Source organism: Artibeus jamaicensis, unplaced genomic scaffold (assembly GCF_021234435.1).
Source record: "Artibeus jamaicensis isolate MK-2021 breed Jamaican fruit bat unplaced genomic scaffold, CSHL_Jam_final contig_466, whole genome shotgun sequence".
NCBI lineage: Eukaryota > Metazoa > Chordata > Mammalia > Chiroptera > Phyllostomidae > Artibeus > Artibeus jamaicensis.
In genome coordinates, this window is record NW_026521844.1 from 21,006,598 (window position 1) to 22,092,642 (window position 1,086,045).

The 1,086,045-nt window shown below is 40.3% G+C and overlaps 2 protein-coding genes across 12 annotated transcripts; both read left to right on the plus strand.

Annotated features, from left to right (window-relative positions):
- Positions 1-212,079: 212,079 nt before the first annotated feature.
- MB21D2 (Mab-21 domain containing 2) lies at positions 212,080-317,638 on the plus strand. 7 transcript variants are annotated; one of them, XM_053667240.1, is made up of 3 exons: positions 212,604-212,687; positions 229,407-229,488; positions 314,812-317,638. In XM_053667240.1, exon 3 carries the CDS (start codon positions 314,814-314,816, stop codon positions 316,074-316,076), a length of 1,263 nt encoding a protein of 420 aa, XP_053523215.1. In that variant the 5' UTR covers positions 212,604-212,687; positions 229,407-229,488; positions 314,812-314,813; the 3' UTR covers positions 316,077-317,638. The 7 variants fall into 7 exon arrangements, with proteins under 7 accessions (XP_053523214.1, XP_053523215.1, XP_053523216.1 ...); XM_053667241.1 differs by lacking the exon at positions 229,407-229,488 and adding an exon at positions 238,577-238,751 and having other exon boundaries at positions 212,605-212,687; XM_053667239.1 differs by lacking the exon at positions 229,407-229,488 and having other exon boundaries at positions 212,080-212,687.
- Positions 317,639-346,083: 28,445 nt separating this feature from the next.
- Positions 346,084-875,867, plus strand: FGF12 (fibroblast growth factor 12). 5 transcript variants are annotated; one of them, XM_053667219.1, is made up of 6 exons: positions 346,084-346,318; positions 368,858-369,000; positions 669,213-669,323; positions 698,123-698,226; positions 853,119-853,317; positions 871,109-875,867. In XM_053667219.1, exons 2-6 carry the CDS (start codon positions 368,988-368,990, stop codon positions 871,225-871,227), a joined length of 546 nt encoding a protein of 181 aa, XP_053523194.1. In that variant the 5' UTR covers positions 346,084-346,318; positions 368,858-368,987; the 3' UTR covers positions 871,228-875,867. The 5 variants fall into 5 exon arrangements, with proteins under 5 accessions (XP_053523194.1, XP_053523192.1, XP_037014393.1 ...); XM_053667217.1 differs by lacking the exon at positions 346,084-346,318 and adding an exon at positions 368,612-368,703; XM_037158498.2 differs by lacking the exons at positions 346,084-346,318; positions 368,858-369,000 and adding an exon at positions 532,849-533,392.
- The last annotated feature ends 210,178 nt before the right edge of the window (positions 875,868-1,086,045 follow it).

The window sequence follows — 1,086,045 nt, forward strand, 5'->3', positions numbered from 1 at the left end:
GATGGGAGAAAGGACTGGCCTTAAAAAAAAATAACAACAACACAAAAACCCCTCCCTGCTTCCCACCACACATACCCCTGCAGAATGTGTGCTTGTGCACCTGGCTCAGCGTCCTCAGCGTGAGGACGCCCATGCACCTCATTCCCTCTGGACCCCTCTCTGTCACCACCCGCCAACCTAAGATCTACTTCAGAGTGGGAAGGGTGAGGAAGAAGAAAGCAGAAAGGAAGGGTGCACAGGCCCCTGTTCCACTAGACCTCCAGGTACCAGTTTCCCCCAGTGGGAAATGAAATTTACCTGGCTCTGGATGGGGGCCTTCATTAAAGACAACACTCTCTCAGGCAGCCCATTCGCCTTCCCGCCTCCCCTGCCCAGTCCCTAACAGCGGTCTGGTTTTAGACAGACAAGCAGAGCAAGTCCCTTATTCAGCGTGACTTAGGTGCATGTGACAGAGCAGGGCCTGACTCTTCTCTCTCAGGCCAGGTAGGCCAGCAGAGGTCTGCAGGAACACAGCCATGTGAGTTTAAAAATAAAGCTGGGAATGAAGAGTATCCTTTTTCTCACTGCTCAGAAAGAGAGGCCAGGAACACTAACCAGCTAAGTAAGGAAGCCTGGCAGACTGCTTGCAAAGTGCAGTTTTTGGAGCACTGCTCAGGCCTTTCCTTCAAATAAGTCATAACCTAGATTTTTATTCTGATGTAAATGGAATCTCAGCTAAAAGGAAGGGTTTTTTTCCCTTCTGACTCAAAGGCTGAGATATCTTGCTAATTTTATATTTTGTCACAGCGAGACAGAACTACCTTAAAATGCAGCAGCTTTTATAAAGGAATCAGGTTTTGTTATGAAGGTTAAGGATGTATCTGCATGTCTTTGCCTTTTGGAAACAGAGACTACCTAGAAAAACATTGAGAGCACCAGGGAGCAGATATAATCATTGGCAAAGTGAAAACTAGAACACTTGAGAGGTAGGAGCTTTGTTTTTTTAATGAGTTTATATTTTTTCTTATGCATTCCCTATTCAATATATCTTGCTATAGACTGAATCAGATATGCCTTTCAGTAGCCTTTTAATCTCAAAAAGAAAGTCGTAAACATGCATTTGCTTTATATTCCCCAACTATTGCAATTTAGTCATCACTGAAGAAAGTGGTTCATGATTTTATATGGGAGAGTTATTGTGAGCACTTATAAAGCCATCCTGCTTATGAGCTAAATTTATTATGTTTGCCAGGTTAATCTGTTTTCTCTAATCGGACACTTAATCATCCAGTCTCCTCCCTACATTATGGATTCATGAATGTCAACTCAGGAGTGTTGCTCAGTCACGGAGAAATGATAAATTAACTTTTCGTTTGAGGTATTTGTGATTAAATGCATCATAGTAGAATAAAAATAAAATAAATCTTGTATTTTTACTTCTAGATCCCTGCCAAGTATAGATAAAATGCATTTGATTAAGAGCGAATTCAATTTGATGCCCGAATAGAATTTGGAGGAGAAACAGACAAAGCTTTGGAGTTCAGGAAAGCTGAGTTGTCCCTGCATTTCTATAGCTTGGAAAAATAGTTAATCACTCAGAGGTATTCTGTGGATGAACAGCACAGAATTAAAATTTCCATTCAAAAAGAATGAGGAATTAGTCTCAGGCAGTAATAGCCAAAGTCTGTCTGAACCTAGAGTTGTAATTCTGGGACCCTACAGGCTGCACATGGTATGTGATGGGAGAAGATGTTAGATTACAACCAAATAACAGTTCCCATGATTTTGGCTTTTATGATACGTGAAGCTTGACCTAGGTGGCACTCTCAGTTGCTGCCTAGTTGGGTTGAGAAGGTTGAAACATACTGAAATAATCATAATGAAGATGATTTAGTCATCTGTTGTTAAATGAATAAAGTCCACATTCAAGTAAAAGCTCTGTGAGGTGAGTCATTATTTGCTTTTTTAACACTAAAAATAAGTGGCATTGTGTAATGTTAGATGGTTCTCAAAAAGTACCCTATTTTGGGATGCTCATTTTACACTTAGCAAAGTATTTTCATATCCTTTCTATCATTTGATCTTCCCAAGATGCTCAGAGCCTGGCAGTGGCTTTCCATCCTGAGCCATGGAGCTCCACATCGGGCTCTGCAGGGGTTGGACCCAGAGCAGGCCTCTTAGTTAAGAGCTCTTCCTCTGCCCAGACTCCATCTTTAGTCAGACAGCAAAAGCAGAGTCTTTTTTTCAGATGGAAACAAAACCCCACCGAAACAAAAAGCCTGCATCTACAAGGTGAATGAGACCTGGTGCAAAAAAACAAACAAACATACACACACATAAAAAGTTGGGGGGAGGGGCATTGTAAAGATCAGGTAGCTTTAACAGAGTTATTTGCTGAGGTAATTCAGAGGTTGTTGGCTACATGAGTATCATAAGTGAGAGCTGAGACAGTCATTCAAACAGTTCCAACTCCACCCTGAAAAATCTGCGCTGTAAGAGCTTTTTTCATGACTTGAAAGAATATCCAGGCCATGTGTCTGCTCAGATTGGATTTTTGCGCAAATTACTCAAGTCTGTCATCCAATCCGCTTAGTATATCTTGGTCAATATAACTGGAACTAGAAATCTGCTTCCCTACAGGGCCCTCATGTGTACATCCAAGCTATGCGATCTCTCTGTGACTGCTGCTTCCCAGTGGTTATGTGGATTTGAAATCACTAAGCTTGGTAAGCTAGGCTGAGCCAAGTCTCTGGGGCAGTTAAGGGGAAGATAGAGAGAAGAATAATTTCATGAAGCCCAGGCCAGAGGCACAGAAACCTATCAGCCGCACATAGCAAGGAAGGAAGGAAAAGGGTATGCCTTCTATGGAGGAAGTTGCCTGCATTCTGCCCTGGGAAAAGACAAGAAAAACCATGCACAGTGAGTCAGGAGTTGGGTTCTAATCTCATTACCGACACTTGCTAGCTGTGTGTTATGGGACATGTATGAAATGGGAAAAATAACAAAATAGCCAGCCATTTTCATACATTTATAAAAAGGTCTTTTAAATATGCAGAAAGCATAATAATATAAGAAAGAATAAATTCACATAATGCAACATACAGATGATGTATACAGATGATGTAATACACAAACGACATACACTTGAAACCTATGTAACCATTAACTAACCAATGTCCCCCCAATGAATTTATTAAAACTTAAAAAAAATAAAATCAAACTAGTCAGTTGACAGATGTAACACAAGTTATTCTTAGAAATGACATTTACAGTTCACTGTATTCGGGAAGAGAAATGACTTAATATACACATAATAATTCAATTCCTGGCCACATTTGCCTCTTTCCCTATGAACTTCCTAGGAAGTTGTCATATTTATTCATTGTAACATTTACACAGCACAAGTATCTGTCACTTAAAAGTGATACCAACATAGAGTTAAATCTTTATATCTTTTATTACTCTAATAAATAAAAGCATATCACTAAAAAGAAGCCACAGCCATAAATGGTTCCAGGGACTTTGCTCTAAGGGGAAATCATATAGTGCATTTGGGAAATGGTAATTCTGACTTGGTCCTCTATAAAATGCTAAATTTCTGCACAAAATCTTAAAGCACAAGTGTTTACAGGACTCGTGGTGATGAGAAAAGCTATAGTAAATGTGCCTTAGCACTAAAATTCGCATCTCCATGGAAACCCCTGAAGTTCTGTGAGTGTACACGCATGTGGTCTGTAGTGTTTATTGAAGGGTGGGCGTCGGTGGGTTTCTGTGCTCTGGAGCTGACAGAGTCCTGGGAGCTGCTCATCACAGGCCAGACGTTCTTCCTCCTGATTGTAATTACAGAGAAATTCAGACACCTTAGACATGAGAGAGGGAGAAAAAGCACATTTATATATTTGCATGTGCTTGGATCTCTCAGAATACAGTGAGTTAAATCAGATTTCTATCAGAAAAGCCTGAAAAACTGGAAGTGTTTCTTCCCCCACATTTGTTGCTACATTTTAAAAACTCTCTAGATTTTCCATGCTCACAGATCCATGTATTTCTTTTTAATTATATTTTATTGATTATGCTATTACAGTTGTCCCAATTTTCTCCCTTTATTTCCCTCCACCCAGCATCCCCACCTTCCTTAGACAAATCCTCACACACCATTGTTTATGTCTATGGGTCATGTGGATAAGTTCTTTGGCTACTCATTTCCTATACTGTACTTTACATCCCCATGGCTATTCTGTAACTACCCATTTGTACTTCTTAATCTCCTCACCTTTCACCCATTCCCTTACACCCCTTTCCCACCTGGTAACCATCAAAATGCTTTCCATATCCATGATTCTCTCTCTATGTTGGTTGCTTAGTTTGTTTGTCTTTTCAGATTCACTTGTTGAGAAGTATGTATTTATTGCCATCTTATTATTCATAGTTTTGATATTCTTCTTTTCCTTAAATAGGTACCTTTAACATTTCATATTATAATGGTTTGGTGATGATGAACTCCTTTATTTATTTTTCTTGTCTGGGAAGCTCTTTATCTGCCCCTCAATTCTAAATGATAGTTTTGCAAGATAGAACAATCTTGGCTGTGGGTCCCTGCTTTTCATGATTTGCACATTTTTTGCCAGTCCCTTCTAGCCTACAAACTTTCTTTTAAGAAATCAGCTTACAGTCTTATGGGAACTCCACTGTAGGTAACTAACTGCTCTTTTAAGATTCTCTTGCTGCTTTTAAGATTCTCTCTTTATATTTAACCTTTGGCATTTTAATTATGATGTGTCTTGGAATGGGCCTCTTTGCATCCATCTTATTTGAGACTCTGTGCTTCCTGGACTTGCATGTTTATTTCCTTCATCAAATTAGGGAAATTTTCTTGCATTATTTTTTTCAAACAAATTTCCAATGTCTTTCTCTTCTCCTTCTGGCACCCCTATGACATGAATGTTGGAATGCTTGAAGTTGTTCCAGAGGCTGCTTACACTATCCTTTGTTTTTTTTATTCTGTTTTCTCTTTGTTGCTATGATTGGTTGTTTTTTGCTTCCTTATGTTCTAAATCACTAATTTGATTCTCAGCTTCATTCATTCTACTGTTGTTTCCCTGTAAATTTTTACCTCCATTAGTGCAAACTTTGTTTCTGACTGGATCTTTTTTATGCTGTTGAGATCCTCACTAAGTTTCTTGAGCATTGTTATAACCAGTGTTTGGAACTCTGCATCTGTAGATTGCCTATCTCCACTTTGTTTAGTCATTTTTCTGGAGTTTTGGTCTGTCCTTTTATTTGGGCCATGTTTCTTTGTCCTCTTATTTTGTCAGCCTCCCTGTGTTTGTTTCTATGTATTAGATAGAGCTGCTATGACTCTCTGTCTTGTTATTTAGGCCTATTGTAATAGGTGTCCTATAGGTTCCAGTGGCACAGCTTCCTCTATCACCCAAGCTAGATACTCAAGGTGGGCCCTTTATGTGGGCTGAGTACACCCTCCTCTTGTAGTTGAGCCTTGATTGCTGTTAGCAGGTCAATGGGAAGGATTTATCCAGACCAGTCAGTTTCAACAACTGGCTGTGACCATTACCACCAACCCCCACCCTTCATGGACGATCGGCTGTACAAGGGCAGAATGATGGTGCACTGACATGGTTTGTAGCTGTCCACTGGGTGCACAAGCTCTGAGGTTTTCTGGGTGGTGCAGGCCAAAGTCAGCCCCCACTTATGTTTTGCCTGGGATGACCCTGCCTGAACTATAGAGCAATCTGAGATGACTGCTACTTGTGCTAGGCTTAGAGATTCCCAGGCAAATCCAAGCTGTGAATCTAGGCTGACTGCTACTAGTGCCAGGCCTGGGGCCACTTAGCATGAGGTACAGAGTCTGGGAGCTCACTGAGGTCAGCTTTTGCTTGTTTGAAAGGATTTAGGAAGTTATAAAGTCATGGCTAGTCATTCATATGGAAAAGCTACTACTAACAGCTTTAAGTTGGGTAAGATGGAACTTAGGGGATCTCCAGTGTTAGCCAGGTTGATGGAGTCTCAGATATGTCACCTGCCTGCTGGCTCTGTGGCATTGCCCACTTTTGTATCTGGTGGAAAGCTGTTTGCCAGCTCATACCTTGGTACAAGATATTCCAGTTCCTCCCTGTAGGCTTTTCAAGTTGCTACCCCGGTGCTGGAGCTCAGCAGAAGTTGAGTCTAGTAAGTTTGCGTGTGGGCTCTTTAAGAGGAACTACTTAAAGCTCCAGAAGTTTCAACTGACTCAATCCCTGATGGTTTGCAGCCAGAAGTTATGGGGACTTATCTTCCTTGCACTGGAACCCTGGGCTGAGAGTCCTGGTGTGGGGCAGGGACTCCTCACTCCCAAGGTATCCCTCCTGAATTTTTATCCACCACACCTGCCTGTGAGACCAGCCCTTCCCATCTCCCCCAACTCCTACCAGTCTGGATGGATGTGGTTTCTTTAATTCCATAGTTCTCAGACTTTCTCCATTCAACTCTATTCCTGCTGGTGATGGTTCTATAATTTAGTTGTAATTTTGATGTGGTTGTGCGAGGAGGCAAGCTGGGTTTAGCCTTGCTTCCATCGTGACCAGAAGAGCCATGTATCTCTTGATTCTTTGGAGAGAATGCCACCAATTTTTATCAAACTTATCATTCCTGGAATTTTAAAAGTATCCCTGGTTAGTGTTTCTTAATGTATAATGGTTTTAAAAAGCAAGCACATAATAATATTAGACCGAAAGAATCACCTACAGATATCTGAAGTGCTTATATAACCAAGGACTAATATTTGAATAAGGTAAAGAAGTAGTACTCATCATAGAGGCATATGCACACAATGTTCTATTTTGTAAAATATGTAACTCATCTCATTTACTCATCCCATCAGTCTCAATGGGTACTCCTCCCATTTTTCCTTTCACTGCCAAGTCTTTGACATGCTTTTAATATTTTTTCTCAAATGCGATTCTGGATTTTAATGATTTAGGAACAATCCATGTTTTGGTTGAAACACATGGAAACAGGTAAAATTATAATTAGTGTTTAAAAACATTTTGTGCTTTATCCTCACAGGTTTCCTTTCCAACAGTTTTCATCCTGGGTTCTGTGAGAATGTGCTGTCTGTTATGGCAGCCCCATGCGGCTATTGAGCACTTGAAGTGTGGCTTGTGTCGCATTGTTGAAATGATAATAGTTGCATATGCTCAGTTAAAAAAATGTGGCTTTAAATTCACTGTTTCTTTTACTTCTTTAATATGCTTATTAAAATATTTAAAATTGTGTATGTGGTTGGCGTTAGGTTCCTATCGGCCAGCACTGCTCTGGTAAAATGCTCCCAAGTCCTTAAAAGGGGTCTCTTTTAGCTCATTTAGTGTACGTCAGACTCACTCAGTCTTTGTGATTGACCCACCGTACTTTTCACCAGAAGAAGGAACACTGATTGCTTTCAGCTGAAAGAAGTGCTTTAAATTATCCTTCTTCTGAGACAGGCTTCTGTCCTGTTCTCCTGTGCAATTCTCCACAGAAGAGTCCCATTAAGCAAACTTAACCTCTTCTCATTTATCTTTGCTTTCAGAGAGATAAGGAGGCCATTTGCTGTCCCTGTGCAACCCAGTAAAACCTGTCCATGAAGGGCCCAGAGTTTGCCAGGAAGAGAGCACTCAGCGCCAGACAAAGCCTGATAAGCATCTAGGAAGACTGCGCTGCCCTGTGTCGAAGCTGGCTCACCGCCTCCCACTGTTGTGGGAAGATGGCTGAAGCTGTTTTGTGTTATCATCTTGTATTATCATGCTAGTCCAAACTCTGAGTTGTCACATCAATACTCATTAACTAGGTGTGTGACTTGTATCAAATCATTTAAGCCATCTGTGCCTCAATTTTCTTTAAAAGATTTCAATAATTAAGTAAATTTTATTGAAAAACTCTGTAATGATTTGAGACTGTTATTCAGTTAGAACTCATAAAACTGGAAGAAAAAGAATATATCAAGAAATAATAGTTTTGTTCCCACCTATATCAAGAATACTTTTTTAAAAAGAATACTTTCAGCTGCAAATAAGAGAATGCCACATTAATAGTAGATTAAGTGAGAGTTTATTTTTCTCATGTCTTAAGAAGTCTGATGCCAAGTATCAAACACATCAGAAAATCCTTGCGGTGTGACCTTTAAAATACATCTAGAATCTAACCTTTTTCTCTACCTCCACCACTTGCACCTGTGGCCAGCCACCACCATCTCTCTCAGTACTTTAACTTGTCTTCCTGTTTTCTCCCTTGCTCTCCTTCAACATTTTCCATGTCCCACAGCCAGAAAGGCGTTTTTGAAGTACCAAACAGTAATACTAAAGTGCTGTGTTGCTCCCTTACTCAAAGCCCTCCAACTAATTGTTAAGTCCTCCAGAAGAAAATCTAAAATGCTTACCATGCCTTTCAAATCTCTAAATGTTCTGGACGCCTGTGATCTCTCTTATCTCACTCCCTTCAATTGTCCTTGTTGCTCACTCCTTTCTGGCCTCTCTGGTCTTCGGGCAGTTCCTGGAACATACTGACCGTGTTTTCCCTCAGGGCTTTTGCATATGCTGTCCTCTCTTCCTGGAGCACTTCTTCCCAACCCCCAGCCCCCAAATACTGGCATGACTTTCTCCCTCATTCCCTAGGCTCTCTCAAATGTCACTCTACCAGATATATCTTTACCAACCTATGTAAAATGTTATTTCTATCAGTCTCCAGATACCTTATCCTTCTTAATTTTTACCATAGCATCTAACTCTAGCTGACATATTTACTATTGGCTGTGTTTCCTCCTAGTAAAATACAACTCCCTGGAAGCAGGGACATATGAATCCCCAGCATTAGTACACTGCCTGCTACCTACCGTATTTTTAGGACTATAAAACACACCGGCCCAGTGAGCCAGGTAAACTACATTTGGACTATAAGATGCACCCCCATTTTCCTCCCAAATTTTTTGGGGAAAGTGCATCCTATAGTTCAAAAAAATATGCTAATAAGCATTCAGTAAATAGAGGTTGAATGAACACTTGGGCTACAGAATGACACCAAGTCCCTCAGTCAGTGTTTCTACAGTTCCCGTGTCCTTCTCCTCCTGGACGCAAGGGTGCTGCAGCAGCTCCCAACGCTGTGTGCTCACACAACTACCTGCAGAGGCAGGAAGCAATGCAGCAGAGCCACTTTCTTCCCATACTTCTCTCTTCGTGTGGAGAAAAATACCTCTTCTAGAATCTTCTAGCAGACTTTTCTTTATATTTTATTGACAAGAAATGGATCAGGGCTATCCCCATCTGTAGGAGAGGCTAAAATATTTGGCTTTTCCAGTCTTTAGAGAGAAATACAGGCCAGGGAGAATAGTATAATTCAACAAAACCACCATGCCAACAAAATGCCATGCTCAGTACACCCCAGTTACATCACACAGCTAACTAGAGACTTGGTAAACCACGCAATTCAGAAGCTCTCAGTAGAGTGCTTTCATCTGTAATCCTTCTGTTTTTCCACCCTTTACATCTTGAAAATGTAGCCATTTATATGACTTTTTTTTTCAGTTTAATTACTGTTCTGTTAAGTGAAAACATTTTCAAACTTTTAAGTAGAAAAATTAGTTATGCAATTCTATGAGAGAAAGTTGATAGAAGGCTATATAAAAAGGAGAACTGGGTAGATAGTTGAAGAGGAGTGGCCAAGGTATTCATACCTCAGAAGCCCAGGTATCTTTTAATCTCAGAGTGAGAAAGCTGAGGAAAGGCCTGCTGACAGATTGATGCAGCTTCATTGGGGGGGGGGGTTATGTGGGAGAGGGTAGGGTTGGGTTGGGAAATAAAGATAGGAGCCAGAGATAGTACTTTCCTACTAGATTCCACATTCTTACTCATGCTTTGTGGTGGAAACAGCTCTGCCTGGTTTCAGGAGTTGTAACTACCCCACATGGCTAAGGATGAGTGAGCAACCTCTGGAACTCGAGCCATGAGACAAAGCTTGTCTCTGGTAGAAAACGCTGCCTCTGCTTCCTCCCTCTGCCCCCAAAGCATGGTCAATAGTCCATGACAGGTAAGACTCCTCACAGAGAGGGGCAACCTAAGCCAGACATGATCACTTGGGAGGCCCTCATGGAAGGATTCAGGGGGCTGCAACAAAGAGGGAGTGGTGGGCCCTTGCCCCCTGGCTATTCTGACGTAGCCCCAGTCCCCATGTTCTCTGTGACAAGTGCTTCCTGGCTCTAATCCACTTAAGCCTGAAAACCTGTGATGGGGGAGGCGGTGCAGGCCCTTGTCTGGCTAGAGCAGGATTCAGGGTGACCAGGCATAAGAAAAAATTCCTAAAAGTCCTGTGAAGCCTGCTTTGCTAAGAGTGTTTTCATTCATATGTTAAGGGTCCAAGCAGGAGATGAGTATGTCTCCCAAAGATTCTGCATCCCCCTTTCCTGACAGACATTGACTCAGACTAAGCCCTCAGATTTCTTTGAAATGTTATCTACTGTTTGATCCTCACTGCCTCTATTCCTGTGTGTTACAACCCAATAAAAACCCCTGAAGGAAGGGGCTCCTGACCTTTTCCATCTGAGAGATTGGCCACCTCTCCTCCCCAAGCAGATCGTGTCTTGGTAGTGTCAGTTTCATCCGTGGTGGATGGGGGCACTTGTGGGCAAAGTCACTCCCACAGCTTTGCACAAAAACCAAGAACAGGCTTTTATGTGAAATGTGTAAATCAGACACTCAGGGTGTTGCATAGAAATTTATTTTTCCTTTTCAATAATTTACCAAAGCTCAGTTCTTGACAGATTGATGCTGTTTGCCCCATGACAGTGTCCTCCAAATTTGGAGTCTGGAGAAGACAAGTAGGATTTGGACCCCCAAATACACTTCCTTCTTCACATATTTCATGAGCTATCAATGGCTTACTAAATTAACCAGTGAGTGAAGACGTATTTCATGTCTGAAAAATGGAACAATAAATAAGATAGCAAGTTATACTGGACTGCATGTAGAGAGAGAGCTGGTGAAGAGACTCTCTTTAGTTTTGAATCTCAAGCATTCTTGTCCCATGCCTCCAATTCTTGGGCCCACAAGCAGAAACATAATGGCTCAGAATCCCAGAGTGCAAGAAGCAGGAGGTATGGAAGCAAGCACCTTAAGGTAGGGGTGCTTGTACTGCCAGACTTTCAAGTAAGCCCTGCATGACACAAACGCGCAGACACTGGGTAACCCCGCTGTATTCTCCTGTAGCCGTTCTAAGAGTACGGAGAGCTTTTAGTGTTTGGTAAAGATATTTAAGATGACCTGTGGGGTGGACATTTTTAAATGAATGGCATTTGTATGTCTATCCACTCAGGTATCTTTTGCAACAAAGCATGGAGGAGAGACAGGTAAAACAGAATGAAAGAAAATCACCACTGGCTATGAAATCTTTTTTGTCAAATGTGACATCTGGGATAAGAACACAGGCTTGTTGCCTTGGTTCACATATAATGCATCTTAATATTGAATTGGCAGGTTCTCTAATCTACGAGAAAATAGCTTTAAAGTTTTTTTGTTCTATTATCAAAAGGAAAAAAGGAAAGAAAAGAAAGAGAAAGAAAGAAAGAAAGAAAGAAAGAAAGAAAGAAAGAAAGAAAGAAAGAAAGAAAGAAAGAAAGAAAGAAAGAGAGAGAGAGAGAGAGAGGGAGGGAGGGAGGGAGGGAGGGAGGGAGGGAGGAAGGAAGGAAGGAAGGAAGGAAGGAAGGAAGGAAGGAAGGAAGGAAGGAAGGAAGGAAGGAAGGAAGGAAGGAAATAGAACATTAAAAGGGAAATACGTTGCTCTGGAGCTAATTTGATTTCCCACCAAATTCTAGTGCTTGGCCTGTGTGAACTCGTAACAAGACTCTGCTCCAAGGGCTGAGGACAGATGGCCTGGTTTTAATTCCAGCTTTTCATGCATAGCAGTGTGATCATAGCATGTGACTTACCCTCTCTGTTCCCTAATTTCAACACCTTCTATGAAGACCTTCCTTTTTAGGTTAATATGAGGATTAAACAAATCAACAAATAAGAAGTAATTAGAATAATGTCTGGTAAATGCTATGTAAACATTAGCAATTATTGTTTTTTTGCTACCCAAAGTACATGGTTAGTGAGTAGACACTTAGAAGAATATGGCAGAAAGGAAACTTTGAGTAAGGAGACTTAAGGACGTAAATAAAACAAATATTTTATTTCTAAGTAAAAAAATTTTCTTCTTTTGCAAAAAATTACAAAAGAAATGATAACATGATACTTATTTCAAAAGTTATAAAAGACATAGTCTAATGTAAAATGGATCACAGATACTCTCTTTTACTGGCTTGGACCATGTATCAAACTTGACTCTTCCCTGAACTGACTGGAGAATTTAGCCAGAAACTAATAATTAAATCTGGGACATTAAATCATTAAAACCATGTTTATTGTTCAAGTGACTTTTTTTTTCTTTCTCTGCTCACACTGTCCAATTGATTCTATTAAGACCATAGAACTGGTTAAACAGTTATCTTCTAAGCTCTAAGCTGCCTGGAACAACCTCTCTCCTTTTTTTTTTTTCTTGTCTGCAGATAAGTACTATTTATTCTTCCCAGGACCACCTGAAGCTCAGCTTCTTAATGTTAAATTTTTAATATTGATTCTCTGTGTCTCATTACTAGAAAAAATAACAGAAATGGAGATCACATGGAGGGTTAGCAACAGGGGAGTGGGAGGAGGAGGTGGGGGATAACTTACAGAGAGTAAGTAGCATAGATGGTGGGGAGAAAATAGACGGGGGAAGGGCAAGAATAGTATGGGAAATGTAGAAGCTAATGAACTTATGACACATGGACATGAACTAAAGAGGAGGGAATGTGGGGGGATGGGGTGTGCAGGATGGAAGGGAATGAAGGGGGGAAATGGGACAGCTGTAATGGTATAATCAATAAAATATATTTTAAAAAGAAAAGAAAAAATTTTAAAAAGAATCCTTGGGCTACTGATTCCCAAACTCTTGTCTGGCCAACACTGCCATCTTAGAGGACAGAGCCTGGGGTTTTATAAAGTACAGCGATGTTATTTGAAGCAAAGTGACCTGCCAAGGGCCCGGGGACACAGAGATGCTTGAATGTACCGTGGCTCCAGGTGTGGACTCTGCAAAGCAGTCACCCATGTGTGCATGAGTGACTCTGCAGGGTTTACCCCAGTACTTTCCTGACTGGTGTTTAGTGACTCATGTTTAATGCTATAATGGTCCGTGATGAATATGCATGTCGAGCAATGGAGGTAACTCCTAGACTGGTTGGAAATAGCACTGATATCTCCAGAATGCTTGTATACTACTGGGGAAAAAGTACATGAGGGAAGAGAGGAAAATTCAAGGGAAAGCAAATGCAAAGAGAGCTCTGCTAACAATGAAGCATGCATTTTGTTTGTGTGTTTGTTTTTGATGAGTTACTGTTTCTGCCCACTCCATCCCACTGATCCCAGTTTAACCTCCACAGGGGCCCCCAGAATTATTTCTAACTCAGATATGATCATATCATTCCCCCGATGAAACCCTTCTCTGCCACCTGCAAGATAAGGTGTAAATTCCTCAGCCCTTAACTTTGGCCTTGATATCAGACCCCATTATCCTTTCTATCTCCCACTTCTACCCACTTCTTCCACCCGACCATCCCCAGTCCCCACACCATATGTTCTAGACACATACAACTGCTTCAAATTTCCTGGCCAAGGCAGATGTCAGCTCTTCTCCATGCTCATTAGGCCCTATGCCTCCTGTTACCGTGGTAAAAGCTCCTTATATTTCTAGGCCCAGTTCAAATGCTGCTGCTTCAAAAATGGAAGAGTATTTCCTTTTTCTTCTCTTTCATTGCACTTTATTCATAACTTTCTAAAGCAGAGCTTCTCATATGTGCTTCTCTCTCTTGTCCAGTAGATTGTGAACTCCTCAGTATCAAAACCCCTCATTTGTGTGGCCTGTTATTCATATTTGTGTCCTTAATACCTAACTCAGGACTATGGGCATGTGGTGGTTAAATAAATCCTAGAGGAATGAAAATGTAAGTGAACTTGCCTTTGTTTTATTTTGTCTCCCCTTTAGTATTTCTCACCAGGGAAGTCATTTTGCCAATCACAAGTGCCAGTTCTCACTGCTCTGACACTGACCACTTGTATGTCACATGAATGACCACATGTATGAGTGAATGCAAGCTGCATCTCACTAGCCCCTTGAGGGAAAAATGAAGAATGTTCTGTAAAGGCTCCTAACACAAAATTATAACTTGATTTAAAAAAAAAAACAGCTGCCCTGTCTTGCCTGCTCTCATTACTACTGTTCCAGAAGCCACTCACAAATTCGGCTCTCTGACAGCTCAGAAAGCAGCCTTGCTGTTGGCCTGCTCTCTGGCAGAGCTGGTAGGGTGCTACTGGCTTGGGGTGAGGGGCCCTGAGTCCTGGTCTTAGCTCTGCAGCTTGAAATCACATGACTTCATGTAGGACACTTAGGGCCGAGTCTCAGTTTCCTCCTGTGCACAACAAGGAAAATGATTCTTTTCCCAGCCCCGATGACCTTGCTAGAGAGCCTTGGGAAGTTCAGAAAATGCAAAACAAAGAATTTGAAATCACTTTTAAAAGCTAGAAGACTCACTAGGGGGAGTGGAGTGTAGTAATATATTATTTATATCTTCGCCTTAACCATCTGAGGTTTTCTACATGATTTTCTTCAGGAAGATAAAACTAATGCGATGTCCAAAATATATGAATTTCTATATGAAGATCAAACTAAACACAATGCCTGAGACATATCCTATTATCCAGATAAAAGACCAACCTCTACCACTAGTACCTAGGTCATTTTTGGGTTCATTTTTACAAATTCCATTTTTGAATCCATGGTCCATGTTCAAAATACATCTACCCGCTGTCACCATTGGTACTATTCATTTGAGAGACCACATGTCCAGGATCTGTTTAACTACATAAGATTTGCTGGGCATTGACTACTATAGGTTAAATAAAAGCTATGCCCTAGAAATACCTATGCGTATATCAGAGAGGTAACTCACTAACCTGAAAGAACATTTCTGGTTACCAACACCACTGAGCCAACTTGGGACGTGGTAGAGCTGGGAAGCTATTGCACCCAAAGTCAGTTGCATGGGAACAATTCAACCACAGAGAACAACACACCTTCTGTGATACTTGGGCAAGAAGGAGACCCCTAGAAAGGTTGCTTGCATACCTCAAGTACTTTATGTTTCAGGGATACAACAATTCTCTCCCCTGGGCCTGTACCTAAGACCAGCAAAACTGGAGGAAGATGAGTTCTGTTCTTATTGCCATACAGTCCCCAGACTGACAGTGTTCTCTGGCTCCATTTGTAAGTCTGGCTTCCTGTGGCGTACTTCTTTTTACTTCATGACAAATTTTTCCTGATGGTGCCTTTTGTCTCTGTCTACAGTGTCAGACATACAAGTCTGAACACAAATGGTAGATGGGGTTTAAGGTTTTTTCCAAAGAGGCTACCAGCCTCTCTGTACATCAGTGGGTACAAGTGGACCTGTAAGGTTACTTTGGAAAGGGCTGAAATGCGAACAAATGACCATACCCAGTGTTTACAAGGACATAGTACAACTGGAACTCTCACACATTGCCAGTAAGAATGCAAAATGGCACGGCCATTCTGGTAAACGGTTGGGCAGTTTCTTAAAAACTTCAACATTTACCTACCATATGATCCAACCATTCTACTCCTTAATATTTACTCAACATAAATGAAAATGTATGTCCACATTTAAAAACTTGCATATGATTGTTCACAGATTTATTTATAATAGCACAAAATTGGAAACAACCCAAATTTTCAACAAATGAATGGATAAACAAATTGTGATGTAGGTGTATGTATATATTCATCTATTCAGTGAAATATTATTTAGTGATGAAAAGGACTGGAAAGTTGATATACACAACGATGTAGGGGGATCTCACAATACTTATGCCAAGTGACAGAAGCCAAACAAAAACGAGTTCAATGACTCCACTTACATAAAATCATAGAGAAGGTACCGTAATCTACAGTGACAGAGACCAGTCAGTTTTTCCTGGGGACCAGAGAGTGAGGTTCTGGAGGGCTTGGAGGTGGGGATTATTGAGGGCACTGGCAAATGTTATAGGGTGTGGATATGTTCACCATCTTGACTACGGAGATAGTTACATGGATGCCTACATATGTCAAAATGTATCAAATTGCTGCTTTTACATATATGTGGTTTATTTTCTATCAATCACTCTTCAATTTTTAAAAAATGGATCCACAGGGAAAATGTGCCAGCTAACATTTTCTTCCAGAAATATCTGAGGTTTATCCCTTCCCACCCAATCAAAATACCCTATTGAATACCCATGACTTCATTCTCCTTAGGAGACTAGGAGACAGCTCACTGAAGGCAGACACGGCCTTCCTCACCTTTGCATTCCTGAAGAGTTTTAGAGCTGTATTTTGCAAACATCGCAGGCACTAAATAAATAGATATGAAATGAGTGAAGAATGAACTAATTAATTGAATACTTTTCAACATTAACTGTCATAAATGATACTCCTATGCTGTCATTTATGTATAGCTCTGCAATTGCTGGCTTCCCCCTCTCCAGGATAAATTCCTTCTTTTGACAGGTCAATATATCTCACTCCAGACTATCAGGAAACAAATCTTTGTTTGAGGAAGATCTATGAGTGCAAAGGGTGCGATTCATAAAAGAATCTAAGGAACACTATTTGTTTCTCTTTGAATAGAGCCTTGAGGTGGCCTCATATGTATCTTTTCAGTAGCATTACAAATTTAGAATTTTAGTTTAATACCAAATGAATTTGCTTGATAAAGTGTCTACCAACCTTCAGAAATCTGAATATAAATTTAAAAGTATCTGTAAATAATAGAAAAGCACTGGATCAGTAGACAGGAGCCTGGAATTTTAATCTTGAGTCTGATACTTACTACCTATTTGAACCTGGATAAGTCAATTCGCCATTCTTGGGCTTAGCATACTAGGACTTAAAACACAGGGATGAAGCAAAATTGCTCACAGAGCTTTCTATGTCAACATTCTGTGATTTTGTGATTCCTGAAAGGATCTCTTTGGGGAAGAGACAAAAGGAGGCAGGCAGTTGAGGAATTCAGTAGAGGAGGAGAGAGTATTTCTACTCTTAGAAAACTCTCCCACATGGGTGGGGACATTCGTGGCCCAGTTCTTTGCTACTAAACTGTCTATTGGAGAATATTCCTCCTACTGTATTACATCTCCTCTGGGGAACATACGGCTAGCTTTGTCTCCCATGTATTTGCTATATAAAAATTGCACAATGTAAAAAAGCATGGCAGTTTCATTCCATAGAAGAATGGGCAACACATTCGGCCATTTTTCTGCGCATGTTTCATACCCAGGGACACCAGCCAAAGATTTGGCGTGATCTAAGTTCATTCACTTTTGGAGACCAGGACTGCATTTTCTGCCCCTGTTTTTACTTTGCCAGAGTTCCTTTTTATTGATGCTTAATAGGATGCAGTCTCCAGAAGAGTGATTGATTGCCAGGTGCAGGAGTGATTCAGCCAGTGCAACTGTGGGTCTCCCCATCCCCATGGTGTAGGGAGACAAGCATGCATTTTCTAAGAGGACACTGTAGCTTTCTCGGCTTTGCAGTTCATTACATAAATACCCTAGATTTAAAAATAAATAACAATAATCTATGTATATAATGAGTAAACTGGACTCATTCATGGAAGCAGAACATGAAGAAGATAAATACATTCCTATCAGGGCTAGGAGTTAGATCTTAATTGTTACACATCAAAACACAACGTTCATTTTAAAACACTGCTTTACTATTGGTGTATTTCTATGCTATACTTATTTAGCCAAATAAATGTGATGTGTGTGTAAACCCACTTTATCTCAACTTTTGTTCCTGCCTTAACCTATTTGTGTATTTTGGGGGAAAAATCTGTCTCTAAATTGAAAAATATTCTCAGTGTTTGCTGAAGACTTCAACAGAAGAGAAAGGAGACTTGAATGAGATAATATAGGGCAAAACTTCCTAAATCTTCTTACCTATCTTTTCCCCAAGTTCCACCTGCCTTCCTCCCACAGGGAGACAATACTAAGATTGGACTGTGTATTGTCTTACTGACTCTAAGGTCAGGCTCTCTTGGTGACAGGAAGTTCTTTTTGTCCTGAATGGATGGGAAATATTCCTTGTTGGGAATATGGAAAAGACAGGTTCTTGCCACCCCACCCCTAGCTCACCATACAGTGATGAACCTGAACAGAACATGCAAATAAAAGCTCCCCTTCATTGGACTCAGGGGGCATTGGTCCATGGCAAGAACAGGATATTGATGGATGGGTGTTATAAAGAACTCTTATTCAGTAGTAGTAAATTCTTAATAAACTTTGGACCTGGTTTCTGGGAGGAACTTCTTAGTCTATTGTTGTCTATGATCCCTCACTCTGCCCTCTGAGAAGTTGGAAGCTCAAAGATTTTTACAGTCAAAAGTTTTTAAGGCTAGGCTTATAGTTTCTTTTAGCAATGCATTTTCTTCCAAAACAGTAAGCTGATATATTTCTGATTTGTTTGTTACTTTTCATTTGCACATGCCAATGACCTTACCCAGAATACATCCTGTCAACTTGCCGCAATATCTACATCCATGATTTATTCATGTCTTGGACATTACCTTTCTAACCTTAGGCACCTAGCTACCTCTTGATATGGAAGCTCTACTGGTCAGCTCTCGTCCCCACCCCCACACTGATTCTCCACTCTCTTCTGCCCTGGCACAGGTCCTGGGAATCTCTCACTGCATAACCTAAGCTCCCTCGCAGACTTGCTTCTACTTGGAAGGCACTTGCAAAAGAGAATGTTCGGAAATTTCTTTCCCCATCCCTCTTGCCCAGAAAGCATTTCTGACAGTTGCTGCATGTCTCTAAAACTCTAGTTTCTGGAAGGAAGTCCCTTTGTTAGGATTCCAGAAGTAATTACTGCCCCTGTCTGTCAGCATCGAGGAGGGGGGAGGTGGCAGCAGTGGCAATGGCCTGCCATTGTTGCTAGTCTCTGTGTGCTTCACCTTTACTTGATTGTTATATAGTTTTGCCCTATATTATCTCATTTCTTTAACCTGGCCCACCCCTCTGAAAGGACTCCCTTCATTAAAGTGCCTGCATCTGAGTGAATCTTGCTCCCTGATTCTAACAGGGCCTTTGCAACCTACAACAGTATGACATGCCTGGTGAGAAGAGAAAAGTGGCTCCTGACATGGGGACCTGACCCAGCACGACTAGCTCTATGTGTTACAAGGAGCTGTCCTGATGCTCGTGGCCTGGCCATATGCTCTCCTGCTGGACACAAACCATTGCACAGAATGCCCACGTCAGACAGGGTCACTCTGTGACGTGATGAAGTGAGGCTAAAGAAGAAGACCACTTCTTAACTTTCTTTAATTACACAAAAAAAGCCAAGTCAAATTGTGCAAACCACAAAAATGAAACATTCCCCTCTCCTGGCTAAGAACAGTGACTTGCTTCTTTACCAATTACAGCTTTAGCCTTGCTTTAGTCTTCCCTCCTGCTGGATAAAATCTGTTAACATACCCAATCATAGCATTGTTCCCACTTCCTGACAGCATGCAGTCCGTTTCCTTGGACACTCTCCAAAACTGTTTAACCAAATCCTCTAAGCCCTTTCTAACATCCTCTTTTTAAGTTCCCCATTGAGGGCTGTCCCCTCACTTCAAGTGACAAATCCAGCTTGTTCAATGGCAGGCGTGCTTCTGGTGGTCTCTTAACTACAGGGCAACGATACTGGGAATAACCTGAACAAGCGCAGACACCAGCAGTGGAGGGGCCAATGGTGGGATGCAGGGAAGACAGCCAATGAGGAATATCCTTATACAATCTGTGACGTGCCTACATGTCAGGACAATAAAGCCCATTAAAAACCCTATACATGATCTTAGGTTCTTCTGCTATATTGCCTGGGCACCAATCAAAAATGCACAAGCATTTGGAACAGTTACTGGTTTTGGAAGGCCTAAAGACCTGCATAGTTCCTCATCTCAGACATCCTGGGATACTACCAACAAGATATACTTTAGGTCTTCTACTTCCTGATGCCCAAGAAACTTTCCTAATAATGCCAAATGCTCCCACCAAAGTGTAACTAACACCCTCTTCCTACCCATCCGTATCATCCATCACAACTCTATCAAAAAGATCTTCTATTTTAAGAGGTTGCCTAGGTTCTAATGTCTATGTCCCTTGGTTTAAATTTCTGTTTTGCAATGTGTTCTTCAAGTGTGAACTTACACATCCATATTCACCTGACCATCACATACTTCTTGTACACCAAGAACAACCTGAAGTGATCAATGGGGCACTAGGACATTGCAAAAAACAGGACTGGCCAATCAGCCCAGATCCTCAGGCTTTGCCTACAATAACACACTCTTCTCTACAAACAACTCTTCTCAAAGTAAGTATAGATTCTGTCCCAACCTTTCTTTCTTTGTTTGTTTCTTTTTAATACAATTTATAACTTTTTAAATATTTTATTTTGTATTATATTTGTAACTTCTATTATATTTTTCCATTATCAGTGAACCCCCTTATACCCCCTCCCCCTGCAATCACCACACTGTTGTCTATGTCTGTCTGAGTCTTTTTTCCTTTTGGCTTGATCCCTCCCCCTTTAATTTCCCCCCACCACTACCAATAGCTATCATCCTGCTCTCTGTCTGGTAAAATTTTTTTCTTTTTCATGGCCGATTAGTATTCCATTGTGCATTTGTACCATTCCATTGTGTAGGTGAGTTGTTTATCTATTCATCCACTGATGAGCACTTGGGCTACTTCCATATCTTGGCATTTGTAAATAATGCTGCATTGAGCATAGGGGTGCTTACATTCTTTCAAATTAGTGTTTTTGGTTTCTTTAGATATATTACCAGAAGTGGGATCGCTGGGTCAAAAGGCAGATCCATTTTTAATTTTTTGAGGTATCTCCACAAAGGTTGCACTACTCCACATTCCCACCAACGGTGCAAAAGCATTCCCCTTTCTCCACATTCTCACCAGCACTTGTTGTTTGTTGATTTACTGATGATGGCCACTCTGATCAGTGTGAGGTGATATCTCATTATGGTTTTAATTTGAATTTCTATAGTGATTAGTGACACTGAGCATCTTTTCATCTGTCTGTTGGACGTCTGTGTGTCCTCTTTGCAAAAGTGTCTATTCGGGTCCTTTGTCCATTTTTTAATTAAATTGTTTGGGGGGTTGGTGTTGTTTTGTGAGTTCTTTATAAATTTTGGATATTAACCTGTTATTAGATATATTGAAAAATATATTCTCCCGTTCCGTGGGTTGTGTTTTAATTTTGTTGATGGACTCCTTTGCTGTGCAAAACCTCTTTAGTTTGATATAGTAAAAAGGGTGAGGAAATTTTACCCTTTGCAACAGCATGAATGGAACCTGAAGAACATTGTGCTAAGTGAAATAAGCCAGTCAGAGAAAGACAAATACCATGATTTTACTTATATGTGAAATCTAATGAACAAACTGTATTAACATGCCCCAAATTTTCTATGCCAAGAAGTGCCACCCCCTCAGTAGCAATAGAGCTTCTGGAGAATCCTCAGAGTACTTAACAAAACATAGAAAATACTTCCCCATGCACCAAAGTTAAGCAATGTGCCAGCAAGGAATCTAGGGTGGGAGATGTCACACAAGAAGTCCTTGTACCCATTAGAAATTGGAAGACTATGATCTCAAGTCTTCCAAGTTGATACATTTAATCAACTCTGTTGTTTTACAGCTTGCAACTCCAACACCCTTCTTTATTATTTTTGTCCACCTTGTTCACACCACTCTCTGCTCCATCTGTCCAGTCAAAACTCTGTTATGCACATCTTCTAGATCCCAGAATTTAAGATGATGGCATGAACGTGCTATCAAAGACCTTCTGGACTCACCAAAACCATGTTTGGCCTCACAACTTTAAGGTCCTGGATGGGGAGGGTGATGGGATGGAACATATACTGTGGAATTGTGCCCCTTCCCACACGGCTGCAATAAATCTGAAGGAGGCTTCTGGCTAAAAGAGCCAGTCCTCACATAACCCTCCTAAGATAGACATATCAAATGTAACGAGATAGCAATATCTGTTTCTAGTAAGTGCCCGAATTATAGTCTACTTTTTTCAAGCTACTTTCATCAATTCCAGATTCGGATCTTGACTCTGATTCTCAGATAGTGATACATTTTGCCTTCTCTCCCTACCATATTAGACTCAGCCTTCTGACTTAAAATTGCGCTTCCCTTTACCTTCTCCTCTCCACAGGGAAGAAGCTCCCTTAGCCTACTAACCCAGGTAGACTCTGCGCTTATGGTCAACACTGGGAAGCGCTCGGGGTATTAGATAGTTTGGTAGTTCCTATTGAATAATATTCACTTGTTTTCCTCACTTCTCTCTTATATTCTGATCATTTATTCACCCACTCATCCAACCACTTATTTAATCACCCACTCAAACTTTTTAAGAATTACTATATGACAGCAGCTATATTAAACTCTTGGAATAAGATGAGGTCCATGTCATCAAGTTTACAATATAGGGTGGAAGACAACTTTCAAAAAAAGAAAAGTGTCGTAAAATGTGGTGCGTGCTATAATAAGTATTATGAACAGCATGTCGTGGGAGCTTGCCGGTGGGAGCTTGCTGGTGACGAGCTGCCTGCCTGCCCACCTCCACCATTTCTAGGACTCCTCTCGAATACTCTACATTGTCCTCCCCAGCACAGTCATCAACCCCTTAGCCTGTGGTCTGCATCATCACTGACATGTCTCCTTCCATTCGCTCATCTTCTCTCTTCCGTGCATTTGAAGTGGGACCCCACAAGAGATAGAGAGAGTAAAATGTTAGTCATTTCATTGACAAGGCTTTAAACCAGATTCTAAGTGGCTGGATCTGGATGTGGAAAATTTGTGTCAGGATAACGAATTGTGGGTGTAGATAGTAGACATTGACTATCTATTACAGAAAAGCAGATGAAGTGACATGCCTGCTGCAATTGCTCCCCTTTGGGGAGTCATATGGGAGATAGGACAGAGTGATAGTACTGCTCTGTTGGCCCACCACTGTGAATTTTAAAATGTTTATGTGAAAATACCAAAAAAAGATGTTATACTCCCACATACATATAGAAAAAGAGTTGGACCAAAGTACTGGAAACTGTAATAAAAAGCAAATACATCTGCCTACATAACCAGAGCCATATAACATGAATGTTCAGGCATATGTCAGGATACGTCAAACCACTCAGGATAAGAGCCCTTCAACTCAGGGTGTCCTGGTGTTTTATGGGTACGTGACCCTTCTTCACAGGGACCAAGGCAGGCTGTCCAAGGGTACTGTTCAGAATTTTTTTGTTTATTCATTTATTCACTTAGCAAATATCCACAAAGTGCCTCCCATATGCCAGGCACTGGACTAGGCTGAAAGATACAATAGTGAATATACGATGCTCTTTTGCAGCTTATATTTTATTAGCTACTAAGAATAGCCGAAAACAGGGGAAGCTACAGATCAGTAGGATGCAATCACAGCAGTTCTAACCTTTACCTCTGAGTTATAGGATACTAAGCGCTTTGTGTATATTCATTAAATGTCACCAGCTTAAGGTTAAGGTTATTGGTCTCACCTCTGATTTTTATTAAATATGTTATCCTCATCTTACAGAGGAGGAAACTGAAGTACAGAAGAATTAAGCTGCTTGCCCCAGTTCATACAGCAAGTAGCTGTGCTTGCCAAAGTCTGCACTTAGACACTATGCTCTATGGAAGTTCCACAAGGAGAAAGCACAACCCAAGTACCAGCAAGGAGAAAGCGTGCTATTGTGCATCCACCCCTTGTGCTAGATCTCACGCCTCTTTTTCCAGTTGTTCATAAATTTGCCTTACTTCTAAGGCCTACCCCTCCTGCTGCATTTCCACTTGTGATCTCAGTCTCCTGTCTGCACGCCCTCTGAAACTGCTCCCCACAGCTCTAGCTAAATGTGTTGACGCCCTGCAACCCTCCAGGTTCACCTGGCCCACAGGAAGAACAAGAACAAAGAGCATCCCATGGGTGTCCACAGGTAATGTTCCTGCAGACAGATACACTACCGAATGCATTTGAGGCCCCAGGGAAAACGAAGGCTTTCATCTTTTGTTCTTCCCCTCTGCTGTCCTCTAAACCAACAAGGCAGTTGAAGGTAATGTAGAGCGGCATCAGGAAATCCTTTTTTACTTTGTGCTGAGCCTAGTTTATGAAGAAGTCACATAGCAACTGATTGTTTCTTTCTCTGCCTTTGTTAGCAGCTAAAACCATAATGCCATTTTTTTCCTCCTGGTTTCACTTCAAGATTAAAGACATTTTGTTCTGGTTCTCTGAAAAATGCTGTTGTATTTTGGGGGAGAAAGTCTCTTTTGCTTTATAATCTTCCTCTATCAGTAGGAAGCTAACACAGAATAACGTTCCAGAAGAAAAACCATTACCTTTGTCACTTGACAAGAACTAAAATGTGAGTTTTTGACAGATAACACACTGATTGTGATGGGGGGGAATTATTTAAGTCACAAAAGCCAAACTGAAAGGATAAGAACTTTTCTGTTTACAGGAGTAAAGCTAAAATGAACATACTGATTGCTTGACGACCGTCTTTTTCTCTGTTTTGCAGAGCACGTCTTTCCTACTCGCAGCCGGAGAGGTGATGCTTTATAAAAACGACAGTCCTACGCCTTAGTAAATGTAGTGTTATTCAGCAAGGCCTATAGGATGTAGGGGCTGGAAGGAAACTCTGAAACCACCTCGTCCAAACGGCTCACTGTCTTGTTGGAGAAACTCTGAGGTTCAGAAACCTCTGCTTGGCAGAGGTTAATGGAACAGCCAAATTGCACCCTGGGCCTTGTGACTGTCAACTCCGTGCTGTTCCAGTATGATTCTATGACAGGTGGCAGTGAGAGGCTGCCCCCGACCAGCCGTGCCCAGAGCTGCACGAGACTGTGCTGCAGGAGGAGGACCGCTCTGTGAGAGACACTCAGGACTTAATCACTAATGGGAAAGAGGAGACCTAACAGCTGCTGCAGCTGCTGCTACCAAAGGCTCATCGTTTTCACATTTATAGTCACACCTCATTTATCAAACAGCATGATGAGATGATAACTTCACAGAATGAGAAATGCTGACTTATTTTTATAGTGTCTAAAGAAATGACTTTTCTTTTGTAAGAAAATGTCAAAATGAAATACATGTTTCCATAATGTAAAATTAAATGTCTCCCTTTAAAACTCCCTTTTTCCCATGATACTTAAGATACTAGATGGCCAACTGCAAACTTATCATTGCAAATCTGCATATACGTACACATACATATGCACACATTTCTTGAGAACTTTCTTGAATAATAGTTGATAAAAAGGTATTAGAAAGAGAAAGAAAAAGTTAAGCTTACTTTCCATCTAAAATTTCATTTCAAAAATAGTTACAACCATGCTTTAATTGGACATATAAATTTTTAATAAAATTAAGAAATAGCGATCACAGGTCAGTGTTAACCTAATGTTTTTAAAAGATGAGAGGCAAGAAGCTCAGATTCAGGCAGAAATTCAAATAGCATCCTGAATACAGGGTGAAAGCTTGGGATTTTTATGAGAAAAAGGAAAAGAATAACTACATGAAAAGAAGAAAAAAGGTGCTGACGAGCGGAGCCGCTCCTTAACTCTACATGACTGGTTACTGATGCCGCCTCCCGACAGACAGGCAGACAGGCAGACAGGCAGACAGGCAGTGCACAGCGGTCAGTCCTCACGGTCGGCCTGGCCGCTCCCCTCCCGTCTGGCCCGACAGGCAGGTTACAGGAGCGAGAGGAGCGACAGGGGCGACTAATGCATCTCTCCGGGAGGGTTGACCCGGCCCACGGAGCGCACCCCCTCGCGTCCGTCACTTTTCACAGCAGCGCTCCTCCAAACGAGGCCCTTTGTCTGGCCCTCCCAGAGGACAACCTCTTAAAAACAAATTCGCTGGTCAAATAAATTTGAAAAATGCAAACAATATGGTCCCTTGAAAATTTACAATCCATATTAGCTTTTTATGTGTCTGAGGTGCCCCACTGTCAAGAAAAATGCTATATCAGAAAAGCTATTTTAACACAGAGTCGTTGTAATTTTTCATGGAACACATTTGGGGAAATAATGCCACAGAGAATTCTTTTCATAAGGTCAGTAAGAAGTATTTTTGAAATTGTGAGTACATTTAAAACAGTGGGGTAAAAGCAGGAAAACTGGTCTCCGGCTTCTAGCGCTTCACAATCACCCACGGTAGAGACTCGTGCTGTAAATAAACACAGAAGCGGAGAGAATGCATGAAGTAACTGTTTTTCAGACTCTAACAGTAGGCAGCTTGGGAAAACGACTACTAGGAGAAGAAAACTGCAGGGAGCGAGCCCGTGATGGCTGAGCCTGCCCAGGCTGCCGTCCAGGTGGGGAGCAGGGGCACGGTCCAGGCAGAGCTGTGCCACGCAGCTGCGGAGCAGAGATCGGGCGCGGGGCCGTGAGGCAGCTGAGGCTGTGGACCCAGGTCCCAGAAGGAGGGGCTTGCACAGAGAAGGAGCTGCAGAAATCCACAGTGGTCCTTTTACCTTCGGCCAGATACTTTTGCACAGGGTCGCTCGGTGAAGGCTGGCAGAAAAGAGGTACCGCAGTACCGTGAGCTCATGGGAGGTTCTGGACTTCTCACGGCATCGGGAGACGGACAGCTGGACCTCTTGCATGGGAGCCCTGCTGAACGCTGCTGCCTTTCCAATGACAGCCAGCAAGACTAGACAGACGAAGGGCTACACGAGATCCCACCTAACAAGGCTTAAAAACAAGCCTCAAGGGGATCCCACTGATCTGCCAATTGCTTCCTGCCGTGAGAAATCCAACACTCCTTCCGGAAAGAAAAATATCCAGACGCTTAAACTTGCACCGTTTCCAATGTCCAGCAAACGATGAATAAAACTGCTAGATATTTATCTTTGAATAACAGAAGGTGGTAGGTGGTAGGTGGGGGGTGGTAAATGGGAACAGACCCAGAGATGACAGAGGCACTGAAATTAGCAAACAAGCGCTTGAAACCACTCTTATACATATATATGTTCATAGATTTAAAGGAAGATGAGTGAGCAAATGGAAATAGACTGAAAAATATGACACCTGAATAAAACCAGGGAACCCCAATAAGCAGGTAAATGCATATTACTCCTTTTGAAAAGTATTTTTAAAGCATTCCGCTATTAATTACTTACTAAAGTTTTCAGTGTTATGTTTAGATTGCATATTTGAATTTTACAGATTATGAGGATTTAAAAGAACCCCTAGAAAGTTTTAAAAATATTCTATAAACAATAACTGAAAAAGATATAGAAATTATATCTAGAGATAAAAAGCAGAGCTTAGCTGTTAACGGCAAGTCATAAAAAATTCAATAGCTGGTTTAACTATGGGGAGTCAAGAAGAATGGTTTCCTTAGTGAGGAGCAACAAGAGAAAATGTTTCCAAACTAAACTGTGAAGCCGGAGCAAAGCATGAAGATGGTAACCCACATAAAAGGAGTTTTATATAATTTCCTCTTCAACCGAAGCCACTTCTTCACATTTCCAGCAGACATTTGCCTCCCAAGATTTGATCTTTCCACATGAAGCTGCAAGGCAGCGCAGCAGAGGCCCCACACCGTGGACTGGCTTCTGTCAGAAATCCCCACCCTGCGGCCTGGGGGCTCTCCTCGCTGAGATGAAGTTCCACCTCTGCTCCTACACGCAGCGGCACAGCAAGAGGGTGGGGGACACAGCAGTGCCACCCTGAAAGGGTGACTGTCTCGCGTGGGCCTGGTTCACCATCACCCACACACGAGAACAATGTAAAGCAGAACGGCTTCTGCTTGGTTTTAATATTGTTCTGAAACCCTTCCCCTGCCCCCTCTGCCACGCACACCACACACACAGCATAAACCACTCCTGGCTATTGGGCTCATTACTTCCGCCGCCGTCCTTTATTTAGTCAGGCACCGAATAGTCGATGGGAGTAGGGCTCTCACCCCCTTCGCTCTGCAGCTGACTTGATTAAGGGACTGAGTTTACCCCAGGGACTTTAATGTGGTATATGGACTCATTTTTTATTGTTCTCAACAGATTAACCGCTCCCATGCAAAGGCTTTCACAGTGATTTTATGGAAAAGTGATAAATTTAATAATGTGATATATACCAACGACAGTAAATTCTTTTTCAAACTTCATTTTGTTTAAATCTCAGCACTATTAAATTCCCATAGACACAGGCGGATGTTGTTATTTCCACTGGACACGTGCTGTAACGAGGCCCGGAGACAGATTGCCTACGACCCAAAGTCGGTTGCAACAGCGAGGGACCGGTGTCACTCTCCTGCTGTGCAGCTCTGTCCCCCTTCTACTGAGTGATGGTGTGTCATTTACATGTCAAGGTAATTACCTCTTTTAATAAGAGACTATCAAGAAAGGTGTTCTGTTAACTTTGATTTTCAGCTTTAATATTCCCATTTAACCACTGGCTTCCCAGTAGGGAAGCCACAGCTTCAGAATATTAACCAGCTTGCAGACGATAGAAAGATCAATGACAGCATAAGGACCAGGATACAGGGCTTGTACTTTGTTCATTGCACTTCGGCTGAGCTGGGCTGTGGGCTCCGAGATGATCATTGCTTCCCACAGGTCTCAGTGAGACTGAATATCACTCCCTGGAATAACAGAGTCATGAAATAAACATTGTAGTAGACTTTCCGGTGTTTTTCTTGACTGCTTTCTGCATTTTACATCAAGCTGCAGTTAATTGCCCTGAGGCAGGAAATTAAGCTTCATACCAAGACCAAAGTCTTAACTAAGCCTGAAGCGTTTCTCTTGTGTGGATGAAAGATTCTGGCCCATTGAGAACATCTAGCCTTTTGGCAGAAGTGGGAAGGCGGGAGGATGTGACTTGGAGAAAATTGGCTCTTCCCAGCCCAAAGGGATGGTGGGTAAAGGAGATAGCTAGGGCAGTGGGCAGACCCCCGTGCTCTGGCTTCTCAGCTTTGGGTTTCAGACTGCACAGGGGAGATGCATTAGATAAGCTACGGTGGAGCCTAACAGCAGAGAGGACATTGTCCTGTTCCCATGTAATATCTGGAAAGAGGTCTCCTGGTGGGTTAAATTCCCCACAGCAACCATGTCAAAATAAATTGGACAACATAATCAGAGAGAACAGGTCCTTGATATTTAGTTTCTTTAAGCAGCTCTAAATCCTCATTTACAGTATAACACATTATTTCTGCCTTAATGGTAAGTACTTTTAGAAGATCTGAAAATGCCCATGGAGCCATGAAGCCAGAAGGTCATATAAGTGAAGACCTATCTGCATACCTCCCAGAGGGAGGCATCAGAAGTGGCTGATCTGTGAGGCAGGTGACTTGCCACAGGCCATGTAACGATGAGGGGAAACTCCAGGGTAGAGGCTGGAGCTGGACCGCTTGCTCCAGGGGCCAGACAGAGGATGTGGCAGAAACTCGGGAGGGCCTAAAATACAAGCAAGAGCAGGACGAGGTCCATAGAGGCAGCCAGGGAGCATCACTTCACTTTGCCAAGACAGAATGGCCATTGGATGGCTGACATTAGTCTCAGTGAGTAAGTAACAAGAGACGGTCCCTCAGAGATCAGAGGAACAGAAGGAAAGGAGGGGCAGGTAGAGGGTTTTGCTGTCAAGTTGAATGTTATCTGAAGGGACTATTTAAATCATGGCATCAAAGTAGTTTTATTTTAATTTGAAATAATCTCAACTTATAGAAGAGTTGTACATATTGTAAAACACACTCCCCCCAAACTATATGAGAATAAATTGTTGACGTATATACCTTATAACTCCCAAGTATTTTAACATGTCATAGTTCCCTCAAAAAAAGGAAAGAAAATTCTCCCCATGACCACAAAACAACCATTAAAATCAGAAAATTAACGTTGATAAATTACTGCCTTTCCATCCTCAGTCCCCATTCAGATTCCACCAATTGTCACAATAATATCCTTTGTGGTAAAAGGATATAGTTCAGAATACAAAACGCATGTCTCAGTTATTTCTACGTGGAACACTTTCACGGCCTTAATGGTTTTGAAGATGACCGCCTGGTTACTTGATTTAGGTTTGCAGATGTTTCCTCACAATCAGATTGAGGTTATTTATCTCTGGCAGGGACGCCATGAAAGTGATGCTGTGTTCTTCTCATTGCATCCAACCAAGTGGCGTATAATTTTCCCATTTGTTCTGCTACTAACGATGTTTACTTCGATCACTGGATTAAAGTCTGTCTGATTTACCTGCTGTCGAGTTGTTCTGTCCTCCTCTAATGATCAGGCATTTTGTGAGGAGGCACTTTGAAACTTTGTGAATACCCCATGTTTCCCCCGACTTTCAGTTTATTTATTGACTCAGTGTGTAAATGTTGTGGGTTACAACAACCCTTTCCTATCATTATTTATTTTGATGCTGTGTGTCCTTTTAATATGCTCTATTGTTCTTGGAGCACTTCCTTAGTTTTGTGGCCCAACCAGGGGCTCCAGGATCTGACACTGTGCTTGCTCAGCCCCAGATGTAATCATTGTTGGGGAGATGGAGACAGAGCAGAGGAAGAGCTGATGAAGTTTTAAGCTCAAGCAGGCAGTTAATTTCCATCCTCCTTACCTCCCTAGCCAAAGTGTGGGGCTTAAAAGGAGACAAATGCAACTGTTTCCCCTCCGTTAATGTGAGTGGTAATGTGAGGGAATTTAAAATCTTGTTGCATATTTATTACCAGGGAGACCTGTGTTCACAGCTCGGAGACTTTGTCAGTTCCCTGGTAGGTTACTTATGTTACACTTTTTGTTCATTCCTCTACAGTGCTTAGTAATCATTTGTGAAACAGGGCAGTAACATGAACCAGTTTTAGGATTTTCAACGGAAAAACTGCTGACATTTTAATATTTTTCTAATGTCTTTGGGGAGATGGGCCCAAAAGGGAAAGTAGCCTGGAGGAGTCACCTGAAAAGTAAGCAAGCCCCAAACTGCTGTCTGGAAAAGCTCACCATGGAGCAACTCAACACTTGTTCAGGATCAAAGGGAGACCTGGGTGTAAGAGGCTTAATAGGCAGTGGACAGTATGGCCTCAGATAGCACTTTACAGCTTGTGCACCATTTCCTAGAGACAATCAGCTGGGTGACCATGATCAGCACTTCCATATTCTCCAGGGAGCTGCTTTTGCATAATGAAGGAGCTGTATTTTCAGATACAGCCTGGGTACTATCAACAATGGTCATGGTTGTTGGTCCCAATTCAATGCCAACAGGAATCCCCAATTTGGGGCACAATGAAAAAGGAAACTTTATTCTGTGCAAAACAGCTCAGTTGTGATGCAGCTCACTAGGAAAGTAGCAAGGCTGTGAGGTAGCCCTGGGGCCAGGTCACTCTCAGACTAGACAGTTCTGCTCTTCTCCACGCTGGTCTGCTTTGCACTGTGCTGGTCTGGTCTGCTACACTCTGCTCTGGCAAGACCTGTGTTTTAGATCAGCCAGGGAGACAGAGTCTTCAGTCTTCAGCAGAAAGTGTGCTCTCTTAGCCAGAGGGGAGCTGGCTTACATGGATGGAAGTCTCAGCCCTTGGTTCCTGATTGGTCCATCCTCATGAAAATAAGAACTCCAAATCCTTGGAAGTTTGATTGGTACAAAATGCACTGTCCTGATTGGTCAGAATAGAGCCTCTCTAACTGGCTGGAGCTGCACAACTTCAGTTGGTTGGGAAAAGGCCTCAGTCCCGTTGGTTGAAAAAGGATTCCAGATTTTGTTTCATAAGGGCCGGCTCAGATGGCAGAAACACAGTAAAGCCAGGTAGTCTAGCACATACTTCTCTGTGAAGTGCGGTTTGCAAGAGAGGCCCCTGTGCAGAAATGGCTGCTAGGCTGTTTTGTTTGTTCTGTTTTCTTTTGTTTTGTGGGGGAGGAGTTTTTTAATTTAAGTCCCGTTAGCCACCAGGAGCCCTTCTTAGTAGGTATCTTCCTTCTCAGCATTCAAGGTATAATATATTTTTAACAATATTTTTCTCTGGAAAATGACATTATGAAAGAAATTTACATTCTAACTTTTAATATTTCTTTTTTTTAATTTCCTTTTTTAAATTTTATTGATTATGCCATTACAGTTGTTCTATTCCCCCCTTCATTCCCCTCCACCCTGCACACCCGTGCCCCCACCATTCCCCCCTTTAGTTTATGATCATGTGTCTCAAGTTCTTTAGATTCTATATTTCCCCTACTAATCTTGCCCTCCCCCCTATCTATTTTCTACCTACTGTCTATGCTACTTATTTTCTGTACCTTCTCCCCGCTTCTCCTCCTCCCACTCCCCTGTTGCTAACCCTCCATGAGATCTTCATTTCTATGTTTCCACTCCTGATCTAACTGTCCTTTTAGTTTGCTTTTGTTTTAGGTGTGGTTGTTAATAACTGTGAGTTTGCTGTCCTTTCACTGTTCATCTTTTTTATCTTCTTTTTCTTAGATAAGTCCCTTTAACATTTCATATAATAAGGGCTTGGTGATGATGAACTCCTTGAATTTGATCTTATCTGAGAAGCACTTTATGTGTCCTTCCATTCTAAATGAAAGTTTTGCTGGATAGAGCAATCTTGGTTGTAGGTCTTTGGATTTCATGACTTGGAATACCTCTTTCCAGCCCCTTCTTGCCTGTAAGGTCTTTTTGAGAAATCCGCTGACAATCTGATGGGAACTCCTTTGTAGGTGACTGTCCCCTTATCTCTTGCTGCTTCTAGGATTCTCTCCTTCATTTTAATCTTGGCTAATATAATGATGATGTGCCTTGGTGTGTTTCTTCTTGGGTCCAAATTCTTTGGGACTCTCTGAGCTTCCTGGATTTCCTGGAAGTCTATTTCTTTTGCCAGATTTGGAAAGTTTTTCTTTATTATTTGTTCCAATAAGTTTTCCACTTGTTGCTATTCCTCTTCCCCTTCTGGTACCCCTGTAATTCGGATGTTGGAGAGTGCTGGTGGAGGATGTGGGAAAAGCCTCTGACCCAGACCTGAAGATCAGGGAACTGGCTTCACTCTTATTCTGAGTCTGCAACCTGACTTATAAGACGGCTTCGATCGACTCCACCCCATTGTCCAGAGGAAGAAATTGAGTTCCATAGAATTGAAGTGGCCTGTTTACTCTTTCATTCATATAAAAAAAATTGAGGTCCTGCTAAGTCTCAGGCACTGTCCGCCACACTGAGGATAGAGTAGTGAACAGAAAAAAAATTTTTCTATGTGGAGAGTTTACAGTTTCATGAGCAAGGTAAGATATGAACAAAGACATGCATGATATCGTGGCTGTTAATAAGCAGTAGCAAGAAAACTTACACAACTTAAGATGCATGGAGAATGGTTTGCTTGTGAATAAGGAAGGGGAAGATGCTATCTTACAGAGAATAGTTGTGGAAGGTCTTTCTAATAAAATGACTGAGATTTGAACTGAGACCTGAAGGATGCGAGGGAATTAGTCCTTTAGAGGAGCAGCATCCTCATCAGAGAAATGGCGAGTACACTGGTTCCCCCTTATCCTGGGGCCTATGTTCTAAAATCCCCAGTGGATACCTGGAACTGCAGGTAGTACCGGACCCTATGTGTAGTATGTTTTTTCCTATAGCACAGACCTATGATAGAGTTTAATTTAAAAAATAGGTACAATAAGAGATTAACAACACTGACTAAAAGATAAAATACAACAATTACAGCAACACCGCACAATCAAGGTTTTTGTCAATGTGGCCACTGGTTTCAGGGGTCCCTTGCTAAGTCTTCGGACAGGTCCAGTGCTTTCTGGCACAATATGTTGCCATCGGTGGGAACACATTTTCTGTTCATGTCTTCCACCCACAAACTTACTGCCTTTTCCATCTTAACTAAACACCACACACGGCGGCATAACGTTTGCAGTTTGAGGTGTGATAGCAAAACTAGCACAAATAATTTCCCTTCATAATATCACAGATAGAAGATTTGTTCCCATCGTAGATCTTAGCAACCTCAGCATACACCTTTTTTCCTTTTCCTTATTTTTATATATTTTAACTATATTTCATTGACTATGCTATTACAGTTGTCCCAATTGTCTCCCTCTGCCTGCCTCCTCACAGCACCCCAGACCACCTCAGGCAGCCCCCACGCCTTTGTTCATGTCCATGAGTCATGTGTCTAAGTTCTTTGGACTCTTCATTTTCTATACTGCACTGTACATCCCCATGGCTATTCTGTAACTACCTATTTGTATTTCTTAATCCCCTCCCCTCTTCCCCTATTCGCCCACAACTCCCTCCCATATGGGAACTATCAAAACACTCTCCATATCCAGGATTCTGTCTCTGTTCTTGTTGTTTGCTTAGTTTGTTTTTTAGATTCAATTGTAGATAGGTATATGTTTATTGCCATTTTATTATTCACAGTTTTGATCTTTTTCTTTTTTTAAATAAGTCCCTTTAACATTTCATGTAATAATGTTTTGGTGATGATGAACTCCTTTAGTTGTATGGGAGGCAGCTCTTTATCTGCCCTTCAATTCTAAACAATGGCTTTGCCAGGTAGAGCAATTGGCTGTATGTCTCTGCTTTTTATGACTTTGAATATTTCTTGCCAATCCCTTCTAGCCTGCAAAGTTTCTTTTGGGAAATCAGCTGACAGTCTTATGGGAATTTCCTTGTAAGTATTTAACTGTTTTCATCTTGCTGCTTTTAAGATTCTCTCTTTATCTTTAACCTTTGGCATTCTAATTATGATGTGTCTTAGAGTTGGCTTCTCTGAATCCATCTTATTTGGGACTTTCTATACATGTCTATTTCATTCACCAAATTAGGAAAGTTTTCTTTCATTATTTTTTTCAAACAGATTTCCAATTTCTTGCTGCTTTTCTTGTCCTTCTGGTGCTCCTATGACATGAATGTTGGAATGGTTGAAGTTGTCCCAGAGGCTGCTTATACTATTCTTTGCATTTTTTTTATTCTTTTTTCTCCATGTTGCTATGATTGGTTGTTATTTTTTTCCTTATGTTCCAAGTCATTAATTTGCTTTTCAGCTTCATTCACTCTGCTTTTGTTTCCTGTAAATTGTTACCTCAAGTAGTGTAAACTTCTGACTGGATCTTTTTATGCTGTTGAGGTCCTCACTGAGTTCCTTGAGCATTGTTATAACCAGTGTTTTGAACTCTGCATCTGTAGATTGCCTATCTCCACTTTGTTTAGTCATTTTTCTGGAGTTTTTATCTGTTCTTTAATTTGGGCCATGTTTTTTTGTCTCCTCGTTTTGGCAGCCTCCCTGTGTTTGTTTCTATGTGTTAGGTAGAGCTGCTATGACTCCCTGTCTTGGTATTTAGGCCTAATGTAGTAGGTGCCCTGTAGGTTCCAGTGGCACAGCCTCATCTATCACCCAAGTTGGGTACTCGAGATATGCCTGTCATCCTCTTATAGTTGAGCCTCGATTTCTGTTGGCAAGTCAATAGGAGGGATTTACCCAGGCCAGTCAACATTAAGGACTGGATGTGACCATGGATCACCAATCTCTGCCCTCTGTGGAAAATCAGCTGTGCAGGGGCAAAGTGGTGGTGCTCCCATGTGGTCTGCAGCTGGCCACTGGGTGTGCAAGCTCTGGGGTTTATCAGGTGGTGCAGGCCAGTATCAGCCCCCACCTGTTTTGTGCCCAGGGCCACCCTGCCTGGGCTATAAAGCAATCTGAGGTTCTGCTACTCATACTGGACTTGGAGATTCCCAGGTGAAGCCAAATTGTGAATCTTGCTGACAGCTGCTAGCGCCATGCCTGGGGCCAATTAGCACAAGTACAGAGGCTGGGGGCTCATGAGGCCAGCTTCTGCTTATTTGAAAGGACTTAAGAAGTTGTGAAACATGAGCCAAGACCAGCCATTCATATGGAAAAGCTACTATTACCAGCTGTAATCTGGGTGAGATGGAGTATAGGGGCTCTCCTTGGTAGGGCAAACAATGTGAGCTAAGTTGATGGAGTCTCAGATATGGCACCCATCTGCCAGCTCTGTGGCTTATGGACAGGAGAGTTCACAAAAGGGACAATGTCCTCCTTTCTGTCTTGGAGAAGGGGGTCCCTAAGATCTCACCTTAGTACCAGATCCCAGTTTCTTCCCATATGCCACTGATGACTTTCAAGCTGCTACTCCAGTGCTAGAGTTCAGAGGGAGTAAGTCTGAGTAAGTCCATGTGTGGGTTCTTTAAGAGGAACTACTTGGGACTTCAGAAGTTAATTCTATCAACTCATTCCCCACTGGTTTTTGCAGCCAGGAATTATGGGATTTATCTTCATTGCACTGGAACTCTGGGCTGGGGGTTCTGGTGTGGGGCTCGGACTTTCATTCCCATGATGTAACTCCTAATTTTTATCCACTATATGTGGATGTGAAACCAGCCTGTTCTGCTACACTGCCCCTCCTACCAGTCTGGATGGGTGTGTTTTTTTTTTAATTTTGTAGTTGACAGACTTCCATTCAACTTGATTTCTGATGATTCTGAGTGACGGTTGTTCTATGGTTTAGTTGTAATTTGATGTGACTGTGTGAGGAGGTGAGCCGTGTTCACCTATGCCACTATCTTGACCAGAAGTCAGCATACGACTTTTTTTCCTTATTGAGAACTTTTACCCTTCACTTAAGGGGAGCACTTTATAGTTTGTCTTTGGCATATCCAAACTGCCAGCATCACTACTCCTGCACTTTGGGCCATTATTAAGAAATACAATGGTTGCTGGACACAAGCACTCCCATACCAGTCAGTCTGGTAACTGAGACGGCTACTAAATCACTGATGGGCAGGGAGCATATGCAGCCTGTAGATGATGGACAAAGAAATGATTCATGTCCTGGGCAGGATGGAGCGGGACAGTACAATTACGCTCCCCCAGAACAGCGCTCAATTTAAAACTTATGAATTATTTATTTCTGGAATTTTCCATTTGGACTGTGTTTAGGGGTTCAGAAATTATCTGTTTCTATACATAATTTGATGGTGGAGTTACAGGATTTGCTGATGGGTTGAATATTAAGTATGAAAGAAGGAGAGGGGTCGAAGTCCATGCTGAAATTACAATGATCACCAAAGACAGGGGCCTGACCTCAGGGAGTTTTTCTGCTTACTGCTTGAACAGGCAGGCAAAGACTGGCAAACAAATAAATGTGATTATGGTTTCTGCTAAGTATTACGAAAGAAAAATGCTACAAATTAACAAGGGATACCTGCTTTCAGCAGGATAGCCAAGGACTGTCTCTCTGAAGAGGTGATATGGTATGAGCTAAAGGCCGAAAACTGAGAATGGGCACTGCATACAAAGATGCAAGGGGTCAAGTGTCCAGGCAGCGCTCCAGCCAGCACAACAGCCCTGAGGGTCTCAGTGTTGAAAAGCAGAAAAGTCAGGATTTCAACCAGTCTGCCCAACTCTTAAACTAGGTTTCTTCCTACTCCTACACGCCTAGCACAGTGTGTTTAGGGTGTAACCTGTGGGCCCCAGATTCCCTGAGTCCCTTTCAGGGAGTCCACAAGGTCAAAATTGTTAATACTAATACTACCAGGTGGCTTTTTTTCCCTTTCTCATACTAATTCTCTCACACATATACGGTGTTTTCTAAAGGACACAAGGCACCTGATACAACAACAGATTGATGGCAAAACAGATGTGAGAGTCCGGCTGTCTTTCATTAAACCAGAATTAAAGCTATTTGAAAAAATGCAAAGTGATGCCACTCTTCCCACTACACTATTTTTGGTCCATAATATAGTTATTTTTCATAACACATGTCATGCTATGTCACACAAAAGGGAGTTGTTAACATTATTTTAAATAACCAATATTTAAAATTTTTTCTCAGTATTTATTTCTAATGGTAAATATCAATAGGTATAACACCCCAAACAACAGTTATTTGGGTTCTCCATAATTTTCAAGGGTGTAAAGGATCCCGAGACCAAATATTCAAGAAGGCTACTCTGTAACTAATGTTAAAGTTCTTTCAGAGTTTGTACTTGGTCTCTAGATATAAAATCACCTTTTCACCCAATTTTCTTTAAAACATAACAGATAGATTTGTGAACACTGAGTGTTCACTATATGCTAGGCACGTCCTAAATGCTTCACAATATTTTAACTAATTTAATCCTCTGAGACAAATTTGTCAAGTGGGTATTTTTATTACATGCACTTTACAATGTGGAAACCAAGGAATGAAGGCAGCAACTTGCCCTGGATCACAGCCAGTTAACTGGAAGGGCTGGAATTGTAACCCTGGCTGTCTTGCTCTGGAACCAAGAGCATTAGCCATCAGTGATACTTTCATATGTGTGAACAAACAAATAAAGATTTAGCCCTAACACTATGCAAATCTCACTCATAGGGGATTATAGTAGCTCTGGCTGGCTGGGGGACCTGGGTCAGGCAGAGTGATGCCCTGAAATATCATGTTGAGGAAGAGCTAGAGATCAAGTGAAATCCCTGGGCTAGGGGGTGCTGAGTGGCAAGATATGGCAATTCACATCTGCCATGATGTCCCACAGGCAAGTATGAATCAGGAAAAGGTACAAGGCCAGAGGTCCAAAGCTGCATGGGCCCTAAGACGAAGTAAGGGAGCCCCACCCCATCCAAGAGATCAGTCATTTCTGAGCACTTGGCTTCCTGTTCCTCTGTCTCTCAGAGGGTTATGCCTCCCTGGAGGTCACTTGTGCAGGGGAGACCTTGGTTGAGATGGGAAAATACTTCCTCTCTCTCTCTTATCCCCTGCAATCAAGAGTGAGATACATAACAGCAGCAGGGCTGGAGTGCCCAAGACTCTATTTCATTTATGGTAGGATTCAAGGTTCATAAATGGACTGTCTGGTTGAGTGGCGTCAGGTCAGGGAAAATGCCCAGAGCAGAGTAAATTTTACAAATAGCACACTTCACTTGGTGCATTAAACAATCACACATGGTTTGTAGACTTTAGTATGAAGACTCTTCTAAGTGACACAAAAATTCCTAAATGAACGTTTCGTATAATCAAGTACAAAAACAAGAATCAATAAAGAAGAAAAACTGAATTATATTCTACTGAGCATAAACACAATTTATACTAAGAATTCGAAAATGGCACTTAAAGTTTTTCTTTTTAGTAGAATGAGATATAATTTCCACTTCCTGGATAATGTAATTACAAGGTCAAAGGGAAATGTTTATACATAAGAATCCATAGCCTCTCTGTCACAGGCCACATAACCTCTTTCTCTTCTCCCTCCAGTAGATAAGTTCAGTCTCTAGGGGTATGTATTATGCAAATGAAGTAATGAACAAGAGAAGAAGAAACTCAGTGAAGCCTACTTGGTTTATATTACAAAGATATTAGATACAACGAACACCCTCTTTATGAGGAATATTTGAAGCCCTCTGTATGCTTTTTCCCATTCCATTTCTATCTCTAACCTGCAAAAGTAAGCACCATCTTAATGATCTTCCCATCTATGCATTTATTCCTAAAAATACAACGGTTAGTTTTGCATGTTTTGTACATTAGATAAATGAAGTCGGTGTGTACATACTCTTCTGCAATGTGCTTCTTACACTCCGCGCCAGTTCCTGTGCTTTTATGTGTAGCTGAAGTTCGGTCATATTTCCTGTTGTGTAGGATTCTACTAGGGCCTCATGCACATTTTCTCTGTTCATTCTCCTTTGGACTGGCATTTTGGTCATTTCCAGGGCTTTCGTTTTAGAAACAATCCTTCTGTGGACCACCTTGCACATGAATCTGTGTGCATGTGTATGAGGGTAACCAGAATTTCTATGTGGCACTAGAATTTCAGGGTGGTTCTGGGTACACATCTTCAGCTGCACTGGTAATGTCATTTTCTTAATTAATTGCTGAAAGAAATGAGCTGAAATCTCCCACAGTGGTGATAAATTTTATAATTCCTCTTTGCAGGTCTACCAATTTTGGCTTTATAGCTTTAAATTAAGAGATGATGCCCTGCACATTTACTGTGAATTTGTGAATAATATATTTGAATTTATTTTATATTGCTTTATAATGTCTTACTTTTTTTTGCTTTTTCTGTGGACTTTCTCCCTGTTTTCTTGACTTCTTTTCTTGATATATTAAAATTATGGTGGATTTTTTTGTCAAAAATGGGATACTTATTAACTTTGCCCTCCTTATTAGAAGATACTTTATTGAAGTAACAATTCTGGATTGGTAGTTATTTTCTTTTAACACTTTGAAGATATTACTTCATTTCTTTCTGGCCTCTATTTTCATCGTTCCTTGAGAAGGCAGCCACCCCCTTAATATTCATCCTTTCTGGAAAATATTTTATCTCCATATAGATCATCTTTTTTCTCTCTTTTTGTCTTTGTGTTTTGCTATCTGCCTCTACTTGTGGATTTTGTTTCTATTTCTCTTCAGAATTTGTTCAGTTTTCTAAAATGAGGACTAGTTTCTTCATGTATTTGAGAAGTTTTTGGACACGAACACCTTACTACTGACTCTCCCAGCACCTCTGTGCTCTTTACCTGTGGCTCCAGTTAGACCAGACCACACCTTCCCGTTCTCTTCCACGTTGCTTATTCTCACTGTCGCACTTTCTACTACTTTCTTCTACTGAGATGCATTTTGAATAACTTTTCTATCTTCCAGCTTACCGATTCTTTCCCCACTTATGTTCTATATAAAATAACATATTAAATTCTGCACCCCACAATTCCAGTATGTGTGGATGTGTTTGTCTGGGGGCAGGAGGGTTCCACACAGCACCAAGCAATTCTTGGACACCAGCTGGGTGCCCTCCAATTAAATCTAATTCTGACACTATAAATCCAGGGATAGCAGCAGACTCCACAGGCTAAATGGTCAGGAGACTCCCCCTGCCCCGCCACCGCCCCCACCACCACTTCAAATCTCAATCACAAGTCCAGGTTACTACCTGATCTTCTGAGCCACTGAGTATAGGTTGCAGACTCCTTGGGTTTTATTAATTTCCTAGAGCAGCTCATAGAACTCAGAGAAACACCTTATTTACTAAATGTTAGTAAAATCTAATAAAATCTCACTTACTGGTTTGTCGTAAAAGCACTGCATAGGGGCAGGGGTGCGGAGCTTCCACGCCCACTCCAGGTGCACCATACCCTCTCCAGGTGCACCACGCCCCCAGCACCTCCACCTGTTCACCAACCAAGAAGCTTTCAAAACCCAGTCATTTGGGGTTTTATGGAGGCCTCATTAACTAGAAATAGTTGATTAAGCCATTGGCAATTGATTTAACCTCCAGTCCCTCTCCTTTTCCTGGACCAGGGTGTGGGGCTGAAAACTGAAACCTTCTAATCACAAGATTGGTTCTCCTGGTAACCAGCCTTTGGTCTTGGGTGCAGCCCAAAATTTACCTCACTAATGTAACAGAAGATTCCCCTCATCCATTTCAGGGGGTTCAGGAGCTCTGTGCCAAGAACAGGGTGAAGGTCAAGTATATAATATGCACATATGAAAGTTTTAAAACATCATAGTATAATTCTTGCGCCATCAAATTCACAACTCTGAAGTGTTCAACTTAGTGCACTTTAGTATATTCCCAAAATAGTACAACCATCACCATCACCAAACCATTTTCGTGCCCCAAGAAGAAACCGCCTGTGCAGTGTCAGTCACTTCTCTGTTCTCCACCCCCCAGAGTCTAGCAGCCACTAACCGGTTTCCTGTCTCTACCAGTACGACCACTCTGGACGTTTCCCATCAATGGAGCAGCGCACCGTGCGGCCTTTCATGGCGTTACCCCTTCACAATTAATCCACGTCGTGCCGCAGATCAGTATTTTTTTCTTTGTGTTGCTTATCACGTTTTGTTGTACAGAGTCTATCACAGCGTGTTTACTCATTCACTAGCTGATGGACCTTTAGGCCATTTCTACTTTGTAACTATTATGAGTAATGCTGCTATTAACATTCATACACAAGTTTCCATATGGACATATGTTTTCAGTTCTCTTCGGTACGTATCTAAGAATGAAATTGCTGGGTCATATGGCAACTCCATGTTGAACTGTAAAAAAATGCCAAATTGTTTTCCACTGCATTTATGTTCCTGCTAGCAGTATATGGAAATTTCAATTTCTCCACATCCTTACCTACATTTTATATTTTCCACATTTTTAAATGTTTCATTTATTTACTTTTAGAGAAGGGGGGAGGAAAAAGGGGAGGGAGAGAAACATCAAACATCAGTGTGGGAGAATCTACCAGTTGCCTGTCTCACACCCCCAGCTGAGAACCTGGCCCATCGCCCAGGCATGTGCCCTGACTGGGAATTGAACCAGAGACCTTGTGGTTCACAGGCTGGCACTCAATCCACTGAGCCACATCAGCCAGGGCTATCTTCCACTTTTTAAATAACATATTGCAATCACTATTACATGTGAATTTGAGTAGTCTGCACATTTCTTGAAGATACTTAAAGCTAGATCTCCTTTCTGGGTTCCACACTCATTATCAGAGGGATGCCTCGTCATACCATTCTCTAGAGGAAATAATCCATTGTAAAGTGTGACCCTGGCTGGGGTGTTTGTTCTCTGGAGCAGCTGCTAAAACTCCTGATGCCCTCACAGGGCACAGCTTCTCTCTCCCTCACTTGCTGTCACACCCGGCTGAGGCACCTTTGAAACCACCAAAGCATAATGTGCCTTAAAAATGTTTCCCTCTTATAATTTCATATGTAGTTTCACAAAAAAGACATTTTGCCCTTATTTCAATGGGTTATTAGTTGATACAGGAAGGAAGTATCTGACTTTCCGACACTCATATGAATGAACCAAATGTGATGACCGGCACATAAGCACCATGAAAACAAAGGCTTTATTTTAATGATCAAGGTACTAACTCTGAAATTGTTAAAACGGAACAGCAGTGTAAGCGCTGGGTGTTTGCTCTTCTTCCTGGAGACAATTATAATGCCGAGAAAGTAATATTGTGAAGATTTTTCTCTAATCATTGCAGCATTTCTAGTTAGCACCCTTTCCTTTACGTGTGGAGAACTAATAACCCACAGCAACATGCAGAGAAGTAAGACCTTCCTTTGTGTTTAATTCTTGAGATAATAGCTAGTTCATACATCATTGAAGAGGCAGGGATGTATTCACAACTCAGAACTTGAGCTTTGAGGGTAGGAAACAAAATGTTCCCTGGGCCAAATAATTAAGAAATGACTCATATTTGAAAACCACCCGCAGTTGTACGTTGGTGTGGGAGCTGCATTTGATATTCCTTAGACATGACATGGGGGAAATCCCCATGGTCCACATTAGCGTCCACGGAAGTTTTGCTGGAAGCTGTCCCCAAGGAACACTTCTGCACTTTGTCTCTGGGTTCATGCTCAGTGGTGGTAAATAGATTAACACAGCAGTGTCTGATAGAATGATGGATGGAGTTGGAAAGAGCGATTTTCTAAACACCCTTTCCTTATTTGATGGATGTTTCTATTGCTGTATCATCCCTTGGGGCTCTTTGTGTGCAAAATCTCTCTTCTGAAAGGAGTTTGCAGTTGCTATTAGTCCCAGTGAATTTATGATATCCTTCCGTGCACTCTCCCCACCATCCTGTAGGGAGAGTCTGCTCTGGCAGTCCACATAAAATGGTGTCTTAGTATTCTAATCAACAGCTTCAACTGTATTCATAGTTTAAAGTATGAGACACAATTTAAGCATGAGCAAATAACTGCACTTATTTTCTCCTAATTAGACTCAATTGCAGCCAGAACTTGTCATCCACCTAAAGAAGCATTTGCCTTCTTAGACATTCAGCTGAATACTGTGGTAGTCCTTTGTTATCACCAGCACTTCTACCAATAATCTCATTCAGTTCCACCATGAACTTCAACTGAGGCTGGAGTGTATATCTGATTATGTTGTGGGAGAAACTCCTGGAAATCCAGTTCTCACTGATGCAGTAAAAAATTACAGACCAGCAAATCTCTTAGTGTACCAGCAGGATTAATTGGTGATATGTTCCTGGGGAAGAGAACAACAGGCCTTGTGGAGTTTGGGGGTGACTGGCAGAGGTTTCACATCCCCCCCCCCAGAGAAAAGCAGGGTAAGAGCAGTGAAAGCAAGGGAGGCCAAAGGCTGGGGTGGCCAAAGGCTGGGGTGGCCTGAGGCTGGGCAGAGCCAGAGAGCCAAGAGAAAGAGTCCTTTGTTCTGAGGACTTACACAGTCAAGGGGATGGGGCTGAAGAAGTTATATGTTGATTGACAGGTAAAGGTGGTGCCAGCTTTCCCAGGGGGACCTGACTACCCAAACTTAGGTGTGTGTCAGGGCCTGTTAGCCCAAATCCTTATCTTGCTCCAAACCCTATTTTTTTTATCTTGTTGTTAAATAGGTACATGACAGGAGGCAATTAATTAAGGTTGGGGCAGTTACCAAAGTTCTTAATGGACTCTTTCTGTAAGTATTAGGGACTCCCTTGTAAATCAGACAGTGGAGACAATACGCAGAATTTCAAGGACTTCCGTCCTCCCATGTTAACATGGTGTTTCGGTGATGTTGGAACGCCTGGCAATATTACCGGACCAGGCTTAGGACTGCTGAGTGAGTGGGCGAGACATATGTCCCTCCTCCTCCCTGCCTTGGCTTGCTCTCTGTCCTACCTCAGCATTACACTAATCAGCGTGCAGTTTTCCTCCATGACCCGTCCCATTTGAACCCTGAGGCATACGTGCCTCTCTGGTGGATTGATGGGTGAGAGAAGTTGCCAAGACTAATAAAGACATCAAATTTGAGAAACCAGGAGTTTTGGTAAACAGTCAAAGATTTAGGTGTGAGATGGAGAATTGGAAAGTAAATACCATCCGGCTTAACTATTTTTTTCTCTCACTTTTCCTCATCTTCTGTCATATATATCAGGTAGCAGAGAATTGGGAACCAGGTTAGGTGCTTAAACAATTGGGAATTAAAACTAGTGGGGAGGGGAGGTAGCACAGGGACAAACTGTCTTTTGAAATTTGAGAAATTGCAAACCAGCTCCCAGGGTTTTTGAGAAGAATTTCTTTTCTGGCAATAGTCCCCGTACCACCTGGCTGTGGAGAGAGCAGTCAGGTGACAGAATAATGAACACAGACAGGAAAGGGCTCAGGACCATCCCTTCCTACATTTTTCTGGTAACTGCAAATTTCATGCCCAGAAATAGAATATGAAAATTTGCTGAAGGTGAGAGCCATTACCTGTCAAAAAGTTCCTTAAAAGAGGTGAGGGAAACTTACACTGAAAATGGTGTAATATTTCAGTCGCTGGGAAATACAGAACTCAAATCTTTTAAATATCACTCCCGGCACAGAGTCAAGGAGGGAAGCCACGTTCTTCCCTTGCCAGAATGGTTGCCGTGCAGGACCCAGCGGTGGGGACAGACCATATGTTGTGTTAGTGGCTCACCATGGAGGAGCTGTGTGCTCCTGTGTGTCCCTAAAATATAAATCTCCTCGAGTCCAAATGCCATTGCTGAAGGAGAAGGAGAGGACAGCAGGACCTTCAGTGACAATATTTTAATCTGCATTAACAAAAAATTACTGGAGTGAACGGGATAGTTTGCCTGCTTTTGGACAAGCTGTACAATGCAAAGAGAGATCAAACTGAGTTATAGGAGTAAAATTTACTTGGATCTTTTTATTTTATTATGTATTTTTGACTTAAAATTTTTTTCAATTATAGTTTACATTGAATATTATTTTGTATTGTTTCAGACACATAACATAGTGATTAGACAACCATATACTTTACAAAGTGTTTCCTTGATATTTCCAGTACCCAACTGTCACCATACATAGTAATTACAATACTATTGACTACATTCCCTACGCTTTACTTTACATTTTTGTGACTATTTTGGAACTACCAATCTGTACTTCTCAATCTCTTCACCTTTTTCACCCAGTCCCTGAACACTACCTGCCCCGCTCCGGCAACCATCAGTCCTGATCCCTGTATTTTTAGTCTGTTTCTGTTTTGTTTGTTCATTTACATTTTCTTTAGATTTTACATATAAGTGAAATTATTTGGTATTTGTCTTTCTCTGACTTACTTATTTCACTTGGCATAATACCCTCTATGTCTATCCATGCTGTCACAAATGGTATGATTTTGTTCTATTTATGGCTGAGTAATATTCCTTTATATATACTCTCAATGTTGCTAATCATCAGAGAAATACAAATCAAAACAATGAGATATAATCTCATACCTATCAGAATGACTATCATCAATAAATCAATGAACAGCAAGTGTTGGCAAAGATGTGGAGAAAAGGGAATCCTCATGCACTGCTGGTTGGAGTGCAGGTTGGTGCAGCCACTGTGGAAAACTGTATAGAGGTTCTTCAAAAAATTAAAAATGAAAGTGCCTTATGACCTAGCTATTTTACTTCTGGATATATATCTAAAGAAATCCAAAATGCTAATTCAAAAGACTGTGCACAACCTCATGTTCATTGCAGCATTATTTACAAGAGCCAAGCTATGAAGCCACCAAGTGCCTATCAAGAGATGAGTGGTTAAAAAGGCTGTGGTGCATATATAGTGGAGTCCTTTAAATTGTAGTAACAGTAAAATTTAACATGCTAAATTGGGGGGGCTCCTCCCACAGAACCATCCCTCCCCCTGCCCCTGTCTGCCACTGATGAGAATAAGTCTACCTAGACATGATCTTCTTGGGAAGGAAAGGTGGCCAATCTCTCCAAGGTGAAGGACCAAGAGCCTGTTCCTCAATAGGCTTTTATTGGGGTAAGTTAGCATAGGAATATAGGCTGTATATATAAGGCTCATCAATCATTATCAGGCAGTAATGATCAAACAATAGATAGCATTCGAAGAACACTGAAGGCTTATTCTGAGTCAGGGTCAGATAGCTAAAGGGCCATAAAACTTTGGGAACAAACTCATTTTCTGCTTGGACCCTTATCAGTTAAATTGAGGGCATTCTTAGCAAAGCGATTTTCATAAGAATTTATGCATTCTTTCTTAGGCCTGATTGCCCCAGGGAACCCACCCTTTCCAGCACAGGGCCGCACCCACCTCCAGCATGGTTTCAGACTTAAGTCAGGCAGCCAAGAGATTAGGAGACTTCTTGCAGACAGAATTGGGACTCAGGCTATGTTGAAGCCAAGGGGTGAAGGTCCATCAACTCCTTCTTCTATAGCCCCCCTCATGTGCTTCCCTAAGGGCCCCTTCACAACCATGCCTGTCTTAGGTCATCCCTGCTTTGAGGAATCTTACCCTCAAACATTCTTACCATCATTGGCCAACCATCATTGGCAAGATGATTCTTACCATCACTGGCTAACCAGTCATCCACCTGGGGCCAAGCAAGGTGAAGTGAAAGGGGGCAGAGGCAGCACCCCTACAAGATAAGCTTTGTTTCCTTAATGGCTTATGGTCCCAAGGTCTTTTTACTCAGCCTTAGCCACAAAGGATTACAGTTTCTGAAATCAGGCAGGGTGATTTTCAACAGCTAAAATTTGCTCGTTTGGCTTCTAAAGAGCATACTAGGTTACCATGATGAAGTAAAATGGTTCTTTTAGGGATATTTGATATTCAGTGTGGGGGATTCAAAGTGCTGGCAAGAGCATTGTAAGAAAGTTTTAAAAAATGTTTACCTTTTTTAGGGAAATAGATTCAAAAAAGGAAAAATCTTAGATGAAAGCCAAAGGGAATAGGACCTGGGACTATTTATCATTGATAAAGCTACATACTGGAAGATTTTTTAAGAGCTGATTCTAGAAAAAAATTTCCATGAATTTCAGGACAATTTTAACCCAAATTAAACCTTGATTTCAGTGGAAGTAAAGTACTGGCTTTGGAATGGAGATGAAATAGTAATAGACTGTGGAATCTTGAAATGCCCAAGTCTACAATTTGCCTAATGTATACCTAGTTCAAGTAACACAATTCTGTAACAACACAGTTGGTGTGCTTCAACCAATTCACTAACAACTCATGAAATAGCAAATGGTTGTTCCATGACCCCAGGCAAAAGATATTTGCCAGTGAAAACTTACTGGTACAAGATAGGAAATCCTCAAAGGCAAAAGAAATATTTCTGTTTAGATACTTATCGAGTTCATGTTTAATTGAATATTTTTATTGCACCTTCTGCTACCAGGGACATGTTAGTCTTTAAGCATATTTTCAGTGGTCTGTGAATAGTGAGAAAATAATTATTTGAAAATAATTTTAGCTCTGGATTTAATAAATAGAGACTCTATTTCTCAACAGCATACTGGAAGAGCAACTAGAATTTAACAGCTTGCCTTTTAAAAAATTGTCAAATGAACTCAAAAAGAGTCTGGAGCATTTGACTGGGAATATTGTAAATGATAAAGAATTATTCAACAGTCTTAGAATTTGCAAGTTGGGAACACAGTGAGACAAAAGCCCAGAACTGTTCCAAATAAGAAAGAAAAGTTAAGCGTTCTTACAGTAAAAAGTATATTCTTGAGAATAATCTTTGCCCTAGGACTGGTCCAGAATGGTTATCAGTCAGATGTCAGGCAGTTGAGATGATGGATGCCTGCTGGTCTACAAGATCAGTGCCAGGAGGTCTGGTCAAATCAGATGGTCTGGACAATGGATGTCAGGTGGCTTGGATACATGAGTCCTTCAGGGGCTAAGTAGGGGTTTGTAGTGTTGAGGTCTGGTGGGTGTCCAGATGTATATCTAGGTATTTACACATGGCTGGAAAGTTTAAAAAGTTTAAGTTCACAGAGTAGTTAACATAAGAATACAGTTTGTATTCCTGCCACAATTTTTATACTATTAATTATTTTAGAATTTGGTTTAATGTGAGTTTATTTAATATAGTCCCTATCTTCACTCTTTCCTCAGAATCCTATTCCACAACTGAATGCAGCTGGTTGATTTTATTGTTGTCTTGAATATTCTTTTTCCCTGTCTTTAAATATCTTTTGTTTTATGAAAGCTGAGGAATGGACTACAATAATTCCCAAAAATGTTACCTCAAATGAACTTTAATTCAAGAATTTCTAGCAAGTTAATGCCACTAGGTACTAAAAGTAAAATTTATAAAATGCTATAAAAAGTGTTTAGTCCCTATTGCCTCTCTTGCATTAGAAGAGCCAGTTCCTCAGGTACTATTTTATATCCTAAATTTGCTTTTCTGGGATAGAGAATAAAAGCCATTGACTTGGAAATATGTGAACGTGCTTTCTAGCCATTGTCTGAAAACCGTTGCAAAGTACTGAGTCTTCCATATCTCATTTCTCTAAATAGCGTACTCCATGTCAGAGTGTGCTCAAAATCCCAGGGCACAGGATGAAAAAGAACAAAAGTAAATTATCTTAATCATCAACCCTTTCAGATCTATTTCATTAGTGTTTGAAAAATTAAAATCACAAAGAATGATTCAAAGAAGAAATATCTTCATCATTTATGTTTGTTTTCAAAGCCTTAACATATGGTGAGACAAATCAGTGCTCTATTATCATAATCAGTAATAACAAATGAAAAGGGAAGTCTAAAGAAAACTCAAAACAGAATGAGTCATTGCTAATGAACAGACTCGCAGAGGTAACCTGACTTGCTGGCACAGGGTGCAGCTTCACTCGCTGGGACTCTCACCTCCTGCTCCCTCTTCCTTCCACCCTAGTCTCTGCTTTCACCTCTTCTTCTGGAGCTAATACAGCTGCTCCTGGAGACTGGATTTCTATCTCAAAGATCTCTTCCTTCTAATCCTTTTTATACCTTATTATGTTTACCCAAACACATTTAATTTTATTTAAAAATTATTTATCTAGACTAAAAAAAACCCTTTTAGGATTCTTTATGGAAGTGTCTCAAACTAAACATCATTTTTTTTCATACTACTTTTTAAAAAGATTTTATTTATTTATCTTTAGAGAGGAAGGGAAGGAGAGAGGGAGAGAATATCAATGCATGGTTACCTCTTGTTCATCCCCTGCTGGGAACTGGTCTGCAACCCAGGCATGTGCCCTGACTGGGAATTGAACTGTGATCCTTTGGTTCACAGGCCTGCACTCAATCCACTGAGATACACCAGCCAGGGCCTAAACATCCTTTTAAACAAAGACCCAGAGAGGTGAGATAAAAGGTCATAACCACAGTCAACAAGTATTTTTACTGAGAAGCTGCAATGGCACCCTGTGTCCTAGTTTATGTCCTGTCTAGTGCCAATTTTTTCTCTCTGTCAAGTCCTTCTGCAGGCTCTTGCCACCCCTATAACTTGAATTTTATTTCCCATGACCTCAACTCCTATCTCCAACATTCCTGCTTTCTTACATTAACCCACATCTAAACTTTCTCAAATGCAATCAATAATAAACAATTGAAAGAATATCTTTTGTTTATTAACATTATAAAATAACTGGAACTCAACTTTTGTGAAATGCAGATTAATCCTTTTTTTCCCTAAATTTCAAGAGATAATAAGTAATGTCTAAAAATCTTTATATTTCCTTCATTTTCAATAGAAACAACACACACTTAGTATAATGTTATAGTTAAATATCCTATCTACTCTTTCCCTAGAGTCCAGCCCAATAATTTCTTACACAAATGAAGACTATTAGATTTTCTGGGCAGTGATCCTGGAATCTTGGAGAGACAAAAGCCAGCTGGAGACAAAGGAAAGGAAGAAACTCCCTGAACAGTATGATGTGGGTTGAGCAGCTCCTCTGGAGAGAGAGAGTCCTGTTAAAGACTAAGGGGTGTAGGAGTCTGTCATCCTTAACATTTACCCTCATAGTCACTGCAGAGGGAACTTGGAGAGAACAAAGGAGAGAACTTTGGAATCATATAAGTATTGCCCAGGGTCATCACGACAGCATCAGTCATCTTGGAGGCTCAACCAGGGATCCTTGTTCTCCTCCACATGGGCCTCTTCACACTGAACTTCAAGTCATGATGGCTGGGTTCCAAGAAGTCATGTTCCAAGAGCAAGCATTCTAAGAAGGAGAAAGCAAAGGCTACCAGTGTTACAATGAATCTAATTTGGTGAAACAAAGGTAAGGAATTTAAATCTGTTGTAGAAAAGAAGATGCAAATACAGAGTGTGAGAGAAGATGGTGGCTACATAGGTGGAAGCTGAGTCCATTGGTTCTTACTCCCAACTCAGATACTCAGCTGATCTGCTGACAAATAAATTGAACATTCAATGGAATCTTAGCTGATAGGAATTTTGGAAGCCAAGAAGAACAAAAGACACTTCACAATGGGCAGTAAGGAGATTGTATAGGTCGGAGGGGAAATAGTCCTTGTGTGATGCCTGCAGCTGCAGAGAGCCTGGTCAGAAATTGCAGCTTTATGGCTCCCTCCTCTTTTAGGGGAGAGAAACCCTAGATCCAGGTTGGCAGTGAGTTGGATACACAAAGTTGGGGGCATTCAGGCTACACACACATATAGCATGCAGCACACCCATAGTCACAGCCCCAAACACTAACCAGGAGAGTGCCAGAGGAGAGGTGGGGATTCTATCTGCACCTGGGTGGAGCAGAGGCAGGCTGTGGCCAGCCATGACTGTGAGAGACTTATATTTTTGGAGAGGTTGTGTGTGTGGAAAAGTGGACAGTGACTCAGTACTGCAGTGGGTGTGCCCAGAAAGACTTTTTAAAAGAGGAGCTGAAGCATGCTGGGCAGGAACCCCATGTGCAATTGCCCTGCCAGCAAAGAGAAAAGACCGAAAGCATGGTTTGCTCTCACTGAATATAGGTGGGCAGACAGATCAGAAAGGTGCACAGCAAGAGGATCTTCCAGCCCCAGGCTGGCACAGCAAAGCAGGTCAGAGGCTATACAGAATGGAGAGTTCAGGACTGTATCTGCTGCAAGGGCAGTGGGCTGGGAACTGGACAGGCAAGAGTTAAACACCTGAGATTATTTATGATGAGGCAGAGCCCCCTGTCTACCTTTTGCAATAGCACAGATGGAACTGCAAGAACCATCAATGGGGAAACTCGGAAAAACAGGAAAGACAGGCTCAGGAACCCCCTGAAAGGTGCATATCCACAAAATAAAGATGGAAAGTGAAACACATAAACAGCCCATTTTGAAATTCTCTCAGGGAAACAAAACACACTGGTTTGTTCCTAAGGCCCTATTCCACTAAGGCCAGCAAGGTAGGGAGATCAGAAATCAGTGCAGCAAGGGGGAATCAGGGCTCACCCAGCCTTGGCTCACACACAGAGCTGACATCAGCACCCACCAGGAAAGAGATGACCCTCTTACACAAAATGGCCTCTCCCTTGAAATAGACAGCTAGTTCATCAGAAACTATACATTATTGGAAATAAGCTGGGGCAGACCAAAACAGGTGGTGCAGGGTCAAAGGACACACCTACAATTTTCCCAGAAGCCTGAACAGTGTCTCCCAGGGGAAACCCAGAGGTCCCACCCTCCCAATCACAATAGAAGTTCCCTTTAGAGGCAGGAGAAGTCAATATAGGCAGTGCTGCCAGAAGTTGTATGACCCACCCTGGGACCTTGAGCTGATAAAAGGCCAGAGACAAATCCAGAAAGAGAAGACAGAAGGCAAACACCAAATTCTGCTGAAACAAATTCCACCTCATTCTTAGTCAGAATTCGCATTGCTTTTTTTCTTTTTCTTTCACATAGCCCTTTAATATTTCTTCTTTTGCTTCAGCTGTATTCCAACTAATTCACTATTCTTTGGCTTTTACTTTTTATTCATTTTATATTTTTTAATTTTATTTTTATTTCAAATCTCACATTGTAGCCTTGCCTTGTCTTACTCCATTTTGCCTTCTTCCTGCCCTTTCTTATTTTCATTGTAAAGTGTATTTTCCCTCACACAACACCTTGTTCTTAGTTCCTACTCTTACTATTTCTCCTCTCTCTATCCTCTCAAAATCTTTCTTCCTACCTTTAGTCAGCTCACATTCTTTCCCCCTTCTTATAATATTCATATTTTCTCTCCACCTTTATAAACCATGGCTGGTTTGGCATGGATATTACAATTACTGCTGTTCTTCTTCCATTTAATTCCTACTAGTTCACTTTTTTTTTTCCAAATCTCACAGGTTACTCTCCCCCTATCTTATTCCATTTTGCCTTCCTCCTGCCCAGGCTTATTTGAGTTTGGAATTTTATTTCTACTGTCTCTTAGCCTGGATTCTATTCCTTATTCTTATTATTCCTCCTCCCTCTATCCTCTCAAAATTATTTTTTTCTATACTGTAGATACCTGATACTCTCTTTTCTCTTTCATATAATATTCTTATTCTTTTTCTGCCTTTATTAATCAGTAAATGAGTGGATCAAAATACTGTGGTGCATTTACACAATGAAATACTACACAGCAGAAAGAAAGAAGGAGCTCCTACCTTTTGCAACAGCATAGACAGAACTAGGAAATATTATGCTAAGAAAAATAACCCAGTCTGTGAAAGACAAGCCAGTCTGTGAAATATCATATGATCTCACCTATATGAGGAATCCAATAAACAAAATAAACTAATGAACAAAATAGAACTAGAAGCATGGAAACTTGTAGCAGACTGACAGTGGCCAGAGAGGGAAGGAGTGGGATAATGGTGGAAAGAAGAGGAATAGACTAGTCAATCATGTATGAATGACCCATGGACATGGACAACAGTGTGGGGACTGACTGAGGGAGTGGGGGTTGGGATAGGTGGAGGAGGGCAAAGGGGGAAAAACTGGAACAACTTCAATATAATAACAATAAAAAAGATACAAAATTAGACAAGTAAAGACTATTAACTAAAAATATATTGCATTTGTTGTCCTTTCTGTTTTATAATATAGGAATCATGTATGTATTTGGAAACTTCATGAGAACTAATTTGACTAAAGTAGTTAAGTTTACTTTAATTCAACAAACATTCAGTGCTTGCAACATGGAAAAGACTGTGCTGGCCAAATTGGAGAATACAAAGGTAGGTAAGATAAGCTTCCGTACTTTAAGAATATAAATTCAAATGGAGGAAAGAGAAACAAACATAAATATTAGTTAATACATAGACTAAAGGAGGAGAAAGCTGAAAGAGATTTATTTTGGCTGAACATAGCACTAAAACTTCTTGGAGGAAACAGGATTTGAATTGGTCTTAAAGGATTTGCAGGATTTTTCAAGGCAAGACAATCCTGGCAGAGACAAATGTGAGAGCACTCCTCAGTATCACACCACACCCTGACTGTTTGAGTGTCTCTCTCCTTCACCTGAACACTCACCCCTCCAAGGCTGAGACCATGGTGAACCTGTTTACAATACTATAAGATTTCATATCTTATTAATTTTTTAGCAAAAGCTAAATTTTCAATAAATATTTATTGAATTAATCAATTAATAGCTATTAGGCTCCTAAAAACATTGAATGCCACTTGAATCAGTACTCAGGAGTTGCTTAATGAAATTTCACTAAGATGTACCAAAAAACCACACATTCAAACTATTTTAAAAGATTTCAAAATCATATTTGTTATATCTGTGATGGCTAAGTGATTCTCAGATTGTTCTCTGTATTTTAATGGGAGTAGAGTCACAGTTCTTAAGCGCTGGACTGGGTATCAAGAGTATAAAATCGAGACTAACCAGTACCCGGGAGGAGTTGAACTATCTTTTTTTTTCAGGCCTGACCCTTCTCACGTAGAGTTTTCTGCTCAGTGAAGAATCTCATTGAGGGGTTGTGTCAGGAAATGGAAAGTACTGTGCGAGCTGGTACCTCTTAGGGAACAGTGAGAAGTTAGTGTGGTATTTGCAATATTCCCTAAAGTCTAAGACAAGCATCTAAATCCTATTCTGTCATGACCACTGCTACCTGTAGGGGTTTCCCAGGAGGATACCAGATACAAAGAATATTAGCAGATGGGAAACAAAAATATTGCTTTCCTAATAGGTATGTGGGAGCTCAGTACCTCCCAGTTTAGGGGCTTCTCCTAAATTGAGCTTGACTTGAGATAGAATGGGGCTTCTACAAGTGCCCATCAGTAGATGAGTGGATAAAAGAACTATGAGATATTTACATAATGGAATACTACTCAGCTGTAAAAAAAAAAAAAAGAGGGAAATTTTACCCTTTGTAACAGTATGGATGGACCTGGAGAACATTATGCTCAGTGAAATAAGCCAGTCAGAGGAAGATAAATACCATATGATTTCACTCATATCTGGAATGTAATGAACAAACTGAACTAATAAGCAAAATAGAGACAGACTCACAGATGGCAGGATGACAGCTAAGGAGGGGTAGTGGGTGGAATGATTGAGCAAGACAGAAAAAGGACTCATGGACATAGACAACAGTGTAGTGATTGTGGGGAGTATAAGGGCACTAAATGGTGATGATAAAATACAATAAAAATTTATAAAATAAAAGAATTATAATATAAAAAATTCTTTTAATGAAAATTAAAAGAATTTCTTCTAATTCTCCAGCTTCACTCTAAATTCAGAGATCACTAGGTACTTTCAGGAGGAGAAATCTGCAAGGCCAGCCCTGATATAACTTACTAATCAGTTACTGATTTCAAGGGGGTAGGAAAGAAGAAAGAAACCTGGTTAAGCCTGTATTAAAGATGCAGAACCTGCTTGCATCTGCAAATAGGAAACAAAGAGAGTGCAACAGGCAGAGTTGCCAATCTCTAAGTACAATTGATAAATGTAGCCCTGTGAATATTCTGACCGATGCATCAAATCTTTCTCTCTCAGGGAGCATGACAGAGACTAAAGTATCCAGTCCCTCCATTGTAATCACTGTTTTCATGTGCTTGAAAGCACTTTCACTTATATTTGTCTTCAATGGTGTTTTCCTTTATTCATTTACTTATTTACTTAGTCAGCAAATATTTATAAAGTGTTTGTATGTGCTAGGCACTCTAGTAGACACTGGAGACACCGTGTGAATAAGACAATCAGGATCGCTGCCCTAATGGCATTTGTAATGCACTGAAGAATAAAAAGACGCAAACAAGCAATTATAATACAATATAAAAGTGCTGTGAAAGCTAAAGTACAGGCTGACATGGGAAAAAAGAATAAAGGTGAGTCATGTAGAGCTGGTGACAGCAGGCACCCCAGCAAAACTTAGTGGAATCGCCACACCGACGCTTGAAGGACAAATAGAAGTTGGTCAAGTGTAGGGGACTTCGGTTGTTTTGTCCGACCAGCATTCATTCCTCAGTCCTCAGGCATAGTGCCCTAATTCCCCTTTGGTCAATCACCCCTCCCACTTCTAGTCACGTGGTTTGGGTAAGGTTGACATCAACACCAGGTTCTGTTTTTCCTGAGTTTTCCCTCCGTAAAGAAGAAGCTTTATGGTTTTCCAGAATTAGCTTATATCCCAGGAAAAGCAGAGGGCGCATCTGTCAAAATTTGGTGGGGACCTTGCCCAAATCTTTAGGGACCTACATATTCAAATTCATTCAGAGAATCCTGGAGGCATCACGTGAGGCAACTGTCCATCAATCTTGAGGTGGGAAGTCCTAACCCATTTTACACCAAATTCAAACAGAGCTGATCAAGATGAGGGGGCTCGTGTGAGGAACAGCTTACACATAAGGAGAGCAGAAGGGGAGCCGGGAGAGGGAGGCCTGCAGAATCCCTGAGCCCGTGGGGACCCAGCCACAAACACAATGAATCTGATTCTTGTGGCAGAAGGAAAGGCTTGATAACTGGAGTAGGACTGAGTATAGAAGCAATGGTGAGTGCTTTCGATGGAGAATCAAGATTATTTTACCCTCCCAGACTATCTTTGTTTAAAACTTAGCCTAGTCAATTTCATTTGAAAATAATTAGCAAACATCTGGTGTTCTATAGCTCTTTCCCTCCCCGTGATATAGATTCTTCTCACTCGGGCGAGCAGTAATAGCATCTCCCGGTAGTGACTACTCCTTTTCTGAGGAGGATTTCTACACGTGGGAAACCACAGTTGGACGGGGTGCTGTTTCTCACACAGTGGGGTGATCCATCTTGTTCATCTATAGCTCCAGTAGCAAAGCCGTAAGTTCATTGTGCCATTTTCACGGCCACTGATCATGATAATTACGAGTGTGCCTCTTCAAATGTATCAAATCCTTTAAGAATGTAACAAGGAGGTAATCAGTCTTCTGTTCATATTGTCACTTCTTTTTCATAATTTTAGCTTTCCTCCTTAATAAACACACAGAAGTTAGTGTTTTGAGCTGAGGCAGGAGGTACTGAACCCTAAATCTCAGAGTTACCTAAAAAGAGCATGTTTACAATATAAAAAGGCTTACAAAAAGTCCAACCGAACAATCCATTTAAAGAATTTAAGCAAAGAGGCGGTACTGAGATAAGAGGTGATAAGGGACCCCTGAGTAAGATAATTAGTATACCTGTAGGTAGGGATGGCACCTCTGTAAGCTCCTACTTGCAGTCTTCAGGGCCTTAAACACGAAAGGCAACAGGAATATCAAGAGCTCCAGTCTGACTCAGACATTCCCCTTCTCTCATGGTCCCTTCTCTGCCTCTTTCCAAATGCAATTTATAGCATAAAGAAATAATCCAAAATTCTCTGTCTTCCACCTCTTCCTTCTTCTTTCTTTCCTTCCTTCCTTCCTTCCTTCCTTCCTTCCTTCCTTCCTTCCTTCCTTCCTTCCTTCCTTCCTTTTTCTTCTCCTCCTCTTTCTCTTCCCCCTCCTCCTCCCCTTCCTCCTCTCTCTGCCACTAAAAAACCCTTGCAGTGTTTGGTAGAGCATCATCCAGTACAATGCTAACCACTTCTTCAGCATAAGAGAAGCTAGGAGTCCAGATTGAGGTCGGAGGGACTGTGAAGGGCTATTTAATGACCCACCAGACCCATTAAACACCCAGCACCACATGGACTGACCCAAAATCCTGGGGCCCCTGGAATGAGCCCTGGCATCCATGTACTTCCCCAGCTTCAACACTCTCTACTGTCCTTATGATTCCTATTGTTGACTTTCCTACAGGACAAGGAATCTGCTTAGGTTTTTACTTCTTCCTCTGCCTGATACTCCAGATTTCACATACTGGGCCCCATTCCTTGCTTGAGTTCTTTAAATAAATGTTCCTGTTAAAGACAAGTCAGTGTATTGCTTAGTGTTTTTAACCATTGCAAATTAATGAGCCAGGACAACTATTCTGCTTTCTCAATGTACTATTCTGCTTTCTCAAGGTACTGGAACTTAGTACGCAGAACAGTAGGTGTGCTACTGTGCTTGCAACTGCTTCTCATTTGCACAGGGTGGGGCAAAAGTGGGTTTACGGTTGTCTGTATAGAAAATAATACAATAACTAGTAAATAACAATACAAGAATATACTGTGTTTCATGAAATCACAACTATAAACCTACTTTTGCCTTACCCTATATAAAAGGTAATTTAGTTGAAATTCGACCTGTAATCTGTAAAGAAAAATCTGCTCTAATATCCAATAAAATAATTAGTCTGGATTTTGTGAATTTAGAAATACTTTTAAAAGAAGGAGGAGGAGGAGGAGGATGGTGATAGTGATAAATGGCTCATATATTATGATAATGTTCTTACTGCTTTTATTAACCCACTCAATCCTCACAGCAACTTAGTCAGTCAGGTACTATTGTTGTTAGGTTACAAAACTGTAACTGGTACTGTTACTGGTTAGGAAAGTGAGCCCACACCCACAGAGCGAGGGATCGGTAGAGCCCCGACTTGAACTCGGGCTCTGCTGCACGCTTCTATGTTTTACAAACTGTAATTTTAGCTTAAACTTTTTTGGGAAAAAATTTATTTTAGTTTTTGTTCAAGTACAGTTTTCTGTCTTTAAACTTTTTTTTGAACATCGTAGCAAATTCTTGTATCTTCTTTTATTTCTTGAGAAATACTACAGTACAACTTTTTTAATGGCTTCTAAAATATAATGCATAGAGTGTATCGTGTGCAGTGTGTTGTACACAGCTCTCATTTACCACCTTCTTTTTGTCAGTGAAAATCAACCACTCCATATAGAGCATAAGAACCTTAGAGCAGAACACTTCCGTTCCCTCCTCCCCGCAGGGCTCCTCCAATTTGTCTCCTGTCCGTCAGAGATCACTATCCTTCATTGCCTGAGAGCCGGTGTCTTCAAAACCGTTGTTTCACACGTTTTGCAGTTATTGTTTGTATGTGTGTTTGTCTCAGGAAGCAGGCAAAAATCTCCCTTGTTATTTTCATCTCAGGCAGAAGCACCATTCCTCAGCCAGCATGCCTTTACCCTGCACGTGGGATAATCAGCCTGTTCAGCGGGCGGGAGAAACCCCCAGAGGTTCCAGGCCGTAGAGCCAGGCCACCCCTTAATCATGATGCTGCCTCCTGGTGGAAGGGCATGTGCTTTTCATGTCTTTACAAGAGAAATTTCAATGTCATCTTCAACATAGCCCAATATTTGGCTCTCATTATATTTATAAATGCTGATAGGAGTTACGATCACAGTTATGCTGATCTCTGTTTTTTAGAACCTACTGTTGCAAGCAACTAAGGTCACTGAGCTCAATTCGTAAGCTGGAATTTATTTAATCTTGCCACTTAAATACATATCTGTTTTAGGCAGACTGACTCTAACATTTATGCCTAAAGCTATTTACTGTAAAAATGCCCTAAGAAGACATAAGTACTTACAAAAAGATTCTTCATCTTTATCTTCCTTGGATAAAACAGAAAAGGAAAACATGCTTGAAGTCGGGTTTTTGGCCTATTAGATCACAGGAACCCTGTGAAGCTCTTAAAAAATATCTCAGGGAATGTTTTCTGAAGAAACGGTCTGGGTCCAGCTCTGAGCACACGTGAGAGCTGCAGAAGCCTTGGTCCAGAGCCACCTCATGCCCTGGACAGGAGCGAAGAAGAGAGCTGGCTACACGAAGAGGCCACAGAAGACAGGATAGGCCACCATCCTGCATGCGGCGTCTTTAGGTTGACTCTCCACATGTGGATTTGGGCATCCACAAAGTGCAGGTGTGTTAGGTGGAGCTGGACCTGGACTGAGGCAAGGTTCTGACGTGTAAATTATTTTCACCAGTAAAGCAAAAGATGGAACCAACGTGGTCCTGAAGGCCTTCGCATCTTCCCAGAGTTTTTGATTCTCTGATCTCCACTCCCAGGTCTTCTGAGGCTCCAGAATTTCATGGACTCACCTCAGGTCATAGCCAGAACCCACCTGGGTGCTCAGCAAGACTGACCCCAGGGGCGGTGGGCTTCTACCAGCATGAGCTTCTCTCCCAGTGGCCAACGTTTATCTTTTCTGTGGCCAATTTCTTTAGGGCATGATCTCCCTGGCTAATCTGATAACTTGTATCAGGGATGCAAGCAGGCATCAGATATTCACTGGGGTGAGGGAAGGAAATAATAGAACTCTTATTCACATTTATTTTTAATTCATCTTTTCCTTACTTATGTTTTATAATATGCACACTATATTAGTTATAATACTACACATATGCAATTTAAATATATATTCATACAATAGTATGCATGTCATATATGATATACATGGGGTCTATGTTCATATATAACATGTATACCACTGTTTGAATAAATATTTAAACATATCATTCATATGTCTGTGTGTGTGTATATATATATATATGTATATATATATATATATATACCTCTAAACTTACTCTCATCATGTAAATCTCCTCTCTATATATTCTATGAACTCACCTTTTTGAAGACACCTCTTTCAGAGCTTTTATCCTTTGTCACTCTGGGTTGCTGGCTCTCTAGGTTTTCTGCGTACCTGTCACTTCAAGTTACCCTTGTCTATCATCTTTGAGATTTCCATTGCTTCTATCTTTCATCGGTTCATCTGTTTCCTGAATCTTAGCTCCCCTTTTCTGGGTATATTTCTGCTTTATCTAGCTCCCAAGACCTTCCAGTTGCTTCCTGAGAAAAAGTATTGTAAAAGGGTTTTTTTCTTTTAAAAAAATTGTTCAGGTACAGTTGTCTGCATTTTCTCTCCACTACTCCCTGCCCCTGCCCCTGCCCCACCATGCCCACCTCCCACCCTCAATCCTATTCCCCTTTGGCTTTGTCTAGGTGTCCTTTATACATGTCCCTGAGGGCCTTTCCCCTCTTTCCCCTGTTATTCCCTCTCCCTCCCCTCTGGTTACTGTAAGTTTTTTCTTTATTTCAATGTCTCTGGTTCTATTTTGCTTGCTTGTTTTTTCATTAGGTTCCACTTATAAGTGAGATCATATGGTATCTTTCACTACCTGGCTTATTTCACTTAACATAATGCTCTCCAGATTCATGCTGTTGAGAGGAGTAGGAATTCCTTTTTTCTTTCTGCTATGTAGTATTCCATTGTGTAAATGTACCATAGTTTTTTATCCACTTATTTACTGATGGGCACTTAGGTTGCTTGGCTATTGTAAATTGTGCTTCTATGAACATTAGGGTGCATAGGTTCTTTTGGATTGGTGTTTCAGGGTTCTTAGGGTATAATTCCAGCAGTGGAATTGCCAGGTCAAAAGGCAGATCCATTTTTAGTTTTCTGAGGAAATTCATACTGTTTTCCATAGTGGTCGTACCAGTCTGAATTCCCACCAACAGTGCACTAGGGTTCCCTTTTCTCCACAACCTCGCCAACTTGTCATTTATTGATTTTAAAACTTTATTTTTCATTAATCAGAAATTAATTTTACTCTCCCAAGACATTCCAAATAAAAATTACACAAAATCATGAAATAATCTTGAAAAGTCTTATGAGAGTCAGCACCTAGGTTATTTATAATTTGAATTGATGTCAGAGTTCTCTTGGTTGTAAAGAAACACATAACCCATCTTCTACCAAGGGTCATGGGTGTGGGGGTAAAGAGTGGAAGCCAAAGATCCTAAGGCTATTTTCTTAGAACATTGTTTCATCTAAGAAAAGAGAAGAAAAGCTTAAGATTACATTTTAAAATGACCATGCACCCATGTTATAATAATGACTAGAAACTTATCTAAAATTTAGGTACAAATCAGTCTTATAAGTTGGCACCCTCAAAATCATCTACCCATCATTCTATGCCAAAGATACTTAGCACAATACAATAGACACATGGTCTTTCAGGTGTCTTCCTCTCCAGGTTTGTATGATTCTAAGGCAGACTCTTTCATTGCTTATCTACATACTATGGATTGCCCAAGACAGCAAAGAGAGGCAAGTATCCAAGAGGCTGTTTAAATGCTGGCTGGGATAACATCTAGTGTACAAAATACCTAAACTACAAAATGGTATTATTGATCGTAAATAGATCTGGGTGACTTATCATCATGAAAATTAATAGACATACCCTCTGGCTGTATAGAACTTGCTTGAGATATACAAAACCCTCTCATGGACTTATTTAAGCCATAAATCACAATGAGAGTTAGCAGTTATCTCCAGTTCATAAATAAAGAATGAGAGAAATAAAAATGCCAAGGGTCTCTTCCAGAGTCACACAGTATTGTGAGTACAAATCTAGCATCCTTTCCACTGTACATAGTACCTATGATTAGACATGCACAATTTAAAAAAGAACAAACTTTGTATTTGTGACATTAGTGAAGGGCATCAAATGAAATAACCAATTCTGGCATAAATCTTATTTCACAAATGACAAAACATCATTTAATTAATTCCCGTTGCTAACACTTTTTATTCCACATAGAAACATGAATAAATATTGTAAACTTTTGGAAATCTATGTCAGGTAAAGCATGTTTTTGTTCTATTGGTCTATCTATCTATCTAAACTTCACGCATTGTATATGTAAAGGTTTAATTTAATTTTAAGATATGCAGGACGTCTGCCCATGAATGAATGGTGCCCATGTGCAAATCTATTAAATATTGAGGTGTTCTGTGCATGGAGTGTGCATTACAAAAATATTAATGCTAATGGGATTGATTCAATGAGAGCCATACACTGCCAAATGTTAACCTATATTATTTATTAAAGAAAAATATTTTATATGCCAGAAATGTAGGAAGCAGCTCTCCATTTTTCAATATGCCTACATAACTATTACCAGGGATGTCTCATTGTGTTGACTGGTTTCCTGTACATGAAATGTACATTAAAATTGAAAATTCACAGAACAAATAAATATTTGTTGTTGTGTTTACATTCAGGAGGTAAGGATTTACAATTTGGTTGAGAAAAGAAGATAGATGTGAAAATTGCATCACTAATATAAATGGAAGTTCCCCAACCTAACTCATCTTTCCCCTTTTGTTCTATCACCACACTTGAATGGCATGTCACTATGGCCGGAATTGGAGCTCTGTCTGCACCAGTTGTATATTCTCATGTGGGTTAAAGAGATACTTTAACTCCAATTGAAAATCACCTGAAACTAAATAAAAAGTAACAGAAAACAGGATTCAGCTTGTGTCTTTATATTTGTATATTTGTATAGTTGCATCCTGTTTCTCTTTGTTATTTTAACTGGAATTATTTAAATTTTTTACTCTCTTTCTTTATGAACCAAATATTTAGCTCCTGAAAAAAATATTAAATGATGCTGACATTAGCTACCACATGATCACTTTGTCAACTATGACTAGGAACCTAAGAGACTGCAGAATGTGTCACATCATGGAAAATAAACTCTATATGTCTGGGTGAATTTTAGTTGGCTGGATATACAATTGTAAGGTTCCCAGTAGTTCATATGACTGATAGCAACTCACTAAATTATAAAATCAATGTTTTAATATTTTTGTTTGTCAGAAATTATTGTAGTTGAGGAAAGTATTTTTTCTTTGGTTACTTGTTGAAAAAACTAGGACAACATTTTTAAGCAATAAAAAATCCATTGCAATTGTAAGACCATCACATATAAATTTTAAACTAGAAACTAATATGCATAGTTTTTGGTCTTTACTATAGTACATTTTCTTTCTGGAGAAGAAAGAGATCTATGAATCATGCCTCAATCATATCCATTGAAAGAGAAATTATAAAGATGGCATGTCAAAAAACTTACGGTGTAACTCATCATAATATTGGATTCTGTATTCTCAGTGTTGATGGTCCAGCCACACACAGAATAATATCTCAGCACTCCCCAAAAACCCAGCATAATGCTTTGCACATAATAGGTTCTTGATAAACATCTGATTATGTGTTGAACCCACAAACTAACATTATTCATCCTGCCAGTGTCCATCCTGCTCTCTAGGCAGACTTGGGTGAGAATAACATCTATTTGTTAGGAACATTTACTCACACAAATTTGCTTTTAAACTGTTATTCTTGGAAATATAAGGGGTTGGAGTTTGTTGTCATATTTAGAGAAACCTACAAAATTAGAATGATATTGACAAGTAGGCTGCAGCCCAGGATGCATGAATGGACATGGCTATGGGTCACAGAGAAAATAATAAATATTGACTTAGTAGGCATTGAATTAGTCAGGGTGCTCCAGAAAAACAGAACCAACAGATTTGGCGGGCAGGGGTGCAGGGGTGGAGACAGAGAGAGAGATAGAGACAGAGAGATATTACAAGGAATTGACTCACCTAACTACAGAGGCTAAGTGCCAAGATCTGTAAAGCACCAAGAGCAGTCAGTAAACTGGAGACCTAGAGAACTGGTGCAGTTCCTGCCTGAGCCTAAAGGTCTCAGAAGCAAGAGAGCCAATGTTTTAACTTCTGTCATTCAAGATGACCAGCTTGAGACCAAAGGAAAGCCCAGGCTTCAGTTCAGGTGTAAACTCAAAAAAAGACCAATGTCCCAAACCCCACAGTCAGATGGGAGGAGTACCCTTTTAGCCAAGAGAAAGCCAGCCTTTTTGTTCTATTCAGGCCTTCAATGGATTGGGTGGGGCCCATTTGCAATAGGGAGAGCAATCTCCTTTAATCAGTCCACCGCTGCAAATGCTAATCTCATCCAGAAACATACTCAGAGATGTACCCAGAGTTAAACATACTGTATAAACAAATGTCTGGGTACCCCATGGCCCAGTCAAGGTGACACATAGTATTAACCATCACAGACATAAAGGATTCTGTCATTTCTTTCCCTTTTAATAGGAATTGTTTCATTGCTAGTTCTTCAATTTGGCAGGCTTATGCCTAATGTCCAACAAGTCTTTATAGATATATATAAATTTTACATAAACTTTATGGAGGAATATATATATATATTCTCTTCACTTCCTATATTGTCTTCATTGCTCTTATCACTGTGCAATATGATTGTATTATACTGACTGTGGTATAGTATATAGTGTGGTATAGTGTAACGTAGTGTAGTACACATTACATAAGTTCCTCAAAACAATGGTCTTTGTCTATTGTGTTAGATGCTATAAGTCTCATACCCAGAAGAGTATTTATCACCACGTTCCATAAATATATTTTAATGAATAAATATCTCTAAAAATATGAAGTTATCTTTGAAAATATTTTATTCTATTCTTTAAACTACTTTTGTTTACTCTGAGTTCCCCTTTTCTATAGTTTATTTAAGATAAACAGAGGCTTTTATCTAATGTCCAGATATCCTTGGTGGTTCATATAATAATAAAATTTTAAAATACAATTTGAAATCAATTAGAATGCAAGGAATATATTGCATAGTAGACTTCATTGTAGGATGATCAGTCAGGGTCTAGCCATTCTGTTGGGAACCCCCAAATGTCAGTGTCTGTAGCCTTCTATTAGGCTAGTCAATTAACCCACAGAGTAATTTTTTGACCTAAAAATACAAGCAGGGTTGCTATTTAGCATGTATTTAATGTTATGGCCATAGCAATTTTTAAAATGTTGACATACATGCCATAAACCCCAGAGCCCCATTTCACCATGACCTAGCAATGTGGGTACCACTGGAGTCCACTAAGTCCAACAAGGCCCTGCTTAGATCTACTGCCAACATTGATGACCATTGTGTACTGATTGCTAAATATTTCTCATATGTATAAACCACCTGCCCATCATCTAAGAGCCAAGACTTGGGAGAAGATGGGTATTCACATTCACTGTACTTGCTCTTACTTAATGCCCTTATTTTTTATTTAGTCTCCTCACTTCTGTCCCTTGTTGTACCTGGTATCCTTTAGCCCAAAGCCTGTGGATTTCAACACTTCTAGAAGGTAAACCTGCAGTCTTCTTCCAATGACAGGTAAGGATACTTGAAGTTCTAAATGTTCTTTATAAAAACTTTCAACCAATTTTTTAACTCAAATTTACCTCTCTGCCTTCAAAGTTTCATAGTAGCTCTCATTCTTTTCCTTTAGAGGGTATATGTGTTTATTATACTATTTTCAATTATTCAATAGTTTAAATTTAAAAATAAAAAGTCAGCAATATTCAAATGCATCTTTCACTTGGAACAAAGTACTTAATTGGTCAGTAGTAAATTATTCTCAGAGTCCTGTTAAAAATGCCTTTGTCTTCACATGATGCATATTGCCTTGTATTTCTATCTTTATGTGTATTTGTTTTGTCTGTATTCCGATCTCAAAGTAGCCCTTATTCTTAAATCTCTTAGAAGTCTTCAATGTAAATAGACCACTTTTCCATTTATTTACCTCACCCATGTTTGATTTAAGTTTCACCTTTTCCTGCCTTTTTAAGTCATAAATTCACCCAAGTGTATTCTAGCTTCCCCACATTTACCTGTGGTCATCTACTTTCCAATTCTATTCTTCTTCATAAATTTGTACTTTAATTTTTTTCTTTTAGTGGGGTTTCAGGAAATAGTGGAGAAAGAGGAGTGTATTCAATTCCCTACCTTAACTATGTTTTGCTAAATAAAATTCCTCAGCTAGATGTTCACTCAGTCACTTGTTGGTCCTACATATGGGAAACTACACAGGCTACATGTATACTACCATGACTCTTTCAGGTGAAAAAATTATGTGTATGCATACACACATAAACACACACACTTACATTACTTTTAAATCCACAAGACTAACAGGTTTCCACGTCAATGCACGGATAGTTGTGCAAGGGGTTCAGGGACTCCTTCACGGTTCAATCAGCATGTTGATCCTGAACAGACTTCATGGAATTGAACAGAGAGTGATACATTCTGAATGATTCTTTTGGGGGTTGAGAGCACAAAGTATCTGTTATTCTAAGTAAATTTTTTTCTGGAATTTCTATTGAATTTGTTTATATTTGTTCTATTTATTTAAAACAATGAAATATCTATGTAGTATATATTTGTTAAGTGCTTTCTATCTTGCCAATTTTATCTTCTTGCTTGCTTGCTTTTAATTTTTTTTTACCAAGGATGGATTTTTTTTTGACTGATTGAGCTAAATAGAAATGACCCAGAAAGGAAAATAAAGCTCACTGGGTTGGGAGATTGGCTTAACCTAGTTTTAGGATCATGCTTATGACACAGAAAATGCCTTTGAATAGATTTTTAAGGATGCTATTAAAATAATTTTGAATCTCAGATACGTTTTTAAAGACCTGAAAAATTAAACATAAAAGTAATTGTCTTTAAAACATAAGGCTGTGTCAGAATTTGAAGAAGATGATGTCATTTGGAAAGTTTAGAGGAGACACGGACAAAAAGTGTCATACTTTTGAGTAGCCAGCATCTTAACTCCAACCTCATGATTGGGAATTTTCCAACCTTATAAATTTTGAAGAGAAATGAAGCCAGTCTTCCCCTATATAAGCCAACAGAACTATATGGTAATTTTCCCAGCCTCCTGTGCAGATAGACTATGAACATGCAATCAGTGTTTGGTCCATAATATTCACCCATGTGGATATTAAAATCAGGAGCCAGTGATGCAAAAAAAGCAGGGCCTGAGGAGAATCCAGTTCACTGGCTGGCCCAGGGCTGCATCTAGCATCCAGTGACCACCGTGAACATGAGCTCAGGAGTGCTCTCTGGCCATCAGGGAAGTTTACTTGACTAGTTCTTCCTTTTGTCCTGCATCTGCTTCTCCAGCATGCCTGATACTTCCCCACATTTATTTTATGAATTACTTTTCTGCTTCGACCAGACAGATTCAGTTTTTCCTGCTTAAAACTAAAAACACTGAATAATACTAAAACCCTCTCTGCACTCTAATAGCTACCCTTTAAACCACAAAATTATTACCGTTAGGGAAAATTGGAGTTCATCAGAAAGAATTGGAGTGAGCTATAATAAAAAGCAAGCTTAGGGGTCCTTGGACATGTTGGCCTACATTCCCTTTCCCTTTGGTCATCAATGCAAAACCCTCCATTTTTGATGATGCCCAATTCTCTTTGTCTTAGAATATATTACAGCCTCCATTTAGGGAGGATAGTTAGAAGTGCCTGAGCATTTTTATAATCCTGGGGTTTTCTGGAAATTAGTGAAGCAACACACTTTTGGCTCCAATGTGGAGAAAGCAAGCAGATTCATCCAGAGTTTTGTTCCAGAGTGTGATGCCAAATGTGCATTGGAACACACAGATCAAAATGAGATCCCCAAAGATAACCAGCTTCAAACTGGCTGTCCATTAAAGCTGCATTTGCAGGCTTGCTCTTTCTCATTTGTATCTGTGGAGGGAGTGGAATGAATCAGAAAAAAATTTAAAAGATGTTACAATATGGACCATGGCCTCTATAAATCTTTGTGAACGTTTTCTCCTTCGAGCTGTGCTTGAAATATTGAACTGCCTGTCCTCATGATGCTCAGTGGGCACTGGGAGGTCAATTAAATTTCCTAAGATTACACAAGCTAGCTAGACACTGGTACCCAGGGAGCTGTCAGCTACTAAATGAAGGCCCTTAAACCTCAGGATGAAAGGAGAGGAGGTCTCAATTGTTGCCAGTGGTGCTAAAACCCAGTAGAGCAATATATAACATGAAGAAAACACTTGGCAAATCCACTGTAGCTAGTTGGCATGACTAAAAAAGACTTGGAGCAAAAGTTATTAAATGTGGTTCACCATAAGCAACTTTCTCTAACCACGATGTGTAATGTGAATGTTTGGTGTCCTAGCTTAGTGCGTAGGCTTGGGAGCCATGCTCCTGACTCAGCTCTAGTTTACCCTCTCCGAGCTGTCTGGCACTGAGAAGTCACTGAATTTCTCTGAAGCACATCTAAAAGAATATCCTTAAAAATAACCAATTAATAGTACTTTGAAGATAGATGAAAGACTGTTTACCAGTCATTGTGTACATGCCTGACACACAGTTAAATGTATACTAAATTACAGCAACCACTGTTCTGATGGACAAGCTCCAGCCTGGGGCCTGTTCTGCAGCCCCCATTTTATTTATTTATCTTTAGAGGGGAAGGGAAGGAGAGAGGGAGAAAAGCATCAATGTAGGTGCCTCGTGCTCCCTTGCTAACCCTCAGGAAGTAGCCTGCACCCACCCTACCCCCTTGCAGCCCCTTCTATTGAGCTGATCTCTGGTTGGCTCTTTCCATGAGTCAGCTGCCCGGATGTGTCGCTGCCTTTGTTTCAGGCTTTGGCAGTGACTTTCCTTTACTACTTGGACCTGTTCTCCATCACTAGTGCCTGTGCTCCCTTCATTCTTAAACACATTCAGTCCTGGATGGCCAGTTTCCATCCCCGTGTAAACTAGAATTGAAGTATGATCTGAATTATTGGAAACAAGAAACTAAACTATGTTGTCCCTGACCTTCTGCTACAGCCTCAGCAGCAGACCTTGACTTGTATAGCTGCTCACAAACGCCACCCAGCCCATTGCAGTGAGGCCAGAAAGCCTGTAGAAGTGTAGCCTGGAAGGGTTTCAGGCACCTTCTCTCCACCAGCAGGGGAAGATACAAGACTTTACTCTTTGCTTCTGCCCTATTAAACTAACTACTAACTCAGGCATCACAAAACTTCCAATTTCCACGATACACTACAAATACCAACTTCTATGCAATTCATTCGTCTCGTTCATTCTCAGTTGCTTTTGTTTTGATGTCATCTCCACCCAACCCCACACTTGGCATCTTTGGCCCCTGTGAATATGCTTCTTCTCTCTGTATCTCAGTTTCTCACGTTGACTCCATCTTGGCTCCTTTCCTGGCCCCAAGCATTTCCATTAGGTTAAAAAAAATCCCCTGTTCTACCTTCACAAAAACATAATCCCCTTCTTAAGTCACCCTTTAGATAAGCATGTGACAGTAAAAAAAACCCACTATTTTAGGAATCAGCTAATCTAGGTTCAAGTTCTATTTTTTGTACTTTCTAGCTGTGTGATCTTGGCCAAGTGGCCTATCCCACTTTCGTCTTCATGTTCCCTTAGAAAACTGGTGTTACTATTACTAAAACTATCATGTGAGGATCAAATGAGATACATAAAGTGCAAAACAAAAAAAAAAGAATGCTTTATAAACTACAAATTGTTAACTATTCAACACTGAAATCAAAGAAGGCTACTAAAAGATCAGCATTTCATACAAAGAGCTACAATCTCCCTGCTCCAAAATAAAGATCCACTTTTAAAGAAAGATTTTATTTGAAAATTAGGCGGGTGAAAACCTAAGACTTTGGTCATATTTTTGCATATGAAACATACATTCTTAATTTAATTAAAAATATGTTTATACATAAGTCTTTCTTTGTGTCATCATACCCCTGATGACACAAAGCAAAAAGCTGCTCCCTTCATCCAGCGTGGATAGCAGGCAAGGGCAGTTTCCCATGGACTGTGAGATTGCTCGACCTTGGTAAAGTAATAGAGCGGGTCACCTCATGCCTGGCAAACTCACACCAGGGCTGAATAAAAGAAATAGGTTTTCATTTGCAAGTGGGGGTGCTTGAGATGTGCAGGTTGACTTCTGTTCTTTGAGGACTGCTACCTGACATTTGGATTGCCAGGGAAGCACCTGTGCTCACACCCACAAAATGCTTAGTTCCTTCCGAACGAAGAAGGAGGAGATTTCAGTATTAAAATCTGAGTTCTCTGTAAGCATCCTTCTTCTCACAGCCTAAGGAAAGAATTGATTCAACTGAAAATCAAAAAATGTCTTCTAATTATCCTATTTGATTGATAGGAAAACATAAAGCAATTAAGGGATCGATCCAGTGACATGGTACACACACTTATACCAGTTCCAAAGCTAACTTGACATTTGCTCCTCAGTTCCAGAGCCTTTGTTCCCTCAAAAACCCTGTTACACATCTCTTCAGGCAACTTGATTTATCATAAATTGGACTGTTGCCAACACTCCCCTGAATGTTTGCTTTTTTCCACTATAAAATTAACTAACGTTTGAGCCAGAACTGTGTGTGTGTGTGTGTGTGTGTGTTGACTAAGACATGGGTATGTCACTGTGGGATGTCATCTCTATGCATCTGTGCTATGTTCCATGTGTCCTCAGTCTGGAAGAAGAGAGTGTGGGGCTCTTTGGCCACAGGCTTTAGAGCCTTCACAGGAATGACCAATCAGTTCTACCTCCCAGGCCAACTCCAACAGTCAGTGGAGTATTCTGAGATTCCAGACTCAGTGGGCAAAAGTGTTGTGATATATTAGCAACAACAACTGCAGGCACAGGGAGAAGAAACGCTGTACCTGTGCCATGTCCCCATCCTCCCAGTGAGTGCTCAGGGCTTTGAGTGTTGCAATCCTCTCTACCAAGAGGAGCAACATAATTCCTTGTGGAAGAAGGTTCAGCAATGAAGGGGACTGAATTTAAAATTTGGGACATGTATATAGTACTTTCCCCTTTACAAAAAAAAACTTTCTCCACATAGGATCTTATTTAATCCCTCCAACAACCCCATGAGGCAGACGTCAATTTTATTGCCATTTTGCACAGAGGGATTAAAGGCTAAGAGAAGGTACAATGGTTAGTTGCCCCCAAGGTCCCACATGGGTCACGAATGGCAGATTCCCTACAGTAGTAGCCCAGACTTTCTGATTCCAAGCTTGTACTAAAGGATTTTGAGCCAATCAAAGCTCCGATTTTCCCCAAGGATAGGATTGGATTTGTGTGTCTATGAGGAACCTCTGGACCTCAGCAGAAAAGTGCAGTGTGCATAGTCAGATCATGAATGAGGCATATTCATCCTCCTGCTTATTTCTTTACAGATGGCCTTCTTTGTGAAACCATTAGAACAGTTGTCAATACACAGAACTAGAATAGGCAAGGAGCTGCTGCTAAATAAAATATAAGGTGCTTTATTCGGAATGGTTTATCCTGCTTTACTGGTAAGTGGATGTTAATACGACTGCTCAGTCTAATTTCTGTAAGCCGCATTGACACCTTCACCACCTACCTTTTGCAGCATGAAATTGTGGTGGCTGTTTTAGAAAGAATTAGCTTCTTTCTTGAGGGCAAAAGCCTTGGTTGCTTTCCTCGGATGCTTGCCAAAGGTTTTAATTAGGACTTGCAAATATACTTATGCAAATGAGTGGATCACAGGATTTTGATGCTTTGGGGAAGAGTTTCAGTAAAATAAACTTCCTCCATAATTTTGTAATAATACCACCCAAAACTCTTATTTTTATGAAATAAAAAAGATGCTAAGAACTTCCTCATTCCTCTAGTTTATGATCATATGTTGTACAATGATAGAATCTTACATGAGCAACTGTGTAATGTAAGGATGCACAGTGATTTTGTCAACATTAGATCCGGGTCTCAAAACATCCTATGAGGTAAGAACCATTGTTGTCCTTTTGTGGAAGAGAAAACCAGTGTACAAAGAAGCAAAATGTACAGAGAAGCAAAGGAGTGACTTGCTCTACTCCAGGTATAGGAGTGACTTGTCCTACATTTTTAATTGAAAAGCAATAAAAACAAAATGAAAATCTTATATTCTTTTTTTATTCCTTCTCACTTTCCTCTTTAGTACCCTCTCTATAAAAATAAGTGGCATCTTACACATGCAAGCACTTCACAGTTTATAGATTACTTTTGTTAAAATATTTCAATCCTGGGATGGGAGAAACAGACAGAAAACTGTACTTGAAAAATAACTAAATGAAAAAAAGATGCAAAAAAATTTCAATCCAAACGTTTCTTCGATTCACTACTTCAGTCAAATATATACTGTCATCTACCGTGCACTTGCTAGGCATTATTCTAAGTACAAACAATTAGAAGGTCCTTGCTCCACTGATGTTTATATTATTGGTTGAGAAGAGACAACTAATGAACAAGTAAGTAAGCAAATTGGTACAATAAATTCAAATAATGATCTATATTAAGCATATAAAACAGGATAATGTGATAGTTGGTGGTAGGAATGGTGGTAGATGTGAAGCAGTTCCCAGCATGGAGAGAGAAAGTGTCTTTGAAAGAGATGCCACATAAGCTGAGAGCTGGAAGGCAAGGAGCAAGCAGAGAATGTGAAGGAGAAGATGACTCCAGCCCTGATGTAGGAGAGATATTGATATTTGAGCAACAGGAAGAAGGTCCAATAACAGGAGCAGAAAGAGAAGGGGGAGAGATAGGCAGGGACTAGATCAAAAGGGATTTTTTAGGCTACTGTGCCAGGATTATATTCTAGTTGTTATGGGGTGACTTTCAGCATTTTTTAAAAATTTAGTTCCCACAGTAATCTGTGAGGTAAGTATTTTTCTTGTTTTACAAATCAGAAAATTTGGAGATGTTTAAAAACGTACCTAAGGATACACAACTGATAAAGCATCAGGATTTCAGTCTTCAGGGTCTTAGTCTAAGGTCATTTCTCTACTGAAAGTGGGACTGGGAATAAACGCACAACGAAGGAAATGAGTGCAGCAGCAGGTGGCTGTTACCCTCCCGTGACTACAGCAGATGAGCTCCCCAGGCGGACCATGAGCTCTGCATATAGTGGGAAGTCATACAACACTTCAGATCCATCCCGAAGGAGATTCTAAATCTCAGAGAGCCTTTGGCTTGTGCTTAAGACAAATAGTCTATCAAAGTTACTACTGAATATTTAACATTATTGAATTTCTCATGAAGTCTAATTTGCTTGATAGATTGCTTTGGAAAGGTAGCCAGTGGATACAAAAGAACAGGGCATGAGGACCTGTCACAGTCCTTAAGCCATAAGCTTAGCTTCACTTATCTTTCCATTCTAGTCTCTTACTCTTTATTGCTGATGGATGGATGGTAACCCATGAATGTGGTTGTGCTGAAAACAGTCCTCTGAGGTATTCTAAAATCTAGCTCATTTATACATCAGTCATAGTATAGTTACAGTCAAACTTTTCCCTTTCCTCACATTCCCTAAGGCAAATCTGATGGGCTTAATTACTCACTGATTTGTGGAGTGTCTACCATGCTAGGGACGGGGTCCAGTATGAGGTGCTGGGCGTGTGTCAATATCACAGGCTCGGATTTTAAGGCTCTCGCAGCACAGAGTCTCCTGTCTCTCGGATCTCCAAGCCTTGGGAGGCCTTTGGTCTTCATTGTTCCCTTTAGCCTGACTTCAGATGTGCACAGTATCACAGGGGAAGCAGAAAAGTATGATTTCTGCTTTGCCTCATCCCCTAAGAATATTATTAGTTGCCATTTAGATGAAGAGTATTACTTGGTGCCATTTATACTTTATAATCCTAAGGAACCTCAGGGAAAGAATCCAGATATGGCCCCTTAATTATCTAATCTCTGTATATTGAAGGACGGCCTGCAATTATTTTATTTACCTTCCATTATTTTCAGCAAAAGAGGGGGGAAAGCAGTATTCACGGTGCTACCAACCTCAAACAGCTTTACACCAGACAGTGGGTCTCAAACCTGGCTGAAATTCTGACTCTCCTGGGGAGATTTTAAGCACAACTAATGCCCAAGCCCATGTCTAGAGGCACAGATTTAATGAATGAGTCATGATGGGGCCTGGGTATCAGGAGAAAGATTTTCAGGTGATTCTAATGCACAGTGAGGGCTACAACCAGTGCACTAAAGGATGAGTAAGGGTTACAATGTCAGTTTCTCTTGAAGAAAAAAACACCTGCCAGTGATACCAACACACAAGTGATGAATGTGTTTTCTGCCTGAGGGCAGTGCAGTGGGGTGGAGGAAAACCAAACAAAGTATCACCAACAGTAAACTTAGCCAAAGATGGGTCCTAGTCTCTACCCAAAGTTAAATATATTTTCTTAACCATCATAATGTGTATGGTGTCTGCCCACTAGACAGTTGGCCCTTCAGTAATGGGACCAAAGGAGAGGTCATTAAGGACTGGGAGGAGGTAAACAGCCCCAGGGCTGCTCTTTGGGGGAGAGAGTACCAGACCAGGAGCTTCAATATAACCTGAGTGTAAGAACTTGTGTATAACTGGGACTCATTTTGTTAATCAAAACATTCCATCTGCAGGTGATAAACTGTGCTGGTGATGGGAATGGAGAGGAAAGTATTGATTTCTGATTTAGAAAATAAGTTTTTTTTAAGTAAAATACTGGCATTGATTGAGAAGCTAAGGCAAAGAAGTTCTCCCTTGCCCTGCCCTGGTCACTGGTGGATAGCAAGGGCTAAGTAGATTCTCAGAGCTCCAACCAAGTGGACCAGGGTCTGGGTATGGTGGCATTCCCAGTAGTTAGAATAGCCAACTGTCACTGTGATTTGACTTAATTCCCTGTCACTGGAGATGTTTTTGGTTAAAGCTGAAAGATAACTGCCTGCTTTCCTTTTCAAGACACCAACTGCAGGTTGTTCTACAACCAAACAAAGGAAAAGACCAAGAAATGGCAAAAACAAAGACGAAGAATCAGGAAAATGGAGGGAAATCCTAGAACGACAGTGTGTGGCAGGCCTGGAGCACAAACAGTTCATAGGGGAGGAGAGGACGGTGAGCTCTGGAAGGGTGGTCCACAGGAAAAAGGAGGAGGGCGTGGGCGATGCAGTAGAACATCACAGTGTCAGATCCACCAGAAGGTTAAACACACTTTTTAACATATAGACTCAAAATTTAAAGTCACAGTGATTATTGTGTGTTTTTAACCATGACCCAGGATAAAAATGTATTTAAAAGATGGGGCCATGAGGAAGAGGGGGGTGTATAAGAGCACTAAATTCTCATTTACAATAATAGAAAGTCAAGAGTTAGTGTTTAGAATGGAGAATCAAGAAAGATGCAACTCAACATATAAAAATAAGGATCAGTCACTTCTAGAAGAAACTGCTGGAAGGGTAAAAGTGGTTCCTTTTAAGAGTGTGGCACTATTTTTAGTTAAAATACTGTCGATGTTTCATCATTTTGTTTTAGCTAGGTGTGTGCATTACTTTGGTAAAAACAGCACTTAAGAGTAATTTAAAAATAAAAATAAAACAGAAGAAATGGGTAGACCATTGGTAATGAAGAGGTTAAAAAGAGAGTTCTGATGGGCAGTTGTGCCAGGCAGACGCTGAGGCAGAATTTTTGTCTTTGTGTGTCCATGTTTTTAGGTTCTCTCTCCTTTTTTAATAACATAGTGTGGTCAGTGCAACTCAGATTGTGGGCTGGAAACATCAGGCATGTGGAGGTGGCCCAGATAAGCTGTATGGGGAGCGTGGAAGTGGAGTAGGGCAAAATCTAGCTCTAGGTATCCCCAGTGCTCATGATGAAATCCAAGTCTGGGCGCGCAGACAGCGTGGGAGGCCAACCCTAAAACTCTGTGGTGTCGATGGGAAGAGTTTTGAGGAAATGTCCACAGGTGTTCAGGTTGCTTGGCAATGACCCAGCTCTAGCACTGTGAAGTTAATTTTGGTGGCCTATTGATAATTAAGAGATCAGCCATAGTTCTCAATGTGGTGCCTTTGTAAGTTTGGCTTCTGCACTGCCCGAGAGACGAGTCCAAGCCACACACAGGTTGGCAGTCATTGGTGGCTCTACCAGGTCCCAAAGTCCCTGGGCTCTGAATCAAACACCTGCTTTCAAGTCCTAGCTCTGCCACTGACTAGTTGTGCGGCCTCAGGCACTTTACCTAATCCCTGGAAGCCTCCGTTTCAGAGCCATGAAATGGTGATAATAACTATATCTATCTCCTTGAGGTCTGGGAAAGAAAAAATAAGACAATTCATGTCAAGTGTTCTGTGCAGTGCTCCATAAATGTTAGCACTAAGCACTAGCTTTGCTGTGATCCCAGTCCCTCATTTTTCCAGATGTGTCATCCAGCAAGATGACAGGGACCAGATGGAGCAATCTTCCAGCTTTCTTGAATGGTGTAGCGCATCTGCCTCTGTTCAATACATGCTAATTAGTGTGATGGCCAGTGAGCTGATGTAACCAGTAGGCCCGTGTCTGGCAGTCAGACACTTGTGGAGAGAGCAGCAAAGTCTCCCTGTGTATAAACATGGTGCTGAGGAACACAGCTCTTCCATAACCTGTCCAGAACCCCGATCCTCACACGGGGGCTAGAAATGCTGATTTCAATGAATTTGTTAGCCATGAACCCTTTGTATCTTAATGAGGCTGAAACAAACACATGCTGCATGAGAAGGAAAAACCTGTGTTGTCTTTGGGAGTGTTGATGTTATGCCTCACGTGCTTTACTACAGTAAAGAGAGTGAAGGAGGAACCAGCTGACTTCCGAGTTGCAGAACACCAGAAACATCCCCCAGAGAAATAAATTCTCATTACATATGTATACTACATGACCTCACTTCTCCAGAATATCATGACTATGTAAACTCCATATAATATCTTTCCATGAAAAAGACTTGGTTTGCCTTGAAAACATGGAGATTCTGACTTTTCATCTGGCTCTCTCTCCTCCTTTCTGGGATTTCTCCTTCCCAGGTTCTTCAAGGCTCCATTCAGATCTCTGCAGGTTTTCCCTAATCACTCTGAGCTTTTGTGGACATGCAATTCTGGACTGGCTCAGCAGCCTTGTCATATGGGTGGAGTGTCATCCTGTTTCTCCCCTTTCTCTCCACTCAGGTGGCCCACTTTGAGGGAAAGGGTATCACCAAAGCTCCCAAAACCTGCCCCAGCTCCTCTCAGCAGCAAACCTTATTTCCTTTTGTTCCAGTCTACTGCAGCCCCAGAACATTCCAGCAGCGGACATTATTTGAGTGGTTTTATGTCATTCTATTTCTTTTGTAAACTTACTATCTGCCACTGGATAGCTCCAAGTTCTCCAGCTTTCTGGTGTCACTCTTTCTTTTCACATGAAACTAGAAATTCTTGACCTTCATTTCATTGGCTCTGGACACCTAGCACTCTGCACTAATGTTCTTGTCGAGAGGTATTTGTGTTTCTCTCAGCGCTCCTGGAAGGCTTTGTCTTCTTTGTCTTCCCGGGTTTCTCCTGCTGAATTCTCAACTCCCAATTTTATTTCACTCCTGCAGTTATCAAGTCCTTTTATATTATTTTGCTCATCTAGGCTACATCCTTCCTCTCTTTGTTCCCATAAATCACGACAAAATCGAGCTATTGTGTATATCAAATTTTTACTGAAAATTTGAAGTAAACTAAGATTCTCATGGCAAGCACAAAATAGGTCAACTCTGAAAAGGTTTGACTATACCAAAATAATTTTTTATTCCCTCATTCAGTTCCTTTCTCTGTAGACAAGGTATTTTTAAATGGTAGTTTATGGGTCAAATCACAGTCCACAGACATATTTTGTTAGAAGCACACTAATTAAATAAAATTTTAATTAGTTTCCAACATTTTAAAATGAAGATCTTTCCCCAGATTTCTGACTTTCCTTGAGAGACTGACAGGCCTGAGAGTGCTGGCCCCCACTTGTACAGGCAGCTGCCCCTGCCCGGGTCTTGCCGTCTGCCGGACCGTCGCCCTGCCCCTCCACTCGCCCCCCCCCCCCCCCCGTAGCCAGCCAGCTGTGTTTCCAGCATGGGCTCTGCTCAGCTTATAAATTTTGCTCTACATTTTCCTTATCTCTTTTTCCAGGGTCCCAATTTCTTTCTCTGACAAACAAGACCAGCATTTCTGTCTTTTAGCCTGAAGAGCATTTAATTCTTTTTGAGGCAACACTGATCATCTAAACCCCATCTTTTCACAACCAAAAAAGCCTATTGAGATTTTCCAGATGTTGTCCTCAATAGAATTTGCCGATCTTGATGTGAATTGTGGCACCTTTCTAGAGGGCAGAAATGGTTGTAGTGATATGGTTTATGAATCGTTCCTGAATCATATGGCTAGTAAGTGGCAAAGCCAAGATCTGAATCCAGTCCTCCTGACTCCCAGCCTTGTGCCTCCTCACTCTTCACCCTAATGCAACTTGATGTAGTTTAATGCAACTTGATGTAGTCCATAAACTGGCAGAACTTTATCTTGCTTGGGAGGCGGACTGAGAGGAGAAGTGGAGAAGGAAGCATCTGCTAGCTGGTGTTCAAGGGCATTCATTTGTCAGCCTGTGAGTCTTCTCCCTGAAACAAGAGGGTAGGTGATCTGCCCCTCTTCTTTTCTATGCAGTCTTCAGCTTTCTCTGGTGACTTTTTTTTTAAACTGGGGGTAGGAAGGGTAGGAATGCAAAGACTTATTTATTTTTTAAAAGATTTTATTTATTTATCTTCAGAGGGTAAGGGAGGGAGAGAGGGAGAGAAATGTCAATGTATGGTTGCCTCTCGTGCATCCCCTGCTGGGAAGTGGCCTTCAACCCAGGCATGTGCCCTGACTGGGAATTGAACCTGGATTCTTTGGGTCACAGGCCTGCACTCAATTCACTGAGCTACACCAGCCAGGGCTCTGGTGACTTTTTAAATGAGAACATTTGAGCTGCTGAGGAACCCCAGAGACCCCCTAGCCCCAAAACCCAATTTTATAAATGTAGAAATTGGGGTCATTAACTCTTCTGAGCTGCTCAAATGTTCTTTTTATGCAAAACATGCTCGTTTTGCCTGTACCCACATTATTGGACAAGATACAGTAGATATTTTGTTGTAAATTTTTATGTAAAGAGTTTTCAGAATGGATTTGAATAATAGTAGAAAATACAGTAGAACAGCTTAGGCGACTACAGTAAGGTGCACTAGAAACAATTTTATTGTCTAGTGAGCTGTGGAGAAAACACTTCTGTATCTCTTACAGTGCTGTGAGGCATTAACTTATTAATCCTCAGTGTAGTGCAGAAATCTTATTCGGAAACGCTTACTCTACTAAAGCCACTGAAGGCCAAGAAAAAGAAAGGAATAGTATCACTGCAAACATCTAGATTTGAGAAATAAGTAGGCAGATTAGCAAAAGAAAGCATGGATTGGTTTCTCACAGAAGGGGGTGAGGGAGGGGTGGTAAGCAAATGAGTGAAGCAGAGGAAAACACCAAGGATCTCATCTCAGCCTGAATCCACCATGAGTGACAGTTGTCTTGGGCCCAGAGCTCTGGAGGAGACGGGAGCAGAGCTTCCCACGTTAGCTATGACGAAGGGCCAGTAGTAGTTCAGCACCCCTGCCTAGGGTTTCCAGATTTAGCAAATAAAAATATAAACAGTTAAACTTGAATTTTAGATAAACCTAAAATAATTTTTAGTAGAAATATGTTCTTTAAAATTCTTGGGATAGTGTTTTCTTAAAACATTATCCATGGTTGTCTGCAATTCAAATTTAACTGTGTGTCCCATATTTTATGTAACAACCCCATTTCATCATGGAACAATACTTGAAATTATGGAATGACTAAGCATGACCAGAAGTAGTTAGTGTGCATGTGGTTCCCCACTAAGTTAGACAGCTGGTATACACCCTCTTTACTGAGATGATTCCACCAGCCACACGCTGGGTGTTAGGCTAATGTTAAATTTCTATAAAAGTTTCTAAAAGCCTGCTCTAAACCTACACCTTGATGATCCTGAACAAATACTTTGCCTACTAGCATCAGTCTGTGGAGCACAACTAGAGTAGCACTGGACAAAAAATATGGAAACTCAACTTGCTTCCAGCTTTTTCTCTTGCTAGGTGTGCAAATCTGCTTAAGGCATTTTTCAGTTTCCAAAATGACAATGGCAGCAATTGTGTCTAGTTCTGGGTAACTGCATGTGGAGACTCAAGCACCCTGTGTACTTGAGCTATTAGCCATGGAAATGTGCCTTCACATCCTCCAAAACACCAAAGAGAGAGAGAGAAATGAAAATTTAAATATTTAATCTTATAAAGAAACGTTGATGTCAAAATTCAGAACTTGTTAGACTCTCTCATCCCTACCATATTTTATAGAAGGCCACATGAGGGTGAGGGAATGAATGAGTACCTTAATCTTTGAGGGAGTAGTGATTTTAAAGATCTTAAACTTGCCCTGATTATGGGTTGTTTGGGTGGGAGACATTTTTTATTGTTTGTCTTATTTTACATGATTGCTATAAGATTTTAAAAAATTATGTGAAATGTTAAATGACGCATTAGCATTTAATCCTTCTAGCCAAAATGTTGGTACAGCTATATTTGGCTTTTCAAATAAGAAGCCAAATAAATACACGCCAATTTTGCCACTTAACCTGACAAATTTCACATATGTACACATATTTGTGGATACATACACATACAGTCTAGGGACTCGGGGATGGTTTCAATATGGTTCTTCTATTCACTAGTTGTGGGACCTTGGATAACTTTCTTAACATCATGAAGTTTCATTAACCTTGTTAGTGAATTAGCATTAAGGCTCAGCTGTGCAAATAATCTGTGCATCATTTAGAACATTGCCTGTCTCCTAATATGTTATTTTTAAAATGTTATCAATTGTTTTCTTTATTTATAACAAGTAATGAGTACAAAAATTATTTTATATTTTTGGAGGGTAATACAGATGCATGTAACTAAAGCATCAAATTGTGCCTATCTAAATTGACTACAGGGTCCAGAGAATATTTCCTTTTTTCTCCATTTTAATTTTTCTACAGTGACTGCATATTTCTTGGGTATTAAAATTTCTTAAGGTGCTAAGATTGTGACTTCTTGTCTTCTTCCATTAGACCCTTTCTCTCTCCTGCTCTTAGCCCATCACCACCATCTCAAGGATGATACTCTGTCTCCTCAGATCTTACTTCCCTCCTGCCAGTCAAAATCTGCTTCCCAGAAAGGATCTATTCAGCTTTTGTTTTGTATTATTTTGGTCCAGGTGTTCAGATCCTATTGGTTGAATTAGGTGGCAATGTTTGGAATCTTGTCTGAGGGGCAGAAGAATATAAATATTTGTCTTGTTTGAGGTATCTAAGAAAACATTAAGCAGATGTCAAAATCATGACATTGGAGGCAACAGAGTGAGCCCTGCTGGAGACATATTGATAAGCACACATGGAGATACAACTACACCAAGGGGACATTTAGATTACAAATACTGGGAGTTTTAGTTGGACAAGACAATATCTGGCTGACCTAAACAGTTCTCCAAAGATCTTGAGGCATTTGCTCCTCCTATGGCCAAGGTGACGCTTTAGTCAGCAGTAGCACTAAACAATGAAGTATGTCAGAAAGAGAAAGGACATCTATTCCTGCCATGGCTTAGGCAACTCTGGTTGTCTGTGGTGCTAAATTGTGCAATGGTCCTGGGAATGATAATTCTGGGAGAAGCCTAGCCTGTCTGCCAACACCAGTGTCTTTGTTCCCTAGCAACATGCTCTAGCAAAAAGGGACTTTTGTTTCATGCTGGCAGCTGAAAGTCAGTTCAGTTTGTGGATGGTTAAGCCATTTCTCCCCAGAAACCAAGCTCATATTAAAGATATACCTCTAAATTTGGACTTTACTCCTTTCACCTTCCCTTGCCTGGAACAATATTAGCATGATTAATCTGCTATTTGTTTGAATATAGTATTTCTTTATTTGGCTTGGCTTATCAAGAAATTTTATCCTATATGCTATTAGCTCATGAAATTATGATAATTCCCACAGAGGCCCTATCTTAAATAAATTGCCAACAAAGATAGACTCAGTCTCTGAGTATAACTTTGACACCTTCCCCAACACTAAGCAAAACAGCTGCAAAAACAATATTTCCAATTATACATACTAACAGAGAAGGCAAATTTTTAATAAAACTTATGCAAATAACTATATTAGCCATAATAGACACTAAATAAGAGTTTTTAAGGGTCTTCTTCCAGCCAAGATGGAGGTGTAGGTAGATATACAAAACCAAAAGAAGGACAACAACCAATTTAAAAAAAAAAAAACGACAAGAACTACCAGAAAACTAAACTGTATGGAAGTCCAACAATCAAGAAGTTAAGAAGAAACATTCATTCAAAATGGTGGGAGGGGTGGAGACGGGCAGCCAGGTGGAGAGGATGCTCAGCAAGGCAATAGCTGGTGGACCAGGTGGTGGACCAGTTTCATGCAGATAAACTGGGAGGAAAAAGTAGAAAGTATGACAGACCATGCAGGGTAATGAAGCCACTAAACCTCTGACTGTAAAAATCTGTAGGTGTTGTGACAGTGAGAGAAAATCCCAGTATCACAGGATAGTCCGTTGGAGGGAACCATGAGGCTCTAGAATGTACACAAACCCACCCACACAGAAATCAGCACCAGAAGGGAACAGTTTGCTTGTGCATAGTGGTGACAGGGACTGAAAGTGGGGCAAGAACAAAACAAGCAGCATTGTTCCCTCTCTGATCCTTCCCCCACATACAGTGCCACAACCCAAGGAAGTGGGTTGCCCTACCCTCGAGAATATCTAAGGCTCCACCCCTTATTGCATAACAGGTGTGCGAAGACAAAGAAATATGGTCCAAATGAAAGAATAGATCCAAACTCCAAAAAAAGAATTAAGCAATGAGGAGACAGACAACCTAGCAGATGCAGAGTTCAAAACACTGGTAATCAGGATGCTCAACAAAATGATTGAATATAAATGCAAAATAGAGGAAGAAATGAAGGCTATACAAAGTGAAATAAAGAAAAGTATACAGAGAACTAACCATGAAGGGAAGGAAACTGGAACTCGAATCAATGATTTAAAGCAGAAGGTAGAAATAAACATTCAACCAGAACAGAATGAAGAAACAAGAATGCCAAAAAGATGAGGAGAAGCTTAGGAACCTGTGGGACAACTTTAAACATGCCAGTATCCAAATCACAGGGTGCCAGAAGGAGTAGAAAGAGCAAGAAACTGAAAATTTATTTGGAAAAATAATAAAGGAAAACTTCTCCAATCTGTCAAAGAACTAGACATGCCAGCTCAGAGAGCCCCAAAGAACTTGGATCCAAAAAGAAACACACCAAGACACATCATAATTAAGATTGAAGATGAGGAGAGAATCTTAAAAGCAGCAAGAGAAAATGAAACAGTCACCTACAAAGGAGTTCCCATCATTGTGTCAGCTGATTTCTCAAAAGAAACCTTACAGGTGAGAACAAACTGGAAAGAAGTATTCAAAGTCATGAAAGGCCAGGGCCTACATCCAAGATTATTCTATCCAGCAAAATTATCAATTAGAATGGAAGGGCAGATAAACTGCTTCTCAGATAAGGCCAAGTTAAAGGAGTTCATCATCACCAAGCCCTTATTATCTGAAATATTAAAGGGACTTATCTAAGAAAAAGAAGATAAAAAATATGAACAGTGAAATGACAAGTTTCACAACTATCACCGACTGAACCTAGTTGTATGCTAAGCAAACAACTAGGACAGGAACAGAAGCACAGAAATGGAGATCACATGGAGGGTTATCAGTGGGGAGGAGGATGGGGAAGAATGGGGGAAAAGGTACAGAAAATGAGAAGCATAATTGGTAGGTACAAAATAGACAGGGGGAGGTTAAGAATAGTATAGGAAATGGAGAAGGCAAAATATTTATATGCATGTAAGTGGGGGGAATGCTGGAGAGTGGAAGGGTGCAGGGCAGAGAAGGATAAAGAGAAAAAATGGGACAAGCGTAATAGTATAATCAATAAAATATACTAAAAAAAGGGGTTTTCAAATTGGAGGTGTCAATCAAGGAGAAAATATAACATTTATGAGTATTTGTTTTTGGTTTACAAAGCCATAGCTATGAAATTACTATAAATTATAGATAGCTTATGATAAATGATTCCTTGTATATCAAGAAAATACAACATTAACATATGAACATGAATAATATTCCAAATACAAAACACAATTTTGTATTTGGAATTACTTCACTGATTGTAATTAATTCTTACTCTGCTTAATCTTGGGTTGGCAGTCTCCTGAACCCACTTGATTTTTGCAAAAGCTCTGAAAATCCTGACTCAACTCACTGGTATGGTCTCAATGTTGTTTATGTGATATGGTATCATCAGATGCCTGGATTCAAAATTATCTGGCACGGGGCTCTGAGAAAGCCCTTCTTTGTTGAAGACAAAATACTCTGGCCTGTGACTGATGGCAAGAGCTTTCAGGGAAGCATCAGAATAAAACAACAACAACAAAAACTGTCTGTAGATGACTAGAGATTTAAATGGCTTTGGTGAACTTATTACTATAATTTTCAAAAATGAAACATCTGATGTGTGTTTATTTCCAAAATAATGCAACTGACAAGAAAAGTCAGTTGTTATTGTGGTGTGCAAAATAAGATAATAAAATCTATTTTTAAAATTGGACAAAATATCTCTAAACATAATGATTAACCTTATTTTCACAGAACAGTGAATGTTGCATCTAATTTATAAAAATGGGGGAATATAATCTTTTACAGAGAAAAATATGTTTACATATATAACCATCCAAAGACACAATATGCAATGAATTTACCAAATGGATATAATAACCTATAGTTAGGCCATATCAAGAACATTAAGTAAAGAGATTCTATAAGCCTAGAGTGGATAGGAAACATCTGTATGTAAATAAAGCTCCATAGGTAAGTATGTGAATCTTTAATTAAAAGCCATGCCCTGGAATATGCTAGATTCAAATTAAAGAAGTAAAATTGAGATTAAGTTAACATTTTAAAAAACAGCTACATTTGTGACATAATATTAGACACGTATTGTTGTTACTGATATCGGAGAGAGCAGCCGCAGAACTCTGTGAAGGGAACCATGTGAGCAGTGAAGGCACTGACAAGTCTTCAGTAACTTCCCACTGACATGTAATTCTCAAAACACTTATATTAATAACATTTTCCATACAAATTTAATTTAGAGAAGGCTAAACATTTTTCCTGGTTCAACAACACTACCCATGCAACTAATCAATAGTAACGCATCAAATACCCTATTTCTTGCACCTCTCTCTTTATAAACTGGAAGAACAAACCATTCGTGATATTTCAGGGGCCTACAGTGAAATCTCAAAGACAGTTGTAGGTATTGGATTGGCCAAAAAGTCAGTTTTGTTTTTTCTGTAAAATGAAAGACACATTTTTCATTTTCACCAAGAACTTTATTGATTTGGATATTTTGAGTATGTCAGCTATCTTTGCTATTTATTGGGTTCTAGTGAGTAGAGGCCAAGGGTGCTGCTAAACATTTTCTCCTGCATACGAAAGCCCCACAGCAAAGAATTATTTGGCCAAAATGTCAACAGTACCAAGAAACTTCGCAAACCACTTCTGACACATTTGATCAGTCACAGCACCTTCTCTATATACTGCGCAAGTCTTTTTTGCATTTCAGTTATATTTTTACTTTCTTGAAATAATGAAGCATAATGCACCAAAAATGTTGCATTTTTCTTCCATCTTAAATATTAAAATGGCTACACAAAAATTCATTAATTTTGGTAAGTTTTTTAAAGTATACTCTAATAGACAGCTGTCACAATACAATCTAACAAAATTGTTTCAAATGAAGTTAAAGGCAACTAAGCACTACTAGAGCGATCTTATGAAAAAAAAACTAAAACTTTTTGGTCAACCCAATACAAACAATATTAGTTAGAATTCAATTTTAGAAAAAAATAATTAAATTGTGAGCATGTTTGTACTTGATTAAAGTAGTATCATGTGTCTTACCATAACAGAATTTAGAATTTGAAATATTTAGTAAAAAAAAACCAGATATGATATGGTGACTGTGAAACAGTGCTTAGCTACCTATTAAACTAAGTGACAATAAACTATTTTAAAAGTTAACCTAGCAAGTAACATGATTGTAAAAAAATATAATTGTTTCATATGTGAGAAAGTTTTGAAAATAATTAAGGACACAATAAAGTCCACCTAGATCACAGATATTATTCTGGTAAGACACAGAAGTTTTGCTATCTAGGTAGATAACATGAAAGATTTAAAAAAAAAAGAAAAACAGAAAACTGTACTTGAAAAATAATTAAATAAAAAAAGAAAGATAAAAAGAACCTTCCCAGTCTCTTAGTAAAAGCAGACCAATACTTTAGGGAAAAGTTCACTTGGAGAGAGAGAAAATCAAATTCTAGTAATGCACCAACATAACATTTACTGTTCTGGCTCTTTTTGAAAATCTTACAAAGTCCATCACGACAAAGTTCTCTGTCCATGAAACTTCTGCTGTATATATCCATGCACATCCCACAGAATGACTTCTCAGTGTGGCAAAAATGGATACTCTTAGTAACAGCCTCAAGTAGATATAAATTCTCTCTACACACAAATATGAGAAGCAAGAAACTTAAGCGTAAAATTATGCTTAGGGATAATACAGTCTATCTAAGTAAGTATTCCTTCTCATTTAGAAATAATTTAAGTATCTAATGAATATTCACTAATTAATTCAATTTAGTGCCAATCCAAGAGTTGAAGTAGCTGAAGATCTTAGGAATTGTCATTAAGTTACATGCCACAAAACATAAGTAGTGTTGAAATAAGTGTATGATGATTCAATTTGGGTAAGCCCAAGTTTACATTTTGTATAATCTTGGGCACTGAGTAGAAGAGATGCCAGCTTATTAGACTCGTAAACTTGTCCAGTTTGTTCAGGAAGAACATACCCATGTGGAATAAAATTTATTTCTTTATTTCACATACCACTGATAAATCAGAGGATACATAGTTTTTTAATGAAACCAAATATATTAAATTAGTTTTATTTGACAAATATTTCCCAAAATTATGTGAGCTTGATTTCTCAAAGCATTTGACTTAGTTTCTTTAAGACGTTTTGAGCACACTTAAAGAATTGGGAGTTCAATTTTCTTAATTTCTGGGAAGTTTACGTATATTCATTTAAGACAAGTGTTTATTTATCTTTAATCCCAATCAGAATATGGCTCCTTTAAGAGATTTTGTCATGTAATTTATTGGGACCATCCAGAGACAGAAAAATATTATGCAATCACACAATGAGAAGTAAAGGCATTTCTGAATTTCAGGCATGTAATCATACAGACGAACAGCAGATGAAGTACATTTAGTTTCAATTCTAAAATTCTAGCCCTGGATCAAGAATAAACACAGACTTATAAAACTTATAATTTTGAAACAAAGAATTCTCTTCCCAGGGGATATGAATTCTCAATTCAAGCTCAAAATAGACAAACAAAAGAGATCAATAAATCAGATTCTGTGTTGCCTTTCACCCAACAGAAACAAGATCTCTCTAAACCATCAATCCATTTACAGAAATTGTCAAATGGTTAGATCATGAAATCAAAAGTAACAGCACCAGAATCAAGTGAGTATGCAAAAATAATCAATCAAATCCTTACCGTGCTACCGATAGACAAGAGTTCAGAATGCAGGATCAGGAACCAGACGCAACACCAGGTCTGCAGATCACTAGTCCTGAAGGACACATGGACAAAGTCAAAGGGGGTAGTATGGAGGGTGGGAGAAAATGGAGACAACTGTACCTGAACAACAATAAAAAATAAATAAGATAAATAAGAATTAAAAATTAAAAAGGAAGAAATTGAACACAGTGGTCTCTGAGAGGCCCCATTACGGAGATGGAGTAAACAGGGATCAAACATAAGCTTCAAGCTCATCTGAGTTGCAGCACCAAACTATCAAAGGCAAAATGCACCAGACAGTTGAGGACATGATCTTATTCATGCTATTGTAATCAGGAGAGCATTCACTAATGAGAAAATAAATCACCTCAAAGAAAATAAATGAGGCCTAGGAAGAGGCAGGTTAACAAAGGAGTCAGCTAGAAGTCTTATGAGACAGATGAGGAAGGATGAACGTGGGCCTTTATCTTAGTCATTGAGAAAAGTGGAGAAGGCTCTTATCTTAGAACATGGGAGAGCTAAAAGTCTTTGGTGGGTGTGGCCTGTCTCAGAGAACAAAAGGGTGAGGATTTCTTTACCTTGCTGTTCTCCAGGAGGAATGAAGTTCTTTGTCAAATAAATACAAGCTTGTGAGGAGACTAAGAAACTATGATGATAAAATGCAATGTTGTGTCCTAGAATGCATCCCAGAAGAGTGAATTATATGAGTGAAAGTAACATGAAATCCAAATAAAGTTTATAGAATTGTACCAACATTAATTTCTCAGTTTTGAAAAATGTGCATAGCGAAAGAGATATAATATTATGGAAAAATAAGTGAAAACCATATAAGAACTCTCTATACTATCTTTTAAACTTTTCCATAAATCTAATGTTTTCTGGGACAAAAGCATCCTGGAATACTCCTACACACCAAGCTGAATGACAAAAATTAAAAGGACAGACACTTCCAGCTGTTGAGAAGAATGTGGGGCAAGTGCCCTCTGATACTCTTAGTTTAAGAATAAATTTGTCTAACTACTTTAGAAAAGCATTTGGCAACATTTTTTAAAGTTGAAAAAGCATAAAATTGAACATATACATACCATTTAATCCAAAATTCTACCTGTAGGTATATATTCAATATAAAAATGTGCCCTTGTACCTCAAAAAAATGTACAACATGTTCATAGCCATATTTTTTAACATTTAATTTTTTTTTACTTTTAGTTTTAGAGATTTTTTCAGCTTTATTGAGGTATAATTGACAAATAGGAATTGTGTGTATTTAAGGTACACAACTTGATGTTTTGATACATGTACATTATGAAATGATCACCATAATCAAGTTAATCAACATTTTCATCACTTAACATAGCTTCCATTTTCTTTTTTTCTCTTCATATTATATAATTATTTCCCTTTCCTTGTCAACTATATACCAATTGAGCACAACTCCCCATGTCTCCCTGCCCCCATCCCTGGCAACCACCATTCTGTTGTCTACTTCTCCACCCTTGACTACTTCAGATGTCTTATGTACAGTAAGTGGGATCATGCAGTGTTTGTCCTTCTGAACCTGATGTATATCACTTAGCATGATGTCTTCCAGATTCATCTTCTTTCTCACATAGCGGCTTTATTTCTAACAGTTGGAAACAAAAACAGGAAACAAACCAAAGGTCCATTTACAATGGAGTAAATAAATACACTGTGATGAACTTATTTTATGGAATATTATACTCAATAAAACAGCTGAACTACAATTGTGTGCAATAACATAAATAACTCTCTCATATGGCTCTTGAGTCAGAAAATCCAGGCGTAAATAAATACATACTTAGCATATTTATTCTGTTTAGGGAATTTATTCTGTTTATGGATTCTGTTTATGGAAAGTTCCAAACAAGATTAGCCTATAGAATTAAAAGCATGGTTGGTGTCTCTGTGGTTCTGTGTCAGGGAAGTGATGTGACGTAGCAACCAAGGCCTGGGTTGAATTTACAGAATTCTTGGTTGTGCCTCTTTCTTTTAAATGCCAATGAGTCACTGCTTCTTTCTCAAATGTAAATGAAATCCTTTAGCTCAATCACAGACAGATCTTAAGACAAAAGGAAAGTTCACAAATAAGATCATTCAACAGAAATCTAGTTTATTAGGAAATCAAGTGTCAGTCATACAGGATTGAGCACTGTGACTCAGAGAATAGAGCTTCTTTATACAAGTCCACCTCACACCCATCCAGAGTAGTAAAAAATATTGGAATTCAAGGGAAACACCCTGAATATTATGTTGTACAATAGTTAACTGGCAGCTGATTATTATGAATGAGGCATAGATACATAAAAAGTTCTAATTAAGGGAATTTGAGGGGGATATTAAAGTTGTCCATTATAATCTTGAGAAGAGAAAGCACATTATCCCCCAAATCCTTCTTTAAAAGTATCTACACCAGCACACATAATACACACAAGGTTGGCATTTTGCTGCAAGAATTCCAGAGGGCATCTTCTCTTGACCTTTTATTATATTAAGTGAGTCTTTAATAATGAAGTAAATGATTCTTGTTAATGGTATTAAACAGATAGTTTTGAGAAGGTATTCCAGGACGCTTTAGAGTGTTAGGTGCTATTTCTGTGAAATTTGTAAAACTGAGTAACACAAATAAAGTAATTAGATTTCTTGAATCAAAGTGCTATGAATCTGGACTTCCTTTTTAAATTAATTTCTTTGGGGAGATATTGTTTAATAAGGTCATGTAGGTTTCAAGTGTGTGTTTTTATGATATATGATCTGTAGATTGCATGTGTGTCCACCACCCACAGTCAGATCATCTTGTGTCACCTTATACAGGGATAGGCAGAAGTAGGTTTACAGTTGCTCATATGGAAAAAGACAGCAGGTTATGATTATTATAATTGCTTTATAAACTCAACAGAATGCCACCCTGGCACAGTGCACCTCCATGCAATCTCATAATTGCTGCCCTTCATTATTTACACATTCTTGTAGTCTACTTGCTATATACTCAAGCACACTTGGGCACAGAGTTTTTTATTGTCATTAATTTTTTAACATGCTTCTCTTATGCAGCGAATCATATCATCCACAGTACATGGTTTTTGTGAAAAGATTTTACCTTTGCCAACACCACAACAGAAGTCCACTGAGGTGAGAGGTGTGGTTATTGGGGTGGCCATCCTCCAATGATGAGGGTGGCCCTCATCAACCTACTCCCCATTGGGTACTCATAACTGTAAACTTACTTTTGCCCACCCCTGTATTTTGCCTCCTTTTACCCTCTACTAACTGCCACACACCTGCCCTCTGGTAACCATCATACTGTTGTCTGTGTCTATGAGTATCAGTTTTACTCCTATATCCCACATATGAGTGAAACCATATGTGGGAAACCTTATATGGGGTCTTAGGTTTTTCTGACATCACTTAGCATAATATTTTCAAGGTCCACCATGTTGTAGCAAATGGCAGTATTTCATCTTTTCTTATGGCTGAATAGTATTTTGCTGTATATATGTACCACATCTTTATCCAATCCAAGGGAAACTAGTTGGCCACTGTAATAGTGCTGCAATGAACATAGGGGTACATATATCTTTGTGGGTATGTTTTTGAGTTTTTTGGGTAGACACCCAGATGAGGGATTTATAGGTTACATGGTAACTCTATTCTTAATTTTCTGAAGGACTGCCATACTGTTTTCCACAGTGGCTGTACCCACTGTCATTTCCTCAAGCAGTAAATGAGGGTTTCCTTTTCTCTACAACCTCTCCAACACTTGATATTACTTGTCTTGTTGATAATAGTCATTTTAACAAGGTATGAGGTGGTATCTCATTGTAGTTTTGATTTGCATTTTTCTAATAGCTAATAAAGTTGAACACCTTTTCAGGTACCTGTTGTCCAAATTTATCAGATTTGCATGGAAATACAAAAGGCCCCAAATAGTCAAAACAATTCTGAGAAAAAAATAACAAAGCTAGAAGTATCACACTACCTGACTTCAAAATATACTATGATATGATCATTAAAACAGCATGGTATTGTCAGAAAAACAAACATACAGACCAATGGAACAGAATTGAGGTGCAGAAATAAACCTCATGTATATGGACAAATAATTTTTTGACAAAAGAGCCAAAAACACACAATGGAGAAAGGAAAGCCTCTTCAATAAATGGTGCTGGGAAAATTGGAAAGCCACATGCAAAAGAATGAAGCTAGATTACAATTTGTCCCCATGTACAAAAATTAATTCAAAATGGATCAAAGACCTAAATATAAAATCTGAATCAGTAAATTACATAGAAGAAAACATAGGCACTAAACTTATGGACTTTGTTTATGAATTTGACACCCAAAACAAGCAAAGTAAAGGCAAAAATAGACAAACAGGACTATATCAAACTAAAAAGCTTCCTCACAGCATAAGAAACTATCAACAAAGCAAAAAGGTGACCAATGGAATGGGAGGTAATATTTGCAAACAATATCTGACAAGGGCTTAATAGCCAAAATATATAAAGAACTCATACAACTCAATACCAAACAGACTATCCAAATGAAAAATGGGCAGAGGACCTGAACAGATACCTCTCCCAAGACATACAAATGGATTTTATTTTTGACTGCACTCTAGATATTAGATGTAGAGTCCCAGTTGTTCATGTAGAGGAGTTGGTACAGGACAGAACACAAAACCTGACCTGACACATAACACCTGAAAAATGTTGACTCAGACTGGGTTTGTGTCAATTTACTATTCATCGGCACCAAGCAGAACAATGCATAAAGATCCAATGTGAATTCAAGAGAATGGATGTGGCTTCCCATTGCTTCCCTGGTTTTCATGGAAGTTCAGGGGTTAATGCAGCCAGTGAAGAACATGAAATCTGCAACTTAATAGGGGCTCTGAGACCTGGATCTCCCCCTTCAGGTGAGGGAAAATCACCTTAGCACTCAAGCCTGTCCCACAATACATGAAGACATTATTCTTCTGCTCAACTTGGGAAAGGGCAGTACCAGCACTGAAGCACACCTTCTAACATATAAGGAAGTTCTTGTCCTGCTACAGTCATATACTTCAAAGTTACTCACAGTGGAACTGGCCATAGTCTCCCAAATGCAACACAAGAGGAGTTGCTTTAGAAGTCTGACAAGTCAAAAGGACAAGAGCAAGAAACTATTGGCTGATACACCTGGTATTCTTGCTCTAACAAGTTGCCTGTAGGTAGTAAGTAATACTTATTTAAGTGACATGTGGTTGAGATTGTAACTTTTACCTTTAAAGTACCCATTGGAAGGGAAAGTTTAGACTTATGAAAAGAAGAAAAGTACAAATACTAAAAATGGGACCAAAGCCTTAACTTCTAGGTAGAAATTATAAGAAAAAAATGTCATCATCTTTATTGGAAATTCCCACGAGAACATCAAACAGGTGGACAGACACCAGTAGTCAGCATAAAATAGTTATTACAAAGAAAGGTGACAGAAAATGACTGAATGGTTTCTGTGATCACTGAAGATCAAACTGGAACAGGATTGTCGACATTTGGGTCTGGATCATTGTTTGTTGTGAAGGGCTGTCCTATGCATGATAGGATGCTTGGCCGTATCCTCGGACTCTCCCCCCACAAGACGCCTACAGTGACATTCCCTCATTTTGGCCATCAAAATGGTCTCCAAATATTGCCTGGGAACACTCAGAGCAAAGAACTAGTAGAAGTCACCCACTTCATAGATAGGTGGATGGGGTTATCAAAACGGATGTGGGGATGAAGAGGAAAGGAGAGGCTGGAGCAGAGTCCCAAGGATGACAAAACCCAGGCAAAATTACTCCCAGTTGGAAACCAGGACCTAGAGGGATGATCACATAAAATTAAGGAAGAATCTCTGAGAATAGTGATTAAATCTTAAAAAGAATATGAGAATAAAAAACAAACACTTCTAACAATGCATTACTTAGCCTCCAACAAACTACAGCCCCACCTAGAAGAAAGATGATAAGAAATTAAAGTCTCTTTTAGCATGAACTAGATTAAAGAGTTCTGTTGCCAGTGAAAATCTTCCATCTACTGAGACTGGTAGAATTAAAACTGTAAGTATTTTTAATGGTTAAAAAACATTACAAATCAAGGAAAGAGGAAATAAGAAGGAGGCAATAACCTTAGAAATAGAGCCTCATTAAGGCCAATTATAATAAGGGTTTCCTTTTCAGAAATGACCTTTTCAATAACAAGCCAATTTGGATTATCTAATTATCATATTTACTGTGGACTTTTTAAATGTAGGAAACTGACTTTACAAATTTTGTGGTTTACATTAAAAAAGGTCACGAAGAAACCAAGGGTAACAAACCAAATTCATATACAATTCTTCTGTGCTATTATTTGTGAATGCTCTGCATGGAATTTGTTTACACTAGAAGTTGTATCATCAATCAACTTAGTTTAGCCCACATACCAGGCTAGAGGGGGTAGGGAGATAATTGAGACAGTCTCCTTGTTATCTCACGATTGATGTAGAAATACCCTGAAATAAATGATGGTAATAACTGTCCTAAGGAAATTAACTTAATAACTTACAAAGAGAGAATATAAATGACATTTGAAAAGCAAAGAAAGAAACATTTAATTTCAGATGACTAAGGTCAGGCTTATGGGACACAGTGGAATAGAAAGTTAGACATTATTTAATGTAGACGGGACTGAGCCTTAAACTGGTGAGAGTTCAACAGTTACTACTGGAGGATGGACATAAAATGATCTTATAGGTAGAAGAGTCAGAAAGGCCAAAAGCCAAGAGATAGGGAGTGATGAATTCATCTATAATGACTGGGGTGCGCAATGTGTGATGACATGGATGATGGTGCCATAGAACTAGATCATGGTTGGTTGTGGAGATTATTGGATGCCAAGGTCAGGGACAGAGAATGATGATTTACTGCTGCATTTTATTTAGCATATTTGGGCTTTAAATTATAAACTGCTCTCATTGCTTCGGTCTCTAGACAATTGATTTAAATAAAGAGCCCATTGTTTAAAAAGTAATAATAATAATCTTTTCAAAAGCATAAATGCATCTGAGATGACTTGATTGGCAGCGATTCCAAAATTTATATTATAACAAAATGTCTCTTCAGATGCAGTGTTGATGTTGCATTTAGGTAGCAAATACACTATTTTTACTAGAATTTCAAATCAAGATGGTGGAGATTATAGAGTGCTTAAAGTTCTGTAAAAATCTGATTCATTTTCTAATATGTTTTATTGATTATGCCATTACAGTTGTCCCATTTCCCCCTCTTCATTGCCCCGCACCCTGCTTACCCACTCCCTCCATTCCCTCCCTTCAGTTCATGTCCATGTATCATAAGTTCTTTAGCTTCTACATTTCTCATACTATTCTTGCCCTCCCCCTGTCTATTTTCTACCTACTGTCTATGCTACTTAGTCTCGGTACCTTCTCCCCCCTCCTCCTCCCACTCCCCTATTACTAACCCTGCATGTGATCTCCGTTTCTATGGTTCTGCTCCTGATCTAGCTGTCCTCTTAGTTTGCTTTTGTTTTAGGTGTGGTTCTTAATAACTGTGAGTTTGCTGTCCTTTCACTGTTCATATTTTTATCTTCTTTTTCTTAGATAAGCCCTTTTAACATTTCATATAATAAAGGCTTGATGATGATGAACTCCTTAAACTTGACCTTATCTGAGAAGCACTTTATCTGCCCTTCCATTCTAAATGAAAGCTTTGGTGGATAGAGCAATCTTGGATGTAGGTCTTTGGATTTCATTAGGCCTTCATTTGTTCATCTAATTTGTGACTAAAATCAACCAGTTCTGTGAGCATCCTGATCACCAGTGTTTTGAACTGTGCATCTGATAGGTTGGCTATCTCTTGGTTGCCTAGAAGTATTGGCTCTGGAACTTTGAGCTGTTGTTCTTCCTGAGCCATAATGTTTTGGTCTGTTTGCACCTGTTACAAATGAGGTGCAGAGCCTTAGGTGTTCACCAGGGCGGGGCCACCCAGGGTGCTGGGTTGAGAGCTGTATGTGGGGGCAGGGTCAAAGAGGGGCAATGGTGGTTTTTTTGTTGGTTTTTTTTTTTGCTCTTTCTCAAATTTAGGTCCCCTCTGCTGCTTCCCACGAGCAATGGGCCCTTCTGGTGCTGATTCCAAGATGTGTGGGCTTGTGCACCCTCCAGAACCCTGCGGGTCTCTCCAATGAACTCTCTGTGAGCCTGGGAACCTCTCCCAGCACCTCAACCCCTGAAAGTTTTTTCAATTGGTGCTTTTAGGCTTTACTTCCTGGCGCTGGGGCCCTGAGTTGCATGGTCTGTCTCACTGCTCGCTCCTTTGCCTGGTTTATCTACACATGAATGTATGACCGCAGTCAGCCAGCCACCTTGCGCCCTCACTGGGTCTGCCCATGGCCACCCCACACCTGGGATCTTCCAACCACACTGCCTGTGTGCCTGGGTCAGTCTGGCCGCTTTTTCCTGCCGCGACCCCTCTCTACCAGCCACTGACTCTGCTTCTCTTACCTGTCTGGATGAATGGATCATTGTTGTCAGACTTTGGTACAGTTTAATTTTCTCTCTGCTTTGGCTGCATTCTGGTCTTTAAATATTTGTTGTCCATAAACTTGGTCGTGCGAGGAGGTACAGTGTTTCCACCTACACCTCCATCTTGGCCGGCAGTCAAGTTTTGTAAAAATCTGATAGGTACTAGATTGTACTTGATTAATTAAGAAGCCAGTAAGTTAAGGATTAAAGAAAACTGTTTGTTTTTTCTCTACTCGGGCATGAAGCAACACATTAGGTCCCAAAACCCAAAACATTTATTTTTATATACACAGAGAACAGAAGGAAAAAGCTCTTATGTTACTATGGATCTTCTGGAAAGTGACCATTAGATAATAGGACGGCAATGGCAAATACTTTACATTATTGCATACTGTGCACCTTTCGAATCAGTAGACATTCCTGTGTTGGCCATTAAGCATTTTACCTTCCCCAGCGAGTTCTATCTTTTAGAGTTAGGAATCAAGGACATAACAATGTCAAAAGAAACTCATAGTTTTATCAGAAACCTTCCCACTCAGCAGCTCACATCTGAAAACCCCTTTGTAAAGAGGATTCGACATCTTCCCAAACAGTCTGAAAATCACGCATCTAAGAAAACAATGCCTTTGTTAAAGGAGCCATAAAATATAGTTATGTAGATTTCATTATCACTGCCCTTGCTCTATTAATGTCATATTTCTGAGACACTTCATGTATCCAAAATCTAGGGAAAAGGTCTACTTGAATTTTTTTTTTTTTTTACTTGAATTACTGAGGATAGCAGAGAACACTTGAGTGGCGAACTCTCAGTAGCCACCCCTCCATGGGTGGAGGGAGCTGTCAACTGAAAGCAGGGAAGAGGAAGAAAGAAAAGGCTTGCGCAGAACCCCTGAGACAACAGGGGTGGGAATGTAGGAGTATAGAGGAAAATCAAATCAACATCAAGAATGGAGTTGGGTATGGCACTGGGCAACTGAGAAAAATCTTAAAAAGACTGTTCTTCCTCAGCAGAACCAGAAAGTAGGGAATATAGCAACTCAGGAAATTCAGCATCAATAACACTAACCTCTCACGTGGGCACTTTACAGGTTACCTTGCAGAGTCCATGAGTCGATGGTACAGTAGATCCATCACCAAACCCATACAATAGCCTAAGTTTAACTGTTCAGAAAGTCAAAAACCTGCAAATCCCACTGATACATAAATTTGTAACCTTCACGTTTCAGAAATCAGTTCACTATATTTCTAACCATATGTTAGAAAAGAGAAGCATATAATTGCCCAGACTTCCAACCTGTGGGAAAAGCACTAAAAAAAATAGCTCTCACATGTTCTCCTAGAGAGCCTAGAAGTAATAAGTCCCCTGGCTAAATACTGCTGCACCATCAGCATGGTCACTCATCAATGCCTGAGAGAAATCGTAAACCCTAACATCAGCTGGCTAACTGCTGGACCAGGGCCCCAGGCAGTGCCAGAGAGGTTAATTTAGTGTGCTGTGAGATGTACTTCCCCCGAAGCTACCAATGCTGACTCTTCAATTGTTGCTAAGGGGGAGAAATAGCCTCTCTACTGCCAAGCAGGCTTCGTCTAGGAGAATTGAGCTCTTGGTCATTCAGGCAATTTAATGGACTCTATGAATCACTGATCAGCCAAGAAAGAATGTTAAAGAACCCCTGGTCCTAAGTCTGCTGATTGGCCCTTTCAACAGAGAAAAATGGAGAGCCAGTCACTCTCAATGAAGCAGGTCATATCCGAGATCCTTCCTGCTAACTGCAGCTCGCCTATTTCTGTCCCTGGGAGACCATAGAGATAAAAGCTGCCATAAACCACAATTCCTTACAGACAGCAAAAGAGAGTGGAGGAAAAAAGGATGGATTGAATCATCCTGTGTCCTTCAAAAATTTTCATCTTTGGCTCATAGCAGGTAAGAGCACTGAGATGAGTAGAGCCTTCATTTTTCAGAAGAAACACCAAAGTGATTGAGAAATGACACAAATTGGAAATAAGGATCTTAGCCATAAAAAGGAAATTAAAGTTCACTTCACCCATCCCCAAACCATTTTATAAATGTGAAATCTGAGGCTGACAGGCAAAGAAAAGTGCCAAGTTCAGACTGTTTATTGAAGGCAGGACTGGAACCAGAGCCTGTGACTAAGGTACTCCCAGTCAGTGTGGAATAGATCAGGTTGCTGTGTAGGGTGGGCTGGACGAAAAGCAGAAACCGGAATTTTTTACAAGCAACGTGTAAGGAACTGGAGCATCAGCTGACTAGACGCTAATGACTTCACATACAATGCATACTTTGAAGCCATGATTTAGTTCAGATATTGGCCCTGCTATTTCTACAAACCGAAGGCATGAGAAGCCACTTAACTGCTGCCTAAGCTCTCTATCCATGAAATGAGGATAACACAATTTTAGAGTTTTGTAGAAATTCAAGAAGATGATCACCTAGCACAATGTCAAATACATGACAGATATTCAACAAGTGGCAGTAGCATAGAGGGTTAAAAAATGGACTCTGGATCAGCAGACTTGATTTTGAAAAGAGTTTTGGTAAGATACTCTCTCAACCTAATTTCTTGATTATAAAATAGGTGTGTTAATACTAGTTACTACCTTGTAAGGCTGATTTGAGAATTAAATGAGAAAACACATACAAGGTACCTCCTGATGGACATAGCACATGGTAGAAGCTCAGTAAATGGTGTGTGTTGTTTGTATCCTCTTTCTCACCTGCTTCCTCTGCCATCATTTCAGGGTTGAATTCCCATTGCTCATGCATTATTTGTTCTATAAAATTCTCTGGCCTTGGATGACCCCATTATACCAGTGATACCTGATTCTATTCTTCTCTAGCAACCCACATTATTTTCTAAAGTTTAAATTGGAAATTCCACCCATTTAATCACAACCTCATCTTTCCCACCCACTCTCTTCAATCCTCACTTCCCCACTCTCCATAAATTTCTGCCAGGCCCAGTCATCAAGGGTAGGATTGAGGAAAGTAAGCCTGCCATCCAATGTACATGCTCACCACCAGCCTCATTGGCTCTTACCTATTGTTAACTTTCAGTTGCTCAGCCTTAGAATGAGACCTGTAGTCTGGTCAAGCACATTTGATGAACCATGGCCTAATGAATACATCAGCGTCCCTAGTGGATTTGAAATCTCCATAGCCTACACAAAGTTTATCTGATAGATTATGAAAGCATCATTTACTTCTATACATTTTACTCTTTGACTCTGTTAATACTCTCTGGGCAGGAGGAGGAACCTGAAATACTGAATGTAATCAGATCATTGGATAGCATGGCATCGATAGCAAGAAGGTTGTTGCTGTCGTCCACGGCAACTCATAGACCCTGAGGGAGTTTTTGTCTGTGTCTCTACTCTAAGAATTTCTGATTTAATTGGGTTGGGATGAGGCCTGAGCATTACTGTTTTTTAAATGTAGCCCTGGTGATTTTAATATTCAGACAGAGTTGAGAGCCACTGCAAAAGAAGGAAAGAAGAGATTATTAGAAGTTCCTTCTACCTAATACCAATAACTGAATTATAGGAAGCTCACTCTTTAGTGGTATGCAAAAGCTGGCTTGTACTAGTTCAATAAAACTGTTAAGTTTCAGAAATTCTGCTAGTGAATTGGTTCACATTGGTAGTTTGAAAGCAATAGTGTAGGAAGATTTACACCTTAACAAATACTACAAATCATGGTTTTTCTCTTGATTTATATATATATATATAAATATATAAATATATAAATATATAAATATATATATATATATATATATATATATATATATATACCCAAAAGTGGAATTATGGATAGATTAGTGCTTCTTCTTCCTTATTTTGTACTGAGGTAACATTGGTTAATAACATTTTATATATATATTTCAGGTGTATAACATTGCAATTTAGTATCTGTAGACATTATAGTGTGCTAACCCCTAAAAGCCCCATCTCCATCCACCTTAAACTTTAGTACACATACACATAACTTTGAAATCTTGTTGAGTTTTATTTTTTCCCTCTGCTTGTCCTTGAATCAGAAATTATACGTAACTAAAAGTAGTCTCCTCTTAATAGTGTTTCAGATGAAAGTTTTTTCCCTATGGTTCACCATGAAATGTCTCTGCTTTCTCTTCTTTTAAATAGAAATGGCTGCCCAGAGTGAAGTATCCCAGGGTGAAGTCGATAAATGCCTTCATAAATGGGAACTGACAGAATTGAGCAGAGGGCCCCACTTTCTATGCAAATCTATTTACTTTCATTTCCTCATTGGTCTGGTAATTTATAGTTCCATTGATCTATTAGGTCTATTAATCTAATTTTCATGGCTTTCTAGACCTGCTGGCAATCCTGCCAATACCACAGCACAAGAATTATTGTTTTCCATGTATTTTATCACAAGCATGTAAACAAAAATAAGAAGTACCCAAGGCAAACATGATAGCACAGAATATCAGAGAAGAGAATGACCTTAAAAGTTATCTAGCCCAAGCCCCTCATTCTGTAAATGCCCTAACAGGCCCGGAGATTTTAGTTGGCTTACCCATGGCCATACCTCTAGTCAGTGGTGGAGCCAAAACTGTACATAACTCAGATCTCTTTACTTCCAAGGTATTTTACTTTTTTCCTATGCCCTTGTAGTTCAATGAGTGGTGAGCACACCAGCAGTTGTGATATCACCTACGAGCTTGTTAGAATTACAGGCTGTATTCCAGAACCTACTGAAAAGTAATATGTATCTCAACAAGATCCCATATTTATTTGTATGCACATTAAAATTTAAGGAGCTGTAATCTATCCAGTAATTCCACTTCTGAGTATACACCCAAAATAATTGCAAGTAAGGTCTCAAAGAGATATTTGTGCATACATGTGCATAGCCATTATTCACAATAGCCAAAAGGTAGAGACAACCCAAGTGTTCATTGACATATGAGTAAATAAATGAAACATGCTATACACATACAATAAAATATTACTCTTAAAAAGGTTTAAAATCCCGACACATGCTATAATATGAATAAACCTTGAGGATATCATGCTAAGTAAGGTAAGGCAGTCACAAAAAGACAATACTGTGTGACTTACATGAGGTGAATAAAGTCAAGTTCATACAGATGAAAAGTAGAATGGTGGTGGTTTGATGGGTACAGAGTTTCAGTTTACAAGACCAAAAGAGTTCTTGAAGCTCATCACACAACAATGGGAATGTACTTCACACTACTGAATTATATAATTAAAATGATAAATTTTATGTCTATTTTTCCATAATTTTAAAAAATCTCCATGTAATAAAAAAAGCAGTAATCCAAACCTATTTAGTTCTGATTTTTGGAAGTTTTCATTCAACAACACGAAGGGATGTCAAGTAAAGATAAAACTAAGTAGGAAGACTATTGAAATAAACTGAATAAAAACATTTTTTATTTACTTGAAACTATTTTGGTGAGGCTTTCTGTTAGCTCAGAATCTTCACAGAAGCCTTCAGGTAGGTGTTTAATCCTCATGTTATTAAATTAGATGACCAACTTGTCCTGGGACTTTCACTTTTAACATGAAAAGTCCCATGTCCCAGGAAACCCCTCAGTCCTGAGCCTATCCAGAGAACTGGCCATCTTATTTATTGACAAACTTTAGAGAGATTATGTAGCAGCTAAGTAGAGTCAAAGTTCAAACTCAGAACTGACTGACAAAAGAATCAAAAGAATTTTATTCAGGCCCTGGCTGGGTAGCTCAGTTGGTTAGAGCATCATCTCAGTATGCAAGGTTGTGGGTTTATCCCTGGTTAGGGCACATACAAGAATCAACCAATGAATGCAGAGCTAAGTGGAACAAGAAATAGGTCCCTCTCTCCCTCAAATCAATTTTTAAAAATTGCAATCAAATGAATAAGAAAAAAAAGAAGAGTGACCATAAAACCTCTGGGCTGATGTCATTGTGCCATAAGATAATACTATTGTAATATGAGGTCTATCTGGAAAAAGTCCAGCCATTGCTAATATAACAAACAAGGTTTGTTTGTGAACAAAAATGGTTCACACAATATCAATGTAATATGACAGCCAAGGAGAGTGGACTGGAATGTGCATGTGTGAACAATGATGACTTCCCTGTACTAGTCGGTGGGGGTGGTAAACACCATTGTGTGAGCATGTGTACTGTGTGGCCCTTGCATTCAAAATGAGTAAGTGAGTAAAGCCACAAATCTGCATCCAATTTTGCCTTAAGTTTGAACATTCCTCCATGGAAACTATTTGGATGATTCAGAAGGCCACAGCCACGGGCAACTGGTGATTGGCAGCTTCATCACAACAATGCACTCGTTCATGCAGCAAGTCTCATGCAGAGTTTTTCAGTGAAACATCAAATCTCCCAGGTGACTCAGCCCTCCTTCAGCCCAGATTTGATGTCCTATGACTTCTGGCTTTTCCCAAAACTAAAATCACCTTTGAAAGGGAAGAGACTTCAGACCATTGATGGGATTTGGGAAAATAGGATGGAGCAGCTGATGGTGCTGGGAAAACTGTGTGAGGTCTCAAGGTACCTACTCTGAAGGGGACTGAGGCATCATTGTCCTATGCACAAAGTTTCTTGTGTCTCATATCTTTTTCAGTAAATGTCTCTTTTTTTCATATTACATGGCTGCATACCTTCTGTACAGACCTCATATATCTTATTAGAGTTTGGGTTTAGATTTAAAAGAAAGTTAATATGCTATGTCAAACATTCTTAGCTAAACTGGCTTCTCTGTCTCTATTTGTTTTTATTTACTGATTTTAGAGAGAGAGAAAGAGATCGGTTTGTTATTCCACTTATTTATGCACTCAACGGTTGCTTCTTGTATGTGTCCTAACCAGGGATCTAACCCACAACTTTGGTCAGGATGACACTCTAATCAACTTAAGCTTACCCTCCAGGTCTCTGTCCCTATTAACAATGTTGTTATAACCATTATTCTGAGAAGTTTGCAAGATTCTGCTCTTCTAAAGCAAAACCAGATTTCACATTTGTGTGTTATATTTGGAACAACTGTGGATGCAGGGAAGAAGAAACCGGCAAGGACCCTCAGCGTGTAGTGTCCTCAGGGCTGTAGTCAATACGTGACCTAAACTCTTTATAAAGGACTCTGGAAGTGATGGAGTTTTAAAAATCACTGTTAAATTATTGTAGCTGCTTGTGAAATTCAAAATATAGCCTAACAATGGGATGGGCAAAGATGTTTGGATTGTAGTCAGAGAAATACCCAATTTGATTTTTCCTGCATTTATTAGAAAGGGGGTGGAGATGGTCAGGGGAACAATGAAACCAGAGGAATGGGGTCCACCTGATTTTCTAATAATCCATTTGAGTTGAGATACATCAGACTACTTCACAGATCTGCCTTACCTCTCTCTTCTTCAGTGCTGGATACTAAAAGGGAGAAATTATTTTTAAAAGGAAGTGCTGAACAAAACAATGGGAGAAAAGGGGGATGCTCCATTCTCAGGAAAAAAAGTTAAAAATGAGAGCTCTGGCCAGAATTCACTTAAGAAAGAAAGACTTCCTGAGCCCCAGGGATATTTCAGAAGCAGACAGAAAATGAATTCCCTAGATTTCATTATGGACCAAGGAACCACTCTGAAGGTGCTACCAGGTCTGAAAAAACTTTGCCACTAGACCTTGCAGCTTTGCTTGCTTTTCACTCTATGAATTCACTGACGTTAATAATAAAACCCTTAAGTTAGAGGCAGAGGGAATAAAACTAGTGAGGACATGTACTGCTTCAGCAGTGTCTCTGGTATTAGGGTTGTGGAGAGTTGAGAGAAGAATTCACAGGTGTTATCTGTGAAAAAAAATAAGAGAATGCTAGCTACCCTTGAGCATGGAGAAAGAGAAACTGTAGCTCTTAGAGCTGGCCTTGAATCAAGCAGGGAAGCAGCCCGATGATTTAACCCTAGGGCTACTGAAAAGTGCTCTTGTCCATTCAGAGACCAGCCCTTCAGAAATGAGTGCAACCAAGCTAATTATAGAATAGAGATACTCCCAACCTTTATCTCCTAGAACAAATTTGACAATTGATGTTCACATACCTGGCAAACACCTGTGATTGCCCCTTCAAGGACACTCCAAATTGCCTTTGTGAACAAATTCAGTCTTGCAAAACAGAATGCAAGTAAGAGTGATGTGTTTACCATTGATAGTTAATGAGGTATTAATAAAAAAGGGAGTTAACTAGATATTAATAAAGTAAAGAGAAGCAAAGGAAATTAGACATTGAGCTTAACAAACAGGGGAGCATAAGCCTGGGTGCTTCACTAGGAAGCTACAGCTTCATACCCCAGGGGATTATAGCATTGTTCCACCAGAGGGATTAAGACTCTTCACTTGCCCTTCTTGTACTGGATTGTTGGGGGTACAAGAGGAGGTGCTTCACCAAGGAGGCCAGTTAGTCTAACTAGGGGGTGGACCTATCAAAAGTCCATGAAAGCTTGGGGGAAAAAGTACCTGGTCAATCTCAAACACCAGGTAATATAATCCCAGAGATACAAAGAAGTGTTCTCCCTCACCCTCTCCCTCGCCCTCACCCTCTTTTTCTCGCTTGTGGCCCACACTTGGTCCCTTATCCATGCAGTCCCTCTCTTGCCTGGGAGCACATGACCATGTAGATCTAGCAGCTAGTGGGCCCCGCAACAGATGGCATGGACTCCAAAAGGCTGAGCTTTAATAAGAAGCAGAAACTCTGGACAATGGCTTTGGTTTTGGTCTTACTGAGAACATGGTTGGACTTTTTCGTGGTGAGACAGAGGGAAGTGGGACATTGGAAACCCAAGGAACAGCTTCTATTTCCACCCACATGAATCATCTTGCTACAACACAGCCTTCCTTGGAGTGGTTTCCATGAAGAGCCTAATTTACACTCAAAATATCCAAATTAATAAAGTTATTGGTGAAAATGAAAAATGAGTCTTTTATTTAATGGAAAAAACCAAACAGACTTTTTGGCCAATCTAGTAATATTTAGTTAACTACTAATGGTAACAATGTTATGTGACTATATGTTCATTTTCCCTAGAATTTATTATATAACAACAAAAAAGGCAACTAAGCTGCAAACCTTAATTCTTCATCAAGTCAAGAATGAAAGCTTTCACACAATGATCAGTATGTTTGTGGCATAATTATTCTCAAAAGCCAACAAGTGGAAATAATCCAAGTGTCCATCAACTGATGAATAACCAAATGTGGTATATCCATGAATACTACTCAGCAATAAAAAGGAAGACAGCAGTGCACGCAGATGAACCTCAGAAACATTATGCCAAGCTAAAGAAACCAGGTACAAAATAATATATTATTTCATTTATATAAAATGTCAAGAAAAGGCAAATATATAGAAACAGAAAGTCGATCATTAGTTGCTCTGGGGCTGAGGGTGAAAATGAGGAGTAACTGTAAATAGGCCTGAGGTTTCTTTTTAGGTTAATAAAAATATTCTAAAGTAGAATTTTTAGAATAAAATAAACCTAAATTTCTATTTAGGTTTTGGTGATGATCATACAACTCTGTAAATATACTAAAATTCATTGATGTGTACACTTAAAATGCGTGAATTTTATGCTATGTAAATTATATCTCCATAAATTGCTTTAAAGAAGAAAAAATTACTCAGAAAAGAAAAAGAATGGCTCCTGACATTCCCCCTCACGCATTCCTCCTCACGGATAGAGACCGGCCCTGTGTATGTCAGCTAAAATCTCCCACCCCCGAAGCTCTTCTCTGGCATCTCCCGGCACTTAGTTCAAGATTTTAGAAATGTGCCCTGTGTCTTCTCCTTCACTGATAGAAGTGTGGCACCATCCCCGATGGCACATTGTCACATTTTTATAAATATAATCATACCCATTACATTTGCAGAATTGCTTCAGACACTGCTAGAAGCAAAGAAACCAGGGAAGTGTTGTACATGGCTTGGTCTCAAAAACAAAACACAGAAAACAAAATGTGAAATGTGTTGTCATAACTTACCTGTTGTTTATCCTTAGAGCATTTCCCCAGAGGTGGGGGAAATAATGATAATGATTTCTGGGCATTGGTAAATGTTTTATATTAAAGAATAGTTTATATGTGTGAAATGAGAATATAAAGGTGATATTTTCTATTGACACTCAATATAAATAATACTGTATTGCAAAAAACTTGCCAACTCAGTTTTTACAAATTCTTATTACCTACCACATTCAGATCTGAAAAAATACAACAAACTGATTATAGGTTTATAATAACTTTTGCAGTGGTACAATGCTATGAAACAGGGTTTACGTAGGTCACAACTCTGATTACAAATTTTTAAATTGAAAATATGCAAATTGGAAGGGAACTAAAATAACATTTATCCAATGCCCCCCACCTGAGGGAACACAGGACTGTGATAGGGAGCTTGCACAGAATAGGGAAAGCAGTCTGGTCTCCTGACTCACTATCATGTGTTCTTCGCATTATAACTGTAGTTACTAGCACATGAAGACAAGGCTACACACTGGATAAACTGGTGCAGGAGAGGTGTTTTTCCTCTGACACGCTCTGTATTCAGTTACAAAGAATTAGAGTAGAAGTGACCAACCGTCATTTTGTGGACTAAATTTAGACTCCAGACAAGTTTGCTTGATCAACATAATTTTTTACATTTAAATTAGTTGTCAGATGTTCTGGAGGGGGTTGTTTATTTATTCGTTTGTTTGCTTGTTTTTAAAAGAAAATCAGCATTTGGGCAACACTGGGCCAGCGATTTTCCGTAACAGCAGACACTGAAGGTGAGCAGTGACTGTCCTGTGTGGGGTGCTTTCCCTTTTTCGAGTGTAGTTTTTCTAACACCTGGACTGCATCTCTCATTTTAATTTCCCAGACCCTTGCAGGCATTTGAGTTGTGACACTGAGCTAGAAGATCTGGGAATACTGACTTCTACATTACATATATCAAGGTAGAACTTTGGGGAACAGATGTGTGGAGCTTGAAGGCCGGCTAATTATTCTCTCTGGTTGGACATAATTTATGCAGTGGGTAGCCATTGGGAATACATGTCAGCCACAGATTTATTTAGGGACATCCCAGAACTGACTTAGGAATTGTTGGGTTGTTTTCAAGGAGAGAGCACTGGAGAGCTTAAGATAAGTTTGCTCTCAATATGTGTGGGGCCCTGAGTAAGAATGTAAATAAAGGACTATGTACCCTGTGCCTAATTTATAAAAATTACAGAGTTAAGCTAACAGACTATTCGGCAAAATCTATATTTCACTGACAGTGTACTTAACTTACATGAAGGACAATTTTAAATGTAAAAGTCTCAGACACATTGGAGTTCCAGACCTGAACAAGATTACATATTGAAAGCTAGCTACAAGCCCCAACCCCACAGCCATCCCTGTCTCTTCCTCTCCCGGGGCCATTCTCTGCCATGAGGGGTTTCATGCACATATGTGTGGACATCCAGCCATCATACCAAGCCCTGCCCACACCCCTCCCTGAAGCCCATTCCCTGGCCAGTCCTTGGGCACAGGGAACCTCACACAGGTGGTTGGCAAGGCTCAGTAAACCATAGTCTTCATGCTAAATCCAACCCACAGCCTGTTTTTGTACGGTCTTTAGGTTGAGAATGGTTTTCACATTTTTAAAGTATTGTAAAAAAAAAAGAAGAAGAATATATGGCAGGGACTCTAAGTAACCCATAAAAACCAAATCATTTTGCATGTCCTTAGTCTAAGGCCCAGTGTTCCCTTTTCCTCTGATCCAAGACCCAGAACCTTGTAAAACTACCATGGAGCAATTTAAAACCTTCTTGCATCCTCCATAATCCCCTGATGACCTGGGGACCACCCCTCTAGTCCCACCTTTTGTAGGGTCTTCCAAATTAGAGAGGATTTGGATGAGGTGGAGAGTAAAGGCTGCAGGCCAGCCAATGTGCATTAAACACCTCCTGTGTGTCAGGCACGAGCTAAGTCACTTGCACACATCATCGTGCTCAACCCTCTGAAGCCATCTCCTGTCAAGACAGAACCTAGATAGTTCACGCCCACAAACCCGGTAGGCAAAGAGGCAGGAGAAAGCCTGGTATTCTAGAGTTTGCTGAAATTAGCATTATCATCAACAGCATCATTTAACTTTACATTGATGATATCAGTGATGGGGAGGAGGATCAATCATTTAAAAATAAGTACTGTTTCAGTTAAGTGCAAAAATGACCCTTCCCACAGCAAAGGCATTGGAGAGCTTTGCCGCAGCTCAGAAGTTGGGAGTTCAATAGCCTGGAGACCTCGGTGATTACATTCTACCTTTGCTTCTCTGCTGTGTGTCTCCAAAGAGAGAGACAGATGGTGTGTCAAGCAATGAAAGGTCACGTGGGCATGAATATCTCTCACACTGGCTCAAAGGCAGCCTTATGTGAGGCCAGTGGCGTAGAATGGAATCAAATACTTACTTTAAGAGGGGAGGCATCAGGGAGTTGCCACATCATGAAGCTGTAGCATCTTATCTCACAACCTGCCTCAGGTATTATGACCTGCTATTTCCTTATACCACACAATGCACAACTTTCCCAAAGGAAAATAGGCTCTTTCTTCACACTGAAAAGCATCATTTCAGGTCCCCAAACTGCTTGAAGAACAAAGAAACCTCAGAAAAATCATTCATAATCTTTGAGGTTTATCTGATTTTCTTATTCACAGCCATACAACTGACTTTTATTTTTTTATGAGCAAAGGCAAAGCCTCCCTGTATTTATGTAAATCAAAGAGTAGGAGGTTGATTTTGACGGGCTTTCTTCAGTAAGAAATAGCTTTATCTATTGCTAACACAGAAAACCTCGGCTATGATCTGGCAGAGAATTAGGTGAAATTTTTTTAAATAATAAAAGTACAGACAAATTAATACATACACATATATACATCACCAAGATCAAATAAGGTTTTGTCATAATTGCTTCAGATCTTTTTTAAAAAATAAATTGAATATTACTTTCAATTTCAATTCCCTTTTAAAGCACATCTCATGGTCCCATCAAACCTATTATCTGATAAATTATATTAATAGTCTTAATTTTGAATTATTGTTCCTTAGAGTAAATCTTATTTGCCACAGTGTGTGTGTGAGAGAGAATTACTGTGTCAAATTTTGTTTTTATGATATCACATATGATTTGGGCATTTATGTTCATTAGTAATATTGGACTATTATAATAGCCTTAAAAAATGAGTTAGTTATAGAACCTACCTCCTTTTTCTAGTCTCTGAAACAGTTTGCATATTAAAAGGATTATTTATTTCATTTCAGTTTGGGGAATAAATAATCTTATTTGGCTTATGTTGGTCAGACTTTTTACTATTAATTGCCTTACATTGGTAAAACTTTTTACTATTAATACAATTTTTTAAAGTTTTTTAATTTGTTAGTTTTAAAACATTCTTTGGTCATTTTTTTAATTTATACTTTCCAATTTATTGGCAAGAGTTGTTCATAGTGTTCTTTTAATAGATCTTAAAAATGTAATTGTATTTATAACATATTCCCTTACAGATTTCTTTAAGTATGTATTTGTGATTTCTTCTTCTCCTAGTTAATTTTGTTAGATGATTGATTTAGTATTCAAATAATTTCTTTTTTATTTAATTAAAATAATTTTCTTTTGACTTACGATAATTTCTCTTTAATTCTTTATTTCACTAATTTCTGGTTATTTTCTTTTCCTATTTTTTTCTGTATGCTCTGATTTCTTCTAACTCCTTGACCTGAAATTTGATTCCATTTATTTTCATGATTCTTTAAAAAAATTAAGCATCACAAAGTTTTATATGTAATTTATGTGTTGTGTTCAAAACTAATTATTTTATCTATTCAGTTATGATTACCTCTTAACTTATGCATTGTGTTTCCTCACTTTCAAATAAACTTACTTTTTAAAACTTTCAATTAACTTCTGATTCAATTGTTTTTGGTAACTGAATGTACTCTGTATGATATCAGTTCTTTGGAATCTGCTGTGAGTTCCTCTCTGTCATTATAGAAGACCAATTTGGAAGAATGTTTTTGTGTATGCTTGAAAATAATTTAGGTTTTCTATTTATTTAATGCTAAGTTCTATATAGGTGCTGCATCAAGTTAATTAAATGCATTATTCATATTGCTACAGGATTATTATTTTTCTGCATAAGCTATCAATTTCTGAAAATGATGTATTAAAATCCCCCTCTGTGATTGTATTAATATAGTAAATTCCATTTATTGACTTTCTATTGTTAAACTACTTTTGCATTCCTAGAGTAAATCCTACTAGGTCATGATTATCTATCTCTTTTACTTGTTTTATTAATGACTTAAGGTTTTTGTTTCTATGTGTATAAGAGAGTTTAGCCTATAAATTTCCTTTATGCTAATATCCCTGCAATGAAAATGATTTGAAAAATGTCTCTTCTTTTTCAGTTCTCTAGGAGATGTTACATGGGATCACTGTTTCTTCCATAAATGTTTTAAAATTTTATCAGAGAAATGATCATGGCCAGTATTTTTCTTTGTGAGAAGGCTTTTGAAAGTGAATACAGATTTCTTCATAAATATGAGGATTCAGATGTTCTTCCTGGCATCAGTTTTAATAAGTTCTGTTTTTTAAAAAATTTGTACATTTTATGAAATTGTCAAATTGGTATAAGATTATTTATAATACTTTTATTACTTTTTAAATATCTGTAGGATTTATAGCCATGTTGTCATTTTTAATCCTGATATTTATAACCTCTGTTTTCTCTCTTTTTAAATCAATTTTGTTGACTTTATGAGTCACATTAACTTTAAAGGGTTTTGGTTTTCTATTTCATTGACTAGTGCTGTTATTTTAATTATTTTCTACCTTCATTTTGCCTTAGTTTTAATTTGTTATTCTTTTTCTAGCTTAATAAATTAGAAGACAAATTTTTAATGTTCTTCGTTGTCATGGCCCCTCACATCATGGCTGCTTTGGTTGCTTCCTGGTACTTTTTGACATCTGTGTTGTGTATTTTATTCAGCTTTTATAACTGTTTTCAGCAGGAATTCAGTGTGATACAACCTATTCCTTTTTGTCTTTAAGCAATAGTATACTCTTTGTTTTCTGAAATTCATAATTGCATAATTTGCAATGCTGTATGAGAAAGAATAAAAAAATGTAAAACACATTCTTTCCCTAATAAGGTTACATTAGAAAAACTTCTCTTGTGTTCTCTAGGATTTCAGAATGTGGTTAATACTGATTCCTTTGTCATTTACTTTTAAATAGAGTAAGTTGGTAAAACCTCCAATTTTTAGTTAATTTTGTGTGGAAACTATTTGATCAGTACAATTTTACTTGCTTCATATGTGCATTTGCTCTTTAATTCTAATTCACTGTGTCCTGAAAAATAAGTTTTAGATTAAAACATCAAAGGATGTCTTTGATACTCACACCTCATGTAGCTATCATGAGGCAAGGGAAAATTGGAAATCAGTCAGCTGTGAGTAGCAAGACCACAAATTTTGAAGTCTAGGATCATATTGTACATTGCATTTCCCTGTTTCTGCACTACTAGGGGCTCTATATCAAGATAGATGATAGATAGATAGATAGATAGATAGATAGATAGATAGATATAGAGATAGATAGATATAGACAGACCAGTAGATAAAGACAGGCATGAACTGAAGCATAAAAAGATTTCAAATTTCTACTCATTATCCCAGCAAAAATAGAAATGCATAAAACTTTCAAGATAATTGTTATTACCCAGTTAATAAGCACGTAAATTATATGTCAGACAATTCTCAGCATAATATCAGTGCCCTAACACATATGTCCAATTCAAATATGCAATCTCTAAGAAATGGATTATGACATTTTATTACTGTTACCCATGAGTTTCCTGTGTTACAATATTTCTCACAAGACTTCAACAAATTACTGTTACCTACATAGCATTAAGATAGTTTCTTATTGAAGATAAATAGCAAGAGCAAAACTACTTAACCACTTGAACAGTGCTTTATATAAATTAATCTGCTCTTGGCAAGTATTATCTTGTTCTCATTTAACAATTGAGAAAATGAAGACCAAAAGAGATTAACTTTGTAGAAGAGAATTAGCATCAGTAGCTTAAAGAGGAAATTTGTCTAGATATAATTATCTCATCTCTTCGATGCACTTCTTAGGCTAAAATGAACCAAATCATCAAAACACACCAACTAACCGAGTAAATAAACAAATACAATAACTCATTTTTATGAGGTCCTACATGTCATTTTTTAAGACACTTAACAGAGACTGGGAAAATGTTATGTATAAAAGGTGAGGGCTGTTCTCCTTTCCAAGGGATGGAGGCTTAAACTTCCAAGGTGATCACTTCCTTGGTTGTGGAGAGGTGGGACATGGAGAATCCCCTACAAGACAGGACAAGCATCCATTAAGTAAGTAAGGTACTGATTAGTAATATAAATAAGATTAAATTTTTGGCAGATCTTTGTCATTTAAGTGATATTAGTTTGCTTTATATTTACATGTTATTACCTAGTAAATGTAAATGCTATTATTCAAACTCTTGCTCACAAGAAACCAGCATAAAAATCTCAAAAAGACTTTTGAGCTGCAAAGAGACCTGCATTTTGTGGCTGCTTATGCAAGGTCTTGGTGTACGTGGAAGAACCAAACTGTACAGCAAGCTTCCACCAGCCCTGAGCCAGAGGGCAGGTCAGCAAAAGGCCCAAGGCACCCTGAGATCTACCCCTCCTGTCTCCATCTGCCAGCTGCCAACAGGCTCAGTCCCTGAAAGAGCCTCAAGTTGCATGAGGTAGCTTCTCAGTGAGTCACCAGGTAAGGGGAGCAATGGTCAACAGATTAATGCAGGTTCAAACTCCATGACAGTGCTGGGTCTGAAGCCACTCGGCAAATGTTCCAGGGCATATAAAGTCTAACTGTTCCCTACCATGTGCCTGTAGACCCTTGTGGTGGGACAGGATCTCAGGAAGTCCTCAGGGCGAGGCCAGCAGAGTTTATCAGGCCCAAACAGGCCAGGATATGGCCACGTGAAGGGAGACCTCAGCACCAGTCAGGTGTGCAAGGGAAAAACGACCCCCGTCCTAGAGCCACACAACTCAGTCCGTCCCAGATTTTGCCAGAACCCTGAACCCAGCAGTGCGGGGCCATCAAGAGTCGGGAAGGTGGCAGTAATATTTGTGAATCACTGCCAGAGGCTATCCCTATGCCGGACCTTTATCACCTACAAAATTCACAGCTTTTTACTCACTGTAGATGCTCAGAGCTAAAAAACAGCCAAATTTTTACATGTAAACATAAAACTTAAAACTTGAAAAAACACAAAGACAATCACAGTTGTTTTTTTTTACCAGTACAGTAAATGCATTTGAATTCATATTGAATTGTTGGTCATTGTGAAATCGTAGCCCAGTTTATAGCCTTGTGGACCACCTGCAATAAAGCCGTAAGTAACCTCTGCGGATCCCCAGGCCTCTACCACTGGCTCACACCTCCCTCTGCTCTGCCATCTCCGAAGCAGCTCCCAAAGAGGTACACTGAGAATTTCCCCACTGTGTGCGAATTCTGACAGCTGATGCTCCCTTGTTTCTCCTGTTCTCGGACCCCCTCAGCTGGATTCAGTGTACTCACACCATTGGGTGGTGGCTTTTCTTTTAGCCCTAGAATTTCTAGCTAGCCAATAACATTTACTAATTATTAACTGTCACTTTTATCTTACTGTGATGATTGATTCACATTTCTTATCACATTGGATTCATATCATTCTTTGATTTTTTTTCCCCTAAATGCTGAGTATACATACACCCTGAGTTGGTGTCTTTCATATGGCATCTGGACTTAGTGATTTTTGTACATGTCTCTTTTCTCCCTCCCTCAGTCTCTCTCTCTCTCCCTTCCTTCCTGCTCCCTCCCTTCTTCCCTCCCTTTATCATTTCTTTTTTCCTCAGAAGATTCTCTGATATGTTATACAAGCTGTCTTGGGACCACCCAGGATTTGGTTTTCAGAGCATTAACTCCTGGCAGGTCTGGATTCTGCGTATGTGGTCTCCGAGCATGGGAAATGAGAATCCCACCTGGGGTCCTGAGGCACAATCCTGTCAGACTCACCTGCATGAAGCTGGTCAAAACCCATATGGAGCCACGGCAGCAACCGAAATAAGAGGCAGGTGAGGTGAGAGATTTTGAAGTGGTGCACAAGAGGTGCCAGAAAGAAAAATTGTGGCAGGTGGGAGGACTCCAAGTAGAGAGACTAACAAATGGAAAGAAACCAAAGCATGAAACATCTAACTGTGTACAGGAACCTATAAGCAGTTCTATTTTGGTAGGACATAAAGTTTAAGGAAGTAATGACAGGATGAGGTATCTCCTTAAAGTTCTTTATAGAATTGAAAACTGCTATTTGTTTAATATTTTATGTTAGTAGAGTTGTTTTTGTTTTAATTATATGGTTCATCTTATGGGGCGTGCATGTCTTCTTCTCTGCCATAGTCCGGTGCATGGTAGGAAGCGTGACTGAGAAGGGTGAAGGGCCTCGTACCCCATTCTGGAATCTCCCACCACTCTCTGAGATGCCTGAGGACAAGAGTCATGTCTATGTCATTCTCCTCCAGGGGCTAATGGAGAGCTTTCTCCACTGGTAGGTGCTCAGATACTGTTTACTGAAAGAACAGTGAATTACTCTTTTTTATTGTTGTTCAAGTATAATTTTCTGCCTTCCCCCACACCCCTCCCCACTACCCCAGCCCTCCCCACCTCCTTCCCCTGTTTCCAACCCTATGGTTATTGTCCATGTGTCCTTTATAATTATTCCTGTAAACTCTTCACCCTTTCCCCCATAATCCCCTCTGGCCACTGTCAGCCTGTTCTCAATTTCACTGTCTTCGGCTATATTTTGCTTGCTTTTTTGTTTTGTTGATTAGATTCCTGTTAAAGGTGAGATCATATGGTATTTGTCCCTTACCACCTGGCTTATTTCACTTAGAATAGTGCTCTCCAGTTCCATCCATGCTGTCGCCAAGGGCAGGAGTTCCATCTTTCTTTCTGATGCATAGAATTTCATTGTGTAAATGTACCATGGTTTTTTGATCCATTCATTTACTGATGGACACATAGGTGAAAGAACAGTGAATTAATTGCTGAATTTCACTGAATTAAGGGGAAGGTATGGAAAAGTGTAGGTGTGCTTGAAAGTCTGCTGAATTATAAAAGAGATACTGGGAAGCATGATCTGAATAACATGAAAAAAGACTGAAGATGTTTTTGACATCTAGCTATTTTCCAAACTAACTTGACTAGACAAATCATAACACTCCCATTAATTCATGCTGTCAGACTTAGCCTCAGAGTATCTTTTCTGGACTTTGGCATGTGAATTTTCCAAGACAACAGAGAAAACACTTGCTACTACTTACATTTATGTCTAAAAATTAAGAGGTATCAGAGTGGTAAGGTGTCAGCTTTAGAATATAATTGTGTTTCAGGCCATTATACCCTCTTTGGCACCTGCTCTGAGACACAGTGTTGTCGGTGTCTGTGTGAGGAAGCAAACGTGTCTGCGTCTAGGCAAATCAACAATTTTTGTGTCAAAGCCATAACACTTCTGCAGGTGCACACCTACAATTGTGGCATTTCTGACAAAGACCCAAGGCGAATATAAAGCCTAAATATTGTAAGAGATGCCATTTCAGGTTTTTTGTTCTTTTGAAATGTCATTTAACATTCCCAGTGAATGTGTCTGGCCCAGAGAAGACCAAAAATACTCAAATGAAGGTCTATGAGGGCCTCCAGGGCGGTGCTTGATATTTGGCAGGGTTTTTTAACATGGGTAAGCCCATAAGTAGTTCTCTGGCGATATCTTTTTTCTTTTTACATAAAAAATAAGCCTATAGTGTGCCCTGGCTGGGGTGGTGTAGCTCAGTGGATTGGGTGCGGGGCTGCAAACCAAAGGGTCACTGGTTCAATTCCTCATTAGGGCACATGCCTGAGTTTCAGGCCAGGTCCCCAGTGGGGGACACATGAGAGGCAACCATACGTTGATGTTTCTCTCCCTCTCTTTCCTTCTCTCTAAAAATAAATAAATAAATTCTTTAAAAAATAAGCCTACAATACATTGTTTCCACAATGGCTTGATCATTTTAGTAACAGTAAGATAGGCAACATCTGGTAGAAAATATGGAAGAATCCTTGCTTACTAACTTACGTTCTAGGAAATAGGATCAAGATCTCAAAGAAGGTACCTTAAAGATACTGTGTTTTACCTGGGAATTGATAACTTATGGAATTAAATCTGACAGAGATAGGTTTTATTTGATCTGCATTTGATGCCTCCTCCAAAAAAATCTGAAGTCATTTAAAATTCAAGATGTTTCCCACACATGTGCAATTTTGCAGCTTTTCTTCATCTATGGCAAGAGTGAACCTTTCCGTCTACGTGGCAAGCAAAACCTGGAGCTGCCAACTGCTGCTGCCTAAGAACAGCCGGCCCCACCTGTCCCCACTGGGGGACACACGCCTAAGAGAGACAGGAATCAACACTTCATCCCCAGAGGGATCAGGGGCATCTGTGGGTAAGGCCCCCAGGCATGTAAGGCTTCCCCTGACCCACTTAGAAGCATCACGGTTTCTGGCCTGACCTCTGTAAGCATGTGAACTTCTGATTCCTGCACTAGTTTAGTGGTGGAGGTATTTTAACTGTATAGCTTGACTACCCGGAGTTGAGTAACACATGTTGTACTCTTACCTGGCTAACATGGGTCATTTTTGTTCAGTAGAGTATTATCTGACAATATAAATATTATAATTCGTTATGTTAAACATAACATGTTACAGTTTTAAACTAATTAGGGATTTACTTCTATCTCATGAAATTTGCCTCTAGTAGTTTAATGTTATTTTGTTAGTACAAATGGTAAATACCAAATTCTCTTTAAATATATTTTGCTATAAAATCAATTTGAACATATCGGCAATGAAAAGGAAATCTCATTCAACAATATTGAATATATGTATATTCATATATATTCAGGTTTTTCATCCTGAATGTTTTTCAAACTATAATACCAACCAGCTCTGCCTGTTGTGGACTGCTCTGCCTGGTTTCAGGAATTGTAACTCTGCCTCCTGTGGATAAAGATGAGTCAGTGACCTCTGGAATTTGAGCGACGAGAGACAAAGCTTGTCTGGTAGCAAACACTGCCTCAGTTTCCTCCCTGCCCCAAAAGCATGGTCAGAAGTCGTTGATGGGTAAGACCCCTCACGGCAGTGGGCAACCTAGGCCAAACACAATCACCTGGTAGGCCATCAGGGAAGGACTTGTGGGGCTGCAACAAAACGCAATGGACTCTTGCCCCCCGGCTTTGACATAGCCTGAGGACCCATGTCCTCTGGGAGAAGCACTTCCTGGCTCTAATCCCCTTAAGTATAAATACCTGATGGGTAGGGGTACAGCTCCTTGCCTTGCTAGAGCGTGTCCTGGGGAAAAATCTGGCATCACAAAGACTTTCTGATAAACCTGTGAAATCTTCTCTGCTAAGAGTGCTTTCATTCATATGATAAGGGTCCAAGCAGGAAATGAGTGTGTCTCCCAAAGTTTCTGCAACCCTCTTTCCTGACAGACTCTGACTCAGACTAAGCCCTCAGATTTCTTTGAAATATTATCTACTGTTTGATCCTTGCCGCCCTCTATTCCTGTGTATTACAACCCAATAAAAGCTCCCGAAGGAGGGGGCTCAACACCTTTTCCCCCTGAGAAACTGGCCACTGCTCAAGGCCTTTTTCCTCAAGAGAAACTGGCCACCTCTCCTCCCTAAGCAGATTACATCATGTCTCAGTCTTGTTTCCTTTTATTTGTGGCACACGGGGGGACTTGCAAGGAAAGTCGCCCCCACATCTGGCATCTGGAACAGGGACCTGAACAGATTCGGGACCTCCTTCATGGACCAGAGGCTAGGAGCCATCGCCACGGACACACGCCTAAGAGAGACAGGAATCAACACTTCATCCCCAGAGGGATCAGGGGCATCTGTGGGTAAGGCCTCCAGGCATGTTAGAAATAAGTGAAACTCTCATCCGTGGCGGTCTGGGGGGCTTGCAAAGAAAGTCGCCCCGCGCAGAATTAGAATTATTTTTGAACAGGGAAATAACTGACGATGAATACTCTGATGCACAATTGGGAGCCTGATGCTCACAGTAAATGACTCGGCCTATTTTATTTAGTAAATGCTTATCATATTTCAAAATCTCTGTGCAAATGACGACTGGGAAATATAAAGGTGAATGAGACATGGTCTTTGCCCTACAAATAACTTACTCTGCTCAGGAATACAAATACATATGTAATTCCAGGCAGCTGAGCCCGGGAAGGGCTAAGTGGGTGGCCTGTGGAACTGAGCAGATTCCAGGGGCCAAAATGGGGTGAAGGTGTGTGGTGGGGACAAGGCGAGTGTGTTACTCCAAGATTCTACCCCATTCACCCGGTGGGTGTTAGAGAGCCCACACAGACCTGGGACAAGACCACGGACCAAATGGATGCAGGATGCTACCTGAAAAAGAGTAGATTTCAGGCCCTAGTCTTGCCAGTAAGAATTTTTTTTACCAGCTTACATAGCTTCATTAAGATGCAACTTGAAAGAGTTAAAGGTTGACTTCAAAAAATGTGAATATTAATCTAATGAAAGATTAATATAGTCTTCCTTTCTGTTTGGAGTTGCTTTGTTTTACACAGGGATTGTTGTGGATAATCCCAGTGAACTGAGTTTGATGGTGGTTGCCGTATTTTCTAAGAGGAAAAATAATATCCTCTCAGACTGTGTCTGCACAACGCGGACAAAATTGTTTATTAAAAGCTTTTTATATATTGAATTGGTTCGGAGGTAAAATCAGCTGGACTTACTATTTATTATTATAGATGTTAAAATAGAAAACAAATAATAACTTTTGGGTTAAAAATGTCCCTTTCCAACTTTTACAAATTCTTCTACTTGGAAAACCTGATGGCATTGGAAAATCTCACTTTAAATGACAGGACTTCACTAAGTACTGCAAGGGAAGGAGAAGGGGAATGAGTGGCCTGGATCACCTCTGACAAATGTGGTAGAATGTGCGCTTCTGTTGCAGGGCTGCTGCTGTAAAATGTCGTTTCTGATTACACACTGCTGGTGTGTGCTCAGCAGCAGCAGCTTGCCAAACAGGAGAAAAGTGGGTAATAGCATCTCGCGTTGTTAACTTAAGTTGTCCTATACTTTAGTTAAATTGCCTTTTCCCATCTGCTTAAGTGCCTCCATCAGGCCTATATACCTGATTACTTGTCCTTTGCCAACAATTTTCAGTTGAACGCTTTCTTTTCTTTTTCTTTTCCTTTTCTTTTCGCAATTTTTGGTTATTTTTTTTTCTAAACACAGTCAGTGAACTATTTCATCAAAATTCACATTTATTGAGCATAACTAAGGGAAAGCACTAGCGCAGATGCACAAGACACAGGGATGGCATGACTCAGTCCCTGCCCACGATCTGCTTATAGTGTGTGAGGGGAGGGAGACAGGAGCAGGAAGGCAAAGTCGCTTGTTAAGAACCTGTAATTCCCAACCACTGTTCCCTCGGCTTCTCCAAAGCCGTTAAACTTGCCCGCATATTTATGGAGGTGTTCATGGAGGAATGAGGTACATTATCCAAGCTAGAAAATTGTGCTCCCTCCAGACAGCCTCCAGTCTAGTAGCTTTTGCTTATCCCTTTCTTGTTGCACTGGTAGATTTTTGCCTTCCAGTATAGTTAATTGTGGGCATCTGTCATAGAGACTGTAAAATGCATTTTCATAACTTTAGTTCCTGGTTGAGCATGCGGCCCTGGTAGGTGCACAATGAATATTTATTGAATTAGTTGAATTTCCTCATTTTTTAACTAAAAATGAGTACTGGTGGGAAGATCCCACCTAGTGCTACAAAGCTCTGATTCAACATCTTCTCAGCACAGGGTCGGAGCACTTCCACAGAGGCGGCAGGACACCTTCCTATTAATCAGTGAGCAATTTCCCAGGTTGTCAGCTTTCCCCAAGAAAACACAAAAAGTGCAGGTTACTGTAACTTCACTTTATTGGTGAATGCTCTGCATGTATGAGCACCTCACTTCAGGAAAACCTAACATGGAAATGGCTGGATGTAAGAGGCTTTCGGAAAATGAACATTTTATGAGTTGGACTTCTGGTGCACTGGGAGCAGTACACTGATTGTGCGGTATCCGTGTGTTAGGCATAGAGGATAACATGAGAAAACAGATGAGTTGTATCTGTGCCTCTGGGAACCCATGTTTAAAATAACGGTTACTTTCCTGGACACACAGCCTCACCCCGCAATCCCCAGTCATTCTGTAGGCAGATGCTCCTTCCGCCATGGAGCGGGCAGGCCGACTATATTGCATGCCCAGCCCCTGGTACACCTCTGGCCCGTCTGCTCTGGAACTTAGAGAGAAATTTCTCTCCTTGGTTTGTTTTTCTCACCTTTTCTTCTCATGGCGAAAAGATAAATGGGGTGAACTTCAGGCAGCACAAAATACAGTCCTTGGATGTCTGGTGGACGCTAGTTACTCATACCTGTCCAGCTAGCAATTTCAAAGGAAAAGTGATAAAGCAATACCATTTTCATAAATTAGAAGTGATTTTCCCCCAGAAATCACGTTATAGCCTACAAATTTACATTCTCAAATTCTGCACAATGTACTTTAATGGTGAGGTCAGTTACGTAGTTCAATTAACCATGTGCAGTTTTTTACAAAAATATATTTTCTCATTGTTTTCATATTATTTTTAATTTTGAAAAGTTAACAGCTTCAAAGACTTCTACTATGTTACATCACATTCTTTGAAAATGGCTCAAAAGTAGGTCATTAAAGCATTGGCCATTTAAAAAGTAATGCAAAGGCAAATCTAATGAACCTGAAGTTGGGATGGTTTTACACAAGCATCTGGAAAAAGGAAAATCCATGTAAGAAATAAAAAGTAAATATTCAGAAATCAGATACTACTGGACAAGGGGCCCATTTGCTCCTGTCTCCAGCTCCTCATTTAGGGGCATGAAGCCACAAGTTTTGTCATCATTCTGCCACAGAACAGCAGCCTTCCTGCTAAACCACTAATATTTTTTCAGAATGAACACACAAAATGTTTTTGGCTTCAAATTGATTGATTTTATTATTAAAGTTAGATCTGAGACAGAATTAGTCATGCATCCAAGTTACTCAGGCATTAAAATAAGTCATTTTCATTACATACAGTAAAAATAGATATGTCACTATCTCCAAGAAGTATGTTAAACTAGAGACAAAGCAACATTTATCACAAGGAACATTTTATGTAGAGAGAAAGTAGAATGAGTTCTTGGAGAATTTATCCAATGGCACCTGTAGTCTTTACGTATCGTCAATGGCATGTGATGTGATCAAGCAATCGGCACTCCATAGGCCTGCCAGGAGATGCTGAGCTTAACAAGCAGATGAAAACTTTAGTTTGTTTGGGGTTTTCTTTGACCAGAGGGTGGCTCAGCTTTTGGCAACTATACTTTAAGTACTGAAAAATACTCAATGACTTCTTATTCTGCTTATTCCTACAAATATACTCTAGAGAAGAGAGGCTTCTCAGCTATATAACACCCGATTTTGTGGGCCAGGACAGAGACTTAAAATGGCACATTAGGGTCAGAACTGAAGGTGCACCAGCTACGTGGGCATCAAGGAAGGGCTTCATCGTGAGGATGGCAGAAGCTGCTCCTGGACGCCAGTCTGCACACTGGTTTACTCACGGAGAACAGGTGCAGTCAACAATATACCTCCTGATCTTGATTCAGCGTTGAAAGAAAGAAATAGTGAAACCTATGACTGTAATTCCACTGTAGACCCTGAGTATGTCTTTTAGCCTGCTGTTCAAAGAAATAGGCAGCAAGAATAAGAATCTCTCTGTATATAAGTTTACCAATTATTGAGGAGAAAGGTGCTCATGATGAGAGGATGAAGGAGGAAATGAAACATTTTTATAGCCCTGTTAAAGTTAGCAAAGACCGTCTCTGTAAATTTAAATGACTTGCTCAAATGTAATGGTTTAACATTAGAGTCAATCTCTGAATACCTTGAAGCAATTATCCTGGAGATAAAATATAATGTTTAATATGAGGACTGTCCAGAAACTATCTAGCCATGTAATATGAAAAACAGAGACATTTATTGAACAAGATACAAGAAACATTGTACATAGGACAATGATGCCTTAGTCCCCTTCAATGTAGGCACATTGGGACCTCACAAGGTTCTTCCAATTGCCATCAGCTGCCCCATCATTTTTCCTGAATCTCATCAATAGTCTGAAATCTCTTCCCTTTCAAAGGTGATTTTAGTTTTGGGAAAAGCCATAAGTCACGAGGCACCAAATCTGGGCTGTAGAGGGGCTGAGTCACATGCGAGATTTGATGTTTCACCAAATAACTCTGCATAAGATGCGATGCATGAGCAGGTGTGTTGCCATGATGAAGCTGCCAATCGCTTCATCATGTGGTCCATAGCTGTTGCCCATATCTCTGGCCTTCTGAATCATCTGAATAGTTTCCATGGAGTTTAATGTTCAAGCTTAAAGCAAAATTAGATGCTGATTTATTGCTCTACTCACTCAGTCAATTTGAATGCAACAGCCATACATCACACAGGACACATGCTCACTCAACAGTGTTCATAGCCCCCACTGACTAGTACAGTGAGGTTGTCATTGTTCACACATTCACATTCCAGTCCTCTCTCCTTGGCTGCCAGGTTACATTGATGTGGTGCAAACCATTCTCATTATATTAACAATGGCAGGACTTTTTCCAGACCGACCTCGTGTATCACATTTATTAAGAAAACTGAATTATGGTGAAGCCAGCACATCACCAAAGATTTGCACCTTTCTCAGAATTTGATGCCTTTTTTACTCCCATCAGTAAAACAAATTAATAAAATATAAATGAGAATTTTTTAAAAGCTGCCAAATGCCACAGCATAAGACTCTAAATACACTAAGAATAAAAGCACTAGAGAGTAGATCATTAACCTACTTGCTGCTGCCTCCCAAATTAAAATATCCAGCCCTACAGCTTTAAACATGATATTCCCAGTTAGGACGCAAAAGAAGGTTGAAATGACAGTAACTCGCAGTGAAATGTCCCTCCACCTTGCCGGACTCTTCCCTGACCCTTCCCTGACCCTAACACCCACAATTATCTGACAGAGTCGTCCAACACTTGCTCCCATTTCTGACAACCTATAATTGTCAATTAGGATTTTCCATCTTCATTTTGCAAAAAAGTTAAGAAAAAAACAAATAGATGTGAAATATGACCAGCAGCTCAATATAGAGCCAGGTATCCGTGTACTGATACTTGGTAAAAGGTGGAAAGACACAGCTTCACTCTATCTGAAGTCTAGATCAACAAAAGCTCAAGGAATTATGCTGAGGTAGGAAGAGAAACCCTCCTGGGTAGTAAAGCAGATGACTTCGTCCTCTGCCTGCAGACACCTGAGAAACCTCCCCAGAGACCGTGGAAAAGATGGAGGAGAGAGCGGCCGAAGGTCGGGGTTTGAGGATCCCGGGTTTCCCAGCCTTGTCCTTTTCCTTCAGCATCATTTATTAGGATAATTTTAAATTTTGCATATAAATATCAGTATTGCTTTGAAAACATACAATGAAAAATGCTGGCATAAATTGGAAACTTTTTACTCTTATGTTTTAATATCTAATGTTCCCCTTTATTGCAGTTTCAATAATGACAATGCTTTCTACCCTTATTGTTTAGTAAAACTTGGAACTGCATAATCATGCAGTTAAGTTCTCGCAGTGATAATAACTGCCATGTATCTCTGTTTCCATGCAGAACATTTTTATGCATGTATCTTTATTTCAGCAATGTGAGGGTAAGCAGCATTTCCCGTATATGTGCAAGCTGTTCGTAATGTAAACATCAGTATTCCGCCCACCTTACAAACCCACCAGCAGTGGCACTTCAATAAGCATCAGCATTCTTATCTCTCTTCCTCCAGGGAATGCATTTTCAGTTTGGAAATTTTGCCTGTATTTTTAGGATCAAATGTATGTTTCTCTTCCACGGCAGTGAGGAGGACCGTCTCATTTATCATTAAGCAGCCAGTCTGTCTTCTAACACTTAAAAAAAGGGAGAGAAAGGAAAAGACCCCGCTGTCCAATTTGACTACATGCAAATTTTACAGTATTTTGGACCAGGTGACAAGGGGCCATTTCGTCTCTGTCCATGGTAGCACTCATTTTAAGTGATACACCAAATTGTAGAGGAATAATATTGATTTGTTCCTCCTGTCAAGGGGCCCATCTAGTTCTTGGTCCTACATTACTGTAGTATCTCTGGTCAGCATTGAGGTGTTAGTTTCTGGAATGGGTTGTAATCAAAGGGATTGCCCAGGACAGGTAGAAGCAGGTAAATTAGGATAGGAGCCACTTGCTTTCTTTTCTGTTTTTTTATTCTGTTTTAAACACTTGAGTCCAGTGCTCTTTACCAGCAAGCCATGTTACTGACACTACCACTCCCTAATAGAAATTAAGAGTAAGTATAACTTAATCAGTACACACTGTATACAAACAAATGTGCTAATTTTTTCACATACATTATTTCATCTAAAACAGCTATAAGCTCCATGAGGTAGGTGATACTTCCTCCAATGTTCAGACCAGGTTGTCAAGGTCTAGAGTTAGGTAGCCTGTCTGTGGCACTGTGGCAATGGAACATGAGCCTGTTACCCATTTGTCCTTCCGTGACTGCATCGCCTCACAGTCTCTGAGACTCCAACACCTTGACTAACATAATGTGATAGACTGATTTCCTATGCCTTTCTGTTATTTTGTCCTGTAAACAATATTTGTGAGTCCTCGAAGAAGAAGAGAAATACACCTTCCTTCAGCCAACAGTAACGGAACCAGTTACCTGCCTAGTCCGAGGAATACATAAGTAAGACATAGATTCTTTCCTCAGGGGCCTTGGGATTTAGGGATAGAGGTCACACATTGTAATCTAGGATACAGATCTACCACAGTTTGACTTAAGATTTTTCAACTTTACCATGGTGTGAAAGAGATATGCATTCAGTAGGAACTGTACTTTAAATTCTGAACTGGAATCTTTCCCCAGGCTAGCGACATGCAGTATGACCTCTCTCACGAAGCAGGGCAGCAGTGGTGAGCAACAGCTCCCAGTCGGCCCGTGATCGTGAGGGTAAATGATTGGTACTCCACAGGGTAGTATTAAACACACCTTCCACTTACCATATTTTCATTATATTTCTTGTTTATTGGGATGTAACCTCAGTATAAGTCAAAGAACATACCTATATAGATGCAAAATTTTTTTAACACAAAACAACGCTAGCTATCACAAAATGAGTGCAGATAAAGTTGATTTGGTAGAGAATTAACTTGCAGCTGGGGAGAGCAGAGAATCTTTATAATGCAGGCCAGACATAAGCTGATGTAGAAATGTAAAAATGGAGATACATACTAACAGTCTGACAATGAACACCCCACATGGCTGAACTTGTTACAAGCCAGCCATTTTACAAGGTTCCCCCAGCCTCCGTCATTCCCAGTGGGGCAGATGCTGTGTGTTCTTGAACAAAGTATATTCTCTCTTCCACCTGTCTCTGTATCTACAACTGAAAGGAAATGGCCCATAGGAACAACACAGGCCACATTCTATGGCTCTTCGCTTAGACTCTGATTGGATTTGTGGCCAAATGGAGAAGAAATCCAGGAGAGCTAAGAGCTAAGATCTGTTACATACTCTTGAGCCACTATTGCAGAAGAAGAGTGAGATGGACTTCTTGTTGCTGAAAGAAGACAGAAGCTCTTCCATAAGCCCCTAAAGATCTGGTTCTGGGAAGAACCTGCCCTTAGCCATTACAGGATGACGCTTGATGTCCATATTGTCCCAACCCTTGGGGGAAATATATTCTTGTCTTGCCTTTTCATAACATGATTTAAATGGTAAAAACGGTTGCAGGCTGGTCTTCAAATTCAGGCTGCTTTTTGGAGGTGGTTAGTAGACAGCCTGGACTGAGACGACTTCCACCTGTTAGATTTCTAGGGGAAAATCCCCAAGATGCTCCAATTCAGGAAATATAGATAAAGTACCAAGTACAGCATCACTTCACAGTAGGTACTCAGTTGCTCTCTACTGGCAGTCAGGAAAGGTGTGCTTAAATCAAGCTCAGGGCAATTTTCCGAATGATCTATCACCTCTTTTTCTGGTGGTAACCATTCAGGGAGCTTGCTAGAGATTTGAGACTTTCTCATTAGCCACCCTTCCAAATTATATTGGCAAAAAGTTCCTCTATACTTTCCAAAGGGAACTATTCCATAAAACATAGACATCGAATCAATGAACAATTAAGCATCCATTTATAAAAATACGCAGACTATGTTCTTAGAAAAGCACAAATGGATAAAATTAAGTAGAAAAGTCAAGAAAAGTTATTATATACACTCCATAATTACTATAATGGTTACATACAAAAAGATCTCAAATTAGGCTAAAAGATGATAAAAATAGTTCTTTAAGCACAAAAAAAGATATATACTTCCTTGTGAAACTTATTTAATAATAAATTCTTTTTCTAATGAAAATGTCACTGTACTTTTTCTCATTGTTGTTAAAAAATGCAAACCATGCAGAGAATGTAAGGATCCAGCAAACTGCTGGATCACTTCCAGATTTTTAATACATTTATAAACTTACACAGATTTCTCCACAAATGGAATCTTATCTGCTTGTTTTATATTTATATTCTTAACATCAATAGTTTTTAATGATAGTTGAAATGATAAAAGCTAATAAAATCTTTTAAAATAAAGGATAAACAATCAATTTAGCTACAAATAATTCTAGAAGTTCACATACAAATAACAAGATAGAGTCTTTTCCTGAATTTCCATGAAGACCACAGTCAGGTGGATCCTGACCGTTCCTATTTGCAGCAGCCTGGTAACCAGGCTGTGTCCTCCAAGGTCACTAGGAAGGGCAACAGTGTGTATGGTGTCGGGGAAGGGGAGCAGGACTCGGCCCCATCCGTCAGTCTGTGCCTGACCTTCCAGACAAGGCTCCATGGACTGCTCCACAACGAGGAAGAAGTTGCCTCTTGTTAATTAAATAGATGTTAATTAAGTAGATGGGAGTCCATAAGTGAGCCACACAGAGGCAACTGGTGATAAGCTGCCACACATATGTGCCACCGAACCCTGCAGGCTTGATTTCGATTTTCCGAGTTTATGCTCTACTTTCCAAGGAGGCCTGCTATCCATATTCTCCAGTCTCGAGTCTGTGTGCTGTCTCTCCCAAGGGATGCTTCTCAGTACCAGAGGTTATTATTCATTATCCTCATGTCATTCTAGTTAATAGGGCTGCGGGTTTCCTGAGGTCATATGGCAGTGCTGCTCCATCTTTGAACCGGGCTGGCTGGTAAATGCCTTCTCCTTCTGTGCTGTAACTAGGAGAGTAATGAAGTAATGTAAGGTTATGCAACTCAGCATATGGCATTTCCTTGGAGAGCAGAACTGTTGGAATGGAGGCTGAGGAAGTTAGTGTTTAGGTAAAACAGCCTCATTGAAGCCTCTCAGATACACTAGAATTGCTATTTTTAAACACAGGCCTCATCAGTTTGAGGTCCTTTAAAAGCTGGCCACTGGAAGCATTTGCATTTTTCTGAGGTAAGAGCCTAATGCATGCATTGAGTCTTCAGAGAGATTTGTGATGCTCTAAAAGATAAAATTCCATGATGTTAAAGAGCTTAGACCTGCCATCCCGGACACTGTGGGTGGCTAGCCAGATTCTCTCAAATTCCATTTACTATTTCAGCACACTCTTCCCTCATTTCCTTTGTGTTTTGCTTCTAAAGGCTCACACTTATGACCCTGTTCAGAAGCACTTTGCATACTCATGCAGAAAGCAGTCATATTTGGAGTTTATATCCCCCTGGGGTGGCCCTTGGCCAATGACAGGCCATGAAGAGATATGAAAGCCCAGCTCCCTTGCCTTCTGGGGGGCAATCTGATGCGCGGTTTACACTCCAGCGTACCTGTGGCATCGAGCTGGAGTCAGAGCTTTGCCAGAAATTGCTTGGCTTCTTCTCTTCCACATCTTATTTCCCTCACTACCTTACTGGATTCTCCTGGGGACCCTCTCTTAATACATAACTCACTTACACATGAGTCCTGTCTCAAGGTCTCCTGGGAAACTTGTCCTAAGACAACTGCATACAGAATGCCAGCAGGATGTCAACTGTCTCTTTATCCCTGAACCTTTTATAAAACAGCTGATCACAACCTAGAAGTGGGATGGTTTATCATGGGCAAGCTGGGGGCACGCACAGCAAGAGGCAAAGAAAGAAGATGAAGCAGATGGATGGGCATAGAAGTAGGACAGAGGAAAAACAGAGGAAAGAAGAAAAATGTTTCATAAGAAATGAGGAGAATTTTGCATTTAGTGTGCATTTGGTATTATGTTACACTGGGAAGGGTTTTAAGTAAGAATGGAAGGATCTAGCTTCTTGTTCAGATTCTGTAAATTATCAGCTGTTTTGCCTGAGACTAGATGCTTAAATTCTCTGGGTTTCAGGGTTTTTTTTTACTGTAAGTCAGAGATCATGCTATCTAATTCATAATATTATCGGGAGAGTCAAATGGAACAAGTTCTTAAAGTATTAAGCATAATAAAATGCTGTCTTTCCTTAGCAGTTTTTTGAATGTCATAATTTGGACTAAAAAGTTGCAATGTGAAGGAAAGTGGACACCATGAATAGACCTAGTTAGACGCAAACGGGGTCCATGCTCAGCATTTTAGGAGAAAAACTGGAGATCTGGGGTAACAGCCACACTGCAAAATTGTCTGACTGCTAAAATGATGGTGAGAAATTCGAGTGCTGGAGTCACTGGAGGTTTTGTGGCAGAACGACGTGATGGAATCACGCCGTAAGTAAGTCTTTCTGACAGAAGGTGCCGTGTATGCTGTGAGGGTGTCAGTGGGGTGGAGTCCTGCTAGAGAGCTGATGCAGCCACTCTGGGCCATTGCCGGGTGAGCAGATAGACAAAAGAGCAGCAGTTGTCTAGAGGGACAAAGCATTGCCATAGGTCACCTATTCTTGTCCCAACTTCCCCATCAGAACTCAGCCAGAACATTTGTATTAAAGGTACTATAGCCTCAAGTCCTACTTGCCAACAAATGACTTGGCAAAGGGTAGATTTGCATAACACTCAAAGGTCAAATCCAACTACCCACCTGACACATTTATCCCCAGGCTTCCTTCTAAGTAGGATTTGGGCTATGCTTAACCACCGCCATGGCTGAAGACCTCACAGCATCTAAGGCAGCCTATTCTCTACCAGAATTATTGGAATTTTTGGACTATAGGGCACACTGACATGACTGGTTTTATTTTTTAAGAAACTCCAAAAGAACTAACCCTCCCCTTGGTATGGGACTGGCAGTTAGTAAACTTGGATTTTATTTGCAAATGTGTCACTAGGTTCCTAGGCAAAACTGACTAAATAATTTCTTGTTATTCTACTTCAGTTTCCTCACCTTAAAAATGCTAACATTGGACTAGATCATTAATTTTTAGATGTAGATAATCATTGCAATTACCTAGGGAACTTGTTAAAACCACGCCAAGCCCCCTGAGGCAGAATCTTTGAGAACTAGGCTCCCGAGTCATACTCCTAACAAACTCTCAGGTGACCTCAGGAAGCACCTGGAGCTGGTACAGGTAAAAACCTGTGGGAACTGACGGGCTCTGTGAAGATTTCTGTGATTTCTCCAGCTCTCAAAATTTGATTTAAGAATTTTGTTCTGTGGTTCTTTTGTTAATAGTACAAATAATGATATGAATATAAGTTTTTGTCAGAATAGACCAGCTGAGGTTTTAAAAGAAGAGTGGGGAGGCTGTCAAACATGTAAAGAATTTTTCTCTAACTCCACCCCTTCCTGCTGTCGCGGACACTCCGATGCCCCTCTTTTCAGTACTCCAGGCGTTCACCGGGGCGTGCACTCAAACACACCCCGCTGCAAACGCAGTGCTATTCCGCTTTTCTCAGGTTCCGATTGCAAGGTTCACATCTTTTCCCTGGAGTGACATGTGTGTTGTCTCTCAAACTCAGGAATTCCTTCCCAAATTGTCTTGGTGCCGCTGTTGTCACTAGGTCATGCCGGCGGCAGTTGTGCCCTTCTGTCACTACGCCTGTTGCCTGCTGACATAGCTGAGGAAAAGGACAATAGGCATCACTAAATTTCAGGTAGATCAGATGGGTTAGATCTCGTATGCTAATCAAGACCAATTGGCGGTGAGAATTCTGGGGCTGCTCAGGTTGGGGAGAATGCCATGACCAATCATTTATGCCTGTTTCTGGGAACAAGCATCCTTTTGTTTTTGGCTATTTGTTTTGTTCTACAGACGGAAACGCAGAAGGCCAGAGAAAGACTTACCCAAGTTTCCGCAAGTCCCCCAGGGCCGCCGAGTGGAGTTTTGGTTGCAGGCAGCTGACCGGCGTGCTAGACTGGAGGTCTGTGACGTCCTTCTGTGTGCGCTTCTGTGATGAGTGTGTCTGCGTGTTCCGGCCTGAGCTTGGGCAGTATTCCACATTACAACACACACCTTTAGTGCGGTCTGTGTGCACTTTCAGATGTTTATCTGCCTTTTTGAAGTTTCTTTCTTTTTCTTTTTCTTAAAACTCTGCAGGATTTATCCAGGCAGCATGGTCTCAGGACAACTACTGACTACATCTTCCAACAGCTGCTGTCTCCCCTCTGTTGAAGGGTCAGCTACATAGTAACACTTCCCTCGCAGAAAGCCTGTGCTGCCTGCTGGACAGATTCAGTGACTCAGGGGATTTGCAGCAGACGGTGGAGCCTTCATTCCTGGGTCGCCGTCTCCTCTCTCACCCAGAGGAGGCCCGACAGCTGTTCAGGAGCCTCCTTGGAAGGGAATGCCCAGCCATTTGTCTCAAGACAACCAGCACCAAGTGATGGAACCTTTTGGAAAGTCTTGAGATGCTGTTTGTCATTCCTTTTACTTCAGCTGACTGTCATTCTGCAAATTAACAGAGACCCCACAGAGCGAACAGGCACTGATGGCTGGCCCCAAAGCTCTGTCCGTGGGCAACATATAAACAGTTTGTTACCGCACAGTGTAATCCTGGTTCCAGGCTAGGTGCTAGAAGAGCAGCACTTCTGAATTGAGGAGAGGCCTGAAGTCGCCCGGTGTCTTGGCTGACCTCAACTCAGTCAGAAATGTGACAGAATTCACCTCGGAAAATATGACTTTACATGGTAATTCTCGTGACTGTTGCTTTTATCATAGGAATGGAGACTTAGTGGGAAAGACTACATTATAAATGGGATATTTTTAAATTTAATCTTTATTGTATTTTTTCAATTATCATTTAATCCCCTTATAACCTCCTCCCCCTGCCCCAGCAATCACCACACTGTTATCCATGTCCATGAGTTCTTTTCCCTTTTTGCGCAATGCCTCAGGGTATTTTTAATATAATTGACCTGGAGGAGTCTCTGTTCCTACAGCTGTGCTTCATTGTCATAGATGTACACCAATCGTCAGAATAGGGTGCAGACAAAAGCAAGTCAGTGACAATTTTCAATTCAGGTTACTATTTATTTATATCTATTTGTATCCAAAATCTTTCCACCAGAAGCCACAACAATTCAAAAGATCCCCCCTCCCCCCCATGAAACACCTGCTGTGATGTTGCTGCTGCTGCTGCTTTGTTATTTTCCTACTTTCATAAATATCATCAGTAAGTTGTTGGGTATAATTATAGAGTTAGACTATCGAAGGAAGGTGTTTTTGAGAACTGAGGCATGATGGAGAGACCTCTGGATTAATAGTCATTCCCATTATTAGACTGAGTATTTAGCCATACAAATTAATCTCTCTGAGCTTCAATTTTGTCATCTATAAATTGAAAAACATAATTTGTTTCTGCCTCACAGCAAAATTGCAGAGATCAAACACATGACATGAAAGAACCTGCAAGCTATTAAAGTTTTGTGTGTTACTTATAATATACTTTTTCTGATTAGAAAAGTGATGATAGTTTATTATGGGAAATTTCAAAATGTTATAAAATAAGTAAATAAAGTAATATTCACTCATAATCTCACAATTCAGAAATATCACCTGTTAAAATGTTGACATGTAAAAAAAGTTTAGCACTATTTTTTCTCTGCATATATGTATTTAAAAATTGAAATAATACTATAAACATGTTTTTAATGTCTTTTTTAGTTACAATATCTTGAGTTATGGGCAGAAGTGTGTTCCCCCCAAATTCATGTATTGAAGCCCTAACTCACAATGTGACTGCATTTGGGGACTGGTCCTCTAAAGAGATAATTAGGGTTAAATGAGGTCATCAGGGTGAGACCCTATTCCAGTCAGTGTGACTGGTTTCCTTTGTAAAAAGAGGAAGAGACACCAGTGAGGTGCACACACAGCGGAAAGGCCAGGTGAGGATACAGGGAGAAGGTGGCCACCGGCCAGCCACCAGGACCGGAAGAAATAAGTCTCTGTTGTCTAGGCCACCCAGCCCGTGCTCTGTGGTTATGGTAGCTCCTACAGACTAAAATGGTGAGCATGTCCCTGTGACTATTTTAAAAGGATTTGATTTTTATTGGCTACAGTCATCATTTTGATATAATTATGTAACAAAGCTTCTGTTTTGGAATATTTAGGTCATTCTCAATTTTTGTTATGATGATTAGTGCTGCTAATATCCTATTATGTTAATAAATCATTATTTAGCTGCAAAATGCTCTCCAAAAAGACTGCAGTATAAATTAATGGGAATAAACTATAGAAATTCTATGTACTATTTTTGCAACTTTTCTGGATTATTACAAAGGAAGATATATCCCATAACAAGAAAAAATGGCTCTAGTATATTTCTAGAAATACTATTCTGCAGCTTATATTATTTAGATATCAGACTAGCCTTCTTGCAGATCAATATATTGACTGCAAATACTACCAGTCAAACAGACACCCTAACATAAATGTGTTTTTTTAGTAAGAAAATGAGAATTTGATGCACAGGTATAGATGGGAGGAAAGGATGCTCTACTAGAAATATCTGTCAAGAGAGAGCATTGCCCATACGCAGAGGAGAGCGAATGTGAGAGTGGAGGAGGGATTCCTGCCTTAGCTGGTCTCTGCACAGCCTCGAGAAGGAGTGGCCAGGGCCACCATCGCCCTGGGTTCCCTGTGTTATGGAAAGATTTGCTACACTGCAAAGATTGGCTCTTACAATCAGAGTGGTGCACCCTGGGTTTTTCTGGAGGTATGACGATTCAATTAAAGTCAAGTATTTACTAAGCACCTAATATATGCAGAGTTTTTTTTTTTTAAGGTTACAGAAATGAATAAGGAAGAGTCCCGACCCTTTAGGTAGACAAAAGGCTCTGGTGAGACAGACTAATAGAAAGGGAAACCATGAACTATCCTAAAAACTGAAGGAAATAAGCCCCACTGGCCAACGGAAAAGTGCTCAGCACACATTAAGGGTATCAAGGCATCATTCACAGAAAAGGCAGCAATGCAGGACCAATAGGGTGCTGCTAAGCAGAGTCAGATGGAAAAACTGCGAAGTCTCTAACATCTGAAAGGAAATGCGGAGGGGTCAGGGGAGGGAGGCTGCATAGGGTGTGTGGTGGGAGACGAACTTGGGGATTGGAGCCACGAAGATTGCAGTATGGATTTGGGATTACTAGGAAAGCCACTGAAGTACTTTATTCAATTTGTATTTGAAGATTTCTGAGAAAGCTGTAAGGGATTAAAAAAGACTAAAAGAAAATATATCTTGCTTTCAAGAGTGACAGAGGAGAAAGATTTGCTCCTTAAACTACTCCACCCCACCCCACCTCCCAAAACTCAGTTCGGGAGGAGATCCTGTTATACTTACTCTACAGAGCCAGGAAGTGAGTTATGTCTTAGTCACACACTACAAGGCTGCGCTCACATGACAGCATCCACACCTTTCTGCTGAGTGCTTGGCAGATACGTCTAATATTTGTCAAGGCTTGGAATAATGGTTTACTCTTCACTTGTTTTCATGTATAATGTGCATCTACACTTTTAAGGTGTAAGTCCTACATCTGTCCATCACTGTGTGACTTTCTGCAAATTACCTACCCTCTCTGATCTTCAATTTTGTCTTCTGTCTAATGTGGGTAATACCTACCTCATAAAGATCTTGTAACCATTGAGTGAGATAATGCATGGTAAAATGTTTGTTAGCTATAATGTATAATACAAATGTTATTGTTATTACAATAATATAACTTTTTTCTTTTAAAGAAAATATTCTGCACTATTTGACCAGAAGGTGGCAGCAGGTTGTTTGCTAGGCACCTCCTCTCTGATTTAAATCTAGGGGGTATTTTCTGGACACTTCATCATGCAACCATTAAAATTCTAATGGGAAGGTAAGTTTGAGGACCTCGTTCTTATTCATCCTTTTTTCTTTTGTTCTGTTCTGTTTTACATGATAGTGGGATTACTATATAGAAAAGTTACAGGAAGCAAAGTCTTCTTAGCAGCTTAAGGAGTAGGGAGAAACCATTTGCTCTCTGGCCCTATCCCTGCAGGGTGAGCAACATTCAAGGCCTCATGTTTGTGGCTTTTTAAAATGCCTTCTTTGTTGCCTGATGTTTGAAGCAGGGGCTTATGCTCTGGTTTTGTGGATCTGATTAACGCTTTTATCTAGTCTTGTCTCCTACATGTGAATTCACATCAGCATACTAACATGCATTAATTGAACACTTTCTGGCTGCAGAAATGATGGGAAGGAAATTTCAACAATAGTCATACTCTTCAGAATCTTACAGTCAGTCTCATTGGTAAGACCAAGCATGAAAGGGCTTGAAAATAGTTACAAAATAACACATCAATGTGAAAAACAAAAGCACTACTGGCTGAGTATTTGAGGTTCTGCAAATGCAGAAATGACCAGAAAGAGGAAGATGCTAAGGCCTCCTGCAGGAAATGCATTCGATGTTATGTCAAATCAAAATTTCTTGGCCATGTTTCACAAGCTCTCCTACCATATACACACTCCAAACAGACACAACACACCCTGCTCACCACCATTTTCCAAAGTGCTTTATTTATACATATATATGTATTTTTCTATGTATATTTTTAGAATAGTTTTTTTACTTCCTTAAAATATATTATTTTTTAAATCCTCACATGAGGATATGTGTTTATTGATTTGAGAGAGAGAGAGACATCAATGTGAGAAAGAAATATGGGCCTTTTGCCTCCTCTACATGCCCAGTCCGGGAACCAAACCCACAGCATTTAGGTGTATGGGTTATGCTCCAACCAACTGAGCCACCTTATAATGATACAAAACAGAAGCCTGGACATGTTGCAAACGTAGGAGCAGCTTTAACCATCTTGTCTGAAATTTCTTTCCAATGCTCTGCTTGGATACCAATGTTCCCCAACCTTGGTTTTGCTTTCCATTGACAGTGATGTTAGTTCCATAGGGCTGGCACGATATCGAATGAATGAACCAAATCTGGTGCACTGTCAGCTCCGGACTCATAGGCTCCAGACCAGGACCTCAGTCCTGATTCCATCTCTGTGATCACTGCGGCTCAGCAATAGGAGCAAGGAAAGCAGTCAGGTCTATAAATTTCTTCCTGAAGCCTACGAAATTTATAATTATTACTGCCACCATTTCATTTCCAAATTAGTTCAAAAATCTCTCTGATTTTCGCCCTAAGATCCAATTTAAGTAGCCTGCTAGTGCAGGATAAGGAACAAAGATTATTTTAACCAGGCATTTCTTTGTGATATTACACAAATAATTAAACCATAATGAAAGAGGTTGTTCTAAGACTGCTAGAGGCATTTGCTCACACTCAGGTTGACTCACATAACTCATTCTACCCATCAGTAAAATTTTTAAAAAGAAAAGGGAAGAAGGTGGCAGAAGTTGTCTCTGAGGTCCTTGACACCTTTGGACTTCTGTGATTCAGAGAGAGGTCAAGTTTTGACCCAGGTTTAATAGTAGGCCCCTACAAGGAGCAACAAGGGTCTTTTTAATGCAGTCCTTTTTGCTTCATGAATTTATATCAGCACCTGAATAGGGCTGGTTGACTGCTTGGTCGATAATGGAGCCTAACATGAAAATTCTGCCACAAGATCACCCTCCCCCCTCTCCCCTTCCTCCCCCACCACCCAGTTAGGCTGACACCTTTCAGGTAGTGAGATTTCCATGTCTGCACTGCCCAGGTTCCCCCACAAATGGGAAAAACAGGAATGCCACCTCTGGTGACGGGTGCCACCAAGCTAGGGCAATTGTATCTGTGGGGTGGCTGAGAGAGCATTTTGCCCAGGGTAATAAAGCTCAAACTGAAACATAGCTCTAGCCCTAACTCAATTTGAGTCCTTGGACCTGAGCTTCCATTTATACATATTTAAAATTTAAGAAAACCATCTAACTGCATGGTTACAGTGTTCTTCAGGTGACATAACAGATGTGAATTTTTATAAAGACACATCATTCAACGATCATTGAAAATCCACGCTATGGAAGAAATATGACTTTCAAGAATCCTCCGTGTTGTTTTCAGAGAATGGGAGTGTGGCTGGCATGCACAAAAGTAACATTAAAAAGGGTTAGAGCTGATAGGTCAGTAAAATGACTACAAAATGGCGTGAGCAGAGACCACATTCACAGAATTTACTGCATTAACAGACAAAGTAAGTTAAACCCTAAGATATTCTCAACAGGCAAGAACTAATAGCAAAAAATAAAGCACTCGATAAAATTCAACACTTATTCCTGATTACAAACCATCAAAAGAGACCCCAAACTAGAAAGAAGCCATATACCAGGAACCTAAAACAAATAATAACATTATTTGTCATAATAACATTATAAATAGTCCTAGTTAAATATGAAGCCAGTTAAAGGTACATACCAAGCTACTACTAGTATTCAGCATGATATGCAAAATCTTATCCAATGAGAATAAAACAAAAAAAAGGAACAAACACATCTATTAAATATGGGAGAAGTTAAGTCTTATTATTTGCAGATAATATAATCATCAATCTAGAAATTCATCAGAATCAATTTTTTTTAATTATGAAGATGAATTTCAGCAATGTAGCTGTATTTAATACTCATAGCTTTCCTAAATATGAGTAAAACGAATTAAAATATAAAATAAAAATCCCAATCACAATAACAAAAGGACAAAATGATATAAAAGAATACATTCATGTTTTTTATTTTAAAAAAACAAAGCTTTTTATTTCTATGTACGTGAATGCAAGTAAATACCCAGCAAAAATTAAAGTGCTTTCTTCAGGAAAAGAAGCTGGGATTGGGCCCAGAGGGATTCAGCTCTTTCTGTATTCTTAGACTTTCTTTGAGCAGTATCTATTTGTGTATCACTTGTGAGAGGTATTAATACCAACAAAGGAAGAAGGGGAGACTGCGGGAGTATTTCCTAGAGCAGCCCGTGGAAGAGGAGGTTCCCAGCAGGTGGAGACCCGCGGCAACGGCCCTCCAGGTGGGGAAGCCAGGAGGAAAGGTGGGGAGCAAAGACACAGGGGAGTCAGAAATGCTGCGGTTCCCCGTGCGCACTGTGCAAGGTCACCCAGCACCCCTGTGAGGCACTGCAGGGTAGGGTTTAAAGCAGCAATTCTGGGTTCCAACTTGATCTCTGCCTAGCTTAGCTGTGTGGCCTCAGGTAAGTTCCCCCCGCTCTCTGAGCTTCACTTTTCTCATTTCTAAACTTGAGCTGATACAAGTACCTGACTTAGAGTAATTTCTTAACCAGAAAAACGAAAAGGAGAGCAACACTCGAAGCATGGGCGCCCATTGAGGGCATTCTTGCCTTTTCCAGTCCACTCTGAAACTGGGGAGTTGTTCTTCCATACTAAAACACCTTATCTTCTAATTTTCTATTGTGGAAATCATTACTATTTTATGTGAATAGTATCTTTACCAACCTCTTTCCCTGAGATGCTCTGTAATGAAATGTTAATGGACCGAGTATGTTTTAGAATTTGCACTAGATAAACACACACACATTGCATTGAGCAGGGACATTCCTCCGAGGCACAGGGGACTTCTTGGTCAAAGAAGAACACTGTAGAGAAGCTTCCACAACACTCCTTTTCTTTCTGATTTCTTATAGATTGGGTCCTTTCTGTTCTCAGTGAAAGAGGTGTGAACAGGATAAATGAGAATCCACAAGACAAGTCAGCTTCTAAAGAGAAAACCACTGCCAGTTAAGAAGTGAGGCTTTCCCCTAGCATGGCTGAACGTGAGCCGGAAGTCAGCAACCATGTTTAATATTTTAACAAGGATGCAGGCCTGAATAGCAACACTGCAAAATGCGATTCCATAAACCAGAGAGGTTGTGCCGGCGAGTTTTTGTGTGGTTAGGTTTTCAGAGAATGAAGAAGGAAGGCGATAGAAATGCAGTCAGAATTTTATTTTTATCATTTTAGAATTACAGGAAGATGATGAGCCAGTAAAGCATAAGAGATAGTGTTTAATGTCCCAAGGGAATTCTTTATGTTTAGAAACCCCATGCAGATTGTATGAATTATGCATGTTGGAGTTGAAGCTCCCAAAATCTAAATGGGAGATTCACTGATCTATCAGAACACAGGGTAAATTCTGAGTTAGCATCAGTTTATTTTCCCCATTACTGTGCTTGTATATTCTGTAACATTCACTCCTCTGTTCAGAAAGAAAAACATTCAATGTTGTCCACATCCCTTTTTAACTTTGCAGTTTCCTTAAGAGCCTATCTAACCCATTCTACAGATAAGCTGATGAATTTTCAAAAATGTAATTGGGAATATTAAATGAGAAGCTCGATGAGATTACTTCTCTTCTCAACCCCAGTCTCCAATTATGTACATCAGTTGATTCTCTTTGAAACACACCTTCTTAATTAAAAACTTCACATCAAGCTCTTATTTAAAAAAAAATAAGCACACCATTCACTAGACTAGAGCAACAAAAGACCTTTGTCTGATGCACTCAGCCTTTGCTGGCGCCCCTGCCCTGAAACCTGCCCGCTTCATCCCATGGCCCCTAGGTCCACAAGCCCAGGAGGTTGTTAAATAGACTCAGGCTCCTGCAACTGCCAGGTTCAAAGAGAGGCTGGAGAACTCTTTCAGCCCGTGTCTCATTACCTTCCCTGACTCCTGACTTCATCCTGTCACAGGCCCTTTGTAAAGCCCAGAGCCAATTCATGCAAGTCCCCAGAGCAGTGGTTACATTGTACATTACACTTAGTGGCTAATAAGTCATTTCATTATCATCAAAAGCATGTTCATTGTCTTTTGCCAGAGGCACTATATAATACAGAGTGCTTGCTCTGTGGGTCAGTGTTTCAGCAGCCGGTCTGGGGAATGTTTTCTGGAGCAGTCCTTACAGGGCCCACAGAGTTAATAGTTTGTCACGGGTCTGGGTATCACAGAGTTGATCCATGTGATCAACCCTAAATCAAGTGATAACGTGAACAAGCTGGGTCTGAGCCTGTTGGAAGCCAGAGCTAATGTGATAGAGGTCAGGTTTGAGTCTATAGGGATCAAAAAAGTTTGGTGAAGACTAGGCCACACACAGTAACTCTAGGTCCAGCTGGTCACGTACAGATGCCTGTCCTTGTTTTCTGTGGGCGTAACCAGGAATGGCTTCCTAGAGAGTCTCCTGTGACTCCTGGGGACAGAAACAAACTCACAACACACACTCTACCGATGATAAGAAGGGAATGCTGGGCTCGGGGAGAAAAGACTTGAGTTTGAGTTGGGCTCCCTGTGTGCATCTGGAAGAAAAATGTGAATCGCAATGAACTGCAATCGCTTCACTTGTAAGACCAGAATAATGGCACCACCTACTTTACAAGGCTATTGGAAAGCTGAAGTCCAGTAATGATTGTAAAAGTGCTTCATAACATGCAAAAAACTATCATACACATGCACACAAATATTTGGAATTATTTGTGTTATATTATCACCATTGTTCTAAGAGGTGCTGATGAGCATACTGAAACATCTCAAACATCACTTAGTACAGTGCTTTAAATTTTTTATGTATATGAGAAGCACCCGGTAGTCTTGTTAAAATGTAGATTCTAATTTGGTAGTTCTGGGATGGGACCCAAGAGTCTATAATCCCAACAAGCTCCTGGGTGATGATAATACTGCTGCGTATGTAGCAAGGACTCAAGACAACCTAGGACCCTAAAAAGGGACAAAAATGCTTCCATATGTGACCCTGGAATTAAGAATCTGAATAGCTTAGGTTATTTCATTTCAAACATAAGGACGATTTTCACTTGGCACTAATCAGGTGTCCCAAGGGCACAGGAATCTGTCACATAACTTAGGTTGTGGACCATGGGATCCGTGACCACAAGCTGTAAATGCAATCAAGAAATATTGATGAATGTGTTCTATACATTTTTCCTTCAGATTTTTCTTGGCCTAAATACTTAGCTACCCTTTGGAGAAAATTCCGTTTGGCAGCTCGTTTTGGCAGTCCTGAGAAATTATTTCCAGCAGAGAAGAGCTATAACTGGGTGGCCCGAAAGGGGCCTTTCCTCTGCACGTGTCCGCCGGGCCCAGCAGCCTCTCGGCAGCTGTACACGCTGTGAAATTCATCTTTGTCACAAACAGCAAGTCACGTGCTACAGAGTATCACAATCTCATTATGGGATGTCATCTCACAGCAAAAATGCATTATTTTCTCCAGATTCACAAGCAGTGCAGCCCACGCCACCACCACCAGGTGATGGATGGGCTCCACCTGGATGTGTCCGGGTGTGTGATTTACACACGGCAGGACCTGACAGACCGGACCACAGCCAGGCCCAAAAGGGCTCTGAGGAGGTTTCTCTCCCGCGGTCTCGGAAACATAAAACCTGGAAAATACTGTGGCACTTCAAAGGAGGAAAAAAATAGGGGCAGCCCCAAAGTCTCCCTGTAATACTTTTCTTAGCTTTTCGTGTATTCAAATTCAGACCTTCTAGGAAGGGGACTTTAGTGAAATTCACATACACCCCATTAGATAGGCCAACAGGTAAACATCTGGTACTAAATCTCATTCTCTAGAAAAACTGCATTTTAACAAAGCATTTATCAGACATCAGAAGAACTACTCTGCTGTAACGTTTTAGAATTTCTGTGGCAAGCAAATAATCTTACCAAGAGTATAAGTGAGATTACATGTATCCATTTGCAGTAGTCCACTCTTGTCCCCAGGGGATAGGTTCCAAGACTACCAGTGAACGCCTGAACCCACGGGCTCTACCCTGTGTGCACTGCATTTTTTCCTGTACATAAATACCTTTTCAATTAGAGGAAGTCCTTTACAGCTTCTCTTTGGCGTATCTGAATTCCCAGCATCACCACTCTTGTGCTTCAGGGCCAAGATTAGGTAAAATAAGCATTGCTTGAACATAAGCACTGTGACACTGTGACAGTGAATCTGGTCACCGAGACAGCTACTGAGTTGTTACTGGGAGGGTATACAGAACAGATATATTGCGCAAAACGGCAATTCACAACAGAGCAAGATGGAGAGGGACGACATGAGATTTCGTCATGCTGCTCAGAGGGAGAACAATTTAAAAGTTATAAATTGTTTATTTCTGGCCCTGGCTAGTGTGGCCCAGCTAACTGAGCACAGGCCTGTGAATCAAAAGGTTGCTGGTTTGATTCCCAACCAGGGCACATGCTTGAGTTGCAGGCCAGATCCCCTGCACGGTTGGAGATGAGCAAGAGGCAACCAATCTATGTTTCTCTCCCTCTTCTCCCTTCATTTCCTTCTCTCTAAAAATAAATAAATAAGATCTAAAGAGAGAAATTGTTTATTTCCGGAATTTTCCATTTAATATTTTCAGACTACAGTTAACTGCAGGTCCCTCAAACCACAGAAAACCAAACCATGGATGGGAGTGGGGAAACTGCTGTACTTCTGACCACTCTACCTCCTTGGAAAGAGAAAACACCTCTTGGAGAGAGATGGAACAATACAAATCTCACAATGCAGAATTTCCATTTAAAGGGGTCTATAGCCCCTCAGCTCTGTAGTCAGTGCTTTGGTCTCTCCCTTACATTGTAGTTCCCTAATCTCTGTATGAACGCTTGGGATATCATCCCCTCCAAAAAGAAATTTCTTTTTATTCCTGAAGTACTTAGACTGTTGGAAAGTTCTCACACATAATGAATCCACGTCTCCTATGCCCACACCCTGTTCAGCTCCAAGCAGCTCCCAGAATAAGTCTGTCTCCTCGTTTCCCCGTTTTCCTCTGAGCCATCCGACTCTCTAGATTCTGCCTTCCACCAACACTGCCCCTAATATCATTAATGCTGCCTTGGTCCTGGCGGGAAATTTAATTTTATGAAGTAGCATCATACATCAACTTTTTAACTTTTTTATAAATTCAGTCACATGTGCTTTTCAGAGAGTTAGAGAGAGAGAGAGAGAGAGAGAGAGAGAGAGATCCAGGCAGCATCATCCTAAATAAAGCTGGCGACTGTGTTCACCATTTGGCCCAGTGATCTTGCACCGCAGGACAAGATGAGGACCCCTTACCTTTGCTGGCTCATTTCCCGGTGTCTCCCACAGTACAGGCAACTTAACACACTGAGAATGCTTTACTTACTTTAGATGATTTTTTAAATTGCTTTTGGTATAACATAGCACCTAAACATGACCCAAGTACTTCATTTGGCAAACGACTAATATTTGGGAAACAAATATTAATTGTAAACTAAGTAAGTGTATGAGTTTTTTATTGCTGCTATAACAAATTACCACAAACATATAAAGGGGGACCCCCAAAAAACTGGAATTATCTTCTGGAGGGCAGAAATCCCTTGCAGTGCAGGCTTCCCCTGCTAGGTGAGTGCTCTAGGAACCCATCTGTATTAGTGTAGCAGCTGGTGTTGTTGTGAGAGGCTGACTCAGCTTCAGGGAAATTTTTCTGAAGACTCTTTCGGTGCATTTGCCCACTTCATGATGGGTGATCTGCGGGCTCACCTGCCCACACCACACTGAGGATCAGCAGTTTTTGATCAGAAACAGTGTGACCCCCATGCCCCACCATGTCACATCACCTAATCTCTACCCCAAGTGATTTTTTTTTGTTTCCCTGGATGAAAAAAGTCCTCAAAGGGAAACATTTTGCTGATGTGGAAGAGGTGAAACAAAAAACAGTAGCACTAAGAGGCATCAAAACTGATGAGTTCAAAAACTGTTTTGAGCAGTGGAAGGAAAGTCTTGATAGGTATAGTGCATCAAATAGAGAGTGCTTTGAAGGTGACTGAAGTTTAAACGCTTAACAATAAATACACATTTTTGTAAGTAAATTCTGGGTTTGGGGGGGGTCCCCCTTGCAGTGACCCAAACAACCCAAAGGTATTTTCTGATAGTTCTGGAGTGTCGTTGGTCCGAATATGGTCCCCGCAGGCTGACCTCGGTGTGTCAGCAGGACTGCGCTCCTTCTGGGGCTGTGAAGGGAAGAATTGCCCCCTGCTCCTCCCACCTCTAGAGGCTGTCCGTGTTCCTTGTCTCGTGGCCTCCTTTCAACAATGGCATTACTTCGGCCTCTGCCCCCGCCATCACATCTCCTTCTTTGACTCTATCCCTCCTGCCTACTGCTTATGATTTAGGTTAAAGCAGGCTAATCTCAGTTCAAAATCCTTGATTTGATTACATCTGCAAAGTCCCTTTCGTCCTGTAAAATAACATGTTCCTGGTTTTCAGGATTAAGATGTGGGCCTCTTCAGGAGGTGAGGGGCATTAATCAGCCCACAACACTAGGTTAAAGCAGAGGCGATTCTGTATTTCCAATATAAGTGTCTATTTCCTAAAATTAGCACAGTGCCCAGGTGCCCCAGAGTTTGATCTTAGCATCTCTCCCCCCACTGTCTGGTGTCTGGCTGTGGGATTGGCCTTGACTCGCTCTCTGAGCTGGGACTGGGATGAGCTGAGGAGCACAGGTGAAGGCAGCACTTAGCCTCAGGTTCCAACCTGTCCTCACACAGCCCTGAGAGTCAGGGTCTCCTTAAATTTTGAGCTCTGTGCACCTTGCTTGCAGCATTCTAGGCTCTGTATCACTTTATCTATCCACATTTTGGTTTTCTCACCTGTGGCACAGCAGTATAAAGTTAATAACCATTACTGTTTTTTATCTTGCTTTTTCGTTTTACTCTGCTACACAAGAAACAAATGAGCTAGTGGACATGGAAGCACTTTGTCAACAGTAAAATGCAATGCACTCCATTTACGACAACTAATATTTTCTTCAAGCATGAGGGTAGTATAAGTAACACTTCCTGCTTCTCACCCAATTAATATAAAAGTTAATTCGTGCACTCAAAAATTATTCACGTACATGTTTACAAAAGAGAAACCAGGAATGCCCACGAGAAAGCGTATTCATTTACGGTGATGGTTCCCTCCCTTAGCGGCACGTTGGGACTGCCCAGGGAGACTTACAAAGCACCGATGCCTGGGGCTCGTCCCCGGAGAATCTCATTTCACTGCTGTGGGAGCAGCCCAGGCACCGGGATTTCTAAGACTCCCCAACTGGCTCTAATGTGCAGCCACGGTTGAGACCCACTGGTTAATGACTACGTTAGAAGCCTCAGAAATGTGTTTTGAATGGATTTAAATTTCACAGAGAGTAGAGAACACACTTTTTCCATTTGTGGAATTTACTCCATAGAATCAACGTGACAGGCGAAATTCACAGTATCATATTCTGATTCATACACAAAACCTTTCTGTTAATGTATAGGAGGCAGCTAAACAACAAAATGTAAGTAAATGCTTGTTTTCTCTCTCTCTCACACATACACATACAAAGTATTGTGGATAAGTAGGAAAAGAGCAGCCTAACTCAGTGTCACCTGTGTAGACTAAATCTTGTCTAACACAGAGGTTCTTGACCTTGGCCCAGGCAATGGTTCTGGGTCTTGGCAGCACATTAGAATGAACTGGGGGCTTTTCAAACCTTAATACCATAACTGCATCTAACACCGAGTTAAGTTAGAACCTCTGAGGGTGAGACCCAGGCATCATACTTGTATTTAACCTTCCCATGTGACTTCCAAGTACCAACAAAGTCAGAATCCCTAACCTGATTTACATGAACTCAAAATTGATATGGCCACATTTATTGAGAACAGACCATTTATTGTCAGAAATTGTGAAAAGGTCACTCTCTATGCTCAAGAGGCACCCAGTCTAGTAAAGGAGAAAACCAGGGGAATGTGTGGGTAAAAACAAGAAGCAGCAACAGCATGGAGGAAGGCAAGCATGGGGAAGAAGAACAAAACAAACCAGTGCAAGGTTCCACAAGGAATTTCGTGAAGGTGAGGCCTGAACTGGGGCCATGCATGGTGAGAAGGGCCCTTATAGAAGATGATGTAGCATGTGCAGAGGATCAAAGCCTAAATGAAAGTCATTGACCATATCATACAAGATTACTAATCTTTTCTCAGCGTAGCATCGTCAAACAATGCCTTATTGAATACAGAGCATTTTAGCACCCATCAAATCACTTAAACACATTCTTAAATACTACCCAGCAATAGAAAGAATTCACCCACCCATTGATGAACACACAAGAAGGATGGATCTCAAGGGGATTATGCTGAATGGCAATAGCCAATCTCAAACACTATATACCGTATGATCCTATTTGCATGACATTTTTGAAAGGAGAAAATTATAGAGAGCAGATCAGAGGTTTCTAGCCGTTAAGGATGGAGGAGGTGAAATGGAGGGGTATGAATACAGTAAGTTAGAAAGAGGGAGGTTATTGTGGTGATACATTAGTTCTGTAACCTGATTGCTGAAATTGTATCAGTTGGTATGTGTGATGAAATGGCATAGAACTACGTGTTTACATTGTACCAATGTCGACATCCTGATTTTGATACTATACTACATCAAATATATTGTGCATATATAAAGTGAGATGTAGCCAATGGGGAACACAGAATGAGAGATACACTGGACATCTCCATACTATCTTTGCAATTTCCTGTGCAAATATAATAATTTCAAAATGAACGATTTTTTAATGAACTAATAAACTAAAATATTGTTATGAAAGAAATTCCACAGCCCTGGCTGGTGTAGCTCAGTGGATTGAGCTCAGGCCTTCGAACCAGAGGATCATGGTTCAAGTCCCAGTCAGAGCACATGCCTGGGTTGCAGGCCAGTTCCCAGCAGAGGACGCATGAGAGGCAACCATACATTGATATTCTCTCCCTCTCTCCTTCCCTTCCCCTCTAAGATAAATAAATAAAATCTTAAAAAAAAAATTTCACAATTCTGATATTATTGTTCTATATCAAAAATCAGCTTAGAACCTTTATATATATATATAAGGTTTATATAAAGGTTTATTTATATATATATATATAAGGTTCTTTTTACTATATATCCCCCCCTCACCATCTCCTCTCTCCACTCAACACTTTCAAGATACAGATATACGGTATCCAAACAATAAAATAATAAAATAAGGGCTTAAGTGATAGAGAAAAGTTAATGATGCTCCAGAGAGTCTTAGTGGTTACTAGGTTGTGAGCCCATTCTGAGAGTTGAGTTTATAGTTTCCACAGCAGTGGAAACTATAAACTCACGTGCAGTTTTATTAATTCACTAGCTTTAGGCTAAAACAAGAACCGAATAACATCTAATTTACAACCAATTTAACTCTTTTCATCTAATGGTGATATATTCACAACAAAGAGCAAATTCTAGGACAAGAGTGAAAAACACAGCTTTAATTTTAGAGTTTAGAATATTTATGTATTTATAAAATTGATTGCAGAATGATATTTTAAACTCTCTTTTGCTTAAAATTTTTTCATATAACAAAAATAAAATGATATTTTATGGAGGGAATTCCTATACTAACCTCACTAATATAACTAATATAAATAGGCACCCTGTCGTTGCTAAGTGCTCTTGAGAAATTATAAAGCAAATCACATTTTTCTTTTGATTTCCCTTTTGACAAAAAAACATCATTTGTTCTAGCAGTTCTTTCCAAGGATATGTGGAGTGATTAGAAGCACCCCCCCCCCCAGAACCGCAGCCAGCTCAGGCCACAGTTTGAGCCCAGGGCCCCATGTAGGTGTTCCCTGCTCTTCCCACTTGATGACTGATATTTTTGGCAGCAGACGCTGAAATTCACAGGCCTCAGTCCCTTCTCCATGAGGCACCGGTGCTGTGAAGAAGTTGTGCTTTGATCTGTAAATGTCATCATTTGTATTTCCAAGTAAATAAGGGAGAAGCCCCTAAATTGTTCAAAGGGATGAGTGGGCTTTGTTCAAACAACAAAAAGGAAATAAAGCCTTTTCTTTTACAAAGAAAATTACAGACTTTGGAACACCTAAAAATATCTTTTAATTGAAGAGACTATGAATATCCCTCACAGAAAAAGAAGTAACTAATTATACTAAGAAATTTCATTAGATTATTACATACCTTAATGGGTCTAGAATCACTGTGGACTTTTTTTTAATTGTTAAGGAGATCTGTACACTTGCTGACAAAAAAAAATGAACAATGGCCCCCTACTTTATTGGAAGCTGTTCTATGAAGTTCTTCCAACTCCGAGCAATCAAAGTCAAATTATAAAAACAAGCTGTGAATTTAAAGAGATGCTGCGCCTTCTTGAAAGTGAAATATAAAGCAGATACACCAAGTGCTGCTTTCAAAAAATGAAACCCCGGGCCAAGTGCCACACCCCAGGATGCAGAAGGCAGGCTCTCATGCCTCAGTCTATTCCTGGCAACGATAGAATGTGATGCACTGGGGAGCTCAGCTAGAGAAGCTCAGAGGACCCGGAGGACCAGCTCTGTCATTAGAGACCCTCTGCAACCCAGCAGGAACCTTCCTTCCAGCCTTTCTTTTGTCCATCTCTCCTCACTCGTTACCCTGGACTCTCTCGGGTCCTGAACCCACACAGTGCTCTCCACTCTCAGTGTGTTCTCCACGGCAGGTATTACCTCTGGTGGAAAGACCTCCTCACTCACTCAGCATCTGTTCCTTGAACATTTCCTGCCTGGCCAGGGCAGAGAAAAAGATAGGCAGGGCCCGGCCTTGATAGAGCTTAACTGTAAGTTGGGGAGAGGGATAATAAATAAGTGAATAATTAAACAAGATAATGTTGGATTCTGATAAGAACTGTGAGGGAAATCAATAGAGAAATGTGATAGAAATCAGCTGGGCAGAGAGGCAGGGTCACCCCACACAGAGAGGGCATGAGGGAAGGCGCTGCTGAAAAGATGACATGAAACTGAGAATTAAAGAAAGAAAAGGAGCCTGCCACGCAAAGAGCAGTATGGCAGCTTCTGAGGGGGAGGGGGAGGGGAGGGGGAGGGGAGGGGGAGGGGAGGGGGAGGGGGAGGGGGAGGAGGGATTGAGCAAAAAGGGAAAAGGACTCCAGGACGTGGACAACAGTGTGCAGTTAGTTGCTGGGGGAGGAGGTGTAAGGGGACTAGGTGGTAATGGGAAAAATACAATAAAGATTAAATTAAAAAGTAAACATTTAAAACAAAACAAAACAAAGAACAGGAGCTTCCCAGGAAGTAGAAAATAAAATGTGAGGGCTCTGCGGTCAGTGGAAATAGAATTGGTAAGCTCAGGCAGTCAAATTGAAGCAAAAAATGCCCACAATATAATAAATGATCCCAAGTGAGCTCGGAAGGGTGGGAGTGCATAGCACCTTGTAGGATATACTGTGCAAGACCTTGGGAAGGAGTTTATGTTTTATCCTTTGTGAGATGGGAGGTCAGTGAAGAATTTAAAGCATAATAATAACATGATCAAATTTGTATTTTAAAAATATTACTCTGGCTGCAGTACAGAAAGAGCATTTTAATTGGGCCAAACAAAATAAAAGCAGGAAGATTTACTTGGAAGTTATTGCCATCGACCAGCTAAGTGAGAAAGGCGGCTTGGGCTAAGGTGGTAACAGCAGAGATTAAAGAAAGGAAATGGATTCTAGTTATATTTGAAGACAGACCCAACAACCCTTGTAGAGGATTTGGTCCCGAAGGATAAGGGAGAGGGAGAAATACAGGTTGGGGACCAATCACTACTGCTAAACTCCCACCCACTCAGTTTTCTGTCTACATTTGATGACTTCTGTGCATCTTCTCAGGAATACTGACTTACATGTACAAAGAAGCGCATACTACAATATTCATTATAGCATTGTTTGCAACAGCAAATATTGAGATCAACCTTAGTATTAAAAAAAAGAAAGTGCCTCATAAACTGCAGTACATTTATAACACTGATTCTTTGATAGTAGTTGATGGAGAGCCCCATTGATGTGAAGAGAAAATTACAAAGCTATATTTTCAAGTAAAAAAAGCACACAGGCTATACAGTTACATATATTATTTCATTTATGGGAAATTGTGGATTGTACAAAGAGAAATACAAATGTAAAAAATCCATAAAAATGGATTTTTTGTGACTGGGCGGAAAGAGGCTGAGAACTCTCCGGAACATCTACAGCACTAACCTCACAATGAGGGCTCCATCCTTAATACCCGAGCCCATCCCAAACACCCCATCTCTTAATACTGTCCTGGTGGGGGTTAGGATTCAACATGTGGATTTTGGGGCGAGGGGAGAACACAAACATTCACCCACAAAAACATGTTAGTATCTTTTGTTAGCACATGTATAGGTTTAGTCTCATTTATTAAGTATATATCTGACTGCAGTGTATGAATTTTGAGAAAAAGATGTATGCAGCTACTCTATAGGTAAATGATAGATGTATTTTTTCTCTCTAGCTGTGGGAGTGAAAAAGGATGAATCCAAAGAATTCAGAGTAAGCTAGACAGTTCTTGAATAAGCAGGAACTCCACTAAGGACAGGAAAGATTCTTAAGAACCTGGGTTGACACACACCAGGTAGAAAAAAAAAAATCTAATAGTGTGGGTTAAACTGATGGACGGGCCACATTTCCTAAGGAAAGAGCTGACTGCAAAGACCTTCTTCCCTCCCCACCATGTCCTAAGAGACGATGCTTTGGCATGGTGCCATTCATTAAATTATGATTTTTAAAGTATAATGAAGTAAATAGTAAACTGAGGCAGCATTGTCTGTGACCAAGATTTGATGGACATTGGGAATAAAAAAGGGTGATTAGAGAGAGCGGAAGGGGCAGGGAGCAGGGAAGAAAAAAATTAAAGGAGTACATCTCTGTGATTTCCACTTTCTTCCCCCTTGCATTTCATTCACAGTCTGCAGCTGGTTCTTTCACATAGGAATGAGCTAAATATTATCCCTGCTACACAGACTTCAACTTATTTCTCTGAGGCATTATTGTGAAGACTGGGAGTGGAAAATGCTTCTTTTACACCATCCCTTCCATGTGCTTCATTGCCATCACAGCCAAGTCCTCTCTCTGCTTCCATGTCTCTCCTCCCTGTGGAGAAGAGGGGATGTGTCTGCTCGGTGGGGACTAAGAAATGAACCTGCATGGTCTTGGCTCTGGATCTCCCCTTTTCCACTTTGAGATCTGATCTTTCCATAAGAAGCATGCATTCTGCTCTACTCCATGCCTTGAATTTTACAAAGACATTTGTGGGAAATGGCTCTATTTCTGGGATCCAGCATTAGTAGCCCACTAGCCCATAAGCAGAAACTACATCCTCTGGCATCTTCTTCCTTGATAATAAAATATGTTGGCCTCCCACATGCCTTACTCTTAAGTCTTACACATCCCTTGGTTCAGAACCCAAATGGACAAGGAAGGGCTATTAATCAGACCTGTTCAAACCTGAACAACTACACATAGAATGGTAGGGTATAATCCTCTGGCCAAACTGGATTTAAGGCTAGTGACTTGGGACTTGGTAGGGGCATACTGCCTTACCCTGTCTACCAAGAAGTGTTGAAGTCAGCATATTTTTGGTGATTATTGAACAAATGTCACCATAGAAACAAACATTCTGTTATTATTAGATATTTGTGTGCAGTTAATGAATTAAAATATTTTATTGCAATCAAAATGAATCATACTGTCTGGATGACTTTGAGTCTCAGAAAAACGTCAGCCAAGTCTCCCTTGCTGTCACCTGAAAAATATGCTTCCTCCTTCTTTGATTCCTAAAATGCTTTCTTTGTACCAGTCAAACCACTTACCACAAACAGGCTTCTACGGCAGCAGCTATGGATATGTCTTCACTGCCATTTCTAGCGTTGTTCACTCCTGCAGCCCAGGGACCTTATCTCATTCATGGCTGTGTGCACTGCAGTGTCTATTATAGAGACTTGTAATTTTTAGATAGCAAGGAAATGCAATTTTAAAATGTTTAAAGGCAAGCAGATCATAAACCAAAAGGCTTAGAGTTCATGGGAAATCATATCATGTATTAATACTTTTCCTCTCCATAGCCATTTCATTACCTATTTAAAAACCAATGGACATCAGGGACATTCTTAAAGAGGATAAATTCCAAAACAATAGCCTTGGGAAGATGAGAAAGGTGAAAAAAGAGAGGAGCAGTGTCTCTCATCCTATGTTATCTCAAGTTTTTCACTACTTCTTAACCTCAATAACACATATGTCTCAGGCTTTTGCACCCCACCAGTGTTATGCAGTAATTGATCTCCCTACAAACTTCTCCCCTTTCTATCACCATTCTCAAATGGCTATCTCAGGACAACTCACAAACATTTCTATCAATGTAGCCTGCCCACAAAGCTCCTTGAGAGTCACGCCGTCCTTCTCTCTGTCATAGCTGCCCAGTCCATGGCTAAAACTCATGAGCTCATTCTCTTAGTTCCCAAAGTTGCATTCTCAAGCTGCCAGTTGGGTAAAAAAATAAGGGGTCCTCATAGATGCTAAGGATATTACCTCATTTTTCTACCCCACATCAGTTGGGTTCAAAGAAAGGATGCTTATGTTCATTGTCTCCTGCAGAATTTAGGGAAAGCGTTCCTTCAGCATCTGCCGGGAGCCCAACCTTCTCTTCATCCTTTCTCCTGCTAGATGCTTGTACAAACCTCTTCCTCACTCTCCTTCAGAAGAAAGGTAAATCCCACATGAAAATTCACTCATGGGGAACCTGTTCTCACCTCAGCTGGGTGCCAAAGTATTTAAACAACAACCTCCTCTACATCAGTGAATCTTTGCTTCAGGCTCTGCCTAATCCTACACTGATTGGTTAAAGAAACAACATGGAGCCCTGGCTGATGTAGCTCAGTGGATTGAGTGCAGGCTGTAAACCAGAGGGTCGCTGGTTTGATTCCCAGTCAGGGCATATGCCTGGGTTGCGGGCCAGGTCCCCAGTGGGGACCAAGTGAGAGGCAACCACACATTGATGTTTTTCTCCCTCTCTTTCTCCTTCCCTTCTCCTCTCTCTAAAAATAAATAAATAAAATATTTTGAAAAAAAGAAACAACATGGAGCCTGAAATGCCCTCAAGAATTCATCCCAAATTAACCACATACATCATCCAGCTCTGAACCGAGGGGCTGAGAAACCTGCCACTTCTGGTTCCATCTCAGCACTCACAAAGGCAAGTCATTGCCCGGCTCTGCCCATGGTTCAGACTTGGCCACATCGGAGAGGGGCTTGATGCAAGAGTGTGAGAATATTGAAAAGAGCCCTGAGTGAATGTGAGCTGCATTGTTGGTCCCTCTAAGACCAATTATGTGGCTATATTCATGTAACTTTGGAAAAGTAAGTGCCTACACTTGTTCCTCAGTTTGCCCATCTGTGCCTAAGGTGGTTAGACTCTGTGATCACATCGATCACATTGATGTAGTAAGCATAAATGAGCTATTCTAAATATAAATCCTAAACATTAATTTTGGAACCCTAGTCCAGTTACTTGGTCATTTAGACTGGCCTACCATATAATCCCATGTTCATTCATATATTCAAAGGTTGAGCCCATTTAAGATTATACAAACTCAAGAATACTAATATTGGACGTTTTTAGATCTGTTTAAGATAAGAAAATGTCTTGTTTCAGGTTCACCTACTGCACTAAGAAAAATGCAAAGGGCCTGAGAACAACATAAGAAGAAGTGAATAAATGTCACTACATTTATTGTTCCTTCTGGAATACCCAAATCTGTAGTGGAAATTTAGTAGCTGGGTAACTATTTGTGTTTTAAGCAAAGATGTTTTCCTTGGCTGAGGACATACACTGAAGCACTGGGTTTTATCTGACACTCAAGGAAAATTGTGTTGCAAAAGAAATAATAGAACTGGGGTTTGCATTGCAAAGCAGTGAAGATCAATCCCTAACTTGAGCTGAAGGAGGCCTATCCATTGCACAATTCACGTATGTGATAAGTTGTACCTCTTCTCTCAGTAAGAGGTTAGGCTCAAATGCATTTCATTAATTCTATTGATTTACAGTCTGTGCAAGAAAAAAAATCATGTGATTGTATGGCTAACACTGTTAATATTCCATGTTCCTTGACAGGTTTTCTGATAGCTCTAAGAGTTATTTCCCCCCCAGGCCATATCTTAAACAGTCAACCTCAGCATTTTCATAGAAGTTCAGAATGCAAAAGAGCTCATGGATTGCCCATGTTAAAACTCTCTTCCCAGCACAATAATTCACAATTTCTTAAAACTTCTTCTCTAAGAATCACCCAGGTTAGGAAATGTTAGAACAACACACCTATGTGGCAGGGAACTCGTGACTTCTTTAGTTAATTTCTTTCATTTTTGGATAGCACCAATGGTCAGAAAGTTCTTAAGAGTCATGAGCCCAAAATTTGTCTTTCTACCCTAGTTTCAAAATGTTACCTTAATTTATAAACATTTAGCTCACCTCCTCACACATGGTAAATACTTGAAAAATAGAAAGTATGGTCAAGTGTTGGCATAGGTGAACACAGCTTGCCTCCTCACCCAACCATATAAAAATTACAACTAAATTATGGAACAACCATCACTCAGAACCACCAGAAATTGAGTTGAATGGAAGTCTGACAATTATGAATTTAAAAGACCACATCCATCCAGACTGGTAGGAGGGGCAGAGATGCAGAATGCAGAACAGGCTGGTCCCACATCCATGTGTGGTAGATAAAAATTTGTGAGGGATATCTTGAGAGCAAGGAGTGCAAGCCCCACACCAGGTTCCCCAGACCAGGGTTCCAGTACAAAAAAATAAAATAAAATAAGTCCTCATAACTTCTGTTTGCCAAAACCCATGGGGAATGAGTTGGTGAAAGAAACTTCTGGCATCCCAAATGGTTCCCTTTAAAGCACCCACATACAGACTTACTGAGATTCACTCCCTCTGAGCTCCATCACTGGGGTAGCAGCTTGAAAGGTATCAGTGGCATACAAGGAGGAACTGAAGTGTCTGGCATCAAGGCAAGAGCTGAGGACAGCTTTCTCTCAGACACAAAGCTGGGAAGAAGTTATTGTCCATTTTCTCAGCCCTCTACATACAGAGCCACAAAGCCAGAAGGAAGGTGCCATATCTGAGACTCCATCAACTTGGCTAACACTGTTTGCCCTGCCCTGGAGATCCCCTGAGTCTCTGTCCCACTCAACTCATGGGCCCACCCAAAGTGTTACCTGTGAATTCTCCATATAAATGACTCATCTTGGCTCATGCTTCACAACTTTCTAAATCCTCTCAAAAAAGGAACATCCAGCCTTAGTAAGTCCCCAGCACCCATACCTCTTGCTAAGTGGCCCCAGGCCCAGCACAAGCAGCAATGAGCCTAGACTCAGTTTGGCTTCATCTGGGAATCTCCAAGCCCAGCAAAAGTAGCAGCCATCTCAGATTGCTTTATAGCTCCCACAATGTGGCCCAGGCAAAACACAGGAGGGGGCTGACCTTGTCCCCCACCACCCAGGAACCCCCAGAGCCTGTGAACCCAGTGGACAGCTGTAGACCACATTGGAGTACCTCCACTCTGCCCCTGAACAGCTGATTCTCCACAGAAGGAAAAGGTTGGTGGTCAGTGGTCATAGTCAGTCCTGTAGCTGACTGGCCTAGGTAAATCCCTCCCATTGACCAGCCAACAGCAATCAAGGCTCAGCTACAAGAGGAGGGAGTACTCAGGCCACACGAAGGGCACACTTCAAGTACCCATTTGGGTGATACAGAGGCTGTGCCACTGGAACCTATAGGACATCTACTACATTAGTCCACACTACCAAAACACAGAGTCAAAGCAGCTCTACCTAATATATAGAAACAAACACCAGGAGGCTGCCAAAATGAGGAGACAAAGAAATGTGGCCCAAATGAAAGAACAGACAAAAACTCCAGAAAAAAAACTAAACAAAACAAAGGTAAGTAATCTATCAGATGCAGAGTTCAAACTACTGTTTATAAAGATGCTCAAGGAACTTAGTGAGAACCTCAATAGCATAAAAAAGATCCAGTCAAAAATGAAGAATATACCAATTGAAATAAAGAACACTTTACAGGGAAACAAAAGTAGAGTGGATAACATTGAGAATCAAATCAACCATTTGAAACATAAGGAAACAAAAACAACCAACAGAACAACAAGAAGAAAAAAGAATTTAAAAAGTGAGGATAGTGTAAATACCCTCTGGGACAACTTCAGTCATTTAACATTTGCATCATAAGTGTGCCAGAAGGAGAAGAGAAAGAATAATAAATAGAAAATCTGTTTGAAAAAATAATAAAAGAAAATTTTCCTAATTTGGTGGAGGAAATAGACGTTCAAGTCCTGAAAGCACAGGGAGTCCCAAACAAGATGGAGGCAAAGAGGCCCACTCCCAGACACGCCATAATAAAAATGCCAAAGATTAAAGATAAAGAAAGAATCTATGTAGATGCATATCACAATGTATTATTTCTATTAATTAATGGTCATAAAGTTGGAAGGGGCCTTGGTGATTAAATTCATTCTCTATATTTCACATGTATTGAAACTGAGACTTTGAGAAAGGGAAAAATAAAACCAAGGTCATCCAGAATTTTAATAAAAGAACAAGAACCCCCTCAAAAAAAACCCTCTGACTCCCACATTGGAATTCCTTTATCCTACCATCTCCTCTTAGTATTGTAGATACCAGGAAATTTGTAAATGTGCAAACTCTTTTGCATTTTGAGCTCTATGCTATGAAGGTACCTAGGTGAGCAGCCTCCCTTTATTTTTGCTAGAGGCATTTAGATAGAGATTAGCTGTCCTTTCTCCCCTCTGCCCCAACCCTAGTTATTTCCACAGATTTTCTACTGAGCACCCTCTTAACTCGCATCACTTATATGAATCCAGCCTCTTAAGTATATGTAATGGAAAACCAATTCCAACTAACAATGGGAAATTATTGGAAAAGACTGGCAAGTGTCCTCCAGAACTGAAGGAGGTGTTGACTTTGGAAAGGAAATTCTGGGGTTTATGGACCTTTTCCCCAGAGTACTTTCATTAGTGCGACATGATTCCAACAACACCCAGTGTCTGATGCTTTTGTTTTCAGTTTTAAATGTGAGAGGAAAAAAAAGAAAAGGAGAGACAGAGAGACAAACAGACAAACAGAAAGAAATTAAATGGGCCCAGCTTGGGTCCAGTGTCTAGCCTTGGACCAGTCGGCAACTCTGAGAGCTGGAAGGTTATCCACACTGTAAGCCCCCAGAGACCGCCCTCCCCCAGGCATGAGGGGGCTCTATCTAGAGAAGAGAAAACCACTGGGAGCTGAGTGGCCCCTCAAGAGGTATCAACTACATTTGACTAAGTGTATCTCCAAACAGAGTGTGAATTTTTAGAAGGGAGGACTGTCAATTTCACCTTCAGACAGCATTTTCCTTACACCCAATGAATGTTTATGGATTTGAATATATTACATCTTCAGTTTCTCTTGATCCGGGCATACCAAACCAACCTAAGAACACTGTGGTATCCGACTAACACAAAAGGGGGTCTCTGCAGTGTTTGTGGTCACTTGGAAAGCATACATCATACACAAGCAGTACATCTGACTTATACGTAGGGGATAGATCCTGGCTCCAAGGACAGCTGTCCCGACCGTGCTCCCCTCTCCGGCTTGCTGCGAGGACAGGGCCCCCTTCCCCGGGCAGCCTTCCTGCTGCAGTGTCTCTTCCTGACAGCCTGGCACTGCTCCACAGTGTTGTCTTCTGTGGTCAGAAAGGAGCCCTGTGGTGCTTAGGTCATTGGGATTCTCATCTTCCCTCGTCACATGACAGCCATCAAGAGGACATGTTCTCCTCTCCTGAGAAAAGGCTCCAATTAAATATGCTCATTAATGCCCTGTGATTCTCCTACTTTCTTCAAATGCATAACAAAAGTGAATCATTTTCTGCTGACCGAAGCCTGGACAGGGAGTACTTGGCCCAGGTTTGGGCTGACCGCCAGAACCTTATAGGATGCACCGGGCATTTTTTCACTCTCAAATGCCAGATTTTCTCTGCTGCCCCTCCATCTGGTTATCAGATGCCAGCAGGCAAATGCATAAGGAGCCCTGAAAACAATAGCACATTTTATCTAGAATCAAAAGAATGATAACAAATTAAGGTGAAATTGAGTTCCAATCTGCCCAGTCCAGCCCCTAATTGAGCACATCCACCATCCTTTGCTATGTAATCATAGGTTAGTGATACAGCGTGGAGGTAGGACAGGGGAGCAGAACCCCTGAGTTTGCCCACAGGCCCTGCCACTACCTGGTATAAAATCCTTGAGCCTCAGGTGACTGTGTGAAAAGAAGATCCTGCTAAGACCTTGCAGTGCACTGACTTTATTTTAAGGTCTGATCCCAACAAACTTTACTACCACTGACACATTACCACCACCATTATTAGATAACATTTATAAAATATTTACTCTGTGTCAGACACAGCTGTGTGCCTAATTGCTAATATAAATCGCATTTTATCCTTTTAACAACTCCCTACATGAATTTAGTAATATTATTCTTCCTATTTTATAGATGAAGAAACTAAGATTTAGAGAGTGAAATAACTTGGCCAAGGTTACATTAGCCAGTAGAGGACAAAGCTGCAGACCCCATGTCTCTGCATCTGTGTTACCCCAGTGACCTCTCAGCTACCAACACCAGTGTGGCGATGTTATGCTTCCTCATGGCCTCTTTCTACCCAAAACACTTGGTTTTTGGTAAGTACATGGTTTTACCCCCTTTAGATTATTTCACTATTTCTACACTAAATGGCCATTTCTGAAGACTTTATCTTCTCTAAAAATTAGTCCATCTTTGCCTTCTAAAAACCACCAAGGTATAGCTAGTCTGTATTTGCTCTGACCTCCACAAATTTGCCATCTGCATTTCTCATGTGGCAATGAATATGTTGCCTCATTAAGTCATTATTTGTATTATTATCACTTATCTCTTGATTATCTTTTGCTATTTAGGTCTCATCTCATCAACTAGATTGAATACCTTGAGGATGAGGGGGCGTGGGTCATACTGCTGGGAATTGCTCTTAGCCCCTGACACAATACCGTGTGCCAGTCAGTAAATGTTAACTGAGTTTGGGACAGTTTCTTGCCCAGCTTCAGCCAGAATTACACTCCTCATTTGTCAGTGTCTATATGATGATAGTCCTCTGTGGAAACCATGGTAATAGAATTATTGCCGAAAGCCTGGTGGCTTTCACTGTGTGGGCAGCACACCCTGACCATGGCCCCTGCTCCTGTGCCAGCCCAGGTATATCGCTTATGCCAGAGCCTCACCTCACCTCTCCTGCGTGCCTGATGGCATCAGGACAAGTTTTTTTTGGTGATGCCAGCCAAGAAAAAAAACACTGGCAAACGTGGGAAAGACAGTACCGGACACCTGCCCATTTCTATCAGTTTTCTGTGCCAACTTCGTATGTTGCATCAGGACTGACATTGAAAGTAGAAAGTAACTATATCCTCTCTCCTTTCCAGAAACTGATCTATGGCCGCCAAGTCCATAACAGTCATCTGTTGGGCTGTCTGTCCACAGCACTTACAGCTCAAACAACCAAATCCAGAGGTTGCCAAGATCTTGGCATTCCCAGGGTGTAACAGCAATGCCAAGGGCTGAGCAGGTGGTGAGTGTCCAAATTATCTTGTCACCTCCCCTTGGAGGTTCCAACAGCCAAGTGCTGAAAGATTTTCCATGTGCATTGTATTTTGTAAGCATCATGCACTTCAGCAAACAAAAGTGGTACAAAATGATTTAGCAAATTATGAAGCACTCGGTAATTTTCAGGAGGGATAACGTCCTTTTATTGCTTACACAATACTGAGTTATTAACAACCTTCAATGTGCTTTTAGTAGCCAGCTTTTCCTAGTTTTATTGAAAACAGGCAAGATAAACCAACTTTGGGTACAGCAAAAAGAGAAGGTTCCAGCCAGAGTTTTAAAGTTGTACTTCTAAGACTGCTTTGAAGAAGGTGATGAGCAGGCTGGCTCCAAACTGAGGCAAATGGTAACAACAGGAGTAAACACAAAAACAGTTTTATTATTTTAACCTCTGTAGAGATAAGTGACATTTTAAAACAAAAATAGTTACAATAAACTGTGGGGTTTATAATATAGATAGAAGTTAAATGTATGACAACAATAGCATAAAAGCCAAGAGAAAAGCAGAAATATATTCTTATAAAGTTCAAAAACTTGACGTGAAGTGATATAAGCTCACTTGAAGATAGACTAGGAAAAGTTTAGATGAATAAGCCCTAAAGTAGCCATTAAAATAAAACCACAAATAATTAAAGCTAATTTGCCAAAAAATAATATAATAAAATAGAATCTTAAAAAATACTCATTTAATACAAAACAATGCAGGAAAAAAGGGAAGGAGAACAAAAATAAAACAGATGAGACCAGTAGAAATGAAGTATCAAGATAGCAAATTTAAACCCAGTGATGCCTATAATCACAGTAAGTGTAAATGGTCTGAACACCCCAATTAAAAGCCAGAAACTGTCATGTTGGATTTAAAAGGCAAGATACAGCCATATGCTGCCACAAGAAACCAGTTTAAATATAAAAATAGAAACAGGTTAAAAGTAGAAGAGTGAGAACATTACAACCATGTTACCATTAAATAAAAAAATAAAATGTGGAGTAGCTTGATTAATAGCAGGCCAGGAAGATTTCAAAGCAAAGAGTTTTAACAAACATAAAGAGGATCATTTCACAGTAATAAATGGATGAAGCTATAGCAGAGCTAAAAACTGGTATCAAATAGGTTTTAAAGTATTTATTGAGATGATTATATGTTAATGGATTGGAAGTCTCCATATTAAGATGTTAATCTGCCTCAAGTTGATGTGTGAATTATAAGCAATTTCAATTAATATCCCAGCAGGACCTTTTAAAAGAGACTGATAAGCTGATTCATCTGGAAATGCAAAACAGCTTAGAAGAAGACCAAATATGGAGGAATCACACTACCTGACTCCAGTGTTCAGCACAAAGGTACAGGAATTAAGATGGCGCAGTAGTAAAGGTAAAGAGAACACAGCAGAACAGAAAGTCTGCATAGGGACCCACACACGTAAGGTAATTGATTTTTTTAAGTTTTTTAATTTTTTTATTTTAATTGTTGTTCAAGTACAGTTTTCTGTCTTTTACTCCCATCCCAGCTCACCCACCCAGCCCACCCCACCTCCCTCTCATTTCCACCCCCCCAGTTTTTGTCCATATGTCTTTTATACATGTTCCTATAAACCTTTCCCCTTTTCCCCTGTAATTGATTTTTGACATAGGAGAAAAGGTAATTCAGAAATGAAAGAATTGCCTCTTCAACAAATGGTATGGGAAAATCGAATATTCATAGGCAAAAAAAGTGAGTTTTGATCCATACCTGTCCACATATATAAAAGTCACTTCAAGATGGATCATAGACCTAAATGCAAAACCTAAAACTATAAATCTCCTAGAAAAATATCAAAGGAGAAAATTTTCATTGCCTTGAATTAGGCAAAGATTTGTTAGATGTGACACCACATGCAGGATCCATTAAAAATTTTATAAACTCACGTCAGTGAATTGCATGTGCTGTACTTTCACATGACAAGGAGGACAGCGGGTTTGTTTCCACCAGCATTATCACAAACAGGAGAACGTTTTGCACTACAACATTCCAACGGCTACCACATCACTAGGCGATGGGAGTGTTTCAGCTCCATTGCAATCTTATGGGACCACCACAGTATACGTGATCCATTGTTGGCCAACACATCATATGCGGTGTATGACTGCAAAGCAAAGCTGTTATGAACACATATGTATGCATACATATACACATAAATACATAAACACTGGAGAAAGTTGAAAATTTATGGAATATATTATCCAAGCATCAGAGATGTCATAAGTAAGTGCTACCATGGAATAGAACTACCAGACTTTTATTTTGCTTTCCCAGCTCAAGAACTCATTTCTGTTTCCTTCAGATCACCTTTGGATCTGTGATGTTTAAGTCCATGTTACGCATTACCAAGAAATTTAATTCCTAAATGCTTCTCCCATTTTTGTTACAGTAGCTACTGTATTAATAGTTACTGTACTAATAGGAGGAAGCTTCTCAGAAATTTTCTCAATAGGGTTGAAGGAAATTCTGACGTTGTTTTCTAGTTGCCTGTACACGTGCATTGGCATCACGCTCACCTGAGAATCAGATCTGAAGCTGCTGCAGCAGAGCCATCCGGCTAAAAAGGCTGCACGAGATTAAGTTCCTGGTTAAACTGTGGTCCTAGCAAGTGAGTTGATGGTGAATTTATTAGTTGGTTTTGAAGACTTAGAATAAAGGAGTTTATAGAAATCATTTAATTTCCATGAAGTCACCTTGAGTTCAATCAGTTTTGAATTCATATCCCCAATTAATCAGCCAAATCACCAGGCTCTATGAGAAATGCACTGATCATGACTATAAAGAAAGAAAGGAAACGTAAGTCATGGTGCCTACTTCAAGGAATTTCCAATTCACCTTGGTGATCATGCCAATATTACCCTGCAAACAATAGACATAATAGAGAGATGGTGTCCTGGGTGAGTCCTCTGACCTCTTTGTGCCTTAGTTTCTTTAGCGCCTCAGTCACTAAGCTCCAGGCACACTGGCCCTTTGTTCCTCCAATGCACCAAGCTCTTTCTTGCTGCTGGGCCCTTGAACATGCAATTTTCTCTGTCTGGAAAATTTTGCCTTTCATATAACTGACCTCTTCTTCTTTTACAAGTCACATCCTCAGAGGAGTCTTCCTAGACCTTTGTAGGCAAAGTCACTCACCACTTCATTGCACTTAACTCCCACTCACCAATTATCATATACCTTGATTTTTTTTCTTTTCTAAAAGATCACCAACTTTTAGAAAATAAAATGAAGAGAAAAATGTTTAACTACAGGCCACCTAATCCATCCCCTTTGTTTCACAGTTAAAAAACAAAACAAAACAGAGGTTTGGAGAGGAATGAGAACCAACCAGATTTGCAGCGGGACCAGAACTCCAGGTTTCTGTGTGGGGGCCAAGCCTCCCATTACATCACGCTGCATTCCAAGATGAAGAACAGACCCATTTCTTTGTCAGATTAGCTGAGATGCCAATGTTTATAAAACATTTATTTTTGCAACTTAGGTTGGTTTGACTTACTGTGAAGATCTGGAAATTAAATAGGTGTAAATATGATTCTGTCCCCCTTAGGGTTCAGATAAAATTACATTCATTAACCATGTAACAGAATGGCAGACATTGAGCTAGTGCTTTCCTTGATGTAACAGGAAGGGCAGGGATCTGTTTGGACCCAAAACAACTGGTAATGGGGACTAGAGCACTGCAGAGCTTCTGTCACCATCTGTCACTTTTGCTTCCCTCTGATCAGCATTTTATTTTCCCATTTTGATAGATACCTCTGTATCTGGTTCTCTTGGCTGAAAACAAGATCTGCAACAGCTGTAGAAAGATGCTATACTGTTAGTAAATGGCACAGCTCCCTTAGTCCCAGTACCAAATTCCCAATGAAGAAACAATAGGCCCAGGGTACCTATCCCTGGCCCATCCGTTGTAACCAGGGGCTCAGAATCACATTGTGCAGCATGACTGCTCCCTGAATAACTACAGGGATGGGGAGAACAGTTCTAGGAAAAGTGGGAAAAGGCTCAGACAAAACACTGGTTCCAGTATACATATATGAATCAATTTAACACACTAGTCCCATTCACTAAATATTTATTGGGTGCTGTTGCTTTTAGATGATGGGAATATAGCAGTGAGAAAAAATTAAAAAGAAACAAGATGAATAAACAAGGAACTATATTGTGCACCAGCTAGTGGTAAGTGCCATGTAAAAAATAAAGCACAATGAAGAGTAAGGGTGGGAGGGAAGGGGGATGAATTTGCATGCATGCTCTATTTTATGAAGTGTGGACAGAGAAGGCTTCATTTAAAAGAAGATAATTTCAGTTGAAATATGAAAGAAGTGAGGGAGCAACCAGGAGGCTAAGAGATAAATAGATTCCTGGCAGAAAAACAAGTGAAAAGATCCTGAAACTGAAATATGCCTTGTGTGTTCAAGAAACAGCAAAGTTGAAATGGCTCTACCAGAGAGAGAGGGAGTGCCAGGAGATGATGTCTGAGAGGTGAGAGAAGTCAGATCAGACAGGCTCCTGGGCTTTGTCAATCACTGTAATGCTTTTACCCCAAGTAAAATGAAAAGGTTTTCAAAGGTTTTAAGGCTAGAAGTAACACAAGTCACATATGTCTATTGTATTGAAAGGGTGGTAAGAAAAGAGGGTGGTACTTGAGAAGGTGGTCAAACAGATTTATTTTGAAGGTGGAACTAATGAGATATGCTAATTGATTGGATATAAGAAATGAGAAAGAGGACATTTAATGATGAGTTTTGGCCCCAGCAACTAGAAGGATAGAGTGTCATATACTATGATGAAAAAGAATAGAGGACAAGTAGATCAGTGGGGTAAAGAGAATTGAGAGTTTGATTTAAGACATGGTAAGCCTGAGATGCTTTTTAGACATCCAAGTGGATACTGAGTGGACAGTTGGCCACACGAATATTGAGTTCAGTTGGGAGACTGTGCTGGAGATAAATATTTTGGACTTGTTAGTACATAGATAATATTTAAAGCCTTGAAACTAAATTATATCCTCTTGGAAATAAATATCTATAGGGCAGAGATGAGGACAGCAGAGTGGTACCCAGAGCAGTCCAATATAGAGAGGTTGAGGAGATGAGGGACTGTGAAGTATATTAAACAGGAGAATACAGGGAGATCAAAGAGAACCAAGAGAGAATGGTATTTCAGAAGCCAGGTCAAAGAGTTACTCGAAGGAGGGAAAAATTAAGTCGGTCAATAATTTCTAATACTCCTATCCAGACAAGACCACTAAATTTAACAACATGGAGCTCACGAATAACTTTCTAATTTCTTTTTTTTTTTCCCAATGACTTCATGGGGACACAATCCAAGCACAGTGAGTACAAAGAGAAAACGAAGGGCAGATTAGAGAAACCAATGATATCTAGTATGGAAAACTCTGGAAAATTCTGCTGTAAAAGTGAACAGAGAAGTGGGGTGGTAGGTGGAAGTCGGGAAGAGTTTGTTTTGTTTGTTGTTGAGATAAGAGTATTGAAGTGTTGTTGTCTGCTTATGTGAATGATCCCATAAAGAGAGGGAAAAAACTGATTACATGGGCGAGAGAAGGGAGGCATGCTGGAGGGATGTCCATATATAGGTGAAGGATGGGATCTAGGGCAGGAGTCTGAAAGTTGACCTTAGATATAAGAGAAGGTTCAGCTATAGTAACTGGAGGGAAGTAAACCCTATGGGTACAAATGCCCTATAGGTACATACCTACCATTGAAGTGGTAGGTATGGTGGTAGAAACATATTGAAATTCCTTTCTTTTTCCAACGTCTCTTTTGCAAGTGATGTAAGAAGTAAGGTCATCAGCTGAGAGTGGATGAGCTGAGAGTGGATGAGTATTGGATTTAGCCAGCTTTGAGGTCTTGTTAAGCAAATATGATAAAGGAAGACAGGGTAAGAAAATTGAAAATGTTGGTAAAGGGATGATTAAAATTATAGACTATAAAAACTAAGATGAGTGAGGTAGGAGAAGAGGACTTGAAGAGGCACAAAGAAAGCAAAATGGTAGAATGATCAATGACTGTAGATCTCTGGGGTTAAAAAAATGTTTAAGTATAAGAATGAGTGAGCTGCAAATCTACAGGTTGGATCAGAAAGTGAAATGCATATGAGATACAGAAATCAGGAGTTATGATTATAAAAAGCCGTCATCGGTAATTTACCTGAAGTCTGGTGAGTGGGGGAGTTTCCAGTCTAGCCTATTGGACCATACTGACTGCCATCATCAGTATTCTCCTGCTGTAACCGCCTGTGCCGATGTATTCTCTGCCTTCTCTCCTTCCTTATTTCCCCCACGCCCTCTTGTCTAATTTTCTCACTATAGATCACTTCCTAGGTGCACAAGAAGATACAAGCATTGCCTAAGAGCACGCAGCCAGAAAGGAGAATCATTTGCTACCCAAGAGGCAGAATGAGAAATACACCAAAGAGCTGAATGCTTCCAGAGAAAGAAATAACAGTGATGGAGAATTCAGATGAGGCATGAGCAAGTGTTTGTGGTAGCCCAGCAATCTCAGAAACCCTTTTAGTTTCCTCTCACTTGCCCCCTAAATGTTGGGTGACGGGGGACTGGCTGGGAACCTTGAAATATTTAATAAGAATTTTTAAAGGTCATTACAAAGTGCTTTATGATTGTTCATCTTCATGTTTGAAGTTCTGTTGTGAGAAACAGGAAGGAAAATAAACAGGAAAAGTGCAGGAAAACCCCCGAAGGGACACACTTGAATAAAAATAGTGCTAACAGGAAATAAACATCTTAGAACTCTAAACAGGGGCTGGGGCAGGGGACAATACAGATTGAGAAATTCTGCCAGACTGGTTGCTTTTAATTGATATGGAAAAAGTCAATTACTTAAATGGAACGGTGACCAATAAGCTGTTTGGGCAACAGCTTATTACCTCTTTCCGACCCCTTTCTGCCATGTTGGACATTTTCCCCTAACAACTATCTGCCAGCAGCTAGCTGTAAAGGAAAGAGTATCAGACTTGGCCGTGCCTCTGGATTAGCAGCCAAGTTAGGCCATCATATTTTGGCCTTGTAGGCAAGTATATAAAAATAATAGCTAGTTACTCTGTATTAGACCTTGGGCTGTGAATTTTACATGCAAGATTTGAAAGGGACAAGAAAAATTGCCACACTTAAAGAGTGGCTCTTTCAAAACATTCCTATTTTATCACTTCTGAGCTGCAATTAGCTTTCAGTGCCTCAAATGTGAATTGATTGATTAATTCATCAGATTACCCAGAGTTTAACTTATCACTGTGGATGAAGAGATAGACAAGACACCATCTTTCAAAAGCCAATATTCTGGTTAAATATTAAAGTTTTTATTTGTTGAATCTGTACTATATTGCTGCCTACACTCTGTGTAGTTTAGTTAAAAGAATACTTGATTAGAAACCAGGAGACTGTTACTACCCACCCCTCTGGCTACCCACGCACTTAACTGTGAAGGCTGTAGGTGGATCATTTCCCTCCTTTGGAACCCAACTGCATCTCTTGAAAGAAATGGTTTGGCTCACAGTCTATGCATCCTCTTCTGACACTGACCTATGACTCTCCAACTACTTTGTTTTTATTCAGTCAACAAACATGTATAAGCACAATGTGCTGGGCACACTACAAATATCAACCCCCTTATTAATATAATAATCTTATTATATAGGCACTATAACTATTTCTAAGAAAACTATATAGTAAATATAGTAATAAAATATGATAATAAAACTGCTATTATTAACCCCTCTTACAGATAGTGAAATTGAGGCACAGAGTCACTTGATATACTCGGCGAGATATATTTTACTTTTGAGATACCTATAAATTGTTTACTTCTGTTTTGCTGAGTGATTTACAGCGGCCTTTGATATTTCATTACCAGTATAGTTATGTTGCTGGTGCTGTGGAATCTGCTTCCTACGTGGGTAGAACCAGGGCAGTCATTCACCAAGGACTGTGGCGCAGTGAGGATTCTGTGGCACTCTCACAAACGCACACACTTGAGCAGTCAGTGGGGCACTCATTTGCGTCCATCCTTTCTGTCCCCACCCTCTATACTATCCCTGTCCCTCTCTTCAGTGAAACAAAGTATGTCAGAGTGCCCAATGCAGAAACTGTACATTAAAAAAAAATCCCTTCTTCCTTCCCTCCCTCCAACTTTGTTTCCTCTCTCTCTAACTCAGCCTTTCAATCCCACCACCTTCATAGTGATGTTCTTTTCTGCCTTTCTAACCATTTCTACCCAAGAGTAATTGCTAAGTTCCATCAACAAACTGTCAATGTATCTCTAGCTTACGATTCTCAACTCCTCTGGACTTCCCTTCCACCTCCTCCAGAGTCCATTTATCTATCTACTGCTGCTGTGATCACCCTGCAGCTGGACCCCCACCACAGCCCTGCAATCTGACCTCCAGGGCCCCCCTTTCCTGCTACCACCAGCTCCCTCTCCATGGCATCCATGCCCCTACAATTCCATTTTTCTGTGTTGTCCCTCTGCCTTGAAATCTCAACATTGAAAGGCTCTGTAAGAATCAGGCTTGACCTGACCTATGCCTTCTCAACAGCCTACCTATGTGACAACACGAAGTGAAGTTTCAACAATGTGACTTCATGATATATTATTGCATGGTGCCCAAAAGACACCAGTTTGAGACACTGCAGCATGTGCAGAGCACCAGTTTTTTACAAGTCACTTGATTCTAATATTGAAAGTACTGACATTTGCACCTTTTCAAAAATCAGAGAAGAGGCAAGGTGATACCTGTATTTGTGTAAGTCATTTGCATCATGGCCTCATTCTTGAGAAGCAGAGATAAAGAAAGACACTGCTGCGCTGGCTGTCCAGCTATTACGCTCACTCTGGCTCTGCCCAGGGGAGAGCCTCAGTGAGGTGAGCATTTCTTATCAAACACATCCTGGGGGAGAGGTGTCATAATCCTGGGGAAGAGAAAAGGACATGAATTTTAAGTTGGAAGACTTGGGATTACATCCAAGCTTTCAATTTACTTATAGTTTAACTTTTGAAAAGTCACCACCTTTATTTAAATCTTGGAGGTTTTTTTTTAAGTCTGTAAAATGACAAATTTGGTATATTAACCCCTAAGGTCCCTACTACTTTCAAGTTTTAAGAGTGCATGATTCTATGCTTACTGCCCCAAATATCCAAATATCCAAGTCTATCACATTGCATGTAATGTAACAATTTCTAAACTCCCTATGAAGTGGCCCTCAGTGATGAGTGCCACTGTGCTAGTTAGGGTCAGAGGGCATAAAAAATGTAAAACATGTTACATGCCCTCCAGGAGTCTGATTCTATTTGTGGAGAAAACAATTGGTAAGGACAATTATTACGAATAGGTGAAATAAAATTATTCTAAATCTAATCACTCCTGATACTTCGAATCATAAGAATTGGAGTGATTATGATATTAGCTCAAAGCTGGGCTTTACAAAGTGGGCAGATTTTGATTGATGGACAAAAATGAAGACTTTCACTAGAAGGAATGTAAATAACGAATATTTGAAAGGATGTGTGGAGAATGTGATTGGACAGTGAGAGTGGGACTATATTAAGGAGAGTTTAGAGAAAGTTAAGCAGCAAATTTCAGATTTATTTCCAGGAATGACTGGAAGCCATTAAAGGTTTTTTCAAGCAGGTAAGTAACATAATAGAAGGACGAACTAAACAACAAACTAAAAATGAAAAACTATATATTAATTCTGGAATTCTTAATGTAGTAAGTCCCAGAGCCAAGAGTATATCAGAAGTTTAAAAATATAATGAAAAATTTTTTAAAGGATGAAAGCCCCTTGCCTCTCATTTTCTGGTACTTCGATCTGAGGACCACTAGCTGAGCAGCTGAGAGTTTTAATTGCCTGTTAATTGGCACTGCATGGGGAGGGAAGCAATTGCTAAGGTAACCAGGTCCCAAGCCATATGGGGCTCTGCAGAGTCATTCCAACACCTTGAGCTACCCTTGTAAATGAACAGGCAGTCCTGTTAGGCAGCTCAAGCCATGGCAGAGCACCTGCTCCTAATAATCACTTAGAAGAAGGCAGGGCCGTGATCTGGGCCAGGTGATGTTTTGGGTTGATTTTAAAAGAGAAGTTTGATTCTGAAATCTCATTAGGATACGTGAAAACATAAGAGTCTCTCATGAAGCCCAATCTCTCTGCTAAAACAATTTTAACCGGACATTATAGAAATTTTTCAGCAAAATTTTACAGCCGCATTGTGTTAAAGCTGGAATTGTCCTGAGATGCCAGCACATTGGGGAAATCAGCCCAGAGTGGAGACGGAGACTTCACAAGGTAAAATTTTAATTAATGGCAGACCTGAAATTAGATGCCAGGTTTTGCAAGCTCTCAGACAACGGTGTTTTGCAGTTCATCAAGTGGCCTCTCACATTAATTGCTTGTGAGTTAAAGAAATAATTCCAGGCTCTACTCAGGATGTGTGAGGTAGTTAGCAATGATGAAGGTAGGAATGGGGGTTCGGTGGCATCTCTAGTTCCCTGAAATTCCCATGCATGTAGAGTATTATTCGTGAAAAAGATTCTCCAATTCTGCCAGTCTACTAGCTATAACTGCATAGTGAAGGAGACCTTAAGTGTGCTGACCCTGTAAGCAAAACAGATCATTCCTTGACAAAACAACTGCCAGAATTGTGAGTAGTGTGGTAATAGTATCCTATGTAAAATCCACTTTTCAAGCTATTCCTTCTTGTTCTCTACCCTCCTTTTGCCCTTATCTACTTTTGTCACCTATAGTACTAATGACTTTTTAAAATACTATGTGAGTTTTTTAATGAAGCTTTTTGCATGTTATGCACTGGATTGTAAACTTCACCGAAGATCTTTGTGGGCTTAATTCACATATGTATTAAGGACCTGGAGAGCTCAAAATATAATTTGAATGAATGACTGAATAATAAGTGGATCTACTATTTACTTTGAACAATGGGCATACTTGAAATTTATTTATTTCTTTATTCATTCATTCATTCATTCATTCATTCCTCACCCAAAGACATGGCTATTGATTTTAGAGAGAAGGGAAATGAAGGAGAGAGAATGAGAGACAAACATTGATATGAGAGTTCACACCCTGACTGGGGACCAAAACCAAAACCTAGGTATATGCTCTGACCAGGAATCAAACCTGCGACCTTTCAGTTTACAGGACAATGTTCCAACCATCTAAGCACACTGGCCAAGGTACAATGGGCATACTTTTAAGCCATGGTTTCTATCTGCAAAAATGGGCAGAGTAATAATTCTCATGTAACAGGGATGGTATGAGGATCAGATGAAGTAATATGAGAAAGTACCCGGCACAACACTGGACCCCGACGTGGCACTCATTAACCACTGGCTCTCTTCCTGTAAGTGTTTAAAATCACGAACACTCACCTCTTAGTTATCGCACTCCTTCATTGACTCAGTCCACGCCAAGGACTGCACATCTTCCTGCTAGATGCCTTAGCCTCCTTCCTGTGGCTTTAGATGGTAGCGAAGGGGCTTGGGAGCATATTGAGTAGAAGTAATAGTGAAGCTATGGGACTGCGGAGGAGCACTGGCTTTACAAACAGACAGACCCAACATTGAATCTCCGCTCCGCCACTCATCAGCTACGTGACCTTGGAAAGTGATCTTATTTTTCTGAGCCCTAGTTTGCTGCTCTGAAGAATGTAGATAACAATGCCCACTTTCCAGACTCAGTGACAGCTGCTAAGGACATAATGTGTGTAAGTTACTTCTATAATCATAAATGCTCAGAAAAATAATAAAAGCACCTATTATTCCCAGAAAATAGGTTTGTTGAAAAGTTGTTTTTCATAAAGATGAGTTGAACATTAGCATATCTAAAACCCTCCATGATTGGGTATTGACATTTATCACATTAAGACTGGTATATTTAGTAATTACAGAATTTTACAACCAGTTTTTCTACTTACATTTCTCATTTTGCAAATAAAGACTAATTGCAGAGAATGCTAGTGTAAAAACTCAATCTATTAAGGAGTATTTTTTAATTAAAGCAATTCATAGATGTAAAAATTCTTATAGTTTTCAAAGAACTTTATAGTTTACAAAGCACTTTCATACCCATTTTCTCACCCCATACTCCCGTATCCCTGAACAGTGGGTTAGCACTCTGTTCTATAGCCTGTCAGTCATCCTTTTTGTTGTTCTCCATTTATGTCCTTACATTCCACACAGCCTTTTTCCCCCACTCCCAGCATGATTCGTACTTGTGCTCACCCTTTCTCTACACCTGTGTTCCTTCTGATCGAAATGGCCTCTTTCTTCTAGTCTGAATCTACCTTTTCAATTCCTATCCATTTATTATGGCCTAATGTGAGTCCTTTCCCTCCCAAAAGCCTTTCCAGGTCTCTTTGGCAGATGTCTATAGAGGACCACTGTTGTTTTGTCTATCTGGTATCCTTTCTTCTTATGGTATCACTAAAGTTTCTTTTCCAAGTGGTCCTAGTAGAACTATGAAATGTAGTGGCCAGCTTCCTCCTTTTCCAACCTCTGCACCACCACCGCCACCACACATAAATACCAAGGTTGGACGTGTGATCCTAGCCAGGCAACAGGCTCTCCGCTGAGAATGTAGAATGGGGTCATAGGGTGGAAGGCCATCTTGTTGTAAGCTTGTAAGTCTGGAGTTGTCTCAGTAGCAGGATACCAAAGATACCCTTCATGACCACAGGCCACGAAGCCCACAGGAGTTGCCTTTCTATTCCTGTATTTCCAAGAACTTGTTATCAAATCTTCCTTCAATTCTAAGAAAGGCTAAATAGAAAAATGGGGGGCGGGGAATAAAAATATTTCTAAGTGCAAACTCTGTTTCTCTTCTTTAACACTCAAATAATTTCACACCATTCTTGGAACAAAACCCAAAATCCCTCTGTGGTTTACCACTCTATGCATGATCTGGCTCCCCTCCACCTCTCATTTTATTCCTTGCCTTTCTTCCCCTCCTTTCCCTGTTCCAGATATACTGGCCTTCTTCCAGTTTCTTGATTTCTTCATGCATTTTCTCTCCCATAGAATATACCCTCCTCCTTAAAAAGTAAAAATAAGATAAAATTCTTATCTTTTATAGACATTCAAATCTTACCTCAAATGGCTTACCTTAAAAGGCTTCCTGTCCTGAGAGAAGCCTTTTCTGAGCGTTGGAACCCTCTTCCCCAAACTGGTGAAAGTTACCAAGTTTACTACTTGGTCTCACATTTCCCTGCTCTTTCCCTTAACTGTACTTGACAGTCCAGTGTTACATATCTGTGCCAATCAAGCTATCTCTCCCCCACTAAATGGTAGGTTGCGCAAGTAGCCAATCACTCTATCTCTAGGACTTAGCCTATTGCCCGCCACAAAAGACAGTTGAATAAATACTTGCTAAATTAACGCCAATTTTCTTAATCTTCTGATCAACTTGGTAAACATTCCTCACTTGACTCCTTCATCCATTATTGCGTTACCATAGACAGTGAATGTCAAAGTATGGTCCCTGGATCAGCAGCATCAACATTACCTGGTAATTTGTTAGAAATGCATGTTCTTGGGCCCCAACCCAGGCCTACTGCATCAGAAACTCAGAGATGAGGCCCAACGAAGTGTTTTGACAAGCCCTTGGGTGATTGCGTTGAGCAACAGAGTCTGAAAACCACTGCTCTAGGATATCATTAGTTTCAGTAAATAAGAAACACAATTATCAGATGGCTTGATCTCACTAAAAGTTTCTGTCTCACTCATGCGGCCATCCAACACAGGTGCTCCACAAAGCCACGCAGGGACCCGGGGCTGGCAGGCTCTGCAGCTTTACCACGTGGCTTCCAGGGCTGGCCTGGACTTCCAGCTTTATTCCATTGTATATCCAACGGAAGCTGGAATAAAAGAGCATGCTGATGGGGCACCAGCTTCCTCATCGCCATGGCCTGGTGGTGACGTGTAACACTTCCACTCACATTCCGCTGGCCACACCTACCGTGTGGCCCCACTTCGACATAAGGAGTCTGGGGAATGTAGGCAGTCTCCTGCTGCACAACTGCTTCTCAGCGACAACTCTACCATGGAGGAGGAGACAGATTTTTGATGGATAGTATCCATCTATGCCACAGTTATACCATGTAAATATCCCTTCTGAAAACTTACTTTTATGTAACTCCCTGCCTCAGCAAAATGTCTAGGTAGCAGGCTCAAAGTCTCTCACTCTGGCTCCCATGGTGCAGTGCACATGTGCTAGAGCCCTGCTAGACAGAGCCATGGTGGTCATTCCATCCATTTGGTGGGATTTGCTCCATCTCCCACTCTGTACTGACTACGGCTTCAGTTCCTAACGTCCTTCTTGTCATCAGGCAACCTTGATTTGCCACAGCCACTCCCCCGCTGCATTATCATAGCCACCATCAGGCTGTGACCTGTGGGCTCCTCCAGGCTTCCCTTGGTCCCCTGCTCCCTGGTAGAGGAAGATAGTGGGTAAACAAACTGTGGTATACACATACAATGGAATGTTATTCAGCCAAACGAAAGGAATGAAGCACACTGATTCACACTCAAACATGAACCTAAAAAACGTTATGCTAAGTGAAAGCAAGACACAAAAGGTTACATTTTGTGTGATTCTATTCACATGAAATATCCAGAGTAGGTAAACCTATAAAGACAGGAAGTAAATTGAGGAGATGAAGAGAGGGAAGAATGAGGAGTAAGTGCTCAGTGTATGTGGACTCTCCTTTTGGAGCGACGAGATTGTTTTTGGAGCTAGATAGAGGTGGTGGTCACACAGCAATGTGAACGCACTGGATTCCAATGAACCCTTTAAAGGGTTAATTTTATAGACGACTTTCTTCTCAACTAGAAACACCTGATGTCCTCACTCTAAAATCACAGCTACATTTTTGAAGTCTCTGAGTTTTTAAAAGATAGCAATTCAGAACAAAACAAAAGAAGACATTTTTAAACAACATTGCTTATTAGCAGGTGCTCTGATCTCCACCGTTGTAAATAAAGATTCTGGCACTCAAAAAGGTGTAAGAAATATTTCCAAACAAAAATAAAAGCGCATTAACAAACTTGGATTTAAAAATCACAGATTTTTAAACATTCCTTTCTTTTCAGTAAACACTGTAAAAGTGTTTAAAAATAAACTTGCAATGTATTCTAAGGTACTGAGATATGCTGAGACCCTGTGCTATTATTTTGATATACAGTAAATCACTAAGAAACTATGAATAACTAAGAAAAATCTGTGACAACAGATGGTGCAGGGCCGTATTTGGTAGCAGAGGTCTATTGTAAGCACAACGAGAGATATGAATTAGTAGAAGCATCTTGAATGTCCTGGAAGTGTGTCTGAAGGATATCAGAGTCAAAGTCTTTGCCACCGGGGGCAGCTCTGCAATGACTGGCAAGCTGAGCAGCTTAACGGACCAAACCGAAGTCTACAGCATTAGAGGTCACAGCTGGTCTCAGCTCCACCTGGACTGGTGATCGAGCAGACGTAATGGTAGGCACTGATGTGCACCCGAAAGGGTGAAGTTTGCTGAAGATTGGTATTTCCCTTCAAGTCCTGACTGACTCCTGGTGCAGAATACAGTGGGTGGCTCCACAAGGAGTGGTGGTGGGATTTTATCAGCAGAACATTCAGAACATATCACAGGACATTCTTGCCTCCTCCACTTATTTTTGAGCTTATACCAACAGAATTTTTTTCACTACCTTCATCCTTGTCCCCTTTGTTTCTCCCCTGTCACCTTCTCTCTCTTCTTCAACAGGGAGTTTTGATGCTGCCTGTTGGAAGAGAATGTGTACTAGTTGGCACCCTCTGTTCACAAAAGCAGACCTGAGTAGAGAGTCAAGACAGGCCTTAGACCTAAGGAATCACTTTTTCCACTATGTTTAAACTAACTTTTGGCTATCTATGATAACTGATTAAAATAATGTATGATTACTAATAAAGGAAACCCCAAAGTTACCATTAGAATGTATCTTAGGCTCTCACTTTGATGTTCCTTCTAGGAAAGGTCAAAAGGATGAACATGAGAATTTGCCTTCTTGCAACATCCGTGAGAAAGACAAATGAGGTGTGAAATGGAAACAAAGAAAGGTGCGAGAAAGAAAATCGGGTCTTGGACAAACCTCTGACAGGATGTGTAATCAGCCTCTGAAAGACTCCGAATGAACATTTTTGAGCCCCTGTCTTCAGCCAGGCAGTGATCTGGACACATGAAGTGGTGGGATGGGGGCGACAAAGTGAAAATGATAAACGAGTTGTGATTGTCGCCCTCCAAGAGATGGAATTTGAGCTGGGACTTGACGTGATTTTGACCGTCAGCATTGGGAAGTGTGGTTCTGCCACACTGAAGCAGTAGACAGCATATGATACCTGGCATAATAATCTTAAAATTTTAAGTTTGACTCTTGCTCATTTAGGGGCTGATTGCCTAGTCTGTTTATAGTCCTTATTCATCTTAGGATTTAAAGTTTACTTTCACTGCAACGGATTTTCATCATCCCAGGTTTGTACATATTTCGGAAATTTTGTGCAATCTTAAGTACTTTGCTTATTACAGCTAAAATGGATTTTCCCCAGCAGAATAATTCCCTCCCTCCTCTGCATTCTCATGGTGCTCTGTTCACACCTTTGTGGAGCACAGATTACACTGTGTATTAATATCTGTTCGCTTTTCTGGCTCCTGCACTAGGGTGGGAGCTCCTCAGAGAATATGATTACATCTTGTGAGAAAGGGAACCGTGGCTGTTAGGCATTTAGGCTCTCAACTCACTCTCCACAAATTTAAACCCCTGCTCTACCATTTCCTATCTTGCTGTATAACCTTGTACAAATTATTTGTTGACCTCTCTGTATTTCAGTTTCTTCCTGTTGGTAATAATGAACCTTCCTCATAAGGATGTGTAGTGAACATTAGACTTCATACAGGAGGAACTTTCTTCAGTGTTTGGCGTATAGGAGATGATCATAAATACAGGCTCTTATCCTGTGGCTCATTTTTTTAAGCATGCAGTAAGTATTTAATAAAGTTCATAGAAATATTAGATAAATAAATTACTTTACGAGAGCTGCCTAGTTTGGGGAACAATTGTAGCCTAATTTTGCTGCCCAAATTTCCTTTGGATAAAAAGAGAAATCCCCTTTCAGACATTCCATGAGGCTGGGCTGAGTCACTCAGTTCCCTTTGGTTTGGTGGGGAAATGACGGGAACTATTTCTTCCTCATCTTGCCCAGAAACTGCTGAGCTCAGCTGAGAACTGAAGACAGGGAACAAGAGTCAGAGAGCTGGGGGGAAACATCGCTGGCCTTCCTGCGCTTTGAGGGCTGCTTCTGCTCATCTGCATGGAGAATATACCATGGTCCGGTGAAGAGCTCTAGCATCTCTGCAAAAAAGACATCCCCCTCGAGAGATACTATTACTACACGTCCTGGTTCTGTTAATAAATGTAGGTCATGACCTATTCCTATGATGAGTTAATGTTCCTCTTCTGTGCTCCCTTAATACCTGCATCATGACAATTGCTAACCTTAATTAAGTACATGCATTAATTAAGTACATACAACAAATTAAGTACTTAATTAAGTACATACAACAAATTTGTGAGGTTGGTGTTATGACCCCATTGTACAGGTGAGGAGGCTGCGGCACAGAGACCTGGAGCAGCTAGTGCCAAATCATACACACAGCTGCTGATGGCAGAGCTGGGGTGCGAACTGAGACCATCCACCACCAGAGTTCACGCTCGACGGTACATGAGACGGCCGTGCCGGCTGCTTTCATGTCACTTATTCGCTGTTGTGAGAAATCCTTATGTGGCCACATCCTCACGGATTCCCCTGCTACTGTCACAGTGCCGGCCACCTCGTCGGTGTTTGGGACACATTGGGTGAATGAGTAAATGAGAGACCACCTTGAGACATTGCTTTAGGCAGATCTTTGGTTGGAGTTGAGTGAAAGAAAAGGAAGCGGAGGAATTGTTTCTGCCTCAGGCTCTGAAACTAGTTGTGCTCCTTACAGAAGAAGCCTCAACTCTTCCAGACCCGATGATCCACCACGGGGAAACTGGGGCCCTCCTCTTTATACCCCTCGGCAAAACGTTCCACAGGGATCATCAGATAGGAATTCTTTACCTTGCTCTTCCCTGCCCTGGTTTCCGGGAGGACCTTTCACTCCAGGCTCTGAACACTCCTTAGCCTGGCTCAGGGCCTCCTGGTAGGTTTAATTTCTCCATCAGCTGTGGTAACTGAGACGCCAAACATCTGCAAAACCCTCTCAAGAAAAACAGTCCTCAGTGGCTGGAGATATAATATGTCTAGGAATTGGGCTTGTGATAGCATCTCATAAGAAGCCCTTTCTGCATAGATCTTCCTTTTGCACATTTTTATCCCAGGATTGAGCTGCTTTTTCTGCCTTTGATGGGTCCTCTCCACATATATCTAGAGTCAGACTCTTCTACTGAGCCAACGCTGTTGGCTAAAGAGTTCATGAAGAATTTAACAAGGATTAAAGATCCCACAGTATTTTGCTGAAGAATAAAGCTTGGTTTGTACCCAGGAATCTGTGTGTAAGCAGGCTTTGCATGGACTGAACTATGTTTTCCCAACCATCTCCTTCATTTCCATCTGCAAGAGCTTGCCATCGCTGTCCAGGCTGAGAATTCATTTCTTTCCAACTAACCATGACCACATGGCCCGTTAAACAGCTCCCCTTCCTTTAAACAGCACACAGACGTACATCATCTTTTCCCAAAACAGCTGAATTCAGGACTCACTCAAGTGATTTCACAGACTTGAAAGTAAAGCCTCATATAACATGCATTTTTAGGTGGTTATATAAAACATTTTTATAATCAACTTTCAAAAAATTGAGTTTGTTAATGCAACATTCTCAGAAGGTATGTCAGTGTTATTTAATTTGTGAATAAAAATTACTATTTCATCTTTTTTTTAAAAAATTGCCCTTCTCTTCTGTGTTTTACTGACAGTAAAAAATGAAAATGACCCTTTTCTTTCACCTGGTATCATCAACCATTTTTTGCTCATCTAATATTTATTGACCCTCAATGGGCAGAGCCCAGTATACTACAGTGGTCCTTACCCATTGTTCTAAATGGCCAATTTAGAGATAGGACTAAAATGAATTCATATTAACAATAGATTACAACTAATATTCAAAGAAGAGATAGTGACTTGAGAGGAAAATTTAGGAAAATCTCATGAGACCATCTATACCAGAGTCTTTCTAAAGTTTTCTTCAGTTTTAAAAACTCTTCACATCAAATTTTAATTGGGAGCTTGCTGCATCAAATAAAGCCATTTTCTACTAGAGGCTGATAACATTCAGAGAGGATTCAAGGCAAGCCAGTACCTCCAATCAAGTTCATGAGGGCACAGTCAGGTCTAGTCCTCTTATCTGTAGCCATAAAAGGTTGTTCTCTCCTGCTGAACTGCAGCCTCTCATGCCAAGAAGCTGAGTCTTACAATGCCATGAATACGTTTGGACTTTAAAATTTGCAACATGACTCCTGCTTCTTAGCCTGAACTGCCAACAATATATCTACTTAGGATGAGCACTAGTCCTCTCTGGATTTAGAGAACGTATCTGTGGTTCAGGATCTCTTCCTGGATTTAGTGGAAAATGGTAAGATCCTAAAGAACTTGAAATGGGACGGGAGCGGAAGAGTAGTGAAAGGTTGGAAGAGTTAGATAGTATTGGGGAAACTGGAATCCTAATATTATATGAAGAAATATAAAGCTGTAACTCTACATTATACCACATTCCAACATGGGTTCCAGGTATGCTAAGAACCTAAAAGTTAAAGAAAACTCTAAAGCTGTCAGAAGAAAACACTGAGTGTCTTTGTAAAAAGATAGAGAAAATCTTGTAAAGGAACATCCATATCATACATCATAAAATTAAAAATTGATGGTTTTGACTTTATCAAAACCATTAATTCTTGCACAAGTTCACTAAGGGACACTTAAAAGGATGTTAACTACAGCATTGTTTGTGGAATCAAATACAGAAGTTACCTAGTATTCACCAGAAGGGAATACAAAAGTAAAATTTGGTATACTGGTACTATGGAATACTAGGCCATGGTCAATTACTTAGCTAAATAAATGTATAGCCAGATAAATAGGCCTAAAAGCATGATGTCAAGTGAAGATTTGGGGCACAATACATTTCAGTAAATTAAAACACATACATAGAACAGTATTTACATAGTTCAGAACAGATCACATACTGTGGAGTGTCCAAGGGGGAGACAGGGCTGGGAGTGAAAATTCTGAACAAGGGATAACACACATGATACTAAGGCAGGAGAGAGTATTTTCATGCACTAAAAATGATAGCATTATATGAACAGATGAATAATCGAATAAATGCTGCAAAACTGGGCTTAAAGAATTTGGGAAGAAAAGAAAATAGGGAGGGCCGTTGCGGAGAGGCCCTGCTGGCAGGAGACCTGGGTTCCTCTCCTGACTCCGCCCCTCACTGGCTGGCAACACAACACGAGCCCAGGATGTTCTCTAGATTTCCATTCTCCCCTTTGATGGGATAAAAATACTAGGCTGGAATTTCAAAGATCTTTTCCAGCTTTACATGTTGAGTGTTCTGTTTTCCGTTTTCCATCAATAACCTCCATAATGTCATGAGCAACAATAAAACCGTGTCATCCATTTCAGAACATTTTTATTCACAATGGAAAATAATCTAACTTCTGAGCAACGTCTTTTGCTGAAGGTGTGTTTTCACACACCCAGCCGACAGAGTGGCATCATTACTCTAAATGCACAGACTTCATCATTTTAAAGCAACAGTTTCCCTTTTCATGGAGCAATGGACAAAGGAAGAAGAAAGTTTTTTTTAATGATTTAAATAATATTCAGGAAGACTGGGGGACTATAGAAGGAAGAAGCCCTTCCTGGATGACTGGAGCCTCGTTGATGGTGATGATGACAATGATGATGAAAAAGATACACATGACAGCAAACGAGAAAACCATAAATCCAGAAGAGTTCAGCTTTTGGATGCCTGGCCTGCAGAGGCCACCAGGCTTCTCACTGGCTCTGAGTCCCTCAGCTTCTAGCTGACTCTGGGTTCCTCTAATTTACTTTCAAACATAGCCTTGAGCTGGGAGATGAAATGCATTATAAAATGAAGAAAGCCACTTTATTACACCTGTGGACTTCATTTGTAAATTAAAGTAACAAGATGGAAAAATACAAACTATCATAGAAAATCGATTCAGCATTGTGCTGGAGGAATCCTTTTGCCCTTTTAAGAGCTCATTAAAATGCAACCATGCTCATTTTAACCAATTAATATTTGCCTGTGAATAGGAAAATATGTGTGAATGGCAAGTCCAGGACAAACTAAAACATTTGCATGACACCAGTTCTTTCTTTGGCTGCATAATTAATCATTTGGGATTATCTATTTGTAAGCATAATTTTTCAGTGTCAGAAGAAATTATGTTTTACTTATTGAAGTACTCTAATGCATAATTACAGCTATTATTTACCGAGCACCAACCTAGTACCAGGTATTATACCTGTATTAATTGTTGTGCTCACCACAATATTATAAAATGAATATCATTATTCCTTTATTTTGGGTTAAGGGACAGAAGTTCAGAGAGGGTTATTAACTTGTCCAAGATAACAAGCAATTGAAAGCTATGAATGACTCTCTGAAGGGCCCATGTTCTTTTCACCATGGCATGCAGTCTACTCTGAAGATTTTTCTTCTGAAAATAGTGACTCCGCACAAACAGCTAATACTTACCATCATGCTCTCACTCCAGGCCACTGCACATGCAACTTTATATACATTGTCTCCTTTAATTCCCCAAACACCTTTATGAAACGTGGAAACCTATGTGTATTTGAGGTAATAGAAATACCTGCTCTAATATACAACGGCTAGAAAGCAATGGAATTTGAATTCAAGGTCTTGGTATCAGTTCTCTTCTTTATTTTAGTTTTTAAATTTACATATAATAAAACTGACCCCCTTGAAGTACAGTTCTATGAATTCTAACACAGGTATAAATGCACGTAATCACCACCACAGTCAGTATACAGCATAGCTCCATAACCCTGAAACAACCCTCCCACAACTCCTGTGTAGTCCCGCCCACATCCCATACCAAGCTCTGCACTCACTGATCTGGTCTCCATCCCTGCAGTTCTGTCCTCTGGACAATATGATGTAAATGTAACCATGCAGGACACAGTCTTTTAAAATAGCTCTTTTCCATTCAGTAAAATGCCTCTGGGCTTCATGCCCCCATGTCTGATCCATTTTGTTGCTGCATAGTTTTTTGTTGTATGGATGGGGTTTTTCCATTTCCTCTACTAAAGCAAATTGGGGTTGTTTTCAGTTTTTGGTGATTATGCATAGAATTGCTATAAGCATTTCTGCACACTTTTCTGTGTGAACATAAGTTTTCCATCCATTAGTGTAAATACCTAGGAGTGGGTTTGTTGAGTCACATGTCACTGTTTTTTGAATCCTATTTATAAGAAAAATTGTGAAACTATTTTCCAGAATGGCTGTACCATTTACTGTCCAGTAGTGCAAGAGAATTCCAGGCCCTCCACATCCTCATCAGCAGTTGGTATCGTTAGTTGTGGTAGTTCCTTAATTGTTTTAAATTTAGTCAGTGTATAATGGTATCCTATGCTAGTTTAATTTTCGTTTTCCTATTGCATCCCTTCATGCACTTATTTGCCACCTATATCTCTTCTGTAGCCAAATGTCTGTTCAAGTTTGGGGGCCATTTTTAAACTGGGTTGTTTGCTTTCCTGCAATTGAGTTTCAAGAGTTTTTTTTATGTACTTTAAATATGAGCTTTTTGCTCAGAAATATGATTCACAAATATTTTTAGCCAGTCATTAGCTTGTCATTCATTATTATAATAATGTCTCTTATAAAGTCTAAGTTTTAATTTTTATGAAGTCCCATTTATCAGCTTTCCCTTTCCCTCTGCCCGGACCACCGGGGAGTGCCCACCAAGCACACTGTGTATGCACGTGGCACGTTTATTTCCAGCATCTCCGGGTTGGGTACCGTTACAGGTTCTGAGGAAGAACGGAAGAGAACACAAAAAGTTCTTCCATCTGTGAAGCTTATGACCCACAAGTAAAGCCTAAACACAAGAACAAAACCAAGTGGTTATTCTCCAGAGAACCAAAACTGGGTAAAATGGGAAGGATGACTCACATATCTTAGACTGCATGGCCAAGGAAGGATTCTCTGACAAGGAGACACTTACACTGAGATGTGAAGAGCAATAAGAAAGCAGATGGGTGAACACTGAAGAAAAGATCATTCTGGGCTGTTAGTCTGAAGAGCCTTAGATGAAAACAAGTTTGGCGTGTTTGAAAAGCAAACAAAAATGCCTGATGTAGCTATACAGGAGCAAGTCAGGGAGAGAAGTGTAAGACAAGGTCTGAGACGAAGGCAGAGAGGGATTGAAGAGGGGCTTTGCCACCAGGACAGGAAGTTGGGTTTAGCTCTGTGGGAAGCTGTTAGAGAGTTTAAACTTAGATGGGTCATGTGGCCAAAGACAAAGCCGTGCTCCCAAACAAATGGGGGACTGGAAGTAAACTGAATCTCCCCAACCCCCATTCCCGCCAAAATAAAAGTTCCCTGCCCACAGTAAACCATTCTTTACACAGGGCCAATGTGCATACTATTGTAAATCAGTCAAGTTCAGGGCTTCAGTCCCCAAAGTTTGCTTGTCACTTCTTCCTCACTTAGACTTCAAGGGTGCTAAGAGAAGAGGGAAGTTCCTTTCAGTCTCTCCCTAAACTGCTGGTGTGCTGAGAGCCCAGCGCAGAGAGGGTCAGGCCCTCAGTGTGTTTGGAGCTTACCATCTCAGCCCCATGGAAGGTATAAGCGGAGACCTTCAGTTTGCAGGTAGAATGACTTCTTTCATCAAAGCTACTGCCCAATGATTTCCAATCTTCATAAATAATAAGTGCAAGGAAATTGTTTTAAAACTGCACCATAAAAAAAGTCTTTCATGAAAGGACTTTCCGGGTATGAGGTGTCATAGCGCTGGATTATGTTTCTGAGCAGGGGTGTGTACAGTCTCCCAGAGACCATGTTCTTTCTGTTTTTTTAAACATCACTTTGGATAATAAACACCTCTGGGGAAACATAAACACAGCATCTCTTCCCCAGAGTCACAATGTCCAACTCTATGTCTTCCCTTCTATGGCCAGTGTGTATAGATAATTTTCATGGAGTTGTATAATCCATGTGATGCTTGCTTCCTCATGGTCTGGCTCTTTGCTGAGCCTTGTCCCATGTAGCAGCACAGTCTGAATGTTTACCATCTGACAGAACTACGCAGTGACAGTACAATAAGAACAGTTCACACTTGCATAGTCATCACTGTATGCCACACACTCTTCCAGGCACTTTACCTATTTTTACTCGTTTACTGTTGTCTTCACTACCACCCTCCGAGGTGGGTACCATCTGGCTTAGTTTGCCTTCAGAAGAAAGCAGATCCCGAAGCCAAGGCTTCCTTCCACGCACTGCTTTATCCTGGGGGCTTTATCCTGGGGGCAAGTCCAACAAAGCAGGGGTGAGCGGAAAGTGAAATGGGGCTTGGGAGGGGAAGAGGTGATTGAGGGAGTGTTGTGGAGCCAACTGCCACCAAGGGGATGGATTGCTCCTTCTCACAAAACCATCCTCCCAGGAGACCGTCCACAAAGAGCTGTGTAAACTGCATCTCAGACAGTTGTACAGGGAAGGAGAAATTGTTTCTCCACCAGTTTTCATCCGCCCCATGAGACTTTACCTCCACCCTAGCACATCCCCCAACACACACGCACACTTATTTCTGGTTTGCCACATGCCACACCGCAGTATCAGCAGGGAAGTCTCAAAGTAGGTGACAAGAGGCAGGCTTAAGGGCTTGAAGCTAGGTACTCTAGTTTGCCCACACAAAATCAGTAAGCGGATCAAAGGCCACATAAACCTAGTGTGGCAGCAGTGGCTGAAATATACAAGAGGTTCTATTATTGCACTGATTTTTTTCAAATGGAACAGGAAGACATTAAGTATCTGCCCTAAACCACTCAGCTAGTAAGTGGCAGAGTCGTGATTCCAGCCCAGAAAGCCAGATTCTTAATCAGGATGCTAGACAAGCTCCTTGATTTGGGGAGGTCTCAGTTGTTTTCAGCCTTTCACTGAAATGCTTCAGAGGATAATAGAAAGATTATTGGACAGGAATAGATTATAACCCTGGCTCAGAACCTTGGGAAATCATTTTCTATATAGGACTCAAACTGCTCGTCTGTTTTTGAACGAGCTCGGGCTCCATGAATGTAGCAGTTTCAATTTCCGAATAACGTGATTTTAAAAATATTTAAACAGAAAATATTCTTTTTTAAAATATACAAATTCTTAGTATATGAATTCAGAAGATAGACTACTGGATCAGAGGGTAGGACTATTTTATAACTTGTGGTTTAAATTAGCAGATTCCCTTTGAAAATAGTTGTACCAATTTAAAGCATTTGTCTCCTTCTTTGCCCGATCATCATTGAAATAAAATTAAGTTATACTTAAAATATTTAATTTTGGGTGACTTGGTAGATGTGAAATGGTGTCTCAAAATTATTCTGTTTTTCATTTCTTTAGCTACCAAATAAGCCAAACATCTCTCCAAGTGTTTTATACGAGATTTTCTCTTGTGCTAATGTATTTTTAGCAAGTTATTTCCCCTCTCTGGGGGATCCACTTTGTCATCTCTAAAATGATAGAGTAGACTGAGATCTCTAAGGCTGTTTTGAGGGTTGAGAGGCAGTGCCTACTTAAGTACCACCTCAGTTCTCTAACTAAGTGAGTGAGTATTTCTGTGAGTCTGGAAAGCAGCACGCGAGCCCCTTGACAAGAAATGAAAAATGTCATCAGCCAGATTCTCTTCCTCTCTGAATGGTTCATAGTTTAGTCCTTCCTGAAAGAAGGAGTGATGAACTTAAGTGAACCGCATGTTTTTTTTTCCCCAAATCCAAACAGTGTGTAACATTATCGCATGATGAGAAACACATACCAAATGGCTTCTCAGAAGGTAATGCGTTTTCTGGTTATTTCATTTGACTTAAAGTTCCAGTTTTGCTCTAATAAAATATTTTTGACTTTTTACTTTTTAACATATTTTATTGATTATGCTATTACAGTTTTCCCATTCCTCCCCCTTCACTCCCCTCTGCCCTGAATACCCCCTCCCACCCACATTCCCCCACTTTAGTTCATGTCCACGTGTCATACATATAAGTTCTTTGGCTTCTACATTTCCTATACTATTCTTGCCCCCCCATGTCTATTTTCTACCTACCATCTATGCTACTTATTCTCTGTACTTTTCCCTCCTCTCCCCCTCCCATTCCCCTGTTGCTAACCCTCCATGTGATCTCCATTTCTGTGGTCTGTTCCTATTCTACTGTTTGCTTAGTCTGCTTTTGTTTTTGTTTTAGGGGTGGTTTTTAATAATTGTGAGTTTGCTGTCATTTTACTGTTCACATTTTTTATCTTCTTTTTCTTAGATAAGTCCCTTTAACATTTCATATAAGGACTTGGTGATGATAAACTCCTTTAACTTGACCTTCTGAGAAGCACTTTATCTGCCCTTCCATTCTAAATGAATGCTTTGCTGGATAGATCAATCTTGGATGTAGGTCTTTGGATTTCATGACTTGGAATACTTGTTTCCAGCCCCTTCTTGCCTATAAGGTCTCTTTTGAGAAATCAGCTGACAGTCTGATGGGAACTCCTTTGTAGATAAATGTTTCCTTTTCTCTTGCTGCTTTTAGGATTCTCTCCTTCATTATCTTGGCTAATGTAATGATGATGTGCCTTGGTGTGTTCCTCCTTGGATCCAACTTCTCTGGGATTCTCTGAGCTTCCTGGACTTCCTGGAAATCTATTTCTTTGCCAGATGGGGAAGTTCTTCTTTATTATTTGTTCAACTAACTTTTCCACTTGTTGCTATTCCTCTTCTTCTGGCACCCCTATAATTCAGATGTTGGAACGTTTAAAGATGTCTTGGAGGTTGCTAAGCTTCTCCTCATTTTTTGAATTCTTGTTTCTTCATTCTGTTCTGGTTGGATGTTTCTTACGTCCTTCTGGTCCACAACATTGATTTGAGGAAACTAGTCTACACCCACTTTTCTTCCCATCACTATTGGTTCCCTGTACGTTTTCCTTTATTTCACTTAGCATAGCCTTCATTTTTTCATCTAATTTGCAACCAAATACAACTAATTCTGTGAGCATCCTGATCACCAGTGTTTTGAACTGTGCATCTGATAGGTTGGCTATCTCTTTTTTGCTTAGTTGTATTTTTTCTGGTGTTTTATCTGTTCTTTCATTTGGGCCATTTTTTTTGTCTTAATGCACCTATTATATAGTGAGCGGCAGAGCCTTAGATGTTCAGCAGGGTAGGGTAACATGTGTCGCTGTGTTGTGATGCCTTCTGTGGGGCAGAGATCTGAGAGGGAACAATGCCGCTTGCTCTGCTCTCTGCCAGTTTTCAGTCACTTCCCCTGCTTCCCCCAAGCAAATTGGGCCCTTCTGGTGCCACTTTCCAGGAGGGTGGGCTTGTGTACATTCAAGGACTCTGTGGGTCTCTCCAATGAACTTGCCTGTGAGGCTGGAAGTTTCTCCTGCTGCTACTTCAACCCCTGCAGGTGTTCTCAATCAGAAGTTTGAGGCTTTATTTCCCCACATGGGGGCCCTGTGTTGCTCAGTCTGTGTTGCTCCCCAATTGTTCCTCTTGGTTTATCTGCGCATGAATGTGGACCACAGGTGGACTGCCCGCTCCACTGCAGCCTTGCACGCTCCACTCCGCAATCCAGCGCTTCACTGGGTCCAGCAGCCTCCTTGTGATGAGTCCTCTCTGTGTGCCTGTCTCCTCCCCTCCTACCGGTCTGGATGAGTGTGTCTTCTTTAACACCTTGGTTGTTGGACTTCCATCATTCGATTTTCTGTCAGTTCTGATTGTTTTTTGTTTTTAAATTGTTGTTGTTCTTCTTTGGGTTGTGCGAGGAGGCACAGTGTGTTTACCTACACCTCCATCTTGGCCGAAAGTCCCCTGTAAGAAAACATTTTACACATTTTTTCCAAAGAGTGGTGACCTACTTATTCTAAATTTCAATTTCTTACATCTTATATTAAAATGAACAAATCAAGTCATCATAGTCATCCTTTGGAGAGTTAAAAGAAATAGGGCATCTCTCTCAGACACCAGGGGAGTCGGGGATCTCGGGAATTAGGAATCTGCAAGCAAACAACCATGTTCCCATCTTGGGAACTAAGGAAGAGGTTCAGACTATAGTAAAGAACAAAAAGTCTTCATTTGGGTAAAAAGAGTTGCAACCCAGGAAATGCAGATTCAGGTAGCAATCTAAACTGTGCTCAGGAGAAAACAAAGAAAGGTGGGGTTTATAATGGCAAAACCCACAAACTGTAGTTCTTCCATGCAAATGAAGGATGGCTAGTTAGGTGAACAGGGATTGGTTAATTCCAATAAGCAAATAAGGGTGGGGGTGGCAAACTATAAGGAGGAGATAAAGGCCTGTGTGTTCCATGCAGATGTTGTTCCAGGATCATTATGGCTCAGCTCTGAGCTGGAAGTAACAACAGGTTTAACAAGTGAAGAGCAGCTCTTAGCACTGAGGCGCAAGATAGGCATAGACCCCACTTCCTTAGTAGCCTCCTGATTCTCTTTTAAGTGACTCTTAGCAATGCTTATTTGATTTTATTTTCTTCATTATCAGGCAGTTTTAAAAGAAGTAAAAAAAAAAAGAAAAAGCAGGGGCTGATCCTTGAAGAGTCCAGCCTCCTTTTTCTAAGCCTCTTTCCCCATCCCAGGGTGCTCCACCTCTTCACTTGTGTTCACCTGTGAAATCTGTCTTCAGAACTGGACTGGGAAGCAGAAGAGATAGATTCGAGACCAGTTCTGCCACTTGATACTCCTGTGGATTTTAGTAAGTCCCTTCTCTTCCTTGAGTCTTGGTTTCCCTATCTGTTCACTTTGACTATTCAGTCTCCACTAATTTGTATGTAAGATTCGTGAGTTATGAGCAATGCCTCGTTTACCCCTGTGTCTCCCACAAAGGCCCATTATAAAATTTGTCATATAAAAGTGCATTAGGGTCCTCCATGGCCTTCCTTGCTTCCTGGCCAAGCACTGGGACTGGCTCTGCAGCCTCCAGAGCTGGTTATATAAACAAGGAGGTCTGGGGAAATTCTAAATTTGAAAGTCATCCTCCCATTCAGCAAGAAGTAGCTTGAGTCATTGAAAGTGAGTGGAAATGAGTGAAGCTTTCATATACGTACTGATAGTCTTATTGTCTTTCTTTTTAACTGAAAATCTCAACCAACAATTACATTCAAGACACACTCTTGTCAATGAGAAGGAACCACGTGATCAGCGTCACTATTAGCTGAACCCACAGCTGCCTGCTGCCTCCCTTAGTCCCTCTTAAAAATGTCTGGGTCTCCCTTCCTTATGATGGACCAGCTGTAGTCCAGGCAGATGTAACCTCTTCTATGCATCATTTGTAGCAACAGTTTAGTGAGTGAATGTTCATGGATCTCAGCATTGCTGAACCCCCATCCTTCCCCCTTGGAAAATGTTTCCAGACTTTTCAGAACCAGTGACACTGGGGCTCAGAAATGTCCCCAAATGCCCTGTCTAATATGGAGGCACCTGTATTAGATCTAAGGTGCCCCTCGGACACCACCATGCCTCTCTTTTTGGAGTCTCCAAGGTGTAGCTGAATGTGGCATCCAGACCTCCCTAATTTGGAAACCTGATGGTTTTGCTGCTTGAGAAAAATGGATGGAAATATTCTCTCACCTCCTGGGAAGACAAGGAAATGAAGTCTTTGCTATCATCTGGGAAAAAGGGACTGGATTTAATAGGTCATAAAAAGATATTCTATGAATAGGGAGAATTGGAGTTTCAGAAATTGGGTGGGAGGAACCCCTGAGGGACATAGGCAGAGGGGAAGAAGCATTTTCCTGAAACAGAGGCTGGACCAGGACAAGAGTGAGGGGCTTTGCTCAGCACGGTGACCTCATGAGTCCCAGGCCTACAGATTTTCTGCTCCATCCAATCATCCCACAGGGTGCCCCACTTGGCCAAAGTCCCAGGACACCCACCAACCCAAGAAAAGAAAGGAGACCCTAGAGGAAAAGGATGAGTGCCAGTGACCAGTAAAGCTGAATGGCCCTACATCCCCTCCTCACTTCAAAGGAGAGGACGGCCCATGCATCATCCGCCTCTCCTCTTGATGCTCTGGGAGGAAATACCCACCACATTTGAGAGGGGCTGTCCCGAAGATGTCTTCTCCTCAGAACTCTGCAGGCCTTTGGGAAGGTGGAGATGGAGAGTGGATGGCAAGTGACAGCTATGAACCTTCGAGTCCTTCTTCATGATGAAGGAGTTGCTATCTTAATCAGTTTTTAAAACTTTTCCTTTTATAGCTAGTCTCTTTTGAACATTAGTAAAGAAATATGTGTAGGGGGAGTACTTTATCTTCATTAGTATACTAAATTTTTATAAATTTCTCCTTGTCCCTGAGGGAAACCACTAACACTCAGTCTTTCTAAGGTTGCCCCAGTGCATTAATTGCCTAGAGCTGTTGTAACAAACTACCACATATCTGGTGGCTTAAAACAGCAGAAAGGTATTCTCTCCTGGTTCAGGGGCTAGAGCCCACAATCAGAGTGTCCACAGTGCTGTGTTCTCTGAAAGCTCTAGGGAAGAATAGCCCCTTGCCTCTCCCTAGATCCTGATGGTTACCAACTATGCTTGGTGCTCCTTGGTGTGTAACTGCATCAGTCCAGTTCCTGCCTCCACTGCTGCGTTGCCATCTTCCCTCTGTGTGTAAATCTTTCCATGTATCCAAATCTCTCTTATTCTTACAAGAGCACCAGTCATTGGATTAAGGCTCAGCCTAATCCAGAAGGAGCTCATCTTAACTTGATTGTATTGGTAAAGGCCTTATTTCTAAATAAGGTCACATTCTCATGTTCCACGTAGACGTGAATTTTGGAGCACTACTCTTCAAGCCAGCACACCAAGACATGTCTATATCCTTACTCTTCCCATCGCATAGCTTGGACCTTGTCTCCTGCCCTCTTCATGAACAATCCTTCCCCCAGAAGGACTCCCCATCACTGGCATCACGCTGGCCATCTCCATAGGTCTCTGTAACAGGAGGCTCTCCCTCCTTCAATGCTTGTTTCATGGGAGATGCTCTCAGGCTAACCTCATAAAAATGACAGCTCGATTATCTTAACTTCCCTGCTCAAACATTTTGTTGTTCCCTATCACCTATGGCATAAGGGCCATACTTCCTCAGAAAGACATTCACAGACTTTACCCCTGACAGCAACTCACCCGTCCAGTTCTATTCTTGTAGTTCTCCTCCAAGCACAGCTCAGGTGAATTGATCTGATATCTGCCCCCATTTATCTTCCATCATCTTGTCTTTTCCTGGCCATTTTCTTTAACACAGCATGTATTGTTCCCACCACTCTTGAAAAGCTACCTCTTTTTCAAAGTCTACCAAAATCTCCAGCCTATGCCCAGTCAGAGCAGTTACTCCTTCTCAAAACTCTTATACTATTGGGCTGGCCAAAGAGTTGATTTGGGTTTTTGTGTAAGATGGCTCTAGTAGCACTAGTTGTCTTTAACTTCATTCAAGACCATTTTGTTAGATTGTATTGTGACAGCTGTCTTATCAGCATGCATTAAAAAAATCAAAATTGGTGAATCTTTGTGTAGCCATTTTAATACTGAAGATGGAAGAAAATAAGCATCATTTTTACTTATTATGCTTTATTATTTCAAGAAAGGTAAAACACAACTGAAATGCAAAAAAAAATTGTGCAGTGTATGGAGAAGGTGCTGGGACTGATCAAATGTGTCAAAGTGGCTTGTGAAGTTTTGTGCAGGCAATTTCTCCTTAGAAGATGCTCCACTGTTGAGTAAACCAGTTGAAATTGATAGCAATCAAATTGAGATATTAATTAAGAACGATCAACATTATACCATGAGAGAGATGGCTGACATACTTAAAATATCCAAATCAATGAAGTTATTGGTGAAAATAATAAATGTGTCTTTTATTTTATGGGAAAAAGTGTATGTACTTTTGACCAGCCAGTATTGTGCACTTCACTGGCCACTGTTCGTCTACATTAATCATGATCGCACTGGGTCTTCTGACCAAAACACGAGCTCTTGATAGCACAGCCCTTGCTCATTCTCCCAGTTTCTGGTTCTTAGAAGACAGTTAAATGTACTAACATTTTACAGAGAGAAAGGAAGGAAGAAAAGATTCTAAAGTAATACTTTTCAGAAGATGCTTCAGTAGATAGGCAAATATTTATTTCATTAATAATCAAGCTGATAAAACTAAAAATGCCATGTTTACTCCTAATTTCAAATTTTCACATTTTTAAAAGTAGCTTACTTCTTTGTACTAAGCAAATGCTATACATTTGAACTTACCAAATAAATAGGTGTACTTTAATAAAAAGTGTTTCTATTTTATAAGTAGGTTCTGGGTAAGATTTTATGGCACCGTAGCGATGGGGTCATGCGTTACCCTTGGCAGATGAAGTATCTGTGTTTCCTCTCCGACCCTCTTAACCCCAGCAGCTATGATGATAGTTGGCTCTTCATCCTGAGAGTGAGGCTAAAGAAGAGGGATGCTGTAAGGCCAAGAAGCAGAGCAGGACAATAATGGGTTTTGAAGCCACCAAGACACTGACAATGCCACCATTTATTAATTGTATGACTTGGGGAAAATTACTTAACCTCTCAAAACCTGCTTCTTGTTAATATAGAGATTATAGAGCTGTAACTCATAGGACTGTTGAGAAAATTGAATAATATATAGAAAATGAATAACATATGAGATGCTTAATAAATGATACCTACCTCAATTACAAGATTTAGTTCTGGCGAGAGTTGTGGTGAGTGGCTTTTGACTTGTCTGGTGAATTGCAACAGTAATTCTAACAGCAGCTGAGAAAGTGGATGAGTTGGCCTTAACCTCTAAATTGCCCCAAGGGAGAGTTAGCTAATGAAAAGCCACAAGAGTGAATTATCTGCTGGCAACACTCTTTTGCTGAGGGACAAAATTACTTTTGTATAGATATCAATTTGCTAGTTATCTTAAAAATTAAATGAGAGTTCTTTCTAAAGTCCTGCCAGTAACCAAGAAAACATATTAAAGGAAAAACATTGAATTTTACCCAAGAATCAAGAAAAAGTCATTTGGAAATTAAATAAGTACATAACAACACAGCATTTGGTATGAATTTGGATTAGATAAAACATTCTCTTGACTGTGGTCCCCCTTCTTCAAGATATGGGTAGAAAAAAATTGACAGATGACTTTGGAAAAGAGGAGGGGGCAGGGAGACTTCCTGAATGTATTTGGATCTTTAAAAAGAAAACAGCGACTGATTTTTTTTCTTTTACAAGTCAGGTTTCAAACCTTACAAATTGGGTTTCAAATGCTCTGTACTTCCTGAAAAGGGTTCCTTCTAAGTTTGACTCATTAGTCCTAGGGGCTTTCACCCACAGAGCCATCTGCGGCTGTAGCTTCACTTTCCTTACTAGAGCGTCCCAGAGAAGAATTCATGCCCTTGTAGAGCTTTTCAGGAACCTTGCTAACTTCCTAACAGTAAGACCTCGGGCCATTTTTCAGACCCAGGATCTTTTTATGTTCATTGCCTTAGACCTCAAAGAATTCGCCTCCTCCCCCTCTCCTTCTACCTGCTGCTGCCACTTCCCACTCTGTTCCTTGGATAAACTACCAGGAGTCTAATTTCAAAAAATTTATTACCAATCAGAATAGGAAACAAACATTAGCCAACAGAAACTATATGGGAAAGATGGAAAATTTCTAGCATCTTACAAAGTGTGTAGAGCCAGTGTCCAGAGCCAGGACTGAGATCCTAACTCTTTGCTTCCTATCCTTTGCTTTCATTGTTCCAGTAAAGCTTGATCAAACTTCTATACGGGAAAATTCCCCTAGCACCCTCTCTCTCTCTCTCTCTCTCTCTCTCTCTCTCTCTCTCTCTCACACACACACACACACACACACACACAAACACACAGAAACACACATCGGAAGAAGCCATCAGACAAAATAGATGTCTCTGGCTCCTAGGAGTACAACTTTGTCTCTGAACACTGCAGACTGAGGATTCTGAACTTTCCCCAGGAATGGCTGACACAGGACACAGTACTGTGGAGGTGACAAGACTAAAATAATTAGCGGACCAGATTATTTGGTGGAGGGACTGTATTCTGCTTATTCTTACACTCTGATCTCTTGTCATCCTGCAAACTCTGCCATCAAGTTTGATTTTGAATCAAGCTGGCCCCTTCCTGATGGTTCTTAAACTACCTAACCTCATGTCTCTGAGAGGATTGTTATTTGGGAGAAGTTGATTGATTTGAGAAGATTGTTGATTTGACAAACTTCAAAATCCCAGAGGGTACTCAAAGCCACAGGCTGAACAAAACTTATCTTCCTGGTTTATAATTCTATTCACAGGTAAGGAATTTTAAGTGCAATCTTTATATTAAAATGAACATGTACAATACATGGTAAACAGAAAGTAGAGTTCTTACATTCGTTTGAACCATAGGAAATTGCCAATATTCAGCTACCACTTTTGGCCTGTAAAATGACGATTCCAGCCCTGGCCTGTGTGGCTCAGTTGGTTGGAGCATTGTCCCAAGCACCAACCAAAATATTGCATGTTTGATTCCCAGTGAGGGCACATACATTGGTTCTGGTTCAGTCCCCAGTGGGGGGAATCTATGAGGGGCAATCAATTGATGTGTCTCTCTCTCTCAGCTTTTTCTTTCTCCAAAAGCAATGAAAAATTGTCCTCGGGTGAGGATTTTTTTTAAATTACAATCCCGTAGGCTTTAGTCTAATATATTTAGAAGGTAACAAAAATGTTTCACTTTGGGCTTCATCTCCAGGCCCGTGGATGAAACTTCTCTTTCCATTGACATTAGGGATATTCAAACAAAAGTTTGAGAAGCAATACTTTGAACAGTTCAGTTTATTCAATGACATTTGGAACATTCATTGACATTAAGAATTATTGGTTCTAATTCAGAAATGGCTATTTTTTCCAACCGATTAGCACTGGATTCTGAGAGTGAAGGTGAAGGTCATGGGCTGCACTTTTTGAGTTATCGTAAAAGCATCGGCTTTCAGAGTCCGTCCTCCAGTCTCTTACCCTACACCGAAAATGTCCCCCCTTCTCTTGCACAGAACTTGATTATATAGAGTTATTCAGCTTCTCTGATATTGTCCCCATGTCTCAGAGCCTAACAATAGACCATACACAAATCCACACCATGTCCTAGGTGTCTCCAGGGAGATCGCTCTCTCTCTGCTTTCTTCTCTGAATTAGGCAAAGGTAGTATTTTCTGAAAGAAGTGAGGGGAGAAGCTAAGCTGTTTCACGTTTATGAAAGCAAAATGTCTTTTTAAAAGGTTGACGGGTCAAACTGGAAGAAATCTAGAAAATCCTCACTTATTAAATTCTGCTTCATTCGCATCTGCATGAAATTTTATTCATGTGATCAGGAACCTGTTATTCTTCTTTCTCTTTCTCTCTCCCTGTCTCTCTTTCCTTTCATGTATAAAGTATAGGCATTTAACTGGATGAATAACCCTTCTAGGTCTAGCACTCAAAGATTCTACAACTTAAGAATATTCAAGCATGTTAATGAAGCTCAGAACAAGGTAAAAATACATCCATTTAGCTCCCCATTAACAGGGGACATCAGCCATTGTCTTTGGTGATAGAGCCAACATAGATTTTTCACATTCCCCTACATACTTGCTCTATGTGTCTAGGTTTCAAGCAGTTTTGCAAAATTTATTGATCCAAAATATCTAATAAATGCAAAAGCAAAGAAAAAACTAAAAATGCTAATAAGAGAGGCACATGATAATTATGTAAACAAGGCAGGGCATATTTAAATTGTTTAGGTGGCATGATTCACTACAGTGCAGGAAAATGTCTAAAGACAAAGAGCTATTCATGAAGCATACGGGCCTGTGTATACCTTTGCAATCAGCAATAATCATTAAGAGCAAAAGATAAGTGACTGATGGACTGAGTTATAGTTTAAATGCTAGTAGCAATATGTTCATTCAGAACAGAGAAGACCATGAGTTTGTTACAGAATTTAAGGGTGGAGCTCGGTACCATGCCAATGAGACCTGTCACAGGCTCTGAACAGTTTGTGGGTTTACAGATCTTAGTGAAAAGGACTGTAGACAGAGTAACTAAAGTACTATGGGGTTTCTCATAATACTTAGAGGAATTATCAAGGAGAAAGGTGACCTGACTCAAGAGATTTCCAGTATAAGAAATAAATTGGTATTTTTGGAAAAGATGTTGGAAGAAAGGTGTACCTGTAAGAAAAAGTGTGAATACTTCAAATTTTTGAAGGTCACACTCAACAGAGGGCATACTTGATTAGAGTCAACTTGTCTGAGCTTGTTAAGGTAAGTCTACAATTCTCATTGGCTTAACACAATACAGGTACTGTGTTTTTCAGACTATAAGACACACTCCCCCCAAATTTGGGAGGAAAATGGGGTGCATCTTATGGTACCAATGTAGCTTACCTGGCTTGCTGTGGTGGGGGGCAGCAGTGGAGTGGGGTCACAGGTTATTAAATATTTTACCACATTATTTGCTTCTATTTTTTTTCTATCTTCCTCCTCTAAAATCTAGGTGTATCTTATGATCCGGTGTGTCTTATAGTCCTAAGAATATGGTATATTTCTCAATCATGTAAGAATTCAATCCTGAGTGATGCTTCTGGGGTGACCCCTCACGTGTAGGAAGCCAGGAACTCTCCATCTCACGGCTCGGTTGTCCTTCAGGTCCTAGGAGGCTTTCTACTCACCCAATAGAGAGAAAAGCTCTGCGGGGAGGACACAGTCACCTCCTACCCTCCACCAGAAGGCACAAACATCACTCCCCATCCCTCCTGTCAGCAAGAACTAGCAGGAGCAAGAAGTATAATCCCAGGCTGGGCATCACTTTCTAGCAACAGCCCTACACTATGAGAGTGCTTGGGGCTCGCTATCCAGTTCTGCTTCCCCTTCTGATTCCAGTTATGAATAAAATAATTTACAACTAACTTTTCAGAACTCGACTTGTTTGCACAGAGAGAAACAGGGAAACTTCTGTGTTAGGTGGTAAAAAATAGGAGCTACGGCTCACAGCATTGAGTGTCTACAAAATGGGAGGATAAAAGCAATTATTAAAGGAACAAACTACACTTTAAAAGAAAAGAAAGATGTTCTATTTTAGATTGCAAATGTGTTAAAGTCAAGTGTGGGTAATGTATGTGTGTGTGTAAGCAAAATATCCCTTCCTTTGAGAAACTACTCTACCTTCATTCTGTAAACATCTTACTCAAAAGTTTGCAGTTAAATGAGGTGGGGAAAAACCGACCAGAGTCATCTCTCTACCTTAGGGATTGTATATGACCTGGTCATGGCCCATTAAACAGTTTCACTCCCCGTGCTCACCCCTGAGTTTTCAGGGAGGAGTGGCAACTGCACTGGGCCAATCAGAGCTCACGATGGGTACCAGTCTCCAGAGACTTTCTCAGGAACTGTGATCTCCGAGACCCAGGCCAGCCTGGAGCTGCTGACAGCCATTTCACCACCATGGAAGACAGCCCGAGAACGAAGCCAGTCAGAGAGCTGATGATGTGACTTGCATGCCTGGGCAACCATGACGAAAGTCCACTACTTGAACTTTCTGGTTATATGAGCTAATAAATTTCTCCCCTTACACTTACCTTTTTTCTTGGCTTAATTTGATTTATTTCTGATAATAAAACCTTCAAAACTAAGAGCCCTACCTATGATGCTTGATTTGGATTTTTTATATCTTTTCATCATGTTACTGTTCTCTTCTAAAACCTTTCACGGGCTCATTAATTCCTCGCAAAGCCAAATTAAAGCTCCTCTGCTTCACTTTCAGAACCTTCCACAGAAAGGACTCACCACCCTAATCCAAGAACATAAACCTTAGAATGCCCAAGCACTTATTTCTTATATTGACATCTGGTTTTAGTCTATTTCTGCTCAGCCTGTCTCAGCCCCTGAACTTTCACACGTTAGCACGGTTCCATGGAAATTATCACCACTTTGAGGGGAGGGATCAAATCTTACAGACAATGGTAATCAATACACCGACATCACCATCCGCACCCCTCTTGTTTGCAATGGTCTGATTCTTAGCAGGGTACAGAACCCATAAAACACTATGAAATACTTTTTGACTTATGTTTTCACAGTGCTATTTATTTGGTAGGTAGATTTTTTTAAGTCCTTGCCTGAGGATACATTTATTGCTTTTTCGGAGAGAGTGGAAGGGGAAGAGACAGAGAGAGACAGAAACACCGACATGAGAGAGAAATATCAGTTGGTTGCCTCCAGTACGCACCCAGACCAGGGACTGAACCACAACCTGGGCAAGTGCCCTGACCAGGGATCGAACCTGCAACCTTTTGGTGTATGGGACTATGCTTCAACAAACTGAGCCACAAGGCCAGGGCTTGGAAATAGACTTTTAATCTTGAAGGGTCTGCAATTTTTTTCTTTCTGAGAAAGGAAAAACTATCTAAGTAGACAATTTTGGGAGTAATTTACAGCTTGAAAAGGTGCTGAATTGTCCAAAGCTTACTTGGAGGCCAGCATTAAGGTCACTCTTTAAAAATTCCATTTTCAACACAGTTATAGCTCAGGCAGCAATGCAGAGTGGGTTTCCCAGGCACTGATCTAAGTGGTCGTCTCTTTTAATGTGAAAAAAGAAATGAAGTTCTTCACAGATCAGCTATGCTGACACTGAACTACCTGCTCCTCATTATTCCTGGTGCACCATGGTGCGTGGTGTGTGTTAATGGATGAATAATATTCTTCTTCCCTTAGATCCTTTCCTCTGACCCCAGGCCTCATTAATTCCTGAGAAATATTAGGAAAATGTAAAATTAAGGTGTAATAATTTTTTAAAGAAGTTTATTTATTTATTTATTTATTTTTAGAGCGAGGTGAGGGAAGGAGAAAGAGAGAGAAACATCAGTGCAGGGAAGATGCATCAGTTGGTTGCCCCTCACACCCCCCCAGCTGGGCACCTGGCCTGTGACCGAGGCCTGTGCTGACCGAAATCAAACCGGTGACCTTTCGGTTCTCAGGCTGGCACTCACTCCACTGAGCCATACCAGCTGCAGCAAAGTGTAACACTTCCTCATATCTTCCGTGTATGTTTACAGCTTATTCACATTCCTTCTATTAAAATTTTTGTAGCTAAGAGGGAAGGAAACTGAGGCTTAGTAAAGGCAGGAAACCTAAAGGTCATACAGCTTGCACAACAGACCCCAGTTGTCAGGCCTCCTAACAGAGCTGTACCACTTCCCTCCTAGCACTGTACGTCATGTATTGTCCGGCATCCTGGGAGGTGACCAGGGAGGCAGCCCAGAGTGGTGGTCAGGATCATAGACGTCCAGGTGTGTTCCTTACTACCGCATGGTCTTGGACAAGTCACGTGATCAGTTCAAACCTCAGCTGGCTCCTCTGAAAATGCAAATAGTCCTACAACCTTCTAAAGATATTGTGAAGGTTGAATGGCAGAGTATCTGAAACTTAATAAGTGCTCAGGAGATACCAGCAATTAAGGACAAAGTTGTTAGAGAATTGGAAAGCTAGCCAAGGGCAGAGAGTGATTACCACAGGTCTGAAAACTGGACTTCGAGCCCCTTCCGAATTAAATACACTGGTCATCTTGTCTATTTAATGGGCTGTGAAGGACTGCCACTGTGGTAAGTACTCCTTCACTGGGAACCATCAAGAAAAGGCTGCTAGCATCTGGTCTCCAGCTCTGTGGAGAGCTGAAATGTTGTCCTAGATGAACATATGAGGGAATCATCTGTGTAAACTCAGGCTAATACCTCCCAAGCAGGGCAATGGCAAGATTAGGATCCCAGAGAGGAGGGGCTGGATGTCTGCTAACCCTGTGCCAGCTGAGACTTCCTGTTCCCAAAGACATTTCTTGCTGAAGCACTGATGCTCTCTCCCAACACATCAGCACTTTCTCCTTCAATGATCAGCCGCCCCTGCAGCTCTTCTAATCCACTTTGTGGTGTGGTCAAACCCTGGGTGAAGAAGATGCCTCACCCCACCGACATTCCTCTGCCCACCCGCTGCTGTCCAAAGGGAACCTGACCCATCTGGAAGTGACTCTTGACTTTTCATACTCTTCAAGTTCCAGTCCCAAGTGAGTGAGGCTTCTTCTTTTCTATCCACCTTGGACCTGCCTTAGGTACTTTTCTGAGTCCCTGTATTTGCCATGGTGATTGTCTCCAAGGATGTTCACTCTTTTTAAGGAACACTCTGCTTTTCTATCCAAAGGGATAGAAAACAGTGTCTATCCTGAGACTAGAGTGAAACTCAATGCATTACCCTCGTTACGATAGATTATTACCCACTCTTGGAGGGGAAATTTTCTTTGACAGCGACAGTGGACAGTTGGTGTGATGACATGTGTCTTTACCAACATGCTCCATGACTAACTCTCCACACCTGCCCTCCTGAAAGACACACAGACACCCTCCTAGACACACACCTACCCAGGTGTTATTGATGTGCTATGAAAGTTACACTCTGCCCTCCAAAATGTGATTCAATAGTTTGTGAATCTATGGTTTGACTGCCCTACAGGATTATTGTGGAAGTTAGCATTGAAATGATGACATATACAATAAATCTAAAGCATTATGTAAATTAGAAGTAATATGCCTTTATATAGGGTTCTTACCCTTTATATACTTTCTAGGTCTCCCCACCCTTGGAAATAATACATGAGCATCACCACAAGATGAATATCAGCTCTCTGCTGAGGAAGCTGAACTTTGGTCCCCCTGGAGCACATCTGCACATCTGTGAACATCACTCCTTGGTGACGTCCATTTATTTAATACCTCTGATCAATAACCTCCTTTCCCCCTAGTCTCCCTTTTACCAGTTCCTTTGATAGAGTTAATTAAAGTAATGTACTTTATGGAGCTATGCAGCCAGGCATCTGATGACATCACTTCCTGGTGTGGGTCCTCTGCTTCCTTTCCACACAATGGAAAGTAAGAGGGGCAGCAGGGAAGGAGAGGCACAGTTTCCCTCTGTTCAGTTCACAGTGGTATGAAGCTGAATGAAGACTTGTGTGGGAACTATCTGGAATTCCTCTAACTCCTATAATTATCATAATTAAAAAATGTTTCATTAGTTTCAAAGCCAGGCATATTGCTTTGGTTGCCATAAACCAACAGTTGGGAGAACAAATCCATAGATGACTAGTTCAGTAGTAGAAAACGAGAATTCCTATGCAGGCTAAAGGATGATTGAGTTTAATGCAGAAATAGGGGGAGCTGGCTGTCAAGTAAGGTAGGGGCCATATGCATTTAATTATAACTTGCTAAACCAACAGCTATTCCTTGAAATGATGGAGGAACTTAGAACATGCAAACAAGATGGCTGATGCTGAAAGGAACTGTAATAAACGGAGTATACAGAGCACGCAACTGTGAAATAGCAGGAGTCCTGGGGGAAGCTGACTTTCTTGTGAACCCCGAGGATCCTATATATCTTTTCTCTTTGGCATAGCAATCCCCTGACCATAGAAATTTAATTATAGTACAAAAACCAAGAAATACCCTTAACTGAGTGGTAAAAGTGATGGAGTTTTAATTTTGTGGTATATAAACCTCTGAGCCACTCATTTGGGCCAATGATATCTACATGTTCATTAAAAGTTAGGGCCTAGTAAATATTTTTCATTTATCGAAGAATAACATGACTTTTTCAAAGACAATTAAACTGAAACAATAAAGATAAAGCATAGTCTCCTTTCTCAGGGATGGTAAAATCCATTTTTGAAGAGTCAACAATATCTAGTATTTGAAAGAAAATGGCATTAACTTGTGTATAAAGGTTTTCTGTGTGACTATAGAGGAGTGTCTTGATCTCTCTGTTTCATCGGCAAATGTTTTAATATTTTTAGAATGAGTAGTTGAACAAGCACAGAGTAATCACTGGCTAAAAAAGAGGTTTTGATGAATGCTCTACATTTCCGAGCCAACCGAACCACTTCATGTTTCTATATACATCACACATTTTCCTGACTCTGCACTTCGGCTTCGGCCATTGCTTCCACTAGGAATCCACCCTCCTGTTTTCCTTGTTGTCATTTTGCTTCGTCTCCAAGGACAAGGTTAACTGTTGTGTTTTCAGCTCTTTCTGATTTCTTTACCTGGAAATATTGTTTCTTTTTCAAACCCTCAAATATAGCTGTTGTTCTGTACTTCTCTTGTGAATCTGTAGATCCAGATTGCCTATTTTTATGTACTTATTTAAGCGATGACTTATTTCCTTTCTGTGGAGGGCAGGGACTGTGCATGATTTGTCTCAGAACTTGACATGTGATAAGCACTTAATAAATGTTTATTGGCTAGATTGTGTGATGATGAGTTTTGTGTGTCAACTTGGCCAGGTTATAGTGGCCAGTTATTTAATCAAACACTACTCTAGGTGTTACTGAGAAACTATTTTGTAGATGTGGTTAATAGCTACAATCAGTTGACTTTAGGTAAAGGAGATTACCTTCAATAATATGGATGGGCCTTATCCATCAGTTGAAAGTTATCAAGAACAAAAAGAGTTTTATAAAAGAAATTCTGCCTCAAGACTGTAGCATGAACTCCTATTTGAGTTTCTTGCCTACCAGGTTGTCCTATACATATTTGACTTGCTTGTTCTACAGATTTTGAACTTGCCAGCCCTCACAATCTCAAATACCAACTCCTTGAAATAAAGTTCTTTATATATGTAAATTCTATTGGTCCTTTTTCTCTTGAAAACCCTGACTGATACAGAGGGAGAAGTTAATTATAGGGAAATACATCCCCTTTATCATTTAGATTAAGTGACTTGACCTATAAGTTGCAGGAGGACATACATTTTTTTTGAACAATTTTATTTATTTATTTTTAGAGAAAGAGGAAGAAAGGGAGAAAGAGAGGGAGAGAAACATCAATGTGTGGTTACCTCTGGAGCGCCTCCTACTGGGGACCTGGCCCACAACCCAGGCCTGTGCCTAGACTTGGGATCAAACTGGCAACTCTTTAGTTTACAGGCTGGCGCTCAATCCACAGAGCCATACCAGCCAGGGAAGCATGAGTATTTTTTAAATATTTCATTTATTTATTCTTAGAGAAAGAGGAAGGGAGAGAAAATCATTGATGTGTGAGATAAATAGTGATCAGCTGCTTCTTGTACAACCCCAGCCAGAGACCTGGCCTGCATCCCAGGCATGTGCCCTGACCGGTAACCAAACTGGTGACTCTTCAGTTTACCCAACCCACTGAGCCACACCAGTTGGGGCAGGACATGAATTTTTGCTTTGCTCACTGCTATTACCTATGACTAGAGCAGTGCCTGACACATAATAGGAATTTAATAGATAATCGTTGAATGAATAAAAAATTAAAAAGACACTTTATGAAAAATACAACTTCTGGCTATTTACTGGGATTAAACTCACCCTCACATATTTTGGGTCCTGTGTTGATATGTATGGAAGAAAAAAATCCCAGTCCTGTGACTTTGTGTTCCCATCGGCAAGTCACTTCTGTTCTCTGCACCCCGTTTGGTCGTGCGTATTATTGAGGTTTCAGTTAGGTGGAATTCTGAGTTCCCTCCCACACTACTTTGATGCCAATGACTTTTATACATGGCTATGATGTCCTTAATCTTGCATCTGTTTTTGTCATCATACACACTTGAATACTATTTATTGTGTGATGATTGTAATTACTTTTATTACTAATAACGCTATCATCAATTACTACTTGAGATTTATAAAGTTACTCTTCTTCAAAGCACTTAAAGAAAACTTTAGCCCAGCTGTGGCTGGGGAGCTCAGTTGGTTAAAGCATCGTCCCCATGCCATCAAGGTTGTGGATTCAATCCCTGGTCAGGGTACATATGAGAAGCAACCACCGGATGCATAATAAGTGAAACAAGAAATCAATGTTTCCCTCTCTCTCAAATTAATGTAAGAAAAAAAACAGATGGAAAGAAAACGTTAACCTATAGATCTAGGACCAGACTTCTTCTATATCAAGGTTGTAAAGAAATAAAAAGATGCCTTAAAGCTTTTTGCCTAAACCACAATTCCTTGTCCCCAAGTGCTTTATAAACCAGCTATAAAAGCCCAGAAATATATTCAGTCTGCACCTGAGCTTCAGATCATCAAAACTTTGCTCCTAATTTTAGGGCAAGGAAATTATTTTATAACTGTTTTGTAGCCTCTTGTAAATAAGTCCTTCCTGGGGCACTTTCTTCAGGTAACCTTTGTTTCCTCCCATGCTGTGGAAAGAAGGATTTCTGAGTCCGAATGTACCCACTGAGCCTCGGCTGAGCCCTCAGGACCCAGAGGCCATATACCCCACCCTAGGGCCAAGCTGCTGAGTGAATTTCGGCAGCAGGCTTTGCTTCATCCTCCACCAGCAGAAAATAAGAGGCTATTAGCCAAGATGTACCAAAGTGGGGGTCTTAATGCACAGATTCTCTCTTGATTTCAGGCAAATTTTTTTAGAGCTGAGATAGCCGCCCCCCCCAAATTCTTGTAATGCCCTACTATGAGATGTCAAGCTGTGTAAGGATAGACTGGGGAAAAAAATAAATAAAATGTGGTAAGAAATTGCACTGAACACAAGATTGCTTTATTTGTCTTTTTATGTCAGTCCCAGTCTCAGAATGTTGCACCTGGGTGACACCTTGCTCTATTCATTTACACTCGAGGAAAAGGAGTTTCCGAGAGAGGACAGGAATCTCCTCTTATCATAAAAGTCACTAACGGCAAAAGCCAGGCTAGAATCAGTCTTCTGACTCTCAGCCCACTGCTTTTACCTGACCTCATTTATTCATAATGTATGTCTATATACCCCATCTCCCCCTGCCTTCCCCAAAAGAAACATAACAAATCTGAGGCAAGTCAGTGTAAAATGCACACACTCACATCCCCAGGTTGTTTAAGTAGACACGAATCATAAGAAATTAAATTAAGCCAGGGCTGTGAGGTTTTTTTGAAATTTCCTCTTTTTCCCCCTATATTTCTTTTCTTTTCTTTTTTTGTCTGTTTTTTCACTAGACTATGTAGAAGCACTGGGGAATTTGCAGAATTCAAGAGGATTTTTGGTTTTGCCTTTTTCCCCCTTAATAACTAACAAAGAAAGAATTAGAAGGCACGGTCCAGAAAGTGTATTTATAGTTGTGTGTGATAAGGTTGTCAGAGCCAAAGGAGTGTCAGCATTTTCCTCAAAGGCCCTCTCTCCAGGTTTTGCAACTTGGAATTTAAAATGAGCTTTAAACCACAACGCAACACACCAGGTCTCAGGATCATGGGAAATGCCTCCTTCCATTCCCGTTCTGTGATGGGTGGGCATAGTTGGGGTGTGGGGGAGAGCCAAGTTTTTCAAGCAAACTTGTTACAGTGCAGGATATAGAGAATCATTTACTGACAAGCTTTAGAAAATAAACAGGCATTACTACCATTCTGTAGTCAATTTTGTAGGCCTGCTCAGGGAGCTAGCTTTTAGCATCACAATATGAGAGTGTAAATAAATATGTTAAAGGAATGCCTTTTGTTTCTTCTTCTTGAGAGCTTCCCTGAATGAGAATTTGGTGTGGAATCCACATCTGATGTTTGTGGCACGTACCTCACACGGCATTTCTTTGTGTGGGGTGGAATGAAATTGCCAGCCAGACTGGACAACAGAAAAGCCACAAACAATGAAATATGTATATATGTTAACCCAAGGAGAAAAATAGAATCCTCGATCACGGGACCTAATGGGAAGATGAATATAAAACACTTAGTATTTAGAGGGTGAAACAGTCTGTTGTGAGGTGGGTGCTGGTAGGGAACGAGGCTTCTTAGGGCTGAAAGGCACCTCTGGAGTTAGAGCCCAAGCTCCTTACCCAGTCAGGAACTCCCTGGAGCGTAACTCTGACAGATGAATAACAGGGTTCTGAAGACTCCCGTGATGGGGAGTTTATTAATTCATAAGGCAGCACGCTCCATGCAGTGTGGCTTTCACTGTTAGAAAATGCTTCCGCAGCCTGAGAAGAAGCCTGTACTTCTCTAACTGCCACCCATCTCTCCTGGTTCCACCCTCTATAGTCACCCTTCAAAAAATATAAATTAATTTCCCCCGTGACAGTCCTTTGTTTAATTGCTCATGGCAAAGCACGACAAACATCTGTAGCCTTCGCTGACAACGTATTACACTCCACTCTCAGCATCTGACCCAGCACCCAAGGTGCATACAAGGCAGGATACGAATTGGTATAGAGGGCCTGCAGTCCAGATTTTTGGCAGGGTCAAGTGCTAAAAAAGGATGAAGTAATGTCAAGGGATTGGTAAGAGGGTCTGCACAGTTTCCTCAATCATCAAAGTTAAAGCATTTTTATAGAAATGATTTTTAGGGCAGTTAATCATTTTGCTCCCCCCCCCCATATGTATAGAGGTCAAATCAACTAGGTTTCCCCAAAAGAAGAATTTAAATTTTGGACTTAAGTTGTTTTTTTTTTTCTTATAGAGTGTCTTGAGCAAATGACCTGAGCTCAGATTTTCAGGTAGCCAAAAGAGGAACAAAAGCTTCGTTTGCCATGATGGAACTTGAATTGAGCTTTAGGGTCAGATTGTGTGTATGAAATTCTGGGCAAAATTTAAAGCCTTCCACAATGTAAGAGGTTGTTGGTGTTTTTCTGGATATTCAGTGGTTGTTAACAATAGTCAGTGGAGTTTGATGAAAAGAATGTGGGTCATAAATCAAAAGATCTGAGTTTGGGACCTGAGCCAGCCACCAGATTCATTTACTCTTTCATTGATCAAACACTCATTGAAGAGCTACTATGTTCCAGACTCAGTAAGAGGCACTGGGTAACACCTATGATCAAGATAGACATGCAGTCCGTGCATACATTGAGCACACGTGTTTGTTGAGAAGACAGACAAGTTACTAGGAGCTACAATGAAGTGTGAGGAAGAGTGAGAGAGTCCAATGGTGATGAGAGTTTACATGACCTAGACTTTGGTATGTAGAGTGGGGTTGGTTCAGGAAAAGCTATTTACCAGCAATTACATCTAAACAGAGAGCAGAAAGATGACAATTATCAGCTGTTCACCTCGGAAAAAAAACTACCATCTCTCTCAACTCCAGTTTCTTATCTTTAAAATGGGAATAATAATAACAGTTCAGACTAGGAGATTGTGATGATCAGATAAACAACAGAGTTTTATGATAAGTGATTTGTTTAAGCCTAAAGTGCTCTATCATTGTAAGGAATGGCAAATTGGAAATAATCACTAGCAGATATTGTTATTGCCAATCCTAGAGTCTATTTTCTTCTTTTTACTTGAAAAGATTTGGCTTCCCTGAGAATAACAGGAGTAGAACACCAAATGATAGATTTGGGTGGAGAGATTTAAAATGCTAGTTTCTTCACACACAGCTAGACCACCAAGGCCCTCAGGTAGGAAAGAGGGTGGAAAAGGGCCCTCTAAACCACTGAATGCACCAGAGGGGATGGGCTTCACTCCGGGCTCAGCTAATGGAATAGCTGATCAAGAGGCTTGTGTTCTGGGAACCTCATTAATATTGATAGGGGACTGAAGAGTTGGAATATTTTAGTTTAAGGTAAATAATTATAAGGCTAGTAAGTAATGCATATGTTAAAGCTTTTGTTTCAGAAACTACAGATAAGGCCTGTCCTGGCTCCTGGGAAAACAGCTGACCTCCTGGGGCACTGTTAGAGATTACCACCTGGGGACAAGTGGAGGCATCCAGGCCTTTGTGTTCCAGGGAGACAGCTGACCACTGCCCCTGGGGACAGCTAACTGCCCAGGACAGGAATATTGCTGTTTCTTTCACCTAATCCTCCTTGAACTTCAAAACCCTTCACCGCACCTTGTTTATTCCCTGTTATAAAAACGTTGTCCTGGAAAGAAAGGACAAGCTGGTCTGTTAGGGTATGAATCTGCCATCTTCTAGGATCACCAGCCATCTGAATAAAGCGCTCATAAAGATTCGATCGCTGTCATTGCTTATTGAGTTTGGTAGTGACAGGCAGCCCGAATGCCAGGGTCTTTTCCAGTTTCAATATCACAAAGGCTTCATCTCATCAGAGGTAAAATTGCCCAACTTGCCCAAAACCAGGCTGTGTGCACCTGTATGATGTTGTGAGATACTGGGAAGATTCGGCTCTAGTCCTAATATTCTACCTGTTGGCAGGGGAACCGCAGCAGCCCAGTAATTCCCAACGTCAGCAATTCCTGGTTTATTGAGATTTAACTGTGCGCAGTGAGTGTATTTTGCCCAAGGCCCACTTTCCTCTTTTGATTTAATTATGATCGTGGTTAAATTTCGTGGCATTTTTCATGTCCCTCTGCTGGTCTGGAAACACTATAAATATTTACCAAATTCGAAGTTAGTTATGGGAAATAGAAACAGCACTCACTGTCTCTGCTATTTAGGCAAATTTCCTTTCTCTTTTTGTGTCTCATTTCTCCTATTTGCATAAATAAAGGTGGAAGAAAAAGTGTATCCCTCACATGCCTTCTGCTATCAACATTCCACAGGACTATGCTGTTTGCCTCTCTTTTTCCTGCCTACATTTTCAAATCATAAGAACTTCTTCTTGTCACTTTCCTTTTTTAGACTTTTATTGAAAATGCAACTGCCCCCAGAGGCCAGATCTTGTAGCCTTGGTTGCTATTTAAATCTGTTTGACCAGAGAATCCTTGTTTAAAATTACATTTTGTTAATCCATCATATGGTTGAGGAACTTACTATTTTTAATACACGCTCTGCACAGCCCAGTTATTCATGGCTGAGAGTTTGCCACAAACAGCTCCAGAGAAGCTAGAAGAAGGCTTCTTTCAGAAGCTAACATAATTTGGGAGTGGAAAAGTAGAAGGGCAGTTCTGCTTCTAAGTGGGACAGCCGTTTAGAAAGGCAGCATGTTTCTTTGGTCTGTTTGATGCTGCAAGAACAAGTACTGGAACAGCCTACTTTAGTGCTCACTTAGCTGCAAGACTCCACTGGCCTTTCCTGAGTCATCTTTCCAAACTCCAGAAATGTGCACTTTCACTGTAAGACCCAGACACCCTTGGATATCATCTAATAATTATGCTCTCTTTTTCTCTTCACTTTTCCTTTACCCTTCCTTCTCTTAGGCCACATAGCATACGCAAGGGGGAAAAAGGCATGAAAATATAAGCACTTAATTAAACTCAAGCAGAAATGTCTATATTTATAACAACTCATAAGTGATTGCTAGGAAACCATAGATGGCTTACATTCAGATATTTAATTGTAGCAAATATTACCTAAAGCTGGCTTCCTGGACCTTGAGAAATGGTATTAGTTTTTTTCATTCATGTATATATCTATTCATTCAAGCATATTATTAAGGTCGAAGGATGGACTACAAACCGTATTAAGTGCAGTGTTTACAAAGATGGAGACATGTCACTTGCCCTTGAGGAGCTCACAGTCTAAGGGCCTAGAGGATAAAACGTCTCCCAAGAGACCAATTCAGGAAATTATGGTTCCTTTCTTTCCTTACTTTGCTTATTTTAAAAAAATATTTATACCATTTTATCAGATTCCTCTAAGAGCATCAAAAGGTATTTAGTTAACTATTCAGTACATTATCTAAATATATAGGTTCATTGAAAGTCAGTGGTTTATAGAATTCTGATCTGGCTGAGGGAGGAGAGTAGGACAGACAGTGAAGAAGAGAGACCACTGACTTATTCATTCCAAACATTCAAGACACATGGCTAAGGCACAATCAGAACAACTCCTGATAGCCATCTATTTTCTCTCTGTGAATGTAAGTATCACGAGGAAAGTAAAAACAGGGAAGAGCAATGCCTCATGCATGCTTTTGGAAATGAACAAGGAACGATTTGGCTTTTTTTACATGAATTATTTTAAGTTGTATTATGTAGGTTGGAGGTTGTTGCTTGTATAGATGAACTAGGGTCCTTCAGATTCACGGAATGACTGTGGCTCAGCCAGCTGTCTCACAGATTCATCAATCATGACAGAAGTATTGACAGATGGGCACGGATCAATTTTTGTTGCCTTTCCAACCACTCGCATGGCTTATACCACTGCCCAAGTAGTGGGAATACAGTATCATGGCAGTGCACGTGGCAGTGCAGGAGACCTGCAAAAGCCAGATGCTTTAAGGAGCTGCCTCATTAGTCCACCAGCATTTATCTCGGCATACATCCACCCTCTTTAACACTGAGTGGCTGAGAATGCTTGTTTCAAACAGAAGGATACTGAAAGCAAAATCAATTAACTAGTTAGGCCGAAGTACTTTACTTATTATTTGATTCAACAAACATTAAGGACCCTGGTGCAGGGCTAAATGCTGTGGGGAAAAAGTTTATAACAATAGTAGTAGTGAACATTTAAATACTTATTATATTAGGCTCTGCACTAAGTCTCTGGCCCATTTTATCTCTTGTAATCCTTAAAAAACCTATGAGACAGGAATTATTATTATCTCCATTTTGTAGGGGAAGGTATATGGCTGAGCCTAGATTAATTTTTTGGTCTAACAAAACAGTTTGTATTCTTGGCTATGAGAGCCCAGGTAAGAAATAAAAAAGGTCTTGCCTAAATCAGGGACTGCAGTATAGAGAACAGATGGATTTTGGAGAATTACTTTTGTTTCTAAGAACCAATAGGTCTCCTAAGTGTTTGAGTCAAAACCTCATAAGCAATAAAAATACCTCTTAGATCCTATTCAGACTAAAGAACCATGATTTAGAGGGAACCTGCCAAGTCAAGTAAGTATAACTCCATTGCAAGAACTATGTCCTTTGGCTTCTTTGGCTTATCACTGTCTGCCCAGATTCTGGCACTCTGCCTAGCAAATAGCGGGTGCTCAAATTGTATTTGTCGAATGAGAGAATTTTCACCTTGTCATTCAACAGTCATTGGAACCTGAAGCAATTCCTCCTGCTCTCCCTCCCCCACACCCACACTAGTTTCCCTAGCTTTATATTGGAGCAGGCAGAATCGTATTAACTCATTATATGTTAAGTTGAGTAAGAAGTTATCCAGGAAAATAAATTACCTCGGGCCAAGGTAAGTGATACTATAATGGCTAATTCCCATTATGAGTCTATACAGGGGTGGGTGGGCACTCTTTTTTTTTTTTTTTTTTTGATGCCCTTAATCCTGTCTTGTTTGGCAACCTATGCAGAAGGCTGGTTTCATAATCCTTAAGGTAGGTTCTTTCATCTAAATACATTGGGGTTCTTGAGATGGAAACGCTCCCATAGAGATATCCTCGCCCAGGACACCGCCCTTAAAATCAGATTGAGGAAGACTCCCTTCTCCTAGAATAAACTTGGCAAGCCCTGCCCCGCAAGGGGGTGGAGGCAGAAAATGAATACGTCCACACCTAGCTCATCTGCCCGAGCACAGACTGGCAAGTGGCATAGGCGCGCAGACCTCTGTCATTTATTTTTCTTTCCACTGGGTGCGCTGTCCCTTTAAATGGGGACGCTGGTGCTGGCTCGGTAACACGGGAGCCGGCAGCTTGTTGATTTCAGAGCTGGTGAATTTCACATTGTTTCCACTTCACTTTCCTCGCTCTAGGGGAGGATTGGGTTGGCGCTACGGCCGCTGTCGCTGCTGCCAGCGAGGGCTAGGGGAGGGCAAGGACCTGCAGTAGCAGGGCCGGCGTGGGGCCGCAGGAAAGGGTGCTGGGGCCACACACGCACCCTCGCTGCAGTCCGGCTCCTTCCGAAGCCGGGACGCCCGGAGCGCACCCAGCAGGGACCGCCCGCCTAGACGCCCGCCCTCCAGCCCGCCCACGGGCTGAGGCCAGAGCCTGGGAGCCGGCGAGGGGTGGAGGCCCAGGGGGGCGGGGTGGGGGGCGGGGGTGGGTGCCGCCGCCGCCGCGGAGCTGCTACTCGGCGCGTTTTGCATGAAGATGGCGGCTCCCACCGCCAGCAAGGCAGCCTCCTTGGGCTGTAACAACAAGCCTACGTTCCCGGAGCTGGATTTCAGGTCCGGGGCTCGGGTGGAGGAATTGAACAAACTCATCCAAGAATTCACGAAGCACGACCAGCGGGAATACGACGACCAGAGAGCGCTGGAGATTCACACAGCCAAGGATTTCATCTTTTCCATGCTGGGTAAGAAGGAAAAAGGGGGAGGTGTGTATGTGTGTGATGGGAAGCCGGGTAGCGAACCCATTCCCCCTTCTTGCTCTTTCTTTCCTTCTTGGTTTTCTGCCCGGAGTCGGGTGCCTGGGGGTATAACACTTCTCTGTTCTGCCTCTCCTCCTCTTTCTCCGCTGCAAGCAGAGCTCCCTTATCTCTCCACCTTACTATACTTTGCGCCTGGTCCCTTTCCTCTGCTGTTCACTGGCTCTTTTGTTAATTTCTTACCGGCCAGGGCTGGTGGGCGGTGAAGTGTTCCTGGTGAAAGGTCTCACCGGTGGGGGGGAAGCCCTGGAAGCAGCGTTGATCAGGTGAGACCCCGAGGCGCCTTTCTATGAAGGGATCTGGCCCCTTAGGCTGGGATCTGCGCCTTCCCTACACGGAGCCTCTAGTCGGTTCCTGAGCTTGGGACCTGGGGATAGCTTGGGGCTTTGGCTCAGCGCCCGAGCGACAAGTTGCTTCTCCAGTCCTGCGGCGCTGCGCTGTCACGCCAAGCCCCCGGTGGCCAAACTTGTTGGGTGTTTCCTAGTAACCCGCAGAAGTAAGCTGGGCGCCGGGAGTTCGCAACTTCGATTTATAAATCGACTTCCCTTTGCAGCGGTCGGAAGCATTTCCGGTGCTTCCCCGGGGCTCTGGCGGAGCTCGGAATTCCCAATTCCCTGACCCCTTGGGGCGCTGGCCCCCTCGTCTTTGTGTACGGTCGTCTGGCCCAGAGACGTGCCCTGAGGTTAGAATCTGGGAGACGTCGGGGTTAGAAATATGCCGCCCACTGCTATTCCCGGAACCTAGCACCTACAGGTCTTTAAACTGATTGTTGAATGGTGTGTGAAAGAAAATAATGGCCCGGGAGACCGAACCCCTCCTCAGGTGTCCCGTCCTTCGCATTATTGCTACTGAGGTGTGGTGTGAGTGTCCGCTGTTGGGAGCCTCCTTTGCAGTTTGCGGCTCCACCAGTGCCACCTTGGCGGGTGTGCAGTACGTGGCCTGGCCGTTAACATCCCGCCGATCTGGGGTCTCTGCGCGTTCTATCCTCGGCCAGTTTTCCAGATAGTGGAAAATTTGATTGAAAAAGGTCTTCGACCTAAGAGGAAGACAGAGCGCTTTTGCCTTTCTCCTGCCCATCTGCTTGGATTTCTGCTGGCTGGCTGTTGTTGCCGGTTCTGTCCTGGGGTACCTTTTCCCTCTCAGTTTTCTTACTCTCCGAAGCCCGGGGACGGGGTGGGGAGTAAAACAGATTGAATGTGTCGACTGTAGTAGTTGTAATGCTTTCAGAAGTTGGATAAAGCAGATTAAACTTGGGGCTGGATTTTACCGTTTGCTTCACACTCCCTAAGTGTAGCCTAGATCGTGTATGGGGTTGAAAAGGTCTTTATTGAGATATTTAACAATTCAACTCTTTAGATGAATTAATTTTTTTAATTGATGAGAGAGAGAGAGAGAGAGAGAGAGAGAGAGAGAGGAAAGAGAGAAAGAAAGAGATTTGTTGTTCCACTTAGTTCATTCATTGGTTGTGTGTGCCTTGACCTGGGAGAACCCCCAGTCTTGGTGTGGAGGGTGTTCTAACCCACTGACCAACCTGGCCAGGGCTGTTTTTATTTTTTAAATGATTCCTAAACTTGGTGGGAGTGAGCTTCCAGAGGGAAGCTTACAAGCTTACAAAGCTGCCAGATGTGAAAACCAGCACAGTGATTGTCAGGAGGGTGGGGGCACACAGAGAGGGTTCAGAGCAGTTATTTAAGTGGCTTAATGGGGGCCTTTCTCTCTGACATAAATGATGGAAGTCTGCCAGTGTGTTGTTATAGCCCCTGCATTGGTTCTGGTGTCTCCTGCCCTGGGCCTTTAGAAAAAGATGCTAGGTCACTACCAGTCAGGATAATCTTGGAAGAGAAAATGGGAGGACATGGGGAGGGGTAAGTTTACATGCCCAGCACATTAGGAACCCCTCCACTAACCCCACAACTAATACACGAATGCAGCAAAGCCTTTATCCAGGTGTGAAGGGTGTTATTCTTGGGTGCTTAATTTACATGTGTGTTTAACGTCAACACAGTGCTATTGTGTTGACAGGTGAACTAAATTCTCTTCTATTTCTTTTTACTCAATTGATCTTGCAAAAGAAGTCTTTCTTGCCCCCTGAGAATTTGAGAGTCCCACCTGCAGGAGAGGAAAATCAGGACAGTGTGTCATTTAAGCCTTTTGCCCTTCTGGACACTAGAAGGCAGATGGTGAAATGAGCTTGCCTTGTGTGTGGCGCTACATTCATTTGTGAGTTCCTTGCTTTCCCTTAATGAGGTGCTTGCTGGGAGCTCTAGACAACTGAAAGGTTGGAGACAGCAAGGGTCCCTGTGTGGATTTACTTTTTCTAAAGTGGATTTTCACTTGGCTTAAAAACCAAAATCTTTTTCGTGCACTTTGTTTGTCTCACTTGCCATGGCCTTGAGTCTTTCATGAATATGCGGAGGAAGTATCTTAATGACCCTCAGCTTGTTAAGGTGTCACTGGCATGGCACCAGGCCTTTATTTCTTGGAGTTATAGGGGGGCTGAGTCCTCTTGGCTTTGTTCTGCCTCTGGGCTGTACCTGAGGATTGTCAGCAGTTTAAAAACATTATCCCCCCACACAATGAAATGGCAGAACAATTTGGTGCAAGGCTCTTTAATGGAGCTGTGGATGAGCTATCTGTTTTTAGGTGGTTGGCAGCCACTCTCTTTGTACAATTGTTAGCTCTGACTAAAGCCCCCCAGCTTCCCAAACCTTTATCTGTTTTTCTAGTTTGGAGGCAAGTATATGCAAAAGAAAAAGTGGTGGTGGGAATTTGTCATAACCAATGACCTTTCAGCGTATCCGTGCTGGGTTCTGCATAGGCTGTGGAGTTGATCAGAGCATGCTGGAGTCACTGTGGTCTCCGTGGCCTGTCCTGACATTCTCTGTACAGAGATTCTTTTGGAGGCAGGTGTTATGTGGTCATCTACACTTCTTATTTCTCTACACCTTGGTCTTTTAGGAGAGTGATTGCTGTTATTATCTGGTTAATATTTGAGAGCCCAGATTGTGTGAGAGGCTGACAGTGCGTAATAAACACCATTTATCAAAATTCAGGGAAATTGCCAGAGTTCATTAATGTTTTAATAATATTTGATATTTGCATAATGTCTCTATCAGCTCCTTTGTTATCTTCATTCCCTGGTGAGGTCTGGTGGAGACTGGTCATGTCCCCGTTGAGCAGATGAATAACAGGGGGTTGTGCAGAAGTTAAGAGAAGCCAGGAGGGAGACGAGCAGTCACGTAGACTGCCTAAAGTCTGAATGGTCAGTACCATGGCCTGGTTATTAGAATAGCTATAAATCATTGTTTGCCTTCTGGATGCCAGGAACTTCAAACAACCTAAAGAGTAATGTTTTCTCATTGCACAGAAGAGGATATTGAGACTTACTGGGGCAAGTAAGTCATCCAGAGCTCTATGGCTAATAAAGGGTAGAGATGTGGCTAAAACACACACGGGCCTGACTCTTAACATGCCCCTCTCCTACCTGAAACTATTAATAATAGATGCATTAAGTCCAGAGAAAGGTCTTTGTTTAAAAAAATACTACTGCCTCTTCTTTCAAGATTTTGTTTCTGAGTTCAGCTGTCAATATTAGGATGATCCAAGCAGTCTCTGAGGTGATTTCTTTACCAGTCTGGGTTTAAGTGTTTTATTCCACAATAAAATCACTTGTTTGAATTTCTGGTTAGGAAAATGATGGCCATTGTAACAAAATGTTAAAACTGGTACCCATTCCAGTGTGCTTCTTGCAGATTGAGCAGCCTTAGTTTTTTCATCCCTAAACGTGATGCATTACTGTTATCCTAAACGTGGGTAATAGTAATGCATCATTTCAGAGTTGTACGTGAATGTGAAGTTACTTGGTAAACTGAAAAGGAATGTATACATCATTTTTGATATTTACTTTACGAAATAGGTTTTATTAGGAAATCTAGCAAACTTCAACTGGAATTACATCTGCAATTTGGTATAAGAAAAACCATGGAGTACGATCAGAGGCAGTCTAGAGGAACATAGACTCTGACTATAGCGGGCATGATTAATTCAAACATATATTGCCATTCGTTAAGCTCATACTTTTGCTGGCCATTGTTCTGTCTACTTTGCATAAGTCCCTTAGTTCATGTAATTTTCTTCTAACACCTTTGCAAGTATAAATATTATCATGCATATTTTGGAGGTGAAGTAGGTCATACTATCTCCTTTTTAAGATGAGACCCTAAGGCTCAGAGTTCTAGTACTTATGCCAAGATCATACAGAGTTTGAATTTGAACCCAGGTATGTCTAACTCAAAAGCTTATGTTTTTTCCGCTGTACTAGCAATCAGTTTCCATCACTCTTGATTCAGACAACCAAAAAGGCCCTACTCCCTGGGGAATGCTATACTCAGTAGCCTACTTAGCCTATAGGAGCAGGGGTGGCTTCTATCTCTCTCTCTCTTTCTCTCTTCTTACTTTCATGCACTCAACTAATATTTACTGAATGCTATATTGTCTGCAAGCAGTATGCAGGGTCCTAAGGACAAAATAGTGAGCTTTGAGAAATTAATATGGTCCTTTGGAGACCCTTCTTTCCTTTCTGGGCACCAGCTCTAGGAAGATAGTTTTGCTGGCTCCTGTCTCTTTTCAGGCCCTTAAATGCCACAAGACCACTTCTAAGTTCTAAACTTATGGTGTGGTACTTTGGAGTGCTACCACATTTTAAGACACTTTCGGTAACTGCAGAGTTGGCCACTTTGAAGCCCTGTCTTTCCAGTGTTTGAATGCCACTCTTCATGAATCATCCAGCAGTATTTATTGAGTGGCTTTATCGCGGATCATTGCTTGGTGGGCCTCCAAGTCCTGATCAGTTCCTTAGTGTTCAGATCGCAAGTGTGCCATATCCGTGTAATGGACAAGATCATCTTTGATGTCTGTTTCAGCTCTGGCGACATTATGCATCTAGAGTAGGGAGGTCTCCCTCCGAATATTTATTTTGCTGCTAGTTTGGGTTGACTTCAGTTCTCCTCCATGGCTCTGGGCAGTTGCTGCCCTTTGTTCTCGACAGAAGAGCCCTAGGTTTAACAGAGCTAATAATTACTGTCATGTGTCGCTTAACAGCGGAGATCTGTTCTGAGAAATGCATCACTGGGTGATTTTGTCATCATGCAAATGAACATTGTAGAATATACTTACAGAAGCCTAGGTGGTCCAGGCTACTACACGCCTAGACCAGGGGACGGCCTGTTGCTCCCGGGCTGCAGACCTGTACAGTTCGGCAACTGTACCAAACATTGCAGGTTTACATAGCACATACGAAGGGTACAGTAAAAATGCAGTAAAAAAGGTAAAAACAGTACACTTGTATGGATAGGCACGTACCATGAACAGAGCTTGCAAGACACAGAGTTGCTCAGGGTGAGTCAGTGAGTGGTGACAATGTGAAGGCCTTGGACAGTACACTGCTGTGGGCTTTATAAACACTGCACACCCGCGTCACCCCAAACACACGGGGGTACATTGCACTACTATGTTGGGACAGCCATGACATCACTAGGTGATAAGAATTTTTCAGCTCCATTATAAGCTAATGGGACCACCATTGCCTGAAACGTTCCCTGCAGTGCATGACTGCTAACCTCACATATCCAGGTACATAAAATTCCGAGTCTGAAAAGTTGTGTGCAGTTCAAAAGAAGCGCATTTCGGAGTTCTAGCACCAGCGCTGTTTCGTACTCTGTGGTGTGTGTCAGCCTGAAGAAAGCCTAACCTCTTTTGGGCATGCCTTTTGCCCCATTTCCAATTAGAGAAACCACAAAGATGAAAGTGAAATCACTTCCAAATTCTAATTCCATTAATATTTGATGTACATTTTTCTAGACATCTGTGTTTATACACATGCTCACACCCACTCATTCTTACGTGCATACGGTTTTACATCACAGTATTCATAGTGGGTATGTGTTTTTTGGGAAGTCTGTCAATATGTTGTCATCTGCCACACTTTTACAAAGAAGCTGCAACTGGAAACCAGTGGAAAGATGTTCTGGCTTGTTTTCATCCTCTTTTATTCCGAAAGAAGACACTATTCTGGAACTTAAAGCACATTCTGTGATTAAATAATTGAGGAGGATGAACCTTTGTATTTTTGACTTCTGAGGGTTTAACCGGCCTTTCAATGTCATCTCCTATCTGCGTTTGCTTGCTCTCCATGGTCACACAACATACCCATAGTTCCCACTTTCTTACTTTGTTTAGGCGCCTTTCTCTGTCGGGAGTTCTTAACCTGGGTCCATGGAAACAATAGCACAGAATCTGTGAACTTGATTGGGAAAAAGCTACATCTTTATTTTCATTAACCTTTAACAGAAATAATAGTATTTCCTTCCATTATAAAAGTTGGTAACAAACCATAGTAGTACCTATGTTTTTTGCTTTTGTTGCCAACACAAATCACAGATATTTTCCTTTCGTGTTAAAGTTGTTATAGATATCTCAAAAAATCATTTATTGCTGCTTTGAACTGATGTTGGCTATTAGACTTGCTACTGGATTTTATTTACTGTGTTAATAAAGAATTGCATATGGTACTCTATCACAGATTTATTTTTTGAATGCATCTTGTGTTTTAATACCATTTTCTTTGAAGTCCTGTATCATTTTATCATTTTACTTTTTGCAGGGGTTCATTGGCTTTTCCAGCCTGTCAGGACGTCCATGTCACACAGGCAGTTAAGAGTCAGCTTCTAAAGGCAGCATTCTGATGCCTTGTCTCCGCTTTGTTTTCTCCTCCCAGCCCAAATGCCACTTGACTCATGAAGCTTTCCTCGGTCTGTCACTCCAAGGAGAAAACAATTTACCTTTCCTCTGTGTTTTCCTAGCACCTGGCCCCCTGTATATCCCTAATACATTCTTTCCCACACTCCAGGTTAAAGAATCCCTGGTTCATTTATCTTTGCAGCACCCACTGGGGGCTTGTACAAAGCAGGTTCTCACAGACTGTTAAGTGACTTGATTTGCTTTAAAAGGGCCCTTCTGCGTAAAGCGTATTTCAGGCTCTATGTAAGGAATGAGCACTTTCTGACATTGTCTCTTTATGATTTTCCCTTTCCTTTAAGCCATGCTATATCATTTTTGCTGTATGTAGTCAAGAAAATCTTGATCTGATCTCCTTAGGTGATTAGCAGAGTTTTTTCTGCACTTCAAGAATGATGTCTTTCAGACCTACCCTGTAGGGCAGTTTAAGAAATGTCCCAAGTGATTGCTGAGAGCAGTGCACAGTGACTTGTGGGAATGTCCCCTTTCTTGTAGACCCTGACTTTTTTTCCATGGGCATCTAGGGTGGGCGCCTTTCTCTGTCGGGAGTTCTTAACCTGGGTCCATGGAAACAATAGCACAGAATCTGTGAACTTGACTGGGAAAAAGCTACGTCTTTATTTTCATTAACCTTTAACAAAAATAATAGTATTTCCTTCCATTATAAAAGTTGGTAACAAACCATAGTAGTACCTATGACAAGGCAGAGAAAGCCTAAGTCATCTGCCACGTGGAGGTATTCCATGTGCTTATCAGTCAGCCTGCAAGTGTTCATTCAGATGCCTACTCTGGGATTCAAATTCGTAGTCATACTTTATTGTTATAAACTGCTATTACCTGCTACCAATAACTCACCTTTGTACAGTGCTTTACTGATTGTAAGACATACTCACATCTGGTATTGTGTGGTATTATTCTTTGGACAGGCCTTTGAAAAAGGTTGTATAGACGTATTAACCCACATACACAGGTGGGATTAGTACTGAGACTGGGAGGCGAAGGGACTTAGTTGGAGGTCACGGGGTAAGTTGTAGAACAGGACTCAGCCCAGATCTCGAGTATCTTTTACTGCAGCACACTGCTGCCAACAGCCGGTGGGCTTTTTTACCCTCAGGACTCTTTTGTGGGTTGCTGGGGTGAGCCTACATTCTCAGTCCAGATGAGGGTAGCAGGGTTTTTCTACCTTTCCCCCTGAGCTGCAGGTATATAGCTGTTGAGGCTGACTGACTGTGGCCCAGGTAAGCACATGCCCTGTAGCTGTGCATGTCTGGGTGTTAGGCCCTGCCCAACTGGTTCTTAGGGTCCGTGTCTGTTTCACAGTGGACTGGGGTGAGTACTTGCCCACTGAGTAATTTCTTTAAGGACAGATTATAATTATGCCATTACTTGAGGCCCTTTCTCCAGGACACAACTGTTTTTTGTCCACTTATGTGCCTTTGTGTGAATTCCATCTATACAACATACAGAGACAGATAACTAAGGCCAGGGCTGCTATGACCAAAGCTGGCATGGGGAGCTGTCGTTCCATTTGTTTATTTTTTATATTTTTTTCCTCAACATAAGAAGCTATGGTTAGAATTTGTAAAATAAGTCAGCAGAGGGAGTTGGTGTAAGTCTTCTTTAGTTTTTGTTTCCTCTAATAAGTATTTGAATATGTACAGTGTGCATAGAATGGTGTTGAGCACTCATTCATTAAAAATTCACAAATTCATTCAGTGTATGCTGCAGTGCGTGTCATGTACCAGTGGGTTACTGTGTTACATTGCTGTGTAAGTGCACAGAGTGGTGAACAAGAGAAGCAAGGTCACTATGTCTATAGGACTGCTCTGGGGGAATTCATCGGGATGTAGGCACACAAATAACTGGGGATTTGTGCAGAGATTAGTGATGGAGGGTAACTGGGTGGGATGGAGTGAAGACTGGCAGAGGAGGCCTCTCTAAAGAGATACTGAAGTGGAAGGGTAAGAAGGACCCGGCCATCTGAAGACTAGCCGCAGGAGCATTCCTGGTGGCCAGGACAGCTTGTGCAAAGGCCCTGAGGTGGGCTTCAAGTTTCAAGGCTGCTTAAATCATAGTAAGTCTGATTTGGCCTCTACAAGGAGGAATGTTCTAGGTTCTGATCAGCCCCCAGGGGGAAGGAATGGGCAGCCTGCCTCCTTGCAGGTGAAGGTTTTTCAGGTGGGGGCCACTCTTTGGCTTGGCTCTTGTTCCTGGCATTCAGGGATTGCCAGGGAGGGAAGCAGTGCAGAAAGCTTGGGTTACAGGTCCTCAGAAGGCCCCCTGTAGTCGTGTGATTATCTGATTTCACCAGATAGACCTTGGCAGAAACAGTGAATACCACCTTAGATGATTTATGGGTCAAACAGTAGTTTTTATGGGACAATAATGAGCCTTTTATCTAGTCCTCCACAGTTTACAAACTTTGACATGCGTAATCTCATTTTAACTATTCATAACAACCATATAAAGTAGATATTATTTGTATCTACTTTAACATAGGAGGAAACTGATGGTCAAGAGCAGTTGACCATCACTTAAGGTCAGTCACTAAAGGGTTGAGGTAGGATTGAACTCAAGTCCTTTAAAAGTTACCCCAAATTCTTTGTGTTACGCTAATTCTAAAAACCTCCTGTATCCTCTTAAACCCTGTCCCAGAGTGTGGCAGAAGGAGCATTTCTGGTCCAGAGAGAGGCAGGGAGGATTGGTAGGAAGAACCAAGCCAGTTGATTGCAGGTCTGCATGTGTCTGTTATTGGTATGCAACTTGTGAGCACTTTCTAGGCTGCTTCGAGATCACTCTTTTAGCAGCTGCAGCTGTTCTTACAGCAGCTGCTTATATGGATTGTGATTAATAAAGGAAACTCAACAGTTTGTTCTTTTAACTGTGCCCTTGGTGTGTGCAGCCTGCTGTCACCCAGGCTGTGGTTCTGATTTGGAATGACACAGTCCTGGCATCAGTGCCCGAGGTGCTCATAGCCCGGTTGTGAGACAGGCTGGTCCTTTTAGACAGGAGCTGGTATGCCAGAGGTCCACCAGGGACTGGACAGTAAGGAAAACGAGATTGGTGGGCTGCTCGGTTGATAATGCCAGCTGGTCCTTGGGGTCAGAGTCAGGGCTACCTGGGAGTGGAGGGCGTGCACTGGGGAATGAGGTCGCCTTTTATGTCTTTCTTCTGAAAGAGGCCACAGCTCTCAGAGCCTGCCCATTTTTCCTCCACTGCTGTGCTCCTCCAGCTTGGTTTGTTTTTTAAAAAATACATTTTATTTAATTGTGCTATTACAGTTGTCCCAGTTCCCCCCCCCTTTCCCTCCTTCCACCAGGCACCCCCATTCCCTCCTGCAACCGGCCCCCTCAGTTAAAACAGATTGCCAGCCCCATTCCTGCAGTTTCTGATTCAGCAGGTCTGGGATCCAGCCTTAAGGATTTGTATTCCTAGTAGGGCTCCAGTTGATACAGCTGCTACTGGTCCAGAGCCCACACTTTCAGCACTGCTGCTTGAAGGGGCCAGGGCTGATAGAACTTCAGGTGTTTTAAGAGACCTGATAAATCTGGAGGTTTATGGAAAAACCTCCAGATTTTGAAATATTGAGAATAAAATCAAATATTAAAGGAGCATAATGTGGTTTAAAACTGCAGGTCGAACAGAATGCTCTGGCTGCCAACATATCACCTCTGATCTGAGTACTTTCAGGTCAACCTTATGCCGTCTGCTCTGGAAACCGAGGCTCAGAGAGGAGCAGCATTTTGGTTCATGACACACGAGTAAGCATGCAGCTAGTTTTGGGGCAGCGTCATAACTAGGACCTAGGTTTCCTGCCTTCCTGCCGTGTGTGTGTGTGTGTGTGCGCGCGCGTGCGCGCGCGCAGGTGTTAGTTCTAATGTGCCGTTTCCCAAATATTCCCTTTCTGTAAAAATTATGTAACTTTGAAAATAATAAGCACACTAAGCACAATTCTTAGTGTGTTATACTTTATGTATATGAACTGAATTAATCCTAACACCAACCCTATGAGGAATGGTTATTCTTCCTATTCTTATTTGCTGATGAGACTTCCAAAGCACACAGAGGTTAATTTGCCCACAGTGACAGCGCTACCAATAGAGTGGGGATTTAAATTCGGGAAGTCTAGGTTCAGGCAGAAAATGACAAATAACTATGAACCTTCTTTTTTATCTCATTAAAAAAATTCATTTCCCCCTGCAAAATGGAAGTCATTGATGGAATGCTACAATTTTAATGCCGCTAGGAAACTTGGAAATTAGTCGTCCCCCAAAATTAGTCGTCCCAAGTTCCGCCCTCCTCCATTGTAAAGAAGTGGAAATGGAGGCCCAGAAAGGAAAGGCACGTGAGCATCCTGAACACTGAACACTGGGCTGAGGGGAGGTTAGGGAAATGCCCAGCAATAACTGCTTCTAAGGAAGCTGCTTCTACCTGAGACCATTCACTCAGAGGAGTTTGCTCCCCACAGAGGGTCTGCTTGGGTTTGAAAGAAGGGGCAGTCACTCCGAGGGCTGTGCTTCAAGGTAAGGATCTTCTCCCTGCTCCGGAGCTGCCTTGTGTCCTTTGAAGTTCTCTTAATTGCTGTAAGACAAGGGATGCTACATAAATAACCCAGTGGGCACAGTGTGTTTCTGGTCTTTTGTGTTTGCTTTTGTCTCGATTGTTCCTTGGCTCTCCCTGCCTGGTTTCTTTCTGTGAAGTTTGTCCTTTTCTCATGTCTGTGCTGCTTCCACAACTGTATCACGAATACTTTTATCTCTGAACCCTCTGTATCGGTAGTAAGGAAGTGTGGACTGCAGGACTCTGGGGCCAGCCTGTGGTTGGGAGGAGCTGGAGCTCCAGGGGCTTGTAAGCCTCTGGGACCTGACCTGACCTGTCAGGGAGCCAGCACTACCTTCCCACCCTGCTGCGGTCTGAGCGCTCAGAGCCTGAGCAGGATTTAGAGTTGTAATAGGATTCAGCGCATTATAGAGGAGCTAAGCCATTGGGAATCTTCCTGAGATCAGCTCATCCACCTCCTGATTTCACCAGTGGGAAAATTTAACCCCATGGTGGCCAGTGACTCAAGGTCCGACTAATGGTCGTAAGAATAAGGACGATCTTGGGAAACTTCTCCACGGTTTGCCAGGTATCGTTCCAGTTGCTTTAGGATCATTCGCTCATTTAATCCTCACAGCAAACCTGTGACGAGGGTGCTGTAACCATCCCCACTTTCGAGATAAAGAAGTTGAGTTTAGTCACGTTCCAGCTGGTGAGAGAGGATGGATTCAAACCTAGGCAGTCCGACTCCGTCCCTTTTTGCACTTTTCCAAAACGTGAGAACCATCACGATGCCAGGCTCTGTGTTGGTTGCTGGCGTATCAGCAGGAGGTGGGGCCATGCCTTGAGGCAGAGGATGGCAGTGTGGGAGCAGTGGGTGGAGTGGAAAAGGTGGTTTGACTGTCCTGTTATATGGATATTCTGGCCCCTGGTCCAGACTCTTCCCATTCCATCATTTACTCTTCCTTGGCAGTCCTCAGAGCAAACATGCTGTTGATGATTTTGGTTTATGTTTATAGAAAGTCCTTTGCATGACGCTGTAACCAAGCAGACAGGGGCCTGTCCACATGGAACCTTGGTGGATGACTCAACAATTAATGCTGGAACGGATAGGTTTTTGTTTACAATATCCCAACCTTTGTGGGGGCTCCACTTAGGCTTGGAGACCCAGCACTTCCCTTGTTCCGCCAAGGGTTGTAAGCCAGAAGCAAACCCGATAGTACCCCATATTCTTAACCCGGCTATGCAAACAGTTTTCCAGTCCCTCTGAAGTTACCAAAGTCGCCATCCTCATGCAGCCACTCTGTCTTTCAGGATCTGGGTTATGTTGTCATCAGCCTCCGTGTTATAGCCCAGGGAATCGGTGCTGTGTTATACCGGATCATGGTGAAGTCCAGGAAAGGCACAAGTCTCAAGAGTCCAGAGAGAGTCCGGGTTTGCAAGGTAGCGGGTCAGCGTCTTACAAGGCAGGATCCTTGATGGCCTCGGAGTGAGCTAGACCAGGCACGATCAAAGCAGCAGCATGCCTGCTTTCTTACTGGCCCACGGTGAACCAGCTTCTACAGCCCGCAGGGCTCCTGTCTCACTGCCGGCAGCCTGCGGAATCTGCCTTCACCTCCAGCTGCGCCGTGGCTCTTCCTCCTCACTCCTCGCTCACTCCCAGCTCTCTTCCTTCACTACGGCCGGCAACAAGGCTCTTCTTCACCCCTCCATAATGGCTCTCCTCCTCATGGTGGCCCACCCTTACTTTAAATCCTGACCCGGAGCCTCCTGCGTGACTTCCTCTCTAACTCCTCCCACTATGAGTTACATTTGCCAGTTTTCTGTATAGCTTACATTCTCTCCACTGCCATCCCCAGTCAGGGCGAGAGTGACTCAGTGATCCAGGGGGACTGCACCCCTGGCCCTGTCAAGATCTATCCTGAAAGTCACACCCACCTTGCACCCCCCCAGCCAGTAGCACAGCTGTTGTCTTGCCATTGTTATGAAAAGTACCTTTAAGCCCATCTCTCCCCCCTTCCCCCACCTCCAACCATGGGCTGTGGGGACCTTGGGGACCCCTCACTGAACACCCCATTACAAAACCACCCCTTATGCATAGTGTCCCCCTTCCGAAAGTGAGAAGCTGTGCCTTTGGTAAGTGATTGATCTAAGGCTGTATAAAGGTCAGTTGGGCCCTTGATGCTAAGTAAATTGGGGCAGTCTCAGGGAGTCAGGGGCTTTTTCCTCTCTCTCCTGCACTCTTCCCCACACCCAGTGGGTTTCATTCCAGATTTTGAATGTTTAATTAGAATATAGTTAATGTAAGTCTTGACATTGTGGGGACAATGGGGAGCGCATCTTTTTTCAGAGAAAGGCAGAAGCGAAAATGCAGTCTTAAGAAAGTTACTTTGAAATCAAAGTTGATTTGTTAAATTGGGTTTTATGTGAGCTAAGGGATCTGCCTCTTTAGTGCTGTGACAACTTTTGAAAAGTGAGCAAATGTTAAATAACCCAGTCCGGCTGCCATGCTTTTTAAGGGCAGATGTTGGCACATTGTCTTGTCTGAAAGCCTTGAAGCATGTTGGCATCATGCTCTGAAATTTCTCGTTGGAATAAAAAAACTTCTTGAGATCTTAGCGCTGCTCACGATTCAGAGGTTTGGAATTGGAATCCTCGGAGAAGCTTCATTTCCAGCCTACTTACGGTTTTCCCGCAATGAAGTATCAGTGGGAATGGAAACACCGTGGTTCGGCAAGCCCACGGGGACAGTGCAGAGACTCCTGGGAGAGGATTTTACACTCTCCGGTTCTCGGGGAACAGGACTGGTGGGATATGATTTTACTAAGTATCTTTGTGTAATTCAAGACCAACCTGCCCCTGTTCCTGTCTCCCGGATCCCATTCTTTCTCTGGCTCCAACACCTCCCCTGGGGATTATTCCTGCCCCCTCACCCGTAGTTTTGCCTTCATTACTGATTCCTTCCTACACATCCATGCCCCCGTTCCCTATCCACTCCTTCAACAGGGGCCTTGGAGAGCCTCTGTGCAGCCAACCCTCCTCCAGGCAGTAGCAGGACAATGGGTCATAAACCGTCATCTTGTTTATACAAGTCTTAGGAGGAGTCAGACAGTGAAGAAAAATGTACAGATTATAATTAATGCTCTGGAGGAAAAACCAGAACAAAACAGAACTGGGCGCTGTGGTCTGTCATTCCTCCTCCAAGTTGACACTGTTGACCATTCTCTCCCGAACTCACCTCTCGTGGCTTCCGTGGCAACATACTCTTTCTGGTTTCCCCTCTCCCTCAGTCTGCACATGAGGACGGGCTTGAGTTCTTTCGTCCAACCCTGGATGACTGGGAGTCACTTCTCTCCTTACACCATTTTGCAGCAGCGTCCACTGCCACTTCCCAAAACTTTGCCCCCGTCTGGACCTCTTGACTGCCCCTGTGCCTCTTGTGTGTCCCAGACTGCCCCAGTCAAGGATCCAAAGCGAATTTGTGCTCCAAACCTGCTCTTCCTCAGCAGCCACGCCACCATCGCCGGAGTGCCCAAGACAGGAACTTTGCAGTCGACTCCCATCCCAGTGCTGGGAGGGAACTGAGGCCTGTAACGCTGCCCCTTTCCTTAGATTCCATTTTCTGATTTCCATTCCCGCTGGCAGTACTACCATGCAGTTCCTGAATTTCTGCAATAATCTCCTCACTGGGTCGTCTGCTTCCAGTCTTGCACCTTTTCCTTCCATTCTGCGTGCCAAGTCATCTTTTCAATAGGCCTGAACCCTTCTGGGCCAGCCCATCATTTTGCACATGAAGTTTAAACTCCTTAGCCTGTTTGAAGAGGCCTTTGAAGACCCAGCGGTTCCTGCTCACTCTCTGGCTTCATCTCCCGCCACCCTTTCCATTTTACTATATACTTGTATTTCTTGCATACCCTGCTCCGAGATGGGCACCATGCGAGGTATTGACATTGTTGTAATCTCTTAAAAACCCAAACATTCTGAACGTGATTAGAAAGCCTCAGTGCTCTGTCTCCTCTGATCCTCGTCAGCCTCAACTCAAAGCTCAGAGGCTTCACTCTTAGTTTCAAGCACTCTGGGCTTTCAGTTCTTTGGAAATACCACATCCACTCCCACTGAGAGCTTTTGCTGGACTGTCCCATCCCTTCTACCACAGCCCACACAACTTACTAACTTCTTCTTACCCATGTGATCTCAGCTCAGTCAAACCTATTCCTGAAGGAGGCCTTTCAGGCTAGCACAGAACAGGCAGCTTCTCCCCCACTGGCATCTCAGCCTCACCGGTTTCTTAGCTGCACTATGAATTTGTAGTTACCTGTGATTGGTGCCTGACATTTCTCATTGCCATAAAGCTCAATTCCAGCCTATCACATCTGTTTTTTGTATGCCTTTTTTTTTTACTTGCCTAAAACATGGTTATTCAATAAATATTTGGGAGGGGCCCAGTAAATATGGCTGGTATTGTTGGCTGTTTTGCTTTTGTTCTTGAACTTAGCAGTGAGGTTGTATACACTGCTGTGTACTGAGTTTTAAGTTTATACTGGGGTATGTTAGGCAGCTTCTTTTCCTTTCCTCGTTTCCCGCTTCTCTGCAGCATGTAACCATGGAATTGTAAATGGGGACTTTAGAAGTTATCTAGTCTAATCATTTTCAACCTTTTCTAAATACAAGGATCATTTTTTTTCAGTGAAAAAAATGATGAGGACTCAAATGTTAGTGGTTATAGTTTTACACTGGGGAAAATGAGTAATTATAGAAAGCTATTTTGAATTTATCATGTACATTGCTCTGAATTTTTTCATAATAGCATGTGCAGATAGTTGAAAACTAGCGTGTGCACACTTGAGAAACAGGGCGTGTTTCTCAACACGGGGGGGGGGGGTTGTTTAGAGCATCAGTGACGCCATGCCCCTGGGGGTCTCTCCGTCAGAACCGGCCGTGTGAGTTGGCTCTTTGTCTCATCTGCATTGGACTTAGAACTGGCTACTGGTGGGCTCTCTTCGTTTCCTCCATACACATGCTTGATTTGAACAGTATGGTGTTTTTAAAAATTTAGTGAGCGTTTTAAAAAGCTGGGAGATTTTTCAAATACCAGATGTCCAACTTACTACATGAAAAGGGCGAGGCCTGATTTCCTGTCTGGTCCAGATCACGTGGTCTGGAACTGCAGCTGCCTCCTTTCGAAGAGCCACTTTCTGAAGTTTGTCACAGTCCTCACCTACGTCTGTTGCTACAGTGCATGTTGCAGGTACGAATGGTAAAGGAAGCCTAGTGACTTCGCCTCTAAGCCCCTCTCCGGCCCCTCCCTCACAGACCTGTGAGCAGAAAGAGGTGCCAGGGAACCTGGGGCCTGGTGTTCTCACTGTGACCTACCAGCTTGGGGGCTTCGCACAAGGTATGTAGCCTCTTTGGGCCTCAGTCTCGTCATTTGTCACCAACTTATAACAAATACCTCTTGGCCCCCAGAGAGTTGTTTGATCTATTGAGGCAAAATATTTGTGCAATGGAATATGTCTGGTATTAATTCCCCCATCTTCTCTTTCCTTGCCTTTTCTGTCTCTCACGGATGGGATTTATTGTTTATTGTTGCCCCTTGACTGAGAGGGGAGCTCTCGGCTCTCTCTCATTGTCTCCCCACCATTTCTTACCCATCACGTCTGGAGGCAGCTCTGCTCCTTTCAGCCCATGTCCTCTGCTCCTGCTGGGGGTCCCGTAGCCATAAGCAATCTCCTGAAATGACACGCAAGACGCCCCAAAGTTGAACTCTGAATATCAAAGAATTGTAGTTGCATGTAGTCTGTTGAGATACTCAGTAATGAGCTAACTGTGGCGTTGCCGGAATCCATGGAATGCTAACAGGACGTGAGGCTGCTGTCCTTGTAGGCAAATTTTGTGTTTCTACGTAAGTAAAATGTTATTGTTTGAGAGGAACAATACCAGTGCTTTTGTCCTTCTTTATCCGGAAGCGAGTACAGGCATCAGTGCCACAAATAGAAAATACCCAGGCGTGTCTGTCTCCGAGGTGATGGGAGCAGGGTGGGGCAGTGGGAGGAAGGAATGTGGACTTCGGAGTCAGGCAGACCTCAGCCTGTGAGGGGACAGCCGTGTGACTTTGGGCAAACTGTCCTTTCCGGGCCTGTTTTTTCTTTAATGAAACAGGGATAAAAGATGTTATGGAGCTTCATGGTGAAGGTAGCAGTTCTGGAAAGGCTACTGGAGATGAGACAGGTGCTAAATTGAATGAGCTGATGGGCACGAGCCTCCAGCCCAAGAATTTGTTTAAAATTCAGAATTTTAATGGTGACAAATAAAAAAAATCCTATTCATGATGAAAAAGGGGACATGTTTTATCTTTTAATTTTATACTCAGTTTTAGTTTTCAAAGGTTTTGATGAGAATGCCCAGTTCATAGGGTTGTTGTAAGGGTTAAATGAGCAACACAGCACATGACTCTGCCCTTCTCTCCCAGGTTTTTCTGAAAATACTTTTGTTTTTTTACCTCTTCTAAATAAGATTAGTGGGTCAGCCGGTGAACAGAGAAGTGGTGTAAAACTTCTGCCTAATAGTCCTCATGGTCTAGTGTGATTCAGTGTTGAAACATCTGGGCTCAACATTTTCTTGTGCAGGTAGAATGGAGCGCCTACTGATTTTTAAAAATTTTGTTGTGTAAATAAATGGCAGCTAGATAGATTTTCCAGGGAACTGAAAGATATTTCTTCTACCTCAATAATTTCCCAGACAAGAAAGTGTAGGGTTGACCCAGCAGGACTCTTACCTAGTCACTCTGTAAACCCAGCTCCAGGGGCCTTTGGCAGCGGGACAGAGATGGTCCAAATGGATTGAAAACCTCTTCCCTTGCTGCACGGGAGTAACAGATGCTCATATTAACAACTTCCACTTAGAAGGGAGGGAGATGACTTAGGGAGACCCAACTTGGAGGTGACTGTGGTATGTGCCCAGGGGTGGCAGCAGGGGAGTCCCCACTCAAAAGTCTGCACACGGAGTTGAAGATGCACCCGTTCTTTTTAATAATTTAGGGTGGGCAGCAGATTGGGCACCTGCTGGTGAAATGAAGAAGGTGGGCCTCGGACCAGAAGCCAAGGGTTGAGAAGGGGCTGTGGAGAGTTCCCTGGCAGACCCCCACTCACCCCCCATCCAGCCCCCCATCTAGTTCCTCTCATTTCCTTCTGTAGGACTCAGTGACTGGTGGGTTGTGTGGACAGGGTTGGCGAACTCGATGAAGTGGACACCAAAAGGAGTCTTGGAAAGACTGAGGAGAACTTGGGAATGTGTTCTGAGATGTGAGGTAAAGAGGAGATTCCTTATCAATGCTTATGTTTCTTCTCCATCTTACCTTTTTGTGTTGGGACTGGGGGAGAACAAGCCTAAGGAGTCTTTCCCTTGAGGGATGGCTGCTCTGTGAGGTGGGTGTACCCCACTAAGAACGCTTGCTCCTGTTGCCTCTCCTTTGTGATGAGAGGTGGAGAACTCCAAGAAGAAAGGGGCCCTGTACTTGTCTCCAGAGGGTGCAGGTGGATGGCTGGGCAGGCCGGAAAGCAGAGGGAGACAGCGCTCTACTCGAAAACCAGCTGGGGAGAAAAGAGCCCGGGCGTGGGGTGCGCCGGCCTGGGCCCTCGAGGTGGTGTGGGGAGCCTGGCTCCACAAGGCTGAGGATCGACAGGGGTGTTTCCCGGGTCTTTCAGGAAATGGGGTCTTGTCTTATACTGGACATTGAGACCATACTCCGTCATCTTCAGTAAGTGACTTCCCCACTCCAGCCTTCACTCTCCCCTTCTATCAAATGAGGAAACTGGGCTGTCCTTCTAGTCTATGATTTTAGGGTTTCGTAAGTAGAGTCATCTTGCTCATACTGATATCATTACTTGCATCAGATCACTACCCTTTTGAGATTCCTGGCATAGATGTGGAGGTTTGCTACAGTGCTTGGTTTGGGGGCTGTTATTTATTTTTCGAGGGAATGTCTGGAGAGCAGTTTCTGTTCTCATTTGAGGAAGTCATGGCATCATGTCACAGGATGTCACAACACACAACTGGGCAAGCTCAGATCCTCTCCTGGGTCTTTCAGCTGGATGACTCATGAGGCTCCAGAGGAGCTCGGCCCAGGCTGGAGGTTGGTAACCCGGCCCCTGCTGCTGCTGCTGGTGCAGAAGCTCAGGGTGCCTGCCCAGCCGCTGTGGCTGCACCGTGGGAGGCACTGAGAAGGCCCTGAGCAGTGTATGCCCACAGCGACAGCCGAATATTTTCATGCAAATTAAATAGGACACCAAATGGGAAATTCACTGTAATCTTCTTTAAGTACTTGTTGCTCATTTGCCAAGGTTCTAAGTAATATAATTTCAAAGCTTCAGACATGTCTAATACAATTTCTCCCCCTCTCTACAAAATTCTGTTCCCATTGTGTAACTATTAGACACAGGGTAATTAATAAAGCTACTTTCTGCTTTTCAATTGCTGTAACATTAGCCCCGAGTCGGCTTGTACTGGCCATATTCATAAGCAGTGACTGAGAATTAATTAGGAGTAGACTCCTAAATTAAGATTTTTTTTTGAGCCTTTCTGCCTAGCACTGATGTGCTCCTACAGGCAGGCAGGCCGATATATGGGGATGTGTTTGGGTTAGATGTTCAGAGACCCATTTTCTAAATTGTCACCTGCAAAATGGGGACAGAACTGTCTGAACTCACAGGCAGGGGTGGGTGTGAGGCTCAGCGAGCCAGTTGGGAGTGAGGGTGCTTTGAACGTGATGACGGACCGTCACATGACGAACAGGAAGGGTTGCTAGTGATTCAGCATCATTCCCGAAATGGGGGCGACAGGGAGCTGCCACTTTCTTCTGTGCTCTGGGTTGTCTTATTTATACACATGTTCCCTGGAATAGAAATTTTATACTTAATATGTGGGCTAGCAATTGTTACACTTGACATGTGCAATGTGCTTTACCCCCAAACACTGTGAGGAAAGTGGTTTTTTTTTTCCCATCCTGCAAACCAAGTAACTAAGGTGCAGATGGGTTAAGTAATGTGACTAAAATCAGATTATACTGTTCTAAAATCATTTGCTAAAGCTTTTGTCTGTGTTCACAGCTTTCTGAGATTTTCTTATTTGTCACATTTTACTTTGAGAAGGACTTCCTACCCTCTCTAAAACAGAAATGATAGCAGCCCTGGCTGGTGTGGCTTAGTGGATTGAGCACCAGCCTACAGACCAAAAAGGTGCCAGTTTCATTCCCAGTCAGGGCACACGCCTGGGTTGTGGGCCAGGTCCCCAGCTGGGGGCGTGTGAGAGGCAACCAATCCATGTTTCTCTCACACAATTTCCCAAAAATCTCATCCCACTCGGGTTCAATCGTTTCTTTTTTTTTCTTATAAAATTCCCCAAAAAATAGTATCCAACCTCCCCCCCCCCCCCCATTAGATCCTCCTTTAAAAATTTATTATATTTAATAATTTCACCCACAAAAAGCCCCCCGAAATCCAAAAATTTTAATTTAAAATCGATGTTTCTCTCCTTCTCTTTCTCCCTCCTTTCCCCTCTCTCTAAAAATAAATAAATAAAATATTAAAAAAGAAAATTGGAGCTTGGTCTATGCCACGTGGTGCAGATGAGGACAGCGAGGCAGCGGTGTTAAGTAACTTGTGTTGAAAAAGGCACAGCTAGTTAGCAGACCTGGTGACCTTTTTCTACGGCTGCAGATAAAAGCATTAACATTTCTTGCTGGTAGGTGCTAGGCATTGTGTTAGATAATGTCTGTCTAGAACCTCATTTGGAGGCACACTGCCCTGGGAAGGAAGCTTTTGGAAATGTCCTGCTCGCGGGAACTCCTGTCATCTCCCCGCTCTCACAGTCCGTTTGCAGATTCCTGCCTGTTGCTTTTCTCTCGCCCATTTGGAAACAACCAAAGTCGGTACCCTGTGAAGCTTTTCTTATTCTCCTTCTATTGTCATTATTCCAATCCAGCTGTTATGTATTGACTGACTGCAGCCCCAATTTGGCTTGTAACCTGTGTCATATTTGGCCTTGATTGTATTAAAAACAAACGCACAATTGAATTAGATAGTCACATCTAAGAACTCAGGTGGCTGTTAAAACAACGGGACTTACGCTGTCTCTTGGAAACCTGTGGCAGTGCGGGATCTGCTTATTCACATACCGGCATCAAACTTTGTACTCCCTGTAGACAGGAGTGATCTTCAGTTTTTCTCCCTGTCTCTGTCCTCATTCCTTTTCTAACTGCCGCAGTGAGATCTCTAGGAGTGTATACTCGTTGTAAGATAAAAAAATAAATAAACTTTGGCATAGAGAAGAAATTCCTTAAGGGTATGTTGAATTCAAGTTGGTAGTTTAAGAAACAGGTTTAGTTTCGTAACAGAACACTTGCTGTTGGGGAGGTAACTTGTTCTTGTGCTACTTTTTGCATAGGTGGGTGTATGAGGCTTAATCTGTTATGTTTTGGAAGAAGGGCTCTATCTCACTGCTCAAAGGTTTGTGACTTGTCAGAAGTTAAAAGGTGACATACTTAGACCCACTCTCGACAGAATTACTTTTATGGTACCACCCAGTATGAGGGAATCTGAGGAAATAATATTTTATTTAAAACAAATTATAGATTTGATGAGTTGAATGAGATAATGTATGTGAAAGCACTTTGTATATTATTAGGTATATTGGAGATGTTTTGAGAACATTGTCACTTTATCATCATTTCAAGCTTAGACTTTTTAAATGTTTGCTCTCTGTAGCTTTGTACCTGGCTCGACAAGCCACTTACCTTCTCTGAGACTTTTTCACGTATATAAATGTGGCAGAGGTTACCTCTTTGCACCCAGCCTGGTATGGAGAAGGTGTTCAATATTTTTATGTTGGGGGGGTGAATTAATAAACAGGGATTTTTGAGGCCTTACTGGGCTAACACACCTAAACCATTAAGCAGGGTGTCAGCATGAATTAAAAAACTGGCACTTTTTAGTGTAGGCTGTTTTCTAAAACTTTCTCCTGGACCCAGGCTGGAGGATGATCTGTGTTCTTGGAGGAAGGGGACCCTAGCAGGTGAGCGGGCAGGCAGGAGACAGGAGGCCACAGAGCTCCAGCTGTGTGTGACACACCGATGGACAGCAGCAAACGCGTGTTAAGCACCAGAGCCACCCAGAAGCTCTGATCTGTATTCTTTCTACATGGAGCATGCTGGAGGCAAATGATCGGGCGGGGACAAGGTGCGTTCCTGCGCGTGGAATTCTGGACCTGGAGATTAACACTGTTGTAAATAGCACTCCGGATCTTAGCAGCCATCGGGTCAGCCCTTTCTTTTCACCAGTGCTGTCTAGAGATATGGAAGGAACAAAGAGCAAGCACCTTGGAGTCGGACAGTCCTTGGTCCAAGTCTGGGCTTTTCCTATCTTACTGTTAGCACCAGGGTTAGCTTCCTTGACCCTCGTGGCAATTCCTTGACTGTTACTGAGGCTTCAATTAAGTATAACACTTGTTAGCACAGTATCTAACGTGTGGTTTGATTCTAAGAAAAGTGACAGCCATCATTGTTACAGAAAGGAAATGGAAGCCCAGGGAGATAGGATGGGTGGTCAGGGTACCGGCTGTGGGGTCTGGAGGTGGGGTGGCCACCTGCTGACGTGGGGCATGGAGGGGAGGGGAGGGGAGGGGGGGAGGGGAGGGGAGGGGAGGGGAGGGGAGGGGAGGGGAGGCGAGGAGGTGGTACACATTGTGGCCAAGATTGAGTAGCCTCTTCGGGGAAGTGTGTGAGCTAAGACAGCAAATTTAGGATCATCAAGGCAGGACCTTCAACTCTTTGAGACTAAATGGCTCACCCAATTCATTTGTTGAGCAAGAAGCTTCAAGAGAAACTTTATACAAATCAGAAAATGATGTGTGTTTTGCATTCTAAATAAATCTTTGGTTTTATCTTCCCTCAGGTGGTGGTGTTTTTCTTTGAGATAAGCTATTAAGAAATGATGAATATGACCTCTAAAAATACAGGTTTGAAAAAAGTCACCATTATTTTTCCCCCTACACAAGACAATTTTTGAATTTTTAGTATTAGGTAGTATTTTTTTAATCTTCACCCAAGGATATGTTGAGGATATGTTTTTTTTTTTTAATTTTTAGAGAGAGGAAGAGAAAGGGGTGGGGGAGAGAAAGAAAGAGAAAGAGAGAGAAAGGAACATCCACGTGAGGAACACTGCGCTGCTGCCTCCTGCACGTGCCTGGACCGGGGGCCGAGCCCGCAGCCTTTCGATGTATGAGATGACGCTCCAACCATCTGAGTGGGGTTGGGTAGCATTTTAAAATTGCAGTTCTTTCTCCCTCTCCCCCTCCCCATTGCTTAGCCTGGACCTGGTACTCAGGGACTTTTGAAAGGCACACATGTCCTATATGAGTATCCACCTGCCCTGGGGTATGTGACCGCAGCATCACGGCTTTATGTCATAGCCTCACACTAGGTATCATTTTTGCTGAAATTCACTTGTTTCAAGGGTTTTACAAGATAGCACAACCACTTGGCTTCAAGGCGCTCAGAATTTACGAGTTTGTACCCGTGTAGTCAGGAAGAGGCACGGCTTTTTTTCATCATTGTTTCCAATGCAGATTGCGCCGGAGATCGTCAGTACCTAGAACATTACTGTGCAGGAAGCTCCAGTCTACCTTTTGTCATGATGCCCCATCAGGCATGAAAAGCTAAGCCTGCCATCCTCCAAAATCCAGGCTTTATTTAAAGGGCAACTCCGAGCTCTTTGTTTAGTTTGAAATTTTAAGATACACTCATATCATCTCTGTAAGTCTGAAAAGTTGAAAAAACTAGGAAAAATCCTCTAGTCCTTTTATTTCTGATGGGAATTTCCCCTGGCAACTGTGATCTGTGGAAATAGACCGCACAACGATGAAACTTTTGGTTAGTGTCTGCGTGTCACTGTTAACAAGTTGCTTTTAGTAACGAAAAGCAAGAACCTACAACCTAGATGACTCTGTCCAGCAAAGCTGTCATTTAGAATGGAAGGGCAGATCAAGTGCTTTCCATATGAGGTAAAGCTAAAGGAGCTCATCATCACTGAGGCATTATCACATGAAATGTTAAAGGGATTTATTTAGGAACAAGAAGATCACAACTATGAACATTAAAATGGCGATAAATTCACAACTATCAACAATTGAGTCTAAAAAACTAAGCAAACAAGCAGAGCAGAAACAGAATCATAGGTATGGAGATCATTTGTAAGGTTATCAGCTGGGAGAGGGGAGGGGAGAATGGGGGATAAGGTGCGGGGACTAAGAAGCATAAATAGGTAGGTTACAGAATCAACAGGGTCATGTTAAAGGACAGTATAGGAAATGGAGAAGCCAAAGAACTTACATGTATGACTCATGGATGTGAACTGAGGGTGGGGGATTGCTGGAGGGAGTGGGCGGTACTGGGTGGAGGGGAGCAAAGGGGGGAAAATTGGGACAACTGTGATAGCATAATCAACATATTTTAAAAAATTTTTTACTTCAAAAATAAATAAATATTTGATCCGCACACCTCGTCTGTGTTGGAGACAGGAGCATGCTTCAGTTACTTATTCCAAGGAGCTGTTAAGAATGTCAGGAAAAGGTGGATCTTGTTTCTGTGTATTCTGGGAATTAAAAATAAAAATAAAAATAAAAAGAGCCCTGGCTGGGTGGCTCCTTAGTGGGAGTATTGTCCCTTAAGCCAAAAGGTGGTGGGTTTGATCCCTGGTCGGGGGGCGTGTGAGAGGCCGCTGATCGATGTTTCTCTCTCACACAGGGATCTTTCTCTTTTTCTCTCTCTCTCACTCTCTTTCTCTCAAATCAATATACATTTCCTTGGGCGAGGATAAAAAAAAGTAAAAAATTATTTTCCTACCAGCTGTAGTTTCAGAAACAACATTGGACTTTTCTTACTCCATGAAATCCATTCTTCACTGAGAAGACAGTTCTGAAGTTGAAACTTTGGGTTCCTTTGGGTTTCTTACTGACTAAGAAGCATTTTCATTATTTGATTTTTGTTCAACTCATTGTCGTCTCTCTGGATGTGGGTGTTCTGATCCTGAAGTCTTTCTGTCGGAGGGTCAGGACTGGGTGTAACCTTAAGAATGGTGGAGTTATTTGTCATGGTGGACGAAGACCTTTACCATAATGTTTTACTGTTAGCTCACACACTTTGCAAATCTATAAAATACGTTTAAAGTCTTTGTCCTCTGGATGCCTTTTATTTTATTTTTTAATTCAGTATTTGGATGACAGTTTGGCCCTGTGAGCCTCCCTGGAGCATGCCTCGAAACTGTGGACGTGTTTTGTCGTCATCCTGGGGCAGACAGGTAGGCCAGGTGGGGCCTAACCTGCACAGGTGTCTTGTAGTTTCCCAACAGGCGATAGCCCTAAGGAAATTCTTCTGGGGCTAAACCCACCAAAATTTTAAAACATTCCATATTAAGTAAACATTTCGTGTTAAGTGCGGATTTGGACATGCAGAGCCAAGAAACCTGTCCGAGTTACCAGTTCGCTGAACGCTCCTCTCCAGCCAGCTCCAGCCGTCTGCGCCTCCGCGTTCCAGCCGTTCCACGTGCTCACTGGTCTAGTTCCTCACGTGCTGCAGTGCTGAGTCCCGTTTTTCCTTCTTCATGTATTGTAAGTACCTATATTTCAAGGTGCAGCCTGAAAATTATTTTCATGGAGACTTCCTTAGTCCTTTTCTCAGAAGAGTTCCCTCTGCCTGTTCTAACGAAACTACTGTGTGTGTCAAATAAATACATTTCCATTTTCTTGCTGGTGACTTTTCCGTTGCATTGCATCTGAAGGCAGCGAGTGTGCGTTCCTTCTGTGCCCCTTCCCGGGGCCAGTCCCGGTCATGCCTGTGGGAATGGTGAGGGCAGGGGTGGCGTGATCTATCCCTCTGGACTTTCGACAGTTCGAACCTGGAATTCTCAGGACGCAGGGTGGAGTGCCTTCTCTGTCACGTCATGCCCTGTGGAGAGAACCGAGAATTAACATTTTAGGGGAAATATTTGCAAAGAATGGAGGGATTTAGAAGCTTATAATTAGATTTCAAAAGACAATGTGTAAAGACGTCATTTTAAGGGAACTAATTCCTGTAAGGTATTTAGGGCTTTCATAACACTCAGCAAGCTGTCAACAAATGGAAACCATGTGGTGCTGTGGTAACTGTTGAATCACACACCCGCCTGGCTGATGGAGGGAGTTATAATCCCTGCCCTCTGGGCATGGCTGGTCTAACAGATAATGGAGCAGTCTCTAAGGGTGGAAGATTGTGGTCAAGTCCCTCTGATGACCATAAAACCTTAGAGGAACTAATTGTATTTTATGGACAAGATTTGTATAGGTAGAAATTCTTTTATTGGTTCTTCAGAGATTTGATGAAAGTTCAGGAATGAGCACACATAAGTGGATTTTATTTCTTTATCAGATGGAATTTATCAGCGTTTCCAAGTGAGTTTGCTCTTTTAACCTTCTTATAGTATGTTAGTGATTCCCACGTGTTCCTGGGCCTCTGAACTTTGACTTCTGGCCTTGTACCTTTGGTTTAGTCATTACCTAATAGATTCTGGAGCGGAAATCTCTCAGGGCAGTGATTTTTCATTGTTACTTAATGAGTTTAGATGTACATGGCTGACCCTGAAAAAACAAGTTCAATTTCTAGGATTCTTTTGTTTTGTACTGTCCTCCGTCTTGGTGGTTGCCCCTGAGTGAATAGCGAGGCCTGGTGTTGGGGTGCAAAGGGGTGGGGAGACCTTTCTCCAGGACAGAACAGCAGTGTGGGTGCCCTTCTTGCCCCCAGAGAAGCAATGTAAATAATTTATTTGCATTTTCCCATGCAAATAAATGCCTGCTCCCTGCCTGCAGGTCCTCTGTTGCCTTGCCACTTCGTGGGTGACCCATGGCGGCTGTATCACCTTTCTGACCCTGCCCTAGTCCTGCTGATCGGCAGCAGCATGTTAACAAGGCCCCAAGATGGACCCTGTGCCCGTCAGGTTTGACAAGCACTGTCCATTCTAGCACCACAACTGGTGAAGGGGGTGTCGGACCGTTCACATTTGAAAATATGCTGCTTTTTATTTCTACCTAAAAGTGAAACAAGTTGTTAATCAGATGAGATAATTTTTTGTTTGGGTTAAACCCTTACTTAAGACTTAATTTTTGAGAACTTTAATCATGAAAGTAAGGAGTCTAGCATATTAAACCCACATTACCTAGCCCGTAGCTGCAATAGCTAGCAACTTGGTTGATTTTGTTTTCTCAGTAATCCCCATTACACTCTTGATTATTTTAAAGCAAATCCCAGACATAGAATTTATCCCTACATACATTTTGTCCCTTTTTCAAACGTGTGCTGAAGTACACATCACATAAAATCTATCATCTTAACCATTTTTAAGTGCATCATTATTAGTTCAGTGGTGTTCAGTGCATTTGTATTTTTGTGCAGCCAACCTCAAGAACTTGCAAACCTGAAACTCTACAGACATTAAAGGACACCCCTTTCCTTCTAACATAACCACAGTACTGTCACACTCGAAAAAAGTTAATATTACCATCTCTTTCATAGCATCAAATAGCTGGTCCGTGTTCGGGTTTCCCAGACTGCCCTTGAACTTAATGAAATGAAGCCATTGAGTTCAGCATCTTCTGTATGGGAGGTTAGTGGCTTTGTTTGTCCAGTGAAGAATCTAGAGACAGCCCCGGCTGGTGTGGCTCAGCGGATTGAGTGCGGGCCTGTGAACGTAAAGGTTGCTGGTTCGCTTCCCAGTCGGGTCCCGTGCCTGGGTTTTGGGCCAGGTCCCTTGTTGGAGGTGCGATGTTTATCTCTCACACTGATGTTTTTGTCCCTCTCTCCCTCCCTTCCCCTTTCTCTCTGAAAACAAGTGAATAAAATATTAATTTTTTTTTAAAAAAGAATCTACACAGAGGGGTGAAAATGGAGGCCTTTCTTTTTCTCCTGACCCGTCCCCTGGCAGGATTTTGTGTAAAGATTTTGTGACTTCCAATTTTCTGCTACTTTCAGTAGTCAAGAATTTTTCTGGAAAAAGAGTATGAACTTTGTGTAAGAAGAATAAGTCTGAGTCAGTCATTGCTTCTTAGGTCTTGGCAAAATATTTGCTCTCATCATTTCAGGCACAAGGTTACCGTGAGAATTGAATTAAATTGGAATATCATGTAGCAAGCGATTGGAATGAATGAACTGGTCATATTTCCAACACGGGTAAATCTCAAAAGTATAACGTTTAGAAGAGCAAGTTACAAAGTGATTTGTACCACATGACACCATTTATTTAGTGTTAAACCATGAACAATACTATGAATTATTTGTTACTACACAGGTGTAGTAGGAGTATGAAAAACTGCTTGAGATTGATATCTGCACATTTCAGGATAGTAACCATGTCTCTAAATGACAGGGGAATAGACTAGAATAACTGACTCTCCAGTTTTTTATTATTAGATTTGATTCTGAAGAAATTGTGGGAAAGTGTTAAAAGATTTGCTGATGCTTCCTGGTGGATGCATGGGTGTTTACGGTATTATTTCTGTGATGTAGTTTGGAAATATTGCAAAACATGCTTTTAAAAAACTGATCAATTTATGTGCAATATTTTGTAAGTCAAGTTCTCAAAAATGTTAGTAAGTATGATTTATTTATACCCCCAGCTCATCACAAAAATGATTTAACTGCTGAGGTTCCTAGTAGAATTAAAGACATTAAAAAAAAATTAAAAGGAGCCACTCACGAAGTGTGTGAATTTATCCAAAATTCAAACTAGTCCTCTGTGCCCTCCCACCTTATCTGTGCAGAGGCTGGCGAAGTTCCAAAGAGCCATAATGTTGGGCCAGGGCCATTTTAAAAGTTTTATTGGAATTTGCACTCCTGCTGCTTCCAAGGAAGATCACAGGTCTGCTGTGGCCTATTGCGTGCACGCAGCCTGCCCTCTGCCCTCACTTCCATTTGTTGCTGTCCCGTCTGTGGATCGCACTGCTTCTGCGTCCTCTGACCCAGGTGGCGGTTTTAAAGATCACGGAGGAGGGCTTCTTGGGCCTTCCCGGGGGACTGCTGCACGTTAATCGCCTGTCCCTTCACCTTGGCCTTCCCCTCATCCTGGTTCTGCTGCCGTGCAGGGGCAGACAACCAGTCCCCCATCACCAGTCTCACGACGATAATCCTTGCCTGGAGCGTGTGTTAAAGGTCACACAAGATATTTATTCATGAGTATGGAACTGAAACCAATCACTGTGGATGTTCTTTTTGACAGGAAGATTTAGGCTTTTACACAAAGTATGTGTGCTGGGCGAGGGGAGCAGAAATGTCCATTCAGCCATACTGACAAAAACGGTAGAATGCTCCTTGCCAAGAGTGTAAATAATGTGCTGTTCCTGCAGGTTGTCTAGTGTCAGGAGCCCTTGGTGACGGGCGTTTTATTGTTAGTAATTAGGTTGAGTTTACCATGCAGTCACATCCGGGGCCTGAAGACAGCCCCAAGGTTTGCCTCTGAGCTCATGGAACCCTTGCAATTATGATTTTATTTCCCTCACAGAACTGGTTTTTGTCCCCTCGATCATACTTGTTGCTCTTATGGCAACTCTCAAATATCTCTAATCTTTCAGAAACATATATAATTGTCTTACACGGGTCTGAGTCATGCCAGGTGTAGCAGAAGAATTGCTTCCTGGCACCTGCGTGGCACTAAATCTGTCTGTATCAGGTGTTACCTCTTTAGGAATGAGACTCTGTCCTGTCTCTGTAAGTGATTCATGGATTTGTCCTCTCACTCACGCGTTCATCAGATATTTACTGAGCTCTCTTCCGTGCAGGGGTGCTGTGGTGGGTGCTCTCGGGGAGGCGGCGGCGTGGGTAAAAAGAGGTTTTCAGTGCAGCCTCTGAGTTTCTGCGTGACTTTGGTCAGGATGGGGACAGTTGCCGGTTTTGAAATAAGCCCACGTACCGCTGTTTAGCTCAGCCTGCTGCCACTGCTGTACTTGATTCATTTTCAGTTGCCGGTAGTTAAAAAGGAGAGAGGGTCAGTGCAAAATCACAGAATGAGTTAGTATGTGTGCATAGTGGGGAAGTTGGGGAAGGATCGGTTTAGGTTATAAACAGTAGTAACGAAGAAAATGCGGTTCACTTCCATGCCTGCATCATTGCATAGACCCTGGACCCTGACTTTGAAAAGTGAAGGCGTGTTTCATCTGATGTATCTGATGTATTCCCATGTTAAGACTTTGAACTTGGTTTTTCATGTGTGTGAACCTGTGTCTTTTGACTCCTAAGTGATTTTGAGTCATCCCTGGCTGTTTTGCTGTGACAAGGAGTCCTGGGTATCCAGCGACAACTGTACGCACAGACCAAACCTGAGAGAATTGTGACATTTCATCCAGAATCGACCTGTGCTCTCAGGCAGCAGCGCCATCGTTAACAGAACTGATTTTTTTTTTAAAGCAAATGAAAGACTCTCCTGTCTCTGGGCAGCACAGTGAGATGCCTCTACATGGAATGAAAGCTGTAACAGAGGTGAATGAACTCTTTCAAGTCAGGGAACTATTTAATCTTTACGTAACTCTGTAGCTGGGAGCTGGCATTCAGAGGGAACCGACTCTCGCTTCACAATAGCATCCCTGAGACTGAAAGTTCAGCCCACCTGACCCTTCCCACGAAACCGCAGCAGAGATTACAGCTGCTGTGCAGTGTCTGTGGGCACCTTCTTCTGCCGGGTTGCTTCCTTCTCCTCCTTTTAGAGACCGTCAGGGATTTATATTCCTTACAATATCCATCTGCAGTACTACCCTTTCTCATCTAAAATATACATGTTCATTAACATGTTTTACTTCCATGCTGGGTGAGAAACTAGATTTTTTTTAAATTGTATTTCTCCTGTCAATGTATAATTTCTTTTAAAAAGTTATAAATATGACACTCATACAAATATAAAAATAGCACATGTCAAAGAATTATTTAGTTCATAAATGAGGGAACCAGTAGGAAGACAAAGCTGGTTCAAAAGCATTGGAGGAACTGTGTAATTATAAGCACTGAAGAATATTGGAATAAGATTGCTAGGTTAGATATAAAATTAGTTAATGTCCAATAGGGCAATAAAACAGTTATATTTGGGGCTCTCATTTCTAACAATTAGAAATCTTATGCATCTATAATTAATAAAAATGGACAAGTTAGCATGAATGTTCACAGTCTGAAAACCCAAATCAGTGGTAATTAGCCCATCGCACCAGGCACATCTTAGGGGATCATATAATCCTGACTGTGTCTGTTAGATAATATTCTGGTTTGGTGCTGAAGCTACACACTGCCTGCCTTTTGCTTTATTTCCAAGCATTGCATAATGCTTTTCCGTTATCCCCAGTGTCAGTGCACTGAGCCAAGTAGCTTATGCATTCATTGATTTGTTTATTTTGTTTAATAATCGGATGTCAGTCTTGTGCCACGTAGTAGGCAAGGCATTACAGAAGTGCCAGTGAATGAGACAGGCGCTCACGCTCTGCTGGGCCCCACGGGCTGCCCTGCGAACATCCTCAGAGGGAGGCGGGGAGTTGTTTTCAGAATCGGAAGCAACGGGAATCATCTTTTGGAGCTCACATTCCCTTTGGGTCTCAGTGTTTACAGGGATTGGATAAAACACAAATATTTTGGAGAAGGACGACCAGAGCCCAGTGCCATCTGGGACGAGAGCAGACAAACGCTGATGCTGCTCTTTTTCTTCACGCCCCATTTTTCCCTTTCTAGTCATCAAATTCCATAGGATCAAGATTTTGCCATCCAGCATGGAGGGCTTCCACTGGCCTGGCCTGCCAGGTGCCCATCCCCACACGCCTCCCTCTGTTTGCTTGCACAGGTACAGATGTGCTTAGTCTTGGTTCGACCAGTTTGTGACAGAAACTGCAGCAACTTTGGGAGCAAAGACCTGCCGGAGTAACTGCTTCTTTCTCCTCAGAACGCTTTTGATAACTCATAGCTCCAACTTCCTGGCTGTCAGTACAGTTTTCCTACAGCAAATATATGTACACATTTATTAAGGGTATTTTGGGTGTGTGTCAGTTCAATTTACTTTCTCATTTCATAAAATAATGGGGTTGGGGAGTGGCTGACATTGTCTTTAAACCATAAAACATCAAGTTGCAAGGAATTTTAGAGCTCTTTGACCTTCCCCTCCCCCCAGCTAACAGCTGGGGAAACTGAGGTACGGAGCGGCTAAAGATTAGCCTTTGTTCTCTGCGGAAAGTCACTACTGGGCCTGAGGCTCCTTCTTCTAGAGTATAGTTCTCACCTGGAGTCGCTGGTGGGATGTGTAGGTCCCCCAGAGGGGTTTGTTTTGAGTTTGCATCTTTGTGTCTGTTTACAAAGATAGAGTCTTGTTACAGGAAATTCAGTTTATACTGAAAGATACAATAAGAAAGCAAAAGTCCTCAAAAATCAGCACCTGGAGATGAGTATACTAAACATTTTTGGAACATTCCTCTAGACCATCCTCTATATAAATATATGCATCTACACCTGTATTTGTATTCAGATGCAGATGTATATATTTTTATACTTTTAGATGAATGGGCTGAATGAACATTCTTTGTAACTGATTTTCCTTTAATCTGAAAAAATTATTGTCCACTTAAAATACAAATGGAAATATTTTCCTGTTGGTTTGTATTTTACTCCTATTAATATATCTCCAGTAATACAACTTAACCGTAATATTCTTAAAGTTAATCATAAATATAAAGAAGTGCTATGTTTTTGGAAAAGGTGGGCGTGCTAAGGGCAGAGTTGCACCCCTGGGTTTCCTCTGAGGGAGGGGCTCGCTGGCAGTTGGGTGGACGGAGGCCTGCAGTTCCTGGAGGGTCCACTTGTGCAGAGAGCTGCTCACTGCTGACCAGGTCCTTCCTGGGGCACGTGCCTCTGGTGCCACCTGGTGATACGGAGTATTAAGTCTCCACCAGACCAGAACAGCCCACGGATAAGCTGGGGTGTCTGGCTGCTTTGGCATTCTGTCTCTTCTTCTGCCCAGTCTGCTCCCACTTTCCTTTGCAAAGGTCAGTTTCTGATAAACATCTTGCCCCCCACTCTATCTCAGTTTCTGCTTTTGGAGAACTCAGCCCCAAATGGTGGATTTTGCCATTGTGTGTGGAATGGTTCAGTAGCCATTGCTGTGGGATGGGCTGCTGAACTCCCTCCTGCAGTGAAGTCCTGCGAACCAGGGGGTGTCTCCTCAGAGCTCAAGATTTTATAATCCACTCCTGCCCCTCCCAGCGACCTCACCCTCCCCTTCCCCGGCCCACCTCAGAGGTTTGGCATTTGAAGGATTTGGCCTTAGGCCAGGTGCTGAAGCTGACTGCTCAGTGTTTTTAAGGGAAAACTTAAAGGGCTTTCTTGCTCTGGACGTGCTACCATAAAGATCTATTTTAATTGTTTGTGACATTAATCAGTTAAAGATTATCTGCTTTGGGAGAAATTTCTGTATGACAGTTTAAAAGCTCTTACCTAGGAGTTGATTAAGAAAGGTTGCTTTTATTTTTATTTTTTAAATTTTGCCTCCAACTGATCCCCTCCCCCGCTTCTGGTTTTTTTTTTTTTTTTTTTGGCTCTTTCTACTTTCATCCTGCCACAGGATGAATAGTTTCCCCCCTTGGGATCCCATATTTGCATAACCTCTCCAATCACTCTTTAATTTCCAGCAGAAATTATTTCACTAATCAGCCTGAAGCAGATTTGGAGATGGAAGGAGATGCCTTTTTGAAGCCTAGTGGGGGTTGGTTCCAGTGCATTTGCTCACATGCTTTGTTGTCCTGGTTAGTGCTGGGAGCAGCCCTGGACCCTGTCCTTGCATCTTCCCGAGGACCTCAGGGGGGACTGTATTTCAAGACTGTCTGTGCTGCCAGCTCTTCTGCCGGTGGCATCTGGCGCAAAGACAGCCACACGTGCTCTGGGGTCCCTTGGAATCTCTCCTCTCTCTCTGTTAAGTATCACTGGAGGCAGAGAGAGTCATTCTTGATTCTAATTACCCCCCTAATGCCCAAGACTCAGTTTATTGTGGTGTCTTTAACTTTCAGCTTTAGTCAGTAACTGCTGTGTGTATTTTGGAATTTACGTGAATTTTAGGGAGATGAGGAAGACCTGCAGTAGGTTTGGCCATTGCCCCTTCACACCTTTTTCTATCTTTTGGGGCTGGGAGGGCTCCTTTAGAATTTTGCTGACGCACTAATCCCGCTCTTGGGCACAAGCGCCCACCACGTGATCAGCATGAACACTGGCGGGACTTAAGAGGTCTGCAAAGCATAGTTCGTATAAATGCAGAGACATTTCAAAGGCCTCACTTAATGGATGCTTTTTAAAGCTATAAAAAGTCATTTTTTCATGAAAGGGCCAACTAGATGAGAAGATGCTGCTGAATAAGTCCTTATTCTATAAGAGGTAATAGGCAGAGACTGGTATCAAAGAAGTTGTTAAGCTTTTTATTCTTGTCAGATAGTCTCTGTACGGGGAGGAAGGCCTACAAAGGTGCTCATCTGTGTCCACCTTTAAGTGACTCAGTCCTGCCTGGGGAAAGGGAACTTGTGAGTAGATAATGCACCATAGAGGCAAAAAGCCTTTTGAAATCATTCTGGGTGGTGGGAGAGGGGGAGGGATTGTTGAAGGCAGTTGTCGGCAGGGCAGCCCCTACCTATTCCAAGTCCTCTCACCACCATTGAGCTGCCTCTCGGTCCCCCACCCCAACCATAGCTTTGCGTGAAAGGGAGGTTATACTTTACTTGGGAACCTCAAATTCCAAACCACAGGCATCTCTGGCCCTTCGGGTTTTGACAACAAAAGTGTCCATCAGAATTTAGATACGGAAACTTCTGGAATGAAAGAGCTGTGCAACATATGCGTCAGTCTGGCGTACTTGCGTGTGAGTTACCAACCCCCCCTTGTCCTCTGATCTGAGTGGCCGGTATCATTCAGTTGTTACTTATTCTTGTTAGTAAAGATGCATTGGCTAGGAGTTTGAGCTGCATTCCTTGGGCAAACATTAACTACTGGTAGTGACACACACACACACACACACACACACACGCACAGAGTATGTAACTGCAGATCAACAATGTGTATTTGAGTAATGACAGAGGAGCATGTAGCCCATGGGAAGATCTCTGGGAGGGCAGTGAGAGAACTCTACTTCTTGTGCTACCCACAGGGCTGACCAGGGGAGCCTTTGTGGTTGAGCTTGTGTTCCAGGTGCTTAGAGCTCAGAGTGGGGAGGTGGGAATGGATGGAGAAAAGGAAGTTTCAGTACAGGATGGTACACGCAGGACCTGTTTGGTGGTGGGTAACTAGTTCAAACTGGCTCTCAACATTCAGAATGAGTGTCAGATTTCATTACCCTGAAAGTGTAACATCAGGTTTTTATGTTTTGTTTTGTTTTTTAACAAATTAGGACCTAGATAGTTATGGGTGTTTTTTTAAGATGAGCTTGGAGTCATCTGGAGTGGTTCGAGGGTAGTACAATGAATACAGAATAGTGGATGTGGTGGGTTGTCAATGGTGCGTAGGGAGTGTAGTCAGTGATGTAATGACTGTGTGGTGTCAGGTAGCACTAGACTTACTGGGGGGACTCAACTCATAAGTTACATAAGTGCCCAGTGAATGCACACCTGGAACTAATATAATATTGAATGTCAATTGTAATTGAAAAATTAAAAAATAAAACTTAAAAATGCTTAAAAAACAACCCCCCCAAGTAGATACAGCGATTTCTGAAATTCTAAGAAACTTAGAAAATAAAAGTGAGTGGCCGAGGCCTTTGTGGACTCCTTGGGTCCTGGCTAGTACAAGTTCTGAGTAGCCCAGAGTCTTAGGCCTGCTTGTAGATTGGTTGCTTTCCACCCCGTCCTCCCTTCTTTTCTCGTGCTTATTCTCTTTCATCCATGGATGTTTATTAATTACGGTGGGCAGACACTGTTCTAGGTCCTAGAAATTAATAACGAGCAGATCTCTGCCCTCAAGTTTTATTCAGGAACCAGACACTTGCCACCCCGAGTAATTCGTATCAGGTACTACAAGAGCACTTAAGAAGAGCACCTTGCCCAGTTTTGAGGTCATAAAGAAGTTTTTGAAGAAAGCTGGAGCCCGAATACTGAGCCAGTTGTAGAAAGTAGCTGGGCCAAGGAAGAGAAGGGGGGAAGGAAGAGCATTCCAGCCAGAGGGCATAGTATATTCAAAGGCCAGGAGCCCAGTGACAAGCCCTTGGGGGTCACCTACAGCTTAGTGTGACTGACAGTGCACAAACGGAAGGAGAGGCAACAAGTGAGGCTGAGAGTAGGAAGAGGCAAAGCCTTGTGCACCAACCTCAAAATACCAACCTCAAGAAATAGGGCGATTGGGGGTTTAAGCAGCGGAGTGAAATGCACATTTGGAGGGACCACTGTCCTGCCTGAAGGCAGTGTGTGGCAGTAACTAGAGGAGGAGTATGGTGCAGTGGTCCAGGGGAGAGACGGTGGGAGCCTGTTGTGGAAAAAACTGGACAGGTTCAAGAGAACATTAGAAGGTAGAATGGATCAGTTGAGTGTTTTTGATGTGGATGGTAAGGAGAGGCAGAAATCCAAGGTCTCGGGCACAGGAAGGCTTGGTGGAGCCATTCACAGACAAGGAGTGTGGGGAGCTGAGGGGAACCAGTTCCCGTGTGAGATGGCGCACGTGGCACTGGGCCTGATGGGACGGCAGTGCCTGGAGAACGTCCAAGGAACTATACTGACACTCCGCCTCTGCCGTCGGGTGTCCTCACACCGCAGGCAGTGAACGAACGAACGTAGAATGTCAGAGCCGCAGGGACTCCCAGGTTTGCCGAGGAACGTCGATTTTATGCAGGAAGACAATGCTTAGGGTCACACCATCTGCCTAGGAGTGTTTCCGCTCCTGTTTGTTAGTTTAGTGGCATCTGAAAAGGGTGCAGAAATAAATGTATGTCGCCACGCCTTCCCTCGCTTGGAAGGCACTGCTGACAGGGACAGTGGGGGCCATAAACCCTGTGGGGACTGTTCCCCTTTTCCAGGCCGTTTGATTCCATCTGCCCTGCCTTAACGTGACTGCGGCAACTTTGTCGGGCAAGTGGTTACTTAACACAGTGGAAAGTCTTAATTACTCTTTAATGGCTTTGTACAGAGGGAGAGCCAACCTTAATGTTTAAGCATTTGGTTGTCTCTTGAAAAAGTTTAAACGTATTCTGTTTGTGCTGTTCGTGTACCCGTAAATATATAAATGCATCTTTTTTTGCATTTCCATTTTTATTCCAGGTTTCAGTGACACAAAATATTTTCCCTTTGAAGTATAATTGCTACATAAACAAAGCACATTTAATGAAAAATTAAAAATTAAAAATCCACCCACAGTCTTTATATAACAACAATAAAATTCAAGCTTTGTGTTCCTTTACTTCCTTTCTCTCCGAGTCCATATGGTAATCCTGGTTTACACTCACTTTTCTAACTTTTTTTCCCCTTCAAATATTTTACCATATTGTTTGTTTATTCATTGATTCATTCACTCAATTGTTTCATTTCCAAACATCTGACTATGTTACAGAGGCCGGGGACTCAGAGCATGGTATTATGGGGCAGTAGAGGGCTGGGTGTCAGTTCTCCTGAAGCTGACTTTTGAAGAGCAGGACAACAGTTGGGTGGGTAACTTATTAACAGGTAACAGATAAGACCTTGTGTTGAGTTCGTCAGCCCTGCGCAGCTTGCTCCCACCCTGTTGCTATAACAGAACTACTCTCTTGTTGTTCAGCATGGTATCAGTTGTGGTCTCGGGAGCAAATAGGCGGCACACCCAAATCAGGATAAATAAATAGAGGAGGGTTTCCTGGAGGGACGAAGGTGTGGTCAGAGTGTAAGGGAACTGCCAGGGTGGTGCAGTTCTTTAGTGCTTGTGACCGGTGGAGCACCACCCTCCTCGCCTAAAGGGGCCGTGGAGGAGACATTCTAAAAGGAACCATTCTAAGCCACCTCCTGTGTGTTAGGCAGTCCGTGCGCTCAGTGCTGAAGACAAAGGAGCCGATGTACCAGGGGGTCTTCTACCCTCAGGGAGTGAGCCCACCAACCAGGGCAACAGGCCAGAGTGCAAGGGGAGGAATGATGCGGCAGAGGCACAAGGGGGCCACTTGGTCTCTTCTGCTATGAAATTGACTGAATGGTGGGAAGGGAGGAAGGGAAGGGAAGGAAGACTGCGTTGACTTCTGTTGTTCCTTCAGGGGGAGTTTTCAGTTCTGGGCAGTGGATGGGCTATAGATGGGGAGTGGGCAGGCAGGCCTCCTGAGACGGCTACTCCTGGCCCTGGCAGCCTCTTCCTGTTGACCTCGGTATCACACAGATGTTATCACTGTGCTTTGTGCGCTGTCATACAGGAGACCATTCTGTGTGGTGTGGGCCCAGCTGCCACTCGGAGATGCACAGGATTCATGTCGCCAGATAGGTTCTCCCGAGGGGAATCAGGCCTGCTATTGTCGCCTGCCTGCTAGGCTGCTTTGAGTCTTGCTTTTTGCTAAAACTCCGTTACCCTGAATTGAGGCAGAAAGTGCTTACTGTAACTTCCTAAAGTCTGTGCTAAACCATCTAAGCATGAGTGTAACCGGTCCAACTACTTTTCCCTTCAAATTTGCAAATATCCTTCTGTGATGATTAGCCGCATCCTCTCCTTTGTTTTCTGTAAAAGGTAACCACCTAAAGCGAACCTGTGCATAGTAAATGAGGACCATCATGTAATATGCCCAGAAAAGCAATAAAAGCCTGTCAAGGCAAGGGCCCAGGCTTTTTCTCCTCTTGAGAGAGAAGCTGCACTGGTCCCTTTTCCTCCACAGGACTTGGTAGTCTCTGTGAATTTGTTGTCTCATCCACAGTGTCGCAGACCCCACGAGCCAGAGTCCACATCACTGTGACATGGTGAAGGTGGGGAGTGTCCAGCGGCTCCTCCACTTATCGAGACCTGTCATTCTAGAAATTCTCCCTGAAGTGTCCGAAGCTACACACTTGAGTACTGGTAATCACTTCTCAATTCCACCGTAATCATATCAATAGTAACTGCGTGTAAAGTGACCCTTCCATTGTCAAGGTGGCGGAGGGAAGGCAGATGGGGCTGGGGTGGGGTTTCATGTTGAAGAGTGGGGAGTGAGACACACACACACTCCTCCCACTGGTTGGTGCATGGGACACAGATGGGGCTACTTTGGGAAATGTGTTTTCTGGACTTGTGGATTTGACCTTGGTGCTTGGCCGAGCGTTACCGATTCGGGGGTCTGTTGGGATTGGGGAGCTAATGAATCAGTCACTTACGCTGAGCTTCACAGGGAAAAAGGGAATGGAGGTCAGAATCCAGCGGCAACTGGAATGGCCGTGGGCATGTGTGCGCATGTGCGAGCATGTGCGAGCGTGCCTCCGAGTGAACAGGCCCTTGGCTGTGTCCTCTGGTGTCAAAGGACACAGCTTTGTGTTTTTACTGCTATCCAACCACTTATTTTTCCGTTGTTCTGTTTCGCTCTCCTGATGAAGGGAGAGGGGCTTGTCCAGAAGTGAGTCTGAATGCACTGATTCTGCACCTCGTTTTCATCTGTCCCCCTTACCCATGATTCTTTACTTTGTATTGAAATGTTGCCCATAGAATCTGAGCCTTGTCCCCATCCCCCCTTTTTAAATTGGCTTTTACAGAGAGAGGGGAGAGAGAGACAGACAGCCAGAGAGATTTGTTGTTCCACTTATTTTTGCGTTCATTAGTTGATTCCAGTATGTGCCCTGACCTGGGATTGAACCTGCAACTGTGGCATGTCAGATGATACTCTACCAGCTGAGCTACCTGGCCAGCACCCGAGCCTTGTTCCTTTGGATCGTGCGGCCTCTGGGAGTGCTGAAGGGCCAGCAATGAGCCCCACCTTCACCTTGGGGAGCATTTTGGTTGGTCTCTCTTTACTTTTTTTTATTGTAAGCTACCTCAAGTCCTTTTTTGAAATAGTTGGGAGTTTGAGTAGTAAATGAGTACATTTTCTTTCATCCAAATCTAAATAGTCAGAAAACTGGGCAAGTTTCATTTCTACATTTCGGTTTTATGACAGACAAATGTGGATTATGACTACTAAAAATAATGAGTGAAATGTCTAGGCTGTGTCCGAAGACTAGGTCAGCTCTACCGTAATTATCACAGTGTTTCATTGTTTTCTTCGTATCTCTGCAGCCTGCGGTATCCCTGTCTAGTACCCACAGGTGTTTCTGGTTGCTGAAGGGCCTCGAACCAGCCAAGGCAGTCTTAGTTAATTGCTGTCCTCACAAACTGTCTTGTCCCTATCCTGTCACTCCTCTGTTTGAAACCTCTTATGGCTCTCGCTATCATTAAAGTAAAAATCATCTCTGTGAGTGCGTCTTTAAGGACCACCTAGCCTCTGCCCATCTCCCCACCTCATCTTCTGCCTCCACAATCTTCGCTGTCTGTACTCTGCATTCCTTCCAGGTCCTTCCGCCTGATTGACTTACTCTGGACCTCAGACCTCAGAACGTGCTCTCTCTTCCCTTTCCCTCTCCTTATTATTCTTCAGGTCTTTCTGTGACCCCATTGATGAAGCTAGATTTTTGTTCTGCTCCTACATCCATACCTCTGAGTTATTATTACTTATAAAATGTCAGTTCTTCTCCATAGAAGATGCTTCCTATGCTGACAGATTCTGTGTTCTTTTTTCTATTGTATCCCTATCATTCCTGCCCAGTGCCTGGCAAACAGAACATGCTCAGGAAAGGGTTGTTGAAAAAAAAGAAACATGTGCTTTATAGTAGTCAAGTTTTTTGACATTAGTAATTCATCGTTAGCAGGTCCCATCAACTCCTAGATAAGTATGATTTTAAACAAGCTAGCATCCTTCCTTTTCAGATAAGCCTGCATACTTTCAATCTGCAAATATTTGTAATTTTTCATGCCAGGGGATTGTCACAGGGGTGGGGTGGGCAGAAGGTGAATTGTATATGGAAGCGACCGAGTCAGCCCCTGCCTTCGTGAATGTGCTCACTTTCCGCGTGAACTGAAGTTTTACAATTGGGAATTTTCACTGGCTCCGTGATGACCTCATAAAATCCTCTGAACTTGGCAGAGCAAAGGTCTTTATCCCCATTGCACAACTTAGAGATGTTCCCGGCGATAACTGAATAGTGTCTGGTTGAGAAGGTGCATTAAATATTTGCCCCAGGGATGCAGATGACCAGTAACGCCAGGCTGATTGGAAGGAGAAAGGGGCCAAGTTACAACAGCCATAGGAGAACATTCTCAGTTTGAGAGTCAGGTATTTTGCTCTTAACAAGGTATTTGATGAGAAACTGTCTTTGGACCTGCCTGTTTCAACATGGGTTTTGTGTTTTTTTTTTCAGCAGGACTGAAACCCCTGGCTGATCCAGTGTGCTCACTCATTGCACTTATTATACCTTAAATGTTTCAGTTTATTTACCCATTTTACAGGCGAGAAGCTGAGAGTCTGAAGATGTCATTTACCAGGAGACTCAGCTGGGAGCGGAGGTGGGGTTCAGCTCTAAGTGTCCTGACTCAAGTTGGGTGGGTCCTCTCTGTGCACCCGGAGTGAGGGGCAGCCCTGATTTTGTGGTTTGGGGATCATTGTGCGCCTTAAGCAGTTCTGGCTCAAGATCATCAGAATTTGGTTGTGTTGTTTATTTCACGACGATTATTGTTGACCTTCATCAGTGAGCTATTCTGATAAGTTTCAGGCCCTTGTTCCACTCAGGCATCATCCATTCAAGTGCTATTATTACACAATTTATTGTCCTTTAGGAATTGCACTGTATGCCTCTAACATAACGTGAGTTCTGCTGCTGCCCGATTTCCTGCTGTTCGATTTCTGTTCTGAGCTCAGCAGACTGTAGACAGTGTTGGGGTTGCCTGGAGAGCACTGGTATTTTCCATTATTCATGATGTTAGTGGCAGGTTGGTGGCTTTGGCCTGTGCAAGCTGGAACAGGCTCATTGATGGCAGCAGGTGCAACTGACTCTTCCTTCGTGTAGAAGTGGCCATGGTCCCAAGTGCATGCTGAGGTCAAGGGCTGTTGTGGGGTGAGGTTTTCAGAGCAAAGAGTTTCATCTGGGAATTGGAAGTTTTCACTTTCTTTTGGCACTGCCAGCAACTGCGATTAGAACCTGGGGCAGGTCAGCCACAAAGTAAGTGACTCAGGATAATTGTTCGAGGAAAGATAGGGTGGTTAGACCATGAGCCCTTGGCTGGAGTCCCCTTTTAGATTCTGGATTGTTTCTTTCACTGTGTCCCTCTCCTCCATCACCCAGTACTACTCTTCTTCCTCTTACTTTATTACTAAGTGCAGAATGTTTATTTTAACAGCTAGTCTGTGGCTTACTTAATCACTTAGTGTTGTATTTTATGAACACATTTTTGATTAGCAGCATAGTCCCCGAACTTACCGTTCTATGGCTTCCGCGTTTCCCACTATACTTTCTAAGGTGGTTTGCTTATCTACCCATTCAAACCAGTCCGCTGGATGGCCTCCAGATTTTCACGATTGTATGGGGCAGTGAACAGCATGGAAGGGTTGCACTCATAGAATCCTAGGCATGGTGGAGTCCTTCCTTCCCTGGACATAGCTCTGTCTAGTTTTTGCACTTTGAAGACTGGAAATAGGAGCCCTGATATGCTTCAAATTTTTGATTGTGGGTCTTTTCCTCCCTTTTAAGAAGAATTCTTTCTTTGCCACTGACGACCGCTTGGCTAAGAATGGAAGGGAGCAAGGGCCAGTGGTGTCCCTGTCAGGAGCATCAGCAGCAGCCAAGTGTCAGCAAACTCAGCACAAGCTCGCTTAAGCAAAATGTGACTTTATTGCCCTGTGTCCCCGACAAGCCCAGGGGTAGGGCTGACGTGATGAAGAGAGTCCAGTGATGTCATCAGTCCTCATTTCTCCCCCTTTTCTGGCTTTGTCTCTCAGTATGTTGCTCCCTGAATTTCAGAGAGATTCTCTGCTGTTTCTCCACCTGCCTCTTCTCCGTTTCGAGTTCAGTGGTGGTGCAGGGCTGGTTGGGAAGCTCAGCGTCTTCTCCAGCATTCCTGGCAAAAGCTTTGTTGTGCCCCTTTGGCTTTGGGTGAGTGAGTTACCTCCCCCTGAATCTATCACTGTGATTAGAGGGTGATGAGACCAATGGGCGCAGTGGGTGGGATTACCTCTGGAGCAATGGGAGCCTCTTATTTTATGTGGACTGACAGTGGGGAAAGGGTGGTTTCTCAAATGAAAACCTTGTCATACAGGGAAGACCCAGACAGGGAAGGTCCAACATAAACATTCACCCAGCCCTCAGACTTCTAGATCTGGCTGCCCTGGTGGCGACAGGATGAGAAGTGGAGCACCATAGAAGGTCACAATTGTTAGAGCTGGAAGGACTTTTATTGGTCCCCCTTTCAGTTGTTGATTGCTGCATAAAAACCACCCTAAAACCTAGTGGCTTAAAATAACTTATTGTTTCTGAGGCTTCTGTGAGGCCAGGATGCTGAGTTTATTGTTTCCCTCCAACCTGGGGGTGGGTGCCAGCTAGTGTGGACCATGCCCTGGAGAGGGACAGGAGATGGTTTCCTCCAATCCTTCTCCATTTCTTCTCTGCTCTGGGAGGAGGGGAAATTTACCACCTTCCTTCACTCAGGGCTTGGCCTCTGTTTCTAGGTGTTTGAGGCGGGAGGAGGGAGATGCCCAGAGAGGGTGGTGCAGGGCATTGCAGCAATTTCTCCAGCAACAAGTGAACTCTCCTCTCCTCGAGATGGGAACTTTCTTCTCTCCTCTGAGTGACTTATACCTGGTGTGAGGACAGATGGTTTTTTATGTCCTTTTGTGATCACCCAAATGTCCCAAGGGCAGGCACCATCTTCACAGAAATGTAAGACAGTTCAAGGAGTTGAGAATTCCTGGGCTATCTGGGAAATTTGGAATCCTGTGTGCAAGTGTGTGTATATGTGAGTGTGCCCATGCATGCTGAGATGCACTGTGTCTTTAACATTATACACCAGGCACAAAGACATCCTTTAGAACACACTTTTTGGGCTAGGGGGTTGGAGGAGGTAAGGAGATTAATTAAACGTAACCTTTATTTATTGCCTTGTATTCATTTCCTTCTTAATCAGAGAGACTTACCCAGAAGATGCAATCTATTTGATGTTTTTTGGTTTTTTGTCCTCACAAATTAAAGAGACAATGCCAATGATGTTAGTGCCGACGGGAAGAATGTGACTCCTGTGAGCACTGGTACCTTGTAGTTTTAGTCCACGTTGAAGTTTACAGTTGCTTTCTTAACGTGAATATTTGGGAGAAACTCCGAGTCCTGGAAATGAGCAATCAGCTTAACATAATGAAATCTAAGAAAAAGTCCATGAGGTACAAGAGGTGGTGCTTTGTTCTCAGTGTTTGATGAGTTGATTGCATCATTATTATCCTTGATAGCAGCGACATGTGCTTGTTTGTTTTACAGGAGGCAGATATGGTCCTATATTGAAGGGGGAAGAATGAATGGTGGGGCTTGGGGTCTGGGGAGGCCCTAGAGGACCCGGTAGAGCAGGTCTGCTCCCTTAGCTCTGTCCTCACTCCTGCATCCCACAACTGGAATTCCTACTTTGCCTTTGACTCACTTCTTAAGACTCCCACATAAAGAATGCGGATGTGTGGTTTTTTTCAATCGTGTGCATGAATGTCTCTTACTTGCAAGATGAAGAAAAGCAGGACTTGTTCTTTTTGTCCTTCCACTGGACTCTTCAGCCATGTGGTTGGAGTAGTTTCCATTTACTCCCGCTGAACTATTTGCAATCCCAGAAGCCCTGTTTCATGCTTCAGAAGAAAAATACACAAAGCTGTAATGGCAGGAGCATCCTGGGGGCAGGAGTGGAGATCAAATCTGGGTCAGCCTCTAACTTGCAGTTCACCCAACCCCTGGACCTCCTCTTAGCCCCATCGACACCACTCAACTCCCTGGGTTGCTGTAGGAATAACACTCAGCGACTTGAGAGAGGGCTTGGGAAACGGGAAGCTCTAAATGCGAGAGGTTATGTAATTGCGTTCTGCGGATGCTCACAGCTGTCAAGTGTGGCACTCTGACATCCTCCCGTGCTCCTCCACTGTTGGGAAGCAGCTGTTAGTTTCGTCTCTGCCTCCCTTCTCCATATGCCAGAGTGAGGGGAAAGGAGTGGCTTAGAGTCTGTTGGGCGCGGGGAAACCATCCGATGCGTCTTCTGTTCAGCTTTTCATCAGTGAGTGTTTGAAGTTTTGACATCCCCACTAAAACCGCAAGACGGGATATGACCAGTGTAGGGGAAAGAATGTGGAGGTCTGGTGCCTGTGGAATGACGTAGGCAGATGACGTAGTGCTCTGGGTGGGAGGGGGTTCACTGAACGGGCCTCTAAAATTCGGACTCGGAAAGAACTGAGCACCTGTGAGGTTTCCTGGACTACATTTCATACAAGTTGAGGTGCCTGTGAGACTGATTTCTTGTCCCCCGTTTACTCCGCATTTACACTTACCTGGAGGATTAGGCCCAGGTCTCTGAACGTGCGCTGCTTCCCTACCTTGTTCACCAGGAGAACTCCTCTGTTTAAAGGTCTAGTGCAGATATGAAAGTCTCCCCTGTTATGATGCACTGTTATGATGCACGGGTGACTGGACTTGTCTTTTCCTCATCTCTGTGTTTGTAAATGCCTCTGTCACAGCCCCCGTCACGGACGTGCAGACATATGTCTAGTGGTGGGAGGTGGAAGGTGCTTTCTCTGAAGGCAGGAATCATGTCTCCCTCATCCTTGTGTCCTCCAGGCTTAGCAGAATTCCTGTCACATATTAAGTACATAGCAACTGTCCAGTAAGTGCAGAAATGAGTTTAAAAAAGAGCACAATTAAAGCATTTTCCTGAAATTTCTCTGATTCAAGAATTCATGCTAGTGCCTCATCAAAATTTTCACGTAGAAAACAACCATTGGCTCTTAAGACATGGATGGAGCGTCAGCAAGTTCAGGCGCTGGTGCGTGTGCTCATTCCCAGGCTGCAGCAGCACGTGATCACCGACTGGGGGCTTTAGCAAACAAACTTACCCTCCCACTGTTCTAGAGGCTAGAAGTCTCCCATCAAGGAGGTGGCAGGCCCACGTTCCCTCTGAAGTCTCTGGGGAAGAATCTTTCTTGCCTCGCCCTGGTTTCTGGTGACTGCTGGCTAGTTTTGGCATTCTGTGTATTGTGACCACATCACTCCAGCTTCTGCCTGCATCTAACATGGCCACCCCCGCCCCCGTGTGTCTGTGTCCGGATTTCCCTCTTCTTTGAAGGACTCCTGTTCTTTGGATTTAGGGCCCACCCAAATTCAGTAGGCCTCATTTTAACTTGAATGTCTGCAAAGACACTATATCCAAATAAGGCCCCATTCACAGATAAGGGACCAGAAGGAGTTGGGACTTGAACATAATCTTTGTTTTTGCAGGACACAGTTCAACCCACAATGGTGCTTTGGCCTCTTGTCATGGAATCTGGGCTCGTTTCCTCCTCCTCGCCCCTCCCAGGGGTGGTCAGCCCCACTTCAGCATCTCTGGCACTGGGGAGTTGCTTCCTTCAAAGGCAGATTTCCTATGTTTCCGTGGCCACTGTTGGGGGATTTTCCCTGTGGTTAGTTAGACCTAACTCTACCCCCCTGCCATCTCCTTCATTGTACAGTCAAGGTGAATATGGAATGACAAGTTTATTCCTTTTTGGGGGCAGAGTAGGGGCTTTCAGGTTTTGAAGACAGTGCTCCTGGCCTCCAAGGCTCCCTCTAAATCTTCCCAGTTTCTTCCAAGCGGATGCTCAGGGTATAGTTTTACCACCAGACTTCCTCCACGCTGCTGGAACCACGCGTTTGTCAGTGTGTTGGGCGAACCTGAGTGAGACTCTTCCAGGTGTGGTAGGAGCACAGAGCCAAGCGGACACATCTGCTTCCGGGAAATCCATTTCTGCTCACGCGGCCTCAGTCCCACTGTCTTGGTGGCCGTTGCACACCCTGGAAACATTTGAATTCTCTCTTGGTAGCCTGTGGTGTCACCAAGTCTTGTCCTTCTCATTTAGCATTTAGACCGCGAGAGCAGGGCCTGGCCTCCTGTGGTTATACTGTTCCCTGCCACCCTCAGCCTGTTGCACTGTGCCTGAAACAGCTCTATCACGGAGTTGTCATTGCATGGGGCACAATGGGGAGGACTGAGTGAGGGGCTGTCGCTGGAGTGGGTCTATGTCAGAGGCCATTGCGCTGCTTCTTGTCCCCACACAGCTGATCAGAGCCCAGATATGCTTTGGGGCTGTGGAAAAGGCTTTCGAGTTTTCTGTTGTTACTCTGATTTCCTGCTAGGGCAGGGGATAGCTCCTTCATTCCATTAGGTGGGAGGGCTCCTCCGACACCTGGGTGCTCGTTGGGCGCATGAAGGCTGTGGTGTCCCCAACCCTTTCAGTTTGAATGAATGTACACAGATGGGAAAGTGAATGCCATAGATGGTCTGTATAGGGTCTGGACCAAGAACACAAGCCTGGAAATCAGGCAAATCTGCACTCCTGGCTCCACCTCCTATTCAGAAAAATGATGTTATAAAATGTACCCATTTTAGGAAGAACCCAGATAATTTTTGTAGTCAGGAAGGGATGCCAAGGCCCAAAGGAGTCAGATGATTTGTCCAAGGTCAAATTTGTCCAAACTCCTGTGTGCCGTGCCATACCAGTTCAGCCTTTTGGTTTCTAGTTAAGGGTTTTTCTCTAAACCACTCCAGCACTTCAGAAATCATCAGTTTGTTATTTATTGCTGATCTGCTCTTGTTTATGGAATAAAGAGAAATAAATAAAATTGGTATTTAAAGCCTTTCTCACCAGAACACTGAGTTTCTCTCTTGTGTGTATGGATTTATTTCAGAGGTGTCTGGTTGCTGGTGGGAAGCGGCTGCCCTCTGAGACAGGGACGTAAGTGGAGCTGCGCCAGCCTTTGGCAATGCCGCCCATTTCTGTTGGGCAGCCGGGCAGCGCCGGCCCTGGGGGCAGGCAGACACAGGGCAGAGGCGCTCGGTGCCTGCACCCCGCAGTCCCGTTACCTCTATTCAATATGTGATATGTACTATATTTTCTCTCAATTTCCTGTGAATTGGAGAGGTGCGTTGTGCCAGCTTTCCTAAATTGCCATAATCAATATTGTGCTGCCTTTATTTTTTATGCATGCTAATGACTTTTCTCCTTCAGAAATGTACTTGTTTCCCAAATCAGTCTTTGCAACTTTACAAAAAGAAAAACTTGAAAAAAATAAGCCTTTCTACATCACCAGGAGAGTTTCTGCCTGGAATTTTGGGGCGTGAATCTGAATAGGGGCAGAAAACTACTCTGCAATGCTGGGGAGACCAGCTGGTCGTTCTGGGCGGCTCCGCCTGAAGCCAAGGCAGCCTGAGGAGAGGGCGGGGTTTTGGCTCAGAGAATCTCTAGGCCCTGTGAGCAACAGCTCGAAGGCCCGAACTACATGCATTGGCATTTGGAAACCGTTCCCCCATGGTCTACCCCCACCCTCTCAGCTGAATTGCATTCTAACAGGGCCTTTGGGGAACACCAAAGTGGCCTCCTGGGATTGGGTGGTAGACTTCTACCCCTATTTATTTATACAGCGTTAGGTGTATCTGTTTTACCAGAACTTTGGGGCTCCATTTAGCATTATTTCTGCTTTAGTTTTCTTCATTCATCTTGTATTTCAGATGAAGAAACCCCTCACTGGTGTGATGTGACACCATTTGTGCCATCAGTGGCATCTCCTCTGGTCCCTCCTTTTTTAAAAAAAAAGATTTTATTTATTTATTTTTAGAGAGAAGGAAGGGAGGGAGAAAGAGAGGGAGAGAAACATGAATGTGTGGTTTTCTCTCACGTGTCCCCCACTGGGGACCTGGCCCGAAACCCAGACATGTGCCCTGACTGGGAATCGAACTGGCGATCCCTTGGTTCGCAGCCCGCTCTCAATCCACTGAGCTCCACCAGCCAGGGCTGGTCCCTCCTTCATGGAGAGGTCTGTTTTTCATCTGGATACCGTTTATCATTAAGCATGAGATCAACTGTTCTTTTTCCTGCAGGCTTCTGTGATTTCTGTTACTCATTTATTCGGTTTCAATACACTGTTTACTGAGTACCTCACATGTGCTCACTGCTGTGCATGAAACACTGGAGAAGACAGACAGAGACCGCTGCCCGTGGTCCTTACTTTCCGCTCTGGGAGAGGGGCAGAAGGGTCCTGTGGGCTGTCGGATGGCGGACATGGCTGGCGGACAGGTAAGTCTGCTCTGTCGGCCTCGGGTCTCATGTGCCTCTCATGGTATACGCATGAAAACATGTTGGCCCTACTGTTGGGTGATTTTAGGGATTTCCAAAGCTTTCATAACATATGTGAATTTTGCCTTACCCATGGACTCAGCCCAATTTCCTGATGTGGTTCATCATCCCCCCCCCCCCCCCATCGTAGGTGAGGAAACTGTGTCTGAGGCAGGGATTTCCCCCATCTCTCTGCATGAGAGTCAGGGTGAGTGAGAATTGAGCATGTGCCTTCGTAACCTGCAACCAGGGCTTTATCCTCTTTAGCCTCATTTCTGTAACACCATGGTGATCGTGTACATGCGGCCCGGCAGAGCCAGTGGGAGGAAAGGAGCCCGGAAGCTGGCCAGCTGCGCAGGCTGGATGGCCGAATGGGAGTGGTTGGTTCCCTGGGAGTGTGCGGTGGCCCTGGGCCGCCTCCACCTCCTCTTGGCCTGGGTTGCAGACGCCTGTTCTGAAACCTGTAGCGGCTCTCCTCTGTATCTAATGGATTCAGGCTGACTTTGAATGCTCCCCCGCTCCCCACCCCCTGCAGTTCTTTAAAGCCCATCTGCCACGTGGAATTGGCAGGTTCACTTAATTACTTGGGAGCCAGATAAAAATGCTTGGTTCTTTATTCCTACTTTATGCCATTTCATAGTATCTGTTCTCCCACAAATTGCCGAGACTGTTCAATTTGGGCATTCAATTGGTTCTCTCAGAGGCAGATCTTTCAATTTATATTGCAAGACCTGTTCTTTTTGATTACATGTTTAGGACATCAGTTAGGTTTCTTAATCTATTCATTCATATTTCTTTTTGCCCTTCTCATTTTCTTCCTGTAAATGTGTTCCATTATGAAAAGCGTGCAGTCATGTGACTAATGAAATGCAAGTACATTTTTCCCCTCTTGCCAGCTGTAGTGAATGATTTGTTTTTCTTAATTTCCCCTATGTTTTGGGGTCCTGGCAATGATGATGACAGAAGTTTTTCCTTTTTAAATCTGTTCCTGCACTTAGATATCAAATAGGCAGAAGGTTATTAGTGGACAAGAGAGACACCCAGGAAACCATGACCCAGACTTCAGAACATGTGCCAAGTGCAATGCCAGATGTAAAAATGCCAGACACTGGGTCTCTTCACTCACGATGCTTTGAGTCTGGCTTCCTCCATGTTTCCCCATTTGTCCTGTGGGGTACACACTGGGTCTCTTTTACTGAGACTAAGGCTGCTGAAGTGGTCTGCAGGAGCTCACTCAGAGAAAAAGGGTCAGCTGGGGTTCACACCCACATGGGGCGGCTCCAGGCCAGTGTTCGTCTGTGAGCCAAGGGAAGGCGTCCCCAGACTTCCATCTCAGCCCTGAGCTCCGATAAGACAGTGGAGGCAGCCCCTCCTGAGTGTAGTTGGAGGTTCTCCCGATTTCCTTCATTCAGAACACTGGAAACATTACTACATGCATGTAGGTCTCTGCTGCATTTGTCACGTTTTACAACTCCTCCAAGCTTCATTTTTGTTTTCAGTGCATTAAATGGAAGGGGGGGTGGGTGGTATCGGAAATGGAGGAGAGAGGGAGAGGAGGTTAATGTTCCAGAGACTGGGTTGTGGAGTCGCCATACTTACTGCAGAACCCTGGCTCTACCATGTTTTGACTCTGTGATCTTAGAAACTTGAACTTCAGTTTGTTCATTTATTTGTAAAATGGAGATGATACTACCTACCTGAAAAGTCACTTGAGGATTTAATTGAAAAAACAAACAAACAAATAACAGAAACTTATGTGAAGCATTTAGTACAGTACCTGGCATCCAGCATACTGCAAAATAAACATTTGCAGGTATCGTTGTTCTGTTGGGGGTCATATTTACTTGTTCACATATTCAATGTGCATATACTGAGCACCGCTCAGGCTGTCACCCTGAACCCTACCCCATAAACTCAGTAAGGCTTTATAGATATTCACATATTCAATGTGCATATACTGAGCACCGCTCAGGCTGTCACCCTGACACTGCTGTTATAACCCTGACTTGGGCCCATGTAGGAACTCAGTAAGGCTTTATAGATAAGACACGGTTGCATTTGTGGTGAGCCAAAACTTGGTGAGTGTGAAATGATAAAACCACATCCTATTAAAATGCTACCTTTGTGTGAAAAATCACTTGTCACGGAAGTGCCCCATAGAGAAAGGAGTGTCGAATTCTGACAGGGTCACTGGGGAACGGAGTGGCTGCTGGATGGTGGAGGGATGTGGCGTGAAGTGGCCTGAAGCGGAGGGGCCTGGAAGGCCGGTGTGGTTGGTGGGCACATGTGGTCTTCAAGGTCAGGTTATGAAGTTTAGGCTTCATGCAGGCGTTCATTCACTGGTTCGTTCATTCATATATAGTGATGGGGTGTGTGGAAGATGGATCAGGGAGCCCATAGATTAAAGATAAACCAGGTCAATGGAGGTCAAAATAATCTCAAAGGGAGAGAGATGATGAGGGCTGGATTCAGGGCAGTGATAATGGGAAAGAAGAGCAGCTGAGAGAAATCAAAGATGATGAGATGGTTTAAAAGCCTTTTTTTAAAAAATGGAGTTTTAGGTGGCCATGAAAGGAGAAACAGGCAAACCCAAGTGATGTGGACCAGTAGTAAGAGTGCTGGGGCGGGGACCAATGGGCGACTTGGTTAAAGTGACCTTCAGAGCCTGGGCAGCCGGTCTGTGGCGGGGAGTGCAGTCTGAACATTCCTGGGCCCGGTTTGGGGACTGGCTGGACGACCCTGCTTCACCTGCTCTTCGTCCAGTTCCTAACTGTGTCAGTCTTCCTCGTAACTTTTATTTTGTTTTCATTGTTTCAAACTTCCTATATTTTGAGCCTTCCTAGCACATGGCAAGAAAGAAATTTTATTTTTTCTCTCCACCATAAAATAGACTATTTTCCTTTTCTTGTTTGAGGCTATATCTTGCCCTTCTTCTGTTTTTTTTTTCCCCTCCTTTAAAAATTTCTGCTAAGAACATGTATATGGAATGGGTTGCAAGGATGGCTCTGCTGAGTGCTGGAATATATTTAAGAATTCTTTACTGTCTGGCAGCTCAAGCAAAGGAATTGTTGCTTTGTAATATGTGTCTGTTTATTTCCTGTGGCTTTCTCTCTGCTTACAACCCTCCTTTTCGGTTCATTTATTTTTGCAGCCATCGCATTGATTAGAGAGACTGTATAAATAGGTTCGTCGTCGGGAACTGATGCTGTGCATGCTGATTGCTGTCTCTGGTTATGAGCCCTACTGAAAGGATGAGGGGGCCCCCACCCTGCCTTTTCTCTCCCCGATCAGGTTCATCCAGGTGCTGCCCCTGTTGGCAGAACCTGCCTTGGACCCTCAGCCACAGTGAGCCGGTCTGTGCTGGCCCTGCTCCAAATGCCCGGGGGACAGGACTTTGCCCAAGCTGGCCGGTCATCCCTCACCGCTGGTCAGCGGTGCTAGTCGTTGTTGATATTTCCTAGAAAATTTTGGCTCCCCATTTGTCATTGGTAACTTGGTTTATTTGACACTTAGCTTGTCTGGCAAAGATTTTTGAGGACTTTAGGGGAACATGGCAGTAAGACTGAGGCTCATAGTATTTGTGGAAGATGAGGAATAATCAATACCTTCCTTTTTTCCCCAGTGTGTAATTGAATGGTTTTAGTATATTTACTGAGTGGTGTGGCAATCCCCATGATCTAATTCCAGAGCATCTTCATCACCTCAAAGAGAAAGCCCAAGCCCCTGAGCCTCACTTCCCATTCAATAATCTACTTTCTATGGATTTGCCCACTGTAGACATTCTGTATAAATGGAATCATATACTCCATGGACTTTGTGTCTGGCTTGTTTCACCTAGCAGGGTTTTCAGAGTGTTGTAGCCTGTATCTGTGCTTTATTCCTTTTTACAGCCAAATAATATTTCACTGTGTGGATATACCGCATTTCATTTATGAGAGTGGTATCTTGAGTATCAGCCTTGGGTGGTTTCTGTGCTCACATTCCATGAGCTGTACCTTTCTAAGTTTGTCCTCTCATTAAGCCTGTTTTGTTGGTACGATGATAATCACCATCTTATGTCTAAGGAAGTACGTCATGTAGCTGATAATTGGCAGAGCAGGCTGTGCTCTTAACCACCACATAATTCCACCCCCCTTGTAAGTCGGGGCATAGAAGACATATTCTAAAATGATTATAAATATGGAGAAAATTACAGTGGCCTTAAATGACTGCTTTGGGGGTCAGTAGCTCAGAGCTGGGTGGCCTGTGGTTCCGGGGCAGCTGATAAAATGTGCACCATTCTTATGTGCTCTTTGGGTTATGTGCTTTCAGGCCAGCAAAAGAGATGGTGTCCACATGGATGTGGGGTGGGGCTCCCAGTCCGCAGACTCAAGCAGTGGGCAGGGCTGAGCCTGGTAAGGAGGTTTTCAGGCACTCTGTGAACCTGGGTGGGGCAGGGGCAGGAGCACAGGCAGGCAGGGACTTGATAGCAGACAGTTATTTTCTGCTGCAGTGCCAAGGAGTATACATGCAGGACTGAAGGCGGTGCCTGGCTCACCACACTTGTGGTGAGTGACCGAATGAATGAGAGCTGTCCTGGGTGGGTGCCAGATTAGAGAGCCTTGAGCCGCAAATGATAGAGTCCGTGCCATGGGGTGCCTTGGAGGGTGTTGAAACTTGCAGCGATGAGATGCTTGCATGTTGGGTGGTGTACCTCCTGCCCCAGTCTGCCTGTCCTTGCTACTCTGCCAGAGCTTCTGTCCAGCATCTGTCTGGGGTCCTTTCCAGTGGCATTATAGGGTCAGTACCCTGGAGATGGGACCCTGCAGGCCTAGTCTTTGCCCCAGGGAATTGTTCTGTGATACAATGCTCCTGTTTCTGCAGATCTGTTAGTCATTCAGCACATATTTGAGACCCTACTATGTGCTAGGGAGTGGTTTAGGCACTGAAGACAGATATCACTGAACAGAATGGAGGCCCCCCACTCTTGTGGAGCATCGTTTATCAGGGGAAAGGGAACATGAAGAATTGGCAGGACAAATTATTGTGCTTTTCACTTAATACAGTGAATGTTGCCATAAAAAAAAAATAAAAGGAAAAGTAGAGCACAGCAAAGGGGGATGGGAAGAGGTGGACATTTTAAATTGAGTAAGAAGGTGATGGTGAAGCAAAAACTTGCAGGTGGTTAAAGAGGGGCTAGAAGCCAGGGCGGAGTTCTGGGGATGTTTGTGGGGGAGGTGAGTGCAGCTGGTGTTTGCCCAGGGGCGGTGGTGGCAGCGAGGCTTGTCCCTCCTCGGTCATGTGGGGACTCCGGCTTTCCCTCTGAGTGGGATGGCAGCGTTGCAGGACTGGACAGAGAGTGACACATTTGCACGTGTGGTTTACAGCGCTCTCTCTGGCTGCAGCGTTGAGGATCTTAGGATGATACTGGATCTGTAATATGTTAAGCACATTTCTTTGAGTAAACAGATGAACTACTTACAACATACAAACTCATGACTGTCTTGGGTCCAGAGTGTGGGAATTCTGGAGTATTCTTTTAGGCTCCCAGGGGCCCTCTGAATCCATCTGCTTCTTTTCTTGTCTTTGGTCAATCAGAGCCTCAAGGGGAAGTGACCACCTTCCACAGCAGAAGCTCAGCTGTGCCACGGCCCTGCGGGATGCGTTTCCTGCTGCTAGCTATACGTGACCAGGCCTTGGGGGTTATTTGTTCTAGGAAGACCTAGCAGTTAGTATCGAATCATTTGCATACTTTATAGTGTATGCTTTAAGACATAACTCTTTGTCTGACAGCTCCTGGATGCTAGTGCATAAACTGTTTTAGGTTGGTTTATATTATTTCACAAGGTTTTCTTCAGCTTTAAGAAAATGAACTCAGAAGTGTCCTTTCAGTCTGCCAACTTATTCCCTTGGGAGTAGGAAATAGGTCAAACAGCAGTCACATTCTCTGCTACATGGATGGACAGTTCGTTATGGCATAAATGTATAGGAGCACTGCATACAAAGCACCGATGCAAGGCGACTTATTTTATCGGGGTGGTATGGGGCCTTCTCCGATGGGGCCAGAACTTTTGGAAGATGCGTCGGTGTTTGAAATTCATGTTATAGCTGTTGTACTCCCTCCTCCCCTCCCTGTTAGAGAGAATGAGATAGCTCTTTGGCAAAATGTCAATTCAAATGTTTGTAGAGGTGGGTGAATGAATTAAAAAGCAGAGCAGGCGTTTAACTGGCAGGCTGAAAAGGAAAATGTCAGTTCTGTGGGTTAAGCAGGATCTTTGCAGCATATTTAGCACTTGACTTCTTCCAAATTTGTCTACATGAAATAACCTCTGTTTTCACATAGGAAATATTTGAATAACTTTGAAACATGTTTGTAATGCTGGGTATATGACCAGATGGAAGAGCATTTCTGGGCCAATGAGTGTAAACAAGCTGCCACTAGTGTTGATGTTACAGCTGTAGACTTAAGTATATTTTTGTTGGTTATATTTTATTTTAGAGAGTGTACGGTACTTTGAAACTAAGCCCAAATTGGGTTTCTATTTGAATTTGGTTGACGGAGCTTTTATTTGTGTTATTGACTTTACCTGCTCTTATTGGCTGGAATATTTTATCACCATGTGTAACGGATATAACTGTTTACATTTTTCAGATAGTTTCCAAATAATCATTTCTATCTCTGCTTCCCCCAGGGGACAGTGCTTCGCAAACAGCTTTAGGATTTTGTAGTTAAAGTAAATTGTCTGAAGCTGGATGGACTGACTCTGCAGAGTCTGGGTAACTGATCTGCTGCTGTGTTGAAGTGGGCAGTGTTTGCCAAGCAAGAATTTAGACTTTTGGAATGTCGTGAGGAGTGGCGTTTCCTCGCTGTAACCTAGAAGTGAAGGAAGACGAAGGACCTGCTGTCTGCCTGTCATGAACTGTCTTGTTACATGCCATCTCATTGTGTCCTAGCTCATCATGCCAGTCGACCTTACTCCTATTTTACAATGTGGAAAAGTAGCTGTCGAGAGACAGAATTCGTAAGGTCCAATTGGCAGAGCTAAGACTTGGACCCAGTTCTAACCCACCGTGAAGACCGGGCTTCTTTTGCTGTCTTTGGTTGACCCCAAGGAGGGAGCAAGCTGATGTTTGTCAGCTTGTCCCAAGTGACTGGGTTTGACAGATCTAGTGTTTCGTAGCCTCTAGACAAGTACGTGGAGAACCAATGCCTTTACCTGATGATGAATTTATTTTCAATGTTTAATAAGTGTAGTCTGGGTCTGTGAGATCCATTCACCTGGATCTTGTTTTGACAGATAATTGTGTGACTATCTCGGGGACTAATGAAGCTGTAGGTCTCTTCCGGCTCTGTGACGCTGAGACCGTGAAGGCTGGGGAACTGCTGCTTCCAGGGCTTTTCCGGAGCCTCCGCCTCCATAGGATGGTTCCTCTTCCCCAGCTGGGCCTCACTGCCTCCCGGGAAAGGAGTCCAGGGAACCCTGAAACCAGATCACCTAGGAGATCTTAAATTAATTGGCATTTCATAAAAATGTTTGCAGGAATCAAGGTGCCCATGCACACGGTTTCCCTGTGGGTGTGCCACATGCTTGCATTTTGGCCCAAGTGTGTTAGAAGAGTGAACACAGGTGTCTGGAGACCACAGACTAAAAGGCTGTGATATTAGGAGTGGAAAGGACCACTGGTCCCTGGCTTGGGGATTCTAAGGAGCTCTTTGCGGCAGTGCATGTCTGAGTGTGGCTTGGTCAAATGATGACCGTTTCTCCGGTTTTAAATAAAATTTTGTGACAGGCTTGTTCACTGTAATCTTGGTGTGTTTCATTAGAAAGAGATTTGTTTGGGGTCCCCAATCTCCTAGTTCCACGAGAGGCAGCACTACGAGTGGGCCAGGAGTGCAGGGAGTTATGCTAGGGGTGGGGCCAGTGGCGAGGACTGGGCGTGCGCACAGAAGCACATTGGTCCAAGTGCGTGGTTTGTGGCCCGGAGGAAGGAGAGAGGGAGTGGTGTCCCGGGTAGTTACTGTATTTTGCCCTGCGTAGTGCATTCCTGTGTATAATGTGCACCCATGTCTGAGCGCTAATTCCCATGTAGAATGCACATCCTTATTTTTCCCTAAAAAATTTGGGCAATACAGTACGCATTATACATGGCAAAATACATTAGTTATAAAAATAAAACAAACAAAATGTCAAAGCAACCTGTGTCATAGAATTATTACGAGGATTTACTGAAATAACACACATGAAATGTTTTAAACCTGGCTTATAGTAAGTACTCAATAAATAGTGCTTTTTATATTTTTACTCTTGCTTCTTTTACTACTGCTTTTATACAGGGTCTGGCAGAAGTAATGCCTGCTTCAGTGTGGTCGGTAGTGTAATAATATGGGTGTAATAATTTATACTTTTAATTTGAACACTTCATCTAGAATGTCACATGGTATACTTGAGTGTGATATTGTTATGTTACAGAATTACATGCTTATGATTTTGTAATAAAAAATTTTGTAATAAAAGGGGGTGTTATTTGTGCTGACTTCCCCTCCATATATATGAAAGACCTATGAACAAATAGAACGGTGTGTAAGTTTTACAACATTAATAACTGATGGAATTAGATGATGACTACAATTAGGATCTAAACCAGACAGGTGGGAAGTTTGGGTTCCCAATCAGAATTTTATACTGATTCTGCTAAAGGCATTATTTAAGACAGTAAAGTGAATGTGGACGGACTCTCAGATGCCACTGGTTCCAAACCTCCGGTGGAGGGAAAATGGAGTGGGCCAGAGTGACATTTGACACTGCGGTCTCTGCCCTGTCCTTCCCACGAGGCCCTTCAGAGTGGTTTGGTGGGGATGGCAGAGGTTCCAAGCTGTCAGGGAGGAGTCATTCACTGCTGAGGTGCAAACTGTAGGTAAAGGAGGCTAAGAATTTCCTCCCTGTGCAGCCAGCCCATCTGCCTTTCGGTAGGAATTACGATTGGGGCACAGGTGAGGATGCTTGGCAAGGCGGGGGATGGAGAGAAAACATTCTCTAAATGGCCATTTCGATTGTAGACCCGAGATGGTCTCCAACACAGACTCTGCGCCATGACAGGAGTCTCACTGGGTGTCAAGGCCGCTTGCCTGAGTTAGGGATGGATGGCTCTTCGTTCTTCCCGTCACTCCTAAGTGGCAAAAGTTACTTTCTCCCTGGCTCTTAATTATAAGGGGAGAAAACCTGACTCAGTAAATTATGTCATTTGAAGACTATGTGGCCGTCACCCTGCAGTCATTCTCTTACAGTTTTTTAGGGTTTTTATTCACCGTTTGGTCTGCAACTTCCGAGCTTCCCAAGGAAACCAGACAAAGAATACATGTGTTTCTTTTCATTTTGAATCCGATGTACTTAGCAGCCACATCTATAGTGAGAGAGGATCACTCTTGTTCAAGAGGCTGTTAATCACCAATTGTGTGAGTTCCAAGTAGGAACTAAAGGCCAGAGCTTTAATCTTGTTGGCCTTCCTCTGGAGGAAAATAAGGCAAGAGCCTGCCAACCGCCTGGTTGAAAGGTGGGAGGGTGAGAAGCGAACTTTCTCCTGCAAATCAAAGGAGGGCCCTTTGCTTATTCCAGTTTCTCTTTTTTCGGGCAAAATACGGCTGTGTGTGAATGGTGTTCTTGTGAAGGGACAGCCTGGAATCGGGCCCCGAGAGTTGATGTGGGGAAGGGCCATGTTGGGGGAAGGGTTTGGAAGCACTTCACCCCTCTCTGGATCCTCTGGGAGCTCTGTTATGGAGGTGACCTGAGGCTCCATCTGATTTCTCTCAGTGGGTTGTGCAGAGGAATGACCAGGGAGACCTCCTTGTAAAGAAGTGGGCAGTGCCCATTGGCTTTCCTACCTCATTTGTTGGGTTGCACTTGAAGCTTTGGCATCACAGCAGCTATGTGGCGTGTCTGCTAATGTACCCGCCCATCAGTCTATGGAACGGAAGGGGAAGGCGAGGAGCACTGCAGGAAAACGGGTGCCTGGGAGTCGCTGAAGGATTTGGGAGAGGGCGTTTCTGCCTCTGAAACAACCACTGTAGTGTGGGCACCCAGCTGAGGCCAGGGCACTGAAGTCAGGGAGCTTTAACGCCCGTGAGCACTGACTTGGATTTGGGAGTAACAAAAAGAGTCTAAACCCATTCCCTCCAAAAAGTCTGATGTCAAATATGCTGAAATGTGGATGGGCACTGTGCACCCAGGCCCGGCCATGCCGGAGGCACAGACCTGGCTGTGTCCGTGATCTCCAGCTGGCGGTTTCAGTGTGGGCTCTGGCCAAGGGAGGCAGAGCTAGAAGAAACAATAATGAGCAGGAATCAAAACCTGGACAGGGCAGCATCTTTCAGTCAGCTGCGGTGTGCGAGTACTGAAGCTGGGGCGGTGGTTCTGGAGCGAGGACGGCAGGGGTTCTAGCCCCAGTCTGGCAGTTTGGACTCAGTATACAGACTGGGAGTAAGTTCCAGGGGCTTCTGTTCTGATTCTGCTTGGAGAGTAGCCAAGGCTGCTCTCAGACCTGGCCTGGAGACTGGAAGCATGTCTTTCCTGTAGTCTTCTTGACTGGTGGGCAGAGCAGAGGGTATTTTTATTTTTACTGATGGGGAAACCAAGGGTCAGGAAAGTGCAATATCCTGCAGGTCACGTGGCCAGGAAGTGGCAGAGCCAAGACGGGAAATCCGGTTTTCTGAGCTGCTGCTTCCCTGACCAGCTCTCGTCGTTCATATCTACAGACTGGATACGTTTCCTCAGACAGATTTCACTGTTTCGCAAATAGAGATATGTTTGTATTTCTGTGAATTGATTGGGTTCAATTTCTACGAGCAGATGTTTCTACCTCCATTGCTTTTGCACCTAGAAGGATGCTCAGCACCTCCGTAGTCCTGACCCACGACCGGGTGAGCAGAGCTGGCTCTGGAGCTGGGATGGCAGTCCCGCTCCATCACAGCAGATGGAGAGGCAGGTTACTGCCGCCGGGTTCATAGTGCCTTCCCTCACAGGAAGGCAGGTCGGCATACTGCTGCGATGTGTCTGCGGCAGGAAGGGGCTTGCTGTTACCACTAGTCTTTTGTAGTTCTGCTGATAGGACTAAGTGGCAGGCAGACTCAGCAAGTTCAGATGTGGGTGATTGAATCCCGTTAGTTACTTCCTAGGTATGGTACAAGCATCCATGTCTCTCTACTGTCCACGAGGTAAAGTTTAAACAACTGGAATTCCAAGCTTCTGCAATTTGGCTCAGGCCTCCCTTTGCAACTGGTCCCCATTACTGTCCCTCCCAGGCCTTCCTGAGCCAGGTGTCCAGCCTAGACCCTGGCCTTCCCAGCCGTTCCGAATGGCCTTTGCCACCACCTCTTGTATCAGGACACTAACAACCTTTTGAATGTCACTTTCATTCTGCTCCCCCCTTCACTCTTGACCCCTTTCTCTACTAAACTGACCCATCTCTGCTTCCAGAAGCTCATACACTCCTCACTACCTCACAGGACCTAGTGGATGGCTGCATCTCACTCAGAGACAAAGTCAGTATATCTCAGAGCATAGTGCATTCACTGGACACTCTTTGCAAGGCTCTGCCTTCATCACCGTCTTCCTCTCCATAAAGGGGTTAAGTGAAAGCAGAAGAATGCTGGGCTGGGGGTTGAGGAACCAGGTTGCCCATCCTGATCAGCTGTCCAGCCTGTGCCCCCTGGGCCAGTAGATTTTTACCTTTGTCAGCCTCATTTTCCCTAAGTGCAGAACGAGTGTGGGTCACACTGCCCACCAGGCATGCTACACTGGATGGACACTAGCCTCGCATATCTGGGAAGGAAAAGCCACGTGTGTTCTTTCTTTCCACCCCAGTGGCATGTTGCTTCCTATCCTCCAGGCCCTTACGGCTCTGCCAGAGACCTCCTGCCTACGGGCAGGGCCCTTTGGTCAGTTTTCCTGCTAGTTTCACTGGAAGGGCCGGAGCCACACCCAGCATGAGCAGCCACTTCCATAGCCGCTGAGCAGTTGCACAGTGTCCACTTCCCAGAGAATCCCAGCCGTCCTCATTGAATCTCCACCGGCATTTTGATGCTTTTTCTCCTGTTGCTTTACATAGGATGACTGGACCAGATTGATAATACTAATACTGTGTCTCAGTGCTTTCCTCTTCAGACCTGTCACTGCGGTGAAAGATTCTTGAATTTTCTGTGTATCACTTCCACAGTCCTCTTTTATTAGTACTTGACTTTATTTTATTGAAGATAGCAGTGTAATTTGGCTTCAGCTTTTGCAGTTGAGGTGATATAAGAGGAGACAAAGCTTACACGTTCACTCTGGTTTTGTGACTGTCACATCTCCAATATTTATGGCATTAATTTTGTAGTGCAGTGCCTTGTACACCAGGACAGCGAGCGTGTTGGACGCCTGAGCGGCGGCGCTTTGACGGAAGGCTGTGTCCCTCGTAGCGCTGTCCTCAGGCACGTACCTAAGTGTGCACACAGAGTGAATGACCGAGGGCATGTTTGGAAACCCCAGCTCAGGGAGGCAGCCGTGGGAGGCCGGTGCATGGCACGGTGGGTCAGACCCATGCCGGGCCTCTCATTCATCTCGTCTCTCCATCCCCACTTTAGCTGCACCCTGGCTCAGCTCCTTATTGATTTCCTCCCCGGGTCCCTGCAAATGGCTCCTCTTTAACTTCCTCGCCTCTGCCTTAACGTGGCTAATCCATCTTCTGCATGCCCACCACTGGGAACTCAGCCCTGGGTCCTGCCTAGTCATTGTCTTGCTCAAGGACCTTACTTGCTCTCCATTGCCTGAAGAAGTGGTAGACGGGCTGGCCTGGCATCTGTGTCTCTGGGCACTGCCCGCTGAACTTGTCTGATACTTTCCTGTCCCTCCGCCTGGTTCACTCTTGTCTGTGGCACATTACCAGTCTCTCACCGCTCACCAACTCATCCTTCAAAACCTACTTTCCTGACAAAATTTCCAGCCTCCAGGAATTTGTCCCTCTTCCAGACCTCGCAGCTGTTAGTGTAGCCTAATGTACTAGTTATTTGTTGATAGTGTCAGGTTATTCCACAACTTAAAACAGCAAACCTGTATTACCTCCCCCCAGTTTCTAAGGTCAGGCATCTGGGAGTGGTTCAGGGGAGTGGTTCTGGCTCAGGGTTTCTCACGAGGACGCAGTCAGTCTGTCCGCCAGTGCCACCGCTATCTGGAAACATGACTGGGGCTGGAGGAACCGCTTCAGGGCTCACTCTAGAGGCTCTTGGCAAGAGACTCCAGTTCTTTATAGGGCTGCTCACTGACGAGCACCTGGCTTTCGCAAGGTGACTGATGAGAGAGACAGTGAGGGAGGGAGGGAGGGAGGTGCTTAAGATGGAAGCTGCGATGGCTTTTGTAATCTAATCTTGGAAGGAATGAGCATCACTTCCATGGACAAACCGGGCATGTTGTGGGAGATGACCGCTCACGGATGTGGCTAACAGAAGGCGAGGTCGTCGGGGGCCACTTTGGAGCCTGGTTACTGGATGCACCTTCTGTTTTTGCATGCATATATTCTATTTTTCCGGACAGCTGGGGAGTATTTGAGACCAGAGGCTGTTCTCATTCACTGTTGAGACTTCCGTAATTCATTCAGAGTGCTTTTTGTGGACATGTTTGCCTTACCTGTTGGGCTTCTTATATTTTATTTTTTATACACGGGTGCAGGACAGTAAGGCCCAGAGGACTTACATGGCAGAGCTTGTGAATTCAGTACTGTCTTTCTGATCTAAAACCTGTGTTCTTTCCACTATAAAGTGGTTTGCTGATTGTGATTTCTGTGTTTCCTGCAACCTCCCTCCCATTTGTTAGCTGTGTGATAGTGAAGAGGAACAGCTGGAGAGCATCCAGTGTCGTGCAGAAATACTTGTGTGTGGCAGTTCCCAAGCAGGGACAGTTTCGAAGAAGTTGTTTAAGTTGACTGAAACCTCATGTTCCTGGCCTTTATTTATTCAGCACTTGTCCAGTCAAAGCCTCTGACTTATCTGACTGTTCTACTGGACAAGGCCACTCAGGAGGCCACTAAGAATGCCACGTTCCAGCAGGAGTTTTCATCCCTGGCCATCTAGGGAGATCCGGCCGTGCCACCTCCGCCACAAGAAATTTCCTACCGCAAACCCTTGCTCATCTGTTTCACGCAGGGAAGGCCCTTGGAGACAGACTCTGGGTTCTCCAGATATAGTGGGATTGGTCTGTAATCTAAATTGGAACATCCTCTGATAAATTGCCCTAGATACTGTGATTCAGCTTCAGAGGGAGGTGTGTGTGTGTGCATGTGTGTGTTGGGGAGGAGGTGTTGGGGAGATGGGAGGAAAAGAAGAAAGGAAAAGTTCTTGCTGTACCCTCAAGTTCAAAAGTTATGGTGGTTGAATTAAAGGACCTTTGATTTTCTTTTACATTTTGAACAAAACTCTGGCCCCCTTAGCTGACTTTCAAAGTGTGGAATGAGTGTAAAAGTTTCTAATTTCAGTCACTGTCCTTTTATTTTCTGCAGAAAGGGGGACACCACAGGTATCTTTCTGAAGCTTGAACCTCTCAATTTTTTGTGTTCCTGCTCAGCATCATCTTTTATGTCTGCAGGGGACATGTTCACTTACTCTTAAAATTCTCCTTGGATTTTTGACTTACTGGCTAAAGATACATTTTTCAAAAATTCTATTTGATTTAGGTATGTCCTCCACCCTTCAGTGCTTTGAAAAGTATTAAGTATTGTTTTTCCAGCACTTTCTTATTTCTGCATGCATATTCTTTTTTTGCTTTTTTCCTGTAGTGACCATGAATTTCCCCCAAACTGTGGAATCACTTTGTTCTCTAATTTAGGGAATCTAAAAACCCTAGGGAGGAGGAGAGGATGAGAAGGGATTTGAAAAAGAATTTGGGGGTGAGCTTTCTCGGAGACTTCCTATCACCGGGTGATTCGAGGTGGTTTTGTGTATGATGCCAATTTCTTAGCACTTGTTCTCTGAGTCGAATTCTTTCCCCTGGACCCCTGAGGAGGGCCCCATGCTGCTGGCAGTAGCGTTCTGTCTCCCTATTTAGTTTTTTATTTCTATATATATCTATATTCATATGTCTAGCTAGATGAGTAATAATTAAATGTGTATCTGGAGACATAGTACAAGCACAAAATATTTCTAGAAATGTCCATGTTTATTTGCAGTTGCTTCTCACTCTGACCTTCAACATAAATGGACATTTGCAAATTGATGGGAGCAATTGTAAATCCTCGAGAGGAGCTACCCCATCAGGTGGCTTTGGGCAGATGTTGAGGTGCATTTTGTAGGGCCCGTGCAGACATAATTGCTAGAAATGTCCACTGGGAAGAAAACCATGGGGAGCAGGGAGATGAGTGTCCCTGTGGGTGGGATTTCCTCAGAGAGCACCGAGGGGCTGCTTTACCCCTAGAAGAAGGTACACAAATCCAGAGGGAGGGTGGATGTAAAAGGAATTAAGGTCACTTGGTATATTGGCCCCATCACCTTCCGATATATACACCTTGGCTTATAGTAAACATGTTAGTAATCATAATTATTAGTATGTGCAGCACTTAGTTATTTGTCCAGTACGGGCATGGGCTTTATCTTCTTTGCCTTCATGAATCCCTGCCCCAGGCTCCAACCTGACCCACAAAATAGAATGAGGACATTCTTATTCATAGGAATGAATAAGGTTTTGTAATGAATATATATATATATATATATATATATATATATATATATACACACACACACACATACAAAATACATATTCATTACAAAATACATATATATATGTGTGTGTGTGTATATATATATATATATATGTAAACAAATCCTTTTGAATTGATACAGATGCAAACAGCCTGACTGTATCCAAGGAATATCACTAGGGAACAATTGAAGTAGAACCTTTTCCTTCTTCTTTAATTCAGTTCCAGTAATTAAGGTTGACTGTGGGTAATTACATTTCAGTTTTCTTTCAGGGCCTCGCCTTAACTTCATCTGCAGAAGTGGGCGTGCCTTGGGATGGCGAACCCTTGGTACAGCTGCAGCTGGGACCCGGTTCAAGCCCCCATCTGGCACTGGGCATGGAGCCTTGTACCCGATCAGGCCTGTGTGTGACCAGGAGCAGAGAATGGAAATGGGCTCCAGTGCAAATATTGCGTCTAATGCCTGGTATTAGTTTTAAAAACAGGCATATTTATGTTTGAGTGCCTCTCTGTGTGCACAGACTTGAGAAGGCCCCCTTGGGAAAGGAAAGAGCTCCGAGGAGAGCCAGTAGCTGCACGAGCACTCCCTGGGGGAACTTGTTGGCCTCTGGAATGAAGGAAGGAGTCTTAATGCCAGTTTTGGTCAATAGATGCTGACGGAATTCTGGGCACATATAGGGCCTATTTAAAATGTGTTTCCAGTTCTCTACCGAAATATCATAATCCGAATGTAGAACGAATTCTTCCAATATTATAACTGTACACTGGGTAGGCGTTCTGATGTGTATCATTTGTGTGTCAATGCCAAGTTTTAATGTTTTGTTGTATAATCTGCATTTTTTAAAGAAAAAAGTTCAAGTGGTTGAGGGTAAAATAGTAAGAGCTCTATTCTAGTAACTCTTCTGGCATTAAGTAACTGTGTGACTTTGAGAAAGTTATTTTCCTGCTTTAGAACAAAAGTCTTTTCACTGGGAAAAGGAGAGATAAAGAGAAGATGATCTCAGTTCTCATCTGAGCAGATGAATCAGCTCAGCATTGTATTAGCCGACCGGGGCTGCTGTAACAAAATGCCAGACACTGGGCAGCTTAAACAACAGACATTTATTTTCTCACAGTTCTGGAGGCTGGGAAGTCCAAGGTCAAGGCGCAGCAGGGTTGGTCTGAGACCGCTGTCTTTCGAGTGCAGATGGCTTTCTTCTCACTGTGTCCTCACGTGGTCTTCCCTTTGAGTGCCCACATTCCTGGCTCCTCTTTGTGTGTCTGACTCTCTTTTTATAAGGACACCAGTCAGGTTGCAGTAGGGCCCATCCTAATGGCCTCATTGTAACTTAACACTTTTTAAATGCCCTGTCTTCAAATATAGTCACATTCAGAGACGACTGGGGGGTAGGGCTTCACAAAATGAATTTTGGGGGAACAAGTTTACCCTTTACTAAGCATCCAAATTACTTTTGGGTATTAGAGATCTATTATGAAGCAGTGGCCGGGCACCCCTGGGTGTCTGTAACGGAGGTGGAACAAATAGAGGAAACCCACTGAAGACATCTGGTTCTGTCCCTGCTTTTCCAGAAACAAGCTCCGAGATTATCCCTATGTGTTAGTACAGTCCGAGTTGGAGTCACAGAGTGGTGGCTGTTCAGGGGAACTTTGAGTGATGCCCTCATTAATATTAGAGGATGCTGAGGCCCAGACAGGGATTGTGCTCCGTTTGTAATGAAATCTGCTGATTTATAGCCCAGTTCCATCTACGGAAAGACAAAGCAGAGCATATAACCGTACTTTCCCACCTCACCTCTCCAACACCTTTCTGGTACCCCAGCTGGGGATGGCGTGCCCTTTTTCATGCTCCAAGGTGGGAAGGATATAATGGCATTTCACTGGGAATGTGCTAAGCACGTTAAAAAATTAATGACATTCTCTAATCAAAAGCTTTTTGTCTGAGGGAGGGCTTTCTTAATTTTTTTAAAACATTTTCTTGTTTTTCCAAAGAAGGGTAGGTTTTCCACCATAAGCTATAGGAGCAAGGCTAGTGAATCTTCAAATTAGAAGTTTTGTTTTATTTAAACATGTAAAGAACAAAGAAACAGTAGTAGGAATGATCTACTTCTTTTATCTAATTCCAGAATCAGGACCAGAAGTGATTTTTGATATCTAAATAGTTTTAGGTACAGTGGACTATTACACTGTTTAAGAAATTACATCAAAATGTCATCCTTTTTTCTAGAATCTATCAGAGACTTGGGAACCAGAGATGCGACCTGGCCCTTTCTCTGGGTTAAGTGGAATAAAATTTGCAACTGTTGTTACGGGCTTTTGAGAAATTTTTAAAAGATCAGTGGACAAACGAGTAAGAATAATCCTTTCTAATATCTGTACATGTGGAAGACAGCACCTGCCTGTGATCCAACAGACATGTCACTCTTTCCTGGGACAGGAATTCTGAGAGCAGCACATGGGCGGCCCCAGGGTGTCTTCTGCTGCTGAAATAAGTAGCAGCTCCTTGTGGCGAACCCGCTGAGGGAAGAAAGGCTGCCATGCATCTCCCCGAGTCTGAAACAGGGATCTCGGAGTTGAAGGCTTCGTTATTTACATAGTGAATTACCTGAATGCAAAAGCAGAGATAGCTTTTCATGTTGCAGTAAGAATGATTTGTATCTTTATCATGTGCCTGCTGTTCATGAGACAGCATATTTGTGCCACCGGCCCACTCCCTGTTTTTGGAGAGTTCTTAAATGATTTATTCATTCAACACATATTTTGGTCGAAACTTCTTGCACTAGGCACCAGGGTTATAGCAGTAAACAACAGTCACACAGACATGTGTCTACTCTCAGGGAGTTTATATGTTTTAGTGAAAAAGATAGGCCTTCATAGAATAATTGTACTTTTCAAAATATAACCGCATGTTGGCATAAATTAATTCTGCAAAGGAAAGGAACGTGGTTGTAGCGGACATGGGAGCAGATAGGAAGAAGCCTGCCTGGGGCTGGAAGGCTTTCCCTGAGAACTGATTTCTGGGTTGAGAAATGATGGATGAGGGAGACGCCAAGTTGGAAGGTCTGAGTGGTGGCAGAGGACCAGGGTCAGGCAGAGGAAACAGCGTGGGCAGAGAGGTGACGTAAGGGAAAAGCACTGGGCTGGGAAGGAGAGTTGGATTTTTGTCTCCCTTGTTTTTGTTTTTTATGTGAGTGTTTTTTGTGTGTATGACTTTTGGGGGGAAAAAATCACTTCTTTGGGCCTGGTGTCCTTATTTGCAGAATGAATGAATTTGAATCAGAGGATTTCAGGGACCTCAAAGTCCCTGAACTAGGTTCTTCCATTCACACAGCTTTCCCGAGTGCCTACCATGTACCAGGTAGTTTGCTTGGTCCTGCAAGTCAGATGAATTAACTTGGGTCCTTGACCTCAAGCCGCTGATCTAGGAGGAGTGGTCAACAGATGAGACCACCAAATGCAGTGCCCTGTTACGATGCGGGAGGGCACAGGAGGACAATGAGAACGGGAGGAGAGGGACAGTCCGGAGGACTTCGTGGAGTAAAAGGCCTTTTGCCAGAAGAACAGGATGAAGTTAGACTGGGCAGCCAGGATGGTATGAAAAATTTGTGCAGATTCAAAATATTCATTGGAACAACCATGAGTAACAAACACTGCGTCATACTCCTAAATGATTACAATTAAGTCGTGTCCTTTTGAGACTCTGTGTGTGCCTCTGTCTCCAAGGCTGATGATGGAAAACTTTGGCCTGTGTCTTCTTGCTCCTCTGGGCTGGGAAGAGTGGGAATGGTTGACGTGTTTTGGTTTGGCTTCCCGTCTGTTAGAAAATGCCCTTTTCACAGTAGGGTTCTAGTGACTTAATTATTGTTTGTGGGTTATTTAGAAGTGCAAGTCAAGGATGAATTTCTGGTAAAAAACCAAAGGCACATGAGTAAGACATTTAAAATGAAATGGGAGGTATTTTATTTTGTTTTGTTTTTGAAGGGAAGAATTTCAATGGTCTGATCTGCTGCCCTAGTTGGATCAAATTGTCAGATAATTGTTGTTATCCTCCAGAGAGAGACAAGGAGAGCCTTTTGAGGAGCTATGTTAAAATCATTTTCTGTTTATTCTCTTAAGTATTTGGCTTGCGTAGAAAATACTTCCCTTGCCAAGGAAGGGCTGGCATGCCACAGTGTTTTAGGAGCTGGCCACAGGGTTGGCAGGAGAGGAGATGTCCCACACAGCCGGGGGCGGGGCTGCTGAAAACGGAGTTGTGATCGCTTAGTGTAACCGTGATGAGAAACAGGACAAAACAAAACTAACAGTGTTGACTTCTAAATGTATTTCCTGTCTACTTCCGAAAGGACTGGAAGGTCTTAAGCAAAAAAGACATCACTATAACATGATTACTAGAATGGGGGACAAAAGCAATGCCTCACAAAAAGGCTTATGTAATAGCAGCTACATTGTTTGTTTGTTTGTTTGACCAAGGTATATAACTATTGTTAGTGTTGTTAGTGTTCTGGGAAATGAGTTTTATGTAAAAATTTCCTGGTAATCTTAAACAAAAAAGGAAGTATGGTTACCCAGCAACTTTTATTAATGGATGAAGAAGGAAAGTGGTCAGCCTGTCAGGAGATAATATTCATATATATATATCTATAATATATATGAATATTATATATAATATATGAATATTATATATATAATGAATGTATATATGAATACGATGCCTGTATTATAAACATTGAATAGTATAATTTTTTCCATTACTCAGTAAGTTTTCTAGCCAATGGCAAGCTCGAGTTGGTAAGACAGTTTTGTGGGGGTTTTTTTGTTTGTTCGTTTGTTTGTTTTTTTCCATTGACCTTCAGTAAAATCTTATACTGGGATGAAGGCATTTTTTATATGGGGATGTAGCTAAGGAAACCAGGTTTTAAGTTTTATTCTATGATTTGATGCAAGGAAAAATATTAGTAAGTAGGTGGATATTAAGTTGTTTAGATCAGTATTTTAAACCTGTGTGTTTATAAGAACTGCCTGGGGCCCTTGTTAAATACAGATTCCAGTGCCATCCCATCCCTGATTTATTGAATCAAAGTCTCTAGCAAGGGGCCTGGGTGTATATTTAACAAACGTACCAAGTGATTTCTTAGGCTCGAGCAAGTTTAGAGAGCACTGCCATGGGTGGTTTTCTGTGACTGTTGCTGGGCTTCGTAGCAGTCATTTGGAGCATACATTCTGATAGGGGCCCAAGGCAGTAGCATTAACAGTGAGATGATGGCCTCCCGGCAGAGCCAGCCTAATTAGCCTGTCTGGAACTGTAATTTCATTTCCCTTTCTCAAGTCCTAGTGGTGCAGGATGCTGCCATCAGGAGCCTGCAGGTGTCTTCTCATCCGCAGTATCTTTCATCCTTACAGCATCTCTGGTGTGGTGGCAGAACAAGTATAAGGCCACAATGCATTGATTCAATATGCACATTTTTCTACAATTTGTCTTCTCTAAATCAGTATACATTTTAGAATTGATGATGTATAAATTTGATGACACCTTATTTGTGTTCGTGTGTATGAATTAATGGGGCAGCTGTATGTTTAAAGGTGTTGAAGATTTGATGAACTGTGGTTGTCCCTTCTCCACACGAGACATCTGAGACACTAAAGGAGGTGAGGTGACTGCACTAATTGGGGGAGCCCAGTCTCAAACCCAGCTCTCTTTCCACTAGTGATTTGTAGGGGAGTAAAAAAGAACCTCGCAGCTTAGTGGCTCAAGATAACATTAAATATCATGACACAGTGCGGTGGAGCCAGGCATTCGGCTGGGGCTAAGCTGGGAGAGTCTGGCCTGGGGGTTGTCTCCTGAAGTTGCAGAGCAGGTGTTGGCTGGGCCTGTGGTCGTCTGACAGCTTGACTGGGGCACAAGCCGAGTTACTCACATGGCTGAGAATCTACTGTCAGCGGGATGGAGGCTCAGTTCATCCCCACATGGACCTTTTCGCAAAGTCTTGGAAGTGCCCACGGCATAGTGACCGGCTTCTCCCGGAGCCAGTGATCCAAAGGACCGAGGCAGGAAAACATCGCAATTTTTAAAATTTTATTTTTCAATTACAGTTGACATTCAATATTATTGTATCAGTTTCAGGTGTATGGCGTACTGGGTAGACAATCATGTACTTTACAAAGTGTTCCCATCGATATCACCTGATTATGGACTATATTCCCTACGCTGTATCTACATCCCTGTGACTATTTTCTGACTACCAAAATTTGTACTTCTCAATCCCCTCCCCTTCCTGACCCATTCCCTCAACCCCCCATCGCTCTTTTAACCACCAGTCCATTTTTGTATCTGTGTTTCTAGTTTGTATATTCATTTATTTTGCTCTTTAGATACCACATATACGTGAAATTATATGGTATTTATCTTTCTCTGTTTGACTTATTTTACTTAGTATAATGTTCTCCAGGTTCATCCATGCAGTTGCAAATGGTAAGATTTTATTTTCTATGGCTGAGTAGTATTCCATTGTGTAAATGTACCACAATTTGTCTATTGAGGGCAGTTGGGTTACTTCCATGACTTGGCTATTATAATTATACTGCAGTGAACATAGGGCTGCATTTACCTTTTTGAATTAGTGGGGTTTTTTAGATTTTATTTATTTATCTTTAGAGGGGAAGGGAAGGAGAAAGGGAGAGAAATATCACTGTATGGTTGCCTCTCATGAGTCCCCTGCTGGAAACTGGCCTGCAACCCAGGCATGTGCCCTGACTAGGAATCGAACTGAGATCCTCTGGTTTGCAGGCCTGCACCCAGTCCACTGGTCTACACCAGTCAGGGCTGAATTACCGTTTTGAGTTTCTTCAAATACATACCCAGAAGTGGAATCACTGGGTCATAAGGCAGTTCCATTTTTAATTTTTTGAGGAATCTCCGTACTGTTTTTCACAGTGGCTACGCCAGTCCGCATGTCCACAAACAGCACACGAGGAATGCCTTTTCTCTGGCACTTGTTTGTTGATTTAGTGGTGATAGCCATTCTGATAGGTGTGAGGTGATAGTCCATTGTGGTTTTAACACCAAAAGAACAAACAGTCAAATTTAAAAATGGTCAGAGGATCTGAATAGATGCTTCTTCAAAGAGGACATACAGATGGCCCATAGACACGTGAAAATATGCTCAACATCATTAATTGTCAGAAAAACGTAGTGCCTTTTATGGGCAGGCTTCAGAGGCCACACGCTATCACTTGTACACATTTGATCCGCCACAGACCAGCTCTGACTCAGTGTCCAGAGGGACGACACGGGACGTGAATATCAGAAAGTGAGGATCCCCGGGGCCGGCGGTTTCCCTGCCACCGCACCAGGCGCCTTTCCAGCACAGTTTCATCTCCGCTGGGCCACCTCATGCGCATACATCAAGTTCTTACACTGAGTGACTGAAAGGGCTTTGGGATTTCTATCCTGTCCTAACCCTCCTGAAACTTTAATGTACCCAGGAATTCCCTGGGCCGCCTATTAAAACACAGACTCTGATTCAGGAGGTGCGGAGCGCAGCCTGAGATTCTACATTCTAATGAACTCCCATGTGATGCCCTTGCTTCTGGTCGGTGATCCTCACTGTGAGTAGCGGAAGGGACAGAGCCAGCGGGCCTCCCTCCAGCAGCACTCTGGCTCTCTCCCCTCCAGGGGTACTCGCCTCCCCCTTGTATTTTGGCAGAGAAAGGAAATGCTTTGGGGGAAGGAACCAGGGAGTCCAGCCTACCTGGCTAAGTTGGTTAAGGGAAAGAGAGGTTAAAGCAGATGAGAGGCCATGTTTTATTAGGCAGGCAGCCGCTGCAGCTGGGAGCCTCTTCACAGTGCAGGTCGGATTTCAGACAGCAGCAGCCAGGTGGTCGACCTGGGGAGGTAATTAGCCTGCGGGCGATGGGGGTGAGCTGGAACTCACACGGTGCTTAAAATGAAACGTGTCAGTGCATGATTCAGGGCTCATTGCCCATCAGTGGATTCCCCAGTCCTCCTTTCTCACCTCCCTCCTTTCTCCCTTTTCCACACACACACACACACACACTCTCTCTCTCTCTCTCTCTCTCTCTCGCATCTGAATGCACAATCCCATAAACGATGCCACACTTGAAGCGGCTTGGCTGAGCTCTAGAATGCTGGCCCAGGAGCTCTGCCTTTCTTCTTGCCTGTGGCAGACCTTCCGTCCTGTGTCTTTCTGTGTTTTCCTACACGACATTTAAGAGGGACGTATTGGACTGGAAGCTCAATAAGAGAACGACTGTGTCTGTGTTGTTGTTTGTTCTTTCTCACTGCAGTGCACACATGTGTATACATTATAAATAAACAGAAGGATGGATAAACCAACATATTATGTGGAGAGAGGACACCCCTGAATCTCGTGAGGCCCAGCTGGAGCGCATGGCAGGGTCACCGCTGTGGGACACAGGGACATCACTTGCTCCTTCTAGCGGGGGGTTGGGGCCCTTCGGAAGGGGATCCGATTTATCTCCTTCCGCGTCTTTATCAGCCACGCTAGTCTGTAACTGTAGAAGCTAAACGTTGCCCTTTGCTGAGGACGTACTACGTGCCAAGCATAGGCGTTACATTGCTTCCAGTTTGTGGAGGAGGAAACCACGTCTGAGAGGTGAAAGCATTTACCTTGCGCAAGTAAGTAGGTGGCAGTTTTGTAGTCCATCTCAGATGGGTTTTAACCTAAATTTGGCATTTAGTGTCTACCAAACAAGGTATCCAGAGAAGGAAGAAGAGAATAAGGAGACCGTCGGAGGTGCAAGGGCCCTCGGCACTGCGTTGTGCCCTTGCTTTGCCGCAGTCCTCACGCTGGCGGGGGGGGGGGAGGCTGAGAAGCGGTCCATGGGACCTTTGCTCCAGCTGAGTCAGCACATCGATGACACATTGTTAGGAGTTCCAGTTCTCTGAGCCTGCCCACCGAATGGATGTTAACCAGTGGCATAGTCCCACCGTGGCTGGTGGGAATATAAAACAGTACAGACACTTTGGAGAACAGGGTGGTGGTTTATAAGAAAGTTAAACACACGTTACACACTTACCAAATGGCACAACTATCATACACCCGAAAAAGAAAAGGAATTCATGTCCCCACACAAAGGCCTGCACACAGCTGTCTACGGTGCTTATTCACACCAGCAAAGGACTGGGAACAGCCCAGCCAGTGTTGGCGGCTGCGGAGAAGCAAACGTCGTCCCCTCAGTGCAGTGGGACGCTGCTCAGCGAGAAGAAGGAGCAGGCTGTTAATGTGATGACTTCGGTGCCATGGATGAATCTTAGAAACGTCATGCTAAGTGAAGAAAACCAGCCATGGAAAGGTCCACACTCTTTCCTGTTTGTGCCACTCAGAAAATGGAAAGACAGTAGGGCCAGGAATCAGACCGGAGAGTGCCTGGGGGCCCGTGTTGACTGTAGAGGGGCAAAGTCAATTCTGAAAAAACAACACTTTAAAAAAACGTATCAGCCAGTTCAAACCCACCATGTTCCAGACGGGGACACTGGCCCCAGCTGAGGAAGTGACTTATTACAGCAGCGGCTGGGTTGGGAATGCAGGCTTGCTGGCCTCAGTCCTGAGGCAGGAGTGAGCGGACCCTGACCCCCGGTCTTGGTCCACAGTCCAGGTGGATCCTCCACTCTCCATGCAGCGCCGTGGGCGGCCATTTAAAAGTCACAGTCTCCTGTGCTGCTCGTCAGCTGTCGGCCTGCGGTGGGCCAGGGGCTCCTAATTAGAAAGTGAATTTGCAGTCAGCCAGAGTCCAAAGAACTGAGAACTCCAGTAGTGAGCTTCTCTGTCCATATTCCATTCTTCTTTTTTTTTTTAAAGAGGCAAAAAAGAAAAAAACAGTACAATAAATTCAGAAGTACCGTTGATTTGTTCAGTGCCTTGTAGGGCATTGCCCCCCAGTCAGTCTAGAAAGAACAAAATGTCCCAGAGATCCACACCAACCCCTGGTCTCCGAGAGCAGGTGAGAGTTCAGGCGAGCCAGACCTGGCGGTAGTTCCCAAGTCTTTTGCTCTCTGACTTCCTGTCCTTAACTAGCACTGAACATCTCTGTAAGGTAGTGAATTCTCGCCTCGTAGGGTTTTGTGAGCTGTAAATCAGAAGCCCTTAGCCCACCGAGGACAGACTTCTCCCATGTGTTCAGCAGTGGGCCGGGTGCTTTCGTTCCTTATGCTAAATCCTGGCAGCCGGTCCCCCACTGCGCAGATGTCGGAGCCCCAGGGTAAGTAGTGTCAGAGAGTGCAGCACACCCTCGGCCAGAGCCGCTGGGCTACTGGTGGATTCCAGTAAATGCCTGTGGGTCTGAACTGACCTCTGCTTATAAAATGATTGGTTAGGGAGGATAAGGAGTGCAATTCTGCTTCTTGATCTGAGAGAGAGCCTTGTTTCAATTTTATTTATTATTTTTTGCTTGCAGGGAAAGAATGGGAAAACAAGGGAGGCAAAATCAGGGCCCTCAGTCAGTGCCAAACCCCCAGCCGAAGAGAAGGTGCCCTCCCCACTGGCAGCCTCACTCAGCTGCTTCTCTTTGTCCAGAAAATGCCCTAACAGTCCCAGAGACCTTGTGCTACCTAGGGCCCAGCTGACACCCGAGAGCCGGGGAGACGTTCCCCATGCGCCCCAGCAGGTGCCTCTCTGGGGACATGCTGTGTCATCTCAAACCCTCTCTGCCTTCTGGGGCTTAGAGTCCAGTTTAACAGTAACAAAATAAGGTTGGTTTTATGAAACTTAACCAAGTAAGTTTTCTTCCATTTTCCCTTGGAAATACTTATTCCTTCCCATAGCCAGTAAGGACCTAGATGTATGAAACACTAACTAGCACTAATAACCAGAGACACCTGGCCAATGTCAACGGGCAAACTTACCGAGGACAGTAGGGTTGGCTCCTACACATGTGCGTTTGAATCCTTTCTCTATATACTTCTTGTGCCTGGGCTCAGTTTTGCCTTCCTCACCATCATCTTCCAGTACAAAGTGGCCAGTTAGATCCTAGTGCATCCCGCCAAGCCCTGGGCCCCAGTTTATGACACGGCCGCTGTACTCAAAGGGCGTAACTTAGGCTGAAATTAAGCAAGCCAGGGTCCAGTGTATAGAGAATCGAATGAACCTTCAAGCTGTGTATGGTGGGTGGGGAATCACCCAGGGTCGAGGTGCCAGAGACTTCTCTCCTGCTCAGGGCAGAATTATTATTCTCCTAAATAGTTTGGGGCCTGAGGGCGAACAATCTGGAGACAAGGCTGGAAGTCAGAGTGAGCCTTTCGAGGGAGTCCCCCAACACCCGGCCCAGCCAGAGCCGTTCCGCTGGCTCCCACCAGCTCCCTCTGTGCGGGTTATTTAATGCATTCATTTCACAACCCGTGGAGCACAGTAGGAAACAATGCAATTACTGAACCGTAGGAACACAGCTGCCAACGTCTTGTTGACTCGGAATTGTCCAAACACTTCCATGTGGGGGTGGGACTGATACAACTTGCTGGTTCAACAGTTGACATTGATAAATTGGAGTTTCATTTCCTCAGCCTTCTGTTGGAGGTGCTAATGAGCACTGAAAGGCCGGAGCAACACAGGAGGGAGACAAGGAGACTCTTGCCTGATACACATACTAAATAATTGAGCCTGGGTGGTGTGGACTCGACACCCCTAGGTAATAGGTGGATAGGTTTGAAAACACTAATAAAGGCCAAATAAAATCAGCATTGGGAATGGTTTAGGTTCCACTTGCAGATTACGTGGGCTGGTATCTTCGTTTATTAGAGAGAATGTTTGCTTTTCCTACTATACTTTTATGTTTCCTGAAACCTTCTTTTGTATGTCACCCAGGGCACTACGCCAAAATTCCTTGACTTCAGGAAAATGAAAGGGCCGGACCAGATGATCTCGCCTGAGGTGCTTCCATGCTCCTTATTGACTGGCTTGGCCAGAGAATTTGCCTGCATCAAATTGCATTCCCCGCTCCGCTCACACACAGTTTATCCAGCCCTCCATTTTCCCCATTCATTTCCACATTCGTTCAGTAAGCATTTTAGATGCTATGTGCCAGCTGCTGTGCTAGGAACTGGAACTGCGATGGGCAGTGGGCCAGAACACCCCCAGTCCCTCGCTGTCAAGGGCTAACATTCTGATAGGGAGAGAGTCAGTCAGTCATGTGTCGGGGACACGTTGGGGGAGCCCACAGTAGTACGAAAGCACATAGGAGAACCCCCGAAGTTAGACGTGATCAAGGAAAGCTACACAGACAGTCCTGTATTTGAAGTTGCTCTTTAAGAAGGTGAAGACTGAGAGGAAGAAGTGCTTTGGTGGACTGTCCTCTGCGCACCTCAGCACGGTTCTGAGCGTCTTTCCTGTACAGAGCAGAAACTGGGATGGTGAGAGCGTGGTGAAACCTGGGCTGTGCTTGGTGCGCAGAGAAGGAGGACCGGTCTTTGGGGAAGGATGGCCAAAGCTGAACACCGTGAGTGCTGGCATTATTAAAAGGCTAAAAATTTAAACGAAAACTTTAAAAAGAGAACATTTTCTCCTTAAAGAGAGTCTATGGACCACAATGGAAGTTAGGCACACCTTTTTGAACATCAGCTATTTTAACCAGATTGTTAGAGATGAAAAATATTTTAAGTTGTCTGTACTTATCGTTTCACACATGAGACCATTGATGCCCAGAAAAGTTTATTGTTGTTTTTTTCAGAAATAAGTTTAATGGCGGAGCCAGCTTTAGAATCCCACCCACATCCCAAGCCACCTTCTTCCAAAGTTCAGCTTAAGACATTACTTGCTTTACAACATTCTGTCTCACACTGACTACCTCCTCCTTATTTTCTAGTGAACCCCACTTTTAAACTTTCCTTCATTAAAAAATAACTTGATTTTTTTGCCAAAATACTTGAAACCTTATTACACTTCCCATCATTCTTTAGTAAATTTTCTTCTTTTTTTAATCTATCATATGTGCACTGAACTTTTTACAGTAAGGGCCATGGGCATGTGGGACATGGTTCTCCAGTCCTCGAAGAGCTGGTAGTCTAAGGGACTAGAGGGAGAACAGGTCTTAAAAACTGGAATCTCGAGTTCTTCCTTTGGAATTGAAGTCCCGCAGTGACCTGAACCTATTCCTACTGTCCAGGATTCTCTTGGTAAAGCCGATTGTATTGCCAGCACAAGAGATAGCTGCTTCCACTCCGAGTTCTCACAGAAACAAATTCCTACTGAACGCACATCAGCTTGGAGAAGACGTGCAGTGATTGTTAATGGTCTTTTTTGCCCCAAAGGTTATAAGGGTGTCAGGGTGATTTTGTTGTGTTTTGGCATAGGAGCCAATTATTATTTCTAGGGTTTTTGTATTTTCTCATTCTTTTCGTCAGTCTGTCAAGCTCATTAGAACACAAATTGATTTGGATGAGTCAGGTCGGCATGAGTGCGGGGCCTTCACCGCGCGCCTTTCTCTTGGCGGATGAGCACCTGGACGCCCCGCCCCGGACGGTCTCCTGTGTGCTGAGCGCTCAGCCAGGCCAGCAGACTGCGCCTGGAGAAGCGCCGTTTGTGAAGCTGCGAGCAGACATGGTTAGGAATTCTCCAGCGGCCAGTCACCTTAGAGGTTCTCAGACGTTTATTTACACAGTGTTTTTTTAAAAAAAGCAAATTGGGTCTATTTTTGTATGACATTAATTAAAATCAAACCTGTTTCAACAGATTTTCCTTACAGGTAATCTTGATTTTTCTCTCTTTTAAATGTGTTTGCTTAAAGCCCTCTATAAATAAGCTATAACTCAGAACATTCAGTGTGAAAGTATGTGCGAAAATGCAAACTTAACTTTGAGTGAATACTATATTGGCTTATAGATGTGTCCAAATGACTTCTGTCATTATATATTCTATCCTTTTTGTAGGAGAAACTGTAGAAATGGAATGTCGGCTGACTGTCAGCATTGGTATAGTAGGCTGCCTGTGAAGGATTGATGTTTGCACATGTATAGTCCATCTCACCGCCTCTCTATGTTAAAACTTGACCCTTACACTAGGGTATCAGACTGCCAGGTTAAGAATTGGGAGGCCTTGATCTAGTTGTGGCTCTGCCACTCACTAGCTCTGTGGGTTTAGCGTTCAGTATTCTCCTCTGTGAAGTGTCGTGGTGAGACTGGGTGTTCTGAGGACCCGTGCACTTTAGAGATGGATCAGTGTGAATGATGGAATGTTTCCTTGCATTTTGCACACAGAGAAGCAAAAGCTATATAAGCTAGCGACCTACTTGTGGCCACAGAGAGTCACCAGCTCAGTCACCTTGGGATAGGCCAGGCTCTTTCCAATTTTTAGGCCCCCCCCATCCCTTTGTGCCTCATGCTCCCTCAGAGTCACCCTGATAGCACCTACCTGGTATTGGACTTCATTGTTTTTTTTCCTTTTTAAAAGATGTTATTTATTTTTAGAGAGGGGAAGGGAGGGAGAAAAAGAGGGAGAGAAATATCAACGTGTGGTTGTTTCTGTCATGCCCCCTGCTGGGAACCTGGCCGCAACCCAGGCGTGTGTCCCAACTGGGAATCAAACCGGCGACCCTTTGGTTTGCAGGCCGGAAGTCAGTCCACTGAGCCACAGCAGCGGGGGCTGGACTTTATTGTTTACAATGCCCAGTCATTTGCATTCGCTATTACATCTTTTAGGACAACTTATAGATGGATATTTAAAAGGTGCGAGAGTAATAAAGTTAGTTGGCAAGGTCCCATTTTAATAATGAATCCTCTCCCACCATGCCCATCAAAATTGGTGTCTTAAATAAACTTAGATTACCTTTTCTATTGAATCTCATTTTGGGGAGAAACTAGTCATTACAGTGAAGCACGAGAAGCCACTCACCCCCCAGGGCTTGACAGGCTTTCCTCTTCAACTGCACGTACCAACAGCTTCTATCAGGAGTGAACAATGCAAGCAGGTTCCCCGCTCCTCGCTTTCCTTTGGATTAATAGTATGAAGCTTGTTCATGGCACTTGTAATTAGCTTGTGACTTTCCGTGAGTAATGCCTTTGGATAGCCACATATTTAGGAGTATGATGGATGTGTAGGGCAGGGCCAAAGTAGGTTTACAGTTGTTCAGAAGGAAAATAACACAGTAATTAACACGTAAGAATACAAGAACACACTGTTGTGCACACTCACACCTGTAAGCCTACTTTTGCCCCACCCTGTATACTCGTATTTGATTGCTTAGAAGCAGACCACATATTTCCATGCAAAACACCCCCCATAATTTGTAGGTTCCCAGGTGCCATTTAACTGAGTTTGCAGCTCAACTGTAATATCGGCTTATAGCTTGTGTTCAGGGAGCAGGAGTCTACGTAGGAGGAAGGAAGAGGAAGAGAAGTGAGCACAGCTTTGGAAGGAGCAAGCCACCCCCTGGGCACTGCCCTCAGGACCCTCCAGTCGCCGGTGTCCCACCATGGTCCTCTGTTGACCTGCAAATCAGTGCACGCGGAGTCACACGACCCACTCGTCAGGGCAGTGGGCCTCCACTGTGGTGAGACTGTCCCACGCTGGTTGAACACATTTCTACCTGGAGTCAGTGCTGATTGAATTGAGCCTTAACTTCCAAGAAGCTATTTCTGTTTTTTTATCTTTTTTAATGTGAAAATGAACCTGGTGGTAGAATTTCAGGGGTAAGGAGAGGAAAAACACCGAAAGACAGGCCCGAAGGTGTCACCAGGTTCGGTTCTCGTCCACCCTGTGTTTCCTAGCTTCTTTCACTTCCTGTTTGAAAGCCTCCTTTATGCTGCCATCTCCCAGGGGAACAGTGACGCTGTGGGAAGGTGGGAAGAATCGGGAAAGCAGATGTGGGTAGTCGTCACCACTTAACCTGTGTGAGATGTTTCTACGTCAGCTCTGCCCTTTGAGTCAGAGTTCTGGGTTCAAAGATCAGAACCACAGACTGTGATTTTGGGCAAGCATTTAACTGCAGAGTCTCCATTTCCTCACTATTCAGGGGCATCATAAAGGTGAAAGTGCATAAAAAGCCCTTGGACCAAAGTAGGTGCTCAATAAATAGATTATGCTACTTGGAGGCCAGAATGGTCGGATAATAGTGCGCAAGATCTGGAAGGCAGCAGCATCCAAGATAATTTTCTAGTAAGTCTTCCACGTTGTTATCAGAAGGGTGGATAATGTCAGAGTATTCTGTTTGTTTTACATAGATTCCTGGGAATGGAAAACAGGTGGTGAAGCTGCGGGGCAGGCGCCCCAGGGGTCAGACCTCCAGATACATGCAGATGAGGCCAGCTGAGCTGCTCTGAGGAGGGTCGGGCCTTTGCAGAGAGCGCTTGGCGCCAGATGCCAGAGGAGGGTTGCAGGCCCAGCTGAGCAATCACTGAGTTGCATGCACTTTCATCAGCAGCCATCCGTTGTAGGTCTGAGGCGAGAATCAATACCAGAAGGAGAGGGTGACAGGTCATTCAGTGCCCACAGACCGGCTATAAAACCAGTGCCCGTTATTTTCTTTGTAACCACTTTAAAGACTCTTCCACCCACGTCCCTTCCCTGCAGCCCAGAGCCCCACCTCGGGACTGCCAAACGGACCTGCAGTCACCTTTCGTGTCGTTAGGAGTCGCTCTTTCCGGAGGATTGGTGTATCCCCTTCCATTCTGCATAGGCCTTGATAATGTCTTCCCTCCCCCAAATCTGTTCTTTAGTACTCATGAATTTTAGAGAAGTAATCTCTCCGAAAGGTCCATTTGCCTCTGCCTGTGTCTGTGGGGCATGTACTTTGCACCTCGCTCTGACTTACTACAAATTCACTTTTTATTTTATCCTCATCCAAAGATATGTTCATTGGTCCTACCTAGAAAGAGGAAAAGAGGGAGAGAGAGAAAAACATCCATCGGCTGCCTCCCCTACATGTGCCTGACTAGGAATTGAACCTGCAACCTAGATATATGCCCCGACTGGGGATGAAAGCCTACCTTTGGTGTATAGAACAATGCCCCAACCAGTTGAGCCACCCGGCCAGGGGTACAAACTCACTCTTAACGTATCTCCCCCTCCTTTCTCTCAGCTCAGAAACACAGACACTATTTTTCTGTGTAGACTCCCAGAAGTCAGAGAGAACATCACGGGCCGTCTAGTCCAAGCTCTCCTTTGGCAGTGAGGAAGTGGTCAGAGAGGCGAAGTGACCTGATGCCCTCTCAGGGAGCCCCAGGGCACGGGCCGCAGACCTGGGGGGTCTGCACCCCCACAAGCTCCTGAGCCTGAGCTGTCCTGGAATGCCGGGAAAGGGGTAGAGATGGCCACGTGGGCCGGAGAGTTGGTGCAGAGCGGAGCCTTTTCAGACAGCACTGGACTGATTGGCGCAGGGACTTGGGGGCCCACAACAGAGTTCTGCAGAGAGTAGATCTTTGGTAAGCACTGATTTATTTTTTTCCGCTGAAGGCCAGCCTCAGGCAGAGTTGGGAAATAGCCAGGTAGATATGATGCAGTGATTTTCAAACATTGCCCTCCCCCGCCCCTCGCTTTAAAAGGTAGGACTCTCACTTTAAATAGAAGCATCTGAGGAAGCCCCATTCATGAAACAAGTGAAGGCGGTTGAGGTCGGGTGGGAGGCACACAGTCTCCCCATGCTCCTTGCCTGCCGCACCCTCCACTCCTCACAGGACTCCAGGGCGGGGGAGCCGGTGTCTGGAGCTCAGACAACCCCGTATCAGTCACCTTAGGTGACTTCTGTAACCACTGAGCCTGTCTTTTCATGTAAACTGAGGCTAAAGCTTCGAACTGATTTTTGCGTGTAAGTATTGAAATAACAAATAATATACTTGGTTTCTAGCAGGTCCTTTGTAAATGTTGTTTGCCACCCCTTGTTTATCTTTTTTTTGCCTTTCCCCCTTTCGGTCCCTTTCCCCCTTAGACATCCTGTCCCTCCTCGGGGAGCCCAGCCACCCCCGGCTCCAGCACTGCCCAGACACGCTCGCTGTCCAGGAAAATTACGAGTCACTTACAGTCTGGTCTCTGCCCAGGTCGGCCTGGCCCCCTCCTGGGCCTCTCAGATTTGCAGTTAGATGAGGACTGGCTTCAACAATTGACCTCGGGAGTCACCCTGGGGGACTTTACAATGGCCAGTCATTCCTTTCTTCTGACCAGCTGTCTGACTTCTGTCCCTGGTCAAGTACTAGTCTAGACATTTATGTAAGAAAACAGTGTCCACATTCCTTAACATCCTCATGTTCTGTGAAACTGCCTTCTAAAAACAACAGGGATTGTGGGGAAAATAGGGTTCTGAGCAAATCACTCCAAAGAAACCCATTTGACTTTGTAACCAGGATACTAAAAAAGAAAGAAACATCACTCTAAGATAGGACTTGACCTTTAAAAAGAGGTTAAAGGTGGTTCGATGAAAAGGGTTGTAAAGAAGGGATACGGTTGTTAAACTTTGGAGGCAAGGGTAACATGGACTAAAATGATAGTAAATAAATACACAATAAACCCCCCGCGTGTCTGTGACAGACCACGTGCCAGTCTGAGCCAGGAAGCACGTGACTGCGGTCTCTGAAGGTGGGGCGCTGCAGTCTGCTGGGATCCAGCGCCTTTGGTTTGGTGCTGTTCTTCGGTGGCACAACTCACCGCCATTCCAGGAAACAAGCATATGAACTGGCACTAGTTTTACTGTGCTGACAGGTTCCACCGTGCACCAGTTCTGTACAAGCGAGTTCATAGTACAGGATCTCATTCTGCAGCAGGACAGACCGTTCGAGATCTCAGTAACCTCAGCCCCCAACAGGGAACTCAGGGGGGCACAGCGGAGGGAGACTCCATCCACGTTCTCAGGAAATAAGGTGTCCGATTGTGGGGTGTTAGGAGGCAAAAGATTGCAGCAGGATGAGAAGTGGCAGGATTTTATCAGGGGAGGATGGAGGGCAAAAAAAAAAGAGAGTGAGCAAAGGCTGGAAGCCAGAAAGCACAGCACATGTTGGGGAAGCAGTGGAGTTTGGGGGCTCCACGCTGGGGCTGGAGCCACTGACACCAAGGAGCAGTCAGATGAGGTTGTATTGGGGTTGGTTTTGGAATGTGCACAGTCTCAGCTCCTGGGATGAGGGCGCCATCAGAGAGCTGTGAGCAGGCGAGGGGGGTGATTAGAGTCACACCTGAAGGAGCTCCTGTGGCAGCGTATGCTGGGTGACGGTGGTGGGGAGCAGAGTCCAGTTAAGAGGCGTCACAGTTGTCCCTGTGCGAGATGTGGGGGCCCGAGCTCCACCGTGACAGTGACACACACTAGCAGTGGGATGTGTGGGGAGGGCGCAATGCAGTGGACATTAGAGACTTTTATCAACCGAGCCAGAGGTGCAGGGCCCCTGTCTGGTGATGGCAGATTTACTGTTTTTGCTGAGGGTAGCCATGGGGGCTTGGTTTTGGACCAGTTGAGAGCTCATGCTGAGGGCTGGCCAGGCCTCTGGCACACTTGGATTCTGTGACTGTTCTGTCTGGAAATGTGACCCTTAGGTCACTGCTGGGTGATCCACGCAAAGTAAAAGGTTGCCCTCAGTTCTGGGAGGGGTCCGGGTGTTCCATCTGTTGACAGACCTGCCCACCTGAGCCCCAGTCCCTGGTTATGTTCCAGACCATAGCATTTTTTAAGTTTGGAAGATCTCAGAAATCTTATCTCTAAAATATTTGCTAGATGTAAAACTATGGCCCCGAAAGGTCAAGTGTGTGTCCAGGGTGAGGCAGAGGCAGAACCCAGACTAGAACCTAGGACTGTCCCTTCTAATCCGGAGAAAAATCTTTTATGACTTTTTGTTAGCGTCATTGAGAGAGAGGGGACCAGTGGGACATAGAAGGAGATGTCTTACGAGGATCAGCTCATGACATTAGGAAGGCTGAGAAGCCCTTGTGCCTGCTGTCTGCAAGCTGGAGACCCAGGAAAGCCAGGGGTGTCGTTTGGTCAGAGTCCAAAGGCCTGAGAACCAGGGGGGCCAGTGGTGTAAGTCCCTGAGTGAGGGAGGGGGAGATTAAGAGATGAGAAGTCCCAGCCGAAGCGGTGAGGCCGGGAAGGGGCAGATTCCTAGTCCTCTGCCTGTTTGTTTCGTTCAGGCCCCCCAGAGACTGGACGTGGCCTGCCTGGACACGGCCCGCCTGCACTGGGGGCGGCAGTCCCCCGAGGCCACCGATTCCAATGCTAGTTCCATCTGGAAGCGCCCTCACAGACACATCCAGAAAGACCTGACCGGAACCTGGCACCCCCTGAGGCCAGCAGGTCAGCACTCACGCTCACCGTCACAGGCTGTTTGGAATTGGGGTACTCTGTTCCTTCTCTGGGTGATTCTGCCTGCTAGTTAGAGAACCACTGTAGTTCCCTACGCGGATTTTCACCACATTTTGCTCATATGCCAAACTCGTCAGAGAACAGGAAAGATGGCGTTAAGCTAAAACTGGCCATACAAACCAGTACATCTGCCTTTTTCTCTTCCTCCTGTTTTCCTTCCTCCCCGTTGCTTCCTCTCTTTGCCTCTCCCACCAACCAGGTGCTTTGGGGTGCCTTCCATTAAACGTGTTTCCCGTCCTTCACCAGGCTGGGCTGTCGGGAGCTGTCATTCACTCAGCCCACAGGGCGTGGCGCTCACCCTGCGTGGGGACACTGAAATCAAAAGGGGGAAAACAGGGAAGGAGGGAAGGAGGTGCTTGAATAAGTGCTGGATCATTTCTTTAAAAAAAAAAAAGTCATATGCCTAAGTAGCAAGATTTAAAAAAAGTGTTATTGACCTAGGAAAGTGTGAGCGGAATGCTATTTTGAAAACAAAAAGTACATTTTCTCAACATCTGTGAAGTTCCGGAAACTGTATTGGGAGCTTTGTGTACCTGTTTCAGTCACGTGAAAGAGGCAGTATTATCCTCCTTTTTTAAAAAATGAGGAAAAGTTTCAAAAAATCAACTTAATCCAAATGTCATACATACAGCTAAAAAATCATGCAGCTAAGGTTCTCATTCAAGCTTTTCTCTATCCCAGATTCATGCCCTCCCTGTCACATTATCCTCGTTATCTCCTGGGATAGCTTCCTTCCCCATCTGCCTTTTTCTGTCCCCAGCTGAAGCCGTGGCGTTTGCGTGGTGGGTGTGTGGCGTCCCACGGTCTCAGTGGGATTTCTGCAAGCAGCACGTGGGCCCGGGGGCCTCAGCCGTGAGGAGCACTGTTTCTGAAACCCACATTCCTTTCTGACTTCCTTTTAAAGCATATCAGTAAAATCAGGCATGAATTTATATTTTATATATATCCAGCCTTCAGGTCCCTTTCCTCTCTTTAACTTTGGTCAGAGCCTGCTCAGCAACCCAAGGGAAGAATTAGGAAGGTGTGCCCTCTAGTGGAATCACCGAGAACTTGGGCCTGGTTTTGTTGGAAGGTGTCTCTCCAAACCACCCCCTCCTCCTGTTTTTACGGAATTATGGACTTTTTCTCCTGAAAGTTACCCTCGTGACCAGACATAGCTCTGTGCACAAATGCCATTTGTGTCACTACCTTCAAAATGGCATTTCTGCCTCTCGAATTCTGCGCTTGGCTTTGAGCCCTTCGCTGACCTTTCTCACAAGTGCCATCTTCTCAAAGAAGGCTTGGCATTTAGTCTTTTTCTTACTTAACTGTAAAACCTCATCTGACTGGATTTTCGTAGGGACTCTGAATACGAGTGTCTGTGTGTAAACTATCGTGCCTAATTTTGCTTCTAGGACAGTTGATAGATTTGGAAGTTGTACACACTTCCATTCAAACCGTGTGATCTTCGGTTTTGAGGACTGAGCTGCAGTTGTGCCCATCAGCACGGCTTTATTGCCTGATCGCCCAGTCGGCCCCACGGCGGGTGCTAACCCACACACGTGCCCAGAGCCCTTAGGGGTTCTTGGTGGATTATACAAATGATGTGTCCAAGCTAAGGACTGAATAGGGGACAAAAATCAGCCATTATCTGCTGCATGGAGGGAGGTAGAAGGTGTTAAAAAATATCTGGAGCAAAAAATATATCTTTTTCATTCAAAGCAAAATAAAAATAGCTGGGTGTTTGGGGGTATTAATCTGTCTCCCATGGTGAGGAATGAGAGATGGCCTGTCTTTCCTGAATCTCAATGACTGTCGTGTTCCCAAAAGTTCCGCCAAAGTTGTCTTTCCTGATTTGAAGATGAGGTAACCTTGGCGCTTGAACATTTTAGAGATTGATTCTACGGTGAATCCCTTCCTCTGATTTGACAGCCTTGCCTTTCTTCAGTCCATGCAGTTAAACTTTCTGATTTGAAACTGGGGAGAGGGCAGACGGTCTCAGTTTTTAAAAGCATTCCCATTACTGGTTTAAAATACACACGTTTCCTGGGGGTGGTGCTTTGGTCCTTGTGGGGTGGGATATGGGACCTGTATTTTCCACTGACCCCTTGGTGTGAGATCCTTGGGTATAGGAGGTGGTGTGGAAAGAACTCTGGATTGGGGATCGGGACTTTGCATTCTGTTCTCAGCACCTGGGGCAGGGGCTTTGCCACTTTGCCATTTGGGCGTCAGCAGCTGGGTCTGGACCACGGCAGCTGGCGTGCATAACCCTGCCAGTCAGTTCTGGCTCCAGTTGTCTGTGATTCCCTGCTTTTTTGTGTGGGGTGTACACACAGAACTTAAGCTTCGTCCCCTAGAGTCCAAGAGTTACAGAACTAGCAACTGATTCAAACAACGTTCTTCAACGCTATGAAGTTTAAAAGTTTTAGTTCACAATTTCTGGCTGGACTGTTGAGTTCACATTTTTACCCCCAAACCACTGGTTCTTGCTCCATTTCTTTTTTATCCTCACCTGAGGTCATGTTTATTGATTTTAGAAAGCAGGGGAAAGGAGGGAGAAAGAGGGAGAAAAACAAACGTCAGTTGGTTGCTTTTCTTACACACCCTGATGGATGCCACACACAATCCAAGCATGTGCCCTGACTGGGAATCGAACCCGTGACCTTTTTGGTTTGTGGGGCAATGCCCAACCCACTGAGCCACACTGGCCAGGGCTCTTGCTCCAGTTTTTGATGATTGGAGGAAAAGTAGGAGAAAGAAGCCATCTCTCAAAATATCACTTCCTACGTCAGCATTACAAGACTTTGCACCTTTCTCTTTGACTTCCCTTCCTTATCATGCAGATGTGGATTGAAAAACTCTGCCGCAACTTGCCCCTGTTTTAAATACTCTACATGCTTTTAAACTGCATATTTCAGCTTCCCCGCAGGGCTTTGCTTGGTTTGTTTTTTAAGTCTGATTTCCTTTGATGTGAACATTTCCAAGCTCAGACAATTAAGAGTTTTTACCTGGATACAGAAAGTAATCATCAGGTAGGGAATTGTGTTCAGAAGCAGACTCTACCCGTCATTAGTCTCTCAGGCTGTCAGCACTTTACTCTGAGTCTGTTCTCCTTGGAAACACTGGTTCGATCGCTCAGACCTTCCGTAAGTAAGGTGTATGGCCAGTGTGGCTCAGTGGGTTGGGTGTTGCCCCACAGACCAAAAGGTCATGGGTTCAATTCCCAGTCAGGGCACATGCTTGCGTTGTGTGTGGCATTTCCAGTCAGGGTAGTGTGTAACTCATTTCTCGGGTTGTGTGTAAGGGAAGCAACCAACTGATGTTTTGGTTTCTCTCCCTCCTTTCCCCACTCTCTCTAATGTCAATAAACATGTCCTCAGGAGAGGATAAAAAAAGAAATTTCAGTTGTACTCAATGGAAATTTTGAGTGGAACATTTCAGTTTCACACTGTGGAAAAATTTTTGACTTAAAGGAGCAATTTCTTGAAACAGCAGAATTTTCTTATGTTACTACTCAGTTGTTTGGAAACCTGATTGAGGATGTTACTGTTTTAAATGACTATTATTTAAATGAAGATAAGTACAATATAGGTCATCATTGCTCAGAAATCAGGTGTTACAACACCTAATTTGGAAAACTAGGTGGAAGATTGACGAGTAGCTGTTGATACCTAGGAGTGGGATGTATTTACCGTGCCGGTGTAGACGAGGAAAGAGAGCCATGCCTCAGTAACCGGGTCAGTGTGGGCATAACTGAAACCTCTGGGTTTACCATCCCTAGATCGCCCCTGGCGAGCAGCTTGGCATTCTGAGTCCTTTCTCACCCTGCCTGCCCACTCTCAAGAAACAAATTAATAAATTGGCGAAGGACCCGAAGGATATGCTCCCTTTCTTCAAAATAATAGTGTGTGGTGAAACTAGTTTTTAATCCAGGTTAAGCCAGAGAACCGCAGGGACTAGTCAGGCTGCCAGAGCCTCAGTTTCACACCTGCAGTGAGAGTTGGAAGGCTCACGGCGCAGTTACTGCCGGGAACGGGTGGGGAAATGGCTGGGGCCGTGCCCTGGGAACCGCGCAGCGTCACATGGTGTTTGTTTGTTTCAAGTTAATAGAAGCCAGGTTTAAAAAATCAGTTTTCTTTTTACTAATCATCTGGCCTCCTAATCCCTTTTAGTGTATTTATTTGTAGTCAGAATCAGTTTTGCAAAAAGTAGTGCCTCATCACAGGGCAGATTTCTTCTGCTTTTTCTCTGCCTTATTCCTGGTGCCTGAAGTTTTACTTTTTTTTTTTTTTTCATCTCAACTGCAACAAATGAGACAGCTGAAACTCTGTGTCTTGTGACAAGGTCTTCAGTGCACTTTGAGAATCAGTTGTCACCCACACTGCCTGTCCAGACAAAGCATCTTTCAGTCTTGTTTCAACTTAGGTAGGTGGAGCCTGTGAGCTCCTCAGTTACTAGATTTTCTGTGGGAGACCAAAAAGCAAAGTTGTGAGTCACTGGGTGGTACCTGGGGGCAAATAGGCCCTGGGGTGATGCTTTTAACATAGCCTTAGCTCTTGCTAAACCTCTGTTTTCCCAGAGCTTTCATTAGAGGATTTAATGACTTTGGAGCCCTGCTAGCATCCCTTCAGTAAATGAATAGAGTGAGGGTGCCATCTGCTGGCGCTTATTGAGAATTGCTTAGTAAGACAATCTACAATGTCCTTGCACATCAAAGGAAAAATTCACTGTCGTGATCTTTTTTTAAAAAATCAGGTATTAGCTTTGGCTGATGTGGCTCAGTGGATTGAGTGCCGACCTGCAAACCAGAGTCACCAGTTTGATCCCAAGTCTAGGGCACACGCCTGGGTTGCTGGCCAGGTCATCAGTAGGGGCATGTGAGAGGCAACCACACGTTGATGTTTCTCTCCCCGTCTTTCTCCCTCCCTTCTCCTCTCTAAAAATAAATAATTAAAATAAAAATAAAAAGTCAGGAATTAAACTTTGATCTCAGATCACACTGTAATTATATAGTTATTTTCTCCTGATCTCTGGCTGTGATTGTTGACTGAACATCGGAGCTTCGGTGGATGTCCCAGAGTTGAATTGTCTCAGAGAACAAGAGGAGCTGCCTGTGTGTAGTTACCATACAGTTCACGCTCAGCTCGGAACAAGCACTAGCTTCTCCCTGCCATTCCTCCTGCGTGGGTAATACGACTTCCTTGCTTGCAGATACAGTGCCTCTGAAGTCTCTCATCCCATCTGGAAATGACAATGTCACTTGGCCCCTGCCAATCTGAGTGTCTCGCCCTGACAGTTTTCACTCTGGATGACTCCTGTAAACTCCTTCTTCAGGCTGTACCTTCTATTCACTCATTCAACTGACCTCCGACGTGTCAGGCGTGGGGCTAGGCCACAGGTGCTCAGACTCAGGGACACTGGCAGGTCGAGGCAGGATTGATAATCGGCCTAAGCTAAAGAAAGGATGGACAAAGGCCACTGAATAGAGAGATTAGATAATGTCATTTGGACCGTTTTCCTGGGCCAGTTTGCAGAAGGAGACAGAATAATCCCAAACAGGCTAAATGAGACATGGTGTTCTGATCTTGGGGAATGGCTTGAGCTGTTTACACGTAAATGAGGAGGGTCCATTTGAGTCAGGCCCCACCCTGAAGCTTGCTTCCTGCTGTCAGCTGGGAAGCCAGACACCCTGTGTTTCAACTGTGTCTCTGCGAACCTCGTCCCCATTGTTTTCTTTGTGGTTTGGGGAAGAAATGCCTGTCTCTAAGTGATACATGAATTTACATCTTTCCAAAGTTCTCCAGAACTGGAAAGGGTTTAGAATGTTCTTTGGGAAATGAGAAGAATCAGGCTATCAACAATGAATAGGCCAGGTGCTAACTAAAGGCACTGGGAAACGTGTTTGCTGATTGGAGGAAGCTGATGAACTGTTTTTGAACACAGTGCTCGGATTCAGGTGTATCAGAGTTGTATACTAGGTCTGTGACTTGATGTGGGAAAGAGCAAGTAATTCAGTGTCATTGGCATATGCTTCTGTTCTTATGGCCAGGTACACATCAGGGGTGCTGTGGTCTCACCCAGAATTGCTAGCAGACATGAGCCGGTCTAACACTGTTATACACACACACACACACACACACACACACACGTGCACACAGAGTTGTAGAAAGGAGAACCGCCTAGGTGTGGGAGTTCATGTAGGAGGCGATGTTATGAAGCACAGGTGCAGGAGTAGAGCAGTTGAAACAGAGAAGCAAGAAAAGTCAGTAAGCGCTTGTTAATGAGCTCAGTGAGCATTTTAATCTTCTGGGACCCCCTGTAAAGTTGTTTAGAACTCATTTTTGAATTCTTGTTTTTTCATCTTAGAATTCCCTCCTATCCCCTTGGAGTCTGGAGAAGCTGGGGCATTTGTCCACCGACTCCTGTCCTGTTGGTTAAGGGGTGTCCCTGTGATGTCAGTCCCGCCGCCCTGCCCCTCCCGGCTCCCCCCACATCCTGGTAGCTCCTGGAGCGGAATCACTGGCCTTGAGGAGGGAAGCTGCCAGCTTGCAGGAAACTACCCTGAAGCTCCAAGTGAAGTCAGGGGCAGGCTTGGGATGTGTCTTCCCTGGGCATCGACAGTGTCTCCTCCACACACACCAGAAACACATTCATGTGTTCACATGTATGAGGAAACAGTAAAACCCCATGAAGTCTATAATAATAATAAGAAGAAGAAAGTATTATTAATTTTGTTTACATATGAGACTGGTGCATATACCTCACCAAATGGGAAAGGAATGTAAAATGTATACCACACTCAGCCGGATCCCAGGCAGAGGGGACTGGGATATAGCTGGCTTACTTCTGAGCATCATAAGTTCATTGCTTCTTCTGAAGACCAAGAGAGGCAGTCTGGTCATCACTGATACATTTGTGTATCCCAGTGCAGCCATTGATACCATATTGGCTTTACTCTTGCTTTTCCCTTGCTGTCACTTTTATCTGTTAAGAATGAGCACTCCTCTTGTAAACTGAAGTTCTGGCTTTTGTGCCTTGTTATGGCTGTGGGAAACTGCTGTGTGGGGCTCATCAGACTCCTGTATTCTTCACAGTGAGTTCTGATGGGCAGAAACCATGAGCTTTCTAACTATGCTAAGAACCTAGAAGAAGGGAGAGGGAAGATTAATTGCGGGTGTGCTTGCACAGGCCCAGAGCCCTGTGTTTGCAGACTGCCAGGGAAGCACCGGGCCACATGCTGTGATTTGGTGACTTTTCTTGTCTTGTTCCCACGGCCTCCCTGCCAACTTGCAGGTGTTATTCTCCAACCGTATTTAAGGAAACAAGCCCAGAGTGGTTAATTATGTTGGTCATGGATGAATTGGAAATAGACTCCCCCCCTTACCTGACTCTTGGGTTCTTAGTAAGTGATTTTTTAGACATATGCTGACTGTATTTCACATTATATCCTGTAGCAAATTCTGTGATTCTGGGGATATGGTTAATGAGGTCTCAAGTTGACTGAAACAAATGATACTTCTAGCCCCAGGGTCTGTATTAGCCACTGTGGTGATAAAACTTTGATGACCCTTAACGACTTTGACTACTGAGCTTACAGGCTGTTGACTGTGATCCTATCTTCCATTTGCCAAGCCTCTTTGTCAGTTATGGTGCCAAATGCTTTATGTCAGGGGTGTCCAACCTTTCGGCATCTCTGGGCCACACCAGAAGAAGTAGTAGTCTTGGGCCACACATTAAACACACAAACACTGATGAAAACTGATGATCGAAAAAAGCGTCCGTGCATAATTTTTGTGATATCCGCTATCACAGATGAGCAAAAACATCCTCCCATAACCCTAAGTATGCAGCGGCCCTTTCGATAATCTTTTAAAATCATCAAGCAGGTCCCAAGTTTGTGATCAGTAATATAGAAAACACACATATCTTAGTAATAAAACATCATTGATTTAAATTTTTTTTTGTTATAAAAGGAAAAGAAAAGAGGGCAACATAAAACTATATTAGTGAGATGTTTGAGGCTGTATTTAAGAAACGACTGCGTACACTACCTGGTTTGATGGAAGTAGTGGCAATTCTCAGTTCCCAAGGGGCTCGTCGGGTATTTTGGTTTTAGTTTTACTCTTAAGAATGTGTTTCATTCTTCAAAACAGTTGCTTGCAAATGTAGGCGTTGCCAAATAGCGATGACTTGAGTAAGGCATGATTGTGAAGCAAGGGGTGTTTGTCTCTGGGGAGAAAGAACCTATAAAAGTCCAGTAAAGAGAAATGATCAAATTTTTCTTTACGTTGAAGGTCAAATTACAGCTCTATGCATTTCATTTGAAAATTGGCAGGTAACAAACATATTAATGTTGACTGAAAATGGAGTCTCAAATATAGCAAAAATTAATTATTTTCCTGGAAATCTTGAAATGTTTTCAAATTCTTGTATCAAACTGAAAAAGCAAGGCTGCATATTTTTTGCTGTTCACAGGACTGTGTTTAGCCCATGTGTTGAAAGGCATAAAATTGTTTGCCTTACTTTGAGTTTACCATAATCTCAGTTTCATTTGGAATGCTGTTATGGTTTGAAACATGGTATTGATAAACTGGTTCGCAGCTTGAAGACACATTTCACTCATTTAAATGAGTAATTAAACCCACTAAAAATGCTAAATCTGTAAGTTAGTTCATATTGTCAAGGTCTGGCACAAATTTGTTTTTTTTGACACCATAAATGACTTGGTAACATGTCACAAACCATAAAATCTTTTCAACATTTGGCTTTGATGTGCCCATCTTCTGAAAAGTAAATGATGTCACCGTAGTCAGCATTAATGCTTTTAAGGAATTCCTGAAATTGGCAATGATTCAATCCCTTGGCTCTTAGGAAATTCAGTCTTGATGATGATTTGCATCACGTTATCCATTTTTAAAGCTTTTGTGCCTTAATTTTCTTCATGCACTGTGCAATGATACTTCATCGAATGTCAGTTTTGGGTGGCAGATGCATCATCTTCTATTAATTTTACGAGCCACTTCTTTTACCTGCCATCACTGGGCACCATCTGTAACTACCAGATGTGTAGACAATGGACAAGGAAAATGTCTGTAACATATTTTTTACTGCATCATGTAAATCTCTTGATTAAGTTGTGTCTTTTAATGGCACTAAAGAAGCCATCTCTTCAGTGACATCATATTCGTCATCGATGCCTCTAATGAAAATGGCACGCTGAGCCGTTATCTGTAGCATCAGTGCTATGAACCATCGCCAAAGTATGATATTTAAAACTAGCAGCTTTACTCTCCAAACTTTGTTCAGATTTTTTAGTTTCTTCAATTTGCATGGCTATAGTCTGGTGAGACAAACTGATTTTAGAAATATCCCGCTTTTTTTCAGGGCAAATTATATCTGCCACGCTTTCTACACATTGCATGATAAACTCACCATCAGTAAATGGTTTTGACATTTTTGCTATTAAGTATGCTACCACATAACTGGCTTTTACAATGGAATCCACCTGAGTTGTAAGTTTTTGAAAAACTTTTGTTCAGAAGAGAGACTTTTTCCCATTCCACTATTTTGTCCTAAAGATACAGTCCTTCCTACACATTGAATTTGGTAGCATGTTCTTGCATATAATACCTTTTCCAGTTACAGTCTTTGAAAACACACACACATTCCCTACACACTAAGCAGAGTGCCTTACCGTTTGCCTCAACAAAAAGTAGCCATCTGTCCACTTTTCATTGAACAATCTTCCTTCATCTGTAATTTTTCTTTTTCAAAGTTCTTTTTTCTTTTGAGATGTTATAGAAGCCATGCTGGGATTAAAAAAAATAATAGAAAAGGGACTTTATTTACTTTTATTCTGAAAAGTGATTGACGGGAAGACAGAAAGCAAGGTTGGGGCCCTTCCACAGCCCCCTCTCAGCTGCCAACGCAGGGTGAGGCGGAGGGCCGATTGTAAAGCAGGGTGGGCAACGTATGAGGCACTGCCGAGGTGTGGAGGTACCTTTAATGATCAAGTAAAGACGCCTACCTGACTTCTGAATAACATTAAATGCCTACCATTGCAACGGTTGGTTAAAATATTATGGATAATCACTGCCTCGCCCAGTCACCACGAGCACATGTAACGTCTGATGGTGTCAGTTCTGCTGTCTGCCTTGAAAGGTGACACACTGGAAGCCGCACACCACCGTAAAACTGAAGCCGTGCACGCGTGCAAATAGCAAGAGAATATGTACATTTATTTAATGTGACATTGTGACACATAATCACAAAATAAATCTCATAATGTTTTAAGTAAATGCACGATTTTGTGTTGGGCCATGTTCATAGCCATCCTGGGCTGCATGCGGCCGTGGGCCGTGGGTTGGACACCCCTGCTTTACACTGTCATCTTCTTCAGGAGGGAAAATAGGCCGTGAGTACAACCCCCTGTGATAGCAGGTGCAGAAAGTGCTAGTGTAAGAATCCGATCAAGACCCTTTGCAGGGGTGGACAGGTTATTCGGGCAATGGGTAAGTTGTCCCGAGGGAATAAGGAAGGGCTAAATCCAGCCTGCCTTCCACCGTGGCCTCCACAGGAGCTGGCTCGCCGGCTGGCAGCCTGCTGGGGACAGCTGGGGGAGGGAACGCCCATTCATTCCCCTTCCTCTACATGGTCTGTGTGCCTCGCATGGGCTACAGGCTTTGGGTGGCTTATCTTGTTCAGGTGAATTTTTTAAGCCAGCTCTGGGGAATAGGTGTTATTTGGCTATTACAGTTTTAGAGGTGGTGGAGAAAGGGAAGAACATGTGGAAAAATTAATTAAATATCTACTATGTGCTTAGACATTTTATATCAACTCTAAAATGGCAGTTTTAGGGGGGGTTCTTGTTTGTTTAAAGTAGATGAAGTATTAGAAGCTCAGAGAGGTTAAATCACACGTCAGGCTTACCTAAGTAGTAAAAGACAAACCCAGGGTTCACACCCGAACCTGTCTCCTTCTGAGTCCAACACGCTTGTGCGCTTAGTAGTGTCAAACGTAGAAAAAATCAAGGAGGACCTGTTTAAGGAGGCATCTTTTGAATATAATATATGTGTGTGTATACATATATTATATATAGTAACCACATAGAGAACTTATATATGGTTGCTGTATATAATTTGGTCAGTAGGTTATTACCATATGTGTATTAATGAGTTTCCAAAAGATTTAAATAAAATAGCATGCAGATCTCTCAGAAATTATGCCCAAACTGACTCTTTGATTTATAAAATGTATTACTATATTAATACTAATGATCACTTAGCAGATTATTGAGAAGCTGGGGATCTGTATTGGTGCCTCACTTCTCCGTTTGCTGTGTCTAATCGTATATTTATTTGGGAACACAGCACTAATAGCTTCTTGCCATATCATGCCCACCCCCTTTATAATGAATGTGCACGGTCAGGTGTGCTCTGCTGCCCGTCCAAGGTCGCACTGACGCGCTGGCCCATGAAAGCACAAAGCTGGTGCTTTGGCTTGAGACCTCTGCTGCTTCCCTTCAGAACCACTGGCCTGCACGGCACGGGGTCGTGGTCTTAGGGAGAACAGCACCTGTGTGGCGTTTTGACCTTTGCCACCAATGTGGAAATAAGACAATGCTCTTAAGCTGTCAGTAGGGCCATGTGACCTTGAATCGGTGATTTTTTGTCTTTGAATCTCAGTCTTTTTTTCACCTATAAAATGAGGGACTTCATATATGTATGATTTCTAGTCATAAGTGAGGGAAATGTTAAAATATCTCCCAAATTGAGGACATTAAAAATCCCACAGATGGGTGGCTTTGTTACAAGAAGGTGGCCGTGCCTGCTTCTCAGAGCGTTTCTCAGAATCTCAAGTTTGCTTGGCAAAAATATTTGCCTTTTTGAATCGTAAATCATACTATTTTATCAGAAGGTCGTGTATTGTTTCTTAACGACAAGGAAACTGCTCCCCTAGTGGACGCACCGGAATCACTGAAGGACCTTCCCAGCCGTCCCACCCAGGGCGTGCCCTTCCTCCCAGCCTCCTTTGCCACGACAGGGCGCTGCCGTTGGTGCCCCGCCAGCTGGGACCAAAGTAATAACACTTCTTATGCAACAATGAACATTACGGGGATAGTCAGGTCTTTTTTAGCTACATAGAAACTTTTGTATGTACATGGTTGAATTTAGAGATAAAATTTAAAACTTTTAAGACAAAAGTTTTAACTCTTTGAGAGTTTTTTTCCTTCAGTAGAGGTCACATGTATTTGGTTGTTTTTTTTTAAGGCATCTATACAGGTACTCATTTCACTTAACTGCTTACTATGTACTAAGCCGCCTGCTGGATGTCAAATGGCACCGAGTTCTTGTGCTCTGTTGTTAGTTAGAACCTGGCATTCTGGGTTCTAGCGATGGAGATCAGTTAGTTATTTGAATTCAGTGGAACGTGCCAAAGGTTTATTATTAGAATACAAGGGCATCAGGGACAGAGTCACACTTGGCACTTGATAGTCCAAAGATAATCGGCAAAGAACAAGGTGGGTGACAGGGAACTTGTTTCTTCAACCCAAGGCCCCAGTAATGTCAAGGTCTTCTTAGGTAGGAGCCATGAAATAAACTGAAACCAAGGCATCAATGACAGGAATTAAGGCTGTTTTACTCTGTGGTTTTAGGGCCGAAGTGACATACCGATGAAAAGCATGAACCCACCCAGAGGAACACGCTCTTTCTCCACCCCTCCTTTTCAGCGGTCACTGTGCCGCTCCTTTTGTTGGGCAGTTTAACTAACAGCTGAGCAGCGGGAGTCACTCAACGAACCCTCCTGCAGTTGTACACAGATCTTTGGGTCGGTCAGAGGTGGCACTGGCCGGAGCTGATGCCTACAGCCAAAGTGTGTGACGGAATTGTTTGCCTCCTCCTTTCCCCTCCCAGCCCCTGGCTGGGCTTTAGTTGCACAGCAACCCATCTGCTGTGATAGCTGATGTCAGCTCATTTGCACTTAAACTTAGCCCAGGAAAGTTCTCAGGACTGCACTTGGGTTTGTGCGATGCTGGGGAAGGCTCCAGTTTGTTACAAAATCATAATACTGCAGACTGATGGACTCCGGCAGGCTAAATATAAACACGGGTGTCACATGGGATTAGCTTCCAGAACAATGTGGCCTAAGGGACTTTGTTTCAAACTTTTAGGAGCTTAGCAAATGAGCCTCAGCCATATTCTATTTGCTGCTCAAGTTCTTTCTGCACTTTAAAGGAATAAGAAGTGTCCAAAGTTACCCTAACTCCTGAATATTAGCATTTACCCAAATACCTGATGTGGGTTTTTTGGAAGAAGGGCCAACATTTTACCTACGTGCTTATGCAGCAATTGGGAGGGAAGAGTGTGTAGTAAGTATTCTAACAAGTGAAAAACATGACTTCTGCAAACCAGCAGGGGGCAGAAGGGAGTTTTAGTTTTTGCTCACCTGTGACTATCCAAATTTATGACAATCCAAGGCAAAATTCAGAGACACATTTGTAAACAAATTGTCCTCAGCCTGTTACTTGCATGAATCATTCTGGTTATAAAGACAGGCTCTGGTTGGTGTGCTCAGAGCTGGTTTGGCCCTGTCTGTGCAAAAGGATGGACAGAATATTGAGTTATTTATGCCTCAAAGGGGACAACAGTGTTGTACCAAATAGCAACACCACTTCTAATCGATTCAAATCTTAATCACTAATGACATTACAGCATTTTACAAGTTTTCCTATTTATGGTTATGACACTCCAAATGGTAGAATGAAAGACTATTTGAAATAAAGATGAGTAAGTTATTTGATTATCAAATGTTTCCCTTTTAAAGTGACTGGTCCTCCACGTAACTATAAAATAGTGACAAGGATTTTCGTAACCTACTCTGGCTTCGAAAAAGCCAGTGTCATCCTTTCAGAGCAACTCAGGGTGGCAGCGTGCGTCCCACCGTGGAGATGGGGTTCGTACGGAGACATGATGACGAGACATGGGTCTCTGTCCTGCTGTTTATGTGATTTTAAGTCCTGGTTGTTAATGTTGGGCTTTTAAAAACACTTTTAAAAGGAACATAAATTTCCTGTGCTGATTTGTGACAAAGACTGTTTTTGCTGGGGTAGTATGTTGATGTCTTTTTTTTCCCTCTGGCTTTTTTTCTTTTTTTAAAATAGCATATTAGTGTCTTAATTTGGCTTCCTCAGGAAGCAGCCCCTGAAAGGGAGTCGGGATATTTATCAGGGAGCTGCCTCAGGCTCCGCAGCTGTGGAAGGAAGGGAGGGAAGCAGGGGTGGGCAGAGGAAGAAGCTGGACCTCCCTGCAGATCCAGTACCAGCCTTAGCTGACTCCACCGGGGTCTCTGGATTCAGATGGCTCTTCAGAGTGTCCCGAACCGGGGCAGTCCCCCACCGATCAGTTACTGGGCGTGCACCCTCTGCCCCCATCCCAACCACAGGCCATGACCTTGGTTGAGGTGGCTCTTAGCAGTGGACACAAGTCATTCATCACTGAAGAAGGATCTGGGTGCCTTATCATAACACAGGTTGTGTGAAAAGGAGCCCACCAAAATCAGGTACCCTGGATTTTCTTTTTGATAAATCGACTCATTAACATTGGATAACTTCCTGATTGCTTTAAAAAGAAAATGATAGCTTGCTGTCGTTCAAGCCATATGGAAGGAAGTGGTACTAAATAAAAGACTTTTTTATGGTTAGTGTGGGTTGAAAAATAGGATTTTAAAGGATAAAAAGAACTTTTAAATAGATCAGTGTTAAGTTCTGAAATACAGTGGTAGCATAAATACGTACATATGGCTTATTTACGTGCATTGGGACTGTCTTCTGAATAACAAACTGCTGATTAAAGGTAATCTCAATGAATAATGGAACTGTAGTTTGTGGTGGTTCTTTGCACTCTGTGGGGAGAAGTTGTTAAATAAGCCACAGAGAGCGATGCTGGCAGTCTGTCAGGTAATAAAGCACAAGGAAGTGTATTGTAACAGGCAGGAGGCCGGGAGGGTGCTTTTGTATGTTGTTCGAGAACAGTCACTTGTGCCTGGCCTGTGTTTCAGCACTTCGTGTTTCATTCCCCCGAGCCACTTACGATTCGGCCATGGCGGTGGCTGTGGGCCTGCTGGGTGCAGCCTCTGTGCCAGCTCAGCACAAATTGGAGACGCGGTTCTCAGCCAGAGAGCTCAGAGTGTCAGGAAACAGTCACCTCTGTTATATCAGCACCATTCTCTTCAGAAAAGCGTGCTGTTGGGGAAGATGTGCAGCTCATGATGCAGACTTCTCTGACTTCTCTAACAGATCATCTTCTTATTGAAAAGTCCATGTTTTTTCATTGGCAATAAATATTTCAGTTGTTTTCATGAATACAGGGCTCCTTGTGGTCATTTTTATGAAGATGTCTATCACATACCTGTCTGAATACCCGTATTTTAGCAAATGTTTTTTAAAGTAAAAAAGGGGTTCCCTGAACAAAGCAGCTACTTTGTGGTCGAACAAAGTTAGACCACAACTCAGAGTCACATGTCGCACAAGTGCTTTACGTACTTAGTTTTTAATCCTCACCCAAAGATACATTGATTGATTTTAGAGAGCAGGGGTTGGAGGGTGGAGAAAGACAGACCAATAGACATCATCGATCAGTTGCCTCCTGTACGTACCCTGACTGGGGAGCGAACCCGCAGCCTTTTGGTGCACAGGACGATACTCCAACCATCTGAGCCTCTCAGCCAGGCATGAGTGCTTTTCTTAAAAACAGCTTTTGTGTTTCAGTATGAAGAGGATATAAGTGTTGGTGCCACCGTCTTGACTAAGGCGAAGGTGTCAGCAGCTTTCCCCTCCATTGCTTTTGTACCATCCACTCAAGTGTCCACACAGTGAAAAGACAAACGGTGTTAGCATTCTGAAAACAATCAGGACCTCACCGCCCCCTGAAAGTGTCCCACTCTCAGTGTCCACAGCCCACACTGACTTCCTCTGGAGTAGAGAACCGTTTTAAGCAGGGACAGCCCAGGGATGGAGACTGCTTTGGCAGGAGACCAGAGAGCCTGGCTTTGTGTGATGGCCACAGAGCTGGAGAACCGGGAAGGAAGAGTTGAAGCTTGCCGAGGTTTTTCAGCCTGAGTGACTGAGTGGATGGCAAAACCATTAACCAAGGTGATGACTGGGGAAAGGGGAGCCCTGGTTTATGATTGAAAATGATACTGCTGTCACTGAGGGGGAAGAATCTATCACAATTCTCCCCCTTGGAAAAGGATGGGTTCACTGTTCATGGAGAATGGGTAGTGGTTTTTGGAAGGTCTGCACATACTTATTGGTACCTGAGACTCTCGTGTCTGTGCTTCCTGTAATAGTACTCTTGTCTTTTTGTTTCTAGGAATGGTGCAAAAGCTGGACCAAAAACTTCCAGTGGCCAATGAGTACCTGCTGCTCTCTGGAGGAGTCCGGGAAGGCGTGGTGGACCTGGACTTAGATGAGCTTAATATCTATGCCCGGGGGACCGACTACGATATGGACTTTACCCTTCTGGTGCCAGCCCTTAAGCTGCATGACCGTAACCAGCCTGTGACACTCGATATGCGCCACTCAGCCTTGTGCCACTCTTGGCTGAGCCTCCGGCTCTTTGATGAGGGCACGATCAGTAAATGGAAAGACTGCTGCACCATTGTGGATCACATCAATGGTGCCACCAACTACTTCTTCTCCCCAACCAAAGTGGCCGACTGGTTCTATGACTCCATCAGCATCGTCCTGTCAGAGATACAGAAGAAACCCCAGCGAGGTATGCCCAAGGTGGAGAAGGTAGAAAAGAACGGGACCATCATCTCCATCATTCTGGGTGTGGGCAGCAGTCGCATGTTGTACGATATTGTCCCTGTGGTGTCTTTCAAGGGCTGGCCTGCGGTGGCCCAGAGCTGGCTCATGGAGAACCACTTTTGGGATGGGAAGATCACTGAGGAGGAGGTCATCAGTGGGTTTTACTTGGTGCCTGCTTGCTCCTACAAGGGCAAGAAGGACAATGAGTGGCGGCTGTCCTTTGCTAGGAGTGAGGTGCAGTTGAAGAAGTGCATCTCTAGCAGCCTCATGCAAGCTTACCAGGCCTGCAAAGCCATCATTATTAAACTCTTGTCGCGGCCGAAGGCGATTAGCCCCTATCACCTCCGGAGCATGATGCTCTGGGCCTGCGACAGACTTCCTGCCAACTACTTGGCTCAAGAAGACTATGCCGCCCACTTTCTGCTGGGCCTCATCGATGACCTGCAACACTGTCTGGTCAACAAGATGTGTCCCAACTATTTCATCCCTCAGTGCAACATGCTGGAGCACCTGTCGGAGGAGACGGTCATGCTGCAGGCGCGGAAGCTGTCCTCCGTCCGCTCAGACCCCGCGGAGCACTTGCGCACCGCCATTGAGCACGTCAAAGCCGCCAACCGGCTGACGCTGGAGCTCCAGAGGCGAGGGAGCACCACCAGCATCCCCTCCCCGCAGTCAGACGGAGGGGACCCCAACCAGCCTGATGACCGTTTGGCCAAAAAACTGCAGCAGCTAGTGACTGAGAACCCGGGGAAGTCCATCTCAGTCTTTATTAACCCTGATGATGTCACGAGGCCCCACTTCAGAATTGATGATAAATTTTTCTGAGCATTTTGCTGCCTTCTGCCCCCACCTCTGGTTCTAAAACGCTCATCACGTGTCGTGTGGTTTGTGAGCTGTCTTTCCGTTTTTTTACATGTCCAGCCTAGACTGGATCTGTTAAGAACACATTGTAAGTCCCCTGTTTCTGCAGGATGGCGCAGGCTCTGAAACAGTATATTACTATTTCATACTCTGCCTCTGGTTTTGTTTACTTTTTGTAGTTATCGTCACATGGTTAGTTTTTGTTTTTTTAAGGAGAACTTGAGCCATAGGCGAAGATGCCCATGAATTCCCTTGCTTTTTGCTATATCAGACTTTGTGCAAATTTGTTAATGGGAATGGGGAAACAGACCTCTTTCTGACACATAAGGATGCTGTTATTTTTTTTAAATTTTGTTTTGTTTTTTATTTTTTTAAATTAGCCTTCATCGCTACAGGTATTTGCAAATCATCTGAACATGGGAACTACCTGGTATATTAGCTGGATCGAATTCTTTTGCCCAGTGGTCAGAGTCGTTTCCCCTTTTCCAACAAGCAATGTAGACTTTGAAAGTGAAAATGCTACAAATTCCATTTTGGAGCAACTTCATTGAATGTAATTGTCCTCAAATCAGAACTTTGGAGGTTTGGAGGGTGTGTTTGATAACTTTCCAAACAGAATTAAGGTTTCCAAATGGTAGTTTTAGTGTGTGTAATTATTTGAAGCCTTATTTAATCCTTGTTAAAGAACATACCATTATAATTGTTATTTGCACTAATGAAATTTTTGCCATTGTCAGAGTTCCAATGTGTGTGTTTCAATATAATTTGATGTCTGTTGGAATGTGATCTTTTTTTCCCCCCATGTAGCCCATTTCTCTGAAGCACTGGAATGATTCTTCACATTTGTTTAGCTGTCCTTTAATCCTGCTCCTGTTTTACCCTCTTTGATATTCTGGTTCCTATCTTACTGAGAGAAGTTTTTAAAGCTTTATACCTGCTGGGTGACTTTATCTGAAACTGGGAAAATGATATACTTGATAGAATAGGTGTCTTTGTATGCATTTCTTTGGGGGTGACAGAGGTAAGCCTTTTTGTAAAGTCTCTTTGCTTCTACTGAGAGTTTTGAGGAAAACTGGCAGGAAGCATTCATAAGCCCCATGCAGAAGACACCGTGCCTGTCCCAAAGCAGGTTTTGCTACAAAGCAGGAGCCAGGACACATCTGTGGGCAGCAGCCTTGGTGCAGAGCCATCCCGTCTTCACGAATGGACTTTCCTGCCAGTTTTAGGTGACAGTTTTAAAGGCATTGATTCCCTTTTCGTATGGAGTCATTGCCAGCCGTGGTATTTGAGAGGTCAGGGGACTGCTGATCTCTCAAAGAATGACCGGGATGTCTACTGTTGAAAAGGTCAAGCAACATTTTGGTTTTGATCTTGAATGTCCAGACTTAGAGGTTCGCTTGAAACTGGGCGTATGCGGTCTTGGGTTTTTGCATGGGAATTAATGTAAATGTTTATAAATGAAAACAAAATCATTCACCCATCTTAAGTCAAACACAAAAATGATCATAATAAAAGGAACATACTGACCTTGGAATGTTGTTGCCGTTGTTAGTTTTTAATCTGGAAACTATTTTCTTATTAGTAATCCCAATAGTAAATTTCAGTAAAGTTAGGGCTTACTACTATCTTTGAGGCCAGTTGTTCATGGAGTGAACACCCAGTATCCTTTCTACTTTTACCCTAATTTTTGACTAGTATCTGACTACCCTCCACATGATCCATGTCCTTCTAGGGAAGTGACTTTATCCCCAGCTCCATACTGCACCCTGATTCCTATAGGCCAATGGACATCACTGCTTCCCTGGCCACCGTCATTACTTAGGGACTGGGCATGGACTGTATGCTGCCCCAGTCAGGGACGTGCTCCGGATCGTTGCTGGGGATACTGGGCAGACCGTGCACTCTGGACATGGACGAGGAAGCACTTGGCCTCTATCCCTGTGACAGCTGTCACATAGTCATGACTAGAGCCAGTCTGAGGATGAAACTGGCATTGGGTGACGCTGTGGAGAGCTGGGGGTCAGGGAGCAGGGAACATGATTCACCGGACCCTGACCTCCGCATCCCACGTCTGAGACCTCTCCTCCTACTGGACTTTCTATTTAAATGAGTCAACACTTAGTTTTTTTAGCAATTTGAACATGGTTCAATTCATTGGAATGTTTAAACTGGTAGACCAAACTGTTTCAATGTATTTAATCTGTTTAAGTTGGTATGTGTCTCTTTTCTTTCTGAGGATAGATATCGAGGGTATCCATATAGTTTATCTAAGATCTGGTTTATGCTGATTTAATTAATTCCAAAGACTAGCATAGCCTCTATAACTCATAAGTATGTACCTGCTGAAGTCTTAAAATTTATTATACTTTGGTCATTATGCTAAACTTCCTAGGTTAAAAGAAACCGTTACAAACCACTGAAGTAGCAAATATATGCAAAGTCATCGGCTCCCTTTAAAGTCAAGTTTAAACGGTTATACCTGTGCTTTGAATTGGCACCTCCAGTACAGTTAGCAACATTGACGATATAGGAAATGCTGTTTGCACATGACACCTCATTACGGGCGTGATGAGAACCTGGCTTAGCGATCCTTGCAGCACCTCTTTCTTTTTTTCCTTTTGCCACCTGCAAATCTAGTGAGCACCCCACAGACTCTTGGTTAAACCTCATCGAAACATCCAGAGGCCCCTGGCATCTAATAATTCAAAAAAATTCTTTTTTAATCCCTGGAATTGCTTTAAGTACTATAAACCAAAGACATTGTTGAAGGTAGGTGGAAATAGGATATAGTCTGATACCTTTCCTTGTCTGAAACTTATAAAATCACTGAATGACTAATCTCTTCTTCTGAAGCTCAGAAGATTGGTTAATGTCACTTCTGTTTGTTTTTTTTTTTAAGATTTTATTTATTTATCTTTAGAGGGAAAGGGAAGGAGAGAGGGAAAGAAACATCAATGTATGGTTGCCTTTCGTGCATCCCCTGCTGGGAATTGGCCTGCAGGGACTGGCCTGGAATGTGCCCTGACCAGGAATCGAACCGCGATTGATTCGCAGGCCCGTGCTCAATCCACAATGTCACTTCTGTTTTAAGTGCAATATAAAATACCTTAAGGCTGGGGTTCTAATTTCAGCACTACTTATTACTGATTTTTTTTGGCTGTGGGAATTTACAAGCTGTAACTAACTCAACAGGTTTTTGATTTTCTGATGAGACTTGGTTTCACTTATTTTTAGAGTAGCTTATTCTCTACTGTCTGTCTTTGTCATCCGATATGGAAGATCCCCAAATGCCAGTATTGATTAGTTTTAGAGTGAATGAACCCTAATCCAAAATAGGAAATTCCTTGAAATTCCTGTACAGAATTGTTTCAGAGAAAATGAGAAGCAGGTGTATGTCACTGATTGTACTTTCAGGGGGAGATGTGAGGAAGCAGGAGGGCAGGTGGCTCCCAGGATGAGTGAAGAGTCCTTAGTGATTTCTGCCCCACCCCTTTCACACACCCCCCCCCAGTGCGCGCGCACGCGCGCACACACACACACACACACACACACACACACACACACACACACAGGCTTCCACATCACTGATTGGAGGTTTCTTTAGGGTGACTGTGTTGTAACACTTCTGGGAGGACTAAGCCCATTGGCTGATTATTTTGGATCAGATCATTCACCTTGCTGAAGACTTCCTGCCAAGCAGTTCAGCCCTGGATGGGATTTCTGGGAAGGAAAAGGAAGCTCGTGCTTCGCAGCAGGTGTGGGACTCCAAGGTCAAGGGGCTGCCTGCTGCTCCAAAGCTCTGTCGTGGTCTTCAGGGATGTCCCTGAACTTGCGTCCTAACCAGCTCTCTGCAGCACCTCTTTCCCTGGAGTTGTCCGAGAGCTCCGTGTGTGGCTGTTTCGCTTCTCAGACAGTCATTAATAGGGATCAGGAAGATTTTTATTCCACACTCCCCGTGTGCTGACCTGAGGGGAAAACTTGGCAGTTCAGTGAAGTGCTGAGTACTATTTACACTAATGGGATGGCATCACTTCCTGTTACTGTTACTTTGTTAGTATCAGGGAAGTCCATATGTGTTTTTAACTGATTGAATTGATGTAATTAATGCTCCTGAGTACAACAGCCAGCTTAAAAAAAAACAGAACTCTTAGGATGTAATTTACTCAGTGGGTAAACAAAGAATGTATGATCTAAGTGTTGTTTAGAATAAAATTTGCCAGCAGAGAATTATTGGCAACATGTCTAAAATTCTACCTTCTGTTAATCAGCTGGAAAATACATATTTTTTTACTTTTTAAGAAAACATGCATTTTATATGGTAGAAATCAAGCTGTGATAATTTAATTACAACAATTGTGTTTTTTCTTCATTTTATAGTGATATCCTATTAGCAATACATTCAGAAGCCTCAGGTTTCATGGACCACTTGCTATATGGCTCTGAACTTTTACATTCATGTAGTGTGATCCTGGTTTCCTAAGTTTCGGTGGTGGATTTCAGTCTATGGATTGGGTTCAGACATCCAACAAACATCAGAGAGCCCAGGTGCCTGGGTCTAAGTGGTTAAGAACAATACAGAAATTTCAGAAAAGTCAAATATCAATTAATCTTTCATATAAAAGTACTGCTGTTCAAAGATCATTCAAGCCATATTTAGCCTTATTTGGGTATGGCAGTTGAGATAAGAATAATTTGAATTTCTGGAGTACTTTTCCATTTCTTTTCAGGATGAACAGCCTCTTTAAATTTTTAGTTGTGTTTTTTTCATTCCAGTTTGGCCCCCTTGTACCCCCTCCCCTCCGCAGTCACCACACTGTTGTCCATGTCCACGAGGCCTTTATCCTTTTCGCTGGATTCCTCCACCCCCCCTAACCCTGCCCCCGTAGCTGTCATCCTGCTCTTCATTACAAGTCTGTCTCTGTTTTCTTGTTAGAGGGTGGACAGGCTCTTAATGTGACTTTGGTGGGGGCAGACACATCGACACACGTTGCATCTGCCGTCTTCTGCCCAGTCATAGACACTGAAGGGGGCCGAGTGTGGGTAGAGGCTAAAGCTTGTTTCTTTGGCTTTACATCCTTATCTGTAACTTGCAGAACTGGGGTAGCTCCTCCCTTCCTTTCTGGATTTCCTGGTCTAAGATGGCCTCTGTTGCCATAATCTTAATTTTAGATTTTTACATTTATTTAGACACCTGAAATTATGGCAGTTTGTGACTGATAAATGGGATTTGCAGACCCTGGCAGGGGCTCCTGATGAGCAAAGCTGAAGTGGATGGGAAAGGCAGGGAGTGCTCAGACAGGTGAGATTGGTGAGAGCAGGTTGCTTTTGCTTACCCCCTCCTCCCCCTGCTTTCACTCCAGGGCAGCTTTATTCTGAAAGCTCCCCAAGGCCAAGCTCATGGTCGTAGGCACAGAGCTCACTGTGCCCTCCACACAGATGTCTTTGTGACATTTTACAAAGCTATGGCTTACAAAAGGATCCTGCTGGAAAATTGAAAGTTTTTTTTGACTCCCCGGTCCCTAAATATAGCTTGAGTGTTGTTGACCTTGGTGAACTCACACATCAGTTTTGTTCAGCTTTTTTAATACAATAATTCTGAGAGAAACAAAACTAAGGAGGTAAGACTATATTGGGTATACGAGTATAATCCGCTTACATTTGGTCTCTGCCCACTGTGTGTTCACCTCTGGGTGTGAGCCCTTGGGGCAAAGTCTCCCGTCATAATCCTGTGACTCTGACAAGATCACAGCATGACTCCAGCCAGCCGGCAAGATCCTTCCTCCTTCCTCGCAGTCATAGTGACCTTCCAGTTTTCCTGAGGGTTTTTTTAAAGCTCATAGTGTGGAGTGGAGTCATAATGCAGCATAACGGAGTGCAGGACAGAAGAACATGGTCCAGGAATGGTTTTCTCATCTTCATGGTGAAGGCCCTGGCCTAGAAGATCTCTGAACCTTGGCATTGACTGCCTGTTTATTTTCTATTAGTTCTATGCTCACACTCAATCCTCTTACAGTTTTAGTGGAAGCTATGTAGGACATTGAATGGCCCCAGGTCATTACATGAAATTCCCTGTTTTCTACCTCCCACCTTAGAGTACCCTGCAGTCTTGATAAATAAAAAAACGTCGGGCCCTGGCTGGTATAGCTCAGTGGATTAAGCACAGGTCTGCGAACCAGAGAATCACAGTTCAATTCCCAGTCAGGGCACATGCCTGGGTTGCAGGCTGGTTCCCTGCAGGCCAGTTCCCAGCAGGGGATGCATGAAAGGCAGCCATACATTGATGTTTCTCTCCTCTCCTTCCTCTCTAAAGATAAATAAAAAAAATAAAAAAAGTCGGGCTTCTACCTCTCCTAGTAAAATTCACTCAGACACCCCTTTTTTGTTTTCCTATTATTAGAGAATCACTGTCTTTTAAGTGTTTCTACAGCCAGCAAAAAATATTTTGACAGGCTTTCTGAGGTTTGTATTATGAAAATTACAGGTAGCAGGGATCTTTAAAAGTGAATGTACAGACTGTGCTTTTTCAAACTACACATTCTCCTAATCCCAAGATACCGTTGATTACACAGCAACAGTCTTCCCACTAATAATCATTTATCTACATGGAAGGACGAGTGGATATTAAAGGACTTAACTGATTCTCTTCTGCCTAAGTTGGTTTCATAGAAGTACCTGTCTCCTGGGAAAGAGCCATTCACATCAAAATGTCATAGATTTTATTCAAGTCTTGAATCCCCATGGTGGAAAGGGGCCTTATGGAATTTTTAGCCTAGAGAAATGGAGATGAATATTGGCAGGGGTGTGCGGTGTGCAGTGAGCAGCAGCCCTAGATGCTCAGATGTTTAAAAAAATAGTTCTAACTACATACATACCGCAGTGTAGTATGATATTCAATTAGTTCCATAATACAGGGACTTCGGCCTGCTCCTATCTCTCAGAGTACTTCATGAATAAATGCGGCTTCAATGAATGATCTGCCACTGTCTAGTCTTGTGACTTTATTCTTGTTACTTCTACTTCCTGCTTCAGTTTTCTCAGTTGTTATCTGAGTGTGATTTGAATGGGTTGGGTTTTCAATGTTACGATTAGGGGATAGCACCGTCTCCTGGCTGCTGGGCTCCAGATCCCTCACCTTTGACTCAATGGACATCCCTGTTTTTGTCTGCTTTACATCTTGGAATTGCCCATGATAAGTTATGTAAAGGCAAGGTGTCACTGTCTTAGACATCACAAAGTGTGTGATGTGAATGTCTCTGAAGGTCCTAGATTTCTCAAGGGTCAGTAGTTCCAGAGAGCAAGTGTTAAACCAATGTGTTGGGGAGTGAGAAAAGAGTGCATAGCATTTCCATACTCAAGTATTCATTCAACAGATGGTTCCTGAGAACCCAAATGAACAAGGAGGACCCACTGAGAGCCCTGTGAAGTGTTTAGTCTAGTGACATGGTAGTGAATGTTGAGGGACAACATCAAGCCTAGATTCTCAGACATGAAGAAGTAAGTCACATGAAAACTTCATAATCAAGAAGATGAAAGTGAATATTGAAAACTCTTTTCATATATCTCAGTCCACGTTGGTATAGTCAACCAGGGTTTCTGAACCTTGGTACTGCTGACATTTCAAGTCAGATAAGTCTTAGCTGTGGACAGCTGCCCTGTGCTCACAGCATCCCTGGGCTTATTCACTGCAGCCAGGAGCATCCCACGCCTCCTGCTGTGACAAACAAAGTGTTCTGACATTGCCAGGTGTCCCCTGGGGAGCAAAACCGCCTGTGGTTGAGAGTCGCAGTAGTAAATAATTCTACCTGACCTTTTATTTCCTGGGGGTGTAGAGGATTTCATCTTCATCTCTGTGACTAGACAAAGGTAAATAAATACCTAGGCTATGTTGGTGAATTAAATTTGTGACAGCAGAATGATGATAAGTTACTCCTTCATTCATGACTTTTATGTTTGTAACTATCAAAATACTTGCTCAAGCAGTTAATGAACCAACCTTTTCCAATGTTTTAGTTATGGCTTATTATTGAGTTGTATTCTTAGGTGTAGCTCTTTTCCTCAAGGAACTTACAGCATTTATGGGAAATACTGGTTGTGTAGGTGGATATATAATAAGCAGAAAAAGTTATGTACAGGGTTGGCCAAGAAGTCTGTTAAGTTTTTTCTGAATGTTGGCTCTAGTAGTGCTTAGTTGTCTGTAAATTTATTTGAAACAATTTTGTTAGATTGTATTGTAATAGCTGTCATATCAGCATGCTCTAAAAAACCTTATCAAAATTGGTGAATTTTTGTGCAGCCATTTTAATATTGAAGATGGAAGAAAATATGCAACATTTTTGGTATATTATGCTTCATTATTTCAAGAAATGTACAAATACAATTGAAATGCAAGAAAAGATTTGTGCAGTGTATGCAGAAGCTGCTGTGACTGAACCTGTCGAAAGTGATTTGTGAGGTTTCTTGGTACTGTTGACATTTTGGCCAAATAACTCTTTTCCCTGGGCCTGTCTTATGCATTGGAAGGTCTTTAGCAGCACCTCCAGCCTCTACGCACTAGAAGCCAATAGCAGGAGAGACAGCCAACATACTCAAATTTCTAAATCAATAAAGTTATCGGTGAAAATGAAAAAATGTGTCTTTTATTTTATGGAAAAAACTAAACAGACATTTTGGCCAACCCAATACATACAGAAAGGGTCAAATGAAAGAACGGCTAATATTATCATAGGAGTTGGCTTAGAGAGAAATCTTGGTTTGGAATGTTGAGGGAAAACTTTGACAAGTGAAAGAGTTTATAAAACTAAGGGAGTGTTTGGGAGCATTGTAGAATGAGGGAGAATCTTAGGGAATGAAGGATAAATTCAGGTAGTTCCACTTTTTTCATATATTTTGGTATGAAGATGCTGCCGCAACTGAAGTTTAAACTTGGCAAATGTAACAGCTGTAAACTTGTGTGGAAGTGGAATCTCACTTCTTGTTTTAACTTTCGACAGCATGGATAGTTAATTGAGATTCAAATGTAAGTTTGTCACTGAAATGAGTTTATGACTGAATACATTTCACATGTAAGCACTGTTTTGTCCAGTTATTTTCGGTTGAATTCGTTAAGAAGCATTACCAAGCTTGTAGCAATGGCTAATTTCCAAAGCCATTCAAGGTTTAACAGTAACCATTGAGGGCAGTTGTTCTCATTCAGAAAATTTGTAATCTTGGCCCTGTGCCCCCACATCACAAACACTGTTTCCCAGAGCTAAGTTCTAACGTCACAGTTCTTAGAATTGCCAACAGTTACGTTGACAAGAGCACACGAAGTTCATGGTTGATGCCACTGTGTTTACAATACATGATTGATTCAAATATTGCCTCAGATACCTGCTGATGAATAGTGCAATGAGTAATAATAGGTTTAAGTATTACATTTTTACAAGTTTTATAAATTTGTCCATCTAAGCTTTTGTTCTGTGCCCCCGTCCCACAGTATTTTGACTGCTGCCAGTTGCATGTGACACATCCTGGCAGATCCCACCTCAGATTCTGCAGTGAGTGTTCTTCTCAACTTCTTTGAAAATGTTCTCATACTGTGTGCTTTTCCACACAGACTGGTCTTTGGTCACCTCAAACCCTGTGTTGGTTCCTCGAATAAACAACAGCTGAGCAGTATTGAGAATACCTATGAACTCATTAAGAGCTAAGGAAAACCACTCAAAATCACTTGTCTTGGTTTTAAATTCACTATTCATTTTGTTCACAATATCATTTTGTCTTCTGTTTGAATTACCCATTCCCATTTTTTTTTTTTTAACATTTTGACCATTGAAATTAGAATAGGTTTTGGTTTGACCATTTTGGGAAACATTTATCAGTTTCCTGGAGTTTCACTTCAGCATATATATTTAAGGTTTTTTTTTTTAATTTGAGAAGGTTTTAAAATACAGTTTAAAATATTTGCTTATGTTTTCATTATTTTGGGGAGAAAGATTCTATTAATACCTCTATTTCATTTCCTTTGCTGGTCTTTCGTATCTGTCATTCTCTTAAAATCATTTTCTCTTCTGTTTTATTTTTATTTTTTGCCATTTTAAATTTTGCTTTCAGTTGTTTTTTTCTCTTATCGTCTTTCTAATTTACTCCTTTTTGAAGCAATGTCAAACTTAGAGAAAATTTTAAAGTACAAGTACAAAGACATTCTTTGCTCCGAATCCTCAGAGTAAGTTACAGGTGCGATGCCCCATGAGCACCAAATACTTATGTGTCTTTCCTCCTACCAGGAAATTTCCCTACGTAACCACAACACAACTGTCAGAATTAGAGAACTGGCATTGGTACACTGTTGCTAAGTAAGCCTCAGACTCCATTCATGTCTGGTCAATATCCCTAGTGAAAGGACCCAGCCCAGATTCTCAAACCGCATTTAATTGTGTCATTTATTTAGTCTCCTTCACTGTCTAGAACCATTTTTTCAGTCTTTTCTTAGCTTTGGGGGCTTGGCACTTGTGAAGATGACTGGATTGTTAACTTGTAAAATGGATGCGCCTCAGTGAAGGCTTGTCCATTTTTCCTGCATGTTTGAAATTATTCTTTTGCATCATTGGCGGTAAAAATAAATTTTATGAGTTCTTGATGCAGTTCATCTCATGGCACAATGTTTAGATTTTTCTATTACTAGTAATGGAAACTTGGCCATTGGATTAAAATTCTGTCTGCTAGGTCTCTGTACTGCAAAGTTAATTTTTATTCTTAAAGAAAGGAAATACATTCAAACTATGTAACTATCCTATTTCTCAATATATCACTGCTTAGTTCATTTGCTTAAATTAGGACAAAGGTGGATTATTAAATTTAATGTCATATAATCTATACATCATTGTTTATTTTGAAGTTTGGATTGTCCCCGATTTGGCCAGTGGGCGTGCCCTAACGGTGGCTCCTTTGTCTTCTTGAATTGGCCCCGTTACTGTTTGAGCATTTCTTTATTCTCCTGCACTGTGAGATGTTCTGATCTTGTACTTTCCCTACCCCAGGCATGGAATCATTCATTTTCCCAAGGAATTCTGGTTCCTTTTAGTAGAAAACGGCATTTAGAAGCCAAGACCTGAGCCCTGGGTGCATTAGTTACCATAGTACGTCACTTCTCCCAGGCCCTCTCCCCGGAGAGAACTGGGGTACACATACACATGTATTTATTTCTATATCCATTTATATTTTAAAAACAACGAGGTCATTCCAATACCTTCAATTCCAATCCTCTTACACAGAATTCATGGTAGTTTCCTACTTTTGCATCTTTTCATATTGTGCCTTTATTCTCTAATAAATCCGTTTGTAATATATTTATGTGTTTGATCAGTTTCTCTGTTTATAAGTAATCTTTTATTCCTTCTGCCCCCTACTGGGCACTCTCAGAGCTCTGACATTCACTGCTCCCCACCCCAGGACACTGTCCTCCTCCCACGCAGGACACCTCCCTCCCCTCTAGTGCATCTCCAGGCTAACATTCGCCTCCACCCCACCAACGCACAAAACACACAAATTTCACATGGATGTCTACCATGTTTGGCTTTGTCTAATAGTTTTGGACTGCATTGTTTGAAGAGAGGACAACTTTTTCTTAATTATTTCCAGAGATCTCCTGGTTCTTCCTTCATGTACTCCATATAATTTCTAATTAACTTCTGAGCTTTTCTACTCATGGTCTGTGCTGTTCATTCAAAGGTGCAAGGGTTTTCTTAATGTGCTTTAGTTCATCTTGTAATCTTAGTGTTCACCTAGTTCGTGGGCCCATTGTCTGTGTTCTCATAGTCAGAATATTATAATGCTCATTTTAATGTTTTTGTTTCTTATAATTTGTATTTTGAGGGGTTAAATTGTACTTTTGTTCCCCTTGTTTAAATAAGGCAAGTCTTCCTGGGCTGTTAAGAGGAGTTTCCTGGTGGTTGGGAGGAAGGGAGGAAGGTATCTTTCCCAGCCTCAGAGCTCAACGCCTTCCTCCTCTTATCATGAAAAACCTAAAACAGCACCTGTCTGTGTGGCTTTGTTAGATTGTTACATTGGATTCCGGCGCCCATTTGGGTTCAGTGAGATTTTCTGCCTCCAGTCCTGTGTGCTCCATCCTCTGCCTGTCCAGGCCTTGCTTCCTGGTGGGTGCTCTCTGCTTTTCTCTAACTTTTTGGGGTCTGCTTTCTTAGTGTCGTTCCTCTTATTTCTCTTCACTGTCCTGCTCTGCTCAGTTTGCTCCCTGCTGCCAATATTTTCCTGGAAAAGAATATTTGTTGGTTATGTCTGAGACTTTCAAGGGCTCCGATGGCCTTTCTTTTCTCCCTTTATATGTATCAACACTCTGACCTTACAAAATGTTTCCCTGTTGGTGCGTCTCAGAACAGTGCATACAGGTTGCCCATCACAATAGTGTGTTCTCTTTTGTGAGTGAGCACTTGGTAAGGTTTTAAATTTCAATGGCTCTGAGGATATGGTAGTGGCCTTCCAGCACGCAGCAGTTCTTCCATGCAGGTCTTGCTTCTATTGATGGTTTTGCACAAATGGCTTTGGTGATCTCGTTAAAGATGTTCTTCATGTCTTCCTCCACCCTGGCCCTGGGGCTGATGGATGTGTTTCTCTTTCAGGAAGCTTTCGTAAAATTACAAACAACATCATAAGATGCCAACTTATGGCTAGTACCTTGGTTTTAGAATACAGTGAATTCTTCCTTGGCTAGTTATTTCCAAAAGGATAGTTTGGAAGGGCCAGGAATTCTCTCTGGTTCAGAATGAAGTCCCAGTGAAACAGGGTTTGTGGTTATAAGGAGTTAAGCCCCATTCTGCACTTTGGATGAGAAAGATGAGCAACTGCAGAGCTTCTTGCCCGTCACAGATCCCCTCTCACCTGTCATGTAGTAGCTGGTGCTCCTCACTGAAAGCTGCTTTTCTTTTGTTCCTTTCCTCATTTATCCTTAATTCCTTTGCCTCTCTCTCTCTGTGGTATTAGAAGGGGAACCAAAGACCCTCCCAGGTGCTACTTCCTCCTCTCCACACAAAAGGTCACTGATTTCGCCCCTCTCCATGTGCCTCATATTCCAGAGGCCAGAGGTTAGCTGCTTCCACCTGAGCTCTGTAAGGAGCATGCTTCTTCGACATCCTCCCCACCCCGGTCCAGTTTTTACCACCCTTAGAAGTTCTTCCTCAAATATATAGCACTTGGGGCATGGGTGATTCCTGATTCTGTCTCAGACAAGATTTGCATTTTTCTCACTTCAGTTGATTGCTACAAAATGTGACCAAGGATATGTTTGCTTCACCATTTTACAACTCTTAGGCTGTTTATTGATTGTATTCACATATGGAAATGTTGAAATTTTTTACTTAAAACCTACTAATCTTTTTGTTTGTAATTACTGGTTTTAAATTTTTTTCAGGAAGGTCTTTGCTTATAAAAATGTTCACCTACATTTCATTCTCATGTTTTACTTTGTATATTTAACAATATTTAATTCCCTAATCCTACTGGATTTTTTTTTAATGCAAGGTTTAACCTGAATGGTTCCAACTATGGCAAATGTAATTTTCACTCTTATTTCATTATGTAGTTTTTGTTAATAGTAACTAGAGCTAGAGACAATTTGAATGTCAAGAGATAAGACTGGCCTCATGAAGATAATTAAAAAGATCACCATTAAATTCACTTAAAGGGTCTAAATTCTTATTAGAATGGTCTATTCCTTGAACATTTAAAGAAATTCCATGAAAACCAACTAGGATTGATGCCATGTTGTGGGAGGGCTACATTGGATTTAACAAGTTTTAATAGATTTTATAGAACACAAGAGAGAGAAAACCATCCACCCAATTCAGTCATATAATAAACATCATATGCCAGCCACTGCGTAGTGTTAGGATTATTGAGACCAATATGTTCTTTGTTGCTTAGTTTCCTGAGAATTTATCTTAACTTATTAAGCTGCCAAATATTCTTATATTAAATAATGATTACACTGGCAAAATAATCTGAGTTTAAGATATTTTTACAGGTCTTTCTTTTGCTGTTATCAATCCTTAAACTAATTCTGGAAGGTTGACTGCTATAATCCTAAAAAGCGTCATTGATCAGTTTTCTATGTGATCATTGGCAGTCTCTTCTCTGCCCAAACCCAGCAGCACACCAGAGGGCTATTATGCTACACTATGAATGCTAGTGATTCACTGGGTTACTGTTTAAATTCTCCAAGAAACTCCATGTTGGATTCCCACCACCCACTCCACACATGTGAAATCATCTTTTTGGAGTTTATGAAACATATAGAAAAAATTTTAATGTATAACAGATACATAATTATACACCTATGTATAAGATATTGCAATTCTTTTCATTTGCTTCTCAGAATATCCTGTGGGATAGTTAGGGCAAAGATTATTATCTTCTGTTTGCAATTGACAAAACTGAGGCTTAAACAGAATGAACTTTCCTAGGCCAGAGGGCTTGGGGAAGGGGACTTAAAAAGCATTGTTGGAAGAGGTCATCGAAAGGACATGACCTTTGGTTGACCTGAGAGCAGGACCCAGGCCATCAGGCCACACACGGTTCCTCACCCCATCCCTAGTCCCCGGAGTGAGGATTCTGCCCGCCATTCCCCACAAGGACACACTCTGGGAGAAGGATGTGTTGCTGAGACCATCTGGATGGCAAGTGTAACTGAAACCATTAAGGCTTCTATATTAACTTTTAAGATTCTGGCCATCAGGTGAAGAGATCTGACTTCTTGCTGCATCAAAGACGAGCCTTGAAAGTAAGTCCTCTTGCTTAGCAAACCTGCCACCTGCCACCTGGAGCCCCTTTTCTCTAGTCCCTCCTGCCCTTTGTGAATGGGGGCCAGCTTTTGAAACAACTGGCATAGATCCAGCCTCCTTACTCCACATTTTGAAGAAAGTAGTTTTTAACATACATGGTTTTTACTACAGGGAGTGAGGTTTTCATTGTTTGGGCCTAAATTCTACAGTGACTAAATTTGCTTTTGAATTCTCTTGTAACTAGAGAATTCTCCCTCTGTGCCTGGCAACGGCTCCTGTGCTCCCTTTGAAAACAAGGGCTAGAGAGAGCCCTTGGGTCAGCCCTGCCCACCCCTCACTCCGCTGCTGGGTCCTGGCAGGACAGACAGGTGTTCCTTCTTCGTGAAGATACCTTGTTTTATCTTTCTAGCCTTCTAGCTTTGTCCAACTTCATGCACGTTTCTTATTTGTAACTTTTTTCTTGAGGCAGATAGAAAACATTAGCCTGTGTAATAGTAGGGAGATGTAATTTAATGTTATTGAGATATAATTTCCTATTGTACTTTGTATTTTATAATGAGAGGAAAGCTTTAATATTGTGTCATACGTTTGGGATTATAGTCTTCAAATGAGTAAGATAATACGTCTAAGAGTAAGCATGTAATTATAGGCAGATTATGAAAACAGAGTTCATTTTTATGCTGTCTATGTTGTGGAATATAATTCTATTCAGAAAATGAAGGAAGTGTAAAGATACAACTTAACTTTAACCAATTTTGATAAAAGTAAACACCCACTAAACTACCAGCCAGATCGAAAAAATAGGAGCCTGCTTTTGTGCTAACAAACGTAACTTGGCTAATGTTTTGATAATCTCCTGTCTGCAGCTTTTCTGTATGTTGCTGCACCTTTAATGACATAGTGCAGTTGGACTGTATTTTTGAACTGTGCATATATGGAATCATCCTTCTGTGTCCAGTTTGTTCCACTCAACTCTGTGTTTGTAATGTTTATTCCTGTTGTTTCAGGAAGCTGTAGTTGGCATATTTCCAATGCAATCTGATATTTCATTACACAAACCCACCACTATTTATTTAGTTATTTAGTGGTGGTGGATATTTGACTTGTTTCCAGTTTTTAGTTATTATAAATAATACTGTCATAAATGTTTTTATTCATGCCTCCTGGTACTTAGGTGCACACATTTCTGTTTGACATAAATCCAGGAGTAGAATTGTTAGTTATGAACGTTTCAAATATCTCCTCCCACTCTGTGACTTGCCTTTGCATTTTTTTAATTGTATCTTTTGATAAGCAAAAATTCTTAATTTTATCTTAATGTAAATTTATCAGTCTTTTCATCCTGTTACAAATTTCTTCCTCATCTCATGGTTGAAACCATTCTTCCATATTATCTTCTCAAAATTTTATACATTTTTTCTTTTCAAATCTGTGTCTACATCCATCCAACATTAGGGTTGTTGCGGAATTTTGCCTCTTTTTGGCAGTTTAAATATAAAGGTCCAGTGTACATTTTGTACAGGTCTGTTTATTGGATATGTACTCTTGTTCCTCTTGGGTATACATCTAGAAATAGAATTTCTGATTCAGATGACAGTAGGGAACAGGAATTTCTAAACAGTAATACAAAGAGTCATTCCAGTTTATACTTCTACCAACAATGTAAGACATTTCTAGTTTTTCCACATATTTGCCAGACATAATAGTTCTCACTTTTTATCCATGGTCATTTTGGTGGGTCTATTACTGGTATCTCACTGGCATTTAATTTGGACTTTCTAATAAGTAATGATATTGAATAATTTTTCTAATGCTGATTGGATATTTATATATCTTCTTTCAAATTATTTGTCCATTTTTTAAGCTGTTTTTTTCTTATTAGTCTGTAGGAGTTTTCTAAATATTTCAGAAATATCCTTTATCATATAAATGAAAATATGTTTCTTAGTCTATATCTTGCCTTTTTCAATCTCCTAATGATGTCTTTGACAACAAAAGTTTAATTATAACAAAGTCCACTTTCTCAAGTTCTTTTCTTTTAAGATTATTGTTACATGTGTTCTATTGAAAAACCTTTGCCTGCCCTGGCCCGGTGGCCCAGTTGGTTGGAGCTTCCCTCTTACACCAAATGGTGGCAGGTTTGATCCCCTGTCAGGGCACCTACCCGAGGTTGCAGGCTTAATCCTTGTACAGGAGGCAATCAATGGATGTTTCTCTCTCTCTCTTCTAGATCAATGAACACATTCTCAGGTGAGGATTCAAAAAACCCCTATGCTTACCCAAAATGCCACAACATTTTCTTTTTCATTTCTTCTAGAAGTTTTATTATCTCATTTTTTGGCATTTAGATTTATAACCTATATTAAATAAAATTTGCGTGTGAGATAGAGGTAATAAGATTTGTTTATTTTTCCATATGACTATCCAGTTGACCCAGGACAGTTCATTGAAAGGTAACTTTGTTAAAAACCAAGTGAACACACACATATACACACATTTGGATACTTTGTTCTGCTTTTATGGTTGATTTCTCTAACCTTGTGCCCATTGTCACACAGTTTCAATTACTGTGGCTGAAATCCAGGGGTGTCTTTTATATTGGCTCTTCTTCCAAACCTATTCTAGATGTTATGCAATTCCAAATAAGTTTTAGAATCAGTTGTAATCAATTTTCACACGCACAACTTGCTGGGATTGATTAGGATGGTGTTGACACAAGAGATTAATCTAAGTAGGACATTTAATAATTTTTTGGAGAAGATGCAACTAAAAATATTGCACCTTCCAATCTATGAATGTGGGATAGCCTGGCATTTATAAGGTATTCCTTCATTTCCTTCAGCCATATTTGTTTGTTGGTTGTGAGTTAAAGGTCTTGTATATATTTTATTAGTTTTATTCATAAGCATTAGACATTCTTGATGCTATTATAAATGGTACTGTTTTTGAAATATGATTTTTTGGTTATGATTTTTATTATGTTTTAGTTAAATCTACTTCTTTGGGCATCTTTTTGTGTTAGTTGAGAAGATTTTGTATTTTCTAATGTCTCCTAGCTTCGGTCCATTTTTATTTCACAATCCTCCTGTTTCTTCTCTTCTGGGTTTTCAGATATCTAAATTGAAATGCCTTTTTATATCCGCGAATTCTTAATTTTTGAAATTTATATTGGAACATTTTTGGCACATTTTTCTTTACTTGGCTATTTTTGTTTCATTTTGTAAATATTCTGAGGATTACTTTCTTTTTTATTCTTATAATAGCTTTGTATTGGTGTGGCCTGCCAAAAATCTGTTCATTTTTTAATGTCTTGGGTTTTCCTATATTAACTCAAATTTTAGATAACATCAAATTTAGGAGTAAAATATTTTCTCAGGTCTGTAATTCTAAACATTATGAAAATCTATTTAACTTACGTCTCTGCCGGTTTTATTGTGAATGTCTGGTGACATATAAATGTCCCCACTCTATTTAATTTCTTGGTTTTTGTTTCTTCTGTGACAATTAAGTTAAATGCATTTATTTAAAGGTCCTAGTCCCGATAACAGTAACATAGAAAATATTTTGCATTTATTAAAAGTAGTTACTTTTATTAGAAACTTTCAGAGCACTTTATGGGCATTGTCTAGTGAAGAATGTTGTAAGAAAGAACCCCCAGCAATTAAGATCCTTTCTGCATAACTTCATTATGCTTTTTTTTTGGTTTTGTCTAACATGTAAAGAAAGAACTGAAGTTTTAGAAAGGCTGAAAGGCTAGTCTAGTGTTTTATTATTTATACTTATTCTGGGCTCAAACATGTTGAATAAATTATTTGAAAATGTTGAATATGAATCAGAAAGAAAATGTCCAGATACTAAGTCTAGTATGTGGTACCAATGTATTGCAATCCTGTGTACAAAGTCTGAGATTTTTGAAGATAAGCTCCATATTATGGAAGACAGTTTCAATCCTGAGGCTTAACTTATTAGTGCATCTGTTGTTTGCGATTGTTCAGAGAAATGAACATTATTCTATCCTCACAGATCCATCCATCACTTGGATACTCCCTTGATGAAGGTCGTTGCATCAGCAGCGGTAGCACAAAGCCTGTGTATGTTGGCCGAGATCCCCCAGGGGGCAGCAGAGCGGCAGTTGCCTTCTACTTGGCAGTAACTGGAGGAGTGAGGAGTCCTGGGGTTGTGGAGAAGCTCCAGCCTGAGAGGAGGACCAGAAAACAAGAGCACAGAAGTATCAGGATGTTAGGATCAAGGAAAAATATACACATATAATCTAAAGGCAGAACTGACACTGAACTAGAAAAAGGAGCTGGGTTTGTGGCCGTTAAATAGAAAGCACAGTATTTACTTTTCTTTTTTTTTTCTTTTCTTTTCTTTTTTAATTTTTTTTATTGATTATGCTGTTACAGTTGTTCTATTCCCCCTTTCATTCCCCTCCACCCTACCCCCCATCCCCACCATTACCCCCCCTTTAGTTTATGACCATGTGTCTCAAGTTCTTTAGATTCTATATTTCCCATGCTATTCTTGCCCTCCCCCTATCTATTTTCTATCTACCATCTATGCTGCTTATTTTCTGTACCTTCTCCCCTCTTCTCCTCCTCCCACTCCCCTGTTGCTAACCCTCCTTGAGATCTTCATTTCTATGTTTCCACTCCTGATCTAGCTGTCCTTTTAGTTTGCTTTTGTTTTAGGTGTGGTTGTTAATAACTGTGAGTTTGTTGTCCTTTCACTGTTCATGTTTCTTTAGAGTTTCCTGAGTACTAGCAGGCCCATGAGGGATATAGTAAGTTTTCCACTCCATGTGGTGTTAAGACACATGAACAACTAACTAAGTACAATGTATTAAGTGCCTTGAAAAACTGCACAAAGTGCCATAGAAATTCAAGAACGGTGACTACAGGGGGGCAGGGGTGGTGGGGAGGAAGGCTTTGGATGAGGGTGACATTGATCCCAGGCCTTAGAGAATGAGGAGGAAGAGAAAGAACAGGGAGGCTAGGACCTATACCGGACATCTGGGCCGTGGTGAGCCGCCGCCGCTGTGATGCGCGGTCCATGTGAGGCAGCGTGGGAGCCGCAGTGGCCAACGTTCTGCCTGTGCATCTCCCTTCTAAAGCGGAATGTCTCTGAAGATAAGATTGATGAACCCCCTTCATAAATATCACTGGTTTTCATGGCTCTTTGGGGCTCTTGAGAGAATAAAGATTAATTTGGTTTTCAGAAAATTGGGAGGTTTGAATATTTTGTTGAAGCCAGAAAACCTCAAAGGCAATAAGCAAGGGGGGACCTCGGTCTGCAACAACATTGCAAGGCAAGGAAACGAGGGTTGGGAGCAGGGACTTCACTAGGAAAGACAAGCTACGTCAGTTTACCACACACCCTTTGTTCTTTGTGCCCCTCGCAGCTTCTCTGTGAGGTCTAGGAATCTTGAAATTCTTGGGCTTAAGTATTGAAGGGTCTTGGATTTTTCAGTGTCTTGACACTTGGGTACTTCCCTCTCATTTAGTATCAGTGTGGCAGACAAGCATCAAAGAAACACAGATCTTACAATCAGCTAGTGGAGAGGTGACACACATACCATGAAAAAGTAGGTGCAGGCGATCCCTGGCTGGCTCATTCAATATTTGATGGGATATGGGATAGGGGGCAGGAGGGTAGTAACATGGCTTTATTCCAGTGTTAAAATTCCAGACTCCCAGTGCCTAAGTGAAGGACCCAGAACCTCTCCTCAATTCATTTGCAACATTTAAACTAACATTAGCGCCTAGCACAGAATAAGTACTTGGTTTTTAGTTGTCAGATAACAGAGATGAATGAATCATCAATCAATCAATTGGACTGCATGGAATCAAAGATATTTATGAGAGTTTCTGGCCCCAAATTTGCTCTCTCTAACCTTGTCTTTAAAAAATTGAGACATTGGTACATGTGAAAGACATATGCTAATTGTTCTCTGACACAGAGCTTCCCAACCAGTGTACTCTGGACAGATTAATGCATGTATCATAGAAATTGATCAACTTGCAACGGATCAGACTCTGCAGCAGCGGGGGCTCCCAAGTCAGCTGCCTCAGGCCTGAGGATCCACAGAGGGCAGCATGATTGAAGAAGAACCTGAGGGTGTGCCCCGTGGTACCTACAAACCAGAAGAATAAAAGCCAGCATTGTCTGCTCTGACGGGCAACTCTGAGTCTCTAAGGAGGTACTACTCCTCCACCCAGATTTCTGTCTCAGCTGCCAACTGCAGAGAGTGGCTGATTGCTTTTGGACAACAGGAATGCACTGATGCAAAAAGTCATGCTCCAATTGACTGAAAAGTATTTCGGGTGTATCCAAAGTGCAGCCAGTGAGGTTTGTGGAGGACTGCCCATGAGATCCTGGTGGTAGTTTTCAAGTATCTTCACTAATATCAGTTACCTTTGTCATGGGGGGGACAGTGTACCCTTTTTGCGTAGTCTGAGCCAGCTTCAGTGTGACTGTGCTATAATGCAAGTACCATCTGCAACTGAAAATGTTTTTTATCACCATTTTGAAATATTTGATCTGAAAAGAATTTATTGCATTCACACCCCACCTACAAGTTACAAGAAAATACACTATTATATTTGATAATGGAAGTTAAAGAAGAGTTGTCAGAGTCTTTAAATGTAATTTCAACTGTTTTAAATATTTAGGTAGTAAAAAAAAGTGGCTCTAAATTTTTTATCATCTACTTTTGCAAATGGTTTCTCATCAACGATGACCATCAGGAATTTGAAGGGCTCATCATTAAGAAGTCTTGTCAGGAATCAGATGTCAGTCACCTCGAGCACAAAACCTTAATTAAAATTTTTTTTTGTCCACTGACAAAACTTCAACTTTTTCTTCAAATTTTGAAAATACCTGATTCATAAATTTTATCAATGTCAAATTTAATATTTAATATTTTTCTAATCTATTATTTTCTTTATCTTATGATTATATATTAAAATGAATCTCCAATATAATATTGTCTAGTGTGCCACACCAGTATTGTCACTGACCATGAGCAGCAGTATTGTCACTGACCATGAGCACCAGTAGGCAAGGAACCACCCCTCCACACCCGCACAAAGGAGGAGCACGTGCTCCAAGTCTCTGAGACTGGTTAGGACACTTGACTTTGCTGCTGGCCCCTTGAGAACTGTCTTCTGGTCTTATGATTTAATTCTTTACACTGGATTTATGTCACAGATCAGAAAGTTACTTCATTTTCAGGGTTTTAGATGTTGCTTATTAAGTTATCCAGGTGGCATGTGTAGGAGCCTTTCTGAATGCCTTATTCTCCTAATGGAGTGGTGGACCATGACATGAGTTTATTTTATCATCTAGTGAGAACTGAGCAACCTGCTGGCTCTTCTCTTTTCAGTGGCTTCCATTGGTGGTGATCTCAATTGCACTGGCGACTATTCTTAGGACACATTAGAACTGTTGAAGTTTAATATTAAAATAGAAAAATTACACAGAAAACAGGTAAAAATGTTAATCCCCTCTCATTGAAAATAACTTGATGTTACATGAAGATAAAAAAGTGTACTCACCCAAATTGATCTTTATACAGATTTTTCTTTTTCTTTCCTGTTTTTCTACCAACATTTAAAACAATATCTTTGCTGATGCCTACACATTGTTCTTGCCTGGTATAATTTTTTATAAAGATCCAGACCACTCCCCTACTCTCCATGTATATAAAAGTCAGGCAACTTAGGATCTGTACAGACCAATCAGCTGATTATGACCTGTGTGAACTGAAATGGTGTGAAGTATTAGAATCTCATGTAGCAATGTTACTTACTACAGAAAGAAAGAAGATTAAGCCTGGGAAGTTAAGGACATTGAAAGTATTGCCTCTCCCTAATGCACTGTTGGAATGAATGTAGACTGGTGCAGCCACTGTGGAAAACAGTATGGAATTTCCTAAAAAAACTTAAAATGAAACTGCCTTTTGACTCAGCAATTCCACTGCTGGGATTATATCTTAAGAGCCCTGAAACACCAATCCAAAAGAACCTATGCACCCCAATCAATGTTCATAGCAGCACAATTTACAGTAGCCAAGTCCTGGAAGCAACGTAAATGCCCATTCAGTAAATGAATGGATCAAAAAGCTACAGTACATTTATATAATGGAATACTATGCAGGAGAAAGAAAGAAGGAGCTCCTACCCTTTATTGCGACAGCATGGATGGAACTGGAGAGCATTATACTCAGTGAAATAAGCCTGGTGGTGAGGGACAAATACCATATGATCTCACCTTTAACCCTAACCTAATCAACAAAACAGACAAGCAAGCAAAATATAATCAGAGACATTGAAATTAAGAACAGTCTGAAAATAACCAGAGGGGAAGTGGGAGGGGATAATGGGGGAAGTGGGGAAGGTTCTCAGGAACATTTGTAAAGGACACATGGACAAAACCAAGGGGGGGGGGATAGAAGAAAGGGAGGGAGGTATGGCTTGAGTCGGGGGGTAATTGTAGGGGGTAAATGCAGATAACTGTAATTGAACAACAATAAAATAATTTTTTTGAAAGAAAGCCTTGTCTTCTACTGTACCTAGAAAAGAATTTTAAAATAATTTTCATATACATGGGTCAGATAACAGACTTGGGGAACACTAAAGGAAGCACATTATCACATTGTTTCTTCCACAGTGTCCCTCAATACAGGACCATACTAATATTTTCCAAATACCTGTGTCTCAGCTTTGTCTGTTTTCAGAACCACTAGTTCCTCAGGTCCTTCCTCTTCTTCTAAATTATGAGCAATATTTGTCCTTTTATATATATGGTATATATTAAAGAGAGAAATTGGCAGGGGTGCTTATATAGTTATATTTTTTAGGAATTTATTTACTTTTCTTAAAGTGTAGTTGACATACAATATTATATTAGTTTCAGGTGTACGATATGGTGACTCAGCACTTACAAAGCTTATGAAGTGGTCACCACAGTAAGTCTGGTAACCACCTGAAGTTATGATGATATTATCAACTGTGTTCTCTGTGCTCTGTATTATGTCCCTGGAACTTATTTATTTCATCACTGAAAGATTTTACTTCTTAAACTCCTTCAAGTGCACCACTAATTTCTTCTGTTACTCTGAATAATTAGAAATGAACTTCACTATATCTTATCTTTAGCACCTGTCTACCTGGGCTCTTCTTTCAGATTACATTCGCTTTGAGGATGTGTGCTTATCACTGCTTGTATCTCTTTAAGAAATCTAGAAACCAATGAGTATATTCATGAGTATTTTCATTAGTATATTCTAATGAAAATAACAGATGCTTACCCTACTCGGTTCTATTTTATTCAATAAAACTTGACCTTAAAAGATATATGAACAGGTTAGGAGTCAACAGACTGGGAACTGGGAGAGCCCTGGATTCCCGAGTCTAATTTTCGTGCTAATTTGCACTGTGATTTTTGGTAGATTTTCACATTTTCCAGTTTGTTTTTCTTATCTGTAACATTACGGCATTTGAGCTAGATGGTCTCTAAACTGTCTGTCATCCTATAGTTCTGATAAAATTCTGTATTTCTGCAAAAATAAATTATTATAAACCTTAAAATATCTTTGACTGAGCCCGGATTAAATTGAACATTGAAACCTGAGTCTTCAAGTCACTTTCTTTAAAAGCAGGAAACTCGAGGGCTGTCTCAGCTGTTGACAGAAGTGCTTTGAGAATGGGAGATGGGGCAATTACTAGCTTATGTTTAAATAGGAAATGGAGGAGGTTGGTAAATGTTTACATATCATCATTTACTACAAAATGTATATAAATGTGTACGTACCTGTGTCTAGCCATTAAAAATCAATGGGGTATATATCTCAATTAGTTTACTAAAAGGGACAGATACATTTTTCTATAATATTAATTTTTTTATTTTAACAGTTTCAAAGTCAGTTGGTTTATATACTTGCAATTATATTTATTATCATTAAGTGTATTTAATAAAAATATTTGTTGAAGAAAACTTTTTTGTTTATTTAAAATCTCAGTGTTTAACAGAGGAGATTATGCATGCTCAAAAACTGTGATAATTAACCTGCTATGACCTTACCAATTTTTCTTAATCACCTCAACTAGTACCAAAACTGTATATGTTCTCTGTGAATGAGAACACATCTTAGGCTTCTTACAAGTAATATAAATGTTTAACAGATTAACTTTAAAACTTAAGACATAGTATTTGTTACAATTGTTACTAAATAATCTAACAGTCATTGCAACCTGTTTTTGAAAACTGAGTAACCAAATGTTTTTTTCTTTTTCTTTTCTTATAAAAAGTCTCATGTTTGATGACATAGGTTGTGGAGCATTTTTTCATATGCTTCTTCACCTTCTGTATATCTTCTTTGGTGAGGTATCTTTTAATGTTTTTGACCCACTTTTAATAGGTTTTCTAACTTTCTTATTGATGATTTTTAAGAGTTTCTTGTATATTTTGGATAACAGTCCTTTCCCATATGTCTCTGCCAATATTTTCTCTCTGTTTGTGGCTTGTCTTTTTATCCTCCTGACAGTTTTTTCCCCAGCAGAAAATTTTAATTTTAATAAAGTTTAGCTTATTAATTTTTTTCTTACATGGATTGTGCTTTTGGTGAGAGAGCATATGAAATACATGTGCACTTCATGTATTTAATATATAATAGTTTTTAAAATAAATGCAAGCATTTGCCACTTCACTTGAGACTGAAGGTGTTTAAAGTGAATTTCTTTACTGTTGTTCAATTGCAGTTGCTGTACTACAGTTGTCCCACTTTTTCCTCTTTTGCTCTTCCCCTGCCCCACCCCCTCCCACAGTCAATCCTCACCCCATTGTCCATGTCCATGAGTCCTTTATACATGTTCCTGGACTTGACCCTTCCCCTTCTTTCCCCTGTTACCCCCTTCCCCTATCTGTTTGGTCACTGTCAGTTTGTTCTTTATTTTCATGTCTCTGGTTCTATTTTGCTTGCTTCTTTATTTTGTTGATTAGGTTCCTCTTGTAGGTGAGATGATATGGTATTTGTCTTCCACTGCCTAGCATATTTCACTTAGCATCATACTCTCCAGTTCCAACCATGTTGTCGTGAAGGGTAGGAGTTCCAAAAAATTCTCTTTTCCATCGTTGTCAATCATTATAAATTAAACACGTATTGCCATGTAAATCAGTGCTTCCCATACACTGAATTAATATATTTTTGTTTGGAAAAGGTTGAATTGATTGCAATCTCCATCACATAGTGGCATGTAATATAAGTAAAAATGTGTTTGAAGTTGACCTTCCAACCAGGTCATTAACTTTCTGACTGCAGCGTTATCTCAAGCTTACCATTGTCTTTCAATTATTTTAGATACCCCAGAAAATAATTTTCCCCTTGACTTCAAACACCAACCTTGCACTCAGCGAATCTAGAGCTTCACTGATGAACAGAAAACCTAGAGGTGGTCTACTAAGAACCTCTTTTTTGTAATTGTCTTTTTTCTTATCAACTTGCTTCTTCAGAGAATTGTCACAGTAGTGCCTCAGCCCCTAACCATTGATCCCAATTATTTGATTTAGAGGTGGGCATACATAACGCAGGCCAGGTCAGAGTCACTCCCCTCTGAGAGTGTTTGTCTTTGGGCTGAGAACAGGGTCATTGTCTCTGTGAAGGATGAAAACCTCATCAGTGTCAGCAGCCATGTTCCCCAAAGTGGGGAGAAAGATGGTCTATTGTAAGAGGAGACCGAAGCCAGTTTCAAAGCGAGGCAGCGGGAGGAGGTGGCGGGCATCCTGACTCTCAGGTCCTTGATTCCAGCTATTCTGGGAGCCAGTTACAGTTTTGCTGTTCAATTATTTTATAAGATACTTATTTATTCTTCTAATATAGTCTCATATTATTTAAGTCTTCTGAGATTTTTGTCACTGATATCAAATAGGACCTAAAACATCTTCTTTTTATTACCTTGTATCTCATTACCAACAGCATCTAGGGAACTAGTCTGAAATGCCATATTATTAAATGCCATGATATTATATTATATCCATGGTCTCTTCAGAATGAGTTCAAGAGCAAAGCTGCAGATTGTAAAAACTAGTGTACCAATTATTTCTTATTTATCAGTAAGTTCATAATTTGGAATACTGAGTTAACTTGGAATAGTGTATATGCATACTCACACATAAGGAAACATACAGATATGGATGTGAATCTAAGCATCTCTTTAGGGGTAAGAAAAATATGTTAGAAGTGGAAGTTTTCTTAGCTATCATCTAATTCTCATTTTTTCAGATGGGTAAACTGAGGCAAGGGTAGACAATTGATTTATAGTAATTAGCAGTGCAACCATGTTTTCTTGACTTCTGAAGCAATTCTCTGTGAAGAAAGTACCGACCCGCTGTGTGACCTTTCTCTTTAGGTCTCCGTTTGTCCTCTGTAAGCAGAGTGGGTTATACCAGATAATCACTGTGATTCACTCCAGCCCTAATATTCTATGACTCAATGATTTCATGGTGCACACGATCATTATACAGTTTGTGTCATGCCAGAGGTCTTTGATTTTGTTTGAAAATCTGGGTTGAAATTCTACTTAGAAAAGAGGAAGAAAAGACTGAGCGATGGGAAGAGCTGGGTCAGAAGGACAAAAGCCCAGAAGTGATACAAAGAGCAAAATTTAATGGATTTATTCACTGGCAATTTACAAATGGAATCTTCATTGCCATTTACATCAGGCTTGCTAACAGATTTTGCTATTTACTCTTTCACATTTAGTCTATGCACAATGTTTTTCAATTAAAAATATATTAGATTCCGGTTCGTAAAGCAATTCAGTGAAGAGCACTTACAGTGTTAGCCTCAAAGATGAAGGGGATGAAATGGGTTATATTTTAAAAGGCTTAGCTATAAAGATACTATTGAACTAGTCATATCATAAAGCAAGTTTTAGGGAGACTATTAACAATAATGTACTTCTGGGTAATGTAAAAATTTCTATGACGTTTTAAGAAAGACAAATTCAAACACACTCATTTTATTCATAGATTTTGGTTTGATTTTAATTTCTAGGCGTTTCTACCTGTGTGTCCTTGAGCAATTTACACAATCCTTCTACAACTCAACTTTCTTTTGTATAAAATGGAGACTCCTTTTATGATTAATTCAAAGGACTGTGGCGTGTATTAAGTGAGAAAATACATAAAAAGAGCTTACCGCAGGACTTGGCATGGAGCAAGTTCAGTGGCTGCGTTGAGTAGTGGGCTCTGTTGAAATAGGCCATTTAAACTGTAGGCAGATCTGATAAAATGGAAAATCTTCAGGCAAGGTGGACTTCAGGTTTCTGTTTGCATATCCATAAATACATAATCCTGTTAAATCAAGCACATGAGTCTTTAACAATGAATGGGAAAGTCTCAGTAGAAACATATATTTTTGTGTTTTTTTTAATTGTTATTTATTGCTTTTAGAGAGAAAGAGGGAGTGGGAGAGAGAAAAAGAGAAAGAGAATTTTGTTGTTCCACTTATTTATGCATTCACTGGTTGATTCCTATATGCTCTGACCAGGGATTGAACTTGAAACCTTGGTATATTGAGACAACACTCTAACCAACTGAGCTACCTGGCCAGGGCACAAACATATATTTTAGATAATTAAAAATAGCACTTATTATTTATTGAGTGTGCAGTCTACAGTACTTTCAGTTATAAATAAAAGTGTGTGTGTGTGATTTTGATTTTTTTCCTGTTCACTAAATAACCATGTTGTGATTTTCAGTCTTTAGATGATGAAACTGATTTAGAGACCCGATGTTTTCCCAGAGCGAGTTGGTGTTGGTAGTAGCACGTGAAGTCAGATTTTCTGACTGCTTCTGGTATAGTGTCATATTTAATGCACATTTACCAAGCACTTACAAGGAACAAAGCACTGTGATGGGCACTAAGAGGGATACATTGTGATGTGTGTCCATTGTCATCTCATCCAGCACTTCTCCTGCCAACTGTACGTCATAGGAACTTCCCACAGCTGTCTGAGAACTGCTGATAGTCACCACACTCTAAGCACCGGGTGACTGTGAGGGCTTCCATGTTAACCTCTGTGTCATCGGTCATGGGCGAGAAGGAGAGAGAGGATATGAATCTGTGCATGTAGTTGTATTGTGTTTACTCTGAGGATAAGGGAGACGTGATGCTGCCCAATTCAAATCCTCTTCCTGAGAATTCGTGCCTATAGGAGAGGAGGTCATCTGGGTGTATGGACTTAGCAGGGAGCATTTGGGGAAGGGCTGCCGTCCCAGTCGGCCACTGAGGACAGGAGAAAGCCTGGCTGAATGAGAGAGAAAAGCCAAGGGACATTCCGATGCCAGTCGAGATGTGAGACAGGAAGAGTCCTGGAGGTGACTTTCTGGTGGTTCTTGAGCCAACCGTGTTCTGTCTTGGTGTTTCATGATGCACTCCATTTGTTACCATAACTCTCCCTGTCTGGTTAAATTAGTTAGAAATATGTTTTTGCTGTATGTAGTAAAGATTTAGGATTAATACCAACACCAAGATTAAAGACATGAGGTCTGCTCCTGTGAGGAAGAGACCAACACTAGCAGTTTCCGAGTGACATACCAGGCTAATTGTCAGAGAGGTACCGGGAAGCTCGTTGTGCGGCAACCTCTGGAGCAGCGCTCCCGTGGGTTCCGGGTCAGGATCTCTGCACGACGGCCTGCAGAGCCGTATTTTAACACGGCTTGTGGTGGTTCTGATTCACATCTGGCAGAAGTACTTTTGTCCATGTTTGGGGGCCATGGCACTGTCACTTAAAGCTGGTACAGGTCTTATCAGTTGTACTGCATCAGCTATATTGCAGGTTGAGCAGGGATTAGATGATAAATTAACCATTTCTCCTATGCAGTTACTATCTCTTCCATGTGTTAGAATGAGGAGAGGAGAAAAGGCAATGAAGTCAGACTTGGGGACGAAGGGTTGGGTGGAGAACGGGGAGGAACTGAAAATCAGCATGCAAGTGTGACGCAGGAAGGGAGTGGGGAGTGGTGAGCAGAGGGAGGGGGCTCTCTCCTGCCGGACTCACAGGGGCAGCTGCAGTACGAGGCACGTCTGGCCAGAAGCCAGGGGGAAGGATAGGTGGAGCTCGAGCTCTTCTGGTGGAAGAAGTCATCTTCATATCCTGACCTGGACTCTCTGGGAAGGTAGTTCATACCTGATCTTTTCCTCCTTATCTCATGGGCTATGGCACGATGGGCACCTGGGGAAGAATTATGTACCGCCTCCAAAGTGACTCTGCTGTAGTTTATGTTTATCTCGACATCTTGCAGACATGCAGGCCGTCAGTAATTTATGGGGCAGCTTTAACCACAATCAAGCTTCAGGGACACTCCTGTGAGAAGCTTTTCCAACTGAGAAACACCAGCAGTTCCATCGATCTTCCTAACACCCTAGAGGTGAGTGTGAGAACAATAAAAACGGTCCTGGGGGTGGAGTGGAGAGAAGGGATGGCATAATGATTCTCTAGAGTTGTTTCCTGGCTTTGCCAAAAAGCATTACTGGGAAATGGAAACTGGGTGTGGTTCAGTTCTCAGTAATTTTGGATGCCGTTGCAAGAAGAACACTTCGAGATTACCCAGTCCTTAACTTCCTGAGCCTCAGAGAAGGGAAGAGGCCTATCTAGGCTCACACACCTATAGGTGGCAGAGCCAAGTCGAGAAGTTACATCTCCAACACCGAACTTCGTACTCAATACATGCTCCACAGACAGCACGGCATCGTTCTGTGTGCCCCAAACAAAACTGAGTAAATTTACTGTGAGTAAAACTCACGACTGTGTTTAAGGCATGAGAAGACAGCCAACGTGACAGGCAAAATTATGACAATAATTGTATTAATCAGCCTGGCCTACAGTAACAAAAATATCACAGCCCAGGTGATTTAAACAAAGAAATGTAGTTCTCACAGTTCTTGAGGCTGAGGAAGTCCAAGATCCAGCTGCCAGTCAATCGGGTTGCTGGGAAGACTCTCTTCTTGGCTTGCAGGCAGATGGCCACCTTCAGAGCACTCTGCTGTCTTTTCTTATAAACACACCAAGCTCATTAAATTAGGGCCCCTAATTTGGTTATGACCTCACTTAACCTAACTACCTCATTATGAACTGGATCTCCATATGCCATCACTTTTGGGGGTTAGGGCTTCAATATATGAACTTTGGAAGGACACAGTTCAGTCCATAGCAATAATCATCTTCAAGTGTAAAGATGATTATTGCTCATCCTTCTGTCTTTCCACAGTGTCCCAAGGCCACGCTGATGATTTAGGTGGAGGCAGGTACCTATTCTCACTGCTAATAACAAAATGTTGCTTTTGAAAGAAAAAGAGGAAGCAAAAATATCTATCAATAATGGTACCTTTTGTCTATTTTGGTTTCTGTGGTGGTTCCTTATGACACCAGGAAAGGTCTGTAGGAAAAATTAACTCAGTACATGTCATCTAATACTGATAACTGTCTTTGAGAGGTATATGCAAATGTCAATGTTAGTTGACTTGAGCTGAGGCGTTCAACTGCTGAGAAGTCTTACAGATTCACAATCTTTTATCTGCAATTCCAAAATCCAGGATGCTCCAAAATCTTATTGTTTTCTAAAAATGTGCAGCAAACTCACTTGATGACAAAACCTGACCTGTCCTGATGTGAGACCATTTGTAGTCTTTTGTTGTCCCACAGTTGAAATCACTGTTGTGTTTTGCTGAAGAAATATTAAACCATTTGCTTATGGGTCCTGTCCCAGATCCTGCTGAGGTATTTGTAATGTATTAAGAATGAAACTGAACTATCCTTCTAAAATGCAAAAGAGTATAAATTCTTAAAACACATATGACTTCAAAGGATTCAGATAGGGAAATTAGAGTTCGTAGTAAAGTAAATCTTCTCCAAGGACTGGAATTATGCGTGATATGGTGCAAGGTTAAGTAGAAGTGATTGCCCAAAGTTCCCAGGAAATGAGTGGTTGCCGAAGCCATCAGAATGGGGATGGGTGAGAAGGTGACCGAGTTCTGCAGAACTGGCAATTCTCCATCTGCCTGACTCCGATTACTGCAGGTGGGGTCATGGAATTCTTCAAATGAAAATTTTAGGTCAAACTCTGTGGATCTATATCATATAGGATTCTGAAGAAGAGAGCCATGGTGATTTGAAACAGCAAGAGGAAGCAATCATTTCAGCAATTTGGTGACGTGTCTCTTCTGGCACGTTGGTCTCCAGGGACAAGTCTGCTTTCTGCTCTTTCCTTCTTATTCATCTTATCATGTTGGAACTTGGCCAAATCACTTGGTCTATGTGTCTCCTTTACTTTCATCTTAGCATAGATGGTGTGAATAGCTTTCCTTATCATGTTCTGGATCAATACATAAAATATTTTTAAAAGATTTCAGTTTTCACATAGGTCTTGTTTGGAAGGTTACTTGATAGCATCACCTCTGGTTCAAGTGGAGAGACTTCTGGGTGGGGGGGCATCAGGAATCATGATATCACTTTCAACCTTGGTATTAATTTCCAGTGTAACCTTGAGCATGTCACTCGCTCTCTCTGGACTTGGTTCCTCCTTTAGAAAACAAAAGGCTTGGAACTAATAGTCTCTGAGGTCTCTATTATGGTTAATGATAAACTTGCAAATGATAAAAAATCATATTCATTATAGTGGGACCCCATTTTGTTTAGCAATTTATAATTTATAGACAACTTTCACATCCATTAAGTTATTGGATACTTACAACAAACCTATTAGTCCATGGGACAACTAGGCATTAATGTTCCTTTCTGAAGAAGTTCAGAGAGAAGGGAAGTGACTTGACCAAGGTCACAGAGAAAACTAGTTCTAATAAAGAGACGGCCAGAACAGACCTTCTGACTCCCTAACTGCCCAGCAGGTATTTTTTCCACTCCGTCTCACTACTTCACTAGTTTTGAAGATGCTTTGCTCAAGAGCTTCAAGGAGATACACGCACACTTGTTTGTTTACATCAGAGGGCAGCATTACTTATGACCAGTTAAAGGCAGAAAAATTGCTTCTACCTTATTTGGATTTTATTTTATTTTTTATTTTGATTTTTTCCTAAAATATCATTTTTTAAATATATTTTATTGATTATGCTATTACAGTTTTCCCCATTTTCCCCCCTTTGCCCACCTCCACCCAGTACTCCCCTCTTCCTTCCTGCAATCCCCACCCTTAGTTCATGTCCATGGGTCATGCCCATAAGTTCTCTGGCTTCTCCATTTCCTATACTGTTCTTAACAGCCCCACGTCTATTTTACACATACAAATTATGCTTTTTAATCCCTGAACATTTCCCCCCATTCACCCCCTTCCCTCTCCTAGTTGATAACCCTCCAAATGATCTCCATATCTATGATTCTGCTACTCCTCTGGTCATTTGCTTAGTTTGTTTTTTTTAGATTCAGTTGTTGATACTTGTGTATTTGTTGCCATTTTAATGTTCATAGTTTTGATCTTCTTCTTTTCTTAAATAAGTCCCTATAACATTTAATGCACTAAAGATCTGGTGATGATGAACTCCTTTAGCTTTACCTTGTCTGGAAAGTACTTTACCTGCCCTTCCATTCTAGATAATAGCTTTGCTGGATAGAGTAATCTTGGTTAAGGTCCTTGTTTCTCATCACTTTGAATACTTCTTACCAGTCCCTTCTTCCTGCAAAGTTTCTTTTGAGAAATCAGCTGACAGTCTTATGAGCACTCCTTTGTAGGTAACTAACGTCTTTTCTCTTGCTGCTTTTAAGATTCGCTCTTTATCTTTAACCTTTGGCATTTAATTATGATGTGTCTTGGTGTGGTCCTCTTTGGGTGCAGCTTGTTTGGGACTCTTTGTGCTTCCTGGACTTGTATGTCTACTTCTTTCACCAAATTAGGGACGTTTTTTTTTTATTATTTTTTCAAATAAGTTTTAAATTTCTTGCCTTTCCTCTTCTCCCTCTGGCATAGCAACCTTATGATTTGGATGTTGGTATGTTTAAAGTTTTCTCAAAGGCTCCTAAGCCTATCTTTTTTTTTTAATTCTTTTTTCTTCCTGCTATTCTGATTGAATGCTTTTTCCTTCCTTGTGTTTCAAATCATTGATTTGATTCTTGGCTTTATCCTCTTCACTATTCCCCGTACATTTTTCTTTATTTCATTTAGTGTAGCCTTTATTTCTTTCCTTATGTTTTTGTTGTACTCAGTGAGTTCCTTGAGCACCCTCATCACCAGTGTTTTGAATTCTGCATCTGATAGGTTGGTTTTGTTCATTTTGTTTAGTTATTTTTCTGGAGTTTTGTTCGGTTCTTTTATTTGGGCCATATTTTTTATCTCCTCAATTTGGCAGCCCCTCTGTGTTTGCTTCTGTGTATTGGGTAGAACTGCTTTGACTCCCTGTCTTAGTAGTGTGGCCTATTATAGAAAAGGCACCTGTAAATTCTGTGAGGTGAAGCCTTAGATATTCACCAGGGCAGGGCAACACACTTCACTGTTCTGTGACTCTGTGTGAGGGGAGGGCTTGGAAAGGGGACTGTGCCACTGACTGGCTTCTGGAGGTTTGCCCAGCACTCACCCCTTTTCCAGTCACTTCACTCACTTCCAGTATGTGACTGGCGCCCTTCCACCTGTTGCCCTAGTGGTGAACCCCAGAGTAGGTGGATTTGCGTATGTTCTAAGTCCATTCAGGCCCTTTAAGGCAAATCTCCTGAAAACCTAGCAGTTTCTTTCACCACCCCAACCCCTCTGGTTTTTATAGCCAGAAGTTATGGTGATTTATCTTCCGAACTCTGAAACCCTGGGCCATATGCAGTGTGGCCTTGGCTGTGACTGCTCGCTCCCAAGGTATCCCTGCCAATTTTTTCCCACAATATGTGAATGTGGGATCTTTTGTTCTACTGCCACTGCTGCCTCTCCATGCTCCATGCCTCTCCACTTATCTCTGTGACTCTGCCCCTCCTACCCCACTGGATAAATGTGGCTTCTTTAAATCCTTGGTTGTCAGACTTCCATGCAGCTCAATTCTCTGATGGTTCTGGGTGTTTTTTGTTTTGAGATCTAGTTGTAATTCTTTCTCTGGTTGCTGAAGGAGGTGAAGAGCATCTACCTATGCCGCCATCTTGACCAGAAGTCCCCTTCTTTGGATTTTAGTTGTTGTTGGCACCAGGCTCAGAGCAAGGGCTTAGGTAGTTACAGGTGATGTTGAGAGGGACTGAGTGTGACCACGCCAATGAAATTCTTAACCAGAGCACACTGGGAGAAGTTGAAGGAGGCAAGGAAGCTCAGTGTGGGATGAGGCACCATGGTCAAATGGAGATGTTGGTGCATTTCCAGGAAAACACTGTGACTTGTGTCTTGTCCCACAGTTTTCTAAAGCCTAGTGTGGGTCTAGAATTAATATTATTATTTTTTTTTACCTTTTGACTGTATTATATTTGGGGAGTAAATAGCCTGGAAATGTTTTAGCTTTTGTAAGTCAAGATACTGGTTTTTCTTGTTAGCTGACAAAATGTTGGCAGGTGCAATTTCAGAAGTGTATGAGACAAACAAGCAGAAAGAGGGGGTCCTACCTGGGCCTGCTTTTTTCATCTGTAAATGAGCCTGCATTTGCATTCAAGGCCACACCTGACTGGGCTTTCTCTGACACCAATTCACTGTACACTCTACTCAGAAACCCAGCTTCTCTCCTGCCCACAAGGCAATCGGACTCCACTTAGGCTTCACTTAGCCCTTCTCATCTTGATTTGTTTTCCTCGTGATTCTAATTTTCTCCTTGTTTTTAAAGCCAGTATGAATGCCCTGAAACTTTCCCTTCACACTGTAACTGGCAGTTGGCGCTCCTTTCTAACCTACCAGTCCCTTGCAAATAACATGCAGCCTGATGTGCGGTTGATCCTTACAATTGTTCACCTTGTATTATAGTTGTTTGTTACATATTTCATGGGGTAGCCTGACTGGGGTCCTTGATGACAGACACATCACCGTGCTCTGTCCCTGCCCCAGGCCTGTGCACTTGCACTTACCTCATGGTAAGGGAAGAGCTTAATAAATATCTGAATGGAGGGATGAATGAGTTCTAAGACCCCCTGTAAGACCAACTTCCTATGATTTAAAGCAACATAGTATCTGTTTAAAAACAGTGTTACCAAGAATCCATTTATAAGTAAGATACTTTTTACAAAGTTGTAATTGAGACTTATCAAATCAAACACTGTTCTGGCTAAATTATTGCTGTTTCTTTAAAAGGAAATTCACTTAAAAGTAGGTGCCATGTCATAGAAAAAATGCTGCCTGGGGATTTTCCCCCAGAAGAGTTAATTTTGAGATCATGTTATGTTCCTTACTAGTTGTGTGACTTTAGATAAGTCACGTTACTTTTGTGAGTCCAATTTCTTCCACCTGAAGAAATGGGTTCTCAGGGCCACTGGAAGGAGTTGATGTGATAATGGATGTGCAAGTTCTTTGCAAATGGAAAAGAACTCCACATTTAAAAAGGGTTATTATTATCATTATCATTATTATTATTTTAGCAGTCATTTCCATGGAACATAAATGCAGTCTCTGGAGCTTCTTTGAGCCTCTAAGTGTACAGATTGTGTTTAGAAGTTTATATCATGCCCAGTATGCAGTTGAGTAACAGCTAATCAATGCTAATAGCCTTGGGTCTTTATTTACAGAGTGCCCTTCCTCTGAGCTCAAGAGCCGTTAAAAGCTGGATATATCATTCCTCAGACAATTTCCATTCAGTCAGTCATTCAGTAAATATTTACTGTATGCCTACTATATATTGGGCAGTATTTTTGACAGTGACTGGGTGGCTGATATTGTTAATGCCCATTTCACTGCAAGAAACTGAAGATCCATAAAAGGAAAGGAACTTTTACAAAGCTGCATGCACAGACAGGGTGGATCAAGGGTCGGGGGCAGGGGTCAGCCCAGAGCTTAGGGCAGGTAGTGGCCTACATTGTGCTCCCAATAATTGTTTTATGAACCGAAGCTGGGCCCCTTTGGTTTGAGTCACAGATCTTCATCTGCAGCAAACTGGGCCTTTGCCTTATTTGCTCATAATGCGACATGATGTCAGTGGCTGAAAGGTGCATTATGTGACCCAAGGTACATAGGTTAGGTTTCTGAACTGCTTTGGTCGGTTCAATTTCAGACACTTTGAAAAGAAAAGTTTAAATGTAGCTATCGATGGAGAGAGATTTGCGTCTGTCCCAGAGCCGACTCCTGCAGAGCCTGCACCTGGCTGCAGACACATTTCACAGAGTTGCAATTTCACTTTTATCCTCCAGAGAGAGAATAGGCTCTTTTTTTCCAAGTGGAGGATTTTTAAGATGCTGGGATGAAAGCTCCCCTTTCATGTGCCGTGACTCAGAGAGCAGAGAGTCAGCAAGAACGTGGTAAGCCAGCCCAAGGTGCTATAAGGGGAGTATGAGGCATGTTTCCCATTTTCAGCATTGTAGCCTCTTAAAGGTATTTCCTATAGGGTCTCAGAACTAGCTTTTCTAGCTTTGGAATAGCCCGTGCAGTTTAACCAGAACAGGAGCATAGCACAGGTCATTGGTACCACTTCCAGCAATATGATTGTGGATAGTCCATTTGACATCTGTAGGGAATACTGACCTAGAGGAAGGCACAGAGACGATGGCACCTCTCTCCAAAAACTCAAAATGGGATGGTTCAGAATATATAAAAATAATTAGAAGGAGCCACTCAGTCAACACAGTTTCTGGGAGAATTTGTTTACTCAAATAATACAAAAAGTGAAATGGATTTGGTAGAACCAAAAAAAGGCTTTCCATTTTGTTCTATTTGTAGGATATAGTATTTGGGGCAGTTTTGTAGAAACTAAGAAGAATTTGAGGGGAAAGTTTTGTTCAACTGACATAAAATTTAAGTTATGCAAGATAAATATCAGTAAGTTCTAGAGATCTGCTGTGCAACACAGCACCTGTAGTTTAGTGTAGTAACATTGCATTGTGCACTTAAATGTGTGCTAGGAGGATAGATTTCATGTTAAGTGTTCTTACCCTCCCCCCCCAACACACACACAGCCCCCAAACAACAAAACCAGAGATTCAAAGAGAGTTTTGGAAGTAATAGCTGTGTTCATTACCTGGATTTGGTGGTGGTTTCAGGGGTGTACGCATATGTTCAAACTCATCAAATTACAAATTAAATATATGAAGGTTTATTGTGTATCAGTTATACCTCAGTAAAGCTATTTTAAAAAAAAGATTGGTTAGTGAACAATGCCCTAGGCACAGACAGGCAGAAGCTGCTCCTTGGCACTGGAATGGCTCCCTTAGGGCAGATTGGAGGGGGCAACAGGCAAATGTTATGGGAGAAGGTTCTTGTCAGTCACTACAACAGCCAGCTTCACTTCTGTTTCATTGGGTACACAATACTGTAAAAGTTTGAAAGTGCTATTTGGTAGCATTTAAAGAATACTCATCACAAACTAAATCCTTGATCAGAAGTTACTATTTTATGGTTCCCCCAGTCTCTCATTTGTCATAGATTTCTCTGGGAAACTGGAAATTTGGCCTCAGCTCAAATTATAAATTACATTAAAATTCCTGATAAATAAAGGCTTAGAAGAATATGAGGAGGGACCTTCAAAAAACTGGAATTATCTTCTGGAGGGTGGGTCCCTTGTAGAACAGGCTTCCCCTGCTAGGTGAGCACTCTAGGAACCCATCTGTATCAGTGTGCCAGCTGGCATTGTTGTGAGAGGCTGCATTCAGCTCCAGTGAATTTTTTTGAAGACTCTTTCAATGTGTTTGCCCACTTCATGATGGGTGATTTGCGGGTGCACCTGCCCACACTGTCTGAGTGCTCAGCAGTTTCTGAAAACAGCATGACCCCCCATGCCTCACCCTCCTTATTCACTGGATTTTTCCCTGAGCAACTTTTATTTGTTTCCTTAAATGAAAAAAGTCCTCAGATGGAAACAGTTTACTAATGTGGAAGAGATGAAATAGAGCAGAAGCACTAAAAGGCATCAAAATTGACAAGTTCAAAAACTGCTTGAGCAGTGGAAAAAACATCTCAATAGGTGCATTCCATCAAATGGAGAGAGTACTTTGAAGGTGACTGAAGTTGAAATGCAAGAATAAATAAACAATTTTTTTATAAGTAAATTCCTTTTTTGGGAGGGTCCCCGCTCCTATGGTTTTTCTAACCACTAATTTAGTGGGGATTTGGTATAAATACAATGCTTTTGGTAAAAATGGCCCTAGAAATTTGATAACCATAATGGGTCACTAGTTTTACTTGATAAATAATATATTGGCTTGAATGAGACCAAAAAAGAAAACTCCCCTATCTTCCTTTTGACTATATTTCTTTGAATCACAGAGTTACCTTTTTTCTTAGTTTACACATAAGTAAATAGATAGGTATATTTTTAGAAGTAACTTTCTCTTGTTCTTCACTTTATTGTGAAGATTGCAATAGATTGATTTCAATATTCCTAGTGATTTAGGAATTGATATTTTACCAAGTTGTATAGTTAACATCCAAGTAATGCATTCACTTTTAAGTATTTCTGTTTCAAATTTCTTAAGAAGTTCATCAAATGAATACATATACTTGTGTGCATGTATAGATCCACTCTTTTAAAAATACCCAGAGCCGCAGCCTAGGGGCACCCATAGTGCAGAATGTCGCATTGGGCCTGGCCCAGGGACGCAAGGAGAATGGATTCTACAGGGACTCTGCCAGTTACCAGCTTTGTGATGTTGGACAAGTCACATACCTGCTCTGGGCCTCAATTGTTTTCAGGACCGCCCCCCTTCCTGCCTTCAGGTAGTATTTACTGTTGTCTGTTAGGTGTGCTGCACTGTGGTAGATTTTGCACCTGTGATTCCACGGTGATTTTCCTCACAAAGGCTGAAAAGTCTGCAAGGCAAGTCCTAAGGTCACCCAGCAATGTACGTCATGAAAGAGGAATGAGCGGGATTCTGTGCACACCCAGGGTGAGGAGCACCAATCACACAGGAGGAAGCTCCCTGGAGGGGCTGGCCCCTGTGCTGAATTTTGAGGAAGCTATAAAAAAGGGAGCGTGAAGACTTCACAGGTGGAGAGAACAGCACAGATGAACGCACAGATATGTGACACAGAGTGACGTCCTTGGGGGAGTGACTTCCTTGGGGGAGTGACGGGAGATTGGTGGTTGAGAGAAGGATGAGCATGGGCTGAAGTGGGCCATGGGGCTGGGAATGTCGCGGTGAGAACACCACTGCTGCTCAGCATAACTACCCTTTGTTTACTGCAAAGAAAACGCAAGTTTAGCATATTTGTAGAGTTTAAAGATTGGCAAAAGTACTGTTGAGAGCCTAGGTTTTTTTTTAAGACCACGTTTAAAAAAGATTTTATTTATTTATCTTTAGGGGGGAAGGAAAGGAGAGAGGGAGAGACATATCAATGTATGCTTGCCTCTCATGTATCCCCTGCTGGGAACTGGCCTGCAACCCAGGCACGTGTCCTGACTGGGAATCGAACCATAATCCTTTGGTTTGCAGACCTGTGCTCAATCCACTGAGTTACACCAGCCAGGGCTAGAGAGCCTATTTCTCAGAAGTAAACAAGTATTAAAAAGATCTGGGGGCTAACTAAGACCTACTAACAATGTCAATGGCTAAGGGTATGGAATCGATGATATCCTCCCACGAAACAAAATTTTACAACTGGTCACTTGAACACTCACCAAAGTGCTCTGATAAACTAGTCCAAATATTAGCATATTCTTGAGAATAATAAGAGTTCCGCTGCTTGGCCTTATTTGTCCTGCTTTAGTTCTTCTGAGCATAGACAGTCAGGATATTTTTCATTTCTCGGCACAATTTCCTGAGCATTCAGATTAAAATAATTTTTCATGTTTGTTGTAGTGGTAGCATATTAAAAATTAAAAAGAAATAAATTGGAGAAAAAAGTTAAAGTTAGAAATTGCAATGAGAGAAAAGCATTGAGCTTCAGTTCAATGATTACCAATTCCAACCACACATGAAGTTCGACCACACTTGTTAGCCTTATTTACTTGTACCCTTGTGAAACTTAGGAATAATTATTTACAAACTTGAAGAGTTGTAAGGACTAAGTATAATATATATGAAATGGGTAGTATGTAGAGCAAGTGGTATTAATTGTACTACCACTTCTCAGGCTCCGTGCCAAGTGTTCTCTTGACCGTGCCTCCAGGGCAGGGCAGATGGGGAAGGTGAGCCAATGGGACTTCTGGGGGAGCAGAAGCCCTAGAACAGGTATAGTTGGAAGGGCTTTCTGAAGGTTGTTCTAGAACTTGTGGAGTTAAGAAAGAGAGATAAAAGCACAGCTGGGAGGTCAAATGTTGGATCTTGCATCATGCTGATTAAGGAGGTAATTAAATGCAAGTCTGATGGAAAGCTGGTGGAACGAGAGAGAGAACGATTTCAGTATAAAACTGCTGAGTGGATGAGGTCAAAGGATGAAGATGTAAATTTGCCCGTGGCCACAGTTTGTTTTGTGCAGTATCAACAAACTGGAAAGTCAAGGTTGTGCTTTCAAAGGAGTTGGGTTGAAAGGGATAGGTCTTGGGAAAGACATGTGTAAGATGCAGTCTTTGCAGCCAAAGAGCTCAGCCTGATGGATCAAATAAATGTGAAAACAGGAAATGCTAAATCCGAGGGAGAACATTCCCAGAACTTTAATGGAGGGAAACAAGTTACACTGGAGGGCCCTTTTGTTCAGGCAATTCCTCTGCTTCAACACTGTAGAAACTCTCTGAAATGGCCAAGGCCATTGGGGCAGAAATTAAAATTGGCCCCCCAGATAAGATAACAGTAATATTCTAATGGGAATCCTGAGGGTTATGGACCCATCTTCAATTCAGTACCTCTTTTCTCCTCATCTTCTTTCTACTCCAGCAACACCAGACTAGTAGCTGCACCTCAAATCCACTCTACGTCCTACTCCACTGAGAGTTTAATGCTAACCCTTGTGCTAGAAGTGGCTTTCTCTCTTCACTGGAAAGGCTTTTTCATCCTTCAAGGTTTTTTTCCCCTTCTACACCTGGTGAAGAAATGCACTATCTCTCCTGATCTCCTGTAGCACCACTTTATCCAGAGACTAGTGGCAGAAGATGTCCTACCTACCAAATGTATGTCCTTGAGGCATGTGCAAAGGCCAAACATTTAAATTCTGAAAGTAAGTAGTTGGGTTTCTAACTCTGAGCTCATTGGCTGGGTTTTTGGGCAGATTGTGGGGGAAACTTTGCCCACAAGTCCCCCGGTCCACCATGGATGAAAATAAAACTGCCAAGACATGATCTGCTTGGGGAGGAAAGGTGGTCAATCTCTCACAGGAGAAGGACCAAGAGCCTTTTCCTCAAGGGGCTTTTATTGGGTTTGTTTGCACAGGAATACAGGTAGTGATCAAACAACAGATACCATTCAAAGAACTATGAGGGCTTATTCTCAGTCAGGGTCAGATAGCTAAAGAGCCATAAAACTTCAAGGAACAAACTTCTTGCTTGGACGCTTATCATTTAAATGAGAGCATTCTAAACAAAGCAGGTTTCACAGGATTTTACATATTCTTTCTTAGGCCTGATCACCCGGAACCTGCTGTAGCCGGCAAAGAGCTGCACTACCTTCCTGGTCAGAGGTCTTTAGGCTTAAGTGGATTAGAGCCAGGAAGCACTTCTCCCAGAAGGAAATGGGGACTCAGGCTATATTGGAATAGCTGGGGGGCTAGGGTCCATCACTTCCTTTTTGCTGCAGCCCCCCAAGTTCTTCCTTCAGGGCCTCCTAAGTGATTGTGTCTGGCTTAGGTCACCCCTGCCCTGAGGGGTGTTACCCAGCACTGACTAACCGACCAAGTGTTGGGGGCAGAGATGGATGAAGCAGAAGCAGCACTGCTGCCAGAGACAAGCTTTGTCTCCTTAGTGGCTCACAGCTGGAGGTCGCTCACTCAGCCTTAGCCATGGGGGGCAGTTACAACTTCTGAAACCAGGCAGAGCGGTTCCCAACAGCAGATAATGTATCTTCTTGGAGCCTCGGTTCCCTACCAGTGTCAGTGTGGGGATTTAATTAGGTAGTACATACAAAGCACCTGCATAATGTTACAAAAATTAAGGTGGTTGTTAAAGTCAGTATATGGAATCCATAATATAAATAAATATAAATATAAACTCCAGATATCTTTAAATAGGTCTTAGGGGCTATCTTTCAGTTGAGAAGGAAGTATGATTTCCTTCATTATCACACTTTGATAGATTCTCTGATGCACAACGAGTCATTCTCCTCTCAGCAATTTTATGAGAGTTATAAAGTGGTGACATTTTAATCTTACTGGATACATAGTCTATAAAGGAAGATGCTTAACTTAGTTTTAAAACGTATTTGATTTTCTTAGTGTTGATATCTCTTCTGAATTCTGATTTTCAGTGTATAATTAAGAGGGATGAACTGTATTCATTGTTTCTCAATTTTATTTTTTGTTGCATTTACACTCTCCTGGTCCTCCATTCAGGGAATAGGTGATACTTGTATAACCCCCACCCTTTAAAATAATTAAGAAACAAAACTCAAGTGTAAGAAGGCATCATTGTTGGTGACTCTCCCCTTTCCATCAATGCTGCACCCAAAATCTTTGCATTCTGTACTTCTAAGACATTAGTCTTTTGGCAGTCTTATCTGGAGCAAATAATGCTGAGTGTAATAGTAGCAAATGATTTGGCATATGCATCAATGTGGAGATGAGTTTACAAATACTCAGTAATGTATCCCACAAGGATACATCATCTTTTTTAAATGTGCTTTTCTAACATACTTATGTTCAATTGGGAAAACACCACATTCATTATTAGAAAGGTAGAGAGGCTCTTTGTATTCTGGGAGGATTCTGGATAGATGATTGTTGTATTTAGCCAGGGAAGCTAACATTTCACTTAAGAGGCGGGGGGGGGGGACTATCTATTCAGGGAGAAAACCAAGAATCAAAGTATTTTAAGTTCCCTGCTTAAAATGAGAAATAACTGGGTCTCATTGACAGTCTGAAATGTCTTCCCTTTCAAAGGTGACTTTAGTTTTTGGAAAAGCCAAAAATTGCAGGGTGCCAAATCTGGGCTGTAGGGGGTTGACTCACCTGGGTGATTTGATGTTTTGCTAAAAAACTGCATGAGACATGATTGGGGCATTGTCGTGATGAAGCTGCCAATCATCAGTGCCCCTATCTGCAGCCTTCTGAATCATCTAAATAGATTCTATGGAGGAATGTTCAAGCTGAATGCAAAAGTTGATGCAGATTTGTTGCTCTGCTCATTCAGTCATTTTGAATGCAACAACCGCAAAGTACACATGCTCACTCAATGTCGTCTACCACCCCCAATGACTAGTACAGTGAAGTTGTTCCTGTTCATTCATGTACATTCTGGTCCACTTTCCTTGGCTTCCAGGTTACATCAATGTTGTAGAAACCATTCTTGTTATGTTAACAATGGCTGAACTTTTTCCCAGACAGACTGTATTCAGGAGTTGACCGTAAAAAATAAAAATCCATGGATTTGGCATTCATGCATTACTTTATCCAAATCATTTCTTCTTCCCTTGACTGAGTTACAATGCTGGTTCTCTTCATGGACATGTATAATGCCAAGCAGGGGGTGAAAAAGAAAAAAAAGTGAATAGGTTGTGAGAGAAAGGGGCATTGGAGCATGTGAAAAAAAGACTATTTGGGTAAGATTTTTAACTGTTCAGTGGTTGAATGGCATTAATAGGGCCTAGGAGACTGCTCCTTCTTCACTTCAACCTAGTCTCTGTTTTGTACTTAAGTGCTTTGTACTTCGTTAAGATAATGTTTAAAAGAACTAATTTTGAAGTCTAGAACTTCCAAGTTCTTATCCAAGAGTCTTACTCTCCATTGGCCTCATGCTTCTTATCTAACTAAAGGAGCCCTAGTAGTCCTTAGAGCTTTGACATTGGAGCCAAAAGGAATGTGGAATCTTGTGTGATAAACAAGGGCTAGCATGCTGTCTAATGAGGAGGATGCTGTGGTCCACATATACAAACTCCCAGCATTACTTAGGGCTGGAAGGAACTCACAGGTCATTTTCTCCAACTCTTTTCTTTCAAAGGGAAAAAACAGGATTAAGTCTCAACCCCTTCCCAATATCCTTTTTGTAACAACTATTAATTATTAACTCTTAATACCTTGCCATCCTCCAGCGAGAAGGAAAATAAATGTTTGTTGAATGAATTTGGAAAAGATTGGGTAGACTGCACGAAATGTTTGCCAGTCATAATGTATGGACCTAAATTTAAGATCAGAGGAAAAGCAATAGATATTTTAAATTGAGACAGACTTCAGGTGACTGAGCGAAGTGGTGGGGACATCAGCATCATGACCTCACTACCTCGGGATCTAGAACTCAGTACATAAGAGAACTCTCTGTGCGCAGCAGCAATCTGAGTTCCACCTCTAACTACAACCCTTGTGTTTGCTTTTCTTAACAGCTTGTCCAATAGAGTCATCTCAGAGGGGTAGAATGATTAAAGAGGAAAAAAGACAATGTAAAGGCTCTGGAAAATGCTTTTTTTAAGGATAGAAAATACAAAAATCCACTTGGCTTTTTTTTTTTTTTTAGTGAATTGTGGAATGTCAATATTATCAGCATTTGGTCATGATCCTCCAAGTTCCTGTTAATAATGCTTTGGGTTCATACATCTATGAGATCCATTGTGCCATTGCTCTCTCTAGATGTTGTTCAATTTCATTTGGCTGAAATTACTCATTAATTTTTTTCACTTTTTTAATAGAATGTTTTTTTATGGCATTAGCAATATGGCTAATTGCTTCATTTCTGCATTTTACTTTGCCTGGATAGCTGCAGCCACTCAGTGAATAGGAATTTGAATATAAACACAAACCAGAAAAAGTGTCACCCAGTAAGAGCACTGGTAGTGAAAAAAATCTTTGCTGTTATTCATCCTGCAAGTAATACACTTGAGGTACATCAATCAGGCATCCTATAGGGCACATTCTGGAGGTTGTTTATTGCTGGCAACACATTTAGTTAGTACAGTTACCATGTTTCAGTCCTGCAACAAGAAATTCCCATTGTGCTTACCAAGTGAAATGAATGGAGTTCTGAAATCACAGTTTGCAGTGTAATGCAAATAGGACAAATCCTCCCTACGAAGAATGCACAGTGTGCACACCATTATGGAGAAAGCTGTGAAGAAATGGCCACTAGGAGGCTTGGCTCCTAATCTTGTTTGTATCTTGCCACTTGACTTGGGCAAAGTTGTCTTTTCCCCACTGTAAGCCCCAACTAATTTTCACTTTTGTATAATGTTTAAACTAGAAGATTTATGAAGTTTCCTCTAGTTGTGAAACTGCAGTGTAAGCACTGTGAGTCCACAGACTACTGGTATACCCCAACACCTAGACTGGTGTCAGGCATATGGCAGATTCTCAATAAATATTTATTAAATGAATCAATGTCGACTTTGTAGAGCTACTTATGTATGTGCTACTTTTATCAGAAAAAATATCAAGCACCCATGTATTTGAAATTTGGGGCACGGAGACTAGAGGGTGAACAAATGTCTTTGTTGTGAATGTCTACATTCCTTTGAGGCAGCATTGTAATGGTGCATCTTTTGACTAAAAGTTGATGTACCTTTGGTCTACTCTTATAATGGAACTCAAGGATTTGGTTGGTATTCATAATGATCCCAACCAAATTCAAGAAGTTACTTTTGCATGCCATTTTGCCATTCTTATCCCCAGAGCATAAAGGGGCAATCAGTTGAAAAGTGCTTTTTCCCTAGTATTCTGTTTGGACTGACTACTTCAACCTGTGTTTACTTGGGACCTAAACATTACTGAGGTTGGCACACCCCATTTTAAGTAGGCATCACGCCAGTGTAGCAGATGGCCTATGAAATTGTCAGTTGATAGTTTATGTATAAATCTCTAATATTGTCAAGTGGACAAAGTCCTTAACCAGAAATGTCAAAAATGCTTGTCAGTTGCCTCTAGGTGCCTTACCTCTGCACCATTACTGTGCCTCACCACTGCAGGTGTCTTTAGACTCTTAATAGCCTCCAGAGAAACTACTGTTAAATGATGTAGACAGGTGGTTCTTGGCAAAATGCACTCCGATGACCTGTATCCTCTTCTGCCATTTTCTATCTTTTATAGATTGTTCCCTACCTACACTGTGTACCTGCAACTTGAACCAATTCTATTGAAACTTTATCACTTGCCATTTTCTTTTTAGGAAGAAAGAAAGACTGTTATTTCACCATCATTCAAGGAATAAAAACCTCACACATAGTATATAATCAAGATAAGTTGCTTTCTGAGAGACAGGACCTAATCTCCAGCAGGGGTGTCCAACCTGTAGCCCACAGGCTGCATGAAGCCCGGGGTGGCTATGAATGCAACCCAACACAACACTGTAAATTTATTTAACACATAAGATATTTTTTAAAACTATGTTAAATTTTTAAAGACTTTATTTATTTATCTTTAGAGGGGAAGGGACAGAGAGAGGGAGAGAAATATCAATGTATGGTTGCTTCTCATGCGTCCCCTGCTGGGACTGGCCTGCAATCCAGGCATGTGCACTGACTGGGAATTGAACTGCGATACTCTGGTTTGCAGGCCCGTGCTCAATCCACTGAGCTACACCAGCCAGGGCCCAACACACAAGATTTTTTGTGATTATGTGTTGCAGTGTATTTAACATATGGCCAATGACAACACTTCTTCTTCCAGTGTGGCTCAGAGACACAAAAAGGTTGGACACCCCTGCATTGTCACTCTCACAGGGCTTTGCCACACTGACTCATCATTTTTTTCCTCTGAAATTTTTGTCATCTACTTTGTTCTTTCTTCCTCTATAACTAATTTCTTCCAACCTCCTACACTCTTTGTGAAGGCATGGTCCACCTATTAGTCTGCCTAAGAGATGCTTGAACCATGGCCTGATAATTTGGTTTTTTTTTCCCAAGAGTAAATAATGAACATATTTGTTAACTCCCTCTTGATAATCTCGCTGCCTCTTGCAGGTCATTTATACCCTTGTTTATGTCATCAGGATTGCTGACTGATGCCAAGTGAACTGGCTTTGTGGCCATGGAAAAAACTTCATTTCATTAAACTTGCTTATCCATCAGGTGTTACATAAAACCTTCTAAGTTCCACACACCATTCTAGATGCCAGAGTTACAACAGTGAACAAATGGACACAATCTTTGTCCTCGTGGAGCTTACATGCTGTGACAACTTGGGACTGACACCCTCAGTAGAGACTGTGAGCTGATCACCTGTTCTGTCTTACAGTGAACACTCATTTGTGGTGGTGAGTTGATCTCACTGTCATCATCAAAAACAGTTCTAAATGGTCAACTGTTATTTTCCTTATATAGGTTATGCAATTATAAAAGATGGATAGTAAGAAAATAATTGGACATGAAGAAAAGCTTACAAATTCCTCTCAATTTATAGTCAGCTCTTCTGGAAGAACAGAGGGAATATATGAAAAAAATCTCTGTGGGCTTGAAATTGATTTGATATATTATGGAGTCTCTTTAAATTGTTAATTATAATGTAGTACATTGCTGTGAATTACTCCCACTCCTTTTTATTGTTCCTGTACATTCTGGTAGGAACCAGAGCTAGAGACTCTGAACATGCACACACAGACCATCAATTACATGGGTTACCCACAGTTAGGCTGGAGGGCCAGTGCTGGTGGTGCTACTCTGATTCAACTGTGTGGTGTATATAATAGGGCCGTGCGATATGTCATCCAAACTAGGATAGTTTCTGACCTGGAAGGGCATACACCAAATACAAGGGACTTAGTTCCACCTAATTTTGGCATTCTGAAATAACAAATTACCAGGCTACTAGTCTATTTCCTTTTTTTCAAGGTCATCATCAAGCAAAATTGTCATAATTAGGTCAAATGATTTCTTATTGACACTTTTTGTTTTTCCCTTAATCCTTACCCAAGGACATGATTATTGATCCTAGAATGAGAGAAAAGGAGAGAGGGAGAAAGAGAGAAGAGAAAGAGAAATGTCGATGCGAGAGAGAAATGCCAATCAGTTGCCTTCAGTATGTACCGCCACCCAGGACCACACCCAAAGCCCGGGTGTGTGCCCTGACTGGGAGTAGAAACTGCAACCCTCTGGTGCACGGCACGATGCTCCAACCAACCTAGCCACCATGTCAGGGCTCTTACTGACACCTTTATAAAGCAATTCTGCCCTTAAATCCCCTCCCACTTTGGTGGTAGAGGTGGTGGTGGGGCAGACCCCTATCTTTTTTTAGCAAAGGGAGAAGAAGAGGCTTCCAGCCTCTAGTTTTTAAAACCTACCTATAGGCTGGCTCGCTGCCCGGCATCTTCTGCGCTCCCACTCCAACTGTGATTGTCTCTGTTTTACACCTTACTATATGTTTTAAAATTATTTATGTGCCTATCACCTTTAATAAAGCTTTATGCCTTTGTAGGGCAGAGGTCACATTTTACTTATGCTTTAACCTGTCTGTGCCTCTGGTTGCTCCTCTTTAAAATGCAGGTAACAGTACTAACCACATAGAATTTTACAAAAATCAGATTAATGAAAACATTTGTAATTCTGGTAATAGTGCCTGGCACATCTGGCACATAGTAAGCTGTTAGCTCAATGTTATTATCATCATTATTTGTCACCATGGTACCTAAAGCCAATGTCATAGACACAAAAACATGTATATTAGATATTAGTAATTCATCAAATACTTGTTATTGTTTTCTGTATTCAAGACACTCTATTCACTATGAAGGTGATCCAGGAACACATTTTTAGTAAGGATGGGGAACAGGAATGAGATATGCACATAAATAATTATAATATAAGATAAAAAGTAATAGGTGGTATAAGAGAGGTAAAGATACAGTGATATTGTTATTTTTAATAGAGAACATCTTCAGACTGAAAGGATTAGGGAAGATTGTAGGACTGAGATGTAATTGTAGTTGAATCTTGAGGAAAGTACAAAATTTGGATATATAGACATTTTTGTTAGAGGTGAAGACATTCCAAGGGTGACTATGTAAGTAAAGTATGGAAGAGGAAAATCTTGAGGCTTACTGAGGATGGTGACAAGTATTTTCTAGGAGTTAAGCTTGGAGAAGACCTGAGAGGTAGTCTGGAACTAGATAATGAAAGATCTTGAATGTCAGGCTACAGATTTTGTGTTACATTTGATTTATTTTCTGTTTAATAAAGCATCTGGGTTTTTAAAATTATGAATAAAAGTCATGAAAATTCATGAACTAGGAGGCTCTCCCTGTTCTTGTTCACTTATCTTGTAGATAACGGGGAGGTGGTTACATAAGAAATCATCCTGGAATCGATGCATTGCTCTGCCTGTGAGGCAGGACCCTCAGTTTCTGAGCCGGGATCTTCTCCCTGTGTGACCCCTTTCAAGTCTGTACCCTCCCCTGCCTCTTCATCTGTAAAAGAGTAAATATTAAGGATGTATGTAGATGGACTCTAAAAGTATCTCCTTTTCTAAAACTTTTGTGGAGGAAAGAGGATATAATAGCGTATAGTGTTAGGAGTAGAAGTTATTTATCCCAATGAAATGGACTTTGTTTTTTTTTTTTTTGTGAGTAGTCAGACTTAGAAGTTGCTTTATTATACTTATTTTTAAACAAACTATATTGGCACATTATTGAAAAATAAGATAAGAAAAGAGAACACATAAAGCCACTGAAAATACTGTCCCTAAGAGATCTATACACATTCTGCTCTGATGGTTTTTGTCCATTGCTCCTTTCTGGGTCTGGTCGTGGCACCTGCCCAGTCCCCTTTTCTCTGTTCTCCCCTCTTGGCTGATGAATTTCAACCAAGAAACTGGTTGTTTCAGTTTGGTTGAAATTGAATTTGATTGTTTCTCCTCATCTCTTGGTTGATGAATTTCTCTCATGTGTGTTTTTGTGTATACTTCTATTTCTAACCATTCACCTCTTTGTTATTTCTCTGACCATCTGTCTCTTCACCTACCTGTCTTCATATAGATGGATATTGATTATAATATTTTACAAGATTGTAAGAGTGAGAATAAAAGTATCAGAAAAACTTCATCAGAAGTAAGTTTAAGGAAATAATAGATGGTGGTTCTTAAGGAACAACTCTACTCTCACCCTTAGCCTACTTCCTAAACCTATCCAAATTTAAAGAAATACCAAGGTTTTCCCATGATTTTCTTGGGCATGCAATTGGAGAGCCCCAAAGTTAGCAGCCCCTAGCTTTTGGCCTCTGTAATCTGCCCCCCCACTCCAGTGTTCTGATTCTCAGTGCTGCCAGGAGGTAGGCTCTGCTGAGCCACAGCAGTTCATCAACAGGAGGGCCCCACTAGTAAGTGTCCCAATCTGGCTGTATTGTCATGATTAATATTTGTAGTCAAGGTCTTCAGGCATTACAAAATTCCAACGTGCCTTCTGAATCACCAGAATAGTCAATTGTAGTTGGCCTCAGGTTTCTTGTTGGGAGTACATTTCTTGCTTAAGTACATTTATTGTACTTAAATGTTTTGAAAATTGAGATTAGAACTCTACTGTGGAGGGGTCTTTGTGTAACCTGCAGTGTGTGATTAATCCAATTCATCTGCACTTCTCTTTCTTTGGCCATTCCAGATAACAGAGTTTTTTAGATTTGTTTTTATGCCCGAGAATAAAACTATTATTCTCAAGGAGAGAATATTTCCTGAGGAGAATTTTGATTACTGAAAGAATAAAAGATGATAAACACACATTGGCCATTAAACATTTTGCAGATAAACTAAGTGCACTATGGGCTTTAAAATATTCTCTTATTAAAGTGGTATTTCAAGGAATTTTTGGTTTTATGTCTTTCCCTAGAGCCTTATACACAAGAAAACACTCTTCCTCTACATCTTATAAAATGCTCATGTATACAGTTTTAAAGTACTTGATATCAATAAGGTGTCTCCCCACTTTTGGAGACTTTACTTCTTGGCAGAATGTTGGAAAAAAGCTAAAAAGAGGACCCCAAAATGTCCTCAGTGATGTTGTTTGGAGAACTTTCCAAGCCTTGGAGCCTAGTCATTGAAGTTTTGTGGTAGAGGCAATGGGAATCTCAGGAAGGCAAGAAAATTCAAGTTTGAGCAGCAAAAAGGGGAAGAATATTGACCTTGGATAGCTCCAGAACTACTGCTATCCCATGCCCGGAAAAAGAAACAAATACGGGAATACAAAAAGACATGCAAAGCCAGTTGGGGAAGTGGGTCCTCGAGGGGGAATCGTACACCTGGAAAGTTACCGCAGTAGTGAGGAGAGAAACCCAAATTATGACCCTTAAATAGGACTTGTAAATCTCCTTCTCTTCCTTCCCTCACTTCTTCTGCCTTCGGATTAAAGCTCTACCCAGCTCCGGAACCATAGCTTCCTTTAAGGCTTCTGTATTCCGTCGTGGAAAATTGTATGAGACTAAAGCACAATCCCAATCCAATCCATTTTCTAGTTCGCAAGAGAAAATCCAGTCCGGCGTTTATTTTTAGCAGCGCTTCCCTGTGACCAAAAGCTACAGCTCCTTGCTAGGATAACAGGGGACCGTGTTGGGTAGAGAAACGAAGGGGGCGGGGAGCAGGAGGCGGTGAAAAGGGGAGGGGGACGTCCTGCGCATGCGTGCCAGCGCCCATGCAAATCGTACATCCAGAGAGCAAAGTGGGATGATCTGTCACTACACCTGCAGCACCAAGATCCGAGGACAGCTCCTGCTTGCCGCTCCCAAACCCAGGTAAAAAAAAAAAAATATGAGCGGGCACCGTGCATGCATTTCAATGCCAGATGTGCTTCGCAATATATCCCCCATTGAGGCAATCTGCTGCTGCTGCTAACTGTCCTTTGGTGGCTGATTGCAGCTTCAAGGTTTAAGAAATCCCATCTTTCAGGAAGCCTGAGGGGAAGGAAGGAAGTACGGGCGAAATCATCACATTGGCTTCCCAGATTTGGGAATCTGAAGCGGGCCCACATCTTCCGTCCAACTTCCACTGAACTTCCCAGCACTCGAAAGGGACCGAAATGGAGAGCAAAGGTATGTAGCTGTCCCCATCGGGGGACTTCCCGCTGCATGCGCGTGTGGCCAGGGCAGTCCTCAGCGAGGGGACTGCAGTGCTTGGGGAGCGAGCATCGTATTAGGTCGATAGGAGGAGATGCTATGTCCGTTGCAGCATCAGGGAATCCTGGCAGGAGGGCCACTTATTTTTTAACTCCCTCAGCTTGAAGACACTGTTTAATACTCCATCAGTTGCTTAGTGAAGTGTGATGAGTTGTTTGTATTTATTTTTTCTTTCTTGGGTGGGGGAGCATCCATAGATGGTGGGGGAGGAGAGATGTGTTGATAAAACAATTTCTCTTCCGTGGAATGGATGGGTTCAAATAAATAGAACTCATTTGCTTTAGGATTGCTGACAGTCATGTTTGTATCTGATATCCAGTAATGCATTGCTATAAAAAATGTTTGGATACCTCCACCCCCACCCCACAAAGATGGTATTTCTGGGTGTGTATGACCACATCCTACTGCATTTTCAATATATACCAGCAGAGAAATTGGGTCTATTTGAAATGGTGTGCGTTAGAACTGACCTCCAAGGCGAACAGCGTATCAGGAGTACTGCTTCACTCCCGAACATGATGCATTTACTAGTTGTGGACATGTATATATTAATATTCTCCTCCTAAGCAATTCTGTATGATGTACACATACCAACTGGGAAATGAACTGTGAAATCCAACTTCTGATGGCATATTTAATACACATAAACAAAATGGTTATTGAAATTTTAAGGTTGGATATCCTTTGAGTTTAACTCCATAGATGCAGGTCTCCTCTTCCTCCCCTGCCGCCTCCTTAAAACGCCCACCTGGTTGCAAGAGCCTTGAGCGATGTAGTCAGATGCCCAGTAGGAATATTGGACGTACTTAATTCTGGTAAAATAAGAAGAAATGATGTCAACTTTTATGAAACTATATTCATTACCCAGCACTTGAGAAGCTATATTTGAAACAAGGTTTTATTTTTAAACCAGGAATGTCAGTCATTGTGCTAATGTGCTCTGGATCAGGGAATGGTGGTGGGTTACCTACTTCTGGGCTGATTAATAAAGCTGGCATATTGAATGGTAGCCAGTATATAATCTGAGTATTTTAAGTGTTTTAAGTATTTAATTAGTCGAGTTAACTATTTGAAGCTAAGTAGGCATCTACAGACAGTATAAAAAGAACTGAATTGACATGGATTCAGAGTAAATGGCAATTTTCAGTTTAGGCGAATTATTCTTATGATTCACTGATGGGCATTTCCACAACTAACAACAATGTACATGAGAAAATCTTTGTCTATAAATATAATGAGGCATATATTTATTAATTCTATTGTAGAATCCATTTAAAAATGAGAAGCTTCTTAACTCATAGAGGTCTTCCAGTTAAGTATTTGTAGAACATAAAATTAATGATAGAGCATTGTTCTACTATAAAACAGTTTTTTGTGTGCTTAGATGACATCTGCTATTTGGTTATTAACTTTTTTTAGGCAAGGATTCTTGGTAACATTTTGGCCTCCAATTTATGTACTAATTTCTGATCCATCATAAAGGGGATGTATCTCTTAGTAATAAATTTTTATTTCCCTTCCTTGCCCAGAAAATATGTTACATGTCACTCCAAGTCCCAGGTGGTCACTCTACCCAGTTTGACAGCAGTAGAGTTCTAGATATTCTCCCAGTCTTGGGAGTTTTGAAGGGAGGAAGATTCTGGGAAATGTATCAGAGGAGAATCAGGCCAGAACTTCTTTGCCTGTCCAGGTACCAGTGATATGGGTATGAACTGCAGCACTGATTAAAAGACCATGAAGAATTTTGCCCCAAGCCAGTATTGTGGTAATTTTGCAGAATTACCTTAATAGTATGATGTATAAGACTTGATGAAAGTCTTGATGCAAGTTAGTACTCAGTCTTCTTTTACAAAGCTGAATTAGCCAGGTAGTGATCCCAGAAAGAAGGCTGATTTTTGACATTTTGAACTTATTTCCTAAGTTGGTGCCAATGGCAACTAAACATTGTAGCTAACTTAAAATTTGTATTATAGAAGAAAAAAAGTATATTAAGAGGGTGTATCTGTATCTTATTCAAACTGGCACGTTTTTCAGACTTTATACTGCTGTGTACAAAGTTCTCTCTCCAGCAGATTCAAATCTATTTCTAGGAAGACATTCCCAAATGTAAGTACATATAATTATTTTTTTATCCTGGAAACGCTTTTAAGATAGACTTAGAGTATGATGGCATAAGCCAGTTAAGGGTTCAAGAATTTTTCATCCCCCCCAAAATCTAGTGGCCTAATAAGTCTCGAATCCTGTCACCGGTATTTGACAACCTTCATGTTACCTCCAGCATTTGAAAGCCTTTCTCAGGGCATTTGTCCAGAGTCTCCAGCAAGTTGATCCTCAGTTATTCACAAATAAGATCAATTTTCTTTTGCGTCCTTACTTATTGCTCTGCCTCCCTTCCTGTCATCCAGGGTAAAGAAGAGAGGAAAAGAAATCAATTAACCTAGCAATCGAGTCAGCATCTAATTTCAGTGATCTTTATGGACCGGGGTAATTAATATTGCTTCAGAGATTTGGGGTAGTTGGTGCACAGTCCAAACAGCTTTGGCAGAATTTGGGCCTTGCAGCGATACGCAAACTTTGTTGCCCCCTGGAATCATCCGGCGTGCGTTTTGACTATCCTCACTCCTAGGTTATACCCCATACAAATTACCTCAGAATGTTGGGGTGGAAGAGATGTAGGTAGTTTTAAAAGATTTTCATTTGCCTATCTTTAGAGAGAAGGGGAGGGAGGAAGAAAGAGAGGGAGAGAAACATCGATGTGTGGTTGCCTCTTGTGTCCCCCACTGTGGGCCTGGCCTGCAACCCAGGCATGTGCCCTGACTGGGAATCGAACCGGTGACCCTTTGGTTTGCAGGCCAGCATTCAATCCACTGAGCCACGCCAGTGGGGGTGGTATAGGTAGTTTTAAAATATCCCAGATGCAGCAATGTTTGGGAACCACTGATTTAGGCTCTTAATAATTAAAATGTTGTTTGAAAGCTAGCTTTTTCAATGGCAGAATCTTGTTCTTGTACTCCAGGACTACTGAATCAGAATCTTAATTGAGGAAAATTCCCAAGTAATTTGTACATTAAAGTTTGAGAAGCATTGATTTAGAGTGAGGAAAAAGATTTATCTCTATCTATCTATCTATCTATCTATCTATCTATCTATCTATCTATCTATCTATCATCTATCTATCTATCAGCCCCTATCAATCATTTCTCTCTTTCTCTTCTTTTTTTCCTCTCCTGACTACTTATTACAGTTTTGGGTTTTTTTGGTCCAGCTGTGTTCTCATCATGAGGCTGGCATATTAGGAACACTGTAGAGCTTTTGAAGTATAAAGATGCTTAGGACACATTTCTAGACATTCTAGTTTAATTGGTTCTGGAGTGGAACCTGGGCATCTGTGTTTTGAGAACAGCTCCGCAGCTGACGCTAATGGACAGCCTGAGTTATCCACCGGTCTAGGCCCTTGCGGCTCAAGGTCTGCTCCAGAGACCGCACTGGCAGCAGCATTGAGGGAGTGTTAACATGACTTGGAACTTGTTAGAAATGCAGAGTCTCAGGCCCCACCCTACAGTTACTGAATCAAAACTGCAGTTCATCGGGATATGCTGGTCATTTCTATACATGTTACAGTTTAAGAAGCCCTGGTCTAGATCTTGGGGAACTGATTATATCTGAGAATGACATCACTTCAGGTGCCTCAGTAGAGATTTAATAGAATCTCACTAATCAATAGGGAAGCTCCTGGATATTTATTCATGGTATAGATCTTCTTGTTGCTTTTGAGCAGAATGAAAATGATAGAAAAAAATAGCCTGCCCCATAGTTAGATTAGAAAACAATTTTACTTATTACAAAATTTTAAATTGAATTTCTTGGGGTGACATTGGTTAATAAAATTATGTAGTGTTCAAAGCCAGTTTCAAGTAGCCTCTCTGCTCTTCTTTAGGCCGTTCACTTTAAACCCCTGATTTTCTCTGAACACTTATTTTCCAGGTCCATGTTGAGCTCCTGACAGGGTTCTGACATGTGCCCTTGGTGGTGTGATGGGGGACTTCCTAATCAAGGTGCATCCTAACCAAGTGCATATAGCTTTGCCCTGTGCCCCTTGCCTCTGTTCAGCTCTCCTGAGATTCGTTTGATGTGGCTCTCACTCCATGAGGTCTCCCCTGACCACCCCACCGACATCTAATTCATATTTTATTGGTACTTGTTTGTCCCTTATATACACCATTTCTTACAATCAGCATTGTGGTTTTTGTGCTCTTTATTTAAACAAATGCTTATTGAGCACCTGCTATAGTCCCAGTGTGCTTAGTTCAGAGAGTATAACAGAAAACCAAGATGCAATCTCTGATCTTAAAGATTTGACTCTCATATCTCCACTAATAGATTGACTGTATTATGTGAATAACATTCCTGCAGCTACCCATGTGCCTGCCTCAGATAAAACATCTTTATGTACCTTTGTACATGGGTACTCTAGGGGCTCAGACTGAATAGCTTTCATTAGTTTACCATGCCATGTTTGTGTAGCAGGAGACTGTAAATTCGGAGAGGGAAAATAAGTTTGGCTGGCAGGAGAGCTACAGAAACATCGATTTGATTCCAGAGCATAGACATCAGTAACGTGACCAGCTTTCTCTATAGAGAACTGCATATGTGTTCCCAATGAAGATTCAACTCTGTTCTGGGTTTCACACCATCTGCTGGAGTCCAGCCAGGGCCGTGAATTAATACATTCAATGTATAGAAAAGTCACTTCTCTGAAACCTGGATAGTTTACCCTACAGAAGAGAAAGAACATGTCTATGTAGAAACTCATTTAAGGAACTGGGAAGTGATTTTAAGAGAAGCTATCTTGTGGTTAAAAACAACAAGTAAAACGCAGAGTTGATCATGGTGGCGTAAGTAAAATACGCAGTAAAAAACACAGTGTAATAGAATGGGCATTGGCCGTAGGAGACCCCTGTTCTTACCCCAGCTTTAACGGTGTTATGCCATTTAGACAAATCATCCTTACTCTCTGAATCTCAAGATTCTTAAATGTTACAGGTAGTTCATCTTATTCAATTCAGTGTATTTACTGAGTTGCCACGTTGTTCCAGGCACATTGCTAAATGCAGGGATAGAAGTAGAAATAGTACACTGGCTTGCCTTCTAGGAGCTTGCATTTTGGGGCACAGGAGCAAGTTCAAGAGCTGTGGATTTCTAATGTCCTATGCCTCCTATGTACGTCTACCACCACGTGTCATGTATCCTTCCGAGTGGGAGTAGGTTGCCCAGCGGGCCAGAATATAAAATCATGCAGTAATTAATGACCACCACAGAGGCACTTAACGTTCCACAGCAATAATGCCTCTCTTTTGTTCCCCCTTTGGGTTTTTTAAACAAGATTGTTGTGTGGGAGAACATTTGAACTCACGCTAAATATCTGCTCTAAAAGCTGTTCCAGTTGACTAGATTCCTAGCCAGTAATCTATTGTCTGAGTTAGGTGGCTGTTATAAGGCTTGTTAGCATTAGTAATGAGTCTGGAGGTGGCCGGTTAGTTATTTTCTGTCATTCTCTTATCCCTGCTCTTTTCTACCTTTAAGCTCCTGAAGTACTAACCCTTCTAGTTATAGTTTTTGTGCCAATTAAATGGCCACTAATGGTATATTGGATTTGGTAATATTTGGTTTTCTGATTGTTTCATGTAGTAAGAGCCATAAATAATACTCATGAGCACTTCGTATATTTCTAAGGGCCTCTATATGCCATTTCCCTTAAAACTCTGCAATTAGACATTTTATTTTATAGATAACAAAAAGGAGTCTCACAAAGACTAAGTTAACCTAGGCGACTCATCTTAAATTTGCTTCTCTGTAAAATAAGAGTTATCTTGCCCATCTCGGGCCCCATACCATGAGTATGAAACAAAACTCGCCCCCGTGAAGCATTTAGAGATCTTTAGAATCAGCATCTCATCATGATTAGCTGTGTTTGTCCTTTCACTGGACAGTGAGATCCTGGTGGGGAGAAACTGGTCCTTTGCCATCTTCCCAGTTTTAGCAGCAAGCACACTGCATAGACACTCAACGAATCCTCTCCACTGACTTCCGCAAAAGACTCAATTTACCGAAGGGGATTTCTTTTGAGCTTATTTTATATATTTTACAGTAAGTCCTAGAACATCTGAATTTGTTTCTATGGTGCTCAGGCTTAGTTTCGAGGCAGTTATATAACATCTCGTTGGTTGGGGATGGAGAGATATTAGGTCAAGTATTATACCTCGGATGGGTTTAAACACAGACCATAAAATCTGGCCGAACAGAGATTCTCAATCAGAGGTGCACAGCAGGATCGCGGGGTACCCCATGGTACTGTGGACTTGGGTGTTTAAGAAGCACCTCAGGCGCTGAGGTTGTGCATTCTGAATCATGAATCAGGTGAGCTACAGGGTGGCTAATGTGAAGCTATGGCATGTACCTGTGTCCCTTATGAGAAGAACAGCAGGACTCTTGCTGCCTGGGCCTTGACTTTGATTATCATGCTCTTTAGAGTTAAAACAGTGTACATGGAGAAGAGAGACCTAATTTCTGTACTACAGGCTGGGGATAGAAAATAGACACAGGGAGTGTCTGAGGCTAAGATGACACATTGTTTCCGTAAGGTCTTCATGCTCATCTCCTTATTAGCATCCTTGCATGCAGAGCATGGTGGGATTTTTTCCAGGATCTATGTCTATAGTTCTAATTTTAGTTTGCTCATCTTTTCAGTTACTTCTGGAACCGTCTCTGTGTCCTGGTATCTGGGACTGTAGGACTCCCACCCAGTCAGACCGTGGGAGTTTGGGGCCTCGGTGCCGTGGTGCCGTGGACGGTGCCTTGGCGAAGTGCCCAGGGACACCTGTTGTTTCTCCACAGACATTGTCTTTCTTTCTTTAGCACAAACTGTCTTGCATTTTACCTGAAACTAAACCTACTGCCAGGATTCAGAGAGGACAGATAATCGAAAGCAGGGCTTTAAACTCTGTGAAAGAAGTAAAGGGAAGCTGTTATTCTGTGGTTAGGGTTTTGTTTCTCTTCTCTTTGTGGACTGGCCATAAGCCTGTGAAGCAGCCCAAAGGGACTAGACTGCAGGAAAAAGAATTCAGAAGCTTTCAGAGGCCATTCAGAAGACTAAAGACATCAAACATTCCCTTAACCAGCAGGCAAGAAGCAGCGGCAGTGCCAACCTGCCAAGGATCTGTCTCTCCCTGTCCCATTTGTCCCTACGCTTGTCACCCATGTGAAACAGGTTTTCTCAAACCCTGCAACACAGCTAACATTCAAATGGGGTGAACAAGCCTCAACACCAGGCAAGTTAGAAAATGCCTTTTCAGCTTTGGGAAACTGAAAACCTAGATACGTGTCTGACTGCAAAAAAAATGTTGTGATGTCTTAGCCCTGAGTCTCACTCACTGGGTTTCCAGGTCTACAAATGAGAGAACTGCACAAGATTTATCACATGATCATTCTTATTGCTATAATCTGGATGGTTTAAAATCAGACTATTTGAGCAGTTTTCTCCAAAGGCCCTTCCTCTTTAACTTCAAAATATGTCCAACATTTCCAGCACAATTTAAATTTGCATTTGGTTTACTTCTTTCTCTCTTCTGTAACTTCAGGAAAAAATATATGTATCAGAAGAAAAGTTGCCATGTAAAAATCACTTTATTTGCAAGCATACAGATAATTGAAAATGAGATGACGTGGGTACATTTTATTTAGGGACTTTGCATCAACCCTGAAAAGCAAACTGATGGTGCATGCAAATATAGCAAAACTCTCAATAATACCAAGGCAAAGGAGGCAATCAAAGCAATTGTAAAACAGGTAGTTGATTGCTTTATTTAATAAGCAGCATTTATTGAGTATAGACTATGTGTTAGATTCTCTAAAGCCAAGCTTTTCAAACTAGGGTGTGCATGCTGGTGGGATTATGAAAGTGTATGCTGGGGTGATTCAGAGAAGCATAGAAAACATGGTGCATGCTCTGGTGAAATAAAACTAATAAGGGACGACACACTAGAGAACCCAGGTTCAGGTTCTAGTCCCTCTATTCAGTGGTGGAGCCTCAGGGAAAAGTCTCTTCCTTCTCCTCTCTGGAGCTTAGTATCCCAAGCTGTTTTTTAACTCTGTTTGCTTATTGACTTCTACTTTCTTATTACAAAAAAACTGTATTTTTCCTTCCCTTGCTCCTCTTCAGACTTGATGTCTGTAGAAAGTAAAGCAGGGTGGTTATAATCACCACATTAACTGTTAAGCACCCACTGTAGGTTTGAGCTAGCTTTTTAATGCCATGAGTTCTGTGATTGAAGTTGTTGGGTCTATAGTGGGGTTGAGCAATGGGGTTGGGTCAAACAATTAATTTGGTTCCAAGTGAGAAAGCACTATGACGGCGGGGGGAGGGTACATTGCTCTTTGGTTGTGCATGGATTGCATGACTGTGACCACAGTAGAGGCCCACACATATCTGAACCAATGTGTGACTACAGGGGCCTTTGGAGAAGACCCTGGCTTGGGAGCCCGGGAAGTTGGATTTGAATCCTGAGTGTTGCCCTGGAGCATGTGTGAGATTAATCTGGTCACTTCCTTTCTCCGCCATTGGTTCTTCAACTTGTGAAATAAGGGGGATTAGAGGCAAGATTCTTTTCAACCCTGCAGTTGTAAGGACCAGCATTTGTGGGGTGTTGATGTAGGAACTGCGGTGGATACATTCATAAGGGTTTGTGGTTGGCGCCTTGGTCTCTCCTATTTCTTTGGCTAACTCAGTGGCATTTTTGCTCAGCAGATTGTACATTATGTTTTCATAACTTTTTTTTTACCCTCACACATATCTTCTTTAAAATTAAGATTAGTTTATTTATACATTAGTCATATGTAAAGTTGATTTGGTGAATATAGTTTTCTCTTCCTTCCCAACCCTAACCAGCATGTACCCCCTAAAAAAAGGAAAAGATGAACGGAATGATGCTAAGAGTCCAAGAGCCTAGTGTTTCACCAACATTATAGAAAGGATATTTTATGGTTCTCAGTCATTAGCAACATATTATTCAAAGTAATTGCACTCAATCCCTCACTGTCTTTAAGCAATTTAAAAACCAATAATCACATCTTTTGACATTTGATTGGCCACTGATCATTTTCGATAGGGGAAATATCTCTTTGATTTCCAGATGAAAATTATCCAAAGTATGAGTTTTATGGTTGATAAGGTGAATTTCTGGATTGTGCAAAAAATAAAACTCAGTGATGGGGTAAACTATTTAACAACTATTAACATCTTTATGAGCATGAGTTACAATTGGAAATACTTGTGATATGATGATAATTATAGAAATGGTGATGTGATTGTACGTATTGATTGCAATCATGTAAAATTTGTATGTTCACAGACAAAGAATAGATGGTAATATGGAAGACATGGCAATATCTAGGTAACAGTGATTGGATTGTGAGCGAATTCTTTTCCATTTTCAAATCTTTTATCAATAGTTTATTATAGCTTTTTAAAAAATAAAGCATAGTACACTGGATATCAGACTTAGTCATAAATGTTTAAGCCAATCTACTTAAAGAGAACCCAGGCAAATCTCCTCGTGCTTCATTTCATGGTCCCCTCATATGGAACACTGGAAGGGCACTGAAGGACATAACTGAGTCTTTTGAAATAATGCTTATGTATCTTTTACTATGTACTGAACACTGTGCTTTATAATATTGACTCATTTAACCCTTATAACAAACCAATGAAACAGGTACTATTGTTATTCCCATTTCAGGGAGTGGAAAACCCAGGCATAGAGACATTAAGTAACTTGCCCAAGTCACACAGCCAGTAAATGGCAGACTGGCTTCAGAGTCTGTGAGCTTAACCACTAGCAACCAGCTAAAATACTCTTTTCAAGTCTGGTAAGTCAATTAGTTACTGAAAACTAATATAGATATTTACACATACTTAAAATTTGTTTTTCACTTAATTAACCTACAGAACACCTGGTTTCTGCAGGCTCAGTGTCCCCCAAACCCTGGGCCAATGAAAGCCAGGCTTGGGGAGACATTAGCAGCTCCTGCCTGCTCTCAGGTGGGTTTGAGAAAGCTCACCACTCTCCTGTGCCTTAGGTCAGTTCCAAACCCAGGGTCTTAAGTGAGCACAGAATTGCCATTTCCTTTTCTCAGCTCCCCTTGAATCGCTGTTCTGCCTATCTGGGAAGCTCATTTGTGTGTTAGAAAGATTATAAAACTTGAAATCACATGCACAACTAGCAACTTGTTAATCCCTATGACTTGTGTAAGATATGTCTGTGTCTTCACATTCTCATTTATACAATGGCTCTTTCAAGTTTAGTGGGACAAATAAAGAGAATCTAGAAGAAGAACCAAACATAAGATCAGTACTCACTAACAACAGCTTCTGCTTTGGTGTTTATTATCTGACCCTTAGGTTTACGATTTCTATTCCTTCTGTACGGCTGGGTTCTTGCCTTAAATGCCCCACTATCACAGCAGCCCTTTTGCATAGAACTAGGTGCAGTGATTTCTCTCCCTCACACCACCATGTGAGAAATTCCTGGTACATGGAAATATTCCTACCTGATGCTGGAAGCTGCCCCCTTGTGTACCCTACTACCACATCCCTTCCCTACCATTTCCCCTCCTCCCTTCTTTGACACAGCTGTGATTGGTCAGAACTGGTTTCATCCTTCATCTTCCTTCTATGGACTGCTCACCTTTGCTGTTCTCACTCATTTACACCTTCATCATTTCTGGTTCCAGTTCACTCATTTCTCTTGGTTGCAACTACCAGGATGCCATGGGACACTGCTTAAAATGATCGTTTTTAAGACATACTGGTTTGTCACATTATGAAAATTAGAGTAGTAAGATCAATTAATTCATCTGCTGATCTGGCTGATCAGAATTTTACTAATTTATTCCCATTATCTGGCCTAAAATGAAATCTAGTTTCTTCAGAAGAGAAAATATGACTCTTGTGTTAGGGTTGTTAATATTATTGGTGAGTCTAGGAAATATCCCGTGGTTCATGTCAGAATACTGAGGGCAACCTTCTGCCCAATGTGCCCAGTCAGGGGTCTTCTGATGCAAGTGTGCGTCATAATAACTCATAGGTTCACTGGAACACATTTTTCTGGGTCTCACTGCCATAGTTTCTAGTTCAGCAGGTTTGGGGTGGGCCCAGGCATTTGCATTTCTAACAAGTTTCCAGGGCTTCTAATGCTGCTAGCCTAGGGATCACATTTTGAGAAACATTGGTGCAGACAATCTAGTCCAAGGTTCTCTTGTACTTGGGTATTCCATTTAGACATACCTGTATATTTTGCTGATTATTGAGGAATGTCAGAATAAGGGATCATGGTTATGAGGTGAGGGAACCCCCCATTTACATGAGTCTAAACAAGATTATATCGAGCAAATCACCTAGCATTGCCCACAACCACACTGGTTAGTCAATTAAGGAGAGATCCATCTTTGGATATATACATTTACCCATTTATCTGCACCATGCACATTGCTTGTCAGTGGGACTCAACATGAAAAGTGACACAATTTCTGACCTCATGCAGACCTCACAGACTAGCTTTGAAAGATAAAAGCCTAGGAAAAGCTCACAGCTGGCAGTGCATGTGAAAATTTAGATTAAATTTTACATTTACTGTCATATCTTCTGCATGGATATCTGAAGATAGGTGTTATAGGCCAGGAGCCAGTGGGTGAGACAAGGTTTATATCCTCTACTGTTACACCAGTTATAGACACATAATCTGTGGGAATACAGAAAAAAGGAGTAGGCATTTGAGCCTGGTTGGCAGAAAAGATGGGACTGAACCATTGGAAAATTATCCCAGGCTGATAGCATAGTATAAGCAAAGGTAAAGAGTCCTTAATAAATATGTAGCAACTAGGATAAAATTAAAGGATTGGCTAATTCATTCATCTGATCTGTATTTGTTCTGTTGCACACTGTTCTTGGTGTTGAATAGAGCAGTGACAAGATAAAGAACCTGCCCTCATGAAGCGGGTAGAGTGGAGGACAGAATACAGTGGATAATAAATCATGAGAGAAAAATTGGGGGCGGAAATTGGGGAGGCCTGTTACAAATTATACAGTGCAGATGATAAACTAGATTCACAAAATGTTAACTAACATAATTGTCATTTACAAATTAGTTTTTCGGAATTTTTAGAATGCAATTGTATTTGCAAATCTTCCATTATTTCCTAGGTTTTTAAGAAAATGTCTGTTGTAGGAAGCAAGGCATGTCTGTAGCTCACTGCCATGGCCAGAGGGTGTGGCCCGTGTTTCATTTGATGACTTCTGCCAGCCTTGCTGCTGACACCTCCCTTTCCTTAATGGACCAATGCTTTCATTTCTGGTCACTTCTGGCTCTCAGTGCCCCCAATTTTTACATTAAAACTTTATTGGCATTTTAGGGAAAAGGTCCAAAGACTCTTTTTGAAATGTGTTTGTCTAAAAAATTGCTCCCTGAAGATCAGTAAATTATTATCAAGTCTCAGAATTATAATGAAAGGCAAAACCATACAAGTACTAATATACACAGTTGTTGAACTTTTATGTGAAGGTTCCTCTTTTATATTTATGTAAATGAAAACCCATGTAAGAAATAAATTTGCCTTCGACTTTACCATCGCTCTTTCAATGATATGTTTTGATGTCCTGGCTCTTTTTCTTTAGAGAACATAGAAAAATTAAAAATAGCAGTTTCTGAACCAAATTCTGGTTTTGATTTTTTTTGTCTGTGTATTTCTAGCTGAGGATGTTGGGCAAGGTAACTGATCTCCTTAATCCTAGATTTTCTCCTCTATATAATGGAGATAACACTTGTCTCTATTCATAGAGTTGTTTTGAAGGTTAAGGGAGATAATAGATTAAAATGCTTATCACTCTGCCTGGCATACATTAAGCACCCAATGAAATCTAGCTGTCAGTTAAATATCTCAAAACTGCCCTTATAACCTTTGGTACAAAATCATAGCCACAGGCTTTTGCTGAGTCTGAGGGGTTCGGGTTTACTTAATTGTTTAAATGAATTCCAAGCATAATACTTTCCATTCTGAGCCTTTAGTGGTAACTGAACATAGAACTATAAAATATAGTAACCTTACAAAGACATTGTTTTGGGATCAAAGTCTTGAAACTGTTCCAGAAAGACGTTGTCAATGGGACAGCCCGAATCAATGGTTACCATCTAGAACACCACCTTGAACGGAGACGGTCTGGGCCTGGCTGGTGAAAGATTTATGGAGAAGATTTTTAAATGAAGGTCAGCAGATGATTTTCATCTAATAACCATAAGGAGCAGTTAGACAGATGGCCAGGACAGCTTTGCCTTTTCTCTGAACAACCTCTTTTGTTCTCAACTGACCGTCAAATCAGGTCTCAGAAATGTTTCTGGAGCAAGACAGGTACAAAGACAATTCCTCATGCATAAAATTTGACGTGGTTTGCTCCTTTTCTTTTTCTTTTTTGACATGTTATTTTTGTCACATAGAAAGTATATTATCGAAGTTCCTTGTCCTCTTTTTCGATGTTTTTTCTTTCCAGAGATAAACACTTTCGCCTGTTTTTTGTTTTTACCTCCATATTCTAAACAATATTCTCTTCTTACTGCCTCTCACCTTCTTAGCTCCATTTTTCATGCCCCTCCATGGAAAGGGGTGTTTGCCCCTTCTCGCCACAGCAGGGCTTCCTTTCCACCCCACTGTCTCCCCAGGGCTCTTACAGTTTTTTGCTTTATTTTATTTTTTGTCAGCATGTAGTCATTACATGATTTTAACTAGGTAAGTACTTTTCATGATGAAGCCAAGTTAAACTATAATTATTTTTCCTTTCCTCTTAAGATTTTATTTTTTTTCTGTGGTTGGTAGTTATCTTGTTGTTTTGTTTGCTCAGCTTTCTACATACTTTTCATTATTAACTCCAAGTCTCTGCCGGTGAGTGGTGTGAGCCTCACCTCAAGACTTTCAGATACACAGATTAAAAAAAAAAATCAAGTTCATGTTCTTGACGTAATCTCTGTCAGAACCTTCTGACTTCCCTCTCCAGCCTGGGCGTGGGCTTGATCCTGGGATTGCCCCTTTCCATCACCCTGGCAAATCTCTGTGGGGCCCTTTGTCTGAATGTCCGATTTTCCTGAATTCCCTGTATTCCTTCCTACATCATGCCCTTATTTAGGTAGAAAAAGGTATGTAGTAGATCATTTTCTGGGCCTTCGCATATCTGAAAATATCTTCATTTCCCCCTCATGTGTGAACCATAATTGACTAGGTATAGAACTCTATGTTGACATAATTTTCCTTCAGAATTTAGATGGCACTAATCTAATGTTTTCTCCCTCCTGGTTTTGTTGTTCTGTTCTGATTGTGTTCTGAATCCTTATTTTTTGAACATGCCTAATTTTTTCTCTTTGAAAACTCATAGAATCTATATTGTCCCCAGATTTGAAAAATTATAAAGATTTGCATTGCTGTGGTTTTCTTGTCGTCTATTATGCTGGGTTCTTAGTAGGCTTCTTTAAATTGGGAGCTCATTTTCTTTACATTTAGAACATTTTCCTGAAAATTTTTTTCTTGATGATTTTCTGTTCTTGGTTTTTTTTTCTTCTTTTTTAGTTACTATCTGCCTTCATCTTTCTGAAGAGCTTGTTACTTAGATATTGCTATTCTAAATTTATTTTTATGTTATCTTTTATATGATTTATTTCCTATTTTTCCAGTCTTTTACATTATTTTTATATTTTCTACATAATAAACTGAATTTTATCTTCTAGTCTTTCTCTTAGGTTTAATTTTTTTATTTCTGATATTAGAGTTTTAGTTTCCAAGATTCTTATGTTAGTTTTTTGAATGTTTGATTTTATATTATGCTGTTTTGTTTCACGGAGGCAATATTTTCTAATACCTTGCTGAGAATATTAATGATATATATTTAAAAACTTTTAATCTCCTTTCATAGCTTTTTTTCTAGTAAGCCTTTTATTTTCATTGTACATAGTTACAAATTTGTATTTTTAATTGCCCTTATTGTGGTAACATTAGTTAGGAAAATTATACATGTTTCAGGTATACAATTCTATAATACATCATCTGTATATTGTATTGTGTGTTCACCACCCCAAGTCAAATCTCCTTCCATCAGCATTTATCCCCCCTTTACTCTCTTTACCTCTCCTCACCCCCTTTTCCTCTGGTAACCACCACACTCTTATCTATAAGGTTTTTTTGTTTGTTTAACCCATTCACGTTTTCGCTAGCTCCCAAACCCCATTCAGTCTGACAGCTGTCAGTCTGTTCTCTATATCTATGACTCTGTTTCTGTTTTGTTTGTTTGTTTTGTTCATTAGATTCCACATATACCAGTGAAAACATATGGTACTTGTCTTTCTCTGACTGGCTTATTTCACTTAGCATAATACTCTCCAGGCCCATCCTTGTTGTTGCAAATGGCAAGATTTCCTTTTTTTTTTTTATGACTGAGTAGTATTGCATTGCATACATGTACTATAGCTTTTTTATCCATCCACTTGTCTGCTGATGGGCACTGGGGCTGCTTCCAAATCTTGGCTATTGTAAATAACGTTGCAATGAACATAGGGGTGCAGATATTCTTTTAAATTATTATTTTGAGTTTCTTCAGATATATTCCCAGTAGTGGAATCACTGGGTCATAAGGCAGATAGATTTTTAATTTTTTGAGCTAACCCCACACTGCTTTCCACAGTGGCTGTACAGGTCTGCATTCCTGCCAACAGTGCATGAGGGTCCTTTGTTCTCCACATCCTCCCAGCACTTGTTGCTTGTTGATTTATTGACGACAGCCATTCTGACAGGATTCAGGTGATATCTCACTGTGGTTTTAATTCGCATTTCTCTGATGATTAGTGAGGTGGAGCACTTCTTCACATGTCTATTGGCCATCTGTATGTCCTCTCTGGAGAAATAACAATTCATGTCCTTTGCCTATTCCTTAATTGGATTGTTTGTTTTGGTTTCAACCATGTTAGAAACTTTCTGTGGATGTTTTTATATGTGATTACTTATTCATATTTAAAAGTGGGTGTGGGGGCTAAGAAGGTTACTGGAAGCTCTGTGTACATGGTGGGGCTTGTGAACAGTGATATTAGTCGTAGGGTGATCTTGATGGGCTCTTCATTGCAGAATTTCTGATATCAGTATCTTCAGGTGTTGCCCCCCATTATTTACAAGAGTCCTCAAAGAAGACTCTTTCTTCTGTCTGGATGGAAAAGACCTGGCTGCCAGGGTTCTGTGGGTCTCAGAAATCAGTGTATAAATGTCCCCTCAATCTCCCAGTTTCCATGTGGCCTCCCTCTGCCCCTGTACAGGGCACTTCTGCTCTGTCCTCTACAAAGAGTCACTCTCCAGCCTTCTGCTGGGATTGGAGAAGGCCAATGTCTAGATGCTCAATGTTTAGGGGAAGGCTTGAGATTATGCCTTCTCGAAAACAAACTTCCACCAATCTTGCATATTTTATTCCTTTCCTTTTCTCCCTACTTTATATATATATATATATATATATATATATATATATATATATATAATCTTTATTATATTTTCTATTACCATTTAGTCTCCTTATGCCCCTTTCCCCCCAGCAACCACCACTCTGTTTTCCATGAGTCCTCTTTCTTTTTTTGCTCGATCTCTCTACCCCATAACCTTCCCCCACCAATTATGCTGAGTGAAATAAGCCAGTCAGAGAACAACAAATACCATATGATTTCACTCATATGTGGAATCTAATGAACAAACTGAACTAACAAGCAAAATGGAGACAGTCTCATAGATGGAGAACAGATCACCCTGCTTTTAGACAAACCTTGGGCTGCCACTGTCTAATCTCTTGAAGATTCTTCAGTCTCAGTTAGGTTGTTGATTGTCTCCACTCACTGCTGACTTAGAATTCAGCTTTCTCTTGTGTGCTAAATTCTTTATATCTCCACCAGCTGGTTTTCCATGTCTAATGTTGTAGTTGTCTTCTCTCCGTTTTGCTTCATCTTTAAAGATGTATCAAAAACACACATGCACACACACACACACACACACCTTTATTTACGTTCAGTGGCATTTCAGGTAGGAATGAACTTAAAAGCCTGTGTGCAATCTCCACATCTTTATTTAGATATCTCTTTACTTTCAGAAGATGCAAAATATTAATCTTAGCTCTGAGGCCCTGAAGATAGCATTTTGGGGAATTCTCAGCTGTGCCCTGGCTGGCTTCTTTACTTTACCTATTATAGTTAGGTCTCAGGTATCAGGGTCATCAAAGTAGTCTTTCCATGAGGAAGCACCTGTGGACACCTTGGAAGAATTACAAGGTTAAGAGATTGCTAAGATCATGTCTAGCTAGTTTTGGAAAGTTGCCTTGATGTACTAACTCATTCATTTTCCCACTACCTGAGCATCCATTGGACACTAACCCCGAGTCATGCTTTATTGGGCATTAGCAAAACCATGAATAAGAGACAGTTCCTGACTCCTTGAATCTTCCATGATAGCATGAGACACACCACTACCCAAGATGCAATATGGTAAATGCTATAATGGGAACAGTGACAACTGCCAGAGGCTTTAAGAGGTGGGAGTGGTTAAGTGTACCTTCAAATTCATGATTGGAGATAGGTCTTAGGTCTCACATTTCAAACAATAGTATCCCAGAAAAAAATCCTCTTATAGATTCCAGCACTGTGGTAGAATCTTTATGGCCAGAAGGGACTTTGCAAGTCATTTTTAGCTTCTTGATTTTACCTGGAAAAACTGAGGCTAATGGGAAACATAACTCGGTCCTGCTAAAGTCAGGACTGAAGCTCATTCTATACACTAAATCAAATTGTGCCTTATCCTAAAGCCCAGTCATTATCAAATGGGATTAAAATTATTAAGTCCTAGCTCTGAGTCTCAGAGATCTGAAAGTACCAGTTTTGGAAAACCCTGAAGACTTCTTTAAAAAGAGTAATTCAAATGAAGGAGCTATGCTTTGTACGTGGGTACAGGACTCCAAACTCCTTTGTGTAATGTCGTAAAGACAGAATGACTTGGAGTTCTCATTATGTCTTTTGAAAATAGGGTATAGGTCTTAAACTGGAAGAACAGTGCTCTTTTTATTTGTGCAGGTTAATACTGATTGAATTCATATTCACCCAGCAAGTTTAAAGGACAGCTTCCCAAGTAAAGCTTTGGTTATGCTATTCTGCAATATAGTTTTGAGATTTTTCCATGTTTACATTGTCTTGAAAGCACACAACAGATGTACAAACATAGAATTTAAACATTTTGAAGAGGCAGAGAATGTTGTCTTCAGTGAACACTTAAGAATGTAATGTATTCTGCTAAATTTATAATTTCATACTTAACTATTAGCAAATAATATATCACGGGGAAGCTAAGAAGTACAAAAACATTGTTCAATAGCAAGTTCTTTATCAGCAATATAATACTAACAGTAATTACATTACTCACTAAAACTAAACACAACTTAAAAGAGATCTTATAATAGATCTTATAATAGCTTCCCAAATAGTGGCACAAAAGTAGACTTACAGTTGTTCACATGGAAAATAATACAATAGTTAATGAATAACAATACAAGAATGAACTCTGTATTTTGCATACTCTCAGCTGTAAACCTACTTTGGCCCCACCCTGGATATAAAATTCTTATATACACAAGTAATGAGATTGTAATTTTTTAAATAAAGTGTTTCTTGGTCCTCCTCTGATGAAAAGTCCTTCCCTCCTCTCGTCCTCTCCCCCCTCCCCCCAGCCCTGCAGTGTGGATTTCTTCCTCCCATGTGTATAGGTCCTGGGTGCACGTCAGAGCTGCTCTTCTAGGCTATAAACATCATGAAGGCAAAAACTATTTCTTTCTTCTTTGTAATCCCAGTGACTTGACACATATGAAGTATACAATACAAAGTTAATTGAGTGAGTAAAAATATACAGTCCTTGATATATGATAATATTTATTAGTTTGTTTTTTGTCCTGCTTTTTATTATACCTACATGGACATAGACACAGCACATAGCACGAGTACCCGGACACACAGGTAGCGCATAGTCTCTACTTGCCCTTCCTTCGTTTTAGAAACATCACCCAAGTCTCCTCCCCAGCTCAGATGCCCTGTAAATAAGGGATCGTATTCACTGTGACTTAACTTCCTGTTGCCAGTGGGAGAGAACTATCGATCTTCATCTCTGGGAAATCTAGTTAGGCATGAGAACTTCCCCCTTCACTTTGTTAGAAGAAATTTCTCTGCTGTTTCTAAAGTGAGAAATGAAGCAGTCACTTCTCTGCTCTTCTTGCCCTTGTGCAGTGGGGGGTGGCATGATTCTTCATTATTCTCTGACCATGTACCTTGTCACCAGTCTTCAGCGCCTCCTCCCTGCCACCAGAGCCATCAGAGCCTGGCGTGCTGTTCCCTGTCAGCTGCCTTGAGGACTGCCCGGACACCTTCATACATCCTAATGCTTGTCTTTAGTTACATCCCTGACTGTAGTGACTTGGAGGTACAGTCTCTACTTCTCAGGACCTTCTGCATGTCAAAAAAGAGGCCTTTGTATTAGTTCGTATGGGTGCATTTCTGGAGTCACAACTACCACAGTTTTTGTTCTTCAAAATACCGTGGGGTTTCTACTTTCTGGGGACTGGTGGTAAAGGTGTTTCCCTCAGCTCAAAGCTGGAGGCTGAAATAAGTAGGTAGGGAAGGCCTTTCTTGTCCTTGATGTCTAAATCATTTTGCTGGACACACATTTTGGTGGCTGTTCTGCCCTGTTTTTCAATTCATCTATTCCCTGTACATAGGTTATTCATCTGGTTCTTGTTAAAGTTCTTTTGAAATAGCCTTTACATTCATAAGCCCTTTACAAAGTTACTGGGGAAGGCCCCACAGAATCTTGGCTTAATTGAATGCAGATGAGGATATTTAGTGGAATATCTTTTTTCTTTATCTGATGATATGTTTGGAACAGAGATTGCCGTGAATTTATATACAGGGAGTTACGTTTCTAGTAAGCAAAGTCAAAGTCTGAGTTCACATTTAGCTCTGTGGCCTTGGACATCTTACTTTACATTTCTGGGCCTCAGTTTATTGTAAAAGGAAGTACATATCCTGTCTCTGGGGTGTTGGGACAGAGTCAAGGAGAGAGTCTATGGGAAGTGCTTTGTAAACCATAGAGTACTATAATAAAGTGAGTCGTTATTCATAGAGGCCTGAGGTCTGACTATTCCCAGGTGTTTTCTCCTGGTCAGTTCTGCATGAATAAATTGGAGAGGGCAGGAAGGAAGGAGACAGCACTGAGCTGGAGTCAGGTGATCTGGAGCCCATCCTGGGATTGCTCAGCAGCACTCGGTCACTGATTTGTGTGACCTTGACAAAGTCACTTTACCTCGTGAACTTCTCTTGCATCATCGGTAATATGAGGTGGGCTAAATAAACTCTCTTCCAGCTTAAAAAAAATTCAAGGTTTTTAAAATATAGGTGATAAGGAATTGTTATGTATTTAACGTGTAACTAAGTTTAGATTATTTCATCAGAAGTTTTACCAATTATAAACCCACATAATCTATTTTGAATACATGATTTTAAGGAATTAGGTTAAAGAAAACAGCAAAGTTTAACCTTTTAAGCACTGAAAATGAGCCAGTGCAATTTCCTATCCATGAACTTTTTCTCCTGCCTCTTGGAGGAATGTGAATGTTGGAAAAGAAGGCTAAGCGTTAATCACAGATGAAATTCTGTATGAGAAAGTATGCCTACAACACCTAAAGTACATTTGGTTGTGATAGATTCTCTAGTAACTTTAGATGTGTTTTTCCTTCATTAAACAAAAATATTATTGATTATTTGTTTAAAAATGGTGCTATGCTTAGCACCGTAGATGGACAAGTGAGTAAGACAATTTCTGTTAGAAGAAATGTTTGATCTCACATAGGAGAAAACTTGTGTTTCCTTTAAGAACTTTAAGAGAGGTGTTAAAAACTTTAAGAGAGGCAAAATAAAGTTTCAGTAGTATAGGATAAAGAGAGATTTAGTTTGCTAAGGAGATTGAAGGAAAGTAAAAAAATATATGGCATCTTTAAAATGTTCTGTTGATTATACACGTTTTCCCATATACTAAATTGTTTAAATAATATATAGACTCTGACAGATATAGAAAAAGATACCATCTTTTGGAAATAAGTTTGGGATTCTTTGAAACTCCAAAGCCTAAGCAAGGTAGAGAAAATATCAATATATAATTTCACTTTAAAAATTAAGGTGGGTATCTGTAAACAAGTCTTTCAAATGTCTTAAAGTTTTTCCCAAAATAACTTATCAGGACTATTTTTTTAATTTGATCACAAATATCATCCAATTAACCATCCTCTTTTAGAATGAGAAGCTTTAAGAAACTCCCCAAGTTACATGAGAATTTAATTCCATTTTTATTTTAAGGTGAATTTATCTAATATCTAGAGCACCTTGGTTTGTGATCACAAAGCTAGAAGAGCTCTCCCTTCAGTTATCTATCTTTATAGATAATGAATACAACATGCTCTTTAAAAACTTATTATCACAAGAGAAGTGTCTTGCTTAAGGATAAAATGAAGATTATAATCAGGGTCTCCTGGACCAGTTTCTTTGTCCCCATACATATTTGAGCCCAGGGTCCGCTGAAAGAATGGCAGCAAGTAAAACTTCATTTGATATGGGAGATCACTGAGATGATCTCAGTCTCGGTTCTGCTCTTCACACTGTATTATCCAATGAATGCTTTTTAAAATAACTAATGCTGTGTCCAAAGTTACTAATACTGTGCAAAGCTAATATTTCAAGGAGCATGATTCTTTTGTGGGACCAACTGCTTTTAATAATGTATCTGCTCAAATATGTTAAGTGCCGAGAAGTCATTGCTTCATCTCTGCTTCATTTTCAGTGAAAAAATCTTTTAAAAATGAAACGTGTCTTTTGATTATGATGCAACAATGCTTTGTTTCATTGCAAAATGATATTCTAATTTTATCTTACATGAGCATGTTGAATATAGCAAATCTTTTACTTTATTTAAAGAAGTATACTTTCTGGGTTCATGAATGTGATGTATGGTTATATTCTGTATTATCTAAATATTTTAAAAGCCTTGTGTCCATTTTGGAACTCTGCAGTCTAGAATCTAGTAAAAATAGAGTTTGGGCATCTAAAATGAGCACTTAAATGACAGGTAGAGAAATTGAAGTTGCTTAACTTGAAAAAGAAAGAGCTGCGGACATGTGCTGATGACCCCACTCAGGCTTCTGACGTGGCTGTATGAGGAGCCCTGTGGTTTCCCCTCTGCTCCAAGAGGAGCGTTTTGGGTTCTGTTGGTGGTTATGGAACATGGCCGAGATTCAGCAAGGGGACTCTTGCTGAATCTCAATTCATTTTTGTAAATCTTCACCCAAGAACATGCTCATTGTTTTTTGAGAGGGGGGGAAGGAGGGAAAGAAAAGGGGGAGAAACATCCATGTGAGAGAGAAACATTGATAGTCTGCCTTTTGTATGCGCCCGGACCTGGGACTGAACTCGCAACCTAGGTATATGGCCCTGACTGGGAATTGGATCCATGACCTTTTGGTTTATGGGATGACACTCCAACCAACTGAGCCACACTAGCCAGGGCCTGCTTCATTTTCTAAAACCAGAATTGACACCCATCAGGTTTTTTAAGTTACTTTTTGTTGTGTCTGAATAAAATGGGATTTTTCAAGCTATCTTTAAGTTCTGTTGTTAATTTTGGAGCAGAGACATTCGAATGATTTGTTTTGCAACAACGATGATTAGGTACATTACAATAACTGACTCAACACATGTGGGAATTGTCTCGCCAACCCCTCATCCTACAGAACAAGAACTGGAAATCCAGAGAGAGTGATGGAAGAGAGGTTACATGGAAGTCTATCGATAAGTCAGAATTTTTTCATCTTTCTGCAACACTTCTGAATACTCACTTGACTTTGTGACCTAACGTACAATGGATTTGAATGGTCATTACACAGAATTAAGGTGATGATTTGGATGGGAGGGCAAGCTCATGGTCAATTGGGAAATGCAGCGCCTCTTTTGAAGTATTGCTTTATTCTGTCACATCAGTGGCTTTCTGCCAGTTGTGGCTAAGGAAGACTAGATTTGTTAAGTGTTGGCTGATAAGCAATTAGAAATTATGGAATGTTTGTTATGTGTCCTAGATCATTGCGCTCTCTTCTCCTGAGCTAGAAATAAATGAGTAGGAGTGGGTATCTCGCACCCCACCACAGCTGAAGTTATTACTTGAGATTTATCACACCCAGAAGTGCTGTTAATGTCCCGTTAGGTATAGCTTCCTGAGAGCCATGATCACCGCTGATTCACTGCTCTTCTGCACCTTCCAATTGTGTTGGAAATGAGAGGGCACAGAGGTCCAAACAGATTTCCTTGTTGCGAAAAACACTAGCTAAAACATTGCAGAATAACATGAAAGCTATTTTACGCAAACCCTTGTCTTGCAGATGTAAAACCTGAATCCAGAAAACAAGATGTGGCTGGTATTTGTGGCAGGTGAGGACTGGAAACCAGAAATGAGAAGGAGAAAAAAAAATACATTTGAAAGTCACAAATGTATTAGGGGACCTCATCGGGAAAGGATGACTGAAGTTTCTATAGGGACAAAGACAAAGTTATCAGGCGTGTCTTTAGACAGGATGAGGGAAGATTTCTTCCTCATGACATGTAATTTTCTTTGTGGCATTGACCTGAGAGAGTTCTCTGAAAGGGACAAAGGGACTAACATTTACAAAAGAAGGCAACAAGATGATGGGACTTCTGAAGGGCTTAGGAGCTGTTGACAACTACTCAGATTTTCTTCCTGGTGTTTTGTGGTTTCTCTTTGAAAAATGAAAGTGATCAGCACCTTTTGGAAAAGGATTGAAAAAACAGTGAGAGCTCTGTTGCTGTTTGTTCATCTTTGGCAAATATCTACCCCTTTCCAAACTCCAGAGAACCAAAGGTAAATTATAGAGCTGTCAGGAATATTAAAATTTATCGTTCCTACTCAATGTAGGAATCTAATCTGTTTTGGACTAATATTTAACATTTCATTACATTTTTCTCATTTCCGTTCTTGCTTTTAGTGATGTAAGTAAGCTCTATTGGAACCAAAGTCTATATTTAGCTGTCTCTCTGGTCTTCATGTCCTAGACGCACAGTTAATATTCAGTAAATATTTTTTTATTGCTATTGCTGTGTATGAAATTACTGCTATCCCTAATTTTAGTATTACATGGTATTGGTATTTGGGGGAGACTTAGGAATCTGGTGTAATTCCTATATTTTGCAGTAGAGACTGAAATTAAGAAAAGAGCTGCTATGAATTCCTACAGCTACATAGCTGCTGGCCACACACAGAGCTTAGACACCAGCTTTGTTTGTCTCCCAGACCAGAACACTAAATTTTAAAGTAAATAATTTTGTTAGAAAAGCATATCTATATTGTACATGTCACATATATAATATATATGTAGTTATGATGAGCAGCCACATTATCTGGGATCAGCATTTTAGTAACCCCATTATTAATTAATCAAATAATGAATTAAAATATTTATTTATTCATTCACCAGTATTTTTTCAGGCCTATTGTGTGCTAAGCAATGGTCTACAAAGAAAAGTGAAGAAAAGCAAAAAAAAAAATTTCCTGATTTCATGGAGCTTATCTTGGTAGAAAAGTTACTACCAAACGAGTGGGGCATTTTATGTCAGATACTGAAGAAAGTACCATGAAAAAAAATGAGCAGGAAAGATGGGTCAGGAAACTAGTAGACACTGCAGGGTTAACTTAGGATTTTAGGTAGGTAGGCCATGGAAAACCTCACTGAAGAGGTGGCATGTGGACAAGGACCCAGATAGGTAAGGGATCAGGCAATGGGAAAGACAGGATCCATCTTGGGGAACAGCATTCTAGGTGAAGGGAACAGCAGGTGCAAATATTCTGTGGGAGAGAGCCTGGCAGGTGAGCCAAGCAGCAAGGAGGCCTGTGAAGTCAGACAAAAGAGAGGGTTGGAGATGAGGTTTGGTGCGCCCTGGCACATCTGCATCTCCATGCCCTATTTCTCCTGACTGGCGGCTTCCATCACAGTCACGACTCATGACCCAGAGGACACCTCTGGGACTAGTCAGTACACTAACACATTCCTATCCTTGGGCGCGTCCTCCCTACCCAGCTCCTTCAGAAAATAACATTTGAGCCTGTCAGGAGAGTGAGTGCTCTGGAATTCTGAGCTGAGACGGGGAGTTAACCTGCTGTGAATGCCCTTGTGTACCACAAATTTGAAGCAGTACCAATAATTTTCCCTTAGAAAATGTGAACATCTTTTCTGATCTTGCAGGAGCCTCACATTGCTGGTGGAATAGACAAAAATGCAAATCAGTTTGCAAAAGGAAAAATTCTCTTGATCTTGTTTGCAAAAGCAATGTGAGTCCAGAGGATACTTCCGAAGAAAGTTGGAGATCCAGACAGACCCTGTTTTATTTTTACAGGAGCTGTGTGTTTTTCCACAGGGTTCTTCAGAGACTACCCACCCCATCCTCCAGTTACTTTTGGGGATTCATCGACTTGCTAAATCACTGCATTAGCCTACAGCCTTCTGGAAAAAGCCAATGCCACTGCTTCTGTCTGAGGGAGGAGACAGCCCTTGGGCTGGAAGCAACCACACTGACAACAAAATGAGAGCTGGGGGAGGTAGGGAAGCCCTCGAAAAGAGGTGGAAATCTTCAGGGTAGGGTGGGGTACAAGCACCCCTAAAAATGCTGTACTGAAGCAGACCCAGAGAAAGCACCTGTTTCTATTATTGCTAATCATAATACCTTCCCTCAATACATTACAGTTGATACGCCATTTCCCTACCCCTTTCCTCACTCGGTCTTCTCTGCATTCCTATGTGGCCTTGTTATCAAAATGAGCTCTACTAGCCAGCAGATCTGCATTACCTAGGAGCTTGTTGGAAATGCCTCACCTAGACCTACTGAGTTAAAATTTGCACTTACTGAGACCCTTAGCCCCTTAAGTTTTAACAGGCACTGCCGTAAGGTCCCTAGGACACTAATTTCTCCCCATTACAGCAGGGAAATGAAGGACCAGAATGACTGGGTGAGTAAGGCAATGTCACCCACCTCAGTAATAGTGAAGCCGGGACTCATACCCCAGCTTTGTGTCTCCTGGCCCAGCAATCTCTGGGCTGAGGTCACTTCTTTCCACTCCAAGGTCCCCTTTGTAGTTTATTTGCTGTACACTAGCTTTCAAAAGAAAAGCAACCATTCTTCTCTGAACCTAGACTATCACCTTCCCTTACTCTCTCCATGAGTCACCCTGTGCCCCTCCCTCATGTGCTTGCTGGTACTAGCAATGTAAACACCCTGAAAAGCTCTGCAGTATCACCCGAGTGGAGCCAATGAGTGAATCTGATAGGAGCTGCTAACATCAGTCACTTGAACCGGGCATCTTTGCAAAGCCCTTCTAGCTTCACTGAAAGAAAGGGTTACAATGTTGGAACAAAACATCTGAGAAATGTAGCTGGGACATTCTGATGGGTGCAAATGGGTTTTTCCCACTCTTGCTCCTGGTCATAGGATGACAGATGACGTTTAGCTTAGTACCATGGGAAACCAATCATAGAAATCTTTTATGTCTGCAGCAAGCTTTCTAGCCCCACCATTCACCATGGCTCACTGTAATCTTGAAAATATTACTATTCTCACTTTCAGGATGTAAAACTATGCCTTGATATCACTTAGATGACACTCAAAAAGTGGGTGATTCATCCTTTGCTAACTGATTAACCTGACAGTAGGCAAAACTGAGTCTACTGGGTAAACAATTCCCTATGCATAAGAGTCATGCTTTGGGTAAAGAAGAGCTCTAGCAGAATTTTGAAAACGTGACTCAGATCCTGAGCTATAATTCTTTAAGTAACTAAAGTCACTAATCTCAAATTGAATCTTCATATTTTAGTCAGTTTGCTCAGTGAAAAAAGATAAGACACCTACTATGACCCTATTATGTCCATGGAAGTCACCATTGTAGGTGGTAGAAAGGGTTCAGTAATGAATGAAAATCCTCTTGAAGAGCAGATTTCATTAATGGAATGTACACAAATGCATAGAACAAACTAGAATGAGAGTCACTCCCCCCAACCCAACCCCCACTCAGAGAAAGAAGGTTCAACCTAGGAGGTGGCATTTGAGTTCCTCTGGACCGAGGAAGGCTTTGGACATTCAGAGTCTGGAGAGTAGGCAAAGTCATTGAGGTGAGGAGGCAGTGTGAGCAAAGGCTCAAGATGAAAATGCTTGTTGTATTTAGACCAGAAAACAAATGATGTATTGAGTCTGACTTGTAACCTATTAACTCAGAGGCAAAGCAATATGCCTTTCTTTTCTTTAATTTCAATCAACTTAAATCTGACTTTGATTTCCTGTGCCTGGTGGTAAATGCATTATTGGGCCTTATTCCTTCTCCCAAGTGGAGTCAAGGTCCTACCTGCGTCTCTGAGCCTCAGGGCACTTGTGGTCATTGGCCACTGTTGGGAAGTGGAGTGGAGTACCTGCCATGCCTGGGGCGTGAGCGTATTGATTGCTACCAAGAACTATTCTTTGCCTGGGGTTCAGCTCCCCAGCAAACCATGCCGCTGTCAGTCCCCAGAGTGCCTCTGCTCCCCTCCTGCCTGCTGTCCCCAGCATTCTCTTCCATGTGTTTTTAGTCCCAAAGGAAAAATTCCCCCCATCTAGATGCTCTTAACAGAGCCCTTGCATGGTCTCTTCAATGACTGCCTTCTTTTCTAAGAGCCATGCTGTTCAGGTAGCTTCTGTTTTTCTTACTGGAAAAATGCCTGAGGCAGGGAATTACTACCTTAAGTGCCCTCCTTCAAATGGCAAATGAAAAGAGGAAAAAATGAAAGTTAGCGTTTTAATGAAAAAGTTGCACCACATTCAGAGTGCCTGGGGCAGGAGGTGGTTGAAGGAGCATGTGGGTGCTCACCCTGGACATGCTGTTGGTGGCGGGGACAGAGAGTGGAGGGGGTACCGCCCACTGACTCCAGTGACTTTCCCAACTAAGATCACAGGGCCTGCAGTTCCGTTGGGTCTGAACCCTGGCTTTCTAACCCTTGTCATCATGCGTTATAAGAACTTGCCTTCATCTGTGCCTCTTTTTCCCTCTTGCATGTTCAGAACAAGAGTTGGCTTTCTGTTCTAAGCGGGTCAGCTTTTACCCTGGATCCTGTCACCTGTGTGTCTTGTGGGATGGATGCTGTCAGCACTTGTTCCTAAATCTCTGGTGTGTTCATCCTCTCTACGGACTTCTCAGCTTATTAGCACACTCAGGTCTATCCCACTTAAACACAAAACCAGCACATGACAAGTCCTTCTCTTTACCTTCTGTCTCTTTTTAGCTCTTTCCTAATCTCTCTCCTTGCGGCAAAAAATCCCTAATTATGACACAGCCTTTCGCCTCTGTGACTGAGAAGTGCTGGAGAAACAGCCTGAACCACTCCACTCTAAGGCAGATGGGCTCTGCCACTTACTGTATATTCTTTTGCTTTAAAAGAAGAGTTTATTTATTTTTAGAGAGAGGGGAAAGGTAGGAGAAAGAGAGGGAGAGAAACATTGATGTGTGAGAGAAACATTGATTGGTTGCCTTTCACACACCTCCAGGTGGGGACCTGGCCCACAACCCAGGCATGTGCCCTGACTGGAAATCGAACCAGCCACCTTTCAGTCTGTGGGGCGATGCTCAACCCACTGAGCCACACCAGTAAGGGGTCACTGGGTATTCTCAAAAAGTATGTTGTAAGGCTTTCTGAGTCTCAAGTTCTTAATTTCTAAAATGATAGCAGTGAGACCAACCTTGAGACCAGCAGTGGTCAGGATTCAATAAAATGTAGGTAGTTAACACAGTCTTGTATATAACAGATACTGGAGATTTGTCAGTATTGATATTATTCATGTATATTTCACCCTTGGCCTGAAAACCTACTCTCTTCCTCTGGCCTCTCTCCAGTTTACTTGGCAAATTTCAGCTCATCCTTTAATACCAGCTCCCTGGGCCGGTATCTGCTCCCACCTCCTTTCTTTCCCTCCCCTGCCATCCTGTACATTCCCTCCACTCTTTCATGGTACCCAAGAAGTTGCTTTATATTTTTTAATGTTCTGTCTTCCTCTTAACACTGCTGTGGGAGGTCCTTGATGACAGCAGCTTCGGTGTCAATCTCCTGTCTCCTGGTTCTCTTTTAGGACCTGATAGGTGGGAACACTCAAATGCTTGTTGGATTTCATGTGATTTCACAAACTTCATAATAGTGCTTATTATGTGCCAAGCACCTTATCACTATTGATTTGTTAATCTTCAAAACAAAACTGTGAGGTGGGCCCTATTATTTTCATTCTACAGATTAAAAAAAAACCCTGAGGCACAGGGAGGTGAAGTTTCCCCAGGCCACTAGACAAGTAAGTGGGGAAACTGGAGCTGAGATTTGAATCCAGACTCCAGCTCCTGTCCATGTCTGGGTTCAATACTCTCTGCCCTGGGGTGAGTTATGTGCTTGTCTGTTTGAGGAATTATCATAAAGACTATGACAGATAGAAGTTGAACTTTGTAAATTGCAAAATGTTGAACGCATAAGTGAGGTGTGTTCTTTGATTTATGTTACAAGTTCTATAAAATGTATGTCGTGATGACAAAAAAGAGATCATTATAAATACAACACTATAAAAATTTAATGATTATCACCAGAATATTTTTACCCTGCTTTTGAATTAATGAAAGAAAAAATTGCCATTCACATTTTCTTTTCCATCAAAGGAAAGCAAAAATGGAAAGTAGTTTAACATATGCCACCTCTGGAGTGCGGTTGCCCACTCATTTTTCTGCAAGGATCAATTTTATTTGAGAGCAGCTGTTGGGAGCAGATGAACTTCCTAAAATGGCCCTGGGGAGAAAAAAGCAAATGGACAGCTGCTTGACCTTTTTCCAAGTGAAAAAGCAAGCCCTGATCAGTTGGTCTTGATTGGCATGTGCAGAGTTGCGGAGTCTTTGATCAGTTTTTATAACGAATCACCCGTGATGATTACTCACTGCTCACTAACATTACACCACAGATCTGGTGGGTCTGATGTGTGTTTCCATTTTAGCTTCATAAACACAGCCAGCTGTGGACAGCATGTGCTGGTACCATGGCAGGGGTGACCTAGGGGAGAAGCACTAGAGGCTACTTTAGTGTTTCTATAGCTCATCAGTGTTAGGATCACCTGGAAGGGTTAACTCGGGCAGGTTTAGGGAACCCAGCGTGGACCTACTGATTCAGACCCTCTTTGAGACGTTGCATGGAGAGAAAGCACCCCCAGGGTGACTCGTACAGCACCACAGTTTGAGTACTGCTATCTTAGTCAGCTTGGGCTATCTTTACAAAATACCGTAGACTAGGTGCCTTAAACAACAGGCTTTGTTTCTCACAGTTCTGCAGTCTTGGGAGTCCAAGATGAAGGCGCCAGCAAGATTCGGCTCCCGTGGGGGCCTGCTTCCCTGCTTCCTGGCTTACAGAGAGGAACCACTTTCTCACTGTGTGATTACATGGCCTTTCCTCAGTGTAAGAGCATGGAAGAGAGAAACAGGTCATGGAGAGAGAGAATGCCTTCTTCTAAGGACACCAGTCCCATTGGGACCGCCCCAGTGACCTCATCCAGACCCAGTTACTTGCTGAAGATCTCACTTCCAAGATCTCACTTGGAATAGAATGTATCTATTCCAAGATACATTCATCTTTTTTAAGATGTTATTTATTTATTTATCTTTAGAGGGGAAGGAGAGAGGGAGAGAAACATCAATGTATGGTTGCCTTTCATGCATCCCCTGCTGGGAACTGGCCTGCAGGGAACCAGTCTGCAACCCAGGAATATGCCCTGACTGGGAATTGAACCGCGATCCTCTGGTTTGCAGGCCTGTGCTCAATGTGCTGAGCCACACCAGCCAGGGCAAGACACATTCATCTTGAGGGGTGGAACATCAACATATGAATCTTGAGAGGGACACAAACATTCAGCCCATTATAACCACTGAGGTGGGACCATCTTTTACAGTGTGGTAGAGGGAATGGCTCAAGAACTTAATGTAACTCTTCCCAAAAGGTTGCCATATCTCTCTCTCTCTCTCTCTCTCTCTCTCTCTCTCTCTCTCTAACTGCTGGTTGTGATCAATTAACTGATGCTTATAACTGCACAGGAGCTTAGAGGTTGTCTTTGCGTTAGAACAAAAAGATGTTCTTAAATCTGTTTTGGCTCAGTGGTGTCTGTGATTTCCATTTTGTTTCCCATGCCTGTAGGAAGGAATAAAAGGAATGAATTTTCTGGATGACCAACATTTGAATTGCTTGAGAGTGATAAAAATAAGCCCCATAGAGCAGTGGTTAAAGAGATGATGTATTATTAGGCAGGGCTTTAGTCAACACCTGAATGATGGCAGCTATCCCCCCGAAATTTTTTTAAACTTTGTAACAGCTGCTTAATATAGCAGGGAAATGTTTCTTTTTTGAGCCCTGCTAGGAGGTGCTGGTGCAGATGAGTGTGTCCTTTCTGACATCTTGGAACAGTTCTTCATGTCATTCATCACACCAGCAAAACCTAATCTCAAAATGATGGCAGCCATTGATTTCTTGTACCCACACAACGGCCATGCTGCTGCCAGAGCACATCACCAACTGTGAGCTGCAGAGCATCGGTGGCCTTTGTCTAAGGACATATGCAAATCATAAATATTGTCCAATAGGTATATCACACGCAACACTGCAGTTCAATTCCAACGCTGACCACCTGGAGTAAGCACCTGCTCCACAGGTTAAAGGCCCAATCTCCGACAAGACCACCCTCACTTCAGATGAGTTCGAAGGGGGGTTTCCTGTGAACCCCTCAGATTAGATAATTTGCTAGAACTGCCCACGGAACTCAGGGAAGAACTATACTTAGAGTTGTTGTTGTATAACAAAGGATGGGATTCAGGACCAGTCAAATGACGAGATGCATAAAGCAAGGCCAGGGGCACCTCAAACATGGGGCTTTCTCCCCCCTTGTCTGTGGAATCAGGACATGTCACCATCTTGGCACACTGACATGTTCCCCAACAAGAAAGCTCATCTGAGCCTCCATATCCAGAGATTTTTAATTGGGATTTCACTACATAAGGATAAATTATTGAATCATCGGTCAAGCAAGTGGACTTATTCTCCAGCTTTCCATCCCTCTTGAACCTGGGCTCAAAGCCCCAATCCTCTCATCTCATAGTTGGTCTTTCTGGCACCACCAGCTCCCTCATGAGTGATCTTAAACTCAGCTGTGGTTCAGGGACCCACCATGAGTAACAAAGACACCCCTATGATTTGGGAAACTCAAAAGGTTTGGAACCTTCACCCCAGGAATCCAGGACAAAGACCAGGCATGCTCTTTATCACTCAACACTTTAACTTCCAGAAAGGTATATTTCAGATAAAATAATCTTAGTCATCAGAGCCTCATACATTGTTAGAGGAGGAATGAATCTTCAAAATGATTTTGTCCAAATATCCCCCTTGACAGATGAGGAAACTGAGGTCCAAAGGGGAAGGGCCTTCCCCAAATTAGTACCTACTAACCACTAGAGGTGGAACTGGAACTGGAACAGCTTTTCTTATCCTGGGGCACAGACTGGAGACCAGAATGGAAAGTGTTTTAGGAGAGCTGTATATGCATGTTGGAAACAGTGGGGACTGGAGACAGGAAGGGGAGAGAAAACACACGTGTTGGTGTGTGCTCTTGCGTGTGTGTGTGAAGGGGCTTGCAGTCAAGAGTGCTGGGCATCTGCTGTTTCCCTTGCTTGTACCAGGGCTGCCTTTTGGCTAATAACTCCGTAGACCACTGCTGGAGGAATCGCTGAAACAAAATGTCTTGAGTTATCTATCACCCTTTGTCCTGGCCTGAGGAAACCTTGCTATAGAAGGGAAATCAAGAGCTAGGGCCTGACTGTTCTGAACCTGAGACAACATGTGAAAAAGTGGTCAGGAAACATTTCTGTCTCCCATTCTCTTAACTTCTCCATTTTCATAAAACATAGGAGAGATAATAGCATCATATTCTGGCTCTACAGAATATCATGAAACTTTCTAAATTTTTTTTGAGGAACTAATAAAATGAAATGTAAAGAAAACAAACCTGGTCATCACATTGTGACCCTGGGCATATCCTTCTTCCTTCTCTTCCAGATTTAGGGATTGGGCCAACTAGATAATATCTGTGACCCCAACTGGCTTTTATAGTGAGGATGTGGCTCATTGTCTTTGCTCCTTGCATCCTATTTAGATACTTCCTTAAAATAAAAGGAGGATTTTTGTAATGCTTAGAAAAGAAAAAAAACCCCCAAAATGTCCTCCAACTGGCTAACACTTTTTCTTCTTTATGAACTTTCTTTCTTGCTTTTGAAATCTCTCTGGTCAAGAAAGAACTTTTAAAAGCTTGTGCTCTCTACTGCTAGGCTTTGTCTTGTTTAGGGAAGGGGCAAGGGGAGGTAGAGTCTCTGTCGAGGATAAGATGTACTTCTTGTCTTCAACTGCCTTCTGTATTCCTCTGACTTGTACATCTCCATTCCAGAACTTTCTCCTGAACCGCAGATCCAAAGCACCTCAAACTCTACCGGGCCAAATCCTCCCCACACATTCTCCTTTCCCTGTTTTCTCACCTTACCAAATGGCACCATGGTCCACTCAGGCACTCAAAGCAGAAACATGGAGTCATCTTTAGCGACCCCCCTTCTCACACATTCTGACTTCACGTATCCTTTTATCATCTCCAGTTCAAATTATGATGTCCCTTCACCTCTTACCTTGTCTCCTGTGATGGGTACCTCACAAACCTCCCTTCTTTGGACAGTGGCCTGTCTCCCCCTTTACCATTCACAATAACACATGCATTCTGTGCTGTGTGTTATATTGAGCCAGTTGGCTTGCATCCAGGAACAGTATTGAATGAATAAAATATTTACAAGTGCATCCCTTGCTGGCTATATTATTGAACAACAGAACAACTTGGGGACCTAGTCTTCGTCACCGGACCCTTATTAAATGCCTTTGTGTAAATACCACATTATTTAGACTAGTTTAGGGCAGGCTCCAAGTCTTACCATTTTGTGACCCTCGATGCTCATGAGCCTGATCCTTAAAGGTAGGGTCACTTTTGTGTATTTTTATAGATCTAGCATCAAACCATCTCCAAATAAAAGGTGCTTCTATTTTTGTGGACTGAATGAATGCAAGACAGTATTTCCTCATGTACTTGAGAACTAGGAGACCCTCACAGAACAATTCAAAAGATTCATTGACTTATTAATATAGAAGCTATGGTTAAAGAAGAGGAGGCAGGTCATGTTGTAAACCTGAACTTGCTTGGCTGGGCTGTTCTGGTGCCTCTCACGTCCCGTTGGGTTTCCTGCCGTGCAATCACTAGTCTTTTCTGTCTCTAAGTTTTCTTCTCGCTGCAGCAGACCTCACCTCAGAGTCTGACCTTTTTGGCTTTCACCATGTTTTGACCTGAATAACCCCTACACTAAGCCTTTTCTTCATTCTCCTCTTCTCCCACCACCTCCCGTCAGCCGAGTCCACTTGGGCGTACAGCTCCTCTAGCTCCTTTTACATTGTCAACCTGGGCAGAGTCTTTTGTCCCCTTTGCACCACCCCCTTCTGCAGCAGTCACCACCCTTTTAGTCTTGTTTTGCTCCTTGATTCTTTAATTACTCACCACTCCCTCCCGTTCTTTGTTCAAAAGCAGGTTTGCAGCTGCTATACTTACTTCTGGACTTGGTAGAGGGTCCAACAAAATCCCTCCATTGCTGTGCTGTATCTTTGCTTTTGCCTTTTAATAACTGCTTTCTTAGCATTGAGAGAATGGGACACATGGGGAAAACTATTTTTTCCATTGACGGAAGAAGCCCACAGTATAGAAATCCTTTGCTAACACAGAAGCCAAAGAGAAGATTTGTTTTTGTTATTTCCATCTCCTGTACCGTGGTGCTTCGTAAGCATTCATGCGCCTGGTGGCAAAGGGAAGGGGAGAAGGAATTTTACGCTCCTCCAGCTCAGGAAAAATTACTCTCTCCTGACCTTACATTCTGAAATGCAACCCCAAGTCCAACGCCCCGCTGCCTGTTTGGCTGGGCCCCACAATGTTGCACAGCTATATGAAGGAGCCGCATGAAGCAGCTGTAATGGTTTAGAAGCTTTAGGACAATGAGATGTTTGTCTCTTGGTTCTGCTCCTTGAGTGTGGTAGGGAGTGGGGGCTGGGAGCTGGTGCCTCTCTATAGTGAATCTGAATTTTGTTATGATCTGAAGATGAAGCTGAACTGCTTATCTTTTGGCTCAAATCCAGATTTTCTGCTTATCTTCCTATGCCCCACTTTGCACATCTATGCTCCAGCTTTACCCAGCTGCTTGTATTACCATACACACCTGACCTTCCATGCCTCTTTTATTTCCTCCATAGCCTTACTCCGCCAGGGAGCTGCTTAGTTATCTACGTGTTTCTGTTTGACTTGAAATAATTCCTGTGCTTCAAAGCTGGGATCTAGAGCAGTACTTCTCAAAAGTGTGGCTCCCAGTCCTGCAGCATTAGCTTCCTGGGGGAACTTGTTAAGAGCACAGATCTCATGCCCCGTCCCACACCTCCTGAATCAGAAACTCTTGGGTGGGGGCAGCAGTCTGTGTTTCAGTGAGCCCCCAGGGGATTTTTGAAGCACGCTCGAATTCGAGAATCTCTGCTCTGGAGGGAATTCCAAGTCCTCCCCATATCCCTGTGAGCACTGTCATGGTCCCGTAACAGTGGACGTTTGAAGGTGGGCCTGCGATGGCTTTCTGGAATGCCCTGGATTCAGATTCCCGCCACGGGACTGACTCTCTTTTTAGGCACTCCATAAATGTTTATGGAGAAAACCTTACTAAAAACAAAGGGATAGAGTGCAAATTGGGGGAAACTTCAGACATGACCAAACCATCAATTTTGCCCATATATACACAGTGGGAAAAGGAGGAAGGTTTAAGTTTCACAAGAAATGATGAAGGAGAAATTGTCAGCTAATCTAAGGGGAACTGAGATAGTTGGATGGAGGGAGAGAACGTTTCTTGTGAAGGCATAGGGACACCGATGAATTTGAGTCACTCAACAGCAATTATTAAATGCAGGTGATGGGGACAAGGCTGAGACATCAAAGAAATCATAATGGAGAAAGAAATACAGATCCAAACCATGGCTACGGTGTGAGAAGCAGTCCAGCGTGGTGGTTGGAAGTGGGAGCTCTGCCACCAGCCTGGCTTTTCATTCTGCACCTGCCATTACCAGTGAGGTGAAGTTGAGCAGTTTGTCGAGCTGTTCTGTCTCTGCTTCAGTTGCCTCATCTGCAAAGGGGGGGTCATAAAAGTACTTTAGAAGGTTGTGGTGAAGATATGCACACAACAATAAACAAAAGGAATCCAGAACGTTTGGCCTGGCACACGAAGTATTGTGACAGAAACTTGTCTGTGACATTCAGAAGTGGGTGTTCTGTGGTGTGACTGTCCTTGTGATGCTTCACCAATGACGGAAGAGCTACAGAAAGCATTCAGACAGTAAGCCCACCCCACTGGGCTCAGTGGAATCGTGTTGTATTGGTCAAGAATACAGTGCCAGGACCTGCTTACTTTGGAAATGGCTCCCGTGTTTCTTTTCTTGGCGAATGGACTCTCAATCAGTCTGTTCCAAACTTATGAGCTAGTATGTATTGCCTAATTCAAAACTTCTGATGCCAGGTCCACTTAGGGTACAACCTCTGTGTGAAATGAAAAACATGCCCGAAGCTCTTTTGTGTCATCCATAGGCCTCTGTGTAGGGCAGCTTGCATTGAAAAATATAAAGAAAATGGTCAGGTCCCATTGCATTTCCATTGGTGCCAGGGCATTCTGCTCAGACATAAACCAAGTGGCTTTTTAAAAAAATTTCCAAATTTAGAGTTATCTATTTTTTCGAGTCATTTGCATCTTCCTATTATAAAAAAGAGAATATATTAAAGTAGCTAGTAAAGTGATTGGAAAATATTCCTGATGAAGCAGTTGGAAATACAGCTCAAAGAGAAGGCAGTTTTCTTCACGTGTACATGTCTGGTGCCCTAGGCCAGAGCTCTGAGACGGAGCATCACTGTGCACCTAGAGTTTGCCTGATGCATCCTCCAGTTTCTTTCTGGCCCAGCCTCTGCAGGGCTGACATAAGGAATGGAGGGACAGGACGAAGTGATCTCAACCCTGAATTTTACAGTTATTATACATGCTGGGCTCAGATTTACCTGTAGGACTAGGCTCAGTGAACTCTCAGTGTGGGAGCTGAGGGGTCTTGTGCTATTTGTTTGGAGGGTTTGAAATGGGAAGAGGCAGCGAGGCCACTATTTGGAAAATCATCTTTACTGTGTGTGTTTGGGTAATGGACTTTTCATGCTCCACAAAGTCAAGCAATTTCTGTGGCCTGTGTTTGGGCTGGGGTCAGGAAGGCAGCTTGTTACTATGGAATGAGCAAATCCAGACTGAAGACCAGGGGCTTATTAGGCACTGGTGAAACACTGTATCTATCCCAAACTCATGGTGTTAGTTTGCTGGGGCTACACGGATAGAATACAAAAACAAAACAAATGGAGTGGCTTAATCAACAGAAATTTATTGTCTAGCAGTTTTGGAGGTTAGAAGTCCACAAGCAAGGTGTCAGCTGGGCTGGTTCTTTTTGAGAAAAATCAGTTCCATTCCTCTGCTCTTGCTTCTGGTGGCTTCTGGTGGCTTCCTGGCAGTCTTTACCCTACCTTGGCAGATAGAACCCTGATTCTGTGTCTGCCTTCATCTTCACATGATGTTCTCCTTGCACACATGTCTGTCTCTAAATTTCCCTTTTATATAAGGATACCAATCACATTGAATTAGGGGCCATGCTTTGACTCGATTACCCTTGTAAAGACCCTGTCTTGAGGTATGATTACATTTTAGGGTGCTAGAGGTTATGACTTCAACATAAAAATTTGTGGGAAACAGTGCAACCCACACACTAACATAGACCGAATCTACTCTAACTTAGTCCCGTACACTGGTGCATGGAGAGAGCTGTGGACCATGAGGCATCAGGCCTGAGAGATGATGCACCTGTACCCTAATTTTCAATGTGATGTGGACACATAGACTCTGAGGCCTTGTCCCATCTGTAAAGAGAAAGCTTGGTGTTGCTCTCTTAAATGTCTCTCAGCCCTGTACTTCTTTCTCTGAAGTTCTTATGTCCTGTCTAGGAAATCTTATGTTGATTGATAACATTATACTTACTTACCCTTTTGGCTTGTAGTGATGTGAGCTGGGCTAGGGACTGCCCTACCAGAGAATAACAAGCACTTATCACTCACAGTGGGGGAGGCAAAACTGATCTGTGCTTTTTTTTGAACTTTCAAATACTTGTGCAGCCTTCAGGTTTATGGGTGTTTGATGGGTCCCTCAAAATGCTTTCATTATCTTTTATATTCTCCACATGAACAAGCCTTGTCAAAAGTGTAACCTTTCCTGTTTGACATTAGCTAGGAAATGTCAACCTGAATGAGCCTGAGCTGAGCTGGTGTCCCGGATTTAGGACCCTACCAGAGTATGATGAACACTGCTGGACCTCACCACGTCTTCACAGCCAGTGCACATGATGAGGCTGCGCAAACCTGAGTTGTTTCCATTGCTCTGCTTAGCCATTCTTGAGTCTCTTATGAAGCATACCTGGGGAATATTAAATTTAAAAAATTTCAGTAACCTATTTTTTGTGTGCATCTGACCTTTGGATTCTTAATTTGTTTTTCATGTTTTATATATGTATACTCATATATACTTTACTAGAGCATTGATTATCAAGTACTATAAGCTATTTGTATGTCTTGGGCAAGGTGCTTTGTGTCTCTGTGCATCAAATTCTTCCTCTCTAAAACAGGGATGAATACTCCCACTCTCTCCCTGTCTCCGGATTGTGAAAATGGATCAGGTGCAATGGTCGACTGAGGGCAAAGAACTTTATGGAGAGAGAGACCATATATTCCCATTTATGTCTGTTATCTTGGGTTGAAAATTAATAGCATCTCTTTATACTCAACAGTTTGAGTTTATATTTTATAAAATAATAAGTATAAGGATTCTTGGTTTTATCATTCATGGTACTATATAGATGATCTTAAATTCTGGGTTCTTAAAAAACTTTAGAGCCTTTTTCTTTGCTGACTTTGAAGGACAGAATGACCAACTGAATATAAACTCTATCCAAACAAGCCCATTCACGTAATTGGTGTTGTGGGCTATGGTGGACCTCAGGTAGACCCTGCTGCTGCTTTACCCCAGGACAAGCCCAGGCCCTGCCAGTGCTCAAGCTGTTCACAGGTTTCAGTCATTCAACTGCTCTTCCCCTACTGCTTACTCTAGCCCTAGGACTGGCTACAGGATAATACTGACAATTCCCCCTTTCCTGTCTGCTCCTAAAGGCAAGTACTCAGGCCCTGTCCATTCTGAGAATAAAACCACCGATCACACTGGTAGATAGATGGTGATAAGCAAAATAAAAACATGGAAGGCTGCAAAACTTAAGAAAGCATATGATGTTTTTATAAAGTCCTTGGTCTACATTTCTCTACTCTCTTGCTCATGTCAGTAACTGCAAACCTCAGTGGCTTCTACCCTCTGCATTTGTGCCCATGGCTGGGACCACCAGTTTTCCTTGTTCTTAGACCCCATTTTCTCCTTGGAAACAGCATACCTCACTCAAAGTCTTATTCCTCAACTAATGCTGAGTAATAGGTTAAAGCCTTTCCCTGAATGAGCATTTGCATCTCTGAGGATTTACAGACCAGAGAGTACTCATTTAACAGGAACTTTTAGTCATATTAGGGCATATTTTTTATTATGATGATTCAAGTTTTTATCAGTGAAAAGCTACTCAGGGATCACAACATACGCTGGGCCCCATCTTCTGAGGATGGGGGTAGACAGTTGAAGAAAGTGGACACTCAAACATTAGAACTGTCCTTTAATCATGCTAGGTCTCCGAGCTCCAGATGCCTCCTCACATACTGTTCACAGTCATTTATGTATCATTTTGGTCCTCACATGCTGCATTGAATATAATAAGTGTTAGCCAATGAATAACAAAATTTGAGATGGATTGCATAATTTCTAAATGCTTAGCCTCTTCCTTGTGTGGATTACAGTGGGCAGATTTGGCATGGGTGCTTGTAACATTTACGGTGTTTTGATCATTTACAAAGCAACTGACCAAAGTTTATGACATGTAATAACTTGTCATGTAATTATTATATAATTCTCATGTAATAATTATGGCATGTGATAATTTGTCACAGAGCAATAACTAGCACTTGGGTTGCTCTAGAGACTACATGAGCTAGGGCAGGAAGAATTCTGAGCATGAATGCAAATTCCTTGGGCCACAAAACTGAATGTGGGAGTGATTACTTAGTAAGAAAGCCAAGTCATGAAACACCCAGCATTGACATTTGAATGAGTTGGATTCAAGGATTGGGTGATTTGGAAAGGTTCCCTGGCTATAGTTTTCATGAATGTAGGAGGTCTATTATAATTTTACATAATAGCATCCTTTGAGTTTTCCTTCCTAGCACTGTGGCCTCTTTACGGTTGGCCTCTTTTTGGTTGCCCCCTCTCTGGGGCTGCTCGAGGCAACCAGCTCATATGAACATGTTACTTACAAAGAGGGGGGTGGGGATGACAGCGCATCCTTTTGCTTAGGGAAGGCCCAGGGAGGTGAATCACCTGGATTTACTTGTTTCATAGACAAAAACTATTCTTCTAATCCTAATTTCCTACCAAGATCTGGTTCAGACAACATCTCCTAGTCAGCAGCCTCAGTGGGAAATGATCACTCACCCCTCTAAACCATGGCAGTTTTACCTCTCTCATGGATGCCTGCCTGTTATTGCCTTTTAGGCTGCTCTCAAGTATATGCCTTATTTCTTCCTGTGTCTCCTGGCATGCTTTGCACAGAATCTGACACATGAAATATGCACTGAAATTGAGTTGAGCAGGGGAGATCGGGTGAAGGGACTCAATGGATCCAGGCCAACCCATTACTTCCAGTGGAATACTTTCAACTCTTCTCATTAGTGCCAAGGATTCTGAACTTCATTTATTTGTGTACCTGGGCTGCGTATTTCTGTGGCTTTGACATGTTGCTTGGCAGTAATTTGGCAGCAGAGAGACTCAGAAACATTTATGGAAATTTAAACAAACTGGTTAATAAAGGGGACAGAAGCCCACACAGACTTCCCCTCCTGTGCTCTATTACTTTTAAAGAAGCCTGTTTGTGTTATCACTTCAACAGTTTGGTAAATAGCTGTGCCTTCTCACGGATCTGTCCTCTTGTTCTTGCAGTGATAAAATGTGATGATTAATCGTGTGGGAAAGCTTTACGTATTTTTCCAAGCTGCTTGGCAATATGTATGCAGGAATTGGAGGTAAATACAGATGAGAACATGGGTAGCAGCTTGGAGTGACAATTTTAATGTGTTCATCAACTTGGAATTTTTAGGTCAGTTCATACCAAACTTTAAAAAAATCCTGACAGTGTAATGATTTTATTATATTTATTTTTGGCAGCAGGAGAATATTATTTTTCAACACTACTATAAAAATTCTGAATTTTCCTTAAAGCAGTTTGGCTGGGAGGTATGTGTTGGAGGGTTTGCCTCTTTTTATCCCCTCCTCCCACCCAATTGCTGGCCCTTCTTGCAAAGGTTGGGCTCTATGGAACAGAAAACTTCTGCATTTTTTCCATAATTATTATATTCATGCAGTTTATTGTGAAAGACTATTGGATTGGAGTTCAGGAAAGATCAGCTCTGGTCCCAGCATGGCCATTAATTTGCTAAAACACTGAGTAAACCAAATACCCTTCCTGTGCTTCAGTTTCTTTAGTGAACCAAAGAAATTTGTTTATATAATCTATAGTACCCTAAGGGCTGACAGTTTTATTTTAGTCTAGTTTATAATGAAAAGTTATTTATTCTTTTAAAATTAAGTTCAAGTCACATGATTTTAGCACTGACTATGGGCTTGGTTAGCTTCTGAAGTTTCACATGAGTTTTTACGTGCTGCTGGAATTTCATTTCATTTTATTTCATTTTTTTGTTTGCCAGGATACTTTGCTGAATGCCTCCATTTCACAATAACCTTCAGCTTCTCATCTAACTAGAGAAGCATTTCTAGTCTGTGAGGGACCATCCTGTCCATCACCTCCTTTGCTCTTAAAGGAACTGTGTGAAGCATCAGGAGGGAGTTTCACAAACTGCCCTGATGTCACACAGCTGGTAAGTGATGATGGACATTCCCCTACTCATCCGGCGATTCTGACACTGTTGGGCTAACTTTTGACTGCTAGGAAACTGGTGGTTAGAGAACATAAGTAATCCATGGAATTTCCACTGAAGGCCCATTAATTTTTATCTTTAATAATTGACCTTTCTGGCCCCTGTTTTCCTAATCCAGAAGAAATAACTTAGTGGGGCATATAATTTCTAAGGAGTCTCCTAACATTTCATGTAGTCTCCCGACGTCTGCTCTCATCTCCCCCCAATAAATCTTCTACTTTAGAATCAGAGATTTTTTTAAAGCACAAAATAATCACATCCCTCTCCTTTAATGTTTTCCTATGTCTTCCTGGTAGCTCTGTAGGATAATCTGAATTCCTGTACTTGACATATAAAACAATTCATTATCTGGTCTTTGCCTTCCTCAACAGCACAGCTCTCTGCCCACTTTCAATGCCCTCCATTGATTTGTTCAAAGCCAACTTTCACATTCATGATATTCCACTTTTCATGCTAGCATGGAGATGAAAGGTGATGAATGAGCTAGACCCAGGCGATGCCCTGTCTGAGATAACCATCTACGATCTAGCTGAGCATGCATTTGATACTCCTCACCCAGTTTTCTTTCCTATTTCCTCCATCTCTCCTCTACCTGGCAAACATCTACTCATCTTCAAAAATCAGTCTCTATCACCTCTATGGAGCCTTTCTTTTAGTCTCAAGGAGAATTGAACTAAACTATCCTTTTTTTGTTCCCACTGTATTTTGTACATATTTCTACAATAGCTTTAATAACATTTTAACCACATTCATTGGTGTACTAGATTGCAGATGTCTTGAAGGTAGGACACTCAATAACTATTTGTTCAAAGCATTACAGTTTGTGAGTCATAATACTACACAATCAATAAACCTCTGCCCAAGAACACAAGACCATTTACTGTGTTTATATTATTTTTAGAAAGGTTGGTATCCCTTAAGCTATATGCCAGTGTATTATCCTTTGTGTTAGGTCATTTTCCATTTCCACAAAGTATACTGAGACTCTTGAATGATGCCGTTGGCTTGAGCTAAACTTTAGAGAACCACAGAAAGTGCCAGCTAATGGATGATTGAACCAGAGCCTTACCTATGCCACAGACATTTACTCTTGACATAAACCTTCCTATTGCAGGCATATTAATGAGGAAATAGCTGTGTAAGAGCCATGCATTGTGGCCAAATTAGATTATTTAAGATCATTTACTATTATGGTATTTAAAAATAAATGAACATTTACATATAATTTCAGCTTTGTTAGGAATGAAAGATTTATCTTTAGTATCTTAAATAAGACTGATTTTTTAAAAAATAGAATACCTAAATATGAAAAGAGGATGACAATGACAATATAAAAGAACTGCAAATTTAATTCTGACTGAGATTCCTTCTAAGCTAGTGTTTTTAGTGCATATTAGTCAATGAATCTACACAAACCTCTACCTTCCATTTTTCAAGGTTATCAAAGAAAACGTGTTAGCAAATGAACATATAATTGCTCCTTGGTACTGAATCTTGCACTGTGGATCTGTGCATTTCTAATATGTGCTTTACTCTGAATTTAACCCCTACATAAAATGCATGCATTCAGTGGAGAGATAACATTCTGTGCTACTCTCCAGACACAGGTTCAAAGTCACCTCCTTTAAATGCCTTTCTAGGTAGCCCACCCATCACTGAGCACATCCACACCTCCTTAGTTAGCACTTGGGGCACTTTTGGGAATTCTAACCATCCCTGCTAGTTTGCATATTCAGTGTGTTTGTCTCTTTCTTATTCATTCAATCAATTTTTCATATTCCACCAGAGCTCTATCATGCGTCTGTCTGTTTTCTCTTATTCTCAAACAAAGTTATGTCTCCTCCATTCCCAGTTAGTCTATAAAACTGATCGAGATTTATAACCATATGTTTTATAACCATCAATTCTTTGCTAGACTATGAGATCTATGTGGGGATGGATCACGTCCTTTATGTTCACTACCGCTAAGCTGTTGCCAAGAAAACATTTGTTAAATAATATTTCTTAAATAAATTTTTATAGAAAACTTGGAAAATTCAAATACATATAAAGAATAGAGGGAAGATCACCAAATGGCCACTAAGTATCAAACAAGCAATGTAAACATTTTTGTCATGTGTACATATTCTCTTTCTCTATATATATGATATCAATATTTATTTATAAAACAGGATCATATTCTATACACAGTTTGACTTGCTTTTTATGTATCATATCATGGCCTTTGTATTGTATGTCACTATATATTATTTACATTATCATTAAAATTATTCTTTTAAAATGTTATCCATATGTCATCAGTTCTCAAATGCTTTGGACTTCAAAATTACTGAGGATTCCAATGAACCTTTGTTTGAGTTGTGTGTATTAATATCGACCTTATTAGAAATTAAAACTGAGAAATTTGAAGGTAAAAATTATCAACAGGGATGCAGAGGGAGGAGAATGGAAGAAAAAGTACAGAGAATAAGAAGCATAAATGGTGGGCACAAAATAGACAGAGGGAGGTTAGGGGTAGTACAGGAAATGGAGAAGCCAAATGATTCATGTGTATGACCCATGGACATGAACTAAGGGGAAGGGATTGCTGGTGGAAGGGGAAGTGCAGGGTGGAGGGGGATAAAGTGGAGAAAAAAATCGGACAACTGCAGCTGCATGATCAATAAAATAAACTTAAAAAAAGGAAAACAAAAATGTAATAAACAAATGATTATATATTAATTTGAGCAACATTTAAAAATAACCAGATCTTTCAAAACAAAAACATTAGTTGAAGAATAACATTATTTAACATTTTTGCCAATCTCTTCTCATGTCTGGCTTAATAGATGACAGCTGGGCTCTCCTCTCCGCTTCTGCATCCAATCTGTGGCAAGTACTATTTTGGTTAAAGTGTATTTAAAAAAATTCAGCTTCACACAGACATATAGTTGGAAAGTGGAGGAATATTTCTATAGTTCTTTCAAATAACTGTATTTCTTCTTTAACACTACATCAGAACACAAAGAGTGAAGTTTTCTTAAAAGTTAGTTACAACTGGGCATTTCAAGTCATACCAGTGTATAAACTTTTTATACACTATGTCTTACATCGAATGGATCTTTTATACCTGCTTTATGTTTTAACATCTTATATTGATCATTTAGAAAATATTTGTTCACTGAGTTACACAGATCTTTCAAATGTTGACACAATTTATTATACAATGTTAGCACATAGCATGGGGCCTCTAAGAAACACATTATCATAAGAGATTGATAATGGAAAAGACATAAAAAACTCAATGTTATTGCAGAGATAGTTTTGACCTTGTGGATCCCATGGAAAGATTCCAGGAACGTTTAGAATTCTGTGAAACACACTTTAAGAGTTGATGCAATCAGCATCCCCACCAACAGTGCACTAGGATTCCCCTTTCTCCACATCCTCACCAGCATGTGTTTGTTGATTTATTGATGATAGCTATTCTGACAGGTGTAAGGTGGTATCTCATTGTGCAAAGCAGTATGGAGATACCTCAAAAAATTAAAAATGAATCTGCCTTTTGACCCAGCAATCCCATATATTTTGGAAATGTATATGAAGGAACCCAAAACACTAATTTGAACATAAACAGCCCTGTGTTCATTGCAGCATTTTTTACAATCACAAGATCTGGAAGCAGCCCAAGTGTCCATCAGTAGATGAGTGGATAAAACAACTATGGTACAATGGAATACTACTTGGTTATATAAAAGAAAATTTTACTCCTTGTGATAGTATAGATGGGCCTGAAGAACATTATTTAAGTGAAATAAGCCAGTCAGAGAAAGACAAATATCATATGATTTCACTCATATGTGGAATCTAATGAACAAACAGAACTAACAAAGAAAATAGAAACAGACTCGTAGATAGAGAGCAGGCAGACAGCAAAGGTGGGGAGGGCAGAGGATGGAGGGACTGAGCAAAAAGGAAAAAGGACTCATGGACGTGGACAGCAGTAGGGAGATTGTGGGGGGAGGGGGTTAATGGGGAATAAATGGTAATGGAAAAAATACATTAAAAATTTGGGAAAAAAAGAGTTGGTTCAATCTGTCAGTCAGGCTCATGTTAATGTTCAATTCTCGAAAATTCTCAGAGTGGGAAGAATTTCTTCATCACATTTTCTTCAGGTGGGCAGTGCAACCTTATCTTCTGGATTCCTTTGGTGAGCCATCTTTACCTCTCCTGCCATGCACTAGTCACATTTGTTTTCCATTGCATGTTCCTATTAAAAATGCTGACCCAATATCTATATTTGTTCTCAACTGCCTATGGATGAGTCGCTTTCCCTCTATTTACTACTATGGGTTGCCTCTATGTTTTTGCCATTCAGAATGTGTCCATTCTTTGTTGAGAGTGTTCTGTTTTCAATTATGCTTAATTGATGTGGTCATTTCTTTTTATTTGTTGTATCAGTTATTTCTGAGTTCAATGTGGGAGAGGGATTTTTTGGTATATGTTTAAGCTGCCATCTTGTCCCATTCATCCATTTCAAGAGTCTACCAACATTTATTAAACCAATTCCCCATTATTGGATATTTAGGTTGTTTCTAGTTCTTGTTATTCCAAACATCATAATGACAAACATCTTTATAGCTAACTATGTGCATGTATCTAATAGGACATCCTTAGATCACATTTTCAGAAATAAAATTATTGGTGACTTCTACCTTTTTATGATACATGTCTGACCGTGTCCTCCTTCCCAATTTTTATTGGCTTTTCATTGCCTTCAGGATAAAGTCCTAACAGCATGGTGGGGTGTTAACATGCATCAACATCTGACTCCTCTAACCTCTTTAGTCTTATATTTTACCACTGTTCTCCATTCACTATACTTGCAATTCTCAATATGCTATGCTCATTCACCCCCTGTGTCTTTAACTGTGCTGTTCCTTCTATCAGAGATCCTTTCTCTCCACCTCTTTGTACAGTGAGCTGCTGCTTTAAAACACTGCTCAGGTGGGCCCTGTGCTGTGAAGTGCTCTGACCTTTCCATAAAGTATTTCTCTCTTCCACACTACTGTGGTCCCTCTATTATAGCATTTACTTCTGGTATTACATGCTTGTCTCACCACTAGGTTGGGAGATTCTCAGAAACTATTGTGTGGACCCTAGCACTTAGCACAGTGCATGATACACAGAAGGTACTTCCTTGATCAATGTATAATTGAGTAGTGAATGATGTTATATAACTATGAGTAATATCATGTTAAATATCATACTTTGTTTGTTTTTGCTTCCCTAACCACATAGTAAACTTGTTTTGGGTGACAACTATATTTATATTATCTCCTTTCTATCTATCTATCTGCCTACCTACCTACCTAATCTATTGTAGTGTCTTTTTATCCCCAATCTACTAAAGCAGTGTCAGTCAAGTTCTCGGCACCCTCTAAATATTTATTATTTGTTTGGTTACTAGAAAAAATTATAGTATCAATGAGGTTGAAGAATATTCATTGCAGAGTTCTGTGGTAGGTCATCACATGCTAGACCTTCAGGAAGTGTGCACTCAGAACTGAGCTTCTTTCCCTTTCTTAGTTTTGTTGGATTAAATCAAAGCTTTGGATTTGAAGACCTCCAAGGTAGCCTGCAGCTATAGTAGCTTATCTTCGTACTCACAATTCCAGTCCAAACTTACACTATGGCCCCCATTCGGTGAAAAGTGAGTGAGCTACATGTTTCATAATAGCTCCTGTTTGTAGTGTATGTCTAGAGTGCTGAGAGAGGACTCATAACACTTGTGTTTATGTTTTAACATACATCCGGAAAAGTGACTTAAGTATGTTCTACAAGGAAGACCTGTACATCTTTCCTGAAATATTCTGATTACAGATAAGCAAGTACCTATATTTCTGGTGAATTTGGAAATAATAGAAGAAATAATAAACCCTTTGCTGCTTTCTAAAGTCAGTTCATAGAGTGAAAATAAATTCTTAAATTAAGCAAAACTGAGTAAAACTGAGTAGAAAACAGCTATAAAACTCAAGATAGCCTATTGAATTGATTGTAGAATAGGAAGGTATTAAATTACAGCCCTCTTTTTCTTTATTCAGGAATTTATTTCCTGCACTCAGGAAATATTTTGCCTGGATTTCATTAAAAATCTTCAGCTCTCTAACATAGAAATCATATTTATGATTATGCATTGATCAACCATGGGCCTGATTTTGATGGATTTTGAGGATGAATGCACTAAAAATCTCATTGAACTTAGGGTGTGGTTTCTGGATACTTTGTTTTGCTTCTTTATGCTTATCTTTGTTTTATAGTTTTTCTATACTAGGTAGTATAACTTAGCTGTATAAAAACTAAATGTAATAAAAAAATTTTAAACATAGAGATCATTTAGATTTGTATTGGATTTTGTATTCCTTTCAGAAGAAATAACAATAAACAATCAAATGGATGTAGGGTTGGCTTTTTGGTGTTTAAATTTTTTTTCTGGTATAAATTAAGAAAGTAATGACAGTGGTAGTTTTAATGGTGTGATCTAATTCCTAAAATCAAAACCTATTTAGTCCTGGGAGCAAGTGTGGGGAGTGGTTTTGACCACTTGGCAAGTCTGTCGCTCATTTAAACAAGAAGTACTCACACTCAATGATATTCGATTGCTGCTGCTTGTCTAATTTAAGTAGCGCCCATTTTATTGGATTCTAAGGTCTCTTCCTCTTATTATAAGGTGTCTTTTTCTAATCTCATGGAGGATTTATTTGGTTGCTACGAAATGAAATGTTAAGGTATGGTACAGTGAGGAAAACTTTGGGTTAACTTCAAAATCCCACCCACTTCCTGTCGCACATCTCTTGAGAGAAGTGGAGTTAGATAGTGTGTTAGAGAGCATGTCACTCTCCATGTGTACAGACCCAGGATCTGCTCTATCGCTCAGTTGTAGGAATCGGAGCAGCTCGCATGGCACTTTGACCCTCAGGAGCTTGGTGTCTGAAGTAGGGGCATTGCTACCTGCCAGTCTATCTAATAGGGTTACACAATGGAAGTATGCAAGTGAAAATGCTAGGGTAATTGCAAAGCATAGAACAAATGGATGTTGTTAGCATTATTGTAGGATCTATATGTATGTGCAACAGTGAAATGCTTGGAAACAAGCTGGAAGATTTTTTCTTAAGCAACCCTTCTGCCAAAAATGTGTATTGATGGCAGCTGGAAGGAAACCATTCTGAAAGGAAAATTGATGCTGAATAGGTCAGAGCCTGTTTAATATTCTGACAGTTTGACCATGTGTCTTTATGTTTCATAATAATAATTTAGCTTCTAAGTGACTTCTCTGACATGAGGAGAGCTATAAAATGCTCAAAGTTTTTCCTCAGGGAGATGCCCAGGAAGGGGCCAGCGGGACTGGACAGTGTGTTTGTCCCAGGATACTCAGCTGCCTAAGGTTTTATAGACTTGAAAGAAGTCAGCTCTGTGGCAAATAAAAGACCAAAAGAGCTGGTCACCTACCAGTCTTGGACTTCATCTATTGAGGCCCTACAGTGTGCTAAACTCTGTGATAGGCTCTTTGACTAGAATATTAGATTTGACCTTCAGTACAACTCTTTTCCAAGAGCAGTGCTGTGCCATTCATGTGCGGAGGAAAACTGATGCTCAGGGTGGTGATGTGGCAGTCTCTACACTGCAGTTATGCTGAGGTCGTCTCATTCTAAATCCAGTACTCCTTTCCTTTTATAGACTCACCCCACTCCCCAGCACGTATCCCTGTATCAGTGACTATGAATTTTTAAAGTGCTTCCACACAAATCATTTCACTTGATTGCTGCTTTCTCTGTCCTCAGTCTTTCCAAGGCTTGCCTGTGTGTTCTTTCTTTCTGAGTTCAGGGGGATGCCCGAAGAGAACAATGGCAACCAGAACTCTGACCTCGGCGCCTTCACTGTGTTCCCTCAGTCCCCGACGCACAAGCGTGGCCTTCAATCTAGTTAGTTGATATGAGAATCCAGAGAAAAACTCAGGTCTCTTTAAGTTCTTTGGAGAAAAAAAAACCACTAAATGGATACGTAGCTATGCATTTGTTGAAGTTATTATTCAATTAAAAGCATTAGTTGTGATTTATTCCTTTGGGTGGTAGGTAAAACTTTGACTATGAAATGGGATAAAGGAAACATTGATAGAAAAAGATTTGCTGTAAAGGTTTGTTCCTAACCTATAGTAAAAATAACACTTGGGGACAAAGGAGAAGAAGCTGTGTGAAGTTTGCATTATTTGTAGAAGTCCCAGCTTTAGGCATTAAATCTGTACAATACTGGGAAAGAGTTTGGGATTTCTTTAAGAGACTATTATCACACCAAGTACCCCTCTCTTTTGAGAGCTCAGGTCAGCCGGCCATACAGTGAAAGCATATTACAAGTCAGCATGTCTCATAGAAAAGGAATGTGCTAGAAACTTACTCTAACCTAAGTAGCTTTCAGGTAAGTCTAAGGGCAGATCCCATTAGAGTGCTAATTAATGTGGTGACTAATGTAGTTATTAGAGGCTATTATTTTGGATTTTTCAGTGACTCATATTTATGAAAATGAATTTGTAATGAAAATAAGTGGCAGATATAACTAACTAGGGGAATGCTTCGACTACTCAGGCAAAACTGCCTCTAAAAATAAGACAAGGCTATCACCTCTGGAGGATGATGGTAACACGTCTTGGGGGACATTTTATGGAAAGTTAATCATAGTTCTCTTTGGAGGTCAATTGCTGCTACTCCAGGGAAGATGACCATGGGGCTACTTCCTCCCCCTTCTGATCTTTCCTTTCTTTTCCTGACATTCTATCTCTGGACACACCCCAGCGAAGGAAAGATGTGGGACATGGAATGAGGAGTAAGGAAGTTACTCACACGGAGTCAGATGCAGTAGGAGAGGAATGAAAGGGATTTTTCATTACAGAGGCTGGTGTTTTGGAGAAAACTTCCAGACATAGCATTTTTATGTCAAGCTCAAGGCTACATTACTTGTGCACAAGTGTACAGGTTGTGAGTGGTGAAGCCATGATTTGAACTGGCTCCCTCCGACTTGAATAGAGAGGACCCAGGGAATTGCCAGGTCTGATCTCATGGGCCTGGGATAGCAGGGGGCTGACCCTTCAAATGCCAGCCATTACTTTACTTGCCAGATTGGTTACATTTTATCTGGAATATGGTCACCGTCATTTCACTCTCTGGTTAGTCTGCAACTGAGGGATTCTTTTCTTTATTTGTTAGAATGTTCGTTTTATTCTAGTTGGTAAGACTAGTTCTTCAGGGATGAGAATTATTTGTAACTATAAATCTGTAGTTTTGGTTATATTCATGATCTTCCCTTTCATAAACTTTCAAATTTTCTGCTTTGAGGGAAATCCCTTCTTTTATATCAATGATTTATTTATTTTTTTACAGTGCCAATTTTGTTCCTTTCCATTTCCAATGTGGATTTAATTTGGCTTTTACTACCTTGCTAGTCTCGGTCAGGTTTCTTAATAATTTCATTGTGAGTGTCTATAAATTACTTTTTTGTCTCCTCATTCATCCCTTCCTTTAACAAGTCCAATATTCCATATATTTACTGAAAAGCACAGAGCAAACATTTTCAGATATTTTTTAATATTAAAATTTAAAAAATACAATTATGACTTTCTTCTGCACCTTCAGAGTAATTTCCTCTCATTCCAATTTTGTAGCATGGTTCCCACTGGTGTGTTTTTTCTCTCCCTCTTTTTACTCCTTTTTGAGCAAGGAGCCAAGCTCAGCATTTTTCAATAACTAGGCTTCCGTGTTCTCCTTTATTCCACAATAAGGAATGTAATCGATTCCATCTCTTAGACATCAGACTGGAGGTTTATTTGATGTGCAAAGCTATTCACTGGTTTTTAGGAGACCAGTTAGTAAGTCTCTCTCTACATAGGGAGTATCTTTGGCTTCTAATGCCTGCGTATTCAGGTGCTACAGAGAAAAGGAACCATCAGGATATACACTGACTCACAGGTTCATGGAGGCCGAGAAGTCCTACAAATCCTACAATTGAAGCACGTGGTCTAATTTCCGTCTGAGTTCCAAGGCCTGAAAACCAGGGAAGACGGCGCTATAAATGTCAGGTCTCATCCAAAGGTCCAAGACAAGAAGCACCCATGTCCCAGGCCAGGAGAAGATGGATTTATCGGCAAGAACAAAAACCGAATTGTCTCTTCTTTCCCCTCTTTCTTCCAATGAGGCTCTGGAAAGTTTGGAAGTTGCTAGTTGGCGTTGCTCAGTTTACTGATGCAAGTGCTAATCTCTCCCAGTAACTCCCTCACAGACACACCAGGGAGAATGTTTTACCAGCTACCCGACCATCCCAAATTAACACGTAAAATTAACCAGCACAATCTTGTCCTTTGGCTGTGAAAAAGTTATTTTTTCCCTTGAGTGATCAGAAATAATTTTCTGGGTTTTTTTTTGAGAAACAGAATAGACAACTCTTAGGACTCTTCCTGTCTTCTCCAGGGCCCACCCCTGATTTCACACTGTTAGGCTTGGTCTTTTTGTACCACTGGGCATTCCAGTTTGCGAATTTCCATTTAAGAGAGCACATAAATGCTGCATTAGGAAAGGAGTAGATATCAGGAGAAACAAAGTCATTTCGGATGGCACGGCAAACCATTTTCTTGCTGTACAGGCAGGGAGGTGAAAGTTGGGTTTCTCTCTGCCGCGTCTCTAGGGTAGAAGCACACAGTGGAAGACCGTGATAGCGGCTGCCTTTCTAGCTCCATGTGGACACAGCATCTCGGATTGAGGCCAAAGGCTTGTGCCTTACAGAGGCTGAAAAATTGTTGCTATATTTATCAGTGTCTATTGCTATTGATATCATATCATATTTTTGTTTTTGTGTGTTGTAATGCAACATGGAGAGAGAAAATGAAGTACTGAAAGATGTATCAACACTTCTTTCCTTATGATATCACACTAATTAATGTACTGCCCTAGATTTACCATCAGTGGCTGTAATTTCCTGGAGTCTCTTTAGAAAAGAGGATATTTATCCTGAGCTCATGTTTTTCTATCAGTGGCAACTTAGCATCAGCAGCCGAGTCGAAAAATCTTGTGGTGATTTCCCAACCTGATTTGTTGCGTGCCATGGTCCACTCAAAGCATGTGGGGAAGCATCTCAGTTGAATCCCAGGAAGACAGGGTTCAAGTATAATTTTTTTGTAGTGCTTTGTAAAGGGTCCAGCTTGGGTTTCTAGAATGTACCAAGTCTAGAACAAGGGCAGAGGCCTGTAAAGATTCCAAGGGAAAACATTGCCCACCTTTTTAGTCATTGTATCTTCAGGCCCAACTGGGTAACTATTTTGATAGGTAGCCAATGAGTTTTCTGATCATCTTAACTGCAGTGGTAATTTCATACTGAATCTTCCACTGGAGAAATAAATTATTTTCATTGAAAAGCTAAGATATGTAAAACCATGATTTAAGAGAAAGGCAGAATTTATTATCTCTCCTTAAGCCCACCCTTTATGTTCCAAATAAACCAAATGCCCTGCTTTCTAGAGTAAAGCTAATGCCCTCTAAAATTTCATCTGCTAGTAAGCACGCTCCAAACTCTGCATTGCTCTGCTCTCCACGATGATCTTAGTGCAAGGGCTGAAGCTTACTCAGCTTCCCAAAGTCAAGGCAGAATGTAATAAAACTGCTGGTAGCAGAATTCAGGTACTCAAGGGAACACTCTGGCAAACCAGCAGATGATCTTGGGTTGAAAGAGGCCAGCGGTGAGCCACAGAAGCAATGCAGTGTTCCAAAATGCCAAGCTCTCAGTACCTGACAACTGGCAATTTCTTTTTTAAAAACAACTATTTACTTTTTTTTGTTTATGATATTACAGTTGTTCCCAGTTTTTTTCCATGTCCTCGCCTCCACCCAGCCCCACCTCTCCAGGTCAGTCCCCAGTTGTTGCCCCTGTCCACGGGCTGTGCATAAATACTCCTTGGTTAATCCCTTTACCGCTTTTCATCCAGCTTTCAACCACAGCATGGGCCTGTTTTGTTGACATAAGACTATACTGAAAATCTTTTAAAATGTGATATTTTTCAAACAATTGACTGATAGGTAACTGAGCAGTTTTTTCATTCTTTGTTTTGCCGTTTCCAGAGTCACCGATGTGTCTGATTGTGCACTGTGTCCTGGTTAAAGCTTGCAGCCTCCCTGCCGTGCACCATTTTGCACCTGCAGTTGCAGATAAGGGTCCATTTTATTCTCTAAAGGAGCAGTGGTGGAGTGAAAAACCAAGTCTCAAGTGGTCTCATGGGCTTCACTGGGAAACATAACTTTCCTCACAATGAAACAGCCTTTAAAACTTCATATCTCGCCACATGTATTAGTTTTGATCATTTTTATTAGTATTTAGGTCCTTTTCCAATTAAAAAATAAGGAGCCACATGTTTAAAAAACCAAAGGCATTGCTTGGCTATATACAGGACCTGTGTCTCTATTGATACATTGGGGTTTATCTGTTAGCAGACATACTTGGTGTGGGGGAAGCATAGCACAACACTCCATGAAAATACATTTGGCATGAAAATCCTACATGCCAAATGTAGAATTTTCTAAATTATAATGAATAAAATGTCCATTATTGTTGATACATCATGAGTCTGAAGCTCCTAGATTCAACAAACTCAGCTGGCTAGAACCTACTCAAAGCAGGAAATAAAGCCACAATGAATTTGGAGGAGATTAAAAGGTACTTTGAAGTGTACGTGTTCTCAGTCCCTCCCTCCACACTACTGTGGGATATTCTTTCAGGATGTAATTTTAGATACTGTTCTGACAGACCTGGTGATTTTTTTCTTCATCACATGGAAGACTAGAAGCCTCTGAAGGCAGGCACAGGGGTTATAGTGGAAGAGGCAGTTACGACTCTGTTAGAAGAAGCAGAGAAAGAAAAATGGTGAAAATTAGGCAGAAAGACAGAAATCACTGGGGCACCTGGTGAGGAGAAGGGAGGCCCTGCGCACTTTATTAGTTTCAGAGGACATGGCAGTACAGGAAAATGTGGATATTTGTTGCAACCATTCTAACAGGTTAAGAAAAGGTTAGATTAAATTATATTAAATGCTATATGCCTAGTAAAGAGCAGAAATATATAGTGCATTTCGGGGAGCATTCTGTGTAGGGAAGGCAATGTTTTTATGAACTTCAAGGGGGAAAAACCTTCCCGATCCACTAAACACAGCATCCAGAATAGCAGCAATTTCATGATTACGCATCAGGCTTCCTGTGGTTGTTTTACTCTGGGATTTTTTTTTCTATTTGTAAGTTCTATGACCTTGGACATGGGATAGTCTCTCTCATAATTTTACATCTTACAGTTCTCTCTGTAAAATGCTTATAATCAGAGCTACTCCACAAGGAATGTTCTGTAGATTCAATAAGATTTGTTTGTAAAGTTTTTTTTGCATTATTCCTGCTAAATAATGTGTCTTTAATAATTGTGTCTATTATTTTATTTCCAGCCTTTTGTAAACAAGGAAATATAGTGGAGGCTTAGTAGTACCAAATATTACAGACCATACATCATATTTGTATGATACTACACTGCTAGGTGTTTTCTTGTTAAATGCTCTGAAAAATACCCATGAACTGAACATGAGCTACTAAAAATTACAGAAATTGAAAGATGATGAACACTGGGGAGACAACACCATCTCCTTGGAGTAGCTGTATTTTGGGTGAGATATTCTTTCTGAGGTGGGGGCCGTCCTGTGCATTAGAGTGTGGGTGGTCGACAGCGTCCTTAGCCTCTATCCACTAGATGCCGGTAGTTCCCCCCTCACCCCACTGGTAATGACGAAAAATGGCTCAAGAGGCTGCAGGCCAAACCACCTTGGTTGAGAAAGTGATGTGTCCATATCAAGTGTAGAGTTTTAAAGGCAGTCCCAAGTTAATGCCAAGTGTTTTAAAATTCTCTTTCCTTTTTGTACATTGAGGCTTTGATAGCATGTAACTGCTGTTTGCAATTATTTCTATGTGTATGTTTTCTTTTTTAATTTTTTTTCAATTTCAGGTCACATTTGGCATTATTTTGTATTGGTTTCAGTTGTACAGCATAGTGGTTAGGAAATTATACTTTTGACAAGTTGTTCCTCCTGATATTTCTAAGCCCACCTGGCACCATGCATAGTTATTACACTATTATTGTTATTCCCTATGCTGTACTTTACATCCCCATGGCTGTCTTTCCCTCTTTCAATCCGGTGTTCTTCAGTGGCAGCTAAAGGTGAGTGAGAAAGGACTGGGCTGAAACAGTGTATCTCATGCACATAGTCTTTTGAGAATAAGGCTTCCCAGGTGAACTTCAATCATTGGTTTTCTGGGTAGCTGTAAATTAATCAACATACATTTATTGAACACATAAACCATTGTTAAATTCTATGCCAGATATTGCAAGAAAAAAATTTTTTTCCAGAACTACTTGGGTAAGGAAATTTCTTTTCTGACTCCTTGTCTCAGGGGGGCTGGTAATGCTACCCCCTTAAGTTTCAAACCACGTGCCTTTCCCTCCAGCTCCTTAATCTTTTGCTCTGAAGTTCTCATGCCGTACTTCACCTCCTCACCCTTCACCCCCATCTCTGCTGCATCATTATGCAGGTTCCAAACACCATCATCTTTTTTTTTTCCTGGCATGACTCAGACTCCTGATGAAGTTCCATTTCTGGTTGCCTATTTAGGGAAAATTATCTGCTTCTTTTAGTTCACATTGGTATGGAACACTGGCCCATCTATTACTCAGTTGGTCCTTACTTCTAAAATTCAGCCATAAAGTTTTTCTGACTTTTTATTCTGTCCATATTTGGGGGGCGTTCATAAGTTATGATTAAACTGGTCAACTAGTAACAGACATCTGAAACAATCATGACTTAAGCTAAATGGAATCAATTTTTCCCTGACACAGAAGTCAAGAGGTAGGCAATCCAAAGCAGGTTGATGGTGATAGCATTTTATCCATCTCTCAGTTTTCCTCTGTCCCGTTTTGCCACTTCTGTTGGGTGGCTTCCATCCTCAAGGTTACTTCATGGTCAAACAATGTCTGTCCTGAAGCTCCAATCACTACATCTGAGTTTCAGGCCGAGAGAGGGAAGAAAAGAGAAGGGCAGAGGGAGGCCTGCCAATGGAATACTTTCTCATTTCCCTAAGTCCTTCTTAAAATTGCTTTGCTTAAATTTGAAAACCTATCTGTGGAATAGATAGCTGGGTACCCTGCTGCCAGTGATAGAGATTGTGTTAAGAAGGAGGAAGGGAGAATAGATATTGGTCAGGTAGCAGACATCTCTGCCACACAGAGAATTTGGGGAGGAATTTGTGTTATGGATGCTGTATACATGGATGAATGAAGGAGGACTTCAATAAAATGTTTTATATTCTGTGAAACAAATATTTTGCATTATGTTAGCATGAAGTTTTTATCTCTAGCCTAGGTTTCTTATTCTTAAGCACAGACTTGGAAGGATTCTTTTCTAAAAAACTTTTTTTTATTGTTGTTCAAGTACAGTTGTCTCCATTTTCCCTGCACCACTCCCCCCACCCCAGCCACCCCCACTTCCCACCCTTGATCCTACTTTCTTTGGTTCTGTCCATGTGTCCTTTATAGATGTTCCTGAAAACCCTTCCCTTCTCCACCCCCCATTATCCCCTCCAGATTCTTCACTTATTGTTTCAGCGAATGAGGTGGAAAACTATAACATTCCTTTGAAAAGTGGAAGATGTGGTCAGTCAATCTAGTTGACTGTTTCTTTCCTCCTCTGATTTGTCAGAAATTGCTGAGTGGTGGGGTTTTCTGCACAGCAGAGACTTCAGGGAAGTCTCATGACAACACTCTTTCTCTTGCTCATATGAAAACTGTGAACCTTTTTGATGTGCACAGAGAAGAGTGGTACTTAGGCCTGTCCTACCTGATGTAGTATGTGTGGGAGAAGAAATGGGCTGTGTTCAAGAATCTTCTGTTTGCTCCAAGGCAACCACTCCCAGGCTCTTTTGCTTTCGCCCACTCTCAGGCTTCATTTTTAATCTATAAAACAGGGTTAATAACCTTTAACTTTCCTATTACTCATTTGTCCTTTCTCATGGATGTATTGAGTACCCACCTATGGCAAGAGACTGTGGTAGGACAGAGCTGTTGTGACCTCAATTGAAATATCACATATACTAGCATATATGAATTCAAAATGTTATTATATTGCTTTTATTATGCAGATCCACATCAGATCTTAGCCATTCTTAGTAGCAATAGGCAACAAGTAAACTCTGTTTTTCTAAAACGATCTTGTAGCAATCAATGACCTTAAAAATAATCCTTTCTGCGTGACATTACGACATATTACCCATTAATGCCAGTTAAGGAGGGCTTAAGAAGCATAGCCAGATAACCCATAGCTTACTCCTAGCTCCCTTAATTGTCCCCCAAATACTAGGTTCCTTCATACCTACTTCCCAGTCTAAAATGCATAAGTAACATAATAATCTTTTATCTCTTTGTGCAATGGCAAAACCCTGAGGTCTTTTATGTATCTGTTATGCAGCATGTAATATTTATGAATTCTGTGTGGCACTTGTCACCTGAAGAATTCCAAAATGAGGAATAGATATTAAAAGGAGTTTTATTTATTTATTCTGGTTTAATGAAAATTTGATCCATTGTCTTTTTCTTACTTAGAAATAATTTGCATCAAGGTTTTCTTATGGGGCTTACAGGAACTAATGAGAATAGTTTGAGTAATACAGATCTGTCATATGTCCCCAGAAGGCCACCGAGCTCTGTAAAGGAGAAATAATTCTTTGGTCTGTGTTGCCGAAGAGGAGATTATATGTGGTTGAGGGGGAAATAGTGGCACTTGAGGCCAGCTTTGACGAGTTTCCCTGGGCAGAGACAGTGAGTCTGGGTAAGCATTCTTGGAAGGAAATCCTAAGACAGGAGTCAGAGAGACTCCTGGGGGTAGCTGGGGAAAAGGGAGAGCAATTTTTGAGCATTAAAAAAAACCCCACCAAGTGCAAACTCCTCAAAAACAAGAACTGCAACTATTACCCATAACCACCTGCTGTCTAATCATGGTGATGACATGGAACTCGGTGATTAGTTATCAAGTTGGATTTCACCCAGTTCTGAGCTAAACTAGAAGTTTGCAGACAGATGGCTGTGCCCATAATCTCTTCTGTAATTGTCACACTTGAATGTGGCATAGGTGTTCCATAAAGAGTATATTTTTCAATTCCCATTTGCAAGCCATTGAAATGTGGTGTTCTAGAATGGAGGACATTAAGTCCTGTGTCACCAGGAAAGTTTACCCCAGGGAGAGCAGGGCCTTAGACAGTGTCCACTCAAATCAGCAACAGTTCTGGAGAGTGGTGGCTCTGTACCTTTGCATGAGTTCCTGCTTCATTCCCAAATAGTCCATTTTACCTTTGGTCACCAAACTTAATACACACACACACACACACATTTAGTCCGCAGATTTAGGGCAGTGGCTCAGGTAGTTTGGGGCTAGAACTGATAACTTATGGTAAAAGGTAGACATCCAAGTTGGCCGGAGAAATTTTTTCACCTGTATAACTATTAAAACAAAGTGCCGGGCCCCACTCCCAGAGCTTTTGATTTGTTGGGTTTGTGACCAGGGCCTGATCGTTTGCATTTCTGCAAGTTGCCAGGTGATGCCAGCGCTCCTGATGGGCGCAACACACAGTCAGAAACATTCTGACGGCTATTCTGAAGCCTGAAGCAAGTAGGCGCCCTCTCAGGGAAAGCTTGGAGGATTAAAGCACAGGGAGGGGGTTACTGCACAGCCTCAGAGCTGGCCAGGCTTTCTCTGAACAAAGCTGGTGCCTGCTCAGTCTTCATTTTGCCATCCTGGCCGAAATAACTGCCTCCCTAGGTGAGCCTTGCACTCTCACTGTCTGAGCTGTGACATGTGTTTCCTTTCACTTTGGCATGTCTTCCTGTGTCTCTGTTGAAATACTTCTCATTCATCAGGTACTAAGATCGGGCTTAGTACCTGAGACTCGCTGTAGTTCTCATGAACAGAGTGAACTGTGCGGACAGCGCACTGCCATAACTCTTTTCCTGTATCTCTGTGTGGCAGGTGTAACATCTGCTGATCATCTAGTTAGCTCTGTCCATTTGAGTCTGTCCTGTACATGTGCAGGCTGGGAGTCCAGGAGGGCAGGATACAAAGCGGGGTTGGTTTTCCCTGGCACCTAGCAGAGTGTCTAGTATAGAATAGGTACTTGTCAGATATTTCTTGAATGTACAAATAAATCCTTTATTCCCTATTTCTCTAGCTTAGCAGCATCCCCTGCATGAATAATGTGACTGAAAAGATTAAGTTTGATAATAACAATTGAAACTTAGTTCTACATTTAATATTTGTATGACCTGGGCCATACACTGACCCTTTCTGAACCTCAGTTCTGTTATCTGTTTAATGCAAAGAATTTTAACTACCAAAGATTTCTTGAGCATTAAATGAGATACTGTACTTGGATGCTTTGGCAAACTGTAAATCCTATGTAAATATAAATATGAGGTTAGTTGCTTAACATTTCTATGTACAACAAAAGGATGTACCTCTTCCAGAATGACCCAAAGAAACAGTGGTTTGGACACACTTGTAAAATAATAATGTGCTAGACTCAATGTTTTACTGATCCAGATTAAATGCATTGCCTATAAGAAAAATAACTGGTTTTGTTTTTTTTTGCTTATCTTCAAAGAAGAGGGTGAGGGTGGGAGAGTTCAGTTTAGAAGGAGATCTATTATGTGTTGCTTACCAGTGACTGTCACACAACTTCATCATTTTCTGCAAACATGAAACAGGCCTGATAGGATGGGAGAGGTGGGTGCCCTCAATGACATTCTCTAGGTTCCTGTCTTAGAGAGAAGGAACTATGTAGTTCACACAGAAGTCACCCCCCGCTCCAGGTTCCCATGGCTGGTTGGTGCCCAATTCATCCCACCTCAAAACCCCAGTCCACAGGCTGCACAAATGTCTTTTAACCACGAGACTTGGTGGGCTGACATTCCTCAGCCCTGAGGTTATTTACACCAGTTCATTGACCCAAATAATTTGGATGCTTTTTGGATTGTGGGATTTTACCTGAATTTACTCTTTTAGCTTCTAGTAGATATCTTTGTATAGGAATATAAAGGAAAGATATATAAGATTTCAGCTGAAAACTCTTTGATGTTTTCATCACCATCATCTTTGTGGCAACTTGAGACAGTAGGAATGAAGTATATTTATCTTAATATCTTACTCATTGTTTTAGCACTAAGTGTTGATCAGTAAGGTGTGTTTGGTTACATTTTATCTATATTATTCATAGTTTATCAATAGAAAATCAGGACATTCCCCAACTACCCTATGGTTGATGACAGGACAAAATTTTTAAAGGCAGGATTGTCTCATTACAAATATATGAATATGGCCCATGTATGAGAATGAGTAATAAAAACAAAATAAAACCACGCTGGCATCCTGACCAAAAAAACCAAATTTGTTTAAAATACAGTGTTTCCTCCTTTAAGTCATGAGTACATCAGCTTCATTCACAACCTTTTATGCAACATTTCCCTGTGCCAGTGACACTGCTAATTGTTAAAGAGACAAAGTTGAGCAATACACAGGTCTGTTTGGAAGAAACTTACAGACTGCTGAGAAAAGTGCACTGAAAACAAATTATTACGGTGAAGTGGAATAAATGCAACGATGGAGTGAGCGATAGGTGGAAGGTTGGCAATGCGAGAGGGCGTGGGCAGTTGTTTGGGTGGCGCATGGAAGCACCACAGATGGGAGCGCTCTCTCAGAGTGAGTGGGAGTTCATCAGAAGCCAGGCTCCCGGGGAGGGGCTGGCGGCTTCAGTAGCAGACATGGCAGGTGGGAAGGCATGAAGATGTGGAACAGTATGCCATATTCAGCAGGTGGATATAATTCTGTTGATAGCTCTGGAAGGCAGAATTTGTATAGGTAGGTGGTAGAGACTGAGGAACAAGAAAAAGGTAGAGCAAGTTTCCAGAAGGCCTTGTAATTGCTAATACAGGATTTAAACTTTGCTCTTCAGGCAGAGAGGAGTTTTGAGTGTGTAAGTTGGGGGACATGGGACATGCTCAGATTTATATGAAACAAGATGTTTTTCTTCTTTGCTGCTTTTCCCACAGTTCTCTTTGGTTCCTCTTGCTTGTAGTCTATAACAGAATAAAAGATGGTTTCTGTCATGAGATAGGCAAGAGAGGCAGGGAACAAAATTGCATTTTGCCGAGTGATCAAAGATAAACCATTTGTTTCAAAACCAATGATTTTCCCCAGAAGAAAAATATCAGGAATGGGATATACCACAGAATAACCTTAAGCTGAATTTAAAAAAGGACTATTATTTCATATGAAAAGCATTCATCAGTGAAAATATTAAAATGAGATTTCAGTATAAATTTAATAACACACAAACCCCAGGATATTTATTACAACCCAAAGTTAAAATAAGAAGGGGAAAACTAGATTGTCAAGGTACTCTATTAGTTAAGAACTAAAACTGTTTTTAATTAAGCATCCAAACTCTTATGGAGATGTTCATCGGTAACGGGGTCCGCCGCACTTTGAGAGGGCCACCCCTCCTGTCCAGGAGCACACAGTACCGTTGAGTTACCCTGTTTAGTACAGTCACTTCCATTGTGCGGAGTGGCTGAGGTTTTGGCTTCAGGCATTCGTCTTCTGCTGATGGATGGGGGATAGATGAGATTGTTTGCTGGGTCACAGTAATAGATTTTCCACCGTCTGGGGAATATCTGTTTAATCAGATGATGGCCCATTACAGGTGTATTGAACTGAGAGCTGAGATATTTGCAGCTGGGTAAGCTGACTCAAAGGCCTTTTACTTTGAACCCTGGTTGTGCTGATATTCGGTATGATCTAGTGATTTCTCAACATTGACGTTCCCCTTCTTCCATACTCCACATCTATCTCCCAAAGATAATAATGACAAAATAATTCCAAAAGTGAGTCCATTGATCTACTTGAGAATCCATTTTGCAGATTAATCAACCCCAAGTTCAAGGAAGTCTCTAACTTTTTTCCAGCCTCATACTATAAATTTAGTTCATATTGGATTATTATTCAATTGAAAGCCTTATTTCCAGGACAGATTATTCTACTTTCTGCATGTTTCATTTTTTCTATTCTGTTAACATCCCTTCTGATGATATTTCTCATTTTTCCTATTTCTCCTAAATTTGGGAGCACAGTGCAGAATCATGAGTAAATGGTCTCAATCAATACAATTATCATTTATCTAGGAGATGCTTGACTAGTAGGAGAGGAATGAAACACAACAAAAAATGGAAGCTTGGTGGGCGTTAAAAAGAATTTGTTTCTGGCCAAAGCAGAAACAGCAATGATGTGAGAATATGAAATGCCAAGAGCTTAAAAGAATTCTAATTATTCTTTGTTTCTATGAGGCTGGAAGGGAAGGCCTGACTACCTACTGTCAGAGTCACTCATCTCATGTGTACGTGGGTATCTTAGGCCCTTGGTTATTTTTTAAATATATTTTATTAATTATGCCATTTCAATTGTTCTATTTCCCCCTTCATTCCCCTCCACCCTGCACACCCCTCCCCCACCATTCCCCCCCTTTACTTTATGACCACGCGTCTCAAGTTCTTTAGATTCTATATTTCCCCTACTATTCTTGCCCTCCCCCTTATCTATTTTCTATCTACTGTCTATGCTACTTATTTTCTGTGCCTTCTCCCCCCTTCTCCTTCTCCCACTCCCCTGTTGCTAACCCTCCATGTGATCTTTATTTCTCTGGTTCTGCTCCTGATCTAGCTGTCCTCTTAGTTTGCTTTTGTTTTAGGTGTGGTTGTTAATAACTGTGAGTTTGCTGTCCTTTCACTGTTCATCTTTTTTAACTTCCTTTTCTTAGATAAGTCCCTTTAACATTTCATATAATAAGGGCTTGGTGATAATGAACTCCTTGAATTTGATCTTATCTGAGAAGCACTTTATCTGCCCTTCCATTCTAAATGAAAGCTTTGCTGGATAGAGCAATCTTGGTTGTAGGTCTTTGGATTTCATGACTTGGAATACTTCTTTCCAGTCCCTTCTTGCCTGTAAGGTCTCTTTTGAGAAATCCACTGACAGCCTGATGGGAACTCCTTTGTAGGTGACTGTCCCCTTATCTCTTGCTGCTTGTAGGATTCTCTCCTTCATTTTAATCTTGGCTAATATAATGATGATGTGCCTTGGTGTGTTCCTTCTTGGGTCCAACTTCTTTGGGACTCTCTGAGCTTCCTGGATTTCCTGGAAGTCTATTTCCTTTGCCAGACTGGGGAAGTTCTTCTTTATTATTTGTTCAGATAAGTTTTCCACTTGTGGCTGTTCCTCTTCCCCTTCTGGTACCCCTATAATTCAGATGTTGGAGTGTTTAAAGATGTCCTGAAGGTTCCTAAGCCTCTCCTCATTTTTTTGAATTCTTGTTTCTTCATATTTTTCTGTTTGGTCATTTTTATCCTCCTTCTGGTCCACTCCTTTGATTTGAGTCCCTTCCTTTCCATTACTATTGGTTTCCTGTGCATTTCCATTCATTTCAGTTAGTTTAACCTTCATATGTTCCTCTAATTTGTGACTAAAATCAACCAGTTCTGTGAGGATCCTGATCACCAGTGTTTTGAACTGTGCATCTGAAAGTTTGGCTATTTCTTCATCGCTTAGATTTATGGGCTCTGGGGCTCTGAGTTGTTCTTGAGCCATGTTTTGATCTGTTTGTGCCTGTTACGTATGAGGAGCAGAGCCTTAATTGTTCACCAGGGCGGGGCCACCCAGGTCGCTGGTTTGTGACGCTGTATGTGGGGTGGGGTCAGAGAGGGACAATGGCGGTCCCCTCTGCCGCTTCTCGCCACTGGGGCCTGCGAGGTCTGTCTCACCGCTAGCTCCTTCACAGGTTTATCTGCTTGCGAATGTGTGACCGCGATCAGCCCTCAGTAGGTCCACCGCCTTGTGCCCTCAGTGGGTCTGCCCACTACTCCACACCTGGGATCCGCCCATGGATGCTGGTGCACCTGGGTCTCGCGCCCGGGTCAGTGCAATGGATCTTTCCAGCCCGACCCCACTCTGATGCTGGCTTCGCCTCTCTCACTGGTTTGGCTAAAGGGTTCGTTGTTGTTGGACTTCCATGTAGTTCAATTTTTTGAGGTTTGGCTGTGTTTTTGTTGCTAAAACTTTGTTGTTTTTAAACTTAGTTGTGGGAGAAGGGACAGTGCTTCCACCTACGCCTCCATCTTGGCGGAAGTCCGGTAAGTCGGCCCTTGGTTATTCTTAATGAAATGAACAAAAGCCATGACAAAACCAAAAAAAATCAACAAATACTTAAAAAAAATACATTATCTTCTAGGCCACTGAACAGTTTTTATACCATAGACCATTTTTTATACCACAAACCATTATTCAATTTTTATTTATAGTTTATGTCTATCTTTTTATCATGTGATAAGAAAAATAACATTAACAATAATAATGATGATGATGATGATGATAGGAACTGGGTCATGTCAGAAATGCCCGGGACTTGGTGTCAGAAGATGTGGGTTGATGTAAATCTGGACAGGCCACAAACAAGAAGTGTGAGTCTGCCTGGCGGCTTCACCCAGGTAAGTTTGTTCTGCCTCCCTGTGCAATGGGCCTGTCTCCCTGCGCTGCTCATTCCACAGAGCAGATGTGAAGATCAAACTTGCTAACAGGTGTGAAAAACCTTTGAGACCTATAAAATACCTATTTTTATTTGTAAAGATTTTCAACCTGTTTCTTCCGAAATGTCTCCTTTACTTAGTTTGCTTGCTTGTCAATTTACTCTTTATTTATTTCTTTATTTGCATCCTATTTTCTAAAAAATTTACAAACTTGATGCAAAAACTCCATTATATAGATTCATGTATCTATTTTTCCCTAAACACCCAAAATAAGTATCAGGCCATGTTACCCAAGTTGATATCAATTTCAGGTAACCACTTGTTAATTATTAATCATCAAGAGAAAACTGAAAAGTTAATAATAATACTTGTTTCTCAGTATTTTCTGAATACTTGACAGAACAAATGAAAATCTTGATAAGTCACTGGGCTTCTTTTTTTTTTTTTTTGAAAGATTTTATTTATTTATTTTTAGACAGAGGGAAAGGGTGGAAGAAAGAAAGGAGGGAGAGAAACATCAGTGTGTGTTTGCCTCTCATGCTCCCCCAGCTGGGGACCTGGCCTGCAACCCAGGCATGTGCCCTGACTAGAAATTGAACCAATGACTCTTTGGTTTGCAGACCCAAATCCACTGGTGGATTTGGCTCAATCCACTGAGCCACACCAGCCAGGGCTCAGTAAGTCACTGGGCTTCTTAAATTGAAAATACATTAATATTTTAAGTCTTACTTTGGCTGTTTTCAAAGTATTGGATATATTTAAATCTCTGTCCATTTTCTTGACTGAAATCAACTAGTAGGTTAGTACTGGAAGGACAAATTGCATGTGAAACATATTTTCTGGTTCACTGATATATATACCATGTGAATAAAGTCCAAAGCCTTATTAAAGCCTGGTATATTATGATTCTGCCTCATTTTTAAGTCTACCACCCTTATCATTTAGCACAAGGAATGAGACCCCTTGGTAGTACTCTTATAGGGTAGTAGGTGGCAATGCTTTATAAGACACATGGACTCTATCTTGTTCACATTGTTCATGTGATAGATTACGGAAATCTTTTTCATCATCTTTCCAGGTAAAAAACATCCTATGGAACTGAAACTCCATAGTCATTATTAAATGTAGACATAATTCATTCAGCCATAGATCATCATATGCAATATCAGCTTTAAAAAATGAATTCTGGTAAAATTTTATATAAGCAAGCTATCTAGATTGGTCTATCTTTATGTCTGTCTATCATCTACTGAGACTAACAGAATGCAGGGAGGAGTCCCATGAGATGTTTTTAGTAACATCCTTATTGATACATAGTTCACATCCCATAAAGTTCACCCTTTTAAAGTGTACACTTCAGTGGTATTTAGTATATTCATAGAGTTGTGCGTCCATCACCACCATCAAATTCCAGGACATTATTATCACTGCAGAAGAAAACCCGATGTCCATTAAGCAGTCATTTCCTTCTTCCCCTTCACCCAAGCTCTGGCAACCATCATCTACTTTGTCTCTAAGAGTCTTCCTATTACAAAGAGTTTATACTGGTGGAATTCCACAATATGTGGCCTTTTGTGTCTGGCTTATTTTACTTATTATGGTGTCTTCAAGTTCATCTATGTTGTAACGCTATTGATATTTCATTCCTTTTTTATGTCTGAATAGTATTTCATTGTATGGATATACCAAATTTTGTTTATCCATTTCACGGGGTCTTCAGTCTCACCAAAGCACCTAATCAATCCCTCCTCCAACTCCCAGAAGAGAACACTTTCTCTGGGAGAAATCAATCGTGAATGACAGCTCCTTTATTCATATTAATTGAGAGGAAGAGGCTCATTAGTACATACCACAGCACGTTTGGAATTATAAAAAATATGTTTCTTTTTTAGACTTTTCTTCTCTGTACCCCTAATTAAGTCTTGATTTCCTATATCCCTGGGAATGATTGATTAATTGATTAATTGATATTGTGTCCCCAGCTATATTCCTTCCCTGGATGACTGTCTGCTTGAACTCACCTCTTTCTACCTCTCCATCATGGGCTCATGCATTATGTTCCAATAACATCCACCTTTGAGTATTTCAAATACAACTAACTCTAGCCTTGGGTCTTCACATATGCTCTACCCACTTGGAGTGGTCTTCACTTGATCAGGTTTTAGGTCCCATATCTCAGAACGCCCTTCCCTGAATGCCCCACCTTCCACCCAGTTATTCTTTTTCATGGTACTTTATACTTTTCCTCTACAGCACTTAAACAATTTGTAATTGTGGATTTATCTGAAGGCTCTACAATCTAACCTCCACTACAATGTTGGGTCCGAGAGAGTAGGACTTTTTTTTAAACCTGTTTTTTTAACTGCTTATTGCTCAGCATCTAAGACAGTTTCTGGCACACAGTAGGCATCAATAAATATTTGTTGAACAAACAATTGGCTTTAATTGCCACCTATATCCTGATGACCCCGACTTGGCATCCCAGACCTACCTGACACTCCGTTCTTGTGAGGCTGCCGTCTTGCTCCATTCTCGTGGGGTTGACATCTGTGTCTAGATGTTCCCCACATGCACCGGAGTCAGCATTTCTAACACTGGGCTCATTATCGTTTCCCTCCAACCCTGCTTCTATCTGCCCTGTTTAATGATTTCTTATTATCCAGAAACCTGAACATCAACTTAGATTATTTTCTCTTTATCCCTTCATATCTAATTGGTGATACGGTCCAGTTGGTTGAGCCGGCTAAACATCTCTTTAATGTTTTATATTTCCACCACCACTACCTTAGTTCAAGTTTTCATTTTTTCTCAGTAGTGCAATTGTGGTGACTTCCTAACTCCTGTCTCTCCCTCTGTCTCTCTGGTTTTATTTACTATGTACTTCACAACACTGTGGTCTTTTGAAAATCTGAAATCTGACTACGTCGCTCTGCTTCAAAGCCTTTGGTGATGATCCATTTCTGCAGGTGAGGTTCCAACTCCATTACTTGGCCTGCAAGACCCTGCCTGCCTCTTCAACATTAACAAGAGCTAGTGTATCACTAACTGTAATTATGACAGGCTTCTTTTGGTCCACTAAACATGCTATTTTTTAAATTAATACACCCTCTTCTGTAGAGTTCCCTCTATCCACACGTCCTCTTTCTCTTCTTTGCTTGCAAACATTTTTAAAATTTATTGTTGTTCAGTTACAATTGTCCCACCTTTTCCCCCATTGCTCACCTCTGCCCTGTTGCTCCCCTGGACTTTCACAGGCAAACTGTGCCCCCATTGTCCATGCCCATGAGTCCTCTATTAATGTTCCTTTGCTTACCCCTTCTCTTTCTTTCTCCCATTATCTCCCTTCCCCCTCCCCTCTGGTCACTGTCAGTTTGTTCTTTATTTCCAAGTATCTGGTTCTATTTTGCTCATTTGTTTGTTTTGTTGATTAGGTTCCACTTATAGGTGAGCTCATATGGTTTTTATCTTTCACCACCTGGCTTATTTCACTTAGCATAATGCTCTCAAGTTCCAACCGTGCTGTTGTGAAGGGTAGGAGTTCCTTCTTTCTTTCTGCTTCGTAGCATTCCATTTTGTAAATGTACCACTTAAAAAAATTATTGTTGTTCAGTTATAGTTGTCTCATCTTTTCCCACCCCCTTGCTCCACAGTTTTCTGAACCACTCATTTACTGATGTGCACCTAGGTTGCTTTCAGTACTTGGCTGTTGTAAACTGTGCTGCTATGAATATTGGGGTGCATTGGTTCTTTTGAATTGGTGTTTCAGGATTCTTAAAATATAATCCCAGCAGTGGGATCACTGGATGGAAAGGCAGTTCCATTTTTGGTTTTTTGAGGAAATTCCATACTGCTTTCCACAGTGGCTGCACCAGTCTGCATTTCCACCAACGGTGCACTAGGGTTCTTTTTTCCCTACAACCTCGCCAGCACCTGTTGCTGTTGATTCGTTAATGATGGCCATTCTCACCGGTGTGAAGTGGTATTTTATTGTTTTTTTTAAATGTTTTTTTAAATGATTTTATTTATTTCTCTTTAGAAGGGAAGAGAAGGGAAGGAGAGAGGGAGAGAAATATCAATGTGTGGTTGCCTCTTGTACATCCTCCCCACTGGGAACTGGCCTGCAACCCAGGCATGTGCCCTGAGTGGGAATCAAACCATGATCCCTTGGTTCATAGGCCTGTGCTTAATCTACTGAGCTACACCAGCTAGGGCTCATTCTGGTTTTAATTCACATTTCTCTGATGGTTGTGATGTTGAGCATTTTTTCACGTGTCTCTGGGTCCTCTGTATGTCCTCCTTGGAGAACCATCTATCCTCTTTCTTTTGTTTGCTCAAAAACTTATAGTCATTTATAATTCTGCCCAAATACTATATAGTCCTTTAAAATTTGTTTAACTACCCTCAGAAAAGTTAGAGTTCCTTCTATGCTCCTGACACTGTATCAGTACCTAAATAATGATAGCTTGCACCACATTGCTTTAGCCATTGTGGTAGATGTCTCTCCCAGATACTACACGTAAGTCAGTCAAGGGGAAAACTGAGCTCTCTTGAGGGCTCGGGCTTTGGACAATGACAGACTTGGGTTGAAATCCTGATCCTTCTTTGCAGTTCCAGGCTTTGGCTGAGTCATTGAACGTTTTAAGTGAGGGGATGTGTGCAAAGTGCCTCATACAGTACCTGAGATACAGTGAATGTTTAACATTAATAGTAATTATTGACTATATTATTTTTAATAGTAGTAGAAGTGACCGTACTGTCCTTAGGATAGGACAGTGGCTGATGTATATGATAACAATGTTTGTTGAATCCATGATTAAATAAAAATTTATGTTTAGATTTAGTGAATAGTGATCAAAATGCCATAAAATACATACAGACATAAATGTAAAGTTGTGAGCTGGGTCCTCAAAGACAGTTGCATCCAAATATAAATGGAAGGGATAGGACTTGATTTGGAGAGAGGGCAGGATGACTCAGCCTCTCCTTCATCCTAACTCTGCTGAAGACAAAATCTGTAAAATTCTTTTACAAAATCTGAATTTGTTAAAGAGTCCATGATCCCGGAGGTGGGTCCTGACAAAGCTATTTACTGAAGTTATAGTTTCTGGAGGGATCTTCTAAAAATGTACGTACATGATATTAACAGGAGCAAAGCACACAAATGCGTCCTTGGGTTTGGGGAATGGATGTCAGCAGGAAAGGCTGTTAGGAAAGGAAGTACGATTTATGGGAGAACGCATGGGCGTACAGAGCCAAAGACCTAAGTTTCAGTGCTGCGCTGGCCACTTCACTTCTTTAGATTTCCATATTTTGTGTATAGGGCTGGAAGTTTGGCATGGCAGGTCTCTTAGCTTCTTTTAAATTTGAACATTCTAAGGTTACATGAGTTTCTCTTCAAGTAGGGGGAGTATTGATGATATCCCTGAGCAAGAAAACTCCTGAGCAATGAACATGATCATTGTTCAGTGAACAATGAGCAGTGTGGGAGCTTAACTTTTTTCTTTATTATATTATTTTACCAGAATTAAGGTATCAAAACCTTCTATCACATACCAGTCTTTTCTACTTTTTAATATTTGGTCTGGCAGTAATAAAATATGTAAATTATTCATAATCCTATCACTCATATAGATAGTGAAACCAGAAGGAAGGATGAATAAAAATTAAATGCCATTGGAAATGGCTACCAATAGAGTCACATAGGAATTCAGAGAGATAGAGCTTTGAAGAGTGGGCATGATATGAATATGAAATGTAAGAGGAAAAGCCATTCACATCATTTAGAAAGAACAAAGAGAGAAAAGTATAACATGACAGTTCTGGGAGTGGGGCGAGGGACAGTACAATTTGGATGAAATATGGCTGATAGTTGGTAAGATTAAAAATATAGTATTATGCTAAATGAAATAAGCCAGGAGGTGAAAGACAAATACCATATGATCTCACCTATAAGTGGAACCTAATCAACAAAAGAAACAAGTGAGTAAAACATAACCAGAGACGTGAAAATAAAGAACAAACTGACAGTAACCAGAGGGGAGAGGAAGGGGGATAACGAGGGAAAGAAAGGGAAGGGTCATCAAGGACCAGGTATAAAGGACCCATGGACAAAGACAGTGGGGGAGGTGGGAGGTGGGTAGGGCACAGACGACTGTAATTGAACAACAATAAAAATATATACAGGTTAAGGCCAGATTGCAGGCCAATTGAATGTATATATAATCTTTACTTCTGAGACTCATACTGGACAAAATCCTCTTTGGTGGTGGTTTCCTTACTGACTAAGACAATTGGACTGGATTACCTGCAATAGTCCATTCAATAATAATGTTCTTTAATTTTATAATTCTCCAGGATGCCTGGATTAACAAATGATAAGTATTCCTACTACCTAGAAATAGATGGATAGATAGATAGATAGATAGATAGATAGATAGATAGATAATCTACTCTAGAGAATTTCTAATTGTTTTCAGAGGATTACAAGAGTAAAGAATGGCCTTAGTAATTTTGAGTCTGATCAGAATTATTTTTGAAAATTGTAATCACCAACTATGTGCAGAAAACTCTTTTGTGCAACACCATTCCTTGAAGAAACACATATTGATTATGAATATATTGCAAGGCAATTTATTACTGGTAAGAAAATGTAATTGATAGCTTGTCTTACTGCAAGTCATAGCATTTAGTAGTAAAAAGAAAGAAAAGGGAAGGAAAAAGAGCACGATCCCAGGTGGGTCACTCAGGATTTCCCTTCACACCCTCCTCAATCGCCTGCCTGGGCTGGCACAGTGGCAGGAAGCCGTGATGCCCCCACCATTTCCTTTAAGCTACAGATAAATGGCCCATTGAAATGGGCTTCATGGCAAGTGCCACACTGACCTCAGATTAATATTTAATTGGAGATTCTCTTTTCCTTGGGGCCAGTGGGACCGTGTGAAGCCCTTTCTCAAATAGAAAGAGGCGGTACATACTAGCAGGAAGTGCCGCCATTTGGTCATCCTCTATTAGTTTGGAAATATGAAAACCTTATTTTTTGGATAAGTAATATATGCACATGGCACAGATATTAAAAATACATATAGTAAATACTCCTGAACTCTCTCTTCAGCCAACCAGAGACAAAATCCGTCCTAGGCAGCCTTCCAAAGACAACTATGCATGGGAAAGAATTACAGCTTGTGTTCTTATAATGTCACGCTTATTACATTTTTGGCTTTTCCCAGCCACGACTGAGGGAGAAAGAGAGGGAGAGAAACATCAGTGTGAGAGAGAATCATCAGTTGGTCACCTCTCCCCATGTGTCCCAGCCAGGGACCAAAGCAGCAATCCAGGCATGTGCCCGGCAACTCTTCACATTGTGGGATGATGCCCAACCAAATGAGCCACACTGGTCAGGACTTGCAGATGTATAAATATGTAACATGTCTCTGAAGTATGTCATTTAGAGAAGGAGTCAGCAAAGTTCTTCTGTAAAAGAAACTGGAGAGGGAAGATTTCAGGCCAAGTGAACTACGTGTTCTTTGTTGCCACTACGTCACCCTGGCATAGCATGAATGTCGCCACAGACAAGGAACAAACAAATGAGCAAAGCTGTGTTCCAATAAAACTTTATTTACAGACACTGACATTTGAATCTCATATGATTTTCAATTACTGCAAACCATTATTTATGTCCCAACTATTTAAAACTATCATGTCCCAACTATTTAAAACTGCAACAACTATTTTTTACTCTCAGCCTACACACATTTGGGCTGCAGGCCAGGTTTGGCCTGTCAGCCATCGTTTACCAAACACTAATTAGAAAATTTGTATCAAGAAAAATGAACCATCACCCACCAAAATTTTTATTTACTTACTCACATATTTAACAAAGTCTAAGCAAGACCGGCCTGATTGTGCGGAGGTGGGCAGGCCCCTTATCCTCTCAGCCCCATTCTGCTTTCTGCGACACGAGGGAGAGACATGTGTGATCTTTTAGGAGCTTTCCTTCCCTCGCGTCTCCTGGTTCGGTGGCTCTGGAAAACTTCCCACTGTGGGGGTCCATCTTTACTTACAATGTGATATATAAAATGCAGCTGTGAAAGCCCCTCTCCCAGCAAGCTTTTGCCATCTAATTAATATATTAAATACACTTATAACTAGAGCTTGATTTCTACATCTTGGTGGTTTCAGTTTTTCCTGGTTAAGTTTCTCTGTATTAAAGAAGCAGTTTTGGATGTGCGTTAATTTTTCGATGCCTCCTGGGTATCACTTGGGGCACTGCCATGTTATCGCTGCATTGCCCAGTGAATCGGAAAACATTATAATTCGGTGGAATTTTTCCTACCCAATACTCCCACGAACGTGGGCTGCAACTCATACTAAATGAGCACATCCATAAAACAGAATTAATCCCTACCTTGTGGGCATGTGGTGAAGCTTAATTAGTTAATGCTTCTAAAGAAATTTCAAATCCGTGGATAAAATGTATGATTCAATCGCTAAGAGCTATTATTGTTTATTATTTCCTCTAGATATTTCCCAGTGGGTGCTTTGCTGTTAGGATAAAATGGCAGTAATTTGGAAACAAGCTGACATCTGGGTGTGTTTGCATAGTGCAGGAAGCTACAGGTTATGTTTTAATGAAATCTCTCCCTTCACCCCAGTCATTAGGTGCACGGTTATTACCTTCTTCTAGATGTTCATATGATTTACTAGCATTTAATAGTAACATTGCTGTCAGTGTAAGAAAGGATCAGTAGAAACATTTTTTCCAATTATATCAAGTGATTCAGAAACATATCTGTTTATAATTTTCTGAATGCTAAGTCTGTGTCTGAAGCCAGTAAAAAAGATGTTATCTAGGAACTTGCTAATAGTCGTAACTGACCTTTCATTGTAATTTGGATGAGAGCCATTGGGCACAGCCCCCCATCACTCTCCCATGCCAGGTGAGTGAGCGTGGGAGGAGCTGCAGTTTTTGGACGCTGTACCATTCGAAGCCCACTTGCAAACCTGTGAAGGCCAGCTGGCACATCATGATAGAAAGAACCCTGGGCTGCAGGCAGCCAGCCTCTTTAGAGACTCAGCTTTCCCCCTTCTTGGCAAGTTTCTTCTCTCTTTGGGCCTCAGGCTCCTTATTAAGTGGGAATATACCACTGGTTTTCAAAGTGTGCCCCTTGCCATTTAAGACTCAGAACAGACGTTTTAGGGTTAAGTATTTTCCAAACAAACGCTGAAGATTTATAATCCCCAAAGACCTAATTTATTGCCTTTTCTTCTTCTATATGTTAAAGTTCCTTTTAAATTTGCATCTGCATATTTTCAGTGCTTAGGAAAAAATTTCAAAGGCACTCTGTGATCCAAAAGATCCCCGCTGGTTCCGTCAGCCTGTGATCCCGCATCTCAAACGAAGCTGAGTGACAGACACACACACTCAGCTATTAAAAACAGCATTTGAAGGCTTCAATCACAGGCTGTGGGACCAAAGACAAGTTGAATTCTTCAGGCTTATGCACCAGAGAACTTCTGTTAAATAATAAAATATTCAATGAATAAATAAATAGCATTTGAAAGGCACATGCTCCGTGAAACTGCAATGGGAATGCTTGGCAAACTACCGGCCTTAATTTTTCTCAGCATCGATTCCCTCCTCAGTATGTGGTGTAGCCAGCTTCTCACTTCCAAGATCCCGGACTCAGTCGAAGTCCCACAGGTGCGGCTGAAATGGGAAAGAGCTGTGATATGCTGGCGTAAGTGCCTGCCGCCCTGGGTGCGAGGTAAGGCACGGAGAAGGATGGGACTGAATAGCCTGTGTTGTATTAGCACTTTTTATTTCACAAGGTAGAGGCTTTTCAAGTGCTAGTTCCAGTGCCTGTTCATTCTTCCCCTATGTAATCTTCATCGTTCTGACCTACAGAAATCATTGCAGATGTGACTGCTAAAGGCTGGGATTTCAGTTTTCAATTGCTGTACAGAATAAAATGGGAGGCATATATGCAGTGTACATATCTATATTCATGTATATTTGTGTATATATTTATAGGTACATATAATATACATGTGTACTTAAAGGCAGAAATAATACCTAATTTTGTCAGTGTGAACATGTTTTGATTAATAAATTAAAGAAGTGCTCAGAATCACCTCTTGATAGCGCTCCATCTTCAGTCCTTTAGGCTGAAAAATAACTCCACTGTTAATATTTTGTGTGACCCATTGAATTACCCATCTGAAAGCCAGACTTCCCAGGATGCTGTCGTCTGTCACTTGGAAAGATGAATTCACTTACACTGTGACGAGGCATGACCATAGCTGCTGCTCTTGGTAGGCCTGACTTTTTTAGTTGTTTGTACAATACGGAGGAGACTCCTTCACCCAACGTTTCCCACCTGCTGGCGGGGCACTCTGTACAGCTAAAGTATAAAATGAAAATCTGCCACAGAGGAGCCCCTGTTCTGCCACGGACTGATTTGTGAAGTTGAACATGTGCTGTTTCCAGTGTACATCTCAGTTTCCTCATGTGTAAAAATGTGGACAGAAGTTATTTAAGGTCTTATCAGGCACAGGGCACATCTCAGCAGGTGGGCTCACTTTGTATTTAGCTAACGCCCAACAATGACTATTGTGAGCATTGCCCCTGTGTTACACATTGTGCTAGAGCTTTACTTTCATTGTCTCTTTAAAACGTGACCATTCCTGAGGATACTATTGTTCCAGTTTAACAGAAGAGGAGAACGAGGCTTAGGGAAGAGAGGTGTCATTCTGAAAGGCACAGTCAGCCAATTGCAGAGAAAAAATTTAATCCAAAGCAATCAGTCTCCAGAGCTCACAAGGCTACGTCAATGCCATTTGGGGCACTATGCTAGACCTGTCGCAGGCCACAGAGACAAGTAAGACATTGTTCCTGTCTTCCCAGAGCTTGCAGTTGTATTTTTGCTGAAGAGAACTGCCCAGCAGCCATGCATGGTGGCCAAAGGTCCTGAGAGGAGAGCAGTAGGCACTTGGCACCACTGAGGTGTCATTACAAAACCAGCCAAAAGCATTGTCAGCATCTAGCAAGATTTCCATTGCCTTTCCAAAGAAACTGGAGCAGGAGAGAAATGTGATAAGAAGAAGAATAAAGGAAAGAGCTATTTATCAGATATGTTCTTAGTCATCCGTGGTGGGGCTGAGCTGACAACCTGACGGTCAGGCCAGAGGTGGTTTGCCAGGCAATTCTGTGCAGCCCAGTGGGTCTTTGGCTTCCTCCCAACTCCCTTGTCAGTAGCACTCTCTCAGTGCCATTGCCCTTCTCCTCTCTCTGACTGTACAAACACCTTGTCCACCTAGATTATGTCTTAGTTGCCATTCATGCTTTCAGTTTAGGATTATGCTATGGAAGAGTTTTAGGACAGGCCTCTTTAATAACATCTGGTTTTTCTCCTGGACACCTGAGTCATCCAGGGAAAGTCCCCTGAAGTCATCTCTGCTGACCAGCATGGTTAAGTTGCCTCATGGCAGAGAAGGACTCAGCAGGCTGAGCAGCCAATAGCTATGACCCTTTCCCTTTCCCACATCAAGTCTAACACACCCACACACACCCATGCATTTGTAGGAGACCAGCCATTACCGTATCCCTGACTCATGGAGAGAAGAAATGTCATCTTGGAAGAGATTTATGAACCCATTTGGTAAGGGCTGACTTGCACACATTTCAACATCACAAAATAATAATGCTTTATATTGGAAGTTTTACAATTCTGCAATTATATTGGTTGTTGAAAATTTTGCAGTGCTATTCAATAGAACTTGCTGCAGTGATGGAAGGGTTTTATATTTGTGCTGTCTGACATTGTAGTCACGGGCCACAGGTGACAGATGCACCCTTGAAATGTGAGCCTTGCAGCGATGCTGAGTACATGAATATCAAGTTTTATTTAATTTCAACTAATTTAAATTTAAGTAGCCACAGGTGACTAGTGATTGCCATATAAGACAGAGAGCCATGGACTAAAATACCAAATATTCAGAACTGACTCTAGGAGGATCTAGTCTACTTGTGCTAATATTAGTATGATGTCTTCCTAGTCATATCACATGTTTTATGAAGTAGTTTTCTGTGCAAAATTGTACCCAAGGTCCTGAGTGTATCATGGACTCAGAATTTATAAATTTCTTGAAAGTACATATGTGTCATTTATCCTCCAGATCCCAGGCTCAGTCTCTGAATCTTCAATGCATTCTTCCAAGTAGTTAGTTGGTCAGATTTGTCAAGAAAGAGAAACCTGTTTGCCATCTCAGAGATAAAGACAAAATCTTTAGTCTACTTTTAGTGAAGATACAAATATCTTCAATGAGAAGTTGATGATGGTATGATCTTTAAGGTCTTACCATGAGATTATATGATTTCTTTAATTAAATGAGAATAAGTTCAATGTCTTATTAAAGTGTAGACTTCTTTTTAGAAGTTCCACAGAGAAACCTTCTGTGCAGCCCTAAGTTGATGGCCTTTGGCTTCCAATAAATCCCTTCTCCCCACATAAAAATAGAACAGAAATAAAAAATGTGCAGCACAGATTTTAAAGAATCAATTTATTGGCTTAAGCAAAATCAAATAACTGTTCTCTTGTTTTTGGCATCATGTATATATAACCTCAGGTCAAGTTATGACTGTTATAAAAATGTATTAAGGTCAAGCACTATCAGGTTTTGGTATACCTAGGGGAATCAATGTTGAGTTACTAAGGATTATAAAGTGACATTGCAAAATTAACAGGGCTTTACTTAAGTAAAACACTAATGCTTTATGATATATTTGTATGTGATCACATCAGTTTTAGCATTACATCTGCAGGCATCTTGATTCTGACACTGTTATTCTTAAGCACCACTGGACTTGACATGAAGGAAGGAGAGTTGTGACTATGCAGGTACTTGGAAAATATTTCAAATATTCTAAACACTGGAACAAAGTCCAACTGTTTTGGACAGGTCAAAACCCATGTTATAGCTCTGATTAAACTTTTTTCTCTTTTTTATTGTATTTTTTCTATTACCATTTATCCTACCCTACCTCCCCACAATCTTACCACACAGCTGTCTGTGTCCAGGAGTCCTTTTATCTTTTTGCTCTATCCTCCACCACCCCTCCTCCGATTGGCCATCAACCTGTTCTCTATCTGTAAGTCTGTCTCTGTTTTGCTTGTTAGTTCAGTTTGTTCATTAGATTCCACATTATGAGTGAAATTATGTAATATTTACCTTTCTCTGGCTTATTTCACTTAGCATGATGTTCTCCAGGTCTATAATTATAAGAATATTTTCCACTAATTTCATGATTATAGTAATCGGTCATGGTATTTTTTAAACAATTCTTATTTCTTGCTAACTACGAGCTTATACTTAAAACCCATTCTTCTTTTTAAGCTCTCATAATTATTTCACCCTTAAATATATAATATATTCATTTATTTATTAATGATTCAATACCTTCCTGATAAAAATGTAGTGCTATGTCCTCTCTAATGTAATTAAGTGTCAGCCGTCCTCTCTAAGCGTTTGGCTTCGATTTTTGGTGTTAAGGGTGTGTGTACATGTGTACATGTATGTACATGTGTGTATCTGCACACATGTATGTGTGTATATACAAACAAAGAAAGAAGAAAGCAAGGAGAAAAGAAAAGAGGAAAAAGGAACAATAAAGTCTTATTCAAGTTCAATTTTGATTAGTACCATCTTTAAGCAAAGAAGCAGTCTTAGGAATTGACAGGACAGAGATTTAAACTGCCCTTGGCCTATAGAGGTGAATTTGGACTTAGTCAGATTTTAAGCATGCAGAGGGGAAGTACATTCCAGAAGAAGAAACAAGGATATAAAGTTATAAAAAGGCTGAAGAACATGGGGGCAGTTAGTCGATTCATCTTGTTGAACTGAAAGGTTGAGCATGAAGGGAGGCTGAGTTGTGAGAGAGATCACTGGAAGTGATGGTCAGGTGCTGATTAGGGTATCGTGTGTGTGAAGACCACGAGCTTTCTGCTGTTGGCTGAAGGAGGTTGTTGGAAGCTCTGTAGAGAACTGTATAGATATTTCATTGTGGGGGCAACTTTGCTCGCAAAGTCCCCCTGGCTGCCACAGATGAAAGTGAAATTACCTAGACATGATCTGCTGGGGAGGAAAGGTGGTCAATCTCTCACAGGAGAAGGACAAAAAGCCCCTTCCTCAAGGGCTTTTATTGGGTTTGTTTGCACAAGAATATAGGTAAGGATCAAACAATAGATACTATTCAAGAAGCTATCAGTCAGGGTCAGATAGCTAAAGAGCCATAAAACTTTGAAGAACAAACTTCTTGCTTGGACCCTTATCATTTAAATGAGAGCATTCTAAACACAGAAGGTTTCACAGGATTTTACATATTCTTTCTTAGGCCTCATCACCTGGGTAACCTGTCCTTTCCAGCAAAGGGCTGTACCACCTTCCCAGTCATAGGTTTTCAGGCTTAAGTGGATTAGAACCAGGAAGCGCTTCTTCTAGTCAGAAATGGGGAATTGGGCTACGTCAGAATAGCCACGGAGTGAGGGTCCATCACTCCCTCTGTGCTGCAGCCCCCTGAGTCCTTCCTTCAGAGCCTCCCAAGTGATTGTGTCTGGCTTAGGTTGCCCCTCCTCTGAGGGGTCCTACCTGTCACTGACTAACCGACCAAGCTTTGGGGGCAAGGGATGAAGCAGAAGCAGTGCTGCTGCCAGAGACAAGCTTTGTCTCCTTAGTGGCTCACAGCCGGAGGTCGCTCACTGAGCCTTAGCCATGGGGGGCAGTTATAACTCCTGAAACCGGGCAGAGCGGTTCCCAACATTCCATTCTGTATTGATTATCATAGTTGAGAACAAGTTGTATGAAGAAGAGGGTCCTTTGCAAAATGATGCAGAATGGCTCCAGTGCTACAGCAGCACCTCTGAGCTTGTTTGACGGGAGCAGCAGAATCTCATCGAGGGAGCGTGTGGTGTGGATATGGCTTTATAGACCTTTGCTTGGGGCTCAGCTCCATAACTGATTAGCTGTGAATTTTTGGAAATAATTTAACCCTTTCATAATGGGCTCAATCATGTCCCCCACAAACATGTCCACCCAGAACCTCAGAATATGATCTTACTTAGAAAAAAGGGTCTTTGTAGATGTTATTAAATTAATTTGGTGTTGTATTAGCTTTGAGTAGACTTTAAATCCAATGGCTTGTGCCTTTATAAGAAGAGGAGAGGACCTACGGAGTAAAACATTATGTGGAGACACAGGCACAGATCGGAGTGATGCATGTACCACCAGGGAACCCCAGGATTGCTGGCAACCACCAGAAGCTAGAAGACTGGCACTGGACAGATCCCCCCTCACAGTCTCTGAAGGAACCAACTATGCCAACGCCTTGATTTCAGACCTCTGGACTCCAGAACTGTAAGGGAGTACATTTGTATTGTTATGAGCCCCCGCCCCTTGGTTTGTGGCACTTTGTTCTGGCAGCCCTAAGAAATCAACATACCTCCAAACATTAACTTCCTTCATTGTGCCTGGGGATGATGATGCTTACCCTCTGAGAGTTTTGGTGAGAATTACATAAACCAGAATTGAAATAAGCAGACATTCGTCAACCATAAAGTGGTCTTTAAATATTTGCACATTTCAATATTGATTTTCTAGGGCTGTGAAATCTGAGTTACTGAGCATGAACTGTGTGTCAAGGGAAGTGTTAGGCACCTACCTTCTGCCTGTTATCACACAGCAGAATTAGCAGAATTTATTGTCTAATACCATGTTGTTTTGCCTTCTTGGCATTTGAAACTTAATGCCAACACAATATTACAGACATTTACTTATGGGGGGAGAAAAGTGAGCGCTTTGGACAAAATGGAAGAGTTAATGTGTTTGTAGTCTTTCTCGCAGTGTTTTTCATTCAGTCAGAATCTTTTATTTTCCCCCACAGATATGCAGATTGTTATGCTATGGTTTATGAGTAAAATATATACACCTGGTTAAAATAAAATCTCCATGAGCGTTTGGATTCCATGCTCCGCTTCTCAACGACCACTTACTTTTCCCTAGAGAAGCACATGCGTCCCTGCCTGATCGGAATTAAATGGGGGTGGAGGAACTCCTTGTACCAGGAGAAAATGTGTGTGTAAAGCCACTTAGCTCAGTTCATTTTCAGGTGATTTGGTAAATATTGGCTAATTTGTTCTCATTGCTCTCCTGAGAGATCTATGAGTTGTGTCCTTTTGTAACACAGATACTGAAATTGAGCAGTTCAGTGATTTACCAAATGAGTAAAAGGAATAGGTACTGCGGCTGAAGCTGGACTCCTGGAATTTTAGGATTCTACTTACTAATGGGCCCCCTCCCCGCCCCTGCTGGCACGGGAGGACCCCAGGCACCCATATCCTGCTCCTGACCATGCGGCAGATATTCAAAAAAAAAATTCAAGGCTTGCCTTCCATTATTTATTACACAACATTTTGCTCTCTTCTGAGAATCCTAGTTTCTATTCCATTGCCTTATGTGTAGAAATACAATGGTAAATATAATCAATGGACTTTGCCCCCTGCCTAGTGTCTAGTAGGGGATATTTGCTATTATAGGAAAGTCTGGGCAGTGACATGGCATTTGTCCAAGTTCAAGATCAGCTAGACAAGGCTACTTACCTGTATTTCACCATGAATAATGCACTCTTTATTGCCTAAATTTTTGAGGGAAAAATAAGAATGAGCATTATATATAGGTGGTACCTGAAATGCCTCGAATCTGTTATGTTTTATAATTATTTGTCACATAAAATTTCTCATACCATAATATGTTACAAATAAATACTAAATTTTCTTTAGCATACAAAAAACAAGTATATAAATTAAAAATCGAATTAAAAAATTAAAATGAAAATTTTTTTCCCTGAAAGTTTGGGCGCAAAACATGGGTGCTCATTATACATGGCAAAAATACGATACTTTCAGCAAGATGTAGCAGAAATTAGCAGACTGAGACACCCTGGTGCTAGAGTTGTCAATGGGGTGGTACAGGGGTTGGGAAAAATTATCCAGCTTTGGGTGCAAAGAAGGGGCTCAATTTGGGTAACAAAGCATGTTAGCAAGATTTTCAGTTGTAGCTAAGCAGGAGCCACGCAAAACCGGGAGTGACCTGTTGGATGAAGTAGCGTTGCATCCCAACAGCTGAACTACATCCATGTAGTGATAAATGCTCTCGGGGAGCCCATCTCAGATATCGGAACAGTTGTCCTTAGAGTATAGGGCTCAGCCACCGGCCTCTGGTTGAGGAATGCCTTTTCCTTATGAAAGGGAAACTGAAGAGCCAATTAGGGCTTGCAAACTGACAGGGGGCATCAGAGGATGAGGCGGGTTCTCAGACAAAGATCCCTGTTATGAAAACAAAGGCAAAAAAATGTGGCCATGGCTTGGGAACTGGGGAGTAAATAAGGGATGGGCCACTAGCAAGAAGGACCTGATTCTACGAACTCCAGAATGGGAACTGGAGCCAGCTGAGTAAACCGTATCATGGGACAAAGTTCTAGAGGGAAAAATGGATTGGAAATAAGCTTGCAGGAGTGAGATATAGCCTCAGCCTCAACTGTGGGGTGGCTGAAGGATAAAGTTTGGAATCCTGCTGGGACTTACAAAGTTTGTATTTAAAAAAGTAGATTTTTGCTGTTGTTGTTAGAGAGTCTGTGCCACAAAGGGTCAAGTGTACATGAAAGAGCAGGAGTTCTAGTTTCAGCCTCTGTTAGTTATGAGATGCATGATCTTGACTTATTGGGAAAACTCTTTCTATCCCAGATTTCTCTATCTATAAAATGACGGTGTTGCTCTACAGTAGTAGTTTCCAAATGTCAGGCCACAGGACACTGGGTTACTAGTAAGAATCTCCTGGCAGGCTTATTACAAATGCCTGCTCCTAGACTCTACCCTGTAAGATGATGCTTAAAACAGTCAGCGATGGAGCCCAGAAACCTGTGCTTACAACAAGCACCTCATGTAATTCAAATGAAGGAAACTACATAAGACTACATAAAATTAGCCACTGGAATTTCGTCAATGTCCTGTTTTTATTATTTTCTCTTTCAATCACTTGCCTTCGTACCTCTTTGTATTCATGGACCGGGCCGATGCTCCAAGAATCAGTAAAGAAGTTTATTGGCACATTATTTCCTACCTACTTGAAGTACAGGAGCCCAGTGGCACAGGCAAGCCTGTGTGTTTCGCGGCCTTCTCAGCGCTGACAGCGGCACCAGCCGGCACAGGTCTAACTGTGGAAGCAGCTCTCATCTGACTCCAGCGCCCATTTTTCAGAGCAGCATTTGACTTTTTTAAGATTTCTGGCGTTCCTTTTCTATGAGGCTTTTCTGAAGCCTAATAAGTATCATCTAGCTATCATTTGAAATTCTTGGGAGAAACAGAGTCTTCGTAAATAATTATAGGATGAAGTTATGGTGAAGATCAGGTAATTTCTATTATGTAGGACGAAGGGGAAATTTCCCTTGGAGTTCATCTCAGATGAAGTAAATCAGCGTGACATTCAATGGCATATCTGAGGGGAAACAATGTATCCTAGGGCTCACATATTGTCTAGTTCCCCAGGATGATAATTTTTTAAGTAGTAAGCGGGTTAATTTTCTTTTTTTAAATTTTTTTGTAGACACTTCATATTCAGCCACAGAAATCTGTTTTTGTCTTAGATTTATATAAAATTAAAATTGAAAGGACTCTTGGGAATTTTCAAGTTTATTTACAGGAAAACCATGTCCCAGAGAGTAAATGGCTTACTCAAACCCACACAGTATATAGTGAGTGGCAAGATAATCACAATCTCTAGCTCTTAACTCTGCATTCAGTGGCCAATAAAAATGTCCTTCATACCTACCTGAATGGCCAAAAAAATGGTAGTAGTACCAAGTGCTGACAAGGATGTGGAAAAAAGTGAATTACTGGTGGGAATAAAATATTGTATAAGTACTCTGAAAAACAGTTTGGTAGTTTCTTATAAAATGAAACATTAAATTACCATGCAACCCTACAAATGTAACCAGAAAAAGAAAAACTACGTTCATTCAAAAACCCGTACATGATTGTTGATAGCAGTTTTACTTGTGATAGTATAAAACAAAACAGCTGCAATATTCTTCAACAGGTGAGCAGTTTCACAGACCGCCGCATCCATACCGTGGACTAGTACCAGCAATAAAAAGGAGCATACTATCCGTGTGTGCAGCAAGCTGGAGCACTCTCCAGGGAATTATTCTGGATGAAAAAAATCCAGGTCCAAAAAGTACATGCTGTATGATTATGATTGTATAACCCTTTTTCAATGACAACATTTTAGAAGTGGAAAGCAGATTCGTGGTTTCCAGGGTTACTGGTGGTGTGCAGAAGGGCAAGCAGTGTGAGAGATTCTTGTAGTGAGAACAGTCGTGAGTTTCTTGATTGTGGTGGTGGACACAGGAACCTCTGTGTGAGATAAAATTGTATAGAACTACATACACACAGTACAAGTCAAACTTGGGAGATCAGTGGGTTATGTAAGTGTCAACATTCTGGCCTGTGATAATAGCTTTAAAAAATGTTACCATTTGGGAAAATTGGGTAAAGTATACATGGGACCTGTCTGCATTATTTCTTACAATTACATGTGTACTTACAACTGCCTCACACAAATTTCAGTTAAATAAAAGATACTCTTGTTAATAAGCAAGTTAAAAACTGTTAGTATTTCTTTTTTGTCAAAATGAATAAAAGGATGCTTTTATGCCACTGTAGTAGTGTTGGTGATGGTAGAGTTAACAGACATTTTTTACACTGTACTCCTGGGAATACAAGTTGCTATACTTTTGAAAGTAATTTTACATATTAAAGTCTTTTGATGATATATACTATGAAATTGTCCTAGGATATATACATATGAAAACATTCAGAGATATGAATTGTTTATGCACAAATTTTTTCACTAGAGTAATTTATATTACACATTATGAGACATATTATGATAGCAAGGAACCTAAAAACAATCCACATAAGACAGTCTTTTTACATGCTTCATTAAAATTGTATTTCCCCCAAATATTTATTAATTGGAAAAATGTTTTTCACAAATAGTAAGTACAGAATATAAAAATCATATGTTATTTTTTATATTAGATATAAACTGGACTCTTGCACCTAGTAGCTGTGTGATCTTGGGTAAATTGCTAATCCTCTCAGGATAACATTTATCTTACAGTGGAGATATAATAGACTAATTTGACCTTTTTTTTTTTTAATGATTGAAGCTCTTCTAAGGCTCTCTTTGCACATAAACTTTAATTGATAGTAAGTGATAATTTTATCTGGGTAATAGTAATACTTCCCATCTTTACACTCTTCTGTATTTTAAAATAATTTCATAATGATCATGTGAAACTGTGTATTTAAAAAAATTATGTATATTAAAAATCTTTATCTTGAAATTACTCTAAGTTCTATCATGACTAATTTCTATTGATGCTTGATCACATCCAGAATGCCTGCAGCTAGTCTGTATCTCGGAGAGAAGGACTTTGCCAATTTCTATCCAACTGAAACTTTCCTTAGAGATTCTCTTAGAAAGAGAGGGAGCTGTTGAACTGAGTATTTAATTTTTTAAATTTTAACTTGACCAATTTTATGGATTATAGTTAAGAAATATGTTTTGATTTTGAAGAACAAAAATAAAGTACTGAGAGATATGTACTGTTCATTTTGGCAGTAGATTATTAAATAATTTCTTGGAAAATTAACTGTTGGTGCAACCATGAAATAAATAACTTGTGCTGATTATTTATAAAAGATGTCTATGGTATATTGGTGATTAGAACTGAGAACTCCAACCATCTACTCGTTTATGTTCTGAAGAACTTAATCATTTACCTATTTTTGGTGAACTTTAGTCTGCCTTAAAAAGGGCTGCCATTTTAGCTTTACAATAGAAAATTCTATAAACCTCACACACTGCAGCCTTGTCAGGGAAAAGGGTGATCTTGGGAAACTAGACTCTACAGAACGCACATCAAACTGGGGACTAGCCCATCTTTCTAACTTAATCCAATATATCTTATCCATCCAGCTTTTCATCAATTTATCAGCCTACCTCTCTTTAACCCTTTACCCAAACTTAAGATCCTGTAAGAAGCCTGGCTGGTATAGCTAAGTGGATTGAGCCCAAGCCTGTGAAGCAAAGGGTTGCCAGTTTGATTCCCAGTCTAGGCAGATGCCTGGGTTGCAGACCATGTCCCCAGTAGGGGGTGCACAAGAGGCAACCACGCATTGATGTTTCTTATCCTTTCTCCTTCCCTTCCCCTCTCTCTAAACATAAAATAAACAAAATCATTTTTTAAGAAATCTTGTAAAAATGCAATTTATTACATTAGGTTTCTAAAGTTTAAAAATGTAACGTTTAATGAATTATTTGTTCTGGTATTTACTCTCATTCACTCTCCCTTTTTTGTTTAATATGTTTATTAAATGAAATACAATTATTTCATAAAGGCAAATGATCTTTTAAAGTTTACAGAGAAGAACTAGGCTTTACAGTGTTAAAATCAGTTTTTTATTTCTATTCGTATGTGAAAAAATATAAACACCTAAATAAATGAAGCCCTTCCTCCTCCACTTCTTTTCCTCTTCCTATTCTTTCTTTTTATTATTCTTATTTAGCTTTTCTGTAGCACTGATTGCAGCTGAGAGGATTTTAAAAATACATTCACTGAAATATGAGTACATGGATGGTCCTGTGAATTATATTTATATAGTCATTTAAATTAGGTATTCTACATTCTCAGATAAATAGTAACATATCACTCTCATTTTAGAAGGACTTTTATTAGTTATTGACTTAATTTCATTTGGGAACTGTTTTTATTGAAAATAGGGAGTGTTCCATATTTGTCAAGGGGATATCTGCCTTATATATATTTCTATAAAGATCATCAGTGCATTTTACTACTTTTTCTGTAAACTCTTGAGAAGATATGGAAAAAAAGAGCTTAAACCATGAAGCCTCATCATCCCATGCTGGTAGGATCAAGATACAGAGTGTTTTCATATTTAATTAACCTCTGTCTAATGCTGTGATAACCCAATCTGAAAACTAATTATACACTCTCGAACATGCTTTTGGAGGCTCCATAAAATAATTACACTTCAAACCTGCAGTTTTAGCACCTACTCATAATTACGACTCCCTCTCGTAAGGCAAAGAAAGGCTCCGATGTGGTGTGCCACGAGAAACCTCAGAGTGGATGACAGTGGAGAGGCAGGTGGAATTATCGGACACTTAACTTTCTACTTCTCTGCGGTGCCCCGTCCCTCATGCTGCTTCTGCCCCAGGAAGGGCACATTCACGTCCTGAGGAGCCGGCACTCCACTCTGGGCAAACAGAAAGGAACCTAGTGGCTTTCCATATTCATAACGAGTCAGGCACTCTCTACAAAATACCAGCACACCTGGATGAAAAACAGTGTAAGATAAATACCAGGCCTGTTTGCACAAAAGCAAAGGACAACAACAATTTTAGGGCATAATATTTAGAGGAACTTGGAGGGGATGAAGTCAACCTTGTGGTGTCACCCTCTAATTGGTTGTTGTACCTTATTTACACTTGTGTTCAGCTGTGAAGTATCGAAATGTAATTTGAACAAACATTTTAATCACCTGATCAGAAAGTTGATCCTGAGTGATTAACAAAAACCTTATTTAGTGTGTTTAAATTTTCTTTCGTCTGGGCAAAATAGATGATGCCTCCCTTGGTCCTCTCCTAGGCCATTTAGCACTTACTCCACTTTGGCCTTGTTATTAGAGGTCGTTCACCGTCCCCCACCCCCCTGCCCACTAGAATGTGAACATGGAGAGGGCGTGGTATGGGCGGTGCTATTTCTCTCTTTATCCCCATCTCTCTGGCAGGGGTATTGAACACAGTTGTCACACAGCTGATATCTATTTGGTTGAATTGAATTATGAGTGACGTCAAGGTTGCACCAATGTACACAGCTAGAGGAAAAGGTAGGCTAGATCTGAAATATAAACTGGCTCTATTTGAAATATATTAAGCTCTTGCTACAAGTGTCATAACCTTAGAAAGGTATTTGGTTGTCCATTGGTGTCTGTGAGAAAAGGTGCTACTGGTTTGCTCACCTACCTGCCAGCATCTTAGGTTAACTACACAGGCCACCTGAAGAAAACAGCGAAGCCCCTGTTTCTCTAGCTACCAGAGTGTGTGTGTATGTGCTCGTGTGTGTGCATTTGGCCTCACCTGGTAAGAAAGAGTGACAACCCTGTTTATATTTGGATATGAGGCATTTCGAAGTTTACTAAGTGTACCTCTGCCTGTTACTAGTTTTTTTTTTTTTTTTTTTAGTTTTTAAAACAATATGAGAATACTTTCTCTAGTTAATGAGACCAGTTAAATGACTGGCCCAAGTTCTCCTAGCTAGTAAGGAATGGAAGCAAAGCTTGCCCTGGGTCTATTAGAAAGGGGAAGGATGGAATTTCAGAATCACCTAGAGATTCTTCAGACTCCACAGGTATCCTCTCTAACCAGTGTTCCCTGCTCCCTTGTCCCCTTTGTCACTGTTTCCATGAGACAGGGTTGTATCCTGGGGTGTAGGGTACAGTGAGGATTGAAAACTTCTTAACCAGTTATTAGACTCCTAGGGCAGTGCTTTCTGCTCAGAGAATTGTCTACCAAATAGCTTACCTATTGTCTTATCCCTTGAACAATAATTCTAAAGAACGTCTCCAGGAGAGGTGGCAGAGAGCCCTTGACCAGGTCACTGGGCTCCAGTGTTCCCCTTTGCTTCCTTTTGCTCTGCTCTGTAGCCTTCCTATCTCTTGGCTGCTGCGTTTTGCTTGACATCTTTGGGCTAAAGGAGGGCATGCTGTGCAAAATGATTACATCTACACACCAGCTGGCAAAAGGAAGCCACGGTGTGCACATTTATTTGTGTGCATGGCACTTGACAACAGTTAGGTTTAAAATTTGGCTTGCAACTGTCAAGGAACAGGGAAGGAGGCCTTCTCCTCAGTGGGCTACTCACCAACCACTGTGAAGAGCTGAGCTTTCAGTCCTAGTCAGTTACAACTTTCTTCCTATAAGTCTGGCAATACTTGACTGCATAGAACAAAAATGTGGGATGGAGGTCAGGTTCCCATTTCCTTATTGCCTCAGGGAGAATTTGTGGTCATATCATTTCCACTACTGGTGAAGGAATACAGTGCCGAGCATCTTGCCAATCTTTCCAGATTTTCTTAGTTCCCTTCTGGTTCTGAGATCTGTGATTCTTAGGGCTGGAGGCGGGAGGTTGTGTGTGTGAGTGTTTATTTGCATTTGGTTTTTGCCTATGATCTTTACTTATGTAACCTAACCTTGCTACTTCCCTAAACTGGAGATGCACTTTTCCACCAGTAGGAATATATCTACTTTGTATCAGGCCCTCTGCTTCGGGAGTTAACTACATTATCTCTCATTTCTGAGACAGCCCCACAGTGTGAGGACTATTATCCCCACAACCCAGTGGGGAAAATGAGAGACTACGGTGTTCTGTGAGGCCACCACAGCAGAACTTGAATTCAAACCCTGGCTGTGTCAGGTTTCAAAGCCCATACATGATCCTATACAGTATGAGATACCTAAACTACATACAAACCTGAAAATGGAAACAATTTCTTATAGTATTTCTTACTCAACCCACTGTCCACTGGGGAAAACTCTCATCATTTTGATGAAAGAAATTTCTCTATGAAGTTAATGGGCTAACTGCAGGCAGGAAATGTGAGGGAAAAGTGAACCTGTCATTTTAGGAGCGGTGTAAACAAAAGCAGTGGTTGGGTGTAACTACAGCAATAGGTTAAAGAGAATGGGAGGATCAAGGGAGGGGTGTTTGACATTTTCAAGTTAAATAAAATCATATTCTCTTAGTTTACCTGATTAGAAATACAAAATTTATAATTAGAGTCAGGTGGTACTAGGAGTTCACTGCCCATTTTGCAGATGGGGGCTAAGGGGCTAAGAAGGTGATGTTCCTGGAACTCACATTGGAAGTGTATAGACGTACAACTTGAGTTTCCTTATCTTAGTCCAGTTCTCTTTTGTGGCTGCCGAGATAAGTTTTGGTCCCCCACAAAATGCAGGGTTTTTGTGCAACCTCAAAGTTGAACCCAGTACCCACCACACTGATATGCAGTTCAGAGCTGAGTAGGTAGAATTTAGAGACTCTGAGTATAACAATATATCTGGAAACATTTCTGGGTCAGAATGGTCCTCATAAATAAAATATAACTGTGACACTCATAGACTGAAGCTCCCAGTGAATGATACACCAGGGAGAACAACCCATTAGGTCTTGAGTGACAGTGTGGCCTCTCCCATCGTCAGCTGGTCAAGCAAGGAGCTTGGGCGGCAGGTTGGAAGCGTGCTGGCCAGCTTTGGCAGAGCGGCATTTTTCCTACCTTACAGTTTTTATTGCAGAGCACACAGCATGCAACTGATTCCCAGCAGGGAAGGATGCAGATTACTTCTTATGTATTACATCCACCGGGGGAGCTGAAATATGGGTCCTGGAAGCCTATTTGGCAAACTCTCCAGCTACCATGAGAAATGCTTATAAGGAAGAAATGAATGTGGGCTCTTCTTTAGTCTATTGAAAGCTTGAAATGTCTCTGGGCTTTGAGTGTGTGTGTGTGTGTGTGTCCATTTTATTTTTTTTGAACTGAATCATGAATTGGTTTTTGTAAATTTAAAGTTGGAAAAAATTTTCAATTCTCCCTCAGTTAGGGGGGTGGGGATGGAATGGGCAGAAGTGGAGCGGCTGCCAGGGGAAGCTTCTGTGTGAATGTGGGCAGTCAGAAGGGCTCCAGTACGCTCTTCTCACCCGTCGCCCAGAATGACCACAGGATATCCAGGCCCGAAACAATCAATAGTTTCTTCCAGAGTGCTGTTGTCCTTTCAACCACCTCCCCCAAGAGTTCCTGAGAAGCCCTTGCCTCCTGGGTTATCCCAGGTTGCCACACTCCGTGGCGTGGAGCCTGCTGAAAAATCACCCAGCTGGAAATGGCTTTCTGACTTAGGACAGGACTACATAAAGCATAATGTTTAGAGGTTACCAATTTCGCCTTCAGAATGTTGAGTTTAGAGTCAAATAAGCTTGGAGTAGGGCAATTTATTTCAAATTTATCTGATCCTAGGAAAATTAAATAGGCAGACATAAAGGACTTGCTCTAAGCAAGTGTCAGAATTGAATTTAGGTGGGAAGAGGGAAACATAGACCTTAGATTATACCAGGGCCAAGGTTGCTAGTGAAACCTCTGAAGTAAATGAAGGCTGTGATCTTGACGAGAAGCCCTCAAAGATGTCAGCAGGAAGTGCTCAGAGGAAACTGGGCAGGAGAGGCTGGCAGGGATTCCAGGTGAGGCCCGGATGTACTTCTTTGGTATCCACCTGTACCTTCCTGGCATCCACACTGGTCAAGTACACCCTTTGCAGCTTCTGCATTGTGCTCTCTCTCCTCTCTGCTTTTGTACATGCTTTGCCCTCTACCTGGAAATGCCTGTCCTTTTTTTGAGGCCAGGCTCAAATGTCACCTATTCTTTAAAACTTCCTCTCGGTTCCCACCCTGGGGGAAGGAAGGAGGATTACATTTTCCCGCATCAGTGATTCAAAAATATATTTATAGCTCTATTTTAAGTAGTGAGCATGCTCTATTATTTTCAATTGGATATCTGACTGCAACCTCCATGAGACTGTAAGCCAATCCTTGTCTGTGCATCCCCAGCCCTTGGCAAGCACTTCACACCTAGTAGGGACTCAGTGATGTTTGTTAATTTCAGGTCAGTTTTTTAAAACCATTCTCAGCCAAGGAGCAGATAATCTTATTTGTATACATGAGACAGTCAAGCTTTGATCTATGAAGGCAGAGCAGCATTTGTAATTGTGAACAGGTTTATTACTTTTGTCCATCCACGTCTGATCTAAAAGCTTTAGTGGCTAAAATTTTGAAGCCTTCAATTTCTGGGCCAGAAGAATAGGGAGAATATTTTTGGCTCCCCTTCTGGGGAGGAACATACTCAAATTATCATTAACATGATGCCTCTCTTATATATTACCTAGCTCTTCTCATTTTATTATATATCATACTCTTTAAGTTTCTTTTCTCCTCCCTTCTTTCATTTCCCCTTCCTTCCTTCCTTCCTTCCTTCCTTCCTTCCTTCCTTCCTTCCTTCCTTCCTTCCTTCCTTCCTTCCTTCCTTCTTTCCATTTTTCCCTTCTTCTTAGTTTTCAGAACTCCATCTCAATTTTTAGAAATCCATTTCTTTATTATCATCCTTTACATCTAATGGCACATCTCTGCTAAAAATTGGATGGAGTCTGATCGAAGTTCATGACACGCACATTACATTAAAAGACTCCTATGGATTTGAAGTCCAATTCTCTGCTTAATTTTTCTGGCAGCATTCTCCCCTTAATTTAGCTCATTTTAGTGTTTTTCTTAGCTCCTCAACATGAGCACTCTTAAAAAAACAAAGAAACATAAAAGCATATGCTATGAGTGTTCTTTGTAGAATAAGAACAGGGTAGAATAAGAAAGGGTCTTGGCAATCATCTGAACAAATCATCTATAATTTCTGTGAAAAGAGTTTACACAGTTTCAATGTGAACACTTGCACTGAAAGCCATTAATTATTTTCCAAGTTAGCACATTCCTTTGTTAGTCAGCTTTGATTCTTCTTTGCCATTGTGTGTATATAGGTGGAGTCATAGCTACACAAAGAACCCAGATTTATTGTCCTTTTCAATCTATGTGTTCCTAAAATACATAAACTGCAGTATTCCCAGCATTTCATTGGATTATAGGTGGTGGGTAGAATATTCATAAAACATCTTGTCAGCTTCAGCCCGTTTTTTAGCCTCTCCCTAATTCCTCCTCTCCCACTCTGGCTTTTCCATGTCAGTTTCTTCTTATCATAAAATCTCTACCAAAATCCTACCTAGAGGTTGCTGGACTAACATCACCAGCATCACCTGAGAGCTTATTTGAAACGTGGAATTTGGGTCCCATGGCTCAATCCCACTAAACTGGATCAACAGTTTCACAAGTTCCTCAGGTGAGTTGTTTGCACATTTGGGTCTGAGAAGCATGGCTCTGTCTAAACAGTGCCCGTGGCCTTGCCCAGCCTGCTAGCACCAATGTCACGACCAAACGAGGTGCTGCTGGATGATCCCCAATTCAGAAGATCTAGTTGAGGCAAGCTCTGTTCAGCAGTTTGGAGATGACCTCTCCAATCTTATGGCTCAATTTGTCTCCTGCTTGTACAGTCCCCCCGCCCCATGCATCTCCTTCACTTTCTTTGTATAAAAGCTGCTCCTCGGCCTTCCTTTCTTCTCTAGTTCCCTTCTCAAAAGAATAATCCACACTTATGCACAGACACCATCATGTCTTTTCCAATGACGTTTTCAAACCTCCCTCCAAGCTCCAAATATATCTCGTACCCTTTCTCCCTCAGCCTGAAATCACAAAACTTACCTAGAAATCAAATGATGCCAATAGACCTGTATGGACTCATCAGTTGCCAGCAATACACCTGACATGCAAATGAGTCTGAATTTCCTTTGGATTTAACTGCACCACACATTCACTTATATTGAACTGACATGTACCTTTCAACAACTCCTTTACTTTCTAAGTGTTGCCTTCTGGAGCCATGAAAAATAAGCTTTACATCTCCCTTCTATATGACTATCTTTTAGGTATTTGAAGAGCATTTTAACACCACTGTTCTCCAAAACTTCTCATTTCTAGGCTTTTTTTTTTTACATTTGATTTTTCATTATTTCCCAGAATTTAGCTTAACAGATGATAGTCTCATTATGAATGAGGGAGCATATAGTTGAGCAGAAAACTTCCACCAGCAGCCAAACTGGAAAACTACCCTGTCACTTTACTGCCTCTTATGTATGAAGCAGAAGAGCTACTGGTATTCTCTTCTTAAAGTATCACTGGCAGAACCACCTTCCCCCCCCCCGGTTTTTATATTGTAGGTTTCAGTTTCTCAGAGCTCATTCTAGGAGCTTTTCAAGAAACAAACTTCTGAGAGTCTAAGCTTCAAGGGCTCTGTGTATCCAGGGCTATTCAAGTTATTGAATATCAGGAAGAGTAAACGTAGGGATGATAATAAATCTGCTATAAGAGTTGTTATGATGGCTGAAGCTTTTATAAGCTAATGAGATGCATATCTAAGTAAACACTAAACTATTTTAGAATCATAGGCAAAAATTACTTGTGATATTCTTTTGCTTATCAGATTGCAGATCTTAATGATCCAGAAATAACAAAACAAACAAAAACTAAATCAAATCAAATTCTCAGTGTTTTTGAAACTTCTCTGATCCTGAGACAAGGTGGCACACTTTCTTTTTCTTTTTTCTCTTTTGAGAATGATTCAAATAATCAAATGTAACGTCAGTTTAACCTTTTGGTAAAATGTGCTCCATTGGAAGAGATTACCTATTGATAACTGTACAATATAGTAGTTATCAATAGAGTACACTTAAGGTTATATGTGTGATATTTTAAGATACATTTTTCTAAATATAAATTTAATAGATACCTATTATATAACTTTCAAAATTATGACTTATTTTAATCACAAAAATTTAAAATCACCTGTAATTCTACTAACTGTTAAATAAGCAATCTTTTTATGTACTATTTTCTAATTATCTTCTTTAACCAATGGAAAATATGAACATATACATGGGTATGATTATTGATTATATATATAATTTTGTATTCTGCTCTTATTACTTGTCATATTACCATGTTATTAAACATTCTTTGGTTTTAATTATTATATACTATTTCAGGACATGAATAGACCATAAGTTACTTTACCATTCTGTAAAATTGGACATTAAAATTTTTCCATCTGTATTTCCACTAGAATGATATCCTTGCATATAAATTTTGACCATGTCATTATTCCTCATGATGAATTCTGTGAATTGGGATTAAAGAGTTAAAAATTATGCACATGTCATGTATATCTTCTCAATGTACAGGGTGTTTAGTTTGTCAGCTAATGAAAATGGCATTTAATACATGACACTTGGGTGCAGTGGTTAATACATTTTATTGGAGGATGGGGAGAATTAACATTATGTATTTCCAAGGAAAGAAAAGGAAAGTAATTTGTAAGTAAATGGTTTTCAGACCTTACCAATAACTAATCTGAAGCACTCAAAAATATGATTTTTAAGACAGAAATCTTAGTTCTATAATTATAGGAAAGGGAGAATTTTCAACCTTTTCATTTCCTAAAGGGAAACCACATAAACATATAAGTGTATAATTAGTGGTATATTTTCACACAGACTGTAAGTATTAGTAGATTGCATAATCACTTTTAAATTCCTTAAAGGAGGTTTATAATATTTTTATTATGTCACAAAAGCAAAGACACAGAAGAACTAGACCCTAAGCCCCACGAGGGCAGAGGTGGCAGCTGCTGCAGTGACCTGTACCTCAGCCCTGAGTAGAGCTCTCCACACGCGGAGGGTGCGTAGTGAGTATCTGAACAGTGCAGCCTCCTTGGTATGACTGTGTGAGTGTAGAAAAATCTGGTCAAGATAATTTTATTCTCATAAAAATTCCCGAATGGAGAGCAACAAAATGGAAGAAAAATTCTCCGTCAATAAACACATGGAATCCACAGAAGACCTCGATCTCTCTCATTTTTCAAAGGCAGGTTGCCTGGAACCCTGTTGGCACAAGACTCTGTTCTATCCTGGCCTTATTGCAGCATAGAAAATATTTAATAACACTTTTAAATGTGTTTCCCTTGAAAATTTAATCTAGTAGTGCTGAAAAAAAGAAATTAACTTAAAATATCTAAATCCTAACACCTATAGCAGCATGAGGGAAACACATTTTGCTGGGTCAATATATTTGAGGTAATGAGCAATTTTAAGGAATAGTACAGAAAAACACAGAAAAATTAATTTAGACTAAGTATCTTTTCTCCTGAACTGACTCAAATTCTTTTCCCACCATCACTGAAGGTTTTTAGACTATAGGCTTTTTCCTTCTTGTCACCAGTTAAAAGCATCCTAAATACTAAGATTCCGTTATTGTCATTTTAGTCTAGATGTAGACATAAAATGGCTGGTAAACCAAGGATCCATACAATAGATGTGATCAAAAAGGAAGGTTTATAGGAAATAATTTTAGCTTTAACCACAGTGAACATAGATTCTTGTGGGGGGAATCATAAAAAAAGCAATTAAAGGAATATAAAAAGTATGGATGACATTACAATTTAGAAATAAAATGATTCATGTAGGAATACACAGAGTACCGCATGGAACATTCTTTCTCAGCCCCGGTGCTCCTTGGAGAAAGCCTGTGTGTGTATGGGGGAGATGAACCATGCTGTCTGGGGAAGCAGCGGGGAGGAGGAGGAATGCTAGGATGCCAGGGAACGGCAGCCACAGTTACTTTGAGCCAGTAAGTAATCCATCCATCACCCCGAGGCTGATCATTCTTGCTGCTGATGAATTAATTTACATTCCTTCATTTAATGGCCTTATTACAATTGTAAATTTATAAGTGATGTTTTGGGATCTTATGTATAATTACTGAGAAAAGAAAGTTGGCATTTTGAAACCTTAACATGCTGTTAGAATTTTGCTCCTCAAAGATTGCATTTTGGACATTTCCTATGATATGACTGTCACTGGGAATGTGTCTTTGAGGTTTGTTTATCTCATGCACCGGGGACCATCCATTCTCTACTCCCCTTAACTGGAAGGATAATTGTGAAAATCACTCCAAACCATGAAACATTTTTTAACATGCCACAGTTTCTGGCAAATACTTTTAAGCCTATGGAAAACTGTGTGAAATGTTGACAGGTCACAGAGCATTGGTTGCAGAGTCATTTATTGGACTGTTTACCTGTCACTTGTATTTGGGCCCCAAACATGATCATCCATCAGACCAGGGGAAATGGGTTGGGTCCTGCATGGTTTTGCTTCCAGTCTCCAGTGTCATCACCTTTTTGTGGCAAACACCTCCTCATCACACTGTTCTAGAAAGATAGAAGAGCGAAATGTCTGTGGCGCACCTGTGAGGAAGTTGTCTATGTTACTTACTCCATGATAAAAGCCACTAATATAAAAATGCTCATAAACAAAATGAGAGAGAGCTTGGGGGCAATCAATAAGGCACAAATTGCACAATAAAGTCACTAATCTCTTTTCCGAGAAGTTTTTCAGCAAGGAAATTGTGCAAAGAAAGTCTTCAAGGAATAATTGACTTCAACAATCTTTCTACTGGTCAGCAAAATCCCTTTTGCTTTGAAGGAAAAAATAAAACAAAAAAGATCAGCAAAAGAGGAGCAAACAGGAGTAATACATCTTCCCAGCAAGAAAACTGAACAGGGAGAAGTCACCCTCTTGTGTTATTAGCATTATTTATCTCACAGTTTGTGGTTCCAAAGTTTTTATTGTTAGTTGTTGTTAAAGAATCTAGGAACATTCAACTCTGAATAGTTATGCCAAATTAAATCTCAAAGTAAAATTTAGTCATCATGTAGTTTGTTTCTTGGAGGAGGGGTGTAAACAAAACTGATTTCTCTTTATTTGCTTTTTACTAACACACCACAGATTATTAGCTTTAAATTGTCTCATTGTTTTCTGTTTTGAAATTAATATATGCTCACTAAGGAGATTTAAAAAATATATAATAATCAAAAGAAGAAAATAAAGAGCACTCACAATTTTATTTCATAGATATAACTTTTATGTCTTATTTTGTATCATGTTAAAAATATCTTTGTATCTTGTACTCAAATGTTTTTTCTTACCATATGGTGAGCATTTTTCCCATGATATTTCTAATTCTGCAAAGTTTTTCTTCATATTCATCTATCATTTCATGTCTTCTTTATTATTTTTGTTTTTAATTAAGGAATGTATTATCAGTTGAATAAGAAATCAGGCAAGCCAAGCACAATGATGAAATCAGATAATGCTCATTACAGATGGTAGCTTAGCAGAATAGAGTACAACTTGAGCTGTCTCTCTCCCACATGATTTAGAAGGCAGACAAAGGAAACATATACACAATCCATAGGTTAACAAATGCAAACGTCTGGTCCAAAACCGTTAGGAAAATTTGAAGAAGACGAATAGATAGGAGTACCCAAGGGAGAGGTCATGGAAGGCCAACCAGAGAATACTTCATCTGGCCACTTGAAGCATATTGTGAAAAATGTAGTAGTCTACTTCTCTGGATGACTTGCTTTCAATGGCAAAGAACTGGCTTTGCTTATAACTCTCCCTGCCTGAGATAAAGGGCATGTACGGAGCTATGTACCCAAACATGATTATAACCCCAGGTACCCCACATGGCCCTTTTTAGTGGGGGCTAAGCCTAAGAAGGGCTCTTCCTAGAACCTCTGCCTAATTTCCCACCATTCCCTGAAGTGTGGAGAGGATCTCTGGGGCACTGAGAAATAAGTAATTCTCCACAGTTATCCAAACATGGGGCTATTTATTTTCCTTCAAACCCAACAATTAACTTTTTTTATATGACAAATGACACTTTTTAATCAGTTTTTTACATATATTTTTAAATTAACAGTATTTGATTCTCTATAAACAAAATAATAAGCTGAGTATGTATGTATGTCGTGCATTCACACATATATGTAGATATATACACACATTTATAATTTAAATGTTAATTTTAAAATTTCACTTAAGATTTAACAAACAAAATGTTAGCAATTTTAGTTTATAGTAAGAATTTTTCTACTCTATTAGTTAAAAAATTATATATGTTACTTTTTTTAAAATTTATTTAGTTATTTTTCAAGTACAGTTTTTTTTTTGTCTATTTCTCCCATCTCAGCCCCCCCCCACCCCATCTCCCCACCTCCCTCCCATTCCCCACAGCTACTACCCTTTGCAACAACATGGATGGAACTGGAAAGTATTATGCTGAGTGAAATAGGCCAGGCATTGAAGGACAAATACCATATGATCTCACCTTTAACAGGAAGCTAAATAGCAAAATAAACAAGCAAATAGAATAAAAACAAAGACACTAAAATAGAGAACAAGTGGGCAGCGACCAGAGGGGAGAGGGAAGGGAATTTAAGGGGAAAAACAGGGAGGGATTTTGAAGAACAAGTATGAAAGACACAGGGATGATAACCTTTATGAAAGAATGCTGTTCTTTGGGACAAAGTTGAGGAACTATGCTCTGATTAGAAGTGGTGACTCTCTTGCAAGTACACCTAGCTCTTGTATCTCTTGTGTCCTCACTACCTGTACCTTTTATGTTATAGCCATGGTAAAACCTGGAATGAAAGTAGAATCACTTGAGGAATACTTAAAATTCTCCCCTTGCTCTTCAGATTGTCTGGAACTGGGCACCAAGCATTGGCTTGTTTTTAAGTTTCCTGGATGATTCTCTCGTGCAGCTGTGTTGAGAACCATTACCTGATGGCATACTTTTTATTTATGTATTTGAGGGAATGCACTTAGTACAGTTTCAGATTCGTAGGGAGCTTGTAGATAGTAGGTTCTCAAAAAATACATTGTTGATGAATTAACACAACCTGAATGTAATGCTGTAAAAAGTATTGAAATGATCGAATATCAAAGAAATGGAAACAATCTCTGACTGCTGCCTCCTTTTCTTGGATATGTGGGTTTTAAAAGCTAGAAATAATTTTGAAAAGTAGCCATAAATGCCTCCTAAGTATGCTGTGATCTTTTAAAAGCCTATAGAGTTTAATTTTTCCAGAAGCAAAGTAGAAAGCAGAATCTTTTTAAAATGTTGAGCTACAATCTGGGAGGCAACCTACCCTCTGTCTTTCCCTCCCTCCCTCCCTCCCTCCCTCCCTCCCTCCCTCCCTCCTTCCCTTCCTTCCTTCCTTCCTTCTTTCTTTCTTCCTATTTTGCATCCTTCCTTGTTCACTTCCTTCTGTAACTGATTATTAAGTGATTACTATATAATGGACACTGCTCTAGGCTTTGAGAATATGCTAGTGAACAAAAGTTCTCATTGTTATGGATGTTACAATCTAGTTGGGAAAAACAACATGTATGTAAGATGACAATAAGGGCTAAAGAGGAAAATAAAGTTGGAAAGGGAATAGGGAACTGGATGAAACTGCAGTCCTCAGATGGTGGGCTAGCCAAGGCCTCACTGGGAAGGCGATACTTGAGTAAACAGTGGAAGGAGGTGAAGGAATATCGAGGGAATAAGTTTTCCAGAGCAAGGGAACAAGAAGAGCAGAGGCTCTGACCACACACCAGTGTAGTCCAGAGATAGCCAGGTAATTAAGAGAGTAAAGAAAAAGCCAACGGAGAAATGGGGAGGCCAGGTCTAGCAGGGCCTTCTTTTAGGTGAGGTGTGGGCATTGGCTTTCATTCTTTTTTTTAAAGATTTTATTTCTTTTTAGAGGGGAAGGGAAGGAGAGAGGGAGAGAAACATCAATGTACGGTTGCCTTTTGTGCATCCCCTGCTGGGAACTGGCCTGCAACCCAGGCATGTGCCCTGACTGGGAATCAAACCACAATTGTCTGGTTCGCAGGCCTGCGCTCAATCCACTGAGCTACACCAGGGCCTGGCTTTCATTCTTAAAGAGACAAAATATCACTGAGTGTCCTTAAACAAGGAGTGACCTGAGCTGACAATTTAACAAATTCACTCTGGTTGCCATGTTGAACAGATTGAAGGAGATAATGGTTGAAAGCAAAGAGAATAGTTAAGAAGCAATTGTAACGGTCCAGGTGAGATGGTGATGGTGTGGACCCAAGTGTTAACAATGGGAGATAAGGAGTGGTCGGGTTTTATGTGAATGAATCTCTTTCTTGACCTGCAGGCCAGTGTATGAAGACTGGAGAGAACAGACAGTTTCCTCCCTGGACATAGGTTGTAGCTACTTTAATCTTCAGATTTTTTTGGAGCGCTGTGTAAACTTCTAATAATTTTCACTTTACAATTGCAAAAAATGCGAAATAAAGGAAGAAAAATATGATTCACTTTTAGCAAAGCCTCAGCTTACTTTTCTTGAATGCCCTTCTCATGGAGAAGCTGAAGTTGGGGTGGGGAGGGGGGCTTCGGTACCCAGGAGAGAGTGGGAATAGATGATCATGAGCATTTCTTGTAATACTGAGATTCTATGATTCTGTCACCCTTAGTAATGCTGAATGTTAATAGTGCCACAGATTGTCACAATAAGTTGGAAACAAATACTAATAATCATGGGTGATAGTCAAAATATTTTACAACTGCCCCACACAGCCACTGACCAAGTCAGAACAGATGCCAGCTGAAAGATGCAGGCACTGCTGTGTGTCTGACCAAGCATCGGTTCTGCTCATGCGCGGGAGTGAATCAGCGCGTACTTCAGCAGACGTGGTTTGACAAAGGTCTGTGTCAGTTAAGTCGATTCAATAGAGCGGGTGTAGTGAATACGGATTTTGTGCCTGCCACTCTGAGAGGAACATAAAAGAATAAGTTATGGTTCTAACTTCTGAGTGCTTTTAGCCACTTTAGAAAAACTCCACTTTGCATGCACAATGAATTGAGAATCATGCAACCCAGGATGCAATACAAGTACCTGATAGGTTCTCGGCCTCCTAACACCTTAGTAAATGTGTTCTTGCTGAGGCTTCAGAATAGTAAGATGAAAGAAGAAACCAAGCTGACTTATAAGATTTTAGAAATTGTTATTGACCTTGATGCTTGTCTGGAGGAATCATGGAAGCAGAAATGCTATGTTTCAAGCCAACATTCATCAGACTAACTTCAGCAGTGAGACTGAGATTCATCCTCCACAATCACGTCCCCTCCTAGTTTAGGTGCTTCCCGGTGCAGCCCTGTAAGAACCAGCAGTCATAAATGTGTGTGTGTGTGTGTGTGTGTGTGTGTGTGTGTGTGTGTGTGTGTGGTTTGCTTTAAGAACGTCTTTGCTGTATGGGATCTCATTAAGTATATTCAAGGTCTGGATCAGATTCATCCATTCAGCACTTAAAGCAGTATCTTCATCAAGGTTATGACTATTGTCCAGAATCAACACACCAGGCCTGTATAACAGAATTTATAGAATTTTAGTTTATTTGACCTACTTAGACCTCAATCATTGAAAGGTGCCTATGGGGAGAACACTGCTAAAGGCTCTATCCGCAAGGAACACCAAGCTGCCAAAGTAAACTCACTACAGATTCTGCCCCTTACGCTCGATGCTCATTTTAGCTCAGCCAAATGCCTTTTTTAGCATCTTCCTCCCTGAGCCTGCCTTGCTAAGCCAGTTAAGAGTCAGAATATGTGGAACTGACCACGCCGTAATGGACTGCTTCTGTGTTAAATCTTTCAGAACTGGTAAATTTAGACAACCCAAAGAGCATATTACGCCTGTACTGCTTATCAAATTGGCCTAAGAGTTACTGACTTAAAACTGAGACATCTGGATTTCCCCAGAGGTCTGAATTATTTAATCGTCAGCAATTTTGAGGTTCACCGTGAAGTAGAAATAATGGAGCTACCTCTTTCTACATGTAAAAGCCCCTTCCCAGAAGGTCAGAAGGAATGTGCAACCTTTTCTATTGTTGGGCAGGACCCAGACCTGGGCCTTGCCCAACAGGAGCAGTGTACCTGAGCAGAAATGTGAGAAGATTCTGTCATAGAGCAGGTTCTGTGCAAATCAAAAAGGCAGACCGTATATCACTGACTGCTCCTTGTAAGGGAGAAAGTCATCAAATTTGCTAATACTCCTTTCCTTCTGGTAAATATTCTTCCACATCACTGTGGAACTGTGGAGTCACATTCCGAATCCTGTGGCTACCACCGACTAGCTGTGTGACTTGGGCAAATTACTTACTGCTCAGTGTCACAGTTTCCTCATCTGTAAGATGGTGATGACACTGGCCCCTCCCCAGCAAGGCTGCTGTTGCAGGGCTGACTTCAGTGTCTCTGGGGTAGTGACTGGCTCAGAGAACGTGCTCACGGAATGCCAACTACTCTTAGTTGCTGGGGTTAAAATGGAGACGGCTGACAAAATTTCTACTAACAAAGGGTGTCTTTTTTTTTAATTGTTGAAGTTACATTGAAATAGATAGAGAGCTTAAATAAAATTAATGAAGCATGCACTGGAGTAACAAGGGTAATGATCAACTTATTTTTAACACGATGGATTGAAGATGAAGAAAATCCTGCACCCCAAACAGAAAGCTGTACATTTGGGAAGTGTGCTGTGTGTCAGGCAAAGGGCACAGCAGCCATCACATTCCGCCTCCCCTCCTCCTGGAGTTATGATCTGGGTTCTATCATGAAATGCAGGGCTAGTGAGCAGCGGGGTGAAAACTCACGTCTGCTATCTCTAAAACTCCTCCTTTCCCCCTAACTCCAAATACACTTTATTTCTCTTTCCTTCCCTTCTTGTTCCAAGCCTCAATTTCCTTTCTGTGGTGTTGAGGTGCCCTTTCCCTGCTCTCCCCCTCAGCACAATTGCCCCTCTGGCATGGCCCCTAGAAGCCCTGGCAGGGTTTTCCCTGATACGAGTGCTTTCACATGAGTCACTACATTACAGCTTAGCATGGGTTTCCCCCTCAACTTTAGACATATAGCAGGTTTCCTACGTCTAATAGTCAGTGGCTGACTAACCACTCACTTTGTGGTCCCACAATGAAAACATTTCAAAAGTTACTGAGAGTCAGTCAGAGGATGGAAGGTAAAGTTAGTCATATGTGCATATGTGTCCATGTGTGTGCATGTCTGTGTGTGTTGTCCTCGAAGCTGTCTTTGCAGTCTTATTACATGCCAGTAATAAACACTTGTATTCACATGGTTTACTTGGCCTGCTACTGCGATTGCTCTAGGATAAAGCACACTGTTTGGGGAGGAAGATTTACACTCCTAAGTCAGAGGAGAGACCCTCTGACAAGGGGTCTGTATTGATCGTGACAAGTTTGCTGAGGCAGAAGCTCCTAGGTGGAAGTTCTTTGGCGGCCTGGACCTGGGAGTGGCACAGACCTGTGTTCAAATCTTTTCTCTGGTTTTTAATAATTTTGGTATGACCTTGGATAGTTTCTGTAACTCCTTAAGCCTCTTTTCTTCCTGTATAAAAAGATAATAACTATTTTTGGTACAGGGCTTCTTGTGATTATCAATAGGTAATGAGAGTCAAATACACGGTACAATTGAGCAGCTAATGCCAATTGAATGGCCGTTATTATTACTGTGCACTGATTTTAATTTAAAAAGCCAGATGTTCCTAAGCAGCAATGTTTTGCCTGGGTCATCCACTGAGTGGTATCCTAGATGGTGTCCTCAGCAAGTACCTACTGTAATTTTCCCTCTAGATAATGAGTTTAGATAACACCCTAGGCAGCAATGCGTGCACCCCTCAGAACAGACACTTCTCATCAGCATAATTTAACTCTACATCATGCCCCTGAGAATATGCAACCTCCAACATGTCCACAGACACATCATGATCTGAAAACTTGAGAGAACAGTTGAGGGATGGGTTTGTATGGTTGGCTCCCTTCCATCATTCAAGTTTTACACAAACTCCACCTCTTCAGAGGAAACTTCCCCGACCACAGTATCTCAGATACCCCCCACCCTACCCACTCCTGCGAGCATCTTCCCCCTGACTCTCCTTCCTTCCTTCCTCCCTTCCTTCCTTCCTCCCTTCCTTCCTTCCTTCCTTCCTTCCTTCCTTCCTTCCTTCCTTCCTTCCTTCCTTCCTTCCTTCCTTCCTCCCTCCCTCCCTCCCTCCCTCCCTCCCTCCCTCCCTCCCTTCCTTCCTTCCTTCCTTCCTTCCTTCCTTCCTTCCTTCCTTCCTTCCTTTCTTCCTCCCTTCCTCTCTCCCTCCTTTCCTTCCTCCCTCCCTCTCTCCTTCTCTCTCTTGCATAGATTTTATTTTTAGAGAGGTTTTAAGTTCACAGCAAAATTGAGCATAAAGTTCCCATGTACCCCCTTTTTCCACTCATGCATGACCTCCCCCAATATCAATATTTTGTACCAGAACACTGCATTTTTTACGATCTATAAACCTACATTAACACATTACAATCACCCAAAACCCGTAGTTTACATTCTTGGTGTTGTACATTCTGTGGGTTTGATAAATGTATAATGATGGGTATCCACCATTACAGTATTATACAAAATATAGTTTTATTGCCACAAAACCCCTCTCTGCTCTACCTATTTGCTCCTCCCCTCCCAACTCCTGACCACCCTGATATTTTTACTATCTTCATAGTTGTGATTTTTCCAGAAATACCACATATTGGGATGCTGCCTTTGAAAAAAATCATGATGTTTATTTATTTAGTTATTTATGTATGTATTTATTTATTGTTTTTTCCTTCCACCGGAATGTCAGCTGCATGGGGACGGTGTCATTTCCTGATATCTTAAATGAGGGATCCTCAGTCCCAGACTATGCCAGGCTAAGAAGAGCCCTCAATAAATAGGTATTAGTGTAGTAAATGAGTGCAATTGTCCCCCATCAAAATTACCCTCATCCTCCTGCTTAAATTAGAAACTAGTCATTGAAGATACTTACATAAATGGCAGTGTTAACATTGGATGTCGTTTCTATTATCTACCAGATGCCAGGCACTATGGTATGTATTTTAAGTATAACATTGAATTTAATCCTCATAACTGCCCCCCGAGGTGGGAAATGTTTAACAGATAGGTAGCGTGTAAGGATTCTAGCCATTTTACAGGTGATAACATGCGGTCAGAAAAGTTAACTTCCCCAAGGTCACAGAGTTAATACACGACAAAGTGAAGGCCCCCACTTGCATCAGTAGGATTCCAAAGCTGACATTCTTCAACAGTACGTTGCAATTTGGAGCAGGAGGAAACCTAGCCAGTCCATTGCTCTCCTTGGATTTGGAACACGGTTGGCTGATCGAAGTGCCGTGACCTTCACTGTGGTCCGCTTTAGGTGTGTAAAGCCCCTGCCACTTGCTGTGCCATCTGCTCTAGGGCATGACCTGGGTAGTCTTAGCAGCGCGGAGTCTCGGGTTCTACTCCAGATGTGCTGAAACCAAATCAGCATTTTAACAAAATCCCTGGGAGATTTATGTGGGTGAGATACGTATGTCTGAGAAGCACTACCCTTCAAGGATGTCAACATCAAAAACTCCAAAGCCCTGACTAATAGATTATCCAGGGTATCAGCTTTCAGAGAAGCTTGTACTTTAGAGGAGGAAATCATCACCCATATAAAGTGTTCATCCCACCCCTCAGCACAGATATAGTTTTGGAATTATTAATGACTCAGGGAATGAAATATCAGCCAGGTAGAAATGTAGATGAATACAACCAGACCAACCTCCAGGTATAATATCTTCTCTTCCAATAATGTATAGGAACGGCGGCTGTTTTTCTCCTGCCATGACTCCGTGGTGGTGGTGGTGGGACCTGAGGGTCAATAGCAGGCTTTTCTAAAAGCAGTTGGTTGGGTTTCTGTAATACAGGGCAGACTGTAGCATGTCTGCAGTGACGCGGACGTGAACGCGGCGCAGGACTGCTGTTTTACTACAAATCACAGGAACCCTGCTGCATTTCTGTCAGGGAAGTTGTGGGTGGTCAGCTTTAGCACAACTGGAGGCTGCTGTGTTCTTACAATAGGGAACAAAGTGTTAGGTGTTTTCTAACATCAGTCAAACTCAACCTTCACCACACACTTGATTGTTTATGAGCATATACACCTGGGAAAAATGCATTTAGCTACTCCAGATATGCTGTATATTCCATCATCCTTTACATCAAAACGCCAGGTTGCCATCCACTGAGGCTCCGGGTTTCCTTGTAAGTTATATTTGAGTCTGAGGATGAATTCAGCACTTTGATCAGTGGCTTTGTTTTCTGCTTTGTCATACACATAACTGGCAACTCCAGCCACGGTGCTGTTTGCAGAGGAAACCTTCCTGTGTCTGGAATGCAGAGCAGGCCGGTTTCCCAGATCTCTCTTCTCCCCGGCCAGCACCACCCTTTCCATTTGTTCCCAGCTCTATGCGGACTATAATTATGTGTATTTCCTTTTGTGCCACTTAAAATTGTATAAGATTTCTGCATGAGGATGAGTGCAATTCATCCAATTTTCTTTCCCTATCTCTTTTGTAATTCAAGCTGTTGCCTTATTCTTTTTCATTGATTTCCGCACCACAACACAATCAAATGAAAATACATTATGTTGCACCTGACTTATCCATTTACATCACCTGCCATATGCTAATAGGTGCTGACAATTTCTTATTGTAGTAGTCAATGGTGAATTGTATCAGCACTGCAATAATATGCCTATATTTGCTTTTTCTGGAATATGCTATGGTTTGATGCTTGAACAATTCAATAAAATTGTGAGGATTTGGTGGGAATGAACAATAGATATTCACCCAACATCTTTCTTGATGTTTGAATCCTAGTTGTCTGATCAGATTCTTTTGCTCCTCAAGGAATTATGGGCCACTTTCAGTGCTCTAGGTCCTGGACTGGGTACTCTATATGCTTATCCTTTCTTTACATATACTTTTGTTTAATCCTTACAAGAGGTTTTAATATGTACATATTATTTATTTTATAAGTAACACAATTAAAATTCATAGAGACAGGATAATTTCTCAGGGTTTTGCAGCTGGTTAATGACAGCGTGGAGATTTGTCAGACTCTAGCATCCATCATCCCATTTCCACACATTGTTTTCTTGCTTTGCAAAATTTTTTATTATTTTATTTTATTTTACTTTTTTATTTGTAGAGTGAGGGGAAGGGAGAAAGAGAAGAGAGAAACAGCAATGTGTGGTTGCCTCTTTAGCACCCCCACTGGGGACCTGGCCTGCAACCCAGGCATGTGCCCTGACTGGGAATCAAACCAGTGACCCTTTGGTTCATAGGCTGGCACTCAGTCCACTGAGCCACACCAGCCAGGGCTCTCTTTGCAAAATTTTAAATTTCAGAAAGGTCAGCGCACTTCTTTGCTTTCTGAAGCTGATTGATTGGGTGCACAGAGTCCATTTTTTTTATCGATTCTAAGTGGGCACTGCCAAACTGTTGTGGGAAATAGTTTTTACAGAAAAATAAATGTCTCCTGATCTTTGTGACCAAAATGATTTTACTATGGGCCCAAATGCATTTAAAAATTTTTTTAGTTTTCCGTAAGCCCTCACAACACTCTCAGTCTGGTCATTGTGTGTCAGTGGAGAATTCTGCTGAGCAACACAGAAGGCAGTGTTGGCCCTGGTGTGGTTGTGCATCTTCTGTGCTTCTTAGAGAAAGCCATGTGACCCCTGTGAGACTCAGCCTATTGTTCTGGGACACAGTGTGGTGCACATGGCCTCTTTACCTCATGTGAATGTTGTGAGTGTTGAATGAGATAATGACCGTGAAAGGCTGTGGAAACCATTGGAGTGGATAGAAATGTGTCAGTGAAAGTCAGTAGGGATCTGCCAGTCCTGTGCTATGAGCCGACATTAGGCACCACTGGGAAGGCTACAAGGACTTTCTTGCCCTCACGGAGCTAAAAATGAAGATAAACAAAAAAATGGAGTCATTGACCTGGGCCTTGACTTTATAATATATTGACAATCCTTGCTATTGTTTTTCCTTTGGTATCATCAACCGTTCACTCTCAAGGGGAGAAAGCAACTTATAAAAATGCTCTCCGTTATCTGGTATTTTATAACTTACATTTTAAGAGTTTTTAAAATGAAACTTACTTTACTGTACCTTGCTTTCAGCTTGCTAGTTGTTATAGTGGAAATTTCTCCTCACCCATGAAGACCAAGCTCAAGGCCCATCACTCACTCTCGCAATGACTTTCCGAGTGTGGTTCCCGCACCAGCAGCTTCAGAATCACCCGAGAACTTGTTAGAAATGAAAAATACATGCTTTCACTTATCTGTGGAATCTAATGAATGGAGTAAACTAACAAACAAAATAGAAACAGACTTCTAGATACTGAGAACAGAGTGAGAGCTGCCGGAGGGGATGGTATGAGGGACTGAGTGACAACGGTGAAGAGATTAAGCAAAAAAAACATCAAACCCAGAAACACAGACAACAGTATGGGCACCACCAGAGGGAGAGTGGGTGGGGGAGGCAGAAGAGGGTAAAGGGGAGATAAATGGTGGTGGACGGAGACTTAACCTGGGGTGGTGAACGCACAATACGATATACAGATGATGTGCTATAGAATTGTACACCTGAAACCTACGTATAGCATTTTATTAACCAATGTCACCCCGATACATTCAATTTTTAAAAATCTTAAAAAAGAAGAAAAGAAAATCCTTGAGCTTCACCCCAGGCCTGCCGAGTGGGAGACCATTGTGGTGAGCCTCAGCGCTCTGCGTTTTAGCGAGTCCTCCCGAGAGTCCGACGGGAGTTTCAGCAGAAGAACCACTACTCCGGTGAATCCTCCAGATGGAAGTCAGCAGTTATGAACAAATGGCCTAACAGGCTGGGAACGATGCATAAGTGAGGGAGGGGTCTGGGAATAAGATCCTGGGCAGTGGGAGGAGGGGACACTACCAAATGGCGCGCTCCCCTGCTTAACGATGGCTGCTACTGGTTCTCTTAGCCATAGGATGCACTTATGAATGTGAAGCAGGTTCACATAATAATTTTCCAAAAGATAATGACATGACCATCTTACAAACACAGTGAATGCCTGTCAAAGATAAATTTAAATGACTCATTAATAAGAAATTAGCAAGATGATAAATCTTTTTCAAAGAAAAAAATGAGACACTGGCATATTTCAGTGGTCAGTAGGAGAAAGAATACTGAAAAAAGCTGAAGTAAGTTATAAAACTGACTAACACTCTACAGAGCAATCAAACCCTTACCTGTGGGATTATTTTTCCTAGTGGACAAAAATAATTTGCAACCAATCTTCTACAGGTCAACGTCTAACTTTGAAGCATCTTGACCGTAAACAACAGCAGATAGTAAAGCAAACACTATCGCATCCCTGGAGCCTGGGGCCGAGGCAGTTGTGTGAATCTTAGGAAGGCTCATTACACTGTGTTCCGTTGGGACTGAAAAAGCATGTAGGAATCTTTTGGAGTTATTTCCAATGTTTAGACACTTTTTGCTTTTACAAGTAAGAATGGTAGACTTTCCACTTATACAAGAAGACTAAGCATCAGGACCCACATGTGAAAGTTTTCCATGAACAAATACAGACTAGATGAAGTGTGCTGGAGGACAGGTGACAGTGGACTGCCGCCTTGCAACCCAGGTAGAAGCCATTACTGAATTTGCCAACTCCAAAAATACTCTATTCATCAATGGGTGCCACTCATTCTATTCATTTTCCCTATTGTGTCCAGTTAAGCACTCTGTGTTTTATTATTAAAGCCTATTATTCAATGTTTGAAAGCGGAGCTCACAGGGCGGCTCTTTGTTCAAATGTCCTCAGCAGCCATTGCAGACCTCAGCTCCCCCCGTGTTCTTCAAAATTCAGCAGCTTTGCTTTCTATTTTATAACTTCAACCTAAGATACAAGCGCCTTACCCTATTAATATTTAAGGAGTTCCAGGCAAGATTGAGAATGAAAGAAGTATCCAGGCACAGTAAGGCCAAAATGATTTAAATTCTTTCTACAACGTTCTTAGGTAGAGGGATGCAATTTGAGGACTTTCATAAAAGAGGAGATTTTTCTTCCTGCTTTCCCCCTTGTTGTTCCAGAGTCTTCTGCCCCATTGTGCCCATACCCTTCAAGCCTCAGAGGGCGGACAGATGTAATCCAGAGCTAAGAAATCAATGCTCAGCTTCAAGTTACAAAATAGAATTTTAAAAGTGCTCAACAAGAGGAAACAGCCTTGAAACCTAATGCAATTTTCTTGTGAGATTTGTTTTTCATTTTCGAAACATTGACTTTGCATAAAAAGAGTCAGAGTTTGACTCCTAGTTTAGAATCGATTCATTCCTCTATCCACTCTCTCGTCCCACAATTAGTTAGTTACTGAGCATCTAAAATGTGCTAGGCACTGGGTGTACAGTAGTGAACAAAACAGAGTGTTCTCATGCAGTGTACCTTCTGATGAGTGGGGTCGGAAAGTGGGTACATCACAAATAAACAAATGATAAGTGGAGAGGGAGTAAGCGCCATGGGGAGAAAAGGGCAGATAGAAAGAGACGAGAAGTGTCACAGAGGGGGTACAGATGCTGTTTTATATATAGTTAGGACGGAAGGGAGGCCTCTCTATATGCAGTCTGAGCAGAGGGAAAGGCCTGTGCAATCTTTTGCATCAGGAGGTGGCTGGAGCAGAGTGTCAGACAGGAGGGGAGGGCAAATCACACAGGATTGGACAGGTCAATTTCAGGGCTTTGGACTTGACTCTGTGAGGAGGAAACCAGTGGAGGGTTTTGTTGAGCAGAGGATTGATGACGTAAGTTATGTAATTTGCATTGTCAAAGGCGTCACTGTGGTTGCTGTTCTGAACAGACTCTGTAGAACCAAGGGAGGACACAGAGGGGGCAGTGAAGAATTGGTTGCAGTGATACAAGTGAAGAACGATGGTGGCTCAGGCCATCATTGTGGGGGGGTGGTGGAGAGGAGAGGAATGATCAGCTTCTGGATGTATTTTAAATAATGAGTCAGAGTCATAAAACACAAAAGGGGGCAAGATTGGAACTAGAGGGCTGGAAGAAACACCTGGAAGAGCTGTGAGTTAAGCTGACCTGCACTGAGTCTCCAAGAATTGCCCAGCCCAATTTTTCCTTGGCCTCGGGCCAAGCTCTGGAGATAAAGGGAAGAGAGGACCCCTGGACAGGTTGGAGAGCATTCTGGAGCAGACGGTGTTTGTCCTCTGCATGGAGAAGTGCTGAGTCTGGCAGGATGTTAGGATGGCACAGCGGCATCCACAGCTGGGCGAGGAGCCTGAGAAGACAGACAAGAAGACCACCCTTCAGACTCTTGTGTACACTGCATGGTGAGCAAACAAAAGTTTCCAATAACCCCGAGAAGGAACTAATGGCAAGACAAAAGAAAGCCAGCAGACGCAAAGGATCTGTTGCCAGGAGCAGGGTCCATGGCCTAGTTGGAGATGCTGGTAGCAGAAGAGGAGGAGGATTGGATTCTAACACCGAAGACCAGGTAGCTCCAATGGTGATGCCCCAGGGGATGCCAGCAGAAACGGGGGACAGTTCACAAGGACAGATGTTCCTCTCTCAAAGGAGAGAACTTAGCTTAACAGAGCTTTGTATATAGTGTGCAGTCTCCAACAATGCTGAGCTAATACTGGTAAAACGACAGCTCCAGACAGAACTCCTGTTGGCTCTATTAGGGTGGAGTTGAAGGAGACACAGACATAATTCCAGGGTTATTTGCCCTAATAGAGATTTTTGCCCCTTGCCTAATCTGTTTTTATTGTCTATATAACCTGTAGCAAAGTAGAGTGAGAAGAGTAGTCACTTAGTTGTTCTTATAAAATTCTCTGTCTAAACGTAATTAGGCACCATGAGAAAAAAGTGCTAATAGCTTCGGATTTCATTCGTCATAGCAACAGTCTAGGCCCAGCTTCCTGACTGTGCACACTTATACATCCTTCCTCCCCCAGGTCTTAAAATCTCAATCTGGAAAATGCTTGTACAGAAAATCTCTGTACTTCCTTTTTGTTCTTTTTAATCCAAATTAGTGGACTTTCTGAAACTAAACATTTTTCAGCTAACTGTCCCTATTCCTATCACTCCCCTCAGCACATGGCACAGCACCTTCCTTATACTGGGTTCCAGATGACTTTTGACCTCCTGAGTAAATGAGGAATGAGGAGGCGACTGCACGCTGAGCCCACTGCAGGGCCTGCTCAAGGCAAAGGGCCTGATGGACGCTGGCCTGAAGCCTGCTGGGGAATGGGAATAGGGTAGGTAAGGCTGGGAGCTGTGGCCACCTTATTTCATAGTCTGTTCTCTTCAGTACCCCCCCTCACTGCTTTCTGGTTTAGTCCCTTAGAAAATACAAGAAGCACATTTGAACTTGACTCATCCTTTCTTTTTCCCTCACTCTTAGCTATTTTAAGGCATTGAAACCGGGAGCTGGCAGTGTTCTGAAGCTAGAGACCCTCTGCTGGTGGCTTAGTCCCCCCCTTTTTTTTACTGCTGCATGTGACAGGGATCTAACCAGTGATCCACAGAGCTGGCTAGAAACTTCCAGTGACCAGGTTCATTCTTTTCGGGGCATACAGTGCTCTTCTCAGAGCAAAGCTGCTGTGTTGGCCGGATAGTGCCTATAAAGGTGCCCGTCCTGCCTGGTCTGTCTAGGTGCCTCTTTCCTCACTGACTTCATCTCTGCAGCTTCAGTGGGATACTCAGGCTCATGCCAAGTGTTTCCTATTACTAGGTCAGAAGGGATAGGAAAAGAAATGGGGAGAGGAGGTCCCACAGGACCTAGGAGAGGTAGAGATGGGCTGATAAGGAGGGCAAGGAGTTGTAGATGCAGAAAACTGTCGCAGCAAATGTGTGATAGGAAACTGGGGTTGGGGTGGGAGAGCAGGGCTGTACAGGGAACAGCACCTATCGAGTCATCGATGTATCTGGAGTCCCGGTCCTTATCAAGCCATAATCATAAGCGATGGTGCCATTTTTAGGAAGGTTTAAAATCTGACGCCAAGAAGTCTGCATTTCACAAAGTCAATAATTCAAGAAATCAAGAAAACATGGCAAGGGACGTGTGGCTATGCTAGACGTGTGGTTCAGAAAGTAGTAGGACAGGAATAATTGTGACTGAAACCTCCATTTTTGCCCTTCACGTAAAAGGAAGTTGTTTACTTTAAAGATGGAGGTGTAAATGATTTTTGACAAATTTCAAGCAGCGCTTGATGTCTGTAGGCTTTTTGATTTGGAATGAATACATGCCTACATTATCCATTTTCTTTGCACTGCCGGAGAAAAATGTTTTGCTGCTGAGAAGAAAAACCTTTCAATTTTTAGGAACCTTTTTAAATTCTCTGCAGTTTTTATTGACATATTAACATACATTTGGTTAAGAATACATGAATTAGAATAAAAAGGATTTAATTTCCTAAAAACCATACAAGTTTTCTCAGTGAATGAACTCATCTCTAAGGTACCAACAGTGTGCAAGGCAGCTTAGGCTTTAACATTTTCTCAGACTTTTCTCTGTATCTCCTCTGTAGAAACTGTGTATATTCTAATTCTATACAGACCCCTGGTTCTGTATATATTCTGGGTCTGGATTAAACCACCAGGTTTTCTAAACTTGAACACCCATTCCATAATTTTTGACTGAATCAAATGTCTGCAGCTTCAGTTTTAGGTTGAGCACAGCAGTACAGTGGAAGGAGCAGCCTCGGAGATGGAAGAACCAGCAGACTAACGGCCTCGAGCAATTCTTAAAAACTCTCCCAGGATCATTTTTTCTCGTCTGTATAGTAAACAAACATTGCCAACCTCCAGCTAGCAGAGAAGAGAGATTCGAGTTTCTCTCTGCAGCTTGCACGCGGTTGGTGCTGAATAACGACTCCTTCTAGTCTCTCTCCTCCTTTCCTCACCCCTCTCCTTCACCACAGAATGGAGTATTTTCTTGCTCCGTCCTTTGCTTAAAAACTCCCATTGCCACTCAAATGACCACCCACTGTGATTTCTGTCCTCCAGGTGTTAGTCACTCTCCATTAAAGTGAGGGGAATAAAGGTGACTGCTGTCACTGTCATTTGGTGGGTTTAGGGACTTCCCAGCTCAGCCTTTCCTCAGCTGGCCATTCCCTCCCTCCAGCCCATGAACCCCATTTCCTTCCAGTGTAACTTTCATTGCAGGTGCTCTGTATCAGACACACCTGGCCTGCCGATAAGACTTAAGCTTGGACATCGGCTAATAGAATTTGCTGAGAGCTACATATGCAGCAGTGTTTTTCTTCTTCTTAACTGACTTTGTTTCATTTGGAAACCTTATGATTTGCAAGTCTCTGATAATTTTATGTCTTCTTAACAATTGAACACAATCTGCTTGTATAAGTGATTTGCTATCCACTCCTGTAGTGATTACATTAGTTTTATTTTTTCAGATTTCTTTTATTTATTTTTATTTTTATATTGTTGTTCATGTACAGTTGTGTCTGTCACTACTCCCTCCACCAACCCCTACCCCCTGCCCTCAATCCTTTCTCCCTTTGACTTTGTACATTTTCCTTGGTGAACTTTTCCCTTCTTTCCCCTGTTATCCCCTTCTCCCCTCCCCTCTGGTTACTGTCAGTTTGTTCTTTATTTCAATGTCTTTGGTTATATTTTGATTGCATGTTTGTTTTGTTGATTGGGTTCCACTTATAGGTGAGATCGTGGTATTTTTTTCTTTCACCACCTGGCTTATTTCACTTAGCATAATGCTCTTCAGTTCCATCCATGCTGTTACAAAGGGTAGGAGCTCCTTTCCTTCTGCTATGTACTATTCCATTGTGTAAATTGTAACACAACTTTTGATCCACTTATTTACTGATGGGCACTTAGGTTGCTTCCAGAACTTGGCTATTGTAAATTCTGCTGCTATGAACATAGGGGTGCATAGATTCTTTTGAATTGGAGATTCAGGATTCTTAGGGTATAATCCCGGTAGTGGAATCGCCCCATCAAAAGGCAGTTCTATTTTTAGTTTTCTAAGGAAATTCCATACTGTTTTCCACAGTGGCTGCACAAGTTTGCATTCCCACAAACAATGTACTAGGGTTCCCTTTTCTCTAAAACCTTGCCAGCACTTATTGTTTGTTGATTTGTTAATGATGGCCTTTCTCAACAGTGTGAAGTGGTATCTCACTGTGGTTATAATTTCCATCTCTCTGATGGCTAGTGATGCTGAGTATCTTCTCATATGTCTCTGGGCCCTCTGTATGTCCTCCTGAGAGAAGTGTCTGTTCAGGTCTGTTGTCCGCTTTTTACTTGGATTATTTGTCTTCCTGGAGTGGATTCATGTGAGTTCTTTATACATTTTGAAGATCAATCCCTTGTCTGAGATGTCATTGGCAAATATATTTTCCCAGAGAGTTGGTTTCCTTTTTCATTTTGCTGATGTTTTCTTTAGCTGTGCAGAAGCTTTTTATTTTTATGAAGTTCCATTTGTTTATTCTTTTCTTTATGTTCCTTGCTCTAGTGGACATATAGGTAAAAATATTGCTGCATGGAATATCTGAGATTTCCCTGCCTATGTTCTCCTCCAGGGTTTTTATGGTATTATGACTTATACTTAAATCTTTTATCCACCTTGAATTTTTGTATATGGTGTAAGTTGGGGGTCAAGTTTCATTTTTTTTGCATGTAGCTGTCCAGATCTCCCAACACTATTTGTAGTTTCTAATAGTAAATTTCTTTGTGTCATTAGAGCTGATTTATATGCTTTAAATATAATCGTATGGCTTGGCTTTGAAAATAAGATAATAAAATATGAAGTTCTTGACCCTGGCATCAGACTGACACAGATTTCCAGGGACCTCTATCACACCTCATTTAGTCTCTGACCTTGGGTATGAATGATTCTGTTGTCAGAGCTGAAGAAAGGATCACAACTATCAATACTTGTAACTGCTCATAAGGTAAAATGAAAAGATGTTTCATTCTTTGAATCTCTAGAACACTGTGAATTACTGATTGACTTTGCATAAAGAAAAATCCCAAGAATTCCAGGATATTTTAATGTAGTGAGAAGAGCCCTGAAATCAAATTAGAAAGCCTAGGTATAAATACTGTCTCCCACTTTCTAGCAATATGACTTGAGCAAGTTATCTTTCTGAACTGTAGTATTCATCAGTATAAAGTTGAGATAATAATCCCTGTATCCTAGGATGCTCCATGGGTTAAAAAAGTATATATATATATATATATATATATATATATAAACAAGAAAAGTATAAAGCACAAAAGTTGTCATTGTTATAAAATAACTTTTATTTTGTTCATGATAACACCATTATATTGTACTATTTAAATTTTTATTATGCAATACCATATGATGGACCTTAATATGTATGTCATTGTTATTAAAAAGTTCATTGAAACCCAAGGAAATCATAAATGCCCCACAAACTAGTAATAATCATGAATGCAATAACTAAATTAAATACCCCCAAAAGAGGGCAAAACTAAGTTTATTGTTTGTTTTTTTCAGCCACCGACTCTGAAGGTGGTGCCCAGTGTTTTAGGATTGGAAATTCTTTCTGTCCTCACCCTTGCAAGGGCATCTTGAGTTGATCTTGAGCATGAAACTATTTCTTTGTTATTATACCTAAACACAGACTGGACATTTAGGTGGCACCTTTCAGTAATACTGTCCCAAATGTTATATAATATTGCAATACTATATTCTGCTGATGCAAGGCTCTTCCATGACCACCACCCAAGCCGCTGTCAGGGGGCTCCTCACCAACCCTCTGCTGCCCAGGATGAAATGGGTTAACTCCTGAAACAGCTCGGGACTTCCAGAACTCACTCATCTGAGCACTGAAGGCATCCCTTCTGGCTGATTGATGCCGTGCAGGACTGATTGGTAGCCACTTTGAGTACCACTCTTAACTTAAGTTCTATATTGAAAGCTGAGTGGCTCCATTACAACCAGAAGGTAATATCTTTTCATTGAGACAAGTGCTAGATGGAGAGCATATGAGCCGCACTTCCCCTTCATATGCCTCACTGGCACTGATCTTGAGTAGCTAATGTGATTCTGAAATTGATGTCAGACCTAGAGCTTTTAAATAGGATTTGAGCCTCCAAAATTTAGAAAAGATATATGGTGTGTGTATAATATATGTGTATATTACATATACATATACTATATTAATGTGCTCTGTACATTATATACATAGTATGTATATATTATGTGTATATATAATGTAGTGCATCATATATAGGGTCAAGCACAAGTAGGTTTACAGTTGTAAATCCATGAAACACAGAGCTTATTCTCGTATTATTCATGAATAACTGTAGTATTTTCCATTCAAACAACTGTAAACTACTTGTGCCCCACCCTATATATTATACACATTACCCTGAGAAAATCCCTAGAGTTCAGCAACTCCAAAAAGTTTAAGAATCATTGTGTTAGTTCTTTCTGATATTAACATCACTAGATTTGTAGAGGAGAGACACGAGGTAAATGTGCACAAATGGAAACCATACTAACCAGACATATAGTTGTCCACATTTTAATAGGAAGACTTAATAAGACTTGAATTATTTCAAAGGGATTGAAAATGAGTTCAGTCTTCAGCTGAACATACACACATTTCCATCAGAAACAAGTGGATCTGTATGGCGTTCCCAGACTCCCAAGTATATTTATTAAAGTTCCTCTAGGATAGTGAGGGGATGAAAATTACTCTGTGATACCTTCCTCTGGAAGGAGACAGAGCTCTCCCTGGGGGCCTCCTGCTCTCCACTTGGTTCAGCTGAAGTTCTGTTGCCAGAGACAATGTGTTAGAGGCCCTCAGGCTCCGCCAGTGATGGCAGGAAACTTTTCAAGCACCATTTCTGAACAAATCGATAATAATATTAATAATAACTCTATAGTAGAATTATTATTCTATAGAAAAATCAGCAGTTGATTTTTCAAGTTCTATTATTTAATAAATAATTTTACTGCTTACTAAGGGTTTATTTACTATGTACTAGGTACTATACTGAGTCCCTTCTTTACACTATTTTATTTAACCTTTAACCAATAAGATGGATAGTACTATGTCTTATATATAGGTGGGAAAATTGGTGTTCAGAAAATTTAACTTTTATTAATTTACAAAGCTAGTAAATAGCAGAGCCAAGAAATCGGTGTAGGTAAGTCTATCTGCCTCAATATTTCAACTGATCTGGTACTGGATCAGTTGTAGGGGATGTTACCTATTATTTATCTGTTTGTTACATATGCCTGTCTCATTTGGGTTATTCAACTACACTATTAAAAATAATAATAATCACAAGTACATAGTGAGCAATGATTGCTGACCTCCGCATTTAATTTTTGTAGGGTTGCTTTTTACACATGGATTTGGCAAATTTTTAAGTATAATAATCATGTTGACAATAATTAATGTTTTCTTTTATGGGCCATGCCCTACTTTCCAATAGTAAGCTCTTATCTATTGCTAATTTAGGCTCAATACAATATCTTATCTTCATATTTTATTATAGCAACTATATGCTCTCTTCACTAGCTCTTGGAAATGTTGCTAGATTTCAACTAAATATATATATAGACACATTTAGCTAATATAAGTAACCAAGGGGTTTTTATCAGTAAAGATGACCCATTATATATAATATTCCATTTCTTTAAGGATAGTTAATCCCCTTCCCCACCTCCATACAAGGCAATTGACAGTTGGCTCTGGTCTTCCTACTGTGGTTATTGTTTTGCCTATTGTTTTTGGGAGTGGAGTGGGGAGGTATGAGTGTAGGGAGTTCATGGAGGGCAGGAATGGCAGGTGACCCCTCCTTGGACACTAGGGAGCTGCAGAGTGAGTCCTGGAGTCTCTAGAATTCGACAAGCCCAATCTCCTTAGGTCAATCTCATGAGACAAGAACTAGAATCTCTGCTGGTGTCTGAAAGCCCCGAATAGTCACTGGGCTTAAAATCCCTATGACATTTAAGTGGAACAGCAAAATTACCATCAGGTGGTGACAAACCACACTGAGGGTTGGAACTAATTGTATACCTGAAACTGCTCCCACCCCCTACCCCTGCCCCAAGTTGAAAAGAGGCAAATTTTCATAGAAAATATGCACACTTGGAGTTAGACAGATCTGGGTTGTATCCTCTTGCTCCCAAGGTTACTGTGAAGTCTGAAGGGTATGGCATACATGATCATGCAACACAGCACTCAGCATCTGTGAGGTGGTCTATATGTGTCATTTGGTACTGACCTAGACAGAACTGACTTGGTCTCAGATTTGCTCCTTAAATATTGAATCGGCTTTTGCCATTACTACTCTCACTTTATTGAAAGCAGAGTGACCTTTCCTCGATTGATGCTGAATCCAACAGAACAGGCTGATTCCATAATGAGAATTTTATGTCAGTGATTGACCCCACACCTTGTCTTTAACTGATTCGCTGGCTCCCACGGGCATCCAGCTTGGGCCTGGCATAAACTACAGAAACGCGTGGGCCCTGTATTCCAGAGATGTCTGGGGATGGGAATGGCATTTTCTGTAGAGGATCTCTGTGGAGGATCGGAGATTTGCTGGCAGCTTCATAAGGACCCGTCAAAAGAAGAAGCGCAGCATTGAGTAATAGTCCAAGGAGACTGGGTACTGGAGGAGGCACCTTTTTTTTTTTTTTGAAGATTTTATTTATCTTTAGAGGGGAAGGAGAGAGGGAGAGAAACATCAATGTATGGTTGCTTCTAGTGCATCCCCTGCTGGGAACTGGCCTGCAGGGAACTGGCCTGCAACCCAGGCATGTGCCCTGACTGGGAATCAAACCACGATCCTCTGGTTCACTGGCCCACGCTCCAATCCACTGAGCTACACCAGCCAGGGATTGGAGGAGTCATCTTAACCAAGCAGAGGGAGCAGAGAAAAGAAAGAGTCTTAGAAACTGATAATAAGACACTTGGGGAGCAGACAGTGTGGCACCACTGAGATGGGTAGGGCAGGAGTATCAGATTTTGTCTACAAATTTTGGTGATGAGGAAAAAGATGGATAATGAATAAACATAGAAAATGTGGCTGAAATTCTGGTGTGTTACTAAAAGAAACCGAACCCCCTACGTGAGAGCAATAGTAAAGTGATCCATTAGATGTGAAAACTTCAATTTCTGAACTTCTAGGCCCAGAGAGAGGTACCCATGAGTTGGAATGCGGCTTTGGGTGAATGGCTCTCTAGACTTCTCTGGACCTCTGTTTTCCACGGGGATTTCTAATGTAACAGCTAGATAAAAAATTAAAATAAGTGTGTATTCAAACATGGAAGAAATTAATGCAGATAATTACGTATGGATGGGTGCAATTTCACATCAGGTAGGAGCACATGGCCATGCCACAAGGAGAAAGGCTGTAGCTTTTTCATATCACACATGGGAGAAGCTGCACTCAGGCCCTGAGGAAATGGCCAGTGATTGGAAGAGTTAACAAAGTGTCAGGGAAAGAGTAGTTATGATGGCTAATCTGCCAGCACTTAAAAATTTTTTTCTACTCTTTCTAAATAAGAACATAGGATAAAGTTGGTCCCAGGTCCTTTAAATGGTTTCTCATTGAATTCAGAAATGCCTTAATCATTCCACTTTGTGATTCCATGGTACATCAGTTTGATGTTCCTTCATATTGCTAAAGAAGATTATGAGCTCAGATTTTTTTAAAGTCAGTACAACCATATTCTTCAAAGCAACTCAGCTGACTTTCTGAAGCTAGTTAGACAAAATTCTCCCCAGGATTTAAATTACCAGAGAGAAAGATAAAAAGATAATTTCAGAAACAGATTTGAAGGCCTTATAAAGTAAGCTAAATCCGAAATTCAAGGTTCAGAGAGAAGATTTTGTAGATGTGTAGGTTTCCTGTACTCTTAAAAGGACCATTCCCTGTCCCATCCTCTAATCACCAGCCACGGGGACTGAGATTCCACCTTGCTTTAAAGCTCTTCAAGCCATCTTGGCTTCAGACCTTCCGGACCCCCCTCACCTCTTTACTTCTCTTTGTTCCAGCCTGGGTCTTAGGATGCTTAGCAGCTGGAGGGCTTCATCCTCATCAGGGGTCAGCTCATCCTCTTCATGGCTTGCTAAGCTTTGTGCTAGGAAATGGTAATCCAGAAATAAGAATGAGGGACTGTAATGCTGATACAAACCTTAACTTTAAGGAGGTAAAACTTTTCCACTGTTTCAAGGCAAGTTTCTCCCATTTGAGTTTATGGAATGCGCCTCGGAAGGATATAAAAAATAAAACATAAAATTGGTTTTTATATTAATAGTCTTGACAGATCTGCTAGGAGACTTAACTGTATAGAAGAGATTCAAACTACATAGCCACAATTATTTTTAAAAGCTTACAGCTATTTTTAATGCTGTCATAGTTTGAGTGATTCTGAAACAAAACCGCAGAGCTTAATGTGAAGGCGAATTGTGTTGGACTCAGTTCCGCGCCTGCGCAGTTCCTGTATGTAGCTGCATGATAGAGGTTTCTAAGGACTCCATTTTTACTGGACCGAGCATTATTTTGTTTTTTTTTTCCTTACATTCTAAACAAGTGTGAAAGGAGCAGACACATTGGCAGTGAGTAGAACATTGGGTTCATCAGAACATTTGAATACCCGAAAGCGCAGGTGGCAAATGCAAGGCCCGCGGGCCAAATCCAGCCCTCCACCTTGTTTTAGGAGCTCCTTGCCCCTAGTTAAGGAGTAGTTACATTTATACAGTCCTAAAATTACATTCAGCCCTTTGAAGGCCTCCTCAAGGCTGATGTGGCCCCCGGTGAAAATGGGTTTGACACCCCTGTGCCTAAAGAGAATACAGTGTTCTTAATTTTAGGCATTATAATATCTGCTCATAACATTTTAGCAAATTCAACATGATGGTATTTTTGAGGTAAATATGCTCATCACATTGATGGATTAAAAATTCACCATGCCATTTAGATTCAGAAAGATGTGGGGAAGTTTTGAATTATAGTTTCCTCAGAAGATTAAGAAGTCATTGAGTCATTTGGATTCTGAAGGGTGGAAAATTTTGCATTCTTCTAAATTGTTTTCATTTACATTTTAATGAAGATCTTCAAAGGCAATAACAGCATATCTAACATTGATCTCTTTGGATTTGTGAAAGAAATAGGTGTTTATTGAAGAAAATGTGTATAAAAGAGAAACGTAATAAGAAGAAAATGAGGCAATTTATTTACCCTTTTCATAAACTGGTTTTGAACCTGACGTTGTGTGTCGGTGCCACGGCTGCAGATTTAAGCACAGCAGAGGAGGTCTTTGAGGAACTGACTGTGTTTCAGACAAGTGAGCTCACAATGGAAATAAAGTGTGCAATAGTGCTGCGATGGCCAGAGTGCAGGGTGTCATGGTAGCGTGTAACAGGGGCACCTGACAAGGTGGAACCCACTGGGGTAGTTGTGAAGTCCAGGTGGACACCTGAGGGATGAATATGAATTCTTTAAGTGAGACAGTTGGTGGGGGTTGGGTGTTTCAACTAGAGGGGAGGGAACGCTTAAAGACCTTGATTAGAAAGATCACGACAAAGTTTGGGATCTCTAATTGATCAGAGTTAGTATTTTTGACATTCTTTTGACATTCTATGTTATTCCTCTTTTAAAAGACATCTTGAGTGTGTATGGTGCCAGGTGGGTACTGGAAATATTGGGGGAACACTTTGTAAAGTACATGATTGTCTAATCACTGTGTCGTACACCTGAAGCCAATACAAAATAATATTGAATGCCGACTGTAATTTCAAAAAATTAAAAACAGATGTGTTGAAATGTATTTTAACACACTTTGAATCAAATTTTTTTTACCCACTTTATTCACTTAGTCATAGATTGTATCCATGGACCACATCCTTACAATTCTTCTATATAATGTATAATGGCAGCAAAATTATCTATGTAATTAATCTCATAATTAACCAGTCCCCTTTCTTTGAGTATATTATGCCCAATTTTTCTGTATTATGAAAAGAGAGCATTTTAATAGATATTTTACACATATCTCCATTTCCTTAATATTAGATGTGCTGCATATTTCAAATAACAGCATCACCCCTAATTAAACAGCAGCATAAATGAGTGTCCTTGAAGCCTCATTACTGAGAAGCATTTATTGAAAACTTCACACGTGGAGCACAGACCAGTCGTCCTCATCAGCTATAAAGGGACTTGGTCCCATACTCAGGACCCTGGTGGAGGAATATGACGGCACATTCCCTTAGCAACTCCTGCTCCGTGCTTCAGCAATCTCTGTCTGTATCCTTTAGAAACTCCTCGAGTTGGACTTCAGGGAAAGCTTGAAGTAGTTTTCATCTCTGATTACGTTGTTTTCAAAATAAGGATTTAAGTAACATTTGCAACATGCAGAAATCTTGACTCCACAACAAATTCTAGCAGTTTGCTCCAATGCCACACATTGGCGGTCACCTCTGTAGCCAGGGACATGGGACAGTTTGGAACTTAAAATGGTTCATTACGATGACCTGAACTGGTTCATTGCATAAAGTGCCTTCACAAAAGAAAGTAAATAAATGAACAAATAAAGACATTGGCTACTATATTGCATGTCTTGAATTTTTAAAATAGATAAAGAAAAGAGCAAGCGCTGAATCCAACCCCAGAAGACCCAGCACATTCTTCCTGCCTCCCCAGACTGCAAATGCCTTGAGGTCAGGAGGCAGGAACTGTCATCTCATGTCCCTCTACTGCCTGTGACAGTGCTAGCAGATGGCACTTAGTATAATCAAATCGAATGAAGGAATGAGCGAATAGGTGAAAGGAAGAAAGGAGGGAGGGAAAGAAGGGAGGAAGGAAGGAATGAAGGAAGGAAAAGGGAGAGGAAGAAAGAGAGAGAGAGGAAGGAAAAAAGGAGAAGAGAAAGAAAGAAAGAGAGAGAGAAAGAAAGAAAGAAAGAAAGAAAGAAAGAAAGAAAGAAAGAAAGAAAGAAAGAAAGAAAGAAAGAAAGATAAGGTAGGAAGAATTAAGCCTGAGGCTTTTAGAAGAGTCAAATGTGGTTTACAGCAACATGGATGCAGTTCTTATACATCTTAAGCCCATCCACCTGAGAGGGAATATTTCCATAGCACAGAGGGGGTGTCACAACTAAACGGGTATCTCTGCCCCTTTGTTTAGGGCCCTGTGTGAATAATTTAGTTTTTAATCTCTTAAATATATCTTGAGGGAATGAGCTTTGACTAAATACAAGAGCTGTCTGCACATTTTTTTCCTTTTTGTGTATGTTTTAAGGGTTGTTTCTCAGTGTTATTGTAGCCAAGTCTTATACCTTGAGGAAAGATAGACCATCGTAATTTTACTTCTTTGAAACAGGCTTAGTACCAGGCTACAAAGTAGTGTCTCCCCAAATATTAACAATTTCCTCAAAATGATGACCCATAGATGGAAGTAACATTGAAACCCTGCAGTCTAAAGATCAGTCTATTACAGTGAACTTGAATGATGAACATCAGGTACTTACTTGGAAAAGAATTAGTGAAAGCTGTGGAAACAAAAGTGAATGAAAAAGAAATCATAGACTTACAGGAGTCTTGGAATAAAGATTTGGTGATAGACATTTTACAAACCAAGGCAGCGTGGGAGGGCTTCAATTTATATTTTTAAATGTGAGCAGATGGGCGAGCGTTCTTGTAGAGAGGGGATGTGTGTGTCTCTCAGACGAAAATGTAGTTCATGAAGGCTGTTCCTTTGCAGGTGGGAATAATATGAGCTTACTCACTTTGCAATGATAAAAGAGCTAAAAATCAGATCTCCAAAATGTTTCACATATGGTGACCCAGTTTTTATTTTCTCATTAATTGTCTGGAGAGTTGTTCTTTCTTTACATTTAACAATTTGAGTGAAATACACTATTTTCAAAAGAAATCAGAATGTCAGTCATATAAACATTGGACACGACACAGCCGAACTCTTATCTATCGTGTGGCATTTCCAATCGTGGAGTCAGGGAGTTAAGGACAGGGCGGGAGTAAGGACACACTTCCTGCTTACAGATCTGCTTTGAGAGGCAGAACTACCTCGGCTTAAGAAAGAGCAGTTGATAAGTACGTTCGTTATAGATACATCCACGCACACATTGTTGTGGTTTCCCTGAAAGACAGTACAGGGTTAGAAGGAATGCAGGGTCTGGAGCCAGAATGCTCAAGTTCGAATCCTGACTCTGCTACTTCCTAGCTGTGTGACCTTGAGCAAATCACTTAACCTTCTGGTGCTTCTATTCCCTCATTAGTAAAATGGAGGGAATGGGAAGGAGAATAAGAGTACCTATTGGCAGGGGCCTTTGAAAGGGTTAAACTAGTGAATACATAAAAAGTGTTTCCAGCAGCGTCTGGCATGCTGTCATTGTTATATAAACAGAGTGGTTGCTTTTTTTATTACTTACTTATTAATATTCTGATATAATACAGGTAACAAGAGTCTGAATTTCAGCCAAATGTACCAACACGATATTTTTGTTGACCATCAATAACCCCTCTTACCAGACCGTACTATCAGCCTGTACCTTTCTGTGGAGTTGGGTATTTACTCACATTTACTGTCATAAAAAATGGCTTTTTAAAAATTGAAAGATTCTTTTAGGGCTTCCCCAGTGATTCCATATTAACATTTTCAGATGTATTAGATAAACTTATGTTTATTTGGCTGATAAACCAGCATTCAGTTCAGGTACCCGCTGTCGACCAGGACTGTGCATGTCCCCATAGGATTAGAAAGATGAATCACAGACTAGTTAGTAGAGAGATGAAAACCCAGTGGGATTCAAACATTCACATGTACGATAGATTGTTTTATAAACTTCAGTCTTCTCACTCATATCCCCTTCATCTTAATCTGCCTCCATGTAAGATAAGTAATTTTTAAATGAGTTCCTCTATGTCATAAGGAAAAAAATTCTCTTCCTTTCTTCTCTGTCCCGGCTTTTTTCAAAATACATTCCAGCTTTCTCTCTCTGACGTTGCCAAAACTCACACAGTATTCCAGGTAAATCTGGCAGGAACGCGTTTCCACTTTGTTACCAAAACCATTTCTGAGATTTTTGCTCCTGGAATTAAATACAATAGTACGTGAGCCAAACATTTAGGAAACCATGCACAGTGACCCTCAGAACTGTTTGTTCATTAAACATAATAATTCTTTTCTTGTTCTAAGGACAACATATGTGCACAGTTCAAAAGTAGGAAAATATAAAATAGAATAAAGGGAGAAAAAGCCATTTATAGTCTTAACGTGGAAAAGAACATATTTTGATATTTTCATACATTTCCCCCTTTTTCACTTAATAGATATATGACATTAAACTTGTTCTTTTCTGCTTTCAAACATATTAAAATGTGGGCACTTTCCTCATGTCACTAAGTATTCTTAAAGGAACCATCTGATGGATTGAATTATTATGACTTATTTATGATTTATTTATTAATCAGTCTCTTTTTATAAGCAGAGGTCACACTATGCAAATAAGGCATTGATGTGGTTTCTCCTCAGGACCTTTCTAAAACATTTCTCTTTAGTTTGAGTCACACAGTACTGTCTTATTTTTTCTTCTGATCAGTCTTCCTTCTAAAACTTTCAAGAGTTATGAAAAATGTACAAGAGTTAGGGTCTGCTATTCTCATACTAGCTTGTGTTATTCAGCAAGTCATTTCCCCTGAGTTACCTTCAGCCCTCTCATCCTAAAATGGGGTAACCTTCCTATATTTTATCACAACACGATTTCTGTGCAGATGAACTGGGGTGGTACACTTGAAATTGTTCTACAAACTATAAGACCAGGGCTTCTTCTCTCTCTGTGCTTGACTTTTCTAATGCAAAAGCAGCATTGATTTTTTTTTTTTTCTAGCAGAGAAAGGCTGCATTAAGGTGCTTGGAAAAAACCATTATTCAACTACCTAACCTCCCAAAGGATTAGTTAATGTTTAACCTCAACTCACCCCTTTCTCACATTGACCTGATTTATGACTATTTAAAACTAAGGTTACTTGGATGGTGAAAGTAGAATTCTCAAATGTCCATTATGAAGAGCAAACGCCCATTACTTCTCTTATCCTTACTGTAGACTATAACTTTACAGAAATAGCATTAACATTAACATAATAATTACAATGTATCAAGTATCTACAAAGTGACAGATAGGTACTTCATGTATCAGTTTAAATCTCAACAGCCTTACAAGTTACATATTGGGGTGAAATGTCTATCATGAGGCCAGAATCACTTAGAAAAGAGATCCAGAGTAGAGCTAAAATGGATCAGTCTTAATTAGAAAATAACTAGACTCAAGAGAAGACACCAAAGGCAAGCCTAGTGACTAAGGGAATGAAACAAAAGAAAAACAAAGACTCCAGCATGGGTACCCTCTATTGGGAGACAGAGAGAAAGAGAATTCCTACCCTTTTCCCATTGCATTGTGGGTACTAGCTCAGTGAAATGTCCTTCATTCCAATCCTGACTAACAATGCCTGCATCACTTTTTCTTTATTGTTTTTACACTTACTAAAGTGTAATTGAACTTGAAATGGTGCAGAATTAATAAAGCGTACAATTTTATGAGTTTCGACATGAAAGCATCATCATAATAAAATCCATGAATGTAACAACCATGTCCTTCTGCCTGCCCCCTCCAAACTCCTTCTTCCCCTTTTTGCCTCCTCCTCATTCCTAGCTCATCACTATCTGCTCTGTCATTACTAATGAGTTTGTTTTTTAAGAATTTTATATAAATGGAATCATACAGCAAGTACTCTTTACTTTTTCCTAGTTTATTTCCCTCAGTGTAATTATGTTGAGATTGTAAGCTTAATGGAGGTATCAATAATTCACCCCTTTTATCACTTAGTAGTATTTCATTTGGTGGATATACCACAGTTTATTTATCTTATCCATTTGTCTGTTGATAGATGTGCACATTATGTAATGGTGCAAAATGGACTATCACAAAATTTAGTGGCTTAAAACCAGTGTTCATTTTCCAGCACTTTTTGTGGCCCAGACACTTGGGAGTGATTTTGCAGCCACTTGGGAGTGGTTTTGCAGGGCAGTTTAGGCTCAGGGTCTCTCACGAAACTACTGTATAGATGTTAGTGAAGTCTGCTGCTATTTGAAGCATTTCCTGGGGCTGGAGGATTAACTTCCAAACTGGCTTTTCTATCTTCTGTTCCAAGTACTGTGCCTTCTACTACTATGCATTTATATTCATGTACTCTGTGTGTGTTCCTAGAATAGGTAGAACTCTGATTATAGACATCCTTAAATTTCAGGCTAAGCGATTTAACACTTGTCCCTTTCCTTCTTCCTCCCCCCACTTCAGGCTATGGAGAATCAGTGCAGGGGTTAAATCGGGGGATGTGCTGATGGCCTCTGTTATAAGAGTATGGTTTCCATGATAGGAGGTGGCTCATTTTTTAATGGAATAACCACCATCAAAACAGGCAGTGAGGGTCAGAGAAGTTCAAAGTTTTATTTTCTTGGTCTTATCTTTTAAGCAAAAGTGTCTATGGAAAAAGATCAGAATTATAGCTTATGTTTTAGGAGAAGTAGGTAAAATTATAAATTGCAGAGGAATCACCAAAATACCAGAATCCCATATATCTGAATCACATGTAGGAGCCCTTCCCAAAACAGAATGATGGAGCCTGTAGCTATGGGGATCGTCAGTGATGTTTAATCTGGATGGATAGATATTTCCCTCACTCCTGCAATCCCCCAGGAGGGTATGGCTGGGCCCAGCCCTGACTGCAGGGGCACCTTAGGCTGGAGAGGCTGGGGAAGGTGAGAGTGGGTTAACCTGCCATCATGCTTTTGTTCCTAACTCAACTGAGAAGTAAGTGACATTCGCTAAATATGTAAGAGGCAGGGCATAATCCCATGGCAATTAAACAATGCTGATCTTTTTGAATTCAGACCTTTTAAGATAACTTCTTGCCCTGTTTATTTTGTATATCTTAAAAAAAATCACAATTTTATTAAGTGTTATTTTCTCAAGTGTATATTATAAAGTTAGTAGGTATTGTATTAAAAATCAGAGTTCTCCAGAGAAACAGAACCAATAGAATGTATGTAAGTGAATATGTATAAAGTATGTATGATATATATATATATATATATATATATATATATATATAGAGAGAGAGAGAGAGAGAGAGAGACTTATGAAATGCAATTGGCTCATGTGATTATCAAGATTGATAGGTCCAAATCCACAGAGCCAATGTTCTAGTTCAAGTCCAAAGGCTAGTTGGGTACCTGCTGTAGTACAAGAAAGAGCTGATGTTTCAATTTTAGGGATGACAGAAAAATTCTCTCTTACTTGGGGGACAGTGAGCCTTTTGTTTCTCTTCAGGCCTTCAACTACTGATTAGATATGGCCCACCAACATCATGGAGGGCAATCAATTTAAACGTTAATCAGTCTATCAATTTCAAGGTTAATCTCATCCAAAAATGTCCTTGCAGAATCGCTCAGAATAATGTTTGAGCAATTATCTGGGCACTGTGTGGCCCTGTCAAACTGACACAGAACATTAACCATCACAAATATATTGGCTATGCTTGTTTTGTTGTTTTGTTTTAAACATCAGGGGGCACTACCCCCTCCACCCATTTGCAAGATGCTGTTTAAAACCAGTTCAGAGGTATGTTCCATGAGAGTTGGAGAGCAAGAACCTCTACCCTAAAGAAAGGAGCATTTTCATCCAAAATACCTTCATATCTCTGACCACCAAATGTAGCATGGGATTCTTTAGTATAGACCTTTGTTTATCACTCCAGAGCTTGGATGATCCAAGTATCAAAAACACCTCTTTTAAATGATATTCCTTTGCCCTGGGCAGGTAGCTTACTTGGTTAGAATGTTGCCCCAAGGGGCCCTGAGTGAGACCCTAGGAGCACAGGGGGGTTCTGGCTGGAGGAGCTCAGGGCAGACCTCTGGGAGCCATGGCACTGACCATGGGGGTGGGGATGGCCTGAACGACCAGGTTGCTACTGGGGCTGGCCTCGGGCGGAAGAAGGAGCTACTCGCATTGCTTTAGTTCGAACAAACTCTGAACGGGGGGCAGATGCAGGGGCAGAATGTGGATGTGACATTTCTTTTATTAAGGACCCCCAATTCTATTAAGTTGTCTATTCTCTAGTAAGGTAGATATTGGAAACTTGGGCCTTTCTTGGCTGCCAGGGTTCGCTGGGCCCCGGCCCCTCGACGCCGTCCTGCTAGTGTGTGTGGCGCTCCCTCTGGCAGCCGTCCTGGAGCTGCGATGAGTCAGTCTTGCGCTGAACCTCGGCATAATGGAGAAAGGTGCTATTTTTGGGATAACAAGCATATGATGAGCTCTTTTTTGGGCAGATTTCACAGGCCGCTATGTTTGCAGAAATAGTGACTTTCCAGAATGCCTCCCTTTCTGCTGGAATGCAGAAAACAATCTCATGAAGTCGTGTTGCCTCTCTGGCTGAAAGGGTTTCACATTGGACATTGACAGGCCATTGTGCTAACCGCAGGAGTGGCTTCAGAGCAGTTTAAAGGAAGATGTTTATGTGTGGTGAATAAGCTACATCGCTTTTTTTCAATGGTAGAAAGAAAAGTGGAGAGTAATTCAGAAGGTGTGGAGGAGCGGTGAAGCATCGGAAGGTTAATGGAATCTGGAAAGCCGAACTGAATCGAACTCCCGCCCGCTCCCTCCCCTTTCCACCGCCTCCGCGCCTTCCTCAGAGGCGGGCCAAGGAGCGAGCTTCCAGACCAGAAGAGTCATTAAGGAGGGATGTGCTGGCTTGGCAACCAGTTTTACTTTCTTTATCTGATAAATTTCATTACCATTATTAGTTACAGTACACATATATCTTTTTGGTAATAGGCCAAGACACATATCTTATAAAAAGATGAGAAATAATGTGTATGTCTTGATTTCAAGGACTACGAAGTTTGGGGACTGCAGCCCACTTGATCTAAACACTGTGAATGCTGTGAACACAGTGGATTTGACTCCTATTTCCAGACGGCCACACTCTGGTGTGTTTCTGCTTCACAAACTGTCGCTCATACTTGGGAAAACCTTCTGGACTCAATCTGAGTCAGACTGAGAGATCTGAGGTGACGAGAATGAAGCCCCTGCCGTCAGAGACATTTGAAACCTCTGTTTCACGGAGGTTGCTCCATTCTTCACTGTCTTTTTCTTTCCTCTCTCTGTCCCCTGTCAATTTCAGCAGTCACATGATTAGGGCATGACTTCTGCATGTTTTCCCCCAGCTACTTATGTAAAAATAAAGCCTGACCTGATAAGCTTCAGAGACATGTGCTGAAGCGTCTGCTGGAGCTGCCTGCTTGCATCTGCACAGGTCACTCAAATGCACCGAGTTCCCATCCAACCACCTGTGGCCCCCCATCCGTGAAGAGGGAAACAAACGGGCAACCTGATGCTTGTCTGACGTCCTGCCTGGGCACATGGCACCTCGCATTCCTAGCCGCCCAAGCCAGGACGCTGCCCATCCTGTTCTGTCCCTCTGTCCTTTGTCATCATCCTTGATATTCATGTATCCATTAAAATGGACATTTTATAAAATGGATATTCACACATCCAATTCTCTGATCGCTAGTTACCTTTAGGTCTGCTGCCTCCGCAGGCCTCAGTTTACCCACCGCCCCATTAGGTCCTTGTCATTTGCCCTCTGAAAGCTTCCAGAGTTCCGCTCGCCGCCTCAGTCTCAGCCCGCCCCAGGCTCGGTTTCACACACATCTGTCCAGAATTCAAATAGGATTTATGGTCCCCCTCCTATAACCTTCAACAACTCCCTTTTTTTCCTGTGGGATAAACTCATTTGCATGGCTGACACATTTCTCATCAAAAAAAAGTATGGGGTCAGGAGTCGGAGCTGAGTTCAAATCCTGATTCTGCCACTTACCAGCCGTGTGACCTTGAGTGACTCGTCTGTGTCTCCACATCACCAGCTGTGAAGTGAAAATAATCACGGTAACTAGCCAATTCCTGGTGTTAAGCCTTATTCCTGTCCCCCAGTACCTGCTTCTCCTTTAATTATGGACATTACATATCTCTCTCCTTTTAAGTTAGCTGTGCGCAAATACCCTGCTTAAAAATGTAAACAGCCGTGGAATGTGTGACTTCTGTGTGGGGAGAGTCGGTTACTGGCACTGGACTCTCCAGCCTAGTTTTTTTAAATGAATGTGAAAACTCATGTTGATAGGAAGGTGCTATAAGAATCAAGTAGAGTGGATGCCCCAGATCGTGTGGGTAAGAAACATGCATTCATTATATGAAGCGGCTGAGATTGGGAGCTGTGGGCTACCTCACTGCAGCTTGGCCGAAAAGGACATTCTTCCTGCCGTTGGGAGAATTATGGAGGCTTTCGGCATGGTGTTGGCACAAAGCAAGTGTTCAGGTAATAGTAGGAGTAATCATGTCTATCTTTCCAGGCAATATTTTATTTTATTTTTAGAGAGGGGAAGGGAGGGAGAAAGCCAGGGAGAGAAACATCAATATGTGGTTGCCTCTTGTGCACCCCCTACTGGGGACCTGGCCCAAAACCCAGGCATGTGTCCTGACTGGGAATCTACTTGGAGATCCTTTGGGTCACCAGCCAGCACTCCATCAACTGAGCCACCACACCAGCCAGGGCTTTCCGGACATTTTTTTCCCCTGTTTTCCTTCGTTATACTTTATTCTGAAGGCACCTGCCCACTTTCTGTTTCACGTCTGGCCGTTTTTAGACATCTTGATTACTCTGCATGTACTGTTGTCTACGATCTTGCTTAGATGATGGAAGTGATTCAACCCTCAAGATCCAACAGAACTGTGTCCCTTGTGGAGACTTTCCTTACACCTGCACCCACTCGCCCCCCAGAGCTGAGCTCCTGCGCTTCCTCGCTCTCAGATGCAGACGCCCTGGCCGGAGCACTTCCACACTGGACCACAGTCATCTGGTTACGGGCAGGTCTCTCCTGCAGGGGGCCGCGTCTCCGAGAGAAGGAAGCCGCCTTGCTCCTCTCCACAGTCTCAGAACCGCAAACCCTGTCTGCCACAAAGGAGATACTTAGTAAGTTGTGAAAATAAACAAATGCTCCACTGAAGAGGGAGATAACAAAAGAGGGAGATCAGGCAATTCCACCATAATCTGACAAGTGATTGGCATAAGTGCCCTCGTTTTTCTTCCTGAAGCCTCCCCTGTTCTTCATTTCCCCTCAGGCTTCGCAGGCTTTGGCTTTGTGACCGTTGGCTGGTCTAGCTTTCTTGTCTGACAGATGAGGAGATGGAGCCCAAGGAGAACGCAAGTGGCTGATGTTATTGCTCTGTAAACACTAAACGAACACTGAGGGGGGTGTCAAGGTTCGTGAGCTCCCCATAGGCAGATGCAAGGAAAGTAATGACAACACTGCAGTGGGGTGAATGGTGCCCCCCCCCAGTATGTCCCAATCCCAACTCCTGGTACCTGAGAATGTGGCTTTATTTGGACAAACGGTCTTTGCAGGTATGATTCTCCAGATGTGGTTCTCCTAGATTATCCCCGTAGGCCCTTCATCCAATGACGAATCTCCTTATTAGGAACACAGAGAGAGGAAGACCATGTGAAGACCGGGGCAGGGATAGGAGGCCCAGAGCCGCAGAAGCTGGACAGACAAGGGAAGGTCCGCCCCTCGAGCCTTCAGAGGGAAGGCTCGGCCGGAGAACGCCTTGCGTGGGGACTTGCGGCCTCTAAAACTGTCGTGGGAAGGCACCAAGTTCATGGTGGTTTTTTATGGCAGCCCCAGGAAACTAATACAAGTATCATTTGGAGGATGATATATTTCCCCTCCAGGCTTACTTTCTTTGTGTTTTGCTTTCTGTCATTGTCCTAGAAAAATATTTTAATCTTTGTTATCAAATAATAAAAGTCCCTTTTCTCCTCTTTTTTTTTACTTTATTTTTTTCTATTACAGTGAGGAATTTCTTATAGCCCTCAATCTCTTAAAGTATTATCAGTTCTATCAAAAATCTTAGAATTTTTCCTTCTGAAGTTTGAAGGTACAACATCCCCATTTATGTGCGCTTTGCCTTAACTTTGAGCCTCTGAGACATTTCTGGGACCTACAGCAAAACTGCTTTTTATTCTCCACAAAATGCAAGATCCTAGTGGATTTTACATAGGGGCGGAGAGGATAGGATGAGAGGCAGCATTTGTGAAAGTTTTCTAAACGGTGGACTTTGTGGAGATGACGATTATATGCTAGTTTAGACGAACATGTACAAAATACGAGGAAATACATGGAAATCTGAGAACGTTTACTACATGCGCCCTCCAGGACTGCTGCTCAAGCTGATTTTATACTGTACTTTTCTGCCATCTTGTGGCATTTTTGGTAATTGTAAGTGACGATTTTTCTAATAAACTTGGAGATTTTGTTTTTAAAAAAGAATTTTTTTCTTTTTAGAACAAAGATGGGAAACATGACTCTGTAATTGCCCAATATCTTTCTGTTATTATTTGATAGAAGCTAGGAGACTTGGTTTGGAAATATCATTTGAAAAATTAAGGCTGATAAATCTAGAGATTAAAAGATTCAGGCTGGTCAGAAAGACAATGGACAGTGCTGGGGACTTTAGACGGATGAAAGACCCGGCCCGTCCAGGGACATCCACCAAGTACAGTTGTTGGAATTTTGACATCTCCTGCATATAAAGTAATGGTTCAAATGTCCTTGGGCTCCCAAGGGCAGGTGGTCTCCAAGTCTTTGTTCCTTCTCTCCGGTGTGTCTTTCATTTATTTCACAATCTCCAGCTTTATGATTATCATGCATTCCTGGTCCTCGTTACTTCTCGTCTCAACCATTTCAATACCTGGTCTCCCCGTGTCCATAATCTCTCCCCTTCCGTTTGTCTTTCACACAGTGCTAGATGCTTGTCATGGAGCTCTAGAGACATGGTACAGAGCAGTGGCGAAGGGTAGGACCTGGAGCCAGACTGTGGGGATTCGACTCTGACCTCAGTCATCCTGGTTCTGCCCAGGATACAAGTCCCCCCGTCAGCACTATACACATCAGTCTCCTTATCTGTGTGGTGATGGTAGCATTGGTAACCACTCCGTCTGTTTAGGGTAAAGATTAAATGAGCTAATCCATATTAAAGGACAAAGTAGTTAATGTTCAGTCAATATTTGCTATTATTTTTTCCTATTAGAGTGTGAACTCGTCAAACACAAGAGTGTCTTGGACTTGCCTTTGCATCTTCAGATTTATGTGCCACTTTTACATCATAGTCATTCGATGACATTTTTGGTTATGTAGTAGGTGAAGAATATTATTATTATTATTATTATTATATTGTACTGTATTTTTCTGTTACCATTTATCCCCCTTATAACACCCTCCCCACCACAATCACCACACTGCTGTCCATGTCCATGAGTTCTTTTTCCTTTTTATTCAATTCCTCCACCCCCGAAAGTCCCCCCTAATAGCTGTCATCCTGCTCTCTACCTATGAATCTGTCTCTTTTTTGCTGGTTAGATCAGTTTGTTCATTAGTTTCCACATATGAGTGAAATCATAGGGCATTTGTCTTTCTCTGACTGGTTTATTTTATTTAGCGTAAGGTTCTACAGGTCTATGCATGCTGTCACAAAGGGTAACTTTTTCTTCTTTTTCACAGCTGAGTAGTGTTTCATTGTGTATGTGTACCATAGTTGTTTTATCTACTCATTGACTGATGGACACTTGGGCTGCTTCAGTATCTTGGTGATTATGATTAATGCTGCAATGACCATGCGGGTGCTTATAGTATTTTGAATTAGTGTTTTGGGTTTCTTCAGATAAATTCCCAGAAGTGAAATCACTGGGTCATAAGGCAACTCCATTTTTTATTTTTTGAGGTATCTCCATACTGCTTCTACAGTGGTTGTACCAGTCTGTATCCCCACTAACAGAGCAAAAGGGTTCCACTTTCTTCACATGCTCTCCAGCTCTTATTTGTTGATTTATTGATGGTAGCCATGCTGACTGATGTGAAGTAATATCTCACTGTGGTTTTAATTTGCATCTCTCTGATGATTAGTGATATTGAGCATCCCTTCATATGTCTATTGCCCATCTGTATGTTTTCTTTGGAGAAGTGTCTATTCAGGTCCTTTGCCTATTTTTTATCAGATGTATCGACGAACATGTTCTGTCATTCAGTGGGTTGTCTTTTTATTTTGTTGATGATTTCCTTTGCTGTGCAAAAACTTTTTAGTTTGCTGCAAGTCTCATTTATTTTTTACTTTTGTTTCCCTTGCCTGAGGACATATATTAGAAAAAATATTGCTACAAACAATGTCCAAGATTTTACTGCTTATGTTTTCTTCTAGGGTTTTTATGGTTTTGAATCTAACATTTAAGTTTTTAATCTATTTAGAATTTATTCTTATGTATGATGTAAGAAGGTGGTCTAGTTTCATTTTCTGCATGTATCTGACAAATTTTTCTAATGCAATTTATTGAATAAACTATGATTAGCTCATTGTGTGTGCTTACTTCCTCTGTGGAATGTTAATTGATTATAAAGGTATGGGTTTATTTCTGGGCACTCTGTTCTGTTCTGTTGATCTGTGTATCTGTTTTTATGGCAGTACCATGCTGTTTTGATGATTATGTCCTTATAGTATAATTTGATACTAGGTAACATGATTCCTTCAACTTTGTTCTTATTTATTTATTTATTTATTTATTTATTTATTTATTTATTTTAGATTTTATTTATTTATCTTTAGAGGGGAAGGGAAGGAGAGAGGGAAAGAAATATCACTGTATGGTTGCTTCTCATGCGATCCCTGCTGGGAACTGGCCCCTGCTGGGAACTGGCCTGCAACCCAGGCATGTGCCCTGACTGGGAATTGAACCGCGATCTTTTGGTTTGCAGGCCCGTGCTCCATCCACTGAGTCAACTTTGTTCTTCTTTCTCAAGATTGCTATTCCAATGTGGGGCATTTTGTGGTTCCATATAAATTTTTGAAATATTTGTTCTTGTTTTGTGAAATATGTCATTGGTATCTTGATAGGAAATGCATTGAATCGATAGGTTGCATTGGGTAGTATGAAAATTTTAATGGTGTTAATTCTTCCTATCCATGAACACACTTATTTGTATCTTCTTTAATTTCTTCAGTGTCTTGTAATTTTTTGAGTGCAGATCTTTTACGTTCTTAGTTAGATATATTCCTAAGTATTTTATTCTTTTTGAAGCAATTGTAAATAGGATTGTTTTCTTAATTTCTCTTTCTGATGGTTCATTATTGGCATATAAAAATGCAACTGATTTCTGGATATTAATTTTTTATCCTACTACTTTACTCGATTCACTTATTAGTTCTAGTAGCTTCTTGGTGTAATCTTTCAGGTTCTTTATGTACAGTATCATGTCATCTGCAAATAAAGACACTTTTACTTCTTCCTTTCCAATTTGAATGCCTATTATTTCTTTTTCTTATCTGATTGCTATGGCTAGGACTGCCAGTATTACTGAGTAAAAGAGGTGAAGGTGGACATGCATGTTTTGTTCTTGATCTTAAGGGGAATGTTTGTAATTTTTGCACTTTGAGTGTGATGCTGGCAGTGGATTTGTCATATATGGCCATTATTATGTGTAGTATGTCCCCTCTATTCCCACTTTTTAAAGAGCACTTATCATAAATGGGTGCCATATTCTATCAAATGCTTTGTCTGCATCTATTTGTATGATCATGTCATTTTTATCCTTCATTTTGTTTATGTGGTGTGTCACATTTATTGGTCTGCAAATTTTGTACCAACCCTGCATTCCTGGAATAAATCCCACCTGATCCTGATGTATGACCTGTTGGTGCATTGCTGTATTTGGTTTGCTAGTATTTTGTTGAGGATTTTAGCATCTATGTTCATCAGGGATATTGACCTATAGTTTTCTTTCTTTGTAGTGTCTTTCTCTCGTTTTTTGGATTATGATAATGCTGACTCATAAAGTGAACTTGAGAGTCTTCCCTCCTCTTGAATTTTTTGAAATAGCTTGAGAAGAAGAGGTATTAGTTCTTCTCAGAATGTTTGGTGAAATTCTCCTATGAAGCCATCTGATCCATGGATTTTGTGTGTTGGGAGATTTTTTTTTCCAATTATTACTACTTTAATTTCACTAGGTGCAGTTTAATCTGCCCATTTAGATTCTCTGATTTTTCCTGATTTAGTTTTGGAAGACTGTATCTTTCTAGGAATTTATCCATGGTGTCCAGGTTGTTCAGTTTGTTGGCATGTAGTTGTTTATAATCTTTTCTTACAATCCTTTGTATTTCTTTGGTGTCAGTTGTTCTGTTTCCTCTTTGATTTCTGATTTAATTTCTTTGGGTCCTCTCTTTTTTATCTTGATGAGTCTGGTTAAAGATTTGCCAGTCTTGTTTATTTTTTCAAAGAATCAGCTCTTGGATTCATTGATCTTTTATATAGTTTTGTAAGGATCAATTTCATTTAATTCCGCTGTTATCTGCATAGTTTTCTTTCTTCTCCTCACCCTGGACTTTGTTTATTTTTCTTTTGCAAGTTTCTGTAAGTGTAAAGTTAGATTGTTTATTTGAGCGTTTTCTTGAGTAGGCATGTAATGCTATAAATTACCCTCTTAGGACTGCTTTCCCTGTGTCCCACAGATTTGGGGTTGTTGTGATCTCATTTGCTTTCTTTTTTTAAATTGAGGGTTTTTTTTTCCATTACCATTTATCCCCTCATACCTCTCCTACCCCACAGTCACCATGCTTTTCAGGGGAACTCCCCTGGCTGCTGAAATAGCCTTCAGAACTTCAGCTGCTGCCTGTGGGAGCCCAGCCCGCCCTCTTGAGCTTCCGCACTCCCCACCAGTCTTGTTGTGGAGAATGATTTCTTCCGTAAGTCCTTGGTTATACAGCTTCTCTCCAGCTAGCGTTCAGTTGGCTATTCAGGATGATTTTTCTATGGTTTGGATGTAATTCCAGTTTAGTACTGGGAGGAGGTTAACATAGCTCCCACCCACTCTGCTGCCATCTTGGAGAGTCTGTCCAGGAAAAATCAAGAATCACTAAGCTTTTAATAGGTATATTCAGTTCATTTCTTGTAACTTTCATATCATCCAAACATGGCTAAGGCCATACTGTGATTTTTTCCCCTAAAATGTACAGAAAATTTTGAAACACTATATTTAAAATTAACAAACAGTGATTAACATTTACTGAGTGTTTACTATGTGATACACTTATTAAAATGCTTGTTATAGTAGGTAAGACAATGACTGTATTCCAATAGCATATCATCTGACATCAAAACCAACCTCCTGCTCCAGTTGCTGGCTTAGGTTGAGAAGTCTTCCCCAGAATCTGTGACCTTGAAGCCTAAGTAGCCCTGGAAGATGCATTTCCTCAAGGAACAGAGCAGTCTGAGCTTCAGGACCTTCCAGGAAGACTACACGTGGTCTAGTTTTTAGACTTGGTCCCATTGTCCTTATTTTCACCCATATACCTACTTTCATTGTGTGCCTATTTATCCACCCTATAAACAATCATAAAGCATCCTCTAAATTCAAAGAACATTAAGGTGACATGGAGATTGTGTCCTTGTAGGGGAATTTCATCTATCTGGTACACATTACCACACATAATCTCTCATTTATTTTTTCATTCAAAGTTTGTTTAAAACTACATGTGATCATGTACAATACAAAAATGATGCCAGGTGTCAAGAATATTAAATATGGTAAACATATTTAAAAGTAGATATAACTATAACCTAAGAATCATTTTATCTTTTGAGATGGAAATTAAAGTGGTTGGAATTTTTATTCCTCTTTCCTTGTCTTCTTTCTGGCATTTTTCTAGGAAAGCTGTATGTTTCCTAGACACCTCTGACTCAGAATGTGGCCAAATTTTGTTGAAGATGTAAGGGGTAGGAAAGCTTCATGTTCACAAGTTACTTCTGCCAACTCACCACGTGGAATTTCTCATCGGCCTCATTTCTGCTTGGGTTTTAGTTGAACAGTGCATGGTGTGAGGACTCTGCTATGGTCTGAATGTGTGTGTCTCCCCCAGAATTCTTATGTTGAGAACCCACTGCCCAAGGAGGTGAGGAAGTAATTAGCTGAGAGGGCACGGGCCTTGTGAGTGGGATTAGTGCCTTTGTATAAGAGAGCCTTCAGAGACCCTGGCCCTTTCTGTGAGGACACAGCAAGAGAGGCCAACCAGAAACCAGGAAGTGGGCCTTCACCAGCGCTCGCCCGTGCTGGCAGCCTGATCTGGGACTTCCCAGCCTCCAGAGCTGTGAGAAATAAATTTCTGGTTTTTACAAACTATCCAGTCTGTGGGGCTTTGCTACAGCAGGCCAAGTTGACCAAGACAAGAATCCATTCTTTATCTTCACATCTCCTCTCCCCTCCTTCAAGACCGTATTCTTAGTTGCCTTTGAAGCTATAATCCTAACCAAAAAAAGTTGTTGTCTCAGGAAAAATTACTTCTTTTTAAACTAACTGATATTTCTTTTTTTCTGATGCACAGAAAATTTGAACTCTGGAAAATGTAGGCACACTATATGGTAATGATCGATTATTAATGATAAATGTGTATATATTGCCCTACATTGCTCTTAAGCTTGAGACAAATTCATTTAATGCTGTAATATTCTATGATATGGCTATTCTCATCATCTCCATTTTCCCAGAGAATGAAACTGAAGCTTAGAGAAGTAGGGGCCCAATCCTGGCGGCTGGGCTCTGAAGTCCCTGCCTTGACAATGAAGGCACACTAAATATCACTGAATCTGTGATAAACCGCCTATGGCTGCCTTTATGTGTTGATAACATCAGCTAGATATTGAACGATTATGTTGTTTCTCTGACTGTCTCGACACTAATGATACATACTTGCTAATAAAGCACCACCCACGCCCCTTATTTGGATGAAATCATGTTCACATGTGTAGATGTGCCAACTCCTGTCAAGATGCCCTCCTCGGTGTGCTTTCACTTATATGTGGAGTCTAAAAACAAAATAAAATGGAAAAAACAACCCCAAAACAGAGACCGAAGTGATGATTTCCAGAAGGGAAGGTTTGAGGGATGGGTGGAAAGGTGAAGGGTAATAGAGTCAATATCGTGACAAGTTTACACAGTGACAGATGATTACTCAAATTAGTGGGGTAATCACATCGTAAGGTAGAAAGACGTAGAACCACTATGTTATACACCCAAAACTAATAACAAATGTAAGATTGTATGCAAACTGTGCTTTAATTTAAAAAAAACTTTTAAAAGATGTCCTCCTTAAACATTACCAATTTTCCTTTCTGGGTTTAGCTTGATTTTTACTCTTTAAGAAGTAGCAATAATGAAATTAACCTGGTTCTCTTCTGTCTCCAATGTCAAACCATTGGAGCCGCTGGAAGCAAGCCAGGAGGAAGATGGGGTTGCGTGCGTGAAATCGTAATTGTGTGAGCAGCTGTGTAATTGTGTGAGCAGCTGTGTAATTGTGTGAGCAGCTGCTGCATGTGTGAGTTCTGTCAGGAAGTGACACTTACACTACTTTGCCATGAGTGGAAACTGAAGTTCTAGAACGTTATCCACTAGGTCTTCACTCAGTATGGTATGTACAACTCATTCTTGGTTGTTGGGGCTCCTGACCTAGGTGGCTCTTTAAATCTCAGTTACGTGTACTCCAGGGAAAGGAAGCTAAATCAGGGGAGCAACACATTTTGTTCTTTTTCTTAACAGAAAGAAACAAAAAGAGGTTTGTATTCTTTAAAATATTTGAGATAATTAATGTACTTTTTAAACTTCATTTATTAAATTCATGACAAAGCCTTTCTTGACTCCTGTTTCTTCCCGAATGAACCCTGAGCTCTTTGGGCGTGTACCAGACACCCTCTGTTGTGTAGCCCCAACCGACCTTTCTGCCTTCGCCACCTGCGCTCTCTGACCTGACAGTCTAGTTGTGTTGGACTATTTGTTCTTTCAACCACAAACATCTCCCTTCCTTTGTAGCCTAGCAAAGATGACATGCTGTGTTCCTTATGATTCGTTTTCTTATCTCGGTTTTCAAATGTGATTCTACCCTCCTTTTCCCATATATGATGCTTCCCATATTCTACTGAGGAGAGCCATTGTTCTATCATTAACAGTAACTGTCTACGCCAGCCTTCTTTTTGAGTCGACCTCCTTTTCTGCTTGGCCTAATGCCAGGCCGGGGGTGTGGACATCAATGCTTCCTCTCTTTCACTTCTTACCTGCGATCAGTCACAAACGTCCCCCTATTACCTGTCCCTGCATCACCATCCACTCTCTGTCTGTGTCTCGTCGCGTTTGCCCTGCTTTAGGTCTGACAGTTTCTTGTCAGAACAACTTGGTCTCCTCCATCTTAATCTTGCTACCAGAGTCACCCTTGTCAAATACACATTTGATTACAGTAAACCTCGAATTAAAATCTTTAAATGGTTTTGATATGATAAAATGTCCAGGTTTCCTAGCCTGGCCAACCATTAGTATAATTAGCTTGCCTGGTATGGTTTAAGAAAACATATCCTAAAACACTCACTTTAATGCCTACTGTGAAAAGCAGTAGGGGTTTGTAGTAAGGAAGTAACACAAAGATTTATGAAAGGCTATTCTGGGAAATAAATCAAGTGAACTTTATTTTCAGATTTCAAGAACTGTAGTTGTATTTTAAAATATTATTGCCATAGGGACATATTGTAGATCAGGTATGGGAATTGGTTTTCCTTTCTGATATTTAGGTTTATAGCGTCAGTTTTTAAAAAAATATAGTGTGTTGTTATTTGAGTAAGAGTGAGTAAGAATGTCAGTACATGTGTTTGGAGGGCTGTCACACTGCAGCTGAGTAAATACATGCCTGCTTTCCAATCTGTCTGCTTCTGGCATAGCATGGTGACAAATTCATTAGAGAACAATTACCATCAGATTTAATTATAATGCTCAGAATCTGACTAATGCATACTGTGATGAATCAATTGACCCCTATCCTAGGACTGGTGTGTTGGTTCTTGGGCCTTTTGGGAGGGACTCCGTGCAGGTCGATGTCAGACACTGCCTATGACAAACCCCCGGATACCTGTTAGGAGCTACAAACTGACCCATGGCTGGTGGCTTCCTCTGTGGGGCCTGGGTTTGCATGGGAGAGGCCAAGCTGTGTTCCCAGGCCAACTTCCACCAGTACCGGGTCTGGGGAAGGTCAGCAAAAGGCCCCCGGCACCCCAGTCTGCTTCTGCCTGTCAGCTGCCTATTAGGCTCCGCCACTGAAAGAGCATCTGGTGGTACCCAGGTTGCATGAGGCAGGTTCTCAGTGAGTCACAGGGTAGGGGTGAGTGGTGTTAACCAGGATAATACAGATTCAGTCTTGGTGCCAGTGCTGGGTCTGAGTCCACTCAGCAAAAGTCTCAGGGCACAGCAAGTCCAGTGTCCACCTGTGTGGGACCTGAGGACCTTGCAGTGAGTCCCAGGCTCAGAGGATCCTCAGGGTGGAGCCGGTAGAGCCCATCAGGCTAAGGCAGATTAAGATTTGGCTTGCGGAGGGAACACTAGGCAGGTATTTCTGTATGGATATACATCCTGTAATCTTCAACATTAGAATAATAGTTCTCCCATTCACCTAAATATTTAATATAAGAGTGATTATCCTCAGCCATTATTATTCAATCACATTAATTCATTCAGCAACACTTAATTTTGCAAAGAGCACTGTGAAGAATATAAAAAAAATAAGATATATTTCTAATCCCCCAAAGAACTTAAAACCTGCTCCTGGAAGTAATGCAAATGTGGTTAAGAATTATAACTAGAAAGGAATAAAGAGTGCAATCTACGAGAATGTCATTTCGTCACGGCGCACTCCCTGAGCACGACACCAGCCTGTGATTGGTCTCTTAGAAGTCTGCTCAGAGTGTTAAACTGGAGGGGGAGCTAGTAACTGGATTGCTTACAGCTTTTCTTAGCACTGCGTACAAGCAGTTAGGCAGAAAATAGAGATCCTGAGTAAAACTAGTTTAAAAAATCGGTCGTGTTGTAGAAAACCCACTTCACAGAGAGGAATGGGAATGTGATGCTGAGTGTGTGGGCTTGTTTCGTCGACATCCATGACCTCGGTGGGCTCACTCCGTCCATTTATTTATTTAGTCATCTATCTATCTATTTATTCTTATCTATCGATTCATTCCTACATTTGTTTGTTTGAGGAAAAGGCGGTGTTAGGAGTCCCAGTTCCCAAGGCGAAGCAGACCCGCGGCTGTTCCACACCGACTTTCCATTCTAGAGGGAGCGGCGCACGTGCCTACAACGCGCCGGCGGGCCCTCGGACTTGACACTTTGCAGAAGAGCTGACATTTGAACTGGCTCTTTTATTATCATTATTTTCATTCTCACCTGAAGGGTTTTTTTTTAAACTTTAGAGAGGGGTGGTTAGAGAGACGGAGAAACATCGATTGGTTGCCTCCCATATGCTCCTTGACTGGGGATGGAACCTGCTACCTAGATGAGTTCCCTGACCAGAAATCACACTGGCAACCCTTTGGTGTTGGGGGTGACATTCCAACCAACTGAGTCACCTGGCCAGGGCTCAACTGGCCTGTTTAGAAATTAGCAAACTAGAAGAGATGCGGAGGACATTCTGGACTAAGAAAAGATAATGAACAAAGTCTCACAAGTTCAAGAGTTTATGACCAAGTAAAGCAAGTGCAAGCTCCTAATCTGTTATCCATAATTTCTAAATCCAAGAAGCTCTGAAAACCATTATATTTTTCCTGTTTGTAGCAAACTTATTTGGTAGCATGACCTGACTGAATTGACATTGGGTGTTTATAATCTTTATTTATTCCACTTAAGAAAATATTTGTAGAATTTTCTGCAGAAATACCAGTGTTTTCGATTACAGGGGCGGCCCCAACATACAGGTTATGCTAATATTCTATTCATTTTCCTTTTTTATTAATTTATTTTTTATTGGTTATGTCATTACAGTTGTTCTATTCCCCCTTCATTCCCCTCCACCCTACCCCCTGTCCCCACCATTACCCCCCCTTTAGTTTATGACCATGTGTCTCAAGTTCTTTAGATTCTATATTTCCCCTACTATTCTTGCCCCCCATCTATTTTCTATCTACTGTCTATGCTACTTATTTTCTGTACCTTCTCCCCCCTTCTCCCTCTCCCACTCCCCTGTTGCTAACCCTCCACGTGATCTTCATTTCTATGTTTCCACTCCTGATCTAGCTGTCCTTTTAGTTTGCTTTTGTTTTAGTATTATTTTAAAAAATATCATCTGGTGCCCCTGAAACCTGAATTGCAATTAACTCCTTTTTCCCAAGTGTTTCAGATAAGGATTGTAGACCTGAAATAATTATTGTCCATGCAATATTATAGAAACTATAGTGAGAAAGCTAGATAAAGATTGTGCTTGTCCTTGAATGCCTCATGAAAGATGCTGGGAATTCTATATTTGGCTGTATGATAGGGTTTTAAAGAAGGTAGTGAAACAGCCAACCATGTTTTATCAAGAAGGACACTTGGACAGAGTCAAAGGGGGTAGGATTGAGGGTGCAAGGTAGGGATGGCTGGCATGGGGGGGCAGTGGTGGGGGGATACAGAGAGAACTGTACTTGCACAGCAATAAAAGATAAATAAAAATAAAAAAAGATTAGTTGGTATTCCTGAATGTACTCCATTTTTAATTTTTTCTCCAAACAACCACTGAACCTGGGATCTTTTCCTTTGAGGTTGATAGCGGTGTCAGATGAAATGCCTTTTGGAAACAGATACTCACATCCATCATTTGCTCCCTCGCGGAGGCGTGTGGGAGAAATAGGGTAGAGAAAGCAGCGCGGGATTGTGTTTGCTACTCACTACGTGTCATATTATATAAATATGGTCAGGATTTGGTGTCCCCAGATGGCTTTGCTTTGAAAGTGCAAGAACCGGTTTCTGGAAGAAAAACATAAACCAGCAAAATACCACAAGAAACAGTTATATATTTCAACATTCTATCACATTCTCTACAGAACAATTCGATTTTACTTAGGAAAAGTATTTGAAAATCAAAGATGTTGTCATTGATGGTGTTGTCGTTGGTGGTGTGTGTGTGTGTGTGTGTGCCTCCCAGTAAGGTTTTCAACTCTGCAGCTGGAAACAAGCCAGAAGAGGTTGGGAATTAGGAAATTGACTCTAGAAGGCATCTCGTTTTTTCTGTCTTGGTGCCTCTGGAGAGGTGGCTGGTTTCTCACTTTCCCTAAGTTTGTAATTAATCCTGGAACCCCAGCAATAAAAGTGCATTTTCTTTTTACTTAAAAAAATGTCATTTGAGGGGCTAGAAGCAGAGGTAGGTATATGTAATAGAACTGTAAATTGGTATAGTTTCTAAAACAGTGCCTGTAAGTTTGCATTACGATATTACTAAATGCACTCCCAAGAAGTCATGTTTCAATCCCTGTAAGTCTGTGCAGGAAACCAGGAAGTTCCACACAATTCATAACTGAATGCTTTTTCAGAAAAGTTCAACATTTGACTTTAGAAATCTTGAGAATAATAATAGCATACTTGCAAACACTTCATGGCTCTCACTAAATCCAAGGACCCCCCCAAACAAGAACTATCTTCTAGAGGGTGGACCCCTTATAGTAGAGGCTTTCCCCCAACTAGGTGAGTGTTATAGGAACCCATCTGTATCAGTGTGCCAGCTGATGTTGTTATGAGAGGCTGTGTTTTTTTTTTCAGTGAATTTTTTGAAGACTTTTTCAGTGCGTTTGCCCATTTCATAATGGGGAATCTGTGAGTGCACCTGCCCACACTGTGCTGAGTGTTCAGCAGTTTTTGTCCCCAAAATGGCATGACCACCGTGCCCCATTCTCCCTATTCACCAGATCTCACCTGAGTGCTTTTATTTTCCCCCAGTGGAAAAAGTCCGCAAAGGGAAATGGTTTGCCCACACGGAAGAGGTGAAACAAAGAAAATGACAGAAGCGCTAAAAGGCATCAAAATGGACAAGTTCAACACTGTTTTGAACAGTAGAAAACCATTTCTATAGGCACATTGTATCAGACAGAGAATACTTTGAAAGCGACTGAAGTTTAAATATGTAAGAATAAATACACAGTTTTTTATAAACAGATTTCTTTTTTTGGGTCCCTCCTTCTTTATTAGGCCATGGAAGAAGTATTTTTGATGCTATAACCTTAAAAGTTGTGGTCTTAGTTCTTAGCATGCGCATAAATTTTTTAAAAGTAACTTATAAAAATAAAAATATGCTTATATTTAAAAACATAATATTTGCTCCTGATTTTAAAAGTATTCAACATTAATTTTGGAAAATTAAAAAATACAGAAGTGCTGAAATAGAAAGTGATTATAATATCTGTGGAGAGTTTTAATGTTCCACAGGCGCTGTACCTCATGTGCGATATACATTATCTCAGTAAACTTTGCCGCGTGATGTGCTATTATTCTCATTTTATGTGAGTAGAAACCAATGTGCAGAAAGGTCAGGGGACAAGCACCGGGCATCATGGTGGTGACGGGTGAAGGGGACATGCAGCCCGGAGGTCTGACTCCGGCAGTCACCACAGCCTGCTGCCTCCCTCCACTGCCCGTACCAGCAAACTGTCACTGAGAGACGGCCCCGTCTGCTTTGTGTGTACAAGTGAAATCGTAGTGCAGATGGGTTTTTTTACCTTTATTGCTGGACTTTTTTTTAATAGTTAAACCTGTTAAGTAATAAACTGGCAAAGGCGTAATCTTGGTTTACTAATCCACAATGGAGCCCTAATTCTGAGCGTCTAAGTGATACCTTGGATTGAAAACAAACCAACAATGACCAACCAACCAACCAACCGACCAACAAAACACCCAGAAAGAAAAACGTTCTCCCGGAGGTCCAGCTAACACCCCCTGCGAAGCAACCACCGTTCCCATTCCTCCTCTCCCCGTCTCAGTGACGGCATGAGACCCCTGATAGAAAATGGAAGAGGGCTGACTCGCCAAGTGTTATCTTTGTATTTCTTTCCTTCTCACGTACAAGAGTTCGAAGCAAGGTTAATAACAGTAAAGTGTTAGAATCAGTCTTTGAGACGAATATTTTTATTTGTGTGTTCAGACTATAAATTGTAAATGCAGGAATTGTCAGTGGGTGATTTATACCATGGCCTGATTAAAAAAAATAAGCCCTTTTAAAAACATACACTGGTCCTTGTTAAGAAGAAAGAAAATCTTGGGAAAAAGAGACAAGATATATATTTGTGTGGAGTCTGTAGATGTTGAGCTCAGCCTTAGGCATTTTCACCCCTCAGGCCTCCTCCGCCACCCCCTTATTTTGTTACTGCAACTCTGCATGGCAGGTTATTAGCCTCACTTTGCAAATGAAAAAAAGTAACATTTAAAGCAGTTGAGACATTGGTCCATGAGCACACAAGCTGGTAACCAGTAACGTTGGGATTTGAACTTGAAAATGCGTGTCTCTGAAGTCTCAACCATATCAATTAATGTTGTAGTTGTAAAACAGACCCACTTTACTTTTTACAGAGTTTTTAAAATCTTGTATTTAATTTCAGTATCATATAATGCACCCTGTGAAGGGCACCGTTGAGGGCTGTGTGCATGTGTGCTCACAGGCTCTGCAAGCACCATCCCTGTCTGAGTCCAGAACCTTTTCATCAGCTCCCAGAGAAACTCATCCCATCCGCAGTCACTTCTTACAGAGTTGTGATCAAGCACGACCCTTCAAAACTGTTCTGCTAGAAGTCCAATTTTCCTAGCTTCTTTCCTCAAGCAAAAATGGTTCTTAGTTATTTATATAGATGTTGTGGAAAAGTTATAAAAATAATCTCAAATAACAGATGATTGATGTTGCTGAATGTATTTTTAAGTGAGGAAAGGTTTACTGGCAGGAGACTTTTCCCAAGTTACCAGTGTCAGTGAAATGCCCAGCACCTCGACGACCATCATTTCCATCATTTACTGGGCACTTCGCTCCACCAGGCACAAGAATGAGATATTCTATTTCATTTAATTCTGACAGCAGTCCTGCTAGGTGTGTATTAGTAGTCACATGACTGGGCAGAGAAGGAAAAACAAAGTGTAGAGAAGCGAAGCGTAGGTGTCAGGGCTGAGAGGCAAACCCTGGTCCGGTTTGATGTAAAAGCGCAAGTCATATCCACTGAGCTTCTTCTCTAAGGGAGAGGAAATGGGCCAGAAGAGAACACGGATCTGAGTGTAATTAAAATTTGAATCCAAATGGGAAATTTACACAAGCCCAGGATCCCAAAGAAGGTCATTCAGTGTTAACTTCTGGAAATATTATGCCAGCGACTTATGCATTCACATAATCAGATAAATACGGTATATACTGGCTTAAGAATCTATCAACCTGATTTTTCTGGTCCTTCCATTGAAAAACTGATAATTAACCTATCAAACCAGGAATGGAAACAATTGCCAATCCAGGAATGTGAAACCGTTCAGATTGGTTCTCTAGAAACCTCTTCTCCCAGGTACTTTTTGGCCTTTCAAGATAATTGTGTTAGACTATCCAATTAAAGGTTTCAAATACTGCTTTTCTCCTGGACCAAGGTTCTTTTCACTTATTTGAAGGCCTCCTTTGTGTTTATCAATCCTGCAACCATTTGGAAGGTGTGTCATTGATTTTCAGAAAAGGCAGAATGCATGACACATGTTGCTTTTATATGTAATTGTCACATAAGGTTATAATGAATGTGGTTAAAGCCTTATTTTCAGATGAACTATAAGGTTAGCTCTATCTTGAAAGAAATAAAAGCATATAACTGTTCTATGACACGGACAAAACTTTGCATTCAGTTTAGCAGGTATTGGCGGACCATTTCTTATGTTCTGAGCAGAGTCTGTGTGGAGGAATGTAGTAGTGATAGTAAGATACCACAAATAAAACTCATACTTTCCATGAAAGGGAACAGTGTGTGTGTGTGTATATGTTTGAGGTGAAAAAATGTATGTAAAACATATGCCCAACTAATTGTGATGCAAGGCATGATGTGGTAAGTTCTTCAGCTTTCCTGATTCTTCCAACTAGAACAACACTCACGCCCTACTTTAGACACTGCAGCCCCAGGTACTTTCCTTGTTTGTACCATTCATGATTGCAATTGTTTGTATGATTATTTGCTTAAGGTTCCAACAAATGCTTTGGTTCTGCTATAACCCTATCAGATATAAAAGTTACAAATTAAACATCAAAGATTGATGTTGTGAAAGTTCCTATGCTAGGAAATATGCATAGATGAGCCCTAAAAAGGAGCATCCTACCTATTCGGGGAGAGGTTTTGGTGGAGGTGACTGTGGGCCCAGTTTTTGAAAGATGGATACATGTGTTCACTGGGATAAGAAAGAAGGCAGAATGTCCCAGCAACGGGAAGAACATGTGAAAAGATACACGCACTTGAAAATGTGTTTCAAGGATGTCAGAGGATATCAATGGAGTTAAGTTCATGGAGAAAGATGGAGGAAGATGAGGAAAATCACAAAGTGTCTTTGGGGGCAGCTTAAATTGTTGACTTTATCTTGAATGCTCTGAAAAGTTTCTAAAGAGCAAAATCCTTCAGGGACTTGAGTTTTGGGGTGATTGTTTGGGCAGTGTGGGGGATAAACTGAAGGGAGCTGGGCTGTCTTTCACAATGATGTTGCAGTCGTCATGCAAGAAGTGAGTAGGCACTGAAAGGAGATAGGAAAAAAGTGGATGCATGTGCAAGGTGTTAAGGAAACAATATCTTACCCTCTGCCTCTTTGGAGGTGAATTAGCAAGAAGAGTCTAGGATGGTTTACAGGTTTTGGAACTTGGGAACTGTATAGATGGAATCTTTTACCAAAATATCCAACTTTGGGGGAAAGAGATGTGCACAGATTTGTTGTTTTGTAACTGCCTGTGGGTCATTTAATGAAAGCTTTACAGGAAAGCCTGGATATATGAGGTTAAAACTATGGAGGGATTGGGAATCTGGTCAGCAGTCATCAAGAGACTAAGATGTATGTAGAAGGATGCCCAAGAAAAGTAAAGAAAGGGAAAAGATTAGAGGCTTAACCCTGGAAACAGTAGAACTGGAGGACGGCCAGGTGGGAAACTAAGAAATTAAATAGAGAAGTAAAAAACAATGACAACAACAATAAGAAATTGGTGTCTCCAATGACAAGGAGGAAAAGCTTTATGAAATACTGAGTGATTAGTAGTTTTAATACATATAATTAGTTTGTGTCTAATTAGGACAAAATGCACCCATGGAGAATAGAAGAGCCTATTTTAGAAGAAGAGTGTTAGTCGGGCGCATGGACAAAAGGCGGCCCTCACAGGTGTAGGAGAGAGTGAAAGGTGCTAAATTGGAGACTATACAGCTACTTCTTTTTAAGGCAGGGATGTCAAACTCATTTTCACTGGGGGCCACATAAGTTTCAAAGGGCCAAATGTAACTTTAGGACTGCATAATGTAACGGCTCTTTAACAGTTTAGCGAGAGCTCGGTGCTGCCGCCTGGTGGAAACACCGTGCCGGGCCAGATAAAACAAGGCGGAGGGCTGGATTCCGCCCACAGGCCTTGTGTTTGTCACCTGCGTTTAGAAGTGAGCGTTTATAGGGGGAAAAAGGGGTAGAAAAAAAACACACGAAGAGGGGTTTTGAAAATTCAACATGAAGCTCTTGTGTGGTACATGTAGTGGCCGTCTAGGCCGCACGCTGTGCTCTGCAGCTGCCCAAGGGTGGGGCCGCATACAAACACGTGTATGTTTGTGAGTGTATTCATGTGCAACACAGGCACCTTAAGGGAGGCTAAAGCATTCCGTTTCCAAAGTCCGAAATCGCCATCAAGCCTTTGCTATGGCTCGAGTCAGTGGTTCCAGTTAGTTTTTCTCCTCCTCCCCTGTCCTGACCCTAGATCCACAAACACTTGTATTAGCACAGTTAAAGCTTATTGTTGTCATAGTTAGCCCAACCCATAACTAAGACTCTCTCCCAGACCCTGTTCAGAAAGCTGACACTAGTACATACTGCTTAGTCCCTGCAAAAGCAATGTTAGATTTGCTGCTGTCAGGTCTGTAAACAAATGGCTGCCCTCTGCTTCTGGAAAGCAGATGAATTTGCAGAGAAAAAACTTAATTTCCAGAACAAGGAAAACTCCCTGAAATAATTTCTATGTTATTTTACAAAATAAGTTTGATTTTTAAAACACTATGAAAACCAGAAGAAGCACATAGTGTTTTGTAAAGAAATATTGCACTGGGATGTTGGTGGGAATGCAGACTGGTGTGGCCACTATGGAAACAGTATGAAATTTTCTCAGAAAACTAAAAATGGAACTGCCTTTTGACCCAGCAATTCCACGCTGGGATTATACCCTAAGAGCCCGGAAACACCAATTCAAAAGAACCTATGCACCTCAATCTTCATAACAGCACAATTTACAATAGGAAAATACTGGAAGCAACCTAAGTGCCCATCAGTAAATGAGTGGATCAAAAAACTTGGTACATTTACACAATGGAAAACTACACAGCAGAAAGAAAGACAAAGCTCCTACCCTTTGTGACAGCATGGATGGAACTGGAGAGCATTGTCCTAAGTGAAATAAGCCAGACAGTGAAAGACAAATACCATATGACCTCACCTATAAGTGGAACCTAATCAACAAAACAAACAAGCAAGCAAAACAGAACCGAGACATGGAAATAAAGAAGAAACTGACAGTGACCAGAGGAGGGGGGGATAACAGGGTGGGGAGGAAGAAGGGAAAGGGTCAAGTCAAGGAATTTGTGTGTAGGGCCCACGGACAAAGACAGCAGGAGCAGGGATACTAACTGTGGAAGCTGAGGGGTAGGTAGTGCAGTGGGGAGTAAATGGCTGGGGAAGTGGGGACAACTGTAATTGAACAACAATAAAAAATGGCAAAAAAGGTGGAAATATTGCACTGGGAGGCAGTGTCCTGACGTGAATGGTAACTCTGCCACTAGGAGCCATGTGACCTTAGGAGAAGTCACCGTCTCCTTTTTTGCCTTCAGTTCTTTGAAAGAAGCTAAATATTGTCTATCTTTGTTTTACTCATGTTGAAATTTTATTCCCTTAAACCCTGAATGGAGCCATTCCACAAATAAATTTCCTTTTTCTATTGGTCTTTTGGAAAACTCCATTCTTGTCCAATGTCACTATATTGGAGTTTATCTTTTTGCTCTTTACCAACTTCCTAGGCAAATGAAATTGCCCCTTCATCTTTGCTCTCGCAATAGTTTTCAAGTATCTTTATCCTCATCACCACTATTTGTATAGCTATTTGCTCTTCCCCACAGCCCTACATACGAGGTCACACAGGGTAGGGGTCATCTTTTTGATACCCATTGTATGCTCAACAAACATGCATTGAACAGAAATAAAGATAACAACTCATTTAACAGGTAGGCAGTATATACAACCAGTATCAACAATGGCTGGACTTTTTCAAGACAGACCTCGATCATACTATAAACTTAAGAAGACTTTTTATCTGAAGAGAATGGGTGATGTGTAAACTAGAAGGGGTTTGTTGAGTGTTTATTATGAGTTGATGGAGGTCTTTATTATTTTTTGTTGTCTTTAATACCCAAGACTGTTGAAATTTCATGAGAGCATGGAGAAGTCAAATACAGTTTATTTCAATTGTATGCTAATATTAACTACTTTCCCTCAATGTTACCTAAATTTAAGACCTCATTAAAAAATTAGTATGTAAATTAAAATGAAAATAAGAGGACTATCTCTGACCTGTGACACTTAGTTCTTTTTTTGTTTTTTATGTCACGTACCCCATTCATTGTAGAGGATAAGTCTCATATATACAAAACACTTTTTTGTACGAACACTCTGTTGTTAGGCATTGAGAAGGTGGGATTCTGACTTAAGTCTGCTGACTCGGCATCAGGACGGCATCCTATTGGCTACTTGGAAATGACATTTTCCACTTCTAGTGGATCTCCTTCACTTTCTATATTTTATAATCAGCCTTAGTGATAAATACTTTTTTAACTGAAACAAAATTTATATATTTAACCATTACGATATTTTACATATTCTTTGTTTTGAAGAATTAATATACATACATAGCACCACGTTTTAAAAGTACAAAACGAGATACAGTCCTCGGCGCCCTGGCCCCGCCCCAGACCACACCTGCTGCCAGTTTCCGGTGGGCCCTTTGAGGAAGAGTCTGTGCATTGACGAGCACAGATGTAGGCACATTCTTTTTACATCGAGCAAATTGTAGCACACTTTAATATTCTTTCACATGCTTGTTAAATTTCATGTATTATAAATTCATGAATTAAATTTCAGATAATGAGTCTTAGAGGCCTTTCATATTGAGACAGAGTTGATGATTTTTACAGTTTCAGAACCCCCCCCCCCAGCTGCTGGACCCACATCGTTGGCGTCAGATGGCACATCAGCGGGGCGGTACTGGTACCTGTGTGCTGTCACTTGCTCACTCTGCGAAACTGTATCTGGAAGTTCATGTCTAGGAAAGGCATTTGGGAAAGGTAGCTTTTTAAAGTTTGATAGATAGTGATGAATTGCCATCCATAAGTGACTCAGTGTGTGCTCTGTCCAAGAATGTTTCCTTTACATTCTCTCTGGTACCCCCGCTTATCAAACATTTTATCCTTGAAACCCAAATAATTAAACAATGGAATCTTATGGTTCATATATTTTAAAGTTTTCTGATTATGAGTGAATCTTACGATTTGCACATGTTTAAAGGTGAATTATATCTCCTGCATAGTTCCTTACTCTATAATAAATCCTTACTCTAAACTCTTTGTGGGTTGTTTATTAATTCAGTGCACAGTTGTAAATGTTCCCCAAATGAAAAAGCCACAGTAACAGTCCCCATATTATTTTACTTCAGCAATGTGAAACATTAAATGTTTATTTAATATCGATTTCATTCTATCCATATTTAATAAATAATTTATTTGAAGTTCCAGATACTAAGATAGAAAAATGAAAGATACAGATACCTCAGTGTGTAAGTAGAGGAGCTTGTAATCTCTTGGGGGAAGGGACAGAATAAAATTAATTCTGTGGTGCAGGAACGATCGTTTGCTGTGGGAACTCACCCATGTGTGTGAATGATTTGGGGTAGAGTTAGGAGGCAGCGGAGAACACTTCCAAGAGGTAGCTGGTGGCATTTTAGGGCCTGAGTGGGAGTTTTAGGGTCTGAAAAGAGTTCAGGTGGTAGCAGTGAAAATGCCCACTTAGAACTCTGCCTACCTTTTGTTTGTTTGTTTTTTAATCCTTGCCTGAGGACATGTTTATTGATTTTTTTTAGAGGGGAGGGAGGGAGAGAGAGAGACCAGTTGCCTCCTGCACATGCCCTGACTAGGACTCCAACCTGAAACCTAGATATGTACCCTGACTGGGTATTGAACCTTCAACCTTTTGGAGTGCATGGTGACGCTCCAACCAACTGAGTCATACAGCCAGGGCAGAACTGTGCCTATATTTTGGTAGTGAGTTTTGACTAATAAGCAACTGTTGTTTTCCTGAATTTCATGAGTATTAACTATCTTGGATTGATTGACTTCATATTTCTCAAAAAAAAACACAACTCATACTTGCCTATAATGAGGTAAAAACATTTTCCTTCTATTTGACTTATATAACTCACATTTAAAGTTTAAAAAAAAATATAAATGACAAGCTCTGCATTTATTCCAAACAAAATGTTACAGAGTTAGGAGAAAAGAATGGAAAACCTCCAACTCCAGCAACAAACCCTGAAGTATTATTTATTTGAAGATTAGTGTCTAGGGCTGGATGGTTGGAGGAAAATGCATGAGTCTTACACCTTAGCTGGATGTCAGGAGGTTTTACCAGAAAACACCTGTAAGAGTAACAACGTTATTTGTTGCCATTTTTTTAGTTGGTAAGGTAAGATGTAGTGCTTAAATTAAATGAGAATTACTACCTGTGTCTCACAGTGACGTGACAGAATGTAGGAAAGGGTTGGAGGTAGATAGAGCCTGAATTTGGGTGCTGGGTCTTTCAGAAGTGGAGTTTGTTCTTTGGTGGGTATAGTGCCTATTAGCTGTGGCTAGGAAGTAAGATGGCAGCATTTGTTAAGCTTTGGACATTGTATATTCAGAGGAGAGATGCCTCCTTCAGTTCTGCTCACATTCCTTAATCTACATACAGCTTTTCCTAACTGCTGTTTCTCCCTCAAAAGATAGAATGGCCCAGTTTTTTCTCTGTACCTTCACTGAGCTCTGAAGTGCTACCTGTATTGGAAAGCTGTATTTTATTTATGGTTTACAAATCTCTCTTCCTTTACTAGCTTTTAGGGCAAGGTTCAGTTTCTAAATATTTATGGAAAGTATGAATAGATGAGTGACTGAAAAGTTATCTTAAAACCTTACCCCCTTCTTCCAGTGACAATGACCTTATTTTGAACTATACCAAAAAATGTTTTAATTAATATAATTTAATTCCACTGCCCTTCTTGGTGGCAATTTCTGGTATTTTATTTTCTTAAATATATTGTATTGATTATGCTGTTACAATTGTCCCATTTTCCCTGCTTTATTCCCCTCTGCCCTGCACCCCCCTCTCACATGCATTGCCCTCCCTTAGTTCATGTCCATGGGTCATACATATAAATTCTTTGGCTTCTAAAAGTGGTGTTTTTTTTCCTAGTAGCAAAATGGGAAAATAACATGAACAGGCAATTTCTTTGAAAAACTATAAGCTCTCAAGCAAGTTAAAAATGTTCAAACTCACTCATAATTAGAGATATGCAAATGAAGGTGACATTACAATTAAACTGACAAAAATGAAATAGTAGGACAAGACAGTCTATTGGTGGGGCAGTGGGGAACAGGAACACTCATACAAGAAATCTATACAAGGTTCTTAGGACATTACAGATGTTTTACATACTGAAATAACAAAGAAATAAAGTTAATTAATTTTAGTTAATTAAAATCAGCCGGCATGGAATATAAGTAATAATAAATGGACATAACTGGATTGCAATGGAATAAACTCCACTGACAAGGAAAAGGAAGAAAGGAACTAATCTGAGTTATTTTTAAGAATACTATTTTGACTAGACACTGTAAAAGGCTAAAGATAAAAACATCACTAATGTGGCATTTTTGCCAAAATTAATAACCTTTGACTAATCAGTTGAAAACACCAGAAAACCCAAATTAAAAGACATTCAATAAAATATTTGACACTCTGGCTGATGTAGCTCTGTGGATTGAGCCCGGACCTTCGAACCAAAGGATCGCGGTTCGATTCCCAGTCAGGGCACATGCGTGGGTTGCAGGCCAGTTCTCAGCAGGGGACGCACGAGAGGCAACCGTACATTGATATTTCTCACCCTCTCTCCTTACCTTCCCCTCTAAGATAAATAAATAAAATCTTTGAAAAAATATTTGAGCAATACTTTAATAAGTATTGTTCTGAAAGACAAGTAGAGACTGAAGCTCTCTCATTAACTGAAGAAGATTAAAGAGACAAATAAATGCAATGTGGGTCCCAGTTGAATCCTGAAACAGAAAAGGGACATTAGGGATTGAAAAACCGGTGACAGTGTGTAGTTTATTGTAATAGCATGGTGCCCTGTGGAATTTCTGGTTTTGATAGCTGTACACTGGCTGTGTAAGTTGTTAACCTTAGAAACTAGTAAATAGTATACATGAATGCTGTATTACTTTGCAACTTTTCTGTAAGTCTACATTTATTTCAAAGTAAAAAGGTTAGAGAAGAAATAGAAGAACAAATAATAAAGAACAAGAGGAAGAATATAAATTTTTAAAAAGACTCAGGTGTTTGCTTTTGTTGAAAATGGTTACAAGTCATTTAGACCATATGTCATTAATAAAGCAAACGTAGCTGGTAGTGGCTATTTCTGTCATATTAGCTAATGAGATTGATTTGATTGCCATCTGTGTGTGTTTGGGCTATTCTAACAAAAATACCATAGACTGGGTGGCTTAAGTAACAAGCATTTATTTCTCACAGTTCTGGAGCCAGGGAAGTCCAAGGTCAAGTCACCAAGATCCTATGTCTGTTCAGGACTGGCTTCCTGCTTCACAGATGGCTGTTTTCTTGCTATGCACTTGAATGATGGAAGCAGAAGGGAAACTCTCTGGAGTCTCTTTTATAAGGGCAGGAGTCCCCTTCATGACCCAGAAGCTTCCCAAAGGCCCCACTTCTACTACCCGAGGGGTTAGAAATTCAGTGTAAGAATCTGAGTGGGGGATACATTCAGTCTGTGGCAGTTGCCTATCCAATTGGATTTGACTGCATTTCTGAGATGTGAGATACAGGCCTGGTTGTACCCCAGCAGTTGGTGGAGGACATACAACACAGAACAAAGGCACTATCACACTGATGCTGGTCTTTTAGTTTCTCTGTTCATTGCTTTTTGAAAATGTAACTTACTCTCCACTTGATAGACATTTTGTCATTAGTATACTCATTAAAAGTTTTTGGCCTGGCACAATTTTGAATATCTTATTACTGACTCAATGTGGGCTTCCAAGCAGATAAATACACTGATTAATTGCACAGCTGATGCCAAGAGTCAGCAGATTCCTATGTTTAATATGAACAGAAAATAGATAAGTCACTGCTTAAAAATCTCAGAACTGCCTCAGACAATTATTAATTCCTACAAACTATGAATAAATAACTCTTTATAAAAAGGAAAACTTTAGACACTAGGAGTTGAAACAAGCTCACCTTTCATTATGTACCAGATTTTTAAATCACTCTTAGAAAGTGATTACTCCAGTCTGAAGCCACACATGTGAGTCACTTGCTAGAGCTGGTCCAAAGTCAATTAAAAACAGAAAGAATGCCTAACTTAAAAAGCAAAACAACTCAATAACTCAATCAGAGACAGACACATAATTTAAAATTTGGTCATTAAAATGACAATGTATTTTGAATTTAAAATTTAAGAATATAATTGCCAGTAAAATTTTGATTTTGGCTTATAGAATAATACAAACAGAAAGCAGAAAGTTGGGAAGTTTTTTTTTAAACTACAATTTGCCACATCACTACTGTCCATTGTGCTCCTGACTAGTACTGTCTGTCCTGTCTTGTGTTTGGATGTTGTGGTGGCTGTACAAGTGTGTTCTCCTTGAGTACTGCCCAAGATGCTTTAGGAAGACTACATCTGTGCACCTAATGTGGAACTGGAAGTCGCTTTTGGAGTGGCTTTAACAAACATGTACATTGAAGTCCTGATAAGGGTAATAACCTTTATTTAAAAAAATAAGTTTAAGTAATAAATTTCTAGTGATCAATAAATACCCTTTTATATCTGCTTTGATCCAATTTCCATAATGTATACTAAGAAAAAAATGCATTAAAATGCCACATGCTTTCTTTGGTTTAATCTGAACTCACTTGAGAGCTCAGTAACTACAAAAAATCTGCTAACATGATCCCTTGGTTGGTTTTCAACTACCGTGATGATTCATTTCCTTTGTGCTGAATACACTTGACCACAAGAATCACTTCAACAGCCATTTAAACAGAAGACAACAGACCATCTGAATATGAATCGTGACAGTGACCTTTCCTGCCCTGCCTTCTAAGAGTTTATAGTTTTGTTGGGGAGGCAAAAGGTTCACATGTGAACCCTTCCTGTAATGAAATAAATGAGCCAGTATGTTAAGCCCTTGAGGGGCACTTAGAATCCAGGAAGTTGGGAATAGCACCTTATCTGGCAAAGATAATACAAATCTTCAAAGTACTTTCATGAGTTTCACCGCACTGAATCCTTGCACTGACTCTGGCTGGTAGGCAAAGAGGTTCATGGTAAGTACGAAAATTGATGCTCAGGACATTGTGTGCATTTTAAATTCACACATGGACCTCCTTGTCCATTCTGGTCCCTTCGAGGGAATCAGGATCTTGCTTCATTTGTGTGTATGCACGTATGTGCTATGTTTCAAGGAATAGCATTACTGTATCTCAAAGTAAACGGATAGCTCTGGCATTGGGTTCCAGAGCAGGAGTGCTCCACCGGAAAGCTCTCTGCCTGTGCTGCAGCACAAAGGACTATTTTTAGGTGTTTTTCTTTTGCTAATTGCCCCTCCCTCCAGGGGGAATTTCTATGGTAGAATCCCCAGATGAGCCAAGTTTCTCACTAATTCCCGAAGAGACCGGAAAGACGCTAGCCATGACCCAGGTTGCCCAGAGATGACAGTGCGGCAGCGTTAGCAAGATCTTCAAGGACCTTGCAGCCCACAGAGCCTGGGTGGTTCCAGGGAACAGTTCTCACAGATGATTGGAGGAAAGGCCTGGCTGTACGTACGTATGTATCTTACTGAGTCTTGGAAGCATCTCCAATGATCTTACCTGGCAGTAGCCAAATTCTGAAAGGAACTAAAAGAGTGGGAGCCAGGGCTGGCTGTGGGCTGAAGGCCGTCCAGATGTTCTGGCTTTCTTCTGCCACCTTTGAGAGGAAAAAGGAGGTGACTTCTGAAAGAAATTCCTTTTCAGACAACTTAAGCTTTTAGAGAACATTATAGGAACTGTAAAGGCTTAGCCTAGGGAAGAGAAAAAGGAAAGTGGGGTTGAAAACCATTTTTACTCCTTTGGAGGGAGGAGCTAACCAGCTAGAGCTAGGTGTCCATGGGACAACAGGTGGAGCGAACAAGAAGTTGTTGGCTCAGTGTCAGTGCAAACCTTCGGACATGTTTTGTGCAATGAACTAACTTGGGAACTGTGAGTTCTCTATACCTGAACTGGCCAAGCGGGAACATGGACACTAGTATGGACACTGGCGTTCACTGGAAAGTGAGAGTGATGGGAGAACCCTCAGGTGGGGTGCTAAGTGACCATTGTTAACACTATTATAGCCGTTATTTTATGTCAAGTGTTTTCTTAACCTTCAACAAGGGGTATAGAAGGTAGATGATATAACTTTTTTAGAGACGAGGAAACAGGCACAGAGAGGTTAAATAATTTGTTCAAGATCACATAACGCAAGAATTTGGATCTAGGCTGTTTATCTCCAGTGTTTATATTCTTGACCATTTGCTATACTGCTGAGTCCTCTAGATGCCTCTTGCTCTGAGATTCCGGGTAGGGTGGGTGGAGTCCAGTCCCATTGCCAGCGTTCTTTGCAGGTTTCGCGCATAAGCCTTCCAAAAGGGCTTTGATGGTTTCCCCTGGGGGCAAATGAATGAACAAACTAACCAACGAGTCAATAAATAAAGCCGAAGACGTTGCTGGGGAAAATATAATCAAGACCTTCAGACCCACAGGGGAAGCTGACTGGTCATCTTTGGGGTCAGAAGTTCGAGCCAAAGGGAAGTGCTCTTGTTTTCTGATCTTCTTCCTCATCTGCCTCTCCTCCCCTGCGCCCGCCCTCAGTCCCCTTCGGGCCTCCCTCTCCCCTGCACTGGCCTCCCACTGGACCCCTGCTAAACTTCTCCAGGACACTGGAAGGCACAGGGACGATCACAAAACAAGCAGTTCTCTGTTCCACACCCTCCCCCACCCCTATATACAGAGGGGGAAAGTGACTTACCCAAGGTCACAGAGCCCCCATCAGAAGATCCAGGGGTCGACTCCCACATCGGGGCTCGGCCCACACCGAGGCACACCTTCCGCTCACTCGCGCACCCGTGAGCTTTCTTTATTCCGTATCCCTTCCTCCCCACCCCTACTCTCCAGTTCCCTGGAGTCGCATCTGACGCTTTGCAGGCACCGGGGTCCAGTCCTTCCAGCGGGCGCTTGCCTTCCGCCGCATTCCCACGCCCAGTCGCCCTCTGCACGCGCGCAGCCCACGGGGCCCAGTGTTCACCGCCCCACGCTGAAAGGAGGAGTAGGGCCCTGAGCCTGGAGTCCGGAAAGCCAGGGCCCGCACGGGACCCCGCCGTCGTTCCCCCGGGAGCCGGCACCTGGAAAGGGGAGACGACCCAGTCACCCTCCAGCCTGCGGACCAGTCGCCTCTTGGAAAAGTCCCAAAGTGTCACGTTCGCTCCCACGGGGGTGTGGCCGAGCCTGTGGCTCCCCGGGGGGCTGCCCGGGCAGAGCCGCACTTCCTCCTTCCCTGCCTGTCGTGGCCCCGGCGCCCGGATCGCTCCTGCCCTGCGCCCCGGATCCTGCCGGCCCGCGGCACAAACTGCTCTCCACCTGGGCCGCGCGCACCATGGACGCGAGAGCCGGCTGGACAGGACTGGCCCCTGCCTTTCGGCTGGATCATTAGCGGAGGTGGGCGGGGAGTGGACGAACCCCACACACGCGCTTCTCCATGAAGATTCTTGAGCTTTCTTTGAAGAAAGGAGTGCATATGCTGCAGTGTCTCTGTGGAAGGAGCCTGAGGACCAGCAACAGCCTAAGTGGTGAGAAAACGTTCTTTCCTTAGTCCTACCCCCCCGCGCCCCCCCCCCCACCAAGTCCCCGGCCTCTCCTCTTCCCTCCCCTTCTTTATTCAGCGCAGGTAGGTGGTGGTGCAGGGAAGGCGTCTACTTACTGGGGCGAGATAATGGCCCCACCGCGGGTTCTGTCCTTTTTTTTTAATCCCTGAAGTCATCAGCGCTTTATAGAATGCTGTAGCTGTCACCCAGCGCCTGCACTGGAACCCGCGGGTCTCTTTTTGAGGGGCGCTTTCAGTGACCTGCTTTCGCACTTCCTGGCGGCTCGCTCCTTGTGACTGGCGAGGGCGGCGTGCGACTGGGAACAGTTGCTCAGTGTCTCTCCTAAGAAGTCGCCGGTGCGTTCGGCAGGAGAGGGAACTTCTAAACAGGTGGCTGGCGAGGCAGGTATCGTTTATTTTCCTTGCTTTGTTTGAGAAGTAGACTCTGGCCGTCGCCCAGGAGTTCGTTTCGTCCTGGAGATCGAGCAGTCTCCGTCCTCCTCGCGGAGACGGCAGAGCCCCCTTCAGCTCGGGGCTGACCGAATCGGGCCCCCCAGGAAGGGCGCAGGGAGGCGAGGAGAAGCGGGCTCCTTTTAAATGACCGGCAGTACTGAGAAAAACAATAAAAAACTTAATGAAAAAATATCAAACTACACCAGTGTGATTGTTGTCTGCGAAATCCTAGGAAATAGTGTGCTGTTTGACAACATTTTTCATCGTCCATCTTTTTCTTTTAAGGTGTAAATTCCCTGTAAAATGATTACCTCTAGTAATTTTGCAAGTGCTAATCCACTTTTTGTGTCCTTGGTTTTCTCTTACAAAATGGGGGTAGGGTGTGAGGGCAGAGGAAGTCTGAACAAGTGTGTCTTTTTGAAACAATTTTTGGAGGGCCCATGAATTACAAATGACTTTAAAGTTCAAAAATTCAACAATATTATAATAGGATTCATGTTTAAAACTTCTTATGCTATTTTGGTGGGTCTGATTCATTTGGTTACTTACCTATTTTCACTCTTTTCTGGAGCTATGAAGATTATATTTGGAAAGACTGGAATATATATAGGTTTCATTCATCCTTCCTAAAACTTGGACTTCCGGTTATTCATCACTCGAATAAATGCGAAATAAAACTGTTTTAAAAGAACTAGTTAGATAATTTAACTATATGTGAGATATTACAATGTATGTATACTTTTGAAATGGAACCAGCCATGAGATCTCGTGTTTTTGCCTGTATTCAATTCAGAATATTATTTAAACGTTTTTTAACCACATTTATAAGTGATAAAAGATTCCAAGCCACTATGTTATAAACTAACAGTCAGTTGATGCTGATGCTTTATGTTTGAAAATACGAATTTCAGGAGGCCAATAGAGATGTCAATTTTCCTTTTCTACATTAAATATGCATTGATTGTAACTTGAATATCTTTCCTACATGTAAAACATTTTAAAGTATGTATGGCGTGTAATGAAGACAGGACAATTCCTCACGGTAAAATAGTAAATATATTCACTTTACATGTAAAGCCAGTTTCCCAAATAGTAACAGATCCAAACAGAATTGATTACATATGTGGTTGGGCAGCATACGTTTTTGCAAGATCATGAGATTTAGAAGACTTAGTTCTAAGCAGCCTCAGTAAGATCACTAAGAACTTTTTAATTTAGCATTATTATCTGAAAAAAGTGGAAATAAGGATAGCTCCAGCCTGGTCCTCGTATCTTATTTAATCTTAGATTTAACATGTGATCCTGTAAAAACAATTGCATTTTATTTATGCATGCATCTTTATGGAGTGGAATAATTGGTTATATTGGGGAACTGTCATTCTAGGGGAATTCTTTTTAAAATGATGTGGTCAGCATAGTGAAGGAATGATGAATTCTGCTGAGGATCTATGTTAGTCTCCATGAGTATGAAAGCCTTTAGGAGTTCAAAAGGGAGCCCGACATGGCATCTAATGGAAAGAAACAGTATCTTTGGATATTTTACTGGAAGAATGTATTTGAATTAAAATAAGATGTGGGTATAAAAAAGCAGGTTTTTTAAAACAAAAATAAGTAACCTACAACTCAATTCAATCCTACCTAGCATTGCTCATATTCAGATTTCCTACCTAGATATTTATATTATACCTCTTCTCTGACTCTACTTCAACATGAGTTCATCTGTTCATGACCAGATATAATTCATTGGCTTCTAAGGAAGGTGCAAATTCTATTCTCTGAGTTAGAAAGGGACATCCAGGGAGTACTTATACTTCTGTTCCCTTAATGTCAATGAAATATTTTAAAACAAAGAAACTTTCCTTTGTACAACTTAGCTTATGAAATTGCTACCTTTATGACATATTATTTTCATTGTATAATGCTATGAATTCCATGCCGGAATATTTTTAATGCTATTAAATGTTGCAGGGAATTTGCATTTCTTAGGGAGCCGATCAGAAAGACACTGAATCTGCAAAGACAATCTCTCTTGCTGAAATAATCTTTCTTGTTTATACATAAGCTTCTAGTACCTTCCTACCCCCTCTACTCATTACTGTTTATAGAAATGAGAGCATTGCAGTTGGTGTCACTGATTGCCCACGTTGTTGCTTCAATGAAGCCAGCTGGGATTCGATTGCATGGTCTTTAAATAAAACTTAGTGGCACAAAATCACTCTCTCTCTCTCTCTCTTTTTTTGAGGGGAGAGGGGTTGTTGCTGCTAGCTGGATCATTCTCTAAGGCACTAATTATTCGCTTAACTTGGAAGAACTTGAGAATAGTGAATCATAGGCTCAGTGTCTGACCTCAGCACTGAGGAACTTGTGGGTAGGTAGCATAGGTAAAGTCTTCAGGAAGCCATTCTCAAAGTGACAGCGAAACCCCCCTGCCCGTAACCCATTTTAGCATCTGTAAGTAATTCATTGACTAGAGACAGCAGATGCGCGTGTGGTTCCGGATACTCAAAGGCTGAAGCAGGAAGATGAATTGAGACCAGGCATTCTAGGCAGCAATGTTCTCTGCCAGCCTGGTGACAGCTCTGTGTTCACAGGCACCATGGGGATGACCTGAACTTGTTGAGAAATAGAATGAGAAGATGGTGTTGCATTTTCTAAAACTGCCACATATGGAAAATGGAGGCTATCAGTCACTTCTTTGGCCTTTTGGCTTCCTAACTTGAACAAGGAATTGACTTCTATTTGTATGATTAGAAAGGCTTGACAAGATAGTCCCTCTGAAAACAGAGGAGATTCTATGACAAGGGAAAATTCTAATTTCTAGCCTAGTAAGCAAAAATTACTAACACTTCACCCCCTCCAAAAAGGTATCTATCTAGTTAAAGAATGCTAAGGTTCAGCTTCTTTGGCTATCCTATTGCTTAATTTGTTTAGCTTTGGAAAAGCAAAGAAATTATAGAATGTCACTTCATTTATATATTTATTCACCTAGTATTTACTGAGACCCACCATGTGCCAAGCCATGGGCCTGGCCTACATGAACTTGGTTCTAAAACAACTTGTTATTTGATAAGGGAGATAATATGTGAACACAACAAATCCCAATTAAGGTGTTAATGGTGTCTATAGTGTGTCATTCTTAGCATTGCCATTATTCTAGAATGGACTGCTGTATTTGGAGCTCAGTATGTTTTTTGTTTTTGTTACCTTGTCTGATGATTACTTTTGGCTTCTGTGATTGCATGTGCTCAGTTCAAGTTATGGTTGAGTAGATTGGTTGTTAACGCATCTTCATCACTCTCAGCTGGAGATAGTTTAGTTGTAGTTGCCTTGGGCTAACTAGCACTCGATGGTTGACCATGTGATACTGTTTTTCCAAATGCAATATTATGGATTTCATTACCTTAGCTGGAAATGGGCATTCATGGAGTTGGAATTTGTAGGGCACTATGAAGAACAGAAGATCAAATATATGTATCGTATTGACCAAAAAATTCATTTGTTTTTTCCCATACAATGGCTCCAATAGTGCTTAGTTGTTTTTAACTTCATTGAAAACAATTTTGTCAGATTGTGACAGCTGTCATACCAGTGTGCATTTAAAAAAAAACAACATTGGTGAATTTTTGTGTAGCAATATGGAAGAAAATATACAACATTTTCAGCACATTATGCTGCATTATTTCAAGAAAGGTAAAAACACAACTGAAAGGCAAAAAGATTCGTGCAGTGTATGGTGAAGGTGGAATGACTGATCACATGTGTCAGCAGTGCTTGCAAAGTTTCTAGCTGGAGATTTCTCACTGGAAGATACTCCACGGTCAGTAGACTAGTTGAAGTTGACAGTGATCGAACTGAGACATTAATTGAGACCAATCAGTGTTATACCATGCTGGAGATAGCTGACAAACTCAAAATATCCAAATCAATAGTTATTGGTGAAACTGAAAAATATCTTTTATTTTATGGAAAAAATTATACAGACTTTTTGTCCAACCCATTGTTTATTTTTAAGAACAATGTACAGAAATGACCAGTTATTAACATAACAAGTGCTAATATACTTAAGACTCAGAATGAACAAATTAACTTTATGCCATATTCCTTTCAGGTATTTTTAAAGTAAAGAAGTCCAACCTTACTGATTAAATTAAGGTCACTTGGAGCTGCTCCCAGCTATATTCCAGAGGCCCTTTCTCCTCAGGTGTGACACCTATAAAGACTTTGACAAGTGTCACTTCAGTCCGTGTGTTTATATTCTTAACACATGTCATATGTAACATCGTTTTGGGTGTTTCTAAAATTATATAAATGGCAGGGAGAGCAACTGTAATAGAACAACAATAAAAATTATATAAATGGTTTTGAACTGTAACTATCTCTCTGCATCTTATTTTTTACTGAACTTTATGTTTTTGAAATTCATCCCTATGAATACAAATATGTGAAGTTCAGAAACTTCCACCTGCGATGAGGTAGTCCGTTGTAGTCTGTTGTAGTGGCTGAGAGTGTGGACTGTGGTGCCAGGTTGTCAGGGTTCAACTTGACTGTGAGACTTGCCAGTATGTGACCTTCTTGGACAAGTTCCTTAACCATCCCCCTCCCAGGGCCTCAATTTCCTCTTTTGCAAAAAGGTAATAACAATAGCACCTGCCTTACGGGGACTGTGATGAAGAGTAAAGTGAATTAATGTATGTGACGCTTGTAGAATGCTGTCTGACAGGAACTGCCATGTATGTAATTATATCTGCATGTTCACTTAGGGATGTATGCTGATCTGTAACAGGAGGAGCAGCCTTGTTTGGCTAATACTCCCTGATTTTTCACATCCAGCATCATGCTGACTAGAAGAAAAACCTCTGTGTACAGGGTTGGATTGCTGTCAGCAGCCATTGGGCATTGAACGGGGCAGAAGGAAAAGTAACCTGAGCTGGGGAGGTTAGTGAGTCGATAGGAAACAAATGTCTTTTGACCCAGGCTGTTGCACAGTGGACAGGAGTGACAGGAATTTGCACAACTGCTGAAGAATTGCCTATTTGGGGGTCTGGTTTTGTTGTATCATGAGTCCCCAGAGACAACTGAGAATGGTCTGAAGTCCAATCTGTTTTTCTTTAATTGTATGCAACACCTTTTTTCCCCTTCTCTTGGGAATTATAAATAGGTGCACTCTGTCATCTCACCTTTTGAGTTGAGAGGGAGTGATTCTTAGCCGAGCTGGAACTATACTGAATGCATAAGACTGAAGCACATCCCTGGGGAGGTTTAAGAGGAAAATAAATGAAAGAGAATGGGCGGAGCTGAGATTGTCCAGTGACTTCAGCTCTATGTCAGCTCTGTTTTCCAAGCCACCTGATCCTCCTTAGCAGGTTCCTTACAGCTGAGAATAGCCAGCGTTCTCAGAAAGATGGAAGTGATTTTCGAAGGCAGACATTAAAACTGAGCTAAGGCTCCGTTTTGATTAATCTCTCTACCTCATGAAGCTTTTGAGCATAATCAAATTTCAGCAAATCTGATGAATTTTGTTGTCATTATCACCACATAGACAGTAAGAAGCAAACATGAGACCGGTGCTATAATCTTCTAGGGAGGGGAGGCCAATGATCATATTATGTGTGCAGTGTAAGTGATGCAGATGTTGACTCATAATCTTGTACTTGGGCGCTAGCAACAACTGTAGGGATCGAATACAAGCTTTTATTTGGCAGATGAAGACACTGCGGCCCAGCTAGCTTGAGGCAGCTGTTCAAACCCTATGTCTGTGTAAAGTGGCTGGATCTTCAAATCCAGGATTTTTAACTCGTAGTGTATTTGGGATTTGGACTCTAATGATGGAGATTGGAATCTGGTTCTTTCATTCACTCCATGCATGACCTTAGATAACTTTCTTAACCTCTGTAAATCTCAAAATTATCATCTATAAAGTGGTTATAATCATCCTTACTCCATCAAATCATTGTTTGAAGTCTAAATAGTGGAAGTGTAAAGTGGCAACGCCTAAAATGCATGATACAGATACAACTTATTTATTGTTATTGTTATGTTTGATGCATTTATGAAACAAGACTATATCAGACAAAATAAAGCTCCATTTTATATTGTCTTGAAGAGGGAGTTATTGGCAAAAGTAAGATTTAGCAACATGTAATTTATTGCTTCTTTAGAATATATCTTCCAATAGCTATGACATCTTGTTGCATATAAATTTTTCTGTTCTGCATTGCTGTGATAAAGAAAGCTGCTTCTATTGATAATGTAGAAACTTTTCTGTCTGTATTGTGAATTGGGACAACACAACAGAGCTTAGGGCATTTTGTTTATTTAAGTTTACTTTAAACTCTTTTATTGATGACTAATAACCCGAATATTGCAAAGGCTGTGATAATGGAATCCAATATCTAGACCTTATAATCATTGTCTTTGATTATGTTGTTGGGTGTTGTTGATCTGGGTTTCAAACTCATTTTCACCATGGGCCACATCAGCCTGGTGGTTACGTTCAGGGGGCCAAATGTAATTTCATCTCCTTAACAGTTGAAGAGTAGTTACATTTACACAGTCCTAAAATTATCTGGGCCCTTTGAAGGCAACTGCAAGGCCAGCGTGGCCCCCAGTGAAAATGAGTTTGACAGCCCAGATCTAGACTACGTAACTTCTGTTATTGAGAACTAGATGGCTCTAGTCCTCAGTCAATAGTGAAAAGTAGATACTATATCAGGGTATAAAGAACAAATAAACTACTTTTAGGTATAGTAACCCCTTTAATAAATAGCAGCTTCTAATAAAAAACAACTTAGCACAGATAGCAGGAAATGGAAGCATCCGTGTGAGCACTAGTGATCAGACCTAGTCTAGGTACAACTAAATTCCTATATGTGTTTGGCATTGGGAATATAAAGATAAATTAACTCCTGCCCCAAGGAGTTCACAGTATGGCTTGAAAGCAAAGATCTAAATAAGGAAAATACATCCTTGAGGGTAGGTGCTAAACTAGAGGTAGGAAAATATTATCTTAAAAGCAGAGAAAAATGAGAGAAGTTCCCTCTGGTGATGGTGATGTGTGTGTGTGTGTGTGTACTCAGGGAAGCTTGTCTTGGAAGTCTACTAGGGAAGATGTCGCCCCAGATGCCTGTTTATTCTGTTAAAGAATAAATAGGCAATCAACTTGCATAGAAAATGAGGCAGGGCATGTTGTATAAAGAGGAAAACCAGCCCCAAGGCATGGGACCACAAAAGAACATGCATTTCAAGCTAAATTTTCTCATTTCTTCCTTTATTTCTTCACTCACTTATCAGTGGCCTACTCTTTGCATAGCACTATTCTAATGGCTGGGGTATTCAGTGGTAAACAAAACCACGTCTATTTTTAAGAGCTTACTTTCTAGTGCATAAGTAAAACAATAAATAAATAAACAACTGGCACTTATGTACTAAAATAAGTGCTGATAAGAGGCATAAATGCATTAAGGAGATAGAGAGTGAAAAGAGGAGCTTTTTGGAGAGTGCAGTCTTCTCTGAGGGAACGGCGTTTCCCCCAAAGACCAAAGGAAGTGAGGAGCAAAGGAACAGAGGGAAACCTTGCTGAAGCTGGAAGGAACAGTGAGTGCAAAGGTCCTGAGGCAGGACTCTGCTTGGCATATTTAAAGAGGAGCAAGGAGGACTGTGTGGTAAAAGTAAAGTGAGAAAAAATGTAGAGAAGGGAATTGTTTATAGTCCTGTATCCCTTTGGTAAATTCTTTGGAATTTATTTTGAGGGTTATGGGAAGTCATGGAATGGTTTTGAACAGCGGTGTGATAAGCTACTTACTATTTAAGTAGACCACTCTGCTGTAGAATGAAAAGAAACTGTATCAGGAAGACTATTTAGGAGGTTGTTACAATATTTCTGATGAGCAGCTTGGAATAGAATCATAATAGGTGGGTCTGAGATATATCTTGAGGTAGAGCTGACAGGATATGCTAACTTAGAGGAAGACAGACATCAAAGGTGACTCAAGTAACTAGGCCTGAGCAACTAGGTGAAGAGGGATGTTTTTTGTTAAGTTGGGAACCAAGGATGGATAGAGTTCCCTTGGGGGGATAAACTCAACTGTTGTGTTTTGCATATGTTATATTTGACATAGAATAGAGATATTGGATGGAAAGCTAAAGGTCTGGAGTTAGAAGAGACAAGGTCCAGAGATACAAATGTGTGGCTCATCAGTGTGTAGATGGTATTTCAAATTCCAGAACTAGATGTAGTCATAAGGAGTTAGTGTTGATGTGGAATAGAAGAGATATAATGAATAGTCCTGAAATACTCCTTATATTTAGCCATCAGGAGCTAAACCCTGTCCAAGAGGCTCCAAAGGAATAGCTTGATTAGCAGAGGAAATTCAGGAGACTGTGTGAATAGCAGTTAAGTGAAGAAAATGGCAAGAAACTATTATCAAAGAAAATGACCAGCTGGGTCACATGCTAATGAGATGTCAGTCAAATGCAGAGTGAGCGTGGATCTTTCATTGGAAATGTGGAGGTTATCCCTAACCTACAGGGAGCAGAGGAAGTCTTTCTAGGAGTTTTGCAATAAAGTTGTGTGGAGAAATGATAGAATGTGGGATCATGGTTGCATTGTTTTTATGAAAAATGTTGTGGTACATTCACAGGCTGATGAGAATGATTGCCTAGGAAAGTGAAGCTGTGTCTGAAAGGGCCCTTGTGCTTATACTTTTCAACCCCCCCCCCCCCATTAGAGGGTGTAGCTGGATTTAGGAATGTCTGTTTTAGGCCATGGTGGTGAGAGTCCATTGGCTTGAGTTTGCAGAAGACATGGCTATAAATTTTGACTTTTTATAAATATTTAATCTCTTAGCTTTGGCCTTTTCTTTCCTTTTCCTTTTTTCCTTCCTTTCTTTTTTTCCTTTTTTCTTCCTTCCTTCTCTTTTTTTTCCTGTATTTTCCCTCCTATTAGCATTTGTGACTGATGCTGCTAATAGTTTTCAGAGCTCATGTGGTTTTCCCGGGGGATATTAATGGAAGTGTCTGGCTGTTACTATTTGTGATTAGAAACACTTTTATTAATATTTTAGGCAAACAGTTATCCATTGAAGAAGTGATGGGTCATGTGTTTTCTGCTCTTGTATGAATATACAGAAATAGCCATGAATTTGCCAGATCAAGCTCCAACATGTTCAAACAATTAAGTCAAAGGGGCTGATTAATATTTACACCTAATGTATAGAGTCTTAGAACCAGACTAGGTGCCCAGACACCTGATTATTTAGGGAGGATAATACTGTGAAGGGGGACTGAATCTGGAATTCAAAGGCTTGGGTTACAGTTTGGGTTCTGTAATTTACAGAGTCTTTGAATTTTGACAAGTTTTGTATGTTTGTATGAAAGTAAACATGTTAATCTTTCCCTACTTTCACCCTGGACTTATGAATACCAAATAAGTGAAAACATATTTCATGATTAGTAATGACTAGCAAATACATAGTTGTTGATATGAATTGTGAAAAATGAATTTTGTAAACATGGTTTCATATTACATGACATAAGTATCTTGGAAAGATGCCTGTTCATACTCCACCATCATTTGTGGTACAATGTTAGGCTGATTGATTAAACTGTATACATATATACATTATATATATATATATATATATATATATATATATATATATATATATATACACATAACCATATAAATGCATATGTAGGTGTCTAACTTTGTCCACCTCAGGTGAGTATAACTTTTTTATTATCATTAATGAGACTATACTGAGACTATAGGAATTACACGTTAACCCAGACCCCCAAATTCTTCCTACAATGGTTTCAAAAGCAGATAAGCCCCAGAGCTTCACTGGTACCTTTCTCTGTGCTATAGCTATGTTTCAATCTGTGTCCCCCAAATTATGGGAAAAATTACAAATGAGAAAGGAAATAGAAAGATAGAGCGGGTTGTACCATTGTACTCCACGCTAGTCACTAGATGTTTGGAAGTGGGAAGGAGGATACTGTATCTGGTCTTGGGTGTCATGCTTCCCAAGAGATATCACTACACAATAATACAGATGGGAGATGATAACCAGAATATTAACAGGACTTGAAGTCATGACTTGTAAAGATTAGGCAAAGGCCATAAAGATTTTTAGCCTAGAGAAGATTGCAGTGGGATATGATATTCTGTTGTTTTCAAGGAAGTGGACTTTGGTTTGGTGGATTGAGTTTGGAAGGCAGCTCTGGGATGAACAGGGAGTGCCGTGACTGCGATCGTAGAGACCACACGTGAATATTTTGCCTGCTGATGAGCTTTCAGTTATTGTAAGTGTACAAGCAGACACTTTGTGACTGTACAGATATTGCAGCAGGATGTGAACCTCTGATATGAAGCAGGGATAGATGACTTTTTCTAGCTCCAGCACTTTGTGTCAAGTCTAAAACTTCATGTGAGAAAGAGCTAGTTCATTTTCTGAGCTCTGATAGAGGCCCGGAGAACACAGGAAGGCACAGATTCAAGAAGTGGTTGGTTGTGCTAAGCAGTAGGAAGGATTCTGAGTTTAGTTTAGAAGGTGGCAAGGGTACAGTACTTGCCATTTCCATCCCCAAGTCCTCAGGTGAATCCCTGGGTGTGTATTGTCATTGTCTTGTGACCCCGGCGGTCAGGATAGTGTTACCTGAGTGTGCTTGATCTCTTCTAAATGACAGAAAAAAATGTCAGCCTCTGGGGCTTCTTTAGATCCTTCTTTATGGGGTAAAATTCACTGTAGAATAATAAAGCCCTTAAACACACAGCTCTGAAGAAGTAGGTATATTGGGTGGAAGAAGCATGAATTTACTGTATGGTCCACCTGGTTAATGATAAGTCTATTTGACATATTTAACAGCTAACTGTGCTCCTAATGCAGAGTTAATGTTTTATACTTTGACTCATGGATCGATGTTGTTGGAGGGAAGCTTGGGGAAATTTAGTCCTTTTACAGAAGAACAAGCTAGATTCGAGGAGGAAATCTGTTTAAAGGCACACAGGCCCGGAACTGAGACCAAGAACCGCAGTGAGGGGCACAGCCTGGTTTCCCACACTGCCGAGATCTCCTGAAGCAGTTATTCCTCTGATCGCACAGTAACATGAGCATTTTCTATTTTTCCTGGATTAATTTAATATTACAGTTTTATCACTTTTTATCTTTTGAATTCTATTATGAATTAAGGTAATTTTTTGGAACTGACTCATAGGGAAGTGTCACTAAGGAGACTTCCATACCTACTGATAGGTGCAAATATTAACTAAGTCGCAAATATTAACCAAGACAGTAGCTTCCAAACTCTAGACATTCATGTACCTTCTGTATAATTTTGCTGTATCTTTGTGCTCCTTAAATTGTTTTTTAATTTAAATTAACATATTAAAAATTAACTTAGTCTTGACCTAGCAATTATATCTTTAAGAGCTCATGTTTAACTTTCTGGGGTTTTAATTTTATATTTATTTATTTATGTATTTATTTTGGAAATCCTGTTTTTTTAACATTAAAATAGTAATTTTACTATAACCCTAATTTCTCAAGGTTTTATTTGGGTGTCACCACAGTCATTTGCATACCACACTTTGGGAAATACAAAAATGTATCTATTTCAACAAATTCTCTGCTGATGTAATGAGTGATAGTCATTTCTTCCTCTCCAACCTTCACATTTTGCTACTAATATCTCACTAATTTCAGAGGAAGAACACTAAATCCTACCCTTGTGTGTATGTGTGTGGGGTGTATTTTTTCTCTCCCCCCCCCCATGGGAGTGGAGAAAGTAGGAAGGGAAAAACTTAGAAACAATTTGTTAGGAAATGAATGAATCAGGTTGCATTCATGTATTAACTAATGCTAAGTATCCTCTGACTAGAAAACATGATTAAACGTATGAAATAAGTGCATTTTTCCTGTTCACATATTGGTCCGTTGTTTACCAATTCTGATTAGAGATGTAAGATGAAATAAAGGCTGTGGCACCACCCGGAGTTCCCCGGGAACATGAATAAACACAGTGACATGGTCCCATTTTAGACACTGGAGTCTGTGTTGTGATGCTTTTGTGTGATGCCTTTATGTGATAGACGACACACCTGTCTAGCTGTAGCTGATGCTTAGGATGGTCTGTCTCATAGACCTGCTTTGTGTGCTTGAGCTCATTTTACCAATGGAGACACCCAGAGAGGGAGGGACAAAAGTAGGTTTACAGTGGTGAGTGCATAAAACACAGTTCATTCCTGTATTATTACATTTCCTAAGTACTGTATTATTTGCCGTATGAACAACAGTAGACCTACTCTTGCCCCACCCTGTATTGCTTGAAGGAGAGACAAAAAGCCTTGCTCCCATCTGAGCCAGAATTTTAAATTTTAATAGATTGTGGTTTTCTAAAGTAGGGCTTTCTAACCAGTGTGCATTCGTACTGTCTTCCCGCCCACAGAGCCTTGTTATTTTACTCAAGCGTGGTGCAGTGGCTGTAATGCCAGGACATGGAAAAGGCCAGGGATACGCCTGGAAGACAATGAAGAACAGGGCCTGAGCCTGCACAGTGCTTTGGAGTGCACAGACACTTATGCATATCAACTCTCTTGAGGCACATAGCATTTCTGTGAGGCAAACATCATTTTCCCATATTACAGGTGGGGAAACTTCAGAGCAAAGAGATGAAGTTACCAGCATAAATTCCCATGGCTTGAATGATTGGCAAGGGAAGATTTACAAGTGAAGGTGTTGCATTTTTAATCCAGCGAATCTTAAAGAACACTAAACCTGCCTTCAGAATTTCAAATGTTCATATTACTAGATGATGAAAATCCAGAAACAGACACCACATACCAACAACTGATGTACATTCTATTTCAAAGGAAGCCATTTTGAGTGAAAACTTCATTCAGAGACGTGTCCTGACCCAATTTGTGCATTGTAGTGTGAGAATTCAGAGGTAGGATCCTGGTCATCAGGGAGGCCACAGTATTGTGGGGAAGGAGGGCTTATGTATACAAACACTTTAATAGTAAACGGCCTGGGATATGTGTTATGAGGTGTTAACATTCTACAGAGGAATAAGAAAGATGTTAAATTTAAAAGAAGAAGAAACCAGAGAAAGGATTATGGGAGAAATGCAGTTATGTTAATGATTTTTTTGCATGCCTAAACTTTGTTTTGGAAATCTTTTTATTTACGTTCTAGATATAGAGAAGTGCGTGAATAATATATTTGTAGCTTGGTATAATTTCACTAAGAAAGCACACCCATGTAAACATCGTGGAGATCAGACACAGAACGTTACCAGCCCCCAGGTAGCTCTTCTTGTGTTTCCATCCAGTCACTACCTTCCCCAAGAGCAGCAATTATCTTCCTCTGACACTGTAGATTAGGTTGCCAGTTTAAAACTTTAAACGAAGTGACACAGTGTATATTCTTTTATGTCCAGCTGCTTGGTCCAATATTGTGTTTGCAAGATCCATCCACATTCTTGCCTATAACTTTAGTTGTGATTTGCTCATTTCTGCTGCTGTAAATCTAGTGCACATTTGTTATCCACTCCACCGCTGGTGGTCATTGGGTTGTTTCCAGCTTGTGAGCACCACAGATACTGCTGCTGTGAACAGTCTTCTACCTGCCTCTTTGTGAATGCACCTACACATTTCTCTCGGGAATAGTCCTAGGAGTGGATTTTCTGAGTCATGGGCTATGCTTATGCCAACATAGCTTTTGATAAGGAAGAACAAGGATGGCAAAAGACTGCTAATGGAGGAGCCATTCGCAAAGACCCAGGGTGGACCACAGAGAGAATTCAGAGAGTAATGAGCAGTTTGGGTGCCATGACTTACTGTGTATGTACTGTGTTTGAAAGCTCTGGTGGAATGTAGATTTGGAGAGAGAGAAAGGAAAAGGGGAAACATTTTGGAGAAGGCCTAAGCTGTTTTACAGAAAAACAATTGTGTAAGTTAGAGAGGCACCTATCTGAAAGTTATGAAGAGACTTCAGTAGTGTCTCAATCAACTGCACTGATTTTTTCTCAAATACTAAGAAGTCTGGAAGTAGGCACTTTGTTGGATTTCATGCAAAACTCAGCAAAGCCATCCAGGATCGAGGAGCTGTGTTTGCATGGTGGCATCCTTAGCATGTTGCCATTCATCTTCTTAACTTGCTATGTTACAGTGAGGATAGTTACTGTAGCTCCAGATATCAAGGCTAAACTCAAAGCCAAGAGCAAGAGAGTGAAGCCAATCACGTCCATTCTCTTTTATCAGGGGATCAAGGGTTTCCCAAACATCTCCCAAATACTTCCTCCCAAGTCTTACTAGCAAAAGTGGGTGACCCCTTAGCTGAAAGTAAGGCTAGGAATTGGGCATAGTATTATTAAGATTGGCTAATATTAATTACAGTGCATTGGGTCTAAGCCTGTCATTGCCCTGAAGTACACTGGTATTCTCTTAGCAAAGAAGAAAAAGAAATGGGTATTAAATAGACAATTAAATGGGTCTTCCATAGCAATGGTGGTCTCAGAGTGAAGAATAGGTTAGAAGAAAAGGTTTTAGGTAATGTGTAACTTTACATCCACATAAAAAATTGAAAAATTTTAGGGAGAAAATTAACATAGTATTTGACTTGATGATTTGAAACATCTCCAAGGCCTTTTATTATTACTGTTTTTTTGTACTATTTATTTAGGGAGATGATGAGGTAGGAAATTATCAGATGATATCTCTTAGTGAACTTGTCCTAGAAAATTATCAGTTCTATAAAGTGACTTTTTGCCAGCTTTTCTATGATGAAGCGAAACCAAAAGCAGGCAGGCATTATGAGCTGTTGCAATTGCAGCCGAGTGGTGTGAAGAGATTTCTATGATGCATAAATTAAAGCATCCCGTCATGAGGCTAACAGATCCAAAATAGTCCCAATTCGGCCCTTCATGTGACTTTATTTCTATCTGGAGCCTGCAGTTGTTAATTTCTGGCAAATTGTCATGAAATCAGTTGGGTTAGTGCACAGAAGGACAGAGCGTCGGTTCAGATGTCAGAAGAAGGCTCATATGAAGTTCCCTTTGTCATAAGCAAGTCTTAGAGATCAGATCAGTCTATAAGTTCAGTTTCCTCACAATTAATTCCCTACCAGGAGCAAAATGAAGTGCTTGTTTGTAAGGCTCCTAAAACATACATCCGTCTCTAGTGGTCGTTGGTTGATTATTTTGTTGGGTGATATGGTGGCATTATTAATTCAGCAAGGGTTAGAGGTGTCTGCATCGGGTGGGCCTAGAGAACCGGAGCAGAGCACAACCGTGTCATCTCCAGAGGGAGGTTGATGGAGGCGGAGTCAACGGCCAGAGAAGCTTTCATTTTGTGCTGAGGGTGATGGACCTGCTCCACTCAGGTGGTCCTAGGTGTGCATGCAGGCTGGGTTACTGCATTTTCCGGAAACAAACAAACAAACAAACAAACAAACCCCCAGAGATTCAGGAAATCCAGATATTTTAGGTAAAAATCTCAATTTTCATATTTTTTGCAGCTGAAAACAAAACAAGAAACCACGTGTAAGCACTGCCCGGGCTCCTGCTCCTTGTAAGACGGCTTTAGTCCCAGGTGAAGGAGGCGTTGGCACCTCCGGCTATTTTTCCCACTTCAGCCTAACATTTTAAAAATATAAATTAGATCATATTTTTCACTGCTGTACTCCTCAGTGGCTTCCTGTTTCACCAAGAATAAAATAAAAATTCCTAATATGGCTTTCAAGAGCCGGAAGGAGGCTCCCGGTGCTGACTCAGTTTATCCCACTTCTCCTCGTGGTCACTGTTGCTCAGACGCATTACTCCGTTAGTACCTGGGACGTACCACTGCTTTTCTGCATTAGAGGTTTATAACTTCGTGTTCCCTCCTCCAGAACAACTCCCCTTGCTGCCCGGGTCTACTCTCTGTTCAGAGGGATAATTTTTAAATCTAGGGATCGCCTTAAGCCATATGCTCTTCCTAGGTATCATCCAATCTCGACTGATCCTCCCAGTTTCTCCATTTATCGTCACACCCTCTTTACTTCCCCCACACCACACACTGCTGGCAGTTGGAAATTTTAAAAAACAATTACTTGGTCATATGTTAATTTCCTGTCTCACTCGTTTGGTTTTAATCTCTCTGAGGTTACAGAACGCGTCTGTGTGGCTCACCTGTGTGCCCAGCGTCACACACGCAGCAGGCACGCCACACGTGTGAGTGAACGGGTCGTCCCTCAGAGCACTTGGCAGGTGTGTGGCATGCACGTGTTGAATAGGTGCTGAATTCTTCCGACCTCGATCTTCTAGAGCAGTGTGTTTCTCAAGTTTAGGTAAGGTTGGCCCCTCTATTAATGCAAAACTGTACTAATGGCCATCCGGTGCAATGGAAGTTCTTTTTATTACATCTTATAAGCACGCATTTATATGGGTGAACTCTTATTTATAGCTCTTATAAAATTACAAAAGTGTAAAATTTACAAATTATGTTATAAGCAAATCTATACAAAAGCAGTTCAATGCAAATTAATAATATTCACATCATGTTACCGGTGATGTTTTGATGACAAAAAATTGCCTCAGCTCAGATGTAGTCCTATATGTAACGTTTCTCTGCTTTCATTTGGATAATACTTCTGCAGAGGGTGCTGGTTCACATAAGTGTAGTGAACAGAATGAATAGTTTCTTGGTTTTCTTTGGTAATTGAAGGTATTTGAGCTTATTCTTAACCTAATCTCTGCCTGCCAGATATCCTAAAATATTAACTTGGCTTGCATGTGACTCCAAATTTGTTTTTTCCACCTGAAGATAAAGTTAGTGAGCCACTATTACTGGGAACCACCTTGAAGTGCTATATGAACTAACTGCTGGACTGGGGGACAGAGAAATTTTTCATTGCATATTTGCTCTTTATTCTTATTGGCGATAGTTGCTGCAACAATGTATACCTGGAGCTGGGATTTCTTTCTTTTTTTTGATGTTGTGATTTATTTTTTAATATATTTTATTGATTATGCTATTACAGTTGTCCCAGTTTTTCCCCCTTTGTCCACCTCCACCCAGTAACCCCATTTCCTCTGACAGCCCCCCCTCCTTAGCTTATGTCCATGGGTCATATATGTGAGTTCTTTGGCTATTTCATTTCCTATATCATTGTTAATATCCCCTGACTATTCTGTACCTGGCCATTTGTACTTCTTAGTCCCTGCACCTTTTGTTCCATTCTCTAGCTTGCCCTTGCCCACTGATAACCCTCCATATCTATGATTTTGTTTTCATTCTGCTGGTTTGCTTAGGGTTTTTTTTTTTTTTTGGTTCAATTGTTGATAGTTGTGAATTTATTGCTATTTTAATGTACATGGTCTTGATCTTCTTTTTCTTAAATAAGTCCCTTTAACATTGCACATAATAATAGCTTGGTGATGATGAACTCCTTTAGCTTTACATTGTCTCAGAAGCACTTTATCTGCCCTTTGATTCTAAATGATAGGTTTGATGAGTAGACTAACCTTGGTTGTAGGTCCCTGCTTTTTACCACTTTGAATACTTCTTGCCAGTCCCTTCTAGCCAATAAGGTTTCTTTTCAGAAGTCAACTGACAGTCTTATAGGAACTCCTGTGTATGTAACTATAGGGAACTCCTTTGTGGGTGCAGCATCCTCACCGTTCCCTGCAGTGATGAGGTTGGTATGTGATAACGACGAAGTATTAAGCATCTGGGCCCAGAAGAATCCATTAGTGGCAACGCCTAAATCATTCTACCTTCTTCAGGTGGCCTCTCTGGCTCTTCATAGGTGGGCAAATAAAAATACGCTCAGCATGCTCTGAGAATCATTTTCCTGGTCTCTAAGTGTCGACTCTGGGAGACCCCTGGTGTAGTGGGGAGAATGCTTCTGACAGGAGTTGATGGTAAATATGACTTTGCATGGCTTAGACACCAAGGAGATCATCCGGCCCATTTTGCTGAAAAACCCAAGGGTAGATCAGACTTCAAAGTTCAGTGGTATCACTTTCTCATCAAAAACTTGATTTCTCTTCTTTTGCTCAGCTGTCGACAGTGCTGTTGGCTTCACTCTTAGGCTGGTGCCTCCTGTGGGCACAGGCAGGGTGCCGCCTGGAGCAGCCTGGGAGTGCCCCGGGGTGGGCACAGTTCAGTACTGCTGGGTAAGAGTTAAAAATCCCCCTCTGGCCGGAGAATTGCCATTCGTTACCTGTTGTAGACTTAATTTATCTTAAACAAAGGCAGTGGGTAGGATTGCCTGGACGGATAAAGATTGATTAAGATTTACCCCTAGAGCTCGGGGGATAGTGGTAAAACCTATCAAAACAAAGGGTCTGCTGTTCAGTGGATACTGAAAAGGAAAACTAGTGTCTTGTAAATATCAGGATAAATGATATTTTTCACCCACTCAAGCCATTTATGCTTTTTTTAGAAAATTCAAAGAGTTTTTAAAATTTTTGTTTTAACATGCCTTTATATGAAATTTATTTTGGAGACCCCTGATGAAGTATATTACTCAGCAAACCCTAGAGGCCTTTGAAATGAAATTTCTATTATACACAGTATTCTGAGCTGGACATGCAGAGAGTGGGAACTTTCATCTGTCAGCACTGGTTACCTCACTTGGAGGGAGGTTAAATTCAGCGTGTTTTTTCCGGAAATATAAATTAAGCACATGAAGCATTAAACAGTGCCACTCTCTTCCTTGCTTCCAAGATTATATCTAACCAGTTATAATGCCATCTCCTCTGATTACTTTTAAGTGGATATTGGAGTAATTAATCTGTGTTAGCACAACATGTTGACAAAGAAAACACTTTGATCAATCAATAGCAACCGAAAGTGTCAAAAGATAATGCACTTATGTTGATTGGGTTTCCCTTCTAAGTTTCAAAATGTACCGAGCTATCTTCTTGAAGGCAGAGTGCATTAAGGGTCTAAGACTCCCTGTGACTTTGCTGTGTTCCATATTACTAATGATCGGGACTGTGGTTAAGTTTGTGGAGAGTTGAAGGAGACCTCTTAATGTTCCCCCATTGTGAGATACCCATGTTCTGCACTTAGTAATTCCTCCACTCAGTTGGCATCTTTATTTGCGAAATACCTTGCTCTTCTAGTGTGTCTGCACGTAGCAGGTCCGCTTGCTTTGGAACCCCCTTCGAAGACGGGGCCACCTTCTCTGTTCCTCAGCAGGCTCTTCCCACTGGCAAGCACAGCAGTTACATGTCTTTTCTGCAATGAGTGACATTGCAGAAAATTAATCACGGGTTCTCAGTATCTCAATTGTATCTAGAGGAGAATGGATGGAATTTACTGTTGAGATTTGAAGTGATTATACCTCCTGGAATGTTAGGGTCCGATAGTCCTAGTTTTGTGGGAGAAAGAATGGACTTAGTGGGAAACGGTGAGAAGAATGATGAGGTTTCTTTGCAAAGTTTCATGGTTATTCCTTTTCTCTTTATTCTGCCTTTATCATCATCAACATTTAGCATTGTGGTTATTTTCAATGAGTTGTCATTAGATTATTTGATTCCCAATCTTTATCCTCACCCGCATCAGTGCCAGGGTACTGATATCCTCTTTGAAATGATCTTTGTACCATCTGGATGACAATCCAGAAAAACCTTCTCCCTTCTTGTTCCTCATCCAAATTCTGTCTTTTAAAAAAATATTTTATTTTTAGAGAGAGGGGAAGGGAAGGAGAGAAGGAGAGAAACATCAATGTGTGGTTGCCTCTCATGTGTCCCCTACTAGGGACCTGGCCTGCAACCCAGGCATGTGCCCTGACTGGGAATCGAACCAGCGACCCTTTGCTTCACAGGCCCATGCTCAATACACTGAGCTATACCAGCCAAAGCCAAATTCTGTCTTTTAAACCCAGGCTGGCTCCCAGCTATGCTACACACTCTCCCCCAACCCTCCACTGATACTAGATTCCTGAACTTACATGCTGCAGTGTTTAGGGTCCTCACAACCCACAATTTTTATTCTGTAGCCTAACCCACCTTGCTCTTTTTATAAGTATTATGCACCTTAATATTCTGGGGGACAGGGAAAAAGATTTCAGTGCCCAGAACTAGATATGCAGGGCACACTCAATTAAAATGGACTGAATGAGTCAGGCAGCATTACTATGAGAGTATAAAACATGCTTTTGTTTAGCCAGACCAGATAGACACGATTAGTAGGCTGATTCTGTTGGTCTCCCCATTTTGCACCCAACATTGAGGAACAAAGAATGTGTTTGTATTTGTTTTGGTTTATTGAGACAGAAAAGTTTATAGACTTTTAAAAAGAATTATCAGGGTTTTTTGTGGTGAAGAAGAAACTATGTAATGCTTAAGGTCTCCCAGGGTTTTTTCGGTTGGAGAACCGATTACAGACGTTGGCTAAGTCTGCATTACTGACTCCATGTGACTTTGCGGGATGGCACATTACAGTAATGTCTGACACGGGTGGAGACTGGGACCTTGGCCGGGTGGGCACCCGCTCCACTCAGGGACCCATCTTACTGCTCTGTCTCCTGAGATGGCTGCTGCTGTGGCTGAAGGGGTGATAGAGTCTCCTGTGGCCTTGAAAGAGACTTGAAAGTGGGAGCATTCCATCTATTTATTTATAAAAATAATTCCCATTATTTTAAGGAAAACGGGGGAAGGCTCAGACATCTTGCCTGTTCAAAAGAGAATGCACGGCCCGTATCCAGCAGAGAGGAACTGGAAGGAGAGTAGAACTGAACTTGAAAGGTGAACACCTGGGTGTTGGACGGTGCCTTTCACACGGTGCGCCTCTTTTAGGCTTCCCTCTTTTGATCAATGCACACAACGAAGGCTTTATTCTGTTTCATAATGTCTGTTTGACAGGAAAGTGGGCTGAGCAGGTTCTGAGGATAAGCATGGGTAGTCAGAATAAAGATGTATAACATATCCTCAAGACAATGCCACTGAACTGTTGCAGGCTTCCTGGGATATGAGAACATGCTTCTCTGGGGTGTATTCAAGTCAACACTCCTCCTGAAACAGCGACTTTATTCTGAAGAACAACTAATACATACTGTGGTATTAGGGGAAAGCATATATATTTCCTAGTTTTCTAAATTTTTCTTTCCTTTCAGTCCATGTTCAGTTTTCAATTACTTCGAGTATGCTGTCACACAACCTAGTATTTGAAAATATTGCCTCAACACAGGAAAACTGAAAATCATTCATATACAATAAAGATGTTTAGGTATATGATGGGTGCCTTGAATAGTTCCTTTGAAAAGTTTTCCTTAGGAAGTGGTGATGGATGTCAGGATTCATAAAACAAAACCTGCGTATTTATATAATACTTTACATAGAACTTTACATAGAACTTTAACTTTTTTTTTTATCCTCACCTGAGATCATGTGGATTGATTTCAAAGAGAGAGGGGAAGGGAGGGAGGAAGAGGGAGAGAGACACTGATCGGTTGCCTCTCACATGTGCCCAGACGGGAGACCAAACCAGATAAGTATTTTTCCTTTGACACTGAAAGACTATTATGGGATAGGGGAAGGTAGTGTGAGAGCGTGCAGTTTGGAGCGAGGTCAGGATTTGGGTTCACATCTTGGCTGTAGCACTGGCTGCGAGGCCATAGGTAAATCACTTAACCTCTGTTAACAAGACAGGTTTCTCATGTGGAAACGGAGTTAACAGTGGTACCTGCGTCTTGGGCTGTTGTGGTGAGTGAGGGAGACATGCGTGGTGCTTGGACAGCAGTGAGCACTCAGCACATACTTTCTGCGAGAGGTCAGGCAGAGTAGGGACCTGGGTTCAAACGGTCAGAAGGCTCGCCCAGGGTCAGAGGGCTGACGTGGGACTAGGGCCCAGGCCTACTTACTACCCACAAAGGCTGTTTTAATCCCATCAGTTCTTTGCAGAGCTAAGCCAGGGGCATAAAAGTGTTACCTATGGATATCCACATGCAAAAGCAATGATCAGGAATCGAATAAAGTATCTAGTTAAATGATATAAAGTACAATCACCGAGCTCTTGATTAGGATGCACCAAAATGTGTTTGTGGGATCTTTCTATTCTGTCATGAACTTGAAAGATAATTGATCAGATGGCATATAAAACTATTAACATCAATATGTGGATTCAAGTGAAGTTAATTGTTAATTATCCATGCTCAGTTGTCTACTATTAATAATTCTTAGCTGATTTTTCACACTGCATCAAATTATCTTGCACACACTGCTGTGCCAGTCTTGACTCTGCCCCTTTCTCTGCCCCCACCCTCCATCTGAATAGCTGTCATACTTGTAGAGACTTGAAATACAATGTAATTGAGTCGAATGTTTAAAAATAAATATGATTATGTTACATAATCATTGGCTATAAATTATCTTGTACCCTGGTAACAATTTCTGCTATTCTATCACTGTTTCTGTTTGCTCTTCATCTCTGTTAATATGCATAACTAAAAATTGTCTGTAAACTGCAATAGAATTGTCTTTGTTATTCAGAAAACTTTGAGCCAGATAGATTCTGTTTGTGTCTCCAGATCCCTTCTGCACTCTCCTATTTCTGCTTTCTACCTGGGAGGCTAACCTGTGTGAATTCTTCCAGGGGCTCTTGGATACAATGGCTGCCTGTTGGATTTGCCCGGTGGGGATCCTTGCCAGGAGGTAGAAGGGAGAGAGAGTGAAGTCAGAGTATGCATTCTGCTACTTCCTTTTCTATGAAGCCATGTCCAGCTAGCCATGACAGAATGTCACTGCTTGTTTCTGGGCAGCCTGCTTCGCACAACTCTGTCTCCTGGGTTTGAGTCATCCCTGTCTGTTCGTGTCCCTTCAAGCTAGTACAGCTTTGTCGGTGTCAGCCCTGGGTTCCTATAGTCTCCTTGTAGTTCCCCTACACCTTGCTCTCTTTTCTGTAATTAGTCTTTCTGAAAGTAAAACCTTCTCAGATTGAGTGCAAAATAAGAAACAGAATATACGTTTCTTTTTGGATCCAGTCTGATACCAGCCTCAGTAATGCCAAAGCCTTTATTGGACGCTGCCTATGTCTGACTCCAGTCAATCAAGTTACTTCTCCCTCCAGGAGCCATTCAGTGGCCCCGTATTGCCTTCAGAATAAGGTCATTGGCATCTATACAAGTTGCATCTTTTATAAGGGCTTTCTTTGTTTCACTCCTCGGCCTTCTGTGGCCTGATCATTTAAATTAAAGATGAAGGGGAAGGGGTCTTCTCTGGGTGTAGGTTGAAGCCCAGTAAAAACCCGTCTTCAGTCCTCCCTGACTCTGAGTGGGAGCAGACCACTGATTTAGGGACCTCTGGCAGCAGGTTCCGGAAGCATCACATTTTACAGGCCAAGAACCTGGATTTGGATTTGTTTAATGTTTTGCTCTATTTTTGTTTATAAAACCAATGCTTGAAAGCTACATTAATTCAAGTTCATTAATTCAGTAGTGTTTTCTTTAATTATAGAGGCAGAATCTCAGTTGGAATTTATTTAAGTAGAGAGGGAATTTTAGAAAGACACCAGGATTGCTGACGTGAGAAGGAACTGTGTGGATGAAGTTAGATACGGGATGTCGGAGTCTCAGCGAAGGACTCTAGCCCTCAGAACCCTCTGCCACTTGTACCACTCTCCCTCCGTTGGCTTTGTCTCTACCCCCATCATGTGCTGTTTGGGTGCAGCTGCAGACTGATGCAGCAGTGGGTCCAGAAAAAAAAAGATAGAAGTTTTCTTCACCCATTTCAGTCAATGCAAATACAAGAAAGGGGTGTCATCTTGAGTCATATTCCTGTCCATGAGTAGTCACCGTGACAGAAAAAATGGAGTGCTGTGATTGGCCAGATCTGGGGCGTGTGGCTAGAACTGAGTCTCAGGAGGCCAGTGTCCTGCTACTGGAAGCTTCGTCACTTGCCCCTGAGCAGGTGGATGTTGCTGTCGGAAATGGAGGAAGAGGTTCCAAACTGAAAAAAACAACAGATGTCCAATGCACAAAGGGAAGCTAATTTTTAAAGTTTTAATTTCTACATAATTAAACAAAGCCTGTTTTACCTTATTGCACTGACATTCACTCAAAAATGTTTATTGAGTACTTTTCACAAGTCAGATTATAAGAAGGTAAATATGGTATGTTCCCTCCCCTTAAAAATAATTTAAAAAATAATTTACCCTATGTATTAGCTGGGTTTGCTCCCATGGGCTGGGTACCAACCACCACAGACCTCAGGGGCTTACGGCGGTCAGTATTTAATTCATGCCTGTGTTCCCTGCGTGTCGTGAGCCTGGAGTCAGCACAGCTCCTTTCATCCTGAAAACCGCACTGGAAGAGCCACCCTGTCCGAGACACGATGCTCTCCTGGTGGAAAGCAAGGGCAAGAGAGCTTGAGCCCCACTTTATGTTGAAACCTGCTTAAGTCGGTATAGCAAACATCTGCCTACCATTCTGTTGGCCATTCATGTCACACGGCCAAGCCCCAAATCAGTGAGGCGGGAGTGCGGTCTTGTCCCACAGAATGCATGGTGAGTCATGTGACTGTGGGCAGAGGTGTGGAATCCTGTTCTGGAGAGGGAACAGGTGACTGAGGACAGTAACACAGATCACTTCCCTGAACAAAGCAGTGTTGTTTTCACTCGTGCTCATTGGTGTGCATCTGAAATGATGGCATATTGGTAAATAATGACATATTGCCGTCACTTTGCTTTAGAGTAGATGGAGGTTGGATAGATTGTGGTCAGCCTGACTAATGTCACTTCTGCAGTTAGTTTCCGGATTCATCCCCATGTGTGCAGGCCTTGATGACTGCTGTGTCTTTGGTTCCCAGTTACAGTCCTCTACTCACGATAAAGGACTTTGAGTAACGTCTGCTGGTCTAGAAAACCTGCTGGAAGAGGCATGGGAATGAATCAGTAAAGCATTCATCAGTCAGTCTCAGGCATTCCTAAGGTTGAGTCAAACCTCTGCCGTTTTCCAGGGTGCGGTGTGGCTGAAAATTTCTCTCTCTCTCTTTTAAAAGATATTATTTATTTTTAGAGAGGGGGAGGGAGAGAGGAAGAGAAACATCAGTGTGTGGTTGCCTTTCGTGCACCCCTTATTGGGAGGCTGGCCTGCAACCCGGGCTGATGCCCTGACTGGGAAGTGAACCAGAGACCCTTTGGTTCACAGGCTGGTACTCAATCCACTGAGCCACTCCAGCCAGGACTGAAAATTTCTCTTTAATGCTAAGTTTCAGTCAGTTCAAAAATGTACCCTGTGTCCTCAGTTTCTTCTGTTCAAACGAATGCTTCTCCATTTACTGAGCATGGACTAAGAGTCAGATTTGAAAAGGAGTAAACTCATGGACCCTGTACTCAAAGCATCACAGTAAATGGAGTGAAAAACATGGAGATAATAGACGTCTTTTTCAAGTACAGAAGTAGCATTAAAGGAAGAATAAATCTCCCTGGAGCTTGGTGTGAGCAGGAAGGCACAGAGAGAGGGAGAGACTGCCCAGGGCAGGGGGCACTCGAGCAGAGCCGTGAACAACGAGTAGGAAATATGTAGGTAGAAAGTGAATTTATGCATAGGGAGCACCAAGTAATGGGGCCGGCAAATGCAAACTGAAAATCACGGAGACATGGGCTTTTTTGTTTTTGTTTTTAAATACCCTTGCTGGTAATCAAAAACATATGTTGGAAGGAGGTAAGGGAACAGGACAGCGGAGTCAAACACATGAGAGAGCGAGAGAGTTTGAGGAAATGAGAACACCTTCCTTCCCGGAGGAAAGAGAGTGGTGGACTTCCTTTCTCTCCTCCTCCCTTTTCCTCTTTTCACAATAGCTGGATGTTCTTTAGCAGTTTAGGTTATCGGGCTTTGGGGAGTTCCTGGGAGATTTGAAGTTTTATTTTGGAGGTCCTTGAGCTGCGGGCTTTGAGGATCTTTGGACACTAGGCAATGCTAGAAATCAGAGGGAGAAAAAGCCAAGTAAGCACGGAATGGCCCCCAGGTTCCATGGGAAAGGGAAACCGTTACCAAAGGACACAGCCTGTTCACTCTCACTGCTGAAGGCCACACGATGGGGTAGCAGGAGGGGGCGGTGGGCAGTGGGTCCCAGCAGCACAGGCAACAATGCAGCCTCGTGGTGCGAGGTCTGAAAACACTGATACAGCCAAATGGCATCCATATGCCTTTAATTACCAGCCTTTGCAGGTGATTTGAAGCAGCGCCACAGACAACACGCTACTGTTACCAAGTCTGCTGCGGTTGCTCGCTGTTGAGTTTTGAGACGATACATATAAGCTTCACATTAGTGCATCAAAAAATGACTTATCCTTTAAAACACTGAATCCCACACGGGTGCTAGTTTGGAGACCTCTCAGTGGTATAGCCAGCCCGTAGAACCTGTGCGCTCGGAGCGACCTGTGTCCGTCTTAACTTAGTAATGGCTCAGAATAGACCAGCTGGCTCTGGGGGCAGCTGGGCCGCGCATTCCTGGATTTAGAGAGCAGATTTGACAGGGCTTGTAAAGATGAAAACTGGAGGTGCTTTAACTCTGCGACCACTCGGAGAGGTTTTGTGTCCAAAGTTTAAGACAGTGAATCAGAATGCCAAATGTAGTATACATTTTTCTTCTAAGAATTACATGAATGTAATTATTTTTTAGCATTGTATCATTTTGACATTGTTCCTGGCTTGATTGTACATAGGGGTCAATGGAGTAACTTTTTGCCATTTGCATTTTTTTCAGTTATTACTACTAAAAATAATTCTGTGACATATGGAGGGAAATTTGTGAAGTCTTCTCTGGGCGTCCAATGGACTCGTCGCGTGCCTGGCTCCCGAAGCCTGGAGTAGAGGCAGGGTTTCAGGGAGAGCTCTGTCCAGGGACGAAGACTGCGGCCGAGCACGCCCCTGCAGCCCGGTCAAGGGTCAAGGCCTCGCACACTTGGCACCGCTCCTGGCACCCACAGCGTGGCAATGCGCACGTCCAAAGGGCCATACCTGCCAGGAGGGAGGGAGAGAAAATAACCACGTAAAATAACACAGTTGAAATTAGAACACCAAATACAACAGCACGGGGTGTGATGAGTGGTGGGGTGGAGGTGGCTGAGACTGGGCCTGGCAAGGTTTGGGGAGCGGTGCTATTTGATTGCAAGCCCGCGAAGTGAACTCAGGGAGGAAGAGCCGTCTGAGGGGAGGGTTGGCTGCAGCAAAGGGGCAGCGGGCTCTATTCGCCCAAAAGAGAGAGCGAGAAGGGCTCAGGGGCTGCGGTAAAAGGAACGCGGGCGGCGAGGGCGGGGCAGGGAGGAGGTTTGTTTTCTATCGCGGGAGGAAATGGACCTTTGGAGCTCAGAGGAACAGCAGATGAACTCTGATTAGCGCGTGTCCATGATCCGTATCAAACTCCGCCACAATAATGCCATATTTAATAGATCGAGTGCTGGATTTTCAAAGCGTTGTGATTTGTACAATTTGCATATGAGATTTCATGTGAAATCTCATTGATTTCAAAGGTTTTCAATGCTGAATTTAAAAAAATTTTCTTATCCTTGAACTTCTTGAGGCTTTGAATGACAATAAATTCAATAGGAGTAAAAACTTTATTTTCAAATTAATTCATTTTATTATCATTCTTTTTATTATTTCACTGATTTATTATACATCGCCCAGTTTCAGTTTTACCTCCAATGAGGATATTAGAATTAATTATATTCTTCCAGTTCATCACACGTTATCATCTCGGTTCCGTGAAAATGCATCTCTCGTTTTATTCTCTCCTAAAATACTTTTCCCCTTTATACGCAGGTTCCACTCCCATTCTCCTTCCCACCATAACATGCAGGATCTGAAACATGCCAAATAGATACATATGTCTTTTTAACATATGTGATGTTTTATGTAGCTATGTGTTTTTAATGTACATAAATGGCATTGTTATTTATTTTCTTCTGACTTTTCATTCAACGCTGGGCTGGAGGCCTGTCCATGTTGTTGTCTGCATGTCTCGTGTGTTGCACAGTAGCCCACGTTTTGCATCCATTACTGTTCTGCTTCCATTTTCCTAGTAAAGAATTCCTAGGTTGTCTTCAGGTCTGATGCCTCCAAATAGCACTGGGAGGCTGTTATTATTCACATTCCTTTGCAGACCTGGTATTTTGAACGGATGGATTTTTGAGTCATGAGACATATAACTACGTACTTCCACTTAGCCTGGTTTCAGTCTTCCACGATTGAACACAGTGTGGGGAGCACGCACACGGCTGATCTGGTGAGTGCGGAGGCTCTGCAGTCAGTTGTCCCCGGTGAGCCAGGTCTTCCTCCTCAGAGAAAGAGTGACAAATAAAGAAGCAAGGCTGATGTGCATCCCGTGGTGTTTGATGGGATTTACAGGTGTCAGTAGGCACTCGTAGTATTTAGTATGCATGCAGATAGATAAGGAAATATAGGTGTCTAAATGTACATGCATTAGTAAATGCACACATATTTCCTAGGTCTGTTGACTGACAGTTTCTAGAAACAAAGGCACGCCAGCTACAGTGCTATTAGTTCACACAGATTTTAGTTTCTAAACAACACTCGGCCAAACAAGGAGCTGAGCTTCCTCAGAGTAGGGTTTGGTCCCAGGGCTGGGACAGGCCAAGCATGAGAGGAGCTTGAAACATTTTGTGAAACCAGAACCTGGGAAAATGCTCAAAAATGAGTGAGGGCTTGGCAAAAAAACAAACAATAACAACAATACCAACAAAAACCAAGGGTCACTTGAAGGGCCAGTACTGGGACAATTTGAGCAAGAAAATAAATAATGGTAATACTGCATTTTAATCGATAGGATAAAATAAATATCCATGAGTTCATAGTGATATAACTAAATGATCAAATATATAAGTAAATGGGGAAGAAAGGGATGGCTCCTCCTTACAGAACTCAACTAATAAGTGTAGAGGGAAATGGAAAGCCCTGTCTTAGACCAACCCTGCAGACACTGAGACAGCAGGCAACGCGCCCCATGGAGAAACAGGGTATTTGTGTCATTTTAAAGCCCTTCCCCTGCAACCCCTATTCTTTCCAGCAGAGAAACCCAGCAGGTACCACCTTAACTCAGTGATCCAAGTTCTCATCGCCGGGAAGCAGATGCACTGGCGTGTTCACTCCTCAGAAAACGCACTGAGATGGGCACACGGTCGTGTCTGCGGCTTCTTTCCCCCCAAACGCACAAGCTCAATCTAACCACGTGAAGAGAGCGGATAAGTCTACATTGTGAGACAGTCTGCAGAGTGACTGGTCATTGTTTCTCCGAAGTGTCAAAGCCACGAGAGACAAGGAAAGATGGAGGACCGGTTCCAGACGGGAGGAATTTGAGAAATAACAACAGTGACATGCAACTTGGGGCCCTAAATAGAATTCTGGAATAGAAAAAGGACCTTAGTGGGAAAACTGGTATAACTTTGAAAAATATGGTATAAATGATATTTTGCTGGTTTTTTTAATTGTGCTTTGGATGTCTAAGTTGTTCATGTTAGGGGAAGTTATAAGAAACGTATAGAAGAACTGTACTAATTTTTCAAATTTTAAATAAATCTAATATATATTTTTATAAATCTTATACACACACATATGAGCTGTTTGAATCTGTATGTCAGGAGTGCCCATTTACACGCGGTGTCCCAGTGACCCAGAGGTTCAGCAGGCTGCACACTCAGCACTGTGAGCCCCTTCCCATTTCCAGTGTAAGTGAATTTTCTGAGAAAGCTTTGCTATGTTTTGAGTCCGAGATATTGGCCTGGGAGTCAAAGAGCTGCTTTCAAGTTTGAACTCTGCCATTACCCAACGGTGAGGCACTTGGCATAAGGTAGTTCTCTGTATGCAGAGTAGGGTTATCTTTTAGAAAAGTATATGATCAGTACAGGCTTTTCCAGCTCCTATTTCTGTGAATTTACAATCATTTTCTACTATAAATTTATAATCACAAACTCCGCTTTGAAATTGAAACCAGAGACCCATTTCTCTGTGGATGTAGCGGTGCTTCCCAAGAAAGCATATGGCAGGCAGCTAACATGTGAATGCTTCTTGTTTAATGAAGGTGATTGCAACATAACTTAACCTTCTATATGCTCTGGGTGGCCTGTCACCCACTATGCTAACACTCTGCTAAAGTAATACTTTTCTGCCACCTGGTGGCTTGTTATGGGTACTACAGGACCAGGAAACAAGTAGCAAACAATCCAGGAATTAGTCATAGACCTTTAGAGGGGAAAGATCCCTCAGGCTTCATCTAAGTGAACTCCTTTGTTAAACAGGAAATTGGTGCCCAAAGAGAGACAGTGATCTGTCTTTTACTACTTAATGGTCAGTAGTAGAAGGGGGAGCAGAATCCAGAATATTGCAGAAGAAATTAATTTGTTAGATGTTTAATAACAAAGGGAAAAAATCCAAAACTTTGATTAACTGAAAATATTCTAAAATCTATTTGGAGCAGGTCTTCAAAAGTAATATAATTGCCTCTTTTTAATTTTTTTCTATGAAGATGTTACAAACAGACAAACACAAAATTATATCTACAAACAGCCACCACCTATTATGTCTATAAGCTTCTAACAAAATAGGTGTTGTAACCCTAAAAAGGCAGAATGGAATTAAAAATAGGTGACAGCTCTTTTATGTTGTGTCTTTATTTTCTCTCATTTCCCTGGGGGGGCAGTCAGGCGACTTCTTTGCTGGTGGAAGTGCCCACACACCAGCACCTTTGTGGGAACTGCTGGCATCAGGGAGGACGCAGGGGCCAGAGGTGAGAAGATCCGGGCCTGAGTCGAACTCCATCACATCTATGAGCACAAAGTAACATTACCTTGATCAAAGTGTTGGTTTCCTGCTTCTGCTCCTCCATTTCCTCATCCATAATACCTTCCTCTCAGGAGTTTTGTAAAGGTTAACTAAGAACATTATGGTAACTGTAAAGCAAAATAAAAAGGCTTTTAAAGCCTTGGCTCCTGTAGCTCAATGGATCGAGTGCCAGCCTGCAAACCAAAGAGTTTTTGGTTCAATTCCCAGTCAGGGCACATGCCTGGGTTGTGGGCCAGGTCCCCAGTAAGGGGCGCGTGAGAGGCAACCACACATTGATGTTTCACTCTCTTCCTCCTTCCCTTCCCCCTCTCTAAAAATAAATAAAATCTTTAAAAAATTAAAAAATGGGCTCTTTAACTGTGATCATGGGCTGAGTTTAGATGAGGCGAACAAATTGGTCAATGATATGAAAGCCTCAGAGCCTGCTGTTCCCTCCCGCGAAGGAGGAACGGTTAGTAAATACTCCGGCGTATTGGGTGTAGGTACAGTGGCGCACGGTGCTCTGGTGCTGGGCCGCTGCACACGTGCGGATTTATTACCTGCCTGATTTTTCTCCGAGTGCATGGTGTTTAAGTGCTTGTTTCTGGGACACTCAGAACTACCCACACAGTCTGTGACCCACTGTGAAGACCCACGGGACTCAGGGTACAGTTGTGCTCACCACTAACTTGAGTCGCAGGGAAGGTCACGTGGTAGGATCAACAGGGGAAAAGACAGGCGGAGTCGTAGAAACCTGCCTGCAGGCTCCGGGTGCGCTCACTGTCCTGGGAGGGACCACGCCCAGCCCGTTCCTTTCTCCAGCAGAGGAAAATGCAGAAACACGTTGCCATGTTTCTGCCCAGTGGAGTTTGTTGGAGACTCAGCACCTGAGGGTTCTACTGTGGGACTCGTCACATAGGCTCTCTGCTTCGTAACTACTTGAATTCTGGGCTCCTAGGAGGATGCAGGTGTTCAGCATAAGGCGCCTTGTGCAGTCTGTGCAGTGACTCACCCTCACCAGGTGGAGAATGGAGCACGCTCTCTCTACCAGCCAGTTCCCACACCCCGGGGAGGGCCAGCCAGTGAGCCAGCCGTTCAGGACACGGCAGACTCCGGCCTGCTTTATGCAGTGGGTTCTGCCCAGGGCCCAAAACTCAAACAGCCTGTTCAGGAATAGTTCCCACAGACCTGAGTGCAGGGAAGTCTTGGGTTTATTTTATCTCACCGTCTACCTGTGTTGTCTGTAGATTTGTAGGGTATGTTTTGAAATCAGAATTTTTTGGAAATATTAAGTCTTTGTTGCCATGCTGAGTAGTACTTTTTGAAAAGTTAAGTTTTTCAGCAAAGTTGTTTTTCAGGGGATTTGCACGTGGCAGAGCTTTTGTGATGTCTTCTTCACCAGCTAATTTGAGTTTACCTTAACAGAAAGTTGTGCAATGTAAAAATTCTCCCACAGCCTTTAGTGAATAATGGAGCCTTTGCCCCAGCTCTGAGATTCAACTGCATGAGGCTGTGTGAGCGGAAGGTGCACAGTGTTGGTTTGATACACTTCGATGTTGCAAAGTGATTAGCACCATAGAGTTAGCTGCCACCCCCACCACGTCACGTGACTACCTTTTTTTGTGTGATAAGTGAGCTTACCACCTACCTCCACCATGTCACGTAATTACCACCTAACATCTTGTCTTTTGTCAACATTCAAGTATATAATACAGTATCATCAAATATAATTGATGCTGTATATGAGATCCCCAGAACTTGTTCACCTTACAACTTGAACTTTATACTCTATAACTGAGACTTAACCTCTTTGAATTTAGATGTCAAACAGGTATTTATAGTAATGTACACCCACAGAAATGCCCTTATAGAGTGTTAAGTAGAATTTGTAATATACTGTATTAATTATAACATATGTGATCTCTAATAAGGAAACCTGTGATTAAAAATCTAAACCAACAGAAAAAATGACTAGAGAGACTTGGGCCTTTTCTTACTAACTTCAAACTATGAACATCAACCATAAACTTTTTTTTTTTGCTTCAGCTTATTCTTTTGGCCACGGGGTGCTTCTCCTCCTCACAGTCAGACCTCCTGGAGGCATTTCCAGCACCCACTGTCTTCCCTGCCACCTGCTCGCTCTTGCACCCACTCAGACGGGCCTGTGCCCCCCACTCCCGGTCTACTGGAGAGACCTGTAATCCTGATGTGTAAGGCAGAGACCCTCCCTGCCAAAGCACATCAAAGAATGAAACACATGGGCAGTAGCTGCTGTGGTTGAAATGTGGCAAGGAATTAAATCTCTTCTCCAGCTTCCGTGACCCTTTTGAGAGATCCCTTAACATGCCGAAGGCTTCCCGAAGCAGAGTTTTGCGGCATCCATCTGGGGTGGAGCCAGCCACCACGTTGGGCTGGAAGATGTCTAGTGTTCATTGGGAATCAAATGCACAACTTGAGTTCAGCTCCGAGGATGTGGTGTGAACTTTCCAACACGACTAGGTGCACTTGAAGAGTTCATTCCCGAAGGTAGAACAGTAGCCAGCCTCAGTTAGTGGGAATGAGGTTAACTCTTCCAGTGTAGGGAATATTGATTATTCCAAAAAGTTGAGAAAGACAGAAACAGCAACGGCAAAATCTTCTCCCATCCAAAGACGACAGCTTGGCACAGTTAGGCCTATTTTTTTTAAATCTTTTTATTAAAAATATTTTATTTATTTATTTTAGAACAAAGGGAAGGATGGGAGAAAGAGAGGAAGAGATACATCAATAGGTTGCCTCTCTCACGCCCCCTTCTGGGGACCTGGCCTGCAACCCAGGCCTGTGCCCTGACTGGGAATCGAACCAGAAACCCTTCGGTTCACAGACCAGTGCTCAATCCACTGAACCACACCCGCCAGGTCACATTTTTTTTTAATTCGATGATATATTGTCCCCCTATACATCTGGGGCTTTATTATAGTTATAATTTTGCAGCCTGCCCTTCTCACTTAGCGGGATAGCACCGGCACGAGTTCGTATCTTCACAGACTTTTCCTCTGCTTCATTTTTCATGCCCCTGCAAGCTTTTTATAAGCCTTTAGAAGAGGATGGGTTCCATAAGTTACTTTCTCCTGTGGTAGGGTATTCTAATCGTTTGCACTTAAATATATATTATGTTTACATTATTTTATATATTAAATGCATTTTATATCATAATGTGCAACTTTTTATGTAAAGTTCTCTTTAAATTTTTTACTTAAGGCTATTTCCCCTTGTGGACACTGAGATTCAAAGTTAGGGACCATTGTCCGTAACACCTCAGCAAACTCTCCCAATAGCAGACCTCGGCGATGCCGCCTCGGGCAGGCAGCCCCCTGACCAGACCTCTGTGAAGAACAGTTTATAGTGCCATCATTTTATTGGCATTAGTTTCAACAATTAAAATTATATCCTTTTTGATGTGCATTCCTTAGTCACTAGTAGGATTAAAAATATAAATTTTTAATTTTAAAATAAAGCCATATTTTAATTATTTCCCTTTTCATTCAATAATCTTTAAATAAAAATGATTTATTTTAAAGAGCACACACACACAATTCTGTTTAGGGTCAGACAGTTGGAAAGTGAATTCAGTTATAATCTCAGCTTTATACTTTTGTAGAGATGAAAACATAATGTTTCTTTAAGATACAAGAAGCCACTTGGAATAAAAGTGTTGGTTAGGATTTAGTAGTTGCCAACTCGTAATTTCCTTTATAAATAAAGTATAATTCCAATCACTGTTAATACTTCACAGGGATTCTTTGTTTCTCTCTTATTTTAGGGCATTCTATGAAATTTGGGTTCCATTCTATACGATTTGTTCTCTAGTATTGATTATTTTATTTTATTTTATTTAGATTTTATTTATTTATCTTTAGAGAGGAAGGGAAGGAGAGAAAGAGAGAAACATTAATGTGTGGTTGCCTCTCATGCGTCCCCTGCCGGGAACTGGCCTGCAACCCAGGCATGTGCCCTGACTGGGAATCGAACCACGATCATCTGGTTTGCAGGCCCGCGCTCAATCCACTGAGCTATGCCAGCCAGGGCGATTATTTTCTATATCATAATGCCAATAGTTCCCACTGTGACAATTTGGCAGATGTGTTTCTGCAAAATTCTGTTTATTTTTTTATGATGTTGAGACTGTATTTTGTGAGTTGGAAAGACGCATGTGGATCATGCTTTTGACATCTTCAACTCTTAAAGAACATCCCTGGCAGCCCTGGTGGGTGTAGCCCAGTGGATTGAGCACAGGCCTGTGAACCAAACAACCGTGGTTCAATTCCCAGTCAGAGCACATACCTGGGTTGCAGGCCAGTTCCCAGCAGGGGATGGATGAGAGGGAACCATACATTAATATTTCTCTTCCCCACTAAAGATAAATAAATAAAATCTTAAAAAAAAGAATATCCCTGTCAATGTAATCACATGACATTTGTTTGCTATTATTCAAAACTATAATAAATATTTTATAATATTTATTTTAAAATACTCTCTTGTTTATGTAATTGAATTTCCCAAGTAAACTTCAACTGGGAAAAATTTGCTATTAGGGAGTATATTTTATTATGCTGAGCAAATATTGAGCTGGAGGCAGAGGTTATAACTTATTGATTTTCAAACTGCTCTCCCTCCACCCACATCACTTAGCACGAATTCTGAAAAGTACCAGGTGTTTAACAAATGCATGTATTTTGGTTGAAAAGGGAAAGTAAGTAATAGCACTTCACAGGGGGAGGTACATAGGAATCACCGTGCTTGGCTTCTTGTTCCCATTTGATTCAGGGGGTGGAAAATTTCATTTCCTCTCTCTGAGCCCCGTAATCCTTACAACCACACCACCTCAAAGTGTTCTTGTAAGAAGGAGGTTTAATAATTCATGGGAAAGGTGTTGCCAACTGTAAAGCATTATCTAAATGCAAGGTGCATGCTTTTTAGGGTAAGAAAAAAATAGTACTTTTCAAATACTCAGGAGACACATAAAGAAATTCCTTCCCAGTTCCGTCTTCTTTTGAATGTTAGATGCAACATTTACTGAGCATCTCACTGGTGGTGGATGGTGGGCAGCAGCTGGCACAGACCTTGAGAGCCACAGTCCCTGAACTCAAAGAGCCCCGAATCCAGTGGGGGAGGATTTAGACGCGCAGCCACGAGAGATTCGTGTCATTGCTACAACACAGGGTCAGAGGAGCAGGAGAGGGGTGGGGATGGCCGAGGAGAGTCAGAGGGAGGTAAGGGGCCCCCCGCCTGTTAGCTGGGGAGCACGCACTCTCCTTCCATGTCTAAGAAGGTAGGTTTACGTGACATTTGTCTGAGCGTGGATTTGCCCTATTTCCACCCATTGGGTTTTAAGTGGCTGTGCAGGTCACATTGCATATCCGTGTGTCATTTGTTATTGAGCAAAAACAGTGAAACAGTTTTTATCTGGAGAGCTTCCATTTCTTCCAGGGAACAGTCATATCATCTGCTTATCAACACTCTTCCCCCCCACCCCAAAGGAAAAGAAAAACCTTGGGACTCTTACATGACTGGAGATTTCTCACTGGTTTAAAAGTCTTTCTTCCCACTTTTCTTGCTTGCTCCAAAGAAAAGCTGTATAAAAATGTGTCCCATCTGATGTCAGAGCTATCACTGCACTGTAGCACATTGTTACCCACGTGTCTGAGGGATGCTGGTGTGAGGAAGCCACACTGATAAAGGGAGATGTTACTGGTTTATGCATTTACTGTACTATGCATTTCGTTGCTGTTTTAGAGTGTACTTTACTACTTGTAGAAAAAGATTTGCTGCAAAGAGTATGTTGTGTTACAGTGGCAACAGCCTCCTGCGTCTTCTGTGGACCATGTCTCTCGATTGCATCCTTTTCTCTTGTGCTGGACTCACGTGGTGCTGCTTTGTGCAGTCACAGCTGTGCAGCCTCACAGCCTAGGAGCGGCAGGCTCCACCGCAAACCTCGGCACGCAGTCAGCAGGCTACAGCATCTGGGTTTGTGTGAGTGCACTCTATAGTGTTTGCACACCCACAACAAAATTGCCTGAGGACACATTTCCTGTCATTAAGTGGACACGACTGTACTCTAAGGATCTGTCATGCGTTAAGTGGAGAATCAGTAATTTCCTGCTGAAGCTTGTCCCAATCAACTTTGCCGAAAACCACACGTCCCCGGGTGGGGATTAGAAAATGCTGTAGGCAGGCTGCAGAGGTGGAAGGGAAGTAGAACATGTTCTCTCCCCTGAGAGTGGACTCATCCGGCGAGGGCTGCCATGGCTACCACGGGGAACTTGTCTCTGGGGACAGGGAATCCTGAGGGTGATGAAAGAAAAGCAGGAGGCAGGGCCCTTGTTGAACCAGGTGAGGGGTGAAGATGGGCAGTGGAACAGGAAATGGAGAGTTTATTATAGTCAAGGCCTCAATGGCCTATGCATTTTTATTCCCAAACTGGTTTTCCTTCCAGCACTTTGCATTTTGACAACCACCCCTCACTGGTCCTGATTTCTCAGGAAACTGAACGCATGTCCCCGTTAGCCTAAGCAAACCTGAGGCAGGTGTAAGCCTTAGGTAAAAGCTCATGTCTGGTTTGGGTAACTTGTGTTACTGTCTCTCCAATGATATGAGTAGTTGAAAGCTGTAAACAGCAAGGGTTAAATTCTCCTTGAAACTTGAAGGAACCCCACTCCTTCAAGAGTCTTCTGTGGCCCAGTATGTTGGAGTTTTAGTTTGTGACGTAAGTGAACATCATGCAGAAGACCCCGAGTATGACTCAGTCTGCTCTTGTGTTCTGTGGGCCTCCTCTGCACGTACAGATGAGTTTACTTCTGTGTCAGGAGATGAAACCCTTCTCTTCTCTGGGGAAGGTACTGGATGGTGTTGCCAGCCTGGTGGCCCAGGAGGCCCGCATGTCTGTCAGTGGACATTCTGAGCTTCATCGTCATTTGTCCAGCTCAAGTCTGGGGTCTGGGCGAAGCTCAGAGCATCCAGATAGGTTTTTGAATTTAAAAAGAACTCTCTGCCCAACACGCAGATGAATACGAATACATTTGTAGGAGCCAAAAGGCTAGTGCACTCAGTTCTTTTGGAAGGGGAAGAAATTCAAGGAAGGAAGAAGATTGGAGCATGCTTTATATTTTCTTTGCCTCTGTTTTTCTTTCTCATTAAGTTCCTAATAACTGTTGCCATCTTCCTAATGCTGTCTGACACATGAGGTAGACTTGAGTTCACCTTCCCTCTCACCCACCCAAACTGTCCTTATATTCCCTTTATTGCCATATTGTTAACACTTGTTTCTCCTTATTCTAGGGGACATAAAGATGGGGTTCAGTTCACCTCCGTAGTTTAATTACCTAACACTGGCTTCCTCACATGGAAGGTACTAAATAAAGGTTTTGTGAATGTGGAAGCACACATACCGATACACAAACACACAGAAGATTACCTGCAGGGTTGTTAAGATTTTTAAAAAATATGCAGCACAAAATATGAGCATCACCATGTTTTATCTAGTCAGATTAAAGCACATACATTTCCAAATTAATTTATTTTTCCTTTTGAAAATCACACAACTATTCTAAAATCGGTTCTATTATTAATCCATTTCAGCCTTTGAGTCAGTGTGCGTGCTGTGCCCAAGTGCAAGGCTCCTGCACAACAGTGCTGTTTTTGTCTTCTTAGAAACAAGTTTAAAATTTGTCTGGTTTCCATGGGAACCAATCCACAGACATAGAAGAGATGAAATAAGATTCATGGTTTTGTGATTATTGCTGCTACATAGAGTTTTTCCAATCATTTCCCTTTGAAGGTGGCATTTCCAATCAGCAGGCATGAAATGACTTTAGTTGAACAACTTTTGTCTCCTAAGTGTCACACAATTTCTTTGAACAGAAAGAAAATCAGAAAAGGCCATTTTTTTGTCTTGTGATTTAGCATTTGCAGCAAGACTAAGGCTTAACTTTTAGATCTGATGAGTTTATTAACTGAGATAGTGAAACCAAATAGCCACAGTATTTGAGAATTCAATTCTGAATTCCCATGAGATCTAAGAAATTATGGCACAAAATCACTAAGATGACTTCCTGGCCTACCTGAGTGTTTTGTCTTATGGTCTAGAGGTGAGTGAGCAGTTTGCATGTGTGAGGATCATGTGTTCCTGCAGTGATATCTCTATCACTAGAAAATGGTTTAACTGATCCTCGAGATGTTTACTAAGCATCTATACTGGTCCAGAGTTACAGCTAAACACTGCAGGCTGTAGTACTTACTTTATAGTCCTTGTCTGCAAAGAATTGGAAGACTAGTATGGAAGACAGAAATGTGAACTGACTTGTAATGCACCCAGACTCTAGTAAGTACTGGCAGGGGTTGAGGACAAGCGCACGGTGAGATTGCACTGTGGGAGGGACTCCTTCCTGATTCAGTGGGGGGCCTGGAGTGGAAAGTGCTCTGCATTTGCTTCATGAATGAATTGTTTAATCATAATTTTTAATAATAAATTTAAATGTTTGTACTAATCAAGGAAATGTGAGAGTAAAATATAAAAATAAAAATGAGATATTATTTTAACATGTATAGTTAGCCAATTATATACTTAGGGAATTCTTTTTCTTTAAAAGTGTATATATTTAGCCAATTCTTTTTCTTCAAAGTGAAAACGCCTGGTGCAGCTGAAGTGGTGGAGAGCTGAGGGAGGGAGGGAGGAGGGAAGTGTGTTTTCATCTTTGTGGGGTCTTATGCACAGGTGTTGAATTGAGTTTAGTGGGCCGGCGGAATTGTGGGCATTTAATATTTTGGAGGCACGTGGTTATTCGGAGTGTGTTCTCAATTCTATTTATTCACTCAAACGAGAAAAATCCCAGTCATTTATGCTAGTGGAAACTGAAAATGCTCTAGTTCTGCAACAGTAGGGTAAAAATTGCGTTCATTAGGAGAACAACTTATCAGTCAATCATTGATAACTTTATATATAAAAAACTTTGTAACAACAAACATGCTTATATTACATAATGTGGAGTAAGAAAGTCGTAAAATATGACTCACGTCATAAATATACTAGGCTGTGCATCCTTCTGAAGCAGAGGTCACGAGAGGGCGGGGGCTGACCCTGACCATCTCTCCATCTAAATATATTATTGTTTCTGTTCTGCTGGAGATGCGTGTGGCTGGTATGAAGGTTCCCTGCAACCAGTGTGCTTCCCAGAGTTTCAAACAAAAATTGGGGCCAAAGCTCTGTATACTTTCAGTTTCTTCTCCAACAAGTTGCCGTCTTCCTGCCTTCAGCTCACCCCGATCTGAGAACCAGAGTAATGGAGGTTCTGGGACTCCAAGGGTCCCAGGCAGCTTTGGACCTTTTTTCTCTCTGCTGTAAAAATCCAATATTTCTTCCTCAAAATGTTTCTGTGTCCATTTTCCGCTCTGATCTTTTTCTTTCCCACTCTATGGACTTTTAATCTGCGAACACCCTTGCCCACTCACTCTTTTCCAATCAGTAAGCTTTGTGATTTGGCCTTGATACCTGAAGTTCAGTGGAAGTAAATTTTTACCAGTAAGAGAAAAATACATTTGGAGGGGGAATTATTTCAAAAATATACTCCCTGTTTCAAAATGAGTAACAGCTAAAATAAAAGTAAGTGTTAGTGTATGTTCCAGGGACATCAGTACTAGAAAAACTATCTGGCACTGAGGTTTCTAAGCCCCGTGTGCCTGGAAGGTGGTTGCGAGCTTATTACAGAGTCTTTTTGATCATTGTGTTCACGTTCGGTTGTCCGGTTATGTACTAGACAGTTTCTGAGTGCCGCCAGACTCTTCCTAGGGTGACACCTTCTCCTCAGATCTGTGGTGATGAACCACCAGTATCATTTCCTATTTTGATGAAGCCCTGGCTAGTGCTTGATATCCTTCGTCATTTTCTGGAAACTTCACCACATGAAAAGGGGTTGATTCACATGATCTGTTGGACATTCTTTTTATGCTTTGCTTTGTTTCTATCCTCACTGCTTAAGAGGATTTTCCTACATTTTTGTGCTGTACTTTTGAAATACACCATTTCTTTCTTTCTTCTCTTAACCGGTGAGACTCTTCTCTTTTTAAACTTCTAAAGAAGAACTTTTATTCATGAACTTTTGCTTTTTCTTTCTCTCCTGCCGGACATTGTTATTTTTCCTTTTGTTATAAATCTCTCTCTTTTTTAAGGCTACATTTGAACCGGGCACTCCCCATGTTCATTCCATTCTGCTGATAAAACAGAACGATCTATGTTTTTGTGTGAGAACTATGGAATCAGAACATGCAAGCTTTCTTGTGAAAAGGGATATGAATATATACATGTTTATATATTTGCCAAATTTTGATTAGAAATGAAATCATTGACCCAGAATGCTTCACACAGAGAGTAAAATCTCCTTGGTCCTGATGACATATTATTTACACAGATGCACAAGTGCCTTCCTGGTTTTTAGAAAAATACTTCGATATGTTAAAAAAAGGAATTCAAGCCTAAATTAGTTAAATTTGATCTAAACAAGTAGACTTGATTAACTGAGTAATCAAGGTGAAGGTCAGTATGAATGTGACATCGGCGGCCATTATGGCATGAGAACAAGCCAGACATTTCTGCTTTAAGCGAAGACCCCCCCTCCCGCTGCCCCCCAGAAGGCAGAAGTGGTCACAAGTCAGTGGCATCTATGGCTTTAGCCAAAAAAGGTAGTAAATTTGCAAATCTTCTCTAGAGGAAAGCTACTAAACTGATCATTTTTGAATAATGCCCTAAAGAATTATAGTGCAACTTCAAAGAAGACAGATAGATTCTCATAATCTAAAGTTATTAGATTTGATCAAATTTCAGCTTGCAATGAAATATTATCAAACTGTAAAAAAAGGAATGAGTCATTCATAATGAAAGTTGCTAAATACAACAAATATCATATTCAGGCCCTCAAGAACCAAAAATTTTATATATTAGAATCATCAGTTTCACAGTATGGAAGGGCCCTCTATAAAATATTTTAGAAATATGAGTTTAGAAACTTTTCATGAAAAAGGAACAAAAGATTTTCAAATGTGAAAAAATTTGTTTCCAAAAAGAATCAAATATAATTTTATAAAAAGAAAAACTCAGCGGATGGTTTAGAAGCACATCAGATACAGCTAAAAAGAGAATTAGTGAAGTGGAATCCATATATGAAATGACTCCTGGATTATGGTAATCCAGAGACACGAGAAGTCAGAAAGTGTGAAAGGTTAAGTGATATGGCAGATGACAAATATGTAAATACAACCAATTAAAGTCCCGGAAGGAAAGAATAGAGGTAATTGAGAAAACAATGGACTGAAAATTACCTGGAAATGGACTGAAAATTACCTGGAAATGACCATGTATCACAGATTCACAAAAATATACGAGTACTAGTGCCTCAGTCAGATGGGCTGCTATAACAAAATGCCCTTGACAGGGTGGCTTATCAATAACAGAAACTGATTTGGAAGAAGTTCAGAAGGCTGTGAATTCCACGGTCAAAGCACCGGCAGATTTGGTGTCTGGTGAGGGTCCCCTCCCTGAGTCAGAGATGGTAACCTTGGTGTGTCCTTATGCCAGGGGAGGGACAAGGGAACTCTGAGTGGTCACTTTTAGAAGGGCACCATCTGCATGGCCTAATTACCTCTCAGAAGCTCCATCTCCAAATTTCAGCACATCGGGGACTAGTTTTCAACAGATGGACTTGGGAGGACATAAACATTGAGATTATAGCAATTAGTTAAGCTAATGAAAAGAAATACATATCTATGAATAATGACATAATAGAACACCAAAGAGATTATAGTGAAATTAAAGGAAAAGAGACCTTGGGGGTAGCCCGAGAGAACAGACTAATTAGTTGCAAAGTAATAATAATTACGCAAAGAGGAAACATCTGAAAAAATGGAAGCCAGGAGACAGTGGACCAAAGCTGTTAAAGTTTTGAGAAAACTCGCAGCAAGGCCGCTGCATGTAGCCACACAGACCTCGCATAGACAGCTCCACGGGGAGCGCTGGACAGGCTGCAGCTGGCACAGGGCTCCCCGCAATGGCCAAGGCCCAGAAAACAGAATTTGGGATCCAACAAAACTCTTTCAGGAATGACTCCACATCGTTCAGGAAGCAGAGGAAAGAGCAATTCCAAACTCAATTTATGAGGCTCTCATAACCCTGTTACTAAAACCTGACAAAAGTATTAGAAAAATTAAGAATAAAATAAATTAGAAAATTAAGCACAAAAAAGTTCTTAATGCAGCATTAATTAATCAAATCTAGGAATATGTAAAAAGGATAATAAACCATGGCTAAGTGGAGCTTATTCTTGAAAAACAGGTTGGTTTTCTTCATTTGAAATCCATCGGTCAGTCTAATTCACTGTATTAAGAGTATAAAGGTTATAAAACCACACGATCATTTTGAAAAATACAGAGAAAACATTTGACAAAATTGAACACCCTTTCATGACAAAATAAAATAAGAACCTTCAAGAAAACTAGAAATATAAAGAATTTTTCACTTTTATAAAAGTCATCTATAAAAAAACCACTACGGCTTATCTCAAAATGGGTAGTTAAATAGTGAGTACTTTTCTACTAAAGAAAACTGGGAATAAGGGAAGAATGCCCATTTCATCAGTTCTACTCAGCATTATACTGGGGGCCCTCAGCAAAACAGAAAGGAAAAGAGCATAATCTGCTAAGGCTGAAAGTATGCATTGCCTATAATTATTCTACTTTGAGGCAAATGCTATATATAAAACTCTCACACGCCACTGAGACACATACAAGAGTGTTTAGACAGCATTGCTCGGACTAGCAAAATTCTGTAAACAACTCAGGTTTCATTAACAATGGAAGATATAAAGAAATTTTTACACAATGGAATATATCTGAGCCGTGAAATGAAGTATAACTATATATTACTAGAGGGGTGAGTCTTAGAAACAGACCGTTGAATCTTAAAGAAGCAAATTGCAGAAGATTAAATGCAATCTACTAAATATGTGTGAAACTGTACTAGGTGTGAACACATTCTATGTATGTGGGCTTTTTAGTAACCTAGTAGCTTGAGTAATTTCCTAAACCCTTAACACTACTTATCACCAGTTCATTTGATATCCAAGGGCCTGATAATCATCACAAACATAGCTTTTTATGTGATAGTCTCCTGCTCAATAGTCATAATGACACCAAATAAACTCCAAGTCCTGTAGGCTGGTTTCAATTCTCGTGGTTTGGCCATAGACAACCTTATAAAAATTTTCTGTTGCTGCCAAGTGTAATTCATATCCTGCTGTCAAACTGGTAAGTCTCATAGTCCTATCTGTTCACTCTTCCCCCCAAAGCCTGATTTTATATATTTAAAACTCCTCTGTTGACATTTGCAATGGCACAGTGTGAAGAGAGGTCTTGGAGAGTCAAGAGACTTGGATTGTATTCCTGGTCACTCTGTACACCTGTTGCATGACAATGGGAAATTCTCTAAATCTTCATTGTTGAGCACTATCAGTATGGAAACCATTGTGTTTGCAGTTTTGGTACTAAGCCCTGCCCATGAAAGATTTTCTGTCCCCAGGTGACATAGCGCATCCTGAGAAACCAAGGGAGATACGTGGGGAGGGGGGTCCATATAAAGCAGAGCACAGTACACAACACAAGAGAAGCATGGATTGTCCTGCAGGGCTTCCAATAATGGAGAGTCACATTTCATGTCATTAGTGGTGACCAGAAAAAGCTTCATGATTGTAGTGCCATCTGAGAGTAGGGGTTGAACATCATCAGAAATGCATTCCAGGTAGAGGAAAGATCATACACAAAGGTGAGTTGAACATACATGAGAAACTACATCCTAGGGAAATGTCTTGCCTAGGATATAGGTACTATTCCAGGTACCATTTGGGTGAGTTCTGGGAGGCTGAAAAAAAATGCAGGATCAACACAGTTTAGTATTTTTACTCTATTTGAAATGAAGACCTTTGGGCGTAGAGGTTAAATGATCTGTTCATTATCCAAAATTGAGAAGGAACCATGGCCAGCTTGGTAACTCTAGGTGCTTCATTCACTGAAGTATGTTGTGTTGAATATTCTTTAGAGTCTAATTTTGGGAGCCGACTTTCATTTATGTGCTAAGTAAATGAATCTCGACTAGGATGAAGAGTCAAGTATCTTTTCTATGTGGTTCAGTGTATTTGGGTAAGCCGTAAAATCAGGGCCTGATTACGTGGTGTCCGTTACAGTCATGTAGTCATTTCACCCAGAGTGAGGATGTTAACTTCGCAGTGCCCTGCATTTTACTTGGTGTCCTGTGCCCAGTTTTGCCTGAGTACTGCCCATGGTTTCCAGGATTCACTGTGCTTCAAGTTGGACACAGCGTCTGTCTCCACTTCAGCTCCTTCCCAACCCCGTCAAGCCCGTCTGTGTGTCAGTGGAGGGCTTACTGTGTTGTGATGAAAGAATTGCACTTTGCCCCTGTCCTCAAGCATCTCAGAGGATGGGTTAGAAGGAGGCTGCTATAAGGTGACTCAGAAGCCAATCATTGTATATAACTAAGAATTTCTTTCTGACTTAATATGCCTTTATTCATGGAAAGAGTATTTTGGTGTAGAGGAAACACAATGGGATTTGGGAGCCAGGAAATCTGGGTTTTGGTCTCGGCTTTGTCTGGGCTTCACTTGAAGTTCATCTTGTAAGACAGTGTATCAGTCAGGGTCCACTCAGGGGACAGAAACCAGACAGTAATTTGAAAAGGGGACATTTAATATAAGAATTATTAACTATAATGTAGATTGAAGTAATGGTAAATTGAAGATTGGTAGATCTAGTAATGGTAGATTGAAGATAGAGGTAAAGAAAGTGAAGAAGAAAATAAAGTAAAGAAAGTGCTATAAAATGTAGAAACGACATATATGAAGAACAGCTGCTACCCATAAGGCCAAGGGAGAGCCTCGCCCCCACCCAGGCTGAGATATCCTTGGGGAGGGCATCGTCATGGCTCATTGGGTGATGGAGAAGTCACCCAAGTACCTCACCACTGGGACTTGCTAGAAACCTGCTTCCTGGGATACCAGGAAAGCAATCCATAGGGAAGTTCTGAACCTCAACACTCCAAGTTGCTGGAGTCAGTGCCCGGGCAAGCCGCTTGCTTCTGGGCACTGCTGGCAACCAGGTGCTACAAGAACTACGAGCTAGAGAAGCCTTCCTCTGGGGCAGTGGGGCACTGGGCAAACTGCAGAAGTCTGATGCTGGGGAAAGCATTAATACTGCAGGAGCTGACTGCTGGCAGGTATGCAGGGTGAGCTGGGGTGTCAGGATCTCGCTCACCTGCAGCATGATACAAGGCCTGGGGTACATGGTATGTACAAGGGGAGATCCATGCCAAGTGGTCACTGGTCTGGGGTTAGGGATACAGTCTCCCTGAGGGCCATTCTGGGCATACGGCTTGGGCAGGGCACCACTGGACTCCTTCCACATAAGAGTTGCTGGCTCCCCTGGAGTAAGAATAAAAAGAAAGGGGTTTCTTTCCTTATCATTGAAGGGTTTACAGGAACATTTATAAAGGACATAGGGACAATAGCAGAAATGGGAAGGAGGTGGGGAGGGCCGAAGTGGTGGGGAAAGCTGGGGTGGTGGGAGGGGGTGGAGGGAAAAGGCAGAAAACTGCACTTGAACAACAATAAAAAAATACTTTAGTCTTTGTGGCCATTAGGTACTGATTACAAATACTCGGCTCTGACATTGTAGCAGGAAAGCAGCCATATACATCACGTCAGTGAATGAATTTGACCGCGTTTCAGTGCAATTTTATTTGCACACACACACACAAAGAATACAAAGAAAATCAGTGCAGTACAGCACACCAGAAGCAGGAAGAAAATCTTCCTCCAGCGCCCTCTGCTCATGAAGATTAGTATTGCACTTTCTGCAATTGATTGAGACATAAACGGTTCATTATCACAGAGCAGATGGGGAAGAATGAATTTGAGCTGATACAATAAATTGATAACTTGCACAGATGGAGTCATACCCCCAAAATATCAGAAATGCTGAATTCAGTTTGAATTGAGAGGCACTGTTGAACTCTCAGACAGAATACAAAAATGACTCATTGTTGCTCACTTGCGATCTGCCGTAGTTAAACATTATACGGATGTAAGCTGACAGAGCCTGAGTTCAAATTGTGCTGGAGAAAATAGGCCATGCTGTTTTTTAGGGAATATATTTTGATATTATATTTGAGAAATGTTTCATCTGAACTTAAACTTATTTGGTCCCTTTAGCAAAAATACCTTTCACATTACTGGCCATTAATCAGTATAAAAATATTTATTGAAATCTAGTTACATGGCAGGCATTAAAAGTGCATTTACTCCTGCTAATACTTCTATTATTAGCCCCATTTTAAAAATGAAGAGCTGAGATAAAGTAAGTTACTAAGACCAGTCGGATAGAAGGGGTTGAACTAGGATTCAAACAGATTTTTCTTATCCCAGAAGCTGTGCATTTAATGTAGAACCAAAGCACAGTATCTCCCAAGCTTAGGCTAGTGTGAAAGAGCTATACTGTGGGGAAAGACATATTTCCTTTGCACCTTTAATGTCTATGTGCAATTTACCATGTCGATACAGGGTGCAGCCAAGAGGGGGCCCCCAAAAAGGGATTTGGAATGGTGTTCAGAACTCAAGGTGTATAGGAATTATTGGAGAGACACATAAGATTTCCTCACCCCTTCCCCCACAGGTGTGAGTTGGGGGAAGGGACACATGGAGCAGGAACATGCAGGGCTGTTTTGTACAGCCACAGCCTTGCAGCTAATCCATGGCATGGCCATTTAACATATCTATAGCCTTTGGCAGGTCACTTGGATATGTTACATGGCTGTGGCCAGGCCTTAGAGCTAGGGGGATAAAGTCACTTCTCTGCAATATGTAACTGGGGGCAGGTCCCCAGAGTTACAGGGCCTGCGTGGGAGCTTGGAGAAGATTGGCTTCAGGACATGGGGCTATACTTGCCCAGACTCACAATGGCAGCCCAGTAAACTTGGAATAAAACAGGACTGCTGGCAGGTGTAACTGATTGTGGGAGGAGTCAGAAATACGGGTACAGATGAAGATTGGCTCAGAGATTTAAACCTAGACACGGCATCTTCTCATCGAGAAGAGGACCATGTGGCTTGCCAGAGTGGGGACCCCTGCAGCCAGATGAAGAAGAGAGCCACACACTTTTGGCAGAGTGCAGACCCCTGCAGCTTTGGTAGAAGAGGACCACGCAGCTTTGGGGTGCTCCTTTTGGCCACATGGCCTGGGAAGCAGGAGAGACTTTGCCTGGAAAAATGGGTATAAAGAACTCTCGCCACTGTTAGAAGGTGCCACATGACTTTGGATTAATTAGAGATCCTGCCTGGACGACATCACAGCTGATGGTGCCAGCGGCCTGGAAACACGGATGTGTGCTCTTTTCCTAAGTTACGGTACCCCAAATTAGAGCAGAGGGAGAAGGGAGTGCTGTGTGTGTGTGTGTGTGTGTGTGTGCAGGTGGATATCCTAAAGGACTTTGATATTTTATTGAAGACATTAGGTCACTACTTTAAGTCTGTATAGCATTAAATAAACATTTCCTTTCCTTTTCACAAATCTCTGGTATTGAGAGACATCTTTCCAATTGGTGGCGGACAATTGAGCCCAGTAGGTGGTCCGGATTGTGTTAGTATACCATCCTCTGGAGTCTGGGCCCCAGTGTGTCTGTTCTGTAACAATGCTGCTAAGGTGTTCCTCCCCCTTCCCCTTTTCTATAGGTGAATGTGTCTTTTTGTACTTGGTTGCTCCTCTGTCACTCACAAATTTAGCACTACACTTAAAGAACAGGTGAGGAAAAATTAGAGTTGGTTGCCTAGCTCTGACATCAGAAAATGATTTATTTACAGAGTACAGAATAACTGGATAAGGCCCATGGAGGTAAAAACAACCTTCCTCAGTGGTGGATGGATTACTGTGACGTATTTCACTGAGATGTCTTTTAGGCTAAAACTATAACTACATTAAAACCAAGTTCAACATAAAGATGTATTTGTAACAGTTCTAAGCAAGAAATAATCCATGTGTCCATGAACAGTGGAATAGATGATAAAATATTGTATATTTATGTAATGAAGTCCTTTAAAGAAGTGAATATGAATGAATTGCTATGCCGAACGGCACGGATGAATCTCACAGATATCATGTGAGCAAAAGAAGTCAGGCACAAAAGACTATGAAGTTCAAAGACAGGCAAAACTACTTTGGAGAACTTACAAGTCAGAATAATAGTTACCTTTGGAGGTTATTTCCCGGGGAAGGACGGATGGGAGGCTTCTGGTATTGTTAATGTTAAATATGGGATCTGAGTGGTAGTTATCTGGGAGCAGATTTCATACAGAAGATCAGCTAAGATGTATGCACTTGACTATATAATATTTCAAAAAATTTTTAACGGTTAAAAACTTAAGTTTTTAAAAATAGGAAATTAGTAACTAAGAAATAATGCAGCAACATGCCTGAATCTTTAAGCCATTGGACAAAGCTGATGGAAAGTTTTTAAATGCTGAGAAACAAGTGCCCGGATTAGATGCTGAAAGGAAACAAGACAGGGTCCAAGCCGAAATGTGTCATACAATCCCCACTGTGTAAAACAAATGTCTAGAAAATTACTGAAAAATCATATAACAGTACTATAAAAATGGGTCACTTTTATTCTCTGTATTTCACTGAACTTTTTAGATTTTCTGCAATAAATGCATAGATACTCTTAATCACCTGTAATAGTTTTTTGGAAAATGACTATTTGGGGAGCCTCTTCATCTTTAATGACCTCACTTTCTTCCCGTCACCTGGACCATAACAAAACCTACTTGTCTGGTTGCTCACGATCCCTGGAAAATGGCTTCAGCCCAGCTTGCCAGCCTGAGTTTCTGCTGCCAGAAGCATGCTCTGCGCCTTGGCCACATTGTACTTTATCATTTTGTTTATTGATTTAACATAATTTTCAGCATCGTTTTGTTGCCAAGCACTCCAGACGTACAGCTTCGGATAAGAAGGACAGTGATTTCTGTTCTCCTGGTTTCTATTCCCTCCACTGAGGAAGACAGAACATAAGTGATTGTCCTAAAAGTTGATTGGGTTGAAAATGGGAGAAAATTGGGGTCCTGTGAAAGTATGTCTACCAGGAAAACCACATCTGGTTAAAGGGACAGGATTATTGACCTGAAAACAGCTTTGTTTAGGCAAAGACTGAAAAGGTGAGTAGAAGTTCACCAGTTGTGAAGGGAAAGGACCTGTGATGGGGTGTGGGGGTGAGAAGTGTTAGTACCGGAAGCAAGGGGGTGCTGAGTCAGGGTCGGACGACTGCCGTAGGAGTGGGTTGCTGAGTGTGGTGGAGGACAAGACGGTTCAAGGTGAGGATGCCCATGATCTGCGAGCAGGTGTTGGATGGGTTGTGCTCGTGGACGTTGACCTTGCCAAGAAAGACAGCGGGGGAGGGGTGCCTGTGGGCTGCCTCTACTCCCTAGCTTGGGCATCCTTTAAATAAGGGCCTGCATAAAACAGACTTGTTTCGATCAGACCACCCCTGGATTACCCGGTTTGATACATGCCCACCTTTCTGTGATGGCCCAGCATCTAATGGCTCGTTACACGTGTTGGTGCTCAGTAAACATTTGGTGATGTAATACTTCCACAAGCCGTCACTATTAGGAACAGCCATGTTGAGCTGAATGAGCACTCTGTTTAAACTAGAACTATTGCTGTGTTCCAGGACCTCAGAAAAATCGACTGACTTTTTCTGAAAGCATTTTGTCTAGAGAATAACCAGTTGTGTTTTGCATTTTGTATACAGCAACGTTGTTTGGAAAAAAGTGTTCACATACAAGGTAGAGCGAAAGTAGGTTTACAGTCGTTCATGTGGACAATAACACAAGGATGAATAAACAGTTATACAAGAATAAACTGTGTGTTGTGTACTCACAACTGCAATCCTGCTTTTGCCCCACCCTGAACTGGTGCTAAAAAGGCAAACATATGGCTTCTTAAGTCATCACTTAACGTTTGTACTTCTGTTCAATGTCTGGCTGTCCTCTCACTTTTGTGTAGATAAACCTGCAACATCAAATGAAAGGCACGATTCCGGTCAGATGCCTCCAGATGTCTGGGATCAAGACAAGTTAAATCACATAGCTGCCGCAGAGAATGCCTCTTTTGACATTATGGAGCAATTTGTTTAATAACACAATTGCTAGTGGGTGGAACGGATGCCTGTCATTCAGGATTCTGGGGCACTCACTGCAGGGAGCCAAGCAGCTGCACCGTGACTGGTGTGTCTGGGTAATTGCCTAGTCTCCGTGCCCGAGTGGGGACAGGCAGCAATGGCTCTGTTTCGCTGGAGGCAGTTGGTTTGCTGCGTTTAGGGTGGATGGAGGGCTGTGTCCGGTGGCTCTAGTCTTCTTGTTTGGCTAATTCTGTGAAGCCAGAAGATTCCAAGTGCAATTTCAAATCTTGCCCTTGGGCAATATGCCCCGCCCGGCAGGTTGTGCTGTGGGGTCCCATAAACAGACGAGTGAGGGCACCCCTCCTTCCAGCATCTCAGCAAACAGGCAGGTCTCCCATGAGTTCAAGTCAAAAAGGCGGAATTAAATCACTATGTGTGCACATGCAGTATAAGAATTTGATTGGGCTGAAGGAGTCAGAGGAGGAGGCATGCATTTGAAATTTCTGAAATTAATCAGAACGCTTCCCAGACAAGCTTCCCAAGACAGCAATTTTCAACCAGTGTCGTGCCGTGAGAATTTTTTAGACACCAGCTGACTGTGGAGTCGGGGCCACTGGCCTCTTTCCCTTAAGCTGTGACAACAGCCCACACAGCGGTAGCCCTCTGGTGTGAATGAGTCAAAATGACACCTATTTTTTGGTCAGATTGTCAAATATATATATTTTTTGGTGTGCTGCAGAATTTTAGTAATTAGTCTATGTGTTCCACGAAATGAAAAAGATTGAAAATTGCTGTTTCCAGAAACTCAGCTATGAAAAGTGCGTAGCCCGCCCTGCAGGAAGTAAGGGCGGTTGTCGTCGTCCGTGGCTTCGTTTCTGGACCCAGTGCGGAGGGCGCTGGGGTCCCTGACTGGAGAACGAAGTGGGTGCTAACTTCGGGTGCCCACGCCTGGGTTCTAGCCCCGGAAATTCTGATTTAATTACTGCAGGGCAGGGCCCAAGTAACTGCACGTGAAGAGAACATTACAGCTGATTTTAATGTAAAGGGTCTATAAAGCATTCTTTTGACAGTCCCTGGTGTTAAATATGTAAAGGCAGCTAGTTTTGGTAAAACGGTTGGCAGTTCCAAGGAAGGAAGAGATTTTCTCAAGGAAAATTTAATGGAAGAGTAGTAATTAGTGCTCTGCTTTGAAGCGTGGGTGGAATTCATTGCTCAGATACTATGCAAATTTTAACGTGAATGCAATCTGCATAATTAAGCCCCCTTTTCTTGGAATGTCTGACTGCTGCAAAGCCTTTGTTTAAAGAAGGAAGCTAGGGATTGCCCTTCACTTTAAATTTTACCTGAGCACAGACTCATTGTACAGATATTTCGGCTGCTACTCAGAGAATACCTAGAATGGAGAATTCATAAATTCAGGATTCGCTTCAGTGACTGAAAGGTGTTCAAGGCATTTTAAAGTACAGGTTCCTTATACGTGTTTTGAGAGCTGAACTGAAACTCAGTCTAGCTCACGGGAAGACACATTTTTCGTTGAGTCCACGAGGTGGCGCCGTCCTACCATCCCTGGCCTCCCAAGCCTCGCAAGGGGCCTGTTGATGGGTCGGATAGCAGAGAGCAGCTGAGGAGATCCCGTCAGCATCACGGAACAGGCTTGCTTGAATTATTCTCAGAACATTAGGGATGACAATATACTCTTCTCTTTTCCTACGTGTTCTAGTCCTGTATAATGTTGAAGGTCACATTATCCTGTTCCAGAAGCAATGTTAGAATCAACTGGACAAATGAAGAACACAAAAACCACCTCACACAAAGGCAAGGGTGGGGGATGGGGCAGCGTGGTGGGAGTGGGGAGATGGGTGGAAAAAACAGTAATGCCAAAAAATGAAATGAAATGAGTTCTGAGAGTGACAAGCTTGTACTATTCCTCATAAACTCACTGAATGGGAAGCATGGGGAGGTGGGGAGGGCAGTGTGGCAGATGGACAATACAGGTTCAAAGAAATCGAACTCAGATCTTTCTTACCCTTTTTCCAAGGTCAGCGCTCAAAGTCAGGTTGGCCCGCTCTAGAGAGCACGACGGCCTTGACATGCTGGTCCAAGTTCCAGGGCCTGGCTAAAGGACCTGGGGCAGCCAGACGGTTGGTCATTTTTCCATTTCTTTCTCACAAACAACTCTTTTGAATTCATGCAAATGCCTCTGATCCTGACAAACCCTACTATTTTATAAAGGACTTTAGGAACTCCAGAAGTCCCTTGTCCCCGAATGTGGGGATAGAGCGAGAGTCCCTGGATGGGCCCGATGCCTGGCATTCAGTACCAGCTCTTCCCAGCTATTGTGTTTGGCCCTCCTATGACCACCTGGCCCACCTGGCTGCTCTCCAGCCTCCCATGAGCTACAGAGTCCTGCACATGTGTCCTGGACCAGCACTTGACTGACTTGACTGCGGGGGAAGTTTTCATCCAGACTTTTTTGTGTGTGTAAAGCAAATGCCCTAAGTATGAGAAGAAGGGTAAAAGCGAAGTCCACACTGAAAGGTAGATTTTGCTGAACTAGAAAACGATCTTTAAAACCACTGTCGTTGTCTAAGCTTGTAAAGAATCCTAAGCTACATTTTGAACTCGGGTCCTAAACAAAATGTTATTTGGAATAGTAAGCCCAAATAAAATGATCGGCTATGTATCCAAAAGCAGAATGCAAATAATGTCACACCTGCTTTGCAAAACCTTGAGGAGCCTGAAAGATGAAGTCAAATACTGGGGGAAGTGTTCGGTGTTCTCCATCAACCTTCCCAGCCCTGTTTCTTACCACCGCCCATCATATTTCAAGTTATTTCTGTTTTTATAAGATACCATATGGTGTCATCTATATTTTATGAAGATTTCTAGGTAGGAGAAACATCGACTATTCCAGCTGACGGTCACCTTCCGCTGTTGACTGAAGTCGGGCATTGGAAGGACTGGACTGGCACTGCCCAGAGCAGAGAAAACCTCGCCGAAGGCTTTTCCCAAGTCACTACCTACCGTGTTTGCCCGTGTCTCAGAGGACATGCATCTCATTACACGCATCTGGATTTCTCTGTTATGTCTTAGCTAAAATCCAGTCTTCCCAAATAAACTCATCCTTTCAGCTTCATGGTAGACTCCATTGGTCGTGGAAGACTGTGGCTCCTGTTTTTCTATCTGACAATAGTAACAGGGTCTTTAGTTAGGACTCATCTCAGTTACCTGGCGGCACGGGTCTGGCACCAGGCAACTACACTCTGATTTAATCTATGTGATACACAGCAGATCAAAATCAGGCTTCTAAAATGTATGTGCAGTTGATGGGATTGAGGCAGGTTAGCAGCAAAGACAGTTCTTTATTGTCCTTCTTTCTCAGAGGAAAGTAGGTTGCACTGAATTGATAGAACCTAGGGAATACAATTCTGGTAAACTCTGGACCTTTGAGCTACGAACAGGAAGATTGTGTAATGGGTGGAGAGCGATTTGGAGTGGCTCATCTGGAAACCCGGGGCCAATCTGTGTGCGCTAATTGGTATCTGCCTGTTTCTGCCCCATAAGGTCCTGGCTTTGGAATTGATGAGAACTCACTTGTTAACCAATCTCGTGTCTCCTTTCTTTCTATCTTTCGCACAGGGAGAGGGAGAAAGTAATACAGACCCGACCTAAGGGGTCCATCTAAGTGCTGTCACTTCCTGTGTGAAGAGGTCTTCTCACCCTGGAAATGGAGAGTGCTCTCAGTTTATTGTCCCCCTCTTCCTTCTCAGAGATGTCACTGAGATAGAGCGGGGCTCCCTGGCTCTGGGGCTGTCACAGGAGGCTGTCAGGAAAAAAGGCTCAGCATTGCTGGGAGCAGTTTCCTAGGGGAGGAGCCCCAGGCACAGACTGGAAGAGGCTGATCCAGGGTCAGAGAGTGAGTCAGGGCCTGAGCTGGGGTTAGGTTCCTGACTGCCTAAATAGTGTTCTTTCTATTCCCTGCATCTTCTCTCGGCTTTACTTACTCATATATTTTCATATATTCATTCACTTATGCCTTGATTTATTCCACACTTACTCAAAAAGATAAGGGAAGCTGCTGTGGTTTCTGTGATACACACTTAATGTTTTAAGGTCCGGGATCTTATTGGAGACGACTAATCCACCCAATGAAGCCCAGGGAAGGGAGATAATTTGCTCACTTCCGAATAGCTGGTTGAGTGGTAATTAGAATTCAAATCCCAAATTTAAGTTTCTTTTGATTATGCCACAAACCATGATACCCAGGGTGCTCAGACCAGGGTCAGGAGTTGGGAATGTATGGTACGCATTGTCTGCACTAGAGTACTTTCTACACCAGCGTGGAAATGTGAGCTGTGCTTCCTACCCCCAGTGAGCCCGCACTTACACTTGATCTTAGCCAAAAGGCCGAGAAGCGATGAGCCCGCACTTAATTTGAAGAGAGATTCTACATGTGCTGAAATTGAAGAACTGTAGGTCCAATGTCATTGTTAGTATAGTATTTTATGGGCTAGAGAAATTGTATCAGCCTCCTGACGGATGCTCATAGGGTCAGTGAGTTAGATTGTGTGGCTGCTGAGTGAGGCGCCATTTGTTTTATTTTCAGTTTGTTGAGTGATTAACATGTATCAGAAGAGTAAATAGAGTTGGATTTTCAACCGTGGCAGATGTGTGACATCCTCCCACCATCTGCCACACAGGAGATTCAAAGAGCTGCCGCCTTACATCTTTTTGCCCTCTTTCTCTTTAATTTATAGAGTTTCCAGAAGAGAACATTTTAAAATGCTCCGTAAAAGGTGGAAGGAAAAGAGGGTCAGTGAAAAAAAAGCTGAAGCTCAAGGCAACAAAATTCAGACTCAGGATCTTACTTCTCCGCTGGCAGTGCGGGCATTGCCCAGAGAAGGGCGCATCCGGGGGTCACCTCTGACCCCGCGTTGCCCCTGCCCCGCGTTCCGCCTGGCCGGGGGCGAGCTGCCCCACTGCCCCCACTTTAATCTTGTTGGTTTCACCTGGGCTGATGCAGAATACTCCCCACAAGTCGGCCCTGGGACTGAATGCTCCCCCCCCCCCGCCGGGTATGTTCCCAGACTGCGGTCACAGAGACTTCTCCACAGGCACAGTTTTCATTTCATCCCACTCAACTCTTTAGAGACTTTCAATCAATTTCCCATTGCTCTTAACATGAAGATGATTTTTCCCTTTCAAAAACTCCTCTTATTCTATATGCTTTCACGCCACAGAGGCTTCCTACAGAGCGTCTCCGTGACCTGAACAAAGTGTTCACTGAGGTGCCTCCGTGCTCAGCCTGTGGACTCCGGCTCAGCACTTACATCTTCAGTGAAGACATCCTGGCTGGCCTCTCCTTGTATTACACTCCCACACAACCACATACCTCTCCCTCTTCACGGATGCAATTTCACATTGAACTTGTGTGATTATTTGATTCCACCTTTCTCTCCTACTGCTGGATTTAGCTCCGCTGAGTCAAGAACCAGATCTGGTTTTTCCCGCCATTGTGTCCTCAAGCCCAGCACAATGCTCAGCAGTAGAAGGAAGTCCCTAAACATTTATTGATTTCGGAAGGGAAAGATTGACTTGCAGCTCAAAAGGGATCTTCCTGGGAAGCTGCATTATACTGAACACAGGTTGAACTTCCTTTCAGCTCTACCGAGAATGGGTAAAAGACCTCTGCGCATCCAGGATGTAAAGAAATATTGGGATGAGTTGCCAATGGAGGCTGTAAAGTCTATATAAAGAATATTGATAGTTTCAGAATAAGTATAAAGAGATAATAAAGACTGAACCAGTGGACTCCTGAAGGGACTTTTGTAGAAAAACAAAGTTATTCTTTCAATAAAAACCTTCAGACAATTTTACATTCTTGCTTGAATCTTAGACCTCAAGTCTGAATCGGACTGCCCTTTGCAATCATACATAAGAATGTGATAGAGACAGACAATCCCATGTGGGTTATACTGTATCTTAGATGATACAATCACACTTGTAATCAGACCCACATACTAAGTGTTGTGGTTCAGGACAAACTGGTCCACACTTTGTGACTCCCAGGTGGGAAATGTTCTTATTTCAGACTTAGCCCCATGAGGTGCTTCTCTTGTGCTAGCCTCTCTTCCTTGGAAACCAGAGGGCTGTACGAAGCCAGAGGGGCCTGCAGGCCCGTGGAGCTCTGCAGAGTTGCAGCACATGCAGAGTGTCTGTCTTGGACATGGATGTTCCCCTCCCATCGATACCTGCCTGGGGACAGCAGCAAACCTGTGTCCTGTGATTCTCTGCTCTGGCTTTTACCCTCTAGGCTGGAGAGGGAGCCTTACTAACCAGTAGTCTGACTGCACGGGCGGTGGAAAATGAAAAGACTGGAATCCCTGGTTTTGCCTCTTGATTGCTAAAGAGAGCCGTCTATTCAGTTTGCCTGAGGCTTTTTCTAGATTGGCTCTAAATACTCAGGAAGGCTTAAAACCAGCCCTTTGTAGCCGTATTTCTGTCCCCAGGTCAATTTAACAAATGGTAAGTACGAATCTCATCGCTGAAGACGTGCAGATGAACCAGGCATACTCATTGTCTTCAATGATTTTGGCACCTGAAAGAGGTAAAATCAGGAACCATCATTATAATGCTGTAGAAGAAAGCACAAATGTGAAAGTCGCATCCAGTTAGAACAGAGATGCTTTCATTGTACGTTTGAGATTTCTTAAATGGTAAGATCACATCAATGGGTGAAAATGAATAAAATATGACCCTTCAGTTTGAGTCGTCTCAGGGATAACTTGCAAGATATGTCCAGAAGAAGCTGAAAATGAGATATTCGAATTTAGGATAGTTAAAGGTGTTTGAGAGAAAGATTGGCTTTAGGACTACAGAAAAAATGTTTGTTTAGTCAACTGAGGTACAGTGACTTCTGAAGAAGAATAGGATTCAGAGAGTACATTTATTCAAGGAGAAAAGGAGTAAGAAACACAGACAATATTGCTGAGCATGAGAGTGGAATAAAGAAGGAGGCAGTGCCTGAAGTTCCAGGAAGCTGGAGATTTTACGCGGAAGGCTTTTCAGCAGTGTTTTCTGGTTGTGGGGGGCTGAAGAAATCAGTAATTTTGAAAGGGGGTTACCAGCATGTATTCTCCCACTCTTCTCAGAAGTGCCATGGACTTTTCCTTAACACTTCTGGCTACAGGACAATGCTGTTACCCAACTCAATTCTTTTTACAAACCTGTTTCTCTTTTATCACCTTGTGCATCATGGACGCCTTTTAATCACAAGGGTGGTGTTTGTATTTTTCTGATGACCTTGAGATGGGATTGTCAGTGTTTTATTTTAATCCTTGCAGCTCCATCAGCTTCTTCTTCCAGTCACTAGCTACTTCAGTAACTTCTATTTCCTACCCACTTTCCCAAAGAATCCTTCCCCTGCCCCTCTGCCTACCCAATTCTGACCCTTTCTCCCAGCATCTCTTGCTCCAAAGGACAGTCTAATGAATCCAAGGTGCACACTATAAAGATACAATTCAGGTTATATCACTCTCATCCTTAAAAACCTCTATAGCCTCCTGTTTTCACAGAGAAAACTCCTGAGCTCCTGGCCCAGTGCAGAGTGAGCAGCACTCCGAGAATGTTTTCTAAATGAGCAAGTCAACCAATTAATCTTTGTGTCCTTCAGCACCTACCCAGTTTGTGGTGGGTCCCCAACTCTGTGTTCTGCAACATTCAATACAATGCTGCCAGACTCCTTCTATGTAGTCAGTGATTAAAAAACCAAATATGGGCTGCATTTTAGTCTTTTCTGGGATGTTATGCTAAGCATAGCTTTATCTAGACGTTTGAACCCACAGGGAAAGAAATCATTAATCAGGCAAGCTATTCAGAAACAGATGTCAACTTAAAAGTACCTTGTAAGTGCAGTGATTTGGGGAAAGCAGCAGCATCTAGTGTAGCCGGTGGCTACGTTGGTGCACCTGGAGGGCTTTGGCACCCTGCTGACGTCAGAGCCTCACTGCAGACTAATCACTCGGTTCAGCGTTACCATCCCCTCCGAACCTGTTCCAACAACAGACTCTTGGCTCCACCCCTCACCTTCCGAATGAGAAATCCAGAAGCGAGGCCCAGCAATCTGGTTCCACAAGCGTTTCAGTTGATCCTGATGTGTGCAAACGTTGGAGAACCACTGAATTTCAGCACTAAGCTCTGACTTGTTCCCACTGTACACCAGGGGTCAAAGCTAGACGCAACAGAAATTGTTTGTCTTTGGTACCTCACTGCACCAGAATAGATCATGTTGGGTCCAGGGGGCTTCCACTCCTTATCAGTTAGTGTGGCATCACCATCCCAAAGGAGAACGGGCTTCCGGAACACAGGGACTCGGTGCCTGGTCCTCGGGTCACGTTCTTCTCCTCCCCTCAGAGCGCCAGCACTCAGCACTTGGGGTGAGAGGGCAGCGCTGAGGTTCACTCATGCTAACCAAATGAGTAGATGCTTTGAATGGGATGTGTTGTTTTTCTTAAACGGCGCTGTTTCCAAAATGCTCTTTAAAATATTCTCTTTAAAAGTGCTAGAGAATTACAAAATTTAGTTATGAAAATGTTATTTATCATTTGGGTTTCTGAAAATGTGATCAGGAGACTTAGCGACTCTGCACAGGGAAAATGACGGCGGCAGATAGGGTAAGCCGATGCCGAGCAGAACAAGGAGAAGAAATGCTTATTTTAATGAATGCTCGATGCACTTGAGCAGCAAAAAAAAATAGCTTGTTTCACTTTTTAGAGTAATTTGCCTTTTAAAAAACAGAATTTCTGATATGGAAAGACCTAAAGAAGTAGCTAGGTAAGCTTCCTTTCTTTTCAGATGTGGAAAGTAAGGCTCAGAGACTCACCCACAATTCCCTGGCCGAGCAGTGCTGTTCAAGACCAGAACCTGACCCTCGGCGCTTCCTCTGACACAGAAATGGTGCCGCGGCTTCCTTGAACCTGTAGCTGGCCAGGACCACCGAGCCTGCGGGTGGTCACAGGGGGGAGCTCTGGAAGGAGGGAGCCAGAGAACCAGGGCTCTTTCAGATACTTTGCTAACATTTTCTATCTGTTATAGGTAACTTTTTTTCTTTTAGTTTCAGAATTGAAATTCTCACTGCTTTTTTTTCCTTTAAAAAGGTATTCCTCATTTGGCATTCAAAGAAGTTAGTTATTTTTTTAAACTCTAGTATTTCTCTAAAGGAGAGAGAGATCCGAGATAAATCCGGGATATTCCCTCCACTCATAGTCCTGAATGCTTTTTCCTCTGATGTTTTCCACTGGTGGTTTACAGGTAAAAGCACAGATCATAGAACATTGGTGTAGCTATATAACCCCTTTCCCATTGAGGAAACTGAGACCAGAAGAGGTATGGAACTATTTAAAGTGTTACAGGTAGAACGATTGTGATAATGAGCCGTAGAGCCATTTCTCCTACTTCATTCTTCAGTCTAACCTTCGGTGGGTAAGAAGTCCCCACTGGGGGACCTGCTCATAGGTGTGGGAAGCAGCTGGATGAGAGAGTCCTGCTGTCCTACGTAATGGTGAGAGAAGCCAGCGTGAGTTAGTTTATGCAGAGTGGTTTTGATATCCTGAGCATGGGGGTGTTAGCTAGCATACTGTGGTCTGTGGGCAAAAGCCTTGGGATGGGCTTTCCAGTTACCGCTGAGTCACAGTAACTTTGGGTAGCAGTGACTGCTGTTCATGGTCCCTAAAATCAACCCCACCACCCATTCTATATTTCTATAGGCTACAACTATAATCATGTAGAACCAATGAGAACTCAAAAAAGTTAACTCCACGTACAGAGCACTTGCTTCCTTTCCTACCCATCAAACACATGCACATACACATGCATGAACACACATGCACATAGCTACACATATGTAGGACCACAAGTTTGCTCCTATGACTGTGCATGTGCAGATGGTGAAGAGTTCAGGCTGCTGGAGTTCAAGTCCACTCCCACCCTTTAGGAGCTGTGGGACTTTGGGAAGTTATTGTATAGTTCCATGCCTTATTTTCCTCTCTCCACCAACAGCTTGATTTCTCAGTTTTCAAAGTAAAGCTGATGTTTTGAACCTCCACTGATCAGAGACTAATCAGCCTTTGGCTTCATGGCTTCCTTACTTGCAGACACCCTTCCAAGGTCCCAAGAAAGGCCCTAGTAATGTGTTCACCGATTGACATGTTTCTGTCTTATTTCAAAAGTAAGATATTTTGACCACAGTTAGTTAGGGTCACTTGCTTTTTCCTGCCAGCCATTCCTATTATCACTCATTCCCTGTTGAAGGACAGGAGAGTTGTCACTGACCTTTTGGAGATCTGGCTGTGAGGACATTGAGTTGGGGATACATTTAGTTTGGGTTCACCGGACTAGCATTTATGTGCAAAGTCACTCCTGAGTAAATCATTGTCGGGCACCCCAGTTGCCCACTCTGCTGATGCAGTGAGGGGCCCTGGCCCAGTGTGGGGCCAGAGACTGTGTTGTGACATGAACTTAACCTACGTGGAGGGAAATATACAGTATTGGGCTGTGAGACATTCTTCCAGAGTTTGTAGCTCATATGTAATAGAAATTAAGTTTGTCTTTAAATTTGATAATAATTCTAAATATCTACATGACATTGACAATAATGAGTGGTAAAGCTGAATTAAACCTTTTAAACTTCTAATAATTAAAAATATGTAAACTAATAAAGTTAGAGCTAAAGTTGAGTCATCTATTTTCTCTAAAGAAAATATTAGCAAAATTGATATATAAAGAGACAAAAAAAGCATATTCAGACAAAAGTATAAAGAATAATGATTAAAGCTGCTTCTGGATGTTGTAATGTTTATATTATTGGTAACTTTTCTAAAATGTGCAATTTGGGCCCTGGCTGGTGTAGCTCAGTGGATTGAGTGCGGGTCTGCGAACCAAAGGATCGCAGTTCGATTCCTAGTCAGGGCACATGCCTGGGTTGCAGACCAGGTCCCCAGTAGGGAACACATGAGAGGCAACCACACATTGATGTTTCACTCCCACTCTTTCTCCTTCCCTTTCTCTCTCTCTAAAAAATAAATAAATAAAATATTAAAAAATAAAATAAAATGTGCAACTTGGCCTGATTTATTTAAATTAATATTTACTTGATAAGTAATTTTGTATTTGTTCCAAACTGCATGAGCTTCAGGCTACACAAAACTTGGCTGCGTTCCTGTAGTTGCTGAAATGGTTTGATGTCCTCAGGAAGTTTAAAAATGCTACAGACCCCTCCGGCTCATTTCCCTTAGGGGAGGCGTATCAGTTTTCTCTTGCCGCATAGCAAATTATCATACATTTAGTGGTTAAAACAGCGTGTGCCTATTCTGCTTCCTGGGTCAGGAGTGTTGGCAGAGCTGCTCGGGTCTCATAAGGCTGCTGTCACTGTCTCTGTGGTTTGCAGCTGGAGCTTGGGTTCTCCTTTAAGCTCATTCAGGTTGCTGGCAGCACTCAGATGCTGAGGAACTGAGGCCCCCTTTTCTCGCTGGCTGTGTGCCGTGATGGGTCTGAGGTCCTGCGCGCTGTCTCAGGACCGTACCATGTGGCCTTTCCCGTGAGCCATTCACAGCAGGGGCAGGCTGCTTCTTCAAGACCCACGGGTGGTCCTCCTTCTCCTCCTGAGGAAGAACCTTGTGTCACTTGTATCACACAACCTGACCCAGGGAGTGACCGTCCCACGGTCTTCACTGCTTCACTTGCACTCGAGGGGACAGGGAGAGTCACCTTAGAATTCTGTCTACCACAGAAAGACAGAGGCATATTTTTTGAGTACCAACCATGTACTGCTTTATTTACGTTCTTTTAATTCTCACAATAATTCTGTGAGACAGATATGATTGTCCATTTTTAATGATCAAGATAGCTAGACTTAAGAAATCAAGCCATTTGACCAGAATCAAAGACTCGGGGTCTGGATCTGAATCCAGGCCTGACTTAAAAGCCTGGGATCCCTGCAACACACCCGTGGCCTCAGGAACTGATTGCCTGTCCGCATAGAAGGACCTTTTGTGGCCTCTCTGAGCACATCAGCTCAGGTGGAATATGTGGTTACTTGCGATGTGTCCTGTCTCTCGTAGGGGCCAAGGCTTCATAAGTATAAGGTGTGTGTATCAAGGATCAACAATTAATGCAATGTATAAGGAATGGTGTACATGCTTAGTACCCCAATACCACCTCCTCAAAGTTTTAAGTTGTCCAACTTTCTATTTTCAATTTAATTTAGCAAATATGTCTTGAGCTTTCCATGTGAAAAGCAGCAGGGGAAATAAAACTTTACTAGGAACATTATTTTTAAATTCTCACTTGAGGATATGTTTAATGATTTTAGAGAGAGAGGAGGTGAGGGGATGAGAGAGAAAGAGTGAGATCTATGTGAAAAATATCAATCAGTTGCCTCTTGCACTTTCCTTGACCAGGAATCAAACCCGAAACCTAGGTATGTGCCCTGACCGGGGATCAAACCCACAACCTTCTGGTATACTGGATGACACCGAATCAACTGAGCCACCTGGCCAGGGCTGACAGCTGTTTTTTTGTACAAATCAGCAGGCAGAGCACACAGAACACTGACTGCAGTCTGGCGTCTTGAGCTCAAGGGCCTTCATTCACCAATCACTTCAACTTTCCAACCTGCAGTTTCTCTCACCCGTAAAATTTGTCTCAGAAGGACACTTGGGAAGATCAAATGAAACTTGATTTATGAGACTACAGATTTTAAACTGTATTTTATTACAACTCAAGTTTTGTAGGCTGTCTCATTTAGACTATTGAGGTACTGTAGAAGCACGAGGGAAATAGTGCTTCCCTTTTCCTGGGGGATTTGGGAAGTATCTTGGATGAGAGCTGAGTTGAGGCTGGGCCTTTGCTCCAGATCTCAAGACCCTGTTTGGAAGTAGAGCTTATGAACAATGGAGAAAATGCTTGCCATTTGGTTTGAAATATCTGTGGGTGTCGAGTCATTTCCACTGTACTGCACCCTTGTGTTTCGTGTGCATCTCTGATTCATTTCATACTGTGAAATTCACAGGGAGCCTCGCTGTAATTGCAGTGACGATCACTCAAGTGACTTTCATTCAGGACCTACCCCCCAACATTTCTAAGCATAGTGTTTTAAATGTCCAAGCTGAGATTATCTTATCACAGAAGAAGAGTTTGAAGTAATGTACTTCTCAGCATCTTGCCCAGTCCAGCGAAGAAGCACAACTTCCTTCCCTCTGAACCGCACACAGGATGGTGGGACTGACAGCCGTGCGGGTCGGAGGCTGTGGGGCGGCGCGCACAGGGACAAAGGGAACGAGCAGGCAGACCGGACCCCGGATGGGCTTTGCTCTGTTTAAGCAGGGAGAGTCCCAGCACATGTGTATATGTAGATACATAATATTTTATATGTAACACATCAATATATTAATATAGTGATATGATGTTATAGTGTTACAACATGTTATAACATTATAGTACTATATTATATATTATATATAGGGTCTGGCAGAAGTAATGTCTGCTCGAGTGTGGTTGGTAGTATAATAATATCTGTGTAATAATTTATAGTTTTAATTTGAGCATTTCACCTAAAACGTCATATGGTGTGCTTGAATGTGACATTGTTATGTTACAGAATTCGTGCTTATAATTTTGTAATAAAAGATTTTATAATAAAAAGGGGCGTTATTTGTGCCAGGCCCTGTATATCATTTTATTTCTTTGAATTGGTTTGGTAGTGTGATTTTTCAAAGATCGCCACATGTTTCATTGTATATATACACACTTTTGAACTGATACCTTAAAAAAAGATATTTAGATGGTTATTTCTTCACGGCATTGCGTACATATTCCAAATTGTCTTCTAAAACAGTTGCGCCCGTTGACCTCTTACCGACCTCTCGGCCTCGTCTGCCAGGTCAGCTCTGGGGCTGCCTTTCGGAAACGTGACCTGAGAAGAGCTCACTGTGCGCTGTGCTGTTTAGACCGTGTCTCCTTCTCGAAGGCCTGGGTTTACTGTTATCCTTCCTCCCCCTGAATCAAGATCCTCCCAGCACTTTGAACAAGACCATATTTGTTTATTCCGCCCTGTAGCACAATTATTTATTCAGTTCTGTTATCTTCGTTCGATTCACAACTACTTGAAGAAGAAGATGATCATTCATTTTTTAAATGTCTGTTAGCACTTAGGGCAGGGCCTGGAGGGTAACTGGTGTCAGTAAACATTGAATGTCGGTTGCTGAAACGAGCCCCTTGAAGAATGGGAACTAAGGGTTCCCATTAGATGGAGAAACCATAGGCAGGCAGAGCTCCTGTGATGGGCGGGCGAGTGCTAATGGGAACCCAGGTGGGGGGTAGCAGTGGGGGGAATGTAGGAAGGAGGCAACAGGGAGACAACGTGGGGATAAAGTGGTGAGCAAGGCCTGCCTGTCTGCATGTGTGTGCCTTGCTTGGGGTGTGTGAAAGAGGGTGGTTAAATAGAGTGCCCCACCTTCCTCTTTAACGACCTTTTTATGCTGTCACCTGACAGCTGATGGAAAAAGCTGGTGTGACATAGAGTTTAATGTCTCACCAATATTTCCAGATAATAAAAAGAACAGTCTAAGTTACACTTTATAAAAAGCATGTATTGACATACACATGTGTAAGTAATTCATTACCTTTATGAAGCCAAAAAAATTTAAATTCATTTCTTAATGGGTAGAGTTGACTTTAACTAGGACTGAGGGCTAACCTATTTAGAGGTGACAGAGATGTTCAGATTAAGAAAGGTATTTAAAACCAGACTGCATTCAGGTGGGAGAGGCCCAACTGATTCTCTGAATTGCTGAAGGAACTAAGAATGTTTTATTAGCAGAGACAAAGAGACAGGGAAAACAGAACATTGCTCTCTGCAAAAATCTGAAAGGCTGACCGGGGAAAGAGGTGCTGGGGTGGTTCTGAGTGCCCCACATGGTGGGTCGGGCTGTGGGAGGTCCACCTTCTCTTACTATCAGAAGGACATTTTTATAGCCCTAGCTGACCAAAGATGGGGTGGTCTTAGAAGGTCGTGACCATCCGTCGGTGGAGATTTCCGAGACGTGCTTGTCCTTGCGGAGGAGATGGACAGCCTGAGTTCCCAACCCCAGGATTCTGTGATTCTGCCAGAACTGTCTCTCTGTTTAGTGGGTTTTGAGTTTTGAATGGACTTGTCACTTTCTCCTGTCATTTTTGATTATAGGAAATACAATAGAATGGTATAAATACAGCACTGTCTTGTGTTTCACTTGTTTTCTAGACTTAGTCACAAAAGAAATATAGGAATAAAATGGTGAACTTTTAAAATCCTCCTCACACTTTGTCTTTTTAATGTAGCTTTACCATCAGGGCATCAAGCTATTTTGAGTCTCCCCGTTAACTAAGATCTAATCAGCCCCTTTCTGTTGGGACTTCCAAGCCAATCAAACTGATACAAACCTTAAATTGAAAAGCTTTCACCTACTGCCTACTGCTTACATTACCCAGGTTTCTGTTCAGACTTCAGCTGCCCTGTAAGCAGAGCGCTTACCTCTGACGTCCACTGTGGGTGGGAAAGGCAGGTTTGCCTTTGCTGGAGGGATCCAAGCAATTCCTCCATTCAGATCACATCTGTGTTGTGGAGTTTCGAGATAACTCATGCCATTATCTGTCCCTTCATTCCCGTGGCTTATAGGATTTCTTCAAAATGATGTTGGATGTCTGAGGACAGGGATTTGACTCCATTGCACACTGGGGCTGACAGGCAACCTCAGGTTTCTCTTGAAACAAAGAAGCCATCAGTGGAATTGAGAAATTGTCAATATTGTTCATAAACTCAATCATTAGAATAACTCACATTTTCAGAGATTGAGATATTCAGGTAACAAACAGGCCCCAACGTGTTGGTTCTAGTATGCAAGCAGGTTTTTTGGTTTGGTGTCAATAGGACTCTTACCTTCCCTTACCCGTACTCAGTAAGATTCTTCTGGCATTGCCCTCCTTAGAATATTTTCTATTAAAGAAAAATATTCAATGAAATGCTTTTCTTCTTTCTCCTTTTCATCCAGAGCCAAATACTTTACCTTACCTATAACAAGGCTAAATATCTGAATAGGATACCTTCTAGCCAACTTGCATGGTTACTTTGAGAAATATGTGTCCCCGGAAGAGTAACTATGCAGAGAGTGGAATCAGCTAACTGGCAGGGTGGGGCTGGCGTTGTTTCCGGCACACTGTTTGAAAAAAGATCCAGCTGAAAAATTAATTGTGGTTAAAAAATGCAACAAAAGCAACCATTTTACAACTTTCAAGTGTTCAATTCAGCTGTGTTAAGTACTTCCACACATTTGTGCATCAGTATTGCAGAACTTTTTCATCTTGCAAAACTGGATCTCTGTGCCCACTTAACGGCAGCTCCCCATTTTCCCTTCACTCAGCTCCATGGAAACCACTGTTCCCTCTGTTTCCATGGATTTGGCTATTCTAGGTGCCTCATCTAGAGGAATCATGTAGGTTTGCGTGTATGTGTGTGTGATTGGCTCATTCCACTGGGCATAATATCTCTACGGTTCATCCACGTTGGTGCATGTGACAGAATTTTCTTCCTTTTTAAGGCTGAATAATGTTTCATTGTATAAAAACCATGTTCTGTTTATTCATCCACTCACGGATATTTGGGTTGCTTTCATCTTTAGGCTGTTGTTAATAATGCTGCTATGAACATGGGTGTACATAGAAGTCCCAATTTCTAAAGGAATTATAATTCCTCCAAAAATGAGCTTATCTTAAAATTGCTAGTACTAACAAAAATGGCATAGTGACAGCTGACATAATTTTTTTTACCATCAAAATCCCATTCTGTGTAGCTTTGAAGGAGGCATCAGTACCTAAGACTATTTGTCTGATTGTTGCAAAGAATATCTTAAATGCCTTAACCTCATTTTATTTTCTTGCTAGTATTTTCTGACACAACACGCCAGCAGTAATTTTTTTCAGAATGGCATTAACAGATATCCTCTCAAATGAGTAAATGTTCTTATCTACCTTAACTCATTTGTTAAGGTCAAGGAACAGCCAAATGTAGGCCAAGCTCCACCAAAAGTGAGACAGATTGTGTTTCCAGGCAGCAAGCAGCATCACTGACTAGTTTTTCTCTTTACTTCTTTTTATTGTACCGCTCACTGAAGTGCACCTGGCCTTTGGGGTACAGGGAAGGCACGCAGTTCTGGAGAAGGAGTAGCGGATGCAGAGTGGGGAGACACAGCTGCTGGTACTTCATCTTTATCGAAGGAGAGAAAGCACATGAAGGAAGTGTCAGAGGAAGGAGAGGAGGAAAGAGCGGTGTAAAGAGAGGAAACAAAGCGCTGTTTCTTTCAGTCCATCTCTCTTTCAAAGACACTGCACTATAGAGTGTGGGGTGACTTTTCCCAAAATTTCCCCGTCCATCACGGATGAAAGTAAACAAGACTGAGATATGATTTGCTTGGGGAGGAGAGGTGGCCAGTTTCCCAGAGGAAAAAGGCCGTGAGCAGTCGCCAGTTTCTCAAGGGGAAAAAGCGGTTGAGCCCCTTCCCCCAGGGGCTTTTATTGGGTTGTAATACACAGGAATACAGGGTCGCAAGGATCAAACAGTAGATAACATTTCAAAGAAATCTGAGGGCTTAGTCTGAGTCAGAGTCTGTCAGGAAAGGGGGTTGCAGAACCTTTGGGAGACATACTCATTTCCTCTTGGACCCTTATATGCATGAAAGCACTCTTAGCTGAGCAGATTTCACAGGTTTATCAGAAAGTCTTTGTGATGCCAGATTTTTCCTTGGGATCAGCTCTAGCAAGGCAAGGAGCTGCACCTCTCCCCAACAGGTATTCAGGCTTAAGGGGATTAGAGCCAGAAAGTGCTTCTCCCAGAGGACATGGGGACTCAGGTTATGTCAAAGCTGGGGGTGGGGTGAGAGTCCATTCCTCCCTCTTTGTTGCAGCCCCACAAGTCTTTCCATGAAGGCCTCCTAAGTGATGGAGTCTGGCTCAGGTTGTCCCCCGCTGTGAGGGCTCTTACCTGTCATTAACTTCCCACCAAGCTTTGAGGGCAGGGAGAGGAAACTGAGGCAGCATTTGCTACCAGAGACAAGCTTTGTCTCCTGTGGCTTGCATTCTGGAGGGTCACTCGCTCATCCTTAGCCATGGGGGGTAGTTACAATTCCTGAAACCAGGCAGAGCGGTCCACAACAATAGAGGACCAGCTCCTTCCCCTCCCATCAAGTAAATCTGTTCTTTAATGATCCATCCCAAGCCTGGTTTTTAGAAGGTATTTTATGATTTGAAATGACTAGACAGCGAGGACCATTAGATCAGAGTCAGGTGTCTTAGGCTTCACAAAGAGGTTAACCTGATGCTGGCCTCCCCAGGCTCTTTCAGGGAACTTGGGTATTTTAATATCAATCTGTGAAGTCTTTTTTTCAGGCATTTGCAGGTGGGTAAGATAAACATAGTTCTTGCCTAAAAGAAACTCATGGTTGAGTTGGGAAAACCAGCATATATGTTGTACATGAAAGTGTAAATTAAAGTGTGTAAGAGTGACATTGTGAGCTTGGAGGAAAATTAATAAACTGACTAAGAGAAGCAGGCAGGGTGTCAAAGAGGAGGTACCATCTGAGTGGGGACAGACACAGGAGAGGTAAGTCCTGGCAGGAGGATTGCCTCATGCAGAGTTGTGGAAATTTCAAGGCATGTGAAATATTCAAGGAAACAGCCTCAGATTCTTCACCTAAACTTAAGCTGCTGGAGTGACTGATTCCTGAAATCCCTTCCTAGTCTTCCTGTGACTCTCAGATTTACAGGTATGGGCTCCCAGCCTTCTCCCTCACGTTTTACTGTTTCATACTCCGGAGTTGCCCCCAGGTGGGGAGGTGTGGGATTTTGCCCAGGCCTGCAGTCCCCTCGCTCAGATCCTGAAGCTCAATTACGAGAACCACGGGGAAGACGCGTAGACAGGCAGTGTTTCCAGGGGTGCTTTTTCTTTGCTTTTTACAAAATTTCTAACATTCTGAATAGTCTGTCCTTTTAAAAGGGAGCTGTCTAAATTGTTTGGCGGCTCAGAAGGGTAAAAAACAACTTCATTATCAGGTGGTTGTTTTGAGTCATAGTAATTTGTTATTCTTTCCATACACGTGAACTCTTCCTCCCCCTTTCCTCCCGACTCCCTGTTTCTTCTGTCCACACAGCTGTAATTAGGGCCCCTGCTTCTGAATGAGGACCTCAGATTCCCTGCCTGCTAGGAAATCCAGTCTAGTAGTTGAGAGAGGATATGACTAAGACACATATCGATATAATGCAAGTCAGGATGCTGTCTTTGCTATGAGAAAGCCCTTAGCATTCTGGGGTGTGTGTGTGTGCGTGTGTGTGCACGTTGGGAGTCTGTTAGGAGTTCACAGGGGACGTTTCGATTGAGAAGAACCATGAGGGGCTTGAATAAGGAATACATTTTCCACCTGACCCAAGTTTTTACACTGTTCACTTCCTGTGTGTTTGGTTGGAAGAGCACAGTTGAGGTTCTGCGACATTCTCTGCGGCTAGTTACCTGAGTGTTTCACGTGTGTGCTCTGCCGTACACAAATATGAAATTAGCAGGGGTATTTTTTCAGATGCCATCAGGCGTTAGAAGAGGCCGGCTGCCCCACACCTGCGACCCTGCAGGTGGCTGCAGTCAATGGGCTTTCTCTCTGCTTCTTGGAAATTGCATGGAAAGGAGGGCTCTGCTCCCTGCTGCTGTGTCTTAGCTGCACTAATGCTCTGTGCCAGCCAGAGCAGCCTAAGAGCTACTCAGTATCTTCTCAATGTGGGGCTTACACTTCCTTTCTCAAACACACACCATTAAATGAAATGGTGTGAGAACCACCATGCCATTATTCATATTGTTTTCCCCAATGAAGAAAATGTCCACTGTGTTGATTATAATTAACTTTGAATTGCATTTCTTTTCCCATCCAGATAAGACAAATTATAGATTGAATTTCCCCTGCTGATTTAAAATACTATTTGTGTTTTTATGTTTATTGAGTCTAGACTGTTGGATATTACCACATGTTATCCAAAAATGCTACACTTACCTACTGTTCTGGCTCTCTACAGATGTCATTGAAAAGCCCCAGATGGTCACATTCCAAACAGTAGTTACCATTTATTCAGCACATACTATGTGGCATGAACCGTGCCAAGTAATTTGTGTATTTTTTGCTTATGTCTCAAAATAATTATGTTTCTAATTATCTTGTTCTCATTTTTAATCTGACTGCCAAGCTAAAGTACAATATGTTAGCAATTAACCTGAGGTTCTATAATGACTTAGTTAAAGAATTACAATTTAAACTTGGGATTCTGGTTACAAGTCAGACATGTTTCTGCTCTGAAGACATTTGGTTCTTTTGACTTGTGCTGCTTATGTAAGTGTCTCTCTCTGAAATGCAGCTAAAGATAAAAGTAAGTGTGTGCACTGTCTCTTCAGCTCTTAATATAGTTACTGGGGTGTTACCATCTTTCTTTTGTATCTCACATTTTATTACCTACAATTCTGAAATAATTTAGAAAGCTAAGAAGGACTATTACTGTACACACCAGATCACCATCCTCCGAAACAGGGCTGTGTCTGGGGTGAGAGGGAACATCTATTTGAATAGCCGAACAAATTGCTAAATTTGAAGCCTAATATATTTTCAGTTGTAGTCTGTTTGGGTTGCTATAACAACAATACTATAACATAGCTGGGAATCTTATGAACTACAGAAATGTATTTCTCACAGTTCTGGAGGTTGGGAAGTCCACATTCAAGGTGCCAACCGTTTCGGTGTCTGATGAGAGCCCACTTTCTAGTTGGTAGACGGTGCCTCGTGGAAGGCACGGCCCAGGAAATGGTCTGGGAAGCTTCTCTGTGGTGCCTTTCACGGTCACTTCGCAGTGGTTCCACCTCTCAGTACCATCACGTTGGGCGTTCGGGTTCCGCATCTGAATCTGGGGGGGAGGAGGGCACGAACATTCAGGCCATAGCCCCTTCCCGCCTCATCTTTGACTTTATACCTTTATTTGTTAATTTTTAGATGAACAAGGAAGAGGATATAATATATTTCCCTCAGAAGATACTGTGGGGTTGGTTCATCACCCAACAAAGTGTACCCAGCCTCCTGCTGTGCGAAGTGTGGGAGCCGTCGGGGTCCGAGGTCCCCATCCCAACAGCCTCGTTGGGACCATAGGCCACCAGAGCTCAGGCAGACTGTGGGGGGCCCACTCCACCCCCTTCTTGTCTAGATGAGGGGGCCTGAGGCCCAGGGAAAGGAAGAGGCACCCCTGGTCTTAGGGCAAAGTAGTAGTAGAAGCAGGACTAAATCCAGGTCTTATGCTCTCTGCCCTGCACTGTTTTCCATATTTCAGTTTAATTTTAATGTAATATATTGAATCTGGTTACCACTAACACTGTTGTACCACATTTATTCCAATTGCTTTGATGAAAAGATGCAAGAGCACAGAAGTTTATTGATTAAATTGTATCACAGTAATTTTTTAAAACTTTCAATATCTCTCTGTTGCCTTCAAGATGAGACACAAATTCCGTAGCAGTACATCCCATTCCATAGGGACTGCGTCTCCAAACTTCCTCTGGAAACTGATTTCTGCAATATGTTTCCGTACTCCTTATCTTCTGAACCCAGTGAACTGTCAACACTCTTCAAACACTGCTTATTAATTCTCCATTTCGTTTAATCAATTTAGTTTTATTAATCATGAGGTTGGCACATAAGATAAAATAATGTGCCCGAGGCGGTCTCTGTCACAGCGCCTCTGTGACATTTCTTCTCTTTTCTCTCATTAGAAGGCCGTTCCAATTAGTTCCTTTCTGGGGAGACCACATCCTGCTCTCCTTGAGTGTGTAGTTCTCATGTCACTCCCTGTTGAAACTGTGCCCAGTCTCTTCCAGTGGAGAGGAGTGGGCTTCTCTCCTGCACATCTCAGCCCGGAGCCTACCTTGCTTAGGTGTGTGTTTCATTCTGGCTGTTCTCACATAAAATATCAGGCTTACCCACCAGATAGTAAGTTCTATGTGGGGATAAGCAGTGTCTTATTCTATTTCCCCCATGTCGTAAGTACCCAGTAACCGAGGAATGGTGGGACAGAGAAAATGTATGTATAAGTAAAAATAGAGATATAGATAGATGTAGAAGGAAAGAGAAATGAATATTTCGGTATAAAACTTGGCAATAGAACACATTTCATTCCTTCAGTGTCCTTACCTTAGCAAATAAAATTTACATATATCTATGTGTATAACATAAAGCTATACATATGCAACATTTTCTATGTATATAGTGGAGGTGAGTTGTTACATAGAACAAACATGGGTATTTATGTGGGAACTCTCTTTCCCTGGCATGTGATTCAAATTACCTATGTTCGAGATGTAGGCAAATTCATTTCTTTACTGAATTTTCCCTAAGCTGTAGTTGTTTTTAAAGATGATTTACAGGCTAATAAACAATCCAGCGATGAGTTGCAAATTTTGCATTTAATTTAATCTTCAAAGCCAAAGAAGCACAAGGGTTGAACTAATTAAAGAAATTATTTATGTGACTCTGAGATGCTGCAGCATCCAATCCATATATTAAAGGCAGTGCCTGCCGCGAAGTGACCTGATGGAGATCCCTGGGCAAGATTAGCGCCCGCCTCCCGGCTCAGGCAAACTCCTGGCCTGCCTCGGCAGATGTTTTTCAAGCAATACTACCTGGTGAAGAAAATTCTATTAGCATCACAAAGAATTCTGCATCTTGATGACACATCTGTGGTTACAAGGAGAATTATGAGTCCTTTGTCCTATGCAATAAACCAGTAAAAACAATCCTTGTGGTTCTAAAGAGTCCTGTTTTATCTGAAAACAATGTTGAATGAAGGGGATGAGGAGGAGTGGGCAGCGAGGCAGAGCAGAAGAAATGCCTGCCTTATCTGCTAACTGGTACATCTGGGGAAAAGCATTAGTATGGCTTAGTGAAGATTTTATAAATATTCGATTTTACCTGAACAGTGAGGTTTAAAGGGGGAGAATGAGGGAAGTCCAAAGAAGGAAATAAAGCATTTCAAAGGAAGCAGATCAGAGAGAGTACAGATGCCATTATTTATCAGAGACATAACCTTGGCCCATTCCCTCAACAGTCTGAGCTTCTGTTTATGCATATGCAAACCAGGCATGTAATAATAGTAATAGACATACATAAATAACTTACTGGATGTTTGTGAGGACTGAATGGGAGGTATGCTATATCTATTCAATTTTATTTACTTATTTGTTTATTTTTATTTATGTCTTTCTTTAAAACAAAGCCTAAAATATAGTCTTTAATTTAAAAAATCACATATTATCCTGGAGGGACTATTGACTTTAAAGTAAGCCTGACCTGCCCCTGGCCAGTGTGGCTCAGCTGGTAGGAACCTTGTTGCACAGACCAAGGGATCATGGGTTCGATTACTGGTCAGGGTGCACATACCCAGGTTGTGGGTTTGTCTCCTGGTTGCCATGTTTTTTCCTTTCACATCGATGTTTCTCTCCCTCTCCTTCTTTCCTTTCCTCTCGGTCTGAAAGCAATAAAAAAAATGTCCTCAGGCGAGGATTGAAAAAAACCGAGAGCCTGAATTGCATTTTGGCCTAAGCCACCAATATGTGTGTGACCTAAGGTATGCTCCGTCATTCTCAGTCTTCAATTTCATAATCCGTAAAATGAGGGCGTTGGCTTGGGTGATTTCTTAGGATTCCTTCCAGCCCAGTCCTTGTGTTCAGTGATCCCATATCTAAGTCTTTGTAATGAAAGACTACTGCTTTCATTTTCCAAATGATCCTAAGCAATAAAAAGGATAAGCTGTTTGCCCAAGCTCCATCAATAAGCAAACAATACTTATGCATGAAAATGCAAAATCCCAGAACTTAGTGACTTGGTCCTGCATGAAGTCACCCTTCTAGACGCATACTGATACTGTGGCTCCCTCAGATGAGTCCCCTGAAGAGGGAATCAGAGGTTGACACTTTATGGATGCTGCCAGTACAATTCTTTGTAAGTCTTCCACGCCTTTTACTGCCTCAGGAGAACTGGTTAGCAAAGCCCTACACATTTAAATTACACAGATTATGCAACAGGGGGCTCTCTAACAAAGAAGAAAATTAGTGAGATACACATTTAGGCTTGATTCTGCTTCAGAAGCAGAATAAGCCTTGCTTGCAGTTTTCAGGGAAACAACCGTGAGATGCTGTGCAGTGACAGGGATTATAAACTCATGGGCATGCCCGCATCGAGGATTACTTTTTGATAACTCCAAGACGACAGTGTGATATCGGATGGCTAGGGTTCTGCCTGACAAAGGCAGCCACACCGTGAATCCTGGTAAAACATTTTGAGCAAGCACAGGCCTGCCAGCACCTGGCCCTTGGTGAGGTTTTGGACTGAGCAATAAAGCAAGATAGAGGAAGATTTGTTCAGTGGATCAAGGGAGACTGTCAGGCCTGGAAGGAATCCATGGAACCGATGTCTTAGCATGAAGAGGACATCCCTTTGGAAACTGACAGATTGAAGTCCTGACTAAACAAATATACTCCTCTTTCAATGTTGCGTGCTGTAGTAGGTAATACAATAATAATGACAGTCCCTGTCGTGCTTATCCCGCAGGATTATTGTGAAGATCAAACGATTGAAAACACTTCAGTCCTAAACTGTGCTAGGACTTTTCTCAAAGTCATCTCGCAGGTTGACTGCGAGAGGCCCCCAGCCTGTCTCAGTTGAGAGCATTTCTCATGTCAGGTTTTCCGCTCTGCCCAGCTGCATCTTTTCTTGGCGCGCAGGGCTGTGAAGAAGGGCTGCAGCCGTCCTCACTCTCTCCAGCGCATCACCCTTCCTTCCCCCACTACCGCCAACCAATACCACAGCACTGGGAAGTGCCTGGTTAGTAAGAGGCTAGACTCCTACTTCCTGTGTTCAAATCCCGGTCATTCCGTTTACTGGCTTATAACCTTAGCCAAATTGCTTAACTTTTTGTTCCTCTGTTTCTTCACTGATAATTATGATACCTGCTTCATAGGACTCTTGTGAGAATTAAGTAAGTTGATACACACAGAGTGCTTAGACCAATTCGCGATAAATCATTAGCACTCAAAAATATTTGCTTTAATCATTATTGCTTTTATCCAGATTTATAAAATAATGCTTTGTTTTATATCTTTTATATAAAAGATAACCAGTTGAGTTTAGTTCTTCGGGGGACCGAGGGCAACTAGCTGTGGGCCAGGAGGTAAAGGCTAACCAATCACTGTCTTTACTTTAGTTAACTACCCAGAAGTTAGAAGGGAGGTAAGAGGAAATATCCTAGGTTGTTCTATATAAGTAACACAATGTTGGTGAACATTAGAGTTAGAATCGTAGAATGTTAGAGAGGTAAGAGATCTTAGCGTTCATTTCATTAATCTCAAAGGGTGAGAAAATATTCTCATGAGAAAATGGAGACAAGTTTCCATATTGAGTACATAGCCTGAGGATGAGATTCGAGCTCAAGCTAGGAGTAGATCTATTTGTGACAAATTGCTCCTGTTGACTCTCTTCACAGTAGAATCATCTCTTTCTTAGATATAAGTTATTATAGAACTGCTTATTGACAGTCATTGAAGATACTACACAGAAGGGGAAAAACTCAAACACCTCTGAAATTTTCATGTGATGGGAACAGCCTTATTTTGTATTATGGCATCTTGGCCACTACAGACCACTTCATCATTTCTTATTTCTCCTCTATCACCACTCGGGTAGAGATAAAGGGACCCGGTCGGAACTGGAGTCGGGAGAATTTAGCAGCTTCAGAGAGTGCTGCTGGGATGAGAGTCATTTGTCCTCATAACAGCATTTGCTACAGCTACAAATGTTCTTTCTTTTAAGTATGTGATCACATTGCAAACATTGTCTGTACCTAGATTATATACATTTTTTTCTTGCTTATAAAACCTAAAACTAAATGTCACTCTTGGTTCCAGGACCCTTCCAAAAGTAACCTTCCACTAGAGGACTTAAAACAGGTAGAACATCTATTATTCTTTCAAAATTTTCTCTTCGATAGATGAGTAAACTGATGCAGAGGTTAGATGACCCCTCTGTGGACATGCAACCTTTTTCTCAAAAATGCCTCATAGTGGAGCATGTGCTTCGCCTCCAGGTTTGAGGATAGTACTGTGTCTAGAATAAGTTAGAAATTGTCAAGCAGGAAACAGCATGGCTGTCTTTCAAAATTTCTAAGTTCAGCAATGTGACAATTGTCAATTCACCATCTACCACTTGTCCATCTTCCTCACAGTGCCTTGGAACATCAAGTTAAGAAATCATTTTGTAAGAATGTTTCTCAGTTTTTAGTAAGTTTTCTCACCTTGGTTTGAGTTTTCTTCCCCTTGTGATTATTATTATTTTTCTCAAAAACAAAATCAAAGACACAACGTTGAAAGCTGTGAGTGTGTACCCAGATTTAAATATTCCTTTCACTTCCCCATAAATTGAGTCTCCAGATTTGTCTATGATTGCTGATAGTAGAAATGGTGGATGGAGCACCTGGTTGCGACTCCAGGCCTGCCAGTGTTTGCTTTTCACACTCCGTTACGAGCCCACATTTTACCAACAGAAGACCATTTATTCAGGGAACCCTGCTGGAACTCCTAATATGATTCTTTGCCCTACTAACTATTTTCCTTTGGTTCTCTGTTCACCTTTAAGCTCATTAGCTTTTGGTTACTTTAAAGTCTCTTACCTCAGTTATGGGGTCTTTTCTACACGGGCACCTAGAAGCTCAAAGACCACAGAATCCACTGTGGTTTTGATGAATCCCTTGGGGCTTTTCACACTGTCCTTTCCTGGGGAGCTTTCCTTACTTACATTTTAATAGGTTCATATGTTTTCTTTTTCTCACTCTAAAATGCCACGACTTGGAGGAATATTATCATTTTAGCTTTTCAATGGTTCGTGTAGAAGCAAAGCCTTTGATCAGCAACGTCAGCCTGTGCAACACACATTGGTACCGTATAAAAGAAGTGTTAGCCTTGCACTTTCTTTGCAGAGCTGTCTCGATATGCTTTCCTTGACAGTCTCCTTGAATGTTGAATCTTGCTCCATTCTGCTGTTATTTTTTTCCAAGTAGCAATCAGTTTCATCATTCATTCATCCTTACCTTTTCACTTTCTTTTAAAAAAGTTTTGCCAAGTATTGCTTTGGAAGCAGTGTATACTGATTTTGATTCTTTCTCCATCCTAGCAGTGCTGACTGTAACCAGTTTACAGAATATCCTTGTTAGTTCTTGGGTCACTCCTCCTGCCCTAGTGCTCCTCATCTTGACTTGATTATCTCTGATGATGGGCAGTTCAATTCCCCATTGTGCGAAGCAGCCTATTTCATGGTTTGTCTGCACTTCCTTATATATCACTGCTTACCTGAATCCAAGTTTGCCTCTGGACATACAAGATACCTCATTCTTTTTTCAATAATAACACATCAGACACTTGAAGATAGGCATCACTTTCCTCAATTTCTCTTTCCCAGGCTCTGGTTATTAAACTAGGACTTCATAAGAGGCTGTGATCCCTAGGGAACAATAGTGTGATGTCTCCGACTTAGATCCTGAGTGGCCTTAACTCATCGCTTCTCTTAACCCTTTTAATGCTTCAGTAATAAAAAATGCTCTTCTTATAAATTCATACTGTGCATCATCTGAAAACAGTAATGAAGAGAGCTTTGGATTTGGAGTCACCTAAGCTACATTGGATTAACTGGATCTAAACTTGAGACAACTAATGAACTCTTCTGACCTTTAGTTTTCTCATTGTATATGTGCTAATAATGTTTGTCTTATGGGATTATTGTGTATAGAGCCCAGTACTGTGCCTGGTGCATTGCAGTTGCCTAGTAAATATTAGTTTCTTCTCTTGTTCCTATCCTATCCTTCCTCTCAACCTCTTCGCCATCACTGTTGTCTTAGCATATTCAGCCAACCAGAGACAAATTTCTGACATGCTTTTTAAAGTCTCTTTTCATATGTTCTTTAGCTGATCAACATGTATACATTATCTAGAATGACCTGATGGCCTCATGGAATCTCTTCTAGATAACACCACAAGTTTAAATACTAATACCCTGTCCAAAACATTACAAAAATATTATTTGTTCCTTCTTGGTTCAAATACTCTTAAAGAATATGCTTGTACAATAACCTTGTCTTTTTCTGGACATCTGAGCAGTGAAATATGTCTTTACATCTATCTATCTATCTATCTATCTATCTATCTATCTATCTATCATCTATCTATCATCTACCCACCTACCTATCTATCTTGGTTTCAATTTCACAAACACACAGCCATGTGTACCAATGTCCCCTTGACTACTTGTTGCTACATATTCTGGATTATTGTGCAAAATTAGGCATGGGGGTAATGTTTTATGTGAGAATGATTGTTAACTGAATGATAGAATTTTACTAAGTGCTTTTATTTACCATCCTGGAATTGAATACTTTCTTGTTTTCCTCCTCATTATTCTGAAAGAGAGCTTGCCAGATATTTTCTAAATTTTTCATTTTGTGCTATTTTGCTTAGTCTAACAAGAATTTAGAGATTTTTGCATGAACCATTATATTTCACCCATCCAGTCACCCATTTGCTTATTCATACTTATTCTTGTTTCAAAACCAGTGCTATCTTTTCAATACATTATTTTAATTTATCTAGGTCCTATGTAGTTAGTTTGCAGACAAATAAGACTAGGCTCAGAAAGAGTCAGTGACTTTACGCAAGGCAATACTATTTACTCTAAATTACTAATGCTTTCTATTTTACATAGTATTTTAAGAGAATTCTAAAAACATGAAGTATAAATGACCTTACATGTCACCTTGTTCAAACTCCCATTTGCTCCCCTGACAGTTTTCACTGATCACTGTGTGTATTTCAGTTCTTCCCATCAAAATCTTACTCAGTATCAAAACTCGTGACCACAGGATCAGCAGGGCCATTCACTTATTGTCTCATTTTCACAGACCCCAGATCCATTTATTAAAAGGGCAAAAGTACAAATTTATTACAACCTTAACAATATAGCCTGAGTGCCAGTCATGTGCTGGGTGCTGTAAGAGGCTGCTATTTCAACAAAATCCATTCCCTGAAAATTTGGAGTCTAAAATTAGAAATGGGAGCAACCAAGAATGGTCCATGAAGAAAGCAGCTCCAAACGATGGGTGACAGCATGGCTTAAAATTATCAAACCATTGAAGGTCATTTGATAATATTCTGAGACTTTAAAAATTGACTGCTCTTTCTATATGATGTCTTTCTATTGTTTGATCTCTTTTGTGAACGTGTGCTCTCATTTGTGTAAGAGTGTGTGTGTGTGTGTGTGTGTGAGAGAGAGAGAGAGGAGGGGGAGAAGGAGAGAGAGAGATCAGAACTGAAACTATAGCCCAAAGTTGGGTGATGGGGGTTAGTCAGAGTATAAATCTATGTACCGTGTACCCTCTCAGGCTATCAGATATTAGTAGATAGATAGAATTAAGGGAGATAGTGTTAGAGGTATTGATAAAGCAAAATGATTTACTTGGAAATGTGGAGGCCACTCTTGAGTTAACTGAGTGTTCTTCTTGATATTGGAGTAAGTATTTTCATTTTTAACTTAAGATGTTGGATGGAGGAATAAATTAAGTCATTTGAGTACTTATTGAACATCTGCTATACACTAAATGCTATCTCAGGCCCTGGAGGGGGAAAAGTAGACAAAATAGACAATCTTTATGCTTCCTTCAGTTTTACATCTAATGGGACTCCTCTAACCATATGTTTCTTCTACAGATAAGGGTGTCACTGGATTGATGACTGTGGAAATCAGAGAAGGGCTAAAATGATGGGGATTCCATTGAGGCAGGTTTTGAAACATCCTCAAACCACTGATAAGAAGCATAACCAAGTACCAACTATATGGTTCAAACTATACCAAAGTACATTTTTTTTAGAAATGGAAATGGAGGAAACATAATTTTATCCTATTGCTAATTTCTCTAATTGGTGTTTTGATTTAGTTTCTCTGTAGTTTTCTTATGAAGCTTAACTTGAATTACTGAACTAAGAAGGAGAGTGTTTGGAGGCCACACTTTCAGAACCAAAGGTTACCATCTTGTGGCCAAGACTGGGACAACCACCACCTTAGTTAGCTCCCTGGGTGAGAGGCAAAACAACAGAGGGAAAAGGTTTGGGACACTTGGGTCCCCTCCCTTCCAACATTAAATGATCTCTTCAAGGTCATTCATCAGATGTGAAACCCTACTATGGGAGCACTAGAGAGTAGTCGATGAAAGGGTAACATTTTCATTTTTCTCTCTATGTGATCTTAGTTAGGATATGAGACACACCGAAGTCAGTATGCCTGGATTAAACTCATAGATCTTCACTCATCTGTTTGGTGACCTTGGGAGATTACGTCACTTATTGGAGTGTTAGTTTTTCTATAAAATGGGTTATTATTATCTCCTTAACTTTACTCACAAGGTTTTGGAGAATTTTAGTGAGATAATACATGGGAAGATGACTACTAAACATCAAAACCTTAAATACTGTATAAATGCAAATGTTAATTCCTTTCTTTATTAATTCTAATACATTAGTATAATTGTTCATGATACCATTTTTTTATTTATATACAGTGGCAGCTAAACAAATACTTTTATTTCCACCTTCTAAGTTCTTCTAGTCAACAAGCACAGATTAATTGGAGAAAATCAAATTTTAATACATGCATGTAGGGAATTTATATAAGCATGCAGGGTATTCATGTAAGCATGAAAATACCAAAACCAGTGAGATAACATTAGGTATATACAAGGTCTATCCAGAAGGTATACAGCCATATAATATGAAAAATAGAGGCATTTGTTGAAGAAGATACAAGATACAAGAAACAATGTACATAGAACAATTAACACCTCAGTCCCCTTCAAAGTGGGCATCTTGGGATCTCACCAGTTCTCCCAGTGGCCATCAGCTACCCTTTCGTATTTTCCTGAATCTCATCTATGGTCTGAAGTCTCTTCCCTTTTAAAGGTGATTTTAGTTTTTGGAAAAGCCAGAAGTTGTAGGGTATCAAATCTTGGCTGTAAGGGAGCTGAGTCACCTGGGCAATTTGATGCTTTACTAAAAAACTCTGCACAAGATGAGATGTGTGAGTGGGTATATGGTCGTGATGAAGCTGGTCGTCATCATTTGCCCATAGTTGCGTCCTTCTGAATCATCCAAATAGTTTCTGTGGAGGAATGTTTAAGCTTAATGCAAAATTTGATGCAGATTTATTGCTCTGCTTGCTCAGTCATTTTGAATGTGACAGCCACACAGTACACATGCTCACTCAGTGGCGTCTACCTCCCCCACTGCCTGGTACAGTGAAGTCGTCATTGTTCACACATGCACAGTCCAGTCCACTCTCCTTCACTGATAGGTTACATTGGTGTCATGCAAACTGTTCTTGTTATATTAACGATGGCTGGGCTTTTTTTCTGGACAGTCCTTTTTATATCAATTTGGACACATGAGAAAAGTGGGGGAAGTGTTCTTAGAGTTCAAAAGTGAAAATGGACAATTTGGGGTGGTGAGAGAGTAACAAATTCCTGCTAGGCAATTAAGAAACAATGGAACAGAGAGGGGATCTGGTTATCAGGTCCCTGCTTGGAGCCTTACTGTCCACCATAGTTAATTCAATTTAGGCTAAAGTGAAAATGATAATATTTCCTTCCTGGATCAGCGTTTGGGCAGGAAGTAGGGATAAAAATGGGGAAAATGTTCTGTCTGAGTCTTTTGTTTATTAATTATCACATTAAGATCAATACCCTAGAAGACTGTTTTGGGGTGGCAAATGTTGGTCTCTTTCAAGTGTATCATAGAAATTAAAAGAAAGCTCCAAAAGTAAATTACATGGGTTACATTTGAACTCTACCAGTTCTTACCTGGGTGACCTTGATAAAGCAACTTAACCTCTCCGTGCCCCACTTTATTTATTTATAAAATGAGGATAATGGCAGAAATTACCTCAAAAGGGTTGTTATAAAGATTCAGTGTATACATAATTGCAGTGCACTTAGAATGATGCAGGGAGCTTAGCATTGGCTCACATTAGTTATATCTTATATTTCTCATCAAAAGAGACACGCTCTAAGACACTGACGAGTTCTCTATTTCAGCTAAAAGGATGCCGCCCTTAATGTGTGTTATGAAGAAGAATTAGTGTATTGTCTTTCTTGTTTGGAGAGATAACCAAAACCGGAGGGAAACATATAACATGTTTATGTAATGTGTAATACGTAATATGTAATATGTTAATATGTAATTCAATTGTCGAACTGTTGAATAAGGCACCATAAATAAATTTGTTGTACAAAGGAATTCCAAAATTATTAGAAAGTAATTGTGCTCTTGCTGACCCATTTTAACTGACAATCCGGCAGAGGAAAGAAAATGTAAGTATAGTTACTGTATGGGATAAAAATGAATGGAGGTCTTCTGCCCATCAAGCCTGCTGTGTGAGAGCCTAGTGAGCTAATTATTCACCAGACTTGGGGTCAGGGGTCTGGTCTCAGAGAGAGATGATGTATGAGCAGAGCTAGGCTCCTTTGTGTTCCCAACAGACAAGGACATTGACAATATTCCACTAATGAAAATTTTGTTTGCCATTCAAAGTCAAGGTTAATCATTCATTTCAAGTTGATTTCTAGCCTTCATTAAATGCATTATGTCCAGGAGTGAATGATGATGTGTATGAATTACAAGGTATGTTTTACATTCTTTGAGCCTTGCAGTAGCCTACTTAGATAGGTACTGCTAGCTTCATTTTCACTGATGTGTTTTGCACATGTACCAAAAAGAGACTGAATAACTTGTCCAGTAGCAAACAGCTAGTGGGTGATTAAGAGACAAATAAGGTCATGATGGCATGAACTGTAAGCTTGCAAAGGGCAGGGAGAATGTAGAAGTGCACAGAGTTACCTTTGGTAACCAAAACAGCCTTGGATGCAATCTATGCCCAGTTCAGTTTCAAGTGAATGACTACAATGGTCCTAATAATATGATTTGGGAAACATGGCCTGTGAATGAGGGAAAGACTACTAAATGCTGCGTTCACTATTTTTAAATATGGAGATGATGAAGACTGTCCATGTTTTACTTGGAGGTCAGAAATATAAATATAACTATATACTTATCTTTTCAATGTGTATTTGGCAACTTTCTCCAAAGTAATTTAAATTATTTCTGCTCATGCTATCTTCAGAATTATAAAAGGAAATTCTCAACTTTTGCAAAGAAAGGTAGCCGAAAAGTCAAAGCATTGTTATCCCTGGGATATTCTCCTTTAAAATAACCCGATTGCTTTACCTAAATCACCAGTGGGCTGGTTTAATCTCATTCCTGACCCTAAAATGCAAAGATATTGGAAGTATCCCAGTAACCATGGAGGAAGACTTATGAGATTTAATGGCCGAGGGAAGAAAGTTATGGATTTGTGGATATAAAAAATTAAATATTGCTTCTAATCTCAATGACTCTGTACATAGGTCCTACATAACTCCTCAAAGTTCCCTGCCCTTACCTCTTTCTCTCATTGGGGAGATGGAGGAAATGAAGCTGAGGAAGACTCAGAGGGCCAAACAGCTGTAAGTCACTCTAACAGTAGCTGCCTGAGTGCAAGGGAAAAGGTGAAGTCTTTGTGTCTAATCAGCACGTTCTTTTAATAGAGATTTAAAGATGGGAACGATGCTGCTCTCGGAATGCTGGCATTTATTGTTTCCATTTTGTTCCTTAAATACCTAACATGATGCTGTCATGTGAAGACAGAGAGAACTTCCAACAGCCACCGTTACCTGTATTTCCATATTTCCTCCCATCGACCTCTTCTATCATATGACTGCAACGTTTGTTACTTTCTGCATCAAAATATCCTTAGTTCTCATAACCTCACAGAAAAAAATCAACACACCAAAAGACTAGAGAACATTCTTCCTCTTTCCAGAGCTGCTGCTGCTGCTGCTGCTTCTTCTTTTTTTTTTTTTTTTTTTTTTTTGAGTGGAGGGCAGAGCAGGGTGGGGAACTGCAATTTTGGAGAAATGTGTTAGATTTTGAAAGTCCGAGTTTATCTCTCCCTCCTAGTATTATCTACACTGAATATATGTGTTAAACTTTTACACTATGACTGAAAATCTTGTTAAAAAGTCAAATTTATGGGTTCTACTCATAAAGATTTCTCCTTCATGTTCAGAGAAACCATCAGGAATCTGATTTTAAAAAGCATTTGAGAGGAATAGTATGCATTTTCTTTAAAAAACATCATAATCTCTTTCACTCATCTGGTATTTCCCAGTTTTCCAAATGCTCACTGTGAGATGGATGGGAATGATTGTCACCATTCTGAGCATAGGAAAGAGACTCAGAGTTTAGCAATGATTTTCTCATTATCACTGATGAGAAAGGCCTCACTGTACACCCACTCCTTGCCTATTTGTTTAGATTCCTCACCTTAGCTGACCTTTTTCTTTTGGGGTTTTTTTAGTGAAAAAGGCAAGGAGTCCCCAAAGCCAACTGGTACTGTCTGCCTTCCTCAAGAATGCCTGCCTTACTCAAGAACGAGACAGGTCTTCTGGTAGCCAAGAAAGAAAAATAATTTTACCCATGGAATGTGAACATTGCATAAGTGGTATAATGCACCTTGATTTTAAGGGATGACCCACTTGCCCCATCCAGGTGCACTTTTGAGAATGCATTCACCTGTTTTGTTCTATATTATTCAAACCCCAAGTTCTCTATCCTGATTCAGACAAACTAAACTGCTTCAGGGGATGTGTGCTCTCCAGTGACAGCTGGGATTCCCCCCTTGCCGGCACCTTGCTATTTAATCCTCCTTCCAGCAGTCTGCCCCATAAATCCTGCTAAGTCCACAAGCTTGTGACTCCGTCTAGAGACTTCCTAGAGCATCTCCAGGTTCCACATCCATTTTCAGTACCTCTCAGGGCCTGTGTTTTTCTTGCCCTCTCCTAGGGTGGTTCCAACATACACCTGTTTCTGCTTGGAAGTCTTCCATGTAATCTATGGGCGCTACCCTTGACACTTAGCCAGGTTTCTGTGACCAGGAGGCATTAGGGATATTTGCAGACAAGTTGAACAGAGAGTTTAAATATAACCGATACCCACTTCTAGGCTTTGGCACGAATGGAAGATGATTACACCTTTTGCATTTCCAGGATCTTTCATGCTGCATTTTAACCTGGGTGACACTCTCTCCTCTGCCGAGTTTCCTGTAACATCCAGCAGTCACCTCAGGCACTCCTGGAGGCCTGACCCAAAGCATGTTGTTGACTGTCCTTGCCCACAGTCACCCTCTCTCATCTTCCCTCCATTCTCCCTTGCGCAGGGTGCTCACTTGGTCCCTCATTTTAGAGATTGAGTCTGTTTTGCAGCTTTCCAGATAGAACCAAGAAATCTAGGTTTAAAGGAAGGGGAAACACTTTTTCCTGTTCCAGAATTGACCTAGAAGTGGGGACCAACCTCACGGCCCAAGAGGCTGTTACTTTCTTCAGCGTCCACTGTCTTCCTCCCTAAACAGAGCATTCTCTCTGCTCCAGGTTATTGGAGAGAGGGCGGACTGCCTTCTTTGAGCTCCCCCACCCCTAACCTCTTCTTTGCACAGACGCTCAGGGTACTTCAACCGGTTTGTGTAGTGTTTTCTCTTGGGGGAGGGACTGGACAGAGCAGCCCCGAGCTGCAGTTCCCTTGCTCTGCCTGAGCATTTCTCATCCAAACCTCAATCACGTAGGATTGCGTAGAGAGGAGAAAAGGGGAGAGACAGAAGATAGAGGAGGAGAGGGGTGACAGGAAGGAGGAGGAGGGAGTCTGGGAGCAGAGGGCGCAAAGGAGGGGAGGAGGACCCGAGCGCGGGGCTCTTCCTGCGCTCCAGGAGCCGGGCCCCCACCTGGCCCCACCTGGGCGCTCTGGAGCTCTCTGGAGGGTGGGCTGGCAGCGCAGGAGGTACTCCCACCGCCACCCGCTCTCGGTTCCACAACCATCTCGGCAGCGGTCGTCTCCGCCTGGAGTTTCTTAAGGAGCTAGCGCTCCAGCCCAGCGTGCAGAGCCGGCTGGGAGGCGGTGATGGCACCCGGGAGCTGGTTCGGCTCTACGCTCCCAGAGCCGGAGCCCATGAATGGGAATCCAACCTGAAAGCCCCCTCCCGGGCCTGGGTCGGCAACGGAGGGCGTCTCGCTAGCCAGTGGCTCTGAGCGGCCGCCCGCGCAAGTTGAGCGAGTTGCCAGCAGCCCACACCTGCCTCCGGGCCTGTGGGGCCCCAGAGTCTGCATCCGGCCCCAAGGACCCAGGTTGGACGCTCCGCTGCCTCCGGCAGTTGCCTCGGGCGGCCCCAAGGCCCCACCTGCGCCCCAAGCACCGGACCATGGTGGGCAGCTCCGGTAGGGAGCCGCAGCCACCTCCAGCCGAGGTCGCCCGCAGCCAGCCCCTGCCCCACCCGAGCGGACGCGCGGGTGTTCCCAGCGAGCCGGTCACTTCTTCCCCAGCCGGAATGGGTCGCGCCGGACTGAGCGGTCGGCCTCGCGTCCGGCGGGTAGTCCCCATCTGATCTGCTGCCTGTGAGCTACCGACTGCCGGGCGGCGCGAACCTGGGGGCCGGGGGGCGCGGAGATGACCTGATCGAGAGCACGCCAGAGCGCCCTCTCTTTCTTTGCTCTCTCGCTCCCTTTGGAGCCTGCACGGAGACTGGCTCTGGGCTGCGGCCCGGCTGGACCATGGCGGGGAGCTCCAGTTAGAGGCGTGTGGGCGCCGAGCTGGAGAGGACACCTTCAGGATCGCTGCCTTTTTAGGGGGCTTATTTAAACTACTGAGTCATTCCAAATTTAGGATTCCCTAAATAATCACCAACTGTGCCCGTCTCCTGCAGACAGCAAGCGGAAAGAGAAAGAACACCTGCTCTTTGAGACCCCGGTATCCCCTGCACCCGCCGCCCGCCGGGGTTTCTCCCAAAGGGCAGCTTAGCCCTCGAGGATCTCCCTCCCTCCCTCGCTCGCTCGCTCCCTCCCTCCCTCCTCGCCAGTCCCTCTTTCTCTCCCCCCGCCCGCTTCCTGCTCTCTTTGCAGTGCTGCCCGCGGGGCGCCGCGCTCCCTCCCGCAGCTGGAAACAGCTGCGCCCACCCCACGCCCGTTCCCCGACTCCGGCCAACCGCTCCCACTTCGCGCCTCGGAATCGGAGGACGCGGGCGGCGCGGTGCAATCCGTAGACCTCGCCCCGCCGGGAAGGACCGCCTAATCTCCAGAACTGCGGGCCGCAGGGAGTTAAATTGCTGCCTGCCTTTCCTTCTCTGTTGCGGTTGGTGGCTTGTTCTCTAAAGGAACGTTTTATTCACTTTTTAGTATTTTCTACCGGGGGCACGCTACCCGCCGTGGTCCAGACTCTGCTTTGTAAACGGGTTTTGTATGATGTAGGTGTAGATATACTTTGGACACCTTACAACGCTTGCGCCTCTCCAACAGGGGCACGGCTTGTTGTTTTGGGCACCTTCTTCCCCTTCTACTTGGTACTCCGAAGGCAGTGTGACCAAACTCCCCACTGCCCCTTGGACGCCGATCGCCTTAGGGTGCAAGTTTGGGGTGCAAGAGTCGAGTTAACAGGAAGGCTCGGGAGCGCCCCGCCCCCGCCGCCAGCGGCTGGGGAAGTTTACATCTGGATTTTCACACATTTTGTCGCCGCTGCCCAGACTCTGACTAACCTTGTGGGCGCCGGGTTTTCAGAACTGCAGCCTTTTCAAATATTAGCACTGCCTCCCGCGCCTGCCCTGTCCCTCCAGGCCGCCGAGGTCCTGCCCTCGCCCCGGTGGAGAGCGATCCGAGGGCGCAGTGGAGCCCGGGGCCTGTGGCCCTCGCTGAGCAGCTATGGCTGCGGCTATAGCCAGCTCCTTGATCCGGCAGAAGCGGCAGGCGAGGGAGTCCAACAGCGACCGGGTGTCGGCCTCCAAGCGCCGCTCCAGCCCCAGCAAAGACGGGCGCTCCCTGTGCGAGAGGCACGTCCTCGGGGTATTCAGCAAAGTGCGCTTCTGCAGCGGCCGCAAGAGGCCAGTGAGGCGGAGACCAGGTCAGTAGAAGCCCGGACCATGGGCTCCCCTGAAGCTCACATCCCTTTCCCCTTCCTCGAATCACCCGGGAGCACCCAGGGAAGAAAACCAGGAACTCCCTTGCATTCACTCCCCACCCCCCTCTTTCTTACACCTTGTTCAGTCGCCCTCTGTCAGTTTATAGCTTCTCGTCCCACATTTAGGAAAACACTTTATACCTTGATGTAACTATGGTTCGCCTAGGATGAGAGTTACACGCAGGGCGTTTGTAGCCCCGTACAGCCTGTAGAGTCCTTGAAGGCAGGGACTGCCTGGTTCGTTCTCGTCCCCTATCTGTCCGTCATCAGTCTGTCCATCCATCCAACCGTCCATCCAGGACTTATATTACCCACTGAGGACTTAAATATAAATAAGCCCCATTCTCTGTATAGCTCTCCTAATATTAATAGTTCTTCATACATACTAGACACTTAGTAGACACCAAACTTACATTTATTCTCTTTTTCTAACTCTTCCCCCTCCAGCAACACATGATACTGCGTCATGTAGACCTTCCTATCAATTTCTCACCTCCCCAGTTTCCCACATGCCCTTTCATTTCCTTTTACACAGACCTCACTTTCCCATGTTCTACCCCAAGTACTCTCATGGTTTCTGAGGGCTCTGCTCATTGCCATTTCCCTCCTGTCACTCCCATTCTTTGAACACTCACACTTACTTTTGGGACACTAAGGGAAGCACACAGCATCTGCAGTTTGGCTTCGGGGAGGGTAAGGAAAACTTTAGACTTATTAGAGATGTTTTTTTGGCATGGGCTTTCTGAAGCTGATTCTCCTATTTGGCCTTTAATTAAAATGGCTGGTATATAATGTGTGTCTGTTTACGAAGGGAAATTGGATCCCTTGAGTTTCAGAGTGATTATTCCCAGCTCAGGCAGGCCAGCGTCCCAGCTGGAGAGGATGAAAGCGGAATTGCCGAGGTCTGTGCTTCCACAGACTTTATTGATCCTCTGGCTGTGGTGGGCAGAGTCATTTGCAAGCTGCAGATATTCTCTCCTTACAGTGGACAGCTGAAAGGAAATACTGTCTAGAAAGAAGTCTTTCCTTCTGTCACTAATTAACTAGTTTAGGTTGGTGTCTTTGCAACTCTGTGATGTTCTCCTGGGTTCCAGGAGTGAGGTCATTCAGGTGAGGAAAGCACTTGAAAAGTTTGGACACTTGGGACTTAGAATTAGTTTAGAAATTTGGGATTAATTCTTGCGAAGAAGCCATCTCATCTTATGTTTCCATTGGGTTTTCATGACATTATTTCTGTCCTATGGACTCACTTTCTTCCTCTGTGATGTTTATAAAATAGTAAATTTTAGGAGTAAACAAATCATTATGATCCCAGAGCAAGAGCCGCTAAAGTCTCTGTTATTTTACATCCAATTAATATAACCTGTTTATTTCACATGGTGAAGATTTATGCAAAAACTAGAGTTATCTCTGCACAGTAAATAATTCACATTAGGGGAAAATAAATTTCCTGATATTGTGCAGTGATTGTTTTGGGGGCCATCTTTTCTCAGGGCTTAAATAGTCTACAAGGAACTTCAAGCCTCTGGGCTCAATGTGACCCATGTCTCCGTGTCTGAAGTATGTTCTTATACTCTAGTTAGGATAATTATGTGATACTTGTGAATAGACCCTACTCAGCCTCCTCAGTTCAAAACAAAGTAATAAAAATGACAGGTGGATTGTATTTATGCATGGATAAGATAAACGCACCTGATCTTTTGTCCAAGTTGATTTGCAGATGAGCTATTTGCATGGCTGAATTTTGCACAGGGAAATAGCTTCCCGTGGCCCTTCTCTTAGCACCTCATTAGGAGAATTTGAAGGGATTGCTGAGTTTATTGTTTTCTTGTGTTCATTGAATCTACTCCTCTTTTTCATGTACTCAGTGTACATCTTGGCGGAGAGGATCCTGACTGGTGACTTCCCTTAGCTGAGGTGTCACAGTAATAATCCGGCAGAAAGTTGACAGTACCTGTTAAGACCGGCGCAGTGCAAAGGCAGCGCGCACGTATCTGCACACAAGGGTCTTCAGGTTGCCCAGGCTTAGCTTAGCGGAAGAATGGGAGGGTGGGGTATGGAAGAGCATTTTGGGAAGATGATAGTGTGCTGTTATCGTTACTAACAAAGCCAAATAATTGATCTGTTGATTTTCTGTCAGCAACCATGATTCACATAGCATGGGATGAGCCTATTTATAAGAAGATAGCACCTTCCACATCTCAATTTCAGAGAGGATTCTTTAACTGGATTGGGAGGAAGTTGCTAAATACCAAAAAGAAAAACTATTTGAGGGAATCTGTTTTATAAGCACTTTGATGTTATGTTCGCTTAATATTTGAATTATTCGTGAACTCACTAGCCCTTCTAAACAATATCCTTGTGAAATCCAGACTGAGTCACATATGGCAAAGTGGTCATGTTCCTTTGACCAGACTTCCCAGGGAGTGAGGCTGAGACAATAAAACTAAGTCAGGTATTGGATGGGCAAGGCCATGGTTGTATTTCTGATTTCAGGTCTGATGCATTCAATATCTCTCAGCCTCTTATTTTTAGCTCATCAAGTTTTGGTATGTATAATATTGAGACTTTATAAATGTGGTGGGAAGACTGAAATTACATGGTAAAGGTCTCAGATTTCAAAATCATGACAATGCAGAATGAAAATGTGAGAACCAGCAGGGTGGACCTCACATCACACAGTTTCAAGGCCATGGCTCACATCAGATACCCTGTGCATGGCATCCCTGGAGCACAGCTTGTGACTTAGCCTGGATTGTGCAGTAAAACTATTACTTGGGTGAGAAATCCTAGAGTCAGGGTTGGTGGTTTACAACCAACACACAACATACAAGGGTGCACAACCATACTGTGGCAAAATCGGGACGTGAACTAGATCAAACTGATTTTTCTTACCTGGCTCTTTGTAACACAACACAAAAATGTGATATGAAGAGGAACTAAATATCTTTTCTCAAAGGATGAAAACAATGTATATTTTTATTTTTGTTACCATCAGGGATTATTTTTGTTGTTGTCATTATTATTTTGCAATTAGAATAGGATCCCTGGCTAGTGTGGCTCAGTGTATTGAGTGCTGGCCCGAGAACCAAAAGGCCACAGGTTTGATTCCCAGTCAGGGCACATGCCTGGGCCAGGTCCCCAGTTGAGGGCGTGCGAGGCACAACCCATCCGTATATCTCTCACACATCAATGTTTCTCTCCCACTCTTTCTCCATCCCTACCCCTCTTTCTAGAAATAAATAAACAAAGTCTTTAAAATATTTTTTAAAAGAATAGGAATAGGGCAGGATAGAGGAGGTTAGTGGAAGGAGGCACAGGCTAAGTCAGGCAACTGGGTTCTAGAATGACCATTCCTTTGCTAGCTGCGTTACAGCAGTAAATCCAGTTGTGAGGACACACACACAGCACAGGAACAGTGAGCTCCTTAGTTATTGTGTGAACCATACATAGCTCTTTGGGAACGAAATGTTGGGAGACTTTAAACCGGCAAATTGGCTGAAGTCATTGAACCATAAAAAAGCCTTAGAACATTTTTTTCTGTGTGCTTTCTAATGAAGAAAGAAGCATTCTTATGGTCATTATTTGAGTAATTATTTATGTGTGAAATACCTGTACGAGCCAGACCTGTTAGAATATTTGCTTACATGTTGATGCCACTTAATTTGCTATATCTAGGCTATTAGTACTAGGCTATACTAGGCTATTCGTGTATCTAGGCTATGTGAATTACATGGCTTACACATTTCCTACATTTTTTTACTCTTGACTAGAAATACTTGTATAAAATATTGACTTCAAAGCTATTTATGTTCTGACTCTGACATTACTACAGGTAATGTTTAACACTCACAGTCAAGAAGGGAAAGGTTTTTGTACTGTAGTCTCTGAATGTCAGAGTGGCCATGAACCTGGGAAGTCATCCAGTATCACTCTCTCATTTTTCAAATGAGTGGCTCTCTAAAAATAAAGAGCAACTAGATAAACCTAAAACTATGCCTTTGAAGTGATTTTTGTGTTTTTATTATTTTTCTATAAAATTTAATTTCTCCTCTCAAACCAGAGCATTAAAAAATCAACAACCAGGGAAAATCCCTTGCCTAAGTAAAGCAGATGTTTTTCATAACTGAAGTATTTGGTTTTATATTCCCATCCCTTTTGAAAAAGGATGCAGTATATTTACATTGGGTGGATACAATAAATCAAAGAAGTCATTATCATTTTTGCTAAATTTTATTGCTTTTCATTGTCTGTTTTTCTGAGTTCATGTTTGTAGTGTTATAAAAGTTGTGGTTATTTGGAATATGTCAGTATTCCTCCAAATTGCTTTGGTAGATGTACACTACTCAATGGCACTCTCAGTCAATATTTTATTATCAAACACATCCATTATAATAGATGAAGGAACATCACAGAATATCAAGAAGAAAACTGATGAAAATGGGGAAATGATGCTTACTCATGTGACCTATGGAATATAATTAGATTTTTATAAACTGAAATAATTTTGGTTCATATATACATCAAGAATAGATTCATGTAACAAGTGATGTGTTACATGTATAGCAATCACTTTTATTTCCTCTTTTAAAAGTATGACTCATGTCTGAACTACACGGTCAGCTTGGTCAGATGATATTTGGCTTGATGTTTGTTAAAAACCAAAACCAAAACAAAAAGAAAAGAAAACAAGCTTTTCTCTTCAGAAATCCACCCTCAGGGTTAAACTGGTATTTTGCACTTTTTAAAATATTTTTTTCTACAACAGTACATTTCCATCAGGAAATTAAATTTTTATTGTAAGGACATTATAAAATAGCAGGTACTGTGATCTCCTGATTTCTCTCATCTTACAGAGACCTCATCCAGCCAGGACTCAGGATTAAGTCTTTAAAGTTTTAATGAAGTTGATGTTCTTGAACAGAATTAGAAAAACAATTTAGAGGAAATGAGGTAGTCTTTGCATTTGAGGAAGCAAGAGAAATACTTTGAAGATCTTTAGAAATTAAAGGTTTGTGTCATAAAATTGCACTATAGTTAAACTACAGTTCTAACTATAGTTAAAACTATAGTAGGCTTCCTAGGATTGCACTGCATTGCTTTGCTCCAGGTGAGAGCATATTTGTGCATGGGTATTACATACATTGTTGATTTGGTTTGGAAAATGTGTTAATAGTGGTTAATTTTTTATTGTCTCTTTCTTGAGTACTTCATCATAATGTATATTAGCTATTGACTTTTTGTACTAGAATTACTTTATATTATATGATATTATATGAAGGGTCTCAAGAACAGCCTCATTAAACATAGGGGACCCCTGCAATATACATTTTTGGATTCTATTAATGGTCTACCCACCGTACTGCAGAGCTTTACTTGTCCAGAGGAAGATGCGCCACAGCTAAAGGGCTCGGATTCCGAGGCCACCTTCTAAGCATCTGTGAGGAGGAGCCTTAGATGCCAAATGTCTATAAATTAATCACATATACTAATAACTCTGAAACATAACAACTAACTATTATATGACTTCAGGATTTACAGATGCTTCACAACTTTTGCCCCTTTAGTTTTTTTTGGTGTTGTTGTAAAATTTTATTTCTATTTTACTTATTTCTTTTTTCATTTTTTTGTATTGTTGTTCAAGTACAGTTGTTTCCATTTTCCCGCCACCACTTCCCGCCCCCCCCCCCAGTACTTCCCTGCTTTGGCTTTGGTCCCTAGGTCCTTTATACATGTTTCTTGGTGACCCCTACCCTTCTTTCCCTTGTTTTTGCCCTCCCATCTCCCCTCTCATTACTGTCAGTTTTTTGCTTATTTTAATGTCTCTAGTCATATTTTGCTTGCTTGTTGGTGAAAAACAACACCATATGATCTCACCTATAAGTGACACCTAATCAACAAAACAAACAAGCAAGAAAACTATTTTTCTTTTTTTAAATTAAATTTATTGAGGTCATATTGGTTAATAAGATTATGTGAGTTTCAAGTGTATATTTCTATAAGACATTATCTGTGTAGTGATCCACTGACATAGTTTGCCCCATCTTTGAAATAAGAAAACTAAGCTTCCAGGTATTCAGGTTCATGGAGCCAGGAGCAGGCTAAGCTGTCTCAGGACTCCCAGACTCACACTGCTGACCATCTGTCTTTATCTTCTACCACATTTAGCTAAGAAGGCCAAATCTGAATAACTCAATTTGATTGAAAGCTAGGAAATGGTTGTTGAGGGGAATCCAGTGAAGGGTTCAAGGAAGCGTGGAGGGTGGGCACGTTGGCTTTGCTGTGTGTCTGATCTAAGAGCCTCTGGGGGCAGAGGGTCCCTAGTGCGGAGGGGCTGGGGATGTGGAAGGACTGGTGGAGGTCTTCAGGCCAGAGCTGGAGAAGCGGTCCTGAGTCTATGTTGTTCAGGGCTGGTGTCAGCTCCTGGCTAGGGTGTCCCTCTCTGCATGCCTGGAACCTAAGTGATATCAAGAGGTGACACTTGGGGCACCTAAGCACTCCTTGTGAGACTTGGGTCCAGAGGGGCAGACTTTTTTTGACTGTAAACATAAACAATTGCTTCAGATGTTTTTGAATATAAAGAGGTTAATATCAAGGTCAGGAGAGCCCTGTAGCATTTCATCTTTTTTTTTTAAGTTGTGGTTTAAGTGACTTCAGTTCACTGATTCCTAAAATGAAGATATTTTCTGTAGCATTTGTACAGGAAATGTCTCTTTGAGTAAAAGTTTGTCTGGCAGCCAATTCCAGTGGGGGTGGGGAAGGCAGTTCCCACACCAACGGAAATTCTCAGACACCAAATGGGAGTCTTACAATGAACTCAATTCTGACACTACCTAGCTGAAGGTGGTGTCAGATTCTACAGGTTCAAGGCTCATTCTCACAAAACAGTTCCCCCTTCCCTAATTCAGACACCGTTTGCAAGTCCAGGTTGTCACCGATGCTTTTCACCAACCAAATGAGTATAATTAGGACCCTCTCGTTGGATTTCAGAAGCCAGTTGCAAGTTCAGGTTGTTGCTTGTACTTCTGACTAGCCGATTATAGATCAGAAGTTCCCATGACCCCCTCCTCAGGTACAATTAATTTGCTAGAGTGGCTCACAGAGCTCAGAAAGATTTTACTTGCTAGATCACTCCTTTATTGTAAACAATATAATACAGGAACAGCCTGGTGGAAAAGATGCTGAGGGCCAGGTATGAGGACAATAAAGCTTCTAGGCCCTCTCTAGGAGTTCTGCTCTCCCCAAATCTTGCTGTGTTCACCAACCAGGAAGCTCTTTGAACATGTCCTTTTGGGGTTTTTATGGAGGCTTCGTTCCATAGTCATGACCGAATCATTGGCCTTTGGTAACTGATTCAACCTCCAACCCCTGTCCCTTCCTTGATCTGTGGGTTGGGACTGAAAGTTCCAACCTTTTCAACACTTGGTTGGTTCTCCTGGCATCCAGCCTCCATCCTTAGTTTTGGTCCAAAAATCACTTCATTAACATAATAAACACATCCTTCCACTCTCATAACTTAGGAAATTCCAAGGGTTTTGGAATTCTGTGCCAAAAACAGGGATAAAGGCCAAGTATATATTTCTTGTAAATCACATGAGGAAGTTATTTAAGCTGAGTTCTGATAGATGAGGCAGGCAAAGAGGACAGAAGAATGTTCAATGCGGAAGAGAACATCTTGTGTGAAGATCAAGGTGAGGGGAGCTGGTTCTTTTGAACCAGCTGAGGTGTATCTTGAATAGCAAGAGCTAGGGGTACAGGTGATGTTGGAAAGATTGCCAAGGGCAGAGTTGTGAAGAACCTTAGAGAGATTTCGTATTTTAGTGACTGATCCGAAGAAGAGTTAGAAGTAGGGGGTGAAAAAATGTGACTTGCATTTTGAAATGGGTGCCATGGCTTTGGAGAAGAGAACGGATTGCAAGCGGGCCAGAATAGAAGCAAAGAAATCATAGGCTTTGAAGGCATCAGTCTGGAGCAGCAGTTCTCAAAGAGGGGTGCAGGGGCCCTGGGAGCAACTTGGCAAACCTTTCAGTGTGTCTACAAGGTCAAAACTATTTTCATAATGATATTTAATAATAATACTGTTTATTTGCCTTTTTCACTCTTTCTGTCATAGTGTTTATTAAAGTTTTCCAAAGACCTATGATATAGCCACAGACATCTGAAAGAGCTATTAAAATTTCCCTCCATTTGCAACCACATATCAGGTTATATTTTCATACTTCAACCAAAACAACATATAGTGAGAGATTAAATGCAGAAGCAGATTTGAGAATTTGGCTGATTTATATTAAGTCAGACATCAAAGAGATTTGCAAACATCTTAAGTATTCTTTCACTTTTTTGTTTTTGTTTTGGAAAATAAACCATTTTGTTTCATTGAACCGTGCTATCTATGTTAATATTTAATGGGCTTATTATTATTATTATTGAGGTACAATTGGTATATTATCTTAGTTTCAGGTATACAATATGAGGATTCAATATGTACATATATTGCAAAATGATCACAATAAATCTGGTTACTATTCATCACCACACACAGTTACTGACTTTTTTCTTGTGATGAGAATTTTTAAAGTCTACTCTCTTAGCAACTTTTAAATATACAATATACAGTATTAAATATGCAGCATACAGTATACCATGCTGCAAATTGCCATTATTGTAAATAAATGTTTGAAAAATTTTACTGTAATTTCTAACCCAGGAAGCACTGGAAGGTATAAGTCACATAAACAAAAGCTCTTTGGAGCACTCACTGATTTTTGTAAAAAGATCCTGAGACTACAGAATTCGAGCACCAGTGATCTAGGCTATGAACAATGTTGACAGGAGACGGTTTGTGAGTGGCCATGGGTAAGAAAAGAATAAGGGCAGTTAGAATGAACAGAACCTGGTAGTAGGTAGATCTGAATCAAGACAAGGGGGTCCTGTGCAGGCAGCGGCTTTGCTGACAGGGAGGGGAGCACGGGAAGAAGCAGTGTTGATATGGGTCAGTTAATGTAATTCCCAAACTACAAAGCAGTATAAAACACTAAGGTGAAAAATTGGGTAATATTATTTATTGTTTAATTGTTTTACAACATGATAAAAGATCCTGAATATCCCGTCATATGAGTTCATCTGCTTTATTCTTCAAATCTAGAGGAAACATTCTAGGACACTCACCCTCCTTCATTAACCCAGGGCTCTTACCTTGCAAGGGCAATTCTATAAGGATTTCTAGGGAGAGAAACAATATTAAGTAAAGTAGAAAACCTTACTAGTTTTTTCTAATATTTTAAAATTAAAACAAAATATATTTACTATCTAATATGCTTCCAAAGACATTTGACTGGTTCAGCCCTGAATATGTCCTAAATGTGACTTTCGTATGTGTGGCTCCTGGGTGGATTTCATACTTGAGCTTGGACCAAGGTCATTGGTCTTTGTATAATCAAATCACTATGCGAAGACAAACAAAAAGTCTTCCATATTTGTCTGCCTATTGTTAGTCATTTGATTAGTTTGTGATATTTAAATAGCCCCTGACTCCTTGCTTTTAACCATACTTCTATAATGCCTCCTAATGGGATTTTAAGTGTATACTATCTTTTCTTAGTGACTTTTCAGGTGTTTAAGTCTTAATATCAAACTTGGTTTTCTAGAGAAAAAGAATGACGTGGGACAAATTGGATCTGGGGTTGAATCACAAAATGTTAGAGTTTAGAGATTATATAGGCTAGCAGTATTCAGACTAGCTGCAAAATGAAATGATCTGTGAGTTTTTAAAATGTACTAATGCCTCATACGCAGGCAATTCAACTTAGTGTGTCCACTAGGGGCCTCACTCATCACTTATCAATTTTGTTTGTTTGTTTTTAGGCTCCTAGGTGATTCTAATCTTCAGCCAGGGTTAAGTATCACTGGCCTGTTCTAGTCCCGTTATTTTATATCTTGTGGATCTTCAAAAACAAAAAAATAACCGTCCCATTCATTAATGCCTTTAGGAACACACACATTTATGATGCCTAGAAACTATGTACACCAACTTTAACTATAATGGTGATTCCTTCCTTCTTCTTATTGTTGAATCTTTCAGGTGTTCAATGGTGTCCAGAACCTGAGCCTCATTATGTGCTATGTTGGTGCGCCTCAGCCTCATCCTCCTGATTAGCATGCGCGGGTTCCCAGGGACAGGACCTGTGCCCTGTTCTTCACTAGGTTCTCTGAGCTGAGCATCCCACTTGCGTCCCTGCAGTTCCTCTGCCCCTGTTAAATAAATGCGTAAATGATAAGCTGACTCATTGAATCTTACTTTTATTGCAAGCCTTAGAGGAAGAGGATTCTTAAGTTAGTGTCCCCAGTTTTCACATAAGGATGCTGAGCTCTAGGAAGCCTGGAGCTTCTCCAGGGCTTCTCAAATCTACAAGAGTAGTTTGTAGAAGATTCTGGGTTTGAACTCAGGCTTGTTGTTCCTAGTCTCCTTTTTTTTTTAAAACACTCTGCCAGCACTGGAAATGAATCTCAGTTTCTTCCTATGAAAAGTAGAAAAACTATATTAAAGGATAACTAAGAGCCCTTTTAGCATGAAAAGTCATTAACTAGCCCCCTCTCCAGGAGAAACACTCATGACTAGGGACATGAAATACTCATCTGCTTCCCGATTCATACTTGCACAAGAAGTACAAAAATTTTTCCTAGTTTGCTGTTGAGGATGTTCCTAACTGTGTTCCATGGATTAATTACCTGCAATGTGCTATTAAACATATCTTGTCCAACTTACCAGTCTTTACTTCTTTTGACCTCAATTTAGGCCTACTTTCTTTCTTCAATGGCATGCTTTAGTAGTGTTTTAGACGTTTTTAGGACCAAGGTCAAAGGGGATTGAAATAAAGAGTGAAAAAAATCCAGGAGAGAAAAACTATGAGATTACCTTATTATAAAAAGAAAAGTCAATAAAAATATCTAGAAGATATATATATGTATATATATGTGTGTGTGTGCATATATATATACACATATATATAATTGCTATTGATGATTTAAATATTGTATTATAATTTGGGAAATTCAAAAGATTACCCAGATCACCTTCATAGTGCCCTAGAATCAGATAATACTCCTCAATTAATTAAGAACCAAGTAAAACATTTAAATAAGTACTAAAAGCAGAGATCTATATTCACATTGCCTGGTTAGAATAAGTGTCAGAATCTGTTTTTATACAAATAGCTCCATCTGAATTGTCCACATAATATCCATTCCATCTGTGATGTTATACTGGAGAGAAGACTTTAAGAAGAGATAGCCACCCAACATCACATAAAGAGACCAGAATGGAAAAAGGTTGGTTGGTGTCTGAGTAATTGTTAAAAATGATGAAAAAGAAGAAGAATCTCCAATTCTAAGAAAACCAAGTTTCTCCCTATGGAGAGAGCGAAAGCAGTGGTGTCATCACGTTTTTTTTTTTTTGCTTGAAAAGGAGGACTACAGTGGATTCTTGCAACCAGAGTGTAGCCATGAACAGGTAATGGGCAAGTCACATGCGAGGTAAAGGTCCAGAAGCTCAGAATTCTAGGAAAGGAAATCACACTGATAGAAACTCAGGCTGCCTCTATAGTCCTTTTCTTGTGGGATATCCCCCTGAGAGACTGGAGAAGATTTACCTTCCTTTCAGAACGGTAGAGAGGGTTCCTGTTTGCCTCCTTGCAGAACCTGTCTTTTCCCAACATGTCCCACGGCCAGGTCATTATCCTCTATAGCTTTTGCTCGGTGAAGTCATTGGTAGCATCATGCACGGCTGGGCTGCAACTGCATTCTGCAGGTACAGGATCCTGAGAGGTCTGCGTACTCCTCTCTGTCCACCTGCAGGTCATGAGGAAGGCAACACTACAAAGGAGATGCCCTTTAAAATAATGCTTTTCCTAGTGTTTACACAAAATTCCCTTCTTTGAGGTGTTCATGGGTTGCACTTCTGTGCTTTCACATGGCTTCTTGAGTAAGAGTTCAATTCATTATGGTTCAGCTAGTGGGGCCACTGTCTTGGCTGGGAACTGGAAGATGGCAGTTCCTTGGCCCTCTTGTTTCTTTCACCTGAACCATAAGCCCTGCCCACTTATTTTTCCCTTGATAAACAACCCCATTCAGTCTGAAGCTTTTTTCTTTGGAGCTGGTGAGGCTGGAGAGCAGCAAGCTTCATGCTACTTGATTCATTATTTGAATCCAGGCAATGCAAAATTTTGATGAAAGGCTCTAGTTAGAAATGGCTCTTTAAGACTTTGCCTCATGCTGTTACATATCTGTACTTGAGGATGAGTATCTGTGACATCAGCCTTGGAAGGTCCATCTAGTGGTATATACAACTTAACGTGTTGGTAGGTTTGAATTGGAAAACACAGAGTTTATTATAATCACTTACCTTATGGGGGGAAAACTGAGACTCCAAATGTATAAGTTAGGTTATTCAATTGGGGGAGGCAGAGTAATCACCGAAACTCAGCACAAGGCAATGCCTTACTGCTATGCCATAGCTGTCTCCTGTGGGACATTGGGAGATGCTGGTAGCAAGATCTCTTTATCCATTTCTGGTTGCCAGCAATTTAGATGTGGGTAGTACCTTTTAAATATCTATACTCAAGTTATATTTCCAGACACCTATCAAAATGTGTTTGTCATGTGCTTGGAGAAAGGGTACAGCAATAATGAGGAAGTCCCTGTTTTTTTCCCCTGTGGGTAATATGTCATTAAGATTTGTTAAATCTGACTAGATTTCTTTACTGTGTTCCCAGTTGTAGTTTTGCTGTGTTCTTTTGGACAGTTTCTCTTTTAATGTGTATATTTCAAGAGAAATAATAACTTCTTAATTTAAAAGAAAAATAGCCACAATCTGTCTTTTAAAAATGCATGTGTGGATTTGAGGCCTGGCTGGGAACAGACTGTTTTATTATCTATATTACCAACATAGTTTGGCTACACAAGGAAGGTTTTTTCCACCCCTCCTCACACAGTGCTCTAGCCAACCCCAACCTTGTTGACATTCATGGGGGCATTTACTGCATTTATCCATTTCACTTCTTTTGGTTTATAGTTGTGGTTTCCACCAGGGATGCCATTAACTCCACACCTATTTTTCATTTACCCAACACTGCCCCTCACTTAACCACCATGCTGCAGTCCTGCCTGCGCATTATTCGAAGCCCAGCTCAACTCTCATCCCTCCTGCCAGATCTCAGATCCTTCCAAGTAGAATGAATGAATCATTGCCTGCCTCTGGGCTGCATTTGGCTTCGTTAGTGTATTGTCTGTAGTTCAGTCTGTCTTGTCTTCTAATTACTGTCTAAGCTCGTGTCTCTGCCTTTGGAGTATGAGTTTCTGTAGGAAGAGGACCCTGTCATTTTCATGCTCTTTACATAGTAGGTGGACAGAAATAATTCATCAAAACAAAGTGAATTAGGCTGGTGTCTGATGTGCTCATGGCATCAGTTCTAGTTAGGCTCCAAGGGAATTTCTGCACAAATGTGAAAATGCTGAGCAAGAAAAGGAATTAGCACATTATGCCAATATTAATTTACTTGTATTTGATGTTAAAATGCAAAAAATACCATCAGTCCATTTTCATCTGATATATAGCTTTTAAGATAAATATTTAGAATCTCATGTCTTCCCTTCCTCTCCAACCTAACTTCCAACGGCAGCCCTGTTTCACTCAGTATATACTTTCCTCTTTCTCCACAGAGTAACTGCTTACTGAGGGGCACTTCCTATGGGAGTGCTAACACAGGGATCATCTTTATAATAATTGATGTCTTTGCCCCAGAAACCAAGGGAAAGTGAGTGGTGTAACCAGTGTGGGAAAGGGCCCATTTCTATTTCGACTGACTTTGGTTTCTTAACATTGGATTAATGAGAAATAACCTTTGCCATTGATTTCAAATTCAGTCATGCCTAGTCCTTACATTTACAGTTGAAACCAACAAGTCCTTTTAGTGTTAAATACCCTTGAGGGAACATATTTACTGTGGTTTCACTCTCCTTGGTAAAGCTCCAAGTGATGGGGGAATACAGTATTGATTGGGTCTAATGAAAAAGCTTTTTTCTGTCAACTCTTTATTACCTCATTGGCTTTTCTTCTTTCTTCTTCTCTTACTCGTAAAGCTATTGATATCGTTAAGTAAGTCTTTGGTGTATGCTGCAACCCTTTGTATTTATTCTTTTGCTTGCTTTGAAACCCAGCCTTCTGCTTAGGAAAATATGAATAAACGAGACCTTTGATTTGGTCTAAGATAACACAGTGTTGCAAAAATAACATTGGACTTGAAGGCAGTGTTTTTGATCTTGGGGAAGTCCCTTTTCTCTTCAGTGTAATTGCCTCACTTTCAGAATAAAGGGGTTAGATCAGATGGTTTCTGAGCTTCCCTTCAGCTTTATCATTCTTGATGAATATTTCTGGTGTTAAAAGCTAGAGATAAAAGTGGTTAGATTTCAAGATATCTGTATGTGAGATGTTGGTTGTGAAATTCTAGAAGATTTGTCATGCATATTTAATGGATAGCAAAAAATTTAACATATATATATATATTTAACTTATCTCTTCTATATTCTTTTTTTAATGTTCATTCCTGTCTTTAATCTGCACAACAAGTTTACTATACAGATATATATGAGGCTTAGAGAAATTATGTATCTCAGGGTCAAGGCCATAACCTTGGTCTGTGCAGCAGCACCAAAGCCTGTGTGCTGACCACCCTGGGTCTCTTCTGTCTTGAACACAAATGACTGCGTTTCTAAATTTTTTTGTATGACTTTAGTTTTTAGCGTTTCATTGTGCATTCAAGGTAGACTCTTACATAAGTTTGGACTTCAGCCTGAAGTGATTTAATTAGATGGCAGAACCGTAGTTCGTTCTATTTATTTAGTAGTGCAGCCTCAAGATAGCATAACAATACAGAATAGACAGTAAAAGGCATAATGTGCTATTGAGTGAAAGTTGAAGAAATACTTCTGAATTAGCCAATATGAAATGTGTTTCACAACAATTTCCAATTAAACGGTGGAAATATGGTAAGGCATGGGGTGCCATAGGAATTGCAGTGGCCGCGGTAGAGAGAAAAGTCGTGCCGTAATTATCAAGTGTTCAGATTTCCCAGACCTTGGGATACACCTTATTCATAGATTTTTCCACTAAGACTTTATCAATAAATAAAAAAACTGAATATCAGTCTTGACAGACTCTTAAGAATCTCTACATTTATATTATGGACAGGTGCTAAAATTTAATTGTGGCTAGTAGTGGTAAAATTATAAGACTGGGAAAGAAAGGGTATACTTAAAATATTGCCTGAAGTTGAAGTTAGAGTGTCTGTGAGTTTCATTTATGTATATCACCCATATCATCTGTTCTTAAAAGTGTTCTTGGTATTCAACCTTTCTCTCATTTAGTGTTTCCCATTTCTTAGTTATGCAGTGTGGTGGCAATGTACATCGGGGAACTCATTTTCTCTTTTAAAGCATTGATCATGTTATTTCACCAAAATTAACCATCGATGCTTTCTGAGCATCTGTAACTAGAGCCATCTTCATATATACTGTTGGTCCTTTGGGAAATCTGAGTTTGTCAGGTGAACTTTTCTGACTCAGCTTTACCCCACATCTTGGGTAGACATAGGTAGGACATGTGTAGAATGAAAAACAATGTTGTATACATTAATGCTGTTACCATAGAGTCCCAGAGTTACAGGGGACTTGAAAGATCATCTAACTTACTTGATATTTGAATACTTTGACCCTGTCACTGTTGTTCATTTATTTACATTTTCATGCAATCGCTGGACACACATCCACTGTCTAACTTGTAATTCATCTAGCGCCATGGTATGGGGTGTCAGAGTAAAAGACACCGGTCATTCTCATAAGGAGCTTGTGAGTTTGTAGGAGGTACAGAACACCAGGGATTTCATGTGTAGTCCAGCTTTTACCTTGAACAGTTTTAGAGTTCTTCAGTTATTTAGTTTGCTTCCATTTCTTTATCTGTGCAGTAACCATAACCATACTGCACAGATACAAAGAGAAATTAAGGTTTATTTTTGAAACATTGACCATAGTATTTTACTAAAAGTAAGCTTGGTCTAGTCCCTGAATCTGAAGTCTAACACAAAGTACCTGTTAGGATTTATACCACCTAAAAAGGATTTCTAGCATCAGAAATTGCATGGTATATAATAGGCGTGCTGATGGTCCTGATTTTATGCCTCTGGACAAGCTCCAGTTTATCACCATCCTTGTATAGGAGCTGGCTTGGTATCAAACAAACCCAGGTTTGGGCAAATAAACGAGGAGTAAAATGCCCCTAGAGTTTAGAGTTTTCTGTGAGGTCCTCAGGAGCTCACTTTATCTCTCTGCACAGTAATATTTGGTTAACTCTTCTTGCGACTGCTGTTTATAATGTGTTTTGAAAAAAGAACTTTATAATTTCACAGTAGGAATTTTCCTTTCTTTCAATGTTAACCAGACTCTTAGGATCTTTCTGAGAGTTTTTTGCCTGCATTCTAAATTAAGTCTCCAGTTGGTCTAGATTCAATTAAATTGATTGAAGCACTTTCACAGGTAGATTTCATAGGATGTAACTAGATGCTCAGAGGTCTTTTTGTGTTTAAGAGTTTTAAGTGCAACCTGGTCCACAGTTATAATCTGTGTGCTAGTATAGTGAAGAGATACGCATTTACTGGCCCCCAGACAGTTCTTCCTGTCCTTTTGGTGCTCGTGCAAACTCCACTCATCACATCTAGTCAGGGACCTCACTGAGTTGATCCGTGCAAAGTTTTATTTCTCCATTTATTCACCAGACACACCTTGAGGACTTTCTGGGAACTATAAGGAATAGTAGGATGAATCAGGTATAGTCACTAACATCACATGAACTGACCATCTTAGTTTCACATTATCTTTTCTCCATCCCTTCTGTTCCTGCCAAGATTTAAGAGGCTTGTTCTGACCACCTGGATTTTTGTAATCTCCCACCTGGTGTCTCAACCTCCCTTTACTAGAGCCCCTGATCATTACACAGAAATTTTCAAAAAACATATTTATGATAATGTCATGTTTGTTCCCCAGAAAAACCTTTCTAACTTCCTAATTGAGTACAAGAGCACCTTTAAATGGCCTGAAAATGGCTATAATTTCCCGAGATCTTGTTCTATCAGTCTCTTACTCCTCCTCTCTCACCGAGTGCATTTATCACACTGAGCGCCGCAGCCCCCACACTGAGTGCCGCATTGGAGCCAGGCCAGGGACAGTGAGATGGGAAGGACTTCCATAGGAGTAGCCGGGGGCGGTGAGCACAGGACCAAAGGAGTGGAGATGGAAAACTGTGGGGCTGCATGTCCCTGCACTTCTGTTTTCTTGCTTCTTTTCACTTCATGAAGTCGGTTAAACATGAAGCAGTAGGAAAGCTTCGTTTCCTTTTTAAAGTCTAAGATCAAGACAGAGGAAGTGCTCCTGCTGAAGGGATGGCATGACAACGCGTGCCGGGGGCTCCCCGCCCTCCCGAGAGAGATTGCTCAGTCCAAGTGGTCCCAGACCTCAGGGGGAAAGTGTTCAGTGGATGTCGTTATATTAAGTCTTTTTCTCATTTGTAAGTCATTCAATTCTGTGTCACTGTAAGATTTTCTTCTTATTTTTAAAAAAGACTTATGTATTTATTTCTAGAGAGAGGGAAAGGAAGGGAGAAAGAGGGAGAGAAACATCATGTGCCAGAGAAACTGATCAGCTGCGTCTCGCGTGCCCCCAACCCACTCCCAGCCCTGAGCCTGGCCCACAGCCCAGGCATGTGCCCTGACCAGGAGTCAAAACCAGCGACATTTCACTTTGCGGGACAGCACCCAATGCACTGAGCCACACCAGTCACGGCAGATTTTCTTCTTTTTTCGTTGATTGTCTTTGTTTCCTTATTTATTGACTTCTCTTTCTCTCTTTCAATAATTAGGTAACACAGACATTGGTATCAGGAAATAACTGGCAAAATTTGACACTGCTTTATATTTCCTGCTTAAGATCTGAGTAAAAAAAATTTTAATTTTATTTATTTATTTTTAGAGGGGAAGGGAAGGAGAGAGGGAGAAAAATATCAATGTGTGGTTGCCTCTTGTGTGTCCTCTGCTGGGAACTGGCCTGCAACCCAGGCATGTGCTCTGACTGGGAATCGAACCTCGATCCTTTGGTTCACAGGTCCACACTCAATCCACTGAGCTACACCAGCCAGGGCCAGATATGAGTAAAAATTTTGTCTCATTTTATTTTTCTTCTATTTTATATGTTTCATTTAAAAATAAATCTTTTTAGTGTACTTTTTCAAACTCGAACACTTATTAATATGGTATTTTGCAGTCTGATAATACATACTAAGTTGCTTTAAACATGTGAAATGTATGACAAATATAAATTTATGATGTCTTAAAGAAACAACTGGTACTAATTGTTTAATTTCTATTTTTCTTCTATATTTCTTTCTTCTCCAACTCTTCTTCCATTTATCACTGTATTGAAGTTATGCATTTGGAAGTTGTACGTCTCCCTTATTGGATTTCATTCTTTTTAGTGCATGATTTCTAACTGTAGTCCTCACAACATCTAGTTTAATATCTGACATATCATTACATTTCACTAAAATGATCTAATATATGGCAATGTCTATAACCTCATATATTTTATTTTATTTATTTTTTAAAGATTTTATTTCTTTATTTTTAGAGAGAGGGAAAGAAAGGAAAAAAAAGGGAGGGAGAGAAACATCAGTGAGTGCTTGCCTCTACTGGAGTCCTGGAAGCCCACAACCCAGCCATGTGCCCTGACTGGGAATCGAACTAGTGACCCTTTGGTTCACAAGCTGGTATTCAGTCCACTGAGCCCTGCCAGCCAGGGCTGACTTCACATATTGTAAATATGCACTAGATATCCCGATATCCTCTAGCATAACAATATATTCTTTGTAGTTGAAATTCCATTACACTGATTTGGATTGTTTTTCTTTGTATTTATTTTCATAAACACTTATGTTTTAGTCACTTTTAATTACATAAAATGAGTCCTGCAATTTCTGTTTTGTTACTTTAGTCATTGACAATAACTCTCCTGCTTTATTGAAAGAATGAAGACATAGTATACAACCTGTTTTTAAAAATTATGAAAAATTATTTAATCAGAGCATGCCTTTCGGAACTAGTTTGTTAATTAGCCATTTTCTTTCTCCAAATCCATGAAAAAAGACATTCTTGGATGTCTAATCATCTAACAAAATGGCTAGACATACTTTCATTTCATTTGAAAGCTTCAAATTCTAAGCTTCTGAGTGACTCCTAACGGCTCTTGCACTTGTCACATCTATTCTGTGAAATCCCAAAAGGGCCAACTGTGAGGTGTTGTTGGACTGCTTCCTCTGATATAGCATCATAAAATATTAACCAGCTCCTCTGGAGGGCTTTCCCGCAGGTAGGCATGCCAGGGCGCATTCAGATTCACCGGTAATAATGGTATCTGATTCTTGGATTCAAAGTGTAGTCATCCACATGTGAGACAGGAGCACTATGGATGTTTTCCTATTTTTTTCCTCAAACATGGTGCAGATTCCTGCTAGTAGTTGCTCTTTTTCATATTCATATCATTGTTATTCTATAATTGTTGTAGAATTCTGTGATGCCATATAATTAGCTACTATGACCATCTGCAGTATTTAGAGAGGAGAGAGCGTAGTGTCAACCTTATGGAAAAAAATGAAGTATATAAAGGCACCAGCCCTGTGCCTGAGACTTCATAAATGCCAGTACTATTCAGTTTCTTTTTTGCCTCCCAGATTTTGACTCTAATTCCAATGTTCTTTCCATTAAACGGGTTGTCTTTCCCAATAGCCTCTTTATTGGGTAGATCATAAATAGTTTTATTTCTGTACTTTTCCAATTTGTGTTCTTTGCATACCTCACTGTTTCTGTTCATCCATTGCTATGTATGTTAGAAGTGTTACCAGACAGAGCCTGGCCCTGAGTGGGTCTGACCAGGGCCAAGTGTAGTGCAGGGTTTTTGACTTCATGTAGGGAAGATTTTACAACATAAGTCCAGATGACTATGAGGACATATTTATTAAGGCTAGGGACAGTGAAACAAGGAAGGGCTTAGTCAGTATAGAAGAAGCAACAGGAAAGCCTGGGCTGAGCTGCTTTTGTCCACTGGGAAACAAGAGAAAAGGGAGCTTTGGGGACAGGTTCAGGAGATTAGCCTGGGACAAGCTGCCAGCTGCCATTGCCTTAGAGTTTAGGAGACTCGTGGCTGTGGAGAAAGAAGTGCGGGAAAGGAGTGGCACTGACGGTTCCCCAGAGGGAGAGAGCTCGGGGTTCTTTGTCTGGAGGGTTTTTATCTTTTGCTTGCAGGCAGGAATCTTAGGGAAGGCCTCAGTTCTCCAGGTGTGCCCTTTCAGGGTCACGGTCTGTACTGATTGGTCAGTGACAGAGCAGGGGGGCTTTAGTCATTGCAGCAGGTTCTAGCAGAGCTCACCTGGTTTTGCTGCTTTTCTGGGCCTGGAGCTGAAATACAACTGAGACCTAGATGTTATCTCCGGGGAGGAAAGGCCAGGGGAGGAGAGGTTGCCTGGGGGTGAGGTCCTTGTTTTACCAGTTCTGCCCCCTGCCAGGCACTGGGGCCTTCTGCCCTGGCGACCATCTGCACCTGCTGTAAATTGCTTGGTCAGTTTGTTCAACCATCTGTCTCAGTTTCCCTTTTCCACTTGCCAAGGAATTTTCCTAGCTTCTCACTATCCTGTCTCAGAAGGACAAAAAGAAGAAAAATAAAAATTATATACATCTCTCTGATAATGGTTATATTAGAGCATTTTTTAAACTTTCACATTCATATTTATTCTCCTGGATTTCAGTGGAAGAATGGACTTTATCATCAATAAATTATCAATTTTCTACAATAAATTTAAGAAAAGGAGAGAAGTAATTTTTGGTAAGATTGAATGTTGTTTTGGAGGATCAGCTGTGTACGCATTTCATCCCTGAGTCATAAATTAATCAGAACTATGACAGATGAAATTTGTCTAGGGAAAAACCCAATCATGGAATAGAACACAAGAATTGCTATGAATCACATTGAAGGTATGTTCCTGACATTCACTGCAGCTAGAATACTGTGTGTATGTTCAATGCACATGCAAACTTACATACTAGCAAACATAAATGTGTAGGTAAATGAACTAGCACAAAATATACAAAGCCATAAAAATCCCATATAGCAATAGGTATTTGAGTCAGATTTGAACCATAGAATTAACTTTGGAGAGAAGGTAACTGGATTCATGTTCAGAAAATGTCACCAAGTATGTGTCATTTCTTCTTCATTTATTCAGCCTGTATTGAAAGCTTACCATATACTAATAATTGGGTTAAGTAACAGTCAGTTACTTTACCTTTCTGAGCCTCAGTTATCTTAATGTTAAAATAATCTAATAATTACACTAACAACTAATTACTCTTCTAATTCTTAGACAGAGGTCTTTGTCCTTGACTCCACTCTGGCCTTCCTCTAGGCTCGTCTTCCTCTGTGGGACAAAGAGGTCGAGGGGCTAAGGAAGGGTTCATGTTCACCTCGAGTCTATGCTTTCTCATTCTATGCCCTGGAATGCTCTACCCAATAGCTCTGAACCCCTTGTCAGAGGTCGTCTGGGCCTCTTCCCCTGGGTCTGTGTTTCCCAGGACAAATTGCACTGCAGGAAATGTACCCCTGGACCTAAAGGATCACCGGGGCTGTTTGCAGGAGATGTGGATGGCGCTTGGACACGTGGGTTTCTGTGTCCGTACAAATGTGTCTCAGGCCCCTGTTGGTGTAGGTTGGCAGGAGCCTGGGGTGGGAGGATGAGAGGTGTGAGCCCTGAGCTGGGGTATAAGTTTTCTCAGGACTGCCTTTTTTGGCAAAATATTCTGAAAAATTTAAGTTTGACTCTGGGTTTCTTAGTCATTAGGAAGGTATAATTTTCAAGTAGCAAAACCAAACATGTTTTATGAAACACTTAGTTACCTTGATTTATGAATTTAAATTTTAGACATATGGTATATAGGTCTCTTGCCCTGAGCCCTACAAATATATATTGAGAGTTGGTTTGAATAATGTCTACCTTAGAAGTGTATTTCATGCAACTAATAGGCCACATATACATCCTTAATATTCTAATATATATACAATTTTATTTGAAGACATTTATACAAATTCAAGATATTTATTACTGTGCCATAATATAAAAGCAAATAGTAACAGAAGGAGCTCAGTAGTAATGAGATAGTTGATAATTTCCACACAACCCATGTAACTTTAGTACACCGTACTCAGGACATTGTAAGAACTAACTGCCATGGCCACAATGAAATTTGTTAAATATGACAAGTTCATTCATATCTGTGTTATTGTACATGCTTCCTGAAAGAAACATTTCTTATATCTTTTTCCTGGAATTAGTCTATCTAATCTGTCTATCTATCTATCTATCTATCTATCTATCTATCTACCTACCTTCCTATCTACCTATCATCTTTTATCATCTATTTCTATTCTATATAGATGAAGACATTATGAAACAAAGAATGTAAGTGATTTGCCCCAAATGATAGTGTTAGGAATAGGGTCAGGTTACTCCCCAATTTAAAGCATTTTCTTTTTGCTCTTCTATCCTGACTTAGGAACACACAGCAAACTGGCCTTCCAGTCTGTCTGTGCAGATGGTCCTCTGGGTGCCACCCCTGGAACTTGGCAGCGGGAAACTCTAGTGACTCCATGATGAAGCTGTTACTCAGACTGTGTGTGTGTGTTTGTGTATGAGTGTGTGTGTCTCCCCGAAATCCTCACATATGTACTGGAAATCTTGAGAGAGAATTACCTGCTGTAAAGAGGAGCCGCTCTTTTTAGGAGCTCCTTAACACTTTTGTATCTGAATAAGCAAATAGACATGTGATTTACCTTTTCCTTCTGTTACAATGGAGTTTTTTTTTCTATTTGAGACCAGTCTCCTGTGTTCTAAATTTCATCCCTTTCCACTTTCATATCTTGACTCCTCTCTCTCGGGTTCTTGTTGTTTTAAATTCAACAGGCTCACACCTTTCTTTTTAAACTTTGAAATTACAGTTGGTAGACAATATTATATTAGTTTCAGGTGTACAATACAGTGTTTTGTCATTTATATAACTTATGATGTGGTCACCCTGGTAATTGTAGAAGCATCTGGCACCATATACAGTTATTACAATATTATTGACTCCATTCCCTATGCTGTACTTTACATCCCGTGACTGTTTTTATACTGGCAATTTGTGCATCTTAATCCCCTCTCCCTTTTCACCTATCTTGGAGACAAGGAATCTATCAGATGCAACATTCAAAACAGGCTTAGATCTTTCTAAAACAATCCAACAACCTTACTATAATCTCCAGTCCTTTATGAGTGTTTTCTTTTTGTTCATATTCAAACTTAAAGTCCTCTATATTTATTGTCAATGTTTCTGCAGGTATCCCTCATACCATATCTCATTCTAATCTGACTTTTACCCTCAAAACTGCTCTGGCTGTCATTATGAATGACCTTCGGTTTACTAAATCCAGTGGGTATTGTCCAATCCTCCTTTTCATGATCTCTTAGTAGCTAGCACTCCACACTGCTTGTCCTTTTGAAATATTGTTTACCCTCATCTTCCTGGATTCTCCTTATTCTCCTTACTTAGCTTATGCTCTTTTAGTCCATTGTTGGAGATTCTCAAGGCTCAGCCCTGGGACCTAAACACTCACAGGTAGTCCCATGGCTTTACTTCTCGAAAGTCAGCTGTTGCCACCTTTATACCCTTAGTAAAGTCTCCTGTCTGAGCTTTAACTCTGTATATCTAACGTCCACTTTGTGCCTCAAATGGACAACCCTCAAACTGAATTTGAAGGTTTAGGTCCAAATCTGTTCTTCTTTTAGTGTCTCTCTTATTAAATAATGGCACCAACATCTCTGTCATTTAAACCAGAAACAGTGGACTCATCTTGACTCATTGAGGTCTGACCGCAGAGGCTTGTCTGGGGTCCAACCATGGGGGAGAATGGCCACTTTTAAGATTGTGTTTTTCACCCTTTGGTTTACTTTCTTTCACACCACATATGAACAGTGGAGAGAGTATGCACCAGAGCAAGGGTACAGGGTACATCTCTTAAGTAAGGTCTACTCTATTTTCCTATGAGAAAATTTGGGCTGTGCCATAGTTCCGTACTTGCACTTTCTATTTTTACTACCCTCGCATGCATCTCCTTCTCTGCCCACTGGCCATTAAAAACGAAGTTGAGACAGTCCTGCATCCCGAACTGCATTGTCTCCAGAACACTCCAGTCCAAGCCTGCCCTCTCTTGATTGATCTGTTGTGACTTCCTAACTCATTTCCCTGCCTATCCTCCTATCCATCCTTTCTCCTGCAGTCTCTACTGAGCTTTTAAAATGACTTGGATTATATGGTCTTCATGCTTAAAACTTTTCAATGTATTTCCATTACTACTTGAAAAAGTTAAAAGTTTAAAATATAGGCATTTCCTCTACATGATAATTTTTATAATTACATATATTGGATTAATACAGTTGGGAAATAACCCATATAAATTACATTATTAGGAATTAACCATTATATAATTATACTTTCTTTGGATTGATTATTTGCTCTAGGTTAGTAATAGCAAAGGAGGAAAATAGTTTTCTTGCTTGGGCAAACCAGCAGCTTTCTTTGAGTGACTTTGTACTTTTCTTTAATAGTGATGCATTTTGTTATTGCTACAGGCAATAGAGAAGAGAACACTAATAATTAATAAGAAAAAATAGGCTATTATTCTTGGAAAAATGTACACAAAATCAAAGGCTACATTTGTACAGTGCTATTCATGTTTTTATAGCTACGTATTTGAATTTTTGCTCCATTGACATAGATAGGAAAGGGGTGGCAAGCATGGGTATAGATGGACCACTGTATCAGTGGTTAATTTGATGGAAAAATGCAATAAAAAGTGTACCTAAACTTTTCCTTTCTATTGTCCTATATGCCTTCTGCTTTTGCAGTCCAGAGCTTCCCAGATGACTCTTGCTTTCTGGCTAATTTTTTCAACATGTCCTAAGCACTCTGGATGATCTTGACTTCCCTTGGGCCACATTCCATACTCTTAGTCTCTAAACTCCAGACACGCCTTCAGTTGTTTAAATTCGCCGAAGTTTTTTCTGCCCTTGAACCTTTTCTCTTATACTGCTGCCCCTGTGTGGAATGTTACTACTTGTACTTCCCACATTTGTTCTCACCTCCCTACTCCATCAAGCGAATTCTTTCTTGTTCTGTAGGACTCATCTTCAATGTTGTCCTAATGGACAACATTGTTGATTCCCATCTTTGTCCATTCTGGCTGCTATAACAGAAATAGCACACACTGATTGGCTCATAAATAACACACATTTATTTCTTGAAGGCTGGGAAATCCAAGTTCGTGGTACCCATAGATTCGGTGTCTAGTGCGGGCCAGCTTCTTCATTGACAGCCATCTTCTAGCGGTAACCCCACAGGGTTGAATGGGGAGAGGACTTCTCTGAGATCTCTTTTAAGAGGGCATTGCTCCCTTTCATGGTAACAGAGTCTGATCACCTACCAAGTGGCCCACTTCAAATATCATCACCTTGGGGATTAGGATTTCAAAGTATGAATTCGGGGAGGACAAAAACAATTCACGGCAACTCTGTTGAGACTAGGTAGGAGTCCTGGCTTCATCCTCCGTAGCTGCCAGGACTCCTTCAGTGCACTTTTCATATTTGTAATTAATTAACTGTAGTGTTATTTAATTAAGGTCTTTTTTCCTTTTACAGGGTCGATTTCACCAGAGCACTGACCAAAACTGTCTTGTTCACACTTGTATTTCTGGGAACAGTACCAAAAGCAGAGTGTTCATGGAAGGAATGGCCAGTGTGAGGATAGAGGGAAAGGAGGCAGATGGGCAGTAGGCTTGGGATATACTTTTTGTCCTGCATCTTTTTTGATATGTATTTTTCAGAACATATGTGGTCTTTGGTTGTCTCTACCTTTTCATTCTGAGAGTTCACATTACAGGTTACTGAGATAGTTGTTGCTTTATGTAGCAGGCACTTAGTTGCTGTTTGGAGAAATATGTCTATCAAGATACACAGCCCTTCAGAGCTGTACTGTCCAACATGGTGGTCACGCCAACGGGGCTTTTGAACACTTGAAAGTAGTTAGTTCATACTGAGTGTGTTGTAATTGTAAAATGCACAGTGGATTTTGGCGACCTTGCATACATGTAAAATATGTTGGTAATAATTTTTATGTTGATTGCATATGTTGGATATATTAGGTTAAATAAAATATGTTATTAAAATACTTTCAGCTATTTATTTTTCTTTCTTAAATGTGTCTGCTAGAAAATTTAAGTTTGCCTATATGGCTTACAATATATTGTCTTTGAACGGCCTTAGCCTATGAATAGAACAGAGCATTCTTTCCCTTGCTAGGAGGCCCTGAGGGAGAGGGAAGCTATTCTGCTGGAATGAGGTAACTGCCTTCAACAGCGTTGTACTAGGAAGTTTAAGAAGTTCTACTGTACTCCTTAGTAGACAAGGAAAAGTTGATTTGCTCAGGTTATTATTTCTCCTGTCTTACTATGGCAAATAAAATTACTGGAAATGAACACCATTTTTAAAGTAACATCATCTTTATTTATCTTCTTACAGCATTTTATAGTTTAGGTTATTTATTTTCTCCTGTGAAATTCTACTTTGATAGCCACCACCTCTGTTTCCTCTGGGATGTGGTTCGATAAGTTTTCATTTAAACAAATGAAAGTTAATATAAAAGTTTCAAGCTTTGAAATAGCCTGAGAGTTTTCCTGACGTGAAAGTAGATGTCAAAGTCAACCATAAATTATCTGGCAACCACTATTAAGTCCCAGAACTTTTGAATTCCAAGAAGATGCCAGTTCATTAAGCAATAGATGAAATATGCAGATGAAAGTTTTATCTGCGGCACAGTCCATTGTAACTGTTAATAATGAGACAAGAAAGGGGGGGGGCTGGGCACCTGGAAATGAAACTACACATTGCCCACTTGATTATTGGAGGACATTAATTATTATTACTTAAAGCTGGAGCTGATTTAGTGTTCTCAAAGATTTCTGGCACAGCCTTTAATTTAGATCTTGTTATTAATTTCTGGCTACTTTCCCCCAAGCATTAAACTATAAAAGTTTTGTTACATACCACTGTGGTATTTGAATATGTTCAAATGTGGGTGTAGTGCATGTTACCCAACAACTACAACATAATAAAATAGTGTATAAAAAACTTTATAATTACCACCATGATTGTTTTTAAGACCATAGGATAAAATATCTAAAAATTATCTTGATAATCCAACTCCTTTAATTTTACATGAGAAAACCGAGGAAAGAAGTAAATCGCTCAGTTATTGGAGCAAGGACTAGAACTTAAACCTTCTCACTTCTAGTCCAGCGTTCTTTCTATTAATTTCTTCTGAGAGTACATTGGTGTCCAAATGTAGAAATTAAAATTGTTACATTGGGAAAATAAAACCGTATCCTTAGGTATGTGAAATTTAAGAAAAATCCATAATTATTATTTGTATGTGCACATTGCATCTGTACATGAGTGTGATGTGTGTGTTATGTGTGTGTACTGGGGCATTCTGGGGAGTAGACCCTCTGTATGTTTCATTGTTTTAGCATTTCCAAAAGAACTGAAGCTTTCTTAGTTTCTTTTATGCTCTTATAGTTCTTTCTTTATTTATTGCAGATATCAGAGTACAAAGGGAATTCATGACATTTTGCCTAGGTTGTGCCCAGAATGTATATTATAACTTATATTTATTGATACCTTTAGTAAACAGTCATACAGACATGTATTTATTACATAGTTATATGGTAAACGTAGGCATAAATTAGCAAAGCTAGATAAACCTAATGTTCATAGCAGCACAATTCATAATAGCCAAGTGCTGGAAGCAAGGTAGGTACCCATCAGTAAATTAATGGATTAAAAAACTATAGTATATTTACACAATGGAATTCTATGCAGCAGAAAGAAAGAAGGAGCTCCTATTCTTTGCAACAGCTTGGATGGAACTGGAAAGCATTATGTTGAGTGAAATAAGCCAGGCAGCGAAAGACAAATACCATATGATCTCACCTTTAACAGGAACCTAATCAACAAAACAAACAAGCAAGCAAAATATAACCAAAGACACTGAAATTGAGAACACACTAGTAGTGACCAGGGGGGAGAGGGGAGGGAATTTCAGGGGAAAAAAGGAAGGAATTTCAGGGGAAAAAAGGAAGGGTTTACAGGAACAAGTATAAAGGACACATAGACAAAAACTAAGGGGGCTGGAAATGGGAGGTAGGTGGGGAGCACAGGGTGGGGCTGGGATGGGAGTAAAGGACAGAAAACTGTACTTGAACTACAATTAAAATAAAATAAAATAAATAAGAACTGTTTCTGAATTGAGTTGGGGAAAAGATAAAAAATAAATAAGAAATAACAAATAAATGGTATTTTCTTAAATCAGAATATAAACTCTACTAGTCAGGGAATGTTATTAGAGAGCTATTTGCTTAAATGAACACAATAAGCAAAGCCAGTATGTTTATCAGTAATCTGGGATTTACCCTTTAGTTTCCAACTGCAGAAGTATGTATGTCTACGTCTTTGCATTTTTAGAAAAGTTGTATCAACAACTAGGAGAAAGGGTTCTGCTTGAATTTTGGTGAGTGTGTGGTATCAGGAAGGATCATTTTTCCTATACTGGGCCTTTGTTCCTTCGCTTGTAAAATATAGAGGGGAGAATAAGGACAGCTTCCCAGCTGGGGGCTTGTAGTCCACTAGGGAAAATGGTAACTGTTTTTATGTCTCATTTTCCTTTAAAACAATTGAACACATTAGTTAAAAATATTTTTTCTTTAAAATTTGACCTTTGAGAACACATAACTAATGAGCCTTCTACTGTACTCTGGTTTCCTTGAATAGTGCCTGGCCCTGGTACGCTCTCAATTACTGACACTTTGCAGGGATCAGACAAGTGTGCACATTCATAACTCAGTATGTAAGGCATTACTTGTTTTTGCTCTATTTTATTGCACAGTTCTAACGACAATGGTGATTTTTGAATTTGTATACTTTTAACGTTGCCCTCATAATGAACCATTTATTAAACAAAGGAGGCAAAAGAAACATTGAGGTTGAAATGATAAGACTTTGACTGTTACAATATGAGTGAGCTGTGAAGAAAGGGCTTTGCCTTCCACTTAAAAATACGTGGTTAGACAGACAAGGACCAGTAAGAGGCATCGCTCCTTCTGAGAAACAACAAGTTAGAAAAATTTCTCATGCACCAAGGAAAACTGAAAGGAGCTGGATGCCCACCTGAAGTAATGGGTGGAAAATGTTGCCTGCGAGGAATTAGATACCTAAACCTGGACCCCTTCCTGGGTGAGGTCCAATAGCAAATTATAAAATATTAACAGAACCTCCATGTTTAGCAGGAATTCCAGTCTAAAAAGTTAGTGTAAAACTGTCTCTGTGGTTGGAGAAATCCACCAAGTATCGCGCAAACCCTTCCTGATGGTTTCAAAGCCCAGCGCAGCACAAACCAGCTCCCTCTGGAAAACATCTGGTAGTCCATCCACAGAAACCTCTCGAGGATGAAACACAACAAATGGAAGAATTCACACTCTAATTCTAGACATGGATCAATCTGGAATAAATTTTAAAATAAGAATATTTAAAGGTTTACTAATTTAAAAAAGTAGGAGCAGGGTATTGGAGGGAGAAAGTAGATTTTTAAAAAATCTAAGAATAATTATATAGTAATTGCAATATTGGGTAAGAAAACCTATGCATCTGTTCAAAAGTAAATTAATCCCATTGAAAGAACATAAGGATAAGAGGAAACACAATGAAAAAGTAGAAAATGGAAATTAAGATGCTAGAAATAAAAAAATGAAAGCAGACACTACAATGAATGCAAAATGATTATAATATGTTAGGAGACTTTCAGGTCAGATGAAAATTCAAAATCCAAATGCATAATATTAATATAACATTGAGTGAGATCATCTGAATCCTGAGATGGTGTGTGCAGCCTGGTACACTTTATGTAAAAATGCACAACACACAAAATAGCACCGTGTACTTTTGCGGATACATCCAGAAGGCATAAGGAACAAAACATGAAGAAGAAAGCTATAGACCACGTTCAGAAATATGTTTAGTTTTGGTTAGGAAAATAATGGAATGGAATTAGGAGATGACTGGAATGTTTTAGTTGCACAAACAGGTTTAAAGCAGTTATGGAAAATATTAGATTTGTTAAATGTGGATGGTGAGGTCACAGCTATTAGAGAGGTGGAGAGAACGATGGCCTGCTTTGTGGGTTCCGGAGGCAGCCTTCCTGGGCTCCAACCCTCAACACCCTTCCTTCTACTTATAAAATGGGGGGGGCTTTGGGCAGTTACTTCACTTGGTGCCTCAATTTCATCATCTGTAAAATGAGAAAAAGAAGTAACCTCATAAAGCTGTTGTAAAGATCAAAATGCTTTTTATCTTACACATATAATGTGTCATTGCTTATCGAGAGCTATTATTTTCTCTATTTTTCACATGATTGAAATTTTTCTTATTAAACAGAGAATTCAAAAAATGAAGAGAATGAATATGTGAAATTATAATAAGTCTGCAAATTGTAATAAAAATAATTTTCACCAAAACCTAAATTAAAATTATTGATCAAAATGCCTTTTTTTTTGGCACATCAAGTTGTCAGAGCCTCTGTATTAAAGTTAACAGAGAAAATCTCTTTCACACTTATGGCAGTAACATGATCCATATAGAATGATTCACAGAGAATGAGTTTTTGGTGGATACATGCTTGCAAAGAGATTCACATTCATTCTCTTATCTTGTCATTTAGAAGCAAAGACAGAGATTCTAAAATCAAATTAGTTTTTTATAGAACTAGGTGCAAGGTTTGAAACATCAAATAAAAACCAAAATTTTTCCCATTTTGATTCTGTAACACATAGATAAAATTTAATGTACATTTTAAAGTTTAGTTGTTTTTCCAAAAAAACCCATAAAAAGTAACCATTTTATTAGTTGCCTTTTATTCATGCCTTCATAAATTGCCTTCAGTTCATGCCTTTTCTTATTAGGATGTGTCACATATAAATGGCAAGTGGCAATTTTTCAATAAGTGTTAAAGGCAAGCTGGCTTTCTCTGAGAAGTTTTGGAGGACCGTTAGCTGTGGATAGATCAACGCCTATTGCAGTGCATCCTGAATCATACTTCTGCAGAGCTGGCCAGGAGATAAGGAGGCGTTTTTGTTTTTGTTTTTGTTTGTTTGTTTTGGACATAGGTTTCTGGAATACGAGGATTGGCCGCTCCTGGGAGCATTGCCTTGGCACTCTTGTCTGGAATACTGGTTCACATCTTTTCCGTGGGCTTCTTTATGTGTGCCTGTAATGGCCCCTCGCCACGAGTCATAGTGGCAGTTCCTCGCATTTCAGTTTCAGTTGCTTCCAGTTGTCTCTGAGAGCCTCCCAAAGCCGTGTTTGGGTAGAGCACACAGCCTATATTTTACGCCAGGTGTACCATCCGTATTTGATGAATACTTCTACTTCTTTTTATGTATTGTAATGTGAGATAGTACATCAATTACATTGTTATTGCCTGTATAGCTATTTTAAAATGGAGTTTAAGTAATTTTATTAATATAGCATGGTGAGAGATGTAATCTATGAAAATACACCCTCCATTTTCAATTTTAACTTATTGAAAATAGCTTGTAAGTATCTATTTCCGAGTCCCCTAGCTTTTTGGAATTCTAGATTTGCAGCTGCTGAACTGTTCCAGTACTGCCATCTTACAGATGAGACCTGAAACCTAGAGAGAAGAAACCAGTTCATTGAACAAATGTGTTTACTGCCTACATTGTACTAGTGGGTACTCTGCTAAGTACTGAGTATGTTGTGATGGACAAAGATAACATGATTTCACCCTCGTGGATGCTACAATCTAGAGGAAATAGACATGAAACTAATAAAGAAAAATAGGTATCTGATTACAAATTGGGATAAGTATTATGAAGGTGGAAACTTTTGACAGAAAATATAAATATTAATATGAAGGCAGATTTAGAATGAGGGGCTAGGCAAGACCTGTATGAAGTTTTATTTAAGCCAATACTTGAATTTATCTTAGGGAGAAATCAATCCAGGCGCAAGGACATGCATGCATAATGATCTGAGGTCTGAAGAGAAAGAAGGCATGTGTGCCTAGGGCTTAGTGAGCTTGCTGAAGAGTCAATTTAGATGATGATGGATAGACAGGAGCCAGATGGTAGAAAGCTCTCCAGGACATGCTTAGGGTTTGATGTTTTATTGTAAATGGAAATGGAAAGCTATTAAACGATTTCAGCAAGAGAGTGGCATGATGCAATTTATTTTGTAAAATATCTTCAGTGTAGTGTGGTCGGGAAGGGGAATAGGGTAAGAGTCTTAGTGAGGAGGCTGTGGGAGGAATCTAGCCAGGAGTTGCTGGTGGCCTGGTCAAACGTGGTGACAGTGGGGATGGACAGGAGCAAACAGTTGAACAGTTGTGGTTAGACACCAGATGTCAGGGTCCCTCTGGACACGCTTCCCACGGCACCACACTGCCTGGACTGAACTTGCCACTGGGTAGATGCAGACTGATATACTGTGGAGCTACAAAATTTTTTTTGCAGAAACTATTATTACCTCTTCAGCTCACTTTGGTTGATGCTGCAAATTTTTCTCGGTGAATGCTATAAAAGAAAATGATAGATTAAGATCACATTTTATAACAATAGCATTTTACCTGCAGGTATTTTCAACCTGCAGTATGTGAGGGAATTCCCCAGGTTTGCCAACCTGGACGAACAGTTCTCCTCAGAGATGCAGGACAGTTTGATGCAGGTCCAACCTGGTGCAGCTCCTCTGATCTCAGGGAACTGTCGTACCTGTGCTTGCCCCTGTACCCTGTCCTATTCATTTATTTCTGGAGCCGAAAGATGTGTCTGTGAAAGAAGGGCCTTAAGACCAACTGAGAAGATTTCTCTATGCTGAGTGAAGATTGTTTGTTTGTTTTTTTACAGAACAATTTCTGTATGCACAGAAGTGTCTAGATGTTTTCCCCTTTTTGCTCCAGGAGGCCAAAAGCCATGGCTTCATTTAGTTTAATGTTTATTCCCAGTCTCTTGCTTCATAGGGTTTCTACCATTTTTGTGGGCCAGTCACAGTTAAGGAAGCAGGGTGAAACATCAGCGTGTTAGGCCTCTCCAAGAGACAACTTGTGATTGGCAATTGGAAGGCGTGAAGAGCAGAGGGATCTGATTCCACACTTGGTTCTGGAACTTATAATTAAGTCACTGTGATTGCTCTGTGATTTAGAGCAAGTGACTTAACCTCTGTAAGCCTGTTTCCAATTTATAAAAAAAGGCCCAATGATATGGCCTGACTTAAGTTATTTCTATGAGAATTCAGAGAGATAATCCACATAAAGCCCCTTTGGTGTGGTAAATGCTTGGCAAATGTGGCCCGTGAATAATAAAGCTCGGGAGAATTTACCCATGGCTACCACTCCCGACCATTCTTCTTCGTGTCCACATTACTTCTGTCTGAAAGTTAAGTCTACCACACACGCGAGGTCACTGCCTGGTCATGTTACACACTGTCATGTGTATTCTTTGTTTAAATTAAATTCATTGGGGTGATATTGGTTAACAAAATTATTTAGATTTCAAGTGTATAATTCTGTGATACAGCATCTGTATATTGCATTGTGTGCCCACCACCCAATGTCATGTCTTCCATCACCCTACATTTCACCCCCTTCATCCCAACTCTCCATCATGTAATCCTAGTTTCTTAGAAAAGCCTTTGGAAGCAGGGCCTGTTCACTCAAACGATCTCACAAGAAGCAAACTATGCCTCTGCACAAAGAAATGAAGCATCTTCCTGGATACCATACAGCTAGTTTGGGTCAAGGCCAGGATCCTTCCGGGAAGTCTGAGACATTTTGTTTTAAGGGGCACAGGCAGAAGGATCGTGATGTATGAGAGAGCCCTGCCTCCGGGACTTGGAAGACGGATGCCAAGGGCTTCACCCTCACGCTGCTCTGTGCCTTGTCTTTACGATGAGCCTGGACTTAGATCATTCTGAGTGGCTTTTCTGGTTCTAAACACTTAATATTCTAGGATTCTCTTCATGTTTGAAATCTCTTGTGTCCTGCATTCTCTCGAGCTCAGTTTTGAGTGGACCGGGAGGCACTGTTCACTCCAGGTCCGTTTTCCTGGGTGACACTCTGAGACAGACCAAAAGAAAAGAGCTGTGACTCAGTGAGGCTGGCTGGAATCAACAGCCTCTTCATGAGCAGAAGTCACTAGAAAGGCAAAAAATAATTTGGCTTTCTGAGAATGCTTGTATTAAGCTTTCTTTGCCCTCCATTTCAATTACATTCTACATTTAACCGGGGCTTCCTTCCTTAGAAGCCTAGTGATTGATTTGGATTTAAGAACGAAGAGGTTGCACCTTTCCTGGAACTGAAACGAGTCGGCACATCACGTCATCTACTAAGCACTGCCGAGCACAGTGAGTCCTCAGGCTGGCGTCTTCCCTTCACCCTCGTCACCACTGCCTACCCAAGGCTCTTGTGATGTGCGACAGCTGCTCGAGTGGCTTCCATGACCACAGTACCACCCACTCTGATTCTCTATCTCTATTGTTACATAATTGGGATTTCTAAAGTACTCTACTCATGCTGGATCCCCGGACTTAAAAGCCTTTAATGTTTTCTCATCGCTTAATGCATTGGTACCCGAGGCTTCTCCTACCTGAAGCGGGTGAGACAAGACACTCTGTGGAAAGAAACTATTTTAATTTTTCTTTGTGCTTAATATTAGTCTCATTTAAACATATCAGCTTTGATTTATGCATGTAATGTGTACAATATATGAAGTAGTGCACATACACAATTTATAAATAATAAATAATAACAAAGGTTATAGATTTAAATTTTTTATAGATAGAGATGAATGATTATAACAGTTTGGAGATCATTGGTTTAAAGGATAAAGTAAAACTTGCTAGATTTGCCTAAGACATCTTAAGTGTTCTGGGCCCATATTTGTTTTCCGCTGTCACCTCCAGCCACTAGGTGCGCCCGTTTTACTCCTTTACATCCCCACACTAACCATACCCTGTGCTCGCCCAGTCCACCCTGGGCCACGATTTCTGCTGATGCTGCTCAAAGCAACCCCCCCACCTGTTTATTCAAGGTGAAGTGTAAATTGTCGCTTCATCATCAAAGCCTTTCTTAACCGCCTCTTGTCCCAGAACCTACCATCCCCCATAAAATTAGCATCACTGCTCTGCTCTGTGATTCCAAGGCATTTTGTTGGTTCCTCTATGACAGCACTTCTCCTGTTCCCTGCTGTCATGATTGGCTGTGTGTGTGTCTCCCTGGTGAGGCTGTGGTGCCTTCCGGGCAGGAACTGCGTCTAACTCATCTTTGTCCCCAGCACCGAGTGAATGTCAGAAGTCAATAAATGGTGTTTGAGTTATTTTAAATTTTTATGAGCATCTTATAGAGAAGAAGCTGGGAGAGAGGGGGGCAAATGGTATGAGGAATAATATTGGCTCAGCATAAAGATCCCGTCCTTATCAGCATCGCACATCCTAGCTCAATTTCCCTGCCCTGCTTCCCCCCTGCGCAGACTGCTTCAGTGATGCCGATCCTCTGAAGAACCATGTCCCTTCCTTTCCACTTAGCTTCGAGGCAGCATGAAGGGTAAGAATGGCCCGCCTCAAGGTCAGTTGATTTCGTTGAAGTGAGAGGCAACTTCGGGTTTTGGAAACTGCAGTTTATGAAGGATGCTGCTGTGCCTGTCAGACTGTTCAGTGTGGAGCGGCTGAGACTGAGAAGGGAAGAAAATGCATTGAAGGCCAGAGGCATTATATTAAAAGACTGTAACAGCTTCCTTACAAACGAGGAACTCCTCTGAAAGTCACAGGTGACAGTGAAAAATACCAGTTATAACTTACTACTTTTTTTCAACATATGAGCACTCCTCACCTACCCTGAGCCGGGCACTGTGTTAGTGCCTGGAGGGAATTGATGAATAATTCAAGGTCCCTGCCCTTGAGGGAGCTCTTAGCTCCCAGCAGAGACAGCCGCATAAGCAAGCAGCTGTAGCAGCATGGGGAGTCCTCTCCTAACCTGTGCACGAGGAGCTCTGCAGAGGGAGTGATTAATTTTCCCTCAGGGTGTCCGGGAAGGCCCCGTGGAAGAAAGCAGAGCTCAGAAGACTGAGGAGCTCTGGGCAGAGGGAGAAAGCAGCTGGCTGCGAGTTTCAGGGAAGGGAATGCATCAGTAAGGGTCTGGAGCAAGCATGCAAGCTCTCTCTGTAGGGGGCCTTCGGTAAATATCTCAGGCTTTCCAGAGTGTAGGGACTCTGTTGCAACTACTCATCTCTGTTGTTGTAGCATCAAAGTAGCCAGTGCATGAATGAATGGGCCTGGCTGTGCTCCAATAAAACTTTATTTACAAAATTGGCAGCAGTAGGGCTGGAGTTTGCCAATTTCTGGTCTGGAGGAAAGTTCCTCAGAAAGGCTCTAATCCTATGGTTCCTAATCTTTTCAAGTATTAGGATTACTTTGCATTTGCTGTTCCCTGCCCCTGGCCTGCTATTCTTTGACATGTCCCCTGTGTCTGGCTCCCTCTCTTCATTCAGGTCTCTGTGATGCCATCGTCTAACTACTCTGCCCACAGTAGCACAGGCATCCCTCTGTACTCTTATCTATTTTCATTGCCTCAGTTTTTATCAAAGCACTTATACTAAGCCTGTATTATATACTAGTTATTATCTGTTTACTTTCTGTCTCTCCTAATAGAATGTAAGCCTGCATTCTTACATTCAGAGAATGTGTTGCTCTCTGTTTTATTCAGTGGTGTGCTCTGGCTGATTAAGCTTGCCTCTTCCCAGCTCCAACTCTGCTTTCAGTGATGCCAAGTAGTAGTTTTAAATCAGCCGTGGTGGGTGTGTTTGCATCATGGGAATGAGTCCCATGGGAATCTGGTTGGAGGCATTCTTTTCCACCCTCCTTCCCTCTCTCTTTCTTTTTTTCTTTTTCTTTCTTTGACAGCTAGTTTAATAGCACACCACTGAGCCCCTGTGCCTAGAGGAATAATATCCACAAAGGCAGTGTTCAGTAAATACCTGTTTTTTGAATAAAATGTGCTATTACTGTCTGTTGGTTGAAAAAATGCTCAGATAGATGCAATTATTAGTACTTTACAAAGATTTCTATGGCTCCTCGTGGGTGAGTAACTGCTGGTGGTACCTGTCACCTGTATTTGATGGATGCAGAGACTGAGGTCTCAGACAGGAAGGGACTGTCTTTGCTCCACATCGTAGATTCCACTGGGCCAGGTGACCAGTCTACTGCCTTATGTGTTCTGTTCCTCATGGTGCTCCTTTCCGTATGTCCACTGCAGTCTATTGGATGAACGAAGGGCCTCAGGCCTACGTCTCTTTTTCTAAACAACATGTATTTTTAATGAATTCCTACAGAAAAAGGAATTTCTTTTGGAGTGTATTCAAAAGCCCAGAGAAGTTCTGTCTTCTTTCAAATGTCTTACTGTATCCCATTTCTCTTGATTTGTCTGGGGCTTTGATTTATGGGATGTAAATGTGCTATTGTTTATATCCTTAAGCCAGAAATGTATCTGTGTATGGACAGTTTTTAACCCTAACAGTCTAATTTTGAAATTTGCTGCTGCTGAGGCCCCAGTAGCAATTGACAGGAATTCCTGGGTCAGCCTCCGCCATCTCCGTCCCTTTAAGTGGGCAACATTAAACCTTTATTCTGAGGCCCTTTGTCAGCCCACAGAGGCCAATCAGAACACCTCATCAGGTTACTCCACGTTCATGTTCAGGAGTTCCAAAGAACTTGGTATTTTTAGGAGGCCTGGTTAACATCTTTACAGTTCTCTGTCCTAAACACAAACTGAAAGTCCTAAACACAAACTGAAAGCCAGAAAAGTGAACTTGTATTCAGTGGGCCATCTGGTTTATCCTAAAGCTTTTCAGAACCTCAGCGTTGGAGAGTACCTTGCACGGTCTTGCAGAACGCCTTGGCCTTGGGAGACACCCATGTGTTTCCCAGCTCTTCTGACCTGTAGTGTTCCTGCTTTTTCCTGTTTGCTCCTGTCAAGTGGTAGAGAACCCACACTTTCCTTAGAGAGCTTGTTCTCTCTTTAAGTACAATTTACAGAAATTTCTGTTTTACCTGCCTTCCGGTAACTTTCACGCTTTGGCCCTAGTTGTGTTCTTACATAGCCACATGGGTCAAATTGGCTTCGTCTTCTGTCTGCCCCCAAGAAAGTGGGGACAGCTTGCATACGCTCTGAGCCTTCCCTTTGGGCTGCTTACACACTGTTCCTTCAGTCTTCATATGAGAGACCTTAGTAGCCTCTTCATTTGGCTCTCTTTCCTCTGGACAAGTTCCAATTTTGCCAATGTTCTTCTTAAAGTGACCAAACAGTGCTGGAGAGTTGCTAGGACCATAGACTTTTAAGCTAGATCTTTCTCTTCATTTCTTCACTCGTTCTGCAACCTTGGGTAAGTGATATAGCTTTTCTGAGTCTCAATAATCTCATTTGAAAGATGAAAAAAAGTACCTTGTACATTCAGTTGTAAAACTGTAGTAAAATCATCAGGGGAGTGTACAAAGTAGATATACGGGTTCAAAATATGGTCTTTCTTTTCATAATAAGTACTACTATCCTCTGGATATGGCTTCCATCAGAAAGTTTGGATCACTGCTACCTTTTTTATTTTAGATTGGAGTTCACATGGGGGCATTTTCTCTAAGTTTGGGTGCAGTACTGCACAGGTTCCTAGAATCCTTTTTGTTTATCTCCGTCACACTCCAATAACTCATGCGCAACTGGGTGCTCCTCCCCCTCCTCTCTTCTCTGCCTTGTTTCTCCATAACCCCCAGCTTGCACAGGATACCCATTATATCTTCACACTCACTGTGAGCCTCAGTTTTTCTGTTTTCTAAGTCTTCGATGTGGATGCTGAAAGGTATTTTGATGAAGAAAGATACTGGTTTTCAAGGTACTTTTCAATTTTATTTTATTTTGTGCAATCTAGTATTCATCCCCAGATGTGATCAGGGCCCAATAGGTCCAGCTCTGTTCTGGGTTTCCATTGTGCAACCGGGTGACTGCCCCACAGCACTACCCTTTAAGCCAGCAGAAATGTCTGGAAAGCTGCTTCTGGTCTCAGCCTTTTTAAAGTGATGTTGAATTCAAACATTCCTTTGAAATTGCCTTGTCCTTCTCAGAGGAAGCAGTGCTGAATATGAGTTCTTATCCTTTTTAAATTTTTTAATTATAGTTTACATTCAATGTTATTTTATATTAGTTTCAGATATGCAGAGCAGTGGTTAGATAGTTACACGATTTACAAAGTGATCCCCCTGATTGTTGTAATTCCCACCTGGCACCACATATATTGTAGTGTTAAAATATTATTAACTGTATGTCCTATGCTATACTTTACATCTCATGACTATTTTGTAACTACCAATCTGTACTTCTCAATCTCTTCTTTTTCATCCAGTTGCCTGACACTCCTCCCATCCGACAGACATCTGTTTTCTGTGTTTATCAATTTGTTTCTTTTCTGTGCATTTATTATGTTCTTCAGATGCCATGCACAAGTGAAATCATGCTATTTATCTTTGTATGTTTGATTTATTTCACTTAGCATAATATTCTTTAGGATTATCCAGGCTGTCACAAATGCTAAGATTTCATTCTTCTTTATGGCCAAGTAATATTCCATTGTGTGTGTATATATAGCACCTCTTTGTCCATTCATCAGTTGATAGTCACTTGAGTTGCTTCCGTATCATGACTGTTATAAACAATGCTGCAATAAACATAGGGGTGCATATATATCTTTGAATTAGTGTTTCAGATTTCTTCAGATATATACTGGAAGTGGGATTACTGATTCCTAAGATAGTTCTATTCTTAATATTTTGAGGAACTTCCATATTGCTTGCCATAGTGGTTGCACCAGTTTCCAATTCTACCAACAGTGGGCGAGGGTTACTTTTCTCTGCATCCTCATCGGCACTTGTTTGTGATTTATTACTAATAGCCATTCTAATGGGTGTAAGGTAATATCTTACTGTGAATTTAATTAGCATTTTTCTGATGTTTAGTGCGGATCATTTTTATATATCTTTTCATATGTCTTTCATATGGCCACATCTCTACGTCCTCTTTGAAGAAGTATCTATTCAGGTCCTTTGCCCAGTTTTACATTGAATTGTAAGATTTTTTAAAAAATATTTATTTATTTATTTATTTTCAGAGAGGGGAAGAGAGGGAGAAAGTGAGGTAGAGAAACATCAATGTGTGATTGCCTCTCACATGGCCCTCACTGGGGATCTGGCTGGAAACCTAGGCATGTGCCCTGACTGGGAATCGAACTCATGACTCTTTGATTCGTAGCCCGTGCTCTATCCACTGAGCTACACCAGCCAGGGCTTCTTTTTTGAATTGTAAGATTTTTGATGTTAAATTATATGAGTTCTTTATACATTTTAGATAGTAACCCCTTATCAGATATATCATTGGCAAATACCTTCTTTTATTCAGTAGATTGTCTTTTCGATTTGTTGATGGTTTCCTTTGCTGTGCAAAGCTTTTTGGTTTGATCTAGTCCCATTTGTTTATTTATTTATTTATTATTTATTTATTTTATTTTTCTCAAGAAGTTATATCAGAAAAAATTTTACTAAGAGATATGTTAGAGAAGTTACTGCCTATGTTTTCTTTTAGGAGGTTTTTTTTTTTATTTTGAGTCTTACATTTAAGTCTTTAATCCATTTTTAGCTTATTCTTCTATATGATGGAAAAAGGTAGTCTAGTATTATCTGTCTGGTTTTCCCAACACCATTTATTGAATAGACTGCCTTTACACCATTGCATGTTCTGGCCTCCTTCATCATGGATTAGTTGACCATATAATAAAGGATTTATTTCTGGGGCCCTATTCTGTTCCATTGATCTCTGTGTCTCTTTTTATGCTAGGACCATGCTATTTTGATTATTATGCCCTTGTTGTATAATAATTTGTTGTATAGCATGATGCTTTCAACTTTGTTCTTCTTTCTCAAGATTGCTGTGGCAATCTGGGGTCTTTTGTGGTTCCATATAAATTTTAGATTATTTGTTTTAGTCTATGAAAAAAGTCATTGGTATTTTTATATGGCTGTCATTGAATCTATAGATTACTATGGATAGTATGAACATTTTAACAATGTTAATTTTTCTTAACCATGAACACAGTATGTGCTTCAATTTATTTTTTATCTTCTTTAATTTCTTCCTTTAATGTCTTATACTCTTACGTGTATAGGTCTTTTACCTCTTTGGTCAAATTTGTCCCTAGGGCTTTTCTTTTTTGTATACTTTAAATAGATTGTTTCTTTATCTTTCTGATAGTTCAATATTGGTGTATAAAAATTGCAATTAATTTATAAATATTAATTTTGCATTCTCCTACTTTATTGAAATCATGTATCAGTTCTAGTCATTATTTACTAGCATCTTTAGGGTTCTCTTGTGCAGTATCATGCTATCTGCAAATAATGACAGTTTTACTTCTTTCTTCCTAGTTTGAACACATTTTCATTTTTTTTCTTGTCTGATTGCTGTGGCTAGGACTTCTAATACTATGAGTTCTTACCTTTTTTTTCTCACCCATTTTATTTGAGGATAAAATATCTTACTAGCTTTTATGGCTTTTTAAAATTTTACATTGGTTTTATATTTACAGGAAAGTTAAGGTAGTACACAGAATCCCCTATATTCTTCACCATTTTTCTTTTTCATATTAGCATCTTACATTAGGTTGGTACCACATCATATCAAGGGTACATACTGTCAACATGATTTATGACTGTTGATGTTAACATTGATCACGTGACTGAGGTAGTGTTTTACTTGTCAGATTTCTCTGCTGTAAAGTTACTCCCCTCCCTTCCACCCTCTTTTTACATTGTATTCTTAGGAAGGAAGTCACTAATCAATGGTTAGGTACAACCAATCAATGGTTATTTCTTAGTCATCTGAGTATTCAAGGTGGATATTTATGATAGCAGTCTTTTCTTCACCAGTTTATCAGGGCCCAGAATTCTTCCGTTTTGCTGACATCCCATAGAGCTTCTTCATCTAAATCCAGCCAATGTTAAGGAAAAAAATTGAAGGAGAATGTTTGCTTTTAAAATCTATGGCCTGAAAATGGCTCACATAACTTTCACTTAAATTCCCTGTGACACTTAATTCATCTGACAAAACCTAACTGCAAGGGGGGCTAGGACATATGGTCTAGCTGGGTGCCTAAGAAAAAGAAGAAATTAATTTGGGAGACAAACTAACAGTATTTGCTGTACCACTTCAGAATTCAAAAGGTACCAGGTCACTCCCCACCCATCTAATAATACAGCTACTGACTAATTTTTTAAAATAATGAAAAAACATAATTTTAGAATCCAGGAGAATTGTATAAATTAAAAAATCTTAATAAAACTTTTATTTCATTGACCCTATTTTTCTAATTCCGCTGTTAACCTGTGAACATTTGTTGAGAGCAGTCACTTACCTGGACATCAGCATTGAGAATTTCTGCCATAGATTACACTTATTCCAGACTGTATCATTCCCAGAGTCTACCATGCCGGTTTTTTGTGCATCTCTTCATTGTTTTTATGTCTGGAATGTCCTTTCATCCCTTCTCTATTTATTTTACTTTATTTTATTTTTTGCCTGTGAAAATTCTACTCACTCTTCAGGTGACAGATGAGGTGCTTGAGACAGGATTATTCCCTTTCTCCTCGGTGCCATCATGTCACATCACTTCTATCCATCATTTAAGAGTCACCCCGCACTAGTATTATATATAAATATGTTTCATGCATCACACCGGGTCCTCTCTGAGGACAGCCACGTTTTATTAATCTACTAGATCCCTATGCATTGTCTGACAAATAAAAAGCATGTTTGTTGAATGCATGCAGGAGACTAGATGTGTCAAATTTGGTCTCACTTTGACCTTCTTCCTTTACTATACAACAAAACATGTCCCCCCCAGTTATAAAATTTGTTCCTCAAGTATGGTTATTAAGCCTTCATAGAAAAGGTGATCTTGAGCTGAGCTTAGAAAGGTTGGTATGGTTTGACAGAGGAGATTAAGGGTACAGACCTGTCAGGCAGGCGATACTGTTTTCTATGACACATCCTATGTTCAGGACACTTGTTCAATGGATGGATAGGTCTCCTTTGAAAGATCTGTAGTGCAAGACATTCACTTTCATTGATCATCACATAATTAGAACTCAAACTTGGAGCTTGTTCTGGTATTGCTCTTGGGCTGTGGGGGATGGTATAAAAGCCTAATGCTCATTATCTTGAGCAGGAGTAACCAACCTGAATTCCCAGGGCTCCAGTGGTGGGGGTGGGGTGCAGAGAGCTTCACCATAGCAAAAGAAGTGTTTAATTACAGCTACAGAAGAGGATCATGAAAAAACAAACAATCATTTGCAGGCATTAATGACTCATTACCCACCAAAATATAAGTTCTTAAAGCGACCTTATCAAGCTGATTAGAAAGAAAACATGAATTACAAAACAGTTGTCCCTTTCATTCTATCCTTCTCTAGCTTCTACTCCTTACCTTCTGTTTACTTCAGTGACTTTACAATCTCATTATTTTATTAAAGCAGAAATCAGAAGGCATAGAGTCTGTTTGAGGAAGGCTCCTTTTATGTCACGTTTCCTTGATTTTCATGGTTGAAAAATTAAATCTTAATTAGGATTTATAATCATATGGGGTTTTGCCATTCATACTATTACACATATTATTTATTTTAAATTCTCAATGATTACAGTTAACATAGGAATAATTTTTTTTCCATTATATAGATGTGGAAAGTGAGGCTTAGATGTTAAATGACTTTCTCAGGACCACTTGGCAACCATGGCGTAAAGCTGAGTTTTCTGGTTGCACATCACGAGCTATGTGTGCCATTGCAGGACCTGCATGTCAGTTATTTAGCCTCATGGCAGAGGCACTTGTGTTCTCATTTCCCCCGATTATGAAAGTGATTCTCACTTACGATCTCCAAGTCTTTATGGAGAAGGTGACCTTGAGCTGAGCCTGGAAAAGTTGGTAAGGTTTGATAGCTGGGGTGCAGGACATGTTTTTGGTAAGTTTAGCTATCCCCACACTCTTCAAACATGTCCCTAGTATGTCAGATCGAGTGGGGACCCTTAGAAGCAACATGTTGAAGATGCATCCATTCATCGATTTCTTCCACCACTTGGGGCAGAGGATTCTAATGTACTCAAAGTCAATAGTGACTCATGGGAGGGACCTAAAGTTCATTTAGTTTAACTTCTAGATATTATTGATGAGGAAATTAAGGCACACAAATTAAATAAATTGAATTTAACTTACAAAGGTAATTATAGTTATCAATCAGAATGCCAAATTCTTAGTTTAGTTTTTTTGTAAGCCTCCTTCCTCATTCCCAATTTTATGGCATCTTTTCTGCTTCTTAGGATTGCTTTGAAAAAGACATGTTTATATAGATAGGCATTGCCTCATATCCTTAAATATACATGATCAAGTCATATGTACAAAAGGCTAACCATAGACAAATGTTGTAGGGAACAGATCCATTCCCAGCGAGTTAATTTCATTGAATCCCTAACTAGAATTTTTATTTAGACCTGAACATGAGTAAATGTGTCCAGCCTAATACACAGTGCCTAGCATGTTGCTTGACAGAAAAATAGATTCAGAGTGAAAATTGATTGCAAACATGGGTAAAGGGGTGAAATGGACTGTCAGTTGTAATTCAGTGATTTTCCTTTTGAGGGTAACATATTGCTACTTCACCAATCATATAATTTTTATCTTTGTCTCAGTTTTTATCATGAAAAGCATATTTTTGTTCTCATTTTTATGAAATATTTAGGGCTATCAATGCACTAGAATAGTGTAATTTATGCTCAGCACTGAAGTAAAAACAAAGATTGTAACAATACTATTGAAAATAGCTGTTTCTGGAAGCCATCATCCCAATGAGAAAGCTTTAAATATTTACTTTAGCCAATGTACAAAAAAATCAAATGTGGTATACAAAGTTCAGTTTGATGGTAGTAGTAAGCAGGGAGTTTTTAAAAGCTGAGGACCACTTCTATTTTGAAACAGACAGGCATGGAGGAATTGATTTATTTCAGGGCTGGAAAAGTGACTTTTAGTATTGGGGCTCCTCTCCGGAGAGGCATTTACTGAAGGTAAAGTCTGTTTCCACATTTCCAGTGACAACTAATGACCATCAGTTTTGCTCTTTCCTGTGGTCCTCATCCAAGTCATTCTTTCTGGCTGAACTTGACCAGAATTTCAAAACCCAGAAGTTTCTGATAGATAGTTGACATTCAGCAGAAATTGAAGTCTTCCAAGGGCTGATTATCACTGCTGGAAGCTTCAGCATTACAGTGGCAGTTTGGTCTAAACGGTGATTCTGGAATGGGACCATAAACTTTCAGTCAGACACTAGATACACGAGAGAGAGAGAGAAATAATTCACTTTTAGTATGCCTCTGTATTCTGCTAACCATAATTAGCTTTTATTTATTTACACTTGGTTTATTGCTGCATAGTATTATGGCTCTGTTTCTTAAAGGAAAACGAAAGTGAAGATATGGTACTGAAAGGCCCCCTTTCCAAATACTTATTTTAATCTTTAAGCCATCGACATTTATGCATTTACTTAGAAGATGTTTCTGACAATTTGCAAGTGTGCATTTTTATAAACAAAATACAAGTGTGAATAATCATTTCTTTTTGTTTTTCAGAACCCCAGCTGAAAGGAATCGTGACAAGGTTATTCAGCCAGCAGGGATATTTCCTGCAGATGCACCCAGATGGCACCATTGATGGGACCAAGGACGAAAACAGCGACTACAGTAAGGAACTTTAGAGTCTTGCAGTACAATTACAGTGAAATGTTTGCCCAGTCTATCGTAGACTTAACCATGGCCAGGATGCCTCTTAAACTATTTAACTACAAGTAAACTGGTGTCTTTTCCTTTATTTTTATTGCTATGATTCCCAATAGCTCAGAGACAATAAGGGAGCAATGTTATGTACTATTTGAAAAGTTAGGGGGCTTGAAGTTCATTTGGTTACAGGACAAGAATAGCCTTCCATCCCAGTATCAGTGGTCAAGGTGATGAGAAGTATTCGTAGGAACAAGGCACAGACTTTACAGTATAAGATGCTGTTTTTAATCCTAGGACTAAATGGTAAAAATGTTAAACTAATTCATAGAGCACCATTTCTGGTAGACCAAAATTGCTTCTTAAGGTAAACATTGAATGCATACATATGCATATTATATATTATTTTATTTGGATTTAGAAAAAATTGTTGGTTTTAAAAGAAAAAATATAGTAAAATAGTATGATGTACCAAAAGGTAGATTGCATAAGGTCATCTAAGAAGCCTAGTATTTTATGGTGAAATACCCTTTCAACGAAAAACAAAGATGTGTGGAAAGATATACAATTCCTAAAGTGTGAAAATGTTCTAGTCCACCCCTTCTAAATTATTCTTTGTTCATTTAATATTACACATTACAAAATATAAATTACAGTAAAGAAAAGATTGTATTATGAAGAATTTCATTTCAGTTTTCTGCAAAGTAGTTGATTAGCTTATTGTGATTTACATTGTTGGTTTGCGTTTGTGGGAATGTATTCTTTAAATGATTCACATTTTCAACTGAGTACAGAGAATGAGGACGGTTTTCCGTCCATGTAGGGTTTCCATTTTCACAACTGCACATGAATGTGGATTTAGTAAAGCAACAAGTATAGATGGAGAGAACCAGGGAAATTGCTAAGCTGTGTCACCCGTGCTGTCTTTCAGGAATCTCTTGGTTTATTTTTCTATAAAATGAGGTTTCTGGAGATAATAACATTAATATCATCTAGCACCATCCACCTCTTCTTAAAAGAAAAAGATTCAAAAATTATAAATTGATGACAATAGGTTCAATCCCCAAGTCAGCCAAGTGGCCATACTCAGTTCCATAGGAGGCAACTGTAAGTCAGACCGCTGCCTGGCGGATACGTGGAGTGCGTCATGGGGCTGTGGGAGAAGGCTGGGGTGAGGTGTGGGGTCATCTACGGCAAATCCTTTCTTCGCTGTTGTTGGAAATATAACTGCCGGTGCCTTCTCTGCTGACACTGAGTCCATGGCTAGTGTAAATCCATGCTCACATATATGTGCATAAATGATACACAAATTCTTACATATGAGGGGTGACAAATTAGGTTTGCAGTTGTTCACATAGGAAATAATGCAATATTAATAAATAATAATATAAGAATAAACTCCGAGTTTTATGTACTCCTGACCATAAACCTACTTTTGTTCCACCCTGTATGTATAACAAAAAATATTTTTATGCATAATAGCATTGTTGTAACACACATGTATACATTGAGGGTGATATATCTTGTCAAATACTTTTCAAGACTGTCTAAATTTACAAATTTAAAATATCTTATTTTTATTAAGATGACCTACTACACACACTTCTTGACATTTTGGTATTAAAAATAGTTGAGTTGTACAAAACAATAAGGCTAGGATAAAATCATCCGGGTATCTAACCTTTGACCTCACATCCAGTCGAAGCTGTCTGCCCCTTTCCAGCCTGTGTGTGTTGCCTCAGGCGGAGTCCTGCTTTCCCTCAGTACCAGGCGGGAGATCTCTCCGGCATTAGGTTTATGTCCATGGTCTTTTAAAAACACGTCTTCACATGTGTACACTTAAATCGTTCATACTATTTCTGAATGTTTTGAAATATTTTACAAGGGAAGGCATTACTATACTTAAATTTCACATACTTTCCCCCCACTATTATGGTTATTGGATGCATTATGGTTATATATATGCTTTATATTCATTATTTTCATTTATGTAGAGTAACCCAGTGCACGAATATACTCCATGTATTTACTCATTCTGTTTTTGGTGGATAATCATCGTTTCTATTTTAGGGCAATTACCAACAGTACTGCCAAGATATTTCTTATGAAATTACACATTTCACCTTGGCTCTCTTTATTCTGATACCCTACTTTTTTTTTCTATTCATAGCTCTAATCACTTCCTGACATATATATTTTTTTGCTGTTTGTTTATTTCTGATCTTTCTCCCAGGAGAATGTAAGTTCCGAGAATGAAGAGATTTTGTTCTGATCTTTGATATATCTTTAGAACCTAGAATGATCTCTGATATATAGTAAGCGCTCAACAAAAATGGAACAAGTGAATGAATGTCTCATTGTGTGACTATGCAAAAGTTGATGTAGGTCATTGGCTAAATACTCTTCCTGCCCATGTATTTTTTACCCTTTTCTTCTGAAATAACTTTAGGCTTCTGAAAAATTACAAAGTAATACAGGGAATTCCTGTGTACTTTTCACCAAATCCCTCTCATTTATGTAAAAACAGTATAATTGTCAAAAGCAGGGAACTAATATTGGTACAATACTGTTAACTGAACTTAGAATCTCTTTAGATTTCACCAGTTTTTTGACTAATGTACTTTTTTATGGTAACCCCTTCCAATATTTTCATCAAAATTTTTTCAATGAAAACAAATAATTTTTATTTATACATTTTCTGAGTGGGGATTTAAAACATCAGAGGAGGATTTAAATTCTACTCAATATTTTAATAGAAAATTATAAGCCTCTAAGATGTTAAAATGCCTCTTCTTTTTACACTTGGAGTGGGTAGGCGTAAAAGCATATAATTGTTTGAAAAAAATCTTGTTACTATGAGCATCTGTCAGAATTGTACTGTTTGGTTCACTAGACATTATTAGGTCCAACCAACCTCACAATGCTATCTTGCATAGAATAGATAAAGACACCTGTTCTTTTGTTCCTGAAGAAAAAACTAATTACATGTAATTGAGCACAAAAACAAATGGGTTTGTCAGCAGCAACAGATAAGAATCTCTGCAAATGTAATGATAACAAAAGATGCAAAACTGTTGGAACTGTGACCAAAAAAGAAAAAAAAAGAAAGAAAAAGACAATTGCAGTGTGTAGAGTATTAATAGGAATATTTTACATAAAATTAGAAAGGTAATTATTCTGCTCAGCTAGTTACTAGAGGAGAAGATGCATTTGAAGAGGTCAACATGCTGGGGTGGAAACAATTAAGATATTATAACCAAATGCATTGTTCTCTTCCTCTGAGCAAAAAATAGGAAGAGTCATTTGATGGGGAATGAATTGCCTGATAAATTAGCCCAATAGTCAACTGTTGGGACTATTAGACTATTGAGAGTATTAGACTATTAGGAGATAGTCAAGCAGATGCTATACTGGCACATAGACCTGATATTTTAAAAATCATCTCTATGTTATGTGAGCTGCAAATAGTTTAACTGTTTGTTGCTTATCTCTAAAATTTTTTGCCATGCTTTATTTACTTAATTTAATTTTATTTAAAATATGCTTTTGTGCCTTTTTTCTATCTAGAAAGGCATTGCTCATTCCTAGATTACTTAAATTTTTTCCATGTTTTGTTTTAGTAAAGTAGTTTACAAGAGAAACCCTCTGGTGTCAGACGAGGAAGGGGATGGTGGTGGTTGGCATAGTCTCAGAGTTCAGTGACTGTTAAGGTCTCCTTCAGTTCTGAGATTGTTTTAAAAATTATTTTGAATAGGTAAGATAAGTACATGGTATAAAGTTGTGAAGGCACAAAAGGATTTACAGTTGATCAAGAGCAAAACTGTCCCCAAGAGCCAGAAGCTGGCCTGGTACCCTCATCAGATCTAGCTGTGGTTCTGTTGGGTAGAAACAATTTCACAGGACATTCAGATCAGACAAGGCCACTGTGATGCAGATGGATAAAGACAAAAACAAAACCCCTCTGTAACTATATCTGAACGCACACAACAATAAGGACATTGTCCAAACTACAAAAGATTGCAGTATTTCTTTATCTGGCTCATATGAGTGGCTGCTCCTTCTTCACCAGCTACAGCTTTAACCTTGCACCGTTCTTGCCTTATAAATAAGAATCATCAAGATACCCAGTTACGAGGTTACACACCCACTTCCTTAGGGCTTCCAATTGAAGTAAATCCATATTTCTTGGAACCTCTCTACTAATCACATAACACTGACCAAATCCTTTAAGTCCTTTCTTGTAACTTTTTCTAAGGCATTCGAATTCTGCCATGTTGTGTATTTTTCCTCTTTGCTTTGGGTTCATCAATCCTAAATTTGTTCAACTACACAAGTGTTTCTATGAGTGGAAAGCACTGATGTAATCAAAAGCAATTTTCTGCCCCTCTCTTTTCTTCAACCTGGTCACATTTCTTTGTATTCTTCCACATTCAGTCTATGCAATTAGCAACATATAAATACTATTTTATCTATGTCTGTGTAGCATATACCATGTTCAACACCTAAATGTTGTATCTTTAAGATTTTTCCATATTAGTACATGTTTCAGTGGGACAATTTTAAAACCTAATTTCCTGTTGAGGAACATTTCCATTCTTTCTAATGTTTTGCTAATGTGAACAATGCCATAAAGAATAACTTGTACATAAGTCATTTTGCATGCGTGCAAGTATATTTATAGGATGAATTCTTAGAAGTGAAATTGCTGAGTCAAGTAAATGTGCTTTTATAATTTCGAAACATGTCTGCTCTTTGTCATGCAAATTCACATGGAGAATATCTCCTACTTTACTCTCTAGTCAACAAAATGTGTTATCAAACTTTTGGTTCTCTGTTGCCAAAAACCATTAATTTTTCTTATCATTAATTAGATTGAACACTTGTACATCTATTTTAAGAGCTATCTGTACTTTAACAAAATGTCTGTGTATATCTGTTTCTATAAAATGTCTTTTTTTTCATTTCTAGGACATCTCTTTATATTTTAAAAGATTAGTTCTGCCCCAACTGGTATGGCTCACTTGGTTGGGTGTCACGCTGCAAAGCCAACAGTCACTGATTTCATTCCAGTCGGGGTATGTGCCTGGGTTGCAGGCCTGGTCCCCATTTGGGGTGCATAAGACAGGCAACTGATCAATGTTTCTCTCCCTCTCTTTCTCCTTCCCTTCACCAATCTCTAAAAATAAATAAAATAAAAAAATCAATTCTGTTATGTGAGTTGCTAATATTTTCACTCTTTTTGTTGCTTGTCTCTAAATTTCTTGCCATGCTTTATTTACTTTTTATTAAAAACATACTTTTATGCCCTCAGATTTTTATTCCTATTTGGAAAGACTTTGCTTATTCTAAGATTATTTCAAAACTTTTCCCATGTTTTGTTTTAATATTGTTTCATCTTTATACTTAATGTTTCACTAATTTGGAATTTATTTCTTGAGATTTAAAAAAATTTAGTTATTTTTCAAGTACAGTATTCTGTCTATTTCTCCCATCCCAGCCCCCCCACCCCGCCCCATGCTCCCCACCTCCCTCCCATTTCCAACCCCCTTAGTTCTCGTCCCTGTGTCCTTCCTATTTGTTCCTCCAAATCCCTCCCCTTTTTCCCCCTTAAATTCCCTTCCCTCTCCCCTCTGGTCACTGTCCCCTTGTTCTCTATTTCAGTGTCTTTGTTTTTATTCTGCTTGCTTGTTTGTTTTGTTGTTTAGCTTCCTGTTAAAGGTGAGATCATATGGTATTTGTCTTTCAACACCTGGCCTATTTCACTCAGCATAATGCTTTCCAGTTCCATCCATGTTGTTGCAAAGGGTAGTAAATTCTAGGCCTCTAATATTTTGAGTTCCTAACCACTGATTACAAGCACAAATGCATTTTTTTAGCTTTTATGAATATGTTGAATTCTTCATGAGTTTAGCAGAAAGAAGATATTTTCAAAATGGTCTGCATCCCAGTTGCAGAAATCCAACTGGAAATTTAAAAATGTAGTCATCCAGTTACACTTTCTACACAACACCAAACGTGTGATGTTTTGACACCACCCATCACAAATATACAGATACAGCTGGAGGCCACAGGAGCTCTGCATTGCTATACTATGAAAAGAAACATGATCCAAATGGTTAGTTGGGAAAAATTATCAAGAACTTAAGGAGTGCTGCAAAGAATTATAGAGATGATTTCTCCTCCTAATGAGGGGTCTTTCTGGACATGGGATTCATCTCTCTCACCTAATTAAATGTACACATTATAGTACTAATGGGAAAGTAAGGACTATGCTATATCCAATTATAATTATAGGGATATTATTTTCTTCTAGTGTCATCTGTACTTTAAGAATATGTCCTCAACTGGTAGGTGTGAAATCGCACCTACAAGTTGGATGAAAAAAAAAAAGACATGCATGTGTTATCCTGCTGATTTTCTTTTAAAAAGTTGAATTTATTAGGATGACACTGGTTAATAAAACCATGCAGGATTCAAGTATACAACTCAAGAGAACATCATCTGCACACTGCATTAGTGCTTACCACCCAAAGTCAAGTGTCTTTTTGCCCTTGTTTGTCCCCCCTTTGCTCACTTACACCTCCCCCACCTTCCTTTCCCTCTGGCTATTACCACACTGTTGTTCATGTCTATGTGTCGTGTGTGTGAATATAAATATAAATATAAATATAAATATAAATATAAATATAAATATAAATATAAATATAAATAAATTTGATTAATCCTCTCACCTTTTTACCAGCCCCTTTCCTTCTGACAGCTGTCAATCTGTTCTGTGTATTTATACTTCGGTTTTTATTCTGTATCTTAAGTTATTTTGTTCATTAGAGTATATATCTATCTAAGATTAGATAGTATTTTTCTTTCACTGACTGGGTTATTTCATTGATCATAATTTCCTGGTCTACCCATGCTGTTGCAAAAGGTAATATTTCCTTCTTTTCTTACCTCCTTCTTTTTTATCCACTGTGTGAATGTACCACAGCTTTTTTATCCACTCATCTATTGATGGGCACTTGGGCTAGTTCCAAATCTTCGTTATAGTAAATAATGCTATAGTGAACATAGGGGTGCATATATTTTTTCAAATTAGTGTTTGGATTTTTCTTGGATAAATTCCCAGAGGCGAGATCACTTTTAATTTTTTGGGGACATTCCGTGCTGTCTTCCACAGAGGCTGTATTGGTGTGTCTTCCCACCAGCAGTGCATGAGGCTTCCCTTTCCCCACATTCTCACCAGCACTTGTTCGTTGATTTATTGGTGGTAGCCATTCTGGCACGTAGGAGGCCATAGCTCATTGTTCTTTTCATTCGCATTTCTCTGATGATTAGTGACATTGAGCATTTCTTATATGTCTATTGGTCATGTGTATGTCCTCTTCGGAGAAGTGTCTATTCAGATCCTTTGCCCATTTTTTAATTGGGTTATTTGTTTTCTTGGTGTTGAGTTGTAGATATGTGCAAAAAAAAAAAAAAGAAACTAGACCACTAGCTTACAACATATACACAAGAATGAATTCAAATGAATAAAATACTTAAATATAAGTTGCAAAATTGCCAAAATACTAAAATAAAACATAGGTAGTAATATCTCAGACCCTTCTCGTAGCAATATTTTTCCTGATATATCTCCTTGGGCAAGGGACTCAAAGGAAACAATAAACAAATGGGACTCTACAAACTAAAAAGTTTTTGCACAGCAAAAAAAAATCAACAAAATGAAAAGGCAACCCACTACACAGAGAACTTGCTTATTTTCTTTAGGCAAGATTATTTATATAATCCTCAACATTCTGGTAGATGAAATAATGTTACTCCCTTAGTGGCATATCTTTTCAAAAGCACAATATTCAGCCTTAGGTTATGAATGCAGTTATTTCCTTTTTTTAATGAAGTATTGCCTTTTGATTTTGTTAGCTAAAAGTAAAGTTATGGACATTTGTTAGAAATGTGTTTTTGTTGATTATATTTTAAGTTTACACTGTTCCTTCAAATAATATTTGTGGAAAGCTTGAGCAAGAACCAATTATTTCCTTGAATAGTTTACTCATTCATGTAAAATCAAAAGGGAATTACTCTTCATACTTATTTTTTTCACTTGGCCTCTTACCTTCTTATTGGTCTTATATTTCTTTTCAGTCCTAAGACTTTTCCCCTCATGTGTCCTTCTGGTCAGTAAAGCAAAACATTAGCAATTTTAAATTATTCTCTTTCCTAGTTTCTCTATGACTATTTATGGGCATATTAATAGGCAGTATACATAGTAGTTAAGAATCTTATGGGAGTCATTTAATCAAGTTTATTCCTAGAAACAGCTGAGCACTGAGATTTTCTTTAGTCCATCCTTGCGCTTTGTGAGGTTACCAGCACTTGGCCTTGAGTAAATCACATAAATTATTTCAGATTTATACAATCTCTGATTTTACAAAATGAGAAGACCAGGGAAACTCTAAGGTTTTGGCTTTTCTTTATTTGTATATGTAAGTGAATATATGCTCAGAAAAACTGATTGAAAGATTCCATTTTCATAAATACCATTTGTTCTGAAAAGTATGTTACTGACAGAAAATTTTTGTTTACAAGGAGTTTGTGATGTTTTCAAGGAGTGTATAAAGATCTGGAGAGACATATATAAATGATAGAACCAGAATTTGAATCCAGCCTATCTCATTTGAGAATATGCATCTTTTATTTAATCTATTCACATTTTAGTTCCCTTATTTGTTCAGGGAGAGTAATCACAGTACTTTGATCATAGGGTTGTTCAGTAGAACACGTGGGTTAATTCATGAACAGTGCTAAAAATAATGCCTAAAACACAGTTCATTGTTGGTTGCCGTTTTTGGTTGTTGTTGTTGTTAGTCTATCAGTAGGATTCCTTTTTTGCAGGGAGCTCATATACAGTGGTCATTTTGGGAGAAGTGAAAGTCTTAGTGGTGGCAGCTATTTTAACATGAAGGACTTCAAAGGTCCTTAACCTGGGGTGGGAGGAGGTATTGAAGAGTACTCTAAATTAGCGTTTCATAAAGTGTGCCATCCTCAGACCACTGGACATCCTGAATCAGAATCTCTGGGCTGGAGCTTAGCATGCTGTGTTTCAACAGGCCCTGCAGATGTTTCTGATGCACTGCAGGAGGGATAACTGGTAAGTCTCCTCTGCACCCAGAATTTGGAGTGCTCACATATGCCAGTAAAGGCAATCTCTGCCTTGGGACTGTCATACTTAGTTCTCTGGGTACCTAATTCCTAACAGACCAAGGAAAGCAGGCATATGGAAAAGCATACAGAAATTCAGACTTTTTGGCAACTCAGGCATGGGTGGAGTTTGTTCCAATTCAACTTATTTTCTGGAGAGATTCAGAACTCAATTGCAGACAGGTATGTGATCAAGTATAGGTTTGGGGAATTAAAAAAACATGTGTAATAATAGAAGTCAGCCTATACCACATCGTTTTACATCTTGAAGCTTTTACACTTGCTAATCTCTTTTGCTTAGAATGGCTTCACCCATCTCATCCAAAAGGTAAAGCACTCTTACCCTTCAGAACCCTTCTCAACTCTTATCTCCTTTGTCTGTCTGAGGCCTTCTCCAGCCATCCCCCTCAACTACCATGTCCACACAAAACTCCACGTTAATCACTCATTTTACTCCACAATTCCTTACCTGCATTTACATCCTATTGGAGTATAATATCCTTATTTGCCACTCTGGCTAGCACCGTGATGGACGTTTTCCCAGATCTCAAACTGAAGACCTACACAGGTTTCATTTAGCTGGCACACTTCAGGGGGGGAAATTAGGTATTCAAGCAGTGGATGCCCCTATTTCCGGCCCCCCATCCCCATTTTCCTCTTATCTGCATAGGCCCTGAAGACTTCTGAGTTTGGGATATTTGTAGCTGTCATCCAGTGTTTGTGAAATCAAAATAATGGGATAAAACTCCAAAGGAGAAGTACAAAACACGTAAATATCACCAAATGTAAGTCAGCGTAGCTTGGGCTGTGAGTCAGAAGCCTGGTTTTTAGTCCTGGGCATATCCTCAATTAGCTGTGTGATCTTGTTTCAGTCACATAAGCTTTCTGTTCCTTGGTTTTCTTGTCTTTAAAAGAAGGTGTTTGGAAAAGATTATCTCCAATATTCCAGACAGATCTGAAACTTTGACAGCTGGAAAACACTTGAAATTTTTCCTTTTCAACATATTGCAGAAAAAAAGGGCAAAATTGTGAGAGCAGATGGTACAATAATTTCTGCATTGAATTCCAAAACAGTAGTAAATTCACTCTACATTCAAAATGTATGCAAAATTTGACCACTTTTCAATACCCCTGGGTACCACCACCCAGGCCAAGCTACTTTCATCTTTGGGATTCTGCAGTAGCTTCCTAACTGATCTCATTACTACAGTTTGCAGTAACTTTCCCCTTCAGTCTGTTATTCTCACAGCAGCCAGAGTGACCTAGATAAAACACAGGTCAGATAAACTCACTTCTCTGTTCATTCTCTTTTATCACACATTATTAAGGATGAAAGCCAAACTTCATCCTTTGACCAATGAGCTTTTATATAATCCCACCCATTATCTACCCAGAGAGTTCTCTCTCCTCTTTAGTCTTCTTATTGTTCCTTGAACACACCCTTCTCTTTTTGCAGAATGTTGGTACTAGCTATCCTGTATTCCTGCAGTGTTCTTCCTCCAAATATCGGAATAGCCCCCTCGTTCATCATCTTCATACTCTTGTTCAGAACTGAGGTTTTTTCTCATGCAGGCTTTGTCTGGTTGATCTACATCAACTTCAATCCTCATCTTCAACACTTCACTGTCTCTTTTTCTTGGCTACTTTTTCTTTTTCCCTTCCAAAATGATTACCACTAATACATTTATTTATTTTGTCATATCCTTTCTCCTCTAAAATTCTCCCCATATATGCCACACATTTTACTCATTCAATACTTGTTTATGTTATTTTTTCCCATTGAGTATATCATCCTTAAAAACAATTAATCGCCTTTCACTTTTGAAAAATTTTTCTGATTTCTTTAACTGGAAGCCTTGCTTTTTCCTTGGCATACACAGTACATCTCTTAAGATAATCATGCAGTTTATTTGTATGTATTTATTATATATTTGACTTATTTACATCCTGTGGTATATCCTTCAAGGTATTGACTATGCTTGATTTATCTCTAAGTTGACATGTAATAAAGCCTTACTATTTGATATGGATAAATTAATTCATAGTAGCAATAGTATAATCAGACTACCATTTAAATTGAAAGACTAAAATGGAATAAGCTCCACAGGGGCAGGGAGCTTTGTCTGCATTTTGCACTGTTATATTTCCCTACCTAGGATAGTGCCTGGCACATGTTAGGTATTCAGTATCTGTCGAATAAGTGCATTAAACTGAATCCGTAGAACAACCCCATCAAAAATGAATGAATTTGTGGAACAACATTTAGTTTAAAAGATTAATTCACATTGGGCTACATTTGCATTTTGTTTTGAGATTGACAATTTTAGATAATTCAAAAGCTAGATAAGGAAGTCATTTCCATTATGAAAATAGGAAGAAATTTGAATATGCTTAGTCTGGAAAAATGAACTCTAGCAATAATAGTAAAAGAATATTCTCTTTGACAGCACCAAGTATATCTTCAAAGTGCTATGTGAATATATAGTCATAGTGAAAATTACAGAGACATTGTTTTCTGAAAATCTGTAACTTATTTACTCATAAGAGAGGGAGATGTTTCTTTTTTATTCAACTAGGACCAGCAGCTAAATTTAAGCTTGTGTCGTAGAAAAAAATATATATATATGCACACACACCACACAGGTGCTTTAAAAGTAAAAAAAAAAGTAGGAGAGGGAGGTTCTTGATGTAGTGGTAAAGAGTATTACAGTTGTGAGGAGTTAGAGATGATTAAAAATACCCCCAAAATTGCTTTTTCTGAGCCTCCACTGTATCCATATCCTGTGTTCCTTCCTCAGGTTGTTGCTTGAGAGGTTATAAGATTTGCCTACATTCTTACACTTAATGTAGATAGTAATTAATAGAAATGGTATTTGTCATACGTGGCTGCTTCACATAGGCATTCAGTCTGTAGCTACCAACTGAATAACTAATAAATCATAAATTTATACTCATGTGCACTGGTGTTTTCTAATGACATTCTACCATGAAGTATAAAGAAAGAATTAGCTATGAGGTTTGTGCAGAAGGTATCCAGCCATGTAATATGAAAAATAGAGACATTTATTAAAGAAGATACAAGATACAAGAAACATTGTACATAGGACAATGATTCCTCAGCCCTCTTCAAAGTAGGCACCTTAAAACCTCACAGAGTTCTCCCAATTGCCATCAGCTGCTTCAGTGTATTTTCCAGAATCTCACTGAAATCTCTTCCCTTTCAAAGGTGATTGTAGTTTTGGGAAAAGCCAGAAGTTGTGGGGTGCCAAATATGGGCTGGGTGATGTGATGTTTTGCCAAAAAACTCTGCATGGGACAGGATGCATGAGCAGACATGTTGTTGTGGTAAAGCTGCTAATCACCAGTTGTCCATAGCTGTGGCCTTCTGAATCATCTGAATAGATTCCACAGAGTAATGTTCAAACTCAATGCAAAATTTGATGCTGATTTGTTGCTCTACATGTTCAGTCATTTTGAATGTGACAACCATGCAGTCAACTGTCCTCATCAACTAATACAGTGAAGTCGTCATTGTTCATGCACGCACATCCCAGTCTACTCTCCTTGGCTGCCAGGTTACCGAGGTCCTGCAAACTGTTCTTGTTATATTAACAATGCCTGGACCTTTTTCAGACAGACCTCATACATATTTTCAATGAGGGATTTGGGAAATAAAATGATCACCTATGTGCCAAGCAATTCTTAACCTACGAGTTTGGGGCATATTAGATAATAATAGCTAATGTTTACTGAATACTTTCTAAGAGACTGGTACGAATATGAAAACTTTATGCATTTTACTCATTTAAATGTCATAACAATTCTATATATCAGGTCCAGTAATCATTCTTCTTTTGTAGGTGAGTAAACTTAGGTTCAGGAAGTTTAAATAATTAGCCCATGGTCACACATATTAAATGGTGGACCCAGGGTTTGAACTCAGTGAGTTTATTTGTTCCAGAGCTAATGCATTTACCACTTTCTACTGAGTGAATCCCCAGTTTCTCTTCTCCGGTTAATATTTCCCAGTGCATCATAAATGTGCCCTAAGTTATGCTACTGCATTCGTCCCACAACACTTTCAAAAAGTGTTAAGAAGGGACTGTCATTTACTTATAAAATACTATGGTGGTGTACTTTGGCAATGCTAAACATTAAACTTAGAGAAATTTTCTCCAATATGGTGGATGTATTTAAACTTTAAAATATTTTTTTGAAATAGTAAACCATTTAAAAACAATTTTAAGGATTTCAAGTAATGTGTTTTCCTATTTCACATATCTGACTTGGGAAGTTTGAGGTGTGTAGTATGTGTGCATATATATATATATATATATATATATATATATATATTCATGTATTATTCAGTAGCCTAGATAGAGTGTTACTGAACAAGCGGGCATTCAGCCAAGATTTAGTGAGGGTGCACTTAGAACATCTGCTTTCCTGGCACCGAGACAGAAAGTGGAGCAAACCAATGTCAAAATGCATCTGTACTGCATTATTAAGCCGACTCCATAGTATTATAATTTGATTTTTTTAAGACCCTAAATAGCCCTGGCTGGTGTAGCTCAGTGGATTGAGCGCAGGCCTGCGAACCAGACAATCGCGGTTCAATTCCCAGTCAGGGCACATGCCTGGGTTGCAGACCGGTTCCCTGCAGGCCAGTTCCCAGCAGGGGACCCATGAAAGGCAACCATACATTGATGTTTCTCTCCCTATTTCCTTCCCTTCCCCTCTAAAGATAAATAAATAAAATATTTTAAAAAAAGACCCTAAATAAAGCTTCTCTTTGCTTCCTCTTACTTAGGAATGGACAGAACACATGATTTTTATTGTTCCTTTCGTGTGTACCAGGGGTCAGTGCTGGTAGCTGGGGAAGCACTGTGGTGTGTGAACAGCCCATAGAGTTTTAGTGGCAGTTATGGGTATTATATTTGCATTTCTCAACTTAGCAGCTCTATAAACTTGGGCCAATTGCTTAGCACATTGAAAGCCATAGTTTCTCCTCTGCAATTGAGAATTGTATGTAAAAGCTAAAGTGTACAATATCACATTTACCCTCTGGGAAGGAAATGCTTTGTAAAGTCTAAAGAGGAGAAATCTACACTAGCTGAAATATGATCAAGAGTAATATTAGGGGAAATGTAGGACTTGAGTAGAGCTTTGAAGAATTGTATAATGGGCCTTTTTTTTCAACTTATCTTCAGTTTCAGCATTCTTTTAGGCTCTAGACCCAGCCTTCATATCTTTGGGGAAATTAAATTAAAGTCTGATTGAGACAGGATTAAACCTCACTGCAATGGAATTTTCCTCTGAGAGGGTTGGACTGAATAGAGTTACACATGGTCTGTCCTCACTCCCTTGATCAGGCTAATAATATGAAGCGGGAAAGTGCCATCAAGATGTAAAGGAAGATGGTCTACCTCCCACCTGTATCCCAGTTCTCTGAACAATGGCTCCAAACGTTTTGCACATTAGAATCACTTGAGTGAGTTAGAAGACCTGATGCCCAAGTCTTACTCCAGCTCAATAAAAGCAGAATCTCTGAGGATGGAATCCAAGCCTTGGTATCCTTTTAAAATGAAACAGGTGATTTCAAAGTGCATTTAAATGTAAGAACAGTGATTTCTTTTAAATTACTGCTGCTTATGTTTGAGCGTGCATCAGGATCACCTAGAGAGCTTGTCAAATGATTGATGTGGGGGACTTACTCCAGAGTTTCTTTTTTTAATTTTTAAACATGTTTTATTGATTATGCTATTACAGTTGTCCTAATTTTCCCCCCTTTGTCCACCTCAATCCAGTACCCCCTATTTCTTCCAGCAATCACCCTCCCTTAGTTCATATCCGTGGGTCATGCATTTAAGTTCTTTGGCTTATCCATTTCCTATACTGTTTCTAACACCCCCCTGTCTATTTTGTGCCTACCAATTTGTACTTCTTAGTTCCTGCACTTTTTCCCCCATTCTCCTCTTCTCCCTCTTAACTGATAACACTCCGTGTGATCTCCACATCTATGATTCTGTTTCTGTTTGCTTATTTGCTTAGTTTCTTTTTTTTGATTCCACTGTTGATAGTTGTGAATTTATTGCCATTTTAATGTTCATAGTTTTGATCTTTTTTTTCTTAAATAAGTCCCCTTAACATTTCACATAATAATGGCTTGGTGATGATAAGTTTCTTTATCTTTATCTTGTCTGAGAAGCACTTTATATGCCCTGCCATTCCAGATGATAGCTTTACTAGGTAGAGTAATCTAAGTTGCAGGTCCTTGCTTTTCATCACTTCGAATATTTCTTGCTTGTCCCTTCTAGCCTGCACAGTTTCTTTTGGGAAATCAGCTAACTTTTATAGGAACTGTTTTGTAGATAATTCTCTGCTTTTCTCTTGCTGCTTTTAAGATTCTCTCTATCTTTAACCTTTGGCATTTTAATTATGATGTGTCTTGGAGTGGTCTTTGTGCCATCTTGTCTGGGATTCTCTGTGCTTCCTGGACTTGTATGTTGATTTCCTTCACCAAATTAGTAAAGTTTTATTTTATTATTTTTTCAAATAAGTTTTCAACTTCTTTCTCTTTCTGTTTTCTTCCCCCACATGATTTGAATGTTGGAAAGCTCGGAGTTGTCCCAGAGGCTCCTTTGCCTATCCTTGTTTCTTTGTATTCTTTCTTCTTGTTGTTGTGATTGCATTTTTTCTTTCTTATGTTCCAAATTATTGATCTGATTCTCGGCTTCATCCACTCCCCTGTTGGTTCTCTGTAAATGTGTTTTTTTTAAGGTTTTATTTTTATTTTCACTTAGCGTAACCTTCATTTCTGCCTGGTTGTTTTTATGCCACTGAAGTACTCAATAAGTTTCTTGAGCATCCTAATAACCAGTGTTTTGAACTCTATCTTTAATAGTTTGTTTATCTCCATATTGTTTAGGTTTTTTTTCTAGAGTTCTGTTCTATTTTTTCATTTGGGCTGTATTTTTTGTCTCCTCATTTTGGCAGCTTCCCTGTGTTTGTTTCTATATATTAGGTAACGTTGCTTCTACCCCCTGTCTTAGTAGCATGGCTTACTGTAGAAAAGCACACCTGTAAGTTAGATGGAGCAGAACTTAGGTAATCTCCAGGGTGGGGCAACCTGTGTGAACTTGGTTGATGGAGTCTCTGATAAGGTGTTCCCTCTCTGTGTCTTTGTGTCCTGGAGGGCTCAGAAAGGGTCTGCCTGGTCTCTGGAGTTTTGTCCAGGAAGAAGCTGTTCTCTGCTACTCACCCTGATGCCAGACACTTCAGTTTCTCTCCACATGCCACTGATGCCCTTCCAGCTGCCTCCCCAGAGGTGAAGCCCAGAGAGACTGGGTCTGCATAAGTCCTAAATCCATTTGGGCTTTTAAAGAAGAGACTACTGAGAATCCTGCAGTTTCCTCCATAACCCCAAACTCCACTGGTTTTTACAGCCAGAAGTTATGGGAACTTATCTTCCTGGCACTGGAACCCTTGGCTGGGTGGTCTGGTATAGGCTGGGCTCCCTTGCTCATGAAATAGCCCTCCTGATTTTTATCCACCACACGTGGGTGTGGGAATGCCCATTGGTTCCTTTCTTTTGATTTCTCTGCCCCTAGGATCCTACTCATCTGGATGAATGTGACTTCTTTAATTCCTTGGTTGTCAGACTTCACTGCAGCTTGATTTTCTGTCGATTTTGGATGACATTTGTTCTGTAGTCCATTTGTCATTTTTGCTGCGGTTGTGTATGGTTGTGTATGGAGGTTTACCTACACCTCCAGCTTGACCAGAAATCCAGAATTTCTGATTTAGTAGGTCTGAGTTGGGGGTGGAGGGCTTGTATTTCTAATAAGATTACAAGACCATACTTTGAGAACAAGTGATGTAGAACAGAGCTTCTCAAACCTTAAGTGCAAGGTAATCATCTGGGGATCTTGTTAAAGTGCAGATTTTGATTCAGTAGGTCTTGGATGTGGGCTCAGAATCTGCCTTCCAGTAAGCTGCAGGAGATGTCTAAACTCCCCACAGCAAGCTTTGGTTCACTGACTAGTTGGTCAGGTTTAGTAAGGACCAGCATTCATCTCTGAACTTGTTAGAACTACCATAGAAGTATTGAGTCTAAGATTGCCTTTTAACTATCATGTCCATTAGAATCATCTGAGGAGGTTTTTAAAAAACTCCTTCAATCCTAAAGATTTTTATTTAGCTGTGGTGGGTGTTGCAAGGCATCAGATTTTTTAAAAAAGCAACAATAACAAAAAACCCAAAAACCTCTCCAGGAGGTTGTAATATGCAGCAAAACAAAACAAAACAAGACAAAACAAAAACAACCTTTGAGATACAGTTATGCAATTTTTAAAGTACAGTGTAAATTGCTGTTATTTTATGAAATGTTCTGTGGTATTTTATTGTAAAAGGAGTTCTGCAAGCTGGAGATGACAAAGAAATGCTCCAAGTGCCCCTCCTGTGACCATGGCAGACATCACCAAATGTTCACGACATTCACTGTGTCCTAGCCTCAGATGTCTTCTTAAGACATGGTTTCAGGCAACAACAAGAACATGACGGGAGTTTCACAAACAACGGCCATGTTCGTACTTTGTCTTTGTTGACTCAAACACATTGAAGGCTAACTCTGTTTTTGTTCCTGGGTTACGAAGATGACTCCAGTACAGTTCTTGCCTTCTAGCTGCTCCCAGAGCAGTAGAGGAGGTTGAATATTTGTGTAAAACAAAAGTTAATGCAGAAAAGTCACTAGGTTTCAGCTATGAGAGAGACCCGCAAAAGCTAAGGTGCTCAGTGAATGTGTATTTTAAATGGAATCTTGAATAAGAACAGAGTGTGTAAACTACGATCAAAAAAATCGCATTTCAGGTAAGGAGTCACAGAATCACCTGCTGCCCTGGTGGGGGGAAATGAGCTGGTGAGTGTGGATAAAGCACAGAGATTGTGTGGAACTGTCACAGTGGGAGTTCACACAGCCTATTTTAGGACATGGAAGCCAGTGACAGTTATGGAGCAATTGCAATTGAGCGGTAGGTGAAATGTGGTGCTTTTGGGGAATAAGATGTGTAGCTAGGGATGTGGAACTAGAGATGAGATGGAGAGATTTTAAGCCAGAGAATAATAATTAATGACAAAAGTCATCATGTTACTTTTCAAATACTACTTCTTCCTCCATTTCTTAAAAAATATATTACCATATATATGTCAATAAAAATATTTTTGGGATGAGGCTGATTCACTGGGTGAGGCAAAAGTAGGTTTACAGTTGTTTGTATGGAAAATAATATAATAATAAATACCAATACAAGAATGAATCTGTGTTTTTGTGTACTCATAACTGAAAACCTACTTTAGCCCCACGCTGTATATTTAAACCATGAGAAATAAATATAATTTTTGAATGTCAACATCAATATAACTTGAGTGGAATTATAAATGTTTTCATTGTGGCTATCTCACTGACTTTCCACTATTTAAATGTAATTGTCTTCAGTATTGTATGCACAGATTTTCAAAACTGCCTTCTTGTCCTGTCCAGGTGGCTCACTTGGTTGGAGCATCATTCTGTACATCAGAAGGTTGTAGGTTCTATTCCTGGTTAGGGCACGTGCCTAGGTTGCAGGTTAAGTCTCTGGTTGGTGAGCATGCAGGAGGCAACTGATTGATGTTTCTCTCTCACATCAGTGTTTACCTCTATATCTCTCTCCCTTTCTCTCTTCCTCCCTCCCTCCCCTTCTCTTCCTGTCTCTAAATTCCAGTGGTACCCAAACTTTTGGCATCTCTGGCCATGCTGGAAGAAAAAGAGTTTTCTTGGGCCACACATTAAATACATTGTGACAAACAATCACCAAAAAACCTCATAATTTTTTGTAAATTTACAGTTTTGTGTTGGGCCACATTCATAGACATCCCAAGTCACCTGCAGCCCAGGCTGATTCCCAGTGAAGATTTTTTTTTAAAGCAAACCTATCTTCTTGTGTTGGTGTTCAGTGATAATGAAGTGCTGTGCTTTGGGTATATCAAAACCCTTTTAAGCAAGTTTGCTTGTGTTTGTCTCTGTGTAATTTTAATTAAGAACTAGAGATTTTATACTTTTGGGGTGGGACATTTTTGCTTGGCTTATGAAACAATTTTTTAAACTTTCAAATGTATTTATTATAGTTCTATTTTCCTTACTTCCTTTACAACAGCTTAGTTTGTGGTTAATAGAATGTCTCTTATTTTTTAAGAACAACATTTGTTTATCTAGCTTTACAGCCACCAGAACCCAGCTAGGTTCCCATCCTAGCTCTTTCTTGGTGAACTCAGTTACCCTAGGAAAACCACATCATTCAGCTGCAGTGCCCTCATCTGTAAAGATGGATTCAGAGTAAATACGTGGAGTTCTTTTTTATTCTAATTGAGACTGGCACCAATGTGGTGGCAGGAACTATGTCTGTCTGTCTTTATGTACAAGTGTGTGCCTCAATGTCTGGAATGTGTGTGATGAATTAATGTATAAGCCCAACAGGCCACAGTGTCCATTTTGGCAACATAAGGTTTGATGGGAGATTTGTGGAAGACACAAATCCCAAGGCTTAAAAACATGTAGAGCCCTGGCTGGTGTAGCTCAGTGGATTGAGCGCAGGCCTGCGAACCAGACAATTGCGGTTCTATTCCCGGTCAGGGCACATGCCTGGGTTGCAGGCCGGTTCCCAGCAGGGGGCCCACAGGGGGCAACCATACATTGATGTTTCTCTCCCTCTCTCCTTCCCTTCCCCTCTAAAGATAAATAAATTAAAAAAAACATGTAGAGATTTCTTGGAGGGTGTTTTTGCCCATTGATCTCATGGACAACACCTGTGCTATTCACTAAGCCCTTCAAATGGACTCAGTGAGACCAGTCTTCTGTATAAGATGAATTGGCTGCAGAGGATGAATGATGACAGGCATTTGCTTTCATTATCAATAGTGAGGTGCTTCATTTTTCATCTTAAGAGAAAAAAAAGAATTGCATTGAATTAACTTAATTATTCAAGTTTCTGAACTTCTCTGAAGTAACACAGAAAAGGTTATATGATAATATCAGGATCAAAAGCCAATAGTAGGCTTTCTACTAGAGCTAAGGCAAACATTTCTATTAGCTGTTGCAAAGAAAGTGATCATCATTTGCTCATTTTCACTATGTAGAAAATATAGAATGTTTGCTGTCAGCCAACACTTAGAAGAAAAATTTTAAGTCTTTAAGCCCTAAACCACTAATCAGTTTCATAAATCAGTAAATTAAGTGTGGAAAAGAAATCAAACAGTTGGATTATTTTGACCAATTGTTTATAAAATAGGTCATCAGATAGAATCAACATACCCTCAAGTATGTTGATTTTGGTTCTTATTTATTGTTTTATTTTAAATTCATAGTTCTTGCTTTCTAGGTCTTAAATATATAAGATGAAATGAATGACTACTTTTTGTCCCATGACATATTAAGAAATTAAAGTTAAAATATGAGATAATTATGACCCAGTTTCCCTCCCTCTGCACCCCCAGTGTACATGGTCTAGATTTGGCAGTTTAAAACCACCACCACCAAACACAATGCCAATAATAATACTTTGTATTTTACTTTTATTGTTAACAAGTGCTTTAAAAAATCATTTAAATTGTTCTTTGTAATGCCAATGAAACATTCAGAGCAGACAGTAAGTCAGGGTCATTGAGGTTTTGTTACTTCAAGTCACAAAGGTCACGAAGCCGCTGAACATTAGGAGAAGGGAGCCCGAGCCAGAGCTCTGCCCTCTGGCCGAAAGTTCAGTCTTCGTCCCAGTCTGGTTCCCCTGACTTAATAGCTGAAACACGTCCGTGTTTCAGGCTGCTTGCACCTTCAGCTGTGTTGCCGTGCAGGAAGGATCTCTAATTACTCCAAAGCCATGTGGCACCTTCTCATGGCCTACTGGCAAAGAGTTCTTTCACCCTTCTTCCAGGCAAAGTCTCTCCTGCTTCCCAGGCCACATGGCCAAAGGGAGCATCCCAAATCTGCATGGGCCTCTCCTACCACAGGTGCAGGGGTCTGCACTCTGGCCAAAACTGCATGGTTCTTCTCTCCACCAGAGCTGCTGAGAGGGTAGGGTTGCCACTCTGGCAAAGCCTAGTAGCGATTCTCTGCTAAAACCGCATGGTGATTCTCTTTCACATGGCCAAGAGGAGGTCCTCACTCGGCCAAAACTGTGTGGCTTTTTTCACCTTACATGGCTGTGAGGGTCTGTACTCTGCCATAACTGTATGACTCTCTTTTCAATGGCTGCCGCATCTCCGTTTAAATCCCTGCACCAGTCCTCCTATGCAGCCCCATTTCCGACTCCTCCCACAATCTGCTATACCTGCCAGGACTCCCATATCCTCCCAGCTTTGCTGGGCTGCCATAGTGAGTCTGGGCAGGTGTGGCCCCATGGCGTGGAGTCAGTCAATTCCAAGTTCTCACTCAGGTGCTGTAACCAGGGGGGTGTTGTCTCCCAATTACATCCTGGGTGGAAGTCACTGCCTTCTCCCTGGCTCAAAGCATGGCCACAGCTATTTAACATATCTGTGAAACCAGTTAAAGGTTATAGATATGTTAAATGACCATTCTAGAGGTTATCTGCAAAGATGTTATCAATGGCCCCCTGCCCCATTTGTCCCTTCCCCCAACTGACACCAGTGGGGCACCTTAATATTTCCTGGACACCTTGAGTTCTGGACCCCATTCCAAATCCCTTTTTTTCCCCCCATCTCGGCTGCGCCCTGTTACATGAGCATGACATGTAGCATATAGTAAGTGCATAGTAAGTATTTGTGGAGAAAATAATTGCCTTTTGAAGCAGGGTTATTATCAAGATATTTACAAAGTGTTATATGAGAATTCAACTAACTAAGGCCATGGAATTTTATACCAATGTTTAGGATGGCACTTTTCATTCCCTTTATTTAAGTACTTTTTACACACAAAAAAGAGAGTAGGACTTTTATCCCTGAAATACAATGAAGTGGTCATATATTTAGTTTATTTTAAAAATGAATTTTTTCATGTCCAAATGCATGGCATGATGTCTGAAAAAAAAAAGTAGGCATTCGGTGGGAGGTGGTAGGGTGAAAATGGAAACAAGTGTACTTCAACAACAATAAAAATGCAAAGAAAAAAGAGGAGGCATTCAACTAATGTAATCTTTTTAGTTTTTTCTCTCTCATTTGTTACTTTCTTTCATTCTCTCCTTAAATTTTATTCTGAGACTGACATAAGTATTGTAGGTCCTAAAGCGTACATAATTTGGGGTACCCCTTTTGAAAAATAAATATAACACAATGAAATGAAAATTAGGTACAAAAGTAGGTGGAGTAAGAAAATAAATTGGAAAAGAGTACATTTTAAAAGCTGAAAGCTGTCACAAAAATTATATAATGTGGAGAAATTTAAAAATAATTTAATTAGCTGGTTGAGTATCTACATATCTTTTCCATTATTTTGTACTTATAATTTTTGAACACCTTTTTATCTGATAAATTTATAATACATTCTCTGCAGTAAAAATAATTCAGTTTTTCCTGTATCATGAGTAATCAACATTGATCCTTTATTATTATTATTTAATTTATAAAAGTTTATTTAAACTTTACATTTCATCATTGGTAATTGCATGTGCATGTTGAGGGTTATAATCAAATTTGAGAAGTTTTTTATCATAATATTTCAGGGCATTGAAACATCAATTCAAAAGACAATATGCACTCTTATCTTCATAGCAGCCTTACACATAATAGCCAAGATCTGAAAATAGTCCAAGTGCCCTTTGAATAGATGAGTGGATAAACAAGCTGTGGTACATTTACACGGTGGCATATACAATGTGGCTGTAAAAAAGAGGAGGAAATCTTACCTTTTGCAGCAGCATGCATGGACACGGAGATTATTATGCTCAGTGAACTAAGCCAGTCAGAGAAAGAAAAATACTATATGATCTCACTTATATGTGGAATCTAGTGAACAAAACAATTTAACAAATAAAACAGCTTTAATTGTATGCAAGAGCAAGTGTTTATGTCTTGTTTCAGGGTGATTGGTGACACCCCTCTACTGATCTTTTCTGGATTACATATCTGAAGGTCGGCTACCTTCAGTTAATCTCGGACGGCCTTGGCAGGATTACTGAGGCACTCTGTTATGCTCCGTGTGCCTTCCATACTCTTCCTGGGGCCAGTACGTTGGTTTCTGCATGTTCTTAATGCAGTGACAGAGAGGAAAGGCACAAATGTATGAGCTCTTTCTCAGGATTCTGCTTGCATTTGCTAACATGCTATTGGCCAAAGCAAGTCACCTGGCTGAGCTCAGTATGAAGAGACAGAGCAGAATATCCTTCTACACCATTGCAAATTTACATAGCAAAGTACATAGATACAGGTAGGATTGAGTGTATCAATGCAATTCATCTACTAAATTTTAAACATTTTCTTTTATTACCTTTTTACAGAACAGCTTTATAGAATTATAATTGATATATAAAAATGTGCATATTTAATGTATAAAAATTTATGAGTTTGGACATATGCATACACCCATGGAACCATAATTGCAATCAATATAATGAACATATCCATCAATTTCAAATTTCCTCATGCCTTTTGCTTTTTTTTGCTTCGTGTGTGTGTATTAAGTTCTACTCTCTTGACAAATTTTTAAGTGCATGATATAATGTTGTTTACTGTAAGTACTATGTTGTACAGCATATCTCTAGAACATATTCATGTTGTGCAACTGAAACTGTACACCCACTGAACAACATCTACCATTGCCTTTTCCCTCTAGCTTCTAGCATCCACCATTCTACTCTGCTTTCAGGAGTTCAATTACTTTAGATAATTCATAGAAGTGAAGTAACACAGTATTTGTCCTAGAACTGGCTTATTTCATTTAGCATAGTGTCATCTAGTTTCATCCATGTTTTATAGGACCAGATTTTCTTATTTTTAAGTGCTGAATATTTTCCATTATATGTCTGTACCACACTTTCTTTATCCACATATGGGTACTTGTTTTCATATCTCAGCTATTGTGAATAATGCTGCCACGAACATAGGAGGGCTGGTATATTCTCGAGATCCTGATTTCAGCTTTATGAAATATGACCCAGGAGTAGGATTTCTAGCTCATATGATGGGGGTGGGTCCATATTTAATTTTTGTAGGAGCTTCTTTACAGTCACTTATGAGTGACTGCATTCCTGTGAACAGTGCACAGAGTTCTGGTTTTACTGCATCCTCATCAACCCTTGTTTCTTCCTTCCTTCCTTCCTTCCTTCCTTCCTTCCTTCCTTCCTTCCTTCCTTCCTTCCTTCCTTCCTTCATTCTTTCCTTCCTTCCTTTTTGTTTGTGCTCCTTTTAACAGGTTTTAGGTGATACCTCATTTTGGTTTTGATTTGTGTTTCTCTGATGATTTGTGATACTGAACACTTTTCATGTATCTGTTGTGTGCATTTGCATATTGTATTTCAAGAAATGTTTATTCATATATTTTGCCTATTTTAATTGGGTTATTATTATTATTATTTGGTATTGAGTTGTAACAATTACTTACATATTTTAGGTTTTCACTCCTTATCATATACATGGTTTTCAGATATTTCCTCCCATTCTGCAGGTTGCATTTTTTATTCTGTTGATTGCTTCCTTTCCTGTGAAGATTTTTAATTTGACATAGTCCCACTTGTCTATTTTTGCTTGTTGCCTCTGTTTCTGGTGCCATAGCCAAGAAATCACTGGTAAGATCAATGTGAAGAGGATTTTCTACTATGTTGCATCCTAGGATATTTACAGTTTCAGGTTTTATGTTTAGATTTTTAATCCATTTTGTTTTGTTTGTTTATGATATAATGGTCCAATTTTGTTCTTTGGAATGTAAATATCCAGATTTCCCAACACTGTTTGTTGAAAGAACTATCCTTTGTCTTCATTATCTTTTTCCCTGGGGTTTAATGATTGAGTTTAGTTTATGGGTCCCTAGAACACCAACTTCATTATTTCAGTTAAAAAATATAAGTGTGAGATTTACATAAAGATTTAGAATGAGATACTCCTTTTGGAAAGGACAAGAGATTGAGAAAATGTTCAAATGTCAGATTAGATGCTTGGACTCTATTTGACTTACAATTGCAGTCTTTATTCAGCAAATGTTTACTGGGATCCTGAATATAAATAGAATATATTCTGCCCTCCTTATTCTCTCTTCTAGTCTCTCTTTGTTATTCTCTCTTTCTCTTATGCCTTTCCTCTTGCCTTCTTTCCATATTATACAAATATGGATTAGATGTGATCATTTTTGGAGATCTCAAAATCTAGCTATGTTTACAAGATGAAACATACATTTTAAGGAAGAAAGTGATAAATTGTAAATATAGTATAGATCCAGGTCTTAGATAAGTGAGAAATGAGGGAAAGCACTAGGCATTTGGTATGTCATTTCAAGCGTGGCTGGGTGTTAGCCTGGAGATAGGGGAAAAGCAATGTTTAAAGCCTAGGAAATGAAGTAAGAAAAAAACACAGGGTTAAAAGGTAGGAGAAGGGAGATCAGATGAATAAGATTGGTCTTAAAGGATGAAAAGAGTTGACCAAATTTAGAAATGGAAAAATAGGCTTTTTTAATAGAGGACAAAAGAAAAAAATAGTTCAGCCTAGGTATATTACATCTTTATCAATGGGAGACTTAGCAAGTGCCAAAATCTTTGTGAAGCTGATTATGGTGGATGGAATGAGTAACAGGTGAGAGACTAGAAGTGTGGATTGAAATCAGGTTGTAAAGGGTTTTGAGGGCCGGAGTAAAGATTTGAATCCATCTTGAAGATGATGAGGAATCAATCACTAGAAATTGTAAGAAGAGAAATGGTACGTGTAGGAGCAAAGTACTTGAATGGTGTGGCTTAGCTGCTATGAGGTAGGACAGTGGCTTTGAGGATGAAGGGAAAGAGAGGAGAAAGGAGGAATTCTCGCTGAGTAGCAAAGGGCTCCTGTGAGCTAGAGCCGGCGTGCTACACTGAAGACAAGTAAGAGATGAGGGTAAGTCATTTTCCACTTCTCAAGAATTTAGGAGGCAAATGCAGATCCTCCCAAAGAGAACAGCTTGTAGCTTTTACCTGTAAACAGTCTAATTTCAAATTATTTACTGATTTTTTTATGGACTTGTTAAATCTCCCGAAGCATACCATTTAAAGCCATCATTACTTCATGTTCATATAAAACTTTCATACAAGTTTTTGGCTTTTTTCCCTGCCTAGCTTTAGTAATTTTCTCACTCGCCTCAGATAGGTAAAGTTTTATAGTTGTTTTCTAAAAAAAATTCTGTTTTAGCTAAATGATGTTCTTGCATTTTTTACTGGGAAATCTTGACCTTAGAAAAACATTGTGCACAATTTTGGATTTCATTATGTTTTTCATGATAACTGTCATTGAACCTGCTGTTTTTCTAGTCGATACCTTTACTTACCATGTACGAAGAATCTTATATTCGTTTGCATCACCCATGTTAACTCTGTTTTCTCTAACAATCTCTATTGGTTAGGATGAGGATTGGCTCTGGTTCGCAGACTAAAATAACATGAACTTATTTTCTCACATAAATGCCAGACCTGGGTAATTGAATGGGCAATTGGTGCCCCTGCTCCACAAAGTCCTCGGGAACCCAAGTCCTTCCATCTCACCCACCAGCGCTCCCTCAGGAGGAGCCCTTGTTTTCATGGTATGAGGTGATCCGGCCCTGACACACCTGTTCCACCAGTGGTCAGGCAAAAGGTCCAGCACAAGGCAATGGGCACTTCCAAGCCATGTATATGGAAGGAGACTTGATGCCTACAAAGATCCTTCAGTTGGCATCTTACTGGGCAGTGCTGAGGCCAAAGACACAGCTCGCTGCAGGGTATGGAAGGAAATAGCTAATCATTTGTAACCTCACAGGAAAGTAAGAACAGGTATTAGGAGAAATTAAACTTAAAAGGGAAGAAGGGTGAAATATGATATTTTGGGTAGGCAACCACATTAGAGAGCTAGAAAAGCTTTTCAGATACTGTTTAACCCAGATTATCTCTCTGAATATGTTTGCCCTTCTAAAAATGAGGATAATCATTCTGTCCTAAACCCTTCTTAGTGTTTATGGTGGTGGGTCAAATACAATACTGGATTATCAACATTTCGAAAATTAGGTGTTACACAATTATAAAGCATTATTTTTAAAAGTATTAAGTAGCCTCCTGAATATAAAGTCAAATATTACTGGAGTGATACGTGAGTTTTTACATTAGGTCCTATCTAACCTTACTTGACATGCAGAAAATAATATGTGACAAATAACTCACATAGAGAGAACACCTCTTTTGTAAAAACCTTTCAAGAACACGATTATGCATTTGATTCTTCTATTAATTCTGTGCAGTAGGGATTATGATGCCCATTTTACAGACAGACCTGAAGCAGAGAGGTTAAATGAATGGCTCAAAACCACGCAGCTTCTGAGTGGTAGGTTTAGAAGTTATGTTGTCTGCAAGCATGACACATTTTTGTAATCTTGCTTCTTGACTCTTTGTATGTCAACTTCTTGTTGCCTATTTAGAAAAGTCTAGGTCTCTAGCGTTAGAGTGCCAGAGTCTCAGTTACTCACCTGTACTTTATCTACATGGTGTTCTTTTCCGTTTCTCCATAATATGAAATAAATCCTCCAATCTGCCAGTCCCTCCCTGTATACGTTCATTACCCTGAAGAACCACCTGATTTACTGCCTCACTAAATGTCCTTGTGTCCCTCGCTCACTCCACTGCTGCCCCTTCTGTTAGCGTCAACTCAGGTCCCATCTTTTCTGGGAGACATTTCCTGAATACTTCATTCTGCACAGACCTTCCATTTTTCTGAGCTCTGTAACATAGAGAATATATATAGAATGCATATATTACAGTTAATTATAGGCATAAATTATACACTGTATCAGATGATTCCATATGTCTTAGCTTTCTCCCCCCACCTAGACTTTGAGGTCTTGTACAGTGCTTCTTATTTCTGTAGGACAAGGACGGAGGTAAGGACAGAGAAAGATGCTGTGGCATGTGTTACACAGATCATAATTTATTAGTATTTCTGACTACAAGTATATTCCACTATTGAAAAAATTTGGTTTAAATTATTTGTTAATAAACAAACATCTTATATTACATGGTTTGAGTATGTGTTCATTCTGCGGAGCAGAGATCTTGCACTCTCAGATCCTTGTAATATAACCCCTTCGTTGTAGGGAAGTTTATGTGGTTTACCTGAAACTGCATAGTGGTGGCACTGAGACAAGAAGGGTGAGCTCTTCCCACCCTTAGACTCCCTTCCTTCCTTCCTTCCTTCCTTCCTTCCTTCCTTCCTTCCTTCCTTCCTTCCTTCCTTCCTTCCTTCCTTCCTTCCTTCCTTCCTTCTCTCCCTCCCTCCCTCCCTCCCCCATCAATTTAGTTCATAGCTTTTAATTCTTAAGCATCATTTGCATAAAAAAGATAATTTATTCAAAACATCACTGATCCTTTTCTCTGTCTTTTTTCCCCTTCTAGCCCTCTTCAATCTGATTCCTGTGGGCCTGCGCGTGGTGGCCATCCAGGGGGTGAAGGCCAGCCTCTATGTGGCCATGAATGGTGAAGGTTATCTCTATAGCTCAGTAAGTACCAAATTGTGTGTGTGTGTGAGTGTGTGTAAAAACTGATATTGGAGTACCATTTTTCCATTATTTCAGGAAAAAAAGGTAGCTGATATAATTTTATGTTTCCTGAGCTAGTATGTTGGGGTTCTTATGAAGATTTTATAATTTAGAATGTTGAAGATCTTGTCCTGTTGAGAAAGAGCTAGACACTTTCCATGCAATATAAATTCTCTTCACTGATCTTCCACTTTAGAGGATAATCTATTTTTTTTTATTTTACCTTTCTGTTCAATGCAAGAGGTGAGTGATTTTTCCTTTGTCCTGTTACTTCTTATTCAGACACACAGGATGATTTAGGAAGTTAGATTCTTCCGTTGGTCTGTGAGTCTTCCCTGTCTTATTGTGGAGAAAGAACTTTCAAAATAGGTTATACTTGTGTTGTATTCAATACAATCCATGTAGTACCACATACGTCAGACTCCTGGGGTCACTGGTCACCGTAAAGGCAATGTGAATTTGTGGAATGAGCTCTGGATTAAGGGCTGGGATATTTGATTTTTTTTTGCATTTCAGTTACTATGTAGCTATCCCTTTGGGCAAGTCACATCCTGTTGTTGACTTAATTTCTGGACCTTTAAACTTATAGAATTTTACAACTGAAACCTATATAATTTTATTAACCAATGTTAACTGAATGGCTTAAATAAAAATAAAACAAAATGAGGATATTGTCTAATGTCTCTTTTAAATCTACAGCTAAAAAAATTAGGTACCATCAGTGGCATTATCAGCACTGACATATTTTAAAGTAGTTAATGATATTCTGATGCCTGTCTCCCTCTCAAGAGAATAATTTATGCATTGAGAGAGAGTGTGTGGCTGCATTGGATCTTGTGTATATATAATTTCTGTTCTTTAATAAGGGAGTTTCTGTTTGTAGTTCATGAACAAATATCCTTGAAAATTATGGTTACAGATTTCCACTCTTACTCTCTGTGTTCTAAGTAATAAAAGGTTATTTAGGAAGTTCACTCATGCCTACTGGATTCTAAATTAGTTATTATATAACTTCTATTAAACTTTTTCAATATTCAGTTCAATGAATTTCTGATGTATTATGCTTGATATTAATAATATATTTGTCATTCATAATAGAATTCTTACAAAGTTACGGTTTTACTTTTGAAAATATTCAGATCTAAATATATGTACTAGATGTATACATATATTTTTTCTAAAAGTTTCTACTCCAATTAATACTTAAAGGTAGATATGTTTTTGGTCAACAGTGGGCTGTCATTCTTAGTGTGTCTTAATTCTAACAGTTCTTAATGTCCAATTACTGTGAGTCTATATTTTAGATATAAAAGTTAAAATGAGAAAAAAAGATAATAGGTTGTTATTTTGAATAACCCCAGTTTTCTTAAACTTTAAAAAACAATTTGAATGTACTACAAACTAAAACATAAAGAACAGGCTGACAGTGACCAGAGGGGAGAGGGGAGGAAATTTCAGGGAAAAGGGGAAGGATTTACAGGAACAAGTATAAAAGACACATGGACAAAAACTAAGGGGGGTGGAAATGGGAGGGAGGTGGGGAGGGATGGGTGGGTGGGCTGGGATGGGAATAAAAGACAGAAAACTGTACTTGAACAACAATTAAATAAATAAATAAATAAGCAAACAAACAAATAAATAAATAAAACATGGATATGACTATAGAATAATATTGATTAAGGATTTAATCAGTTATCAGGTAAATAGCTAAAGGTAGACTATATTACATTTATAGTTATATTGAGGTCATTATTTATTTTTATTTAAAAGGTCAGAATTCAAGTTGTAATTCCACAAAAACTGCAGAGTTTATGTCTTTGGACCAGAGTTTATTTCTAAAGGTCTGGGAGGAAGAAAACAGAAAGTCTGCCAGGGGTACTATAGGCAGGAGGCAGGTGTGTAGAAGTCCTGGTGTGTGTGTGTGTGAGTGTGTGTGGCAGGGGCCAGATGTGGGGAGAGGTCACCCTGTTGGCTGCAGTCCCAGAGTTCATGGGAGGAGCCTGGGCATTCCGTTTGAGATGACTGAACTTGGCACTCTGCGGCATTCGTAGAGGTGCAGGGCTTGAGCCCATAGGAGGAGGTTTTAAGAAATTCTTGCCAATAGAATATTACTGTAGGTGCCTTTTCTATAAAGGAGCTAATTAATACCTCAGTAAAGCCAGTATTCAGCTGTGGTTGAGTTATCTGTTTGGGGTACCTAGATTTTCAGTTTTCGTCTTCACTTCAGTGAAGCCCGCTTCATACCAAGCATGGCAGTGACTTCCCCTGCTCACGGTCCTGCGGAGCTCCTGGGAACAATGTGCCTTAATTATAAGTGGGGCATCACTGACAGAGCATCAGGGCTCCTACTTTCACAACCACCCTCTTTCTGGAGGAGAGTGATAGGAGATGATACTGGTTTTTAATTTTAAACTGTGGATATGGGTCGGAAGACTTTGTTACAGGACTAAAGGGAGCCAGTCTGTGGAAGGCGGACATGAAAGAATTGGGTATCAAGGCGTCCTCACACTTCACACTGCTGCGCTCGGTGGTAGGGCCTAGTGGGAGAGCACTAATGCAGCCTGGAGCCTTGTGGTGGTGAGTTAAAAACAGGCCGTTAACGTAGGCTTTCCTGGGTGTTTTGGGGTGTATCGAGGTTTGAAGTTATTTGAAAAGCAGTTTGCTACTTTACGTGAAACAGTGTGGTTGGGCATATCAGTCAGGGCCACAGCTGGAGTGCTGGTGGGGAAGGGCTGGGAGAGGGGTGAGTGACTGATTTGCCACCTAACATATCCTAAAGAAACAAACTGAGCATCTGAGAGAAATTCACAAATGTTATCATTTATAGAGTGTCATTTACATGGTTGGTATTCGCATTTAAGCCAGGAATTAATTCCCTGTTACTTCAGATTTCCCCATTGCTCCCCTCACCAGGAAAAGAAGGAAAGAATGGCAAAGGCAGAGTGACTGTCAGGTAGGGTAGAGCGGAACTTTTAAGATCTATTCTGAAAATCTATGCTTTAATAGGTGAGTTTAACCCATATGTATTTAATGTGATTGTTGGTGCATCTGGATTTGTTTTTATCATTGTAGTTTATGTATATTTTGCTTCCATATTCTTTATTTCCTCACACTATTGAAATATTTTTTCTTATTTTTATTCCTCTGCTGCTTTGTAGAGGTAGGTTATTAGTCTATTCCTTTAGTGGTTTACCCTTATTTTTAACCTACATACATAAGTATACAGTTTGCTAAATATCTTTAGTGTTTCTGTCCTTCCAAACAGCGGACAGACCTCAGGGTGCATTCTTGCCCGGTGAGCACCACCACCCTTCTTGGCAATTTGATTAGTTACATTTTAAAATAAAATCTATTGAAACAGTTCTATAGCTAATAGTCAAACTTACTGATCTTTAAAAGAATTTCTATGCGTACAGTTTTTGTTTTGGTGGCTATAAAATTTGGCCCCTCTGAGTTTACTTTTCTTATAAAAGACATCTTTGGTTTCTGTGTGAGGGTGCGTAGGTGGTGAATTCCTTTCATGCTGGTCTTGGTGAAATGCCTTCCTTTCACTCTCACTCCTGAATCACAGTTCAGGTAGGAATATACTTAGAAACAGACCAGTATTTTTCTGTGGCATTGACTTCCTGCGTCTGTTATGGACTGTGACAAGTTTGCTCCCAGTTTAATACTCTTTCCTTTGTAGGTAACCTACATGGAAAACTTAACGGCTGGTTTTCTCTTTATACTTCATGTTCTGCAAGTTCGCTGTGTCTAGATGTGAATCTGTCTGAATTTATCTTGTTAGAAATTCAGAATTACCTTTTAATTCAAAGAACCACAGTTCTTAAATTTTGGAAAATTTAAACTGTTAACCCACATACATTTTATTTCTCTATGTTGTTGTCTAATCTCTTGTGTCGACAATACTTAAATGACTTATGTTAGAAACTTCCAAATTAATCCAAAAAATTTACACCATATGGCTTTTAATTTCATAATATTTTCAGGTTTGGATGTCTAATGGTTTTTATTTAATATTTATCTGTTCCTAACTTATTTCCTCCTGTTTTTACTAGCTGGCTCTTTTTATAATGAAGTCATCAACTCATTTGCCTCTCTGAGCATTGTTATAAGACTTTGTCAGGCTTTTCCATAAAGTTAATTTCTTTTGTAATGAATTTGTGTTTCAATTGTTGATTTTTTGGCTGCTAGTTTCAGAAGTAGATTTAGATTATACTGGAATTCAGAATGAGTTCTTGATCAGCTTGTCATTTTTATCTGCAGGCACATTTCTCTCCCTCTCCCAGATCTACTTCCTCCAAGGTCTGCCCTCACTTCCTAGCAAAGTTTTGGTTGCCTCTATCTAGCCTTCGGTGGCCCTAGCTTAGAGTAAGTTTAAGAGTCATTTCAAGGCTCCTATTCTAGGGTAACGTTAAGGTTAGGGAAGGGGGCCTGGGGCAGCATGTGGCTTGCTCTAGTTCTTTTCATTGTGAGCCTTTGTCTATCATTGCTCTTCAGTAAAATAGTAATAACATTTTGAAGTTTTACTTTGGCCTTTTAAGAGTTGGAGCAGGGAAACTATCCCAGCCCCTGGGTATGGGCAGGTGGTCTGGCTCTGGCCCTCTGCTCTACACAGAGGGCTTTTATTGACATTAACCTGCACAGAGTACAATTGTGGGTTGCAGGGCCTCCTTCAGGACCTGAGTCCAGAAGGCCTGCAGCTGTGCCTGCTCAGTGCTTTGTGTTTCCATCCTGTGCAGGTGCTTAGCCCGCTTTGATGCTGGCATTGTTATTTAGGCCTCATTTTGAATATTTTATTCATCATTGCTAGTTGTTTGGAGCAGAATGGATGCACTGTAGTTTGAACTCTTGCCTTTTCCCCTCTTTTACTTTTTATTGTGATAAAAAAAAACACATAGCATAAAGTTTACCATCTTAATCCATTTTAAGTGTGCATTATGGTAGTGAACTAAAGCAACAGTAACAAGAAGAATGAGAGATGGCTTGATCGACTCATATCTTTTTACCATTTAGAATTCCATGCCTTAATCTGGTTCTTTGACAAGGGTAGAAAATATTAAGATTGCAAGATGATATTTACTTTATATTGAAAAACTGATCAAGAATTACCTAGAAACATGGAAGGGGACTCTGAGGAAGAAGAAAAGAGAAGGTCAATACTGAGAACCATAAGGAAAAGACATTTTCTACTCACAAGGTGAACAACAGGAGAAAGTACTTTTTATTTTATTTCCGTAATTCCTTTTGCTTCCCCACTATCCCAGATGTCCAAAATATCCCATCACTTGAGGACCCAATACACTTTTTCTGATTCTGCAGCCAAAAATAACATATTTTATACTTTGATCAGATGTTTATTTATATACTTCCTTTCTTCCTTTTGTTAGATTTGTTTGTTTTTATGCCCTGTCTAACCTTGCAAGCTCTTTGAAGTTAGGGATCAAGTCTAATACAGATTAATATCTCCCATAACACTGAAAACTGCAATCCCCATGTAATGGTACCTGTTAAAATCCTGTTGAATCTGCTGACAGATGCATTTCATGTGATTTTATTCTGATAATATTTAACTGGCCATCTGGTCTAAATTGTTTTTATAAGAGTTTTCCTGATTATGATTCTACACAGTTCCTTGCTCATGTAATTAATTCAACTTTGAAGAGTCCATATTTGTCCTATTAAAATATGGCAGGTTTGGTTGAGGAACTGTGTTATTCATACTTCTCTGCATTGAGTCTGTATTGTGTTGTAGTTTAAGGTGTTGTTGTCATGTTTTCCTTTATGAATTAAATAGGGCTTCTAAAAGAGGTGGGACAAGAAGCAAAGACTGGACAGGACATTTTCCTGTGAAGCCACCTGGTCATTACAGTTCATCTCTCAGTGAAAAATTTCTACTCTATGATGAAAGGAAGTAGATTTTTAAAAACATGTCTAGAATAGGGATACAAAATTCTTTGCAAATTGAGATTCCTCATTAAGCAACTTTCTCACAAAATATTCTGAAACCTGAAGTGTGGGCAGAACTGTTTCTTGGGGCAAATGGTATCTCTAAAAAGTTCCTAACATTGAAGGACACTGAGAGCAAGAGGGAACACCTTAGTGCTTAATGACAAATTAATCCTAGGATTTTGAAGTTAATGGCGCCTGAATAGAAAGAAGTCAAAGGCCAAATCACAATTGTTCAGCAATTAGATAGTTAAATATTGCTGAATTTATTTGTTGAATTAAATATTCAGTTTAGGTGACTTAGATAATTTTTTCTTCCATATGCTTGTGATTTCTTTGAATTTTTTTGACATCTCTTTCTCATTTTAGGTTAATTTTTGGTCACGGCACTAAGAGAATGATTACTTATTTTGTCTATTTCTTTTTACATATATATATAAACTGAACTATATATATGTGTGTGTATACATATATATAGTTATATGCATAACTATATGTAACTATATATAGTTATACATATATAACTATATGTATAACTATATATATATATATATATATATACATACATACATACATAAACTGAACTAATGGAATCCTGTCAGCCCAAGAATCTGGCATTTTGGTCACAGCACTAAGAGAATGATTACTTATTTTGCCTATTTTTTTTACATATATATATATATATATATATATATATATATATATATATAAAACTAATGGAACCCTGTCTGCCCAAGAATCTGGCATTTGTTCCTTGTGAACATGTGACATAATTTTTTGTTGGAATTGTGATTCCTTTCTTTAGAAAGAGTCAACAGATCATTAGTTATACTTTCAGTAAGGATTGAGTAATGATAAGCTTTCATTTTTATCTTATTATGATATTTTCAGCTCTAAGTGGTATTGGTTTTATTCCCAGTGTTTATAACTTCTGGAAAATGTTAATACTTTAGCTCCCTGACCAGCCTTAATTTTGAAAATTAAGTGTTCCTATAACACTTTTCTACGTTACCATTAGGCACATTAGGCCAATCTGTAGTCATATATTTCAAATTTCTAGGTTTTGTTTCTTTAGCCATTAGCAAATTAGACAGTATTAACTAGTATTTAAGAATGCAACCTTTAGAAATAAATCAGAGCTCTGTAATGTACTTTTTCAGTGCCATTATAGAAGGTTCTTAATCTTCTAGACTCAGTTTTTCCCTATGTAAAATGGGGTTAATAATGAAAGTGCCTGCTGTATAGGATTATAGTGAGGGTTACATGAAGTGATGTGTGTAAAGTCTGGCACTGGGCCTAGTACGTTGTCTATTCTGAGTGTTGGCTGGAAGAGCAGCTGCAGCAGTAGCAGTAATAGCTGTACTCAAGAAGATGCTCAGTGTGCCCTCAATCGATTTTTTTTAGCATCAATCCATGAAGTTCATGCAGGGTTAATTCTACTCTTTGTCTCATAGGTTATTACAAGTTTGTCTAATCCAATATCTTGACCCACGCTGCTCATGCAAGGTTGGTTGCAGAGTATTTGAGTATTTCTCATTTAATTAGAGCCAATTAGCTCCAGGCCCATAATTTGACTTAGTCTGTTGAAAGAGAGTTGGCTTTTTAAAAAAAACAACCCCGAATTTAGAGCTGTGGGGATAAAAGGATGACAGCCACTTTAAAAGCACAAGGAGAAAGCCTGTCTTAGAATGATTCCAACATTCAGAGGGCAGGGGGTTGAGTGAGAGGAATGGAGAAATCTGGTCTTGTTCTCCTCCTTCAAGCTGCACATGAAGCCAGCCTTACCTTTGGAGATTTTAGTTCAGGAGCCAATAATTGCCCTTCTTGTGTGAACTAGTTAGGTTTGTGATTTTTTAACCATATAATCTAATAAAGGGATAAACTCGTATTCAGAGTGTTCAGATTTTCCAAGAAAGCTAGATGTTCATTCACTCCATGTCATTCCTGAAGGATTATCCCAGCACCTCCTTCAGAAGAGTTCTGACTTTACCATGACTTTCTGGTCTAGCCTGATTCCCCAAAGAGATTCCCTGTTCTGATTAGGTCCACCTTCCTTTACCTGCTGTCCAAAACCAATGTATAGGAATAGCAATTATCATATATATATATATGATAATTTCAGTTTCTAAATTTAAAAAAATCAGAAGTAATAGATTAGCTTTGTTTCAACACCAGCCCATCCCTGCCCAAGCATAAGCCAGTTTTTCAGCTTTCGGGGACATTCTTTCTTCAAATTATTCCCTGCGTAACTCGGTTGGAGGGAAATATACTACATGAAATAGGTTTGCATGCCATGAGTTTCAGAGACTTAAGGGAGAGGAGAAGAAGGAAATTGTGAACGCTGAATGCAAAGAGAAGATCAGAAGGATTTCAATTGAGATTCCCATGGAATGTAGATGTGGTGAGGCAGAGAAACAGAGGCCAGTCAGTCTTACGGCCAAGTCTGCAGGGAAGTTGGCTCTTGGAGTGACAGCATTGTGAAAAAGAACATTGAAAAGCAAAACAACAAAACTTTGCAATGGGTGGCCAGATGAGAATGTTGGCAGACGGGGACGAATCACCAAGTGCTATATTTTGAGGAGACTTCAAGCCTATGGCCTTGTGCATTTATGATGAACATGAAGTTTGTTTCTGCCCCACAAATTTTTTAAATCTAGTAGTTAGAGTGGGGAAATAGATCAGATACATAGAAATGCACACGTCAAAAGTGACATATATTTCAGCCACCTCCAACTGGAAAGAACTTTATTTTGAGGCCACTGAACTATCAGACTCCCATTGGGTGTCCATAGGTCATGGTTCATCCAGGAGAGTTCCAGTTTATGCCTCGTGTCTTAGTGTAATAATGAGTGTACTTGTTTGGTTTTCAGAAGAGACCTGGATTAAGATTTGGGCAATAATAATGCAGTCACTTTATACATGATCCTCCATATGTGACTGTGTAATATGTCTCAGTTGGTCATCTGAGGTGTCAATATGTTAAAAAAATCTTTCTAATTTGAAAATTTCCTCATAGGATTTTATTTCACAAGACCAATTTTTCAAGGCCATTTTCTTAAGTTCACTTTACTGTATCAACCAAGATTGAGCTGAGCCCTGAATAAAAGAGAGACCCTTAAAAGTGGTTGAAAGGAATCAGAGGCTTGTGTTTTCTCATGTTACCAGAAGTCTGGAGATAGACGGTTACTGGTATTGGCTCATTGATTGGCTCCACAGGTCCATGAGGGCCAAGGTATTTATACTGATTTGGCTTTTTCCTCCTGGTACAAGGTGTCTCCTATATCACCAGATAAAATGACCATTCTGGGCAATGAAATGGTGACTTTATCAGGAAAACATATTTTCCAGAAGTCACAGTGATGCTCATTTAGGGATAGACCTGTGTCACATGATCACTTATAGGTAGAAAGAATATAGTGAAATATCTGGGTTTTTAGTTTTGTTTTAAATTTTAAGCTACTTACCTTGCTGTATTCATGAAAACCAAGGTTCTGTTAATAGGAAGAGGAAAATGGAACTGGGTAGATGCCAAATTTTTCCAGACTGAACATTTAAATGGACATAGTATAAGACTTTAAGAGGAAAGGGGGAGGGGGGAGAATTAGCTGGCAAGTCAGCAGATGGAGGAACAGATATGCACATGTAGTCTCACTGGACTGAATAAGATCTTTTGAGTCACTATAATTATTAGGTGAATATTTATTGAACTTCTATTCAGAAGAGACTGGAGGGCATAAAGATTACCTGTTATTTAATTCAGATCCAAATAGATTAGAACTCACCTGGGATTTGAGACAGGAGCTTTCTGCTTGTTTTCATGGTAGATTGATGGATATTTTCTCTGAAATTTCTTTCTATGGCTAGGGTGAAGATGAATAAGCATTACTACTTCAACTTTCGTACTCCTGTTTCACTAAACATGAAACAGTCTCTCTGTAGGGAACTGTCAGCAGTAGTGAGGGACCAGAGAGCCGCATGGAAAAGGACATCATGTTGACTTTGTACGGGTGTTTGCCTGTGGTTTCAAGAGAGCTGCCTGAAAATCCAGGGATCAGCAGCTCTTCGTGCTTCCACTTATCCTGTAATTTACTACCTATTTATTTAGAATCGGTGATGTGGCAGATGTTATCTTAGGCACTGAAAATAAAATGTAAAATCCTTCCACTGTAATGGGAGAGCAAGACATATAAATAAAAATATGAAAATGTATCACTTAAGATTAGTGCTATGAAAGAAATATATATTTCTATAACAGAGAGCAATAGAGGAAACTAATTTAGAAGGCATTGCCATGAATATCATCTTTTAGGAGATGATATTCAAGAAAAAACCTAAGGGCCGAAAAGAAAACAGACATCGCACTAGGAGAGGAGTGATTCAACTAGCAGAGGGAAGAATAAGGGCAAAACATCAGTAGGAACAAACTATGAGTTACCCTTACTGGTTTTTGCCCCTTTTGTCATACGTCTTGTGTCTAAAATACCAGTTCTCATATTCATTTACTTTCATTTGCTCATCTATTTGATTTTAAATATTTTCACTTACCATGTGCTGCGTACAATTCTAGGTGCTCTAATCATGAGTGGAAAAAAGCAAACACTGCTCTTTCATGTCATAATAAAAGGCTGAAATTGTTAAGGGTCATAAAAGAAGGAAGCAGGGTCATAGAAACATGATACATGTTATGTCTTGGCATATTTTTTTAATTTTAAAATTTGCATTAACTCATCATGAATTTCTGTCATTTGTACTATTTGTGTATTTTGAATCTTTTTACAAAGAATTCAGGAATAAGTTGTATGTTTTTAAAAATTTGTATGCTATTTGATTAAATGCTTTCTGTATTTGTAATATTTCTAAGGGATTTCCAAGAACTTCCTTAGTTATTTTAATAAAAAGAATTTGTTGGCATTATCTTAAGACTTTGAAGTCTGATTAATAATAGCAAGTTGCCAGTTGGCATCTGCATGTTCTCTTTGGAGAAGTTTCTATTCAGGTTCTTTGCCCGTTTTTTAATTGGATTTTTTTGATATTGAGTTTTATAAGTTCTGTATGAATTTTGGATATTAACCCCTTATCAGATGTATTGGTAAATATGTTCTTCCATTCAGTGGGGTTTTTTTCATTTTGTTGATAGCTTCCTTTGCCATGCAAAACTTTTTAGTTTGATGTAGTCCCATTTGTTTAATTTTTGTTTCCCTTGCCTAAGGAGATATATCAAAACAAATATTGTTATGAGAAATGTCCAAAATTTTACTGCCTATGTTTTCTTCTAGGATTTGTATGGTTTTGAGTCTAACATTTAAGTCTTTAATCCATTTTTAGTTTATTCTTGTGTATGGTGTAAGAAGGTGGTCTAGTTTTATAGTTCTGCAGTTATCTGTTGAATTTCCCCAACTCCATTTATTGAATAGACTGTCTTTGCTACCAATGCCCCCATAAAGTTAATAAAAAAATAGTATGTTGCCAAAAATATTTTCAAAGGTCTGCACTACATATAAAGAAATAACTCAGAATTGATCATGGACTCAAGTGTAAGATTTGAAACTATAAGATTCTTACAAGAAAGCATGGTGTGAATTTTCATGATGTGAGATTAAGGAGGAATTTTATAGATATGATATGCCAAAAGCACAAGTAACAGAAGAAAAATAGATGTTTGCTTTCATCTTAATTGAAAACTTTTGTTCTTCTAGGGACACAATCAAGACAGTGAAAAGACAACCCAGAGGAAGGGAGAAAAGTTTGCAAGTCATGTAGTTGATAAAGAACATATATTTAGAATACATAAAAATCTCTTACAGCTAAAAATAAAAGTAGATAACTAAAGGCATGCAAGGATCGGGGCACTTTAACAAAAAGATATATTTCCAAAGAAGATGTACAGATAGTCAATAGATACATGAAAAGTTTTTCAATATCATTAGTCATAAAAAAATGCAAACTGAAAGGAGATACTCCTTAACACCCACTAGGCGAGCTATGTTAAAAAGACAGATAATGACAAGGGCAGATGAAAATATGGAGAAAGGGAGCCCCTCATTCACTCCTGGCAGGACCGGAAAATGATGTGATCATTCTGTAAAACAGCCTGGCAGTTCCTCAGAAGTTTAAACATGGAGTCATCATTTGACCCAGCAATTTCACAACCAGGTATGTATCAAAGAGAAATGAAGGCAGGTTTACACAAAAATATTTTGTACCATAATATTCATAGTAACATTATTGATAATAGCCAAAAAGTGTCAACAATGGGAAGGTCCATCAAATAATGAAAGGATAAAATATGATATATTCATACAATGGAATATTGGGCAATAAATAGGAGTGAAGTACTGTTACATGATACAACGTGGTTCGATGGTGAAAACATTGTTAAAGGAGCCAGTTCAAAAAACAAGCTATTGTGTAATTCCATTTATATAAAATGTCCTGAATAAACAACTCTTTGGAGACAAAGTTATACACATCACTATATGATGATTAGATAGAGCCGCATGGCACTGGGCCACTGCTGAAGGGTGTGGTGTTGTTCTTTGAGGTAATGAAATGTTCTAAAGTGGTTATTAGAATAGCCACACAACTCTATGAGTACCCCAAAACACCATTGAATTGTACAGTTCTAATGGATGAATATGTGAATTTTATCTCTTTAGTGCTATTATTAAAAGACCTATTCAATTTTAAAATATCAATTCAATCATGCTTTAATGGAGATTAAAAAGCAAATAAAATTATTTTCCCTAATGGAGTCATGACACATTAATTGAATTGCATTTTTTAATTTGTTCAAAGTAACCCAGACTTGTGAATTTGCTCATCATTGGAGAGGCTTAACAAAATGTTAACACCTGGAATGGGTGCAAAAAGTGGAGACAGAAGTGAAAACAGTAGAATTTGTATTTTCTTTGTGAACTGTGTCCCAGACATGTAAACACCATCAATTTTGACCACAAAATTGAAAATAATATTAATATTCATGAAGAATGGTGGTCTTTGAATTTACTAAGTTTCAACTTTTAAATTATCGTTGTCAGGGCTTTAATAATCCATACGTATCTGTTAATGAGGTGCCACACTGGGATAGGTATGTGCTCAAGTGGTAGAATGTATTTTTTCCTCTTTGCTTCAATTTTAAAATGCTTTGTGGTGTTCTTGAAAAATATTTATCCATTAAAATTGTATCTTGGGGCCATTTAGTTCAAAAAGATATAGAAATATATGCATCTATTTAGCAATGCACATTTTAGTGCCTTGCAGCGGAACATACTACTTCTTTGTACACATTTGGAAATATCAAATTATGGTGCAGGTTTAAATATGACTATTTTAAATAGGATTTAAGGAACTTGAAACCCATGTGAATATTTAAAGAAAGGTACATACAAATATGATTTTTTTAAAGTTACATATTTATATTTATTTTATCCATGTTATGACAGAATTACTTGAAGATCATCTCTAAAAAATCTGAAATTAGCATGCAATAGACAGGTATCCTCTGTTCTCTGTTTAGCTTGTCTTGCCTTCATCATTAGACATAGCAAGCACATCTCAAGTCATGATGGAAGCCTGTTTTGCAAAACATGGTTGTTAATCCAGCTTTTATCTCATGGCTTTGTCACAGTTACTTTACCACCCCTCTCTTGTGCTCATTACAGCATTCATTATGTCTCTTTTCAAGGCCAGTGGCTGGGTCAATCAATAGTACTTGCACTCAGTGAATTGGATGAGGTTTCAGTCTCAAAAGATTTACCATTTTGAATATTCTGTATCTAGTTAGCCTTGTATAGTTTAATTTAGTCCATCTAAAAAAGGAAAAGAGAAAAAATAGAAAATTTTTAAAACAAATACCAGAATGCACAGAGTTTCAATGTAATTTAGTCTAAAATAACATTTGGTGATTGAAAAGCTTCTGTTCCTTGTGGCCACACCAGCCGGGAGACTTCATGCTGCAGTTGAGCAGTCTGATGTAGTGCCCAGTGTTTAGAACAGTCATCCTGGGTTGTCGTTTCCTTCTTGCTGGTGGTTGAGTTTGGGCGACTTGAAGTCTCTGAGTTACTGTTACCATTTTCTAAACTGAATGCATTATATGTACTTTACATGTTTGTTAGAAGAATATTAAAAGATAAAATAATAGCTAATATACTTAGCTCAATAATGAACTCCCAGTAAAAGTAGTATTTTCTTTCTACCCCCTATAAAGGCCAAAACATTTGGTAAGACACAAAGTATCTCAGAGTGGCATGTATATTTTGCATATAAAAATTTACTATTTATCTATTTTGATTATAGTGGAAACATAGTGAGCTTTTGCTCATGTCTATTCTTCCTCATAACTTTATTACCTCGTTCTCTGCTCTCTTCTCCAAACCTTTACCCTTGCACACTCTGGAAGGGGGTGTTATGTTGCCCACATTATTTTGCATTCCACCACTTTAAGGCAAGGTAGCCCCTTAATGCCTCCAAAACCTTAGTGAATTCTAGTAACCCATTCTATAAAATCCAGAATTCACTGGCTGGCCTTCAATGCCCTTTTAACAATTTCACCCCAACATGACTCTCTGGTTTCATGTTCTTTTTCATTTCTCTTTATGGTGTGTTTTCCTTTCATTCCCTTTCTGTCTTTTCTTCTTGGGCTGTTTCCTGTATCTCATCTTTCCATGCACTCAGTCCTAATGCCTTTTTCTGTCATCTTTACTTATCACTGTCCCATTTTTTCTTTGACTCAGTATACCTTCACCATGAAATCTTCCTTATTACGACTACAAAATCGATTCTGCCTTTCGTTATCCTTCCCTAGCATTTTGCTCGTATCTCTTGCATAGCAGTTTTTTCTGTCTTCGGTCAGTTTGTACTTTTCTCTCCACATCTAAATTACCAGCATCTTCAAGGCAAAGCCTATATCTGATTTATCCTGCACATCTTCATCTTCCAGTTTCCTGCAGACACTTCCATCTCATTACCTAGCTGACAATACCTCCACAGAGGTGATGGAATTGCCTATCACCACAGTTGTTTCACCTTCTGTTGCTCTGCTAACACATGTGAAAGGTTTGTGGCCTGACGGTAGCCACTCTTGAAACCATCAGATTCAGTGTTTCATATTCTAATCTTAATAAAAGCTATGGTTGCTCTTTTGTTTTTTTCCCTCTGTGGTCTAATCATAGAGGCAGGCTTTTCGTTATCAGCTACCTAGGGCTCTTTATTTTATTCTCTTCTTTTTCTCTTTGCATATTATGCTTTATAATCTATTTGACTATTTATATACATTTTTTTAACTTTTACTTTAAAGTAATGTGATATCCAGAAGTGGAGTTGCCCCAGGTATTTTCTGCATAGTAAATTAAGAGTGATTCATCAATTTACAAAAAACAAGCAGTATTTTTATAAATGAAATACAATATTGACATTGTATTTTATGGATTATGAAGCATGATTGCATCCATAATTTTATTTGATTCCTGGCCCTTTGAGGTAGGCAATGGCAAAAAAAATATTGCGCTTACTTTATGGCTTAGAAGGAGGCAGCTGTGGAGGCTTAAGAGATTGACCTCGGGTCACAAGCTGGCGCCAGACCTTAAACAAATTTTCCCATGCACGTTCTAAGACACTTTCTGTCATATAATGCTGACATATTTAAAATTCACATAGTTTGATTTCCTAAAATAAGCTACCTCCAGTTACCCTGAAGTGCTCCCCTGATATGCTCCATCCAGTAAAATAGGTTGCTGCTATAGGGTTAGTATTTTGAAGGGCCCTATTTGGTTTGAACTTTTTTTGATACATAAAAGTTGTTTTGCCCTTAGACACTTACAGACTGGTTTCTCATCAAGGCAGTTTTGAGTGCTTGGGTCATACGTGAGGTAATTATGTGATGCGGACAGTTGCATATTGGTTTCTGAAGGTTTTTCTCAGGGTTTACTCCTATGCCTTTCTAATGCCTGGTTTTTCTTTTAATTAAAATTTTTTTTCAGTTAAAGTTTACATGCAGTATTATTTTGTTTTAGTTTCAGATTAGACAGTTATATACTCTACAAAGTATTCCCCTGATATTTTGCTGTGCCCAGCCAGCACCACGCATCCTTATTACAGCATTATTGACTATATTCCCTGTGCTGTACTTTACATCCACATGACTACTTTGTAACTACCAATCTGTACTTCTCAGTCCCTTCACCTTTTTCATCCAGTCGCCACCTCCCTTCCCTCTGGCAACAATGAGTCTATTCTCTATGTCTAAGAGTCTGTTTCTTTTTTGTTTGTGTATTTATATTTTCCTTCAGATTTCATGTATCAGTGAAATCACATGGTATTTGTCTTTCTCTGTCTGACTTATTTCACTTAGCGTAATACCCCCTAGGTCTATCCATACTGTCACAAATGGTAAGATTTGAAGTGCATATTGTTAGAATGTGGTTGTTACTCTTGAAAATGTTTAATGGTATCTGCTCATTCATCATCCCAGTAGCAATTGGCATTATTATTATAATATAGGTATGGAGTTTAGAGTAGTAGTTTATTATAATAAGCATGCCTTTTTAAGATTTCTTCATTGTATTTGTTGGTCCTCATTCTTAAATCTATGTTTGTAAACCGGCTGTTTTCCATGTCTAATTCTTTACAAAATAAAGAGACACAGCCAAAGTCCCCACGATCTAAGATACATTATGTAAAAATGGAAAATGGAGTTGCACAGGCTTTAAGTCTCAGATGAAAAATGCAGAGGGAAGTCACTGGCCACATTCCAGACTCTTCTGCGAGGCTGATCCAGTCATCCAAAATGGAAAATGAAGTTTCAAAAATGCACTCCCCAAAGAGTCATGATTCATCTTGGGTGGCAGTAAATATAACTCTGAGCACTGTTATTTATTTCACTCTCACTGGAGTCCAAGTGTCCTTATCTCTGCAAATCAGCTTCTCAAAAACTCTTGAATCCAAGCCCAAATGCTTAATCTGACAATCTGCTATTAGTCCTTGTTGCTTTAATTCTCCAGGTAGTATTGAGAGATCTTCCTACTCTGCCAGTCCCATATCTTCTATCTTGCACTGTGCCCACAGTGGCTTTATTCTTATGGACATCTCTTAAGATCAAGGACTTTATTACCTGAATTTTACACTGAAGTTGATTGCTAGGATCGTCTTCTCTTTATTGTGCCTTTTTTTTTTTTGGTCCTGATTCTTCAGTCTGTAGTCACAGGGAATGTATGTTAATTGCTTAGCAGGGCTTGGCACTTACTGTTTTATCTAAAGCTGATGAGTGTTGTAAGGATCAAATCAGTTTTTTTTTGTTTCTATGCCTATTGTATCTTTATTCCAATCACTTTCCATATCCATATCTGTCTACCTACCTATCCATCTGTCTGTCTTTATTTTCCATCATATAGAATGATACCTGACACCCAGTAAAGGCTTTAAAAGTGTTTACAAAAATTATTATGTCTTATATGACATGTTTTCAACTCCCAGGTGAAAACAAATACTATAAGAATTGACTGTGGTTTTCATAGGAATAGTAATCATTTCCAGTTCCTTATTAACAAAGAAGTTAATAAATATTATTTAGTAAATAAAGAAATAAGCTATAGAATTATTACTGTTTTTTTAAATTAAAGAAAGCATATGAATCATTTGGTTTAACTCATTCTTTATTTTCAGACTAGAAAATAAAAATCTATAGTCTAGATTTTTATTCCCTTATCATAGAGAGCTCATGCTTTTCTATTCATATCTCTCCTAAAATGTGATATAATTCATGCAAGTGATTTTTTATTACTTTCTGTCCTAGATTAATTCTTATTGTTTCTCTAGGGCCACCAAGAAATCATTCATGGTTAGTATTCATTGGTTACTGTATGTAAGAAATTCTCTGAAATTGCTTTAATTTAAAACATGGATTCATTTTCCCTCTGAAAGTAGATTCTAGTTGATCAACTAGCTTACCTGGTTTTCTGATATACAGTAAACCTACAGAAATGTATTTTTTTCATTGACTTTACCCTTTCCCAGTAATAGTCTTGGTCTTTATTATGTTTCAATGGGTGGCTTGAACTAGATCCATAATAAGTTGAATCCATGCTAAGTACAGCCAAGGGGACCAAGATAGTGCTTCTGGTAGAGTTCTCATTATATGTGCTTTTACTTCCACTTGATAGTGATTTCTGTAAGTCCGAGGGGAATTTCATGCTGTTACAAAATGTTTTCCCTCACTAATATTGACTCTTTGAGCTCTCCTTAAATGTGCATTTTGCCTCTATTAATTCTTTTCACCCTTGCCGGCCCCAACCTTTTTTATTAGAATTCTCCCCTATCTTTGCCTCCCATTAGCTTACATTCCAAACAAACCCCTACTTAGCATTTCTACTTCTCCATTTATCATCAAAGCCTTTGGGCAGCCTCAGTCTGTACCTAATTCTTTTGTCACATAGCCACCGAATGCCTTTTTCTAAAATGTCTCATTCTCTGCTTACACAGAGGTCATTTCCTTGGCCAAATTTTCAGTTGTTAACATAATGCCCCTGAGAAAACTGATGCTCTTTCTCCATTATTGGAGAATTGGAATCTCCAACTCCTCTCAAGCTGGATATTGAGGTATGTTTATATATGTATATACACACACAGACAGATATACAGATATAGATATAGGTATACACATAGATATAGATAGATATTACATATATCTAATAGAGACAGTGGGAATCAGATTAGGGCTTCTGTGAGAGATAAATTTATACAACTTATTTTTTCTCTTACCATGTGATACAGATTCTTACAAACAAAAGCATGTACCCAGGAAATATTTCTGACTGTGCATTTTTGTGTGTATTGTTTTTTATTTATGTTCAAGGAACTTTCATGTTTGTAATGTCATTGGATCCACATAAAACCCCAGGGAGGTTTATCAGAGCAGTGTAGTTATCTTTACATCAGAAATATAGTAAGTTATTCAAAGGTGGCAGGAGGCACCAGTACCAACGTCTGATCTAAGATCTATGTATTTTATTCCTAAGCCTCCTTTCTCGCCTTTATTTGAAAGAGGAATGTTCCATTGCTTGCAGTAGTTAGGGTTTCTATGTAAGAGTTTTATTTTATTTTATTTTTCACTTGAGGCCAGGATATTAGCTGGGGTGTGTGTCTGGAAGGGTGAGTAATGTGCTGTGAAGGTGTGAGAGCTGGACGTGGACAGTGTGTGGCTCAGGGAGTGGGAGGCAGACAGAGAAAGGACAAGTCAACCTGTATTTCTGGGAAGGAATATAAAAAAGAATCATATCTCTGCTCAATTTTTTTAATGTTTAGTTTTTTAAGTTTACGTGAGAATTAATACTACATTTTTTATTTTTCTTTGGTAACTTGCATGGTGCCTATTATCCTAAGCATCAAGAGATGGCCTAGAAGAGTGGCAAATAGGAAACAGTGACCTGAGGATTTTATTTCAAGTAGTTCAGTGGTTTTTAGATCTCTGCTCATGTATCTTATTTATTATCTGTGTTTTTTTTCCTTCCATTTCCATCCTTTTTCTCTCTTCTCCCTCCATCTTATTCTTCCTTTCTTGTCTCTCTTTTTAGCTCTCTTGTTTTTTCTCCACCGCTCCAATCCTTCTTTTCTTATTTTTAGTGTTTGTTTATTTAATGAAGACTTATTGAGCATGTGCTAAGTACAAAGTGAGCCAGATGCTTGGGAACGCACTGTGAGGGAGGATATAAAGTTTATGCTCTTAACAGAGCTTCTAGGCCAGCAGAGTAGGTGCATTGTACAAAAGTGAAGACATCTAGGGTATATAATCTGCTTAAATTTTAAGTATGAAATAAGCAGTATCTCAGGTTTTCAAAGTGGAGTTACTGGGGTTATGAAATGGACAAGATATTTTAAAGCCTAGGCCTGGAAATATAGTTTCTGTCAATGAATCCTACTTATTTGAGTCCAGGAAAACACTGACCATTGTAACCTGTTCTCAACTGTGTAAGGGATTATATTATTGTACCGTACAAACTAGGGTATACAAGGTCTGTCCAGAAGGTATCCAGCCATGTAATATGGAAAATAGAAAAAAATAGAAGCATTAATTAAAGAAGATACAAGAAACATTGCACATAAGTCAATGATGCCTTAGTCCCCTTCAAAGTAGGCCCCTTGGGATCTCACACAGTTCTCCCAATCAGCATCAGCTACCTCATCATATTTTCCTGAATCTCATTGACTGTCTGAAATCTCTTCCCTTTCAAAGGTGATTTTAGTTCTGGGAAAAGCCAGAAGTGACAGGGCATCAAATCTGGGCTTTGTAGGGGCCAAGTCACCTGGGTGATTTGATGTTTCACCAAGAAACCCTGCATGAGATGAATGCACGAGCGGGCATGTTGTCAATGATGAAGCTGCTAATTATCAGCTGCTCATAGCTGTAGCCTTCTGAAACATCCAAATAGTTTCCGTGGAAGACAGTTTAAGTTTAACACAAAATTTGATGCAGATCCATTTTGAATGCCATGACCACGCAGTACACATGCTCACTGTACTGCCCCCACTGACTGGATCAGTGAAGTCGTCATTGTTCATGCATGTGTATTTCAGTCCACTCTCTTTCGCTGCCAGGTTACATTGATGTTGCACAAGCCATTCTCATTGTGTTAACAATGGGTGGACTTTTTCTGAACAGACCTCATATGTGATAATATATACCATGCCTTTTAATATTAAAAATTACTGTGTATAAATGGAGTTGAGTGTGACATGGAAACTGACTCCTATAGGTCCCTTAATGAAAATCTCCCATCTTCTTTTTCCTATGCAAGAGAGAAAATTGATAGTAAGATAAAAGGCAGATGCTCTGTTTAGAAAGACTTTATGAAGAGCTATGTACTTGGCAGGCCTGCTTCATCAAACATTACAAAGATTAGCCCATATTTGTATTTATGTGTGGAAAGGGAGAGTAGTAATTTCAAGTCATAATGGAGAGGTACATGGGGAGGAGGCAAGTGAAATCAAAGTGAATAATTAAAATCCAATAGGGAATGTAGAAAGCTTGGGGATAAATCTCATGCATGCACAAATTAATCAAAACACTGTGGAGGGCAAAAAGATTACTGTGCAAGGTCCCTTGAATGTGTGTGTTTTGAGTTCTATAGCTCATTGCTCTGGGGCCATTTAGTGGGAATAATAACTCTAACCCATTTTACAACCCCTCAAGTTCTCACAGTAGTAAATGATGGAATGAGAGTGGTCATAATAATTATGTTAATTAACATTTGTTGAGTGCTTACTGCATGTTTGGACTGTATAAATTTATTCACTCAATCCTCATAGCAACTTCTATAAAATTATGTCCAGCACTGTTTTCCTTGGACAAGCAAGGAAATAAAGATGAAGTGACTTACTTACCCAAGATTATCCATATGGGAAATGAAGCTGTTAGCTATATAAATACTAATTCTTTATGATAAGACAATGTCAGTTAGTATTTGTTCAAGTAGTGGTTGGTAATTTCAAAGGCTTTGATATCCACCATTATTTATGATTCATATAGCATTTCTGTGGGGTATGTTAGGTTAGATTATTTATTACTTTTTAAGAGATAAAATCATGAAGGCCCAGGAAAATGGTCATGTATAAGAACACAAGGACAGTAAAGTGATAAAACTAATGTTCACTTCAGGTCTGTTTAGTCCAAAACCTAAGCACTAATGTATGGGCATAATTTAAACCTACATAGACAACTATCCAATCAAACTGATAGTTTAAAATCTGATAGTTTCTGGTGCTTGGAATGTCAATTTCAGCCTCTTAGTAATTATCTTATGCATTATACTGTCTTCACTGGAGTTGCCAAATAAATGAGATGTCGTTGCCCTTCCCAGCAAGAATCAGTGCTGCGGGCTTTCCATTGGCTTCATCTGTTGCTAGGAGGAGTTGCCACCTCTCAGCAGCTGCCAGGAAGGCAGGCATTTCTGAGTGGAGCTGAGCCAAGGTTGACAGTAGCTGGGAAAGGAACGTGTCCTAACCTGGCAAGGACATCCTTTAAGTCAATGTTTTTGTCAACGAGGCTGACAGAATCCCCAATTTTGATGCATTTCATTGCTTTTCATGAAGCCTATTTTTGTTCTTTCCCCTTCTTTTTGTTTAAATGTGTTTAGTTGCTGACAGACCATATTCATGCACCTCACAAAAGAATAAGTAAATTCCAATTAACATCTGAAATGCAGAAGAATTTGGTTCCAGCTCTAGTGGGAGAGTGATATATTGTTTGATTAAAAGAAGTAAGAGCTATTTCTTCTAAATAAGGGCACACATCATTTTCCTGGCAATTACAAAAGGGAGCTTAAAATGTTCCCATTAGGATTTGGATGAAAGAATAAGAATTGTTCGATTTGGATGGCTTCCCATGTTTAAAATCCTGTTTATCTGCAACGTGACTGAAATAGATGCTGGGGAAGGAAAAGCATTATGTTCATTCTGCTTCTTGCCTATACATATCATGATCTGTCTGCCTGCCTGAAATGTTCTCCATCCCATTAGTTAACTCTTCTACAGTTGTTAAGATCAGGCCCAAATGCAAGACTTGTGGCAAAACTTTCTACACATACCTCCCTTTATCATTGCCACTTCTTCACTCCCCCTTTGAGTCCTCAAAATGCTCATTTATATTAGTACTTTGGGGAATTTCAATAGTAAACTCTTTATAGTTACTATGTCTTGCATGGCCATTTCCATTGCTAAGCAACTGAATGTCTAAAGATTCAAAGACCATATTTTATACACTTTTAAATTCTCAGCACAAAGTTATATCCCTGGACCTGGTAAGTACTCTTTGGCAAACCCTAATCAACAGCCTCAAGCATTTAGTGAATTAGCAAAGTGAACATTATGATGACTTGTTTTCATCAATTTTCACAGAGCTCAATTCCAATTCAAGGGTTTCAAAAGACAGACTTACAAGGAAAAATAAAGTCACAATTATATCTTTAACCTCTGACATACGTATATGAACTGCTTTGAGTTATACTGCCAGTTGGGGGTGTTGGAACATTCTCTAATGACAGTCTGGGAGATGGAGCACAGTCTGTTGAAACTGGAAAAGATGTCAGAGAGTCAGTTGGCCCACACACTCTTTGACAAATGTGGAAAAGGAGGCCCAGAGGGGATACAACCCGCCCCAGGCCCCCATTGCAGAGGGCTGATGGCTGAGCTGCGCTTCGACACTTAGTGAGCACTCTATTAGGTTTTTCTCTCACACAGTTGTTCTGTTCTGCACTCAAGTGCTGTGCTTACTTATTTCTGTATTCTCCACAGCACTTTCCAAGTTGTCCATTTTGGATTCTCAGTCAATATAGAAATGAAATAGGGTTTCCCTTATTCTCTTCATCACATTCTCTCAGTCTCTTTATTACAAAGGCTGTGAAAGGAAAAAGTTAACTCTGCTTCGGAGACTAAAAAAAATAAGAGTTGCCCCATCTCCTGGGTTGAAAATTATAATTTAAAAAGTAAGAGGTACTAGCCCCTTTCTCTTCCAAGCTGCTTTTTGTCTTACTTGAGACACCCATTCCTATAACTCTGCCCCGCCCATTCCTACTCATCTTACAAGTCATAGCTTAAATTTCACTCACTACCAGGCTACTTAACTCCCTCTTGCTTCAGTACTCTTTTCTTCCATAGTGCTTATTATAATTTTTAATGTTGAGTTTTTTGTGTGCTTATTCACCTAATGTCTGTCCCTCCAACTAGACTGCAAATTTCACAGGAGGTCTTTTATAGTCCTTTATACTGTTAGATAGATATCTATCACAAGCACATGGCACCTGATTCATAATGAGTACTCAATAAAATTTTATTGAATGGGCTGGGATGGGAGTAAAAGACAGAAAACTGTACTTGAACAACAAATAAAAAATAAATTAAAAAGATTTATTGAATGAATGAATAAATAAATGCAGCATTTATTTGTAGCCTATCTTTATCTAGTGACTACCCTGTCCCTTTAAGACCCTACCTGTAAAATTAGGAGAGACTTGCTGGATGTGCCAGAGACTTGTCCTAGAAGGATTCCACTTCCTGCTCAGGGATGACCTTATCTTTGCTTCATTCTAATCTGCTCTCTTCCTGATAATACAAATACCTTTCTGTTGCTCTGAGTTGTTTTTTTTTTTCCCCACAGTACAAATTTAGAACCCTGTTCCTTTGTGTTTTCCACACCTCACCTTACTTTGTTTATGAACAGTGACTTCTCTCATGTTTTCGGCCTAATGCCTTTAGGATGGTCTCGTGTTAACTAACTTCTGAACAATGTTTAGGGATTCTTGATTATTTTATGCTATAGATCATCTTGTCATTCTTTTGAAGCCTGTGGATTCTCTTTTCAGAGTAATAATTTTTAATATATGAAGTAGAAAATACAGATGTTTAAAAGGAAACTGTTTGCACAGAAATATAATTACCTACAACTCTTGCTTCTCATAAGTGGCCCTAGAAAAGACCTGGTTGGACCAAAATCAACTTCCATCCACTCCTAGGCTCTAATCCCAGGTACATTTGGAAGGTGGGTGGATTAGTTGTCCAGGATTGTAGTGTTGTGCTAACCTATTTGAGCCTTGGTATTTCAGCTAAAAACTTAGGCAACCTTCTAAACAACTGATTTGTTAAACTTTAAATAGCCTTTATAGCCTCAATGAGAGACATGTTTCAGCAGATATCCAATTTGACTCTAAAGTTGGTTACCCCTGTATTTATTGATATTTAAAGTGGATCAATATGGTTATATAAGTACCACTGGTGGCAAGTGCTGAGAAGAGAGCTGCCATGTGATAGTGGACTTAACATTTTCAACCCAGGCCACTCAATCTGTAGATGGTAACAGTGAAACCAGGGAAAAGACCTTGCAGGCTCAACCATGTACCACCATGAAAGCCACACTCATGAGACAGGTGTTGGTGAGAAGGAAAGTGGTTTATTTTCAGGTGCCAGCAACCTGAGCAGATGGCAGGCACATGTATATACTTCAAAAATCATCTTAACATCTCATTGCAGGCAGAGGTGTTTATAAGGAGTGCAGGGAAAGCAGAACAAAGAGATCAGGAAGAGGGTGTTGAAAAGTCCTCTACATGCAAACCAGCACAGCCCATTTCGATAAGGACCTTAAAACTGGCCAAGTGATGGTTTGGTGTGCGTCACCCTGGTTTTACTTTTGAAGGACAGCAAATCTCCTAGAACTTGAATGCCTGAGCATCGGAGTCTGTATCTTTTGATGTTAGTTCTTAGGATTCTTATTCAAACATGCTGTTTATCTATATAAACTATGTATTAGTCAGAGTCAGCATTTATAGAAACAATGTAAAAAATGGTAGGTTGGGTTACAATTCCTCGCTGTTACTATAATAGTGGCACTGATACCTTCCTGAACCAGTCCTAGGGTGGCAGAGAGAATTGCCTCTGTTACCTAGGCCTTGCTAGAGTTTCCATTGACTTTTGTGAAAGGTAGACACAAGCCATAGAGAATGTATGCATCTTTGTGATTCCAGTACTGAAATTAAGACCTCCCAGTAAGAAAAAATCCAATAGAATCAATAGAATCTGCAGTGTACCTGAGCAATGTACCTATGGCACATTGGAAAGAATCTTTGTCTTGAATCTGTAAGAGTCAAGTTTAAATACTAATCCAATGCTTTGCACCTTGCACATTGCTCAGAGGGTACTATTGAAAATTATATGGGACATTTCAGTCATTCTCAATGTCATTCCTACTCTTCAGATAGTAAACTCATCAGGGAATGTTTACTTTAATAAGCATTTATTGAGTACTGACAATGTGTCGGTACTGTTAAGTACTCATTTTAGGAACTATGCTATGTCCTGACTAATGCCTGAAGCAAAATTAAACATACAACGAGTATTTGAAGAATTTCTGTAACCATTTGCCATGTTTCCATATAAGTAATTATGGTGTCTTTCACTTAGTCTTTCAGCCTATATTCAAAAGAGGATTAAATTCCTCCATTTTAAAATGTAATATACATTAGAGGGGAAATAATCTTAAGAGTAGTATTTAAAATATATGAAAGAATAAGCTGTATCCTCAGACACTATACAGCAACACATTTACATAGAATCAATTTGTATGATAATCACAAGCCAGTCTCACCCAGAATTTCTCAGTACCAGGAATCCAGGTTAAATTTACAGAGTACAGTAAAAAGTGATACTATTTGAGCTACAGATTTCCTCAGATGGGTGGAAATAGGGAAGCTGTTCCTACGATTGGCCTTCCCTTGGTCATCAATAAATTTCCCCAATTTCTTTTATGTATCAGAACCACGCTCGTCCAAAATGCAACCGAAAATTAAATCTTCTCTAAGCATCGTTCTGAATGTCACCAAATACCAATGTTTGTTCCTCCTTTCATGCTTTCGTCACTATATTTTGGTCCTTAATTATGTTCATTTTTCATTTACCTGTCCGTCTCATGTTCATTATATACTCCATGAAATCAAGTGACAGATTTTTCTTTTTTTCTAAATTATCTAGTTTGGTACCTTGCAAATAGCATGCTCAATAATGGTTGAGGAATGAATGAAGGAACAAATGAATGAATAAACTGAAAGAATATTAGTTCTTTATTCAATAAAAATTTTGAAATTACTCCTCGGCAACACACTGTTTTCTACCTTGGGTATATGAGGTCTGCCCAGAAAGTATCCAGCCATGTAATATAAAAATAGAGAAATTTATTGAAGACACGAGAAACATTGTACATATGTTTGTACATTGTAAACATTGTACATTGTACATATGTCACTGGGGTGACAATGACACCCCAGTCCCCTTCAAAGTAGGTATCTTAGGACCTCACACAGTTCTTCCAACCACCACCAGCTGCCCTGTTGTATTTTCCTGAATCTCATTGATGATCTGAAATCTCTTCCCTTTCAAAGGTGATTTTAGTTCTGGGAAAGGCAGAAGTTGCAGGGCTCCAAAACCTGGGCTTTGTGGGGGCTGAGTCACCTGGATGATTTGATGTTTTGCTAAAAACTCTGCATGAGATGTGATGCATGAGCAGATAGATGCATTGTTGTGATGAAGCTGCCAATCATCAGTTGCCCATAGCTACAGCCTTCTGAATCATCTGAATAGTTTCCATGGAGAAATGTTCAAGCTTAATGCAAAATTTGATGCTCTTTTCACTCAGTCATTTAGTATGCCATGGCTAGACAGTGTACATGCTCACTCAATGGGGTGTACTACCCTCACTGGCTAGTATAGTAAAGTTGTTGTTCACGTGTGCGCATTCCAGTCCAGTCTCCTTCACTGCCAGGTTACAGCAATGTCTTGCAAACCATTCGTGGTATATTAACAATGGTTGGACTTTTTCTGGACAGACTTTGTATATATCATGGTGAACTTGTATCTGTTGCCACAGCACTGAGAGTCTAAATCAGCGGTTTTCAACTGGTCTTCGGTGACACACCAGTGTGCCACAAGAATTTTTAAAACATGAAATACCTGACTACTTAGGGGCACTGACCTCTTTTTGCTTAGACCATCAAATTTTAAAAAAATGAAAACAGCCATCACACCAATAGCCATCTGGTGTTAATGAATCAAAATTATACCCGTTTTTGGTCAGATTGGCAAAAAATATAACATTTTTTGGCATGCCACAGGATTTTAGTAATTAGTTTATGTGTGCCATGGGATGAGAAGGGCTGAAAATTGCTGGTCTAAGTTAATAACACTATAAATGTCGTCTCATTGTTAAAGACTATGTATTCAGAAATGTACGGATTCTATCACTTTTGAGAATGTATGGAAAAATCTGTGGCTTTTAAATATTTAACAAAGTATAAAGACAAACTTTTGAGAAATCCAGCGGGCATAAAGAAAACAGTGTGACTTTGCTATCAGTGCCTAAAAAATATTAGACGTCTGAATCACACCGAAAGAGCACTGCTGATGTGCCGCCTGGCAGAGACTCTATTTCAGTCTCACAACAGGGGCTTCTAGGTGGCCTCGTCCAAGCCGTGTCTCGCTTGAAATCCTCCGTTTTATAATCTACTTCTCCTTCTCCGCACAGGAGAGTATTCTGAGGATTAATTACTGTAAAGCACTTTGCAAATTAAAGACCTGTGTAATTTCTAAGTGGTGGTGTTCTATTGTGGGTGAGGTGCCAGTGAAATATTAACAAAAGCCCCTGCTTGCTAAAGCCTGCATTGATGCATTAAACTCCCGCTGTAGAACAGCACCACTGGGGAGTCTCATACGTTCTTTTCTTTAGATATATGAATTGGCAATTAAAATAATTATGTTGCAGTACTCATTGTGATGCCAGTCAAGAAATCTGCATTGAACAGCATGGCATGTGGTCTTTGAGTTTCAATTACCAAAAAGTACACTTTTCTCCTCCTTCATCACGTGATTGAGTATTGCATCTGAACCAGTGGAGCAACCCAAAATCTTGCTTTTTAATCTTTTTAAATTTTTGGCTGTAGGAGATATTTTCAGAAAAGTGAATGAAACATTCCTGTTTGTGGACTATCATTCAGATTGCCAGAGAATTAGAGGCAAATAGGTTTCTTTTTCTCCCCCCCCTTCTTATTTGTGAAGCAGGCATACTTGTGCGTACATTGAATTCAATACTTTAAATCTGCTTCCTAGCATGTGCTGGTAGAAGGAATACTCAAAGGATAGTAATACCCTTGCTGTGCCCAGCAGAAGCCTAGATGATTAACCTTGTGCAAAGCAGTTTGAAAGAAGTGAGACTATCTCATTTTTGGGCCATTCTGCTGATTACCTGGATTTTCTCCTGTTTGTAAATCTGTGTGTAAGCCTGTGTTCTCTGGTTTGGGCTAAAAGCTATTAAAAAATAATGATATCAGTGCAAGTGAGATAAGAGGATTAGATTGTGCCACTCCAAGTCTCAGTCAGGTTTCTTTTCCAAAATGTTAGGTTTGGGTTTTAAAGATTTTTTCTTTTGTTTTCATTTAATGTACTAAATTTACATCAGATTTTTAAAGGATTATTGAAGCTTTAAACAAAAATTACAGAATACCTGTGTGTGCTAGAGTCGAAGACCTAAATTCTTTATAAAGAACTAAAGAATCTAAAAATTTAAAAAACTACATATTAATCTGTTATGTTTTGAGATTTCACTTTCATATTAAGTCATGACAGTTTTGAAGATTTGATTTAAAAGTAGAATAAAACATCTGTATTGCAGCGTTTCTATAAACCAGACTTGTAATAGTTGTCAAATGTGGGGATGTTTGCGATAAAAATAGTCTCTGTACTAAGTCTTGATTTTTTTGGCAGACACTTTAGGGAAGAAATGATTTGATTTGATATTAAATTGATTATTTTTAAAGAGCAAATCTAGATTGACCTTTAAAAATATTCCATCAAACAACCATTTTCAGTTGGCATATTTTGCTGTAGTTTCTTGTTAAAACACTTCATTAGCATTTAATCAATAGTGTCCCTGCTATGATTATATTCAGTTGCTCTTAATTGGAGATAAAATTAGGGAAGAAATGCAGACCTGAATCAGATCCATGCACATTTGGGTATTGTTTTTCAATTTTGTAAAAATATATTGTATGTATGTATATATGTATTAGTTCTTATGTCTGTTGATGATTTCTACAGGAAAAATGGCCCCTAAAGTCTGCAGAGGCGTGGGGCAGTGACCACAGTTGGATGAGTTCTGAGGAGATACAATTGGTGCCAGTGGTGGCTGGCACCATTCAAAAGTGATGGCTTAGTCTGTCTTCTAGTTCTAGTCCTGCCACTGGTGCAAGCCTTTGCCAGAAGGCCATGGGCAAGGTTCTTCTAGATATGTTTTCCTTTGTAAGCCAGAAAGGGGGAGTGAAAGGTGGCGAGGCGGGGTTCATGTCACACTTCTTTGGATTATTCTGAGTCTCAAAGCCTTATCATGATGTGTCACTGAAAAAATATACTTAACATCTGCACAGACTGCTAATCTTTGTAGGTCCCCCTGGCATTATTTGAAGATAGAGCCCCATAGCCAATGTTTTGAGGGTCTTTGTCTCAAGAAACCAAGCTGTTTGATGATTTCTGTGTTCCATGTGCCCACAGGAATCCTCTTCGTGGTAAACAGTACGCACTATGGAGAGATACTGTATTTTATCCCACAGAGCTACCCAGTCTGACTAAGTAAGGTTCTCTTGCCCTTATCACTTTGAAAGATTACTGTCGGTTACCTTATTCTTCTCTTTAATAGTGGAAAGTGTTTACTTATCAGGTCATTACTCTCTCCAAAGTGAATAAATTATTCTGCTTTCATGGGATCTGATAGCTGTAGTTTTTTCAAACCTAAGTTGTCTTATTCCTTTGTTTAAGGACAAAGGAAGCTATACATAAAAAAGGAGGAAGAGGTAAGGACGCAGCAGGCAGAGGAGTGAGAGGTGGGGAAAGCGATGCTGCAGGAAAAGAAAAGGCATGAGGACGTTAAATACAAAATGGAGAACTTCTACAACAAAAAAGAGTGTAGAGGGCACAAAAACCTTCAAGCTGTAAATACCAATTCAGTATATTACACCCTGAGAAGTCCAATTTACTAAGGTTTTACTCAACTAAATTGTTCTCTTTAAAATCTCGCAGAATTTGACACTTCTTTTTGATACAGATTCTTAAAATAATGGCAAATCAAGCCAGGAGAGTCATACCTGAATCAAATTGGCATGGAAGATGTGGAGATACAGTTATGAAAATGTATGTTAAGTTTTAGAAAACCCTGCCATATGACCTCACTTATATGTAGAATCTAATGAGTGAAATAAACTGGTGACGAAAATAGAAACGGAGGCATGGATACATGGAACTGACTGACAGCTGTCAGAGGGGAGGGAGGAGGGGAGGACTGGGTGGAAGAAGGTGAGGGATCAGCCAAAGAACATAAACGCATGACTCATAGACAGAGGCAATGGTGTGGTGGTAGCTGGAGAGCAAGGGGCACAGGGCCTGGGTGGAGGGGGGAAAGGAGGTGGAAAAGGGGGTGTCTGTAGTAGTGTCAACAATCAAAATAAAGTTAAAAGTGAATAGATAAGTAAGAAGGGAAGGATTTCTGAATGTATGAATGAATGAATAACATTAGAATTTAGCAGTGGTGAGAGGACTAGAAAGCTCTAGATACTTATACTTAATTTTCCCCTCTGTTAAAAAATTGTAATGAGTAATATTTATATAATTTTCTTTCATTTCCCAAGAGAAAGTCTTTTTCCTCTTCTATAACCTGTCTTTATTTTTCTTCAGAAAATATTACATGGATTCAACATTAGAGTAACCAGAGAAAACTTTGATTAACTTAAATGAAATCTCTCTCCTCCACTTTCATTTCTCCTTTTAATTTGTCTAGGGAAGAAATCTGTATGACATTCTGAAAGTTTGATCAAAGTGACCTGTTTTGAAGTCTGTTATTCAACTAGTGTATGTGTTTTTAGGTAGATGTAAAGAATAACTTAGAGAAAGAGGCTGAATTTACAAACCAGAAAATTGCATAGACTTTGAAAATATTTCCCCCCATATTTACTTCACTACCTTAAACATTACCATATTTTTAGGATTATACAATGCACTGGACCATAAGACACACCTAGGTTTTAGAGGAGGAAAATAGGGAAAAAATTTGAAGCAAAAGATGTGGTAAAATATTAATAACCTGTGACCCCACTCCACCGCTGCCCCACCCCCACCGCAAGCCAGGCAAGCTACATTTGGACTATAAGACGCACCACCATTTTTCCTCCCAAATTGGGCCGGTGCGTCTTATAGTCCGAAAAATAGGGTGAGTCAATTATGTAAAGAGCTGAGTAGTGAATAAAATGTTGTTTTCCTTTGATATTCCCCGATGACTCAGTGGGACATATTGTATTATGTCTGTGCCTGCGTGATGCCAGACGGGTCTGTGAACACTGAAAACAGCGCTGGTTGAGATTCTTGGCATGATGCCCAACACAAAGCTGTGGCACCTTTGAAAGGACAATTCAAGTTTGGCGATAGTTGAGTCAATATGTGAAGGAGGCAAGCCCTTTGAAAGTAACTATTACCGTGCTGACCAGACTTCTGATTCTGAGCAATGGCAGTGACTGGTTTTCAATTTAGCGTAGGTATAACTAAAATGGGGAGTCCATTTCAGCCATTTTCATATTTTGGTGAGATATGCCTGCACGTATTTTGAGCTTTGATTGTGAAATCATCTTCCATTGCCTTCTTATTTCCACTTAAGTGGTATTTCAAATTGAGTTAGACACATGGCTCCAGTGCTAATTTCATACAAATGCCATCAGCCATAGCACACTTTGCTTTTAGAAGGACTTTCAGAACAATATTTTTTTCCTTTGAAGATTCACAGCCTGTTTTTCAGGAGTTTAGTTTCAACAGGTTACATAATATCTTTGTCTTAAATCGTGTTAAGAAAATATTTCCATGGCTAGTTTATTTCCCTATATTTATTTTCCCTTACTTATTTCCAAAGGTTTCTCACATATATACCTATTAATATGTACCTTTCAATTTGTATTAGTAAACCAGTACTTCTTAGCATATTTATTAGAAGAAAAAGCTATCTTTGTGGGGGAATATCCTGGAGCACTCCTCCAACTTTAGTGCTGATTAGAAGATAAAGTAATACCCACAAGATTCCTAAACTCTTATGTCCAGAGAAAAATTAATAAATTGTTTCATATGTCCAGATATTTTCAGATATTTTTAATATTCAAAAAAACTCTCCTAGTCAATGGTATGACCACAGAAAATATATTTATTCATGTAAAAATAATGTACTGTCCATGAACTGGAGAGATGATTATTTAATGCTATTTAATGAGCAAGGGCTAATGATAACGTATAAATAGATAGGCTGATAGATAAATATGAGTATAAATACATATATGTATTTACATATAGATGTAAATAACTTTATAGCTTATTGGATAAGAACTGCCCCTAAGCCCCTCAAATTAGTAACAAAGGCATGATCTGTACAGAACTAGCAGGAAATATTTTTTGTTTTTTAATGAAATATCACTTTAATAAAATAGAGCATAAGAAACTATTTTATGTAACAAATAGATATTTTCAGCTCATCACATAAAATAAATATCATGATGTCTTAATGTGGTAAAGATTCGAAAGGTCAAGTACTGACCCTGCTGCTTACCAGCAGTACAAGTTGGGTGATCAGTTTTCCACTGTGAGTCTCCACTTCCTGTTCTCTAAAATAGGAATTTTAGTCTTTACTGTGCCACCTGAAATGGGTGTCATGAGCATCAGATGAAGTAATGACTCTGAAAGGACCCCGGAAGCCCTAAAATGCTATAGATAAATGGTGATATTGTTTTAATGCCCTAGTGCTCAATAAGTTATAGCATGTGTTTAAAAAAAGGAAGCTTACATATAATTTTTGCAGGCTACTCAGAACTGAGGTCAGAACCCTTGGCCACAAAAATGCCCATTTCTGCCCTATTCTTGCACATTACCAAGGAACACTTTGTTATAAGATGTGTAACTCATGTGCGGGACCCATTAGTAATGTAATGTAGAACCCGCTGTATCACACAGACCAGTGATGCTGGATTCTGGGCTTCATCGCTTCATCAGCTGATGCAGTAGAAAGTGTTGTAGGTCAGCCAACTGTATAGTAAGTCATTGGTTTCTCTCCTGTGTCCAATCCATCATCTACAAATGTGTATAGTCTTCAATTTCTTCTATGTGTCATGTGGACTAGGATCTTAATTCATTTGTTTAAAAAACACAAGGACACATTATTTAGTTTTAGTAGGTATATTTCTTTCATGAAGATAGTATTCAGGTGCAAAAATGAAAAATCATGATTTGATGATATTCTGAAAATACATTCTTTTTTAAATCACACTTATAAGTTGTTATTTTTTTAGCAAATGAGAAATTACATTCTAATAATTATAGCTACTAGTTACTGAACACTTGCCCTCCGCCAGGGAGTGTGTTAGGTGGGTTACATGCATTACCTTATTTAATCATTAGCACATTTTGGTGCTATAAATACTGTTATCACCTCCAAATGAGGATTAATAGATGAGATGCTGAATTTCTGAAGAAGAAAGACATTTATCTAGGGTTGCAGGGCATAAAAAGTAAGCCACAGAGCCAAGCCTCTCTGCTTTCAAATAAATTTGCCCATCATCACACTGAACCTAAGGGTTGCCCTCTATAAACAGATGGAACTACCACAACTTTCCTTTCATTCACTATTTCATGAGAAGCTGTTACCCCTGTATCTAAAGCTGTTTGAACACAGACATATAATTAATAGGCAGTGTAATGTTGCCAGAGCTCTTGGAATGAGACATTAGAAGACCTGGGCCAAGCCCAAACTCTCACAGAGTTGTTTTGCAAGTGTCAGTTGATTGTTCTGAGCTTCAGCTTTCTCATCTGTAACAGAAAGATGTTAAAACCTATTTTGCAGAGTTATGGGGAAGTTAAATGAGGCATTGTCAGCTGTATTATAAAGTACTTTATAATTGGATCTAGTGTCACATTTAATCTCTACTGAATAAATTCTACTCCTCCCCCTAGTGAAGATGGAACTGATATTTATTGAGTATCTAATATGTATCAAGTACTTTATTTACACAAATTAATGTGAATTACAAACCTAGAAATTGAATTTTATAACCCCAGTTTTGTAATGAGCGAACGGAGGTTTTAAAGTGGTTAACTCTCTCACATAATGCAAATAATAAGAGGTGGAGTCAACAATCCCACTTTGGACTCTGCTCTTTTCTTCTGCAGGCTGGAGTTAGGGTTCTGCAGTACTTGGCATGATCCCAGTTTGTTCCTCATGCATGTTGAAATTCAGTGGTCTTTATATGTGCTTGTTTGAGTTCGCTGCTTGAGTTATTTTTCTCCATATGCCCTAATGGCTTCTCCTTTTTGTTATTTTTACCTTTCTTTTGGCACAAAAGCTGAGAGGTGCTGTCCTGTCCTCTCCTACTCACCAATCACATGGCCTCTTTTGTTTTCTTTATAACACTTGTCATTGTCTGAAGTCATTTATATTTTTATCTAGGCATTGCTTGACCCTTCTAGTAGAATATAAGCTTCATGAAACTATGGACCTTGTCCATCTTGGTTGCTCCTGCATCCCAACACATAGAGTGGGCTTGGCGGGGTATAATCAAGAATTGTTGAATGAATGAATGTTCAGCTGTCTGTTAAAATTTGTTTTCTATGTAGGCTGAGACTTATCAGATTATTTTAAATATAACTTTCAACTTCCTGGATGATTATCATTGTTTTTTTGAGTGTCACCTAATTTTTTGCAAGCATTTTGTGGTGCTAATAGGCTTGAGTATTGGTGAATAATTTGAAATTATGCTAGGACAAGGGCATGAGGGCAGAGTGGGGGTTCTTGACCATGATATAAAGCCAAGCATACAAGACATGGTACCCAAGGAAACTCACAAGGAAGTTTTGAAGATATATAGAGTGCAGAGAGAATGCATATATGTTCACTAGATAGTTTGTAGTCAGTCTTTAAAGTGCAGTTCCAAATATAAAAGTGAATTTATAAAAATGTTCGATGTGCCTTGGAAACAAACACAGCTAATTTGGGATGGAGTCAGTAACTGAAGATTTTTGTCTACTTTGTTGTTGAAAACTAAAAGGGTTGATCTAAGCTCTCCTCGCTTGAGTATAACTATCAGAGCCAGAGTTGATTACTTTATGGTTATTGATTCAAGAAATAAGATGACCATGGATGAACATTCAGGCTCTTAGTTGAAAATGAAGTATCATCAATTGAAATATAAATCACTTGGATTTTGAACACAAATTTAATCTGGATTTCATCTATAACAAAAGATAACATTATAATTTAGTGCAATTTAATCTGGATTTCATCTATAACAAAAGATAACATTATAATTTAGTGCATATTTTTTTTTAATTTTTTAAGGTTTTATTTATTTATCTTTAGAGGGGAAAGGAAGGAGAGAGGGAGAGAAATATCAATGTATGGTTGCCTTTCGTTCGTCCCCTGCTGGGAACTGGCCTACAGGGAACTGGCCTGCAACCCAGGCATATGCCCTGACTGGGAATCAAACCGCGAACATCTGGTTCGCAGGCCCACACTCAACCCACTGAGCTACACCAGCCAGGGCTAGTGCATATTTTTAAGTTAACTACATACATAAATCTAATTTTTAAAGGAATATCCATGAATCCCTTGGGATAAAAGATTCTGTGTCATGTTCCACTTAAATAACACCCAGATAGTTTATGTAATTGTGCTGCTGCTTTGATGATACTTCTTGATATCTGGGTGCAGTGTGCATTGTGGCCATAAATTGCTCTGGTTCCTTGTTGAGAAATATTGTTTTTCTGTTACCTATTTTGTGACTGGTAGATCATTGTCACACAGAGTAGTACTGCAATTTATAGAGTTATTTTTCAGTAGTTATATTTTTCTTGAAAACTTTTCACTTCTGCCTAAAGTTATTCCTTTCATAAATGCCCCAAATATCTGAAGCACTTTAGGCAAAATTTGAAATCTAAAGCCTTTCTTTAACTTATTTCTAGAAATAATATGTTATTACACAGTGACTGAAAGCGTTGCCTTTTCTTAGTAATGAGAGTCATTGAGGAAAGCTTGTCCAGCAGGACACTCTGACTCAGGCTGGGTTAGGGAAGTATCTTTTACTTCGTTCCTCTAGGGTGTTTATATCTATTTATAGCATTCATTACTTTATTTTGAAAGCAATATAATGTGTCTCCATTAGTAGTGAGTTTCTCAAGAGCAGGCAATTCAACTGCCTTGTCAACCTTTGTAAACTCAGGTTCCAGCATAGTTCTTGGCACATAGTAAATATTAAATAAATAGTTGTTGAACTTGAAATCTAAAAAATGCTTTTTTCTTTTCAATTATCTTCTCAGAGGCATTTCAGGTTCTGCATTTATTTGCTCCTCCACTCAATGATCCCATTCTATTCTGGGGTTAGTGCTTTTATGGCCTTGGCTGGCTTTTCCCATGTAACTGGTTCACACTTGTGTTAGCTTTCAGAAACTTTTTTTATGGTTGCTGCTTCTAATCTTTTTTGATGCAGCAGACCAGATAACTAAGCACATTAAAACAATGGGCTAAATTTTACAGACTGTTAAATTCTGAACAACTTCGAACGAAGCTATATGCTTAGCCTTGCATTAAGCATCATGGTGGAGCAAAAAAATATACAACAAAATTTGTCCCCGATTTATTTAGAAAGGCAATATGGAAGAAGAGTGCAATAAGGTAATACATATTCACTATTGGATTGTGCGGAGCAGATGAAGGTAAAGGGCATAAGACTGAGGGAAAACAGAAACAAAGGAAGGTGTCCATTTTCAGGGCAGGCTGTGTGAATCAATCTAAAGCTTGACAGTTAAGCAAAGAGAAACAGACCAGGGGCTTCACAGTCTTGAGAGGAAGATGTCTAGTATAGAAAATATTAAACTTTTAAAAGTTTTTAGATCTAGAATTCTCCAATTTCTTCTGGTCACTCAGAGAATTCTATTTATGTTTAACCATTAATTTTTTATTTAGTGTACTTTTTACATGTAGTTGCCTCATCATTTAGAATTGGATGGACTGTATCTTCTGAAGAAAATATTTTGACACTTTAGAAAGGATGATCATGTTTTACACAGCAGTGCTGATTAACAGGTCAGGAGGTTTGGGTCTCTGCAGTGAGCAGTGACACTCTGGACGGGACAGGTATGTGTGTCCTGAGTCAGCAGCAAATGGAAATGCTCGGACTGCCCCACAAGCAGCCCAAACCCTCCTCTGATGTTGTGGAACAATTGTATTATTTGATTATTTTCTGACAAAATGAAGACAGTTTAAAAACATCAATCTCAGCATACTCAAAACAACAATAAAATTATTCTAAGTGTTTTAAAAATATAAGTTATTATAGTTAATGACAAGATTTTTCTTTATTGGCTTTATGAAAGCACTTATCCCATCTTCTGATATGTGCCTTTTGGAAGACCATTTAAAAATTCTTTGGTGGGAACCTCTGTATCCTCTATTGGGATGCATATCTAAAACATCCCAAACTCCGATCATGATTCCAGAAAGCAATTGATTCAATCAGAATGTAGATCACTTTTAGTGAATGAAAAGAGAATAACCACTGTCTGGGTGTGTTATTTCTTTGTAGCTCAGTAACAGCACAGTACTCACTAGTGCTGGCTGAAAGGTCTTTCAATGGAGTCTGCTGTTAACACACATTTGACTTGGAGGGTTTTATGATTTAGCAAGAACCTTGGGGCAGCTAACTTACTGAGCAGGAAAAAAAAGAATTATAATAATCCATCATGTAATTCAGTTCTTTCTGATGGTACCAGTGAAATATATGATGGAAAATTCATCCAGATAGCTAATTACATACTATTATTTATTTAGTTTTTATTAAATTTATTGGGGTGAGATTGTTTAATAAAATCACACAGATTTCAGGTGTACAGCTCCATAATACATCATGTTGATACTGTGTTGTGTGTTTATCACCCCAAGTCAAGTCTCCCTCCATCACCGTTTATCCCCCTTTTACTTACCTTCTTACCTCCCCTTCCCCCTTCCCTCTAACAATCACCACACGATTGTCTGTGTCCATGAGTAGTTTTTTCTTTGCTCAATCCCTTCACCCATCTGATTATATACTTTTCAGAGCATTGAGATTAATCTTTCCTCTCCTTAGCTTCAAGTTCATATTGTAACCAAAGAATCCTTACTTCAAGATTTGTTTAAATTATCATCTTCCTTTTGAAATCTTCTCGTGTTAGCAAAATTAATGACTTTTTCTCTCTAAATCTGCCATTCTGTGCTTACATCAATAAATGCATCTTTTTGCAGTTACATCCGTCTCTTCTGAGATGTGGTTTCCTCAGGGATGGGTATCAGGATTTGCTCGTTATTATGTCTCTAGGACATAGTAGATACTCAGACAATTTTTGTCGCAGTGTGTGAGCACACTTAGTGTTAGTTTGCTTAATAGTCTCTGTTTTTCCACTAAAGCAATACAACCTTGGCATACTATTGAACCTTACTTAAATATGCTTATAACAGTATATATTTGCAGAGTGGTGGTATTTCATTTACTTTGTGCAAGAAGTTTTCATTACTAAGGGCACCCATGGAAATAATTATATTGGTCCGACCCAAAAGGTGGTTCATGGCATGAAGACCAAAAACTGAAGTATAATTAGGTTTTAGTACATTTCAGTTTTTATTAGAGAGGAGTAGGAAATGAAGCAAGAGCTTCAGAATTTCAGAATCTAAAATAGTTTTTTTGTGAGAAAATAGCAATAACAAAACTATATCATATTATGGATTCTTAGAGAAATGCTTACTTATTTGACATTTATAAAACCAGGGGTGAATTACATGTAACAATATTTTATTTACTCATTTCACTTATTCCCTATAATAGACTGATATTCTTTCTAATATTTCATTGATCTGGAAAATAATTTCTTGATATTTCATTGATCTTGATATTTCATTGATATTTCATTATATCAATGAAATAATCACTGATATTTCATTGATCTAGAAAATAATTTCTTGATATAAAAATATGTCTTTGGATTATAGTGAAAAGAGCACTAAATTTGGAGTCAGGAAGCTTGAATTTTAGTACTGGTTTGACCCATTTAGAATTGTGTGGCTATGGCCAAATTCCTCTATTTCTTTGAGGTTCAGATACATCATCTGTAAAATGGAGATAACAATTCTAGTCTCGGAGGAATTCAATGCTTACCTGCCTCTAAGAACCATGGGAATTAAGTGGGATGACATATTACCCTTCACATCACAGTGTATAATTCCAGGTCTGAACAGCTCCTTCATTTGCCAGGTCACAGTAAATTTCACATAGGAAGTAGTATACTGGAAAAGCTTGTTGTATGTCTAGATCAGGGTTGTCAAACTTATTTTCACTAGGGGCCACATCAGACTCATGGTTACTTTCAGAGGGCCAAATGTAATTTCAACTTCTTAACAGTTACAGAGTAGTTACGCTTATATAGTCCTAAAATTATTTTGGCCCATCGAAGGCAACTTTGAGGCTGATGTGGTCCCCAGTGGAAGTGAGTTTGACACCCCTGGTCTAGATGGTAATGTATCTTTGCATAGAGGCTACTTTCCCCATGCACTCACTGGTGGGGCTTAACGGGGCTAGCTCCCAGCCAGTCCATTCAGCTAGCTGAATGTCAATCCCACTAACATACATAATTTTAGTGTCACCACCAACCTGGCAGGAGCTCAGCACTCTCTGCACAACACTGGGGCCAAGGAGTCAGAGGTCCAGCTTCACCAGGAGTTTTCTAAGTGGCTTCAGGAACTCATTTTAAGATGTCTAACCCAATGATTCTTTGACTCTGTGGAAATCAGTGTATTACAGTATAGTCTGTCCAGGGTTCAATGTTTTCTGCATTATTGGGAACTTGGGATTTGAAGTTCTGTTCTTTTTATTCCCTAAATGTATCGGCCTGCCCTGAGAGTCAAGACAAACTACTCTCTCCCTGTGAAATAGGGGACCACAGATAGCTCTGCAGTATGATCTGCTTCTCGAAAATCCAAATAAATTAATACCTTTTGTTTTTCCTCTTTTGACTTCCTTCTGCTTCCTGTTCCCATCCCCTGCAGCTAGCTGGAGACTCATATCATTGGGAAGCCAAACTGCAAAGCTAGAGGATATTTTTACAATTATGTAAGAGATTTCTGGTATAAAGATTATTTGAAGGTCATGGTAGGAGACAGCAGTAGTTGGAGCATATTTGAGCCTGATCATAAAGTGTTAAATAGTGAACCATTTAACAATGTTAATTATCATCCATGATTGGCAAGGTGCTGTGGGATCACCAATATGTCATCAAGAATAACAAGCAAGCTTCTTCTTGTCATTGTGAACTTTGTAGTTTAGAAAGGATGTTCAAGTTTGGAGTTTTGACTACTGACACTTCTTTCTCCACTTCTAACCAACAGAAAATAGAGATAAGAGTGCAAATAGGGACCAAATTATCATTGTTATCATTAGTGGCAGTGCCAAGTAGTTGGAAAAGCTTCAATGCAGAATTCAGTGTTGACCTGTGGCAAAAATGTGGGGTTATTACTGGGTCCCTAAATGTAGACTTTAGAGCTACAGGCAACCTATGAGGAGAGCAGTACCAGGAAAATATTTCACACACTCTTACCTGTCAGCTACATGGCCGCGCTCTGACGGAGAGGGAGTGAAGGAAAGAATGGTGGGCCTCTGCTTGGGCCTCTGGAAGTGCTGATTGCAAGGGGATGGAAGAGGAAGGAGGGACCCAGTCTCTGCGTCCGGCAGTGAAATAGCCAGAGTTGTGCTTTTTTTCCCCTCCACATTGGAACCTAAGTAGCCCTGTTCTTTTTTCATATGGCTCAGTGAACATGAAATATTAACCAATAAAATCATCCACTTCTGAGGTAGATGTAGTAACTGAAAGTTTATTTCTCTGTTATAGTAAAGGAGGGCAGGGGTGAGAGTTTATTCTGAAAGAAAATGATGTTTTGTCCTAATAATGAGAGACAAAATGTGTATACAAAGAGCTCCTATAACTAAAGTTTGCTAAAAATTTAAATACTATAGCTACTTAATTATGTGTGTTCATTGAAATTATGTTAAATCCTTCTGGGATGAAGCTGGATATAAGTAATCAAGTAAATACTTATTCTTATCTTTTAATGAAGAGTTCTGTTGCCTCTCTGATGTCAAAGAAATACAAAAATAATAATGGTTTTTTGTGAAGAAAACAAATCGAATCAAAAGCTTCTATGCAGCTAATCACAATTGAAAGAGATCGTGCCATACTTTTATTAATATTACAGTTAATAATTATAGCTGTTTTGTACTAAGGTCCCATATGAGCTAGGACTGTATTACATTTTTCATGACAGTTACATTTATCCAAATTTTTTGGATAACATTTAAATGTATGTTTTATGTCATTCTCATTACAAAGATTTTTCTCATACTCATGTTGTACCTTTAAATTATCTTTCAAGGTCCTAGAAGAGATTATTCTTGAACAATCTAGGACAGCTTCCACAGTTTTTTTCTCACCTACATTATTTCTTAGCTGTCAGAAATCCTGTAGTACTCCCAGAAAAGCATAGTTAGTGCTTACCCTGTGGTACCAGGCATTCGTTTTATATGTTGATGCTTCACTTGCCTCACGAGCAGAGATGGAGTTCTGTGTGTCTCCAGACTCTCCTCCCACAATCCCGTCTCACTTAGCACCTTACATATAACAAATCCACAGCAATCATTAACCTTCGGTTCATAGCTTCTGTGAGTCAGATAGTAGGAGGATCCTTACAAGTTGAATTTTTGTTTGTTTAAATGGCATCAACTCATATAAATCATCAAGTTATATTATATAAAAGGTAAGTAGATTTCATTCTTATGCATAGCAAAGTAACTTGTTTTTGAATATATGTTAACATTTTACACCTCCCATACTGGATACTGAATCATGATAAACTTTTCTACATGACCTAGTCCTAAATTGAGAAACATTAGTTTCCTAGTTTGGCAGTTTTGTTTTATAGCATCTTCATCTTCCGAGATATGTAGGATAATCACAAAGAGAGAATTTGCAGATAGAGATCACCATGTGATTGAAAGGTCAGTCACTCACTGGGGAATCAGAAACCTTGCTCTATTTCCACTTTAGCTTCTGATGTGTACTGGGACTTTGGGCAGTTCCTTCACTCTTATTTAGCTAATACTCATGGAATATTTATTGTGTGTCAGTAACTGTTCTAGACTCCAGAGATGGAATAAACAAAACATATAAATATTTTTGCTTCTAGGGGGCATAATTCTCATTACCCTTTTTGAGATTTGGTATATTTCCCTATAAATAAAAACACCTCACGTGATAAAGGAATGAACCTGAAAATCTCTCCGGATCCTTTCATGTTTCTCACACCAGACTAGGATTATGGTATGGAATGGCTGTGGTAGTTAAGGGCTAGAAGTCACGAGTGCCAAATGGGAAACACTATGCCCTTCCAGGATATTGACAGCACAGTGACAGCTTAGTGACTAACACTAAGTGTAGCTTGGCAACTGTAGGGGCAGGTGCCATTTTGTCACCACCAGGAGGGAAGCCAGTCCCCAAACAGGGGACTTCTGCCTCATGTCTAAGCTAGTCAGGCTTTCGTTCGGCTCCCAACCTTGGTTTTTTTATTATTGTTATTGATTTGCTAAAGTAGAAAACTATTCTAAGAGAGGAACCACTTCCAATTGCAAAACGAGTGCTGTAACCTATGTCAATGTGGCAGCTGAATGTGGGATTGTGCGCACACCTTGTTTACCCCACAGGAATTTAACACATACTGGGCAGCAGGACTTCATCTTCAAACTTCCATGAATGTATGTTACTAATTTGCATTCTTCTCTGAAACCATCTTACTAACTTTCTACCGCCTTTATGCAAGAAATAAGACTGAATCAAAGGGTTCTACTGTAAGCTTAAAAAATACTGTCTCAGAGACTGCCTGGTGTAGCTCATGTGAAAGGAAATTTCAGGCAAATCAAAGCCACACCTGAGAGAACAACACTGGAATCAGTAAACAAGTAAACCATTAATTCTTCTTTGATTCAAGTACACTGTAACTTACAGTCACTGCCCACAATATGCACATAAAATAAACATAATGTGATATGATACATACATCCTATGTACCTAGGGGTATGAAACACACAAAGGGGTGAATAAAATTTTTTTATGAAAGGCTTCGAGGTGGAAATAACACATGAACTGGGTAATGAGAAGTGTCGCCGCTCTCACTGTTCTCTGAAAAACAGGAAGGGCATGCCAGGCAGAAGGAATAGCATGTGTCATGAGACAAGTTCAGAAGTGGTATGGAGTGCCCAGTGAAAAGCAAGCTGCGGTCTTCTGGTCTCTGTCCCTGCACGCCGGGAGCTGAGAAGCCAGCGCTCCCAGCCTCAGCACAGAAAAAGTGCTGAACAGACTGAAAATCATCTAATCTTCTTAGATGCATCAGAGGATTGAGGTCATAGGGCAAACTGCCACTGACAACTGGGGAAAGAGGAAAACTCAGAGCATCAGAGTTTACTGGGAGCAGAAGCTACAGCTGGATCCTGGTAGGAACACTTACCAGGCAATCAACTAATTGCTGGAGACTGAACACAGACTAACCTGAAAGATGAAACTCCCTGGACCCAGCAGTGGTTGAGGAAATACTCTCATGAGTTTCAGCTGCAGGAACCCCACTGCGATCTTGGGGTGAAGATAAGAAAAAAGTCCTCTCACATGTGTCAGTAGATGGAGGGAAAGTAACCGTTTTGAAATACACTGAGAACATTTGTTTTCATTGACAAAGGCTTACCTTTAGGGGCAACTACTTTACTAGGGCCTAACCAGCATGGGTTTCACCAGGGCCAAACCAGTTTGGGCTTTACCAGAGCCTGACCGAGAGGATGAAAGGAAATGCCAAACTCCCTTGCCTCCCGAGCCTCCCTGTCTCACATAAGGGGTGGGGAGAGAAGCTGAGAAGCACTAGTTAGGTCGCAGCCCAAGGGCACAGACCCACTGAAGACTGAGACATACCCATAGGAATGAAGAACGTTTTCCTTACCTACTGGCACCTTACCACTGTGTTAACAAGGTTCTTGTGTAACAACAGGGGATTTCAGGAGTAAAGACCTGCAAAGCTCCTGCTTTGTTTAAGAAAAAGCCTCTAGGACAAACCAAAGACAACAGGGAAGGCAAAACAAAAACAGTAGAAGCAATTTTAGGCTTTGACACCTAGAGCTATGGCAAACAATAAACACAGCCTGACTCCCAGCCAAATAAACATAAAACCTCACACTAAAGGCCTATTTACCTCAGTTCCTTTCACCCAACAGATGATGTGTGACTTCAGATAAAAATTACAAGACATACTAAAAGGCAGAAACATTGAGAAGAGACAAATCAAACATTACAAACAGACTCAGATATGACAGAGATTTTAGAATTACCAGATCAGAAATTTAAGAGATATATGATTAATATGATAAGGATTTGTGTAAAAAGTGGGCAGCATGTAAGAACAGATTGGTAATGTAAGCTGAGAGATGGAAACTCTAAAAAAAATCAAGAGGAATAGCAATAGAAAACACTACCAGAAGTGAAGAATGCCTTTGATGAGCTCACTAGTAGACTGGACATGTTCAAGGAAAGAATCAAGGCACTTGAATATATGTCAGTAGAAACTTCTGAAAGTAAAAAATATAGAGAAAAAAGGAAAAACCTTAACATAGCCAAGTAGTAGCAGGTATGGCCTGTATCTAATGGGAATGTCAGAAGGAAAAGGTAGTCAGAGGGAAAAGAAGGGGAAATATTTGAAGCAAGATCTGAGAATTTCCCCAAATTAATGACAACCAACTAACCACAGATTCAGAAGCTTAGGAAATGCCAAAAACCCACACCTTATTATATGATGTTTGAACTGTAGTAAAATCAAGGAAAAAGAGAATATCTTGAGTCAGTGTGGAGAGGTGGGATAATATGTCACACTTAGAAAGGAACAAGCAAGGAATGATATCAGAGTTATCTCCAAAAAGCAAGATGAAAATGGAATGAGATATTTAAAGTGATTAAAGAAAACAAAACCATTAAAGAAAATAAAACAGCCCCTGGCTGGTGTAGCTCAGTGGATTGAACGTGGGCTGCGAAACAAAGTGTTACAGGTTCGATTCTCAGTCAGGGCGCATGCCTGGGTTGCAGGCCAGGTCCCCACTGGGGAGCCCCACTGGCCCCACGAGAGGCAACCACACATTGATGTTTCTCTCTATCTCTTTCTCCATCCCTTCCCCTCTCTAAAAATAAATAAATAAAAATCTTTAAAAAAAAAAGAAAGAAAATAAAACAACAAACCCAGAATTCTATACCCAGCAAAATTATCTTTCAAAAATTAAAGGAAAATAAAGATATTTTTAGAAAAGCCCAAATTGATGAAATTTGTTGCCAGTAGATTGCTGGATCAAAAGGCAGATCAATTTTTAATTTTTTGAGGTACCCAGCAATTTATAAAAAGAATTATGTATTGTGATTAAGTGGGATTTATTCTGGGTATGTAAGTCTAGTTTAACATTGAAAATCAACTAGTGTAATCCATCATATCAACAGATGAAAGAAGAATCATATGATCATACAAATACATGCATAAAATTAATATGACAAAATCCAACACTCATTTACAAATAGAGGGAGACTTTCTCAACTTGGTAAAGAGCATATGAAAACCCCTATAGTTAACATCACATTTAAAGTTGGAAAACTAGGGGCTTTCCCCTAAGATGGAGACCAAAGGGAATATGTCCCTTCTCCTTAGTCATATTCAACAAAATGCTTGAAGTTCTAGTTAATTTAATAAGACAAGAAAAGGAAATAAAAGATATACAGATTGAGAAGAAATAAAACACTCTTTATTCCAGATGACATAACTTTCTACATAGAAAATTTGAAAGAAATGGCAACAAAACTAGAATAATAAACAATTTAGCAAGGTTGTAGTATATAAGATTAACATAAAAAGTCCATTGCTTTCCTTTATACCACAGTGAATAATTGGAAGTTGGAATAAGAAAAGACATCACTACTTAAATTAACATCAAAATAGAATACTTAGATATAAATCAAAAAATATATAAGACTTGTATGAGGAAAACTATAAAACTATGATCAAAGAAGTCCTAAATAAATGGAAAAAGATTACAAGTTCATGGGCAGAAAAATTAAGTATTGTCATAATGTTAATTCTTCTCAGCTGCTCACAGATCCAACACAATCTCAATCAAAATCCCAGCAAATTGTTTTGTGAATATTGGTGAACTGGAAAGCAACCTGATACTGAAGAAGAACAAAATCACGGGTTTGACACTACCCATTTTCATGAATTATAATACAGCTGCAGTAATCAAGACAATGTGGTATTGGTGAAAGAGCAGACAAACACTTCAGAAAAGCAGAATATAGAATATAGCCCAGAAGCAGACCCTCACCAATATCATCGACTGATTTTTGACAAAGAAGCGAGGGTGATTCAATGGAAGAAAGACAGTCTTTTCAACAAATGATGCTGTAACATCTGGACATCCATGTCCAGATTAAGTAAATAAGCAATAATTAAGTTACAAACTAAATGAATGAGTGAAAAAATAAATAAATCTAGAAAATGACCTTGCATCTTTTATAATAACTAACTCAAAGTTGATATACACCTAAACATAAAGCACACAATTTTCAAACTTCTGGAAGATCTAGGCAAATTTGGTCTAGTGATGACTTTTTGTATGCAACACCAAAAGCTGGATCCATGATGCCTGACATCATTGAAGTTAAATTTTTCTGCTCTGTGAAAGACCTTATTGAGAGAAGGAAAAGACAAGTCACAGACTTAGACATGATACTTGCAAATAACACATCTGATAAAAGATTTTTTGCCAAAATATACAAAGAACTCCATAAAATCAACAAGAAAATAAACAATCTGAATTTCTAAAAAGTGAGCAAAAATTCTGAAGATGTATCCACCAAATAAGATATACAAATGGAAAATAAACTTATGTAAAGATTACTGTACATCATATGACATTAGGGAATTGAAAATTAAAGCAATGAGACACTACTACACACCATTAGAATTGCTAAAATTTAAAACACTGACAAAATCAGGTACTGGTGAGAATATGGGACAATAGGAACTCTTTTCTATTGCTGGGGAAGATGCAAAATGGTGCCATAATTTTGGAAGATGGTTTACTAAAAGGTTAGACATAGGCTTAACATCTAATCTGGTAATCACAGTTATAGATATTTACCCAAATGAGCTGAAAACTTATGTCCACATAAAAACCATGTATGAATGTTTAGACCATCGTTATTCATATGTGCCCAAACTTGGAAGGCATTAGTATATTTTCCCATGCCTGGGTGGATAAATGAACTGTGGTGCATTTATACAATATGGTAAATGTTTTTCAGTGATAAGGAGAAATGAGCCAGAGAAAGAGACAGAGGAGCTTTAAATGCCTGTTGCTGGGTGAAAGAAACCAGTCTGGAAAGACAATATGCTGTATGATTCCAACTGTATGGGCTTCTGAGAAAAGCAAACACATAGAGACATTGGAAAGATCATTGGTTTCCAGGGCTTCAGGGGGAGGGAGGAAGAAACAAAGGATAAATTTGTGCATAAAGGATTTTTAGGGCAGTGCAACTATTATATATAATGGATATATGATATCATGCATTTTCAAAACCTTTAGAAATATACAACACAGTAAACAAGATATGGGCTTTATTTGATCACAATGTATCAATATCAGTTTACAATTTTAAGGAATGTACCACACTAATTCAAGATATAAATAACAGGGAAAACTGTATTTTGGGGTGTAGACATGTGGAAACTGCAGTTTCTGCAAAATTTTTCTGTAAACAAACTTTTTTAAAAGCGTGAACTGAATTGCTTAGTGTGGGAGATAAGAGTGCAAAATTAATTTGAGGGTCATATGGGGAAGCACTATCTGTATAAGCATTTTTTTTAGAAAATGCTTTATCTTAGTCCACAATAGATTTGAAATGGCTCATGGAAATTGACAATACAAAAGTTTCATGTCAATCATAAGTGAATAAATCAAACCATGAAAAAAAGATTAAAGCAGGAGGTTAATACATATACACAGAAAGTCAGCTATGCAGAGCCTGCAGACATACAGGTTTGTGAAGCTTCTATATCTGACACAACCAGCTGACCCAGAGCCACTTGGGATCCACAGTAAAAAAGCAGATGTCTAGTCATTAGCATAGCTCTTATTTAATTTCAAGGCATAGCAAGTGTAGCTACTCCTTAAATAAATTTTTTTCAAGCAGCATTTTATAAGGGCAGTGTCCAAGGGTGGCACACAGCAGAAAATCATCCACAACACAAGATAACTCTACTAGTATAAATGATCTTTTATTGTAATAATGAGTGGAGGCATGTTTTATATTTCTGAGTCTAAGAATTTTGTGCTTTTCTCTCTTTCCTCTAGATTCAATTCATTTTAAAATCTATTTTAAAAATGCATGTTGACCACCTATTATGTCCCAGATATTTATCTAGATATTAGGAATAAATTAGAATAAATGGAGCTTACACTCTAGTAAATTTGTCAACAGTTCTTCAGAAATATTTCAGTGATAAGTTTAAGAATGAATGTTAAAATTATAACTTTATGATAATTTGAAATGCACATTTTATTATGCTATCATTTATTAAAACAACTATGTGTAATTTATTAGTCTTAAAGTGAATGAAGAAGAGACTTATAGCAAGTGAATAAGTAGGAGTTTGCTCTTCTATGTCATTCAAATGAATTTAGGTTAGTTCTCATTTCCAATGTATAGTATGACTTGCAATTCATGAGAATGGCTCAAATGAAATCCCCAACTGGACAGCCGTTTTTATACCAGCCTCTGTGGCGTAGTCAGGAGGCCATTACAGAAAGTATGAGAACTGGGAACCTTGAAGCCTTTCCACCCCAGGATTGCACAAGGACTGTAGGGAATAGATTTGGAAGGGCTGAAGCCACACATTTTTGTTTATGTTTTAGGTGGGTCCTGGGTGTATTTCACCCAGAGGACTATCGTAATCCCTCCCCTCCAATCTAGTGAGATCTCTGAAACCTGTTTTCTCCAGGTGTTGCTAATTGCCCAGGCTGAGGTCACAGTGATACCTTTAGCAGGCATGTACTTTTTACATAGATACTGTGTTTGATTAAGGAGGGGTTACCAAACTACAACTTACTGCCCTGCCATAGTATTTCCGTACCACTTGCAGTGGGTTGAATAGTGTCCCCCCAGATTCATGTCTACCTGGAACCTTGGAAGGTGACCTTGTTTGGAAATAGGCTCTTTGCTGAGTTAATGAGTTAATAATCTCAAGGTGGTATCTTACTTGACAGGGGAAGCCCTAAGTCTGGTGATTGGTATCCTTTAAAGAAAAGGCAAAGATGCAGAGACACATAGGTAATTAGACACGAAGACAGAGGCAGAGATTGCAGTGTGTATTCAGGAGCCAAGGGGAGTGAGGATGTTGGGAATGCCCCCACATTTGGAACGAAGTCTTCTTCTGTAGAGCCTTCAGAAGGAGCACGGCTCCTCTGGTATATTAATTCCACACTTCCAGCCTTCAGAACTGTGAGAATAAATTTTATGTTGTTTTAAGTCACCCCATTTGTGGTGATTTGGGCTGCGAGTCCTAGGAAACTAATGCATCCAACACGTACTGACTGTGGGGAATTGTGGACAATGCAAGGAAATCACCCAACTGAATCCCGATGCTCATCATTCAGTGCGGTAAATAAAAAGTCAAAAACGAAACCTCTCTTATAAGGCAGGATCTTCCAAAATCCTTTTGATGATGAAACGGAATCCAAAAAAAATAAATAAAAGGCACGCATCTATATACCTTTAAGACAGTCCTTGAATGAAATTCATCTGATGTATCACACCTGAGCCTAAAACACTGTGCTTAAATTATACTATTTTTGGCATATGTCATGATTATTTCCATCCCTTTGTTGTCAGTTTGCCATGCACTTATTAATAGGCTGGGTCAGATCCTGCTTACTAACTGGTTACCTTTGAGTAAGTTATTCTTTCTGCCTCAGTTTCCTTATTTGTCGAATAGCAATAATGATGGTTCCTAGTTATAGGATTGTTGTCAGGATTTAATAAATCAATAAACACAAAACATTTAGAGCAGTCCTTGACATATAGGAAGTTTCTAAAAACATGTTAGATGCCAGTGTCTGCTCAGCTACTTAAGATTTGTTTTGGAGAGGCAGTGGCATTGTCGTTAAAATAGGGAAAAAGTGACAAAAAATGAAATTCTGAACAACACTATTATTTAGTCATAGATAGTGTCATTAAAATATGGAGCGATTGGCCCTGGCTATGTAGCTCATTTGGTTAGAACATTATCCCAATATGCCAAGGTTGTGGGTTTGATCCCTGATCAGGGCACATACAAGAATCAACCAATGAATGAATAAATAGGTGGAACGACAAATCATTGTCTCTCTCTCCTTCTCTCTCTCTCCCTCCCCTCATCCTCAATCTTTCTAAAATCAATGAAAAAATAAAAACATATTGAGTTATCTTCTTCTAACTAGCAAGTAAAAGACCAAATACCATGTTCAAATTTTAAACCCTACATTTTTATTGCATTTTTATTTAATGCTAAGCTCTGACAAGGAAATAAATGTGTTATCTGCTCCATTAACTAAAATTTGTTCGGAAAAAATGCTCATTACATTTGCAAAGTAGGATTTGCAACACAAGCTGCCAAGACAGCTGTGCAGGCCTAAAAATAATGATGATGAGCGGCGCACAACACATCACACTGGCTTCAAGAAACGCGTTTCGTCTTCTTCGAACTTTGGAATTGTTTATATTTCCAGCAAGTTGGCATGTTATCAGAAATATTTTTGATTGCATGTTATGTTAAGATAGCATTTTTCAAAGGAGGATCTCTTAGGTAAATGTAAATTTTAAGTGTCTCATCAGCCATATCAGTCAGATGCTCAGCCAAATTGCAGAATTTACTATACATTACCTGCCCGCCACACACACAGGTTTTTTTTTAGAGCTTGAAATAAAAATCCCAAACAGGAAGTGACCCAATGAGAGTTTAGGCTGTTGTCCTAGATGAATAGATGTGGAAACTGAAGCCCAGAGCGGGGAAGTTACTTCCCACATACCACCCAGCAAAGAAGGGACAGACCTTCTGTGCTCCCTTTCTTCCTCTTTGTCTTTTGCTCTATTCTAAGTGCTTACTAATTGACACAGGGGAAAGCCCATTCAGGATCCCTGGTTGGATTTCGAACTTGCTACTTCTGCTCTAGGTCACACGCCTATACTTAATTAACGCTGTGGTCTCCAGAGCCAGGCCGGTTGGGCTTGATTACCAGCATGTCACTGGCTGGCTGTGGGCTTCCGTATCTCTGGACCTCAGTATTCTCATCTGTAAAACGGGGAATATAATGGTGACTACCTTCTAATGTTGCTATGAGAATTAAATGAGGTTAACACATAAAATGCTTACAAGAGTATGTCATTCAATTAAAGTGAGCTATTAATAGTTGTACAGGATCTTCCTCAGATCAATTTCCTCAGCTATAACATGCAGGCATATTTATCACACAGAAATACTGCTGGGATCAAATAAAATTCTCTGTGAGAATGTACATGGTACATATACAGAAATATGTGTGAGCTTATACATTAAATAAGCATGACTTAGAACATGAAATCAAAATACAATTTAACATTTTCACTGTCGTTTAAAAATGTGTACACTGAGGTGAATTTTCCCCATCACTTTTTTTGAAGTTGTACAACACTTACTTATTTAATACATTTCAGTTGTCTAGTTCATTATAATATATGTCCCTCTTTATTCAAAGGATATTCTTTTCCCCACTGCTACCCTGCATCAGCCACTAGTAGGATGATACTCTCCCAACTTTGCATTCGCCTACACTGCCCACACACTAACCACTACCATAGAGCCCTTCAGGGCTGCTTAGAGTAGTGGAAGGGAGGCAGGGGGTTCTTCACTGATTGGTGCTACCATAGAATATATTTGGGGGAGACTCTTCCTCTCCCGTGGTTTGTTATGGGTTCTCCAGAGACTTCGCCCACTGAGCTCTCCAGCTGCAGTTCTGTCAGGTCAATGGTGGTTTCCCATCCTCAAACCACCACAACCCCATCCGCCCCTGTTTTTTCAGGTTCCAGTCTGTATGGACTTCCCATGCCAAAGACCCATTACTTCCCATCCTGTCCTCTTGGATGGGAATTAACATGACTCTAGTTGGTTTCTTTCTGCTGTGTGGCCCACACCTGGTGTGTGAGAAACACTCAGCCACTTTGCCTTGACCAACTTTGGGAACGCATACCAGGCAAAATACAGCCCTTCTGTCAGCTCCTTTCCTCTGTTCCCTAGCTTTTTCAGTGGGCATGTATTTTGACATTGGTCTGCTGTGCTCCCTAACAGGGTGGGAAGAAGATCAAGGTCTCCCAATGGTCCTACTGAAGGCTTTTCTCTAGGTTTAAAATGAAGATATTATCAAGCCCTGCCCCACCCTTTCTATATTTTCCTTGTGGAATTTAGAGCAGTGTACCAAGGTTTACATCACTTATTTTTAAATATCCATATTCTTGACATTATCTTTTGAAATTCATGTATATGATATCCTGATGCCTTAATCAATTTGCAGTTAAAAAATCCTGTTATGCACACAATACCTGTTCAATTGATATTGGTTAAAAAATGGATGGTTTTCCATTTTCTAGAACTAGTTAGTTAAGGTCCATGTCAGGAATACAGCTCACAGAGTCTGAAGTGTTCATGGCTGCCTCAGACAGCTGAGGGGGGTGTGTCTGTGGGGTGGGGTGGAGGACAACTGGGACAGTCAGAACCCCCTACAAAGGCCAGGCATCCGGCTTCACTTTTCTGAACACACGTGAGGAGGGGGAATGTCTAAATACTCCTGGAAAGAGTACTGCTGCAGCAAAGGCTACCTTCTGTAGACAGCAGCCTGGGTTACCCAAGTACACGCAGCCAAAGGCTTTTCTTTTTTATACAAAAGGAATGCAGATTTCAGGTGCCCTCACCCCTCATACACTGTGAGAAGATCCTGTGTTAATTAATAGCAGTCATTTGACTGTGTATATATGTATGTCAAATCATCACATTGTATACCTTAAAAATAAAATTTGTATTTTAAAAAAGAAGCTTCGAATGAAGACCCCAGAGAGGATTAGCCAAACAGCTGCCCCCACTGCAGCCCAGAGGTCATTCTTTGTTTACTTTTTTGGAAACTGTCTTCATCTTCTGCTGGTTTTGCTGGCGCAGTTATGCATATGGATGAAGAGATCTACAGATGCTTTCTCACTGAGCCGGAGACAAGTAATAGATGGTTTATGGCTACACCTCAGATCTGGCTTTCCCTGCCAGCTTATGGCTTTCCCCTCTGGCCCAGGCTTATCCGTTACATCTGAATAAACTTGAGGCAACATTCTCAGATAGAAGCAATCTATGCTCCAAAAGGAACAGCATAAATCATTTTATTGATGGTGCTAGCATATTAAAATGAGAATCACTTTCCCATTCCCATAAGACACTTTGGTTTTCTGTATTTATTAGAAAACATAAATTTAAAAACAAATCAGAACAAAAAAGTTAGTGGATCCACATTCTAAAACTGTCAGATTACATTCAGAATATTGTGATTTTTCTCTGGGTTACAACTTAGACTTGTTCATTTTACTCAGCTCTAGATTTCTAGAATTCATCTACACAGTTGTGTAGCCCCGGGTCTGGTCCGTTTGCCCCAGACAGCTCCTCCGTGAGCTGTGCTGTGGTGAGGAAGCCAGCCCTTCAGTGCTTACGGATGGGGTGTGGTCTGAACAGACCACATCTGGGTCAGTCAGTCCCCTGCCAGTGGGCATGTGGGTAGATTCAAGATTTTTGCTTTTGAAGACTGCATGCATGTAGGAGCAGGGGAATGCATGTAGGATTCTTGGTGAATTGCTGACTTTTAACATTTTTAATCTTTAAAAATAAGTAACCATGGTTGAATCTCTCATTAGTAGGTACTGGGTTTGTATAGGGTGGGTTGTTATATACGAGCTGCTCTCGGTAATCGCATTTCTATTAGTTTTTGATTCCGGGGAAACAGGGATGCCAATGAAGCCACATAGGGTGCCAGTGAGGTGGCACCTTTAGGACGTTGCGATGTGGAATTGTCCGAAAAATGGGATTAAGCCAGTCTTGTGATTTATAACTTTTAGTGATTTCCCAGAGAACACAAAATAAAGTTCACATTCCTTGGCTTGACACTCATATCGCTCCATATTTTGTCCTTAAAGTGCATTTTTAGTTATTCTTACTGTAAGCTTTACTTAAACTTTATTTAATTTAAAAAAGATATGTGAGCATTGATCAAACTCTCCACTATTTTTCAATTGTACTTTCCTGTATTGTTTCTATTAATTTTTCAAGATTCCACTCAGAAAATACTGCCTTCAGATGCCTTTTCCAGTCACTCAGGTAGATATAACTTAATTTTCATACACACACATACACACTAATACCTGAATCCTTATGAAAACTCTGGTGCCAGGTACTCAATAAAGGAAAGAGCAGATGCTATTCATCTTTAATCTAAAACATAAATACCCAGATTTATCATTCATGTTATTCAAGAGATCTGTTTTTACTTCTTAAGGATTTTTTTCTCATTAAGATCAAAGGGATATGTCCAAGGCCATTAAACCATCTTAAAAAACAAACAAACAAACAAACAAACAAATCTTAATTGTATGTTTAATGCTGATGGCATTATGTGAAAAATGAATGTGAAACCTTTATGGTGACTAAAATGGAGGAAACAGAGTTACTTTGGAAATAGTCTGTGTTTTAACTAACTTCATTTTTTAAGGTCCCACATGTATACATAATTGGAAATCAGTTATGACAATTTGGGCAAATGCTTATAGCTATGTAAAGTATTCACATGTTTTTGGCCTTGACTTCAGAAAAGCCATAAAGGCTGGTCCCAGCTGTAGGTAGAAATCGGCGTTGGCTATTCTTTTTCACTCCCATCCCTTCCCCCCTCTCCTCTCTCCCGCACCCTCATCAGAGCCACCCTCATCTGAGACCACCTGATGGTCTCAGCTGCCACCACGTGCTTTATATGGTTTGCCACCAATGTAAGCGCTTTCCAGTTTTTATTAGTTTCTCTCGTGTGTTAATAAACTTTGAAAAATTGTGAAGTATATAAACAGTTGGCAAATAGGAAGTGTTTTATGTGTTTTGCTATGTTATTTACTCTCGGTATGGGCCTATATGCATTTTACGTACATATAAACTTATCACTAGATTCCCCACTAGTGTAATTTTTGATATGTGTGCTTACTGATTTAATATATTATTTTTCAGAGGTTGTCGTATTGGGGAATTTTTACCCTATAATGTCTAGCTAGGTAATATTTGGGGGAAGATTTCTTCTATAATTTCAATGTCTCTCTGGATATAGGAAATAATCATTATTGACTACATTTCCCTCTATTCTTATATTAACCTTCAAAAATACAATATAAGGAGTGATTACAGTATATCACAAGAGGTATTTAGGATGTATTAACCTTGAGGCATGTATTTTAGGTTTTGTCTTCTTTAGCCTTAGTATAATTACCTGGCTAATGGTGATCAATCATTATGATGTTGATGACAGGCATTTTTCATTGTTTCTTGTTCTATAATTTTTAATCATTTACTTGACATCCTGAAGACTCAAATCCTTGAATCAATCTACCAAGCAGGAAGGTCACAGGTAGCGAGTAGATAAACCAATCTCCCAGCTTGCTATCTCAAGGCTGTACTCAGAGATTGAATCTTACATCAATTATTTTGCTAGAATTTTTTTAAAGCAATAGTTTTATAGAGGTGAAAGTGAGTTTTTCACACTCAGTGTCAGAAACACATTCATTCACTTAACTATCCACTTAACACATTCACTTAACTCTTACTGAGGTCTGGTCATATGCAGAGTCTTGGGAAAGAACACTCACCTCCTTGGGAATGGTTTGCTGTTCGGACACAGCCACAAACAGAAAGTAATGTGAGGAGATGCCTCTTTGACTTAGGAAGCTTTAAGCTGAGCACAACATGGGATGAAGGTGATGTTTGACTCCCCACTGAGCCTGGCATGCTGGACTCTCTGATAAGCTCCAAATTTGTGGTGAAAACCTTCTGCTTTCAGCCCAGCAGAAACCTGATCCTTTTAAAAAAAAGTTGTAATTTGTAAAGTTTTCTTCTTTTGCCTGCATTATAGTATGTTGTGCATATAATTCTTTTTCCATGGGAAGCTCTTTAGGATCAAGGATGACAGTGTCTTTCTACCTTGTCCTTGTCTGTAAAGGTAGACTTGCCTGGTGCCAGAGTTTGAATGGCTTCCCCCATTAACTCATTTATGTAACAGTGTGAGTAGTGCAGTAGCTTTGTTAGATAGCATAGGAGATTGGTATTTTCACGAAGGGAGAAAATCCCCTTGCAGAGAATCTCTCTTTGCTCTGCACAAAAGTGATAAACCTAACTTGCCTTTCAATCTGTGGGAAGCACGCCCCCATAAAATTGACCCTCTCCCTTTCCTGCCCCGAATTCCATCTACAGACACTGGTTTTAGAATGTATTCATCACCTCTTTCTGCTCATCTTTAACGGTACTTAAAAAGAGATGACAATTGAGATAGATGGTATTTTTCTCCTAAAATAAAACTGGGTAGGAGTTTGTTTGTAAAACAGGGTATGAAAGCAATGGCATATCAAATTCAGCAAATCGCAAGTCAAGGGACATTAGACTAGGAAAGGCCCTTCCGATCTCTTGTATGAATGTCTTTTCAGTGATTCTACTTGGACATTCCCAGCAATGGAGAGCTCTGTCTCTTTCTGTGGGCACATTCTCTGGCACACGGGGAAAGTCAGGCAACTTGGAGCTTTGTGATAAATAAGCCATCAATAATCTAACCTCATTATTATGTAATTTCTTATTTATTTTACTGGAATAGGGAAAGATCATTTATATTAGTAGCAAGCATACCGCATACATACAAGCCTCCTTTTTCATTGTTCAGATTTCTGTCCAGTTTGTGGAGTGGTTTATTGCTTTCTGATAATTAGGCTCATGTTTCTGTGTCTATAATCATGCAACAATATTTCATAGGTTGCATTTTGACACAGCAATTTCACAGAATCAGATTATGCATGTACATAACCTCCTCCCTGCCCTTTTTCTATCTGCAAGGGTACAAAGGTAAGCTGGAAAGGAAATGAGCCATCTGTGAGCTTAGCTGCCACAAAAAAGCAATAACAGTTATTGAAAATTCCTGGAGTAATTGGGTTTATATGAAATGTTGTTTTTTTTTTCATTTTGGATTTGTCCCTGAGTGCTTATTTCATTTTCAGATAGCTCCAAGGAACTTGGGCTATTAATTTTTTTATGCATCACCCTGAATTTTCTAGGACTTGCCATCATTTTTATTAGTCATTCCTTATAACATCCCTGGGAGGGAAGTCAATATTATTCCTCCTCCTTCCACCTGGAAAACCCTAGACCTGAATAAGAGAAATGAATAGTTTTAGATCAGATTCCAGTACAGAATCATTCCCAGAAAAGCACTTTTTAAAAGCTATCTTCGGGGGTCTGAGTAAACCAAGGGGTCAGTTGATAGCCTGGGAAACTGACTCCTTGAGGTAGTTCTTCTCATAGTCCCTCAAAACTGATACGCTCAACCTCTGTACCTCTTCCTTGGGTCACCCTGGGTCTTCCAGGCCCCTGCATTAAAAAGCCTTTGGGTTTGTTTTCAAAAGCTTCAAAGCCTGATACTATGAGAGTAGATTGATCTAATTTTGGGACGGGGATTGAGAAACACATCCCAAACTAGCAGCGCTTAGCTGTATACCTGAAGGAAAAGTTAGGAGGGAAGAAAGTAAAAGTTGTGAGGAGCCATTAGCAGGGAGAGTAAAGACAGAAGAGGTAGTAGGGTTGAGTTCAGATCTGGGGGGTGGATGGGGAATGATAAGTTGGGTTTTATAGGTTGAATTTTGAACACAGGTGGGAGGTCCTGATGGAAATTTAAATTCAACACCTCAGGGCCCAATCAGGTATTTTCAGCTGTACTATTGAAACTTCCAGCAAGTGGACTGAGAATCAGTCATGATACATCTGGATAAAAAAGTAATTTTATATTATTCAACAATGTAATGTTGTTATAATCTCAGGAAGTGTTTCATGAATGAATGATGCAGAATACAGCATAAAACAATTGGAAGGTAATTTGAACCTTTAAATTCATTAAAGCCAGATATTTCAGATATCAGCAAATATGATGTCTGCCCAGAAAATATCCAGGCATGTAGTGTGAAAACTAGAGACTTTTATTGTAGAAGATACAAGATACAAGAAACATTGTACATAGGACAATGACGCCTCAGTCCCCTTCAGCGTGCAACCTCACACAGTTCTCCCAGCATCTCTTCTACTGTTCAAAACACTCTGCAAAATCTTTTTTTTTTAAATTGCCATCAGCTGCCCCATTGTATTTTCCTTAATCTTATCTCTTTCAAAGGGATACCTCTTCCCTTTCAATGGTTATTTTAGTTTTGGGAAAAGCCAGAAGTCACAGGGCACCAAATCTGGGCTGTAGTGGGGCTGAGTCACTTGAGTGATTTGATGTTTTGCCAAAAAATTCTGCAACAGACATGATGAACGAGCAGATGTATTGTCATGATGAAGCTGCCAGTCGCCAATTGCCCATAGCTGTGACTGCTTTTGTGGTATTGCCTCTCCAACCAACAAAGAACAGTGAGGTAGTACTCCTCGTTAATTGGCCTGGAGAGGCAAACTGATGATGGACAAGACCTTCCCAATCAAAAAACAAAGTTACATAAGATGGAAATGCCACACAGTACACATGCTCACTCAACAGCGCTACCGCCTCCACTGACTAGTACAGTGAAGTTGTCATAGTTCACACATGCGCATTCCAGTCCACTCTCTCTGGCTGCCAGTTTATATTGATGTGGCGCAAATCATTCTTGTTGTATTAGCAATGGCTGGAATTTTTCCGGACAGACCTCATATAGCAACATGAAGAAAACCCTATAATTGCAAAAATGAGCTTCACTCGTCCTTGGTATTTCAGAATGATGCATGGATCTCTTACTTATAAAATGGTCATCATGTTTTGTGCCAGAGTTAATGACTTTTAGATGACACTTGGAGAGAGATTTGTAGCAAAATCTGATTGGTCATGGTCCAATTTTCTAAAAAACCATCTTCACAGCATGGAATGAGGTAGCCTGCCAATAATCAAGCTGAGAAACTCAGGATGGCAAGAAAAACCTATTCATCACTTCAATTTGAATTGGATTTGAGGTGTGTTGAATGGAATTCTTCCATCCTGCCAAAGCCAATAGTGTCTCCCTAATATTCTTCCCACTAAGTTTGTGGGTAGTCCTCCTGCTTTTTGTTTTTCATCTTGCCTTGTCCTATCTATACTTTGGAAGAATGTACATGTAATAAAAATATAGAAATATATTTGTCATGTTAGTTCATTTTTACTGAAAGTGCAAAGGATAATGTAAACTGTAAGATATAGTGGTCCTCATGAGCTTTTTGGATTTGCCTCATCCAGACTTAGTTCATTGGCTCCTGTAATTTACTCACTTTATTTCTTCCCCAGTACCTTCGATGAGTCCTGCTATAGTTCAATAATTTAGATTGAAGTTGTTATTTTTTTGGTCAAATGATTGAAATAGGAAAAAGGGGCTGTTTATGAAATGTGTATATGATTGGATAGCAGGAGCAAAGATTTTCAAGAAAAATTCAGTTTTTTGCTCAAGAATTGATTTAACAGTTGCCAACTAAGGTGCAGGAAAATTAAGTTCCATATGACACGTAGCCTGAGGTTCCTTGGAGGGAAGAAAAATGCTTTCACTTTTCAATGAGCTGTGGGAAATTGTTCCAAGATCATCAGGAAAACTTTATTTCTGTGAGAAAGAGCCCTGTGGTCATTAGAGCAGAAGGATTTTACGGTGCGAAAGGTTTCTACTGAACAAACCCCTGGGTCTTGACACCATTTACCTTGGACGGTGGAAGGATACAGGGCACAGAGCTAGGACTGTAAGCCTACAAAAGGAATTCCCTTCTAGTAATGCTGCAGTGTTACAAATATTCTATGTCCTGTTTAAATGAATGAAACACCCAGCCACTAACCTGGTTAAATGCTGTTTTTCTCTATTACATACAACTCAGTGTTCGAACTCTTTGCCCCGTTTATTCAACTCATAGAAATTGATTTTAATAGAATAATTTCAAGCAAGAAAAATAAAGTTATAGATCTAAACATATTTTTTCCTGTATTAGCTATAAGAGTGAAAGATGGAAACAATTTCAAGGAGTATACTCAAGGATAAAGAAATTGTTAAATAAATTCAGACATACAGAGCTAAAGACATTCTGTAGCCACTAAAAGTTTTTAGGTAGACAATGTAACTGTGGAAAATCGGTTTCTGTCTAATGTTATATAGCAGAAATGAATCACATTAGAATAAATACAGCTAACATTAGGCTGTTTTCCGTGTGCCAGGTACTTTACATTCCTTCATCCTCACAATAATTTTATGAGGTAGATACTATTATTATCCCCAATTTACACGTGAAGGAACTGAGCCAGGTTGCAGAGCTAGTAACTGCTGGGTCTGGAGTTCAAAACCAGAGTGTGTGTCTGGAGGCCACACTTTGCCATTACTCAGATAAGACCAGCAAACAAGTGGGCATCTTCACACTGATCGTTCCTGATGACACTCTGAGTTCATGTAAAAAGCTGGAAGATAATATACAGAAATGAAATGAGTTAATGCTGTTGAAATTTGGAAGACACATTTAAAAAATTTCCTTTAGTGTTCTAACATATGCTTTTTAGTATTTAAAAATATGACTTAATAACATGTAACATTTGAGTACATGGTGCAAATTTTATTAAGGTAGGCTATTCACGCGTTGACAAAGGAGAGCGCTCCATTTGTCACTTACTATGTGGAGAGCTCTCCACATAGGCACTTACTCCATTTGAAAACCCACTTCAGAGGTCTAGTCTTAGATAAAGCCACCACTGAGCTGTAGATGGGGAAGAATAGATTCTGGAAGAATGGGGCTTTTGTGGAAAAACAGAAGCAGTAGAATCTGCTAATTTGTAGGTCAGAAAATTGTCGCCTGGGTCATTTGATGTTTTGCCAAAAAACTGCACAAGATGTGATGCATGAGTGGGCATGTTGTAGTAATGAAGCTGCCAATCACTAGTTGCCCATAACTGTGAGCTTCTGAATCATCTGAATAGTTTCTGTGGAGGAATGGTCAAGCTTAATTTGATGCAGATGTGTTGCTCTACTCAGTCATTTTGAATGTAATGGCCACACACTACACATGCTCACACAATGGTGTCTACTGCCCCTACTGACTACAGTGAAGTCATCATTGTTCACCCATGCACATTCCAGTCTACTCTCATTGGCCGTCAGGTTACATCAGTGCTGTGCTCCCTATTCAAATTATATTAACAATGGTTGGACTTTTTCTGGATACATCTCATATATACAGTTAAAGGCAGCAGGAGCTAAACTACCGTGTGGAATATAGAATATGTGATTGAGAAAGATGTGTGATTTATGTTAAACTTATTGCTGATGCATTGTGAGCAATTTGTGATTTGGGATGTAAAATTATCTGTAATGTTTTTAATGAGTTTGAATAGCATAAAATTATATTTTATATATTTTGTAATTAAAAATGTTTTATAAAGCTTTATTTTTACTTGCAGTCTATGAATGGGTTTAGATTGATGACTCTGCCTCTTGAAATTTTACAGCAAGTTTATATATGTGCATATGAACATTTTTAAGGGGAAAACATTTGTGGTTTTTGTCAAGTATTCTCAAATGTCCATGATGCCAAATTTACTATAACTAGCATTTTCACTAATATGTTTCAACAAAAGACAAGGCTGGATGGGGGATAGATAGATAGATAGATTCTATCACATGTAGTTGGAGAATTTTGTTGACTCTTCCTGTTAGGAATCTTTTTAATACATTGTTGGGACCTCTCTATTTAAATGAAAATAGATAACACAAACATTTAAAAGCCTTTAACCTATGGCCATTGAAAAGTGTAATGCATAGGGATTTTACACTAGGGCTGTAGCTCCAACTTGCACCTGGTGTTTGGCCTAAAAATGGACCAGAAGTTTGGGGTGATGCCCCGAGGATCTTCCTATGGATACCATGCTGCTAGCTCGTCACTTTAGCTGCCTGAGGTGCATTAATCAGCAGTGTGACCTGTGATGACCTCTCAGATGAAGTCACTTCCCCAAGGACGAAGGCTCCATTAAGCCTCCTTTGCATACTTTGGTGACATCTGTTCTTTGCATTGTTGAGAAATCTGTTGCCATTGTTTAGAGGGAGCTATCTTTCAGGTTTCAGGTCATCAAAATCTGCAGTAACCAAAAATTCAAATAAACCTGATTCATTAAGGCACTACTTTCTTAAAGCAAATAATCAATAAGCCAAGATTTAATCCTGATTTGTATCTCAGATTTTATTGCTTTTTACTTTATAACAGCTTTGTTGAGATGTAATTCATATTCATTGCTTTTATTTGAGTTTCTTTTCCCTTTGGTTGGCTGTAAAAAAATGTGTGGTATTTATAGAGCAAATTGACTTTTGAGAAGAATATGGTTAATAGAAATGCTTGGGTTTATAATATAGGATGGAGTAAGATTGTGTGCAGAAAAAAATCAAATATATTCAAAGTTTCTAATTAACATATTCATTTTGTTACCTTTTTTCTTCCCGTAATGCTTCCACTGACTATAGTAATTGCTATTGTCCTAACATTTTATAATTTATCCAATATGGTGTAAAGTGTATGTCTTTGTTAGCAATGTAAATAGCAACATTATATACTTGACAGACTAGTATTTCATGTTGGTAGGTGGCAGCCTTCCCCCGAGGTTCCCCTGAGACTCCCAGCTTACACATTGGTTGGCTATTGTTTCGGAGACAATAAACTTATTTAAATACCCACACAAGGTTGTCTACCCACTAGTGCGTACATTCAGTTTTTCATTTAGTCATCAAAGAGCAATTGACTGTCTCCTATGTGTATTGACCTATCTGTACTTGTTATGAAAGTTACAAAATTAATGAGAAAATGTTCTTGTTTTAAAGGAGGGACTTGTAAATAACCAAAGTAGAGTGTAGATTAAGGCTCATTCATAACAGGATGCCATGGGAACACAAAGGGAAGAATATGAACTGAGTGGTCATAGAAAGGTTGCTTTCAAAGGCAACATTTCATCACTGTGTTGAAGGACAGGTAGGATTTTGGTAGGTAAAGGGGGGAAAGGGCACTAAGACTTTCCATTGAAAGCAAACATTGATTTATTGAGTGCTTTTATGTGCAAGACACTGTGCTAAATGAACCCTACCCTACGAGCTGAGTTCGTTACTTATCTCGAGAATACAGAGAAAGAAATGGAAGCCTGTAGAGGTTTGCTTCATTCTAGGGGAGAAGGGGGTGGGTACAAGCAGCAGAACCACCGCATTATTTACTAAGGCGAGTGAACATATTTCTTTTGTTCATTGTCATGTCTAGCACAGTGGTTGGCAAACTTTTTCTGAAAGGGCCAGATAATAAATACCTTAGTCTTTTCACATTTGCAAAATTTTTGTCACAATTACTCACCTCTGCTGTTGTAGCTCAAAAGCAAACCATAGACCATATGTAAATGAATGAGCATGACTGTGTTCCAACAGAACTACTTATGGATACTGAAAATTGAAATTTGCATAATTTTCACATTTCATGAACTATGATTCTTATTCTGATTTTGTTCAACCATTCAGAAATGCTAAAGCTGTTTTTTTGCTCATGGCTCTACAGAATCTGGTGGCGAGTTAGATTAATCCTGTGGGACAGTTTGCTGACCCCTGATGGCACATTAACAGGTGCTAAAGTAAGCACTGTGGAAAACAATTAATGGAAAGAGTGACCTCGTCCTGGTCCAAGGCCACTGCATTCTGTAACTCTCGGTCCTCCATTTGACTCGGAGTCCATGTGAATGGCCCTGCCTGCAAGTGAGACCTCTGCAGCTTGAGCAGCCAGTGGCTCTGGACTCTGACATGAAATGTATAATTTTGGACACTTTATACAGGTGTGTCTGCTGAAAAATAACGGGTCAGGAAATCAGCTGAGGCATCAGGCTTTGATTCTGTTATGGAACCAAGGAATGTTTCCAAGCCTGCTCTTGAAACGAGCAGGTAGTCATTCCTTGTTACCTTGTTTGTTCATCTTTCAAGAGCAAGAGCCTTTTATGTTATCTCCTTTAAGAACTATTGAGTTATCCTTGGTGGTCTCCTTTTGACTAAAATATATATATATATATGAAAAAAGCCCTGGCTGTGTGACTTGGCGGCTTGGAACACAGTCCTGCCCACCAAAGGGCTGTGGGTTGGACCCCAGTCGGGGTGTGTACAGGGGCAGCCGATGGATGTTTCACACTGATGTTTCTCTCGCTCTTTCTCTCTCTTTCCCCCCACCACACCATCTCCATCTCTCAAATCAATAAACATATCCTCAAGTGGGGATTAAAAAAGTTATATAAATAAAGCCCTGCTGTTTGATTTGTTTATAAAGTGCACATGATACCAGTCTGATGATATCCTTAAGAACATAAGCACCCGTATGTTTATTACAGCATTATTTGTAACCGCCGAGGTATCCCAAGTGTCCATCAATAGATGAGTGGATAACACAACTATGGGACATTTACTCAATGGAAACTACTCAGCCATAAAAAAGAAGAAACTTTTGCCCTTTGCAACAGTGTGGATGGAGCTGGAGAACATTATGCTAAGTGAAATAAACCAGAGAAAGACAAGTACCATATTATTTTACTTGTGACATCTAATGAAGTAACAAGGAAAATGGGGTCAGACTCATAGCTAGAAAGCAAGATGACAGCAGGGAGGTGAGGGGTGGAGGGATTGAGCAAAAGGGCAAAGGCCTCGTGGACATGGACAAGAGTGTGGTGGTTGTAGGTGGGAGGAGAGTATAAGGGGACTAAATGATAATGGAAAGAATATAATAAAGAACAAATTTTTAAAAATTGGTGAAATACAACATACTTGAATATACCTAGAAAGATCAAGTACTCTCATAGCAGCAGATACAAAGCTGCTGGCATCAGCAAGGGGGTACCAGGGACATTCTAAGGTTCATTAGATAGTCTGCTATACATTCTTAGTGGTTAGGCTTCTGGAATTCCATCCTTGTGGGTCTGAAAGTAGAGCCTTGTAACCCCTAGTGTATTAGATCTTTTCATGTAGACTTCATATTTTAGACTTCAAAGGCTTTGACAGTTTAATGACTATGAAGGTTCCACTTAGTAAAGTGTGAAGAGTGGCCTTGGCAAGCTGTCCGTCCCGTCGCTGCATCATGTCCCGTCTGGAAAGGGGAGTAAGGGGAGCTGCTTCTTCAGGTCCATGCAGGATTAAATGAGATAAGTCACTTTATTTATTTTAACTATGCTCTTTTAAGAATTTCTGTTTATTTAAATTCATGACAGAGTTAAAAATAGAATTCAAGTAGTTCTCTGATATGTTTATTTTTGTAGCTCAATTTTTTATTAGACCCTTTTGGATGCCACGTTGAATGTGAACAAGTCATATTCTATCTTCATTCTGCCAACACTTGTCAAAAAGTACAATATGCCCAGCCAGTCATACTCTGGCCTTTAAAAAAAAGGCTTTCTCCTAAAACGTCATTTTGTCGATGGGGCGAATTAACAGAAATGTCACTTATCAGTGTATTTACTGTGTACCAGGAGAACACTTACTCATTCTCCAGACTTCTGATTATGCTGTATAGTTATAATGATTTATGAAAACAAGTCTGAATGTCTTATGCCAAATTCTTAGCAAGAGCCTGGCTCAAAATAAGATGTTGGTTTACATTATGGGAAGATTGATTCATTTGATTTTTCTCAAGGGAAAACAGTGTTTTATTTTTAAAGATAAAATATGCCATGGTTGGTGTTAGTGACTCTTTAGCCTCAGTGAGGAAGGTTTGCTGTAATTCTACAGAACTTGGCTCTGAAGCTCATTTCCACTGTGTATGCTGACGCTTATCACTTAAGATAATTTTGTATCAGAGAAGAATAATCCTAGGATGTTTTGTTGGATGGTATCGGAACACCAGAGGGCATGTCTTTAGATAAACATGTTTCTCCCTTTGACCCTAAAACCAGTAGAGTGTTGAGAAAGGTCTTATAATTTTTTAAATACAATACAAATTTATTTTCTCTGATTTGAATTTTAAAACTCAATGTCTTATATTTCAATTCAGAGGATTCCATGGCAGACATAACATTTCCTTTTGTTTACATCAGTATTTCCTGACTTGGCTGTAGCTGAGGGCCAAGTGGAGAGTTAAAATGGAAAGAGAAGCTCATCCCTGGATTAATATGCATATGTTCCCCTTTTTTATTGTTGTGCAACTACCCTTGTCTGCATTTTCCCCTTACTCTCCCTGCACTACCCACTCCCACCTCCCACATTCAGTCCGCCCTCTTCATTGTCTTTTGATTGGTTTGCAAGGGCCCAGGGATACGGTTTTCTTTTTTTCCCCTTTTTCTTATTTTTTAAAATAATGCCAGAAGACTTGAACATGAAGTTTGAGCTAAAAAAAACAAAAAACCAACCAGTGGTGTCAGTGACAATTTCTCCGATTTTAATGTGAATATAAGGCCCCTGTGGATTTTGTTAAACGGTTGTTCTGCAGGTCCGGAATGGGGCACTGACGGCATCGGAATTGCTGATCCAGACATCACCTTTTTAATAAGAAAGGTCTAAATTAAGGCCCGATTTTGCTAGGAAACATTTTCATCTATAAATGCCTTGACTAAACTACTTTCCATAATGTAATTAATTCATACTCTACAAATGATCTCATGCTCTACATTCTTATTGTCACATTGATTAATTCAATGCTATGTCTATCGAACACCTGTTAAATGCTATTTCGCCAGCCTTGTAAGAAATTCGCAAAGTAGAAAAACACAAACCCTATGAGGAGTAAAGGACTAATGCTAATGACCACAATTCAAAGTGCAAAGCATTGTAAAAGAAGTGAAATTTTTTAAGTTTTGGTGAATTTTGAGATGTTATACTTTTTGTTAGAGGCGTTTTTTAGGTTTCGGAAATTCTTGACGTCGAAAGTCCTTTTTTCCTTTTCTCTGAAAGACATCTGCATGTGTTGGGGGGAGCTGGCTCTTTAATGTTTTCATCTGTCGGTTCATGAGTGCATCTAAAGCACACAGAGCTGTGCTTGACTAACAATCTTAGCATGCGTGGGAGGAAGATGGGAGTCTCTCTCTCCTTGTGTTTAGGAACGTGACTCTGGAAAAGGGCAGTGTGATAGGAACCCAGAGGAAGGGCGAGCACACCTAGCATGTTATGTCACTGCTGGAACAATTTCATGAGGAGAAAACAGGGAAGGAAAGGAAGGTCTTGGAAAGGAAGGTCTTGGCCCGGCAACTCCTTTGGATCAGGCATTTCAGTATGATACTCAGGAATAGAATTCTCTGCCCATTTTCTTTTTTTAAAATTTATTTTAGATTTTATTTATTTATCTTTAGAGGGGAAGGGAAGGAGAGAGGGAAAGAAATACCACTGTATGGTTGCTTCTCATGCGATCCCTGCTGGGAACTGGCCCCTGCTGGGAACTGGCCTGCAACCCAGGCATGTGCCCTGACTGGGAATCGAACCGCGATGGTTTGCAGGCCCGTGCTCCATCCACTGAGCTACACCAGCCAGGGCTTCTCTGCCCATTTTCTGTATCAGGTCATTAAGTCCTTGACATTCATTGGAACTGTGGTTCCAATGAGGACAGTTTGTTTAAGCACTTCCAGGCTGCATGTCTGGAAAACTTAGTCCTCTTTGGGAAACGTTGAATCTACCGATAAAGAGAAGATCGTGGGATCTTTATGAAGAATTTACAAATTTTACTCGATCAATGATGAACAGGTCTCTACATATAGATCTCTTCTTCCAATTTATTACCACATTCTTTTAAATAACTAGATATTTCTCTATTTCAGCTTTTTAAATAATCAAAAGCAAATAGCAGTATTCTCTAATATTTTTAGGATTTAGTGAGAATAATTATAATAAGACTTTAATTATTGCATGGGAAAATAAATTTATCATGTCATTTATACTATGTAATCACATGGTATAATTACATAATACTATCTCAGTGTCTCCAGCCAGATATAAAAACTATTGTAAAAACTTTTCAAATTGTGTAACTTTTAGCTGTTAAGACATGTCCAATTGGAGGCATTGTATTAATCACTTCTTTTGTCCTAAAAAAACCCAGTTTTTGAATATCTTTCAGAGAAGTAACAAAGTGATCAGCAGCCCAGTTGCCAGGGGAATTAAAAGCAAAGTTTATGCCTCCCCACACTGCCAGCTTACTTATACAAAACAAATGTCAGAGGCAGCTCCTGGGGAACTTGTAATGGTTTAATTTACATGTATGGAGTCAGCACAAAATTAATAGCGGTCTAGCACCAAGGTTTGTTAGCTAATTGCTGGGTTTTAATGTTAAGCAAAGGAGTGTGAATTTTAACAACACTATTTAAGAGCCTCTTTGGGAAACTGCTTTTTCAATTTCTCTTGGTATACTGTGGGTTTGAAGTTATTTTCTGAATCCACTGTCTAATTCTTAAGTATTCAGGTGGCAGCGTCTGTCGTCTTGGGCATTCACCCCCCTCCCCAACACAATTCACTGGTCTCTTATCAGGAAAACAGGCCATGGGGCTCTGGTGCTGTTCTTTTCTGTACACGCCCTCTTCCCTGTAAAGGGCAAATAATTCAGATTATCACACAGGCTGCTGGAGAAATAACAAGAATTTTCTAGAGTTTAACCTCACATTAAATTACTGTTGGTAGGGAGAAATCATTTTACTAATTTAAAGCCTAATCTATTTGTAACCAGTGTGTTAACATACATCTTACGATGTAAACAAAACACATTTTTTCTTCCACTGTCCTGTTCCACTTTATTCAGTGGAGAATACTTTTTATTCACCCCTAGATGTAACCTCTGGCTGGCCCATGGCCTCTCTTATGACCTCTCTATCACAAATACAATGTCAATTCATTAATTAGCATAGATCCTAGGTAGTAAGCCAAACTTCTGAACTTGATTTATCAACAGTTAAATCCTTCCTTCTTAGGGTCTCTTCCTCACTATCTCTTATCGTATTATTGCCTATTAACTCTCCCAGGCCCTCAGTTTTGTGGAGGGAGGGGATGTGTAGAACTAGTACAGGTCTTGTTTGTCTAGGTGGCTTTATAAATCCAGGGCCTTGGCAGATGTTGAAAGCTGAGGTCTTTTGTACTGACCAGGCCAGTATAAAAGCTGTCTTTTTCTTTCCGGAGTGCTTTCTTTTTTATTTATTTATTTTTAGAGAGGAGAAGGGAGAGAGAGAAACATCAGTGTGTGAATGCCTCTTGCATGTCCCCTATTGGGGACCTGGCCTGCAACCCAGGCATGTGCCCTGACTGGAAATTGAACCAGCGACCCTTTGCTTCACAGGCCAACACTCAATTCACTGAGCTACACCAGCCAGGGTTCTTGAATGCTTTCTTCGTGGAATCTTTAAGGATTCTCTGCCATGTTCTCCCACCTGAAGTTCCCTTAACTGGCATCCCTGTTGCAGGTTGTCCCTTTGTAGATAGAGCCTTCCTCAGCTCCTATGTATCTTATGGTACATAGTCAGTCTTTGGGGTGAGTACCCTCTGCCCCTGCACCCCAATTATCCTACTCAAGATGATTCCCTCATCTCTCTGTTTGGCACAACTTGGATCTTAGTAAAATATAACATTTTTAGATGTGAGTCAGGCCCCTGTTCTCTTCCCACCTCAGAGAGGTAGCACCTTCCGACCCATACTCCATGGTGGTGGGGAAAGGGGGACTTGGAGCACAGCAACAGGCTTCTCTGGAGAAACCAGTGGACAACTTCCTCCAAAATCCTATTTCTGACACTGGAACTTCTGTTTACATCTTACAGTGGCTAAATGGCCCAAGAGTAATGAAATACATTCCCATTCGTCATCTGTATTAATTCTGCATACAGAAATTTGTACAGTATACAACATGCATTCTGGTAGCCACAATATTGGTTCCTCAATTAAATCAGAGATAAGAAGAATCACAATGAAATACTTTATGTATTTAAAAAAGTTGATGATGGAGAGAATCCCATTCAGTGTGGTTTCTTAACCATTGCTTAGATACTGTTAATTAGATACACTATGGATTTATATGCGAGATCAAAGATGTATATAATATAGCTGTTGTCCTCATGGGCACACAACCAAACTGGGAAAGCCAGGTATGTGTAAATAGCTCAATTTAGATGAATATGCTTATGATATAGTTGATCAAGTTATACTGTTATGACTTCTTGTAGTTGGACAATCCAGATGATTTGGTACTTGACAAAGAAAAAGGCCAATTTGCTAGGCATGGGGATATTTTGACACAATAATTTTGGTTTTGGAATTGATGTCACTGACCATTATAATAGATATGCTTCAAGAAATGGAAAATTGAGGTAGGGAAGGAAAAAACCTAAGAGTTAATTAATGTGGAATAGATTGCTGGTTATATAGTAAACTTACACTAAATCTACATATTTTACTGCAGTTTCTGTCTGCAAAAATCACCCAGTTGAAGGTAATTAAGCATTAGAGACATATTTAAAGGGCAATCACATAAAATCTCTCTGAGATAGGCTAATGATTAAGAATTCTGGCATTAAATTCAAAGCGCTAGGTTTGAATCTCCAGCTTGATCATGAAATCCACCATCTGGCTTATTTTCATTGCTATACTCCATGCTTAGGTAAGCTTTCCTTTAACCATTACAGTTAAACCATTTCCATTGCTAGGTGACAAAGGTTCATATTATTCACATTATATGGAAAGAAGGAATATTCTATTCTTTTTTTTCTTTTGAGGAAATCTTTTTTGGCTGCTCTGAACTTACAGGGTTTCCTTAGAGAAAAAAGTAGAAACCACCTTCCCATTCCAGGTACAAACATTTCCTCAAAACATCTTATCTCTCATGCACAGACGTGCATATTCATACATGCCAGGAACTTACTGCATTGTACCCATACACTTAGAATTTCCTTGTCCCATTGTAATGCTTTGGGGGTTTTGTAGTAACATGTTCCCCTATGTTAGTTAATTTCCTTTTTTGTCTTCTTTATTTTATAGATATCTTAATGGCTGCATTTTACATATAGAAAGTTACTTTAAACCCATTCAAATCATAGCTTCAGCATCTATTTCTATTACAGTTCTTACTCTTCACTCAAAATAGCAAAAAATTAATAATTATAGAGCAATTGTTAGCTTGCTATACAAAATTTTTATTATAAAGATTCCCCTTTTTCAATTTCTTGGCAAAACCTTCTTTGATACTAGACCAATATTTTCCTCTTCTGATTTTGTTTTGCAGTCATATTAATTGAGCGCAACTCCATGACCTTGACAAAGGTACTAAACAGAGGAATTGCCCTTGGGTATAATGAATTGACACAAGAAAAGCCACTCTGGTTGGATCTTAAACGCAATAAAGTAATTTGCTTAGGATCTCAAGAGAATGGTTCTGTGTCCTCTATTAGAACCAATTCAGCTGAATAATTGCAGTTATATAAGTGATATTGATGGTAGTGCAGATGAAGGGGACGAATAAATATGCATGCACACACACACACCACACATGCATGTGATAAAATTTGGTTTATCAGTGATACATACAGTTCTTGAGTTGCTAAACATTGATGACAGCATACAATATTTAATTAATTTAGAGATACTAGAATTTTTCTTAAGTTTTCTTGTTTGCTGCTTTCTGTCTCTCTATGTGGAAGAAGAATTTCTTTCATTTATCATTGATAGAGAAACTCCAGGTAGCAAGCTGTTAGTTTTTGCTCTGCTCTTGAGCCACACAGACATTTTATGGTTTCTTTCAATGTATACAACTAAAATACTTAAAAAATTGAATCTTTATATGGATTACAACAAAGAATTAAAGCAAAAGACAAAGGATTAGAGAAAAAGACTAATGTAGTCAATACTTATGTTTTCTAGAACTTTAAAAAATCAGCTCCCAAGTACTTACAGTTTGGATGCATTTTCATAAGCAAATTACTGATTAAATTAATGATGATAACTGCCATTATTTATTTTGCATTATATTTATGAGTATGCATTGTGTTTTTCCTCATGTAAAAATTTCCTAGATCCAGAGAAAGTACCTTTCCACACAGGCAATTTGAATTTTCTGCTCATTTTGTTGTTGTTTTACTAGTTTTCCCAAGACTGAAGCTTCAGGAGTTCTGAATCACAAGATAGATTAATGATTAGAATTCAGGAATTGGATTCCTTTTGCTACAGTACTAGCCCTCTCAGAAGTCAAGCCCAAATTTTAAAATAGAACATTTACTACTCTTGTTTAGAATGAGCTCATCCTATCTTGTATAAAGTGCAAATTTGTAGTTCTTGTGAAATGGAGAGAGAGCTTGTTTTTGCTATGACAACTGAGACTGTTCTGAGAGAGACTGCTGGCAAGGTACTATGTTCTTGCTTAATCATGAAAAAGTCCCTAGTCAAGTGACTAAAACATTTGGCTAACCCAACCAACCAGCAAAATCAGTGCCCAAAATTTCTTCATGATATATATAGATCAACTACAAGTAATTGTCACTGCACCAGAGGTAGAAGCCAAAATGGCCCTGATGCAGAGGAGAAAGTCATTCACCGAGAAATAAAATTTTAAGAGCCCAAATTCTAGGATAATGTTGAGTAAGGATTTAAAAAAAATTACTCAAAAGTTCCGGAACACACAAAATGACAAGCAATATGTGTGCAGCTGATACGGGGATCAGGACATTCTCTGTTTCTCTGATATTAATACAGAGATCACCTAGGCGATAGCCAGGTTACATTTTTCTTGCTATTGAATAGGAAGTTGAGTCTAAATAAGATAGTTGCACAAAATAGACAGGGGGAGGTTAGGAATAGTGTAGGAAATGGAGAAGCCAAAGAATTTATACGTACATCGCACGGACATGAACTAAGCGGGGGGTTGTTGGAGGCTGGGTAGGTGCAGGGCAGAGGAAGATAAAGGGGAGACAAATGTGGGACAACTGTAATAATATAATCAATAAAATATGCTTTAAATAAAAATAATACAGTTGCAAAACTGAGACATAAGTTGAAAATTCTGCTTCCACAGTCGGGTGCCAATGCCGAGACTTTTGGTACCAATATGATTCCCCCCAAAGAAGATAGCATAGTATTTATTGAATCCAGTAAACTCTTGAAAAACTAGAAAAGGCATGTAGCAATAATGATGCTGATTTAATATTTTAAAGAATAAGTGAGGTAAATTCTATTACTCTTCCACGATAGCTTATAGTTTAACATGGGTCAAGTCCTAGTAGGATCTTACATTTGAATCTGTATTTATGTCAGAGCAAAATTACGGTTTATGAATTCATGGAATGCAGCTGTGATATGGGAGATTTTCTGAGAGGCAGTGATGTTTAAAATTCACATTTGAAAATTAAAGTTGGTGAAAACTAATATTAACTTCCATATGATCACTAACCATTTCAAATCTAATGAAATGAAAGTCCAGATGCTCAAGCTGTATCTCAGTTCAAATTGCCTAAGTTCAGGAATGCTCATTATCCATATATACTACCATATATCAATCTGTGCATCTTTGTATGACTATATCACATAAAATCACAAATGAAATTATTCTCACATGTGAGTTTTATAATTCACTGTATTACTTTTTTCACTTAAAATGAAATCTATTTCATTTTGATCCAGTTAAAATGGTTTGGAGATAGAGTATACTGAAGAGAAAAAGAAAAGCAGTTCTTTTAAAAAAAATATTTTTTTTACCCTGGCTGATGTGACTCAGTTGGTTGGAGCATTGCCCTGTAACTGAAAGGTGTGGGTTCGATTCCCAGTCAGGGCACATACATAAATTGCAGGTTCAATCCCTTGTCTGTTTCGTATAATCTCACGTCCAAGCACACACCTGGGAAGCAACCAACCCACGCTTTTCCCTTGCATTGATGTTTCTCTTTCTCCCTTCCTGTCTTCCTAAAAAGCAATGAAAAACTGTCCTCAGAAGAGGATTAAAATATTTAAAGAATATTTTTCTTTAAGTGCAATAAATATATAGCATATGCCACATACTCAACAACACGCAGATTAGTGTTTATCATTTTTAAAGCCAAGAAACACAAATATATATGGTTTTCCTAGTGTCTTTACAAAATACAAGTAAATAAATGGAACATTCAGAACTAAATTGATATTTACAAGTAAATATAAAATATAAAGGTATCAACATAGTAACTAGTCTGTCAGCTACAGTGTGTGTGTGTGAATGAGAAAATGCAGCACTGAATTTGAATAGAAAAGACAAATTAACAAGAGGATAAATTATTGCAAAAATGCCAAAGGATTTCTCTTTCTTATGTATACTCTCCCTTTATATATATATGGATAGATTGTGATAGGTTTTAATTATTTAACTACCATAAAATTATATAAATTTACAAATCAAAAGCTGGAAATCAGATGAATGACCCAGTTGTCTAGGAAGCAAGACTCTGCCTCCTTGTAGCTGGTTAGATACAATTATGTAAGAAGACAAGAATAAGACGAGGACCAACTAGCTCTTCTTCTTTGGCCCGAACTTAAATATTTATGACAATGAATTCACCACCTGGAATAGCACAACCAGACAAGCCTTAACAGAAATGACATGCAGTTTCCCTTTCCACCGGAACTCATGTCAGAAAGCTCCATAAATCTCATTTAATGAGCTTTGGTACCTCCTTGTGGAATACCAGCCAGAGTCCTGCTGGGTGGGTGTACTCGTTAGATGGTGTATAACCCTGAGAAGGACATTAATGACCATTGGAGAGGTTCCATAAGCTTGAAACAAACCTCTCTAGAAAAATGTATGTGATTGGCTACAGGTAGATTAAGTGTAACTGATTTCTCTGTTTATGGCAAAAACTTGCTGATAGTCAGATATGAGAAATATATCAATTTAATCCTTGGCAAATATAATTTTTGACGATTGCTTTTTAAACAACTAAATTAGGTTTACCTCTGATGTTTTATTAGAGAGCGCAATAAAAATAGAAATAATAGTAGATCAAGCTGTGCCTATATTTGATATGTAAAACAGAATCCGACTTGAATCTAAATTTTATCACATTAAATGTGAGTTTAATCCATTGTAAAAATGTACACTATGTTATGTATATTAATATTATGCCTATAGTACATTCCTTGGTACCATAACTATGTTTGCCTTTATAATTCAACTTACAATGCATTCAATATAGTAAAATGCAGAAAGTGTTTTCTTTTTTTCAGATCCTAATTTTAATATGTACATTGTGAGGTCAATTTTTAGGCCTTTGCTAAAAAAAAATTGAGTGGGAAAATTTCACTATAATGCTAATAATTTTAATACTAATAATTTAAATTTTATTTATTGATGTCTTAAAATCAGTGGTCCGGCAGTTTGATAAATGCTCTGTCTACAGTGTACTTTTCAGTCCTTACCATAGCCTTTTATGGACAGAATGGGCTTTAACTCCCATTTTTGCAGATGAAGAAACCAAGGTTTTGGCAGATAAATTATTTTTCCAAGATCTTACAGATGGTAAATGGTGGAATTATAATTCACACCCTGATCCATGTGATTCAAGCTCTTCTTCTCATGTCCCATCCATGCCTCTCATCACAGGTAACTATGGCAGAATATACATTGCAGGAGATCTTTAGCAAAAAATGTGCAGCATTACCTAATAGTTCAGATAATTTGGAGGAGTTTTATATGTGTTCAGTATAAATCAAATCATAAAGTGTTTACTTTACATAACCCCTTTGCATTGAATTGTTTAACTTTTCATATTGCAAACTGTTATAAAGGTTTAACTCATTGTTTTACTGTAAACATTTACTATCTTTCAATTTGAGCTTTTAAAGTTTACATGTAGCTTGAATCTTGGCATTTCCCCATTTGTAGAATGTGATATTTGTATTTAAGGGTAAGTTACAGATTATTACTTGTCCAGTAGCACATCCAAGTCAGTTGTCCTCTGTACATGTTTCTTAAATAGCCTCTGTGATTATCTTAGGCGATGCCTTTATCAGATGTCTTACACTGTGTGTCACAGTGCTGAAAACAGCTGCGACGCACACATGGAATTGAACACCTACTGTTTATCTTACAAAAATGCACCAAGTTGCAATTAATGCATAGAGCCCCTTTAAGCAGTATAAATTAACAACAAATATGCTAATGATAATATATGATTCATTCCCTTTCTAAAATGAGTAATTTTCATAGATGAAATCATGTTTGGGGTGATTTTTCTGCATTTTTATGCTGCGAGGCTCAGGAAAACTTTAAACTTTTTCTGCATTAATGTGAGTGGGCAAAGCTCAAAACGTAATTCGAGTAATAGCTTCTTTTCCAAACCTCAGGCTTTATCCACACTAAACCATTTTTCCCAATATTTTTATTAATGCCTTTATTACTTTAATTTGTGTCTCTAAATGCTCTCACAGAACATCAATAAAACACCCTGATTTTCTCAAAGTCTTGGTTTCTTACTATTGGCTAAAGAAAAATTAATTCCTTCTCTCCTTCCACCTCTTTCTGCCTCTTTCCTCTATCCCTCTCTCCCTGTTGCCACATTTTTGTCAAATTTATGCAATATACATTGTTTTTGCCAGGATTAATGATTTTTCAATATTGTTATACATCCTTTTTTCTTTATCTATTTTTTTTTCCAAAAAGATTAGTTCCATGTCTAGGAGCAAAGTCCAGGATCAATAAAATGGTCTATCTGCACTCGTAAATATTGTCTTTTGGAGGTTAAATGTAGGTTATAGCACTTTTGTAAAGTATGCAGTTGAGGGTAGATTTCAGATTCCCAGAGCTGGGAAATCAGACCGTATTTCTTCATCCCAAGTCAGGGCATAGTTCTCTTCAGTGCAGAAGTAGGGAGAACAGATAATTTTTGATATATTTTGTATGCCATCGGTCAGAAATGATCTAAGTTTATTGATCAATTTATAAAAATATTTTCAAGGGAATACATTTCAGACTATTAAAATATTTACTGAACAACTAACATTTCAACAGGATTTAGTTCTTATTTATTTGTTGCTTTCTTTCATACTAAGACCAAGTCAGTTCCCTGAGGGTACAATGAGAGCAATGGCAGAAAGGCAATAACATGAAAAGCACACTTGATATAATGCTTTTTATCATCATCAGTCTTTCTCGGGTTCTTTTTTCCCCCCAGTTTCGTTGAGTTCTATGTCTTATAGGAATTAAGTGGTAGTTTTCAGAATATTTGTCCTGATAATCCATTCACAATCTTTTACATCTAATATTGATCAAGATAAAGATGATCATTCTTTATGTGAAGAAGGTGATTATTTCTGAAGCAGTTGGCAGTAAAAAGCGCTCTGACACAACCATTGAATGTAGTTAGAAGCAACCAGCCTAGGTACACACACTTTTATTTTCTTTCTCACTGCAGGGTTGTAAATACCTTACATTTCATAAGTGTTAGAGGTTTTATCATCCTTCTGATGAATATTTATCCCTCGGCTTCATTTAAAATATCTCCAGTTGGCTTGTTTTTCATCATAAGGAATATCTGTTCATAATTGCCATTATAAAATAATTTCATAACTTGAAAGATAGATTTATCTTTGTGTTTCCTCTGTAGATTCAAGTTTATTTTTTCTAAGCATCACTTCATGGGGTAATATGTGGCTGTTAGATCCTCTTTATTTTTGTATTTTTCATTTAGAAGGCAATTACAAATATGGAAAGTTGTTTCTGTGTGTGGGGGGGTCGGGAGGGCGTTGGTAAACAAAACCAGGTAATTGTATTTAAGAAAGTCTACCAAAGAGACATACTTACTGACTAATGAATGTAGCAGTAAATAATTTTTTGTTTTAAAACTCATCAAGACGTTAATCTAGAGCATTTAGTGATTGCCTAATATTAATATGTATTGTACCTGGTATTGTGCCAGATATAGAGTATATAAAAATGAATCACAGTTACACTAGCCTCTGAGTTTATGTAACTCTCAATCTATGTTAAAAAGAATAACAGAAAAACAATTTAACTTGTAATTACTATCTCATTTACCAGTGTATCACTAGTTCTTATATGAATACCTAGCATAGACTAGGTCCTAAATAATTATGTGACTTATTTTTGAGATATAATTTATAGACAAAGGACTCAGTTGTTTTTTAAAATTATTTATTTATTTATATTTAGGGAGAAGGGGAGGGAAAGAGGTAGAGAAGGAGAGAAACATCAACCAGTTGTCTCTTTCATGTCCCCAAGTGGGACCTGAACCACAAGCCAGGCATGTGCCCTAATCTGAAATCAAACTGGTGACCTTTTGGTTTGCAGGACAATGCCCAACCCACTGAGCCACACCAGTCAGGGCTAAAGTACTTAAATCTTAAGTGTAAAACTCTGTGTAACCACTACCAAGTAGATTAAACTTTTCTGTTACTCCCTAAAGCTCTCCCATATGAATCTATTGTTTTGTGTAACTCCATTTAATTCATTTTATTGCTATGTAACATTCCTTTGTGTGACTGTATCCTAATTTGTTTACCCATTCTTTTGATGATGGACATTTGGATCATTACCATTTGGGGGCAATTATGAAGAAAGCTGCCAGTAGTCATTGTGTTTTGGTGGACATATGCACTCACTCAATGTATGGAATTTCATAGGAATAGAATAGAATAGGTATTCAGTTAGCTTTAGTAGATAGGGTCAAATGCATTTCCAAAGCTGTGGAATTAATTGATACTCCTATATCACAGTCAAATTTAGGAATGCAATAATACACTAGATTTAAGGTGAACACACAGCATGACTAGGGAAAAAAGCACAACTTACTAAAGCATAATCAGGGTAGATTCTTACCAATGACAAGGTAGCCACGGAACATTGACTGCTCTTAGGAAGAAGTTAAAAAGTGAGAGTAGATTTCAGATGTTCTTATCCCTCAGAAAAGTATGTGAGGAAGATACGTTAATTAGCCAGACTGCAGTAATCATGTCATTATGTATACGTATGTTAAATCATCATGTTGGACACTTTGTATATATAAAATGTTTTTCTTCTAGGAGAATGTTGCGCTAGATTGTATGAGTTGGGTGGATTTGGAATATTCGATCAGTGGCAATTGTATGTTGTATTAAGACAAAAGAGTTTCTTGGGAGAGGGCCAAAGTATGTTAATTTTTGCCTGGATAGCTTTCAGTTATTGACTCATATTCAACTGAAGACCTTTAACTTCCTTTGTCCAAAGCCCACCATCATAGGCAATGACCTGTTTTCTCCTAGAATTAATAACATCTTCTGCTTTGCTTTTCTGGACACCAGTATCTGGACACCAGTAATTAAGTATGGTCCACCTGATTTCCATGTCTGAGAATTCTTTTTCTTCATATGGACTGGTGGTCTTTTGCTCTTGTAAATTTAATCTGTGGTTGATTTTAAATAAACACACATTCAGGCAGTATCCTCAGTCTGTTGCTCACCATATATACAAGAGACCTTCACAACAGACTTATTTGTCCCAGAACTTGTTGAACACATTGAACTATATGCAGCATGAAGGAAGCATCCCCTTTATGTTGAGTTTAGAGTCTTCAGAAAAAAGCTTATAGCTCTAATCCCATACTGTTTTTTTATGTTTTCTAAAAAGCAGTTTTCTAAACATAATTATCATGGAATTAGTGTTAACAAGAAGTGAAATTATTCTCATTATTTATTTATATAAGATATAATCAGAATTTTACTGCAAAAATAGACTTTATTAATTTCTATAATATACTAATATTATTTACTTGGTAAAATTACTTATGCTTGTCATTGTGGCATTATTTTCTCTTGAGGTCTATAATATTAGGTGGATACTCTCTGGTGATTTAGTATGAAGGTGACTTGTTTTCTTGTGCTGACTGTAACTGATATCAAGGCTATCCAAATCATGACTTACTTTTTTCTGAGTGCCTGGTTAATAAGCTAATGTTTAATGCTAGAAATATACCCCACAAGCAAAAACATATTTCTTGAAATATTGTTCTCAACAGAACGTGTCCAGAGAACCAAATTTAGAAGGCTATCAGAATAAACAGAAATAGAAAGGCACATTTGCTATCCCCTAAAAGCTAGATTATGTGTCAGGTTTAACTTAAACTCAGACTTAATATAAATGTCATTTGAATTCTCAGTGTACCAGGTTCTCCACATGAGTGCATCCTTTAAGTACTAAAAAAAATGGATTCCTGACTAGTGTGGATCAGTCTATTGAGTGCTGGCCAGTGAAGCAAAGGGTCACTGGTTCGATTCCCAGTCAGGGCACACCCCTGCGTTGCAGGCCAAATCCTCAGTAGGGGGCATGTGAGAGGCAACAACACAGTGATGATTCTCTCCCTCTTTTCCTCCATTCACCTCTCTCTAGAAATAAATAAAATCTTTTAAAAAAGAAAAGAAAAATGGAGAACTGAATGTATTTATGAATCAATAATAATGTTGTTTTAAAAATTCACTTTAAAATATCAGAGTATTTATTGCCACCCATGTCTAAAACATTGTCTAAAATAGTGTATAAATTCCTAAACATTCCTGTGTTCTGGCCAGACATCGGTCTCTTTCATTATTTGGAGCTTTTTGTGTTAGAGCAAAGATAATGGACCATTCTGTGTCTTTTGATGCAAATGGTTTGAAGGAAGCCCCAGAGGACCTTTGGTCAGTATGAAGTAACAGGGCCGGTGCGTGAGTTGTCACGATTGCCCATTTGTTCTGACAGCATTGAGAAGGCCACTTCACACACCTCTCACTTTTTGTAGTCCTGATGCCACCAAAGGAAGATAGGGTTTTCTGTTTTCTTTTCATTCTGAGGTTTCCATGTGAAGAGTCTTAACTTATCAGAAGAATCAGAGAAAATGATGTCTTTTCAAGCAGCACGCAAAATGGTCAATATTTCCTAGCAAGGAAAGTTGACGTTTTCACTAAGTCATTCATATGAACCAGAGTCTATGTGTTGAAAGAAAAAAAAAATCTCCTCTATTCCTAAGGAGTTTGTATTTGTATTGCATGTACATCTAAAGGTAGTATTGCAGACACTACCCACTGCTCATGAAGTGTAGATAAATCCTTGTAGTGCATTACCCTATTCTAAATATACTGGGAGGGCTGAGTCAGGAAACTGCACTGCAAATGTGACTCACAGCAACTGTTTGATCAAGCTTAATCTGTTACTCACATGTGCTTCCGGGAATACCTGTTGTAGGGAGTGGTGTATACAGTGTAATTACAGGCAAGCTTTTAAAACAGAATGCTTTATGAACATGTAAGTTTTCTATACTAGTATTCTATTATCCAACTGGCATTTAATGAACCATCTGCTTTGTGAAAGACATTCTGCTGAGGACCATGAGAGTTATCTCATGTTCTCTCAAAAAGCTTATGCTTATAATTATAATAGAACAGTGAGCTGCATTTACACAGACTTTTTAATAACAAAGTTCCACCATGTTTATTATTTGATAATAAGAACTGTTCCATTTTAGTATGGTTGATTTATTATAACTTATGCATTTGCTAACAAAGTCTCATGGTGTGTAAAAAACAGCTGTTAAAACTGAAGTCCTAAATACTCTCGACTAAACCAATGAATAATCACCAATTGTAATGGTATTTAAAGTGGCAATTGTAAATATGGTTTATCAACTAGGTAGAGTTTGACTATAGGCTAATGTAATTAGATTAGGTGACAATAGAGTGCCCTCTAAAAACTAACTTCTGAAGAATTTATAATTACTATTAGTTCAGAAGAGTATTAAAGAACATTAAAAATAAACCTTCGGATCATAAAGTCTTAACTATCTGAAATACTCAGGATAGTTTAAAGCTGCAGATTGAAGAATGTCATCAATATATTTAGCATTAATACTTGTGCCACATGAATAAGGATACTTTCTATATTTACGTAACTTCAAGATGTCAGTATAGGTGAAAGCAGTTGCATAGAGCACATGAAAAATGCCAAACTGGACCACATCTATACTTCTTAATATAGCTTCAAAGAACATATTGAGAATTACCAACATTGTTCTTCATGATAATGTTTCAAGTTCAATATCTTTTTTATCTTTAACAAATATCTTATATTTTTATTTTTATTTATTTTTCCTATTGTTGTTCAAGTACAGTTGTCTCCATTTTCCTCCCACCACTCTCCCCTACCCCACCCATCCCCACCACCCACCCTTGATCCTTCCCCGCTTTGGCTTTGTCCATGTGTCCTTTATACATGTTCCTTGATGACTCTTCCCCTTCTTTCTTTTGTTGTCTCCCTCCCCGCTCCCTTCTGGTTACTATGAGTTTGTTCTTATTTTAATGTCCCTGGTATAATTTGCTTGCTTGCTTGTTATGTTGATTAGATTCCACTTACAGACGAGATCATATGGTGTCTTTTACTGCCTGGCTTACTTCACTTAGCACAATGCTCTCCAGTTCCATCCATGTTGTCATGAAGGGTAGGAGCTCCTTCTTTCTTTCTGCTGTGTAGTATTTCATTACGTAAATGTACCATAGTTTTTTGATTCACTCATTTACTGATGGGCACGTAGGTTGCTTCCATCACTTGGCTATTGTAAATTGTACTGCTATGAACATTGGGGTGCATAGGTTCTTTTGAATTGGTGTTTCAGAATTTATAGGGTATAATCGTAGCAGTGGAATTGCCAGGTCAAAAGGCAGTTCCATTTTTAGTTTTCTGAGGCAATTCCATACTGTTTTCTGCAGTGGCTGCACCAGTCTGCATTCCCACAAACAGTGCACTAGATAGGGTTCCCATTTCTCCACAACCTTGCCAGCAATTGTTGTTTGTTGATTTGTTTATGGTGGCCATTCTGACTGGTGTGAAGTGGTGTTTCACAGTTGTTTTAATGTGCATCTGTCTGATGGCTCGTGATACTGAGCATTCTTTCATATGTCTCAGGTCCCTCTGTATGTCCTCCTTGGAGAAGTGTCTGTTCAGCTCCTTTGCCCGTTTTATAATTGGGCTAAGAAAATATCCACAAAAGCAAGTTCAATATCTTAAACATTTTTCAAGTTCTTTAATAAATTTCCCATTGTGATTTTTATCTCAGCACCTTTGGATCTTAAATTTGTCATCTGGGGAGATGTTGATAGTTTGGCTCCATTCATACCAGATGGTAGTCTGCAACAGGAAAAATATATTGCCGAATCATTTATCTGTCCCCAAGAAGTCTTATGGCTGACCATAGAATGTAAAAGGAGAATAGAGTCTTGAAGTACCACATACTTCAGTTTATTAAGCAGTATATGAATCCTAATAAAGAATGTTTTTAAATGTTAACCCATCAGCTCCATCATGTGCTCTACCCATATGGCAGGACCTCTACTTTCCAAAGCTAAATATTTTCCATTTTCAACATCCCTCATTATTGGTTAGGTCTTATTTAGAGTCCAAATTCACTTCTCTCGTTTGATCTTAATCTCTCCACTAAGCCACACATAAATTGTTGATGGTCTTTCCTTTTAAGTCCTTTCCAGTTTTAATGTCTTCACGTTTTCATATATTCCTTATTAAATGTGATAGAATAAAAAAACATATAGAAATGAATGAATTAATTAAATTCTTGACCATCAATTGCCATGCTCCTGCCACTGATCTCAGTCTCCTGCTGTGGATTTCAGAAAGGCGTCCGCAAAGTAAGTGCCATCACACAGACTCACATCGCTGCTATTCTCTCCTTATACTTTGCTGACAGAGTGAAAGGAGGATGACCTTTAAACAGTGCTGTGTGCATGCCTGTGAGGGGAGCAGAATGAATTGAGCCAAATCAGATTGCATTCTAGGGTAGCCACGAAATACAATGACCTTTAAGCTAATCAACTCTCAATGAATGTTTTTGTAGCCAGGTAGAAAGACAAAATTACTTAGCAATTTAATACTTTACATTGAAGAAACAGCCCTTCAGTGCTGAGGTCTTGTTGGGTTGTCAAATTAGTAAATCTGCTTGTTGAATACTTGGGATTAGATTGGAACATGCCTGCAGGATTGGGTGAGTGGCTTTTTTCCATGTCTGAGAACCTCTCACATCACCATGCTTCTGTCTTCAACATAAGGTTACTTGAAAGTTGCATTTGGTTTTATTACTTTAGTGTTCCTTTCAGCTAGAACCAGGCCCTATGTGGGGAAGCCTGTTATAATAGCTGGAAAATGAGTTCTTAAAATCTTCAGTCAAAAAGAGTATGTCTACATCTACAAAATATTAAGGGTTTCAGAAATCCATGGGCAGCCCATACAAGATTCCAGATAGTTTGTATTTATAGTGATTATGCCAGGGCCAAGTCCCTGAATGTTCACTATAGGAAAGGAGTCTATTCTTTCCTATATTTGCCCCATGTTATTTACTTGTATTTGCTTCATTTATGTGAAAAATTAATTCTTCTTTCATACTGTTTTCTGTGGCCATTGATGCCACTATCGTTACGATATTTCTTTTTATCTCCTTTTTTGTTATTTTTGTGAACTCATACTAGTAATTATTCTAAGATAAAAGATTTTCATATTTGAATTCATACATATATTGGAGTATGCTTTGGGGAGGGCAATTTTAAAACTAAACCTACAATTTCTGGTGATGTTTTGAATCTATGCTCATGTTCTGAAGGCATTAAATAACATAGAATTCTTTTTAAATAGGTAAGATTCCCCAGGACTAGGAGTTCTGTGCAACTGCATATGAATTCTTCCAAAGTACCTAATGCTTGGCTCTGATGACCGTTAGCACAGGCTCAGTACTTTCCCAAGCACATTTATGGGAAGCTGATGAGCAAAGTAGACATGAAGTGGAAATCTCTGTGAAGTCAAAACTTTATCCCACTGATCACATTTTTTACCATCATATTTATTGTCTTTTAGTATTTTCTTTTAGCTTCACACATCATAAAGCAAGGGCTTGGTTTTCACTCAACTTTAGGAGGTCTGGTAGAGGTTCAAAGTCCTCAGGTTTTGTGAAGCCCTCTGTGAATCTCCAGGAATTATCATTGAATCCTTTTCCCACCCTCCCCCTACCCTCCCACTTGTTCGTGACTACTATTCTAACATAGATCAAAGGGCATTAAATTCTACCTTTTCCTTGTCTCCATTTTGATTTCCATGTGAATATCTTAGGAGCAAGGAACATATCTTCACCGCCTTCTGTTTCCAGTGTCTTCTATTATACCCGACATGTAATCGATAGGCAATAAATATTTTGCAAATAAAAAAGCTGTGTTCAAGCAAATTCATAATTACTGCTGCTTAAGTATTTCTGAAGTCCACACTTAGAAGAAAGGGGCACTGCAGTTACAATAGGAGTCTCAGAATTAGCATCTTCAAAGGGGCCAACTTGTACATAGGCAATATAGTCAATAATATTTTAATAACCATAAGTGGTGTCAGATGGGCACTAGACTAACGGGGATGATCACTTCATAAGGGCATATAAATGTCTTATCACCATGTTGTAAACTTAAAACTACTATGATGTTGTATCAGCTGTAATTGGAGTTTTTTTTAAATGAATCTTCACCAGGAGAAAGGATGAATTGTTTGAGAGGTATAATGTTGTCTATGTGAAAAGAACACATTTTGGAGAAAAGTCAGACTTGCAGTGTTCTGTGTCAGCAGGGTAAAGGTCTACTGATAGCTTGCTCTGTTGGATTGATATGTCAACATCAATTTTAAATTAAAAAATTGTGAATTATATTGGATTGGATTGGCTTGGATTCTGAATTTCAAAATCAGCATTTGTTTTGGCTTCATTGGGTCTTATTGTTCATTTGATTTTATTTTTCGTATCTAAACTTTTGTTAACTACTTCTAGATGATTTATTTCCTTTTGAAGAGGTAATACATTAAGAATGCAAAACCATAAGACACGAAACGGTATTCACTGAAAAAATCTTCATTCCACCTGTCTCCAGCCACTGTTTTTTCATTGGCCACCAATGCTGTAATTTTCTCATCCATAAGCTGGAGTTTTTTTTATATTCGTCTGTATACTCCACTGTGCTAAAAAGATAACAGTTCACACTATCACTCCACTTTGCTCTTTATAATTAATTCTATTTCTTGGAGATTATTCTATATCAGTACACAGAAAGTTTCCATACTTATGCCATGCGGTAATAATTATTGGAGAAACTTTGCTTCCTTTTTTGCTATTATAAACAGTAGAAGCATCATTAAATGTGTTTATGCACATTTTAAAGTTTATCTCTAAATTCCTAGAAGTGGAGTAGAAAACAGAACATTTTAAAAATTGTTACACATTGTCAAATTAATCCCCACAGAAGAAGTACAGATTAATACACCCTAAGCCAAGGTGTGACGGTGCCAAGTTCTCCACACCTTCACTGCCACGGTGAGCTGTGGAACTTTTAGAATTTAATGGGTGATGAAATGCTGTCAGTTGTAGTGTTGATTTTTCCCTTAGGACACATGGCTTTTAGTGTATTACACGAACATGACAGTGGCTTAATGTTAATGATGGGCTTTCTTGTCGTGTTTTTGCCTCTGTTTTTATTTAAATTTTGGCCTTTTCCTTACTGATTTGAGGTAACTTTATATATTTAGAAAATTAGCCCTTGGAAATGCTATAATTTCTTCAACTTTTAACTTAGTTTATGGTGCTTTTATGTGATGCAGAAGTGTTTGCATTTTCATGAATACCAAGTGTTTGATGGACTCATTGACAAAAATGTCCACATTTTATTAACTTTCTTTTATAGCTTATGAGATTATATAAAATCATACTGAGAATGCCTTTGTTTTTCCAGTGTCATTTAAATTCATTTAAAAGTGTATGGTTTTATATTTTATACTTAAATATTATATATTTGGGATTCACATTAAGATATTTTTTTACTGTAAAGCTACCCAAATGTTTCAATACAATTTCTAATTTTTTCTCATTTCTTTTCATTTTATTTTATTGTTGTTCAAGTACAGTTGTCTCCACTTTCCCTTCACCACTCTCGCCTGCGCCACCCATCTTCAATTCTATGCCTCTTTGGCTTTGTACATTGGTCCTTCATACAGCTTCCTTGACAAAATTTCTCCTTCTTTCCCCTGTTACTCACCTCCCCCTCACTCCTCTGGTTACTGTCAGTTTATTCTTATTTCACTGTCTCTGGTTATAATTTTCTTGCTTGTTTGTTTTGTTCATTAGGTTCCACTTATAGGTGAGATCATATGATATTTGTCTTTCACCATCTGGCTTATTTCACTTAGCATAGTGCTCTCCAGTTCCATCCATGCTGTTGTGAAGGGTAGGAGCTCCTTCTTTCTTTCTGCTGTACAATATTCCATTAATCCAGTCATTTACTGATGGGCACTTAGATTGCTTGCAGCACTTGGCTTTTGTAAATTGTACTGCTAGGAACACTGGGGGGCATAGGTTCTTTTGAATTGGTGTTTCAGGATTCTTAGGGTATAATCCCAGCAATTAAATTGCCAGGTCAAAATTCCATTTCTAGCCCTGGCTGGTGTAGCTCAGTGGATTGAGCACGGGCCTGCGAACCAGACAATCGCGGTTCGATTCCCAGTCACGGCACATGCCTGGGTTGTAGACCAGTTCCCTGCAGGCCAGTTCCCAGCAGGGGACGCACGAAAGGCAACCATACATTGATGTTTCTCTCCCTCTCTCTTTCCCTTCCCCTCTAAAGATAAATAAATAAAATATTTTTAAAAATTCCATTTCTAGTTTTCTGAAGCAATTCCATACTGTTTTCCACAGTGGCTGCACCAGTTTGCAATCCCACTAACAGTGAACTAGGTAGGGTTCCCACTTCTCCACATCCTTGCCAGCACTTGTTTGTTGATTTGTTTATGATGGCCATTCTGACTGGTGTGAAGTGATATTTCATTATTTTAATTTGCATCTCTCTGATGGCTAGTGATACTGAACATCCTTTTATATGTCTCTGACCCTCTGTATGTCCTCCTTGAAGAAGTGTCTGTTGGGGTCCTTTGCCCATTTTTTAATTGGATTGTTTGTCTTCCTCGAGGGGAGTGATGTGAGTTCTTTATATATTTTGGAGATCAGACCCTTGTCTGGTATCATTGGCAAATATATTTTTCCATATGGTTGGTTCTCTTTTCATTTTGTTGAGGTTTTCTTTAGCCATGCAGAAGCTGTTTATTTTGATGAAGTCCCATTTGTTTATTCTTCTTCTTATGTCTCTTGCTCCAGGGGACCTATCAGTGAAAATATTGCTGTGTGGAATATCTAAAATTTTCCTGTTTATGTTCTTCTCTAGGACTTTTATGGTGTCATGACTCATATTTACATCTTTTATCCACCTTGAATTTATTTTTGTATGTGATGTAAGTTGGTGGTCGAGTTCCATTTTTTTTTTTTTGCATGTAGCTGTCCAGATCTCCCAATACCATTTGTTGAAGAGGCTATTTTTACTCCATTTTATGCTCCTGACCCTTTGTCAAATATTAGTTGACCATAGAGACATGGGTTTATTTCTGGGCTCTCTATTTTGTTTCATTGTTCTATGTATCTGTTCTTATGTCATTACCAGACTGTTTCGATTACTGTGGCCTTGTAATATAGTTTGATATCAGGTATTGTGATCCCTCCTATTTTGTTCTTCTTTCTCAAATTTGCTGGGGCTAGTCAGGGTCATTTATGGTTCCATATAAATTTTTGAAATCTTTGTTCTATATCTGTGAAATATATAATTAGTATCTTAATAGGTATTATGCTGAATCTAAATTGCTTTGGGTAATATAGACATATTGATGATGTTAATTCTTCTAATCCATGAACATGGTATATGCTTCCATTTATTTGTGTCTTCCTTAATTTCTTTCTTCAGGTGTTTTTCCTCTTTGGCTAGGTTTATTCCTGCATACTTTATTTTTCTTGTAGCTATAGCAAATGGGATTTTTTTCCTGACTTATTTTCTGACATTTTGTTGTTATTATACAAAAATACCTTTGATTTCTGAATATTGACTTCGTATCCCACTGTTTTGCCTAAATTCATTTATTAGTTTGAGTAGTTTTTTGGTGAAGTCGGTAGGATTTTCTATGTACACTATCATGTTATCTGACAGTTTTACTATCTCCTTTCCAATTTGAAGGCCTTTTATTTCTTTTTCTTTTCTGATTGTTGTGACTAGGACTTCTAATACTATGTTGAATAGAAGTGATAAAAGTGGACATCCTTGTCTTGTGCCTGATCTTAGTGGAAAAGCTTTTAGTTTTTGCCTGTTGAGTATGATGTTGGCTTAGGTTTCTCATATACGGCCTTTTATTATGTTGAGGTATGCTCCCTCTATTCCCACTATGCTGAGTGTTTTTATCATAAATGGATGTACCTTATCGAATACATTTTTCTGCATCTATTGATATGATCTCATGATTTTTGCCTTTCCTTTTATATATGTGATTTATTACATTTATTGATTTGTGAATATTGTACCATCCTTGCACCCCTGGGATGAATCCCACTTGATCACAGTGTGTGATCTTTGTAATGTTTTGCCAACTAACGTTTTTCTCCATTAATAGTAAATATAATCTTAAATATACACATATTCTTTACTTATTTAGATTTCTTTACTTCTATGCTCTCATTATCCTGTCCATTCAAGTCCCAGTATCTCACTGATTTAGTAATCATGGCTTTGCATTATTTTTTAAATATCACTAAGTCTACTTTCTCTCTCCACAAATTACTCTTTTTTATGATTGTCTAGCTATTCATCCTGATCTATTTTTTCTGTATGAATTATACAATAAACCTTTTCAATTCCTTCAAATTTTCTGTTGGTGCTTTATATTCCAGATTGAGTATTATTTCTAATGTGCAGATGATTGTTGACATTTTTATGAGCTTGAATCTGCCTATTTAAACAGATGGCATTCTTTCTTTTCCCTAAGAAGCATTTTGATATTTTCTTAACATAGATCCTAAAAATTTACTATCAGTATTACTCACAGTTATTTTGCATTTTTTCTCCATTGTGACTTATGATGGAAGTTATTTGTATGTTAAAGGATAATTATTTCCTTATTAATTTTACACTGAGACAACTTAATAAATTCTTTCATTGCTTTCAATAGTTGCTCAGTAAAACTCACCTTTTTAGGTAAACAGTTACATTAGCTATAAAACAACATCTAAATAATAATATTAATTTTATCTCCTGGATCTTTTTCCTAACATTTTCCCCCATCTTACTCTAAAATATAGCCAAGTATATCCAGAAGAATGGGACAGTGTTAAATAACAGGGGCCAGTTTTTTGGTTTTGATTTTTTTTAGATGGTTAGATTTTGCCAACTTTGTCTTTTCTTTGGTAATCATGTGTTAGATTTTCTATTTTTCTTAATTTATTTTGCTATAACATTATCAATTTTATCCAGGTTTCATATTAATCTGCAAAGTTTATTAAAATGGTGTCTTTTGATTTTTTTCCTCACTGATCCTTCCTTCCTTATTCTTTCGTATATTAGGCATTTGTGCTTTTTCCCTTTATTTTTCACTGGTCTAGTTGAGTTGTTTCAACTGGGGAAGTTTTGACCCCGGAAGGACAATTAGCACAGCCAATTTGGGTTGTTACAGTGAGGAAGGGTGAGTGGCTGCTGGCTTCTAGTAGGAGGAAGGCAGGGAGGCTTCTCAACATAATGCGCAGGACGGGACCCGCAGCGACACGTGGTCTTCCCTGAGTGCCAAGGCTCCAGAATGTGGGCAGCTAAAAATGTATTCGGATATTTATATTATTTTATTTTTTAAAGAATCTGCTTTTGTAATTTTTACTAATCCTACCATTTTCTTTCTCATTCACTGCTTTCTATTTCAATTCTTTTAATAGTCTGTCTTCTGCTTTCCTTAGAGTTCGGAAATCTTTTAACTAATTTCTAAATTAGTTAAAATTTATTGTGTAATTTATTATTTAAAATTATTTAAAATGGATGTGTAATTTATTTATTTTCTTACTTGTTTCCTTGTATTAATATTTCATGCAATGATTTATTTCTCTGAGCTCTGTTCTTTAGGCTCTTATGCAGTATCTTTTCATTATTGGTTTCTAAATTCCATGTTATTTTGATATTGATCTCTTTTATATTGAAGATATATTATAGAACACTTTAAAATGTATTTTGCTTTCTGGTTTCATTATCAATTTGTAGTTCTATCACAGTATGATCTGAGACATTTTTTTCTTACCCTTTCTCCATCTATATTTTGATTTTATTTGTATTTAGTGTGTAAGCATAAATAAGTCAGTTTTTATGAGTGTTCTATGGCCACTAGACCCATTTTTAGGTTTGTTTTGGTTTGCTTTATTTATTAGGTGCTTAAATTTATGAATGTTGCTACTCTGTTATTTGGTGTCAATCTAGTGAAAGCTCTTTAATCTACTTAGTTTTATTAAGTATTTATTTTATTACTGTAAATGACAGTTTATTGCCTTCAGAAAAAAAACTTTTTTGCCTTAATATCAATCTTGTCTGTATAATGAGTTCTGTTCTTTTATTTGCATTTGCCTGATATATTTGCCATGTTTTTATTTCAAATTTTCTTAAGTCCTTTGTTTTAAATGAGTTTCTTCTACCTAGTAGAGAATGGGTTTTGCTTCTTGATGCAAATTTTTCTCAGTTTAGCCTATATGCATTTCATTCTGTAAACAACTGTTTCCATGTTAATCGTGAGCCAGACACTGTCCTGGTCCTGGGGCATGGCAATAAACAAAACAAAGCCCTGCCTTCCTAGAGCTATTAATAGGGAGGATATAAATTTAATTCTGTCATATTATTTAGTGTTATGCTTTTCTGTCTTCAAAGCTTTTTGTTCTGTTTTTGATTACTGAGGTGTGTTTGTGTTGATTGTGATAATCGGGAAATTGGTATTTTTGACTCAGTATAAATTTTATGTTCTAAATATCCTCAGACCTGTCTTTCTTTAAATGGTATCTGATCTTCCACTGCAGCCAACGATGGCATTGGTATCTTTCTTCTTTGTATCTGCCCCTCCTCTACTCCTCCACCTGGTTTTAGGTAATGACATATCTTTCTTAGTATTTTACTTTAATTTATCAAATACAACCCATTACTTGTAATGACGTATTTAAAACTATCCTTTAGAATTAGAAGTGAGAACATGACCATACTTATTCTCTCGTACCTGTGGTCAGGACATACATTTACACTCTCTGCTCTCACCTTAATCCTTGCATGTGTTTAAATCTTCCACAAATGAATAGACTCAGCTTTCAGTACCGATCTTCTTACTTAGTCTTTCCGAATCCCTCTCTCTGCTGGCTAAAATTCTTTCTCAAGAAATATTCATGGGGATAATGTTGCCTGAATTGTTGCATGTTAAAATTATTTTTGTTGATATTTCTATTCAAACAATACTGTGGTTTGATACTAGATACTTGATTTATTCTTTAATTCCACTGCCTTCTAGAATTGAATGTTGCTGTAAGGTCAGCTTAATTTTTTTTTCTCTCCTGGTATTTGACTTGTTCTTATTTTGTGACAGTTCCAAAGAATAACTTTCTTTTTCCTCATGGTTCATAATTTTAAAAAAGATATGTCTCTAAAAATGAAAGATACACAGTTTTGCATAATGATAATATAAAATGATAAATTATATGTATTGTAAAAATGCGGAGTTAAGGATCTTTGTGAAATTGGAGGGATTTTTTCTAACAAAATATAATTTTTTATAGGATTTAAGGTGGGCCTTGAAGGATTAAGATATGGGAGACTGGGAGGGAACAGGATTCAGGCGGATGGAGGTGGGAAGTTGTGTGATATAATCTTTGTGTACCGGGTTTTCTGTTTTACCAGATTCTGAGCATCTTAAAGTCACCAAATACTTCTGATGATGTCTTTTTTTTATCCCTTGCAACTTCTAGAACAATCTTTTCATATAATAACAAGAGCTAAGTTAATATTTATTGTTGCATGATACCACCTTATTTGTAAATATATTTAAAGTGGTTCTCAGAATAAAAAATGATTTTGTCATCAGAATACCATCTTAATTCAGTGAAAAGCCAGTATTTCTAAGTAGATGTAGAATATCAAAAATATCGAGCAAGTTATCATAGCCTTATTCTAACACTGATATCACTTACCTGTTTTGAATGACAATTATCTTAACTGTTGGGTGAGAAAAATCCAAAAAGCTCTCCAATATGTGGTTATTAAATTTAGAATTTGTCTTTCATTGTGCTTCTATTGAGTAGCAAACATATGGAAAAATCAAGCATGAATGCACCTGTTTTTCTATTTCTCTGAGCCTTCAGCACACTAATGAATTCTTACACAGGTAGATACTTAATTTGCATAAGGTCTGTGAAAAATGTATACAAAATACACGGCTCCTGTTGAGTTCTGTTGTGCCAGTGAGTCCAGATCTTTGAGCTTCCATACGAAGCCTTTATTATTCCTGAGATCTTGACCCCCACATACTTCCTGTCCAATACAACTCCCTTGTTTTCCTTCAACCCACTTCCATAGCCCTTGGATATTCACTGGAGCTTTCTGACCGTAAACTTGCTTGTGACTTGAGTCAGCAGGATTAAGTCTATCACAAACTTGCACCTCTCTTGCTCAAATAGGCTTCACATAAATTATTGGTTTTGTCCCAAATTTGTACTAAAAGTGTGGGTTGAGTGAGTGCAGTAACTTCTCCCATCATTGATCTCTTTCCTAAAATTTAGGGTAGCAGTTTAGGGATTTGTCCTTAGTTCCTTAAGTGGGAGAACAAATCTATATAAATTAGAGCAAGTGAAATAAATCCATGTGTATGTTTGTTTGTTTTACCGTTAATCTTGACTAGTGGTGTAATGCCTGATTGCAGTCCTTTGTATGCAGGCCAAATAGGGAGTGAAAAAAAGCTGGTGTTCTGTTCATCTCAGAGATATTTATTGGGCTCCATCGATATCTTGAGTTGTGCATATTTCTAGATACTATATGTGAATTGTATGTCATTTTGCAAATACAAAAACTGGGAAATTTCTGCACTGAGCAGGCTCATTCTTGGGGATTGGAACTTTGATTTGTATTATGACTCTGAAATCTCTGGGCTTCTCTGGGTTCTTTCCCAGATACTGGGCGACCTTCTCAACTGAGTATTGTTAGCAGAGAATTCACTTCCCACCATAGTTGGAAGGATTAAATTAACATAGGCTATACTGAGTGCGAATACCAGCCATGTCCAAAGATTACCATTGATAGTTCTTTGGCCAGAGGAATGAATTGAGTTAGAGTAAAATTTGGAACTGTGAGGAACCTTTAAAGCTGTGGTACAATGTTAGAAAGAGCAATATACTTGTAACAGACAGACCTTGGATTTATTCCCAGCTCTGATTCCCTCTAGAGATAGCTTACTTCATTCCCTGAAGCTCCAATTTATGTGTGGGGCGGGGTTGTTATGCAAGTCAAAATAAAATAATCAAAGTTTTGCATTTATTTTTCAATGATTTGTTTCTACTTTTTGATTACAAGTGGCATTCAATATTATTTGTATTAATTTCAGGTATACATTATGGTGGTTAGACATTTACATAATTTATAATGTGATCTCTCTATAAGTCTAGTACCAACCCTACACAATACATAGTTAGTACAATATTGTTGACTATATCCCCTATGCTGTATTTTACATCCCCATGACTACTTTGTAACTACAAATTAGTACTTCTTAATCCCTTCACCTTTTTTGACACAGACGTCCAAACCCCCTACCCTCTGTCAGCCATCAGTTTCTTCTCTGTATCTATCAGTCTGTTTCTGTTTCATTGTTCACTTATTTTGTCCTTTAGGTTTCATTTAAAGTTGTTTTTTTGTTTTAAATTCAGCTGTCTTATTCTAGGGGTAACAAAACTGAGGCCCTGAGAAAGAAAATGAGTCACTCCAGGAGATACAGATCATTAGAAAACCAACCAGGCTAGTAGATTAATAAATAAACTCATGCTTGATCCACTGCCTTCATTGTAGTAGGAAATAGTGGCCATACATCTTAAAGTCTGGGTTTCAGTGATAATGCCTCCATGAAAGTAAAGCCAGAAGGGGAGAAAAGATGTTATTTGTTTTACTACTGAACTCTCAAGATGTTATGGAGCAACTTGTCAGAATTTATTTCAAATGAGTACTTGTTGAGAATTTATTCTGAGTGATTGAGCAATGAAATAAATTCAGACATTTATCTAAAGGCTTAACTTTGCATATCATAAGTAGAAGGCAGTGCTGAGTCTGGGCTCTGTTTTCTGCTGGTCAGTAATTTCTGACATATGAGCTGACTGGTCCAGCCTTGCCAAATGGTTGTTTCCTAGTTGTACCGACACCTTCCCTAGGTGTAGCAGCCCCAATGTAAATAGATAAGAATACTGACTGCAAGTATCTTTTTTGAGTTCCACTGATGAATTTGTAACTCGTGTTCTTATCTTTTCTCATTGCTATTGATTCTCTGTAACTCTTGACTTTTAAATATTAGCTTAGTAAAAAAGGGTCTTGTTACTTGTCCAAATAGCCATTTTCAGATTTTCCATGCATCTCAAGGTTTGTTCAGCATGACTGAAAGCTGCATCAATAATACATCAACAGCATTTAAAATAAAGGGAAGAATTCAGAATTCTGTCACAGGTGATTGCCAAGGCCAGATGGATCGGTGTAGGTTTTTCTTTCATAGATAAAATTAATCAAGAATATTATTCCAGGTGAACTTACATGTTTAATCAAATTTGACAATGTCTAGAGACTATAAATCTAAACTGTTTAAGTGCTTACAGATTAGAAAGGTAAATGATTTTCTAAAGTAGGTCACTCTTAGTTTAGTTTTTTTAAAGCTTTCATTTCTTGTCTTGAAAATTCTGAGACCTTATCTACCATCTTTATTTTGCAAATCCGTCTCCACCAACCCAGAGGTCACCTTCCCTGATATCCTGAATGAACGTGATTTGCCACTCCTTGTGTTTCAGGGCTGCCTGATGCCCATTGACAAGTATACAATGAGGCTTTCACTCTTATGACAGTGAAAAATAAAAACGCAAAAATGAAAGGGTGCTTTTGCTTTCAACCTGAGATTCCAGGTCAGCCTGACATAGGATCTCATCAAAATTAGCTGTAGGTGCTTACGAGTATTCAATAACATCCTTGTACTTTCACTGTTCTGGAATCTTTATCCCTACTACGTTGGGATTATTGTTACTGAGTTTCTTACTATTAGCTCTGTATCAAGAGCATTTTTTAAAAGTTTTTGCCTAATTATAATATTATTATCATCACATCTCAATGTGTGTTTTATGTATTGTTTGGATAGGAAATAAACTAAGTGTTAAAAGGCAACTCAATGGTATGAAGTCTAAAATATGCCACAGTGATGCAAAAAAAATAAATTAAAAAAGATAAACATACTCTTGATTTGTAGGGGAATACCTACTTAGACTCTTAAAGAGTAACACTAAATATGTGCATGTGTGTGTAAATAAGTGGCCCTGGGTTGGCCAAAGTTTCGCATCAACCATTGGGATAGCCACACATCCCTGAAATTGGATGGTGAGCTTGTTAACATGTGTATTCTGACTCAGCAGGTCTGGGTGGGCTCTGGGATTCCTCAGTCCAGTTCACTTCCTGGGGATGCTGCTGCTGCGGCTCCGTGGCCACGGTGTACGTAGCAAGGGATTAGAAGCAAGCTCCACCATGCCCACAGCACTGTGAATCTTGCGTATTCCTTCTCACATAATACATTACCTGTTTATTAAAACGGTGATGTAGAATGTGTAAAAGGAGATGTATGAATTTTAAGAGGAGAATGCCAAAGTGAGTGTGACTTTTCCCAGCTGTTCTGGTATGTGAGCTCCTAAGTAGTAAATACAGTACAAGACCTCAGTTCTTCACACTCCGCAGAGATAGTTTTCATTATATAATGTTCCAAAGCTGTATCAGAATAATATCCTTCAGTTAGTTTATATCCCTTGACCGTTCAGATTATGTATCAGCCATTTTGTATTTTTCATAAGAATTTATATTTACTTCTTTTTATGCTGTTAAAAGTTTGCTTTCTTAAGTCTGCAGAATCTGCTATTAATTTTAAAATCATTGCATTACATTATTTAGTAGATATTTGGCCTCTAACTTGGTAACATTACTCTAGAGTTTCTCAAAAATCAAAATTTGATAGGCAGTTACCAGGTAGTAGAAAAACATTGCAGCCAAAATATCTGTGTACTTCAAAATGAGCTCTTCTTTGTCCTGTGTGAATGAGGATAGTTAAAAAAAAAAAAACAAGTGTGAAGGATTCCCTGTGCACAAATGGAAGATGCCTTTTCTCACCAACTCTTATTTTATACAGTAAATAAACACCGTGGCTTGGTAAAGTGAAAAGACATTTTAGAGTTCAAATCTCAATTCTTTCTTCATCAGTTAATTCTGTGCACTTAACCCTCCAAGGCTCAGTTTCTGTAGTTTTATTTATTTAGATCCATGACATTTACTTAGCTTCAAGTGTATGCCAGATGCTAAACTAGTTATAGCATCTGGCACACAGTTTTTAATAGAGCAACGTCTTTACATTCAAAGAGCTTACAGTCATACATAGGCTCTATATAGCCTGGAATTATTTGATCTACTATAAAATGAGGATCACACCACCTATGTAACTCACAAAATTATTCTGAGAATTGAACAGGGAACCTTAGAAATGTGATTGACCTGTGTCACTGGAAACTTATAGGTTCTTACAATGTCAGGTTTGCCTCCTTTCCTTTCTCTCAGACACAGTATTAGTGTCCTAAACAGTTACTTTAATCCTAAATTGATGAAGCAAATGATATTCTCTGTATTAATCTTGATGTTACAGCACCCTAAGCAAACATGGATCACATAAGCCCTTAGAATACAACATTCAATTCTCAGTATAATTCCTCCCCCAAATAGTGACAATTCTTTGATTTTCATCCTGACAGCTGTAAGAATGCATCCTTTTGTTGTTGTTGTTGTTCTGAGGTAAAAACACTGGAGGGTATCATGATTTTTATAATGTCTCCATTATTTTGAAGGATCTCGTGGGGGCTATGCAAGGGAAACAGGTTGACTCGGAAGCCTTGCTGAGTAGACAGGATACAGTTATGGTCAGAGTGAAGTTAGTTACGTTTAACCTATTTCAGTTTCTGAATACTATTCATTGTAATTCCATACTGTTTAGCAGAATGACAATGCAGGATTCAAAGAGAGATTTTTACTCGGCTGGTGAGTGATAATATATGTTCTCCCTTGTAGAAAAGTATAAAAAGGACACTAAAGTTTGTTCATTTCAAGTGATTATTTTTCCTCTTCAGCTATTCGCGATTAACTTTCATCCTTCTGAATTCTAAATTTCTGCTGTAGGTGCATTCACTCTAAGCACAAATTAAAAATAATAACCATGTATCATGGACTTCAATAAGGAATACTTGACCTTTATTTGTCAGTGGTGGGTAGTTGGGAATGTGTCTTCATTCCTAGATGTTGCTTTGATTTTCAGTCTCCTTCAGTTTCATAGGTTTATTAATTACCTCCTATTCATTTACTGTGGTGTGATAGGTTGGTAACAAAACTAAATGGGCTTTTTAGCTTTACCAGCTGGAAGGGGGCATTTTAGCCCTAGTTAAACATAGATACCAATAGTCCAATAATCAGACGATGGGGGACCACCGGAAGCAGTCAGTGTGTATTTTAGATATTGACTCTACTTAATAGTCTACGTCCGGAGGCAGAGAAGACTGAACTGGCATCTTTTCCTCCTAAGAACAGAGGAAAAGATATCACGTAAGCTAAGAACAGAGGCACAGGATATGGGATTAAAGTTCTAAATTTGAGTGAGTACAAGAGTTTTGCTTCCTGAGTTTTACTTCTCTTTCTAAAACTGCTGCTAGAGTAGGCATTTTACTGATGGCAGCATGAGGGAGCAGGGTGGTTGTAAGCCTCTCTGAGATATGTTTATCCACCCATTATTGATATGTCTGTCTGTCTGTCCATGCGTTTGTGGGTGCAGCATGCATAGGTGTGTATGCACTCATGGCTGCAGCAATGGCATTTTCTGTGTTTTAGTGGAAGACAGAATCTTGCTTTTTTCATTTTCAAGGATTTCAGCATGCTCATGTTTCAAATGGACATTGCTACATATAAAGAAAAGCACAGTTGTGTTTTTGAAAAAAGTTTGCTCTTTTACTCAGCTTGCAAGCACGGAGCAGTGACTTTGCATGATCCATTTTGCATGTAAAGCAAAGATGTAGGCAATGTGTTTTGAATCAGGAGAAAACTTACACTAGCACTTGGGAAGAGGAGTGGTTAACTGAGCCCAGGGGAATGGGACACAGGAAGAGGGCCTAGAGAATCACCTTGTATGCCAAGCTAAGAAGCTTAGAGTTTTCACTGCAGTGAGGAGCCATTGAAGCACCTTCTTTTCACATAACGAAAAAATGCATCCCTTTACTGTGTATGATGCAGTGAATTTTAGTATGTTCACAAGGCTGTGGAAACATATTGCAATGTTTCTACTTCTGCCTAATTAGCAGCTGGGAATCAAATCTGCAACCCCAGCATAGGCGGGTGATGCTCTAAGCAACAGAGCTATCTAGACAGGGCGAATTCAAGAGCATTTTTATCTCTCTGCCTTCCAAATATCCATGCTCACTTGTTACTTTTTTCTCTCTTAAACATGAATTTCCTTTCCATCTCTATGAATTTGCCTATTCTGGACATTTCATAAGAAATCATACACTGAGTTGTCTTTTGTGTCTCGCTTCCTTCACTTAGCTTAATGTTTTCAAGGTCTGTCTGTGCTGTGGCACGTGTCAGTATTTTATCCCTCTTCATGGCTGACTATGATTCCATCATAGGGATATATCAGACTATTTATCCATTAATCTGTTGGTGGACATTTCTCCAGCTTCTCCTTCTTGGCTGTTATGAATAATGTGGTTAGGAACACTTATGCACAACTGTTTCATGAATATGTATATGTTCTCGCTTATTTTTCTCTTTTATAATTAAAAAAATTATTATTGTTCAAGCACTGTTGTCTCCACTGCACCACCACCCTCACCCACCCCACACACCCCCACCTCTCGCCCCACTTTGGCTTTGTCCATGGGTCCTTTATACACATTCCTTGACAACCGTTCATCTCCTTTCCTCTGTTGGCCCTCTCCCCTCCCCTCTGGTCACCATCAGTTTGTCTTTTATTTCCATGTCTCTGGTTCTATTTTGCTTGCTCGTTTGTTTTGTTGATTAGGTTCCACTAATAGGTGAGATCATACCGTATTTGTCCTTCACCTCCTGGTTTTCACTTGTCTTAGGTATAGATCTAGGAATAAAATTACTAGTCATACACTAACCTCATTTTTAACTTTAAGAATTGCCCAACTGGTTTCTAAAGCAGCTAGACAATTTTACATCCCCCCGGTAATATGTGAGTGTTTTACATTTTTTCCACATACCCTTTAGAGGATGAGCACATTGAGGTTTTAAGATAAAAGGGGCATATAAGGAAGTAATGACAGCTTCAGGGTTTAAGTTGAATTCAGTTTGGTACATAGTGACCTGCTGGCAAGATATCCCAAGGCAAAGGCTAAGTAGTTAGCTATGGTTTTTTGTTTTTGTTGTTGATTTTATACTTGGAATTTTGGCCTTGAGCATGGCTTCATTTTGTTTAACTTGTACTCCTGTAAGTGCGATCTGTGGTAATGGGTGAGCAGGTGCTAGTAAGAAGTTACAAGTCCTGGGAAATCTTGCAGGCAAGGAAGATCAGAATTCTGCATGTGGGTTTGAGAATTTGTATTTTAACAAGTAGTTCAACTAACCTACTAGCATAAGAAGGATCATTGCAAGAACTTTGCTGACAGTACTAACCCTCACTCCTCTGGGGGTTATGAACAGTTGAGAACTGACATTTAGGTTCAAGTTTGACCAGCATTATGCCAGACACTTCATGCTCTTTCATATCATCATGACACATTTTTGAAGTAGGACTATTATACTCTTCACTATAAAAATGAGAAATTTAGTCTTGAAGAGTTAAGCACACCAAAAGACGGCAGAACTGAGATTTGAACCCTAAAATTAGTGTATCCATTTTACCAAACCATTAGTATAATTTTTGTTTACTTTAAATAACAAGAGTTGCTGGGAAAAAAAGAAAATAAAAACACTCTCTTCCAGCTGTGGATAGGGGATCCTTCACACTTGTTTTTAACTGACTAGAATAGAAACATAGATTTAAAATAAATGAAATTCCACCTCATTGTCATCATCATCACCAACACCGTCATCCGGGGGCACTTCTCTCCACCTCCTTTTTGCTGAGCGGGGTGTGCACTGCACCTTTACAAATATGGAAATGCTGTAGACATTTGCCTGGTAATAATTATGGATGTGGTCATTGGATTTCAGAAAACGTTGCAACTCTCAGGGTATCTTACAAAATGCTAACCCTGAGACTGTGTGTCTGGTAGATTAGGACTAGGCACTAACCAAGGTGACCTTGGTTTTGCTGCTAACCAAGCTACTGTGGGCTTACAGAATCTAACAAAGTATTCTGTATACACTTTATTTTTGTTCCTTTCATAGGCTGTATGGAAGTGTCTCCTTCATATAATGTATTACATTAGGCACAGAGATTTGTAAAAAGTTATTTCTGTCACTTTGGTAATAGCACAAAAAGTAACATTTTTATATTACTTCAGTAGTAAATATTGTAAGTGATTAACACAGTGTGTACTTTTTGTATTATTTCAATTAGATTCTGCATTTTTAGCTTTTCCAGGTCATCGATTATTCTCATTATATTCCTCAATATATTTTGCATGTAGGTGATTACATTAATAGGTGATTAGTTAGTGCAACCATATAATTTATCATCTAAACCTTCAAAATTTTCAAGTAAAATTGGGAACCATTAAGAATTTTTCCAGGACTACAGAATAAAACAGGGATTGTATCAGGTGTGCTATATGTATAATGACCGTACATTAACAAGTGCTGAAAGAGCATAAAAACAATCACATGTGAGGAACCGCAGAATGTGATCTCATGACCTGCATCATAGCTGATATTAGGAACGATTGCTCTTGATCCATTATCATGTTCTTTATCATTTTATGTTAAGAGCAAATCAGTGGTAGAAATAGAAGACAGACAAAGAACAATGTGAGACAAAAATACAGCAGTGTCTATGTACTAATATGTGCTTGTTAACCATTTCTTCCACCATTCCCAAAATAGAACTTTAAAAACATGGCTCTGCTTCAGTAAGAGGGCTTTGTGTTTTTTTAAGTGTAGTCACTGTAAGTTGCCTAGGTAACCTGTAACATTCAGCATTCAGGCACATTTCATAAGTAAAATGTGTTGAAGGTACATAGCTATAAGAAATTGGTTTATCTTTAGATGATTCTAAGATTCCTTTAATGTGAGTTTATTTGATCTGAAAATATTAATGATGTCAGATTCATTCTGCTAACTACATACCTGTAGTCTAAAAAAGTGTATGGTTAGAGCTACAGTGCAACATACATAAGGAAGAGATAAAGATAGTCTGTTTAACTGAAGCAAAGAAGTAAGATGTCTATAGGAATAAGGGTCCACTGTGTGTATGTACCGCAACTTTTTTATCCATTTATTCATTGATGGGAACAGGTGGTTTTCATGTTTTGGCTATTGTAAATGATGCTGTTGTAAATACGGGGGTGCAGAAATCCTTAAGGTTACTGTTTTCATTTCATTTAGATATATTCCTGGAAACAAACTTGCTGCCTCATATGGTGGTTGTATTTTTAATTTTCTGAGGAATCTCTGTCCTGTTTTTCATGGTGGCTGTACCAGTTTACCACTCTACCAGCAGTGTGTGTAGTTCCCATTTCTCCACATCCTCAGCAGCATTTTTTCTCTTGTTTTTTTATGATGGCCATTCTGACAGATGTGAGATGGTATCTCATTGTGGTTTTAATTTGAATTTTTCTAAGAACCAGTTGAGCAACTTTTTATATACCTGTTGGTCTTTTGTACATCTTCTTTGGCTAAATGTCTACTCAAGTCCTTTGCACATTTCTGAAGTGGGTTATTTGTATTTTTGCCATAGAATTGTTTGAATTCTTTGTGTATTTTGGATATTAACTCTTTACCACTTACATGGTTTGCAAATATTTTTTCACATTCCAATGGTTGTCTTTTCATTTTGTTGATTATATCTTTTGCTATGCCAAAGCTCTTTAGTTTAATGTAGTTCCACTTCTGTATTTTTTATTTTGTTGCTTGTGCCTTAGTTGTCCTATCCAAAAAAACAGCCATAAAAATGAGGAAACACCATTTGTGACAACCTGAATGGAACCAGAAGGCAATGTGCTAAGTGAAATGAGTCAGACAGAGAAAGATAAATACTATAAAATCTCACTTATATGTAGAATCTAACAAATAAATTATAGATAAAGCAGATTTGTGGTTACCAGAGGTGGATGGTGGGGGGTGGGATTGGAGGAAGGATATTAAAAGGTATAAACTTCTAATCATAAGTAAGATTAAATAGGGATGCAATGCACCATGTGATGACTATAGCTAACATTCTTGTATGATATATTAAAAAAACATTGTTAAGAGGGTTAATACTGAGTGTTCTCATCACAGAATTTCTTTTTTTTATTGTGTCTATATATATGAAAAAAATGTTATCTGAATCAATTGTGGTTATCACTTCACAATATATATAAATGAAACTGTTAGGCTGCCTTAAACTTATACAATAATGTATGTCAATAATTTCTCAGTACAACTGGAAAAATGTCTGCAGAAGATTCCTAACTGCATCATAATTGAGATACTGAGTTTTAACTCAACCTTAATTTTTCTGAATTCTAATGCCTAGTTCTTTTTGCAGGAATAGTAATGGAAGTGTGCCAAGCCAAAATGAGCAGTCAGTTTTGGTGAAAACAGCAGGCAAGCTGGTTGACTGAATAGATTTTTCATTTTCCATTTTCCAACCTGTGTGTCAGGATGACTTGATAGGTATCAGCCAATGTAATCACAAAACTACATTTGGATTTTTGCCTGTGTTATATACTGTGAAAGTATCATGCACTGAGATAGCCTTTTTACCTTTGATTATAGAACAAAGAAACACATATTCTCACAACTTAATTGGTATATGCCAGTTTTACCTGCCAGGGAACATCACACCAGAACAGGTAAAATCTAATGTGCAAAAACAAATACTGATTTTTATTTTTCATAATGGGTTTCCAGATGCTGACAGTTTAATATTGAATAAACAAATCTAGAATCCAAGAATAATTATGTCTAAGGAGTTTATAAAATTCTTGAGAATAGTTACAAAAGTATCTGAAATGGAAGCTGATTTACCTCTGGACATTCTAATGAGCTGTTCTAGGTCAAAAAAACTTATCTGAATCTCTTCATTGGAACTGATTATCATGAATATTTTGTCTCAGTGGTCTTTGTTGAGTATAAGAAAACAAGAAACCCAGTTTTCATTGATTTTCCCTCTCCTACCCAGTTAGTATAAACCTATTGCCACATCATATCCTACTTAGTAAGGCCCACTGAGTTTTCTAGTCCCATCTCACACTTTCTCTCTCAATTTACTTACATTCTCTCCTAGTGAGAGAATTTAGGCCAGTGACAAATATGCATTACACTTGGCATTTCCCTTTCTTTCTCTTCCCCCTTCACCTTTTCTTCTTACCACCCCTTTATGGTCAAAATTGAAGTCTAATTATAAGCCATCTCAAATGCCTATCTTTCTCTTTCACCATAAGGTGTTTTCTGTGTGTTTGTCTTACTTCTTGTAATCCACACACCATTTAGCTTTATAGTATTTAAATTACATCAGTTGTTTTGCAATTACCAAATCCTACCTTTATACTGCTAGTCATCACTGGAAATAAGGATGGGAGTTCAAATATCTTTATATTTCTTAAATATTTTATGCATCAATGAATGCTTGTTGACCTGAATTGCATTTTACTTTTGAATTTCTAACACTTGGGCCATATTTATTTCTATATATTAACCATGCACATTGTCCTCCATCTTCAGGTTGTCCTGAATCACTTCATCTAACATTTAATTATTTGAAGGACCATTTGTGATGTTCTAAAGATGCAGGCGCTTGGTCCCTGTGCTGTTGGTAACCCTTCCACCCTCCAGCACCACTGGTGTCTGTAGATGTGTCATAGTCTCAAGAGACTCGGGATCTCCTTGAGCTGTGCTGATGTCCGCAAACACACTAGGATCTCTCATTTGACTAAGGCATATGACTCATGAAACAAGCCTTTTAAAACTCTAATTGCTATTAGGTAAGCATAATATTTAAACCTGGTTAACAATTTCCCATTGGCTGATTTCTGGAACATGGAAAAAGTTCAGGAAATAAACACTGATCATGAATTAATAGTGGAGTTAGTGTTGGGAGTAGAACTCTGACAAAGAAAACATCCCCCTACCTACTCAAATAAAGACAGTATCGGGAGAACTGCATTTCTTGATAGAATCTAGTTAACATCAAAGGTAGACAAACTGCCAGGTTTGGCTAAGAGACCCAATCTTACTCTCTTACCAGTCCACTGCCCTTCAAACAAACTTCTGAAAGAATAACATAAGTACACTGATTTGCTCCTTTGTCTTTCATGTGTCTGAGGCAAGATCTTCTAGGTTACTCGTGGTGACATGTGCAGAGGACTTCACTGTGTTTCATTTCACCAATAAAGAGAATGATAATAGAGGAATCACCCTGAAAATGAGAAGGAGAATTTGGAAAATTTTCATCAAAGGATTGGAAAATTTGATATCAAATTTCAGTTTTTTTTAATCTTTTAAAAAAAAATTTGAAAACATATTTCTGTCTGTAGATTTTTAGGACATTGCTTATTCAATCATCTAGAGCTTAGCACAGCTGTTTGTTAATAGAGGCAACTATTATTTTTTCTTAACTGAATAGGTGAATGACAATTACTGATTGACTATGAATGTTGCGTGTGTGTGTCCCATGATATAAAATGATGTATGAGAGATGCAATAAAAGCATAAGGTAGTATAGAGTAGGTAAAAACTACTTTAGGTTTGATGGATCAGGAACTGACTTCAGGGGAAAGTGATGTTTGAGACAGTTTTACTGTGAGAACATTTACAGTATTTAAAAGACAAAATTTGTCAATCCAATTAGAGAAAAAGTATAAGCTAAATATAAAGTTAAAAATAAATGTGCAGTAATACAATTTAAGGTATTGTAAATCGTTTAGCATTTAAGGTTAGAAGGAAAAGTGAAATGATGAGAAAGAAATGTAAGAAGGTAGGTAGGAACCAGGTCATGCATAGGGGGTCTTTGATACTAGATGGAGAACAGTGAACTTATTCAATGGTATGTCACTGAGGAGTTCTGAGCTGAGTGAGTTTATGTCCTGACTTGCACTGTAGAAAGAGTAAACTGTCAGCAGTATTTGTGATGGATTGAAGTGAGTAGGTACTAGAGGCAAGGAAGCTAGTTAGAAAACTATTTCAATGGCTAAGATGGCCTGTTTGTTTATGTTTTCTTTCATTTCCCTTGCCTGGGGAGGGAAGCAAAAATTTGATAAAATTGCTACCAACAGAGTCTGAGATTTTGCTGCCTGTTTTCTTCTATGATTTTTATAGTTCTATGTGTAACATTTTAAGTTTTTAATTCATTTTAAATTTATTCTTGTGTGTAGTGTGAGAAGGTACTCTAGTTTTATTTTTCTGTACACATTTGTCCAGTTTTTTCAACAATATTTATTGAATAAACTATCTTTAGCCTATTGTATGTGCTTGCTCCTTCTGTCAAGTAATAATTAACTATAGAAATGGGGGTTTATTTCTGAACTCTCTATTCTGTTCCATTGATCTATGTGTCTGTTTTTATACCAGTACCATGCTTTCTTGATTACTAGGGCCTTATAGCATAGTTTCATGTTAGGTAGTATGATTGTCCCAGATTTGTTCTTTCTCAGAATCACTGTTGCTATGCAAGGCCTTTAGTGGTTCCATATAAATTTTTGAAATATTTGTTCTAGTTTTGTGAAATACACCTTTGGAATCTTGATAGGAATTATGTATAGATTGCTTTAGGTAGCACCAAACTAAAAACGGTTTGCACAGCAAAAGAAAACATTAAATAAATAAAAAGACAATCCCTAAGATGGCAAACATATTCACTGATATATCTGATAAGGGGTTAATATCCAAAATTTGTAAAGAACTTACAAAACTGAACACCAAAATAACAAACTACCCAGTTAAAAAATTGGCAGAGTTCTGGCCAAGAAGGGGGTATAGGTAGATATGCTTGCCCTCCTTGCACAACCAAAAGAAGGAAATAACCAATTAAAAAAAACAAGAACTAGAACTGTCAGAAAATTGAACTGTATGGGAAGACTGACAACCAAGGAGTTAGAGAAGAAACATTTATCCATACTGGTAGGAGGGGCAGAAATGAGCAGGCAGGGCCACAGAGAGAACTTGCAGCAAGGCAGCTGGCAGACTGGGCAGGGGAGGTACCACCTGGTGGTCTAGGTAGTCCCACATTCACCTGCAGATAAACCAGAAGGAATAATTTGGAAGGGAGACAGACCCTACAACCCAGGATTCCAGTGCTGGGAAAATAAAGCCTCAGAACCTCTGGCTTTACAAAGCTGTGGAGGCTGTGGTAGTGGGAGACACTGGCAGCCCCTTCAAAGTTCAGTGAGAACTGAGCAAGTGGCGTTGTTCTCTCTCTGACCCGCCCCCCCCCACCTACAGCACCACAATATGGCAAAGTGGGGTTGCACTACCCTGGTGAATATCTAAGGCTCTGCCCCTTACAATGTAACAAGTGCACTGAGACAAATAAATATGGCCAAAATGAGAGAAGAGATCAAAACTCCAGAAAAAATAACTAAACAGTGAGGAGATAGCCAACCTATCAGATGCAGCATTCAAAACACTGGTAATGAGGCTGCTCACAGCAATGATGAAATATGGCCACAAAATAAAGGGAGAATTGAAGGCTATGAGAAGTGAAATAAAGAAAATATACAGGAAAACAGCAGGGAAGGGAAGGAAACTGGGACTCAAACCAACAATTTGGAACAAAAGGAAGAAATGAACATTCAACTGGAACAGAATGAAGAAATAAGAATTTAAAAAATGAGGAGAGGCTTAGAAACCTCTGGGAAAACTTTAAACATTCCAACATCTGAATCATAGGTATGCTAGAAGAAGAAGAGGAAGACAAAGATATTGAAAACTTACTTGAAGGACAATTTCCCCAATCTGACAAAAAAAATAGACATACATCTCTGGGAAGCTCAGAGAGGTTTCAAAGAAGTTGTATGCAGAGAGGAACACACCAAGACACATCATAAGTAAATTGCCAAAGATTAAAGATAAGGAGAGAATCTTAAAAGCAGCAAAAGAAAAGGAGACAGCTACCTACAAAGGAGTTCTTATAAGACTATCAGCTGATTTCTCAAAAGAAACCTTGAAGGTAAGAAAGGGCTGGAAAGAAGTATTCAAACTGGTGAAAAGCAGGGACCTACAATCTAGATTACTCTATGCAGCAAAGCTATCATTTAGAATGAAAGGGCAGATAAAATGCTTCCCAGATAAGGTAAAGTTAAAGGAGCTCATGATCGATAAGCCCTTACTAAATGAAATGTTAAAGATACTTCTCTAAGAAAAAGAAGAACATCAAAACTGTGAACAATAAAATGACAACAAACTCATCACTATCAACAACTGACCTAAAGAAAATAACAACAAAAACAAAAACAAACTAAGCAAACAACTAGAACCAGAATAAAATCACAGAAATGGAGATCACATAGAGGGAGATTAGCAGGGAGGAGGAGTGGGGAGAATGGAGGAAAAGGTACAGGAAATAAGAAGCGTAATTGGTAGGTGAAAAATAGACAGGAGGAGGTTAAGAATAGTATGGGAAGTGGAGAAACCAATAACTTATATGTACAACCCATGGACATGAACTAAACAAAGGGTAGAAGGAGATGCCAGAGGGAATGGGAGTAATGGGTGAATGAGGGATAAAGGAAAGGAAAAAGAATGGGACAACTATAATAGCATAATCAATAAAATATATTTTTAAAGATTGTGATAATTTACAATGCTGCCAACACCATTAATTTATAATTCTATAAATCTTTGAGAACAAAAAACAAAGCGCAAAGAACCTGAATAGACAGTTCTCCAAGGAGGACATACAGATGGCCAATAGACATATGAAAAGATGCTCCATGTCACTAATCATCAGAGAATTGAAACTTAAAACCACAATGAGATATCATCTCTCATGTGTAAGAATGGCTACCATCAATAAATCAACCAGTGCTGGTGAAGATGTGGAGAATGAGGAACACTTTGCAGGTGACTTTTTTTTTCTTAAGTTTCTTAGATGATTCCCAATGGGCAACCCTACTGAAAACGACCAGTCAGATCTTCTATGTTTTGGAAGTTAAAATATTGGATTTTACATAAATTAAAATATTTTTATAACAGTCTAGCATCTACTTAAAAGAAATGTGTGTGCTTCCATCTTTGCCAACCCAGCTCATGACTAAGTGTGACGTCCAGCTTAGGCACACAATAGACAGCTGAAATGTAGGGCCAGGACCCGGAAGATAAGTTTGAGTGGTGGCCATAGCTTTGGGTATGTTTATGTAACTTCATAAATGTGGAACAAATCCAACAACCAAATAAAAATCAGAAAGTTGTACGTTGTCCAAATCAAGTGATTATTTAAAAAAGCCCTTACTCCTTTTCTACCTTTTCCCATTTTTTTTCCTTAAAGCTTTTTGTTGTATATGCAACTGTGAATTATATGATCCAGATTAACTGGTCCAAAACATGCTATAGTTCCTTTTCATATCTCTTCACATATCACGTGATCAACTCAAATGTATTGTTTTCCATTTATCTGTGTAAATTTCTCTTTTTAGGTCCATTAATACAATTTGGTTTCCTGCCATGGAATATTGGTCAGAACTCATATGTCGAAAGTCATGGATTACTGGTGAAAGTAATCAGAGATTGATCCTTGTAAAATGAGATTGAGAAAGAACTAGATAATGTTGTGTGTTTACTAAACTATTTATAGCAGAGCCATTTAGAAAAATATCTTCGAATTTGACTTTCCATAATTTTCCTAATAAAATGCTATCTTAATTATATCTTATTTATAAAAGCACTTTTAAAATGATGATAAAAAGATTTTACAGTCATTGAGAAGTGCCTCTAGATATCGTACAGTTCTATGTGCTTTCTCAGATTTCTCTGTTTGTGTTTTCTTATTAGAAGAGAGCATCTACCCACAGCAATAGAATCATACTCCTTTGCCCACTTGTCCCCCTGGTTTGGGCTCTTTTACTTTGGCTTTGTATTGATGTTTGGCTGATAGCAAGGGAAAAGAGTGACAAAACTGAACTTGAAAAACATTTGGAAAGAATTAATTCTTCAGTCTAGAAATAATGACAATACCAATGACAAAAACAACAGCAGACACTCGTGCCTGCCTTCCTGTGTCAGGCACTGTTTCATGTGCATTAGACACATGAACTCATTCAGCAAAAAAAGCCGATACGGGGTGAGAAAACTGAGGCTGGCAGTGGTGACTTGTCCTGTGTCAAGAAGCTAGTAAGTGGTGGGGTGGGGATTTGAGCCCAAGTCTATCTGATTCAAAGCAAATATTCTTCATCGTCATACTGTATTCTTACTGTAGAGCAAGTACCACCAATAAACATGTTTTCCTTGACAGATGGTTTATAAAATATAATAAACATAATTAGAAACATTAAATTATCTAATTCAATGTATTCATTGTGTCACACCTTTAATATTTAATTATTAAAACATTTATCACCTACTGACATCAATGAAAAATTATTGTGAAATGAAATGAGGGCTGGAAACCAGAGTTGCATCCAGGTCTGCTGTACATTCCCTGTAGTGTGTTAAACAAATAATCCACTTCTCTGGGCCTCGGTTTTTCACCTCAAAATTATGGTCTCCAGCATTCTTTTCAGCTCCCAAATCTTATTAATTAAACTTTATTTCTAAGGTAAAATGAACACAGGGGAATTATCTGTGAATTGTTTTCTACTATGACTGCTATTGCAGAATAGAAATGTTGTTCACAATTTTCTTTAAGATGAAAATTGTCATATGAAAATTGTCTGATTACCTGGTGTTTTCAAGGTGTGGTTTATTTATAGGGTATAAAGACATTTTAGGAGAGAGTTTTTATATAACTAAATCATACTATAAATATTACATTTACAGAATAACGTGTAAATTCATTTGTTTTCTATGCAAGAGGGATCCTGTTTTGCATTTCGGAATAAGAGCCTGCAAAACAATTTCTCTCTTACTGTTAAAGACAATGGGCTGGGAAAGAGGAGCGTCAGGGCTGAGGAGAACTCCTCTCCTCTCCTGGGTGTGTAGATAAGAAATGCTTGATATGACACTGTCCGTTTTATAAGATGTTCAGGTTAACAGTAATTGAGGAATAGTTCTTTGTGCCTGGGAAGAAAAGAAAAAATCACTTAGAGTAATGTAAATGGAAGGGGATTTTTATTTAGGAAAAAATAGGGTTATTCTATCACAAAACAAAGCACCATCTTTGTAACAACAGCCTGGCAATTGGTTTCAGGGAGGGAAGTAAATTTTCCTTAACTTACCATGCTCTCCGAGCTCCTTGCGAGTCTATTCCTAGAGTTTAACACGATGCCTTGCACACCGCAGGAAGTCAGATGTTTGCTCAGTTGATGGCTTGTCACCACATTTACCATTTTAATACTGGTATGAAGAAAGTGGGATGCACACAGGGGAGTGCGACAGGGTGGGCAGAAGGAGTCTTACATTAAGTCCTGTGAGGAAGTGTTTAAAAATCTGAGAATGTTAGAGGATTGTGTATAACCAAAAAACTATAATATTGTATCAAAGAGTTGGATTTGTTTCATATGACTTTAAAGGATACCCCAATAAAAATTTGGCAGAATCTCCTCTGTACTGGGTGTGTGTGTGTGTGTAAATTTTGGAGGAAATAAGGGAGAACAATGGAAGCTGTCCAAAGATGACCCGGGGCTATTTGGGAATGATGGGGGAGCCCTTTCACTGTACACCCGCTGAGAGAGAATAGAGTGAAGTCAACGAGAGTGCTGTGGAGGGGGTCTCAACACTAAATAGTCTCATATTTATTGGGTGTTTGGATTTTTTTTTTTTTTTGGTGCTTAACGTCCATATAACTATGAGTCAGACACTGAAGCTTGGGGCCAGGTGCTATGGGTAATGAATAATGAGTACATCTTAACAGAAGGAACATAAAACTATTCTGATGAAATATTGCTATGTAAAGGCCACCAAGTATAATGCTAAGGTTAGCACCTTGCAGTAGTAGAGTGAGAGTAAGAAAGGCTTCTTCCATCACTAGATGGTGAGTATTAAGCATTCATCTCCTTTCCCTTCATCAGTGGCTCGGGAAAACAGACTCTGGCTGGAGATGACTGGGCTGTGACCTTGGGTGAGATAACTCTCAGAGGACCTCTGGGGAACCGGGAGCCCGCGGCATTTCTGCCAGGGCCACTCCCAGCGGCTGAGGAGTAAGTTCTCCACTCCTGAGGAGGGGAAGGATCTGGGTTGCAGATGACAGTGTCCAAATCAATTGTTTTTATATAACTACATTCCACTTGGAAAAATATTGTTCCTTACAGAATGAAAAAGACCCTAAAGACATTTTTTCCAACCATTTTCCCAAGGTTGCAGCTTTCCATGCTGTTTGGCTTTGTCCTGATGTTGATAATTAAACTAGCTGTTAGCCATTTGACCCAGCTTCAAGCAGGATAATATGATTTGACATTTTTAACCAGTTTGAACAAGCCAATTACCAACTCCCTTTCTTGTTGGCTTTCACTTTTGTGTAAGTTGCTTAATTATAACAACTGTTTGGAACACAGGGAAATGTGACTGAACTAGAGGCCAGTCATTAGGTACAGCTTCCTTTTCTGTCATTACAAACGTGTGCTGTGTATGAAGATGTGGGCTTTGTGCAGCCATGTCCTGTTATTCCAGGTCTGCCCTTAGCAAAGCTGTTTGATAGCACCATCGCCTCTCCCCAAAAGAGTATTTCAAATAAGAGAAGTAATGCACCCCCAGGTTTGTAGAAGAAAACTTGTTGCACTTGCTCAGAGGTTTACTGTTAACTTTAATTATCAAGTCTACCTCTGACTCTGGGTATTCTCACTTGCTAAATATGAAACATTGGGTAAATGTTTTGCCTTTGCTCACCCTTAATTTCCTCATCAGTAAAGTACATGTAACACTGATTTCACATAGGTATAGTGAAAAATAAATGAAAGTGAATTACTAAGTGTTTGTGGAGCCTAACACACAATTGTAGAGATGCTTGATCAATGTCACAGCCTGTCACCACTGAAGAAAGTGCATTTCGTGGACTGAGGAATGACCTAATTGACAGTTTGACAGTCTAGTAATATGGATCATAATATTTGTAAATTACATTGACACACAGGAAGGAAGGTAAAGAAATACTCCACTCCCTTTCCTTGACTTGGATTTGTCTTAATCTGGCACCCCAGGAATTCAGCCACTCCTGGACTCTGTTCCATGAGCAGTTGGAGCTCTCTCACGGTCACACCTGGCCACAGCCTCCACAATGATCAGTGGAGCTGAAGCTCCATTGGAGTAAATGGATCATGGACAGCCAGGCTTTTGAGGGTGCCTCAGTCCCATTACATAAGGGATTGTTTGGTTGCATCACAAGGTCTCTGGGTAGTCTGAGCTGCATTCTGCCTGTATTTTGGGGCACAGAGAGACAGAGTTCTTGTCATATTTGATAAATCAGTTCTTTGGTTATAAATTCTATACTAATAGGTACCATAAATTTCTTAAATGAAGCAATTAATATTTAGTCAGTTGAAAGCTAGACTGGATCTAGGACTGTTGCCAGTGGAAATAAGGTTCTTCCATAGTCATGAGAAAAGCAGTTCGGGGATCCATGCATAGGAGGATGGAGTGTAGTGGTAAAATTTATCTGAGCAAAAGCAAAGGACTGTCCCCAACTGTCCGGTGGCTTATACACAAACAGGTAGCTTAGTTCTGTCTCACTGTGGGAGAAACCCAGCATTTTGGGCATCAAACCTGTTCTCACCAAGCCCAGGATTGCTGGGCCCTGCCCCTATCTAGTCCCTTCTGGGGTTTTATGCTCTTAGCCAATCTGACCCTTTGTCCCAGGCTAGCCCCCCCACTTTCTGGTTGCCATCTTGGCTCCTACTGCACACGCTTTAAAGTAGAAGGATCTCTCCTTGTGCCATCTTGGCTTCTACTGCACATGCATCTAGCCAAGGAATTTCCCCCACTGTTTTATTTCTCACCCCAATAATCCTGCTGCTGAGTTGGTTGTCCCCTGGGAGATTGGAAAACTGATTCTTCCTGCCTGCTCAGAGATTGCTTGGGGATTAAGTCCCTCCAGCAGAGGATGTGGCAGTCCCCTGGGGAGCCTGTGAATACTGCAGCTTCCTAGTGAATCAGCTCCCCAGTTTATTAGGCTTGGTTCCTGATTCCATTTTCCCCATTCTTTCATTCCAACTAGCTAGCGATCTGCTCTTGTCCCTCCTAAGCTGAGTGAGCTTGGTATGTCAATTTAACTCGTTGACATCTCATCATCCCAAAAGTGGCATAGTAATATGAACTTTAAAATGGCTTTGCAAATTAAATAAGATAAATATTTATACATGAGCAAATAAAATGGCATGATTATTTGTAAAATACAAGAGCATAATAATCCTTACCAGAAGATAGTCATACGAGAGGTGGAGTTCCAAACACGGATAAGGTGCTCCCTTTTCAAAGGGCTATTCTCTACTGATTTATGCAGAGCTCCCCTGAGACTACAAATGCAGTTTCAAAACAAGAATGTGAGGCACATCTCCATTGATAGCTCCCTGGGACAGTTGTGCCTTAAAGGAAGAATGGAGAGTGACAGCATACTGCATTTTCTTGCCTCTAAAGGTAAGAATATTCTGTGCAAAACCCCCTTACACAGAACTTTTGGCTTTTATTAACATAGATACATCCTATCTTGACAAACTGTGCTTGAGGAAGAACATGGTACCAAGACCACGGGTATCGTGATGTTTCTGGGACTCGCTCAGAGCGCGCAGCTCTGACCAGAGCTGTAGCCACAGTAGACAAGTGATATGTTTCTACATTTCTCTTCACATTACATGACATTGATGCTAATAATTTTTTAAATTATTTTTTTATTTTAATTATTTTGCAAATGAATTTTTTTGCCTTTTCCTCCAGCCCAGCCCACCCCCCAGCCCTCCCCACCTCCTTCCCCGCCTTGTTATTATCCACGTGACCTTTATACTTGTTCCTGCAAACCATTCATCTTCTTCCCCTGAAATTCCCTCCCCTTACCCCTCTGGTCGCTATCAGCCTGTTCTCTAGTTCAGTGTCTTTGCTAACGATCTTATCTCCACTGGCAAAGCTTAAGGACTAGCTTTTGAAATTATTAACAGAAATTGCCATATTACCTTTTCACTTTTCCTTTTCTCCTTTATTTTCTTCTTAAAATTCCCCTTTCAATAAATTTTTATGCTGAAGAAAATGGGAAAGGAGAAATGATCAGACTCTAGGGTTCCACAGAAGGAGGCACACTATTTATGGCTTTTAAATGACAAACCCTGAAACGGCTTCGCGTTCACACAGGATAAAAGGTTGGTATTAAATGTGATCTTTCATTTCAGTGGTCTCAAGCTGAAACCTTCTTTTTGGCTGCGCAATTTGTACTGTAAATTATTGGTCCAGTTCATTGCATTTTGAAGCAGCAAGGGAGAAAAGGCAGGCAGACAACAGCGAAAACTATTTCTTGTCACCTACAGTCTTCCAAATAACAAGTTACTTGAATTTAACCATTTTTCTCCCCGCACCATTTTTACATCACACATCTAAATACCATTTTTCCTGAAAGCAACGGACTGAGCTAAATCAGGCCTTGACATTTTATGGCAAATCCCTTCTCTATTCCAGTCCTCAGTTTCCAAATCTATAAAATGACAGTGTCGGTCTATGTGGCAAGTATATTTGTTTCCAACTAAATCTTATGACTGTATAACCTCCTCTGTGGTTTAATTGTATGTGAAAGAATAATTCATGTCTGTTCGTTATGGCAACAGCCCGGCAGCTGCAAAGAGCATCAGTATGTCTGAGACCTCAGTGTTTAAGGGTGGGCCCTGTTGTGCAAGTCTGTGTCAGTGACAGCCATGCACCTTGAAGAGGATGCATTTACAAAGTAAGTTAGGCAAAACAGAAGTTAAATTGCAAATATGTGGCGCCCGAGTTGCACAATGGGCTATTTGGGGAATACCGTAGGCTGTTTAATGTTCCTGTGTATAACGTGGGAGACTGCACTTTGTAGCAGGAGTCTGAACTTTGGTGTTTTCTTATTTCTCTTTAAATATGCAGTTATGTGGGGTTTATTATGTACTTTGGAAGGAAAAAAGGGATTTTATGTTGTGACTTAAAAAATTGAAAATTACCATGCTGCAGATCTCATTCTTTATTTAGAATTTTAAAAATAAATTTAGTGTCATCAGTAACACAGCTGTCATTGGTTTCATGTGTCCAGAACTGATCCTTGGTCCGAAATACACTCAATCCAGTCTATTCCTTTTCAGTTAATGCTGACTTTGGCCTTCCAGCTGGTTCCAAAACAAACAAACCAGAGTAAGACTCTTGAAATCTTCCTGAACTACTCTCTTCTTTTATATCCCCATTTATAATATGTTAGGAAATTCTTGTGGCTCTGTTTTTCTCAAACAGAAGCATCAACGGACAACTTCTCACTTTGTCCACAGTTTACACACTAATCCAAACCATCAGCACTTCTCCCCTGGAGTGGTGTCAATAGCCTAGGGGCTCGTCTTCCAGCTTCTACCATTGGAGCCTAATCCAAACAGCAGACTGAATATCCTTCCAGACTACCTGAGTCATTATAGCGTACCTCTGCTTTAAACTCTGCAGTCTCTCCCCTTTTTGCTCAAAGGCACACATCTTTACAATGGCCCTTTCAGGTATGATCCCGTACCACATGTGTGGCCTCATCTCATTACTGCTTTCCTATTTGCTTACTTCTCTCCAGCCACCCTGGCCTCCTTGCTGGGCTCTGATTTCATCTACCCTAATGAATGTATGAATCTATTAAATTGGTAGCATCCCTCCAACATGTCCCACATCTTATTATCATTTATATTTTTGGTAGCACTTATTTCCTCCAGTATAACAGTTCTTACATTTATTGTCTTTCACACTCTCTATCAGAATACAAACTTCATGAAGATAAGTTTTTTTTTAATTTCTCTTTCTTACTATACCCTAACTTGTAGAACAGTACTTTGTTCAGAAGCAATGACTGGTAGTTATTCTGTTAATTCTGTGATAGATACTAAGGTCAAGCAGAAATACTGCCCTTGTCATTTTTGTTCAACTTCATAATATCTGAGGTGGCAATGCAACAGTCCATTCTTCCAACTGCTATCTGTGATTGTAGTGTTGACTTTTCTAATTTTTTAACTTGATATTCAAAGACGGACTTCAAAAAACCCTGAATTATCTTCTGGAGGGCAAGCCCCTTGTAATACAGGCTTCTCCTAATAGGTAGCTGCTCTAGGAACTCTTCTGTAGCAGTATACCAGCTGGTATTGTTGTGAGAGGCTGTGTTCAGCTTCAGTGAATTGTTTTTAGAACTCTTTCCATTCATTTGCCCATTTCACAATGGGTGATTTGCAAGTGCTCAGCAGTAGTAAAAACTGATGAGTTTTCAGCAGTTTTTGACAAAAGCAGCATGACCCCCATGCTTTACCCTACTACCTATTCACCCAATCTTGCCCCAAGCAACTTTTTTTTGTTTTCCCAGATGGAAAAATGTCCTCAAAGGGAAACATTTTGCCAATGTGGAAGAGGTAAAACAAAAAAAACAGCAGAAGCACTAAAAGACATCAAAATCAATGAGTTGAAAAACTGTTTTGAGCAATGGAAAAAAGTCTCAATAGGTGTATTGCATCAAATGGAGAGTACTTTGAGGGTGACTAAAGTTTAAACATATGAAAATAAATACCCTTTTTTCAGTAAATAAATTCCGGAGTGTTCTTGGGTACCCCTTGTTTACAAGGTAATTTTCTTCTTTGAGCTCTCTCCAAAGCCTCCTGCATTACCAGGTTTAATCAAAGCCTCCTGTATTATTATCAGGTTCTTCCATTCTGTTCTGTGGGGAATTGTTCCCAGCTCTGGGTGAGCTCCCGCAGTTGGCAGTTGTTTCTAGTGGATCTTTCTCTAGCTCTGGGTAATTTCCTCTTCCACATGCACAGGTCAGCATCCATCTGTGTACTGTGCAGCTGTGCTGAAATTTAGGGTTTTTTCCTCCTTTCTGGTACTCTGCCCTGCAGTTATAACCACCTTGGCTCCCTGAACTCCAGTTTCTCCTTCCTCAACTCTGTGAGTGTGTGAGCTGTTTGGGTTCTTCCCTTCTGTGCTGCTGCCTAGAAACTTCCTCCTGAAGCAATGGCAGAATGCTCACTGTATTTGTTTCTCTTCTTTCAAAGATGACAAATGTTTACTGCATATTTTCCAATATCTAAAACCATTTTCTGGTTTTGGTTGTGTAAGGTGGTAAGTCTAATCTCTCTTACTCCCATAAGGCCAGAATGGAACCTAGTGGAAAACTACTGAAGCCGAATCTCTCTCTTTTTAAAAATTTGTTTTCTTTAAATAAAGAAGCACATAAATAAATCAGGTGATTAATGATATACAACAGTATAACTAACTTTCACGTAGAGCACCTGCAAGTTATCATCAGATAAGCAATAAATTATAAGTCAAAGGGTTTGATTTCTAACTCCATTGTTTGACCTCGGCAGGTCACTCTGAGATTTGCCTTCATCATTTGTTTATGGGGAGAGTAGAAATCCTGCAGCTTTATCACGAGTTACATCAAGGATTAAATGTGGTCATGGATAAAAAAAATTCTGTCTCTAAAATCCTGTACTTACATGACGGGATATTCTTTTTCTCATCATCATTACCTGTCAAACTAGAAAATTCAGAATGATAAAAAAATTTCTCATTTTAATTAATTAAAAATTAATTCATTGTATGCATATTTAACCTGATAAGTTATGCAGACAAGATTACATTCTATTATGATATGATGTGTGTCAGAATTAATTTTCACTTTAATATAACACAAGAATTCATAATATGGGCAGTTTAAACAAGATAAACATTTATTTCTATTACTTAAAGGAGATCTGAAGCTATACAGCCATAGCTGACATAGGGTTTTCAGAGGACATTGGAGATCCAGGTTTCTATTTTGCTACTTTTCCATCCTCAGTGACAGCTTTCATCACTTCCTGATTCAAGAGGGCAGTCAGAATTCTGCCATTTGTGATGGCAGCAAGAAGCAGCCCAGGATAGCAAAACACTTTCTTCCCAGACAAATCAGCTCATTTGAATCAGCTTTTCTGGGAATTCAATCACATACCTGTGGTTACATCCTGTTAGCCCTATTGTAGCCAGATGGCTACATACGTCTACAAGAAAGGCTCGTAAAGGATGTCTTTTACTTATTTTTTATAATGTGTGTATTTAAAAATATGTATTTTGTTACTAGAGGAAAAGGAAGAATGAATGTTGAGAGACAGCTTTCCGTTTCTGCCACATAACTTTTTTTCCTTAGCAAAAAAAGGAGTCCTTGAATGTGCTCAGTGTAAAATTCTTCATAAAGCACACTGCGTACCTGTACTTTACATATACACAAGGAGGCACTCAATTCATAGACAGATAGCTAAGGTAGGATGGTCCAAAGACTGTTATGAAAGCTTTTCTCATAGAGGTTTCCCAGTAATGTTTTGAACTGTGGTGGTTGAAATCTTTAGGATGCATTCTCTGCAATATCATACACATCGTGCTCATTTTAGGAAATATTTGTTTCTATAAATTACATCTGGACATTTTTATAAATCCAATTCTTTTCTCCACTGATAAACAATAACTTCAAAAGTTTTATTTCCTTTCCATGATAATTTTTAACAAGAATGCTTGAAACTCTACCTTTAAGATTTTCTTGACTTTCTCTGGTAGCTAATGAGCTGTAAAAGGGATGCCCAAATGCACTAAGAAATTTTCTATTTAAAGAAACTCAGTGTTCCTGAAATGAATCCTTTTGTAAAGCAAGGGTTGTTTTCACAGTGGAAATAATTACCCTGTAATTTATCTGGCCTTAAGTGGGATTTTCCTATGTTTAGTATTGTGAGTGTGGTTTGCACTGATGTCCCTCGGGCACCTCAATGCTAGTGTGTCTGAAATGGTGGCACAAAGCCCAGTTAGAAGACTGTGGCTGCGTCTTGACACCAGTTTCTCTCCACTCTAATTCATCAGCCACTCTGAGAACAGAGGAATAATTCCTCAAAAACAAACCCACTCCTTTCACTGCCCCACTAAAACCTGCCCTGGATCCTCGGTGCATGCTGGGTAAATGCCAAGTCCTTTAGCAGAGGGCTGAGGGCCCTAGACATTGTGGCCCCAGCTGCTCTTCCAGCAGCATCTCCTGCCATTGCCCTCTGCATGCCATATATTCCAGCCACACTTCCCTTCACCCCACTCTTCAAATGCACCAGACATTTCATTCTTCTCTGCATTTGCTTTCTGCTCTCCTGGATTGCTCTGAGTCCCACACCTTTTCTACATGAAGAATTTCTCCTTCTACCAGCCTCAGCTCCAATATTTCTATTCCAGCTCCCCAAAGAAAGTCAGTCATCTGTCCCTCTATTTCCATAACAATCTGTTCATGTCTGAGAGTACTAGTTACATTTTATTGTAATTATCATCATATTTCTGTCTTCACAACTAAACTTTAATTTTAGGAGCCATAACATGATAAAGCTTTCTATGGTGGAGCTGGGTAACATTTGGGTATCTACTAAATCCCACATACTTTACACTTTGCAAATAATACCTAATTAAAGTCTCTCAAAGCAATTATAAAGTATTATTTACACTTCACTGATGAATAAACAGATGTTCAAAGAAGCTTAAGAGTTTCTCATGGTCATACTGCCAGTAAAGGCTAGAGCCTGGATTTAAACCCATGTCCACTTCCAAAGCCTAGATATGTTTTTCTTAATATAACATGCTCCAAATGTAGACTGGCACAGCCCCTGTGGGAAACAGTATGGAGGTTCCTCAAAAATTAAAAAATGGAACTGCCTTACTACCCAGCAATTCCTCTTCTGGGTATATACCTGAAGAATCCCCAAACACTAATATATGCACCGCTATGTTCATTGCAGTCAAGAAGCAACCCAAGTGCTCATCAATAGATGAGTGGATACAAGAATTGTGGGACATATATATATAATGAAATATTACTTGGCTGTAAAAAGAATGAAGTCATCATTTGTGATAGCATGGATGGACCTACAGGGTATTATGCTAAGTAAAGTAAGGCAATCAGAGAAAGACAAATACCGTATGACTTCACTTACATGTGGAATTTAAAGAACTATGTAAATGAACAAACAAAACTGAAACAGACTTGTAGATAACAGAGAACAGAGGCTGAAGGTTGCCAGAGGGGAGGAGTCTGGGGGACTGGGTAAAAAAGGTGAAGGGATTGAAAAGTACATATTGGTAGTCACAAAATAGTTTACATGGGGATGTCAAGTACAGCTTAGGAAATACAGTCAATAGTGTGGTAGTAACTACATGTGGTGCCAGGACTGGAAATATCAGGAGAGTACTTCCTTGAGTATGTAATTATCTAAGCACTATTCTGTACATCTGAAACCAATACAAAATAATATTGCATGTAAACTGTGATTTAAGAAAATAAAAATTAAAAGGAAAATCAGACATTAAAAAGGCATACAAGTAAACTCTGAGAAACACATTCAGAGACCAATTTGCACCTGTCCCCATCACATGTGTTATCCCCATCACATACATTGCCTTACATATGACCCAAGCACACGCTCTGTCCTTGGAACTTAGCACCCTGACTGATACTTGACACATGAAAAATATATGAAGTTGAGTTTAGGCTGTCTCCAAAACCTGTTATACACACACCCTTACAGGATGAGATTTCCCACTGGTAAGCTTAGTATGAAGGAAGCTGCTGAGACTGTTTCTGAAGTGACCTTCCTGGAGCAGATAGAGGCAGGACAGTGCTTCAGAGTTACATGTGGCTACTCTTTCAACTGAGTATTAATCTACTATTTTGTTTTCTTCACCAAGTGTTTGTTTCAACAACAATAAGGAAAGTTTTCTCAATGAAAAAAATAAAGTTACAGATGGGCTCTACATGACCCACCTCACCTTACTGAAAAGAGACCTTTTTAAATATGTACAGTAGTTTGACATGTTGTAGTGTGATAAAGATTTATGACCATGGTTTGGAAACATTTGCTTACTAATGAAAATCAAATTGAGTGCTGTTAAAAATGAACCAAAAGACATAAGCAGAGAAGTACGTCCATATTTCTTATTTAATTGAGTAGTCTCAACTTGTATATAAACATGAGATGTATTTATGTTTTTCTTTGTTCTTACTCTCACAGCTTTCAGGTTTACTTTGTCAAATCTCCCCTCCCTCCTTCTTAATGAACTGCTGGGTAGAGTCTGTGATTCTCCATCCATTTGGTACACCTCAACATAAAACTCAGAAATCATGTCTGATCTCAGCCTATGGCTTTACTGTGCTGGACACTGAAACTAAGATCCTTAACTTTATGGAGTAGAAGAAAACAGGGTTCTGTACAGTAACTTCTCTTGTTACCTATTCCTGGCCTAGGGTGTTCAGTTTTTCAGGCAATAGGTAAAGGATAGAGAAGGCAGAAATCTCCTTACAGGTAGAAACATGTAGATGGTGAGTGCTGTCCGTGGAATTGTTCTGGGTTATCCTGCTTCTGATGCAGTGGTCCCCAGAGAAGCGATATGCATGGGTTTCTTGGAGTAATATATTCAGTTTCCTGGGATACCCTCTTAGGGGCCAATTGTGTTTCCAATAGATTCCATCAATGGTATACAATTATAACAACTTCTCTGAGTAGAGCATCCTGTTTTTTTGTCTGCAGCCAGTTGGGCCTCTAGCATGTAAACCCAGACGGGACCCAGGAATTTAGAGACTGGGGTGAAGGGGCTCTCACTACTTGCACACCACACTATTATATGGCCTCCTCCATAATCTATTCCAGCTGCAAACCTGATTCCCAAATCTCTGCATCGGAAGTGAATACTATTTTCTATATTCTCATAGGCCCAAACATTGGATGACACATCACACTCTTCTAAGAATTCTTGAATCACTTCTTATTTGAGCTACACTATCAGAACAGGAGGACTTATTGCTCAATTTTGCAAGCCTCCAGTCAGAGAATAAAATGTCAGTCTCTCCTTGGCAAGAACTCAAAATTCATGAGTGTTTCTAAAGACTAACATTCTTCAAATGGAGGAGTAGCCTCCTTCATTTGGTTCTATGGACCAGAGAGAGTGTCCTCCCTTGAGCCCACAAGGTGGGAAGGCAATTGATTGTCTTCACAAACCCTGCATTTCTCAAAGGGCCTCTGGCTGTCTCTAGCCTTTCTCTTACGTTAACATGGGAGGATGGGGTGATGTGGTGGTTGGTGGCGAGTTGGTGGTAATGCTTCATCTCTTTGTCTGCACTACAGAGGGTATATGGTTCTAACTCTAGGAAAAGAATATGGTGCTTAATACTGAGTATTTTAATCTTGGATTAGCTACAATTCTGGCACTACACACACACACACACACACACACACACACACAAATCCACTCAGCAGCATGTTACATTTAGGTATACTAAATTAGATTATATTAATTATTTTTCTAATGACCAAAAGATAATATAGGATATTCCTGCCACTGTCCACTCTTAGAGTGCATCTATATCAGGAGCAAGAAGCAGCCCATGCTTAGGAGAGTAGAAGGCCAACAGCAACCATCACTAGCCAAGAGAAATGTGGGGGATAATGAAGCAAAGTTGTACATACCTTTGAGGAGTGATAGGAAGTCCCAGTGAAACTCTGAAGAAAAATGGACCCTGAATATTATAGGACCTGAGTAAAAGGCAACAGTCTGACTTCATGGTTATTAAAAGGCAGTATATTTATTAGGATTAGGACATGGAACTTTCCAATTCTTGCTTCAGGAAAATAGGATTAATTTCTCATGCTTTAAAGCTGAATTGTCTAATATGGAAAACACTAGGCATGAATGGATACTTAAATTTCAATAATAAATCAATTATATTAAATAAAATAAAAGCTTCGGTTTCTCCATCATAATAAATGCATTTCAAGTGTTCAGTATTCCCAAGGAGCTTTTGGCCACTGTATTAGTGCAGAAGTAAACTGTTTTCAACATTGCAGAAAGCTCTATTGGAGAGCATTGCGTGTTGACAGTCTTACTTGTTAGGTGATGAGGAAAATAAAAATTTCCTCCTTCATCTGTGTTCAGATCTGCTAGTGTGAGGCTAAAAGACTAGCAAGGATTGACATGGTCGAGATGGATATCTTTTCAGGATTTTTTTCAGCTTAGATGTTCGGTGGCCTTTGTCCGACACCCAACTAATTGAAAAGTGAACATTCTCTGTCAATGGTTGATCATTTAGATCAAACAACAATAAATTATCATTTTTCAAACCTCCTTTTTTTATTCTCTGATGAATTGTTCAAATCAGTTGACTGACATGACTAATTCCTTTCAGCAACATAAAGTCCTGGCCTTTATTTATTGTAAGTACAACCAGTTATTGCACGAAGGTTCAGAAACTCCCAAGGTTAAGACTATGGTTAAGAGCATAAACTGACTCCTTTTTTAGAAACATGTAAGCTATTCAAATGCAGCATGTGTCCGCGTCCTGAGACACAGATGTGCAATATTTACTGAAAAGCTTGAATTGGTCTCCCAAGACTTAATTTTGTGGATACTTTTTAAAGCTGTGTGCAAAGAATCAAAATGAAGTTCTACCTCATTAGTCAATTTCACATAATTCTAATTACTTTTCACTACATAAGCTCTTATTTAGAGGGATAATTGAACTAGGTCAGAGTGAAATGCAGGTTATAGGACAAGTGCATGTAAAGTTATAACTTACTAGGTAAGAAAACCCCCAATTAGTCTTATGAGTCATCTAGACTAGAGAAAAGCATTATTTTTCCCTGTGCACATGTTCACACACACAAAAATTTGCATAAAGTCTTTAAAAGCATTTTTAAAAGATTCCTACAATAGTGGTGACTAATCTTCCCCTCCATCCCCCCCATACATGGACCAATTTTTAAAAAACAGAAAGAACTGAATCAATGAAATATTTTAGCTTTCTATTGTTAGCATCAAGCATTATTTAGCAGTTGTCATTCCTACTTTCTTTCACTGATGAAGGAAACACTAGAAATATAGAAGGTAAAAATAAAATAATGCAAATTATTAACCTTATTTTTTTCAGCCTTTGTTTATCAGCTCCACACAGATAACTGTTTGCCGTGTTATACAACACTCGGTAACTTCCAAACTCACATTGGCAGAGTGATGGAGCTTCCTACTTCATTCCAACAGAGTAGTCTTTCTGCTCACCTCTAGATAGGAGAATTAGTCAATATTTTCTTGATTTTTCCCCTCAACTGAAGAAATAAGTTGACAACAAAAATATAAAACCCCCTTTCCATTTTAATATGTCCTTATTTTAATAGTTCCTCAGGAAATCAGCAAGACTTTTAAGTGCTTCAGTAAAGATACTATCTTTGTCCACATTAATTAGTGAGAACAGGCACATAGTAAATCTATGTCTAAGAGCAAACAGAGAATTTGTTTCAACTTTAAAGACTTTATTTTTAGAGCAGTTTTAGGTTCACCTGAGTTAAGAGGAAGCTACTGATTTCCCATATACCCCCTCCACCACACATGCATGCCCCCCATTGTCAATATCTCCCACCAGAGTGGTACATTGGTCCCAACTTATGAACCCACATTGATGCAATATAATCGCCCCAACTACATAGTTTACATTGTTTCACTACTGGTATTGTACATTATTACATGGGTTTAGGAAAATGTGTAAGGATGTATCATCCATCATTGTGACACCACACAGTAAGTGTTTTCACTACCCTAAAAACCCTGTGTGCTCCACCTATTCATTCTTTCCCTGTCCAGTCCCTGGCAACCACTGATCTCTTTACCATCACCATAGTTTTTCTTTTCTAGAATTTCATATATTTGTAATCATACAATATATAAGCATTTAAGATTGGCCTCTTTCTCTTTATAATATGCATTTAAGAATTCTCCATGTCATTTTTATGACTTTAGAGCTTGTTTATTTTTAGCACTGAAAAATATTCCATTGTGTGGATGTACCATAGTTTACCTATCTATTCACCTACTGAAGGATATCTTTGGTGCTTCCACTTTTTGTTAATTATGAAGAGAGCTGTTACAAACATCCATGTGGAGGTTTTTGTGTGTACATAAGTTTTCACCTCTCCTGGGTAAATACTAAAGAGAGCTATTGCTGGACTGCATGGTAAGAGTATGTTTTGATTTGTAAGAAACCACCAAACTATCTTTCAAAGTGGCTGCACTATTTTTCATTCCCACCAGAAATGTGTGAGAATTCCTGTTGCTCTACATCCATGTCAGCATTTGGTGTTCTCAGTGTTCCAGATTTGGGCCATTCATATGGGTGTGTAATGGTATCTCATTGTTTTAATTTGTAATTCCTTTATGGATTATTCCTTTATTCCTTAATTTGGGATTCCTTTATGACATATGCTTATTTGCCATGTATATATCTGCTTTGGGGAAGTATCTCTTAAGGATTTTGGACCATTTTTTTAATCAGTTGTTCATTGTTAAGAGTTTTTTGTATATTGTGGATTAGACTCTGTAATCAGATATGTCTTTTGCAAATATTTTGTTCCAGTGTGTGGCTTGTCTTCTCATTCTCCTGACATTATCTTTCACAGAGCAGACTTTTTTAATTTAATGAAGTCCAGCTTATTAATGATTTCTTTCATGGATCATGTTTTTGTGATTGTGTTTAAAATGTCATTGTCAAAACCAAGGTCATCTAGATTTTTTTCCTGTGTTACTATCTAGAATTTCATAATTTTTCACTTTACATTTAGGTTTGTGATCAGCTGTGAGTTAATTTTTGTGAGGGGTACAAATTCTGTGTCCATTTGTTGAAGAGACTCTTTGCTCCATCATATTCCTTTTGATCCTTTTTCAAAGATCATTGACTGTATTTATGTGCATCTATTTCTCAGCTCTGTTCTCTTTTATTGTACTGGTTATCTATTCCTACAATACCACACTGCCTTGTTTACTATAGCTTTATAATAAGCCTTGAAGTGGGGTAGTGTCAGTCCACCAACTTTTCTCTTCTTCAGTATTGTGTTGGCCATTCTGGGTCTCTTGCCTCTTCATATAAACTTTAGAAGCAGTTTGTCTTAATCCACAAAATACCTTGCTTGTATTTTAATTGGGATTGCATTGAATATATAAAGTTTGGAAGAACATTTTGACAATATTGAATTTCCTCTCAGTGAACATGTAATACCTCTTTGCTCATTAATTTGTCTTTGATTTCATTCATCAGGGTTTTATAGTTTCCCTCATATAGAACTTGTTTATATTTTGTTAGATTCATACTTAAGTATTTTATTTTATTTTTTGTTTCTAATGTAAATAGCATTTTTTTAAATTTGAAACTCCATTTGTTCATTGCTGGTAACATAAAAATGGTAGATTTTTTTATGTTAACCTTGTACTCTGCAACCTTGTTATAATCACTTATTTGTTTCAGGAGTTTTTTGGTCAGTTCTTTGGATTTTTCTACATAGACAATCATATCATTTGAGAACAAGGACAGTTTTATTTCTTCCTTCCCAATCTCTATACCTTTTATTTCTTTGTCTTGCCTTATTGCATTAGCTAGTACTTCTAGTAGGATATTAGAAAGGAGTGGTAAAAGGGGGCATACTTTCACTGTTCCTGACCTTACTGGGAAAGCTTTGAGTTTTTCACCAGTAGGTCTGATGCTAACTATAAGGTTTTTGTATATATTCTTTATCCAAACACACAAATTTTAAGATTTCAAAATTTTGGACAATTATGTGTAGCTTCAAATGCTTGGATATTTGCTATCATGTCAGAAGCCCCATGACTTTCCAAAGTCAGACATCAAAACCCTATTTCCTTTCTTCTATTTTATTAGAACCCCAGAGCAAATCTCTGTTCTTGAGAACTATGCTATTTCTCATTCTCTTGCTACATCCTCCAGTTCGCATCCTCTCTATATATAATATGATGCTTTTGTTGTGTATTTTAATTTTCTTTTAAGAGCCCAGCTAGAAAGCCACTCTTACTTGAAATATTCTTTTTTTCCACTTTTTTATTGTTGTTCAATTATAGTTGTCCCCATTTTTCTTTTATTACTCTCCCCTGCCCTATCTACCCCCCACCTCCCAAATAAACTCTTTTTTCTAAACACCTTTTAAAAATATTTTATGTATTTATTTTTAGAGAGAGAGGAAGGGAGGGAGAAAGAGGAGAGAAACATCAATGTGTGGTTGCCTCTCACATGTCCCTTACTGGGGACCTAGCCTGCAATCCAGGCATGTGCCCTGACTGGAAATCAAACTGGCAACCCTTTAGTTCGCAGGCCAGCACTCAGTCCACTGAGCCACACTAGCCTGGGCCCACATTCATTCTTCTGTATCTATTTCCAAATAATAATGCAATTATCCTAAGTTTCTATGTGTTTATTATTTTATTATTATATATAGTATATTAGACATTATTTTCATTTGAGGGGATGTAAAAATAATTAAAACATGGTCTGTTCTTTTATGGCTTATTGTTCTAAAAATGTATGTATATGCTTAAAGTGTTTTTGTTTTGTTGTTTCATTTTTGCTTTATTTATCTGAATTCATTTTTTAAAATTTATTTTTGGGGTATAATATAAAGGAGAGTTTAATGTTCAATCCAGTTTTCATGACATTAATTATATAAGGATTTAAAGAAATTCATGTTTTATGACATTAAGATGTAGAAGTTTCAGACTTATATTTTTAAATATAAAATTTCTAATGGGAACAGGATTTTAGAGGTTATGTATTTAAATTCCTCTTAATTTTACTACTATGTTTTTAAAGACCCAAGCGCTCACTGCAGAGGAACCTCAGCAGTACATCTCTTTATGCACAGGAAATACTTTTTTATGTATCTCTTTGTGTCATCCGAATGAGATAAGCACAAAAATTGGACAGAGTAAAGGATCCAAAAGCAATTAGGTTACTGATATTAAAAGCATAGCCAGATGTAGGAGGTTGTCAGAAAAAAAGACTTTTAAAAGAATACATTTTCAATGAGTATTTTTCTTGGTAAATAGAAGAAAAGAATATTGTTCTCTAGAGAATCTGAGTGTCTATCATGTATTCAGAAATCAATGTGCATGAACACTAAGGGTGTTATTGAGAAAGTCATTAATTACTGTCCTGCTTGTTTTTCTGTTGGGAAGGGTATTCATTCATTTTGCTCTCTCTGATTGACAAGTAGTAATAACTCTAATAAGCTAATGAGACATCAGTTAAATAAATGTGATTTTAAGTTAATAAAAGTGTAAACATGATTTTAATGAGTTTTTATGCTAATAGAGTTTCCCTATTTATGGGCCAGTGTTGGTGGTAAACCTAGAGGGATGAATATAAGATTGGTTTCTTGGTTCAGCTCTGTGGTTTACCAGCTCTGTGTCCACAATTGAGCTATATCGGCTCTCTAAGCTCAGGTCTCAGTGCTTGCCCCATGGAGCTGTGATGAGGCTCAGTGAAATGACCGACAGTGACATTGTGGGTTTTTTAAAGGTGTTATTATAGTGTATGAAAATAAAATGTAGAAATCTGTGAAGTACTTATAATTTGATGACTTTTTAGTTTTGTTTTTTCCCATTTTCACATCTCCACCTTCGTGTCAATTTTCTTTTTCATTCCCATTCATCTTTCATACAAGAAACATTTATTGGCCATCTGTTACATGTCAAACTCTATGCTAAACTCAGCTTAGCTCCTTGAATTCAACGCACTTTTTAAAAAAATTTCCAAAGTGTTAGCTAGCTAACTTGATAAACAAATATATACCCATGGCTTTTTCTAGGTGACCTTTCACAATTAATACAACATGTGGGGCTTTCTAGGATTATGGCATATTTTTGAAAAATTTATATATTTTTATTAGCTTTTCACCTGGCTATCAAAAATATTTTCACTACCATTAAAACACTTGTGTAGACTACCTGTTTATGCTGCTTATAAGAGTCAGTTGTTGATTTCTTATAAATAATAAAGGGTGTGGCAAAAGTAAGTTTACAGTTGTTCGTAAGAAAAATAATACAATGATTACTAAATGATACAAGAATAAATTCAGTGTTTTGTGTACCACCACTGTAGACCTGCTTCTGCCACACCTGTATAAAACACAGAGCCTCTCTCTGACATCGGGAAACTGGAGTACAGACCGATAAAGATATAACTAAATCCATGGTGCTGGAAAGAGTCTGAATAGAATCCTCTTGATTTCCCTCTTCCAAGTTTAATTGCCAAGTCAGAGAGTGGGAGTATGTTCTGTCCATGATCATTTGATGTATTACAAGTAGAGTCACTTCCTCTTTCTCCAATACTCATTGACACTAAAATCTACATTTGTAAGGCTTGATAATTGCTGGCATGTGAACATGCTACAGGAATTAGTGGATGTGTAAGGGGAAAATACAGTAATTTGGGAATTTATTTGGCCTCCCATGTTGATGTTTTTCCTTAATTAATGTTTATCATGTACATCTTGTCAGTCTGGTATTTTCCTACATGAAACTGGATAAGAAAAAGTAGTGTATAGCAAGTGTTTTCATTCCTGCTTGGTTAGCATTTTCATTTTCATTATGACTTTAATATTGTTCTGTTCTAAAACATGAGTAATTTCATTGCTGTCTTGATTGGTCTCTTTAGCATTGCTGTTCCTAGAGTCAGGAAACAAACCTTTCATTTCTAGGACTTACAATTCCTCAGCCAGTACACATATGTAGTGGGCCTTTGATATATGAATTATTCCAGTCATGAACCAAGATAATAATATCCTTTGCTCTATCTGCATTTTGATGGTTTTATTCTTGAGCCTACGAGTACATAATATAATTACTTTCAGAGAGGGAGGAAAAGGGATTAGTTAGATTTCACAAACAACTAGACTGTCCTTTCTTTTTTTCTTCCCCTTCCCAGATTGACAAGGAAAATTCTTTGTGTGCATCTTTAATAGCCACTCATATGATTTAGCTTTCCATACATGGCCAAATAATTCTCCTTTATTTCTAAACTTCTCAAAGTAATCACTGGTTAGGTGGGCTGTCTGTATTTCATGGTACACATCTAAACAAAGGCATGCATACATCTGATTTCCATCTGTTTGTTGCCTTCAGAAAGCTACTTGGTATTTTCAGACAGTGCTTTTCTTTATCCTAAGCCCCCACCCCCACTTCCCCCACCAATAAAAGAAAAAGAGTAAGAAATCTCAAGTATGAAAGATATCTGATGTGATCCATGGATGAAATGCTAAGGTGAATGAATAGAGAACAAGTGAGCAGGGGCATAATTGGGTTCTCTCATCACTCAGTTCTTCTCCAGCATGTGAGCATTCTCTTTTAGGTTCATAGGCTCTTATGCTTAGAAGAGATCTTAGAGAATATCTTTTTATTTTTCCTCTTCTCCCCAATTTTACAGATAAAGTGAATGAGGTCAAGAAGAGTAAAGTAACATCTCAACATGCATAATTTTAATCAGCAGTGTGACTGATGGCAGCTGTTTTCCGTTTGTTCCCATATCTTGCACACAATTTCCTTGATACTGTGCTGGACCAAGCTTAACTAGCTTACTACTTAAGTTCATTCAAATTTATCTAAAGAGCACATGTGTCAAACTTTTAGAATGGAAGCTTACATAAGTTGAAAATAGCCCATTCATGAACTGTTGCCTGGTAATAAAGAAATTATCTTAAAAGGCAGTAAGATTTGTGCCACTGAACATGCACTAAGAGGAGTTAAGTAAAGCAACATAAAATTTGTCCTTGAGGATCAACATTAGATGTTGGTCATATTTACCTCTTCATTATAAGTAATTAGGGTTTCCCAAAAGCATCTCAGTTGTTTATGTATGTCTGGCTATTTCAGTGAAGCTACTGGTTATTATAAGCTTCAGGAATTTGGGAAACATCAGATTTAAAGATATGATATTTTTTTAACTTTTATTATAGCCCAATTTCAACTCAGTTTTTCTTTCCAGTATCCTTAGTACTCCATTTTAGACTCATGGATTCTTAGTACCTGGAGCAGATATAGAGAAGTCATAAGAGGCAATGTAACATCTCAATAGTTACAAATTTAGTAAGCATTATTACTGATTTTAGTTATTTTTCCTATTTGCTCAATGGCTTACACACTCATTCTAATGTTCAGTTTTGTGTTTACTCAGGTTATCAGTTAAAAACCAAATATTAACTTAGTAAACTATTGAAAAATATGTACTGTTTGTTTGAAAGGTTATTAATTTCCTAAGGGCCATCACTGAACATTTCATTTCTAATTAGATGCTTTGATATATTCAGTCTTAAAAAAGTGAACATTCTCTCCTAATCTTATTTATGTAATTAATTTGCTTAGCATATCTTCTTACCATAATGCAAAATGCTCAGCTCCTTGTCTTTGGAATTGATGTATTTTTCTGGATTAACTCTGGGTCCTTCCTTCTACGCAAAAGTTATTTAAAAAACTATAGAATTAATAAATCTATTCACAGCAAATATGGAGATATTATAAAAGCTAAAATTTAAAAGAACATTAGTCCTAATGTTCTAGTAGATTGCCACTGAGAACACCTTGAAGAAATTTGTGAAGAACATAATCTTCCTTCTCCCATGAACACCTTCCCCATCTTTCCTGATTGGTCAGCTCAGGTACTACGGGGGTCCCTTGGACAGTATAGAAATCTGTAGCTTTCTATCCACTGTTTTCAAATGCAAGGACTAAGAAGTCTCTTTTGATTTCTATGATGCTTACCTCAGAGTATTTTGTAAAAGCTTGGCAAGAAAGTAAATGTAATAAGAACACACTGCTCTTCAAATGATGTTATATCTATAATTAAATTTCATATAATTCAGACTTTCATAGTTTCATCCCCAATTAAAAACTCCAACTGAGTATTAAATACATTTTAAAAATTAATAAAGGAAAACACATAATGCATAGTTAAAATTGGCCTCCTGGTTCTGAGGTTAATAGTAACTATTCATAGTATTTTATGTAGATACTAAGAATACAGAAATAAAAACAAAAATGACACTAAAAATATAGTTTTCTTTCAAATTAGGACTTCCCAAAAATGTTTCTAGAGAATTGCACATGTACTTTCAAAGTAGACTCTGCCCGGCCAAATCAAAGCAAACAATAAAAGCAGTAATTCATTATTATTCTATTTACATAATTAGTTCCAAGGGAAATATTTTTTTTAAAGTTTCCTTTTCTTGGATTGCTAGTAATTGTTTATTTCATCAAACAAAAACAGAAACTTGAAGGATCCCATATCTGATCTCTATTTGCTGGGGGAACTCAAAAGTTTAGCCTTAGTAGATAGTCTTAAGTGACTAATGCACATGGAAAGCTGTTATTCCAAGGACTGGAATGCACAACCATGTGACTCCAAAAGGTCCCATAAGCAGTTCAACCTTTGTGTGCCAGGGAGTCTGCAAGCCATTGTGTTCCAGGGAAGAAATGACCTGAATGCAGTTAAAGAATTGTTGATGAACAGATAAAGAAGCAGTACAAAAATCACCTGGACTGCAACTCTCATCCAATTAACCTTTTTTTCCCCCAAACCTCTTACCTATCCTTTCTTCTCCTTATGAGAAGGTCTACTTATGATGAGGTGTTAAGATGGTTTTTGAGGACATATAACCTCCAATCTTTTCAGATCACTATGATCTGAATAAAACACCTATAAAGATTGAATCCTTGTCTCTACTTACAGGTCTGGTAGTTACAGGCAGCACTAATGCAAACTTTTCCAGTTTCACATTCTTAAGGCAAAGTCCACTAGGTAGACACTGATTTTTTTCTGCAAAAGCTCAGCCCACTGTCATATTAAGTTATTATTTTCTATAACTAGTCCTTATTTTATATATTGTAAAGCTAGATATTTATCTTCACAAATATGGCTTCTAAAAATTAATCTGTAATTTTACTCTGTTTTGGGGGAAAGCCTCAAAAGTCTAAATTCAGGATCGATTCTGAAAAACTGACATATAGCATTATTCAAATTCATAAGAGCTTTAATAGGAGAAAATTACATACATGAGCAAAGCAGCTGCTCCCAGTGGTGGCTGAGGCTGGCTGGCCAGGAAGAATCCTCACCCCTCCCAGGACAGGATTCCTTTTTATAGGGTTAATAGTAAAACTAGATGGTGGGTTGTCCAGTACGTCACCAGAAAGAACAATGCATTCCTGAGTTAGCAGATAAGATCAGGCAGTTACCACACTCCATACATTCATTAACCTTTTCCCCTGGGGGCATGACATTTATCTTTGAGCCTGGTAGTCAGCCAAGCCAGAGGCTACAGAGATTAAATAGTTACAGAGGGTTATACAGCGAATCCAACATTTCCCAGGTGCCTTTGCTGCTGGAGCTATATTGCATCTGTAAATGAGTTCCCTTATACTTTGTATCCTAGTTTGTGTTAAAGAAAGAGTGCTTAAGGCTGTCAAATTGTCACAGTAAACTAAATAGACTCAAAATGGGGGAAAATGTTATAAAATGCTGTCAAGTTTACTTTGATGGTTCACATTTAGAATGTTATTCTTGAAGGAAAGTAAGAAATGTGAAGCCTAGACTGTTTTACTTATTAATTCCATCTCTATCTGACATTCTTAACAGCTAAATGAATTGCTAATCACCATCATGTATGAATGAGATTTTTTTGTCTCCTGGCTAGTTTAAAAATTCTTCTGCACCACCAAATATTGTTACATAATAAGCTCTAAATACTAGCTAAAAAAGAATGGTGGCATTTCATCTCTATTGTTTATAATGATCTCTCACCTTCAGGATTCTACATCCTGTTCTATTTCTAACACTCCCATTTAAAATCTCTGCCTGAGGCACTATAAAATGTGGTGTTCATCTAGGCTTTTAAAACAAACCGCAGTTTTTTTCAGTAAGATCTTTGAAATGGCCCTTTACTATTCTTTAAAATTAATTGACTCTGATTTTTCTCTTCAATCATTTAAACATTATCTACTTTAGTTGAAATAAAGCCTTTATAAAAATTTAAATTTAAGATCAACCATATATCAAATGCAAAAGAAGAATTTATCTTGTTCTTGCTTCAAAATGAGGATTCTGTATGCCTTTTTGAAACAGATAGGCAATTAGTGGACTCTGCTGGCCGTGTGTGGGACTGCCAACATCCACTCCAGTTCTGACTCCAAGGCAACTTCCATGGTAAAGAGTACACCTGCTAGGGGGGTTCTTCTCCACTCAATTCTTAGTACCTGAGGACAGAATCCACCATCATTATTCTTTTTACCACAACCCTTGGTGCAGTATCTGACCCAGGCAGGAATCCTATAAATTCCTTGGTATATAACTTAATTAAAGAACCTTAAAAACTAATATTGATTTCACTGCAAATATTTAAAATTTTATATGTCATGTAAAAATTATTAAGTACCTTACTAAACAGCATACATATTGGGTTTTTTAGAATGTCTCATGATAGTTTAATGTAAGTTTGATGGAGGTTGGATTTTTTGAACTGTCTATGATCGTCTTCTCAGGGAAAAATGGCACACCCTGCAGATGCAACTCTATGATATTCATGCCTAGAAAGAGAAAAATTCCACCAATTATCCAGTATTTTGTTCTTAGGGTTTCAAAAACCTAGCTTTATGAAAATCAGCCCATTTGGAAATATTCTATTGTTTACAGCTGTGAAGGAAAGTTGTATCCAAAGTAATATGAATGGGTAACTTGATGGTACTATTAGAATCACCTAGATGCTGGGCCATGCTTTCATTTTGCAAGTGGAACAATGAGGCTCTCCATGGTTCCACAACTGCCACCCAGTGTGATCCATTAATTTAGGTTCCCTCCTGGTTTACTGTCTTTGCACTAGAGGAGAACATGCTAATCTCTGGGTTGGTGTGTTGGAATGCCTCAAAGCACTCTTATTAAGCATACGCTTTAGGACTTTGGGCTGACAAGATAACCATAATGAGCTAAATCTCTTGTTATCCATTTTATGAACTCTGACCTATTTGAGTGGATTTCTACTTTACATAAAACAACTTGAAGTAATAGTAGAAAGTTATTACAAAAAGTATTCCTCCATTTTTAAATTCTCAAGTTTATTTTCAACAATTATGTCAGGAAAATCACAAATCTAATGCTATGTGAGTTGTGAGGAGTTTGGATATTGTTTGAGCTAGAAAGGTTCTGCTTTTTTTTTAGAACACAGTATACATACTTACTGGCCCAGTGTGTACCATTTGGTAGAAAGAAAACTTGAAAAAGACCACCGCCAGTCCTTACAGCCTAACTTGGGCACTCAAGGGGGACAACAGCATTTACTTTGCATGACAGGCTGATAGTACTCCTGGGACTCACAGTGGTGGTACACATACAAATTATAATATTTGGAATCCCTATTTCTTCTAACATGAGGGAGGAATAAGGCTACCTGACATTTGAAAGTGTTTCAGTATGGATTGAGAACTTATCCCAAAATAAGTGGAGCCATGCATATTTCACCCAGTTGGTATAGAAAATGACAGATGACTTGGGGTGAGACCATGAAGTGCATATAGCCTTGAAATGTTACCAGTCTTAACCGAGGTAACTCTTATCATCAGTCTCCCAGAGAACAGGTGTGTTTGGTAAGGGAATTAAATTAAAACATTATATTATATATCATATACATATTTTACATATGTGTGTATAATATATAATACTAGGACTGCTGAGAAATTAAACCAATTATGGGAACCTACTTAAAAGCAAATAAAGACTTGAATCAGTGTTGAGGACTGGGTCCTATATTGCACCAAAAAGAAAGCGAGCAGCCTTACTGAGTGTGCCGTGTAGTCCACTGTCAGTGTCCAAGACATGGCAGAGGGACAGTGGTCATAGGGGATCCGAGGTATGAGAGTTGAAGTCCTTATTTTCTCCCCTCAAATGAGATGATATCTAAAGTAGACATTTTCTTCTTGGAGCAGTATTTTAATGTGTACATTGGCAACCATGAACATACCTAACCCAAAGCAAACAAGACCATGAGACAGGCCAAATCATATCTCATGGAATGGTTGAAATATTGAGAATATTTAATAATACATATTGCACTTATAAAATATATTCTGGTCTCTGAAAAACACGAGCCATGGGAAGCCAGATGATCAAGACTAAATTTCTGACTTACCTGGAGCAAATTCTGTCCTGCTCTGTGTAATCCAACCTCCCAACAGGACTATTATGACAACTAACTCTAATATAACGCCACTCACTGTGTAGGTGCTAAAAGTATTTTTGACATTACTATTTAAAGGATTACTCTGTTGTCCTTAATTCCATATTTTATTGGCAGTTTCTTGATACCAATGGCTCCCTATCTGAAATGACAAACTTCTCAATGCTTTTTTACATCTCAATGTATGTACACAGGTTTGTTTTGTGGATAAAAATAACTGCAGGTGTTCATAAATACATGTTGGATCTACACTCCATGCAGCAATACAAATTAAAGAGGCACCTTTCATTTTGAAAATGAACCTTGAAGATAGAATTTCTTCACTCAGGGCCTTATTCCTTAGGAAAATCAAGTGGTCTCCCCTTTAAGTTTTAAACCATTGCCATCTGTGATTTCATAAAAAAAATTCATAAAGTAAGCATGTGGGGGGCTAATAACACTAGAAACCTCTTTTGAGTGCAAATACCTTTCTTGTTGCCTGTGTTATTTTTTAAACGTATTAATAGATTTAATTGTGTTTTGGGAAAACTGTGTGTACACGCACATGTGCATGTAAGAGACCATGCGAGTGAGAGAATACGAAGAGAATTTCTCCCCCTACTGAAAAGCCCATAATCACTTGTTTCATTCTGGTTAGCTTGTAAGAAAATCATAAAACTAGTAACCATATGATTCACTCTTTACTAAGTGAAAATTTGCTGACAAAGACTTTAATTTTTCTTTACCATATAAAGTTTCTGTATTAGCCCTGGCTGGTGTGTCTCAGTGGATTGAGTGCTGGCCTGTGAACCAAAGGGTCACCAGTTTGATTCCTAATCAGGGAACGTGCCTGGCTTACAGGCCAGGTCCCCTATAGGGAGCATGTGGCAGGCAACCACACATGGATGTTTTTCTCCCTCCTGTCCCCTCTGTCTAAAAATAAATAAAAATTAAAAATATAAAATCCAATTTTTTTGTATTAAATGAGATCGAAATGTGATTTTACGAGTTTGCCCTGATAATTAATGCTAAAACACCAGAGATGGCCACAGAAGTCCTCTGGTGACATCCTCAGGGTGCTTAAAGGCTCAGCGTTATCCTATGTCCATGTGACAAATAGACTAAAAAGGATCAGAAAATGTTTTAATCTAATTTTCTTATCTTCAGGGGAATCTATCTCCTATCCAGTTGGTACCTCTCTCTGTGTCCCTGTCATTTGTTTAGGGCTTTGTTATGTTACTTGTGCAAATACATGGTGTCAGGGCCGTCACTGTTGCTAGAAGTGGCGGTAGGGAAGATGTACCCAGGGCCACTGCAACAATCCTGGCTCGTTTCACAAGGCCTGTACTGCTGTCTCTCGGGCTCACTGTAATGGAAGCCAAAAAGGATGGACAGAAATAATAAATGTTTTTGAAGAGGTCATCATTCTTCAGAATAATGGGCATAAATGAGGATATCTTGCATATATAAAATACTTTATAATTTATGTTGCTTTTCATGGGCGAGATATTGACCTACTTGGATTTAAGAAGAGTATTTCAGAAAGAAAGTGGGGATTAGAATTTTTCAGAACCCAGTTATCAGTTTACAGTGTAAAATGCATATTATAGGTCTGGTAAATAATTGGTTTATTTTTCTTTTAAAATATGGTTGTTTTACACACATTTTACATATATTTTACCTTTTAAAAGAGTTTTTTATATGTATGGAACTTTTTAAAGCATACAACTTCATGTCAGCTGCAACTTATATACTGTGTTTTTATTTCCATTATTACTGAGAAATGTATTATGTGTATAACAATTACACAGTTTTGACCTCTGTGCTTGGTCTTAGAAAAGTGATATGGATAAAGTATAAAGTTCATGCAAAATACCTTAAATACTTCATCTTTCTCAGGATTATGCAAACAAACAAACAAACAAACAGCTTTGTCTTGACTTTAATAAACCATTTACCATGTAGAAGGTGTTTCCCATGCTTTTTTTCAGCCTTCCCTCAACAACACAATGTGGAAAACTCCTCGAACTTCTCTGCTTCACGTAGACTTTTCCCCCTCCCTCCTTGCACCTGAGTGTCAGATGCAGAAGTCCTTATTACTAGATCCTGATGAAAGGAAAGAGTGGCAGAAACTTGGTAGCCAACCCAGAATCTTCTTCAGAGTATATTAGTTTCCTGGGCTGCCATAACAAAACACGTGCCTGTGTAATAAAATGCTGCAGACTGAGTTGTTTAAACAATTAAAATTAATTTTCTCACAGTTTGGGGTGCTGGAAGTCCAAAATCAAGGTGCCAGCGAGGTTAGTTTCTCCTGAGACCTCTTCCCTTGGCTTGCAGCTGTTTGCCTACTTGCTGCCTCTTCACTTGGTCCTCTCTCCCTGCATTCCTACCCCTGGTGTCCCTCTGTGCATCCCAATCTCTTCTTATGAGGAAATTGGGTTTAGATTGGGTTAGAGCCCTACCCTCTAGGATAGGCTGATTTTTATTCAATTCCCTCTTTAAAGGCTGTATATGCAAATATAGTCACATTCTGTGATACTGTTGCTAAAAGAAAAATGAAAAGGAATGGAAATAAGATTCAGAAGACCCATAATCTCTCTTTCTTTTTATTTTTATTGTTGTTCAAGTACAATTGTCTCCACCTCACACCACTCTCCCCCACCTCATCCACCCCCACCTCTCACCTTCAGTCCTACCCTCCTGTGGCTTTGTCCATTGGTATTTTATACATGTTCCTTGACAATCCTTCCCCTTATTTCCCCGATTATACCCTCCCCCTTCTCCTCTAGTTACTGTTAGTTTGTTCTTTATTTCAATGTCTCTAGTTATTTGCTTGCTTGTTGTTTTGTTGATTAGGTTCCACCTATAGGTGAGATCATATGGTATTGTCTTTCACTGTCTGGCTTATGTCACTTAGCATAATGCTCTCCAGTTCCATCCATGCTGTTGTGAAGAATGGGTGGAGCTTCTTTCTTTCTGCTGTATAGTATTTCGTTGTGTAAATGTACCACAGTTTTTTGATCCACTCATTTACCGATGGGCACTTAGGTTGCTTCCAGCACTTGACTATTGTAAATTGGGATGCATATGAACATTGGCTGCTATGAACATTGGGATGCATAACCTCTCTTTCTCTGTCACACCAAGACCAAAGCCTATTCCAACCAAGTCACCACCACTCCACCTAGTGGTAGCATTCTCTAATTGGAGGTTCAGTACCACTTCTGGAAAGCAACTTAAAGTTGAAAGATAAACAAGTGCATAGTTTCAGTCTTTAATCCCACAGTAATCTTAGGAAAGGCCAGAATAGTATTCTCCTAAATGCACTAGGTCCTACAGAGCATGGACATGGAGGTGCTATCCTAGAATTCATTCCATTCAACCATCTTTTAGGTCAGACTATCTCATTAGTGACTCTTCGAATCTTATATGTCATTCAGAGAATCACATAAATATTGAATATTAGAATATTATATAAATTGATTATTGAATTAATAAAATATTTTCTTTCCTTCCCTTCCCTTTTTTCATTCATTCTCTACCTCCTATGCTCTAATGACTCAAGGGTCAAATACAGCCTCTTCCAGGAAGATCTTCTTGACCTTGACCTTACTCAATAGAGATTTTATTACTCGATCATATGTCTCATACCATTTTGAACTCTGACTACAAAGACTGTCTATTAATTTCTATATCATTAAGTAATTAGAGCACATACAAAATTTAAATGTTTGATGAAAGAATACATGGATTATATAATTATTTCACTGAGTATCTGGGAATTAAATACCAAATATGCTATTTTGTTAACCTCATATTAACCTTCCCTTGCCCCCCTCCCACTTTGGCTGGCCCATCTATAGCTTATTTCCATATAAAATGTACATCGAACTTGAAAATACAACAAACACATACTTCCATTTTTCTTGACCTGTTTATGAGAAACTGTTTTAAAAAGTTATCCTATGTGCATTTTTGCCCATGCTCAAATAAAGACTGTATGTGTCAGAAATGGAAACTTGTCTAGTTTTCGACAAGCATGATAGCTCGCTCACATATTGTTCTGCTCTCCCACACAATTGTTTTAAATACAGCTTTTCAAAAGTTGAATGCTAGAAATTTTCATGCTGATTCCATTAGGGAAAATGGTCAGATTCTACTCAGGCTGAATACAAGCTAAATTGGTGAGATGCCGCGACACTTTGCCACTTGGCTCCCAGCGAAGAGAACAGCAGCAGTTCTGAGGTTGGCTTGCAGTCCTTGGTCTTTCTCTTCTATAAAATGGTTTAGAAAACTTTCAGGTTTCTTTTCAGTTTCATCTCTAATAATCCAGACTTCCATTAAGGAGAAAAAAATTTTAAACACTAAGCTGCAAATGACCAGTATCTCCAAAGAGCAAAAACTCTCATTGAGCATCTTTGACACACTTCAGGGGAAACCAAAGGCAAATACTAACTGCTTATCAATAATTGAACCTCAAACTTGGTGTTTCTCTGACCCCTGAAAACTGTCTGATCCATGCTAATTCATCTTCTAACCTTTTCTTTCATTTTAATTTTCATTGTCAACATTTAAAAATATTTTATAGTGCTTTTATTGCCATTTTGCCTATCAATAAATACGAATATCTTATTTATTTTTTCTGCCCACTCCCCCACCCCCATCCCTTTGGTAATCTATATCTAGAGAGCCCCAACTTTGAAACTAAAGCTGTAGGCAGGTTAAGAAAATTTGAGGTTAACAGAAAAGGAGCTATGACTCATGCTAGGCAATGGCTTTTTAATTATTTTTAAATTTTTCAACCCATTTTTTCCTTTGTTTTATTCTCTTTTTTTACATAGGGTCAGAAAAATCAAAATAGGAGATGAATACAAATTATTTCCCTTTCAGATAAAGTAGAATTCCATAAAATAAAGTTTAAGAGAAATTGAATTGATGGTTTTTGTGTAAGTGATCTAAAAATAAAATTCTTTATTCATTTGACATTTCCTGAACATGACTTTAATAGAATACATTTATATATACAAAGGAAGTATAGCCTTCTTACTAATCAGGTTAATATGCGCAGAAAAAAAGTTATGTACACTTCACTAAGTATTAAATAACATTTTATATAAGACTTTTTGAGAGAACTGGAGGTATATAGACAAGGACCCAGAGAGGAACTGTAACATTTTACAGTACATCAAAAGAATGGGTTTACTCTTAAATGATTCACATGTAGTTTTGAAAGAATTAACATCAAAAAGAAAATTAACATCAAAGGGAATCATTAGCATTCTACTTATATCCTTTCCATGTGTTTGCCTTGCTTAATACATGTTAGTGGCTTTTATCAAGTTAAAATGTATTTGAATTTCTATGTAATTACTTGTCAATTCAAGAAAGAAATAGTTTCTTACAGACACTCTCCATAAAATCTCTATGTTTTGTAAGCTAACATAGAATGTGGATTCATATCTCTCTTCATTTGTGTATTGTAGGCTCCTTCAGAAAATGTATACTTCTGTTTATTTAAAAATGTTTCTCTTTTTTATATACAAGTATTTTCTATAAGAATAAATGATACTGTCTTTAGGCAATGAATCTGTTGACCATTAGCCAAAGCTTTCTAGTTTCAATTATAAAACAAACAGATTAAGAGAATGTAAGTAGTTGGATTCTGAATTTTGTTTCCATGGAAGCTTAGCTCTGGAAGATTTCTCTGCTCGGACTGATGAAACCTTCCGAGGGCTGTTTCATCAAACTATTCTGGCCATTTGGAATCCGCTGCATGCATCCACCCATCCACCCATTCACGAACTTCTATACAGAAGCTACTAGTTGCTGGGCACTATGCAGGGGCAAAGGCGAACTAAGTGAGAGACCCTGATTTCAAATAAGTTGTACTTAGTAAAATTATATTTGCAAGTACATATAATAACTAGTGGCATGATGTTGATTATGACAATTCATCCCCCTGGAGACCGTGATTTCTTTGTAAAATGGAGGTTCGAGCTAAATATATACTCCAAGGCTTCTATGTTCATCGTAAGGACAGAGCATGTCCTTCATTTGCTTTTAGTACCTTTTATGAAATCAAATAAGTCCTTGTCATGTCTTGGTCTGAATGATAGCACAATCAAAACATGATAGAGGTAAATTGTGTTCAGTAATCTCAGAGACATTCATAAAGTAAACTAGGCCCCTCTCTCTGCATCCCTCTTGAGTGGTGAATTATTCATCATCACAGCAAGATTTGCAGCAGATTTTAAAAAACCACAACTCTAGCTTTTTACTTCTATCAAGACTGTTTGTCTAGCAGTTTACTCTTTCAGCCATTGAAATAAAAGTGTCTGGTGAGACAGAACACGCAGGCTTGATTGAGACGGAGCAGAACACACCTGTGGGAGGTGGTTTTATAGCTCTGCTAGGGATATAAAGTCAGGTCTCGGTCTGCTCACACCCACTGGGTACCTGCAGGCTACCAGAGTTATTTTGCTTTGGTTTTTTTTTATTTTCATTGGTTTCAGATTAATTATATTTATATATACTATATATATTAAAAAACAAACTTCCCGACAACTCCTTTTAACTTCTAAAAAAAATACCCATTTGTGTGTATGTGCATATATGTACATATTTAACACAAATGATAGCATGTTATGAACAAATGCTGCAAAAGGATCTGCAGTGTCTGTTATTCTTCCCAGCAACTTCACAGCAATCCTGCATCATGGGTGCTCTGTAGTCATGGTGCATCCCAGCCTGCATTTCTCATTCATTGACCATTATAGGAACTCCTCGCTGAGAAAGGTTTCAGTCACTGAGCATTGGAATCCCTGCCAGGAAGATGTCTAAATGAAAGTGTAACTTGAACCCAATGAGCAAGCACCAGAAGCAAATTCTGGGTTTGTTTCTCCCCGGCGACAGAAGAGATGGCACGATAGCATGCCTACAGTGACACATTACCCCTAATAAAAGCCCTTAACAGCACTTTCGCCGGTGAAATGTCGTCACTGTCTGGAAAGCCCACCATGTTTTATGTTTATGCCAGCTTTAACCAGAAATTAAGATAGTAATGAACAAGAGGTTTTGGGTCCCCTGGATTTGGGGTTGGATCCAAATCATGAAAAGGCTGAAAATGAAACTGGAAGAGTCCCATGACGTATATGATGATAAGTTTCTAAGTACTGAGTGCCAAGTTTATTCTGGTGGTCTCTGAGCGATGGGGTAAGGGAGGTAATAAGATTTATTTTCATTCCCTCTTTCACTCAACTAGTCCATTTGCAGTTGTTTAAATAGTGAGGGTCTCATTGATTTCTTCCTTCAGTAATTTTTCTCAGATAGAACCATTCTTTATATGGGATCAAGGGATCTTATTCTCATAGTCATGAGGCTTTTGCTTGTCGTGTGTGCCTGTGTAAGTAAATTCCCATTTCAGAGTCTAAGATTTATCACATTTAGTATAGAACTGATATTGCAGCTGTCTTCTGTATTAGATGTCTGAAGGCCACATTTAGCTAGTAGATTAATTTTACTCAATTAAGAGGATTTTCCCTTTAATTTAATTTACTGTTTGAAGCAGTAATACATGCATAGAGAAAAGTAACTTTATTTCTTGCAGCTTTATTCTCCAGCCATCCTGATCCTTGCCTAGAAGGCAAACACTATTGCCAACTCCTTGTGTGTTCAAGAGACTTTCTAAAATAATTTTAAAAATACCCATTTGTGTGTATGTGCATATATGTACATATTTAACACAAATGATAGCATGTTATGAACAAATGCTTTTGTGCTTGCATTATGCATGTGTGTATTTAATACAAATAGTGGTATGTACAAATGCACACAGATTACTTCCTTTGTTTAACAATGCATCTGGGAGATTTTTCCATAGCAATTCACGATGAACTGCTTTATTATTTTCAGCAGCTGTATATATTTCATTGTGTGCACATGCTGGACTTTATTAACCAATCCCCTAGTGAAGGACATTTCATTGTTTTCAGTAGTTAGATATTACATATCTACCATGAATATCATCTCGAATGTACTGCATTTTGCACAGGTGCTACCATATTTGCAGATCAGATTCCCAGAGGAGGGTCATAGGGTATGTGCTTTGTAAGATGAATAAACCTAGTTCCTAACAGCAATCTTCTGGCAGCATCTTATGAATTTTGATATTTTGTGTATAGTTATTGTTCAGTTATAACTACTTGTACTACCCTTTATGACTTCTTCCTTGTCCTATGGGTTTTCCATAGGTCTGGTGCTAACCTCAGATATTCAAGGATTTTTAAGATATTTAACACCTACTAATTTTTACTTTACTTTGTTGCTGTCAATGAACATAGTGTGTAAGATATCAGTCTTTTGACTCAACATGGACCTGAATTTATCTTAGTAAATTTTCCATATTTATAAAAAAAAAAGACCCTTCTATTGTTTGGTGTGGTGTTCTGCAATATTAATGAAGTCAAGTGTGGGGGCAACTTTTCCCGCAAGTCCCCCATCTGCCACGGATGAAAGTAATCACTACCAAGACATGATCTACTTGGGGAGGAGAGGTGGCCAGTTTCTCAGAAGAAAAAGGCCAGGAGCCCTTTCCTCCAGGGGCTTGTATTGGGTTGTAATACACAGGAATACAGGGCAGCAAGGATCAAACAGTAGATAATATTTCAAAGAAATCTGAGGGCTTAGTCTGAGTCACAGTCTGTCAGGAAGGGAGTTTGCAGAAACTTTAGGGTTTCCTGCTTGGACCCTTAACATATGAATGAAAGCACTCTTAGCAGAGCAGCTTTCACAGGTTTATCAGGAAGTCTCTGTGATGCCAGATTTTTCCCCGGAATCTGCTCTGGCAAGGCAAGGAGCTGCACCCCACCCCATCATGTTTTCAGGCTTAAGTGGCTTAGAGCCAGGAAGTGTTTCTCCCAGAAGACATGGGACTTAGGCTATGTCACATAGCAGAGAGGGGCCAGGGTCAATTGCTCGCTCTTTGTTGCAGCCCCCCGAGTCCTTCCATGATACCCTCCCAAGTGATTGAGTCTGGCTTAGGTTGGCCCTCCTCTGAGGAGTCTTACCTGTCTCTGACTTCCGACCATGCTTTGGGGGCAGGGAGGAAACTGAGGCACCATTCACTACCAGAGACAAGCTTTATCTCCTGTGGCTTGCATTCTGGAGGTCACTTGCTCATCCTTAGCCGTGGGAGGTAGTTACAATTCTTGAAACCAGGCAGAGAGGTCCACAACAGTCAAGTTGTTTGATGGGACTCAAATCTTTTACATCTTTACTAAATTTTTTATGTGTCCTAACAGTTGTTGAGAGAAGAATATTAAAATCTCTAATTATCATTGTGGACATATTTGTTGTGTTTGTGTAATTCTGTCACTTCTTGCCTCATGTGCTATGAAGCTGTTATGAGGTGCATGCATATGTGGGATACTTATGTCTAGGTCCCGATGTGCCAACGTTTAATCCTTATGAAATGTTTCTTTTCGCCTCTGAGAATATTCCTTGTCTTAAAGGACCATCTGTCTGTTACTAATAAAGGCATGTCTACTTTCTTATGCTTACTATTGGCTTGCTTATAGATATTTTTCCATACTTTTACTTTCAACCTCTGTAAGACTTAAGGCTATCACTTATAAACAAAGTTTTGCATTTTTGTTCAGTCTGACAGGTTTCACCTTTTCAATGGAGTGTTTATAGTTTTTGCTCTAGAAGCACAATGGGTATGCTTACTTTAGACAGTGTACTTAGAAATAATACTAACAGACTTCATATAAAATATAAAGAACCTTTATATTTTAAAGGTTCTTTATATTTTAATTGAATGATATATTTTAATTAAACCCCTGTCCTTTCTTCAAAGGTACCTGTGTGTATACACACACACTATAGATGTGTGTGTGTGTGTGTGTGTGTGTGTATATATATATATGTGTGTGTGTATATATATATATGGTATATATGTGTGTGTGGGTATATATGTGTGTGTGTGTACATATATATATATATATATTGGGTTGGCCAAAAGTTCTAGATTTTCTGTACCATGGCTTTAGTAATGCTTAGTTGTCTCTAACTTCATTCAAAACAATTTTGTTAGTTGGTATCATGACAGCTGTCGTATCATCATGCATTTAAAAAATTTAGCCAAATTAGTGAATCTTTGTGCAGCCATTTTAATATTGAAGATGGAAAAAGACATGCAACATTTTTGGCATATTATGCTTTATGATTTCAAGCAAGGTAAAAACACAACTGAAACGCACAAAAAAAGATTTGTGCAGTGTATGGAGAAGGTGCTGTGACTGATCGAACATGTCAAAAGTGGTTTGTGAAGTTTCTTGCTACTGTTGACATTTTGGCTAAATGAGTCTTTGCTGTGGGGCTGTCTGATGCATTGGAAGATGTTTAGCAGCACCTTTTACATACTCAAAATATCCAAATCAGTACAGGTATTAGTGAAAATTAAAAATGTGTTTTTTTTTATTTTATGGAAGAAACCATATGAACTTTTTGGCCAACCCAGTACATATGTTTTTGTTTTGCATTATAACTGTCACTGCAATGTTATTATTTTTGCTTTAAAATTAAAAGAAGAAAAGGTATGTGCTTTTATATTTGTGAACATATTTATGATTCCCAGTGCTATTTATCCTTTCCCGCATAACCTAGTTTTCCATCTGTTATAATTTCCCTTCAGCCCAAATAACATATTTTAGCATTTATTATAATGTAAGTCTGCTAGAAATAAATTCACTCATTTTATTTATCTGAAAATACTTTTACTTTATCTTACCAGCTTTGAAGGATGCATACACTGTGTATAAAATTACAGGCTCAATCAGTTTTTTATTTTAGCACTTTAATGGCTTCATTCTTTTGTTTCTTAGCCTCCAATGCCTATGTGTTTGATGTATCTTTTTTATCTTCTCTGCTTCATTTTAATTTTTTTCTTTATTTCTCAGCAGTTTGGTTTCAATGTGCCTGAGTATAGTTTTGGTGTTTTTATACTGCTTGGAGTTTGATGAAGTTCTTCAATCTGGATCTGTAGGACTTTTTATTTTTACCATACTTGATACATTTTAACCATTGCTTATTCATTTTTTCACTTTAATTTTATTTCTTTTTCTTCCACATATGTTAGAGTGCTTAATATTGTGAACTGGTTGAGCCTGTTTCTTTGTGTGTTTTTCTGAGATCTTTATCTGTGTATTTTAGCGTGGGTACTTTCAATCAGTTTTATTCATGCCTTCATTGGCCAGTATCTACTTATGGCAGTAAGTACATCCAACATTTTTCCCCCATAAATGTTGTTCTTTCCAGTTCTAAAATTTTCATTTGGTTCTTTTTATTATTTGCATTCTTGCTGCTATTTTCTATTTGATTACTAATTATGTCTTTCTTTTTCTTTAAGCCCTATAACATATTTACAGGAGCCATTAATTCTAAATTTGAGCCATATTTTGATCTTTGTATTGACTGCTGACATTGTTTTGCTTATATCCACGTTTTGTGATCTTTATCTTATGTTACACATTTCTATGATATGTTGTAGAATGTATTATTTTATCCTCTGACAAAGAGTGTGTGTGAGTGTGTGTTTTGGTATTTAGATAAATAACTAGCAGATCCTCTCATCTTACTATGTTGTATGTATATGTGTGTGTGTGTGTGTGTGCGTGTGTGTTGGAGGCAGAGGGGTTAGGTCTTAACTATTCTTCTGATACCTTTAGCCATTGGGGTGGGGGTGCAAGGGTCTTAGCTGGTGTGATCATTAATCTGAGATTCTTTTCTGAGGTTTTCAGTGAATGTCCAATGTGTTTCCTAAGGTGTATCCTTTCTGGCTTGTCTAGTTCATCACGTCCCAGCCCTGTACAGTCCTGGTATCTTCCTTCAGCTCTCAGTCTGCAGTAGCTGTTCTATGCTGGGCTTTGAGGACTCTTGTCTTTAACAGGTGCAGTCTGTGGAAAAGACCAGGGTCTTGGGGAATTCCCATCGAGTCCCCCCGCATTGCACCAGGTTCCTTTTCTCTGGAACCTTCATCCACATATCCAAGGCCCTTTATAACCCCAAACCTAAGTTACTGCCTCCTCGGTTTAAGAAAAGTGAAAGTGCTATACCTCAGCATCAACCTTTCATTTCAGGCTTAAAGAGAGCCACTTGCAGGAAGCCAGAGTTCATATGGTACTTACCTCATATATTTTCTTTCTCTTGAAGATCAAAACCCTGTAATTCCAGTTGGTAGGTGCCAGGATACTCTTGCCTCATGTATTTACACAGTTTTACCATTGTTTACATCAGGAGGTTATGCGTGGTACCAGTTATTCTGACTTCAAGGGTACTGACATGGGGAGTTTTAAAAATAGGAAAATTTCATGTAAAAAAACCCACATTTCCAACCTCACTTGATAATTTCTGGGACTCTTTAGAATATTTAAGATGAATAATTTTCTAAAATGTATTACAAAGCTTAAATTGAAGTATGGGAATTTGAAAATATCCGCCCCTTTCATTCTTATCCACAGAGAGGAAGGCAGACCGAGGCACCAGAAGCTCACATGCTCCTTCATGAATGTGTGCGGGGTATGTGGTGTAGTTGCCTTGGTTTTCACACTCAGTCATTGTGGGCATTTGGTGACGTACTGTGTACGTGCTTAGTTCATAAAAACCAATGACGATTTTAGGGGAGAACTGTACTAAAATCTCTGTCTCCAGAACATTCAGACTCTTGGAAATAATTTTGATGATAACAGTGAATTGTAATATGATATATCCCTGCACCCAAGGGCCTCCCACTTCCCACTCCCATCCTCTTCTATAGTTGCAGGCTTCTGGCTAGAGGCTAAGTCCAAAGGCTCTGTGATAATGTGCCTTATTAAGAGGTGTTAAGAACCTGAAAATCACATCGCTTCTCAGATTCAGGTCTAAAACTTGTGTGTCAGTGCCACTGAGCTTGCTCCAACTCCTAGCAACCCTGGAGATCACACTATGAACGAGTGATCTCCACAATATCCTGTTCTCAACATGCCTGCTCAGCTTCTGTAAACTCAGGCCTATGGCTTCCTTTATGGAGCCAATCCATCTCATAATTGGTCTTCCTCTTTCTTTGCTGCATTCTGTTTTCCCCAGCACTATCTTTTCCAAAGAACCCTGCCTTCTCAGGGTGTGCCCAAAGCGAGACAGAATTAGTTTTGTCATCTTTGCCCCCATCAGTGTTTCAGCCTTGATTTGCTCCGGAACCACTTGATCATCTTTCTGGCAGTCCCCGGTATCCGTACAGCTTTTTTCCAACACCACATCTCAAATGAATTATTGTTTTTTTCCCATCGGCCTCTTTCATTGTCCAACTTTCACATCTGTATGTAATAACTTGGAATACAAGGGTGCAGAAGATCTTAGCCTTGGTCTTAATGACACCCCTTTGGTCTTGGTGATCTCTAACTCTTCCATTGCTGCCCTTCTGAGTCTCAGCCTTCCCTTGACTTTTTGGCTGCACTCTCCATTTGAATTGATGACTGATCCAAAGGAAGGGAAATCTTTAACAATTTCACTGCTTTCCTTGTCTACGTTAAACCTGTGTCAGAAATAACCTCTACCAGAAAAAGAGAAATGGTCAGGTTTATTCATGTGCTCTCTATATAGGGGACCAAATGAACCTTAAGTAAGAGAGCCTTGATTAGCCTTTGCAAGGAAGAGAAACTCAGAATAGACCACTCAGATTCCACAAGTAAAGTAGCTTTTCTCAGCCAACTGCTCGGCATAATTTTTTCTCTTATCAGATATCATCTGAAAATCATAACTAGAAGTAAAGAAAGTGAGTAATAGGCCAGATACTATGTTAAACACACATTTATTGTTTTATTTACTAATCATAAACTTATAGTGATGGTATCATTAACCTTAATTCACAGATGACACTGAGCTCCAGAGGAATTAAATAACTTGTCCAAGTTTTAAAATCATAGATTTGAATCTGTCTATCTGCCTTCACAATTGTGTTTCCTATATACCAGTTTTTATCATTTTATGGTGACATAAATTTACTTGGTTGCTGTGTAAGATACTACAAAGAATATGTCAACAAAGAACCTTTACTATTAGACAAATGACCTCATTTTCCAGTAAAAAATTATCTAGAGCCTTGGCTGGTGTAGCTTGGTGGATTGAATGCTGGCCTGCAAACCAAAGGGTCACTGGTTCGAATCCCAGTCTGGGCACATGCCTGGGTTGCAGGCCAGGTTCCCAGTGGGGGCCATGTGAGGGGCAACCACACATTGATGTTTCCCTCCCTCTCTTCCCCTCTCTGTAAAATCCAATAAATAAAACCTTTAAAAAATTATCTAGATAGTATATAAAGATTTCTGTATCTGTATTTTTAAGTAATAAAATTAGACTTGTTCTAGTAAAAAGCAATGCAGCTCTTTAAAAAATGTTTCATTTGAAATGATATATTTTAGCATTTCTTTGTTTCTTGTCAAGATGGAAACAATCATTGTCTTGCTTGATTTAATATTATTATGTCTGACAATACACTATGTAAAGCAAACCAAAATTTTTCAAGGTCTATGCATCTAAAAACTGTTAATGAAGTTAGCAAACTAGAAGCTTCACAGCCAGACATTCAAAGGTTATATAATCAAAGGAAGTATCTATCTCTGGAGTTGTTGGACATAAATTGTGTTTAAAAATAATCAATTCTTATTCATTTTTCCTTATGCATTACCCAATAAACAAGAACACACAGCAAATAGGAAAGATGCTTTTGTACATTGCAAAGGGTTTAGATTTGGGTTTTGATTTGAAAAGAAAAAAAGATCAAACTGAGAGGATCCTTTGTAGCTAGCATATGCTTGGAAAATCAGTAATTTTTACATATCATAGAATTGTTAGTCATAATTACTAACATAAGAGCTAAGTTTGATTTCTCTTATTATATTCTTATTTATGTTTTGCATTTTGTTCTCTTGATAATATATTATCACCATTTCTTGATATGTAAGTCCTAATTTTGAAATAACAGTATCTTTATATCGGCTCTTTAATTTCAAGGAATTATTTATTTTATATGAATGGTAAAAATATAAAAGGCTTAAATCAAGATGGACACCTATTACTGCCTCGTTCAACAAACATTTATTATTTATACTTAGGGGAACAGGGAACCTAAGAAGTTCCCAATTTTGACACAAATTAGAGATGTGCAAGAATAAAAACCAAGCTCTCATGATATCTTATCATTCAATTATTTTGTTGAAGTAGTTGTTTTTTCTAAATTCTAATAACTGTTGAGAATAATAGGGGGACATAACCATGTGGCACGTACCATTAAGAAACAAAAGCAGATTCCTATATAATATAATGTGAGGTAGTGTCATGAAGAAAAAGCAGAGTAAAAGATTAGAAAGTGACTGGGGAATGTGCTAAATTATGTGAGGTAGTCGGAGAGGTGTCTGAGAGTCGCATTTGAACGGTGACCTTAATGAAATGTGAGATCAAGCTGTGTTAATTTGTTGTCGAAGAGGTTTTCAAAAACAAAGGTTTTGAAGGATTTGAAATGGGTTATGCTTGTTGTTCATGAGAGTCAGAGGGGAGACCAGGGCTACAAGGCAATGAGTGTTCATTCATTCCTTCCAATTTCATCACAGGGGTTATTACGGCCAGCACAGTGAGGAGGAAATATGGGTCTGCAAAGAGTGGGAAAAGGATAAATCAGAAGGATGGGACAAGTTCATCACATTAACTATACAGGGTTAGACAAGGCATGTATTGCTACTTTGGAAAACATACACATGGCAGGTAAAGAAAGCTAGGAGGAGCAACAGTGGCTATACAGCTAGGATAGACCGTTCAAAAACCTCTGCTGAGCCTGTGTGTGCTGTTGTTTGGATTTTGATTCCCAGGGATGCATTCTGCATGCTAAGGGCCACTCAGATGCGCAATGGCTGGTCTCAAACTTATAAAACATAGTAAGATCAGAGTTTGGACCTGGGCATAATCTTGATATTAACCCAATGAGTGACTTTAGCCTCTGTAGTTGTGTTCTGTAGGGTAAAAGCTTTCTAGAAAGAAAACCTTGTTTCTCGATTTTGCATGATCAATCTTTATAACCAAGAGCTAGTAGAAATTATGTGCAATTCCCTCTCAAATGTTCTTAACAGCGGACCTATACTTCGGGTTCATCGTATTGAAGCATTTGCTGATCCATTAAAAAAATCCTTTCTCTATTTTATATCTATATTCTTTCTGCAGGATGTTTTCACTCCAGAATGCAAATTTAAGGAATCTGTGTTTGAAAACTACTACGTGATCTATTCTTCCACACTGTACCGTCAGCAAGAATCAGGCCGAGCATGGTTTCTGGGACTCAACAAAGAAGGTCAAATTATGAAGGGGAACAGAGTGAAGAAAACCAAGCCCTCGTCACATTTTGTACCAAAACCTATTGAAGGTAAGAAACGAACTTCTTTCCTTCTTTAGAATCTGATCAGTGTGTTTATGCCAATTCCTCTTCTTATCCCTTCACTCAGTAGAGTTTCCTTAGCATACAACACATCAGACCAAAATTCAGCAAGCACGAGGGTACCTGTACATATTTAAGAAGAAAAAAATTATATTACAAATATTTGGTACTTAGAAGGAACTGCTTGGATATGGAAAGGTAGACAATTCCTGAAAGTAGAAAAGTGGTGGCAGTACCATTTGTGATAAAATGTCCTTCTTTTTTGAATAGAACAATGAAATATCTCAGGCTACACCCTAAAAAACCAGGAATACTAGTTTAGTGCTTTGAAGGTTTCAAAAAACTTTTAGAAATATGTGTATATGCTAATCTCTACATCTTTATGAACTTATCTAACAATATAATGTATTAATTTTTCTTTGTACTTTTGAAGGAAGAAAATAGTATGCTATCCTGTGATCAATAAATATTTATAGTATGAAATTTTATTTTCATTTAAGCCTATAACTTCCCCTGTCCCCATTATTTAATAGAATTATATATTTTTAAAGATTTTATTTATTTATCTTTAGAGGAGAAGGGAAGGAAAGAGGGAGAGAAACATCAATGTGTGGTTGCCTTTCTTGTGTCCCTCGATGGGAAGTCACCTGCAGGGAACTGGCCTGCAACCCAGGAATGTGCCCTGACCGGGAATCGAACCGCAATTGTCTGGTTCGCAGGCCCGTGCTCAATCCACTAAGCTACACCAGCCAGGGCCTAATAGAATTATATTTAAATGACATTTAATATGTGACTTATTTCAAGTTGAGCAGTGGAATAAGTAATTTCAGGTCGAGGAAACCCATGTTTGGCAACGTTTTTCCTGAATAGGATGAGATTGTGTCATTGGAGTGGCCGTGTTTACCGCATCCAAATGGGTTTTCAATATGAGCTCAGAAAGTGGCAATGGTCTGGACATGGGCCACTGTAACGTTCTTCTCCTTTAAATGCCACACATTATGATTACCTGAAACATGAACTGAGGCTCCTTGTCTGAGAAAATGTGAAAATCGAGGCAGTACACTGCAACACATTACGCACTTTACGTGTACGGGGTTAGTGGATATTCGGCCCTGTCCAAAACATCACAGGGACACATGGTTCATGCCACAGCATCCTTGACATTGGGTTTCGCCCAAACCTCCACAGAGGCATTTGCTCTACCTCTGTGTTTTTAACCACACAAAACTCAACTTGCCTTTCTGCAATGGTTTTCACTAATTTTGGCCCCATGTAGTTTTCTTTGCCCTTCCCTTCCCGCAGTTTTAATGGTCTTATTGCCTGGACAATGCCTATTATTTCTTGTAAAAAAAGTAATTTACTAATCAGTACTTCTGTGAGGGTCTCCCTGACTTCCTTCACGTAGAACTCAGCATTCTGTCACCTTATCGTTGTATATGTTTCTCTTCCCTAGAAATTATCCCATTGTATTAAATTTACCTGTTTTCTACTCTGTCTTCTCTTATTCATAGTTAGCTCAGTTTTTGAATGAATGGAACATGTTTTATTTTTCCCTTATTTTCTCACATCTCCTTGTATCTCATGCAGTGTCTGGCATATCACAAAGATATTCAATAATCAGTTGTCAAATGAGTAGTGAACATGTGAATGAACAAATGAATGAATAAGGAAATACAAAGCAAAGAAGAACTACCTGTTCTAGAGACCTTCATCGTATTCTTGGAGATATGAAATGTGTACCGTTAGCAATAGTGTAATGTAAAAGATATATTATACATTGCAGGAAATTCTGTTGGGATTTAGGTACCTCGGGCCCAGGCTTGGTTCGGACCATTTGAGATGAGAGGTGGAGATTAGGCGGAACAAAAACACTCTGGTGGACTCGTGATAGGCAGAGGGTGCCTAAGAAAGAGATAATATTTTCCATGGGCAAATATACTGATTCTAAAAATGATGTTTTGGACAAATTTTCCTTTTAACTTTGCTTTTAAGTTGACTTTTTTGGTTGTTATGCAAGTATTGTATGCTCATTAACAACTTGTGAAAAGTATAAAGGAAAAGGAAAATATCTCTGTGTTTTATTCATCCCTCTTATACCCAGTATATGTCATACCACCCCTCCCTGTGAAAAAAGGAAAAAACACCTGTAACCTACCACCTTAATCAGAACTGCACTTCGGTTAGTCAGGCTTCCTCCCGGGCCCATACACATCTGGGAGAGAAATGTACGCGATGATTGTGTTCCTAGAGCTGCTTTCCATCTATGTTTATTGCCTCGTTTCAGCACAAGTGTGGGAAGAAATGATAGACATTTCTAGTTGTGTATGTTGAATTAGGTTTGCTGTATGTAACAGAAAACCTTGAAAAGGGCAATTTAATTATAAAAAGTCTTATTCTCTCACAAACCAAATCTAGTGTCATTTCTCCAGGGCTAGTACAGGACCCTGGGCTGAGTCCAGCTTTTAGTGCCTCTCTGCCTGGTGTGTTGTACACAGTACATCAACACAACCTCACACAGTGGCCCTAGCTTTGCCCTGACCCCCATGCCCCACTGGCACCCTCATTCCAGTCAGAGGACAGAGGAAGGGATGAAGGAGATGGAGGCGAAAGCCTGTGCCCATGCTCTCTTCAACATGGTCTCCATCAGTTGCCATATGACATCTCCATCCGTCTGACCACAGCGTAGTCAGGTGGTCACACTTCGGTGCAGGGAAGACAAATACATGGTATTTTTTCTGGATGGCCTCTTCAGAAAAAAAATGGGACCACTAGGAGCCTCTGCTTCAACCTGTCATTGTCTTAACTTCAGAATAGCTCTGATTTCCTAATTTTGTCATTGACATTTTGGGTTCATTGGTTGTTTTTATTTTTCTTATTTACTGATGCTTTAGGATGATTTTCCTTTTCTAGGAAAAAATAAATTCTATTTTAAATCAGATTTGCTGATGCTTGGATTTACTTCCAAGACCCTTTGTCTCTCTGGATTATGGGACTGAACGTTGGGTGCGAGGCATATAGAATATGAGGAGAATCGCTTCTAAAAATGAGAACAAGAACTGAAATGGTTTCAGATCAAAGACCTTTTAACTGCCTAGAAAATTCTTTGCCTTTTGTCCTAAAGAGCAAGACTCCCTCTTTTGAACAGTATTACATAGCAGCTTTAGACATGCTTGCTTTGTAGTTATTGTTCTACACATATCTCAATTATTGTCTCTCTCAGTTTTCCTTCCATTTCGACCAAGGAGATCCTAGTACTATCCCTGTTTTACAAATGTGGAAACTGAAGCCCAGAAACATTAAGTAATTATTTTTCAAATCCAGCAGCTGTTAAGTGGCAGAGCCAGATTTCAAATCCTCTTTTTAAATCTTCAATATTCTTGATCCCTAGAAATAAAAGACCATTTTTATCTTTATTGTGTTTTTCCCATTACCATTTAGTACCCTTATGTCCCCTCCCCCAGCAATCGCCACTCTGTCGTCCTTGGCCATGAGTCATTTGTTTTCCTTTTTGCTCAGTCCCTCCCCCCCAACTCCCTCCTACTGCACTAGCTCTCCATCTGCAAGTCTGTCCCCATTTTCCTTGTTCAGTTTGTTATTAGATGCTGCATACGAAATCATGTGGTACTTGTCTTTCTCTGACTGGCTTATTTCACATAGCATAATGTTCTCCAGGTCCAGCCTTACTGTCGCAAAGGTAAAAAAAAATTTTTACAGCCACATAATATTCCATTGTGTTTATGTACCACAGGTGTTTTATCCACTCATCTATTGATGGACACTTGGGCTGCTTCTATATCTCAGTGATTGTAAACAACACCACAATGAACATAGGGGTGCTTATGTTCTTTCAAAGTAGTGTTTTAGGTTCCTTCAGATATATTCCCAGAAGTGGGATCAGTGGGTAAAAAGGCAGATCCATTTTTAATTTTTCTAGGTAACATCATACTGCTTTCCACAGTGGCTTCCCCAATCTGCATTGCCACCAACAGTGAAAAAGGGTTACTCTTTCTCCACATCCTTACTAACACTTGTTTGTGGATTTATTGATGATATCTATTCTGATAGATGTGAGGTAATATCTCATTGTGATTTTAATTTGCATCTCTCTGATGATTAGTGACGTTAAACATCTTTTCATATGTCTATTGACCATCTGTATGTCCTCTTTGGAGAAGTGTCTATTCAGGTTCTTTCTTTACCCATTTTCACCTTGGGTTGTTTTTTGGTGTTGAGTTTTGTAAGTTCTTTCTAAATGCTGGATATTAACCCTTTAGCAGCTATATCTGTGAATATGTTCTCCCATTATGTGGGTTCTGTTTTTATTTTGTCGATGATTCCCTTTGCTGTGCAAAAACTTTTATGGAGTCCTATTCATTTATTTTTTTCTTTTGTTTCCCTTGCCTGGGGAGATATACGTGATTTAAAAAATTGCTCTGAGCAATGTCCAAGATTTTGCTGCCTATGTGTTCTTCTAGAATTTTTATGGTTTCCAGTCTAACATTTAAGTCTTTGATCCATTTTGAATTTTTAGATTCATGGGACCTTCACACACTTATATTATAACTTACTGTATACACATGAAATTGGCCTGTATTCTTATGCCTCATGAATACTTTGATATCATTATTGTAATTATAAAACATACCCAATAATTCTCCATGGAGAATTTTATATCATTAAATGATGTTTACTGGTTAGCATTATTATCAGAGATATGTACACTGAGGCATTATTTTTAGGAGAACTTTTTCCTCCCTGCCAGGAACCCAAAACTCTTGCTGCCATTATTACTGCTACTATTTCTAGTCTTACTACTTCTGTAACAATTTATCAATCTACTATTTGTTAGGCAGGTTAAATATGTTATCTAGTTAAATCTTACAGCAGCCCCATGCTATTTATTGTCATTTTATAGATGAAGAAACTGATATTTAAAGTAATTGGCCTGTCCAAGTTCACAAGGCGAGATAAATACAAAACTGTGATTGCAGTCCAGGAAGCCTAGCGCCGAGGCCCATGAACTTGACCCCTCTACTGTACTGGCTATCAATCTGAAGCAAGCCTATGCACATGCAAACACTCCAAAAAGTTACAGAGAGCAAAGAGGGAAGTACTATACCATGATACAGCTTGAATAGTTAGCTGATTCTATAGCATGCAAAATTGAGGCAGGAAGCATGTGTACAATGATATACATTCATATTGGTAGATGATCAGATAGGATAGTTATGGGAGTGCCATGGTAAAATCAGGCAAGAAAGAATTAAGAAACATCACTTTGTTGATGAATTTTAACAGGCTTCATTCCCTACTCTGTAGAAGAATCAGGACCAGATGATTCCTACAGTTTTTGGCAATGACATTGTGCGGTAGGTTTTACAAGCACTTTATTGTAAAACCATATTCCTTCATGGAACCCAGCATAGGTTTTACATATAACAAGATTCTAAACACATTGATTTTATTGAATTATTGAATGAGCAAAGTACAATTTTATGAGCTATTTCCATAATGGGTGGCTTATTACTTTTACTGAAGGGGAGGGTAGAATGAGGGATATTCTAGCCATAATACTTAGCTTAGAGTTTTTGATAATACTTTTTTCCATATGTCAAATATAAAGCATATAACTAGAAGATACTTTTAGAAAAGAAATAGAAAATGATAACTTCATAAGAAGTTGTACTGCTCTTTAACCAGAAAGGTTGTCCATTATTTTTAGTTTTTGAAGGAATTTTTGTAAACCCACAAGCCTACCACTAGTACTGATACCAAACAGAATCATTACTACAGACAGTAAATGTCTTTTCTTTGTGATGGGAACTGGCCCCTTATGGAGGACAGCCAGAGTATGTTTGTTTTGTTTTTGTTTCTTTATTTCAAAAAACTCTGCCGTTTTTGCAGTGTTGCTGATGATATAATTCTGAACGTCAGGATTCCCCAAATTAAGCTCTGCCAGTTTGAGAGCTTTCAGTCCCACACTGATTGCACTATAATACAGTATTTATCCACCAACCCCTTTCTCTGCACAGCTTCACCCTCCATCCTGCGTTTAGAACACAGGAGGTGTTAATGAGGGGTTGCAAGAGCATCTTATTCACACAGATGGATGGACTCAGTATTTAAACCCATTACTACATGCATTGTACTTAAACCTCCACTTACATGGGTCCCCTCCCCTGGAGTTTAAGACAACAGTGCAGCCTTCACAATTCTCAGTTTTGCCCTTTTAGAGCATTGTTCACACCACAGATGAGTAACTCCCCACATTTAAATTGTCTTGGTGGTGACCTCCCCCTTAGGCTTCAGATACAGCAGCCAAATACTCTTCTACAAAGAACAAGATAAAATCTCCTTTTTGCCTCCTTCCTACTTCAGGAAGCTCATTACTTACCTTCTGCACAGTGGTTGGTATTCAGAATCCAGTTTCTTCCCTCTGAAAAGGATGTGTTCACTTTCTAAAGATTTATCAACATCAGCAACTTAATTCTGGAGGAAAAAAGTAGGTTTCCAAAATAAAATTAGTAAATATCAATTGAGAGTCATGGCTACAGAAGTTATTAACCCTGGAATAAAAGAACATTTACCCCTTTCTACCAATTTATTTTCTGGTGGAAACACAGCGCTATCACACACACACACACACACACACACACACACACACACACACACACGCCAGCCGATGTAAGTCCCCATAGTGTGGGGGAGAACAGGGCTGCCCAAACTGCTGTGTCAGAGCCATCTGAAGAGCTTATAAATGCTACAGATTCTCAGAACAAACCCCCAAAGTGTCTGTTTTACTTATTTATGACCTAGGAATCAACACAGTTAAAAAATTGTTCAAGTGATTCTAATGGCAACCAGGTTTGAGAGTCAATGTTCTCAACTGAACTTGCTGTTTCTAGGCTCACTTAGGTCAAATCTGGGCATTGGAGAATGTTAAATTATTATGATCAATATATTGGACTTAGCCTAACTTACTCTAGTATAATTGACACTCTGACACCATGAAATTAAATATATTAAACATGTTACATTTTTACATTTTCTACCACTATTAAGATGGGTGCCTGTTAGTGCTGGTTAAATTATCATTTGGAATTAGTAGAGATAATGCCATTTATTTTACTAAATTAATCACTGAGAAAGTGCAACCTAATAAAAATGAATTAATCATGGAGAAGTAAATGTCTAATTCTTCTGATAAAAGTCTTGCCTATGCTTTTCTTAGTACTTTTGAGAAAATAATCTACTTCCTTTAACCTCGGTAACCTCTGAAGATTAAAGTCAACAATAAATTCCTTGCCCTGGCCACATAGCTCAATTGATTGGAGAGTTGCCCCGTGAACTGGACTAGGGTGTGGATTCAGTCCCCAGGTGGGGCACTATGGGAGGCCACTAGTGGATGTTTCTCTCACACCGATGTTTCGCTCTCTCCCTTCCTCTCTAAAAGAATAGATCAATAAAATGTGTAAAATATATGTAATAGTAAATTCCATCTGTTTCATAGGGATAGTATGAAGATTAGACATTATGAGAAAGTTGGATTTCTAACATCTCTCAGATTAGTGAAAAGTGCCTTTTATTTTCCCTCGGAAATTGAACATCATGCTATTGTGCTGTGTACTGAACAAATGCTGTAAGGGGTGACTTTGACTGAGGGACAAGAAACAATGAAAATTGAATTTGGAGCGAAAAAATAACAGAACAAATGAGGAGTCCTGAGGTAATGCTCCAGTTGGAAGAACACCAATAGCAAAATGATTTTAATATTTTTGTTTCAATTAACTAGAAAGATAACTATTGGTTTGTTTTCCAAAATCTCTTTTTGGGCCCAGTCCTACTAAATGACAGATACAGAAAGACGGAGCAAAAAATTACCTCTGATGCCACTGACTGTTTTAATGACAGAAAAGGCAGTGAATAGGTGCAACCACCTCTCCTCCGTCTTTTGAGTTTGGGATCTCTGCCAGCCCGTGACATCTTCTGTCCCCAAACCGTTGTAACTCCTTGGAAACAGCTATTTCCTGCCTTTGACTTCAGTCTTTCATAAAACCCTCCCACCTCTCCCCCACACCTCCTTCTAGCATCTCTCTCTCCTACACACAAATTCGCTCTGATCTCTTTCTAAACGAAGACAGATTTTTTGTTCACAATGTCTCCTAATTCTTTATAATAAATATTTGCAACATACTGGGTAGATTTTTTGACAGTACATAGCTTCTGAACCCGCACTTAAAATTCTCCTACGGTTTCAAAGGCATCCCATGTAACATCAATTAAGGTGTAAAATTTGCTTCAGGTTAATTGACCACACCCTTCCATGATCTGCTATTAAGACGATTAAGTATCTTTAATGGTACATTAATTGATAGAGCAATCTGACCTTTCCACTTCTTGAAAATTACAGAGGGCCGAGGAATGTTTTATTTTATTGGTGATAATTGAAAGATTAGTCAAATTTTATTACTTTTATGAAAACTGATACAGGATGGAAGTTCTTCATAGGACATCTCTCATGAGCTTTATTAGAAACTGGGGATAAAGTGTCTCCATTTGGAAAACAAAGTTGGTCAACAACGACCGCCCTCCACACATGGTGTCCAGCTCTCCATCGCAGGGCAGCGTTGCCACTCAGCCATTTGCACCTAGTTTGCCCGATAACTACCAGAACAGTCAGATTTCTGTTACATCCCGTCCTCGCAAGCAAGAAGGGTCGGAGACTGCTGGGTAGTCAGAGGTGTTTTATTGGCCAAAGTTTCAAAGTTTTACCTGTGCAGGGGCGAACTCTCAGGGTGCCTCCGGAGACACACGAGTGCCAAAATGGCTGCAAATGAGAGTTGCGCCGAACGCTTACAGGCTAGGGTTCTTATAGAGGCGAGCAAGCAAGCAACTTCCAGAAGCAGAAGGTGGCAGTTAGCTACTGGCTTGGGGGCTATACTAAGGTGCATGATCTGACCAAGGACTGGTTACTAGAGCTCGTGAACAGCTCGTGATAGTATGGCTGATTGGCTCTTAAACCTCATGCTGTGGTTGTGGTCTTTTTACCCCCCCCCCACCCTGCTTGGCGTTCCAGGAGCTGACTTAACACAATCAGCTCTGTACCTCCTTTAAGTGCACCCTGTCCTTATGGTCGAGCGAGCAGCTAAAATTGAGAACAATCACTTCCTCATTTCCCTGGCTCCTTCAGATTTCAAGTGATTTGCAAGAAGTCTGGAGTAATATAAAAGTAATAATTAGTAGCAGGTGTATTACTTCATATTTCGTTTGCATGGCTCATTGTTATTTTCAACATGCTTCTGTAGCCAGAGTATCATTGGATAGTCACTAACACTTTGGAAGTACGCATGTTAAGGTTACCATTATCAGTGGGGATGGGGAGGAGGGAGAGTGGGGGGAAAAGGTACAGAGAACAGGAAGCATAACTGGTAGGCCAAAATAGACAGGGGGAGGGTAAGAATAGTATAGGAAATGGAGAAGCCAGAGAACTTATATGCACGGTCCATGGATATGAACGAAGGTGGGGGGCTGCTGGTGGGAGGGTAGTACAAGGCAGAGGTGGATAAAAAATGAGGGGAGAAAAAATGAGACAACTATAATAGCATAATCAATAAAATATACTTAAAATGTAAAAAAATAACCATAACACCAAAAAACCCAGATTACCATTCTGGTTTTAAACGTGAAGAAATGGGGTTTAAGAGAATTTAAATAACTCACCTAGGTCCATACATCTAGAAAGGCAAAACTAGGACCAGAGCTGTTATCTTCCTCAAACGCTGCTTAGCACCCTGTATGCTGCTGCGTGAGGTTGGCCATTGCCTTGTAACACAAGGTCGGTAGTGACTTGACATGAGTGATTTCAGTGAAGGTAATGCAAGTCTAATGAAAGTGGATTCACGATATCAGAGGAGGTAAGTAAAAGAAGAAAGTGATTCGGAATGACAGTTTTGAGCAGGTCTGTTCTGAAAGGGAAGGAGAGAAATGGGATGTTCAAAAGCTGGTAGTTGCACACTGGAGTTTGCTTGTTTAGTGTTTTAGGGTCCTTTATAGTAATCTTAGTGTATGTAAATTACAGATATATAATAAATGCTCCATTAATATTAGCTACGATTATGAAACATAATTATAAGAGAGTGCCCGCAGAATGGTGCCTGGCTCTTAGTTTATTATAGTTGCCGGAATTATAAATAATAGCAGCTCCTGAGAGTTCATTTTTTTTTCAGACTTTTAAGAAAAGCATTATTTTAATTTAGGTTTTCCAAGAGACGTTTTTGATAACTGAAATAAAAGTGCTTATTGACTGTTAAAAGTTGCAAACAGGGAATCGGAACTATCATAATGGCAAGGAATGCCTGCATATTATAATAAGTGCATTTGCAACAGAGGTACCAGTGAAAAGAATATAAAAGAAAAGCATTAAATGGAAAGCCTGCCTTGGAAAGACCCGTACCTGATGTTACAAAGAGAGGATGGATTTTATTTTTAACAAGCCTTCAAAGCCCAGCAATATACATTTGAACTTTTTCTTTTCTAATGGCACAATCTTGCATTTAAAACTAAAGCAAAAAATAGAGCTAATACCAAATATTGTTACAAAGTTGGTAGCTTGTGGTCCTGTTATGACCTAGTGTAGCATTTTATCTGTGATAACAGGACTGGAGGGCTTGCTATAGAGATATGGCCAGTGCATCTCAGGCAGCTGTGAAAATAGCAACCTTTGTTATGTCAAATGACGAGGTAACTAGTGTCCACCATATAGATATCTTCTGCTCACATTAAAGGGTTGAACTAGGGATTTCTATTGAATGTTATGTGTTAAAATAATATATAATGTGGGCTGTTGTTAGAAACCTACGCTTATCTTGTGTCGGCAAGTGAGGAAGAATGCTCTCTCATCAAATCTCTCTGCTTCATTTTTACTCTGAGAGCTGAGATGAATTCCTTGGCTTCAATATACTATAGATCAAGAAAAGTCAAAACACAAATAAAAGGAAATATCTAGAAGAGCAGGAGGAGGATGAGGATGAGGGAGAAAAGGAGGAGGAGGAGAAGGCGGATGTGGAAGAAGATGAAGAACTTGAAACATATATCAGAATAGATAAAAACAGGAAGAAAACTTATTTTAAAAAGCCTACTAAACCAAACAGAAATGCTTTCTTTCACAGAACATTATCTCCTTTTACCTCTTATCTAAAACAATGATGATACCACATGTGTTAGAGGAATTGTGACATTTATCTAAAAAATGTGCTGGATTAAAAAAGAAAGTATATTTTTCCTACATCAAGGAGGGAAGAGGGCAAGAAACGTGATCAGGGGCAACCCGGAAGGGCCAGAGGAAAGAGTGGCGACATAGTTAGTCTTCAGGTATTGCATCATCAGGACACTGAATATTAAAATTTGTCAGAGAATTGGATAAAGTGAAATCTGAAACTCCATTAGAAAATAGTTCCATCCCAAGAGCTAGCATTAAATCATGTCCACTGGATAGGAAATCCATACCAAAGAGTAGCCCACAAAGTTCTGAATGAGACAGGATTAGATAGTAACTTTGCAAGTTGGCTACCTCAGAGAATTTGTTTCCAGTTGTTAAATGGGTAGTGGCTCTGAATCTGAGTTTCTGTTTAATAGGAGTGGGGAGCTGGAAGGACAAGAAAGATAGGGAGTTGGGGTTTTGGGTTTGTTTTTTTTCATTTTATTCGCAGTCTGAAAAGTACTCGTCATCGAGTGGAACCAGAATACCAAACTTGGCTCTTTTAGCCAAAGTGGACCAGAATGCATAAAACAGAGGAAATGAGAAGAATGCACTCAAGCACAAGATATTAAAAAAAAATTCTAGAGACTCCTGAAGCAAAGTAAATCAATTCCTTATGAAATAATAGCTTATTATAATGGAAAGTGAGAGAAAACACCCCTTCTTAAATATCATCGTACTATGAACTACTGTACATCCGGAGACTGGGGTTCTTTGCAATTACTAATAAGGTCCTGATCATTAGGAAGAAAAAAATTTAATATTGCATGGGGTAGGAATGATTTGAGAAGCACACATTCAGAGTGTAGAATTAATGTAACTATTGAACGAAGATCAGAACCTAGACAGCAACCTAGACATGCTTCTTAAAGGTTTCCCCCGATTGTTCAGTAGTATGTGATTGGAAACTAATACCAGAACTTCAGATTCTTACTAGGAGCTGTGTAACATTGTGATTAGTGTTTACTGTACAGTAAGGTATGTTATTTTCACTTGTGGGATAAGTAACTCTTGATTTATCATATGTTATTTAGTTTTACATGCTAAATTAAGCACCACACAAAATAAAAAGATAACACTTCTCAAGGTGTTAATATCTTGATCAAGTGAACCCTACCTTTCCATTGCAGTCAGAATTATGGTTCTTGGGGTATATTAAATATTATTCCCATTAAACAAGCAGCAGTGCCTCAGCTAGGTTTGTTTCTAAAACACGAGATTGTGTCCACATGGTGTCAGAACAGCTAACGAAGGTTTCAAATGCTGCCGGCCTTTTCTTACGGAATTTTATGCAGTAAGATTCAGGTTGACTGATTCTTCTTGACTAATCTGACTGCTTGTATTCAAGTTATGTAAACATAATTAGACATTTTGCTAGATAAAGAAATTGAATAGAGTTTCCCCTATGCACTTGTATACTTGATGGACATATTATTAACTCTGCGTTCACTATCCAATTCAGGCTGATATAGATCATAATCATGGCTTAAAGGGCCCAGCCAGAAATTCAGGAGGTCTGACCCAAATTAGTCCTCACCACCTCTCTGTTTTAGCACATTCTTCAGTAAGTCACTGTCTTTCTTACACAAGCAGCACTTCATCCTTATTTATTAGATCATCCATCTCTCTAAATCCTCTGTATCTTGCAAGGCTAAGTCAACATCAGTAGCTTGTTTATGTGCTACGTTCCATTTTACTCTCTGCCTTGGCCCTTTCTACCCTTTGGTTTGTGTGCATACCTGTGATCTCTTAGCTTTGAGCTTCTTGAGGGCAGGGACCAAGAGGTCATTTCTTGCAGGTGACACAGAATCAGGCAGTTGCTTGGTACAATAGTCACTTGTTCATAGAATAAATTAACACATTTATGCTTGAACACATTCATTTTTGGCTGTTAGTTAGGAAAGAGTGATTAAAATTTGAAAAGGGAAAAAATGAAAAGCCAATCATAGGATGAAAGTGATGCATGATTAGTTAAGGCATGTTAAAAGGATCAGCGGATGTTTTGTGAACCAGTTCATCCTATCAAAGGAATCAAAGACACTGTCAATGAAAATTAAGGGTTAGGCAGGAACAAAGAATAAAAAGCATTTATTTGAGCAAAAGATTGCAATCCAGGAGGCACAGATTCAGGTAGTGACTGAAATGGTGCTCCAGAGAAGAGAGGCAGGGGTTATGAAAGCAAAAATGAGTGCAGCTGCCGCTTAGGTCCTTGATGCAAAAGAAGGATGTGGCTCACTTTACAAGGATTGGTTATGTCCAATATGTAAATAAAGGATGCAAAAACTTAGGTGCTGTTCCCATTTAGGCCCTTGTTGTAAATGAATGATGCTGGCTGCTGAAAGGATTGGCTCCTTTCAGATTGAAGATTGTAAATGGGCTGGTTCCCATGGTAAGGAGGAAGTTAAATCTGCGATGTGGTTTCATGTGTAGCCTAAAAATCCAAACATTCATGAGTGGGACCCGCATACAGCAAGATCCTTTCTAGCTTTCTGGCTTTAATTTAGTTCTCTTGACAGAAATGACTGTATATTGGCACTCTTCATTCACGACACTCTGCTTCTTCTAAGTCTACATATGGAGGTCAGGTCCAATCAGGTCAGGAAGTTTCCTCTACTAACCTCCCCATCATATAGTAATTTATAGGTTCAGTTCTAATCGAAGCATGTCTCTTCCAGAGAACAGCAAACTCTTCTAGGACAGCACTATCTAACAGAAATAATATGAGCTATATTACATTTTCCAGTAATCATTTTTAAAAATGTGAAATGCATTTTAATAATATATTTGACTCAATATATTCAAAATGTTATTTCAATATATAATCAGTATAAAACATTATGACAAAGATGTTTTATTCTTTTGTGTGATCTTTAAAATGTACTATTTATTTTACACTTATAGTGCATCTGAATTAGGACTAGCCAAATTTTAAGTGCTCAGTAATCACAAATGGCTAAGTGGATACTGTATCAGGCCGTGTACTCTTAAGATGTTCTTTCTCATCAGATTCTGCTATCCTCTCTTCAACCCTACACCCCTTCAATTACATCTCAACTCTTTCTTTCTTAGTACAGGCTTATGGCTAATATTTTAAGAATTCGTGATTGTTGGGCCTTCCCATGCAAATGGGACACCCCTCTCTTTAATAGTCACTTCTTTGTTTATAGCTTATACTCAGATCACCTGTTACTGTGGGTGTGATTTTTTTAAAAACTATGTGTAATTATTAATTAGGTTGTATAAAATGTGTACAACATAAAATTTACCATTTTAAGTGTACATCTCAGTGCCATTGTTACTGAACAGCAAGCAGAGTCCTGCAGCCCACCGCCACCTTCTAGGCAAAATTCCAGAGGCAAAGATTTGGTGAGAAAGGAAAGGAGTCTTTATTCAAAAGCTACACAATTTTGAAATAACAGCTTTCCACATTCATTAGTCACTTAAACCCACCAATTAAGGCTAAGCTCTTTGACTATTTGTTTAAAAGCTTTAATCACTTAAGCCTATCAAAGAAGGCTAAAGTCTAGTTTTTAATTTGATGAGGTCCCATTTGTTTATTCTTTCCTTTATATATATAGGCAACTAATTATGGACAAAGGAACTGGAAATGTATCATGGAGAAAAGAGAGCCTCTTTAATAAATGGTGCCCAGGAAAAATGAAAAGCCACATGCAAAAAAAGTGAAACTAGACTGTTATCTGACACTATACACAAAGTTTTACTCACTACAGATCAAAGACTTAATTATAATACCTGGAACAATAAAATACATAGAAGAAAACATAGGTACTAATTGTATGGACCTTGTTCTCAGAGAGGATTTTATGAATTTGACCCCAAATTCAAGAGAAATAAAAGCAAGAATAAATGAATGGACTACACCAAATTTAAAAGCTACTGCACAGCAAAAGAAACATAACAACAACAAAAAAGACAGTTAACCAAATAGAAGGTTTTTGCAAACAATATCTCTGATAAGGGGCTAATACTCAAAATATATGAAAAATTTATACAGCTCTACAACAACAAAATGAACAATCTAATTAAAAAATTATCAGAGGACCTGAACAGATACTTTTCTCAAAAAAAACCTGCTGATGGCCACCACTTACGTGAAAAGATGCTTAACTTTACTAGTTATAAGGAAAATGCAAATCAACGCCACGAGATGCCACCTCACTTAAGTTGTTAGAATGTCTATTATCAGTACATCAACAAATAACAAGTGTTGGGGGAATGTGGGGAAAAAGGAACCCCATACTCTATTGGTAGGAATGGAAACTGGCAGAATGGAAAACATTATGGAGGTTCCTCAAAAAATTAAGAATAAGTTGCCAGATGACCCAGCAATCCCCTCTTCTGGGTATCTGCCCCCAAATTTTGAACACACTTATTTGTAAAGTTATATGTACCCCTATGTTCATTGCAACATTATTCATGATAGTTAATACATGGAAACAACTAAGTGCCTTGGATGACTGAAGATGTGGTTCATATATAAAATGGAATACTACTCAGCCACAAGAAAGATGAAATACTGCCATTTGTGACGATGTAGAATGATTTTAGAGTATTGTGCACATCAAAATAAGTCAGATGGAAAAAACAGGGATTGTGTGATTTCATTCATATGTGGAATGTAAAACAAGGCAACAAATAAACAAACAAAAAACTGATAGACACAGACAATAGTACAGTGGTTACCAGATACAAATGGATGTGGGAAGAAGTTGAAACGGTTAAAGAGGGTCAAATCCATGGTGACAGAAGGACACTAGATGTTGTGTGATGAGCACACAATGTAGTATACAGGTGATATGGAATTGTACATTTGAAAGTTATATAATCTTACTAATGAATCTCTCTGAATATTATACATAATAATTTTACATGGTGTGCTTATCAAGCATATTTTGTACATATATTGTGTACTACCCAAAGTGTAGTTTGGGTTTTACCAGCATTAGCATCACCTGGCAGCTTATTAAACATGCAGAATCTGACAATTCACTATGGACCTTTTGGGTCAGAATCTGCATTTTTAATAGCGGGGGATTCAAATGCACGTTAACATTTAAGAAGCTCTACTACTGAGTGCGTTTGAATAAATCTGCCTCATCACAAAACTAGTCTGAAGAGAGTCTTATTGTATCTTAGTTTTCTTAATCTAGTATTGGATTTAGAATGTTTTTAATCAAAACAAGTTATCACTATGTTCTCTAAAATGTGTTACTCAAAATTCCCATGAAAAGATTAGCTCTTTCATTTTCTTAAACATCTTTGAATGCTTACAATGTGCCAGACATTTCATCCTCATAGAAATGCTATGTTTCTAAATGAAAATGTGTCTAAGTTTACAGAGATAGAAATGGGCTGAGTAATCACATGGACCCAGGCAGCAGGGCTCCCAAATTGGTGTCTTACCTACCACATTACATCTATTCACTCACAGCCATTCTCAGGTCTCAAGTACCAGTGCAAAGCCCAAAGGAAGAAGCTATTTGATTAGAAATAACATTCAGACCCACAAGGCATTGTAGTAATGGTTCAATACATGGAGGGACTTAACTGTATGTTTCTAAGTCAAGGATGAAAATAACCCCAAATATTTAAGTGAAATGTCTCACATGCCATTCTACTGTCACATGTCTATCTCACGACAGTGTGATGAGTCATTTTAATGTACTCAATGTGCTGATAGAGTGTAGTTTACAGTAGTAACTATGACTTGAAAAAGTGTTCTTTCTGTACAAAAATATAACAGCATCCATGATAATTTACAAATGTCTGAGCTTCAGAGCCAGACAAAACAATGGAAGAGAAAACAAACTATTTGTGTAGATATGAACTGAAATCACACAGTTGCATAATCATTTTTCCTGTTGCCGAATAGCTAAGAAGCCATGGACTGTGTTCATTATTACCTTAGGTGAAGAAAATCTGGAGTAATTGAGAAATTTTGGGAGATTTTTTTTACTGTTTTATGCATTCTCTCCTATTATGTATGTAGGATATTCTATGTAGGAATATTCTCATGTAGGATATTCTGAAAATGGACAATAAATATTTCAATTTACCACATTGTCACTTACAGTGAGGTTAGATTAGAAAAGTGCATATAAGGAGTTTTTTTCTATCCAAACTGAATTGCAGACTATCGACTAAAAAACAAAATATCTTTTTCTTTCTTTTAAATGTTATACCCTTAATGTCTCTTCTAACCCTGGATGAAAATCTTGTTACAGAGGTTAAGTAGACAGTAAAGATGGAAGCCTTCTCTATAAGAAAACAGAAACCACTCATATATCTGCAGTTGAAGAAGACATAGGCTGTTGTATTGATAGAAGTGGAGGAGGATCATGTGTATCCATTAAATATATGATTATGTTAAAACTTGTTTTTGTTGCAGGGAGAAGAGCTTGTGATATGAGTTAAAAACATTAACTCTAATTTGACCTGTTTATTGAGACCAAATTGATGTCTACAATTATGATAAGTAATTATTGCCATTTTGCCTTCCAGTGTGTATGTACAGAGAGCCGTCACTACATGAAATTGGAGAAAAACAAGGGCGTTCTCGGAAAAGTTCTGGAACACCAACCATGAATGGAGGCAAAGTCGTGAATCAAGATTCAACATAGCTGAGATCTCTTCCCTTGGCCCCTCTCATCCCTTCCCTTTCTCTCCCCACCCTCCTTTACCCATTTCCTTCCAATAAATCCACCCAAGGAGAGAAAAATAAAATGGCAATGTAGGACCTAGTGGCTCCCCAAATCTTCCCTTGTGTAGGACAGGAAAATTGAACCAAAGCTTTCCTGTTGCAATGTGGTAGGAAATGCACATGCACAAACATTAGCACACATATAAGCAAGGGTAAATAGATCAGGACTCCACAAACGTTAAAGTAAATTGCACAATTAATAGAGGGCTCATTGTAATGAAGATGTAACTGTAATAAAGATGAAATAAAGTTATTACCTTAAAGAAAAGGGTTTTGGAGAATTGAACTTACAAATTGATGTAATATCCTGAATAGCTTAAGCTCTGGATAATGCTGTGATGAGCGCTCTGTCTTCATTTTGTATTTGCTTTAGGCATCCGAAATTAACACATGATTACATCCTGTTTTCGGGATTTCTTTAAAACTGTGATATTGAGCATTTATTTATAGGTTTTTCTGATGCCTCCAAAATAAATAACAAGGAATCATTAAATATCAAGTTGAATCTAGTGGTATTAGCAGACTTAATTCCTTCATAAAAAGTTTTAGATTCTCCTAAGAGAATGTCATATTTTTATGAAAGGTATTAACTTAGGATCTTTCTCTCTCTTTTTTTTAGAAAATTAGACAAAACTTTTTTGTAAGGCTGGAGTAACTTTTGGGATTTTTTTTGCTATTACCATGCCTGGGCAGTGATGTACAATTTATGTGTTCTTACTGTTTGGTCTGATTTTTAACTTTGTGGACACCTTTGAGAGTGTAGGTGCATGTCTCATTGTCTTAGAGTTCTTTACCATGTCTCGCAGCAGGAAAGAAGGAAGAAGTGTTTTCCTAAGAAAATACACCCTAGAAAATTGTTCAAAGCAAATTGTGTCTGCCTTTGTAACTTACTAGAGTTTTATGTGTACAGCGTTTTCTGAACTCTGCCATAATGTCGGGAGGCAGGGCTGTGAATTTCCTAATTTACTATCTTATGAAGCAGGTGGCTTGTTTGTTACTATATATTCTCATTTATAAGTCTAGGTGACAAAAAAAATGTGTCTCCTAGAACACAGAAGGGTGCTTGTAATAGACTGGATTTTTCATGGGTGTAGAGAAACAATATGGAATTAACAGCCACGCTTTCAACAAACAGAGTTATGAGAGAAGCTTAAAGTAGAATAAAAAAGAAAGGAAACTCAGTGTAAGACTAGGCAAATGCATCATTAGGAATACTGAAGTATTAGAAAAATATTAGGGAAGAAATGAACATTATTCAATTGCCTTGGAAATAGATCCTCTTAGTCCTACAAATCAGGTATGGTGTAGAGACATCCAAATTAAAACAACAAAACAGAATGTTAAAAATGTATGCAGATTTATGGATGTTGTCAGTGATGAGACTTAGCATGTTACTTCTCCTATAACTCTCCTGTCCAGCATGTATGTACTGTTCCAAATATGACTCCCTAAAATATATACACTTTGCAAAAGCTCTAGGTCCTCACTTCAATGACCTTGCCATTGGTTGCTGTATTCAAGGTCACTGTAGTTTCTCTCACTCTACACAATCATTATTCTCCAATAGTGGTTTGTGTACTTCACCAAGTATTCTATTTATGTTATCAGGAGGTCAGCAGAAAACAAAATGGAAGAATTTACCTAATCAATTGCAAAGAAGTAAAGTTATGTACCTAACCAAGGATTTTGAACATAAATTTGCAAGAAATATTTTAACCAAAATATTTGGAAAGTAACAAATAGATACATTTAATTTTTCTAAAAAGGAATGTTGCTCTTCTAGGAAAAGAATGCCCTTGTTTTAAAAAAATCTAATTGTATTTCTTCTTGTCACTCTTGATTTGACTGGATTATAAACGTACCTGTCACTTCCAGGACCAAACAAATCCCAAGCACAAAGCCTTATTTTCTTTGAAGAAATAAAAGGAGGCTTCTACAAAATGGGTCACAGGCTCGTGCAGCATGAAATAATGTGAGCATTTGTGGGGAAACATACACACACACGTATACACTCACCACAAACTCATCAGTAACACACAAACATGGACATTTTCACAGAGTGTTATTCATTACACCGATGGCTTCATGACAGAATATGTTTAACCCAGTTAAATATTATGAAAAATATGATAGAGATATGAATATCCAACAACATCCTTCCCTCTATTTTCAGTGGCTGTTCGTTTGTTATCTAGTCACATTGGTCTCCATCCTGACAGAGTTAAGAAGTAGAGTTCTAACTACCCAATTTGTATATTTTTTCTCTGTGTCATTTAAGCAAATGTTCACCACAGGGAAATGTTTGGGTATTCACTTTGTCTTAGTCACAATTAATTTCAGAGAATAAGTTGGAAACCTTGTATTACTTTTACACATTACCTGAAAAAAACTGGTTTAAAGCAGAGGTGAACATTTGCATAACTGTTGCTTACTTTGTGAGCACATGAAACTTGTAATAGAAAAATGTCAGTATTCACAATGTAGGTTTTTAAAAAATTGGCAAATTAGCTTCCTCCAAAAATATGAGCCAGTTTCATAGTTCATTTATCAGGTTTATTCCAAATAAAAGAGTTATTTACTTTGATATTTATTGTTTCAATTTCTGGGTCTCAATTCACCCATCATTTATTCTCCTATAAGTGAACTAAGCTATTATAAAAAAAATAATAATTCATTGAGGCATTGTCAGAAGAAATATGACTAAATACGACTTCTAGCAAAGCTTTGTAATTGGCTATGCAAGTTAAGACATGTTTATTCTGAGAGTCCTAACTGTAACATGTTTTGAAACCAGCGAGTTTAAGAATGAGAAAAAAAAAAAAACTTCTGAGACTCCATAAAATAGTTTTGTGGTCAATATACCTAACTTGGTCTTTAAGATGGAGGTTTGAGGTATAGATACAAAATGGTGCTGGATTCAGCAATGAGTTCACTAATTCGGCAATGGTTGTGCCTCAGCAAACTGGAGGACAGCAAGAGAACCTATTCTTGGTCACAGTAATGGCTTAGGATTCGAATTTCACATGTGACTTTTGGAGCACATTTTTAGCCACGATGAACTGGCCCCATGAAGAGACATCAATTTGAGGCACATTGTGATGCTTGATCCAGGACCTCCCTGTAATCCAGAGAGTTTTTTAGGCGAATCCTTCTATCTAAGAAAACAGTAATGGTGCACATAGGTATTGTATATAGATTGGTGGTCCTTGGTTGCACCAGCAAGAGATGAGAGCATTAAGACAAACTGAAAGGATCAAGAATGGCTTAATGGGAACTGAAACTTTGAAGGTCCTGACTGAGGACCGCTGATTCTTGGTGAAGAATCATGACTGCATCAACAGGAATTGTTTTTAAACACAGACCCAGGAATAGCAAATCTACTATTCACTTTCATGACTTAATCTACCAGGCCTTGCTCCGTGATGGGTTTTCATGAAGTCGCTTCATTTCATCTGCACAAGGTGAAACACATTCAAACAGAAAAATGCCCCACTCATTTTAATATCATAAAAGGCTGAGATTATTTCTCTGTCATAAATTGTAAATAGCATTTTTTTAAAAATCAGAATAACATTTAAAATGGTGGATTGTTCTACAAATATAAATGTGTATATATACATATGCTTCTGAAATAAGGATATATTATATAGAGTTTTTATTTGATTTGTGGTAGTCATAGGTAATCAAAAATAAAGAGACTTGAATGTAAAACTTTATATATAAATGTATATTTCTAATGATAGTAGAAATCGCCACTTTGTAATAAAAAGAAGAAACAGGTGGGAACAATAATCAAAGCACACGCCCCTTCAGAGCTTCAGTGCTTCCGAATCCCCTCTTTGATTCAGAGGCAACTCTTTTTTTATTTTTAAAAAGCTACCTTAAAAACCTATCCTTCCAGAAACAGGCTCCATGATAAGTCCTAGCAAATTGAAAATCTATGGTTGAGAACTGGAAAAAGATGCTAAATGCTGATCTTTACTTTTCACAACTTCTACTGAATCCCAAGTTAAATATTTAATATTTGAAATCTAAAGTGAGTGAAAATTGGTCATGCTCAGAGATGATATACTGAATTTCAGGAACATTACAGAAGCAAAAATATATTTAACATTGTGGTAATAGCATAAAGTAATGTCATAAAATTGCATCATTCGATGTTTTAGTAGTTGGAAAGGATGAGTTGATGCTTCTTTGTCTCTGCTCCAAGCACAACCCGAAAAGACAGTGGCATTCATTTCATTTAAAGTCGTTCGAAAGTCCAGACTATACTCCCATGACTAGAATTGGTTCTAGCTCCATTGTAAGGTTAAATGTTACACTCTTAAGAAATTATTGACACTGAAATGTTTAATAAATATGTTGTATGGGAAACTGAACAAATTCATGTTTTGTTTTTGCATTAAAGCTCAGATTATTCAAATCATCGCTTTTTGAGATCAGATTTGTAAATTGTTTATACAGCAAACCTTCCTGAATTAAAAAGCAGTTAAAATCTTGAGATGCTCATGCATGTACACAAAATACTTGCACTTTTTTTTTTACATTAAATTTCTTTTGGAAGTGTCTCTCTTTTTTGTTTTTTAAATGCGTTTACCCTGTAATGTGTCACTGAAGAAGTGTCATGCCTTGTAAGATCAAAAATGAGTTTATAGATGGGTAATAAGTCAAAAATATTTTAATATTGCAATCAGAAGTAAAAGTTATTTTCTAAATATGAAGCTACTTGTGGTAAACCTGCTATTTCACTTTTCTAGGATTAAGAACTGGAGCGATTCATTTATTCATAAGTTACCACGTGGAAGCTCAGTTGAGTGTAGAGGTTATAAACAAAACTATAGTCTCAAAAAATCCAAGAAAGGCCAAAATATAAATAAATAACGAAGACTCAAAAGTATGTGTTATAGTAAGTATGTTAGTAAGATTTTGAATACAACTGATGGCGCAACAATGAAACCTAGACGGGACCCAGGGGCTGAGAAAGGTTAGCTTTTACTGAGTAATAAGGGACAAGAAGGGGCCCTCAAAGGCAAGGAAATGGGTTGGAGAAAAGTTGTGAGGATGAACAGCATGACGTGCGCAGCACGACTTGTACATTTCATTCAATACTTACGAACGAAACAAGGAAAGAATGTTCAGAGGAGGAGGTGGGAAAAAGCTGAGTTGAGATGAATAAAAAGGAAAAATTATTCTCGGTTCTGTCAGTGTACTCTGGATTTGTTTGAGCCTCTGTATCTGTTAGGATACTGCTGGTTGCTTCATAACAATCCCCAAACCAAATGGCCTTCACCTAGACAGGTTCACAGCATCATCACTGAGACTTACTTTGTCTGTATTTCTCTCAGCTCTTCTACCTCCGTGTATACTAACTTCTCTCTTAGAGCCAGGGATTCTCTTACAAGTTGCAGACACCACATATTTAAATCATTTGTTTTCTCTTATCACATGCCCCCTGAAAACGGCTCCTCAAATCTCCCAAATTGGGCCATCTGTCCATAATTAAATAAACCACTGTGGCCAGGAATACTTGCCAATACGTGCCAATACATATTTGAGATATGTTAACTAGTTTAAGTGAACCAGGGCCTTTTCCTAGACTTGTAGGTAAGATGTATTTTTTCCAAAGATACAGGTCTGCATAGATGATGGGTGAATATTTGAATGAAATTCACTGTGATTTATTAAGAGGAAATGCAAATCAGTGCTGAGTAGCAAACAAAACAAATCTCCATTGTCTGTTAATGTATCTAATTCCTATCACAGCTCATTGGATAGTCTAAAAACTGGCAGAGAAATGCAAATATTGATTAATAACAGTTACTTTCATAAAGCAGGGTTACCAACAAAGGCTGTGAAGATTCAATTTCCCTTGCCTTATTAAATGCCTGCTATGCCAAAGGCATTGTGTAGGTCACTGAGGAACCTAGAAACAGCTGCAATTTTAAACAAAACTGGTCCATTTAACAGTAACTCAATAGATCTAGTATGTCCAATACATTAATTTTTAAAGGATTTTATTCATTTTTCCAGAGTGGGAGAGAGGAGAAATATAGAGAAAGATTGGTGTGAGTGAGAAATATCAACCAATTGCCTGCTGTATGCATCTGGACCAAGGACTGAACCCACAACCCAGGCAGGGCTTCTGCCTTTGATCAAGAATCCAACCAGTGACCTTTCGCTTGTAGGACGATACCTAAGGAACTGGGCCATGCCAGCCAGGGCATGTCCAATGCATTTAGATGAGGCTCACAGAGTCTATTCTAAACCAGAAGTTCTTATCTACATTTTTCATAACCATAAAAATACTGCTTAGATTAGAAAATTACAAAATATTTCTTAAAATGTCACTCAAGCAGTCATTCCAGGTCTAAAACTCAGGACTATTTGGGACCTCAAAAACCTGGGACAGCAATAAATGCTGCTATTGAATCTTCTCTACAGGTGATAGCATGTGTTTGACCACTTTGAGTGATGTTAAACACCTCCATTTCCCAAAGCAACCTATTCCATTTGTGCGCAGTATTGGTTTTATAATGTTCTTACTTATACAAAGTAACTTGTTCTGTAGCTTCTAACCATTGTTTCAAATTTCATCCCTAGGGCTATTCAAGGTCACTTTAGTCCTCCTCCTCTGTAGGAGAAAGTCTTACAGATATTTGAAGATTACTGTCATTCTTTCTCACTCTTCTCTTCAAGTATTCTTTATTCATGTGGAATATTTTGAGATATTTTAAATATTTTGTTTCTTTACCATAGCGTTTATTTTACTAAAAAAAAAACTCCACTAATTTGGAATGCACAGTACAACATGATGTTTCTGATACAATCCAGCTAGTCCAAAACACTTTCATACTTTCTCATTCTTATTATACATAATTTATATATAAATACTGTGATATGTGTAATGCATATATATATATACACATATATATGTATATATGTAACAGTATGCTATAAAATTGCATTCACTGTTTTGACAACCTCATCGAAAAAAATTTCAACATTCACATTCATTTCTATTTTTTTACTTTTTCATCTCTATGAATCAAATGAAAGCAGAGGTGTGTTAACAGACTGGTAAGAATAATTCTAATCTAATAAATCTGAAAAACATAAAGTATAATAAACACATTATTCAGAGTTTTTCAGATATACTAAAATATTTCCATTCAGTGATTGATCATGAATCCTCCACTTAAATTTGTGTTATCAAATCTAATTTTGTGTGATCTAATCAATCTGTTCTCAGGGATTAAGCGTTGGAGGGGTTAGCTGTGCTTTCTTCCTGCAATGCATTTTCTTTTCTCACTTCACTTAACTAAGGCAAGGCTTCCAAGGCAATCATTCCAATGGAAGGGCTTCATCCTTAGGAAATATGTGTTCCCATAGGAGACACATGGTTTCAATCCATTGTAAATTCTGGCTCCCCTCCTCGTCACTCTTAGTTTAACCTAGCAATCCCTTACACACATGATTTTTACTAATCAGAATTATTACTTAGTTACTCAGTGACTCATTATTTTACTCTGTTATTTTAAATTTTACTTGTTTAAATAAAGGACATGGCAAAAGTATGTTTACAGTTGTTCACATGGAAAATAATACAGTAATTAATAAATAATACAAAACTAAACTCTTTCACAACCTACTTACGACTCTAAACCTACTTTTGCCACACCGTGTAATTATTTCCAGATGTCTTCAAATTCCTATTCAAAGTTTTCATCTCTGGCTCAGCGTACAGTGACAAAAAGTTCCTCAACTGGTAACATTTCTGAGGCTTTGAGGACCTGATATGCTTTTTGTTTGCCTTTGTCTAGGAGTAACAACTTGGGTAGGCATCGACCCTTGGGTGACCTTCTTTCATAAAATTCTTTGGGTTTTTCACTGACTTCCTTGTTTGTTTGCTTTCTTCAGGGGAGGTTATTTGAAAGTAATATACATTCTCTGAGTACAAGATTTCCCAATTATTTTTCTTAGGAATTTTAAATGCTATCAGTATTGTCATGTTATTTTTCTAACCCCTTTGGCAAGCTGCTCTAGAAGGCAATACTAATTGTTTAATTACTTAAAATGCTGTACTGTGTCCCTTACATACACACTCACATACAGTCAGCTGCCACTTAAAGATGGGAATACCTTCTGAGAAATGCATTGTTGGGCATTTTGTCCTTGCACAAACATCACAGAGTGTCCTTACTTACACAAACACAGTAGGTAATTGTAATGGTATGTGCTATACGTTTATAGAACTGGCAGCACAGATTTGTTCTCAACACACTACAAAAAACGCTGAGCAATTGTAGCCTAAACTCTGACAGCTGGCATTTCTTTGTGCAATGCCAGTGCCAGCCTTAGCCATGATTGCAGAGACATCCACTTCCATGAGGCTATTTGGAATTAACCCATCACCAGCCAAGATAAAGGGCCAGGCCACCTGTCCCCACTGAGGCCTCTTAGTTTTGGAAAACTTCATTTTAATAACTGACCCTTTGGGTTTCTTGCTTTTTTTCTATTCAGACACTTTAAATTCCCATTCTTTTTGTTCAAATTCACTAAGAGTTAGTTCCTGAAACCTTAGGCCCCTGAGTAAAACTCCAATCAAAGCAGAACTCCAGGCCCACATTGGTTCCAGATGACTCTCTGACTCTCCCCACGGTGTTCCCTCTGGCACCCCCTGTATGCTCCAGGGCCTATAGTAAACCCTTTTTTCTTTCAACGTTTCCTGGTAGTTATTGCTGAAGGTGTCTTGCAATTGGAATAAGACCCACAAGAGTGTGGTTCAGTTTTAATGCCAGTGTACAAAGTGGAGATGTCTGTGGGAGGCTCACTGGAGCCCAGCCAGTTTTAGCAGGTGGCATTACCACCAGTGACTGAGACCTGCACCAAACCATGATGCACGGCAGGAAAACCTCACGAAGGATAAGGTGTTACTAGGTCACAGGACTTTTTCAGCTGTATTATAATTTTACAGACCACCATCCTCCGTATACATGGTTTGTCATTAACCTGAATGTCACTGTGTGGTGCGTGTCTGTATTAGCCCTGCCTCTTCATTGGTGTTCATTCTCTAAAAATATGCAGGTGACTCAGTGAAGCACACAAAGACAGGATTGAGGGAAATCTATAATGTGTGAGTGACACATCAGCTGGTCTCTGCTCTGGCTGGTCTCTGCCGATTCCAGTCCTACCCCTTGCTTCACCTTTTCACTCTCTCAGTGCATCTCCAAATTGTCATACCACTTGTGTGACTGACTTAGCTCCTAACTTGTTTACACTTTTTCCCTAATTTTCTGAATAGTTATTTTCCTTGGACAGATAACTGCGGAATAAACTAACACAGACTGGGTCGGCTCAGCAAGTTAAGTAAGAGAGTGGCCATCTCAACACCCCTATTTCCTGGTCATGCTGCGGCAGAATCCCACCCACACTATTGTCAGATAGTCTGTGTGGCACTTCTAGGCACATGTACAAACTAAGTACGAGTTATGGACAAGGGCAACACTGACTTGCTTGACTGACACACCCCATCTTAAATGCTAGAACTATCTCTGACTTGGCTCAACACAAATGCGTGCAGCCTGTTAAACACAGCCAACATAGCTGTCTGTGGGCTTGCGTGCAGCTCCTCACCTCTCTGATGCAGGGTGTGTAGTTATCTGGAACCTGGGTCTCAAAGCAGGAGTTGGAGGGGTTAGCTGTCCTCTCTTCCTGTTTTCCCAATCCGTTGCTTCAGTGACTCAGTCCAGGTTCTGGTCACGTGCACGTAACCGTCTCTCAGGTGAAAACGTCCTGAGACAATTAAATCATCAGTCAGAATGCATAAGGTGATTTAATTGTCAGGTCTTTTCCATTCAGATCTTTTCTTTAATAAATATAAATTTTAATATTTAAGGGAACAAATGGATGCATTAATTTCTTAATACTGATTGCATATTAGAATTACCTAGGTTCAAGCCCTTCCTTTTCTCCACCTCAAATCCCCAGGTAATTGATTTAAAGTGCAAACAGGTGATTCTCATCTGTAGCAGCTGAGAACTACTCAACTAAAGGAACTCCTACAAAACCGTTGCTGATATTTAGTAAGTGACCGTTCGAGCTGTATGAGTCTGGATTTCCAGGCAACTGCTAAGTTGCCAATCACCATATGAATAGAAGACTCCCTTTCTGAGGAGGCCTAGACAGTTTAAAGGCGGGTGATGTTAGATGCCAAGTCAGTGCAATGTCCATGACGAAGTCTGGCATCCAGAGATGATATAAGGGTATATTTAGAGATTTGATAAGAACTTGGTTTTATATTAAACTCTTATCTATATACTTGGAGTTGAATCAAAGGCATTTCTGAGTAGAGGGATGTTTGTTTAAATGACCCCATTGTAGGAGACCATTCTGTGTGGCGTGGGCCCAGCTCCCACTTGGAGATGCCCGGGATCCACACCCACAGATAGGTTCGTTCTCCCGTGGGGAATCGGGCCTGCAATGTGCCTAGGCTGCTTTGAGTTTTGCTTTTTGCTAAAAACTTCCTTACCCAGCTTTGTGGCAAACATTCACTGCAAAATAACTTCCTAAAATTCATGCTAAACTTTCCAAGGACAAGTGTAATGGGTTCAACCACTTTTGCCTTTTCATTTGCAAATATCTCTCTTCTGTGATGTGATTAGAGGCATTGGCTCCTTTGTTTTCTGTAAAAGGTAACCACTTAAAGCAACCTGTGCATAGTAAATGAGGACCATCATGTAATGTGCCAAGAAACCCAATAAAGGCCAGTCACAGCAAGGGCCTTGGCTTTTGTTCCCCTTGAGAGAAAAGCCATGCTGTCCCTTTTCCTCCACTGGACTCGGTAGTCTGTGTGAATGTCTCATGTCATCCATGATGATGCGGACACTGCAGGCCGGTGTCCGCATCAACCACATGGAATGGCTGCCTACTTCCTGCACAAGATATTTAGATCTGGATCAGGTCAGCAGAGCGTGGCTGCTGTCTCGAAACAATAGCTCTGAAAATCATCAAGGGCATCTGTGACCTGCACCGTGCAGAAAACTGGCTTTACTTCTTGTCTCTGCTGTCATGGTTCCCAATGCCATTTTGTCTGGTGTGAACATGCTAAGAAAGGCTCCTCTGTTACTTGGAAAGAAGCTCACTTTCCCCAGCAAGTGCAGTCCTGGCTGGGAGCTGTCTCCTAGAGCTGAGGTCTGTGTGATTTATTCTCTTGAACCGATCATCAATTCCCAGGACAGAATTAAGTGGCAATAGCTTTTTCCACACTTTCACTCAGAGTGCCCGTTCCCTGCAAACAAAATTGTCATCCCTGATATTTCCTTCTCTGCCCAGTACTACTATATTCTAGAAATCAGAAAGGCAACATACCACTCTTCTGATACCATACACACATGGACTGACCCTGTCACAAGCAAGAAAAGAGAACTCTGTGTGTGCTCCAGGAAGCTAAGGAATTCAGTGGTCTTTGCTGCAGTATTTTACCATTTAATCCCATCCACCCTGTATTTCTCCTGTTCTTGCCTTCATCATTTCCCTCAGAAACACAGCTTGTCAAGGCTCATAAGCCCACTTATCTTTTCCCAATGATGAGATGGGAGAGTTAAAAATTCACTTCAGGTTGTCACTTCAGGTTGTCCTGGGCTCAGAGCCTGCTAAATGTAATCAGTGTTCATCAAAAGAACACACACACACATATACACACACACCTGGAAACCAGCACACTTTCTCTTTCTCTGTCATAATGCCAGCCGACACTTCTTGGGAAAAGCCTGAGAAAACTTGCTCCTTTATTTCCCAACAGAAGAGACTGGAAATTGGGTCAGACCTAGTCTGATCGTCGCAGGGCTTGACGCCCTTTCATGCATCTTTGCCTCTTAATTCGGTCCTGCCAGGATGCAGCCTCCGTGTTCCATCCCATCCTCATTATTTTTTATTTTAAACTCAGCAACATGCTGAAAGGCTAGAAGAGAATATTCAGTAACAGTAGCAGGTGATAAAACTTAGAAATTTAGGAAAATTCTGATACAAAACTAGCTGCCAAAGCAGCTTGAGCCAGTTAATTCCTCCTCTAAACCCCTGCTTTCCTCTGTGTAAACAGGAGATGGCTCACAAAGCGGAGGTTACTGGCGGTTTGATTGTCTGATTTCCCTCTTCATTCTGAAAATCCGTGTCTTTTCATCAGTGTGTTTTGGTCATTTGCAGTTAATGTAATTACTGATATGCTTCATTTTGGTTTACTGTTTTATTTTCTTTTCGTTTGTTCCTTTTGTGAGCCCCCTGTTGTGCCTGACTTCATTCCCCCCCCTTTAAAGCCCTTTTTTGGATAATTTGGTTGTTTCTCTAAGAATTAAAACATACATATTTAACTTTTTATAGTCTATTTAGAATCTAATATTTTACCACTTTGGGTGGTATATAGAAACCTTACTACCATATAGGTTCCTTTAGCCACTATTTTTATATTATAGTTATCTACATACATTAAAATCCCTATCAAATATCCAAATTTCTGTTTTTAACTTGCAAAGCTATTTTAAAGAACTCAAGAACAGAATAACCAATTATATTTACGCAGATGTTTGCCATTTTTGTTGCTCTTTCTTCATCCTAAAGATCCAAATTTCTTCTTATTATTTTCCTTTGCTTTAAGAAACTTCCTTTAGCACTTTCTTTAGCTTTTCTTTACCTGAAAGGTTTTTTATTTCACTTTTATTTTTGATGTAGATGTCCATTGAATGTAGAATTCTAGTTGACAGTTTTTTCCCCGAGCAATTTGAAATAAATTTCCCACTTCTTTCTGGCCTCCCCAGTTGTTCTTTGCTTGATAATGAGTCATTTTTCTCTGAGGGTTTACAGACTTTTTCCACTTTTACTTTCAGCAGTTTGAATATGATGTGTCTGGACATGAACTGGTTTGTTTATCCTGTTTGGCATTCACTGAACTTCTTGAATCCTGAGGTCTAGTTCTTTTGCCAAATTTTGGATAGTTTCAGATATTATTTCTTTAAATTTTTTTTTCTGCACTAAACTTTTCCTCTCCTTTTTCTGAGACTCCAATGACACCAATGATAGATTGGGGGGGGGGTTATTTTCCCACAAATCTCTAAAGTCTTTTCACTTTTTCAATCTCTTTGGTTTTGTCTGTCCAGATCTAATCATTTTTATTGATTTATCTTCAAGTTCATTTGTTCTTTCCTCGCTTATCTCTATTCTGCTACTGAGTTGGTGAGAGGAGGATATTGGTTTTATTTTTGCTTACTGTGTTTGTACCTCTAAAATTTCCATTTGGTTCTTTTTAAATATATTCTATTTATTTATATTCTATTTATTTTTCCTTTGGTTTCAAGCATCAGATCATTCCAACATCTTTGCCATCTCACCATTAGTATCTTTTGATCATCTCGTTCCATGCAAATTAAGATTTTCCTGGCAGCTCATATGCCAAATAAATTTTTAATTGTATGTTGAGCATTTTGAACATATTATCCATTATGAAACCCTGGGCCTTCTTTAATCCTAGGAGAATATTGACTTTTGTTTTTTTGTTCTTGTAAGCAATCACCCAAGTGAGGTTCAGATTTTAAAGTTCTAGCCAGCCTTTTGTGTCTGTAGTTCCAATGCCAGAACGCTTCTCAAAGCATTGCCAGTGCTTTTTGGTTCTGTCCCGTGCGTATGCCACCTAGTGGTCAGATTCAAGCACAGGCAGCGGTATATCTGTTCACTTCTTTAAGTCTTTTGTATGCTAAATAGTATCAGATCCACACATGCACAGCTCATGGGAATGAGTCCTGTCCATGACCTCCTCATACTTTCTAGTTCCTTGCTGCCCTCTATTTCATGTCAGCTAGAGAGTTGGATTTTAGTTCTCCTGTCTGCAGTGCACTTCTGAAGTGCGCCATATCACCAGCCAAGGACAAGCAAGGCAAAAAACAATGGTGGTTTGTCCTACCCACTTGGAACCACAACGCCTCAGCTGAATGGAGGAGAAGGTGCTTCTGCTCAGAGTTTTGGCTTCTATGGCCTTCCCTAGGCCACAGGATTACTTCAGTCACAGGAGAACAGGAAAAAAAAGAGGGGGGAGTACAACAGGGGTTTCCACATTCTCTCTGAGGGGTGGGAGTCCCCTTTTCCACTCCTTGAACCAGTTTTACAAAACTCCTCCTGACCTTGCTCTGTCTACTACTTTGTGCCCACTGCAGGGTTGGCTGAGAGATATGGGAGGAAAATTGGTAAAGTCACCAGCCATTATTCAGTAATCGAACTCTGGACCTCTTTCCCAATTTGCCTGCTACTTTTCAGAGTCCTCAAATTGCTGCTCTATGTATTCCGTTTTAATTTTATTCTGTGCAAAACACAGAGTGACTTGTGGTTACTCCATCTCTTCTAGACTAGACCCCTGATATTCTTTAAAACTCCAAAAATTTATGATATTTATTTACATTTAATTATTCCATCTAGTCAGTTTACTGAATAAAAATTTCTCCTTTTTTCCTCAAAGGCCAGGTACCAAACAAAGATGTAAAAGCCCGGAGAAGTCGAAATCAGGTGTCCCAATACTCTATCAATCTTACATGATTTAAGGAAGAGCAAAATGTCCCATCCAACCCAGTTGCCACCTGAATATAAAATGTGATACTGAACGATGGTCAAAATATGGATTTTGAAATAATCTTTCTAAAAAATGAAAAGATATAAATAACTACTTTAAGCCTTCCTATTGAGGCTACTAATACAAATTTAGAAATTTGCAGAAAAATGGCTTTCCACTAAATACTTTTAAAGGCTGTCATAGGTATAGCTTAGCGCATTTCTTCTGCAAGTTGGCAACGCCGCATACAAAATCCCTGCTAAGCCACACGGACTGTGGGTCCTGCTAAAGCCTCCAACAGGAGACTCGCAGAGATTGGAAGCATCACTTCTCTGATACTTCCATATTAATTATGAAATGTTAAATATCAGTGAAAACACATATGCACTGCATCATTCCTCTAACTGTCCTCTAAAATATTTATTTATTTAAATTCAGGGTCAGTTTCCATATTTAGCTCATGACAGTTTTTGTGAGAGTTTTTTTCCGAAGAGGTTTTTCTAAATTATAAGTATAATAAGTATAAGTAAAATAATAACTATTATTATAAGTAATAACAATAAGTAAAAGCTAATGATTTTTCTGAATTATGAATAAACATCTGATTTTTAAGAAAAAGATATAGACAGTATAGGCAAATCATATGCTTGCTCTGAAAATCATGTTACGTTTGCACCTTTAAATATAATTTGATTCTTTATCTTTGTATACTTTCTTTCTTGCACACTAATCTTTTCTATCAGACTGTGAGATCTTTCATTGTCAAAAATGTAGTTAGTTCAGATATGTTCGAAAAGAACATGTCTAATTTAGTACTTAGTATGAGTTGTTTCAAGTATGTAAAATATCAATAATAAATTTCAATAAGATTAATGGTTTTTTTAAGGTGGCCATATCAGATAGAAAGAAAGAAAGACAAAAGAAAGCAAATGCTGGTAAGACATTTAAAAATTATTAAAAAGGCATTTTATGCAAATCAATCTTTGCCTTTTAACTCTAGTATCTGGCATTCACTGTACTACTGCGGGTTTTTTCTTCTTAGTCAGTTACATTGCTGGTGGAAAAATTTAAGCCAGTATTCTAAGTAGTGTGTGGGAGTCTTCTCAGAACACATATCTTATTGATATATAATGGGATATATGCATATATTTTAACTCCCACATAATCTTCTAAACTGCTCTCCTGAAGTCTGTAGAGCATATAATCTAGTTAGAGGCTTTCTGCCTGGGATTCTGGGCGAACTCATCTCAGGGCTCACTGCAACCTTCTGCAGTGTTCAGAGCTAATGGAAAGAAAATTCCTCCTTTCAGTCAGCAAAATCTTCACTCCAAAAGGAACCTCCAACATTCTGTGGTTACCCAGGATAAATGATGTAGAACAGCATTGTCCAGAAGAGACAAACTGAGAGCTGCACATATAATTTTACATTTTCTGTCAGCTACATTAAAAAGGTAAAAAGAAACAGAATTAATTTTACAGCACAATACATATAACCCAATATATTTTAAACATTATAATTTTAACAAACAATTCATATAACAATTATTAATAAGATATTTTACTTCTTGTGTACTAAGGTTTCTAAATCTGGTGTTTATTTTATGGCTATAGCACATTTCAAATCAGACTAGCCACATTTACAAGTGCTCAGTACTAACATGTGGCTAGTGGCTAACTTAGTCTATATAGCATAGATTTAGAAAAAAACAGAATGAAAAAGCCAGATGGGATCATTGAAGTTCTCACCCTACCTTTCATCTACTGTTTGAATATTCCCATACCATCAACAAGAATTTTTCTCTAACCCAAAATGCTCTCCATGTCCTGCATTTCCTTGCATGGTTTGGCAGCACCTTCCTGCCTTTCTGAGCCTCCTGCTAATGCGACGTTCTCTCCCTTTGTTCTACGGCATCTCTTGGCAATTACTGGACCCCAGCTTGTGGGGAGTCTTTCACCATGTCTCACTATTTCAACCCACTATTTGCCTCTCCTCCCTACTTTTTTGGCTAACCAGTCCTCTCAGGACTCAAATTAAAATTATCCATCTCAGGGAAGAGTTTCCTGAGTCTCTAAGAGCTCCCTGAGGGCAAGTAACTGCTGCCTCCATAGTACTGACTATGGAGGTTCCCCTTCTCCATCAGGCGAGACAGTCATGAATGAGGTACATAGTGAGTACATTAGCATTGCTTGACCAGATGCATGGCTGATTAAATGAATAAAAAATTGGAAAGATCAGAAAAAGAATGACTTGCTAAAGGTCAGTAAAGGATAGGTTTTGGAGCCTAGTCCAACCAAGCCCACAAAATTCAGACATCTTTAAAAATGCAGTCAAAAGGGGACACAGTCACTACTGAATGAACAAATACCCATGCATTCTGGAATTTTGGGTCATGGTAACTTTCCCATTTGTGAAGGTAAGATGAAACAAAGTTCTGAGAGCGGTGTAGAATGGTGCAAGGTGTTTCAGGAAGCAATGTGGCAGTACCTAGAACTCACTTAGGATCTAGTCAAGCCATGTTCATATGCGTATACCTCAAGTTCTAATACAGGTTTATAAAGAGAAAGGTATGAGGATGTCCATTGTAGTATTGTTTGTGTTGGCAACAAATTGTAGAGAACATAAGTGTCTTTCACTGGGCATAGGGAATGAGTAAAATATGGTGGACACACTGGCGTGTACTACATGGAAGTTAGAAGCAACAGACTAGATGTACACATAGGCTCATTGGTGGGTCTTTAAAGAGCACCAGTGGAAAGGCAAGGGACAGGATAAGGTGTTTATATAAGGCATCATTCACATAATTCAATAATACACATGTATATACAAAACAAAGAATACATTTTGAAAGAAAATATAAATGTAAACATCAAAATATCACAATTATCTTATAAAGGGAGGGTATAATGCTAGTAGGAAATAAAGGCAAAATAAAATAATGTGTCATGAATTAAAAAGTGTAATTAATTTAACCCTCAGAAATTGAAATCCAAAAATTAGAAACAAAAAGAAATAATTTATATAATGTATATATTTAAAATATGTACCTTGTCTAACTTACTCATACTCTTTTTGAGATGTATCTTTTAAAAAAATATTTCTTTCTCTCTGTTCCTCTTTCCTATCTTTCTCTCTCACTTTACCACCTTCCTCCCTTTTCTTCCCTTCCCTTCCGTGCCTCTTTTTATCTTCCTCTCCCAAGCCTCTCTCTTACCCTCTCCCAGAACTATCATTTACTTTTCCTCTCTTGTTTCCTCTTTGGCTAATTTGAAGTGGTCATTTTAGAGATAAACAGTTTTTTGAGATGTTAAACAGGGCCCTATGTCATCCTGCCAATCAGCTAGACCCATGTCGTTAATGAAACAGCCTGTTAAGTGGACACAGTGTCCATGTTATTTACATAAATAACTTGGCTTGACTATCCCCTAATAAAAACAAGGCTTATGCCTCCCCCAGCTGGTCTTCCTTCTTACCTCAAATTCTACTGTTATCAATTTATTTTTTTAAGTGTTTATTTAATCCATCTTTGTTAGATGCTCTAGTCAAAAATCATTCAATGAACAAACCAAAATAGTCATCATCCTAAATGATGAACATATATAGATTGATATACTATAGCTCCTAAATTCTGGAAGATCCCATTCTAGTGGGAAGTTTATAACAAGTGATTTCATCATAAATGAAGATTTATAGACTTGGTTATTTACATGACATTCTGATACAGTTATTTTTAACATGAACCATTTTTATTCCAAAAATTTAATTTTTATGTACTGATGTTTAATTTGTATCTCAGAATCAGATAGCAAGGAGTTAAAAATAGACCACCAACCTCACAGATTTTTAACAAAAGGCCATTTATACACCAAGATTTCAAGATAAAGGAGGGGGATTAAGACAGTACCTGGCCTTTATTAACAAAAATATCTAGTAGAGGTTAAGAACATATCTAAAAATAGTGAAAATGTAAGACAAAGGTGAAAATAGTAACTTAGCTATGGCACAAATTATCTGATATGTGGGTGGATCCAAAATAGGCTGGCATTTTGTTTCACTGATTGGATTAGGGACTGTTTCCTGGAGAAGTGGCATTTGAATCAGAAAGGCAGAATTGGGAAGAAGACACCTGGAAAAACATGCACAATAGCCCAGAGGCCAGAGTCTATGTGACAGGTTGGAAAAATAGTAGAGACTTTCTTGTGACTAAGAGAATATGTATGAAGGACAGACGGTACTGAGGCTGGAGAGATAAGCCAGAGGCAAATTTTGCAAGGACATTAGTAACAGAGGAGGTAACATGGATTTCTGATAGGTTTAAAACAGATGATGATGGGTTTAGTCACAGAAGCAGGGGGAGATATAGGGGTGTTTCTCATTTACAGTTGATTCCCACACTTCATAACAGCACTGGTGAGAAGGGGGCATGGGAAATTGAGACTTTGCAAACCACAGTTAATCATTGCATGATACAGCATTTTGATTCTGGCCAAAGCCTCCTCTAGATAATACTCTCTAATTGAGGTTTGTTACTATTGTCTTGATTCTCTTTGCATGGGAAGAAAGAGTGATTCCTGTCCTTTTGTGTCAGTTAAGCTGCCGGAAGCTTCTCTTTCATCACACCCCACCTGCGTTCATTACTCTTGAGGTTTCTTGATCATTTTTTTACTGAACTGTTTAGTTAGTGTTTTTAATATTCAGTATCCCAAAGACTGGCTTAAAGAGCATTTTCATTTGTCTAAGTTAAAATATTCTAAAGTCAAAATGTCTCAGTATGCGGTATTAATCTAAATGAATTGACATTACTGCCTACTGCTCTTAGATAAGCTTTATCTTGCAATTCTTGCTATTTTAGAGCCATTTGTTTCCAGTTTCCATGGTGAAAATTCAGAAATTTGTTCCCTGGTGAAGGCTGGTCCTTCGTTATAGATAGATTGAACTGTAATATAGGATTAGTTCAAGTGTAACAAACTGGAAAAGTTAATATAGATGATTCAAAGTTGTTTTTTTATAGCCATGATTTATTTACTATGGATTCTTGTTATATTAATATAAATTTGGGAGGTTGCTATCAAACTTTCTAATTACTGAATATCATTAATTATATTCACTATTTGGTAATATTTTCTCCTGGCCATAGAAATAAACTTAACTCCAAATATTTTAGTATCAAAATCTCTCTACAACATATATTCTATTCACTTGATGACTTTGATACACTAATGCTCTTCAAAAAGAAACAAACTAAAAAAGTGTGTTTTAGGTTTACTTGAGTAAATTTGACTGAATTGCACCTACATTTTCTAGGATTTCTTTTTCTTTATACTTCCACGTCAGTGTTGACAAAAATAAAAATTTGTGAGATGTGAAAGGGAGAAGTGAAGCAGAAGTCACACCCACCTGAAGGTCATAGTGGTTAGATGCAATGAGAGACCAGGAGGTAATGCTGGGTGTCAGTGTGTCCGCACTTATCCGTGCTTCATGTCCAACTCTTTCTGACTGCTGGTCCTGCTGACCAACCGCAGCCACAGGCTCCCCAAAAGATTCAGAGGAACAGCCTCCAGAGGCTTTCTCATCAGCTCCCCATTGTGGCCACACACCAGTGGGCAGACGTGCCTGGTCTCCCAGACTGCCGTGTAAACCCTGACTTACCCATCATTGTCAGGGCTTCAAGACAGTGGCTCAGCAATTTGCTCTGATCTTCCAGCATCTCCATTCTAAACCTTAATTTCTAGCTCCTCCTACGGTTCTGTAATATCCAACTCCTATAATAAATAATAAATTTAATAAATAATATCCAACTCATATGAATAAATAATTCATAATACTCCTGATATTTCGACTTCTTGGGTTGAACCCTAATACAGTACTTAAGAGTAACTGCATTCTTGCTTTTAGTAAAGAAAACACAATCACTTTCTTCTGAGTATTTTCCTTTTAGCTGATGAAATCATGATCCCCTTGATAATTTTGGTTTAGAAGAAACTTATTCAGCTCCAGGAAAACTTGCTTCATCTTTGCAAAGCAGGAGAAAAAAAGAATATTACACATATATCCTATGAAGTGTTCTGGACATTGTCTTTATTAAGTAGCTTAGAAAAAAAGGAGATACTAGTATGTATCAAATGCTTAGAATTAGTCTTGAATCATCAAAATGAATTTCTGGCTTATATCTGAATATGTTTATTGAAGGGGATATGTATATATAAGGTACATATAATTTAAATACATATCTAAAAAGGCTAATTTAAAAAAAGAAAAGAAATTTAAAATCACTTAAAACATTACTTTCCTCCAGTGAATTACATGAGTGTTTATTTAGACAAATGAAAGAGTTGATGGGATGTCTTTATGAATAGAGAGAATCTTATCCATGAGTAAGACTGGTCTTCATCTTGATATAAAATTCTGTCTAAATCAGAGTTACAATTTGTGAGTTAAAAGAATAGGATAAAAGGTGAAAATACACAAGAAGAAAATGGCAGGAGGCAAGAAGATAGCTTAGTATTGTATTTTCATTTTTGTTTGTGTCATTTCAGTGGAATATGGAATTAGTAATCATAGTAATACCACCACCACACATACTAAAAGTAGCTAGCTCATGGGTAAAGTGATCCAGATATGAAGAAAATATAAGGAAATAGTAAAATTATATGCAAATGTTCAGTATGGTTATGATGACTTCCACTTTCCATTTTCCTTTTTTCTACTCCACAGTCATAGAGGTTTCTTGCTGATATGAGCTTTTTTGATAAAATAACCCATAAAACTCTGTCAGTGGGACTTGTTCTCTTCCTACACAATAAATACTTATAAACATGTCTTTCAGAAGCTATGATTCATCATTGCTGAGTCTGAAATGACATTTAACAATGGAGATCTTAAGGGAACTGGTTCTTTCAGTGACCTAATCAATTCAATTCAGGAAATCATACCTGAACACCTACATTGTACTTGCCCATTCGTTCCCTTGTTGGGAAGCACAGCCAGGCTGCTCAGCACAGACAGGCCTGTCAGGCGCCAGCCCTCCTCGCGTGGTGCTCCCAGTGCTGGGGACCGCACTGGGATGGGGACCACACCACGATTACTTTAATACATGATGGAAAGTATACAAAGCACTACTATAAAGAAATACACTAGATGTTAGGAAAAGAGGTGATAAATGAATGGATGAGACCAGAATTCCAAACAGAAGAAATGTCCCGAGCAAACACACAGGTTAAAAGAATGCAAAATATGTTCTAGGTTACTTGAGGGGTCATCAAGTTTTGTTAGATGGTGAAAATCCTGGGAGTGTCTTTTGTAATGATGTTTTACAAGCTTCAGTGATTTAATGACTTTTGTATTTTTCACCTATCCAAACACTGTGCCAAATATACCAACATATATGGGTACCGTTATTCAGTTTGATTTAAGTAATTCTACATTGATTTTATTGTTTAGATAAAATTGTTCTAAACATTTTGAGTTTGATATACTAGTGACATTTGTCCTAATGAACATGAAATATATTTAAAATGATCAATATTTAACATGTCTATCCTTCTAAAATAATCTTGAGCATCAGCAGTGTGCTGAGAACCCCGTGGTGGGAGATGAGGCAGGGGGAGGAGGGCAGCATCCTGTCGAGGACTTTGGATTCCATAGTACCAAATGGACTTCATGCTCAGATAGGAAAGAGTAAGAAAAAGAGTAAGAGTGATGATGATTAATCTATCTGGGGAATTTAATTCCAAAAGCACTGGTTTTAAGAAGTGAAAAAACCAGAAAGGGTAGATAAGGCTAAGAGTGAACTTTATGTCAGCTTCCCCACCTTGATTTAATAATTAATTTATTAGTTGATTGATTAACTTACTCTTTAACTACAGTTTACCTTCAATCTTATTTTGTATTAGTTTCAAGCATACAGCATAGTGGTTAGACAATCATATAATTTACAAAGTGTTTCTTCGATATTTCCAGTACCCACCTGGCACCATATTATCGACTAAATTCCCTATGATGTACTTTTACATCGCCATGACTATTTTGTAGTGATTAGTTTATACTTCTTAATCTCTTATTACCTTTTTCATCCCCAACCCCCTCTCCTCTGGCTACTATCAGTCTGTTTTGTATATCTCTGTTTCAGCTTATTTTAAAGAACTATTTCAAGTGTTACCTTTTTGTGAAACTTGCAATAACTCTTCTGGGAGCTTAGCAACTTGTATGTGATAGTTTATTATTAAGCATTCTATGTATGTTTACCTGTGTTTCTTTCAATCTATTTCTTTACAAATATCTCCTGCTCCTCTGTGAATTTCCTGAAGACTTGTCTTCATAACCGAGTCTCCAGATGCGCAGTGTATGAAAGTGGCAGTGGATTGACATTTTGTAAACTAAAGGAAATGAGATAGGGAGAGTAGATAAAAGCTGTTTAATAGTTGAAAATTAAGTAACAGAGTCTAAAATAGGATGAAATGAATTCCAGAGGTTCTTGTGATTAGGTGGCTTGAGACATGATAGAGACAGATGGTTCTGAATTCCAATCTTGTTGAAGATTATGACAGGACAAAACACACTTCAAGTACAAATCCATCCATTGGGAAATTGCAGTCTCTGAGCCTATAACACTATGTTACTTCACTCCTTTAAGGTAAAATTAAAATCCTGTTACACATTTGTGAGATCAGTTACATGCATAGGGCTATTGCACCTGCTGGCTGATGGGATGCTTGCGTGCATAGTTCCCCACTAAAATGCTACTGCATTGTAATGGAAGAACCACTAAGCCCCTCTAGTTTTGGGTCTGTCACTAGTCAGAGTGTCCGTAAACTGAGCACTCTATCTCAGCAAATTTCAGCAAGAGTATAAGTCCGGTAATCATCTCCTTGCCTTCTTTGCATGTTCCAATTAGGTAATAATTGTGAAAATAATCTTGAAATTTCTTTCACTCTTGTACTCACCATAGTCCATCATGTATAGAACAATTGAAGTGTGATCTTTAGAAAATGTAAGCCAAATTATATTACTCTCCTACAGAAAAGTTTCAACAATTTTTTATCTCATTTAGGTTAAAATACAGACAGCTTACTAGGATGATAGGCAGAGTCTTTTCACATGCTGTGGCCCCTATTTGCTTACCATTGTATTGTAGCACTTAGTATAATGCCTACCACATATTATAAGCTAATAAGCATTTCATTAAGATGAGACTGCAGAATGGAATGAGTAAGTCAATGTACCAGTTACTGTGACCTCTCGGCTAATTACTTGGTGAAGTTAGGTTGGAAGATGGGTATTTTGATTCCAAGACCCATTATTTCCATTGTGCCAAAATTCTTCTAATTCAAGAAATTTTTATCTTTGACCACCATGGGTCCTCTGAAAAGGGCATTAACTTTTGAGATGTTTACCTGAAACTAACTAAATGGTCTCTGGCTAAAGATCACGGTATAACACATTTTTACCATACACTAGAGTTTGAAATCACAGCTTTTTGGCCTTGTATATTCACCAACTGATATATGTGGTACACAAGAGCTGTTCACATACTTTTATTTCATAACGTAACCTTGTGTATTTGTCCACTTCTTATTTTACATTTTGCAAGATGCTTCTATTTAAAATTTATTTTGACACAATGAGATGCCATTCCAGCATTTAATATGTTATAGAAAGCCAGGTGGAAGAGTAATTGGATTCATCATGTAAAGGTTAAATAATTCTGATTCTGAGCAATAAATATTGATTGCTGTTTTAAGATGTATTTTCAGAGATCTTGTCATTGAGGAAAACATTTATGAAGGGTCTTGACATCTATTCAAATGCCGAAGGGTAAAGCAGCTATTGTAAACAGATGACTTTTTGCATATTGTTTGGAAATGTACTCTTCTTTCCATGGGAATAATGGGTATCTCTGAGAAATACTATCATCAGGAACTCTTGCAAAATTGTAGTACAACTTGATGTTAGCCTGCAATGCACAGAAAAATAATTATTGAACATTGCAAAAAAACAGGCACTCCCTTCTCTGGATGAATTTCTGCCAAACCACTTCCCAAACTCATACATGTCTTCTATTTCACTCCATAATTGAAATAAAAGGAAGACATTCATAAATCTCTTAACTGGGTTCACGGCAACTCATGCTGCTGTGTTGTAGCTACTTTCCCAATGTTTCTTTCTCCAGTTGACTCTTTAGTTCACGGGAAACTTCATTTTACTTTCCTAAGAGTCTTACTGCGACCCTTACATTTTTGTATACACAAGTGTCTCCTCTGTATTAGGAAAATCTCAAGGCAATTGGAGCTTATTTTAGTGACCTCTTCATTTCATTATATTTTATACATATTTTTATATATTCATTCAGCTTCCCCCCTTTTCCTATCTTGAGAAGAGTGATACTCCTCCACTTTAGCATTTTTCTCCCTCCATTTTCATTTTTTCTGTATTTGCATTTTCTTCTGATTTCTTAGTCTACTGAAATGTTTTTATCTCTAACAGTTTTAAACAAACTGATGCACAACAGACCTCATTCTTTATAGATACTCAACCCATCACAGCATCTCTTCATTTCCACTGCTAAACAACCTGGAAGGACATTGAAGACTTCACTTCTCTAGGACCTCAGCTTACACTCAGACCTTCTTGCCTTGCCTCCTCCTGATTTCCTCACTAGCTACTATAGATTCCTAGAATGCATTTTGGAAGTCAGGTAATATGATTAATTTCAGTCTGTCTATATTCCTCCAAAACACTCATGCCTAGTTGGATATTTACTACAGAACTTGCTCTTGTGAAACACTGTAATAGACAGTTAAACTAATCAAGTTTTTTTTTATTTTTCAAAATTTATTTTTTTATTCTGTGTAATGTTTGTCAGTTGACTATTTTGCACTTTTCAATTATTTTTTAATGTTTTGCTCGAGGGATTTCCTTTGTCTTCTTTTTAAAATAATTTTTATTGTTACTCTATTAGAGTTGCCCCAATTTCCCCCCCTTGCCCTCCTCCACCCATCCCACCCCTGGCTCCCACACTCAATTCCCATAATGTTGTCCGTGTCCGTGGGTCATTCTTGTATGTTCTTTGACTAGTCCCCTTCCCTTCTTTCCACCATTATACCCCTCTCCCCTCCCCTCTGGTCACCGTCAGTCTGTTCCATGTTTCCATGCCTCTGGTTCTATTTTATTCACTAATTTATTTTGTTCATTAGATACCTCTTATAGGTAAGATCAAATAATATTTGTCTTTCACTGATTGGTTTATTTCACTTAGCATAATACCCTCCAGTTCCATCCATGCTGTTGCAAAAAGTAGGAGTTCTTTCTTTCTGCTGCATAATATTCTATTGTGTAAATGTACTTAGTTTTTAGATCCACTCATTTACTGATGGGCACTTGGGCTGTTTCCAGCACTTGGCTGTTGTAAATAGCACCACCATGAACGTAGGAGTACATAGGTTTTTCTGAACTGATTATTCAGGATTCTTAGGGTATATTTCCAAAAGTGGACTCATTGGGTTAAAAGGCAGTTCCATTTTTAGTTTTTTTGAGGAAATTTCATACTGTTTTCCACAGTGGCTACACCACTTTGCATTCCCAACAGTGAACTAGGGTTCCCTTTTCTCTGCATCCTTACCAGTACTTGTTGTTCATTGATTTATTAATGATAGCTATTTTGACAAGTGTCAGGTGATATCTCTTTGTGGTTTTGATCTGATTGCTAGTGATGTTGAGCATTTTTTCATATGTCTATCAGCTCTCTATATGTCCTCCTTGGAAAAATGTCTGTTCAGGTCATTTGTGCATTTTTTTAAATTGGATTGTTTGTCTTCCCAGTGTTGAGACATATCTGTTCTTTGTATATTTTGGAGATCAAACCTTTGTCTGATGTATCATTGTCAAATATGTTCTCCTCTATGGTCAATTTCCTTTTTATTTTGATGATGTTTTCTTTACCTGTGCAGAAGCTTTTTAGTTTGATGAAGTCCCTTTTGTTTATTTTTTCCTTTATTTCCTTTGCCCTAGAAGATATGTCAGCAAAAAATATTGCTATGAAGGATATCTGAAATTTTCCTGCCTATGTTTTTCTCTAGGACTTTTATGGTTTCATGACTTATATTTAAGTCTTTCATCCATTTTGAGTTTATTCCGGTAAATGGTGTAAGTTAGTGGTCTAGTTTTATGTTTTTGCTTGTACCAGTCCAGTTCTCCCAACACCATTTATTGAAGAGGCTATCTTTACTCCATTGTATGTTCATGCCCCCTTCGTTGAATATAAATTGACCATAGAGACTTGGATTTATTTCCAGGCTTTCTATTCCATTCCATTGATCTGTGTGTCTGTTCTTAGGCCAGTACCAGACTGTTTTGATTATAATGACCTTGGAGTATAGTTTGACATCAGGTATTTTGATCCTTCTTACTTTGTTCTTCTTTCTCAAGATTGTTGAGGCAATTTGGGATTTTTTTAATATAAATTTTTGAAATATTTATCCTAGATCTGTGAAATATGCCATTGGTATTTTAATAAAAATTGTGTTGAAAATATTTTGCTTTGGGTAGTATGGACATTTTAATGATGTTAATTCTTCCAATCCATAAACAAGGTATATGCTTCTGTTTATTTGTATCTCGCTTAATTTCTTTCTTAAGTGTTCTATAGTTTTCCAAATATAGGTCTTTTACCTCCTTTATTAAATTTATTTCTAGGTACTTTATTTTTTATTTTTGCTGTAGTAAATGGAATTCTTTTCATAGTCTCTCTGATATTTCATTGTCAGTGTACAAAAATGCCATCAATTTTTGAATATTGACTTTGTATCCCACTATTTTGCTAAATTCACTTATTAAGTTGAATAATTGTTTGTGTGGAGACTATAGGGTTTTCTATATACACTATCGTGTCATCTGCAAACAATGACAGTTTTACTGCCTCCTTTCCAATTTGGATGCCTTTTATTTCTTTTTCTTGTCTGATTGCTGTGGCTAGAAGTTCCAATACTATGTTGAATGAGAGTGGTGAAAGTGTGCACCCTTGTTCCTGATCTTAAACAGAAAGCTTTTAGTTTTTGCCCGTTAAATATGGTGTTAGCTGTAGGTTTCTTGAATATCACTTTTATTATATTGAGGTATTCTCCCTGTATTCTCACTTTGCTGAGTGTTTTCATCATAAAAGGGTGCTGGATTTTATCAAATGCTTTTTTTCAGCATCTATTGATTGCTATGATCATGCCATTTTCCCCTTCATTTTGTTTATGCTGTGTATTACAATTATTGATCTTGAATATTGTATCATCCTTGCATCCTTAGGATGAGTCCCACTTGATCATGGTGTATGCTCTTTTTAATTTATTGCTGAATCTGTATTGCCAATATTTTATTGAGGATTTTAGCATCTATAATCATCAGAGATATTGGCCTATAGTTTTCTTTGTTGTGTCTTTACCTGGTTTTGGAATTAGAATGATACTGGACTCATAAAAAGAGTTTGGGACTCTTCCCTTTTTTTTTGAATTATTTGGAATAGCTTGAGAAGGATAGGAGTTAGTTCCTCCTAAACATTTGGTAAAATTCACCTGTGAAGCCATCCAGTTTAGGGATTTGTGTGCTGAAGTTTTTTGTTTTATTTTTTAATACTACTTCAGTTTCACTAGTTGTTATCAGTCCATTTAGGCTTTTCACTTCTGCTTGATTCAGTTTTGGGAGACTATATGTTTCTTGAAATTTGTCCATTTAGCCCAGATTGTCAAATTTCTTGGCATATAGTTGTTCATAGTAATTTCTTGCAATCCTTTGTATTTCTGTGGTATCAGTTGTTACTGCTCCTTTTTCATTTCTGATTTTATTTATTTGGGTCCTCACTCTTTTTTTTCTTGATGAGTCTGGTTAAAGGCTTGTCAATTTGGTATCTATTCAAAGAACTAGCTCCTGCATTTATTGATCTTTTAAATTAATTTTTATTCTCTATGTTATTTAATTCTGCTCTGATCTTGATTATTTCCTTTCTTCTACTAGCTCTGGGCTTTATTTGTTATTGTTCCTGTAGTTCTAGTTCTAGTTCTACTATTCCTCTGAGAACAGTGGTAACAGTAATACCCATGCCAAACAAGCCACAATTTATAAAAGTGGAAATAAAATAAGAATATTATAAGAAGGGGAAAAAGATTGTGAGCTTACTAAAGGAAGGAAGAATGACACTGAGAGGATAGAAGGTGAAGAAATACTAAGGGTAAGGAGTAGGAACTATGCATGGGAGGAAATAAGATTTACAAGGAAAATAAAAAGAGCAGGAAGTAGGCAAAATGGTGTAAGACAAGGAAAGGGTACAATGTGAGATTTGAAATAAAAATAAAATAAAAAGTATATATAAAAATATAAATAAAAATGAAAAATAAAAGACAAAAATAGTGAATTAGTGGGAATACAATTAAAGCAAGAGAAGAAATATTAAAAGGCTATACAAAAGAAAAAAAGAAAAATATAATGCAATTCTGAAGAAGAGCGAGGTGGAATTCATCTCAGTAGAGTTTGGTGTTTCTATCTGCCTTCTCTTTCTGGATTCACCTCTGGCTTTTTATATTGGCTCAAGGTCCTGAAGTGGGTCTGTCAACTTTTGGTAGAACCACCTGTATCACCCTCACTTGCCTTAAGAGGGGGATTCTACTGCAATCTGAAGGGTGGGACCCCTAGGTGTCCCCTGGGAAGTACTGTTCAGTCTTCTGGGAAAATTGTGGGTGTGTTTCCCCACCTCTGCACCACCCATCTTGGTCTGCCCCAGCTTATTTCCATTAATGTACAGTTTCTGATGAATTAGCTTTCCTTCTCAAGAGAGAGACCAATCTGCGTAAGAGCTACATTTCAATTCTTAAATGACCCATTTGCTTTGGTTCCATGACTCCTTGTTTTTTTTTATTCTCCAACCTATTTAATATTCTTTACTTCTACCCTCCTTCCTCTTTCTCTATGTATACCTGGAAATATGAATATACACCACAAATATGTCTATGGTCTCCTTATATTTCTCTTCATCCTCTTGATGATCTTATTTACCTCTATCCTATAATCACTGCTATATACATGAATCACTCAAGCCAATAGTGACACCTTTTCATACAACTTCTTGGGCATTTCACATGAAGTTTCTGAAGCTACTCTGTCCAAAATGGAGGGCCCTAGCCACGTGTAGTTTTTGAGCACTGGAAATGTGCCTAGTCTGAATTGGGATGAGCAGTAATTGTATAATACATATTGGTTATAAAGACATAGCACCAAATCTAATGCCAAATACTTAATACTTTTTCGTATCAATCATATGTTGAAAGAATATTTTGGATACACTGGATTTCATAAACTATGTTATGAAAATTAATTTACCTACTTTTTTATACTTTTAAAAATGTGTCTACTGAAATGTTTATAATTAATATGGGATCATCATCAACAAATAAATTTTATTAAACATAACATCTTTACTAAAAAAATAATGCTTTCTTATTGCCTAATGAATAAAGTCCAAACCCTTTAATCATTGCTCAAAACTACCAACCCTTCCATTTCTATCTTTTCTCAGGATAGTTGCACTTTCTTCCATTTGCTTTGAGTTATTTCTAGTCTTCATGGGTTTCCAAGGACTGCCACGTCAGTGTATCTTTGCATCTCCATTTACTGACACCAACCTAGTATTCAAGTTCATTTTTAAATATTATTTTTTCCATTAATTTGGTCATAAATAGTCTCTCCCACATCTGAATTTTGACAGTGCTTTATCTTTCATGGCACTTCCTACTTTTTAACTTGTTTTAAATTTTTTTATTTATTATTTATTTTCTATTTATAAACATTAATAGCAGGAATCATAGATTAATCATATTTACACCCATTTGCAAGTGGCTATCATGGTGCCCACAAGTACTCAAAATTATTTATTGAATAAATAAATGTGCAAAGGAATTAATAAGTAATAATATAAAAATACTTTCTACAGTTAAAAATTCCTTTTGGAAAATTTCTTCCCAACAGGAGTAATGGCCTAAATTGTAGTTATTGGCTTATGTTTTTTTCTTTAAATTTAAGATGCAAGTCATTGACTTTAGCAAAACTAATATTTGAATTGCTGATGCAAATGCTTAAGTCAACAAAAAGGGGCATATTAAGAATTAGTGGAAGCTGCTACATATGTATCTTTTCAATACTATCTGTCTCCCAAGTTGTTAGATGATTCCAAATTCCATCCCAGTTTTACTGGTCCTCAATGGTAGAGCATGCAATAGAAATTTCAGACAGATTGAAAGTATTCCAATTAGATAATTTAGTTGTAGGAGCATGGTCTTGATGGATAACACTCCAGGGATTATAGCAAATACATCTTAATTTGCTTATTAAGTAAAATTTAGAGAAGCCAGGAGCCTTAGTCTGAAACTTTTAGGCATCAGGAGAGATGGGTTTAGCATATGATAAAAGTGATAAATGTAATAGAGGGTTGGTGAATGTTTTCTGAGTTAGATGACTACTCTAGCAAACTGAGAAGCAGCATCTGTAAGCACAACCACATTTTTTAAAATAGCTGAGGCACAATAAATAGGCACCTTGCACTAACAATGAAAAGTAAGCTTCAGTATGACATCTTGTCAAAAAATCATGGCCTGAGAATCAGAATTCATAAATTCTAGGTCTAAAATTATAAAATAGAATTTTCTTATTTATTTGGCAAGGCCATAATCACAGTTATTATTCCACAATTCTGAAAAATAAGTCTTTGTATTTGCACATGTTTATTCCTTACATAATTATACCTGTATTCAAGATTTAAGAATGTGTGACTTTCTGTGTGTGTGTTTAAGATCACACATGTAATGCTATGTGATGTCATGTATGCATCATGAAAGCAAAAATCACTTTGAGTTGGAAAAAATTTTTCTATCAACAATTTCTAAATACATCATTTAACAAATGGACAAAGAAAGGGTCAGAAAAGGCAAAAAATACTCCATGGAGATAGTTATTCAAAATCAAGCATCTAGCTAGTTGGCCAGGCTGGTTTTACAATCAATGTGATTGGCTTCCCAGTTGGCTGCTTAGGTAACATTCACAAATAACCAGCAAACGCTTGCTTCCAAAGCAGTGGCACAGTGAAACAAATGAAGATAACCTGAAAAAGTGAAACAGTGATTTTGGAAACTAATAAAAAATGCAGAGAAATACCGTTCAGAATTTCCTGACTCTAGCAATTTACGCTCAATTTAATAGGAAATTAACCATGATTTCCAGAAAAATCCTTTTCATCCCAGTAGATAAATATAGTCACCATGAGGAACAGATATCTTTTTTAGCTTAGAGCTTTATTCAATAGTGTTATCAAGGTAACATAATGTAATTTATGCCCTTCTGAGAATAAAAGTCCATTACATTCAAATCGATATGTATTCTAATATCCTACTGCATTTAAACTATTATTCTAAGCAGTTTTGGAAATATATAAATATATATGAAAAAATATCTATTATCTGTGTTAATATTATACTTTATAAAATCTGTTAATTAGGTTGAATTCTGTCCCACAAGAGGTTGAGGTGTTGAAATACTAAACCCTACTACTTATAAATGTGTCCTTATTTGGAGATAAGGTCTTTATAGATATAATAGAATAAAGTCAAGGTCTTCAGGGTGAGCTCTAATGCAGTATGAGGGGTGTTATTATAAGAAAAGGTCTTGTGAAGACATAAACACAGATGGAGAACGCCAGGTGACAACAGGCAGAGACTGGAGTGGCAGAGCTGCAAGCCAAATAATGCTGAGAATATGAGGCCACCACAGGACGCTAGGAAAAAGCAAGTCAGGATTCCACACAGAGCCCCAGAGGGTTCATAGACTTGCTGACATTTCAGATTTCTGGCCACAAGAACTATGAGAGAATCAATTCCTGTTGTTGTAAGCTGTCCAGATCATCGTACTTTCCTCTGGCAGTCCTAGAAAATTAATATATTGTTTTTCCTAACTATCCAACTTTAACTCATTCAGGGCCTGCTTTAATTTGAGTTTAGATTTCTAATGGCTGCAATAGGGGCTTCTAACAATAAGAACTGGCATGAGGAAGATTGCTGGGCAGGGATGGAAGGCTGCCGTGGACAGAGCTTAGCGTCTGGTTGGTCTGGCACTGTTTCTAGCCAATAGGAACTGTGGAAAGTGAGCAGGGCCACTGTCCACAATTTGCACAGCTCTTTTAAAGGATGAACACTAAAACTAAAAACAACTGGGCTACTGACTTCAAATTATTTTTATTATCTCCATAGTTCTAGGAAGAGAGGTAGGATGCATCTGTGTATTTCTGAAGAGGAAGATCATGCAATTCAGATCATTTATAGCAATAAAAGTCGTATTTTTGCCATTTCATTAGATCTTAAGATCTAATGGAGAGTAGGTGAGAGAAACAGGGAAACTGATAATTATATAATCCCATAAATCTCTGGATTATAAAGGATTGTGGGTATGTCCTGACAGCAGCACACGTAGGTCATAAAACCCTGTGTACCAGAAACTTATTTCCAACTCTTTCTCCTTGGTAACTCATTTTAAGCTAATTGGAGATTAGTCATTGAGTCTATCAAGGAGAATATTGGTCAGATCAAAGCCAGAGTTTTCTGTATTAACAAAGCTTTAATACATTTCCATGTTTATAGTTGTTTTTCTAGGAAATATAGTTTAATGTTATCATCTTGATCCTTTTTAAATAACAAGAAAAACACACATATTGTGAGTTTTATATGTGCTGAGAACTAAGTGTTTTATGGTAATTAAATTTTAACAACCATCCTCTGAGGCTTTTGCAGATGATGAAGTGAATTTGAGATGGTAAAGTAACTAAACCAGACTCACAAATCTTAGTGGCAAAACCAAGTTTCCCCAGCAATCTTGCTCCAAAGCTTGTGCACTGAGCCACTCTTTTCTCCCCCTCTGAGAGCTGGATGTTGTATACGCTGAATACCAAAATCCCCAATGTAATTATCTTCTCTGACATCTATTTTTTTCAAGCCAAATACCTGTCTTCACCTGTATTGAGTTTTATCTGCAAGAAGCCCATGGTAATTGAGACTGTTTCTGATTCATTTCCTCTTAACTGCAATCCTTTCCCCCCATAAACTGTAGGTGACGTCTCCCTGCCTACTCCACGAGTCTTCCTCCCTCCCTGGTTCATAAAGTCCACACTGGCGTAGCTCTGACAATCTTCACATAACAACATCTTTTATTGCAATGTAAACTCCTTCACATCATGTCAGGCAGGATAAAGTCAGGTTCACTCCCAGTGTTTCCAGAGTGCCAGGTAAAATGCTTTGTTTTTAGCAAGTAAACTCTTAAATTATGTCATGGGAGCTAAAAAAGAGAAAATAAGAATCAGTCATTAATGAATGAAGAGTTACTCAGATTACAGAATGTGGAATATTTCTGGCTTGGAAAGAAAATCTCTCTTTGTCTTTATGCCTTATGAATCCCATCATCAAAAAGGACCTTACAGTCTGTCCTGGTAATATCACACAGATGTGTGTAGATGAAACTGTAAATTAATATATTAACAAATATAAGATAGTATTACCCATGCTTTGCCATAATCTGCTGCTGTTTACTTAGGACCTGTGCGTATTTTTTTTGTGTGTTTTCCAACTTCAGTCTTTGTTCTAAGGCAAATGTTAAAACAGATTTCACAGGGTAACATCTCTCCCTACTTTATTTACTTTCCTATTATGACTCAAATGTGAATCTATATGGTAATAAATTTGACATTTTCTAGGTAATATGTTTTGTATTGTCTCAAAGTACTGGTCATTTGGAAGTTATGTGTATCTCTAGATTTTTTTAAATTTTGTTTTTTTCAGATAAAATATACATTCTGTTGAACTGCAGGAGATGGTTGCATCGGGGAACAAATTGTCCCAGCAAGAGAAGAGGTCATTTAGGCCACTGGCGTGCCCAAGCGTCAGTGATCATCCAGGACACCGCTGAGCTAAAGCTTCCCCCACTGATCTGCAGAGTGCTAGTTCCTTCAAGCTGCAGACAAAGAAGACCAGCATCTGTTGATTCATGCACTAATTAAAACAGGATATCTCTCCACCAGGTTAAAAAGTACAATTTTTTTCAAAATATGTAATATCATATTCAAAAAGGAGAGAAGTTTAGAAATAAAATGAGGCAATCACTACATTTTTTTTCAACTTTCCTAACTCAGCTGTGAAGTTGATTCCATTTCCATTTCCTTCTTTTCAAAAGCTTTTGCATACTAAAATCCCGGGCAGAAAAGAAACGTGGAAGAAAAAAAGGCAGAGAAGAGGTCTACTAAGGATAATTTCTATGGAATCATTGACTTGAGGGACACTTGGTGTTCTTAAATGAGTGTCAGAGAAAACAAGATTTGTCCTAAAGACTTTGTGAATAATGGGCAGGCTTTCTCTCATCTAGTTTTGTGTATCTATTATATCTAGCTGGAGAAACTAAGTCACATTTTCTCCCTACTCTGCAAGAATTTGCTATAAAATGTACATTCCCTTGAGCCCCCAGGAATCCCCCTATTAGATAGGTAGCTGAAGACTCAGTTTCTCAGCCTATGAAGACTTTAGTTGAGATGGATCAACAAGAAGATCTTGCTAGAAGCACTTGAAAGAGCCACTTACTTTTGGTCTGGGAGAGTGACTTGGATGATGTCAGATCAGAAGCAGCTTCCTCTGTGTTAGCATTCTGGTCATGTGGCTCAGTAACAGCTTTGCTCATGTCATTTGAGGGACTGAAGTGAAGCACTGAACACCTTTTGTTAATTATCATAGGTAAGTCCTTAATCTATTAAATGTTTGCCGTACCAGGAGGCCCGACTATTGTGGGGAAACAATCTGTCGGAGCTTTGGGAAAGAATTCAATAGAGTGGGCAATAATTTCTATATGATATCAAAATGAGTTTTTATTCCTTAATAGCCACATGCCTGCTAATACTGAATTTACTCATCACTTCAACAACTCATATTAGAATGAAAAATTTCTAAGTTTTTGAAAGGTCAACACAGTCAACATTTACTGGCCATTAACTTTGTATGAGGCCTGATACTATGGAGAAATAAAGAGATAAAAAAGACAAAGAGACATGATCAAGAAGCTATTATCTGTATGAACTGTCAGTCTCTTTGCCAAAGAACTCTATGTTCTAGGACTTCTAAGAAGAGTCAATGCTGTGACTTCCAAGTTCAAATGCAATTTGTATTGATACTTTTTACAAAATGGAATTACCAGTTATTGTAACTGGATACCAAAAAGCATGACTTAAACATGCTTTAAACAATCTTTTATATATAAACATATTTCTTTACATTAACTTTGCATATGTATAAATATGGTTCTTTATATTAACTTTGCATACACACTAATAGCACAGTGACTTATGCTTCCCATGTTGACTCTATGGCACTGAGAAATCTTACACTAGCTTATAATGAAAATGACTGTAAAAAGTAAATTCAAAATCACAAAGAAAAGTATTTTTATTTGAAAATAGGCAACCTAAATCTGGCATATACAATTATCCTCAAGTAATCAGAATACTTTATTAGACTGAGTATTCATGTGTTGGGATATGGCTGAAGGCAGCTTAGTATTTTCTGCATACCTGTATATGTGTTTACATTTGTGTCTTCCCCAATAGCATGTTTTTGGTAATTTCCTCAGCATGGATTCCATTCAGATCATGAAAAGAAAGATTTTGGTTTTACTTTTTATTATTTCAGTCTCTAAAATTCCAGCATTTCAGCCAGAGAGAAAAGAGGTGACAATCGCTCCACTTCATTACAGATGCTGATCATGTGACCAACTTTTTCAGTCTGTCTGCTGGTCCTCTTCATAAACTGGAAGATTATCTCATAATTATGCAAACAGTCCCAACACTGCACATGCAGTGAGACAGACATGAGCACACCATGCTTCAGCAGTTCCACAGTCATTCATCACAATTAGAAATTCTCAAGGAAATTATGTTTTAGCGCTGAGGATTCAGTAGAAAGGGGAGAAGGCAATTACATATTTTTAAAAATCTTGTGGATTTTCATTATTCAGATAGTAGTGAAGAAGATATTGCATAGGCAAGAAATTTACTTTTTAAGCATTTTTTAATGAAAACATACATAATTAAGTCTTAGCTCTACTTATAGTTGAATATATAATAGCTTTTTTAACCTAAAGTGTCTAGGAAGCTACAAAATTATGTGAACGATATAATAAACCTATATTAATATAGTTTTATTAATATAACAAAATACATATGATCCATTAATAATCATGGTTGTTAAACTTGGTTTTGACATTGTTATGGTAGAAATAAAATGTAATCTACTTGTTTATTCAGCTATGATATTAGACCACCAGATGAATTTATTGTTAGGAGATTTCAAAATCAATTTTTTTTCTGTCAAAAAGTCTTGATGAATCAGTAATGTTTGTTAAATATCTGGATATTTTTTCCAAAACATAACCTTGGTAAAATATTTCTCAGAGAATAACTGTTAGTGAGATACAGGTCAAAGAGCCCCAGACCTAGACATAAATGCTCTGGGTTCAAGTTTTAGATTCCTTAGTTAATTCCTGTAATGCTAGCCAAGCATTAATTTCTCAGAATATTAGGTTCATTTTCTTTAATGTAGGGATATTAATTTTGTCTTAGAATGCTACAATAATACACTAAATTTATCACTTTGCAAATGGGAATGCAATGTACAGTTTGTGTGTGTGTAGGTTGATACAAATAAGTTGCATCAAATACTTGTTAAAATAGCAAGGAAGACTTTATTCAAGATTATTACAACAGGGGTCAAGGTTATTGAAATAGGAGAGAACTGAACTCAGTTCTGCTGAAACAAGCAAAAGGTGGGGAGGGTTTTGTTTTTTGTTTTTGTTTTATTTTTATTGTTTATGTTATTACAGATATCTCCATCCTCCTCTTTGTCCACCTCCTACCTGCTCTCATTCCCTTCCTCTGACCATCAAGGACATTGCTGTCTGTGTCTACAGGTTATGTATATATGTTCTTTGGCTAATCCAGGTACAATAATGAGACGTACTGGAGGACTTTAGAGTAGGAGACTGGTCAATGTGATTAGGCTATCTGTGTTCACTAATTGGCACTTATTGAAGTTAGGCTCCTACTTTAACTCATACAGATTGGGAGACAGAGGTCCTATCTTTATTAGAGATTATATTTAAAAAGGGAGAGGCTGAGGGGAGATTTTCAGCTCAAAGAGGTGAAATAAGAGTTTATAATGATAATTTTTCTAAAGTTAACGCTTTAAGAAAATGGAGGTTGGAGGGAAGAAAACTAACAATTAGTCAAGCTGAGGGAATTTTAAGAACGCCTTGATCAATGCAATGTCAAGATAGTCCAGTTCCATAGGCAAAAACAAAGAGCTAAATCAGCAGTCACAGATATACATTTTGTTTGTTGTTTCTGTTCACTGCTGATGGACATTCAGCCATCATCACTATTATACTCCTAAAATGATTTTTTGGTGGTAGAGTTGTAAATGCGTAATCAATGATAGGCAAATGCTTAACAAAATACCAAAATAACAAGAACTTTTGCAGTAAGTTGTTTTTTTTTCTGAGATTAACTGATATTTGTATCCAGATGAACTTATTTGGTAATAAATATGTGAAAGATTTATACTTTGATGCAAATAAATAAAGTGAATTACACAGTGTTGACAAATCTTCTGGACATTGCTGCTAGAAATATATATTATCCATGCAGAGTCGCATGCTTTTAGACAGCTTAATTTTTCCTGGCTCCTTGTTCTGTCATTCTGTGGGCAAGAAAGGTAATTGACCTTCCCCATTCTTTTTTCAGTGGCCTTGCATTTTGATTACAGAGCTGAACTGAGTTGGTAAGTAGGCTTGAAGATGAGAGAGCTGTTCTCTGAAATATGTTAAAATGTTGATTCTTGATGACATTTTCTGATACAGCCAATGACCTAGTGTTTTAGTGAATTGAGATTCAGAATTTAAATTCTAATAATTCATAATAATGAGAAAATGAAACATAGCAACCATAGCACGTGCTTATTTAATACTTGGAGTTATAGCACTACCATACTCATGAATTTATTTATTTCTTACAACTAATTTGTAAGTTTGGTCAATTTTGTCCTTACTTTACAGACAATAAAATATGCTTATACAGAATATGTGACATGTGAACATTTTCTCAGAGGGTAAGGGCTTGAGCTGGATCTGGACATTTTTGTTTTCTACAGAGTAAGAGAAACAACATCAGGAAGTGTCCAGGATACAACTTTAGAAACACATGAGACCTGAGTTCAAATTCCTGACTGATGAAATGACTTTATGTAAATTAATTAAAAAACTATCAATTCTGTCTTCATTTGTAAAAGAGTGTATACATTGCCTTTCCACTTTCTACCATATTTTTTCCTCCCTCTGGTTGTGAACCTATTGTTCTTTCTATCACACTATGCATTTTTTGCTAAAAAGTGAGTTAAGAAATTGAAATTAGCCCTCACTGGTGTGGTTCAGTTGATTAGAACATTATCCTGAAGACCAAAGGGTTGCTGGTCCAATTCCTGGTCAGAGAACGTACGGAGGTTACAGGTTTGATCCTTGGTGGGTATGCATATGAGAAGGTAGCCAGTCCATGTTCTCACACTGATGTCTCTCTCTTTCTCACAAGCAATGGAAAAATGTCCTTGGATGAAGATTAAAAAAAGGAATTTAAAATTATTACCTTAAAATTTTAGAATCAACTTTCTTTAGGTATAGTTTGCATACAGTAAAGTTTACTCATTAAGTGCATGTTAAAATGAGATTTGACAGAATACCAGCATATGTCTGATACAGATACAATAGTATAACCATGTCCACAATCAAGAAAGGCAAATACCATATAATTTAACTTACATGTGGAATCTAAAGAACAAAATAAATGAACAACCATAATGGAAACAGGCTCATAGATACAGAGAATAGACTGATGGTTGTCAGAGGGGGTGGGAGTGGAGTGATTGGGTGAAAAGCTGAAGGTGAACTTAATAAGTTCAAATTGGTAGTTATAAAATAGTCATGGGATGTAAAATACAACATATGAATATGGTCAATAATATTGCAATAACTATATATGGTACAAGGTGGGTGCTGGAAATATTGGGGGGGACATTTTGTAAAGTATATGATTATCTAACCACTATGCTGTACATCTGAAATTAATGCAAAATATTATCGAATGTAAACTGTAATTAAAAAATACTGGAAAAAAAACAATCAATTTAACCAGCACATTTACATCATGCCTATCATTTCCCTTGTGCTCTTTTTCAGACAAACCAATCTCCATCCCTGTGTTCAGCAACTGGCAACCTTATGGTTTCCCAGAATGTCATGTAAATAGAGCTAAACAGTATACAGACTTTTGAGTATGGCTTTTTTCACTTAGCAATCCTTTTGATATTTATTCTTGTTTCATGCCTCAGTAGTGGGTTTCTTTTTATTGCTGAGTGCAGATGTATCATTATTTTTTCCAATTTTCTTGTTGACAGACATTTGATAACTTTTCAAGTTTTGGTTATTGTGAATAAAGCTTGAAAACTATTTGAATACAAGTCTTCATGTGAATATGTTATTTCATTCTTTTTGATTACATACCTGCAAGTGGAATTGCTAGGTTATGTAGTAAGTGTATAATTACTTTTATAAGAAACTTCCAAATTGTTTTTGTAAGTGGCTGTACTATTTTGCATTTCTCCCAACAGTGTTTCAGAGGTCCAGTTGCTGCACACCTTGCCAGCATTGGCCATCATCAGTTATTTTATTTTGGACATTCTAGTGGGTGCAACCACATTGCAGTTTTGATTTGTATTTCCCTAATGCCTTACAATACCGAGCATCTTTGTATGCATCTCTTAGCCATTTATATAATTTTTATTATGTACATGGATTATTTTTTTCTGTTCTCTTAATCTGTAAATTTACCTTTCTTCCAATGCAGCATTGGCTTGATAACTATAGCTTTTTAATGAGTTTTAAAGCAGCACAAGTCTCCTATATTTTTAAGTTTATCACCCAACAATCTTTATATTTCCTAATAAATACAAGCATCACTTTATTTACTTAAAAGAAATCCTACTCATATTATAATTGGGGTTACATTGAATCTATAATTAAATTTGGAAAGAATTAGCATCTTAAAATATTGTGTGTTTACATCTATTTAGATGGTATATTTTCCATTTATTTAGGTCCTTAATTTCTCTAAAGTGTATATAGTTTTAGTATACATCTTACATATATTTTGCTAAATTTACTTTTGAGCATTTTATGCTTCTGATGCTATTAAAATTGTATTGTTTTCTTAATTGAAGTTTGTTACCAGTATATAAAAATATAGTTGAATTTTATTGGCTTTGTATATTATGCCTTTGATAAACTCATTTATGTGTTCTAGTAGATTTACTGTATATTACTTATGACATTCAACAAAAACAATCGTGACATTTATGGACAAGGATGATTTTATTTATAATATGTTTGCTTCCTAGTTCTTTTTCTTGACATTGCTAGTACTTGAGTGGAAGTGGCAAGTACTGATCTTAGGAAGGGGTCATTCTGTGTCTTACTACTATCATGTACTAGCTATGTTTTATATTGTATAAGCTCTCTACTCCAGCTGGTGTGGCTCAGTAGTTGAGTGCCAGCCTGCGAATCAAAGGGTCACCAGTTCAATTCCCAGTCTAGGGCACATGTCTGGGTTGTGGGCCAGATCCCCAATAGGGGGTATGCAAGAGGCAACCACACATCAATGTTTTTCTTTCTCTTTCTCCCTTCCCTTCTCTAAAAAATTAATTAAATAAAATCTTAAAAAAGAAAAAAGCTCTCTACCAGGTTGATAGTTTTCTTTTATTCATTCTTTGCTGGAATAAAGTAGTTTATCAAAAAGTAGTATTGAATTTGATCAGATTTTTCTTTAAATTTATTGACATAATCATAATTCACTTGTTTTATAATTTTTTGGAAGAGGAGTTTTGAAACCCCAAATTTAATTTTAAAGATTTTATTTATTTATTTATTTATTTAGAGAAGGGAAAGGAGGGAGAAGCAGAGGGAGAGAAACATCACTGTTTGGTTGCTTCTCACATGGCCCCTACTGGGGACCTGGCCTGCAACCCAGGTATGTGCCCTGACTGGGGATCAAACCAGCGAGATTTTGGTTTGCACTTTGCACTCAATCCACTGAGCTATACCAGCCAGGCCCAAATTTAATTTTAATTTATTCATATCTTCTCTAAATTCAATTTTTGTTCATGAATTTTGAAGCTGTTAGGTACATACATATTTAGAGATTTTTATGTCTTCTTGATAAATTGTCTTTTTTATCATTATGAAATAACCTCTTTATTAATTTATTTGAAACCTCTGAAATGTTTGCAGTTTCAGCAACCTTCAGTCTAATTTCTAGATTGGCATAAATTCTAGCACATTTATCTATTTCTCAACACTACATGTCTAGCTTTATGAAAAATATTGCAAGTCATGCTAAAAGGCAAGAAAAACACCAAAAGAGACAGAGCAATTATTAAAATCAAATTCAGATATCAAAGATTCATTGGAATTATCAAAAAGAGAATGTAATATCACTATGATAAATATGTTAAGGCCTCTAATGAAATAGTAGACAACACATAAAAAGAGGTATGGAATGTAAGCAGAGAGTTTCTTTCTTGAGAAAGGAGATGGTAGAAGTCAAAATCAATGCAACACAAATGAAGAATTTTTTTTTATGTGCTCATAAGTACACTTGAAACAGTTGAAAAAGAATCAGTGAACCTGCAGATATATCATTGAAAACCTCCCAAACTGACATGCAAATAGAAGTAATAATGTAAGGCAAAGGAATAAAACACTGAAGAAATAAAAATGGGCAAAAAGCCTGAATACACACTTCTCCAAAGATGACATACAGATGGCCGGCCAGTAGACATATGAAAAGATGCCCGGCATCACTAATCAGCAGAGAGATGCAAATTAAAACCACAATGAAATATAGCCTAACACTTGTCAGAATGACTATTGTCAATAAATCAACAAACAAGAATGCTGGCAAGGATGTGGAGAAAAGGGAACCCTTTACAGTGTAGCTGGGAATGCAGATTGGAGCTACTACTATGGAAAACAGTATGAAGTTTCCTCAAAAATTAAACATGGAACTCCCTTTTGAGCCAGTGATTCCACTTCAGGAAATTTATCCAAAGAAACCCAAAACATTAATTCAAAAGAATATATGCACCTCTATGTTCATTACAGAATTATTTACAATGACCGAGACTTGGAAACAGCCCAAGTGCCCATCAGTAAGTGAATGTATAAGACAGCTATGGTATATTTACATAATGGAATACCACTCAGTTGTAAAAAAAAGAAAAAAATTACCTTTTGTGACAGCATAGATGGGCCTGGAGATTAAGCTAAGTGAAATAAGCCAGTCAGAGAGAGAAATATTATGCAATTTCACTCATATGTGGAATCTATGAGCAAACTGAACTAACAAGGAAAATAGAGACAGACTCATAGAGACAGAGCAGAATGACAGCCCTGGGGAAGGAGGTTCTGGATGGTGGGAACTGAGAAAAAAACTCATGGACAGAAACAACAGTGGGGTGATTGAGGGGAAAAAGGGAGGGTGGAAGTCGAAGAGGATATAAAGGGGATAGATGGTAATGGAAAATAATACAATAAAATAAACAATTAAAAAATTTGTGGGACAATTTCAAAAGATGAGAGAAGACAATAAAAGAGACAATGGAGCAGAAAAATATTAGGCTGAGAATTTTTCAAAATAAATGACAGACACAAAACTATAGATCCAAGGATCTCAGAAAACAGTAGGCAATGTATGTATGGAAAAAAAAAACTACATTGAGACATATCATATTCAAACTGAAGAAAACAAAGGAAAAGAGAGCATCTTATAAGAGGTTGGTGAACACATCCCCTACAGAGAAACAAGAAAAATAACTTTAGTGGACCTCTCACCAGCAAGAAGAGATGAGTTAACAGGCAAGAAAAGACTTGGATGAATCACGGTACATACAAGCCAAATGTAGGAATTTGGTCTAAAAGGAGTACAAACTGTGTGATTACAATTATTTAATTCTGAGAAAAGCAAAACTATAAACATGGCAAAAAGATTGGTAATTGCCATGGGTTTGAAAAGAAGTGGGGAGGACTGAGCAGGTGAAGCAAAGTGTATTTTGTGGGAGTGAATCTATTTTGAATGATACAGACACTAACATATTTGTCCAAACCCACAAATAAACCTGATGTATGCAAATTTAAAACGTTATTGAGGACGATGAGGGATCCTAGGATATAATGCATGTGTGACAAAACAACCACCTGTACTAAAAATACATGAGTCAACGTCACTGAAAAGTGTCAAGGGCAGGTTGAAGTGCTGACAGGTAACTTTGAAAATGAGTGGATTTTGAAAGAGTAAAGGTAAAAGAAATAGAGCACCAGTATACTTGTAGTAGCAATGATCATACTTTGAGCCCTGAATCTGATTTATATTATTATCCAGTAAAAAAAAAAAACAGGTCTCCTTAGGAAAATGTCTCATTCTAGGACTAGGGCAGGAAACATACAAGAGGGACCTGGAGCATCTTGTAGTGTTAGACAGTAAGGAAATACTTCAAAATGAAATGAAACAAAAGAGTGAGAGCGTTATGCCAAAAGGACACCTGATCCAACTGACAGCACTTCCAGTGGTCAAATCTGGAACGGCTGGAGAAAAAAAAACAAAGCAGTATTAGACTACAACCCGAAGTATAAAAGTAATACCCATTAGTCCATACTATGTAAGTAAATATTTGAATAACAATAAATAAGGTGGGGAGAAGAGACAAATCAGCCATGCAGAAGAAGCACATGATTTAGGTAGAAACTCCACCCATCAGAGAATGTGACCCAGCTCCCCAAACCAGAAGTAGTGTCTCTGTATAGTGGCTTCTTCCTGAAGAACACAGTGTGGTGGAGGGGAGGGTGACAGGAGAATGGAGGAAAGTGACAAATAATACCTTACCTAGGTAATCAAGTAGATTACCTGATTATAGTGATCAACATATGGATAAGGTGGACCTTTGATATATAATAATATGATATAAATGGTGCTTTACCTCAGGGGTCTTCCTTTCAAACTCCATTAACCCCAGTTTAATTATGAGAAAAAACACCTAAGAATTTTTATCTGAAAGACATTCCGTGAAACAACTCATCATTGTACACAGCAAACCTGCCAGGTCATCAAAGGCAAAGCGAGACTGAGAAACTGCCCCAACCAACGGGAGCCCAAGGAGACCCAACTACTAATGTGGATACCCTTGTACCCCACATGGAATCCTGAGGTAGAAATTGAATATTAGGGTAAAAACAAAGGAAATCAGAATAAAATACGGGTTTTAGTTTCTGATAATGTATCAATACTGTTCAATAATTCTAACCAATATGCCATACCACTGTAAAATAATAATAAGGGAAAGTGGGTGTGGAAACATGGACCTCTCTGTACTATATTCACAATAATTTTTCTGTAAGTCTAAAACTGTTCTAAGAGAAATAATTCATTAAAAAATGAACATCAACCATTGCAAAACATCCATCCAAGCCTTTAACTAGAAATGAAGGAGTCATGCTCCCCTTTCCATGTTCCTCAATGACATGTGTATCATCGGGTTCTAATTCTACTTCAGTTTCTTTTTAATTCTGTTCTCTCCATCTGCCACGTTTGCCCCAACTCTCATCATCTCATCAGGTCTTTCTGGAGCATTTCCAACCCTCCTGACTTGCGCCATTTTTACCTGTCTCAAATTAAAGAATAAAAGATTTAATAGACTAGAAAAACCCAAGCCATAAAACATATTAACATTTTTTTTACATTAAGGCTATTGAACTAGTAAGTTTGATGGCCCTGAGATCATTTGGCAAACAAACAAACAAACAAAAAAAACGAATGGGAGGGTGGGTGGGTTGTGATGATTGAAGAAGAAAAGGTTAAGATGCTTTGGTTTTCTTGCTACACTTAAGCCCCTTATATCTTCCTCGTGTTTTCCTAGACTATTTTTTCTTAAAGTTCTTTGTCAAAGAACAATTTTCGTGACTGTCCAGCAATGTCTTAGGAGAACTTGCTCTGTAGTTAGTGTCATTAGGTGGTTGGCTTTCCTTATTTATGGCTTTGGTGTTCTAGTCACTGACAGTGAAAAATGTAGAATATTCACGTCTATTTGACAGTTTATTGAACTTCCAGGAATTATTATTTAAGTTGTCCTTGTTTCCTGGAGCTAGAATAAATTATTGATGAAGTAGCAAGTAACAGAATGATTTATTTGACAATATACCTTTTAATGACTGCTCAACAATGATGTAGTTATCTATGATTGCTTTTTGTGGGTTTTGACATGAAAGAAATAAGTACACATTAATTGCAAATTATCAAAGCCAGCCTTTTATAAACTGCATGCGATGATAATTAAAGTTGGCCTCTAATCTGTCTTCACCTTTGTATTAGGGTTCCCTAGTTGCAGGCCAACCCTGTGACAAACTACCATTTTTATCCTATAAAAACTCACATTGATTAATCTTCGTCAGGCACAAACTTAGTTCACAAAGTGAAGTCAAGCTGCATTGGCTGTGTTAGTTGTTCTTATCTACAAATCCACACCTGTTCTCCAGGTAAAATGTTCATTGATCTGTCTACTGTCAAAAGATTTTACTTTATAATGTGAAGCATCCTGCTGTTTTCGGCCAATCCAAGTGTTTGACAAAGGAGGCAAGAGAATATTTGATTTTGAGGCCCAGACCTTTTTATCTGGGAGTGAAAATAGCACCTACCAGGAACTGCACTAGCTAACTTCCAGACTCCTTGGCTGAGAAAGCAGCCTTTGATCCCTGTTATCTTCCTGTAACACATGCTTATCAGAAACAGTGCGATTGCAGGGTTCCTCTCCCAGCAGGAATTCTGTCCTGAGGCTTTCCCTAACCTGCGCCACACCTATTCCTTCACAGCGGTGAAACAACTGGTAAAGTGCTTTGTAACTCCCAGTACACCTGACACTTGTGAACATTCACTTTGGAGACAAAACCAAAACCTAGAGCCCTAAAAAACAAACACACTTACAGGAAAAAAATCTTTAAAAAATTCCACAGAGAGGTGAAGTATTAAGATGGCCATAAATAGTAAAATGGATGGAAAAGGTGTATTGGGATGGAAATAATAAATTATTTTGGCACACAAAAAGTGGGAAGAAAAGGAATAAAAAATAAGTGCCAACAAATGGAAGTGTGGAAGTAAATTAAGAAAGTGTTCAGAGAAAAATTGGTGTGAAGGAGAAAAAAGAATAAACAATATGAGTATTTTCTCTTTAATGAAAAGTGGGGAGAAAAGGACCATTTCCTAGCTGTCGTTAGCACTCTCAGAAGGAAGGAAGGTAACCCGCAGGGCCTGAGAGGCAAGGAAACTGGCTGTGCTTCTTACCTACTCCCAGCTCCCAGCCCTCAGCCCTGGAAGCTCTTCTGCTGCCCCAATTGCTGTATGTCCCTAGTATGCATGCCCATGACTGGTTAGATCAGGCTTAGTACAGTCAGTCACACTATGCACTTGCCTCAACATCCGTGCTACCCAGTGTGTTGTTAGAAGTGTCTCTCAAGTGTTTTTGTGGAGGAAAAATTTGGTGGTGGAGAGATAGGGGGTGTGGGGTAAGGAAGAGGATGAGAGGTCAGGTCACCACAGGGTAATCTCCAGTCATGGGTGTGGACTGGGTCAGAAGAATGTGGCCAATCAATTCTAGCATTCTCTTCCTTTTTAATCCTTAAGAAGTTCAGATGGTGTCAACTGATGGTTGTTGGCACCATATCAACGCCACGAGAAGCCCCAGTTTGGAGTGTAGTGAAGAAGGAAGGTTTTTTCAGTGCAAACAGTGATACAGCATGGCTGTGAAAATAGCCACGCTGTGGAACAGCTCAGTAGCGCTATCACACAATGCAGCTGTGGAACAGTTCTGGGGACCTGGCTCCTCTTCCCTTAGCTGTTCTCCCCAGAGCTCTGCTCTGCTCCTTAATGCTCTGTGCTTTATGACGTTCTTTGCTGCTCCTCTCTGGGATGGTTTCTGTGTTTCATTGTCAGGGAGAGTCTTCTGACAATGGTTTCTGTGTTTCATTGTCAGGGAGAGTCTTCATTCTTTGGTGGGAAAAGAAAGGAAGCTGAGGGGAGCTGGCTTATAGGCAGAAGTCCCAGCCTCTGGTTTCTTATTTGTCTATCCTCCTGCAAATGAGGACACTGAATCCTCTGAGTTTGGTCCAAAGGGAGTATCCTGATTGGTCAGAATAGAACTGCTTTGATTAGTCAGAGCTGCAAAGCTCTGATAGGATGGGAAAAGCCTCGGTCATATTGGTTGAAATAGGATTCTAGGAACTCCTTTATAAGGGCTGGCTCAGATGGCAGAAACACAGTGCAGGCAGGCTTCTCCATGAAGAGCAGTTGGTGTGAGAGGCCCCTGTGCAGAAATGGTTGCCAGGTTTCTGCTTTATGTGTGTGTATGTGTGGTGGTGGGGGGGAGTGATCCCTGTTAGACACCAAGAACCCTTCTTAGTAGGTGTCTTTTTTTTTCAGGGTCCACACTGGTAAGCATAATGTTTTTATATTATTATTATTATCAAGCAAGCCTTTTTCTAAATTCAAGTGTATGATTAACAGGACTGAAGAAGTGCACTAACCTTCTACACTTTCAGCCAGCTCCCACCTCCTAAACAGGAAAATAATATACAGGAACAGGTGGGAAGGAGTGTACATTAGAATTCAGAATGGCCTTTCCTTTTCTCTCACTTGGCCTCTTACACAGGCAAGGTACAGCTCCTGAGTCATGATTCAGCGTGGGCTGTCATTAGTGGCAGACCCGCTAGGAGCCACAGTTTGCCACTAGCTGCCAGCCTCCTGTTCCAGCTGCCAGGAAGTGGAGAGGGTGGTGGAGAGGGCTGAGTCACCGGAGCAGAGCCCAGGAGAGTGACAAGCTGACAGGCACCTCTCTGCTGTGAAGAGTCAGGCTGCAGCTGGACCCAGCAAACAGCTCCACAGAGTGCCTGCAGTGTGAGAAGATAAGGGTAGGGCTGGCCCAGCCAGGTTCTTCAGAAACTGAAACGCAATTTTCAAAGCAGCAGAAACTGTGGGGCTTCTGGAAGAATAACATGGCCTGTCAAGGGTTCTGATCACTTAATTTTGTCATTGGCTTTGGAATAGCAAACGATCAAGCATGCAAGCTGAAAATTAAAATAATCATAGCCAGAGATGATGAAGTAATAGTCATGCTCAGCACACTGCAGGGTGATGCACACAGTGCATTGCCAAACTGCAGAACTTTACCATTAACAAACAGGGTGAATTTTTTCCTTAAACTTTCTAGATTTCCAGAAAAACCCAAACACTTGTCTTTTGTCTCAACACAGTTCTTAGGTGCAGATTAAGGGCCCAGGATCAAGAGAAGCTGTAAAACTGCAAACGTTCTCTCACCACCAGTCCATCCGCAGCTCCTTTATTCTCACCTCTTGGTCCTGCAGAACATACTCTGAATAAAGTTGGGTATAGGAGATCACTATTTTTTTTCAGCTATGGCAGTTTCTAAAGAACTATCAGCAAGATGTGGGCTGTAGATCGCTGAGGTTTTGATGGGGCTCAGTCATCATTTTCCTTGTCTTCTATGCTGATACGATGTCTCTTTAGGCCCAAGAGCCCTCATTTTCCAATGGGATCATCGAATGTCTATATTATCTTAGACTAGAAACGACAAGGTTCAGAGAGGTTGTGGCCTCTTTCCTCCGCTCCCCCTGCCGGCTGCGACTGCAGAGGCGCACCCTCGGCTTCCTGGGTAGGAGCCGCCGCGGCAGGGGCGGGAGCAGTGGTGTTGTAGACCCAGCGTCACTGCAGCGTGTGTGGCCCTATGTTTACCTGTAACAGGTGGGGCTTCTGGGTAAATTTTATTTGAAGTATTCCCATTCCAAACATAAAATGTTTGGAAATAACTGGACCAGATGCTCTCTAATTTCCTTCTGGCTTTGCTATCCTGTAATTCCATGGCCCCTATCAATACTTTAGGTTTAGGAGGTAGTGTGCTCACTCTCAGGACAAGGAGGTCTCACTCTGTACCCTGATAAAATACAGTATAGTAAAGAATAAACCATCCTAACTCTTATAGGGGAAGATGTCCCAGTATGTGGCAGCTCTAGAGCATTTCACTGTGATTCCCCTGTCCTCCTGTAATCCCTCCCGTGGCCAGGTCTGTGGCTGATGAAGTGGGGAACGAGGAGCTGCCATCTTTACACGTGGGTGTGTTCTCTCTTCCCTGGAAGATTCATCTGTAAAGGGGAACTAATAACACCCATGTGTAATATCATTGTAAATGGTTAATGAAATAAAATACTCCATGTTCTTAGCATACTCTGTAGCACATTGCAGTGCTCAAAGATTGTTAGCTTTCTCCTTCCTCTTTCCCCAGCATGTAAATTACCTTACTCTTTTTTTGAGATAATACATAATTTCATCAGTAAGAAATATTTATTTCTGAAGATGTAATTAAGTTATTACAAACTCATGCAGCTATAGATACTGGGAAAGTAATGTAAAAAAATGTCCCTAAGGCAAGGTAATATGCAGTGATTGGCCTGTGCCCAAGTATTTGTTTTATTTAAATAAATTTAACCACTAAGATCAGTGGGTTCTAAGAGGCTCAATATCTGCATTCCTTTCTTTTTTAAGAAAAAAATATATATATTGGATTTAGAGAAAGGAAGAGAGGGAAACATTGATTTGTTCTTCTATTTAATTATGCATTCATTACTTGATCCTTGTATGTGCTTTGACCAGGATCAAACCTGCAACCTTGGCGTATAAGGACTATGCTCTAACCAGCTGAGCTACCTGGCCAGGGCCTGGATATCTGTATTCTCACTAGAAATTACCAATTTTTAAATGTTGGTCTATTTTCTTTAAACCCAAACGCTTCAATGGTGTGACCTGTGACAAACCATCCAAAGTTTAACATACTGAATCAGGAATGGGGAAGGCAGATGGGAAGGTTCTAAATGTACTTTATATCTTTTTGTTTTATACTTCTATGTAACTGTACTTGAGGTCCTTGGGTGACTGAATCAGTATAACAGCCAAGGACTAACACTGAACTTTCCTTCTTATTTATACTTGTCCTCCATTCTCCAAGATACAGTTAAATTAAATGGAGCTATTTCAAAGCCTGGATTCAAAGGTCAAGTACATAGGAATAGAAAGGAGTCATGGTGTTGACTTTGAGTGGGAGTTTTCTAATAACTTGTGCTGTGACAAAGTGAAGTGAATTGCAAACGGATGTCACAAAGACATCCATTTTGAGTGAGTGTTGAAATAGTTCGTGGTTGTACATAAATTAAGTTTGGGCTCTTGGTATTTCTGAACTCAGACAGAGGTTGGGATTATTTCACTTCTTCCATCCATGTCTCCGTGCTCTGTCCAGCAGCACACCCCAGCCATCCCAGCGACCTATAGAGTGTACCTGCTCCAGGGCAGAAGCTCTCAAACACAAAGAGAGTAAAATCATTTAAAGGACATATTTTCTTTGGGACTTCAAATTTATTATCCATGATTTTTAAACTATCAATTATAAACCTGTTTTTGAAAGACACAAAAAATATAAATGAGCAGAGAAATACTCCATAAGCAATTATACAGACATGGCTATTATTTTGTCACATTCTCCTTGGACAGTGATGTCAGTGGTCCTGATGAAACAAGCGCACATGGATTTCTGTGAATATGTTTTGCTTATAGAAAAACACAAGTAAATATGTTTGCTTATATGGCAAACACGAGTAAATTACTATTTATTACACTCACTAATTTTTGTCCCTTTATACTGTTATTCTCACTTTCTTTTTTACCCCTTTAGAGCAGGGCTTTTTACCTGACTGGCACTGGAACAACAGGGAGGCTTTAGGAAAAAATACCGATGCCCAGGCCTAGGACCCAGGTCAGATACAACGAGAGCTGGGAGATAATAATGAGCATCCAATATTTTTCTATTTTGAAATGATTTTAGCATTATGGAAGAGTTGGAAATATGGAAATAGCAGAGGTAACTCCTATAATCCTATTACCCTTTACTCAGCTTCTTCTGCTGTTATCTTAGATAATCATAGTACAGTTATCAAAACTAAGACATCGACACTGGTTCAATGCTACTAACATTAGAGACATTATTTGAATGTCATCAGCTTTTCCACGAATGAGCCTTTCATCCATTTTCTCATCTAATTCAAGATCCCACATCATATTTAGTCGTTATGTTTCCCACAAGTCTTCTCCAATCTGTGACACTTCCTCAGTGTTTCCTTGTCTCTCGTCCCCTAACACATTTGAGCAGTTCTGGTTAGGTATTTTGAAGGATACACCTCAATTTGCGGTTGTCTGATATTTTGTCAAGATTAGGTTGAGTGGGCAAAAGTACCACAAAGGTAATGCAGCTCCTTTGCGCATCAATATATTTTATCACCGGTTATAAGAACATTACTAACTTGGTTAATTAACACTGTGTCTGAAAGATTTGTGCACAGTAATTTGCTATTTCTTCTCTTTATACATAATAAAAATGGAGGGCGATATACATTGAGACTGCACAAATGCTGGGTTTCTACTTAAACTTTAACCCACTAATTGTAATATTCCATGAGTCTTGCCTACAGCAATTTTACTTTGAATCTTCAATGGTTATTTTTTCCAATTTCCTCTTTCTTTCTGTATTTATTAATGTGGATTCTTCTGTGAGGAAGAGGTGCAATATTCCCCTCTCCCATTCATTTAACCATTTGTTTGTACAGCATGGAATCATGGATATGTATTTTATTCTTTGTGTTACAATCCAATTCAATAGTTATTTATCGTGTTGCTCAGAGTGTTCCGGTTCGTGCTGCTCTGTCAGTTAGGCTGTGGCATACTCCTCAACATGCAATCACTTTCTTAGCGGTTGTCCTAAGGGTTACTACATATATTTAATTAAACAGAGTCTTTCTTCAAACAATATTAGCTTCATGCCCTGTGAATATATATATTCTCATTGCCTGTCTATCCTTTGTGCTATTGCTTTTGTGCCTTTTACTTTTACATATGCTATAAACATAAAATAGGTTGTTATAATTTCTGCTTTTAACACTCAGTTATATTTCAAAGTAACTAAAACAAAAATATATATTACCTTTATTTATATAACTTTCAGTTCTCTTTATTTCTTTGTATAGATCCAAGGTTCTGTCAGATGGCCTGTTCTTCCTCCCTGAATAAATTCATTTTTTATATCCTTGTAAATTTCCAGCCATAAATTCCCAGGAGGCTTGTTTTTTTAGAGAAAGCATTTCTTTTTTATTCCTATAAATTAACTTTATTTGGTATAGAACTGTAGTTTGAAAGATTGTTTTTAGCACTTTAAAGATGTCAATTTGTTGTTGTCTGCATGATTTCTGAAAAGGGATGTCTGCTACATTCTAATATTTGTTCCCCTTTGTGTAATGTATCTTTTTTTAGGTACCTTTCAGATTTCTTTGGTTTTCGTTTTTGGCCAAACACAATATGCTAGGGGTGTGTGTGTGAGTGTGTCTGCATGAGTATGTGTCTGTGTGTTTCTGTGTATATGCTGTTCCTCTTCCCTGCTTGCTGTGCCTCACAGAAGCTCTATGTGAGGTTACTTGTACTTCACATGTGCCAGCCTGGGGGGCGGGGAGGGGAGGGCGTTCTCCGTCATGACTAAGCCTCATCCTCAGCCAGGCACTGTGTACCTGGGATCTGATGAGCCCTTTCCTTCTCAGTATTCCTGTCCCATTCCCTGCATAGTTTCGGGCCTAGCATGAGTTTAATTCTCATTACAGTCATACATATTAACTATAATAGTTGTGGGTAATTTCTTTTTGGTAGAAATCCCCATTCTATTTAGTATTGATGAGACATGGGGCTCTGCAATTATATTTGTTAAGTACCAGACACCCAGTCGACACTCAGCAAATGATGGTACTTTTCCTATTTGTCTCCACTTGAAGTGTTGGGGGCTTAGAGGATATTTTCAGGACAGAATGAGGATTTGAGTAAAAAATGGGCTTTCTTCTATGCTAACACTGTATTCAACCTAGGCAGACTATGGAGTCCCTTTGCTTTGTAACTCTGAAATTACACATCTACAGATTCAGCAACTGGCAAGGTCACTCTGACCTTCCTTGAGACGGATTCTTCTGTTAGAAAACCTACTGAGCTCTAGCTGTTTGGTTAATGTGGCTTTTGGGGTTTATGGGAAACCTGGCACATTTGTAAGACTATTCATGTTTCCTTTGCATTCTGGTAAACAGCTAATTAATTCACAAGCATCTTCTATAAACATTCATTCCAAAAAGTGAGATAAGGTTTGCTTTTCCAAATAAATGGCTTTTTTTAGTCAGTTGTTAAAGGCAGATTTAAAAAATAATAACATTTCAAATATGGCATCTTCCATGTCCATTTCTATATCCTGTAGAATTTTATTAAGATAAAGAGCATTTACAAATGGTGTTAGTGTACACTTGAGGCTTTTCTTCTCTGTTACTTGCCTATGAATCAAGCTGATTTCTTCAGTCTGGTAACACTGAAGATGAATAGAAATGAATGTGATTGCCTAATTAAAAAACAGGTTTCCCATGTAGTCAGTTAATTTTTACCATTTTCAGAGTAATTTTATTCCATTTATTTGAACAGTAGATACTTTCAATCAAGGCCTGCATGTAGAATTAAAGGGCATGAAAAAATCAGAGATGAATGCAAGATGAATTATACACATTCTTATATTAATATTTAAGAATATGTTGAAAAATTGCTCTTTTGAAAATATGTCACCTTCAAAATGTTGAGGCACCGTGTGTGGCGATGTCAGCTCTGAGATTAGCATTTTCACACACAATCTACCCCTTTGCCCTTTGGCACGGCTGCATCAAGGTCTTTCTAGAGCGAGAGCCACTTCTTTATGTCAGATTTTTATTTGATGCCTCTGCTCTTCGTTTACTTTGTTCTCAGGAGATTGTTTCTCTCATCTTTCAAAGAGATAAGCTTTCTTTTGTGTGTGCTTTGATTTGTCCAAGAATTCTTGAATACATCAATCTGTTAACTGTCCCTTCTCCTGTATAATCATTCTTTTCATCTCTATTGGCTGTTGTCCCACAGCCTCCCATATTCCCATATCTTACCTATTCTCCTACACACTCCCACAATCTCCCAGATACTCCTCCTTGCCAAACCCTTCCAAGTAATAGATCGCCTTTTGTGCATTTTCCCTGTTTACATCAAATTAAAGCTGACTGCATTTACTTCCTCACTACCTGTTCTGTATTTTTAAGCTTGAATTTTATGTTAGCTGTGTACTTAGTTCACTGAGCCACTAATTCTACCAAACTTGTAAAAACAAAGAGTGACCCCAGACTCTTTTTCCCATTTCTCCTTTTCTAGAGATAGTCATTTTCAATGAACTCTTTTTTATGTACTTTCATATCTCTGAATCTTTTAATATCTCCAAGTACCACAATTGTAGCACTACTTTCTTCTCAGATTTTAAGCTTGTCTAGTGACTTCCCACTATAAAACCAAGAATTTATCTTCCCCCTTACTATACATCCCCAAGGATGTAACCGGACCTCATCCCATCATTCTCCCGGTAGAGATTTATTGCAGTTTGGTTAGATCTGTATACAAGCTTAGAAATTTTTCTTAAGTGATTTAACTCCTTTTTTGGGGCTCTACTTTTTCCATCATTTAGACTACCTTTTTGAGATAACTTCAGCCTTATCTTACAAAGATTCTATTGAATTTTAAATTTCTTTCTTCTCCTGCTTAATTTTTGTAAGATATGTTGTTTTCTTAAAGGTTCTTTTTCACGGTGTCCTAGAGTTGTTTAATGAATACAATATAAAGTCTTATTTTTTGAAATTATTTACAATACCTATAATTTTTTCTTTTCTCTTCATTGTCTCAGCTTTATGCAAGTTACTTTGTTCAATCTATTGTTTTGGATACCCTCTTCTGTGTGTAAGAGGCTTTCCTCAAACACTTAGTGATCATCTTTGTTTCTTCATATTCAAATGTTGTGAATGAAAAACTTGATGAACTCTGAGCATGTGTATACATCTTAATTGACTAGTTGTTTCACCATAGCATGACTGGGTCAATTCTTTGTTGAAAAACCTCTGATCCTTTTCTATTGCTAGCAGTTAGATTCCATGAGGACTCTTCCCATCTTCAGTCTGAATAGTAAATTGGTTAATTGCCTGGGAGATCAGCATTTATATGCATCAGTTTATTTGACCGTCCTGCTTGCATAAGCTATACCAGCCAGCAACTCTCTTTGCAGTACCTCAGTTTTGACATCCACTTGGTTCATCTTGGGAATATCTATATATATATTTTTAAAAGATTTTATTTTATTTATTTTTAGAGAGAAAGGGAAGGAGAGAAGGAGAGAAACATCAATGTATAGTTGCCTCTCATGAGTCCCCTGCTGGGAACTGGCCTGCAACCCAAGCATGTGCCCTGACTGGGAATCGAACCGCAATCACATGGTTCACAGGCCCACACTCAATCCACTGAGCTACACCAGCCAGGGCCATCTTGGGAATATATTTACTAGAATCACTTTCCCTGTATTGTTCCAGGTTAGTTTGGCCAGAAGAGAGACTTAGTAAGATTTAAAAGGAAAAAGTAAAGCCTCACTCAATGTAGTCTGAGCTCTCTTTGTGGTCAAATAGGTCAGACAAGTGTTGAAGGTTGGTAGGTTCCCACTTGTGTTTCTTCTCCCCAGCTCCCCATCCAGTTTTTCTTCCTGAGTCTTGGCCACACTGACCCCAGGGCCTCCACTGTTAGGACCTGACCGAAGATTCACAGGGGCAGTAGTTATCTAGAAGCTCTCCATAGACCATTGCATGAGCTTTCTCTCTGCTGTGTCACTTTACTGTTGGACATATTTGGCTTTTCAGATCGACCGGGTGATCATTTCTTTGATCCCCCAGCTCGTTCCACAGTGGTATAAAGTCCAATCCCTGTAATACACACCTAATCACACGACACTTGTAGTCACACTGCTCTGCTCTTTCAACTCTGACTGGTAGACCTCAGCTTTATTTTTCTCAGTGGATAAACCTGCTGACTTCTACTCAGAGCTATGCTAAAATATAGGTCCTTACAAACTCTGTTAGAAACAGTTGGGTTCTTAGATGGAACTCATGTGATGGAGAGAGAATTCACCAGCCTCCCTAAACACACTTGCTCCCAGCACCCCCGAATTAGCTGGGCTGTCAACTCCTCAGGAAGATCCCTGACTCTTCTCAGTGTATGTATTCTTGGGGTTTGGCTTTCTCAGTGCATCAAGTTATTTACCTCTATTCCATATGTTTTCTAGAATCTATGATTTTCTGATTCATATCTGTAATTCTATTCTCCCCATCTTTGTAGATTTATACCTTAAAATTACCAGACATTGCAGTGGAATATTGGTTTTCCTGGACTTTCAGGAGAGAGTGAATCAGATAAATGTGTTTAATACACAAGCTTTACTGACCCTTCATTCACTTTCTAAACTTTGTGATCTGGCTCTTGGCTCTCAACTCTACTATTGCTCCTTCCTTATAAATAACCTAATTGTCAAATCCAAACTCTGCTTCTCCTGCCCTTGTTGCCCTTATTTTTTCAACAGTACTTGACATTACTGACCCTTCTGCTCAAGTATTTCCCCTCCCTCCTTTCCATTCCTTCCTTCTCTTCCTTCTCTATTGTCTTTGCAACCACTGCCATTTATGAACCATCAATTTTATGCCAGATTTTTAGTCATGAATTACCCTTTGTCTTTGGAGAATGCAGGATACTGAAACCAAAAGGTTGGAGAGTAGAAAAGCACTTAAAATTATATTGCGCTCCATTGATAACAGGGGAATGATTCCTCCCACTCCTCGAGGAAATGACAGGTTGTAAATTACCTCGTGCTACCAGGGTTCAAAGCAGACAGCAACTCTGTCTGCTTGAGTGCTTTCTTCTACCAGGGCCTGGCTGTCCATTATTTCAGGGCTTCTAATTCTCTGAAGAACATCTGGTTACTAGCACGTGGGCTGTGGTTCTGCTAGGCTAAACAATGCACAGATAAATCGAGTGAGGACATGGAGCAAGGTCCTCTTCCAATACACCGGAGATGTGTTGGGTCTGAGGGAGAAGATGGGTTTCTTTTTTTTTTTTTTTTTTTTTTTTTTTCACAAATCCTGCACTGAAGGACAAAAAGAGCAGCAACAGTGGGAGTAAGCCCCACCCTTGTCACTGTGTACAACTTATAAAGAGAGGAATGTTTTTGGCAAATAAAATCCTTGCATGAGCTTTTTAACTGCATGTTACCTTTTTATAGGGGAATAGTGTTTTTAAGGCTTACTTTAATTTTTTTACAAAAGCTCAGCTATAGAAGCAAAAGATATTTCTCAAAGGATATTAGCAAATGAAAAAAATTATTGGTGAATTAAAAAACAAGAAAGACATTTTATATGAGAACATTCAAGCAGCAGCAGTATTTTACTTTATGTTATTTTTAGTAATTTATTTATTTTAAGTATATGAATTTTTAAATTGAATTTATTGGGTGGTATTGGTTAGTGAAACTTTATCGGTTTCAGGCATACAACTCTGTGATGCATCATCTATATACTGTGCTGTGCGGCAGGCACACTTTCTAAGTATCAGCACAGCAGTGATGCAAAGTCCTCTGTGTGGTGACAGAACCGCAGCTGCTATGGTGCATCGGCACCAATGTTTATTCCTCTCTTGATTCTTCCTTCCCTAATTTGGATCGTCTCCACATAAGACATTTCACTTTTCCAGCTTGGAAAATCAAACAAATAAGTGAAATGATGCTTTTAACAATTTGTAAAGACACCACTTACTAAGACGAGACAATTTTCCATGTCTCTCCTGGATAACCCCAAACTAGAGTTGAGTATCATTAATCCTCATTATTCACCTGCTCCAGATCTGCCAATTGGCTTACTCACTAAAATGTATTTGTAAGCCCAAATCATGTATTCCTGTGTGGTCATTCTCAGAAATGTATAGAAGAGCAAAAGATTTCAGTCACCCGATATACATGTTCCCTGCTGAGGCATATCAAGGGGACACTGCTTTTATCGATTTATTTATTTATTTATTTATTTATGTCTATCATACAGTGAACAAGTGTCTTTTTTCTTTGAATTCTTGTTCAAGTACAGTTTTCTTTTTTACCTTAAAAAGCAATGTTATTTTTTATATTTAATTTATTTTAATTGTTCAAGTACAGTTTTCTGACCTTTATTCCCACCCCAGCCCACCCTGCCAGCCCTCCCCACCCCTGTCCTCGCTCCACACATATAAATAAGGTATCTTGGAACAGAAACACATATAAAACAAAGTTATGTATTGATTCGCTGACAAAAATGTGACCAGGACTCATAAGAAACCTAACGTCATGTTTTTCCTAAAAGCAATTCAGTGCTAATCCAATGTTTGCTACCACTTTGTAGAACATACCTACTGTGAATAAAGAGAATTCACTATAGGTACATAAAGAGGAAGAGGTCAAAAAACTAATTTGAAACCCATAATATCTGTACTATGTAAAGTACTCTTTCCTATAATGTATGTGCTTACATTTTGTTCTAAAATTTTTGACTTCCCTCTATGGGTTAATTCAATACTCATTTCCACCTTCCCACCCAACTTCCCAATAGATGAAATTGCCTTTACCTGAAATTGGAAGGTGTTCTCTTCTCATTATTATTCTATTCTCCAAATTTTCCAGTATTGGTCCTTAGTGAACTATGAAACACATTATTTGATATTTCAGGTAACCGGGGAATTATGAAAGATGTTTTAAAACTGTAGCAAGGGGAAATAGAGAATGTTCCTTAAAATGGGCAATAGCTCAATTTAAGGATTATTAAGAATTAAATAAGGGAAAAGTGAAAGAAGAGCGGTGTCTAATAAAGGAACGATATTGCAGTAAGATAGGCACATTTGGGATGAAGGTGGTTGGCATGAGAGACCACGGCACAGGCCAGGTGGGGATGTAGGCAGAACGCACTGTATGAAGGGGCTTGACATTTGGGCAATGGGATTTGGTCTTCATAGAAGGCACATAGAGAGATTGTAGCTTCTTATTTTTTTTTGCTTTATTTTTTTTAGAATTACCTCTCTAGTTATGTTAGGAGTCTATTTTCATATTTTAAACTAAAATGATAAGAGTCTTTACTAAAGCAGTAGCAATGTAGAGAAAGAGGAAAGTATAAATTGTAAAGACCTATAAGACTTAGAATTTAAAGTGCTAACAGCTACCTGCATGTTGAAACTAACTTGAAAGGAGAAATGTAGAATGGCTCCCCAATTTTGCTTTGTTTATCTTAATCTTTCATGTTCAACTTGACAATCATACATATTAGTTTGGGGCCTACACAGGTTCAGGGTCATCTATATGACTGTCTTCCACCTCCCCATCTTGTCCCACTGGAAGGTTTCCAGGGGAACAGCACACATGGAGCTACCAACCATAACAATGCCTTTTGGAATACCTCCTGAAGGTCCTGCCTGAGGCTCTTCTTCAGGAAATACCACTCTTGTCAGAAATATGTCCATGGTGCTTTGCATGGTGGTTTGTTTATTATTTTTTGCATCATAGATTTGCTTGTAAGCAGATCATGCACCATGAATATTCCTCTTCATTAATGAGAACCTTTCATTATTGGAATCCATGCTTTCAAATGTGTTAAGGAGCTTGTTGAGTTCTGCAAAAGCTTCTGCTAAAAGCTTTACTGTAGAAATCTTGGTGTTTCTTTATTTTTCTTCCTTGTAGTTTTCTTTTCTCTTACCTTTTCTTCAGCTATTCTTTCCTTTTCCATTTTTAACACCTTCCCATTAGTAAATTCCTTGATAACCACCTCTAGAAGCTTTTCAATATCATCCTCACCCACATCCAGGTTAAATCTGATTGCCATCGAAACCACAGCCTTGTTGATTTTTGCAACATCCTCACCTTTGGCAAACCCTTTGAATTATGGACAAACCTCTTCAATGCCTTCTTCCAGGTGTCATTTATACACTTTTTGGTGACATCGCCTCAATTCCAGACAACCTTTATGCAGTCATAGACTTGTAATCCCTCCAGAATTTTATCAATGTCTTTTTGGTAATTTCTCATTTGCATCAATAGTCCAGCCAAGGGTCTTCCTCAGGTAGTAGACCTTAAAAGTTGCTATAATTCCTCGATCCATTGGTTGGATCAAAAAGTAGTATTTAGGGGGAGAATACCACCTTAATATTGAGATGACTACCAAAATCTTGAAAGGTACATTATTCTCCAAAGAATATTTCTCCACTTCCCTGGCACAGCAATTCAAGAAGACATCTTGGAAGCGAATATTTATCATTCATGACTCCTTATTGCTTACAGTACGCTGGCAGTGTATGCTTATTGATTTGTTTGTAAGTCCTGAGGCTGTCACTTAGCCAGAGCACAACCGGTTTCACCTTGTATCCTGCAACACTGCCTCCAAGCAAGACCATTGTCCTGTCTTTCAAAGTCTTGAAACATGGCATTGACTTGGCCTTTTGATGGCTGAAATTCGTATCAGGCATCTGTTTCCAAAATAGGGAGGTTTCTATCCGCACGGAATATTCTCTCTGACAAGTAATTTTCTCCCATAATAAGCTTATCTACTTTTCAAAAAATGCTTCAGCTGCCTTCACATCGACAATCACAGACTCACCACTTGCTTTCACATTATGTAATGAATAATGATTCTTGAATCATTTAAACCATGCAGAGAATACATTCAACAGCATGGTTGGGGCCAGACTTTTCTTTCAACATTGCTAACAAACCTTCTGATTTGTCTGTGATTGTCATGGTGCTGAGAGGGTTGCACTTCTGTCTCTGGTCTTCAGTCCATCAGAAATTTCTCCATGTCTGATATAAACCCCTCTTGAATATTAGTCTCACTGCCTTCGATGAAGCAAATCCTTTAACAGCTTTCACCACTTTGTTTCGGTCCTTCAAAATCATAGCTATGGTGAAACGATATATGCCTGGCTGGCAAGCAATAGCATCACTGATTTTCCACATTCTTAGTCCTTATTTACTTTTAATTTTGGTTCCAGCTCCATCTCTCAATGTGGCCTCTTACTGGCAACACTAGTGATAGATTTTGTAAGTATAGGGGCCATGATAAACAGAACAGCATGAAATTAAATAAAGCAGAAGAGACAATGGTACAATCGAAGGATGGGTACAATATCACTAGGTGATCAGAATTTTTCCGCCCTGTTGTAATCTTATGGGAACTGTGGTATGTGTGGTCAATTATTAACGGAAATGTTACGTGACTCATGACTTGTTTTTTCACTTATCATTTTATCCTCGAACAGATGTCTCTTCTTTCTATTTTTCTCATGCCTCTTTTCTAGCAACCTTTGTTTTTCTTCATTTTTTCTTGCCCAACTGTGACTTCTCCTTTTATTCTCAGGATTGTGTATTTTATATACCTCTCTTCTTCAAGAGTGACAATGACTTCACAGAAAAGCTAATGTTTCATGCAATTTTGAACAGAACTGAGAGGTAAGCTCTGCTTAAAATGAGTTAATCTGTAATACTAAGGACTATATCTTGATCATTTCTGTCATTTCTGTCTATTACATCTCTAGTGTCCAGTAGAGTAAGTGGCATACAATAGCTGTTGCCCTCACTGGTGTGGCTCAGTGGGTTGGGCGTCATCCCACACACTGAAAGGCTACCGGTTGGATAACTAACTGGTCAGGGCATATGCCTGGGTTGCAAGTTCTGCCCCTAGTCAGGGGCATGTGAGAGGAAGCTGCTTGCTTTCTCTCCCTCTCTTTCTCCCTCCATCCTCATCTCTACAAAATAAATTTAAAAAGTCTTTTTTAAAGATTAATAACTGTTCCCTCCAACTTTTAATAAGAGAAATGTAAAGTTTTAGGTGAGCACGTGAGTACCCTACTATTGATTTTTGTTGTTTTTTGATATTAGGTGTGCCCATGTAATGAACTTTGTCTCTCTGCTAACTGCGTAAAAATAATGTGTACAACATGCTGCATATCTCCCTTAGATGTTTTTCCTGGTCTCTGTTTTCTCCTTTGTGGTAGTTGAATAATGGTAATGATTTACAGCACACTTGGAAACTTCTCCACCAGTCTTTGATTACTCACTTTCTAACCATTACATTGAAGACAAAAATATTTTCTTATAAAAAACACCTTTGGGAATATCTTTCTGGATCTGATTAATTGTTAAGCATTTCTCAAAAGGACAATGGTACTTGGAAGTGGGACATTATTAAGAAGAGTATATGTCATAGACAAGGTAGTGGATAAAAAAATTCACAAATACTGTGAGTTGGAACCTAGAAAATGTCATTATGCTCTGGCAACATGCTTGGGAAAACTGTTGTTACTATAACTTGGAAGGCAGGCCATGTGCTCCTGAAACTGTAGCTCTGAAGATATTAGTTGGCAAAATTCAGAATGATTCCATGTGTTGGTTGCTATTTATGCTTTTAACAAGTGACTACAAGTAGGAACTGGACTTGAAGAAGCATTGCCAGATTTCATGTGGAGACAGACCTCAGAAAAATACTAAAGATTTAGAGTGGCTAGAAAGTTAAAGTGATGGAAAGTTGAGAAATGTGGGGTCTGTTAAAGTAAAAAAAATCTAACTATATCTGTGCCTCAAGTAGCAAGAGATGAGATAATCACCCAGAGTTATGCAAATGTAAAGATCAGATCAGACATCCATTTTTTCCTGTTATTTCAGTTATCTTCATGGGACCATTTAAAATGTTTGGTCTAAGGTAGAAGAAGGTGTCACACACAGGGTAATGATCAAGAGCCACAGAGCTAGCAGGTGCACAGACTACCAGTTGGGTTATGTTTCTCTTTCAGGAGGACAATGAGTCCCAGTCTTCTTCCCCTATTAAAATTCATTGGTTTTGTTAAGTGTGCATTTTCTTAATAAATGAAAGATGCTTTGTTTTTGGAATGCATAACAAGAACTTATTCTGCATGAAGTAAAAAGAAAACCTGAGTTCTGACAAACAGTCTATTAAAAATCCACTGTAAATGGCATATTATTGGCACATTTATAATAGTCCGTGGAGGTTAAGCTGCTCGGATAATTTGATTTCTTCTAAACAGAAAAAAAGATAAAATAAGTCAAATATTTAAAGGACGCATGTGGCTTTGGGAAAGCAATTAAAAATAAAATGTTTGGCTTAAAGGGTGGAAAATCCAGTGAATAAAGGAGAAAGACTGCAGCTTGAACAATATGACCTAGTGAGGTATTTAGATGTCCTCCCTCTCATTGTCCTGACCACCCCGGGGAGTTGCATGGCCAATGAAAACCCAAGCGTCTCCACATTAGAGTTTCTGTCTGATCCCCAGGGCAACCTGTGATCCCCGAGATGTTCAATGGCATAAAGTGCGCTGTCAAAGCTGCCCAGCCTCAGGCAGCTTTGAGGAAGCAGTCTCCAACTCATCCTGCTTCAGAGTTGGTCATACAAGATTAAGGACAAGGATATCCCAGAAGCAGGGACTCTAGCAGACAATGGTTTTCTCAGAAGGCAGAAACCAGGGGAAACCAGAGGCTGGCACAAAGGAACTACCTAGGATATTGTGCTTTCTGTCCATTAGGTGTTATAGCTGCTATGGAACTCTCACTACTCAGTGTTTCCCATATATTTCCTCTTCCTGAATGCTCATTTTATTATGGTTATACTGTTTCTATTCCATATATATATATATATATATATATATATATATATATATATATATATATATATATTAGGAGAGAAGAAAATAGCTATCTTGTCATCTAGTTAACAGATTGCTTGGTTTTTAAAGAGCCAATTCCAGATACAATAAAGGGGGACTGCAGGTTATGAAATCCTGGATTCCAAGCAGTAAATTCATGATACCTAGGTAGCCAGAATAGTTAACTGGGATAATTCTGAATGACCCAGGACAAATTTTTCTATGTTTTCTTTTAGAAATATATACTCTGATTTTTAGCTAGATTCTATCATCCAACAACAGACTGTGCTCCTCAGTCTCTCTTACTGATAATTATAATCAAATTTGGGCCAGTGGCATATGAGAGAAAATGATGTATGTAATTTTCAGGTCGTCTTCTTAGAGATTCATTTCTTGGACTTTTTTTCCCTCCTTGTTGGCTATGAAATAACAAAAATTTTTACTACTGAGGAACTGTTATGTTTAAGATGGTGAAACTTCCCTGCTAGCCCAGGAACACTGGGTTACGAACAGACTGTATTATCAACTAATAAAGAAATTAAAGCAGTGGTTCAAAATCTTCCATTAGAAAAATAAGAACAGACTATAAATTGGCAAGGATGGAAACAAATAGTTAGGAAATGAGCAAGAGATTAACATAGCTGCTAGTGCAAATATTGTAGCAGTAGAGGTGATGAGTATTCAGAATCTGCATATATTTGATTTTAGAGCCAATAGGATTTTCTGACATATTGCACATGAAGTTTGAGAGAAGAAGTGGTGTTAATAATATTTTTAAAGATTTTGGCGTAAATTGCCCTGGCTGGTATGGCTCAGTGGATTTAGCACTAGCCTGCAAGCCAAAGGGTTGCTGGTTCAGTTCCCAGTCAGGGAACATGCCTGGGTTGTGGGCCAGGTTCCCTGGTGTGGGGCATGCCAGAGACAACCACACATTGATGTTTCTCTCACTGTCTTTCTTCCTACCTTCCTCTCTGTCTAAAAATAAAAAAAAATCTTTTAAAACATCTTTAAAAAAATATTTTGGCACAAGCAACTAAAAGGTACAGTTTTCATCATATGAGCTTTGAAAGACCACAGATAGGTGGATATGTTTTGGAAGGAAAGATCATGAGGCCATGTTTGGTCATGGAAAGTTGGAGATCTCTGTTAGATATGTAAATGGAGATTTTGAAAGCTTCACATGGTGAGGTACATATGAAACTAAGTGAGCAATCAGAACTTAAGATATACATTTAAGATCTGTCAGCAATTATTTTTGATTCATCTCCCTCAATTTTTATTATATAATTTTCCAATATACAGAAAAGTTGTTGCACAAGTTAAGATAATTCATCTCTAGTAATTCAACATCAATTTTCTAAATAAATTGGCATTTTCCTATACAAGTAACAATACCAATTCACAATTAAGAAAATTGATATTTCTCCAATGTTATTTATTAAAACCATATTAATATTTTACCGCTTATCCAAAGTATGATTTTTAACACCATTTCCTTCTCCAAATTAGAATATAGTTAAGGTTCAAACACTGCACCTGTTATGTCCTTTATTTCAAAAGAGTTATTTCACATTTTTCCTATGACATGTGTTCTTCTAAATGACCAGGCCATTTTGCTTACAGAATACCTCATGGTTTATATTTTTCTAACTGTTTTTCACTATGTCATAACTTGTTTTTATACCACATGTATCGTCCATAAAGTGAAAGTTAAACTAAGGTCTTAATTTTGTTTGGGTTAAAGACACATTACAAGATGACTTCATTGGTGAGGTTGTACATTTATTTATGTCATAATTAGAAAGCTTATAATTTCAGTTCTTTTCACTACCAATAATGTAAATTTAATCATTCCTCCATGTGATAAACAGCTATTTACATTACTAGGATATACACTAAGAAAGATACATACACACACTTTTAAAGCCTTTGGGTCTGTGTTTGTATAAAAGGAGGGATGATTTTTTTTGCATTGTATAAATATTCTTTTTCAAACCACTTTTGAAAAAAATGGTTGTAACAAATGATGATCTCTGCCTGAAAAAACTATTTTACTGTGGATTTCACAATTGTAATTTCAATTCGTAGCATTGTATGTAATATATATTTGCTAGCATTATTCTATAAAGAGCTTTTTGTTGTCACCATAGGAAAAATAACTCATTTCTTCATAAAAAGATATGGCAATTGCTTTTACTTTAATTAAAGTCTTAGTGAAATAGTCTACTCCAATGATGGCAAATTAGTTCCTTCTTCCCAGTCTCCTTTGAAGTATATCTATTATTTCTTAGACTTTTACTTACTCGATATTATACTTAGAGTTAGTAATTTTTATATTCAATCTTTTCAAAATTTGCCTAAAAGGAACCTTTCTAAACTGGCTTCTGTATCCCTTTGACAGATCTCAATTAATTTTGACATTCTTTTTCTGTCTGGCAAAATAAGATGTCCCAGCATTACCTGAATGTTGCCTGAGAAGACGCTATTTCTTCAAGAATCCCTGGTTTCTTTACATGGAAAATGGTACTTAGAAACCAAAATGTGCCTCTAAATGTGCTTATTGCTACTGATATCTTTGTTTCTAGGTTATTTCAGTGGATAAATCTAAATATATATTTTAAAAATAAGTTTAAATGGATATTTCTGATTCCAATACAATATTTCATAACTTCTCTGAACTGTTATTGAATTTTCATAAAGCTACTTAAAACCTATACTGATTTTTTGAAACAAAGCCTTCTACCAAGTGACATACATCCTAATATAAAGCCACCTTCTGCACACCATGTGAAATCTAGCATTGCTCTTTTATCCTGGAGAAGGTTGGTGAATAGAAGAGAGAGCAGGAGAGTATGACACTGATTGAAATAGGTTGAGCTATAGCTTGCTCAATGACATTTTTTTCAGAGTTAGTGTCTGCAAGGAAAATGGAATAAAAACAGAGAGCAAACGGGGAACAATAATTCTTAGCTCTTTTGGCTGCTATAATTTTGGAAATTAGCATAATAAACTGTATATAGATAAACATGCATTATATAAATAAATACTTTTAAAACTTTCAACATTCTATATTTATTCATTACAATATGATTTCATTTCTTTGTATTTCTAACAAAAATCACTCTCCGTAAGTCTACTAGACACCTTCAAATTTCTATATCTAGTAGACCTTTTTTATTGATCTCACTTGATGCCTTTGAGACTTGACCAGACTCAACTTTATAAAAAGTTATGCTTTCTGTGTTTCTATGACAATTGATTTTCTCTCAGCTTCTTCCTTCCATCCCTTTGGCTGCTTTATTTTTCAAAATTGATTAATTAACTAACTAACTAATTTCTATCACCATTTATTCCCCCCATACCCTCTTCCACCGCCACCCACCCTGCACACCCCTGACACTACCACACTATTGTCTGTGTCTATGACTTTTTTCTCTTATTTTTTCCTCTTTTCTCCATCTTTACCCCCAGCCTTCCTCAGAGCCATCGGCCTGCTATGCATGAGTCTGTCTCTATTTTGTTTGTTTGTTCAGTTCATTCATTAGATCCCATATGGCTGCATTTTCTTACTTTCTTTTAAGTGGCCCTCTTTCTCTACCATCCTTTTAAAGCTGTGATGCTCTTACACTCGTCCACTGGTGCTTTCTCTTTTTCAATATTTGCACTTTTCATCTTATCAGTACACTTAATTTGTTACTATTCACTAGAACTGATATAAGGCAGTTACAACTCATCACTTGCTTACCTAACAAAAACAAACATATGTGAAACTGAGCACTTCAAAAATTGTCTTTTGGTTTATGGACCACCAATGCTTTTTGATAGCAGATTACCGGTGGTTAGATAGAAGTAAACCAGAATACTTGGGGATAAAAAAGAGAGCAAATTACAGGACCAAGTTTTATAGTAATTTCAACTAAGATTTAGATACTTTAAATATGGCTCAATCATCTCTGCATGACTTATTTTATGAACGAAAGAGATTTGGATTCTAATCTGATTTTTCAAATGAAAATAGAACTTGAGAGATAATTTCTAAGTTATCTTTTAAGAATAATTGCCCTTTAAATGCATTTGGAATGAACACACAGGAGACAGGCGTGGCCCTCGGAATGAATCCTTGTACATTACATGAATAATGATAATTGTGGAGCCACACTTAACAGAAGAGATAAATTTAATCGACAAATGGGCTGCCAGGGAAATGACTTTCAAACTCACAGCTCATTTATTCAAGGTTATAACTATGATTTGTTTGCAATCACAGTTTCTTTTTTCACCTTTGAATCCATTTAATTTTCTCTTTGTGATTCACACTAAAAAATTACATAGTTATACAACATTATTACCAAAACATGGTGGGTTTTTTTGGGGGGGGTACAGTTATACTTTACCTAATTAAGCGAAAAACAAAATTTATGAAGCAGCACGAATAACTTAGCCTGATTATAATAAGCTTTAAGTAATTATGAACTGTATCAGGAGAAAAAATTACAATTGGTAGAGGTTTAAAACCTTGGAATTCTAAGGGGTTTGTTAAAATTCATAGCTATTAATATTTCTACTGTTCAGTTAACAGATTTAGTTTATTGATTTGCGTTAGTGTCCAATTTATTCTCTTGACACATATGTGACAGCAAGCATTATTAAAATCAATGCAAAGTATTTGCCAAGATGAACAAAACCATTCTTCATTCTTTCAGACACATTATTCTAATCCAATGGAGATTTATATAGCTTGGGAAAGGGAAAAAATAACGCCATGTTCAGAGAAGAAAAATAAAAGATGAGATTGAATAGACATGCTTTATAACAAAATTTCAAAGAACATTAGACTTTGAAATTGATGCTGAGAGGAATATTACAGAAAACATGTGCAGGTTACCTTGGTGATTTTAATATACGTGAAAAACATACATATGTACACCTTGAGCTAGCACATACTCATATTTATATATTACACCTTTGCTCATTTGTTTAATAATATTTGTTAAGTATTAATAATACCTAACTTTGAACTTGGATCTGAGTTTACAGGATTTCTCAATATATGAAGGTACCTAAACTGTAGAGCTATTGTGAATATGTCCATATCAGACCGTCCAATAGAAAGATAATGACAGTCACACACATGTGACTATTTAGAATGTCTTTAATGTTTCACTAGCCACATTAAAAAGGTAAAAATACTGGTGAAACCCATTTTAACAACATATTTTATTTAACTCTATCCCAAATATTACCATTTCAACATATAGTCATTCTAAAATTATTAATGAGTCATTCCTTTTTCATACTAAGTTTTCTAAATCCACTATGTATTTTGTGCATCTGTCTATTCTCAGTCAGGGCTAGTCACATACCAAGGGCTCCGTGGCCACCTGCTACTAGTGATTACTGTACTGGATGGCATAGCTCTGTGTAGTTGAATTGTGTACACTGTGGAGTTGCATGGCGTTATCAGTATTATCCAATAAATCATTGCTGCAATTGTTTTACCTTTATGCTTCTTTCAGTTTGTACTAGTTTCTGATGGCTGTTGTATCAAATTTCCACAAGTGTAGTGGCTGAAACAACACACATTTGTCATCTTACATTTCCTGAGATCAGGCGTTTAAATCAGGTCAGTGGGACTCTCTTCTTTCTAGATCCTGTCAGGGAGAATCAGACCCTTGTCTTTTTTAGATTCTGGAGTCTACATTCTTTGGTTTGGGGCAGTATCCTCCTAAAATCTACCACAGTGGTCACATCTTCTCTGGCTTTGGCCCTTATGCCTCTGTCTTGCAAAGAATTTTACGATTACATTGGACCCATCTGGATAATCCAGGATAATCTCAAAATACCCCAAATACTTAACTCAACCCCACCTTCAAATTCTCTTTTGCCATGTAAAGCAACATATTTGCATGTTTTGGGGATGAAGAGAATAAGCATTTTAGGGAAGGTAGTCTACCTACCATAGTATACAACCTTGTTCAAGGCAAGATTAAATGTAGAAAATTCTCTAGTAACTATACACAATATTAGTCCTAGTTCAAAACCTCTTGTTTCAGTTAAATAATGACACTGATATGAACATAGTCCTTAGCCATAAATATGTCTAAAATAATAGTCAGACCACTTTTATTTTTTTATAATTAATTTTATTTAGTTACTTTTCAAGTACAGTTTTTTGTCTATTTTTCCCATCCCAGCCTCCCCCGCCCCTTGCTCCCCACCTCCCTCCCATTTCCACCCCCCCTTAGTTCTCGTCTCTGTGTCCTTCCTATTTGTTCCTCCAAATCCCTCCCCCTTTTTCCCCTTAACTTCCCTTCCTTCTCCCCTCTGGTCACTATCCCCTTGTTCTCTATTTCAGTGTCTTTTTTTTTCCTGCTTGCTTGTTTGTTTTGTTGTTTAGCTTCCTGTTAAAGATGAGATCATATGGTATTTGTCTTTCAGCACCTGGCCTATTTCGCTCAGCATAATGTTTTCCAGTTCCATCCATGTTGTTGCAAAAGGTAGTAGCTCCTTCTTTCTCTCTGCAGCATAGAATTCCATTGTGTATATGTACCACAATTTTTGGATCCATTCATTTACTGATGGGCACCTAGGTTGCTTCCAACTCTTGGCTATTGTAAATTGTGCTGCTATGAACATTGGGGTGCATAGGTTCTTTGATATTGATGTTTTAGGATTCTTAGGATATAATCCCAGCAGTGGAATTGCTGGATCAAAAGGCAGGTCGATTTTTATTTTTCTGAGAAAATTCCATACTGTTTTCCATAATGGTTGTACCAGTCTGCAATCCCACCAACAGTGAACTAAGGACCCCTTTTCCCCACAACCTCTCCAACAGTTGTTGTTTGTTGCTTTGTTTATGATAGCCATCCTGACTAGTGTAAAGTGGTATCTCATTGTGGTTTTAATTTGCATCTCTCTGATAGCTAACGATATTGAGCATCTTTTCATGTGTCTCTGAATGTTCTGTATGTCTTCCTTGGAGAAGTGTTTGTTCAAGTCCTTTTCCCATTTTTTAATTGGGTTGGGTGTCTTCTTAGAGTAGAGTCATGTAAGTTCTTTGTATATTTTGGAGATTAAACCTTTGTCTGAGGTATCATTGGCAAATATGTTTTCCCATACAGTTGGTTGTCTTGCTAATTTAATACTGTTTTCTTTAGCCACGCAGAAGCTTTTTATTTTGATGAGATCCCATTTGTTTATTCTTTCCTTTATATTCCTTGCTCTAGGGGACGTATCAGTAAAGAAGTTGCTGCGTGAAATATCTGAGATTTTCTTGCCAATGTTCTCCTCTAGGACTTTAATGGTGTCACGACTTACATTTAAGTCTTTTATCCACCTTGAATTTATTTTGGTGTATGGTGTAAGTCTGTGCTCAAGTTTCATTTTTTTGCACGTAGCTGTCCAGTTCTCCCAACACCATTTGCTGAAGAGGCTATCTTTACTCCATTTTATGTTACTGCCCCCTTTGTGGAATATTAATTGACTGTAGAGAGTTGGGTTGATTTCTGGGCTCTCTGTTCTGTTCCATTGGTCTATGTGCCTGTTTTTATGCCAGTACCAGGCTGTTTTGATTACAGTGGCCTTGTAATACAGTTTGATATCAGGTATTGTGATCCCCCTACTTTGTTCTTCTTTCTCAAAAGAGCAGCTGCTATTCGGGCTCGTTTATGGTTCCATATAAATTTTTGAAGTGTTTGTTCTATGTCTGTGAAATATGCCATTGGTACTTTAATAGGTATTGCATTGAATCTGTATATTGCTTTGGGTAGTGTGGACATTTTGATGATGTTAATTCTTCCAATCCATGAACAAGGTATATGTTTCCATTTGTTTGTGTCTTCCTTGATTTCGTTCTTCAGGGCTGTGTAGTTTTCTGCATACAGGTTTTTTACCTCCTTAGTTAGGTTTATTCCCAGATATTTTATTTTTCTTTTTGCTATATCGAATGGGATTTTTTCTTTATTTCTGCTTCTGCTGATTCACTGTTGGTATACAAAAATGCCTTTGATTTCTGGATATTGACTTTGTAACCAGCTGTTTTGCCAAACTCATTAATTAGTTCAAGCAGTTTTTGGGTAGAGTCTATAAAATTTTCCATGTACACTATCATGTCATCTGCAAACAGTGACAGTTTTGCTTCCTCCTTTCCTATTTGGATGCCTTTTATCTCCTTTTCTTGCCTGATTGCTGTGGCTAAAACTTCCAATACTATATTGAATAGAAGTGGTGAAAGTGGACAACCTTGTCTTGTTCCTGATCTTAGTGGAAAAGCTTTTAGTTTTTTCCCATTGAGTATGATATTGGCTGTAGGTCTCTCATATATGGCCTTTATTATTTTGAGAAATGCTCCCTGTATTCCCACTTTGCTGAGTGTTTTTATCATAAATGGGTGTTGTACCTTATCGAAAGCTTTTTCCGCATCTATTGATATGATCATGTGATTTTTGTCTTTGCTTTTGTTTATGTGATGTATTACATTTACTGATTTGCAAATATTGAACCATCCTTGCATCCCTGGGATGAATCCCATTTGATCATGGTGTATGATCTTTTTGATATATTGTTGGATGCGATTTGCCAATATTTTGTTGAGGATTTTAGCATCTATATTCATCAGCGATATTGGCCTGAAGTTTTCTTTCTTTGTTGTGTCTCTATCTGGTTTTGGAATTAAGATGATGCTGGCTTCATAAAAAGAATTTGGCAGTTTTCCATCCTTCTGGATTTTTTTGGAATAGTCTGTGGAGAATAGGGTAACTCTTCCTTAAATGCTGTGTAGAATTCTCCTGTGAAACCATCTGGTCCGGGGCTTTTGTGTGATGGGAGTTTTTTTGATTACTGCTTCAATTTCTTTTGCTGTTATTGGTGTATTTAGATTTTCTGCTTCTTTTTCACTGAGTTTCGGAAGATTGTATTTTTCTAGAAATGTGTCCATTTCTCCTAGGTTTTCAAATTTCTTGGCATACAGTTCTTCATAGTAATTTCTTACAATCCTTTCTATTTCTGTGGTATCAGTTGTAATCTCTCCTCTTTCATTTCTGATTGTGTTTATTTGTGTCCTCTCTCTTCTTTTCTTGATGAGCCTACTTAAAGGCTTGTCTATTTTGTTTATCTTCTCAAAGAACCAACTCCTGGATTCATTGATCCTTAAAATTGTGCTTTTAGTTTCTATGTCATTTAATTCTGCTCTAATCTTGGTTATTTCCTTCCTTCTGCTTGCTCTGGGCTGTCTTTGTTGTTGTTCCTCGAGTTCTTGCAGGGTTAGGTTGTTTGTTTGAAATGTTTCTATCTTCTTTAGGTATGCCTGTATTGCTATAAACTTCCCTCTCAGGACTGCCTTCGCTGTGTCCCATAAGTTTTGGGTTGTTGTGAGCTCATTTTCATTTGTTTCCAGAAACGTTTTGATTTCTTCCCTTATTTCATTCTTGACCCATTTGTTGTTTAATAGCATACCATTCAGTCTCCATGATTTTGGGTGCTTTGGGTTTTTTTCTTTGGGGTTGGTTTCTAATTTCAGTCCCTTGTGGTCAGAGAAGATGCTTGGTATGATTTCAATTTTCTTGAATTTTTTGAGGCTCGTTTTGTGTCCTATCATGTGGTCTATCTTTGAAAATGTTCCATGTGCATTTGAAAAGAATGTGTATTTAGCTTCTTTGGGATGAAGGGCTCTATATATATCAGTTAAGTCCATTTCAGCTAGGGTGTTGTTTAATGCCACAATATCTTTGTTGATAATTTGTTTGGAAGATCTGTCCATTTTTGATAGTGGGGTGTTCAAATCCCCTACTATAATTGTGTTGCTGTCAATATCTTTCTTGAAGTCCTCTAAGATTTTCTTGATATATTTGGGTGCCCCTATGTTTGGTGCATATATGTTTACAATGTTAATGTCTTCTTGGTGGATTCTTCCCTTGAGTATAATGAAGTGACCTTCTGGGTCTCTCTTTATGGCCTTTTTTTTTTTTGAAGTCTATTTTGTCCAATATGAGAATTGCTACCCCAGCTTTTTTTCTTGTCCGTTTGCTTGGAAAACTTGTTTCCAGCCTTTCATTTTTAGTCTGTGATGGTCTTTTGTCCTGAGGTGTGTCTCTTGTAGGCAGCATATGTGTGGGTCATGCTTTCTTATCCACTGAGCTATTCTGTGTCTTTTGATTGGAGCATTTAATCCATTTACGTTTAAGGTTATTATTGATAGGTACTTATTCATTGCCATTTTTGTACCTGTGTTCCTCTCTGTCTCCCTCTTATCCTTCCTTCCCTTAAAGCAGTCCTTTTAGTATTTCTTGTAGAGCTGGTTTGGTGGAGGCGTATTCTTTTAGGCTTCTTTTTTCTTGGAAGCTCTTTATTTGGCCATCTATCTTGATTGAGAGCCTTGCTGGGTAAAGTAGCCTTGGTTGTAGGCCTCTGGTTCTCATTACTTGGAATATTTCTTGCCATTCTCTTCTTGCTTGGAGTGTTTCCATTGAGAAGTCAGTAGCTAACCTTATTGGGGCTCCCTTGTATATTATTTCTTTTTTCTCCCTTGCTGCCTCTAAGATTCTCTCTTTGTCTTGGAATTTTGCCATTTTGATGATGATGTGTCTTGAAGTGGGCCTCCTTGGGTTCCTCTTGATTGGGACTCTCTGTGATTCCTGGATTTGTGAGACTTTTTCTCTTATCAAATTAGGGAAATTTTCTCTCATTACTCATTCAAATACGTTTTCTATCACTTGTTCTTCTTCTTCTCCTTCTGGTATTCCTATTATTCGGATATTATTACGTTTCATATTGTCTTGCATTTATCTTAATCCCTCTTCATTCTTTCTGAGCCTCTTTTCATTTTCTTGCTCTTTCTGTGAGATGCTTTCTACCTTGTCCTCCAACTCACTAATCCTATCCTCCGCTTCATCTATCCTACTTTGGAAACTTTCTACTGTGTTCTTCAATTCGGAAATTGTATTCTTCATTTCCTCTTGTCTCTTGCTGATAGTTTCCATTTCCTTTTTCATGTTGCTGTAGTTTGCAGAGAGATCATTGTAGTTCCCCTGTAGTTTATGGTAGTTCACTGTGAGCTCTTTGAACTTCGTAATAACCAGTGCTTTGAATTCGTTATCTGATAGTTGATCAGCCTCTATTTCATCTAACATTCTTTCTGAAGTTTCTGCTTTTTCTTTCATTTGGGGATTGTTTCTTTGTCTTCCCATTGTTTGAGACTCTTCTTGTTAGTCTCTGCTTCTAAAATTGATCTGTTCTGAAACCCTGGTTTTATGGTGTAAACTTCTGTGGTATGATCCTTGTGGAGTTCAGTGGTGCAGACTCCTTGAAGTTTCTTGATGTTCTTCATCTCCACCTACACTCACGCTGGTCCTTGCACTGGTCCCTGCGTTGGTCGCCTACCACTGCTGAATGTCCCGGCTCTAGTAGCCACCTCCTCAAGCACCCAGGCCCGTTACTACGGCAGTGGCACAGAGGCTGGGAATGTCCCGGCTCCCGTATCTGGCTCTCTCTGCCACCCAGGGCCATCACAGGGGTTTGGAGTGTCCCAGTTTCCGTACCTGACTCCCCGGCATCTAGTCCTGTCTCTATGGCAGTGGCACAGAGGCTTAGAATGTCCCAACTCCCATACCTGATTCCCCAGTGTCCAGTCCCATCGCTATGGCAGGGGCACAGGGGCTGATAACGTCCCGGTTCCCGTAGCGGGCTCCTCTGCCACCCAGGGCCGTCTCAGGGGTTTGGAGTGTCCCAGCTCCCATACCTGACTCCCCTGCGGCCAGTCCAGTCACTATGGCAGCAGCACAGGGGCTGAGGATGTCCTGGCTCCCGTAGCTGGCTCCTCAGGGCCCAGGCCTGTCTCTATGGAGGCGTCACAGGGGCCTTTGGTGTCCCAGCTCCTGCAACTGACCCTTCCATTTGCCCAGGCCAGTAGCTATGGCATCAGCACAAGGGCCGAGAATATCCCCGCTCCGGTTCCTGACTCATCTGTCTCCCAGGACTGTCACAGGGGCTTGGAGTGTCCGGCTTCCATACCTGACTCCCCGGCTCCCAGGCCTGTTGCTCTGGTGGCAGCACAGGGGCGGCGTGAGACCCAGCTCCAGTAGCTGACTCTGCCGCTGTCTGGTGTTTCAGCGTCGGTCACAATCTCTGGTCTTTTAATTTCATAAATGCTGGGTAACCGATGGTTTATTGTGCTGTTTCTCTATAGATCTGCCAGGATTTTCACCCATGAGTACAGGAGCTAGCATTAGCTCCATCTTACTCCGTTGCCATCTTCCCAGCATCCTCTAAGACCACTTTTCATTTAGCAAAATAGAATAATTCATTAAAAGCCTCAATAATTAGCAATAAACAAATATGTCATTTTAAAAATTTTGTTCACTCTGTGTAACTCTGCTCATCAGTAGCTGTCTGAATACGTGGCTTCATGTTTTGTCCCCAATTCCCGTCTTTCTCTTGCTTCCCCATCTCCCTCTTCACTGGACCTCATTTGATTCTCAAAATACTGCTGCTTCCTCCTTCCACAGGGCCTTTGCCTGTACTATGTTTCCGTCCAAGACACACTTTACTTTCTTCTTTAAGTAATGCAAGTTTAAGAAATTTTTTGAAAGTTAGCTCCAACTTGTTGTTGAGGTACCCATCAGCCTGAATTTATCATTCCTCTGTGTATTTATGTATGTGTGTGTGTGTGTGTGTGTGTGAGAGAGAGAGAGAGAGAGAGAGAAGGGAGGAAGGAAGGAAGGAAGGAAGGAAGGAAGGAAGGAAGGAAGGAAGGAAGGAAGGAAGGAAGGGAGGGAGGAAGGAAGGAAAGCATGAGTCATAGACCTTTGTTTACAAAATCTTAAGAGGTATTTCTCTCAGTCTGAGTCCAAGCCCAGTTAGAGACAGGCAACTTTTTCTTAGTTGAGTAGTCTACAAAATAGTCAAGAGGGTATGAACCCAGACATTATGCAATGATCTCTGTTCCAGCACTTCATTTGGCGTGGGCCCCAAGGCCGCCTCTGCTACCCAGCATGGCCGTGGAAAGACAAGGCCCTGTGCTGTCAAACCCAAGGCCTCCCTCAGCAGTACTCGTCAGCTCATCAGTTCCCTGTTTTGATAGTTAGATGTCCCTGTTTCTCTTATTATCTAGGATTTCTCTTCCTTGCACACTCAGCTGCACACACAAAAGGATGTTTGCTATATTTTATAGTGCATATCTAGATCATTTGTGGAACACTTCTGGATTTATTTCCACATTCCTAGAATCAGAAGTCCTCTGTACTTATGTATTTTCATTTATTTGATGAGGTTTTATTCTGAAAACCACACTGTCATCTACATTCTAGCAGAAAAAGAAAATGTCATCTATATTCTGGATAATAAAAATGAGTCTATGGATAAATAAAACAACTAAAAAAAAGAACAACAACATTATGTCCATGGGAAGATTTTATATGTCCTCCTTCTAGGTATGTCTGATACAGATATGGCATCGCCATCATTTCTATACATTTTGTGTTTTAGCAGTAGGGTCATTCAGAAAGCAGCTGCCACGCTTTGACTGGTAGCCTCCAAGGGTCAGAAAGTGAGGAGGAGAAAAGAGGTACCATTTTAGCTGAGTTCGAATGGAAAGGGAACGCATGCTGGGTTATAAGATTTAGTACCTACAGAGGAACCTAAGAAAGAATACAGGAGCTTGGAACTGCTGTGTCCCCATCTAAAAATCATTTGTGCTGTGTTGTGTGTGTGTAGCACACTGAGGCTGCCCAGAGATTTTCACTACTCGTCATTTGCAATAGACATTTATTAATAAATATGTTAAATGCTACTGAGCCCCTTGCAAACTTTGGTGGCACTTGCACAGGTCTTTTACTTTGGGTATTCACTGGAGTACAATATAACACTCATAAATCATTTTTAAAATGCACAGAGTATGACACATCAGTTTAAATCCAATTTTAGAAGGACATCAGAAAAGGGAATATATAATTTAGATGCCCATCTGTATGTTTAATTTAAAAACCAGATTATATGTTTTGGCTGTCATTACTTCTCCTTCCATCCCAACTTTCATTCTCTTTCTCTCTTTCTGTCTGTTCATTAGGAGGTGATGGAGTTGGTCTAGGATGGTAAATAGGCAGATTATGGCTATGCCTAGGAAGAAGAGCTGGACATATAGCCTTTGGTGAGAGTATACAGGATTTAAGAGAAAGTGGAAACATCAAGGACAACCTCAAGTGTTTTTGGCCAAAACAAATGACAGACTGAGGATGCCTTTACTGGCAACTGGAGATTCAGGTGAGGGAGATGGGGACAATATCAGAAAGCCAGGACATGGTAAGTTTGAGACATCAATTAACCAAGTGAAGATGTAGAAAGTTGAAATGTATAGGTCAGGGATAAGGTTCAAGCTGGGATATTAGCTGGGGGGTTTTCACCCAGAAGATGGTACTGACAGCTCTGAGACTGGGTGAGATTCCTAAAGGAGTGAGCATAGGTAGTGAACTGACCTTTAGCGCACACCTCTAAAAAGAGCTCCTACCTCTTAAACTGCCTCCTTTTCTAAGGAATCCAAACCAAGACAGTTAGTACCAAGTGCAGTGCACGAGAGCAGACACTGAGGTAGAATTTGGGAGTGGCATCTCCTACCTCATGGGATGTAGGACAGATGGACTTGGCATGCTCGTTCTGTGACACTAATGGAGGACTGGAATGTACACTCTGTATGGATGAGAATGCCCTCCTGGTGCAATACACCAGGTGAATGAGAGATACAGGGAGGTAGTCAGTGAACGGGTATGGAATTGAATGGCCATTTCTAGGTCTTATTGATGCATTGGAGAAAGACAATGAAAGTCTAAGTGTGATTAATTATTAATTCAAGGTGAAGTTGAAAGTCAGAAGGTGTCCTTGCCAGCTCATAATCTTATTTAATCAGAATAGATGAACAGAATTTGACAAGTATAGTTAGGTTTGGTAAAATACATGGACTCCAAATGATGGTGCAAAAACCCTATAAAGATTCAGAATTTCTGCTGATCTGAGAAGGTATTAAGTGTTCAGAGGTTTAGGGTAGCTGTCGGAAAAGTTTTCCTTTAAAAGTTCAAATAATAAATAGTTTAAGCATTGCAGAACAGTCTTCATCACAACTACTCAACTTTGCCATTGTAGTGTGAAAAATAACCATAGATAATTCATAAGTAAATTGTCATGACTGCGTAAAAATAAAACTCTGCACACAAAAAAAATAGGCTAGGTTTGGCCTGTAGCCTATAGTTTGTCAGCCCTTGGTGGTGAGGGCATAATGGGACATCCCATAAATCAGTAAAGGACAAATGAATGTATTTTTCAACTTCTACCACTGGAAAGGAGGCACAATCCTTTACGGGCCTCTGGGTCCTGGAGACGGCATATTTCACACATGAGAGTGCTACTTTGGCCCAGTCCCCTGGTGATAATGGAAGGCTGTCAGTTTTGAGTGGGTTCCAATGCGGAGGCGACCTTTCCGCGAGGTCCCTCCGCCCTGTGCCATGGACATGCGTGAATGAGTAAATATGGCCGAGACAAGATGAGATCTGTTTGGGGATGGAGGCGTGGGCTGTGGCCAGTTTCTCCGAGGAGATAAAGGCCCCGAGCGCCTTTCTCCACAGCCTTTTATTGGGTTGTAATACACAGGAATTACAGGGCGGCAAAGATTGAACAGTAGATAACATTTCAAAGAGGTCTGAGGGCTTACTATGAGTCAGTGTCTGTCAGGAAGAGAGTTGCAGAAACTTTGGGAGACATACTCATTTCCTCTCTGACCCTTATCATAAGAATGAAAGCATTCTTAGCAGAGCAGATTTCACAGGTTTATCAGCATGTCTTTGTGGTGCCAGATTTTTCCCCAGGGAATGCTCTGGCCAGGCAAGGAGCTGCACCTCTCCCCATTAGGTATTCAGGCCTAAAAGGATTAGAGCCAGAAAGCACTTCTCCCAGAGGACATGGGGACTCAGGCTTTGACAAAGCTGGGGGGCGAAAGTCCATTGCTCTCTGTTGCAGCCCCCTGAGTGCTTCCATGAAGGCCTCCCAGGTGATCGTGTCTGGCTTAGGTTGCCCCCTGCTGTGAGGGGCCTTACCCATCATTGACTTCCGACCAAGCTCTGGGGACAGGGAGAGGAACTGAGGCAGCGTTTGCTACCAGAGACAGGCTTTGTCTTGTTTGGCTGGCATTCCAAAGGTCGTCGTCTCTCGCCCTTAGCCACAAGGGGTAGAGATACAATTCCTAAAACTAGGCAGAGTGGTCTACAACATTCCAAAGTATGAAAGGACCATGTGAGAAGTCCAAGCATCCACCAGTACCATGAGAGCTATTTATAGTAAAAAATAAAAAAAAAAAACAAAAGACATCAAGTGGACTTTAAAGCAACCTCCAGTAGAAAAATCAAAGCTAACACAGCTAGTGAGTGTGGAACTGAGGTTTGAATCTAGGTTTGCCTGTGTTGCCAGAACACACTTTTTCTTACATCCTTTAAAGCACCGAGCCCAGTTTTACATCACCTGGGGCCCAAACCAAATGACACTAGAGGGTACCAGTGGATATGCAGTCTGATCAGTTAGGAAGTACTTGTGAGCGACTGAACCTGCTCTGTGCCCGACACACATTGCCAATGAATAAATTGTTGTCCAATACATTTAAGCAAATACCGTCAGATGATCTTTATGCATGGTAAGTTTTGCAGCACACAACTTCATGTTTAACAGGCTTCCAGAATATAGGAAGAAGCCCCATGGTTAACTTCAGGTACGTTAATAGTTGTAACTACGTTCTTTTTCCAGAGTCCCCCAGAGTTGTGTGGGCCTCTGAAAACATTCTCCTTGCCACAAGAGAAGCACTGATTTTTCCCCTTCTTGGTTAGCAGAGTATTATACCATGTTTTAGTCTGATTTCCAGAAAAATAAAAAATCTAAGGCTTTGATACCAGGTAAGATCAAATGTTTTTTTTAAATGCTTATTCACATCTGGAGAATTTTAAATGCCCCCTGATAAGAACCAAGGGTGAACAGCCAAGTGGCTTATTAAGTTATCTCAAGCTTAAAACCTAAAGAGACACGAGACCCAATGTTGGGCAGGTTTGGGGTTTCGTGCCTGCTGGGGCAGCAGGAGGGTCTTAGCTGTCACTGCTGTGGACTTTGTATCACAAAGAAGCCACAGGGTCAGGAGAGGAAGCTGAAGGGAGGAAGACGGAGACTGACGATGCACTTCAGCCACATGACTAGCTCTTACTGAGCAGACATGCCTGTAGGTAGCACACGACAATCTAATTTTCACCCAGAGTTTATGTAACACATGGGCTCTAACCTTTGGCCTTGTGTCCTGAGTAGAAAATGATGAGATAAAGAACATCTGTTGAGAGCTTATTGTGCACAAGACACTGAGGTAAGTATTTTACACAAGGTATTTCATTAAGTTCTCAAAGAATCCTCTAAGACATTTTATAATTATTTTACAGGTGAAAAATTAAGGTTTAGAGAGATGAAACTTGAGATTCCAAGTTTTTCTTATTTGCAGATCCATAAATGTAACTGTTACATTTTATGTAACGGTTGGCTAAGGAATTAAAAATAAATGGTTTTCCCCTTCTCAGGACAATGGATGGGTTATATTTATTCAATCCCTCTACTAACAAGATTTCACTAATTAAATTTTCTCTTGCTGTTGGAATTGGCACAAAATTAAGCAACTTGCTCATATACCTTTAGAGGGAATGCATCCTACTAAGATACTAAAAACTTTATAAGGAATGATGGACTAGTCCTTACGTCCAGTGGTCTGTGTAGTTGACAGTCCCATGTGGATCAGTGCGGTCACTAGTTATTGGGCCACAAAGTTTCTGTACAAAGTGAGTCTCTAAGATTTTTAACTTGTGGTAAAATAGTACATTATTTGAATGAAAGAATAAAGTATGAAAGGCTTACAAAAACAAAAGCCAGTGGGAGCTTGGCACTGGATACACCTGCTGGGCTGTAGTGAAGCCCAGGGTGGAGAAGTGGAGAGGCCGATCCCCAACCAGAGCGCCGCTGCGCAGAGTGTTCAGTGGGCGCAGCCCGTGCGGTGGGTGCACACGGCAGGTCCCTTCGAATTAAGTGCTGAGGGTTTTTCAGTCCAAACCTGTAAGCAGCAAGGAGTGTTCTCAGCGGGCAGCGCAGCGACAGAAAAGGGCCAAGGGTTAGGATCAATTCTCTAGTGGTATACAGATTTTAAAAAGGACCTTTTAAAAAATATATATTTTGTTTATTTCTTTTTAGAAAGATAAACAAAATAACCTGAGAGAGAAACATCAATGGGTTGTTCTGACCAGGAATCAAACCTGCGGCCTTTCGCTTTGTGGATGACGCCCAACCAGCTGAGCCACACAGGTCAGGGTGGACCTTTTAAACAACAATTATTGATAAGACATCAGAATATTTTAAATATTCAGATCGAATAAATATTTATTCAAGCCATATATCTTTTTTTTTCTAATTAAGGGCTTTTATTCTAGGCAGGACTCTGCGATCAGGCCGGCTGAGTCCCCAGCAGAAAGAGCAGCAAGGGGAAGGGTAGGAGGGTTTTTCTGTGGGGGCGGCTCACCCTGCTGCTCTGCCCAGGTACCTTGGGTACAGCTGTGTTAAAGACAATGTCCTCTGACTGGGGAAGGCTGATTTGGTGACAAACAGTCATGGGAGATTTATGGGCCTTGTTTCTGGGAAAAGCTTGAGGGAGAGGGGAGGGGCAGTGAGGATTCCAACAGTTTGCAGCGGATGCTGGCAGCTGTGCCTCAGGTGCTTCTGATGATGGGGAATCTTGTGGTCAGGTATTTAGCTGGTGACAAATACCTTCTTTCTTCCAGCATAGGCGGTGGCTCAGGTCCTCCATGTCCTAGCACATTCTAACACTAACTAGCAGAGTGTCATAGCAGAAAATGTTCCCAGTGAAGATAGCATAATAGTGGGATTAGAAAGAAAAGCCTGTTTTCCTCCAGCAGGGGTGTCCAACCCACAATCTGCATGCCACATTCAGCCCAGGATGGCTATGAATTCGGCCCAATGCAAAATCATAAATTTATTTAAAACTTTTTTTTCTACTGATCAGTTTTTGTTAATGTTTGTGTACGTAATCTGTAGCCCAAAATAACTCTTCTTCTTTCACTGTGACTCAGAGACGCCAAAAGTTTGGACTCCCCTGCAGAGTTCAACAGTTACATTCGAAGGGGGCTTTCCATCCTACCACAGGAACAAATGTATCTGGGTGTTGTAACAAGCCATATCTTCTTTCAATATTATTTGTTTCACTAGTAGGAACAGATACACATACATACACACACTCACACACACTTAATATAGCCTCACACCAGCAAGGTGAGCACCAAGAGGTGCTCCAACCTCACACCTCCATCAGCATTTCTGAGACTTCTTTCTCTTTCATTTTTAATTAGATCAAGGTGATTGATAGTGCTATTCAGTTCAACTATATATTTGCTTATTTTCTGTTTGATAGAGATATCCCACTGGTAGAGGTGTGTTGAAATCTCCAACTATAATAGTTGATTTGTGTATTTCTTCTTGCATTTTTATCAGTTTTTGTTACAAGTGTTTGATGCCCTGTTGTTTGATGCATATGTGTTAAGGATGCTTCTGTCTTCTTTATAATCAACACCTTTATCATTATGCAATGCTCCTTTATGTCTCTGGTAATTTTCCTTGCTCTGAAGTGAGCTTTGGAGCTTTGTCTCCAATCAATGCAGCTATCCCAGCTCTCTTTTCATTACCATTAGCATAGTACACTTTTTATTCCTTTACTTTTCACCTACCAGCATTCTCGTATTTAAGGTAAATTTCTTCTGGACAACATATAGTTGGCTCTTTTTATTTTATTCAATCTAATAATCTTTGACTATTAATTGGTATATGCAGACATTCACATTTAAAGTTACCATTCACATAGATTAATAATTACAATTGGAGAGTAGGCCTTTGGTTTGAAGAATACTTTATTTTTATTCCAAAAGTGTTACATTCCCCTGCTAGAACAGTAAGGAAATTTCTCTTGCTTCTTGGATTGAAAAACTTGTGGGGTTCCTACAGGTAAAATGCATGAAAATATAGGTGCCCCCCAAGGCTGGGACCTTCAGGAGTTCCTTACACTCCAGTTAGTCCACACTCATCTTCCAGCAATTTATTAAAATTACCATTTCAATGTTCCTGTCAGTTTGTGACTCCAGTGGATCTTGCTCTGGGTTTTAATGGATTCCGACTCTGTCTCTCTGGATGTGCCTGTCTCTCCAGGTTTTGAAGTGACACCTCTGACCTCGGTTCTCACACACATCCCAACAAAATGATTTCCAGTTTGTCTAGCTCGTTCGTCCGTGTGTTAATGAGTAAGAAAAAGAACCTCCCAACTCTTTACATGTTGGAGCTAAAATGATGAGTCCAGATTTTTTCCTCTATTGTTGAAATCAAACCCTAATTTTATATCCTGGCTCCAGTGGTAACTTTGATATATGGTGTTACGTACGTAAGACACAGACCTAATTTCAAAGGATAGATCCACTGCACTATCAGTGTGATCTGTGGGTAAGACATACAACCTCTCGAAGCTTCAGTTTTCTTATCTATAAATTCATTCATCTTTGCTCAGATTAGTTGTTGATTTAGATAAATGTTAGGAAAAAACCAACTCACTTTGGTTAAAAAAATAACTCTAAAATGCATCATCAAATAATATTATCAAATATTTATTTATTCATTGTCGAAGTTCTGTGATAAGAAGCACTGTGATGCAACTCACAGTGAATTTAATCAATGTTATTCAGGACAAATGACTTAGCCTTTAGACATTTAAAGAAGTCATTCTTAGTTTTTTTTATATCAGAATATGCTCTGCTCTAGAGTCCTAGACATCCAATAAGAAGGTCATGATATGAGTGACATTTTAAAAATATTTTATTTATTAATTTTTAGAGAGAGATGAAGGGAGGAAAAAAAGGAGAGAAATATCAATGTGTGGTTGGCTCTCACATGCCCCCTACCAGGGACCTGGCCTGCAACCCAGGCATGTGCCCTGACTGGGACTTGAACCAGCAACTCTTTGGTTCACAGGCAGGCACTCAATCTGCTGAGCCATACCAGCCAGGGCTATGAGTGACATTTTTAAATTGACACCTGCATGAGACATTCATTGCACACTTCCAATGCTTTTTTTAAGGACTTTAAAAAAGATTTTATTTATTTATCTTCAGAAGGTAAGGGAAGGAGAGAGAGAGAAACATCAATGTATGGTTGCCTCTCATGTGTCCCCTGACGGGAACCGGCCTGCAACCCAGGCATGTGCCCTGACTGGGAATCGAACCACAATCCTTTGGTTTGCAGGCCTGCACTCAATCCACTGAGCTACACCAGCCAGGGCCCAATGCTTAAATACTTTGAATACTGCACTGATAGAAATATTACCTAAGGTTAAAAAATGTAAGTAATTTCTCCAAAAATCTTTTATATTAATAATTAATACAATATGGATAGTAAGAAAGTTTTCTCTAGGTATTATACATCACATTGAACATACTAATTATAATTTTAATGATGGAATACTATTAATTACTTAATGTTAACTTCTCTTTGATATGTACTTACCATTTTTTCTGTCTCTCGGAGCAAGCAAAGGAGAAAACTAAAAATTTCTTTACTAGTGCTCTGTTTTCTCCTTCCTAAATCTTTCTTAACTTGGCAACTGCACTGACTCTAAATGCTCTAGAGAAACTTGGATGATGCTGAAAACTCTTGGAAGAATATTTATAACATATCGCACTAAATACTTTTTTATCTCTATAATAAAATGTATGCAACTCACAGTGAATTTAATCGATGTTATTCAGGACAAATGACTTGCCAGCCACTCATGATATAAAGAAAATAAGATCTCATTCTAATTTGAAAGAGAGTAGGTCTAGTATAGAAAATATATGTGTAAATTGTTTATATATTTATGGTGTGTTCTATTCCAAATGTATATAAAAGGACTATTTGGGGATAATTTAGACAAAGAAGGTTGACAGGAGGTCAGGGATGTGTCACAAGGGAGAAAATGTGTCTTAAGGAACAACAGTAGTTTTCCAGATTGAGAAATAAATGGTCAGAACTTCAGATAACATCCAGCTTGTGTTGGTGGGCTTAAAATTTAATAACTGAAAGAACAGAGTAATAGGAACTAAGGCTGGCAATATAGTCAGACACAAAATAATAAAGAGCTTTGTGTGCTCTATGGATAAAATTCTGTCGCACCAAAATATTATCAAATTTTTAAAACAAGAGTTGAGGGAAAATAGTGGATCTAGTTTAATATATTCCTCAGGACTACTTTTCTTCATGGAATTTATTTTTTTCTCCTAACCATAGTGGACTGTTGCTTTATTTAATTTTTAAAATGTTCATCTTTCAAACAAAAGAATTAGTTAGAAAAAATTCTATGCCCTGAAGCATTTTCGAACAGGAAGGACTACAAAAGAGTCCATGAACTGTCCTTCCTCCGAGAAATCTGGGACTAAGAGAACCTTCCCCTTTATCAGAAATGCTTTAAGAAAAACTGATTTAGAGACAGGTTATTGAACACTGTCAGTGAATGACCTTACCAGGTCCTCCAACCAAATATTTCAGTGATTTTGTGATTTTTAGAGTGCTGCAAACAAGCTTTGCAAGTCCACGATAAAATTGCAAATCAGCTTATGGTTTGCAAGGATTAGTGGGGCTCTGTGAGCCCACAGATTAGCCTTTATGTTCTAATGTGCCTGCCCTCATTAGAAGCTAGAAATGGTATTGCTCCTTCAGTTCCAACAGGCTAGGCAGTGTCAATTATGTTTCCAGTCCTGGCAATGCTAAACTCTTCATTAATCAGCCAGGCCTATTGTGGTCAAGGTCATACATAGAATTGCTAGCTGGCAAATATAGAAAAAGGTGAAGTAACTGACCCTGTAAAAGATGATTAGGAGTAATTTTATGAAGGCATAGAATCTCTGAATGGGAAATTGCCTTAAGGTTACTTAATTAAATTTCCATTTGAATTTGGAAACCTGCTCAGGATTTCATCTGACCTTATGTTTAGGAAGATGAGCTGGCATGAACAATCTTCATAGGGAATTCCTTAGGACAATCTGCACTTGCCCAAATAGATAGCAGTGTTATTTCAGGTCATCCTTCAAAACAAAGCACTTAGATACTCCTAAAGAAGGAATATAGCATTTAAAAGGCAGAAATTCTAAGAAGAAACATAACTATGAAAATAAAGTGACATATATTTTAATTACTAACCCTCGAGGACACTAATATCAAAGTATGTTCTGCATTTAGCAGAAAAGCACAGGTATTCAAAGAATAGAATTGAATCCAGAATCACTCAGATATGTCCATGGATGCCCTTGTGGAATTCAGCATGGGAAGGGCATTGATGCTTAGTTTAGATTTCCACCCACCTTCAAACAGGTGAGAGGGATGGAAAAGGAGTCCTGCCATAAACACCTTTAAGAGCTAGTGTGTCTGTCAAACAAGAGTTTTAATCCACTTTTACCGGAGAGTTCCAAACTCCTTCTTCATATCTTATTGTTAAAATGTGTCATGAAACCGTGGGTAGGCATAGCAACCATTTGTGAAACACTCTTGAGTTATTCTGAAGGCTATTTTTGCCCAAGGAAGCTTCATTTGGCCATTAATCATAATAAAAATGTACTTGGTGATAGCAGTCTCTCTCCATCCTTGTTAAAAATGACCCATGAAGTTCCCAGAAGAATTTGTAGTGATGTATGTAACTTGATGATAAGCAATGCCTTATTTATCCAATTCTTCCCTTGATCATCTTCTTCTTTCTGAAGAACCTATGGGGCCTGGATCCAAGGACCATTTGTATTTCCTTTGATATTAGCTAAATAAAAATTATATAAATTCTGATTGGATGCTATTGCAATATATATATATATTTATTTTTTACTGCAACTCACAGTGAATGATTACAAGTCATATTCCTAGGTTCATATAGCACTAACATTTACACATTGTAAACATTCCTAAAGGCTTATGATACCCTCCACCATCCAGCCTTTATCATCCTCACTGGGTCTCTTATTTGGCCCATTCATGAACAAGTGCTTGCAGAGTTTAACCTTCTGGACTCTGAAAGAATCTTGGTTTTCTTACACAACTGAGTGAATGGTTCATAACATACACACAATATGCTTTTATATTGGCACACTTCAAGTTTAATAAGTTGTCTAGCTTATTTTTCTTTTTTTAGTATCAGGACAATAAATCCTCTGTTATACCTTTAATTTGTTTTTGCTTAATTTCTATTTGGATGATGTAAATGGTTGACTTTCCCTATATTCTGTCACTAAATGGCCAGGATATCATTAGAAAAATTTTCATAGAAAAGGAAATTTAAGTGATGTACTAATCATAGAACAAAGTTTGATGACATAATAATGGTAACCAGGAGCCTTTCAATACTATCCATATGACTTTTCTACCACTGATAATAAGGAAAGTCTTCCTGTACTGTCCATAATTAATACATGTCAGTTAAGGCAAAAAGACAAAAAATATGCCAATCTGACAGAAAGAGCCACTGATTCTTGGGAGGAAATTCCAAATTTGGGGATAGAATTTTAGGGTGTCTCTAGACTTTTTGCTTTTTTCCTGCTGCCTCATCTTAGATAGAAAGTCTGTAAATACTAAAAGAATCCTCAACTTTGATATCAGTAAAGCTTGATTGAAGGGATGCTTCAAAAATGAGAAAAATTAGAATTAGGGAACTACAGAATATGACTTTGAATATCTTTGAGATACTTAATACACTTTATATCAAACAATTTATCTCTACCTTTGAAATGGAAATTTTGCATCAATAGCTTGAGACAGTTTTATGGTGGAATTTGCCACATCAGGATACTTTTTTCTCCCAACATAACCTTGTGTATGACACCATTTGGGCATAAATTATTTTGACCTCTCCAGAAGATGCTTCTGCCCGCAGAGTCATGTTTGGGGGATCAGAATGAAAGGATGTGTCAAGGTCATCGTAAAGGGAGGACACTCCCTTGCCAGAAGCTGGTCCATCGATTTCCAGACAGATTCATGGTTTGTGAATCAACAGATGAGAACTCAGGACCCCTTGGCCAGGAAGGAGAGGCTGCAATAGTTTCACTGACAGCCACCTGTTACGTCCATCACAGAGCAGTACAGTTCAGCGGTCAGTGTTCTCATCTTCTGTGTATTTCTAGATGTGGAGGAAGATTTTATTTAAATCGGGTTGAGCTAGAGGAATTTTTAACAGTAACTGTTGGCCTTATCATTTTTATCAATATTGCTGATATAAAGAGTCACTTTACTAGACTGCTATTGATATTGTAACAGTGAATTTGTGTTCAAGCCATATGACTACTTTCCTAAGTCAGTAATCTATTGGTTATAATTGATAGCATATCAGCTGAATTGTTTGGCTATAAGATATACAAACCTATTATAGTTAATTTAGAATAAAAAATAATGTACTACTAATGTGGTGGGAAGCATTTAACAAATCACAGGAAAACTGAATAACCATCAATACTCAAAAAGGAAAATAAAACAGTGTAGTCCTCTGGAACAGTTGATGGACGCAGCTTTGTCAAACAGCCCTCTTCCTACTACAGAGTGGATGCATTTGTGGACATTGTCTTCAAGATCACATGCAATTTGGTAGAAGTAGGTCCTAAATGAAAATCAAGGTTCTTTCATCAAAAGAAAGAGAGAAAAATGCTGTTAGTCACAAACAAAAGATGCCGACTACCTAAACCTGTAATTGCGATTTTTAATCAACTTCTGTGAGAAGGGTTTGGCACCAGTTTCACCAGCAGAGCATTCAATCATTCACTCATTCATTCTTCTGAGAAATACATGATTCCTCAGGATTTTTGCCAGATCCTGTACCAAGTGCTAAGCTGTGAAACAGAAACGCAGTTTTACTCTCACAGGATACATGCAGCTCTTACAGAGACATAGTTTCTCTTTACTAAATAGTGTCACCGACTAGCATCAAATAAGACTAGAGTAATAAACATATCTCAGAGAGCAACTTAGTGTCAGTTCATTCTAATAGGTAGGTATTAGGTTATCATTAAAGTGTTTGGGGAGAGGATAACAATGTAAATTTAAAAAATGTCTTGAAAGAACATTAATCTGGTGGTGGTGTGATGAACTTGACTGAGATGTGGCTTAAAGGAGGCTGGGAAGCCAATTATTTACCAAAAACTTATCAACTGCTTTTCTCCTAACAGAGTCCAGAAATAATATCAAAATTATAACGACAAAATACTGATATTTATTTATTAACACATTAAATTACTTACAAAGAGGATCCCCAAGACCCCGGAAATTATTTATAAAACTTGTGTATTTATTCTTACATGTTTAAACTTCAGTCACCTTCAACGTACTCTCCATTTTATGTAATACAGCTATGGAGATTTTTTTTCAGGGTTCAAAACAGATTTTGAACTCCTTCATTTTGATGCCGGTTAGTGTTTCTGCTGTTTTTTTGTTTCACATCTTCCACACAGGCAAACTATTTCCCTTTGAGGACTTTTTAATCTGGGAAAATGAAAAATAAAGTTACTTGGGTGAGATCAGGTGAATAGGGAGGATGGGGTACAGGGGTCATGCTGTTTTGGGTCAAAAACAACTGAACACTTGGTATGGTGTGAGCAGGTACATTTGTGAATCACCCATCAGAAAATGGGCAAATGCACTGAAAGAGCCTTCAAAAAATTCATTGAAGCCAAACGCCAGCTGGTGCACTGGTATGGATGGGTTCGTAGAACACTCACCTAGGGGGGGAACCCCGTGCTATCAGGGGCTGCCATCCAGAAGATAATTCCAGGTTTTTTTGTGTCTGCCTGAATATATACATAAGTGTACTCTTTCCTACATTTTTCCTTTACAAGAAAAGTAGATAAGGTCATTGAGATCCAGAGATTTGCCTTAATTTGAATATCTAGAAAGTAGAGGAGGTAGGATCAACATAGGTTAACCTCCAGCACTTTGATTCTTCAACTACTTAACTGTTGGTGGAGAGGATTAAAAGACTACATTATGCAGAAAGCAGAAGTATTAGTCAATGAACTTCATAATTTTGGCTGGGACTTATTATGGAAGATAATAGATTTACTTTCTCAATTACAGCTGAATCTCAATGGGAAATACTTTTGTTCCAGAACTTTTGTTAGAACATTTTATCAATCATATTTTAAATATATTTATGCAAGTTAACTTTTTAACAGTGGATTGAAATCACCTGTGATGCAAAATCAGAGAAAACAGCTCAGATCTTTTGTCACAGCTATTGATTCATTCTCTTAAAAAATGTGTCCCTATGAAGTTTGATTTATCTCTAATGTTTTTTTTTTTAATTTTTATTTTGACATATAAAGAACAGAATTCTCTACTGGTCCTTTTTTCTTTTAAAATACATCATTTGAAAAACTTTGATCTATTTTTCTTATGTAGCAGATTATTTTAAAGTTTGTTTATCACATTTCCTATTTCTACTTCCTATTTCCCTGCCAGTCACACGCATTTTTAAACGTGGCAGGCAAAGCCCTATTAAGTCATATTTTCACCTGTGTACAAATCACGTCCTTGTGTTTCTTTGAATAAAGCTGATCTTATTTTTAAATTGATTGCCTACTGTGACATATAGAGTAGAAAAATAGAATAAGCATATAGAACATATTTACAAAGCAGTGTTTCTATCCATCCATAAATGAATATCGTAAATGCAATGACTCCTTATCAGCTCACGAGGCTGTGATGTGAAGGAAATGTTCTAGTCATCCTGTCTTCCTAGTTTTCCCCTACAACGTTGATAGAAAAATAAATTATGGACTTACAACAAGACTTACAGAACAAAATCCAAAACGACAGCTTCGCAACCTTGATTGATGTCATCAATTTTTCTCAAAAATATAGATACTGCTTGGTTACTTGAACAATCTTATTTTCTACAGAAATATAATAAAGATAGTCAATTAATTTTATGTAGCCCATGTCTAAGTGAAAAAATCTTTAAATAAGTTGTTTTTCTTTTTTAGTATTTGTCAGTCTATATGTTTGAGAATTTATCTTTTTTAGTACTTGTCAATGTATAAGTCTGAGAATTTAGCTTATGGAAGCCATATGCAATAGAACAATACCTTTGAGTAAAGATGAGAAGAAACATTATGGACAAGGGCTGGTTAGTAGACTGAAATAATGACTCATATAGAAAAAGGTGAAGCTATGATTTCAGAGAATGAAATGATCTTACCTGTTGCTCATTTGATATATAAGTTCAATGAATGAATCTTTACAGTTATACCAGGATTTGCTTGGAATATATTTGTAAACACATACTACTGTTTGACTGAAGTTGCAGATTAAAATTCCACAAAACTCTTCTGAACCCTGGAAACCTAATATTAGTGAGGGATAAACATGTTTCTGCAAATTAATGGAGTATAAGTTCAAAAATCTCAGACCATTACACTGACTGGAACGAAGTTATTTTAAGTACTCTTCTTCTGTCTAAATGGGAGGAGGTACACAGAACTAACATTTATGAGTGTAGACTGCATAAACCAACAAGTCAAAACTGAAGAATCCATAATCTATGTTGAAGACAGGCAAAGAACTAGTTCCTCCAATTCACGTTTTTCTTCCAATTGATAGTTTTTATATTTTTAATTCTCAGGCTACTTTCCCACCTCAAAACACATTCTTAAGTTTGCAAGAAAACATTTTAATACTCTCCCGCATTTTTATGTTATTCTTTGATAAGTTAGAGTGTTGACAAACTAAAGTGTATCAAGAAGATAATTATCATGTGAAGGGTCAGTCAATTATCCTGAATAGAGAACAGGAAAAGGGACAGAGGGTATTTAGTTTGTAGAAGAAAAGCGTTTATCATAAGCTGTTTATATATAGGTTGTCCTTGGAAGTATAGGGAACACTTATACAGGGAGGTTATGTGCAAGTATAATTATTTCAGTTGAATATGAAGGAGGTATCTAAAGACATTGTATCGTTTTTAGGACTCGCACTCATTTATTATTCATTTATTAACTAACATTGATTCAGTGCTGGCTGTGAAAATTAATAAAATATGGACTCTACTCTCACTCTATCCAGAGTAAAAATTTCAGAATATCACGTGTAGTAAGTATAATGTGATGACTGCTGTAATAGACATGAGTATCAAGTTATCTTTTGACCTTTTACAGGCAACAAGTGCCTTGACTCATCTACTCCATGATCCCTCACAGCTTTACATTAAGGGATGCTCAATATTTAAATGAAGCAATTGGATTCACCCATCAGAGAGAACTGAGTATTTTGAAGCACATACGAGCTCCACCCTGGGGAGTGTTCCAGACGTGGCCCCAGGTGAGATGCACTTCAAGGCATCTCAGTATTGAGGGCAAGAAATCTGAAATAAATGAGGAACCCCTAAGAGCACTCACAACTTTAAGCTTTTGTAGGTCTGTTCCTAAAATAGGGAAATGGAAATCAATTCTTGGCTTTATAACCATCTCAGCCTTAATGAATGTAGCTTTCTACAGAGAGCTCAGGAGATAATGTATATATTCTCCTGAGAGGTCAGGAGACCTCTTATAAAAGAGGTCTCTATATATCATCAAAATCATGGTAACAATTTGAATGTCAAGTAAGTGATATAAAAACAACTGAATATTGACTATGCCTAATTATCATGTCTTCTTAATATCAAAAACATTTTCTTTAAATAATGTGATGCCTGGATAAAAATAGAATTGGTAACAAAAGCCACCACGTATTCCCCTAACACTGATTATGTTTGTGAAAGCCACTTTGTGAAATATGTTCTTCTTAAAATTCAGAATCCTAAACAGGGAATAATGAGGCCATTAAAATGACTTATGCTGACAATGATCAATTAAGATATATTATAGCAGTATAGACCTTTAGGGAAACTGCTTCATTGAGAACCGTATTTGTAGGACACAGCTCTCCATCTTAAATAAATGTTTCATCTGTTTTTATGGATGTTATTTTGTAGGTTTAGATGATGCACTCAAATTCCATGGTGAGGAGAAGAAAAGAGACAGAGAGACAGAGAATCCCAAAAAGGCAACTGCTCCTTGCAGGAAAATTCCATTTATTTGTAATTTATCTGTACTCAAATGTAGTATTATGGTGAATCTTTACAAAAAGGGAACATTTAAACCAAAATGTAGAGGCTTGGGGAGTGTTCTGATTTTGAGTTTTGTGTAAAGTAGTCCTAGAAGGAAAATAATTTAAAGAGAAAATACTTTATTTTCTAAGAATTTCTCTGACCTGGCTGGTGTGGCTCAGTGGATTGAGTGTTGGCCTGTGAACCAAAGGATCGACGGTTCAATTCCCAGTCAGGGCAAATGCTTGGTTTGTGGGCCAGGTCCTTAATAGGAGGTGCACGAGAGGCAACCACACATTCATGTTTCTCTCCCTCTCTTTCTCCCTCCATTCCTTTTTCTCTAAAAATAAATAAATAACATCTTTTTATTATTTATTTTTTAAGAGAGAAAGAAGCCAGATATTTCAACAAATAGTATACATTGTTTTAAAGATTTTTTTATTTATTTATCTTTAGAGGGGAAGGAGAGAAGAAGAGAAATATCAATGTATGGTTGCCTCTCATGTGTCCCCTGCTGGGAACTGGCCTGCAACCCAGGCATGTGCCCTGACTGGGAATCAAACCTGGATCCTCTGGTTCACAGGCCCTTACTCAGTCCACTGAGCTACACCAGCCAGGGTAATAACTCTTTTTAAAAAGAATTTTTCAGTTTACATAGCATTTTAACAGAAAATTTTATATCATTAATCTTCGAAATGATCCTGTGAGGTTTTGAACAAATCATTTTTATAGATGAGAAAATAAGGCTCAGAGTAGTAAAATACTCTGCCTAAAGAAACATTGTTAGAAATTGTCACACTGGAAGTAAAGCCCAAGCTCCAACTATTTGTTCTTCATCCCTACATTGATGGGGCCTTTATCTTGGACATTATACCAATGAAAAGTCAGCTAATGATAGTTCGAGAGATAACTCTATGTGACAACATCTACTGCATGAAGACCACATAGAACACTTCAAGTACATGTTGCTTATACAGGCAAAACTTTCCTCTTCTGAGGACCATGTGAGCTCAGAGAAGAAAGTAGAAAAAGTAAAATGGCCTATGTTTTGGAGAGAGTTTTCTAATTATAAAAATACATGAAATTAAGAAAGAAATTATGAACAATCCAGCATTCACTGTTGACCGTGTATCTTTTTTCTTCTTTTTTAGTTTTTTCTTCTATGAATTTTTATGTTGAGATCATGACATAGTTACATATTCTATTCTTATTTACTCACATAATATTGTCATAACTGTTTTTCCACAACTAGAACTCTCTGTTAAGTAGCATTCTATTACATGTATTTTAATGCAATTAATTATTAAAATGCATGTAATAAATAAACATAATTTCACTTCAACACTTTTAAAAATATTATACATATTTAGGTTGTTTTCAATTTGTCACTCTTAGATAATATTCTGATGAAATTGTTCTTTCCAGAATACCAATCTCTACATTGTATGGTTACACTATATAAGCTGATTCTGATTTAAATAACATAGTATATATTTATATTATACATTATATATTACATGGTCTGCATAAAATGATTAAAGCTAGCAGAAATTTTAAAGCAAGCTATCTAGACAGATGGATGAAAGACAAAAAGGAAAGGAGGAAAAAAGAAATAAAGAGAAGGGAAAATAAATATTGATAGACAATGGTAGTTTAAGCGAGAAAGCGTAAAAAAAGCATTCTGAGATAATATGCACAGAAACCAGAGGAAATATGTTTTGTTGGAGGGTGAGGGTAATTGCATGTAAAGGAAGAGGAAAAACTGTTAAGAACGGGTAAATTTGGGGGAAACACTTAATATTCAGAGAAGCTAGCAAGAGGCAGTTCAAGTCCTCCTTAAATATTTGATTAGTGGGACAGTCTTAGGAAACCTGATGTTGATCCATATTACCAGGCAGAAAGGAGAGAGAAACCACACCAATTAATTGACAGAGAAGATTTAATATAAATAACTTTAATCAAGTGTAAAATTGTCAACTATTAAAAGAATAAAAGAAAATTTTCAAAGTCTAAAAAAACAGGGCAAATGGAAGCTGCTGCCATGCCTACAGGTGAGAGAACAATGGCAGGGGGGCCGGGGACTCAGAAAGGGCTCTGCTGGCCACTGCTGGTATCCCTGAGCTCTGAGGAGGGGCCCCCTGGGCCCTGACCGAGACCTCTGAGAAGGGAATGCTGCCGCTACCACGGGACAAACCTGGGACCACGAGCTGACAGATCCTTCAGGAAAATAGGCAAGGAGCAAGCCCTCTCTTCCTCTTTCCAATTTGCAGCCTCCCTCTAACGCCCTCTATTGACGATAACGTCTGTCAAGGAAAAGACACTGAAGCAGAAATCTGCAGTCTCAGGCCCAGCCTTCCAGGATACAAGTGTGGGTTTGCAGCTGAAAAACACCATAATAACTGATGCAGATCACATGTTCTGACATGGATGGAATAAATGGATTGTTGCAGGCAATGCATCTATTTAAGATTAGCCAGTGGGAGCCAAGACCCTTTCCTTTCTTTCTGGACTGCAGAAATGAATTCCAATGAATTACCATCTTCCTATGCTTTTAAAGAAAGAGGATTAAACTGAAAATTAGCATACATGGGTCAGAGATCCTACTTGGATTCCAGAATGTGTATTATGACCCTGAGCCTAGTTTGAGGTGGGTTTTTTTTTTTGGGGGGCGGTGATCTTACAATGTTTTTGTGAGGGCCAAAATGAGATAATACACAAAATCACTTTGTATAACACCAAATCATTGATTTACTTTCCAAATCCAGAAAATTTGTAAGTAGGACAAGGTAAATTTTTGCATCATCTCTTAAATCTATTTTCTTTTATTCTTGTTATGATCGCCCTACATTAGGCATACATTATATAGTCTTTCCCTAGTGGACTTTAATATATGACTTTAATTTCTTTCGTCTCCAATGTGTTTTGCAAACACCGATGGATCTTATGGATTAATCCTGTAGAGTATTGCTTGGAATGTATTGCTTTCTCGCCTCCCTGTTTTTCAGTCTACCCTGCCCACACTGCAGCCATACACTCATTAAGCATCATCTTACTACATTTTCAAACATCTTCACCCCACCTATGTCTGCTGGAATCTTTCTTTGTAACACATTTTGAATATAATTAAAAACAGGCATAACTTCCTTTGAGCTTCCACAACACATCATTTATTCTGTATGAGCACCCAGGGCATGCCAGCTTGTAGGGTGAGCTCGATATTCTATAGCATATTAGTCATTTGTCTGTTTATAACATTCTTCCCATGAGATTTTAAGCCTTTTGAGAGTGGAGGTCATTTTAATATCAGCACCTCCTACAGCACCTTGCAGGTCATAAGCACACAAAAAATACTTGTTGCATAACCCATTTGCAGAAGGTTTGGCAGTGTTCACTTTGATGTAATAGATGAGGAAACCAAAGATGACTCATCATTGTGATCCTAGGAATGACGGGGATTTTTATGTAATACAGAAATTTGGAATAAGTGATGGATTAGAGGAAGTTTATGAACTCCATTTGTCCACATGCTCAGGTGCAGTTGTTAGGACAATACTTAATTGAATTGTCTTATTCAATTAGAAGACTTGAGAAATTGGTATAAGTAGAATAAGCAATGTTACAATTATAGATTTGTAACTTAGAGGTCGAGATTGAAAACAAATTAGTGGCTGCCTTCCCTGAGGAAGGAAGAATAGAAAGGCCTAGGAGAGTGTCATTCACCTAATGAAATTTATTAAATACATCCTATGTGGAGGGGGATAGATTGATGAATACAATAGAAAAGATCCCCAACTGTTGTGAAGCGCACGGTTTTACTGCTGTAAGTTGGCAGAGGCAAAGTATAGAATAGGAGTGGGCAAGTGGTTAAAATAATTAGACCCAGCCATGTGGTCTCCTTTTATAAACCCATGTTCACAATTTTTATTCAACACACTGGTTGAGTGCCATTCATCAACTAGTTGATGGGCTATATTCTTGGGGCTATAGCAACAAACAAATCAGAGAGCTTACAGTCTAGAAGAGGAAACCCAATAAAACAAACAGTTAAAAAAATGATCAGTGATGTGAGAGAGCAAGGCATAATGTGCTTGGGGAACACTTGTCATGGGTGTTTAGTGGTCTGCCACGGTCCGGAGTGTGAAACACAGCAGGGAGCGGTGCAGTGTGTCTGAGAGGAGGCAGGCTGAGAGGAACGGGCGGGCTCACACCAGGAGGGACTCTGGAATTACATTATGAAGCCAGAACCTGAAGCATGCTGAGAAGCCACTGGCAGCTATAACCAATTTGTGGAATAAGTTAAACTCAAAGAGGATATAAATAACATGCCTTTATTTTCTCCCATGACTAGCTCTAACTAAATAATATCTAATTTTTGTTCTTTTTTATTTGAACCCATCGAGGGCACATTTCATGGCTTTTCAGTACTTCCTTCCACTCCCCAATTTTTTAAAAACTAATTTACTGGGTGTTATCTCAATTTAAACATATGTACAGATTTGAGCGGTGCAATTTAATACATTTTTCCATATTTATATACCTATAAAACCATCATCACAATCAAGGCAATGAACACATCCACTGCTCCTTAAAGTTTCCTCACATGCTTTGTAATCCTCCCGTCTACCCTGTCTCTGTCCTGCCTTCAATCCCGGCAACCCCTGCCTGCTTTCTGTCACCATAAGCTAATTTGTATATTCCAGATTTATCTACAAATGAAATTATACAATATGTGTTCTTTGTTTCATTCCATTCTACATGAGTTTATTTTTTTCCTCAGATCTTCTTTATTTTTAACTTTACTTTTATTGTTGACCTTATTACAGGTGTCCTCACCTCCCCCATGTTGCCCACCTCCCCCCAGCCTCTGCTGGCCGTCACTGCCCTCTGGCCACCCTTGCCCTGTTGTCTGTATCTACCTGTCATGCATGAATGTTCTTAGATGCCTCTATTTCATAGCATGTAGCAATAGCGTATTCTTTTTCATTACTGAGCAGTGTGCATTATTTGTCCATTCACTTGTTAATGAATATTTGCTTCTTCCAGGCTATCTTTTCCTTAGTATTGACCAGTGTTCTCACACACGTGGTATCAGTACTTGGCTGAAGACTTTGAGAGGTTTCCCCACAGATACCCAGGACCCTTTCTGTGCTCAGGGCTTCCTTCTCCAGCCTCTGCCTTAAGAAATCCAGATACCTAACATTCTGGAACCCCAGGGATTTCTTTTAATTTAGAGGGACCACTGGGCTTTGCCAAGGTTCTCATCACTACACTGTGAGATAGACACTCTCTCTAGACTGTAAGCTGGGGCCATTTGCACAACTTATCTGTTTTCTCCTCAATCAAGAATGTGTGTCTAGTGCTATCTAAAAACTGCTGTTTCATTTTTTCTATTATTTTACTGTTTTAGTTGGAAGTATAAATAATGGTCTGGTTCACCGTCTTGGCTGAAAGTTGATGTGTCCTTTCAGTTGTAAAAGTCCCATCTTATAACGGCAACTTATTTTGAGGTATTAAAACACAGTTCCAGTCAATTTCTAGGACCCTTTCTTCTTTCTAGTTGAGGTCTAGCTCATGGCTCGGGGATGGACGGTTGGACAGAAGTCACAGTCAGTTCTTTTCCTCTGGCTTCTTCAGTACTTTCACCCCCTTATGCTGTTGACTCTTCTGAGGTGGAGGCAGGGGGTGGGGACTAGAGGAAAAAAGGGAAACCTTGCAAGATTTGTACTCTATGGTTTGAACTCTTCCTTTTTGGTGTCCACAGTATTTGCACAGATTCTCCTGGAGCTTGTAGTTTTGGGTTATTTGAAGGCCCCACCAACAGCACCAGATGAGTTTTTACACATCTGGGAAATGCAGTTCTGATGGGATTTTTGCAGATGCTTCCTCCACTGGGCGCTACTGGCATGTTTCACCACAGTCACATCCTGAGCTCCACTGACTTCACTATTCTCTGCAGGAAAGTGGCTTCCCTTAAAAGAGCTACTTTTCATGACATCAGTTTGACCGACAGAAAGCTCGTCATTCTTGCCACACCCAACAGTGGAACTGCAAGTGGGCCATCCTGCTGCCCTCTTCCTCTGTCCTGGTCTCCAGAGCAGCTCTGAGGAGCCTCCAACCTTCAGAATCACCAACGGAAGTCTCTGTAGTTCAGTAAACCTTCAAGAACAAAGTAAAATTCCAATTCCCATTTTGGCAAAATACTCAATCTCTCAAGTGTTTTTTTTTTCTCTTAGCCTCTCCAGGCACCAATTTCCAAATTATGTGCACTCCTTCCCATCTCCGAGGGGACATATTTTAAGCTTCCCACAAATGTCTTCATCTTTCTTTAGTCTGATGATGAGCTTATAAGTCTCTATAGTTTAGTAAACCTTCGGGAACAGAATAAGCTTCCAGTTCCTCATTTTGGCAAGCAACTCAATCTCTCAAGTGTTTTCTTTCTGTTTGCATCTCCATCACTTGGCTGGATGAGGCAGATATTCCCTCTTCCTTATTTTCCCTTGGTAAGGATAAGATTAATACATATTGAAGAACATACTATTTCTCTTCCAATGGCTCCAGGTTCTGCTCAATACATTGTTAAGTCTCATGCTTATTTTAATGTGTTTGCTGTGTTTCAGCAAGTCCTACATGAATGTATCCAGAACTATTTTAGAATATAATTTATTTATTCATTCCTAGTCACATACAAGACAAGGAACATTCTCATCCAATATCCTGTTGACATAGGGTCAAATTTTCCTTTTGGAATAATCACTATAGTCATAACGTGGGAAATAGAATAGAAGAAGGGTCGATAGGACATTTAAAATATTGTGGATACATAATATCAGGTATCCAGCTAAAGTTCCTCCTAAAACATATGGAGAGCACTCTAACTCTATATTCATTAAAAGCCTCAGAGGACTTGCAGGTAGGATCTAAAATTCTAGGGAACCAACAGATAAGGTGTTGAGGCTGTGAATGGTAGAGGTGATTATAACTAGCAGTTGCCTTCCATTGTGTCTGAACCTGGGACATGTCTTCTATTTGTCTTTGTCTGCTTGTGAGCAGTAATCCACGTTCTCTGGTCTCAGATATATCTGATCTAATGCTTAACTCTTGGGAGACAGCAAGGACACTACTTTGAAGAGTATTGCTAGCCTAACACAGAAGGTTTCCTAAATCCAGACAATTCTTATCCTGATGAAGCCAAAGGATCTGAAATTCCTTTGTGTAGAAATTTTTCACATCTCAGGGGAGCAAATGATCTGGATCCATCTGCAGCAGGTGTTGGGGCACAGTTTGGCTGTGTTTATCCCCACTATTAAGCGCTCTGCTTCTAGATCTCAGTTTAAAAAAAGAAACACTTTTGGATAAATCAAACTTCTGTTCAGAAGCTATTTCCTCAGAAATATAGCTGTATCACAAGAGCAGCCATCTCCCCCATCTCTTTCTCCTGCTTTGTTTGTCCTTAGATTATCTGAAATTATTTCCTATATCTATTTCTATATCTATGAGTGGGAATCAAACAATGGAATTTATTTTAAAATGTGTATTTGTTCTTATATGTTTCAACTTCAGTCACCTTCAATGTACGCTCCATTAGATGTAATACACCTATTGGGACATTTTTCTGCAGTTCAGGACAGTTTTTAAACTTGTTGATTGTGATGCCTTTTAGTGCTTTTGCCATTTTTTTTGTTTCACTTTTTCCACGCCGGCAAAATGTTTTCCTTTGAGAATTTTTTCATCTGGGGAAACAACAAAAAAAAGTTGGCTTGGGGTGAGATCAGGTGAATGGGGTTTAGGGGATGCATAGGGGTTATGGCACTTTTAGTCAAAATCTATTGAAAACTCAGCACAGTGTAGCCAGGAATGCTTCTAAATCACCCATCATAAAATTGGCAAATGCATTGCAAGAGTCTTCAAATAAAATCCACTGAAACCAAACACAGCCTCTCACAACAATGCCACCTGGTACACTGATACAGATGAGTTCCTAGAACACTCACGAGGTGGGGGAAGCATGTACTATAAGGGCCTGCCCTCCAGAAGATAATTCCATTTTGGGGGAGTCTCCCCCCATATTTATTGTTTGTTTATCCCATTTGAATGTAAGTTTCATAAAGCTAAAGACCTAATCTCTTTTGCTATTACTTTATCTCCAATGTCAAAAACAATCCCTGACAAGTGACAGGTATTCAACAAACACTTGTTGAGTTACTATGTTGAATGAAATATTGGATTTTTTATTAAGATCTTTGCCAAAATATTATTTTTCTTATTTTCTTATAAACATTTGATGCTGTGGGTTTTTTCCTCACAAGGTCATCTAACACTAGCTACATGGAATGGGCCTACTACTTGGCATGTCTTTACATTTGGATATGGGATCCAGACACCTAAGGTGGTGTTTGGGAAAGAGACATTTTGTCATTGGGACCAAACCCAGGGAAACAAACTAAGAGTCCAGCTATCTGAGTCAGTGCACGTGAACCAAGAAGGGGCTCTTTTATTAGAGTGGGGACAAATGAATCAGCAATCAAGCTGCTCGAGCAAGAGATTCCTTTGCACGGATCCGAAACTCCTTCCACTGCTTTTAACTGATATGTCAATTGTTAACAGAATCTAGACAGAACTAACTCTGAAGTGGAGGGTGAAGTGGCACAACATGGGTGAAAAGGCCAACAAACTATGAGGAAGCAAAAAGGACAGACAGGGTTCCTATGTGGCTGTCGTGATAGGAATCCAAACAAGTCAGTTTACCAAGCCATTCAAATTGGTGGTTAGCTGAGAAACAAGACTTGCCTGATTAAGGTGAACACAAATCTAAGTCAAAATGATCAATTTGCAAACACTTCTTAAACACAATAAATGATCATATGTATGACCAAAGACTAGAAAAGCTTTGTTTATAGAAATTTCAGTGATAGTTTCTTTGTGTCATTTAGTATCTGCCATCCAAGAGGAACAAGTAGTTTTTGCAGCAATGTTGTTGAAATCTAAAGTCCATGAAATCTCAGTCTGTGAGCATCTGATGCTTCCATAATTAAAGTCTTACTCTACATCTCAGTAAATGATAGAGAAATGATGCATTAAAACTCAAAATTAGTAATTTTTGAACTTAAATAGCAAATACGTTAGGGCACATATCTTAATGTTTCATGCGGTATCATCAATAAAATGCAATTAGTCAGGAGCGTGTGGTCAGAAACGTCTTCAATGTCAGGGACTACCAGAAGGGGGCGCTACCCTTCTTGGTGTTGATGAGTTTAGATGCCTGTAGCTGCTGATTCAGAATAAATTCTTTTTCTTTTAAGTCTAGACATGATTATCTCTAAGATGCTCTTCAATGTTAAGTTTCTTGTGCCTTCAAATGTGTTCTTTGTTGTCCTCTGTGTTTGTCTGAGTATCATCAAGGCGCAGGATGAAAGTAAGGAGAGGATTCTGGTCAAACAGGCACTTTAACCAGAAGAACTCTACTTTGATCTCTTTTAATACTGGGGTCTGCATATTTTCATTTGAAGAAAGTGTTTTGTGTATAAAAGCAAAACACTTGTGGCACAAAGAGGATACAATGGGATGGGTTATATGCCAATGAAAAGGACTGGTTTTCTTAATTATTGATTAAGATTTCAACTTGATTATTTTTTTCCAATGGTTGCTAACCACATTTAAATATAGTTAGCTATATTACCTCTATTACTTGATTTATATCTAAATACAGTTTGTTGTATCACCCAATTACCAATGCATTAGACCAGGGTAAGAATTCATGTTCTAAGAAAAAACATATTAATAAATATCTTCCATAAAAATAGCAATTTCCCGAGGAAGGGAATATTTATGTATCTGGGCATTCTACTTAAATGGGATAACTAATATATTTCTCCAATTAGCTATGCATGATAGACCTTGAGGTCTATCAGCAAAGTGTAACTGAAGTCACTCCCAGGAATACATTTAAAATGTTATAAAAACATATTATGGAGTTTTATTAATTTAGTGGGAAAGCTTGCTTCTTCATACTTACACAATACATTGAACTAGGATAATGAGATTGCAGGGAAAGTGGTATTTGCAGAGGAGAACTAATGGGGGGAGGGAGATTTGGAATCCAGCATTATCAAAACCTGAACCCAAATAAGGTAAAGCTTTTGAATAAGACATATTTTAACAACTATCTGATATAACACCCTTTAACACAGAGCCATTTAATGCTGCATTAATTATTAATCCTAGGTTCTGTGTCTTTGAGAGAGCGTGGATTATAATGTGGCTCTCATAATTGGGGGATTACAAGCTGATGACTATTCTGATAGGAACCTTGAATTTAAGAAGGATGTTGAAAAGCCATTGAGTTAGATGCCAAGACATTGGAGCTTGGGGCTAAGTCTTACCAAACATTACTGACCATAGATAATTAACATTTACTCTCTAGGTCTCAGTGTTTATGTAGTTGGAGGAAATTGAATGAGGGGTTTCTGAAGCTCCTCCCAGCTTTACCATCATATGAATTCAAACAAAATAGAAAGCTTGGGCTCACAGTACATGTAATATTTCAAAGAATTTGTAATAGAACCTAGTTGAGATAGGAAGAAATTAGATTTTTTAGCAATCTGTGCAAGGAAAAAAACAAGCTGAAAGACAGGTAAGTAGAGAGAGTAATTGTCAAAAGTTATTAATAAAACTGTCTGAAGGAAACACACCTGGCATGCATGAGGAAGGAGGACCCTGCCTTTCTCAAATGGTTTTTCTTGAGAAGAGAGTGGTCTTCTGTTGCTCATTGTTTTCTGTTCTTGTTTTTAAATTACTTTAATAACTGAGATTTCAGTTCAACCAAATTTGAATTTGCTTTTAAACAATCTAAGAAAATTCCACTGCTTGAAAATATCTCCTTCCTTAAATCACCACTCTGCATGATCACTCACCCTTTGAGACATGATCGAGAACTCGAGGAAAACCACCCGAGAAAAAAAATAAGAGCTTCTGCCTGCCCATTTTTGAGCAGATCACGTGGAGCACCATCTCCCAGTGATGCTCTTCACCCAGCTGCTCGACAGACCAGGACAGTGGAGCTGTGAAGTCACTAAATGGTCAGGCATCGAGATGAAAGCACCTTGGATTCTTGAGTCTCTGTGTGGAGGAATGTCACCCAATGAGAGATCTGACAATGAGAGAGAACCTTGGTATTCAGGCCTAGGAGCAAAGATAAGATCTTTATTATGTTAACTCATTGATTTAATTCATAATTAATGTATGGATTATCTGTTAAAATAATGACTATAAGTTACTGTAATTTTTATGTGGGGAGAAAAGTGACAATTTATGAATATATATGTAACAGAAAAATAATTTGAGTAGTTTCTAGTCATCTTTTCTGTCACTGGTCACAATGCTGTGCTTTGTAGTCATGGATGGCTTCCTTCCTATCCTCTGGTACCTGCTTGTTTAGGATTGCTAGTACAAGAAATAAGGGGTTTCTCTGCAGCGGGGCAGGAGCGTCCAACCTTCAGCCCCGAGGCCACATGTGGCCCAGGATGGCTATGAATGTGGCCCAACACAAAATCCTACATTTACTTAAAACCTTTTTTTTTGCTCATCAGTTTTTGTTAGTGTTTGTGTATTTAATGTGTGGCCCAAGACAACTTTTCTTCCTCTATGGCCCAGAGACACTAAAAGGTTGGACACCCCTGCTCCAGAGGGTCCTTTGTGTTTCAGACAAATCCTTTCCTGCCTGAATTGTATAATATCAACTTTTACCCCCTTGATAATTAGGACCAACTGCTTTTTTGAAACCTGAACATTCACTGATAAGTGGAGCTGAAATAATTTATGTCCATGTCATCTTGTTGAAATCATTATTTTTTACCTTAGTGAAAACGTCTTTTTCTTGTGTATTGTATTATTTAAGCTGGCAAAACCCATGTCAAGGAGGACAAAAATTAATGAATACCACTTTCATTTCAGCCCCTAGTTTCTATATCTACATATTCTGGCTCTGGGAGACAAAGCCTGAATATATAGTAGTCAGTAGTGCAGTGAGTGGACCACATTCTGAAAGAATGTGGCTTCGCTTGGCTTGGTGATGTGTTCCAGCTGTTGTTCTATTTGTGTCATCGGCAGACAATTCTACATTCTATCATACTACATGCTTCTATCTAATTGACCACGTGATAAGTAGTGGTTACCATGAACACAGGCTTATTATATTGCTTCTGATGTGTGATCCAAAGCAATTGTATAGGTCTTCTCATAATAGTGAATTCATTAAGTGTACATCATTGTCGTCAGAATACAGAGAACAGAGAAAGAAGAAGCAAACCTAATACCAGTACCTATACTAGTAAGGACAGATCTCTGACCCTTTCGTAATGGAAGTAGCCAACATGTTCCACTTCACACCTGGCAGTTTCGTTGTCCCTCGAAATGTTGTCTCCCACTGTGGCTCTGACATTTTCCTCTCATTCTGGATTTGACCAGGTCCATATTGTTCACATCACCATGAGATACAGGCCATGTGGTTCAGTTTGTATTTAAATTCTTTCCCTGACATCACACCTACCCATTTTGTTCATGAGCCCTTTGAGCCAACACCAGACTACATGGGGAAAGGGAATGACTAATCTTAACATTATTATCACATTTTTGTAACTCTCTTGCAGTGGGGTTCATTTTGGTGAGTATTCATGTGAGATACAAATATTCTGATATTTGGCTCATATCTCTTTTGCAAATTCTTTGTCAATCATGCTATATTTTTATTTCTTCTTCGTGCCTACCCATTGATTCAGATCATTAGCCAGAGCCAGTGAATCAGTAGATCTTGGACTATGTCACTGAATGCACCACAGTTTATTTAACCATTCATCCCCTGAAGGACATCAGTGTTGTTTCCATGTTTCATCTGTTTCAAAAGAAGCTGCTATGGACCTGTGTGCACAGATTTTTGTGTGAACCTGTGTTTTCCTTTCTCTGGATAAATGTCCAATGGTGCAGCTATTGGGTTATTTGAAAGTTGTAAGTTATGTATTTAGGTTTGTTTGTTGTAAAGAAGCTGTCTAACTATTTTCTAAAGTAGCTGTACCATTTTATATTTTCACCAGCATGGATGAGTAATCCAGTTTTTCCACACCCTTTCCAGCATAATAAATGTTGGCACTGTTTATTATTTTAGCCATCCTGATGGATATGTAGTACTATGTTACATATTTTTATATGCTTATTGGATATCTTTCCATATACTTTTGTAGTCACTCTGATTACATGCCTGGTCATGTCTTTTACCAAGTTTCTTAGAATTTATTTTTACACTAGAATATTTGATATTCTAGTCCTTGTCAGTTATGTGGTTGATGAATATTAGTTTCCTTTCCATAGATTGTCTTTTTATCCTTCTCACAAGTCTTTCTTTTTTTTAAAGATTTTATTTATTTTTTAGAGAGAGGGGAAAGGGTAGAGAAAGAAGAGGAGTGAAACATCAGTGTGTGGTTGCCTCTGGCACACTCCCTACTGGGGACCTGGCCTGCAACCCAGGCATGTGCTCTGACTGGGAATCGAACTGGTGGCACTTTGGTTTGCAGGCCCTCACTCAATTCACACCAGCCAGAGCTCTTTTCACACGTCTTTCATGGGGCAAGAGTTTTTTTTATTTCCTTCTTAATTTTAGTGAGGTCTGATTTATAAACTTTTCCTCTTATCAGTTTTGGTTTTGGTTTCAAGTTCTAAGGACTCTTACTATCCCTATAGCCTGATTTTTTGTCCTATTCCTTGTTTTTTTAAACATTTTATTTATTTATCTTTAGAGGGTAAGAGAAGGAGAGAGGGAGACGAATATCAACGTATGGTTGTCTCTCATGTGTCCCCTGCTGGGAACTGGCCTGCAACCCAGGCATGTGCCCTGCCTGGGAATCGACCTCGATCGTTTCGTTCACAGGCCCACACTCAGTCCATTTAGTTATGCCAGCCAGGGCTCTATTCCTTGATTTTTGATGACTTGGCTGAATTCATTTTTTTTTGTCGAACTCCCAGGGAAAAAATCACTCTTTATATTCATTTGATAGATGAAAAAGGGCATGAGAGGAATGGAAAAGAATGAACAATTTAGTGTAGTAGGAAGATCACTGCTTTTGGTGTCAGATAGACCCCAAAATTAAGTAACAGTTCAGCCACATATTGACCATGTATCACTGGTGGATTTACTCATCTCTGTATCAATTTGTTGACTCCCAAAATAGAGATAATAATGTCTATGTCATGAGTTTGCACTAAAAATAACAAATCTTTAGCACAAAGCCTGGCATTTGGTATATACTGAATAAACAGGAAAAAACAAGCTGTTGGTGTTAATATTATTAATCAAAAACGTATATCAAATCATGTGTCAGCATCATCAGCATTTATTAGTGTAGGGGAATTTAGTTATGAGACCTTCTAATCTTATGCTGATGCTCAGGGTAATGCAAAAGCCTATATTTGAGACTGTCTTGTGCTCAGTGAGCATTGTTTTGGGTAGCAATAAAGAAAAACATTTTTTTAAGTCATAAGAAGAAAGAGTAAGTTGGGAGATGTGTTAGATATTTTCAGTTTCCTTAGTGTATTGTTTTCTCTCTCTCTCCCGGGCAAACAAAAAGCTGTAATTTCTAGTTCCCACATTTTGGTGGGGTCATGTGACCACATCTGACTAATGTGTGATGATCAAAAGTAAGTAAGTTGAGTTCCTGGTCCTTTTGGAAGGGAGCTGCCATTGAAAAAGCTTAACCTTCAGAGGACTTTGAATCAGTGAAAATAAATTTTTCCGTGTTAAGTCAGTAAGATTTCAGTTGGTTTGTCACTGCATCTCGAGTTAGCTGAATCTTACCAATATAGAATATTTTCCAACAATGTCCACAACTTACATACATTGGAAGAACCTCTTACTAAAAACTGTCTAGCAGGGTGTTTCTCAATATTTTTACATTTTAATTCTAGACTTTTTTGTTAGTCTACCCAAAGAGATTAAATGTAGTTTAAAAATAATATGTAAAAAATTAAAAATAATATTAAAATAAACTATAATATATTAGCATATATTGCAATATGTGTTAAAATAGTTTTATTAATATTATGAATAAAATCTGTTACAAACAATAATTAAAATTTTTATGTGATATCTCATTCTGATGGTTTTAGTATTTCACAAATATGAGGACATATTTTATATTTGTAAGATTTTTATTCTCTTTTCGAATTTGGTTTTTAGTAAAAAATAAGAATTCATTTTGTTAGATATTTGTTAAAATATTTGTAGGATCTTTTGTTAATATATTTCCAGTATTTTGTTAAGACATTTGCAGGATTGTCTTCTTAATATTAATCTAGAACTCAGAAAGAATTTTAAGAACATTGTAGAAACATCCCATCTTTTTTTATTTTTTCTTACAATGTTACCAATTACTCTGTAATAAAAGAACCACCATATTGGGACCATAATCTGATATTAAAGAAATATGTTAAGATTTTTTTCTGTTGTTCCATTCTATCAAATACTTGTTTTTGTCTGAAAAGTTAACAGCTTGTATTTAAAATTTTAAACGTTTCATGGTGGTTTTGCTTATTGGTGTTAACTCTGCCATGTGAATTATATATACTTGCCAAATATGCTGATTTAGATGGCATATGGCAATCTTAAGATATTTTTCCATTAATTCTTTTCATTTTCTTTAAAAAATATACTAATATTTCTTAAATACTAACATTAATTCAAAGTCTAGATACAACATTTAAACCTTCTTGAGAACTACCCTAGTTTTGTGCACAAAAAATGTTTAGACTAGCTCTTAATTAGCAGTTATACAGCTATGTTCTAATAGTGATAATTGATTTATAATGTATACTTTAGTATATAATTTATAAATATATATAGCATAGTATATAGTTCAGTGTGATCAAACACAAATTTTAGTTCAGTAAGTAGTGTTCTTGCAAACTTCTTTATTTAAAAAAAGAAATAAAAAGTGTAACATTTGTGTCAACTTGAGATCACACTAAGACTCTTACCTTTATGCTCCTCTTTGTTACAGGATGGGGTGAGGGATGCAAAGACAGATGGAGAGTAGAACGGGAGGAGAGCGACATTCACAGCCGTCCTGAGAGCAGTTTGACTTCCTGGACCTCCAGCAAAGAAGGAGAAGCACCTCATACCCTGGAAACTGACCCAGGGGCATAACAATTCAAAAGTTTGGGGTTGACTGGAAGTACAACAATAACAGGCCTTCCAAGAGCTGAGAGTAAAATTTTTTCCCACATATTTTGTCTGCCACTTTATCATTCTTGGCATGACATTCACTATTTCCCACACAAAACCTTACTGTTACTCCCTGTGAGCAGCCTGGCTTGCTGAAGTTCCAGTTCTGCTCCATCCTTTTTTTCCACACACTCTATTGAAAAGCTTTTCACATCTACTATCTTATTTGGTTCTTACAAGACCTTTTTAGAATTTGAAGTTATAATCAAATTAGTTTAAAAGATAATGTTTCAGATGAGGAAAACAGGAAACAGAAATCTGTTTTGACTTAGTACAGATCACACAAATACTTGATGAAGAACTTGACTGTAAGTAATTTGTCTTAAAATAGAGGTTTCAATTTTTTCCCAATATTACATATTGCACCATAAAATCTTTCATTTTGCAAAATAACATAATTTTTAAAAAATGTACTTGAAAAGTAACTAAATAAAATTTAATATAAAAAATTAAAAAATAAAGTTACAAATAAAAAAAAGAAATGAAATGGATATTATAAATACAATTTAGTTATCGTTGACTCTTTCTTGTTTTCACTTATTTTTTTTTCGGATAAGCTTCCTTGAAAGATAAAATGGCCCCCGGCTGTTGTCAGTGGAGTTCAAAAAGTTATTCGTGGCTGCATGTATACTAAGTCTGCCTGAAGAGCTTTGCCTTTGTGATTCAGTTTGTCACACAGTAACCACCCATAAAGAAACCAATTTTCATTGAGTTTCAACATGATTGCCAAAGACTGGTTTCTGAAACATCAATTTGTCCTTTTCAGGTTGTAGAACTTCTATTTCGCCAAAAATGTTAAAATTCACTGTATTCCACAGGGCTCGGACTTACAATGTAGGGTTTTAATTGATTTGTCAAACATGCTGAGCTCTAGATTTAGTCTTTCACGAGAAACTTTGATTTTCCCAAAGTGGCACAGGAGTCTTTGAACGGGCTTTGTTTTACTCGGTCATCTGATACCCTTGTGGAGCCTACTGGCTTTGCAGTAAGTATTTTGATCCCCAAAGGAGTGCCTGTGGGAAATTCAAGACCAGTGGAAATCATAAAGCTTAAACATGCCTGCTGCTCCACTGCTACTACTCTGTGCCTTATTGAAGCGCCTATACCTTTATGGACAGCAAAGAGGTTGAAATAAATGAGAAGGCTGTAGCTGGGGGTGGGAGTGGGGTAAGGGAAAATAGAAGGAGAGATTACATTTGTCAGTTCCTTTTATTCTTCATCTCTACTTTATATGCTTTTGGACAAGTAGAGTGAGATGAAAGAAGGCCCCTGCTGTCTTACTAAAAGACAAAGCTACAGTTCCTGGTGCTCAGGTACCAGCCAGAGTTGAATACATCACAGCTAAATCTTGGTGAGGCCTTAGTTCTCCGCTGGCAGAAAAAAATGCAGCTGTACACAAATGGGCTAGAGAAAAACATTACGATTTCCTGAGAAGTATTGTGGCCACATAGAGGGTTGACAGAGCAACTGAAATTCTTACGACTTCTATTAGATTATTTCTACCCTTGTTGCCATGTGTATTTGAGGGCTTGTTGAGCTTCGCTGTGTTGTTGAATGTTGAACCAGGATTCATAAAACTGATTCCATTATGACTTCAACATTCTTTACCTCTGTAACTTCAGTCTAATTTAAAAAAAAATGCACAGAATTGAAAGTTCTACCTATCAGACCTATATAAATCTAGGTCTTCCTAGTCATTTAAATGTATTATTTGTATTCTAATGATTATTTTTTAATCCAAATAGTTTTTTACTATAAATATTTCAATAACTAGCATACTTTTACCTTAATCTCCCATATTTAGAATTATTTTATTTAATCTAATTTCCAAGACAGTAATTCCTGGGCCAAAAGATGAGAACATATTTAAAGTTTTGGAACATATTGGCAAATTGCTTTTCAAAAAGATTATATGACTAAATGTTGTCACTCACAATGCATAAATGTGTCAACTTTTACATACAATTATCAGCACTAAATAATATGCTTTTAATAAACTGCTAATTTTATGATTTTGGGCAACTTTTTGTTTTATTTATTTTTAAATGACATTGCTTTATGTATTTGAGTAACAGCTCTCATACATTATTTTTTACTACCTAATTATATTTATGATTTTCCTAGGTTTTTATATTCCATCTTTATAGCTAACTCTCATAAGACCATTAAGTGATAATAGTACTAAACTTAAGGCCAATAAAACATATGCATTTCTTATATATTAATATGGTAATAACCTATTCCCCCAACTCATTACTTCCAGAAATGTAGAAGTCAAAGTAGCATGGGTGAGTCTTTTCATCCCATTGTGTTAGCATTGAAGCACACTGATTCACTTATGCTCTTCCTTTTTCTCCTTAACCTTGTGAAAATCTTAGAATATATAATAGACTCTCCTTTTATTGCTGAGTACCTTGCTTACCTCTTCTAAAATTTAAAACTCACATTCTCCTAAATGTGTGCACTTTGCCTGAATTCATCCCCTATCATTTGTGGCTCCCTATTTTTCATATAGTCCCTAAGTCCCTGAGATACTTTCAGAGGATACATATTTTTAGCTCTGAAATATAGAACATCATTTTCAGAGAAAAGCCCTTTCTTGGAATCTTCAGGATAAATTTCCCTTTCCCTGAGCTGAAAAATATTTCAGAATGAGGCTGGGCCAAATTTGCTGTCTCCTGGGAGACCATCTGCCTCCATCTTGTTCAGGTGATACATTGTTAAAGAAAGTGCTTCTCAACCCAACACCTCTAAGCCAAATAAATTGTCTTGGGTGTTTTCCTCTTTAATTTCTAAAATCTTTATAGGAATTTAAACAAAATTTGGTGTATAAAGCCAACACCCACTTTGCCTATTTCTATGTCTTGGCCACCATGAATAATGCTGCAATGAACATAGTGGTGCATATATCTTTGTTAATAAATAAATGCTTTCAAATTTTTCAGGTAGATACCCAGAAGAAGGGTTGCTGGGTCATATAGTAACTCTATTCTTAATTTTTGAAGAAGTTTTGTACTGTTTTGCATAGTGGCTATACCAGTTCACATTCCCACCAGTAGTGAATAAAAGTTCCTTTTATTCCTTTTTCTCCACAGCCTCTCCAACACTTGTTATTTCTTGTCTTGTTGATAATAGCCATTCTAACAGGTGTAAGGTGGTATCGCATTGTAGTTTTGGTTTGCATTTTGCTAATAACTAGTGAAGTTGAGTATTTTTTCATATATCTGTTGTCCATTTGTATGTCTTCTTAGAAGAAGAGTCTGTTCAGGGCGTCTGCCCATTTTTAAATTTAACTGTTTGATTTTTTTGTTATTGAATAATTGGAATTATTTATGTAGTTTGTACATGAATACCTTGTCAGATATACGATAATAAATATATTCTCCCATTCCGTGAGTTGCCTTTCATTGTGTTGATAGTGCCCTTTAATTTATTGTTTATTTTTCTCTATTTTTTCTATTGTTCTTCTTGGATAATTTCCATTGGTCTATCTTCAAGTTAACTAATTTTACTAGTCAGGATTCTCTAGAGGAACAGAACCAACAAGATGTGTATATATAGAAACAGAGAAGGATTTCAAAAAACTGGGTCATGTGATTTCGGAGGCTTGATAAGTCTAAAATCAAATGGGGGTTGCTGGTCAACCAGAGACCAAAAAAATGTGCTGCAGCTTGAATCCAAAGGCAAATTGGACTCCAAAACTAGTTCATGCTTCAGTTGTAGTCAATCTGCTGGCTGAATTCTTTGGGGGAGATTAGCCTTTTGTTCAATTCAGACCTTTAATAGGTTGGATGAGACTCACCCCATGTTATGGAGGAAAATTTGATTTACTGAAAGCCTGCCAATTTTTAAAAATTTTTAATTGTTTTCACATTTTTATTGTTATTCAAGCTCAGTTTCACCAATTTAAATATAAATGTCATTTAAAAACACCTGCATGGAAACATCCAGAATAACATTTAACCAAATATCTGGGGACTGCAGCTCAGCCAAGTTAATGTACAAGGATCGACAAGAATAAGTTTCAATTGTTAATGTGAAAAATTACATGCAGGCTATAATTATTAGAATAGCTTTATTAACTCAAAAGGCTGTCATTCACAACTGTAAACCCACTTTTTCCCAGCCCCGTATATTTAACTATCCTACTGCCTCTTGCTTCTCTCATCTCCATTCTGTTACTACATCTTCTGGGAAACTTATATTTTGGTTATTGTATCTCTTCAATGTAAAATTTTAGTTTGGTCCCTTTATATCTTCTATTTATTTGCTGATACCTTCTATCTTAATTTTTATTTCCAGAGCATTTGCAATTTCTCATTCAAACATTTTTTTAGTAGTTGTTTTTTAAAGTCTTCGTTGAAAAGTCCAAAATTTGTATCTTCTCTGTGTTGCTGCCTGTTGACTACATTTTTCACTCCAGTTAAGATTTTTGTGGTTCTTTATATGCTGAGCACTTTTTTCTTATTACAGACTCCACTCTCTGAACATTAAGTTATGTGACTCGGGTATTGTTTAGATTCTAGGGAGAATGTTATATTTTGCTTAGTAGCCAATTGACCAGGTTAGGTCCAGGTCACATGTTGTAACCTGCCTTCTCTTGTCTGTGGTTCTGATGTCATTTCAACTGTTAAAGCCTTTGCAGTGCTGTTCAGATCTGTCCTGTGTGTTCACCTCCCAGCAGTCAGGCTGGGTGGATTGGCTCAGTTCTCTAAGTTCCTGGTATACTGATCAGGGTTAGATTCACATGTATATAGGTCTAGAGTATGCCCGGGAGTTTATAAACAACTTTATTGGGTTGTTTTCCAAAGCACCCCCCCCCTTTCTGCAGTATCCCTCATATTTTCCAGTTTCTGGGCATTGACAGAGGAGACAACATGGCAGTCTTGCTGTCTTTAAAAAACAGCTGCTTTCGAAGTTGGCCATCAGCTGACATTTGAGAACTTGGATTTCAAGAGAGTTCCCACCATTCACTGATACCAATAGCTCACGGTACTTAAATTCATTATGGAAATAATATGATTTATACTAAGTACCTGCTTTCCTTCTGGGAGCCAGAAATTTTGGGACATGCTATGTGAAAAGCCTCCAACAAAAACCACAGAAACTGAGTCTTTAACGAACCCCTCTGGCAGACGTCATCCATGTGGCCCCAAGTCATTGCTGCAGAAGAAGCACATCGTGTTCCTGCCGCACTGGGAGAGGCTCTGGGGCGCTGACTTCCAGGCACCTTTCTCCTGATGCCCGTCACTCATGGATTTTTCCTTAGCTGGTCAGGCTTTGTATCCTTTTGTTAAGATAAATCATAGCTATGAGCACACCTGTATGGGGAGTTTGGTGGGGTTTTTGGTGAGTTTTATGAAAAGCTAAAATGTTGTTACTTACCTACCTTATTCTTATTATCAGGTGGGGGTAATTGTCCGTTGCAACTTTGTACTTTGTGATCATAGTAGAAATCCGCAATTGTATACGAGAGTCTCATTGTTCTACATTGTCACCAACACTAGTATTTTTGGTTCGAAATGTAAAAAGTTATTCTATTGTGCAGGCATTGGTATCTCGCTGTGATTTGCATTTCCCTAATGAGTAACAATGTTCAATAGTTTTTGATATACTTATTGACTGCTTGAATACCTTCTTTTGTGATATAGTTATTCAGATCTTTTGCCTATTTTATAAATTGAAGTGCTGCTTCAGGCTTAATAATTTGGAGAAGGTATTTATATATAACTGGAATAGGTATTCTTTTGATATTCATATTGCAAATGTCTCTCCCATGTGTGATTAGTTTCTTCACTGTCTTCACAATGCCCTTGATGATCTAAAATTATTTTTACCTTTTCATAATTAGTGTACAAATGTGTGTGCTGTGTGTTTGTGCTTAATCTCTCCTTACTGTTCATGTTTCTGTTCTTTAGAGAAAATAATCCAGTGCCTGTCTTGTTTAACATAATATCCTTTTACTACTCTATATCTCTATATCTATTAGCTACTTAACAATTTAATTTTATTATAATTTTAAGGTTACATTTTGCAGAAAGCAAAGTTCTAACAGAGGAAGTGACTTCCTCAGGATAACACGCCAGTTGGCACTGGTGCAGGTTTCAAATCAAGATTCTTTGTTTCCACCCCTATTTCTAAGTGCTTCCCATTAACAACAACCTCTAAATAATAAATCAAGCACACCCACTTAAAGGTTTTTCTTTTTTCTCACAGTCTTCTGCCATTTACTTTCTTAAAATATAGGCTATTTAATTTTTTGGACAGTTCTAATTATTGTTCCATAAATGACCTAATACTGCCAAAAGCTTCCACAGGTCTGAAGCTTTTTCTCCTGACAGGGCAGGACCATGGAAAAGACTCCTTGGGATAACTTTGCTTTTATGAGACTTAACAATTCACCTGTCCTCTCCAAACCTTTATTTTTCTTTTGATCTCAAGTTTGATGTTTTAATCTGTTCTGTTGCCAAGGAAAATAAGATAAAAGCAGGTCAAGTTATCACACAAACATCACTGTGCCAAAGAGGAAAACAGAGTCTTATGGCTGTAGTCTTAAATAAACACTTGATTTCAGAAAAAATAACTTAGAAATATGAAATTTCAAATGAGCTAACAGATGCTATTAAGTGATGCTCTGAAATATTTTACATTTCCTGATAACTTTTATAAGCAATGTATAAATATCAACAGTGGGCATAAATATTTCTCAAAATGAATTTTCACAACCAAAACTACACTATTTTGGTTGACTGGGAAATCATAGAACTTTCCACTGCAGTAAATACAGGCACTTCACATGTCACTTTACACCCTAAGTTAATAGTCACTGGAGACTGACAGGCTCAAACAAACCTCCATGGCAACGCATGCATGTAAATGCCTTGGAAATAGTGTTATTGTACCACAAAGATGCCACTTATTTTCCGGTTCTTTAGAAATTGTGCTTTCCATAGCATAGTCGTTTTTAATGGGGGTAGCTGGAAACTGCAATAGAATTCCGGTTACCCTTTTTGAGTTACTGACGTAATCTTTGACTACCCTTGAATTATTGATGTAATATTTGACTACTGCCTCCCTTAGTGTTTGAAATCTAATCAGTTGTCAAATCCTGTTGATTTGGCAGCAGTAGTAGAAAAGCACAGAAAGGGAATTTATCGCTTATTCTCCATTTCCTCAGCTATTATTTTAAAAGAGGTACTATTATCTTTACCTTGAGCGATTACAAAATCTCCACCCAGTTTCCATTTCTCTCAGCTCTTCGTAATCTATCCATTTTCAGCCAACTGGTGATTTTTCAGCGACTCTGATGGGCTGCTGCTCTGGCTTTGTTCGGTTTCTGCATTATTTCTATTCTATGTCAATAATGTAACAATCCCAGTGCTTTAAACGGATACACATTTCCCCATGACCTGGCCTTAAGCCTTTTTGTTTTTCTGAACTCCCCTACCCCCATTATCCCCTTAATCTTAATATTCAATTCTCCAAAATCTCTAAGATTTTCACACTAAGTACCATCATTTAGTGAAATCCTCTATCACAAGGCTTTTGACCTATTCATGTTGAAACACTGAACTTCTTTTAAAAATAATTTTAGCCATTTTTTGAAATAAACATACACACAAAACCTGCTGACCAGCAAGCACTAAGGGAGATTGTCTTAGATTGGGCAAGTACTTACTGATGTTACAATAAAACAAACCCTGCCCTTATGTGTTAATTCCTCTCTGCTGGGGTGAATCAACTTTTAATCTCTTTTTCAGAAAAGTCTTCTCTAAGCCGTGGTGTTTCTTCTGGTCATGATTCAGTAAAATAACATCAGGTAAAACTGAAGATGCCCACATGAACTGAAGTGGGAGATACGCAGAACGGGCTCACTTTCTCTGTTTTCATCTGCTGTTCTATATCTGTCCAATGATTTCTCTTTTTGTGGCATAAGGAAATAATTCCAACAAGCAAGACAATGTCAATGAGCACAGGTCCCATAAATGAATCTGATTCAATGAGATTCATTTAAACTATGTTCTCAGGAGCAGTTTTAAAAGGTGACTCATCCCCAGGAACTAGATTCAATGAGACCTCATTCAAAAGCATTGAGGACGTGCCATTTCACCTAACTTAATTGTTCACGTAGTTCAGATTTGCACTCTAAATGTTTCTCTTCAGAAAAGCCTTTTGAAAAGGGATAACGTCTCTTATTTTCTGTAGCAGAGGGTATCGATCCAGTTTTGTTGGTGTTGGTGGTGGTGTTGATCGTGTGGTGTTATCATTATATTATTCATTAGGTTGTTATAAAGCAATAGACTCTATTCTTTGTGAATTGAATGTCTTCTCTTCTAATGTTGTGCAGGCAGCTGGCATTTCTTAATTTTGCTCCTCACTAAGAATATTTATTTTTCTCTCATTTCAGTCTCATTTCCTGCCTTTATTTTTTGTCAACAGAAAAATCGGTAGCCAAGCATATTAAGAATTATATATTGTATATGAAGATAAAATACTTGTTTATGGCAGTTCATAATTTATAAAAAATTAATAGACATTATTTTGATTAATAGACAAAATCTGAGAGGTGGATATTGTCTACACTTTAAAAATAGTTCAATGGAAGTTCAGAGAAGTAGATTATATTTCATAGATCCATATAGTCAATTAGTGCTAACTATAGAACTTAAACCCAAACTTTTTGATTCCATGTACAGTACATTTTGCATTGCTCAGTGGTTGCCAGTAATCTGACAAGGCTCTAAATAAAAGCGCAAGGAGTACTAGGCAAGACTTTGTGAAAGTAATTTCTAGTTGCTAATGGCCTTATCGTTTTTTATCTTAAGTTCAAAGCTGTTTCAAAAAGGAGTAAATTCTTCAGAATTATGCTCATTGACCAGATGAGCTGTTATTCTGCTGTTTTTTTATCTGGCAATCATTACAATTTATATGGACTAACTGTAAAATACAATTCTGGAGATCTTTCCTATTAAATATAGTCAGTTCCTAGATGTGGAATATGGATGCTTAGTGAACTTAGGAGTTCACCAGTGTTATGTCCATAGGGACTCAAAGACATTCTTTTTGATAAACAATTAATGAGAACAACAATTTCCAGTAGCAGAGTTTTTTAGTTGAGCCCAAACTGAGTTGACACATAGCAGGGCTTTTGGTTTTGAGGACTGACAATGGAGAAAAGAGCAGGTTTCTACATTTTTCTGCTCTCATTTGACCTTGTCACAGAGCAAAAAAGGGAGAGCAGAGGATATCCAGAGAGCTGATGTAGGTCCTGCCTCCCCACTCAAAATGGATTTAATGTCCTAGAAAGAAAAAGGTGATGGTACTTTTGAAGATGAAGAATATATCTTCATAGAATGCTTTATAAATTTCTGAGCATAAGGAGTATTATTTTCTAGTCAAAATTTTAATATATAACTCCTCATTTGAATGAAGACACTCTGTCTACTTTTACATGGGGCCAGACACAACCATGGCACGAATGCTAGGGTGCTCTCCTAGGAGACTTTTTCATGGTGGTTTTTTGGAGAGCAGAGATTGATATGAAAGTGAATTATATAAAGCAAAATAATAAAAACATGGGGTGCATCTCATGATGATTATAGCTGACTTTCTTTTGTGAGATGCCCATGTAGGACTTGCTGGAAGGCAGAGGATGAAGGTTTATTCAAGGGACTGAAGTCCACACAAGAGCACACTGTGTGTGGAAAGTGAAGAAATGGGAGTCAGAACAGGAAGGAAGGGTTTATATGTGAAAAACACAGGGAACCTTGGTTTAATAATGAGTATGCAACTTCATTAATATCTATTATAGAGTGGCCAGACAGTATCATTCAACACTTAACATAAAGAATTCTGTCAGGCACTGAGGGTCAGAAGGGTACTATGGAACTTTTCTACATATTAGAACGAAGAGAATTTTTGAACTGCTAGAGGTTTTAAAAAAATGAACTAAGTATCTTAAACCCTCTATTTCAGGAAGATTCCAGACAAAATGAAAGGAGACTACTTACTCATTTGCTAAATATCTATTTGTTGATCCTTCTGGCTAGGCTGAGCTTTTAGGCTGGATCAAATAGAAGAAATAATTTGAAAGAACATTTTTTTGTCCAAAGTATATAAAACAATAATACCCAGTGAATTAAAAATAAATTTAGGTTCTCGATTGTATACAGTTATCAAATAATTTATTAGGGAAGTATAACAAATCAGGTGAATGTCCAAAACCTAGGCTTATCTAGAATGGTCTCTGGCCAATTGCACTAAAGAAAAGTCATCTAGAAATCATAAAGTGCTCTAGTAGAGAAGGGCCCCTTTCGTGAGGCCTGAGCTCCTTTCACAAGTGGGGAATTCTGAGCTAAACTAAAGAGGGGGAAGTGAATTTCACACACGTGCATTCTAAACCCCAGTAGCAAGCTCTTCTGACTCTGCTCAATCACTTTTTCCCCTTTGTCACATCCTTATTTTTATCAGAAAATCTCAAGCACGAAATTAAATCGTTAAATATACAAATTCCTAAAACCAAAGCTAATCATATTTTTGCTGCAGTGAGGCAGCTCATCACTCTGAAGAGAACTTTAATTTGATAGATCTATAAATTACCATCCATCTCTTTGAGGCTCCTCATTTCGACTTAAACAGCAAGTAATCTGTATCTGTTCTTAAAGGGTGTATCTCCTCCATCACTGTTAGGCCAAACAGTGAGAATAACTCATCACCACATTAAATAAAGAGAAATGGAGACAGAAGTATCAGGTCTTCTTATGAACCTTATAATACAATGTAAGAAATAGCAAATTAGGGTTGTAGGTGCTTATAAAACAATTTAAGAAGGGAAAAAACAAAGGGGGAAATCAATTTGCTAGAGAAGAGCTTTTCACTGATTAGAAGGCGTTTGACACTAGAAGCCAAAAGAATATAGTTGGTATAGGATTTTTCTTTTCTCAAGTGAAATATATCTTTCCTGCTTTAATAACATAGAGGTAATTGTATTTCCCCAGGCATGTTTTATGCAAAAGAAGTTGCTCAATATGAATGCCTGTTAATAGGCTATAGCTCATAAAGCAATAACTTACCTGGGTACATCAACAAAGGGAATATAAAATTGTATAGTAAAACCTTCTGGTTGGACTCATTATCAAAGAACATGGTTAATGACCTTGAAAATGGAAATGAGTTTATAGTCTGAAGTGCCAAAATACATAAACTTGTACCTGCATATTTTGTCCTCAATTAACTGATACCATGCTTCCTATTTTGGGTACAAGTCTAGAATACAGCTTGATATTTACTGGGTAATTCATTCCTTGATGTCTTATGTTCACCCTGCTCACAAGTCATCTCTCACTGAAATATTTTTCATGTCTTACTTGGATGAGGAAGCTAACATTCAACCTTCAAGAGTCCTCTCAAATGATACTCTTTTGTGAGAAATTTTCTGACAACATATCGGTGAATAATTTTCTCAGTCCACCCAACCTGTTTAGAAGATTCTGGATCACATTCCTCTGAGACACACCCACTTGTGCTAACTCAAAGAATATACACCTGAGTGAAATCCTAAGGTCAAATGTCTCACTAAAATGCTAATGAAAGTAAAGCTTATACATGAATATTTGGTCCTGAATTAACTGATAGCATGTTTTCTATTTTGAGTAAAATTCTACAGTAAAACTTAATATATTTGTTTCCATGTTATATCTTAGGAATATGTTCTCCTCACAGAGTCTATTAAACTAAAAACTGGTATTTAACAAGCTTCTCAGAATATAATATCCAAAGATGATTCTGTCATTAAAAAAATTATAGAGAACATTTCTTTAATTTCTTGCACCTCTGTGTAGGCAACCACGTATAATAATATATATGTGAAAATGTTCCACTTTAATTAATCATCTCAGTGAAGGGTGTTTTTCATTTTCACTGCACATTAATCATTTCTAATCAAAAGATTGTTCCTCTCCACACACATACACACAGACTTAAGGGAGATTCATGTTCTAGCTACCTTGGGAAGAACAGCAGAGAAGACATCTTTTGTGAGTAAAGTGTGGTGAGTTGGGGATTATTTATCATATGATGTATGGGACAAGGAATAAGTTACTACAATAGGCTTAACATATATACTTTCCTTTAATGAATTGCTTATTCCTTCAGGAATGGCTCACAAAAAAGCAAGGTGTTTAAGTTTTGTGTGTTGTATTGTCACTGTTTTTTATCTAATATGTAGAAAACTCCATTAATGTCTAGTAACTTTTGCAGATGAAAGGTGACAGATCATATGATTTTAAAAAGAAAGGTGGGTGGGAAGAAATAAACTCACCATCTACTATAATTCTGAGGCCTTGGGTACGCAATTAAAATTTCCCTAGGATACAGGATATGAATTTGACTGACTCACGAGTTAATAAGAGAATGTAGCTGAATCTCTAGATAAATGGACCAACAATGCACAGCCTGTCCATTGAATGCACAGCCTCACGGCCACTTTTTCCAGCCACTTGTTTTTTCCAGCAAGAACATTTTTCTGAAACCAGAGTCATTTCTTCCCTCTGTGCCTACTTTGTGAATCCCAGTCTTGGGAGAGAGAGCTTTTCCTTCACACACACTCCATTTTCCTTTCTTTTTTTCTGACTATTCATTACAAAAGTTTTAGACTACTTAGGGAGTTGAATCAACATGCTCCCAGAGAGCATATAGAAAGCATGGGGCTGGCCTTTATCTCCACTTCCTGGGAAGTAACCTCTAAATTCTTGAACTTTTCCAGATTGTCTTCCTGATTCATGGTGAATTCTTCAGGCCGCACCTGGTTGTTTACATGGACAAGGCGACTCACAGTGCGCCCCTAGTTAGTTTATACAAATCGGATGACTCAGGATGAGAACTGGCCATGCCAGAAAAACAAATCATGCAATTAGAAAGCTGGGACTTTGGGCTATGTGATGTCAGCCCAGTGTCTAGGAAAGGAAGGGGGACCTGGAGATCGAACTCAACTGGGTGGTCAGTGATTGAATCGATCATGCTTATGTAGCAAAACTCCCATGAAAACTTTGATGCCAAAGCTCGGGTAGCCATCCCTGGTCATTATTAGTTTGAGTATTGTCACATGTCAATGTTCTGGGAAGGTACTGTGACCTGAGGACAAAGGAAGCTTTGCATTCAAGTCCATCCTAGACCTTGTATCTCTCCCTTTCACTGGACCTTGATCTGAATCCTTTTTGCTATCGTACAACTGTAGTCCTAAGTTTAATGTTTTCCTGAAACCTGTGAGTCTTTTGAGCATGTTATTAAACCTGAAGAGGTAGTAGCAGACTCTAAAATTGTAGCCATTTGGTTGGAAATGGGAACAATTCCAACTGGTGGCTGGTGTTTGAAGTGAGGGCAGTGTTATGGAGAACTATGACCTTAACCTATAAAGTCTGGTCCAACTCTAGATGGTCGGTGTCAGAAGTCATCCTACCTAAGTTATTTTTCTGTAAGGGTGAATTTGAGCTAACAGAGGCTTAGTAATGTTTCCAGTGTCAGACCGTGTTAACCAACAATCAGGATGAGAGTCGGGACTCACCCCAGGGGTCTTTGTTATACCATGCTAGATATCAACCTAGATTTTCATCTTTGTCTTCAAAGTAGAATTGTGAAAAAAATCAAAGCAAGCCCAGGAATGGGCTGTCAGAGTGGGCAAAATTTTGATGCCCTCTGATAGAGGCTGGTAATTACTATTTAGGGGAGGCTTAGAAAGTGCTGGACAGGTTGCTAAACACTTTCCAGCCATGATCTTTTTTAATCCACACAATCTTTTAAATATCTCCATTTGACAGATAAAGAAACAACATTCCTGGAATCTAAGTATCTTGCTTCAGGAAACAAAGATAATAAATCACAGAACTAGAGTTTTAGAGAGGTGATATAAATTCTTAAAAAAGCAGATTCTGGAGGCAGTGAACCTTGGCTCTTATGCTGGTTTGGTGTGAATTGTGAGGTGTTTTACAATTTTCATTTTGATCCTTTCTATAGTGACATATCAGATTTAAAATGGAAAAGATTTCTTTTTATTTAATTTTTTAAATTTTAATTGTTGTTTAAGTACAGTTTTCTGTCTTTTATTCCCATCCCAGCCCATCCACCCAACCCTCCCCACCTCCCTGCCATTTCCACCTCCCCTAGTTTTTGTCCATGTGTTCTTTATACTTGTTCCTGTAAACCCTTCCCTTTTCCCCCTGAAATTCCCTCCCCTCCAAAAGATTTCTTTAAAAATAGCTAGTACATGAATGCAATGCAATCTCTCTCTCCCATACCTTTTTCTACTTTATTCTTCCTGAAGAAATAATACCCCATTCACAATAAGACCTTGGACGGAAAGTTATGTGGCCTTTAACACACTCATTAACTATTTGACCAGTCAGCTTTTTGTTCCATTAAATAGAGGTAGTAAACAGCACCTGCTTCGCGAAATTGCTGTAAGATAAAAATGCCTTAGCACAGTTCTTGCCACATAGCAAACACTGACAATAACTATTATTAGAGTTTGCACTCTTTGGTAATTATTATTATTATTAACAGTCAAATGACTCAACTGTTTGTCACTGTTTAGTAAAATACATACTTTTGTCTCGTATCCTTATATGGGAGAAAAAGAATATTGAGGAAGAAATCAAATAACAGAGGATTTAGCATGGTGCTGAAACAGCTGACTTCAGAGCTCTGGGTACTTTAGAGACATCAATTCTCTGAGTCAGCACGAACGCCAGCTCAGATAAGGTATGTCCCATAAAATCCTTGAAGTCCAATGGCTCTCGGAACATGCTAACATCATCAATTAGTTTGAATACATAACACGGAATTTATCTTCAGATATTGGAGATGTGTAAATCATCCCAGGAACTTCACCAACATGTGAAATAAATTTGTGAGATATGGCAAAAAATAAAAATAACTTTGGATCAGAGCAGAATGTATACTTGGAGGCAGTAAACACATGTGAACAAAACATTAAGGTACCAAAGGAGCAGGTACCGTGAGAGTCACAGGAAAGTCAGGAAAGCCGGGACTCTTTGTCACTGAGGCCAGATGCCTGCTGCTCTGCTGCTCTACTCAATCCCGCCTGGCGTCTGGACGGCCATGGTTAAGTAGGATAAATGTTTCACACTGGGCTTCGGAGTGTGCAATAGCAAAACAAGGCTGAATTACCAGGAATAGCAAAGAGCACTTGAAATTACTTTGTGTCTCAAGGACACAAGGCTGTGGGCAGAGGTGAAAGCAGATAAGGGAAAAACAGACTACTCGCACGGCCAGCACGAGTTGTGAAATTTCAATTTTCTCAGTTACTAGAAAGAGCTAAGAGAAGACTTATTCACTGCTTTTAAATAGCCTGATGCTTCTCTTCTTTTAAGGATATGTGTGAATATTAGCTTCTCATTTATTGAGAGAAGCCACAAAGCTATTAGCAGCAGAATGTGAGAATTAAACTTTTTTTAATAAGAAGGTATCTCATTAATTAGAAGATTTATTAGACAGCCAGGTGTTTTAGTGAATTAGTTTATGGTAAATTCAAGAAAAATAACACTGTTTTCTAAAATATGGATACATTTGATGGAAGACTTTAAAAAAGTACAAACAAAATTATCTGGATAATGGGATTCATTAATCACTGGATCTGTGTGTGTGTGTGTGTGTGTTTCTAGGTGTGTATGGAGCAGAGTCAAAGTCACCAGCCTGAGAAATACATTATTAACCTTGAATGTAGTATGTCAGAACTTGTGTTATACTAAAATATACCTGTGTTAAAATATAATCCAGCTGAGTACATTTGAATACCTGATTGCCTTTATTAAGTGATCATTGATCTGCAGCATCTCATCTAGCAACTAGAAGGGCATTCAGAGGGGTTATTAAAAATAGAAGATTTTTATAGGAAGCAGAGTGGAGCTACTGACAAAGAAAATAATTGTTCTGAGGCCAGGAAATTTTCCTATGGAGGAAGAGAAAGGGAAGGTTTTTAATGATACAGACTCTCTCTTCTTTCTGTGGGTGATAGGAAGGGCCTACCTGACAAATTCCCTTACTGGTGTTTGACCAGAAAACTTCAAACTGGTTGATTAAGATCACGTTTCTGGGAAACGCTGAAACTGCAATTAGGTCAGGTATTAAATCTAGTCTTCCCATCCTGGGCTTTTTGCATTAGTGATGCCATGTAAGGCCTGTGGGTTTTTCTTTAATACCTGCAAAGAGTATTAAAGGCTACTCTATCCCATGGCTACTGCTGGGATATGCGGCACTAAGGAGCCTGGGGTGTGCTTTGGGTATGGCCCTGATTGGGCTGTTGTTGCAGATGTCTTCCTCCAAGTCCATCACCGAGGCCCCATCACTAAGGAAGGACCAGCCTGCTGGGAACTCCTGGGACAACTCCTGTCATTCCAGAAAACAGCCACTTTAAAATAAGCTGAAGTAACATTACTTGATAAAATATTTCTATGAGCTGTGTCTGAGATTTTGCTGCCTATATTTTATTCCCGGATTTTGATGGTTTGGATCTAATGTTTGTCTTTAATCCATTTTGAATTATTCTTGTGTGTGGTGTAAAAAGGTGGTCTAGTTTCATTTTTCTGCATTATCTGTCTAATTTTCCCAATTCCTTTAATTGAATAAACTATCTCTAGTCCATCGTATGTGCTTGCTTCCTCTGTCAAATATTCATTGACCCTAAAGACATAGGTTTATTTCTGGACTCTCTATTCTGTTCCATTGATCTATGTGTCTGTTTTTATGCCAGTAACATGCTGTTTTGATTACCACAGTCGTACAGTATATAGTTTGATATTAGGTAGTGTGATTCCTTTAACTTTGTTCTTCTTTTTCGGGATCGCTGTTGCTGTGCAGAGCCTTTCATGGTTCCATATAAATTTTTGAAATATTTGTTCTAGTTCTAAGAAATATGTCCTTGGAATCTTGATAGGAATTATGTTGAATCTACAGATTGGTTTATATCTCTCCAGGCAAGGGAAACAAAAGAAAAAATAAACAAATGGGACTCCATCAAACTAAAAATGTTTTGCACAGAAAAGGGAACCATCAACAAAATAAAAAGACAACCCACTGAATGGGAGAACATATTTACTAATATATCTGTTAAGGGGTTAAAATCCAAAATTTATAAAGAACTTACAACTAAACACCACAAAACCGAACAGCTCAATTAGAAAATGGGCAAAAGACCTAAAACGATACTTCTCCAAAGAGGACACACAGATAGCAAACAGATGCATGAAAAGATACTAAACATCAGTAGCCACCAGAAAATTTTAATTAAAACCACAGTGAGATATCATCTCCCACCTGCCAGAACGGCCACCATCAATAACTCAACAAACAACAAGTGCTGTGAGGATATGGACAAAGGGGCACACTTTTGTACTGTTGGTGAGAATGTAGATTGGTGCAGCCACTGTGGAAAGCAGTATGAGATACTTCAAAAAATTAAAGCTGGATCTGCTCTTTTTGACCCAGTGATCCCTTCTGAGAAAATATCCAAAGGAACCCAAAACACTAATTTGAAAGAACATAGGGGTGCTTATATTCATTGCAGCATTTTTATAACCACTGAGATATGGAAGCAGCCCAAGTGTCCATCAGTAGATGAGTGGATAAAACAACTATGGGGCATTTACACAGTGGAATACTATTTGGTCATGAAAAGGAGAATTTTACCCTTTGTGACAGCATAGATGGACCCGGAGAACATTATGCTAAGTGAAACAGGCCAGTCAGAAGAAGACAAATACCACATGATTTCACTCATATGTGGAATCTAATGAACAAACTGAACTAACAAGGAAAATAGAGACAGATTCACATATAGAGAGCAGGATGACAGTGAAGGGGGATAGTTAGGGGGATGGAGGGATTGAGTAAAAAGGAAAAGGACTCATGGAGATGGGCAACAGAGTGGTGATTTCGGGGGGTGGGGCACACAAGAGGACTAAATGGTAATGGAAAAACACAATAAAATAAATTTAAAAAAATAATAAAATAAAATAAATTAATTACTTAAAAAATAAACTAAAAAACTTTTAAGCAACAGATTTTATTTTTTTAAAAAGAAACCAGCTTACTCTTTTTTTTTTATTTATATTGATTTTGGAGAGAGAGGAAAGGGAAAAGAGAGACTGAGAGAGAGAGAACCATCAAAATGAGAGAGAAATGTCAATGGGCTGCCCCCTGCCCCAAACCTGTTCCTACCAGGCAGCCCAGGTGTGTGTTCTGACTTGGGACTGAATGCACAACCTAGGTCTGTGCCCTAAGCTTGGATTGAACCATGATCTTGGCATCTTTTTATGTACAGGATGATGCTCCGAAGAACTGAACTACCCAACTAGGGCAGTAACAAATTAAATTTAATTCACTTTGCTCACCCTGGGGAGATGAGATACGAGGTTCAGGCTCTCAGTGACTTGCTGACAGTGTGTCTGCTCCTCCCTGGCCTGTACCTTCTGCAGCCTGTGGGGTGAGTGTTTCTAAACCTCCACTCAGCTTTCTTTCATCTTAAAACCCGCTGCTCTGGCAGGGCCTTCTAACAGTAGCAAATACATAGGGGTCCGGGAACTGAGGGGACAGCTTCCCGCAGGGATCCTGTGCCTGGAGTGGCAGGAGGCTGTAGGGACTGCCTCCATCCCAAACCTCTGTTTAATTAAGTGTGTGATTTTCTCCACCGCTGGTCTGAGGTGGTCCTCCTGGGCTGAGGCACCTGCCACCCCGAGGGTACATCCCTGGAGCTTCTTCAGCTTGAAGCTGTATTTCATCATAAATCTCTGTATTGTGCTTTGACACGGTTGCAGACTTATGTGCCTAGAGTTTTTCCAGTTGACTAAATATTCTGATCTTCATTTATATGCAAAAGAAATAGTTTTAAGTAACCTTTTATATGGCAAGATGATAAAAATGTCATGAGTCTACTCTAAATTTCCTCCTTATATAACCTTGTACACTGTACTTTTATTTCATTTCTTGTAACTAAGTTGCAGAGCAGAATCTAGTTTCCAGAGTGGAGGCTACTGAGTGGCCCAGGTTCATCCTAGAATGCCCAGGCATGGGACCTCCAAGGGTCTTGCACTTAATCTGCCTCTGTCTGAAAGGACAAGGGCTCTGAAATTTTCAGGGTTTCTTTTTTTTACTGCAAATTTTGGGCCAGAGTATTTTTTTTGTCTGGCTCTAATGCTGTGACCCCTTAAGCAGCATTAGAGGTTCAGCAGCTCTGGAGTCTTACTTCACTGTCCCCTTTACCTTCTGTAGTCCTGCACTCATGTGTCCCTGGACACACGCCTCATGCTGGCTGGCCCCTCCTCTTGGGCTGGACTTCTGAGTGTTCATGTCAAGGTGGGAACAAGGGTATAAATATTTATAGTTTTTTTTATACCTGTTATAACACATGAGGGGTAGGAAACACAGTTTTTTATGATGGCACAGATGTTCATTTTGAAAACAGCAGTTATAGGTTTAGTGTTATAACACCACTAAACAATGATGCATAGCATATTCCTCAGCTCACCCAATGGCTAATAATTGGAGAAAACTGAATTAAAGTGATTTTTATAACAACTCTGCCTTTTCTGCAGGTTTTCTGTTCATGTTGTAGATGGCAGTCTGGCCAGTATGTACTAGACTTTGAATAAACTCTGTATCCTGCAGTCATTTTCTTAATTAAAAAAAATCAAAGTAGACATGGCTTCTGTAAAAAATAGATCAGAAAGTCATAAGGGGAAATTAAGAAGCTAAAAATGGAGATAGAAGAGTGAGAAAAGATAGACAGAAAAATGGAAATAAAACATCAGAATATAAAACTTCATTGAGAGTATCAAATCAATGATATAGTTAATAAACTTGAAACTCTCAGAATGAGGAAAAAAGAGGAAAATTATTATAACAGAATAAAAATGTGATTGATATGGCCAATGAATAAGCCAACACCCTGCTGATAATTGATAGTCCTTGGGGAGAGGAGGAAGCAAGTAAAGAAGAACCCTATCAAATAATAATAATGCTAATAATATGAAATAATTACCATTAATATTTATTAAGTGACTACTATGCCTCAAGATATATGCTCTGTATTTTCTTTGGGCTATTAAATTTAATCAACTCGATGAACCTATGAGTAGTTTTATATTAACCTTATTTCACAAATGAGAAAGTTGAGCTTTAAAAGGTATAAGAATATTCCCCTAGGTTATTAAATAAAGTCTTTCTCATAGAATTTTACTTTTAAAAATCAGTGAAAACATGGACATACATATCGAGTAAAACTTCACCGATGTATTCTGTCAAACTTTTGTACTATTGATTAAAGAAAAACACCATACAAGTATTAGCTTCATTTTCTCTATCTCTGTTTCTCTTTCTCTCTATTCCTCCTCCTCCCTCCTTCCATCATCAAACAATTCTAACTTGATTTGTCCACCACCAGAATAAAACATAGTTTTTCATGTTTCTCTAACCAACAGCTTTTTTCAGTTGTAGTTTGCTGTATTTGCCACTGTTGATCAGCATTTCTTCTCAAGATTCTGTTTCCTTAGATTCTCTGGATCCAGCCATTTCTGTTTTTGACATGCTATCATCTTTTGGGGGGCTCTGTTTTATTTGGGAAGAGCATTGATGTTCTTCTGCTCAAGCATTCCATTGGATAGCCTTTTTCATTTCCAATCCCATCTCTCCCTATGGAAGATATTTGTCCTCTATGTGCCAATCACTCTCAAGGTTACCACATTTTTCCTCTGATATCCAGACTCTGTATCTTTCTGGATGTCAATATGTGCCTCACAGAACACAGTTTTTCAGATTCTTGTCATTTTTTCCATCAAAACCTCATTCCCCTTCCTTGTGTTTAACTGACACAGGCAATGGCAGTCCACCAGTGGGTACAATTGCTCAGGCTAAACATCTTGGACTCACCTCTGTCAACTCTTTCTCTAACACTGACCTCTAATCTATCATGAGATTCTCTAGTCACTATGTTCCAATAACCCCATTACGACCACTTCTCTGCTCTTCTATTGTTGCCACTCTTGTGTAGCCACGTGGATTACTGGTCTGTGAACTGTTCTACCCATTTCTGCACACACAGAATCCCCCATCATGCCAAAAGTCTTGGAACCATTGGAAAGAGATAGAAAATAGAAAAAAAGTGCAGCAAAGACAAAGACAAAACTGTCCTGGACATATCCAGTCACTTCCCACAGAGAGGGGGAAGGGCAGGGGAGAAGGAGAGGGAGGGAGAGGGGCGCAGGGAGGGGAGGAGAGAGAAAGAATGAGAATGAGAGATGCGGCCTGTCCGAAAGGAAGACAGGGACTCCAGTCCAAGCTCCTCTCTAAGTGTGACCTTAAACAAGTCTTTCCAACTCTTTGAGCCTCCAATTGTTGGTATGAAAGGACCTCAAAATTATGTCTCACTCACATGAGTGGTTATAAGAATTAAATAATGTTTTCCTGTGAAAAACACTGGCACAAATTAACGTCTCAAAAATATGTGTCACCCTGACTCGTGTGGCTCAGTGGATTGAGTGCTGTCCAGCTGATCAAAGACTTGCCAGTTTGATTCCCAGTCTTAGAACACATGCCTGAGTTGCAGGCCAGGTTCCCAGTAGGGGGCGTACAGGAGGCAACCGCACATTGATGTTTCTCTCCCTCTTTTTTCCCCTCTCTAAAAATAAATAAATAAAACCTTTAAAACATTATGTGTCCTACTTTCATTTTATAAATTCCCCAGACCTTGTACCTTCCCATATCCACACTCTTAATTACCATTTATACTCTGATCTTATATCTTCAGCCAGAATCTAAAGCAGAAGTATTTTAGCGGGTTTATTTCTCCCAAACTTGTCATCACTGTAATACTTTCCTTTGTCTTTGTTTAGAACCTAATTTCCTTTGTCTTTGTTTAGAACTTCCTCAGTGTGATGAAGTGTTTCCCAAGATTTTGCTAAAGTGAATAATATCGCAATGTGTTTATGTGGTGTTCTGACCTGGAGATCAGTACTCCTGGCTGTAGAACTGACTTGGCCGATCAGTTAGCTGCATGTATAAATCACTTTTCCTGTGTTTTTTGACTGTCTAAAAATTTGAATGATGCCTACTTATTCCAAGTATCCAGTACATTTGTAGGAAGAAATATTAATTAAGCATCTTTTCATCTGTGAATACTAAATCCTGCTAATGTGGCTTGAATAAATAAGACTTAATGTTTTTCTTGTTTAAAAAATCCTTAGAAAGGGCAATCCACTGTAGTATAGGTGATCAAGGATGTCACCAAGGATCCAAGTTCACTTTATTTTCCTGCTCTGAAATTCTTAGTATAGAGGTTGACAAACTTTTCTGAAAAGGTCCAGAGAATAAATATTTTAGGCTTTGTGAGCCACAAGGTTTCTATTACCACTACTTAATTTCTCCTTTGTAGTGTGAAAGTCGCCTTGCAGTGTAGTGTAGTGTAATGTAGTATACTTTAGTGTAGTGTAGTGTAAATTAACGAGTGCGACTGTGTTTCAATAAGGCTTTATCTATAAAAACAAGCAATGGTGCAGGTTTGGGAGAAAGGCTCTAGTTTACTGACCACTCTTACCTCGATGTGGCTTTTGCACCTCTAGAAATCGCTTTAAATTCCAGTTTACAAGAAAGCGTACATTGAAGGGGGCGGCACACAGAAGGGCACGCCCACCCAGTCTACTTCTCTCCTGCAAGCCCTCACCAGTGACTTCCTACTGTATTGTATCGGTCAGAGCTGCATCTGTGGTGGCTGCCGCAGCTATTCACTAGGATTCAGGTTCATCTCTTTTCAAGCACCTTCTTCACACTGTCTCTCAGCAGTAGTGTGGCCAGTCACCTTCACCAGTCAATTAAATTTAAGTAAAAACGCCATGTCATTTCTGAGCTGTACCCCAGTATGCAGACTGCTGCATCTCTTCCCCTGAGTTGCCACCTACACGAACATCCCTGATAACAACTGTATCTGCCTGGGTCCCAGAGTGAGGGTCCATGGACCCAAAGAACAGAGTTCACAGTGACTTTCCTTATACATAAAACCTGGGTTGAGGGGCATATCTTTGTTCTTTTAAGCCTCTTATATTTAGTGATCATTGTTATTCCAGCATCACCCAGTCCCTCTTCAGAGATACAAGACCACCCAGACAGTGAGGAAGGTCAATGGTTTTTCAGTCTCTATTGTAAAGCCATGGTTCTGTTTGTGATCCCCACACCAGCAGCAGCACCATTGCTTAATACCTTGTAAGACATGAAAACTCTTATCGCCATTTCAGAGCCACTCAGTCAGGAATCTGTGATGTAGGCTTTTTAGGTGATTCTAATGCATATTTTGCTATCTCAATAGTAAAGGGAGGAAAGGGAGAAATGGCTTTTGGTTCTGTTACTATACCCAAGGGAAAGGATATTGAATCATGTGGATGTTAGAAGTTTTACAACCTTCTTCAAATACTATTGTTATAAAGTTTCATTTTTCTCAAATGAATGTTTCATTTATAGTTATGAGTATATGTTTCAAAAGATATTTTGTTTATACAAGCAAAATATGCAGAAGATATCAAATGTAGAGTTGCAAAATAATTCAATTTTATTTTCACATTTGATGTGTAAAAAGCTAGTTCTGCAATGCAGATGCTCATGTGACTGAGTACTTTAAAAGCTTCTGTGTGAATCTAGTGATCTGTAGCCCAAAGGAAAATGTTTGCTGCAATATCTCAAGTCTTGACCAAAAAATAAACTAACTAGAAGAGTGAATCTACTTTCACTGTTTTACACTTTTAATTATGTGAAAGTGACAAAAAATCATGCTTTAAGAAGTTAAACATATACGATCATCTCATCTCTAAATATAGTATGGGAAGAAATGGGGAACCACTGTAAATTGTGAGTGGCCATCATTGCTCAAGTACTCTTTCCCTTTGTGATAAATTACATTTATGCAGAATGAACATGAAGGATGAAGAGAGAGTAGAAAGACTGCGTCCTCCCTGGGCAGCCTCACCCTCCCGATCTGAACAATGGGCCTGTTCTACATAGCGCACCAGGTGTTGCATTTGAAAGCACAACGCAAAAATGTGTCCCCGTGTATGATTGTTTATGCATTTATTCATCCACCCAACAGATATAAAAAGTAATTACTACTGGAAACACTTTGAGAAGCACCACAAATACGATAAATGCCATACTTAAATACAACCCCTCCAAAGTTTATGTTCTGAAGGGGAAGAGCAACAACAAAACAAATGACCTCAGAGCAGTTTAACACTTGCTGTAAAAGAAATAGGAGTAGGTGTTTTGAGCTCTTCCCTTAACTTTTCCAGATCTCCTGTCAGTATCTCAGGTCTGACCCTTACCTTGTCTTAAATGAACTAGCAGAATTGCCCCCTTACTTCTGAAGGATTAGTGTTACTCCATTCCCAGGCTGTCTTCCACTTGACTGATGGGCAGTTGTAGGGAAGCGAATCTGAACATTTATTCCATTAATAGCTTCCCAATGTCAGCAAATAAACTCCAAGCTCATTAGCTTAGCATACACTCTCCGGCTCTGGCCTCTACCTAGCTTACTAGTAGGATCTCTTTTTATTCCTCTATAAACTTTATTGAACTGGTTGAGTTTTCAAAAACTGGCAGATTACTTGTCACTTCTGAGCCTTCACTTATGTGCTTCCCTTCTATTTGGTTAGCACCTTATTGCACATCATTTCAGCTTAAACATTACCTTCTCAGAAAGATCTTGGCAACTCTACATGCTCCCACTTACTCCCTAGTTCCTCTTTATCACATGACCCTGTTATTAACTTTGTTTCCTTATGTAATGTCTGTCTCTCCAGTTACAGCATTGCTCCTAGAGGCAAGGGAACTGTTTTTCTTGGACACTTTCCATGTTGTAGACCATTCTGCCCGGTTCTAGGAATTATATCTCAACCCCTGGTGGCTAAGGGCAAGAGACAACCTTTGGAATGCTAGTAACAGGAGAGAAAGCTTGTCTCTGATAGCAAACGCTGCCTCAGTTTCCTCTCTCTGCCCCCAAAGCTTGGTCAGAAGTCAATGATGGGTAGGACCCCTCACAGTGGGGGGCAACCTAAGCCAGACTCGATCACTTGGGAGGCCTTCATGGAAGGACTCGGGGTCTGCAACAAAGAGCAATGGACTCTCACCCCCTCTCCTTGCTTTGACATAGCCCAAGTCCCCATGTTCTCTGGGAGAAGAGCTTCCTGGCTCTAATCCCCTTAAGTCTGAATACCTGATGGGGAGGGGTACAGCTCCTTGCCTTGCTAGAGTGTGTCCTGGGGAAAAATCTGGCATCACAAAGACCTGCTGATAAACCTGTGAAATCTGCTCTGCTAAGAGTGATTTCATTCATATGTTAAGGGTTCGAGCAGGAAACCCTAAAACTCTGTCCCTGACAGACTCTGACTCATAGTAAGCCCTCAGATTTCTTTGAAATGTTATCTACTGTTTGATCCTTGCTGCCCTGTATTCCTGTGTATTACAACCCAATAAAAGTCACTGGAGGAGGGGGCTCAACGCCTTTTTCCCCTGAGAAATCTGGCCACTGCTCATGGCCTTTTACCTCTGGGAAAATGGCCACTTCTCCTCCCCAAGCAGATCATGTCTCAGTCATATTTACTTTCATCCGTGGTGGCTGGGGGGACTTGCGAGGAAAGTCACCCCCCACATCTCTATCCCTGGAGTTTAGCACTGTTTCTGTTACATCATGGCTGTCCCATGAGCATGGGTTTCATGAAAGAAGTGTGGCCCCGCAGCACACAGAGTTAAGAGCTCATTCTGCTTCTAAATAACTCATGTACATTATGGGGGGGGGAGAATAGGGCAAATGGGAGGGCATTTGACTTGCACTCTAAACCCAGTTCTCCAGCAACACAGGCATGTCTTACTAGGGTGTGGTGATAGTTTGAAGTGGGGCAAGGATGCCCCCAATCCCAAAATGCTCATCTTCCACCTTATTTTGATGTTGAACCTATCGTCACACACACATTGGCTATTTGAAGTTTCTTAATTTCTTGATTCCCTTCTCCCCTCGGTTTAATCTTAAAAATTCTACCCCTGCCTTTTTTTTCGAGCAGCAAACTATCTTACATATCTTCAAACTAAAGTTGTGATTTCACAGTGACAAAAGTATAAGAACAGTAAAAACAAAATCTATCTTGTTCAATGGTTAGTTTATTTTGACACTGTTTGATATGTGATTCATATGCTTATTAAATCAGCACTGGGAGGCACTAGGAGGAAGTAGAGTCCCGTTCTTTGAAAACACTCAGCATAAAGCAGGGGATGTGAGTGTGATTAGACAGAAATGTAATTGACAACAGCACCTGGGCTCGGACGGAGCCCCAGGTAAGATCCGAGGAGGAGACCTGAGTTGTCTTCTAAACCACTGGGTGACATTTGGCTAGTAATGTTACCTTTCTGGGCCCTATTTATTTTTCTTGTCAATAAGGGACATGAATTATATAATAACTAAACTAGCTTTTCAATACATACAAGTCTCGCCCTGGCTGGTGTAGCTCAGTGGATAGAGTATGGGCCTGCGAATCAAAGGATCGCAGTTCGATTCCCGGTCAGGGCACATGCCTGGGTTGCAGGCCAGTTCCCTGCAGGCCAATTCCCAGCAGGGGACGCACGAAAGGCAACCATACATTGATGTTTCTCTCCCTCTCTCCTTCCCCTCTAGAAGTAAATAAATAAAATCTTTAAAAAAAAATACAAGTCTCTGTAAATTCAGGAAATTGAAATTTAAACAATAAAACGTCTGCCTCTCAACTGGCAATTATTAAATAAATAATTCTCAGGTTAGCAAATTTTCTTAATTGTTAGCAGATATGCAAATTAGTATAATCTATTTTTAAGACTTAAAAATGTGAGCAAGTAATTCTAATATACAAGAATTTTTATTACAGCAAGTACATTCATATTTCGTGGTCCATTCCAAACATTAATTCTATTTTTGGAAACTCTTTAAAGTTTTATGAAGTGTTAGGTCCTGTTCTAGGTGATACACGAGCATAACCTGATTTAATTCTTAACCACGAATGTGTGAAGTGGACACTGTTAGTACAAACACATGGCAGGTGAGGTTATAGTCTGGAAAAATGGTAACAGTGTCAGAATATTAACTCCATTAGCCAAGCTCTTACACCCTGTGGTAAGCTCTGTTTTACCATGGCATAAAGTATTCTAGCATGAAGGGTGGATCCAAGGTGAAATATAAGTGAAAAAATTCAGAAATAATAGGTGAGAATTAATGACGGTGAGATGACAGTGGAATTGGAAAAGAGGGATACATAGCCCGACATATATGTAGTGGACACTGTGGAGAATGAATGAACTGAATACAGAGGAAGATATATGAAACTAAAAGGGTTAATTAATAATGGTATTAATAATTATAATAATGACACTATTATTTATTAAGAATCAACTATGTTTCAAACACTAACTAGTCATTTAATATACCATCTTTCAGATTAACAGAATTTGATTAGCATAGATAGTTGGCTTTAATTCAATTTTAAACTCATGCAGTTTGAAGCATCCAAGGGACTTCCTTACTACTGAGGTACCTATAGAGACTGCGGACGGGAGTGAGTGATGCAGAATGAATCAGAGAGGAGCCGAGGTGCAGGGTCCTCCTCCTCAAGAAAATGACAAGGTTTCATGGTCAATCCCACCACCCCCTCACGTACTTCAGTTTTACAAGCATCAATTTTTTTAAGTTAAAAAAGAACTCACCCCTCCCCATCCCACCCCTCTTTACTTTTCTCATGAGCCTCCACTCACTAGGTGGTGACTGGACAAACACACAGACAGGAAAACTATTTTAAAACATTCCAACTACTTGAACAGTCTCTCTGTGCTTTTGGGAGCCTATATTACAACATTTTTCAAAATTATAGAAAAAAGCAGAAGAAAACATGATAGTCTCCATTTACTGACTTCATACATTCAATAATTAGTAACATTTTACCAAGTAGGCTTTATCATTTTTTTCAATCGTATTTTGTTATGCCTCTAAGGTCTTTTTCAACGCGAGTGGTTTTTGCCTTTTCTTTTTATACTACTGACTCGCTAAAGACACAAAGTCACTTGTCCTGTAGAATGACACAGCACTTAACACAAACACTATTAATAGGAATACTTTATAGATGATACTGGGTGCTTCGCATTACATTATGTCAGAACATACATGACTTCTGGTTGTCACACTGTTAGAGATGCTAACATTCATTATTATGTTATGAAGTTTATAAAGTTACACTTATCCCTTGCAACAAGATATTTTACCAATTGATACATTATAGTAACATAAATATCCAATTACTTATCAACATTTTGTTTAATAGTTTTATCATTCATGACCCTCATCTGAACAAATTATTTCATTAGTGTTTCAAAACACTAAATCTCTCTTACATACATGAAGAGAACCCCCCAAAACATAATTTATTTATTAAAAATTGTGTACTTATTTTTACATGTTTAAACTTCAATCACCTTCGAAATACTCTCCATATGATGCAATACACCCATTGAGACATGTTACTTTCCACTGCTCAAAACAGTTTTTGAACTTGCTAATTTTAATGCCTTTCAGTGCTTCTGCCTTTTTTTTTTTATTTCACCTCTTCCACACTGCCAAAATGTTTCCTTTTAAGAGTTTTTCTCATCCAGGGAATCAAACAAACAAAAAAAAAGTCACTCGGGTTGAGGTCTGCTGAACAGGGAGAATAGGCCTTATGCCATTTCTAGTCAAAAACCACTGAATACTCAGTGCAGTGTGGGCAGGTGCGCTAAAAAATCACCCATCATGAAATGTTCAAACACTTTGAAAAAGTCTTCAAAAAATATTCATTGTAGCCTAACATAGCCTCTCACAACAATACCAGCTGGTACACTAGTATAGATGGTTCCAATACCACTAACCCAGAGGGGGAAGTCTGCACTACAAGAAGCCTGCCTTCTAGAAGATGATTCTAGGGTTTTGTAGGGTGTCCCTGGATATTCAGTCTTTCAAACATTTTCACACTCACACACACACTTTTTTCAGTGCAAATTTAGGTGCATGAGAGGGTTTACTATGTCTTCAAAGGCAAAAATAGAGAGGGCTTCAAATCTATATGTAATCTGCTAGATTCTCTTAACTATGGGTATTTTACATCAGTGAGCTTACTGTTTGGTCTGCTGGCATTGACAGCTCAGTACTGTGATGGTACAGCTTCTGATCTGTTACCGTTCTTCTTAGACAGGGCCTGGTGCTGCTACCTATCCCATATTGCCTCATCTGGCCTCTTACAGATGTATTGCAGCTTCTGCATGTCTGCCACATGCCCCTTGTTTCCTGGGCCTAAATTGTCCATGCCAGAATACTGCCATGCAATTTTCTTACTCTGTGTTCCTGTGGTTTAACTGCATGGGGGGGACTAGCACTACTAAGTCAGCTATAATATGTGTACCAGATCTCTATGAGAACACAGGAAATTTGAGTTCTTTCTCCATAGAGAAAATGAGTATGGCTTAGAAAGTAAGATGACCCTGTGTTGTGGTTTGCCTGGACCTGGAGTTTTCCCAGAAAGTGGGAATTTCAGTGCTAAAACTGGAATAGTTCTGTAAAATCTAGGACAGGTAGTTACCCTGTTGGGAAAGCCTCCCTCCAGTAGCTCCATGTTGTAGGGGATGCTTGGCTGGGATTGCTCTAGGTTGGCCTCAGACTGACAGGCGCAGTGGTCTTTCAGCAACATCTCTGCCTGCAGCATCTCCCTCAGTATTTCCAGCCCATCTCTCTCCTCTGGCACTTTGGCCTAGAGATAGACCTCCCTTACCCTCAACCTCTTTAGCAAAATAGAATCCTTTCTTTTCCCACAGTCTTGTAGGTAAAAATTCTTCTCTCTCTCTCTCTTTTTTGTATACTCAAGATTTTTCTTAGACCACTGATGAGACAGGCCATGTACTTCTTTCTTTCAGCTAACAACTTTTTGACTCTGGTTTGCAGCCAAACCTTAGTAGAAATGAGGATACAAGAGATAAAAGTAAGCTTTTTGATGAGGAAACCTGGATTGTAAGGTGCTTCAAAATCATTTTATCTCAAAAAACCATTCTTCCACATAGAAACTGATACCTCTCAAATGCTTTAAAATATAATGTTAAATGTATCGAAGCTTTGAAAATCATGTTGTATTGAATGAGAAAAGCATCCTGAAAAGATGACAGAGAAAGTTCTTCTCTTTTATTACATAAGTTGGTTCATGACAGATTGAATGAAATTTGAAACATCTAGAAAAGGTTCTGGTATTGGTACTTCCAAAATAGTTGTGACTATTTTTCTTTCTCAGTCAGATTTATATCAGCACCAAATCTGGCATCCATTTATCTGGTAGATTCCATGTGGACAATAAAATTTCCTAATATTCTTTAAGCCATAGGGCATCTATCTCTTTTAAATTACCTAGAGTGCTATGATTACTAGAGGTATAGTTGCCATAGGAAACCCGCACAGGAAGTGGGGTGATTTATAATACATAGAAGTGGAACATAAACTGTGTTTTCTGAGTTTCTGTTCAACGTTGTTATCTGTTATAACAAACTGTTGATTGTACCCCTATTGGACTGAAAGCTTCTGGAAGACAACGTGCCTCCAGGAAAAAAAAGCACATGGAATAATAGAGAGACTTTTTCCATCTTTTTTCCTAAAGACTGTGGTTGACCAAGGGGTGGGGCTTAGAGTGAGGCTGCAGAATGTAAGCAGTCCTAAAGCCTGCCTCGTCTGAGCACCATGGTTGGGACTGAAATCTGAATTTGTTCTAGCTCCTCGATTAAAATCTGAGTCTTCTTGCTCTAGTTTCTCTTCTTAAAATTCTAAAGAGGTTGTTATATATAAGGCTTTCAGGAGGATGGCAAAAGACAACAGACAAGTTTCATGCAAATAACTGCATACATTTGTAGTCATGATAAATAAAGTGAGTAATACTCAAATAATACTCAGCCATGATTACAGTGTGGTTTCATTACTGAAGGTCATCCAACCCCAGGGTATAATTATTGCCCTGTTCTTGCATTTGTTAGAGTACTGATTTCTCATGGTTATGGCTCATATTATTTTTATTTTTATTTATATTCCTCTTTTAATTTTTCCATGCATCACAAGATCCTATATCAGACTAGTTACATAGTTATATGATTCACTCTTGTGACTAGTTCCCAAGGCTTTTTGTCAGAATTTACTCAAAATTCTTTTATTAATAAAAGGTAGTTTTTTACAAATATAAGACTTGATTAGCTGCATTTCTACCAGTCCAATTACTTCTTATTATTAGCTATTGCACAAATCTGTATAAATTCTGCAAGTTTAGGAGATATTTGCCTTTGAATGAAAATATATTTTGCTGGCTGAGAAACTCCAGCAACTCTCTCTCTCTTTCTCTCTTTTGAATGATTTAGAAGACAGTTAAGCAGGCTCTCAAAAAATGTTTTTCTTGTCTTGAGTTAGGGAACAGAATGATTTGAGTTATATTACCAGAAACTTTGTCTCCATGAGATAAAATCCCTTTTATATATGATATTATTCCTTCCTCCCTCTCTCTTTTCTTTCTTTCTTTACTGCAGAATCTGCCTCACCTGAGATTCTGCCCTTCCCAAGTTGCCCACATTTGGGAAATGCTGAATTTTACCTTACACCTTCCAGCCTCAGTGGAATTTCACCATTAGTTGTTTTGTGCTCAGCACATACAAGTTTTATTTGTATCTAATACCAAACTCACTGGCTTGAAATTTAGAATACTTTGATTGCAGTTTGCCACCTAATGCAATGTTGCTGTTTGGTACTGGCTAGTCCTTCCCTTTTCTAGATTTCAACTCTTCCTCTGGTACACGAAAGCATTTTCTGAAATATTGTTGAAACTTTCATCATCAAAGTTACAAAGCTGAATGGCACTACCCACTGTACTAGTACAATTGTATTGTCTAATCTAATGGTACATTCTATGATTAGCTTTGGAGAATTTCCTGTGCAGTTTTATAGATTTAGCAGGACCATGAACATGTGAGAGGGCTGCTGGGTGAACTACACATATGAACAGTAGGGTTACTATTCAGTACCCAGGAGACCTTGAATATATCGTACAACCTCTCAGATTCTTAGTTTTCATCTGTGAATAAAGATAAAGGGGATAATAATAAGAAACTTACATAAGTTGGGGGAAGATTTAGGGACCTCCCTCCCCCCAAAAGTGATTGATGGCCAATAATAGTCACTTTATAATTGTTAGCTATTATTATCACTGAAAAATTTATAATATTTTTGTCAGACCACTTTCTTGTTTAAATTAACATTTGTGCTTGATAGTATTTAGTTTCTAACTATATATGTAAGTATTAATTTGCATGACTTTGTAATGTGTAAAGTACTTTGAGCTGTCAGAGAAAAAAATTATGCAATTAGAGCCATTATTATTCACTGCACTGATGTGTGAATGCCCAAAGGTTCCAGGTACATTCATCTTAAAGGAAATATTAACTTCCAAATTTATATGAATTCTATAAATGCACATTTAATGAACACTGAAATTTATCATTTTTAAGTTTTTGTTAAAAGTAGAAGCAAAGACAAAAAGTTAGTGTAACAGCATTTATGACATGATTATAAAATACTAGGATTCAATCTCTGAGTCTGTGTTAACCTCTTGCAGATTAAATGTAGGAAATTATAACAAGAGACCTTTCCGATTGTTGACAATTATAGTTGGTCTTGTCTGTACATTTGAGCCATGCACATTTTCATATCATTATATTAGCATCTTATAGTGATACAATATTCTTGTACATTTTTAATTCTCATAATTATCCTGTGAGAAAGTCAGTCCAGGAGGTGAAAGACAAATACCATATGATCTCTCTCACCTGTAAGTAGAATCTGATCAATAAAACAAAGAAGCGAGCAAAATAGAACCAGAGACATTGAAATAAAGAACGAACTGACGGTAATCAGAGGGAGGGGAGAAGGGATAATGAAGAAAAGAAGGGGAATAGTCATCAAAGAACATGCATGAAGGACCCATGGACAAAGTCAGAGGGGGGTAAGATTGAGGGTTGGAGGTGAGGGTAGGTGGGACGGGGGACCATGGTGGTGGGAAAACAGATACAACCGTACTTGAACAACAAGAAATGAAAGAAAGAAAGAAAGAAAGAAAGAAAGAAAGAAAGAAAGAAAGAAAGAAAGAAAGAAAGAAAGAAAGGAAGGAAGGAAGGAAGGAAGGAAGGAAGGAAGGAAGGAAGGAAGGAAGGAAGGAAGAAAGGAAGAAGGAAGGAAGGAAGGAAGGAAGGAAGGAAGGAAGGAAGGAAGGAAGAAAGAAAGAAAGAAAGAAAGAAAGAAAGAAAGAGAAAGAAGAGAAAGAGCAAGTCAGGGATAATTCGTCCTTTACTGTAAATGAAAGAAGAGGGGCAGAGATAGCTTAAGTCACTGGTGTATAATCACATTAAAGATCTAAGTTTACACTACATTTACTCTATTGATAGGCATATATAGAGCTTGTAAGGGGACTCATAATTTTTCCAATTTGATTAGAGTGTGTAGGTTAGGTTTGAGGTGTAAGTTAAAATAGGTGGAACAGATACTTGAAATAAATGCTAAGAAATTTGGGTATTTAATGTGTAGAATTGGAGTGAAAATTGAAGGCTCCAATAAAGACCCTCCTCACCAGACCTGTACTCTGAGAAGATCACTGTCATGGAGCATGACAGCAGACTGGAGACAAACAGGAATAGAGGCAGAGGGTAACCAGTTGATTGGATTAGTTCAGAAAACAAAGTGGTAATAAACAAAACCATGAAGGAGGCCACGTGAATGTAGAGAAGGCTAAATTATTAAAAGGCTTGGGGAAATAAGGATTGTAAAGAGTAGAGAGAATACAGTGACTAAACTCCTCTCCTTCTGAAGCATTTATGAAAAAACACATTAGTCTAAAATGTGTTAATAACTAAGTCTGCTAAATGGCTGAGGCTTGTGGTTTAATCAGATTACAGCCAATAGTCTAAATATGTTTCAGTTAACAACCTTACACATTAAGTCGTTGTCATGACTGGATAATTTTAGGCTTGCCTGGTGGGCTACCTGCGTAGCCGGGCACAGGGAAGCAGGGAATGCCTAGAATGCACGCCTCTGTGAACAATCTGTTTCTGAAAAAAGGAAGGAGGGTGGAGCTGAAGGAAGCATGTTTAGCTCCTTCTTCCAAACTTGCTAATCAGAAATCACCTTTCTTCCTGTGACGAGTAGAGAATAGGACTAAGGAACGTGACCAAAGTTTGACCAGAAGATGAGCGCAGGGACTTTCCTCCACAGGGAAACATGCAGACTTGGCAGTAAGTGAACAAAAGTGTCCTTGAATGGCTCCTATTTAACTTTAGCCTATAGAAAACAATCAGCACTAAGGACATATTTGACCAAATAATTTTTGGTTGTAGGGGCTACCTTGTTCATTGTAGGACATTTAACAACACTCATGGCATCCGCCAATATTGTAGTCCCAGCGTGACACCCAAAATGTCTTCACACATAGCCAGATTTCTTCTGGGAACTTCATCATTCCCCTTCCTCCCACTGAGAACCATTGGCCTAAATGGAGAGCGATATGCACCATGGCTTTCTGGTCATCTCAAGGATCTAAGTTCTAATCTTCATAAATTAATCATGCACTAGTCTTTACAAGTTTATTACCTTACCTTTTTCTTTAGTTTCAAAAGACCAGATCTGTCATACTGAAGAAAATAGGATTTACATTAGACCTGAAATTTTAGAAAAAGCGTTCAGCGCTGGAGTGCCGGAGTGCGAGTGGGAATTTACTATACATAATTCTTTCCTAATTTGGAAGGCTATGATTTGGTTTGTAAAATACCTTTAAAATCCTTTCTGTCAGAGATAAAAGACTGTACTTATTCTACAAGGAAGTAGGTAGGAAAAAAAGCGTGCAGGTGTCACTGTGATTAATAGCACCCCTGTCATTATGGCCATCCTTCCACAGGCATCCAATTATGTGTTCTCTGAAAATGTTACTTCAGCTCTGAACTATGCTTAGATCCATCTGGAGCGGGAGGGAGTGCCACTGTAGGAGGTATGAAATAAAAAATAAAAAGCTGTAAAATACAAGTTGCTATCATTTTGGTTAGAGGAGAGGGGAGGGAATTAGAATAGTCAAGGATTAGAATAGCCAAGGCTTGGTTAAGAGTAACTTTTGATCCTGACTTGTTTTACCTTGAAAAGTCATCTTTCTAGGATTAAACTGATGCATGGGAGCCAAAGCAATCCTTCACAATGATGTGTAGTTGACTTGGAATTTTTTTCCTGGTTCATATTTGTCCCAAAGGCATAATTCTTTGTTACTTAGGAGATCTCCAGTGAGATTCCTCCATCTGGGTAGACCTTGGGTTTTGGCCTCTGTTCTTCTCATTACAAAAGTCAGTTTCCTGTCTAGTGAAGTCAATGCCCTCAGTGCAAAAGCAGCTTCCGGCCTGAACTTGCAGCTTTAGTCAGTACCTTTCTCGGAAGTTCTAGCTTGGCCATTTTTTCCCTGTATTTTCTGCTGTGTATGGCTTTTTCAGAGCTTTCCTTGTTTTAATGACAAGACAGGTACCATCATCAAAAACAGGACATATGATACAATTAATTAAATAGTTGAGACACTAAACTGAGTCATAGAACAATTAAGAAGCACTACAATGCAACTACCAAGAACAATACCATGAAAATTTTTAGACTATTTTCTTCTGTTTTTAACCTGGTATTTAAAAATATTCATATTTTGGATACTGACCCCTTATCAGATGTATCATTAGCAAATATATTCTCCCATTTAGAGGGTTATCTTCTCATTCCATTGATGGTTTCCTTTCCTGTATAAACCCTTTTTAGTTTGATGTAGCACCATTTGTTTATTTTTTTTCTTTTGTTTCCCTTGCTGAACAGATATATGAGAAAACATATTGCTACAAAAAATAGCCAAGATTTTACTGCCAAAATGTATAAATACCTCAAACAACTCAAAACCAATTCCTACCCCCCCAATAATCCAATTGAAAATGGGCAAAGTACCTGAATAGACACTTCTCCAAAGAGGACAAACAAATAGCTAATAGACATATGAAAAACTGTTCAGTAATCATCAGAGAAATGCAAATTAAAACCACAATAACATATCACTTAGACCTATTAGAATGATGATCATCAATAAATCAAGCAACAATTATTAGTAAGGATGTGGACACAGACAGGTTGACAGTGGACTTGAGGGATGGGTGAAACAAGTAAAGGGATTAAGCAATAGAAAACGAAACTCAGAGACACAATCAGTATGGTGATCACCAAAAAGAAAGGGAGCGGCTGCTGGTAGAAAAGGGCAAAGGGGAGATAAATGGTGACAAGAGAAGACTAGACTTCGGGTGGTGAACACACAGTATGATATACAGATGATGTGTTATAGAGTGGTACATTTAACCTGTATAAACTATATTAGCCAATATAATGCCAATACATTTATTAAAATTTTTATTTCATATTTTATTATATTCAATGCATCACTTTAAATTTCATTCTTGTCTTTAGATTGTTTTATAAGATACAAATATAAATAAATTTGAATAAATACAAGTGGCTAAAGGGTATAAATAAATAAATATAAATAAAAATGGTAAGATAAAGATCATGTACCCAATTTTCAATTTAAACAGAATATTATAAATTCCATTATTAATCAAAGGTAGCAATTATTCTGAATTTTTTGTTTACTATATGTTGTTCTTATATCATTTTTACTTTCTTTTATGTATTTGTCACATTTTTGTGGTATGGAAACATGTATTAATAGACATTGATGGTTGAATAGTGTTTAATAAATTGTATAACATAATTTATTATAATGTCCATATTTTTCACTTTTCATAAATAATTTTGCATTATGCATTGCTATAAATAAACCTTTGTCCATATTTTTGAATGCCTGGGTTATAAATCTAGAAATTAAATTAAGGTATTAAAGTATAAACATTTTTTAAGATTCTTGATACAATGTTCTTAAATCACATTTTAGAAAAGTTTGTGTTGATTTTCAGCATTGTGCTGTGATTAACTAGGTGGAATCTTTAATCAGGTCACATGAATTAAAACCTCATTTTACCCCTAGCAAACTGTGCTCTTGGACAAGTTCTTACTTGTTCTGTGGCTATTTATTTTTTTAGTTATTTCTTTGTAAAGTGATGCTAATAAGTACTACTGCATAAGGATGTTGTAAATATTTAATGGAATAATATAATTTGTATGAATATGCAGGATGCAAAATATTTAATACAATAACTCCTTGATAAATCACTAACAGTGTGAGTGTGCTGAAATAATAGTATACCTCTGTGAACATCAATTTATGATTTATAAAATGTTTGCTAATATCCTAAGTAAATTATATTCTCATTTCTTTTTTTTTAATATTAAATTTTATTTAGTTACTTTTCAAGTACATTTTTTTTTATCTATTTCTCCCATCCCACCCCCCCCCCCCCCCGGTCTCCCCCCTTCCTCCCATTCCCCCCCCCCACAGTCCTCATCTCTGTGTCTTTCATACTTGTTCCTCAAAATCCCTCCCCCTTTTTCCCCTTAAGTTCCCTTCCCTCTCCCCTCTGGTCGCTGCCCACTTGTTCTCTATTTCAGTGTCTTTGTTTTTATTCTGTTTGCTTGTTTGTTTTATTCTTTAGCTTCCTGTCAAAGGTGAGATCATATGGTATTTGTCCTTCAATGCCTGGCCTATTTCACTCAGCATAATGCTTTCCAGTTCCATCCATGTTGTTGCAAAAGGTAGTAGCTCCTTCTTTCTCTCTGCTGTATAGAATTCCATTGTGTATATGTACCACAATTTTTTGATCCATTCGTTTCTAAGTAAATTATATTCTCATTTCAATTTTATTACTTTGATTACTATTTATTTTCACATATGCATTAATAGTATTATTTTTATATAGCAGAAATCCATGCTTTTCTTATTGATATAAAGGGATACCATATTTTTATTCCCATGAATTTATATTAACTCCCTCATTACCAACAAATTTAACTGTTTTATGCAGTAAGTTTTATAATGTCCTCCATTTTATAATCTGTCATTTTGGGTCTTTTTTGTTTTATGACACAGGTTTTAAAAAATTTAATGTAATAAAATATTTTAATCTTTTTCTTATTGACTTCTTTCACTGATTTTGTGTTCAGAATGTGTTTCTTCATCTTGGGGACAACAGTCTAGATGTTTTTAGTTAAGCCATTGTTTTTTCAAAATTAAATCTAACCAGGAATTTACTAGGGTCTAAGTTAGCATGTCATGTATGCCCCTCATTAATTCCAGAATCTTCTGGAAAGAAATTCTAGGAGTTTGAAGTTAAGGAGATACATATTGGAAATGATGATGGGGGTCTCTTTTCAATAGCTAGAGCTCTTACTTATTTGTTGTACTGCTGTTTATTGCAGACCTAAAAATGTGGCCCCCGGGGCCCCCTGCTAAGTGTAATATTGGCTACTGGATTTCAGAATAACAGACGTTCTTCATTACATGAAGAAAATATTCTTTTATTTTCAATACACTCAGCACTTTCATGAAAAATGGTTGTTAAACCTTACTAGATTTCTTTGTGGCACTGTTAGCTATATTTTTTGGAGGGGATATCTGGAACTATATGCTATTTTGAGTTTCTAAGAAAAATATGCAAAACAAACGTTTCAGGTAATTGTTAATTATATGTTATTTGTTAGGGCTTTGAACTTAATTTCCTATGTTTTGGCTTATATCATGTTCTTTTACATATTAGGCTAAATTCTTGATATTAATTTTTTCATACAGTACCATTAGGGAGATGATGATGATGGTGATGACAATTATGATGTTGGGAATAAGAATGACAGTAATTAAACTGACTGGATGTTTACTGTATATACCTTTCTGTGCTGGATAAGTTTTTACATGCTTTATTTCACATAATCTTTTTATCAAATGAAGAACAACTGACATAGAGAAGACAAGAAATATCAAAAATGTAGCATATAAATAGAAGGGAGTGTGAGAGCACACATTTGGAACTTGGACTCAAGATTCTCAACTTCATTTCTTCTATAATTTATCCTATCAAAAACCCAGCTTATAAGATTTTGTTCTTTCTGAGTTCTGTGGAGATCCAATGTACCATCTTCCATGTGTTTCTGTGTCCATCACTCACTGTTGGATAGTTGGATAGTTGAAATCTCTCTACAGAGATTTTGAAAGAGAAGGAGGATAGGGCATAAAGGGAAAGAAATGGGAAGAGGAGACCCCCTGGTTACTCTTAGTTTGTTGGAGTCCCTGTGCGGTTGGAGAATTGCAGTTCATTTCTCATATTAGTCAAGTCTTTCCATCCCAAATTATGGGAACAATGGAGTTTAATACATTTTTTCTAACATTTTTGATGTCCATATAGTTCCCATCTGATAATGGAATGCATGGTTACTAGTTTACAAGAGCGTTTCTAAACATATCCTCAAAAATAATCTAGTTGGGGGTAAAATGCCTCAGGATTTTGGCACAGATTTTTCTTCCATATTTAGTTTATAGCCCTGTTGTTACTCTCCTTCATTTGGTGTGCATTTTGGATCAGGGTCAGAACTCTCCCAAATTCCCCAGTCACATAACCTGGACATCTTTATACATCTAGTTTGCTATTTGATGATAAAGTAAATAATACTGCATTTGTTGAGTCTTACATCTAGAATTACTTGGACAGAATTAATAATTCTGTAATTATATTTAAAATCGGTTGAGGCAAATATTTTTCCAGTACAAAGTCCAAAAATAAGGGATGATTGAAGATTAACTTTCCCTCCCCTGGAATAATTTTAGTGTTGCTGGCATTAGGTGAGTCTTAGGACATTCAATATAGAGATTAGCTAATTGATTTCTGGTCATAAAAATGTTAAGAAACCTCAATTGAAATAAGATGACCTGAAAATGGCAGTAGTTGAAACATTTACAGATATGAATCAATGATATATTCAATCCTTCCCATAGGTATAAAAAGACGTATAAATTAAAAAGTCCCATTTTACTTTTTTTAATGAAGAGGAATAGAAGCAGAAATTTAAAAACTGAGGGAAAGCCTCTTCTACTTCCAGGCAACATGAAAGAAACATCAGAAAGCTGACTTACCAACTACTAGAAACAATATAAGAAACAAACAAATATGACGCAGATCCCGGCTCATGTGGTCCCCCACATTGTGGATGAGACAGGAGACATTCACATGGACTACCAAGTTCTGTGTAGGAAAAGGGCAAGCATGGCTTTTCTCTCAAGGGGCAAGAATGCCACGGCCCTTGCCATGACTGACCTCTATCGGGTTTCTCGGCACATTCCATGATGGTCCTCATTTACCATGCACAGGTTTGCATTAGGTAGTTAACTTTCACAGAAAACAAAGGAGCCCATGCCACTAATCACATCACAGAAGGAGGATATTTGCAAATGAAAAAGGAAAAGTGGTTGAACCAATTACACTTATCCTTGGAAGGTTTAGCATGGATTTTACAAAGTTATAGTAGGCACTTCTGTCTCAATTCAGGGTGAAGGAGTTTTAGCAAAAGCAATTCTCAAAGTGGCCTTGGTACATTGCAGGTCTGATTCCCCATGGGAGAACCTATTCATGGGCATGGGTCCTGTGCATCTCCCAGTGGGAGCTGGGCCCGTGCCACTCAGAATGGTCTCCTAGACAAATACATAAAATGACAGTATTCATGACACTGAACATAAGGCAATTAAGGACAGTTCTATGTTTTCCCCCAGTTTACACAGAGAAGTTTCAGGGCCTGGTACCAAGGATGTAAAAGGCAAACCAAGACAGACCTCACAAAATATCGGAGTTGAGGACACACAGTTGAGAGTCCAGGACACTAGTGTGTTCAAGGTAAAGTAACAGAAAGGAGAGATCCACACAGACAGAGCCTCAAGACCTGCAGAAGACCTGTGGATAAGACATAGAGTCCTGTGTCAGACAGGCCCAGGACTATGACTTTTCACCAGTCAGACTGGAGAAAGTGATGGGGGCATTGGGTAGATTACTCAGAAATGTCATGCTCACTAATGGCAGTAGTCTAGACTGAACACTGTTCAGGGTCCAACTAACAAATCATAAAAGCTAAGGACTGAATCGTTCTCAAGTGTCTTAACCGTACCTCAGAACAAAGATCAAGAGTATTTGTAGAAATCCAAAAATACCTAACACATAGCAGGGTAAAATTCACAATGTCTGATATCCATGATAAATTATCAAGCATACAGAGAAGCATAAACATGTAATCCACAATACTGAGAAAGGCCAGTGGATAAAAACTAAGACCTGCCACAGATATTAGAATTATCAGCAAAGAGATTAACAGACTCTCTGCAAAAAAAAAGATATGCAGATGGTAAATAGGCACAGGAAAAGATGCTTAATATTATTGGTCACTAGGGCAATATCAATTAAAACCATTATGAAATCTCTGCATACCAATTAATATGACTAAAATGAGAATTACTAAGTATATGAGATGTTAGTGAGGATGTGTAGGAAGATTTATTCTCAAATACCGCTGGTGGAAATGTAAAGAGGTACAAATATACTGGAAAATAGTTTGGCAATTAAAAAAAATTAAATATACACTTAAGATATTTACACATTACACTTCTTATTGATAGACCATAATGCTAAATAAAAATTTATACCAGTAAAACTGTTATGGGCAATTGTGCATGTCTTTGTATAGTCACTGATTTATTTTTTCTTGTATGAAACTATAAATTCATCAGAGCAGAGGACTTCTCTGTCTTATTAACTATCCCAACCTAGTGCCTAGTCCCATGTCTAGCCATAGTAGTTCAAATAGTGGTTATCTAAAACAGTATGATTTCCTGCGGATTTAGTCTACCAAGTAAATGAATATACAAATTGTGGCATACCGATATCATGAGATATATGCCCCACTAAAAATAATGAACTATTGATCCATGTAAAAAATGGGCAAATCTCAAAATAATTATGCTGAATAAAAGAAGCTAGACAATAAAGAGTACATACTATATGATTCTGGTTATGTAAAACTCTGGAACAGGCAAACCAATCTGTAATGACAGGAAGATCAGCGACTCTCTGAGAATTCAGAGAATCAGGAGAGGTAAAAGGGGCAAAAGAAAACCTTTGGAGTGATAAATACATTTACTATCTTGCCTATGGTGATAATTCTACAGGTTTATACATAGATCAAAAATTATCAAATGGTACAGTTTAAATATGCGCACTTTATTGTCTGTCAACTAACTGCAGTAAAACTATTTAACCAACTCCTCTCGCCGCAAATAAAGCAATGTCTGTCAGATTTTATCTTGTCCTAGGAATAAGAATGTGTTAGAGATATATATTTGTTTCCATGGTCTCCTGTTTTGTTTTGTTTGCTACCTTATCTGCTTCTGCCTTTCCTTTAAACATCAATATCTCCTAGGATTTTTCTCTCCTTGGTCCTCTTACATCTTTGCCCTATATGCCCTCCCTGTATGATTTTTTAATACTTGATGCCTTCAATCTACCAAATCTTTTTCTCATTCACATACATTTCTGTAACTCTCTGTCGATATCCACCTACCTACATATTGGACGTGCTCACCTACCTGTCCATAAGCACCATAAACCAACATGTCTGAAGATAAATGTCTAAAAACATTCCACACTACACAACCAAACAAGGTCTTCTCAGGTGAGTTCTCATGTGATACTTATATATATTATTTATTTATATGGGTATTATATATATATTATATGGGTATTATGTATGGGTATATATATTATTTATATATATGTATAAATAATATACCATCACCAATGATGTGCTCTGTCACACATTTTTAACTTAAATATACCAAAAAATGTGAACTTTTATTTTATGGGAAAGCTAGGTTACAGATGAACAAGATAAGTGAATAAGCAATCAAATATTCTAGAAGCACATTGTCCAAATGTGGAATGGAAGCAAAATCTTCATCCTGGAAAAGATGTATCTTTGGGTTTTGAAGTGAAATAAATTACCTGGGAGCCACTGCATGATGATACAGATGTTTATTTGTATAACGAGGAATTCAGCTTAAATCCTGATGCTCATTAGAAAACAGGTAAACTATCTCGGTTCGCTCTTTTATTCTTTTGTCCTTCCTCCTCTCTACCCCACCCACACCTTCTTCCTCTGTCTGTATAACATTCACTTATTTAGTGTAGAATTTTTTAATAATATGCTTTCTTTCTTGTTATCATATTTTATTCTTCTGGAAATCCTGGGATCTCTAAAGTTCTAGTATTTTTAAATCAGTTTTTTCATTTCTTAGGTAAATTATATTTAGAGAATCCTACATCTACCAACTTCTAGGGTCAAGGTTGGATTCTAGATATTTGGGTTCTGAATTTATGTCACTTGAAAAATCTAAGCAAATATTTGTTTTTTCTTTTTGTAATTTCACATGAAGATTTCTATAGAAATTCTAAGTGTTTCTGTGTCTTAGCAGAAACATTTAGAATTTATTTTTACATATTTCTTAAGTGATTTCAATTCATATTAAATATTGAGAGATTCTCCCATGGTTTATAATAATCTAAAAATGAATCAATACAAATATTCTCTAATGTTTAATGTGGTGTTATTTCTATAGTTATAAACACAATTTACCCTTTATCAGGGTAAAGAAAATGTTGTAAAAGTCATATTTTTTTCTTGACTCCAACAATTATTTGCTCCATTAGTGCAGCCTATGAACTACTATTTTTATTGTTTACAAAATGAGATGAAATGCATTTATTTGCAAGGTTTTTAAAAATATATATTTATTTATCTTTAGAGAGAGGGAAAGGGAAGGAGAAAGAGTGGGAGAAAAACATCAACGTGTGGTTGCCATTCATGTGTCCCCTACTGGGGACCTGGCCTCCAACCCAGGCATGTGCCCTGACTGGGAATCAAATGGACAACCCTTTGCCTCATAGGCCCGTGCTCAATCCACTGAGCTACACCAGCCAGGGCTATTTGCAAGGTTTAAGATGACATGTTTTGACTATATAAATTGTCAGGATGGGCAGGGTAGGACAAAATGGCGGCTGAACTACAACCCAAAATGGTGGCTAAACTACAACTCAAAATGGCAGCTAAACTACAACCTGGAAAAGATGGCTGATATCAAACCTGAGAGCCGCAAGGGCAGGCTTTGCCAAAATGGATATCCACAAAGCAACCTGAACCCAAGGAAATCCACCAATGATATATTGCCGCTTTGTTCAAAGGGGACCAATCCCTAGCCCCCACGAAGAGAGCCAACCAAAATAAAACCCTGCCACATTCCCTGCTTGGGCTCGACTTCCTGGGCACCACTCTGTGGACTGAGAACCTCGCCTGGGTGCACAAACCCCAATAAAACTCTCTCTAGACTGCCTGACTTTGTGGCTGATTGGCATTTCTTCCTCGGTGGAGCCTAAGAAAACCTTTCATAAATAATTCACATGTCTCCCTATGTTATTATAAAGTAATAAATCTCTTTATTTACTTTCATGTCCCTCAAATACTTAAGGTTATATTAAAATGTTTGAATGAAAAAGTATAAGGTCACATTTCCACATACATGAAATGATTAAGTAAAATGGTATATGCCTCATGATTGATTATAAAAGTAACAGGTAAATGTTTAATGTGATATTTTTAAAATATTTTTAAAACAAATCAGAAGCATTTCTGGTTAAAGCTCTGACATATAAATAGCTTGTAAGTAGTCAATCCTATTTTTACAATAAGAAAAATGCTGAGTCAATTGAAAGTCAACAACTTTCTTAGATCCATCTGAGAATTGAGGTCACAGGGAAAATCAGTGACATAGAGGAAATCTCCAAAATCTCGAGACACAGAGGAAAACAAGAAACCAGTTAATATCATATTACTTGGAACAAAAGCTGCAGGAGCCAGAAACCATTCTGATCTTTCAAACGGTAATTGTGATGAATTGCTAGAGGGTAAGGGTAGACTAAACTCAGCTTTATTTATAATCACCTATATTTGGCGGCAACCAAAATACCCTTCATAAGTTGCTAGTTAAACAATGGGTGCTACATCCATACAATGGAATATTGCTCATTGATAAAAAGAAATGAGCTATCAAGCCACACTCTGACCCATGGAAGAAACTTGAATGCATATTGCTTTGCCAAAGAAGCAAAAAAACAAAACTATATATTGTATGATGCCAACGATGTGGTATTCTGAAAAAAAAAAAGGCAAAACTTTAGAGACAAAGAGATCACTGGTTGCCAAATGCTCAGGGAAAAGAGAGGAGTGATGAACAGGTGAAGCACAGGAGATGTTTAGGATAATTGAACTATGGTGTATTATACTCTAATATCAAATCCATGATGATATGTATAAGGGTGACCCCAAAACCCCAGAATTATCTTCTGGAGTGTGGGCCCCTTGTAGTATTGGGTTTCCCCATTAGATGTGTGTTCTAGAATTCCATCTGTATCAGTGTACCAACTGGTGTTGTTGTGAGAGGCTGCATTTGACTTCAGTGAATTTTTTTTGAAGGCTCTTTCGACACATTTGCCCATTTCATGATGGATGATTTATGAGTGCACCCACCCACACCACACTGAGTTTTCAGCAGTTTTTGACCAAAAGTGGCATGACCCCCATGCCCCACCCTCCCCATTCACCTGATCTCACCCAGAATCACTTTTTTTGTCTCCCCAGAGGAAGAAAGTTCTTGAAGGGAAACATTTTGCTAATGTGGAAGAGGTGAAACAAAAAATGGCAGAAGCACAAAAATGTGTCAAAATCTAAGAGTTCGAAAACTGTTTTGGAAAGTGAAAAAACTGTCTCAATGGGTGCATTGCATCAAATGGAGAGTACTTGGAAGGTGGCTGAAGTTTAAACATTTAAGATTAAATACACAAGTTTTTATTTTAAAAAATGCCTTTTTTCCAGGCCCTCCTTGTATTTGTATAAAAGCATTAAATTATATAACAGAGTGAACATTAATGAAAACTGTGGTTTCCATTACTAATATGTTTGTTCCTTGGTTGTACTGATCCACTTCTTGTAACAAATCCATCACACCATTGAAAGATGTTGACAAAAGGGAAAATTGCCTGAGAGTGTTGGGGGCTTATATGGAAACTCTTCGTACTATATATTCAATTTTTCTCTAAATCTAAAGTAATTTTAAAAATAAAATGTATTAGTTAAAAATATACCAACCAAAACAAATGAATCCAAAATTTTCTCCAAGAAAATCACTGCAATGATTATTTTATCTCTATATAAAAATAATAGTTATCAAGTATATTTAAATTTAAAACAACTATTAAAAATTATATAAGGCTATAGGTACATACAGTGATTCTAATAAGAGATGGGTAAGATTTCATTCAGAAAATTATGAAATTATGATGAAATACATTTACTAAGACATAAATAAATAGAAAGATATATTTTCTTCATAAATGGAAATATCAGTGCTATAAATATAGCTGCTCCAGGATAATCCATATATTCACCATAACCTAACAAAAATACTAAAATTTTTAGGGAATGTAACTAGCCAAAATAACCATTAATAATAAATTTTTTCATAAGTTTTTACAAGTTGCTATAAAATCGTAGTAATTAAAACAGTGAGTTATTAACCTTGGTTTATATGCTTAAGCAAAAAAAATTAGAATTAATAGCACAGAAACAGACAAATATGTGTATATATATATATATATATATATAATATGATATGATAGAGGTGGTATTACAAGTTATTGAAGAAAGGTCAAACTTAACAATTTGTATAATCCATGTTGACTGTAAAAATTGAACCCCTACCTCACACTTTATATAAAAGTCAATATTATTTAGACTGACTACATAAATGTAAAAGCCATAACTATAATTATTAGAAAACCATGTAAATAAGAGTTTATTATTACCTTGGTATAGAAATTATTTGCTCTAAAGGACACATGGGCAAAACCAAAGCAGGGTAGGATCAAGGATGGGAAGTGGGGATGGCTGGGGTTGGGGAGAACCCTGAGGGGGAAATGGAGACAACTGTATTTGAACAACAGTAAAAAAAAAAGTTTTAAAAAGGTATTTCTTAGCTAAAAACATGCACATGTACAAACATAAAGGAAAAAATTGTTATTGGTAACTTATTAGTGGTGATTAAAATTATATACATAATTAATCCAAAAAAAATTTTTTTCAAAAGATTTTATTTATTTATCTTTGGGAAGAGAAGGAGAGAGGGAGAGAAATATCAATGTGCGGTTGCCTCTCATGCGTCCCCTGCTGCAACCCAGGCATGTGCCCTGACTGGAAATCAAACTGTGATCGTGTGGTTTGCAGGCCCACGCTCAATCCACTGAGCTATGCCAACCAGGGCCAAAAAATATTCTCCTTCAAAGATATAATATTGAGCCAGAAAATGAAAGAATATATTTTTAACATATAAACCTAGTAAAGATTTAGTGTTTTGAATATATTAAGTAAATTTATCAATATTAAGAATAAAAAAGTAAAACTTTAATAAATGGACAACAGAATAGAAAGAACTATTGTTAAATTAATGAATAAATCTATGGAATAAGTGTATAAAAAGATGTTAATTATCAATACTAATGAAAATATGTAATTAGAGACCACCTGAAGGTGCAATTTCACGATCAATTCTTTGATTGGCTAAGTCATTGATTTTCACTTTGTTCACCTTTTGTAAGGATGCAAGTGACAACTTCAAGCTTTACATGTCAGAGCTGAGACTGAATGTCTCATACTTCTGTTCGTTGTTTTTTTTTAATATTTTATTTATTTATTTTTAGAGAGGAAGGAAGGAGAGAAGCAGAGAAACATCAATGTGTGGTTGCCTCTCATGAGTCCCCCGCTGGGAACTGGCCTGCAACCCAGGCATGTGCCCATGCTTCTGTTTTTTATAACACATTATTAGGTGGCAGAAAAACAAGTCAGAGCTATAGGAAAATATTTGTGTACAATATATTGGATGGGGAACTTTTGCTCATAACGTATGTAAAACTTTTATCTTTTGTAATAGCTCCAAAATATAAACAACCCAAAAGTCTATAATTATGAACTGGATAAAAAATTATAATACATCAGGCAATAAAAATGAATGAATTATTAATCATGCAATGATATAATAAACCTCAGAGTAATTGTACCATATTAAAGCAGCCTGACAAATAAAAATACTTTCATCCAGGTTTGATTCCCAGTCAGGGCACGTGCCTGGGTTATTTACGAGCCAGGTCCCCAGTGGGGGACATGTGAGAGGCAACCACACATTGATGTTTCTCTCCCTCTCTTTCTCCCTCCCTTCCTGTCTCTCTAAAAATAGATAAATAAAACCTTTAAAAAAGAATATGTTCCTCTCTCAAAATTATACAATTTTGCACTTCAGAATTGTGAAATATATTGTATGTCAATTTTAATTTTACATCAGTTTTTATGCCAAAATATTTTGATGATGTAATAATATCAATGAAATAGAAAAATTTCTAAAAGTTAACTTACAAACTGATTTAAGGGAAAAAAATAGAATGACCAATCTGTCCTCCATTTTTTAAAAAACGAGGAAATTGTTAAAAATGTGTGAAATCACATACAAATATTCATTTGGTTTCACCGAATCTTCACAGAACTGATCATTTGACCTTATATAAATTCTTCCAGGGAATACATATCCAAGGAGACAATATTCATACTATGAAGCTTATATTAATTTTCTTTATGTTTACTTTTTTAAAATCTATTTTTGGAAAGGGCCTTTTTTTCCCCTGTTTATTCTGTGCCTTTGAGATCATGGATGTTTACTGAACTCTTCTGCATTGTAGCACAATTACTTTATCATTTAACTACTTTTATTTTGTAACTTAAAATTTTTTAATTTTTATTTAGTTATTTTTCAAGTACAGTTTTCTGTCTATTTCTCCCATCCCAGCCCACTCCTCCCCATGCACCCCACCTCCCTCCCATTTCCACCCCCCTTAGTTATTGTCCCTGTGTCCTTTATACTTGTTCCCCTATTTTGTAACTTAATTTCTTATTTACCTTTAAATTAAAAGTGCTAATGCCATGTTCAATTTATGATTCTTTCTTATCACCAACTTTATCACAAATGTCCTACCAAGTCTACCATTCTCTTTCCTTAATATATCAATATTCAGTATCGCCATCTTTCAGAGAGTAGAAGTCTTTTCTCCTTATAAGGTCTATACGAGAGTTTATTTTTTAATGTGATTTATGGCTTGTCTTTCTCTTGAACTGACTGTGATTAGTAACAGCAAAGTTCATTGAACCCACTGCTCTCCCTCTATACCACCACAGTTAAATCCGATATTTTGCAAAGATTGTCTGAGCGGATCAGTTTGTAGTTTCTTGTCTCTGCCAATCATCAGTGTAGAACGTGGCCTTGGGGTTTCCATGCCTCTGTGTTCCCCCTAGGTTCCCTTGTCTGAATGAAGACATCATTATCTGGGGCTATAGAACAATAGCACAGGCTTCTGAAGGTGCTCTAGTCAGTCTGCAGAATATGCCGATTCTCTCCCTTTCCATTAGTCCCACATTCATTATATCTGGAAAATACCCACCATAATTTTTAATTATAAGGGGGTATTTGAAAGAATGTTTGGTAACTTAAATAGTTGGACTTTTACTCTGTGTATTGTACTTTTCTCCTGCTCAGTGGTTTCATAGAGGAAAGTAAAACATGTTTTTAAGATGCTTTATATTTCAAAAATCTGTGAGGGTATTTTCATAATCTTGGAGTTGAGAAAATCTTAAAGAAGATATGAACCTCAGAAAACCTAAGGCTAAATTTTGACAGATTTCTTTCTGTGGAAAAAACAGAAGTCACATAGAGTAAAAGATACAAAAATAAAATTTGAAGGACAAAAGTGAACCAGGATGAAAATATATACAATACTTATAACAGAATAAGACATAATATTAAATATGATGGATGCAAAACAAAGAACCAATGCAATAGCAAAATTATACATGATAGAAATCAATTTAAAAATTTTGTTAATAAATGTCAAGAAATGTTCAACTTCAAAATTAAATGGGGAAAATAAAATTAAACAATATATCATTTTTATCTTTTACAATTTCACACATTTAAATAATTGACATCTTAAATGTATGGACATAGATATTTATGTGATATTGTAGATGATATACACATAATACCTGGGGAAAGTTTCTTAGTTCACACATCTATAACAAATTACCACAAACTGTGTGACTTAACAGACATCGATTTCTCACAGTTCTGGAGGCTGGCAAATCCAAAACCAAGGTGCCAACAAATACAATTTCTGGTGAGAACCTGCTTCCCACTTTATAGACGACCATCTTCTCCTTGTGCCTTCATTTATAGGCAGCAGAAACGGAGAGCAAGCTCTCTTGTCTCTCCTTACACGGGCACCTATTCATGAGGGCTCCACCCTAAAGACCTAATTACCTCCAAAAGGTCTCGCCTTCTAGTAGCATTACTCTGGGGACTGGATTTCAGTATATAAATTTGGGAAGGCCCACAACCATTTAGTGCATGGAGGGCATTTGGGCATTGTTGGTTAAATCCAATAACTTTAACTCAAATTCTATATCTAGAAATCCCTGCTATCACAATATTGACACGAGTGCAAGGATGGATAGATATATGCTTACTTATAAATGAATATTGGAGCACTTTAATAATGATGAAAATTTATAAATATCCTAAAATGTCAACATATGAGAAATAATGATATAAATCATCATATACACATTATACAAAATAATATAAAATACATTGGAAGGAATGAGGTTGGTTGTTTGATTTTTTTTTGCTAAAATGGATGGATCTCTTTGCAGCTTTAAGTGACAAAAGTAAGTTGAAAAAAATACTTACAGAATATGTTTATAATCACTTTAACAAACTAACCGGGGGGAGTGACATCTTATATGTATGCCCTACATGTGTATGTACATAGAAGAATTCTGGTTTTAAACATATTAAATTGATAATAGCAGTTCCTTCTGAGGAGTGTGTGTATGTGATGTGTGAGCTCAATTTTCAATTTTCATTTCATATATTTTTGTGTTGAAATTTTTCATTGAGTATCATTTATGTTTGTAACCAGAAGTAATAAAGGAAAACGTGCATGACAAACTCACACTATACCCGAACAAACAGACAGAGACACACATCCCCTCCTCTTCCCTCCACAAACTAGCCGCTCTACCCCGAGCATCTCCTGCTGCCTGAGGTCTAGCAGTCCATTCCAGATGTGCAAACTTGCTGTAGTCCTTGAAATGTCCTTGTTCTCTTTCCACATTAACTTGTTAAAAGTTGTTCTTTGTGTTTGCATGCTGGGTCCCCACCTTGCCTTCTACCCTTGTCTGAAAAAAACCCACTGTTCTGTAAACTCCTAGCCATCCTGTATAGCTTAGAAGTAACTCAGTGCAAAGCTTGCTCTAATTCAGATCAGAATTTTAAAAACTTCATTTCTCTGATTCCAAAATTGTGTTGAACAGAGGTCTAGTACGGTAATTATCTTATTTCCTAACCTTTTCTGTCACTTTGCCTCTACTTACAAGCTATATCCAATCTGATCCAAGGTGATTGAGAAAAGAAAAGATAAAAAAATGAGTTGCATTTAATGACCAAATTGTAGGTACTAGAAGCTATAAATTAAGCATTTCAATAAATCTCAACAATATGAGATTGTTATTATTTCCAAATCCCATCCCCAGGCTCAAAGTGGGATCCCTAAAACACCTAGGAAGTAGCAGATCATGGTTTGAGACCAAAACTGATTCCAGAGCCTGTGAGTTCTTATCGCACAGGCTGCCTGCCCTTATTCTGTGCTGCCAGTGTTTTAGTCCCAGACCTTGCACGGTGGTGGGCTCAAGAGGTTCTCCACACGCTTAAATAGGTGAATAAATAAGTGAACGCTAAACTTCATTCTCTTATGTTTTCACATGATGGCAAGACAGAGTTTTGTCCTCTACAACACAAACAATCACAACATAAAACATTTCATATAGCATGGCAGAAGTAAAAATAAACCTTATGCAAGGTAATATAAACACACACACACACACACACATATATATATATACATTGCATGAGTGGAACCTAGGTATAGGTGTGTGTTCCACTTATATAGACCTATAAGTGGAACCTAATCGACAAAACAAACAAGCAAGCAAAATATAACCAGAGACATTGAAATAAAGAACAAACTGAAAGTTACCATTTACTGCCTGGGGGGAAAGAAAGGGAAGGGTGGTCGACAAACATGAACAAAGGACTCATGGACAAAGCCAAAGTGGGGTAGGATCAAGGGTGGGAGGTGGAGAATATATATATATATATATATATATATATATAAACATAGGTTGTAAGGAGTGGAGAAGCACCTAAAAAGGTGTAATAAAAGTGCCATTTGAAAAATGACTTGATAATTAGGTGGGATTTCACCTTATAAGAATGAGGGAACTGAAGGATGAGGGAACTAAGCAATAAGCAATTGTAGTTAGGAAAGGCACCAGGACACTTAAGTAAAAGAGATGTTTACAAAATTGTGACTAGTTCAGTCTGTTTTCGAGAAAGCAGCGGCTTTAAAACCAGGTCAGGCAGATAGAGCCGCCTTGCTCTATAGGCAAGTAGAAGAACTTGAAGAGTCATTTGTACCTGGGGAAATAGGAGCGCAGTTTGTGTTTCAGGATGATTACCTTACAGGAGTGCACTGTGTGGCCTGAGGGGAGGAGGAGGATGAGACAGAGAAGAGAGAAGCAGCTTAAGACACGCTTTCAGGCACTGCCACGAGAAACAATTGAAGCTGAAACCAGACACGGGCAGTAAAAATACAGGCAAGGGAGAAACAGGTTAATTAGAAAGACTGTGAAAAATGTTACCTTAACATCTTCATTTCAAATTTCTATTAAATTGGCGTTCAGCAGTAGTTGTTATATAAACTGTGGTTTCTAACCAAGAATAGAAGAATTTGGGTGAAAGGCTTAAAGGGTCAATATCTCTCATCTAATCATACCGAAATGTAAGCTTGCTTTATGAAATATTCTGTCTCCTTAGTACAGGTTTTCTACTGTCTAACAAGCATATACCCCCAAAACAAAGACAAACAAATCAAGATGTGCATATACCCATAAATAAGGCATTAAGCCATTTTTAATGAACTATAAAGACAATTGAAGTCATTACTTTCTATATTATGTGGTATTCACATAAAATGTTCTCCTTTCAGGCAGACGGTCAGACTTGTTATAAATTTGGTAGGAAACCGTGGCTGATAACAGCGGAGTAGAAACAGATGGGCTGGAGGATTTCCAAAGGCCTCGCATGAAATATTTGTAATAAAAGCATGAAGAAAATTTGCCCAGGACATTGATTTACAATTTACTACTTTAATGATGCTTAAAAATGGCAGATTTTAGAATGGAAATGTCTTTGCATTTTCTCCTGTTTTCCATACTCACCAGATTTAAAATGAAAACCACCCTAATTGGAGATCAGACTTCCATACTTGTGTTCATTTTAGCACTTGTGTTTTGTTACAGGCACTGAATAAGGAAAAAAGAGGAGCACATGAAACTATTTTTTCAGGGTTAAAACACCAGAAGATGTGCATTTTGTCCTATTTTTCAGCTATTAAATCCATTAGAGACATGTACTGACTAGTCATTGCAGACGTGAGAAAGAAAAAAGCAACACAATTGGTACTCTTATTGAGAAATATGACTTAGTTTCAAGAACACTGCCCTATATCCAGTACTTATTTTTGCTAATGTGATAGGAATTTAGTGAGAGATTTATGTGAACTATATTGTGAATTGTCCAGAAGATGAATCTTTTCTTGCATTTTAGCATGGATGAATCATCAGCATCACCCAGCAGCCCTGAAGTGCTGATTTCAGGGAATTTAGCTTCCGTGAACACTGGTTGTTATATCTGGAAAAACATTTACAGTGAACCTTATCAAATGAAAACTTAATTAAATCACTGGATATTAAACACCCATTGGATGCCCCCTTCACTTGGAGTCAAAAAATGCTCCTATAGCCACTGATCTCAATTGGGTCACCTCTGTGAGATGCTCAAGGCGCAGATGTCTAGAAAAGTAATAAATGAGAAGAAGAAATGAAAAGAATGGGGGCTTTCAAAGGTGAAGGGGGCAAATTAAGCTTAAGCACAGAAGGAACAGAGGCTAATCTTATACTTCCTGCTCATCTTAGACTCTAAGCACTTCCATTACAACTGAAGGTTCTCTTTTATTACCCTGATGAATAACACAGAGACTATTTATGTATGAATGTATGTATGTATGTACATATATACATATGTTTAACAGATCCTTAAATGGAGCTTATTATGTATCTGGTACTGTTGAAAGTACTGTACAATTTCTAATCAATATTGTTTCCATAACAACCCAAGAGGTATTAATAGATAATACTATTATTCCCTTTTTATAGTTGAGGAAACCAAAGCACAATAGTTTAAGAAACTTGCCCATATCACAAACACACAAGTCAGGTACTTTTAAAAAGAAGCCTTCAAATTTACATAGAAGCCGCCATTGAAATAACTTCAACATAATCACTTATTCCAGCAGGTGAAAATTTTCAAACCACTCCATACCTGTTATTTTCCTTGACCTTCAACAATACCCCTTGAGATGAATAAATCAGGAATAATTATCCCTGTTTGAAAAATGAGAAAACTGAAGCCTGGAAGATTCACAGGGTTTGCTCAAGGTCACACAGCTAGCAATGGATTTGTCATTCAAACATAAGCTGAGATTGTCATTCAAATCTTTTTTTCATTCCACATCTAACATCCTTTCCACTATACTTGCAATAACACGTGAAGTTTACTGCTGACCATTACTTACCTGTGAGCATCCCATTATCTCCTTGCACATAGCAGTACTGACCCACCCACATAATGTTACCCTTTCACATGGAGGAAACAATTGACTCTGATTCTTCATGCCGTCCCAGGTTCTCTGTTGCCAAACAAAAGCAGGCCATCTTTGACATATTCGTGTCTCAGGTACAGGATTCCCTGAAGAATCTGCCTTGTCTAAGTCAGTTCCAAATCGTCCCCTCCGTGATGCCAAAGTTTAACCCTAACCTGACATCAGACATTCATGGGCTTCACTTCTCAGTGATCTTGTGGGAGACTTCTCAGCTCCACAACATTTACCATTTGTATTTATTGTTTTGATTAACACTAAAATAATTTCTGCCCTGCTTTCATTGGAGAAATTCTTGAAAACTTGGATGAAAAATGCTGAATTGTATTCTTCAACAAAACTATCCTTAGGGGAAAAAAGGAAAACCTATGATGACTACACTCTCAACTTTTAAAGAGTCAGAGTCCACAGGTTTTTATTTCTTTAAAATTGAGAAGCGGAATTTTAAGTACTGAACAGAAATAGTATTCATCTACTTATCAGAGTAACATAGAGGCGTTCTCTATTCTGTTCCAATTACCCAGCAATTTCCTAAGCACCGCCCTCCAGCCAAAACCTGAGGATGTGTGTTGCCTTTACAAGTTGCATTTTTTTAGTTCTCTGGATATTCCATGCCACTTGCTCTTCTTACAAAGAATTCTCTATTCTATTTCCCATTTTAAATATTTGAAACCACATTTAAGGCAACACTAAAAGCAACCCTTTACCTCTGACCTCTTAAAAAGTTTGCAGGAACTTTGTGTGGTCATTAGCACTTTCATGTCTTAGCTATTAGACATATCTCCTCTCTTTAACGGACCCAGAGCTCTTCAAGAACAGGATCCGTCTAGGTGTCCTCCCAGGGTTTGTACAGGATTGTATCTAATTTATTGAATCCAGGTGTGGAGTGAAGTCAGACACTTAATTGCCCCAAGTTTTGGATTTTTGAATTACTCTGGGTTAAAAATAAAGGAAAAGAAATGAAAGAATGACAACACATATTAAAAAGCACCCATGTTCTAAATTTTCATTAGGAATATATATTACTTCATGCAGTTGAAGTCATTAATCCATTATCTGAAGGCCAACTGATTATATATTTTAAGACCGATTTTATTACTATTGATTTTTTTAGACCCAGAAAATTACACATTTACCTAAAAAGTGACAGAGCACATAAATTAATCTAAATCTAATCAAAGTTTTTTCTAAGTGGGTTTAACTGCCTTTTTTTTTTTTTACTTTTCACAAAATATAGACTAAATTTATTGGTAACTTTCAGTTGTCAAGCTACAAGCCAAGATGATTCCTCCCCTGACTGCTATACAGCAGTAAGGGTCACTAGTACTCATGATGGATTAAAATCTCTAAATCAAGGTACAGAAGCTTTGAAGCACATTCTGAGGGTTCAGACTAGTGCAGTCACTGAGGGCTAGACATTTTGGTATTTTCCTCTCAAATTCAGAAATAGGTCACCATTGGGGAGAAAAGAAATAGTGCAGCTTGGTATTGATTTTTGCTGAACTCCACGGAGTGTCCTTCTAAACATTCTATTAGGATAAGTTCTTCAAAGGTCAGACTTTTCTTCCAATTTCTGAAAGTCAGTACAACTCAAAGTGGTAATTTCTATAGATATTCTCTACTGTAAGACTCTTCTCATATGAACCATGTATGTAGTGGAAAAATTTTTTATCATATTGTATTTAGTTAGAAAGCAAAAATTACAACTTGGCAAAAAATATTTAGGACATATTCCTAAATTTATATTAAGTATTATTTTAGGTGATTTATATATTTCAGCCTTTATATAATACTTTGCTAATATATATTACCATCTAATTTTTATTCATTATTCCTAAAACACTGTATGATATTCCATTGCCCTGCTTACCTAGGTGAATTAGTCATTTATCTTAGGGACATAAATAACTGGTATTAAAATGTTAAGTCTCTAAACTCCAGTCTGCTTACCTAAGCTGTCACTCAGTTACATTCTCACATTCAGGAATTTTTCATTTTCTCCGAAATAACAAGTTTGACCCAGATAGGATTCTTTTCTTGATTAAGCAGAACAGCGTGCGTGTGAGCGTGTGAGCGTGTTTGGGTTGCACTGCGGCAGGTATGGGCCCAGAGGGAAGTGATCCATCCAATCAAGCATAGACTGACTGTACCTGCAAGATGAAAATTTAGAACGTTTTGAGTGAGTTCTGTTCAAGTGTCAGAGAAAATACAGATCCAATTTTACAAGTGATTAAATAAATGTCAAATTCCCTTTGCATTTTTGTTAATTAAAGCAAACTTCCTTAAAGCTAATTGACATATTCAAGCCTTTTGAAATTTACTCTGATATAAAAAAATCTTTAGGAAAGGTATATGTCACAAGGTATGAAAATATATCTTTAGAAAATTCAAAATATCAAATTCATATAAATCAAAATATGTACATGTTACACACCAAGGACCCTGCTGATGAGAACTGAGATAAAAGAGAAAATCCCTGTACATTTGAGGCACTTCATGACATTTGTGGAAAATTGAAACATGCATGCAAAAAACATAAAACAAACACAAACATTTAAAAGCCTTATTATACTCTAAGTTTCTCTTCAACTGTTAGAGAGTCCAGGTTTCCATGATTTTGAAAGGCAGGAAAGGCAGAGGTTCATGGTAGAGTTTATGGTTACTTACAGAATTTCAGACGTTTTAAATGGGAAAGTGCTCCAAGTTAGTACAGGAATTTTTAGAGACAAATATAAGTGAAGATATAAAGCAAGTGGCAGACAGAATACTTAATAAACTTTTAAATTCAGGAGTTTTTCTGAAGATATAAACTTCATCCTTTAAGAGATCAGCCCACGATAGGGAGCCCTGAAATACATTGATACATAAAGCTGGAAACCCAAAAGCTAACATTAGTCAACCACCACGTTTACGTGGTCAGGCATAAGAGAAGGCAAAGACAATGGCCTGGGCACCCAAATAAGCAAGGCAGAAAGAATGAAACTGACATACCTATCTCCGGGATGTTGTACATACAAGTCAACTATGAGGTCGAATTGCAACTCAAATTCACATGACTTGGAGGATAAAAAGAAAAAAAAAGAGTCAGTCTGTTTAAGGTGAGGCCTCTTAAATAAAAGCTAATCATCTCTGAAGCTACCTAAATACACAGGGAAAACATATACCATAGATAAAACCAGCAGAAAGAGACCCAAAAATGCTTCTCCTAGTTAGGCCCAGATAACTGTTTACTAAATCTACAAATATAAAAGCAATGGTAAGTTTAGAAAATTATGAAAAAATCATGGTGCCACTGAAATTTCCAGAAATAAAAAACTCTAAGAACCCCAAATAAAACTCAATAGAAAGAATTAAATATAGACCAGCTATAACTAAAGGAAGAGTGACTGAATTGGTTTGGAATTGACAGCAATAAAATGAAAGATGTCAGAGGTTAAAATTGAGATGTTCCAAAATATTTTTTGGAGCTTCAGAAAGAAAAAAGACTCAAACAGAGATCAGAGTGGCAGAATTTTCCTGAACCGATGGAAGTTCCCAATGCACACAGGAATTCTAGCCAGTTCCATACATGCCACATAAACTAAACCCACACTTTGACATATGATCTGAGATGTAAGAAGAAATAAAGCTCAAAGAAATGATAAACATGTGGATAAGATTAAATGTGCTCTGGCCACATAAAACAATGTTGTTTTAGATAAGACTTACTGATTGAAAATGCATAATAGTATGTGAGAAGTGAGGGTGAATGGAATAAAAGTGTCTTAAGTCCTCACATTGTTGGAAAAAATTAAATATATAACTGGTAATTATGTAGGTTATAATTTCTAGTTTAACACAGAGTGATTAGTAAGTGCGTAAGTTTCAGACCAGTATGGATAACAATCGGGTAATGATGATAAAATGATGAATCCAGAAAACATGCTAAAGACATAAAAGCAAGAAAAGAAGGGCAGTAGAAAAGAAACACAGAATAAGATTATAAATATAAACCACATGCACAAATGTTTATAATAATTAGAAGTGAAAATATTTTATACTAATGGGATTATTAGATCGGACTGAAACAAATTCAAATTCTAAGTAAATACTATTTATAAAAAGATGATGCATAATTTAAAGTCACTGAAGGGCTGCAGCCAAAATATGGGGAAAAGATTTCCATGCAAATAATTCCTATGGAGAAGTTGATAGACTATATTAATATTAAGTAAAATTGTCCTCGAGGAAAAAAGTATTTTAAAATATAATCAGTATCATTACATAATAAAGGCTTCTTTTGCTGGAAAGACAAAATAAATTTAAACTTGTAAGTTCTTGATAACATAGCCTCAAATAGGCAAGCCAAAACTGACAAGATTACAAGTGAATATAGACAAATCATACTGGAGAGATTTTAACACACTTTTCTCAGTAATAGATAAAATAAGCAATAAAAATTTCAGTAAGGATACCAAACTTGTTAATAACAGGATCAACAACAGAATGAACTTGATGGAAATTTATCAGACACTGCACACACTATCTTCAGAATACAGAGACTGTCACATTCAGTTGTGTAGACAATTCATTACATTGCTCTAAAGGAGGCCACATTCACGGAATGAATATAAATGGTGCTGTCTGACATTGTTCAGTAAAAAAAGCATAACATTACACCTTAACAGCGCATTATTTTTAAGCACACACTGAAAATACATAACTAGACCATATCCTTAATCATTTGTTGGTCTTCAATTGATTCCAAAGAATAACTATGTCTAAGCTCCTGGGCTACAGGATTGCTCTCTTAAATTGCTTCAGAATGAGCATCATGTCTAATCCAGAGGACATTATCATTGCCTGAAGTTTGTTGGTTTTATGTATATGCAAATAGTAAATGAGCATCATTGGAGCCTGTAGTGCACTCTGTTGAGTTAAACATGTCTGCATGAATAATAATGACCCCATTTTAAATATGCCATTTCTATCTTTGAGAAGTTTAGATAAGAATGAGGCAATACACAAGCAACCATATACACTGTAGAAAGCCTATCAACCCATACTTATAATTTGGGGCTTGATTTTATATGTGCTGAGCAGCACAGAAATTTTTTATTGCAGGGTATTAACATAAGCAAAGTTGTATTTTACAAAATCTGGGATAGATTTGCTAGAGAAGAAACAGGAAAGAAAGCAGATCAGTAAGGAATCCATTGCTGTATCTGCATGTGTTTAGCTAGTCTGCACTTTTCAATGGTAACAGGACATAGTCTAGTTTGAATAAATAAAAATGATCTTCATGTAACCTTGAGGAAAATGTTAATGATACCATTCTAGTATTGAGAAAAGAGAAAACTCCCAGTAACTGCCAGTAAAGAGAAACATACGAGTGACCTGGTGAGTGACCAGGGCTCCTTTCCATTTTCCAGTCTACTTCGCAAGCCCACTTTTCATATTTTAGTCTCTCAAAACTGAACGGGGCACTGGAGAAGGCGATTCTTCTATATGAAGAACTTGAACCAAATTCCAGGAAACCCTCCTGCTGTCCTGTAATGCTCCCGACGGTTTTCTTAACTTCTCAGTGAGCAAGGCTCCTTGTGACATGGATCTGGGCTTGGAAACTGTCCTGGGAAAACTGGAACAGTTTTCCCAGGACAGTTTCCAAGCCCAGTTTTCATATTTTTGCATCCCAGAACCCTGCAGGGCACAGGAGGAGGCTGTTTTTCAGATTGAAAACCTGAAACCCATTTGGCGAAAGACAACCACCCCTCAAGGATACCGACTTCTCTCTTCCCTGCAGTGTGAGAATGGCTCCTTTACCTTTCCAAGGCTAGTTTTCCAAGCCCTCCTTTTCTCTTTTAGTCTCAAACAACTGCAGAGGGCACAGGGGATGGCTATTTTTCATATTAAAGGCCTGAAAGACATTTGGCAATAATAAACACCCGGCAAGGCTCCAGAGTTTTGTCTTAAGTCCAGTGTCAGAAAGCCCACTTGACTTTTTCATGCTGGTTTTTAGGCCCCGTTTTTTAAATTTTACCCTCAAAGAACTTAATCGAGGCACTGGAGAAGGCTATTCCCCTTCCGACCCACCAGAAATCCACTAGGCAAAAAAACGCCCGGCGCGGCTCCTGAGGTTTTTCCTAACTGCTGAGTGACCAGGGCTCCTTTCCATTTTCCAGTCTACTTTGCAAGCCCAGTTTTCACACTGCAGTCTCTCAAAACCTAACGGGGGGTGGCGGGGGGACTTCTACCAAGATGGAGGCATAGGTGGATTTGCCGGGCCTTCTCACACAACCAAGTTTACAGACAACTAGATATTGGCAACAGAAAACACAGCCAGAACACAGAAATTTGAGCTTTTCGGAATTGTCTTCACAAGGAATTCTTCAGCCTGAGCCGTAAGGGGTGAAAGCGGCAGGTGGCAGAGCGGGGTAGCACAGGACAACTGGGTCAGAGGAACTCAGGTGCGCGGAATCCAGGCCCAGGGTGGGACCTAGTGAGCCACCCAGCGAGCGACCAAGCAAGCCACCGCGGGTAAACAGCCGGGGAGCGGGGCTGCGGGTTGACTGTGGTTGCGCCTTTGTGCAGGGATAGACAAGCGAGGGGTGGGCGATTGGACTGGGACGGAGCGGGACCCCGCAGCCAGCGGCAGGGAGGGCGCCTCCATTTCCCTGCTCTGACCCCACCTCCACAGACAGCGTCATGACCCAGCGACTCTGAGAGGCCCGGCCCTGGTGAACCACCTTAGGCTCTGCTCTTCACCCACCCCACCCCCACCCCACCCCACCCCCCGCCACGAAACAGCAGTATCAGAAAGCCCCCTTTACTTTCCAATGCCGGTTTTTTAGGCGCCATTTTTTATTTTACCCTCAAAGAACTTCATTGTGGCACTGGAGAAGGCTATTTCCCTCTGACCCTCCAGAAATCCACTAGGCAAAAAAATCGCCCGGCGGGGCTCCTGAGCTTTGTATCAACTGGTGAGTGACCAGGGCTCCTTTCCATTTTCCAGTCTACTTCGCAAGCCCACTTTTCATATTTTAGTCTCTGAAAACTGAACGGGGCACTGGAGAAGGCGATTCTTCTATATGAAGAACTTGAACCAAATTCCAGGAAACCCTCCTGCTGTCCTGTAATGCTCCCGACGGTTTTCTTAACTTCTCAGTGAGCAAGGCTCTTTGTGACATGGATCTGGGCTTGGAAACTGTCCTGGGAAAACTGGAACAGTTTTCCCAGGCCAGTTTCCAAGCCCAGTTTTCATATTTTTGCATCCCAGAACCCTGCAGGGCACAGGAGGAGGCTGTTTTTCAGATTGAAAACCTGAAACCCATTTGGCGAAAGACAACCACCCCTCAAGGATACCGACTTCTCTCTTGCCTGCAGTGTGAGAATGGCTCCTTTACCTTTCCAAGGCTAGTTTTCCGAGCCCTCCTTTTCTCTTTTAGTCTCAAACAACTGCAGAGGGCACAGGGGATGGCTATTTTTCATATTAAAGGCCTGAAAGACATTTGGCAAAAATAAACACCCGGCAAGGCTCCAGAGTTTTGTCTTAAGTCCAGTGTCAGAAAGCCCACTTTACTTTTTCATGCTGGTTTTTAGGCCCCGTTTTTTAAATTTTACCCTCAAAGAACTTAATCGAGGCACTGGAGAAGGCTATTCCCCTTCCGACCCACCAGAAATCCACTAGGCAAAAAAACGCCCGGCGCGGCTCCTGAGGTTTTTCCTAACTGCTGGGTGACCAGGGCTCCTTTCCATTTTCCAGTCTACTTTGCAAGCCCAGTTTTCACACTGCAGTCTCTCAAAACCTAACGGGGGGTGGCGGGGGACTTCTGCCAAGATGGAGGCATAGGTGGATTTGCCGGGCCTTCCCACACAACCAAGTTTACAGACAACTAGATATTGGCAACAGAAAACACAGCCAGAACACAGAAATTTGAGCTTTTCGGAATTGTCTTCACAAGGAATTCTTCAGCCTGAGCCGTAAGGGGTGAAAGCGGCAGGTGGCAGAGCGGGGTAGCACAGGACAACTGGGCCAGAGGAACTCAGGTGCGCGGAATCCAGGCCCAGGGTGGGACCTAGTGAGCCACCCAGCGAGCGACCAAGCAAGCCACCACGGGCAAACAGGTGGGGAGCGGGGCTGCGGGTTGACTGCGGTCAGGCCTCTCTGCAGGGATAGACAAGCGAGGGGGTGGGCGATTGGACTGGGACGGAGCGGGACCCCCGCAGCCAGCGGCAGGGAGGGCGCCCCCATTTCCCTGCTCTGACCCCACCTCCACAGACAGCGTCATGACCCAGCGACTCTGAGAGGCCCGGCCCTGGTGAACCACCTTAGGCTCTGCTCTTCACCCACCCCACCCCCACCCCACCCCACCCCCCCCGCCACGTAACAGCAGTATCAGAAAGCCCCCTTTACTTTCCAATGCCGGTTTTTTAGGCGCCATTTTTTATTTTACCCTCAAAGAACTTCATTGTGGCACTGGAGAAGGCTATTTCCCTCTGACCCTCCAGAAATCCACTAGGCAAAAAAAACGCCCGGCGGGGCTCCTGAGCTTTGTCTCAACTGGTGAGTGACCAGGGCTCCTTTCCATTTTCCAGTCTACTTCGCAAGCCCACTTTTCATATTTTAGTCTCTGAAAACTGAACGGGGCACTGGAGAAGGCGATTCTTCTATATGAAGAACTTGAACCAAATTCCAGGAAACCCTCCTGCTGTCCTGTAATGCTCCCGACGGTTTTCTTAACTTCTCAGTGAGCAAGGCTCTTTGTGACATGGATCTGGGCTTGGAAACTGGCCTGGGAAAACTGTACCAGTTTTCCCAGGCCAGTTTCCAAGCCCAGTTTTCATATTTTTGCATCCCAGAACCCTGCAGGGCACAGGAGGAGGCTGTTTTTCATATTGAAAACCTGAAACCCATTTGGCGAAAGACAACCACCCCTCAAGGATACCGACTTCTCTCTTGCCTGCAGTGTGAGAATGGCTCCTTTACCTTTCCAAGGCTAGTTTTCCGAGCCCTCCTTTTCTCTTTTAGTCTGAAACAACTGCAGAGGGCACAGGGGATGGCTATTTTTCATATTAAAGGCCTGAAAGACATTTGGCAAAAATAAACACCCGGCAAGGCTCCAGAGTTTTGTCTTAAGTCCAGTGTCAGAAAGCCCACTTGACTTTTTCATGCTGGTTTTTAGGCCCCGTTTTTTAAATTTTACCCTCAAAGAAGTTAATCGAGGCACTGGAGAAGGCTATTCCCCTTCCGACCCACCAGAAATCCACTAGGCAAAAAAACGCCCGGCGCGGCTCCTGAGGTTTTTCCTAACTGCTGAGTGACCAGGGCTCCTTTCCATTTTCCAGTCTACTTTGCAAGCCCAGTTTTCACACTGCAGTCTCTCAAAACCTAACGGGGGGTGGCGGGGGGACTTCTGCCAAGATGGAGGCATAGGTGGATTTGCCGGGCCTTCCCACACAACCAAGTTTACAGACAACTAGATATTGGCAACAGAAGACACAGCCAGAACACAGAAATTTGAGCTTTTCGGAATTGTCTTCACAAGGAATTCTTCAGCCTGAGCCGTAAGGGGTGAAAGCGGCAGGTGGCAGAGCGGGGTAGCACAGGACAACTGGGCCAGAGGAACTCAGGTGCGCGGAATCCAGGCCCAGGGTGGGACCTAGTGAGCGACCCAGCGAGCGACCAAGCAAGCCACCGGGGGCAAACAGCCGGGGGAGCGGGGCTGCGGGTTGACTGTGGTCGCGCCTTTGTGCACGGATAGACAAGCGAGGGGGTGGGCGATTGGACTGGGACGGAGCGGGACCCCGCAGCCAGCGGCAGGGAGGGCGCCCCCATTTCCCTGCTCTGACCCCACCTCCACAGACAGCGTCATGACCCAGCGACTCTGAGAGGCCCGGCCCTGGTGAACCATCTTAGGCTCTGCTCTTCACCCACCCCACCCCCACCCCACCCCACCCCCGCCACGAAACAGCAGTATCAGAAAGCCCCCTTTACTTTCCAATGCCGGTTTTTTAGGCGCCATTTTTTATTTTACCCTCAAAGAACTTCATTGTGGCACTGGAGAAGGCTATTTCCCTCTGACCCTCCAGAAATCCACTAGGCAAAAAAACGCCCGGCGGGGCTCCTGAGCTTTGTCTCAACTGGTGAGTGACCAGGGCTCCTTTCCATTTTCCAGTCTACTTCGCAAGCCCACTTTTCATATTTTAGTCTCTGAAAACTGAACGGGGCACTGGAGAAGGCGATTCTTCTATATGAAGAACTTGAACCAAATTCCAGGAAACCCTCCTGCTGTCCTGTAATGCTCCCGACGGTTTTCTTAACTTCTCAGTGAGCAAGGCTCTTTGTGACATGGATCTGGGCTTGGAAACTGGCCTGGGAAAACTGTTCCAGTTTTCCCAGGCCAGTTTCCAAGCCCAGTTTTCATATTTTTGCATCCCAGAACCCTGCAGGGCACAGGAGGAGGCTGTTTTTCAGATTGAAAACCTGAAACCCATTTGGCGAAAGACAACCACCCCTCAAGGATACCGACTTCTCTCTTGCCTGCAGTGTGAGAATGGCTCCTTTACCTTTCCAAGGCTAGTTTTCCGAGCCCTCCTTTTCTCTTTTAGTCTCAAACAACTGCAGAGGGCACAGGGGATGGCTATTTTTCATATTAAAGGCCTGAAAGACATTTGGCAAAAATAAACACCCGGCAAGGCTCCAGAGTTTTGTCTTAAGTCCAGTGTCAGAAAGCCCACTTGACTTTTTCATGCTGGTTTTTAGGCCCCGTTTTTTTAATTTTACCCTCAAAGAACTTAATCGAGGCACTGGAGAAGGCTATTCCCCTTCCGACCCACCAGAAATCCACTAGGCAAAAAAACGCCCGGCGCGGCTCCTGAGGTTTTTCCTAACTGCTGAGTGACCAGGGCTCCTTTCCATTTTCCAGTCTACTTTGCAAGCCCAGTTTTCACACTGCAGTCTCTCAAAACCTAACGGGGGGTGGCGGGGGACTTCTACCAAGATGGAGGCATAGGTGGATTTGCCGGGCCTTCTCACACAACCAAGTTTACAGACAACTAGATATTGGCAACAGAAGACACAGCCAGAACACAGAAATTTGAGCTTTTCGGAATTGTCTTCACAAGGAATTCTTCAGCCTGAGCCGTAAGGGGTGAAAGCGGCAGGTGGCAGAGCGGGGTAGCACAGGACAACTGGGCCAGAGGAACTCAGGTGCGCGGAATCCAGGCCCAGGGTGGGACCTAGTGAGCCACCCAGCGAGCGACCAAGCAAGCCACCGCGGGCAAACAGCCGGGGAGCGGGGCTGCGGGTTGACTGTGGTCGCGCCTCTGTGCAGGGATAGACAAGCGAGGGGGTGGGCGATTGGACTGGGACGGAGCGGGTCCCCGCAGCCAGCGGCAGGGAGGGCGCCGCCATTTCCCTGCTCTGACCCCACCTCCACAGACAGCGTCATGACCCAGCGACTCTGAGAGGCCCGGCCCTGGTGAACCACCTTAGGCTCTGCTCTTCACCCACCCCACCCCCACCCCACCCCACCCCCCGCCACGAAACAGCAGTATCAGAAAGCCCCCTTTACTTTCCAATGCCGGTTTTTTAGGCGCCATTTTTTATTTTACCCTCAAAGAACTTCATTGTGGCACTGGAGAAGGCTATTTCCCTCTGACCCTCCAGAAATCCACTAGGCAAAAAAAACGCCCGGCGGGGCTCCTGAGCTTTGTATCAACTGGTGAGTGACCAGGGCTCCTTTCCATTTTCCAGTCTACTTCGCAAGCCCAGTTTTCATATTTTAGTCTCTGAAAACTGAACGGGGCACTGGAGAAGGCGATTCTTCTATATGAAGAACTTGAACCAAATTCCAGGAAACCCTCCTGCTGTCCTGTAATGCTCCCGACGGTTTTCTTAACTTCTCAGTGAGCAAGGCTCTTTGTGACATGGATCTGGGCTTGGAAACTGGCCTGGGAAAACTGTTCCAGTTTTCCCAGGCCAGTTTCCAAGCCCAGTTTTCATATTTTTGCATCCCAGAACCCTGCAGGGCACAGGAGGAGGCTGTTTTTCAGATTGAAAACCTGAAACCCATTTGGCGAAAGACAACCACCCCTCAAGGATACCGACTTCTCTCTTGCCTGCAGTGTGAGAATGGCTCCTTTACCTTTCCAAGGCTAGTTTTCCGAGCCCTCCTTTTCTCTTTTAGTCTCAAACAACTGCAGAGGGCACAGGGGATGGCTATTTTTCATATTAAAGGCCTGAAAGACATTTGGCAAAAATAAACACCCGGCAAGGCTCCAGAGTTTTGTCTTAAGTCCAGTGTCAGAAAGCCCACTTTACTTTTTCATGCTGGTTTTTAGGCCCCGTTTTTTTAATTTTACCCTCAAAGAAGTTAATCGAGGCACTGGAGAAGGCTATTCCCCTTCCGACCCACCAGAAATCCACTAGGCAAAAAAACGCCCGGCGCGGCTCCTGAGGTTTTTCCTAACTGCTGAGTGACCAGGGCTCCTTTCCATTTTCCAGTCTACTTTGCAAGCCCAGTTTTCACACTGCAGTCTCTCAAAACCTAACGGGGGTGGCGGGGGGACTTCTGCCAAGATGGAGGCATAGGTGGATTTGCCGGGCCTTCCCACACAACCAAGTTTACAGACAACTAGATATTGGCAACAGAAGACACAGCCAGAACACAGAAATTTGAGCTTTTCGGAATTGTCTTCACAAGGAATTCTTCAGCCTGAGCCGTAAGGGGTGAAAGCGGCAGGTGGCAGAGCGGGGTAGCACAGGACAACTGGGCCAGAGGAACTCAGGTGCGCGGAATCCAGGCCCAGGGTGGGACCTAGTGAGCGACCCAGCGAGCGACCAAGCAAGCCACCGCGGGCAAACAGCCGGGGGAGCGGGGCTGCGGGTTGACTGCGGTCGCGCCTCTGTGCACGGATAGACAAGCGAGGGGGTGGGCGATTGGACTGGGACGGAGCGGGTCCCCGCAGCCAGCGGCAGGGAGGGCGCCCCCATTTCCCTGCTCTGACCCCACCTCCACAGACAGCGTCATGACCCAGCAACTCTGAGAGGCCCGGCCCTGGTGAACCATCTTAGGCTCTGCTCTTCACCCACCCCACCCCCACCCCACCCCACCCCCCGCCACGAAACAGCAGTATCAGAAAGCCCCCTTTACTTTCCAATGCCGGTTTTATAGGCGCCATTTTTTATTTTACCCTCAAAGAACTTCATTGTGGCACTGGAGAAGGCTATTTCCCTCTGACCCTCCAGAAATCCACTAGGCAAAAAAACGCCCGGCGGGGCTCCTGAGCTTTGTCTCAACTGGTGAGTGACCAGGGCTCCTTTCCATTTTCCAGTCTACTTCGCAAGCCCACTTTTCATATTTTAGTCTCTCAAAACTGAACGGGGCACTGGAGAAGGCGATTCTTCTATATGAAGAACTTGAACCACATTCCAGGAAACCCTCCTGCTGTCCTGTAATGCTCCCGACGGTTTTCTTAACTTCTCAGTGAGCAAGGCTCTTTGTGACATGGATCTGGGCTTGGAAACTGGCCTGGGAAAACTGGACCAGTTTTCCCAGGCCAGTTTCCAAGCCCAGTTTTCATATTTTTGCATCCCAGAACCCTGCAGGGCACAGGAGGAGGCTGTTTTTCAGATTGAAAACCTGAAACCCATTTGGCGAAAGACAACCACCCCTCAAGGATACCGACTTCTCTCTTGCCTGCAGTGTGAGAATGGCTCCTTTACCTTTCCAAGGCTAGTTTTCCGAGCCCTCCTTTTCTCTTTTAGTCTCAAACAACTGCAGAGGGCACAGGGGATGGCTATTTTTCATATTAAAGGCCTGAAAGACATTTGGCAATAATAAACACCCGGCAAGGCTCCAGAGTTTTGTCTTAAGTCCAGTGTCAGAAAGCCCACTTGACTTTTTCATGCTGGTTTTTAGGCCCCGTTTTTTAAATTTTACCCTCAAAGAAGTTAATCGAGGCACTGGAGAAGGCTATTCCCCTTCCGACCCACCAGAAATCCACTAGGCAAAAAAACGCCCGGCGCGGCTCCTGAGGTTTTTCCTAACTGCTGAGTGACCAGGGCTCCTTTCCATTTTCCAGTCTACTTTGCAAGCCCAGTTTTCACACTGCAGTCTCTCAAAACCTAACGGGGGGTGGCGGGGGGACTTCTACCAAGATGGAGGCATAGGTGGATTTGCCGGGCCTTCCCACACAACCAAGTTTACAGACAACTAGATATTGGCAACAGAAGACACAGCCAGAACACAGAAATTTGAGCTTTTCGGAATTGTCTTCACAAGGAATTCTTCAGCCTGAGCCGTAAGGGGTGAAAGCGGCAGGTGGCAGAGCGGGGTAGCACAGGACAACTGGGCCAGAGGAACTCAGGTGCGCGGAATCCAGGCCCAGGGTGGGACCTAGTGAGCGACCCAGCGAGCGACCAAGCAAGCCACCGCGGGCAAACAGCCGGGGAGCGGGGCTGCGGGTTGACTGCGGTCGCGCCTTTGTGCACGGATAGACAAGCGAGGGGGTGGGCGATTGGACTGGGACGGAGCGGGACCCCGCAGCCAGCGGCAGGGAGGGCGCCCCCATTTCCCTGCTCTGACCCCACCTCCACAGACAGCGTCATGACCCAGCGACTCTGAGAGGCCCGGCCCTGGTGAACCATCTTAGGCTCTGCTCTTCACCCACCCCACCCCCACCCCACCCCACCCCCCGCCACGAAACAGCAGTATCAGAAAGCCCCCTTTACTTTCCAATGCCGGTTTTTTAGGCGCCATTTTTTATTTTACCCTCAAAGAACTTCATTGTGGCACTGGAGAAGGCTATTTCCCTCTGACCCTCCAGAAATCCACTAGGCAAAAAAAACGCCCGGCGGGGCTCCTGAGCTTTGTCTCAACTGGTGAGTGACCAGGGCTCCTTTCCATTTTCCAGTCTACTTCGCAAGCCCACTTTTCATATTTTAGTCTCTCAAAACTGAACGGGGCACTGGAGAAGGCGATTCTTCTATATGAAGAACTTGAACCAAATTCCAGGAAACCCTCCTGCTGTCCTGTAATGCTCCCGACGGTTTTCTTAACTTCTCAGTGAGCAAGGCTCTTTGTGACATGGATCTGGGCTTGGAAACTGGCCCAGACCAGCCCAGGCCAGTTTCCAAGCCCAGTTTTCATATTTTTGCATCCCAGAACCCTGCAGGGCACAGGAGGAGGCTGTTTTTCAGATTGAAAACCTGAAACCCATTTGGCGAAAGACAACCACCCCTCAAGGATACCGACTTCTCTCTTCCCTGCCGTGTGAGAATGGCTCCTTTACCTTTCCAAGGCTAGTTTTCCGAGCCCTCCTTTTCTCTTTTAGTCTCAAACAACTGCAGAGGGCACAGGGGATGGCTATTTTTCATATTAAAGGCCTGAAAGACATTTGGCAAAAATAAACACCCGGCAAGGCTCCAGAGTTTTGTCTTAAGTCCAGTGTCAGAAAGCCCACTTGACTTTTTCATGCTGGTTTTTAGGCCCCGTTTTTTTAAATTTTACCCTCAAAGAAGTTAATCGAGGCACTGGAGAAGGCTATTCCCCTTCCGACCCACCAGAAATCCACTAGGCAAAAAAACGCCCGGCGCGGCTCCTGAGGTTTTTCCTAACTGCTGAGTGACCAGGGCTCCTTTCCATTTTCCAGTCTACTTTGCAAGCCCAGTTTTCACACTGCAGTCTCTCAAAACCTAACGGGGGTGGCGGGGGGACTTCTACCAAGATGGAGGCATAGGTGGATTTGCCGGGCCTTCCCACACAACCAAGTTTACAGACAACTAGATATTGGCAACAGAAGACACAGCCAGAACACAGAAATTTGAGCTTTTCGGAATTGTCTTCACAAGGAATTCTTCAGCCTGAGCCGTAAGGGGTGAAAGCGGCAGGTGGCAGAGCGGGGTAGCACAGGACAACTGGGTCAGAGGAACTCAGGTGCGCGGAATCCAGGCCCAGGGTGGGACCTAGTGAGCCACCCAGCGAGCGACCAAGCAAGCCACCGCGGGCAAACAGGTGGGGAGCGGGGCTGCGGGTTGACTGCGGTCAGGCCTCTCTGCAGGGATAGACAAGCGAGGGGGTGGGCGATTGGACTGGGACGGAGCGGGACCCCGCAGCCAGCGGCAGGGAGGGCGCCCCCATTTCCCTGCTCTGACCCCACCTCCACAGACAGCGTCATGACCCAGCGACTCTGAGAGGCCCGGCCCTGGTGAACCATCTTAGGCTCTGCTCTTCACCCACCCCACCCCCACCCCACCCCCCCCCCCCCCGCCACGAAACAGCAGTATCAGAAAGCCCCCTTTACTTTCCAATGCCGGTTTTTTAGGCGCCATTTTTTATTTTACCCTCAAAGAACTTCATTGTGGCACTGGAGAAGGCTATTTCCCTCTGACCCTCCAGAAATCCACTAGGCAAAAAAAACGCCCGGCGGGGCTCCTGAGCTTTGTCTCAACTGGTGAGTGACCAGGGCTCCTTTCCATTTTCCAGTCTACTTCGCAAGCCCACTTTTCATATTTTAGTCTCTCAAAACTGAACGGGGCACTGGAGAAGGCGATTCTTCTATATGAAGAACTTGAACCACATTCCAGGAAACCCTCCTGCTGTCCTGTAATGCTCCCGACGGTTTTCTTAACTTCTCAGTGAGCAAGGCTCTTTGTGACATGGATCTGGGCTTGGAAACTGGCCTGGGAAAACTGGTCCAGTTTTCCCAGGACAGTTTCCAAGCCCAGTTTTCATATTTTTGCATCCCAGAACCCTGCAGGGCACAGGAGGAGGCTGTTTTTCAGATTGAAAACCTGAAACCCATTTGGCGAAAGACAACCACCCCTCAAGGATACCGACTTCTCTCTTGCCTGCAGTGTGAGAATGGCTCCTTTACCTTTCCAAGGCTAGTTTTCCGAGCCCTCCTTTTCTCTTTTAGTCTCAAACAACTGCAGAGGGCACAGGGGATGGCTATTTTTCATATTAAAGGCCTGAAAGACATTTGGCAAAAATAAACACCCGGCAAGGCTCCAGAGTTTTGTCTTAAGTCCAGTGTCAGAAAGCCCACTTTACTTTTTCATGCTGGTTTTTAGGCCCCGTTTTTTAAATTTTACCCTCAAAGAACTTAATCGAGGCACTGGAGAAGGCTATTCCCCTTCCGACCCACCAGAAATCCACTAGGCAAAAAAACGCCCGGCGCGGCTCCTGAGGTTTTTCCTAACTGCTGAGTGACCAGGGCTCCTTTCCATTTTCCAGTCTACTTTGCAAGCCCAGTTTTCACACTGCAGTCTCTCAAAACCTAACGGGGGGTGGCGGGGGACTTCTACCAAGATGGAGGCATAGGTGGATTTGCCGGGCCTTCCCACACAACCAAGTTTACAGACAACTAGATATTGGCAACAGAAGACACAGCCAGAACACAGAAATTTGAGCTTTTCGGAATTGTCTTCACAAGGAATTCTTCAGCCTGAGCCGTAAGGGGTGAAAGCGGCAGGTGGCTGAGCGGGGTAGCACAGGACAACTGGGCCAGAGGAACTCAGGTGCGCGGAATCCAGGCCCAGGGTGGGACCTAGTGAGCGACCCAGCGAGCGACCAAGCAAGCCACCGCGGGCAAACAGCCGGGGAGCGGGGCTGCGGGTTGACTGTGGTCGCGCCTTTGTGCACGGATAGACAAGCGAGGGGGTGGGCGATTGGACTGGGACGGAGCGGGTCCCCGCAGCCAGCGGCAGGGAGGGCGCCCCCATTTCCCTGCTCTGACCCCACCTCCACAGACAGCGTCATGACCCAGCGACTCTGAGAGGCCCGGCCCTGGTGAACCATCTTAGGCTCTGCTCTTCACCCACCCCACCCCCACCCCACCCCACCCCCGCCACGAAACAGCAGTATCAGAAAGCCCCCTTTACTTTCCAATGCCGGTTTTTTAGGCGCCATTTTTTATTTTACCCTCAAAGAACTTCATTGTGGCACTGGAGAAGGCTATTTCCCTCTGACCCTCCAGAAATCCACTAGGCAAAAAAAACGCCCGGCGGGGCTCCTGAGCTTTGTCTCAACTGGTGAGTGACCAGGGCTCCTTTCCATTTTCCAGTCTACTTCGCAAGCCCACTTTTCATATTTTAGTCTCTCAAAACTGAACGGGGCACTGGAGAAGGCGATTCTTCTATATGAAGAACTTGAACCACATTCCAGGAAACCCTCCTGCTGTCCTGTAATGCTCCCGACGGTTTTCTTAACTTCTCAGTGAGCAAGGCTCTTTGTGACATGGATCTGGGCTTGGAAACTGGCCTGGGAAAACTGTAACAGTTTTCCCAGGCCAGTTTCCAAGCCCAGTTTTCATATTTTTGCATCCCAGAACCCTGCAGGGCACAGGAGGAGGCTGTTTTTCAGATTGAAAACCTGAAACCCATTTGGCGAAAGACAACCACCCCTCAAGGATACCGACTTCTCTCTTGCCTGCAGTGTGAGAATGGCTCCTTTACCTTTCCAAGGCTAGTTTTCCGAGCCCTCCTTTTCTCTTTTAGTCTCAAACAACTGCAGAGGGCACAGGGGATGGCTATTTTTCATATTAAAGGCCTGAAAGACATTTGGCAAAAATAAACACCCGGCAAGGCTCCAGAGTTTTGTCTTAAGTCCAGTGTCAGAAAGCCCACTTGACTTTTTCATGCTGGTTTTTAGGCCCCGTTTTTTTAAATTTTACCCTCAAAGAACTTAATCGAGGCACTGGAGAAGGCTATTCCCCTTCCGACCCACCAGAAATCCACTAGGCAAAAAAACGCCCGGCGCGGCTCCTGAGGTTTTTCCTAACTGCTGAGTGACCAGGGCTCCTTTCCATTTTCCAGTCTACTTTGCAAGCCCAGTTTTCACACTGCAGTCTCTCAAAACCTAACGGGGGGTGGCGGGGGACTTCTACCAAGATGGAGGCATAGGTGGATTTGCCGGGCCTTCCCACACAACCAAGTTTACAGACAACTAGATATTGGCAACAGAAGACACAGCCAGAACACAGAAATTTGAGCTTTTCGGAATTGTCTTCACAAGGAATTCTTCAGCCTGAGCCGTAAGGGGTGAAAGCGGCAGGTGGCTGAGCGGGGTAGCACAGGACAACTGGGCCAGAGGAACTCAGGTGCGCGGAATCCAGGCCCAGGGTGGGACCTAGTGAGCGACCCAGCGAGCGACCAAGCAAGCCACCGCGGGCAAACAGCCGGGGAGCGGGGCTGCGGGTTGACTGTGGTCGCGCCTTTGTGCACGGATAGACAAGCGAGGGGGTGGGCGATTGGACTGGGACGGAGCGGGACCCCGCAGCCAGCGGCAGGGAGGGCGCCGCCATTTCCCTGCTCTGACCCCACCTCCACAGACAGCGTCATGACCCAGCGACTCTGAGAGGCCCGGCCCTGGTGAACCATCTTAGGCTCTGCTCTTCACCCACCCCACCCCCACCCCACCCCACCCCCCGCCACGAAACAGCAGTATCAGAAAGCCCCCTTTACTTTCCAATGCCGGTTTTATAGGCGCCATTTTTTATTTTACCCTCAAAGAACTTCATTGTGGCACTGGAGAAGGCTATTTCCCTCTGACCCTCCAGAAATCCACTAGGCAAAAAAAACGCCCGGCGGGGCTCCTGAGCTTTGTCTCAACTGGTGAGTGACCAGGGCTCCTTTCCATTTTCCAGTCTACTTCGCAAGCCCACTTTTCATATTTTAGTCTCTCAAAACTGAACGGGGCACTGGAGAAGGCGATTCTTCTATATGAAGAACTTGAACCACATTCCAGGAAACCCTCCTGCTGTCCTGTAATGCTCCCGACGGTTTTCTTAACTTCTCAGTGAGCAAGGCTCTTTGTGACATGGATCTGGGCTTGGAAACTGGCCTGGGAAAACTGTTCCAGTTTTCCCAGGCCAGTTTCCAAGCCCAGTTTTCATATTTTTGCATCCCAGAACCCTGCAGGGCACAGGAGGAGGCTGTTTTTCAGATTGAAAACCTGAAACCCATTTGGCGAAAGACAACCACCCCTCAAGGATACCGACTTCTCTCTTGCCTGCAGTGTGAGAATGGCTCCTTTACCTTTCCAAGGCTAGTTTTCCCAGCCCTCCTTTTCTCTTTTAGTCTGAAACAACTGCAGAGGGCACAGGGGATGGCTATTTTTCATATTAAAGGCCTGAAAGACATTTGGCAAAAATAAACACCCGGCAAGGCTCCAGAGTTTTGTCTTAAGTCCAGTGTCAGAAAGCCCACTTGACTTTTTCATGCTGGTTTTTAGGCCCCGTTTTTTAAATTTTACCCTCAAAGAACTTAATCGAGGCACTGGAGAAGGCTATTCCCCTTCCGACCCACCAGAAATCCACTAGGCAAAAAAACGCCCGGCGCGGCTCCTGAGGTTTTTCCTAACTGCTGAGTGACCAGGGCTCCTTTCCATTTTCCAGTCTACTTTGCAAGCCCAGTTTTCACACTGCAGTCTCTCAAAACCTAACGGGGGGTGGCGGGGGACTTCTACCAAGATGGAGGCATAGGTGGATTTGCCGGGCCTTCCCACACAACCAAGTTTACAGACAACTAGATATTGGCAACAGAAAACACAGCCAGAACACAGAAATTTGAGCTTTTCGGAATTGTCTTCACAAGGAATTCTTCAGCCTGAGCCGTAAGGGGTGAAAGCGGCAGGTGGCAGAGCGGGGTAGCACAGGACAACTGGGCCAGAGGAACTCAGGTGCGCGGAATCCAGGCCCAGGGTGGGACCTAGTGAGCGACCCAGCGAGCGACCAAGCAAGCCACCTCGGGCAAACAGCCGGGGAGCGGGGCTGCGGGTTGACTGTGGTCGCGCCTTTGTGCACGGATAGACAAGCGAGGGGGTGGGCGATTGGACTGGGACGGAGCGGGACCCCGCAGCCAGCGGCAGGGAGGGCGCCCCCATTTCCCTGCTCTGACCCCACCTCCACAGACAGCGTCATGACCCAGCGACTCTGAGAGGCCCGGCCCTGGTGAACCATCTTAGGCTCTGCTCTTCACCCACCCCACCCCCACCCCACCCCACCCCCGCCACGAAACAGCAGTATCAGAAAGCCCCCTTTACTTTCCAATGCCGGTTTTTTAGGCGCCATTTTTTATTTTACCCTCAAAGAACTTCATTGTGGCACTGGAGAAGGCTATTTCCCTCTGACCCTCCAGAAATCCACTAGGCAAAAAAAACGCCCGGCGGGGCTCCTGAGCTTTGTCTCAACTGGTGAGTGACCAGGGCTCCTTTCCATTTTCCAGTCTACTTCGCAAGCCCACTTTTCATATTTTAGTCTCTCAAAACTGAACGGGGCACTGGAGAAGGCGATTCTTCTATATGAAGAACTTGAACCAAATTCCAGGAAACCCTCCTGCTGTCCTGTAATGCTCCCGACGGTTTTCTTAACTTCTCAGTGAGCAAGGCTCTTTGTGACATGGATCTGGGCTTGGAAACTGGCCTGGGAAAACTGTTCCAGTTTTCCCAGGCCAGTTTCCAAGCCCAGTTTTCATATTTTTGCATCCCAGAACCCTGCAGGGCACAGGAGGAGGCTGTTTTTCAGATTGAAAACCTGAAACCCATTTGGCGAAAGACAACCACCCCTCAAGGATACCGACTTCTCTCTTGCCTGCAGTGTGAGAATGGCTCCTTTACCTTTCCAAGGCTAGTTTTCCGAGCCCTCCTTTTCTCTTTTAGTCTCAAACAACTGCAGAGGGCACAGGGGATGGCTATTTTTCATATTAAAGGCCTGAAAGACATTTGGCAATAATAAACACCCGGCAAGGCTCCAGAGTTTTGTCTTAAGTCCAGTGTCAGAAAGCCCACTTGACTTTTTCATGCTGGTTTTTAGGCCCCGTTTTTTAAATTTTACCCTCAAAGAACTTAATCGAGGCACTGGAGAAGGCTATTCCCCTTCCGACCCACCAGAAATCCACTAGGCAAAAAAACGCCCGGCGCGGCTCCTGAGGTTTTTCCTAACTGCTGAGTGACCAGGGCTCCTTTCCATTTTCCAGTCTACTTTGCAAGCCCAGTTTTCACACTGCAGTCTCTCAAAACCTAACGGGGGGTGGCGGGGGACTTCTACCAAGATGGAGGCATAGGTGGATTTGCCGGGCCTTCCCACACAACCAAGTTTACAGACAACTAGATATTGGCAACAGAAGACACAGCCAGAACACAGAAATTTGAGCTTTTCGGAATTGTCTTCACAAGGAATTCTTCAGCCTGAGCCGTAAGGGGGAAAGCGGCAGGTGGCTGAGCGGGGTAGCACAGGACAACTGGGCCAGAGGAACTCAGGTGCGCGGAATCCAGGCCCAGGGTGGGACCTAGTGAGCGACCCAGCGAGCGACCAAGCAAGCCACCGCTGGCAAACAGCCGGGGAGCGGGGCTGCGGGTTGACTGTGGTCGCGCCTTTGTGCACGGATAGACAAGCGAGGGGGTGGGCGATTGGACTGGGACGGAGCGGGTCCCCGCAGCCAGCGGCAGGGAGGGCGCCGCCATTTCCCTGCTCTGACCCCACCTCCACAGACAGCGTCATGACCCAGCGACTCTGAGAGGCCCGGCCCTGGTGAACCATCTTAGGCTCTGCTCTTCACCCACCCCACCCCCACCCCACCCCACCCCCCGCCACGAAACAGCAGTATCAGAAAGCCCCCTTTACTTTCCAATGCCGGTTTTATAGGCGCCATTTTTTATTTTACCCTCAAAGAACTTCATTGTGGCACTGGAGAAGGCTATTTCCCTCTGACCCTCCAGAAATCCACTAGGCAAAAAAAACGCCCGGCGGGGCTCCTGAGCTTTGTCTCAACTGGTGAGTGACCAGGGCTCCTTTCCATTTTCCAGTCTACTTCGCAAGCCCACTTTTCATATTTTAGTCTCTCAAAACTGAACGGGGCACTGGAGAAGGCGATTCTTCTATATGAAGAACTTGAACCACATTCCAGGAAACCCTCCTGCTGTCCTGTAATGCTCCCGACGGTTTTCTTAACTTCTCAGTGAGCAAGGCTCTTTGTGACATGGATCTGGGCTTGGAAACTGGCCTGGGAAAACTGGACCAGTTTTCCCAGGCCAGTTTCCAAGCCCAGTTTTCATATTTTTGCATCCCAGAACCCTGCAGGGCACAGGAGGAGGCTGTTTTTCAGATTGAAAACCTGAAACCCATTTGGCGAAAGACAACCACCCCTCAAGGATACCGACTTCTCTCTTGCCTGCAGTGTGAGAATGGCTCCTTTACCTTTCCAAGGCTAGTTTTCCGAGCCCTCCTTTTCTCTTTTAGTCTGAAACAACTGCAGAGGGCACAGGGGATGGCTATTTTTCATATTAAAGGCCTGAAAGACATTTGGCAAAAATAAACACCCGGCAAGGCTCCAGAGTTTTGTCTTAAGTCCAGTGTCAGAAAGCCCACTTGACTTTTTCATGCTGGTTTTTAGGCCCCGTTTTTTAAATTTTACCCTCAAAGAACTTAATCGAGGCACTGGAGAAGGCTATTCCCCTTCCGACCCACCAGAAATCCACTAGGCAAAAAAACGCCCGGCGCGGCTCCTGAGGTTTTTCCTAACTGCTGAGTGACCAGGGCTCCTTTCCATTTTCCAGTCTACTTTGCAAGCCCAGTTTTCACACTGCAGTCTCTCAAAACCTAACGGGGGGTGGCGGGGGACTTCTACCAAGATGGAGGCATAGGTGGATTTGCCGGGCCTTCCCACACAACCAAGTTTACAGACAACTAGATATTGGCAACAGAAGACACAGCCAGAACACAGAAATTTGAGCTTTTCGGAATTGTCTTCACAAGGAATTCTTCAGCCTGAGCCGTAAGGGGGGAAAGCGGCAGGTGGCTGAGCGGGGTAGCACAGGACAACTGGGCCAGAGGAACTCAGGTGCGCGGAATCCAGGCCCAGGGTGGGACCTAGTGAGCGACCCAGCGAGCGACCAAGCAAGCCACCGCTGGCAAACAGCCGGGGAAGCGGGGCTGCGGGTTGACTGTGGTCGCGCCTTTGTGCACGGATAGACAAGCGAGGGGGTGGGCGATTGGACTGGGACGGAGCGGGTCCCCGCAGCCAGCGGCAGGGAGGGCGCCGCCATTTCCCTGCTCTGACCCCACCTCCACAGACAGCGTCATGACCCAGCGACTCTGAGAGGCCCGGCCCTGGTGAACCATCTTAGGCTCTGCTCTTCACCCACCCCACCCCCACCCCACCCCACCCCCCGCCACGAAACAGCAGTATCAGAAAGCCCCCTTTACTTTCCAATGCCGGTTTTATAGGCGCCATTTTTTATTTTACCCTCAAAGAACTTCATTGTGGCACTGGAGAAGGCTATTTCCCTCTGACCCTCCAGAAATCCACTAGGCAAAAAAAACGCCCGGCGGGGCTCCTGAGCTTTGTATCAACTGGTGAGTGACCAGGGCTCCTTTCCATTTTCCAGTCTACTTCGCAAGCCCACTTTTCATATTTTAGTCTCTCAAAACTGAACGGGGCACTGGAGAAGGCGATTCTTCTATATGAAGAACTTGAACCACATTCCAGGAAACCCTCCTGCTGTCCTGTAATGCTCCCGACGGTTTTCTTAACTTCTCAGTGAGCAAGGCTCTTTGTGACATGGATCTGGGCTTGGAAACTGGCCTGGGAAAACTGGACCAGTTTTCCCAGGCCAGTTTCCAAGCCCAGTTTTCATATTTTTGCATCCCAGAACCCTGCAGGGCACAGGAGGAGGCTGTTTTTCAGATTGAAAACCTGAAACCCATTTGGCGAAAGACAACCACCCCTCAAGGATACCGACTTCTCTCTTGCCTGCAGTGTGAGAATGGCTCCTTTACCTTTCCAAGGCTAGTTTTCCGAGCCCTCCTTTTCTCTTTTAGTCTGAAACAACTGCAGAGGGCACAGGGGATGGCTATTTTTCATATTAAAGGCCTGAAAGACATTTGGCAAAAATAAACACCCGGCAAGGCTCCAGAGTTTTGTCTTAAGTCCAGTGTCAGAAAGCCCACTTGACTTTTTCATGCTGGTTTTTAGGCCCCGTTTTTTAAATTTTACCCTCAAAGAACTTAATCGAGGCACTGGAGAAGGCTATTCCCCTTCCGACCCACCAGAAATCCACTAGGCAAAAAAACGCCCGGCGCGGCTCCTGAGGTTTTTCCTAACTGCTGAGTGACCAGGGCTCCTTTCCATTTTCCAGTCTACTTTGCAAGCCCAGTTTTCACACTGCAGTCTCTCAAAACCTAACGGGGGGTGGCGGGGGACTTCTACCAAGATGGAGGCATAGGTGGATTTGCCGGGCCTTCCCACACAACCAAGTTTACAGACAACTAGATATTGGCAACAGAAGACACAGCCAGAACACAGAAATTTGAGCTTTTCGGAATTGTCTTCACAAGGAATTCTTCAGCCTGAGCCGTAAGGGGTGAAAGCGGCAGGTGGCTGAGCGGGGTAGCACAGGACAACTGGGCCAGAGGAACTCAGGTGCACGGAATCCAGGCCCAGGGTGGGACCTAGTGAGCGACCCAGCGAGCGACCAAGCAAGCCACCGCGGGCAAACAGCCGGGGGAGCGGGGCTGCGGGTTGACTGTGGTCGCGCCTTTGTGCACGGATAGACAAGCGAGGGGGTGGGCGATTGGACTGGGACGGAGCGGGACCCCGCAGCCAGCGGCAGGGAGGGCGCCGCCATTTCCCTGCTCTGACCCCACCTCCACAGACAGCGTCATGACCCAGCGACTCTGAGAGGCCCGGCCCTGGTGAACCATCTTAGGCTCTGCTCTTCACCCACCCCACCCCCACCCCACCCCCCGCCACGAAACAGCAGTATCAGAAAGCCCCCTTTACTTTCCAATGCCGGTTTTATAGGCGCCATTTTTTATTTTACCCTCAAAGAACTTCATTGTGGCACTGGAGAAGGCTATTTCCCTCTGACCCTCCAGAAATCCACTAGGCAAAAAAAACGCCCGGCGGGGCTCCTGAGCTTTGTCTCAACTGGTGAGTGACCAGGGCTCCTTTCCATTTTCCAGTCTACTTCGCAAGCCCACTTTTCATATTTTAGTCTCTCAAAACTGAACGGGGCACTGGAGAAGGCGATTCTTCTATATGAAGAACTTGAACCAAATTCCAGGAAACCCTCCTGCTGTCCTGTAATGCTCCCGACGGTTTTCTTAACTTCTCAGTGAGCAAGGCTCTTTGTGACATGGATCTGGGCTTGGAAACTGGCCTGGGAAAACTGTACCAGTTTTCCCAGGCCAGTTTCCAAGCCCAGTTTTCATATTTTTGCATCCCAGAACCCTGCAGGGCACAGGAGGAGGCTGTTTTTCAGATTGAAAACCTGAAACCCATTTGGCGAAAGACAACCACCCCTCAAGGATACCGACTTCTCTCTTGCCTGCAGTGTGAGAATGGCTCCTTTACCTTTCCAAGGCTAGTTTTCCGAGCCCTCCTTTTCTCTTTTAGTCTGAAACAACTGCAGAGGGCACAGGGGATGGCTATTTTTCATATTAAAGGCCTGAAAGACATTTGGCAAAAATAAACACCCGGCAAGGCTCCAGAGTTTTGTCTTAAGTCCAGTGTCAGAAAGCCCACTTGACTTTTTCATGCTGGTTTTTAGGCCCCGTTTTTTAAATTTTACCCTCAAAGAACTTAATCGAGGCACTGGAGAAGGCTATTCCCCTTCCGACCCACCAGAAATCCACTAGGCAAAAAAACGCCCGGCGCGGCTCCTGAGGTTTTTCCTAACTGCTGAGTGACCAGGGCTCCTTTCCATTTTCCAGTCTACTTTGCAAGCCCAGTTTTCACACTGCAGTCTCTCAAAACCTAACGGGGGTGGCGGGGGACTTCTACCAAGATGGAGGCATAGGTGGATTTGCCGGGCCTTCCCACACAACCAAGTTTACAGACAACTAGATATTGGCAACAGAAGACACAGCCAGAACACAGAAATTTGAGCTTTTCGGAATTGTCTTCACAAGGAATTCTTCAGCCTGAGCCGTAAGGGGGTGAAAGCGGCAGGTGGCAGAGCGGGGTAGCACAGGACAACTGGGCCAGAGGAACTCAGGTGCGCGGAATCCAGGCCCAGGGTGGGACCTAGTGAGCGACCCAGCGAGCGACCAAGCAAGCCACCGCGGGCAAACAGCCGGGGGAGCGGGGCTGCGGGTTGACTGTGGTCGCGCCTTTGTGCACGGATAGACAAGCGAGGGGGTGGGCGATTGGACTGGGACGGAGCGGGTCCCCGCAGCCAGCGGCAGGGAGGGCGCCGCCATTTCCCTGCTCTGACCCCACCTCCACAGACAGCGTCATGACCCAGCGACTCTGAGAGGCCCGGCCCTGGTGAACCATCTTAGGCTCTGCTCTTCACCCACCCCACCCCCACCCCACCCCACCCCCCGCCACGAAACAGCAGTATCAGAAAGCCCCCTTTACTTTCCAATGCCGGTTTTATAGGCGCCATTTTTCATTTTACCCTCAAAGAACTTCATTGTGGCACTGGAGAAGGCTATTTCCCTCTGACCCTCCAGAAATCCACTAGGCAAAAAAAACGCCCGGCGGGGCTCCTGAGCTTTGTCTCAACTGGTGAGTGACCAGGGCTCCTTTCCATTTTCCAGTCTACTTCGCAAGCCCACTTTTCATATTTTAGTCTCTCAAAACTGAACGGGGCACTGGAGAAGGCGATTCTTCTATATGAAGAACTTGAACCAAATTCCAGGAAACCCTCCTGCTGTCCTGTAATGCTCCCGACGGTTTTCTTAACTTCTCAGTGAGCAAGGCTCTTTGTGACATGGATCTGGGCTTGGAAACTGGCCTGGGAAAACTGGAACAGTTTTCCCAGGCCAGTTTCCAAGCCCAGTTTTCATATTTTTGCATCCCAGAACCCTGCAGGGCACAGGAGGAGGCTGTTTTTCAGATTGAAAACCTGAAACCCATTTGGCGAAAGACAACCACCCCTCAAGGATACCGACTTCTCTCTTGCCTGCAGTGTGAGAATGGCTCCTTTACCTTTCCAAGGCTAGTTTTCCGAGCCCTCCTTTTCTCTTTTAGTCTCAAACAACTGCAGAGGGCACAGGGGATGGCTATTTTTCATATTAAAGGCCTGAAAGACATTTGGCAAAAATAAACACCCGGCAAGGCTCCAGAGTTTTGTCTTAAGTCCAGTGTCAGAAAGCCCACTTGACTTTTTCATGCTGGTTTTTAGGCCCCGTTTTTTAAATTTTACCCTCAAAGAACTTAATCGAGGCACTGGAGAAGGCTATTCCCCTTCCGACCCACCAGAAATCCACTAGGCAAAAAAACGCCCGGCGCGGCTCCTGAGGTTTTTCCTAACTGCTGAGTGACCAGGGCTCCTTTCCATTTTCCAGTCTACTTTGCAAGCCCAGTTTTCACACTGCAGTCTCTCAAAACCTAACGGGGGGTGGCGGGGGACTTCTACCAAGATGGAGGCATAGGTGGATTTGCCGGGCCTTCCCACACAACCAAGTTTACAGACAACTAGATATTGGCAACAGAAGACACAGCCAGAACACAGAAATTTGAGCTTTTCGGAATTGTCTTCACAAGGAATTCTTCAGCCTGAGCCGTAAGGGGGAAAGCGGCAGGTGGCAGAGCGGGGTAGCACAGGACAACTGGGCCAGAGGAACTCAGGTGCGCGGAATCCAGGCCCAGGGTGGGACCTAGTGAGCGACCCAGCGAGCGACCAAGCAAGCCACCTCGGGCAAACAGCCGGGGGAGCGGGGCTGCGGGTTGACTGTGGTCGCGCCTTTGTGCACGGATAGACAAGCGAGGGGGTGGGCGATTGGACTGGGACGGAGCGGGTCCCCGCAGCCAGCGGCAGGGAGGGCGCCCCCATTTCCCTGCTCTGACCCCACCTCCACAGACAGCGTCATGACCCAGCGACTCTGAGAGGCCCGGCCCTGGTGAACCATCTTAGGCTCTGCTCTTCACCCACCCCACCCCCACCCCACCCCACCCCCCGCCACGAAACAGCAGTATCAGAAAGCCCCCTTTACTTTCCAATGCCGGTTTTATAGGCGCCATTTTTTATTTTACCCTCAAAGAACTTCATTGTGGCACTGGAGAAGGCTATTTCCCTCTGACCCTCCAGAAATCCACTAGGCAAAAAAACGCCCGGCGGGGCTCCTGAGCTTTGTCTCAACTGGTGAGTGACCAGGGCTCCTTTCCATTTTCCAGTCTACTTCGCAAGCCCACTTTTCATATTTTAGTCTCTCAAAACTGAACGGGGCACTGGAGAAGGCGATTCTTCTATATGAAGAACTTGAACCACATTCCAGGAAACCCTCCTGCTGTCCTGTAATGCTCCCGACGGTTTTCTTAACTTCTCAGTGAGCAAGGCTCTTTGTGACATGGATCTGGGCTTGGAAACTGGCCTGGGAAAACTGTACCAGTTTTCCCAGGCCAGTTTCCAAGCCCAGTTTTCATATTTTTGCATCCCAGAACCCTGCAGGGCACAGGAGGAGGCTGTTTTTCAGATTGAAAACCTGAAACCCATTTGGCGAAAGACAACCACCCCTCAAGGATACCGACTTCTCTCTTGCCTGCAGTGTGAGAATGGCTCCTTTACCTTTCCAAGGCTAGTTTTCCGAGCCCTCCTTTTCTCTTTTAGTCTCAAACAACTGCAGAGGGCACAGGGGATGGCTATTTTTCATATTAAAGGCCTGAAAGACATTTGGCAAAAATAAACACCCGGCAAGGCTCCAGAGTTTTGTCTTAAGTCCAGTGTCAGAAAGCCCACTTGACTTTTTCATGCTGGTTTTTAGGCCCCGTTTTTTAAATTTTACCCTCAAAGAACTTAATCGAGGCACTGGAGAAGGCTATTCCCCTTCCGACCCACCAGAAATCCACTAGGCAAAAAAACGCCCGGCGCGGCTCCTGAGGTTTTTCCTAACTGCTGAGTGACCAGGGCTCCTTTCCATTTTCCAGTCTACTTTGCAAGCCCAGTTTTCACACTGCAGTCTCTCAAAACCTAACGGGGGGTGGCGGGGGACTTCTACCAAGATGGAGGCATAGGTGGATTTGCCGGGCCTTCCCACACAACCAAGTTTACAGACAACTAGATATTGGCAACAGAAGACACAGCCAGAACACAGAAATTTGAGCTTTTCGGAATTGTCTTCACAAGGAATTCTTCAGCCTGAGCCGTAAGGGGGTGAAAGCGGCAGGTGGCAGAGCGGGGTAGCACAGGACAACTGGGCCAGAGGAACTCAGGTGCGCGGAATCCAGGCCCAGGGTGGGACCTAGTGAGCGACCCAGCGAGCGACCAAGCAAGCCACCGCGGGCAAACAGCCGGGGAGCGGGGCTGCGGGTTGACTGTGGTCGCGCCTTTGTGCACGGATAGACAAGCGAGGGGGTGGGCGATTGGACTGGGACGGAGCGGGTCCCCGCAGCCAGCGGCAGGGAGGGCGCCCCCATTTCCCTGCTCTGACCCCACCTCCACAGACAGCGTCATGACCCAGCGACTCTGAGAGGCCCGGCCCTGGTGAACCATCTTAGGCTCTGCTCTTCACCCACCCCACCCCCACCCCACCCCCCGCCACGAAACAGCAGTATCAGAAAACCCCCTTTACTTTCCAATGCCGGTTTTATAGGCGCCATTTTTTATTTTACCCTCAAAGAACTTCATTGTGGCACTGGAGAAGGCTATTTCCCTCTGACCCTCCAGAAATCCACTAGGCAAAAAAAACGCCCGGCGGGGCTCCTGAGCTTTGTCTCAACTGGTGAGTGACCAGGGCTCCTTTCCATTTTCCAGTCTACTTCGCAAGCCCACTTTTCATATTTTAGTCTCTCAAAACTGAACGGGGCACTGGAGAAGGCGATTCTTCTATATGAAGAACTTGAACCACATTCCAGGAAACCCTCCTGCTGTCCTGTAATGCTCCCGACGGTTTTCTTAACTTCTCAGTGAGCAAGGCTCTTTGTGACATGGATCTGGGCTTGGAAACTGGCCTGGGAAAACTGGAACAGTTTTCCCAGGACAGTTTCCAAGCCCAGTTTTCATATTTTTGCATCCCAGAACCCTGCAGGGCACAGGAGGAGGCTGTTTTTCAGATTGAAAACCTGAAACCCATTTGGCGAAAGACAACCACCCCTCAAGGATACCGACTTCTCTCTTGCCTGCAGTGTGAGAATGGCTCCTTTACCTTTCCAAGGCTAGTTTTCCGAGCCCTCCTTTTCTCTTTTAGTCTCAAACAACTGCAGAGGGCACAGGGGATGGCTATTTTTCATATTAAAGGCCTGAAAGACATTTGGCAAAAATAAACACCCGGCAAGGCTCCAGAGTTTTGTCTTAAGTCCAGTGTCAGAAAGCCCACTTGACTTTTTCATGCTGGTTTTTAGGCCCCGTTTTTTAAATTTTACCCTCAAAGAACTTAATCGAGGCACTGGAGAAGGCTATTCCCCTTCCGACCCACCAGAAATCCACTAGGCAAAAAAACGCCCGGCGCGGCTCCTGAGGTTTTTCCTAACTGCTGAGTGACCAGGGCTCCTTTCCATTTTCCAGTCTACTTTGCAAGCCCAGTTTTCACACTGCAGTCTCTCAAAACCTAACGGGGGGTGGCGGGGGGACTTCTACCAAGATGGAGGCATAGGTGGATTTGCCGGGCCTTCCCACACAACCAAGTTTACAGACAACTAGATATTGGCAACAGAAGACACAGCCAGAACACAGAAATTTGAGCTTTTCGGAATTGTCTTCACAAGGAATTCTTCAGCCTGAGCCGTAAGGGGTGAAAGCGGCAGGTGGCAGAGCGGGGTAGCACAGGACAACTGGGCCAGAGGAACTCAGGTGCGCGGAATCCAGGCCCAGGGTGGGACCTAGTGAGCGACCCAGCGAGCGACCAAGCAAGCCACCGCGGGCAAACAGCCGGGGGAGCGGGGCTGCGGGTTGACTGTGGTCGCGCCTTTGTGCACGGATAGACAAGCGAGGGGGTGGGCGATTGGACTGGGACGGAGCGGGTCCCCGCAGCCAGCGGCAGGGAGGGCGCCGCCATTTCCCTGCTCTGACCCCACCTCCACAGACAGCGTCATGACCCAGCGACTCTGAGAGGCCCGGCCCTGGTGAACCATCTTAGGCTCTGCTCTTCACCCACCCCACCCCCACCCCACCCCACCCCCCGCCACGAAACAGCAGTATCAGAAAGCCCCCTTTACTTTCCAATGCCGGTTTTATAGGCGCCATTTTTCATTTTACCCTCAAAGAACTTCATTGTGGCACTGGAGAAGGCTATTTCCCTCTGACCCTCCAGAAATCCACTAGGCAAAAAAAACGCCCGGCGGGGCTCCTGAGCTTTGTCTCAACTGGTGAGTGACCAGGGCTCCTTTCCATTTTCCAGTCTACTTCGCAAGCCCACTTTTCATATTTTAGTCTCTCAAAACTGAACGGGGCACTGGAGAAGGCGATTCTTCTATATGAAGAACTTGAACCACATTCCAGGAAACCCTCCTGCTGTCCTGTAATGCTCCCGACGGTTTTCTTAACTTCTCAGTGAGCAAGGCTCTTTGTGACATGGATCTGGGCTTGGAAACTGGCCTGGGAAAACTGTACCAGTTTTCCCAGGACAGTTTCCAAGCCCAGTTTTCATATTTTTGCATCCCAGAACCCTGCAGGGCACAGGAGGAGGCTGTTTTTCAGATTGAAAACCTGAAACCCATTTGGCGAAAGACAACCACCCCTCAAGGATACCGACTTCTCTCTTGCCTGCAGTGTGAGAATGGCTCCTTTACCTTTCCAAGGCTAGTTTTCCGAGCCCTCCTTTTCTCTTTTAGTCTCAAACAACTGCAGAGGGCACAGGGGATGGCTATTTTTCATATTAAAGGCCTGAAAGACATTTGGCAAAAATAAACACCCGGCAAGGCTCCAGAGTTTTGTCTTAAGTCCAGTGTCAGAAAGCCCACTTGACTTTTTCATGCTGGTTTTTAGGCCCCGTTTTTTAAATTTTACCCTCAAAGAACTTAATCGAGGCACTGGAGAAGGCTATTCCCCTTCCGACCCACCAGAAATCCACTAGGCAAAAAAACGCCCGGCGCGGCTCCTGAGGTTTTTCCTAACTGCTGAGTGACCAGGGCTCCTTTCCATTTTCCAGTCTACTTTGCAAGCCCAGTTTTCACACTGCAGTCTCTCAAAACCTAACGGGGGGTGGCGGGGGACTTCTACCAAGATGGAGGCATAGGTGGATTTGCCGGGCCTTCCCACACAACCAAGTTTACAGACAACTAGATATTGGCAACAGAAGACACAGCCAGAACACAGAAATTTGAGCTTTTCGGAATTGTCTTCACAAGGAATTCTTCAGCCTGAGCCGTAAGGGGGAAAGCGGCAGGTGGCTGAGCGGGGTAGCACAGGACAACTGGGCCAGAGGAACTCAGGTGCGCGGAATCCAGGCCCAGGGTGGGACCTAGTGAGCGACCCAGCGAGCGACCAAGCAAGCCACCGCGGGCAAACAGCCGGGGGAGCGGGGCTGCGGGTTGACTGTGGTCGCGCCTTTGTGCACGGATAGACAAGCGAGGGGTGGGCGATTGGACTGGGACGGAGCGGGTCCCCGCAGCCAGCGGCAGGGAGGGCGCCCCCATTTCCCTGCTCTGACCCCACCTCCACAGACAGCGTCATGACCCAGCGACTCTGAGAGGCCCGGCCCTGGTGAACCATCTTAGGCTCTGCTCTTCACCCACCCCACCCCCACCCCACCCCACCCCCCGCCACGAAACAGCAGTATCAGAAAGCCCCCTTTACTTTCCAATGCCGGTTTTATAGGCGCCATTTTTTATTTTACCCTCAAAGAACTTCATTGTGGCACTGGAGAAGGCTATTTCCCTCTGACCCTCCAGAAATCCACTAGGCAAAAAAAACGCCCGGCGGGGCTCCTGAGCTTTGTATCAACTGGTGAGTGACCAGGGCTCCTTTCCATTTTCCAGTCTACTTCGCAAGCCCACTTTTCATATTTTAGTCTCTCAAAACTGAACGGGGCACTGGAGAAGGCGATTCTTCTATATGAAGAACTTGAACCAAATTCCAGGAAACCCTCCTGCTGTCCTGTAATGCTCCCGACGGTTTTCTTAACTTCTCAGTGAGCAAGGCTCTTTGTGACATGGATCTGGGCTTGGAAACTGGCCTGGGAAAACTGGAACAGTTTTCCCAGGCCAGTTTCCAAGCCCAGTTTTCATATTTTTGCATCCCAGAACCCTGCAGGGCACAGGAGGAGGCTGTTTTTCAGATTGAAAACCTGAAACCCATTTGGCGAAAGACAACCACCCCTCAAGGATACCGACTTCTCTCTTGCCTGCAGTGTGAGAATGGCTCCTTTACCTTTCCAAGGCTAGTTTTCCGAGCCCTCCTTTTCTCTTTTAGTCTCAAACAACTGCAGAGGGCACAGGGGATGGCTATTTTTCATATTAAAGGCCTGAAAGACATTTGGCAAAAATAAACACCCGGCAAGGCTCCAGAGTTTTGTCTTAAGTCCAGTGTCAGAAAGCCCACTTGACTTTTTCATGCTGGTTTTTAGGCCCCGTTTTTTAAATTTTACCCTCAAAGAACTTAATCGAGGCACTGGAGAAGGCTATTCCCCTTCCGACCCACCAGAAATCCACTAGGCAAAAAAACGCCCGGCGCGGCTCCTGAGGTTTTTCCTAACTGCTGAGTGACCAGGGCTCCTTTCCATTTTCCAGTCTACTTTGCAAGCCCAGTTTTCACACTGCAGTCTCTCAAAACCTAACGGGGGGTGGCGGGGGACTTCTACCAAGATGGAGGCATAGGTGGATTTGCCGGGCCTTCCCACACAACCAAGTTTACAGACAACTAGATATTGGCAACAGAAGACACAGCCAGAACACAGAAATTTGAGCTTTTCGGAATTGTCTTCACAAGGAATTCTTCAGCCTGAGCCGTAAGGGGGTGAAAGCGGCAGGTGGCAGAGCGGGGTAGCACAGGACAACTGGGCCAGAGGAACTCAGGTGCGCGGAATCCAGGCCCAGGGTGGGACCTAGTGAGCGACCCAGCGAGCGACCAAGCAAGCCACCGCGGGCAAACAGCCGGGGAGCGGGGCTGCGGGTTGACTGTGGTCGCGCCTTTGTGCACGGATAGACAAGCGAGGGGGTGGGCGATTGGACTGGGACGGAGCGGGTCCCCGCAGCCAGCGGCAGGGAGGGCGCCCCCATTTCCCTGCTCTGACCCCACCTCCACAGACAGCGTCATGACCCAGCGACTCTGAGAGGCCCGGCCCTGGTGAACCATCTTAGGCTCTGCTCTTCACCCACCCCACCCCCACCCCACCCCACCCCCCGCCACGAAACAGCAGTATCAGAAAGCCCCCTTTACTTTCCAATGCCGGTTTTATAGGCGCCATTTTTTATTTTACCCTCAAAGAACTTCATTGTGGCACTGGAGAAGGCTATTTCCCTCTGACCCTCCAGAAATCCACTAGGCAAAAAAAACGCCCGGCGGGGCTCCTGAGCTTTGTCTCAACTGGTGAGTGACCAGGGCTCCTTTCCATTTTCCAGTCTACTTCGCAAGCCCACTTTTCATATTTTAGTCTCTCAAAACTGAACGGGGCACTGGAGAAGGCGATTCTTCTATATGAAGAACTTGAACCACATTCCAGGAAACCCTCCTGCTGTCCTGTAATGCTCCCGACGGTTTTCTTAACTTCTCAGTGAGCAAGGCTCTTTGTGACATGGATCTGGGCTTGGAAACTGGCCTGGGAAAACTGGAACAGTTTTCCCAGGCCAGTTTCCAAGCCCAGTTTTCATATTTTTGCATCCCAGAACCCTGCAGGGCACAGGAGGAGGCTGTTTTTCAGATTGAAAACCTGAAACCCATTTGGCGAAAGACAACCACCCCTCAAGGATACCGACTTCTCTCTTGCCTGCAGTGTGAGAATGGCTCCTTTACCTTTCCAAGGCTAGTTTTCCGAGCCCTCCTTTTCTCTTTTAGTCTCAAACAACTGCAGAGGGCACAGGGGATGGCTATTTTTCATATTAAAGGCCTGAAAGACATTTGGCAAAAATAAACACCCGGCAAGGCTCCAGAGTTTTGTCTTAAGTCCAGTGTCAGAAAGCCCACTTGACTTTTTCATGCTGGTTTTTAGGCCCCGTTTTTTAAATTTTACCCTCAAAGAACTTAATCGAGGCACTGGAGAAGGCTATTCCCCTTCCGACCCACCAGAAATCCACTAGGCAAAAAAACGCCCGGCGCGGCTCCTGAGGTTTTTCCTAACTGCTGAGTGACCAGGGCTCCTTTCCATTTTCCAGTCTACTTTGCAAGCCCAGTTTTCACACTGCAGTCTCTCAAAACCTAACGGGGGGTGGCGGGGGACTTCTACCAAGATGGAGGCATAGGTGGATTTGCCGGGCCTTCCCACACAACCAAGTTTACAGACAACTAGATATTGGCAACAGAAGACACAGCCAGAACACAGAAATTTGAGCTTTTCGGAATTGTCTTCACAAGGAATTCTTCAGCCTGAGCCGTAAGGGGTGAAAGCGGCAGGTGGCAGAGCGGGGTAGCACAGGACAACTGGGCCAGAGGAACTCAGGTGCGCGGAATCCAGGCCCAGGGTGGGACCTAGTGAGCGACCCAGCGAGCGACCAAGCAAGCCACCGCTGGCAAACAGCCGGGGAGCGGGGCTGCGGGTTGACTGTGGTCGCGCCTTTGTGCACGGATAGACAAGCGAGGGGGTGGGCGATTGGACTGGGACGGAGCGGGACCCCGCAGCCAGCGGCAGGGAGGGCGCCGCCATTTCCCTGCTCTGACCCCACCTCCACAGACAGCGTCATGACCCAGCGACTCTGAGAGGCCCGGCCCTGGTGAACCATCTTAGGCTCTGCTCTTCACCCACCCCACCCCCACCCCACCCCACCCCCCGCCACGAAACAGCAGTATCAGAAAGCCCCCTTTACTTTCCAATGCCGGTTTTATAGGCGCCATTTTTTATTTTACCCTCAAAGAACTTCATTGTGGCACTGGAGAAGGCTATTTCCCTCTGACCCTCCAGAAATCCACTAGGCAAAAAAACGCCCGGCGGGGCTCCTGAGCTTTGTCTCAACTGGTGAGTGACCAGGGCTCCTTTCCATTTTCCAGTCTACTTCGCAAGCCCACTTTTCATATTTTAGTCTCTCAAAACTGAACGGGGCACTGGAGAAGGCGATTCTTCTATATGAAGAACTTGAACCACATTCCAGGAAACCCTCCTGCTGTCCTGTAATGCTCCCGACGGTTTTCTTAACTTCTCAGTGAGCAAGGCTCTTTGTGACATGGATCTGGGCTTGGAAACTGGCCTGGGAAAACTGGAACAGTTTTCCCAGGACAGTTTCCAAGCCCAGTTTTCATATTTTTGCATCCCAGAACCCTGCAGGGCACAGGAGGAGGCTGTTTTTCAGATTGAAAACCTGAAACCCATTTGGCGAAAGACAACCACCCCTCAAGGATACCGACTTCTCTCTTGCCTGCAGTGTGAGAATGGCTCCTTTACCTTTCCAAGGCTAGTTTTCCGAGCCCTCCTTTTCTCTTTTAGTCTCAAACAACTGCAGAGGGCACAGGGGATGGCTATTTTTCATATTAAAGGCCTGAAAGACATTTGGCAAAAATAAACACCCGGCAAGGCTCCAGAGTTTTGTCTTAAGTCCAGTGTCAGAAAGCCCACTTGACTTTTTCATGCTGGTTTTTAGGCCCCGTTTTTTAAATTTTACCCTCAAAGAACTTAATCGAGGCACTGGAGAAGGCTATTCCCCTTCCGACCCACCAGAAATCCACTAGGCAAAAAAACGCCCGGCGCGGCTCCTGAGGTTTTTCCTAACTGCTGAGTGACCAGGGCTCCTTTCCATTTTCCAGTCTACTTTGCAAGCCCAGTTTTCACACTGCAGTCTCTCAAAACCTAACGGGGGGTGGCGGGGGACTTCTACCAAGATGGAGGCATAGGTGGATTTGCCGGGCCTTCCCACACAACCAAGTTTACAGACAACTAGATATTGGCAACAGAAGACACAGCCAGAACACAGAAATTTGAGCTTTTCGGAATTGTCTTCACAAGGAATTCTTCAGCCTGAGCCGTAAGGGGGGAAAGCGGCAGGTGGCTGAGCGGGGTAGCACAGGACAACTGGGCCAGAGGAACTCAGGTGCGCGGAATCCAGGCCCAGGGTGGGACCTAGTGAGCGACCCAGCGAGCGACCAAGCAAGCCACCTCGGGCAAACAGCCGGGGAGCGGGGCTGCGGGTTGACTGTGGTCGCGCCTTTGTGCACGGATAGACAAGCGAGGGGGTGGGCGATTGGACTGGGACGGAGCGGGTCCCCGCAGCCAGCGGCAGGGAGGGCGCCGCCATTTCCCTGCTCTGACCCCACCTCCACAGACAGCGTCATGACCCAGCGACTCTGAGAGGCCCGGCCCTGGTGAACCATCTTAGGCTCTGCTCTTCACCCACCCCACCCCCACCCCACCCCACCCCCCGCCACGAAACAGCAGTATCAGAAAGCCCCCTTTACTTTCCAATGCCGGTTTTATAGGCGCCATTTTTTATTTTACCCTCAAAGAACTTCATTGTGGCACTGGAGAAGGCTATTTCCCTCTGACCCTCCAGAAATCCACTAGGCAAAAAAACGCCCGGCGGGGCTCCTGAGCTTTGTCTCAACTGGTGAGTGACCAGGGCTCCTTTCCATTTTCCAGTCTACTTCGCAAGCCCACTTTTCATATTTTAGTCTCTCAAAACTGAACGGGGCACTGGAGAAGGCGATTCTTCTATATGAAGAACTTGAACCAAATTCCAGGAAACCCTCCTGCTGTCCTGTAATGCTCCCGACGGTTTTCTTAACTTCTCAGTGAGCAAGGCTCTTTGTGACATGGATCTGGGCTTGGAAACTGGCCTGGGAAAACTGGAACAGTTTTCCCAGGCCAGTTTCCAAGCCCAGTTTTCATATTTTTGCATCCCAGAACCCTGCAGGGCACAGGAGGAGGCTGTTTTTCAGATTGAAAACCTGAAACCCATTTGGCGAAAGACAACCACCCCTCAAGGATACCGACTTCTCTCTTGCCTGCAGTGTGAGAATGGCTCCTTTACCTTTCCAAGGCTAGTTTTCCGAGCCCTCCTTTTCTCTTTTAGTCTCAAACAACTGCAGAGGGCACAGGGGATGGCTATTTTTCATATTAAAGGCCTGAAAGACATTTGGCAAAAATAAACACCCGGCAAGGCTCCAGAGTTTTGTCTTAAGTCCAGTGTCAGAAAGCCCACTTGACTTTTTCATGCTGGTTTTTAGGCCCCGTTTTTTAAATTTTACCCTCAAAGAACTTAATCGAGGCACTGGAGAAGGCTATTCCCCTTCCGACCCACCAGAAATCCACTAGGCAAAAAAACGCCCGGCGCGGCTCCTGAGGTTTTTCCTAACTGCTGAGTGACCAGGGCTCCTTTCCATTTTCCAGTCTACTTTGCAAGCCCAGTTTTCACACTGCAGTCTCTCAAAACCTAACGGGGGGTGGCGGGGGGACTTCTACCAAGATGGAGGCATAGGTGGATTTGCCGGGCCTTCCCACACAACCAAGTTTACAGACAACTAGATATTGGCAACAGAAGACACAGCCAGAACACAGAAATTTGAGCTTTTCGGAATTGTCTTCACAAGGAATTCTTCAGCCTGAGCCGTAAGGGGTGAAAGCGGCAGGTGGCTGAGCGGGGTAGCACAGGACAACTGGGCCAGAGGAACTCAGGTGCGCGGAATCCAGGCCCAGGGTGGGACCTAGTGAGCGACCCAGCGAGCGACCAAGCAAGCCACCGCGGGCAAACAGCCGGGGAGCGGGGCTGCGGGTTGACTGTGGTCGCGCCTTTGTGCACGGATAGACAAGCGAGGGGGTGGGCGATTGGACTGGGACGGAGCGGGTCCCCGCAGCCAGCGGCAGGGAGGGCGCCGCCATTTCCCTGCTCTGACCCCACCTCCACAGACAGCGTCATGACCCAGCGACTCTGAGAGGCCCGGCCCTGGTGAACCATCTTAGGCTCTGCTCTTCACCCACCCCACCCCCACCCCACCCCACCCCCCGCCACGAAACAGCAGTATCAGAAAGCCCCCTTTACTTTCCAATGCCGGTTTTATAGGCGCCATTTTTTATTTTACCCTCAAAGAACTTCATTGTGGCACTGGAGAAGGCTATTTCCCTCTGACCCTCCAGAAATCCACTAGGCAAAAAAAACGCCCGGCGGGGCTCCTGAGCTTTGTCTCAACTGGTGAGTGACCAGGGCTCCTTTCCATTTTCCAGTCTACTTCGCAAGCCCACTTTTCATATTTTAGTCTCTCAAAACTGAACGGGGCACTGGAGAAGGCGATTCTTCTATATGAAGAACTTGAACCACATTCCAGGAAACCCTCCTGCTGTCCTGTAATGCTCCCGACGGTTTTCTTAACTTCTCAGTGAGCAAGGCTCTTTGTGACATGGATCTGGGCTTGGAAACTGGCCTGGGAAAACTGGAACAGTTTTCCCAGGCCAGTTTCCAAGCCCAGTTTTCATATTTTTGCATCCCAGAACCCTGCAGGGCACAGGAGGAGGCTGTTTTTCAGATTGAAAACCTGAAACCCATTTGGCGAAAGACAACCACCCCTCAAGGATACCGACTTCTCTCTTGCCTGCAGTGTGAGAATGGCTCCTTTACCTTTCCAAGGCTAGTTTTCCGAGCCCTCCTTTTCTCTTTTAGTCTCAAACAACTGCAGAGGGCACAGGGGATGGCTATTTTTCATATTAAAGGCCTGAAAGACATTTGGCAAAAATAAACACCCGGCAAGGCTCCAGAGTTTTGTCTTAAGTCCAGTGTCAGAAAGCCCACTTGACTTTTTCATGCTGGTTTTTAGGCCCCGTTTTTTAAATTTTACCCTCAAAGAACTTAATCGAGGCACTGGAGAAGGCTATTCCCCTTCCGACCCACCAGAAATCCACTAGGCAAAAAAAACGCCCGGCGCGGCTCCTGAGGTTTTTCCTAACTGCTGAGTGACCAGGGCTCCTTTCCATTTTCCAGTCTACTTTGCAAGCCCAGTTTTCACACTGCAGTCTCTCAAAACCTAACGGGGGGTGGCGGGGGACTTCTACCAAGATGGAGGCATAGGTGGATTTGCCGGGCCTTCCCACACAACCAAGTTTACAGACAACTAGATATTGGCAACAGAAGACACAGCCAGAACACAGAAATTTGAGCTTTTCGGAATTGTCTTCACAAGGAATTCTTCAGCCTGAGCCGTAAGGGGGGAAAGCGGCAGGTGGCAGAGCGGGGTAGCACAGGACAACTGGGCCAGAGGAACTCAGGTGCGCGGAATCTAGGCCCAGGGTGGGACCTAGTGAGCGACCCAGCGAGCGACCAAGCAAGCCACCACTGGCAAACAGCCGGGGGAGCGGGGCTGCGGGTTGACTGTGGTCGCGCCTTTGTGCACGGATAGACAAGCGAGGGGGTGGGCGATTGGACTGGGACGGAGCGGGTCCCCGCAGCCAGCGGCAGGGAGGGCGCCGCCATTTCCCTGCTCTGACCCCACCTCCACAGACAGCGTCATGACCCAGCGACTCTGAGAGGCCCGGCCCTGGTGAACCATCTTAGGCTCTGCTCTTCACCCACCCCACCCCCACCCCACCCCACCCCCCGCCACGAAACAGCAGTATCAGAAAGCCCCCTTTACTTTCCAATGCCGGTTTTATAGGCGCCATTTTTTATTTTACCCTCAAAGAACTTCATTGTGGCACTGGAGAAGGCTATTTCCCTCTGACCCTCCAGAAATCCACTAGGCAAAAAAAACGCCCGGCGGGGCTCCTGAGCTTTGTCTCAACTGGTGAGTGACCAGGGCTCCTTTCCATTTTCCAGTCTACTTCGCAAGCCCACTTTTCATATTTTAGTCTCTCAAAACTGAACGGGGCACTGGAGAAGGCGATTCTTCTATATGAAGAACTTGAACCACATTCCAGGAAACCCTCCTGCTGTCCTGTAATGCTCCCGACGGTTTTCTTAACTTCTCAGTGAGCAAGGCTCTTTGTGACATGGATCTGGGCTTGGAAACTGGCCTGGGAAAACTGGAACAGTTTTCCCAGGCCAGTTTCCAAGCCCAGTTTTCATATTTTTGCATCCCAGAACCCTGCAGGGCACAGGAGGAGGCTGTTTTTCAGATTGAAAACCTGAAACCCATTTGGCGAAAGACAACCACCCCTCAAGGATACCGACTTCTCTCTTGCCTGCAGTGTGAGAATGGCTCCTTTACCTTTCCAAGGCTAGTTTTCCGAGCCCTCCTTTTCTCTTTTAGTCTGAAACAACTGCAGAGGGCACAGGGGATGGCTATTTTTCATATTAAAGGCCTGAAAGACATTTGGCAAAAATAAACACCCGGCAAGGCTCCAGAGTTTTGTCTTAAGTCCAGTGTCAGAAAGCCCACTTGACTTTTTCATGCTGGTTTTTAGGCCCCGTTTTTTAAATTTTACCCTCAAAGAACTTAATCGAGGCACTGGAGAAGGCTATTCCCCTTCCGACCCACCAGAAATCCACTAGGCAAAAAAACGCCCGGCGCGGCTCCTGAGGTTTTTCCTAACTGCTGAGTGACCAGGGCTCCTTTCCATTTTCCAGTCTACTTTGCAAGCCCAGTTTTCACACTGCAGTCTCTCAAAACCTAACGGGGGTGGCGGGGGACTTCTACCAAGATGGAGGCATAGGTGGATTTGCCGGGCCTTCCCACACAACCAAGTTTACAGACAACTAGATATTGGCAACAGAAGACACAGCCAGAACACAGAAATTTGAGCTTTTCGGAATTGTCTTCACAAGGAATTCTTCAGCCTGAGCCGTAAGGGGGAAAGCGGCAGGTGGCTGAGCGGGGTAGCACAGGACAACTGGGCCAGAGGAACTCAGGTGCGCGGAATCCAGGCCCAGGGTGGGACCTAGTGAGCGACCCAGCGAGCGACCAAGCAAGCCACCGCGGGCAAACAGCCGGGGGAGCGGGGCTGCGGGTTGACTGTGGTCGCGCCTTTGTGCACGGATAGACAAGCGAGGGGGTGGGCGATTGGACTGGGACGGAGCGGGACCCCGCAGCCAGCGGCAGGGAGGGCGCCGCCATTTCCCTGCTCTGACCCCACCTCCACAGACAGCGTCATGACCCAGCGACTCTGAGAGGCCCGGCCCTGGTGAACCATCTTAGGCTCTGCTCTTCACCCACCCCACCCCCACCCCACCCCACCCCCCGCCACGAAACAGCAGTATCAGAAAGCCCCCTTTACTTTCCAATGCCGGTTTTATAGGCGCCATTTTTCATTTTACCCTCAAAGAACTTCATTGTGGCACTGGAGAAGGCTATTTCCCTCTGACCCTCCAGAAATCCACTAGGCAAAAAAAACGCCCGGCGGGGCTCCTGAGCTTTGTCTCAACTGGTGAGTGACCAGGGCTCCTTTCCATTTTCCAGTCTACTTCGCAAGCCCACTTTTCATATTTTAGTCTCTCAAAACTGAACGGGGCACTGGAGAAGGCGATTCTTCTATATGAAGAACTTGAACCAAATTCCAGGAAACCCTCCTGCTGTCCTGTAATGCTCCCGACGGTTTTCTTAACTTCTCAGTGAGCAAGGCTCTTTGTGACATGGATCTGGGCTTGGAAACTGGCCTGGGAAAACTGGAACAGTTTTCCCAGGCCAGTTTCCAAGCCCAGTTTTCATATTTTTGCATCCCAGAACCCTGCAGGGCACAGGAGGAGGCTGTTTTTCAGATTGAAAACCTGAAACCCATTTGGCGAAAGACAACCACCCCTCAAGGATACCGACTTCTCTCTTGCCTGCAGTGTGAGAATGGCTCCTTTACCTTTCCAAGGCTAGTTTTCCGAGCCCTCCTTTTCTCTTTTAGTCTCAAACAACTGCAGAGGGCACAGGGGATGGCTATTTTTCATATTAAAGGCCTGAAAGACATTTGGCAAAAATAAACACCCGGCAAGGCTCCAGAGTTTTGTCTTAAGTCCAGTGTCAGAAAGCCCACTTGACTTTTTCATGCTGGTTTTTAGGCCCCGTTTTTTAAATTTTACCCTCAAAGAACTTAATCGAGGCACTGGAGAAGGCTATTCCCCTTCCGACCCACCAGAAATCCACTAGGCAAAAAAACGCCCGGCGCGGCTCCTGAGGTTTTTCCTAACTGCTGAGTGACCAGGGCTCCTTTCCATTTTCCAGTCTACTTTGCAAGCCCAGTTTTCACACTGCAGTCTCTCAAAACCTAACGGGGGTGGCGGGGGACTTCTGCCAAGATGGAGGCATAGGTGGATTTGCCGGGCCTTCCCACACAACCAAGTTTACAGACAACTAGATATTGGCAACAGAAAACACAGCCAGAACACAGAAATTTGAGCTTTTCGGAATTGTCTTCACAAGGAATTCTTCAGCCTGAGCCGTAAGGGGGGAAAGCGGCAGGTGGCTGAGCGGGGTAGCACAGGACAACTGGGCCAGAGGAACTCAGGTGCGCGGAATCCAGGCCCAGGGTGGGACCTAGTGAGCGACCCAGCGAGCGACCAAGCAAGCCACCGCGGGCAAACAGCCGGGGAGCGGGGCTGCGGGTTGACTGTGGTCGCGCCTTTGTGCACGGATAGACAAGCGAGGGGTGGGCGATTGGACTGGGACGGAGCGGGTCCCCGCAGCCAGCGGCAGGGAGGGCGCCGCCATTTCCCTGCTCTGACCCCACCTCCACAGACAGCGTCATGACCCAGCGACTCTGAGAGGCCCGGCCCTGGTGAACCATCTTAGGCTCTGCTCTTCACCCACCCCACCCCCACCCCACCCCCCGCCACGAAACAGCAGTATCAGAAAGCCCCCTTTACTTTCCAATGCCGGTTTTATAGGCGCCATTTTTTATTTTACCCTCAAAGAACTTCATCGAGGCACTGGAGAAGGCTATTTCCCTCTGACCCTCCAGAAATCCACTAGGCAAAAAAACGCCCGGCGCGGCTCCTGAGGTTTTTCCTAACTGCTGAGTGACCAGGGCTCCTTCCCATTTTCCAGGCTACTTTGCAAGCCCAGTTTTCACACTGCAGTCTCTGAAAACCTAACGGGGGTTGGCGGGGGACTTCTGCCAAGATGGAGGCATAGGTGGATTTGCGGGGCCTTCCCACACAACCAAGTTTACAGACAACTAGATATTGGCAACAGAAGACACAGCCAGAACACAGAAATTTGAGCTTTTCGGAATTGTCTTCACAAGGAATTCTTCAGCCTGAGCCGTAAGGGGTGAAAGCGGCAGGTGGCAGAGCGGGGTAGCACAGGACAACTGGGCCAGAGGAACTCAGGTGCGCGGAATCCAGGCCCAGGGTGGGACCTAGTGAGCGACCCAGCGAGCGACCAAGCAAGCCACCTCGGGCAAACAGCCGGGGAGCGGGGCTGCGGGTTGACTGTGGTCGCGCCTCTGTGCACGGATAGACAAGCGAGGGGGTGGGCGATTGGACTGGGACGGAGCGGGTCCCCGCAGCCAGTGGCGGGGAGGGCGCCGCCATTTCCCTGCTCTGACCCCACCTCCACAGACAGCGTCATGACCCAGCGACTCTGAGAGGCCCGGCCCTGGTGAACCACCTTAGGCTCTGCTCTTCACCCACCCCACCCCCACCCCACCCCACCCCCGCCACGAAACAGCAGTATCAGAAAGCCCCCTTTACTTTCCAATGCCGGTTTTTTAGGCGCCATTTTTTATTTTACCCTCAAAGAACTTCATTGTGGCACTGGAGAAGGCTATTTCCCTCTGACCCTCCAGAAATCCGCTAGGCAAAAAACGCCCGGCGGGGCTCCTGAGCTTTGTCTCAACTGGTGAGTGACCAGGGCTCCTTTCCATTTTCCAGTCTACTTCGCAAGCCCACTTTTCATATTTTAGTCTCTCAAAACTGAACGGGGCACTGGAGAAGGCGATTCTTCTATATGAAGAACTTGAACCAAATTCCAGGAAACCCCTCCTGCTGTCCTGTAATGCTCCCGACGGTTTTCTTAACTTCTCAGTGAGCAAGGCTCTTTGTGACATGGATCTGGGCTTGGAAACAGTTTTCCCAGGACAGTTTCCAAGCCCACTTTTCATATTTTTGCATCCCAGAACCCTGCAGGGCACAGGAGGAGGCTGTTTTTCATATTGAAATCCTGAAACCCATTTGGCGAAAAACAACCACCCCTCAAGGATACCGACTTCTCTCTTCCCTGCAGTGTGAGAATGGCTCCTTTACCTTTCCAAGGGTAGTTTTCCGAGCCCTGCTTTTTCTCTTTTAGTCTCAAACAACTGCAGAGGGCACAGGGGATGGCTATTTTTCATATTAAAGGCCTGAAAGACATTTGGCAAAAATAAACACCCGGCAAGGCTCCAGAGTTTTGTCTTAAGTCCAGTGTCAGAAAGCCCACTTTACTTTTTCATGCTGGTTTTTAGGCCCCGTTTTTTAAATTTTACCCACAAAGAACTTAATCGAGGCACTGGAGATGGCTATTCCACTTCCAACCCACCAGAAATCCACTAGGCAAAAAAACGCCCGGCGCGGCTCCTGAGGCTTTTCCTAACTGCTGAGTGACCAGGGCTCCTTTCCATTTTCCAGTCTACTTTGCAAGCCCAGTTTTCACACTGCAGTCTCTCCAAACCTAACGGGGGGTGGCAGGGGGACTTCTGCCAAGATGGAGGCATAGGTGGATTTGCCGGGCCTTCTCACACAACCAAGTTTACAGACAACTAGATATTGGCAACAGAAAACACAGCCAGAACACAGAAATTTGAGCTTTTCGGAATTGTCTTCACAAGGAATTCTTCAGCCTGAGCCGTAAGGGGTGAAAGCGGCAGGTGGCAGAGCGGGGTAGCACAGGACAACTGGGTCAGAGGAACTCAGGTGCTGGAATCCAGGCCCAGGGTGGGACCTAGTGAGCGACCCAGCGAGCGACCAAGCAAGCCACCGCGGGCAAACAGCCGGGGAGCGGGGCTGCGGGTTGACTGTGGTGGCGTCTTTGTGCACGGATAGACAAGCGAGGGGGTGGGCGATTGGACTGGGACAGAGCGGGTCCCCGCAGCCAGCGGCAGGGAGGGCGCCGCCATTTCCCTGCTCTGACCCCACCTCCACAGACAGCGTCATGACCCAGCGACTCTGAGAGGCCCGGCCCTGGTGAACCATCTTAGGCTCTGCTCTTCACCCACCCCCCCCCCCCCCCCCCCCCCCACCCCCGCAGCAGAAACAGCAGTATCAGAAAGCCCCCTTTACTTTCCAATGCCGGTTTTTTAGGCACCATTTTTTACTTTACCCTCAAAGAACTTCATTGTGGCACTGGAGAAGGCTATTTCCCTCTGACCCTCCAGAAATCCACTAGGCAACAAATTGCCCGGCCGGGTTCCTGAGCTTTGTCTCAACTGGTGAGTGACCAGGGCTCCTTTCCATTTTCCAGTCTACTTCGCAAGCCCAGTTTTCATATTTTAGTCTCTCAAAACTGAACGGACACTGGGGAAGGCGATTCTTCTATAGGAAGAACTTGAACCAAACAGGAAACCCTCCTGCTGTCCTGTAATGCTCCCGACGGTTTTCTTAACTTCTCAGTTAGCAAGGCTCTTTGTGACATGGATCTGGGCTTGAAACTGGCCTGGGAAAACTGTTCCAGTTTTCCCCAGGACAGTTTCCCAAAGCCCTGTTTTCATATTTTTGCATCCCGGAACCCTGCAGGGCACAGGAGGAGGCTGTTTTTCATATTGAAAACCTGAAACCCATTTGGCGAAAAAACAACCACCCCTCAAGGATCGACTTCTCTCTCCCTGCAGTGTGAGAATGGCTCGTTTACCTTTCCAAGGCTAGTTTTCCCAGCCCTCCTTTTCTCTTTTAGTCTCAAACAACTGCAGAGGGCACAGGGGATGGCTTTTTTTTATATTAAAGGCCTGAAAGACATTTGGCAAAAATAAACACCCGGCAAGGCTCCAGAGTTTTGTCTTAAGTCCAGTGTCAGAAAGCCCACTTTAATTTTTCATGCTGGTTTTTAGGCCCCGTTTTTTAAATTTTACCCTCAAAGAACTTAATCGAGGCACTGGAGATGGCTATTCCACTTCCGACCCACCAGAAATCCACTAGGCAAAAAACGCCCGGCGCGGCTCCTGAGGTTTTTCCTAACTGCTGAGTGACCAGGGCTCCTTTCCATTTTCCAGTCTACTTTGCAAGCCCAGTTTTCACACTGTAGTCTCTCCAAACCCTAACAACGGGGTTTCGGGGGACTTCTACCAAGATGGAGGCATAGGTGGATTTGCGGGGCCTTCTCACACAACCAAGTTTACAGACAACTTGGGGTATTGCCAACAGAAAACACAGCCAGAACACAGAAATTTGAGCTTTTCGGAATTGTCTTCACAAGGAATTCTTCAGCCTGAGCCGTAAGGGGTGAAAGCGGCAGGTGGCAGAGCGGGGTAGCACAGGACAACTGGGTCAGAGGAACTCAGGTGCGCAGAATCCAGGCCCAGGGTGGGACCTAGTGAGGGACCCATCGAGCGACCAAGCAAGCCACCGCGGGCAAACAGCCGGGGAGCGGGGCTGCGGGTTGACTGTGGTGGGCGTCTTTGTGCACGGATAGACAAGCGAGGGTGGGCGGTTGGACTGGGTCGGGCGGACCCCCAGCCTGCGGCAGGGAGGCGCCCCATTTCCCTGCTCTGACCCCACCTCCACAGACAGGCGTCATGACCCGCGACTCTGGGAGCCCGGCCCTGGTGAACCATCTTGCCCAACCCCACCCCCCCCGGGGCAGTTCAGAAAGCCCCCTTTGTTTTCCAATGCCGGTTTATAAGCGCCATTT

Bases quoted from the DNA above. Each gene is read 5' to 3' on its own strand.
- MB21D2 (XM_053667239.1), top strand. From the start codon at position 212,477: ATGAAGATGGCGGCTCCCACCGCCAGCAAGGCAGCCTCCTTGGGCTGT. The intron at 212,688-314,811 runs GTAAGAAGGAAA...TTTTGTTTCTAG, and splicing joins TTTCATCTTTTCCATGCTGG to GAATGGTGCAAAAGCTGGAC.
- FGF12 (XM_037158497.2), top strand. From the start codon at position 622,899: ATGGCTGCGGCTATAGCCAGCTCCTTGATCCGGCAGAAGCGGCAGGCG. The intron at 698,227-853,118 runs GTAAGTACCAAA...TTCTTTCTGCAG, and splicing joins AAGGTTATCTCTATAGCTCA to GATGTTTTCACTCCAGAATG. The intron at 853,318-871,108 runs GTAAGAAACGAA...TTTGCCTTCCAG, and splicing joins TGTACCAAAACCTATTGAAG to TGTGTATGTACAGAGAGCCG.